At 44.7% G+C, this 1,092,529-nt stretch overlaps 2 protein-coding genes across 3 annotated transcripts; one reads left to right on the top strand and one right to left on the bottom strand.

The window, feature by feature from the left end:
- The first annotated feature begins 163,434 nt into the window (after positions 1-163,434).
- On the top strand, positions 163,435-984,574 carry WDFY4 (WDFY family member 4). 2 transcript variants are annotated; one of them, XM_085608765.1, is made up of 63 exons: positions 163,435-163,796; positions 194,513-194,576; positions 319,217-319,638; positions 324,595-324,709; positions 324,808-324,914; positions 346,941-347,084; positions 359,897-360,086; positions 366,666-366,855; positions 367,446-367,606; positions 371,516-371,968; positions 375,310-375,414; positions 379,004-379,194; positions 403,252-403,853; positions 423,961-424,054; positions 456,607-456,821; positions 498,417-498,514; positions 499,648-499,855; positions 512,499-512,575; positions 519,536-519,754; positions 525,891-526,075; positions 534,154-534,385; positions 547,900-548,051; positions 549,912-550,023; positions 558,059-558,249; positions 559,375-559,527; positions 579,925-579,998; positions 582,975-583,142; positions 589,832-589,932; positions 600,263-600,362; positions 603,929-604,134; positions 612,272-612,453; positions 618,709-618,834; positions 625,219-625,380; positions 633,719-633,910; positions 635,845-635,971; positions 639,617-639,783; positions 644,547-644,785; positions 645,872-645,990; positions 658,945-659,136; positions 660,349-660,473; positions 688,422-688,499; positions 700,526-700,729; positions 702,763-702,814; positions 710,060-710,226; positions 727,862-728,010; positions 734,515-734,803; positions 751,266-751,351; positions 756,537-756,599; positions 830,391-830,436; positions 830,910-831,029; positions 834,857-834,974; positions 853,097-853,206; positions 877,873-878,026; positions 882,415-882,506; positions 893,890-894,102; positions 903,128-903,275; positions 905,388-905,545; positions 936,054-936,212; positions 940,595-940,774; positions 942,319-942,501; positions 965,153-965,264; positions 974,544-974,664; positions 983,926-984,574. In XM_085608765.1, exons 3-63 carry the CDS (start codon positions 319,258-319,260, stop codon positions 983,990-983,992), a joined length of 9,924 nt encoding a protein of 3,307 aa, XP_085464891.1. In that variant the 5' UTR covers positions 163,435-163,796; positions 194,513-194,576; positions 319,217-319,257; the 3' UTR covers positions 983,993-984,574. The 2 variants fall into 2 exon arrangements, with proteins under 2 accessions (XP_085464891.1, XP_085464892.1); XM_085608766.1 differs by lacking the exons at positions 163,435-163,796; positions 194,513-194,576 and adding an exon at positions 198,516-198,645.
- LRRC18 (leucine rich repeat containing 18) lies at positions 772,212-812,611 on the bottom strand. Its single transcript, XM_085608767.1, has 3 exons — positions 812,479-812,611; positions 807,084-807,321; positions 772,212-777,430 (listed from the first exon to the last, which is right to left on the bottom strand). Exons 2-3 carry the CDS (start codon positions 807,092-807,094, stop codon positions 776,632-776,634), a joined length of 810 nt encoding a protein of 269 aa, XP_085464893.1. The 5' UTR covers positions 807,095-807,321; positions 812,479-812,611; the 3' UTR covers positions 772,212-776,631.
- Positions 984,575-1,092,529: the final 107,955 nt, after the last annotated feature.

The following is a 1,092,529-nucleotide window of genomic DNA, read 5'->3' as shown; positions in this document are numbered from 1 at the left end:
GTACAGCTCCTAGAAGCCTTTCCCACGTGTCTCTCGCTCTATGGGTCCATCTGCACAGCCTCCATCCTCACTCACTGGAGTTCCACGCACTCACTACTCCCTTGTCAGAAATCCTCTGAACAAGCACCAACCTCCTCTCCCTCACGCCCTACCCCCACCGCACCTTACACAGACTCTAAGCACCCTCTTCTCAGGCCTAAATAAGAGTATGAGGCGTAACGGTCAGAGCTGTCGACTTTGGAGCTGGGGAGCCAGGTTCGAGTCTCCGCGTCGGGTCAACATCCTGTGATTCTGGGCAAATCAGTTAATCTCACCGTGCCTAAGAAAAAACGAATGTGTCCATTTGTAATGTAACTGGTGCTCGCGTGAAACGATCTAATAACTTCGGGTCGACTTCAAGCTATATAAAACTGCAAAAAAACACACAATAAAAGACCTTTCTTCTCAGTGGCCACTCGCGCACCACGGCCGCTTCCTATAGGCAGCACTGTACTCTGACACCCAGCAGCAGACCTCAACAGACACCACACCCTTCGCGCGTCTAGACCCCCTCACAAACACCACTGCATTATGGCTCAGGGGAGCCCCCCCCCCCCCCCCCCCTGCGCACACCTCCTTGCACTCTCAGGCCCGGGAGAGGCTGGCGTGCAGCGTTCTACTAAATCCACCTCACTGCATTATTTATCCAGCCATGCAGTTAATTGCCCTCCAACTCGCCATTAAGTGCCTGAGTAATACTATCTATAAATCACGGGGCACAGGCAGCCTGAGCTGGGCCGGGTGCTCCTCCTAATTGGCCGTGCATCAGGGTTATTAATCTGCCTGCGCAGCGCTGAGGGCGCCCTGGGCTGCAGCCCCTCCCCGGCCTGCTGGGAAGCTGCCGTCGGTGGACTCAGAGGTGCGGGCCAGTGCTCAGGAAAAGAGCCAAGTCATGGCTCGTGCAGGCTGGCCTGAGCAGTCCCCGCCCACAGCGTCCTCAAAAAACACCCTTTTACTCCTGGGGAGGTCTCTGTCCAACAGGAAGCATTTCAGAAACTCATTGAAAGACAGCACCGTGTTCACACCTAGAAACCAACTAGCAATAAGTATGTTGTGTGATTGGTCAATAGTCTAGCGCTTATGACTATTTATTTTTTCTTCAATTTGCCGAACGGGCGTCAGTGTTATCAGCGAGACGTAAGTGCGTCTGGCGTCTCTACATTCACGGCTGGTGCTGGATTTTTGTTCCCATTGGTGAAATTCTATTTTGCCCTTCGAACACCCTCTCCCTCGTGTGGCTTACCCCTGCTGGGAATTTCTGTGGGAGTACCATCCAAATAGTTGTACAAAAACCGAGTCAAATGGCCATAAACCATTTTTTTTAAAATTCAGCTTGAGGTGATGCAGCCCACGATGCTAACTACTTCCGGCACCCATGGATTAGACCAGTGTCCCAGTGTGAATCTACTCAGACCCGAATGTATGGTTGCCAGGTTGGCACATGAAGTCAGGATGCCATGTTTCTTAATTTGGCCCTTTTTTTGAGAAACTAAGGGGCATATTATCAAGGATGGCGTTAAAATTATCGCCGCTTTAGCGGCAGGAAACTGCCGCTAAAGCGGCGATACTGGGCTTGATAATATACCGCAGAGAATTCCAATAGAAGCCCATGTTCACATCATCAATCAATCAATCATTTCATTTCATTTCATAAGGCTTTATTCGAACATAAGACAAGTTCATGAAAGCACACATTAAAAACAACATAAATATGGCATATACACTAAATTAAATACAGAGACAGAAAATTTCATCAGCATAAAATAGTTAAAAAAGCATACTTTTCCTGGCATTAATGGATTTAAGTAGGAAATTAGCAGTATAAAAACACACATCCGGATAATGCAAGTTAAAAAGTAAACTCATACAGTCTTGTAACGATCTAACCCCATACTTAGCAAACATGGGTTTTAAATAAGCTATCCGGATGAATTTATACAATTGACAGAGTAGAAGAAAGTGCATGGTACTTTGTGGAGTGCAGTTATCACAGGGACATGGGCCGTCTGGATGTTTGTTCAAAGAAGGGAAGGCAACAAGGTTGTGGACTACTCCCATTCTAAGTCTAGTTAACACAAACCGATGTGCCTTCCAGGTTACTTGAGACAAATAGGGTTGAAAACCCACAACTTTGATTAGATCATGGTAAAAAACATAGGATGAAAGATTAGAGCTGCTATAATGTCTCTTAATGGCGCTCTGATTTAAATTACATTGTTTAAGATGGGATTTGGGTACCACATCTACCCCATGGTGATCCAAAATAATGTCGATGTTAAAGATCTCCCGGAAATGATCACTAACATACTTCAACCACAGGATCCTTGTGTAATAGTCCAAGGCAAGACAATCAGAAATGATGGCTCTACACAAAGACGTCTCATCTTTGATCCATATTGAGCGCCATAAAAGCAGGGGTCTAAGGGAAATCAAATCGGAGAGGTAATGCATACCCAATTCATTATGCACTAAGGCATTAGACACAGAGCTTGGTAGGCACAAAAGTTTCTTCAAAAATGTATTCTCCTCAACCTGAAGAGATCCTGCCGGGGCATAGCCCCATATACCAGCTCCGTATAGGGCAATAGAAACACACCGTGATTGAAAAATTTTAAGCATGTCCTTTACCCGTCTATCTCCTAATTTGCTTGCCATGGTAAAAATTCCATAAGCACTCCTGGCCATTTTAGACCGTACATTCTTATGTTCATTAACCCAGGAATTATTATTTGAAAAAGTAACCCCCAAATAGGAAAAGTTGTCAACAGCCTGAACCTTTTGGCCCTCTATGAAGAAGGCAGGCTGTTTCTTTCCTGGTCTACGCCCATATTCCATAGTAAAAGTTTTAGTTTTATTTAAAACTAACTTTCTGCCTTTAATAAACTGCATAAAACCATCCAATAGCTTTTGAAGACCATATGGTGTACGAGAAATTAAAACCGCATCATCCGCATAGAGTAATACTGGGATATATTCATTATTAATTTTGGGGGCGTCCACTGCCAGGGATTTAAGGAAAGAATCAATCTCATTAATAAAAAGTATAAAAAGCAGTGGGGCTAAGACACAACCCTGGCGTATTCCACGGCCAATCTTAAACATGGGTGTACATTCACCTTGCGGTCCATATCGGACACAAGCTCTCAGTTTGGTGTATAGACGTGCTAAAAAGAAGATAATACCCTCTGAGGCCCCCATTTCCAACAACTTTGCCCAGAGAATGCCGTGGTCCACCAAATCAAATGCACTGCTTAAATCAGTCTTGTATAGAGCACTGGTCACCCCTGGGGGACTACAGGCACTTGGGTTCTGTGAGCCTTGGCTTTAAGTGGGATGAAAAAACTGGAGTGTCTCTCAAAGGGGCGTGGCCAATGGAATTAAGGGCGTGGCTTAAAAACACATAAGCTAAAAATCTGTGCTTAGCATAGTGTGCCTGTACGTGTCCCTCGCAGCATCTGAAGCCCTCACACCGATCCCTTGAGTACAAGGGATCGGCGTGAGGGCTTCAGACGCTGCGAGGGACACGTACACGTGACTCGAACTACATAGTAGAGGAAGCGGGCATAAAGATTGTGGACCCTGACAATTAAGTTTTCCCCACGCCGAAGGAACTTGTGGGTTGGAATTATCACCACATGTCAAAAATTGAAATTAAAGACAGTCAAGCCTTGAAAAACTTGCATGTATATACAAAACAAGAAGCAACGAAACACGTGTTGGCTTTCGATCTGGCTCACAAATCTGATGAGACTACAAAAGAAAATAAAAGAATCAAGTTTCTACTGTGACTTGTGTTTATATTTGCATTGACATACTACTGCTACTGCTGTCATTTCTCTGTACAATTCACTATGATTGTGTGCTAGGGAATCGAAGTACAAAAGTTGCAGCTTAGGCCGCAGGATTTGGGGAGGTAGGTGGTTCTCCCCACCATCTAGCACCATACCTAAATAGACAGATCAATAGATACTTGGTCGATATACCCATTGGGCACCTTTCCCTATACACAATACCACCGACTCTTCGGTATTAGCATAGTGTGCCGCCCGACTTGTATTTTGCTGTTTCTGTCATTGCATCTAGATATATAATACAACAAGTAACATCATACCTACAACAAGTTAGGACTATTGGCTTTGTCAGTGGTTGTTAGTTGCATAAGATAAATAAGAAGCAACTATGGCTTGTATATAATATTGAAAAGCTTCCACTTAAAGCCCTGGTGTCACCACGACAATGTTGCAGCTCCTGAGTTTCAAAAAGAGAAGGGAAATCCAGAGAGAAAATGACTCTCTTTAAAGGATTTCCCTTCCCCTACAACGCTCATCTGGAATGACGCCATGCCGTAACTTCTCCACTAGTGAGAAGTGAGCAGTGTGAGCATGTGCACATTGATGTGCCTGCTGTCACTGCAGTCTGGAAAAAAACTGACCGCCTGTGCCGACACAGAGCTCAATAGAGACCCGTTTCGAGGCCCCCTTTAAAAAACTGCCGGTGCTCAGACCCGGTGAGACCCGGTCCACTTAAAGCACTGGCCTTGACCGAAAAGCCATGTTTTGAGCTTCTTCCTGAAGTCTTCCGGCGAGGGGGCAGTTTGCTGTGGAGGTCATTCCAGGACTTGGCGGCGAGTTAGAAGGAACGACCTCTGCAGTGGCTCCGACGTATGCGGGGGATAGGGGCAAGGTGAGGGAGGTGGAGTAGAGCTCCCTGGTAGTTCGGTGTAGTATTAAGTGGTGGTTGATATCGGTGGGTCTGGAGTTGTGGAGGATTTTGTAGGCGTGTGTCAGGTGTTTGAAGAGGCTTCTTTTCTGGACAGGGAGCCAGTGCAGGCTTTGGAGGTGGGGGTGGCGCTGGTTCTTCTGGGGAGGTTGAGGATGAATCTTGCTGCGGTGTTCTGAACAGTCTGGAGGCAGTTGAGAAGCTGTTTGGTGTTTCCAGCATAGAGTATGTTGCTGTAGTCAAGGCAGCTGGATACGAGAGCTTGGGTGACTGTTTCCCTTGTGGAGGTGGGGATCCATCGAAAAATTTGACGTAATATGCGGAGGTGTGGAAGCAGGAAAAGGATACGGCATTGACCTGCTGATTCATGGTCAGTTGGCTGTCCAGAAGGATTCCGAGGTTACGTGCATGGCTGAGGGAGAGGGGGGGGGTTGGTGTGGGGCCGAGCTCGATGGGCCACCAGGTGTCATCCCAGGGAGAGAGTTTGTTCCCGAAGATAAGTACTTATGTTTTGTCCAGGATTGAACTTTAGGCAGTTGGACTTCATCCAGGTGGCGACGCCAGACATGGTGTTTCAGAGGTTGGCTCTGGTGGTGTTAGGGTCTTCTGTGAGAGAGAGAATGAGCTGCGTATCATTGGCGGATGAGATGATGTTAAGTCCGTGGGCGCTGACAATGTCTTCTAGTGGCGTTATGAAGGCATTGACGAGGGTTGGTGTAGGAAAGTAGAATCTACATCTATGGTTACCCCCACTTTTTGCTTGGTGTGATGCTGTTTTTGACTAGTCTGACTGGGATCCTGCTAATCAGGACCCCAGTCTATCTGCTTTCTCCCTAAATTGTTGTGTTCAGTAATTAGGTACATCCCAGATAGGATACTGGGGTACCCTTATAAGTTCGTAGTATATGGTACCCATGTACCTAGGGCATAGTTACCCCAGAGGCATCCCGTGGGCTGAAGAAGGTATTATGCCACCCATGAGAGACCTTTCAAAATGGAACTACAAACCTGCCATTGCAGCCTGTGTAAGTTGGTGCTTGCACCACTTACTAAATATACAGGTTTACTATTTCTAAGGATCACTGCACTTAAAACCTATAAGTCACCCCTATAGCAGGCCTTTGCAACCCTGAAGGCAGGGTGCTTGGTTTTAAGTGAGCCTATGGAGTCCATTCTCCTGGGTTGTCAGTGAAGTAGCCATATACTATATAGATAGGCACCGCATAATCGCACGATGACCATCTCGAAAATGGCTGCAACGAATCCTATCATGTTTGGTATCAAGCATGTTGGAATCATACCCCTGCATCATAAACGGTGTTGGAGGTATGATTCTAACCACTGGAAGAGTCCTTTGTTAGGCTCTCAGTGTCCCTGGTACCAGCCTTCTAGTCTCGGACTGCACAAAATTATTGCTGAAGACCAGAGACACATTTTTGCCCTCCTGCTGCTGAGCCAAGCTCGAGCAGAGGAAGTTAGAACAATAGGCATCCTGTCACAGGGAGGTGTGACCACCTCACAGACAAGATTTTGTGTTTTATGGCTGGTTGGGTGCGCTTGCCAGCACCAGAAAGTCTGCATGAGGGGCACATTTGGTGTCCCTGTGCATAGTCCAATTCAAACCAGTCCTGGAAACCATTGGCTCCTGCTGTGGCATGAAACTGGACAAAGGATATGGGAGTAACCTCCCCCTGTTCAGACCCTCCTGTTCAGACCCTCCCCTGGGAGGGTCCTCTGAATCTCCCCAACCCTTTCCCTAGGGTACCTAAGTGCTCATTTGGGTGTAGGTCTTTAGATTCGCCGTGGGATAAGATTCAGATCAGACACCATTGCACTTCTATCGTCTGGGCACTCTGGACTTCGTTTGGGCCTGACTTCGTCTCCCTTCCAGTCTGCTGCATCGTCTGTGCCTCTGCATCATACAGGAACCTTCCAAGGCCTGTTAAGCATCAAAGACACCTGAAGTAATCTCCCTTGAAGTGAAGGATTCACTCCCCTGCATTTGCAGGCACCGCAACTAAGTCGACCAGTCAGCTGATCCTGAGCTCCTCCGGACTCCGCGGGCTCTGCAACACAGGTGGTGGTTTTCCATAGCTTCTGAGGCCTGCCCTGCCCTCTCCCCAAGTTTGAGGCCAGTATCCCTCGTGGGGGTTGCATTAACCAAACCCCTGTGCACCATGTCTAGCTTGCAGTTGCAAAGGCTTGTTGGCTTCTTTGCAAGCAGATCTTCAGGCTCCAAGTAGCCCCAACCTCGAGCACCTTCAGTGACCAGAATCTTCAGCCACACCACATCGTGTGCATCATGGCCTGCATCTTTTGGTGAGCTGCTTGAGGTCCTCTTGTGACTCCAGTGTCTCTGGCCTGTGGGTCCACTTGAGGGTCACACTTGTTACTTTTGGGCTCCCCTGATTGCTCAGGGCCTATCCTGACTCCCCTGCTTGTGGTGAGTCCCCTGGACCTTGCTTGTCTCAACTTTGGCCATTCTCAACTTCCTTCATGGGTTGCATTTGTCAAGGCTTGTTGGTGCTCCCGCCGGATACTGACCCCTCAGCACTCTACATCATTTGTGGGACAACTTGTATCCGGGTCCTGGTCTTCCTCAGCGTCGCCTGGTCCTCACAGGTGCAGAGTCAAGGTCATCAACATCTTCCCTGCAGCACCCGACATCGGAGGGCATTTGTCTTCCAAGCCTCCTGGTCACCCCTGAGTGACATAGACTGTCCCCTCTGCTTTACAGTACTCCTCTTCAAGAATCCACATTTGGATTCCCACAGACACTTTCTCCTCTTCCAGCAGTGGCACTTTCCTTAAATCCTCCATTGGGTTCGACAGCGGTTTCCAACGCCACTTCACACCTATGCACCCGGATTCCCTGGGATAGGTAACTTCAGTATCACGGTATCCACAGGTGGGGTGGCTCTCCAACCTTCTGTCTTCCACTGGGTTTCTTCATGGTCCACTGGGAAGGGTCCCTAATCCTTAAAAATCAAACCGCGACTTCCACACAGACTTGTACGGAGCACGCAGTCGTGTTCACACACTGCACACGCTCTCCGTGGGGTCCCTATCTACTTACCTTGGGGGGTTCTGTGGATCCCCAGCAATTCTACATCCTCTCAACATCGTCCTGACTCGAGTCGTGGTTCTTATGCCACTTTCTTAGTATATGGTTTGGCCCCGCCCTGGGGCCACTGTGTATTTCGTGCTATTTTCTGTGTTACTTTGCTAAATTATTGTGTGCGTTGTGTTTATCTCTATGTTGGAGATATTGGAACATACTAGAGAGTATTATATAATAAATACATATTTTTATAAATACTTGGTGTGGTTCTTTTCATTTAATCTATACTATAAGATTGTATTCTTTTAAAACAAGCTGCTTTACCATCCTTCAAGACTGAGCTTGAAGGCTGCTCTCCACAGCTACCACTTGGACAGCTTTCTACGGTTGTCTAAGACCTCCTAAATCACCATAAGGGTTGTCTGGACTGGTGCAAGGTGCCCACTTACATTAGTGGACATCATATACCAGGCCAGGCTTTCACAGTTGGGCTGAGGAAAGAGACCTTGGGTACACCGCAGATTATGTTTTTGTGTAGTAGAAGGGAGTTAGATGGATCCTCTGAGTTCAGCCGTAGAGCATGGAGGAGATCCAGTTGAGGCCGTTGCTTTGGATGCCGATGTCATGGAGTCTGGTGATGAGCGTGTGGTGGGAGACGGTGTTGAAGGCTGCTGAGAGGTCGAGGAGGATGAATGCTGCTGTTTCACCATGGTCTAGGAAGCATCTGTTGTCATCAGTGGGTGTGATTAGGGTGGTCTCGGTGCTCAGGTTGGATCCGAAAGCAGATTGGAAGACGTCAAGCAGGTTGTTTTCTTCGAGGTACTCTGTGAGCTGGCAGTTAATGGCTTTCTCCAGAACCTTGGTGGGCAAAGGGAGTAGCAAGATGGGGCGGTAATTCTTGAGCTCCTTGGGGTCGGCAGAGGGTTTCTTCAGGAGCGGCTTGACTTCCGCGTGCTTCCATGCATCAGGGACAGTGGCCGTGGTGATGGAAGAGTCATGAGTTGCTGCCAATGAAGCAACAGGCTAAACAAATAGGATCTGGACTAGAACCATGGTGTCATGAAGCAGAACCGGATGAACTCTACTTAAATGTAGGAAGACCCCTCAGTAATGTTTCCCTGAGTTAAGAAACACTCAGCGCTCAAAGGCAATTGACAGCAAACATAAGAGCAGCATCAAGGGCTCAGAAGCCCCCGTTATAAAGGGCAGATCTTCTAATGGTATGCTGGATCCAGGGCACTGGCCCTAAAATGCTGGGCTTAACGAGATGTTCTTTGCCATGGCGAGGGGTGCTGAGGATAAAGGAGGTTTTCAAAGAATGGAGAATGGGGCACATCAATGAACAAACTCCTAGGGACAGTGAGATATTCACCTTGTTGAGGTGAGGGAGGAAGTAATGTGGATATACTCTATAAACAAGATATACAAAGAAAAATATAGCAAGCATACAATTCCTACCTAGGTTCTAATAGCATAATAAAACTACACTAGCAGAAGGAACCCACATTTTTTAACATCACAAGTTGAAATAAACATAGATAATGTGTTGACAGTGCTACTGCGAAGACACAACACATGTATACCTTACAATGTGTGCCTAATCAATATTTTACTTTCCATGCCATATGCCGTAGCAAACTTCCAACACATCTCGCTGTTAACAACAAAACATCGTACATTTTCACACAGAGTCCTACAAATGTCAACTTACAAACAACCCCATTTCTTTTTGCATGATGGAAGTATAGAAACCAGGTGGCCATTCCAGTGTGGGCCATAACATAACATAACACAACATAACACAACACAACATAACATAACATAACATAACATAACACAACATAACATAACATAACATAACATACCTCTACTTAGTAGTGGAGCAGAGAAACTGCACTCTACTCTCTGTCCTACACAGTGGAGCTATAGCAAAATATTGAGGGTACAGCCATTCATTGAAATGCAATGGAATGCATGTCACCTCAAACAAAGTTTACCGTTGCACCCCTGAATTACCCCTTTGTCAGCATACTTTGGGAAAGGCCTCAAGACTCACCATTTCACAATCTTCTTAGAAACCTAGGCAGTACTCTTCACTCTGCTGCCTCATTCCTCTCCTATGCTATGTTCATGATAGCAGTGGATTGCACAGTGAAAGTGCAGTCCACTGACCTTTCTAGTGGACTGCTCCCTTCACTGCTCAACTCCACCTGGTAGCTGCTGCTGCTCCCGTTGCTGCTGCTGACCCTCTGGTCAGGAGTTTGAGGCTCCTCCACCTGCAGGCTCCCACCTGCGGCTCATCCCTGGTGCTTTAGTGATAAAGAGTCTCTGCTCTGCTGCTGGACTGGCCTTCTGTCTTTCTTTTTCTGCTTTTCTCGGCCTCTTTTGCCTTCCTTCAGCCTTTTTCTGCTTTTTGACTTTTTTCTGCTTTTTTCACTTTTGCGCTTTTTCGCACTTTTAGCAAAGCTTACCCCTTCGATCCCCTGCGAACCCACCCCCTCCAGTGACCCTTCCTGCGGTCCTCACCTCACTACTGTCCAGCCCCCCGCACACTTCTTAATGGCGACTGCGGCACTGACTCGCCAAAGCCATGCCAAGGGTTAGCCCGTCTGGGCACGTCCACACTTGGACCTCACCCAGCTGCAGGGGTTCTGGTTCTTGGACCTTCCACCGTTGAAATGCCAGCACCCTCTACGCCTCAACACAGACACCTCTATTTCCAGATCCAGACCATTCCCAACACTACCCTCAGCGACACCCTTGTCTACAGGCCAACGACCAGACCTCCTTTCACTGATCCCATCATAGACCTCATCACACCCCAGGCTCTCGCATCCACTGATTACATTCTACCCAGCAACCTCAACTTCCACCTGGACAAACCCAGTGACTAGAAAACCACATTTCTTCTGGAGAACCTCGCCAACTTTGGACTCAAGCAGCTACTCACCACTCCGACCCACACTGCCGGACACACACTCGACCCCGTCTTCTCTGCCAGCGGGTACATCACCTACAGCCACACCACTGAACTCCTCTGGACCGACCACCACTGCATGCCTCTCCCACCGTTCACCACTGCCCTCACCGCCCCCCCATCGTAGCTGGAACAAGGCCACCGAAGAATATCACATTGCCTTCCTCAGCACTACCACACTGTCTACTTCAACAGACGCCAACACCTCAGCACGCAACCTTCACCGATGGATCTCCAACTGCACCGACACTTTGGCACCCCTCAAGAATGCACCTGGCAAACAACACTCCAAGAAAGCCAGCTAGTTCACTCCTGCCCTCGATGAGTCCAGCCGCACCTGCAGACGACTCAAGAAGAAATGGAGGAACAACAAAACACCAGAAACCCACGCAACCTTCAAAACCGCCATCAACACATACCACCTCCTCCTAAAAACCATTAAGAAAACTGCCCTCCAAGACAGAGTCAACACCAACACACACAACAGCAAAGATCTCTTCGCCATCGTCAATTAGTTCGCCAGGTCCAACAGCGAGAACACAGATGTCCCACCCTCCCAAGACCCCTGCAACAAACTTGGCACCTTCTTCTACCACATGATCAGGCATATCTACGACAGCTTCGACACCCAAGGCCCTGCCACAACTCACGTCACCACCGCACACAACTACGCCGCACCCCAACAGATCCTGCTAAACTGGACTCCGCTTTCCACAGACAACACACTCAAGACCATGAAGAGCATCCTCTGCTGAGCCCCATTAGACCCTTGCCCGTATTACATCTTCCATAGAGCAGCCACCTCGATCGCCCCAGATCTTCGCTACACCATCAACTACTCCATCGAAACCGCCATCTTCCCCGATGACTGGAAACATGCCTGGAATAAGCCCCTGCTGAAGAAGCCAACCCAACAGACTTAAAGAACTTCAGACCCATCTAACTCCTCCTCTTCCCAGCCAAGGTCATTGAGAAGGCCTTCAACACCCAACTCTCTGAGTTTATCGAAGAGAACCACATCCTGGACATCTCTCAGTCCGGCTTCTGAAGTAACCACAGCTCCGAGACCACACTCCTCGCTGCCACCGATGACATCCACTCCCTCCTCGACCACAGCAAATCCTTAGTTCTCTTCCTACTGGACCTCTCGGCTGCCTTCGATACCGCCTCTCACCGCACCCTAATCATGAGATTCCACGTCGCCAGCATCAGGGACAAAGCCCTGGACTGCATCCACTCCTTCCTTACTGGCTGAACACAGCAAATCAGACTACGTCTGTTTCTCTCAGAACCTAGAGAGATCAGCTGTGGAGTGCCCCATGGCTCCTCCCAGAGCCTCACACTCTTCAAAGTCTACATGGCCCCCACGCTGCCATAATCAAAAAACAACGGGCTCAACATTGTCTCCTACACCGATGACACCCAGCTGATCCTCTTCCTCACCAATGAATCCACAGCAGGCCGAACCAACTTTCACAGCGGGATGAAGGCCGCTGTCACCTGAAGCTCAACTCAGACAAGAAGGCTGCTGCCACCTGGAGACTGAAGTACTCATCCTGGAACCCATCCCCTCAGCCTGGGATGACTCCTGATGGCCTGCCACACTGGGAACCCCTCTCACCCCACGGGCCACACCCATAACCTCGGCATCATAATGGACTCCTCTCTCACAATGAACTGCCAGATCAATGCCGTATCATCTTCCTGCTTCAACACACTGCCTGCTTCAAAAGACATTCAGATGGATCCCCACAGAATCCAGAAAGAAGGTCACCCACGCGCTTATCACCAGCAGACTCGACTATGGCAGCGCACTCTATGCCGTCGCCACCCAGAAATAGCTCAGAAAACGACAGAACATTCAAACCGCTGCAGCCAGACTGGTCTTTGACATCCCCCACTGCAGCCACATCACACAACAACTCCGACAACTGCACTGGCTCCCAGTCAACAAGAGAATCACCTTCATACTCCTCACACATGCCTATAAGGCTCTCCAAGACGCCAGACCATCGTATCTGAATTGCAGCCTCTCATTCCACGTTCCCGCCAGACACCTTTGCTCTACTAAACTTGCCCTGGCCACTGTCCCACGGATTCACAAGACCAGAACTGGAGGAAGATCCTTCTCCAACCTCGCCGCCAAGACCTGGAATGCCCTGCCCCTCTACCACAGGCAATTTCCATCGCTGACCCAATTCAGGAAGGATCTCAAAACCTGGCTCTTCGACTGAACCTCCACGCCCAGATGGATCAGCCTGATGGCCATAAAGTCAGTGCCTTCTCTCTCGTATCCAGTAGAGCCAGCACGGATTGAAGGACATCTGCTCCTTTTTTCCAAATTATTCAATATGTAAGTAATTTAAGTCGTTTCTTAGTGTGGAAACTTTGTTGCGAGATATGTATTGATTAAAGTTTTTGATACATTACAGAAGTGTCGAGATAAGAATTGAGACTATCTTGGGAAGTTTGTATCTCCCTGAATATTGGGTGCACCTCTGGACCTCTATTCGTGGAGGAATAATAATATAAAGCCGAAGTAAGTGCTTTTTAAAAAATATACTACACCGTGGTGTTTTTTCGGATACCCTCATGATTGAACATTTATTAAAAATAAACATTCCTTACCCATAGGGAAGCGTGTATCGCCCAATATATTTGGTCCATCATTTGACCCCTACTCGTGGAAGAATAATAAAAAGCCCAAGTAAGTGCATTAAAATATACTACACCGTGGTGATTCTATGGATATTTTTATGACTGAACTCACACTAAAAATCAAAATAAAAATAAATGTTCCTTACCTACAGGTTTGGATGTAATTTTCTCATCCTCCACATCCTTTGCATACTGGATCCGATAAGGACGACTGTATGTTTAACACTGGTAAGCCATAAATCAAAAATCTGCAAGCCTTCAAGGTCCCTAACTGTATATATCAGTATTTCGATAATTGATTTTAATATAGTTATATTTGCCCTCTTTCTTCTTCCTTCCACTAGTCCCCAGAATTACAGTCCTGATGAGACCCGGTATTTAAAAGTGGGTCGAAACGCCGTCGACAACGAAATAAGAGACAGCCTTGACTGGATTATTATATATTGTTTATAAACTGTCCTTGTTATATTTCTTTCCAATAACCTTCTACACTTTTGTTTGTATTTTCTGTTACTTCTGTGAGGTTATGGTTTTTTTCACTGGGGTTCACTTTGCACTGCGAATGTAAGAAAGAGAGGAGTTGTGTATATACAAAATGTTTTTATATGTGACTTAACAAAAAATTTGTGTCAAATAAAGACCTCGGCTGAGGCTTGGTAAATTTCAAAAGGTCGTGTATAGGCTTACTGTGTTTATCATTGATTTGGTGTCGTTTTGTGAGAGATTAATTCAAATACAACTATTGATGTTGTATGCAATAGATTATTATTTCCAAATCAGTTCCTTGTGAACATTGTTTTGTAGTACAGATGGATCAGCAGCGCCCCCTCCAGCGCCTTGAGACCCTCACGGGTGAGTAGCCGCACTATACAAACTCCTGATTGATTGATCCTTTCTCTAATGGTATGCACTTCGTATCCTCAGGTTGCATTGAAAACATTTCTAAATGTCTCTATCTGTTGAGATGAGAATGTCACCTGCCTGATAAACAGGCATGTACACCTGCATGTAGGGGCGCGAGTGGATGTGAATCTGGTATCCTGACCTTTTGTTCCCCCAGCTAACATATTAATCTAGCACCTGCTTTCAGGCCCAGGTCTGTCTGTCGTTAAAACAAGGTCCAGAACCTGTTCTATCACCTGGAAGAGTGTGCCATGCATGTCATGTTTACTGAGATGGGACTACTGCCCATGCCTTGGTTTGTTGACAAAAGGTGGTGGTGGTGACTGTATGTCACGAGACGGCCCTTCAGGGAGAAGACGACGAACAAATATCCCCTTACCTTTCTCCTGTTTTTTGTTCACAGTCCCCGAGAACATCGCAGTACTGGGAAGCCAGTGGCCCCTTTAATTCCCGTCATCTCTCCGATGACATGATCTCCCATGTGACCTCGTCACCTGATCACACCAGGGTGACGTACGAGGAAGAGCCGTTTTTTTAAACCGGCACGGGACCTAGGGAAGACACTGCTGCTACGCCGGAGGTCCAGACTGAAGAGGACGTCAGAGACCTCGACAGCTATCGGAGGAGCTCAGTTGCTTCACAACGAAGAGCGTCCAAGATCGAAGCGCCCGACCAGGAGAGACGGAACAGCGCCTGGAGGTATCATCACAAAGAAGAAGCGGACGCGGAGCGAGGGAACCAGGGACAGCCACGAGAGAGGGAACCAGACCTTTTCCGGTACCGTGACAACACCAGCCACGCCCCAGGAGGTGCGGGGCTCCCTGAGGTACGTGCCAGGGTTCGTGGGTGGTTTACTACCAAAAAGCCCATTAGTACCTCGCCAGCCGGCCCATCAAGGGTGGAGGGAGGGCTCCGTTAACTCCAGGATCCCTTACCCTGCTCCACACTCCACATGGTGGCGGTCCGGGTGATTCTTCTTCACTCCCTTTCCCCAGTGCACTACTGAAACAAAACGAGTCCCCGTTCTAAACATTGTTTTTTTTCTTTCTTTTTTTTCTTTCGTGCTTGGGAGGAAACAACCTTCACCTGACAGAAGAACAGGAAGATTCACACGTGCAACTTCCCCCTGGGCCCCTGACGTTAAGAAGCTAAAGACATATTGAACTATTGCGCTTTGTGTACCCTTGAAATCCAATAAAAATGATTGTGAACTTGCCTCTCCCTCTCTGGCCTCCTCGTGTTTAGTCCACACTGAAACACAATGTTTGTAGATTAATAGTCCTAATCAGACCTTTTTCTATTTTGAAAGGCTGTAGACAACAGCCCCCTTACTGCTCCCTCTTTTAAACCTCTAGTTTAAAGTTCCCCTGCAATGTGACACCTAGAGCCTTCCACCGACATCCCGGGTTTATGTCAAATGCATGTATGTGCAGTGAGAGTGTGTCACATGTATGGTATTAAGACTTAGTGTGTTGTGGGAGTCTTGAGTACTGCAGCCATTGGACTCTATTTTGGATGCCTCTGTTTTAGCAAAGTACAAGATGGAGGATGTGAAGATAGCTGGACGAGATTGTTGTGCTTTGATCTGGAGGTTCTTGACTCCGAAGAAAGGGAGATGATCCCTTCCAGAAGCCACCTTGCTGGTTAAGAACTACTCCCAAGTCAGCGATGCCCTGGGTAACAGAGCACTTCTGTTAGAGTCAAAGTGAATGGCACCAAACATTTCCAAAAAGGAAATTCCAGGTCTGTGCTCAAAAGAGAAAACCAAACTCAAAAAGTGAACAACAAGGAGTTACTAGTTAATTACAGAATACTATACTCACTAGGAGAATTCACCGGGTACAAGGACATTTGCCATGCAGCAAATACTGTTCACACTTCCTTTTAATACTGAAAAAATGACCTGGAAGGTAATCGAACTGCCCAACAAGGCTAGATCCACCATCACATTTGGGCAAAACCTAGTATGAACTACATATCAGGGGTGCCATCTTGAATTGGGAAACATATAGCAATCTAAAATGGCCCTGCTGCCCCAGGACGCCTAGAGGAAAACAGAAGAAAGGCCATGGGGCACACAGTGAGTGAGAAGCTGGCCTGGTATATGATTTCCACTAATGTAAGTGGGCACCTTGCACCAGTCCTGACAATCCTTATTGTGATTTAGAAGGTCTTAGACAACCTTAGAAAGCTCTCTAAGTGGTGGCTGTGGAGAGCAGCTTTCAGGCTTAGTCATGAAGGAGTGTAAAGCAGCTTGTTTTACCAGAATGCAATCTTATAGTATAGATTAAATGAAAGATAACCACACCAAGTATTTATAAAAATATGTATTTATCATATAATACTCTCTAGTATGTTCCAATATCTCCAACACAGAGATAAACACAATGCACACAGTACTTCAGCAATGTAACACAGTAAATAGAATGAAATACACAGTGGCCCCAGGGGTGGACCAAACCATTTACTAAGATAGTGGTATAAGAACCACGTCTCGAGTCAGGACGATGTCGAGAAGACGTAGAATTGCTGGGGACCCACAGACCCACCCAAGGTAAGTAGATTGTGACCCCACAGAGAGTGTGTGCAATGTCTGAACACGACCGCGTACTCCGTACAAGTCTATGTGCAAGTCAAGGTTGGATTTTTAGAGATCGAGGGCCCTTCCCAGTGGACCCTAGAGGAATCCCTTAGATGACAGAAGGTTGGAGAGCCACCCCACCCATGGAGACCCTAATACCCACGTTACCCACACCAGGGAAGCTGGGTCCATATGTGTGAAGTGGTATCGCGAACCGCAGTCGAACCCAATGGAGGACTTCAGGAAAGTGCTGCTGCTGGACGAGTAGAAAGTGTCCGTGGGAATCCAAATTTGGATTCTTGAAGAGGATTACCTGAAAGCAGAGGGGACAGAGTCCATGCCACTCAGGAGTGACCATGAGACTTGGAAGACGAATGCCCTCTGATGTCGGGTGCTTCAGGGAAGATGATGATGACCTTGACTTTGCAGCAGTGAGGACATGGCGATGCTGAGGAAGACCAGGAGCTGAGCATGAGCTGTCCCTTGAAGGATGTCGAGTACTGAGTGGTTGGTGTACGGCGAGGGCACCAACAAGCCTTGGCAAATGCAACCCATGCAGGAAGTCAAGAAGGTGCAAAGTCGGGATCAGCAAGGTCCAGGGATCTCACCAAAGGCAGGGGAGTCAGAGCAGGCCCTGAGCAATCAGGGGAGCCTAAAAGAAACAAGTGTGACCCTCAAGTGGACCCACAGGCCGGAGGCACTGGAGTCACGAGAGGACCTCAATCAGCTCACCAAAAGATGAAGGCCACAATGCACACGAAGCGGTGTGGCTGAATATTCTGGTCACTGAAGGTGCTCTAGGTTGGGGCTATATGGAGCCCGAAGATCTTCTTACAAAGATGCCAACAAGCCTTTGTAACTGCAAGTTGGACGCGGTCCACAGGGGTTCGGTTATTGCAACCCCTTATGAGGGATATTGGCCTCAAACTTGGTGAGAGGGCAGGGCAGGCCTCTGGAGCTGTGGAAAACCACCATCTGTGTTGCAAAGCCCACGGAGTCCGGAGGAGCTCAGCATCTGCCGACCGGTCGACTTAGTTGCGGTGCCTGCAAGGGAGATTACTTTAAGTGTCTCTGATGCTTCACAGGCCTTGGAAGGTTCCTGTATGATGCACAGGCACAGACGATGCAGCAGACTGAAAGGGAGATGAAGTAAGGCCCAAACGAAGTCCAGCGAAGTCCAGAGTGCCAATACAGTAGAAGTACAACAGTGTCTGATCTGACTCTTATCCCACGGCGAATCTAGGGACCTACACCCAGGTAAGCCCTTCAGTAACTCAGGGAAAAGGGTTAGTACATTTCTGGGATCCCTCCCACGGGAGGGTCTGGACATGGGGAGGTTACTTCCATGTCCTTTGTCCAGTTTCGTGCCAGAGTTTGAACTGGACTATGCACAGGGACACCAAATGTGCCCCTCATGCAGACTTTCTGACGCTGGCAAGTGCACCCACCCAACCCTAATACACTAAATCCTCCCTGTGACAGAATGCTTATTGTTCTACCTTCCTCTGCTTGAGCTTGGCTCAGCAGCCGGAGGGCAGAAATGTGTCTCTGGTCAGCAGCAACCATTTTGTGCTGGCCGGGACTAGGAGGGTTGTACCGGAACACCGAGAGCCTAACAGAGGACTCTTCCAGTGCTTGGAATCACACCTCCCACACCATTTACTATGTGGTGGTATGATTCCAACATATTTGATACCAAACATGATAGAATTCTTTGCAGCCATTTTCAAGATGGTTATCGCATAGTTACGCGGTGCCCCTCTATATAGTATATGACTGCTTCACTGACAACCCGGGCGAATGGACTCCGTAGGCTGCAGGGGCATCCTGCTCAAGTAGGGGCACCCTCTCACTTAGAACCAAGCACCCTGCCTTCAGTATTGGAAAGGCCTGACTTATAGGTTTTAAGTGCAGTGACGCTTAGATATAGTAAACCTATATCTTTAGTAAGTGGTGCAAGCACCAACTTACACAGGCTGCAATGGCAGGCCTGTAGTTCTGTTTTGAATGGTCTCTCATGGGTGGCATAATACATGCTTCAGCCCATAGGAGGCCTCTTGTGTACCTATGCCCTGGGCACATGGGTAGCATATACTCGGGACTTATAAGGGTACCCTGGTATCCAATCTGGGATGTACCTAAGCACTGAACACAACAATGTAGGGAGAAAGCAGATAAACTGGGGGAATATATGACATCTCAATGCATGCATTCACAACGCATGAGCTTACAACGCTGTTGTTACAACGACTGCGTTGTTACCATGCGCGCCATTACATCGCATGTCGTATCAACGACTTGCTGTAGGGGGCGCGCTAGACTTAGGAATAGTATTAATTATTATTCCTACTCCAGTTGGTGCAACAGCAGGGAAGCTGTTGGATTTTAAATCCAACACATTCCCTGGTGTTACACGCCCCCTACAGCAAGTCGTTGATACGACTTGCGATGTAATGGCACGCGTGTTAACAACGTGGCCATTGTAACGACCGCGTTGTGAAGCCATGCGTTGTGGAAACAGCATTGTAAAGGCTGTTTCCCAGACTGGGGTCCTGATTAGCAAGATCCCAGTCAGACTAGTCAAAAACAGCATCACAGCAAGAAAAAAGTGGGGGTAACCATAGAATTAGATCCTACTTTCCTACACAGTGTCTTCCAGAGATTGCCCAACCTGGGCTCACAGGCCCACACCGCTGATGACAGAGATCCTCGCAAAGAGAGTCCAGCCCCTGACCCTGTGTCCCACACGCTAATGTCCGCCCCCGAGGGCGTTACTGAGTGAAGTAGAGCGCAATTGGAGCAATTACTTGAAACCGTGCGAAGAGGGGCCACTTATTCCATCGTTATATGAGGCAAAGGAATGAAAACCACAATGTGGTGCAGCGGGTCAAGGCTGCTATGCGAAGTATAAATGTTGGATTGCCGATTATTTGCTATTCAGGACTGCATTAGTAAGCCTGACAGTGGAGAGCAGAGCTGCGTGTCCTGCTTCTCCGGAAGGCGCGTTAAATATGGAATGCGCCTTCCGGAGAAGCAGGACACTCAGTAACACTCTCACGGGCGGACGTCAGTCACAGTTGGAATAGCTCACACTTTTAAGTCCATGTTTCAGAAATTCATGCCCCTTGCGGCATTCTGCTTACTTTCTCGCTACCTTTCTCCCCGGCACCGCCCGGTTTTGAATTCAGCTTGCACACAATTGCTATGTCCTGAAGATCATCTACAATAGCTGAGATCGAAACGTTGTCAACCCCCTACAACAAGAACTCTGTACACTTTTTATAATTTATTCTTGAGGAGTTCTCCTATGTGTTGTCAATGCGATGTTTATATTTTAAAGTCGCCCCCACTTAGCACGTCACGCTTGTTGTCACTTTACTATGTGAGCACCTGAATTTTTTCTTGCATTATTTTATAAAATAAATAGCAAACGTTATTTTGACTTACATGACCCTGTTCATATAACTTATCGCTCCCCGAGATATTTATTATCTATCTCGGCTCTAGAGAATTGTCACTAATTCTGACATCGCTTCCTTCCTTGGACCTTTTTGGCCACATAGGAACCATTGCTTTTCTAAAACATTAGTCTACCCCAGGTTCACTTATTGGGGTCCCCTTGTTTTCCTTACTACAGGAAGAACTAATCAGCATCCCGTTACCAACAAAGTCTTCAATTAATTTTTCAGGCCATGTCTCCATCTTCCTCACTTCTGTGTCTGGAACTCCACTCTCCAGACACATGAATGAAGGCAGTACAGTTCCACTCTCTAGGGAAGCTGTCCTCATCCTCCATCTTGTATCATGCTAAACCAGGGGTATCTAATATGCATCCCACTTGTTTAAATGCTCACACCCATACACACAGGGACTCCTACTTCCACACATGTACCACACAAATACTAAACATGTACACTCAGTTGACGCACACTTATACAGTATATAAGCACATGAGTCTGGATTTCACATGAAAATAGAACTTTACACAAGATGGGCCAGTAGGCCACACTTTCACTGACACAGATAAAAAGGTCTGATCAAGTGCAAGATCAAACAATGCTGCTGCTACCGCTTTATGTGCTATACAATGTCAAATCTGAGGGCATGCTTGGTGTGCCCCTCCAGGTCACAGGGCAGGTCCTGAACCTCGCATTGTCAGTTATAGATATAGGCCTGTGTGCGCATGTTATCCTAGTGTGACTGCAGGGCAAAAATAAACATCAGGATACTAGATCCACCAGCAGTCAGACACCCAGGCAAGGCTACATGCTAGATCACCATGCAAGGAACATTACCGTCCTAACATTATGAGGAAGCTACTTCTCAGAAGTTAAATCAAATGTGGAATATTTGGTGGAGAAAAACAAAAATAAAGTTGTATGTGTGAGCAATTCCATTGAACCACATCTCAATGTTGCAAGACAGTCTTGTAATCACTAATAAAGTGTTCTTTGTTGGCTTGCGATATTAAATACTTCCGTATTTAGGTAGCATCTACACCTCATTTTTTCTGAGTCAAATTGGAAGAAAAGCTTTCTAAAGCAAATGATTGTACTTATGTGTTTCTTTAGTATTTTTTTTTCATATGCTTTCAAATGGTTGTTGAAATGAGGTGGTACATCTTGAAATACTTTCTGGATTTGGATGGGATTGTTCTGCTCAAATACCCCAGCAATGCATCACGTTTGAGGTCCTTAGACTTAAAATATATGCTACAAGTAGAGTTATACTATAGACTATATAACAAGGGACCGGGACTTTAATAGCCGCTATAGCCCTGCTACGAAGGGCTATAAGGCTATTAGAACATTCTGCCGCAAGAGGGCAGAATGTTCTAACAAATCAAACAAAGGCCTCTCGAAGCTCGAGGGGATTTAAATCCCCTCGAGCTCCGAGAGGCCTTTGTAAAACTTTAGAATGTTGCTCTGCTGGCCTTTACCGGCCGGTAGAAACATGGAGCACTCCATTGCAGTGGAGCTCCCAACATTCCAATGTTCTTATAGCTAATCAAAATACTTCTTATTAATTTGTAAGCAATGCTTTTGAACTAAGAGTAGTGATGAGAAGTTTTGTTGCACAAGGCTTGATGAATGGTAGCTGGTAAACTTACATGTAATTGTTTAGGCAGGAGAAGCACAGATAGATGTTAAGGAAATGGGACAAATGGTCTGTATTTCTAGCATGTTGGAATATGTTAAATATTTTCCGTTTATGGAAAAGTTTTTTGACTGCTTACGTGGAAAATATTATAGTCGTCAATGTTTGATCCAACAATTACTATAGCAATGCTGACTTGGAAAAAGCACATATTTAGAGATTTGTTTTCCCCCATAATTTCTAACACTAAAGCTGAAATACAGCAGAGCACTAGCTTGGCATAAACTGTTTTGGGGTGTGTTACTTCTAATTCTCTGTTGCTGCGTTGGAAGGACTCTAGGAGGCCATATATCATGTTGTGTCCTTAGTTAATATGTGTTAGGTGCAGTCCAGATCATGAGGTGGATTTCATCATCTGACAATGGATGGATGGTTATTGTCACAAATTTGGCTTGCGGTCTTGCACAACAGTTGCAAAGCATCAGGGGTCCTTGCGTTGCACACATTACTTCTGCAAAAAGAGGTCAGAACCATTACAGTACTTCAGATTAGAAAACATCAAGCATTGGCCAAGACATTAGGTTTAGCATTTGCAACTGAAGTGATTTATTTTATTGTAAGCAAATGCCAGGAAAAGTAAAACAAGGGAAAAGAAGAAAACGTGGCTGGTGCCTAAACATGGTGGTCATATGCTTGCAATAAAATATTTAAATGAAAAATTGCATATAAAATTAATAGGAGATTATGGGTGTTTCTAAGCAGGCAGGTAGGTGTACGTAGAACAGTTATAGCAATTATTTTAGTTTAATACATATCACAGGCAAACTATGAATCTTATTTTCACAAAGACACAGTTCTATTGACTTTGAACTAAAAGTTTGAAATAAAAAAGGGCAGAAAAAAGCATTGACAAAGTATTGACCCAACATTAGCGTCACTGGTGTGAACTTGGTTTTAGGTGGTAAATGCAAGCAAAATGTGAATGAGATGTGAACGACCTGTGGATAAAGAGGGCTGAACAAAACCCCTGTATGTGTATATTTTACACCATGGAAGTCGCCACTGTGTAGTTAAAGTTAGATCAGAGTTTACATGGAAAGATAATTTTTGTCCTTTAATAACTTTGTAGTCATTTGACAAGTCTGAATGAATCTTTTCAAAGAAAACGTTCAACAACCTGGGCTGCTTCTTATGAAGTTTATCACCAATTCGTCAAGCGAGGGCAAATAAAAAGGGACATCCCAATAGTAGGATTTCCTTTGTTAAATTCCATAGGAACCTTTGCTCTCCAATATAGAAAAATCAACTGAATGAAATGACACCAAATTCGGCCAAAAATAGAACTTTACTAGGAAAGCATGCTTTTTGTGATTTGGTTTAAATCCATCCAACTGTTTCAAGAAGTTGCCATTTAACGAGGGCCTCTGTTGGGCATAAAAGGGTTAATGCTCTGGAAAAAGTTTGGCAAACCATGACGGTTGTACACAGGGCTTGACCACAGGCCAGGCCATGAGGGTGATGAGATTATGTCATTTGAGATGTCATCAGTGAAGTCATCAATGATGTCATTTAACTTGTAATGAGTGATGTAATATGTGGGGTTATAAGTAGTGCAGGGATGACAGGGGTGCAAGATATATATATATATATATATTTCTCACTTTTTATATTACATGAGGCAGGCTGGAGCTGTCTCGAGGCCAGGCCTAACCAATGAACGCTCTGTGGGGCATATTAACGACAGAATGACGGAATGTGGTGTTAGGCCACAATTGATATCGCCGCACTCTGACATTCTGAAAATGCAGATATGCGCCGTATTTACAATAATATGGCGTACCCCTGTGTTTCTCTTATGCTGGCGTTAAGTTTAGCTGCCTAGCGCCAACGCAGGCACCCTTGCACCATAGTGCATGGGTGATTGCGTTGCAGGGAATGATTGTTCATGTGCAGGAAGGTGTACATTCTGCAGCACATGCAGAAGTTGCAACTCGTCATTATCTCATGATTGTTTATTTGCAGCGAGGGACACTTTCCTGCACATGAACAATCACTATTGGTGAGTTGCTATTTCCATGTGTGCTGCAGAATGCAGTGCACATAGCAACAGCAAAAACGAGGAGTAACTAATAATTTCTCCTTGTTGTGCCAGTTTAAGACCAGGTGTTCCCTGGTCTTATTTTTCGGTCTGCACCATATTTACGCCAGCTTTGTAAATAGGGGGCAGCATCAAAAAGCAATGGGTGTTGTGGCGGAATGCCCACTGCAGCACCCATTGCCCACCCCTTTCATGCTAAGTGCTACATGAATAGGGGCATTATTTACAAGGCTGCATTAAGCCACGTTGAGTGGCTCAAAGGTGCCTTGTAAATAAGGCGAAGGGGTTAACGCCCCCAGAACGTCAAAAAAGTGGTGTTCTTGTGGCGATAACCCCTTGTAAATATGCCCCTGTATTTCTCTAAAATCAATGTATTCTTTTTGTCTCAAATGTAAACATATTCAACTCTGACCAAGTAACCACTCTGTCGAAACATGACAAATACACCTATTCATGTTATCAGCCTTCTTCCTATGCAGATGGATACACCGAGAGATGTTTAGTCTGTTCCTACTTGATAAGGCTAGAAGGTCAGGCAGAAACATCTGGTTGAATAGCTGCAATTGATATCTTCTCCTTCATTTCTGCAAGGCCTATAGGTGCGTGACTCGCGGGGTCCCTCTAGTGTTAACCTTCCTGGACAAAATGTGCATCAGTTTTAAGAGAATCTCGCACTCCATTTCTGTATCCTCCAAACAGGGCCAGACTGGGAACCGAAACTGGCCCTGGCAAACTGCTTGGCTGGCCCCTCTGAGGGGGAGGAGGGGGGTGCAGCCGAACTGTTTGCTAGGGCAAGTTTCGGCCGATTTTGTTACAGGGCGGCCGATATTGCCTGATAAAATCCGGCGTGGGGTCCCTCCCTGCACCTTGCAGGGGGGCCTCCTCAAATTTTGTTACGCCTCTGATGGCCAGTCCGGCCCTGCTTCCATAATTAGAGAGAAGGGAGAGCAATGTAAGAAGAATGGAGTGACACCTAAAAGCTGGACTTGCTCTCAAGTACATGCGCCTCACAAAACCTTTGGGCTACAGAGAGCATAATGTTGACTTTGACACCCGAATCACAGTCAAGCCCAGCACACCTTCCTGTTCACTTTTCAAAGCAGGAACAATGCAAGACTTGGGAAGGTCTGACATATCTGACATTTGGTGGTTAAAAGTAGGCATTTGCCGAATTTCTTGTAGCCCTTGATAATGTTAGTACAGCCTAAGGCTAAGCTCTTGAAGCTGTTTTAGACAGCTGCATTGAGGCCTACATTCTCACATATATTTGGACTAAAATAATTCCATCCAGAAACCTCTGAATCATTTGAAAAGTCAGACTGTGCACTATGCAATGCCTGTAGGATCAGAATTTCATATGATGCGTCTATCCTAAATAAAGCCAAAGATTCCAGGCTTGTGGGATGAGATACTGCCAGGGTCACCTCGGTGACATCAGTTTCCAATGCCACCTGGTGCTAAATTACAAATAGGACGCAAAGTCCCACTCCATACCCCGGCAGCTCCATATTCAGTGGGAGTGAATTCACTGGCTGAAGAGTTGCCCTCAAGTCAAAACACTCCATGTTACCAAAGGGGTCACAGAAACATCCACGACCCCATCTGTAATACCAAAATGCAGTGGCGGCTCCTCTGCAATGGCTGAGGAGCGTCGCCCCACTGCGTAGCTAGGAGCAAGCAAATGAAAAATAAAACGATGTTCAGTCGGCTCTGTGCCAGTGCTGTGGGGAGGGGTGGGTGGGGCTTAGGCATGGGAAGGGGGAGGAGGAGTGCTAAGTGCACTCCACTCCTTAAGTGCTCATGTGTGTTTGGCCGGCCATCTCAGGCCGAACAAAACACACATGCGCATATAGCCCGACTGCATCGAGCAGCCGGGCTGGAGAAACCCCACAGACCCCCTGGCCCGAGCAGAGCGTCTTTCTAGCCGTCTCAGGCCGCTGCTCGAGCTGCTCGTGCTGCTCGTGCTGCTCGTGCTGCTCTGCAGCATGGGGATTTGATGGGAGTCTGTCCCAGGGGCTGCTGGGAACTGGCAGGAAGAGGAGAGGTGTTGCGACGCGATGTTGGAGGCGGGCAGCGGCTAAAGGTTTTAAATAAAGTATTTCTAACCCCTCCCGCCCCACCACCCTATGTTTATGGCAGCCCCCACTGCCAAAATGCATTGGGAGTACATGAAACAGGTGCAAACTCCTGTTGCACCCAGGGGCACTTTGTGTAATGCAGCCACTGTTATCTATGCAGCATCCATCTTGTCGCCCTGCTAAGCAGAACTGAAGCCTGAGAGAAAAACTGGTAACATAGAGGACACGGCTACACTGGTTTTCTTTTTCATCCTCAGATTATCCTCATTATCCTTCCTAACCCACACGCTCCAAAGAAAAAGAAGGTTAACATACATAGTACAGCCTTTCCTCTTACACTCTGTGTGCTCCTGAGCATGTTGTTCTTCCCAAAGAAACCTGTGCAATCTTCAATGCACACAATCTGAGAGCAAGACATGGTAGAGTGGAGAAGATAGTGTATGGTAAGTTGGAATAAGTCTATCTGAGAGTACACATACATTAAATGAGAGGTCTCTGCACGGATATCTCTGATGCGAGGACCGGGACCTGGTTTGCCTGACCATAAAATGGCAGAGGTCAGGCGGTCTCGGGCTTTGAAGGCGGCCTCGTGACTGAGCATTGGACTGGGCCAGTTGCTTCTGTTCAGTGCTGGGGGTCCCTCACTGTGCCCCGAGGTTGAGCCCCACTGCACAGTCACACCCAGGAGCTCGGGCATTTACTCTTCTCGCAGTAGACCATCCAGGCACCTGCAGGCTCCCATGGTCAAGATGGCCGACATGTGAGGAGCTCCGGCAGGGAGCTCCCCGGAGAGGGATTTCCATTCTGGCTCTAATCCCCTGAGTTCTACCCCCTCCTTGAACCTTCGGACGCACCTGAGGTCATATGGACGGTGGCCCTTCAACTCTCCAATTCCCGTGATGGTGGTTCGTGATCTTATGATGGACCGTGAATTTGGCTAACCGCGGAGCCCGAACATTCATGGCCGCTGCCTGGTGGAGCTATTTTTTCAGCTATAGAGGAGATTAGGCTCTGGTTCACCCCCTTGGTCATCACCTACCCAGCCAGATATTGGACATAGTTTTCCCTCATCTCTCCGTTGTGTCTCCTTTCCTCCCCCGCACTCCGACGAATCCATCCCCTGAAACACTTTTCCCCTTGCCGGTCTGCCTGACCCGATCTGCTTACCCTACCCCTTTTTCCTTCCCCCCTCTTCCTTCTTTGCTTTTTGGACATGTGTTCTAGTTATGCTATTCGCTAATAACTCATGTTATTGTGTAACACTGTCTGTTTTCCATTTGTTATACTTGGCTCCTCTAACTGTTGGTAATTTTGTTAACTTGTAACTCGCTGATCCTCATGTAAAGCGCTCTGATACCTCCGGGTCTAACCAGCGCTATATAAAACTCTGCAAATAATATTAAATAAAACAGAACTGCAATGCAGCAACATTACCTCTCTCTTATCCCTTTCTTCACTTTAGCTCTACTGAACAGCTGGTGAAGCTGGCGCCTTGTTTGCGTGGAGGTCACAGGCGTAGGTATGCTACGGACTGCAGTCCTTGTGGGAAGGTATTAGGTAACCAGCGAGATGAGACACTTCCCGGTGGGGAAGATTTGTGTGGTGGATCAGCGCTGATGCTCTCTACGTTCCAAATAGAGGCACGACGGCTCAGAGCTGCTGGCGCAGACTGACTGATCTGCTCATGTGATCACTGGCTGTGAATCCCCTAGTCGAGGCCTGCCTGACGCGGTGTGGACGGAGCCGCGGTGAATGCGGGTGAGCGCCCCCCATCCTGGTGCAACCAAATGGGATGCAGTGTATGCACTCCAATTGCCACATATACGACGCCTGCTGCATCCTTGCTGGGCCCCAGGCACTCGGCGCGAACCGCGACTGGTGTCCCTCTCTGGCAACACGAGGGAGTATATGAGAACTGCCACCTATCCTGTGGACTGAGGTGGGCGCCATTAAAAATGGGGTAGACACACGAGGACCAGTACAGGCGAACAGCAGGTGAGTCTCAAGGACTGCCTCTGCTCACTGACTCGAGCCAGAGAACCTTTGGGGACACCTCTGGAAACTGGGAACTTGGCAGTTTTTCTGTTGTGACTATTGCTGGCGGTGAATGCAACGTTTCTACTCCCCCACCCCTCCCATTGATTATATTGGAGCTCTCCTGCCCCTCCCTGCTCCTCCGTGGCTGCCAGTGTGAGACTATGCCCTTGGCTCTGTGTGTCGGAGGCTCCACGTGCTTTCTGGTTGCAGGAGCACCGGGTCCCGGGGGCATGTTCTGAGGTCCGTGGAAGGTCCTTTTGGGCTGAAGTGTGCATTCGTAAGCGCCCATTTTGTATGTTTATGGCCTGTTGGTATAATTAGACTGCCATGTCGTCCTCCTTCCTCTGATCCCTAAGATAGCACTCCCTTCCCTGATCTGGAGGATCTGCTGAGCATGGAAATAGAAACGGGCCTGCTTCTTTCCCAGGTTTCGATGATCTGCTGAGCATGGAAATAGAAATGGGCCTGCTCCCTTCACATACTATGGTGGCCATCTTGGAGTGGTCATTCATTTTACCTATACTCACACACCTGGTCCCTGCTATGTCTACCCAATATCACATACTGGGTGATGTCGCCTATCTTCAAAATGATGCCGGTCAGGCGATTTCAGGTCTCTGCCATGTGTGGTCCCCAAAGGAGAGCAGAGGGGCCAGCTGGACATCAGACATTGTTTTCTTCCTCATCTTGTTTTTCTATGTTTATTGAATGCACTAGCAACGGATTTAACTGTAATGTAACTGTAATTGATGTAACGCTGTAACACGTATTAATTCTCATGTAAAGCGCTCTGATACCTCTGGGTCTAGCCTGGACTTCCTCGTCGCCTTGCTGTGTCTCCTACCCCCGCCCCACCTCTTCCCTCCTTCATTCTTCGCTTGCCTCCACTATTCCTTTCCTCTCACCCCTGAATCTCTTTCCCCCTGCCTGCTTTGTTTATCCTTGTGCCTATGCTCCGCTCAATCTCCCTCCCCTTCGCCCTTTTACATTATCACCTTACCCTTCTACACGCCTTGAACCAATGGATGTAACTCGTGATTGACGTACCTTCTGTAACAATGTGTAACTTGTAACATATGTAACCCTACCAGCCCGACTCCCTATAATGTCCCCCTCTTGTATGCCCTTGTCCAAAGCACTCCTACTCCCCTTGTTGGGGATGGATCCAGCTTTTTTGCCCTGGAGTCTCAGAGAACCTTCTGAGAGAGTCCACAGTGACAAGGGAGTCTCACATAGTGGAGGACTGGTATTGGTTCCCTTACCACTGGGAACCGTCTCCTACCCTGCCGGAAGTAGGACACTGTGTTCACGCTGGGTTTTCTACCCCCTCCCCTTCCTTCTACCTCCTTCATTCTTCTAATGTGTGCCCATGACCAAAGCACTCCTCTTCCCTTGTTGGGGAGGGATCCAGCATCTATGCCCTGTAGTCTCAGCGACTCCACTGAGAGAGTCCACCACGACAAGGAAATCACACAAAATGGAAGACTGGGAAAGATCCCTTTACCGCTGGGAGCCGTTTCCCATCCAGCCGGACATCAGAAACAGTTACTTCCTCGTTTCCTCGCTGTGTCTCCTACCTCCTCCCCCACCTCTTCCCTCCTTCATTCTTTGCTTGCCTCCCCTATTCCTTTCCTCTCTCCCCATAATCTCTCTCCCCCTACCTGCTTTGTTTTTCCTTGTGCCAATTATCCGCTTAATCTCCCTCCCCGTTGCCCTTTTACATTACCCCCTTACCCTCTACACGCCTTGAACCAACCGATGTAACTTGTAATTAACGTACCTTCTCTAACAGTGTGTAACTTCTAAACTATATAACTCTCCTCATGTAAAGCACTCTGATACCTCCAGGTCTAGCCAGCGCTATATAAAACCCAAGTAAATAAATATTAAAAAACAGCTCTATCCTTGCCCCCTTTTCCCCGAGAAGCACCATGAAACAAATGTCATGTACCTCACAATGGAGCACAAAATAATTATTTAACGGTAAATCGATTACAAAGGTAACCAAAGTAAAAGAGAATTGCTTGCATTTAAATGAAAACAAAAATTACATTCGAATCCTGTGAACAATCTCTTTTTTTGTTTTTTTGTTTTTGCTGCTTCATATACCGGAAACTTGCCCAAGGGGAATGTGAGCGTCTAACTTGAGCACCAGATTACATTACACAAAGTCAAATCCATTACTTCATTATTGAGTGGTACAAGGTCAATGATCGGACCTGTTATCTGAGCCGAGCATTCTTGGTGCAGTAGATGCTGTATCACATGGATCATTTACACATCATTTGGCAGACATCTTAGTCTTGTTTGTCAGCAACTGTTGTGTACTAACCTGTCGCTAAATTTCAATTCTGTAACACATTTGAGGAAGTGGCTCTAATTGCGTGATTGAGCATATTCTCCAACAGTTACTGTGGCAGATTTCATGAACTGAAAATTGATCTCACCCACGCACACACATCATTTAAACAGCATTTAAAAGTATTCTTTCTAAAAAAAAAATGACAGTCCTCAATTTGAGCCGGTGGTTACTGGTGCTCAGCACCGGCACTTAATTGTCAGCACCAGCACTTGTGACAGCCAGCCACAAGGTGGCGCTATTAGTTAATTTAGAGATGACCACAACAACAGTTAATTATTAATGCTATATTAATTAAACATGACTATTATCTGCCGCCCAAGCCATTCTTATAGCTTTGGAGGCCTCACATAGTCCGAATTGTCAGACTTGTAGGAGTGTGATGGTTAGTAGTTGTGTTGTTACTATCATTGGCAGCATAGCAGGGTAATATGTGGTGAAAGCTGCAGTGGGCTCCTGACAAGAGCCCTGGCACTTTTTTTTTTTTTTTTAACAAACTAAGCACTGCACTCAGTTCATAAATTTCTATGAGTAAGCCATTTCCTTAGAGGAGCATATTGCTGCTTGTGGAATCTGGTGTAAGAAGTTGAAACCGTTTCTTCTGTGCAAGTGAGCAAATAAAGATCATCTGTACCGCAAGCCTTCTTATGGCAGCGTCAGGGGGTGTGAGTTGCACATGCAATGTTGTCATCAGAGTCAAGTGGAACATCTTTTGAACAGATTCAAGAAGACTTGTTACTGCCTGACTAGGGTTTAATGAGGAGAAGTTGAAGAATGTAATTCAGTGGCCGGAGTTAAGAAGGGATGAATGGTATATGAAAAAATATCAAACATTCCTGAGGAGAAAAACACAGTACAGGACAGGAGTCACCAAGATTTACTGAAAGATCAGTCCCAGGACCGGAGGTCACCATATGTCCTCCAGGGTAGAGTTTACAAGATTCTTTCAAAATAACGTCTTCAGAGAAAAGTTTGGTTCCTCCGAATCTTCCCCAGCTGAGGCAAAAACACTACAATATTCCCTAAAGATGTAAGCCATACATTTGGAAAACACAGAAAAAGCAAAGGAAAAGCGGTTTACCATTTAGCATCACTGAAGTGAAAGGTTGAAGGAAAATGGCCGACAGGCTGCCCGTGACAATGCTTATGTGCTGCGAATACGCACTCCGAGAGAGAGAGGGGAAATAAACCAAAGCATATCCTCCTTGTAATAACAGAAGTACATGCTGATGTTTTTATGGAAAGGTTACTGATATACCCTACAAGAATCTTAAAAGATTTTTGAGAAATCACCTCACCCACAACTTATCGTAGCACGCTTCATTCATAGGTGATTTCCCACACCTACGTAGGTGTATACTATCTTGGTGAACTCAACCATTGCTGGGAGTTGTTTGGAGAAAGGAATGTTGGATTATGCCAGGGATCTAGATAAGTGTTAAAAATATCTTGAGGTAAACCCAAGGCAATATCCTTAATTATTTGGTACCTTAGATATGGTTAAAAAGTCATATATTTTTTAAATCTGATGAGGTATAATTATTTATCTATCCAGCAACCAGAGCAAACATGTTTCGACCCGTCAGAAAGCCCATTCAGGACTTTGGCCTTCATCAAGGCTCCAGTAATCCCTGTCTATCTACTCACTCATGCCATGAACAAATCATGAGGCCTAATGTTCTCATACTTTGCTTGTTTTCTCCTTTTTGACACCCTTTGACAGGGGTGGTTCAGTATTTTCCTGGTCGGAACAGGGATGAGCTCCCCTGTAGTCACACATTCATCAAGAGGATGTGCCTGCCTGCCTGCACACCTCCACTCTGTCCTGTCAGCTAGTCACCGAACATTGCTTGTATGCTGTCATTGTCTATGTTTGAGAACCTTTTCCCAGAGGCGCATGGGTATTTATGGCTCACTGAACTCAGGCTGTATAAACTGGAACCATCAACCACTGGAGTCCATGGGTTTAGTCTTAATTGTTGGACCCAAAACCCGATCAAACCGGTACATCCCTTCAGTACTTGACTCTCAGGGTAGCAAAGTCGAACAGTCCAAGGCATGACGATTGGCGAGGCTAGAGGCTCAGACCTCCACAGTCATCTGGTGACAAGTAATACATTTTATTTCAGACAATGAAAGAAAAGGATCATTTTGCATAATTTAGCAGAAGGCAGTTAATTGGACACTGATCAGAGTTGTTCCCTTGGTATGTCAAGGGATACTCTCTTCTGATGTAGTAAATTGACCCTGCACCCTGTGCAGGGAGAGCATTACACTACCTGGAAGGGCTTATTGCCTTGTGCTAGCATTGCTCCCAGTCTCAGATAAATCTTTCAGTTAGCTTTCACTCCAGTACACTCATCTCTCCTATCAGGGAACAAAGTTATAATACCTTTCATTGTCATAAAGGAGACGTTCATGAGGACCTTTCACAAACACTACATATGTGTGCTACAATCAGGGTAAGCGATGCCTCTCTGATGTTGTGCACTTGTGCATTCAGCATGGTACATCAATTGAGGATACTTCAGACAGGGCCTCTGCCCAACTGGCAGACTTTGCACGTCTGGTGTCACCCGACTTGTAAGCAAAGGCAGATTTATTGCAGTGCCAGAAGTTTGGTGGAGGTGATCAGGTGGCAGCAGAGCTCGCAGTCATGGGGATCTTACTTTTGAGCACAAACTCAAGCCCCCCTCCCAAACAAGCAAATGATCATCCCAGGATGCAAGTGTGACACTCTTCCAGTTATTGTTGGGTTTCATTCAGCACTCTGAGAATCTTGAAAGTCTACGGTTACAGTTGTGTCAGCACTGTGGCCCCTCTAGGTGCTAAGACTTGCAGTGGAATGCACTCTTGTTACATTTTGGGACACAATCAGTCACATGCGTCAATGCCACCTTCACAAGAAAGAATGGTCTGGGCCTCAATGCAGCCTCTTGATGCAGGTCAGGTCCCATTTCATTGTTTTCAGAGTCTCCTCACTGTAACCGTTTCAGCCTCTACTTCATCTGAGAGGATCTTCTTCATGCAATAACACCTCTCATGTCCTTCTTGAACGGTCAGCTCTCTCCCTTGTAGTAGGATGCTAGCAGCCCTCTAGCAAGTTCAGCAAGGCTTACGTGAAGGTTACAGGTAAAAAGCCAGTGAAGGGGATTTAGTGGTCAGTACCCCAATCCTGGAGCTCAAAGAAATCACTTGGTCGCCATTAGTGTGAGACCCCAAACTTCTGTTCAGGAAATCTTGACATAATAACAGGAAGAGTCTGCATCATCCTTATACCCACGTTTCAGACAGTATTTGTGTGTTCAGACAGCTCAGATCTATGACAGATTCTGGGCAGTCCTTCAGTTTTGTGAATTCTATGCAGTTTGTGCCAATGTTCAACCATGTCTTTATGACGTGTGAACAGAAAGGCAGGGAAGCTTGGATTCTTTTCTCAGAAGCAAACCAAAACTAGAGCACAAAGGCAAAAGAAGCTGATCCACTTAAAAACAACTACCTGGTTTACCAGGATACATACATCAACCCAGATCGCCCACTTTTGTACGCTGGCAGTGGAGGCAAGTTTAAAGAAAGTAAAGGTAAAGGCATTTTTTATGGGTAGTATAATCAAGCTCAGGAGGAAACAAGCACCACTGGCTAACTTAATTTCACCACCACCTCATTCTAGGATGGTAATCGGAGAACTATTTCTACTCACAAAGATACATATAACATACTCACTAGCACACCATGAACTTTGATTCACCAAAATGCCACGGGTAGCGGAAGTGACATCACATGCCCTTTGACCTGTGACGACATCGTAGGAAATGACATCACATATCACCATCCCTGCCAGCATTACTGGAAGTGATGCCATATGACTTTTGATCCTGATGCTATCATAGGTAACGACACCACCAAAGTTAAAAAAAGAAAAACAAACAAGAGCAAAATTACGACCACGGTTAATAAAATAACAAAAAACGTGATAGAGGAAGTACACATCTGTTTTAGTTATTACATATACATATATTTCAACAGGGCGGCAATCATTTCAGGGATGAAAACATCACATGCCCAAGGGGCAGCCATCATCTGCCAAATGGCCATCCCATGCTGCGCAATTGCAGCCTCCAGCGTCAAATTACTGCCCACAATGCCAGCCTCAGCCCCCCATGAAGGGAAACAACAATGGCTGAGAGGCACAAAGATGATGAACAGCTTTGGCTGTAGTAGTGCAGGCTTCAATCATACTCCAAGACTCCTGCTAGGAGGGCTCGGGGGATTCTCGCCTGAGCAAATGTTGGAAAAAATGGGTCATTTGTCACACATATCGGCTCAAAAAGCCAATGATGTGCCAAACCAATTTAGCCTAACACCACTCAGGTGTTGGAGTGGGCCCCACTTTTTCAAAGTGTGCAGTGGTTGCCGCCTGTATGTCAACGGCTAGACCCTCTATAAAACAGGTGAACCCCTTTTGCTATGAATTACGTAAAGTTTGCCAGTGCCACACATTTGCCAAGAATGTTCACCATTTACTTACAATCACACATTTTACTTATCAATTTGCCAGGCAGGCCTATTTTGAACTTACCTCTGCTGCGCCACCATCGTCACCTGGTGCTGAACCAGGCATTTGAACCCTGGTTGTTTACCTGAAAGTCAGGAACTTATCCACTGGACCACACTAGTTTCCACGTCAGTAGCCTATCAAATTGTCTCTATCTCATGGTCATCTATTTCATGAGCAATGGAAGCCACAAGCAATGACACAAGACTGTATGTTGCTAATAGCTACCACTGCAAGGGTCTAGACCATCAATAAGCTAGCACAATGGTAAGTCTTGTACCTGTAGTAGCACAGACTTTCATATTACAAGGATTTGAATCCAACCAATTTATTTTCATTTGGCAAGTTCATTTTCACCTGGAAAAACAAAGGAGGAAAGTGGCCACTATTTTGGCACATGTGCATCAGAATAACAAATCTTTACCCACCTGACCTTCCACGAACTTCCCTTCTTCTCAAGTAGGTGCAAAAGGGACAAAGCCTTATCTTTCTTTATCAATCTATTCCTTCTTTTTACTTTAACTTTGGTGTATTGTAGAGCACAAATGTGGCAGGGGGGGGTGGTATAACTGAGCACAAGAATGCAAGAAAGTTGCTACTCTGATAGCAAAATAGGTTGGGGGGTGGGCAATTTTTAATTTTGGTGTGGGACGATCTCTGAAATCAGGGATTGGGGGACTGTGAGATTGGCTAAGAATAAAGGTCAAGTATGAGCTCTGGCTAATGAAATGATGGGTAAAGTTTGAGGCAAGTGGAACTCCCTTGATAAGGTTCAATAAAAAGCTAAAAAAAAAGCAGTTTTCTTCAAGAGGAAGAAAAGAGAAAAGTCAGGTCTTTGCTTCAGAAGGTCTGAATTGTGCCTGCTGTAGCAGGTGAAGGGATGAAGCATCACAGCACGGAGCTGGGGGCTGAACACCCCCTTCCTTCGTTTGAAGGAAGCCCTTGAATGCCCTGAAACACCCAAATTCTGTATAGAGGATGACAGCAGGCAAATAGGGACCCTGCTAAATGAGGGTGATGTCCCCATGTGCGGTATTCAAGTGGTAAAATCATTAGCTTAAAATAGGAAGGCTGCTTTTGAATTTGACTGAAGACCATTAGATTATTTGCATAGTACAGCCCTCTTTTCAGCCCCATTATTATGCTGCGGTTGCTGTGTAGCATTACTAGAGGGCAGCAGTATGAACATAGGAGCACACCGAGGCTTTTCTTCTGCTTTGCTGACATACCTCTTTTTCATGTTCATCTTGCAGGGCCTAAAGAGTGGAGGACTGTGATGACTGAGTGAATGAGTAACGAGGAATGGCTGGCCTGTATTTGTGGTGAAGGGGGAATGTTTGGAAGGTAAACAGCATGATGAAAGTGTCAAAGCATACTAGTTTGCTGAGTGAGTGTGTCACCTGTCTCATTGAAGGAACATGTGAGAGAGCAACAGCAGCTACATATTCTTCAGGGGGGAGAGGAAGCACAAATTAATAGTTCCCTCAAATATATACCCCTACACTTAGCTTCCCTTTGTATTGCTTCCCACAACCAAATTCCTGTTGCTTTAACACCCCACCCCCTTCCGCCATCCCTTCATGTTGCTTTCCTAACACAGAGTTCTTTTTTTCTCATTTAGACATACTGCAGCTGGGTTGCTGTACAACATGGCTAAAAAGCATGGACAAAGCCAATAGGTCCCATGTGTGAGCCCTATTATCATTGGTGATTCTTGTTGGAATCTTCTGGCTAGTGGCCCTGTAGCATTGAGGAGGAAAAAGTGGGAAAAAAGCATGTGAAAAACTGATGCTTAAGAAAAGAAAACAGCTAATTTTCTCTGTACCGTTAATTTTTCTGATGCTTCATTCTGATCTTGCTCCCCACTGCTGCGAGCAAAGAAAAATTTGCAGAGGCACTAAATTTGACACTTGTACGGCGTGCACATGTCCGATCCACACATCATACAAATGTCAAGATTTACTAATGCTTATTTAACATGTAACCTCCCTGTTGCACCCGGTCTTACATGAAAGAACTCGCTGAGTGCTCGGATAAACAGCTACACAGCTTGTCTTTTATCTTTGAAAGTTTCACTTGTTTATCCAGGAGCTCCATCGCACCACAAAGGTCATTTTAATCAAAGTGTCTGCGCTATATCAAGACTCTGTTTCAGACAAAGGAGAGCACTTCCTCAAGATTTTACTGGTGCCAGGTTACATTTCAGTGTCGCCCTAAGTGGGAAGAGTTTGCCCAGACGTGGGTCCCATGCTCACAACACCAATGAATTCAAGCTAGCCTGGCTGGCGAAGGGTGATGCCCTGAAACCTTTCCCAGGATGCTTGTTTCCGGTCCAGGGACGACCTGGCTTGGCAGTTCGGGCTGGACTGTTTCCATAAGGAACAGGGTCAAGACTGATTTGCATATGGCTGGGTCCAAACTGGGGTGGTGTGGTGAGCAAAAGAATGATGGATTAAACCCAGATCCTTGTGACTGGGAGTGAATGTTAGCATTGTCCAGCATTTCGTCCATCAATTGTTTCTTTTGCATATATCGCCCTAAGTGGGAAGGGTATGCCCAGACGTGGGTCCCGTGCTCACTACACCACTGGATTCCAGCTAGCCTGGCTGATGAAGGGTGATTCCCCTGAAACCAGTCCCAGGATGCTTGTTTCCGGTCCAGGCAAGACCCGGCTTGGCAGTTCGAGCTGGAATGTTCCCATAAGGAACAGGGTCAAGACTGATTTGCATTTGGTTGGGTCCAAACTGGGGTGGTGAGCAAAAGAATGATGGATGAAACCCAGATCATTGTGATTGGGGTGAATGTTTGCATTGTCCAGCATTCCGTCCATCAATTGTTTATTTTACATATGTCGCCCTAAGTGGGAAGAGTATGCCCAGACATGGATCCCGTTTTCACTACACCACTGGATTCAAGCTAGCCTGGCTGTTGAAGGTTGATGCCCTAAAACCGGTCCCAGGATGCTTGTTTCCGGTCCAGGGAGGACCTGGCTTGGCAGTTCAGGCCTGACTGTTCCCATAAGGAACAGGGTCAAGACTGATTTGCACAGGCTGGGTCCAAACTGGGGTGGTGTGGTGAGCAAAATAATGATGGATTAAACCCAGATCCTTGTGACTGGGGGCGAATGTTTGCATTGTCCAGCATTCCGTCCCTCAATTGTTTCTTTTACATACATTGCAGTGAAGTCAGATGTTGGAACACATTCTGCAACCTTTGGTTGCAGGCCAAATCTGCTGTATCAGCAGGGTCGAACTGGTACATAACATAGGCCTAGGCATCAAAATATAAGTGGCCCTTTAGTGATCCAGATAGCGAAACAAAAGTTGCCAACATTTGGAAATTAGAACAGTTTTAAACTTGTAAAAACACACTAAATGTGTATTTTCCAAGACATGGGAGACTGCATGCATTTGTGTTTGCTGCAGGCAATGTCTTTGGTAATAGCAGGGAAATCAATATAAAAAACCAGCCCACCTGTCCATAAAACAGGCCCACAAACTGCTAAAAAAAACGCCCAACACCCTGATCTGTCAGACTAGCCTATTGGGCACAACCTGATTGACCCACAGGACAGTCCGACCCTGCTCATCCGAGTGGTGCATACGATACACAAGCTTTTGTTGTGGAACATGTTTAATGAAAAATAATATGGCACTCAAATACACAGGATCCACAGCTCTGTAATGCTATGCATGCTCAGTGTACAAGTCATGTCATCAGAAGCAGCCTATGTAGGTAAGACTGGTGGGGCAGTGGGGCGGTGAGACGGGGTGGGGAGGTCTCGGCAGACGACAACGAGGGAAAATTTATTATTTATTTAATTTTCTCTAGTCACCATCTGTAGAGTCCTCCCCTCCCCCCAACTGCCACCCCCTGCCCCCCACCGGGCCTACCTGCACGTGCTGCTCCTGCAGATCATATACATACACTTCCAGAGATAAATTACCATAATAATAACAATGACACTAATTATCCTAATTTGCTTTCTATATTAAATTCTAACCACAATATTGCCATTGACAGATGCTGTAAGACACTGTTGCTACTATTACCCACTTCACAGACACTCAGTTTAATTATCTTGTAAGTCTGAAAGGATGAGTTGACCCTACCATTTCTGATCCTGCCATATAAAATTAACACATACAAGACACACACCAGCAAGTGAATGCCCACATACACAAATGGATATCAGAACTGAAAAGTTAAGCTGTCTAGCAATCTTGCCTGTCCACTTTCAAATGTCACTTGCCTTTTAAATTGTATAGGAAGGTTACCAAAGCCCTTCACAGTGTATGCACCACAAACACAGGCCATGACTTCCTACAAGTTGCCTGTCAGCGGCATCTGAATCGATGCATCTGGGGAAGAACTGTTACAATACTGATTTACTTTAAAAGTAGCACCCTTCATTTTTCCCAAAGAAGGCCTACAGGCTTTGTATGTGGTCCATGTCTGCTGCAGTGGTCAATTTGTAAAATAAATAAGTGCTGGGCTCTCGTCAGGAAGCAGCTTGCACCAGCCCATTTCTCCTGTAAGCGCCGCCTAACACAGAATAAACTACTAACCATGAAAGTGGGGGAGAGGATGTGGTGGCCAGAGCTGCCGACTTCGGAGCTGGGGACCCAGGTTCAAATCTCGACGTGGCTCAACTTCCTGTGATTCTGGGCAAATTATTTAATCTCCCCGTAAATGAAGGTGTTCTTAACTGATGCTCATGAGAAACGCGGTGTTGATGATTAAGTGCCGGTGCTGAACACCGGAAACCACCAGCTCAAATTAAGCACTGGACTCATCCACCTCTGAGAGGCAACACAAGCACTATTAAATGTCCAAAAAGTGCTATTATGTATCACAAAAATGTTTTCTTATGACCAAAGTGACATCATATGTAGAACCCCTATGATAGTAGAGACTATAATGTATCTGTTTATGATTATGGTGGTGGTCACAAATTAAGTGCCAGTGGGCACAAGTGCTGGGATGGCAGTGCTTGTGAGAAAGGGTCACTAAACTGAGTCCCGGATTTGAGCAGGTTCCCCGGGTTCGTAGACAATGGAAAGTTTCCTCTTTTCTGCACACAAGTGCTGTATTGGTCCAAACAGAGACATGCTGATAAATATTAATAGATTGCTAGTTTGTGCTCAGCTACTGTTTCTATGTTTACATCAAAGTGGCAGTGGAGGGAGGTGATTGACAACCAGACATTTATAAATACCCAAGTGTGCTCGTCCAGTTCTGCTCTGCTGGGTTAGTTTGAACTTCAGCATAGCAAAAGGTGGGATTGGAATATTAGTTATAAGGCATAGGGGGCACAGAAATATTGCTTGAAGCAGTTGTACCCTTTTAGAGCAAGGGCCTGGAAACTTAAAGGTATCCGCACCTTGTATAATGCATAAAGTGTATATATGTATTATATGAAATGTAAGGGGCTTGTCTGAAATGCTGGAAGGTACTCATAGCGTTTTTACACGAGACCCACCTCATACCGACAGATCTGGAAAGTCAAAATACTTCTCGTTTGCTAGCAGGACCTTGATATGGGTAGCCACTGGGATCGCTCCTACAGCAGACAGTGAAGGTGGAGACACAGTAAAATGTGGCAGACTAGAGGGTGCTCCTCTGATCATATCTTTCTTGTGTGCTCCTAACACAGGGCAGATCCAGTTTCTTGACACCTCAATCCCCTCCTCATGGTTAAATGCAGAGACATAAAGTGAGCTGGAGATTATTATACATTGTTAAATTTTGATCACAATGGGTTCTCTGTCCTGCTGCCAGGAATACAGAGTGAATCTGCATCATAAAACCTTCAGTGTTGGTTAACATATAATATAGAACATACCCAGCAGAAATAGAATATTCTTATTTTTCCCCTGTATTACTTACACATGAGATTTGATAAACTTCTTGGAATGGGAGGGATTGTGAGATTAAGGATAAACACTGGCCCAGAGTGAGTCTAATCACAATCGGGGTGTCATTATTGCACCTACAAACTGAGCGGCTATATGATCGAGCCTCTCACACAATTGTGAAAAAAATGAGTGTATCGCTTCAAGTGAAGCATTCAAATGGGATACTTTTAAAGCGATAATAAGGGGAGTTTGCATCAAGATTACAAACGGTATAAAACACCTTTTGACCAAGAGACAAAGATGCTGCATATGAGTATAAACACTTTGTAACCGATGTCGTTCAATGACCAACAATGTCTAAGTGAATTTACTGATGCTAGAATTAAATGTTGTATGATAGTTGAAAAATGGTCTATTGTAAATTATAAGGACTATATGGTCGGGTGTCATAAAGGAGGTTGATGGCCTGGCTGGTATGATCAGACATAGACAGAAAACTGATATGAGCAATGCGCTCAGAAATGGGTGTGATGTCGAGCTTGCAGACTGAAATAAACGGAGTCTTTATTTCTTATTGTTGGGGCTTATATTATCCATGCTCACTGGTTAATATTGCCAAGATTACTGAGTATTTAGACTTCATTCCACCAAGGAGGCTGTCTCCCTTTCAGGGAGCATATATGAATGGGTCAAACTCCTCCAATGAAATACAAGGGGCCGTACTAGAGTTGCCGAATGGGAAAACACTGGGTGTATATACGGGCTTCCACTATAATTTTATTCCCAATTTAAAGCAAAATTTGTTCTGAGATTGGTGAAATGTACACAGAGGCTTTAGAGAAGAGGTCCTTTCCTGTGTCAAATAAGAAATCTCTCTTAGTGGTCTTACTGAAAATAGGCAAGGATCCAGTGCGTGTGAAAACCTACAGGCTGCTATCTCTGCAACACACAGAGAATAAGATCCTGGTGAAAAGTTTTGCAAAAACGAGCATTGAAGGCAGTAGGGACCCTGATCTTAATGAGTTTATCCCTGATCGTAATACCCACTTAAATATTTGTCGCCTTTTCTGTTTTATGGCGTGAGTGTTGCAGGCGAACCCCCTCACTCGTGGTAACCTCCCTTGATATTGAAAAGTTGTAAGACACTGTACTGTGGCCATACTTGTTTGCTGTCCTGGTGGAGTTCGGCTTCTAACATAATATGACGCAATGGATCAGCTTATTATATGCTCTGCGATTAATGAGGGTTTGTGCAGGACTCAGTTTCTAAACAATGGCCCATCTGTAGAGGAACTAGGCAGGCCTGGCCCTTATCCCCTGCACTCTTTGCATTGGCGATGGAACCTCCAGTGGTCCTGCTACAAACGAAAGCCACGTAATGGGGTATGCAGCTTCTGGGTGGTTCACACATAATTTTTGTACACTTTGCTATTTGTGAGATACCCTGCAGTGATGCATGTCATGCTTGAAAATTAACTGGGGGAAATCCTTCAAGGGACAATGTCCCTCCATGGCATAGAACCCTGCTAGCTTCTCATTTCGGAGCCTGAAACATTTAAATACCTATGGGTCTGAATTTTTGATGATACTGAGCATTTGTTCACAGGTAACTTAGGTATGGCTTTGACCTCAAAGAGGCAGTCAATTTCCTTTTGGACTAGACTGCTGTTGCCCCCCATGATTGGGATTGCCATCACCAAGATACTGCTCCTGCCCTGGTTTGCTGAATTATTTATTATATCACACAAAGAGAGATACAGGGCGTTAGTGGGTCCACACCAGCCTTCGGTAACTGATCAAATCACAAGATTGGCGTGACTCCGCAGTGTTTCACTCAATACGTTATTTAGTGAAAAATGAGCGTGAGATGCATTGATCTACCAGCTGTTGCTGCCTACTTTTTTTCCAGGTTTTGGACGAGAATGGCTCACTCACGTAATGTGACATGCTTCATAATTTGCCACCTCGTCCCACCCTGGTAAGGTGGTAATACCAGGGCGTACTCAACCTCAGGCTGGGGCCCAGACTCTGATCCAGCTGACTGGTTAAAAACACCTTAGGATAGACCACAAAAGTGTCCTTTTATTCTGGTGGTATCCTAGGTATATTAAAAGGTTACAAAAGAGCGTTAAACACCAAAATCTGCATGTTATTTCCCAAAGACTCGTAATAGGTCCAGAATCAGAATGCACCACGATTAGTTTACAAGTAATTCTTGAATGTCCCCCAACAGGCATTACTTTCTCTTATTGGGTACCTACCATGGAACTTAGGGCCTGATTCACAGAACTAACTTAAGACAAAATCCTAAACTTACTACCATTTTGGAATTCACAGAAGGCGCTTACTCATTTTGGTATTCACAGAAGGCACTTACTCATTTCGGTATTCACAGAAGTTAGGAGTCCTAACTTTAGGACTCCTAAATGCCTTCTGTGAATACCGAAAGTCTTAAAGTTAGTATTTTTCTCAGTTTAGGAGTAGTAAAGTTAGGACTCCTAACTTTAGGACTCCTAAACTGAGAAAAATCCTAACTTTAAGACTTTCGGTATTCACAGAAGGCATTTAGAAGTCCTAAAGTTAGGAGTCCTAACTTTACTACTCCTAAACTGAGAAAAATCTAAACTTTAAGAGTTTCGGTATTCACAGAAGGCATTTAGGAGTCCTAAAGTTAGGATTCCTAACTTCTGTGAATACCGAAATGAGTAAGTGCCTTCTGTGAATACCAAAATGAGTAAGTGCCTTCTGTGAATACCAAAATGGAAGTAAGTTTAGGATTTTGTCTTAAGTTAGTTCTGTGAATCGGGCCCTTACTGTTTATTAGCTGACTCTCTTGCTCTCCTTTCCTGGCATACTTTTTTTTAATTGTTTTAACGTGCTATATGGCACACAATGATCATGGAAAAGTAATATGTACATCTCAGTAGTAATGTTGAGTCAGAATGTAAATACTTCAATAGGAGCCTTCTAAAAATAATAAAGTGGTGAGAAATGTCATTTGGCACTTTCTTAAAAATCCTTAGCGATAACCCACATGTTAAAGAAACTGAAGCTCATTCCACAATTTAGGAGCTTATTAAGCAAAAGAAAGAAAACAAGAGGAAGCAAAATGTGGATGGCGTAACTAGACACAGAGAGATAGAATGTAGGAACCTAGATGAAGTACAGAAATAATTAAGAGAGAATAGGCATGGCAAGAAAAGTGGCGTGGCAAGGGTGCCATGGGTCCTAATGCAAGCAAGGAAAATGGGCCCTCGACCCTACGGTTACATAGTAAAAGACAATCCCAATTAAGATGCTGAGGCCCCATACACACTACTGATCCACAGTGCCTCTTAACCTACTTCGCTAGTAATAGCTACATTCTTGCCAGAACGCATATACCAATATCCTGAACTCCAATTAATAGTATTTGTCCAATAAAAAGGATAATCACCTTCAAACACAGATCTTTCTTCACTCTCATAAATTTCTGGTTCTTCCAGCTTGGGACTCAATGTGCTGCCCCCCTCATCCTCCTCTTCTACCGCTCTCAGCTCTCTACCTCACGCACAACCTCATCTTTCTTTGATCTGTACTATCTTAACCTAACTCTTCCTTTACCTCTGACCGAATTGTCTCCTATCACCTCCCTCTTCCCAAACCCATTCACACACACTTCCATCTTTACTCTAGCTTGGGCTATTTCTTCCCAAAATTTAGATCTTCACTGCTACCTTCTGTCTGCAAAGTTTGACTCTCTTTTCTCCCACCCATCAGTACCCGTCTGTTTCTGTGCACACTTCACTTTTTACTCTTATTGCATTCTTCCCTCACTCTTATTGTTTGAAATTGTCTCTTGTACTAATTAATTCATCTCTCTCTTTCATTCTCCCTATATAGCTTAGTTCTAATTTCTCCTATCTTTCCCTTGCTCTCACCCGTCTCTCTGCTGTCACCTTCTTTTTCACGCTAACACTCAGTAGACTTTCCTTCTCACCTTATTTCTAGGTTCTCGCCTACTGCCTTCCACATCGCTCTGGACTCCTCTTCTCTTTCACACTTTAACTCAGTTCTTACACTCTTCTCACCCAATAAGTTTGCACCATGCTCTAACCTCATCGATCTTTACCCTATCTCTCTCACCCCATCTCTCTGCCATTTTCTTTTTTTACTTTCTTTCCCACATACATCATCCCTTAATTTCCTCCTTTATCATCACCTCTTCTCTCTGTATTCTCTTTCTCCTCGACCCCTTTACCCAGTTGTATTACTGCCTCTCACCCTAACATTTTATTTCTTATCCCTTATCCTATTACTTTGTTTTCCCTTTTCTCCATTTCTGACTCACTTCTCTCCATCTCTCACTCCCTATCATTCTATACGCTTCCTCTCTCCCACCTTGTCAGTTTCCTCTGACTCTTACACCCTGTCACTCTATTCTTTTTCTTTCAGGCTATCACCACACTCTCTGTCGTCTTGTCCTATCACTATGTGCCCTTCTCTTCCTTTTCCTTCACTCTGTTCCCACCTCCATTCTGATCCTTTCTTTTTTAATCATCACTCTTTCACCCTCACTGTCGTGTAGTTCCTAGGACCCCCCAGGACCTGCGTGTTTTGGATGACCTAAACTGAGGACTTGGTGTGCAGACAGACTCTGGACTCCCCCAAAGGATGAGTCAGCCATTAGACCAGCGAGCTCTACAGTGCCACTACCACCCCCTGCGTTCTACAGCGGTGTGTGTAGTTTCTGGCAACCACTGAACATGAGAACCCTGATTCCTCAGGTATCGTGGAAAACAATACGGTATCTTTCACTTAGTCACTCGGGCTTACTTTTCTCAGAATACACATAGAATGACGATTGGAACGGTTTCTTTATATTTATTGATTAGGGATGTCAGGTCTCTGCCTGTCGAAGGATCAGCCTGCAGTGTCTCGGTCCAGCCTGGAAGGAATTCTCCTCTCTGTCTGTAAGGGGGAGTGAGGGTCTTTTATAGTAAAGTGGTCACTCCAGGGTTTCTTCTAGAATCAATATGTTTTGAAAACATTCACTAATCCTTTACTAATCCTTTTCCAAGCAAAATACTCATGAACAGTTGGCTGTTGGCCATTGATGAAAAAAGTGATGACCCTTATACAGAATAAATCTGCCGTGCCTGGGGACATGTTTATGTACGTCAGGTACAGGATTAAGATAAGGTACCGAGAGCCTGGTGTCTGAGAGACAAAAGTAAGCTACTTGGTAAAAGGTCACCTGTGTAGGACTGTTATGTTGTGTGGATGGGACAAAATGCATGTAATTGGTATGTACATGATGGGACTATCCTAAAGGACATGACACCGCCTTCTATCTGACACGCATTACCGTCAGCTATCATACTTAAATATATTTATTTCCAACTGCACTCATCATAAATAAAAGTCTGGATTACATAATTTGTGAGCATATATTGGAAAATTATATGTTGCCAACTGAGCAAATGCAGAGATCATCAAGTTTCTATGTATGTATGCACTGGTATTTTTATTCTGCAAACTTAGCTGTGAAGACTATCTACTAGATTGTGTACATCAAGGCGGGATTACACAAATGCATTTTGTGCACAAGTAGGCACAGGGAGAATAAATGATTTTCCCAGAATCACACAATGTTGAGTCTAGCGTTGAGGCTTAGATTCTAACCGGGGCCCCCATGCTCCCAAGGCCCATGCAGGCCAAACATCAAACCTCCGATGCATGCTATTTGAACACAAAGAAGTATAGGGAAGTAAAAAACAAGACAACGCGCCTTTCCTTTCTATGCACCCAGGACCTTGAACAACATCCCAGTATCCATCAGAACCATCCCAACACTGCTCCAATTGTGGAAAGTCAGAGATGGACCCCTTTGAAGAGAACAACATCACAATGCGCTCACATTATACTTTTGTACACAGAAACCAGCTACATTCCAATCAGATATGTATTGGAGCCTTACCTTTGGCCCTGTACAGGCTCTGCTGCCATTTAACTGGGTGTGTGTCATACAAATTACATGCATTCATACATGCATATGTTCCATAAATGTAATGCCATAAAGTCAAAAGTTGCTACTGCTCCACCTCATACTTAATCCTGACTGACATGCAAGGCCTGCAAAGGGTTCGGGTCAAAGTCAGCCTAGTCCTGAGTCTGTGTGCTTCTTTATCTCACTAGAACAGTGCTCCCTTTTTTGCTCTCTACTGCATGTGATAACTGCCTGCTCTCCTCTCTCTCCTACCCAGGCTCATCATACTTACAGGTAGACTCAAAGAATCACTGCCCTGAAGCAGAACACTTCCTCGTGGCACTTGCTTATGGCTTGGGGCTAAGCTGAGCTGCTTTGTGATTGGATGACTGGTGCTGCATTCATCCAATCACAAAGGAACTCCGCTCAAGAGAAGCAGCAAATCTTCCTCCTTATAGTTAATTGACCCTGAAAGAAGTTAACTTCAGCTTCAGAATTCTTCAAGTGAGTGCTGCTCCTCTCCTTTGCCTGTCTGGAACCGGTCCTATTGCTTTCATTATCATGTTAGCCTATTCCAAAAAGAGCAGCAAGGCTGGCTTTAGTGCTAGTGGAGTCCGGTGCAACAATGATTTTTGTGCCCCCCCCCGCCCCCCATCCATGGTGGAGGCGGTGACATGGATACAGGTAGATGTAACTTCTTGTAATGTTTTGTAGCCATCTGTAACTGACTTCATGCTGGCATGGACGTTTACCGTAGAAACGGAGGACGAAGGCACTGGACCATCGAAAGACTTCTCACCACTGGCCGCTGGTGATACATTCATCTGTTTTTGCAGCGTTGTCTGTTTTTGATATAGTACGTGTTCCTAGCTAGAGATGTTCTCATTCCATGCATCCCTACCCTGCCATGCCTCTTTGGCACATTTCTGTGCTAGCCTGACTTGCCATAAGCTACTGCTTACACAGTCATTATTTTGCTTTCCTTATGCTATGTAAGGAGATGTTCTGTTTTTTTATACTAATCATAGCTACTGCTGTGATTCTCCCCCTTCTCACCTGCATAGACATTTGCTACTGTAATTATCTGGAGAACTCAGCTCAGCATCCAGAACTTCCCTTTATGGGGAGTTCGATCTCCCTCCTAGTTATCTGACTTTGCTCCAAAATATACTTGCTCTTTTCCATAAGAAACTCTTTATGGGCTCTTGTTAGGATAGAATTGGTCCTTTAGTTTAGAATAGGGATAATACTCTGAATGGAACACACTGTTTTCATTTCTCTGTGCTTGTTCCAAACAATCTTACTTATTAATTTTTCTGTAATCGATTTGCCACTAAGTTGAATAAAAAGAACAACAATTCTGACTAATCTACTAAGATGAGAAAATACATTTTTAAAACTTCACCAACCCTCTCTTTATTGACTGAACATCAAAGGCAATTAATAATGTCATTTTTGAGAAAAGCTATATTTTAAAACAGCGGCAAAGATTCATCGACCGTGAATAGTGTAAAACTTCCAGGTTCTCTAAGTAAGTTTCTAAAGTGACATCATTTGTGGAAATTTTTCCCAGATTTCTGTGCTTGCAATAACATTGGCAATTTCTGGATTTTCCGCCAACAGCATATTGCATTGTTGAACTTGTAGTTTTGATTTTAACTCTTTCATTATGGGCTAAAAATCCCAGAATGCGAGTGCTATTGGCCAAATTGCCAGAATTGGCACTTGTAAGCTATGTTTGAAAATTATACAAAGTCATCCAGTCTATTTAAAAAAATAAAAATGCTTGTTTCATAAATAAAACCAAAGGTACCAAAAGTAAACTACTCACATAATTTGTGAGGGTTCATTCTTTCTTTCAGATCATGTATTAAAGCAAGCATTGGCAATGCAAATTGTATTATCTTTTGCAAGGCGGCTGCTACCGGACTCGGGTAGTGTGGTGGGGGCATTTCCCCAAAACTTTTTTTGTAAAACACTTACCTGTAATGGCCGGCCGGCCCCTCCCCTCCATCATCCTCTTCTTCCTGCTCCGGTCCTCCAGCAGGACACAGGAAGCAGCAGGAAGCATCCGGCTCCCAGGCTCCACTGACTAATCACAATGTTGCAATGCAGCGTTGTGACTGGTCTGAGCACCGTGAATAGGCGCTCAGCCAGAGAATGGGGGCCTTGGAATGTTCTCCATGCAGGCTGTCATGCAGCCGGCATGGAAAATATGGGAAGTGCGCATGACTGTTTTGGGCAGCCCGAGAGGGCTGTACAACAGTCATGTGCACTTAGGAGTGGGCAAGCCACTCCTCCCCTGCTCCTCTGTCTTTGGAGCAGCCCCACCCCACCCAGAAAGCTGCCGCAGCAGAAGGACACATGAAATGATAATAATACAAGTTATTATCATTTTATGTTACCTGTTTTGGAGCAGTGAGGCAACGCTCCTCCGCCTTAACGGAGGAGCCGCCACTGATCTTTTGTGTAGTATAAAGCTATATACCTAGTATCTTAAAACACTAAAGTTACAACATAGACAGCAACCTTCCCAATCGCAAAAATAGATAAAGGACAGGTGGCATCTGCAGAAGGTACATCACATGATACCCTCACACACAGACAGGTACAACACATGGCGCCACCACACCCAAGAAGGCATGAAAGGAGTTAAGGGAGTATTGTGCACCCTCCCTTAACAGATGAAAACATACTTCAAGTTCAAAACTCCTGGATGAAACAGCCAAACCTCTATTGGAATTACATACATTCATGTCCTCCTTTAGGATGATGAAAACTCGCCTATCCAGTGGGGTATGCTTTTGGTATGGTTTATCTCTGCGTTTCACATCTAGCATCCGAAACCATCTGAAAGTGGTTCTGTACACTGTACAATCTCCTAGTTATGGTTTCTTTAGTTTGGGTGAGGTTATGTCCCTTTTGTCAACACCCAGTTCACCATTTGTTAAGCATCAGAAATACATTAAAATGTATGTGGATGAGCTGAAAATAACTTTTACTTTCACTTTTACCAACCCAAAGATTAAAAACAGGCGGTTGATCAATGGACCTTACTTCTCTTTTTCTTCAACATTTTTTGGTGATGTGTATAGCCACTATGGGGTGAGGCATATTTCTCAGGACTATAGCTATCCGATATTAAATATTGTGAAACATGCCTGTATAATAGGGCATGTTTTTATGTGCGTTCAATACATCATTTGTTTTTTCACAATATGGAGTGACAGCACTGGAAACACTCGTTCTTTACAGTACAAGTAGAAGTTGGGCAGATACAGTGCAAACTTCCCTCTTTCAGAGGACAGGTAGCCATGCCAGCAGCCAGTCAAGCTTTTCCCATTTCAGGATAGGTACAAATCTGGCAGCAGCAGCCGTGCAGGAGTTCCTTCCTTACCAGTGACGTAACAAAACCTCAGGTGGCCCCCCCTGCAAGGTAAGGTGAGGGGGCCCCCATTACCCATCCCCTAACTGCCTTGCTGCTTCTGAGTGTTTTAGGCCAGCCAAGGGTGCCCCCTTTGAAGTGAATGGTATGTGCCACCGCCACACTATCGGGGCTGCCGGGGCCTCCCTTATGCCCTTGTTTCCTATAGAACAGGTACAGCAAGTCAGTGCAAATACATCTTTCCTCTCCTTCAGAAGGCAACCAATGCATCTTTCATTCCCCAGAGAATAGATCTAGCAGGACAGCCTAGCACAAGGTTTCATAGATCATAAGACATGTACAGTTATGGCCTGTAGCTTAGAGCCAGATCTCCAGAGCGGGTGCTCCAGTCACTGAGAGCAATGTATAGGTGGAGAAATGAATGAATATGAGAAATCAGACACCATTGCCACTTAGGTGATATTTCAGGTCAGCATCCAGCATGTTCTACTGCTGTCACTCAGAGATCTGATTTTGCTGTTTTTCATGTATGCAGCAATGGTTCTTTTTTGGAGCAACCCAGACAAGGTAACAGAGCCCTGGACAGACACACAGATGCAAACCTCTCTGAAAACGTTTTGACTGCACGTGCACCAGGCACTGTGCAATCGATTTCCAACATCGGTCCTAAATCTGTTCAAAATACTGAGAGCTTCGACTGGTCAACTCACATTATACTGGGTACATCCTACAGCGCCGGGGTATTTGGTTCACTCCACATTGGCTAAGTTTGACATCTGCCTTCCTAAAACCCCACACATCTTATTGTAAGAACTGCTGTCATACAGTCCATATCCTTCTGGGGCATACGGCACCTTACAATCAGCAAACGTAAAATAACATCTGTTCTTGCGGCTCCCAACGCATGCTCGCCTCCCCCCACCCTTTGATGAAATCAATTTGTCCAGAATAAAGGCTTCCATCGAGCAGAGACCTGTCTCTAGACAGTGCGTCACAATGTGCTGACATAAACCACAGAGCGCCAATAAAGAAAGCAGATGTAATTGTGGTTACTGACCTCACTTCCGGGCGTCTTTCTCTAGTGTGGAGCAAGGGTCGATATAAGGAAGTTGATTTAACAGCACTCTCTGGGACTGTGGCTTGAATCAAAACCAGACCTTTTCGTGGTTTTCTCACTGCGAACTGCTTTGCTCAGACATACGGTTTTACAATGTTCATGCTCCTAAGTGATAAGATGGCTAACAAGTGACTTTGCAAATACTCAAGCATGACTTGTTCTGGTCTGATATCTGCAAACGTCACAAGTGATTTTTCTATATTCATTTGCAGGTATCTCCCACGAAGGGCCCACCTGTGCCACTGGAATTATGAGTTAGGAGAGGACTAAATTATGTGGCAAGGTTACTAAATTACATGGCAGGGAAAATTAAAACTATGCAGCAAAATGCAGCACATTTTCCTATCGTATTACCTCATTATTTTGTCAACATTAACAGATGTTAACACTATATGGGTGCAGGGTTTACCTCATTAGTACTAATCTGACACCCAAAAAGAGCAAGTAGCAACAGAAATGTGACCAGTCAACCGATGGAAAGGGCCTATCACTGCACAGTAGCACATGTCGCTGCATTTTTAGTAACTTTTGATCAGTCTGAGCTTGACGCTATTTTTTTTGGCTAAAATCTGCAGATAATGCAGAAGAGGATGAATTATCAGGCAAATGTGGCTAATCTCTGAATATACAATAAAATGCAGAAGCTGCAATATTACATGAATCCAGCGGCCCTGCTATGTGTCACTTTAGGATGTCTAGGTTTCTCGCAATAATGAGACCATATAGAAATACTCTAATGCCACTTTGCCCTAAAAGGAGGATTGTGAGTTAAGTCTGCATTGATCACAATACATGGCTTATTCCTAAATAGACCCTTCCACTCATTTTAATTAGCGAATGACCCCATGCAAATGAGGAAACTCTGCCTGAGCTGTATTAGAGCCGTGAGCGGCACATGGAACTTGCACCACATTGAGGTAGAACTCAGTCAGTGTGCCCCCAGAAGGCGACCCTTCAAAGGTGGGAATGAGGTTTCAAGGACCTCCCCAGATACCTCACCATGCAGTTGAGTGCAGTCTCTCACTCCACCTACCTGCAGGGCAATCTCTGTCCCACTTTGTATCACAGGCTGGGTGCCACCTGCACTGTGAAAAACAGACTGACAGCTTCAAACAGCTGGTCTGACGGTCACTAATCCACTACCTCCTGGACTGGGGAATGCACATTCATTGTGGTAGGACACACTGACCTTGTCTGCACACAGTGCACCTAAACAAATGTGCACCACTTTGCAGAGCAGGGCAGTGCTCCAGATCAGTAATATGGGCCTTCATACCCAAGAGCGCATATTCAGTCCCAAATATTTATTTTCACATTTTAACAGGCGTGCAAATATTTGTCCAAATGACCTCTATTGCAACCCATCTTCAGCGTTTTGACCTCAGAGGAGTGGCCTGTGCCTCCAGGCATCAGCCCCCACGGAATCACGTGCTGTGCTGGCAGGCTGATGTGCATGCAGCTTCCCAGAAGTTACTGCAAGGCTTGGGGCTAGGGCAGAGCCAGGCCCTTTTGACACTTCCGCTTTTTGCAGGATAAATACCTATTCCAAAGTGTTTATGAAGAGAACACATGGCATCTTGTATCATTTAGTGGTATGGAGAGGTAGCTTCTACATTAGTAGTGAAGATACCAGGCTTGTTTATGGGAGAGCGCACATTTACATTTGCCTCTGCATGTTTAAATAAGGTGCACATTAATGCAATCATTTGGAGTAGGTGACCACATTTAGCTGATATGAGCAGCACACAAGTTAAAATGTTGTTCTGGATTAAGGTAGCCGAATATTAATGCCATTTGCATATCACATGTACACGTTTTAAGGCGAAGAGGCCTGCACATAGCCTTTGCATGTCATGTTTTCTTCCCACTGCAGATGCTGTGTTGTTCCAGGGCCTTCTACTAATTAGTGAATAGTCGTTTTGTTGTGTATGTAGTGACTGATAGTGAGGTTCTTATCTGAAGAAGGAGAAGATTGCAGGATGGGAGACTGGTGGGGAGAGCTGCTTGCATCTGATAGGCTGTGCAGTGTATCAATTCAAGGACACAGCCAAGCATGGACCATTGCAGCACCATGAGAACAAGGGAGGGCACCAGCTCCCAGAGTCCAGAGGGAGACGATTGGCTCTTGAGAACTGGAGCAAGCTGACCCATTCTTCCTTAAAATACATTAGGTATTTTCCTAAATGGAACACACTATCTGGATATTCTGTATTCTTTATGTAATTTTAATCCCTCTCATGTTCTATTTTATGCTAAAATGTTGGCTTTTGACAATTTACATTTGAAACGATAATACTTATGATTTAAAATCTGATTATCAATGACTGACTAAATTGATTTATAAAAACCTTTTAAACTAACTTCAATTCACGTTGTCATTTCCTGTGGAGCTCAAATGGTCCTTCACTGTTCATGCAAATTCATGTAAATTATTGCTCCTAATTTTCTCTCCTTGTCAACAGCAAAGGGTCAATACGACCAGTGGTGGGTTTTGTATGGCGAATACACCAGACGTTTGAGGTTGAAGAACCACCGCTCCATCAAATACACTTAAAAATCTATAGATACATTTTCAGGGAGGATTGAAGGGCCTCTGAAAGTGCGGGGCTTGGTGCATAATGAGCCCTCACACTCTGCCAACGCCTCTGTGGCAGCAGGGGCGTAACACAGGCCCCCGGCAGTCCCCGAGGTGCGGGGGGGGGGGGGGCCCAAGCTCCAAGAGGCCCCCTCGGCACTGCACTCTGGTCGGAGAGCTCCTGATTGAGCACGGAGGGGGCCCCTCTACGTACCGTGCAGGGAGGCCCCCTCACTTTTCGTTACGCCAGTGTGTGGCAGCCCTTTGAAGGTCTCAAGGCTTGGATTAGAGTTGGGTGGCAACAGAATATGCTCTGGTGGAGGAAAAACTAAGGGCCTGTTTAGTGTTTGGCAGATAGATTACTCCGCCATAGGTGTGACGGATATCCCGTCCACTGTATTACAGGTGCCATATGATATAATGTACATGTAATACAGTGGACGGGTATCCATCATGTTTGTGACAGAACCTGTCCGCCGAAAGGTACATCAGCCCCTAAATCTTGATGCGAATCCGCCTGCAGGATTGGATTCCCCAAAGAGACTAGTATGGTGGAGGGAATCCACCAGTTGGATTCTCCTCCACAGTAAATTTTACATTTCCACCTAACTCTACATCAGTTAATTACGCGTTCTGTGCTGACTTTTTGAGCTTTGTACAGGATTTTTAATCATTCCAGACACAATGCAGAGCTGCCGAACACAGGCAGGACACAACGTGTGTGACACATATTTCGGTGTTATTGTGCTCGCTATAGCATTTCCAATAAATGACAACACAAACTCCTAACATAATATATTAGACGCAACACATCAAACTGACCCAACACTGGACAGGTTTCAAAGTTAAATGGCTATCAGTGTGACCACAACAACACTCACAGACATCATCACCCCACTCCAACATTCAACAAATCAGATCTAAACCGAAGCCATCTACCCACCTAGCACAGTTCAGACAGGCCAGCGAACGGATAAAAGGTGTCCTCAGAACCACCAACTACCCCCAGCAGATACAATACACCTCTTGGCTACACAACGGACTCCCAACACACCTAATTATCAACAGAAAACAACTATTTTCACACTGACTCCTATACCATTCCATCACACAAATACCACCAGACTCAGGTCCGAGTTGAAATCCTTATAACGACGGTGAGAAGACATCAAAGTCCATTGTTGCAGCATCCCCTAGGAAACACCTATAAAATAACATACTCTAAAAAATTAGAACATTTGCTTGAAGGGAAAATGTGGTATTATTTGGTTAGCTCTTTTTGCCAGGTTCTCAATAGTAGTTTGTATTGTTTTACTTTAGACAGCAGCCATGACCGGAAGTCACTGGGTCACATGGTGTGGTATGAAGAAAGAAGACAGACTATCCTAACTGTGTGTTGAAAACATGGGAAATGTGATCCAAGATATTTTTCACTGCTGGCGGAGGAATCATGATATTGATCATCTACTTCCTGCCGCTTGATCTGTCTCTAAGGACGAGGACAAGTTTTTGATGAATCCTCCGGGTTTTTTCTGCAGTGTTGTGAAGGTGGGCACATGAGTGCTTCACATGCACAGTTGCGCCTGCTCCGCCCACTGTCCATTGCACATATGTTTTTCATCCTCTTGCGCGTTTGTAGTGGGGGTTAGAATTACGGGTATAATTACTCACAAATCTGTATATATGTCAGCAACGCTGAAGCATTTGCTACTGCTGGCACTGGGGCCGCGTACAAAATATATTCACTCTTTCCACTCAGTGGCATATGGCATGACTCAGTGCTTAATTTATAAAACAAAAAATAAGTTGAGAACCCAAAGGTTCTCTTAGGAGACTGCTACTCACTTGTCCCACTTGCACTGCCCACTTACAAAACTGGCAATGCCTACCACCTGCTTAGGGAATGCCAAAGCCAGATTGTAGCGAACAAGCAAGGTGAGCAAGATAGTTTTCCACAAGTGGGCCAGGTGGGGCCTGAATGTGGGGCCTGAAGTGTTTCGCGTGGCGTATTTCATGTTTCACAGACTGTGTAATTCCTTCACACACTTTCCTATTGAATGGTAATTACAATTAGCACATATCTGTCTTCTGTCCTCTACACTTTGCAGAGAGGCCAAGGACTGGATGAGCATGTAGTAAGAACACCTTTGCAACACAGAGACTGGCACTATGAGAAACCTGGACTGCGTTCAGCCTCAACTCTAGAGCTCTCAATTGTACCATCACAAGCTCAGTTTCTACTTAATGGACCTATCTTGAAAACTAGAGGCAACTCAGTTTGCAGTATGCATTATACAAGATCCATATGTTACATGAAAAACAAAACTCTCTCCCTCTCAAATGAGAGAGACACTGAAAACGAGTGCTGGTGGGGCGCTAATGGCATCCACCGGCACAAATTAACGACTGTTACCACAATATCAGTAACATTAACTGAAATCATTCTTTCTCAAAGCTTTTTTTTAACACATAAAGTAATCTAGGAATCATAGCACCAGAGGAGGAAAAGGCAGCTCCTATCCTCCCTCCAGATGTTTAGTCCCCTAGGACACCGCTGTCACCAAAACCTTGAAGCAGAGGGCCGAGCCTATCCATGATATTAAACATAGGGGCCAAAAGAAATACATCTTAAGTATTCAAGGGTAAGCAAGTGTGTGGAACCGGAAGCTCTGCAGATGTTCAGCAATAGTTCCAGCCGGAATAATTCAAGTCCTGGTTTTGCGTAAAGTATTATCTTTTAAGGACACAAAATTGGCCCTAAGCCTGTTCGAAAGTTTCATAATAACCTTTGTGGAATTTAGGTGAAATGTTCAAAGAATTGCACAAAAGTCCAAGTTACTGTGCAAAACGCTGATTCATCATTCTGCGCTACTTTTTGCGAGGATGCATTTTTCACAAAAAAATAGCGCAAAATTGTACATGACACAAATAAAAGTTGTATGGGTTCAGTTCATTCTGGTGGTTCCCATCCTCCCACAATTGGATTTGCACCTAAATTAAATCTCAATTATGTGGTGTGCAGCAATAGTGTAAGTTTTGGCATTTCACGCAACAATTGCAAAATGTTGGAAATTATGCAATATTAGTACAGCACAAAATACATTTTGCACAGGCTTAATTGGCACCCAGTGGCTCACTTTGCACAAACAAAACAAAGGAGTTCACTGCCTAATTAATAAATGAACTATATGCAATTCAGTTCCTCCCCAAATCTTGGAAGGGTGTGCGGGATTATGAGAGACAGTGCGAGACAGAGAGAGCGAGAGAGAGAAAGCGAGGGAGATAGAAAGGGAGAAAGAGACAGTGAGAGAATCCTCTGTAGGAGAAGTGATAGAAGCATGTAAAGATAAGATAGCACCCTAAAGTTTATCATCATGAGATCAGACATCGGGCTAGGTGGTGCGAAAGATCGCCCTTCTGTGGAAGGAGATTCTTTGGTCATGCCCGAGATGTCACTCTTTAGAATGAGTGAACAAAGAGGCCACACTTTGTTGGGTCAAAAGCAGGAGGAAGGTGGAGGAAAGAAGGTCATCCAATGTCCTTGAAACATACTGCACTGTTTTGCTTCTAGGATGCTACTAGAGACCGACATTTAAATAGTCAGATTAGAGTGCTTGGCCAGTTCGCACTTGCTGATTTCAAAGCACAGTAGTCTATTCCCATGACCACTACAATACCAGGGTTCATATCAGAAGATTCCTAATCATCAACTAATTATTTTTATTTCTTTTTGCAATTTTATATAGTGCGGATATGGTCCGAAGTCGTCAGAGCGCTTCGCAGCAGTAGCATGATACAAGGGTACCACAAGATACAGTTACAATAATTGCATTCAGACACATTGACTCGGAAGCTGCGACCAGGACAACTGCAGCCATTGGACGAGGGACGTACACGGTTCAAGCATTGATTGAGATGGTGGGGACACACAATGAAGGTAGCTTGTCTCCTGGAAAGAGTACCAAGGTATGGTCGAGGGTGATTAACCCGGGTGTCTGTCAAATAGGAGGAGCTTGAGGTCCTTTCGAAGGTGGCTATACATTCTCTTTTTCAATATACTGGTTACTGTAAATATCGTTAATATGCATATATATGTTTTTGAAACTTATTTTTTAAATCCAGTTTACATTAAATCAACTTCATCGTATGCTTCCATCTTTACAGTTGCTTAGGCACTGTGTGATTGAGGCTATGTACAGCGTTCCTCGTCAAATGATGCTGACGGTGCTTGCATGCCGATGCGTATAGATACATTAAATGTGATATAACCTTTTACAAAATGCTGCTCCTTTACTCTGGCTGTGGTGGCAGAGAGATCACAATGCTGAGATAGCACTTATGTTACTGTACATGATGGAACACACTTTTAATCAGAGACAAACTGGTCAAGCATTGAAGCATAGGCAGAGGGCACGTGTGACACTGTGATGCAGAAAGGGCTCTAGGATTGAAGTGTTGTAAGGGCGCGAGGGCTTCCAACCAGAAATGCGCTCTTACCAGACTGCGGTGCTGTCTGCGTCCTCCGTCTGTGAGCCATGGCAAACGCAGGAGACTGGCAGCTCAAGCTGTGCGGGTTCCTCTAAAATCAGGAATGAAACCACTTCCTCATATAACAGCCTTCTGATGGCATGGACGTCAATCCACCAAAATACCAGGGGGAGCGGAAGTGACGCCGCACGCCATTTGACCTTTACTTTGACTCGCATACAAATTCTTACACATACTAGAAAATTCAGAACACTCTTGTGAAACATAAACACACGCTCACCCGCAAGCATGCACACAGCATATATATAACAGCATTGTTTTACTTATCTTAGCTTCCAGATAGGGTCATATTCTAGCTAATGTACTCCATTTTTTTTATTACACTATAGTGAATAATATTATTCACTATTTGTATGATTAAAAGATTGACAAAATCCAGGCACGTGTAGCTATACCCAGCGTCCATTAGGAAGAGCTGCACCTGTGTTCCAGGCACTGATTTTGCCACCTCTGAGGCCAGGGGTCTCAAAAGCAGTGCCAGGGGTAGCAAGGTGCCAGGGGTCAGGGCTAAATTACATCCATGTCTGATGGGCTGTGCCAATGCATGGCATGGGTGATAAAACCAGATTCGGAGACAGACGTGTACACCCATTTGAGCATCCAGAGAACAGGGCTAGCCGTAGCATGTCTCTTTACATATACCTGTCCAAGAGTCCCTATGGGTTCACCTGTGAAAGTGCCTCACGGCCAAGTGCGTTTGTTTGTCAGTTTGTCATTTTTCAGACGGCTGTGTCTCACTACCAGTGCAAACGACAATGCTTGTGCGTACTCCATAGTGCAATGTCTCCCTCTATCGTTTAAAAATGGAATTGAAAGTGTTCTACTGTAAAGGTCTGGTGTAAGCTAAACATTCAGGAAGGATTCATATCTCATACTTGACATGCCTTTCAATTGTGTGTGTGTACATACTGTTCTATTAATATGCCTATATGTCTGCTTCTCAGAATGCTGCTATAGAGACACGCAATTCACTAGCAACAACATAAATAGACCCAGTTAGATGTCATGTTGATATACAAACAGAAATGCACGTCAACAGCATTTCCTGCTAGTATGTAGCTAATTTAAATTTACATAAGGGTATGTGCCCATAAATACTATTCGTGCTTTTGTCATCAAAAGCATAAGGGATAATTTGGTATAATTTAATAATAAATGTTTTTAATGCTTTGTTGCTTTTATAGACCATAATCCCCCAAACCTACACCGACTTGATATTGTCAGGCCTTAGAGATTAAGTAAGCAAGTAATGCCTCTTCTATTTCACAAAGCTTTGCTTAATCTAATGCCTTTGGGGAGCTGCACTTTAGGGTTAGTGGATATGTCTATTGCAAACAACTGGAGAACATATCAACCCCTGCATTGCACCATAAAAATGATTTGGTGGATGGGTAACTCGCAACTCCACACATATTTGACCATGATTTAGAGCTCACTGGGTCCCTACTATTAATTTCACCCTATAGACTAAAGTCCTGTGCATGATGGTCAATCTTTTGGGACTAGCAGCCTATTGGTTTACCTGCCAATCACTATTTGGAAGGAATTTCTAACATAATGTTACACCAGACTTAAGTATACATTATTTAACTCAGTGACTTGTGTTTCTAAGTGACTGATCCCTTACACACTAGCAGGATGTACTACAACGGACAAACACACATTTCTAGGTCCCTATTTGTTCCAGATTATTTTTCACATTTGAGGGCCAGAACTTTGAATACTCCAGTGGTTTCCTTTCTCCAAGGATGTTTACCTATTCCTTTTATCAAAGTGTTCATGGAATGTGAAACCGGGCCGTTCCATTTCTTAATGGAAGACCCCTAAATGTATTATTTGAAGTATGTGAGTTTGTGCAAAGTCTTTCAACTTTTTAAGGGGGTGTGTTGAAAAGAAACAATAAATTAAACTTTAACTAAAAATGCTAAAATGGTTGCCCATGTATAACATGCATGCAGACTCATGCACACACACACAGGCGGCCATCAAGGAATGCTTTTTAAAGGTGAAAACACATTCCAAGATGGCCATCCATCCTTGTGCATGCGTGGTGACACACTGACAGCCATATTGGAATGTTTTTTTTCCATATAGTGAAAGCATTCCAAGATTGCCACCAATACATGTGCAAAATCATATTTCAGCAGCAGCTATTTTTTTTCCTTTTTATAAATGCCAAACCGAACAAGTATTGCGACGCCAATAGCTTTGCCCTCATACTGTAAAGACAAAATCTATTGGCTTTGCCACCACTGAAAGAATAAAGTGGCTGGGGTGGATCCAAAGTGTCAACCATCTGTAATCTGAAGACAATAAACTTCTCTGTGTACTTGTGGGGAGACTGCCTAGTTGTTTGCAGCATATCATATTTATGATACAACTTAGGGGTGGGCAATATATTCCACTCTGCCAGCAGAATTGGCAGATTTTTGTCGTGGAGTTTTTTCTTGCATGCAGCCCAAAACATTAACGTGGCGAGCGTGAGTGAGATGTGGCATCCCCTAGTGCGTTTTATGGTCACTACAAGGGAACCCATCAAGATTTCTACCACGTAGGTGATCGTGACCGTTCGCGGTCAGAAAGCTGCCACGAACTAGAAAAACTACCCGAGCGGCAGTAAAATGAACTTGAGAAGCTGCGCGCTCTAGCGTGCGCGTCGTGCCTTTTGTGCTGAATTTTCAGCCAGGAACGAGCTCCCAGCACTAAATCACACTAAATCACAGCGCAACCCAGCGTGTCGTGCCTGTTTCCGACCGTTTACGGAATTTCATGCATCTCACTGAGTTTGTTTTTTAACTCCACGGAGTTAAGCAAACTCTGCGAGTTCCACCCAAGCCTTCTTTTTACTATATATTTGGTCGTAATATCTATAGTTACTCCATAATGCTAGCAGTGTCTTCATAACTGGACCTTGTGCCCCACCTTAAGTGTGTAGCTCCTTAAATGACATTCCTAATGAAATATAAACATATAATATATATCAAGACATTAAATGTCGAAACGCGTAGCGAGCAATAAAGGATTTTCTCTGTAACACTATGTAGTATCTTCAGGTAAGGGTATTGCTGTTTTCCTGTATCTTCTAACTAGCTGCTCAGCCACTGTGAGAGTTCCATGTGGAATGTTGACGTGACTGGAATGTTGGAGGTAGGTGTGGTGTGAGACAGTTGAGAGGATGGGCTGAGCAGCTAGCAGGCTGCTCCTGGTGGGGCTATTCTATGGACTTTACTAACTTAATAAATACGCTTAAGATCAATCCTGGCTACGTCTGCTGTGTCACATCAACTTATGGAACCAGGTCACTTCAATTGGCGACGAGTTGGACTAAAGAAACTTTGCGTGTAACCTAAACAGACTGGTGTGTAACTAAACTAGTGTGACTTGAAGTTACATGATTTAAAGAAAAGAAACTCCTCATCTGGCGGAACTACCTGGCACCGTGAGCCCCACCAGTGACCACAACACCGGTCGCCCTAACCTCCGTGTGCCAGTTCCTGCTGGACTTTCTTTCTTCAAGGCTGCTGTAACCCTGGAAGAGGTGTTCTAAATCAAGGGAAGTTCCTCAGGTGCAATGAAGAGGAGTTCTTCACTGGAGCAACGAGTGTGAGGTTTCTTTCCAGTTTGTGTCACGGTCAATGTAAAAGAAGTGTAGTTCCCCTTTGTTTGTGTGGGGAAGAGCGTCTGGGGAAGTGTAGCTTTAAGTGTCCATGAGGTGCAACAAGTCCTCAGTGTTCCTGGTGAACAGACCTATGCGTGGGAGAAGCCCGTCTGACCGTCTTCGTGAGCTGAGGAGGTTCCTTTGTCCCTGTCAAGAGGAGGAGCAACGGCGTGTCAGGGCTCTTGTGTACGCAGAGCCCAAATTCAGATGTGCTACTGGGAAGAGGCGTCCCCAGCGTGCGTGACCAGAAGGGCTGCAAGGAAGAGGAGTCCCACAGTCCATGTGTGGAAGAGTGTCACAAGAGGTGATTAAGGCTTTAAGGAGGAGGAGTTTTTTTTTCTGTCTCTGGAACCAAGGTAATTGGTGACTGCCTGTGTTTTTGCCCCAGTGCGAAGTTTATCGATTCTGCTTTTCTGAGGATTTGGATGTGTGACATGTTTTTTAATTAGCGCTCCTCTGTGTTAGCGCTACATCTGAGTGATCAATACATGAGCCAGCGTCATGTTTTTGGGTATTGGCATCAGCGAACTGTGTTATGAGGAAAGCGATACCCCTTGTGAGCACTGAGGTCTCTGTGAGCATGGAGATGTTCTTCTCTGTGGATTTGGATGTTCGACATTTTTTTTTAACTGTTTGCGGCTGGTTTAAATCGATATTTTTCAAGTCTCCCGGTCTGCTGCCGAAGAGGAGAACGTCATTGCAAGCATAGTAAAGTTTTTACTTTGTTAAAATTCATGGTTATTATTCTCTCTTCGAGGCTTTAAAATATGGCAGTTGAGCTGTAGTTCAAATTTAAAATAGTGCACGCGCACCTTACCTGTCCGTGATGTCGCGTGAAACAGCTCTGGAAACTCTTTTAATCTTAGCGTGTCTTCAATGCTGCCTAGGACGTTTTGAAGCACGAGCGCGCCGTGAGCCACTCGGCGTGCGTCTCCTCAGCGTGCCACCATCTTGGAGCTTGCAGATCCAGGTTATTGGAAGTGCCCGCCAGTACTTTGCCAACCATTGTTCATTCAATAAAGTTTTCCTCAATGTTGAATGCACTTCAGCAGCGTCATAACGTGAGGACCTTCTTTTTCAACATGGAGTTAGTTTTTTATCTCTCAAGTGTCCGCCTTTTAGTTCCTCGCTCGAGTAGTGAGTCCTGTCATTCATGTCACCGGACACTAGTCTTCGTTTCTTTCCATCTTCTGTGGACATTTTAGAAACTGCTGCCATCTGCTGTCAAGTACTTCGATTTGCTGGCAAGTACTATGTTTCGTTCAAGCACTGATGTACTCTGGTTTCAGTGGGCACTGTATCGGTTGCAGAGTATTTGCTTCTGGGATGTCAACAAGTACTGTCACACACCTGTCTTATCATCGCGCTGACAGGCACACCAGTGTCATTTTAAGCTTACAGTGGTTATTTTTAACTCTGGTGGTGGTCATTCAACATTTAAAAAATGTGGTGTATTTCGAATGTCATCTTATTTGCTCATGTGTATGGTATGGGTCGTGTAGCGTGTATACGTCACTTTGTGCTTCACGTTGTCTATCATTCTGTGTGTTCGTCATGTTGTGACTCATTTGTCGATGTATAGGGGGGGGTGTTAGTCCCACCTATTAAATCAGTAATGGGTGTTAGTCCCATATACTTAGTGTTTAGGGGGTGTTAGTCCCACCTAGGTCATTGTTTATGGGTGTTAATCCCATATACTTAGTGTTTAGGGGGTGTTAGTCCCACCTATTGTTTAGGGGGTGTTAGTCCCACCTAGGTCATTGTTTATGGGTGTTAATCCCATATACTTAGTGTTTAGGGGGTGTTAGTCCCACCTATTAAATTAGTAATGGGTGTTAGTCCCATATACTTAGTGTTTAGGGGGTGTTAGTCCCACCTAGGTCATTGTTTATGGGTGTTAATCCCATATACTTAGTGTTTAGGGGGTGTTAGTCCCACCTATTGTTTAGGGGGTGTTAGTCCCACCTAGGTCATTGTTTATGGGTGTTAATCCCATATACTTAGTGTTTTTAGGGGGTGTTAGTCCCACCTATTAAATTAGTAATGGGTGTTAGTCTCATATGCTTAGTGTTGAGGGGGTGTTAGTCCCACCTACGTTTTAGTGTTGGGTTTTAATCCCATTTACTCTGTTTTTTTGGAGGTATTAGTACTATTTCCATTGGGGGTAATTGGTGTTTGCCCAGTCTACTCAGTGTATAGGGGGAGTTGGTTCCACCTATGTAATTGGTATTGGGGTCCAATGCTTTTTATTGTCTGTTTTATGGGTTTTTGTCCCATTTTTGTTTGCATTTTTCTTTGTTGTCTTCCTCATATAGGAATACCTTGATGGGTGCAGTCCACCCATAGTTTGGTGTATATAGACGGGTGAGATCCATCCGTAGTATATTTGTTCTGGGAGTGGTTCTTCCTGTGTGTTTCATTAATTTGTAGAGTACTTGTTGTCGTTCTTTATTGTGATTTTCTGCGTTTTGTTTTATATGTATCTTATGTGGTGTCTTTTCAATTTCTGTTTGGTAGTTTACCGTTCGTTTCGTGTTTTATTAAAAGAGGAGGTTGGTGATAGTGAATTATTTTAATGTTCTCTTTTCTGTCTTATTATAAGAGGAGGATGGTGATAGTTTATTCTCATCTTTTCATCCTTTTTCTTATCCTATATCTGCAGTTTTATAGTCTGGGTCCTTTTCGTGGTATAGTTTATTCATCTTACCCTTGGGTTTTGGACTATTTATCTCTTGTTTATATTTTGTGTATAGTTGCTTTGAACTTTTAGTATTGTTTGTTGTATTTTCAATTGTAAAGAAGGGAGATATTGTAGTATCTTCATGTAAGGGTATTGCTGTTCTCCTGTATCTTCTAACTAGCTGCTCAGCCACTGTGAGAGTTCCATGTGGAAAGTTGACGTGACTGGAATGTTGGAGGTTGGTGTGGTGTGAGACAGTTGAGAGGATGGGCTGAGCAGCTAGCAGGCTGCTCCTGGTGGGGCTATTCTATGGACTTTACTAACTTAATAAATACGCTTACGATCTATCCTGGCTACGTCTGCTGTGTCACATCAACTTATGGAACCAGGTCACTTCACACTATTACTTTGAGAGTGCGTGTATCTGGAGAATAATTGGGCCTTTAATAGCCGGGCAGGGCATACCGGCTTTACGCACCACCTGACCATGGGCTCACTCCTGCAATGACCCAGCTTGTGGATTTAATATATATGCCTATCTTATTTTGTAATTGACTCAGTTTTAGCTCCACGCAGAGGAGGAAATTGAGAAAAAATACTTAGACAGCGGGAGACGAAATACATTTTGGAACTTGACAGTAAATTTCCTAACAGTCTGAATAATACAGAAGACATGCATACTTTTTTATAATTTTAACTGGGCTCAGTTTTAATATGCATGATAGTATAAGACCCAACCAGGATATCACAGATACATAACACTATATCTATTTTCACAGATTTGTGTGAAGACATGGTTATTGTATCAGCATGTTCATTAAACCGCCATAAGCATTTACATTTTCTTCACCAAATATTTACCCAATCTGCTTCTACTTTTTTTAAACACTTTTTTCTTAATTAGAATTTTTTTTGGGGGGAAGAGGCTTTAGAGATGAATTTGTACTAGACACTTTAATTCATAAGTAACATCAATAGCATTTAGGCAACTATGTATGTTAACAGGAAGATCTCAAACACTCAGCCGTTGCACTCAATATATGTAATTTAATTTATATGCAGAATTGAGCATATATTATTGCATTTTTTGCACAGTAATCCCGCATTCAAGCGGTAATTTGCACATTTCAAAAATTTACACATAGTATAGCGTATTTTGCACATGCGTAATTTGCACATTTAAGTCGCGTATTTTTTGCACATATGCTGAATGTTGCTAAATAATAATATGTATGGCAAATGTGATATGCATATATTTGGGTGCAAAATGACAATTTGCAAATTGACGGTATATTAACACTGGGGACTTACAGCGTATTTTGCACATGCGTAATTTGCACATTCATGTCGCGCATGTTGTGCACACATGCTGAATATTGCTAAATGCTAAATAATAAATTGTATGACAAATGTGTTATGCATACATTTGGGCGTTAGATGCCAATTTGTAAATTAATGGTGTATTAACACTGGAGATTTGGACATGAGTTGATATCATGTATTGTAAAATAGAGAAAAAAAGCCTATACTTGTAGTATTTTGTTACTTTCCATTATCACGTGTTGTAAATGCAAAAAAAGAAGAAAAAAAGAGAGTATATATGTTTGAATTGTACCGCTGTTTCACTATGTGATCAAGGGCACTTGATGCCCGAAACGCGTCGTGAGGAGTGATTCAATGAAGGAATAAAATTTACCTGTGATTGTGAACTTCCGTGTGGGACGTTGTCTTCCGTGTTCGCCGAAAGGAGGTACAGGAAGTGGTGTTGTGATATATATATATATATAGATATATATTCGATCATTAACATTATCATTTACATCAAGAAATTCACAACCGGTAAAAAAAGTTTCATTACATCATCAATAAATAGATTTATAAAACAGGGTATCACATGCCTCCGACAATATAAAACATTTACAGAGAATTTCAAAGTTTCATATGTGTTTAAAAAGAGGAGAATTCCACATTACAATGAGTCTATGTTATAAAAGTTCCATGATTCAGAACCCCAGTAATCCACTAGTGGCCCTGGAACCAGATGGCTTGCATGTTCATTTTTCTTTCCCGAAGTCATAATTTATCAATTTTAGCCTCGTCCACCAAGGATAGAGCCAGTATCTCGAGATTGTGAATACAAGCCACCTTCTGGTATCCGACCTAATAATGCGTAAAGCATCAGAGGAACGTGAAAAAGAGAACAGGCGGCAGGCAGGAATTACCCAATTTTTCCTGAGATTTGCATAAGAAGGACAGAAAAAAAAAATGTTCAAGTGTCTCAGGAAAAAAGTGACGGGTATGGCACAGGTATGTTACAGGGGCATTGACCCAGGTACTTTTCCTAAACTTTAGAGGGAGAATCCCGTACCTAAATTGAATGTAAAGTGCTCGTGACTGCGGAGGTTCAATATCATCCATAAATATTTCAAAACCAAATCATCCTTTGACATTCGTTAAACTAGAAGTGAAAGTGCAATGTGCATTAACATCAGTGCATTGTAAGTCCACATACTCCCAGAACCTTTTTTTAAGTAGGGGAACCATTTTTTCATGATGGACCCCGGGTCCTCCCACATAGGCCCCAACCCCAGTTTAAAAAAACAATCCTTGACCCTGTTGAACAAAGCAAGACGACCTGTTTGTTTTTGTAAAATTAGTAGGCCTGGGCGAAGCACTATGCTACGCTCGCGTAGTTTGCGAAGTTCGCGCTACTTCGCACTACGCGAACTGCACGTAGCACAGTGCGAACACGCGTAGCGTAGTGTTGCGTAGTGCTGCGGTCATTTTTTGCTTGCTCGCGGTCCTCAACGACAAGTTGGCGACCGCGAGCAAGCAAAATGACATGCCGGCGAGACTTTTTCCTTGTTCGCGATCAGCAAATGCAAGTTGGCGATTGCGAGCATGGAAAATAAACCACCCGGCGAGATTCCCAACGCGAGGAGGTCAGGTTTCTCATTGCGAGTGGTCGTGTATGCTCGCGACCGCTGGCGATGAGAAACTACCAGTTCGCGTTGAGAAAACTGAAGCTCGAGTAAAAATCTACTCGAGCAGCAGAAAACTACAGCTTGCACTGTGCAAGATGCCATTTTCAATGATTGCACAGTGCCGGTTGCTTGTCCGCACTGTGCAATCATTGAAAACAACATCTTGCACAGTGCGAACATGTTACTACGCAGTTCGCGAAGTGCTGCGCGTAGCTCGCGTAGTGCGAACTTCACTTTGCGTAGCTTCGCGAAGTGCTACTTCGCGAACTACGCCCACCCTTAAAAATTAGTAGATCTTCCATGGCCTCCTTCACCGGGACCTGTGTGCTACTGGTCCATAGCCTTACCCAAAGCAAGAGTGCCTTGAGAATGGCAAAGTTATTCATGGTTTTAAGACGAAGGTCAAATCTTAACGGCAGAAGGGAGGTGTTCACTGGTAGATTGAGGATTGCCCTTATAAATTTGTTCTTAGTAGAAACTAAGTGCTTTATAATATAATATTTCGACTCCCCATTATAGGACTGCTCTTGTGAATGTCATCCAGTCCATCTTCAAGCCACTACCACCCTCTTATTTCACTGTATAAGGATCTGTTTTTAAGATGTCTGGATTGCTGCTGGAATACATATACGGCAAGCCCAAACCACCTTGCCCAAGTTTGCCATAAGCCCATGAAAGTCATCCTTCACCTAAGCAACTACCAGCTTAAAATGCCAAAAAAGCTACTTGCAGTGTTTATCCTTGTCTCCTGTCCCACCTGTTTTCACGGAATAACTACAGGAACTCGGAAGTTAGTACTCTGAAAAGTGTGCTTCTCGGACATTTGAGTTCTGCTCCCAGTTTCCACCAGCTGGGAACCAAGTTGGCATATTTGGTCTATTTGGGCCTTGTCCTTAAACATTTGCTTGTCTAAATAACTTGCCCATGGTCCAGAAGAACCTCCCCAAACCCCATCAAAAGTAGATTATTACATTCAACAAAGAACCATTCTTTCACAGTCATCATCCCGATTGGCGGATCCCAACTTGATCCAGCGTAAGTAGACAGATGGCGTCCCACTATGCTCCTTAATGCCCACAGGTCTGCCCTGACCCGGGAAGGAGATCGGCACAGTTGCTATGACTTGTTAGGCATGGGACATTATTGGGAAAAGAGTGGGCTTCCCTTACTGTACTTACCGGCATTCCCATTAGCTAATAATCCCACATTCCCCTTAAAGATGGAGCGTACTGTCTTGAATTCACAGGATAAGGTGGGGTTGGCTGAACTGGGACACCGATATATTGAATCCAAGATCATTACACTGGGTGAATTCCGAGAAGAAGGTTAGATTGCCACGTTAGATGTATTCACGTACTACAGACTGAGGCACACTGCTCATGTAAGGATGCCGGGCTTTCCAGCCGAGCGTCAAGAGCTTACATCATTAATCCAAATGCTAAAATCTCAAATACTTCTAGGTGGTTTTCTAGACTATATTTTCAGACTTTAGACCTAAATGTTGTGGGCACAATGCAACATAGATTTCTATGAGAGAATGATTTAGGAGTCAACCACACAAATTAAATAAAGGAATACTGCTTCATGCAGACCAAACCATAAACTATTACATTAAAAGTACCTGTGGCAGTCATATTGTAGTCCAGACAAACAAGCAAAAATAAACCTGAGAAGATAACATATGTATTCCTGATGCTCCAAGGAGAGTGCAGATTTCCTACATCACCCGTGCAGGAGTATGGGAGACAGATTTTTATTACATATTACAACTGACTAGCAGAGAACTCAATCTAAGCCAGCTGATGGTACTACTCAGCTATGTGATGGCCTTGCTTCTAGCTAAGTGCAGAGTTCCTTTGTGGTGGTGGGGGGCGGGCTATACAGAATCCCCCAAAAATGACTGGCTGACAAACATGATTTTCGGTAATTGGCAATCAGAAATATATGCAACACTACAGCCAGTCACCTCTAGATCCAAGAATATTTGGGATCCTCTCCGATTCCACCTGATACAGGATACAGGCCAGAATACTGTTGATGAGACGCTTAAAAAAAATCTTCTTTCATAAGGGTTCAGATCAGAACATATTCCCTCTAAGACCATGATGGCGGGACTGGGAAATCTGGAGAGACCATTCTAGGTCTGGGATAAATGACAATCAGTGGATCACTCTATATTGAAGTCCGGATAAAAACACAATAGATAGAGGGAGCTTGATATTTACTTCTCTTTCTCTTACTTCAAAGTGTGAGGATTTATGTGACAATCATGCTGGCCCCTGGGGGAGAGCTTCAGGATTTCTGTATAATGTTTTTTTTCTAGCACACAACAACATTTAAACGTCTGTAAATGAACGGTGCAGATATTTCAGAATAGATCAGAATTAGAAAAGCACAAACGAAGCACATTTTTGGTAATTCAGAAGTATGGTGGAAACAAATATTTTAGTACAACCAACACAAATCAATCCTTTAGGTGATGGCATTTCTACACATTATTGTTTGTGCGCTGTATATTTTTCATGGTAAAACTATGCCTGTGCAAATGTAATGGTCATTTGAATGGAAGATGTGTTGTCTGTTAATGGTATTGTGCTACCACACCATGCATACCCCACTTTACCCCATTCCACTCTACACTGCACAACTCCACACTCCACCACTCCACATTGCATCACTGACTCTACTCTGCACCACTCTACTCTACATCACTTCACTCAACGCCTCTCTACTTGACACCACTCTATTCTATAGCAATGCACTCTACCCCACACTACTCTACTATGCACCTCTGCACTCTTTGCAACTGAACTCTATGCCACTCTACTCTGCAACACTGCACTCTATGCCACTGAACTCTACACCAATGCACTCTACTCTATATCAGCCTATTCTATGACAGTGCACTCTATGCTAATCCACTCTGCACCACTATATTCTACTGTGCACGCCACTCTACACCACTGTATTCTACTGTGCACCACTCCACTCTGCTCTGAAACAGTCTATTATATGCCTCTGCACTCAGTGCCACTGCACTCTGCTCCACTGCACTCTACACCACTTTACTCAAAGCCAATGCACTCTACGCCACTGCAATCCACGCCAAACTACTCTGCACCAATGCACTCTATGCTACTATACTCTACAACACGTTATGCCACTGCACTCTAGGCCACTGTACTCTATGTCACTGCACTCTATGCCACTCTATTCCACTATGCATCACTGCTCTCTATGCCACTCTACTCTGCAACAATTTATGCCACTGCCCTCCACGCCAATGCACACTATGACACTTTACTATACACCACTGCACGCTATGACAGTTGGCACTCTCTGCCACTAAGCTCTACAACACTGCACTCTATGCTGCACCACTCTACACTACTCTACTCCACTGTCCTCTATGCCACTCTACTCAAAACCACTGTACTCTACAACAATGCACTAAACACCACTTTACTCAAAACCAATGCACTCTATGCCACTGCACTCTATGCCAACTACTTTGCGCCACTGCACTCTATGCAACTATACTCTACAACACTCTACTCCACTGTACACTAAGCCACTCTGTACCACTGCGCTCTATGTCACTGCACTCTATGTCACTCTATTCTACTCTGTGCTACTGTACTCTATAATAATAATAATCCACATTTGTAAAGCGCAAACAATCACCCGTAAGGGTCTCTAGGCGCTGGGGGCCATCTGGAAGATTAAGCAAGCTATTGCCCAGAGTCACATGGTGCTGGGCTAATCTGCCACCGGCGATCGAACCGTGAGCCCCAGATTCCGGAGTCAGTTGCCCTGGCCGTGGCGCCACACCTACTCTGCCCACTGCACACTATGCTACTCCACACCACTTTATTCTATGCCACTGCACTCTGAGCCACTACACTCTCTGCCACTGCACTCTGCATCACTCCATGCCACTCTAACCTATTCTGCACCACTGCACTCTACACCACTCTACTCAACGCTGCTGCACTCTATACCCCTCTACTCTACACCTCTACACTCTACCCTGCACCACTCCACTGTATGCAACTTCACTCTACTCTGAAACAATCTACTCTATGCCACTGCACTGTACATCATTTCACTCTGCTCTGCACAACTCTACTTTATGCCACTGCAGTTTATGTCACTGTACTCTATCTCACTGCACTCAACGCCAATGCACTCTACACCACTGTACTTTACGTCACTTCACTCCAGACCACTCTACGACACTCAACTGTATGCTACTCCACTCTATGATGCTCTACTCCATTAAATTCTACTCCACTCAATGCCCCTCCACTCTATGCCACTCTACAACACTACTCCACTCCATGCAACTCCATCTATGCCACTCCATGCCACTTTACTCCACTCTATTGCAGGACACTATACCTCACTTTACTCCATGCCACTCTACTCTATGACACTCTATGCCACCCTACTGTACGCCACTCGACTCTACAACACTCTCCACCACACTACACAACACCCTCTACGCCACTCCACTCCACACCACTCCATGACACTCTATGCTACTCCACTCTGCGACACTCTACTCCAATCTATGCCACTCAACTCTACTCCACTCTACGTCACTCAACTCATCTCCACTCTACGCCCTTCCACTCTACGACACTCTTCTCCCTCCATGACACTCCAACCCACTCAACTCTACACCACACCAATCCATAACACTATACTCTACTCTACTTTATGGCACTCCACACCACTCTCCTTATCTCTACTTTATGGCACTCCACACCACTCTCCTTTACTCTACTTTATGGCACTCCACACCACTCTCCTTTACTCTCCTTTACCCCTCCAAGTTTAGCAATGCTGAACAGCAGCCTTGCTGATGTACAACATGGCTAAGCTCTTACACAGGCGAGACATATTGGCTTTGCCAGTGCTTGATTTCCTTGTTCCTGTAGTGTGAGGATCCCTGAAATGTTGGGCATCATTTGTCCTCTATAAAAATATCATTCACTCCTTCATTCTGAAATTGTTGAGCTGCCACAAGGAGCTAGACTGATTACACTGCTTATAAATAGCTGCCAGAAATGTATGATTAAACATGCAACATGTGAAGCGCGGAGACCTTCACTGTGCTTACTATCCGGCCTTTACTTTTCAGAGCGCTTATGGTGCTTTGAATAGAAATATTTGGTGATACTAAAAACCTATCAACCACCGCACTTTCCCTTTAAGACGCATCACATCATGTTGACAATTTCACCGGTTTGTAAACTTTCAAGAGGTTTTTATCATTAAATTACCGTGGAGTGTTTGAGGTTATTATTTTGCTGGCAATAAGTCGTTTCATAAATGAGAGAGCGCATCACATGCACCTTCGGCCTATCACCCATGTGCTTTACAGTGGGGAATGCAGGGTTGCTGAGAGGGACTCGCCCATGCAGGGTAAGGGTAAGTCACTGGTCTTTTGAATAAGCACTTTGTTCAAATCAGCTGCTTGTAATCTCCCTTGGCATCAAACAGCCTAACGGTTAAGGGTTTTTGTATTTTTTTTATTTAAGCTGTAAGAAATACAAACAATGCGCCTGGGCAGTTGTTATTTATTTAGTTACTTTTTGCTTAGTTTCTAAAGAGCTGCGCATCATGTGTCAGTTTCCTCAGAGCGTTGGAAATTGGTGTGAAACGGGGAAGTTGGAGATTGATTGGGTAAGTTAGGATTTTTTTTTATCAGCGTTCATCATTTGCGACTGGTGATCTAAAGTTTTGTTTCAAAGTGAGCTTGAAAGTTCAGTTTTTTCGAACCCCAGTTACTTTAATCTGGCTCCCCGGTTTGGTTTCAGGGTACTCCTCAATCTGGGGCCCTGGGTGTTGCAGCCACTTAAAAAGCTTGTTCCTTTTGTGTGCAGCTCCGAGACATCGATGAATGGGGAGCTGGTTTCTTCAAATACTTTGTGGTTTGTCTCAGTAGACCTGTAGATAGCCTAGGCAGGGACGGACAGGCCTTTTATTCCACCGGGCCTTTCCCCAGTGGGCTCGGGCTATTGGAGGCCGGTTTTGGAAGTCCAGGGCAACTCTTGGTGCCTCTGTCACTTTCTGGAGCTCACTGAGGTTAATTGCAGATGGAATGGGGGGGGGGTCAAGAGTGAGAGACAGAGAGGAAGGGTAGGAGGGTAGAGGGAAAGTGATCAGAGAGAGAAGAAAGAAGGAGAGAGTGTACGAATGGATGGTTGGAAAGAGAAATATTGCCAGGACACGAAGGGCGAGGGGCTGGTCTGAGCATTTGTGCCAGGGCTGCTTGTGGTTATCCAGTCTGGCTCTGAGGACAGCGGACTTTAAGTGTGACCAATGCGTCTAAACAAATCCAGTTGAGTGATTTTGGGGCTGGTCTTATGTGCTCACACATACAAAGATTCAAGCACATTCTGCCCACCTGGTTTTGCTACCATTGCAGCCTGCCAATCAGTGGCGTAGCAAGGGGGTGGGGGCAGTCCGCCCCAGGCACCATGAGTTTTGAGGGCGGCGGCCACGGCCCCCGCTCTTACCTGCAGCCGTTGTGGGGGAGGTGGCGGCCGCTGGTCTAGCTACGCCACTGCTGCCAATGAGATGTCAGTTCAGAGTAGTGGGAGGATTTTTTGGAATGAAGGGAACTGCATGATGGTGACCTTGGTCACCTGTTAGACTTGTTGCACAAATGAGAGCTTGGAGCCAACAGCAATTGCCAGACTGCTTCCCTTCAGCGAGTGGGGTGGAGGTCTTCTCAGACTCATGAGACCATAACAAGGGTCCCGCTCTACTCTGCGCCTCATGAGAATCTCAGTTCTAGCTCCATTCATGCAACGTAAGCCCTCTGTCATCGAGTGAAACACCTGGTCCAGGAGCGAAGGTATGGTGGCATGATTCTCTAGTCTAGTCTTTCCAGAAAAAAAAAGTTGATTTGTGGGTCATTGGGGTACAATTGGAAATTCACCATGTTTTGCTGATGAAGTTCTGCTTGGTTTGCACTTTCATGTTGAATAGCGCATGGAGAGAGAGAGAGAAATTGTAGAACCCCAACTGATAACATTCGGAGCATGAGCCCACCAACCAGATCAGATTGTTTTCAGCTGTGGTTAAAGACAATGGATTTAATAAATGCCACAGCCAATGCAGACATGCCTGTCCAATAGAATTATGTGGTCCACTGTATCGTATCCAGCTGAGAAATTGAAGAGAATGTTTACTGTTTTCTGTGTAAAATTTATTTGGCGATCCATATTTATTTGCTATGTTAATAAACGAAATTTATGTAAAGTTCAAAAATACCAAAACTTGGGGTTACTAGATGGCTCACCGTCGAGGTGACACAAATTTCCAGTAACAGATTTTCTTTTCTTAAGTCATTCTTTTTAGGTAGATTAGGCTAATTTGGTTAGTGGAACTGATTAAAAACTTCAACTCCCAGAATGTAGTGGTTTGGTAAATGAAATCCGAGGACCAGCAATAAGATGTCTAGATGGCAAGTAATCATCTGCTTCCCATATTTGAAATGAAATTAGGAGAAATCTCGGTATTTAAAATGCATAGATAATATTACATAAAAAGAAAGCTGTGTGCAATGTGCATTGGCTTTGACAGAATTATTAGTGTCTTTTTTCTTTTAAAATATCCAAAATATGTAACCTTGAGTGTGCACCTGGAGATTAAACACATTTCTGGCGCCTCTTTTAAGGAATATGGACGCACACGTGCAGGCATTTGGGGGGGGGATGCATGCAATGTTTACATCACCACGTTCTTAAATTAAACCTATCTGTCTCCCTTCATTCCCTGTGGCCCAGAATGGGGCCTGCTGGCACTATGGTATGGAATCACTTTCGGTCGTCCTGTTGGCATAAACAACGGCATTGGACATGCTAGGATTTGTAGGCCCATGCGTGGAGCAGCAACAAAAAAGCATAATGGTGTGAGAGCTGTTTTCCTTTTGTTCGTTTTAAATATATCAGAATCTGAGCTTGTGCTAACATAAGCTGTGTTTACATTGTCCTCCATCTTGAATCACCATCGTAATTTCCCACGTGATTACTTGTCTGTTGTTTCTTGTTTTAAATAAAGAATTGCAAGCACTACAGTAATAAACTGAGAGCGTTCCCAGAAACTTCAACCACAATATTCCTAACCGAAGGCATTCCAACTGTCTCAGGCTATTGTTGTACAATGTATCGACTAGCATGCTTGAATGAACTGTGACAGCGACTTAACCCCTTCGGTGCTCATGACGGAACGGTTCCGTCATGAGCCACGGTTGAGCTGTGCTCATGACGGAACCGTTCCGTCATGACCACGCCCGCGCAAGAAACCGTCAGCACAGCGGCGGAATTCGCGCAGCATGGAAGGGGTTAACTCAATGTAACACTGATAAGGAAGAGAATCCTCAAATGTATTCTGTAGTAAAATGTTTCTTCTTGCTTGTGCCTCATTGGTGCAAATGGAGAACCGTGCATTTGTGGAGAATTGTATGAAAGCCATTGTCTGAAGTCCTTTAAAAGGGCATGCGTCTCACTGTACATCGTAAACCCCATTTTCCCCCCTTTAGAAGGCGAAGTTATGTCGGATTTTTTATTGATCTTTTTTAAGTTCTTTGTTCTCATGAAATGTATGCCTTGCTACTAAACCTTTGTTGGCTTATTTTTTGTATTCAGAGAATTAATTCCTTATGTAAATGTCAAAACCTTTCCTAGTGTCTGTCATTCTAAAATCGAAAGCTTTAATAATGAATTGGTCGCAAACGGTTAAGACGGAACCAGTCGGGGAGCACCAAAGTCCACACTGGGAGTACACCACTCACGGTCCTAGCGTTTGGCACGCCAATATACATGATTATTCCACACGGGGTTGCATGCTGACAATAACATGTTTCCGAGTTCGATGGCAGAAGTTGATTAGACTGACCTCGTGACAATATTGATTAAGCATTAGCTGTTAAAGTCATTTCTTGAGCCTTTGAGAGCAAAACAGTGCACATGAGCAGGCATTTGGTGGCATATCAGTAGCATTTGCATCATCAGCAGCATTTGCATCAACACTTCTGTTCACAAACCTTCCAACGCACCCCTTCTCATGAGGAGCACATTCAGCCAGTCCTGTTTTATGTGTTTGCAATACTAAAACTGTAGTGACGTGTGGTTTCCCTTTTCCCATTGTAAGGTTGGACCAGAAAGGGCCATGCTTCGTTCTTCTTGTGTAATGAACTGGACTGGTAACAAGATACTGTTATGCAGTGCTTAATTTGTGCAGGAGTTTACAAGTGGTAAGCACGTATAGTCATTTTTGAGCACTGGTGTGTATTTTACCTCATCGGACTTTGACTGACTGCATGAAACAGAAAGGGAAAAAAGAGAGAAAGAAGTAGGAGAAGAAGAAAAGAAAGCGGTGGAAACATACTCACAATAGTGAGCTGGAGGTACAGAAAGTGGAGGCGGTGGAAGAAACACCTGTTGTGTTGTGAATATTAGATTGCCAGGGTATTGAACAACCCTGCCACTGGACAGTCGCCCGCTGAAAAACATTGAACCCCTGCAGTTTTTTTGTTTTTTTTACAAATTAAGCAGCGACATAGGTCAAAATAACACCTATGAATTCATTATTTTCCCCATGACCCTTGTGGCTTGCTGGCCCCATGTCAAGAGAGCCAACCGCAGCTGGTCTTGTTTGAATTTGCGAAAAGCTCTGTCCATAATGAGCATAGTGATACTACAAGCCCTGCCTGGCTGAGTGCGCCCATCATAAGATTGTATTGTATTGTACTGTAATTGTATTTATACAGCGCTTACTACCCCTGACGAGCCGTCAAAGCACTTTTCAGCATATAGCACGCTACTCCAGGACCCAAAAAGGATGGATTACTATAGTAAAATTTGAGCTAATTTGAGCGGTGGACATGTGAGTCTGTTAGGTGGATTGAAGAGGACAATGGGGATTTAGAAGAAGGATGAGTCTAGAAAATGTTTATTAAGCTATCATAGTAGTACGATGAGGTTTGGGATGAGCATAGGGAGTGATGAGGTGGAAAGAATCTCTAGAAATGCATTAGAGAGATAGTAGTAAAATTAGTTTTGGGGTGAGTCAAAGCAGGGATTGGTGAGGGAAGAATTTATAAGACTTGTTTAGGAGATAATAGTATTAAAATGAGGTTTGAGGTGATTCAAGGAGGGACGGAGGAGGGAAGAGTCTAGAAAGGGTTATTTTGGAGATCATAGTAGTAGGTTGAGGTTTGGGATGAGCCAGAGAATGTAGGTAGAGGATATATTGAGGGATGTATTGGGTGAAATATAGTGCATTGGGGAGAGTCAAAGCTTTCTTTTTTACAGAAAGAGTAAAGTAACAAATATATAGATACAGAAGTACATATTATACATATTTATACCAAAAAATACACATATCTAGATACACACATATAATCAAATTATATGTTTATATACACAGGGATATGCTGTAGATTTGTGTTTGAGTTTGTTTATTATGTAGGAAAGAGCCAACTCTTGAGTAGTCTTCTGAAGATAAGATAACTATCTGTGGATCTTATGTTTGGGGGTAATGAATTCCTTAGTTTGGCTGCTTGAACAGAGAAAGATTTGCCACCTATGTTTTTTTTTCTTGTATGTGGGATTTTGAGGTGAGGTTCCAAACTGGAGCAGGAGATTCCTTTGTGAAATGTATTTAGTGATTTATTCCCGACGAAGAGTGGTCTTGTTCCATGAATTGCTTTGTGGGTGATACAAATCAGCTTGAATGTGGAACTTCTGGCAACCGGTAACTAATGTAGGGCCCTCACGGCAGGGACGATGTGGGCTTGTGGCTTTACATGTAGTAGTAGTCTGGCAGCAGAGTTCTGAATCCGTTGCAGTCTTTTCATAGTTTATAAAGATGATTTGAGGTAGAGGCCATTGGCATAATCAAGTTTAGACAGTACAAGAGAGATAGTGGCTTGAACCTTGTGTGGAATTCCCAGGTGGGGGAACATGCGTTGCAGAGTTTTCATAGAAATGAAGCTTAATCTGGCTAATTCGCCACCTTGGGTATTCATTGATAACTTGGAGTCCATGGCGATTCCAAGGTTTCTTACTTCATTCGAAATTTTAGAAGGTGGTCCCATATCGTCAGGACAGGTGCAAATTGTGTCATATATTTTCCAATCGCCACATGTGAGTATTTACGTTTTGGAAGCATTCAATCTGAGGCAGCTCCATGTCATCCACTGATCAACGGCTCTGAGGCAACTGACGATTTGTGAGTTTCCAATGTCTTTTGGGCTTTAAAGTAGCGTCTTTGTGCTCTCTGACATGGTCAGTGTACAGGATGTTTTATCTAAGCCTGGGCGAAGCACTACGCTACGCTCGCGTAGTTTGCGAAGTTCGCGCTACTTCGCACTACGCGAACTGCACATAGCACAGTGCGTACACGCGTAGCGTAGTGTTGCGTAGTGCTGCGGTCATTTTTTGCTTGCTCGCGGTCCTCAACCTCAAGTTGGCGACCGCGAGCAAGCAAAATGACATCCCAGCGAGACTTTTTCCTTGTTCGCGATCAGCAACATCAAGTTGGCGATCGCGAGCACGGAAAATAAACCTCCCGGCGAGATTCCCAACGCGAGGAGGTCAGGTTTCTCATTGCGAGGGGTCGCGTATGCTCGCGACCGCTCGCGATGAGAAACTACCAGTTCGCGTTGAGAAAGCTGCCGCTCGAGTAAAAATCTACTCGAGCAGCAGAAAACTACAGCTCGCACTGTGCAAGATGCCATTTTCAATGATTGCACAGTGCCGGTTGCTTGTCCGCACTGTGCAATCATTGAAAACAACATCTTGCACAGTGCGAACATGTTACTACGCAGTTCACGAAGTGCTACGCGTAGCTCGCGTAGTGCGAACTTCACTTTGCGTAGCTTTGCGAAGTGCTACTTCGCGAACTACACCCACCCTTAGTTTTATCAATGCAATTATATAAAAAAGTATATATTTTGGCTACACTGGTTTCTTTATAAATGAATGTTGCGCTGATGTTATTGGATCAGTTGTTTGACCAGCATAAAGATTAAGTCAAGTGGAAATAAATCCTCCAGGAACATATCATTTTCTTGTAGATCCTTGTAGGAAGCGGCCTCTTTTTGTAGTATACCAAAATGAGGCACACTATGTAGAAAGTCCAGACAACCCCCACTGGCCTACAGGGCTTAAATTTACAATTTCAAATACTCCCTCTTTGTGGCAGTGTAGGCAAGCAGCCCAGCCCCACCGGACGGCAGTGCCAAGCATTTGTTGTACACAATGAGTCAATAAATGAGACCCACACTCGAGAAGAAACTGAAGACCAATCTAGAAAAATAACCAGTATTTTTTATATAATTTTTAACACCAAGAACTTCATAATTGGGCAAGTACTTTATACGTTATCAAGTTTTACAGTAGAAACAGTAGATAAATGACAGCTGTCAATATTTGAGGCATTAGCCTCGAACGCGGTAGGCAATGTTATCATATTGGAGAAACATTTGCTGCATAGGGTCACCTGCACACAACCCACAGGACTGTTCTTTCGGACCCAAGGTAAGCAGGGGCCAAGGTCCAAGAACCCACCAGAAGCTCAATTCTGGCTGCCCTGGATTGTGTGGGTGAAAGGTGCTCGTCGCGATGGTAGCTTCAAACGCTACCCGTTAAAGTCAATGGGAAATGGTACCTGTAAAGAGACGCTCTGTCTCCAGAGGTGCAGTTGTTCAAGTAAGATCACTGTTGGTGGATATACCCATACTGAAGGCCAAGAGGAAGGTGACGCAAGCAAGATCACTGTCAGTGGATATACCCATACTGAAGGCCAAGAGGGAGGTGATGCAGGTAAGATCACTGTTGGTGGATATACCCATACTGAAGGCCAAAGAGGAGGTGATGCAAGCAAGATCACTGTTGGTGGATATACCCATACTGAAGGCCAAGGAGGAGGTGATGCAAGCAAGATCACTGTTGGTGGATATACCCATACTGAAGGCCAAGAGGGAGGTGATGCAGGTAAGATCACTGTTGGTGGATATACCCATACTGAAGGCCAAGAGGGAGGTGATGCAGGTAAGATCACTGTTGGTGGATATACCCATACTGAAGGCCAAGAGGGAGGTGATGCAGGTAAGATCACTGTTGGTGGATATACCCATACTGAAGGCCAAGAGGGAGGTGATGCAGGCAAGATCACTGTTGGTGGATATACCCATACTGAAGGCCAAAGAGGAGGTGATGCAAGCAAGATCACTGTTGGTGGATATACCCATACTGAAGGCCAAAGAGGAGGTGATGCAAGCAACATCACTGTTGGTGGATATACCCATACTGAAGGCCAAGAGGGAGGTGATGCAGGCAAGATCACTGTTGGTGGATATACCCATACTGAAGGCCAAAGAGGAGGTGATGCAAGCAAGATCACTGTTGGTGGATATACCCATACTGAAGGCCAAAGAGGAGGTGATGCAAGCAACATCACTGTTGGTGGATATACCCATACTGAAGGCCAAAGAGGAGGTGATGCAAGCAAGATCACTGTTGGTGGAAACACCGATACTGAAGGCCAAGGAGGAAGTGATGCAAGCAAGATCACTGTTGGTGGATATACCCATACTGAAGGCCAAGAGGGAGGTGATGCAGGTAAGATCACTGTTGGTGGATATACCCATACTGAAGGCCAAAGAGGAGGTGATGCAAGCAAGATCACTGTTGGTGGATATACCCATACTGAAGGCCAAAGAGGAGGTGATGCAAGCAAGATCACTGTTGGTGGATATACCCATACTGAAGGCCAAAGAGGAGGTGATGCAAGCAAGATCACTGTTGGTGGAAACACCCATACTGAAGGCCAAGGAGGAGGTGATGCAAGCAAGATCACTGTTGGTGGATATACCCATACTGAAGGCCAAGAGGGAGGTGATGCAGGTAAGATCACTGTTGGTGGATATACCCATACTGAAGGCCAAGAGGGAGGTGATGCAGGTAAGATCACTGTTGGTGGATATACCCATACTGAAGGCCAAGAGGGAGGTGATGCAGGTAAGATCACTGTTGGTGGATATACCCATACTGAAGGCCAAGAGGGAGGTGATGCAGGTAAGATCACTGTTGGTGGATATACCCATACTGAAGGCCAAGAGGGAGGTGATGCAGGTAAGATCACTGTTGGTGGATATACCCATACTGAAGGCCAAGAGGGAGGTGATGCAGGTAAGATCACTGTTGGTGGATATACCCATACTGAAGGCCAAGAGGGAGGTGATGCAGGTAAGATCACTGTTGGTGGATATACCCATACTGAAGGCCAAGAGGGAGGTGATGCAGGCAAGATCACTGTTGGTGGATATACCCATACTGAAGGCCAAAGAGGAGGTGACGCAAGCAAGATCACTGTTGGTGGATACACCCATACTGAAGGCCAAGAGGGAGGTAATGCAGGTAAGATCACTGTTGGTGGATACACCCATACTGAAGGCCAAGAGGGAGGTGATGCACGCACAACCAGTGTCAACAATTGTAGCAGCAGGGGCGTAACAGAGGCCCTGCAGCCCTCTCGGTGCGGGGGGGGGGCAAGGGTTTCTTGTTTTTGAGGGGGACAAGCATGCAATGGCATGGAATAAGAAATAGTTAAACACTATGGAAAGCCATTCTGCTTTACCAAGCATGCCCCAGCATTGTATGGGGGCCCAACCATTCAGGGGGTCCCCATCATTTCGCGTTACGCCACTGTGCAGTAGACAGCAAGACCCCTGTGCAAGTAGGGCTGACAGGTCGCAAAACTGATGAACTCTTTTCATTCCTCCGTTTTATCTAGCGCAGAGCGGCTTAAATTCACCATAGCTAGTGCTAGCGCTCCTCTCCCGCTGAACTTTGGTGAGTAACCTAAAGCAGTGCAAACGGCACTGGCAATCAACTTGCTTAAGCAAAAGCAACTTTGCACTGCAGGTTGTCTTGGCTGCAGTGCCTAAAAACGTCTTGTGTTGCACTTGAACATTTTTCTGCTACTGTATGCGACGGGTGCATAACTGGAAGGGACCGGTGCAAATCGCTCTAGGATGTGACGCACAGCCTATCTACTAAAAGCGCGTCAACTGGCATACCATACAATCCAAATGCCAAAACCAATCAGGTGCAAACAACAAGCAAGTGGGAAATTGCATGATACACCCCCATATAATTTCAGTGAACTTACACATATGTGGCTTACTCTATGCCGGTTGTCGTTGTACAGGAATTTGCCCTCATGAGAGTATCTTACGTACAAGTTCTACACAAGACATCGCTGTCTTGCAGTTGCACTGTTGTGTAGCACTACATATTGTGCTACAGCAGCATTTTATGCACTAGATTTTCTGCTGGCATCCCTGGCACACTATTCTGTGTAGATTTAATGCAGTAGTCCATGTTCAAGCAATGCAGAACTGCATCTTTTCGTGCAGCATTCTATTCTACGCACAACAGCAAATCTGGGCATGTGTCTCTTTACACTGTGGTTATTCCTACCTTCTACCCATGGCGAGTGTGTAAAATCGGGGAATTGTTTTTCACAAAAAGATGTGAAATAAAAAAAAGTTAAAAAAAGACATTTGCAAAATACTCACCGTTGTTTTACGTAAACATTGAAACATGAGGACATCATGGCTCACGTTCAAAAAGTCACATTAGACCCCTGCAGGAGGCTGGCTAAAGGCGACAATGTCTCTTGTGAACTTGAAAACATTTTTTGACCTAACTAGTCCCCTTTGGGCAAAAAAATAAAAAATAAATTGCGTCCGTGAAATCTTGAGTAATTTTCAAGATTTTGCAGGCTTGAAAATATGGCCCAGGGCTATTACCAACTCAGCACAAGTTCAAACAATAATGCACTAAAGCGAATTTCAAAACCACTGTGCAAACCCTGGTTCTCTCTCACATAAATGATGACAAAACATTTCCCAAATGAGTCCCAGATAAGACTTTTGCATCAATGATGTGCCTACTCCGTACTGCTGTATTGTTCGCCAAAGTATTCAAGAATTCAACCGTATGCCCCCCTCTAAGAAATATATACTCGAATCCTTCATCCACCAAGAGCTACCACTTTATACAAATCTACAATGTGCACTGCGCCCTCATCTGGCAGAAAACTGAACATCTCAGAGCCACTGCATGGGTGCCAACAACAGACTGCAAAATGCAAATGAAGAATAACAAAAAAGAAGCAAGCACTGGCAAAGCCGATAAATCAGGCTTGGCAGGCGGCCGATCTGCTTTCTCAATGCTAGCTTTATCATTGTTTTGGGGGAAACAAGTGTTGGAAAATGTGCCTGCCTCTCATTATTCTAAAAAAAAAAACATTGGCTAAAAGCAAAAAAGAATTTGCTCTCAAAAGGCACACATTACCATAGTAGTCATTAGCAGTTAAGGGAACATCTTTGTGTGTGAGTGTGCTCTCTGGGAAAGGGCAGAATGCCATCGCTCAGAGTGGACCTAGCTAATGGCTGAAGTGGCCTCACCCAGTATCACATGCAGTATGTTGGGTAGAAGAAAAAGATGACTGACACAATAATGAACCAATAGATGAAGAGGGCTGGCTCAGATCACCTATATGTTAGTGTATTAATCATACATTTTTGGAAAAGGCAGAAGGTCTTGACTAATGCCAGACATTAAAATCAAGAAAAGGCCTTCAGTGCACTCAGCATGTGGACCACAAATCTCTTCAGTAAGCATCTCCTCAACGAGTGAGGGTCTCCATTATCTTAAACCCCTGGGCCATTTACCCGTAATAAGAGAAACATGTATTTTATATAGCACTCAGGCCACACTTCTGCCATTCCTAAGCAGTCTAAAGAGTGGATATTACAATATATGAATAATACACTCCCCCCACTCCAAATGTACACAGCCTTGAATTGTTTGCATCCCTAGTTTTGCAGCTCATAGCATCACCATGCATTGCTGTCATGTTAGCTGCATGCAGTACAGAGCCCCCTTCAGATACATGACTACATTTGCACGCATCAGTTCGATCCAAACATCCTGTTTCCAGAAATGACTTTGGATAATATCTGGGGCTTCTGCTTGTTTGCAAAGCTGGGGAGTCTTACCCAGAGATCATCATAGAACACATTTGAGCTTTAAATATGTAATGTTTTATTGATTTGAATAGTGCACTAATCACCCAAGAGGTATCCAGGCGCTTGGACAGGTGTGTAGCTGCATGGTCCCTAAGGTGCTTATAGGAAGGGCCAGGTCTTCAGCTTCTTGCGGAACTCAAGCAGTCAGGAGGAGGCTCTGAAGTGTTGAGCGAGGCCGTTCCATGTCTTGGGTGCGATGTCGGAGAATTATCTGTTTGAGGTATGTGGCTATCTCCATGTTGGGGCTGATCCACATCGGCATGTATCTAAACTAAGAATAACTGAGAATGTTTCTATACAATTAGGGGACACTGTAAAAGTTGTTCCCTCTTTGTACTTTTACTAATGGAGAGTTGAATGTTTTAGGCTAATTCATGGAGGTGTGTAAGACAGGGCCACTGGAATTTCGCAATTCTGCTCCCATGGCGATTTCAACATAATTATGTATTTACCTCATTAGCACATAATCCATCACCTGCTGCATAATCTTCAGATTTAAAATTGTTTCTAAGTCAAATGGGTCAAATAGTTATTAAAAGCATGGGGACACATGATCCTGGGCAGCGGAAAGCCCTTCGCAAAGGTTGACTGGTCATCTTTCAGTTGCTGTATTTGGGTGTTAAACTGGTATCAATAAGGTGAAATATTTGTCGAGGCATTTTTAATAGGGATGAAAATGTTAAAACAATAAGTAATTCTATTGTAAAACATGCTGCATTATGAGGCTTAATTTGACTTTTATTGCTGCATAATTTTGTCAACCTGGTCACATAATTTGGACCTTCCTTGCTGCATAATTCCAGTGAATCTTATGTAGGAGCATGTGAACGAATACTTCTGGAGTACTACATCCGGTACTTATAAACAACTTTGGAGTTGTGAGTTTTCCAGGAGAAAGTTACCAGAGGGGGTGGCACCTGCTACTTGAAGCCTTGTACTCTACTAAAGGTGTCATTTCATGTAATGCTATCCATTGGTCTTTACTCCATCTGTTTTCCCATTCCTTCATCTTCCTCCCAGTCTTCTTCCACATGCAGGACTCTAAGTGGGTGGGTCTCTCCGAGTGTAGGACCTGGAAGGAATTTAAAACAGACATTGAAATGGGTGCCTTTCAAGACCTCTAGTCATATTCTTAACTTTTCAAGCAAAACACTGGCCAATTTCTGACAATGAGTGTAAAAAACTGTGACGTGATCCATGATGTTCCTGCTTATATTTCACATGCTTTACTTAATCTTGCATTCACTTTGAGCGTTTTTCCCAGGATATTGTGTTACTTTTCTTTCAGGCAGCATATTACTGTTGTATAGAATTTTATAGAAATTGAGTCACATTCAGGTGTTTATAACAGGGCGCATTTGAGTTATGGCTGAAGGCAGTGCCTGTTGCTCTCAGTGCCTGTCAGAAGCAATAAGGGTTGAGAATATGTGTTCATCCAATCCTTGGCCTCTCTGCAAAGTGAGCACAGCAGTGGTCACGTATGCCACTTAAAGGTGGGCGAGCCACTCAAAGGTCGAGCCAGGCTCTATCCTGAATCGACACAGCTTGAGGTCCTGTTGGAACCTCGAGCCCGTAATGAGCAGAGCTTTCATGTGGCTTCTGCTTGCCTCCCTCCCTCTACCCAGGATGACTTCATGGCCAGTGCTGCCGACTTTGGAACTGGGCATCCAGGCTCGAGTCTTGGTGTTGCTTCAACATCCTGTGATTCTGGGCTAAGCACCTATTCTCCCCCTGCCTATAAAACAATGAATCTGCCCCAATGAAACTAATGCTCATATAAAGGGCTCCAAGTTTGCACAAAATAAAAACAATGTAGAACAACGCACAGAGGTAAAAACAAACCCTTAACATAAGGAAAGACAAATATTTTATTTCACCAAAACACTTTTTTCTTCATTTTTGCATATGAAAGCACATTCAAGGATACAAATTCAGAATACCAGTTGTACAAAAACCTATTGTGTTTGATTTAATAGGCTATAATGTTGCTCTATAATAATGTGGGCCAGATACAGCGTTTACGTGACAGTTGCCTTGTCTCTTAGTTCACTAACGGTTCATGTTCGAAAACTATCACTTTTAATAAGTACTTCTCAGTGCAGAGCTACAGTATTAATGTCAAAGATCCCGCAAGTTAAAGAAGCATACCTGTGTGAACTTTGAAGAGTCGTTATCATATGTTGCATGATGTTTGTTGTATGATTTATATAGCAAACATTTCCAGGACTCACAGGCTCTACGATCCGAGCCAGACCCTTTGGCTCGGCTCGACTCTTCCCGTTAATTTGTTGGCTCGCCCATCTCTAATGCCAGTTGCAGACTATGCAAATGTTATTGTATAAGTGTGAGCCACATTTAATTAAATGGACCCCGCCCCTTTCACAGACCCCCAATTGTTTTCATCCCACATAAGGCCCTGTCTGCATCTCTCTCTCTCTCTCTCTCTCTCTCTCTCTCTCTCCATGTGTGAGCTGGGCACAGGCCCAAGGCGCCAGTCTTCAGAGGGGCGGAAAGAACTGCCAGCATAACCGTCATCAAAACAGCACAACCCTTCACCTTGGCTCCAGTGATTTCGTTTAAAGTGCTTGTGCTTGTAATCGTTTTTAACATGCCACAGAAGCTGTATTTAGCACCCTATCAGCTCCCTACCGTGCTCTCCCATCTATCTCTCCCCACCTTTCTATCTTTCAGTCTATCCCGTTTAATCTGCTCTTCTTTTCAATCTCTCTTGATCAATTGCGCTCACATTTCGCTGAGAACCACTTCTTGCTCTGTATTAGATCGAAGTACGCACTTCTTGGTATTTGCTGCCATCTCGTGGTAAACGGCAGTGCAGCAAAATACTGACAAGCAAACTAGTTGCTGAGTAGAACGCGACTGATTTCACACGATTCCATATTTTAGAACTTGGTAAACTCTGCGTCACTGTTTAATCTGTTACCTGTGCATCGTCAAACTAGCTCACAACGACCAGAAATGGTCCGAAACACAGAGAGGCATTCATCAAGATTACGCAGTATTAACATACACGTCACCCCAGAGGCGCAACTAGAGCCAAATTTCGGGGGGGGGGGAGGGGGGGCTAAGAAAAAATTTCGGGGGGGGGGGGGGGCTGAATCTTTAAGCAATAGGCAGAGTGGAGCTGATTTCGGGAGGGGGGCGGAATCTTTAAGCAGTAGGCAGAGTGGAGCTGATTTCGGGAGGGGGGGGCTGAATCTTCAAGCAATAGGCAGAGTGGAGCTGCAGGGGCTCTTTAGAAGGGGTGAAACAACAGCAAGGCCTAATTAACATGCAAATGGTCTTTTAAAGACCTGTGAAGTGCTCGGGTGCGGCTGTGTGTGCCCGGGAAGCTGTCTCATCCCGGGCTGCCACACACGATGGGGGGGGGGGCTGGAGCCCTTTGAGTCCAATGGGTGTTGCGCGCCTGCGTCACCCTCTCAACTTCACTTCCTGGTGCCATGTTACATAACTAACTTGCGAGCCCAATGTCCATTTTAGCCCAGTTTGTGCAACTCTGAGCCATTTCAATATCACAGAAGAAGCCGCAGATGCTTGAGTTGCCCATTCTGCAATACAGTAAATTTTGCAGTCACAATGTCCCAGGGGAGTGACCCCTTATTTCTATGGGAGCCTGGCTCCATGCAACACCTTTGCTCGAGCACAAGCTGTATTACCAATGTAGAGATACGAGGGAAAACAGGCGCTCATGCTGGAAGGAACACTGTGCGTCACCTGGGTCAATTTGTACAGCGCCCAAAGATTCCTTTTGGTCGCAGGGACCCAGCAGGTAAATTTCCGCAGGTCAGCACAGTCGCACTCTGCACCCACCAGCAGGGAATCCCTACCGCCACCCTCGACGTTGAAGGGGCATATTATCAAGCACGGCGTTAACATAATCCCCGTTTTAGCGGCGATAATGGGCTTGATAATATGCACTAGAGCAGGGGTCTCCAGCGAGTAGCTCGGGAGCTACTGGTAGCTCGCCAGTACCTTCAAAGTAGCTCTCAGAGGTGAAGTCAAGCCCAGTATAAAATTCAAAGATTAGGTGCCTATTAAAGACGGCAGCACTACTTATCTCAAGACCCTTAGAGTGACAGTCACCAAAACCTATGTCAGAAACTCATGCTAAGACTCAAACACACACTATATCGGCGTATAGGCCCTGCCACTTGACACTCTGTATCCAATCTCAATATAACTAAGCCACAAGGAGATTGACCATGTTCTAGTCCCTGCTTTATCAATCAAAACATGTGTGTGAACAGTGGACCATGAAGGAAGTAGGCAGCAGTAGCATGCGCAGTAATCAGTGCTGACCCACCAAAGTGTGGGACTGCAGGAGTCAGAGTGAAAATGTGACAGTTGGGTGCATGATCAGCTCAAGACCTGAGGAGAACAAGGCATGATCCAAACCAGAGAAAATTAAGAGACTCATCAGCATTTATGTGCATTCATAATAAACACTATTGTTTCCTGAAATCTACGCCTGGTGTCAACCCCGAGCAAATGTGTATGCTAGCCCCCATTATAAGGGTGTTATCTCTGATATAATTGTGCCAGTTCCTGGCATAATAGTGCCAATGGCATAATAATGGTAGTCCTTTACTATTTTGGGTATTTTTGGTCAAGTGGTGGTATACTGGCAGCCATCATTTACATACTAGGAGCACGACTGGCCTACATTTGCCTATTCCTGGAATGTTAATGGTCATGACGGATATATGGTTTCTGGCTTTTCTTCTGGAAAATTGAGTTTGTTTGCCCAAAGTGGAAAGTGGTATTTGATAGAAAAATGTGCATTTTCAGAAACTAAACTGATGAATGATAATTCAAGTTAAGCTGGGGAGACCTACTGTTGTACTTAGGTCCTTTGTGTCGTGGGGCATGTCAAGATTTGAATGTTACTTCATAAGTCAGGTGGAGGCATTTTATATTGATGAACGTTTTCCTGGCATTTCTGATGGTAACCGCACCTGGAGAACTTGGGTGATAACTACTGATAATCCTGCTTAGGGTTGTCATAGTGCAGTCACTGTTTTACATTTATAAAATTGGGTGGTAGCTCGGGAAAACTTTCTCTCAGCAGAAGTAGCTCTCACTACAGAAAAGGTTGGAGACCCCTGCACTAGAGAAATCCAATAGAAGCCCATGTTGACACCAGAACATGGGATTCTATTGGAATTCTCTGCTGCATATTATCAAGCCCATTATCGCCGCTTTAGCGGCAGTTTTCTGCCGCTTAAGCAGCGATAATTTTAACGCCCTTTCTTGATAATATGCCCCATAGTGTTTCACCAACTTTAGATACTGAGGGGTACATTTTTATACATTTTGCGCTGGGTAAACCAGCCAAAAATTTTTTTACCAATGTACATTCCAGCGCAAAACTTGTTTTGCATTGAAAAGTACCCTACAAGTAACTCAAAGCAGTGCAAAGCACTGCTCTGCATTTCTTAGCGCCAAGGGGGCGTTACATGGGTGGTACATGCAACCACCATGCCTTTTGATGCAAAACCATATTTACAAACAATTGTAGTCAGGGTTTAGTGCCAAAAACTAAAGCCATTTGAAAGAAAGCATGTTTCTCCTTTCTTTTCCTACTTCGCATGCATGCTGCACTGCACACATGCAAAGTGGAAAAAGTGTTTGAACTTGTCTAGGCATAGTATTTTGTACAGGAAGGGTACCCTTCCTGTATAAAACCTATGCTAGACTCTGGCACACACTCTAGCGCTGTGGTGCTACGGTATGTACCAGGCGCAAAGCAGCTGAAATCCGCACCGGCGCTAGGGTGAAGGAAGGAGAGACCCATATTCCTGTGAATATTGCACTCTCCTGCTCCTTCCCTGTCACCTAAGGCAATTTGGAGGCTGAGCTGTATTGTGTGTCTTTTTGAAAATCTGGCCCTGACTGTGGTATAAAAACTGTGTTTTTGTGCACTGATGTTCTTTCTGCTGTCCAGAACAAACTTGGGAGTTCACTCCTGTGCTGGGGAGAGAGCGCTTCTAGTCTAATGCGGTGCACTGGCGAGCTCTATGCCGGGTGCACCATATGAAGGTGTGCCCCATATAGACCACGAACATTCACCATGTTATTGTAATATGGACTCAGGGTGGTACCATGAACAAGTATTACACCTCAACACAAAAGCAGAAAAAAATCTATGCATTCAATTCTATAATGAAAAAATGCCCACTGTTTACAGTACTTTTTATAACCTGCAAATACCACAAGTTAGAACATGATCTGAAGACAGCAGAGCTCAAAAAGGTTCATGTGCAACGAGAGGTATCCACTGCGCCGGCTTCTGAGCTGCGCTCTGTGCAGCTCATGTATTAACTCGCGTGCTACCAAGTCAGAGCATGTGTTTCAAAGAGTGATGTTTTGTTAAAAATAAGTTCACAGATCAGTTCTGTCTCTCTGAGCGTGTTCAGAACTTGTTCATGATACGAACCCTGGTAGCATACCTTCACCCAGAGCCGACAAGTACACGTCAAAGGAAACAAATCCATATGCACAATACCACATTCATTTTTTTACATTTTAAATGAAGTATGAAATATAGTTTTGCTGCTTCATGTCGCAAATGCAATTAATAATGTTTAACAAAAGTAGAGACAGGTGAAGCGTTACCATCTTACCCCATGTCGCTGGGACATTGCTCCAGTACTGGTCTTTCAAATAACAAACCACTGCATTCTGGCAGCTGTAGTCCTTGTTCATTGCAAGTCAACAAATTGGCCATGTAAACCTGAAAAATACTGATTTGTTTAAAGTAAAAACTAAACTAGGAATGCAAAGACTGTCTCCCCTAGACCTGGAGTTAGATAGCCATATTCCATCGTGAATACTCCATAAAGCTTACCCAAAGCTTTCACCACTACCACCACCCATTACACCTCTACACCTCTAGATCAGTGTCTCGAACCAAAGAGGATAAGATTGCCTTGGCCAAGAAGTGGTCTTTTCTATGAGAAGACAATCTCTTTTGCACAAGGTAGATATTGCTGGTTTAATTCTCTTTCATGGCACTTCTAAATTCACAAAGGGAACATCCTAGGCCTAAGATTCAGTTCTTCTTACCGCTAAACCATTCAAACTCTTCATGAGCGCTCCTTGACGACAAAGTAGAACAATTTTCTGATCTAGGTGACTAGAAGGTAACGCTGGATTGAAGAAGGAGGACCAGGGTAAAAACCTAGAGTTAGTAAACTACATAGATTTTGGAACACAGCAAATCCATTAATGAATGAGTTTTGCCATCATCAGGGAAGCATGTTAAGTGCTACCGGGGACATGGGGCATGAGCAGCCATAGAACCCCAGTTATTGCTTACTTTTACTGCATAAATGGGCAACCTGAGACCCACTATACTTGCCTGCATTAGGGCCTCTGGTGCCCTTGCTGTGCTGTTGAATGAATGACTCAGCCGTAGAGGGGAAATCATGGCTACTGATAAGACAATATTACACGTGAGCATGTAGAGGGAGAGCTCCTCTGAAGGTCTGAATGGTGGCGCTTTCATCTCTATGGTAATTCACAAGTAGATGTGCTTTCCTTAGAAGGGTGCGCAATGACATCCCATTTACCATACAACAAAGAATCTAGCCGATCTAGCCAATCCAATGATATCTGATGCAAAATGTTCATTGTACATTAAGGACAACCACTGCCAACACCTTGTCAAAACCTTCCAAGAAGAACTCTGGGATCCTGGGAGAGGACATGACAATGAGTTGACATCTTTAACTAGGCACCGAGAATAAAATGACATCCAATAAAATGCTAACTTGTCTGATTGAGGATTACTTGAACCTCTGCCCTGCAACCACCTATGACCTCCGGAAACCTGTCTAAGCCTGCCCTCTCATTCTCCAGGCTGAATGCCTCAGAAGGGTAAGCTGGAATCTGCACAGAACCAGGACTCTCAAAGGAGGTAAACTTCTCTCTAGTATGCCAAGTGGAGCTGAGGTCATAATTATGAGAAGAGGAACACAAGACCTCATTCTTTAAAATGGAATTGCACAACATACCTTACTTTGCTCTTGGTGGACGCTAAAAGGGCACACTGTCAGTGCGCCCCCTGATGGCAGCCCTGTAGGAGAGGGAAAGGGGGCCCATGGACCCCCCAGACATCCTCTTGCAGGTGGGTGCATTAACTCACTGCATCCGCCTGCAAGGGGATCTCTATTCCTCCTTCAAAGAGCTGGCGGGTTGCCGCCTGCACTGTGAAAACACGAAGCGGCATCAAAGCAGCCGCTCCATTTTTTAACATGAATGCGCTGCGCTGGGGATATGCGTGAGTTCGCTGCTGCCTTGAGGGCAACGCAGTCATCCTAACAGGCGTGCAACACCCATTGGACTCAAAGGGCTTCAGCCCCCCCCTCCGTCGTGTGTGTCAGCCCGGGATGAGACAGCTTCCCGGCCCACACACAGCCGCACCCGAGCACTTCACAGGACCATTTGCATGTTAATGAGGCCTTGCTGTTGTTTCACCCCTTCTAAGAGCCCCTGCAGCTCCACTCTGCCTATTGCTTAAAGATTCAGCCCCCGCAAAATCAGCCCCACTCTGCCTATTGCTTAAATATTCAGCCCCCCCCCAAAAAAATTCTTAGCCCCCCCCCCCCCGAAATTTGGCTCTAGTTGCGCCTCTGCATCCTAATACAGCGCATTTTCCTTCACTGCGTCAGGCGCACCTTTTAAATAGTGCGCCCGGTGCAAGGAAGGAAGATGCGCCCCATGTATAATACGGCTCCTTGACTACTTGTCCTGAAATTTATAGAACCGCTGCCAGCAGTCCTTGACTAATTGCCTCTAGCTCACAAATTGCCTTCAGCTCCCTGGACATCTTGCTCTTTCACCGTTGCCCCACATCCAACCCCACTGGCACGCGATGGAATGATCTGGAGCAGTTGAGGGCCCCGATTCTCATCCGGCATGCACCATCTCAGGGACCATCTCAGACTGTCAGACATGCCAGTGCTCTGTTTGAAATCCCATGGATCTTTATTTCGGTGATCCTGGATCTGCTGCTGTTGTCACTGCATATGCAACCTTGACCAGCCATTGCTGATATATTGATTAGCCAGTCTGACATGTCAGAGAGCACACACAGTCAGTTAAGCTGCTGACCTCTTTATTCAACTGATATCAAGCAAGGAACACAAGAGCAGCTGACTCTTTCTGCAACCTTCCTCCTCACCCCCATATTCTGCAACTATAGCACGTCACAGCCAGAGCCCCAATATAGGACACCCCCTCCGTGAACAGTGTTTTTCACATACTCTACAATAACATAAGAAACGAATATATATGCATTACAGTTAAGTCTTCCCTCAACATTATAGTACTGCTCTCACTTGGTGCGCTTTTTGCGTGGATCCTCGGTTACATTTTTTATTGGTAAAACCCACATATTTCTCTGCACTTATTTTTTAAAACACCAGAAAACATGTTCTTACATTCGGCAAATAAGCAGCCATATTTCTTTCTATCTTTCATGTTCAAATTACATTGTCCTCCAGTCTTGTGTCGACATTTCTTTCCTATGCATCACCTGGTCCTGGTGGTCGTGATACCTAACCTTCTTTACTGTGGCCACCCCTATAGACATCGCACATCCTTTGCTACATTTACCCTAGCTTCAGCAATCGTTCCTTTGAACTCAAGTGTAGTGTCATAACACCCCACAACCTCTCTGCATGTCTTCCACATGTCATTATTGAATGTCAGATTCCTGTAGCTCTTTGTCATTGTAGATGTGTTCCATGTACTCACCAATTACTTTATAGAGTTCACCTGAATCTGCCATCATACTTACACTATTGCCTCCCACCATAATATCACAAAACAGCGCATTAGTTTCCACTTCTACCGACCCCCCTCACACTTGTAATAAGAATACATCCTCATCTAGAAGGACTCCGTTTTCTGCAATATAGGCAGCATGACCTGCTTGTTCTTGGGTTCTATCCCTTAAAATCTAGGATAAAGACCCTTCTGTGTACATTTCCCACACATATAGAACACTGGAATGTTGGGAGCTCCATTGAAGACAATGTAGTGCTCCGGTCTTCTAAGTGCCGATAGAAGCACTGAGCAGCAACATTCCAAGGTTTGTTCACTGCTTTTGCTATCAACAAACTTCTCACAGATCTGAGAAGATTTCAATCCCCTTGGGCTCCGTGAGGCCTTTGTTTTACAAATTAGAACATTCTGCCCACTGGGGCGGAATGTTCTAATAGCCTTAGAGCCCTCCGTAGCAGGATCTCCAGGCCATTAAAGGCCGGCTCCCTTAGAGCCCGCAGCGATGGGCTCTAAGGCTATAATGGAATTTTTCCAGGCAGTCTCTATCTGTTTCCATGTGCCTTCTGAGTCCACATCTAAACCACACAACATCCCTGGCACAACATTTCTCTTTCAATTATCTCCCCTACTTGTACCTTTTGAACAATCTAGATTAGAACTAGCATCTTTTTTTCTAACTGAGCTAAGGGCACTACTACTATCTGCACCAAAAGATAAATCAATAATGTCTTGTGACATTTCATATATTTCTTTTGCAATCTTTATTGCCTTGTTCAAGGTCAAGTTTATTGTGAGTGACAATTTTCTGTCATTTCCTGTTGCTAGTTACTGAACCGGCTGGTCCCTTACCATCTTAACGCAGATTGCCTTGCAGCTACACAAATCAGGCAATGTTCATAAAGCTCCCACATAACTGTTCCCAGCCTCTCCTGTTAACTGTGCCCTTCCTAAAAATGTATACCTGGTCACAGCTCCATTCTTCTTCCTTCTATAGTTCTCATCCAACATTTTCCGTGCCCTCTTATACTCCTCTAACTCCTTACTTAGTAGAAGTTGTTGTAGCTATTTCCGAACTCTTCTCCCCTCCAAACCCGTTGTTTAAGCATGTTAAGGTTCTACTTTCCTGTCAAATTATCACTTTCCACATCTTCTACATAAGCCTCCACTCCTTCCTTCTATTGGTACCACGCTTCAATAAGTTGACCTGGAGACAGCAAAAGGCAGGGTGCAGACATCACCTCCCCAGTTATTTTTTCTTTGCTGTTTAATATGGACCACACTGCAGCTCATTTTCCTATTTCCTTTCTTCCCTTCAAGATGGAGGGATTTTCTATGTGCTTAAACATCTGGGATCTGAGACCAGGTAGATTCAACGTTTTCTGTGCTCTCTTGGTAGTACTGCCTTTACCAGGGAGTGGTGCGGAGCCTGGCGAGGCCGTGCAGAGGTCCGCTCTATCTTCAGCTTGCTTGCATTGGGACTGTTCTTGTTCATCACAATGAACAGTTTCAACACATGTGCATCACCCTCTCCCTCTGTGTTCTTATGCGGTTCAGTGCATGAACCTGGCTTGTACTGGCGCTCTGTCACCTCTCACCTCAATTTCCCACACACAGCACCCCAGACTCCTCAATTCGTTTTCCTTGTTCTGCCATATCTTGGCAGCGGGGGTTAACAACTTTGTCGTGATCTGGAACAATTCATAGGAGCTGTGTCCCTTTCCTTCATCTTTCCAGTCTTCAGCCAGACTGTTCTACCCAACTGCCCGACTGCAGATTCAGCTTTCTCATCACTCTTAGTGCCAGGTTGTCCCTCTGCCTCGCCCATTAATCACCAGTGAAATCATGAAGAGTACATGTCTTCAACATTCCATCCTCGTCGCCAATTCTTGCACCCAGGAATGACAGCACAGCAGGCTGGGTGAGTTGAATTATTTATTAGCTCATGCTTCCTCCCTACAACAAGAGCGCAGCTGTCCCTTGGCCAGCACAAAAGTAACTGACTTCACTAGAATGCTTGCAAGTCATCAGGAACATGGAATGCAGGCTAGTCCTTCTCTCCATGTTCTTACAGAAGATTCCTACATAGAAACTTTACATGTAAAACAACACGCTGCAAGTTAAGCGTCTGAAACCTTCAGTTTAAAGAAGGTGAGGGATGCTGGAGCATCTGCCTCTTCCTCCTTAAACCCACATTCTGGAACTATACACATCACAGCTGGATCCATGGATACGTAACACAGTCCTTCAGCCAGATTTAGACAATGATCCTCTCTCAATGTAAGATGCCCACTGCTGGAGTTATCATATTCATAGGCACATGTTCATTATTATACAGCACAACTGATGCAGCTGAAACAGTTTAATTTTTATAACCAGATATGATATCACTAAATTCAATATTACAGGATCTTTTATAACCAAGAGTTCGGGCCTATGAGAACTCAATAACCACTTACAAAACCAGGTCCTCTGATGAGTCTTTTTGAAGAGCTAATAGGGACTTGGCAAGAAGGAAAACGGATATATTCCCTTCGTGAGGACCCTAAATGAAGGAAATATCTAACCTGACAACATCTGTCACAATATTTACAGTTCTGTCAATAACTCATCAATAACGACAAAATCTGAAATACTTATCAAGTCACTTTTATCTAATAATTCAGACTATGAATGATCAATACACAAACACGATTAGAAACATTTGTTGAATGATACAGGTAGAATCACAATAAGTGAAAAAAAAACAGTTTATAATGAATTCATCACAAAATCAATGACAAGTGTGAGTGGTACACTCCAAAAAACAGCTCTCTTCACATCAAACAACCCCCCTCCCACCCAGCCCTGTTGACAAGCTGCATCTCAACCATTTTCTTCCCTTGAATGTGCGAGTTGGATTGTGTGGATGACCACTGTGCACACAGAGGGAACCTGGCACTGACCCATCAATCGTGAGCTCTTTTAATCAATTCTAGCCCAGACTGTAGTCAGTGTATCTCACATAGGGTGGTTAAAATGAGCTGTTCTTGGAGTTTGACTGCTGCTTGAGAGGCTGTACTTTGAAGAAGTTGCAGGTGTGGGATTTTCGGGTGCCAAGGAGTAGGGAATGGAAGACAATAATTTAGGACTGAATGATAGCTCTATCAGTCAAGGCCTGATGCTTCTCTCCGAGGAAGAATTGTAGTCTTCTTAGCAATTTAAAGTAATAGATTAATGCGAGGTTGACCTGGATTTCCCTTGACATGGTCGGGTCAAATCACTTGCAGGAGGGTTTTCTGTCAAAGTTTTTTATGAATTACCTAGGCATTTAGTGGATCATGTTTTCCCCAACCATGTCTAACTTTCTGTGTCTTACTCAAAAGTGAAACTGGTATGCCCTACAGTAGGGTACATACAGGTCTATTTTGATTCTCTCTAATCCCTCCTGACCTCTTTCTGCTGTTGTAAGAAGATGGCATACACAAACAGGGGGTGATTTAAATCACAGAGGTTGTTGCTGAATGATTACAAGTGCTTCTCAAGTTTTATTAACATTCATATGGAAGGAGGAGAGGCCTCCTCAATGTTGAAAGGTTTGAGGGATTATGGATCTGTCATGTCAGTAGTCCATTTGAAATATATTGCTCACCTATTTTGTCACCACACCAATCTGTTTTAACTTGTAGGTATCCAAGGCAGGTGGTAGATGGACAGCATCAAGTGTACGAACAAGTTGGGATAGTTGGGGCCGGGTGAAGAGGATGACCTAAGCTTGAAAATTTCACTGTAAGGACTTCTTGCCAAAGTCAACAACTCGGTCTGTAGAAACATGCTTGGTTTGCCCACACGGGTCCAGGCACACAAGGTGATTGGTAGACAACTCCTCTTGGCTTAAAACAAATTCCACCTCTAAAAATCTGCTCTCCCACCCCTCCACCGTGATTCGTCCCTCTTGATTTTATGATATTATGCATAGCGTGAACTCTGCCTACAGAAAATAGACGTTAAAAGATTCCAGGATATCAAGATCAGGTCTTGTACTTTGAATAAACGATTTTTTAATTCCAAAGAAAAGACATTTCCTCAAGGGGCAATACAACCTCTATCATTTCCCAAAACAAACCATCCCCAAGTATGGGTTGGAGCACGGGTGCCCTGGGCGCTAATGCAAGGAAAGAAATGGAACCCCTCTTTCTCTGGTGAGGTAATAAAACACAGCCACTAAGGTGGGGTGCCGGAGTCATCACACACTCCTGGCCACCAACTATTGACAGCTACGCTCCTGTACATATCTTCACCCCTGCTTTACACGCAATCCATTATTTAGCATTTATTTAACTTATGGTGGCTTCTGCTCTGGCACCCATAGACGGAAGGTCATATCGCAATATAAAATATATGAAAAATACTAGAGTGAGATTTGTTTGACAAAAGGGAGATTAAAGAGAAGCTGAAGCAAAGAGTTAAACACAGATAGAGGAGCAGCAACAGAATAGGTAGGGAGATCAATAACTAATGATGAATAGCAGAAAGGGTGGGAATAAAATGGGAGGAAAGACTATAGGGGCATATTATCAAGAAACGGTGTTAACATTATCGCCGCTTTAGCGGCAGAAAACTGCCGCTAAAGCGGCGATAATGGGCTTGATAATATGCCCTTGAGAATTCCAATAGAAGCCCATGTTCTGGTGTCAACATGGGCTTCTATTGGAATTTTTTGCGGCATATTATCAAGCCCATTATCGCCGCTTTAGTGGCAGTTTTCTGCCGCTAAAGCGGCAATAATGTTAACGCCGTGCTTGATAATATGCCCCCTGGATTCTAGAAGCACTGAGGGGCATATTAGCAATACCGGCGATAAAATCATCGCCGTTTTAGCGGTAGGAAACTGCTGCTAAAATGGCGATAATTGGCTTGCTAATATGCGTTATAGAATTCCAATAGAAGCCCAGGTTAGATGTCCTGCACATCTAACCTGGGCTTCAACTGAGTGACTTGTCCTACTAGTATGGTCAGTCTCTCCTCCTCCTAGTCCATTATTATACCTCCCCCAAACATCTTTTCTTTTCTTACCTGTGATTGATGTTTAAGTTAGGCACAGCGATGGCTGCATGACGATGCAGGTTGGGTTTCCGAAGAGAATGCAGAATCAGATGCCATGGTTGGGGTGGTAGTAGTAGTAGACACTGGCAGTAGCATTTACAAAAAAAGAAAATGAGACAGTCAGTTACCTGAGAGAGACTCTGGGAGGAGTAGTAGAGCGAAGTAAATAAAACATAATGGTTAATGGTGGAGGGGATAGCCTAGTACAACAAGTTACAAACTGTAGTTGTTTTCGAGTCACTCAACTAGGCCTACACTAGACACAAGCGTAACCTTTATGCTGTGTGTAATAGGAAGGATGACAATTGAATCGATGCCGGCAATTAATGATGATGGATTAGGTTCCTTTGTTAAAAAAGTTAACTCGCAAATATACTTATCATCATGGCTGAGCAAGCAGAAGAAGATCCTCCCCCTGCCTTGAAATTGAATTAGTGTTGCTTTCACCACGTCCGCCCCAGTAAGCGTGTGATCAATTATTGGTGTACATTAATGTAGTCACACCTCAATAAATCACACAGCCCGGGGGAAGAGGGTTAGGATTTGATGAATGGTTGGGAAGGGGGGTTTGGGGAAAGGTTTGACAAAGAAAAACAGTACGCATGGACAAGCAACAAAAGAAAACACAATCTTTGTAGACTACCATATCCATAAATGTGTTAAGGGTGAATAAGGAAATGCATGCATGATGATGATAACTTGATGGTTATTGATAAGTAAAACTTACTAACTACTACTAGACAATTAGACAGTGCCGGGCATCAGTATATTAATATTATTAGGGGTGAATTATAAGCAGAGAGCAAACATAATTAATAATAACAACACACGGTATTAATGATTGAAGACAAAAAATGAATCAAATTGTTTAAAAGATGAAAAAAGTTGATACTGTTACTGTGTTATACTGGTCAAATGGGGAGTTGCATCTCGGCATTCCTCTTGGTCCTCAGTCCCTTCCATCAATTTTGGGTGACGCCACTGCCTGCCTGGCATATGTAGATTCATTGGGAAGGTAAGTGTACTTTGTTTTTCAAAGTATAGCACAGGGTAAAAGCCGGCCTGTAAGTGTAAATGGAAAAACAAATGGGATATTGAAAAATCAATGATTAAAAAAAATGCATCAATTACGGTGGAGTGCAACAAGACAGAGAAGAGAACACTTTTAGACTGAGGCGGCATGGATAGATACATCATGTCTGTCTACTCTGTTTACAGCATTTTTTAAGCTACACCAACAACAGGACAGAGTATGCCCACGGCACCGGGCCGTGACCAAAACCTCCATGTAGCTGAAATTTTGACAGAGCCAGACAAAGCACATATACAGCAACCTAGCATTTTCAAAATTAAGTGAATAAATCAATGCACCGCTGTTAGTCATACCACTGCACTCGACTCCACCACTACACAGACATGTAGATCTGCTGTGGTTCTTGTTGACTTGTGTTTACCTTATGGCACTTCATGAAACAAAGTTATTCCATCAATCAGCTCCGATCCTAAGTACTGACTGACTGCGACGAGTATATGTGGTCATCATGATCATGGTGTCCAACTCAGTCTGTAGTGTGAGTGAGTCCAGAGTCCATATTTAAATATCCAATGGATAGCCCTGCAGTAGAAGTACAATTTTGTTATTAAACAACAAGTCTGTTTACAGCGCCATTAACCAGAAACAGTTACAGGAAGACACATAAACAGCAATATATCATATTCCAAAGCAAGTAACTAAATCAACACACGGCTGTCAGTCATACCTCCACTAGTACACTCGTGACTACGCGACTCCACCAGTGCACAGACATGTAGGTCTGCTGTGGTTGTTGACTTATTTACCTTTTATGCCACTTGATTTGAAATGCCCAGAGTTATTCCATCAATCATCTCCGATCCAACTGACTGACTGCGAAGATAGTATGGTCATCATCATGGTGTTGTACGTGTTAGCCAACTCCGACTCAGTCTGTAGTGTACCGAGTACGACTCCAACTAAGTCCATATTCCATATTAAAAATTGCAACGGATATTGGCCTGCAGTAGTAGGAGTACAATTTGGTTATTAAACAACAAGAAGGGAAACATTGACTGTCACTTGAGTCACTTTTGGTTGGTAGATTAATTACTTAGTACAGTTCGACTTCATGCACAATGTCATCAACATCAACACAAAAAACAGCAATCACTCTGAGTCTTTATACAACGCATGCCAACATTACCTGTCTTGCTCTTCTATTTGGCTGTCAGATGCCTAGTTCTTTCTGACAGGTGTGTGTTTTTTTACCAAGCCAGTGGCCTCATTATATTACTTCACATTCATTTTGAGTGTTAGTCGCTGTTTCGGTTTTCTTACTCATCTGTGGCACTTTGTCGCAGGTGAAGTTGGTTCACATGGTCAGTGCTGTGAGATGGGCCGCTGCCTGGGTAGCGGTCATTGGTCAATTGAGTTTGCAGAAATGTGACATGTCAGCAAGTTTCTTCGAAGAGTCTCTTGTCTTTCTCTGCCAAGTACCTTCTGTTCTTTCATTGATGAGCTTTTATGCCTGCCGAGGTGGTAGCCTAGTTCTGACAGTGATGAGTTTCGGCTTGGAAACAAAAGGAGGACAGCTATAGTCACGTTCCACTTCTTCTGGAGGGACTGTTAGAGGCAACATTTCTTGTACTATTCTCCATCCAATGTCTGGCTTGAGGGAAATGTATTTGGGGCAAGTCAGGAATATGGAGCAGGACTCTGAGGAGTGGGCAGTGAAATGCACAGAGGTGCAACTCCAATAGGGAAATAAAAAGAGAAGACAGTGGTGATGGATTTGTTGTGATTTGACTTAAAGCAGAAAAAGACAGATACACACACAAATAAAGGAAGGTAGAAAGTAACAATTTGAAAGCCTAGTTGTCAGGGAAGAGGAGCTCATCCTCAAACTCTGGTGGTTCAGACAGGAGTAGGTCATGTAACCCACGACTTACGTCATCGAAGTCGTTCTCCTCTTCCTGCTGTGAATCACGTATTTTGTAGTCCGGTGGTATAAAGTGCTGATTCATTTTGATCATGGTTAATCTCTCCACGCTTTTGGGCGAGAGACTGGTCCTTTTCAAAGTTACAATGGCACCAGCAGCACTGAAAACACGCTCAGAAGAGACACTTGCGACAGGGGAAGCCAGATACTTTATAGCAAGCCTGCTGAGCACTGTCCATTGGCTTCTTTTCCCATAACAATACACCAATGGGTTTCGATCCATGGAAGCCTCTGTTGGGTCATCCAGGTAGGCCTGGACCATCCGCTCAATGCTCAGGGGTGCTCCAATGTGCTTGGCCTCTTTTGCCTTTGCATCAGCACTGGACTTACCATACCCCTGCCGTAGAAACCAATCAGTTGCCGATTGTAGTGTGGATGATCCTGTCCTTGCTGTTGTTGATGTTTTTGGTAGTGTTGGTGTCGGTGACGGCTGGGAGGCAAACACACTGCCCTCAGGCTCTGAAGTAGATCTTGTCTCTGGAATCTGCCCTGTAGTACTTGTCTGGCCTGGGGCGGGGGTTCTCTGATTACCAGCCGTTCGTTTTCAAAGTCAATGGCTTGCTCAGCTATCAAAATTTTGTACTTGGCAACATCCACTTCTGAAAAAGGAATTACTGCCTTACTGTTCAGAAATACTTTGTACCGTGGATCCAAAATTGTGGCAGTAATGTAATGTGGATGTGACACAATGTTATTTTGAATCCTTGTATTTTCAAATAAGTGAACGGCTAAGGATTCCGCCAAATAATGTGCGTCTTGTTTGTCATCCACACCTGCGTATGTTTCAGACACCTCCTTCAGCTGTTGCTCTAGCATGTGCAAGAATGGGATAGCTTGGCCCATAGTACAGCCCTCCCTGCTGACTTCACGTGTTAAGACCTCAAAAGGAAGTAGCATCTCTGTCAGGCATTTAACAAGGTCACATTGGCCCATCTCAACGGTCATGCCTCTCACAGTAGGATCCCCTAATCTTCACATGACATAAGCATTGAGTGGTATGTACTGCTCAAACAGACGATCATGCATGTAATAAGTTGAATTCCAGTGTGTTGGAACCTCCTGGATGAGTGCTTTGACTGGCATTTTATGGTCATGTTGAATGACCCTCAGCTGCTTCCGGGCTTTAAAAGAATGGCTAAAATGTGTGCATATTATTCTGCAGGTGACCAGTAAGTTGCTGACTTTGTATTCATTTTTCAGAAAGTCTTGAACAACAATGTTAATGCAGTGTGCCAAACACGGGACCCTGAAATAGCAACCATCTTTCATGGCCCTAACTACATTACTACCATTGTCCGTGGCAACAAAACCAATGTTAAGCCCTCTTGGGCGCAGCCACACAAAGACCTTGCTGTTAAACTCATCCAAAATGTTTGCAGCAGTTTGAGATTTCTCCATGGCAAACATGGCTACAGTTGCATGTTTGCGAGTGGCATGAAAAATTTCAGCAGCGTCAACACTAGGGGTGGGCGGAATTTGCGTAATCGCGTTACGCAAATCTCCGCGAAACGGTAAAAAATCTCCGCGAACACGCAGAAATTCCGCGAACACGCGGAATTGCTTGTTCGCGATGCTTTTTTCCTGTTCAGAGTTGCTGTTTGCGTGCTCGGGGAGAAATATCTCGCAAACACGCATTTTGAGAACGCGAACAAGAAAAAATTTCGCGAAGTCGCGGAAAGCAGACTTTTGGGCAATTTCGCGTTCTCCGCGGAACGCGAAATTACCGAAATTCCGCAAATTCCGCGAGCGGAACGGAATTTCCGCCCAGGCCTAGTCAACACCAGCAGATATCTGTTTTCTAACCCCCACGAAAGAGATCCAGTGTGCAGTGATGCACATGTAATCAGTGGCTTGGCAACTGGTCCACATGTCTGTTGTCAGGTGTATACTCTGAACAACACTCTGCTTCAAGGCGTTTCCAAGCAATTCCAGCACGTCGTCATGTAGTGCTGGAACAGCAACTCTGGTAAATTAGTAGCGGCTGGGAACCTGCCATTTTGGGCAGATGGCTGTCACAAATTCCAGAAAACCCACCCCTTCAACAAAAGAAAAAGGGAGAAGGTCCAGTGCTAACATTTTAGCCAGCTTCGCATTGTACAAACGTGCTATTGGGTGGTTGCGTTCGTACTGCCCCTCCCCCCTAAACATGCTGAGAATGGTGGGCTGCATGTTTTTTCTTTCTCTTAGGCTCAACAATGCACTTTTTTTCATTGCAGTACTCCTTGCTGTCTCAGGCTGACTCTTACTCTTGTGCCACTGAGATGTTGCTGAAGATTTGGGCGACGATAACACTGCACTGCTGGGGACAGGGCTACTTTGTGTACCACTACCAGAGAGAATGTCTCCCTGTCCTTCCTCTCCCACTGTGATCAGATCTTCTTCTTCTACTCGTTTATCCCCACCAACACCAATGGTTGTAGTTTTTATGCCGCGAAGGTGGTCCTCCCAGTTGATCAAGTGGTATTTTTTCAGATGGGTTATTTGGCCTCCGGTACCATAGTTTGTACCAAGCTTACCCCGACTAACAGAGGTATTACAAATGGAGCATATAGCAATGTTCTCCTCCTTTACGCTAACCATAAAGAAGTCCCAAACTGGGGAGCTTATCTTTTGCCTCCTGCTGGAGGTGAAACTTCCAATGCCGGATTAATTGGAGGGTGTGCGTTGAATTTGACTCTGTGCTGTACCACTACCTACTTCTACTGAGGTGGTGGTTGTGCTGGATGTAGGTCGCTGCCGGGCCTTTGCTAATGCAAATATGGAAGCTGTAGGTTGTGTTGGTGTTACCTGTGTTGGATGTATGCGTGCTACATCCCTTGCAGCGATTTTGGATAGGGTAATAATATTGGTCTCCATCTCCTCGGGGCTGGAAGTGATGTTCGTGATGACTGGCTCATCATCATCATCCTGCAGTTCTACATCAACCTCCATAAGTGTAAGACTTTCTGGAAACCACCTTTTCCCTAGCCTACTGTTGGGACGTGTCTCAGACTCAGTTTGTGGCTTCCAAGTGGCATCTAGATCATCAGAAGGCGGGCTTGGCGAAGAACTTGATGGACTAACCCTCCTTTTCCTTGCTGGGGATTTGGAAGACAATGGATCTTCTGAATGAGTGGCTTCCTCTTCTTCTTCCTCTGCATGAGGCTCAATTTCCTGAACTGCCCCTACTTTGGGAGGAACAACATATACTATTGCGGGCGGTGGTTGCGGCTGTTGTTGTTGACCACTTATCTGCTGTGTTTCCTCCTGCGTTGATTGGGTACTACTTTGAACTAGCAATAAGTTTAGCTCAGGCTCAGCATCACTGGTTTCCACCATTAGGCTGGCTACCTTTTCCACACTCATGTGCTTGGGCCTGGGTTGGTGGTGGGTTGGGCCCACTGATGCGGTGGTGCTGCCCCCAGCTTGCCACCCGGACACCGCTGCTGCAGGTTTTGGGTGGCACACCAGACTTAAGTGTCACTTCCTTCTGTTTCTTCTTCTAAATAGCAACTTTGTTGGTACTTGAGGACCTGGTACCTGCTTTCTTCGGGCCATCTTCTTCAGATGTCAGCAGCACTCAGTTACACAAGTTGCAGAGATGTCTTGTCAGGTCACTCACACGTCACGTCATGTACAGCAGCAGAACGTCTGTCTGGCAGCACAACGGGCGATGATGACACACCTCCTCCTCAGTCTTTTGTGGACCTAAAAGCAAAAAAGCCAGAAGAACATCAGTCAAAAGATAGTACATTCAAACTAATATAATAAATAACTACTTAGTGTGTGGTGGTCACAATAATTAGATTTTACTAACTCAGTGAACAAAAGTGAAGCCATTTATGAGACTTTGACAACAAGGCCAGGGCTTTCCTGGTGTACTGTGTACACCCAGGAAGAATAAGAATAGCAAAGAACAAAAACAAAAATGTAGTGGAGCCTGTTTGGCCTAAATTTATGCATCACGTGGGATGGATGCAGCATCAGGGAGCTGCAGCTGGCAATGGGGATGGATGTGGAAGCAGTAAGACAAGAGGAACAATGGAAAGACACGCAGGCCTATGTGGAAAAAACAGCACACTACTAACCACCACAAAATGGCCCCCAGACACATGGTCACTCACAGGCACAAGGCACGGCAAACAATGAACTCAAGCAGGTCTATATGGCTGCCTGATAAACAACACAGCTTTAGTGCAAAAACAAAAATCCACATGGCTAAAAACAGGTTGGAAAGTTACACAACAACCACAACAATAACACATACACATGTAAAAAAGGCATTTATTTAACACACCCAAAAAGTGAAGTATACCCCAGAAAAAAAACCACATTTTGCAATTCAACCCAATGCCATCCATGCCCTAAATGAAATTCAACAGACACCACAGAAACAGTTGTTTCATGCACCCATGATTACCTCTGGGCCTACTGGCTGAAAAGGCCCAACACACACCCAAAAAGTGAACCCCCACAAAAAAAACACATTTTACAATTCAATCCAATGCCATCCATGCCCTAAATGATGTTTAATTTCAACAGACAACACAAGAACAGTTGGTCCATGCACCCATGATGATCGATGAGTACCTCTGGGCCTACTGGCAGACTAGGCCACAAGCTTGGAGGCCTATGGCAAAAGCACAGTGGGTGGTCACACAAAATGGCCGCCACCACATGGCCAGGCCACCCACAACAACAAGAAAAGGAAGACAAGACAGACAATGCAGACAATGCAGGCCTATGGCAAAAGCACAATGCCTGGCTTCACAAAATGGCCGCCACCCACATGGTCAAACCAGCCACAATAACAAGAAAGTGAAGACAAAGGAAAGGACCAGGAAGTTGGAGACTCTGGGGAACTTCCTTCCTCTATTAAAAAATTATTAAAAAAAGAAAAATGACACCTTGCTCAAAAAACTACAGCCAAATGACAACCTGAGGAGTTTTTTGTGCAAAATGAACAAAATCATCATTTTCGAGAAGGTTTTATGCTGCTCGAGAGATATTCTTTGCCAGATTTCAAATTCTGCGTGTTCGGCATCGCGATCTTTACAAAAACTCGTTATCGCGTGCGCGAACACGCATATTGAGCACGCGAAGAAGACAAAAAGTGTAAGTCAGCGTTGTCGCGCAGTGTGGAGTTGCCAAAACTGCGCGAGCTGAACACCGAGGATTACCTACTGGCTGAAAAGGTCTATTTATTTAACACACCAAAAAACTGAAATTCCACCCAAAAACCACATTTTGCAATTCAATTTAATGCCATCCATGCCATAAATGATGCTAAAATTCAACAGACATCACAGAAACAGTTTTTATGCACCCATGATGACTACCTCTGGGCCTACTGGCAGACTAGGCCACAAGCTTGGGACTGAAGCCTATGGCAAAAGCAAGCACACTGCCTAACTCCACAAAATGGCCACCACCCACATGGCCAGGCCACACACAATAACAAGAAAGTGAAGACAGACAATGAATGCAGGCCTAGGGCAAAAGCAGTGCACACAGTCTGGATGGCTCCACAAAATGGCCGCTAGCCAGTACCCACCCACAACAAAAAGAAATGGAAGACAGACAATGCAAGCCTATGGCAAAAGCACACTGCCTTACTCCACAAATTGGCCACCACCCACATGGCCAGGCCACCCACAATAACAAGAAAGTGAAGACAGACAATGAATGCAGGCCTATGGCAAAAGCAGTGGACACAGCCTGGAAGGCTCCACAAAATGGCCGCTAGCCACCCACAACAAAAAGAAATGGAAAACAGCCAATGCAAGTCTATGGCAAAAGCACACTGCCTGCCTTCACAAAATGGCCATCACCCACATGGCCAGGCCACAACAACAAGAAGCATAAGCCAAGGGGAACAAAGAAAAGACATGCAGGCCTATATGGAAAAAGCAGCACACTACTAAACTACCACCACAAAATGGCCACGAGCCACATGGTCACTCACAGTCACAACAGGCCATGGAAAACAATAAACTCAAGCAGGCCTATATGACCAGACAAAGGAGGCCTGCTAAACAACACAGCTTTAATACAAAAATGCAAAAACGAAAATCAACAGGGCTACGAAGGTTGGAAAGTGACACAGCAAGCACACACACACAACCAACAAAGGTATTTATTTATTAACACACACACCCAAAAAGTGAAATACACCCCAACCACATTTAACAATTCAATTCAATGCCATCCATGCCCTACATGATGTTTATAATAGAATTCAACAGACACCACAGAAACATGCTCCCATGGGTACCTCTGGGCCTACTGGCTGAAATTTCAAAGAAAAACAACTAGGCCCCTACTGAAACTACAGGCCACCCACACCAAAAAAATTTTTAAATAATGAAAATCCCCCAAAAATGTAGGTACAAAGTTACAAACAAGCCCCAATCAAACAAACAAGTACACCAATTCTCCAACTTACTTGTAAAATGATCTCAAATCCAAAAGTCCTAAAATCCAATCCAATGATATGATGCAGCAGACAGACACAAAAAGTGATCCTTTCAGCTCCAAATCCAAATGAAAGTGAACAGCACATGGACAAAACACTGGGAGGAGCCTGCTGGACAGGAATAGGAAGTTGGAGACTCAGGGGCACTTCCTTCCTCTTGAAAAAAAAAAAGGACTCCTTGCACAAAAAACTACAGCCAAATCACAATCTGAGGAGTTTTGTTTTAGCAAAATGATCATTTTAGAGAAGGTTTTATGATACTCAAGAGATACTCTTCGCAACACTGCCGCCGGAAGTCAGATCGCGCGTCTGAATGACGTGTTCGTGTTCGCACACTCTCGCGGGATCGTGCAGCCAGATTCCAAATCTCATGGCGCACGCGAACGGATAGAAAATCGAGTCGGCGAACGCAGAATCACGGTAAGTCGTTACCGAGCGTGCGAGAACGCATATTAAGCGCGCAAAGTAGAAAAACAGCTATGCTACGTCGCAGATTGCGTAGTATTCGGTAACTACGCGTTCTACGTGAACCGTGAAGTTATCAAAACTCCGCAAACTCCGCAAGCGGAGCGTAGTTCACCGCCCAGGGTTAATCTAGAGCACTGACTACCTTTACTACGCATGTGTGTGGCAAAGGTATATGCATGGTAAAAGCATGCGTGGTAAAGCTTGAGGGGTAACTGAATGCATGGTTCCACCTGCGTTGTAAATGCAGTTTCTCTAAAAAAGCTTGTGAAGCATTTTCTATTTAAAAGGCAGAGCAAAATGCATACACCTGGTGTGGAAGAAGAGGGCAGAGATCTAGATGTCTAGAAGCTAGGCAATACATGATGGTTGTTAGTGGGCTGTGGCACGAGCTCTCTTCCGAGAGGCCTGGTATTCGTATCCATCATACAAGACGAGAGAGAATTATCCAAAAGATAAAAGTGAGGGAGTGTGGAATGAGTGGGTTTGAAGGGAGGGGAAGTAGGTTGCGCAGTGGAAGCAGGAAAGTTTGGAACAGATCGAGTAATTTGGACATAGAGCTTAAGAAGTCAATTAAAAGTGGTGGTGGAAATTTGGCTTAGGTAAAGGGAAAGAGTAATCATCACCCCTTTTCAGGTCTGCCTTTTTTTTGTCACCGGCTGAGTTACTATTTAGAATGCGCAACATTTGCCTGGAGGTGTCTTGCTGCTGCTGATGACAGGTAACTGGAACTAAGAATTAAACTTTCCACTCTCTGTGCTTCATCCTTATACACACATCTGGCATCACTCTCTGCTCATTTCCTGTTTTACTCCCCCCATTTTCTCTCACATCTCCCCTGCCCTCGCTCTCTTCTGGCTTACACTCTACCGGTTCTCCATCTTTTCCCTCACACTCTATCTTCCCTCCACCTCCACCTTCACTCACACCTTACCTGACCACTCTCCCTTCTGCTTTGCATGGGGGGCCGTTTTTCTTACCAGGGGCCGGTTTGCAGCATATCTCCCTAGAACGGTGTGCTAAGAACTTCAAACAGGGACCCCAGGTTTTCGCAAATCGGGGAGGATGTGGTTTATATAAGCTGTCAATTTCCCCATGCTCAGGAGGTCCCAAAGCTTGTACAGCCAGTCCGTATGTGTTTGGACTAGATCCGTGCCCCACCTTGAAGAAGAACTTGCTTGTCCGCACATGAAGACAGAGCGATAGCCCTTCCTCTCCAAGAGTTGAGTCGGTATGTCAGTGTATTTTGTAGGCTTAGAAGGATGTACTGGGGAAGCGTGGGATATCAGTACTGAACATATGGTTGATATCGGCTAACACATCAGACCAGTAGTGGTGTAGTTTGGGACAGTGCCATAACATATGTGTCACAGCAGCAGCACCTCCGCTAAGGCGGAGAAACACCGCCCCACTGCTCTCCTAGCAGTGGAAAAAGGAAAATAAAATGATAATAACTTTATTTTCCGATTTACGGAGCGCGGGGTGTGCTAGGCTGTCATCACAGTCAGCGATGGAAGGAGTGGTAGGCACCTTAAGTGTGCATGATTGTTTGGCCGGCCATCTTGGGCCAGCCAACCCGTCTTGCACACTTTGCATGTTCTTTCACCCAGGCTGTATTACAACCTGGATGAGAGAACATGCACAGGCCCTAGTCCCTCTCTGAGCACCGAACTACAGTGCTCAGAGAATCACAATGCTGCTGTAAAGCAGCATTGTGATTATTCAGGGGAGCCTGAGAGCCTGGGTGCTTCCAGAAGCCAGGAGCGGAGGGAGAACCGAGGAGCGACGGCGGATGGTATTCTGAAGGTAAGTCTTCTTTTTATCCATTACTTTTTTTCTTTTTTTTTTAACCCCCCTCACCCGCCCTCCCGCCCCGTTCCCTAGCAGCCACCACTGGTGTGTCAAGGTGCTGGTATTATTACAGTGCCGCTAGCATCTTTCATCACTTCCCTGTCCACATTTGGCAATACGAGCAGGCGTATAATACCAGTAGTGTACCATCTTGAGAAGGGTTTCCTGCCATGCTGCACTGCATGCCGATGTACGAGCTCTCTGGGTGATCTCTGCCTATTGCTAAGAGAAATCTATAAATCCAGGCACATAAAGTCCCAGGGGGGTTGCTAAGATACTAGTAAAAATGATGGTGTCAATATTTAAGAGCGATATAGGTCGATAAGAAGCACACTGGGCAGGGTCTTTCCCTGACTTGGATATTACTGATATAGTGGCCTGCTTCATAGTATCAGTGAGGGTCCCTGTGCGCTGAAGGAATTATATAGTCTTGTCAAGGCAAAAGCCAATTGGAGTGCGAACGTTTTGTGAAAGTTCATTGTGAACCCATCCTGACCCGGTGCTGTATCCACCTGTAATATTCCTCTCGCCTTCATGACCTCCTTCACTGTGATATCTTTATCAAAGAGCTGGTCATCCCTCTCTGCTAAGTGAGCTAAAGGGGCCTTCATGCCATTCACAGCAGCGTCCCCAGGGTCTAGCGGGACTGCTGCATATAGGGCAGTATAGAAATGCTTGAATTCTGCTACTATATCAGCGTCCCTCCGGGGGATATTAACCAATGGCTCAACAAGCTCTGACACTTGCTGACCCTGGGTACGGGCATGGAGACGGTGGGTCAAAAGATGGCCCGACTTGTTGCAACCTACAAAATATTTTGTTTGATGCGAAGTAGCGCATGTTCTACTGTACTGTAGTTCCTATATCCCTGATAGGCTCTGCGCATTGGAATAATATACACCATAGATTTGACATAGGACTGAGGTCAGTATGTCTTTATCGAGTACATTAAACTTAATTACTTGTGTGTGCCAGCTAACTCCGAGGTCACTAGAAACTTCTCGAATATACAAGAAGGGATTAGTTTTTGACAACCGCATGAACATGACAACTTTGTTTCCCTTTGAGTCAGAACAATCTCAGAACCGTGGAAACAATAGATAACAGTTTCACTCAGTCAATCGTGCATGCTTTGTTTCTACAGAGTTGCACAGAAATAGAGAGACGGGCATTTCAATAAAAAGGGTTTATTGAACAGTCTTATTTCCCTTGCAAGAGATATGAACTGCTACAATCGTAAGACAGGCTGCGAAGTACAATTTGTACAGAGTTAGCAGTAAGATAAAATAATACTGCAATAGCATGGTTTCTAGTTATGACATATATTTATAAAATACATACATAAATAACACAGGCTAAAATGGCAATACTCATCTGATGCTTCAAAATAGTTCTACCCCAGTGTACCTAACCTAAGTGTAGTACGAGGTAAGAAGTAGGTGCTGTTTTCTAAAGTATAGCTAGCTATAGCTATAGTTTTGCCAAGAGTTGCCAAAAGTTTCTCTAAGTTCTAGTCTGCTCCATACCTTAGAATGTCCGAGGCTGGAATCTCTTTCCGGGACTCGATATCTAACACCCCAAAAGGGGAGAGAAATACTGGAGCTGTATTCTCTGCGAGGAGGATGACAGCATCTGGTCAGTGCATCAGGCTGGGATTCGATCTCCTTCCGAACTTGCCGAGGTGAACCGCAAGTAGGCAGTCGAGCTGGACCGTACCGGAACCGTGGTTTGTCAGGGCAACTGCAGGTATATTTATACCTTGAAAGCCTGCATTGACATAAAAGTCATGCATTGGAACGCCATGAATGAACCCCTAAGGAATAGATGTTCATGCATACTAAATGAGTTCTTGGAGAAATCAATATCCAAGCAAGGGAAAATCCTTAAGGCTTAAGAGACTGGTTTTCCAAGAACTCGTTGTGACGTGGATGGACGGATGTAGGAGACCATGCCTGTATTTGGTTAGCATGGACAATGCCTAAATAAGGGCTGGATTTTCTATACCTAAATAAGGGCAATATGAATTGTACCTGTATAAGGGCATAAATCGGAAAACCTATATACGGAATCTAAACCTACACACAACACCCACTCCAGTATCGTATGTACGACATTATTAAATCCTAAACATACTAAACATGTCTAAAAGAGAGTATCGCATGATAATCTAAAACATGCTAAAACATATCTGAAAACATATGTCCTAAAAATGCATTACAAAAACCATTGCTATGCATAAGGTGCTGTACATATTAATTCTAAGTATATGCGTGCATTGAAAATGCCAACAAGAATGAAATAGAAATATATACATATGATGAAATGGCTCATTAATACAGAAGAAAAAGGGCCGAAACCATTTCATATCAGGTTAACACAAATCAATTGTTGATGTGACAAGGTGGCATAATGTCCCTGAAAGAATTCTGTTCTCTATGAATAGTTCTACTATAAGCAGATTACTTGTGACAAAAAATGAAAGAAATACAAATTTGGAGAAAAAAAATTAATCATGGGAAAAAGTTTCAAAGTTAGTCCCTTGTCTGAAAAGAACGAAGGCCAAATTCAGAGTCTCATCGGAACACTGTGTGCCTGAATCAAAAGTCAGTGTGTGGGCCTGGAGAAAACATGAAATCTTCTAATCCTGTAGACAAAAAGTAATCTACCGTTGTAGGTGAAAGTTGGAATACCTTGTTTAGAAGATTAACTGCACATAGGTGTGAACTATCGCCTTCAGCATTGGTTGCATCAGCAATGTTCGAATCGGATGTTACCTGCATGCCTGTTGTGTCAGCAGTAGCAATTTGCGTCTTTGAGATCTCAATGAATGCCGGCATCAGGATTGGTAGCCGCTGGGGACGACACAGAGCATGGGCCGTTACCGGGTCCAGCAGAGTATCGATATCCGTAGGCATGACTGATGGGAGTGTTAGACAGATGTCTAGCACGCATTCTTCACAGCAGAGCAGGCAGCATAGAACAGGTAAGATGCAAACTTGCCAGATTGGTCTGAATGACAGAAACCATGTGGTGTTTAATTCTCGTAGATGAGGTAAACCCAAAATTTGGATGATGCGCTCACGACACTTCATCTCCAGTAGAGCTCTCTCTATTGTGCCTGGACTGACGCTGGTGATAAGGCTTGCCATATCGTAGCAGAAGGAGAAAAAATAGGATCCCTGCAACGAGTGCTAAAAGGAGCGGCAGTCCGCCAAACACAGAGTGCACGAAGTTTAGAAAAATTCCGAGGACTGCTTGAAAAGGTGCTAACAGTCCTGCACACACGTTCTTAAATACATGTATAATACCGCTCGTATCAGACATGTTTAAGATACGACCTAACATTTCTGAGAAATGTACAGGGCAGTTTGTATACAAAAGGGTATGTATCTCCGCAGAAGTCCTTGCGACTTGGAGATCATAGGTTTCTTTGGCCGAGGTCAGTGGCACTGTTTTTCGTAAAAGAATGCTTTTCATTCTACTTAGAGTATCAATTCGTATAGAAGAGATGTTCAGTGAAGGCCGCAAAGGCGACTCCCTGACTGTGTCTATTTGTGGAAACAAGACTTGCATACAGCAAGTGACCCTGGATGTAACCGTAACTAGATATGGAATACCTGGCAACATGCCACAGCAGCTGTGATCATTCAACATAATGTAACTCCCATTAGAAAGTTGGCCAAAAATTGGATAAATCACTGCAGCCGGTGAACCTTGCATGTGACAGGATAAGTTTGTAGTGGAACCATCACAGGCCCCGTGTAAGTTAATACCCTGACAAAGGAGAGAACCGCTTAGTGTGTGTTCACAGTTTTCACCGCTAAGAAACACTTCACGTTCCCCACTCTAACATCTATGTGTGTAAGGTAAATCCCAGGATGTCTTGATGTATCCTTTACCCAACCTTTCATATTTGCCAACTGGTATATGTTTTAGGCAATATTGAAAATGGAAAGTTGTAACAGGCAGAGTAATTTTACCATGTATGATCCACCCAGTAGCTGATTTTTCTGCCACCGTGAATGGTAATTTTTCCAGTTTTTCAATGCTCAGCATAGTGTAGTCTGCTCCCCTTTGTGCCAGTCTGATCTGTTTATCAGTGAGATTGAATTCTGAAAACAGTGACGTAGTATTGATTAAACGCCAAGGCACATAGCCTGCACGCATGTTTTGTAGTGTCCAGCCCAATAGCATGATAGAACGTAGCTGAGACTGACCATGTTGCAACATGACCAAGTCTTGTTCCATGATGTCTATGACAGAAGACACAATGCTGTCCAATAAATATATTCTGGACTACAGAGTCGTTAACCCATTGTCTACTATAGAGAGAGTTTTCACTAAATTAATACGATCAATTTCTCGTATTCGTTCTGCAGTCTCTGCTTGGGTAACCTTCCATGCTTCATTATAAGCAGCGTAGATACCGGCATATATGAAACGTTTTTGACGCGGTTTTCTTGGTCTTAGCAAGAATACCCTAAGGTCTGCGCCTTCTTGGAGTAAAGTCAAGTGTTGTTTTACATCCATCAGTGTAGCTTTCTGTAACCAATCAAGGCATAGTTTCCCTACACTCTATGTTGTTACTACCCCTGGATGCTGTCTTTGAACATAGCGCGGGTCTGGCCTATTGATAGTGAAACCCTGTGTTATGTTCAGGAATCGATCTTGACAGTTATTCGTGTCTGTGGGACAGAGCAACCATTTATTCCATTCTGGATCTGATCTGTTGTGATGCAAAAAATTATGTACGTCGACCTCCCCCCATGTAGTGCTATTGCTTGCAGGTATAGGTATGGTCTGTGTGTTCATGTCTTTGATCCTGGCTAATCTAAGGCAAGACGTTTGCTGGACAGTGTCATTCAAAAACATAATTTGCTCAGGGATGATACAGGTTCTAAACAAAGCTTCTACCCCCTGTACTTGCCAATCTTTTGTACCCCAGACAGTTTTTGTCTCAACGTTGTCTTTCCAAAAGCCGAAACCTTGTCCAGACAGTCGGGCAATAAAGGCTGCAGAATAAATCTGTTTCGTATTTGTTAACATATTTTTCGTTCCTGTCTTGTTCACATTTTTAAAGTAAAACGTTTCTGGATTAGACTAATTGTAGCCTGAAAAATATGGAAATTTCATTGCAAAAGTTTTCGAACTACCCTTTGGAGGTGTAGGACAATGTTCCCATTGGTTATATATAAATACATTTCTGGGTGTTGCAGATTTATGCAAGAAATGATGACCATAGTGGTTATAACAATACATTTGTTCATAGTCTGATGAAGCCTCTAAATATTCATGATTTGTGAATACAGTAGACATCTCTAGATCAGACATCATGTAATTAACAGTCTCGAAGTCCCAATCATCAGAAAAGGTACTAGAGATAATAAAGTCACTTCATGAAATCTTAAATAAATGTGTAATCTTCAAAAGCTCCGACGGGCCAAAAATGTCATATTCGGTTTGGTCCCAAACTATACCATCATGTATAGGAACGGCTGTGATGTTCACTGCTGACAAGTCTCTTCCTTCACGATGGGATGATTTGTGTGCCTGGAGAAGTAAGTTCACTCTTTTACTTTCTGTGTCAATTTGAATATATCTTCCATTTATCAGCATACCCAAAGTTAATACCAGAGCTAACCAAAGTAGAAAGAAGAATATTCCCCAAACAATCCATAGTTCAATCCATGGTGAAACCAGATAAGTCTTTTTCAGGAGATGAAAAAAATCTGTTGCTTGTTCTTTGAAATTTCTTTGTCCTGGCGTCATTTCAGGTTCACTGGGATCCTCAGAAAATGTATCAAAGTTCATGAAATAGCCAGAGGCAGTTCTGTCAATGGTTGGAATTACATCAGGATTTGTGGAATTCGCTGGAACCAGTTGATCACTTGTTACTTCGTTGTATACAGGTGTATCAGGACGAACTGTTATTTCGGTTTCAAGAGGGACAAGTTCCATAGCTTTGTTGCTTAGTCCTTTACTTCTCACTGCAGAATCTTCAAAGGTGATGAGTCTCTCAGTTTGAACCTCTTGGATGGTAGCTAGAGGAGTGCGTCTGCTACATTGGCGGAGTCCACAGGGCCTACTGCTTAGTATCGACCACATAGTGTGGTTTGATCAGGTCAATGGACACAAATCTTTTCTCCTTTTTACCAGCAAGGGGGGCAAAAGTACTGTTCTTGATCCGTGGATTGCTAGGACAGGTACTGGTTGTCTGTAAGAAGGCCCAAATTCCTTCTTGTCCGCGATCTTTTCTCTGACTGGATCACCAAGTTTGGGGATCCAGACAGGCCTTGCTGGGACGGCCGGTTTTTCCTCAGTGATGGTTGGCTTCAGGATCACGTTGCTTTGTTTAGTTCTTAATTCATTTATGTCCTGTAAAACAGCAAAACGATCTTTGACATCAAATTTCTTATTTTCCATCACTGTGCCTTGCATATCAAGGTCCGGTACCAACATTCTAGTTCCAAATAGAACTTCGTAAGGAGTGGCACCCCCTAGAGAACTTCTTGGCAAGTTATTAAGTGCGTGCTGAACCCCATAAAGATATTTGACCCACCCATCACCCGAACCTAATACCCTAGCTGTTATAGACTGCTTTATGTCCCTGTTTTTTCTTTCTACAACAGAATTTCCCTCATGATGGAATGGAAAAGAATACCGCAATTCTACGCCCAGACTGCCCATGGCTTCTTTGTAAGCTCGAGAGCTAAACGCAGGACCCTGGTCAGAATGTAGTGTGCCAATTGCGTATGTGCTGATAAAGACTCGCAAATCTTTTATAACAGTTCGAGCATCAGCCGAGCGCTGAGGCAACATCCATAGGAACCTTGATTTAGTGTTTGTGGGACTGCATTTGTCCAAGAGGATGCCTGCAAGTAGATAGTCTAATGCTGTCTAATAATGGTGTCTGAACTTGGCTGGGTATGTTGTAGTCAGGTATCTTGTGGCGTTCTGTACTGCTATCTCTATTGCAGTCTATGCAGTTATTGATGAAGATATGAATCAGTGTATTCATTCCTGGCCACCAGTACATCTCTTTTAGTTCTAAAACTGTTTTAGAGATCCCCTGATGTGTCAGACCCTCTCCCAGATGTGCTTCGTAAATCAAAGCCGCTCTTCGTTCCATGTTTGGTATTACCCTATCCCCCACTCCAGGGATTCGATCAAACAGAACATTGTTTGCATCAATTATATATGAGTCCTTGAGTGGAAACTGTTTAGGTAACGCTGCACCGCTGCCTTTGCTTGAAGCACTGACAGCCAGCATTATTTCACTGTCTATTTTCGTTTTTGAATGAGTGATTGCAGCTACGGAAGCCATTTGCCTTCGCGGCTTCATCAGCCAATGAATTCCCTTCAACGTGAAAGCCATCACGTTGATGACTCAGCGTGTGTATCACATGAGTGTTTTGTAGTCCGTTCCACAACTGAACTACTTGTTCCCAAAGCGTTTTATGCTTGATTGTGCCACCTTTCGCCTCCTTGAAACCATTTTGAAGCCAATTCTGTAAATATTCATTATAAGATTCAACACAGTAAAAAGAATCGCACACTATGAGTGTGGGGAATTCGCGATCCGTGTTTTCAAGTGCCATCTTAAATGCTTGTAGTTCAGCTCGCTGAGCTGTACAATCTCGTAGAGATTGCATTTTTGTGACCATTGGTCTGAATTTACCATCGCGCATACGACCTTTAACGATCACGCATGCTGCACTGTAAGCTTTCTTACTCTCCGTAGCGGGTTGTGCAGATCCGTCAGTATAAATTATAAATTCGTACTGATCAAGAGGGAGAATTTCAGTAGGCAGAGGACATTCTTGTTCCTATTGCAGGAATGCTTGTGTTTTTAAATAAGGATCAAAAACATCTTCAACATCAGTTGCAGCAAGAGAATTAACCCATTGTATCCATCTCGGATGTAAAGCTTTTGCATTCGGAATTCTAGCTTTAGTAACTGCCTCTAAGGCTGGTACAGGAGTCACAACCATTATGCGTTTCCCCTGTGCTAGGGCTCTTTCTTTTGCTACAGCAGTTTGAACTGATGTCAGAATCTCTTCTGTAGAAGTGAATTTCATTTCTGTTTGCATATACAAATGTGATTTGTATGCAATTGGTACTTTTTCACCTTCGTTATAAGTTCAGTAGGTGAATCTGCATTGACCCAGAATGATTCGGATCACTAAGTTGCGTACGTTTACGCGTGTTTGCAAGTGTTTTGTTGCTAACTTGTTTGTTTGAAGTGAACGCAGAATTTCTGTGTGTCCTTGTGTCCAAGTTGTGGTTTTGAAATCAGGTTTGATTAATTCATAGAGAAGTTTAACCCTCTCTGCGTAGTTTAGAAAGTATGTTCTTCCAAAATTCAGGAAACCTAGAATCGACTGTAAGTTATTCAGCGTTTTTGGAGGTTGGAGCAGCGCACACTTTTCTAAAAAGTTGGCTGCCAGGCTTTTGCCTTCACTTGAAAGTTCATATCCTAGAAAAAGGAAGTTGAGATGGGCAATTCTGGACTTTTTAAAGTTGAATTTGTAACCCTTAGAGGCGAAGCCCAATATAATGGTGTTCACCCTGTTCAAGTGTCTGTCCAGGTCATCGTCCGTCAGATACATATCATCGACATATGACAATGCCTCGTCATCATAAATTTGTAGTAACTCTGTTACTCTTGCTGAGAATAACCCCGGGCTGTTCTTGAACCCCTGTGGGAGTCGACAAAATTGACACTGAGTCCCCATTATTGAGAAAGCGGTCACATATCTACTTTCAGGAGCAATATTTTGACAAAAGAAACCATCTGAAATGTCTAATGTGGTTTTGTACTTTTTACGCACAATGTTATTCATTAATGCTCTACTGTGGGCATTTTGCACTGCAAATGTTTTACAACATGACTTTAGGTGTCTGTAATCCAAAACTAGACGATATGTATTGTCTGGTTTGGAAACAGGAAATAAAGGATTGTTCATTGATGAGGTGCATGTTTCAATCACCCCTCGGTATTCAAGTTGATCTAAGATCTCCCTGACTTGTTTTTTAGTTTCTTGCTTAACTGGGTACTGCCTTTGTGCAGTTGTTTGATTTTTTAACTGGAATTTGTGGTGAGGTGAGTCCTCATCCCATCCTACATGATTCTTGTATAATGCTGGGGCTTGGGCCACTGCCCATTTCCTGGCATAAGTATATTTTAAATGTATTGGAACATTGTTGGAGAAGGCTGGCATAATGATGTCTTCGCCATGTGGGCACTCCCTGACAAATTCTGGTGGCCAGTCTCGTTCTGCTAGAAGTATATTATAACCCTTTGAAAGATGCTCCCAAAAGAGTGCTTTCACTTTTCTTGGTATGTCTCCCTCCATCCGGAGTGTTATTTCATATAACCTATGCGGAGAACTGACCCTGGTGTCTGTAGTTTCAACTTGAATGTCCTCATTCATGTCCACTGTCTCCAGAAGCCCCTTCAGGTTCTGGCGAGCCACTGTAGCTTCTGCTACACTGTCCAACATTGTCTGAGCCCATTCTCCGTTCTTGAGTTGCGTTCTCAGAATCCTCAGCATGTCTGATCTTCAGACCTGCTACTTTCTTCTTGGAGAATTGAGGTTTTTGTTTGTTTTTCTGAACGTGTTGATCGTCTTTGGACTTCACGCGTTCTTCTTTATTCTCTGACCCTCCTCTTCTTTCGGATGTCTGTGATGATATCTGAAAGGTACGAGGGGAACGTGTATCAGTATCTTGATATCTGTCCGGTTTTCTCAAATGATCCCTATTCCTGAGGTTGTACCTCCTTTCAGAGGGCTCCTTTTGAGGAGACCTACCTCGGGATTGAGAACACTTCTCTTTGGAATGCTGTTTGCTATTTTCCCACTTCTCTTTAGAAGAGGTAGGAGTGTTTTTAGGGAAGACCTGATCAGGACTTTCAGACAGTTGTGGTTTATCTGGTTTCCCTCCCAAACTGTCTCTGCCTAATTCCTCATAGGATTTTTCATGTATTCTGGCTAGTTCTTGTGGTTGTTCTGTTACATCAAATTCCCTTAATTTCTGGCGGATTGCCACTGATGCTGCTTCTCCTTTAATATTAGATAATATTATTGTTGAGACCTGGTTGAAATTTGCCTGGTAATGTGATTGTAATGCGCCTTTAAACCAGAGCTCATGATCCTGGTATGTGAGTGGAATTTCAATATCCTCGAAAGGAATATATTCCTCAGGTGGATCATCTTCTTTGTAGAAGTGAAACAAGTGTGTTACTGGATTTGATTCTGGGAATACTATCCATGAATAGAATACGTCTGTCAGGTGAGATTCATGTGCCTCTATCACAAAAACTGCTCTACCACCTCTTGGTGTTAGGCCCTGTTTTATAAGTTTTAGAGTGATGGCTTTCCTTAAATTTGGATGGATGATTATAGCATCCTCATCGATTTCTTGAAAACCTGTACGATTAAAAACTGCTGTGACTTGGTCAGCCGCAGCTCCACCAGTATCGGTGTTTGTGTCGTTTTCGGTCATTGTTTAATGAAAGTTTCAGAGCAGGTGTCAAGTGAACAAAGATAAGGTGCACAATATTTTGGAACACTGTATCCTTCAACGTTGAACAAACCAACCAGCTAATACATAGGATTTTTGTCCTACTCAGCTATGGCGGATATTATCCCTACCCACTCCAGACGTCTTATGGAGTATTATGAGTAGGGGTCTCTGAGAAAAGCACGACTGAGTTACTCCAGTATCTAGCGTTAAATTAGTGCCTTACCAAACGTTGGGCGCCATGTAGTGTAGTTCCTATATCCCTGATAGGCTCTGCGCATTGGAATAATATACACTATAGATTTGACATAGGACTGAGGTCAGTATGTCTCTATCGAGTACATTAAACTTAATTACTTGTGTGTGCCAGCTAACACAGAGGTCACTAGAAACTTCTCGAATATACAAGAAGAAGGGATTAGTTTCTGACAACCGCATAAACATGACAACTTTGGTTCCCTTTGAGTCGGAACAATCTCAGAACCGTGGAAACAATAGATAACAGTTTCACTCGTGCATGCTGCGTTTCTACAGAGTTGCACAGAAATAGAGAGACGGGCGTTTCAATCAAAAGGGTTTATTGAACAGTCTTATTTCTCATGCAAGAGATATGAACTGCTACAATCGTAAGACAGGCTGCGAAGTACAACATGTACAGAGTTATCAGTAAGATAAAATAATACTGCAATAGCATGGTTTGTGGCTATGACATATATTTATAAAATACATACATAAATAACACAGACTAAAATGTCAATACTCATCTGATGCTTCAAAATAGTTCTACACCAGTGTACCTAACCTAAGTGTAGTACGAGGTAAGAAGTAGGTGCTGTTTTCTAAAGTATAGCTAGCTATAGCTATGGTTTTGCCAAGAGTTGCCAAAAGTTTCTCTAAGTTCTAATCTAGTCTGCTCCATACCTTAGAATGTGCAAGGTTGGAATCTCTTTCCGGGACTCGATATCTAACACCCCGCAAGGGGAGTCAGAAACACTGGAGCTGGATTCTCTGCAAGGTGGATGACAGCATCTGGTCAGTGCATCAGGCTGGGACTTAATCTCCTTCCGAACTTGCCGTGGTGAACCGCAAGTAGGCAGTCGAGCTGGACCGTACCGGAACCGTGGTTTGCCAGGGCAAGTGCAGGTATATTTATACCTTGAAGGTGTTTAGGAATCCCTGTATTGATGTAAAGGTCGGGCATCGGAACGTCATGAATGAACCCCTAAGGAATAGATGTTCATGCATACTAAATGAGTTCTTGGAGAAATCAATATCCAAGCAAGGGAAATTCCTAAATGCTTAAGAGTCTGGTTTTCCAAGAACTCGTTGTGATGTGGATGGACGGATGTAGGAGACCATGCCTGTATTTGGTTAGCATGGGCAATGCCTAAATAAGGGCTGGATTTTCTATGCCTAAATAAGGGCAATATGAATTGTACCTATGTAAGGGCATAAATCGGGAAACCTATATACGGAATCTAAATTTACACAGAACACTGCTGCATCCATATCTAGTGCCCTAGCTGTTTCTGAGCTAGGGTAAGCTGCCTCCGTATCCTATGTGAGCCTGTCCGTCTATGCGACTCTTCCAAGGCCCTCACCTGAACCTCTAGAGGAAAGCATTTCTCGTGTCTATCCTTACTCAATTTTGTAGCTACAGCTATGAACATCCCCCTAATAACTGCTGTAAGGGCATCCCACAGTAATGCTACCAGAGTGTGACGGTTATCGTAATAGAGAAATACTTCTCAATGGTCTTTTGGATTTCTTTAACTGTGGATTCATCTGCCAAAAGCTTAGGCTTTAGCCGCAATGAATGAGATCGTGGGCAGGTAAGAGAAGTTAATAGAAATTGGAGCGTGGTCTGACAAGACCGCCAACCCAATGTCTGCGTGTTGGTCTGTTGACACTAGAGCGTTGGAAATTAGGAAAGAATCTAATCTAGTGTATGCCTGGTAGGCAGCTGAGAAGAAGGAATAGGCCTTCACAGCAGGGTTCTGGGCTCTCCAAATATCCACGAAGCTTGCGTCAACAAGCCACTGCAAGTCTGAAAGAGTAAAGGAGCCCCTTTGGCCCATCTGCTGAACCGAACGGTCCAGAAGGGCATTCCGTGTCAAGTTAAAGTCCCAACTCCACCCAAAATGTTGCCACCTGGGGAGGTGAGAACCTTCCCAATCACGTGCTGGATGAAAGCTTCTTGATGGTCCTTTGGGGCTTATGGGCAGGCCACTGTAAAGTTGTGTTGATAGAGGGAAATCCGCAGGGTCAGCAACCAGCCGGGGATTTCAGAATGTACCTGGAGAACTTGTCCTTGGAAATGCGTCGCAAGAAGGAGAGCCACCCTCGCTTTCTTTCCAGGGTCAGAAGAAAAGAACTGTCTGTTTATACCATTTAGACTTCATTCTGCCCCATTCATGACATAGCAAATGGGTTTCTTGCAGGAGGCAGATATAACTCTGGGGGCCTTTCAACAGTGCCAAGAAGACAAGTCTCTTTGCTGGGGCATTAAGACCGCTGATGTTAATGCTCAACAACTTCTCCATGGTCCCTTAGGAGAAGGACGGTTGGAGAGGCCCCAGGCAAGATGTGTCCCATAGGTCTCTCCGAGGACTCGATAGGCTCAGATTAGCTGATAGTAAGTACCGGGTGTGAGCAATATGGAGGTATCTTGGAGGTTGGGGAACAAATAAACTTGGGAGGTGAACCCAGTAACCTGGGTAAGCCAGTATGTGGTACTGTGAGGGTCTATGTCTCAGGTGAAAGTCCGTTTCAGAGAGCAAGGAGCCCCGCTGTATCCATGGGTTGACAAATGAGGAACTTTGGTATTTAGGGGCATATTATCAATAGGCTTATCAGGCCGGATATATCGACAGAGCAGGCCAGCGACTCAGTACAGCAAGTGCTCTGGCGTGGGCCGCCGGGTCTTCCCTAACTCTGTGGTGAAGTTGAGGACCTCTCCCTACGATTGGATGTTGTATGAGGGCCGAGTGCTCCCTGAGGCTTTCAGCCGCCGATGGCTTGCTATGCTTCTGCCGGGTATGACAGCGAGGCCTTCCCTTAGCTTGAGGTGGCAGGGAGTGAGATCGCTGACTTGGCGTCGGTATAGAGTCCGTCTCCTCCTGTTCCAGCACCAGTATCGATGCAACGTTTCTTAAGGTGCGGACTGCATGTGTTTCTCCGTCCCAAACAAAGATAAGGCATAATGGGTGGCCCCCACCTATAATGAATCCCCTTCTCCCAAAGCAAAGTGGTTGCCAGTTTCATGGCCCTGCGCCGTTAGAACATGATGAGCCATAAATCTTGGTAGATCCGTAGTTGCATGCCCTCAAAGGTAATAGCGCCCTCATCTCTCACTGTGGCCATTATCATTTCTATTTGGTGGTAATTATGGAAGCAGTTATGGATGTCTTCTGGAGTCCCAGGTTTCCTGGAGTGGTGGCTAGCTCATTGAGTGCGGTCCAAAAAGAGGTCTTTATCCGCAAATTCTGGAAATATGTGACAAAATAAGTGGGTGTCATATTCCTCCAGCCAGTCAGCATCAGCCTGCACTGGGAACCCTTTGATATGAATGTTGGATCTTCAGGACCTGTTTTCCAAATCTTTTAGGTAGTAATTAAGGTCTGTATTTTGATCTTGGAGCAGGGGCGGCTGGTGCTCAGGGGTGAGATGGGCGTCGCCCTGCCACCCTGGGGGATTAAAAAAATGCAAGACGGAACACCGAGCAGCTAACAAAAAATTATGCTGGCTGCTCGGTGAATAAACATGTGTAAATCTGGCTTTTTTCCTTTAGGGGTGGGGGAGGATGGCCCTTGGCTCTGCTCATGCCTTGGCTGGGCGAAGATTACTTCGACCTGCAGCCAGAAAGCAGGGCAGTGACGACACACAGGTGGGTGCAGTCTGTTTTTCACTGCCAGAATAGGGTTTGATTTTAGGCGTTATTCACAGGGCCCAGGGAGGAGTTAGACGCCCTCCATTCATTTCAATGGCAGGGGGCAGGGCAGTCCGGTTTAAACAATGTAGGCGTGGTGGAGTGGCAGTGGCCTCTGCCTCTTCCAGTTGCTTACTTTTTTAAATGATTGGTGGGCTGGGGGAGGAGTTCAAATCCAGCATTTTCCGGTTCCTTCCAGGCTTCCACTTTCGCTACGCTGTCTGCAGTCACGAGGAGCCCGGTGAGTTAGTTTTACCACTCAAGAAAGACGTTTTTGAATAAAAGCCTTAAATAGTGCTCACTCTCTAAGGATTTTATTCTCCACCTGCTCTTTATCTGCTGTCAGAGTGGAGGAAAAAGGTAACTTCGAATTAGTTAAGACGAGTGTGTGTGTACGTATGTTGTATGCGCGGCCTTTCATTTCTGCCATGTGACCTCTGTGGCTTCTGGCGTGTAATCGTTTTCCCTGCAGCACCTCATTGAAATGCCATCAGATTTTAATCAGGGCCTCTTAAATTATGTGATTCGCTGCATAGCCAGCAGCAGCCGCAGGAGTGAAATGAAACAAAAGTGTGGACAAAACATGCAGGGAAAACGCAGCCAGGATTGGTGATTACCGGAGTCCGGCACTGGGCCACTTCATAGAGCAACACTGGTAACTGAGTGGCCGGGTATGCTGCATAGCGTAGGGTGTGTGTGACCGCCGCTAGGGGAGTATGACAAAGGAGAAGTTGGATTTTAAAGTAATATTTTTAACATGCATTTAGTGGCCCACTATTTAAATATGCTCTTCTCCTTCTAATACTGTAAGGTCGTTAAAGGGGCAATGTGGCAACAGGATGGAAAAAAATCCCCTGAGAGAAATGAAAGGCTGCCCAGGTTGTGTCTTTTGATCATTACTGCCCCTCAAGTTTCTCACCCCTACAATCGGAAGACAGCAGAGTGCGAGATTGAATCTGTTAGCCTCAAGCTTTTTTAGAGTTAGAAGTGAGAGATAGATTGGTTAAGGATAGCGAAGTCAGAGTATTCCTCCTCGTACTTTAAATGCAAAGGAGTAAAGCAGGTTTTTCTGCAGGTAACGTACATTTTTGTCATAAACTGGGCGTTATTTTGCTATACATAATATTCTAGTACTTTGCCTATCAAAATGTTGCATCCATCTGCGGGCCTGTTATTAGTAGGGTCTGACATCCCTTGCCCCTGGCTGCAATGTGAATTAAGGGTGCCTTGCTTGCCTCTCCAGGCTTAATTGAATGAAGGCGTTTTGCTTCTATCCAATCCTTGCACTGACAATCGATGTTTCATTCCTGATGTGCCTCTTATCGATATTCTTGCCGAATTAACATACTGAGTTCTGATTTTTAAGCCAATAGGACTTAACTTACTGGGACTTGCAGATTCTTAGCTGCGCCAATTGTGTCGAGATACTACATGTCCCAGCATACCAAGTGTTGTAGACTGGAAAAAAAGAGCCACGCACTCTGTGGCATTAGCCAGTTGGTAGCTATGAGCATGATGAAAAAACATTTGTTCAACTCCCTTTTGAATGAGAATGCTCAGTCTTTAGATGAGTTTTAGACAGCGCAATGCAAGTCATTTTGAATTTTACTTTTTTCAGTTCCTAAATAGGCAACGTCTGTGTTATGTAGTCACTTTTCCTACCTTGATAAGAATGAACAGAATGATACAGAAGGGTAGGTGGTGCAGTAGGAAGGAATCTGGGAAAGTTTCAAGGCACTTAAATTGTCTGGCCTGCCCAGGATTTCCAACTAGAGCCAACTCTTCAGGAGACTTTTCATTCCTCCGCTTACGTCTTGCAAACCCAGATGCAAACCAGGACTACAACTTGCAAACATTAGGATGGCAAATGAATGCCAGTGCCCACAAACTAGGTATGCAGTTGGCACACATTGAGGTGGAAATCTGATATATTCTTCTTTTCAGTATCTTTGTGTCAGTCAAAAGTGATGAAACACTTAAAAATATTTTACATCATTATGTATCACTTCAAGACTATGCTGTTTACTCTTCGTATCATAACACCAAATATAGACTTAGCAAATAGCTGTTTGGGCATACTAGACTCATTGCTGTTTACATGGGTTTAACAGTCATCGGGCCCATAGGGATCATTTTCATGTTAATAAAGTTATTCAAATAATACTGTAGGACACAAATAATTGATTCTGGAGAAAGGATTGCCACATAGTCCATTGTACATTTCAACAAAAATCTAATTTTCTATCTGAAACAGATCAAAAAGATGGCAGCATACGTGGTGCTGTTTAGTGGCAGAGTCCTTGCAAATGTTAACTAGGTACCAAACTGGTAATAATGAAGTGACACCTTTGCCCAGAAAGCATTAATGAGGGTTATGATGACATAATCGTGAAATTATATAGCCACAGAATTTGCTGGATTATGCCACGTATTTTTGCCTTTGCATGTTAATTAAATTAGTCAAGCTTGCTACATATTTTAGTATTCCATTGCTGCATAATTCCAGTGCCCCTGCTCTCAACACGTGTTTATCTCGTATGGTGGAAAGAGGAAAGTGTTTGCATTCTTGGAGCGAGTTGGAAGTATGTGTTTTACTTCAAGGGAAACAGCATTGTTTGTTTCTATCTACGTCCTGGGTGAGCGTTTCTTCTGTGGGATTGACTTTGGGTATAGCCTACTTACCTAAGAAATGACATGATGGATTGTGGGAACTCAGCCTGTCTAGACAGAGGTGATGACAGTGTACTTGAATAGCCATAAGTCTCTGTGACGTGCATTGGCTTAGTGTCATCAAACACAAAACTGTTGTGGCCTATAACATGCAGGGGACAGGCCGCTGAGACATGTGAAGTGCAATAGGCTCAAGGTTTTTGTTTTCAGTTTTATAGTGTAAACTCACTACAAGGAGCACTTTGCATGAGCATGTTACAACATTTCTTTACATTTTTAAAGGTGCGGGGAGAGTATTTGCACAGAATCACAGGAGACAGGTGAATGGGTGTACTTGGAAAAGTGTGACCTCACCAGAAGGATGCACGAAGTCGGCTGTGTGTGTGTGTACAACTGTAAATTGCACTCGGAGTGCTGGTGTTACTCTTGTTATCTTATTTTAACACTTGCAATATGAACAATGTGTTTTTGGATGGTATTTCCCAAGCCTCTGTGTTTTTAGATCACAAAGTGTATGCAGCCTGGTTCTGTGATGTAGGCCTGGTGTGCGTAGAGCAGAGGTTTTCCTGTCTCCGGAGGTAGGATTCAGTTTCAGTACAGTACTGTCTCGTCATCACCCAGACCAACCAGGCCCTCTTCCTCAAACTCCTCTACCTGCTCATTCTGCTACTCCAGCCCAGCTCCCTCATATTCACTAGACTACTCCTCTACTCTGGTGCCCTCACTGAACTGTTCCTCCTAAACCCTATCAGTCACTTTATGTACATCTCTGCTTTCCACCCAAAATCTTGTCAGGTTTGTACGTTTTGCACCTCAGTTTCTGTTATGTGGACCTTCTGTCTGTGTAAATTTATAGTACATAAATTATATTTTATAAACTAAACAGAGTTTTCTGAAATATTATTTCTATTTGTCTAGCTAATACAAAAAAATCAAGGATGAACTGCAATGGATGGATCTGTCTTTCGCCATCTAATTTTTTAAGTATTTGCAATGTACAGTGTTACCAACGGTTTGGGCATTAATGACTTGATCAACCTATACAGTAAAGAGGCAGGGACGTGTTCCAGGTAGGAAACACTTTGAGGGCCTGTTTCCGTTGGTTGGGTGTGCTTGGCTTGGGGCTCATTTTGCAAGCAGACCAGTTCCAGGATGAGGCACATTTTTGATTTGTTTCCAATGTTTTCTTTATCCTTGTGCTTTAAAATGCTATATTTGGACCCCCTTTTTTTCAACAATTTGCAGTAAATATGTGGTGTAAAAGTCACCATTTGAATCCATTTCTTCAAAATTTCTTTTGAGGAGGAGAACCCCCCTCCCCCCCGCACCCTCCTTTTTCACTTCCGGCTTGCGCGCTTCGCGCACTGGCTCAATACAATAGGGTCCTAATTATTTTTGCCCTACCACTTGGAAAATCCACCAGCCGCCGCTGTCTTGGAGTTCAAGTATTTGTCAGCAGAAGGCCTCTAACTCTTCTTTTCTGGTGTCATTTCCCTGTTCCGACATGTCAATTTATTGCTGGGGTTCCTTCACTTCTCAGTGGACTTCTTTAATATCCCCAGGCGCCTCCTGTTTCAGGGTCGCTATTAGGCCTGGGCGGTAAATTCCGTTCCGCTCGCGGAATTTGCGGAATTCGCGTAATTTCGCATTCCGCGGAGAACGCGAAATTGCTCAAAAGACTGCTTTCCGCGATTTCGCGAAATTTTTGCTTGTTCGCGTTCTCAAAATGCGTGTTCGCGAGATATTTCTCCCCGAGCATGCAAACAGCAATTGTGAACAGGAAAAAAGCCCCGCGAACAAGCAATTCCGCGTGTTCGCGGAATTTCTGCATGTTCGGAGATTTTTTACCGTTTCACGGAGATTTGCGTAACGCAATTACGCAAATTCCGCCCACCCCTAGTCGCTATATCGTCATGTAGCATTTGGAAGAAGGTTTCCATAAAGCCTTGGGTCAAGGGAGACTCATAGATTTCTTCTGGACATCTTTGAGGGCTGGTGTTGGGTGGGACTCTGATCCCCCAGCACCATCTTCCTACTTTGCTCCCGGCTGCCCTCTGTATTGGTTCAAGGTCCGCCAGGTGCCCCAGGCCGCCAAGGCAGCTGCCTCACCTCCCTTCGCTCAGAAGGCATCACAGCATTCGGGAGTCCGCAGGGATCGCCAGATAGGTCTGCACCAGCCATGGCGCGACCGTCTCCTCCCCAAGGGCAAGTTCTCCAGGAAATCTCTTTCAGCGGGAAGCCCCAGTTTGTCAGTCACCTCAGATAAGCGGGGCAGGTGATGCAGACCCGCAGTGACGCCTCATCCCATAGGTAGACCCTGCAACTTCCATGGGCCCACAGAGAAGCGAAGGACCACCACGTCCACATTCACGCAGGCATGCTTGCCGGCTGGTAGTCTAGATCCAAAAACTCAAGATTTTCATGAACACTGAGCTAGTAGGGCGGCACACTGGTTCTCCCGGTTCCCATCTCTCCACACAGCTTCAAATGGACTGCGAGAAAGCCCCCGATCTGGCAAGGGCCCAAATTGCATGGCGGAGCTCCGTGAATCTTCTCCTACACGACCACCATCTTGGACATGCCCCATATAAAACTTTAACTTGCACAGTGCGTCCAGGTTGGTGATCACAATTACGCTGCATGCGTCAAATATAAATGCACAGAAAACAACAAAAGCACAGATGCAGATACCCACAGCCTGCATCATAGGCCCAGAACAGGAATGTAATATTTGTAGTGGTATGTCCAAAGGCAGCCGTTATATCCACAGATGTAGCCACTTCAAATTCAAATGCAGGGGTGCAGTCGCCTAAGATTGGGCCAACAGGCTTTTAAGTGCCATTCTCTTCCAAGAGAAATCCAAAATGGGCCCCGCTGATCTCATAAACACACACTTGCGTGTCACCCAGATTCAATAATATCACTAAACCTGATTCTCCGTGAACACATACCAGACACTCATGATTTGAGCAAAGATCCTGGTGCCAAAAGTATGTGCCAAAAGTGAAGCAAATTATTCGTCACGAGTGACAAAACTGTGTAGCAAGAAAAGGCAATTATGCGGCATAATGCAACACTATTTGGTGCTGTATTTTTTCGCCATTGTGATACTTTACAACACATTAAAACTTTCTGGACAAAGGGTTTACCTAATAATACTAGTTTAGCACCCGAATACACAACAGTCAGCAACTGCAATGTGACCAGTTTGAGTTTGAGTTTGAGTTTAAAAGCACTTTTAAAGCGCACGTATACCGGCGGTTTCTTGGCGCTGTAGCTAGTGGGGACTGAGGTTTAAGAAACAGGGGGAAAGGACTGGGCATTCATTCGAAGGATTTTGTGAAAAGGTAGGTTTTAAGATTTTTACGGAATTGGGGATAGAGGGTGCTGGCACGAAGGTGAAGGGGGAGGGAGTTCCAAAGGGTTGGTGCTAGAAAGGCAAATTTGGAGCCGCCCCACTTTTTTCTCCGGAAGCGAGGGATGGTGAGGAGGGACTGAGAGGAAAGTTAACCTTTCTTTGTCAATGGGCTGCCATGGCAGGGGATCACGTGTGGCACTTTTTCAATAAGTTTCGATCTGTTCGACCAAGAAACAAAAATGTTGCAAATTATGCAGCAGAAGGTGGATTCTGTGACTAGTGCAGTAAATACAGTGCTGAAAAACAGCGGCAGCAGAACTGCATAATTGTAGTGGCTATGCTTAGGTGCAGCCTCAAACACGCAGTAGGGACCTGTATGCCCATATACACCATCAAAAGGACTGTAAAGGCCCATATGCAGCCCATATGCCCAGTACAGTCTGCAATACTCAGATGAGGTTTCATGTGGCTTGGGGGATCCTTGTATGTCTATTTAGAGCTGTAGGTGTCTAGGTTTAGCCATATCTGCCCGACAAAGCCACATAAGCGCAGGCGAAGCCATCAAGAGCACAGCGAGGAGGGAAGTCCTCAAACTTGACAACAGTCAGCCTTTTCAAGTAGGACCTCTAGGAGACACAAAAGTCAGATCCTGACATAAAGACTCACCTTGCACTTCAAAGGAGCCCACTGTCTCCGCCTCTTCACATCCTTCATCTATTCTAACGGAAGTGCTCAGGAAGGAACAGTTAGGCACGCCACAGCCTAAGGTCACAGCTGTATTTCTTGGGGAGACTTGTCTCCATCCTACCACACCTTAATATCTGGTGCTTCAAAACAGCTTGGGGAATGTCAGCAATACACTTTTCTCCTCAGGGAGATGCCTCCATTTTGTACTATTCTCTTCCAAGAGAAATCCAAAATGATCTCATAACCACACACTTGCGTGTCACCCAGATTCATAATATCACTAAACCTGATTCTCCGTGAACACATACCAGACACTCAAGATGTGAGCAAAGGTCCTGGTCATACATGTGAGCAGAAACATGGAGAGTGAGGCTCCTGGCCCACTCCAAATCTTGCTTCTTGCTCACTCCAAATCACAGAACCCACTCTGGGGCTCCAGTACCTTTACACACACAAGGCCTCAGTGTGCTCATGATTGTGGAGCTAAAAAACAAGAATTCTGTAGATCTTGCAACTGGGTTATTTGCAGCAAGGGGCATGCATGCAAAAACACGCACAGGGCATGTCCTGTCCTAAAAGTCAAACCAAAGGGGATGATGGACAGAGTGTTGAGCATTGCAAGCACTCACCCCAGTCAACTGATCTGGGTTCAATCCATCATCATTCTTTAGCTCACTCCGCCACCCCAGTTCAGACCTGGCCATATGCATATCAGTCTGACCCTGTGCCTCATAGGAACAGTCCAGCCCGAACTGCCAAGCCATGTCTTTTCTGGACCAGAAACAAGCATCCAGGGACCGGCTTCTGGCTAATCAGCCGTCATCAGCCAGGCTAGCCTGAATCCAGTGGCAAAGTGAGCAAGGGACCCACGTCTGGGCATACCCAGCCAACTTAGGGCGAACAAAGCAAAACCAAAGGGTATGATGGACAGAGTGTTGAACATTGCAAGCACTCACCCCCAGTCAAGTGATCTGGGTTTAATCCATCATCATTCTTTAGCTCACTCCGCCACCTCAGTTCAGATATGGCCATATGCAAATCAGTCTGACCCTGTGCCTCATGGGAACAGTCCAGCCCCAACTGCCAAGCCATGTCTTCCCTGGACCAGAAACAAGCATCCTGGGACCGGTTTCTGGCTAATCAGCCGTTCTCAGCCAGGCTAGCCTGAATTCAGTGGCAAAGTGAGCAAGGGACCCACGTCTGGGCATACCTTTCCAACTAAGGGTGAACAAAGCAAAACTAAAGGGGATGATGGACGGAGTGTTGAACATTGCAAGCACTCACCCCCAGTCAACTGATCTGGGTTTAATCCATCATCATTCTTTAGCTCACTTCGCTTCGTTTGCAGCATTTAAAGGCCCTGGCTGGGGTGGGACTTCATCCCCCAACCTTCTTCTGAGTGTAGGAGAGGCCAGATCGCGGCACACTTCAAAAGCGCTTGCAACCTCCCACAGCGCGGGACGCACGTAACCAGGTTTTCCTGTCCGCATTGTTTGCAGCATTTAAAGACCCGGGCTGGGGAGGGAATTTGTCCTGTTGGAGGGGCTGGATTGCGATGCACTACAAAAGGGTGGTGACTGGGTGAAGACTAGGCCCAGATAGGCCCATCCTAGCCCGTCATAGCCTGGAATAGGCCGAGCTGAGCCACCCTCCTTGGATTCTGTGGACCGAAGGTACTGTGGTTTCCTAGTCTATCCTCCCTTTAGCTTGCTGTGAATCCATAAGATCATCTTTTTAGTTGCACTTTCTTGCTCCTTGTTGACATTTAATCTGGCTGTAAGGGTTTTCCCTTTCTCTGTTTAAAGTCCTGCTGCTACTTCACCCGCAAAGTACACGTCTATTGACCGCATGTTGAAGAGAGCTATGGGGTTCCTAATATGGATATAGAGCTTTCGGACAGAAGGCTGTCACTGACCCAAGAGTTTGTTTCCCGGGACCTTGCCCTGTTATGGTCCAATCTTGGGCCTGCAGCATTTTGACCATATCTGTTTATTGATCCTACTCTCTCCACCCCTCCTGCCTCTATTCTCCCCCTGGAAGCCTCTACTAGATCATCTGTTGCAAATGCATCTTATAACCTACGCTCCAGCCCCAGCGTTAAGCTCAACAAAAGAGTCAAGAGGGTAGTGCGATCCAAATTAGCTGGCAAACTATTGAAAGAGCCTAATCTTTTACAGAATAAAGACCCCCCCGACCATCTCTTTGCCAGTACTATGGCCAGAATCTAGAGACTTTGCCCCTTCACCTTCACCGGACCCAGGGTGTATGGGGACCATATTTCTTCATATGCAATGTATGGATCACTTCATGGTAGGGTGTTTTGAGGGATTCAAGCAACTGCTAATTACTGAGCTGTCTCCTTTGCTCGCCCGTCTTCACTCAGTAGAGTCCCACCTAGTGGATGTAGAATTAAGAGTAGGAAGTTGTATTTGTAAGAAGGACAGCATGGCTAGGGAGCCTTTGTAAGGACACTCCTAGGATTGTATTATAGTCAACTTTAAGGACCCCCTAAAACTGTTGAGCTGTCGCTTAACCACCTTACCAGAATGCCATCACTTAAGACCAAAATTAAGGCACTTCCATTAGGGTACTTTAACAGGCCCTTTAGCCTCCCCAGGGTGAGGAAACCTGTTGAATGCCCACTTACCAACTCAGATCAGCATCTCTTCAATATTCCTACCGCAAACACCTATGAAGTACTATCATCATTGGATGACCAAGATTAATTGTTCCTGGATACTACAGAATCCACCGCCCCCATGGGAGGCCAGTGCAATTAAATCCAACAGGATGCTTCCTACCTTGAATAAAGTGCATCCCCAAGGTTGCATACTGGAATGGCAACAAATATAGCAACCCATGCCTCTGATGAAATCCCTCTAGTAGATCAAACACATACAATCACTGGGAACCCATCCCTGAAGCAAACTGGTACTCTTTCCCATGAGCTCCTAAGTGTACTTGTGTGTAACATTGCAGGACTAAAGACCAAATTGATAGACTCTAATTGGTTGGAGTATATTGATCAATTTCATATGTGCATGTTCCAGGAAACATGGCTAACGCACCCATCTAACACCATCTAAGTCTGGTTATAAAACCTTCTATGCTGATGATATTCCTTCAACATGGAGCAGGTCTTTTGGGCGTTTTGAGATTTGGATTAAAATAGCATTAAAACCGCACATAGAGTCCATAATTATTGACTCACCTGATCTCCTGGGGCAAAAAATCTCTTTAACGAAAGGGCCTGTTCTCTACCTTTTCAATGTTTATCTCAGGCCACGGAGTAGGAATATTGAATCACCTACGCTAACTACTCTGGACCAGCTTCTAAAATTTTGTTAATCCAATGGACATGATCAGTATTGGGCAGCTATTTCTATATCCCTTATGAGCCAATATATGGCTATGACCGATAACTGAGGAGGAGGATGAGACCTGGGGTATTCTGTTGCCTATAACTGACTCTTATGTACCATGTACAGTGGAAGCATCTCAGATAGCCTTGTTCGCAGTATCAAATGGTCTGTGAGCCTGTAATGGTAGATCTGATTCAGACAAGCAAGGGATGCTTACCTTCAAGATTGGCCTATCCCTTTCAAAAAAAGCTTATTTTCTGATTAGGGTCACTATGTGGGGAAAAAAGGTTGGTCTTAAGATAGGTGACAAGGAAGTTAGCGACCATTACCCCTTGACTTTAACACTGAGGGGAGTCCTGAGCGAAGAAGCAAGTGAGCTTGAAAGCCCAACGATAGTACCAACAGTGGGCAACAATAGCAGTTCAATTAAATGACCATCGATATTGGGAAACGTAGAGATATTAAAAGCCATTTATAACACATACTTCACGGCTTTTGCTACATACACTCACCTCCCTGATGCCAATATCCCCATAGTTGATATACAAAAGAACTTGGCTGGCATCCTAAAAAAGCACATAATCAAAGTGCCAGCAAGGGATTTAATTGTACCCTGATCGAAAAGAAAACAGAGTAACCCTCGGTTTATGAAGGAATGTAGCAAAGCAAAAAAGGCCCTTGTAAAAGCGCTAAAGTCCAAACATATCCTAGAAGTTCGGATAGCTAGATCACAGTACAAGAAAGCTCTGTTAGTAGCTCAGCATAATTGGGACGAGACAAACTGGAGTGATCTAATTGCGATAGCAAAATTAAGTGACAATGGGACCTTTCGGAAATTCATAGCCCACTTGAGCAAGGACTCCGAATTATGTGTTGAATGTTATCTCAACCCGAATGACTGGATGGAATACTTTGCTAAATTATATTCAATCTGTGTGGATGATGATTATCTACCTACCCTACTATCTCCCAATCATGAAAGCAATCTCCGTGTACAGAGTACCTCGCCAGACCCTTACTTCTCGTTTATGGAGACTAAACAAGCCATAGAGGCCATTAAAATAGGCAAGGCCCCTGGTCCTACTGATAAAATCCCAGGTGATCTACTGTGCTATGATCTAACAATGTGGATCCCTTATGTCAACTTATTATGCAGGTCCATGGCCTCAGGCGCCCTGATCCCTGACACCTGGAAAGGGGCAGAGATTATCCCTGTTTATAAGAATGGGAACCGGCATAACTCAAGGAATTGCAGGTCATTAGTCTCCTAGATATCCTGCAGAAGGTTTATGCAAGGCAGCTTCTAAAAATGCTCTCAGAATGGAGAGAGGCGTCAGGGATCCTGTCACCTTACCAGGCGGGATTTAGACCTAGAGTCAGTACTACAGATCAGTTTATGAGTCTTATCCTTGTTATTTGGAAGTACACGAAACTGAGAGATTCTGTACATAGCCTTCGCTGATCTCAGGGCAGCCTTTGACCTGGTCCCTAGCGGATCGTTGTTGGCCTCGCTTGAGGAACTGGGATTCCCGGATGACCTTCTTACACAAATAATTAGATTACTTCACAGAAACTATGCTCTTGTTCATTGGGGCCCTCAGGGACAATTTAACGACCGCATTCCCATACGCAGAAGGGCGCGGCACCGCTGTGTGTTGGCTCACACTATTTTCCCCCACTACATAAATGATATTGCTAGAGTTTTATGCAAATGTACAAAGATTCCCCAAAGTTAGAAGGAGTATGTGTCCCTGCTCTCTTATTTGTAGACAACACGGTGTGAATATCGCAAACTCCTACTGATTTACAACATTTGCTGAATACATTTAACACAGACTCTGGGAAAAAGGCCTAAAGATCAGCACTAGTAAAACTAAATTTATGCTGACAAGCCCTCACAAGTCTTTTAGAGGGTTCTTATTCTTAGACCAGGAAATATTAGAACGTGTATCAGGATTTGAATATCTTGGTATTAGGATAGACACTAGACAGCAAAGTTTACTGGGTCTCACATATACAAAAGAGAAGGGCAGTTTTTCAGCACCAAGCCCTGGCTATCTTTAAAATATTATCAGGCAACGGGGTCTGGAGCAATTCGCCCAGCCATTGATCTGTACAAACTAAAAGCTCAATCTGCAGCCTTGTATGGCGCTGAGATCTGGGGTTTTGCCAACATAGAATTCCGCACCCAAAGTGAGAACAACTGTGTTCACTCGCTCTTTCATCTTCCTAAAAGTACTCTCCGTATCCACATGCGTTTTAAGTTAAAGAGAATAGAACACATAGCATTACTACGGCCACTCCAATGCTGGCTGAGGATATGGACGGTGAAAGAGCTCCTGCCTTGTAGAAGGGCCGTGAGTGAACTCCTGGGACTAGACAAGAATATCACCTTTGGGCACCGTCAATCAAGGTTCTTTAAAACAGGCCTTGGGAACCTTTGGACTGACCTTGGAACTTTAAATGTGTCCTTGAAGAAGCTACCAAAATCGTCCAGTTGGGCCTTTATTATCGGAAACTGCATCGAGGTAGCGCTCTGGGGAGATCGACAGCTCTATTCTTGTCTTCCGAGCCCAGCCACACTTTGACGAATTTTGGGATGTCTCTCAACCCCAACTTGCTAAGACCTTGTACATGAAGTTCCATTATGAGACACTCGAACTTGGGGCATTTATGTCAAAATTGAACAAGGATATAGTTGCCAATGACAAAGGACATTGCCTGATGTGTCAGATGCATGCTGAAGAAAATGTTGCTCATGTGTTACTTTTCTGCCCTGCTTACCCATGACCTAGTAAAAGGATTTGCGCCTTATGTATACGTTTGGGTTCAATTGTCATCTAGAAGCTCTAACGGTACTGAAGGGCGACACTACTCACTACATAATGATCACTATGAGCAGTTTCCTATACATCACAGGCCTAGGGCTCAGGCCATATAAAATGGGTTTATGAATATGCACTGGACCTTTAGCTCAGCTTAAATCCTGTCTGGTTGAATTGTACTAATGTTTACTGATATAGTAGATTCTTCAAGAGTATTTTAACCAGTTTCTTGCATTTGCATTTTAAGTTTGTGTAGTCACTCGAAGGTTGCCCTGTTTTTATCGATGTTAATTGGTCCATAAAACTTTGGAGGGCATAATTGTTTACCAAACTGTCATAGGTGTCTGTGCTTTTATTGACATGTTAAGATCATATTATGAATTTTTTTTGCACTGCATTACTTTTCTTTTATGACTACAGTTTTTGTCATCTTAAAACGATTTTATTGTAATGGATCAAGTGAAGGAAATGTGCATACATGTACGATTTTAAGGAATGTTATTTCTGAAATAAACTATTGTGACTGACACATGAAGGTAAAAGAGCAACAAAATAGTTGCATAATATTTTGTTCTGTTTAGCCAGTTCCCATACTTTTTTTATGCACTTCAACTGCTGGTCTTTTGTAAATGTTTAGATAAGTGAACCCTCTTTGGGCTGGTGCTATGGTGTAGATTTTCTATGTTCTTAATGGTTTGGCATGACCCCGTCTTCTCCACAAGCCGCCACGTCTCCTTCAACCACAGCACCGAACTCCACTGGACCGACCATCGCTGCATCCACTTCACCTTCAAGAAGCCCACCACGCACCACCACACCCAACAGATGCTCCGCTGCTCCTGGAGCAAAGTCACCGAAGACCAGCTAACCACCACCCTCGCCCAGAGCCCACCCACCGACCCCTCTGACCCCAACATCGCCACCCGCAACCTCAGACAGTGGATCAACAACTGCACCAACACCCTCGCCCCGCTCAAGAAACCCTCCAACAGCCACACCAGCAAGAAAGCCAGCTGGTTCACTGAAGACCTCCAGGCCTCCAAGCAAACCTGCCGAAAACTGAAGAAGAACTGGCACCGTGAACGAACACCGGACATCTACGCATCCCACAAGAACGCCTCCCGCAGACACCATCACTTCATCAGATCCACCAAAAGGGCCTCCTTCAAAGACCGCCTAGACAACAACGCACACAACAGCAAAGAGCTCTTCAACATCGTGAAGGAACTCTCCAACCCCAGCTCCAACACCAACGACATCTCACCCTCGCAAGACCTGTGCGACTCGCTGGCCACCTTCTTCCACCGCAAGTTCGCAGACATCCATGACAGCTTCAACGCCACGACTGCCCCGACAACCAGTGAGACCTCCTCCCCACGACCACCATCCGCACCGACCGCCTGCTCTTCTGGACCAACATCAACGACGACGACACCCTCAAGATCTGGAACACCATCAACTCCGGATCTCCATCAGACCCATGCCCACACCACATCTTCAACAAAGCCAGCACAGCCATCGCACCCCATCTCCAGAAAGTCATCAACATCTCCTTCAAGACAGCAACCTTCCCTGAGAGCTGGAAGCACGCCGAGATCAACGCCCTACTCAAGAAACCCATGGCGGACCCCAAGGACCTCAAGAACTTCCGGCCCATCTCCCTGCTCCCGTTCCCGGCGAAGGTCATCGAGAAGACGGTCAATAAACTGACCTGCTACCTCGAGGAGAACAGCATCCTGGACCCTTCCCAGTCCGGGTTCTGCAGCAACCACAGCACCGAAACTGCCCTCATCGCCGCCACCGATGACATCAGGACCCTGCTAGACAACGGAGAAACAGCGGCCCTCATCCTCCTGGACCTGTCCGTCGCCTTCGACACGGTCTGCCACCGCACACTTCGAACACGCCTCCACGACGCCGGGATCAAAGAGAAGGCCCTGGACTGGACCACCTCCTTCCTCTGTGGCAGAACACAGAGCGTCTGCCTTCCCCCCTTCCGCTCCGAAGCCACCAAGATCATCTGTGGCGTAACCCAAGGCTCATCCCTCAGCCCAACGCTGTTTAACATGTACATGGCACCACTCGCTTACGTCGCCCGACTGCACGACGTCAACATCATCTCCTATGCCGAAGACACCCAGCTGATCCTCTCCCTCACCAAAGACCCCCACAGTGCCAAACCCAACCTCCACGAAGGAATGAAGGCTGTCGCCGAATGGATGAGGAACAGAAGACTGAAGCTGAACTCGGACAAGACGAGGTCCTCATCCTCGGATCCACCCCTTCGGCCTGGGACGACTCCTGGTGGCCGACCACACTGGGGACAGCTCCCACACCCACTGACCACGCACGCAACCTAGGGGTCATCCTCGACTCCACCCTCTCCATGACGAAGCAGGTCAACGCCTTCTCTTTCTCCTGCTTCAACACCCTCCGCATGCTCCGTAGGATCTACAGGTGGATCCCCACCAAAACGAGAAGAACGGTCACCTAGGTGTTAAATGGTAGCGGCAGTTTCAGTCGATAACCCTTCAAGTATTGCCCGGCGGTAATCGCCTCTCATACCATTCGATAATTTACCAATGAAAGAGGCAGGCGCCGGAGACTGGAAGGCAGGAAACAAAGATTTTATTCCGTCGGAGCAGAACACATCAGATCAGACAGCAAGGTATCGTCACGAGGTGCTCTAACTGCATCTCTGAGGCCTGGCCTCTTATACACAGGTTTATGACTTTATTGCAGGGTTATCATACATGGCACATTCTTGAGATTGTTTTGGAACATGAAAGAACATCCTCGGAATCCCCACTTCGACCTCGTTCCCACACATATCTACAGTGGAAGTCCCCACCCCATCCACAGTAGGAGATGGCTATCACACAGCTGGACATTCCGCCAATTCCCGGGGGTGTGTGCGACCGGCCGGGTCTCAGGGAGTAGGGGCTTTGATCTACTGTAATCCCTTTGATGTGGGGTGTTTCCCTTACAGTAGGGGCAATAAACTGCATCCGCAGGGCTTGGTGATGGCCTGGGATCGATTCGGACAATGGGGCGCAGAGGAAGGGGGTTATCAAAAGAGATGCATGACCATGTATGGGATGTCGGTCAGGCGTAGGATGTGGTTCCATGGCAGGGTCGCGCAGAAGGAGAGGGTTTATGGCCCATGTATGAGAGAGCGGGGGTGGCCGGCGCGCGGGGGATGCTTGCAGCGCCAGGGGAACGCGCTGGCGATCGACAATGAGCGGGGGAGAGAGTGGGGTGCCTAAAATGGCGGCCGTGCGTTCGCTGTGCGTGGCGCTGGGGAGAGGCAAGATGGCGCAGATAATGTTCAGTTACAAGCTGAATTTCCACAGTCCTCCCTTTTAACATATCTCGCCAGCTTGTCTAGTTCGGATCTATCCCCATAATACTACGAACTTCCACCTCATAAAGAGCTTTCATTCGCTCTGCTTCAAAGTTCAAAGTCTTAGGGCAGATGCAGTTCATAAAAAGCGAACATAAAGGTGGCAGACACTGAATCCCCAAGCAACATCCACATAGTATCACAATCGGTATTAGGATAAATGAAAATAGCCTCCATCCCCAACTTTTAATAGTGTCCCAAAACCAGCTTCCAAGGGACCATCCCTCTTGCTCCTGATGAACCTCTGCGGAAAGTCTGTGGAGGTGTTCAATTGCTTTGTAGACTGAGGGTGAGTTATCCGGTACGTAGGTACAACAGCTGGACCCAATGATGCAGCATGCTCCTCCACGATCAGCCAGAACCACATCTAGAACGAGGCGGTTCTGAAGAGCCACCAGGCGAACGGCCTGAAGCTCGGCAGTGTTGTTGGCGAGGATGCCAGCCGTAATGTTCATCGCCGTTTCGACTGCCTGGGTTAAGTGGCGGATGGCACGGCTGTTTGCCATTGGACCCCAGAGTGGAACAAGGCCTTTTACTGCGTCCATGAACTGCGCTCTGGTGGAGTCGGCTTGCACAATGTCTTTGGCACGTTTCTGTCGGTGATGGTTTGCTGGAGCCACATATGTCGGATGAAGGACAAAGGCGATGTAGCAGGTGCCTCCCCATCCTTTCGGAAGCCAGGTGTAGGCCTTAGTACCACAGATGAAGTACATATTCGGGGAGGCAACAAAGGAGGGTGGATCAACTGAGTCCAATGTTCGGGTGATGAGGCAGGAGCTGTGGCCCACCAGCTGCGCCCCCAGGCCTTCGAGGCACACAAATCCAGTGATGTTGATGATGGATAGGGCCACTGTTAGGGTGGCGGCCGTCCGTTTCCGGAGGTAAGAGAAGGTGGGTCTGGCTGGGTTGTTGAACACTTGCATTTCAACTCGTTCTTTGGCAGGGATATCCATGTGAAAGGAAGTGTTTGATCTCAGAGGACAGAAGGGGGCAGAAGTTCTTCCAGTTTTGTTCAGCCAGAACCCATGGTAGAAGTGTGACATAGTTCTGCCGGAAGTGGCATTGTCCTTGTAGCTTTCCTGCAGGAGTATTAGCCAGGCGAGGCAGGAACCATGGACAGAAAAAGGTGAAGGGATGAAAGGGATAGAGTGTCCAGTGGCATGTGGTAGTAATCCACAGATCCAGCAATTAGTGGCATTGGCGGCAAGATTATGTTGGTGGAGCAACTGCACAAAAGAGTTATTCCACAACTCCTTACGTCTTTCTCGGAGTTGGGGTGAAAGTGAGATCAAATGGTGTTCTTTCAGGGTGATAGGTTGAACGGTGGTCAGCAATGTCTTATGAGCGGGTGTGCTCTCCTCCATGATCCAGAAAGTGACCATGAGGAGAAGGCAAAAGAGAAGGGTAATGAAAAGTGTAATAGTCTTTGAGCTGTGCATTCTGCCAGTCTTTGGGTTTTTGTAGTGGATCTTCGGACGTCCGTTTGCTTCCATCATCTTCATGTCGGGCGCTTCCATCACCTTCAAGGAACTCGGTAGCGGGCAGAACCACAGACTTTGTTTAGTTTCTCTCCTGGTGGCCTTTGAGGTGGCTAGGCTACCGCTCTGAGATTTCCACTTAGTTTGTGGTCTGCTTAGCCGAAGTTCTCTCCTTTCGTCGCAAGTTATACCCTTCCTTGGATGGCACGGTGGGATCGGGATATTTCACTAACTCAAGTGTTTCTGTATCTGGGCAGTGGTGCAGGGATGGTCGGTCCTTGTCCAGAAGTTCTTGGGCGGTGATGTTGTCCGTGGTCGTCAGGGTCGGTGATACCTTCTTGCAGTGGTGTGCATGCAGCCAATTACGTTTCCCCTCCACTCGAAGAGCTGTTCGGGTGGTGATCAGGACTTGCAGGGGGCCTGTCCACCGGGGCTCCAGACTCTTGGTGCGCTGGAAGTTACGCACTAAGACGAAGTCACCGGGTTGGATGTCGTGTCCGGGGCCCCTGGAAACATCGGGAATGGCGTGCAGCACCTGCTGATGGATAACAGACAACGTTTTAGTTAGGTTATACAAATAGTCAGACATGAGGACGTCCGGGACGTCGTGGATGGATGTTGGCTTTGGTGCAGTCCAAAGGTTCATGGGCCACCCGAAAACGACCTCGTAGGGTGTCAAGTGGTGTTTAGTGGGGGTGGAACGCATTGATAGCAATGCTAGCGGGAGAGCGTCTGGCCATTTCAGTCCTGTGGTGGCAACTATTTTTGCTATCTTAAGCTTCAATGTGGCATTATGTCGCTCAACCAAGCCTGCAGATTGGGATGGAAGACCGCATGGAACTTCTGTTTTACACCCAGCCCCTTTAAGATGAGTTGGATAACCTCGGCTACAAAGTGGGGGCCGTTGTTGCTCCACAAAATTCGACAAAGGCCGTATCGGGGGAAGAATTCTTTCAGTAGTACTTTTGCGGTAGTCATAGCGGTGTTGTCGTGGGTTGGGTAGGCTTCCACCCACTTGCTGAAGGCACACACAACGACAAGTACGTACTTCAAACCTTGGCACCTGTCTAACTGGACATAGTCCATTTGTAGGACTTCAAAGGGGTGATTGGGAACCCCAAACCCTCCCCGGGGTACAGCAGTTCCTTTCCCAGGGTTGTGTTGGAGGCATACCAGGCATTGTTGGACCAGACGTTTGGCTGAGTCTGGGATTTTGTCGTTGTGCCAGACTTTGGAGATGAGTTCGATCATGGGGGCAGACCCTATGTGTGCGGGGGAGTGTGCCATGGTCAGCATGGGGATCAAGTATGAGTCGGGTAGCAACCATTTGTTCGAGTCTTTAGTTCGCCAGCAACCGTCATCGTCCTTCAATCCCACCCGGGCCCATTCAGTAAATTCGTGTGGTGTGCTGGCTAGTTGGATATCCCTAATTGTTTCCCTGGCATCCTTCCATTTCTCAGTTTGTGACCTGGTCACGTACATATGGGTCGTGGACCTATTCTCGGCTGTGGTTCGGGCAGTAATGTCAGCTAGTGCATTTCCTTGTCCTATAATGTCTGTCACCTTCTTGTGTGTCTGGCATTTGATCACAGCCAGCCGTGTGGGGAGGAGGACTGCTTCGGTCAGGGCAGAGACTAGATCTCCATGCAGGATGGGTGTGCCATGGGAAGTCAAGAATCCCCTCTCTTTCCATAAGAGCCCAAAGTGGTGAACTACTGCGAAGGCATACTGACTGTCTGTGTAAATGTTTGCGGTTGTCCCTGCTGCCAGGATGCAGGCTCGTGTGAGAGCAATTAGTTCCGCCGCCTGTGCGGATCGCTGTGTGATGCGGGCTGTCTCAACAATTGTTCGGGCTGTGGTGACTGCATAGGCAGCTGAGGTGGTGCCATCGGGGAGCTTGATGCATGAGCCATCCACCCACAGTTCTCCGTCAGGGTCCGGGAAGGCAGTATCCCGGAGGTCAACCCTACTCTTTGTCTGTTCGTCGGTGAGGGTCACGCAGTCATGTATAGGGGACGCATTGGGGTCAGCGTCAGGGAGAGGTAGTAGAGTAGCTGGATTCAGAGTGGTGCATCGTTTCAATGTGATGTGGGGTGCAAGCAGAGTCAGTTCGTAACCAGTCAGTCGTGCGCTAGTCAGGTGTTGAGTCTTGGTTTGGTTCAGGAGGGTGTCAACCGCATGGGGTACCAATACTGTGAGGGGGTTCGAGAGCACGATCCCCTCACTTTGCCGGATAGAGACAGCAGCGGCGGCTACTGCTCGAAGGCAGGCAGGCAAAGCTCTGGCTACAGGGTCAAGAGTGGCAGAGAAGTAGGCACAAGGGCGTTGTTTAGGGCCTATAGACTGGGTTAGGACAGACAGCGCACATCCCTCCCTTTCGTGGGTGTATAGGGAGAAAGGTTTAGTGTAGTCTGGGGTTCCTAGGACTGGGGCCGAGCAGAGGGCGTCTCGTAATTCTTTGAAGGAGGATTGGCATTCGGGTGTCCAGGGGAGGGGGAAAGGGACATCTTTAGCCAGCAGGGAAAGCAGAGGTTTTACGATAAGACTGAAGTTTGGCAACCATTGTCGACAAAAGGAGGTGAGGCCTACTAGGGACCGCACTTGCTTCTGAGTTTTGGGAACAGGGGTTTCTAGGATGGTCTGAATTCGGTCAGGGGTAAGTTTTCTCCCGTCTTTGGATAGCAGGTGGCCTAGATATGTTACTTGGGGTTGGCAGAATTGCAATTTCTTCCTGGAGACCTTGTGACCGTTCTCCGCGAGGAAGTGGAGGAGGTGAATGGTGGCTGTGACGGCAAGTGGAGTGGTGTCGGCCGCCAAAAGAATGTCATCGACGTACTGTATTAACACCACTCCATCGGGTAGTTGGACGGCATCTAGTTGCCTCTTGAGGGCTTGGCTATAAATGCTGGGACTCTCAATGTAGCCTTGGGGTGCCCTACAGAATCTGTACGAACGGGCTTTTAAAGTGAAGCCGAACAGGTAGCGGCTGTCTGGGTGGATGGGGATGGAAAAGAATGCGTTCTTGAGATCAATAACGGTAAAGGTGGTGGCAGTGGATGGAATCAGGGTGAGGATGGTGGTGATGTCTGAGACCACGGGGTACTGAGGTATGACTACTTTGTTAACTTCTCGTAAGTCAACAATAAAGCGGTATGCTTTCTCATCTCCCTCGCCTTGCTTCTTTACAATGGGTAGGATAGGGCTGTTGCAAACATTACTGACTACTTCTTCTACCACTCCTGCCTCGACCAGGGACTCGATGATTTCCACCAATGCCTTCTCGCCTTCGGGTGATATCCGATACTGTGGAAGCTTTGGGAGCACTGCGTCCGGTCGGACGGTTATGTGTACTGGGTCGATCACCATGCGCCCTACATCTGAGTCGGTTTTAGCCCATAGATGTGAAGGTAATGTGACGAGAAGGGATAGGTCAGCATCGTTTATAGAGAGCATACGCCGTGTGTGACAGGGTCTGAACAGATCTGGGTTGTCGTGCAGGATGACTCGAACTCCGTCTGGGGAGCATCTGATGGTAGCTCGAAAATGTTTTAGCAAATCAAGTCCCATAATAGCATCGGGGGTGTTGGAGGAGAGCAGAAAGGTCGTGTCAGTGGCGTTATCTTCTACGTCAAAGGAGATTGGTGCTGATAAGGGGTTAGTGGAGGGCGTTCCATCGAAGCCTATTGAGGTTACGTGTAAGCCAGACAAGGGTGCCCTAGGAATCAGTCGTTAGATAACGCACTACGTGTCGCCCCAGTATCTACCAGGAATGGAGATTTTGTGCCCAAGACCTTAGCGGTGACGTAAGGACCTTGCTGGTCAACACGGAGTTCGACTGGATCCCTCCCTTGCCCCTGGCGGTCCTATGTGAAGTCATGGGTGCTTTCGTAGTCGGACTGCTGACACTGGTTTTGTCGGGGGCGATCAAAGGTGTTTGGTCTGCCTGGCCTGTCGTTGATGGCGTCGTTCGTGTGCCCTCGTCCCTGTCCTCTATTTCTGGGGTCATATGCTGTGTCTCTGGGGTCCCTATTTTTGTTCAATTCCAGAAGGACCGGGCACTGGGATTTCCAGTGTCCGAACCCTCTACAGAACGCACATTGGTTCCCATCTAAGTCTCTCCGTCCGTTGTAGGGTGCAGGTGTATGGTCTCTAGGGGGTAGCTTTCTAGGGGCGGTTGGTTGGTAATTCCCTTTCGGTGGTTCCCTTCCTATAGTCACCCCTTGCAACTGTGCTATCATTACCCTCTCCTTCAGTTCCTTTTTCTTCCTCTCTGACGCCCTATCGTTCTCATTCTTTTGGTTTTCGTAGTATTGGGCCATCTGGAGGATTGCTGCAGGTTTGGAGGCTGCCCAACTACTCTCGCTGGTCTGTAGCTTCTGGGAGACTTCTTGTGACAGACCTTTCACATAATTCTGGACAAAGAGGTGATGTCCGGTTGCAGTGGTCATGTCCTGGCCACTATAATCGGAAAACACAGTCTCGAATCGGGAGAAGTATTCAGACACATCCTCCTGGGGTTTCTGGCGACAAGCCGTTACTATCGACCAGTCTACCTTCCTTTCTGGGATTAGAGTCTTCAACTTCTGTACAATCTTGTCTGGGAGCTCCAATATGGCTTTCAGGGGTTTCTGTCCCGGTTCTCGCTGTTTATCTATGGTATCGAGTTGTACCCAGGTATATCCAAACGGCTCAGCATGGTCAACTTTCCGGATTTGTTTCCACACATCAGCCGGCAGACATAGCCCGAAGAACAAGTCGATATCTGCTAAAGTCATTATTGTTGAACCTAAGGCTGTACCCAGTTCGGTGTAGAAGGCAGTCGGGTTCTTTCTTAAGTCGGGTAGAGTTTTTCTAAAGGTCAAAATATCTTGTCGGTCCCATGGCTGGTAGACCCAATTATACACAACCCTCCCCTTCGCATCTTGGTGGTTGATGTCGTCATGTGTTCCCTGACCTCTTGGGGGGACCCAGTAGGGGGCGGCCTCTTTGATGGGCATCATGGTATCAGTCCTTCCTTCCTGGGGCTTAGTCGTTATGGGGGTTTCTGCTTTGGTTGTCTGTCCGTGTTCTTTAAGGTGTCGATAGACTTCGAGTGTACGAGTGAAGAGGTTCGTCACATCGCCCTCTCCTTCTTCCCCAATGTCTACCTTCCTATATAGGGCCGCTAAGCCTTCGGGACCTTTATCGTGGTACCTATCCTCATATGTATTCAGAGCGTGATAACAAAGTCGTACGACAAAGTGTCGTCTGCGGCTGTCGGCATACGAGTTATATACGTCTGTTATATACTCCTCACTTTCCTTACGCTCTACCAGTGTCTTTACTATCTTGTCGATTCCTGTTCGTTCATCCTTCGTTAGTCGATTCATTCTGGTGGAATCTTTCTTTCTCATCTCAGGGTCATCCAACGTTATTGCTGACGTTGTGTTCAGTACAAGAGGCTCGGCCGGCGCGGAGGCCGTGAGGACCGAGGCCCCTGTACTGCTTTCGCTCGTGTTTGGGGGTTGTGGGTGTTGCACTACCGATTGGGAGGGTGCGTATGGAGGGGGCATGTAAATGATCGGGGGACCTAATAGTAATTCGTCATTCGTTCGTTGCTTAGAGGACAACTCAGGGTAGAGCATAGAGGGGGTCCTAACAGCGTACTGGCCTGATGTTTCGGGCTCCTGTCTTAGTTTAGTTTCCCTTCTCTCCTTTATTTCTTCTTCTAACTTTCTAGCGGCAAGGTGAGCTGCCTTTCGTAATTCCTTTTCTGCTTTTACTTCTTCCCTCTTTTTTTCGTTGTGTTGCTTCTTTGCGCCACATGCCGATACTGTCAAGCATAGTAGGCGTCGTCTTATTGCTACGCAGAGCTATTTCTAGCATTTCTATCTTATGGTCATCGAAGGATCCCATCAGTGGCCACTGACTCTCGGGGTCCTTCCTTGTATATTTATGCCATAGCTTGCTATAAGCTACGGCGACTAGTCCATATTTAGTGAACATGTCCTTATTAGGGGTGCCTTCCAGTGGAGCCGGATGGTCCACCTCTAATAAGCGGTCCGGGCAAAACCAACTACCAATCAGTGGGGAGAAGATAGGCATGACGGGTTTCAACGGGGACAAAAGTCAGCACTACCTATCCTTTCACTGCTTGCAAAGACTAGACAGAATATCTCTATTCCTCGTTATTTGTAAGCAGAGAATACCTCCAAAGAACCAATATCGAACAACTAGTGTTCGGACAATCAATCAATCAGTCAATGGGGAGATAAAGATAGGCACGACGGGTTACAACGGGGACAAAAGTCTGAGTTACCTACCCTTCACTATTTGCAAAGACTAGACAGAATATTTCTATTCTACGTTATTTGCAAACAGAGAATATCTCAAAGAGCACTATTCTTCAAAACAATCAATGTTCGGACAATCAATCAATCAATCAATGGGGAGATAAAGATAGGCACGACGGGTTACAACGGGGACAAAAGTCTGCGTTACCTACCCTTCACTATCTGCAAAGGGAGAGAGAGAGAGTATTTCTACTCCTCCCCGTTTGTAGACAGCGAATATCTCAAAGAGAACAATCAATGAGCAATACTAGTATTTCAAATAATCAATCAATTATTTTGCAATTTGTCGTGTTTCACGACCTTACCCGGACCGCGTGGACAGTTTCTCGTCTTCCGCCTCCAGCGCCCGATCGTCCTCTACTTTCCGTATTTGCCGCGGCACTCCTGATGGTTCCCAGTCAGGACCGTAGATCACTCGAGAGAGGTCTGCTCGGAACCAGTGAAGTTCGGATGATCGGCTGCCAGACGAGGGTCTATCGGGCAGGAGCTCTCCCGATCGTTGCAGTCATTCACTCTGTCGTCAGGACCTCTCCCACTGGATCCACGTGTCGCTGATGGGCCCCACGCTTGGGACGCCAATTGTTAAATGGTAGCGGCAGTTTCAGTCGATAACCCTTCAAGTATTGCCCGGCGGTAATCGCCTCTCATACCATTCGATAATTTACCAATGAAAGAGGCAGGCGCCGGAGACTGGAAGGCAGGAAACAAAGTTTTTATTCCGTCGGAGCAGAACACATCAGATCAGACAGCAAGGTATCGTCACGAGGTGCTCTAACTGCATCTCTGAGGCCTGGCCTCTTATACACAGGTTTATGACTTTATTGCAGGGTTATCATACATGGCACATTCTTGAGATTGTTTTGGAACATGAAAGAACATACTCGGAATCCCCACTTCGAGCTCGTTCCCACACATATCTACAGTGGAAGTCCCCACCCCATCCACAGTAGGAGATGGCTATCACACAGCTGGACATTCCGCCAATTCCCGGGGGTGTGTGCGACCGGCCGGGTCTCAGGGAGTAGGGGCTTTGATCTACTGTAATCCCTTTGATGTGGGGTGTTTCCCTTACAGTAGGGGCAATAAACTGCATCCGCAGGGCTAGGTGATGGCCTGGGATCGATTTGGACAATGGGGCGCAGAGGAAGGGGGTTATCAAAAGAGATGCATGACCATGTATGGGATGTCGGTCAGGCGTAGGATGTGGTTCCATGGCAGGGTCGCGCAGAAGGAGAGGGTTTATGGCCCGTGTATGAGAGAGCGGGGGTGGCCGGCGCGCGGGGGATGCTTGCAGCGCCAGGGGAACGCGCTGGCGATCGACAATGAGCGGGGGAGAGAGTGGGGTGCCTAAAATGGCGGCCGTGCGTTCGCTGTGCGTGGCGCTGGGGAGAGGCAAGATGGCGCAGATAATGTTCAGTTACAAGCTGAATTTCCACATAGGCTCTCGTCAGCAGCAGGTTGGACTACTGAAACGCCCTCTACGCAGGAGCCTCGGCCAAACTCCTGAGACAGCTGCAACGTATCCAGAACGCCTTTGTACTCCTGATCCTCGCCGCAGCCACACCACACCCCACCTGAGAGACATGCAGTGGCTCCCCGTCAACAAGAGGATAACCTTCAAGCTCCTCACCCATGCACAAAAGGCACTCCACAACACCGGATCAGCGTACCTCAACAGACGACTCAGCTTCTACACCCCCACCCACCAGCTCCGCTCTGCCGGCCTCGCCCGCGCCACAGTCCCCCGCATCCAAAGAGCGACCTCCGGTGGCAGATCATTCTCCCACCTCGCCAAGACCTGGAACACCCTCCCCACCCACCTACAGCAAACCCAAGACCTGCTGACCTTCAGAAGACTCCTCAAGACCTGGCTTTTCGAGCAGTAGCAACCTTCCCCTCTCCCCAGTGCCTTGAGACCCTCACAGGTAAGTAGTGCACTTTACAAATGATATGATTGATTGATTGATTTAAATAAAAGCAAGGAAATAGAAAGAAATGCAACTAGTGTTGTAAAACCCTCTTTAAGTGATGAGTGGTAAATGCTCTTCAACTTTGAAAACATCATCTGTCCCATAATTTTTGGAAGACCAAAATGCAGAATAGCGAATCAATATAATGGACAAGAAAGAAGTTGCAAATGCAGGGACATTGTCTGATGTGAAGACGGGAACATGCTCTAAGCGCAACATCCATGGACACCATATAGTGAAGCTGAAAAAAGAAGAATGGAGATGCACTGGCAATTTGTCTTGTAGTGGAGGTTGCCTTTATGATTTAGTGCAAAACAAACACAGACATAAAGTTCACATGAGTTTAAAGGCTGGAAAAACACATGCACTCTGGGGTGCCTAACCAAAAATTAAACACTATTTCCATGAAAAACAGCAAAGAACAGGGGCATGGCCGAGGCGCCCAGGATGGCGGTTGCAACTTAATGTTTCTCCAAGCCCAGCTCCACTCATCTTAGTACATCAGTGGCCTGATAGCTGACTACATGCCTTCCACATACGTGAGAGAGGCCACCGAGATCTCCAGAGGGGACGACCTGGGAGGCTTGCACGACTGGCCACGGGGGCGCTGCAAGGTGGGCCTACATGCAGGACTGCACCCCAGTGAAGTCCAAAGGTGATCTGACCCTGATGCCGAGCGGCCGCCCCCGTGCCAGTGGGGAGCCATGCAGTGGGATTGCGGGGCTTTCTCCTGCACTGACATTTGTTGTGCCTGACTTTTGTGGGCCGGGCCACCGTGAGCTCAGGAGGCGATCACCCTGGGGACCTGAATGACAAGCTGGGACGTTGGTGCAAGGAGGTGCCTACACAGAGGACCATGCCCCAGCGAGGCCCCCAAAGGTAATAAGGTCCTGACACTGAGTGGATGACTCCATGCCAGTGAGGTGATGTGCGGCAGCGGTATGTTCGAGCCCCCACACTGCGCAGGCCTTGCGGCCGTGGCCTCATCATGCCTTAGACTCCGGCAACAGACCAACGCAGAGCATATCAAACTTGGTCTGGGATTGAGGCCCTCCCTTCCTTTGCGGTACCATGGGGGGAAGGGGGTGCAGGGGACCTTGCAAGCACACTTGAGGACCAGAAGTTGGACCTGTTCTGCCTCCCCCTACCCTCTGACTATAGCCCAGGTGGTTGGCTCCCACTCCCCCCCACAGAGATGCATGGTCTTACCGACACTTGGATATGCTGGTCCTGAAAACGAGGTATACCCTCCGGCACGAGTGGTGTGGAGTACACTAGAGCTAAGTCGCAACAGCACTGGCCTGCTGAAGTGGACTGCTTGTGGGGATTGATCTCCCCAAATATAAGGTTCTATGGCTGCTGGTGCAGGGTGCCCCCTTCTATATACCCCCTATGGCATAGACTGTCGTGAGGACCCTCCACTAGGTACTCCAGAGTGCTGCTTGAGGCCTCAGTAGCTGGGAGTTGGACACCCCGACATCCTCCCCCCTCCTGAACTGCGACTTGGGGGACACAGACGCTCTAGCTACTCGCTCTGCCTTTGGGTAATCGGGCCGGGAGTTTGAGGGGACAGACCCCCCCCCGACCTACTCCTGTTGGTGCCTAAAGCATCTGGACACAAGTTGCTGTGGGGCAGGACAAGCCACCGCCTCCAGCATCCACCCAAACCAAGATCGACCAATTCATTGTGCCGCCCTAAATGGCCACTGGTCCCCCTGATGGCCCTCTGGGGGTGCAGTGCTCTCCTATGCAACCTGACATTACCACCATACTACAGGCAATTCAAGACTCCCATGAGGCAGTAGAAGTCAAGGTAGGCAAGGTACAGGTGAACGTATCCTTGCTGTGCCAAGATCTACAAAATGTCTCTACTCTGGTGATTGAGGTCAAAACCCGGGTCTCCTCAGTAGAAGATGACCTAGCCACACTCCAGCTGCAAGCTTCCAAATTATTGTCCACGATTGCGCTTCTGGTGGAACGAGCTGAAGACACCAAAAGCTACTGCTGCAGTAACAAGCTTCACTTCGTTGGATTCCCAAAGGGTTGGAAACCCCTGAAGCCGAACACTTTCTAGAGACATCGGTGAGGTCCTGGGACCCTGCGGACAATCTTTTGCCCTGGTTTGTGCTGGAGTGCGGCCACCGATCTCATGCCCACCACCCTACAGCGGGGGCACCTGCCTGCACACTGATTGCATGGATCCTCAATCATCGTGAAGGCAACACAATTCTCCAGGAATCCACAGGACACCTAGAGTTCCACTTCCAAAACTCAAAGATCATGATTTTTCTGTACTACACAAGAGTGGTTCAACAACTTAGGCGCTCCTTCGAGGCGGTCAAGCAAAAGTTCTGTCCCCTTAGCCTGTAGTCATTTATGTTTCGGGCAAAGCTGAAAGTTATCTTCAATCCAATATCTACTTCTTTGAGACTCCTGATCTTGCATCAAGTGTTGCAAGTTTGGCCGAATTATTACCTAAATGGCAGATATCTCCCAAATTTTTGTCAGAAAACCTCATGCAGGTGGGTCGTTAAAACATGGGCTTTAACTTTCATATGTACATGCGCTTTTGCAAAATGTTGTGGAATCATGATGACCTCACCATGTCCCATCTCACCCTATGCCAAAAGGCTGTCACCTGCATAGTAAACAAAAGTGCTAACAATGATGGCCTTGATTTGAGCCCTGGACATGGATGCTGTGACTGTGAGTCTGTCTTTGACCAATCCCATGGTCTCACCATGCAGCTAATATCATACTCAGTGGTCACACTTAACACCCCCTCTGCCTCCTCCTGGCATGGAAACTAGAGAGAGGAACACTGCCTGGCCTGTGAAAAGGGCTGTGACACTGAGAACACTGCTCCTGCAATGTGACCACCTGGCCAGGTCTAGTGGAATCTTCAGGTTCGACTCACAAGGTTGGAAGACCCAGCACGCACTATCAGCTCTCATCATATTTATTATTCCTTGCCCTATCTGATGTACAGTGGTTTACAGCAGCTGAAGCTCATCGCCAGCAAATCTGTGTCCCTCTCTGGTCCTCTTCCTCTGCCCCTGTCCCTCCCTCTTCCCATCCACATGTCCTCACAGGGGGTGAGGTACAGTTCCTCAGTGAGTTCTTCACAGTGGCAACAGTCCAGCAATTTGACGTCCCTCCCTCCTTAAATGACAACCTCTCTTTCTTCCTAGTTACATTTCTTCTATTAGCCGGATTGAATACTTGTGGTTCTGCTTCAATCTGTGCCTGTGTCAATTATCGTCTTTGTGCAACAATGGTCAAGTTTGGATTCTTCTTTACTGTTGGACTCTGTTGATGATCTTGTGCAGTAATTTCCCAGGTCCTTCGGCTGATGGCAGAGCCCGAAGCATGAGACGTTGCACGTTATTTGTTTCGCCACTGCACTTGCAGTTACCAGAGTCCATCTCCTTGCAATGACCAGCAGTGGTGTCTTGCCATAGTTGGTGTCAATCAATCAATCAGGAAATTGCCAAGCGTGCTACTCACCCATGGGGGTCTCAAGGCGCTACAGGGGTGCAGCTCCAAGTCAGACGAAAAGCCAGGTCTTGAGGCTCTTCCTGAAGGTGTGCAGAGTAGGGGAGTGTCTGATGTTCACCGGGAGCTCATTCCAGGCCCTAGCCGAGACGTAGGAGAAGGCTCTTTCCCCCGCTCTTGTTCTGCAGAAGCGCAGAGTTTTTGCTAGGGAGAGGTCGGCGGAGCAGAGGTTTCTTTTGGGTACGTGGATGGAGACTCTTTCGTTGAGGCATTTGGGTCCGGTGTTGTGGAGAGATTTGTAGGAGTGGGTGAGTAGCTTGAAGGTTACTCTCTTCTCGATGGGGAGCCAGTGGAGGTCTCGCTGGTGTTGGGTGATGTGTGCATGTCGTGGGATGCCGAGAACGAGTCTTACTGTGGTGTTCTGGAGGGTCTGGAGTTTGCGTAGCAGGGATTTGTTGATTCCAGCGTAGAGGATGTTTCTGTAGTCCAGTGTGCTTGTTATGAGAGTGTGGGTGACAGTCTTTCTGGATTCGGGGAGGATCCATTTGAAGGTCTTGTGAAGGATGCGGAGGGTGTTGAAGCAGGTGGAGGCAACGGCATTGATCTGATAGGTCATGGTGAGGGAGGAGTAGAGAATGATGCCGAGGTTCCCGGTGTGGTCCGTGGGGGTGGGGGGGTTGCCGAGGGCGGTGGGGCACCAGGTGTTGTCCTAAGCTGAGGGGGTGGGTCCAAGGACTTCTGTCTTCTCAGAGTTGAGCTTCAGACAGCTGCTGCTCATCCAAGATGCAACGTCTTTCTTTACTTCCTGGAAGCTGAGTCTGGTGGCTTCGGGTTCCTTTGTGAGGGAGAGGATAAGCTGGGTGTCGTCTGCGTAGGATACTATGCTGAGTCTATGCTGTTTGACGATGGCGGCGAGGGAGTCCATGTAGATGTTGAACAGTGTGGGACTGAGTGATGATCCTTGAGGTGCTCCGCAGTTGATCTCTGTGGGTTCAGAGAGGAAAGATGGGAGTATGATCCTTTGGGTTCTGCTGGTGAGGAAGGAGCAGAGCAAGTCGACGGCGGTTCCCTGTATGCCGGCGTCGTAGACTCTGGCTGTGAGAGTGCTGTGGGAGACGGTGTCGAAGGCTGCGGAGAGGTCTAGTAGGATGAGGGACGCAGTGTGGCCTTTGTCGAGGAGCTTTCAGATGTCGTCTGTGGCGGCAAGGAGGGCGGTCTCGGTGCTGTGGTTGCTGCGGAATCTGGATTGGGAAGAGTCAAGGCTGACGTTCTCTTCAATGAAGTTTGTCAGCAGGGCGTTGATGATCTTCTCGGTGACTCTAGCTACAAAGGGAAGGAGAGTGATGGGTCAATATTTTTTCAGGTCTGACGGGTCCCCAGAGGGTTTCTTGAGGAGGGGCTTGACTTCTGTGCGTTTCCAGTCATCTGGGAAAGTGCCGGATTCGAACGTGGCGTTGATGGTGCACCGTAGCTCAGGTGCTATGGTGGAGCCGGTTCTGAGGAAGATGTGCAGCGGGCAGGGGTCCGTGGGGGCTCCTGAATGAGTGCTCTTCATGGTCGAAGTGGTATCTTCGGTGGTGACCGGGGTCCAGGTGGTGATGGTGGGCTGACAGTCGTGGCTGGAGGAAAAGGTGGTTCATGGAGTCTGTTTGCTGAAGTTGTCGTAGGTGTCTGGATTCCTGCCTTGAGGTTGGTTCACAAGCACCCAAAAATTGCATTGGCTGTCGGTGGAATGCACGCGTCTTTTCATGTATGTATATCACTTCGTTTTTTTCTTTCTCTCTCTGGTTCTTTGCACACAGCTTGCTTTTAGACTTCCTTGTTCGCTCATAATTCATTTATTCGATGGTCTATCTGGGTATTTTGGTCTTGAGCTCATGCGCAAACATTAACTAACTGTTTTTGCGCTAGTGGAGGAGATATGCTTGGCTATGGGAAATTTGGAATATTCATCTGTAACCACCATTATGTTTTACCCTGATTGTAGGCATTCAAAGACATCAATCACAACATTGCGCCAGACATCTGTAGTGGCAGTGGCTTGGGTCTATCACTGACTAGCTGGTACTGGTGAAATTTCTGTAGGGTGTCTTCAAACAACAGGTCCAACCCAGGGAACCAAATGCGGTGACAAAGAGCTCTCTTGGTCACAACCATTCCTCAGTGTCCCTCACAACAAACCCAGATTCACAGTCTGGTGCCTGAATGAGATGGGGACAACAAATCAAGTGTTCTAGGTAAAATGCCTTGTGTGGCCACCATCATCTCTTCTTGAATTTGTAGAAAAACCAACCGGTCTCTGCAGTTTACTTTATTTGGGAACAAACTTTTTTTTAAGGTGCCTCCACTGCCCTGCTACTTTATTTTATTTTCACCTCTGCCAGCTTGAGGTCATTACTCATCGCTTCTTCAATGGCATTTAGAGGCATGGATGGTGGGGATGCTTGACATATAACAAAGTTGATGCATTCCTCTTCAGTCGAGGATGTCTTTTAAATGCTTTTCGAGCTTCTGGATGACGACCTTCTTGACTCTGGCATGGTGCATGAGGCCATACGAGACCTGGATGAGCTGCTGCTTTTGTCCCTCACAGAAGTTGCGTGGTGTCAAACTGCATGTTCTTTTGACTGCATGTGTTTTCTTTGACATGTTCCTTTGCACGTTCTTTCAAAATGATTGTATTTTCTGCACTTCTGACATACCCGTCCAATTGCGATCAAATTCCTTTGTGTGGTTATGGCTGGCTGCATCGATAACATTGATTCTTCGGGTCAGAGCTGTGATGTCTGCCTTTCCATCTGTGATGATTGCTTGACCTTTATTGTCTAGAGGGATATTTGTGAGGCTACTTATGTATATCCATACCCATAATGGTAGTCCTCATTTTTCTGCCTTTCAAGCTTAGATGTCTTTGACTTGGCTTTTCCCTTGATCGTCTACATGCAGCATTTCTTAAATTCCTTATGGAGTGCAGCTCTTTCGCATCAAGTGACACCCAAGGGTTTTGACTAACATCCCTTTATGATTCCCAGCCTGGTAGTGTCCTCGTTCATGAATCTGCTGACTCTGCAGTATCTAACTAGACAACACAGTCTTGTGATGAATTCACCAATGGGTTCTCCCTTTTCTTGGGCATGCCCATTTGAATGTGTACTATTTTTAGTCCACTCCTTAATTTGGCAGGAACTTGTTACTTGTTGCATTTTACTGCTGGAGGTTAGGAGCAGCTGATCAGGGGGCTGGAGATAGGATACTGACCCCTTTCAAGGTTTTTGGACACGGTTATCTCTTTCCTTGTTTATTTATTGTTAGTGATTCATTTAGTCTAATTGTTGTGCGTTGGACATGTGTTAATGTCTTTCAGGAGTTGCCCTTAGTCTTCTTTGCTGTCAATTTACGTATTTTAGGCAACCACCTGACTTTAACATGACCACTCCTGTATAGCTGAATGAGAGCACTAAGAAGACTCTTTCACGAGGTCACTTGAGTTCAAAATGGTTGCTACAGTGGGGTGCCCTGATTTGTTTTGCTTTGGCAGAACTCTGTCTTTCCTTCGAGGTCGCCTGGCCTTAATATGGTGGCATGTGGTGGCTAGGCTTGTTTTTTTTTAGGTGTCACTCTCTCTTTCTATGTGGGTTCGAGAGCGCTCGACCTCGTTCACCCTTGCTCCCCTTCATGGACAATCAGCTGTGTTCTTTGGCCAGAGCTGTTCTCTTTGCACTCTCCAACACTCTCCTTTCAGGGCATCTATGTGTCGGGAGTGCACGCTTGGGTTGCGGTGAGAGCGTGACGTCAGTACTTCTCTGCTGAAGGGGGAGTTTTTTTAACATGTGCATCTAATTCTTCGTTGTTGCGTCGCTTGACTGCATTCAACTCCTTGCTTGATACGCTTCTCTGTACTCACAGTGTCACTTCATTGGTCCTTTGTCGGCAGTTGTCGCATTGAGAGGAGAGTAGAATTGGTGCACAAGATTAGTAGACCGAGCTCACACAATCAGTCCTCTTCATGTTTGTTATTCTTTACCCTATCTGCTGTATACTGGTCAACTGCTGCTGGAGCTGGTCCCCACTACATCTGTGTCCATCGCTGGTCCTCTTCCTCTATACCTACCACTCGGACTTCCTGTCCACATGACATGAAGTGAGGTTGAGTGTTCATCTGAAGCGCTGACCTCAGCCAAGTCTTGGTGGCACCGTGGTAACAGACCAGTGAGTGACAAGACAGCCCCGAGCCACTGCACTGCCAGGGCCCATCTCTTCCTCTCCAAGTACTGAATATTCTTGCAGCAAGACCAACAAAAGTGAATGGAGAGGAAGGAGAGCTAAGCATGCATTTGAAAAAAGAACTAAATGGATGTTTTGTAAAGTTCAAAAAAATAATAATGAAGAATAAATGGCACAATTTCTTTTCCCGCTACATTGAAGCACTGTTGGAATTTCAAAAGGAAGAAAGCAAAAAAAATAAATCAAATGTATTCTTAAAACAAAAAAACACGGATATCTCATGTAAATTGGGAGTGTTAGTATACAAGTGAAATTAAAAGAAATGTGATTTTTATTCACATAATTTAGGTGGGAATCTCTGGAACCTGGAACTTTTTTAAGAAATACATTTATTGTAGCTTTCTTCTCATTCTCTTCAAATTAATGAGCTATTGAATACCCAGTGTTTATCCCAAAATCCTCCTCTTATCTGTTCTCAAATATTGGTGTGTGTGCAATTATATATGTAGCACGTATTGTTGGGTGTTCCACAAATTAAAAAGCAATGCAGAATGCTCTGGCTGAGTAGAAGCTCAAAGGAAATTGAAACTACTCAATTTTTGCGCATGTTGTATGCGGAAGTCAAAGGGTTTTTTTTAAACAATTTATTTTGTTCTAGCTTTTTTTCTTTTCTACTTCAAATTAACAGACAAATACATTTTCCAGTTACTTATTTTCACAAACTCTCTCCTCTTATCTGTTCCCAAATATTGACGTGTGCACGTTTTTAAACAGCTCACATTCAGTGTTCTGTGTTGCTCTTGCCAGTGCCATGTCCAGAACGAGCTTATAGCTAGCCATTCTCCTCCATGGAATGAGTTCCTCTCTTCAGAGTGTTGCGGGGATTCTGCTCATGCACAGAGCTATGCACAGGAAACCAGGACCTCAGTGAATTGTGGTGTACCAAAAAAACTCACCTCAGTACCCAGAATCCCTATCCGACTAGCATCAGTGTCTCATTCGTTCTCCATACTACAGCGAAGCTACCAATGATTAGACAACCCAAAACAAGCGACTTAGGGTACTCTCGGGAATGGTGGGAGTCAAGAACACTCTTTTGTTTTTATTCTCATACAAGTCCTCAACATGAGTAATCAGAGACACGGAAAAGTTTAAAATGTTTATTTTTAACTACGTGCTCTAAGATGAAGTATTTTGGCTAACACAAGCCGGCAAATGATTCGAAATAAAACAATCAGCATTGTTACAAATCCATAAAACACAAAGGGAGAAATCATGTTATAATGATAGTGGAAACAGGTCTTATAGCGCCTTGTGTACCACCCTCCCCTGGCTAGGAGCTAGTTTTATAATAACAGAAGGTATCTAGGTTTGAATGGGGAAACCCATACCTCCAAAATCTGCTTAGGTGATTCACATCACAGGATCAGCAACGCTCTCTGTAGATGGAAAGGTTTTCTCCAAGTGCCAACATCATGCATGCGATGCAATATAAAAGGCACCCGAGTTTCAGATATTTGCAGCTGTGTGTGTGTTGTGTCTAGAGCGTGGGCCGATCAACCCGAATCAACAGCATACATTGTTATTTGACCTTGAAGACTTCTGCACACAGTGTACAGACTGAGATCGCGGTGTAAGTCTAGGGATGTGAAAAATAGACCGTTGTCATGTGAAGAAAAGCAAGCAAGCAGTTTTACTTACAATAACAGTTACCTGTAGTGTCGTGTGCAAAAGCGGAAACGTGGCAAGATGGCGTTTAGACTTCTAAAACACTTATGCTAACATAGCAATGTGTGCAAGCAGAACCCTGTCTTCACTACAAGAGGAGTACCAAAAATACGAAACATAAGGAATATAGTTATGTAGAAAACATGTCCCCCACTGCCTGCTTCTGATCCCCACAAGAAATGCAGTGGTGCTGGAACAATATTTAGAGTGGGGGTGCTGCCATTAATGTTATGCCATTGAAGTCATAGGGATTGTGAAAGATGCAAGTGTCGGTGGTAAGGGTGGGGTATGTAGCTGGTGGTGCATTTTGGAGCACTATTGTGCTAGTGCACTGTCATTTACAGACTGCACATTTTCCATTGAAATGGCTGTTAAATTTGCACAGACATGCAGTTTTACTTGTAAAAATAAAAACCACAAAAATGAGTATGTGTGGAAATCAAGATTCAGTGAATATTTATCATTTGCGTATCACCAAGTAAAGTGTCTTGATTTCTTTTGATCCTATAAAAATATTTGCTCCTGTCATACTTCAGAATTGCAAAAAAGTGCTTCATTTTCTGCTTTTCTAATTGCTGACATGATTTGATTGAAATATGTATATTGTTCATTTCCCAATATTTTAATGTGCCAGAAAAAAAAATGACATGCTTCGGCGTTTCCTTGCCTTTTCCCCAGCAGGATTGTCAGCTAGATCACTTTTACAAAATCCTCTCACCTTGAAAGTCAGAGAAATAAAAGTACAATCCGGTTTCTGGATAGGCAGCAGTTTTTCAGAAGGTGTAGCCTGTCATTTGACCTTTGTCATTGAAAGCACAGCGAATGTGACAGGATACACACAAAATATAAAGGCAATTGGCATCTTTATTGCTCATTCACCTTCTGAGCTTCAGCATGATTATTTCTGTGGGTGCAGCAACCCTACTTCCTGCGCCTATGAAACGTGAATAAAACTACACAATTAGCTCTGTCATGATGCGTTAGGAAGGTCTGGTGCAGGCATGCCGGGTGTGCGACCCTTTGCATAAAGCGAGCCCGGAAGAAGGCTGTTGTGTTCCCACTGTCAGGCCTGCAACATATTATTATGAGAAGTGGGTGACATTTTTCCCGAATCCACATTTTCATTCTTAGTACTTACGATAATTGTGTATCTTTAGCAGTTTAACCCCTGTACATTTGTCGTGAACTAAAACTATAATTATGGTTTAAAAAATTCCAGAAGGCTAGATTTGTGTTATTTGAAAGCGGTTATGTTTACGATGCTATCTGGTGCGTTTTACCATTAACGTGATCTTATATTTGAACCGATTTGGTCTTGGAAACTTTTTCAAAAGCCGGCAACACTATCTGTGTCTACTAAAAACTAAGGTTACCAGATGAGTCAGTCATCCACGTTCCATATTTTACAGTAGGTCTTTAAAAAATAAAAAAAGAACATTGTTTTCTGGGAGTTGTACTCTTGGTTCAAGCCAACTAAAGCAATCCGGCAAACGCAGCCGCCAGCAACGATTTGAAAACGGAAGCCCAATCAGGGAAAGTTGAGGTCCCTGATGAGATGCCGTCATCTAGAGACTTTACTCCCAGCAGACATGCCAGAGGTCTTGGGTATCCCTGGTCCACACGCAATTGGATTGCTCAAAATCGTCCAGTTCAGGTTTTTGCTTTGCATGCTGGGACGTGTATTGCTGCTTTTACAATGGCTTAAACAGGATTAGATATCAGAGAAAGGAACGCATAATCCGGACTGCTAGCTGCTCACGTCTGGACCTGGAAAGCTGAGAGCTCTGAATTTTTTCCGACTTCCTCCTCCCTGTCTCTTCTCTTCCCCGAGTGTGTTAAACAGCAGCAGCACTGGTGGAAACAGGAAGGCAAGTCTAACAGTGGATGCGATACCACGCTCTCACTTCCCCAACGGGAAGGGAGGGGTGTGGGCGACCCACGGCAATCCCCCGCGGACTGCTGCCCTGCCCCTTCGACCCCGCCATGGTACTCTCACTCGAGCTTTCCGTCAGACGTGCCCGGCGAGTTCCTGGCTGCACACTGCTGAGGTCGGCGGACACAGGCTACGGCCGACGCTGACAGGTAGGGAGCGCGGCCCTCTTGAAAACATTGACGGGCTGGGCCAGCTGTCAAATATTTGAACAGGTGCAGTTCGAAGCCGGCATTCAGGAGCGAGCGCGTGAGCGGCGAAACTATTTAAAGGCTGGCAGCGGGGGGAAGCAGAGGTACTTTTGACCGTGTATGCGGTGAAGTGCGCGTGCGATAGTTCTACGCTCCCCTCCTGAGCAAGGGATGGGCAGGTCAAAGGTTTATTAACACGCTACTACTCCGGAAGGAAACCCGAGAGAGACACACTTAAGCAGTAGAAAGTGCGCTGCTTGGCAAGCTCCTCGAATGTGCTATGATTTATTCTGGCAGTTTTACATAGCGCGAACTCGACCGAAACTATTGGAGCGCTTGTCACGAGTACCAGTTACATTACACAAGCACTCATTCATTTTGCGGGTTTTTTAGCGTTTTTTTAGCAGAGGGAGATTACGCGTTGCCAAGAATCACAGTATGTTGAGCCTAGGCAGAGTCCACGGCAGGCAGCTCTGGCCGTTACCCACATAGTCCGCCTTAAACACATGATGTAAACACATCATGATGTAAGTAGTGAAATGAATGGTGTGGTTCCCTCTGCTAGCACTGCACGCTCTCATTATAGTCAAATCCCACTTGTTTTTATCTGTTAGATCTGAAATCAATGAACGAAACTTCAGACATTGACCCAGCATAAGTTACAAGGAGGGTGACCAGGTGGCACCTTGTCAACGGGACACCACGTTTTTCATTTCTGGACTTTGTTTTTACATATCGTTGTTATCAGGTTTGTTGGTGTACTTGGTTCAACGAATCAGAGAACGCACTGATATGATAATTCAAAACCTAGGACTGGAACAGATGTGCCCCAGTGACATGGAGTCATCTGGTCATTCTGATCACAACTTGGATCTGTCGGTAGAAGCAATACAGGCCACTGAGTCGCAACCTCCAAGGCGGTCTTTCAAGGCGAGTGTTGGGTGGCGGCAGAGCCACTTCACATAATTTTGGAAGTCGAAGCACCGCAGAAGTCTCGAGCTGTCAAGGATCTCACTGCTATTAGTGACACTTCAGCCAGTCCTGGCTTTTAAGTCAACAAAGTATATGCTTGGAATTCAGAGCTCGTACAATTTTAAAAGCAAAACTACAGGTAATGTTGTTCTAAAAAGCCAGACAATGTACTACATGAGATGGGACTCTTGGCAGTAATATCAAACAAGTGCATTTCTTATCACAGACAAGTGTTTTTACCTTAGTATATCAGAAAGTATTACTGCATTGAGAATTATTTGTGAAAAGTCGGAGTTTATAAACATGCACTGAGAAGCCTTCATGCCCCTGCCCTGATGACAATGTTATCAGAGAACTACGAGGGCAAGTCAATTGTCATTTATTTAGCACAAACCTAGCTAAGTGACAGAGTTCTGTACATTCTATGGGAGGACTGAGAGTCGATCTTACATTTGGTACATAAATACATTTCACCCATTACATTGTATCATTCATTACATTTTGCCCAGAGTCACAGGGTGCTCAGCCTAACACCAGGATCGGAGTCTGGGGCCCTAGGTTACAAGGTCGACAGCTCTACCCACTAGGCCACCTTTCTTCCCATGTGTGGGATAGATTCTTGTTATAGGTGGCACAACTTCACAAGCTATCAAAACAACCACTAAACAGGTTTTTGTATTGGACACACCCTGAACTAATTTATTGGAAGATACTCTCAATGTGATATTCAACAAAAAGGGGGCTCAGAGAAATAATGTATTTGCCTACGATCACTCAATTTGATCAAGCAGGGAAGTCGGGATTTAGCCCGGATTATGGAGTTTCACACTGTGTAATTCATCCACTAGAAGTATCATTTCTGACATTAAAATGTAAATATTTGTAGAGGAAAAATTTAGAGCATGGGTGACAAGCAGAATAATCCTTATATTGTTGACAGTTTCACATAGCGTAAACCTTACCTAAATTGGCTTCATAAAATACACAGACTAAGTGACACCTTTTGTTTGGTGGGGTAGAGGGATTGCCTGGGATTTGAACCTGGTTCCTCAATGTTTTACAGTCGGCAGCTTTAGCCACTAAACCACATTGCTTGTTAGGAAGGCTCAGCTTGTTTTGGGCTCAAGGTTCCAAGAGTATCTCGAGCTGATCCAGATCCAAGCTTCTAGGTCAAGCTTTCAATGGCTCGCCAACCTCTATTATCATGTCCAAGAAATTAGTTTGAATTCTAGCCCTGATGTTTATAAGAGATCAAATACAAATCTCAGCATGCAACAAATAATTTGAGCTGTATGAGTTACTCATGCATGGAACTGGTGAACTTGAGAGCTGTGCATTCATCAGGGTACACCAGGGGTGTCCAATGTAAGACCAAGAGTGTTCCAATACCTTAGAAAAACAGAATAGGACTAACTATTCATGCATGGACTTTGGAAACCTGGCTGCTGGGTTAAAAGGAAATCCTTTGAACACATCAGCAATTATTCTGAAAATCTAGCACAGTTCTGGAATACTTAGACCTATGTTAGAGAACCCTCCTGTACGACAATTCTGGTTTTGTGAGGCTATCTTTTAAGCCTAACTATCTCCTGTACTTATGAGTGTTATTGTGCAATAACTGCTAAGTTTTTTGTAGGCGCCATGTGTTACCAAATTATTTCCTCTGAAGATGATTCTGTTCACATTTTAAAATAGCCAAGTCAGCCCTCCTCCTGGGTTTCACCACTTCCCCAACTTACGTCACCATCATGTGTTTCCAACAGCCACAGAGCATGTCAAGAACCAGTCATACCGTGTTTTTCTAATCCTAGTAAGAGGGTAACTTTTGATTTCCGTTCAGAGGCAACCAAACTACGTCGCGTGGATCCCTCTTCTCAACCCTCCTACGAAACATTCAAATGGCAGAGCTGAAATGTTATTGCTGTTTAAAAAAGCCTCACTGGCAGAGTGCGTCTCTAGAGGCTACCCAGATGGGTCACGTGCCCTGGCTGAAGTTGTCCTGGCCCTACTTTGTACCCGACCATCACAGCTGCTGAATGTGCCAGGAGGCAACATAGAGAAAACAAACACTGCATCTTGGAATACACATTCATTTGTCCAACTACCTTTAATTTCTGAAAATGTCTAAATCTGACTTGTATATATGTGTCGTATGTACATATATAAAGATATACATACACAGAAACATGGCCTGATTTAATAGTTGTAAGCAAATATATATTATATATGCACATTTCTGCATATTACATAGAGATGATAATCACTTTATAGACCTAAGTAGTTCAAAGTTTCCATAGAAAGTGCGTTTTTTTGTTTTGCTAACATTTTTGGCACTGTTCACGAATCTTCGCAAAACGGTCCAAAAACATGTTTATCAACATCAGCTCCTACTTGGAAAGATTTGCACCAATCCGTCAAGTGTGGGGATCCCAAAACACAGATTTCTCACGTTAATTCCAGTAGGAAACTTTCCTCATCGACACATCAAACAAGCATTTGCAATGCAATTGGTCTTGCCTTTGGGACCTTACATGTATTTAGCTATGCAGCATATTTAGCCTGGGTGCTGAAACATCTACTTTTCTTAAACATGGAGGGAAAGTAATCACCAAACTGTGTGAAATGACAGGTATGGGAACACATGGAGAGAAAGATTGCCTTACTGCGGGAAATGGTATAGTCCAAAGCTCTGTTTTTAATGTAAAATCAGGGCCTTCGGTGGTCATATCACTGAAAATACTACATTTGAAAAAAATATTATTCTCCACGGGTGCTCGTGGAAGACAATTGTTATGGACTGGAATCTAGAATGCTAAAGTAATGTCTTGTTCTATGTTTGTGTCTTTTATGATCTTTTAAAATCGAATAAAGACTGATGATGATGATGCTAAAGTGATTCTGGTATTTTACTGTCCTCTGCTGGTCGTTTTCTATCAAGAAAGGTAAATAGAGGCAGTTTCCGGAAAAAGAAAAAAAAGAAAGTCCCTCAGCAGAAAGCAATTCTGGTATTTTACTGACCTCTAATTGGTCTTTTTCTATCAAGACAGTTAAATAGAGGCAGTTGAACAAGCAGAAAGCAATTCTGGTATTTTACTGACCTCTACTGGTCGTTTTCTATCAAGACAGTTAATTAGAGACAGTTGAACAGAAAAAAAGTCCCTAAGCAGAAGCAGACAAGTCCTAGGGCTGATCTCCAGAGCCCACAAAGTACATACACATATAAGTATATACTAAAGTATAGACGAGGTCTTGAATGCTTAACCTAAAAATAGTTGAATGGAATTACACCAAATTTGGCTCAAAGTAGAACTTTACACAGAAAGCATGCCTTTTGTGGTTTGGTGTAAATCCGTTCCACTGTTCTCAAGGAATTTGCATTTGAAGAATTGTTTCCTTTCCATAAAAAAACAGTAGAAACAGATTTACTTTGACTTGAGACATGATGAGCTGCCTGGCAGCTGCTCTGAGCCAGGATCTGGAAGCCAGACAGTTTCATCAGCTTCCTGAACAAGTAATGTCACGACCTAGGGCTCTTGTTTCCACAGCCGTTCAGTATCATGGGCCTGTATGTTAATATGCAGATAAGGCGTCCCTACCCTTAAAGCTGCATCCCTGGGAGAGCCCAGGTATCAGTCACTGGTAGTGACCCCACCCTTTCCCGTTCCTCACAGGTTGCGATTGGATTAACAAGTCTTCCTCACTGGACCCCACAGTATGAAAAGTGGGAAAGGACTTGATTATGAGAAATGTGTACCATTGTTTTTACTTCGTATAAGCAGGACTTTAAGTGGGTCGTTTCTCACTGGTGCTGAGCACCAGCAGTTTTTTAAAGGGAGCCTCGAAACGGGTTTTTTTTGGGCTCTGTTTTGTGCCCTGGCACAGGCGGTCTGTTTTTTCCCCGGACTGCAGTGACAGCAGGCACATTGATGTGCCCCTGCTCACTTCTCACTAGTTGAGAAGTTAGGGCATGACCGCATGCCAGGTGAGCGTTGTAGGGGAAGGTAAATCCTTTAAAGAGAGCCATTTTCTATCTAGATTTCCCTTCTCTTTGTGAAACTCAGGAGCAGCAACATTGTTGTAGTTTCACCAGGGCTTTAAGTGAAAGCTTTTTCAATATTATATACAAGCCATAGTTGCTTCCTATTTATCTTTTGCAACTAACAGCCATTGACAAAGCCAATAGTCCTGATTTGTAGGTATGATGTTACTTGTTGTATCATATATCTGGATGCAATGACAGAAACAGCAAAATACAAGTCGGACAGCACACAATGCTGAGCACAGATTTTTAGCTTACGTGTTTGTAAGCCACGCCCCCTTATTACATTGGCCACGCCCCTTTGAGAGACCCCCTCAGTTTTTTCATCCCACTTAAACCCCTGCGTATAAGAATGTACTGCCATCTTTACCTGGCAGAGAGGATCCAAGTGAGGGTCGGAGGTTATGAGGTTACATAAAAACATGATACAGCAATGCTGTCTGAGGCTTGGCTTGAAAAGGGGCGCATTGTTATAGCATTTACAAACCTTAGACCAGAACTGTGGTCGTTTAGAAGTGCAAGTTGTGGTAGCCAAGGATGAGTGCAGGAGGTGTTTAAACAATGGAGGTAATACCGTCATCATATAACCTGAATATTTGACTGGATTTATTGTATAAGAGTTTGTTCTATTCCCAATGTCCAGTGCGGATGAAAAAGGAGAGCGTAGTGAGAGCCAGTAGGGCTGTTGATACGAAATAAGATTGAGTCACAAATGGCGTTGAGATGCGAAATAACGAGGTTCGTTTGATTGACGGGAGGCGTAATTATGGTAGATTTGGACACAGAAATCAGGGATCTCATACGGAGAGCCTCTTTGTTCTGTTTCATTAAGAATTTTGCATTTAATAGTTTCCTTAATAGAAAAGAATCCCTCGAAGAAGCACAATTTTATGCAAAAAATGAATTTCTGTAATAATGTTAAATATTTCAATGATGGCTTAGTGCTGTTTCTTTTTCATCCTGTGTGACCCTGTGCCACATTGCTTGCTTATTTTTATTCAGCTGTTGCCTCCAGTTCTAGTGCTGGTGACTTTTTGTACATTAATTGGTCGGAGAGCAGTCACACTTCTGCATCCTACCAGGCTTAAATATCTATTTATCTCACTGCCACATGCCCTCCAGCAGCCTGAGCTACTATGATAGAGCGGTTTTAGCGCCGGGACACTTTCGAATAGCTGCGCGCTGTATAAATTAAAGATAACATAACATAACATAGTCGCCACACTTATGAAGTGTATGTGAAGGAGCTGTGGCTCTTAAGACCATAGTAGACCACTCTGGAGCTGTGAAAACAGATTTGAATCCCAGCCTTGACTCAACATCCTGTGATCTTGGGCAACACACTTAAACTCCTCGGCTGAAAAAAACAAAACTCTATTATAATTTGGTGCTCATGAAAAGTGCTCTACTGCCCTTGGGGCAAGTTCACGCTATATAAAACTGCCTAAAAAAATATCAAAAACTCACGATTGCAAGTATTCTTGCAGCTGAGAGCCAACCTCAAAGTTTCTCTCTCTTCTCTTTTTGTTACATTTCCATATTTTTCCTAGCTCTCTTGTGCATTCTTTGCCTTCCACTCCAGTGTCCTTATTCCTCTCATTTTACCCTCTTCGAAGCTCAGTATCCAATGCCCTGCTTTCCTTGTCTCCCTATATTGTAGCTGCCAGTTCACCACTCGAACAAGTTTCAAGGAAACAAAGATAAGGTGTACAATAATTTGGAACACTGTATCCCTCAACGTTGAACAAGCAAACAGCTAATACATAGGATTCTCGTCCTACTCATCTATGGCAGATTTTAACCCTACCCACTCCAGACGTCTTATGGAGTTTTATGAGTAGGGGTCTCTGAGAAAAGCACAACTGAGTTACTTCAGTATCTAGCATTAAATTAGTGCCTTACCAAACGTTGGGCGCCATGTAGTGTAGTTCCTATTTCCCTTATAGGCTCTGCGCATTGGAATAATATACACTATAGATTTTGCATAGGACTAAGGTCAGTATGCTCCTATCGCGTACATTAAACTTAATTACTTGTGTGTGCCTGCTAACTCAGAGGTCACTAGAAACTTCTCGAATGAACAAGAAGGGATTAGTTGTTAGCCCCCTACCTGAGAGCCATGTATGAAGACGCGAGGCAAGCGGGTATATTGCCCTTAGACCAACGAACTGCCACAATCATCACTATCCACAAAGAGGGGAAACCTAAGAACGAATGTGGCTCATACAGACCAATATCACTGTTGAACGCTGAGCCCAAGATCTTGGCTAATCTTCTTGCTCCCCCGGCTCTTGACGACGATTGGGTTTCTGGTCCACCCTGACCAGTCAGGGTTCATACCGCACCGCAACACGGCGCTGAACCTGCGCAGGGTCCACAGGGTCCTGGGCAGGGCGGCCACAATATCGTAGCCGGCGGTGATAGTATCCCTGGATGCGGCCATGGCCTTTGACACCATCGAATGGCCCTACCTTTGGGCGGTGTTAGAGAAATTTGGATTCAGCCCTAAATATATACAGTGGGTGCAGTTACTGTATTCCCAACCTATTCCCCGAGTTATCAAGCGCGTGAACTTGGAGGACGCTTCCTAACTTTCCTTTTACGATGTGGCCGCACTACTCCGGCAATATATACTGACCAACCACACCTGTGGCCACGCTTCCTCTGTACTTCTAAAGATTTCCCTGATTGTAGCATCTTACTTGACGCGGACCAATCACTATATTTACACTCATTGTGTTATATATTTTTACATTGGATCTCATCGCCCTTACTTTCCATCAATAGCCTTGAGAAAGTCTATAGTACCAATAAGTACTGATGAAACACGTGTTGGCTGTACTCTTTCTTGGACTTTGACTCAGCTATCAAATAAAAAGAACATTATCTACCTATACCACGTGGACCTTTCATCTTATATTTTTGAATTGAGGACCTTTATAGATTATTTCCTGATATATATAAATGTCTATTTAACTCTGAATAACGCAGGTTCCTCACTATTTGTTATTCAGTTGGACTCTTCATGTACTATTTGTGGATGTGCTGAAATAGCTCTATTTTTCATTTTATTTTGTCAGATTGTTCTACATATCTGCCTGATAGGCACTCTTGGGTAGTGGGTGCCTGTAGCTAGTTAAGCACCCTGTTTTATTACAATTTCTCATTTTACTGTTTCACGCCGTTGACTTTTATTCATGTACTTATTTACACTTTGATGTGCAGGTTTTCTCCCATTTGGGAACACTACTACCCTCCTCTATTATTTTTCAACCACTGCACATATGTTCAGCCATGGGACCCGGGATATAACAAGGATAGGTGGCTCCTCCCGAGGGGGGGACCTTTAGTAGAGCCCTTTATTCTAGGCCCCGGCGCTATCCTCTTACATGCCCCACTAACCATTCAGTACACGTGTGGCATGCGGCCACCAATCGCGTAGGCTGGAGACGGAAGTTGACGCTAGCAACACCGCTATGGGATTCCGAGCAACTGGGTGATTTATGGAAGAGTTAGGGGTTTGACAAATGGGATCTCATTGGTATCGCAAGCATAGGGGATCTGTGGGATAAATCGGATATTAAGTCTTTTGAAGCGCTACAGCAGCAATATAGCCTTGCCGAATCTGAGCGCTTCCGATACATACAGGTTAGGCACGAGCTTCGCACACATTTATTGCCCGGTACCATGCTGCCGGAATCCTCCCCACTGGAAGATAGGATACTAGATGGCCATCTCCCTGACAGTGCTATCTCTCTGATATATAAAAAGCTGGTAAATAACGTCTCGGATCCCCTCCTGGTGCTTCGAGAGAAGTGGACCAGGGATGGCACAGAAATGGATGATGAGGAATGGCAGGAGGCGGTCTCCTCTCCCAGGGTGGTAGCAATATCAGCTCGTCTCCGTCTCATCCAATTAAAACTCCTGCACTGTATCTATGTAACGGGGCCCCAACTGGTACGAATGGGAAGGGCGGAAGAGGGAGCCTGCAGGCGTGGTTGTGGTCAGCTGGGGACCTTTTTCCATATACTTTGTGAATGTACACGGATCCAACCCTACTGGCGTGCCATTCATGACATTATTAATACTGTTCTGTCAGCGCAGCTTCGATTGGAGGCCCGTAGGTGTTTCCTGAACATTTGGGAGCCGACTGATTTGAACGTCTGCTTGACGCAGTGGGTAACTCTGGGGCTAATGTTTGCCAAGAGGAATATTGCTCAGCGGTGGGGAGCATTGGATCCACCCACGGCACGGGATTCGGAAAAAGACATGGATTGGGCAATGATCAGAGAGAAGACTGTATATGTATCACGAGGATGTCCCCAGAAATGGTCTCGTGTGTGGGGCTTGTGGAACTCCCACCGTGGAGATATTTGTCAGCCACCCTTAACCCCTGCAAGTGATGATCCCCCTTCGCCCTAGACCTTCCATCATCTAAGATGGTGAGTTGTGTATTGCCTTCTGTACCGCTGATGCCCATTGGTCTGTTCCTCCTGTATGATAAAGCAACTGCTGATGTTGTTTTTTTTTTTTGTGTGTTAAATAATAAAAATATATTTAAAAAAGAAAAGAAGGGATTAGTTTCTGACAACAGCATAAACATGACAACTGTGTTTCCCTTAGAATCGGACCGCGTCTCAGATTCGTGGAAACAATAGATAACAGTTTCACTCAGTCAATCGTGCATGCTTAGTTTCTTCAGAGTTACACAGAAACAGATAGACGGGCGTTTAAATAAAAGGGTTTATTGAAAAGTCTTGTTTCTCGTGCAAGAGATATGAGCTGTTACAATCATTAGACAGTAAGCAAAATATAATACGCACAGCGTAAGCAGTAAGAAGAAATAATACTGCAATAGCATTGTCTTTTAGCTATGACATATATTCATAAATACATACATAAATAACACAGGCTAAAAAGAAAATACTCGTCTGATGCTTCTAAATAGTTCTACCCCAGTGTACCTAACCTAAGTGTAGTACGAGGTAAGAGTAGGTGCTGTTTTCTATAGTATGGTAGATACAAAGTTTGTATGCCAAGAGTCCCTCTAGGTTCTTGTCAACTCCATATCTTTAGAATGAGAGAGGTTGGAATCTCTTTCCAGTTCTCGAACTCTAACACCCCGCGAAGGGAGTCAGAACACTGGAAGCTGGATTTTCTGCGAGCAGGGATGACAGCGTCTGGTCAGTGCGTGGTGAACCGTGCAGTCAAGTTGTGCCGAGCCGTGCCGTGGTTTGCCATGGTAAGGGAAGGTATATTTATACCTGGAAGGTGCTTAGGAATGCTAGTATTGACGTAAAGTCGGGCAGAGGAACACATCATGGATGAACCCCTAAGGAAGAGTAGTTCATGCATAATAGATGAGTTCTTGGAGAAATCAATAATCCTAGCTAGGGAAAGTCCTGATGGCTTAAGGGTCTGGTTTCTAAGAACTCGTTGTGACGTGGGATGAACGGATATAGGTGACCTTGCCTGTATTTGGATAGCATGGCAAATGCCTAAATGAGGACGGGGATTCTATGTCCAAATAAGGGCAATGCGAATTGTGCCTATATAAGGACATGATTTAGGGAAACCTATGTACGGGCATCTAAATCGAAACACAACACCCACTCCATTGACGAATGATCGATATTACTAAATACTAAACATGCTAAACACATAAAATTGAGTATCACATGTTCACGAAAAACATTTGTAAAAGCATACTAAAAGAAGTCTTAGTTAAAAAACTTTGTTAGACATAAAATGCAAAGGTGCTGTACATATGAAAGCAATGTTTCATTCTAAGCATATATTTACAGTGAATGGTAAGTGAATGAACCGAAACATATATACATATGTAATGAAATGGTCTAGTTCAGAGACATGATGTCATGATTACATAAATGCGAAGAAAGGTGACAATGTGTCCCTGGAAGTGTTTCAAAGAAGTTTGTTCTCTATGAATAGTTCTACTGTAAGCAGAGTTTTTAGCCATAAAAGAAAAAGTTAATATTCACAAAAGGCTGATAAGAAAGTTCCAAATTTAGTCTTATGTTTAGAGAAAAAAAAATAATAATTAAAGGCCTAATTCATAGATTACATGGCACACTGTGAGCCAAATCAAAAGTTATTTGTAGATGCTGGTGAAAACATGAAATCCTCTAATCCTGAAGACAAAAATGTGTCTACCGTTGTCGGTGATAGGTCGATTACCTAGTGTAGAAGACTAACTGCACATAGATGTAATGCATCGTCAGTAGCAATGTTCGTTGCCAATGTTACCTGTGTGCCTGTTGATCCATCTCGTACCTCAGCAGTAGCATGTTGCGTCTGTGAGATCTCAATGAATGCCGTCATCAGGATTGGTAGCCTCTGGGGATAACACAGAGCATGGTCCGTTATCGGGTCCAGCAGAGTATCGATATCCGTTGGCATGACTGATGGGAGTGTTAGACAGATGTCTAGCACGCATTCTTCACCGCAAAGTAGGCAGTGTAGAACAGGTAAGATGCAATCTTGCCAGATTGGTCTGAACGACAGAAACCATGTGGTATTTAGTTCTCGTAGACGAGGTAAACCAATAGTTGCACTATGCGCTCACGACACTTCCTTTCCGGGAGAGCATTCTCCCAGGTGCTGGGAGTGACGCTGGTGTATTGGCTTGCCATAGCGTAGCAGTAGGAATAAAAACAGGATTCCTGCAACGAGTGCTAGAATTAGCGGCAGACTACCAAAACACCGAGTGCATTAAGTTTGGAAGGATTCCGAGTAAGCCTGGGCAAAGCACTACGCTACGCTCACGTAGTTTGCGAAGTTCGCGCTACTTCGCACTACGCGAATTGCACGTAGCACAGTGCAAACACGCGTAGCGTAGTGTTGCTTAGTGCTGCGGTAATTTTTTGCTTGCTCGCGGTCCTCAACGTCAAGTTGGCGACCGCGAGCAAGCAAAATGACATCCTGGCGAGACTTTTTCCTTGTTCGCGATCAGCAACATCAAGTTGGCGATCGCGAGCATGGAAATAAACCTCCCGGCGAGATTCCCAATGCGAGGAGGTCAGGTTTCTCATTGCGATTGGTCGTGTATGCTCGCGACCGCTCGCGATGAGAAACTACCAGTTCGCGTTGAGAAAGCTGCCTGTTCGAGTAAAAATCTACTCGAGCAGCAGAAAACTACAGCTCGCACTGTGCAAGATGCCATTTTCAATGATTGCACAGTGCCGGTTGCTTGTCCGCACTGTGCAATCATTGAAAACGATATCTGGCACAGTGCGAACAAGGTACTACGCAGTTCGCGAAGTGCTACGCGTAGCTCGCGTAGTGCGAAGTGCACTTTGCGTAGCTTCGCGAAGTGCTACTTCGCGAACTATGCCCAAGGTTAATTCCGAGGACTGCTTGAAATGGTGTTAACAGTCCCGAACATCGGTCTTAAATACATGCACAATACCGCTCGTATCAGACATGTTTAAGATACGTCCCAACATTTCTTTGAAATGTGTAGGGCAATTTGTCCTTAACAGAGCCTGTATCTCACCCGAAGTCCCTGCGACTTGTAGATCATAGGTTTCTTTGGCCGAGGTCAAAGGCACGGTTTGTTGTAAAAGAATAGCTTTTTTTCTGCTTAAAGTATCAATTCGTATAGAAGAGATGTTCAGTGAAGGCCTTAAAGGCTACTCCTGACTGTGTCTATTTGGGGGAACAAGACTTGCATACAGCAAGTGACCCTGGAAGTAACCGTTACTAGATATGGGATACCTGGAAACATGCCACAACAGCTCTGATCATTCAACATGAGGTAACTCCCATTTGAAAGTTGTCCAAAAGGATTAATCACTGCGGCCGGTGAACCTTGCAGGTGGCAGGATAAATTTGCAGTGGAACCGCTACAGGCCCCGTGTAAACTAATATCCCGACATATGAGTGAACCGCTTAGTGCATTTTCACAGTGTGTACCGCTAATAAACACTTCACGCCCCCCACTCCAACATCTGTGTGTGTAAGGTAAATCCCAAGATATCCTGATGTATTCTTTACCCAACCTTTCATATTTGCCTACTGGCATGTGTTTGTGACAATACTGAAAATGTAAAGTTGTAACAGGCAAATTTATTTTGCCAGGTATGATCCATTCTGTAGCTGGTTTTTCTGCTACCGTAAATGGCAATTTTTCCAGTTTTTCAATGCTCATCATTGTATACTTTGCTCCCCTTTGTGCCAGTTCGATCTGTTTATCAGTGAGATTGTAATCAGAAAACAGAGAAGACGTGTTGATGAAACGCCAAGGCACATAGCCTGCACGCAAGTTTTGTAGCGTCCAGCCTAATAACAGAATAGAACGTAATTGTGATTGGCCATGACGCAGCAGGACCAAATCTTGTTCCACAATGTCTATAGCAGAGGATACAATGTTGCCCAATGAATATATCTTGGATGACAGAGTCGTTAACCCATTGTCGACCACAGTGAGAGATTTCTCTAAATGAATACGATCAATTTCTCATATTCTTTCTGCAGCGTCTGCTTGGGTAATCTTCCATATTTCATTATAAGCAGCATAGATGCCGGCATATATGAAACGTTTTTGACGTTTCATGGATCTGGCAAGAATCACCTAAGGTTTGCGTCTTCTTTGAGTAAATATAAGTGTTGTTTCACATCCTCTAGTGTAGATGTCTGCAGCCAATCAAGGCATATTTTTCCTACACTGTATGTCTTTCCTACCCCTGGATGCTGTCTTTGAACATATCGTGGGTCTGGCCTATTGATTGTTAAACCTTGTATCTTGTTCAGGAATCTTTCTTGACAGATGTTTGTGTCTGTGAGCCAGAGCAACCATTTTTCCCATTCGGAATCTGATGTATTGTTTTGTAAAATAGTATCTACGTCGACCACCCCCTGTGTAGTGCTATTGTTTGCAGGTGTAGGTATGGACGGTGTGTTCATGTCTTTGAACTTGGCTAACCTGAGGCAAGACGTTTGTTGGACAGTGTCATTCAAAAACATTATCTGCTGTGGGATGATGCAGGCTCTAAACAAAGCTTCTATCCCCTTTACTTGCCAATCTTTGGTACCCCAAACAGATTTTGTGTCAATTGTGTTTTTCCAAAACTCAAAACCCTGTCTAGACAGTTGGGCAACAAAGGCTGCAGAATAAATCTGTTTGGTATTTGTTAACATATTTTTCGTTCCTGTTTTGTTCACATTTTTAAAGTAAAACGTTTCTGCATTGGAGGTATTGTACCCTGAAAAATATGGAAACTTAATTTCAAACGTTTTTGAGCTATCCTTTGGTGGTGTAGGACAATGTTCCATTGGTTATACATAAATACATTTCTAGGTGTTGCAGATCTATGCAAGAAACGATGACCATAGTGGTTGTAACAAAAAAACTGTTCTTAGTCTGTTGAACCCTCTAAGTATTCGTGGTTAGAGAATGCAGCAGATCTTTCTAGATCAGACATCATGTTATTAACTGTCTCAAAGTCCCAATCATCAGAATAGGTTCTAGAGGTAATAAAGTCATTTAATGATATCGTAAATAAGTGTGGAATCTTCAAAAGTTCAGACGGGCCGAATATATCATAATCCGTTTTCTCCCAAACTATTCCATCTTGAATAGGAACGGCTGTGATGTTCACTGCTGACAAGTCTCTTTCTTCACGATGGGATGATTTGTGTGGTTTCAAAAGTAAGTTCACATTTTTACTTTCTGTGTCCAAGTGAATATATCTCCCATTTATCAGCATGCTCAGAGTCATTACTAAAGCTACTCAAAGCAGAAAGAAAAATATTCCAGAAATAATCCACAGTTCAATCCATGGTGAAACCAGATAAGTCTTTTTCACGTGATGAAAGAAGTCTTGTGCTTGTTCTTTGAAAGTTCTTTTGGCTGGCGTCATTTCAGGTTCGCTGGGATCCTCAGAAAACTTATCAAAGTTAATAAAATAGCCAGAGGCAGTTCTGTCAATGGTTGAAATTGCATCAGGCTTCGTTGAAATCGCTGGAACCAGTGGATCACTTGCTACGATGTTGTAGACAGGTGCATCAGGACGAACTCTTATTTGGGTTTCAAGAGGAACGAGTTCCATAGCATTGTTGCTTAGTCCTTCATTTCTTACTGTTGGATTCTCAACGGTGATGAGTCTTTCAGTTTGAACCTCTTGGATAGTAGCTAGAGGAGTATGTCTGCTACTTGGTCAGAGTCCACAAGGCCTACTGCTTAGTATTGGCCACATAGTGTGGTTTGATGAGGTCGATCGACACAAAACTTTTCTCCTTTTTACCAGCAAGGGGCGGCAGAAGTACTGTTCTTGATCCGTGGATTGCTAGGACAGGTACTGGTTGTCTGTAAGAAGGCCCAAATTCCTTCTTGTCCGCAATCTTCTCTCTGACTAGATCCCCAAGCTTTGGGATCCAGACAGGCCTTGCTGGGAAGGCTGGATTTTCCCCAGTGGTGGTTGGCTTCAGGAACACGTTGCTTTGTTTCGATCTTAGTTCATTGAAGTCCTGTAAAACAGCCAAACGATCTTTGGTATCAAATGGTTTATTTTCCACCACTGTGCCTTTACATTCGAGATCAGGAACCCACATTCTTGTCCCAAATAGGACCTCACATGGAGTCACCCCCCTCCAGAGAACTTCTTGGCAAATTGTTTAATGAGCGTTGGACCCCATAAAGATGTTTGACCCACCCATCACCCGAACCTAATACTCTAGCTGTTATAGACCACTTTATGTCCCGGTTTATCCTTTCCACAACAGAATTTCCCTCAGGATAGAATGGAGAGGAGTACCGCAATGCAACGCCCAAACTGGCCATGGCTTCTTTGTAAGTCCGAGAGCTAAACGCAGGGCCCTGGTCAGAGTGCAGCGTGCCAATTGCGTATGTGCCGATAAAGACTCGCAAATCTTTTAGAACAGTTCGAGCGTCAGCCGAGCGCTGAGGCCACATCCATAGGAACCTTGAGCACAAATCCACTGCGACCATGATATATTTATAGTTACCATCCCTTTGCAAGGGACCGCAGTGATCCAGGTAAACACAAGCTAATGGTTTATCTGAAATTAGCAGGGGCGTCTGCGCAGGACGTTTCACTGTAGAGACTTTCATTTTTAGGCATATTTCACATTCCAAAACATAGTTTTTGGTCTGTTTCCTAATGCCGGGCTACCAATATCTCTGTTTTAATAACGATACGTTCCATGTTTGGAATTACCCTATCCCCCACTCCAGGGATTCGAGCAAAAGGAACGTTGTTTGCATCATTATATACGAGTAATTGAGTGGAAATTTTTTAGGTAACGCTGCACCACTGCCTTTGCTTGAAGCATTGATAGCCAACAATCTTTCACTGTCTATTTTCGTTTTTGAACGAGTGATCACAGCTACGGAAGCCGTTTGCACAGCCCCCTTTGCGGCTTTGTCAGCCAATGAATTCCCTGCAACGTGAACGCCATCACGTTGATGACTCAACGTGTGTATCACGTGAGTGTTTTGTAGTCCGTTTCGCAACTGAACTACTTGTTCCCAAAGCGTTTTATGCGTGATTGTTCCATCTTTTGCATATTTGAAACCATTTTGAAGCCAATTCTGTAAATATTAATTTCATGATTGAACACAGTAAAAAGAATCGCACACTATGAGGGGAATTCGCGATCCGTATTTTCAAGTGCCAATTTGAATGCTTGTAGTTCAGCTCGCTGAGCTGTACAATCTCCTAGAGATTGAGTTTTAGTGACCATCTGTCGGAATTTACCATTGCGCTTACGACCTTTAACGATCACGCATGCTGCACTGTAAGCTTTCTTACTTTCCGTAGCGGGTTGTGCTGATCCGTCAGTATAAATTATAAATTCATACTGGTCAAGAGGGAAAATCTCAATATGCAGAGGACATTCGTGTTCGTATTGGAGGAATGCTTGTGTTTTTAAGTTAGGATCCAAAACATATTCAACATCTGTTGTAGCAAGAGAATTAAACTGAAATTAAACTGAAGCATTGTGTAGACTCATTACACAATGCTTCAGTTCAAAAATTAACTTACACATGATGATGAAGCATATGTGAACAATCATATGGACATATTCAAAATTTGTATCCTCTCAAAATAACCTTTTTGTGATTTCTCTATCTGTCATACTACAGTGTATCGTCTGTATTTACCACTACATGTCACTCTTTCTTCACAAATCTGTCAATTGTATAACTGTAGCCTTGTTTATTTGTTATTTCCTTTTTTCTAAAAATAATACCGATTGAAAAATTCAGCTTGGGTGTGTTTTGTTATATTTACTTATGGATATGTGTTACATGTAATGTATTTATACTGTGAACACTCTAAAGCAATTGAAACTTCCCCGACAGAACCATTGTATTTATATAATACGTATACCCAGGTTCTGACGGACACCGGGTCACCCCATTATTTTCCGAAATTATTCAGATCACTAAATGGCGTGTATTTACGAGTGTTTGTAAGTGATTTATTGCTAACATGTCAGCTTGAACTGAACGCAGGATTTCTGTGTGTTCCTGTGTCCAATCTTTGTTTTTGAAATCAGGTTTGATTAATTCGTAGAGAGGTTTAACCCTTTCTGCGTAGTTTAGAATGTAAGTTCTTCCAAAATTCAGGAAACCTAGAATCGACTGTACGTTTTTCAGCATTTTTGGAGGTTGGAGCAGTGCACACTTTTCTAAAAAGTTAGCTGCCAGGCTTTTGCCTTCACTTGAAAGCTCATATTCTAGGAATAGGACATTGAGATGGGCAATTCTTGATTTTTGTAAATCGAATTTGTAGCCCTCAGAGGCAAAGCCCAGTATAATGGTATTTACCCTGTTCAAGTGCCTGTCCAGGTCATCGTCTGTCAGATAGATATCATCGACATATGGCAATGCCTCGTCATCATAAATTTGTAGTAACTCTGTTACTCTTGCTGAGAATAACCCCGGGCTGTTCTTGAACCCTTGTGGGAGTCGACAAAAGTGACGCTGGGTCCTGAAAGCTGTCAAGTACCTACTTTCAGGTGCTATGTTTTGACAAAAGAAACCATTTGAAATATCCAATGTGGTTTTATATTTTTTACGCACATTAGTGCTGTACTGTGTGCATTTTGTACTGCAAAAGTTTTAGAACAAGTGTTCAGGTGTCTGTGATCCAAAACTAGACGATATGTGTTGTCTGGTTTGGAAACAGGAAACAAAGGATTGTTCATCGATGAGGTGCATGTTTCAATCACCCCTTGGTATTCAAGTTGATTTAAGATGTCCCTGACCTGCTTTTAGCTTCTTGCTTAATTCGGTATTGCCTTTGTGCAGTAGGTTGATATTTTAATGGGATTTTATGGTGAGGCAAGTCCTCATCCCATCCTACATGATTTTTGTACAATGCTGGGGCCTGGGCAACTGCCCATTTCCTTGCATAAGTATATTTTAAATTTATAGGAACATGGTTGGAGATGGCTGGCATAATTATGACTATGCCATGTGGGCACTCCCTGACAAATTTTGGTGGCCAGTCTGGGTCTGCTGGAAGTATGTCATAATCCCTTGAAAGTTTTTCCCAAAAGAGTGCTTTCACTTTTCTTGGTATGTCTCCGTCCATCTGAAGTGTTATTTCATATAACTTTTGTGGAGAACTAACCCTGGTGTCTACAGTCTCAACTGTAATGTACTCATTCAAGTCCACTATCTCCAGAAGTTCCTTCAGGTTCTGGTGAGGTATTGTTACTTCTGCTGCACTGTCCAGCATTGTCATAGTCCATTTTCCGTTCTTGAGTTGTGTTCTCAGAATTCTCAGCATGTCTGTTCTTCAGACCTGCTACCTTTTTCTTAGTGAATTGAGGTTTTGGTTTGTTTTTCTGAACGTATTGATCGTCTCTGGACTTCACACGTTCTTCTTTGTGATCTGACCGTCCTCTTCTTTCAGATGTCTGCAAAGATGTCTGAAAGGTACGAGAGGAACATGTATCAGTATCTTGATACCCTATTCCTGAGGTTATACCTCCTGTCGGAGGGCTCCTTTTGAGGAGACCTACCTCGGGATTGAGAACGTTTCTCTTTTGAATGTTGTTTTTTATTTTCCCACTTCTTTTTAGAAGATGTAGGGTTGTGTTTAAATGAGTTCTTTTCAGGACCCTCAGACAGTTGTCATTTAACTGTATAATTCTATTAATTCTTGTATTTGATTAAGTAATTCCTTATCTGACATTGCTTCAATGTCAGGATGAGGTATGTAGCCGGCTAAAATCATTTGGTAAGTGGCCTAGTACTAATAAGATTACTAGGTCTGCAATCTGCACTGCTGATAGATTCTTTCTAACATTTAATACAATTTCAAAGCAAAATTTTACAAATGGTATACATTCTGTACAATATATACTTTCATCTTTATGCGTTTTTTACATATTAACAAACATATATGCATACATTTTGGTCAAAAACAAAATAGCATCATGAAGCACCCAATGCATTTCGGGACATTTTGTCCCTTCGTCAGGGGTATGCTGTGGAAAAAGGAGAGAATTTCAGAATCTGCGCTTTTTTGGGATCAATCAGTCACAGTCCAGCTCATGGTGATTTGTGCATATATTGTGCTCCCCTCACCAAAAGTGATCACTCTGTGGTGTAACGATACCTTGTAAAATGGTTGTCAAAGTTCTAGGGTTTTCAAGTTCAACCACTAGGGAAAGAAACCTTAAGATAAGGACAACTGGTCATGCTCTAACGGATCCGTATGCACTAAGAGCCTCTCTACGTACCTGGTCTTTAAATGTACTGTCAGGTATTCTTTTCCCTGTTGTATTCAGAATCTAAAGAAACGAGCGAGACTGAATATAAAATGTGCTGTTATAAAAAAACGGTGGTATTATCATGACGTTTTTAGATTGTGGCTCACCTTACTGTAGAATATGCAAAAAAATGGCGCTTTGCCTAGTTGCATGTAAAGACTAGTTGCGAGTAAAGTCGCAGCCGGTGATCATGGGCGATCTAGAAACAAAAGTAGGAATCATAGCAGATTACCTCTTTTAAACGGTGATTCTGAACTTAAAAAATTAGTCAATGCACGGAGTTTAGTGATAAACGTGTTAGCTTACCGAATAGGTGTTCAAGCAGACGGCGTTTACATCCGGGTTACGCTATCAAACCAGAGATGCATTTCCTGGTTTTTACGTATGCGTGTCGGCATGTTCAATCAACAGAAAAGACGGACTATGGTATAATGATCATAGTACCGACACAGAAGGTGGACTACTAATCAGATTCAAATGGCCGAAGCGTTCTTAAGTTATAGATGTATTAGCGTGATGCCGTATACTATGACGCTCAATTCTCTATTATAGTCGAGATAAACTGGTCGTTTTTACAAGTGAGAAAAAAGGACCTATATTTTATTATCGTACTAGCCATTGGTGGTGCCCATTATGTGTAGTTACGTTAGTTATATGTTGAGGTGTGGATCTCCTTTAGCTCCCTGGTGAACACGTGAGGGTTAATCAACCTTGTATGCAGAAGTTCACAATTACAACATAACGTGTATTTGTTACATACATGACTGTTCAATCATTAATCATTTTGTAACTTATAAACACAATGAGTACATATGGTACAAGCGTAGCTGTTTAATCATTGTTCAATCTATGATTTATGAAATAATTATCTGAATTATTGAACTTTAAGAAATGCATATTGTTCACAATATGAGTACTCTGATTGTGTTGCGTGAGTGGAACTCGTTTATTGGTTTGGGTACTAGCGTGGCTCTAAGTGAATTGTTGTGTGTGTTAACGTCTATTGAAAAGGCGGGAATCCCGAGGTGGAAGGACAGATCAATCGTATCTTCATATTTATTAGAGAAAACAGGCCATCTCGAGTTTGTCGTTAAGCCCGTGTGGGGTCAAAGTTTGTAATCTTTTTATCCAAAACACCTCCCTTTGTAGTAGGTGCTTTGAATTGTCACAATCTGGAAATTTTAGTACTTCTTCAATGATTTGGAATTTAAGTTGAGCGATTTGGTGGCGTGCTTCCTCCCAATGTACTGCTAAACTTGAGGTGGTACTTTTGGTGCGTATTTTGCTTTTATGGTCCGTCAATAGGATCTTCATTTTTTTTTCTGTTTTTCCAACGTACAACAGTCCGCAAGGACACTTAATGATATAAATCACGTTTTCAGAGTTACATGTTGTGCTACTCAAGATTTTAATTTTTTGGCCCGTGAGTGGGTGCAATAAAGTGTCTCCTATGATTGCTTTATTGCAATGAATGCAATTCCAACATTTGTGTGTTCCGTTTGTCTTAGTTGAGGACTCTGGAGTTGCTGGTGATGTTTTTCTTCTTGATAGCATCTCTTTCAGATTTTGTGCTCTTGTGTATGCAAACAATGGTTTTTCCTTGAATAATCCTTTGAAATCTGTTTCGGACTCAAGTAAGTCCCAACGTTTATGTATGATCTTTTTTATCGCCGTTGATGCAGTGGAGTATTTGGACACAAAGACTGTACGCGTACTAGTTTTTTTTGGAGACTTCTTTAGTAGCTCATCACGAGATCGACTTTCAACTGTGTTAAGTTGCTCTCTGAGTAAATTTTCAGGGTACCCTCTGCTTGTATAATTCTTAATTTGCTGTTGCCAAGTTGTTTCGCAAGCCGTATTCGTTGAGGAAATTAGTTTAGTTCTTAGGAACTGAAAGACTGGTAAATTCCGAATAAGAGAAGGAGGATGAAAACTGCTGAATAATAAAGCATTGTTTTTGTCAGTTGGTTTTTTGTACACGCTGGTATGTATTTCGCCCTGTTCAATGTCTATCCAGACGTCTAGGAATGAGATTGCCTTTCGACTGATGGTGTGAGTAAACTGTATTCTGGGGTCTATTAGATTTAGTGTTCGTATGTTATTAATTAATGCTGGTTCTGATTTGTTCCAAATGAGGAAGATGTCATCAATAAATCGTTTAAAAAATATCAGTCCTTCTTTCCATGTGGAGTCTGTTAAGATGTAGTCATTTTCAAACTTCGCCATGAACGTATTGGCGTATACCGGTGCTCCCGGAAAGCCCATTGAAGTGCCGTTCAATTGTATGTAGAACCTTTCGTTCCAACTGAAATAACTGTTTTATAAACAAAACTCCAGTAGTTGTAAAATAAAAAGTTTTGGTATGTGTGCATTTTCCTGTCTCAATAAAGCCCATTCAACTGCTTCAATTCCATTAGCATGTGGTATAGACGTGTACAATGCCACCACGTCAATGGTGCATAAGATCCAATCTTCCGTGTTTTGATTTTTAATCGTTTCTAAGTTCCGCAAAAAATCTGTTGTGTCTTCAATGTAAGTTTACCAATTTTGAACAAAAAACTGTAGGAAAGTGTCAATATACCGGCCAGGTTTTTCGAATATGGAATCACATCCAGAGTCGATGGGCCTGAATGGAGGATCAATAAGACTCTTGTGAATCTTAGGTAGTAAATAAATCTTTGGTCTGCGTGGAAATTGGGAACTGAGGTATTTCTTGGTCGATGAGTCAATCCAATTTAAAACTTCTGCTTGTTCTAGAATAGAATTTAGACTTTTGTGGATTTCCATAGTAGGATCCTTTGTCAAGTTTCCATAAATTGTCTCATTGTTAATGTGTTCCATAACTTTCCTTTCGTAATGTTCCGTGTCCATGAGCACTAGTCCTCCACCCTTGTCTGCCTTAGAAATTGTGATGGTTGAGTTTCTTGCCAATTTTGTTAGGGCGCTTTTTTCGGCTCTACTTAAGTTATTGATTTTCTTCGACTATTGGATCTTTTTAAAATCTTGTTGCACAAGCAATTCGAATGTATCCAAAGTTTTATGTGATACTGGAGCGATGTAAGTGCTCTTGGGTTTAAAAGTGAAAGGTGTAGGATCTTCAGTGGAATCTTGGGGACATATGTTCGTAAAGAAGTTTCGTAGTTCTCATGAACTTGTAAAATGCCACTTCTGTTTCTAACTCCGTGCTTTTATAGGTGCTAACAAAAGACATTCCTTTGTTTAACACTTTTTCTTCAAATGCTGTCAATTTAAGAGAAGAAATATTGATTTTTTTTCTTTGTCCTTTTCCTCTCCTTGTTTTCCCGTTTCGTTGAACGTTTTGTTTTGGCTCTTGTCCGGTGGTCGTCCTTGTTCTCTGCCTACTTCCAAAAAAGAAGAAGAAGAGGAGGAAGAAGTACTAGGTGTCGTAGTCGGTATGTTTTCTTCTGTTGCTTTCCCAGTGGCTTTTGAGCTGACACTGGTTTTAAAGGATGCTCTCTGAGTGTCAATGTCTGATTCAGAAACTACGCTTTCTTCAGAGGATGCTTGAGTAGTTTTTTTGGTAAATCGTCGTTGGGCGTATACCTCCGCCCAAGTGTAGGCCTCATTCAACTTATAATCAATTGTGTCTCGTTTAAATTTTCTCAGTTTAGTTTCTTGTAGCTCTTTCCCATATTTGTCTAATTTCAGGTTAAGATTTTCAAAGAATTGACCCCATGGTTCTACTTCCATCCTGGTAGATAAGTCATTTTTTAATATGTGTATTTCTTCTTCTAGATCATGGATGGTTTTAGACAGCTCCTCAATTATCAGCAAAATCAGATCCAGTGAGCATTTATTTAAAATGGAGTACCATTTCTCCATAAACTGTTGGTTGTTTTGAAGCCTAAATAACATAGGGCGTATTGATAATCTGAGTCCACGTGGGATCCTTTTAACACGGTGGTATTGTATAAGTGTTGAGGCATGTAAACGTTGATTTAATTCCCTTCTAGTGAGGTATTCCAGTTGTCGTAATTGCTGTGTGACAGATCCGCTTTGTGGGTCAAATGATTTCGTCTCCTTTATTAAGTTGTAAATTTCATTGGCGTCTTCCGTTGTATAAACTTTGGTTGAAGCTCGGTTCTCTGTTATATTTGCTATAGACTCGAAGGACATTTCTATCCAGTGGTGCAGTTCACCCAAATCGCATAGATATAGAACGTGGGAGTGAGTGGTGAACGCACTCAGATTTCTGGGAGTATAAGACTGAATTTTTCTTGATATGTGTGCAGCATTGTAATGTTCTTGCGGGGCATGTGAAATGACTTGGTAAGTGGCCTAGTACTAAATAGATTACCAGGACTGCAATCTGCACTGCTGATAGATTCTTTCTAACATTTAATACAATTTCAAAGCAAAATTTTACAAATGGTAAAATCAGCCATGTTGCTCCTGGTCTACCTAGTGTACCGAGCCTGGTTATGTGATTGTAATGTTTTAGGGTGCCTTTAAACCAGAGCTGATGCTCCTGGTATGTGAGTGGAATTTCAATATCCTCGAAGGGAATGTATTCCTCAGGTTGTTCATCTTCTTTGAAGAAGTGAAACACATGTGTTACTGGATTTGATTCTGGGAATGTAATCCATGAATAGAATACCTCTGTTTGAAAAGATTCATGTGCTTCTATCACAAAAACTGCTCTACCACCTCTTGGTGTTAGGCCATGTTTTATAAGTTTTAGAGTGATGGCTCTCCTTAAGTTTGGAGGGATGTTTATAACACCCTCATCGGTTTCATTTAAACCTGTAGTATTGAAAGCTGTTGCGACTTCATCAGCCGCAGCCTCTGTATCCCCGTTATGGGACATTTGTTTTTTGAAAAATGTAGAACAAGTTTCAAGGAAACAAAGATAAGGTGTACAATAATGTGGAACACTATATCCTTCAACGTTGAACAAGCCAAACAGCTAATACATAGGATTCTCGTCCTACTCATCTATGGCAGATTTTAACCCTACCCACTCCAGACAGACGTCTTATGGAGTTTTATGAGTAGGGGTCTCTGAGAAAAGCACAACTGAGTTACTTCAGTATCAGGCGTTAAATTAGTGCCTTACCAAATGTTGGGCTCCATGTAGTGTAGTTCCTGTTTCCCTTATAGGCTCTGTGCATTGGAATAATATACACTATAGTTGTTGCATAGGACTAAGGTCAGTATGCTCCTATAGAGTACATTAAACTTAATTACTTGTGTGTGCCAGCTAACTCAGAGGTCACTAGAAACTTCTTGAATGAACAAGAAGGGATTCGTTTCTGACAACCGCATAAACATGACCACTTTGTTTCCCTTAGTAATGCAAGAGCCTACATCATTAGTCATGTATTTATGTGGTTGTGTATGTACATGGGACCGGAGGGATGGGGTGGGGGGAGTTGTGGATTTGGTTATTATCTTTTTCCTTTCTCGTATTCTTTCATTCATAAGATTTTAGTATATGCCCACAGTCACGGCACAGATATCTACCGGTATGATCGGTTCAGTTAATGGACGATATCGTCATGGTTATACTACTGTTTAAGCAGTCTATGCAAATCCTGTAAAGGGCCAAAGTCTCTATACTCGACGCAAGCTAAAACAACCGGCAGAGATGCAACTAAGTAAAGAATAGACACCAAAATGTGTTGTTAATAAGATGTGTGCAACAATATGTCATAATGTGCACTGTTGTAATATGATGAACATGTTATACTATGTAAAATCAATAAACTATGTTAAAAAAAAAACGTTGTTTCCCTTAGAATCGGAACGCGTCTCAGAATCGTGTAAACAATAGATAACAGGTTCACTCAGTCAATCGTGCATGCTTAGTTTCTTCAGAGTTACACAGAAACAGATAGACAGGCATTTCAATAAAAGGGAGGGTTTATTGAACAGTCTTGTTTCTCGTGCAAGTGATATGAGCTGTCACAATCATTAGACAGTAAGCAACATATAATACGCACAGCGTAAGCAGTAAGAAGAAATAATACTGCAATAGCATTGTCTTTTAGCTATGACATATATTCATATATACATACATACATAACACAGGCTAAAAAGTGAATACTCGTCTGATGCTTCTAAATAGTTCTACCCCAGTGTACCTAACCTAAGTGTAGTACGAGGTAAGAGTAGGTGCTGTTTTCTATAGTATGGTAGATACTAAGTTTGTATGCCAAAAGTCCCTGTAGGTCCTTGTCAACTCCATACCTTTAGAATGAGAGAGGGGGTAATCTCTTTCCGGTTCTCAAACTCTAACACCCCGCGAAGGGAGTCAGAACACTGGAGGCTGGATTCTCTGCGAGCAGGGATGACAGTGTCTGGCCAGTGCGTCAGGCCGGAATATGTTCTCTTCCGAACTTGCCGTGGCGAACCGTGCAGTCAAGTTGTGCCGTGCCGTGGTTTGCCATGGTAAGGGAAGGTATATTTATACCTGGAAGGTGCTTAGGAATGCTAGCATTGACGTAAAGTCGGGCAGAGGAAGACGTCATGGATGAACCCCTAAGGAATAGTAGTACATGCATAATAGATGAGTTCTTGGAGAAATCAATAATCCTAGCTAGGGAAAGTCCAGATGGCTTAAGGGTCTGGTTTCTAAGAACTTGTTGTGACGTGGGATGAATGGATGTAGGTGACCATGCCTATATTTGGATAGCATGGCAAATGCCTAAATAAGGAGAGGGGTTCTATGTCCAAATGAGGGCAATGCAAATTGTGCATATATAAGGACATGATTTAGGGAAACCTATGTATGGGCATCTAAATTGAAACACAACACGGTGGCATCTAACTTTTTATCACAGATCACACCCTATTCCCGGCATCTGCCTTATCCACATAGGCTGTTTCCCCTTCACAGGAGGGTTGGTAGTAGTGAAAATACCTGCTATAATCTACCTCACTCTCACTTGTTTTGAGTCATTAAGCACTTAAGTATCCGCATGCCAAGAAAAGGCCAATGTAACAGGCTGGAAAAGGGTAAAAGTATTCTATACTCAACATTATGTATTGCTGTTCATTTCTGCTAACATCATTTACTAGGTTGTCTGCTGCATGCAACCGTATGGTACTTCACAGTGCCATGTTTGCAGCATCAAGGTATATGCAGAATCAGTGTATAAGGCCCATATTTATTTAACACTTTGCACACTGTTTGAAGACAAACAGAGTGGCATGGAAATGCTTGACTTTAAAATGTGCGCACCATGCGCAAGAATACGGAGGTTAATTTGTGTAGGTTTAATGATGCCTTGGTCTATTTGTACAACATTACTTACACAACAAAGATCAGTCGTGCCCTATTTCACCAGTACTCCTGACAACAATGTTAGATTGGACTTGTTGTTTCCATGGAATCTTCAAAACGAAACTGTATTGAAAACAGACTTTTCAGATAATTTCCTTGGAAAAAACAGCTTTGTTTTCTCTTTTCAAACAAAATCAACTTGGGATTGAAGGTCTTCTGTGTGGTGCCTGCACCTCTGTTGAAGACAAGGTTGGCTTGCCAGATCAATATTTCTTTGAACTGTTTCATCTTGATCTCTTCAGAAATGCCTGTTAAAAACTATGGCTGCCTAAACTCTCTAGGGAATGAGCATATGACAGGCACTCTTGCTATGTACAATGGCTGCGATTTAAGCCTCACCAATCTTAAACTTCATCAGCTGCCACTGGACTTCTGTACAAGGGTCTGTCTGTACCTCAATAACTGTTTGATGGCAAAGCAACTAGAAGGACATCAGATGGTCCCTCCAGATGATCCAGGATGAGACCTAGGGACCTGGATGACTACCTATGCAAGTGACGGCGTCATTGTCTCCCCTGGTAACATTTGTCTGTATATGGGTTGGATTTCTGTTCGAAGGTATTTTACCACCTAGGCGTTATTCTTGTTGCTTGTTCCTGTTGTTTGGGGCTTAGCAGCTGGGAAGGAAGATGTGTGGAATCTAGTGGATTCCTAGTGGTGGAACGTGGATGATTCAGTTGTTGAAATGTGGGGGCGAATTGAGAGTTGGAGGTGGTTGTGCTAGGTGTGAAGTTGTAGGCTCGATTCTGCGCTTGTTCTAAAAAAATAACTTTAATCGCATTCTAACAATAAGAAAGGTTATTGTAAGTGTAATGTTATCCCCAACCTTGTAATTAATGAAATGTATTTGTAAATTAAATTACTTTAACAATAATTCAATCCGTAAATGTTATTTGTTTATTTACATAAAATATTGCTAAACTAATAATTTTTAAATACTATCACCTTCTTAATTTGTATTAACATATTTTTCACGTAATGAAAAATGAAACAAAGCCCAAAATTAAACAAAAGTGCAATAGTGTCAATTATGTATAAATATTTTGCAAGACATCTTTAGTGCTACACAGCTACAGCAGCCACATCATAATGCATGGATATCATACTGAAATTTCAAACAAGCTAACAAAATATCTGATAGCAATCACATCCTGCTTTTCAGCTGTCAGATCAGAGTCGGGGGCGGGGTTAAATCAGCACAGTGTTAAGTCTTTGGAAGGCACAGTCGGAGGACTCTGTGTTTGCACCAAAACCAAGCAGGAACTAGAAGAACACAAATCATGAGTATAGAGTCCACAGAAGGGCTGCAACTGATTAATTTAAGTGTATTCATTGAATATTTCTCTTACTACCCATGCATATATCCCACGATCCAGCCACCGTGCCACTTCGGAGTCAGTGCAGGCCTGGATGCTGCGGCTCATTCTGACCACTGGATGGGGGTTAGCTCCTGCTTGGCTAATTGGACAAAGAAAGGCCCTGACTGGCCCATCTTAGTGTCTATGGCAGTTGTAGCTGCGACCGGACCAATGCACGCAACTGTAGCCCCAATCAGGCGGATTCAGTTAGTCAGAGGCAGGCTGATGCCACCCTGATCAGGCTGATGCAGCAAGCACTGCAAGCATATGCCTGAGTGTGCAGCTGTAGGCAGCTGCAACACTAGTCGGGCCAATGCATGCACCAATTTTTGACAGGTTTCCCACCAGGAGCCAGTTTTGAGAGACCAGTCGGGACCACCTGCAGCACGGGCCACTCCTAACTGACTCTCAGGCAGCCAGATTTTTCTGGATGTCCCTCAGTCCCTGAGACACACCAGGTTTCTCCTCCTGGACAGTCTCCTCCTGCATGACCAGGAAGACTTTCCTTTTTGGCACCTCAGCTCCTCCAGAAGAAAGTGCAGACATTAGGTGCTGTCTCCTCACTTCTGGGAGAGTAGGTGTCAAGCAGACACCTGCCCCCGTCACACAGCAGTCCTTTGACTACTCTGCAGAACATTGCCTTCCTTGGAACTGGATTAATGTAGGGCCAACGTTGTTACACATTTTGCACAAAAGGGATGTGGATCTATTGTCTCACATTTTCAAACTGGTTTTGTGTTAACAAAAGATCTTGTCAGGCTACTCTCCAGATATAGCCTTTGTGTAGGGTGGTGCTTTTCATAGCTAGTAGCACTGACACTGTCTACAGACTGTAGCACCCACAACACAGGCACAAAGAAGAGTTCGGTTTCTGGACCTGGTTGTCATCAGCCTCTCTGAAGCAGTAATCATAGATTGAGAAAAGGGCAGGCTTCACCTAGAAAAATGTCGCCTTGCACAACAGAACCTGCAGTTATACCCCTCACCCCTACCCCAATCAAAAGGCAGTGCTCAGGAAGGACTAATAAACACCCCCATCCAAACAAACATTCTTGTGGAATTTCTAAAGGTAGCCATGACTCTATCCTCCTTGCTCAAGTGTCTGGATCTCCACTCTCCAGCCACAGGAATGCAGGCAACATGCTTCCACTGTCTGATGAAACTGCCCTCATCCTCTATCTCGTGCCATGCCAAGCCACGGACATCCAAAATGGATCCCACTGGCTTCAGTACTGAGGCTGACTCGCACACCAGGCCCTGCTACTGCACACATTCTACATGCACAGGACCTGCCAACCTGTAAATACATTTCAGCATTTGAGGAGGGGGTGGAGCATTGTAGAGGGCGGGGCCTCGTGCCAAGAGCTATCTAATAGGCACTCTGCCCTCTATCAAACCCACCACCCCCCCAAAACAAACAAGGGTCTCTAAGGCTGTTGCCGGTGTCCTGGGGTGTTTTCACATCTCTCAATGGACATCAGGTGCTTACAGCCACAAAAGACAAGCTGGAAATCCACTGTATGCCGTATTTCCCAGCTCACCTTGCCTGCCACCATATGATTTTGACTCCTTATTGGATGACCTGTGAAGGCAGCCGAAATCATGTGACACACTGTGGCACCGTGTGAGTTGGCAGGTCTGCATGCACACAGGATGTGAGTGAAACTTTTCTGGGCATACACATAGCAGTGGAACTTAACACCAGAGGGATCTATAGCCCACACTCTATGTAACACAAATATAAAGATTTAGTCACAATATCAATCTCGAAAACACAGTGTTCTGCCACCACCACTTTATGTGCTGCACCGAGGACAAGGACAGTAGTCCTCTATCCACTTATAAGGGCACACTTGGTGCACCGCTGCAGGCCACCGTACATTTAAAGGCCTTTGCATAGTCAAGGACAGGCCTAGAACTCTGTGCATATGCTGGATTATCTTGATGCTGTGGCCATACTAAAAGTGAAGATATCAATGCAGTTAGGCATGTTAGGATAGTCCCATCCCAACAAATCATGTGGGTAAGATTTGTCATAACAATTACTAACAGTTCAGTGAACAAGCTGGTTACAAGAGTGAATGCTTGATACACTCATTAGTCTAAACTCTACCTGCGATATTAATAGCTGATTTGCAGCTATTCCAGGTACATCTGCCTTGCCCCACCACAACCACCAGCATCTTTTGTACTTTTGCAAAACAATTAAACATTGACTCTGTTCTCGTTTCAGGGTGCTCACTGAAGATGCCGCTTACTATATCCCACTGGTTCTTCTGGTAATGGAACTACACAAGGTAAGTTCACGCTTCTGACGTAGATCACTAGCTACAGTGTAATGCTAAATGCTGCAGTGTCACTCTCTCTAGCCTGTTGCTGTAGGCACCAGAACCGTATGTGGCAATCATGCACATTTAATTTGTAGGTCCGCAGAACACTGACAAGCATATGGTAGGAAGGAACAGGCATGTCTATTAGGCTTTTTCATAGACTGAATGCACATACTGGGAGACGGGCTTTACAATGCGGGCTAAGCTACGCTTACCGTTTACCAGCAAGCAGAACCACACTTGCCTTGACCACGCATATGCCTTAACCACACATATGCCTTAACCACGCATATGCATGGTTAAGGCAATGCGTGGTTTAGATTTGTGGATGGGCGGGGAGAGGAAAGGGAGGATCGGGAGAGGAAGCTATGTGGGCTTCGGCGGGTTTTTAGGGAGCGGGGACATAGTTTTTAGGGCTGGTTTGAGGGCTCGGGGGGTCAGGCAGTTTTTAGGGCTGGGGGCTGGGTTTTAGGGCTCAGGGCAGGGGATGGGGTCGTTTTCAGGAGTGAGGCTCCGTTTTTAGGGCTCAGGGCAGGGGGGCTGGGGTCAGGAGAGTTTATAGGGCTAGGGGATGAGATTTATGGCTCAGGGCGGGGGCTTGGGGTCAGGGTAGTTTTTAGGACATGGGGCAGAGATTTAGGGCTTAGGGTGGGGGGGGGGAGGAGAGTTTCCAGAGCTGGGGCAGTTTTAGGGCTGAGGGCGGGGGACGGGGGTCGAGGTAGTTTTTAAGATGTGAGGGCGAGTTTTAGGGCTCAGGTTGGGGGGGGGACAGTTTTCAGGACTTGGAGAAGCTTCAGGGCAAATGTGTCTTAGCCACGCATTCCTTTACCAATCATGCCTTTACAACGAAATTGCGTGGTAAAAGAATGTGTGGTTAAGAAGCATTCATTGTTTGGACAGCGTTGTTGAGGCACACTTGGGGTAGCCATGCATGCTTCTGTCATACAACCAGACATACTTGGTCATGCTCATGCTAACAAATAGTGAGACCTGTGCTGTATACAGCGTTATCAAGCTATGCACAAAAGTCATGCCACACATACCAATAGCCCCGAAGGCCCCTCACCCCTTTATAATGAACACTGTAGAAAAGGAGTCAGTAGGGTCCCTACAGAGAACAATGCACAGGCAAGATCAGACAGAAGAGCAGGGAGCCATGATTCCAACTAGCAGTTTGTTCTGCAGGGGTGAAGCACTTTCGTGTTTGCGGTAACTGTGAAGCGTAGAGATCATGAGATCTTTTAATCCAGAGACGAAAAACATTGCATCTAGACTGGAATATGGGCTCTTCCTATGGGGTTGATTAATTTGAGAGCAAGCAGAACTGATACTTCCCTTTTGTGCCTTTTCCCGTCTGGTTCTCTGGAGCACAACAATTCAGTTGAGAAATGTTGCAAGCAAGGTTTGATATTGCAAAAAGAATCTGCGCAAAATTTAAAAAAACGTGTTCACTGAGCTTTTTGCATCAGACACTCAACCGCAATAAACAAAAGTGGGCCAGTTAAAGGTGTCAGATAAAGAGGCCTGTCGGTGCTCGACAGGAGTGTCATCACCTGGTTATCAAGAATCCTCTGAAGCATGCTCCGACCAATCACTTTGAAGACATTCATGAGCACATTGATGCGCTCAATAGGTCTAGTCCAGAGACATGCAACAGAGCTAGAACCTACCATTCTAGCCGGGTGATGAACAATATAGCTAAAACCTTAGCACTGACAGGGTTCTGTAGTCCCTTCTGCTGTTTTTTCTCTTCAGATGGGAAGATACTTGCTTTATAGAGGAGTGTTTAGACTCCTTTTAGGAGTCGTCGGAGATTCCCTCAATCTGCCTGGAAGGTTTTACTTCTTCATGCTGTGGGGTTGAATCTATGCAGTAGATGGCATGGTCCTTGTCTGTGTACAAAGAAGTAGTGTTAGCCCATATGATAGGTTTGCCTACTTTTAGGGAGGTGATTTGCATTTTTAATGGTTGCAATTGTTGTATTTGCATAGGTGGTTGTTTTTTTCAGTGTAAATCACAGATAGACAAAAGGACAGACCTGACCTAGAATCATTTTCACCTCGCACAACAGAAGCTACAGTCACATCGCCCAACCCTACCCCAACCAAATCTCAATGCTCAGGAAGGACTAATAAACCGACTCTCCTTAACAAACGTTTTTGTGGGATTTCTAAAGGTAGCTCAGTCTCGATCCTCCCTTCTCCAGTGTCTGGATCTTCACCCTCCAGCCACAGGAATGCAGGCAACAGGCTTCCACTGTCTGATGGAACTGTCCTCATCCTCTGTCTTGTTCCATGCTAAGCCAGGGGCATCCAAAATGGACCCCACGGGCTTCAGTACAGTTCATGTTTGCGCGTGTCTTGGCATGTGTGTGGCGTTTGGCTTTGCTGGGGTGAGGTGAAAAATGCAGACTGTTTACTGGAGGGTTCTTTGCCCTTTTAAGAACAGTGGTGTTTTCTCTTCATGGCTCGATGAGTGGTTCTACGTGGGTCTGACGGGTGTGGTCAGCGTTTCCGTGGTGGTTTACCAGTTTAAGTGTGAGGGCCTGCTCTTGCAAAGGAATCGGCTGCTGCGTCTACAGTGTGAAGGCCTCTCAAATAAATCGATTGAGAAGTGGTAGTCCACTGAAAAACTGCCCTGATTGCCAGCCTCTGACGGCAGGGTACACTAGTTAGTGTAAGATGGACACAAAGAATCTTACCCTCACAGGTACTCCATAACTACTGCACTCTTATTGTTAGTCGTACTGGTGCAGTGCTTAATTCATTTGTTAAAATATAAGTAGCGGGCCCAAAGGTTTTTGTTAGGGGCCCATCCTTAGTGATGCCAAATTCTGAGGTTTGCTAAATTCCCTGGCTACCCCATCTTGGTTCCACCTCATGCCACTTTTTTTTTTTTCTTTTTCATATTTATATAGCGCAAACTCGACCCGAAGGTATTGGAGCGCTTTACATGAGCACCGTATTTACATTAAACATTCAGGCACGGGGAGATTAAGTGATTTGCCCAGAATCACAGGATGTGGACGCGACCCCAAGGCTCGAACCCTGATTTCCAGCACCAAAGTCGGCGGTTTAAACCGACGGACCACATCCTGCACTTCTGTCCCTTTATCTCACTCTTACTGGTTCTTTTTTGTCCCACCTCTCTTTTACATGTTTCTCTTCACAACCTTCCCTCTTTATGCCTTGACCTTGCTCTCGGTCTTAGTCTGATAAAAAATAAGACCTAGTCCTAAAAAATGAGTGCTGGCGCCCACTACATACAACCACCAGCACAAACTGCACACTGCAGGCCCACTGTATCCTCACTGCACCACTGCAGTACCAGCATCTAGACTGGCTATGTCCAAGGAGGAAGAGGCGGGCCTGATTCACAAAGGTCACTTACACTTTTGAGTACGTTTACTATTTTTCGGTATTCACAAACTGCACTTTTGTAGCAACTTACACTTTTGTTGTGAGTACAGCACTACACATGGCCAACCACTGTTAGAGCAACAACGTCCCTTAGAAAATAATGGAGGTAGTGACTTACTACAAAAGTCTACGTTTCTGCAAAACCCTAAGTTACTAGCAAGTGTTGTTTGTGATTACGTAAAAGTAGTAAACGTACTCAAAAGTGTAAGTTACCATAAAAGTGCAGTTTCTGAATAGGACTACGTGACACTTTTGTATTGCTACTGTGATACCACAAAACATACTACAAAGTGCAGTTTGTGGACCAGGCCCATAGAGTTTGCTCAATGTGATATGCAAACACCCAAACCTTATCTCAAACCCACAGACGAAAGTAAGAAGTCATCGATGTATTGGTCTACTTCCGCTTTTTACAGGAAGCACGTATGAGGGTGGGCGAATCATGTGATTCAGAGTGGAAAGTACTAACGCTTCTGCAGTGGGCATGTCGCAAACAGTGTAGATGAAAACTCTTCTGGACTTAGTTTCTCAAGGAGGACGACCTTGGGCAATACTTGAACGACATCCAAGAGAATAGATAAAGGTTATTTCTTCAACCACAAGTTATCAGAGCCTAGGTGAGTACACACAATCAAATCAACTCCCTCTTGACTGACCTTGCACTGATATCTTATTTACTGCTGAGGCTGCGCTGGTCTAAAATACAAGAAGAGGCAATGCTGTGGCTGGTGTGCATTGTGGTTGGTTTTTGTAAAGAAAAATAGGGGAGCGCTTCGCTGTACTGCATGTGTGCACTGTTGTGGCTAGTCTATTGTAAAAAATATGAGTATATTTCTAAGGCTAATCCGTGCTAGTATGAAACACAAACATGATCAATAAAGATCAATGCCCACAGGTGTTATTTTTTAAAATATTTCTTTAATGTGAAGTCACATTTAGGAACATGTAGAGATTTCACTCCGAACAGGGAAACATTTCACAACATATCTTATGAGAATTTCTTAGCACACACACTTCTTTCATTGGTATAGTCTCGTGGCATGAACTGGTGCCTGGAAAATTTGCGCATAATTTGGAGCGTTTTCAGTACTTGCAGTCAGGCTATCAGTGTATCATTGAGTGATTATGATTATATGTGGCACGCCGAGAGTCCCGAATATTGATTCAGTGTGTTGGGCTGTCACTGTTGGCCCAGAATAAAGCTATGTGTCTCCCCTATGTTTTGCCCTGTGGAGTGGGAAGGTTCCCTTCGGTTTGAGGGAGGGCTAGTGGCTGGTCTGGTTGTATTCGAGTTGAAAACGTTAAGAAATGCCTTGTTTTTTTAGTTTGATTGCCTAAGTCATCTATCTGACTATTTCTCTTGGGTGCTTGATCCTGACCTATCCAAGATGGTGGTTTTTAGCTGTTGTCTATGGCCATCACATTATCTATTTTTTTAACCGTACTGTTGGCGAGCAACTGTATTCAACTAAATTGTTTTGATGATGTGTTTGTTTGCGTGCTGGTCTGAGGTCATGGAGGGTTTCTTGTTCCATTCTCAATTGTTTTTTTCTTTTCTAGAGTTACCGTTCCCATAGTTATGGCTTTCTATCATGGTCCCTTTGCATACATCCATTCTTACCTCTATTGGGAATTTCTACTGCACTTTAAAAGTGGTATTGTTTTTCCTTGTGTCAATTTAAGTTCTTTATAAAATGTGCAACATTTTGCTTTAGAGAATTTTATCTTTCTTGTGTAACCATTTCTACATGTATTGTAGTCTCCATTCCATCTTGTCAAATGTTGCTATTGCCTTTAAAGGATACTTCCTTGGTGTCACTTATGATTGTTTAATTGTGAAACAATGATTGGTATAGCCAATAGGTCTTTCTTTAAAAAAAAAAAAAGTGCAGACATATTGGTGCTGCAATGTTTTTGCATTGGAGCTGTTCGCACTTTTTTAAGTTTACCATTTCTACTTGTCCGTCGGAGAGGTAAGCGAAAAAAAGCCAAAATGACCACTGGCATGTCAAGGCCCACACGTATGCATCCTAGCAATGGCCATTATGTGTGCACCTTTGTGCATGTGCCTCGCGACGCATGAACATATGCATCATGACAACATGCATGTATGCTTCGTAATTTTAGCGCACATATGCGTCAAGACAGTGGCCAGTTCGGCTTTTTTATTCTCAAAATATCTTTATTGTTGTTTTTTTTTTAAAACACAACTTCAGAAGGCGACTGTTTCGTTACATCATGACAACAGAGATGAAGTTTATAGAGTGTAGATTGTTTCTAAAATGGCAGGTAACATAGCGTTTGAGGTGTATCGTTAATCATTCTTAACAAAACATAGCATCAGATCATCTATGACATATCATGTCACCATTTAGGTATTAATTGTAAAAGAGTACAAGAAAACAAAGGTATAACAAGCACACGAGTAGTGGGGTCCAGGTGAAGGCCGGTATTGTGCCTAGGTGTTGCATCATCTTTGAGGCACTTTGAGGCAGCAGGGGACAACATGGGCCCTCCCTACTACATACCAGTGTTATGCCAAGTGGTTAACCAGGACGCCATCAAAGGCGGGTCAGCAAAAGAGCTGAAGCGCCCACAGTTTTGGCGGGATAAAACAGGTAAATTCTATGTGGTTCAGGTACTGTATCAGGGGTCGCCATACAGATTGGTAATTTGGATTCTGTTCCATTTAGGTTGTGGGAAAGCTGTTCAATCGCCATAGTATGCCATAGGCGAGAGCTCCATTGTGCCGCAGAGGGGGGAGTGGTCTTCTTCCATGCTAGGGCTGCAAGTTGTCTGGCTGCCTGGAGAATGGAGCTGATAAGTGTTCTATCAGTATGGGTCATCGCTTTCAAGTCCAGAGGTCGAATCCACAGAATGACCATAGTATGGGAGGGCGGGCGAGAATACCCCACAGTGGCTTTAATATGACTTAACACCTCCTTCCAGAAGGTAGCGATGAGGGTGCAGGACCACCATCTGTGACAGAAGTCTCCTTGGTCTGTGTTACATCACCAGCACAGAGAGGATGTGCCAGGGTATATAGCAGAGTGGCGTGTTAGGGTGTAATACCATTGGAATGCGAGCGTATATGGCATTACCTGGCAGGAGCTGGTACAATATGTTTTGGGTATATCCCATTGCTTAGGTGATATGCCCTCCGTGGTGGTTGACTGTGATGCCGTCTGGTAGGTGTGGGTGCAGGGGAGTGTTGGGGGGTATGGTAGGTGTTGGAGATGAGCCCCCAGGAGCCATCGTACGTTTCAACAAGCTTCTCGAAGTGAAGGGTCGCACAAACTCAGGGTACACGGAGGGGTGTAGTGCCTAGTGTCGGAGCTGGAAGTATTGTAGTCTAGCTGTCTCAGGAATGCTATATTCTTCTTTGCACTGCTCAAAGACTTTCATGGTAGACCTGTGAAGAGGTCACGTAGCATTCTACAGTTACTTACAGTCCATACCTGAAAGGAGTGAGCAGGCAATGCCGGAGTGAAGTCTGGTTTGCGTGAGATTGGCATTAAAAATTTGGGGTCATTGCCCATTCCAAATAAAAGCATGTATGTTGCGTTGCAATTACATAATGCATACTGTAGGATTGGGGTTGGTAGAGTCTGAAATCGATATAGGGAGCATGGGAGCACATTCATTTGATGCCGCAACCCTCCACAGCCATGAGATGTGCAGGGGTTTCCACGTCGAAGGGCCTCCAATATGGAGTGGTGGAGTGGGTGCCAGTTTGCCCGTGTCCAGGTAGAGAGTGTAGGTATGAGATTGAGGCCTAGATATCTCATGGTATCCGAGGACCAATGGAAGGGCGCAAGCTTTTGCAAAGCAGGGAGGTCCTGGTTGAGAAACATCAAGTTGAGTATGTTCGACTTTGACATATTGAACTTGAAACCCATTACCGTTTCACAGTTGGTCAGACTATTTACAATGGCTGGGAGTGAGATGGCTGGTTTTGTAAGGGTAAGTAAGAGGTCATCGGCAAATATACTGATCTTATGGGTCTGACCGCCATAAGGAGTTCATTCTATTGCAGTTGTTCGGTGGATGGAAATAGCCAGTGCCTTGACCGCTAGAGCAAACAACCACGGCAAAAGAGCGTACAGCCCTACCGCTTGCCCCTACAAATAGCTATGGGATCTATGCATTGTCTGTTGACACGCAGTGTGGTTACAGGGAATAGATAGGAGGCCATGATTTTGGCTATGATGCCTGGGCCCATCGCAACTTTGCACAGGACAGCCTGGAGAAAAGACCAATTTACTCTATCAAAGGTTTGATCCACATCTAGTGAGAGAAGGCAAGCCGGGATGTGATAGCAGTGCGACTTCTCAACAAGGTGTGCTATGCCCTGTACGTTGCCCGCCTTTTGTCTATTGTGGATAAATCGCACTTGGTTGGGGTTAGTAAGTCTCAGGATGTAGCATTCCAGTCTAGATGTCAGGATCTTGGTAAAGATTTTGCCATCTGTATTGGCGGTAGAATGAGCAAAGTGCTGGATCTTTGCCTGGCTTTGGTACTGGAAATTATCTCCACCACTACCATAGTGTGTGTGAGGCCTGTGGTGTGTGTGAAGGAGTTAAATAGGTGGAGCAAGTGTTCTCACAATTTAGGCAAAAATAGGTCGCAGAACTGGAAGATAGTCCGGTCCCGGCGTCTTACCGCGAGAGAGGGCTCAAACTGCGTTAGAGTTCCTCTAGTGTGATTGGGGCATCAAGGGCTTCCGCATGTTCAGAGTGTAGAGGGTGCTATTCGCATGTGGCCAGATAATCGTCTATCAATGCTGGCAAAATCTCTTCGTCTTTGTATAGGGTCTGATATTATAACCGGAACATACGCTGCTTATCGCAATCGGAGGTTGCCCAGTTCCTGTTTTCAGTTTGGAGCTTCACGATGTGCACCTTAGTATGTGCCTGGTGCAGTCTGTGAGCCAGGAGTGTACCCACTTTGTTTTCTCCCTCATAATAGTGCTAATGTAGCGCTAGGAGGGAGAGTTCAGCCATATTTGTCCTATGCATCCGAAGTTGGCCTCTAAAGATGGCAAGCTGTCGTTTATTGCGATGAGTGTGTGTAAGTTTATCTTGCTGCTCTAAAGCTTTGACTTCATCTGTCAGCTTAGCTTCAAGCAGTTGGACTGCCCTCCCCCGGGCGATTGCAAATGGGGAGATAACTTCCCAGATTGTGGCCTTGAAGCCGTCCCATCTGGTGTAGGGTGATATGTCCGGCAGGGAGTTAGGGGCAAAATACTAATTGATTACCTTATGTATCTCCTCTACATCTACTGGGTCATGGAGGAGTCGCAGGGGTAGGTGCCATCTCAGCATGCCACAACATGGAGAGAGGTCATCAGACTATGTCACTTTAACATGTGCATGATCAGAAAGGGATCTATCTGACATCTCACTGCTGTAAGATTCCAAAGGAGGGAATGCGTTATTAAGACAAAGTCAATGCAGGAATGTGATGTGTGTACATGGGAACAGAAAGAGTAATTCTGTGTATCGGGGTGATTATAACAGCCTTCTAAGAGTCCCAGCTCCGCTATGTCTTTTTTTAAGATGTGCCAACATCGCCCCAGTGCTTTGGTAAGTGTAGTATGTGCTTCGTATGATACCTTTTCAGGGACCCATACTAAGTTCAAGTCACCACAGACAACTATGTCACCCTCTGCCTCGGCTAATGTTCCCATACGACGCATCGGAGATAATGGTCTTGAGCAGTATTTGGAACATATGTGTTAAGGAGGGTGAGAGGCGGTTTGCCATGCAGCATGCGCACTGTCAGGTAGCGGCCTTATTTGTACCTCACCACTTTCGTTACGTCAGTGCTGATGCCTGCTTTACAAAGAATGCCCACCCCCATTGATTTTGTGTCTGTGTATGCCCAGTAGCTGATGGGGTATTTCAGGTGTGCCATTCTGTCTGTCCGCTCCCATAAGGTGAGTTTCCTGTAGGAATATGATGTCAGGATTATGCTGTAGTATGTACCTCTAGACTTGTTTACATTTATTTGGAGAGTTTAGCCCATAAACATTAAGAGAGAGTAATTTGACGGCGAAACGATCTTGGTCAGGGATTAGTGAGATGTTGGATCATGGCACCGCATGTCTTTCCTAGCAATAGGAGGTCCGCATTACCAAGGGAGCAGGATCGGGCTAGAACCACTCGATTTAATAAACTTTATTCGACAATTAAGTCATGAAAGTATCATACATTTGCCAAACTTCATACACAAGCTAAAACATAAGTTAAGACATAACATATTTCCATAAACACATGATTTTCGGACTTACGCCTGTACTAAACAACAATTTAGGTAAACTACAATAATATCTAGTGAAGCAGTTGGTAAAGAAAAACTTCCTAGTTTAATTTAAATTAAACAGATAAATCCGAAATTAAAAGGTAAAAGATACATTGTACATGACTTCAAATCAGCGCTACTAAATTGGCACTATTGATATTTGTCTGCCTGGAGCGTATTATCCAGGCCCACTTTATGTACTTTGCCATTGCAATTGCAATTAGAGGGCTTGGGTCAGAACACAAGATTCTTAATGCCTCGACATATCTTCGGGTGCCTAAGAGGCGACAGACAGGTAAAACCCATTTTTTCCGTGGGAGCTCATAAAGGGGACAAAAGAAAACAAAGTGGCTCATAGATTCGATCTTGTCCCTACATTTTAGACATTTGTCCGAGGACCCTTTTGTCCATTTTGATGTAAATGAAGTAATAGGGAGAGTGCCTAACCTAAACTGAAAATAAAGTTTGCGATCAGTTGGTGCTTCTATCAAATCCCAATAACGTTCCTGACTGGGATAAACCTTGATCTCTAGGTATCTAGCTGTTAGCTGGGAAGTACACCCCTTTGCAGCAGATTCGATGGCGATAAATTCCCAGTATCTGGTTTTGACAATTTCCTTTGAGGGGAAAACAGCATTTAGGGGATCGTCCCAAAGGTTGCTCCAACCCAGTCTGTATAGTAACACCTTAATGGACCTCAACCAGTCTATTCTATGAAAGTGATCTTTCTCCATTATTTCTTTTAGGCCCAACGCATAATGCTTTAGCTCCTCAGTTGACCAGATCCTGCGCCAATAAAGCAATGGTCGCAGATTGGCAGTGTCTTGTATGGTTTTCAAACCTAAGTCCCAAAAAAGGGGTAACAAAGGAGTACTTTGCGGTACGCCAACAACTTTCCTTATGAACTCACTCTCCATGGCGATCAACCGCTTTGGGTTACTTCCATATCCCCATAGCTCAGAACCATATAAGGATGAGCTGCGTACCTTCATCGTATAAACCTCAAGGAGTGGGGCTATTGGCTGGGTCTGCGAGGTTTTGAACCTTTTTAGAAGGAAACCTGTCTGCTGTTTAAACTTCAGAATAGAGGAGTCTATTTGGCTTTTCCAGTACATATTCTTCTGTAATGTTACTCCCAAATAGGTAAAGGCGTCCACCTGTTCCAGGGGGGAGCCATTCATTACAATTACGCCACTAAAGGGTTTATACGATCTACACGGGTTCGGGCCATTTAAAACCATAAACTTGGTCTTGGAGACATTAATCTCCAAACCACGTAGCAAGCAGAATTCTTCAAAGCGCCGGAGGGTCAGCTGTAGGCCACTCGGGGTTTTCGAAATCAGCAGAGTGTCGTCCGCGAACATAAGGACAGGAATGCGGGTACCGGCCATTACTGGAGCATCTGAGGGGACCCGGGAGAGGAACTCGGCCACCCCGTTCACGAAGAGTGAGAACAAGGTCGGTGCCAAGACACAGCCTTGCCGCACTCCTCGCTCCACGGGGAAAGACTCCGTAACCTCGCCCTGCCTTCCCCACCGGACCCGAGCAAAATTGCCCTCATGTAGGCGGACGACTAATGCCAACAACTCCGGAGCCATCCCCAAACCCTCCAGCACTTGCCACAGCTTGCCACGTGGGACCAAGTCGAAGGCCGCCCGCAGGTCGACGAACACGGCATACAAAACCCCTTTTTCCAGGACCACTGTCCTCCAATAGAGGACAATAAACCTAAATACCTGGTCTATAGTGCTGGTTTTAGGGCGAAACCCCGCCTGCAATGGACTTAGCACGTTACTTGATTCCATCCAGGTCTGGATTTTGCCCAAGACCAGCCTGCCCAAAATCTTTTGTAAAGCATCTATCAGGCTAATGGGTCTATAGTTGCAAGCCAACGATTTATCCCCTTTTTTATATATTGGGACGATTTCCGCACCTTTCCAAGAGTACGGGATCGGCATTCCCTGTGCAATAGCATTTGCTAGGTGCATAATATATAATAACCACCTCTCTCTTTTGTACAAAAAAACGTCGGCCGGGATACAGTCCATACCGGGTGCACGACCCGGAGTCACCTTGTCGAGCGCAATGTCAACATCCCCGACACTAAACACAGGAGTATCATAAAAAGGCCTTACCTGAGAAGACTCGCTAGCTTCCACAGGGCCTATCGAATATTGAGACTTAAAAAAATCTACCCAAGAGCTCTGTGGTACATGATTTTGAGGGCTGTCAACTATTTCGCCCTTTTTCCATTTAAAAATGTTCCAGAATTTTTTCTGGTCTTTATGAGCACATGCTGCTTTTAAGTCTTGCCACTCACTTTCGTTCCACTCCTTTTTTGCTTTCCATAGGGCTTTTTTATGAATATTACGAGCAAATTTAATCTTGCTCGGATCTTTTGATGTTAAAGCAAGTCCCAGCTCGGTGCGAGCATGTTTACAGGAGGCGTTATACCAACCCTCCTGCTTACTTCTTTGGGTTTTCAGCACTACGGGGGGTTTGCAAAAACAAGATTTTAGTTTTCCAACTAACTTCCCATGGATTTCCTCAAATGTTACTGGGAGTTGTCCTAAATTACCTACTGCCGTAATTGACGACAGTGCCTCTTCAACGTGGGACTCTATACTATCCAACAGGTCTGGGTGTTCTGCTACGTGGCGCCATTTAAGGTGGCGTTCGTTATTTGATAGAACTACCGCTGGACCATTCTTATCGGGTATTTGATCTTTGCTAGCTCCCATTCTCAAATCAAACGCAGCTATTAGGGGATTATGATCGCTTTCAATCCGTGTCTCAACCACCATATCCACTAACATATGCCACATCCTCAAATGGACTAAGAGGTAATCTATATTGCTTGCCCTTGTGCCATTGCTATACGTTTTATTACACATCCTATCTGATTTGGTTCTGCCATTGGCTGCCCTCAGCTGGTTACCCAGGCAGAACCCTTTCAGGTACAGGGCCGCCTCAGTCCATTTGCTGACAGTCTTCGCCTCAAGCTGTGGGACACCCCATTTTGCATCCTCTTCCTCTGTCAGGAGCATGTCTTGAGACCCAAGTGGCTCGAAGGTCGTGTTAAAGTCTCCAGCGATAAGTGGGAGCACGTCAAAGGGGCTAGATTCTACAATGGTGTTTAATGCAGATATCACCTCAGATTTTTTCCCACCTGGTAAGCCCCTTGCATATACATTGAAAATGTCAATTTTAAGGTTTTGCGGACTGATCAACCTAATTCCCAATATATCGGGGTTCTGTGTTTGGATAATTTGAAATTTACATTCCAAATTCTTTTTAACCCAGATGATCAGGCCTCCTGATGCCCGTCCCCTGGGCATTTTCACTGCCGGAGCAAAATAGTTCAAATATCCCAGCATGAACACCGGATCCACTGACCATGTCTCTTGAAAAAGACAGATGTCATGCTTACTGATGAAATCCACCCAAAGGGGAGATGCTAGCTTAGAGTTTATACCCGCCACGTTCCAAGATAAAAACAATACGTGGCTTGCAGAATTGGATCCCCCTTCCATACTCCCTGTGATTGGTATAGGAGAAGGGACTATATCTTGACCAAGACAAGGCCCGGAGTTAATGCCTAAGATTTCCTTCTGACATTCAACATGCATGCCTTGTACACTAGTCCCAATCATGTTTACTTGTACAAGGGATGTATTAACATCACTACCATTAGGCGGATCGCTATCACACGTACCCTCATCTGGCATTAAGAGCACATTTGTTTTACCACATGTGCCTGATGATAGTAAGGATACACATGATATGGCAACGTTAGAGTGTATACTACCACTAAACAGTCAGTCACAGTCCGCTAACCCAGAGAGTACATCGAATCTATTAATCGATCTTATATCCTCAAAAAAGGTTCCGTTAGTCAAGGGGCCCCTGCATGTATTCCCACCTGTAAACTGTGGCTTGGATACATAAAAGTAAGACAGTGGCATTGTGCTTATCACAGAGGAAGAAGCGGAAGCGTTTTGGGGCCAGGAACAAATGTATTCCACACACCGCCTATCCCTAAAATTAACAACCACACAATCCCCCTTAGATGATTTTGTATTTCTGCCCACCCAGTTTACACGCCTTGCATATAAGATCTCAGCACTCATCTGGGCCGGCAGTGGTCGTTTGGCATTGAGCCAATGAGTGCATTTGTTCTTCAAATCCCAATAGGATTCCCTTGCCCCCTTCGCCAGGCTGGGAACCCCAGTTAAAATCACCACATAGGGGGCAGCTTCAGGGGGTAGATGTAAATCAATTAGGCCTGAAGAGGCCTGTGCTCCGGACTGAATGGTTGGAAACTGCCTGCCAGTTACTTCTCTACTATCCCTAGGGCTGGCTGATATCGGGTGTGGGGAGAGATGTTCGTCTGCTATCCTAATGTCCACTGCTGGGGTCTGGTCAGGCTCATGGGGGATAGGCCGATTATCTAGTGTGGAGTTAGTCAAATTACTGACTGTAGATTTGGTCACAATCCGTTGGCCTGTTATACCAGAATGCTGTTTTGACGAGCTCTGGTGTTGTTTGCCACCCCGAGAATTCCCCGATGCGAGTGAGAGTTCCATACACACAAGTCTACTCTCAATAGAGCCTAATCTTTCGTAGATGGGATCACATAATTTCTTAAGAATACTTTCAATTTTAGCCCAAAAAGGTACAGTATCAGTTACTTCCACATCCGCCATCCCCAACAATGGTGATGGATGTGACCTTAAATCAGTTGTTTGGGGTTTGGGGTGTGAGGCAAAAGCCTTCGGTGGAGCTGGGGCTAGGGATTGACCAGCCTTGGTATTAATGATCTTCCCAGCGGCTTTCTTTTGGTTACCCCTACAGTTTTTTTTCAGGGTGGTGGCTGGTTGTTGCTTGCCGGAAGCCGCATTTAGGTTGCTGGTTGAGCGAGTTTTTACACCTAGCAAAGGTTCTGAAATGGTGACCCCATTACCCATATTAGCATTATCAACATTATCGTCCGGTATTTCAATGAAAGACGTAGGGCATATCATTGGCTCGTTGGTTTGTTCTTCCAACACGGGCGATACTGGGCTCGAAGAATCCAACCTTACGGGCTGACCACAGGGAGGTGATTTTGAATTGACCATACTCCCCAAAGAAGACCTCTTGTCGCAGAGGATGTCTAATGAAAGTCTTTTCTCCGTTAGTTCGATGTCCTTAGCAAGGACTGTCTGCACTCTCACCAAGAAATTGTCCAATGTTCCCATTAGGGCACCCCCAGTCGATTGCAAGATAGGACCATCCCTTTTCTGCGTTTTATCCATTTTTGTCATCCGGTCACCACGTTTTAAAACAAAGTCTCTCTGAGTTACAAAGGAGCTGTAATAGGCTTGCACTTACCAGGCTCCCAGAGTTACAAGCAGCAGGTGTTAGAGAGGGGTCCCGTTCCGTTCTCTGGCGTTCTCGGACGGGCTCAGACGGGCCCGCCCTTGGCCCGGGCTTCGCCCGGCGCGCGCCCGCGCGCGTCCCGCGAAGCGGGGGCCGTGCGGAGTGTTATAGCGTCAGGGCGGGAGGGCGGGAGTACGGGAAGAGGACACAGCTGTGTTCAGGCACGGGGCTGCTGGTCCTCGCAGTCCCGCTTTACACTCACTTCCTCAGGTGACAGCCTCCAGCAAGGATTTCAGGCGACTCCTCCGCTGCTCTGCCTTGGATAGACCCCTCCGTTTAAAAGCTCATCATTAAAAACCAATGTCCAACTCCTTCCACGAACGGCTCCCGCGAAGCGGGGGCCGTGAGGAGTGTTATAGCGTCAGGGCGGGAGGGCGGGAGTACGGGAAGAGGACACAGCTGTGTTCAGGCACGGGGCTGCTGGTCCTCGCAGTCCCGCTTTACACTCACTTCCTCAGGTGACAGCCTCCAGCAAGGATTTCAGGCGACTCCTCCGCTGCTCTGCCTTGGATAGACCCCTCCGTTTAAAAGCTCATCATTAAAAACCAATGTCCAACTCCTTCCACGAACGGCACCCGCGAAGCGGGGGCCGTGAGGAGTGTTATAGCGTCAGGGCGGGAGGGCGGGAGTACGGGAAGAGGACACAGCTGTGTTCAGGCACGGGGCTGCTGGTCCTCGCAGTCCCGCTTTACACTCACTTCCTCAGGTGACAGCCTCCAGCAAGGATTTCAGGCGACTCCTCCGCTGCTCTGCCTTGGATAGACCCCTCCGTTTAAAAGCTCATCATTAAAAACCAATGTCCAACTCCTTCCACGAACGGCACCCGCGAAGCGGGGGCCGTGAGGAGTGTTATAGCGTCAGGGCGGGAGGGCGGGAGTACGGGAAGAGGACACAGCTGTGTTCAGGCACGGGGCTGCTGGTCCTCGCAGTCCCGCTTTACACTCACTTCCTCAGGTGACAGCCTCCAGCAAGGATTTCAGGCGACTCCTCCGCTGCTCTGCCTTGGATAGACCCCTCCGTTTAAAAGCTCATCATTAAAAACCAATGTCCAACTCCTTCCACGAACGGCACTGATGGGGTATTTCAGGTGTGCCATTCTGTCTGTCCGCTCCCATAAGGTGAGTTTCCTGTAGGAATATGATGTCAGGATTATGCTGTAGTATGTACCTCTAGACTTGTTTACATTTATTTGGAGAGTTTAGCCCATAAACATTAAGAGAGAGTAATTTGACGGCGAAACGATCTTGGTCAGGGATTAGTGAGATGTTGGATCATGGCACCGCATGTCTTTCCTAGCAATAGGAGGTCCGCATTACCAAGGGAGCAGGATCGGGCTAGAACCACTCTATTCCAATTGGGTCCTGAGCATGTAGGTATGTGACCCCTCCCCCATGAAGTGGAACCCACTGTGATTGATAGCGAAGCTAAGGGTGGTATGCGGTTCCTTCCTATTGTTAAAGAAGTGTGTAAAACTACCTGCGCTCCAGTGATGCATCTCTTGGTGGCAGTGATTGACCTGTGGGGAAAAGGGGAGACAAAACCAATAAAATAACATGGCCCAACAGGGCCCAACAGTTTCATCTGCCTCCCGCAGAGACCGGCACTGGTGTGCCTGCATCCCGCTGGAGGAGTTACCCTCCTGGGCTGTGCAGCGTGGGAGTGACTATTAGGCAATGTTCCAGGTCTGTTGTGAGATATTAGAGGCGTTTGCTCCTCTGGTCCCCCACAGCTGCAGTCATCCAAAGACATGGGGGCCGGCGAGACATCAACACTTGCGGCTGAGGATGCGAGAGGGTGGGCACAAAGAGACCCCTCTGCAAGAGGGAACCTGTTGTAGATGGTGCTGGGGATGTAGCTTTGCCCATATTTCGAAGGTGCGGGATAATGTCGTGTTTTGTCTTCTCAGATGAGGTTTCAGCACATCGGTTATCCATATAGGCGGCCTTTGGGTTGGTGAAGAATCCCTTTCTCGAAAGTAAATGTCCAGGCCAAACAGCTGTTTCGCTTCTGCCAGAGAGCAGAGGGAAGTGAAGAGGAGCTTGAAGGGGTTTCCACATTGATGCCAGATTTCCATTTCTTTTAATATGTCTGTTAGCAACTTGAAATCCCGCCGGTGGCATAATGTTACAGGAGATAGGTCCTGGTACTGGTAGATTGTGTGCCCCCTAAACACAGTGAAAAAGTGGTCATGTGTCAAGATGTCAGGGATAGAGTTTGAGCGCCCAGGGGCTGAGGCCACTTCTTGTGCCCTATCGAGGACAGGCGGAGGGGCATCGTCATCTCCCTGAATGGTTTGGAGGAGTTATCCCATAAACATCATGATGTTGCTGCCCTAAAAGGGACTTCTCTGATACGTATATTGTTTCGGCAACTTCTGTTTTCTACGTTCTCTTGCTTAGTTGTTTAGTTCGATGTGTTGTTCTTCAAGCATGCTCACTTTCCGCAATAACATTCTCTGCATCCGCAGTGCACTCTAGATCATCCACACGTCCTCCTATCTCAGAGACTTCCCTCCTGAGGTCTTTGATACAGGTCCTGAGGTCCGTTTTAATCAACCCTATCTCCGAGTGAGTTCTTGTATAATCCTGCCCTGCTACCTTTGCCATAGCATAGCCCAGCCCCCTCAAGATGGTGGCACCGGGCTTATGAGGCCGCTGATCAAGGCCCACCAGCCAGGCCAGGATCAGCATGGAGAAACCCACTCAACCCCTCTCCCACACGTAAAGTTGGTGCAGGAATGCCGCACCTTGATTTCCCGTCGATTATCCCGGCCCTGGTGGTGTGAATGACTCTGGGATTGCCACGAGGACCGGAGAGCTAGAAGCTCACGTTCTATGCCATTGCCAGCTAGGCTATGCCCCCAGACCCTGGGACCAAAATGCAGGAGCCCCCTTTGCAAAACAGATTGTTTTATGATAGATAGTGGGATACCTGGGTTTTTGTTCCCGGGCCTGACCGCCATCTAGGTAAACCTACCAAACCCAGACATTTTTGAAAGCTAGACACCCGGGGAGTCCAGAGAGGTGTGGCTTGCGTGGATGCCCCAACATTTTGTTACCCAGAATTCCTTGCAAATCTCGAATTTATCTAAACAAATTACATTTTCCTCATATTTCTCTGTGGGAAAGCTGTGGGATCACTGAGCCATCACAAATTTCCTCCCACTCAGCGTTCCCCGTCAGGTCTCCTGATAAAAAAAATGCTACCTCACTTGTGTGGATGGGCCAAGTGCCCACGGCAGGGAGGAGCCCACAACTTGTTGTAGAGGCATCAAAATGATCGATCACAAAAAGACCTAATTTTTCCAGGGGGTCACCTGCATTTTTGTTCCCAGGCTCTGAAAAAGTGAGGAAAATTAGATTTTTTTTTAGCTAAATTTGAGGTTTGCAGGGAATTCTAACCACACAAGTGAAGTAACATTTTTATAGGGAGACTTTGGAGAATGCTGGGTGGGTGGAAGTATGTGGCTTCTCGCGGAGTCCAGAACGTTCTAGCACAGAAATGAGGGGAATTTTTTTTTTCTGTCAGCTGAGCTAGGGTCCAAAATCTGCAGCTAGGCACATTGCAAAAAAAGGGTAAGTTTTCATTGAAAAAATGTGATGCGACCACGTTGCTTTTTGGGCCGTTTCCTTACGCGGTATAATAGCAGGGGAGACCCAATATACCCATGGAGGCTTGGGCGAATCTGAAAATGACGGGTAAAGATGCCTGCAAGGGATTTTATTTGAAGAAAGTTCTATGGTTATTTATATTGGACTTACTCTACAGGTGAGTCTAATTCGAACAGACACCCAATTGTCATCTGACAAAATCAATGAATTAATATATAAAGCACAAAACACGGGAATATCTTTTGTTGAAAATACACAAATATTTATATATATGTAGATCAAGTTAAAAAGGAGTACACGTGAACAATGAATTCAGCAATAATTCATGAAAGAGATGAAATTCTTCAAGCTGTTGCCTGAATATTGTGTCAGTCAACCGAAATGTGACTGCCAAGGAAAGTGCAATGAGTGCATGATGCTTGAGTTTTTGAAAATGTTACTTATATGTTGGAGTATGTATGCAATATCTGCTGCTTTGTATGTGTATATCATGGAGAACGTAGGCTAGGTGATAGGAGAGGTCTGTGGATTTGGCAAGTTTGTGCTGCACGGCAAACGTGCAACCTGAAGGTCACAGGCTCCTATCCTTGTAGGGCAAATTCACTTTTTCATCCTTCCCAAGTGGATAAAGTGGGTCATTTCTGAGTTGGATTCTATTAGTACCTGCTGTTTGCAGTAGAAGCAGCATCTCTTACATGTCATGCTATGCAACTGCAAAACTAGAGTAGCAAGTGCATTATAGAAAAATATATATATATATATATTTGTAGTATTGTATTCACACTGCTCCAGAATGAAGCAGATTTAGTTTACTGTCAAAAATTTACATTTATTTTAGTAGACTTGTGATTTTGTAAAATAAACAGTTTGGGTTAGTGGAGTATGACTATCGCTTTTGCTTGTTTTATAATTTTTCCTTTTTTTTTAATTATCATGAGTCAAATAACTAGCAGAATCAATACCCTCGAGGGATTGGAGGACTCCCACCGTTCATTTCACTCTCCAGCTGTTGCCAATGGATACTGAAGAAGGTTTTGTTGAGATTAGTTTCATGTACAGTATGATACAATACTCACACTTAAATAAAATCGTTGTCCACGCAGATCTATTTCTTTTAAAGGAAATATTTTATATAGAAAGAAATATCGTTTAAAGTAGTTGTGCCGCTGCTTTGCATGGAACATTGTTCACCTATGAGGGCGCCTTCATAGTTGCTAGGAAGTACTCTGGTATTCAGGGAACGTAAATCTGTTCCTCCATTTTTACACCAGGATTACACAGGCAACAATGACTGGGGCGTGTCTAGCACTGTAGTCTTTGGCAGTCTGGTAAGGGACTGAAAGGTGGCTCAACAGGTTTCACAACTTCATAGAGCTGTTAGGCCTAAAGTTCCCTGAACTGCAAATTAACATTGTTTGTGGGAGGCATGGAGCATTAAGGATACTGAAGTTGTAGTTTACTTTGTGTGTATCAGCCCTCTTTGCGGTTCGTGGTTGCTGCTTCGATCTATTGGAGGGCTAACAGCTTAAATATCTGTACATTGATCAACTTATTTTTTGTTTTGTATGGATTTATTTTAGCAGTTGTGCACCCAACATTCATGGTGCTGCAGAAGTAACACTACTTAAACACTACTCTGGAGACAGTTGCAAGAATTTTAAATTACTAGTTAGAAAAAAAGTCCTTTTAAGTGATTTCCTAATAATAGATAGAAAGCTTTCGCTATGAAGGGAGAGTAGCATGGGATTCCAGAATGTAGGGATAGAAATAAACGAAGGATCAGCAGAGCCAGCCTTCTATAGGGAGCATGGCAGGAAAAACGTGGTGGCTATAAATAGTGGATTTTGCTGGTGGATGGCCTTGTGCAGTATTGTCATAGATTTAAAAATGATTCAATTGTGTTTTGGTAGCCAATAGCGTCATCTCTGTACTGGTGAAATACGATTGGCTAGAGAAGCCTGGAGCGATGTGGGCAGCTGCGTTCCAGACTACCTGTAAGCGGTGAATACGACTGGTTGGCAAGGCCAAGTAGTCAGAATTTCCATAATCAAGTCTTAACATTAATAATGTATTAGTCACTGGAACATGGAGATCAGAGGCCTAGAAAGGTGAGATTTTCAATTTAAGAGCCTGAGATGGGCAAAGCACCAGTTGGCTACCGTTGGGGTTTGATAAACCTGGTAAACTTAAAGAATGGAAAGTGAATGAATTGAAACACAAAAGCTAAGAAACCAAAACAATGTTACAGGATGAGGTAACAGAAGAACATGGCAGCCAGGAAGGTTCAGAGCATCTACTTCAGTTGGACTCCTGATACAAGAGAGAATAAGCCAAACAAAGTAGACAACTACAGAGGGGAGGAAACGTGGAAGGAAAGGAGGAATCCTACAAAGATGCAGACAACGAGCATTGGTAGGTCAGACTATGGGTTGGAGAGTGTTGAAAAACGGCCAACTCTGAAGGGTCACCCCAAACATTTTGCCTTCCTCTGCTTTTTCTGACTTTCATTTTGTTGGCTTTAGGACTCTGAGTGCTTTACCACTGCCAACCAGTGCTAAAGTGCATGTGCTCTCTCCCTAAAACAGAATAACATTGGTGTATACACCATTGGCATCTTTAATTTACTTGTAAGTCCCTCGTAAAGTGGTATACCATATACCCAGGGCCTATTAATTTAAAGCTACTAGTGGGTCTGCAGCACAGATTGTGCCACCCACACAAGTTGCCCTGTAAACATGTTGCAGGCCTGCCGCTGCAGATCCTGTGTGTTCAGCTGTACTGTTGCCTCGATTTGGCATTTAAAACCCTTTGCCAAACCTTAAATCCTTTGTATTACACATGAGTCGCCCCTGAGGTAGGCTCTAGGTAGCCCATAGGGCAGAGTGCTGTGTAAGTAAAAGATAGGACATGTACTGTTAAGTTTTGCTTATCTAGGTAATGAGAAACCCTTAAATTCGTTGTTCACTATTTTGGGGCCTACTCCTCTCATAGGGTAACATTGGGAATTCCTTAATACAGTTTTAAGCTGTAATTCCTGATTAAAGTAGGTGTGACATTTTTTATATCTTTGGAATGGTAATGGCAAATCCTCTATACTGGTAAAGTTGGATTTGACAGTACTATTTTAGAAATGCCACTTTTAGAAAGAGGACATTTATCTGCTCTTATAGCTCTGTGTAACTGCAGCCTGTTTCCAATACAAGTCTGGGGTGGGTGACCGCTACCTTTTGTGCATTCCCTCTAGACAGTCACGAACATAGGAAGGTTAGGTGTGTCTGAGTACTTATCTGCATTCTGGTGGCTCTTCCTGGGCAGGAAGGAAGTTTAGGGCTAACACACTTGAATAGGCAGTGCCCCATCCCCACACAAAAGGCTGATTATCCTCTTCTGATAGTCTGGAGCAAGGGCCGAGAAGAAAGGCCTTCTGTGCACTTCAAAGACCCTTCTTTGAAATCACCCCCACTTCAAAGGCACAACTGGGTATAAGTACCGAGTTTCCGACTCCACCAAATCAGACACTGCGGGACCTGTGCAGAACTCTGCCAGGAGGAAGGACAGCTGTACTGTTACAAGGACTGCCACTCTGCTGGACTACTGCTTTGGAAGAACTGCTTTTCTGCTCTACCCTGCTGAGAAAAGGACTTGACCCATCTCACCTGAACTCAGAGTGACTCCAGGGGCATGCTGGCTTGCCCCCTGTTCTGAATTCTCAGGGATATGAAAGACTTCCTACAACCCTGCAACAGCATCTGGACTCTGCCATCTGTGAGCCCTGTACTACCAAGTGGTGCCAATTCAATTAGTAAGGTTTTCTGTGCTGCAACTCTCGATGCCGACGCATCGCCGCTGTTGCGTCGAACGGAACCAGCGCATTTCACCCAATGGTGATGCATCACCCATCTTAAGTGCTGCTCGACGCCAAAGCTTCCCCAAGTGAATGGCTGAATGATGACGCATCGCCCATCTTCAGTGCTGCTCGACGCCGAGGTATCTCCGAGCGTGCGGTTCAATGAGGAGCTTGAAGGGGTTTCCAAATTGATGCCAGATTTCCATTTCTTTTAATATGTCTGTGGAATACCTTTGAGCATATATTGCTTCCTTTATTTTAATTGTCTTTTAGGTATTGTCACCATGAAGAACATGAAAAAAACCTGGGGTGTATTAATTCATCAAATGTGAGTCTCAATAGAGAACATGTAGCATCTTTGGTTCTATTATAGCCCGCTGTGTAGTGCTATGCTGGTTGTTAAAGGCCCTGAATCCGAGTTATAGGCCTGAGTTGCAGACGACGGGCAATAATGTGGGAGGGGGGCTTTAGCAACAGGTATAGCCTGAGGCAGAAGGGCTATAAGGCTATTAGAACATTCCACTCCCTAAGAGTACAATGTTCTAAATTATAGAGTGAGAAACATAAAGTCAAACATTGAATTGCTGGAGGAGAAGGCTTCTACAATACCATATTCTGCAATCCTAGTCTTCAATCGAGCTCCCATCATTTTAATGTTCTAATAACTGTTATTTTTTTTCTTTATCATAATTAGAGACTGATGGTGAGACAATTGTTATGTATGGCTCTCATAGGGAACCTCCATAATTTATTTCAGTTTCTAAATGTCATAACTCACTGCTGTGACGTAGCAGCAGTTGATAACAAAATGATGTCATAGAGGCCGTCCAGGCCAGACTGGCAAGGCTCTGGGAGCCTGTCACTGCAGTGCCGCTTGTCTGCTTTAACTGAAAGCAGAAAGTGGAGCTGCAGCGGGGGAAGGAAGGCAGAGAAGATGGGCAGGGTTGGCTAGGGATTGCAGGTATGGTTTTGTGTTTTTTAATTTGGCACGGGCGGGGGAAGAGGCTGTGTTATGTAATGGCTCCCCATTACTCCCCTGCCCCTTCGTAGCCGTTGAAAGCATGGGAAGATGATTTTGAGGCTATTCATAACATAAAATTATAAATGGGTAAAAAGTGAATTACGGGGATGTTTTTCACGTCTGGGTTCTGACTGACATCAGAACCCCTTCGCTATTGTTGTCTATTTAATGACACTCAGAACCCCTCAGTGGAAAACATCCCCGTAATTCACTTTTACCCATCTATAATTCTATATATAAGTTATTCTAGTTTTGTCTGGTAATGGAAGCTGCTGCGGGGTAAAGACATGTATGTCAGAATACATAATGTTGTTACGTGGGATATTTAATGATTCAAAGACAGGCCATACCATATTCACCAAATTAAGTAACTGGAGGAAAACAGGAGATTTCCCAGTGGCCCAATACATTTGAAGGCAGCTACAGATGTGATAAAGCGCCGTAACTGCCTTAAGCACCCCTGGTTGCCTGAAATTCTTCAAGCTGTTGCCTGAATATTGTGTCAGTCAACCGAAATGTGACTGCCAAGGAAAGTGCAATGAGTGCATGATGCTTGAGTTTTGGAACATTTTACTTGTCTTATATGTTGGAGTATGTATGCAATATCAGCTGCTTTGTATGTGTATATCATGGAGAACGTAGGCTAGGTGATAGGAGAGGTCTGTGGATTTGGCAAGTTTGTGCTGCACGGCAAACGTGCAACCTGAAGTTCACAGGCTCTTATCCTTGTAGGGCAAATTCACTTTTTCATCCTTGCCAAGTGGATAAAGAGGGTAATTTCTGAGTTGGATTCTATTAGCACCTGCTGTTTGCAGTAGAAGCAGCATCTCTTACATGTCATGCTATGCAACTGCAAAACTAGAGTAGCAAGTGCATTATAGAAAAATATGTATGTATATATATTTGTAGTATTGTATTCACACTGCTCTAGAATGAAGCAGATTTAGTTTACTGTCAAATATTTTATTTTATTTTAGTAGACTTGTGATTTTGTAAATTGAACAGTTTGGGTTAGTGGCGCATGACTATCGCTTTTGCTTGTTTTATAATTTTCCTTTTTTTAAAAAAATTATCACGAGTGAAATAACTAGCAGAATCAATACCCTCGAGGGATTGAAGGACTCCCTCCGTTCATTTCACTCTCCAGCTGTTGACAATGGATACTGAAGAAGGTTTTGTTGAGATTAGTTTCATGTACAGTATGATACAATACTCACACTTTAATAAAATCGTTGTCCACGCAGATCTATTTCTTTTAAAGGAAATATTTTATATAGAAAGAAATATCGTTTAAAGTAGTTGTGCCGCTGCTTTGCATGGAACATTGTTCACCTATGAGGGCGCCTTCATAGTTGCTAGGAAGTACTCTGGTATTCAGGGAACGTAAATCTGTTCCTCCATTTTTACACCAGGATTACACAGGCAACAATGACTGGGGCGTGTCTAGCACTGTAGTCTTTGGCAGTCTGGTAAGGGACTGAAAGGTGGCTCAACAGGTTTCACAACTTCATGGAGCTGTTAGGCCTAAAGTTCCCTGAACTGCAAATTAACATTGTTTGTGGGAGGCATGGAGCATTAAGGATACTGAAGTTGTAGTTTATTTTGTGTGAATCAGCCCTCTTTGCAGTTCGTGGTTGCTGCTTCGATCTATTGGAGGGCTGACAGCTTAAATATCTGTACATTGATCAACTTCTTTTATGATTTGTATGGATTTATTTTAGCAGTTGTGCACCCAACATTCTTGGTGCTGCAGAAGTAACACTACTTAAACACATCTCTGGAGACAGAGGCAAGAATTTTAAATTACTGGTTAAAAAAACAGTCCTTTTAAGTGATTTCCTAAAAATAGATAGAAAGCTTTCGCTATGAAGGGAGAGAGGCGTGGAATTCCAGGATGTAGGTGCAGCGATAGAGAAAGGTCTATTGTTAAGAGTTCAAGGGATAGAAATAAATGAAGGATCAGCAGAGCCAGCCTTCTATAGGGAGCATGGCAGGAAAAACGTGGCGGCTATAAATGGTGGATTTTGCTGGTGGATGGCCTTGTGCAGTATTGTCATAGATTTAAAAATGATTCAATTGTGTTTTGGTAGCCAATAGCGTCATCTCTGTACTGGTGAAATACGATTGGCTAGAGAAGCCTGAAGCGATGTGGGCAGCTGCGTTCCAGACTACCTGTAACCGATGAATACTACTGGTTGGCATGGTGAAGTAGTCAGAATTTCCATAATCAAGTCTTAACATTAATAATTTATTAGTCACTGGAACATGGAGATCAGAGGCCTAGAAAGGTGAGATTTTCAATTTAAGAGCCTGAGATGGGCAAAGCAACAGTTGGCTACCGTTGTGGTTTGATAAACCTGGTAAACTTAAAGAATGGAAAGTGGATGAATTGAAACACAGAAGCTAAGAAACCAACACAATGTTACAGGATGAGGTAATAGAAGAACATGGCAGCCAGGAAGATTCAGAGCATCTACTTCAGTTGGACAGCTGATACAAGAGAGAATAAGCCAAACAAAGTAGACAACTACAGAGGGCAGGAAACGTGGAAGGAAAGGAGGAATCCTACAAAGATGCAGACAACGAGCATTGGTAGGTCAGACTATGGGTTGGAGAGTGTTGAAAAACGGCCCACTCTGAAGGGTCACCCCAAACTTTTTACCTTCCTCCCCTTTTTCTGACTTTCATTTTGTTGGCTTTAGGACTCTGAGTGCTTTACCACTGCCAACCAGTGCTAAAGTGCATGTGCTCTCTCCCTAAAACACAATAACATTGGTGTATACACCATTGGCATCTTTAATTTACTTGTAAGTCCCTCGTAAAGTGGTATACCATATACCCAGGGCCTATTAATTTAAAGCTACTAGTGGGTCTGCAACACAGATTGTGCCACCCACACAAGTTGCCCTGTAAACATGTTGCAGGCCTGCCGTTGCAGAGCCTGTGTGTTCAGCTGTACTGTTGCCTCGATTTGGCATTTAAAACCCTTTGCCAAGCCTTAAATCCTTTGTATTACACATGAATCGCCCCTAAGGTAGGCTCTAGGTAGCCCATAGGGCAGAGTGCTGTGTAAGTAAAAGATAGGACATGTACTTTTAAGTTTTGCTTATCCAGGTAATGAGAAACCCCTAAATTCGTTGTTCACTACTTTGGGGCCTACTCCTCTCATAGGTTAACATTGGGAATTCCTTGATACTGTTTTAAGCTGTAATTCCTGATTAAAGTAGGTGTGACATTTTTTATATCTTTGGAATGGTAATGACAAATCCTCTATACTGGTAAAGTTGGATTTGACAGTACTATTTTAGAAATGCCACTTTTAGAAAGAGGACATTTATCTGCTCTTACAGCTCTGTGTAACTGCATCCTGTCTCCAATACACGTCTGGGGTGGGTGACAGCTACCTTTTGTGCATTCCCTCTAGACAGCCACAAACACAGGAAGGTTAGGTGTGTCTGAGTACTTATCTGCATTCTGATGGCTCTTCCTGGGCAGGAAGGAAGTTTAGGGCTAACACACTTGAATAGGCAGTGCCCCATCCCCACACAAAGGGCTGATTATCCTCTTCTGATAGTCTGGAGCAAGGTCCGAGAAGAAAGGCCTTCTGTGCACTTCAAAGACCCTTCTTTGAAATCACCCCCACTTCAAAGGCACAACTGGGTATAAGCACCGAGTTTCCGACTCCACCAAATCAGACACTGCTGGAAATGTGCAGAACTCTGCCAGGAGGAAGGACAGCTGTACTGTTACAAGAACTGTCACTCTGCTGGACTACTGCTTTGGAAGAACTGCGTTTTTGCTCTACCCTGCTGAGAAAAGGACTTGACCCTCTCACCTGAACTCAGAGTGACTACAGGGGCATGCTGGCTTGCCCCCTGTTCTGAATTCTCAGGGACATGAAAGACTTCCTACAACCCTGCAACAACATCTGGACTCTGCCATCTGTGAGCCCTGTACTACCAAGTGGTGCCAATTCAATGAGTGAGGTTTTCTGTGCTGCAACTCTCGATGCCGACGCATCGCCGCTGTTGTGTTGAACGGAACCAGCGCATTTCACCCAATGGTGATGCATCGCCCATCTTAAGTGCTGATCGACGCCAAAGCTTCCCCAATTGAGTGGCTGAATGATGACGCATCGCCCATCTTCAGTGCTGCTCGACGCCGAGGTATCACCGAGCGCTCGGTTCAATGAGGAGTTGTTGCTGGCACCTGAATGGACTGTGGCTGCCTCTCACAAAGCTGTCTCCACCTCCTGTGGTGAACTTGGCCTGAGTCAGGCTGAACTGGTTTATGGGTGCCAGAGGAGCTTTGTTTGTACCAACTTAAAAGGAAAATGTGGTATAAATATTGGAGCCCTGTCTCCAGAACTTTAGAATTCTTTTGGATAAAGAAACCTGTCAAGAAGAAAAGCTGGGGAAGCTGTGAGGAAAGTCTACCATTTTGCTGTGTGCTTTGCTGTGTTGGCCTGCAGTGGCTGCTTCTGTCTTGGGCAGTGAAAGGACTGGACTTTCTGCATCTTATTTTTCTGAGTTTCTCCAAGGGCTGGAGGTAGTGCTTGCCTCCTGTTCTAGAAGTCTCAGGAACAGCAAAGACTTCAAGTCCATTTGCTACCAGCCCCAGGAACTGTGTGTTTTGGGCTGCAATGGTAGAAAAAGCAATTTGATCAACGCTGCCAGCTCCATGACTTGAAGGCACCGCAGTGGGCACCGCCGCATCTCGCACCACAACCCTAGTCTCTTGAAAGCCACCGAGCCGTGGGCACAGCAGTCCTTCACTCTGTCGCCCTGGTATGCCCGACAACGATGCTCCACGCCGACATCGACACCGCTGCCTCCACCATGGTTTGGTGGCACCACTTATACGTTACATGATGCACCACCCTGTCCTACACTGCAGTCTTGGCCCACTGACATCAGCACCATCGACTCTCCTTTTTTCAAATGTATTGAGTGCGCTTCAACGATGATGACGCTGCTGCCTGCATCGTGACCTGCCAGCACCGCAACGAGCACTGTCCCACTTCACATCGTAACCCTGGTCTCAACTACGGGATAGTTCCGGACATAGCTATCAACTTCAAGGAACTGTTTTTCAAGGCTATTTTTGCTTTATGAGTATTTTTAATAACTGTATGTTGGATTTTTATCGTTTTGGTCTTGTTTTACTCAGATGAATATTGGCTATTTTTCTAAAACTGGTGTGGTGTCCTTTTGAAGTATTTCCACTGTATTACTGTATGTTATGTGCAACACTTTACACACTGCCTCTCACATAAGCCTGATTGCTCATGCCAAGCTACCAAGGGCGTGAGCAGGGGTTATTTTAGAAGTGTAACTCCTTTATCCTGACTAGGAAGAAGTATCTCTACTTGGACAGGGTAACAACCTGACAACTAGAGCCCCCCATTTTTAACACTGCTCTGTGCCAAGCTAACAGAGGGTGAGCACCGGTTATCTTTTAGTGTGCATCTAGTTTACCGTGACTAGGATTGTGGTTCCTGGTTGGACAGGGTGCATAACTCTGTCAACCAGAAACCCAATTTCTAACAGAGAGCCATGCAACGAAGCAGTTATGAGACAACTGTCCACAGTGTCTGATGGTTTTTAAATTGTATCTGAAGGCTCCAGCCTTTCCTTTGGGGGCTTTCACTCCGATTGCTCTCTTAATGATTTGAACCAGTACCTGACAACTTTGTGCCTCAGCCAGGGGTGTAACACAGACCCTGCAGTCCCTGTGGAGAAGGGAGGCCCCAAGCCTCCAGGCCCCCAACTCTTCTAAGGGCCCCCATTCGGCCCAAGGTTAATGGATGATTGTAAGATATTAGAGACACAGGGCCCCCTTTATCACATCCTGCGGGGGGCATCATTTTGTGTTTCACCACTATCCTCTGCTGCCACTGATCAACCCTCCAACCCCTCTCATCTCACTTCTTCCTACTCTTTGCCTGACATGTCAGTCTCCTGCTTTTGTTGGTGTTGTGCCTCTTTATATCCCTAATCCTTACAGTGCTCTCCCCCATCAAAAATACCCCCTCTGTCTTAGGTGACAACTTTTGCAGGAACTTGACATTAGAACTGCCTTATCATTAGAGGGAAGCCGTCTTCCATGATCTGGTGGCTGCAATGCATAACTGCTTGGGATAGTGTGTCTAAAAGGAAGGTTCAGAGTTTTAAGGTTTCCCACCTAATGAAAATAAAAAACTTTTCTGGGGAAAGTCAGAATAGTGATGAGAGGGACTGGGTTGTTTTTGGTTGGAGTTCACCCTTAAATATTAAGTTTGTTTAAAAACATATGTTTGTTTCATTAACCAGCGCTGCAAAAGATTTTTTCATTAACTTTTATGTTCTCGTTTTCAAAGCAATACAAGTTCAGGTGAGAATAGCAAGACAGAGTTCACAGAAAAAGGAAAATAAACTCCCATTGTGCTAGGAACTCTTCTAAAGTGAGGTTATATTTGCGGTACCCAAAGAGGTTAGGATGGTTCTAACAAGCTTGAAAGTATATGGGATTGCAGGAATGGATACTTTACCACCTTCAGTCAGCAGAATCTGCTTTGGGGAATAAGCCATGCCAGGGTGGTGGGGATCTTTAAATGCAGTTGATAATACAGCAGCTGCTTCTAACTGTGCTGTGGCTGGCCACTTTTAAATCAGGGCCTTAAGCTCCTCACAAATGGCTTTAAGTATACTTACATGTTAATGGAGCGTTTTTCATTCAACTCTCGATTACCAGATGATCATGCAAAAGTCCCTCCTTTAGGCAAGGTGTATAATTTTTCAATAACACAGTTTTATAGTTTTGGATAGTTAAATGCATTTGTGTGTCATGGCCCCAGCTGAGACCAGGACGTAAATAACTAAAAGGGGCACCTGCGATCCACAGGGCAAACGATTTTGGAAGGAGGGGTTTAAGCAAGAAAGAGAAGGGCGGGACAGAAGCTGAATACTGGAGTAGGTTGGATCAGAGTGAGATCTGAATTCCGGACAAGAACTTGGTAATACCTGTCGAAGACAAAATGAGAAAAGCAAGACATGCACAATAAAATAAACAATGGGAAGACGATTGAAAAGCGTTAACCAGATCAATGATAACTGCTACCATAAATCTGCCTATAAATGAGAAGAGATCACAATGCAAGGGGCAGTTTTTCTCACTGAGTCTAGGGTGACACGCAGAAGCTCTTACAGAAGAATGGCACTACATGAGTCTCTATGCATGAGGCCCCAAGCCTCAGTACTCACTGGCACTCTCTGGTAAAAGTAACTAGTATATATAAGCACCCAAAAGAGAAGGCAAATGGAACAGAGCAGAGGAGCAGAATACAGAAACGAGACTGAGAAAGGCAGGATTGGATTCTGAGATACAGGGAATTGGGTGACATGAACATTACAGAAACATGGCCCAGGGAAAGCAACACTGGAATCTACTAAACAAGGTACTAGGAAAGGTAGATATGAGGCACAAGGACTGGACATATGCAACTAGAATAAGGAACTCTGGGATACAGGTCAAGGAATCTGCAATTCTCACAACACTGGAAGTAGGCAGACACAACAAGGAACTATGGAACACAGGATAACTATAGCTACATAACCAGAGACTAGAAACAGACAGAGTAGATATTGCATCAAGCCAGGTACTGAAAAGTTAAGGAATCATGAATATACAAACTCAAGCATACTTTATTTAGGAAAAAGCCTTCAAGCAGTAGAGCTAGCTAGACAAACCAATTCATGCAGAGAATTGTGAGAACTCTGAGCATCAAGCTCACAGGGAAGATATAGCTGGTAGCTCACTGGAAGTGACAGGTACATGAAGAGAGCCAGGTGAAGGAATTAGCCAGGAGCTGGAAATCAGACCATCACCTCGAGAGGAAAGGAAACACTGGGACTTGGAAAAGGAAGTAATGGAGAAGTCAGAGGTACAAAAAAGAAAAGCAGGAAAACCTGTATGGAGTACGGATCGAAGCTGTGACAGAGGAATGTGTGTGTTCCTGTAATATGGATGGTGTTTGGCAAAGTGTACTGCATTAATATTACTGAGTGTGCTTCCTCGGTATTCACGGACCCCCCGAGCGGCAGAAAGCAGTTTTTCGTGAACCGGAAAAAGACTTTCACTCCTGCAAGGATTAGCCGCGGCAGCCCCCGGACAGTGGAAATAATTTCCCTACCTGCGACGAGGACGACGAAGCCCGTGTCAAAGGACCCGAGCGACGCCAGGCAACTCGCAAAGGTAGGGACTCTCTGAGAGTCTGGCGAAGGAGTGTGCGAGAAACAAACAGCGGCTTTTTGCTTTGGATCTCATCATTGCCCATAAGAACGCGCCATGTCCGCCGACGCGCTGCGGAGTCGAGAAGCGGCAGCAAGCGAAATGTTTGATGACTCGCCAAGTGGGGAGGCATCAATTAGTGCAAACAAACGCTATACAAGCAGGAAATCCCAATGCAAGGGATCTTTGCAAATGATTGGAAAAGTTCATGAAAGCTGAACAATTAAAAATGGTGGGAACACAAGTCCCTATCAAGGTATTTGGAGGTTGGGAGCATCCTCAGGGGACTTCGTATCATGCTGGCGCCCAGTTATGAGAACCCGGACCCTAACATGCTTGCTGAATGGGCTGACTGTAACCTTGAATCTTCTTGCAAACTGGTTAAAATACTTGTGAAATATGCAGAAAGTGACCGCGCAGCGCTGCAAATTAAAATTGATGAGTTGAACGTTGAAATCAGTAAATTGGAAATCACCGGCACAGTCACTAAATACCGTGAGGAAATGTTGTCACGGCTACAAAGGGAGGAGGAGGTGATCAAGAAACGCAAAGCATTTAAGTTCCAACGGGACAAGTTGGACTATCAAAACGGTCAAGTATTCACGGTTTCTAAAAGATTTGACTCTGTGAAAGCTTCGCGTAAGCAAATACATCCAGTCACCCCCATGCCAGCACTAGCACCGCCATGCAATCATCCACCTCAGTATCTGACCTGAGTTCCGAGCTTGAGAGCGAGTCAGACAACGAACAAGCGCGCTCTGGTACGAGGTTGGGGATTACCAAGCTTTCCCTGGCCCAGGAAGTGGATTGCCTCCGCCAGGACAGGCGGCAAACCCTGCGTCCCTGTGTACCAAATGTAAGCAACACCAAAGATGTAACCAAAAGCGCCGGGAGAGACGCCAACGAAACCGCCGGCGGCAAACAGAGCAACAAAAAATCCTTCAACAAGAGGTGGCAGCACAATTGAATCAACAGGCAGGCAATATTGACTCACGAACAGTAATTAATCTATGAAACACCACATTGAGTGAAGCGGAGAGGCAGATTTTAGCGTTAGGACTTTCATACAGTTCTGAAAATAATTTCAACTACGCGCAAACACGCATTACCTCCTCGTTAGTCTTCCTCGCCACATGACTTACAAAGTGAGCGTCAGCTCCACAACAGAACCCTCCAAAGCAAAGCAAAAAAACAAAGTCAGCATCCCATGCCTCCCATCCCTTCCCAATATGGCCGACCCAGTCACCCATGACCCCTATAAGAGGCGGGCCGGCCCAACCCAACAGCCTGTTTTTTTAGTTCTGCACTCTCTCCGGAGCGCTTCAGGTAAGTGGTGCCTGCTGTAGCAGGTGCGTGGGTCCATGGTTGGAGGTCCTGCTGTAGCGGACCCTAGGGGCTTGGACTTCGTTTATTCCCCCTGCCTGTTGCCCCCGGTGTATTTGGATTATTTTCTTGTGCCGGTCAGGCTCTGCTTTAGCGAGCCGTGGGTGTACAGGAGGCGGGGCGAGGGGGTCTGGGGCTTTTCCTCTCTGCGTTCTCCTGTCCCCTCGTCCGTGTGGGCTGAGTGTTTGTTTCACTCTTGCCGGGGCCCCCCTCTTTCCCCCGAACCATGTGTTCCCGTTTCCCTGCTGGTCGTAGGTCAGCTTGGGTGTGTGGTGGGGTGCCGGCGGCCCGTTGTGCGGTCCCCGGGCGCGCCTCTGCTTTGTTGTTTGGGGTCCTCACTGTGACTGGGGCGCTGCAAGTCAGGGGGATTATTGACGCCTCTGGCTCCTCTGTTGTTGTGCCTTGCTGTCCGATGCTGCACCGCCTGCTTGCGTCCGGCGAGGTTTGCCCTTTCCTGCCCCGGAAACCGCGCGGCCTGTTTTACGCTGTTCAGCGCTGCGTTCCCTGGGGGCCGGCACTAGCAGCTGCGGGGCTCCGTTGATGCCTGTTTTGGACAGTGGGACCACCGCTGCGCTGTGCGATGCACGTGGAATAAGACTTGCCTGGGGTTTCCGTTCGGCTTTCCCGGGACCGGGCGTGCGCTCCCTCCCGGGAGCCGCGCGCTGCTGTCTTTGCCTTTGGCGTTCCCGGTTCCGATGTTGCTGCACGCTCGCCCGTTTCTCGGTCCCGCGCATGCGCGCTCCGTTCTCTCTCGCACTGCAAGCCACTGGTTCGTGCTTTCTGGCTGTGTGCGTGTGTGCTGCCTGTCGCTTTCCGAGTGCCACGGGACCTGCGTCCTCTGGGTGAGTGTTCCTCGTTTTTTTTGCTTTCGGGCACATGTTGCTGGGGTATTTGCCTGGCGGCTTTCGTGGTTTCCCCCATTTGGCCCTATTGTGGTCGGTTCTGGCAGCTTGCATGTTTGTGCTTGATGTTTGTTGGGCTTTTGCGAGTCGGGCTGGCCTGCTGGTTGTACCCTTACTCTGCGTTTTGGTTGTTCTTCCGCTGGTCTTTCGGAGTCGCTGTCTGCTCGGTCTGAGGCGTGGGCAATGGTTTTCCCTTCTGTATTGTTGGGAATTATTTTAAATTGCGGGTTGGACCTCCCTGCTGGTCCGTTCGGCCTTTCATCCTACTGGGGGCGTTACGTGAATGTCTTTGACTTGGGTTGCAATGGACCTCGTGGTTTTGTGTCCTTTCCCGTGGCTTCTGTTGTTCATCGCCTTTGTCTCCGACGGGCTCTCACGGTTCCCTCGGGTGGTGCTCCTCTCGGTGGCGCCGTTTGTTTTTGGGTTGTTTTCCAGCTGGGTCTGGTGGCTAGGTGGACTGCTGCATCCATTGCGGGGGCCTGGGTTCTTCCTCTTGGTCTCTGGTTCACTTCCCGGCGGGTCCACTCAGTTATTCATCCATCTGTGGTCGACATAATGAGGCCCATTGAGTTCGGTGACAATAAACGTCTGTTATTCAGCGCCTATGGTCCTCTGGATGTTTGTGCGCTTTCCGGAGACATATGTTATGGTTTCAATGGTGCGGGCTTATGGTTTAACTCCTTGACTCTTGCTCTCAGGGTTACGGGTTCGTTTCCCCATTGATTCTGTTTAATCCACATTTTCGCCGGTTCGGCTCCCGGAGGTCCGCTCGGCCCTTCGTCCTTCTGTGTACCATGAGCTGTAGCTCATTGGTTAGTCTTGTGCCTGTGGTTGTAAATGGTCACACGGGTCCGGGGTTCGAGTCCCGCGAATGCTGTCGAAGTGTCATAGTTGACTGTTTTCTTGCTCTTCTTTTACAGGTTGGGGAGTGGTAGCCTTTGATTTGTCCTGCTCCTGGGGTTTCCCGGTTTCCGTGGCTTGCTTCTCTTTGCTGATGAGCATGTTCTGTCCTGGTGGTTGGGGGTGCTGGCTGGATGCTTGCTCTTCCTCCTCCGGTTCTGTGTTGCTCCGCTGTCAACCTTCCTGCGCACAGGCAGTTTGTTGCCTTCTACTCTGCCCCGTTTGGTTGTGGGTGTCCCGGGTGGTGGCCCCGCCTTGTCGGGCTCACTTTCTCGTTCCCCCTCCTTCTGGCCCTCGCGGCCCTGCCCTGCGCTCCCCCCTCCCCTGCCGCATTGTGCTTGATGCCCTGCTTTAGCGGGCTCTGGGGTTTGGGTTTTGGCGTTGGGCTCCCCCTCTCTGTGGGGGCGGCTGTGGGCTTCTCTGTACCTGTGTGCGTGTGGGTCTCTCGGCCCCCTCTGTTGTGGCTCCTTGCCCCCTCGCGGGCTTTAGTTGCCTTTCGGCTTGCCGACAGTGTCTGCTCTGTACCCCTGGTGCTTTCGTTCTGTGGGTTCCTGTTCCCGCAGTTGTTGTGCAGGGTCTGTCCCTGTCTGTTGCTGGTTGGCAGTCCTCCGGGGTTTTCCTGGGGCTGTGGGGCGTTCGGCATTGCCTCCCTGGCTGCACCTGGCCTAGTCTGCTTTCTGCGGATGTGCTGGGTCGGGACGGGTTGGTGCCCGGTTGGGGTGCCGCCTGGGCCTTCCAGGTGCTGTGGACTTTGGCCTGCTCCGTGTCTCGGCGGGTGGCTCTTGCTCCCCTTTTCGCCATGCGTCTCTTTGCCCCCTGGGGGTTGGGATTTTTATTTTTGTTGTGGTCCTTCTGCACGGTCCTGGTTTGTCGGGCCTGGGGTTCGGCGCCCTCCTCTGGTGGGGTGGGCGTTCTCTCCTTTTTCGGCTGGGTCGCTTTTTGCGGTCTTGCGGGTCCTTCTCTGGTCGGCTCCTGTCATGGGGGTTGATTTCTCCCCTGGTTTTTCCTGTTGGGGTTGTCTGACTGGTTTGGGCCTTCCTCGTTTTGGATGCTCACTGCGGCTACACGTACTCTCCGCCTGGTGCGGGTCTGTAGCGTTTGGCATGGTCCCTGCGCTGGGATTACGCGCACTTTCGTGTGGCGTTCCATGCAGTCTTGTTGCCTGGCTGTTTTTCTCCTTCCAGTTGTCTCTGGTCCTTCCTTGGGCCCTTCCCGCTTCTGTCCTGGTACGGCTGGGGGGTTTGGGTACTGGTGGCTCCCTGGACTACTGCGTCTCCTGCAGGGGCCTATGTTCGACCTTTTGGTCGCTGGTTCTTTCCTGTTGAGTCCACTTTGCCTTTCATCCATTTGTGGTTGTTCTCTTGAGGGCCATTTTGTTGGTTGTCGTCATCCTTATGCTGTTCAGCTCTGCCTTACCCGTATTGGTTGACGTGCTCTTTCATGTTCTGTGCTGGGTCTGTGGTTTTCCCTTTTCCCCTGCCTGGCTGGCTCTGCCTCGTGCTCCCGGGTGTTTGCTGGGTTTGGCCCTGTTTGTGGCTGCCTGTGTGGCGGGGTTCTTCTGGGTCCCTTGGTGCTGCTTGCTCCCTTTGGGTCTCCGGTGTTGGCTCTTCGGCCTTCTCGTTCCTTCTTCTGCCGGAGTTTCTGGCCCTTGTGGGCCGGACTTTTTGCCTGTTGGTGGTGCTCGCTTGGGCCTGCCCCTGATGTCTTTTTTCACTTGCGGGTTTTTGTTTCCGAAGGTGCTGTTGGGGGTCCGGGGGTGATGGTGCCTCCGGTTCTCTGCTCCTTGGCAGGCCCGTGCGCTTCCGGTGTGCCTTGTTTCCTCGTCTTTTATCCCTGGGCTTGGGGTTCCGGGGCCTGTTGGCTCTGGTGGCTCTCTGGGGGTTTTGACGTGGCTCGGGTTCGGTTTTCACCCTGCCCTTCTGTCCTTCTCACCTTTGGTGGGTGCTCGCTTCGGCGGCTCGCTTGGTCCCTGTGGGGGCGGGCTCGGTCCGTGGCGCTGCCTTTTTCCCTGCCTTCTGTGCGTGGGTGATCTTTCGGGTTCTCCGCTTTCTGCGGTGGCCTGGTTGAGTTCCCTGGGTGGCCGGGTCTCTTCGGTCTCGCTGGACGAGGGTTCGTGTCTCACTTACGCTGTCAAAGTGTCATTGGTTGGCATCCTGTCTCACTCTTCTTTTATTGCGGCTCTTGCCGGTTTGCTTACGACTGGTTCCGCTGCCCCATTCCTCTGGTGGTTTCGGCTCTCTCGCGGGTGGTGTTCTCCCTTGCGGGGTTGCTGTGTTTGTCGCACTGCGTCTCCCTTTCGGCTGTGCCTTTTCTGTTGGGTCGCTGTGGCGGGGTTGCCCTCTGTTCCTTCGGTTTTCCTTCTTTTTCTTGAGGGGGTTTGTTGCCCTCTTTTCGGGATCTCCGTTGGCTGGTCCTGGTGTGTTGGTCCGGCGTACTTTCTGGGCCCTGTTTTCTGTGGCTTCTGGCTCCGTGCGGTCTGGTCCGGAGCTTTTCTCTGTCCCCCTTTGGCCTTTGCCGCGGCTGCTTCCTTCCGGCGCCTCGTGTCTCTAGGGTCCGGGTTTTTGTTTTCCCGGTGTCATTAGGTCCCGGGCTGGTTTTTCCTGCTCGTGGTTGCCTTTCCCCTGGGTGGTCCTTCCACTCGTTCTGGCCTGTTGGGTTTTGCCCTCTGGTCTGTTGGTGTCTTGTGAGTTCCATGAAGCCGTTTGGCTTTGGTATGTGCTCACTTTGTAAGTCATGTGGCGAGGAAGACTAACGAGGAGGTAATGCCCCGATTACTTACCGGTAATCTTCATTACTCCGAGTATAGTCTTCCTCGCCACATGACTTCCCATCCCTCCCTCCCTGTCTGGCTATCGGCTTCATGTTTTGCTTGGTAGTTTCAGGCTGTTGGGTTGGGCCGGCCCGCCTCTTATAGGGGTCATGGGTGACTGGGTCGGCCATATTGGGAAGGGATGGGAGGCATGGGATGCTGACTTTGTTTTTTTGCTTTGCTTTGGAGGGTTCTGTTGTGGAGCTGACGCTCACTTTGTAAGTCATGTGGCGAGGAAGACTATACTCGGAGTACTGAAGATTACCGGTAAGTAATCGGGGCATTGACTGATATAAGTTCATACGGAAGTTAAAGCTGCGTAAATATCACCTGCTGCAGGGCACAGAGAATCAAGCTCAGCCTACCGAATTAACAACTACAATGCAAAGTCCATCTCTCTTGACAGTGGGTGACGTCGAGCTCCTACAAGACCTACAGCAAATCCAAGTTGACTATACAAGTGCTGAGTTAGGGCCTAGTCAAACTATGCCTTACATCAGCGGAACTGTCCGCACTCAATTTAAACCGAAGTCCTCCTTTCATCCGTTAATGCTGCATGACAACTTGGATATAATTAACAAATCAGTGACATTGGAACTCAAGAAACTACACGTGTCAACCTCACGTGCTCATCATAAATATACACAGCAGAATAACCGCTACTTTCACCTGATGAAAACATTACAAATGAATCAAAACATCATTGTACGTCAATCAGATAAAGGTGGCAATGTGGTGTTATGGCCACGTGATCTATACATGGAAGAGGCATACAAGTAATTGAATGACAGAGAATGCTATAGGAGGAGTGATATTCAAACTGATAAAAGCGCAAGGAATGCTTTCTACACAAAACTTCTCGCATGGAATAGCGCTGGCTTGCTGAGTACTGATCAGTTCAAGTTCCTTGAAAATGACCATCCTGTCATCCCTGTCATTTATTTCATCCCTAAAATTCATAAGGACTCCGTCAAACCACCTGGCAGGCCAATCATATAAGCTCACAACAGCTTAATGGAAAAAAAACTCATGTTATGTTGATTACTTTCTCCAGGAGCATGTAAAAAAGCTACCGTCCTTCATTCAGGATATTAGTGACTTTTTAAGGCAAATCGGTGATATCACATGGGACTCTAAGTGTGTACTAATCACTAGGGGTGGGCGGAATTTTCGAAATGAACTTTCGCAAATTATCGCGAAAATGTTTAAAATTATCGCAAACAAGCGGAAATATCGCGAAGATGCAGAAGTTTTTTTCCGGCATGTTCGCGAGATTTTCTGCATGGTTGCGGGTCGCCAACTTACCCATGTGGTTGCTTGCGGGCGCGGCCATCTTGTTTTGAGTTGTCTCGCGGTGCATGATCGCGAGAAGAAAGACGTGATCGCGCGACGCATGACGTCACTGCGGGCGCGAACTGTCGCGAGACAGTGCAAATGGCTAAAAACAATACAACATCTCATGGAGAACGCGACCGGATCAAGAAAACTTGTCGGCGAACGCAGGGATTCAGGTAAGGCGATCGCGCGCGCTCGAGAATGTATTATTTTACAGCGCGAGCAAGAAACAAATTATCGCCAAGCTGCGGAAACCGGAATTTTTGACATTTTCGCGCTCTCCGCGGAATGCGAAAATGTCAAATTATCGCAATTTCCGCGAACGGAACGAAATTTTCGCCCAGGCCTACTAATCACCTTAGATGTCACGTCACTGTATACTAGTATTAACCACCAGGATGGAATTAAGGCAGTGGACTATTATTTGGGTACCAAACCCATGTACTTGTACCATCACAACAAAATGTTATTGACCATGATTATGACTTGCTTGGATAATAATTTCTTTCTCTTTCAGAACCAAGTATTCCACCAAGTTAGAGGTGTAGCAATGGGTGCCTTTTTCTCCCCAGCTATGTCTGTCTCTATATGGGACTGTGGGAGGAACAGGTCCTCAAAGTGCAATTTGGTGATATTCTAGCTAATCATGTATTACATTGACGATTTGTTTTTAATCCGGAGGGGCACGGAAGAGCACTCCATTTTATTGATCAGATCAATGATAATAGTCTTAACCTACAATTCACTGCCCACATGAGTGAGGAGTCTGTATGTTTCCTGGATGTTGAGGTGTTTGTAAGTGATGGAAATTTGGAAACTAGGTTGCATAGAAAGCCCACAGCAGGTAATTCAGTACTCCACGCGACTAGCCATCATCCAGGTCACCTAATTCGCAGCATTCTTTTTGGGGAAATGCTGCGAGTCAGGTGAATCTTTAGTCTGAATGACGTCTGTCATTCTGTCAAAGGGCCCAAAAAGATAGTAGGGATAGATTCCTAGCTAGGGGCTATTCTACCATCATAATTGACAATGCAATCAAGAAGACTAGCTTGATCCCGAGATCAGATGCTCTAGTCAGGTCCATAAGAACGACTCCTGCCCAGCCTGCTCAACCCACGAGACTGATACTGACTTACAATCGACAGCACAAGTCTCTACGTAAGATATTCAATAAGAATTGGGTATTGGTACGCAACGATCCAGTAATTGGGGATCTCCCGTCTCAAACCCCAAGCATAATCTTCAGGAAAGCACGTTCCATGTGCGATACCTTGGTCAAGAGTAGTCCAGACGTAACCACAACTAAAACCTGGTTAAATTCCTGAAAGGGGTTTGTTAGGTGTAGCTCGTGCAAAGCATGCAAATATTGCACTAGCAAAACAGCTTATAAAACCACTTTTAAGATGGATCCAGTGCCCATCACCAAGATGCTCATGTGTAAACCTGAGTACGCGGTATATGTGCTGGAGTGTCCGTGTGGCCTGCAGTATGTAGGAAGTAAAAAAGTGCAGGTCCGCAAGAGGATACTCCAGCACATCCGGGCGATTACAAATAGCGATGCATCATACCCAGTTGCCAGGCATTTTAAACATTTCCACTGCAACAGTCTGGAACATCTGAGATACTTTGTAGTAGACACTGTCCCACCCCTTAGAAGGGGCGGCAACCAGGAAGCACTTCTCCGTAGACTGGAAACCAAGTTAATCCTGGAGTTAGATACCAAGACGCCAAAGGGCCTTAACTCCAGTGAGGACTTCTTTAACTGCCTTTAATTTTTCCATTGATTTCCACAACTGTTACATTTTAATTGTTTTGCTTCTGTAACTTTTTTAGCATTTATAAGCACTTTGCACTTTTATGAACCAAAGTTGGTTTATTAGGGTGGCACTTTTCAAGCACTTGCACTTTACTAATGTAGCATAGGGGGAGGTTCAATGGCCCACTTGGGCTGAATTGTTCTGCACTAGCACTTTCTTGTAAAGGCAAGGGACTAACTAGTGTTATGTGGCATGACCCTGGTCCAATATTGAGATAAAGGGTTGATGTGACAGACCGATACAGGTTAGATAATTATGCGCATATGCCTATGAATTTTCCCATCGTGTTTCGCTGCCACACATCACTTCCCATACGCATTGTAATTTTTAATAGAGATTTTCGGATTGAAAGTTTTTATTCGACATTTTAAATTTCATTGCTATATTTGTAAATATTTATGAATTAATGAATATTTAATAGGTTATTGGTGTCACTTATTCAATGTCATTAACTATGCTTATATAAAAATAGTTGATTGGCTTTTTGTAGTGCATTGACAGACTCCTCTATGTCTATGTCTATAACTGTACTGTAGTTGTCACGTGTTTTTGCACTTGCACTTTAAATGTGGAGGCACTCCGCATGTGCGTCATGTGAACAAGGCCTTCTGAAGGCCGAAATGCATCATGGCGGTGGTGCAGGGAGTTCATTAAAAAACCATGCACCAACATCTGGGTCCGCATTCGTCTGTACCTGTAATATAGATGGTGTTTGGCACAGTGGGCTGCCTATATATATATATATATATATATATATATATATATATATATATCAATCATGTGATCAAGGCCCCACGAGGGCTGAAACGCGTAATGGCGGCATTGGTGTTGGGCACTAAATAAACGCTGGCACAAATTCAAATTGGGTTCGCTTCGTCTTTGCCAAGGATTTGGTTACCTGAAGGCGTTTTCTCTCTCTCTCTCTCTCTCTATATATATATATATATATATATATATATTCACTGAAAAAACCATAGGCACACACGTTATAGTTAGGAATTAGCATTTAAAAAACCTTGCAAATTCACTGAAAAAACCATAGGTTTCACACATGTTATAGTTAGCTGGACATTTCACTCGTAAAAAACCATTGAATTGGATTGCGGTCGCACGAGTTATAGTTAGCTGAACTAACTATAACGGGGGAATTTCAATGGTTTTTTACGAGTGAAATGTCCAGCTAACTATAACATGTGTGAAACCTATGGTTTTTTCAGTGAATTTGCAAGGTTTTTTAAATGCTAATTCCTAACTATAACGTGTGTGAAACCTATGGTTTTTTCAGTGAATTTGCAAGGTTTTTAAAATGCTAATTTCTAAGTGTGAAACCTATATCTTCCATAAACTTATAAACCTTTTTTTTTTTTTTAAAGTTTTTCACGGTGCGCACACCGTGTCCATGTGCGCATGCGTGCGTGCTCCGTGTGCGCATGCGTACGTGCTCCGTGTGCGCATGCGTGCGTGCTCTTTGCGTGCTCCGTACGCGCATGCACGCGTGCTCCGTGTGCCCATGCGTGCGTGCTCCGTGCGCGTGTGTTCCGTACGCGCATGCGTGCATGCTCCGTGCACGCACCGTGCGTGCACGGTGCGCGCACAGCAAGTCATGTGATTACGAAACAACACTTTTCATTGGTTCAAAGTAGTTTCAGTTCCAGAATCTTCCAACACCACACCCACTCCCCTCATTAATACTTCTTATTTCCTGGGAGAAGGAGCTGAACTGCTTTTCCTGCACCTGAAAATGGCAGAACAGGATACTTCTTCAGGGAGTGAGGAGGAGACCTTTGTGCACCCAAGGCAGAGGAAACAAAAGGACTCATTTATTTGGCAATTTTTTACTTTTCCAGAGGGTCAGAAGAAGGTGAATGCTCCTAAAGTCACCTGCACTGTTTGTGGAGTGGTCTTATCTAGAGGAGACCCTAAAAAAAATACTCCTTTAGTATTTACTCCATGATAAGGCACTTTAAAGCAATGCATCCTGTGGCTTATGCTCGCGCTGCAAGAGACAACCCTCCAGCAGCTCAGCCGAGTACATCCTCTGCAGCCGCAGCTCAGCCGAGCACATCATCTGCAGCTGCAGCTTCACCTGCTTCCAGACCTCTGGATATGCACCGTCTGTTCGAGAAGGTGCATATACGGTGCAATGTGTGCAATGCTGTTCTCTGTTATGGTGAGAGCAGCATTAACCTAATAGAGAACAAGATACAGCAGCACACATGCTCCACCCCCTAATTTTTTGCCTTTTTTTTTTTTTTCCTGGTGAACAGTTTTTCATTTTTTTTTTTTGCTGCTCGACAAAAAACAACAGTTCTTTTCAGAACTCACTTCACTTCTCCAAGAAGAGCTATATTCCTAATTTACTGTGTTGTAATTTTTTTAATGAATTTTTTGCCACCGTGCGCGCACCGTGCGCGCACCCCGCGATTTTTTGAAAAAAAATAAAATGTTTTTTTCACCCTTCAGGGTCCCCCTGACAAAGGTTAGGGGGTCAGGAACTCTCTACCCTGCCCCCTTTTCACGTTCTCCACCTTTCTTTTTCACTGTCACACACAAAATGGCAGCCGACACTTCCTGATTTCGACCGATTCGAATGTTGACTGACATGTAACCACCAATCAGAATTACGCTCATGAACGTTATGGTGCGTGCACGGTGCGCGCCTATAGATATTTATGTACTTTTAACTGCAATTTTCTCAGGAACTACTGAACAGATTGACACCATATATGCAAAAGGCACATGCCTGACCTGAGGACTACCTCTTTGCCAAATTTCAAGTAATTCTGTTCAGCCGTTCGGGCTGTACCTTCGACTAAAGGTCCTATGGGAAAATGCATGGGGAAAACGCGTTTTGGGACCCCCCCTTTTTTCTCGGCCCCCGCTTGACGAATCACCCCGAGACTTTCAGGGTAAGAGCTGAGCGGAGCGCCCCATTAGTTTTGAAAATTTCCCGAGGATTCGTCAACCAGCGCCAAAGTTATTCAAAATAGAATTTTCAGATTTCCTATGGAAACTCGGTCCTAACTATAACTATCTACTGGCGACCTCCAGTAGATAATATGTATATAGAAGCGAAAACCGGGAGAAGACTCCTGTGATCTGCAGTCGGCTGATTGCAGTGAACGAGACAGTTTTTCCGGCCAAGGACTCCAGTAAGCTGGGAAAAGCAGGGCAAGTGTCCGGGAGGCTGAGGAGCCGAATGAGTAAAAGTTGGACACTCACCAACGAAAGAGTGAGTATAAGTTCAGCACATTACCGCAAGGGATTATAACTGGGCATCAACTATGAGTGACGAGGAGTGTTTAGCACGAAAGCTACAAGCTAAAAAGCTCTTTGAAGAAACCGCGTTGCCGCGCATAGCGGATAATACTGTTCCAGCGACAACAGGAGATAATGATTTAATAAAACTTCTACAGGAATACGAAAAACTTAAAAAAAGAGAAATCTCACGATGGTGGGAAGTGGCGTCGCTACGCCAGTATTTACAAGTAGGACGGGTCCCGAGGGGGTTTCGAATAATGATAACACCAACTTATGAAAATCCTCATGTAGAAATGCTAAGTGAATGGGCAGAGAACAGCGCCGCCAGTTCAACAAATATGATGCGTACATTAGTAAAGTACGCAGGACTGGAACGGGAAGAGGTATTGGATAGAATTAAGGAATTAAACCAAATATTTGATGGTCATGTGGAAAAAGGGAAAAAAGAAAAATTCAGAAATGACTTGAAATTGAAACTGGAAAAGTATTATTATTATTATTAGTGCGAATTATAAAGCGCATGGCTACCCCAAATAGGGGTGTCCCGGCGCTAGAGACAGCTGAGTTACGACCAAAAAGCCCGAGGGCCTAAAAGAGCCATGTTGAGAAACGTATAAAAGATAGGAAAGGCACCAAATTCATACGAGATAGATTGGATTATGAAACAGGGCGTATTTATACCTTTGCTAAAAAATTCGATTCAGTTCGGAGGCAACAAATCCAGAGTGGAGTATTACGACAGCAAGATGTCTCTCAAAGTGAACTGAGTGAATTAAATTCATATACTGGATCCGAACAAGAACAGGAGAGACGCAGAGACCCTAAAGATATCCGATTGGTGGTAGCGGATGAGTTCCGTTTTTTACAGTTGGAACGGCAAACAGATTTCCAACCCTCGAGAGGCCGTGGAAGGGGAAGAGGCCGAGGAAGAGGAGGCAAAGAAGGGGAGGAGAAGGATATAGAAGAAGTACAAGAAAAGCAAACAAAACGCTCAATGCGGTCCAATACGAAGAAGACAATAAGGAAATGAATTTAAATAAAACCATCATGAATTTAAGCACAATTTCCTTGACAGAGGAGGAGAAGAGTGTTTTAAATTTGGGATTTTCGTACAGTGATGACAATGATTTCAATTATCCACATAGTAGAATGGACCTGTACCAATATGTCCGTAAACTAAAATTAGCAAAAATGTTTGCAAATAAGAAATCCTTCGTTCCCCCCGAAGGAGAAGTACAGCATAGTGCAGATGAGGAATCAAATCGTCTGACAGTAATGGATGTACCTGTTTTAGAGAATCTTTTGGGATTATATGAAGAAGAAGAAATTAATCCCAATGTGATACCTATAGAAGAGAATGCCTCAACTACTGACATTTCATTCAAACTAAAGAATAGTGATCACACCCCATATAGATTGAATTCTAAATATATACCACAGATGCCATGGGATAATGTGGATATTTTTTCAGACAATGTTACTAAAGATCTAAAGAATCTGTATAGTAAGCTGGCGGAAACCCGAAATAAGAAAGGAAAAGGAGGTAAAAAGTGGAGAGAATACAAAAAGATGGGGGTATAGTAGTAAAACCGTCAGATAAAGGCGGTAATGTTGTATTGTGGGGGCGAGAATTATACAAAAAGGAGGCTCTAAATCAATTAAACAACATTGAATGTTATAAAAGGATTGAAATGACAGAATTTAATTTGGTTAAGGAACATATAAAAGGTTCATGAAAGGTTGGATGAATGGAAACAGGAAGAATTAATTAACTGGGATGAATATAAGTTCTTAAAGCAACATAACCCTGTTTTGCCTGTGTTTTATATGTTGCCTAAAGAACACAAAAATGCCATTACACCACCAGGGAGACCTATTATCTCCTCGTGTGGTAGTTTATTTGAAAATACCTCGAAATATGTAGACTACTTTTTAAACCCAATTGTTAGGACCCTAACCTCATATATTAAGGATTCAACGGATTTTTAAAAATATATATATGATGTTAGATGGGAAGAAAATAGCATGTTACTATTAACACTAGACATAACAACCCTGTACACGAGTATACGACATGAGGATGGCCTTAAAGCCACTGAATTTTATTTGAATCAGAGACCCCTAAGATTTTTAAGGCATAATTGTATGCTGCTGGAAATGATGAAGTGGTGTTTAACTAAAAGTGTGTTTTTGTTCGGTGATGAATTGTTTCAGCAAGAGAGAGGAACGGCGATGGGTACCTGCTTCGCCCCCAGCTACTCTAATTTACATCTGGGCTGGTGGGAGGAGCAGGTACTCAGAGGGCCAACACTGGAACATTGGCTAGAACATGTCTTGCTATGGGTACGATTCATAGACGACGTCTTCGTGCTGTGGCAGGGCACGGAGACTGAGATCAAGCAATTCATGAAAGATTTGAATGATAATACTCTGAATCTAGCATTCACTGGTCATTTTAGCAAAACTTGTATAGACTTTTTAGATGTCAGGGTGAAGGTAAGAGAGGGAAAGCTAGAGACAACAGTTTTCCGTAAACCAACTGCAGGAAATACAATTTTACATGCAGATAGTGCCCACCCAGCTCCACTTATTAGGAGCATTCCTTTTGGAGAATTTTACAGAGCTCGTCGAGCCTGTAGTAGTGAGGAAGAATATTTGAATACCGAAAGTGAGATGACAGAAAGGTTTTTACAAAGAGGGTATTCACCTAATGTAATCAACAGGGCCGCATTAAAAGCCAGGAAGATAGATAGGAAAAAGGCATTATTTGAAGCCTCCAAAACATGTAAAAGGAAAGAAATCCCGAATGAAGGCTTAAGTAACTGTAGGTTTATAAACACTTTTAATACAAGCTATATAGAGGTTAGAAGGATTTTGAACAAACACTGGCACTTGATTAAAAGTGAGACCGTATTAGGCCCAAAAATGAAAAAACACCCAGACATTACATTTCGGAAGTCCAAGTCATTAAAAGACAGAATGGTTAGCAGTGAATTCATTGAACAGAGAAAATCGGGACAATTTAGTTGGTTAAGTAAAATGGGATTTTTTAAATGTTTTAAATGTAAGGCGTGTCAACATGGAGTGAATTGCACGCAGTTTACTACTATTTTTAATAAAACCATTAAGGTAAAAGGACATCTAACCTATAGATCCAACTTCGTGGTATACTGGCTACAGTGCCCCTGTAAAAAGGTTTATATAGGTAGTACCACTTTACCAGTTTTTAAACGCATTCTACAGCATAGAAGAGCCATAGTGAATAAGGATAGGACTTATCTTATTGCTAGACACTTCGAGAGATACCATCAGGGTAATCCTGAAGGTCTACAGTATAGTTGTATAGCGGAAATCCCTAAGAAAAAAAGAGGAGGGGATAGGGAGAAAGAACTCCGCAAATTGGAAACTTTCTATATACTGGAATTTGATTGTATGGAACCACATGGTTTGAATGTTGATGAGGATCTGTTCACTTGCCTTTAAGAGAAGTAAGTATAAATAAAAATAAGAATTGAGTGTTCCTGGAAGTAAAAATAAGTCATTGTATAAATAATGAAGTGCTAATAAGACAGTTTTTTCTCATTTTTTGTTTTAAAGAAAAAATCCTTTTTTTTTCTTTATATTTTAAAAGTAAGTCAAGAAAGGGACACAAATAAAGGAGCAATACAACTAGTTTAAAAATAAGTTCTTTTTAGGATAAAGCGGACATGTATCTTGTTATGGAAAGATTAGTGTTATTTATTTTCTTTATTTTTAAAGAAAATGCACAAGCACTTTATGATGAAGTACTTTTTTATCTAGTACTGAAGAATAGTATCCCAAATTTTATGAGAATGTTAAAATAGGTTTACTTAAAGCACTAGCACTTTATCAATTCGAAAATGAGTAATTGTTTACATAAGCATTTGCACCTTGTAACAACTCTAGAATGAGTTTTTGTTTACATAAGCACTTGCACTTTATAACAATATGTTTATAAGAAAAACAGTTACGTGAAGGTAACGTAGGCTGTGGTAAAAAAGAATATGAATGTCGCCTCATTCTTATGCTTTGGATTTCCCTTGAATGTTATAATATGCACTTGCACTTTATAGGAAGTAATTAAGTTTAAATATATTCAATTACTCAAAGGGTTTGTTAAACAAAGACAACTATTTGTAAAATGTTCGATTTATAGCACTTGCTCGAAATGACACACACTAGAGAAACCACTCCAAGATGGCACCACCTTTTATATAGAAAAAGAAAGGTGGAATGTAATCTGAGTAGTCCCTTCTTACTGTCTAAAATGTTTTTAAAGAATCGAGAATGAAAACAGTATGTCGTGAGCAAGGTAGCGTCGAAACGCGTAGATAAGTATCTCGTCGAAATAAAGGAGACCCATTTAGAAGAATCCCTTGGTGTGCTGCGTGATTATTTGCAGAGGATAATCGGATAACTGATATATATATATTAATTACCTACTGGCGGTCAGGCAGGAGCAGAAAGAGGCAAAATAAAGGTCAGCAACGAGCAGAAAGAGGTAAGATAAAGGTGAGAAACGAGCAGAAAGAGGCAAAATAAAGGCCGGAAACCATAAGCAAGAGGTAAAATAAGGGTGAGAAACAAACAGAGAGAGGCTGAATAAAGGTCAGCAAAGAGAAGCAAGAGGCAGAATAAAGGGCAGCAACAAGAAGAAAGAGGCAAAAAAGAGTTCAGAAATGAGCAGAAATAGGCAGATTAAAGGACAGCAATGAGCAGAAAGAGGCAAAATAGAGGTCCGAAATGAGCAGCAAGGTGCAGAATAAAGGTTAGCAATGAACAGAAAGATGCTCAATAAAGGTCAGCAATGAGCAGAAAGAGGCAAGATTAAGTCCAATTCAATGCAATAATAATACTTTAATCTGTCGTATTTACGACCAAAAACGCTCCTAAAAAAGCAATTTATATATAGAAGAGTATCAAAACATAAGAAGTACTAATAAATACAGGCTTTTAAAAACTTCTACCAACGCCTGTATGACGATGAAACGCGGGACGGTAGTCAGGGGGATGAGGTGGTGGATAATGGTCCTTGCCTCAATCTTCTGCAGAAGGATGAATTGAATAGGGATATCAGTGGCGGTGAGATAATTGAGGCCTTGCGTGAGCTAGCCTCTGGTAAGGCCGCTGGCGCGGATGGGATCCCTCTGGAGGTCTATAAATGTCTAGAACCAGTGATTATACCATTATTAATGGATCTATTTAATGGAATATTGTGTACAGGAGTGGATCCAGCCTCCTGGCGAGAAACCAATATTGTAGTCTTTCATAAGAAAGGGAAACCCCGGGAGAAACTAGGCTCTTATCGCCCAATTTCGCCAATTAATGCAGACACTAAGCTATACTCAAAGATTTGGGCGAAGAGGTTGGGCAGGATCATTGGTGGTCTCGTCTCCCCCTGGCAACATGGGTTTATCCCGGGCCGCAGCACTACAGACCACATTAGAAGAGCAATAGCGCTGTTCGATGCCCAGGCGGCAGGGGGAGGAGAGATGGCCATGATCCTGCTTGACGCAGAAAAGGCCTTCGATAGGGTCGTCTGGGATTTCCTTTGGGGTGTGCTGGTAGGGAGAGGATTCGGGGAGAAAGTTATCAGAGCTCTCAAAGCTATGTACATAGATCCGGTCGCGAGGGTGGTGGTTATGGGAGAGAGGTCTGAGAAGATAGTCATAAAGAGAGGCACCCGTCAAGGCTGCCCCTGCTCCCTGATCCTCTTCGCTTTGTACATTGACCCACTCGTCCAGAAAATACTAGGGTCCCCCAGGATTAGTCCAGTGGTTTGCAATGGCCACATTAGTAAAATCTTGGCCTATGCCGATGATTTGGCAATTATTACAACCAACCCTCAACAGACGCTCATGGCCCTGGTCGAAATAGCAGAGGAATTTGGCAAGTGGTCGGGCTACCTTTTAAATGAATCCAAAACCCAAATAATTTGCACTGGGAATATAGTTAAAAGTGATACGAGATATGTGGACTCAGCAACATATCTAGGGATTAAGATCAATGCCTCAGTGGAGGAAATAATAGCTGAGAATTATCCCCCACTCCTGAAATCCATTGAAAAAGAGCTAAAGAGGATAGACGTGTTACATCTTTCTCTGATCGGGAGGGTAAATGTTTTAAAAATGTCAATATTTCCTAGAGTCCTTTATTTGTTTAGAGCCATACCCCTTTTTTGGGAGGAAAAATTAATTAATAGCTTGGATTCTATTTTCATAAGATTTATTTGGCAGTATGGCAGGGTCAGGCGCTCTACAAATCTTATGTCACTTCCCAGGGAAAGGGGAGGGCTGGCCCTACCAAACTTGAGATTTTATCATTGGTCTTGTCTCTTGACACAAATGTCCATCTTGTTTCAACACGAGACTAATTTCGGTGTTATTAATTCGGCAGCCCAGGATATACCCTCCATTTTTGAGTTGTTAATTGGGGAAAAGGCCATTGGGCTGCTGTGGCGGGAAGTTGATCGAAGATACTATAAGAGGCCCCGCCTGAAGATCTTGGAAGGGGTCTGGGGGGTTAGGAGGTCTATTTTTAAGCTTTGCAAAATTCCAAAGGTAAATCGCTATCTCCACTTGTGTAACTCTAGTTTGCTCCCTTATGTGGGGGCCGACAGGAATTTACAGGTATGAAGGGATTTAGGCATTAGGACCTTTGGGGATATATGGGGAGGCCTCGAACCGCTTGGTTTTGATGCCCTTCAACAAAGGTGATATCCTGGTTAATCACTGGTTTTTGTATGGCCAAGTAGCACGGTCATTAAAGGCACTGAGACCAAAACTCTCGCTAATAGAGGAGGCCCCCGTAATAGTTTTGTTAAATGGGGGGTGTAAGAAGATAAAATGGGTTTATAAGGGGACCGTAGGGGACCACAGAGTGTGACCGCTCAGTCCTCCACAGGGCTTGGTCGCCCCACTCACTGCTGCCGCTCCTTTATTCAAATTTACACAACTCTTAGACATACCGAACTATACATTGATCTTAAACCCATACCACTTCTAGATATTATAGGAAAACAATTAGCTAAAATCAGCAATATATACGATATCTTCATAAGAAATCACCCTGACGACCTTGAATATACAGAAGCTAGCTGGGTTAATAAACTGAACAACGCCAATGTTGATATCGACATGACTCTACATTTATCTTCCAAAGTCTTACTTGCTTCCAACCCAAAAGGCCCAAATCTATAAAACCATATATAATTTATATTACACACCCTTCAAATTATTTACTTGGGGGTAAGACAACACACGATAAATGCCCCAGATGCATACTTGGACCCGCTAACCTTATACACATGTTCTCGGAATGCCCCAACTTAGATCAGATTAAAAAAAGCATCACGGAGTACTGGGCCGAAATTTTCGGTTACGAAATTAAAACATCAACTACTCTGTTTCTGCTAGGGTATGATGACTCCCTAGGTTTTAGTAATTCAGAAATTCCCGCTATTTACATAGGCACTGCTGTTTATAGAATCATTATTGCAGCAAGATGGAAAGACTCTGATGCTCCAACTTTCCAGGGTTGGCTTAAAAGACTATTAGCAGTATACAAACAAGAAGTTGCAATCTATAGAACCAGAGGGAAAAAATCACGTTTATACGGGGAGCAAATTTGGACACCAATAGCTAACTGGTATGAGCAGCAAAGGGTCTAAATATATGCCCCATCTAATATAATGTCCATATAAACCACTCTTCCATATTAACTTCTCCTATCTCAGAGAACCTTCTTCTCTTAACGTAAATTTTAAAGGTCTTTTATGTTAATGTCTCAAAGGAATGAGATCAGAATGTACAATACGCTGACTTTATTATATGATCGTCAAAGTTTTTTTTTGTCGAATGTTTTGCCATTTTGAATTCTGGAATATGTGTTCTTTTGTATTTCTCAGATCTACTCAATAAAATAAAAAAATAAAAAAAAAAAAAAAAAGAGACCAAAACTCTCGCTAATAGAGGATGCCCCGTAATAGTTTTGTTAAATGGGGGGTGTAAGAAGATAAAATGGGTTTATAAGGGGACCGTAGGGGACCACAGAGTGTGACCGCTCAGTCCTCCACAGGGCTTGGTCGCCCCACTCACTGCTGCCGCTCCTGCCTGCCTTGCCGCCTCCTGCCTGCAGATTCCTTCGCTCGCTGCCCGCTGCTCCTGGGAATTTCCCGCTGCTCCTGGGAATTTCCCGCTGCCCGCTGCTTCTTGGAATTTCCCGCCGCTGCCTCCCTGCGGCCCCGCCCCCCTGTGATCCATTCGCCGCCCCGCTCCCGCCACCCAGCTGCTCCTCCCTCCCGGCTCATTACATATGACGCCCGCAGAGCGACCGCGCAGCGGACACGTGCAGCGGGAGCGCCGATTGAGCGCCGAAGGTGCGCCAAAGGTAAGCCCGTCTGCGCCCGTCCGCGCCTGGACCGCGCCCAGCGCCAGACCTCCTGGTCCTGGCCCTCGCCAGCACACCCTGCACATCTACGACTCCAAAACCCTCCACGCATTCAACGCCGGCTGAAACACCGCCTGCTACCTAGCCACCCCGAGACGCACCCACGGACCCTTCACCTGCCTGACCTGCCGCTTCACCGGCCGCTTCACCGGCCTCCGACCCAACACCGCACCCGCTAAACCGAGCCCCAGCAATAAACACCTGATGTGCATCCTGCTCAACACCCGCTCCGTTCACAGGCATGCCGTCGAACTCTGGAACCTCCTCGACTCGACAGCACCAGACATCGCCTTCCTGACGGAAACCTGGATGAACGCCTCCTCAGCGCCCGACGTCGCCATCGCCGTCCCAGAAGGCTACAAAATCACCAGGAAGGACCGTGTCAACCAGACAGGAGGAGGCATCGCCATCATCCACAAGAACACCATCCGCATCACGACCAACTCCGATGACACCTTCACCTCCGCCGAACACCTCCACTTCCAGATACACACCGACCCCAAGACCACGCTCAGAGACACCCTCGTCTACAGACCACCGGGACCACGCACACAGTTCAGCGAAGACATCACAGACTTCGTCAGCCCGCACGCCATCAATTCCACCGACTACATCCTCCTGGGGGACTTCAACTTCCACCTGGAGGACAACAAGGACCGCAACACCACTGCTCTGCTGGACAACCTGGCCAACCTCGGACTCAAGCAACTGGTAACCACCCCCACCCACTACGCCGGCCACACGCTTGACCCAGTCTTCTCATCCAGCAAATACGTCACCTTCAGCCACTCCACCAATCTCCAGTGGACTGACCACAGCTGCGTCCACTTCAGCTTCAGTAAAACGACGACCCACCACCACCCTCAACAAGCCCCCCCGCAGGAGCTGGAACAAGATCACCGGCGACCAGCTCACCACCTTCCTCAGCCAGAACCCCCCCACCAGCTCAACGGACCCCAACGAAGCCGCCAACAACCTCACACAGTGGATCACCAACTGCGCAGACGCCCTCGCACCACTGAAGAAGAACCCCCCCAGCAGACACGGCAGCAAGAAAGCCTCCTGGTTCACCGACGAGCTCATCACCTCCAAGAAGAACTGCCGCTCCCTGGAGAACACCTGGCGCACCAACCAGACCACAGACAACATGACGGCCCTCAAACACGCCACCCGCAAACACCACCAACTGATCCGCGCCACAAAGAAGACAGCCTTCAAGGAACGACTGGACAACAACACCCACAACAGCAAGGAACTCTTCAGCATCGTCAAAGAGCTCTCCAACCCCGACGCCGGAAACAATGACATCACTCCCTCGCAAGACCTCTGCGACTCCCTCGCAGCCTTCTTCCACGACAAGATCGCCAATATTCACAACAGCTTCGGCCCACCAACCACGAACCCCACCACCGAACCGATGCCCCCCACCGCCACCCTCCGCACCTGGACCCCAGTCAGCACCGAAGACACAACACGCACAATGAACACCATCCACTCCGGATCCCCTACGGACCCCTGCCCACACCACATCTTCAACACGGCCGACCACATCATCGCACCCCACTTCCGCGACATCATCAACGCCTCCTTCAACACTGCCACCTTCCCGGAGTGCTGGAAACACGCCGAGATCAGTGCCCTGCTGAAGAAACCAACTGCAGACCCCTTCGACCTCAAAAACTACCGCCCCATCTCGTTCCTCCCGTTTCCTGCCAAAGTCATCGAGAAGACCGTCAACAGACAGCTAGCCGCCTTCCTCGAGACCAACGGATCCCTCGACCACTCGCAATCCGGCTTCCGAGCCAACCACAGCACGGAGACCGCCCTCATCGCAGCCACAGACGACATCAGATCCCTAATGGACAACGGGGAAACTGCGGCCCTCATCCTCCTGGACCTCTCCGCAGCGTTCGACACTGTCTGCCACCGCACCCTGGTACAGCGCCTGAACAACACCGGCATCCAGGAGAAGGCCCTGGAGTGGATCACCTCATTCCTCGCCGGAAGAACCCAGAGAGTCCGCCTCCCCCCGTTCCGGTCAGTGGCCACCGAAGTCATCTGCCTTGTTCCACAAGGGTCATCGCTCAGCCCCACCCTCTTCAACGTCTACATGAGCCCCCTCGCAACCATCGCACGTCAACACAACCTCAAGATCATCACCTACGCCGACGACACCCAGCTGATCCTCTCCCTCACCAGCGACCCGGACGCCGCCAGAGACAGGCTACACGAAGGGATGAAAGACGTCGCCGAATGGATGAAGAACAGCCGCCTGAAACTGAACTCAGACAAGACGGAGGTCCTCATCCTGGGATCATCACCCTCCGCCTGGGACGACTCCTGGTGGTCCCCCGCCCTGGGAGCCACCCCCAAGCCAACGGACCACGCACGCAACCTAGGCTTCATCCTGGACTCCTCCCTCTCGATGACCAGACAAGTCAATGCCGTCTCGTCTTCATGCTTCAACACCCTGCGCATGCTTCGAAAGATCTTCCGGTGGATCCCCACCGAGACCAGGAAGACGGTCACCCAGGCCCTCGTCACCAGTCGGCTGGACTACGGGAACACCCTCTACGCCGGCACCGCCGCCAAACTCCAGAAGAAACTCCAACGGATCCAGAACGCCTCAGCACGACTCATCCTGGACATCCCCCGACACAGCCACATCTCTGGATACCTGAGAGACCTGCACTGGCTCCCCGTCAACAAAAGAATCACGTTCCGACTCCTCACCCACGCACACAAGGCCCTCCACGACCTGGGCCCCAAGTTCCTCAACAGCCGCCTGACCTTCCACAAGCCCACCCGCCAGCTCCGCTCCGCCAGCCTCGCTCTCGCCACCGTCCCCCGCATCCGCAGAGCCACCGCCGGAGGAAGATCCTTCTCCTACCTGGCAGCCAAGACATGGAACTCCCTCCCCATCCACCTCCGGACAACGCAAGACCATCTCGCCTTCAGGAAGCAACTCAAGACCTGGCTGTTCGAGCAGTAGCATTCCCCCCCCCCCCCCAGCGCCTTGAGACCCTCCGGGTGAGCAGTGCGCTATACAAATGCCTATGATTGATTGATTAAGCAGTTAATTTCAGAATTGCAAGATGATATGGAAAAAACCGAGGCTGCTTGGGCTTTGAAATTGGGGGACCCTGATGTAGACTTGGATCTGGCCCTCACCCTGAATAAAAAAGTATTTAGATCTACAAATTTGAGGGCCCAGCATTATTAAACTGTATTTAATTTATATCATTCTCCCGCCAAATTATTCGCATGGGGGTTAGGGTAGATGATAGATGCCCAAGATGTAATGCTGGACAAGCCGATCTCTTGCATATGTTCTTTTACTGCAGCTCACTGTCCTCATTACAGAGGGAAGTGGGGAAGTTTTGGGAGGGGTTGCTAGGTCATAAGATCGATCTATCCCCTACCCTGATGTTGTTGGTCTGTGATCATAAGCAGAAATTGGTACAGGCTGAAGAATCGCTGGTCTTTATGTCTGTGGCAGTGCTTCGGATTTTAATTTTTGCTGGTTGGAAAGATACATTGGCCCCTTCTTTTCAAATGTGGCTGTCTAGACTGCTGAGCATACATAACATCGAGAGATGTCTGTATGCGCTGAAGAGTAAAAAAATGCAGGATTTTGGAAATAGATTGTGGGCCCCGATATCAACATGGAGAGGGTTGGTCCGTACCCAGTCAAGCTAGGGTCACAAGTTTTTTTAATTTGCTCTTATCTGTTTCTTGCTTAATCTTATGTACTGTATTCTGTGCTGATTGGATTTGTTTCTGTGCTGATTCTTTGTGTATTGTTGTGTTCAAACTGCAAATAAAAAATAAAAAAAAATAAGAAAAAAGTACTAATAAATATCAGATAAAATCATGAGACCTCACTTCGCCAGTTTAAATTTATAATACATACATGTTTCTCCAACTCAGCAATATATATTAAAAGGACAAAAAAGTATAATTACATATTAGATCAAAACAAATCATGTGTCCTCACACCGCCAAATTAGCTTCATGATGGATACCTTTTTCTCAGACTCTGGGCCTGAATAATACAATTTAAAACAGCAAAACAGATCAATGGGGACTCTAAGCACTGCAAGAAAGTCAAACCTTCAAGATGCAAGTTAAAAGACCTCTCTTTAAGGATTGGCAGTAAGAATTGGGATCTATAGACTGCATAGAGTGGGCAGAATAACATAAAGTGCTTGGTAGTTTGACAGGAAATCCCGTCACAATGACAAGGCGGCAAGGAGGCGAACCAAGAACCTGTGGTCAGGAACGCCCCTAAATAATTAATCATATTCATACAAAAACGTGAAAGATAAAAACTATATAGGGGAGTTCTAATCCACAAAAGATAGAGCACCACACCAGTGCACGTAGAAAAGGCTATAACTGTTGGACTCTTATCATGTCAATAGTTTTATTCGTTCGTAACTTTTCCTTGCGTTCTAAGAACTTCAACTTAATCTGCCCCTTGGTAAGAATGCTAATGTTCCTGTATTTGCCCATAGGTCTTTCAGCCCAAATTCTTGCAAGGATAACTTGACATAATTTAACCATGGAATGGCCTTTGAATTACTCTGTTTTAAACAGTCTTTAACAATATCACCCGTAAATTTCAAATTCAGAGACAGCCATATTTTGACCCATGGCATAATAGGAGCTTGCCTCACCAAATTTTTCAGGAAACCTAGCCCCATTCCACCATGCGTGATCAGGCTCGTAAAGGATCTCGGGAGTCCTAAAATCTGGACAGTAATTTATTCTTTACTGTCTATAAGGTCGAACCCAGAGCATAGGCCCATACTCCCACTCCATATATAGCCACTGACAGACATTGACTTTAATATAGCATCACTGATTCTTTCGGGATTTATGTCTCAATTTTTTAGCAAATCTATAGCGTGCCTCACATGCTGCTTCAGTAAGTTGTGACTTCAGATTTACAAGTCTATCCCAGGTTAGATTCACCAAAAATAAAATCCCCAGATAGCTAAAAGTTGATATTTTTATTATTGGCGTACCTCCCACAGAAAACGTCCTACAGCGGGTGTTTTTGGGACCACTAGTCAGAATGTAAGATTTCTCATGATTGATCTTGAGCTTCTGATCACCCATAAAGGTATTAAACCCATCCAGCACAATTTTCAGCCCATTAGCGGTGTGCGATAAAAGCAATGCATCATCTGCATATAGGAGTACGGGAACCAAGCGGTTGCCCACATTGAGAATATCAGTGGTTAGAGACCTTAAAAATGCATGTTGTGCATTAATTTAAAATAAAAATAAAAAGGGAGCCAAAATACAACCTTGTGTGACCCTCTTAAGTAAGTGGAATCGGAGACGTTAAATCCCCATCCTGTGTAAAACAAACCCTCATAGTAGCATCTTAATGTAACCTTCTCAAAAGCATTAAAAAGGGGTAATCAACCCCAGTTGACTCATAATCTTCCAAAGTTCGTCTCTGTTCACTAAATCAAAGGCCAAAGCGAGGTCCGTTAAGGCCATATGCATGGCACCACTCCTGGCCTTGACATTTAATATAAGGGACAGATTAAGCGCTTTTTCTGAGGTGCCTAAGCCTGGTCGAAACCCATATTGAACCTCCATAAAGAAGGCTCTCTCTTTTGCTCAGGCTTTCAGTTTCCCCAGGATCACTCTCCCAAAGATCTTAGCATAAGAATCGATAAGAGAGATGGGCCGGTTATTTTATGGGTCGTTTTTATCTCCCTCCTTGTAAATGGGGATTGTCACTGATTCCTTCCAGGAGTCGACCGAGCATTTAATGACCAGAGGTCTAAAGACATTTGTTAGCAATGGTGCCCAGAGGTCTAGATCATACTTAAAATGCTCAACAGGAACCCCATCTGGGCCTGAAGCTTTTCCTGATGCTGATCTTACAATAACTTTTGGGACTTCCCCAATTATAATTGAATTACTGAGTCTCCAGATCCTCATAATTAAAAACCGTATCTAGTGAAGCCACAAGAGACACTTCCCCTAACTCAGCAGTGAATATTTTAAATAAAATGGGAGAACCAGTCTTGCTCTAAAATAAGACAACCAGTTCCTGAGGGAGTTTTACTAGTAAAAAAGGGTAGTTTACTATCTTCCAGAAAGATTGTTATCTTTGACAGAGGCAGCACATTCAAGATCTTCCCATTCCTGAGTTCTTATCTCTAATCTTCTTTTTTCAAGCATAACAGAATAATTCTGCCTTACTTCTCAAACTTCCACAGCATCCCAGGGCACTTTATTAGTTACTGTTTTTTCAGGAGTGTGAGAGCTTTAGTGACGTCTTTATTAAACCATGAGTATACTGGGCAGTTCCTCAATGTTTTGACCTCAGTCAATGAGCAGAAAAAGGCAAAATAGAGGCCCGAAATGAGCAGCAAGAGGCAGAATAAACGTCAGCAATGAACAGAAAGATGCTCAATTGAGATCAGCAATGAGCAGAAAGAGGCAAGATTAAGACCAATTCAATTCAATAATAATACTTTAATCTGTCGGATTTACGACCATAAACGCGCATAAAAAAGCATTTTATATATAGAAGAGTATCAAAACATAAGTACTAATAAATATCAGATAAAATCATGAAACCTCACTTCGCCAGTTTAAATTCATAATACATACATCTTTCTCCAACTCAGCAATATATATAGTAAAATAACAAAAAAGTATAATTACATATTAGATCAAAACAAATCATGTCTCCTCACATCGCCAAATTAGCTTCATGATGGATACCTTTTTCTCAGACTCTGGGCCTGAATAATAAAATTTAAAACAGCAAAACAGATAAATGGGGACTCTAAGCACTGCAAGAAAGCAAACCTTCAAGATGCAAGTTAAAGGACCTCTCTTTAAGGATTGGCAGTAAGAATTGGGATCTATAGACTGCATAGAATGGGCAGAATAATATAAAGTGCTTAGTAGTTTGACAGGAAATGTATTTATTTATTTATTTATAGAGCGCAACACTCATCCCAAGGGACATCAAGGCGCTAAAACATAACTGAATGCAAGCAAAGAAAGATTCCAGTTAACAGCTTAGTAACCAGGGAATAAGTGTGTTCTTAGTTTTTTTCTGAACATTAGGTATTCATCAGTCAGGCGTAGTTCTGGAGGGAGTTTGTTCCAAATGACCGCTGCTAATTTTGAGAACGATCGATCGCCCATCCTAGCTTTGGTCGTATGCTTGACTGATGCCAGTGCCTGATGGCGGGATCTCAAATTGCACAGAGGTACATGAAATTTAAATTTTCCATGTAGGATTTGAGGACCTGTTTTGTATCGTGTTCTATGTGCAAAGCACATGAGCTTAAAGTGGGCTCTTTGGCGTACAGGTAGCCAGTGTAATTCCTTCATACAGAAGGAGGCTGAACTATATCTACTCTTGTTGCATATTAGTTTGGCAGCAGCATTTTGGACTACTTGTAGTCTGGTAAAGAGATAGTCAGCCATGCCCACATACAATGCATTGCCATAGTCCAGCCTACTCACAAGAAGTGCCTGTGTCACTGTCTTCCTACAATTTAGAGGGATCCATGGAAAAAGTCTTCTAAGAAGTTTTAATGTGGCAAAGCTTTTTCCGCATAGTGATCGTACTTGATTCTGCATAGATAAAGCATCATCGAAGATGAAGCCCAAATTCTTGGCAGCCTGCCTAGGTTCAGGAGCGGTTCCCAATACCTGGGGCCACCAACTATTGTCCCAAATTGTTTGAGCTCCTCCGAAAAGTAAGATTTCTGATTTTCCGGCATTGAGTTTTAAGCAATGTCCAGACATCCAGTTTGCAATTTCAGTAAGACAATTGATGAGATTATCCTTAGTATCTACTTTTGTCAGCCTGTCGGACAAAGGAATTATCAATTGTGTGTCATCAGCATAGGAGCATATATCAAAGCCCCATTTCCTGCTGATATCTGTTAAAGAAGAGACATATATATTGAAAAGAGTAGGGCTCAGAGTAGCTCCCTGTGACACTCCATAATCAATACTCTTAGCAGTGGAGGAATAAGGACCCATTTGAATTATCTGGTTTCGTTTTTTAAGAAAAGACGCGAACCATGCTAAAGCTTTTGAACAAAGTCCTTTTTCATGCAGCATTCGCAATAGTTTGTTATGAGATACAGTGTCGAAAGCCGCAGTAAGGTCCAAAAAGATCAGTGCTACAGCTTTACACTGGTCAACTAAAGACCTAATATTATCTGACACAGCTAGCAAAGTAGCCTTAGTGCTGTTGTTGGCCCTAAATCCAGTTTATGAAGAATCATGGGCATGGGTCTAATGGGGATCCTGCCTTAACTTCTGTCATGGCTTTAGCCACTTGTTCTTCGGAGAATGGTGACAGATTATCTAGGTGGTTGTGAGCCGCAGGATGAGGAGCTACGTTTTCCCAATTTTTGGAGTCTTCATTATTTGAGGGAATAAAAGTTGTGTACATTTTTTTCACTTTGTTTCTAAAAAAGTTGTTGAGTAGCTCACAGTTCTCAGATTTAGGTGCCATAGATTGTGACAACAGGGTGGGCTTGCAAAGTTCCCAAATTATTTTATAAAGTTCTTTAGATGAACTTCCCGTTTCTTCAATTCTTTCTGAGTAATACTTAGTTTTGGCCTCTTTAAGGCCCCATGGTAAGCTTTTTGCTTGGCTAAGTAAATACATCTGTCTGTGCTGGTCTTTGAAAGTCTCCATTTATGTTCCTTAATTCTGCACTCTCGGGCGTGGCTAGCTGCAATCGGGAATGGCCGCGCAGTAGCGAAGCTCTGCAGCGCCACTCCCGAAACTATCCGTGAAATTCGTGCCCCGCGGCCCTAACCCGTGCAAAACGAGGGTTTTGGTGGCCCTGGGACCCCCGTGGACCTGCCGGCGAAGTTTGGAGGCGATCGGAGGTGGGGCGATCTCCGGGCTCCACTCTCAATACCTGGGCCAGCCCGGTCGCGACCTCTACGAGGGACCGGGGCTGCGGCCTAGCAGTGGGAGAAGCGGAGCGGAAAGTGCGGCGACGCCCGGAGTGTCTCGGGGGGAGGTCTTGAGGTGCCCTCCAACTGCCCGGAGATTCTGTAGTCCCTGGAGGAGGTGTGGTCCGAGAGCCGGCGCTGCATCGGAGGATGCCTGCGAAGTGGCGTAGCAGGTGAAGTGCCCGCGGTGAGTCCCGTGCAGGACAGTGGCGGCGGCGCCTGTGAAGCCAAGATTCCGGCCCGCAACATGGGGGAAACGACCATATCTGCCCCTCCGGCTCCTGACGCCGGGGACGAGGACGTGGCAGTACTTTCAGCGATGACTGGCTGGTGGCCGGGCGGCTGGTAGGGGCGAGGCCTCGGCAATGGCGCTGGAAGCGGTGCTGGAGTGACGCGTTCTGAATGTGGAGAGCGATGTCGGAGGCCTGTCCCTGACACGGTATAGACCGGACTGTGGGCCCTGCGGGGGTTCTTGGGATGGATTGACTCCGCGGCTCACGGGTGATCTGCAGTGCTCGGGGTGGTGTCGACCCCCCCTGATGGTGTTGCTATCGTGGAGAGCAAGAGGATCGCATGCTGGGGGGGCCACATCTTCACCAGAGAGTGAGTGGCAGGACCTACCGAGGGATCCCCGATATCCCGTGACAACGACGGAGCAGACCTGGGCCGTTTGGTGGGATTCAACGACGACCGAATCGGGACGATGAGATGCCGCCCGGCTGAGTAGATGGATCCCTGAGCTGCCATTTGAACTGCGTCGCTGGACTCTGAGAGTGGGGTCCCCTGGTGGAAGCGTGCTCGCCCTGCGGTGGTGCAGCGGGGATCGTGGTGGTTTGCGACTGGCCGTCTCCACAATCGCCGGCGGGGCCCGACTGCAGGTGGTGGGCGCTGGCGACGAGGGCGCAGCAAGCGAAAACCGACAGGCCGGGTGAAGGATTCCCCCGCAGGCGGCGGGGAATAGCGGCTGGGCCCTCTAGCTGGGGTGTGCCCCCCTCGGGGTAGTCATGCCGTCCGGGCGGACGGGTAAAACAACGACACAGGCTCGGCTGGATAAGTTTGCCTGGCACCAACAGCCGAGTGGCGAAAGGGCTGAGATGCCGGCCCCGGTGATAAGCCTGGCCCATCGAACAAAGACCTGCTGGATGCCATACAGGCTGTCAAGACATCCCTCGAGCAGCGAATTGACACTGTGGCCACTGACGTCGGCCTGATTCGAGAGGATGTGCGGAAGATCGCCGACCGGGTGGGGACTGTGGAAACTATTACGAAGGAACTGTCAACCGAAACCGACCGCCTCAAGCGAGAGGTCAATGACCTGCGCGCCTCCCAGGAGGGGTTTGCCCGACAGCTGGATGACTACGAAGGTAGAATGCAATGGAACAATGTGCGCATTATTGGTGTTCCGGAACGGGCGGAGGGGCAAGCGGTCGACCTCTATGTTGAAGATCTGATCCTCAATCATTTACAACCGCGGGGACTCTCCAAGTGTTTTACTATCGAGAGGGCCCATCGGGTGCCGGGGGGTCGACCGCGGCCCGGGGCCCCCCCTAGACCCATCCTTGCCAGAGTGTTTAATTTCCGGGACCGCGATGTCATCCTTCAGGCGGCGAGGGCGGCGCCGCCTGTCACCGTGGAGAACAGTAACATCACGTTCTTTCCAGACTTTACCTTGCGAGTCCAAAAGCAAAGACGGAGCTTTCTGGAAGTAAAGAAGGCACTCCGCGAGAACGAGGTCAAATATGCAATGTTGTTCCTGGCCAAGCTCCGGGTAGAGGCTGAGGGCAAATCCTGGTTCTTCCTGCGTCCGGAGGATGCCTGGGACTGGCTAGAAGGGTGGCGCACCGTGGACAGTCGGAGGAAGAAGAAACCATCGGCAGCAGATTCGACTGTGGACTGGCGTCTGCAGAGGCGCTCCCCATCACGTTCTGACTCTGGGGCCCTGGGCCCGGGGGAGGAACATTGACTATGGCCGCTGGTAAGATGGCCTGGATCCCTCGGGAGGGCCCGGAGCTCCCACTCTGGATGTTTGAGGGGGGAAATGCTATCCCTGGGGTGGCGGGTGGTCTTGTATAGTTGCTACTGTGTTGGGCCTTGAGCTGCTCCCCTGATTTGACTGCCGGTCCGGTCGACGCCTGGGTGATGCGAGCCACTCCTTTCGATGCGTTGCTGGACTACTGGGTGGCGGGGGGCCGGGACTCTCCTTATGAACTCCCAGAGACTCTTTTCCGGCCTAGTGTGAGTAGGGTTTGGGGTAGCGAGAGGGGGCTTGGGGTGATGTTGGCCGCTATGTCGGGAGTGGGGCAGCGCACGTTTCCTCTTAATGTTACTGGGGGGGGCGACAGGCACTCTGCGAGTTGGGGGGGGGCGGGGGGTTCTAGCCCCGTCCGGCAGGGTAGCAGGGAGGGGTGGGTTTGTTGTGGGGTGTTTGTTAGTGGGGGGGAGGTTTTGCACTGTTTTTCTGCAGCAGCTTGGCACGGCACCTTTTGTCAGCATGGGGCACTGACAGATCATCGTTTGAGATCGGGGCTCCGGTTGTCACTATGGTTGAAGGCTATGGTACCCGTATCTGGGGCGCATCTCGGCCGCGTAGGAATGATGATACTGCTGTCAATCAACAATGGCTCAGAGACTTAGTCTAATGACCTGGAACGTTAACGGACTGGGTGATAAAATTAAGCGGAGCATAGTGCAGCACTACATACACCGCCATCGTACTGACGTGGTGTTGCTCCAAGAGACACACCTGATTGGCAATGCCTGTCACGCCCTGGACCGATAGGGATACCGCATAGTTGCCCATTCGGGCTTTACCTCGGGTTCTAGAGGGGTGGGAATTCTCCTGAGAAAGGGCTGCCCATATGTGATTCAAACAACTTACATTGAGCCTCAGGGTAGATCTGTTCGGGACGGTGGGAAGTGAAGACCCTTAACCTGATCTCGGTATATGCACCACCAGGTCTGCAGCGTCAGACCTTGGCGGATGTTGGCAAGATTCTGCCCACCCTGTCGGAGGGTGCGGTGATCATGGGCGGCGACTTTAACCTGACGATGGACGATACGGTGGACCGTACCCCACCCCGTGCGGGTGGGCAGATGGGCTCGCAACTGAGTAAGTTTGCGGATGCATTCGGCTTGGTGGATGTTTGGAGGTGGTTGCACCCCCGAGACACGCTGTACACTTTTCTCTCTGGAGCACACCGCAGTCGCTCGCGGTTGGACTACCTGTTTACACTCGCACAAGATATCCATAACTTCACTGACTCCTCGGGCCTGGCAAGGGGAATTTCCGATCATTCTCCGGTCATTGCCTCCGTTGGGAACAGCCGGGATCGTCAACCGGGCCCTATCCGGATTCAGCCATGGTTGCTGAAGATCCCGCACATTAGGGCTTCCCTGCAACACGATACTGATTGTTACTTTAAAGAAAACGAAGGGTCGGTGGATTCAGCGGTGACACTATGGGGGGCCTACGGGGCAGTTATTAAAGGGAGAGCAGTGTCATTGCTGGTGGGACACAAAAATGAACGGCGACGCCGGGTTACCGAGCTCGAAGCGGAGATACTTCAACTCGAGCAGGGAAACGCAAATACCCCGGCCCACGACGCCCCACACTTACTAGAAGTGAAAAGACGTGACTATAAACAGCTGCTCTATGAGGAGGCCAGTCGCCGATCCCTCGCCACCCAACACAGAATTTATGAGCTGGGAGAACGCACGGGGAAAATGTTGGCATGGTTAGAGCGTAGGGAAATGGCGGCGCGATGGGAGGGTGCGATCAAGGGGCCGGACGCGACACTGATCACTGACCCTCAAAATATAGCCGAGGCCTTTGCGGCGTACTATGAACGTATATATACCCCGCCGCAGGCCTCGCAGGCCAGCTGGGCATCAGACCTCCTCGCAACCATTGAGGTGCAATGTCTCTCCCAGCCTGACCGGGAGGCGCTGGAATCGGACATCTCGCTCGAGGAGGTCCAGACAGCCATCCGAGACACACGGTCGGGGAAGGCTATGGGTCCTAATGGGATCCCGATAGAACTCATGAAAAGCATGTCGCTGATGGTGGCGCCTCACCTGTTAAATCTATATAAAGAATGCTATGAGACCGGCACTCTTCCGGCTCGAATCCGCATGGCCACGATAGTGGTAATCCGCAAACCCGGCAAACCAGCGGACGAATATGCATCCTACAGGCCCATTTCCCTGATCGCAGTGGAGGCCAAAATTCTGGCTAAGATATTGGCCAACCGTCTGCTTCCGTACCTCTCGGCCCTTATCCACCCCGACCAGTCGGGTTTCATGCCGGGCCGTAACACTGCCCGAAATCTGCGTCGAGTCCATGGCGCCCTGGGTCGAGCGGCGACAATTCAAGAAGATGCGCTGTTACTAGCGCTAAATTCCAAGATGGCGTTTGACACAGTTGCGTGGGAGTACCTGTTTGCTGTTTTGGCAAGTGGGCCCTCGGTTGATGGGATGGATCCAGCTGCTTTACACTATGCCTACGGCCTGTGTGTCGGTCAATAACCACGGCTCGGCTTCCTTCCCCTTGGGTCGTGGCACTCGACAGGGCTGCCCCCTGTCACCGCTCCTGTTTGCCCTGGCGCTGGAGCCTCTAGCGGTTTGGATACGTAATGATCACGAAATTCGGGGCCTCAAATGGACAGCTGATCATGAAGACCGCATATCGCTGTACGCGGACGACGTTTTACTATACTTAGCCTCTCCCGCGCGATCGCTACGAAGGGTACTCCATATCTTTCATATATTTGGGGCCCACTCTGGATACCAGATCAACAAAATCCCAGCTGTACCCACTCCGGGGTGATCCGCCGCCTAGCCCCAGGGGATATTCCATACCGGTAGCACTACAGGGCTTCCAATATCTAGGAGTTTTCATAACCATGGATGCCACAGTATTCTCTGAACGAAACTTAGATGGCCCCCTGCAGAGGTTCAAATCTGATGTGGTCCATTGGAAAAAGTTGCCCATTACACTCCTGGGCCGGGCAGCCCTCTTCAAGATGTTAGCGCTCCCCCGTTTCCTCTATGCCCTTCAGAATACTCCTATCCCGGTCCCGGAAGCTTATTTCCTAAAAATTGATGCAACGCTGCGGGGATTGCTGTGGGACACCGGAACGCCGCGTATCGCAATGCAGAAACTAACGATGGGCTGGTATGATGGGGGGATTGGCCTGCCGGACCTCCGCCTCTACTACCAGGCCTCTCAACTGATTGCGATCAACCAGTGGGTGTTCGGGACACAGGATGACCCTAGCTTCCGAACCGACCGTTGGCTCATGAGTAAGGGTGGATACAACAGGGCACTATACTCAAATCCGAAGAAACTAAATCTCACGGGACCCACGGCCAGGACGGTGGAGATTTGGCATCATCTCCAGAAGCGAACGGGGTGGAACGGGCGGTTGACTAAGGCCACTCCGTTATGGGAGCCGGACTGTCTGGGACGCCTGAGCACTTATGCAGGGTTCGATAAATGGGACCTCTACAGTGGGGGACGTATGGATAAAAGGCAGGAAGGTGACATTCCCTGAGCTGCAGCTTAAATACCAACTAACAGAGCAGTTCCGTTACTTGCAAATCAGCCACGCACTCGACAGTGCCCTGCCTGCTGGGACTCCCCTTCCAAACTACTCGCCCCTAGAAGATAGATTGCTGCTCGACCCCATGGACCGAAAGGCGATTTCCCTAACTTACAAAAAGTTGATTAACAACCGCGTTGACCCGATGGAGAACCTACGGGCTCTGTGGGAGTCGGAGACGGGCGAGATGTCGGACGAGGTTTGGCGAGACGCTCTGGCCTCCCCTCGCGTGGTGGCAGTATCAATGCGGCTCCGCCTGGTCCAACTCAAGGTTTTACATCGTGTATATTTTGATGCGGTCCTCTTGCACAAATTGGGTCGGCGTCCCAACGAGCTTTGTATCCGTAACTGTTCTCACGTAGGCACGTTTATACATATTTTGTGGGCCTGCCCCTACGTGCAACACTATTGGATAGAAGTCTCCCGCCAGATGGCGCGGGCCACAGGGAAATCGGTGGTCCCCTCCCTTCAGCTCTGTCTCCTAAATGTGTGGGAGGACTCAGACTTTACCCAGGCGGAGCAGGAGTGGGCAGCGGTGGGTTGGGTCCTAGCTAAAAGAAATATTGCCCAGAAATGGGGGGTGGCTGCTTTGCCGTCCTTGAGCACCTGGGCCAACAATATGGATTTCTTGATGGTGGCAGAGAAAACAGTCTATAAAGGTAGAGGGTGCCCCAAAAAGTGGCACCAGAAATGGGAATAAATATCGGGGGGACCTTTGTATATCTCCCACGGTGGAACTCCGACGAGAGAGACAGGCTCTACTGGATGACTTGGATACTGAGGGAAAGTCCTGAACCCTGGGAAACACTTAATTATACGCTATGTGGAGTTGAACCCCCGGGATGTGGACGGGCCGATGGGTGGTCGGTAGGGCGATGTGTGTCGGGTTGGTCTCTGAGCGAAATTATCCTTGAAGTGATGCTATTTTTGTATTGTGCCCCTACTTGTATCGAATATACTTCCCAGACTGCTATGTGATCGTGACGGTTGTAACTGCTGCGGATTTAATGTTAATAAAAAGTTTATTAAAAAAAAAAATTCTAATCCCGTCACAATGACAATGCGGCAAGGAGGCGAACCAAGAACCTGTGGTCAGGAACGCCCCTAAATAATAAATTATATTCATACAAAAGCGTGAACGATAAAAACTATATAGGGGAGTTCTAATCCACAAAGGATAGAGCACCACACCAGTGCACGTAGAAAAGGCTATATACTGTTGGACTCTTATCATGTCAATAGTTTTATCTGTTCTTAACTTTTCCTTACGTTCTAAGAACTTCAACTTAATCTGCCCCTTGGTAAGAATGCTAATGTTCCTGTATTTGCCCACAGATCTGTTAGCCCAAATTCTTGCAAGGATAACTTGACATAATTTAACCATGGAATGGCATTTGAATTACTCTGTTTTAAACAGTCTTTAACAATATCACCTGTAAATTTCAAATCCAGAGACAGCCATATTTTGACCCATAGCATAATAGGAGCTAGCCTCATCAAATTTTTCAGGAAATCTAGCCCCATTTCACTATGTGTGATCAGGCTCGTAAAGGATCTCGGGAGTCCTAAAATCTGGACAGGAATTTATTCTCTACTGTCTATAAGGACAAACCCGTAGCATAGGCCCATACTCCCGCTCCATATATAGCCACTGAGAGACACTGACTTTAATATAGCATCACTGATTCTTTTGGGGTTTATGTCTCAATTTTTTAGCAAATCTATAGCGTGCCTCACATGCTGCTTCAGTAAGTTGTGACTTCAGATTTACAAATCTATCCCAGGTCAGATTCACCAAAAATAAAATCCCCAGATAGCTAAAAGTTGATGTTTTTGTTATTGGCGTACCTCCCACAGAAAACGTCGTACAGCGGGGCCACTAGTCAGAATGTAAGATTTCTCATGATTGACCTTGAGCTTCTGATCACCAATAAAGGTATTAAACCCATTCAGCAAAATTTGCAGACCGTTAGCGGTGTGCGATAAAAGCAATGCATCATCCGCATATAGGAGTACGGGAACCAAGCGGTTGCCCACATTGAGAATATCAGTGGTTAGGGACCTTAAAAATGCAATCCTATGCATTAATATAAAACAAAAATAAAAAGGGGGGCAAAATACAACCTTGTCTGACCCTCTCAAGTAAGTGGAATCGGAGACGTTAAATCCCCATTCTGTGTAAAACAAACCGTCATGGTAGCATCTTAATGTAACCTTCTCAAAAGCATTAAAAAGGGGGGATCAACCCCAGCTTGACCCATAATCTCCTAAAGTTTATCTCTGTTCACTAAATCAATGGCCAAAGCGAGGTGCGTAAAGGCCATATGCATGGCACCACTCCTGGCCTTGACATACGTATTTAATATAAGGGACAGATTAAGCGCTTGTTCTGAGGTGCCTAAGTGTGGTCGAAACCCATATTAAACCTCCATAAAGAAGGCTCTCTCTTTTGCTCAGGCTTTCAGTTTCCCCAGGATCACTTTCCCAAAGATCTTATGAGAAGAATCGATAAGAGAGATGGGCCGGTTAGTTTATGGGTCGTTTTTATCACCCTTCTTATAAATGGAGATTGTCTCTGATTCCTTCCAGGAGTCGACCGGGCCTTTAATGACCAGAGCTCTAAAGACTTTTGTTATCAATGGTGCCCAGAGGTCTGGATCATACTTAAAAAGCTCAACAGGCACCCCATCTGGGCCTGAAGCTTTTCCCGAAGCTGAGCTTACAATAGCTTTTGGGACTTCCCCAATTGTAATTGAATTACTGAGAGTCACCAGATGCTCATAATTAAAAACAGTATCTAGTGAAGCCACAAGAGACACTTCCCCTAACTCAGCAGTGAATGTTTTTAAAGAATGGGAGACCCTGTCGTGCTCTAAAATAAGACAATCAGTTCCTGAGGGAGTTTTACAAGTAAAAAAGGGTAGTTTACTATCTTCCAGAAAGCCTTGTTTTCTTTGACAGAGGAGGCACATTCAAGATCTTCCAATTCCTGAGTTCTTATCACTGGTTTTCTTTTTTCAAGCATAACAGAATAATTCTGCCTTACTTCTCTAACTTCCACAGCATCCCAGGGCACTTTATTAGTTACTGTTTTTTCAGGCGTGTGAGAGCCTTAGTGACAGCTTTATTAAACCATGAGTATACTGGGCAGTCCTTCAATATTTTGACCTCATTTAACAACCCAGTGATAAAAAAGCAGATTTTCTCAAAATGATCCTGAATTATCCCAACATCTATGCTTTTGGTTAAACAATACATGATCTCACCAAGACTAGATGAGACAAGTTCAGAATGAATTTTGGAGGGACCTATCTTTTTCCATCTTATACGGACCCCTTGATTTTGAGAGAATGTTAAGGGTGTGGTCTGTCTAGAAGGAGGGTGGTGATGTGGATGGAAAAGAAAATATGATACTAATTGGTCGATGATTACTAAAAGGAGAAGACAAAACCTCATATTTGCTTAACAAATAAATCAAGGTGGCAGAGCCTGGAATGTGATTAATGTTAATGACACTTCCCTTCCCCTTTCCCACATAAGTCGGAGTGTAGGTAAGAGACAAAATAAAGGTGAGAAATGAGCAGAAAGAGCCTGAATAAATGCCAGCAAAGAGCATTAAGAGGCAGAATAAAGGTCAGCAACGAGCAGAAAGAGGCAGAATAAAGGTCAGAAATGAGCAGAAAGAGGGAAAATAAAGGTCAGCAATGAGCAGAAGAAGGCAAAATAGAGGTCAGAAATGAGCAGAAAGAGGCACAATAGAGGTCAGAAAGTTTAATAAATTAATATGATTAAATACAACCTAAATCTAGATATATTACCTTCCTTATACATATATATATATTCCATATACTTATGTATCTTTATATTTATTACTTTACTCCTAATTCAGCATCTCCAATGCACTACCCTATTTCTCACCCTTTACCTCTCTCAATATATCATCTACCTCCTCTCTCTGACTCATCCCAAACTCTATTCTTCTACTATGATACCCCCCAAAATATTTCTAGATTCTTCCCTCTTCTACCACTCCTTGCATTTATCTCAAGCCTCTTTTGCTATTGAGATCCCCCAAACAAGTCTTCCTAAACCTTTCATTCTGACTCTTTCCCCTCCACCTCCCCTTTACTCCTCCCAAACCTCCTCCTACTGCCATGACCTCCAAATAAGCACTTTCAAGACACTTCCCTCTTCTACCCCTCCACTATCTTTTTCAGTCCAAATAACAGACTCACATGTCCACAGCTCAAATTAATATCATATTTCCCTATATTAATTCAGCACTAATTCTGTTGTTGGGTTCTGGAGTAGCCTGCTACTTGCCAAAAAGGGCTTTGAAGCCTCATCAGGGGTAACAAGTGCTACATAAATGCAAACCCTTCCCTCTTCTATCCCTCCACTATCCTTTTCCAATCCAAATAACAAACTCATATGCCCATCGCTCAAATTAATTTCGTATTTCTGTATACTAATTCACCACTAATCCTTTTTGGGTTCTGGAGTAGTGTGCTACTGACCGAAAAGCGCTTCAACGCCTCGTTAGGGGCAGTACGTGCTATATGAATGCAATTGCAATTACAATCATTTGAATGGTATATGTGAATATGTTGCCTTTTCACTGACTTGTGAATGTTGAGTTCTGGAACTTTATTGTTGCACAGTGATTGTCTGTGTCTTGGCACACTCTAAATTGATTGCATATAGTGCAGGCAGAGTAGTGCGTCCAATTAAGGAATTAAAGAAGAAAATGCACACTCCCTGGCACCGGAGTAAACTTTGTAAGTTTGTGCCTGTGCTGAGGAGAGTTGGTCCACATCTTTCCCTCTTGCTACTCCAATAGTAACAGTCCAGCCCAAATTGTCAGGCCAGGCCATCTCTGGATGAAAACATAAACAATATGGTATTTATGTTTCCTTTCTCATCTTGCCTGTGTCTTTATAAGGAGACTTGTTTTCTCTTGTTCTCAGTGTGCTCTCTATTCCCTGATTGTCATCTGGAGGTTGTGATGTGATTTGTCTATTCTTGAAACTTTCCACTGACTAATGGGAGTATGATGAGCCATGATGATGAGGCTTTGTATGGGTGTCAATACTATCAGATCTGTGAGTGAATTGTGGTGCTCCTGTCAGTGTCAAGTGGATTTTTGAATGCACTATGTTGCCCAACCTTGCCACAATATTCTCTGCAACTTAGTTGCTGGCAGCTTGAGTTGTGACGTGTAAGAGAGTGGAGGTAGAGTTAAGAATGGATGCATAGACCATTCCTCAGCTTATCATATCAAACAGGGAACAGCAAACAGTTGCACAGGTGGTTCTGAGGTACTCCTAACTGGTCTGGATGCTTAGAACTATATTAAAGTACTTCCCAATACTAGTTAACAGTGTCCCTTTTCCCTTTAGCTCCAGGACTTCTTGTGTCCAATTTCTGCCCTGTTCCAAAGCCATACATGTCCCTCTCAGTAAATAATTTGTAGGGGGGCAAAGAGTTTTTTGATGCTGCAGAATGCTGAAGTTGCAGAATAAAGAGATTGGAGATTGCCAAGACAGCCTAGTCTTGGTTCTACCTCATTACGTTTTCTTCCACCACCCTACACTTTTTGATTGTTTATCTCACTCTTGCAGGTCTTCTTTGCACCCCTTGATTCTACTTTTGTAATTGTGTGGCTATCTTTCTCTTCATTCTTACTTCTCCCTTTTCTGGCTTTTCTGGCAAAGTCTTATGATGAAACATAAGTACTGTTACGCAAAAATGAGCGCAGTCACTCACCACCTGTAAGCATCAACACAAATTAATCAGTGCTCCTTCTAGCAGAACTCTTTTTTGCAGACTTCCACATCCCAGTGAGGCAAGGATGAGTTGATGTTTAAGGTTTCCTTGCCTTCAAGCCAGTATTCCTCGGTAAAAGAGTGTTCCTGGTCCCAATGTATTTTATGCCCCTGTGTAGGAGTGTTCACTAATCATTAGTGACTGTTCCAAAGTGTCTGCTCCTTAGTGCTATAATATATTTTTGTGTCTCTGGCCCTTTTTCTCTCTTTCCCAGACTCAGACAGAGAGCAGACAGTACTTTCCAGACAGCTCCACAATGTAAATACTTATACGGCTGATGGTGCGTTTATAGCATGGTTACATCTTTTAAACACTTATTAACCTTGTGTGAGGTAATGACTGATGGAACCAGCACTTTCTGGTTGGCTGAAAGGATGCCCCCAGCCAGGCAGAACCTACCACTCCCGTCAAGGGCGGGTGATTATATTTGCTGTACAACTTGTGCTCACTCTTGGGTAGCTTGGCACTGCGCAGTCTGGCTTTCCTCAGAGGCAATATGTAAAGCAAAGGCACAGCAGTCACGTGCGATAAATACACTGAGCATCACAAGAGACTTCATACAGGATGCATGTAAATATTGTTATATTCAACACACATATTCAATCATTATAACATGAACATCATATATTTTTGGGCATAAAACACATTTGGAAATATTGCTAGCAGTACTAGGCCCACTCGAATTTTTATGATATCAATAGTATGCACACTGTGGACAATTACTAATCTAAACCCCCCCCCTCTCCCAATAGAGAGAGCATCCTTATGCAGTGCGACACACTGTGCACCGCAGACCCATCCTATCAATCCTGATAATACAATCCCACACAATTATAGGATAGACCCTGGATCACAATAATATCAAAGATTTGTATACCATTAACACTTTTTAGCAGCACCGCTGGCTGGAGCCATGCAGGTAAACCCAATGTCAAATGTATGAAATCAACGTATAAAGCGGCACCACCTGCCAGTGTCGTGAATCACAGGTGGTCCGCCGACTATCACTCCCACTCACACACTCCACACCGCTACTCAGTGCGACAGGTGTCAGCCCAGTTAGTAAGGAACTCTTTTTCACACATATGCACTCACACTCTAATGCGATGCTACTGGTACCCAGCAGGTCAAACAATAACACCCTGCAGACGTAGTGGCCCCAACCTCCCTCCACCCTCCAATTCACCCCGATAGTCCCATACCCCCCGATGGAAGAGAACCACCCCACCTCCCGGATACTAGGCAGCACGCAGCTGAAGTCCCACTTAGTCTGGGTCCTCAGGAAACAGGTTGAGATATGTAGAAGTTTTAATTAGGAGGTAGACATAAACAAGTTTCTGTAACAGAAGGCTGACAGAGACCCATGTATTATTTGTGCTGTTAAGGAAATAGTTGTGTGATAGTTTTTAGTCTTGTATTCTATAAATGCAATATTATCCAAGTGGGAAGTCACTCCCAGGTAGTTATTGACGTCAGGGGGGCGAGGCAATTTCTTCATACAATATGGCAATACCTCACCCCTGTCACTAACTGCCTAAGAGTGCCCTCCCCTTAGATAACATTGCTGTTGTAAATGAAACCCATACCATCTGGGGGGAAATTCACAAAATTATTATTATTTTTTTTTTATGAGACTATTCAGGGGAAAAGCTACAAGAAGCATGCTGCTTGGATTGTTTGGGTGATAAGGCCCTGACATTTTTTGTCCAGCTGACATGCTTTGTATTGAATATCTGGCTATGAGGGCCACATAAAGGTGTATTTAGAAAGCGTGGTAACTGATTGTAGCCACAATATAAATTGTTTGTTGGTGGTGCCATATCCATTTTTGGAATTGTTTGTTGAAAGGACATTTCACCATGTGAAAAATACTGATCTATGCCAGGCTGATGACATGTTTGTGAGAAAACGATTTTCTTTTGGAAATTTTTGTCATTACTCACGAAACTAAAATGAGAACGCATTTTCTTTACTTTCACAAATAACTTCCTTATTCTTGTAAGAAATAAGTCTGAAATGCTGAAAAGCTGATGATCTCAACAGCAGCAGTATGTTAGCTAATTTCATGTCAAGGCCGGAGGCACACATTATGCATAAATCCTTTTATTGCTACGCTTAATGCAGCATTTTAAAGTAAACATCAACCAGATCCAACATTCCGGAACTGGAACAAAAACAAGAGCATGTAAACCCTTGGACAGCATCCATCTTCCTCTTTTCACTGCTACTTCTCATAAGGATTACTTTCAATTTGTTCCAGCATTTTATTTATATAATTGAATACCACTTAGGTCAATAAGTTTATTTGCTTTTTATGGATCACTTTGTGGGAGTTCCTAAAGTTTGGGAACAATATTTTTTTAGCTAATTAAAAAAAAGTATAGTAGATTAAATGTTTTGCGAATTGTGGGAGTTTCATTTACAAGAGTACGAGATGAATTTACTGAATGTTGGTTCTAGTTTATGAGAGATCTAAAGCAATTTAAATGAGTTGGGCAGCACAACGCTGGGAGTGCTTGTGGGCTTCTTTTATTTTTGGAACGCTGTGAGCTTTTTTTATTATGTAGCGTCGCAAACCATGAAATGTTTTGTTTTCAGCTGCAAAGCATTTGTTAATAAAGCTTGCACTACTTCTGATGTGACCCAGATTTAATATGTATTTTTTATTTGAGCTGGAGCTAGAACCTCGAAAAGGGATAGAGAGACTCTAAAAAAGTGCCAGGATAAACTCCTGGATGGCATTGGTCCTTTGGACCATACAGTAGATAGTGTGGAAGAGGCAAACTCTAAAGAGGTGAGTGTGGATATTGATCTTTGGAGGGGATGGAGCTGGAATTTGTATGTTTTTTAGGAAATGCAAACACAGCTTTATCCATTAAGAGATGGAAGGCAATCTTAATCCTAATAAGTCCTAAATTAAATTACTCTAAAAAAGAACCATAGGAAGACCCAAAAGGCTAACTTTCCAGAGATGGAGTAGTTAAAGGTGTAGGAAAATGCATTTCGTCATTTACAGCCTTGGATAAGGCTCAATCTTCTTTGAAAAGGGTGTTTGGACAAGGAATTTTTGGAAGGGCTGGAGGAATGGGACATTCGCACGGCTGAATGCCATTCAAGGCTCATTATCAAATGCAAGGAAGAGGATTGGTCAGAGGTTTCAGATCTGAAACAGGTTTTTTCCCTCAGTATGGAAGATAGAGCAGAGGAGGAACTGCTAGAGGTCGAGTACGACAATTCACCCAGTGTCAAGGTCAATATGAAGGTATTAATAGTTTTTTCAATGTAAATGTAGGGGAATGTTTGAGAGATTTCAAAGAGAAATTGGAAACCTTAACAAAAGACCAATGGTTCCTTCAAATAGTAGAAGGTTATTTAGTGGAGGTCAGGGGATTGCCCTATCAGGAGACAGAACCAGGGACCATTGTTTGGTACAGAAAATGTTGAGGAAAGGGGCTATCGAAGGGGTGACAGAACCTTTGTAATTACAATATTTTTGGTGAGAAAGAATGACAAGGGTTACCGTTCAGTAATACGTTTGTGTGAATAAAACTGGTTTGTGGAGAATTATCATTTCAAGGTGGAGGATGTTCATCTGTTGAGAGATATTCTTAAAGAAGTAATTTGATTGGTAAAGCTGGATCTCAAAGATGTTTACTTTCCAATCCTTATTTCAGTGGAGGTCGGAAATATTTTCAATTCACATGGTTTGGAACCTGTTGCAGCATTACTCAGTGTTAGAAATGGGGGTCTCTAGCTGGCAATGGCTGACCACTGTAGGGACCCTTCTTCCTAAGTCAGAGTAAGAGGGCTACACCCTTTGATAACCCCTGCTCAACCCTGTGGTAACGTAGCACAAGCAGCTAGGCTTATCTCAGAGGCAGTGTGTGAAGCATTTATGACCATACACAGTAACACAGTGAAGAACACTACAAAGGGACGCCACACAAGTAATTATAGAAAAATAAGTATTTTTATATATAGACTTATCACAAGACCAATTACGGTAAAAAGCCACAATACTGCAAAATAGGATTATTCTTGAAATGCTGCAAAAATAGTTCAAAGTGTGCAAAGAGGAGTTCAGTTCAAGGCAGTGGTCTCTGCGACCCTTTCACTTACAAAGTACCTCGATTCTGTAGCAAAACAACCAAAATGTCGCAAAGGAGCTATAGCGATCATTTTCCTCACGCGAGACCAGCGAGGCATTGAATCCTTGCCGCAAGGGAGGATGATGCGCTGATTTACAGATGCGTGCGAGACAAAGCGACAAACTTCTCCACGCTAAGCCGGCGATGCGTTAAAATCATTGCCGCAAAAGGAGGATGATGCGCCGAGCCTGTTGCGTGTGCGACCCTGTTGCGGTGAGAAGAAATTGCGCTCTGCAAGGGAGACACGATCCGGGTGCGATGCGATGAAAATGGCGGACGCCCGGCGTCCGCGCTGTGATGTCGTGAAGCGATGAACTCGATGCGATGATCTTTGGTTAGCGAGCACTTGGAGGCCCGTAAACATGCGATGCAATAATCTTTGGGTTAGCAAGCAGTTGGCAGCCCGCAACCATGCGATGCGATGATCTTCGGGTTAGCGAGCCTTTGGCAGCCTGCAAACGTGCAAAGCGATGATCTCCGGTAGCGAGCCCTCAGCGGCAGCAGCGCGATGAGTTTTCGTGCACTTTCAGCTGTTGCGGCTCGCAAGCAGGCATTAGCGACGGTTTTCAGCACTCTCTTCTCTGTAGTAGAACTAGAGGCCCTGGAACTCACAGGAGCCTCACCTGCAGATAGAAATCCTCGCTGGGAGGAAACAGGAGGCTGGTGGTGGAGTCTGATGTGCCTGAGACTCCAGCAGGAGGCTAGCTCTCTTCTAGCCCTTGGGTGATTGCTTTAGCAAGTTGAAATAAAAGTTCTCTTCAAAGTCCTTTTCCTCTTTTTACAAGTCCAGTAGTAACCACTGCAGGCCAATCCAAGAAACAGCACACAAGCACAAGGACAGTCACCTCCTGCAGATTCCTTCAGTTACACGGACAGAGGTTCTTCTTGTTATCCAGGAGCAATACAAATTGTAGGGGTTTCAGCACAGATATTTATACCCCAAAAGTCTTTGTTCTCAGAAGCTACAAGTCACTGAACCCAGCCAGAACCAGTTCTGCCCAGTCCTGGAGCACTTTGTTTACCAGGCTGCATCCTTCCTTTCAGAAAGAGGGGGCCTGCCATCAGACGCACAGTGGGAGGTGGAGCCAGCATTCACCTTGCCAGGCACAGCCCTATTCAGGTCAAGGAGCTACCCCTCCCCATACTCCAATGCAGATCTCTCTATTCAACCCAGGTCTGACTCAGCCTGCCCTGTCCCTCCAAATCCAGACAGCCAATACACATAACAGCAGAGCACGCTGGAAGGCTTACGCAAGAAAATACCTACTTTCTAAAAGTGGTATTTTCAAACACAAAATATAAAAATACACTTCACTAAAATATGTATTTTAATATTCTGAGCTCAGGCATACTAAATTCGTTTTTCTCCCATGTTCTTTGGGTCAGTTAGGACTATAGAATGTAATAGTCAAACTGCCCATTCTGGCCTATGGAGAACAGGTAGCCTTACAGTAGTGAAAAACGAAATTGGGTCTAATTCACTACCAGGACATGCTACACACATCAGAGCATGTCCTACCTTACACATACAATGCACCCTACCATAGGGGTGACTCACATGATGCCAAGGGAAGGTTCAGGGATTGGGAAGTGGGTGCACTTCACAGCCAAGATGGCAGTTCTGGACTGCACACAGACTCTGCAGTGGCAGGTCTGAGACACACTTTACAAGCTGCTTCTGTGGGTGGCGCAAACCAGCGCTGAGGGCCCACCAGCAGCATTTGGTTTACCACACACAGGCCACGCTACTAGGGACTAACAGGTAAACCAAATAAGTCAATCATGGATATACCAATTCACATGTCATATTTATACAGGCAGCATTCGTGCTGTGGCACTGAAAGGCAGTGGCACAGCGCCCAGAGCATCTATTACCAGCAAAAACAGAGGAGATAACAGCGAAAAATGGAAGGGAGACCCACGCCAAGGGTGCCAGGTCTAACACTCAGTGAAAGACATTTTTGTATCATAATGTGTTTAGATGGTTTTTTGTTTGTCAGGGAGTCATCTGGGGCTGATAGAGCCGTTGAGACTTTTGCCGGGGACTGCATGGCCCAATGTTCTGTGGGACTAAGGAGGCCCTGCCTTCACTGCCGCACCTGCTGGGGATAATCGCAGCGCTATAATGCGCATTCCTAATACCCACGGAGAAACAGATGTTTGCCGGGGACTGCATGGCCCAATGTTCTGTGGGACTAAGGAGGCCCTGTAGGGGATCATCTTGAGCGCTACAAAGCGCATTCCTAATACCTACAGTGCGGGATGCATGCGGGCCCCCCTGGGCCAAGGGCGAGACCTTGTGCCCCCATCCATGGGCAGACAAGGCTGAGCTGGGCCATCCCCCTTGGTTCTTGTGGAGGAACCCCCTCAGTTTAAGGTAGGGTTCCATTAGCACCATTTTTGTGTCTCAATAACTTGTGTGCCACTACATGGGGAAGAAAAAGCTTACCCTCCAATCCAAGCAAGTTGTCAAGGGTACCTCTTCATCATCTCTGATTACATCCTACCTATTGTCCATTATTGAGGCAATCTCCACGGAAATCGAACTAGAGTAAAACAGGATAGACACAATCCAAAAGCTGATTAAGGACCCTTTAATTCAGTTGGGAACCTCGCCATTGTGTCTTGATAAAGTACTGTCAACCGAGTGTATTAACATTTAACTGTGCAACCTTTCAAATGGTCAGCAATTAGCCACCTGCCAAAGCCACCAACCCTTGCATTTTGCACGATTTTCAAGAGGATATCGCTATTGTTGATATAAGCTGCTCCTGTGCAAAGGTATTAAAACCTCCACAAAAAAAAGAAAGCGAAATGATGGCAAGATTCAAAAGGGGGAAACCAAACCATACAAGTCCAAACTCATTGCTCCATCGAAAAATATAGTAACTTCTGGATCTGTTCTTGTGTTTGCTGATTTAAGCACTGCCTTAGTGGAAATCTCTAAACCCTTCTTTGAAAATATGGAGGCTCAATTAAAGCACTTTCAGAAAATCGCTATGACACAATTAAAACTCTTTGAGAAAAAATTAAAACTCTGGTCGATAATCAGTATAACATTGTTGGTCACATCCTACAACCGCCCTTTTGCAGCCCATACAAAAAGTACCTGCACTCAACCGGGAACCCTTGCTACTAAGTTAGTCACTACAATAAGGATGTCAACTAGTAATATGCCTAGTTCCACAAAGGGTCCTAGTATTCAACAAAACATAGTTACTGCTGACAAATACAAGTTGTCCCGGACCAACATCAGCCACCTGCAAACACAAGACAGCACTCTAAAAATAATGAGCAACTGGCTTATTTGGGTTCATCTTCGTTACCACCAACATACTCACCCTATGTTATCCTGGGCAAGAAGACCTCTGGCACAGCTTGAAATACAAAGCTGCTCATTGGCTCAAATATAAATCAGGCTGGCCTGCTGATCTAGTGAATAAGATTATGATGGTTTGAAGAGTAGGTTGGCTTGGCCACAAATTAAGAACCTTAGCAGGGGACTGCTTGGTGGCGAACTTCAGAAATCCTTGGCCGGTAAGCTCACTTCTACTTCGTCTTGGCTATTTAGCCACTAGTCAGGCCAAGCTTCTTGCACTTCCTTGGGCTTTATCGTCCACCACCTCAGGCAACAATTATTGAAAGGCCAAAGAGGCAGGATTTATTATTGACTGACCAAACTACTGATGACTTTGTTCATGAAAACTGCTATGCTCCTCCTAAATTCAGCCTCTCGCATATTGATTGACAGGCTCCTTCACAGGTTTACATTACAGCTCTGCCACCGGCTGTACCGCTTGATGAGTCTGTTATCTTGGAGGGAGAAGGGCCTACAACTAGTGACATACAAGCACAGATGAAAATGAAATAAAAAATGGGTTTTTGCAGAGCGCGTGTTTGCCGTGGCGTCTTAGCAGGCAGGCATGAGAACAGGCATGAGAGCCTAGGTTTCCTCTCCTGGAATATAGTCTGAATCTGTTCGAAACTGAATAATGCAGACTGGCTAGAAACCATTCATTCCTATGATGTTCTCTGTAGTGAGGAGACATGGGCTCTTGAAAATGCGTATATAAATGGTTTCCAACCCTTCTGCCTTCTACCTTCTTCCAGCAGGCCTAGCATTGTTTATCTCCCTTGGAATTATTAATTTTAGAATTTAATCGATGCTGTCAATTTCCTGTTGCCAAATTTTACTGTTGATTTTTCCTGTTTTTTCCGGCAATTTTATTGATTAATTTCTATTTTAATTTCTTTGCAAACCAACCAGCTGAACCTATTCTGCACAAATATTTTTATTGAGGACTTTATTAAAAAGTGTGAAGACAGGGTGGTTATTATCTGGTTGGGCGACTTTAACATTACCCAATGTCCTTTAGTTTAGAGGGAGATCGTGTATGTGGTCAAACAACCTGGGAGAGGAACACTTGTTGCAAAATGAATTTGGAGATGCACTAAATCTAATTGTCAGCAAATACAACCTACTGCTTGGCTCTAATTTTTGTAATGATGGTGTGGTGTTTTCCCCAACCTTTACAGAAAAGGCAGAGGGTCTACCATTGATATCATCTTGTCATCTTTCACATCTGGCTCCGTTAATATAAGAATCAAACATCTTAACATCCTGTATCAGTGACCACAACCCAGTCTCTCTTTGCCTAAATTGCCCTGCTACAAAGATTCCAAAATCCTCCTGTTGCCCCCAATAGCATGTCTGTCCTAACAAGGGGTTAAGCTTTAAATGGGAGAATGTGTATCAAACTCATTTTTTGCGAAATTAATTAATGTATCTAATAAAACAGTGATGTGCTGTTTATCAGATGAGGCCAAGCCACATGAGATCTTAGCAAACTTTGATGCCCTCTGTAACTCAGTGTCTAATATGATGTTTTCCCCAAAAAACTTTCAGAGGACCAGCTATTTGTAGATGGTTCAACCCTGATTGCGCTCTTGCATCTAGCAATTTAAAATCAGCTACCAATTCCCAACCACGTAACATTAAGGTGATTAAGCAAGTCAGGCAAATGTATAAGAAGGTGCTGGAAGAGAGGAAAGAAGAAATGTGAGTTAAGGCTTGGGAGGACATATAAACTGCTGCTGAACTTAAGGCCTTCTGGGAGGTCATAACCTGACTTTTATTCTCTGAAGTAGGTTTCCCTAAAATAGCATGTCATACCTCTCAAGAAGGCTGGGTTCACCACTTCTCATTAACCTATGATCAAGAGGGCCCAGCCATACTTTCCCCAGAAGGCCAGCAGTTTAGCTTAGATGGCGCACATTCTCTTGCCTGCTCTATTGCCATAAGTACGGTAGGTACTGTGATAACAAAGTGCCCCCTTGGTAATGCTCTCGGCCCAGATGGGGTGCCTATAGATGTTTTTAGCCAAATCCAACATTCTGGGGCCCCCTGCTTACTAATGTGATCTGTGCTGCGTACACTGTGCATGCAATATCAGTGTACGCCATGATATATGCATGCATACCAGCGTCAATACCAGTAAATGCAATGTCAATGTACGCCATAATCTATGTACGCATAGCAATGTCAATACCAGTAAAAACTATGTTGATGTACTCTATGACAAATGTGGGCAAAATAATGAATAATGAGACTGTTGGTACATATGATATCAATATTCACCGTATTATATGTACACATATCAATGAACTTGTATCATTGCTGTCGAATTCAGTCGAGATGACCTCCGCATCAACCCCAAGTCCGAGATACATGGTAAGACAGGCCCTGCAATCCAACCCTAAACCTACCAATTGGTAGGTCACAGATGGGTTTAGACTTAGCCCAAAGACAAACGTGCAAATAGAGAAAACCTTGATCCATCCCACAGATAGGTAGTTCCACCATAAACCGGTCCGAGGAGATTGGCCCCAATAAAACATGTTTTGCCAAAGGCGCGCGTTCCAATAATACCACAAAGTCAGTTGCCACATGTAGTTAGGAACACTCAGCCAATGAGAACACAGCATGCACACTACACACAGTGATCACGTTCTCTCCATGCCGGACATCTAGACACATACGCACTGGCCCACACTTGCCCACTCTGTTGATCTATTTCTGGCAGCGGTGTTCAATTAAACCAACTTGTTCCTGTTTGGCAAACGCCTTTTGTCTTTTAATATTTTCTAGGTAAATTCATTTCCGAGCAACACTATCATCCATCTCCCTATTAAATTCCACTGGCAAAATCTTAGGAAGGGTGATTCTCCAAAAACTGAAAGAATGGGCGGTGGAGAGAGGTTTCTTCTCAGAGGCTCCCTATTGCTTTTTTCCTGGTGTTGACACGGTAAAGAAGTCCCTGAACCTGCTCACGGGCAAGTATGTCAAGGCCAGGGGGGATTTCTCTTCATTTGGCTTTCATGGGCCTCTCCCGTGCCTTTAATCTAGTGGACAGGGGCATAATGTTGAATGCAGGGGTAGATGCCCCACTGGATGAGCTTTTAAGGCTCCTTCATTGGGACACTTTTGTGCAAGTGCGATATGGCCAAGAAAGATAATTTACCGCTCCCTCTTTAGGACTAAAAGGGGAGGTTAGACAGGGCTGCATTCTTGCACTGTTTTTGTTTTTATCTTATGTTAACTTTCTTTACCAAGTCCTGAGGACCAGAAGGAAAGATCCCCCCAGGGTGAGTAAACGTTTTGTGCCTGTCCTCCTTTATGCGGAAGACGCAGTGCTTATCTCCCGCACGGTCAATAGCCTGCAACATCTGCTGGATTGTTTTAACAAATTTATGATAGAACTGAAACTAAAAATCAAAAATCATACATTATGACCTCTGACCCCAGGAATACAAGGTTGCTTAGATTTATCATTGGCAACAGTCCTATTGTTAAGGCCCGAAATTTTAACTACCTTGGAACTATGATGAACTCTAATTTTAACTGGAATAAGCTTTTATCACAGAATGTTTCCAAAATAGTAGGGGTTGTGGAAGCTATTTAAAATGTTTCCAGGAAAACGTGGCCATAAATCCGTCAAAGAATTAATCTTGTTGTACAATGCCAAATGTATCTCTTTGCAAATGTATGGGGCAGGGTTTTGGGGGTATATGGACCCAGGGTGTCTGCAAGTTATCGAAAAATAAATTTCTTGGCAGATTGCCCCAAAGAGTACTGCCAGTTTTATAGCTCATTCCGAAGCTGGACTTTGCATATAGGCGATAAAATTAAACTTGCCCTGCTCTTATTGCAGCTGAAGATATTGCACTGACCTCATACAAATTTCTTTTGCCCCGTTTTAGCAGACTGTGTTAAATTGGACCATTGGGACTCCATTCCCTGGCTTATATATTTTTAGAAAACATTTACAGAACTTAGTGTCACAAATTAATTTTATTCCCCAAACACTTTGGATAATAAATCCAGAGCAGGGTCAAATCTCTTTTCTGTAACCATAGAAAATCCCTGAGAAACATAAAAATTCAGGTGATGGATACTGTTCACTGATATGTAGAGATCATGATCGTTGAAGGGATCAAACCTTATTTGTTATGGGTCCTACACATTGAACATAGGTTTTATCTTAGTCGGTTTAGACTGTGCTCTGTACACTTTTTGGCAGCTTTTCCGCAACAGGGAACATGGTTTTCCTCATTAGCTTGCTGTCCCTGCGAGAAAATTATCCAGCAATCCCTTATTAATTTAATGTTTTTTTTGTGGTTTATACAACATGCCTTGAGTCCAGTTTTAAGGCCTATTCTATGCTTGAATAACTTAAGAACTAGCAGACCTAGCATCTGTTGTTTACAGCGCCTTGATTCAATTTTTTAATGTCATGCAGTTCTTGGTTACATCCGTCATGCTTTTAGAATTAGGAGAGAATTGAATGTTCCATAAGCAAATGCTCCTATCCTATGTATTTTAAGATTTGTTGGTTATCTTGATTTATTTTTAAGACGTATTTTTTTTTAGGTAGAAATGTTACCATCTTGGGCCAAGGGACTGTCACGTACAAAACGTTTTTATAATGCAATATTCTTGGAAAATCAGTTTCTGTATGAATGTGTTAATCTCTTTCTGCAGCAACATTATTAGCAATTTAATATACCAATAGCACTTTATGTTTCTAATGTATCCTTTTAACAATTGTGTATTGTTAATTTGCCTATCTTTATATGGTTATAATATAAGAATTTGACAGACTGTGATAAATCTGTTGGAAAGTGTAGGGCTCATAACACACAAGGAGAAATCAAATTTGGTGCCAACAAAAGACTTGGAAATTCTGGGGTTTCAGTTGGACACAAAGAAGTGTACTTCGAGTTTACCAATAAGGAAGGTGAAAGTGCTAAAATCTGAAAAGTGTATTTACCAAAAAAGGTTTGTCATTGAGTTCTGGTAAGAGTGATGGACCTTTTCCGTCTTCCATTCAGACAGTTGTTCCCGGCCCTTGTCATTTCAGGGTATTGCAATGTTTGAAGGCGACAAGTTAAAGGAAAGGTCTATGACATGGAAATTGGATATCTCCTTCAGAAGAAGCCAGGATGGAGCTAATTTGGTGATATCAAAATCTAGAAGCAAGGAACGGTCCAGTAATATTTGGCATGGTGCCCGATTATGTATTAGAGACAGATGCAAATTTGCCTAGTTGGGGAGCCAGTTGAGCCAGTTGGGGACAGTTGGCCAATGGAATTTGGAAGAGAAAATCTTGCACATCAAAAGAGCAGGTTTAATTGCACCGATGAGTTCTTTGGTTGGTCACAATATAGTATTAAAGATGGAGCATGCAATATATTAACAGATTGGGGGCAAGTCACATGCTTTATCAGACTTGGCAAATCAATTATGGTGTCTTTCTCTGGAACACAAGATAGGATTCAGAGCGTAATATTTGCCATGTCACAGCAATATTGTAGCGGATTGGAAATCAAGAATCTTGAGAGACAACATTGATTGGAGTCCCAAACATGGAATTTTGAAAGATTACAGTTATAAGTGGGTAACACTAGAGGTGCACTTGTTTGCATTTCTTCTGACGTATGAGCTGGTCAGATATTTCAAATGGAGACCTAACCCTCAGGGTCAGTGATTCAGAGAGTGCTTCAGTTAGTATATACACAGAGGTGTCAAGTAGCTATTGTGACACCCTTTTGGGTGAGTCAACTTTGTCTTACAGGGGTAATGGAATTGTCAGTAGAGAGCCCTATTTAATCCCAACATGTCAAGGGTTGTTGGTAGCTCCAGAAGAGGAAAAGCATCCTTTGGTGATCAATGGAACCATGAACCTACTCGCTTGGACTTTTGAAGGAGACTTTTTTAGCTCCTCAAGGAGTCCTGGGCCCCAGGACCAAGAACAAAATATTCGAGAGCACAGAGTTCAGGGATAATTTAGTGCATGAAAAGGAGTTTGGAACCCTTGGAAGCTTATGTTGTACATTTAGCAAATTAGCAAATGTTTGTGAAGAGTTTTACGTGCAGGAAAAATAATTGTTATACATCGACTGGACATAAGCCAGAGAATGGAGGGTCCTTTGGTAGAGATGCTTTAGTCGGTATGGTCATGTTACGTTCTGCAGACCACCTAGATCTAGATACAATTCAATGTGGAATGTTAATTTAATTGTCAAGAAATTTGAAGAATGTCCTTCAAAACAGTTTCTATCTTTGAATCAATTAACAAGGAAAATGTTGAGATTAGTATGTATAGTATGTTTTTTAATAGTAGCAGATGTGAATGCATTAAAGTTAAGCCATCAGTTTTACAATCTTGAGAGAGTGTGATTGTATAATACTGAAAGAACCAAAACTATGTCATCAAGTGTTTTGTTCTGGAAATTCAAAGAAAATCCTGAATTATGTATAGGGCAGTGTATGAAGGTACAATGAGTGAAATTAACGGTGATGAAGATGATCAACTGCTTATTTCTTATGTGAAACATTTCCAACCTGTTACTTCTACTGCAGCTGCAAGATTGGTCAAGATGGATATCAATGAAGCAAGTGCAAATAGGAATGTTTTAAGGCACTTTTAATTAGAGGTGCTATAGCCAATAAAGCTTCCCTGTGTGAAGGTCATCTAGATGAATTCCTAAAAGCCGCTGATTAGTCAATGCAGGGGGTTTGCAAGATGTTACTTGAAACAACTCAAAGATCTAAGGAGCTTTGGACATGCAGAATGCAAGCCTCTGGTCTTGACATACAATATAGATTTGCCGACTGAGCGTGATAGGAGAATCGGAATTTCATTAAAGACACAGAGGCTAGCATTATTCCTCCCTACCCACCAATAGATGAGAAAGATATAAGTGTAAATTGTATATGGAAAAAAAACAAAAAAGAGAACAATGTTTTTCCAAAAAGTTATATATTTGGTAAAAGTGGAAAGATTTGTTATAATTTAATTTGCATTTCTTTAGACTAAGAATAACTTGTTGATAATAAAATAATTTAAAAAAATGTTTGCCTGTTGAGGAGACAAAGAATACTTTATAGTTTTTGCTAAGAGGGGAGCAAAACAGAGAAAAAGAGAAAGATGGCTTTAAAGGGTAATATACACTCATGTTTTTTTCCAGTTCAAGAATGGTTGATGTGTACTTTAAAATGCGATATATGCATAATCCAAGCCTCAGTGTCGTCAATGAAATCCAGTTTCTCCTATCACACTCATTTGAAGAATATGCATTCTCAATTATTCTATTGCAGCATCACAACAGAATTCTAATGAGTAACCAAAGCACTAACATGCTATATTCATTATGAAGGTGAAGCACACCTAAACACAATGTTGCTGGAATTAGAGCTGTACAATTGAAATAATTTCCTGTTGAGAGAACTGCGGTAAATGAACAAAATTAGAGGTTTCAATCTCAAACTGAATTCTTCCTTAAATTTTGCATCTAAGAACATAAATCTGCGTAGTGGATACTCGGTCTTCTGAGCAACCTGGCCTGTGTGCTATGCTAAACTTCCTTGTTTGGGGTGTTCTTAAATACACTGCTATTTTCTAGTTTCACATGGAGTGATGAACTTGTTGTGACTGTACATCAACTTGTAAATGTTGTATACTTGTAAAGCGCACAGCTGCCCCAGCAACGGGGCGTCCCGGCGCTGTATACCGCTGGGGAACCCATCCTGGCTTTCCCTGTGAGATGGTCCCTACTGGGCATCTCCAAGGTGAAGACAAGCATCCCCGGCGCTGATGGGGCCGTAAGTGGAGATTAAGCAAGCTATTGCCCAGAGTTGCTGAGTGGGATCCATGGTTAGAGTAGGCACCGAGGCGAGAATTATCGAGTCCGCTGACCTTGGCCCAAGACCCTGCCGCGTCGGGAATCGAACCCTGGTCCCGGGCCGACCTCTGCTTCCGGGTCTGTCACCTCTAACCAGTGAGCCACACCACTAACTTGCTATTGAAATCAAATTCTACCTAGTCCCAGTGGTGGCTGGCATCTACTTGGGGTGGGGGGGCTGAGTGGGTGCCCATGTGCAAATAATATATATATTTTTTTAATGTAAACACAAATAATATATTTAAAAAAAACTTACTTTACAAAACGCAATGTCCTCTGGTCCGGACCTCCTCTTGAACTGGAACTGGATGCCCCAACTCACCAGCGTGAGAGCAGCGCTAGGTTTGCTGGAAGTGGCCTCACTCAGCACTCCACAGTGCTCTGGAGGCTTTGGCTAATTCAGCTGTCTTAAGGCAGCTGGGTTAGAGCTGTTTAAAGTGCGCATGTGTGGCCTGTCAAAAGAAAATGCTCACTTTAAACAGTGCAAAGCCAGCCCACCCTGCTCCCTGCTGCTGTCACTCAGGAATATATCTCTTTACAATGCATGCTTTAGATCGCATGCCATTACAACGTGGTTGTTACAGCGTCCGCGGTGTTGCGATGTAATGGTTTACGTTGTAAGTTGTTACAACGACTTGCTGTGGGGGGCCCGCTGGATTTAGGAACAGTATAAATTACTATTCCTACTCCAGTTTGTGCAATAGCAGGGAAAGTGTTGGATTGTAAATCCAACACCTTCTGCCCGCTACAGCAAGTTGTTGTATTGACTTGCGATGTAATGGTTTGTGTTGTAACAATGCGGTCGTTCTAACAACTGCGTTGTAATGGCATGCTGTCTAAAGCATGCGTTGTAGACACGGTTTCCCGTCACTCAGCAGCGGCCCATGCCCTGTCCTGGCGCTCTTTTCGGGATGGGGCATGAAAAATAAAGATGTAATAAAATACCATTTTTTTCATCTCTGGGGCTTTGGGGGGATTTTAAGTGGGGCGACGCTTCTCTGCTCCAACGGATGAGTCGCGCCTGCCTAGTCATATCTGGTAGTACTTGCCACTGTAAATCACCGGCTGGGAGAAATAATCTGCACAAATAATGTGTGTATATATTCTCTATTTTAGCCCTCATTTGGAAGAAGGTTGCCATAACCTGTGACCCCGCACACATTTACAGTTTCTGTGGTAATGCTTTGGAACTTGTATGTACCTGCCGACTCAATGTAATGTACTACAGTGTTCTTGTGTGATTTCCTGTAGTATCAAGCTCACTTACAGTTGGCTGCAAGTGCAAATACAGGATACTACAGCTACGTATCAAGCTAGGAGCCATTCTGAAGAGAAATTGATTAGTCTCAAGAGTTGGCTACTAAGTGGTGCCCTGCGGTTATGCCAGTTCAATTTGGCATACCTGGTTGCCCATTTCCATAGCGCTTATATGACTAGACCATGGTAATAATCCAAAGACCATATAATGAATCCAAAGTGGTCTTCAGACTTCTAATATTCAAACAATAAAAAGTTTGTTTATTTTATGCATCTCAGAATCAAAGTTTCTCATCGGATATTCAGCCTCAAGATTGCCATGTGTTTCACAATCATGGTCGCTTCTTCAGCTTTAATTGTGCTTAAAAAATATTCTAATGTTATTCTTTTTGTACCCCATTCTGTAGCCCACATGATCAATTTTGCTATTTCATAACCAGCAGCAAACATTTAGAATGATTTTAATTAATGGTCACAGGGAAAAAAGAACATTTGTAAAAATTATCATTTTTTAACAGATTTTCATGATGATCACAATTGAAGCTGTAATGTTTGATCTTTTTGATCTACCTTGAAGAAGCAAGTGTAATATGTCTGTCACTGTTCAGACAGTCTCATGTAACACTGATTGTGTACAGCTGGTCAGTTACGTGTTTTTGGTGATGTTTTTGTGTTTGGAGGTAGGGCCGTGTAATTTTGTTTTCAATCTATTTTATATGTTAAAGGAGTTTTCATTCATGCCCTGGCTTTAACTCAATGTATTATGTTAGTTTAATTTCACCAGCATTTAAAAGTAATGTGAAGCTGCCCGGAAGTATTAGCTGAAAAAATAGCTATGCAGGTGTGAGAAAGAGAGAAGTGATCTCCCGTTGCAGTTCTTACCCCGGCTTGTTTCTGTGTCTGAAGAGGAAGCTCTCAGATTCCACCTGAGGTCTCTTTCCAGGGAAGGATTAGTCTAATCAAAGACAAACACCAACCCTGGTACAAAGATGTTACCCGGAGGTAAGCATCACAAGCCAGCCTACTCTGAGCATTTCCGTGCCTCCTGCACAGGTCCGGGAGGGAAACATCTATTACAACGCAGGCATTACAACATAGTTCCTTTACAACGCAGTCAGTCCCACCACTGCGACGTTAACAAGAGTTCCATTACTACGCAAGTCATTACAACAACTTGCTTTAGGGAATGCGGTGTGGGACTGGTGTTGGATTTTAAGTCCAACACCTTCCCTACTGACACACCGACTGGAGTTGGAATAGTAATTTGAACTTCCAAAGTCCAGCCCTTCCCTAAAGCAAGTCGTTGTAATGACTTGTGTTGTAATGAAACTCGTGGTAACGACACATTTGTGGTATTGACTGCGCTGTTAAGCCACGCTTGGTTTTGGCATGCGAGATAACAGATGCTATTTGTCTCAGGGTGACCCCTCTGGCATTTCCCTGGTAGGCTGCATGCAAAGGGGCAGCCACCAGAGCGGGGTGGGTCCCACTGTCCCATTCTACTCATGGCCTCCTCTAGTGTGGGGCTGGTTTGGAAAACATGTCCAGGGTTGTTTTTGGTTTCCAGCATGTCTTTGCTTGTGTAGCACTGTAGATTGTCTGCAGCATCCAGGACCAGTCCTGCATTTGCTCTTACACAGTGATTTATCCCCAATCTCTGGCCTAGGTTTTCTGTCAATGGTTTTCTTTTTCCCTTCCCCCTTACTGAAAAATGCATTTTATGCATTTATACCAATTTCTGTGAACGCGTCTCTCTGTAGCACACAGAAGCCGCTATGAGCATTCATCCTACGAAAATGAATACAGGAATAATATATATTCTTTATTTAATTAAGCTGTATACTAACATTGTCAGTGTAATCGAAATTGGGATTGTTTCGCTTAGTTTTCAGCTATACAAGTTTAATAGCATGGGCTGCTGTGACATCTTAGACGTTCGAAGCAATCTGAAATTCTGTGGCAGTTCCTGGAGCCAAGCTGCCCTAGTGGGCTAATATCGAATTTCTAAAAGCTGATTACACATTTTCAATTTCAAATGCTCCAACACACCCTGTCTTTCACCATCCGATGTTTAAACTAGGATCCTAGTAGGCAGACCACATGCAAGTTTGCAAGTATTCTTAAGAATCCTCCCTGCCTTCAACAACACATTCAAGGATAGCACCATATCCAGACGGAGACCTGGAACTTGATTCATCTAACCCTGCTAACTGGTGGGCAACCTCTAGTGACCCATTCTTAGGGAAACTGATTGAAAGACCAGTCTCCGGCCAGATCTACAGTTTGTTGAAGACAATGATCGCTTTGCAGATTTATATAGCGCAAACTCGACCCGAAGGTATTGGAGCGCTTTACATGAGCACCAGTTACGTTGCACAAGGCCACATTCATTTTTGGTAGACACGGGGAGATTAAGTGAATTGCCCAGAATCACAGGATGCTGAGCCCACGCCGAGGCTCGAACCTGGTTACCCAGCTCCATAGTCAGCAGCTCTAGCCCTGAGGCCACATCCTCTCCCTCATTAGGTAGAGAACATGTAGAACACAGAGATCGACCATCCATAACTATGAGTGGACACATTAAGCATTCTGAATCCTTGCTACACACTAATGATTTGTATCTTAAATGACTTTATTACAGTCCATCACTGCAGGCCAGTGGCGTAGCTAGACCTACTGCCACCCGGACGGTCCCTAAGTTTGCTGCCCGGTGAATGAAAGAGTTGGGTGGGGGGCAGCCGATGGATGACTTTTGGGGGGGTTGACGGCAGTTGGGTGACTTGTTCGGGGGAGGGGATGGTGGTAGTTGACAGAAATGACTTGCTCACCTTCGCCGCCCCCAAAGAGAGTGTCGCCACCCCCCCTCTCCCCCCCCCAGCTATGCCACTGCTGCAGGCCCTCCTCTTGTTGCTTACCGCATCCCGATTGGACATTTAAAAGCATTGTAAACTCTGCTGTAAAATTTCCACCTTGCATCAGGGATGACTCAATAATTTCCATCCTTGTGGATCTTTGGTCTGTCGTTCCTTCAATAGTCTCTCATGATTATATACAGACCTTCTACCTTGGCGTCTGCATTCTAAGTATACAAAACAGTGATGGATGGAATGCTTGAATTAATCTCAGCCACTGGTAATCACTCGGGCTGCATCCCAAACCATTGTTACTCTGCACACCACACCACCTCAGTTTGGACCCAGCTATATGCAAATCATCCTTGACCCCGCTCCAATGGGAACAGTCCAGCCCGAACTGCCAAGCCAGGTTCTCCCTGAACCGGAACGTAAGCAACTCAGGACCGGTTTCGCCCTGGTTATGGGCTCATCAGCTGTGTACAGCTTGGTTCTAATGAAAGTGGGCACAGGACCTATGTCTGGGCACACCCTTCCCACCTAGGGTGACACAATAAGAATACAAAACAGTATTCAGCAGAGGATGTGGGTTTATGGATCGACATTTTCCCAAGAATTCCATGTAGTGCCTGTACAGAATCTCAGAGCAACAAATTAATGTAAGCTTCATTTGCACTCCCCCTCTATTCTCAGGCCACACTTTAAGCTCTGTGGCCCAGGACAGGATAAAACACTGCTCTGCTCACTCACTGATTACACCAAAATGTCTCCCACATGGACCTCACTGAAAGTGCAACTGCCTCAGGGTCGAATTGAAACCAAAATCAGCCCTAGCAACATTGTTTACACTAGCCCCACACTGATGGAGGACCACAAATAGAATGGGGCCAAGATGACGTATGCGGGACATAGCAGCCAATCCTGCTCTGAAATTGGCCAGAGTACAGAATGGCTAGTCCAGGCCTGAGCACCATTCACAGTGCAGCATGCTACCCACCCAGGTATATTTTTCATCAATCATAGGGCTATGAAGCTGTATTCAAAATAAATTACAATTGTCTACATTCTCATTAAGTAGTTCACTAGATATTGGTGTGAGATCTTTGAGGAATAAATTGTACTGCAGAGTTTCACAGAGAGGCATCTGGTCCTTCTCTTTTGTTCTGCTGCAAGTAGCAGAAATTCGTCAATGACAACTTTAACATCATAACTGGTTCTCTCCTAGTTTTCAAGACACGGCCATCTGGTTCCTTTAACCCTTGCTCTGTTTTGAGCACTGACATTTTCTGTTCTTCACTGTGGTGAGTCTGAAAAAATGGCTTTCTGCTTGATAAACGTTCTGCTTCAGTCACCTTTAGAGATTTTGTCTTGTTTATTTTCTGGTGTTCTTTTAGTTTCCCAGGCTAGTACCATTCCAATGTTACTCCATTCAATTTGATCTAATCTGTGCGTATTCTTCTTTGAATATATTATCAAACATTTTCTTGAATTCCTGAATTTGGAACAAATGCGTGGCTTAGACTGCACGTGATGGGGTTGTTGAGGGACATCTTTCCAGACCTGTTTGCTTTAGCTTGCAACAAATACTAACTTTTTAAATATGCCTTCCCTAGCTAAGGTTCTTACAGGTATTGACTTTGTAGGTCACATTATTACTGTTTATCGAAAAAACCTCTTTTGGATTTCTTCTTCAATAGTTGGTAGAATTCTATTTTACATTATTGCATAGCTTTCTTTCTATAGTCTAAAGTGTAGTCTATAGCAGTGAGATGTCACATCTGATTTTTTAAAACAATATTTATAGGCATTTGTTTTATGTTTACCTTTTTCACATGTTTGTACTGTGATGTGTAATAGTCCCACAAGTGAGAATAGTTTATGCAGGACTTTTGGAAGAATATCCCGATATGAGTGATGGCCACAAAGGGGAGGGTATTGTGTTATGGGATGTAGTGCATGGTCGGATGATGGGTGAGGGTATGTGCGAGATGGAATTGCTACTTCGCTCTACGCATGTATCCCCAAGGTCTCTCCATTGGTTGAACACTTGACACCTTAATCATCCTGTATTAATTTTAACTGAAAATGTTATAAAGTATTATTATTGTCTGATGTTGCTTAACAATATTGTAAAGTGCTCTGATAACCTCGGGTCTAGCAACGGTATAGAAAACTCTTAAATAAAGAAATAAATATCATGAGAGAAATGACATTAATTCTAAGAGGCGATAACATTTCAGAAATGCTCTTATATTAAGAATACATACATTAATACTTACTATTGTCGCCATGTTGCATGATTAACAGGGAATATGTTATTGAGACATTTTCAGGCATCTGTTAGGATCAGGCCAACTAACGAGGGAAAAAAAGGAGTGAGGTGGGAAGCTAAAAGAGCGGGGAGGGGGACCGTGGCCAGGTTATTCCCGGCTATGTTAAATGAGCGGTAGATAAGCACGCAGGTCTATGTAGGTTTTTCTATTGTAATGGGGTTCGCGTCTCAAGTGGATTAAGAGGCCACAGGGGCAGTTTTTTTTAATGACGTGTCCAGTTATATTGCAAAGTCATTACAACGGACATTCATTGTATACCGTAGGGACGGGAGGTGGGCACTTTATAACAAGGAAGGACTTGATGTTTGGCGTACTCAAAGGCCCTCTAATAAGACGTTCCAGACCCTAGCGGTAAAACATTTGCATAGGCCTCTAGCCTCTTGTCCATAAAGTGGTCTACTCTCACCTGTGGCCCAGTTGATGAAGGTGTTGCAAAGAGGGGCCTCCCAAATTCATGGTGATAACATGATTAGCTATTAAAAGTGCATGGTTGGCAAAGTTGGAGGCCACCTTGTGGCCTTTTTGGCTCCTTTATATACTCAGAGGTATTGCTGTCCAATCTACTGGAATGCGTTATGAGGTCACAGAAGAAAACTGCGTCAGCCGGTGATAGGTAGGGCCTATGCCGGATGAAATCTTGGATCAGCTTGAATTTGGCACTGTGGGATAGCAAGTGATGATAGGCCAAGGAATCCACACACTCCCTTTCATGGAGCACTCTTCCAGCCTCTGCCTCCCTCTTGTCTTGCAGTGGCGTTAATGATATGCCAATATGCAATAGGAGGGCTTTAGTAGACCAAGTAACATGTCTACATCCTGAGCCCATGGTATGTAGAGATTGAAGGAATGTGTGCATCTCTGGCTTGGCAGCGGCTGGGTGAAGGGAATGGTGTAGGGCGTGATGCATGGGGAACTGCTCCCAGGTAGTGAAAACTGTTCTTATAGGGCAGAGAATGAAAGAAGGCTGCCCTCCTCAAACAATTCCCCCAATGTCGTGATACTGGAATTATGCCAGAGTGTTGCCTACTTTGCCTAAGTGTGCCCTGTGACCTGACTGGCTTAGGAGGGGCATCACCAGAGCATAGGGCGTCATTTGTTTGGTAAAGCATTTAACTCTGGAGTAACACCATAGGGCAAACCGGAGATGACGGAGACCATCACATGGCCTCTGAACTCCTGTAATTTGCAGACTATTCAATTTATTTTCTCAAAGTGGATTGAGTTTTCATGCATGTCTTTTCGAGGTAAGCCAATGGTGAGGTATCCCATCTGATATGAAGAATGACACAATTATTACCTGAATCCCTCTCCTCCAGCCTTGAGGGTGAGATGTCTCCAGCATCAGTGTTGAAGTCTCTTTTCAGGACCTGCTGCAGCGCATCTCAAAACCATGATGTGTTTGATTAGCACATAGCTCTGGGAGCAGGAAGGCGACCACATTGCACCCACAGCTGATGATGACAGCACTATTTGGCCGCGGACATTGTCCTCTGACAACATTGCTTTTAGAACAATGGCCAGCAAAATCATGGTAATCTGTCAAAGAGAAACCCAAGGAGGCTGGGGCCTGTGCCTACATCCAAATTTCATTGAAAACCAACTCGTAATAATCGAAGAAATGACTGAAATGAGTTTCACAAAATCAAGAACTCAAAGTGACAGTCTGTTTGAGGATCCGTTCTTTTAGATCTCTATGACAGAGGAATCCACCCCACCCTTCATGTCTCTATGACAGACAGAGGAATTCATCCCACCCTTCTTGTCTCTATGACAAACAGAGGAATCCATCCCACCCTTCTTGTCTCTATGACAAAAAGAGGAATCCATCCCACCCTTCTTGTCTCTATTACAAACAGAGGAATCCATCCCACCCTTCTTGTCTCTATTACAAACAGAGGAATCCATCCCACCCTTCTTGTCTCTATGACAAACAGAGGAATCCATCCCACACTTCTTGTCTCTATTACAAACAGGGAAATTCATCTCACCCTTTTTGTCTCTATGACAAACAGAGGAATCCATCCCACCCTTCTTGTCTCTATGACAAAAAGAGGACTCCATCCCACCCTTCTTGTCTCTATTACAAACAGGGAAATTCATCTCACCCTTTTTGTCTCTATGACAAACAGAGGAATCCATCCCACCCTTCTTGTCTGTATGACAAACAGAGGAATCCATCCCACCCTTCTTGTCTCTATGACAAACAGAGAAATTCATCTCACCCATCTTGTCTCTATGACAAACAGAGGAATCCATCCCACCCTTCTTGTCTGTATGACAAACAGAGAAATTCATCCCACACTTCTTGTCTCTATGAAAACAGGGAAATTCATCCTACACTTCTTGTCTCTATGACAAACAGAGAAATTCGTCCCACAATTCTTGAACACATCCAAAACAATATTTTCTTTGCGGTTAGGGCCACTATTACAGGCTGGCCTCTCCTCAGCTCACTCATACGTTGTTTACTTGCTGGGCTATTAAGAAGAGACTTAGGGTGTCATTTAGGGTTTGGCAGACAGAGGAAGGGGAAGCTCCAATCCAATGACCCAGCTGCAGCTCATCCACCAAATTTACATTTTGCTGCTGGCTTGTGGTCATTTTTCATCTAATGTATATCAGCTGGGTGGACGAGGAATCCTCCAATTTTTGTAAGATATCCTGTTACTGCCCTCCTCTTACTGTGACCCATATACTTTTTAAAGATTTCTAATTGTATGAGTTCTCCTCTTTTTATCTTGTAGACTAATGCTGGACCTTGAATTCTAATATACTGGATTTCTTCCCTTTTAAAAAAATAGCTGTGTTATTATTTTGTCCACATTTTTCTAGAGTCCACCCTGACCTTTCCATGGTATTTATTTAACACACTTTTCCTGTTTTCATTTCTATATCACTATGGGTTTAGGTTTGTATCTTTTGACTGTGTTGCATTGGGCTTGTTGATTTCTGCATCATCTGCCACGAGTTTAGCCCATGGTACTTAAATTGCGAGCCAAGGCCATTCTAAAGAGCGTTTAGCATATTTCTGGGTGTGAAGAGGTGGTAGTGTTATGCTATTTTTGAAGCCAAAGCATTTTCAAGCCTTGGGGCTCATTACAATGGTGGGCGAACATCAGCCCGCCCGCCATTGTTGAGGTGCTGGGACCACCCGCCAGATGTGCAGCGGTCTCACCACACATATTAGGATGCACCCGCCATACTGGCGGGCGCATCCTGGGCTTTTGACATTGCGGACGCTGCCTTTTTGCGGCGAGATGACTGCCGCAAAAAGACAGGCGGAAAGGGATTTCGTAATCCTTACGGCGCAATGCTGCCATGTGTCCTGGTTCCGCAAGGCGGGCGGAAAAGGACTGCCTTGCGGAACCGTGGCAACAAACTTTCCATCCGCCGCCGACACATTGGGATTCCCACCGCCATCCTAATTTGGCGGTGGGAATTTCCTGTGTGATGGCGGAAGGACCACCACCGCCGGCCCGGTGGTGGCGGTCCTTCTGCCATCATAATGAGCCCCCAAGTTCCTTTTCCACATGTGCGCTGCCTGTGATATCCTTCAGCACAACAAAGAATGTTTTTGAGGCTTCATCCGGGACGCTTCCTTTAGAAGAACATTTTAAAGTATTTAGCGAACTGTGCTTTAGCGAACTGTGCAATGATAAAGCATACATCTGTTTTAGAGGATAGTAGTCACTGATGGAGCAGCTTTATAAGACCTGTATGTTGGAATGTTTCAGACGAAAAAGTATGCTAAAGAGCTAGAATGCTCGAAATGTTGAATTAATGTACACTGGACAATTGTCTCCAATGTAAGCTGGATGTTATGTCTTGGGCTCCAAATCTATTAATACCCGGATTCCCAGTAATTCCCGCTTAATTTTTTTCCCACCCTAAAGATAATCCTTTCTAAGGCCCTGGTGCAGGGCATCTGGAACTCCCTTCCCCCTGAATTGAGATCTACATCTAATTATATGAGATTCCTGAAACCTTTGTAGACTTGACTCTTCAAACAAGCTGATAACTAAGTTCTTGCTCGCAGTGTTTCGCCTATGCTACCCTGCGCCAAGAAACCTGACCGGTGTTCGAGCATCCATATAAAATTCTGTAACATAACATCTACGTTCAGGTATTTCGACATGCACCTGAACTCACTATCAAGCATTGGTAGAGAGAGATATTTATGTGTGTTCAATATGTGAGACGTCTATATTTTGAGTTTATGTTTCCAATGCCTATCATTTTCAATTCAGTTTTCATACACTGACCAATGTGAGAAGATGTCCCCTTCTCAATTACATTTGATCTATCTTGGGCCACATTAAGTTCAAGTAATGTCTATTTATAGAAAACATACAAGTAGTGAAACTACACACATATAAAAACTAAAATAATTAGTGTTCCATTGTTTCCATGATTCAAAATATAAATGGGTCAAGCATATCTGAAAATGATATCAACTTTCCCCATAAACCATAAATACATGTGATTGCCAATAAACGTAGATCATTCCTGGATTAACCGGCTCAAATTCCTTGAAGCTTTCACTGTTATTGGAGCAAACTGTGAGGTAAAAGGTCTTTGTTAATATTTAGAAAGATATTGGATCTGTATTGCAGTCAATTGCCCGCGCTTCCCAGGTACGATGTCATTGACTAAAAACCAAATACTTGAAATTCATGTATTAAATGAATTAAACCAACAGATAGGAATAATGACTACACTGTAACAGTGTCCATCCATTACCACTAAAAAGTAATTTACCATAATAAAAATCTTTAAAAAGATGTATGACATCGAGTTTGAGAACAATCTAAAATGTGCTAAATATTTACCTAGAAAAGATCTACAGAAGCAATAACATGGAAAGCACAGGAGTACGTGGATACGATGAATCATAAAGAGCAATTAAAAAGATTGAACACAAGTAAAAGATAATAATTGGCACTTTTACCAAAATAGCTCTTTTAAAATGCAAAAATTCAAAAGATCTTAAATAAAAGAAATTAATTAAATCAGATGGTGAATTAAAATGCATGTTTCAGTAGCAATCAATCTTTGTATTTGAAAGAATAAGAACCTGAAGAAGGAATTTATTAATTTCAAGAAACCTACATCAACCCAAATGGCATTGATGGCCATGCTAGCTATAAAATATACATACACACTGGTAAACTGCATGCTTGATTCGGATATTATTAAACAGGGATGTGTTCATCATCCCTTCATGGGGGCGACAATCTGTTTGGATCATTATTTGACCCGTGGGATAGATTACTGCCCTTACTATAAAATGTGCACATGTGGTAAGGGTCCGTAGGCAAGGTGACAAGGAAAGTTGTATGTTTCATGGAATAGAGACATAATATCAGCTTTGATTTTAAATATTGGAGGTGATACCCAATGCTGCTTGCAGTGGCATCTGTGAACGTATGTTATCACACAGGGCAGACATTTTGGATTAAAAGATTCAGCACTTCCCATCTCACAGCTCTAAACAACCACATTGACTTTCATTTTTGTTATATATAATTGAAACTATACTAAAGATTGAAACCAGATTGTTCTGAGTAAAGATAAGGAAACACAAACAGCTAAACATACTCCTTTAAGTGACAAACACAGTTGGTGGACGAATGACTACATTGTGGTTGGTGTCTGGCTGTTCCAAAGAATCATATGAGGAATAAGTCAAATCAGAAGTGTATTAATATTCAATATTGGAAGGTTCATTCGTAGCTAAAATTTTGGTAACACCTATGTTTAGAGATTAAATTGAATACTGATAAATCTTTTCTCCTGAAGAAGTACTATTTAACTTGAAATGCATTTAGCTTATGAATATCAGTTAGTTTGGAAGAACATAATTTAAGACAAATTGCAGAAGGAATTGTAAATAATATATAAACTAAAAAATATTTTTCAATACAATTTGTTTTTTTAAAATAATATATTTTGAGCCGACTGTTTGTCAATCAACATATGCACCATGGATCACGTGCAATTGGTCCTTGGCAACTTTTATTGATGAACTGTGCCTAAATCATATCGAATGTGGGCAACAGTATTATTACCAGACTGTCTGCAACACCTTGCCAGCAGAAGTAAGTGTCCTAGCAGACGTGCTGTACAATCAATAAGCGAGATTTTGGATAGTCTGATTTCTCACCCAATCCAGTTAAATAGAGGATAAATGACTAACATGTTCAAGATAGCAGGTAAAAACTATTCATTAATGCCACCTTCAAAACCATGGGCCTGATTCGGAGTTTGGCAGACACTGTACTCCATAATAAACTCTCGGTCTGACCGCCCTATTCTTGTAGACCATTAGCTTTCAGTCAGCATTGCCTTTGATGGCTCCGCCTATGAAAAGCTTACTCCCACAGCCTGATGGAGTACTGGTCCTGAAAGTAAATGCATCACCCAACCCATCTTATTTTGTCCATCAATTAAGTGGTGTTATACTCCTAGGTTTAGCAGAAGGTAAGCCCAAGGCCAACAAAATATCTGTCTTGATCAAGACTTCTCCAGACATACTACAATTTTTGTTGGCCAGTTGCCTCTGTCATCCATATGTTGCCTTCAAGGACATAATGCTCTCCAGGACAGTAAACTGCAATTGTTTTTCACGGATTGGTGTTTGAAACCCTTGCCCCATACTTGATGTTTTGTGTCTGTGTTTAGTCAATAATTAAAAGTATAAGAATGAGAGTTTTGTGAACACTATTAACTCTTTCATTAACAGATCTCGATATATTGTCCTAGTCTCACACTCTGCTACTCCCCTCCTACACCCTCACACTTATAAGAAATGAACTGAAATACTCCACTAAACCTCTCTTAATTTGTAATAACTCACTCTCATCATGGACCATAAATTTATACAAAATAGTCAACTCACCGGATCACACTGGCAGCCAACTCAGTCCGAGTCAGACCAACCTTGCTCCCGTGACAGCGGCCCTGCTGCTACAAACGCCAAGGATTCTCCAAAATAGAGTCCGCGCTTAGCTTAACAATTTAAGATTAATCCTGACTACATCTTCAATATGTGATGGCTATCATTAGTTTACCACACTCGGATTGCCAGTTAGCATATATATTGATGAACAGTTCCCCAAAGAAGCTGATTATATGACAACCTTCCAATCCATTTAGAATACATTTGGAGTGCATGCAGTCCTTCTTCCCATTTACTACTGACTCTGACAGAGTGTAGCAAGCCAAAGCACTAAAAAGACATTACTCTCATCCATCCATCTGGTGGTTTCCTGATGAAGGCATTATGCCGAAACGCGTGTAGAAAACCCACAGATTTATAGAACCCAGTACTTTGGCCACAAATATGTATACATTCCTGCTGTATCAGTTAATCAAAAAACTTTAGTTTAATTTTGTGATTTAGATATTTATTCTAATAATATTATGTGCTTTTGTAACATATAGGTAATAAGAGTGATAAGAAATGGATGTATGTTTCGGTATGTGTGAGCATTTGAATGTCTGATGATTGTCATTTATGTTACTTATATATTTTATATTTTTTCTGTTTACAATCATTTCCAATGACATAATGATATTTCTATCTATAAAAATAAAAGGATATTTTAAATTTTTGTATCAACAAGACTGTTTGGCTGTGTACCCTTTACTTTGCCCTCCACCCCATTTTATAATTACTTGCCCAAGATATATTTTTTTTAATTCACTGATATTATCCCTGCCTTGGGCTTGCTGCAGGGGGCCCCTTCTTTCCCTAAAATATATTAACTCGCTCATATCATGGACCATAAACCTCTGAGGAGGTATCCTTGTTTTTGAGTTGCAGCTCTCTGCTAAACCCCAGTGATCTTAGGTACAATCATGTCTACCTGTCTGTAAAGAACATTACTTCTGCTTGTTCTCTCTGAGGCACAAATTCTGCTGACATTATGTGCTCTATTCATGATAAGAAAAGTAACAAGTTTTGGCACAGCCATTTGGTCTGGCTTTAATGTGCTAAGACAGTCAGCATCCGTACATTAGAACATGACACACAGGCTAGAGCTTCAGGTGCAGACTGAGAGGGCTATAGTTGTAAATTAGTCCCTCATGCAGTTCATTGTAAGCACTCAAGTGGAGGAGGAAGGATACAATCAGTAGCATAAGGAGATGAATACTTAATTAGGTAAACTAGGAAGTAATTGACAAAGTCTCAATCCAATAGCTGAAAGAGGTTTATGGAAGAAACCAAATAGTTGAAAGGGATGATGCTTAAGTTCACTCTACACATATTCCTATCTACAGGTATGTTTAACAGTTACACTGTCAAACCCCAGACCTAAAATGAGCCGTCCACATATACGTGTCTGACTCATAAATCTTTAACCCAAAAGTAGTGACATTCTCCTGGAAATTCAGGACTTAAACATCTGCGTGGTGAAAGAAAGAGATGCAAGATGGTATCAAGTTATGATCCTAGTACCTACCCACTCCATTGTGGATGCATTGAATGAGGTTTGTTTACAAGCATTTGAATGATGAATTAGCATCTGTTGCATGGCGTGCCATCATGTTGGGCGGCAGGAGCACTAAGAAAAGGCCAGTTTCATTACTAAGGTGAGAGCTCGGTTGTGCAGTTCTTTTTTCTATAAATGACTATGTTGAAATTTTCATTATACATGAAAAAGAACTGTAATGAGATACTAAATACTTCACAAAGTACTCCATTCTAACATACACATGGGTTTTACAGTCCTGAATGGTTAAGGGGGGGGGGGTACCAATATCAATGTCAACAGACTGACTGCACAGCCCCTTCACAAGCTTCATTAACCCCCAAAACCAGTAGCGGCCAGCATGGCTTGCGGGTGCCAGGGTGGGCGTGGAGTGTGGAGGGAGGGGGGGGGGCTTAGGGATCACAATCTTAAATAAAAAAAACTTACCTTGAGGCCGGGTCCTGAGTCTTCTCTGCTCCTGCTCTCCTGCCCTAACAGGAACAGGAAGCAGGCAACCAGAGTCCCTCCACTAAGCCAATCACAACTCTGTAATACAGCATTGTGATTGTTCTGAGCGCCGTGACATGGGGCTCAGCCAGGGGCTGTATGTGGTGAATTGAATTATGGGTGGGCATGTTCTCCATGCAGGCTGTAATGCTGCTGGCCTGGAGAAGGGGAAAGTTTGCATGACTGAGACCAAACAGTCACTGCGCACTTAGGAGAGGGCAAACCACACCTCCCCTGCCCTGCTCCAAGAGCAGAGCAGCTCCTCCCACTCACCTTCCCGCAAAGCAGCAGGAAGCAGCCTAAAATGATAATGATGCAAAGTTATTATAATTTTATGTTTCTGCTTTCCACTGCTTAAAAGCAGTAGGTTGACGTTCCTCTGCCATAGCGGAGGAGCCGCACCTGCAAAAGACTCTCTGCCTGCATTCTCTGCAAACTGCACACGCATCTTCCCCTCCATGCTGTATTCCTTCTTGTGTGCCCTGACGTTCACATGAATCCACACTATGCACAATGCCCATTTTCACACTGTACCCTCTTCCACGGCACTCCCCAGACAACAGCCCCATGCAGTGAAAATAGTTAAAATGAGTCTACGTCATGGAATGGAATGCTACTGCTTGTTAAATGGGTTTGTTTGCTAAAAATGAAAAGATTTAATTTGCAGAAATGCTGATTTTTGCCCTTCAGGTGCTCTTTCGGAGATAAAAGAGCGTGCTTTCACAAACTTTCAAGCTGATATTTGAGTGACAATTCAATATAATTTGAGATCAGTTATTTTTGCTTTTATGACAATACTTCTTTTGGTGCATGAGGGTTTTTCCTCAATGTTATTGCAGTAATTTCATGGCGCATGTTGTGTCATTTCAGGATCTCTATTGCTAACCTGTTACTATTCCAGTCTGTGTTGCTTTTTCCTGTATGATCTGCTATTTGAGAACTGAGCCTTTGAGATAAAAGCTTGCAACTCAAGGGAGAGATTTTGACAGTACCTGGACAGGTGTGGACCTTAATGCTATGGAGAGCTCCATCGAAGGTAATGTGTCCCAACCATGAACAGCGACAGATGCAGCAGTCTTGGCTTTGGCCTCATGAGAAAGTTCCTGTTGTCACTGGAAGTGGAACCGAGGCTTGTATGAGGACACCCCGCAATGCAGCGACAGCAAAACAAATGGAATGACACAAGTGAGATAGAGATTAGTAGGCATGAGTTCAAGCAACAATGCTACTCCTCTTCTCGTTGAGTTAAACCAACCTGTCAATGATGTCTTGGAGCTGCAAAGAAATGCATCCAATCGAAAGGTCAGAGTACAAGTTCTAGGAAATGAGTTTGGGGAGCAAGAATCAGCTGTATTAATCCAAAAGAAAAGAGAACTGATAAGAAAAGAAAATCAAAAATCAAAAATCAGAACTGCGCATTGTTCAAGGCGAATGGTTAGTGCAGTAGCAAGTTCTCCTGATCAGGTCACCATCTTGGATTGGGATCTATAAGTTACAGTCAATTGAAGCTAAAGTCTTGGATTGGAGAAAATAACACGAGGGCTACTCATCCCATATGTACCAGCTTCTTCACATACTCCTGCAACCTTTGTGATTTCGATACAAATCTGAACTGTGTTCAAATCACAAGAGTTTTGTCTTTCTTTTTTGTGAATCAGGCAAAATGTTTTGAGTTTCTACATGAGAGGGCGACAAAACGGGCTGAGTGGATTATTCTACCCCTGCTGCAAATGACTCTTATGGGATGGGTTAGGGTTTGTGTTGTGCCCCTCCAGGAGATGGGCATCATGCTGCAAGTGGATATGAGTCCCTTGGGATCCCAAATTCCATAATGGTATTGAAGAAACTCTTTAGTCCCCCCCCCCCCCCCGACACACACACTGCTCTGAGGGCTATCCATATTTTTTATTATCATTTGCTCTTGGCTATGAAAGGAAGATGGCTTGTTTGAAGGGTATGCCTCTAGAAAAAGAGTATAAAAGCAGACCCCAGGTGGTAGTGAGCAGTGCCTGTAACAGGAGATTTACTGGCCCTCATAACCAGTCTCCTATAATGAGTGATAGAGCACTGCACATTGTGACACCTCATTCAGTTATTTATTTACCCCTTGCACTGTCCATGTCTGTGCTTTCCATTAAAACTCTTAAGTATACAAAAAAGTGATAGATGGAATGCTTGAATTAATCCTAGCCACTTGTAATTATTTGCATCCGAGTCCATCGTTATTTTACACACTGTGCCACCTCAGTTTGGACCCACCCATGTGCAAATCAGTCTTGATTGTGCTCTAATGGGAACAGCCCAGCCGAACTGCCAGGCCAGGTCCTCCCTGAACTGGAACACAAGCAACCCAGGACCAGCTGTGCTCTGATAAGGGCTCATCAGCCAGGGGTAGCTTGGTTCAAGGGTCGCAGTGTGCACGGGAGCCACGTCTGGCATGCCCATACCACTTAGGATAACACATTAAAGTAAGCAAACAAATCACATTAAAATTCAGCATAATTTATATGCAGTTGTGACACATTAAATGTACACTGCTCTGTAGAAAATATGTACACAATCACCTGAAACGCACACTACATATGCTCAAAAGGGCCAGCAGTGTCACAATCAGAGAAGAGCAGCCCAAGCAAATGTGATGGTATTGTTCCTTTTAAAGACAATTGACTCAATTCAAAACAAAGAAAAGTAAAACCACAAGCAGCGATTAACATCTTTGCTTGACGTCCTTACTTTTCACTTCTTTGTATACTTCACAAACAAAGCTGCACCAACAGCCTTATTCAGACTTGGCTGAAGTGTGGGACAGGGGGGAAATATGTGTAACAAGCATTACAAATGCAATAGGTCTCGCCTTTCATTAAGTTAAAGCCATTTGCTTTGCTATACAATACCAAGTGGCTTTAACTTAATCAAAGGCGAGACCTATTGCATTTTCAATGCTTGGTATATCTTGGCATGCTCCAGGCTTCGTGTTTTGATTCTCAGCTGGGCCCCTTAGCATAGGCGACTGACACTGCATCCAATGAGGTGCTGACGGGAAACTCCAGAGCCCAAACAGGTTCATGAAAGGTCGTCAGCATCAATGGAAGCATCCACGGTACATGTTTAATTTGCTAATTAGCCATTGGCACTTGCTTTTGTGAAGCACTTCCTTCATCATCCCTCTGAAACGGGCCAGGTATATTGTGCAACCGTTTACAGAACTTTTTAATAAGTAAATATTAGAAGTTCTATATCACTGTTTTTTGGTTCTTGTGTTTTTCCCGACAGACTGTCACATTACTTGTATTTGGGCGTTCATTGAGGATGTGATATTTCACGCAACAAGTACCGACATGCCCCTAATATGATGTGATGGGCGGCTCTAAGGCCTTGGCAACTGAACTTTAACTTGGCAGCAGAACTGGGGCAGTTGACCTTTTTCTTGTGCCTCAGTAGCCAATTTATCTGAAATCAGATATTGTAATGTTAACTTCTGCAAACACCACTTCGAATGTAAATAAAAATGGTGCCAATTTATGACATAATTAGTAGTCAGTAACCTTACGCCCCTCCCTTGACCTTCATCTTCACACCACTATATAGCTCTAATAATCTCGAATATCGTGAAACAAACATGATTAATGCACCATTGAGGGGACAGGCAGCCAGCCCAGACACAAGCCTCTTGGAACCCCGTGCCCCGCACAATACCACGAACACCACATACCTGTTGCCTGGCTCTGCCCGCGAAACCCCCATATTAAATCATACCTGGCTGTTTTTATATTATGCATTTGTGTTAACCGAAGGGACAGCGTGCACTGCACTTTCAGTGCGCTCTGCGGGGTGAGGGGGTAAGAACAATTTAGGGTCATATCGCCTGATTTGGTCTGTGCATGATGTGGTACTTTTAATTAAATTCTCTGTCACAATCTATGCAGATTTGAGAATTACTGCAGTAGTTATCTTTGGGATTACTCATAAACGTTTGAATTTTTATACCGAATTTATTTCAGCTCTTACTAGACATCACTAGACTGTGTATGTTAGAATGCATTGAGAGATTAGCTACGTACAGTTCAGCACCCCGTGTTTGCCAGAGTCATGTTGTGCAGCAGACTATATTTCAAAGAAGCAGGAACAATAGATAGTGCTATGAACAAAGAACCCCGGACTTTGTATGTATGTCATTAACTCTGAACTGCTCAACATCTACAACCTAGAAGTAAAGAATGGATTCCTGGTGCTTCCACCGAAGTTCTCCCTGCAGCTTAAGGTGACTCGAAACAGGATCGGATGATCCCTGAGGATGAAGTTTGCCGGGAAAGCCAAAAAAGAGGGCCCCTGGTGCTATGTTATGAGAGGGTATGGCATGGACATCATTGCCTTACCAATGCTAGGGCACGGGAATAATCTATAGTGTGCACAATGTAGTTGCTTGCTACTCCGTGTATTCTGAGAGAGCGGCATTTGTTTAAGGACTTCTCCCTAGGCACTTCCTAACCTATGATTTATGAACTGTATAGTTTGTTGCATGGAGACATCCTTACATCTGTGTCATCAGAAAGGTTCTTAGAGTGGTGGTGGCCTTCAGGCCTTCAGGTTGTGCTTTCAACTAACCCTGGGCGTAGTTCGCGAAGTAGCACTTCGCGAAGCTACGCAAAGTGCAGTTCGCACTACGCGAGCTACGCGTAGCACTTCGCGAACTGCGTAGTACCTTGTTCGCATTGTGCCAGATGTTGTTTTCAATGATTGCACAGTGCGGACAAGCAACCGGCACTGTGCAATCATTGAAAATGGCATCTTGCACAGTGCGAGCTGTAGTTTTCTGCTGCTCGAGTAGATTTTTACTCGAGCGGCAGCTTTCTCAACGCGAACTGGTAGTTTCTCATCGCAAGCGGTCACGAGCATACGCGACCACTCGCAATGAGAAACCTGACCTCCTCGCGTTGGGAATCTCGCTGGGAGGTTCATTTTCCATGCTCGCGATCGCCAACTTGATGTTGCTGATGGCGAACAAGGAAAAAGTCTCGCCGGGATGTCATTTTGCTTGCTCGCGGCCGCCAACTTGACGTTGAGGACCGCGAGCAAGCAAAAAATGACCGCAGCACTACGCAACACTACGCTACGCGTGTTCGCACAGTGCTACGTGCAATTCGCGTAGTGCGAAGTAGCGCGAACTTCGCAAACTACGCGAGCGTAGCGTAGTACTTTGCCCAGGCTTACTTTCAACCAGGGAGTGAAATTCTCGATATAAACACACCCAAACTCTATTAAGGTATTTCTGCATTCCTTTTTGTATCTGAAAATACACATAAATGAGGATATATGCGTGTGCAGTGTGTGGTAAGGCAGAGACGCAGTACAAACATGCTTCTCCCATTCTGAAGATGAACCCATACATTAAAGCACATTTTAATTGTGACTTTACAAAAACATCTTAATATTTCGTCATCAACTCTTCCCTCAAAGCCCACACGCTCAGACTATCTTTTATAATCCAAGAGATGCGAAAACAAGGATAATTCAAACCAGTCATGGACCGAAACATCGGAAAGAGAACTATGGGAAGGGAGCAAAAATGACCGGGCATAGTATCACATGATAAATACCCATCTACGCTCTACTCATTTTCACACTTACTAAGCTGATAGATGTTTCCTACCTCATATCTACATATCTGACCTCCGTGGACCTCGTATGATGTTGCCACCCAACTGCTCTAGACAGACAAGATGTATGAATTGTGCACACACCACAAATACATCGACATCCCCGGCCCGATAATGTACACCCTTACTTAAGGACGGACCTGAAACACTCAGTCCCTTCAGTGGGGGGCATCTGTCGCATGACAGGTTAATGATTCGTCATGGTACAAGCAGACTATGTGGGATGTGCTGCAGAATACTGTATTCCTGCAAGAATCTCCGGTTGTCTCCCCGCCGGCAAAAGGATTTCCTCTGGGGCCTATAATCAAGTCGAAGCCCCCTGGCAGGATGATTAAAACCGCCCCACAACCCACTCAATGAATGTCACCATTCAGACGGCAAGGTCTATCTGGAGGGGTCCTCATCCACAGCTTTGGGGCGCAGCCCACAGGACAACGTATTTGCTAGGTTGAAGAATCCTGCTCAATGCCGCACTCCCCCACACCCATCTGGCCACAAGCAGCCCCAACACGTGCTCACCCTGGTCCGGCGGCGCGGGCGCCTCCTCCCCGCTATCGGCTATTGCCCTAGTCGGGAGGGCGGTGGAGGCGGCCATCTTACAGCCTCGCACGCGGGTGGAGCCTAAGGAGGAAGGGGGCGGCGTGACGGAGCAGCGGAAGAGCACGTACAGCGGCACGTTGCAGCAAGATGGGTGTGGGGATGATGATAGAGGGCGGAGCCAATAGAAACAAGTGCGGCCCGTCATGGGACGGACAGAAGATGTGCACGTGGGTACTGCCTTTACTGGCGGCGAAAAAAAAGTCCCCAGTGTATCACGCCGCCAGTGAAGCATCTAATTCCCGTGTGCACTTCTTCTGTCTCGTTTGTCTCCTCACGTGCACGCTGGAATCGTATCGATTCCAAAAGGCCTCTGCATGGCAGAGCAGCGCATGCGCTGCTTTCGCCAGGCTGAGACCTAAAAATTAGCATTAATGGTTTCTTCATTTAGGTGTTGCTACACACAGTGCTACTATTCTAGTCTACCTAGGATCTAATTGGGTTTTGCTCGGACATGAGCTAGTTAGCTAGAGTTGTTCGTGACCAACAATAGCGTGTGCTCCCTAATTATATGTGGTGCACCCCAAATGCCTGCTACATTCATGTTTACTGCCCAGAGAAACTATGTGTAACTTCCTAGTCACTTGGAATTCTGGCATGGAACTTTTACGAGAGATGAACAGCGCTGGATTGTACACTGAAGTGGCAAATTGCTTACCTGAAATGCAACATCCTGCCAAACCAAAGAGATCCTTCCACGAGCGCAGACGATCCACGAAAGGTGCGTGACGTTGAATTGCAAACATTATAAATACAATGCCTCCCACCGCTCACTAGCTCCACATCCAATCCTGGTCCATTATTCAGCAACATGTCTCATGCAGGGACTAGCAAATTAATGGGACAATTGACACTACAAGCCCCAGAATGCAGATTGCAGTTCATTAACAAGCAATATTTGACATGACACAGCATCACTTGGCACCTGTAGCAGCCTGTGAACACCGCCAGGAAAGCAATAGAAATTGTTGTGTGGGGGAAGGAGGAGGGAGGTGACTAGTGCAATTAGGTGCTCGTTATTTACTCATCTAAAAACCACACAAGTAATGGAGAACCATCACACAAAATAAATTACAGCGGACTTGACACACGAAACATGAAGTCACTTGTTCTAGAAGAGCTCGTTTACTGCATTTGATTTTATCTATTTATTTTCAGGGTGTTTTGGTTTGACCTATTAGTTCTCCTTTCTGTACAAAAACAGAATAAACACCTTCTTGGACCGGTTTTCGCCATCACTTTTAAAGGAGAATTATACATGCTTGTGCTAGAAAGGCTCCAGCGCCCTCTGCCGTGCATAGGGTAACATTCCTCCCGTTCACTGCGTTTCAAGTAACAATCCTTGCTGAAGTCAGAGTCGCTTCCGAGTTGTTGGACGTAGGATATGAAGCGGAAACGCATCTTTACAAATATTTTCGAACAGTGATTGTGTAGGGTAAATATGTGGCTGTAGAAGCACTTGCAACTTTGCAAATCTTACAGCTCCAGACTGCATTAAAACATAAGCACATAGGTAAGAATCGATTGAGTAGCTGCGGCCGTTCTAGATGTAAAATCCAGTTATTAGTAATTAGATGTGTTAATTAGTAGTAAACATCTACAGGGTGTGGTGTTGCGGTCTAGTCGACGGCACGCTAGGCGTGACGTCACCGGACACAGGAGATGACCAAGGAGGAAGAGCAAGAAGAGCAAGAGGACGACGTAGAGATCCTGATGATAGATGACCAGGTCTTGGGGATCGACGGCGCGGTCGACAAGAAACCGAGGTGCGCCATGACCATAGGGGGCGTGGGAGTCACCATGGTCGCAGATTCAGGGTCCCCCTACACGATCATAAAGAGGAAGATATGGGAGGAGGACTTTGCACCTGTCACAACACACCGACTGCGCCCCGCGGACATCCACCCGGTGACATTCACAGGGGAACCCATACCCATGGTAGGGTATTGCCCTCTAACGTTCGAGTTCCAGGGCAGGACGTGTGAAGGAAAACTGTACGTGGCAGAAAAGGGACCATCAGTGTTGGGATGGAAAGATCAAGGGAAGCTGAAAATAAAGCTGAACCCAGGAGGCCGCATACAAGTGCTCATGATGGAGGACGACCCCAAAGTGGGAGCAAGGCAGTGGAAGGAAGAGTTCCCCGAAGTCTTCAGAGACGACATAGGGAGACTAACAAAGTTCACGCACAAAATACATCTCAAAGAAGGAGCCCGACCAGTGTCCCACAAAGTGCGAAACATCCCGTTCCGCACCAGGGAGGCAGTACAAGAGGAACTGCAGAGGTTGGAGGACAACGGGATCATCGAGGCCATCGATAATGCGGAATGGTTGGCCCCCTTAGTCGTGGCGCAGAAGCCGAACGGGAAGGTGAGACTATGTGTGGACCTCAGGGAACTCAACAAGAACATTGTAGTGGACAAGTTCCCCCTTCCCCGCATCAATGAGATGTTAGCTAAGACCAAGGGCGCCAAGTGGTTCTCCACTGTGGATTTAACATCTGCGTATCACCAGATCGCACTCCACAAATCGTGCAACCACCTCACATCATTCATTACACCGTTCGGGTGCTACAAGTTCCTACGGATGCCGTTCGGGCTCGCCTCGGCAGCGGCGGTCTTCCAAAAGTTGATGTACCGTCTGTTCAACAAGATGGAAGGTATTCAGTTCTTCCAGGACGATATCTTGGTGATGGGCGCCTCCACGGAAGAACATGACCGGAGGCTAGCGGGTGTCTTGACAGTGCTGGAACAAAACGGGCTCACGGCCCAGTGGGACAAGTGCAAGTTCGGACTGGGGAAAGTCACATACCTGGGGCACGAAATCAGTCAGGAAGGCATAAAACCCAAGGCATCCAACGTAGCTGCCATCAGAGATGCACCCACGCCCACTAGCAAGGAGGAGGTACGGACATTCTTAGGGATGGCTGAGTTCTACAGCAAGTTCGTCTCCCACTTTGCATCAAAGACGCACCACCTGAGGTCGATCCTGACGGAGAAAACAGCGTTCTCATGGAAGGAGGAACAAGAGAGAGAGTTCGAGGAAGTGAAGAGAGAAATCTGTGGCGCCATACCCATCCAAGGGTTTGACCCGTCGGCTCCCACGACCTTGACCACAGACGCTAGCTACCGAGGCCTCGGAGCAGTGCTCACGCAACAGTCGGCGCGAGGAGTGACAGCGACAATCAGCTTCGCGTCCCGCACGCTGGCTGACAATGAACGCAAATTCAGCGTGATTGAAAAAGAAATGCTGGCGGTCGTATGGGCAGCGGAAAGATTCCGGCAGTTCCTGTGGGGAGGACGGTTCCTCTTACGAACAGACCACAAACACCTGATTAAAGTGCTCACGTCCAACGGCCACGAGCACGCTACCCCAAGAATTGCGAAGATGACACTGCGACTCCTCGACTACGTGTACGACGTAGAGTACATCCCAGGCACCAAGAACCGCGTGGCGGACTACCTGAGCAGGGCGGCGGCAAAGGAACCGGCAGAGGCGCAAGACGCAGAGACTTGGGCCGAGTACGCAGTGGCGTTCATGAGCGATCACGAAAGAGCAATCAGCAAGCAGGAGTGGGAAGAAGAGTATGGGTCCGATGAGAAGGTGAAGGCGGTCAAAACGTACGTGACGCAGGGGTGGCCGGAGAAGAGGTTGCTTGGAGAAGAACTAAAACAGTACTGGGAAGTCAGGGAAGAATTGTCGCTGGGGGACAACCCGTGTTTTCTGCTCCGAGGCAACAAGGTAGTACCCCCGACGGCGCTGAGGCCCAGAGTGGTGGCTCTTGCCCACGAAGGACATTTGGGCATCGTGAAAACGAAGGGAAGAGTGAAGGAGGACTATTGGTGGCCAGGGTTGGACCTCGCGGTGGAAAGACACGTCAGAACGTGTGAGCAATGCAACAATGCAGACAAGACGCAGAAAGTGCTGCGCCCACCGCTGGGACGCTTCGACTTCCCGGAAAACCCGTGGGAAGAGATCTCCATAGATGTTCTAGGTCCCATACAAGACGCCAGTGGCAACCAGAAGTATCTCACCGTGGTCGTGGACAGGTACTCGAAGTGGCCAGAAGTCCATGTGGATGACAACGCAGAGACAGATACCATCCTGGGATTCCTCACGGAAGTGTTCATCAGAGAAGGGATCCCCAAGGGAATCCTCAGTGACAACGGCCCACAGTTCACATCCACGAAGTGGGAGGCCTTCATGGACAGGAACGGGATAACTGTCAGGCGCACGCCGGTCTACCACCCTGCTGGGAATGGAGCAGTGGAGAGATTCAACAGGGTGATAATGGGGTCAGTGCAAGCGGCAATCGGCCAGGGAGCAAGCTGGGAGAAAGAACTCAAGCGTATGCTATGGGCGTACCGGATAACTCCCTCGTCCACAGGCTACAGCCCATTCCGCATTCTGAGAGGAAGAGAACCGTTCACCCGAGACAATGTAGCTTGGAAGAGGCTCACGGTGCAGAGTCATTGGTCACCGGCAGTGGTGCGCAGAAACTTGGAGAAAGCACAAGCCGTATACACGAACTACTACGACGCAAGGCACAACACCAAGGAAGCCGCCTTGGAGAGAGGAGAGTGGGTGAGGGTGAAACTGCCTACACAGGGAAGGAAAGGGGACAGTAAGTTCACGCCCCCCTTCCAAGTGGTTGAACCCTATTCCACATCAGCCTTACTGAGTGACGGGAAGATTTGGGCACAAGATCGGATGGCAAGATGCACCAGAATCAATGAGACTGAACGGAACTTGGAGCTGGACGGCGAGGCAGGAGCTGGGGCCACACCGGCGGGGAAAGGCGAGAGTAGGAGACCAGAGGGGGAAGCAGGAAGCGTTCACTATACTGAAAAGTATCCCTCTAGACCTATCTTGCTTTACTTAAAGTGGGTACAGATGGTAATAGATATCACAACAATATTTTCATTTTTACAGCTTTTTATTATTTGTATTTATTTTTTCTTTATAATTTATACTTATTCACAACAATTCCTCATACTGTGCAATTCATCTCCATTTAAATAAATAGTTATTTCTTTATATACAATACAGAGTGTCAACAAATATTTTTTTGGTTATCAAACCATGTGAGTGTCACCAATGATTCGTAACAAATGAGAATATCCCCACACCAATCACACCTCTAAGGAATCTACATACATATCACATTCATACAACAACTTGCATACAGCACCCCAAGTGGAGAAGAACAGCAATGGTAAAGCTTGTCCAAGACAGGGCAAGCCGTTGAGTCTTCTGACAGGTAGCTAAACAATGGGGTGTCTCATACTATCCGGTCGACGCACGTTTCGGTGGCCTGATATTCTTCGATTGCCACCTTCATCAGGACCTGTTGCTACATGAATTAATCACGGGCAAAGGTGGGGACCTGTACAATCTTGTACCAGTCGAGTTGGCTCACTGGTAATGATGTAGAGATGTATAGTTTTCTGGATATCACAGGAAAAACGCCTTACTGGCTGTTACTCATAATAATCTGAGTCACTCTCCCACTATGGAGTGAGGCCATATGGACGCCACGTACTCAATTTCTGATGTCTTGTAGTTTAGGAAGGTTTTTTTTCCAACCAGGATGCCAAAATCCTCGGGGAACTTATTTAAGACTGTTCACAGTTTCATCTGTTCCGATATCCTCGATTATTTTTCCTTATTTGTCTTGATTGATATGGCTGTCTTCGTTGAAGGTCAGCATTAGTATTTCAGTGCTTTAGCCAGCGCTTTCAGTCGCTAGTATATAATTTTCCCCCGGGAGTCCTGGCGTAGTCCTGCTCCTTACCAAGCAGGAAGCGTTCCCAAGAGATCCTGGAGTCCAAGAGGAGGGGAAGTCGAGGCTCCGGGACTTGGTGACCGAGGGACTGAGTTAGGTGGGGCTGAGCCCCAAGAAGCGTGTGGGGAAGCGGATCCGAATGAGGGGGGCAATACCCCGACCGCAGGCGCAGGAAGCAGGAGGACACGCTGCGGAAGAAGAATACTGCTCCCACGAAGGTTCGAGGAGTTCAACCTAGACCACAAGTAAGACTGTTCTATTGTTAAGAGGGACATTGACTATTGTGTTGTAAAGGGGGGAGATGTGGTGTTGCGGTCTAGTCGACGGCACGCTAGGCGTGACGTCACCGGACATCCGGCGGCGGCCATCTTAGGGGCGCATTAGCGCGCCGATTCGAATAGCAGAAGGAGCTCCGTGCCGGCGCTCTTGCTGGAGTGTGTAATCCATGAATAAACCCCTCAACCCTTGCCTACTGTCTTAGTCATCTGTGGTGGGGCATTGTACAGGAAGAAAGGGGCAACATTACACAGGGTCATTCAAATTGATGTGGTTCATTTGCCTTTTCTAAAAAAGAAGGCTTGTAGGAGTTATTATTTATCCTTTTCACACTCCCTCCACTCCACGCCTCCTAAGGACCCATATTTGATCCCTGTGCATTTTAACTCAGTCATTCTTATAACAAACATCTGTCATTCCGATTTTTACCCCTAGATCGTATTTTTCATCTTGGATTTTCTTGGTGACAGTAAACTTAATCTAAGTGCCATCAAGCTTGGAATGGAGCTAATTATTACTAAATACTAACACGAGCCTTGGTTTTCCTTTGTATACAGGTGGAGATGTTAGTGATATGCTACTGACATAACTACTATTGTCATGACTGAGGCGTCCACAAAGATAGGAGCAATCCCCGCTACTTGCGGGTCACTGGCACACTAGCAGATCGGGACTGGATTCATGCCCCCTTGTTGACACGCTCGGTAATCAGTCATTCAGCACTGAGTCCTTGAAGGCACTCAATGAATTTACCACTTTAAGAAAGGCACTAAACAATTAAATTAATCTACTCGAAATATCACAATCACATAGTGAACTTCCCATGAGCACGTCAGTATGTCGTTTCTAAAAGACGCGTTTTCAGCTTGTTGCAAACATATTAGCAGTTTTATGGTGCCAGCTGGGAGAAAATCAGCATTAAAAGCAGAAGCTATAGCGGCACGTTGCAGCAAGATGGGTGTGGGGATGACGATAGAGGGACGAACAGAAAATGTGCACGCGGCGACTGCCTTTACTAGTGGCGAAAAAAAAAGTCCCCAGTGTATCACGCCTCCAGTAAAGCATCCAATCCCCGCGTGCACATCTTCTGTCTCGTTTGTGTCCCGGTGTGCACACTGGAATCGTACCGATTCCAAAAGGCCTCTGCATGGCAGAGCAGCGAATGCGCTGCTTTCGCCAGGCCGAGACCTAAAAATGCGTTTGACTTTCACATTTTTCCAATATCTTCAGTGGTATTACCGTGCCCTTCAAATGCATAGATTCTGCAGAAAATGTGAGGAAAATACGAGGTGAAAGTGGGGTTCTTCAAACCACAGTTTATTCACGTATTTCCCGCTTCCTTCTATTTATGGGTAAAGTATGTCTTATGTGGTTTTCAGTTATATTACAAACATACTTTTCCATTTGCTTTAAGAGAGCGAGCTAGCAGCGTGACAGATTTCAGCGTTACTGCTTAAGGAATGCCACGCCTCTAGTCCAAAAGGAGGCAAAACAAAAACACAGTTGCCCAAAAAAGAAATTACATGGAGGTCTATACGTGCTTACCTTTATCTGCTCAAAACATTACACTAGTAAGTAAAGCGCGAGTTCCTCAACTAAGTGCACAAAAAATAAAAACACATAGACCGGAGCATGCGCAGTTTTGTGCTTCCTGATTCCAGCACAGGACAAAACACAATCTTCCGACTGGGAGCATTCCGGTGCGGCTGACAGTAAAACAAGAAAACTGCATCTTTGTAGAAAGATGCGGTGTGCTATAAGCCCATTATCCACTCATGTGGAACCGTTAAGTCTGTATGAGTAAATAATGTGCGGGAGAAAAGTGAGCTTGAGGAGAAACAATCCTGCCAAGCACCACGCATCAGGCGTTAGACTAACGCATTTCAGTGTGGTGCTCCGCATCACCGCATTGAAATGTATAGTCACGCATATCTGCATATGTCAGCTGTCCCTGTGAAGTGCTGTGGAAGGAACTGAGTGTGTGGCAGGTGGCAGCGTGCTGCCTGTGGTGTGTGCGCGCTGCTCCTGCAGGCTTGGGGCACTGCTGGCAGGCTCATAGTGCTGTACTGTATCAGCGCGTGGCTCTGAGTCAGACAAAGTTACTTCAGGGCAGGGCCCACTCAGGTTGTTTGAAACAATTTGCAGGTGGCACCGTGGGGGGACGTCATGTCCTGCTGCCAGAGCACCGCAGGAAGTTTGTGAGGAAGGCAGGCGTAGGGACTCACTGATTTGCAGGTATCACTCGGCTCTCAGTGCTGCTGTCAGCTGCGAAGCGCTTGCTGCCGCCCTGCTGGCCCCGCTGTGCGGTGTATGATGCCCGCCGCCCGCTGCGAACTCAATATTGCTGATCTGGCCAAGAGGCAGTGCAGTGTACATCGTCGAAGTCATCCATCACACACATTGACCAGATATGTTCATACAGCGGCTGCCAGGACAGACCGGGCTCACAGCAGGGACAGTCCGCCTGAACTAAAGTGGGCTGCAGCATTCCGAACAGAAATGATTGCCATGAGGGGTCGCTCATTGTCTGAGCCTGGCACCCTGCTGCAGAGATTCACAGACGCCAGACACCCTGCCTCTCTACCCTTACATATATATCTCTGTCCCTCACGTAGTCACCGCAGCTTGCCCCTCCCACCTCTTGTACCTTGAGAAGAGGCAACAGGGCCTCAGAGTCCCAAGGACTCGCTCATCTCTGCCCGCCCTGTGTGCCGGCAGCCATGGTTCACTGTGAGCACTGAATCTGCTTGCTCCGCTCAGGCGACAGGGCAAGGCCACCACTCAGGCTCCTCTCCTGCCACGCCCTGCTTGGGATCTTCAGAGAACTGCGTCCTCACTTGACCCCACGCTCAAGCCATCACTAAGAACAGTAGCACAGAAATTAGTTGAATTGAACTCTGTATTTACACCAGTCTCAACCAGTGCACCTCGCATTCTATCTTCTAATACTAGTCTCTCTGGCTCCACTGTTAGTTACACTGTACTTTTCAGGAATCCTGTAGTGGAGCGAGCCCTTAGCAACGTGACATAAGTTGACTTCACACAGCACTTTTTTCACACATGTAGCATGACCCTACATGAGTTCTATGAGTGTGTCTGCAGCCTGGGTGTCCCTTTAGGAGTGTGTGAGGCATGGTAGGGCAGGAGGAGCACCTCAGGACTCCGGGAGGGCTGGAGGTGCCATGGGGCAGTGGTGTTAGGTGCTTAGAAGCAGAGCACCTCGCAAATTTACACCTGAAGCAGGAGGCTGCATGTGCTCTCTGTACCTGCAGCCTGGGTGTCACCTTAGGAGGTAAGTGGCATGGTAAGGTGGACGGAGTGCCCTAGAACTCACGGAGGTCCTGGGGGTCAGTGACATGAGGTGCTTAGAAACAGAGCGCCTCGCACATTCACACCTATGTGCCCTTCCACATCTAGTGCTTTGCAGCAGTTTTAAGATCATCTTAGAGTTTCTCGCTGCTCAAATTGGTGTAATTTCTGATATGTATATGTTTCCCCTGTCTTCATTGCTTGATTTTGCTTGCAATAAAGTGTCACTCATAGTCGTTGAAATGCCACTCATAATTGCACTGAAAGTATGAAAAATTAACACATAGCAATCTGAAACCTTGGCAGTTATGGAGAAAGTACAAATGAGGTGCAGGTGTAGGTTTCCATGTATACTATTGGGTTGGGGATGCCATGTGATGCATCCAACCTGTTCCAATCCCTCCTGCACAGAAATCTACCTAATATAGATCTCAGAATAGGGAGAATGGAGCCTGCTGTGAAAAAGCAAATGTTTCCCTTTTTTCACGTAGTGGAAACAGTTTTGTCAGTGGCGAAAACCTTTCCTCTGCCCCCCTCCCAACATATCTGTGGAAGATCTATTCTCCTTCCAATTTAGGAAGAGGAGTACATTTCCAACCATTTTCAGGGTGGGAAAGGGTTGGGTCAGAATGTGGGAATGCCCACAAACATGTCCAAAAATGAAAAGTATGCAGTTCCTCAGGGTAAAGGGAGAGAGAGTTTAAATGTCAAAGAGACTGTGTATGAGAGGAGAGGAGTTCCTCTAGTCGGAACTAGGGTCCTCACACACCAAGCAAGCTAGGTGTCATGCTTCATCATATGGACCTGCTCCTCGTCGGGTCGGCGCTGCAATACCCGACGGGCACCCATAAAGGGGCTCTTTAGCGGAGATCTTCTGTTCCTGGCCGTATGGTGCAGTGCGTGTGAGGGGTCTAGTGGTGTAGATGTAAGTGAGTGTAGGTGATTTAAAACAAGTTGGATAGTCCAAAATAAGACTGTATTGGGGATGGCTACCCACTTGGTTAAAAACAAAAACAGAGTGGCAGCTTGTTGACGTCAGGGTTCAGCTTAGCTATGCTCATCTATGGTGGTCAACATGTTTCATGCCTCGCGGTGCTAGTGATCCTTGGCAATTCTTCAGGACCTATTGAAATGTCAACTATCTACACAGTGCCCACAACATACAAGTTCATTCCTTACAAGGCTAACCACACCTTTGTAAAACACTTCCCACCCTTTTGATGGGGTTTACCTCTGTGGATATCTCTGAACTCTTAGCGGAGAAATATGCAATAATAAATCAATTTATGCCTTTCAGGGATTCATTTGTTAATACCAGGGAGATGTAAATGGAGGTTCTTTTGGCTATAAATATACGATTATGGATGAAAATACTTTTGTGAACTTGGCCCAAATGATCCTTCTGAAATGTGCCTATAGGTGCTGAAAGTTCTAGCACTATATTTTATTATCTTTAAAATGAAATCCGCCCTCCTGAAAAATGTTGGTGCTGCCCATAAAAAGTACAGCAACCCTGAAGTGTTTGAATGTAATTGTGAAATGGCGGTATGTGATGGACTCCTCAAGCCATTTTCACTCAGCCAACCAAGTGACAATGACCCCATAACCTTGACTGCATTTTCATCTTAAGGCGGTTCTAGTTGGCTATCTTACACACACATACCTCAGCACCCTGCCCTGTAGGATTACCAGGGCCTGCTATAGGGGTGACCTATGAGAGTATATGTGTTGTAATGGGGTGGGATATAGGGTACCTATATCCCTGTAAGGGGTGCTAGCACCACCTTACCCAGACTACAGTAGTGGTCTGGTGGTGTCAGTTTGTATGGCTGTCCCAGGGTGGCACAATACATGCTGCAGCCCTGGTAGGCCTACTGAGGGACCCATGCCCTGGCTACCTAGGGTACCATCTACAAGGGACTGGCAGGGCACCCTCAGCATCCAATTGGTTGGTACCTAGGGTACTCACATCGTTTAACAGAGGAAGCAGATAGGCTGGGGTCCTGGATAGCAGGGCCACAGCCTGGCTAAAGTCATAAAAACAGTCCAAACATCATCAAAAAGTTGGGGGCAACTATGCAGTCGATGCCACTCTCCTACACAATGCCACCAGCAGGGGTCCACAGACGGCTCACTACTGCTGCTGGGAGAGCTGCAAATACAACCTTGACTCTTGCGGGGAGGGCAATAAAGCGGCAAAATGCAATTTTGGTTCTGCTGATGAAAATGCTTGCAGTATTTCTGCTGTAGCCTTGCCCCTTGCTCTGTTAAAATTGCCTCCAGCCCACTCAGAATGTGGATCCTTGGAGGTACTTGGTACCAATTCCAACTCTAAGAAACATTCAGACAAAGAGTCTAGAGGATGCTAATAGTTATGAACCACAGGTCAGTCTATGACAGTATCTTCGGATGTATGACGTTACAACGCGTGCTGTTACAACGCGTGCTGTTACAACGAAACTTTTACAACGCAAGTGGATTTACAACGCTATGCCATTACAACGCAAGTCTTTACATCGACTTGCGCTAGATGGTGTGCTAACATTAGAAAAGTGTAATTTACTATTCCAACTCCAGTCCACTTAACAGTAGGGAAGGTGTTGGGATAGTAAACTACACTATTTGTAACGTTAGCATGCCATCTAGCGCAAGTCGATGTAAAGACTTGCGTTGTAATGGCATGCGTTGTAAATCCACTTGCATTGTAACAGTTTCGTTGTAATGGTAGTGCGTTGTAAAAGTTGCGTTGGAAAGGTTGTTTACCGTATCTTCCAATCAGAACTATCTTTACCTCTGAGAGAATATTCTGTGTGATTAAAACAAGGTATGTCTACCAACAGTGGTTCAGCCAGCCATCCTCCCAGAAATGGTTTACTTTGCCTCTTGCTGCCTTGCAATACCGAATCAGCTAATAGTCACAGCCATGCAGAATGCATCCACCTCCTTGTAACCGGGCAGTCGACTTTGCCGCCATGTCATTCTTAGCAAGACAAGCTTGGGTTTTGACTCGTAGGCAGCAGGGCCAAGTCAAAAATAATGAATAGAACAAAAAGAATGCCGGTGCTGCGCTAGACTTTTGGAAAAGTTTTGACAAATGAACCGATTAAATCAAATCCATTTTAACCATTTATTGGTTGATTTTAATCAAAAGAAATTTTATGCAATTTTTCTTATTATTTTGCACGGTAATATTAGAATAATTCAACCATATCTACAACAATAAGAACAAACATTAAGAAGCATTTTAAATATTTACATCACATTACATATACACATACGAATCACCACACAGCTAGCATACCTCAAACATTCAGACAATGGACAACAGTCAATTTACACTTATATGTACAAAAAACCATAAGTGAAAAACATTTGCACTATTTCAAAAGCGTCTATTTTTAGATTTGTTTGGCAGTTATTTGACTGAAGGCGAAGACAGGTCAGAGTAGGTCAACGCGTTTCGAATCCCTTCACCGGGGATTCTCATCAGGACCAAAGCTATCTGGGAGACACCCCTCAAACAAGCTATTTACAAGCCGCTAGACTTCAAAAACGAGCCTTACCTAGAATTTGAAATGACGCAAACAAGGCTCTGATTGGATGGTAGAAGAATGTCCAATACAAAAATCTGTGAACAGCAGAGTAGAAAAAAACCGTTTTTTAGAACAAGGAATAGAGAAAGGAAACCTGCTTCTACCCCGGTATCTGGTGGCTAAAGAATAAAATAAACTTACTAGCAGGTGTATGTGTTGTCTTATTTAAACGTCTGTGGCCCCTTATTTTATCCTGGGCGATGTAGGAAAGCACAAGTCAGGAGTTGTAAGTCGAAATGATTCACCAGCCGAAATCTGCACAACAATTAAGAACACAGACATTAAACCATTGTAGTCTGTGTCATTTGATGCTATAGCATCAAATGACACAGACTACAAAACGGTTTTTTTCTACTCTGCTGTTCACAGATTTTTGTATTGGACGTTCTTCTACCATCCAATCAGAGCCTTGTTTGCGTCATTTCAAATTCTAGGTAAGGCTCGTTTTTGAAGTCTAGCGGCTTGTAAATAGCTTGTTTGAGGGGTCACTTAGTCCAACTCAGCGCTGTTTGTTTCTTTGTCTCCCAGATAGCTTTGGTCCTGATGAGAATCCCCGGTGAAGGGATTCGAAACGCGTTGACCTACTCTGACCTGTCTTCGCCTTCAGTCAAATAACTGCCAAACAAATCTAAAAATAGACGCTTTTGAAATAGTGCAAATGTTTTTCACTTATGGTTTTTTGTACATATAAGTGTAAATTGACTGTTGTCCATTGTCTGAATGTTTGAGGTATGCTAGCTGTGTGGTGATTCGTATGTGTATATGTAATGTGATGTAAATATTTAAAATGCTTCTTAATGTTTGTTCTTATTGTTGTAGATATGGTTGAATTATTCTAATATTACCGTGCAAAATAATAAGAAAAATTGCATAAAATTTCTTTTGATTAAAATCAACCAATAAATGGTTAAAATGGATTTGATTTAATCGGTTCATTTGTCAAAACTTTTCCAAAAGTCTAGCGCAGCACCGGCATTCTTTTTGTTCTATTCTAGCCATGTCATTCTTGGCAATTTCCCTGCTTGGTATAGCAGAGATGTTCTGAGAGCACTGACGACACAGACTGCGTGTACGCACAGAGGTTGCCGTCATGGGCTCTCTATGCTATGGAAGGAAGAGCCACATTACAGGGTGCTGGTCTATGGACCCCAGGTGATGTGGGACCACAATGAAGGGCTTAATTTCGGATGAGGCAAAGAGAAAGGCCCTGCAGACTTCAAAGGATACGCGACACGTTCCTGGTGAGTAATAGCTGTCTACATTTCTTCATCCACAATCAATTTGAGAATAAATAATGTTGAGTAATGAACAATGGCATCCTGTGCAATTTATGATATATCAGAATGAATGTGCTGAAGTAATGTGCTTTATTGGTCCCATAATCTCCTGAATTTAATATTTTTCTATTATTTTTAGCCCAGTGGCCCAACATGAAGATAAACTGAGAAGACACTCCAATGGAACACATGCTAATGATGGGCAAGGAAGAGGGAGGACAGAAGAGCCAGGAAATGAGGCCGGAGCCAAGCAAAAAAGAAGATGCAGAGGCGGGCAGCGAAAAGGGTCCAGAGACGGTCCAGGAAGAGGGACCAGAAACGGGCATGGAAGATGCGACTGGGATGGGCAAGGAAGAAGCGCCAGGGTCAGACAAGAAAGAAGAGCCAGGAATAACCAAGGATAGAATGCGAAGGTCTATACCTGCGTGGAAGCTGCAGCGCCCATTGGAACTCTGGGAATCTCTCAGCAGCCAATTCCTGGAATACCAAGAGTCATGTCCATTCCTTATCCCAGAAGAACAACATCGGAGGCTCTGGGCTCTCAACTCTCTCTTCTTAAAGGTCTGTTGTTGCCATATTTTTTTGCAATGAGAGCTGGATTCTCCTAGATGTTCCAGATGTTTAACAAGGCCATTAGAAACATTAAAGAAAGGTCTGTTATCAGTCCAATAATGCCTTCTACCTTAAAAAGTTATTTTAAAATGCACGTCATCTTTTTAGGAAGTATGTCCTGCAACTATGCCCAGTCCAAGTAGGTCTCCTTTTACCTCCCCTTTTTCAGTCCAAGATGTTCTTACTTGACTCGTTTGATCCAGCAAAGAACCCTTATTTTACATCTCTGTCACCCCAATTTAGTCTCTCTCTGTACGCTCGCTATTCATCTTTTCTACAACATAAATCTTCATTATGCTCCCTTTCTACACAAATAAAACTCTCATTGTCCTTTTTTCTTAGTCCATTAAGCCTCTCCATTGCTCTTCCTTATCATTCTTGCAAAGTGATATTTTCTGATTCACTCCATCCCTATGGTATACCCCACCATCTTGAAGTGACCTTCCATTGCCTTACCTCATCACCCCACTGAAATTACTTACATTGTTCTCATCACCTCAACAACAATATTAATTAGTATATTCCCCTCCTACCACCCCAGCAGACCTTCAGTTGGCTTACCTTAACATTACACCACAACCCCATTGCTGTCTTCTGTAATTTCCACCATAAATTCCTGTTCCTATTGCTCAGTAATGTTTTCCCAAGAAGAACCTTATTGGTCCTTCTTATCAATTAAATGTAACCATTCATTTGTGACTCCTTTGAGCCCAATATGCCTCGCTTCCCCTAAGGCCATTCCTCTCGTAGGTATTGTCTCTTGTGGTGATGGAGAAATTACTGGTGTAGAGTTGGTTTGGAGTCTTTGTACTTGTCGTTAAATGGTATCGGATTGCTATGCTTCAATTGTCTCTCCATTTCTAATTTGGATTGATATGTATAGTGTTCTGATTTTGGCATCCAACATGAAAAACATGCTTGCCTCAACTCTTGCTAAAATGGTGCCTTCTCTTTTGGCACCCTTAGAACATCCCTCTATTGTGTGCACTGTTTTGACATCATGAGAGCATACCTCACACACCGGACCCATGGCTCACCCAACTGGAAACGTCCTTTAGAACGAAGCCGGAATCACGCCGGGCCTTCACAGTGCCTGCAACTGAACTAATGCATCTTTAGCATGCAATTGTTCTGCACGCAAGTCATTACAGCGACTTGCTTTAGGGAGGCGCAATGTTGGAGTGACTGTTACAATGACTTGCTTTTTGGGTGGCGCAATGGTGGAGTTGTGTTGCAACTAAAGTCCGGCGACACCTCCCCTACTATTGCACAGTCTGGAGTTGGAATAGTAAATTAAACTATTCCAACTTGCCCCCCTTAGGCAAGTCATTAAATCAATTTGCGTGCAGAACAAATGTAGGCTAAAGACGCATTCGTTCAAATAACGAGCTCCTAAGGTATGCATGAAAAATGCATGCGGAATTCCGTCATACATTCCACCCAACTGGCCATAACCTAACAGCCATCCGTGACACTACTGTATTTTCTAATAATATACTCCATATACTGTAGCAACTCTACTCATAAACATACTCTTATTCCACGTGCTTAAACCTTTCGTAGACTCTCACAAGAATTTCTCCTTATATTTGTCCACCTTTAAACGTCAAAGTATTGTACTGGATTGTATTATCTTAATACTTTCCATACTTCTTGGGAGACCAAATGATTCTGAAGAATACTGCTGCTCAAAAACATCCACCACTTCTCCTTAACCTCAGACATCGCTACCAATGTGTTGTCCAGCCCCTTTCCCAGACCCAAGCCGCTGTCTGTCCTAGATGAAATGCTTGTCAGTCTCAGTTCTCATCCTCATCTTCCACTCTTCTGCCATTGAGGTCCTAGACTACACCACCCAGCTCCAGGACCTGAGACTGAGTGTGTGTACTATTGTACTAGTCAGTGGTCTTGTTGCAACCCTTCCTCAAAAAGTGACCTCCCTGATTGGTCCTGTGCCCTCTCTAATGGAATTGTCCTATTCCTGCTCCAAATTAATTTGCTCTATTTCCCTCCTTTTCATACCTGAGGTCATTTAATTTTGGACACTGCATGGCACACACTGCCTCTCAGGCCTCCACTGTGCAAACTACAGATACACCCTACTGCAGGTTACAAATTCTGAACACATAATGATGCTGAAGCCTTTCTATGAATTCAATTCAGAAACATGCATCGATCATGTGAGAGCCCATTTATTTGGGCAAGGTATTAGACCGGGCAGGACCCTGGCGTGGTACTTAGAGCCGACCTACACAATAGCCAAATAGCTGGCATAGTCAGGCATAGAGAGAAGGCCCCCTCTATGCCAGGTGAAATATTGGAGGCGTTGAAGGGTTTATTATTCAGATTTATATACCTCCAGGGCCCAAACAAGTGTGACTGCCATTGCTCACTATCTGGATCATATTGCTCTGAGCTGGATTGAGGGAATTGTTGAATCCTCCATTTACCCTGGAAGAAGACAAGAGAGCAATAATGAGTCTCGCTTGCAAAAATGCCCCTGCGGTGTGGTCTGGTATCCCTGTAGAGTTTGTACAAGGTCTATATAGATTTGATTTGCCCCTGGTTACAGGATGCATATCAGGATGTGGTATCCAAAGGTTCCTTCCTTCCTCTATAAGCGAAGCAATGATAACCCTTTTACAAAAAGCGGGTAGCAGCCTCACTCAGTGATTCTCCGATATGCCATTGTCCTTACTGATTGATAATAAAAAAATATTAGCCAAATTTCTTTGCGCAACATTTGCAACTTTTGATGAAGTTTTTGTTATTACCTGAGAAGTCAGGATTCATTCCTCACAGATCTGCGGCCTTTAATTTACTTACCCTCATGGCCGTGTTGCATCACATTGATACACAATTACTGGTGGTGGCGGTGGCGCATCTTGATGCAGAAAAGGCGTTTGATGACTTAGAATGTCTTTCCTGTTTGAAGCCCTACAACACAGGGGGCTGGGCACGTGGTTTCTGCAATACATAGCACATTGCATCAGGACCAGGTTTAATGGCCTACATTCCAAGATTTTCAATGTTCTCCGAGGTACGCGTCATGGCTGTCCCCAGCCCTAGTCATTTTTGCAATCTCGGTTGAGCGCCTCTCATGTTTCCTATGCGAGCTTCACACAACGCATGAGCTCTACCTAGGTGGCCGATCTCTGGTGGTGTCTTGATATGTGAATGGCATCATATTTTAGGTTCAAAGGCCGAAGGACAATTTGGCTCCAGTTGTCAGAGAGGTCGTCAGGTTTGGGTGCCGCTCAGCTCTACATATTAATTGGAACAAATCCACGGTATTTCCCTTGACTGACGTTACGTACGCCACCTCTTCCGGGTAGTCTCTAAAGTCTAGTGCTGAAGGCTTGGGTGTTCACGTGACACGTGAAACCTCGATGCTTCTTCACCATAACTGTGTAGCAGCGCTACAGAGGCACGTGGATTGAACAATGGATACGCCTATCACTTTCCCTAGTGGGTCATATTTCAATTATTAAAATGGTGGTGCTTCCAAAATGCCTGTATTTGTTCGCCAACATACCCATTAGGGTCCCAGTTTCATTCTTCAAGCAGTTACAGTAAACATTGAGCCTCTTAGGATGGGGGTGTAAGCAGTCGCACGTGAAATGGGAGGCCCGATGCGTCCCTTGAGAGCTGGTGGTCTGTCTGTCCCAGACTTTCATGGCTATTATTTTGTGCCACGAGTGCATTACATTAAATTCTGGATTTTGTGCGTAGAAATGCCGATTCACGCCAGAATAGAATTCCCAATGGCACGTTCTCAATCCCTTTTAGTGATGGTCTGCCAACAGCCGGGAGTGCTCATGAGCAATGTAGAGGTGCTCGGAAGGACGCCAGGCATGGTGGCTGCTGTCAAAGATAGTGAGTGGGTTGTCCGCTCTTATACGCCTCAGTCTTGCCAGCTCGACTGAAACTACTACTTCCTTCCACGTTGGACAAGCTGGCATCACACATTTTGAGTAAGGTGAATACACACACAATAGGGGACCGATTTCCCAATGGGGTAATTTAGTAGTCTCACTGAGTTACAGGACAGTGGAGGATGTTCTCTATGGTTGCGTTATTCTTTTCACTGACTTCCCAAGCCACCACCTGAATTCACTGTCCTCCCAAAAACTTAGGACGAGCAAATCTTTTTCTCGCTTGTATGCTGAGATCACCACAGACGCGTCACCTCTGGCACAGAGGAGCAGAATAGAGTGGGAAGTTGGCCTGGGGGTCCCAATTTCAGATTAGTGTTGGTCATACGTTTGCACACAGGTCAAAGACTCTCAACTCACATAGAGACATAACCATATTCAGCTCACATTTTTACATCCTTATAATATATCACCCCAGAGTGCATAGTTATAGCTTCCCCTGACGCTGAAGTGAAATGTAAGAAGTGTGGAATGTATCATGTAGGGTTCTTCCAAGTTGCTTGGGAATGTCCTAAACCGTTTTCATATTGGACCCAAGTGTTTGACTGTTGAGTGTAATGGTGGGAGCCCACTTGTCTAGGCAAGGGATTATTCCCTGCTTAATTTGTAAAAAAATAAGTGCCGGCGCCCTTGTCAGGGGTTCACTGCCGCTTGGACCACCCACTGCCCCTGCCAGCACTGCCAATGACAGTAGCAACACAACTACTAACCATCACACCCTACATTCAGACTTTTCAATGCGCCCAAAGCTCAAAGAACGGCTTGAGTGGCAGGTTTTAGTAATTTTAATGTACATTGAATCAATAAACAACCATTGTTGTGATTATCTCTCCATGAAACAAATGGCGCCACAATGTGACAAACTGTCATAAGTGCCGGCGCTGACAATAAAGTGCCGGTGCAGAGCACTGGATACCACCGGCTCAAATTAAGCACTGGATTATTCTTTTACGTTACTGTCCCCTTACAGGCATGCAATCACACTGCTGGCCTTGTCACAATGCCCAATATCCAGATTCTTGCCAAGGAATTGTCAGCGCTGCTAACAGTGGAGCTAAGGAAGAAGATTTCAAACAAGCCTGCAGGTAAAGCTTCTGTGCAGAGAGACTGATCTGCTTGAGTTAGAGACTGAAGCCTGTTCCCGAATTAACCTTTATGTGCATGTATTTTAATGTCATAACAGAGGAAGCTCGACTTGTCGTGCAGCGGTTCTTGCAGGAGGGAAGTGAGCTGGAGAACCAAGGATGCCTGCTGCTGAAATCCATCTACCTCCTCTCTCAGGGAGACCAGGTATGAGATCCATGCGCCTCCTCTCCTATTCATACCGCATATGAAAGCTCTGTTCTTCCTCTCCCATGCATACCAGATAAGAGATCCATATAGCTCGTCTCCCATAAATTCCCTGCATGAAATCCATATACCTCCCCTCTGATACATACCATGTATGAGATCCATATACCTCCTCTCCCATATGTACAGGGTATGAGGTTTATGAACCTCCTCCCTCATACTAATGAGGTGAGATCCATATACATCCTCCCCCATACATACAGAGTATGAGATACATATTAGGAATGTGCAAAAACTTGCATAATTTGCTTTTGTGTAATTGCGCAAAATTTCTTGACAGTTGTGCAAAATTATACACAAGCAAATCCTTCATTCAGCTCTATATTTTAGTGTGAACTGCATCCTCATGCCAGTCTTTTATTGTGCGAACCCGTTTTGAGGTAAAATTTGCATGAAAAACACAAATCTTGCAAGCAACAGACACGCATGTTCTGGTGGTTCGCATTATTACTAAACACTTGTGGTAAAAATGTGCATGCTACCAACAGCACATAAATATGTGACATGGCATAATAACATAATTTCGAGTCACAAGCAGAATGTGAAAGTCTAAAAAATACGTGAATTACGCAAGTGTAATTTAAACTTTTACCGGGTCTAATCCTTATATTTTCTCTCCCATCCATACACAGTATGAGATCCTTGTACCTCTACTCCCATTCATTCATGAGGGATCCATGTATCTCTTCTAACATCCATGCCAGTTAGGAGAACCATGGATATACTTTCCAGTCTAACCATGTTGGGTCCACCAACTTGCTCTTCCAGACACACACATGCCAGAACCTACCGGTGAATATACCTATTCAGCCCTCATTCTGTCGTAGTAACTTCCCTTTGATGAAGGTGTGATTACAGAGAAGTGCCCCCTCCTCACGACCAGGAAGAGAATCTGAACCCAAGTTAGGGTTTAGCAATACACACCAGTAACACAGGTATGAGAACCTTATGCCCCTACACCAGATGAATGCATGGCTATGACTGCTTTGTAGGTAGGGAGGGAGCTACCAAACTCTATTGGGCACCGAGCACAGCTAAAACACGTTAGCAAACAAATAGTGGAAGTGTGAAACATTAATATCTCTAGACATCCCACAATCCTCTTTTTAGTCATATGGAGGGTAAGCACTAATACAAGAGATATCTTTTGGGTTTACTTAGAGGTATTTTTATTATATCTAGATCCCTGCAATTATCTAGTTGATACTTATATCGAACTCCCTCAAAAGGTCCGTCTCATTGGTACTTACCTACTAGAAAGAGAGAAGGACACCGATGATAAAGCATACTACAAAAAATGGGGACGAGGTGTCCTTTTCCAAAGCCTTTTGATACCGATGATACAATAGGGTCCTAATACCCATGTTCCAATAAATTGTCACACTCTTTGTGGGATGCTATAAGATGAAGTGATTTGCCCAGAATCATACACCGCTTGAGACCAACATTCCAACCTGGGACCTCAGTTTTTCAATGTCTGCAGCTCTAGGATACATCTCTTCCCTTATTGAATCTTTCAGTTGACCTTCACAAGTGTCAGTACAACTCCTCGACACGCGAATTATGAGTGGAGCTGACCGAGAGGATTAGAGAAAGGATCTGAATGCCAGACTGGGTTCCTGTATGTGTCCTACCTATGTGACAAACCGAGTACAATAAGACAGCTTGTACAGCAAAGAAATAAAAACACTTCTTGTGACTCAAAACTCACATCCACTGTTTGGCATCTGAGGATAAGGGTGAGGTTGGAAGCACTATTTGCTAGTCATTGGGGCAAGAGCTGCTACCAATCCCCCAGGTCCGCCTTTTCTATGCTGCTTAGTCTCTGTGTGCTTCTTGATCTTGCAGAAGCTTTTCCTGAAGAATTTGAAGAATAGGATAGACTTAGAAGGTTACTTCTCAAAAGCATGAAAATAATTAGATATTTCAAGTACACTTCTTTACCGATCAGCAATGAAAAAGGTGTGAGAGATGCGGCCACTGCTGCTAGCGTCAAGAATCACTGTTCTCACTTTCTGCTCTTGTGGTGCATCTCGACTCGTCCTGGTGATTCGCTGAGCACAAAATACTTCTGTGAAGAAATATTTAAAGAATAATTTGGTACCTGAGATTTTACCTCTGTATCTTAGCTGTAGCCATTGTTTGGTATATTGCTGCCTGGTTTGGCATATCCTAATCTCTACAACTGTGTGATCCATAGAGAAATCCTATCCAGAATATGACTCCTGCCCTGTTTTTGTTCAGATTTAATCTCAGAACTGAAAAGGTATTTGAAATGTAAACCTTTTAGAAGGTTTCCAAATGATTTCTAATGCATAGAAATACGGCATAGTACTAATAGGGTTACATTTGTTTTACATAGTTTAAGTTCCTCAAAACATTTTTAAGTAATTGAAGTATACCTTATTCATGAATTTGTGGCACGGCTTCTCTGAAGGCAGGTTATAAATAAATACCTCTATTAATTAATTTAGTAATACATAAATAAACAAATGTATGAAAAAATCAAAAAGTTGGCAGGATTTTGCAGTTGGGGTGAGTGGTGCTACTGGTGGTAGAGGTTGGGGTCTTTGTGATATGAGCTGGTCTATGCTCCGGATGTCAACTGCTATTGAGTAGGGGGCTATAGCAATTGATTGAGATATTATTGCTTGATCTGTTCTGCTGCTCATGAGGGGACAGTCTGAGGAATGTGGAGACCGAATTGAGGGTTCAGTCGTTGCATCCAGTGTGCTGTTTCCTTAACTCTTTTTGGTTTCTTTCTGTTAACTCTTTGATTTTCAGGTGAGCATTAAGCAGTTTTTAAAATGTATGAGTTTGAGTTGTGAGTGGTTATTGTTCTCTTACCTGCATTCCTTTAAGTGTTAAAATGTGGTGTAGGAAGGTAGGATCCTTCTGCATGGTTACCCCCACTTTTCTTTTTCCCTAGTGCTAAGCTGTGTTTTGACTAGTCTGACTGGGATCCTGCTAATCAGGATCCCAGTCTACCTGCTATCTCCCTAAATTCGTTTGTTCAGTACTTAGGTAAATACCAGATTGGATACTGGGGTACCTTTGTCACTCCCTAGTATATGGTACACATGTACCCAGGGCATAGGTACCCCAGAGGTTTCCCATGGGCTGCAGCATGTATTATGCCACCCATGAGAGACCATTCAAAATGGAACTACAGGCCTGCCATTGCAGCCTGTGTACGTTTGTGCATGCACCACTTATGAAAAATATAGGTTTACTCTATCTAAGGATCACTGCACTTAATACCTGTAAGTCACCCCTACAGCAGGCCTTTACAATCCTGAGGACAGGGTGCTTGGTTCTAAGTGAAATAGTACCCCTGCATGAGCAGGACAGCCCTACAGCCTACGGAGTCCACTCTCCCGGGTTGTCAGTGAAGCAGCCATATACTATATAGAGGGGCACCGTGTAATCGCGCAATGCCCATCTCTAAAACGGTTGCAAAGAATCCTATAATGTTTGGTATCAAACATGTTGGAATCATACTCCCACACCAGAAATGGTGTTGGAGATATGATTCCAAGCATTGGAAGAGCCCTCCGTTAGGCTCTCAGTGTTCCCTGTTCCAGCCTTCTAGTCCCAGACAGCACAAAATGGTTGCTGCTGACCAGAGACACATTTCTGCCCTCCTGCTGCTGAGCCAAGCTCGAGCAGGGGACGGCAGAACAATAGGCATCTTGTCACAGGGAGGTGTGACAACCTCCCAGACAGGATGTAGTGTATTAGGGCTGGGTGGGTGCCCTTCCCAGCACCTGAGAGTCTCCATGAGGGGCACATTTTAGTGTCCCTGTGCATAGTCCAGTTCAAACCAGTCCTGGGAGCCAATGGCTCCCACTCTGGCACAAAACTGTACAAAGGACATGGGAGTAACCTGCCCCCGGTCCAGACCCTCCCCTGGGAGGGTCCCCTGAATCTTCCCAACCCTTTCCCTAGGGTACTTAAGGGGTTACCTGGGTGTAGGTCCCTAGATTCGTCGTGGTACAAGGTTCAGAACTGAAACCACTGCACTTCTATTACCTGGACAGTCTGGATTCACTGGGCTTTGTTTGGGCCTGACTTTGTCTCCCTTCCAGTCTGCTGCATCGTCTGTGCATCATACAGGAACCTTCCAAGGCCTGTGAGGCATCAAGAACAACCAATGTAATCTCCCTTTGAATGTAAGCGTGGCAATGTTGAGTCGCTATGCAGTCAAACGGTGTAGAGAACCCACCTCTGCTTTTGGGGAATACTACTGTCAGCAATTACAACGTGCTCATGTGGCGCAATGCAGCTTGTCCCACTGACATCTTGAGGTCAGGCAACTTTTGTGACTTCCACTGGTAGGGTAAATTAGACATTATTTTGGATCCTATTCATCTTGATCGTTTTATATCTAATTCTCGTATGTTTAATGTAAAATGTGGGGGTTGGATGACTGTATCTTCTACTGATCAATGGATTCAGAAGTTTCCTGAAGTTTTTGAGGCTAAATTGGGAAAACTGACTGAATTATAGTAGAAGATTGAGCTTAAAAAATTGTGCATTGCCTTTGGGTCATAAGGTTCGCAAGATACCTCTATTTTAATGGGGGATGTTGCAATTAGATTGTTTGTGGGAACTTCACATCATAGAACCCATGGACTGTTCTCAGTGGTTAGCTCCTATAGTTCTTCTTGCAAAGGTGATCAATCTTTGAGGCTGTGTGTAAACATATGCGATCTAAATCTTAAGATTTGGGTGGATCGTGAACTCATGCCTAATGTAAATGAAATGATGTGTATACTGAAAGTGGGGTGTCATTTTTATCACTCTAGGCATGTCAGCAGCCTTTCACCAGATAGTCTAAACTGATGAATACAGACACTTTTCCTCTTTTGTTACTCCACTGGGAGCATTTTGATACAAATTAATGCCTTTCGATCTGTCATCAGCCTCCTCAGTTTATGACTTTTCAGGTTGATGTTCCTGGGTTTGACTGTAGAATTATACATTTTGGTGCTTGAAAGTAATGTGGCCGAGCATGAGGAGAGGTTGAACAAAGTATTGGCTGTGTTGAGAGAGGACTTATGTTACACTTCAACAAATGAAAATTTTAAGCGAATTATGTTGCTTATATGTGATACTATATAATAGCTAATGATGTGGAACACAACATTAACTCTTTGGAAAGCCACTGTGGAGGCTCCATCTCAAGAAAATAAGAAGCAGTTAAAATCTTACTTGGATCTGATCGGATACTACTACAAATTTGTCCCCCATTATGTCCATAAGACAGCGCCCCCTTAGGAGTTTGCTTAAAAAAGGAAGTGCATATGTCTGGATTGAGAATTGCCAGTGTGCAGTAGACAAGATCAAAACCGTTAAAACCTTTCAACCTTTGTGATTCCAATATTGTCACTTATACCAGACACAGTGTCCCAGGAGCAGTATTACTTAAAAAAGGAGTTCCAGCAGGGACGAGGCAATTGAATTCGTATCCAGAGCATGACGGGGATCTCAGTCGACCTATTCCACCATTGAGAAAGTGGCAATTGCATTATGGTGGGCTACTCAACACACTTTAGATAATTTGTATGGGGAGCTCCAGTTGTGTTCTGCAGAGACCACAAACTGCTCAGCACAAAAGGGGGAGGAAGAGCTGCCCCCAGAGTAGTAGTCGAGAACCTAAAACAAGGGAACCCTACTCACTAGGAACCAGGGTAATTGAAATATCAACAGAAAACAATGGCTCCTGTGGACTAATGGAAACTTAATCTTAATATAGAAATGCACAATGGCAATGAGAAGGGTTAATTTGATGTCAAAAAGAGAGCAAGCTGAACACACTTTGGATTTGTATTTCGTAAACAGTTATTTATACAGTGTTTTTAAGAGAACAATACATACATAGTTTTGAAATAGTAATTAAACATTAGTGAGTGGTGTCCCAGTGAAAAAGTGGAACCTGAAATAATAGTGACATATTTGTGACATATGTACAAGGTTTCCTTTATAACATGAAAACGACCATTAGAAGGCATACATTGTGTAAACCGCGCCTTATACAATGATAAGTGCTGTTTTTTTATTGGTTTGCATTGTAAACAGTTGACGGTGTTTCGACCCTGTGTGCAATGTAGGGTCTCTTCAGGACCTAGGTGTGTAGAGACACCTAAAAAAAAGGAAGGGATAACGTCAGTTTGTGGCTGCGATGTAACAGCTGTGCTTGTAAATGGGGAGAGCAGTGTATATATAATACCTGAATGTTGGTCTGCACAGCCTTGTGTAGAAAGAGTGCGACAGTGAGTCTAGTGAAGAAAACAAGACTCACATGGGACCCAGCCGAGCGCTGTATGTGTGAGAGAATGAAGCGTTTTATTGCAGAATAGGACGTAATAATGCTTACATGTCTTCACTAAGGTGGCACAATGAGAAGATGAACTTACCCCATGTGAGGGTAGAGGTAGACTGGCAAAAGAATGAATTGCGCTGCAGGAAAATTCCTATTTGTGGGGTTCTCAGATTATATAGTCCTGGCGTGTATTCTATGGAAAAAAGGGTGAAGCATATTTAGTGGATTGCTACTCACAAGGTGCTGTCAGAACGTCCACAGGCTGTGGATACCTAATAATGATCTTACAGACTTACCCGCATGGGTGTATTTGTGCGCTGGTGGTGCAGGTTTTTAGTGCGTGTATTGGAACTGGATCGTTACTAGTGGCACAGGGGGCGGCTGCTCCATCTCAATACCTATTTGAGTTGCTTGCATTCTATGTTGGAGGTCTAAAGCAATAGGGAGTGTATTGTAAGCAGAATGCTGGACGTGTCATATCATGGTAATAGACGCTGTGTGCGTCAATGGCAGGTCGAATCTGACAGGACATCTCTCACCTTACATGATCGTAAGTCTGTATGTGCCTGCACCCGGACCACTTCAGAGCAGAACAGCGATAGTCGGTCTGCTTGGTTCAATGACAATACGCCTGTGGTAGGCAATGGGTATTTAGGGACTCTGTTCCCGCCAAAAAACGATCGGATGTGCGAGCAGACATGACTGTGGAGAGTCATCTGCCGATGTGAGTGAGCACTCTGTGATCATTAATGGAAGTAAACAAAAGACATGGGGTGGTTTCCCGACGGAATTGAAGTCTGCCTTAAAGAAGAGATAATGAAGTGTGTCTGTACATGGGCAATTGTGATGCGGTACAATTGTACTAGTGCATATGGGAGTATCAAATACTAAAACAGGAAAGAATGTAGGATAGCTATGGTTTGTCTGTGTGCGTGTGTTCGCAACGGTGATGGTTGCATGCAACGGTATTAAGCTTAGCGTGTTCATATATATAAATACTCATAGTGACCACACCGTCATCCGCTCCACTCAACACGCATGCACAGACGTCACCCATAGATTACACTGACACTTTATTGTGGGTGAAGAACTGCTGCAGGTTTATTTCATACAACACAAGTATGACGATAAGTGGGTTATCTTACGGGCGATCCAGGGCAAGCAGCCCCTCGCTGCTCCGCCCGCCTGGCGAGCCAGCACGCACGGTGGGTCGATGCCCTACAGTGCGGCACATTTTCAGATCATCCTTTGGATCACGTGATCTGTCGCATACTCCCGCCCCTTTTGACGGGGGCGGAGCGTGTTGTGGCACACCCCCGGTTGGTCAGGCCCCCCAACCGCCCGAAGGACTAACGGGGCGCCGTCGCGGTCTTCGCAGAACCTCCTTTGGCTCCCGGACCTTGGCTCGGGCACCCTTACTGTGCCGGACAGGGGTACCCTTACTGTACTGCCTGTCGCAGAGGTACCCTTACTGTACCCTTCTGCCTCCAGATCGCCCTGTAACTCCGCCTGCAACGCAAGAAAAAACATTAAAACGTTCCAATAGCGCGCTACCTCCGCTGCGCAGGGTAAGCGGGAAGGGTCGGAATACGCGTGGCCAGGAGGAGCGGCGCAGGAAGCAGAGGAAGATCAGAGGGGGTGAGGCACCTAAAAAGGGGGGTCTAGCCTCGCCCACCCTAGTGGCACGCCTCCCCCAGACAATCCCATTGGGGGCCTCCCCTCCCCGAGGTGCGGCCTCACGCGAGGCGGAGCAGAAGGGAGGGGGGGGCTCCGACGGGCGGCCACTAGAAGGCTGACCTGCTGATGTCCCCCTCCGTGGGACGCGGGCAGCGGCATATTCTACATATAATGAGGATGAATATACATATATACCGGGCAAATAGTGTTAGTTTAAACAAAGTGTATACAAAGATATAAAATCAACATGTTTGACGTAAAATAGTCATATTAAGTACAACGGAATGGCGATATCTCTGACAAGGCAGCATTGTATGATGGGGATGAATATGTCAATATAAATATGCACCGGGCAAATAGTGTTAGTATAGGCACATTTGAATTCATATTTAAATTCATATTATGATTTAAAATTAAAAAGTGTTATTGACGTAATATAGTCATGTTTAGCATAACAGGATTGCGATATCTCTGGCCAGTCAGTGTTGTATAACAATATAATCACAAACAGTGGTCACAAGTAAAGGACAATAAATGCACGATAATTGTTGAATGAATTACAGGTAGATGCATACAATACTTTCCTTGAACTTTTAGTGATGCTGAAATCACTTGATGGTTAAACATGTGCATACTTATATTATCAGTTACTAATTGTGGTAACAAAACCACACCACTCTTCTGCGGAGTTTAACCCTTGGGCTATGGACTTAGTTCTTTCTATCCAACGACATTCTAGTCATTGTAGAATCTGTGTGAGGTCTCCTCCTCTTTCTGGAATAGAGGCTTTGTTTATGACTTGCCATTTTATATAATCTGCAGTGTGGTTTTTCTCAGTATAATGGCTCACCAGGGGAGCGTTGACTACTGAATGCCTAGTGCGACTCAGGTGTTGCCCTATTCTGGCTTTTATGGGTTGCTGAGTTTGTCCAATATAGGGCAAACCACAAGGACATGTTATGCAGTACACGACATTCCTTGTGTTGCAATTTGCTAAAAATTCAAGTGTGTGTTTAACATTTGCATGTTCAAATGTCTTGGTGTTAAAAGTAAATGTGCATCATACACAACTGCCGCATTTGAAATGCCCCTAGACCTCTGGTAGGCTCCAAGTGGACAGCAGTGATCTCATTGTTTGAAGTGGGCTTTCCAATGATGACCGGATTAGGTGGTCTTTCACATTCTTACCATGTTTGAAAGCGAACATGGGCACTTCAATAGTTGGATCTATGCTCTTAATGATATGCCAGTTTGTTGTTATTAGCTTGCGGACTTGGTTGGTGTGTACGCCAAATGTTGTCACGCAAATAAGTCTATTAATTGTCTTCTTTTCTTTGGTGACTAACAGTGCTTCTCTTGGACAAAACCAGGCACATTTTAGTGACTTCCTGACTAGTCTGTTGGGGTAGCCTCTTGCCACTAATTTGGCTTTTAGAATATCTGCCTCTTTCATGTAGTCTTTTTTCGCACAATTTCTGCGCAAACGCAGAAACTGCCCGTATGGTAGCCCATCTCTGAGTGCACGTGGGTGGTAACTTTTGTAGGAAAGTAGAGTGTTCCTTTCTGTTGGTTTTCGGTGAAGGGAGGTGTATAAAACCCCAATTTCATGTTGTATGTTTAAATCTAGAAGGGCTATGCTAGATTTATGTATCGTTGAGGTGAAAGGCTGTGCAGACCAACCTTCAGGTATTCTAAATACACTGCTCTCCCCATTTACAAGCACAGCTGTTACATCGCAGCACCACGCTGACGTTAGCCCTCCCTTTTTTAGGTGTCTCTACACACCTAGGTCCTGAAGAGACCCTACATTGCACGCAGGGTCGAAACACTGTTGACTGTTTAAAAAGCCAACCATTAAAAAACCAGCATTTTATCATTGTATAAAGCGCGGTTTACACAATGTATACCTTCTAATGGTCGTTTTCATGTTATAAAGGAAACCTTGCACATATGTCACTATTATTTTAGGTTCTGTTTTTTCACTGGGACACCACTCACTAATGTTTAATTACTATTTCAAAACTATGTATGTATTGTTCTCTTAAAAAACACTGTATAAATAACTGTTTACCAAATACAAATCCAAGGTGTGTTCGACTTGCTCTCTTTTTGACATCCAATTAACCCTTCTCATTGCCATTGTGCATTTCTATATTAAGATTAAGTTTTCATTAGTCCACAGGGCCCAGAGTAGTAGTAGCAGTACACAATGGTGTTGTTGGATTGTTAGGCCTGGCATCATTGGGGTGTTTTTCCCCCGTCTTTTTACTCCTGGCCTCCTGTTTTTGGCTGTGTGCTGCATTTCGTTTTTTGCTGGTTGTTAGAAAAGGGGGTCTCTTGTTGGTAGGTTTGTACCATGTCCAAGTAGGGACCCTTCCTTCTAGTCAGGGTAAGGGGGATTACATTGCTAAAATATCCCCTGGTCACCCCCTCGGTAGCTTGGCACGAGTAGTCAGGCTTATCTCAGAGGCAATATGTGAAGCATTTGCACGACATACAGTAATACAGTGAAAACACTACAAAAGGACACCACACCAGTTCAGAAAAATAGCCAATATTTATCTGGGCAAAACAAGACTAAGACGATAAAGTCCAACATACAGTAATCAAAACATGAATATTGCAAGAATAACCTTGAAATAAAGTTCCTTGAAGTCAATAGCTCAGTCCGGGGCTATAACGGTGTTGTGAACACACAAATCTAACAGTTACGGACGGACGCGGTGTCACGGGCCAGCTAGATGTTGGGCAGACCCGCAAACAGTTCCTTGGAAATACAGAGCATCGGGGACCTTGTGATGAGCTCCAAAACGGCAGCGCCGTCGGTTCTGGAGGTCAGTGCAGGAGTCTTTGGGCACTTGAAGTTACACGCGTTGCAGAATGAACTCTGTGAGGTTAAAATCAGGGGCACCTGTGTTTCCAGGCGTTGGGGCTGCAGTGTGAAGTGGAGAGGTGCGGCATGCAGTGCCCTCAGGTCGTGGTGCAGGCTCGGTGAAGGCTGGTGAAGGTGTCCAGCAGCGTTGGCGAGACAAGGGCTCCGGTGCGAAGTGGGACCGGTGCTTGTCGCTGTGCTGGCTGGTCACGGCGCAAGCAGCGGTAGCATCGTTGCTGAAGTGCTGTCGTTGGTAGTCGATCTAAAGTTGATGGCACCGGCATCAGTGGGCCAAGGCTGCAGTCTGGGATGAGGAGATGCGCTTAGCAACTTACGAGTGGTGCCCCCAGGCCATGGTGCAGGTAGTGGCATCAATGTCGGCATGGAGCGGTGTCGGGGATACCAGGGCGGCACTGTGAAGTGAGGTGGTGAGAAGTGTGGTGTCCTTAGGTCATGGTGCAAGCAGCATCTCGGTAGCAGCGTCGGGCATCGTCGTCGGTGAGACCAGCATTGTGGTGCAAAGCGGGGTGGATCTCTCTGCAGTGCCAACAGGTCACGGAGCTGGCAGCGGAGTTGTTGAGAACGTCGGGTTGCTTTTTCTTATGTTGCAGCACAAAACACACAGCTCCTAGTGCTGATAGCAGATGATCTTGATTCCTTTAATGTTCCTGAGACATCTTGAACAGGGGTCAAGCTCTACCTCAAGCCCTTGGAGAAACACAGTGAAAGTCCAGTCCAGTCCTTTCACTGCCCAAGACAGAAGCAGCCACTGCCGACCAACCCAGCAAAGCAGACTGAAAAGTGGTAGTTCCTCCAGCTCTTCTGCTTGGCAGGTTCCTTAGTCTAAAAGAGTTCTAAAGTTCTCGGGTCAGGGCCGTAATATTTATATTACTTTTCCCTTTGAACTTTCAGGCAGCAAGTCCCTCTTGCTTAGTAGAAACCAGTTCTATCCTCTTTAGTCCAGCTTCACTACAGGAGGTGGAGACAGCATTGTGCACAGCAGACGCAGCCTATTCAGGTGCTCGTGAAAACTCGTCCCACCACTCTAAATGCAGAAAGGTCTATTCGGCCTGGCTATGAGTCACCCATGAAAGGCAGGGCACACTTCAATCCCGCTTGTGACTGTCTAGAGTAAATTCACATCCGCAGCTCTGTCACTCCAAAAAGGAACACAGGATGGTTAAGAAAGAGAAGGCCCACTTTCTAAAAGTGACCTTTTCAAAAACTAAATTTAAAAAAACACCTTTACTAAAAGATGGGTTATTAAATTCTGAGCTCAGGGTGCCTAAACTCAATTTCTCTATCTTTTCCAATAAATGTACACTTGTAAAATGTTACAAGGCAGCTCCAATGATCACCTATGGGAAAGAATACCTTTCAATAGTGAAAAACGAAATGCACAGTATTTCACTATGATATGTTAAACACACTTCTACATGTCATACTTTTCACATACACTGCACCCTGCCCATGGAGCTACCTTTGGCCTACTTTAGGAGCGACTTACATGTAAGAAAAAGGAAGGTTACGGCCTGGCAAGTGGGTGCACTTGCCAGGTCGACATGGCAGTAAAAACTGCATGCAGACACTGCAATGGCAGGTCTGGGACACCTTTAAAAAGCTACTTGTATAGGTGGCACAACCAGTGCTGCAGGCCTACTAGTAGAATTTGAATTACCGGCCTGGGCACACACAGTGCATTGTACTAGGGACTTAGTAGTACATCAAAATACCAATCATGGAAAACCAATCATACACAATTTACAGTAGGAGCACTTGCACTTTAGCACTGAATAGCAGTGAAAAGGTTCGCAGAGACTCTAAACCAGCAAAAACGAAGTCCAGCACACCATCAAAACAGGAGGTCAGAAAGCAAAAAGACAGGGCAAACACGCCAAAAGATGGTATGTCTAACACTGGTTTTTTAACTCTGGGCACTTTACCACTGCTGATCAGTGCTAAAGTGCAAGTGTTCCCTGTGTAAATTATGATTGTGATTGGTTATCCATGATTGGCATATTTGAATCACTGGTAAGTCCCTAGTAAAGTGCACTGTGTGTGTCCAGGGCCTGTAAATCAAATGCTATTAATGGGCCTGAAGCACTGATTGTGCCACCCACATGAGTAGTCCTGCAATCATGTCTCAATCCTGCCACTGCAGTGTGAGTACAGTTTTAAACTGCCATGTCAACCTGGAAAGTGCTCCCACTTGCTATGCCCAAACCTTCCCTTTTACTAAATGTTAGGCACCCCCTAAGGTAGGCCCTAGGTAGCCCCATGGGCAGGGAGCAGTGTATTTAAAAGTGTGTTTTACATGTCCTGATAATGAAATGCTGCTTATTTTGTTTTTCACCATTGCAAGGACTATCTTTCCTATAGGTTATCATTGAAGCCGCCTTGTAACATCTTACAAGTAAATAATTACGAAGAGATAGAGATGTGGAGTATGGGGTCTCTGAACTAACCATTTAAACTGCATAGTTTAGTGAAGTTGGTTTTTGAATTGCTTGTTTGAAAATGCCGCTTTTAGACAGTGAGACTTTTCTTGCTTTGCCATTCTATGCTTCTCTCCTGCTTTTGGCATCCATGTCAGATTTAGACTGACAGTTGGGCTGTTTGTGCATTCACACTAGACAGTCACACAAAGGGAGCTGAGGTGTGCCCTGCATATCCTAATGGCTCATCACCAGGCTTATGGGTATTCCTGAGCTAGAGTGGTGGGAGGAATTATCACTGAAACCTGAATAGGGCTGTGCCTGTCTTCACACAAAGCTGTCTCCACCTCCCTGCAGTGTTTCTGGAGCCAGGTCAGGAAAAGGCAGGGACTTGTGCACAATAAGGGATTTCCTTTGATGTTTGCCTACTTCAAAGGCAAAAAATGGTATAAGTACAGGAGCTGTGACACCATAACTTCAGAATACTTCTGGACTAAGAGGAGATTCTGTCAAGAAGAAGAAGAGTTGGAGAAGCTGTAGGAGGAGAACTGCCACTCTCATTGTTGCAGTGTTGTGTTGGCCTACTGCTTGCTGTTTCTGCCTTGGATAGTGAAAGGTCTAGACTTTCTCTTCATCATCCTGCTTGCCAAGGTTCTCCATGGGCTTGTGTGTGCTTGCCTCCTGTTAAGAAGTCTCAGTACCATCAAAGGCTTCATCTGCAGCCCCTAAACTACTCTGCTTGGAGTTCTGACCAGCCAAGTGGTGCCAATTCCAGTTCTGGGCCCTTGGAGGTGGCTTTTGCTGCAAAAAAACTAGAAAAGAAGAAAATCCATGCACCGGTCTTCAGCGCCTCTTTCTCCCATTGCAAGCTTGACGTGTAGTAGAAAAACCAAAGCATTGCCACAGTGCGGCAGAAGATTCGATGCAGTGCCTGCCGTGTGGCATGAAGATCACCGCAGCCCAAGTCCCGAGCACTGTGTCGCTGATGTCCGAGGCACCGACTCTGACGCAGGCCCTGCTGTGTGGCTAAAGTTTCGATGCATCACTTGCATCGTGGCTGGGAAATAGATGCAGTGCCTGTTTCGCCGCATCCACCCAGCACAACTGGATTTTCTATGCATCACACCTGTGCACCAAGTCTTCATCAACATTGTCCAGCAGTAAGGAACCACGGCCACATGTCCAAAACTCGGCGCATCACCTCCCCTCACAGAACGGATTCGGCATATCACCTTCCCTGACAGCAAGGAATGGACGCATCACCTTCTGTACACCGCAGCAAGGAATCAACGCATCACCTCTTCTGGCAGTAAGGAATCGACACAGCACCTTCCCTGAGAGTAAGGAATCGACAAAACGGTTTGTTTTCGGCACTTCATCTCGCCTGCGCCTGCTTTTGACTTTTGATTTTGATGCATCCCAGGTACATTGCACTCAAAAGTGATGCATACATAGTTTTCTATGAATTGAACTATTTTGAACCTTTTTAAAGGAATATCTTTGCCTGTGTAAGTTGGATGTTTGTCATTTTGGTCATGTTTTATTCAGATAAAGATTGGCTATTTTTCACTGTATTACTGTGCGTTTATGGACAAATGCTTTAACACTTTGCCTCTGAGATAAGCTTGACTGCTCATGCCAAGCTACCAAAGGGATGACCAGGAGTTATCTTGGGTGTGTAACTCCCTTACCCTGACTAGTATAAGGGTCTCTACTTGGACAGGGTGGAAGCAACTGCTAACTAGAGACCTCCATTTGTAACATGGATAAAACGTCAAAGTGGCCGAAGGTGGTGTTTGTGAATTATATTGAAATACATACTGTGGTAGAAGTCTTACAGAGAGTTTTCAGTTGAGAAGGTCATCTCAACTAGATGGTGCTTGATAATGGGCACACGATTGATTAAAAAAAAGTTTAATTATGGTATTAATCACACATGCACATCGTTGGATCATCCTAGGATTAATGGTCTGGTAGAATGATTCATCTGAACGTTGAAGGACCAGTTAGTGTTAAACAACAAACTGGATTGGAATTGTTCAGTTCACAAAATACTGTGGGCCATGCAGATGACACCTTTGTTTTGCTGAGAGAGCCTATCCCTGGTTCTAATCTGAATCGGGATTGGATGGGTCACAAAACTGTTGATACTTCTCGTTTGGGCAAAGTTGTGGATGACAGGGTAGAAGTTCAAACTGGTTATCAAAACCAAGAAGGTTGTAAGGGGAAGGCGTACGTGAAAGAATGATACTGGCTGTCCATGTTGGGAAAGGAGTGTCGATGTATTCTCCTCCAGTACATGTGGTCCAAGTGTTGTCTCATACTGTGCTTGCGAGTGATGGCCGTGTATAGAATAAGGACAGGGTGATGGGCCCTAATTTCGAAGTGGAGTTAGTGCAGAATCGTATGGGAAGCAATGATGATGAAGAGGAGGGTGTGACTTCGCGTCCCACTAGAGCTCATTCTCAGGGTGTTTTCCTGATCGTTTTAAGGATGATGTCATTGAATTTTCCTGCAATAAGACATGCATTCATTTTATATATGTTAAAGTTTGTAATTCTTCTCACTTTATTTATGTTTACTTTCACTGTATTGTTTTAGTTGAAAATGTATTTTTAGATTATACCACTAACTGAATTGCCTGTACTTAGTAATTCAGTGTGAATCACATTTCTCTATTCTCATGAAAGTTTGCTTTATATAGATATTGTCAATGTTAAAGGGGTGAGATATGTTGCGCCCCAGGCTCTAGGGTTTTTCATGGAACATAGAATGTCCTGGAATTAAAGGCAGGGGGGCTGTTGGAGCAGTTACTGTGATGTGCAGGCGGTAGCTGCATCACAGCTTCTTCAGAGCGAATAAAGAAGTACTCACCTCAGCTTGTAGGAGGTGTCTTCATTGCAGTTTTTTTCAGGAATTGGTTGTTTGCTATTGTGATAGTATGAATATGTTTGTTTTTTAGGCTATCCCTACTTTTGTTTGTAGTTAATGTAATGCGTAGTCAGTTTCTAAATGCCATTGGACTATTGGTCTCTTTAGTTCCCTTCTGGATTTTAGTGTTTTCCTGGCCCTTTCGTTCTCTGACGATCTTTGAGCACATGGCCTTTGAGATATGTTCCTGATGTTCTAGCCTTCAAATGTTACTCTGACATCACATCATAATTCCCCTACCCCACCAAAAGCCCTCCCATCCCAAATAAGGGAATTTATTTTTGTTATTTTATTTATACATTTTTATATAGAGCGGACATTACCCAAAGGTGCCAAAGCGCTTTACAATGAACAAGGTTCATTACAAAGTATAAGATTTCAAAAACATATACTGACCAAGAAGGTAAGTACCTGAAATTATAGATCATAACAAAAGACACAGATTCAAATGTTTAAGACACATATATACATTAAGGAGGTCGCTGCTTGCGTATTGATGCCCAAATCAAGATGAGGGATATGTGAAGCCAGTCCCATGGCAAATATCATTGTTGAGACTACACAAAATGTTTTTGAAGGAGGAGTGCTTTCAACTCCTATGTTGAGAGAGCCGTCTATGTGGAGTGATGCTTGGTTTGAAGATTTGGAGTTGCATATTCTAGTCACATTTCCTGAGAAGAATTGTGCCATGAGTCATTCCTTTTTAAAGGTTGGGGGTTCAAGTAGCAGCGCTTCGTCATTGTACGATGGTCTGGTAAGAGCTTGAGCTTGTCTGTCGGGTAGAGTGGAATGGACGTGTGAAAGGCCTTGTGTGTGATACAAGCAGTCTTGCATATGGTCCTGGCTTCAAAGGGCAGCCTTTGTAGAGTAAGTGGCATCAGTAAGATGTGATCATTTCTATTGGCCCTACAGAAGAAGTGTGCTGCTGAATGTACAGTCGATTTAAGGAGAGAGAGATGGGTTTTGAGGAGACCATTCAAGAGAGAGTTACAGTAGTCAAGTCTTGAGAGCACTATGGAATGAAAAAGAGTTTTCAAATCCTGCTCTGGAATGAAGTGGAGTTGATATTGCCATTTTTGGCCATGTTGTTGATTTGCCATTTAATATTTAGTCTTTTATCTCAGATGGCTCCTATGGATTTTGTTCTGTCACAATGGTGGGTTTATTAGTTAGAATATTGAATGTGTCCATCCAGAATTGTAATGGAAGTGGAGGTAGCACTGTAGAAATTTGGAAGAATTCAGTTTTAGAAAGGTTTAGTTTTAGGCAGTCAGAAGTAAGGGTGGGCGGTGAACTCTGGTTGCCGACAGGGTTTGCGGAGTCATGTGGCTCCGGCACTCCACTTGGAATGTGGAGTTCGGTAAAACTCCGCCAACCACAGTAAAGCAGAGTTTAGCGGCACACAAGCCAGTGGCCTACTATGTCATGGGCAGAGAAAGTCAGTGTTTGAGCTGCAACATGGCAGTCTGAGAGCTGTGTGAAGCAGTAGTCTTTCTTTAATATCTACAGCTCTGCCAGATGAGTGTGGATGGAGTTGATTGATGCTCGATAGCCATGAGTACAACTGTGCGGATAAGCAACTGACAACAGAAAGCTCCTGTGAGGCTTTTCGCCTTTCTGAGCCTTTGAATTTGAGCACCGTAGCAACAACCAAAGCACCATGAGTCTGGCAGGGGGGGCACACCCCGGCGGAAGGCTGCAGGTAAGATTCTCTGTTGCTAAAGGTGTGCCTTGTTATTTATTGCACAGGACAACAGACTTCCAGACTGGCTAAGGCGTACCCATGTCTCAGACGTCTGTTTGATTCAGTGCCTTCAAGTATGTATTTTGCACCAAGAAATCTGACAGCCTCGGCGCTGAAGTCATGCGGCTGCCTCATTATATGAGAACTAAGACTCACAGAATTGTGCTGCGCCTGCGACGAACTTAATTTCTCGACTGTCAGTTGTCGGTTTGGGTTTCTCTTGCCCTAGGTTTAAAATTGAAAGGTAATACATTATCCGGTGTTCAAGGTGCCTCTGTGCATACTTAAGTGCTCTGCCTTGCAGCGCTATCAATGGGAGTCGATTCACAGAACTAATCTGAGACAAAATCCTAAACATACTACTTTTGGTATTCACAGAAGGCATTTAGTAGTAGTAAAGTTAGGATTTTGTCTTAAGTTTGACTTAAGACAGACTTAAGACAAACTTAGGACAGACTTAAGACAGACTTAAGACAAAATCCTAACTTTACTACTACTAAATGCCTTCTGTGAATACCAAAAGTAGTAAGTTTAGGATTTTGTCTCAGATTACTTCTGTGAATCGGGCCCAATGTGTGGAATATTTAACGGGCTTTTTATATCAGTATGGCCTGGAAGAGACGACGAAGGCAGAATACTAGGGGTGACTGAGCAACCCCGCCTACTCACGGAACTATGTGGAATTTTGCAGGGTTTTTCTGCAGAATTCCGTGGTGAACAAATCTGCGAGCTTCACCCACCCCTAGTTAGAAGTCATGCAGTCTTGAACAGAAGTTAAAGTGTTAGAAAAATGTGAGATGTCATTGGGAGAGGAGACCTTTAAGCATAGTTAGGTATCATCTGCATATTGTAGGTAGAGGATCACATTTTCTGAGGGGCTCAATGTAAAGGTTGAATAGGGTCCAAGTAATGATGAATTCTTGAGGTAATCCTTATTCTACAGCCTTCGGTGCTGAGAAACAATTGTATATTTTTACTCTCTGTGGTCTGCCTGTGAGTAATAAATCAAACCATTCAAGGACAGTGCCATCAATGTCTATTCGATTTTTGTGTGTATCAAGAAGCATAGAGTGGTTAGCTGTATCAAAGGCTGCTGATAGGTTGAGAAGACTCAGGAGGCAGGCGTTGCCCGAGTCAAGAACTCTTAGTACATCATCAACCACTTACACAGTGCTGTTTCAGTGTTGCAGGCTTGATTGAAGCGAGATTAGCATTCAACTAGGAGGTTGTTGTCTCTGATGTGATGGGTAAGTTGATCAGTGACTCATCTCTTGATGGTTTTTGCCAGTAATTGGAGGTTGGAGACAGGGCGAAAAGTGTTGAGGTCGTTCACATCTGCAGAGTATTTTTTGAGAAGTGGGGTGATTTGATATGTCTTCAGGCAGTCAGGAAAGATTCCTTGACTGATTGATAGATTTACCAGTTTAGTCCAATAAGGGAGTGTATAAAGGCCTTTCGCTATGTTACCCTGGATAGTGTTCATAAATTGATCTGATGGTTTTGTTTTCATGATAGTCTTCAGTAAGACTTCCTCTCTAATTATGTCAAAGAGCTGCCTAGTGTTTTTAGATTTGCACAGAGGAGTATGATAAGGGCAATCGTCTTGACACAGAAGTGATTTTGATTTGGTGTCAAAGAATTGAATGATTTCTTTTACTTTCGAGGTTGGGCTGACAAGTGCAGTGAACATGGACATAGAGGGAAAACTGTAGGCTTTGACCAGAATAGAGAGTTGTTTCGGTCAGTTGTTGGCTGAGTCAAGAAGTGATGGGACATCATTTGATTTCGCACCGAAAATATGCTTTTTGTAGAGTGATCTTGCATCACTGAGGTATGTGAGGTTAAAAGTGAACGGTGATTGTCTTAATTTCTTCTCCAGAGTTTTCAGGACTCTTCTTTCTTCATATAAAGCTTTGTTAAACCAGGGAGCTGATAGCTTGAGTCTTTTCTTTTTGCTCCGGAGTAGAGCCACCTCATCAAGCAGATCTGAAAGGCAGGTAAAGCTGTGTGCAGATGCCTCAATGACATTCAAGTCTAAGGCGGATGAGTGGTAGAATGTTCTGTACATTGTCACTGAGAATGCTGACATCGATGTTCGTAGTGCCGCAAAGCCAGGTTTTTGCTTATTTTGATTACCTCATGGACACGGAGTGCAAGAGTCACAGGGAAAAAGGGATGAGAAAATGATCAGACCAGTCTATCGGTATGGGCTAATCCACTACGAGTAGCGTTTCTTTTGAGACTATCAAGTGTAGCATGGCTCCTTTAGTGTATGTTGGTTTTAAGATGTGTTGGGTCAGCTCATTCCCAGCCAGAAACGAGGCTAGAGGGTTGACAGCTGAATCTTCATTAATATCCCAGTAAAGATTAAAGTCTTCCAAAAAGATCACTTCGGTGCTCTGCATTGATTGATTATTTGCAAGATCCATGAATTCCTAAATAAAAGCATTATTATCACCTGGTGGGTGAAAGGTAGCATTTAATCTGAAAGGGGGGCTGTGTTGTGCATGTAGAATTAGTGATAAGCATTCAAAGGTGGGTGACTCCCTGCAACGTAAGGAGTCTTGGAATATGGCTGGGATGCCTCCCCCTACTCTCCCAACACGATAATTTCTGATGATGGTATAGTTTATAGGAAGTAGAAGGTCCATTATGTTGTGTGATGTGTCACTAAACCAAGTCTCAGTAAGGATTAGTAAGTCATGGTCATAGTGTGAGATTGTTTGAGAGATTTCCAGCGTGTGCTTAATTGCTGATCTACGGTTATGTAGCATGCAACGTGAGGTTGAGGTTACGGATTTGGTGAGAGGAGTGTCTAGAGGTGTAGTCGTAATAGGAATGACATTCATGTAAGCCAGTGCCTGTGTTGTGTAGGACTGATGCTTAGGCAATGCTAGCTTTGCGTGGGACTGGAGTTTATTCCTAGTCAATAGAATACCAGGGATAATGAACTGGTTTTTATTTTTTGGAGAAGAGGAGATTCAGAGAGTGGAGGAGGATGAGGATAATGGGCAACTGTAGCTGGCAAGTAGATTGTCAGAGGATAGCAGGAATACTTTAAATGAACCCTGCAATTCAGAGATCTAGAATGGATTCATGTCACCATACAGTAAACATATATATTCACTTCTCACCATCATCAACAAAAGCAATGTGTGCAGTGTGCACACTCTCTTCATAGATGTTCCCTGTGATATACCCAGACTTCCTTACTATTTTTGTCCACAATAAGATGGTCTTATATTAAAAGGAGAGTGCTACTGGCTGCAGCTCATAATCCATTTAAATAAAGCATGCAATATATGAGACTCCTTTGGGAGACTCATCACGCTGCAGAGGCCCAAGTACTATAGGTCAGAAACCAAAAAAATTAAGATTTCATGCCTGAGACGCATTTATCTAAGAATCCCTGTACCAGAAAATATTAGTACTTGCATCTCACCCTGGGCAGTGTAGCATACTTGGGCTGGGCTCAGTTGATAAACTGCTGTAGTTCCTTTGAAATGATGTAAAACAAGATACAATCTACTACTGTGCTTTCTCATGAATGTGCAAACTAGTGAATTGCAATTGTAGAAAATGTACAACTGACTTTCGTGCATCTTTTATGAAGAAGATCGAACTATTATTTCATATTGGTGAGTAAGTAGTAGTAAATGGCAGTAACTTTATAAAACTAAAGTGTAGGGTCGAACCAGTCCATTAATACCAATTAAAAATACAAATTGTGGTTACCATTGTTGCAACATAGTATATATTGACACTGTAAGCACATTTACTAACTACTAATTTAGCAGAGGAAGAAAACTAAGCTTTAGAGTAATTACAGTGTTCATCTGTGGTGTAGCTTGGTATTGTGTTATGCAAAGTAGGGGCATAACATAATCACTGAACTTTACATTAATTTTAGTAACAGTTTTAATCAAGGTTTCCTATCACCTCAGAGATATGACCATGATGCCTCTGTTGCCCTCTCTCTCAGGAGACCCTGCGTCCAATCATTCGAAGCGGCCTCCCAGATGTCTGCCTGCAATGCCTTTACCTTTTCTTCGCTTTTCCGCTAGACACTGGACAGGCACCTTTGAAGGATGACTTGGATTGTACTCTGCAGGAAATGTTCACTCAGGTAAAGAGCTGAAAGCTTGATGGATGCGCCTGTTACATTGACTCTAGATTACACCCCTCTCAACCCTGCACACCGGATACAACCATACTAAAACAAATGTTACCCCCCAATTCATTACTAGAGATTATATATCATACCACATCAACACTCCATCAAAGTGTCTCACAATTCAGACCACATCACACAATATGTTTCATTTTACAGTGCACTAAAGTACATATGAGGCTGCACACCTACACTCCCAAATTGCACACTCAACCATCTATAACATACACTCTCCGACACAGAATACTTAATTCACATCTGAGAACATTCACATGCACACTAGTGTACCACAACATCCATTCCCCCATGTTGTCTGTTGCCACTGTGAAGCTGAGGGCAAAAGGGATGGGGGTGGGGATGTGGCTTTGATTAGAAAACAGACATGTCTTTATTAAACTCAAGTGACCTGGAGAAGTTCTATGGTGCAGGAACTGAGACAGGAAAGGACATTCTCTACTTTCTCAATGTTTCAAAGGCTGGATTAACCAACAGGTGCTGTGGGATGTCCGCCATTTCTTGGGTAGCATGGTGGCAGTGTAGCATTTATTCTTATACCTTACAGAGGTGGGTTCTTGTCATGGAAAACTCACTGGGGACAGAAAACATCAACAAGTTCTCTTAGCAACTGGTAAAAGACATATTTAAACAATGCTGAGTTTTCAGTGGCAGAAAGACAATCAAGGGACTATTCAAAGAGAGCAAGATCTTCCTAAGAACCAGGGCCATGTGATTTATTTAATAGAAATGATGCACCAAACATGGGAAGATCTGATTACTCACCTTGTGATGTACAATTGCAGAGAAAAGAGTATCTAGGTCTGGCTTAACCACAAATCACACAATATTTGTTTGAAGGAGGTAGGCAAAACTCGAGACCAGGGCCCCTTTACCACCAGCCCTTCATTACATGGCTGCTGACTCTGAGCCCCTTTTAAACAATAACATAATTCTCGACACATTGTGCCTTTTAGGTGCTTCTTAAAAAGACGTTGATCAGGTGGAAGCTTAAGGGCAGATTGTGTCGGATTATTGAGAGAAATCAGCATGTTCTGAATTGCTAGCCATATGATTTACTCCATTAAGTAGGGTCTCCCAGGTACAGGGCAAATGGGAAGATCTGATGTTGCACCTTGAGGAAATACAGCATTTCAGCCCAAGACTTTTTTTATTTGTCGATGAAATTCTCCTGATGCATTGAATAAAAAGCATTTTTTTTGGCCTCTTGTCTGTAATTTGGAACCATACTAGTGAATGCTTTTCCTAAAGTCATTCCATGCTTCTTGCAGGACATCAAAGATGGCAGGCTGGCATGCTCCGTTTGAGGCAGAGTTTCTTGGAGAATTCAGTTTAAAATCTCTCAGATATTGTAGGATAACGACAAAGCATGGCCAAACTTTGGAATGATGACGACCGAGTCACTCAAGCCACAACTCAAACTTTGACACACACATGAGTTAGCAACAAAAAGTGCTAATCTCACTGAGTTGTTATGAAAGGTGGAATCCATGTCATATATTTAGATTCACTTCTTTACGGTGTGCCCTCAGCTCTTAAATGCAAAAGCTTTGAGGGCAAGATTGCATTGTGGGGGAAATGGGCTCCAAGGTTGAGTGAAAGGGTCAGAGGGAGTCATTCCTTGAGGAGGGTGGGTGTCTGGGACAGACCCAGGCACACAATGGCAGATCCAGTCACTTCCTGGCACTGACATGCACACCTTATTAAGTTCAAAGTCAAATGGCCTGTTGGACTCTCTGTCAGGCAGATCTCCATGTCTCCATGTTTTTCTGAGCCAGAAAATAAAATAGATTTGTAGATAGTATTCAGTTTTGGATCCTATGTTATGTTATAGGATTTATAGAGCGTGTAGCTGGCCAAGGGCTTCCCAGCACTAGAGGTCAGAATATGGTGCGAAAGTCAGAGGGGACTTTAATGTCACTGATGGAAAAACCAGGTGGTAAGCTTTTTAAGGAAGGTTGGTTCTGCTTCCAGGAATCTGATTCCCCGTGGAAGAGAATTCCAAAGCTTGGGTGCCAGATATACGAAGGATGTACCGCTCCATCTGGCTCTTTTAATTCTAGTCATTTTTGGTAACCGTTCCGTGCAGGATATCAGGCATTAGTTAGGGACATATAGGCTCACCAAGTCTCTAATTTAACGGGGGCCATTGTTGTGTATGGCTTTGTGTGTCAAACAAAGTGCCTTGAATTTGACTCTAGCCTCGATCGGAAGCCAATGTAGTGCTCTTAGATGCTTTCCCACTGGTTCCTGTATTGGGACCTTACACAGAAGTCTCATTGCAGCAATCTGCACAACCTGGAGTTTTTTGATGACCAATTTTGATAAAGGGAGTTTCCATAGTCAAGACGAGATGTGACCAGTGCATGGATTACTATCTTTCTTAACTGCATGAGAAAAAAGTTCCAGGGTCTTACGGAGTGTTCTGAGTAACTCAAAACAGGTGCCTGCAAGTTTCTTTGCTTGGGTCTCCATTGTTATTTCCCTGTCGAGCCAGAAGCCAAGAATTTTAATAGTAGAGCACGGGACTGGTGACATACCCTACAGTTAGGCCTGCTAATCAGAGGCCTAGGGACCACATTTTTACCCGAGACCATCAAATCTGTTTTGTTTTGTCCCCGTTTAATTTCAGACAGCTGCTTGTCATCCATTCCAATACCCTTTCCAAACATGGCGCTAAAAGATCTGGTTCACCATTAGTTCTGGAGTCAAGGGAGACCAGCAACTGTGTGTCATCTGCATACAATATCATAGAGATACCGAACTCCTGGACTATATCAGCCAACTTCCCCATATAGATGTTAAACAATATGGAGCTAAGCGAGGAGCCCAGTGGCACCCCGCATGTCAGTGGCATTGTTTTTGAAAAAAGGTTGGCTTACATGATTTGGAAGGATCTGCCCTTTAAGAAAGATGCAAGCCACTCCAACGCTTTATCTTGGATACCGATTTCCATCAGTCTATTTAGTAAAATGGAATGATCAATGGTATCAATTGCCACACTGCGGTCTAGGTGTAAAATGGCAGCTGAGCGGCCTTGATCCAAGGTTATTTTGAATTCTTCTGACACTGCTAGCAGAGCTGATTCCACGCTGTGCTGTGCACGAAAGCCCATCTGCGTGGTATGGGGGCAGAGATTAGTTTCCAGAAACTCCACTAGAGCTCTATTTACATATTTCTCTATTAGTTTAACAATTAGTGGTAGAAGTGATATCGGTCGATAGTTCCCCGGTTGAGCTGGATCTAAACTGAATTTTTTAAATAAAGGTCTAATTATTGCTTGTTTCCAAGCTTTTGGAACTTCGACTACCTCTAATGAGAGATTAATGATTTCCACTATTGATGGGAGCAAATAGTCAATGACTTTAGCAAGTACTTGGGGTGCAGCTGGATCTAGTGGTGAGCCTGATCTGACCTTATCCATAAGAGACCGCACATCATTTTTATTAGTATATGGGAAACAAGTTAGGGCAGGGGTAGAAGAGATCCACACATGATCCCTTTACTGGCATATCACTGTCTCACTCCTATCCTGAAAGGACCTATAAATATCCATGACTTTTTAAGTGGAAATAAGTCTCTAGGTCATTACATTTTTCCTCCGAAGCCTTAGAGGTGGGGTGTCATGAGTTAGGGTGGTTAAGGCTTTGACCACTTTAAAGAGTTCCTTGGATGAATTCTGAGACTGCTTAATTTTTTGCTAGAGAGATTTTGCCTGGGCATCTTTGATATTATTATGGTATAGTCTAATGGCTGCCTTGTACCTAACTTTAATTAGCACATCGTAGTTCTACCTCCATTCCCTTTCAACTTGTTTACAATTTATTCCTTAAAGACGCTAGTTGTGAGTTAAACCATGGTGCCCTTTTGGACTTCATTTTTTTTAGGAATTGTTTTAGGGGCACCCTATCCAGTGATTGTGTGATCCAGCTTCTCCAACTGGAATATACTTCTTCAACACTACCCAGTGTCTTGGGAGCAGAGGAAACTAGAGATTCCCCCCATTCTTCTGTGTTTAGCTTAGACCAGTTCCTCTTCTGGGTGATGAAAGTGGGTTGATAATTTTTCTTTCCGGCTCCCGTCTTACAAAGTGCAAAAGGGTAAAAATGGTGTCTGACCAAGGCATAGGTACTGGGGGGTGCTGAGATTTTGGGATCGTTAGGAATTAATAGATCAAGTATATGTCCCTTAATATGTGTGGCAGAGGTTATCAGTTGGGGTAGTTGTAGCCCCTCAAGGTCTTGCAGCAGCCTCTTAATGTTAGGGAGATTCTGATCACCAAGGTGAAAGTTCAGATCTCCTAGAATTATGATCTGGGTTTTCTTCACCATAAGACTGGCCAAGATGTCTATCAGGCTATCTAGAAACTCACTACAAGGTGACACCAGCACAGCCTGTGTGCACTCTTTGGACCAGATTGGTGTTCTGGTCATCTGAGCCCTCCGTGAGGAAGAGAGAGACGCTCTTGAAGCTGAGGCTGCCTGGTGGAGCGCATGCGGTCAGTGCCGCCTCTAGGCCGGAGAGACAAAGGGGCTGCAGCCACGGAGAATCGATCGAGGCGCCCCACCCCAGACAATGACGGAGGAGAAGCAGTAACCGGAGCAGTTTCGTGCCCGTCTGGCGAAGAGAGTCGCCGGTATTGGTGGTTGGGTGTGTGGGTTAAATTGCTGGTGGTGCCCAGCAGTGAACATGGGCTCCTTCGGGGACTCCGGCAGGCCCTTCCTACCCCCGCTAACTTCTGCTCCTGTGGGCCGGTCCCCGAGTGCCATGTCTGACCAGATAAACAGCACATGTTCCTGCATGGGACAGCGGGGGCATATGACTGGGTGGGAGCTGAAAAGCTATTGAAGGTAGCAGCGCATCTCCTGGGCCTGGATCTGCCCGTGAGCACGTCTGGCAAATCAAAATGCCCCCTGGTGAAGGCCTGCAGAGACTCCCCGGAGGCCCAACAGAATATCCACCTGTGTCTCCTGGGGTGCGGGACTCCCTGCTGCGGTTCGGGCACTGAGGAGCTGTGTGGCCGAGGTGAGCTCTGTGCGGGCCCCACGGGCTGTCAGTGAATGTGCATGACCTGGTGGGTGGCTGTGGTTGGAAGTTGCCCCCCCAGGGCTTCACCGGACACAAGTAGCCCCCCCTGTGAGACTGATGAATAGTGTATATGGCCTAGGCCCTACTGGTGAAGTGAACTTGGTGCAGATTATCGTGGGTCACGGAGCAACAGACATTGTAGTAACTGGTGCAAATTGCCGGTGGACTTTGAGAGTGGTGACAAGCTACCATGCCTGCAATGGTCAGAAATTATGGGGCACAGCTAATAAAGTCCAATAAAATAGATAAATGCACAGTACTCATGGCCACTGAGAATGTAGCCTCTCAGCATTCCAAGGAGGGGGTGGATTCCCCCCGCCCTGCAACGGGACAAAGAGCTCACTCTACGAGAAATATTAGTGACAATACAGGACCTGAGAGGGAATTTTGAGCCCAAATTAAATACAGTCACAATGACGTAAACCTGATGAAGGCAGATGTCAGGAAAAAATCTGACCAGGTGAAACCGGTGGAGTCCCCGATCAACAAACTCCAATCCATGACAGAGCGCTTGGAGGAACAGGTCCAAACCCTCACCAAAAACAATGCTATACTTACGGCTAAGATAGCTAATCAGGAATGGAGGTCTCGTCGGAACAAAATCAGGGTGATGGGGGTCCCTGAAGGAACCGAGGGCCGTTTGGACCTATTTTTCAAAGACTTGACTCGTGACCGGAGGCTTGGAACAGTACTGGAACCTCATGACTCCCCTGAAGGGCGCCGATCACCAAATCTCATGGTGGACGCATGAGCATAGTCCTTATGGGCTCTCATCTGCTGATACACAGTCTTTGACTTAAGCATAGTTATTGATTGCTTGATGGTGTGGGTTGAGTTGATAAACGCTGCAATGCCCTTGCTGGATTAATCTCAAGAACTGGCACTGTCCACAGAGACGCCTAATAAGGTCTCCTGTAGAGGGGTAACTAAACATTCCCACTGACTCTTATTAGTTTTAATGTGGTGTGGGCTGCCCTTCCCGATTAATCTATATTATGTTACGGACAACACGTACTTTGCAAGTTGGGCGGGGCATGTTTGGGCTAATGAGGCAGGAATGCAGGGTGGGGGGAGTTAGGGGATTTGGTGTGCTATGTTTTTTGGGGGGATTTTATTGGATGAATCACAGCGGACAGTTAGTGACAGGTGGAATGGGTGACAGTCAAGGGAGATTTGGGGCCCTGGTTGTCCTGATTAATGTGTAACAGCATGAACCGTTCTTCAAGGAGGCCCTGTGGAAAGAGAATTGGAAGAATTTAGAAATGTAGCCAAAACAAAAAGCTAAACACATTTTTGAGTAGAGACACAGCTAATTAATATAGGAGGGAATGTTCCTCAAAGAAATGTTGGTTCCACACTTTCGGAGTACTTTTGGAGGGCCTGTTAAAGAAATCAGACCTTTTCATTCAAATGGGCATTCCCTACAGATCAGAAACAGCTGGTATAAATAGATCCTAAAGTTAGTCACTTGAATCAGAAAATAGCATCTACAGGTGCCCAGAGAGGGAGATGACAAACCAATATCCCAGGTGGATTCGTACAAATACCTAGGGTTTCAACTCGATCACAACCTTAACTTTAAGCAACACCTGGATCAAGGGAAAATGAAAGCAAAATAGCTCCTCTATGCCTTTAAAATTCTAGAGAGGAAGCTAAAAGGCTGTTCAACAGGTCACCTGCTGAAGGTAATCGCAGCAAAATTCATACCAACTATATCGTATGGGTCGGAAATCATGAACACAAAAGATGCCGTCGCCTTAAACCAAGCCCAATCGAGTTCCTTCAAGAGTCTGTTTTTAATCCCCCCGATATATCTCTCAAGCACAAATTCTATTGGAATATGGGCTTTAAAACCAGAAACCAGCCAGACAAGGGGCGGTGCTCAAATATTACTGGTGGATGAGGCAAGCAGAAGACAATACTTTAGCCCACTTCTGCTGGGAAGAAATTGAAAAGCAAGCAAGGCTAAATAATTGATCGTCACAGTTTTAAAGCAATCCTTCGCGGACCTACACCTCGAGGAAGCCTGGTATACAACTACCTCCTACTCTGGGTTCAAAAATGCAGTGAATAGTGCAACCAAACAAATCTCGTTGTTAATGGCCAGAACTGCCTTCTCCAAGAAAATCATGCATGGGCAGTGATTCAATCTTACCTGATGCTAAAACCTCAACCGCATTTGTCTGAACACTTCTTACATCATAAAAAACACTATCTGACGCTGTTGCGGCTGGGGTCATTCCCCACAAAGGATTTGACCGCGAAATGGAAGTGTACATGGCCGACAAAAGAATGCCCCTGGTGCGGACAAGGAGAAGAGACACTATTACATCTCCTATGCATCTGCCCCTCGCTACTAGAAACTCAAAAAATTGGCCTTTGCGAGATCTTTAAGAAAAACCAATTAAGGTCATGCAGCGCTGCAGTCATACAATTTTTTATTTTTTTTTGCAGAGTTTTATATAGCGCGTACTTGACCAAAATCCAATCAGGTATCAGAGCGCTTTACATAGCACCAGTTACATTACTTGAGGACACGCATTCATTCTTTGTTAGGCACGGGGAGATTACGTGATTTGCCCAGAATCACAGGATGTTCGGCGTCATTACCGAGACTCGAACCCAGTTACCCAGGTCCGAGGTCGAGCGCCTGGAGGCCTATCAATCCAACTGTCCTGCGGAGCCATTATGTTTTGAAAAATGGCATCCAAAGAATTAGACAAAAAAAAAGGAATTAACTTGAGTGGCTTTGACTAGACTGCTCGGACACTCTCCATTTGCACAGGCACTATTCTCTGACTTTTCCTCATTGAACCGCCTTGTATCTTTTATAATTTGAACTGATTACAAATGTAATATTTCTTATTTTAACCATTGATGACGATTGAGTATATGACCGCACTGTGTTTTTATCTTTTGCACCCTACAAATCCCCATTTTAAATCATTTTGTATTATGTGCTTTTTCCATTCTTTTACAATTTTTAACGAAATCAAATAAAAGTATTATTGACTGACAGGTGCCCAGAAATACGAAAATGCTCCTGCGAAAAATAAATCCCTGCATTAATTATTCAAACAGTTCACTAATAATCAGTAGACATTCCTACAGACAGTCTCCCATTACTTCGTAACAATATATATTTTCCTGTCTACAGAAATACCTACAGGGTTTCATGAAAATGATCCTCAGTAATGTGTAAGAGAAGTAAGTGCTGGCCATTTCTCCTGGAGGCTTTCAACAATGTATATTGATCGAGGCCAGGCATTTGTAGGGTTAGTGTGTAATTCTGATTACAGAAGCCTAATCTCGTGTAGACTCCAGTGCTTATTTTGAGCCGGTGGTTTCTGGTGCTTGGCACCTGCACTGAATTTTCAGCACCAACTCTAGTGACATTCCACCCCAAGATGGTGCTGTCGGTCAACATTTTTAGATAAGCACAATAACAGTATTTGTTGTTAATAGACATTATAAATTATTAACATCTGTCGCTCTCACCATTATTATCATTTTGGGTGGCCTGGGATAGTTTGAATTGTCACACTTCTAGCAATGCAATAGTACCTGTGTTGGTTCTGCCATTGGCAGTGCTGGCAGGGGCAATGAGTGGTGCAGGCTGTAGTGGCCTCCTGAGAAGGGCCCTGGCACTTATTTACAAATTAAGCACTGTTAGACTATGATTATTGGGCTACCCGTAGTTTGCGTAATTTTCCGTACTCTTACACTGACCGAGTCGCTTTCCCTCTTCAGAGAGTTAGTCCGAGCAGAAATGTTTTGCAACAGTACACAGTCATTCGTAAAGAAAAGGAATTTATTCTTGTGAGCACAAAATGGAAATGGGGATCTCAGGGTGAAAAGTGTAGCAAAAGTCCTGATTTTCATACACTCTCTCCGATAGCAGACGTACAATATGTAGTTTGAGAATTGGGTGCGATACGCAAAAAACCGAATTAACTCTGCCTACCCCTAGCTTTTCTACTAAACCACATCATTATGAATATGCAGGAAAAATTAGAGCTTTTCTATAGCATTCTTGGACTGCCAATCAGTGTTAGATCGTACATCAATTTACATTTTCATATCCGGCCTTTTGCACAACGAGGTTTAATTTTAAGGTGAGAATAGGCTTCTAAATCCTCAAAATCATTTAAAACATACGTTCCATAAACCATAAGAAAAAACAACAAAAACTATGGTCCACCCCTTGCGTGGAACGATGCCAGATCTGTTTCCCTTAATCATTTCACCACTATAATTTTAATGCTGCTAAGGTGAGGTGGAAGTTCATGTCATCGAATACAGTCAGAATGCTCTTGCGTTTTATTGATTTAATTCCATTTGCAGCCTTGAAAAAGCTCTCTGTATGCTGCCCAGAGCGAAACACGTGCTGGCTGGAAGAGTCGAAGATTGCTTACCCCTTCAGAATAAACACACGTTTTGAAAATGTCCATGTGAAAGACTTGGAATGAAACCCTTTGTTTTCTCTTGAATTTGGAGTGTGGGTCCCACCTACACAGTACTTTTGGTGTGCCTGAGTAGTTAGATTACATTCAGAGATACTTTATCAAGAACCCACGCCATATTGCTGCTTGCTGAATAAACTACTTCCTGAATAAATGGAAGTGCCTACCTGCTGAACTTCAAGCCATGTGTCCTATGTACAATACATATATTTTTCAACCTACATGCAGCAATATAGCACGTGGCTAAGAAATAAAGAAAAAAGCATCATTTAAGTGTGACAAAAACACTTGTATATAAGAATATGAAGGGTTGAGCTATCACCTAAAACAGACTAGTGGGCCATTGTCCCACATTTTCTTCTGCAAAGGCCTCATGTAGATAAGTAGGATGTATCTGCTGAGAAATGTGCCTGGTCCCAGTGTATATCCAAAAAGTGGCTTTATTGCTGCAGGCGTTTGGAAGAAGAATATGCAATATCTTGAGTCCAATAAACAGATCCGACTAAACAAATTGAGAACTTCCTCCAGTAAACATTAAATCACATTTAGCAATTGGGATAGCTACACGTATCACTCTAGAGTCTAGAGTGAAGGATGAAAACCTCCTTCAATTTGGACCTGCAGATTATTAGAAAGGCCTCAAATGTTGCCAGGCTTTCATGTCATTCATTTTCATCTTGTACTTTTGCTATGTCTCCCCTTGTTTCCATAATCTGAGCTACACCCTATGTTCTCTCTCGCTCTTTGCCTATTTGTCATTGCAACATGCGCTTCGAGGTTTTTTTTATTTGTTTTTAATTCTACAAACATTCGGCAGTTAAAAAAATGAAGGATGCCCTTTTTTGAAGCTAATTCTGAAAGTAGCCAATTCCATCCTTTTTTTTTTTTAACTCTTTATTTAAGATTTATACATCAAAGAACAACAATGCAACACACTTGTCCATACAAAGAGACATTAGAAAAGCAGCATTCCACTTGGAATCTGGTGCTCGAGCCAAATAAATGTTTCAAAGCGACATTTCCCCTCGAAAGCCAATTCCATCCTTAAAAAAAAAAACTTGAAACTTGCTTGCCACAGCGATCTCAAGCCAAATGTAGCTCTATTGGGCTTGCGCGTACCATTTCACACGGACACAGGGAGCAGACAACATTTAAGGCCTTATTCATACGCTATCAGAAACACGGTGGATGCCCCACCTGCGGTATTACAAGTGCATTATTGCATATGGTACCTGTAATATGGAGGATGGGATGGCCGTCATGTTTTGATGGAGCATCCCATCTCACACATCGGAGTTTGGTGGAGGGGTTACTCTGTCACAACTTTACTTTTCAAGGATATTGAATATCCTGTTGCATTTGTAATAAGGCAAATGGAATAATCGTCAATTTTGTGATGGAGTACCTGTTTGCCAAACTCTAATTCAGACCCTTTCTCTTTTTTTAGCTAAGGTTCCAGAGAAAAAGTGGCAAATGACTATTTTACATCCTAAGGGTCATCAAGGCCTAAGACTATAACTCATTCTTTTCCATGGCGGGCCAAATGCCAAGTCCAATTAGGTCAACTAAGTGCAGTCTTTTAACAAAATCTCTTATTGGCCTATTTTAAACAAGTGAAACTAAGCCAGAAATGTGATTATTCATTGGAGTACCAAGATTGTTTCTTCAATAATACACTGGCCTTTGCATGTTTGAGATGAACGTAGCAGGGTCGGTTTACATTGAGTGGTTCATGGTCGGGAGAAGCACCTGTGGTGGCTCCTCCGCTAAGGCGGAGGAGCGTCGTGCCACTGCTTTTAAGCAGTGTAACTAAAGGAAAAATAAAATGATAATGACTCAATTATATTATCATTTTTTTTGCTCCTGCTGCTTTGCGGCCGTGGTGGGCGGGGCTGCTCTGCTCTCAGAGCAGGTCAAGGGATGAATGGTTTGCCCACTCCAAGTGCGCATGATGCTTGTGCCGGCCTAACGTCTTGCACACTGTGCATGTTCTCCACGCAAGCTGCATTACAGCCTGGGTGGAGAACATTTCCAGGCCCACAGTACCTGTCTGAGTGCCAAACCTCGTCGCTCAGACAAATCACAAAGCTGCATTGCAGCGTTGTGATTGGGCAGGGGAGCCTGGGTGCTTCCGGCATCCTGTTCCAGCCCGAGTACGACACGAAGGAGAGACGGAGAGATGCAGCGATAAGATAAATTTTTTAGTTTTTTTTTACATCCCTCCCCCCACTATACGTGATCCGTGCCGGCCACCACGGGAGAACCCAGATAAAATCTCCATTACTAAATGATGAAGTATTCTTGAGTGACAAGTGTCAAGTGGTGATCCAGATCTCCTGCTCTTGATCAGATACCATGCAACACTGAACCACACACAGGGACATAACGCAGGCCCCTGCAGCCCCTGGGGCGATGGGCAGCCCCCAGCCCTTCAGGGCCCCCATAACCCTTCAAGGTGGCCCCAGCCAGTGAATAGCTGTGAGATATGGGAGACTCATGGGCCCCTCTTCAGATTCTGCAGGGGGGGCCCCATCATCTTACTTTACGCCACTGACCACACTCTACACTAGTTCATGCCACTACAGCTAACCCTGTACAACACGGCCTCACACGGCAGTCCACTCTGTATTACTGTATACAATATAGTACAGTACTGTATCATGCTACAAATGATGTCAATTGACTCTGCAATGTTTCTTGCATTGTACTATACACTACAATCAACATGCCTCCTCAACCACACACCACAGCGCAATGCACCACTTCGGAATATTCAGTTCTGTACTTCAGTGTAAACTTCTGTGCTGTTCTTTGGCATATCATGGATACACGAAATGTGCAAAGCAGGCTTGCATAAAATACAAGAAGCTGAAAGAGTCATACACAAACAGAGGGACTCCGACATTGTTCTGATGAGTGCAGCACACAGGGAAAACAAAAGCCTTAGACTCACAGTCATATTTTAATGTTCCCTTTTCAAGTTTCCATCCTTTTCCCCTCTTTCCAGATTCATTTATTCCTTCGATCTCCTGCCTTCTCTTTTCCACCTTTTTCTTGACCAACACACACTTTCATTTTTGCCACACTAGTCCATAATGTCTCTCACACTAATTCCTTCACTCAGTGTTTCTCCCTCCAGTTAACTACAACCAGCTCACTGACGGCCTGACTGACATCTCATTTGGATTCCCATTTTCTCAGGTAATGTTGAATATTTGCAGCCAGACTGAGGGGGTGGAGGAACTCCTGAAGACCTCAGAGCTGCAGTCGCTGATAGTCGCAACGATCTCCTTATGGGAGCGGAGCAGCATAGAGTGGCGTTCTTCCACGGTTGGCGTGCTTCGTGCAGTGTCCAAAGTCCAGACCTCCAGCACCATACATTACTTGCATGGTAAGCCTTAGACCTTCTCTGTTGCTTCAAAGACAGTAGTTTTTGGTTATTTCTTAGATGTAACCTTTTGGGTTTCAATTTCTATTGTCTCAATCCCACACCATAGTCTGTAAGTCCTTAAAGACATGGCTATTCACTTCTTAACAGCCACTAGTTAGCTTCTTCTATTTCTCTTCTTCTTCAGACTATCTTGCTACTAGCACCTTGACACCTTTTGGCATTTTTTGCGTTTAACAAATCTTTTTCATTCATTCAGTCATTCATCTCTTGTGTCTTTGTTGGTTTGTAAGCAACCGAACACCAATTCCATCAGGGTAACCTCTAGTATCCATGAAAAAAGGTTTTGATCCTGGAAACTTTTGTGGTATTTTAAGGTCAAAGTCTTCTATGGCCCCGGTCACAGTGATACTCAATTTAATATGGCGAGGGTGAGAATGCCAGAGATTTTATAAGGTTAACCATTCCAATCTTTCTGGCAGGATGGCCCATTGAAATAATGCTGGCCAGAGATCAGACCATCACAAGTTGGGATCCCAGAATAAGAGATTCTACTTCAGTCCTTCCTGAGTCAGTAGACTGAGGACCATCACAGTGGGTTATAGTAACATTTGTATGCACAGCGCTTAGAAACAGACGCTTGATGTGAAGGGTCTAAAGAGAAGAAAAGTATTTTTGTTTTAATCAGAAACTTAGTCAACAGGCATCTGCCTGAAATCTTATACGTTCATTTCATGGAGGAACTTTTCAGAGATCCGTAAGCACAGGGTGGGACTGGCCTTTAAGAGCAATCTGGCAGTGCCCGGTGGGTGGGTCTGACAGATCAGTGTGTAGGCCGGTTTTAAGCAGCTTGTGGTCCTGTTTTATGGTCAGGTGGGCAGGATTTACTATTGATTTCCCAATTATTTCCCTAAACATTGCCTGCAGCAGGTTCACATCCATGTAATCTTCCACAGCTTGCACAACACATAAACAGAAGATTTTAACAAGTTAAAAATGACCTGATTTACAAATGTGGGCCACTTTTTTAGCTGTATGATCTGCTTATGTGGGTCACTTTTATTTTGGTGTCCTGGGATATTTTTTGTCTCACTCTGACCCAGCTTAAGCATTTAACACACATGAACGAAAGCAGTTTCTGAAGCTATAAAGATGTTGTGCCTATTGTGTATTCTATCTAGACATGATAAGGCTGCTTGGATGATTTTTAGACAAGAACGCTTACATGGAATTTGAAAGGTCTAGAATGTGAAGATTCAATATGTAAGGTGATCACGAAGAACTAACAAGGTAAAGCCAGAAGTATCACAAAGGCATGAGAACTGTGTGTGGGTGCATCAGAATGACTGGTAAAGGAACTAACTATATAGGGCCGATTTGGATGTTAGGCAGAAAACCATCCGATAGTCTGTCGGAGGCTTTTCGCCCGACATGGATGGTTTCCCTCAAGCTGCCGTATTATGATGAACCCGGTCAGAGGGAAACCCGTAGGGGGATTCCGCTCCTTTTCCATCTGGCTCACGGAGCCCGTCGGAAGAGAAGCGGAACTGTAATCCCTTAATTGACGGCAGAGCCAGCCTTAGCTCCGTCATCGGGATTACAATTTTGGTTTCCAACAGCCTTTCCATGTCTCGACCTTTTATGGAAAGGCTGTCAGAAAGTGACTTTGGGGGCCCCCTAGCAGGGCCCTCATCCCCTGTGGTCCTCTGCTATGGGGCCTTAGGGGCACCAATGGTGCCCCCCTGAATTTCCCAGCACTGTGTGCCACGCGTTGTAGGGATGTTTGCAAACATCCATTTTTCAATGGAAGCTTCTGCTGCGGGCCCTTTCCTCCTGCTGCACAAGCTTCCATTGAAAAATGGAGGTTTGTGACTGCCCTATAGGCGGTCGCATCCTAGTCTGCAATCGGAACTGCCGACCTAAGCTCGGACGGTTTCAAACTTCAACAGTGTCGGGCAGACATTAGTCCACCCGACATCGTAATGAGGCCCATAATGATTATAAATAACGTGTTTTCTGAAGATCTGTTTGCCACCCATTTGGCCTCTTTAATTGCTGTATACAGCCGTTGCTACTGTAACCTGTCAAAACAGTAGTCATTTTAACTACCTTCAGAGGATGAAAGGCTGAGTTCGCTGTGCAACGTTTCGATCCCGTAACATGCATAACAATATTGAAAAGTTGTCATCTTCATTGAAGACAATGGAGAACCAGTGTGCGAAAAACACTTGGATAGGCCCCTGCTGTTAACCCTTCACTTCCCTAAACTACACATTCTGGCTCTCTCCCCTTTCTATCCAGGATATTTGGATTTCAGAATGTAAAGAGAAGGGCAAAGGCAAGTTCCAGCATTACTGGAGCTGTGGAAAGATTGAGTGGGATGTTCTCCTCAGCTCCTCTTTTCTAATTGTTTTTCTAGCAAATGAAGAAAAGTAGTTTCACAGAGCGGAGGGAGAATAAGGGGCGAGCTTCAGATGTGGCGTAATGCAAAATAATGGGGCCTCCATGCAGAATGTGATAAGGGAACCCTGAGTCTCCCTTATTATACAGATATTCAAGCTGAACGTGGGTCCCCTGAAGGGTTGGGGGCACTCTCAATGTTACCCCCCTGCACTGCAGGGCCATGCCTTATGCCCCTGGACTTCAGCCTCCTTTCAGAGCTCCTGCTGTCCATGTTTGACAGTTACTGCCATGGCCATGTGCACCAGTGCTTAATTTGTGCCAGTGGTTTACGGTGCTCAGCACAGGCACTTAATTGTCAGCACCGGCTCTAGTGTTAGTCCACCACATGGTGGCACAGTCTTTTTTTTAAATGAGCTCAACAACTGTGTTTATTAAGTCAATATACATTGGAAATTAATAATGCTAGCCTCTCGATCAGGCAATTGTAAGCACGCTACTCACCCTTGAGGGTCTCAAGGCGCTGGGGGGGGAGGGTCCGCAGATCTGTTTAGCCGAAGAGCCAGGTCTTGAGGGTCTTCCTGAAGGTGTTCAGGGAGGGGGAGCGTCTGATGAGCAGGTCTTGGCTGCAATGTGAGAGAAGGATCTTCCGCCTGCTCTGGCTCTGTGGATGCGCAGGGTTTCGGCCAGTGCGAGGTTGGAAGATCGGAGGTTTCTTTTGGGTACGTGGAAGTTGATTCTGTTGTTGGGGTATTTGGGTCCGTTGTTGTGTAGGCATTTGTAGGTGTGAGTGAGGATTTTGAAAGTGGTTCTTTTCTCCACAGGGAGCCAGTGGAGACTTCGTAGGTCTTAATTGATGTGTTTGTGTCGGGGAATGCCGAGGATGAGTCTGGCGGCGGTGTTCTGTATTGTCTGAAGTTTGCAGTGTAGGGACTTGTTGATGCCGGCGTAGAGTTCTTTTCCATAGTCCAGTCTGCTGGTGATGAGTGCGTGGGTGACTGTCTTTCTTGATTCAGGGGGGATCCACTTGAAGGTCTTGCGGAGGATGCGGAGGGTGTTGAAGCATCTGGAGGTGACGGCCATTCACCTGCCATTATATTAACTGCGCGTGGTCTGAAAGAGTCTGAATTGTCACACTTCTAGGAGTGCAATGATTAAGTGTTATGTTGGTACTGTCATTGTCAGCGCTGGCAGGGTTTGGGTGGGGCATGCTGCAGTGGCCTTCCAAGAAGGGCCCTGGCACTTCATTTTTTTACAAATTAAGCACTGATGCGGGCAGAGAACTATCTTAGGCAGTTAGGTGCAAATCATCCAGAGAAGAGGCCTGAGGCTGCAAAGGGAACCCACAGAAGGCAGAGGGCTTTACAAAGGGACTTTGGGTCATGTATACAAGTAGACTACAGGGCATAGTTTCAGCAAAGGATAAGTCAGGCAACCTTACACGGGCAAAAAGCTTCAGGCACCTGCTCCTTTATAGCAGACATCAGAATGCCCAGGTGAGCTTGCAAATGAGGCCAGTGCGAGCCGGTCATATGTTCAATTGACCATATTTTCTCACAGAGCATGTCATTGGAAAATTGCATTAGGTTATTTGGGTAGTATGCAATATTCTGTATTTAGTTTAGCAGGGTCCTGGGATCTGTGTTCCTTAAAAGCAAACTCTTACAGTTTGCAATTCCAGGAAGGCTGGCTCATGCACTCTGAGGCAAGTTTATGGTGTTACATCTTATATTTGACAGACAGAATTCGTGGTTTGGAGGTGTTACATTTGAATATCCTCATGGCCTGACATGCTTAGATGGAAACAGAACATTTTATAAGGCTTAATATGCAACATGTTTGCAGTGTGTGTGAAAGTACGGGTGTACAACTTGTGTCAACTGCAAGAGACTTAGAGAGGAGGTGCCTACAGCTACTAATCTGGAAGAGAGGCTAGAGTGAGGTGTGAAGGAAAAAAGGAGACAGAGAATATCCTTTAGAGACTCAGCGTGTGATATGGTAGGAATCAGGTGGGAATTGTCCCACTGAGATTTCTTGTGAAGAGTTGGACTGAATTTTCTCTACATATTTTTATTGAGTTTTGCACTATAATCGTACAGCATGTAATGTACAATTTTCCATCAAACATCTTTTGTTTCTTTTTCTGATACAACATTACCGTTTTATGGCTTCACTGATTCTATCTAAATGCCTAATTTGATAAACTGGTTGATAATTATTAAGGAACTTACAACCAAATGTCCATCGCTGGTTACTAGTATGTCCATGAGTGTGTGTATGAGTAGTAGGATTGAAAACAGGTAAACTACTGGTGGTTAAATCAAGGAGTAACATTTGCCATACTAACTCCAGTCCCATTAAACATTGTGATAGTGATAAAATAGGGGGGCTGAGTGGGTGCGATAAGACTTCCCTACCTATTACATTGGATAAAGTGTATACATTGGACTGGGCAAAAATACTATCCCAACTCTAAACCTAAATGCATTTCAGATTTGGGGTTCGCATATACTAATATTCCATGCATAAGCCCAAATTTTGATAAAATATTTACAAAACCCAAAATCTAAAAACCCAATCGTTAAACGCAATATAGCCAATACACCTATAAATATATATTTTTTTATTTGAACCCTCCAATGTATCTAATTTAAAAACAATGTAACCAACAAACTTAATAGTTGCACTCCAACCCCCAAAAATAAATTATTAAAGTTATCTTAATATAAAAACTCTATCCACCCAATCGTCAGATAAACCCCATACCCATAACATTTTTTTAAAATACTTGAATTCCAACTTTTATAAAGATACCTCATAATTAAATGAAATTGAAATAAAATAAATATCAAACAAAATATGACACATTCAAAAATAAGCTACAACCAGGAAAAACTATATAACGTGGCCTGATGAAAAAAAAGATATATACTTACATTCAATATTATGTCCTACAATATTTTTGCATTCATACTTTTTCCCCCACAATTTTGAGGTACACAATGTTTAGGACTCATTTTTAGGGTACTGTGGAAGCTATTTAACATATGAATTATATGTGTATATTAATATTAGTCATTCTGTATTTGCGTTCACATATCTGTATTAAAATGAAGCTATTGTAATTCAAACAAAATTGTTATGATCTGTTTTAATGTGTTTTCTAGTTTAGGCAAAACTAGGCCTCAGCTATGCCTCAACTCAAGTTTTGTTAGAAGGACTGCTGTATCATGATGTCCATTGTTTGTGTATATCGCATATAACAAGACGTGGACTCTTTATTTTGTATGACATATTGTTCTTGAAGAACTTGCAGGAGAAAGCCTTTTGCTACTTTCTAAGGCTCTTTCTTCTAGCACACTGTACTGCATTCATTCAAAAATGGCTTCTGCTGTTTATGTAGCTTGTTTGTACTGACACCTCTGGGTGAGATTAATTCAGAGGGGGCAAACCAATATTCATGTAAAGGACTAGTCAAAAGATGGTAGGGTTATGTGACATTTTGGAATACTGTCATGTGATTTGTTGAAATTATGATGTCTTTGCTCACACCATACTGCCCCTTGATTTGTGGGTGAGACAGTACTTTTTTCTGAGCCTCTAGGAAATTTGTCTGATTTTCTATTGATTTACTCCACATTTGGGACTTGGCCTGTTTTTCCTGAATTTGATTGTTATTGCATTATTTTTGTAACTGATAGACTTCAGTGCATTTGATTTCTATATCTTTGACTGATTTAATATTTATTGCTGCATTTGCATTTTCTATTTCCTGTATTGCATTTCAAATTATCAATGAACCTTTAAGGTTTTTCCTAGATTGTTGATCTCAAACTCCTTTTTGAGTCGGTCCTTTCTTATTGACTGTATTTGAAAGCTATTTGAATTGTGTCTTTAGGGACACATTACCTCATAGTTTTTGAGGTTATGACCGTGCCTGACCCCCACAAAATCAGGCGTGCCATTGTCATGCAGATTATATAAGCGATAGCTCACCCACAGTTTCACACCCCTACAAGTTTGGATGAAAGTTGCCATGCTACTTCCTTGTTTGTCTCATATGTTCAAACCCATTATCAGTAGATAAGACTGTGAATGCTTGTTTTAGACCTTAAAATCTCCAGGTTTTTGAGATGATGCATGTGTTACATTTTTAATTAATGTCACCTGGTCTTGTTTCAGCTTCCTGCTGCCTGAAGATGGCTGTCCAGGAACTGTCCCCCCGTGTGGATGCTCTGCCGCCTGCCGATCTCTGTGAGATAACAGCCCTGCTTCTCGGCTTCCTGAAGGACTCCTATCCTCTCTCTATGGCTCTTCTCCAACAGTTCGAGGACAATGAAGGCTATCCTATGCTGGTGAAAATATTACTTCGGCAAGTACCACATCTCTGTTTTCTTCTGCTTCACAAGTTGGGAGCAGCACAGCGGGCTCACTTCAGGATTTAGGTTGTCCCAAGAAAGGAAGAGCTGGTGGTGGGAATGGAAACAGAAGTGTAGGTCAAGTGTTCAAATGAATAGGTGGAGAGTGGGGAGTAAAGAAGAGGGAGAGTGAAGTGGGAAATAGAAGGTTGAACAGGTAAGATGCAGTAAATTCTGTGACGCGAGTGAGCACATCAGAGAAAGAGGAAATATCAGAGCAAGCAGCAATCCAAGAGCTGAGGAAGAATGAATGAGAGAGGTCTCTCCATCATCGGTAAGGTACCAGTTGCTTTAATGCTATCCGTCTGGCTGAGTGTGGGGGAAGATGTAGTACTTTGTGAGGCCACATTCTAATAATCCTGTATACACATAAAAACCTGTGTCCTCCTTTAATTTAAGGCCTAGCTTGAAGTTGCAGCTGTGAAGGTGATGGATAGTCCAATCTTACATTGGAAGATAACATCTTAAAATGTAGGGGAGGGTATTTTAATAGTACAGATACGTATGTAAATCAATAAAATTAAAATACTGTGATTCCATTCAGTTGTGAGGAGAATTCCATGTCTGCAGCAGCCGAACACCTGGACGATCTACTCAATTTACTGGCTAATCTCACAACTTGTGGGAAAACCGATCTCAAAGTTGCCAGCAACATTACCCATCCACAGCTCCCTGACTTCCAGAACCAGCCTTCCTCAAACTCAGGTACATCATTTTCCAACTCTTGTGCACCACAGTTTATGGGTGTGGGGAAGCTTGACCTAGTTAGGGATGAACTGCTTGGACAAATATTTTAGTGTGTGATTATTTTTTTGATTATTGCCATTTTAAGGCACAGCAGCCAGTGGGCACAATGTAATGTACTGTGATCTGGTATTCTGGCATCCTCTCACTCTTGTGATTTTCTGGTTATTGTCCCACACTGATACAATTGTACACACATTGTTTGGATTTTGCCCACATTAATGGCCTGATTGTGAATGTCCTTGTATGTATGTAATACTTGCTATATTACCCACCAAAGTGGGAGGATTTTGAGTGTGTCTATATTGACGAAATGTGTGTGTTTGTACCTACATTGGTAGTTTTCTTGTGGTTGTAGCCCCATTAATGGCATGTTTGCGATTATACCCTCATCGTGGCACACTTAGATTGTATCCACTCTATTAGAACGCCTCTGATCGTACCCCTACTATTAGAATGACTTTGGTTGTAACTCAGTCGAATGCGTGTGATTGTAATGTTGCTGTAAAGAAAGACCTTAATACAATTCTCAAAGTCACCCAGTTTTCCAAGTTTTGTGGAGGTAAAGAAGACCTCAATGGATACTTGATTGCTAAGATAACAAGAGGTTCAGTGGTTGACATTGACTGCAGAGTTGTCAGGAAATGTGGAGTGGAAGAGAGTCAACGGTGGACTGTGCATATTGGGTCAGTGTAATTAGAAGATGCTCATCCAGGGTTGCTATATGGCATCAGTAATGAACGAGTACCGGAGATCCGCCCACGTTGGCTGGGTAGATAGGATAACCAGGATGTAGAGTGCATCCTGTGGTTGATTAATATGCAGCACAATGATGGAGTTCACCAACTTTCTTCTGAACTGTACTCTGGATAAAAGGAGCACAAAACGTAAGAACTTCCTGATGGCCAAAGTGGGCACCATGCTATGCAAGGTCTTGTGGAGTTTTGTGGTAAAGGGATTTTTAAACAGCACAATGGACTAACAGTGAGCAGCTGCAGAAAAGAGCGACTTTCCAGAGCATCTTTCCCAAAAACCTCCATAGATTGTTTAGTTTTGATGTGGCTGAAGAAGCTCTCCTGGAGAAGTTGTGGACTGGAATTAGCAGTCCGACTTCTAATCAAAGACTTCCTAGTTGCTCAATCATCTGTACAATTGTTTCTCAAAATGATCATTTTTTGGCGGACATAACAGTTGTTCTGGTTGTACTTCCTATGTGATCCTGCTGTAGTCCAGCAGTGGTTTGGAAGTGAACTTGAATGTTAATTAAGATAATAAAAAAACGAAGCAAATATTGGGGTATTTTCTTTAAAAATAGCTAACTACTGACCCGACACCTCCACTCTTTATCTTTGCCTTCCATAAAATAAGAGATTTGCCTGTCCTAGCCTTTTCATATAGAGTTTAACCTTGTGGAGAATGATGGCAATATGTGCGTTGTATTTGTAGGGGCAAATGCTCTTTTTGTTGTAAAGCTGGTTTTCGTAATGTCCTAGTTTTGTGTTTGGAAACATTGATTTTTATATGTTGTCCTCCCCTGGGTCTTTACCTAGCAAACTGAAATGCAGCATTCATTTTAGGTCACGCTTGACAGCAAAGCCATCTGCAACACCTATTGTTACCTATTCTTTAAATGTATGTGGCTCTGGTTCTGCAAAAGGACAGTGTTCTTCTCATCTCATATTGTTGCTTGTGTGGAGTATCATTCCGCCTTCTACGGGGCAATGAAATGCAATGCCAGAGGGACCACAGAATAATCACACATACATGTTTTATCTCATGAATTCATTATATACATGAAGCAATCCTGTATTCTTATTTTACCACAGTAGACCTTTTAATGTATTGGTCTGTAATCGTGTTTGTGTTTTCCCATTGCGCTTTACCCTATGTGTCCTCTCCACCCCCCTCCTCCTCCCGCTCTACCTCCTCCTCCTCCTCTTCCCCCTCACCTTCCTCCTTCCTCCCTTCCACTCCCCCTCTCCTTCCTTCCACTCCGCCTCCCACTCCCCCTCCCCTTCTTCCCCCTACCCCATCCTCCTCCTACTCCCCCCTCTCCCTCCTCCTTCTCTCCTTCCTCTAGGGACCCGTGTCTTCCCTGCTGGCTACTGGCTTTGCCCTTTACCCTATGTCTCATCCTATTCCTCCTCAATGAAGGTGCTAGTAGGGTTAGGTGGTTTAAAAACATTAGGGATCCGTGCCTACCTTGCTGGCTATGGGCGTTGCTTGTCAGCAGATTGCTATCATTATTGGGGGACTGGGTTTGGTGGGGTCAAGGAAACTCCCCTCAAATTTTTTAGGGCCCTCACTTGGCACCCTAACCAGACTCCCTCATAAAGAGTCGAAACAACTCTGGTGACTGTGTTTAACCCTTGTTGTCAGTATACATCCTAGATGGGCTTAGGCCCAGAACCCCTGTCCTTTATCACTCCATCTCTGCCATTCCATCCAACATTTACATCAAGTCTGTCACCCACTCCTCCCCTTTGGAGGCCCCAAACATTGCTTCATCTCCAGATCCTCCTCCTAGAACCCTGCCTGACCATACCCCATCGTAGTGCAATGACAAAGACCAGGTTAAATGGTCAGGGAATCTCAGTCATGCAATCACCCATGAGTGGATGGCAACAGCGAGACACTGATTAACAAACTATGACAAGGAGAATCTGACTATATGTCAGGCCATATCACACCTAGCTAGTTCCCCACCCAGACCATTGCCCTCCCATACAATGACACCATTGCACATGTTGACAATTATTGTCCCGCTCCATTGTGCATCCAATAAATAGGTCACAAACACCACAAGCCACCCAGGACTTTAGGCACCCAGTCCAAAGCCCATCCAGGCTCTCTCTCATGTAAAGGTGGTGCCTCACAGCTTACTGAAATACATATGTTGCAGGTAACACCTACGCACATATTAAAACACACACAGCTCCACTTGCCTCAAATGCCATCTCATTTACTTTGCGGCCTCCATAGCATCAAAAACCATCCCACTGCCCACAGTAGACTTTTACTACTCTCTCCATCTGCCCATATTCCTGCATTTCCTCTCCCAAAACCCTTCTTGCTTACAAGAACTACAGAGCCACAGCTATACAATTGAGAACATGCTACTCTCAACACCATATTTATACACCCTGCTGCCCTTGGCATGTCCTCGTCGCCACAATTGTAGCCCCATCTAAAAATCCATGCACTACACAACCATCTACATACAAGCGGGCACCATCCACATACAAGCGGGCAGCATGCCAGCACATCCAAAACGTTCACAAAAACAACACGCATAGACAGCAGACCTGCTGCTGGGGCTGATCCTCAAACTTCCTAGAGCTGTAGGGCGGAGCACAATCGGTCATTCCAGGCAGTGTAAGAACACATACTCCAGACAGCCCAAAACAACGGCTATGATAGTCCACAAGCACTAGGGGCCACATCAATGGCAAATATGCTCTTCACAAATATCTGTTGTTTAATCGAACATTGCACTGGGTAAATTACTTTATCTCTATGTGCATCAGTGGCAGTGTCTCCTGTAAATGAAAGTGCATAGAGGTAGGCTGTACATTAGTATTAAGCACCATATAATAGCAGGCCAGTCATGGTAATATGAAGTTTATTGCATTTCTAACAACAGGATAGAACAGAAGAATAGTGCCTGAGACCCTTTTGTATATTAATCAATACATTCTGGTGATAAATTATTCAAATGTATTAAAATTCAAGGCACATACTTGAATGATTTGATGCTACATGAAATCGTTCCTTCTTTATTTGAAATTGCTCGTGCCTTGTGTATAATAGGTTGTGTCGATATCTGTGGACGTCAGCTTTCCTGTACTCATCAACTTCAATTTATTTCAGGCAGTTGTGTGAAAAACCTACAGGCATTCCAGGTTTTGCAGACAGTGCTCCAGAGAAGCACAGACTCTTGGCTTTGTAGGAAGATGTTATCCACCATGCGCACCATCTGGGCCCTCGACAAGGCCAACTTCTTCCTCCTTGAGTGGACATTACAGCCCATCTCCCAGCTTGCAGAGAGAATCCATCTGCAAGATGTGCCAGTCCAGATCATGTTTTTCCAGCTGATAGAGTTCATCATCATGGAGCTGTCATACATCCCTCATGAAATCCTCCGGAAGGTCCAGGGTTTGATCAAGGAGAACGAAGCACCTCACTGCATCATCACTGCTCTAGAGTGCATACTGCGCATCACCCAACGAGACACGCTCTTCAGTGACATCTTCCGCGACTCCGGCCTTCTGGGGACTCTTCTTACCCAGCTTAGGAAGCAAGCAAAGCTAATGAGGAAAACAGGTACTGTATATAGGCATGTTCCCCTTGAAGAAGCCTAGTACTGTACATAGTTGTGTTCTGCTTGAGGAAGAAAGGTACAGTGCATAGCTGGGTTCCCCTTGAGGAAGACAGGTGCTCTAGATAGTTGTGTTCCATATAGGAAGACAGGTACTACACATAGTTGTGTTGCCCCTGAGGAAGACAGGTGCTCTACATAGTTGTGTTCCATATAGGAAGACAGTCACTATACATAGTTGTGTTCCCCCTGAGGAAGACAGGTGCTCTTCATAGTTGCGTTCCATATAGGAAGACAGGTACTACACATAGTTGTGTTCCCCCTGAGGAAGACAGGTGCTCTACATAGTTGTGTTCCATATAGGAAGAAAGTCACTACACATAGTTGTGTTGCTCCTGAAGAAGACAGGTGCTCTACATAGTTGTGTTCCATATAGGAAGACAGGTACTACACATAGTTGGTTTGCCTTAAGGAAGACAGGTGCTATACATAGTTGTGTTCCATATAGGAAGACAGGTACTACACATAGTTGGTTTTCCTTAAGGAAGACAGGTGCTATACATAGTTGTGTTTCATATAGGAAGACCAGTGCTATAAACATTTGTGTTCCATTTAGGAAGTAAGGTGCTACACATAGTTGTGTTTTGCTTGAGGAAGACCGATACTGCACACAGTTGTTTTCTCTTTGAAGAAGATGTGTACTGCACATTGGTGTGTTTCCCTAGAGAAAGACGTGTGTCCTGTATGGTTATCCACCTCTCTATGAGCCAGACACTCTAGATTGAGCTTCTGAATTTCATAGGACTGTACAGAGCTCGTTGTTTGCGCTTCGGGATGCAGGTATTGTATGGTTGTATTGCTCATTATTGACTCTCAAAAAATCTCCCTACAGCTATATTGGGACCATAATAATGACTTCCGAATATTATCAAAGTAGGTGTAGATTTTCTATTATTAACTCCACCCTGAAGATATTTCAGTGATCAATTTACTACTCGTAACATATCTGTGGGTCAATTGTTCAACCTCAACAATGTGGTACACCAACATATTGTACATGGTTGTATCCCCCATGAGAACATGTACAGGGTAGTGCCATGTGATGAAGACCATTGCAAGGCTGTGCCCCTTGAGGTAAACTGCTGTGTGTCCCTCAAAAATACATGTGCATGGCAGGGATCCTCTGGAAGCCCCCCACATCATGGGTATGTACCCCAAAGAATGATAAGCAAAGAGCTCTGAGCCCAGTAATAAAACTGGGAAAGGATTCCGTGTCTATTCCTGAAGAAGACTTGCAAAGACCTTTTTTGCCTTTGAGAGAACATGTATACGGGCACTTGTTACTGGAGAAGAACAGGTCAGTAAGCATTGGTCCCTGTAGGAAGACGGGTACATGTCTGTTTGTATTGTTAGCAATGCAGGTACAGAACTATGGGCACTTTGAGTAAGACCAGTATTGGACTCTGTCCTCAGTGAGAAAGGCAGCTGTGGAGATTTGTGTCTAATTACTTTATGTTTATATTTATTTGTACAGTGTCCACTGCACATCTTAATAGCTATGAGTCCGATACAGACAGGGCTCTGTGTCCCCTTAGGCAGACAGTCCACAAAGAGGTCCCTTTAGAGACCAGCAGAGGGTTATGCTCACGAACAAGGTCAGACTGGGAACGAAAATAGGCCCGGGCACAAATAAAAGTGGCCCGCATTAGCGAATCAGATAGTTACAAAAGTGGCCGAGATTTGTAAATCAGGACGTTTTTGAACTTGTAATAACACGCTAAGAGCTTTGAATGGTGTCGGAAACTGCATGCCTTTGTGCTTGCTGCAGGTAATGCTTGTGGTAATATAAGAGAAATCAACAGTAAAACCTGGCACAGTGGACCATAAAACAGGCCGAAAAACAGCCAAAAAAACGGCCTGCGCAGTGGCCTGTCCAAGCAGCCCTTCAGGCACTGTAGGTCAGTCTGGCCATGGCCAAGTGAGAGAACAATCGTGGGCTGTGTGTGTCTCCTTCCGAGGAAGATAGCGACCAGGCTCTGCCCCTTGTGGCTCTCCCTTCTCTCCATTCCGATTTATCCAAGTTACTGAAAGACTTGAGTTTGGAGTTGTGCCATTTGCCTTCTACTATAGCAGAGAGTAGCTGACCAGTACTACCAATGCGCTAGTAAAAACATGCATTGCGGATACTGGTACATTACATGTCTTTTCATCCATCCTCGCCAGCTTTGGGTGACCTCTGTGCTGCATCACACATGCATAGAGTATAGATTAATATGAGTAAAATGTCCTGAGCACCATGAATGAGCCTGGTAACCATGTTTTAGGTGCAAACTCTCATTTTCACTAAATAGAACTAAAATCTAGGTATAAGTCACTTGTTTCCTCCCTTGGTAAGTTGCAGGTGAAACCTGGTGCTAATTGCAGCAAGAAATAGTGCACATGGGCTTTTTGTGCGCCTAATAAAAGGGGGAACCATGTGCATTATCCCCCATTCCACGGTGTCAAGCTTGTGATCGGGCTCAAATGGCTTGCTCATCCGCTAATTTTATTTCAAAATAATCTTTATTTGAGTTTTGTGAATACAGCAAATATAAGGTGTAACATATGCATTCAAGAAATAAAAGGGGGGAAATAAATGAAAATAAATAAGATGTAGTTACATTATCAAGACCTAATGATATTTAGGAAAGAGAGTGAAAAGTTAAGTCAGCGTGAATTAGTTTAGATACCGTTTTGCACAATACCGTACCATCCGCTAACTTCAAATCAGAAATAGGCGAGTGCTCGATTTGCACCTACGCTTTGTGACACCGATTGTGATCTGGACCACAGATTTCAACCAAGACTTTGAGGAGCCACTGAACCTTGATTTCCGGTACTGGAGAGGCTCGAAGGGGAGGGGGGGGGGGGGATTGTTCTTAACAAGTCTTGTCCAATGATGGCTTGAAGTTCGTATTAAACGGTTCACTCATTGAGAAATATTTTATAGGATGACTGCGCCACTCCATATTTGCAGGTGTGTTAGTCTGATTAGGGCAATCGACCCAGACTGAGACCATACACAGAACCTACTGGGTTGTTGGGAAAAAGACAGAGGACTGGAAGTAGTGTCTTAAAAGACATGGACAGGAGTGGTCCTGAAAAACATTATGCGACTGCCAGATGCAGTAAAAGATAGAGATCTGGAGTTAAACCATTAAGTTCACTGTGATTAATTGGGGTGGGTGAAGAGAAAGCACCAGCCACTCCATTCAGAGCACTGGTCCTAGGTTGAACCTCAATGTATCTGTGATGCAGTCCCTGATGAAGCGCCATGTTTGTGAGTTTCTCATTTTGTGTCCCACAGCAGGGCGAGGCGTGGTGGACCCGGAGCTCGAGTCCGAGCGGGGCCTGACCGTGGTCAGGCTGCAGGCCGTGGCGGCCCTCATCCGCGGATCCATCAGGAATGCTGGTGAGGCAAGACTAGTGCCAGATTGCTGCCCTTCAGAGATGTCTTTTATTTCAATATTTGTGGTTATTGATCCAAAAGGCTGCACAAACACATGTTCTTCAGGCGCACACGGTCGGTGGCACCTGCTCGCCACGCGGAGAAGCGCGCGGCACTTCAGGCAATTAACACATGCTTCCTTCTGACTGAGCGATGTGGATTAATTAAACTCATTAAAAAAGAGACATGGAAATTAAATACCCAAATTAATAAATAAGTGTAAAAATGTAGTGTTTCCTCATTAAAGCAGCAGAAGATGATTACATACATCACTTGTCACCGATATCTTCTCCCCTCCTAGCACGCTGCCTGTACGCAAAGCCTGATTCTAGTTCCCACCTCTCCTGCTGGTGGTCACAGCCCCCACTGCTGATGTGGTAGGGTCTTCAAGAGTCCAGAGCCCATTGTGATGTTCTCTTTAGTTCTTCAAGGTGCCAAGAAGCCACTTGTGGCATACATAGCGCTCTGCAACAAATCTATTCAAATCAAATAAGCTATGTTCGACAATGGTTCTGTATGTCTGTGTGTATAGCGTGAGGTAGTAAACATGTGTTGCATACATGGATACCTTGGGCCTCATTTACAAGAAAATGGCATGGCACTGAAAGTCATTTAACTGCACTGTGCCGAATCATTTTTAAAGCACAGGGATGCATCGTATTAACAACACTAGAACGCATCCATGTGCTTTCCCCTGCGCTGGCGCACAATGGGCTGCCATGCACTAACGCAGGCACCCTTGCCTCATGTTGCAAGGGTTCCTGCATTGCACAGATGATTGTTTTTGTGCAGGAAGGAACACCTTCCTGCACAAAAACTATCATTGATAGCATTTTCTTATTTCTATGCGTTGAAAATCTGGGAATGCGTCACGTTCCATGGACATTGTGTGTGAACACCCACAGCAACACCCCTGGAATGCCTCTTTCACAAAGAGTAATGCGTGATAGGGGCCCATATTTACAAGGCCATGAAAAAGTCACGCTGGGAGATTTTACGTAAGTTTGTAATTATGGGAAAGGCCATTGTGTCGCCGGCGCATCAAAAAAAGCAACACACCAGCAGCGGAATGGACTTGTAAATGAGGTTACACTTAAATGAACAGCAAACAGTTGGTGCTTGCACCGCAATACAGAGCCACCCAAAGGATCAAATCATATAATCGTCCACTACAATTCTAACCACAGACGGTTCCCTATTTGTTTGAACCAAAGGTATCCAAGTATACAACAAATATGTACTACCTTACGCTATACACCCGCAATTTGCCAAGCATGGATGCGACTTTCTGACCTTTCAACTTTTCACCCTCCCCACAGCATATTACAGGGACTACCATGATCTCCTCTGCTAGTAACTTTCAGTTGCCTTCACAAGGCACCGATGGTACCTTGTTACTACAAAAACTGACGATTTCAGGGATGACCAGTATCAACAACTTGCCTCAATCGGCCTTGAAAAAGACCCATGCCTGCGCGCCTCTAGTGGGTGAAACACATGTTGGGTGTTCAACTGTTTACTACTAAGCTGTCATCGCCATGGAGAAAGATGAAACGTGAGGCGCATGAAACAATGTATTTTATACTATCTTGGTGTGGAATGAATCTGTGAAAATAGCCATGTCCTAGAAATTTTAGGTGTACAAAGTAGTATAGAATTGTAAACCAACTTACAGACTCAATTGTGGGAAAGTAGGCCCTGCCCACCAATTAAGAATGCAGCAATACACCACCATATTACTGGTCTATGTATTAGAATAGGCACACTCTTGTGAATCAGAGTCTTGCAGTCCCTGTTTGGTACATTTTGTAAGGTTCAAGAGGTGAACCTGAAAAAGTACACAATACTTTATTAAACCTGATGATACTCGTTGGGTAATAGATCCTGCAAGGGGACTTTAAAGGAAAAAAAACTTTTTATAGAATTGCTTTACAGGGTATCTCTTTGTGATGCACTCAAGACCACAAGTCACCCGGCCTCAGGCAGCAGTAAGAAATGGGGCATAATGCATTGATGGAAAACATTTGCATTAACAGATGAGGGGTGTCACTAATATACACATATTTCCTTAAGTACTCACCCATCATATTGAATAAATCACCTATTCAGCATACCAATGAAAACATTTGAAGCCAATGTGGACAGATTTTCCAGGGAACACTGTTGCCGGTAAGCTTTGATCATCAATTTATTTAGGTTCAGTTTTTGGGGGGGTTGTTCTGTGTGGAAGTAACAAACCCTTGACGCAAAAGGAGTATAGGAGCTCATTTAGAGTTTGGCAGAGCGGGAGCTTTGCCATAAACTTCCAGAGACCCGGCATCATTGAAATTACATTTTCCTTGTGCCATTTAGAGGTGGGAGGACCACCGGCTTTCTGAAGGGAGAGCCCCAGCTGACTCCCCCTTTGTAGTTTTTGATACAGCTGTCCATCTATCACAAGACTGCTGGGTGACTGCTGGGTTGCACAGGTAAAAAGATACAGTGGCCTTTTGATTTTTGAAGGCTCTGTGCCAAGTGGGCAAAAATGTACGTGGAGGCGGCCTGACCGTTCACAAGGCTAGCTGAGGCCCTGGCAGAGGACCACCGCCATGTCCAGAAACCACCACATGCTATCTAGGGACATCTTTGCCATTAGTGCATTTACCCATGAGGCTTATGCACTTGGTACAGACCTGAATGGCAACCGGGCACCATTTTTTTAACCGTCTGCCATGACTTCTATGGCATACCCTTTAGTGACAGTTGCTGGGCACCACTGTGACCCAACAGTCCTGTGGTGGATGGAGCACTGGGTCAAAGGTGACCTGGAGCAGAGGCAGCTGAGTCCCAACAGGAAAGCTATTGGGCAGGGAAACTGCGAATCTAACAGGATGGGGGAATCATGAATTTATGGCAGTTCCCCAAATATTGAATGAACCCCTAGCCTTTCACAGAACCCTAGTATCAAGAACATTCCACCAGCAGGGGATAAAGGCCCTTCTAGAAGTTTCATGGTAGTGAGCGCTTTCTCCAGAGATTTCGATGTAATTTCTGGAGAGAGGATGTGGCCTAAAGGCTAGTGCGGCCAACCTCGAAGTTGGGGAACCGGGTTCGAGTCTCGGCAGGTACACTCAATAACCGAATCTTGGCAAGGACGCTCAACAGCCTGTGATTCTGGGCAAATCACTTAATCTTCCCGTGCCAAACCAAATGAATATGTCCATCTGTAAAACAACTAGTGCTCATGTAAAGTGCACTGATACCTTTGGGTGGAGTTCGTGCTATATAAAACAAAAAAAAAATTAATTGCAGATTAACAATCTGAATGCCACTGGGGCCAGTTCAGCCATTCATACTTCTGTGTTTGAGAAAATAAGTGCTTTTGAGTTGTTATACCTCAATGTACATTTCTGTTTTTTGAACTGTGTGCGGTATAACGAGTTCATATGCTATTGCTATTCAATTTTCAATGCTTTGCTATATTAAGAGTGCTCTTGCCAGAATCAATATATTGTTCTTGGCATTGACTCCAGGTATCGCACACCTGACCTCTGCGGTGTCCTTTATTTTCCAGTGGTCCTCAAGGATTATGGTATGGTCCCATACATCAAGATCTTCCTGGACGAGGCATGCTTCCGCGGTGCTGCCCTTCAGATCCTGGAGCAGCTGTCCGTCATCAACGCGGAGGAGTACATGAGCATCATCATCGGGGTGCTGTGCTCCTCGACACAGGGGGAGTCCCAGCTCAGACTGGATGCTCTCAAAGTGAGTGTCATCTTCACCATTATCCTTTCTCCTCTTTTGTTTCTTTGCATACCGAATGGACAGAGACGGGTGAGCCGGAATGTACACGGTACCAAGAAATCACTGTGCATGGAAGCAGTGTGTGCACAATGAAGGAGGTGCATGAAACGTGAACAAAATGGTAACGGTGCACAGGGAGCCATAGTGGCAGCTGGCATGTCTCTAAGGTGGTAGGGTGGGTGGGACATTAAATAAAAAATAAAAAAATTAAAACAACTTCCCTGCAAGTGCGACGAGACGTCCTCCTCTCCTGCCTTGATGGTCTTCTCTCCTCGAGGCAGGCAGGCAGACTCCAAACTCCCTTCACCAATCCTAGCGCTGCTCTCACCAGCGTGACAGCAGTGCTAGGATTGGTGGGAGCGGCCTCACTCGGCGCTCCACAGCTCTCTGGAGGCTTCGGCTTTCTCTAACCGAGCTGTTATAAGATCGCTGGGTTAGAGAGGTTTAAAATATGCATGTGTGTCTGGCCGTCGCAAGACTGCCGGCCAAAAAGACATGCGCACCATAAACTGAAAGTGTCCCACTGTCTCAGCCGCAGCCCGGCCCCTTCACGACGCTCCGTTCTGGACTGGGTGAAGAAAACTAAAATGGTAATTGAATTAACTCCATTACCATTTTATTTTTCTCTCTGGGGGGCACTTCAGTGGGGCGACGCTCCCCGCTCAAATGGAGAAGCTGCCCCTGTGGCAGTCTGCACACCAACCATTCTGTGTATAGTGCACTCTTGTACACAGTACATGAGTAAAGATTAACGCTGTATACAAGAAGGTAGAGGCAGGCAGGTTAGTTATAAAGGGAATGAGAAGGAGGATTCAGAGTTTAGGATTTTGGGGCAATATATGTGTAGAATGAGGGAGTATTTTGCACTCAGACAGAAGGGATTCAATATACAAATAAATATAAGCATTGGCAGAGCCAATCGGTCTTGTCTATGGAGCCTATTGCTTATTGACGATGCTGCACAGCATTATTTAAAAGCATGCTTTGCCAATGCTCTGCAGCATGGGCAAAAACAAAAAGAAAGAGTAAAAGAGTGCGGTGATGCAGCTCCTACTGGCAGGCTTGTCATTTTGTTGGTACACCCATGCGCCATCACGCACGTGGATGTGGTTTGCATCTTTATATATTTACCGATCCAAGATGGATCAGTAAATAAAATAAAAAATTTAATTGAAGTAGCGCGAAAGCACTTTGTTTTAGAGCAGAGGGGCCAGTGGCAATTAGCTGCCTGGCGCTCCAAAAAAACGAAAACAAATATACTTTTTTTTTTAAAAAGACTGTGGCGGGGGGGGGGAGGTGGCACAGAAGAGTGGTGAGGTGAGCTGGTGGAGAGGCAAAACACAGATAAAGCCATGTGGGGAGGATTAGACAAGGAACACAGACAATAAAGAGAACATTCAGGATGTGGAGAGAACCACATGAGGATAAGAGCAACACAGGGCACTGGGGGTGAGGCACATGAGGGAGAGAGCAACATGAAGCATAGAGGGAGAAGCACAAGGGTGCAAGAGCTGGAAAACACTTGTATTCTAATGGGGTGCTTAACTGAAAGGTAATACCTATGAGTAAGCAGTGGGAGGACACAACCAAAAGGATGGTGAGGAAGCTATGCTGTATGGGAGAGATAAACACAAGAAGAGGAAGGCAAGCAAATGCAAGCTAACAAAGTAGACGCAAGTAAAAGAGAGTCAAAGTAAAGCCAACCAATAGTAAGCAATGGGTGGGTACTTACTTTTTGGCAAGCTCACAATAGGTCTTTCACACTCAGACCGCTTGTGCTAGTTGAGGGATGTGACCTAAAAAAGAAAGTTCTTTCTCATAATGCACTCAAATATTCCGTACACATGGAGCAGGTGTGAATGCTAATTATGTAACCTTGTGGTGGGAGTGGGTAATTTTTGTGACAGTGAAATTAGAGGGAAGGGGTTTTCTTTACAGAGTCAGTACTAATGAAGTATGATTATATACATAGTGACTGTGGGAGATTACACTTTAGAATATTAACCTTTGATTATTTTATTTTATTTAGTATCATACCACATATTTTGGAGACACTAAGCACTGTAAAACCCAGGTATTACCTAACTTAATAGTGCATGCAGTATCGACCAGAGAAGGATGAAATTGTAAGTTGCTTCCCAAAATATGCAGTCCCCATTAGATGCCATCAACAATGAGCCATCTTGTTATCTGTGAGTCAAATGGAGTTCTTTATAGACTGAATAAGAGTGATGGAGCATTCACTACATAGGAAGTGAAAGCGTGCAGCATTCTGTGCGCATGGAGATTCTGGAAGGATATTTTACTGTGGAATGACTGAGAGACAATACCGTACAAAGAGAATGAGACGGAAGCAATATTCAGTACAGAGGAAGAAAGAGCATTGGGGTACTCTCCAGAGAGGAAGTATGAGTGAGGATACATTCTGTAAAGCAGGAAGAGTGGGGGCATTTTGTGAAAGAGTGTGTACCTTTTAAGGAAAAGGTTGGTGTTCCTTACACTGAGGTGATAGCCTGAGAGGGAGGGAACATTCGCTAAATAATGAGTGATCGCGAGGTAATTTTTGTATATAAGGTTCAAGGTGGCTACTTTCTAATATGCGTGGGAAGTATTCTTAACACACGGGTGAGACTGAGTCAGTTTTGTATGCACAAAGAGTGAGTGAGGGGGCATTTGTACATACGAAGCGTGGAAGCTTGTACATGCACGGAGTGCAAGTGAGTGAGTGTTGCTCATGGATGAGTATGGTTTACACTACTATAGCAGTGGGAGAACTTTTTACAAATAAGGAGTGAAAGTGAGGTACTATGTATACAAAGAGAGTGCGTACGCCCATATACAGGGATCCCGAGTGAGTGCAAACTCTGGTGAGAAGAATGTTGACATTTCTTTGCACTCATTTGTCATTGACGGAGTAAACTCAGTAGGGAGTGAGAGTCGGGTAGTATTTGTTCACAGAGGTATGGGAGGGTGTACACTGGGAGTGAGGGTTGCTTAGTGTTCTTTAAAGGGAAGTAGTATTGGTAAAAAGGGAGTGAGGAAGCATGTGCACGGGGATTGTGAGTGAATAAAGACATGAGAGAATAATATACTAAGGGGATAGAAGTGGGAGACCTTGTGTGTACAAAGTCTGAGAGGAAGGAAGCGATCTGTAAAGAATATTGTTCGCTATTTTACAGAGGGAGGTGGAATGACAGATTATGCAATTCCGTAGCAGGTGTGAGTGAGTATGTCGTGGGCAGTGAGTATGAGGGAAAATACAATGTTCTCTTATTACCAGTTTATCTAGAGAAAAAAACATTCTTTTGGCCTTACTGTCCAGTTATTTGCACACGAAATACGTCATTAAACACCTCACTTCAAGGCCCTAAAAGCCGCCTGTGTCTGGGCAGTGGCCTCACGACTGCTGTCAGAAGAACATTCAGCCCGCGCTTCCAACCGACCTGGGCCTGAAATCCAGCGCTCTTTCCTCAGCTAATTTTGATAAATGATAACCCAGTTAAAATATAATAAGCTGGCAAATTTATTATGAGATCCGCGGGGAGGCTGATTGCGTTACGCACAAATTCAGATTGATTCGCTAATACAGATTTAGCTGTTAACGCCTTTGCAATTGGATTAGCCCGGCAGTCTTGCGACGTGACACACCAAAAATTATGAGGAATATCCAATAATGGGATGGCAAATAAATCCTGTTAGCGCTAAGTGAGTTAGCGCTTCGGCACGCGCATCAGCTGCATGGGTTCTGGCTGGAGGGAGACTAACTTATAGGCGATTAAAGCGTAACCGCGTTACAGGCTGCGCTGATGCCGTTATGGCCGACCCTTTGTGGCGCGCGGCGGAGGCTCTCTGATTACTGCCTGGCCGGACTTATTACATTTCACCGTTGTTGAGGACCCACGGCCACGCTGCGGGACTGTGTCACTGAGCCGAGTGATGGAAGACCCCGACCCCGGGCGGCCGACCCTCCAAGAGGCCATTCCTGCTCTCCTCCTTTCCCGCCAAAGTAGACACCATGACAGGCGGAAGGTGACATAAATAAGACCAACCACTTAGGGCCGAGCTAGGACAAAAAATAGTCCCGGGCACCAAATTAAAAGTGGCCCCCATTTAGTGAATTAGATAGCTAAAAAAGTGGCCCACGCTTTTAAACTGTGGCAGTTTCGAACTTTTAAAGACATGCTGCACAAGTGTTTTGCCAGTTATCAAGATTACATTTATTTGGATTTCAGATTGCTTCAGGCAATTTTGTGTTTGATATCAGAGAAACCAAGAGTAAATATAGACCCAGCAGACCGTAAAACAGGCCCTCAAACAGCCAAAAAAAAACGGACCACACACGGATCTGTCAGACCAGCCCTCCAGGTAGTTCCTGACTGCCCTACAGGCCCACGCTGAACCCGCCTGTTCTAACCACTTCCTTTAAACTATCAACCTAAAAAACCTAAGGGGACTTTTTGAAAAAAGGCAGGAAAAACGTGTGATATGCGACGGGACATGGCCAAATATGTGCAAAACTGCACTTATGACCATATTCAATCAATCAATCAATCAAAGGCATTTATAAAGCGCACTACTCACCCGGAGGGTCTCAAGGCGCTGGGGGGGGGGGGGTCCGCTACTGCTCGAACAGCCAGGTCTTGAGCTTCTTCCTGAAGGAGAGGTGGTCTTGGGTCAGGCGTAGTTCGGTGGGGAGGGCGTTCCAAGTCTTGGCGGCCAGGTGGGAGAAGGATCTACCTCCTGTAGTCGCTCTGTGGATGCGGGGGACGGCTGCGAGGGCGAGACTGGTCGAGCGGAGGTGGCGTTTGGGAGCGTAGAAGTTGAGGCGGCTGTTGAGGTAGGTCGGGCCTTGGTTGTGTAGGGCTTTGTGTGCGTGGGTGAGGAGCCGGAAGGTGATTCTTTTGTTGATCGGGAGCCAGTGCAGGTCTCTCAGGTGTCTGGAGATGTGAGTTCGTCTGGGGACGTCGAGGATGAGTCTCGCCGAGGCGTTCTGGATCCGCTGGAGTCTCTTCTGGAGCTTGGCGGTGGTACCGGCGTAGAGGGCGTTGCCGTAGTCCAGTCGACTGGTGACGAGGGCCTGGGTGACTGTTTTCCTGGTCTCGGTGGGGATCCACCGGAAGATCTTACGTAGCATGCGCAGGATGTTGAAACAGGACGAGGAGACGGCGTTGACTTGTCTGGTCATGGAGAGGGAGGAGTCCAGGATGAAGCCCAGGTTGCGTGCGTGGTCTGTCGGTTTGGGTGCGTTGCCCAGGGCAGGGGGCCACCAGGAGTCGTCCCAGGCGGAGGGTGAGGAGCCCAGGATGAGGACTTCCGTCTTGTCTGTGTTCAGTTTCAGGCGGCTGGTCGTCATCCACTCGGCCACGTTTTTCATCCCTTCGTGTAGGTTGGCTCTGGCGGTGGCGGGGTCGTTCGTCAGGGAGAGGATCAGCTGGGTGTCATCGGCGTAGGAGATGATGTTCAGGTTGTGTTGGCGTGCGATGGCCGCAAGGGGGCTCATGTAGACATTGAAGAGGGTGGGGCTGAGCGAGGAGCCCTGAGGGACGCCGCAGGTGACTTCCGTGGCTTCTGATCTGAACGGGGGCAGGCGGACTCTCTGTGTCCTTCCGGTGAGGAAGGAGATGATCCATTCCAGTGCCTTCTCCTTGATCCCGACGTTGCTGAGGCGCTGCACTAGGGTGCGGTGGCAGACAGTGTCGAATGCCGCGGAGAGGTCCAGGAGGATGAGGGCCGCTGTTTCTCCGTTGTCCAACAGGGTTCGGATGTCGTCTGTGGCAGCGATGAGGGCGGTCTCGGTGCTGTGGTTGGCCCGGAAGCCTGACTGGGAAGGGTCGAGGGAACCAGTCGTCTCGAGGAAGGCTGCCAGTTGCTTGTTGATGGTCTTCTCGATGACTTTGGCTGGAAACGGGAGGAGCGAGATGGGGCGGTAGTTCTTGAGTTCGGTGGGGTCCGCCGTTGGTTTCTTTAGTAGAGCGCTGAGTTCGGCGTGCTTCCAGCTCTCAGGGAAGGTGGCGGTGTTGAGGGAGGTGTTGATGATGTCCCGCAGGTGGGGTGCGATGACAGCGTCGGCCTTGTTGAAGATGTGGTGAGGGCAGGGGTCGGTTGGGGAACCGGAGTGGATGGAGTTCATCGTGCTGACGGTGTCTTCGAGGTTGATCGGTGTCCAGGCGTTGAGGGTGGTGGTGGGGGGCGTTGGTTTGGTCGTGGGGAGCGTTGGTTGTGTTCTGAAGCTGTTGTGTATGTCAGCGATCTTGTTGTGGAAGTAGGAGGCGAGGGAGTTGCAGAGGTCTTGCGATGGGGTGATGTCGTTGGTTCCGGCGTTAGGGTTGGAGAGCTCTCTGACGATGTTGAAGAGTTCCTTGCTGTTGTGTGCGTTGTTGTCCAACCGGTCCTTGAATGCTGTTTTCTTGGTGGCGTGGATCAGTTGATGGTGCCTTCGGGTGGCGAGCTTGAGGGTAGTCATGTTGTCCGGCGTTGGGTCTCTTCTCCATGCTTTCTCGAGGGCTCGGCAGTTCTTCTTGGAGCTCTTGAGTTCGTCGGTGAACCAAGGGGCCTTCTTGCTTCCGGGTCTGCTGGGTGGGGTCCTCAGAGGGGCGAGCTCGTCCGCGCAGGTGGAGATCCATTTCGTGAGGTTGTCGGCGGCTTGGCTGGGGTTCGGTGAGCTGGCGGGAGGGAGCTGGCTCAGGGATGTGGTGAGTTGTTCGGCTGTGATCTTGTTCCAGCTTCTTCGTGCGGCCTGTTGCTGGTGGTGGTGGACCGTGGTTCTTTTGAAGGTGAAGTGGATGCAGCTGTGGTCCGTCCAGTGGAGTCCAGTGGCGTGGCTGAAGGAGATGTCTTTGCTGGACGAGAAGATGGCGTCGAGTGTGTGTCCGGCGAGGTGGGTGGGGGTGGTCACCAGCTGCTTGAGTCCGAGGGTGGCGAGGTTGTCAAGCAGGGTGGTGGTGTTGCGGTCGTTGTTGTTCTCCAGGTGGAAGTTGATGTCCCCGAGGAGGATGTAGTCGGCCGAGGGGAGGGCGTGCGGGCTGATGAAGTCGGCGATGTCTTCGCTGAATTGAGTGCGTGGTCCCGGGGGTCGGTAGATCAGGGTGCCTCTGAGGGTGGTCTTGGGGTCGGTGTGGATCTGGAAGTGCAGGTGTTCGGCGGATGTCAGGGTGTTGTCGGCGTTGGTCGAGATACGGATGGTGTCTCTGTGGATGATGGCGATGCCTCCTCCAGTCTGGTTGTCGCGGTCTCTCCGGATGATCTTGTAGCCCTCTGGGACGGCGATGGCGATGTCGGGCGCTGAGGAGTCGTTCATCCAGGTTTCCGTGAGGAAGGCAACGTCAGGAGCTGTGGTGTCGAGGAGGTTCCAGAGTTGAACGGCGTGTCTGTGGACGGAGCGGGTGTTGAGCAGGATGCACTTGAGGTGGTTGCTGCTGGTGTTCGGCTTGGCGGGTGCTGGTGCGGGGCAGGTCCGGATGCAGGTGAACTTGCAGGTGCGGCAGCTGAAGGGTCCGTGGGTGCGTCTCGGAGTGGCTCGGTAGCACCCGGGGGTTCGGCCGGTGTTGAGTGCGTTGAGGGTGGCGGCATCGTAGGTCCGGCGGGTGGGCTGGGGTCTGCGGGGGCCAGGGGTCCTGGCACTGGGCGCGGTCCAGGCGCGGACGGGCTTACCTTTGGCGCACCTTCGGCGCTCATTCGGTGCTCCCGCTGCGCGCGTCCGCTGCGCGGTCGCTCTGGGGGCGTCATAAGAGGGGAGCCGGGAGGGAGGGTCTGCGGGGAGGCGGGGAGCGCGGGAACCAATCGGCGGGCGGGGGGGCGGGGTCTCGTGGGCAGCGGCGGGAAACCAGGGGGCTCGGTGGCGGCGCTTGGCGGCCCTGTGGTGGCTCAGGCGGCAGGCGGCAGCAGGAGGTCCAGCAGGTAAGGAGCAGGCGGGAGGTGTGTGAGCGACCAGGCCGAGGGCACAGTGGTCACACCTGGGACGGGGGAGAGGGTCCCCTTAAGAGGGGAGCCGGGAGGGAGGGTCTGCGGGGAGGCGGGGAGCGCGGGAACCAATCGGCGGGCGGGGGGGCGGGGTCTCGTGGGCAGCGGCGGGAAACCAGGGGGCTCGGTGGCGGCGCTTGGCGGCCCTGTGGCGGCTGGGGCGGCGCTCGGCGGCCCTGTGGTGGCTCAGGCGGCAGGCGGCAGCAGGAGGTCCAGCAGGTAAGGAGCAGGCGGGAGGTGTGTGAGCGACCAGGCCGAGGGCACAGTGGTCACCCACCCATATTAGATATACATATACATATTTCCTTTAAACCCATGTCTGAAAGGTGCCTGTTGCAAGATAAATGATAATGTGTAGGTATTCTTGTGTCTTACACTTCGTTTCTGTAATAATCGAGGCAGGCTCCAATCATAAAGATGAAGAAGTAGTCTTTATTCACCAAAGAAGACCCTATCCAACCGCCTCTCATCAGCTCCAACTGCTCAATGAGAACACAGGTCCCAGCTCATTCTAAGAAACCCAACATGTCATACATAGCAACATTACCAGTATGTCATACACAGTAACCAACCATAGATATGAAAGATGCCACACATCTCCCTTCCCTATAAAACAACATAAAGCACAAAAAAAAAAAAATAACACACACAATAATGAACAACGCATTACTGAACATAGTCCTTTAAGTAACTAGGACGTGAAGAATTTCCCAAAGAACGTCGTGCACCCTCAACCGGATTGGTTGAGCTCTTCACCAAAGATCCGTTCTTTAAGATAACTCTTTCATCCAAATACCCATGTCCATTTTTTAGAACCACCACTCTGTTAAGATTCCATACACGGTGGTCTTGAGTTTTAATAGCATTCTTAAATATTTTGATAACAGTCATAGGTTTTAAAAACTTTAGATTTGTATTACCACATTGTCCAGGTTTTTTGATTGCCACAAGATCCCCAACATTTACCTTTAAAGGCTTGACACAATTTCTACTGTCAAAATTAAGCTTCCTCTTCTTGACTTTACAATCTTCCCTTTCCTCCAGTTCATCTTCATCACACACAACCACTCTGCCCTTACACACACTGTACTCGTTTACCCAACACGGCTCTAAATGTGTATTTGGAATTCTCCTTCGAAACAAAAAAATTGGAGTTTTCCCAGTAGTCGAATGAGGAGTCCTCCTATATTCCTCAACTTTCTTAAGAACCTCACACCTCCAATCTAGAGCTAAAGCTTTAGCAAGAGTAATTGTCTCCTTTAATACTTTGTTGAATCTCTCCACCATCCCGTTAGCCTCGGGATGATAGAGAGCACATTTTTTTATGCACAATCCCACAAGAACTCAAAAATTCCTCCATCTCTTTCGAGACAAATTGTACCCCATTATCTGATAAAATCGATTTGGGCAACCCTTCTCTGCCAAACAAAGTTTTTAAACACTTAATGACACTTGTTGAATCAATATTAGTTAGAAAAAAAACTTCAGGCCAACGAGAGTACATGTCAATTATGACTAATAGGTAAGTCTGAGAACCCGAGATATTAATCGGTCCTAATATGTCCAAGGAAATGTCATCCCATGGTGACTTGGGTCGAGCCCTTACCACCATAGGCTGTACCCTTGGTACCTTAGACTTATCACTCACATTGCACAACATACAATCACGGATTTGTCTTTCAATAAACTTGTCCATACCTGGCCACCAATACGAAGAACGCAGTCTTTCTTTAGTTTTTGTAATCCCAGGATGACTAACATGACCCAACTTCACCAACTCATTTCTGAGTTTCTCCGGAGGAACCAGTTTCATACCCCTGAATAATAAACCACCATCCACTGCCAGTTCATCTCTTACATACCAAAAAGGTTTCGACCTCTCAGAACCACATTTAGGACTTACCCAGTTAGTCTGAATCAGATTAATCACTTCTTTGAGGGTATCATAACCTGCAACCTCATCAGACCATTTCTCTTGAGATATATGAGAAGGTTCCACCATACAAACCCATTCATCAGAGTCATCCACGTCGTTACACTCACCACAATCCTCCGACACCAACCTAGAAAACACATCCGCTACAACATTATCCGCACCAGGAATATGTTTGATTGAAAAAGAGTACTCCTGGAGACCAATTATCCATTTGGTAATCCTACTTGAAATCAAATCCAAGCCTTTATTCTCAAATATTTCCACCAAAGGCTTGTGGTCTGTTCTAACCTCAAAATTAACACCCCACAGAAATATTTTCAACCTCTTTATGGCCCAGAAGATTGCTAACGATTCACGCTCAACAACAGAATACCTGGTTTCAGGATCCTTCAAGCCACGTGAGAGAAACATAATAGTCTTCATACCTTCAGGACTAACTTGTTGCAATACAGCCCCAAGCCCTTTTTCACTTGCATCCGTTGTCAAAATTGACTTTAGCTTAGTATCAAAACTCTTCAAAAACGGCGCATCCGCTAACTTCTCCTTAATCAGAGAAAACTCATCCTGACAAGCACTAGACCACACAAAGTTAGAACCTTTTTTGAGAAGTAGTCTCATATTAGATGTTAATTCTGAAAAACCTTTAATAAACTTCGCATAATATTCAATCATGCCAAGAAAACTCATCAGCTCATCTTTGGAGGCAGGTGCAGACAACTTGCGAATCGAACTAACCAAGTCTTCTTTAGGTCTAACTCCCTTACCTGAAATATTGTGTCCAAGATAATTCAGCGAATTTGTTCTAAACCTACACTTTTCAATCTTTATCGTCAAATTACCATTACTCAGCCTTAACAGAATATCTTTTAGCCTTGAATCATGTTGCTCTGTGTCATCACCAAACACTAGGATATCATCTTGGTAAATACACACCCCTTCAATGCCTCTAAGCAAGCTTTCCATAACCCTTTGAAAGACTGAGGCCGCAGAGACGAGACCGAAAGGCATCCTAATGAAACGAAAAGTACCAAAAGGCGTAATAAAGGCCGTGAGATCTCTGCAAGAAGGTTCAAGTTCGATTTGGTGATACGCCGAAGTTAGATCGATGGTACTAAAAACCTTAACTTTTCCCAATAAAGCAAGTAACTCACTGATATTAGGCAAAGGATATCTGTCCACCACTACGTTCTTATTCAATTGGCGCAAGTCTATGCATAGACGCAACTCTCCATTGGCCTTCCTTGCGGCGACCACCGGAGAAAGCCATTCAGTCCCTTCCACCTCTTCAATGATACCATTTTTTTTTAACTTCTCCAACTCCTTCATCATTTCATCCTTTACAGACAACGGTACTCCCCTGACCTTACAAGACGAAGGTATGGAATTATTTTTAAGCTTTATCCTATGTTGATAACCCCTTAGACAACCTAGACCATCATTAAACACCTTAGGAAACTCTATCCTTAAATTCCTGGTAAATTCACAGTCACTTGGTTTATCAACAACACAAACATGGTCTCTCAACAATATTTGAGGCACAGCATTGGGATCTAGGTAAACCCCAAGTTCACCCTGATGAAACCAACTTATCAAACTATCACCTTTTTTCGACACATAGACCTTTCCTGAAGTCAACCTACCTTTATACTCAATCAGGCCCCAAAAATAACCATGCAACTTTATTGTTTCTCCTCCGTAAGCCACCGGAGTTATGTCGGGCTTCAACAACTTCACAGTATGTCTCAACTTGTCCATATAAAATTCATTGGACACAATTGTTATTTTAGCACCAGAGTCGAATAAGACCCGGGTTGGAATTCCATCCACTAAAATTTCATCATGCGGGCATGACCTCTTATTGTTGCAACCACTAACTTCAGAAACGATTTGACCACACTCATACTCCTCGTAACACGTATGGGAACCCTCACTCTCACAAACATCTACTCTTTTGACCCTAGGAGGAGGTTTAGTTTTGCAAACCTGTGGAAAATGCCCTTTCTTTTTACATTTGATACAGGTGTTACTCAGGGCAGGGCATTTTTGATCGTTCGCTAAATGCCCTGTTTTGTCACACCTAAAACATTTCAAAGAGGAAGTAGTACTATACATCCTTCCTCTATTACTCCCAACCTTCTCCTTGCAGTCTGATTTGTGAGAAACTCTCTTTTCACTCACACTTTCTACTTTGGAGTCAACTGTCTTATCTTTGTTAATAATAGCAACGCATTTCAACAAATGCTCAATTCTTTTTGCCACCGCTATTACCTCATCTAAATTAGGCTCATCCCTAAGCCAAAGTTCTTCCCTAACCTTGTCCATATTACATCCTAACATGAACTGATCACGCAAATGCTCCTCCACTAAGCCCTCAAATTTGCATGAAGAAGCTAATTTCCTCAAATCAGTTAAATAACTTTCCACTGTTTCTTCTTCATGTTGCATTCTTTTCCCAAAATGATACCTCTCTAAGATAGTACTTATTTTAGGTAAATAATGTTTGTCTAATTTACATATGCAAATCTCATAGTCATTCAGCCCTCGTGCTTCCACAGTAGACAGTTCCGGTAAATGATCAAAGACATCCTGGCCTTCTGACCCCAAACAATGAAGCAATAGCGAAGTCTTCCTTTCTGCCCCAAGAGATGCACCACATACCCTCGCATATCTTTCAAAAACCTTTTTCCATTTCTTCCATTTTATTGGAGGTTCACCAGGAGAAGCTAAAAAGAATGGAGCAGCAGTAACATTCTGCATTGTTCCAAAATTCAAATTCTAACCTGATGAAATCACTTAACTAATGTAACCCAGATGTAAACCCTTAAACCTTTTTTTTTCTTTTACAAACCAAAGTACATGTACATGCAGCTTTAACTTTTGACTGTAATGTAATCACATAATAAGCTGCAGACAAATTGTCACACAACTATATCACAAGTTTAGGTCAGTGACATGCATATCGCTGTATAATCCAACACACAGAACTGTGAGTCTAGCGTGTGCGTCGCTAAAGAACAGTAAGTATTCAAATGTAGAATAGCGTGCGCTTCGCTGACACACCTTAGCTCAGCTATCAACCTTCAGTGAAGAATAGAGTGCGCGTAGCTGAAGCCCTTAAATGTTCAAATGAAGATTAGCGTGCGCATCGCTGACGCACCTTAACCCTGTTATCAAACTTCTCAGTGAAGAAAGGCGTGCGCATCGCTGAAGCACACTAAATATTCAAATGACAAGTAGCGTGCGCATCGCTGACGTACCATAGAGATTCCACCGATGAATCGAAGAAACGCTGCTAAGCAGAAACCATGAGTTTTCCCTTGACCGCCGTGATGTTAAAGGATCTTCCTGGTTTAGTCACGAAGAACCGTAACTAGGCAACCACATCAACAACAGCCATCCGGAGACTCACGTAGTGACGAAACACGTAGTGACGAATCACGCACAGCAGCCGTGAAGTTAAAGGATCATCCTGCTTTAGTCACGAAAACCCGTAACTAGGCAACCACCTCAACAAAAGGCATCACAGAGACTGACGTAGTGACGAACACGCACAGCACGTTACCAAGAATCTTCTTCTTCGTGACGAGCGCGCCACAACCAACTGGAACGTCGCGTGTCGAGTGAGTCTTTATTTACTTTTAAATCTTTTGACAAATAGATTTAATAAGCGTAATCCAACATGTCAAAAAATGCAGCTGTAATAATTGCCACTCGATTGCTTCACTTGTTGCTCACGAAACCCTTCCAAGGATGGTTCAAAATCACAACGAACACACCAGCGGTACACACCGAAAGCTCCCAGCTCACCCCACGACATTAAAAGCGAGCACTGTGTGTCGAGCACCGCTACTTCTTAACCACAGCACGAACAGGATGTAAATTTAAAAGTCATCAAGCATTGAAAATATACGTTGCCTCAATACTTGCAATCCACGATCTTTTCAGAGAATGAAGCGTGTTAGGATCTTCTTCTTTAAAAGACTGCCGACTACGCCAGTGTAATAATCGAGGCAGGCTCCAATCATAAAGATGAAGAAGTAGTCTTTATTCACCAAAGAAGACCCTATCCAACCGCCTCTCATCAGCTCCAACTGCTCAATGAGAACACAGGTCCCAGCTCATTCTAAGAACCCCAACATGTCATACACAGTAACCAACCATAGATATGAAAGATGCCACACATCTCCCTTCCCTATAAAACAACATAAAGCACAAAAAAAAAAAATAACACACACAATAATGAACAACGCATTACTGAACATAGTCCTTTAAGTAACTAGGACGTGAAGAATTTCCCAAAGAACGTCGTGCACCCTCAACCGGATTGGTTGAGCTCTTCACCAAAGATCCGTTCTTTAAGATAACTCTTTCATCCAAATACCCATGTCCATTTTTTAGGTCCCAGCTCATTCTAAGAACCCCAACATGTCATACATAGCAACATTACCAGTATGTCATACACAGTAACCAACCATAGATATGAAAGATGCCACAGTTTCCTTGTTGTCCATTTATGCACCATTCTTTGTAAAGTTAGGCGAGTTGTAGAATACGTTTCTTTCCAAGTGTACTTTTTCCTACAGTAGACATATCCCTTTCAATAACCCCGTGAAAATTGCACACTTTTGTGCACTGTATCCCACTTTCTGCGCCATGTATACCAGGAATATTCATCTATGAGTTTAATGCATAGACAATCTCTGTTGCAATTGTATTGCAAATTGTTTGTGAATATCTTAGTGTTAAGACTGTGTGGAGAGGGAAGTGGCCTAACACCAACAAAAATGGCCGCTTTCTGTGACGGCTCCTCAGCTCCCTTAAAGAATCTCCCGCAAATCCTATCCTCATGGTTACATTCAGCAGCAATCAATCTTTGCCCAAATAAGACATGCAGCTATTGAGATACGAATGAACCGTCGACGACTGGAATTAGCTCTGAACAAAGGACACAACCCCTAGAAGACATTGATAGTGTTTCCTGTGTTTTATTGTAAGTCTCTGCCTCCGGTATATTCTGAAGGAGTGTGTTGCCATACCTGTGAGTGGCAATTTGTTGAGCTAACTTACTTCAAGGCTGGCCTGGAGTACTTTTACACCTGTTTTGTGACCTTTACAGCTGTAGTCACTTTAGAATATTATGGGCTGGCATAGCATAGAGCGGGTTAGAGGAAATTAATTAAATGGACCCCTAGAATTACAGATGGAGAGTGTAGAATATTGCATACACATTTAATAGCTAAAGTCAGGATACAAGTTATGCCTACAATGTGTGATTGAAACCAGGCCTGGGCTGAGTTTGTGGAGTTCAGCTATGTGGAACTCCACAAATTGACAAAAAAACGGAGCAAATTTCCACAAGTGGCAGAGTGCAGCGCAAACTGCCGTTGGTGCTGATCTTCCTGCCGCTCAAGTAGAAATTCTACCTGAGCAGCAGCTCTTGCTCGCCAACTTACTTTTGGCGAGCTCGAGTGGGGAAAATATTCAGCTGCACTATACGGAGCGGAGTTTTCTGCACTCTGCGAGCTATGTAGAGAGCAGAAAACTCTGCAAACTCAGCAAACGGAGGGAAGTTCACCGCCCAGGCTTACCCAGTGCTTAGTTTGAGCTGGTGGTTGCCAGTGGGGACCATCAGCACTCATGTTTGGGAACCAGCACTTATTTTTCCTCATCAGAGAGAGACGAAAACCACACGAAGGGAAAGAAGGAAGAAGAGAAAGACAGAAAAACCATTACAAAGGGAGAAAGCAGGAACCTGCAAGAGAGAGGTAAATGGGCAGAGAGTGTCTGATAGTTGCTTAAAGAGGCATTAGGTGGATTCAAGACCACACTGTCTTGGTATTGGGCACACTGACATTTATCAGCGCCGGCCATGGGCATGTGAACTGAGCTTTGGGCATCCGTACTTATTCTTTTACAAATTACATACTGGTTTAGTATGCTATTTTGCTATGTTAGAATTTGTCTATTTTTAACTATATTGACTGTACACACTAGACAAAATGTATATTATGTTATTGTTATGTTATTTTAATTTAATGCACGCTTGAATCTCCCCAAAGGGTTATTGCGGCGTATCATCATGTGTCATCATCATGTGTTGCTTAATAAACTTATTTGGATTAATTGTATATTTTAATTAAATGACAATAACATTTAATAAAATGGGGTTTAACAAAGGCTGTGCAGGGGTTCACCTCTTCTTCTAGCATCCCATTCAACTGGCACCTCTATGTAGGTACCACCAGGGCCCTCTAATGACTGGTGTAATGTCTAGGACATGTTCTGCTCCAGTCTGTCCTTCATCTCTACAGTCGACAAGGGCATGGACATTTTCACCACTCATGGTTACTTAGAAGCACCTACCCCGTTAATGGTCACACACCACCTTACATTTGTCCTTGCAGGGAGAATACCTATGCAGCATTACATCAAGGCCATACAGGCCAGACTTTCAGCTAAACAATTAGCAATTGCCAAAGGCTCAAGATCATATCTCCCAGCCAATGCTTAATTTGTAAATGAATAAGTGCCAGAGCCCAAAGGCTGTACTGGGTTTAGCTGTACCGGGGAGATTGAGAGTGAATGTTGCAAATGGAATCTTGAGGGTTTGGAATGCATAGTTTGGGTTCCAGGACAGCAGTTGCTGTGTGGAGTTGGTTGTTGCTGGTAATAAAGAAAGGCTACTCTACACCCTACCTGCAGTCTTTCTCTACACGTGGTGGCGAGCGCCAATGACACTAGCTTGAATAAACTTGGATCCAGTGGCGCTCTCGTCTCCTCATGAAGTTCAGCATTCTCTATATCTGGAGGGAGTTGATCTGTAATATTTCCTGGTGGCGCTGGTGAGTCAGAGGGGTGCTTCAAAGCATCGCTGGGCCTGTGTGACTCAGGCGATAGTGGCGCGTGATCCCTTGAGCCGGGACTATTTAGGTAACATGATATGCGGTGTATGCACAGCAGTGGCAGCCACTTGTGAGGCCTAGTGAGCCAGGACTGATCAGGTCACGTGCCATGCTCCGCATGCGCATCAGTGGGCCTAGTGTGCGGAGCAAGTCCTAGCACTCATAGTAGGTTTTTGGGTAGCCATTTTAGTACACTGGGAGAATGCTATCGTGCTCAACCTTCTATAGAAATGAAGTAAAATACCAGCAGCCACTTTTGACAAGGAGATATTTTAAAGGTATAGGAAACCGAGCACAAACGGCATCCATATTTCAAGTGGTTATATTTGTTGGCAACCATTGTGAATTGGGGCATTTCATCAGTAAGAAAGGTAGTCCCAAATACAAAGAAATAAATTGCCTGAAGAGAAAGACCACAGGTAGGTTGTAGAGTAACCAAGTTCATTACCAGTGACAATCAGCTCCAGACACCAACTGCCGTCCTGGAACCTACACTACATATTAGAAACCCCCAAGATTCCACCCGCAACATTCTACTCCCAATCTCCCTGGTACAGCTAAACTCAACACATCCCCCTACCTAAAAAATAATAAAGCAAATGCAACCAGAACGAATACATTTAAACAAATTTACAAAGGAAAATCAAAACATGACCATGACATTGGTGCAAGAAGAACAATAACATGGGGGAAATTAAGATGTTTCAACATCATATTGTCCTGAAAGAGAATGCTTGTCCGGTAGTGCACAAAGTACGTAGGAAGGTTTTCGCTTATAGGAAGGAGTTGAAAGAAGAGTTGGAAAGGTTATATATGTTTGATATAATTGACCCTTTTCAGGGATCCAAGTGGCTTTCCCCAATAGATATAGCTTTCAAAGTTGATAAGTCTGTGAGACCAGGCGTTGATTTGCAGGATTTGAATACAAATATTTGGGTTGACCGAAAGCCTATTCCAAATATTAATAAAATGTTAACCACTCTCGATGGGGCTGAACTTTTTACATCCCTAGATATGTCAGCAGCTTACCACCAAATAGAATTGTGCAACAAATCCAGACACTTAACATCTTTTGTGATACCTGAGGGGGCTTATCATTATGTGCATATGCTGTTCGACTTAGCATCTGCCTCAGCCATATTTCAAAGGTTGATGGGAAAATTATTTAGGAATATGCTTGGTGTAGCATATTTCCAAGATGATACATTGGTGTATGGGAAAAATCAAAAAGAACATGGCTTAAGGCTAAATGAGGTATTGCAGGTAATCAGGAAGTGTGGGATTACACTAAAGAGTAAGGGTAGGTTTAGTCAGTCAGTTGTAGTCTATTTAGGGCAACACATATCTGGTAAGGGAAGAGAGTCCAAGGTTGTGATTCTGAGAGCAATTGAGAATGCACCCATGTCTAAAGATAAAGATCAATTAAGATCATTTTTAGGGCACCTCAAATATTATTTAAAGTTTGCTGGGAATTTTGCTGCAACAACTGTGTGCTGAAGCACACTTAAGAAGAAAAATTCCAAATTCTTATGGAATGATGACTGTGACAAGACCTTTAAATCCATCAAGGGAGAAATGATTGCAGCGGGGCCTCTAAAACCTTTCAGCACCAGTGATGTGTGCATTATTACCATGGAAGCAAGCAGTCATGGCTTAAGGGCTATCCTAATGCAAAAGTAGTGGGGCAGAGGATTTGCCTCAAGACTTACAGGGTGCTGAACATACTTACTCTGCCATAGAGAAAGAAGCTTTGGCAATGTCGTGGGGTGTTCAGTACTTTAAGGATTTTATCTAGGGAAATGAATTTATTTTGAGAATCGATCATAAGCCACTGGTGGAGTTACGCAAAACCATGTGTGGTGGGAGAGCAACTCCATGTATTGCCAAATGGAAATAGAAATTGCAGGAGTTCCAATATAATTTGCAGTATGTTTCGGCGGTGCAAAGTTTTACCGCTGACTGCTTATCCAGTTTGCTCTTGAAGGATCAATCCCACAAAATTGATCAGGACTTTGAGCATGTGGAATATATGTGTGCTGTTGATGCAGTATTGAATAGTGCACTTTTGAAGGAGGAGTGGAAGAAATCATGCTTGGAGGATGAAGTGATGCAAGAAGTTGGACGGTGTTTGTCAGATACTTGGCCCCGAACTAAAGAAATGTGATTAACCCTAATTTAGTTTTGGAGAGTGGCAGAGAAATTGTCTATAATGAATAGGGTGATGTACAGGTGGGAGGTTTTGGTTGTACCGTGTGGTCTTTGCAGTAAAATATTTAATCCTGCTCCTGAGGGTCATTTGGGCATATGTGCCATGAAGCAAAGGGTAAGGGAAGACTTTTGGTGGCCTGGTGTAGACAGGGATTTTGAACATCATGAAAGGGAGAGTTATGCATGTGTTTTGAGTGATAAAAAAACTAAAGTAAGTGTACCTGCTCCTGTCACACCAAATGCAAAGGGACAATATGCCATGGAGCAAATTAGCATTGGAGATTTCTGGGTCATTGACCATTCGGGGTGCTACTCCTCCATATGTCTTGATTCTACTAGATTATATGTCTAAATGGCCTAAATTGAAGTTTGTGGAAACAATGAATGCTACAACAATTATTGAGTTTTTACGAGCAGTGTTTGTCGGAGAAGGTCTTCCAGAACTGGTGGTAACTGACAATGGAGCCCAACTTGTGTCTAGGGAGATAAAGGAATTTTTTTAATCAGTAGGAATCAAGCACATTAGATGATCCTTATATCATCCACGTAGCTATGGATTAGTGGACCAATGTAATCACACTATTAAAGATCAATTACAGTTGGCACTAGTTAATTGAAGAGAAGATATTCGGGACATGCTTTGGGCAATCAGAACGATGCCTCACATAACTACTGGAATTTCACCCTTTTCATTGTTGAGGGGGAGGATAGGGGGCTCCAGATTGAATAAGGAGTGGATGGATAGAAAGGTTATGGACTCAAGCAAGGTGGAATGGGTGGCGGACATTAGAAGTGTGGTACAAAGGAAATACAGTACTGTGGAGAGTTCGTGACGAACACTACCTGTTAGAGAGGGAGATTGGGTGTGAGTCAAGCAAAGCCTTTTTGTAACCAAAGGATTGCCAGGGTACTCTGAACCAGTCAGAGTCAAAGAGGTTAGATATCATGTTGTGGTGTTAGAAAACAGTAAGATATGGAACAAAAGTATGATTGCCATTGTTCCTGATGCCATGACTGATTATGTGCAGAAAAGTTAAAGTACTAGTTCTGACCATGGCAAAGATGTGGTGACAGACTCGGTGAGGTGCCCAAGGGCAGTTTAGGTTAAATCTTTACCTCCCAAATCTAAGGATTATGTAATAAACGGACATTGAACTAATTTTGACCAAAATTGTATTCATTAGTTAGTGTTTCCAGTAGACTGTTAAGATGCTTGTTAATAGTATGTCACTGTTGATTTAAACATATGATACAAGATTATTTCTTATTTTCCATTTTATGCCTACTGCATATTGTAAACAATTTTCCCTATGTTATTGTTCTTCTTGCAACAATGTCATGCTTTCCTTTGTTAATTTTTTACAATGCATCCATTCCGGTTGCATTTGCTGTAATATTTTGTTGGGAGGGAGATGTTTTGGGTTTAGCTGTACCAGGGCGATTGGGAGTGAAATGTTGGGGTTGAACGTGTAGTGTGGGTTCGGGGATGGCAGTTGCTGCCTGGAGCTGGTTGTCACTGGTAATAAACAACCTACCTGTGGTCTTTCTCTTCAGCTGTGTAGTCTTCATTCTATCTCATGTCAGTCACTCACTACCTCTTTATCTCACTTTTGCAGGTTCTTTTTTATCCCTTCTTTCTCCATTTATCAATGATTTTCTGTCTTTATCTTCCTCCTTCCTTCCTCCTATTGTGTTTTATTTCTCTCTCTCTTGCTCTGGATCAAAGTCAGTTGAGGACAAATGAGTGCTTGTCCCCAAAAGCAAGTGCTGGCGGGCCCCACCTACCACCACAGGCTCAAACTAAGCATTGCTCCCAGGTCATCCTGAATATGATCACATCACCCCAGCCAGTGATTTATTTGTGTCATTGTTATCCAGTGCTCAGCACCAAACACTTAATTGTTAGCACAGTCACTTACTTATGACAGTCCATCGCATGGAGGCATTATCTCTATGCCTCTTAAGGGAGCACATCAGTTTAACAACTAAATGCACATCTGAAAAATATTTCTAGTGCCCATGCTCTTCATACTGCTTTGGGTGGCCTGGAATTGTCTACCGGTCACATTTATAGCAATATGATGTTTAGTAGGAAGCTTTTAGACTGGAATGTGATGGAGATGACAGTTCCAGTCAGTAGTGCAACCTACAGTGGCCTTCCGAGCAATGGATTGGGCCCTGGCACTTTTTAACACATTAAGCACTGTACGCAACACTACGAATTCCAAATAATATTCCAACCTCACATTACCACAAAGAATGAGTCCCTACCTATAAAACTGTGAACTCAGTTTAAAATCATGAGACTCATCCATAAGGCCATGCAATGGCAGAGCCCATTTCACCTCTCCAATGTCTTAAAAACATACCAGCTGACCAGACTCCTTAAGGTGGCTTTTCTGAACCTTCTTATCGCACAAACTACCAAAAATAGGAGGATTGGGGAGTGATTCCTCCACTTCTAGGGCTGTACTATCTGCTGCAGTCTCCATCTGTTTGTTCCGAACTGCAGGAAATTGCGGTTGTAGTAGCGTAACACAAAATGCCGGGACCCCTCTTAAGGGTGCTTTGATGGACTCCGGAGTGTGCATTTTTTAGAGATATTAATGGGCCTTGGGCTGAAAGGAGGGACCCTGAATGCTATTCCTCCCCCTTTTGTGCCACAGGGGCTGCATTGCACTCTTGTTCTATTTTTTTTTTTAGAGGGAATCATAGTTTACATTTTCTGAAGCATGTGAGAGTGGAATTTCTGAAAAATGTGTGTGTGTGTACAGGGAAAAGTACAGTAGTGTTACATCTGGATTTACCGGTAGCACAACATGGCTCCCTCTCATACCTCTCCTTTGTAGAGAACTCCCGGCATTGCTTCATTCTGAAGTGATTTTGTTTGAACTATATACCATTAATGCTGGGACAACCTTCAAATGTGTTCTCGCTGAGCCACCTCTCCCAGGGTCCCTGTGATAGAAAGTCAAAACAGTCTACTCTGCATATAATCTTTTTTGTTCCTTTAATGCCACAGAAAGAAAGAAGTTCCTAATACCTTTGCTACGAAAATTTAGTCTGCGTTATTCTAAGGAGGCATTATTTGTTCTTCAACAACTTGAAACTCCATATGTATGTTTTGTTACTGCCTCATACTTACTGGCATCTGTAAAAACGTGTGGAGGCCGTAAACATATTAACAATTTAGTGTGTGTGTGGGGGGGTTCTGATGACTCTAGTACAAGGACAAACTGCAAATAGTTTATGCCCTGTATATATAGTATCTTGCAAGATTCCTAATTAAATCTAAACAAGAGAGGGCATTTTATCCTTTTTAAATCCCATGTTGTTAGAACTTTGGCTTACATGGATTGTGACACTGCTGGTGTACCTCGCAATGACATTTTGCCAAAATTTGTTTTGAGATCTAGTTTAAATTTAAATTTTACTTAAGGTGGTTGATACAAAGTACCATAGGTAATCTAGTGTTAATAGGAAATTGGTAATATGTTGTTTTTAAAGAATCTGATCATTTTACTTAAATCAAAAGATCCTGTTTTTAAATAATCCAATTATTTTACATAATGTAAATGATTTTGGACTATATTGTAACAATTTTATCATCCATATATATGAAGTGAATTTTATTCTATGGACTTTTATGCATTTTATCTTTCAATGCTAATAATGATATTGTCTGTCTGCGTGTGTGTGTGTGTGCGCGCACGCGCGCCCGCGTGCGCAGGATGTAAAGTCCCTGTTAAGATGATAAGCTGTCTGTGCAAGAAGGTGTGAAATGTGTACAGGTGTGTGAGTATGCTAACGAAAAAGTGTACACCAATCGAACATAGTGTCTGCACACTGCATGGTGCATACGGATATTACAGTGTGCGCATGTGTGCAGAATATTAGGCCTACGTTGAATTAGAGGGTGTACACCGAATAAAAGATGTACACTGACATTGGTAGGTGTGTGCAGGATATAAAGCGTGCATTAATATAGGACATTGTAGTGACCGGCTGGTCACTGTCTAGTGTTTGTAAAGTAATGTGTTTCCACCAGCCACTCCTAGAGGGCTGGCTTCCACACTCACCCCATGCTCATCCATCACAGGTGTCACCAGTCAGTTGACTCTGCTAATAAAGAGGCTGGCCGCATGTGCCCTGGACCTTTTCCAGACTATATCGCTATGTGTCTGCGTCCTTATTAGCTGTGCATTAGGGCCCTAACTCTTACAGACATGCACACTATTAAGCGGCATTTCTAAAACACACTTTGTACATCGTTATTAATAGGTGCGCATGCAGAATACAAGCTGTACGCTGGAATTATGACGTGTGGGGATGTGTAATATAATTTGGACATGCAGGATAGAAAAGTGTACTCTGATAATACGAAGCTTTTTTGGGTGACAGTTTGCTGAGTGATGTCTGGGTGCGTGCAGATTAAACCAAGTGCATTATGTTTGGAGTGGGTGGGTGCAGATTTGATCATGTGTTACTGAAAAAACTGAACTTTGAATGGAATTTCATGTCGCTTGTTGGGGGGACCGATTATAGTTAAAATAATGATCAAAGGTTCAAAATATTACATTTTTAATAAATGTTTATATTGAACTATAGCTACAACAGCAGGTAAAAGCTCTAAGGTACAAGTATTGGTTTGCGCTTCACCTGAATAGTACCAAATGGTAAGTTGCATGTTGTTTTAAACTAACCACTGGAGATTCCACGTAAAGAAAGCATTGATGGAATGACGTATTCCATTTACAAATGAAAACCCTTCATTGTCCTCATTTGATCAGCAGTGGAACAGTCCAATCCGTTTGCAAGATGACAATCCTGGAATAGTGCATTTACCCTCAGGGCCAACAAACGATCTGTGTGGTGTTGTTCACTGTGTAACCATAGGACATTTCTATAGATTACTGAATGAGTGAGCACTGTTATTCTGGTGAAAGATGGAATGGTGAATGAGCCCATGTCCTGTCTTGACTGCCTACTAACCAATCCCTTTTGCTGTTTCAGTCTCTGCTTTGTGTTCTACGGATACCAAAAGCCCGCTCTGCCTTCCGGACAGCGAGTGGATTCAACGGACTGTTGTCAGTTCTGTCAGACATGGAGGGTGCACTGTGTGATCCGCCGTGTGAAGCCTGGTCCATGATCCAGTCACATCACATCATGAACTTGATCAAGGCCATACTGAGCGGCATCTCAGCGGCTCTGCACCAGGACATCGTCAACTGTGAGTTCTTCAGGAGCGAGCGGCTATTCGACAAAATGGCCGAAGACCTGCTGCTGCTGGGCTGCTTTGGTGGCCCTGACGGGGTAAGGACTGTGGGCAACCTCACCGAAAGGAGGACTTTTGAACATTTTATTCACCTGGCCTTACATTCGGACAGCTCTTTCCCTACTTCTCTGAAGAACTGTCTTGCACTTTCCAGCTTTTTAAACTCCATTGCCTTAGGATCCCTTCACTTTGAAGCATCTCCCAGTGACATCAAGCAAACATGCCAATGTCATGAAACTACAAAAAGTGCATGTTTAGGTGACAAGCAAGGATACAGTCAGCAGTATATTGAGGCCCAAAGCACCAGGAAAGAGTCCACTCGTAGCTTATCGGAAAACAGGTAAATTCTCTTTCTTAAATTATTGAGATGCTCCTAGCTATTTATTGGATGACTGCAATGTGACCTAAGTTTTATTTATTTCAAATTAGAGGATACATTTACTGGTTAATGGCTAAATATGTGACCTGTTTGACATATTACGAGGAATACATCTGTTGTTTTATGTCTCATTCCGAAATGTCTTTCGACCAGACTCTTCTAAGATTTGAGTCTGTAACATTTGCCTAGTTGAAGGCTCATAGCTCCAAGGTCTGATCCTCCACTTCACATGTGACCTAAGGTGAAGCACATATGTCAAGAACGTCATGACTTAATGCTAAGGCACCTTCTATACCATTTGTGAGGGGAAAGGAGTTGCTCCAAGAAACAGATATTCTGCCCATTGCACCTGATTGGCCGAAAATGGTAGCAAACGAGTTTCCGCCACTCCAGCGCAGAGGGCCCTTTCTGAGTGGCGTCGCCGCAAATAGAATAACTTTTATGAAATTGCTTCAGTCAATGCAGCAGAAGCATCAGTGGTTAGTAGGCTCCATAAAATGTGGCTGTATTTTGAATGCTTGCCCCAAAAGTTAGATTCATGGATATAAGTGTACTTAAGATTTCTACTTGACAGTATCAGAAAAGATCCATGTGTGTGCTGGTCGATTAGAACATGTCACAACTTGACTAAAAGATGGGCACAACGATTGGTTTTGAAGCTACACCCATTAAATGTTTTCTGGAAGATTTTGCCTAGATCTTTACCTCGGAGTGATAACTCCGTATTGCTTCCTTGGACACAGAGGGGCAGATTTACAAGCCCCTTGCGTCACTTTTGCACCGTTGTTGCGTCACTTTTGTGACGCAGCGGCCGCGTAAAAGTTGCGGCCCATTTACAACGTGACGCATCTAGGGAGATGCGTCACGTTGTGAAGCCCTGCGCCACATTAAACCTGCGTCAGGTTTAATGTATGCAGGGTGGGCGTTTCGTCGCAGGAAGCCCCGTAAATGTGACGCAGTGCAATGTACACGATTTCACGGAGCCCCTTTTACGTCCATACTGCGTCAAAACCCTGCGCCTGCTTGAAGCAGGCGTAAGGAGTGACTCAGCATGTTAGGCATAGGGCGCCCCTGAGCATTGCTGGAGTTGCGTCATGCTTGCGACACGACTGCAGCAATGCCTGACTTTTCCATCAACAGATGTGTCAGAATTTCTGACGCATCTGTCACTCCTTGCGCCATGGTGCACCATATTGTAAATACGGCGCATCCATGGTGACGCAAGGGTTTTGCATGTTGGTGCAGGGAAAGTGACGCATCTCTACAGATGCCTCACTTTCTTGTAAATCTGCCCCAGAGTTTCACAACAAAACAAGACAATTTTATCTGCCACAATGTCCTTCTACTGAGCCCTAAATCAGCAGGATAGAAACTGATCCAAATGTGGGATAAGGTCAGTTGGTAACCCATCTCTCTTTGAAACAGTATATCAAAATATAAAAAAGAATGAAGTAAATTTCAAAAGTGAAACATATCATGAACTGTGCCCGTGTAGGTCAAGATGAAATCTCACCTTTTTTCTGCATTGCATTCCAGTCCTGGCTATAACTGAAGGGGATTGTCAAGCCTTTATCGAAATCAGCAATCTTGATAACCAACCTTTATGTCTGATGTACAGGATATTTGATGGTGTAGAGAATTCCTGGCATACCTCACCCTTTCAGCTTCTTTACCCAATTAATAGCCTTGGTTCTAATTTTCAATTATTAGACTCAGTTCCTCTTGTGAAGCCCAGATCTGGAGGTCGTTCCCTGTCCTCCCCGGGACCCCAACCATGGAATAAGCTTCCTTGGGGGGTTACATCTTTTAGTTTCTATAAGGCCTTCAGGAAGCATTTTAAAAACTATTCTGTTAATTGTTACTGACACTGTTTTCTGTACTCTGCCAATAGTCTGTTTTCTACACCCAAGATGCTTGCTGGGATTAAAGTTGTGCTTAACCCCTTCAGCGCTGGGCGAATTCCGCCGCGGTGCTGAAGGGTTCGTGCGCGGGCGGGCCCATGACGGAACGGTTCCGTCATGAGCACAGCTCAACCGTGGCTCATGACGGAACCGTTCCGTCATGAGCATGGAAGGGGTTAAATAATACTAATCAAATACGATATCTAAAGGAAATTGATCTTGCAATGAAGCAGGGTGAGGAGAAGAGTAGAGGACACACATAGAACCAAGGTAACAGAGGCAGAGATGAAAAAGGAACAAAAAATTAGTGGGAGAGTGGGAGCAGGAGCAGCTGGTAAACTCAGAGAGACACAGTAAGGTAAGAGGTGAAGGTGGTCCTGCAGGAAGAGATTAACATATATTGGAAAACACAGAAAACCAGAAGACAGGCTTAGAGTGTCTCCCTCTGTAAAAAAAAAAAAAAAGCAAGAGGTGGGGCATAGGATGTCTTCACCCTAAAAGAGATGCAGAGAAAGGGCTAAAGGGGTCTTTCTGTTCAAACATATTCATGGGTGAGATACAGGACGAACTAGTACATGTACATGCATGTGTAAGCAGGCAAAGTGAACCAGGGCAACAATGATGAGATGGATTTGATGAGCAAATAGCATGTTGTGTCAGTATCCATACTCATTTAAAGCACAAATCACTTTCGCTACTATGTCTATGGATAGGACAATATGGAAGAAGGCCACCTTTCTATAAAATTCCCCATTGCACCGTTCACTTATTTTAATACCATATAGTTGCCTGTCACATTAAAATAAATTGAATAACTATAATGGTTTTTAAATCTCACTCACTTTCCACGGGCCCCCACTTAGTTTAGAAGTGCATCCCTGTCGTCAGGTGTATGCCCGCCCTCCACCAAACCGAGTTAGTGGAGGGCGAGGACTGGTCTATGATGAAGCATGACACCAGGTGGTGTGTGAGACCAGTCCGTCACTTTTTGTGAGATGCCCACATCCACAAATGAAGTCCTTTGCACCAAGGTCACTATCCTAGGAGCGGCCCCATTTTATGCTGTGCATTCTGTGTTGGACGCTGGCCTGCTTCTAGTGCCCCGCGCCTCTAGTTCCCTCCCCCAGGAGCCCCTGGTGATAGTGTGGTTGCACCTTTCTAGAAAGCCTTCCTACATAGAAGAAATGCAGATTGGTTTTACAGTTGTGATCCATGAAATTTCCACGTAAGAGGACTAAGATAAAATTAAACTCCTGCCTCCATCACAATCCAACAAAACATGGGGTCCTGAGGAAGGCATGAGCCTGTAGAGAATGACATTTGTATAATAATTCAAAAATAATTGTGTGCATTGAAGGAATGTCTTGTGCACAAGCAGTAATTTAAACAAAAGTCCGATTTTTATTGGAAGACAGTATAACCCAATTAAAGTATGTGTGGTAGGATCGTATTTTCTGATTACAAAAATAATTTTCAAGGCCATATGCCATGCCTCCTGGAGACTCAGGGTCTGTTTTTGTAGGTAACACAATGTTTTTGAAAAATTAATTTGTGTCCGGTGATCCTGTCAAAGTGGTATTGTGACCAGTGCTCCTGCCACAGTGGTGCCCATTTGAAACATTCTTCTATTCCCCTTCAAGTTCCCCTGTTTGCTACATTTTCAATTGGAGGCCTCTGATCCAGACTCTACCGAGTACTAAGAGTGAGGGGCCATCAGAAAGAGTTAAGACACTGCCTGGTCGAGGGACACCTCAAGAGCTCTTCTTTAATTATCCAAGGGCAAAATCTCCCTGATGAATGAAGGGTGGTGCTCTAGCAGGTGCTGTGTGGTTTAAGGTTATTGGGTGGGTACAGCCCTGTTCCTTTACCTGTAGGGAAGAGGTCTGCCAACCCTCCCATCTTGCTGCACATCCATTGTGATCCACCAAGTACAACTATGTATTTTTTCTGTGTGTGTGTGTGTGTGTGTGTGTGCACACGCTTCAGTGTCACCTCTCTGCTCAGTGTCCCTTGGTTTGAGGCTGAATCTACATGCGAAGCTCGTGGAGTTTCACTCTGTGGAATTCTGCGGAATTACTGAAAAACTCTGCCAAATTCAGCAGAGTTCCTTGAGCGGGCGGAGTACTGCTCGGCCACCCATAATGAAGTATCCTTGGCTGCTGAGGGTTGTTGGGGGCCAAAAAACCCTATTGTTGCCACTAGTAAGACCCCTACAGTGAGATTGCTGAGACTTTATCGGAGGCCCTACCCCCTTTCTCATCCACTCTGAAAATGTGCCACCTGGTGCACTATTGGTTGGGGGATGAAGTCCCCTTGGCTGCTGAGGGTCGTTGGGGGCCAAAACCCCTATTGTTGCCACTAGTTAGTCCCACGCAGTAGGATTGCGGAGTTCTTGTTGGAGGCCCCACCCCCTTCCTCAACCACTCTGCAAACGCTCCTCCTGGTGCATTACTGGTTGGGGATGAAGTCCCCTTGGCTGCTGAGGGTCGTTGTGGGCCAAGAACCCCTATAGTTGCAACAAATAAGTACCCCACAGCGGGATCGCTGACATCTCGTCGGAGGCCCAACCCCCTTTCTCAACCACTATGCAAAGGGGCCTTCTGGTGCACTACTGGTTGGGGGGTGAAGTCCCCTTGGCTGCTGTGGGTCGTTGGGGGGGGCAAGAACCCCTATTGTTGCCTTGAGTAAGTCCCCACCGTGGAATTGCTGAGACCTTGTCAGAGGCCCCGTCCCCTTTCTTAACCACTTTGAAAAGGGGCCTCCTGGTGCACTACTGATTGGGCGATAAAGTCTAGGGGTGAGCGGGCAATAAAACCCCACTCCACCAGGGGAGTTTTTGCAGGACTCCGCGTTCCAAGTGGAGCATGGAGTGGTAAAACCGTCCACCCCTATAAGAAACAGCTATATCAAGGAGCTTTTGGTGGCCCTACTGCTTTTCAGTTGGAACAAAGCCAGACAGAGCTCTACTAACATATTCCCTTCCTCCTGAGGAGCTGCCAAGAGAAGCCTGGAGACGCCTGTGGCATGAAAAGCCAGCAAAAACTCAAAGAATGCCTATTATGTCCCTGAATACAACAATGTTGCTTGCATGAGACACAAGTGATGATCGTGGAACAGGTCACGTGGCCAAAGCCATTGTTGTTAGCAATGTCAACAATGGCTAAGAAAGCTAAAGGTGAGCAAGATTGAAGCAGTGAGCCCCGCATGAAAGACATATGATGGACATATCTGGACATATCTTCTGTAGTGACAAAACAAACACTGCTCCATCCTGTCCAACCAAGAGACACCCTGCTTTATTTATTACTCCCCAGGTTCCTGAAATTGGCAACTTCTTTAGTCCTGTTTTGGTTGCTTCATGTTCCCTTGAACCTGAAACTTTGAATATCCATCACGAATTGGGCCCCAACCTGTAAGGGTTTTTCAACTTCAGTAAGCAGTGCTTGAGATATTGTGTCCTGATGTATTCTCGTGGACTTTACCCTTTCCCACCAGTATTCTGAGACCCCAATCCTGTCGCACTGGAACATTTCAACTTCAGTAAGCCAATCTCTAGATACAGGTCAACGAAAATCCAGTACGCCTGGAGTGTCAGATGGTTGTTCCACTTTTGTGTTATCTGCTATTTACCTCCACCCAGTACCCCAACCATTATTTGGGAATGTTGCCTGTGAACTTTGTCATTGCAGCCATTGTGAAAAAAGCCCCAACTCCCCATGTGCTTCTGGCTTTCAGCTGTGGAGATATAACTGGATTTTTTCTCAGGGCATAATGACAGAAGCCTTGACCTAGGGGAACATTGATAGTGCTGTGCTAGACCTGTCTGGCACTGACCTCTAGGACATATCCTCCATTCACTGGGACTCTTAAACAACAACACAGTAATAATCCTAAAGTATCTGCCCCATGGAGATGGGATCAGAAATTCAGTCCCATCGCTTTACTATAGCCTTATAGCCCGCTGCCAAGGGCTATACCAGTTGTTAAAGACCCTGATCCACGGCTCGGGCCTCTAATAAGGGTGAGGGCCGGTAAGAACTGGTATAGTCCAAGGCAGAAGGGGTATGAGGCTTTAGGAACATTTCACCCACTGAGGGTAGAATGTTCTAAATTAAAAAGGAAGAAACAGAAGGACAAATATTGGAATCTTGGAGCTCCAAGCTTATATCAGCCATTATAAGTTCGGAGCTACTCCGTTGTCTTCAATGGAGCTCTCAACATTCCAGTATTCTAAGTTGGATTACTTTTTGGCCTCATGGAAAAGTTGTTAAATAGTTTATTATTAACAATGTATTCTTTTTCTAAGAAATACATCTTGATGTTCATTCATTTTTGTTGTTTATGTTAACTAGTATGTAAAATTTAATCTGAGTCCAGATCTCTGCCTATCTACAAGGGGAATCCTTGACTCTTTGACCATCTCTTCCATTGCAGATTTAGGGAACATAGGGAAGTCTTGGGAAGCCAACGCAAATAAAATTACCTATAGTGAGAAACACTGGTGTCTAACATTAATACTGGCCTGCACCCCTATCTGTCCCAGGATCTGGGGAAAAGACCTGCCATTATGTGATCTCAGATTGGACAACCAAGTGCATAACCAGCTAAGCAGACTATATCATATGAAATAACTTAAAGCGACCTGCAAAGCTGTTCAAAGCTAACAGCACACTGAAAACCATCAAACTGTGTGTATGTCTTTTGCACTTCATCATCCAACACACTACTACACGCTGCATCCAACACGATAGACTCACCACAATGGTCATCATGTATGACATGGAAACATTTCCCACATAGCATCAAAGCAAAAACATCATCCTTCCAACCACACACCCTACACGGTGTAGCATGCTACTCATGTAGGCAAGTGCTTTTTCGCCCCTCGTAGGGGTAGTAAGCATCAGTGGCAGCCATCACATACAAAAAGTGGAAGGGGAGGGCCATGGGGGGAGCGTGGGGGGAGGCGCTTGAGGGGGCGCAGGGGAGGAGAGGACGAGGGACTGTTTATAATAATAATTAAAAAATAAATATAAAAAGTTAAATTTACCTGCTGCCGGCCGCCTCCTGCGTCGCGCCTCGTTGCTCGGACTTCCTTGTCCCAGCAGAATATGTGACTATGTCACAGATCCCTGTCCAATCTGTGCTGGTCTGCTAGGATTGGCCTGAGCGGGCTGGAAAGATGTTCTGCTCTGATCAGCAAGTCTGTGGGGCTTCTGAAACCCGGCAGTTCATTACAGCTGGGTTAGAGAAACCTAAGTGCGCATGTGTGTTTTGGTTGGCTTGAGACGGCCGGCCAAACGCACATGAGCACTTAGGGAGTGCATGTAGCACTTCTCCTCCCCGCTCCCATGCCTTGGTCCCACCCCTTTCTACACACGCTGGGTGAGCCAGCGGCTTCAAAATAAAACGATTTTGAAATATCATTTTATTTTTTTGCTGGTGGCTCTGAGCCTGTGGGCCGACGCTCCTCGGCCATTGTGGAGGAGCCACCCCTGGTAAGCGTTACATAAATGCGCTAATACAATACCATACTTATCATTTAGTAAAGCTGTCAAACAGTGGTCAAAATAGGATATTGTTTTTCACTGAGGGTCTATGTGATAAGCTAGTGTGAAGGGTTGGCTAGTGGAGGGGATCTGCTGTTGTCAGACCAGATAGGGACTTGGAGATGGTCAGTCTTAGGAGCTCAGTGAAACTGAATGTACAGGGAGCACTGGTTCCTTCCTAGAGTAATTTTTAACTACATATCATTCTAATGAGAACTACGCCTTTATGAAAATGTGGGTGCACTGCCACAGTACCCTGACATGTGGCACTCTGTTCAATAAGGAGATGCACATAGGTTGCGTGCATCTCACAAAAAGTGAAGGACTGGCCTCACACACCAACAGGTGTCATGCTTCAACATAGGCCATCCTCGCCCTCTAAATACTCAGTTCGATAGAGGGCGGGCATACACCTGGAGACAGGGATGCACTTCTAAACTGAACTAAGTGGGGGCCCGTGGGAAGTGAAAAGTGATTTAAAAACCATCACAGTTGTCGTGAAGACTTCTTTTTAATTGATTAGAACAACTGTCTGGTATTAAAAGAAGTGAGCGGTGATTTGGGAAATAATGATCCCTGCACCGTGTTTTAAGTGGTCAACATGTTTCTGCTTAACGTCCCCCGTAGGGTACATAGCATTCGTCAGGACCATATGTTTAAAGGGCTCTGTCTTTATAAAAAAAGAACTACCACTAACAGAGGTTGCGTAGTTATCACTATCCCCCTTGGTATAGTACTCCGTGAAAATGCCTGTAGAAAAAAAATAAAACAACAAACACATATATGAAGATTTCTGTATGTAATGCATACTAGCCAACATCACCACACTTCTGATTAAGACCAGATATTTATATTGATCAACCTGCTCCACCAGTTGCGTACCTAGATACCAAGAGAAACTCTGTACCTTTTTTCCAAAGATCATGATCTAGGTCCTTTCCAAATTGAGCTGGTTCTGCTTGCTATAGTTTGCCAGGGTGTTGAGTTTCCTCTGCAAACCAATTGGGGTATAAGCCAATAATACCAGGTCATCCGCATAAAGCAGGCAAGCAATATGCTGGTTACCGATTTTTGGTGAGAAGGACTCAGATTGGGAAATAAAAGTTGGGAGGTCAGCCAAGAATAAACTAAGAAGCAAGCGTGCTAAAACGCACCCCTGGCGCAGGCCGTTGTCAATAGAAATTCTTTGAGATAACCGACCCGACTTATCTAACTCCACCTGAGCCCAATTGCCAAAATGCAAGGATTGGAGTGCCCCAAGAAGATTTGATGGTAGGTTCAAGGAGGCAAGTTTTCCTCACAGAATATCCCTATCCACAGAATCGAAGGCTGTCCGAAAATCTACAAAGCAGCAGCACGGCCTTTGATTTTCCTCCAGAGCTTTTTGAATAATGGCCCATAGAGCAAAACAGTGATCTATGGTGGAATGACCCTCACGAAAGCCCCCTTGTTCTAGTGAGATTCTCTTAGTTTCGGTGGCCCAATCTTCGAGTTTAGCTAGAATAATCTTGGAAAATATTTGTAATGAAATATCCAAGAGGGTTATCAGCCTATAATGCATAGGGTCTGCACTATGGATCCCTTCCAGGAGAAAGGGTAGAGGCCAGACATGGCGATCCAACTGAACAGAGAGGAATAAATTGTAGCCCACCAGTCACTATTTGTTTTGATTATTACTGCTGGGATGTTATCGGGGCCAGCGGCTCGGGAGAGTTGTACCCTCTCAATAACAGCCTTTACTTCCTTTACTGAGAACCATATAACTGGAAGAGTTTGCCCATACATTTTCTGAGGTTCGTCTGAGCTAGAAGGTCCCCTATATAAGTCTGTCAGACAAGAGGCCCACTGGGCTTCCGGAATCATACAGACAAGTGTGCCCCTATTTTGGCCATTAAACTCATTGACCTTTTTCCAGAATTTTTGCAGGTCATTTAATGATATTATTTCCTGCATCTCATCCCACTTACTATGGTAAAAGGCTGTTGTCTTTGCCTGCACAAGGGATTTATACTAGCGTTTAAATTTAGCCAACTCATGGGTGGCTGGGGAGATGTTAAGACGCCTAACACTCTTTGATCTCCGTCGCACCAATCGTTTCAACTTTTGGCAATCCAAGTCGAACCCGCCCCCTAATTCCTTCGGCCGGGACTGTGCCTGCACGCCCTTTTTACATATATTGACTGAAATGCAGCCCAAAACTCGTTGCACCATACTATAGTACAACACAATAACATCACCCACATAAATAGGGTGAATATCAATCATCTCCTCTAGCTGAAGGGAGGCTAGTTGCTGAAGATGGATGGGATCTAAGCGTGTTGTGAGCCTACGCGGGTAGGACATCCCTAAAGGCAGAACCCTCTCAGGGGATATCAGCTCACACAGGTCAAGGACTGCTATAGTTGCCCAGTGGTCACTACCCTCATATTTTGCCACCTCAAAACTCTTAAAAAGGTCAAAATGCCAAAGGGACGTGAATATATAATCAATAGGGCCCAAAGCCTGACCCTGCAGAAAGGTTGCAATTGCTGGTGAGTAATTTTTGAATCGTCCATTTAAATAAATCAAACCATGGCTCGCCAGCCTTTGACTCATCACTTTAGCCTCTTTTTTAAAGGTACCAGGGGGAAAATGTGCTGGGGGAATGTTATAAAAATCCAATGCTTCTTCCAGATGGTGCTCTAACTCTACAGAGAAGAGACAGGCATTAACATCCCCAGCCATTATTATCACTGCTTCCGGATATTTTGCCACCAAATGCTGGAAAGGAGATTCAAATATTTCTAACCAGCGTTTCACTTGCCGATGATCTTCTTTGTGGATTTAAGCATTTATGAGTAAAAAATATCTGAGGGCATTTTTACCCACACCCAATTCAAACACTGATAAGTGCAAGCCATTCGAGACAATTATGACCTCTAATGGTCTCGTAATCACCTTGGTTGATATTAGTGTCACTACACCCGCGGATGCTCTCCCCTTACCCCAGGACTGGCAGAATGGTCTATGCACTCCCCTGGTCCGCGGGTGGAGATGTGGGGTAGAGGCAGGGGGAGCATGACCAACATGGAGGTGGGAGGAAACATACATCTAACCAACATTAAAAAAATAGGAAAAAAAGAACTTACCTGGCGCTCTTCTGTGCTGTGTCCTCGCTGCAGCACACAGGCTCCCAATGTCCCCTGTGGCCAATCCTGATGCTGCTCTCATGCTTGAAAGCTGCGTCAGGATTGGCCTAAGCTCTGTGAATTTGTGCTTCCAAAGAGACTGGGAGCCTGTGCTTGCTGTCACCAACCCGGCAACGCAGCTCATGTTGGAGACCACTCAGTGCGCATGACGATTTGGCTGTCCTGAGACGGCCGGCCAAACCGATATGTGCACTGATAGCAGTGCCCATCACTCCCTCTAGTCACTGCTCTAGCCATGGTCCCGCCTCTAAGACTCACCAACCCTTAGAACCTGAAAAAATAAAACAATAATAAACCCGCTTTATTATCGTTTTAATTTACAAGTTTTTAGTTTGGAGGGGGAGCCGGCACTGGGGTTACGTATTGAGAAAAGGCTAATGACGTAAAAAGTCCGAGGGATGCTAAGGAAGCAGGCTACACTGCCTCAGCCAGTGAAAACATGGCTGTGATGGAGTACTGTCTTCAGACCTGGAATCTGCATCTCAAGAAGGAGAGTGCAGCTGAGGAGGAGGTGCTGGCTTGGCGAGCTGATTCCTCCGAGAGAAGCAATCACCTACATATTTCCTCCCTTCAAAGGGAGTGCTGTAGAGTCAGGTAGAAACCTGGAGTTGTGTCCGAATCAGTATTACAATATGTGCTCAGATTTTGCACTGTCCTCGCACAAATGTCGCCATTGGGGAGAGAATGTGGTCTCACAGCTAGACTGCTGACTTTGGAGCTGGGAAACCAAGGTCGACTCCAAATCTTGTGAATCTGGGCAAATCACTTAATCTACCCGTCCATACTAAAAAAAAATTAATGTGTCCTTGTGTAACATAACTGTGCTCATGTAAAGTGCTCCAGTACCTTCGGGTCGAGTTCGCGCTATATAAATCTGCAACAACAAAAAAATATATATATATATTTATATATATATATATATATATATATATATATATATATATATATATATATAGTAACTAAGGTGAAAGACAGCTGTTTTGTAATTTTTAATGAGGGAAAATCTGTTGTATTTACCAATTACCAATAGCAACATGAGGAAGATGCAACGGGGAAGTGTTACCGCCGCAGCGGTGGAAAATGCCCTATGTGGCACAGTGGCAGATAGTTCACTGGTGCTAATACCCCCTGGTGTTACCCTGCACCACTTCCTAATGGACTTAGACCCCTTCGGATGAACATTTCTACTTTTTACTGAGGTTATTTTAGAGAAGAGTTATTGCGTTTTTTTTTCTTTAAGAATCCTCACCGCTGCAAGCTCCCCAAAGTCTCCCGTTGTAGTAGGTACTTTTTATGCTAGACGCGGTGCTTCGCCGTGTTCTTCTTGCAGTAGTTTGATAAGTGTGTGTTTTACAACGTTTCACCCAATGTCAGAAGATGCTAGTCTTATTCATCTCTGTCCAGAAACGTTTTACTCATCTCTGTTAGGGGTGCAATAGTGAACATTCACCACTTGGCGTCACTATAACCTATAAAATCATTTTCTTCAGCATGGACTCAAGGACGCATTTCACACTAAACTAAAGTACTAAATGTTGGCTTTGCATTTTGCAGGATTTCACATAATTTTTGCAGAAATCCGTATAGATACGGAAATGCAAATTACACATATTTCGCAAATCCCTGATTTTATTCTCATGTTTGAATTGTTCCACGTAATTAAAGATTAACACCATAAGCGTTTGTTCATCTCAATTGCTCATAGAATCCTAATATGAATATGTGGCAAAATCCCAGTCCCTTTGCAAACTCCTCTTTGTGTAGGGATCGGAATTCCGAGCTCTGTCGCACGGGGTAATTGGTGGTTTGATAAATATCGAACCTCAATAATTTTGTCCGGGTGAATTTTAACAGGTAAAAAGTGTTGAAATTCACCTGGGGAAAATACCTGGTTCTTACAGAGACATGCAGATCTTGGTAGGCAACGAATTCTGCATCGGATTGCCCATTTCTGAGTGAAAATCAGGTACATCTTCGACAATAGGACTCAAACCTTAGTCACTACGCACCTGCTTGGTGCAGAGACTGCTCCTACTGTCCCATTAGAACATTGGAATGTTGAGAGCTCCACTGAAGACAATGCAGTGTCTCCGGGCTTATAATGGCTGGTGTAAGCCTGGAGCTCCAACATTCCATGGTGTTTCTCAGTTTCTCCCTTTTTAATTCAGAACATTCTATCCTTAATGGGTGGAATGCTTTAATAGCCTTATAGCCCTTCTTCCTTGGGCTTTTCCTGTTATTAAAGGCCCTCACTCTCGTTATAAGGCCTTCACCCTCGTTAGAGGCCCTTGCCGATCTCGGGTTCAGGGCCTTTAACAACCGGTACAGCCCTCAGCAGCAGGCTATAAGGCTATATTAGAAGGCTGCAGTACTGCTAAGAAGTTCTAACAATGTCCACTTCTGGAATTGCAGTTTTTGACACAACCGCTGGTCCTCTGTATGATATGTCAGACTTGCTGGAAGTACTCCTAGAGTCCCACTTAAAAGTGACTGAGTCCTGATTAGAGGTGTCGTCCTTTCCACCAGAAGAATAGCAGGCCAGCTGAGAAGTACGGCCCCATCAGGCTGGCACTGACACCTTCAAGAGCACTACCATTTCTCTGGACTCCTGGCGCTTATTAATGTTGGCCAATGGCGGCAGGGCAAAGTGTGAGGGAAGTGGGCGAGTTAGGGGCCTAATGTGATGTTTTAGGAATATGGGGCATATTATCAAGCACGGCGTTAAAATTATCGACGCTTTAGCGGCAGAAAACGTCCGCTAAAGCAGCGATAATGGGCTTGATAATATGCCGCAGAGAATTCCAATAGAAGCCCATGTTGACACCAGAACATGGGCTTCTATGGGAATTCTCAAGGGCATATTATCAAGCCCATTATCGCCGCTTTAGCGGCAGTTTTCTGCCGCTAAAGTGGCGATAATTTTAACGTTGTTTATTGATAATATGCCCCATGGAGAGACCACTGGCTGCTGAGGCCTTTATAGCAGTGGCCCAGGGCAGAGCAAGAGGGGGCAGTTACAATGATAGTTCATTGGTAAAGTAACTCAGTCCAGATCAGTACATTCGTAATGTGGTTTTGGAGATGCGTCCAAAGTAAGCGGACTCTCCGTAGCAAGTAAGAAAAAGGCTATGTTAAGCCTCAGTACATGTGTAAGTCCCAAAGTGTCAAGTGTATTCGACCCAGCAACACACTCGCTTAACACATGGCTGAAGTTGATAGAGGTTTTTCAGCTGCCTTGCAAGTTTCCCCATCAACAGGTTTCCAGACCTGCTTTTGCGGAGGTTACCGTGCTATTTCCTTAACACGTGACGTATTAAGGGGGTACATGCATCAAGCATTTTACCGGTCGGAAACGGGCCGATTCGCTAGAATCAGCCCGTTTGCGATTGGATAAATGCCATTTCCGATGCATGTACCTTTTTGCATTTGCAAAATAGGTAATCACAATTTTTTGCAATTACCTAAATTGTGAATGCATTTAGGGAATCGCCATTTGTGATTTCCTATTATTGATGCATGTAGAATTTCCTAAATGCGACTGTGCATTTAGGAAATTATAATTACCATCAACTTCAAGTTGTTGGTAATTTGTGCATGCATTGGAAAATGCAAAAAAAATGATTTTTTTCAATTCGCTATGTAGCCCTTAGGGCATGTGTGTGCTACACATGTACATACATACCTTTTTTGAGGGTGCCTCAGGTGGGTCTTAGGCCCCCAGACACCCTCAATCAGATTTGGTAATCGCAAATTGCGAATGCATTCCTATTCATTCCTGTAGACCTGTAGGTCCATATGAATGAGTGGGAATGCATTCCCTAATAGCGATTCACAATTTGCGAATCGCTATTAGGGAATGTTAAGGATTTGCAAGATTATTTGCGAATCGTTCATGCATAGGCATTTGCGATTACCAAATAGCGAATACTTAAAGTTCGTTATTTGGTAATCGCAAATGATTACCTTGATGCATGTGCCCCAAGATCTCTTACTTAATTCACCTGGACTCCTTTAGTCACTTTTACAGGCATCAATCAATAGTGAATCAAGCATTCCCAACTTGAGCGCTAAAAAATAAAAACATGAGTGTGTCTTTTAATTCATTGTTATGCCCAGTGAAGTGATAGTATTAATCTTATAACATATGTTGGCATAATTTATTAAAAATCTAACCCATTGAACTGAATAACATTTTAATGAAATAAGTGGAAATAATATTTGTTATGCTACTATTGGATATATCTTACTTCTTGAGAAAAATTATGAATCACTATGGAAGGATCATTTTTGATCTTCCACTAACTCCTGGTTATTGTGGGAGAAATGATTAATGCACACTCTAAGTTGTTGGTTCCAACAGTGGGTCCTCTGTTGTATCCGATCTTACTTGGTCATCCAAGCCAGCTGATATTTCACAAGGTCATTTTTCTTCAAACCGAAAACAATGCAAATTACCTTGTTTTATAGTAACTAACGTTTTGTGTACGTTTGTTTTTTCCTGTGAGTCTATGTGGCAATACAGTATTGAATACTGCATAGCACCTATGCCTGGATGCGCAGGTGATAATGTTCTATTGTCGCAGAGTGATGGTTCATGCACACCTAGTCTAAGAGAAGTAAAGTTCTAATCTTCATATCCCAAATTCAACAGCGTAATGGGTGCTTATCGAGTATTGCTCACTGATCCACCGGCGTCCATAAAGTATGTGGTAAGCGCCACCCCAGAGGTGGCGTCCCCTCAGTGCACTGCTTTCCATCCAATGACTGGAGTAGTCAAATTTAATCAAAACGTTAGGCAAGTTGATTGCAGAGATGGAATTTATTCTATTTCATAAATTCTTTTGTACATATATTTTCACCTGGTCTTGAAAATGTACATCTTCAAATGAAGCAGGAATTATATTTCAGTTTATTGATCCCGATTCATTTCGGACTCGTGGGAGCCCTTCATCAGGGGATAATTCAACACCAGTGTTAAATGGGTCGTGAATTTCACAAGGTAAACCATGCTGTTCAACGTGGTTTACCTTGGGATGTTCACGACCCATTTAACATTGGTGTTGAATATAGACCATGTTCTATTGTCAACATTGGGCAGGTTTTTTTACAGGGCTTGTCGATGGACGTTAGCTGACCTTACTTGTGGGTCAAAGGACAGCTGAAAATCAAGAGTAGGTTCAAATTGCATACATTCTCAACTGGGACTCATGCAGTGCTTAATTTGTAAAAAAAAAAAAAGTAGGTGCCAGGGCCATTCTCAGGACGCCACTGCAGCATGCACTACCATTGCCCCTGCTAGCTCTGCCAAAGAAAGTGCCAACACACCTACAAGCCACCAGACTTCTCCAGGCGACCCAAAGTTAGAAGAATCATGTCGGCGTCACTTATTATTAATTTTTAATGTATATTGAATGATTAATCAACTGATGCTTTGCCCATTTCAAAAATAGCCAAGCAGCACCATCATGTGGCAGACTGTCATACTGTGACTTTGTTGAAAATTAAGTGCTGGTGCCAAGCACCCGAAACCACAGTCTCAAATTAAGCACTGTATTTATGATTGATCCAGCTGCAATGGCCAACACCTAAGTAATGAGATATGAGAAATATTGGCTAGCATTACAGCACAAACCATTTAGAATAATCACGTTTTTTTATTTCCAAAAGGCAGTCCTAAATTAAGATCACTGGACTAAAACCCCCCTTCCTATATTCAGAGATGGTTTGGGACTTTTTCCCCTTGCAGACCTTTGGGGCCCAAAGGGATTCTCAATGTTTACCTTCTGCTTGGGGCCTAGACCACCCTCCTTGTGGTCACTCCCTGGTACCTTCTTGGCAATTCTGGTGCTGGGCTAAAGATCTACTTCTTTCCCAATCTCTCCAGGTACAGGTACAGTGAGTTTGGAATCTATCAGGTGCAGACATAACTCTGTAAAGCAATTACTGAGGATGTGCCCCTTCATAATCAAATTATGCAGCCCATCATAATTGTTGTAAAGGAAGATACAGAGTCCATCTGTACATGTAGGATACTTCTTTATTAGTAGCTTGGTTCCAGTGTAGGAGATCAGGATAGTAGGAGAAGATAGATGGTAGAAAGATAGCCCCACCAGGAGCAGGCTCCTAATAGCTCAGCCTGAGTTGACTAACTGGCTCTCTAACACAGAGAGGCACTCAGGCATTCTATGATGTCATGGAACATTCTGATAGAGCAGTACAGTAGAGAATAGTAGACAAGTAATTTACTACAATAATCCTTTACCTTACTGTCCTGCACCCAGCCGTCTAGGGCCTTACTAGTTAAGTTTACAACAAATGTGGTGACTATTTCTGGCTATCCTAGAACTTCAGATGACACTTTTCTGGGGCTAAACCAAATTTGTGCCCCCCCTAATAAATGTATTTTGTAGGAAATAGTTGTGTACAGGTGCTTTAAGTCGGGTATGGTGAGGTGTTTGTCGAATTTCACTTGGGATTTTTAAGTACACATGCAGACAAAACACACACACAGACACACTTGTCTCTGTTTTAAAGGTCTTGAAAAATGGTTATTTTACAAAACATTGAGATATAAGTACCCCTCATGATCTGCACTCCTCTCCCTTCCTACTGCTCCTTTAGGGGCCCTGCTTTTAATATATTTTAACCATTGTGATTGTTGGGAAACCTGAAGCCCCCCTCCGCCAATGTTACTGACCAAGCTGCGCCCGTGAACACCTAACTCGAGGTTTCACAGAAACATGTCTTCACTGGGGCCCTAAATAAATCCAACTGCGGTCAGCAGTTTCCAAGGTACCAGAAATCATCAGTGTGTTCAAATCAGACACCAGGAAACTGGTGGGAATGAGAAAGGTCTAAGAAGCAGCACAGAAAATGTTTTCATTCAGAAATGTTTAATTATTGCCTTGGTCATAGCCAGAGCAGCAGACAACTTTCTGCTGCCTGTGAACACATGGTAGCAGGTGAATTGTAATTCTGCCACTGATTTGCAAAATAATGTCTGTCACTTCATGGTACTTTGTATCTCTGTAATGTAGTAGTAATGCACTGAGCAACTGAATTCAGACATTGTAGACCTGAGTGATAATATGGGTTTTGAACCCTCCCCAGAGCAAGCTAAAATAACAGCATACGTTTGATAGCCAGTAGCCGCCTTCTTTGCTATGCCTAGGAGTGGACAAAAGCATATTTGTTTATGAAATCTTGTGAAATTTATAAAAAAATCCACGACTTTTCACAAAATGTAATTGTCTATGTTTCGGAAAATCGGATGCAAAGGCATGTCTGGGATTCAAAACTCATGATTGACCCGTGCTTAATTTGTAAAAGAAAAAGTGCCAGTGCCCCACTCAGAAGCCCACCGCTGCTGCAATTAAATGTTAGTGCGCCAAATAGCAAGGCTGGTAGTCTTAAATCTAGCTCATGCCTCTTTAATCCACTACCAGACGCTCCCTGTCCCTTTATCTCTCTTATGCAGGGTCCTGCTTTCTCCCTTTTTGAGAGTTTTGCCGCCTTTCTTTTCCTCCGTCTTTCTGATTTGTATCTTTTCCTCTCTCTTGCACTCCAAAATATCTGTTGAGAAAAAGAAGTGCCCAAAAATAAGTGCCAGTGCCCCCCACCGGCAACCACCATCTCAAATTAAGCACTGCATGTGACATACTGGCAAGAGACGGGCTCGAGGAACACAAATCTCTTGGTCTTAGTTTTATAAACCAGAGTCCTGAGGGTCAAAATCTCATGAAATTTGTTACACGTAAGAACTTGAAAAAGTCACTAATTTTGTGAGAATTCGCCAAGGCCCAGGGCTTTAAGTGGGCTGGGTCTCACCGGTGCTGAGCACTAGCAGTTTTTTAAAGGGTACCTAGAAACGGGTCTCTATCGGGCTCTGTTTTGTGCCCTGGCACAGGCGGTCCATTTTTTTCGGACTGCAGTGACAGCAGGCACATCGATGTGCGCGTGCTCGCACTGCTCACTTCTCACTTGCAGAGAAGTTGCAGCATAATGTCAAGGGAAATCCTTTACAGAGAGTTATTTTCTCTCCGGATTTCCCTTCTCTTTTTGAAACTCAGGAGCAGCAACATTGTCGTGCTGTCACCAGGGCTTTAAGTGGAAGCTTTTCAATATTATATGCAAGCCATAGATGCTGCTTATTATCTTATGCAACTAACAACCATTGACAAAGCCAATAGTCCTGACTAGTTGTAGGTATGATGTTATTTGTTGTATCATATATCTAGATGTAATGATAGAAACAGCAAAGTACAAGTCGGGCGGCACACTATGCTAAGCAAAGATTTTTAGCTTATGTGTTTTTAAGCCACACCCTTATTACATTGGCCACGCCCCTTTGAGAGACCCCCAGTTTTTTAATCACACTTAAAGCCCTGCCAAGGCCTAACTATATCACGTAATGGTATTGTAAAATTGTATGGTGTCATAACCCGAGAACCATAAATGCTAGTGATATCTAACTATTACCACTGTTCACCACTTTAACTGCTCATACATATCTTTAAAGCAATACCCCTGCCTGCATATTGCCTTTCATTGAGTGTGATAATTTGCCCTACCCTGTGTTTGGCCCCAGCCTTCCCCCACTTCTGTAATTCAAATGTACTGGACAAAAAATCACGGCCAAACTCACATTTTTTTGTCATTCATATTTTGATTTGTGTAAACGCTTCCTAAGTCTTCACTCTCAAACTGGGGCGTGTATTGCAAGATACGTGACAGGGTTGTCTCATAGAGGTATCATATAAAGAGTGGTGTTATATCAGGAGAGCTGTACTTCTGTCCCCATGCTGTAATGCAAATCATCTCACTAAAATGATTACAATATTATAACTTCTAGGAATGTCGCTTGAACGTTCAGAGTTGTCATCGTATTAGGGTTTCGTTGGTGTCTCTAGGGGTAGTTAGAGGTGTCATCTTGTGCTGCAGTGTAAGTAGATCTCTGTGTGAGGGTCATTGTGGATGATCCAAGGTGGGCCTTACGAACACCAGGCAGTGTCACACACGACAACTGGAGTCACCACTCTCTCCTCACTCTCTTCTGAGATGGTGCCAATGACATGCTAGACCCTGAATGTCTGGGGCTTTGGTCCTGTTGATGGTGGTCCTGGCAGCACAGTGACTTCTACTAGCTCCAGCCAGTCTTTGGCACCAGTTGGCAGTCTGACCACTCCTAGGGCTGCTATCCTTTCACTGGCAGGTGAGTCCTTGCACAATGCAATGTGTTCCATTGTTGCTGTCCTTTCTTGTGACTTCCCGGTGTTTTGTTAGCAGCAAGTTTTTTGTATCAGCCATATGGTAGCATGCATATACCTTTTGAATTATTGCAGTCATTATAGAAATTAACCACTTAAGTAGTTTAACTACTTTTCTTCAAAGTTCTCACACCATTGCTTTTGATCTTCTTAATGTACTCTAGGTCACACCTAGCGGATCCTGAAATTGTGCACCCTGGGGCAGTGTGTGCGTTAGTGAGACTTCTTCCGAACATATACAGCGAACAGCACCCTCAGGTAATATAAAAAATAGCATTTTTTTCATCCTTTGTCACTTCTTATGATCAAACATTTCTTAGAGCTACAATAACTGGTAAACACAAAAAGATTTTTCAAAACTAATAACAGAGAACGTCCATACGGTTAGAGACCAACTCTGGTACTAGACACAGGGATGCCTGTTCTGTCTCCTTGAGATGGTTAAAGGCTTCTTAAGCCTAGTGTATTAGCTCTTGTTTTGTAGATGATAACCCCACAGAACCAATTGTCATCGGTCTCAGGGGTGTCCCTCTCACTGGTGAAGGATTATATAAGTTGGTATTGTACTTCAGACTTGGATGGGCTAAAGAGTCACACACAGTCTTTGAAGTCTAGCCTAGGTGTTCTGGATCTTGATAAGAGGCTGGCTGGTTTCTGAACCTTGGTACATCTGACAACAGTCAGGCTGGACCACTGCTGTGACCCCAACATCTTTCACCCGTACTCCTGACCGAGGTTGGTGGTGGGGGGCTGGTGCTCTTGTTACCTTAGTTCGAGGCTAGGGGATACTAGGAATAAAAGGAGTCTCTGTTCTTGGAGTCAGATCCCTTGCATTTTATTGCTGTTGCTATGGCTTTTTGTCACAGATAGGGTTCTATGCAGTGCTTTAAAGCACGTTTTGCAGCTCCTTTGGTCTCCTTGGGCTTGCCGGTCGGTATCCTCCTAGGCAGCACTGCTCAACAGCAGGTGGCAGACAGTACCAGGTCTGCAGAGTCAAGGAGGCACACAGCATGCACCCTGTCATCCATGATAAACCACTGGTGGTCCATGCAGGTCATGGACCACTCGGCAGGAGTCTTGATATTGCTGGACGTAAACTCCAACTGATATCCAATTTGGAGACGATGTTACAGAAGTCTACTGACAATCAAGACTAAAAGTGTTCAGAGCCTAGTTTGGAACAATCAAGCTAATTGTATCTTAGCGCACTTTTCCGTCATTCTCCAACAGTGAATGGTGAGAGGCTGGCTTGGACTGCATTTGCTGTGTGTATTCCTGATCCAAGCCAATCATTTGAAAAAGGGCTACACACAAGTTGTTACCTTTTTCCTCGCTTGGCAGAATTCATGTTTTTCTCCAAATCTATTGGAAAAGCTGCCTGAGCGTAATGTTTTGAGGATTTCTCCTAGATTGTGGAGAAAGAGTGAGTGGAGTTGGTGTCCATGCCAAAGGTATTCAAAAGAGTTTTCCTAGATAGGGGGTGATGATACAATGTTTTCAGTAAGATGAGGAAAACTGGTAACAATTGTGTGGACAGAGCTTACTGTATTCTTCAAAGTACTGATTGCCGTCTCTGGCCTGCACAAATGACCAGTTTTCCGTCCGCGGGATTTTCTGCCAATGAATGTTAAAGCACCCTTCGACTGGAAGCACAGCTCTTTTGTATGGGAATGGTACAGGTGCGGGATCTTTCCTGGGGAGCTAGAGTTCCTGGGAGTTGCATGGAGAAGGGCAGACTCACTGAATGTGGCCGGGACAATGGGGTAAATTTCCAGGGAACAATGTAGGAAGTGGGTATTGGGCAGGGAACATCCATTGGGGGTGGCTCCCATGAGTGATGACTGCTAACTGGCATAATTACATCCAGGCCTCTCAAAGTAATAAGAATATGATGCTCTTTTTCTGTATATTGCCCATTTAAGACACTTCCTATTCTATATGACATTTTGGAATTGATTTTGGAAACACGCTCTGCAGTCATCCATCGATCACTGCTTAGGGATATTGACTGGTCCAACATATAGCCACTTAATACTTGACACAGTACTAAGTTTGCTGATAGCATTAGGAATCCAGCTCTTTGAGCCATTCCCTTTAGTGAGAATATAAAATGTCCCACCTTCGAATTTACCTGAGAGAACAAGGATGTTATTGTCTTGCGGCTCACTCGTTGTTGATGAGAGCATTGACTTTATGCTTGACTCTGCACAGCGCTCCTGTGATTTTTGGCTAGCTTGACGCTACAAAAATGACACATACTTGCATACACACAAACGTTGAAAACTCATATCCTTTGAAGGGAGGTCCATTGTCCATCCTGAGTGTTTCTGGAATCATCCAGGAAGCAAAGGCTTATCTGTGTCAAATGCATCATGCGATTTCTGTCTGCAATAACCTCCTCGATCCCTTAAACTCCCCACTGACTTTGACAGCGCCAGTACAACGCGTGCCTGACTCATGTTTTCACTGAGTAGGGTGCTTGGTGTAGCATAGTCCTTGATGTAATTTTCAGGCAGAAACTGGAAAAGAGACTGATGAAGCAGCATTTTGAAAAAAATGTATAATTATGAAATACCTCCTCCATGAAAATATAATCTTTTTGTGGGAAAGCTAAATGTTCATTTTAAAGGACAGCATGACAAAGAGATAAGTAGGATAAAGTGGTTAGGTATAAAGGATGGAAGAGGTGTGGATAGGGAAAAGGATATGGTAAGAGGTTTGTGAAAAAAAGAATAAAATAGGATGGGTAATAAGGGATTTGAAATAAAATTGGAGTAAAGTGACCGTAGGTTTCAGGAGATTGAAAAAAAGGAGTAAAGCACGAGGGTGAGTAAGGGGATTGGAAAAAAGGAAGTAAAATGAGATGGGGAGTATCACAAGACACATGGAAGGCAAGGGAGAGGGTTGGTTCTTTTTAAAGAAGGGAAAAAGGAACAGAGGACTGGGAGGGGTGTGGGGGATATGGGGTGGGGAGGGGAGCGTAAAAGATCCCCAAAAAATATAAGTCTTAAGAAAAGAACAGCTTTCACCAGGTTGGTTTCGTTCAGAGTAGCCATCCTCACATTTTGGGTTACATCCTTGTTTCTAAAAGTATGTGTCTAATGAATTTCAGTTCAGATTCCTCAAAGATTAACTTTTCAGGGTTGAGCGTTAGACCTGTGCCCACAGCAGCCAGACAGACCAGTGCTGGGCTTTTCCTCAACACTCTTCCCAAACACAATAATATTTCTTCTGTAGTTGAAGCACTTTCATAATAGACCTTCTTGGCAGTTTCTTGAAAAATTACATTGCAGACGAACTATCAATGTTCAGCCACTTCTCCTGTACGATCACTAATAGGTACACAACATATGTATATACTTGATTCATGTAAAGGTTTTGTAGTAATCCAGCTTATTTATGTTCCAATGATGAGATTGATAAGCTCCTTGATATGCCCATGGGCGTGTTTTTTCCCTGTAACTCAGTACATTGTACAAAGCATGGCTACACAGAACAAATGGTGCTTGTATTTTTCTTGGCACCTCCACTGTGAGATACCCAGTAGGGTGGGTCTTCTCCATGTTCAATGAATCCTTAATTGAGGAGACTTGTTCGTTCTGGTTGAAAGGGACTAGATACCATAGGAATGTTGTGTATAATAGGACTCATGGACTTGTTAAGATGTCAGGTGGCCTGAGGTCTCTTGAGCTTCCCCAGCCACTAGTCAGGGGCCAGCGATTTATTTTTCCCAAAGTGAGTGATTATCGTGTTTACCATCATGGCCTTCAGTCCCAAGAGCTGAGCTGTAACACTAAGGCAGCAGAAGGGCGGAGCCTCAGTCTTAAGCACATATAATGGATCACAAGGGGATACTGATCTGCTTCGAATGATGTCAGAGAATATTCCTAAATTGACTCCTGGAGCCTGAATCTAATGAACATCGTCAGTGTTGGGGAGAGCCAGGACACATTTTATCATCAGTTTTTCAGTGGCATGTGATGTTACAGGTAGTGCTGGTGTACACTATAAAATTGATAATATGTAAACCCACAACCTGTTCCACAGCTGACAATTTCATTACGTTATTTCTTTACAGCATTCTCGTTTGTCGGTGGAGGTGTCATACATCATGTGCTTTGATGCCAACCTTTTTTTGTGGTGCCATTGTGTATAGGGACTTTTTAAACAACATGGAAGAATTCACAGAGAATCTATTTTCACAGTAGTACATCTCCTTTAAGTCATGTTTTGTTCTTTTTGACGTGGTACTTCAGCCAATCACGTGGTCCTCAATTCAGATCTGAACACCTTAGCAAAATAATTTTCTCTTTCACAGTTGCTGTATTTGTGGCTCATGCCTGGACAGGATTGACAACCCACAGTGATTGCCCATCTTGTCACTTTTCTTGATATGTTTGCTTTCCACTTGCACTCACATTACCAATGGTGTTCCCTTTTATGTTCTTCCTCATTCGAGGTCTATACTGTATGAGCATCTGTCATGTCATCAGTTTGTGTCATCTGTAGGAGTTTGGGAAGTGGCAAGGGTTTCTTCATTAAGCAGAAGACATCTTCCTGAATGTCGCTGATCGTTAGCAATTAATGATTCATCTCAGAATTGCTTCATTGTTAATACTGTTGACGTATGTGTATGAAATGTTTGTACATAAAATTCCCTAGCATCTGGCTTGTCATGTAGAATATGTGAATTTCGTAACTAATGTCAAGCTGAGCGTTAAATTTCCAATTTAGAAACTTAAGGCTTTATCTTGTATCCAGGGACCTTTATAACTAATGGCCTATTTCAGGGTCTGGATTGTGAGAACTATTGAAAACCATCAGGGCTCGTGCCCCACCAAATCTATGGTTGACCTACCCATTTTGCTGTGGGAGAAGCAATAATTGACTGTTAGAGGACCCTCCACCTACTCTGCCATTGGTCATTTAAGGCTTGCAACCTGCTGCTTTAGGCAGACCACTTCTATAGATATTTACCATGCCATGGTCCTCCTAGGCAGGGAAACAGTTAATGGCCCCCACATGCGGGAAAAAATCCATGAACATCAGGATAACCGTTTAAAAAAAAAAAAAAAAATCCCTGTTTTGGGGGTTCGTGTCTGAAAAAGAATAAAAAATGCTAAACAAGCCTATAATGCTGCTTTCATAAAAGTGCATTAAAGAGATCATCAGTGAAAGAAAATGGACCTCAGGTGGGTCAGACAATTCTTCACCTGAGGGCAGAGGTGCCAAGAGAAAAATAAGACCTAAGTACCCCATATCATCCTCCACTGAGGTCAGTAACAGGATCCTTGAATGGACATCCCAAAAGCTGTTTTCTGTGGGCTTTAGGTACTTTTCAAGCTTTCTGAGCTATGTCTGTATGTATATATGTGGTATTTGTATAATGCAAACCTAACCATAAGGCAGTAGAGTGCTGTACAGCAACAGAGTCAAAAATACAGCCAATCAATGATTCGAGTCTAAGTTGGCTTCTCGGAGTGGATGTGGTCTGTTTCATCACTGTGATGCAGTGTTCTTGAAAGAGGTGCATCTTCAGTTCTTTCCTAAATTGGAGGAGGGTTGTGCCAGTCCTGATGGATACAGGGATGTAATTTGAAAAACATGAATAGAGAATGCCTGTTGCCTTTTTTTTTGGGGGGGGGGGGATTTCTTCATCTCCAGTCTAGTAGATGGTAGCTGGTGCAGCAGGCTTTGGAGATGGTGGCAAGGGGAGACAGGGGGGCTTCATCAGTGTACGGATGCTGATGGTGAGAAGAGAAGAGTGTGACATGTGCATTGGGGATGCAGTCACACAGCCACACCTGAGGCATTTTGTGAAGGAGTACACTATGCTGTAACCCTCATAACAAAGAGCATGCTTTAAATTTCCTTTTATTTTGCCCTAAGTCATTTTCTCTCATCTCTTGTTTTTTTTCTTTCTTTTTTCTTTCTTAATGTCAGGGGATTAATTTTGAGCATTCTCAGAACCACAATAGCAGCTAGCCGATGAGTGTAAGTCTCAGAGCAGAAACCTGTACAATCACTTATCCTGTAAATCTACAGGGTGTCACAGGGCATTGTCGTATTGGCAAGGCGGCCAGTCGGCTGTTGCCCGAAAGGCCTGTGGCAATGGAGATGTGGTAAGCCATTTTTTTCGTCTGTGAATAAGGCAGCCCCACATACCTGGGCTGATTTTTCTAATCAAATGACTGATGCAGCTCCAGATAAGAGGTAATCTGAGCAAGTCATATATTAGGCCCATTAATCGTTATTTGCACAATGACAATTGGGCGGTCGGAGGACGCACATCGTGTGGTACACCTCCGCAAAATCAACAAGCCCTTAGAGCGGGAAGGAGGTTTTTGTCCTCCACAGTAGGCCAGAACTTGGACAGACAAGCTGCAGGGGCCTGCTGACAGTTTTCCCCAATTAAGATTGGGAGTTTCATTCAAATACTGTGCAATAGAATGAGAGAAAAACAACAAAAACCACAAAAGTTTTAAATAAATTTGTAATGCAAAAGAAATGGGAATATAAACGGATAAAAACAAAATATTTTTGGGGGCAGTGTTGCTGTAAAAGAAATAATCATTCACCCTCCATCCTGGGATGAAAAAGGAGACAGAGAGAGATAGAAACAGAGAGAGAGAGTGAGAGAGAGAGAGAGAGAGGTGTGGAAGGGTGGGGAGACTAAGAGAGATAAAAGACTGAGTGGTGAGAAGGGTTGAATGATAGATTGGTATAGAGAGTGATGGATGGGAAACAAAAGTGGAGAGAGAGGAGATGCCAAATTGAGGAAAAGAGTGTACAGCAAATGATGAAACGAATCATTGATGAAGAAGAGGATGTCAGAAGGTTCCTGGTCAGTGAGCATAAGGAACAGGTGGATTACATACACACTCCTTGGGTCTCTTACGGTCCAGTAGTTCATGGCTTGATGTATGAGTTAGCAGATACCTAGAGGAAGTGCTGAATCCACAGCAGAACCCACCTATGGAGTTTCCTTAAAAAAATGGATAGTATGGTAAAGGAAATACCACCCGTCGCTTCCCCTGAAAATAGGTGGCTTTTGCATTACCACCCAACCCGAAATCGGGCTCCTGGTCTGTCCACTACCTGAGCCAGCACATGGTCCCTCCACTCCCCCTATCACTTTTGGAAGTTTCAGAAATTAAAATACTCACAAAGAATGAAACACATTCAATTTCAATTGGGAATGGTGGTTTTCTGAAAAATGGTAGGGTTTGCTAAAGCAGATAGCTACTGACTGCAGGGGTCTTGGTGCAACCAGGAGCCTTTACGATCTGAGAGTGAGCAAGGATTTAGCTAACTGAGAGTGGGTATGAACCCCAGGAAGCTTAGCTGTAGGCTCAGGGACCTAAATGAAGCAAAACCCCTGAAGCAAATATCCCCCCCATTGCCCAATGAAAGTAAACAGGAGTTTTAGAGATCTGGTGGTGACCATGTGCAAGCAGCAAGGGAACTACACAGAAATATAACATTTGCAAAACCTCCTGGTGAACATGATTTTCAGTGAACTGAAGGTAGCCTGAAACTTTTAGGTATGAGTGAGCAAGAGCTACAGAGCCCGAGTGTTAATGGGGAAATCTGGTGGCCAGAAAATAAGCTGAACCAAAGGCTCGCGAGAGTGAGCTGGAGCCTCAGAGATCTGAGGCTGAGCAGGATCCTCAGGGGACCAAAGAGTGTGAATGAGCTTAAGGGTCCAATTGCTAAGTAGGTAGTTTAGGGACCAGCAGATACTGAGTATGAGCCTCATGTCCTTCGGATTTGCAGAGCCAATAGGTCCATGAGGGGAGCAGAAGTCTACAGACTTGAGGATGAGGGTGAACCTCTGGGGCAATGTTGGATAGAAGTGACTGAGAATCCCTAAGGATGACTGGGAGTTTTAGGTCTGGATGGGATCCAGAGATCCAAGGGTGAGCAAGGGATCGGGGATCTAAGTCGAGGGCAATGCTTTCACGGGACCTGATAGAGCTTTACTGACCTGAAGGTATGTGTCAGAAGATGTGGGTGATCTCTAATAGAAAATCGGTGTCTCCAGTCTTGGATGATGCTATTGGCCTTTGAAACTTTAAAAAAACATAATTTACCACAAATTTCTCCCCAAAATAAGCCCCTAATGCTAACCACACAAAGATTGATGAAAGGTTGCGATCCGCATAAGTGGGACACTTTCTTGAGGTTCCTGGGCCAATTTCTCATCCCAATCCAACTCTGCACAGGGCATGCAGCTGCTGGTGAGAGGAAATCACGCTCTAGGGCAGAAATGTCAGTGTCCAATCAGTTCAGTGGGGTACTCGCTCTTCAGGGTGGACACGCAGTAGCTCACACGCTAGCATAGCTCAGAGTAACCTGCACATTTCTTTCCTTGCACTAAGGCCCAGTCACACTGGCTACCCCACGTTTCCTGTGTTGTTCTTTATTCTATCATCAGGGCCACTGGAATTATGCGATTTTGCTGCGATTTTTGCCTAAATATAGATTTTCCGTATTTGCCACATAATCCATCATCTGTCACATAATCCATAGATTTTATGGGGAAAAAAACATTTTGTTTCTGGGTCAAACGGTTACAATAAAAGTTACCTCGCAGTGGAAGGCCCTTTCTAAAACTTCACTGGTCACTTTGCTGTTGCTTATTGCTATATATGGGTGTTAAACTGCTACTAATTAGGTCCATACAGTGTTACCAAGTTTAAAAATGACATAATAATGAAGTAATACTATTACAAATGTCGCATTATGCTGCATATTTGCCTTTCCATGTCGCATAATTGACTCAACCCTGCTGCATAATTTGGCCCTCTTCTGCCACATAGTTCCAGTGGCCCTGTCTATAATGTTTTTTACATTGACTGGCTCAGCTTTCATTGGTGGAGTCACTCCCTCAGAATGTTACCTCTCCCCCTTTCCTCGGTTGAGTGACTTGCTCCACACTGACCGTGGTGCAGTGATCAGGGAAGAGGAGGCATTTCGAAGAGATGTGCGATGGCATTCTTGCTAGAGTGGAGGCGCCTCTTCGAAGTGTTCTGGAACAAGCTGGTGAGAAATGGAATTTTGTAAGAAATACCTTTTGGATGAAAATGAAAGATGCAAGAATATTTGTTTAAAAAAAAAAAAAACTTTCCTTGATGAACATAATGAAATCAGTTATGAAGGTCTGAGTGATCTTAATTCATTTCTGTATGGCGGTTGAGATATAGTTTTGGGGGGGCAATAGCATACTTGTGGTCATGGACGAAAGGCAAATAGTCCACTGTAGGCTTTAGTCAAATGTAGACAATCATGCCTGTTTTTTATGGGAAGAGCTATAGAGTGGTGATTGGTTGGAGTGATTGATTTGGTGCACGAAAACACCTATATAGCGAACAATTACTTTTTCAGATGCTAATTGTATATGTTGCTCTGCAATGTGCTTTTTTTCAAGTGTTGCCTCTATGACTCAAACCAGACCTCTGGTATCACTCTGAAACTTCTGGCATACCCACACGTGTGTCGGACACAATATATATTACATACTGAGCACTTTCTGAACTCTATGCCATCTGCACTAGATTATCCATTATGATGTTAAAAACATTATAATTGAATGTGTGTATCTGCTCTCTCTATTCATTTTTTGCGATACTACCACTCCCCACTGTGCTTAATTTGACTCGGGTGGGTAGATCTGTGTATCAAATTTGTACCTACAAGACCATTGTTCGTGATATTAGCATACAAAAGAGGTGCCATGTATCTTCTCTTTGACAAGAACTGGCAAGTTAAAACAGTGGGCTCGTTTTTTGAGAATATTCATTACCATCGTCCACTTTGAAATCCATAAATCATTAGATGTACCATTTCCCTTAGGAGATCAATTTTCCAGCCTAAAACTTCTTTATCATAATCTCAGGTATATTATACATTAATAGTGACTTGCCCCCAACCTCCCGCACTTTGTTCTTACAGCTGTGTCAGTAACATGCCCAATTAACTATATTTCCAGTGTAACAGGAAAATGTGAATCAATGTTGTTCTTTTAAGCTTAGCTTGTATATTTCACTCTATGGCATCAGCAAGTATGTTCAAATTGTTGGAGGCATATTTGAAGCACAAGAAGCAGTTTTTACTGTTTTTACCAGGCAAAATTCCAGTTCAGCTTTTTTAAGTCGAGCCTACCAGACAGCACATCCAGCCCACTTCTTACCATTGGTTGGCTTTATTGTCTCTCATTTGCTTTCTTCTTATTCATTGGCTATTGTCATCCCAGCTGTTTTGTCCCTCCCATGGAGGATGTAGAGGAAAGGGGAGGTCACTATTCCGATAGGTGTAGCTTGAATAACTGATTCTTAAGGTATTTTCTGAAATATAGCACAGGAGAGTGCCCCTTTTTGACATGGTCATTCCCATGTTTTGCCTGGTATCTGATGCAAGTTTGACAGAAGTGCACTGGGTTCCTGCTAACCAGATCCCCAGTGCCTAATGTCTTTCCCTAAAACTGTATAATCCCCCCCCCCCCCAGCTGGCAATACCCTTAGCATCCCTGTAAGTCCCTAGCAAATAGTAGTACCACTGATACCGAGGGCAGAGAGGCTAAAAAGGGTCCCAAATGGCTGCAGCATGCATTTTGCCTCCCTAAGGGACCCTTTAGCACCATCATGCAAACTGCCATTGCGGGCTGCATCCCATGCCACAGGGAAAAGTAAAGACACACCATGGCACCCCCCCCCCCGTGTACCATGCCTGCAAACACTGCATGCAGTATAGGTAAGTCACCCCTACAGCAGGGCTTGCAGGGGTGGTGTAGTGGGCAAAAGAACGATGGATTTAACCCAGATCTCTTGACTGGGGGAGAATGTTTGCATTGTCAGCATTCCGTCCATCATTTGTTTGTTGTAACGCTTTTCGCCCTAAGTGGGATGGGTATTCTCAGACGTGGAACCCGTGCTCACTATGCCACTGGAGTCAAGCTATCCTGGCTGATGATGGCTGATAGCCAGAAACCGGTCCTAGGATGCTTGATTCCGGTCCAGGGAAGACATGGCTTGGCAGTTCGGGCTGGACTGTTCCCATGAGGCACAGGGTCAAGACTGATTTGCATATGGCCATGTCTATACTGGGGGGGTGTAGTGGGCAAAAGAACGATGGATTTAACCCAGATCTCTTGACTGGGGGAGAATGTTTGCATTGTCAGCATTCCGTCCATCATTTGTTTGTTGTAACGCTTTTTGCCCTAAGTGGGATGGGTATTCCCAGACGTGGGACCCGTGCTCACTACGCCACTGGAGTCAAGCTATCCTGGCTGATGACGGCTGATAGCCAGAAACCGGTCCTAGGATGCTTGATTCCGGTCCAGGGAAGACATGGCTTGGCAGTTCGGGCTGGACTATTCCCATGAGGCACAGGGTCAAGACTGATTTGCATATGGCCATGTCTAAACTGGGGTGGTGTAGTGGGCAAAAGAACGATGGATTTAACCCAGATCTCTTGACTGGGGGAGAATGTTTGCATTGTCAGCATTCCGTCCATCATTTGTTTGTTGTAACGCTTTTCGCCCTAAGTGGGATGGGTATTCCCAGACGTGGGACCCGTCCTCACTACGCCACTGGAGTCAAGCTATCCTGGCTGATGACGGCTGATAGCCAGAAACCAGTCCTAGGATGCTTGATTCCGGTCCAGGGAAGACATGGCTTGGCAGTTCGGGCTGGACTGTTCCCATGAGGCACAGGGTCAAGACTGATTTGCATATGGCCATGTCTAAACTGGGGTGGTGTAGTGGGCAAAAGAACGATGGATTTAACCCAGATCTCTTGACTGGGGGAGAATGTCTGCATTGTCAGCATTCCGTCCATCATTTGTTTGTTGTAACGCTTTTCGCCCTAAGTGGGATGGGTATTCCCAGACGTGGGACCCGTGCTCACTACGCCACTGGAGTCAAGCTATCCTGGCTGATGACGGCTGATAGCCAGAAACCGGTCCTAGGATGCTTGATTCCGGTCCAGGGAAGACATGGCTTGGCAGTTCGGGCTGGACTGTTCCCATGAGGCACAGGGTCAAGACTGATTTGCATATGGCCATGTCTAAACTGGGGTGGTGTAGTGGGCAAAAGAACGATGGATTTAACCCAGATCTCTTGACTGGGGGAGAATGTTTGCATTGTCAGCATTCCGTCCATCATTTGTTTGTTGTAACGCTTGCAGCCCTGTACTACATCCTAAACCTCATTCCACTACTATGATCTAAAAAATCACTCTTTCTAGGCTCTTCCCTCCTCTATCCCGCCTTGGATCACCCCAAACCTCATTTTAATACTGTGATCTCCAAAACAACCCATCTAAGGGGCATATTATCAAGAACGGCATTAAAAATTATCGCTGGTTTAGCGGCAGTTTTCTGCCGCTAAACCGGCGATAATTTTAACGCTGTCCTTGATAATATGCCCCTAAATTCTCCCCTCACCTATCCCTCCTTTGAGTCACCCCAAAACTCATCATACTACTAAAACTACTAGAATCTCCCAATAAACACTTTCTAGACTCTTCCCTCTTCTATCCACCCATTATCCTTTTCAATCCAACTAAGATATTCACAAGCTCACCACTCAAATCAATTTGACTATACAAATCCACCATGAATCCTTTTTTAGTTCGAATTAGCGTGCTACTCACCGAAACCCGCTTCGATCCCTTGTGTGGGGTAGTAAACTCTATATAAATACAATTACAATACAATACAATTTAGTGACGAATAAATATGGGCACTGCATGAGCAGGTCGGGCTCTGGGAAGGAAGATGGCATTGCAGAGTGCGCTATGGCTGCTGCAAGACTTGAGAGGGTGCAGAGGCCTTTGCTCAGCGCGCCAGGGCCGCTGCACGCGCTCCGCTGATGGGAAGAGCACCTCACCTCCCGGGCCACAGTAAATGCACTTCCTGCAGGTGAGACCCCGCCAGACTTTCAGTGCTGTGCGCACTGAGATGGTAGACTTGTGGTTCTCTGCAGACATTAAACGTGTGAGATGTAAATAGAAAGAAATCTAAAAAGCCCTGAAAAGTGAAGGGGCAAAAGCCTGTTTTCCCACATATTGATTAAACGTCAGCTGCATCCGTCCGCGCCCCCACAACGCCCAGCCTTGTCTGCTCCTTTCCTGACCCAGACAGGCAGTGCTTCTTGTGCACGTTTGTAGCTTTTATTTCAGATTGTAAAATTCCTCTCGACCCTACCATTTGCAGGGCACTATGTGTGAGCAGTGCTGTTAGAACAAGTTTATTGGGGTGTGGGAGACTTGAGTTGCAAGTGGTATTTTCGTGGGCTCCTTCCTTACCAGTCACCTGTAAGTCAGGGCCCTAGTCTCTTTTTAAGAATTGTTCTTCTGGTATATTAGTTTTCGAGTGTGATTCCTGTGTCTCATTTTACCTGTGTTCAGAATCTTCTACCACGTCCTGGAGTGAGCCCTGACTGCTGGTTGTCACTAACCTTGGTGAGTCAAGTGTACAAACTTTATTGTCCAATTGAAACCAGTTAGTATCTCAGGGCCTGGCACACCAATGGCCAGTAACAATATCCACCAGAGGTACTGCCCAGTAGCCACCTGTCTCTATTCCCTTATATGTAGACATTAATTGCGCTTAGAGCTAGACTCCGTTCAGGTGTGAGTGTAAAAATAGCATGTCAGTGCCATTAACACGACGGGCAATTGATTGGGAAAGACAACTTTCGTCACCGTAGCACTAGATTTGCTCCAGTTAAGTATGTTTTTACTGTGGAACTATGAATTTTTACATATATCACGGCTTCTCCACTTATGATAGAAAAAACACAAAAAGCTGGATAGGGCACCCAACTGAGTCTCGTTACCGTGGAGAGGACTGTTCCTTGGCCTTGCAATGAGGGGCAATCCCATCCAGTTGAGTTCTACGGTGCAGAATGAGAATTATGGAACAAAAAGGCATATTTTATTTTATTTCAGGCTTTGCATGTGACCAAACTGTGTGCTCTTGGGCAATCGTTTTTTGAACATGCTCCTTCACTCATGTTTTTACCAAGATGGGGAGTACTTAGAATTAGCTGAAAAACAGCTGTAACCCAACATTAGACATTATCAGAGTAGGACATTGCTTAATACAGGGGATGTGTAAGCAGTTTGCTTTATTTTTTTGTTGCAGTTTTGTATAGTTGAACTCAACCCGAAGATATTGGAATGCTTTACATGAGCACCAGTTACATTGCACATTCATTTTTGGTAGGCGCAGGGAGATTAAGTGATTTGTCCAGAATCACAGGATGTTGAGCCGACGTTGAAACTCGAACCTGGTTCCCCAGCTCCAAAGTCGGCAGCCTTGTCTTCAGGGTGAAAGCCAGCCAAACCTTTTCAGTTCATGTGTGTGTTATGGTGTGTTAGGTGCGCTGTTCTTATTGCACCACTCATTGAATGGTTGGCTCAACAACGTAAGATTTGGTCTCAAAAAGCATGCATTGCCATAGGGGTCTTTAGCATTAAGGGAAGTACTTGTTGTGTGGACATGCTCCTTGTGCAAGGGCAGAATGCCATCGCTCACAGTGAAATTAGCCAATGGTTAGATTGGATTTGACCAATTGCTCCATACTGTAGCAAGAAGAGGAGGAAAAAATGTGAATGACACAACAACAGGCCAATGGATGAGGAGAGTAAGGGTAAATATATTTTAGATAATATAACTTTTGCAAAATCAAAAGATCTTGGCCAATGCCAGGACCTAAAAAATAGGATGGCTGGCTAAAGTAGGAGAGGCCCGTCCTTGTGTCTATAGTGGAGGTGTGGGAGTAGGATTACAGAACAGGCCCAATAAAACAAAGTCTCTGTCGAGTACGCAAGAGGTACCTTACAGAAAAATGAGTAAGTAATAGGAGGTGTGTAATGTAGATCCCTGTAGTGCATGAGGCCCCACCCATCAGGTGAGGCCCCCCCATGTATCTTGGTGAGCCGACCAGTCAATGTGTAATATTAGGGGTCCTACGTTCTCACCAAAATGTTGCTGTGAAACCCCATCGTGTTACGTTACGACATTACTCAGATGTAGAAATAATACAACAGCAGAGGAGGGCCAAGCAGTGCACACAGTGAATGGAAGAGTAATCTCTGATAGGAGTCAAGGTGAATCAAACTAAGATAACAGAGCAATACAAACATTGTGGACATACATAGAACGAGAAAACATTTAACCGGCCAAATAACAGACAACAAGTTAACAATTTCTGGAAAGACGACTTGTTTCTTGAAGATAACTGGCCATTGGAATCTTAGCTATGATCAGATTAGGGAAGACACCAGGGTACACGTAGTGTTTATACTATGGGACATAAGTCTTGAGGAACCCCCAATACATGTTCTGCAAATAACAGGTGTCTAAAGCGTCAGATGTTTAATTATAAACTGAAGTCTAAAAAAAACAATGAAAAAAACTTTACAAAGTCCATGAAGCACACAAAGGGCAAATAACGCTTTAAAAAAATATTTGGGAAAAAGTCTCACAAAGGTAGATCTTTATGGATAAAAGCTCTGCAAAAACATTTTTAGCCTGACTCCTCTCTAAAAAATATTTTTGCATTTGTGGGAATGTTTTCATATGAGGCAAAGTTTGCAAAGTGGATAAACATTGTAAACTTCACAAAACATTAAGGGCCCCATGCATCAACAGTAAAACTGGTCGCAAACGGGCAGATTCACAGAATTTGCCTCTTTGCGACCAGTATTTTTGCATTTGGGAAGCATCATGCAAATGCAAAAATCGCAATTAAAGTAATTGCAAAAATAGCGATTACTTAATTGCGATTGCATTTAGGGAATCGCAAATTGTGATTCCCTAAATGCAATGTTTGGCGAAATAGCAAATAGCAATTTTGCAAATAGGGGTCGCAAATTACCATCAATTTGAACTTGATGGTAATTTGCAAAAACTTTGAAGAATGCACTAAATTGCATTTTTCAAAGTTCCTGGGTTACACACACATGCCCTGTGTGCGCAACATGTGTTCACATTACAATTCCAGGGGTGCAACAGGGTGTCGTTTTGGCACCCTTGCACCCTTGAAATTGCATGCGCAATTTGCGAGTACCTATTGGGTACTCTCAAATTACGCATGCAATTTCCATTCATTCCAATGGGCCTGTAGGGCCATAGGAATGAATGGGAAGCCATTCCTTAATTGTGATTTTCAATTTGCGAGTCGCAATTAGGGAATGTTTAGGAATCACTATTTTTTTAGCGATTCATACATGCATAGGCTTTTGCGATTCCATAACTGCGATTCTTGAATAATCGCAATTAAGGAATCGCAAAAGCCTACCTTGATGCATGTGCCCCTAAGTTTGTAAACTTTACATGTCATGCACCCTTATTCGACTGTCCATGCTCTGTTAGGAAACCCTAACTTAGGCATGTTTTTGATATTCAGTCCACCTTCGTGAGTTCATTGACTCTTACACGTTGTAGCAACTTTACTACTTGCGGCTGTTCACCATTTCTGAGTGTAACGTTACTAAAAAGTGTAGACCATGGGTACTCACAAACTTTCTCTCGGGGGCCAAATTTACAGTGTGGTTTGTGGCCGAGGGCCGCACCGGTGGGGGCGGGGTTAGAGGGGGAGGGGCGGGGCTAAAGCAAAAAAAATTGTGACCATGAGGTTGAACACAGGTCCCTGCAGCAGACGCCTTCATCCACTGAGCCACCCGACCCGGCATACACACAGCACTCTCTCTCTCTCTCTCTCTCTCTCTCTCTCTCTCTCTCTCCTCCTCCCCTCCATCCCCTCTCCCTCTCCCTCTCCTCTCCCTCCCCCTACCCCCTCCCTCCCCTCTCTCTCTCCCTCCCTGTCCCTCCCCCTCCCTCTCTCCCCCTCTCTCCCCCTCCCTCCCCCTCCCTCTCCCTCCCTCTCTCTCTCCCCCTGTCTCTCTCTCCCCCTGTCTCTCTCTCCCCCTGTCTCTCTCTCCCCATCTCTCTCTCCCCGTCTCTCTCCCTGTCTCCCTCCCTCCGTCGCCCTCCCTCTCTCTCCCTCCTCCCCCTGTCTCCCTCCTCCCTCTCTGTCTCCCTCCTCCCTCTCTGTCTCCCTCCTAGTCTCTCTCCCTCCCTCCTAGTGTCTCTACCTCCCTCTGTCTCCCTCCCTCTCCCTCTGTCTCCCTCCCTGTCACCCTCCCTGTCTTCCTCTGTCTCTCTCCCTCTGTCTCTCTCCCTCCGTCTCCCTCCCTCTGTCTCTCTCCCTCCATCTCCCTCCGTCTCCCTCCATCTCCCTCCCTCCGTCTCCCTCCCTCTGTCTCCCTCCGTCTCTCTCTCTCTCTCCCTGTCTCTCTCTCTCCCTGTCTCTCTCTCTCCCTGTCTCTCTCCCTCCCTCTGTCTCCCTCCCTCTCCCTCTGTCTCCTTCCCTGTCTCCCTCTGTCTCCCTCCCTCCCTCTGTCACCCTCTGTCTCCCTCCCTGTCTCCCTCCCTGTCTCCCTCCCCCTCTCCCTCTGTCTCCCTCCCTTCCTCTGTCACCATCTGTCTCCCTCCCTCCCTCTGTCACCCTCCGTCTCCCTAGCTGTCTCCCTCCATCTCCCTCTGTCTCTCTCCCTCTCCCTCTGTCTCTCTCCCTCTCCCTCCGTCTCCCTCCCTCTCCCTCTGTCTCTCTCCCTCCCCCTCCGTCTCCCTCCATCTCCCTCCCTCCGTCTCCCTCCCTCTGTCTCCCTCCATCCGTCTCTCTCTCTGTCTCCCTCCCTCTCTCTCCCTGTCTCTCTCTCTCCCCGTCTCTCTCCCTCCCTCTGTCTTCCTCCCTCTCCCTCTGTCTCCTTCCCTGTCTCCCTCCCTCCCTCTGTCACCCTCTCCTCTCCCTCCCTGTCTCCCTCCCTCTCCCTCTGTCTTTCTCTCTCCGTCTACCTCCCTCTCCCTCTGTCTCTCTCTCTCCGTCTCCCTCCCTCTCCCTCTGTCTCTCTCTTTCCGTCTCCCTCCCTCTGTCTCCCTCCGACTCCCTCCCTCCCTCTGTCTCCCTCCCTCCGTCTCTCTCTCTCTGTCTCTCTCTCTCTGTCTCCCTCCCTCTATCTCTTCCTGTCTCTCTCCCTCCCTCTGTCTCCCTCTGTCTCCCTCCCTCCATCTCCGCCTCCCTGTCTCTGTCTCTCTCTGTCTTCCTTCCTCTCCCTCCCTCCCTCTCCCTCCCTCTGTCTCCCCCAGACTGCGCCTCTCTGTCTCCCTCTCTCTGTCACCATCTGTCAACCTCTGTCTCCTTCCCTCTCCCTCTGTCTTCCTCTCCCTCCCTCCATCACCCTCTGTCATCTCACCCCCTGTGTGTGTGTTAGCCCTCAGCCCGGGCTGAGACAGCTTCCCAGCGCGCACACACAGCCGCACCCGAGTACTTCACAGGTCTTTAAAAGACCATTTACATGTTAATAAAGCTTTGTTGTATTTCACCTCTTAGGCCCCTGCATCTCCACTTTGACAATCACTGGAATCCCCCGGCCCCACAGAGCAGAGTCTGGGCTGCTGCACCCGGCAGTGTTTGCAAATTCTTTTTTTTTTTTACAACACAGGTAGGATGTCTGCAAGGTCCACGGGCCGCCAAGGAAGGCTTGCCGGGCCGCTGGCAGCCCGCGGGCCGTACTATGAGTAGCCGTGGTGTAGACCTACATGTCTCCACCTCCAGTTTAAGTGGGTGGACTGGAGACGTGTAAGTCTACACTTTGACCATACAGTTGCACTGGTAGTAAATTTACCATTAGGTTCTGCTCACATGGCTGAGATCTCTGCAACCAGGGTGGAGAACCTCCTATGGTAAAGTATAGGGACATTTAGAAAAGTTTACTAAAGCCTAAAAAATACTAAAAATATTTTTATGTTTAATAGTAATTTAAATAAATGCCATTTATTTTACATGAAGAGCAATGTAATTAAAATGCTATAGCACTATTAAATGAATTTTCAATTAAATATTTAATGAATTTGTATGTATTACTTAAAAAATATTTTGTAAATATGTATTAGAAGATCCCACCTAAAGTAAAATATTTATATTTATGTATTATGTATTAAAATTACTAATTGCTAAGTGTGCATAATTCATATAAATTCATGTAATTACTTTGAAGAAAAGTGAAGTTATTTTTTATTAAAATATTAAATCAAATTATATTTCTTGTTTATTATATTTAAATGATTTAACTTTAATATGAATGATATATTTAAAATAAAAGTAAAAATAGATTTATTGTAACATAATTCCCCATGAGGATTTATTTTAAGTCTCTATCCCAGTATTTCCTATGGGAGTGTGTTGGCCATGTGTACCAGTGGTTGGCCATGTGTGGTGTTGGACCTCCTCCAGGTCTGAGCTGGAGTGCATTTACTACTGTTTTGAGTCTTTCTGGCTGCAGTAACTATAGAAGTACAGTTTGTGAACAGCAATGGTCTTATTCTTTTGTGTGCGGTGCATGTCCCCCCTCAAAACCCTCCCCAGCCCCCGTTTCTCCCAAAATCCCTCCTATTACACTGTAAGTATTCCCCTTTTTCTAGCAACTTCCCTCTGTTCCTCTCACCTTTGCTACTAAAATGTAGGAGTGTGTAGCGATCCGTGCAGTCAGGGCAAAAATCTCTGCACAGAAAAGATTGCAGTAGGTTTGCGAATAGCATTTTTTAGTTTGTGAGCAGTACTATTGAGGTACTACTAAGCACACTACAAAACGCAATTTGTGAATATGTCCGTGCATGTTTAAGCTCTACTGCCAACTGTATCCTAGGGCAATGTGCTGCTGTACACTTACTCTCTCCTGTGATCATCACCTATGTTAGCTTCTGCAGCATGCACTCTCTTGCTCCCCTCTCTGCAGTCAGTAAACTAACCTTTTCCAATAACAAGATCAATGAAAGCTTGTTTTGAGTAACCTTTAATTCCACGGTCGCCCAGCTTCATGGTGGTCTGTTCATAATAGATGTTAAGAGTTATTTACCTACTTGGATGAGCGTAACTTGTTCATCTGAGCAGTATAATTATTAGACGATGCAAAGGGTGTTTGAGAGGGATCTCTAGCCAGGTTTCTTTGACCACTAGCCATGTGGTTTGTTAAAAACAAGCCCATCCCTGTTCAGTTTGTGGCACTCTTATGGTGGGTTAAGTGTTCTGTTGTTATGGTTCAACTCATTGAAGGGCTGGATCAAAAAAGATTTGAAACTTGAGGTTAAATTCGCTAATAAACCTGCTGCCTGGTTCCTTTGCTTCAAATTTAATGCAGCTCTATGGGACACTTTTTAGTTTGCAAGGGTTTCCCTCATTTACTTATGCTTTCAGGGTCTGGGCAGACTCTTTCAGTATCTGGCAGATCGTGGGAATTATTTCAAATCATCTAGGCACCTGCCATACCCAAACTTTGGTTCATCTCCTCCCTTAAATGGGGGAGAAGCAATGGCTGAGTGCTGGAGAAGACTCCATCTGCTCTGCATTTCATAGTAGTAGCCTGCTTTTTTATGCATCGGTTCTCTTCAATTGCATAGTTTTTGTGCCCTGAAACTTCTAAAGAGGTAAATTAGCTAATGGTCCACATAGAGTGCTTCTGTCTACATGGAAGCACTCGTTTTCAATCAATCAGTGTTTTGTAAAGTGCGCTACTCACCCGTTAGGGTCTCAAGGTGCTGGAGGGGTGCAGCTCTCTTGGGGTCATTCGAAGAGCCAGGCCTTGAGGTCTTTCCTGAATTGGTCCAGTGTCGGGCATCGCCGGAGGTGGAGCTCATTCCTTGTCTTGGCTGCAAATTAGGAGAAGGCCCTTCCACCCGCTCAGTTCCTATAGAAGCATGGGATGGTGGCTAGAGAGAGGTCGGCTGATCGTAGGTTTCTCTTGGGTGCGTGGAAGGAGAGGCGGTAGATGAGGTATTGAGGTCCGATGTTGCGGAGGGCCTTTTATGGGAACATGAGCAGCTTGAAAGTTATCCTTCTGTCAACGGGGAGCCAGTGGAGGTCGCGGAGGTGTTGGGCGATGTGGTTTTGCCTTGGGACATCGAGGATTAGTCTGGCTGCTGCATTCTGGGCAGTCTGGAGTTTGTGGAGGAGTTTCTTGTTGATTCTGGCATATAGGGCGTTGCCATAGTCCAATCTGCTTGTAATGAGGGCGTGAGTGACCATTTTCCTGGAGTCAGCAGGTAGCCATGTGAATGTTTTACTTAGTAAGGGGAGGGTGTTGAAGCATGCAGAGGAGACGGCGTTGATCTGGTGATTTATTGTGAGCGATGAGTCCAGCATGATGCCGAGGTTGCGTGCATGGTCTGGCGGGGTGGGTGGGTTTCCGAGGTTGGGAGGCCACCAGGTGTTGTACCATGCTGAGGGGGTGGAGCCGCGGATGAGGACTTCTGTTTTCTCTGAGTTGAGTTTCAGGCAGATGTTCTTCATCCAGGTTGGCTTCCTCTCTTGCTTCTGGAAACAATCCTAAGGGGCCGATTCCGATCTGGGTCGGCAAGCACTCCGACCGAGTCGGATTCGGAGTGTTTTCCGACCGAGCCGGACCCCTACAGTCCGACCGAGCGAGTACGAAGCGCACGTATGCTGTCGGACTCGGTTTGGTCGGACTCCCATAGAAGTCAATGGGAGCCAGTTGTACGACGCGTACATGCGCTCCCATTGACTGAATGGGTACGTCTCGAACAAGTGCGCACCCTACAGCAGGTACGTGTCGGTGCCATCCGCACTGTACATGCCTGTGTTGGGGAGACCCATAGGTCTCCCCCTGTGTGCGAGTCGTACGGCTGCGGGTGTCAGGGGGTCTGACGTGGACCCCCAAAGTCCGACTCCGGGAGCTTTCGCGAGCCGGACACTCCGGCTCACACAGGCTGTCCGACGAGTGCATCGTACTGGCTCGGTCTTGAATCGCATCCATTGCACGCCATGGTTAGCTTACGACCGAGACATACGGAGAGGTTCGGACCCGGAAACGACTCGGTCGGTGAATTTCATGTAGCTCGCATTGTACTGGCTCAATCGTAGAGCTGTACGAGTCGGCCGGAAAACACGCGTACGGCCCGTAGTTTTTCTGGCCGGATCGCGTTCGGAGCCCTTCCGACCCGGATCGGAATCGGCCCCCTAAGTGTTTTTTCCTCTGTACATCATCAGCCCTCTTGGGCCGTGTATTCCTAACAGACTTCTCTCTCCAGCTGCTTGATCCAGAAAGGTCAGCTAATCCTTCAAAAACAGATTAATTGAATACTTGCAAAAGAAAACTGCAAACTTTTGAGCAGGCCTGGTGCCCACTGGCTTTCTTTATCATTCCAAGTCACACTTTCTAATATACTTTTCTATTAAATATACCAAAACAATTATAGTCTTAATCCCCTGCTGGCATGTGAAAATTCAGAAACACTTTGAGAGACAGAGGGCAGAGTGGACTGAATCGGAAACAAATGCCCTTATACTGGCCTTTGATGGAAAAAGTGCAGGCTTTGTATTACTGAGATCCAAATTGAAACAGGCTCAGCAAATGTTGAGCCAGAAAACAAGAAAATACATTAGATAGACATAGATAGAGAAAACAGACTCCGAGTCGGCCTTGTATTTGGTAAAGGAAAAAGTAAATAGGTCCGGGGTACACTTAATCAGCCTTGTCATACCCAGTCACAATGATTCCTATGAGTATTTATTTAAAGTAAATTGTTTGAATGAATTAATAATGAATTTTGCAATAGATATCTATATTGATTTAATGCAGGAAGACTGATTGAAAGTGTAAAGAGAACGAATGAATAAAACATAGATTGATGTAAAGTAATTTATATATTAAACATAAATTCCAGATGATATGAAATTGGTGCAAGAGAGAAGTGGAAACTGAGTCAAAACAAAATTCAGTGATGTGTCAAACATATAACTGTATTACACGCTGTATATAGTTCTTTGACAAAATATTTCAATCTAGTGCATTATTTGTTCATTTTGTCCTCCTGCAGAAGCACTTTTGTGCACTGCAATGCCCCAGCTTCTCACTTGCACCCACTTCCTGTAAACTTGAGTTCCTCCGTTAAGGTAACCCTCTGGATCTCGCTGAAGACCCTGCACTTCTACCATACCCATATCACTGTCTACAGGCCGAGGGTGTCTGTGCTCTGTATTAACACAATTTTAATTATTTCATATTGAAAATGGATGAGCGGCTGCCAGATATCGCATAACCTGATCTCAAAGCTCTGTGCCATGGCGGTCTGGCCATGCTACCTTCAACTCACTGAGATGTTTATTCAGCTCCTCAGCACCACCCAGAAGTTCTGAACTCCTTCAAGCCATTTGCCAACATTTTGTTGGCAAATGGCTTGAGTAACTTGAGTCCTTTTATCGCAGCCCCATGAGCATGCTGTCTGGAGCCGCTCTCGACCATGTCATTGTGGACTCCCTCCAGCGTCCCTAGTCCTCAGCCTCAAGACTGTAGCCTGGACTCCGGAACAGACTTGTTCTTTGAGCCCTCCTTTCGTCCTTTTTTCGAATTCCTAATTCCTTAGTCTTGTGAGTCTAATCTAGAAACGGTCTGAGTCCCAGATCCTGGATCCCTGAGCCTGGGTGCTAATATGCTTAGCCCCTGTGCATGAGGTTATTTCAGGTCCTATGGCCAGCTCTGTGTCTGACCTTGAGTTTCTCTTACCTCTGTCCGTGTGTCTCTGAATTCCTTTCTAGCACACCCAGTCCTGCGCTTTCCTTGCCCACCGTCTGCAGGTCCTGAATTCTCCTGAAAGTGGAAGTTTGATAGACAACAAAACCTTAAACTCTCAAGTTAGCAACAATGACTCGAGTCAGTATCCTCTTTCCCTTAAGGTCTATAGAGCGGGTCGCGGTGGATGAATCTCTGAGTGGCTAGATCCATGGCCGGCTTTAGACATGGGCGAGCTGGGTCCAGGTATACTTACTTCAGATGGGTGAGTACATGGAGTTTACCTACCGGATGTCTTTTAATCTCTTAATCACTATTCCAGAACGCTGGCACCTGTTCATTGTCTTTGGGCCCCTTCATAAATCTCTTGTTCTCTTCCTTTATTAGCTTATTTTCCCTCTGTTTCCCTACAACCCTCCCCGCCTTCTTTCTCCTCCAACACCCCCTCACCTCCAATTTGGTGCAGGTGATCTGGAAGGGTGCAAATCTGCTTTTGCCAGGGGTGTTTTATAAGCAAAGGCTGATCCTGGCTGTTGGAACGTCGGGCCTTATTTTTGTATGCCTTGCAAAATAAATAAAATGTGTTTAAATAAAATAAAACTTAAAAAGGACAGTCCTGGGTAGATTTTTCTGTTGGCAGTTTTATATAGCGCAAACTTGACCCAAAGGTATTGGAGCGCTTTACATGAGCACCAGTTACGTTACACAAGGACATGTTCATTTTTGGTTGGCACGGGGAGATTAAGTGATTTGCCCAGAATCTCAGGATATTGAGGCGACGCCGAGACTCAAACCTGGATCCCCAGCTCCTAAGTCGCCAGCTCTTGTTGAGGTCAGTACCGCAAACCTAGTTGCCTTGCTGCTGTCCATCAGGTCGGTTTCTATTGTCTCGTGTCAGGTCCAATCCTTCCTAAAGGGGATAGTGGTATCTCTTCATAATGTGAGAAGCAAGGCTCTAGCCATACCCCAGCTCTCCGTACTCCCCCACACCCCTCCTCATCCCCGTCCCCTGAATTCCTGCCCATCACCCTTGCCCACCCCTGATGGTCCCATGCCCTCTCAGACGCTGCCTTTTATATATGAAAATCAATTCATCTTCATGCGAAACAGGCAGCTTTCCTGCCACAGTTAGATTTTCGCTAAAAACACATTTTACTGGAATTCGTATCGCTCAAAAAAGCTAATTTCATCCTAAAGAAGCCCGTGCGGTTATTGGCCTGCCAGGATTGTAATTGACAGGATCAATTGTGCTCCATTATAGGCCCCAGAGTGGGACTTGGCCTTTCACTTCGCGTTAATCTGCACATTTTTGGAAAATTTGACGTGAACCCGTGGAATCAGCCTGCAGGTTCCAGGCGATGAGCTGGGGGCGGGCTGCATAGCTCACTTCCGGTAGACGAGGATTCAGGCCCCACTGCCAGCGCGGCCATAACATCGGTGGTCAGTAACAGCTTCGTGTTTTCATGCTAAAGTGTCACCTATTCTAACGCATCTTCACCCAAAAAAATGGCTCCATGGCCAGCAATGCTAGTATGTGTGAATTACAAAGACCTTTCAAGCTCACTGGCCGGGAGCGTCGCATGAACCGGTGTTTGTTTGCGTCTTGACCGTTTGGAAATGTGGCAAGAAATAAATCCTATTACACGTTTCAAACAACCCTTAGTGTCTGCACCATGTGTAATTAAAAGCTGTTCGGTTAAACCAGAGCTTAATATTTGAAATAAAATAAAAATAAGTACAGTGGCGTAGAGTTTTTCTTAGGAGCTCACCATGGGTGTTCTCGAATGCCAGAGTAGCCAAATACCAACTCCACCTTAGTCTTGATTCCACCCCACTCCTCTTTCTTCCTCCACCATACGCTTTTTGTCTGTCTCATTCTTTCAGGTTCTTTTTCCTCCCTGCTTTCTCCTTGTGTCACTGTGTTCGTGTTTTGCTTTTGCCTTCTCTTTCTCTTCTCTGCCTTTCATTCTCCTCAGCCTGCTCAAAGTCTGATAATGAAAAATAAGTCCAGGTCTCCAAAAATGAATTTCGGTGCCCACCACTTGCCACCATGGGCACGAATTAATCACTTGATGAAATAACATAAGAAATGGATGATTTATCAAGAAGTAAATAAAAGCAAGTGAGTGCTATGTTACTCTTCGTTGCACAGGGAAAGCAGGTTGGCTGCAGTAGTTAATAGCCCAAGAATTAGGCTGTGGTGAAATTTCATTAACGGCAGCATAAATCAGGTAATTTCACGTTACTCTTGTTATGCAAAATTGCCGCCATTAGGCCACTTCGCTTAAATTTACTGCGAACGCTCCATTCTCTGTAAAATTCAACCCCAAATGCAAAGGAACACGAACTACTATTCTTTGCGGTGCTTTTGTTTGGTGCATGCTTGTGAAAAAAATAAAAGTAAGTACTCATTCTATGCTCAAAATAAGGCAAAAGAGACAGATTTGCATTTTGCTTAATCATGCATTTCACATACATTTGTAAATATGTCGCGTAATTACGCGAAGTTCGCCCACCCTCTACCAAGAGCTTCACAATTGAAATGTCAAGTTTTGAGCAGCAGATGTTTAACAACATTTGTTGCTCACCATTGTTCACTTGGTGTCCACCTGTTTGGATCAAGGGCTAGTTAGATTAGCGTTAAGCATTTTCTATTGTGCTTGCAGTGCCAGTTCAATAACAGTTTTAATGTTACTGCTCTTTTCTTTTTATATATTTTATCAATCAAAATGTCATTACAAACATAATGTTAATAGCATTACATCTCAAATCTGACCCTTTGGGCTGTTGGCCTATGACGGTATGACAACTCGGCAGCATAGTATGTGGCTTAAAAATGAAGTGAAGCTTTTTTCTTAAACTACGCCTTGCTCTGCAGTCTTAGGCCTTGCTACCTACCATCTGTGTGATCTTGTGTACAGTTCTTGATGAACACCAGTGGGTTCTGCCTGTTCCAAGCATTAATACAAACTTGCAAATTGAACAACCATATGTAGCAATCTGTACAGCCATCTGGCCCATTCCATTGAATACAGAACAGTCATAGAGCTTGCCCCCTCCCACCCATTGCCCACACCCAGGCAGGACTAACAAGAGCCATTCCATTTTACTAATAAGCCTTGGAAAAGCCAAATGTCTTACCTTTGGGACCTAATGGCTTTGCAATTCCTTTTGGTGATGCTGTACAGTGTCAGAAAAAACACTTTTTCTCTGATTCTGTGCAGCATCGGCAAAGGGAAAAAAAATGGTGAGATCACACACTTCATTTCTTAGGCAGTCGCATGCGAGATAACATATGTGTGTGCATGCATCAGCATACATGCACGCACCTACGAAATGACACGGCATTAATTTTTCGAAATTGGAATAAAGCACTTTTTTTGTAAGATAGAAAGGTCGGTACCAAATTGTTGCTGCACCCTCAAAACAAAACAAAAGAAATTATTAAATTTAAGAGGAACCCGAATGTAGAAGAGCCGGTTTGACAGGATGCAACAGGATGTGGGCAGTGGATTACAAAAAAATTAAGTTGGTTGGGTTGAGAAGAGAGAAAGCAACACCCCAGAGAGATGGCAGCACGAGCTGGGCAGGTGGAAGCATAGAGTGGAGAGAGCTGGAAACTCATCCACTCTCATGGAGTGCTAAACCAAAAAGAAAAAAGCAGTTCTCTAAACGTGAGATGTGGAAGAATACAAGCCTGCCAATCATAAGGTAGTAAAGTGTCTCCATGGCAGGGGCAAATGCAGGATGGAGAAGAGGGGACAAGGAAAGCCATTGAATAAAAAGCAAGAGAATTAGAGTAACAGACCCAACCAATAGCAAGCAATGGGAGGACTGTCAACCCACTGTAAATTCTTGGTAATCCCACATGTACCAAACTATGCTCGGATGCAAAATCGAAGCAGTAAAGATAATCTCGTTCTCCATTTCAATTTCCATTTTATTAGTAAGATACAGACGTACCATGAGATCCACTTTTTAAAAATGCCAAATACATAATCAATTTATGTTTTAAAAAGCACTTCAAAAAGCTAAAAATATTAAAACTCATTCGTTCACAGGAATAAATAACAATTGCAATGCATCTTTTGACAAACGAACCCCGTAGTTCAAAACCAAAGGGTTCAATAAACAGCATTGATTAGCATGCACTGCAGGGCAGGCTAAAAGAACATGCTCGACGGTTTGTCGAGAGTCCCCACAGAGATCACATAGTCTATCCTCTGGAGGAATCCCGCCCCAACACCCTGAAACAGATTTTAATGGCAAAATATTCATACTTAACACTAAAAAGAACCGTCGAACACCATGTTCCAAGTTCCACTTTGAGTAGGGTTAGGATAGTGCCTTCAAGCAAGTGTGAGCTATAATCTCCATCTTCCTTTTTCCTTTACACATCATTATATCAAGGTTCATTGAGATAGTCCTAATACTTGATTTGATTTGACTTGTTACTTGTAAAGCGCTCGAATGCCGTGGCGTCTTGGCGCTGATTGAGGTACATTGGATAGAGTGCTCTGAACAAAACTATTAGATCGCGTAAAACAACCAGGTTTTCAGCGCTTTCCTAAACATCTGTAGGTTAGGTTGGAGTCATAATGTTATATTATGTTTTGTTAAAAGCATTTATTAAGCGCGTGTACACCAACGGTTTCATAGCGTTCAGGTGAAGGCCAAGGCAGTGACAGAGAGATCGCTTAGTCATTGTATGCTTGGATGAACAACCAGGTATTTAGCTGTTTCCTAAACTGGGCTAAAGAGGTCAGAGACCTTATCTCGACCGGGAGGGAATTCCAAAATAGTGGGCCCAAAACTGAGAACCTTAGTCCGCAGTACTTCTTCCGTTTGGACGATGGAATTTCCAGCAAGTTTAGATGGGAGGATCTAAGGTCTCAAGAAGGAATGTAGTGATGAAGTCTAGCTGAAATGAAAGCCGGACTGTTGCCATGTAGTGCTTTAAAAATAGTGCAGCCCATCTTAAACGCACAGCGCTTGATCACTGGAAGCCAGTGAAGGCTTTTCATAAGTGGACTAACATGGTGCCACTTATCTGATGAAAAATCAGCCTAGCCGTGTGGTTCTGAACCAATTGGAGGCGCCTCAGTTGGTATGCAGGGATGCGAACATACAATGAGTTGGCATAATCCAGGCAGGAGATTACCAAAGCAAGAGTGACCAGAATCATAGCTTCCCTTCTCAGGAATCTACTGATCTTCTTTATTCTCCGCAGCTGAAAGAAACCGGCAGAGACGACAGCTGATCTGGACCTTCATGGACAAATCATTACTAATGATAATCCCCAAGCTTTTGGAGGAGGCAGCTGGCGCAGGGGGATTGCCCAATTTTGGGGGCCATGAATTGGAGTGCTATGGATTTGCTGACCCACCCGTAAGAATCAGCTCAGTTTTCTCCGGGTTCAACTTCAATTGGTTGTTGTTCATCCTGTCCCTCATAAAAACCATAATGGCTTGAACATTAGACGCTGATGATGTGGATGAATTAATATCAAACACCAATTGAAGATTGTCTGCATAGTTAAAAATTCCAACATTTCCTTCTCTCAGAGAGCGAATTAGAGGAAGAAGGTAGAGGTTAAAAAGGAGCAGGGAGACAAAGGAGCCCTGAGGGACCCCACAGGTAATTTCCCTTTTGTTGGATGAAAAATTGGCGAGGCGCACCGCTTGGGACCGATTACTAAGAAAGGAGGAGAGCCACTTTAATGCCAGACCCTGAATTCCGGCATTGCTGACACGGTCGATCAAGATGTCATGATCGACCATGTCAAATGCTGTACGTAAGGTGTACGGCATCTGATTTCATAGTTTAGCCGCACAAAATGACAGGGTACGGCCCCCCCACCTTACCGTGTGGGTTTTCGGAATGCAAATGAGACCCATCGTTGTGGATCTAAGTGTTCTAGTGGGAGAATACCTAGAAAACAGCTTTTGTATCTCCCCAGAAATTTCTCCATAAAGGGCCTTATGCACCAAACAAAGGGATTTGAATTCCGTTTGTTGCTGGACTGGGAGCCAATGCATAGTCCTGATGGCAGCCGAGGTGGAGAAACTGTGCTTCAAATGGATCTTAAGAGCATAATGGGACATTGGCATTAGATCAGCTCTACTCAGTCTAAAGTGTAAAAGTGCCTTATTGAAGTTCTTATGCAAAGTGGATTCTCTTCTGCTTTGAGCTAAACCCTCTAAGCAGAGTAGGCCTCTAAAGGATTGCCCTTTACTGAGCAAGAGCCTGTGATCCCAAAGAAAGACTGTGGCCAGCCCCCAAATATAAGTACTTGAGAGATCCAATTAAAGTCGTATACCTTCAATGGGGGCAAGTGCATTTAAATCGCAGATTTTACGAAATATTTTTCTCTCTTTTTTATAGAGAAATTTCCAATATTTCTATTAATAACTTCAATAGCATAAAGTAGGGTTGGAGGAATTTTTGAAGTATACACTGAAATTTAGATGATTGAAACCCCTGCGACCTAAGGCCCTATAAAGTATCCCGAGTGCTTTAGCATATGCCATCGCTTTACCAGAGAAATGCAAAATGTTTTCCTTTACAGAAAGATTAACAGAAAACATTTTGCCCAGATATGGGTATGTGCCAACACTTTCCAGCTCTTCTCTTCCTCAATGCCATTTAGTTTTCCTCAACTTACTTTATCCCTTAGCTGAGCTTTAAAAATCCTTACTTCACTCTTGGTCAAGGTGGCACTGTGGTAATGTTAGAGATGCCCACAAAAATTATGAATGCAATACACATTAAAAATTACTATTACTTGCCACCCAAGCCATTTTTGTAGCTTTGGGGGCCTGAAATAGTCCTATTTGTCACACTTGTATGAGTGTGATGGTTAGTAGTTGTGTCAATATCATTGGCAGCATAGTAGGGGCAATGTGTGGTGCAGCTGCAGTTACCTCTAGACAAGAGCCCTGGCACTTATGTTTTTACAAATTAAGCCCTGCTCTGAATTCCTAAAGTATAAGCGCTCCTCACCTGCTGGGTGTCACTTTCTGCCTGTGGCCGGATCCAACCACAAAGAGTAAACACCGACTCCGGCCTCGGGCAGACACCCAAGAAAACAAAAGAGGAGCGGGCAGCATATCGGAACATCTTCTGACAATCCAAAGCTGAATGCCCCCTTTTCCACTTTGGGACCCGGTGCTTTGCACCCCCTGCACCACGGTAGCTACACCCCTGTTTATCACTGGTGTCACATGGTGGTCGGACCACTGCCTTTACATATCATCATACTCTTCCCTTCAACTATTTACTGTTAATTACCTCCATGCTTGCATAGTGGGAGGCCAGTGTGTAGATTGTTCTTTGTACTGGTAGCCTCCCTGCGTAATGTCTTACAGGGTACACTCGTCTCACTTTATAAGTGTATGGAGTTCACAAATGCGTGTGGGTATTTCCTCCAGAGTTATGTATGGGTTCCCAGCATCTGCGGCTCCTCTGCAATGGCGGAGGAGCGTCGCCCTGCTGCCTTGCTCTGAGCCAGGAAATCAAAAATAAAACAATGTTGTAGCATAGTTTTATTTTTCATTTTCCGGCTCTGAGCTAGCTTGTGCAGGGAGAGGCGGGGCATGGAAGGAGGAGTGCTATGTGCACTCCCTAAGTGTGCGTATGTGTTTGGGTAGCCATCTCAGGCCGGCCAAACGCACATGCTCACTTAGGTTTCTCCAGCCCGGCTGCATTGAACGGCCTGGCTGGAAAGATCCCACAGACTGCCTGTTCTGAGCGCAGCATCTGTTCAGCCTGATCAGGCCAATCCCTGTTCTGCATCTCATAGTATGAGAGCAGCACAGGGATTGGATGGGAGTCTGTCCCAGGGGCTGCTGGGATCAGGAAGAGTACATGAGGCGCGATGTGGGAGGCGGCCAGCAGTCAGCAGCTTCAGATAAATTATTTTTTTATATATATATATTATTACTAACACCCCCTGCGAGCGATCCCCAGCCCGCATTCCCTCCACCCGCCCACCACCCTTTATTTGTGGCGGCTGCCACTGGTTCTCAGTTGCTCCTAGTAGGTTAATAGAACTTCCTGAGATCACGTCGGTGGACTGTTTGTTGCTCAGCACTTTTAAGATCCACAAGTAGTGCTGTGGGTCAAGTGCTTGATGCAGAGATGTATCAGTTGTAGTTCAATGGTGTGAATCCTCTCTGGGATGACTTAACCTTTCATCCATCTCAGGTAAGAAAATTGAGTACCATTATATTTGGTAATGTAAAGTGCAAAGAGGCAATGGCTTAACCGTGCTAGCAAAATTAACAAATAACAAGTTATTTCAGATAATACTATCCTAATAATTTTCTTCCGTTTCCTCCTTCCTTTTATACTCCATGATCCCATTTTCACTCTGCATGCTTCTTTTTTAGGTCCTCCTGTTGAATTTCCTCTTTTTTGTCAACCACATAATTCTTCTCTGGCTTTTCCCCTTTCCTCATGCTCTTTCTCTACTATCTTCTCCCCCTTTTCCTTTATTGTACACTTCCCATCACTTCGCACCTCTCATCTTTTTCTTCCTCCACTTTTTACTGCAACTACCCCAGTTCTTCCCCATCTGTTTCCTCACCCCATTTTGCTTTGATATCTTATTCATTTTTTCTCCTCCTTGCTCTTCACCTCTTCCACCTCGTTCCACCGTTCTCCTCCTCTTTGTAGGGCAAGGTTATGGGGCGGAATTCTGATGTGTGCAGTAACTACTGTTACCGCACACATCGGATTTTCCAGTTTCCAGTTTCATGCAAATCAGCATACTGTCCACAATTTTCGCAGGTAAATTTCAGCAAGAAAAGCTGCCGAAATGTAATGGTGGGAAATATGAAGTCGATTTCAATGCACATTAAATTTGATACGAAAGAGAAAATAAATTCACTGGAGAATAGTAAGAATAGGAGGTATTTGACACACCCTGTATATACCTCAGCCTATGGTATTGAAATTTACCAGTTGCAGTATATTTCACACCCAATTCTCTGACACTCATAATTGGACCTTTAGACTCTCATTTCTTCAGTCTCCCCTTTTGTACCCCTTCCTCTTCTCTGTTTATTCTTTAATGTTGATGTCTCAGCTGGAAGCACAGACATCTCATACATAGGAGACTGTACATACATTGTCTGCCTGGTCCATGGCCAAGGCTATGGCTCACCTGCGCCCATGTTTCCCATTAATCAAAGCATGCTGCTCACTCAACAGCTCTCAATGGAGATCCAGTGTGCGGTGGTGGACCACATCCAGTCCTTGGTGAGGTCAGAAAAGAATCGCCAGTTGATGTGTGAAGGCGGGCTCCTTCACAGCCTGGTGACCTTTTGCCAGGCAGCCATGAGTGACAGCCAGGACCTGCTGCACCTACCGCTGGTGAGGGTATTCGAGAAGCTCTCATGCCAGGCTGTGGAGCCAGAAGTCTTAAGGTAGGTGCTGCATCCCAAGTGTGTGCCATGTTGTCTACGCTGCTACAATCTTTCCAAAATCTGGATCATACAGAATTTTTTTTAGAAAGATTATAGAAATTTGTGATAGTAACCTCTGAGAGATTTTACACTCACAATAATAGAGCAATCCAATTTCCAATAATGTACTGCACATGGACACTTATACCTTTGCACAGTTCAATGCAGCCTAAACCTTTTTAAGGTAAACACTAGCCTTGCAGGAGCGTAATTTTCAATGGTTCAGCAGTGCACAGCACCAGGGCCCAGAGTCCTCAAGGCCCCATTGAGTCCTGATTCTTGTTGTATTTCACTATCCAAATAAAAGTCAGTGCATTTTTTAGGGTCGAGCCTGCGAAAGCATGCGCTAGTGCATGTGTCTTGCTTGCAAGACACTGTTGTTAACAATAAGGGCGTGGAGCCCGGCCCATTGTTTACCATTTGGTGGCTTGCCGGGCACTCTTCTATACACCCTTGTAGTCCGTCAACGCAGACTTAACATCATTTCCATTCCTCTCTATGGAGCAGGAACCAAGAACTGATTGATTCAACTTAACCACTGCCTGTCTTCTGCCCCCGACGTGATTGAGGTACTATTTTGTTCTGTTTAACTTTTAGTTACCTGCAAACAGAAGGCGTGTGACTGGCAGAAACATGCCCAGCAGGACAAATGAAATTGCAAATATTTATTTTCTATAGTTAATTTTCTTCTATTTTGTTAAGTCTTCTTTGCTCACTTTGCTCTCATGTATTCTTTTGTTGTTGCTTGTGGGCTCTGTTCTCAAAAGATGAGAATTATCTTATTGCAAAGCGACAACACAAGCATCAAGAATGCAAGCAAGTGTTTTTTTGGCATTATTTTTTAACAAGAAATTCACCCTTGCTTCAAAATTAGACACAATGGTGTGTTTTGTTAAAATATACAGCGCTAAATGTGACACTTTTCTGACCGAACATCACAGTGTATCAGCTAGACTTTTAAACACTGATAACAAACACTGTTTTCCAATTTAACACAATTACAACAGAGGATGTGCTAATATTTCTTATACATGACAACCCTAACTTTACAGGACATCTTATAGATGAAAGACCAAAGATTTAACACGGTTTCTCGATTCAGGCCTGCATCAGGACCACCCATCAGTTCATTGGGAGGAGGTTTCTCTAAAGATTTAGGGGTGTGTAAAATTTGCATAATTTTGTTTTGCATAATTATAAGACATTTTTGAGAAATTATGCAAAATCATCTGTCATGTTGCAAAATGAAACACCATCATGTATTACTAAGCTGCAGCTGCGTAATGTTGCTGCACTTTCAGGTGCAAATCATGCTACGCCTCCTATTCAGGCTAAATGGAAGTTAGAAATTCCATTTCCCAATATCCAAGTCCGATCCAGTCTCTCACCATTATAAATGAATGGAGTTCTGTGACCCTGGACACGCACACATTATTCCCAGGAAATGACTCTCTCTCAGAACAACTACATCAAAAACATACAGAAATCAATCACATGCTGACAAAAATCAAACACCTCACGGCAGTAGCAGTCTGTGCAGGTAACATCGGTGGGGCCGTGTAAGGGAGGATTTCGAGGGACGATGCAGTGAAGAACCGGGATTTAAACCCAGCGGCGCAGGGGACACGCCCAAAGTCTTCGGGTCCACCTGTCTTAGAGTACAGAGACACGGGATTCTTCTGCTGACATCAAAGATCAAATTTATTAGCTGCAGCCAGTAACAGAGATCCTAGAAGTACAACACGGTGTATGTTCTCAGGAGACTGCACAAAAAAATAGAGCGGCGCATCGTCTTTTATGCCAAAAACCACGTTCCTGGCTAGCATTAATTACTTACAAATTTGACCAATCAGAGGATGACATTTACAGAGGCATCACATAACGACAAACCCACTTTCAGTTATCCAGCCCATCGCCAATGACAAGGTAAAAATCCAGAATTCTTGCTCGAACAGGCCGGACGGGCCCATCATAAAAGACCTCAACCCAAATCAATAATTAGGCCATAAGGCCATAAAAGATGGAGCAGAAACAGATGAGAAGCAAGATAGAGGGGGTGTGTGCGTGTGTCGTAGAATCAATAATGTCCTGCTCTTTGATCTCTATCTGACCAGCTGCTTAACAAGGAACTGGCTCAACAAGTTTAGCCTCGGGCAACAGGGTCAGTTGACTCAGGTCAAACAGGAGTCAACACGAACTCAAGCTAAGGTGTATGCGTCCCTAGAGGCTTGCTTGGCCACAGTCATCCTGTAGTCATTAGCCTATGTGAGGGCAACCACCAAATGGCGGTTATGCACAAAATGAAACCCAAGGGTGCAGACTAGATCGTCAAATACACAGTGAATCCATCGGTGTAGCATGACGAAAACACTCATGCATACCGCACTTGTCAGTCGCGGTTCGCTGATACCAAAATCATCACGATACGACAACCTTCATTGAACGGGTTTGGAATTCACGGAACCACAGACCCTCCTTTTGCCCTTACATAGGCAATAACCTAAACTCACGTCAATCTGAATCCAGGTCTATATTCATCAGGTCATTGAGATGTTGCTGTAGCATCATCTTGGTACTTAGTAACTCTCTCTGGACAGGTCCCCTCGAACACGAGGTAGCAAAAAGGCCACATATAGCAGGAGCACACTGTACACAAAGACAGAACAGGAAAAGGATAGCTAATACCATCCCAATGACCATCTGAATCTTCCATCCCAGGTGGATAACAATCCCCAGAACCATTCCATTAACAACCAATCTCCTTCGTCCACATGTACGGACTCGGAGATCTTATGTAGCTTGGAGATGGCTTGGAAAACTGTCGGAGCGTTGTCTGGAATGAAAACACAACAGCTCGATTGGATCAATTTACAGACCCCTCCTCTATCTGCAAGTATGACATCTAACGCAACTCTGTTCTGAAGAGTCATAAGGCGATCCGACTGGAGCTCAGCAGTCAAGTTACTAAGGGCGCCGGCAGTCTCGACTATGGTGGACTCAACCACTCTCGTCAATTGCCGTATGTTCCTGCTGTTAACCATAGGTCCCCAAAACGGCAGAAAACCCTTCAAGAAATCTCTCAATTCTTGTCCTGCGGTATCTTCCTTACTGAAGACACCTCTAACGACTCTCATCTTGTGGTAATCTGCCGCAGCTGTAAATGTAGGAGGTAACAAGAACGAGACAAAACATGTGCCCGAGAAATCAGGGGGAAACCATGTATACGCTCTGTCATGGCAAATGAAGTAGGTACCCTTAGCTGCTAGAAACGGTGGGGAAGTCTGGGATGCAAAAACATATGTCTCAATGCAAACACTCTTCCCTAACTGAGCTCTAGGATTCTTGCCATTACCTTGCAGACAGTAATGACCCTGATGGGGTACTATCCAAATCGGAGAGGATCTCTTCGCTTGCTGGTTCCCACTCAGACTAACTCCATATCCAGTAACGTTCCATCCAATATAGGCTAGCGTCTCATCTCTCGGGATAGTCTCATAAGAACCTATTCCTCTAATCATGTCGACTATTCCCTTGACCAGAGCACTATTCTTCGGATTATCCTTCACAGAACGTAGGGGGTTAACTTCACGGGCATAAATGAACATTGTTCTGTATGCCCACACAGAACCATTGTAGCTAAATGGCAAGACCAGGTAAGGAATACCTTTATCGGTAGTATGGGGCATAAGGCCACACACCCAACAATTAGTTGTGTTCACTACTAGCTGGTGTTGGTGCAGAAGCTGAACAAAGGAATTATTAGCAAATTCCATTCTCCTAATGGACTCATGTTCGGGCAGAGGGTGAAAAGAATGCGAAGAAACAGTAGGAGGAGGCATGGGTTGTGTAGTGGGCATGAATGTCACTTGAATAGAGAATGTCACATATCCAATTAAAAACATCATTAAACTAAATAGTATAAACAGACATAATATTAAAAAAACGTTTTCTACTCATTATTATACACATTTCGCTTTTTAAGCTCATTCTTTTAGTAGGTCTCTCCATCCCGAAAAACTCCATCCTCTAATCGTGCTGCTCGCGGCGGATGGGTGTTCCGTGCTAAGGAATGCGCCTGTCGGTCCAGGGAACGCCCTTAGACCAACCAGAACCGTCGACCTAACGTCTTCGGCTTGCACTCCAAGGTCTTGGCACCGCGACCCTACAGCTGAACCCGGATGGTGGTTCGAAAAACAAAAATCAAAATAGTTTCTCAGAGGGGAGCTAACCTTAAAAATAGCAAAGAAGGAACTTAATTTGTTATTTGTCCCGCGACTCTTGGTCGCAAATTATAACGCTCTTTGCCAGGCAATGTCTGTTCTCGGAAAAGTAGCTCAGGTTCAACAGTGTTCAAACGGTTCGATGGAGGCACAGCTTCTTGAAGAAGATCGTCGCTTTCTGGCTCAGTGTTTGTTCCAGTCAAACGGGCATCGCTGAAAGGCAGAAAACAAGGCACGGTCTCAGTCTCAGAATCAGGAAGTCATTTTTGGACCCACCGGTCATACGGCAGAGGCAAAGGGGCCCTCTTACAATGTACGCCGTGAATCCAGTTCTTTTTACCGTGCACTCATACCGCAGAACGGGTAGATAACAACACCAGGTAAGGTCCTGTCCAGCGGGGCTGCTCGTTCTTGGTTCGCTGAAAATTCTTCACGAGCACCCACGCGCCAGGTTCAATGGCGTGCCCTGGATCTTCAGAAACCTGTGGCAAAGTATCATGAACCTGTTGATGCAGAACACGCAATTTAGCCGTCCATTCGTACAGGTAGTCAAGCAATACAGGGTGTTCTATCTCACTAAATTTTGTCGGCCGCGGCACTCCCCAAATATTTGCCGGGCGACCAAACACAACCTCATAAGGACTCAGACCCATTCGCGAATGCACAGTCATTCTTGTGGACACAAGGGCTAACGGCAAAGCATCAGGCCATTGTAGACCAGAGCTCGCTTGAATTTTGGCCAATTTCAATTTTAACGTGCCATTGTAGCACTCAACTAGACCAGCTGACTGGGGATGATTGGCAGCGTGGAACTTCTGCCGGATTCCTAACCCATCACACACTCTCTTCATCACTTGACCCACAAATTCACTCCCATTGTCATTCCAGACCATTCTCGGCAACCCATACCTAGGGAAACATTCCTTAATAAGGGCTTTAGCTGTGGACAAGGCAGTATTGTCCTTCAAAGGGTAGGCTTCCACCCATCTAGAAAAAGAGCAAACTACCACTAAGACATACTTCAGGTTGTTGCACCTCTCCATGTGGATGAAATCTAGCTGCAAAGCCTCAAACGGATACGTGGGAGGAGCAAAATGACCAGCTGGAGTTGGAGTTCCCTTACCAGGATTGTACATCAAACAAACCATACAGTTCTTGACCAAATTCTCTGCACACTTAGGAATTCCAGCATTTTGCCATACTGGGGCCAACAACTTACAAATCCCTTTCACACTGATATGGGCCATTCCATGTGCCATCGTAACCACTGGAAGTACATACGCATCAGGCAACAACCATCGCTGATGCTCTGACAACTCAACCCAACAACCATTCGAGTCTAATTTACCCTTGCTTTCTCTCCATTCATTCAACACTTTCTCTGTAGCTTCAGCTTGGATGGATTTCACACTCTCAATCGTATCTTCACACATACTTCTATCTGGAATCCATCTCGCCGGACCCGCAACATACATTCGACTTATCACATCTCTCGCAGTCTCTTTCGCGACTTCATCTGCAAACGCATTACCACGACCAACATCATCCGTGACTTTCTTATGCGCACTGCATTTCACGATCGCAACTTGCAACGGCAAAGTAAGAGATTCAAGAAGTTCATTCACCAATTGACCATGTTGGATCTTGGTCCCATGCGAAGTCAGAAACCCACGTTCTATCCACAATCGTCCAAAGCTTAGAGCAACACTGAACGCATACTGGCTGTCAGTGTACACAGTCACTCTTTTCCCTTTCGACAACACACACGCTCTTGTCAATGCAATCAACTCTGCCGCTTGTGCCAAATTATGTGGGATACGAGCAGCTTCGACAATCGTATGCAAAGTCGTAACCGCATATGCCGCAGTCGTATCACCATTCGGAAGCTTGAAGCACGAACCATCAACCCATAAAGTACCATCACATTCTGCAAGAGGAGTGTCCCTAAGGTCTATCCTCCCTTTCGTTTCTTCCTCAGTCCTAAGAAAACAATCATGCTGTTCGGTATCATCTGTCTCATTTGAGATTGGCAACAACGTGGCTGGATTCAACGTGTTGCATCTCTTTATATGTACATGACTTGCTAACAAGGTCAATTCGTAACCTGACAACCGAGCACTAGTTAAGTGCTGTGTCTTGGTACGGTTCAACAAGGTATCCACTGCATGTGGAACCATCGCAGTCAGTGTATTGTCCATCACCAAACCAGCAGACTGTCGGATTGAAACAGCCGCTGCCGCTGTAGCTCTCAAGCAACTCGGCAACGCTCTAGCTACCGGATCCAAAGTCGATGAAAAAATAAGCACATGGACGTTGCTTATCGCTAAACTGTTGAGTCAAAACTGACAATGCACATCCCTCTCTCTCGTGGACATACAATGTGAAAGGTTTACTGTAATCGGGAGTACCCAACACAGGAGCCGAACACAGCGCATCACGCAATTCTGAAAAACTCTTCTGACATTCGTCAGTCCAAGGAATAGAATTCGGAGTATCCTTAACAGTAAGAGCTATCAAAGGTTTTGCAAGCAACGAAAAATTAGGAATCCACTGTCTACAGTACGATGTAATACCTAGAAACGCACGCACTTCTCTCTGTGTCGTAGGCACACTCATTTTCGCAATCGCTTGAATTCTTTCTGGGGTCAATCTTCTTCCCTCCTTCGATAAGAGGTGACCTAAGTAGGTAACATCTTGTCGGCAATACTGCAGCTTCAAAAGAGAAACCTTATGATGGAAATCAGACAAGTGACGTAACAACGACAGAGTAGCCTCTCTACAAGTCTCTTCATTGTCAGCAGCAACTAAAAGATCGTCAACATACTGAATAAGGGCAGCACCATCAGGTAAAACCAACAAATCAAGTTGCGTCTTCAAAACTTGACTATAGATCGAAGGACTCTCACAATAGCCTTGAGGAGCACGTTTAAACCGGAAACTTCGACCTCCTAAAGAGAAGCCAAAGATATCTCTACTCTCCACGGCAATTGGGATGCTGAAGAAAGCATTCTTCAAATCAATCACCGAAAACCACGTGGCTGTAGCCGGAATCAAAGTCAGTAAAGTGGTGATATCAGGCACGACAGGAAATTGTGGAACAACGACCTTATTCACCTCGCGAAGATCGATCACAAACCTATATACAGGAGGCTGAGAAGAATCCGTTCTTTTCAGAACAGGCAAAACCGGACTATTGCACACATTACCTCTCGTTTCCTCAAACACACCTTTCTCAATCAGATCAGAGATGATTGCCAAGAGTGCTCTTTCACCATCACTTGAGATACGATACTGTGGAATGCGTGGCAATCTAGCATTCGCCTTCAATGTCACAACATATGGCTAGATCTCTAAAAGACCCACATCATTAGGACCAGTAGCCCAAAGAGAATCAGGAAGAGAAGACAATTCAGCTGGAAGTTGGTCTTTAGACAAATACATCGGAGAGATCACTCTCTTTCCCAATGTAAGCTGTACTCCTGAAGGAGAACAATAAAGCGTCGCATACAATCTCTTCAACAAGTCCAATCCCAACAAGTTCTCACCACAACCTGTCGTCAGAATGAGGGGTGCTTCGAATTCACAAGGTCCAACAGAAAGAGACAAAGGACTAGAAATCGGATTACTAACCGGGGCGCCAGAAAAACCTACTGAAACATTCGTTAAGCCAGACAAAGGTGCGCCAGGGAGTCTAGAGTGCATGATAGAACTCTTCGCAGCACCAGTATCCAACAGAAAAGACTCTGACACACCTGATGCAATCACTTCAACATAAGGTCCACTCTGATCTACTGGAACTGAAACAGCTCCCTCTCTTTGTCTGTGGCTGTCCTAACAATCATTACCTTCCATATTCCCACCTTCAACGTAATAATCATCCGCATAGTACTGAGCCGTCCTACCAGACGCGCCATTCTGTTGATCAAAACAATTCATCGAATTCTGCGGAGGCAAGGAACGCGCAATCTGAGACATACCACGTCCTCGACCTCGCGGAGCTTGTTGAACACCTCGACCTCTCATACCAGAAACACCATTCGTGCGCTGTAATAAAATCGGGCAACTATTCTTGAAGTGACCCTCTTCTTTGCAATACGCACACTGATTAGGGCCTACAGGAAAACGCTGTTGAGAAGACTCGAACCGTTGCGAGTTTCTCTGATATTGTTGGGGTTGCTGATAATCACGCTGGGTATTGCAAGGCGGGTATGCTTGCTGCAAAAGAACCTTAGTCTTCAATTCTTCAGTCTTTTTATCCGCTTTCTCTATCTCATCCTTATTTCTATTCTCATAGTACTGGGCAGTAGCCTGACGAAGAAACAGCCCAAGCACTTTCAGAATCCTTCAACCTATTGCACAACTCGGGAAGCAAATTATGCACAAACTTGTCAACGAACAACCTTTGACCACCTTCTGTACTCAGGTCTTGACCACTGTGGTCTGCAAATGTCTCTTCAAATCGAGTGAAAAAGTCTGACACAGTTTCGTCTTTCTTCTGCTTGTATGCAGACAACTTGTCCCAATTGACACGCATAGCAGGCATCAAAGTCTTCATATAATCAATAATTCTACCAGGGAGATCAGCAATCACATTCTCTGGTTTAGCACCACCTATTTGTCTTTCATCTGCAGTTCTAAGATTATTCCATGTATCACCTAATTCCTGCGCATGATCCGTATGACGAATCTTACTCCATATAGGCTGTGGAACAACATTCCCAAATAACATATCTATATCAGCCAAATTCATAATACATGAACCCGCAGTTTGAGATAGCTCCTTATAAAACCCCGCAGGATTATTACGTGGATCAGGCAGAGTCTGCTTTAGAGCTAGGACTTCGGCACGCTTCCATGGAACATGTACCCAAACGCGCAGGAAATGTGGCAGAACAGGTGGATTAGCTTGCGCATCACCAGGTTTCCAAACGGGAGGAACCTCACGCATCGGATATTGACGCGCCTTTCTCCTAACTGAAGAATCAGGCTCAAATAATGACCTAGAAGGAGACTCACTCCTAAACGACAACAATGTCGCGACTGCTCTTTCAACATCAAGACCCACTATAGTTCCTTTCGCAAACTCGGACTGCACACGGAACAACTCAGGCGGAGTCTGCCCTACCTCACTATCTTCCCACTGTTCATGAAGGAAAGAACACATCATATCAAATACGTATCTCTGTTTCGGTGCTTCCCATTGATGGAAAACTTCCATAACACCCTCAAGATCATAGTGCGAAGGATAGGTAACCCATTTACGCGCCAAGTGATCCAGCACTGTCCGTTCATCAGGACCAGGCAATTGACTACGCAATTGCTTACGCTCTACAACAGGAGACATACCCAATGAACCCATTAGAGGAGAAAAAAGACTAGCAACCGCATCAGTCATTCTCCGTCGAGCAGAAGGAAAAGGTGACAAAAGAACAGGAGACAAAGCAGAATGAGAAGGAACCGAAGTCGGAACAGTAACAGAAGGAACAGACAACAAAGGTATAGGAGTAGCAGACGAAGGAGGTAGCAAAGACGGCGGCCCTTGAGAAGGCTGCGCCGAAGCAGTAGTAGCCAGTAGAGGGAGAGCTGGCTGTTGAGGAACCACTGGAGGTAAAACAACCGAGGTTGCGCAACTACAAGTGGCGGAGGTGTGGTAGCACTCTGAGCATAAGGGGGTGGCGAACTTAATAGATGCGACATTAAAGGATCTTTCACAAGATCTTTCTTTTCTTCTTGCTGTTGAGGTGGCAAAGCTGGATAACATTTGTCTACCGCTAATTGACGTTGCCTAAACATCTATTCGCTTTCTTGCTCTTCCTCATTATCCCTAAACTGTATAGCAGCCTGCACCATCGACATACCTTGTGCACGCTTATTTCGTTTCGCTAACTTAATTTCCTTTTGTTTGGCTTCCTTTCGCCAAAGGCGGAAAGAGTCAAACATTGCCGGCCGGGCTTTCTTTTTGAAGAGTCTGACTTCTAAATTATCTAAAATTTCCGTGTCATAACTACCATATTGGGGCCATTTTAGGACACCATCCTTCCTAGTATACCTAATCCATACATCATTATACGTGATGGGGCCCACGCCGTGTTTTAAATAGAGCTCATAGGTCGGAGTTCCAATTGGAGGCACGGGACACGAGTCCTCCAATCGGGAATCCCTATTACAACCACAACAAAATATCTTTCCAAGTCTGCTAAGACCAGGCATCTTCGCTCACTAGTCTAGCTTCAAACTTCAAGGGAATATCAAAACGATAGCCTCCTGAATACACGAGTCCCTCGGCTTTGGGGCCTGCAGGTACCAAATCAAAGCGATCCCGAAGGCTCCAAGACAGGGCGACAGTCAGGGCAGCAGTCCTTCGTAGCCGTCGGAATGCGGGGAACTTTGCAGCAAAGACTTTCGGACCACGACGACATACAGGGGTCGATGAAGTGGTAGGCCTCCCTCCAGAATTTTCACACGAAGCTCCTCACCATCTTCAGGCTTGGACCGGTACCGCTGAAGTTGCCCCAGAGTTGGGCGCCATCTGAAGAACCGGGATTTAAACCCAGCGGCGCAGGGGACACGCCCAAAGTCTTCGGATCCACCTGTCTTAGAGTACAGAGACACGGGATTCTTCTGCTGACATCAAAGATCAAATTTATTAGCTGCAGCCAGTAACAGAGATCCTAGAAGTACAACACGGTGTATGTTCTCAGGAGACTGCACAAAAAAATAGAGCGGAGCATCGTCTTTTATGCCAAAAACCACGTTCCTGGCTAGCATCAATTACTTACAAATTTGACCAATCAGAGGATGACATTTACAGAGGCATCACATAACGACAAACCCACTTTCAGTTATCCAGCCCATCGACAATGACAAGGTAAAAATCCAGCATTCTTGCTCGAACAGGCTGGACGGGCCCATCATAAAAGACCTCAACCCAAATCAATAATTAGGCCATAAGGCCATTAAAGAAGGAGCAGAAACAGATGAGAAGCAAGATAGAGGGGGTGTGTGCGTGTGTCGTAGAATCAATAATGTCCTGCTCTTTGATCTCTATCTGACCAGCTGCTTAACAAGGAACTGGCTCAACAAGTTTAGCCTCAGGCAACAGGGTCAGTTGACTCAGGTCAAACAGGAGTCAACACGAACTCAAGCTAAGGTGTATGCATCCCTAGAGGCTTGCTTGTCCACAGTCATCCTGTAGTCATTAGCCTATGTGAGGGCAACCACAAAATGGCGGTTATGCACAAAATGAAACCCAAGGGTGCAGACTAGATCGTCAAATACACAGTGAATCCATCGGTGTAGCATGACGAAAACACCCATGCATACCGCACTTGTCAGTCGTGGTTCGCTGATACCAAAATCATCACGATACGACAACCTTCATTGAACGGGTTCGGAATTCACAGAACCACAGCAGGGGGAAAATGTATTTGTTTAAGTTTCCCTCTGCATCGTCCCTCGAAATCCCCCCTTACACGGCACCACAGCTCCACCGCTGTTACCTGCACGGACCACGGCTGCCTCACGGGTTGGCCCCCTGCTCCAAACACCAGTCTTCTTAAGCATAGACTGGAAATGCACTTCTTGAGGGCATCCCAAAGTGCACATTCCTCAGAATCAAGTCAAGTGTAGGCCAGCAATGGCTCTTCGATTGTGGCGGAGGAGCGTCTCCCCGCCTGCTGCCAGTGCAGCAGGCACACACATTCATAAAATGGTCATAAATACTATTTTATTATGTGTGGCAGGCTTGCGCTGCTTCAGCGCGAGGGCAGGGGACGGGACTGATTAGTGCAATTGCAGTTACGTCAGCCCCCTGCCAGTGTGCATGAAAAATTAGCCGGCTGTCTACAGCCAACCAATCTGTCATGCGCACTTCAAAGCCTGCAATTCCAGGACTGAAAGAGGGATTGCAGCCGCAGACCCTAGCCTCAAAATGAGCGCTGAGTTAGCCTGCTCCATCCAATCCTGGAGCTGCCTAGCAGCTCCAGGATTGGTTGGATTCGCGTGGCACAGGGAAGGAAGTCCCTCCCTTTCTGCCTGAGTCTGAGGAGAGTGCCGGAACAAGAGACGGCGACCGGAGCCTGTGGCCAGCAACATGCATATGGTGAGTTTTTTGGTCATCGCTCCCTACCATAGTTTTATGTTGCTGGCCGCTACTGGTAGACAGTCTTTGCATCACAAGAGCCTAGTGCTTACACCACATCACCCTATACCTTCAAGAGCAATTCACCACTGCAAGTCAATATTCCATTTCGTCTAACCTGAATCTTTCGGCAAGAACCAGCCTAACACACTAACCGATTAGTTACCTATAGACAGGTGCAAACTAATTTACGGGAATAGCCGAGCAGCACTCGCAGGAAAGTCTGTTATCATCTGGGTATCCCTCCAACCAAACTTTACTGAAATACCCTTGATTCAATTAATTATTTTCCAATTATATTGGTGTAATTAAGTATTTTGCCAAAGTGCAGTACCCCCATGGTACAAAGATAGCGCAATGTAAATGAAACATCATTCCAAACTATGGTCCATAAGAAGGGATTCGATGTAGTGCACAATGGAGACCCCCAACATTTAGAACAGGTCAATTATTCTCTTTATCTAGTAGTACATTTTGACCATCATTTAAAATGGTCAATCTAGCAGGCAATAATGTGCCATCATAAGGCACAAGTTATTGGAGCAATGAGGACTTTTGTACACCAATCTTTCACTCAAACCAGTTAGAACAGATATTGATGCAGTGGGGATATCCGGTTACAAAAAAAAGTGCAACATGAAGAAAATGTGGGTGCCATGATATATACATCTACTTACGGGTGCCATGATATATACATCTACTTACGGGTGCCATGATATATACATCTACTTACATTATGCACCAGGAAGTGGGGATGTCTCACATCACAGTTACATTTATTGGGCACCCGTGCTATGGATTAGAAGTGATTTTAATGTCCTCTCCTATAGCACTTAGTACAAATAAAGAGTGTAGTCTATGCGATGGTTATGCGTAAAATAGGTTATTTTAGTTAAGCTGAGCTGCTCTAAAACTTTTATGGATCCCAGCACGCTAAGGGCAGCAGATAATAATGCTATGAAAGTACAATATACCAAAATATGTCTAAATGTTCGTGAGCATGATGTAATACAAAAATGTTCTCTAAGGGCCTCTTTCCCCATTACATTTGGATGGGGTCTGGAATCTGAGTACACCATAAAACAATCATGTAAGTCACTCATTGAAATGACTCAGAGTTGGTAAAATTGCTGATGGATTCAGTAAAGATGAACTATAATCCTGTCAACATCTACTCCTCTGGTGATATTTCTGCCTGCGCGCTAATGCACTTTTCCTCTTTTTGCCACCGCAACAAAAAGCCAAGAGCACAATATTTTAATCAACTTTTTCTTTTCAGAGATGCATGTTAAAGAAATGCAGACTAGCATTTATGTACCCATTGTCCTTTGTAAAGCCGTCTATGACTACAGGAGTGGGAGTTCATTTTTTTATTTATTTTTGTAAATGTCAGGAATGAAATGGAAGGCCGGACAGCATGAGGTTATAATAATATTGGTGGATAGATACAGCCTGTTTTAAATTTATAGTTTATCTAATTCATCTAGATTCGTTGTTAGTGGAAATGTTCTCTTGAATGTTTGTGTATTTTAATCCTTTATATAATCGTACTTTGTAATTATGATGTAAGATTATTTACAGAAAATTGTCAAATGCATCTGTGTTGGACGGAGGAGTGCAGGCAGAGTTTATAGAAAGAGGTAGAGTGTTTTAGGAGGAAGTATAGCAAATGACTGAGCATAGGGTGAGGCACAAGTCTAATCTGAGAAGCAGGGCAGTGCTTAATTTGAGCCAGTGGTTTCCCGGTGCTCGGCACCAGCACCGAATTGTCAACACCAGCACTTATGGCAGGATGCCACATGGTGACGCTATTTGTCTAGTTCAGATCATTACACCAACAGTTGTTTATTATCTCAATACACATTAAAAATGACTAATACTCCCCCCCCCCCCCCCAGCCAATCTTATAGCTGTGGGGGCCTGGAATAGTCTGAGTAGTGTCATTGTCAGTGGTGTCAGGGGCAAGCTGCAGTCACCACCTGACGAGTGCCCTGTTATGTATAATTTTACAGTGCAGATCGTGGGGTGGTATAGAGACAATAACAAAGAAGGAAAGGTGGCGCGGACACTTAAACATAACTAACACAGAGGAAGTAAAACAGTCGACCAGAAAGAAAATGAGCCAGTAAAAGGAAACAAAAGAAGGAAAGCTATGTGAGCAGTGGGAGTGAAATAAAAAATGAATCAACAGGAAGAGATATATACAAAGATGGCACAAACCTTAAACAAGCAGACCAAGGACAAAGGAGCAGTAATATAAATGAGGGAAAGTAGGTGTGGGAGTAAGGATTTTGTAGTGTTTGCCATTAAAAAGGGAGCAATTGTCCAGGGCCCATATGACACAAAGTGCCAGGGACATGTTCACCCGCTTTGTGCACCCCTGGGGCTCTTTGGTGTTACAGAAGGGGTTGCAGAGGCTTGAGCAGCCCCTTCTGTAATATAGATTGCATCGGCGCAGTCCGAGGAGGCGTTATCGCCATTTTCATAGGAGCACGTACCCTTTTAAATGATGGAATGCTTTGCCGCTGGGCCTATGCCGTTTTATAGATGAGGGCTGAGAGACACAGGAGCTGTCATGGGGTGCAGGGACTGTGTGCCACAAAGAGGTGGTGGACAGTCAGTCCATCCCTTGAGGGCATCCCTTGAAGGGAAGGAAAAAGAGGTCTCAGAGAACCCCCGGGGAGTGCCCTGCAGTTGGGTTCAGTTATCTCTACTCCCCTTTGAAAGGCAGCGGGTGCTGCCCACAGAGTGAACGACTGGGGGGCGGCTTCAAACAGCCGATCTGTGTTTCACTAATGCGCTGCCACCAGGGCAGGCATGAGTTTGTTTTCTGCCCTGGGGGAGGGCAGCACATTAACTGTAAGAGGGTGCACTGACCAGGTCTGCCCCTAGTGCCCCAGTTAAAGGTGTGTTGGAGCGCCTTACACGCAATAAGGCCCCGGATATTTCAGAGTTGGGACCTACTGGTGCAGAGAAGATGTAATCAGAGAATGACAGTGAAGAGTTCAAACTAGTACTCAACTTATGGGCAGTCAGAGGAGTGATAGAAGGAGGGAGAAGAAAATGGAATCGGGAGAGACAGAGGTGCCTAGTAATAATGCACAAGAGTACTGGTCTTCGGGCTGAGATAGCTGGAGTGGAGGCCATCCTATTCATTTTTGTGGGGAAGTGGCATACAGTGCAATTTAGTATCACAAGATTAATAGAGCTGAAGGGTAAAACGTTCCTGGAATTGTCTGCATGAAAATCCTAGGAAAGTGCAAAAGAAGAAATTACAGAAGCCAGGGGATTAGCAGAAAAAGAGGAGAACGAGGGCCAAGCACAGATCCATGGGCAAAACCTTTTTTGACGAAAATAATAAATGCCACCTCTCACACAACGGCAAGGGACCTCTATTTCACTGTCCGCAAGACCAAGGTACTAGGCCATTATCTCCCCTTCCTCCGCAGCAATGTACGTGAACCAGATTCATTCCTTTCTTCAGTTGTCTGTACAGTGGTCTCTGTCGTGTTGTATGCCTTTAGGTGTCCTCCATGGGACACCGTACTTATTGTTCCATCTGCTCATGTCCGCAGCTGTGCATTCTGGAATGTTGACAGATGACAGCTGATGACATGACCAGATGCAACAGGGGTACTCACAAACTTTCTCTTGGGGGCCAAATTTACAGTGTGGTTTGTGGCCGAGGGCCGCACCTTGGGGGGGGGGGTAATTGGGGGAGGGGGCGGGGCTAGAGCAACAAAAAAAAACTGTGACCATGAGGTGGAACACAGGTCCCTGCAGCTGACGCCTTCGTCCACTGAGCCACCGGACCCGGCATACACATATCTCTCTCTCTCTCCCTCTCTCTATCTCCCTCCCTCCCTCCTCCGTCTCCCTCCCTCCTCCGTCTCCCTCCGTCTCCCTCCCTCTCATTTCCCCTCCCTCCCTCCTCCATCTCCCTCCCTCCTCCATCTCCCTCCCTCCTCCGTCTCCCTCCCTCTCTCCTTCTATCCGTCTCTTCCCTCTCTGTCTCTCTCCGTCTCCGTCTCCCCCTCTCTGTCTCCCTCTCTCTCTGTCTCCCTCCCTCTCTGTCTCTCTCCCCCACTCTCCCTCTCCCTCCCTCTCTCCCTCTCCGTCTCTCTCCGTCTCCCTCCGTCCTCCGTCTCCCTCCGTCCTCCGTCTCCCTCCCTCTCCCTCCGTCCTCCGTCTCCCTCCTTCCTCCGTCTCCCTCCCTCCTCTGTCTCCCTCCCTCTCTCTGTCTCGCTCCCTCCCTCTCTGTCTCTCTCCCTCCCTCTCCGTCTCCCTCTGTCTCCCCCACTCTGTCTCCCCCCTCTGTCTCCCTCCCCCCTCTGTCTCCCTCACCCTCTGTCTCCCTCCCCCCTCTGTCTCCCTCCCTCCCTGTCTCCCTCCCTCTCTCTCCCCCTCTCTCTCTCCCTCTCTCCCTCTCCCTCCCTCTCAGTCTCCCTCTGTCTCACCCTCTCTGTCTCCCCCTCTCTGTCTCCCCCTCTCTGTCTCCCCCCTCTGTCTCCCTCCCTCCCTCCCTTTCTCCCTCCCTCTCTCTCTCCCTCCCTCTCTCTCTCCCTCTCTCCCCCTCTCTCTCTCTCCCTCTCCCTCCCTGCCTCCCTCCCTGTCTCCCTCCCCCTCTCCGCCTCTTCCCCTCTCTCCCTCCCTCTCCGTCTCCCTCCCTCTCCCCGTCTCCCTCCCTCTCAGTCTCCCTCCCTCTCAGTCTCCCTCCCTCTTTCTCCCTCTCTCCCCGTCTCCCTCCCTCCCCGTCTCCCTCCCTCTCCCCGTCTCCCTCTCTCTCCCCGTCTCCCTCTCTCTCTCTCCGTCTCCCTCTCTCTCCGTTTCCCTCTCTCTCTGTCGCCCTCTCTCTCTGCCGCCCTCCCTCTCCGTCTCCCTCTCCGTCTCCTTCTCCGTCTGTCTCTTTGCCTCTCTGTCTGTCTCTGCCTCTATCTGTCTGTCCCTGTCTCTGCCTATCTGTCTTTGTCTGTCCCTGTCTCTGTTAGTCTCTATCTCTATCTGTCTCTGTCTGTTTCTGTCTCTCCCTACTGCCCTCTGTCACCCTCTGTCCCCTTACCCGACTCTCACACCCTGCTGTTCTCTTGTCATTCTTTGTCACCTCTCCCCCCACCCCCTCGTAGCCCCCCTCCCCCCTTCGCTTGTGTGGCAGCTGAGGCAGCTTCCCTTCCACGGCACACACACAGCCCTACCCAAGTACATCACAGGTCTTTAAGAGGCCATTTGCATGATAACGAGGCTTTGTTGTATTTCACCTCTTAGCGCCCCAGCAGCTCCACTCGGACTATCACTTGAATCCCTGGGCCCCCACAGAGCAGAGTCTGTGTTTGCTGACACTGTTAAAAAAAACAAAAATACACCGGTACGATGTCTGCAAGGTCCGCGGGCCACCAAGAAAGGCTTGCCGAGCCGCTGGCGGCCCGCGGGCCGTACTATGAGTACCCCTGAGATGGAACAATAAGTACGGTGTCCCCTAGTGGACACCTAAAGGCATAACAACCGACCGTCTCTTACTAGGGTTAAGCTAAATAAGTACCGCTCCCACTGTAAACTTAAGACCCCCTTCTATTACAAATAATTCACCCTCCTTAGAGACCCAGGGATAGTTCCCAATCAAACCCTGAAATGCAGCAGTTCCCGGCATTTTAAAAGTCGCTCATATTCTCTGTACCCCTACTGCTTCCAAATGTTGCAGCCGATCTGCTCCTTGTAGCTAGGCTCTATCCCTAATGTCCACCCTCTGAGCAAACCCAAAAATGTAATTTATTGCACTTTCTTCATCTGTCTTATTTACTTTGTAGTTTAAATTTAAGCTACCCAGGAATTTGGAGGTTTGGGGGCGGATGTATCAAAGGGTTTTACCCATTCCATAAAAACATGACTGAACTCTCACTTAAAAATAATAACTATAGGTAAAGTTTTTCTTTTTTTTTTTTAAATTATGCCCTTTTTCATAGAGCGATCCACCCCGGGTTTGTGTGGCCTGCGGTGGTCTGCTCTGTGGTCAATGCAATCCAAGTGTTCTAACAAAGCATGCATAGTAAAAGGCCTGTTCACTGGCCTATGGCAGAGATTGTACATCATTTAGTTAGTATGTTCATCGTTGCTAGGGGATCCGAAAAAATCCATATTGTTAGATGAACATTCTTAAAAGTCAAGACCCCAGAGGTGTCTGATCTTTCTTCAGAACAGAGTATTTTTACATCTCTGAGCCATTCTTGTGTTTTTTCATTAATGGAAAACTTGTATACAGTTCATTTTCCTTGCACCAGTGCATGGGGTTGAACGCAAGTTCATGGTTTAAGTACTTTGATATCCCAAAAATCCTTTACCACGTCAGAGGTGGGGCATAAAGATTCAGGAGTGAGCTAGTTAACTAATGTAGTGGTTTTGCACTGTGGTAGAGGGTTGGACGCAAGGGTCCTATTCTGTAGTACACAGGTGTAGCTGTGGTTGCTTCCCTGTAGTTGGCAGTGTGCACATAGCCCTTAAGAGTGACAGTCATATTAGATAGACCCTGCCCCACAGCACAGGTTTGCACAGAAGGTTCTAAAACTCAAGTATGGCAATGGTTTCTACACCACACCATGGGGCATGATAACCCAGGGTGCCCTAGTGCACTATACCTTAATATATGTCCTGTAACACACACCAGGGGCTAGGCATTGTGGTGGACAAGGCCAGCTCTGTATCTACATTTCTATTATTCTCTGAACTCGTGGTCCAGTTTCATAGAAGCTAACATCAAGGTTTGTCTGACCATAGTGTGTTTTTTACACTCTTGCCTATAAGGGATATTTGAAAATTACTGGAAGCTGTGTAATGCGAAGGCCCTTTCAATATTCTGACATTTTGAATCCGAAAGATGTGCAGGGTCTGACAGGCACGTGTGCTGCCCCAGTAAATAGTAAACTGTTGAGCAATTGGGTATTTCAGAACGCCAACCGAAGCTATGTTATGTTCTGTTTTATTTTTTTTTATAATCAAGTTTTTTGGTTTTAATACAACAGTGCAATCACACCATAGATTGACGAAGTTCACCTCGATCCAGTGTAAGAGGTGTTTTATGCACCACATCAATTAAAGGCAAAGATAAATATAGATACATTGCCACCAGGGACCATATGCAGCACAGTTTCATCGGATTCATTCCAATTGACCCAGCCACCTGCCCCACACCCTTTCATGCTTCCTCGGGCAACCTCTGGCTTACGTTATGTTACGTTATGTTACGTTACGTTACGTTACATTATGTTACATTACGTTACGTTATGTTATGTTACATTAGGTTATGTTATGTTACAGTACGTTACATTATGTTATGGTATGCTACGGTGTGATATGTTATGTTACGTACGTTACGTTATGTTATGGTATGTTACATTATGTTACGTTATGTTACGGTACGTTACGTTATGTTATGGTACGTTACATTATGTTACGTTATGTTATGTTACGGTACGTTACGTTATGTTCTGGTACGTTACATTATGTTACGTTATGTTATGTTACGGTACGTTACGTTATGTTATGGTACGCTACGGTATGATATGTTATGGTACCTTACGGTATGTTATGTTATGTTATGTTTCGGTATGTTATGTTATCTTATGCTATGTTACCGACGTTCATTTAGCCCATTTCTACTGTGTATGGTCCAGTAGCCCTCGTGGAGCCTAAGTGCCGAGTACGGTGCTGGGATTCTTGTAGGTGGAAATCAAGGTTGTCTCTCATCAATGTGTCTGCTGAGGGAAGATCTGTCTTGGAGTGCACGTGCTGAACAGAGAGCCCTGCCTACAATCTCTGCTGTAGATCAGTGTCTCTCACCCACACGCCCCTTCAGTTCACACCATGCAGTGTGATTCTGTAGAAGGCGCACACATCTTCCTTATGTGTTAAAATTGTAAGATTCAATAAAGAACAATTACATTTACTGTAAATAGTCGCTGCAGTTCAAGGTGACTTCCCCTCAGTTTTCCCAACCATAAATATTAATAGTGTGAATAATCGATATTGTAACTATTGATCAACCCATGAGCGCCTGTCTTCATTCAGATGGCCTTTACACTCTGCAGTGCAAACAACACGCCAGTGGCTTGATCACAAAACGTATGCAACAACCAAAGTCCAGTGCTTTATTTGAGCTGGTGGTACGGGGTGAGGGCCACCGGCACTCATTTTTGGAAACCGGGACATATTTCTCTTAATCGGACTTTCACCAAGAGCACGAGAAAGAAAAACACAGACGGGGAAAGGAAGAGGAAGAGAAGGATGGATAAACAGTGACAAAGAAAGCAGGGGTGTAAAAGAACCTGAAAGGGTGAGGTAGCTGGGCTGGGTGTGCCGGATGGAGCATGGAAGAGGCATAAGGTGTGGTGCAGCAGGCAGAGCGGCTGACTCCCGAGTGCGGGGTTCACCATTCGATCCCCGGCGGCAGCTCAGCTCAGCATCACGTGACTCTGGGAAATAGCCTACTTAATCTCCTGACAGCCCCCAGAGTCCTGAAACCCTGAAGGAGGTGATATGTTCACGCTTTACAAATAGGAATTATTATTATTATAAGGTGGAGTCAAGTCTACGCAGCCTCGGTATTCAGCACCCCAGACATTTGATAGCCCTGGCCGTAGGCTTCCGAGCAAAACAGCAGGTTCCGGCACTTAATGTTTTACTAAGTGAGCTCTGTAAAACATTTTCTTTGAACTTCGGTACCTTGACGGACACACAATGTGGGTATCAGAAAAACTCTCTTCCCAAGGTTGCCCTGTCCTGTCTTCTCCTCAGCACACCTTTACTCTAGCCTCACTTCCATTCTCTTTTTGCACTCATTCCCTCCTATATTTTCCTTCCCTGCTCTTGTTGGGGTCGGGAGTGCCTCTGAGTGGTCAAAGGGAGATGTAATGGCTGGACAAGCTTCCAGTGGCGTTGTGAACCCCCGCTCTAGCAGCTGAAGCGGGGGACCACTGGGCCCCATGGGGGGATTAACTTGGTGCCACAGGTGTCTTCTGTCATGTTTGACGGCAAATAGTCCCAAATAACACAGTTAGGGAGTAGTCAAAGTAAGGGGGAAAATATGAAAGATATGAAGGAAGAAGAGGTGAGAGAAAGAGTGGAAGAATGGATAAATGAACGATCGGTAGAGTGACAGGAAGGATAGATGGAGGGGTAAAAAGATGGATGGAAGAGTGGAAGGAAGGAACTCGTCTGACCCAAAGATATTGAAGCGCTTTACAAAAGCTCCAGTCATATTAAACAAACTCAGATTATTTTTTTGGTTTTAGATACGCAGAGATTAACGGCCAGATGTACGACCATTCATTTTTGCGAGTCGCAAATTGCGTCAAATTGCGACTCGCAATTTGCGACTCACAAAAATGAATTTACAACAGTGTCTCAGACACTGTTTGCGATTCCCAATGGGGTCGTAAATTGCATGCCTCATTAATATTCATGAGGTTGTCACAATTTGCGACCCCATTGGGAATGGCTCGCAGTCACAGGGATGGTGGCCTGCTGGGGTCAGCAGACCACCATGTCTGTGAGTGCTTTTTTAATAAAGCAGTTTTTTTTTTAAATGCAGACCATTTTTCTTTAAGGAAAACGGGATGCATTTAAAAAAAAAAATCAATCTTTTCAGTTTAATTTTTTATGGGCAGGCAGTGGTCCCTGGGACCACAGCCTGCTCTTAAAAAATATTTGTGCACTCATATACAAAAGGGAAGGGGTCCCCTCGGGACCCCTTCCCATCTGTGAATGGTTTACTCCCCTTTTGAAAAGAGTGGTAAACTGCGAGTGTTTTGCGACCGCAAATGCGGTCGCAAAACAATGGTACATGCCATTTGCACTCGCTATTAGGAAGGGGCGCCCTTGGCACGCCCCTTCCTAATAGCAAGTCGCAAACCATATATTGCGAGTGGCTAATAGTTTAGTGACTCGCAAAATATGGTTTGTACATGGGGCTGACCTTTTTTGCAGTCACAAACGGGCTGAATTCCCATTTGCGAACGCAAAAAACAGTCGTACATCTGCCCCTAAGTGATGCAGACGCCTTCCCTGTTTATTCATTATTTCCCCTCTACCTAACAAATGGAAACATTTTGTTGTTGTTGCTATGTTCAGTACCCCTATACCCTGGGGGCTGGGACAGAGGGTGGGTAGGGGGCTTGCATATAGTGCTTTAAATGAAAACTCTGGAGAAGGGTGTCTCGTGAATAGAGGCCTGGGGGGAGGAGGGATGTCACGTCTCTGCCATTGGAAGTACTTCATTACTTTTTTTCATAGGCTGTTCAATTCTCTAGTGATACAGTCGCACACAGAATGTTACAGTGCTGCTGACTTGCATCAAGGCACTTGTCTTTCTGTCTGTGCATTGGAATGTGTCCATAAATGTTTCCTGATGCAGGCATGTATCCCTGAATCACACTGAATCACACTGCATAACCCAGCGTGTAATAATTGTAAAGCTCTTAACTCCTTGGCTGCACAGCACCCAGGATAATGGGCTGCATGGCTAAACACTATAAGTCCCAAATAAGGTCCCAAAGGTGAGATCTATGGACTATGCCAATGCCTATTTTAGGTTTGGTGTGGTGGCACTTTTCTTCCGTATTACAAATTTTTCACATTTTCACACACCTGAAGACAAAGTGCCCATTTCCACTGCTTCATGCCATAATGCACATTGATAGAAGCATGCTTCTAGATATCTTTCACCTCTCACAACGCCATATTGGTGCACAATCTCAATCTATATTCCAAGGAAATGTATTCCGATTAGAATCATCTCAGGTGAAAGTACTTTATGTAAACTCCTCCTGTCGTAAATGTCAAATATATAATTCCCTTTGGATGCTCATCTCTTAGTCACGCTCCACAACCATTTACATACATGCATACAAACCCCAAGAGGAGCACAGATTCACAGAATATCGAAACACTTATATATTCAATTTAATAAAAACATTAGATTTAATAAAAACATTCAATCAAATATGCATCATATTACACAATTAAAATTCGTAAAGCCTAAAACAGTCAAATATGATAGTATAAAAATAGAGGAAGACTCTAATAAGATAATCCCATTTGTCATCAAGACGATAATTCAGAAAAATACATAGAAAACACACAGCAGAGATATAAGTTCTTTGTCAGGATGTAGTTCTGTGTTGCACAAATTTAACAACAAGCAAAGTGTTGACTCGTTTCGGTGGGTTAAGGTAGATTAACCACCTTCTTAAATAAACAATAAACATATATCTTCTCCTCTTCTATGTGTTTCTCATCAGTCCTATTAAATAAATAAATAACTATATTCCATAAGCTCATTACATATATAAAATATCAATCTGTTAAAACAATGCATTTTGTTTGAAACAATAACAATAATTGCTCCTATATCCACACCCTCGGGCTTCAGCCATGTATAGGACGTAACCTCAGCATCCATACTCATTATTCCTAACACCCACCATATAGGCGTGTTTCTCATAATTCCATCTCATTCATATTCATATATTCAACTGAGAGAGTCATCCGGTCCAATCAAAATAAACTCACCGGTGGGAAATACTCGATGATACGCTGTTTCTAATTGGGAACAAGTAACGGCAAAACCAACGTTGCCCAGCACATAAAAAATATATATATCTACAATGTAAAAATCAACGGAGGCAGAGGACAGACATAATTGTTGGCCCATTCCTCTAAGCTCTAAATGCAGTTTTTAACGGTGGACATACCTGTCAAATTTTCAAAGGTACATCTGATACTTCATAGAGTTCCTTGGTAGGCTGGTCATGCTCCACCAATAGTACACAATCCTCAACTGTCTGTAGTTAGATTCCCTATAATAATAATTATACAGACTAAAAGATACCACCTATTCACACGATTTTTTCGCATGTTTAGAGAAGTAAGTGGTTCGACTTGGTGACTATGTCATTACAACATATCTACATAAAAATGCCTTCTTATGGATATGAATCCGCAACACCACATGCGTAAAAAACTTCTCTCCATTATTTGGCATTAAACGGGGACTTTTCAATCTCCCTTCGTTTTTGTCGCTGTAAAATAGCCATAACGGTACTCGGTAAACAAATCGTGCCATCATACGGCATTGTTATAACACCTCACTCTATGCTCCTACTGCTTACCGTCAGCACGGGGAAGAGGCTTTTCTCTTTGGAGTCCTCACATATAGAAGCAGTCGTTCATTCAATTTTTCGAAATGATTATCAGCCGAGGACCTTATTAAAGTCAAACCGCACCGCAATATACGTGGTTTAAGTATCAGAAACCACATATCCTTAAACCCATACGCCATCTTGAAAATGTGTACCTAATTATATATCACATTATCTTATGATCTTATAAATCTCAGGGACAAACCTGGAGGCTAAGAAATAGGGAAAAAGAGCTCATTTTTTTACTTTTAAAATCCTCATGTTCTCGATGATAGTTCTATTTCCATAACCTAGATTATCTTTAAATTTAAAAGAAAAAAGAGGTTTTTCCAATTTAAACCCCTTGTCATTTAAAATGTTCCAATTTGAATTAACCATATTTTTTATTTTGTTACTGATGCTAGAAAATTGACTCACAAATACTACTCTTTCGTTAGTTCCTTTAGTCTTCTGGCTACAGCTAGTTCTATCTAACATGCTATCACGATTATAGAAGCGTGCCCTTTTGAACGCATGTTTAATCAATTTTCTTGGGCAACCTCTATCCGAAAACTTCTCTTTAAGGATATCAGATTGTTTATAAAAGTCTTCCAATGACGAACAGTTCCTCTGCAAGCCGCAGAACTGACCGAAGGGGATGTTATCCTTCTATGATTTAGGATGGTAACTTGTGTAATGCAGGAGAATATTTTTATCAGTCGATTTTGTGAACAGCTCAACCTCCAGGTATCCACTGACATTTTTAAAAGAAATATCCAGAAAGTTTACCAAGTTGTTATTAAAATATGCAGTGAATTTTTAAGTTAGGATCCCCCAGATTGAGCCATCCTAATTGTGTAATATGATGCATAATTGATTGAAAGTTTTTATTAACTCAAATGTTTTTATTAAATTGAATGTATAAGTGTTTCGATATTCTGGGAAATTTTGCACCCCTTGGGGTTTGTATGTATTTTTGTGAATGGTTGTGGAGTGTAACCAAGAGATGCACATTCAAAGGGAATTATATATTTGACATTTAAGTTTTATTTGGTGCCGTGTCTCTCTGGTCTGTGGGGCCCCTCTCTCTGTATTTGAGATCTCCTCCTGTCGGACAATGCGGGGTAAACTAATCCTGAAATTGAATACAGCGTTTCATGTGACCTAGTGCAGGGCAAACTAATAAGCGCAACCTCATTCAGTAATGTAACACTAATAAATTGACCAAAGTATTTTTCAACAGTGATTTAGTAAATTACAGTGATAACAGATCTTTACTAAAGTAATCTAATACAAGGTAAAATAATCAAAAGAATCTTCTATAATCTACTGAAAATAAAGATAAACACAGTCATATCCTGAAAACTAATTTAGAGTAAAGCAATTAAATCAATTTCCTTTTGTAATCCAGTAAATGCATTTTAGCGCTCTTGTCTAATAGGCAATCAGAGTTATCTAATAAAGTAAGAAGTAATAATAGTGCTCTATATTTATAATCTAATAAAAAGTAAATTAACCACAATCTTCTGTAATCTAATTTAGGGTAAAGTGATCAGGGTAGTCTTTTTCTGTAATACAAGGTAAGGTATAGTAGTCAGACCACACTCTTTCTGTACTATTTTGCACAATAAAACAGCAACAAATAATCTTTAATCCAGTAAGCCGTAAAGATGGCAGGTATTGTGCTGCAATCAAATACAGGGCTAATTAATCAGAGTAGATTCAATCATAAAATGCAGGACAAAGTCATCAAAGTAATGTTTTCTTGAAATATAACCCAAGGCAAGACAATTAAAACAATCTTATGTAATGAAGTGAATGGCAAAATAATTAGAATAACCTCATTCTGCATTCAAATGTAGGGCAAAGTAATCCCTGCCAGCTGTCTCTGTGAGAGAAATATCCAGTATAGTAATCAGAGTAAATTATTGGGTGATGTTATTCTTAGTAAAGTAATGAGAGAACATTGATCATATTCAATGTAATCAAGTAATCTCCTTCTAAAATATATTATACAATAATGTAATCGCAAAAAGTATTTTTTAAGTAATGGAGAGTGGCACAATTTAGCATAGTCATCTGTATTCAGAGGCATGGTAGAAACATATGTGTAATATTGAGTAATCATATACGGTAACATAATTTAAGTAGTCACCTCCTGTTATGTAATGAAGGAATATTTTCTATATCACTTTTTGAAACTTAAAATAGTATGTGCCATAGTATCTGTGTGGGAATTGAGAATGTCGTTTTGAAGAAATACATTTGTTATTCAAATTTTGTTCAACTTTACTCAAGCAAATGTCCTTATGAAGTACATCCATTGTACTCACACTCACCTTAACTAACCTCCCCCATTCGTAATCCAAACTAACACAAAAGCATACTACAGAGATAAAGGCTAATGCTACTTCTAAGCTAAGGATCTGTTTACGGTTTGACGGACGGTACTCTCTCTCTGTCAGGATGGCAGGGAATACAACCACTGCCATCCTGACCGACTACTGTCTTGCAAATTTAGAGTGGAATGCCGGCCCAGCTGTCTTCTCTGTACACTGAAAGGAACCACCATCACAGCAGTTCCATCCATTATACAAAATGTTAGGTGGACAGCTATTGCCTGTTTTGACAGTGATTCACCAAACCTTTTTTTGTTAAATTGTTTTACAGAAACAAACCCCCTAAGAGGCAATTTGTTTTAAAAAAAAACAACAAAAAAAACAAATGACCCCCCACAACTTGAATGTGCTGTCCCAGGGGTCCATTATTTTTTTCCGGCCCTCACTGTCAGGATTTTCCTAGGGGTGATGCACAGGAAAAAAACATGACACCTTCCACCCTAAATAGGGTGGTTCGGTGGTGCACTGTCCTTTCTCTGATGGGCCCTATTATGTTGGTCTGCCTGAGGAAGCTTTACAACGACTGAGCCAACAGGGACTCAGTTGCCAGAAATCCTAAGATCTGCCTGTCTCTAAGTGAGGTGTGTGGACTGATGGTTTGATGGACAGGGTACTCCTTTCCGTTTACGATGGAATACCCTTTCCGCCAAACTCTATATCTGTACTCAAGCCTCTTTAGCTCCCTATAACTTATGTTCACTTTAACGTCTACTTTACAAAGGAAAAATGCAAGATTAGATCAGGCAGAGATACTTTTTTCATAGTCATAAACCCAGGTGAGATGTTATTGATGTAGCTAACATGGAAACTAGGGGTAAAAAGCATTAGTACTCTGAGCAGCAACAGAATGCAAATGCCCTCCTTGAGTTTCAAATATTCCTTCATCGTGATGGGTGATATTTAAATTGACCTTGAAATATTTTGATGTTCTGACACTTTGCATTTAGAAACAACCAGTTCAAAGGCTGCATGGTTGTTTTATTTTTTTCAAAATTTTGCTTGAAAATAATTTTGTGGCAAAAAAACATGCTGTGCGATAATTCTACCTCTTAAAGGTGTTTTTTGTTGAGCGAACTGTTTGCTAAATGTACTTTTTCAGAATTTGTTGGTCACAATTTGCACTTTCCATTAATCTTTTTGATTCAGCGATGAAGAATTGGGAGCCCTGTAAGAGTTGGCCTGCGAAAAGCTTACTTGCAACAACCCAGTTTTATTTAATTTCTGAACCTCAGCAGTGAGCGGGATGCAGTGAGAATGCATTGCCTTTGATTGAGGTCTGGTGCCAGCATTGAAAGGGTTCTCCTGTGATGTATTAAGGGTCCAGTGTCTTGATGAGGCAGAGGAAACACACTTTGCAAAATAATATGATTAACTGAACTATGCCCATCATCCTTCATTTGCTCATGGCTTTCCCCAGTTTAGAAGTTGCAAAGGTGGAATTCTGTGACTCTAATAATTTTTCAGAGATCTGAAAAACTACATGTGGTCTAACTACTGAGACAGGAAAGCAGCAGGCATGCACAACTTCAAGGTTATCTGCCAATGTCTAGCATTCAGCAAAATGTCCTAACTTCAAAAAGTATCCTTCGTTTGATGTATTTAATAGACGTGTTTATTTAGAATTGATTCTAACCATATCAAAGAAAAATATACACCGTTCATTATAAATTAGCGTGAGTATGCTACAGCTTCAATCTCAGCCATTTTCTCAACATAGGTGAGCAGTGGGCTAATTGTGGGCTTCCCTCTAATATTTACAGTACTAAGGTGGGTAGTTTACATACCATTTTTTAGATTATTGTTGCAACTATAGTGTGACTTTGTGGAGTCGTCAAAGGATCTTTGAATTTAAGCTTAATAAAAAATACTTACATACGCTGATGTACCATTTCTATCTTCAATGCCTAACGTAAGGCCAAATTGTGGAGAGCAAGGTCCTGGTGGGGCTTGGTGCAACTTGTAGCATCCGCACACTGTTGTGACAGAAGCAACCACCTCACTCCGCTGTGATCCTAGTACTAAACTTAAGGGGATATTTACAACAAAATGTCGGAGCGTGGTGTTACGCCAGAAATTGGTAACTCTACGCTCCGACATTTTTAAAACACAGAGATGCACAATATTTACAAAAATATGGCACACCCCTGTGTTTCCCCTAGCGCGGGTACTAATAAAGCTGCCTAGCACGCTTGCACCATGTTGCAGGGGTGCCTCTGCTGCAGGGGCGATTGTGCAGGAAGGGACACCATCCAACACATAAACAATCTTGAAAGGCAATTTGCTCTTTCTATCTGTAATGCAGAATGCAGCACACGTGAAAAGTGCAAAAAACAAGGAGAAATTCATAATTTCTCCTCATATCGCTAGTCTAAGATCAGATATTCCCTGGTCTTAGTTTTTGGCACTGCCCCAGCCTTGTAAATATGGGGCAGCGTCAAAAAGCAATGGGTGTTGCGGCGGGACACCCACAGCAATACCCATTGCAAGCCCATTGCCAAATTAGCATTTTGGAAGTATAAACAGGGGTTAATTTGAGCCGGTGGTTGTAGGTTGTGCCCACCGAAATTCATTTATTGGGACCAGCACTTATTTTTCCTCATCCAACTTTGATCCAGGGCAAGAGAGACAAAAACACCCAAGTGGAAAAGAAAAGTAAGAGAAAGATGAAAAAATATGACTAAGGAAAAACGGGATAGAAAATAAACTGCAAGAGTGAGATAAAAATCCAGGGGCGGCTCTTCTGTTATGGCGGAGGAGCATCACCCCACTAGGTGGCAGCAGAGGTAAACACTTGAAAAATAAATGATGAAAACTACTTTTATTAGCATTTTATTTTTCTTCCTACCTGCGGCTGCCAGTGGATTGTCATAGGGCGGGGCCATGAATCCTACAATAGCAGTGGGGAGACAGGACGATGGGCAATTCTGCGCATGACTGTTTGGACGGCCGTCTTAGGCTGGGGAAACCATCATGCACACTTAGCATTTGTCCACCCAGCTGTCTTGTACAACCAGGTGGAGAAAAGCCACAGGCACCCAGGCACGGTCTGAGCACCGAAACATGGCACTCAGACCAATTCACAGCGCTGCAATCATGCTGGGAATAGCATTCCCAGCATGAGAGCAGCATCAGGAATTGCCTTCTGGGAGCCTGCGCAATGTGTTCAGCCCGGTACTAGTTCGGGAGGGGAGCAATGCGGCAGGTAAGCTCTCTATTTTATTTAAAATTTTGTCTGTGCCCAAATCCCCTCCCCTCCCGCCTCACTGCTTCGGATCCTGTGCAGCCGCCACTGTAAATAACCATGGAATGGCTAGTGGAAAATTAAGGAGGCATGAGGTGGAATCAAGACTTTGCAGCCTTAGTATTCGACATGCTGACATTCAAAAGTGCTGGCTGCCAACTTCAGAACAAAACTTTAAGATACCGGCACTTATTCTTTTACAAATTAAGCACTGATGCATAATTAAGCTTGCCAGAGCACTTACAGACATTTACCATTTACTGAATAAGGCTCTCATTATGAGTGACCCAGTGTTACGTGCAACATTTATCTCACCTGATTAGTAATGATACATTTGTGTATGTTATTTATATTATCTGCAAAGTTAAATATCACCAATTATGAACCTATGCCTTAAATGGGGCATAACATAGCAAATGTTTGGTGCTTTCCACACCAAAATCCATATGTCTCAGTGTTTACCAGGCATTTTCCATCCCATAAATATCAGCAGGTTTGACCTGCCAAAATTAATTGGGGATGCAATTCTTATCACAAAATGTATAATTCTGATATGTGCATTTAAAGGATTTACAGTGCACATCATATTGTATCAACCAACTTTTAATAATTGCCTAAGTGTATTGTTAGGTATAAAATGACTTTGGTTATATTTAAATTGAAGGTATAGGATTCATGGGATTTTCTAAGGTACAATCCAAAACAAATACATAAAATCATAGGAATTACAATTAGAACTAAACATGAATGCTTATTATAAACCCTGTCAATTAAAAGTAAGTAATGCACTAGAAGGCATTGTGTAGAGTTTTAACTGTGTCTTTGCTTAAAAACTGTCTCCTGGGACTGTGTTACCTTCCTTCTTTGTAAAACCCCACACACTCAAGCACCCGCACACAAATAACCACCCGCACTCCAATCCTTGATATCATGCATGCTTCTCCGCAACCAGTCAGCAAGCACGCTACAGAGATCTGGAACCTGCTGGATAATGTCACCACAAACCTCTTTTTTCTCACAGAAACATGGCTAACCATGGCTTCAACACCAGACATCACCACAGTCACCCCCACCGGTTATGAGATCCTCAACCAAAACCGCCAACACAGACCCAGAGAAGGAATAGTATTCAAGGAATCCATCAGCTGCACCACCAACACAGAAACCAGGGCCAACTACATGAAGCACCTCAACTTCACATTGCAAATCCCATCCAACTTCACCTAGTCTACCAAGCCCCCAGGACCCTGAGCCAACTTTACTGGCAACTTCCTGGAATTTGTCTCCTCACTAATCATTGATTCGAGCACCTACATCCTCCTAGGAGACCTCAACTTTCACCTAAAAGACTTAACCAACCCCAGTTCATTTGCATTCCTCAAAAGCCTTGGGAACCTGAGACCCATACAAAATGTCTCAGCCCCTACCCATGCTGCTGGGCACATCCTGGAGCCCATTTTCCCCCCATTCTATGGTATCACGATCAACACACCCTTCTCCATCACCTGAACCGACCACGCCATTGTCAGTTTCTTAATCAACATTCCTCACCAAGAACAACCATGATAGGCCCTTACCGCCAACACTGGAGCAACACATCTGAGGTAGAGTGAGCTTCTGCCCCTCCCCCCCCAAAACCAAACACAAAAAATAAACAGAGCTTACAGGCCACTTATGGATCACTATCTGCACATAGTCCCAGTCCCTTCAAAAAGAAGTCAAGTAGCAAGAACACAAGTGTAGGCCACCTGATACACTTATGAATTCAGGAGGACCAAACAGCACTTCTTGCAACTCGAATGGAAGGGGAGAGTGAGCCAAGAAGAATCAGACAAGGAAGTATTCAAATCCACCCAGATGCGATACCAACAGTAAATCTGTGAAACCATAAGGAAGGCCCTAGCCGAATGCATACATTTCTGTTATCATCAATGACTTGACCACACCAGCAGCAACCATCAGCAATCTCAGTGGCCCAGTGCAACATCCTCTCAGACATCTGCAACAAAGTCACAGCCAACTACACCAACCTCGCTTCACAACTGGACACCATCAACCTTGCGAGAAATGTTCTTATATCGGACACAAGCAACATCCTGACAACATGGTACCCTATTGCTATATAGGAAACCACACCAATCATAAAAACCATCCCTTCCAGTGTCCTATCTGACACTTGCTCCTGCCACACTTTCGACAAAGGTTCTACCTCCTTGAGCAAAGCCCTCATCCCCATTCTCAACACCTTCGTTGACACAACCACTTTTCCAGAAGCCTAGAAACATTCAACAATCACCACCCTCCTGAAGAAGCCCTCATCATGCCCAGCAAAACTCATTAACTACTGACAGATTTCCCTCCTATCATCCCTTACCAAGATTCTAGAAAAAGCTATCAACAGATGCCTCATCAACCACTTTGCCAAACACCAGCTTCCTAACACCACACAGTCAAGCTTCATACCAAATCACAGTACAGAGACAGCCCTCATCGCAGCAACAGACAACATCCGGATAATCCTCAACAGAGGAGAAACCACACCCCTCATAGCACTCAACTGCTTTGCAGCCTTCGATACAGCTTCCCATCCCATCCTGATCAGAGGACTTTATGAGGTCCAAGTACCCGCCCTCCAGTGGATTAGCACCTTTCTTACCAGAAGGATACAAATAATCAACCTTCCACCACACTCCTCAGAAGCCCGGAAACTCATTTGTGGAGTCTCACAGGGCTCATTGTCAGCCTGACCCTCTTCAACATCTACATGATGCCGTAGGCAAATGTCGTCCGTGCACATAACATCGACATGCTCACTTATGCCAATGACACACAATCGATATTATTCCTCTTGGACAAAACACTCAACATCAGGAACAACTTCAACACTTGCGTGACTGAAGAGCCACCTAGAGGAAGTCCAACTGCCTCAAACTCAACACTGACAAGTCTGAAGTGTTGATCTTTGGAAAAGAGGACACGGCATGGGACTGGTGCCCTAAAGACCTTAGAACCACCTCCAGCACCCAAGCAAGAAACCTCAGGGACATTATCAACTGCAAGCTGTACATGTCCACTCAGATTAACGCCATCACCCCTGCCTGCTTCTACAACCTAAGGTTGCTTAAAAAGGTATCAACATGGCTTCCCAACAACACTAGGAAAACCATCACCAGTCCTCATCACCAGCGGACTGGACTACTAGAACACCCTTTATGTGGGAATCACCAACTATCTCACAAAAAGAACCCAGACCTTCCAGAAAGATGTAGCATGGCTGGTCCTCATCTTCCCATGCCAGTCTCATGACACACTGCACGAAACTGAACTACACTGGCTACCTATATATATAAGTGTGCACAGTTCATGATTCTTGCCCACATGTACAAAGCACTAAACAACACAGGTCCAGAAAACATGAACAGCAGCATGTAATTCCAGCAACCAATGAAGGCCCCCCGCTAAGCTGAAATCTCTCTATCACTCACACCTGCCACATACATGCAAAAGCAGCTCAGGAGGTCAAGCCTTCTCATACATCGCTCCTAAAGCATGAAACCTCCTCCCACACCACTTAAAACCTCCTTATCGCTTTTTTGAATTCTGCAAAAAGCTGAAGACCTAGCTCTTCAAATAAGGCAGCTGAAAGTGGCCCTAATACCTACAAAGCACCAGGATACCCTCACACGTGATAAGGCTCTATAAAACTCCACATAAAATAACAGCTGGAATGTTGCATTCAACCTGAACATTTCAGGTAGGTCTCACTTTCATATCACTCTCAGAACTGTTCTCCCTCCCTGTAGTAGCTCAGAAGACCATCAATAGCCACCTGTCTGTTTATTACAGGATGAAAGAAATTCAGGAAAATGCAGTATGAATGAAAGGCAGTGGGGGTAGGAGCAAGAGAGGAAAGACAGCAATTCAAGATAGAAGGAAACAAGTAGATATAATAAGTATTAAGAATAAATATGAAAAAGAAACAACATCTAGGTGAAAAGGTGCAAAAAAAAACCCCAATGAAAACAGAAATGAACGTGTAAAGAAGCATAAAATGAAAAGGGAGTAACACATTCTTTCTTCTTACTCTTTTACTTTGTTGAGTACACTTTTAAGCTGTTGCTGACTGCTGGCTGAACAGTCATACTCTACTCTTCGCCCCTATATTTGTGTTTAGTATTTCCTGAAAGATCATGGTTCCTTCTTTGATCACTTCACTTTGTCTGTTGGCAGATTTTTTATTTTTTTGCCTGTTGTCGGTAATCCTCTCCCTTAATTCTTACTTATGTTCGTAGGCTGATGACCATACATTTATGTCTTGTTTACAAAACAACTTTTAGCTGTTTGGTAGGCAAAAGTCTACTGTAGACTACACCAAAAAATTACAGCTTTGACCCTACCCATTACTTATCATTGGTTGCCTTTATAGTTGTATTCTTATTTGTTTGTTTTATTTATTAATTGTCTTAACTTGTCCATCTTGTGTTTGTCCCTCCCCTTCTTTTATTTTTTTCCTCCCCTGGAGAACAGCCTCTTAGTCTTTAGCATTTTCTGATTGGAAGACTTGTACCCTTCTACTGCTCACATTTAGGGAACTGTTTTTTTTTAGTTTATTTCTGCAGTCAATGAGAGTGCTTGTGTTTTCTAGCTCTCTCCCTTGTGCAGCTTTCCTCTCCCAAACAACTGCCCCGCCTGCTTGTGTTGCTCACTCATCCCTCCAACTAAGCTTACTTTGCCCAGCCCGTCCTAACGTTTTTAATATTGCTTTGGGCCTCCTCAAGCCAGCCTCAAGCTTTGTTATTGTTTGCTTGCCCCATCTGACTCTCCCACCCACTCCCCTGTTGTTAACCCTCCACTCCCTTACCCCCCCTTTACTATTTTAATTGTTTGACCTGGCAGCCACTCTACCTTATAACAAGCATTGGAAATGCAATCAGTCTAGCAATGACCCCCTAGAAACAACATCTCACTAAGAAAGCTTTACACTTCCGTATGGTCTTATAAGACTTCAAAAAGGTTACCTGTATCACATCCTCCCAGCTGTATTAACTCCAACTATGAGAGAATGGATCTAAAAACCAACTCACAGTGTGAAAGGTGATTATTCTAGGGACCCCCCAAACATAAGGTGAGGACCCGATGATGAGATGATGACATGGAAAGAAAAAGCATGCTGTGCTACATAATTTTGTGGTGGTCCCATCATACTAGGACCACCACAGGCTGATTTATGGGCAAAAATGCGTTTTGAATACAGGGCCCTGCAAAGCATTATGGGGCGAGTTTCCCTAGGGTAGTGAATATTATAGTATTGGCTCCCCTGCTGAGCCAGGGAGAGCCCAGTACATTTTTTATTTTATTTTCTTTCTGCAGGTTCCTAGCGCGTTTCCCATTTTGAATGGGTGCACAAAAAAAGCATTTGTTTGTCAAGTTGATAAAGATTTTTTTTTTTTGTAAAGGCGCCCATTGTGCACTTTAATGATAATGTGTATCGGCTGCAACCCATTCTTTACAAGAGCCATGTCTAAATAAAGGAGCACCACCGCCATTTAATAATGAAAAAAAGAAAGTGTTGAGAGAGAGCTTGTTGCAGGCAGGAGAAAACCATTCAGCAAAATAGTGCTCGGGCTGTAATTAAAGCCTACCGAGTAACGACACATGTAACTGGGAGTGACTCATGGGAGGTTACAATTTGAGACAAGGCGGTACTAAGGAGGAACTACTAAGCCTATTGGCCAATGAAAAGCCCCAGTTTCCGAAGGACAATCACACAAGCTAATGAAAAATATGAGCGAAGAGTGGGCAGAGCTTCAAGTCCATGCCACAGTACAGCATGCCTTGCAGAGCGGCGCATGCGCTGCCCCGGCTCGACCTAAAAAGAGCACATTGTAGGCGTACGCAAATGTGATGATGATACATGAGTGTACATAGGTCATCTTGCTTGTAAGCTTGTCGAGTGAGGCATGAGCACTTGCGTGGTTAGGCATGAGCACGAGTGACCAATGAAATCACACCTTTTTTACTGTGATGCTGCCCAGTATCGCAAACAAAATCGGCAAAGCCAATACATCTAAAAAGCGAGGCCTGTTTGCTTTCCCTCTGCTTGTTTGATATATTAGTTGAGTCTGGGGCCTAATAGCACGTTGTTTGTTATCAGTTCATTCTGTGTTAGCTGTATCTGATAGCTAGTCATCCATTTTTCCATCTTTCAATGTCTATCAACTGAAGAGCCTTTCTTCTCGTTATTAGTTGTGTTTGTTAACTGATGACCCATTTTTGCCCTTTAACTGATGAGTAATTTTTGTCCTCATGGGCTGTATTGATGTAGCATCACTTTACTCTGCTTGATATGCGAATCAGCTGCTAAACAGTTCTTACTTTCTGTTGCATGATGACAGTGGCGGTGCGTCCTTTAGGGCGCTGGGGCATTGACCCCCTTCTATATTTAGACCGCTAACCCTAAGGCTTGTAATACCGATTATCCCAGGCCCAAGGCAGACAGGCTGTCAGCTCAGAGGCTCTGTCTGAAGGGGTGGGGGGGCAGCCAGTAGGTTAAGTCGGCATCGTCATGACTGACATGTCATTGTCAGCAGGGGGTGGTCGAGCCGAGCGCACACTGCGCACAGCAGCATGAGTGCGCATGTTGGGTTTAGGTCAGAGAATTTCTCCGACCAGCCCAGACATGCGCACTAGTCTTTGCTCTGGCTGGCGGCTGCTGCACATTAGGAGAGCGAGGGTTGATCAACGCCGCAGCCCTCGGTCTCCTAATGGGCGGCGAGTATCCCTGCTAAGCCAATCCTGGGGCTGCTGGAGCATCACCAGGATTGGCTGAGAGGGGTTGCCACTGCGCCAGCAGCGGCCTCTCGCAGTCTGGAGCGCACATGAGGTGTGTGGGGGGGGTGTAGGCTCTAACAACGGAGTATGGCCAATCCCTGTCATGACTTATTGCGAAGGCATGCAGTGATTGGCCATTTCTATCATTGCTGCCTGGGCTGTCCAGCCTGCCCTGCTGTCCCTCCCCCCACAGGGCATGACGGTCAGGAGCAGCGACACCTGACCTGGGCTGGCCTCGTGCATGTGCTTAGTACAGTAGTCGACAAGTCGTCTTCAGAACTCGTTGTCACCGTGAGTACTGTACTACTGTACTACTGACGCAATCTCCCTGTGTATGCCATGGTTAATTGCAGTGATTGAATCATTCCTAAAAGGAGGCCTACCAGTCTCTAGACCTAGTGGCCCCTACTATTCTTCTGTGGTGAGACTGGCCAGTGGGTTCAAATTCCCAGGTTGCAGGGTTGGGACCGCATTCATTTCCAGTGCTCCAACTATCTTTAGTTATTTGGCCTGCCTGTCTTCAAGGCGCCGTGACAGGCAAACCCTCCGAAATGCCAGGCCACAGCCAAGCGTAAACCGGAGCCTGAGACCACAAACAGCAGGTACGTGGGCGGGCGCCGCCGGCTGAGTGTCCCAGGGTCCTCGGTGTGTCATCGCACCCTGTCTGGGCCCCTCTGCAGATGACGTGAACGTGAACCACCTCACCATCACCCTTCTGCAGACGGGCGCAGGAAAATCTACAGGCACTGTAGGCCGCAGCGTTGTAATGCGAGTTTTGAAGTCGATATATATTAAGGAGAAGAATATAGTAATAAATGATAAAAATAACATATTTATTGAAAAGTAGTTGTGCCATTCTACCATACGACTATGAGCATATACATTAGTAGTCCACATGCCACTGCCACATGGTGACCTGCTAGTAAATGCACATATGCTCAAACCAATATGCCCCCTTTTGACTGTCTGTCTGTGGCTAGCCTGCTTTGTTTTTTATTCATCTAGAGATGGGGTTTCCAGAATCTCCAGAGATGTGCCAGGTGAGGTGCACAGAACTGAAAGCAATCTTTCATATTACGCCCAGGTCTGGACTGGCTGTAGTGGCACCGGGCATTTCCCCGGTGGGCCGCAGGGTTAGGGGCCGGTTTTGCGCCCTGCTGGCCGATTTTTTTACAGAGATGTGTTTGAAGCGTAGCTGCAATATCGGCCACTGTAACAAAACCGTCCGAAACCGGCCGCAGCTAACAGCTGGGCTGCACCCCCAATGCCCCCCCCCCGCCCCCGGGGGGTCTGGCTGAGCACTTTGCAAGGGCCGGTTTTGGTTCCCAGTCCGGCCCTGAATACGCCTCCAAAACTGGATACTGCATGACGGAAGAGGCTCACATAACTGCCAGTTATGTGAGCCTCTTCCGTCACGCAGTTTCCAATGCTTCAGATAAGGTCTTTAGAACGTGGCACGATACACACCAGGGACACCCACACAGAACTATAATCCATGCCCCAGTGGAGGCTTAAGTAACTGGGCTCAACACCACAGTAAGACCCACAGAACTGGAAGCAATGCAGCACTTGCAGGAAGAGTGACTCAGGTGTCTCGGTTTCCATTCATTGGGCATTCGGGCCTCCGACTTGAGTCAGTGGAAGACAGAGGGAGAGGGAAGTAGGCTACATGCGAAGCTCGTCAGAGAGAGGAAGGGCTTGGAGGGAAAGAAGTGGGTGGAAGAAAGGGGGAGGGGGAGAGGAGAAAGGGAGACGTTGTGAAAGCGAGTGAGGCAGGAAGGGAAGAAAGGGAGAGTAAACGGGAGGGAGAGAAGGGGAGTGGCTTAAACGGCGATGGAGTGGGGAGAAAGTGAGCCTGCAAGGAAGGAAGATAGGACCTGGGGAGAGTAGAGAAATGGTGGAAGAAAGGGAGAGATAAAAAGAGGGATACTTAAACAACGGGACTGTGGAGGTGGGCGAGCCAAATACGTTTGCAGGCACAGCCGAGGATCTGGCTTGGATCTTACAGCCGGTGCACTAGCCGAGCCCTGAAAACTTTGCTATGTATATAACACAACATAAATAGACTAAGATAAAGTGGTTTCAAAGTTCAAAAACGTGTATTTCTATTACACCTAAAGCTTTGACATTTCTATGTCAGTCACATCATAGCGCTGCACTGAGAAGTCCTTAGTAAAAGTAATAGTTTTGAAACAAACGATCAGTGCACTAAGAGGCAAGACAATTTTCATATAAACCCTGAAGGTGGCCCACATTATAACAGAGCAACATTATAGGCTAGGAAATCCAGCACAAAAGGTATTTGAACGACTGGTATTCTGAATTCACACACTTGAACGTGCTTTCATACACGATAATGAAGAAAAAAGAGTTTTGGTGACATAAAATATTTGACCAAGATCACACAATTTAAGCAGTGAAGGCGCTATTTATCCAGGTTTTCTGGTTTCATTTTGTACAAATCAGCCAGTAAATGACTGTCTTACCTTATGTTAAGGATTTGTTTTTACCTATTTGTAAATTTTTCGGCAGTTTTCATATAGTGTGAACTCGACCCAAACGCCAATTTGGAGTGCTTTATATGAGCACAAGTTACATTACAGAAGGTCACATTCATTGCTTACTAGCACAGGGATATTAAGGGATTTGCCCAGGATCACAGCATGTTCTGCCAATGCAGAGACTCAAATCTGGTTCCCTGGTTTCAAAGCTGGCAGCACAACCTAACACCACAGCCTGGGTAGATGGAGGCAGGGAATTTTCACAGCCTGGGAAGAGGGAGGGAGTGAGAAGCCAAATGAAAGCTTGGCTTGTTATGGGCTCGAGGTTCCAACAGGAATTCGAGCTGAGTCAGAGCCAGGCGCCATACTTTGCAGTCACGGTTGATATGTCTTTTTTTCTTTGTTATCACAATTATGTGGAATAAACATGTTGAATGCACAGAAATGTGACACCAGAGACAACTGTGTATCCTGCATAGATACAAATGTGTTTGGGACTGTGATTTATGCAGCATACGTTTTTAGTTCTTTCTACATATGTATTTCACATTGTAGACCACTTTTAAAAATCAGATTTGTGTCCATAAACAAACAATAGTCTGCTGGGTGTTTTATGGTTTCTGCTAGTAAGTCCATGTGTTTTTTTGGCATAGGATAGGACATGACCTAAGAGCCTCTTTGGTGCTCCATGCTCGCAGGCCATGAAGACATGTATTGGCATGTGAGATCTGTGGCACTGGGTACCAGACACGTAGAGTTACCAAAGACCACGTCCTGCAAGTATTCATGCACGGATACCGGGCTCTAAAAATGAGACCCACTTCCTGCCTTCAACAGAACATTTAAAACATCGGCATTGGCCACATGACATGAATTAATGGACATGGGACAAAGACCATTTCCTTTGCTCAATCCGGTGATTTGAGATTATCCCAAAGTCTGTGATGAAGATCTGTGGTTATATTGATAAGCAGCAACCTACATTATATTATCATACAAAATCTCTATATTGATGTAATTGCTACACTTTCCCAATTGCTTTATTAACATTCTTGCTTTCTCAAATATCCTTGAAAATGCACCATTTGGCCTCTCTTTTTTCAAAATTTTCTCAGAGGGAGAACCTCCCCGAACCCCCCTTGATATGTTTGGGCTCGCTCGCTACCCAGGCTCACCACAGTGCACCGCATTCAACTTTTATGCCTCACCACTTTCAAAAGTCATTAGCCGCCACTGCATGATGGGCCCTTCGTTTTTTAATTAGTTGTAACTATTGGCTGAGGATCATTTCCATACCCTGTTGGTTTTGTTAGTTAGGGTAACACCCTCCCCAATTTACCCTTTTAGTTACACTTTTGCTGTTCTGCTCTTTTCCTTATTTATTTTGTCATCTTGCTTATTTCCTTGTTGGCTTTGTCTACTGACTTGCTCAGTTGTTTTTCTGTTGACTGATGACATTCCGTTTGTTACCTGACTATCATGTACTTGTTGTTTTGGTTTAGCCTGCCTTTAACAGTTCATATTTTTCTCTTACTATCCTTTGTCCATCAAGGACAGCCTGGCATCCTACTGTATGACTTTTAAAACACTGGAATATGTTACTAGTCTTTAGTAGTACTCTGCCAGTTGATCCGCGAGGCAATGGTCTCTTGATATGGTTTATTGCTTTTACATTGAATCGTGCTCACTAAACTTTGTGCTTTTTAGCATGTTGTTTGGGTAATTGCCCCTAGGGCAGTCTCTGTTGATTTGTCACTACTCATGAACTGTGGTGCTTACACTATTGTTTTGTAATTTGGCTAGTGATCCTTTCATATGCCCTATCGGTTTGTCCATTCAGAGATGTTTTTTTAATTCATCCTCAGGTTGTGTCAACATCCAGAGAATGCCTTCCATTTCTGTATTTGTTTTGCTCCTAGCTTCTTTTGTTTCTCATGTGTTGCTTGCATTTTTCCACTTGAATTCCCTCTTTAACAGTCACGGCGTGCGGCCCATTCACTGTTTGGATTCGGTGTGTTTTTTGTAGCCTCCTTTCACAAGTGATATTCTTTTGTTTGCAGACAGTACCTTGGATTTGCACTCTCTCCGGATATATCCCAACAAGATTCAGTCTCCTGTTCTCCTGAAGGAGTCTTCAGCCTCTCAGAGGGGAGTCCAGGTAAAGCACAAACCACAGCTGGAAGGAGGCCGTGAAAAGACTTCAAGTTTATTCGAATTTAACTGTTAAAGGATGCAGCTTTTGGGGCAATGCACAAATGTGTAGAAACATATGATTTAAAATCAATGTATAAAAAAGCAATTTGCTTAAGTCTAGATATAAATGAAATCAAATCAGAGTATCGAGAAGGGTTCATTGCTGCAGATGAGGTAGAAGAAAGACTACATAAGAACAACCATGCAATAGACTTGATACGGCAGTCATTAGAGCATGATGCTCCCTCTAAATCTAGGGCAAGACCCGAGAACAGTGTCCAAGCAAGTCCCTATTATCCAGGTTGTATGACGCCACTCCTGCTTCAGTACCAGCCGGAGAAACAGTAAGGCTGGGCACCTGCTATATCACAAAAAGTAAGGCCTGGTGCTTTCCCTGGCTCTGAATAGAGCAGTGGAACTTAAGGTTTGGTGGACAGGAAATCCACCATGTTTTTTGGCAGAGAACCCAATCCGCCAATGTCCTATTGAGTCCCTAAGTTGATTTTTGCCACCTTATATCGCCGGTGGGTATCTCTTGGCCCCCAGTGCATGGCGATTGGTCCCCAAGGAGTTTCAGCCAGAGAAGAAAAAGCCCAATATTTTATTATTGCCACTTAAGATGCCCAAAGGTACAGCCATCCATCAGGAAGTACCAAACCTCCACCAAATACTTCCCTATAATTACTAGTAGTAATTATAGTTGTGATCCTAGTGGTATCAGATATAGTTCTAGTAGTTGTACCTTTATTAGTACAAGTAGATATAGCTGTAATAGTCCTAGTAGCAGCAGCAGTAGTAGTAATAAAGCAAGGATTAGTAGTAGCAGCAGCAGTAGAAGTAATAGCTCTAGGACTAGTAGTAGAAATATTAGTAGTAGCAACATAAATAGTTGTCCTAGTACTAGCAACTGTGGTTGTAGTAGACTGTGGTAGTTGAATTATTAGCGGTACCAGTTGTACAGTAGTGTGGAGCGTTCAGATATGTTGGTCCTCAGACATGTCCAGGGAATAGTTCTTATTTCAACTCTATCGCTATGGATTCCAACTAAAACTATCACGATGGGCTGTTTAAAATATCAGCTTTTTCATTTTGTTTCAGAGAATGACCTTGGTCTTGGATCAGAAACACTAATGCACTTGGAAGAGCAGCAGGAGGCAGACCACTCAGAGCAACCCAGACCACCAGCTAGGTCCCTGCAAATAGCTGTGAGCCTGGTCTCGATGACATCACCGAGGAGCTTCCAATCACACACCGCCACTCTGGCACCATCATTTGTAGAGTTCGATATGTCTGCCAGTGGATATGGGTACTTCCTTTATATATGGTTTTGTTTACAAATCGTATTGTAATTTATTGAGTTATTGCATCATTGTCGTATTGTATTGCAGTTTTTTGCCTGTATATGGTGCTGATTTCCCCATATGAGGTTTCAAAGTGCATTGGGAGATGGGTAGTATGCTTCTCTGTGGGTGTGCTTGGCTAGAAGAGTGGAGGGAGTTCTGATGTGGAACTATGTATTAAGTGTTTTAATGTTTGTGTGATGACCGAAGTAGTGCTCTTATCAGGTTTATGCAACTGAGTATATGACATAAAATAAATCAAGAGAAGAGAGAGGTAGGGCGATAAGCTCATAAGACATTAGTATATTGATACACAACTGTGTAAAACCATATGGCTGTAGTGGGAATTGTTTTGTGTCGTGTATGTATGGCAGATTTCTCATGTCGGGAACTTTTCAAAAAGGAATTTCGGAGAATGTAAAGTAGTACTCCAGAAGTATTATTTAAGCACTCTTGCCTAGCTTTGTGAATTTACCCCAAAACATCTAAAATGGCAACAAAATGGGACTATAAAGGGACTATTTGTAAACAATACTTTGCCCTGTTTGCACTTTTACTAATTGGAAGTTGGAAGATTTGAGATGATTCACAAAGGGATGTAAGAGTATTTAAAAGGGTAGTGCCGTAGTACTACTTCCTGTATGCATAACTGTTTTTGTCAATTAGCACTTCAGTGCCACTACGGGTGTGTAGATGTTTGAAGTTGCGCAATTGAGAGACCGAGTGCTTTGCATGCTGTTTTTCCCTACGATCTTGAAGTGATTTGTTTCAGTTCTGGGCACGTATCACAAATTCTCACTCTGATGATTAGTGTTACTTGAATCATTTCTTTTGAAATCAAGAATTCTATTTCTTGGCCCAGCATTTAGTTATTTGAATCTCAACTATGTAATTGCAAGATTGCAGTCTTTTGCTTAGGCTTCTTTCATCTAAGGAAATAGCTTTCCATGCTGTCTGGTGACCGGAGGCAGATTCTTAAATTAGGGGTGTTTGAGAAATTAGGTTACTGGTTGAGGGAGGTGAAACCCTACTCAAGCAGCAACCACAATTCTTATCAGAGTGAGGCACAAGCAAATCCCAAACTAACCTGTGCTCAACCCTCTGGTAGCTTGGCACAGAGCAGTCAGGCTTAACTTAGAGGCAATGTGTAAAGTATTTATGCAGCACTTCAAACAACAATAAAGTGAAAACACAACGCAAGGAAAATCCCACACCAGAAAAATAGAGTCACTTTTAATAAATAAAATAAGACCAAACTGACAAAAATTGAATCCGTGGAACCGGAGCTATGCAAGTTTAAAGATTTCAGTGATGATAGCCTGAAAAAGCTCAAAGTGCCATCTGTGGAGGCCGTCTCGATGGAGTGCGGGCTGGCTACAGTGACTCAGGTAGGCTTGCTGAACAAAAGTAACTTACATCCTGGTTGCAGAGTGTTGCGAGGTCCCATGCTGAGGATGCATTGCGCAACCAAGCAGATGCATTTGTTCTGAGGAGCTGCAGAGTTACAATGCGAGGTCCTGTGTTGTTGTGGAAGATCCCGTCGATGAGGGATTGCGATGCGGAGTCTGGCATTGAGGATGTGTCGTGCAGTCGAGGCGATGCATCGGTTCCGAAGAGCTGCGAGGCTGTAATGCGAGAACCTGCGTTGTCATCAAGGCTGCCGTCGATGGAGGATGCGTTGGTGAAGCTTCGCACAGAGGCTGTTCCGATGCAGGCTCCGAGGTCAATGGGGAGTCCTTGTGCTGGGAGAACCCTCGCAGCAAAGGCGATGTGTTTGTTCTTCTCGGAGTTGCACCGCACAGTAAGGGAGATGCGTTGGTTCTGCTGGATCCACAGATGGGTGGACAGAGCACCTTCAGACCTACTTCCAAGTGTTCAGGACTGGGGTGGCACCACTTGGCAGGGTAGGACTCACATATGGCAGAGTCCAGGTACTAGGTTCAAGTTTGTTGGAGCCTTCTGTCCCTGAGACTCTAGTGAGGAGGCCAGCCAACTAGTCCTTGAAGTCACTCTGGGGACCTGGATTCAACAGTTGCAGGTCCAGTCCTTCTCATCCTGGCAAGAGGGCAGCAGGGCAGCAGTTCTTCAGGGTGGCAGTCCAGCACAGTGGCAGCCCTTTCAGCAGCACTGCATTCCTTCTTCCTGGCAGAGTATCCACAAGTCCAGAAGTGTACTGAAGAGTTGGTGTCTGGGGACCAATAATTATACCTGGGCCGTCATTTGAAGTGGGAGAATTTTCTAAAGGTTCCCTTTGAAGGCCACAGGCTTCCTGCCTTCCCTGTCTTGGCTCCAGACTAACTACAGCGGGGTATGCAGCTCTTTGTGTGGAGGCAGGGCACAGCCTATTTAAGTGTAAGTCGGGCTGTGCCCAGCTGAGCTGTGCCTTCTACCAGTGATGGCCCATGCAATCACACCTGAGCTCTCTATTGTGTGTGGCTGTCCAGGAGGAAAACACAAAGCCCAACTGTCAACTACACCCAGTCATGGGACCCAGGGACAGGCTACAAGCACTAAATGGCTAATGCAGGAAAATGGCAACTTTCTAAAACTGGCATTTTCAAAATTGTAATTTAAAATCCGACTTTACCATGAGAGAGAATGTTTCATTAACATTCAGTGCCCGAATGCCAAAGTACCCGATATGCCAGTCCAACACTGCTCTGGATAGATACGAATAGGGTGAAGAAAAGAAAACTAAATCTTCTGTGCAAACATAGGGACAGGGACAAAGCAAAGAGAAAATGGACTGCTCGCGAGAGCCTCACAAAGAAAAAATACTTTAATCAATTCAGTGTTTCATTACTGTACACACTCTGGAAAACGATATACCCTTTGCGGAATTATGCTTTTACAAAAACATCTAGGGCCAGATGTTTCAATATTAGGAATAGCGATTACCTAATTGCAATTTTCTGTGAATCTCAATAGGAAATCGCTATTCCTACTGTATGATACTCAGGTAAGCTGGAGAGAAACCCACACAGACTAACCCGGATCTTGCCAAATTAACAGGGATTGACGCACCCCGTCCTGATTTCTCTCCAGCTTACCTCTCCCACGCCGGAACCTCCGCCTCATAACTTACAGGTAATTACCTCACTACCCCTATCACAGCATTCTCCCCTCGACCCATCTTGTTCACACCAGACGCTTAGTTGACACTGCCTTGCTTACTTAAGTCTCCTCATTTGTGGATGCCCCGTGACTCACGGCATCGCCTACACTTGATTCATTCATCCCTTTTGCTGGACAACAAAATTGTTTGTTTCTTTTTTTGCTGGACCTTTAAGGCCGCTACGCATGACCCTTCCTTTGCTATTTTCAGGTAATTATCCATTACCTATGCTCTTCCTTCTGTTTATCTACTTGCTACGGGGCACTCATCCGCTTACCCTGCTCTCCTCTCCCCTTTTCCCCTATACAGCACTACTTTGGAATTAGTGACCTCTGTCCTGATGATGACCTGCAATTGATCAGGTTGAAACGCCGTTGACTACCCAGCATAGAACTTTGGCGCTGTTGTGGTCAATCTGTTTATCCCAAATCAAAAATACCGACACTGTATATATTTGCATTGTATTATTGACCACTTTATCAATTATTCTTATCCTTCGCCATTCACGCTGTGTTCTTCACCCCTGTGTCACCGCGCCGTTCACTGTCACTAGCACGTTCAGTGCACACCTGTGTGGTATGGTCACTGTATATTAAATTGTACTGTAGTGCTGCTACAACTACCTACAAAGAATATCTTTTCACCGTACCTATTTCATTGTGGTCTCCCTTCTTTCCGCTCCTTGTGAGGCATATGATTATTTAAATTGCCTTGTTCAAATGTTTTAAGAGTAGGCAGTGGCCCGTGGGACCACTGCCTGCTCTTAGAATATTTTTTCAACATTCTCAAAAGGGATTTTCGAATGGGTTACCACCACTTTTAAAATGGTGGTAAAGTATTACTGTTTTGCGACCGGAATTTGGTCGCAAGAAAGTAATACATACCATACTGATTCTGTATTGGTAAGGGACGCACAAAGCATGCCGCTTCCAAATACCAAATCGTAAATGCAAATTTCAATTCGGTAACAAGTTACCGAATAGCATTTTGCATTTTGTCCATTTGAAAAAGCAATTTTCCAGTCGCAAACTGGCCAATTCTGAGAATCAGGCCATTTGTGACTGGAAAAATGCTTTGTACATTTGGCCCTTAGTTCTTTCCCGACAATTAACTATGCTATGGAAGGGTTGTCACCTTTGTTAAAGAGATTAAGTTAACAAAGACCATCTAATATTATGTTCATGATGCATCAGTGTTTATTTTCACAAGACTAATGCATACTTATTAAGTGCCGATTTTGCTACTTTTCCGTGCATTGACCTCGAGCTAAGAAGGAACATATTCGCAGAAAGCATTGGTGAAAGCAATAGGTCTGGTTTGCATTTTCAGTTCCAGGCATGAACCATTGCTTTGCCAAAACCATGCCCATGATGAATTTGTATTTTAGCAGTGACTCTGCAGCTGGAACATGGGAGCTGTCAGACATGCTGGACCTTATAAGTTTGCCACTACTCCTCAATGCCATTGCATGGGTCACCAAATAGTCATTCCCCTTTTTGAAACTATTTGAAGAATGTTTATGGCATCCCTAGGAATGAATGTTTTGTGCCATAATGGAACTAATGTTTGATGAAATGAAAAGAAATATCAGATAACCACTTTTTAATATAAGATGCATGTATGAGTTAAAGAACAGACTGCTTGATGATCAAGTGTATTGTCCCTTATGCATTTCGATAGAAACACTTACTAGGAGGAAAAAAAGGAGACACTCAAAGAGCCAATAGCATGATAATGAGACTAAAATATGTGTATAGGCTTACCAGGTCCAAAAATGACCTTGTTGTTATATTGAAGTGATTTCAGGAGTGTGAGAGTGACAACGTGCTTTGGCTGAGCATTCCCATTGTCACAAAACCAGAGGTCTACGGCCAGGTGCAAGCCTGCAGACCTCCTTGGGAGGACCCAGGGGTAATAGCAATCATGCAAATACTCATAACCTTTCCAGGGGTGCTAGGGGAGAGAGACATCACTACATGCACCCAGTATGAAGTTAAAAGATAAAATATTTATAGATAATGTAAAAGGATTTCTAAAAATATATAATTGCTTTTATAAATCTATGAAAGAAGATGGGGAAGATTGTAAAAATAGATTTATTTAGCTCCAGGTAAGACACGGGGATCAACAGTTAGATGTCTGTCTGAAGATGTCTTCGCGAGATTGATGGCGATGCTGCGTCATGCTCCTTAGATGTTACTCAGAAAAATGTAAAAGATTTTACAGGAGGTTATCACCACGGCATGGACTCAGAATCTCTTTTAATACTACAAACTTCACACATTAGAAAAGCATCTGTTTTGGCGTCGAATCAACTGTCCACATGTTAACCCTAGGGACACCCCATTTTGTCTGCTAGCGGGAGAGAGAACTTATTTTTGAACACAGGATACCGACTCCCTAGCCAGTCATGAATGCATAAAGGTATCTTATAACACTATCATTATTCTCCAAAATAGGAGCAGAATAGAACCCAAGAGAAATCTCTATTTTGTTGTTTTTTAATCCCTTGCCCACTCTATTAGTTCATCGGGTCTCCTCCTGATCTCTATAAACCACATCGGGATCAACCATATTTCAAAGAGCACTATTGATAATATCTCACAGGGTTTTCAGACTTAAAATACCCCAGGGACACTCGAGTTTCTCATTAATATTGGGCGCCATAGGTATAGTTAAAACCTATAGAGAGTGGTGTTTATGGATATTAGCGTCCCCATACCCTCTTAAAAATTGTCTATGAAAATAAAATAAAACATCTCAATAGGATATTTGGGTTCCATTCTGCTCTAATTTTGGAAAATAATGATAGGGTTATAAGATACCTTGGCTGTCAAACCTCCATTTTTATAGTGTCGATAGGTATATCATCAACAAATTATACATAGTCCGCGTCTCATTTACCTGCTTGGCGCAGTGCTTCAGGACTAGCTTTACAAGCACTGAATGCTTTTTTTGTTATGCTTCTCTCTAGGCCTCTTTCATTGTCCTGCATCCTTCTCTTTCCTACGGCACATTGTGTGTTGTGATCAAGTACCTAGGTCTAAGCTCCTTCTCTAAGACCTCCAATGACTAGGCCAGGCTGCACCTAGCTTGGGATCAAAAGGAGCAGAGTCCCCCCAATGTTACTCTGAGTACCTGGTGCCTTCCTCATCCCTGTGTCACACCTTAGCTTTTATTGATGAGAGTCTAATTAGCTCCTTGATAGTACAAATCGGAATCGTCAACATGAGACCCTTAATTGGCAAAATGTATTAACCTATTTGAGGATTTTCTAAGCTATAAAGAAGCTCTTGTATGATCAATCCTAACCAAGGCAGTCAACATCTTTTATGCCATTTATTTAGTGTGTTTTGTAGAGCCAAAATCACAAACTAAACTGCCGCTGAACCTAAAGTGATAAAATAGTACATGACTTTCTAATCTTTCATTGCAGTCCTAATGGGGGAGGCGTGACCCAAACAGTCGGGAGCCCTACTTGAAGCCCCTGACCCCAATCGAGGTACAGCGGCCAAAGAGGACGGCGACGCCCAATCAAGAGGCCCCATTAGGCTTCAGCTGGACAAGATTCCAGCAGCCGTAGAGGATACCAAAGCCACTCTACAGCAGGACATAGACATGGTGTCAGTGGGTCTAGGCCTACTTCAAACGGAAAACCACAAGCAAGCGGACAGAGTCAAAGGGGTGCAGACTTCCGCAACTGAAGTCAAACCTGAATGTAGGACTCTTAAGAGTCAGGTGGCAGATCTAAAGGACAGGCTACAACCCCTTGAACGCGTGCAGAAGATGCGGAAGACAGAAATAGACAGACGTAACAACATTAGGGTGGGGATAGCCCTTGCAGAGGGAGTTGAAACGGGCGAAATGGTGAGTTACTTGGAGAAATGGTTGCAAACAGAGGTAGCTACTGGCTTACTCACCCCTTCTATATATTGGAGCGAGCTCATCCAGTGTCAGCGAGACCACTGGCACCGGGATGACCTCCCAGACTGGTGGTGGCTAGGCTGCTTCACTACTTCAATACAGAGACATGTATATTATACCACAGAATGCTAACTCAGAGGGCCCCTGTGTGGTGGACAAAGGGAAGGTCTCTGTATTTACGGCGACAGTGCAGGCCAGGCGAGCTTCCTTTTTGAAGGTTAAGAGAGCTCTTCATGACAATGGAATCCAGTACTCCTTGATGTTCCCATCAAAACTCTGGATTGTTCTTGACGGCTCCACGTACTTTTGTGAGGACCCAGCATCTGCCTGGACCTGGATGGAGGCCTACAAAGCGGGAACAACTCTTCCTAAAACACACCCATGATCTTCAGCACCTAAGCAGAGGTTAAGGTGGCGCCCACGCCGGGCTCTGTGCCGAAGCCCCAAAAAGGGCCCATTGCCCTCACAAACTGAATTGGAACATGCCGAAGCTCTGCAGGCAGTAGCAGACACTGTACAAGAACGGAAGATCATCTTGGAGGCGGATACTGCATCGGACCACAAATCAGTACTATCTGACTCTATGTCCTCCCACAGAGACAAGATTGGACTCAGACGGCAGATGACATGGTTTGATATCCTTTACTGTACAGGGTTCTATGAGTGCGGGTGAGGTTGGATGCCGGGCGGCGTAGGGTGGGAAAATTCCTGAGCTGACTCACATTGCTCTGCACATTTTTTATGGATACTTTTCCCAGGGTGAATTTACCTGTCTACTGGAAAGACAATTGCTCTGCATATAATGTAATGGGCCTACATTGAACAGAACTGGCTTGCCCCTCTTGTTCTGCATCTCACAGAGTGGCCCTTGTAGGCTGACTGGGGGAGGTATTTATTTGGGACATGCTTGATGTGGTTAGTTTGGATGGATGGCCCTTGCCGCGCTGCCTTTGGGTGTGGGAGTTCCTAGTTGAGGGCTGATAATGCCCCTTTTTCTTCTCTTTTATTATCCTTGTTTTTTGTTCATACAGGAACCGCATAGTGGTATACGGGGATGTGGGGGGCGGGTTGGGAGATATTGGGAGACACCTCAGCGAAATTACATGACTGACCAACAACAAACCCTGAAGTTTATGTCCTGGAACATTAGGGGGATAGGTTCAGCTTCAAAGAGAAATGGAAGGGGGAAGGTGAGTGCAGGTTGCCATGCTCCAAGAGACCCATCTCACAGGGGCTGAGATAGATCAGTTGAGGCGTCGATGGCGAGGCCAGCTTTGTGCCACTTCCTATCCGTCCTACTCCAGGGATTTTTAATATACATCAGGGCATGGGTCCCTTTCGAGCTCACCCACTCTGTTATAGATAAGGAAGGGAGGTTTGTTTTTCTGGTGGGGAGATTATTCAGAAAAGAGATTGCATTGGGGTGCGTCTATGCTCTAAACCAGGATGAGATGTCTTCTTCTATTTACTCTCCACTCATATGGTTGGCCTCCAGATTGATAAACCTCTGATAGGTGCATAGTTAGACCACTCGATGCCACCCCTGACAGGCACAGGGGTGGGCAAGCTGGAGATGGGACTGCGAGATTGGGTTGAGCACTGAAAAATGGTAGATAACTAACTGATTCAGTTCACAGATCTATTATAAATACCTGTCTTCTGGCCATCAGAATTTTTTCAACATTTTAAAGCACTTTGTACATATCACGCACTATATCACTGAGCACCACTTGTCACCTTGTCACAAATGTATTTCACTTTGTACTTTGACGGCCTTTCAAAATGTATTTGTGTATATATATTAATGACGCAATCTATATATAAAAATCTCAGAATACCCCCCCAGGTTTTGTGCGTTGCTTATGACTGATTGCATATTTTGAATAACGTATGACTTGTGCTAAATGGTGTAAAGAGTTTTTTTCACCCGACAGAACCATTGTTTCTTTGACACTCTTTCTATGTTGAACATAGCCTTTAAGATACTTAGTAAGGTATTGGCCCTTCACTTGCTCCCCCATTTGCAGACTCTCATTCATGAAGATCGAAGTGGTTTTATCCCCACCCGCAACACTTCCCGAAATCTTAGGCGACTGTACCACATGATGAATCACTCTCAGGCCCTCGCAAACCGAGATGTTGTGCTGATGTTGGTGGACCTCGAAAAAGCATTTTACACAGAGCGCTAGGAATATCTTTTCAAGATGATGTATAAAATAGGCATTGGTAAAAACTTGGTCAGATGGGTCAAGTTACTATACACTGCCCCAACGACGGCCTGGGTTAGGACGGGCACCACGCTATCCCTGCAATGTAAGGTTTGTAGAGGCAGGGATGCCCTTTGTACCCGTTGTTGTTTGTTGTGGTCATTAAACCCCCTGCGGTTCTCTTTAGATGGGAATGCTGAGGCTCAGGTGTAACAGTTGAAGGACGGGGACATATCGTCTCCCTCTATGCAGACAATATATGCTTTTACCTGAGGGACAGAGTGTAAGGCATTACGCGTGCTCTTGACAGTTTGCAGAGGTTTGAGCTGGTCTCCGGACTGCGGGTTAATAAGACCAAGACGCATATCTTCCTTGTCTTTCTGGATGAGGCACAGCCGCAGGGACTCCCACCAGATTTGATGTGTTCGCCCACCACCTTCCGATATCTGGGGATCCAAATTTTTCATCACTTGGACGACCTTCGGGAGGCCAATTTGGGGAAAGCCCTTCTCTCCCAGAAGACCTGTGTTACCTTCTGGAGATCCCTCGAATTGCCCATAATGGCTAGGATTACACTTACTAACATGGTCATGCTCCCAAGACTTATTATTTATTTAGGCGTACCTACGGGTAGGAGTACCGGTCTCTTGGTTTAAGCATCTGGAAACCCTAGTAAGGGATTTGGTATGGGACTGTGGTCGTCATAGAGTGCCACTGGCCATCCTTTGGTGCCCCTTGGAGAAGGGAGGTCTGGAAGTTCCATATTTTGAACTTTACTTTTTGGCTTTCCAGCTCCAGTGGATTGCACTGTGGCACGACCACACCGCTCGGGCGGACTGGGGTTGATTGTGCCCTTCGACACACATGGAAATCTTGTTGTCCAAGTTGCTCTGCCCACTAATGGTCCTCCAGTGCCCAGGCGTGCTACTTACTGTGGCACTGAAATGCTGGCATAGATGCGTCTTGGGGACAGCGGGGACACCATTATATGCACTGGCGCTGCCCTTGGTAGGCCTCCCTCACAGTGACCCCATATCTCACTTTACTGCTGGACAAATGGCAACCTGGACAGATGCTGGGCTTGTTACCATGGGCGACTGTTACCATCAGGTTACCCTGCTGCCACTGGATGAGCTGATGAAGCAGTATGATTTGCCGCCAGGACAATTCCTTACAATCAAGGCACTCACACAAACACTACAAAACCTGTGGGCAGGGAATTGGGATGAACCTGTGAGTCATGCTGTTCTGCAGTTACTGGTCTCTCTGGGATAAACCAGACACCTGGTGCCCAAGTTTTATTAATCCCTTACAACAATGGTACGTCGTCCCTTACTTGTTTTGTGGGGCATATGGGAAAAGATTCTAGAACAAGAGTTGTCAGACTCGGAATGGCATAGAATTTGGGCCTCCCCAGAAAGATCTCTAGCAATAACGGGCTGAAATATACCCAGTTCAACTATATTCACACAACATACATGACATCACATAAACTCTTGGTGGTATATGGAGGCGAGCCCCACCCCTGCCATAGATGTATTCACTTAGATGCTGATTTTATGTACATGGTTTTGCATTGCCCTACAATACAACCTTATTGGACAGAAATAATTGCGGCCCTGGAGACAACACTTGGCCGTTACCCTCCATGCTCTCTGGAGGCACGTGTTGTGGGCCTATTCCCAAGACTGACCTCACGAAAAGTTGGTACACGGTTTATAGATCTGGCATTAGTGTTGGCTAAAAGTCAAATTGCTATGACCTCTAAATTGGCTGGAGGGCCTTCTGCTCCACACTTGGAGGGAGGATGTTACCCACTGGGCGAGGGCTGAAGAGAGGACACTAGCCAAAGAAGAGGCCAGGGGTTACGGGTTAGCCCTATAGTAGACCTATGGACCGAAGTGTTGGTGGCATGGAAGCATCCGGAGATTGGTCAGGGGGTGGAACCTGGTAAAAAAGATGCCCACTAGATGATGTAATGAATGGGGACCAGGGATACCAAGGGCTGGAAGTGTCTTTGGGAAGATATGGAAACGCCCATAGAGCTCTAAGCGTACTGTACTGCCCGGACAGGGCGACGGGCGATGACTAAACTTCCCGGCGTGGCCCACCTGACAAAGGGCACGATCTGGGGTATAGGAAAAGCTGTTGTACTGCTAGGAGGGAGCCTCCCGGTCTTTGTCCATCACACCCACACCCCTGTTAATTCGTGGCTACTCCTTTAATGTAGCCAGCAGCATCATTGTGCAGGCACGCCCACCATGCATGTGCACACCTACAAAAAATGACACTGCAGTTTTTTCTTCTTTTTAGTTACTGTCCAAATTTGATCAGTAACAAAAAAAGCACACCATTTTTTTTGAAGTGGGTGAATGGGAGCAACATGGGGCACAGGTGAGAGGCAGAAGCAACAGGGAGGGTGTGGGGGGCAGGAGAAATTCAAAATCAACAGATAGAAGAAGAGGGCACAGAGAGCAATGTGGAGCTGGGGCAGAGAAGCACATGGGCGAAAGGGAGGGACATGGAGCGCAGAAGAGGTGGAGCGAAATACATGAGGGAGGCAGCTGAAAAACACATGCACTATTGTGGAGTGCTTAGCCAAAAACAAAAAGTCGTGCTTCAGAATTGAGCAGTGGATGAACAAAAGTAATGCGTCCATGCTTCAGGTAAGGGCAACCTCAAGAGAGGAAGGAAAGACCACAGAAGCTAACAAATAAGCAAGTAAGTGACAGTAAAGCCAACCAATGATAAGCTACGTTTGGGCTCCATGCTCACTGCACACTAACAATCAATCGAGCAATAGACATGGCAGCTTAAATGCATGCAAAGCAATAGCACTGTCCCTTCCTGGGGTGGTTAGTAGGGTTACTCTTCATTTTTTGTATATTTTATTTACAATACGTTAAAAGGTGTGTTTGAAGCCCATTTCCAATCACATTGATGCAATATGCCTAATTTATAAAAAATAGTTTAGCATTTCATATGCAGATCTCACACCCCCATTCTTCCTGCATCAAATCAGGCCTCAGGGATCTATCTGACCTATGGTTCATCAAAACCCATTGGCTTGGTACTGGACCTCTTTATTTTACCTCAGGTGAATGGTGGACCCTACCCAGGACATGATGTTTAAGGGTGTGCTTGGAAAAATGTGCCTAGAGTTTACTCTGTAATGCTTTTTCTATATGGTCGTGGGGAAGAGCTTTCTATGGTGTCAGGAACATAAAGGAAGATGTTATGTGCCTTGGTTATGCATCTGATTTAATCCTCTTGATGTTTTGCGATGTATTTACTCTTTTCCATGGATAGGCTTGATTTCAAGCCAATCTTTTTTCTCTAATAATGTTCATTCTTTATTTGCAGAGGTTTATTTCTCCCCACTGTTGGCACTGTCCTGGGCATGAACGCTGAACATTCATTCTCGGGTGGAATAGGGCAAGGTAAGCAGTTCTCACCTCATTACTTTAAAAAGGCTGCGCGATACTAACCGTACCCTTGAAACTTGTAGGACCCTACTGTCTCCTGATTACTGTTTGTTACTGTGTGTTACTGACTATTGTGGCCATTTAGAGGAAGTAAAAAAGGCAAATGGCCTATCAATCCCTCATCCAGGTCCACTGCTGATTTATAGGCCACAGAAATGTTGCTTACCCAATTGCCGAGCTGCCATCGGCTCCACCATCAGGCAATACCATGGATCAGTACTTAATTTGAGCCGGTGTTTTCCGGTGCTTGGCACCGGCACTTAATTTTCAACACCGGCTCTTGTGACAGTATGCCACAAGGTGGCGCTGTCTGATTAATTTAGAGATGACCCCAACAACAGATAATTATTATATACATTAAAAATGACTTATTACCTGCCGCCCAAGCCATTCTTACACCTTTGGAGGCCTGGAATAGTCCGAACGGTCACACTTCTAGGAATGTGATGCTTGAAAGTTGTCTTGATACAATCATTAGCAGCATGGCAGGGCAATGAGTTGTGCAACTGCAGTGACTTCCTCATGAGAGCCCTGGCACTTATTTTTTTTTTACGATTGATCCAACACCAGTATCGATTCTATCCTGGGCTGCGATGTCAATCATAGCAGTTCTGGACCAAAACAAAAAGAATAAACACACCTCCCGCATACTGTGTGAATACTCCCAGGGCATCAGAGACATTAGTTATCTTTTGTCTGAAGAAAGACCCCTAGGTTTGCTGTCTTTGGGGCAAACGACATGTCAACTAGACTGCTCCACCATAGGGCAATGGCAGACCTGCCATCACTTTTTTTCTCATAGAAGAGGCTCTCACCACCGGGGCATGGGCCTCTTCCGGCTAATATACCTGCACAAAAGGTAGGCACCTCGAGATGATTCAGCAGGCCGCCTGGAGTAGCTAGAGTGGTGCCCCTCACCTCAACACCCTTTCAGCTGCTGGCCCACAGGTTCATAGATGAGGCCCTGCTTGTCCACAGAGCACCTTTGAGCAGACTGAAACACTATATCCAAGGTTTCTTTGTGCACTGTGGGGATATCCGTCTATACCTATGCAGATTCTATGCTGACTGCACACGAAAAATAATGGTGTGTGACCTATTCCACCTACCCGCACTGTTATTGCCACAGCCATTTACCACAAATTGTTTTACTGTCTGGTGTATAATTTGCCTTCAAAAGGCAAAAATATTTTTAAAGAAGGCAGACACTTCGCTCCATCATTGCATTTTCTTGTATTCTCTGAGGTGATTTCATTGACCAAGTTGGAGTAGGGCTAGCTAGAAGCAAGAGCAAGATTTGGCCTGTGAGAGAAGCACAAAAGCATAGGATGCAAGATGTCATTCACTACCAAGACAAACCTGCAACCATAGCTTAGCCCTTGCTCTTTCAGCTGATGTCTCTGCCTTATCCCTCAATCATTCTAAACCTTCTAAATTGTCGCTTCAGTGCCATCCGCTGGGTCCTCATCATTTAGTGTTCATACAGTCAAGAGGAAGATAGGAGAGTGGGGCAGTACACACCCCTTCAGCGGATGCAAGTGTCATGTTATGCCAGGCGGGTAAGAGTTTAAAAATAACAGACAAAGCTAAAGTGTGGATTTGGTGGATTAGGTGGATCCATATAATGGGCAAGCTTGGAAAATGTTTTGCCTGCCTTACAAAGGACTCTGGGAGAAAACAATATATCAGATCAAGAGAAGATAAATTACTGAATACTTATTATGAATTTGAAAACACCAAAGGTTGTGCACAGTGCTGCAGACACATTTCTGTATCTTTTTGGTCTGTATTAAATCAAGGACTTTATGTAGGGGGTTACTATGCAGAACCTGCTTAATATGCACATTTTTGGGTCTCAAGGTAAAATAAGTCCCAAGATAGAAACAGAGATGTGGGTATCCTGAGCTAGGAAACATTGAACTAAGCTAATAATGTCTCAGACTGTGTGAAGTCTGAGTATATTGAATCGACCTCATATAACTCAGCTGTGAGCACCATAAAAATATATTGACACTAAAGGAGAATGCTGCCACGTGGCATTTGATAAGCCCAAAGAAACGTATTATGAATTGCTCACCACTGAGAGAACAAACCAACTCAATTCCCAATTTGCTTTTCAAATGTTTTATCGAGATCATAGGATTCAGCTCCATAAAACTACTGTAATTAACATTGCCATGATCTCCTCAACATTTCTGAGTTTGAGATCACAATTTCTAACTAACTGATATGGATAAAAGGACCGCGTAACAATTCACCACAATAAGATTGCTGATAATTGACGCTTCATTGAATTCATCCACTCTGCTCTGCACCAGAAAGTCCTCCGGACAACATAAATAAGTCGCTCATTCCAGACTGCATGAAAATCATGGCCACAGCCCTTACAAAGTTATTCATTCTGCATGGTGTCATCTGAGAGGCCTGGTAGCATTTAGTACTAACTCCACTACTGCCCCCCCATTGCAAAGGGTATTCCTGTGTTCACACATGGTCATTTTCAAAAGGCACCCTCAAGACTGATTTGGGCCTGTAAGATCTCTCTGTTGCGGTACACTTGTGTGTACAGCAGATGTTTCCAACCAGTCGATCAGGAGCTCCCAGTAGCCCCCAGACACCTTCAGAGTAGCTTGCAGCCTTGAGTCTATTTTTGAATGAGCACAGTGTCACATTTTTCTTTTAATGTTTAGTGATGGCTGTGTTTACTTTACATTATTATCACCAGGCTGCAGATAGCAGAGCCTGATATTGAGCAGTGCTGCAGTCAGATTTATGGGCCAGGCTGGGTCACAGAGGTGAAGAATTGAAGTATTTAACTCTTAAATAAAAGTAATTGTCTTCATTTTAATGTTTTCCCATTTCAAAGTGTTGTGTTTACAAGCAGCAGGCCTTATGCTCCCAGTGGCCAGTAAACACAGTGCCATATTTATAACTGAAAAATAGTCATTTTTTTCAAATGGGATAAATTCGAAGTGAAGAAATCTTTTTCAGTGAAACATTAAGCATTAATGTCTTTCTCCACTTTCAATTAAGCCGAATACCTCTTAATGTTTTATGATGCATGTTTATTTTATTCCCTTAAAATTCTTCCCATTTAAACAAATGTATGTTTCTGTTATAAATATGGCACCATGTCTACAGGTCACTGGGAGCAAGATGCTTGGTGTTTGTAAATGTGACACTTGCAATTGGGAGACGATTTCAATGATGAGTTTTATGGAATCCATATAAACAAAGTTAACTCCTCATTTTAATTTTCTCGATACAGTGACCTATTTAGAAGTGAAAAATACAGCCATTATTTTAAGTTGCAGAAATTTAAAGTGCAGTAAAATGTTCCATACTCTGAGCATTTTTGCAGAACATTTTCTGCGCTTTAAATTCCTCCCATTTGTGTTATACATGTAACAGTGCCACATATGGTGAAAGTTATGTCCTGAGCCACTAGTTCATACGCCATAGTCTCTCAGTCACCCGTACACATATATACTCCTCATACGCACACTTTTGCATATATCATCAAAGAACACACTCTCGCTGACACACATAGCAGCCCTGTCATAATGCTAGTCAAAGTGTTTTGTTCAAACCATAGCATCTGGCTTTATGGACATTAGGCTCAAAGCCAAATAAGCAGAGTGTGGGAACATCTGTAGCTCGCGAGGATGTTCACTGATCAGAAGTAGCTCTTACTACAGAAAAAGGTTGGAGACCTGTGGTATACAGGATCCTTCAAGGAAGCCCCTTCTGTGGATTGGTTATAATATGAGCCACACTGCATGTGGTTATTTGCAGCATTTTATATGACTATGACTTTATATTTCTTGTGAACAATATTCCTTATCATACAAGACAGCAGATAGTAATTGAACCATGGAACAGCTGGATTGCCATCCTCGGTGCATTTGCAGAATGTTTCTGTGGTTAGATATTTCCTGCCAGGTGGCAGCAGAGGGAAGGGCGAGTCCTTTGCTGGCCTGACCCCATCAGCAGTGCCTTTAAGAACATCACTTAGTCCTTACGCTCAAACCAGATGCATTAGCAAAAATAAGTGATTTCATAAAAAAGAAGAAAAAGCCATTAAAACTTTACAAGCCCTTTGGACATCTCAATAAATTTTTAATGATGGCTGAGATTACAAACTTTAGACCTGTTTTAATTCTGAGTTAATGCTCGGTGCCGAACTCTATCACTTGTGCATAATTTTCTTCCTGTACAATTTCCTGTCTGAAGGGCGCATGTGGCCTGCTACTTCCTGCTGTTTCCTCTTCTTGCATCACTTCCTGTTTAGTGCCACACTGAATCTCTCTCTTCTGGCATTTTATGTCCCTGAAATTAGACTTCGTGTTTTCAAGCCAAGTTTTTCATTTACTGATTGTCATTCTTTGTATCAATAGCTGTATTTGTCAGATTGGCATGACACTTCCTTTCTTTTTGTAACAGGGGTTTGCCACTTCCTGCTTTATCTTTGCCTGTGTTATCGTCGCTTTTGGTCTGGCACTTCCTGTCTAAATAACACATCGGGGCTTTGCTTATTTAAAGCACATCTGCTTGAATATCTTTTTTATTTAATGTCACCCGGGGGCTTTTACTTTCTACCTCTTTGTGTGTCATTGAGACTGTGATGCCATGTCATTGTCACTTTTTGCAGAACTTCTTTCCTTAATATCACATTGGGTTTTACAGTTATGGGTTTTATGACAGATTACACCTGTCACTTTCTTTATTTGGATAAGAAGTTTCTGTCTTTCTTGTCATCGAGCCACGTTCAATTTTCCACTTTGTGTCGCTGCATCTGACCATATGATTTACTGCCACGGAGTCACTCAAACTTTTACTCCTGTCTTCATGACACACGGGACTGTCACTTCCTGTCATTGTCTCTCCCTGCACCACTTCCGGTCTTGATGCCACATGGAATGCCAACAGCCCATCTCTGCCTGTTTCTAGGGATCCCTGCTTTGGGAGGGATGAAATTATCTTAGTAGGGAGGAATCTCCCTACTTCTCACACCAACCCTTCTGCTTTGATGAGTTAAAAAGTTGGCCAACATGGCCGAATCTCTGACTAATTTCGTTTGTGTCAATTTCTGTCGCATTCAGTAGATTTGCTTGTATTTCACACTCCTGTATCCGTTGTTGCATTCTCCCCCTATATAAATATGGTTGTGGAGACAATACTATTTATTACTCCAAGAAATGTTGGCATGAATGTGAAAAAATGTGATATGTATAATCAGCTGCATAACTATCAAGGACACAGCAAGTGCAGTGCACCAGGACACAGAGACCTGAGGAGATCTCTAAATCCAGATATTTACAGTGTTTTAACATCCAACAAGTGGTGAGGTGGGTCAATTGTCCTCCTTGCAGTAGAGTACATAACACCCTCCTTACGCCACTGCTATTATTAAACACAGTTGAACCTTGCTAGATATGCGTTCCTACAACCACTTTACTTAGAAAGAAAACACACAGGTTACCTTATGATGAATAATAGAGTCAGAGAGATGAGCTACCTGGAGCCGACAGGGTTCATGGTGCAATCAATGAATGTTGCTATGTACATAATGACCAAAGAAGCACTGAATATCAGGAATTACTAGGACTCGCCCATCTCTGATCCTCCCTGAAGAAATATGGATGACTGCTGGTTACCAGTCTGTGGAACAGGGTCGTCGGGTGCCTATACCCTCGCTACGGTGGGTTAGGTCGGTGCCTTGGGAAGTAGTAGAAACCGCTAAACAAAGGGATACATACAGCCCATGTTGACATGGGTTTGGTAATATGGCTCACTCTCCTACATTTACATGATGATTTTGAGTGTCAACCTACTTCCACAATTTTGCACTATTGGCATAAATGCACGTGTTCACTACCACAGATTTACAGAGCTGGAATTAGTGTGAAAAAGATTTGCCAGCAAAGTATTTTTGGAGCGTAATCACAATTAAATGTTGTGAAACCTGTAGTAAGCGTGATGTTGAAAATGATCACCAATGCCGTGCTTAATTTGTGAAAAAATAAGTATGGGCCCCTCATCAGGAGGCCACTGCAGCTTGCACCACCCATTGGTCCTGTCAGTGCTGCCAATGACAGTACCAACACAACTACTAACTTCTACGCTCCTTCAAGTGTGGCAGTTCAGACTATTCCAGCCCCCCCCCAAAGTTATATGAATGGCTTGGGGGCAGTTACTAGTCATTTTTAAGGTATTACATTGACAAACAACTTTTGTTGTGCTCATCTCTAAATTAAATCAACAGCACCACCATGTGGCAGATCATCATAAGCACCGGCGTTGACAATTAAGTACCGTTGCCGAGCACCGGAACCACCGGATCAAATTTAGCACTGCGCCAATGTGTCTTTTGGAATTAATGCCAAGCTGTAATTTTATTACTCCTTCATGATGTTGCCTCCTGTAAATGTTTGGCCCGTGTTCAGGGTCGTCAGTTTTCCTGTAACTCCCCACAAATGTTTTTAAAAATACTAAGTGAGGGGAGACCCTTGAGGAACGAGGTGGTCCTGGTTGGGTTGGAGGACCCTGACTTGGTAACATCACCTCAGACTAGCCTTTGGTGTGCCTGCAAAAGTACCATAGTGGTTTGTCTTGCAATTAGTTTAATTGAAGCATTGGTGACAATAAAACAAGTTGTTGTCTTCTATTTTGAATTTCTGAATTGTACTTGAACAAAACTGCACAAGGGGCATAAGAAGAATGTCTCTCCAGCATATCTGCTCCTGAGATGGTAGGTTCCTGAATAAATGGATGGGGGATCCCCGCTATTTCATCACAGTGATGGAAATGAGAAGCCTGGAAACAGCATGTTTATGAAAAGACCACTCCTAAAACATCACTTCCTTCCCATTCTATCACTCACCCTTTCTTTCTCTTTCTCTCTTGTGTTTGCAGGAACACGCAACTTTCCTCCTCCCCTGGGACTAAGCTTCTCCTCCTGGTTCCTGGTCAGCAGGTTTAGTGACGCATCTGATGCTCATCCCATCCGGTTCTTGACCATGGTCCGTCATATGTCTAGGGCAGAGCAGCAGTTTGTCTGTCTCTCCATTAACATTACTCCTTCGGACCATTCTTTGGTCATTTCAACAGAGGAGGAAGAGTTCCAGCTCCTAGGTGAGTTTCCTAAATCATAACTATTACCTTTTTGGGCCATAGATTGGAAAAGAAAGGACATGTGAACACCTCCTTAGTGTTTGGTATTTAATATCAATAGATCCTGTTTCCTAGATTCATATAGGGTGCATAGTATATCATTTATACATTTAGATGACTTTTAAGAGAGATTATTTGTTGCAGTATATCCTATCTTTATTTAAAGAGTGAAATGTTGTATAATACTTATTTGATCAGACATAAGGTAGGAGTCAACAAATGCATCCATATTACAATCAATCACTTCATCTATCATTTTATCTTTTTTCTTTAAAGTAATTCTTAAATTCATCAATACAATCTGCTTAGTAGTTCATCAGTCTTTTACCATTGGGTTAATCCATGCATCCTTCTAATAGCCATTCTATCCTCAAACTGACTGTTTATCAGTCAATCTGAACATGAGTCAACATGACCATCAATCCATCAGTCAGTCACGCCATCAATATCTTTTGCTGTTCAACTTTCTGTTAGGGTAGTTGCCACCCAACCAGTTAATTAATCTATCTGATTGGCCACTAATTCATGAATCTTTCAATTTCTCAGTCAGTAAATTAATTCAGTGATTTAGTCATCAGTACATAGATGAATCCACACACCAGTCGACCAATTAATTCACCTGTTTGTCACTCTATTAATATACATATCATTTCATGTTCAATCAATCAGGTAATCCAATAAAGGACCAAACCAACCACCAATCTAACAAGTCATCTGTCATGCATTCAATCATTCTATTTTATCAATTATTCCACAAATCCTACAATCAAACCTCTCAACAGCCCTATCACAAACAAAAAATACTTTCCTCAACCGAACTATAGATCAGACCTTCATTTCATCCATCCATCTACTGCCCATCAATCCATTCATCCATCCTTCATTCCTTTAGTCAAATCATCCATCCACCATTTCCTCCATCCAAATAACCATTGGGCCCTCTTTTTGGTCAGCTAGCAATATAACCATGATTTAATCTACTGCTCTATTAAAATACCAACTCATACATCATTATTTCCAATCATTACACTATGTACCCAATCATTGGTGTTATCAGGCCCAAACCTTTCCATTGTCAATTTAACCTCCATTTACAACTTATTCTTTCGATCTGTCCATCTGTTACCAGATCCATCCATACCACCATCCACTCAAAATTAGTCTTTGCTGCATTCCCTCTTTTAACATAACCATCAAATAATGTATCATTGAAGACATCATTCCCTTCTTCACCCATTTCATAAGTCACACTATCAATCCATCTTTCATTCCCTCCATCAATCGAAACAGTGAAGCCACATAGCATTAATTTCATAAATCAAACCATCAATCTAGACTTACATCTATTTGTCTGTCCATCCACCCATCTGTGTTACCACCTGTCCCTTTGCCCCTCTGTTTCACCATATTTTCTCCTATGCCTATCTCCTCTAACCCACTTCCTCCCTGCTCACTGTCTGTTTCAAAAGCGAAATATATGGTGCTGCCTGGCTGAAGCATCGCCCGGCCTCCCGCCCTTGATGGATATACCTCCGACCCTGGATCTCCGGATTCCCTCCTCGAGCTTCTCCTCTTCTTCTTTCTCTATGGTTCTTCCTTTTCTTTCAGTTCTTTCTCTGTTTTTCCTAATGGGGGGCAGGGGGTGGGGAGGGGGGGATTTGTGGGGAGTTGGGTTTTCTATAAAATCAGTTTGATGTTCCTTAGCACGGAGACTGCGGCTTGAATGGACTCTTATTCTCTACCTAGACTGTGGACACCGGACTATTGGTCTATGGGGTTTGCCCATGGGGTATCTCCGGGGCACAGTTTTGGGGCCTGCTACGCCTCATATTTTCGCACAGCTGTACACCTACTTTGGCATATATTACTAGTGGTGAAGCTTGCCTCGTCTACGTCCGGGTTTGGGTCTGGGTCTGTACCTTTCTCTTTCCTATTCTTCGCTTGCCGGTCCATTCTGTGATATTACCAGTGTCATGACCTGTACTTTCTTTTCTGTTGCTAATAAATACAACTTTGACAAAAAAGCGAAATATATAATGCATCTATCATACCCACTATTTCAGCGCAACATTCACTCCATCAAACATCAATTCATCATTGTTCCACAAGTTCAACAATTAAGCCTATCATTATTATGTGCACCAGTCCTTCCATCATTCCTTCATCAGTTAATCTATCAAATAACCTTTTATCACCTCTATCAACCTCCACCTTATTCAAACAAGCTATCCTTTTTCAGTAAAATAGGTTTTTCACTCATTATGATTCACTTTAATACAATAAACAATCCATTTACAGTTCCCTGTTTTAGACCAAACATAAATCCAACAGTCAAGTCACTGCATTCTCTCCAGCAACCAAAGAATGAATTTATTCTTTAGACTCTCCCTAAATCTAACCAGTACTCTGCCCACAATCTCTCAGTACTGCAACTAGACTAAACACAAATCCATCCATCATTCTTGCCATTAATGCAAACTACAATCTATCTTCCATTCTCTCTATCCAACCATCAGTGCTATTTACAAATTACTTCATCAGTCCAATTGTCTATCAAACTATTGTCCACTCCACTGATCAGTTCACCCATCACTACATCCACCTAGCCAATTATGAATCCATCTAGGATTTCCGCCAAAGGTCCAACCACCTAGTCATGCAGAATTTCTTCCAACATTTTAGCTATCATTTTCTCACCATGCCAATCACTAATTTGTCCATCATTTAATCTTTCAGTCTATCAACCATTCATTCCATCAGATAACACTAGACCACCAATGATATACTACATCAGTTCTGTCATCTACTCAGTCATTACTCCCTAAATTATCCCAGCCATCAATGTTTTCATCAATCCTCTCATCATGGAGTTGTGTAGTTCCTAATGATACATAGGATCTGCGCGTTTAGAAAGCATAAACCTAGGGATTGGTGTCCAGTCAGATTCCAGACACCCCAAAGGATATGTTAGCCTTTAGACCAGCTATCTCACAGTGCCCCCATAAGCCCCCTAACCTTACCAAGGAGCAAACAGTTTCTGGAAACTATCAAACATGAAAACTCTTGATCCTTCAGGGATCATGAAAACAGTGCAGTACTTTTCGCTCAGTCACTCGTACTCACTCAGACTCAGCGAGATATACAGAATAAACGATGGGGACGTTTTCAACAAGCATGTATTGAACCAGCATCATTCTAGTGTAAAACATGTTTGCTGCGACAATCATTAGACAGAAACAGATATATAAGATTACAAGCACTGACAGAGTAAATAAAAGGTAAAATTCTACCATGGTGCTAAAACAGTACATATATGCAGGCATATCGATACATGGCATAATCAGGCGTACTCCTATGATGCAAACCCTATCTCAGTGTACCTAAGCGTAATTAGCATATATGCAGGTGTAAAGCCAAAAATCCCCTAGGAAAGAGCCAACCCCATTACCTGATGGGAGAGAACAAAGGACCCCGTCTTGGTCTCGAGTTGGACACCCCACAAGGGTTGCCAGACCACTGCGTGCTGGAGCTTCTGCGTGCAGAGACCTCAGCGTCTTGTGTCAGCATGGAAGCTTTTCCTCTGGTAACCCAGTGAAGATATGGTTCTTACATACACAAAAGTACCCTCAGGGGTTCTACCTAGATATGTAATGGCTTGCCATTATGTATACTGGACCTGTCATCCAAGGATGACATTAGCAGTGACTTTTGTACAGAGTTATTATACAGTAGATGGTAATCCTACTGTATACGTCCTGGGCAGGGGATTAAGATATGATACTAGAAATCCTCATGCATAATAAATTAGGCCAGTTTCAGAGAAAACTGATTGACATTTATTCAGCCTATAACTAGGTAAAAGGTCAGTGCCAGAACCGTTATGCAGAGCAACGTAAGACGAATGTAGGTAAAAGGTCGTGTAGCTACCTAGGCCAATATTGGGGTACATTGGGGCTCATAACAATGCCAAATGCACACCTATTGATAGTTTCTCTTCAGGCATCCATCCATCTACCTGTTTTATATTAATTAAATCATTAACCATTTTAATTTTCTAAATAAACTAGATTTTTCAACAATCTATAAACCTGTACATCTGTTTAACAATCAGTCTATAAATTATTAATACCATTAGACTACCCATTACTCTGGCAATTGGTTCAATCTTTTAATTAATTCAGTCACAACTCACGTTATTTATGCCATCAAAAGCCATTTAGCTCTTTCCTTAAAAGTCATGAACTCATTGTCTGTTGTAGGGAGTATTTGCTTAAAGAACTACAGATTCTACATCATCTGCTGCAAGTCTTGCATCATCTTCTCCAAGTTTTAACGGTTTGCCCCTAGGGTTACTTTCAAAGCAGAGAAAAGTAACTAGATATGTGTTCAAAAATTTGTAAAGGTCCATTATGTAAAGTGGTCTTTCTCTATGGAGTCCATGCAGCTTTCTAGCATAATCAGGGTCTGAAGCGCAAATCAAATTATGTCTTTTGTTGACACCAATGTTTAGCCAGAATTATGTTCTAGAACTGATTTTTTTTTACATGAGGACTCTTAGAGAACAAACACCGGACATCAAATCTATGGTCACAAAACACTTTTTTGGGTTAAGAATGGTCTCAGTTGGTGAGGGGTTTCAGATAATGTGCCTTGCTAAACATGATATCATGGCCCAGCTGTGATAGAATATTAACCCGTCCAGCCCAAGGTCTCTTTTCTGTCCAAAGATGGCGTTTCATTACACGAGGAGGCTTGAGTCTCTGTGGCTAGTGGTGAACATGTATGGTTTCTAACTCGAGGTGGTAAATCAGATGTCTAGCACCTGTCACCTAAAATAGGGGGAACTCTGGATCCTAAGATAAAATTGAGTTGTCTGAGTTTAGGCAAAATGTGAACCTCATGAATTGCTCTATATTTTGAGGTATGAGCCTGAAAGCCTAAAGGAAAAGAAAATAGAATACAATGTTTGAAACATTTAGCTTGAAATCTTATACAGACTAGGTAATATGCATTACATTCGAAAATCAAATCTTTCAGATTTTGCACATTTATTTACTGAGATATTCCCTTTGGGTAAGGGAGCCAACTCTATCACCTACACATGTGCCCTACTGTTTTTCATAACGCTAATCCTAGTTCTCATTCCAAAACCCTAACCCTTACACAAAATAAGTTGTGTACTAAGGATGATACAGGCACTAATGCAAGAAGGAATATTGTGGCAGAGATAGTTTTGCAGCAAAAACAGCCACTAATTAGAGTGATAGGGGCCCATCACTCCCCTTTGCATTGGTGCTACTGCACCTACTGTGCTATTGATAGTTACGTTCCTGCACTAAACAGGAATTCCACCTTCTAACCCAGACAATATCAGTGAAATGTGCTGACCCCAAAAATAACCCTTTTACTTACACCAGCCCAAACCCTTACACTTAATCTAATCAAAACCACCACCTTCACCCTCACCCTACACCTAAACCTATCTCTAACTTTCACAAATCCTAACCTCACCCTGAAGACTATCCCTCAAGCTATCCCTTACCTTCACTCTATCCTCAGTCTTCAACTTTTTGCTACCCTAAACCAAGCATTTTCCCTGCACTGACAGTTAATCCTACACTTACTCTCACACTTACTTCTCCACTTTTGAAAAACGTTTTGAGACTTTTTTTAACGTTTTTTCAAAGTCCTTATATTTGATTTCAGACTTTTTGTTGTTTTAAATGTTATTATTGAACTTTTGACCTAATGCCAACCCTGTGGCTCATGGGATGTCTCTGCTAACTGAGGCTTAAACCTCTACTTACTTTGTGAAGTGAGGTATAGCTCAGCTGCTTGCGAAATCTGTGTGACGATTGTTTCAGAGAGCTGACCATTGAGAGCCCATTTCACAAAGAGCCTTCACAGTCGTGACGGAAGCTCCGCACTCATAGCAGAATCTCCGCAAAGAGAAACTGCAGTGTGGAGATTCTGCCACAAGTGCAGAGGCTCTTTGTGAATTAGACTCTAAATCTCTTGCCTGCATGTCTTGAATAGACCGGAAGCTGTGTCTTATTCTGTTTGTGGTTTGCCTGAGCTCATCTGTCTTCCATTGTAGACATGATGGAACTGGAAACCCTGGATGTGAACCTACCTCCTGCACCCAGCAAGGCTCAGTTCAATGTCTCCAGGTTGCTGGCGGTCGGCCAGTGGCAGCACCTAGCTGTGGTGCTGACCAAGGACGTGAAGAGGACCTGCACTGTATCAGCTTACATCGACGGAGAATTTGTGGGTTCATCAAAGGTTTGTAGTTCACTTCTTACCATGAGCGGGAGAGTTCAATGTAAATGTAAATGTATGGGCATTTATAAACCACAACTGTTACTCCAAGGAGTGTCCTGGCGCTAGTGCAGAAGTGGACCAGTCAAGAAGAGCATGGGATCAACATCAGTTGTTGGAAACGGTGATGTTTTTATTTTTTTTCGGAACATAGGGGTTGCTTTAATGCATCTTAATTCCAGGGGAAGTTTGTTCCAAGGAGACAGACCCAGGAAGGAAAAGAATCTGCCCGCCGTCCTTGCTTCGCAGATCCAGGGGATTTTGGCCAAAGAGAGATTTGGTGAGCGCAGACTTATGAGGGGAGTGTAAAACCCGATTCTGGCTTGTAAGTACCCTGGGCCTGTCCCATGCAATGCTTTGTGGATAAGTAGTGGGATCTTAAAGGTGATCCTCTTCCCAAAAGGAAGCCAATACAGGTCTCTAAGAAGTAGAGACACATGAGTTCTCCGAGGAAGGCAAAATATTGTACAAGCGACTGCGTTCTGGACCATCTGCAGCCCATTAATTGGATGATCAGGCAGGCCTAAATACAGTGAATTGCCACATAGTACAGTCTAGATGTAATCAGAGCTTGGACCATCTGTTGTGTAGCCACCAAGGACAGGAAGTGAAGGAACTTTCTCAGCATACATAAAATGACAAAACAGCTTCCACCACTGCATTGACTTGCAAGTGAAACGAAAGTTGTCCATCAAACTAGATACCTACATTTTTGACAGATTTGGTGTGGGTTAGTGGTGGAGGAGCGTCCTTTGGCCAGAAGGTCTGCCAAGGTTCCTCTTCCCTCAGGCCAAAGAAGAGGAGCTCAGTTTTCTAGGCATTACATTTCAGTTGCTGGAAGGAGAGATATTGGAATACTTTAGACAGAGAATTTCTGATTTTCTCACCCGGAAATGTTTAATTTTTTCCCCATGAAAAGAGCAGGTGGGTGTCATCAGCATACGCAAATAATTTAGTACCCAAAGCCTCTGCCATGCTTGCCAGGGTTGTCAGATACACATTAAATCGTGTAGGGCTTTATAAATATATAGATACGGCGTATGTTAACAAGCATTGGCAATGCCATTAGGTCTGGCTTTAAAGGAATGTTGGATGGTAATTTGAAGGATTACAAGCAAACAGCATAGAAAAATATATGTATTTGTGTGAAGCAAAGATCTTCAATAATGTTGTATTTTTTTGCCATTTGTTTATTAGCATTTAATCTTAAGGACAGTTACGCAAGTGCATATGCAGAAGGTAACCTGGGCACTTACCCGTGTGTTACATTTGTGGGACATATCATCACTGCATTAGCAATTACATAGGTGTTGCAATTACAATGCGTCAGGTTGATATACCAGTTATAATACATATTACAAATCACATGTTGACATGAATAGTCTCACCCATAAACAACCGAGAACATGCCCTTGGTCGATATCAAATTAAACATTACTGTATATCAGACATACCTCATTGCCTCATGGCTCAACCAATTATATTAACATAAGCAGAATAATAAAGAAACTATGATCTAGAATAATGTTAGTGATGGTTGTTCCATACTTTAGCAACCTATTTCTTCACAGATGAAACTCCAGTCTAAGCTATAAACTGCCCCAGTCAATATATTCACAGTAAAACTTTAGGGGTTAAGCAAACAAAATGCAAATATTAACTATCATAATTGAGCAAAGAATCAGCAGGCAAACCTAAGCAAAGGCTAATAGAATTCAACACAGAAGAATGTCCAAACAAACACACCCCCAGAAGCATATTAGAAATCAAGGCGCCCGCACACCCACCACCAGATATGGGGTTTAATGCAGTAATATGTCGACATATGGTTGGAATGTGTCTACAAAAACAATCTACAATAGACAAAACAGAGCCATGGGGACACCCGAACCCAGACCATTGAAAGAGTCTATGCAAGAGAAATGCCTGGACAGTGCAGCCCAGCGGCACAGGCGACCACTCCAGGCAATGACATCCCTCTCTCTTGTCCCTCGAAGCATCAGCGCGTACACATGTCAACCAACACACTAACAGGACTTTAAAAGGATATAGTAAGCAAACACACTATCACAAAATAAACATTATCGCAATTGCGTGCCATATTGCACACATGCATCTGTCAGTGGAGATCTTGACAGTGCTTAATTTGTTGAAAAGAAAAATAACAATAAGTGTCAGGGCCCTGCAGCTTGCACCACACATTGCCCCTGCCATGCTGCCAATGATAGGAACCACACAACTACTAACCATCACACTCCTACAAGTGTGACAATTCGGACTATTCCAGGCCCCCAAATCCTTAAGAATGACTTGGGCGGCAGGTAATATTAATTTTTAATGGATATAGAATTAATAAACAATTGATGTTTTAATTTCTAAATTAGACAGACATCGTCACCCTGGGGCAGACTGTCACAAGTGCCGGTGTTGACAATTAAGTGCTGGTGATGAGCACCGGAAATCACCAGCTCAAATTATATACTGGATCTTGATAACACACAGCAACCACAACACATTTATTGTTCCACAACATGAACAAAACTTAAAATGAAAACAAAAGAAAAATATCACCAGGTGACGTCAGATATGAGGTCAGGAGACAAAGGCACAGTCTACACAGGGTGCAAACCTTTGCTGACATTCATAGGCGCTGAAAGTAGGGGTGGAGGGGTGCAGCTTCCCCATAAATAGTTGGAGTACAGAAGGTGCTTGAGCAGTAAAAATGCCTTTATGTTTTGTGTTTATCGTGTCACATTTGCTGCCGGTTCAAAGACAAAGGTCAAATGTCAGGATATGCTGCCCAACAAATTGTTTTTTATTCTGGAACTGGTGTGCACTTTTATTTTACTGACTGCAAAGAGGATTTTGTAAAAGTGATCTAGATGACAATACTACCGGGGTACAGGAGGTGAAAGGAAAAGTTGTAGGATGTCAGTCTTTTTCTACCACACCTGTAAATACTAGTAAGTGAACTGTACACATATTTCAAATTCTATCAGCAATTAGGAAAGCACATTTTTGTAATTCTGAAATGTGATGGAAACAAAGATTTTAATAGGATCAAAATAAATCAAGGCACTTTACTTGGTGATGCCAAATAGTATATATTCCCTGAAACCCAATTTCCAAACCTTATTGTTTTTTACTCTATATATATTTACCTGTAAACTGCATGTCGGTGCAGATTTAGTGGCCATTTCAATGGAAAATGTGCTGTCTGTAAATGACAGTGTGACACCACACCGGTGCTCCAAAATGCACCTTCAGCTACATGCCACACTCTTACCACTCTGCTGCTGAATGGGCATGGCACATTTCTTTCCTACACTTGTTTATTTTTGTGTGGTGCTTGGATTTTTCACCATTCCTATGTCTCTAGCTAGTAGCAGCACCCCCACTCTGAATATTGTTCCAGCACCACTGCTGACATTAGCTGGGATCAGCAGGTCAAGCGATCCATGTTAACTTACCCTCCTATACCCCTCTGAGGTTGTCAAACTGTACTGCCATTAAATTGGTTGATGATCTACCTATTTTCAAAACACTTAGAAAAGTATGGTAGGAAGCGTTATAAGCATTGTCCCAACAAGAAGTACTGGCGGATACATGTCACGGGGAACAGCCATGAATAGCGATGAAAGACTATGCTGCCCTTGCCAAACATTTTGGAGTAGTAGTAGCAAACCGTCCCTACTAGTCTTGTGGGTCCTGACCATAGCCGCTGACAGTAGGGGTGCTGGGGTGCTGCAGCACCTTTAAAATAGACATGCTAGTGTTCAGAAGGTGAATGGGCAATAAAGACACCTTTAGATTTAGTTTTGATCTTTTCCCGTTTGCTGTACGTTCAAAGACAGAGGTCAAATATTAGGCTATGTCTTCTGATTGATTGCTGCATATTCTTTAACCATATATATTATTTTCATTCTCTGACTTCAAAGTAAGAGGATTTTGTAAAGTGAACTATCTGACAATCTTGCTGGGGTACAGGGAATTTGAAAGGAAAGGCTGTAGGATATCAGGTATTCTTAATACACAATATTTAAATGCCTGTAGATGAACTGCACAAATGCTAAAAAATATTTCAGCAGATAGGAAAGCTCAAATGAAAGACATTTTTTGCAGTTCGGAAGTGTGATGGAAGCAGGGATTTTAAAAGGCTCAAGATATATCAAGACACTTTACCTGGTGATGCACAATTGATAAATATTGGCTGAAACCTGATTTCCACGTTTGTGTACTCTATAGTTTTATAAGTAAAACTGCATATCAATGTACATTTTGTTGCCATTTATATGGAGAATACACTGTCTGTAAATGACAGAGAGCTACCTCACCATGCTTTAGAAATATATGTGGCAGTGTGCTCCGAAACGGATCACCTACTACACCAAAAACTCTCCAGTTGAATTGGTGTGGCTCATTTGCTACACTTGTTCTTTGTGTAATGCTTGAATCTTTTACAATCCCTGTGACTTCAATGATATGACATTGATGGCAGCACACCCATTCTGAAAATTGTTCAAAGACCACTGGTGGTAACCAAAATAACTGTTTATGCACCAATCAGTGTATTGCCATACGGCCTCAATGAAGTGACCCTATCAACACCATATAGTAACTGGATCACTGTGTGGCCAAACACCATTGGAAGGAAGAATGAAACTCAACAAAAGTGAGGTGAGATGTGGCATAATGACTAGAGCTGTTGATATTGGAATTGGGGCAAGTGGTTTTAGCCCGGGTCTCCGCACAACATTTGATGATTTTGGGAAAATAACAGTCTTCCAGGGGCCCGGTGCTAAAAAGAAAATGTGTAATATAAACTTCCACTTGTGCAATGTAATCGAATTCCCATGTAAAGTGTTCTATTGCCCCTGGGCCAAGTTCTCAAGATATATAAAACTTCAAATAATAATAAAGTCACACAGGAGCATCACAGCACTGACTGTACGGGTATTGTACAGCCCCAACGGTTGGAGACCAGATCTTCTATGGCTGGCCAGCTTGAAATTCATCATCTACAAAATAAACCACAGTTGATTCCAAACCTTAGATTTGCTTTAGTGAACAATCACTCTTTGCAGGGTCTGATTGACCTATAGGCAGGGCACTGGAATTCTGCTGTTTTGTAGGAGCAGCATTGACGCAGTGGCGGCTTCTCCGCTAAGGCGGTGGAGCGTCACCCCATTGGTTTTCAGCACTGCACAAAAGGAAAAATAAAATGATAATAACACGCAATTATCATTTTAATTTTCCATGCTGAGGCAGTTCGGTGGGGCGGGGCTGGGCTGCTCATAGATCAGGGGAAGGAGTGGTGGGCACTTTCTAAGTGTGCATGAAGGTTTGGCCGGCCGTCTTGGACCGGCCAAACAGTCTTGCGCACATAGCTTGTTATCCACCGGGCTGTAATGCGCAGCCTGGGTTGAGAACATGCACAGCTTCCCAGTCCCTGTCTGAGCACCCAACCACGACATTCAGACCAATCACGATGCTGCTGTCATGGTGAAAGCAGCATTGTGATTGGTTTAGGGGAGTCTGGGAGCCTGTGTGCTTCTGGTTCACACAGAAGCAGGGGACGGAGGAGAAGCGGTGGCCGGCCAGCCGGCCTGCCGGCGGGTAAGTGATCTTTTCTCATTTTTTTCCTTTTCTTTTGAACCCCCCTTACCCGTCCCACTACTACTGCCAGGGAGCTGCCACCACTGGTTTTTTAGCATAAATATGAACTTGCTTAAGTTGGAATATTGGGCCAGGGACTTGCGGGAATGGGCGGCAGCGGAGCTAATTCGGCGGTGGCGGATCCGGAGGGATGAGAAGGTGGGAGAGGACACGAGGGCCTTGTACATTATGATCTCGGAGATTCCCATAGTAGAGGGCCCCATTCCGCATATATCGGGGAAACACAAATTGACCGTGACGGTTCAGAAGAGGAGGTTCAATCAGAGGATAATCTCAGCCGGAAAACAGTATGGAAACACCTGTGAAGGGACATTGTTCGCCCTGTGTTATATGACATGGGGAAGAGGTTTTTCCTTATGTGCCCCGGGGGTGGGGGGGGGGATAAGTTAAGAGTTAACATGTTATGATTTGCTTTTCTGTGAATCATTTGTTCAGATCCGAATACAGTACTGGGAGTATTAACGCAAGACCTCAGTTGCAAACAAATCTATCCTTTTGAAAAGATTGTATTGTTTCTTTGTGTGTTCGTCACTTAACCACAATTACTCGAGATATGTAAACATTGCAGCGTTTGTACTGTACTGTGTCTTCGGACGATAGAAAAACACAATAAAAAATGTATGAAAAAAATATGAATTTGCTGCAATTGGCGCACAATCCTTCATTGGCTGCATAATTTTCTGATGTTTTTAAAAAAATGGTTTCTAGCACAAATGGATTAAAAGTTACTAAAAAGCGGCAACATGTTACCATGCAGTGGAAGGCCCCTTGAAAAGACTCACCTTTCCGTTTTTAATGCTGTATAAACTGGTACTTGTGAGGTGAAACCCATGCCCAGGCACTGTTAAGAAGTGTAAAAAGGTCAAAATTATGAATTAATACTATGCAGAGTGTGCAGCATTATGTCACATAATTTGCCTTTTCTTGACACATAATTTGGCCCTCCTTGGCCGCGTAAATTGGTCGTCCCCTGCCGTATAATTCCAATGGCCCTGTCTAAAGGGGAATCTGGCAGCACCTAAAGGGCTGGACTGATAGGGTCGTGTGTAGGATAATTGTGGGTCTGGTGGCCCAGTCTGTACTCTTGATTTCTCTGATATTACCACAACTGTTGATTGCGGAAAGCACAAATGCATACAGTCTCCCTATACAGTGTGCCTGCACAGGTTCAAAACCGGCCAGATTTGCAAATGTGGACCACCTTTTAGCTATCTTGTGGACACCACAACCTTTTAACAACAGAACTCCTCGACGGTTAAGATCGAGTCTAAATTGCAAGGAACAAGTTGTTGCACAATACAACATACAAGTAACTCATGCAGGGCACTTGCACCATTGCACATTTACGAACTGCGTGACAATCCCATGTCTGTTGGTCAATCCACATGAACTAGTGCCTTGGAAAGTCTGGTCAAGAAAGCAGTTACAGAAGTCAAAAGTCTTCTAATAAGTTGTCCAAGCAGCACTAACATGTGTAGCGGTTTTACCAACATGAAAGATCTTAGGAAGCTTTCCAGAGGTGACCGTGACATTGAATGTCACCTGCATGCGATTCTGTGCCCAAGCACGTTACAGTTTTACAATATCAGAGCTCAAGAACTCATGCCACCCAATAAGTCAAATGGTGCATATCGCGGAGATGGTGAGGAATAGCCCCCACAGGAGTCCCCAACATGACAGAATGGGAATAGGGTTGGCATCTGGACCCATAGCCATACAAGCTGCCAGGAATGACACAGACCGAGGTGAGTAGATGTGCAGGTTACAAAATATGCTTAAGCCTGCTTTTTGACAATAGTTGGGATTGTCACCACAGCGGCTTCATTGGTACACAAGGAGGGTAAATCCCTTGCAGGTAGCATGCCAGAGCAGCGAAGAGCCTACAGTACATGCATGTAGTGAATTACAGTCGGCTGTTGAGAGGATGGTACAGTTGCGTGATGAGTATGCTCCATCAGCATACTTAAGGTGACAGGGATATAACAGTCCAAATCCAAACAGCGCATGAGCACACCACACAATTTCTTAAGCCTGTTCGCTGTGTGCGGCAAGGACTTGCTGATTGTAAAGTGACTCTTGCAAAACCTTGCAGACTGTAGTCAATGCTTTTGAGCTAACACAATTGGACACACTTAGTGTAGACACTTTCCAGACACTGCAGCTATGAATAAGACATCAGAATGTTCGCAGATATCCACAGGGGAATTTTGGCTCGGGATGACCAGGGTGTCTGCCCTGAGAGGCCTAATATGTTTCCATGGGGACATGTGGCACATTGATGGAGAGCTTTGACTGTATCTGTGAATCAAATGCCTAGTTCTGGTCTTCACACCCCACTCACTCTAACAGTTTCCTTCCTCTGACAGATCCAGTACATCCAGCCTCTGGCGGGGCCCTCCACTGCTCTGGATTCCATGTCCTTCCTCGATGTCTACGCCTACATTTCTACTCCAAGGATATGGAAGCAGAAATCCTCCCTGCTCTGGCGCCTGGGTCCCACCTACCTCTTCGACGACCCTGTCCCTGCTGAGGCCCTTCAAGTGATTTACAGACTCGGGCCCAGCTACTGTGGAAGTTTCCAGGGGCTGCAGGACCACGGTACGTGCAGCTTCATTGACCAATCCATGATGGATGCCTGTCAGTTCTTTCTAAAGTAGTAACCTGTTGCGCCTCCATTAAGGATAGGGCTTATACTGCAGCGGCTTGGGGAGATTTACGACCCGTGCTGGAGTTTCCCCTCAGGGGCATGCGATGATCTCTGAATAATCTGCACAGGGAGGCAGAAGAAGAGCCGAAGAGCTTCAGAGGTGGGCCAGGGGCATCGGCGTTTAATGAAGAAGCTTTTTAACTAAAGTACGCCGGCATCATCCATTATTGAGCAGACGGAGCAGCCACATGGCCGCCATCGATCGCACGAGTTCAAAGGAGTCGAGTGCCCACTTCACATCCGATGCCCTGGCTCAGCCAGTGTTGGAAAGAGTGCTCATGCCCAGGCAGGGCAATAGTTTGGGCTCCTGATAACATGATAAATGTAGGGGTGCACAAAAATTCCTTATCTTTTTCTAATTTAATGGAAACTTGCACAAATATCCATTTTCAGTGAAATATTGTTTGCTAGTATCTTTCCTTACTTTTTCACACGAGGGCATGCTCTGCTTAAGAAAGCTTTTGATGCACTGGCTGAAGCAGTGCTTGATTTGTAAAAACGAATAAGTGCCAGGGCCCTCCTCAGCAGGCCATTGCAGTTTGCACCACAAATTGCCACTATACTAACACAACCAGGGCTAGACTAGCCGTAGCGGGCACCGTGCGTTTTCCGGGTGCGCCAGAAGGGTGGGGGCCGGTTTTGGACCTTGGGGGGCAAGTTTTGTTACTTGGGACCAGTTTTGCAGCAGTGCTGCAATATCGGCCCCTTGTGACAGTAGCTGGAGTGGTGCTTCTCACTAGTTCCCCTCCTCCTGGCTACCAGGGCCGGTCGAGCAGGTTGCCAGGGTTGGTGGCAGTTCCAGTCCGGCCGTGAACACAACTACTAACCATCACACTGCTACAAGTGTGACAATTGAGACTGTTTGAGGTCGCCAAAGCTTTAAGAATGGCTTAGGTGGCAGACATTAGTTGTTTTTAATGTTTATTGAATTAATAAACAACTGTTCTGCTCATTTTTAATTTGCACAAACAGCGCCACCATGTGGCAGGTGTTATTAGTGCAGGTTCAGGCAATTAAGTGCTGGTGCCAGCACCGGGAACTGCCAGCTCAAATTAAGCACTGGGCAGGAGACTAGTTTCAGCGGACAATGGTCCGGATGTACAACCATTGGCAATTGCGACTCACAAATTGCGCCAAATTGCAATTCGCAAATTGAGCCAAATTGCGACCCGCAATTTGCGAGTCGTAATTGCAAATGTATAACAGTGTCTGAGACACTGTTTGCGACTCCCAATGGGGTCACAAATTGCATGCCTCATGCATATTAATGAGTCTGTCATGATTTGCGGCCCCATTGGGAATGACTGGCACTCCCAGGGATGGTGGCCTGCTGGGGTCAGCAGATCTCCATGACTGGGACTGCTTTTAAATAAAGCAATTTTTTGGGGGGAAATGCAGCCCGTTTTCCTTAAAGGAAAACAAGATGCATTAAAAAAAAATATGGAACGTTTTTGTTTCATTTTTTAAGGGCAGGCAGTGGTACCTGCTCTGAAACAATATTTGTGCATCCATTCACAAAGAGGAAGGGGTCTCCTGGTGACTCCTTCCCATTTGCGAATGGTTTACCACCCTCTAGCAAAACATTCGTACATAGGGTTCAGACTCGCTATTGAGGAGGGACGCCCTCGGACCCTTCCTAATAGCGAGTCGCTTACCATATTTTGCGAGTTGCTATTTAATTAGCGACTCACAAAATAGGGTTGGTACATGGGCCACAGGATTTTTGCATGCGCAAACGGGTCTAAAACCCATTTGCGCATGCAAAAATCCGTCGTACATCTGGCCCAATGTCTCTTAGCCAGACATTTTCTGTGCAGACCGGTCTCCTGGGGGTAAAAATCATGCAAAATCTTATCTTGCTGAATTTTGAAAAAATTTGAGTAAGGCAAAATTCACAAATTTTGTGAATGTTGGTGCATGATTTTAATTTTTCCTTGCCCTAGATAAAAGTACAGACCATTCACACGACAGTCCATCCTTTCTCTGTGAGGCACTATCTCGGCTTCATAATTGATCTTGCCTGTCCTGGCTGCAGAATAGTATGTAGGACTCATTATGGAAGGCAAGAAGTCCTCTGAGAATGCCAACCTGTTTATTTGCATTGAAAGCTTTTCCATGATTCAGCATGCTGCAGAGATCCTCTGTGTCACAAGCAATGCCTACACACTCCGAAAGAACAAACCTGCTCAGCAGAACTCGCAGGCTATTATCAAGACCTTTACTACCGGATACCTCTGTATTACAGGGACAAACGTTTTCTAGATGAGGACTTTTCTTTTACACATTGCTTTCATGGGTATTAGTCCATTTGGTTCAAGTAGCAAACTATGATTACAAATTCCACATGCACTGATTTGTTAAGTGGAAGAACAGCAGTGGCTCCTCCGTTAGGGTGGAGGAGCGTCGCCCCACTGCTCTCCCAGCAGTGCAAACAGGAAAAATAATATCATAATAAAACGATGTGCATATCATTTTATTTTTCAGCACTTAGGCAGTCTAGGGCGGGGTGGAGTTGGGTTGGGCTAGGCTATCCTGATGAAGGAGGGAGGAGAAGTGGTTAGCACCATAAGTGCTGATGTTGGTTTGGCCAACCGTCGGCAAAACTGACATGCGCACATAGCATTTCTCCAACCCAGGCTGCGTTGTTCAGCTGGGTGGAGAATAGACACCGGGTCCTAGGGTCTGTCTGAGTGCCAAACCAGGCTGCTCAGATTGATCCCGGCACTTCTCTCATGCTGGCAATAGTTTTACTAGCTAACAACAAAGGGTTCTGGCTTCTGATCAGTAAGGCTGAGCCCAATCAAGTGAATTAACCACCAAACTGCCAATACTGATATTGATTTCTCTGTTACTTTATTACGGCGCATATAATAATTTGATGCTACCAGGGGATGTTTATTTCTACTCCTTCTTGTTTATTTTTCAGTAGACTTTTTTCGTCTTTTTAACTCATACTTTTCAAATGTAATAAAAAATTACAATATAAATTACTAAGAAACACCACATCAAATATTCAGTACAAACGTATCAAAAATAGATTTCTTCAAAATCTGACAAACGTGAACATTCAATGACAACATTCAAAGACGTAGACAAAAAGACAACGTTTATAAGACAACACCCATTTTGCCCTGTACGGTTTTATAACCTTGATTTAATTCTCTATAACCTCATATTTAAGGCCGTTTTCCAAACAGTGCTTTAGATGTTATACTTATAGCTCCCTGTTGCGAACATCAATGGAACTCTTATAATTTATATCTTTTTTTATGTTTTAGTCAAGACGCAACCTCTGGTGTTTTTAATTTATGCCTATGCACTTGTTTGGATTGACAAAGGTCGACGAGTTTCGAACCCTCCTTTTCTTCAAGGGGTTCTCCTCAGGACCAACAAATACTATTCTTTGAGATCAGCCGGTCTCTTCTGTACATGATACTTCATTAAGCAATCAAATCTGACATAGTCCCAGACATTTTCTTCTCAAAGACGTGGTGTTTTATTTCTTTTGCCACACAGTTTTCTGTAGAGGATCACGGCAGTGTCTTCCTGGATCTTGATTCTTCTTTTTATTGGGACACCGCCTTTCACAGTTCTTATTTCTGTTTCTTATTTTTTGTGTCTTTGCGAGTTGTTTTGTTCGTAATATATGCTCCAATTGGCTCTTTCTTTCGGTTGTTTGCTCCGACATGACGGCGTCCTGCCTGCGAACGACGGTTCCCTTGAAGGAAAGGAGGGTTCGAAACTCGTCGACCTTTGTCAATCCAAACAAGTGCATAGGCATAAATTAAAAACACCCAAGGTTGCGTCTTGACTAAAACATAAAAAAAATATAAATTATAAGAATTCCATTGATGTTCGCAACAGGGAGCTATAAGTATAACATCTAAAGCACTATTTGGAAAACTGCCCTAAATATGAGGTTATAGAGAATTAAAGCAAGGTTATAAAACCGTACAGGGCAAAATGGGTGTTGTCTTATAAACGTTTTCTTTTTGTCTACGTCTTTGAATGTTGTCATTGAATGTTCACATGTTTGTCAGATTTTGAAGAAATCTATTTTTTATACATTTGTACAGAATATTTGTTGTGGTGTTTCACAGTAATTTACATTGTAATTTTGTATTACGTTTGAAAAGTATGAGTTAAAAAGACGAAAAAAGTCTACTGAAAAAATAAACAAGTAGGAGTGGGGATAAACATCCCCTGGTAGCATTAAATTATTATATGTGCCGTAATAAAGTTACACAGAGAAATCAATATCAGTATTGGCAGTTTGGTGGTTAATCCAGGTAATAGTTTTACAGCAAGACCGCTTCGCCATTATTGGCTTAGGGGAGTCTGTGAGCCTGTGCACTGCCGGATATTGACAGGAACAGAAGAGGATGGAGGCGGCGGCCAGCAGGTAAGTAATCTTTTCCTTTTTTGTCCCCTGCACTGTCCCACCACTTCTCTTCCTCAGCAGCTGCCACTATAGAACAGGACTTAAAACTAGGGGGCATATTTACAATAACTGGCGCATCCCTGCATATCAGCATGGATGCGCCAGTTATTGTGCGTCACAGCTCCGCCACCATGGATGCGCCGCATTTACAATGCGGCGCACCATGGGGCAAAAACGGCACAGATGCGTGACGCATCTGTGCCGTAAAAGTGGCGCATTGCTGGAGTTGCGTTGCAAGCGCGACGCAGCTCCAGCAATGCTCTGGGGGGCCCAATCTTGCTAATGCTGCGTCAATCCTTACGCCTGCTTCAGGCAGGCGCAGGGTTTTGACGCAGCATGTGTCTAAAAGTGACTGAGTGAAATCTTGTAGATTTCACTCAGCCACTTTTAGGAGGCGTTCCTGCGCTGGAACACCCCCCCCCCCCCGCACAGGTACGCCTACATGTGGCGCAGGGCTTTACAACGTGACGCTTCTCCCAGATGCGTCACATTGTAAGTACCCCTCACCCTGGCGCAGGATTTGCGCCGCCGCTGCATCACAAAAGTGACGCAACGGCGGTGTAAATGAGCCGCAAGGGGCTTGTAAATCTGCCCCTAGGTGTCGAGGAGACAGAGTTTGTCTATTTACCAGCACATTCTGTGAAACATTCACTGCACCGTATTACTGTGAATGCACTGTCCACAGTGCAGGCGTGAGCTCTCGCCACTGTTAACGGCACCTTAGTGATTGGTTGTTCATCTATTTCAAGCCACCAGACCATCTTTCACTGTCGACAACAACCATCTTGGACTGCATTTCAAAGGGAAATCAGAAACCACCCTACCGGTGGGTGCAGTGAATAACCCATGTGCAGAGTGATGCCTGGGTGGTCCCTGGGACTAGATATCTCGTTCCAAGGGCTCTTGTGGGGCACACCAACTCTTTCAGGTACCCAATCAGTGCATATCCTGCATCTTTGTCTCTGTGCCCGCATCACTAATAGTAGGTACAGAACATTACAATGTCAATGAGAGCAATTTCTGACAATTACTTGATTGTTGCATACATCATGGAAATAATTAATCAAATCAGTGGTAATCAGTGTGCAAAAGAACAATATTTATTACTACGTAGTCCAATATTTATCTGTATAGCTAATTCATTGGTAATGAAGATGCAGTCACTAAACCTATCAGGACACAAATCACAGTAGAAAATTCATACTATAAACAAAAGAGCGTGCAAATTGAACATATATTATGCAAGGTTAATGCCATATTGAACATGAAAATAGTAAACAGAATTGAAACTGTGTAAACGTGAACAATACAAGAAAGTTGACATTTTGGTCCACTCTTGATCGATTTGCAAGAAGTCTGAAGATGGATGACAAGCCCATTGTGAATTATGAAACAGCGATATCCATGCAACAACCCTGGGGACTTGTCCAGCTCTCTTGCTGTAAATTAAAAAAAAATTATCGTTTTTTAGGTCTCGCGCCTAGCGTTGCACTGCATAGCAGTGCTCTCGCGGCGAGAGTCCTTTTGTCCGGGGTTCAGAAATGGACCCTGGAATCGTACACGCTTGTGCGTGTGTTTTTTGTTTTGTCTTCTATTATTGGGCTTTTAGTGGCTGTATTTTTTAGACAGAGCATGCAATCGACCAAAGGCGGGCGCATCGCTCCACCCACGGTCTATTGGTGTCTGTTACGCGCACCAAAGCCTATCTGGTTTCAATTTTCATGCATAATTGAAAGCATATGGCTGCCTGTGGCGCGCGCACGCGCGCACCATTGGCGGCTGTCTCTGCTTCCAAAAGCGATTACTTTCGGTTTCACGATCGCTTTACTTGTGGCTTTGCATTCAGTTTTGCAATCGCTTTATTTGTGGCTTTGCGGCTGCAATACAGTTTGTTGCTTAATTGGGAGGAATACGTGGCTAATCTTTACGCGGTTATAAGGCAAAGTAAATGAAAATGCGCGGCAAATATTTACTTCGTTACAAGGTAAAATAAATGAAGGCGGTTACAAGGTAAAAAAAAGAAAAATGTGCGGCAAATATTTACGCGGTTACAAGGTAATCAATGCATGCCTAATAATTGCACTATACTTCTCTTTTTCTAATGTCGCGTCAGGCTTACTGAAATAATTGACTGTATCTGCTTAGCTACAAAACAAGGACTCGTTGGGGCTAAGTCATACTTTCTGACTGGACTGAAAACATGTGATTTTGGATCGAGTTCTTTCTCTTTCCGTTACCCGATTTCCTTAATCTAAAATGGCGCTTGCTTACAAATAGAGTTATAGACATATAGACAGAAATACACAGAGCTAGACCTAGGTACAGGAAAACAGACGTACACACATATAGAAAAGGAGATTAACAAGCAAAGAGATATACAGAAACAGAGGCACATACACAAAGCTAGAAACTGAGACAGATAGACAAAGAGAAACAGAGGCAGAGATAAAGACAGAAACTTATAAACACTAAAAGGCACATATAGAGTTTGATACATACACGCAAATACAGTGTACACATAGGTAGACACATATAGCGGAGCATGACGGGCACAGAGGGGCATAAACAAAGACAGAGACACACAGATAGACTGAGAGAGAGATAGAAACGCACAAACTAAGAGAAAGATGAAAACACTATGAGAGAAGAAACAGACAGTAAAACAAATACATCTTGTGGCTTTGCTTTCAGTTTTGCGATCATTTTACTTGTGGCTTTGCGGTTGCAATACAGTTTGTTGCTTAATTGGGAGGAATGCGTGGCTAATCTTTATGCGGTTATGAGGTAAAATAGCGGTTGCAAGGCTAAATGAAAATGCGCGGCAAATATTTACTTCGTTACAAGGTAAAATAAATGAAGGCGGTTACAAGGTAAAACAAGCATTTGCAATGCAATAGGTCTCGCATTATTAAAGTTTGAGCTATTGGTGTTGCATTATATAGCAATGCCAATAGCTGAAACTTTAATAATGCGAGACCTATTGCATTGCAAATGCTTGTCTTATTTTAGACGTATCCTTGGCTAGGCAGATTAAAGTGGAAATGAGAATGAGGTTATGCCTCCAAAATACCTTAAAATGTATATCTCCATGCTTTCACTCATGTTGTGTAGTCTGATATATTAGGCCTGGTCACTCAGTGGTTTAATGCATCAGCTGTAACGGTCTGTGTTTTACCTTAGAGTAACAGGCTCGATTACCACCATACCCACTCAGGCTTTCGAGCTGTTGAGGTCAATAAAATTAGTGTACTTAAGTTGGGTAATAATGAATATCTATTATCTGTCAAGTAAATATAAGCATCTGTAATCTGTCAAGAGATACCTCAGAGGTGAATGTGCAGTCTGCATATATGGCTGACATCTTATGGCCTTGGGGTTGTCAGGAAAAATCATGAAAGCATGTGGGTCTTTCCCACCACCTAGATTATTCAAAGCTGAGGCTAGAAAATGCAGCAGCACAGATTCCCAGTCACTCAATCGAACCTGTGTAGCCCTCGACACTAAATTCAAGTAACTATAGGCCTGAGTACGAGTGCTCCTCAGGGTTATCACAGCCAAACAAATATGACTTTAACTGGTGCAATAAATAGCACCTACTCTGAGTTTTTGGTGAATAAAATGAGGATTTTGTTGTTTAACAAATCACAGTCTGTATTTGACGATCAAAATTTTTCTATTTTTTCTTGTTAATATTTGGCAGGTTTACCCCACTGAAATTTAACAAAAGGTGCAGGCCTTTTGCCACCTGGTAATCACCAGGTGTGGTCAATTCCACTCAACTCGGATTTTGGCCTCTGCACAGAGATCAGAAAACTGTAGCTCGCTTCTAAATTGGCTTAAGTCTTATTCATCAAACACTTTTTAGCAGATGCCTTGACATTGAAGGATACGCCTACTACTACAAACCAACAAGCATTTACAATGCAATGGTCTCGGCATTGTTAAAGTTAGAGCTATTGGCATTGCTCATGACATTATTTTTGTTTATGTTTTTGTTTTTAAAACATTTAAAGAAACAGCATATCCCTTGATACTGAGACGATGGGAAGAGCCTGCAACTATGTCATTTGTTTCTTTACTGTCAAAATGTAGTGGGAACCGTGTCAGCATAGGAAGCCTGCTGCTGCCTCTGGTTGAAATACACGGCTGCTGTGTAAGGAGCAAGTGTGTACAGCAATACACTTATCAAATCACCTCTTGCTGGGACATCATCAAATGTGCAGTCTAACCCCGCCCTCAGCTTCGGTACAACGCATAATGTTTGCTCCCCTCCCCCATCCCTACTCCCCCTGAAAAATACTCTGAGTTTCCAGTCCAACCACAGGCATGCCAATCCCCTCAATAAAGCCTGAGTTTTAACATTAATAGGGATCACTCCTGCGGCTTGTGTCTGAGGCCCTTCTTTTAAAGACAGTGGACTACGGATCTCCTCTCGGTCTAAGGGCCCTCATATTAACAGTAATTTGATTGGGGCGTGCAGTCAGTTTGGGGCTATCCGTTTCACTGGCAATGGGCTCCTGGTGGGTTGCCGGGGTGGGCCTATGAGTTTTAACGACTGTGAAGTTCTGACCTGCTGTGTGTCTGGACCCCCATTTTAATGACAGTTGGATTTTGCCCAAACGCACTAGTATGGGGATTTCAGGGTTAATGGTGAGGGGCATTTGCCCGCGTTTGGGGTTATTACAGACAATTCCATTGTCTACAACAGACGGGATAGTTTCATAGAAGTTGTGCAGAACATAGCCATATTCCAATACAGTCCTTCCCAGATACAGCCTGTTTCTAAGTGGCAGTGGCGGGGGAAGGAACATTTAAGAATGGCAGTGTGTTCAGCAGGATAGGAAGGCCCCCACCACGTTTGTCTGGCTCAGCACCACCCAAAACAGTAAAAGTATAGTCTACAGAGGTGTTCTGCAACAGAACACAAGTGCAGGCAAGCAGAGGCCTCCTCACATGCATGTGGAACACCTCTCAGCAGAGGCGCAACTAGAGCCAAATTTTGGGGGGGGGGCTAGGAAAAGATTTCGGGGGGGGGGCTGAATCTTTTAAACCATAGGCAGAGTGGAGCTGCAGGGGCTCTTAGAAGGGGTGAAACAACAGCGAGGCCTCATTACCATACAAATGGTCTTTTAAAGACCTGTGAAGTGCTCGGGTGCGGCTGTGTGTGCGCCGCGAGGCTTTCTCATCCCGGGCTGCCACACACGACGGGGGGGGGGTGGGTTGAAGCCCTGTGAGTCCAATGGGTGTTGCGCGCCTGCCTCTCAGAATGTTCCCCTCAGAGCACTCGTCATTAGAGAAGGAAAGGAGGGGCTGCGCCTGCCTTATGCACCCCGCTCTCGTTAAGTAAACACCATTGTCTTCCGTTGACATAAAGTTTCTGTCCTTCCTCTCTCTGAAACGATGTGTATAACAACAAGTTCTCTCGTCATCTACCTCTATGGTCACCTGAACTCGCCTTCCACGTAAGAACCTGAATTATTAGGACAAGAGCTCAAAAACATGTTACGTTTGCCCATGCAGTATACTCTGAAAAGGGCATAAGCGTATTTGCAGTCTAGCACCATCTAAGTATTCTAAACAAGCATAAAGCATACACCTGGGACACACATGTCAGCCTCTTTAAAATGTGTTCCTCCGTTTTCATGTTAATGGATTTAAAACGACTTTACCTCTGCATTATCAATTTACTATCGTTACCCTCTTCTAGAGGCTTCAAAGTATTCATTAACTAACCGTCTACAGATATTAATCTCATTAAGGAACAACGTTAAAGCATGAAACAGAAGCAGGCGTGGGAGTCCGTCCGACTGGCTGCTGCCAACGTGCCCGCGGACTTCTCTCGCCGACATAAGATGAATGTAAAGTTTCAAGAACGTAGTTTAGTTGGAGCAAGCAGTGAGCCTGACCATCACACCTAGAGACACTGCTACGAGCCGAACATGTAACACTGTGAGAAAGAAGATAATATCTAAAACACACGTCATAGAGTAAAGAACATTACTAACAAGGCAGAGCAAAAGGCAAGCACACCACTGCCTTTCTCCGAGGCAGAGCAAAAATGCCTCGGAGAAACGCAATGGCGTTTTCGGATTCGGGGCGTGTTTTGCTTTTATCTCCTCTTGCCATTGGCTGGAGGAGATAATTAGACTTTCTGAAAAAAACACGCCCCCCGATCCGAAAAGGACGGGGCCTAATCGGAATGACGGACCTCTACTCCAATGGCTGGCCAGCATTCAAGAGGCCAGCCAATGGAGAACAGGGGAGAAGAGGGGCGGGTTCAAGCCCCTCTTCTCCAAGTCATTAAATCTCGGTTCGAGACTGCGCAAGCGCAGCCTTCGAGCCAAGACCTAAAAAGAGACATGTGGTCTTCGACTGCATTTAGGCAATGCATTTCCGCAGATATGTTTGGGGGATAATATTGCACAAACCTAGGTTTAAAGCAATGGAGCACTGTACAAAAGTGGAGTTACGGGGGATTACTGATGAGGGGATGTTTGCAGACAAGGAGTATTATGAGTCTTTTGGGGCATTTTCCACCCCCAGTCTCCATCAGGAGGGAGCACAGTTTGAAGGAATGGTGAATACCACATGCAGCCCTCCAACTGGATTCACAGCAATACAGCAGGCACCTAGCCCCAGCTCTCCTCCAATGGAATAGGGCGATGAAGGTGGATAGAAGGCATAACAAGTATCTATGACTGGGTCCTTACTTTTCCACAGGTTTGATATGGCTCAAAGGCCTCATCACAGAGACAAGACCTTCTCCCCCACACAGAAGCTGCCCCTAATTTCTGTACGGTGGCACCCTATAACAATCGTCAACCAAGAATCTCAGTTGCTAAGTGCCATCAGAAATTCCCAAAGGTGGTCACCAGGATCCATGTTGGGAAAATGCACAGTCTAAGAGATCATGAACTATTGGACCAAATGCACTTTGGGCCATATGTAGGAAGCCAAATTGCGATCGCATATGCTGAAATTCGCCGAATTTCAGCGTTTGCGATCGCAATTTGAGCAGTGTGCTATGTAGCACACAAAAACCCACACGCAAAATAAGGAATCGCAAAATTTGGGATTCCTTATTTTGCTAATGCATTTAAGGAATCCCAAATTGCGATTCCTTAAATGCAATGTAGGAAGCACCCAAGTTGTGCGATTTTGGCTTAAGGAATCGCATATTACCACCAACTTCAGGTTGGTGGTAATTTGCGATTTCTTTGAAAAATGCACTTTTTTGCATTTTTCAAAGTGCCATGTGGCGCACATACATGCCCTTAGCGCATGTCTGTGCGCCACATGTGCACACATGTTTATTTCAGGGGTGCAAAAGGGTGTCCTATTGACACCCTTGCAACCTTGAAATTGCATTCTCAATTTGCGATTCTCTAGTTGAGAATCGCAAATTGAGAATGTCTTCCTATTCATTCCTATGGGCCTTCTAGCCCATAGGAATGAATGGCAAGGTATTCCTTATTTGCGAATCTCAATTTGGGATTCGCAAATAAGGAATAGGTGGGAATCGCAAAATATTTTGCTAATCCTACCTACATTGCATTTTGCAATTCTCTAATTGCGATTCCCTAAAAATTGCAATTAGAGAATCGCAAAACACGTTTTACCTACATACTAAGTTATTTCGTTGTTGCAAACCATGTAAATCACTAAATTACAGGTTTTGCAACCACCGTATGAGGTTTTCTTATTTTTCAAACCTATTTTGTGATTCAGAAACATTATGGTTTAGAAAATAATCGTGAATCGCAAAATGGAAGGGGTACTTTTTGGGTGTCTCTCTTCCAAGTTGTGAATCTGTAAGGTATGTATCAATGGTTTGTGATCAAAATTCCAGTTGTAAACCATTGTTCAGTTACCGACTATCCAGTTGGTGTGGTAACTGATTTGCAAAGTGAAAGGGGTCTCCTTTGCACTAGTATCACTTTGGAAATATGGTGGCAAATTCATGGCTGTGGGGAGAGTCCAACTCTCTAGGAAGTGTTTCTAAATGGCAATGTGTTTTATAGCGGCCCTGTTTCCTTTAAGGAAACCAAATTTCTTTGAAAAGTTGTTATTTTGATATTTAATCTCATGAGTGGTGGTCCGCAGTCCCTTAAAAGCCACCATCACTGTGATTGTAGCCAATCGTACGGGGTTGCAAATTGAAACCTGCCAATCAAGGTTGTTCTGGGACTCTTGCAATCCCTTATTTTGATAAATGATCTAGTAGTATATAGGCTGTTTTGCAGAAAATAGATGCCGAATTTGTGACTCCAGTGTTAGTTTATAAGGCCCTCATGTTTTTCAGGGTTGTACAGCATCTCCCCTTACAAAATCACAACTTTGTAGGTTCTCTACACTAATGGGCGTGCCACCCATCCAGAAATTGTCTCAGCACAGAACACATTTCCTTGAGTATACTGCTCATGCACACTAGCTCCATCAGCCTTCTGTTCATACTTATTGCAGCACACTTTTGCCCAACCTGTAGAAGACTTTGTACCATCAGCTAAATGCTGCCTTATTTTTTAACCTACAAGTTTAAATCTAAAAAAGGATCTGGCTGCTTGACATCAGCAACCGAGCACAATAGAGCTCTCCTCCTGGTGAGTAACCCATAGCCTCTTCCAGCTTGGGCACCATCATGTCTGACCCCGCACCCGGGAGAACTGAGAAATGTAATCAAGCATGGAAGTTCTTAACAGGAAGGGCCAAATGTAGAGGTTAAAAAAAGCGAGTGCATTTTCTTTTACCCATACATGCAGAGATTGGTTCTCAATGCTTGCAGTACTAAAACATGTTTAGAATGTGATAAAAAAATAAGCTTGTCCAATTAAATATGTGAACGGGATTTGTGTTGACTGCAATAGTCTCTGTTCAGGGTCAGACTCCTCTTCAGTCTCAGAAAGCACTATACTGGTTCTGAACATGGTGTTTATTCATCAACTAAAGAATAAAATTGTCTTCCAGGTGGAGATTGTGTGACATCAGTAGCACCGACATCACTTATTGCCGAGGAGAAGATCTCATGGGGCGTTAGTGTTCGGAGCACTTCCTGGACAAACATTGGTGAAATCAAAGAGCAATACAATGATGTGGATGGGCGCATGATAGCAAAAGAGGTAAGGGTGGCTTGGGAAACCCAAAACAATATTAGTAAGAGGAGTAATGCAAACACGGTCTGGTTCTGACAACAGCATGATACTGACAGTGGTAATGAACACGTGACCTGGTGACGCTGGCATTATGATAAACAGTGGGGTAATGGAAGCATGACCTGATGATTGCAAGAGAATGATAGTGAGACTTGACAACAGAATTATGAATGCAAGAGAGGTAACGCAACCGTGGCTTTGGTCACTAATACTGATAACAAGGTCGGTGAGTCGGTCATTGACATTGTGACACAGAGAGCACAACGGCACGAATTGGCATGTAACCATGATCTGGTTATTACAAAAGCATGTTAGCTAGTGTGGTGACTCATACAAGGTCTTGATACTCAAAGAGCACGCTAAGAAGAGTTGATGTCCACGTTGATGGATCAACCCTGAGACCATGCTTGCAACCGGGATAGCATTACATGAGGATGAGACACTCAGGCATGACCCAGTGAACATTGCGGATGTAGTTGTAGGCCTGCTAACATGTTTTCCGCTTTGTTCTGCGTAGTACCTACATTTTCATGAGCAACGTACTTGGTGTTGTATCTCTGTCTCCATTAGAAGCATAGTAACAGCAGACTTATGCATAATTGAAAAACAGTGGCCTGTAGAAAGAGGACATCATGAAAACTAGTCCCCATATCTGAGCAAAAAGGGTAACTCAGTCATGGTGTGAAAGCGTGTTAAGTAAGGAGAATAAACACATGGGCATGAGAGATTGGAGTAAGCGTGACAAAACATGACTTAGTTTTCACAGAAGCATGATAGCATGAGAGGTTTTGCAAGCCTGAACGGGTAATCCTTGGTTAATTCTAAGACAAGATGTAACGGATGTCAATGAGAGCATGATGGCAAGGCAAGTGATGCAAACATGTCCGGTAGTCTCAGAATCATGTCAGCAGTAGAAACATGGAACCAATGATCTCCAATGTATGTTAGCCATGAACTGGTGATATTTGCACCAGCAAGCGAGAAATCAAGGCATATCCTGTTGACCAAGAGGGCATGCGAGAAGATGCAGCCCTGACTTGGCGACCCTGGGACAGCAAGCGAAAGCAAGCAAATGTGACCATGTCTATATGACAAGAAAGTGGGTAAAACATACATGACTACAATTCCCCCGACAGTGCACGATAGAAAGAGAGCATATGAAGCATGATTCTATGCCCCAAATAGTGTCCCCAGGCAGAGGGCACGATTGTTGCCAAACTATTGCATGATCTGTTGCCTCCTAGGACTCACCTGGAAGTAAGTGGTTCAAGCACTAACAGATGACTATGAGCTCATTCTATACTGTGATATGTAAGGGCAGAAGTTTACTCTGGTCTGATAAATGCTCCTGCAGTGCGCTTGAGTGTGAGATCTGCCTGAAGAAGTGTGCTTTGCTGTGTAATATAATTTTGTAGCTGTGTTTTGTTGAGCGATGCATTTACAGCTATGCAGTCAGTTTTAACCGCAAGAGTATGATAAATGTGGAGCAATCTTGGGTAGGTGTACCTTCAGGAGTACACATCATGTTGTAGGTATGTGCAAGACTGTAGCTCATTCTGAGGGATATCTGCTGCAGGAGTCTTCACCGCGTTAATAAATACCTGCAGGAGGGTGCTGTGCTTTGTTGCTTTTTATAGGAATGTGTACTTCATTGAGGTACCTCCAGGCGCATTATCTGAGGTGAGATATATCTGCAGGGCGGACTTGGCCTGTTGGTGCGCCAGTTCTGCTGAGAAGAACCAGTCATATGCTGGTGCTATGTGTTCCACATAAGAACTGACAGGCCATTCACAGACGACTCATTGATGCTTTCTTTATGCTCTGCAGATGGGCATTGACTCCCGGGACAATTTGACACCGGTGCTGCTGGCGAGGAATGTGGCAGCACACCTTTCTGGCCCGGCTCGTACCATCGGTGCTGCAGGGATGAGCCATATGGGTATGTACCAAAGGAGACATTGCACTCAAGCATCACATCACATCTGGTTGTGTGCTGTAAGGTTAGACTTATATTGTAAAACAACTAACCGGTGGTTTTAAGGTATTTATTCACTCAATCCTTTTTCAGTTATTGTGTTTTTTTAGTTCATGATCCTTTCATATGCCATGGCTTCTCGCTGCAGTTTGTTGGCCTCTATTTGAAGTCCATTAGAATATTGTGAAAATGGTTGGGTTCTTCTACCAAACTCAATTTTGTCTTGTTTCAGTCCTTCACTCTTATTGCATTTCATGGGTTATTGCTACAGTCCTTGGCTTCGTATTTCAGTCTAAGGATTCTTGTTGCACCGTATAGTTTCATCTATCCATGGGTTGTTTCCATTCAAGGGATGTGATTACACTCTCAGTTCTTGGCCTTGGCTCTTGTTCCAGGCCAAGAAGTACTGTTTCCTACCTAAGGGCTTCTCGTAACAGACTATTGCATCCTTGCAGAATGTTGACTGAGGTCACATGACATCACTTGTATTCTTTTATGAAATTATTAGGCTTTTGATTGAGTCTAGGAGTTATTTTTTCACACATAAGTTATTTCTTCAGTCCATTAAATTGCGTTTCATTCCATAAGGCTGTTGGTATACTAGGTGAGTTGTTTTTTCACTATGCGAGTTCTAATTTTTCACCCACGAGCTTTTGTGTCGGTACATAGTTTCCAGCTTTGTTTGTTGAATTCTTCTTATATTTCTCTCTGTTCATGGTTTAGAGGCAGGGGTTTTATTTTAGCCCATAGATCCTTGCTACCCCACTCAGATGTCTGAAAGGGACGAGATGGTTCTCTGGTAAAGCAGACAAGAGTAAGTGGTAAGCAGACACTGGAGTACAGAATGACTGATAGTGTTGGGTATACAGTTCACTCATTTAACCCATATGCCTTTGGCTCATCCATTGTGTAAGAAACACGGTAAAGCGCTACTCAAGCAGCAACCACAATCCTTGGCAGGGTGAGGTCACAAGCTACCCTAAATTAATCTGTGCTCAACCTTCGGGTAGATTAGCACAGAGCAGTCAGGCTAACCTCAGAGGAAAAGTGTAATTATTTGTGCAACACCTCAAACAATAATAACGTGAAAAATGCAACACAAGACGAATACCACAACAATTTAGGAAGATAGAGCAATTTTTAGTAAGTAAAACAAGACTAAAATGACAAAAATCCACTGAGTAGAACTGGAGCTATGCAAGGGTAAAGATTTCAATGAAAATAGCGCCAAAAAGCACAAAGCGCCTAAAAGTACAAAGCTTCCACTGTAGCTATCTGGTCATGCCGGACTGGGACAAACCGAGCAGTTCAGGCTGACTGCAATGGAGCACTGCCCGGTTACAGGGACCAGGTTAGGGTTGCCGAACAAAAGTACCTTAAATCCTGGTTGTGGAGTGTTGCAAGGTGCCAAGTCAAGAATGTGTCGTGCAGGTGCAGCGATGCAAAGCCCTGGCTGAAGTTGCATCACGCAGTACCGTTTGGGGAGCTGCAAGGCTGTGATGTGCGGTCCTGTGTCATTGTCAAGGAGGCCGACGACAAGGGACTTGCAATGAGAAGAACTGCGTCCAGGATGCGCCAGGCACCGGCTGGCAATGTGTGAGCCTGTGTTGAGAATGGGTCATGCAGTGGCGTTTCCAATGAGGCTGCGGGGTACGGTGGCGATGCGAAGTCCTTGCGACTGGAATATCCATGCATCAGGGCGATACTTCGGTTCTGCTTGGGGTTGCATGGCGCAGCAGAGTTGATGCACCGGTTCTGCTGGATCCACAGATGGGCTGGCAGAGCACCTCTAAGGGTCCATGACTGGGGTGGCACCACTTGGCATGGTAGGACTCACAGTTGCAGAGTCCAGGTGCTATTTACAAAAGAGTTGTCCTTGGAGGTCCAGTTCTTCTCACACAGGCAAGAGGACAGCAGGTCAGCACAGCAGAGCAGCAGTCCTTCAAGTCAGCAGTCCAGAAAAGTGGTAGTCCTTACAGCAGCATAGCAATCCTTCTTACCTGCTGAGTCTTACACAGGTAAAAAAAGTATACTGAAGAGTTGGTGTCTGAGGTCCAATATTTAAGTGGGAGAAACGTCTAGAGGGTTCCCTTTCAAGTGCTCAGGTTTCCTGCCTCTCCTGTCCGGGCTGGATCCTAACTACAGGGGTATGCAGTACTTTGTGGGAAGGTAGGACACGGCCCATTCAGGTATAAGTGGGGCTGTGTCTAACTCCGCCCTCCCATCATGCAAGTAATGGCCCATCCAAGCACACCTAAGCTCTGTATTATGTGTGGCTGTCTAGGAGAATACACAAAGACCAACTACACCCAGTCATGTAACCCAAGGCCAGGTGTTAAGCACTAAATAGATAACGCTCACAAATGTCGACTATCCAAAAGCGACATTTTCAAAATTGTGATTTAAAATCTGACTGCACCATAAAAGGGGATTTCTCGTTACAAGTCCAAAGACACCAAATATGAACTTTTTATGTGTTGCCATTTAGAAGTTATCCATATTAAATGTAGCAAGGTAACCCCAATGTTATCCTACGGGAGAGGTAGGCCCTGCAATAGTGAAAAATGAATGTAAGATTTATTCATTATCAGGTCAGGTAAAACCTAAAATTATATGGTCTACTTTATAAATGCATTGCACCCTGCCCTAAGGGATGTTTAGGGCCTACCCTAGGGGTGGTTTATTTGTATTAAAAAGAAAGGTTTGTGCCTGGCAAAAGTTTAATTTTCCCAGTCAGCATGACAGTTCAAAACTGCACACACAGGTTACCTGCAAAGCACAGCCTGAGACAGGTTGCAAGGCTACTTAAGTGGGTGGCCCAACAAGTGCTGCAGGCCCAGTATTAACATGTGATTTACACGCACTGGATACTGGTAGTACCACTTTACTAGGGACTTATAAGTAAATTAAATATGCCAATTGGTGATAAGCCAATGTTACCATGTTTTAAGGAGTGAGCATACAAACTTTAGCACTTGTTAGCAGTGACAAAGTGCACAAAGTCCTACGGCCAACAAAAACAAAATCAGTAACATATGGAGGAGTAAGGCAAAATGTTTGGGGGAAGACTGCCCTAAGGCTGACAGGCCTAAGACAATGCTTACGCAAACAAATGATGAACGGAATGCTGAATAAATCATACATTCACCCCCGGTCAAGAGATCTGGGTTAAATCCATAGTTCTTTTGCTCACCATGCCACCCCAGTTTAAACCCACCCATATGCAAATCAGTCTTGACCCTGTGCCTCATGGGAACAGTCCAGACTGAACTGCCAAGCCAGGTCCTCCCTGGACCGGAAACAAGCATCCTGGGACCTGTTTCTGGGTATTACCCTTCATCAGTCATGCTAGCTTGAATCCAGTGGCACAGTGAGCAAGGGACCCACGTCTGGGCATACCCATCCCACTTAGGGTGAAAAGTGCTACGCAAACACAGGGTCAAAACTGATTTGCATATGGCTGGGTTCAAACTGGAATGGCATGGTGAGAAAAAAAACGATGGATTTAGGCCCAGATATCTGTACTGGGGTGAATGTATGACATTGTTCTGCATTCTGTCCATCAATTTGCATTTGTCCCCCCCAAGTGGGACGGGTATGCCCAGACGTGCATCCCGTACTCTCCATGCCACTGGAGTCAAACTTTCCTGGCTGAAGAGGGGTGAAACTCCAAAACCGGTCCTAGGATGCTTGTTTCCAGTCCAGGGAGGACCTGGCTTGGCAGTTCGGGCTGGACTGTTCCCATTGGGCACAGGGTCAAGACTGATTTGCATATGGCTGGGTTCAAACTGGAATGGCATGGTGAGCACAAAAACGACGGATTTAGGCCCAGATCTCTGTCCTGGGGTGAATGTATGACATTGTTCTGCATTCTGTTCATCAATTGTTCTTTTTGCAGGCCTAAGACAATGGCTAAAAGATGATAGCCTCTGCTGCCGCTGGATTCACCTCCCATCCTTTCAGGGACATTATTTATCACATTACCAGAACATAGTCAATAACAGGAACATCCGAACTAGTTATATCCTGTAATTGCCCTGATGTATGGGGGTATTATATGTGGCATTTAATCATATGTGAAAATGAACAGACAGAAGAAATAATTACTTCTATCCTTAAGAGATGGGCACCATCTTTATTGGTAAACTGTAGATTTCCACACAGATTTGAGGAAAAAATATTATTCGGCGACTAAGGCGCAAATATAACCTTTGTCGTATAATCTTGAGCTTTAACATTGAGATCATCTATTTCCTTTCTTTTTTTTTCTTTTCCTTTTTTTATACAACTAAGGTTCCTAAATTTCTAGTGGCACATTAACATCTGAAGGCTGATGTTGGTGGCATTTTTGGATTAGGCATTAAGCTCAGAGAAATGTGATACTCAGAAGAAAAGTCTTAAGAACAAGAACTATATTTGTAATCTTTACCCAGAATATCCATGTATTAGAGTCTTGGAGAATGTGAACATTGTGTATTGTGCAGTACTTGAAGTAGGAGCCCATATAAGAACAGTGACATAGCCTGTGGTTATTTAAATATTTACAGAAATATTTTGAATTTCAAATCCTTTATACTAGGCCCTCAGTAATTGAAATACTTCCCTGTAGGCCTGTTTTGTAGATTTTTGATGGTATGTTAAATTTTCCCTCACACATAGTGCTCTCTCTTTATTAGATTATTCAGCAAGGAAGTGATTTGCAAATGTGAATGAGTGTTAGGGATTGGTAGCTAATTAATCAGGAGGACAATATTCTGCCACCATAGCATATCACATGAAGTGGTGAGTAGGCATGAACGTGAATAGGTAACATTGGAACATGTTTCTTTGGTCCTTTCCTCAAAAACGTCAGGCTTACGTCCTGGAATTAAGTCAGAGGTAGAGAATTCCAGATAGATGATCCTTGAACTTTTAGGGTTCCTCCCCAAAAGACATGTAAGAATGTGTGATCGGAAGATATTCGGAACATAAAAGAAATATCCACCAAAAATCTAATTTTGCCATTAAAAGTACAATATTCAAATGGTCCATCAATAAGTATCGGAAAATCATTTCTAGACATCAGTACTGGAGGATTTGTTATGTCCGAATGCTAAACCAAGATCATCTGATGTCCTTGACACAAATGTGTATATTTGTAACAGGTCCAACTAACATCTGTGAGATGGGCATTGTCCACGGTAGAGAGACCTGAGAAAATATGCTGTGCATGCCACACAGAAATTGAGTTTGGGGTTATTTGGTACTGGTGGCTAGTGCTCTTTAGTTCCCTATTTCAAGGATATAGTTTCATAATGGAAGACGAAACCCTGAATATTTTTTATTTTAACTGGTACTAACTACATCTACATCTATTCAAAACATATAGGGTTCTTATGCAGATGTAAACAGCAATGACTTCAGGGTCCAGCTGTTTAAATTGTTGAATTTGTTTGCTGGAATAATTTGTTTGCTGATTTCTGAATGTATTTCACTTTTTAGAAGGTCTGGAAGGTTCTGAAGGTAGTATACCAGATGGTAGAGCCTATTATTAATGGCAATGTTGAGCTCAAGGCCAGGTTAACATTTTTGACGATTCCACGCTGGGAAACAATTTGACAAGGAGCCATTGTGCACCCAAGGTGGAGGCCAATTGAATAGCAGGTTGGAGAACTTTACCGGTCTCAACAGAACCTCCATCTGTAAAGCATTTTCTGATGCATCCGCCCTTGAATGGCAGTTACACAGTCATTGTAGACAAATAATTATTGATGTATATGTGGAATGCAAGGTTCTAAAGTGCATGTTCAAGAGAGGGTTTATGTAGTGTTTGAAAAGGGCTAATGAGAGTACCACACCTTGTTGAACTCTGCAAGAGATGCCTGATGTTTTGAACAGATAGGGCATCTCCATGGGTACCACATGTACACCTCAATATACTCTTCACATCACAATTACCCAATAATCTTCTCCGTTCATCCTGTACCTTTTTCTCAATCAAAATCTCCCATCTGAAATCGAAAGAGGAATAACAAAATGTACATACAAAAACTCTCAACATGGAGTTACTCCAAGACTACATTGTATCATGTTCCTTAAAAGATTTTGTAATTAGGTTACAGATCTGTTCGATTGGATTGCCCTTGGACTTGATATTCAGATGCCAGAGTCCAATTAGAATATTAATCCATAAAGCCTGCACAAGGGCGATTTACAGAAATTATGACTATTTCAAACAAAACGAAGAAATGTCAAGTGGGAAAAGAGGCAAGAATATGTACCCTCCGCCCCCTAAAGAAAAGCCCCTTTCTCAGTACTGTAAACACCATACGTCTGCTATCATTATGAAGCCAAGGGTCTTTTATGATAACTAACAGTCTTTGAAATTTGCCCCCAGGAGAAGGCCTGGGAAGCTATTAATAAACTTTGAAGTTCTAATGCCAATAAATTATCCAATCCATCCTCTCAAATGTGTGCAATCTAATCACTGAGAACATCAACCTAAAAGTGGGTAACAATCCAAATGAACTTAACCTGAAATGTAACAGACTTAACATGGTTGACCTTTCACCCTCCAATGTGACTGCCAATCTATAATTTCCACTGTATGATTAAGGCAGTTAATAATTGTATAACCTTGGAATCTCCCTTAGTAGAAGTGTGGTGAAGATCTTCAAGAAAGGTTAGCTTCTTTCTGTATGCACACCTCTTCTAACTTCAGCAGACACCCATTTTTTATAGTCATCTGCGGCCTCCCCTCATCTGGAGCAAGCTTTTGTATTACTCTTATGACAAAGCTATACGATGAGCCAGGAGACTGGTCAACTGTATGCTTATTTATGCCTATTTATGCTTATTTAGAATCTGCATTATTTGGTCACGCTCCTGGAACAAATAGCAAGAACTCAATTTCAGAGTCAGACCTATATTGAAAATCATGCTGAATTTCAGTCTCTTCCCGTCAACAATCATTTATGGAGGATCGTCGCCTGATGGCAAAAGATGGATCCCATATTTTCTAATGCCCAGTGCCAGCCTTTAATACTGTCAACAATGTAATACTACATCATAAATTAGCAGCAGCACTGTGGAATACCCTTCATTTACCTTCAAAACAATTAAATAATTATGTTCACTTAAAACTCATCTTCTCTGGCAGTCGTAATTCAGCTTTCCTTAAAAGTTTATCTCCTCTCTTCTTACATTAATGAAAATCATCTCAGAGCCACAAGACTTATTTATACTGTAAGTGCACACTGCAATAAATTACCATGACAGGACTTAACAAACTAATGTTAAAAGGAGGTGAGCTGTGTTGTACAGAAAGAAGGTGGTACATTGGAGGGCTATTCCACCAATATCACCAACTGACAAGAGCCAGTTGAGAAGCAAGTTATGGTCCACCTGTCAGACTCTGAGTACGGTGAAGTGCAAGGCTTGTCATAAACCAGTGAAAAGAGCTTTTCTTCTCTGATTTACACTAGTTTGAACTTGGTGTCTTGTTTTGTATAGAACTCTGTTTAGACGACATTATATAAGTGGTTCTGTTCTTGATGCCGAAGGTTTGCTGATGATTTGAGGAGTTTGCTATTCAAAGGAGTCAAGAGACTGGTCTATAGTTGTCTAAGCACTCTGGGTCAGCATTCAGCCTCTTCAGCCATAAGATAATCAGACTATTATACTTGAGTTGCTGCGGAACATCTTACTTTGAGGAAGAACTGATTAGATTTGTAACGAGGAGGTAAGCATTGCTTGTCCCTTCACTGGTTTGTTTCTAATCAACCTTGGTGGCCTAATTTCATAGGCACCAAAAATAAGGGATGATCTACATTCCTGTATCATTCACAATCTCTTACATTTGCTTTCCATTGGTTGTCCTCCTAACAGCACAAAACAATCACCACTCTTCAAGCCTCTGCATCAACCCCTTTGCAAACTCACGCTCTCTAATCACTCCTTGCCTCATTCATTCTGAATCTGAAACCCTGCCAACTGTTCACCTCAAATCCTTCTCTTATAGGGTTACGTGTTTTCCATTCAGAACCTGCTGCCAACACCTTGAATTACATTGGCGGTCCCGCCGTGCTGCTGGGTCTTGTTGCTATGACAAGTGATGACCATGCTCTGTATGCGGCAGTCAAGGTTCTTCTGTCTGTTCTGAGTAGCAGTGCCATGAGTAGGCAGCTGATGAATCAAATGGCTGGGTATCAGGTAAGTCTGTATTTTTTCTGTCTCTGCTCATTTTACAATACCCCTATCTTTTGTATCACTACATTGCCTCTTCTGCCTGTATTATGACCTTGCTCTTGACATTTGTATTGCACTGCAATTACATTTACATAGCACTGCACAGCCCTCAGAAGGCCCCAAAGTGAATTTACAGATAAGCAGCATGCTATCCTGTAGGGGTGCTTGGATAAAAGAGTGAAGGTGTGCCGTATATAATATCTTGATATTGTGTGCAATAACCAGCCTTGAGCGTTTATTGTGTTTTTTTAGCGATGTCTTGGTGTGTAGTCAAACAAAAGGAGTGAGATGTAGAAAGCTGAAGCTTTACGGCATTAGTGTATTAATAGAAGAAGTTGTGTGAACGCAGTGTTGCTTATGTGAGAAATCTCTTAGCGCGTGACTTAGAGTTCGGTGAACGGTTTACTCCCTCAATATATTTCAGTATCAGGCATAGCAAGTACTCTGTGTGAGTTGCAAACTGCAATCATGCACTGTCACACTACAAACTTTGTTGTTGCTATCTTCCTGTGGTGACAAAATAGTTTGCGGATCCGTGGTGTGAATGACAATGTATAAGACCCTGTGCTGTTAAACAGACTATTGGATTGGGTTCCTACTCTGAGGAATATAGGACCATGGTGAGGCACCACTCAGCTGATGTACTACAAGGCTACCGTCTTCCATGGATAAGACAGTGATCTGTTTTGTCTAGAGAGTCTACATTTAAACAGGTAACATATAGCAAACCCAATTGTGATAGTTAGTATTTCACCCTACAGATGCAAGGATGATAATGCTACAGCATAGATTTCAGTCTATGGACACAGAGTCGATGGTCATAAGTGAAGATTTGTCAATAGGTGCACAAGTGATAGGGATACACTTGGCATTAAGGTTACTAACACCAGTGGTATAGTGAGGGTATGTAGGCACAGTTATAGAGACAATGGTTCAACAACAATTACTACTTATTCACTGGTGGTGGTGGTGGTGGTTCAGTGTTTTAAGCTACAGATGCAATAGCGATAGCCTTTCAATCAAGATTGCTAGCTGCTGAGTTCCTATAGATAGTGCCTAAGACAGTATCTGACATTCTTTCCATTTTAGGTCTTGTCCTTCCTGTTAAAGAAGAAATCAAGACTACTGAACCTTCGGATTTTGCAGCTGCTGTTCTCCATCACTGGAACAGCAAACCTCAACTTTGGCCCCCCAACAATTGAAAGTCCAAGTGCCTTTCAAGCTCTTCTATGCGATTTTGAGGTAAAGGAATCAAAATCATGCGTACTGCTTGTGTTTCCTTTTTTTGCAAACACTATATGAATATTTTGTCCAAGGAGAAGTGCTTTGAGGCTACCTTTATGGACTAGTGTGTGGCCAGCGTAGGTACCCAACCAACTTAGACCTTACAAGTAGCTCACATTTAGCTGCCTGGGTCGATGAAGACCACCTTAAAACCCTCTCGCACAAGACATACTAAGAGTAAGCAACGAGGATCACAAGCTTCTGCTACCCTGGAACTTCTTCATAGCAGAATGGGTGTGTGAGTGTGTGACGGCTGTTTGGTCGTGTTTTTGTGGTTGATATGCTGACAAATAATATTATAGGAAGAAAATCAACAACAAAATATTGTTAAGGTGGGTACTTATAGGCTGAGTTAGGAATAGTATTACCTCCATGATATTCTGGTAGTTGATATTCTAGTTAATATATTTTTGTAGAATGATATTGAGGATTCAATATTTTGGTAGTGTACTGTGTACTTCCATTTCCTCCGCAGAACCTTGAAGTCAGAAGAGACTTAAACCTCTCAAAAGTTCTTGCTTTTACTGCCCAGCCACTGGCAAGGACTCGTGCTGACTGTATAGGCAATCACTGATCAGAATGTCCTTTGTTATGGACTGAGAGCATGACTTTGCTTAAGGTATTCATTAATCTGAGGGAAGGAGTTCCTGGGTGAGTAGTACTTCTCATCTGTTTCCAGGAATTATGTTAGCTGCCATTGGCTGGACGTGGAACTGATGCCCTGTCAAGTGAGTTGAAGAAAACTCTTTCTACATTATCTGTTAATCTCTTTAGCCTTTGCGAAGAGCTGCCCTACCTCCTTGTCTATTTACCAAGCAGTAGAAGCCAGTACATAGAGCAATCACAGGTCTCCAAAAAGCAATTTAGATAAAATACTACACTTCAGCATATGGGATCGTACTCTGTGTTATGTGAAAAGGGTTTGGAAGAGGCTCTACATGGGACATGATGTGAGAAGGCCCTAGATGAGTTAGATTCTCTGTATGTTATGAAAGGGTTCTGGAATGAGTTCTGCCCTGTTTTCATTAGTTATGAACAACTTCTTAAACTAGAAAGCTATTGTAAATCCTAGGTATGAAATAGTGTTGGCACCATGTTTTTATTGTGTTCAGGTTGTCAATCTGTTCCTCTTAGAGACTAGTCTTAAAATCATGGCATTTATAATATTCATGTAGGAATATGTTGTTTTCCCAATGATATGCATTGAATGGAGTGGTTTAAACCCACTTGAGTGAATGTGTATAATTTAATGAGTTGGGTTTTTTGCTTTGTAGCCTTTCATAGGTTGTTGAATACATTGATTGGTAAGCAAATGTTTCTTCTCTTTCTAACTTTGAGTGCACAGTATAAAAGGTGCGTTAAAGGTGACTGATTTGTAACACATGTGCCACAAAATATCTTTGAATTATGCTTATTTACATAAAAATTGGAAAAGCTTTTTATCTGTGATGAGAAGTTTTTTTGGGGTGCTGTGACAGAATGCTGCACCTTGCCTTCCTATGTGTGGTGGACAGGAAGGTTTTTGAATATCTGGTTGGCACCTTTGCTGTAGGCCTGTTGTTCTTAACCTTTTCACTTTTGCAAACCCTAGTGAATCACAACTGGAAGCCAAGGATACCAAGCAATTCCTACGAATTGTACCTCAACACTAATACACAAAAAAATACACAAGTATTCACTGTATGAACTCAGCACATCTCCCTTCCTCTCCAACTGCAATCTGAGAGTGACTACACACCGTATAAGAAGCAGGTTGTCTTCACAAATCAATAGGTAATCATGTGGCATCAGATCTCGCCGCAGAAGTGGTGAAACAGAAGTAGTAACTGGGTTGACACTGGCCATGAATAGATAGATACAGGGCACCAATTGAGCTTGGTATGGACCAAGCTGGAGACCACGCATGGTCTTTGTGTCAAAAGGTGATAAAGACAGTGATTGCATAAAAGCAACACGAGCAGGTGCTTATTAGAATAAAGTTTGTGCTGCCTACTGGGAAGTGGTTCTTTTCCTGTGGAAGTATTTAAGCTCTGCTGAAAAGTGCAGGCTTGCTTTCTTTCCGATACATGATGTGTAGGTGTTTGGAGTCTGTAAATGCCTGCCCATATAAAGCAGTGGATGGGAGTACATGCAGCCTGGAAGGGCTTTTTCTGCAGCTTACTTGTGTATACAAGCATAGATCTCTGACCGCTTAGAACACTATGGGGCATATTATTAAGAACGGCGTTAAAATTATTGCCGCTTTAGCGACAGGAAACTGCCGCTAAAGGGGCGATAATGGGCTTGATAATACGCCCTTGAGAATTCCAATAGAAGCTTATGTTCACACCAGAACATGGGCTTCTATTGGAAATCACAAGGGCATATTATCAAGCCCATTATCGCCGCTTTAGCGGCAGTTTCCTGATGCTAAATAGGCGATAATGTTAACGCCGGTTCTTGATAATATGGCCCTAGATGTCTAGATAATCACTAGCAATTCAAAACTGATTTTAATCAGCAGCAATCAAGTTCTGATTACAAATGTTTTTAAAATGCACATTATTCTTTTTCATTTTCATTGATACATATTTTGAATACACTGGGGACGCAATACAGTAGACTTGAAGTAAGGATTATTGTTACTTGACGAAACTACTAGCCTCGTAGGATGAACCATCTTTATACAGCAGCAATAATCAAACTATGCTGGAGGATGAGAGCGGCACATGAAGAATCCCTTACAGGTCTCTGCTGGTCCGAACTAAAGAATCAGCCCAAAGGCAAGAATGATTGGCCAACAGCGCTTCAGCAAGTGTTAACTGCCCTCATTCTGAACGAAGTATGGGGCATGAACACCAGCTTCCCTGCATTAAAAAATAGCAACTAAAGCAGTTAAACAGCAAGCCTGGTTACTGGATACAGCAGCGCTAGCAAAAAAAAAAAAACACGGACGGATGCTCTTATCTTCGTATGGGGACTGGTTGCCGCAGCAGTATCTCGTAAATAATATCTCCAACAATACAGCACTCCCTACTTCTCCTTCGATTGGGAGCTTTTTCTTCAAAAGATCAGGTTCCATCGTGGAGACAAATCTGGCCGACCAATCTATGTCAACTCAGTGGGAGCGTGGAAGAGACAGTCCAACATTTTTTGTGTATTTTGCCCTGCTGTAAGTCAATTGAGGTGGCAAATTCTACTTCCAGCTCTCCGGTCACTCCAGATAAGAACTTGTTGACCCGCCGTAATGGCTTTACTAAATAGCCAGATGCTGCAGCTCTCTTGCAGGACAACAAAGTTTCTTTAACAATTCAGTAAACTGTTACAACTTCAGCAGGGGTAGAGGGAATAGTATAAATTAATTTCACAACCTCGACCTTTGTGAATCTGAAGATACATTGAACATTAAGCATTTTAACTGTACTGTTTTATAATTTTTACTTGGCTAAACATCAATCTGTCGCATAGGGCATGGCACAGCTAGGGGTCTCAAACCACTGGCTCTTGAGCTACTGTAGCTCTCCAGCTACCTCTCAATAGCTCACCTGTGTGCAGCCCGGCTTATTAAATTAGAACGTTTTTGCTTGGTTGAAATATTATACATATAAAATAAAATAAAATTGTACAGCACTAATAATATTAGTAGCTGTTAATGCATTTCATTGAACATAAGTAACAGGAAGTAAGTACTGAAAAGGTTGGAGACCCAAGAGTTGTTTCTAGAAATTGCATGCAATCTAGGAACAATCACGTTTAATAATGGAGCGTACCTCTGCCCATTTTGCATACTTAATACTCACTTAAAGAAGGGGTGTACTAATTTAAGTGGCAAACATGTGCGAAAGTTCCTGTGAGCGCAATGCACTTTATGTGCTTGGCAATTCAGGCCAGAGGTTACATTGCATATTTGCACACTGAACATATTCCCTTAACTTTGCACATTGCACACCGATCTTAGCTGAAATGAGTATGCTGTAAGATATCTTGAAGTTTGTGATTTCAGGGCAGGACTCTATATGCTTAGTTACCGCAAGCAATCTAGGAACACCTAGGCTCAACAATGGTGGGTAAATCCACCCAGCCCATTTTTCATACCTAATACCCTCTCAAAGGAAGGGTACCAGGCTCCCGTGTAAGAAGCAAACATGCGTGATAGGTCCTGTGACCACAATGCACATTATGCGCTTGGCAATTCAGGCCAAAGCTTACATTGCATATTTGCCCACTGAACATATTCCCTTAACTTTGCACATTGCACACCAATCTTAGTTGAAATGTATATGCTGTAAGATATTTTGAAATTTGTGGTTTCAGGGTAGGACTCTATGTGCCTAGTGACCGCAAGCAATCCAGGAACCTCAAGGCTCAACAATCGTGGGTAAATCCACCCAGCCCATTTTTCGTACCTAAGAGCCTCTCAAAGAAAGGGTACCAGGCTCCCGTGTAAGAAGCAAACATGCGTGATAGGTCCTGTGAGCACAATGCACTTTATGCCCACGATAAACCAGGCTAGAGCATACATTGCACATTTCCACACAGAATATACTCTTCTAACGTTGCACACTGCGCACTAACCATAGATGAAATGCGTATTTAGTGCGAAATATAGAATGAAGTATGTGCTTTTAGATATGGCTAGCTCTAAATACCACGAGCTCAGACTCGCCCAACATAAGGTGCTCATGGACTTTAGCAGTGCCACACTAAGTCTTTCTCTAATTAAGCTATTGAACTGGTATAATTTGTGCATTTTGATACTGAAATTGTATTATTGTACATTGTCGATTTTTGTCATGGTTTTAATTCACTAAACAATACATTATTATTTGCCATCTTTATAGAGTTATTTAGCTCAAAATGATTATGATCATTGATAGAAAATAATGGTCAGGGGTTATACGGATATGTGAACCCCCGAATAGGCTCCATGGACCCCAGGGGGTCAATGGGCCACAAGATGAATACCGCTGCTATACTAGTGAAAAGAAATCACTAACCATTGGTGTTTGCCACTTGTTTCCCCAACTATTAACCAATCCACCCCAGGAGGTCCCTTCGTTTCTGGAATTTATTCCAACTGCTCCCTAATTAAGGTGCACATACACCTTCAACTCTACCCTTTTATTAGAGACTTGTCTTCTAGCATTCAAGGTATTAAGGACACTCTCACTAAACTGCAAAATGGTAAAATAGCGACTTAATAGCATCCTTGCTACCATACGAGTAGTCATTCTTTATATGTAATAAAGTATTTTTGATGTCCTTCAGGTATTTAAACATTTTCATTACATGCATCTTACATGCCCATTACACACCCCAAAACACCATGATTTTGGAACTGGTGGGCTTTATTCTCCATAACAACTTCACCATCAATCAGACAATATGTTTACAAGTGCAAAACTACTCTGTCTCTACCTCTTTATGGGGGTGAGTAGTAAAACAATGGATGACAACTTCTCTGAATACATCTCCATGTAATATACTTGGATAGATGCAAGAATGATGTCTTAATGCTAGGGCAGGGCAGCACTGACAAATAGCAACAGGATATCAATCAGATGAACCATAACAACTATAACATCATGCTCATATGCCACCTCTCTAGAAACCAGGTGCAATGACGTAGGGTCTGATTTAGAGACTGGTTTAAAGGTGACAGAGTACCTGTACAATGTAAACACAGGAAAAACCCAATATACCCTTGGAGGCTTGGGCAAATCGAACAATAACAGGTACAAGTGCCTACAAGGGATTTTGTTTCAGGATGATTCTCTAAATATGAATCTAGGAATTTCTTTGCGGGTGAGTCTACTCAGAACGCAAACCCAAATGTCAATCGATCAAACCAATAAATGAATATACAAAGCACAAACGCAGGAATATCTTTTGTTGAATATACAAAAATATTTATATGTATCAACTCCTTTTTAACTTGATTTATACATATAAATAGTTTTGTATATTCAACAAAAGATATACCCGTGTTTGTGCTTTGCATATTTATTGATTGGTTTGGTCGATTCACTTTTACCTGTTAGAGTACCTGTACAGCAAACTCTAGATGAGACACTTAATTATCTTCACTAAAGCCGGCCCACTCCACTTGAAGCTACACAGGATAGAAACATTCAACAATGGCATACCATAGGGACAGAGTTGTCACCCAAAATATATCATCGGCAATTTACTCAAGACTGAAATGTTGCAGATTAGAAGAAACTGTAGTGAAGATAATGTTGTTGATCTAGAAGCAGTTGAGCAATTCAGAGAAAGAGGCTACACACCAGAATGTATCTAGAAAACCCTGGCAGAAGGCAAACAAAGTGATATAAATTGACCAATGGGATTCAAAGACAAACACACTAATGCAAACTAAATACAATTTACGACAATCTCCAAGGAAGGCCTGGAACTCATCGGTAACATAATGAAAAAACCTTTGCTTCTTCTTTCTAGTAACACTTCAACTTAGATATCATATCTTCGGCCCAATATTTCTCGAACCTTTGGGCTTTTTCAAGCGCCTATCCTGCTATATTTACAAATTTGTGTAACGCAAAGATCCTGAGTTCATTTACAGAGGGACCTGCACCTACAGGAGCAACGACAGAATAACTTGCAGCAGCATGTATGTAATATACATGCCACCTAGCATACATAGGCAGCAGCATATAGCCACTGAAAATAAGAATACGGCAGCACCACAAAAACGGTCACAAGAGTCATTGAAACTTCCATTAAAGCAACATTTCTCTACACACCACAAGGATTTCAAATTCTTTGTAAATGATCTGATTGTCAAGAAGGGTTGTGGGAGAGACTGAGCTCTAACCCTCTGCCGAAGGGAGAGTTTTGTATTCTTAAATGAAACACAGTTAAAATAGAACTCAAACAAGCACAATCAAATTATTATCTACTATAATGAACCAGCTCCTTCGATCTCCATTATAGGCAAATTCTCTGACCACCCAAGCCATTTCCTCTAAGAATGGAGCCTCTCTCTTGAGTTGCCTCACAGAGCTCTAACTGCTGAACCATATTTACTTCCCTGCAATTGTGTCTCGCACAGGTAAACGCTGTGGGGCGGTGAGATGGGGCGGGGTGGGGTGGGGGTTAGTGGAGTTTGACATACGACGGAAAAGGTGAAAGTAAATAAATAAATAAATAAACTACTTACCTTGCGCTCGCCGCACCACCGACTCGGCGATACAGCTAGTGCAAGGTAAGTGGTTTTATTTATTTATTTATTTACTTACTTTAATCTTTCCCGTTGTATGTCGAACTCCACTACCCCCTCCCTGCCCCGCCTCGCCCCGCCTTACTGCCCCACACCTTTACCTGTGCGAGCTGCCACTGCGTCCTTGAGCAAGCCTGGCCTTCAAAACTCTGGGGCTCCCAACGATCTATTGGTTAGTGACTCCTGATCTGGAAATACCTTGCTCCTTCCTAGAGAATTTTGTTTTAAGGAAACCCTTCTCCTGTGCTTAAATTAATGTGCAGCAAAGGAGTGCCAACTAATCATTTTGCTCAAAGAGGTGTCCTCTCTGGAGCTTTTCCCTTTCTGCCAGAAGTGAATGATAAAAAATCTCAATGCATACTGTATGTAGCCTTGTTCTTATGATCTTCTATTCTATATATTACTGTGTCCAGTCACTGGAAGATGTACTGTCTATCTCCGGTGTCTCCAGCCAGTCAATCACGAGCTACCAGTAGCTCACAGACACATTTAGAGGAGCTCACAGACTTTGAGGTAATTTTTAAATCAGCACAAGTTCATATTTTGCTTTTAAAGTTAAGGGAAGCCTGTGCTTATCTTACATTATCACAAGGCTGCAGATAGCAGGGCCTGATAATGAGCAGTACTTAGTACGATATATGACCCAGGCTGCGGCATGGATGTGAACAACTGAAGCACTGAAGTATTTAACTCTTGAACAAAATTCCTTGTCAACTCAGTATGGGAGCTGTGAACAAAATTATGTTTCTGAATGCTTTTAAACGGGAGAAAATTAAAATGGAAAGTTACCTTAAGGATTAAGTTAGCTCTTCATTTTAATGTTCTCCCATTTCAAAGTGTTGCATTTACAAATAGCAGGCCTTTTGCTCCCAGTGGCCAGTAGACCCTGTGCCATAACCAGAACGGAAAAATACAGACATTTTTTAAATGAGAGAAATTTAAAGTGCAGAAAAATGTTCAATAATATGACAATTTTTGCAGAACATTTTTCTGCACTTTAAATTTGTCCCATTAAAAAAAACACTACTGCATGTTTGTGTTATACATGTATCAGTGCCACATATGGCGAAAGGTATGCCCTTGCTGCAAGTACATGCGATACAAAGACCACACTCTCACTGACACACATGGCAGTCCTGTCATTGTGCCCCTAGTCAAAGAATTTTATTCAAACCCTAGTATCTGGCTCCATGGACATTAGGCTTAAAGTCAATAAAGCTGGACGTGGGGATGTCTGGTAACAATCCGCGAGTTGTTTTACCATCAGTAGCACGTAATGGTTTTCTATGATCAGAAGTAGCTCTCACAATAGAAAAGGTTGGAGACCCCTGGTCTATCTTCACCGAATGATGCTGTCTACTGTTCAGTGCACATCATTCTCAGCACCAAAAGACACAGTATTTCTGTTCTATATTGGAGAAATGACCATTTTCTTACATCAAATTCTATGGTTCCACAGCAGATTTTGTTTACTTACCAACACTACTAACTCATGTTTATGTGCCAGTCATGACCAAGCCCTCTCAGGGCTGACATTTAGATAGTTGAATATTTATTTATTATAACAAACCACTTTTATCCCTGACATCTCTAGACTAAGTGACCCCACTTAAATGCTGACACTGTTCAGTTATCAACATCCATTACTGTAGGACTAAAGAGATCCCTACAGATAAACTGCCCATATGGAATAATAACTTATTTCATATACGGCTACCATATGACTACCCGAAACGACTCTGTTGCAACATGGCTGTCACTTTTCCACACTAGTTTCATTGACTGCCAAATCGAGAACACAATCCAATAGCCATATCAATAATCTGGAACCGCGGATGCAAAATCCAAACCATTCAAGACATCTCGCATCTTGACTTAATAGAAGCGGATCTTTACATACCTCAGTTATGACATAAGCCCTCCACGGCACCGGACCAGCATACTTGAATAGCCGACTCAAATTCAACTCACCCCAAAGGACCCTACGATCAGCCCAGCTCTCCTATGCTGTGGTCTCCCGCACCAGGAAGACCAGATCGGGAGGCCGCTCCTTCTGCTTCCTTGCGGCCAAAGCCTAGAACGCCCTTCCGCTCCACCTCAGACAGACAACAATCGCTCCCCATCTTCGCAAGAAACCTCAAAACCTGGTTCTTCGACAGACCCCCTCCTTGATGGAATGGATCCTCCACCCCCCCCCCCACTAGTGCCTTGAGACCCTCACGGATGAGTAGTCGCACTTAACAAACTCCTGATTGATTGATTGATTAATTGATTGATTGATTGATTGATTGATTGATGACATCACCGTGGAGGTACGATGCTGGTTCCTTTAGGTGCCCACTTCTCACGCACTGCCCTAAGTAACTAACTATCCACTCCCCATTGCGGACATTTCTAGATTCTATTTCACTATCTACACCAAAGCACTGTACACCCCAAGGGAGCATTCCATTGTACTTGAGATACATTTCCAATCAACTAACTCCTAAGACTTTGAACACATACTAAGTGTCTTCTCACTATCGAATATCGCTAATTAAATTTAAATGCAATTAATTTTCAAAATTACCAATTCTTTATATTCTCACCAATTTTCTATCATTAGTGTGCAGCTTCAGGCCTGCTGTGCCCCAATCCTGTTTATTGACTAGATTTCTTTTTTTATTCTACTGTTTCTTTTTTTTCAGCTTTAATCTTACTGGGCTTGCTAGCTTCTAAACATTTCCAACCCAAGTATCCACAACCACAGATGGATTATCCTTAGGGGGCAAAACACGACTGATGCTATTGCATTACATCATGCGATGAATCTATTGATGCTCTACTTTGCTTAAAGTTGAAGCAAGGAACTATCGATTCTCTTTATAATTATTTTTTGAACAAGCCAAAACGAAAGCTAACAACGAATGTCATGAACACGTACACTGATGTTTCTGTATTGATGTCCAAATGAGTTAATTGATTCATTCTACTTACTGTACTTGCTAAATAATTTGTTTGTGAACTACATTCACATACACAGGAACCCTAAAAACTTTAAGCTTTGCAAAACTAGGCTAAGGGCAAACCCAGTTGGTTACTCCTAGCACCCTCTATGCTGACCTTCTTTTGATACCTATGGGCACCAATGAAGTGGTCCCAGACAATGAACCCTTATTACTTATCAAACATCTGAAAAGCCACTTGATATAAGTGTGACACATGGATGTTGCACTGCCTTTTTATTATAAGAGAAGAGACTGAATGGTTTCTATTACGAACGGATGATCTGGATGCTGAATGTTGGTTCCATATTCTGTTTAAGAGGTGAAGCTCCTGGATTGATTTTCAAACTTTGTGATGGACTGTGGGTCTCATTATTGTGTAACATTTTATAGTAAGAAGGAGGTGGGTGGAGTTCCGCAGACTCTATAGGCCCGATTCACAAAGGTAAAGTTAGACAAAAGTCTAACTTTACGACTTTCAGCATTCACAAAGGGCATTTACAAGTATTAAATGCCCTTTGTGAATAACTAAAGTCGTAAAGATAGACTTTCATCTAACTTTACCTTTGTGAATCAGGCCCTACATGTTTCATGCTCTGTATAATGTTAGAATGTTCTGGGGGGCGCTAGAAGGCACACAGCAAGATGGCTGCGCTGTAGTGCAGCTCTGCCTGGCCGAGTCATCAGTCCGTTAAATATCCTGTAATTACTGCAAGACTGAACCTCATCACGGGGAGAATTCATCTCTGCCGAGCTTAGTGCTGCTACATAGCGAGAAATACCTCAAGCGCCTGCAGGGTGAGGGATAGCCTGTGTCCTGGGTAGATGACACACGCGGGGTAAAATGGTGCCGCCCTAAGAGCCCAAGTGAAGCGGTGCGGGCCACACTGGCATAGCCTTGCGAGAGGTAGGGGCCGTGGCGGACGGGAACAGTAGCGTATTGCCCAGGTACGGGGCTAGCAGTGACAACCTCACTGTTACCGAAGGAGGCACCTGGAAGCTGACGCAGAGTGAGTGGGGGAGGAATGGTGAGCCGCGGACCAGTGTACCGGAGAGGTGTGGAAACCCCAATCAATCAATCAATCAATCAATCAATCATGGAACTTATATCGCGCACTACTCACCCGTAAGGGTCTCAAGGCGCTTGGGGAAGGGGGTCTGCTACTGCTCGAACAGCCAGGTCTTGAGCTGTTTCCTGAAGGCCAGGTGGTCCTGTGTCATCCGCAAGTGGACGGGTAGGGAGTTCCAAGTCTTAGCTGCCAGGTAGGAGAATGACCTTCTTCCAGCGGTGGCTCTCTGGATGCGAGGGACGACGGCGAGGGCGAGTTTAGCGGAACGTAGCTGGCGGGTGGGCGTGTAGAAGGTGAGGCGGCTGTTGAGGTACCCTGGGCCTAGGTCGTGGAGGGACTTGTGTGCGTGGGTGAGGAGTCTGAACGTGATCCTCTTGTTGACAGGGAGCCAGTGCAGGTCTCTCAGGTGGCACGAGATGTGGCTGCGTCAGGGGACGTCCAGGATGAGTCGGGCGGAGGCGTTCTGGATACGCTGAAGTCTTTTCTGAAGCTTGGCTGTAGTACCGGCGTAGAGGGTGTTTCCGTAGTCTAGTCTGCTGGTGACGAGAGCCTGGGTGACCGTCTTCCTGGTCTCGGTCGGGATCCATCGGAAGATCTTTCAGAGCATGCGGAGGTTGTGAAAGCAAGCTGAGGAGACGGCGTTGACTTGTCTGGTCATCGATAGGGAGGAGTCCAGTATGACGCCCAAGTTGCGTGCGTGGTCCGTCGGTTCAGCTGCGGTGCCTAGTGCCGGGGGCCACCAGGAGTCGTCCCATGCGGAGGGTCATGGTCCCAGGATGAGGACTTCTGTCTTGTCCGTGTTCAGTTTCAGGCGGCTGATGTTCATCCATTCAGCGACGTCTGTCATCCCTTCGTGCAGGCTGGCTTTGGCGGTATCGGGGTCTCTGGAGAGGGAGAGAATCAGCTGGGTGTCATCGGCGTAGGAGATGATGTTGAGGTTGTGTTGGCGTGCGATGGCAGCGAGGGGTTTCATGTAGATGTTGAAGAGAGTGGGGCTGAGCGACGATCCTTGCGGGACGCCGCAGATGACTTCGGTGGCCTCGGAGCGGAACGGAGGGAGGCGTACTCTCTGTGTTCTGCCGGAGAGGTATGAGATGATCCATTCCAGAGCCTTCCCTTGGATGCCGGTGTCGTTGAGGCGTTGGACTAGTGTGCGGTGGCAGACAGTGTCAAATGCTGCGGAGAGGTCTAGGAGGATGAGTGCCGCTGTTTCGCCGTTGTCGAGCAGGGCTCGGATGTCGTCGGTGGCTGCGATGAGGGCGGTCTCGGTGCTGTGGTTGGCTCTGAATCCGGACTGTGATGGGTCGAGGGATCCGTTCGCCTCGAGGAAGGCTGCCAGTTGCTTGTTGACGACCTTCTCGATGACTTTGGCGGGGAAAGGAAGGAGCGAGATGGGGCGGAAGTTCTTGAGGTCGGTCGGGTCCGCTGTTGGTTTCTTCAGCAGAGCGCTGAGTTCGGCGTGCTTCCAGCTCTCCAGGAAGGTTGCTGTGTTGAAGGAGGTGTTGATGATGTCTCGGAGGTGGGGTGCCATGGTAGAGGCTGCCTTGTTGAAGACATGATGGGGGCACGGGTCGGTCGGAGATCCGGAGTGGATGGTGTTCATCATGCGTGACGTGTCTTCGGGGGTCACCTCGGTCCATGTCTGGAGGGTGGCGGCGGGGTGCGAAGGTTCGACCGATGGGTGCGGGGGTGAAATGTCGAAGCTGTTGTGGATGTCGGCGATCTTGCGGTGGAAGTACGAGGCGAGGGAGTCGCAGAGGTCCTGTGAGGGAGTGATGTTGTTGTTGCCGGTGCTGGGGTTGGAGAACTCCTTGACGATGTTGAAGAGCTCCTTGCTGTCATGGGCGTTCTTGTCCAGTCGTTCCCGCAGAGATTTCTTCTTGGTGGTGCGGATGAGCTGGTGATGTCTGCGAGTGGCGAGTTTGAGTGCTGTTCTGTTGTCGGCGGTCTTGTTGAGGAGCCAGGCCTTCTCGAGGGTGCGGCAGGCCTTCTTGGAGTCCTTAAGTTCGTCGGTGAACCAGGGGGCCTTCTTGCTTCTGGGCCTGGTGAGGGGGTTCTTCAAGATAAAAAAGCAGCGCCCTGGGCTAGCGAATGGCAAGGTAGGCCCAATACTGGCTGTACGCCGTAAGTCATCAGATAACCAAGAGCGGAAAGCCATCGAGGCTGAGAGGAGCGGGTTGTGGGCCGCATCGCAAGAACAGACACCACAGACACAAACGTAGGCAGAATAAATATAAATGCCTGGAAGACACTACAAGCGTAGTAGCGGGCGCAGTGCACCAGAAATCGCTGAGAGGTATGGTCGAACCTCTCAATTCAGCTTCACTAGAGCAGGGGCCCACAAAAACTGCAAATAAACCATATATGCCTATGGGGGAAGATTGTTGCATTGGCTAACTGAGTTGCGGTGCCCGAACCCTGGAGGTTGGGGGGAGGTAAAGGTGGGCTCAGAGGGCAAACTCAAGTGCGGCCCAGGTCTGAGCCCCACGCTTGCCAGATGAGAACGAGCTTATTGAAGGTAACCAACACATAGGCCGCGGCGACAGTTGCAGCGCTGAGAGCATGAGGCACAGAAAAGACACTAACGCAGTGGCACGAGGTGGGGTGGTCGCCCTGAGGGGTTTCCTCAGCCTGCAAATGTGGCACGACTGAATGAACAGACAGTAAAACACACCCCAGATGCACCAGCTTTAAGTATCCAGACAGCAGTGGCTCCTTGAAGGCATGAGCCGCGGTGCAACTCAGCATCCAGTGTGGGCAGCTAGCCTACCTATGAACTGGCAAAATAGTAAAAGGATGGGAAAAAATGGATAAAAACCAAACGCAGCTCACCTTCGAAGCTCAAAAACCAGGCAGATCTCAGCAGCGAGCAATGTCGGACTTGGAGCAAGAACCACTGGTGGAGGTGGCTAGCTCATTGAAAGCCACCCTGGTTGCGATGCAAAATAGTGTACAATCCATAGACAGCAAGATTGATGCCCTAAATCTAAGAATAGATCATATGGCTGCTAAACTGGACAAACAGAACGTCAGGTTAAGGGAGGCCAAAAAGCGAATCTCAGCAGCGGAGGAGAACCTGAAAGAGGTTTCCACCAAAAGTCTTGACATGGACAAAGTACTAGCCGTCATACAGGCTAAAAACGAGGACTTGGAGGCGCGATCCAGGTGCAATAACCTGAGATTCATGGGGCTGCCAGAGTCAACAAACACTGGCAAGCTAGAGCTATATATTGAGGATATGCTAAAAGACATTTTTGGACCTGAGAACCTGTCGATGGTGTTGACTGTGGAGAAGGCGCATAGGTCTCTGGCGGCGCGGCCGCATACATGCCAACATTTCAGAAGAGCAAAGCGGAAGATTTTTTAGAAAAAAACGGGAGAAAGGGTCCTTGAATCGGGTTACTGTCATGTATGGGCTTTGGAAGTGTGCTGCTGCAGGATTGGACATTTGAAACGCAAATGCATGTTTTTGTCTTACCTTTCAGAAGCATGGAGCGCAATGGCAGGCAGAGAGAGGGTGATGCAAGTGTTGTGCACTGGCCTGGCAGGTTGCTGGCACTGCATACACCCCATCCCCCTGTGTGGCAGTCCGGGCTGAGACAGCTTCCCGGGCACACACACAGCCGCACCCGAGCACTTCACAGGTCTTTAAAAGACCATTCGCTTGTTAATGGGGCTCTGTTGGTTTTTAACCCCTCCTAGAACCCCTGCATCGCCACTTTGACTATTGCTGGAAGAATTAGCATGTTACACAATACCAGGCCCTGTCAGCTGAAACCCCGAGGAATCGGGTTTCTAGATGCTTGAATCGGGAGGCGGGAGACTAGCCTTGAAATCGGTAGTCTCCCGCCTGAATCGGGAGGGTTGGCATGTCTGCGGCCGGTCCACGGGGCACCGCCGAGGCCGATCATCACTTGTTTACTCAACTATAGAGATCAGGACACCGTGCTGCACTTGGCGCGTGAAAAACAGAGCATAAATTACAAAGGAAATGACCTGGCCTTTTACCCGGACTTCACCGCGGCAGTCCAAGCAGCCCAGCAAGAATATCAACCCGTGAAGAAACAACTATTGGAGGATAAAATACCATATGCGATGCTGAAAGCAGCTATGGAATTCAGCAGATCACTCAAGAGGAGCAGACGGGACCAAGCTGATAGATCTGAGGATGAAGAACAATGAGAGGTGGAGACAGGCTTTATAACCCCAGGCAGAATGTGGAAGTTCCAGAGAGTGCAGCTACAGCTGCAGTCAGGAGTCCTCGTGCTGTGTGGACATGGATAATGATGTGGACAGTAAATACACTGACAGCACTGCACACAGGTGGTGTAAAATGCCAAGCCAGGCCACAAGAGGTAAGGAGATGCCTGAAGGGAACTATCTGCACCGATGTGGATGGATGGTGAGTGCAGCTCTCATTTCATCTAATACTGCATATGAAGGAACATTGAGACTTAGGAATGCACCAGATGACTCGGCCTCCCCCTCAATACCGGGAGGGTTGCAGCGCGCTAGTGCCCCCACATGGGAATGTCCTGAGCCCTTTACTGGGGAACTGTTTCTAATGTTGTTGAGTTAGAAATGTTTTGGGATGTCTTTAGCTGATTGGGTATGCTGAAGTGGGAGGGGGGAGGGAAAGGTGAGGTGTTCCAGGACGAATGCAGTGCAGACTAAATCTAAATCTACAGCAGGCTAGTGGACTGGTACTTCATGTTGTATTCCACTGGGTGATACACAGGCAAAGCCAAGGCAGGGCAAATTATTTCGCAGACGCAATTATTAAATTAATTACCTGGGATGTAAGGGGCCTGAATAATCCCCAAACAATACGACACGTGCTGGCATACCAAGATCGATATAACATTCACATCGCCTTCCTGCAGGAAACCGACCTTGCGCAGCACACTTAACATAAGGTCTGAAAAAGGTGGGACATCTTCAGGACCGCATCATCATACTCCGCTTATGCTAGAGGGGTAAGGATTCTGGTACGGAGGGGCACACCTTTCATGATGACACACATCGAGGCTGATGACCCAGGCAGAGTGGTTTTGCTACACGGAATGCTGGAAGGGAGGATGATCCTATTTGTGAACACATATTGCCCAATTATAGTCTGCCTAGACCTTTATCACGATGTGTGGAGAAGAATAGACAACCGCACGGCCCCATTGGTGATCTGGGGCAGATACCTTAATGTACACCTAAACGCGCAGTTGGACCGTTCGTCCCCCTCATCAACCTATAACAAGCAGGCCACCACAACAGTTAAGGAAATAATTGAGGCTGAAAACCTGGTAGATGTATGGCGCAGCCAAAATCCAGTGTTCTGGGAGGGAACCTACGTGTCGACAGTACAGTACATGGCTCCTGGTCCAGCCTTGACTGCTGATTGGTTTCTAAGGATGTAAGCGCTTGGACCGTGGGAGTTAAACACCTAGCAAAAACACTGTCAGACCATGCCCGGTGTTGTTGGAACTAGAAATCCCCTCATGCATTAGGCCGGCATTCCAGTAGAGATTGCAGCCTTCAGAGCTGCTGGACCAGGTATTCTGCACCACAGTGGGCGCTGCTATAGCAAACTTTTTCTTCCGAAAATGAAGGATCCATGAGCGAAGCGGGGACACTGTGGGAGGCCTTTAAGGTCACCATAAGGGGAGAATGCATGGGGGTGCAGGCAGGAATACTGAAGGCGTTGCACAGAAGTATACAGGGGGTGGAAGACAAGATAAATGCATTGGAACGAACATATGAACACACTCTCACCTCCGCACTCCTAGCACAGATCAGAGAACTGACTTCTGAACACACCGAGTTGACAGAACAGGTGGTGCGCCACAGATCACGTAGATGGAGGGCCAGATCGTTTGGGGAGGGGGCAAGCTAGGAAGGGCTGTCGCAAACAAACTGGCAGAACCAAGAGACCAAGTGCATGTTGTAGAAATGCTAGATCACAATGCCGTCATGCACTATGCAACACCCGAAATCTTAAAAGTACTCACTGACTTCTATGCTAAATTGTATGGGCAGAAAAGTATGGCTGCAGAAAGTAAGATCAATCAGTATCTAGATGACATTGCCCTGGGGTGGCTTTCCACAGGACAAAGAGAATACCTCGTCCAGCCCTGGATTGTGGACGATGTAAGGAAGGCTATAATCTCCTTACCTAATGGGAAGGCGGCAAGCAGTGATGGACTGCCGGGAGAATTTTTATAAAACGTATGTAGACAGCCTGACTCTTAAACTGCTCCTAAAGAGGTCTATATGGAAGCTTCTGAGAAAGGATTCCTGCTACCCACACTGAGGGAAGCACCGATAGTGACTCTTCTCTAACCTGAGAAGGAGGCCAACCGTTGCAAATCATATAGACCGCTCTCAGAAATAAACATAGACACCAAAATTCTTGCTAAGATCATAGCCAATAGACTAGAGCCTCTGGTATCGAATCTGATTTTGCCGGACCAGTCTGGGTTTGTACCCCAAAGGTCCACGTCACACAACTTGTGTACCCTTTTTGTGGTGCTGCTGCAACGAAGCCCGGAGTTAGAAGCAGCAGCGGTGCTTTTAGATGCAGCTAAGGCCTTTGACTCGCTGCAGTGGGTATATATTTTCGTTGTGCTGCAATGCATGGGGATGCCACAGGCCTTTCTAAAATGGGTGAGACTGCTCTACATGCTCCCAATGGCTAGAGTCTGCATCAATAAAATAGTCTCAGATCCCATACAAATATACAGGAGAGATGGGCTCTCGCTCTCATGCTGTTTTCCCTGGTGCTAGAACCCCTAGCGTGTAAGATAAGGCAGAGGCACGCCCAGGCCGGCCCTAGGCTTCCAACAACGTCCATTAGCTATCTCATTGCATGCTGACGACATGTTGCTATATGTACGAAACCCCAAGACGAACCTAGCACCTCTCCTAAGAGATTATGTGCTTTTTGACGGGTACTCTGGTCTCTGAATCAACTGGGACAATTCCCTAATTTTCCCCCTAAAGCCATGCACAACTAGATATGACCTAGAGTTCCAGCTGGCCTGGACGACGGAGCCAGTAAAATACCTAGGTGTGTGGGTGCACGATGACCTTGTGGTAGTGATCACCATGAACTATGAGAGGGCCCTAGCGAAACTAACAGACCAAGTTGTCAGATGGACACGACTCCCTCTATCCCTAGCCGATAGAATTGTTTTTTTTATATTTAATTTGTGAATATACACATCAGGCTGAATAAAATAATATTCAAGTCCCTCAAGACCTGTATGTTAACCCTAGTGTGGGTGACACACAGCTGAGATGTGGCTGGGACATACTAACTTTACCGATCGACAGGTGGGGTTTGGGGGCCCGGACCTCCGTCTGTATTATTTAAGTGCTCCGGCGCAGTTTGCGTACCATTGGCTACATCCTAAGCGCTACCTCCCGCACCTGGCAGTGGAAACAGATATAGCTTACCCTACCCCACTCCCTGCCACAATATTGACTAGCAAGCTGGAAAGTGGTCGAAAGGAGGTAAACACTATTGATTGCACTTCCTGGCCTGATGAAACTTGGGGGTTCGGGCGGGCAAGATACCGATATATGCGCCGGCTATGCCCATAACGGCCCATCTGAATATTTCGGTGGAACAAGAATGGGGGACGCTGGAGATCCTAGCTGCTGCGGGCATTAACACACTGGGGGACATGTACGTTAATGGGCAATTTCTGTCCTTGGAAGCGTTCATAGGGGGGCGACCATACACCGCAATGATGGGATTTACATACACTGGGCTACGAACAGCAGTGAAAGCATTGTTTCCTGTCTTCCCAGCAGAGCCGCGGGCCCTTAAGGCCCTGCAGATCGTGTTGGTCACCACTGGCACTAACCTCATCACAAACATATATAATGCCTCCCAGAAAGAGAATAAAGCATCAAACTCGATTGCAATAGATAGGTGGAACAGCAGAATCACTACGCATTGACTTGGGAGGACTGGGTGACGTGTTGCAAACTCACCGAGAACCTCATGGCGAAGTGCAACCTCCGCATAATCACTTCAAGTATTTACGCCAGATGTACTACACGTCCACCAAGTTAATAAAATTCGGGCTTAGAACAGACTCTAGGTGTGGGAGGTGCGGAAGGGATGGGGCGGATTTTGTACACTTGGTGTGGGTTAGTAAATGTATACAAGCCTTTTTGGTAAAAGCCTCGGTGAGTTTAACACAAATGGTATCGGAATCTGTACACTGCTCTCCGAATGTGCGCCTGCTGGGCTTAGTCAAATCAATGAAACCCTGCAATAGAAAGCTGGTGGCTATATCCACCTTACTAGCTAAACGACTGGTGGCAAAACATTGGGGTGGGAGGATGGTCTCCATGTACACACAATGGCTTATTGATATACTGTATTACAGGGATCAATTGATCACATACGCAGAGGAGCTACCGATGGCCTCCAGGCCCAAAACTTCTGGGCGCCACTAACTGTATACCTACTGGCCCGCCCACAATCGCCATGACCCCTGTACCATCACTGGTTGGAAAGCACGGCCTTAGCACCTTTGGAGAGCTCAGGGAATAACATCAGAGCACACCGGCCTGCTGGCTATTATGTCGATATATAGGATGTATTTACTGTCATGCACTGCAATGTTACATGTTAGCTCACTGAGCGGTTAACCGGCTGCACTGTTAAGATTGACATGCTTCAAACACGCTTACAATGTGTCTGGATATGAAAATGTAATGCATAACCTGTATGTAGCCACTAATTAAATATATATATTTTTTAAATGTTAGAATGTTCTGTTTGGAGTCCAGGACTTTGTATCATCTAAGAAGCAACTGAATGGGGATTCCTCTGGTAAAGAGTGGGATAGGTCTGGTAAACGCTCAATGTTCCATTTATCATGAGATGGCTCTGGATGGATTTCTACCTCTATTCATTGTGAGGCTAGCGGTGTTCAAAATGAGTGTCAATAGTTTGCCTGATAAAAGAATGACCTGGATGGAGGTCCACATTCTGCAGATATACTTACCCTGCTAATGCATGTGGTTATGCTTCAGAGACTGGTTGCATTATATTTATTACTGTTTGTTTCAGCTTTGGCTGAATGCTCCAGATAACTTGGACCTTGCTGTCTTCTCACATCTGCTGGATGTTCTTAGATCTTCAAGGTAAGAGTACAAACAATCCTAGTGCATCTTATCCTGGTAAAAAAAGATTATGAGTGCAGATCGCGAGAGGGCATTGGCCACTTGCATGGAGAAGCTATGTCTTTGACTTATTGTGACTACCTGTGATGGTCCAGACAAAGATGATGTAGGTGATCTTTAATCAAAATATCTTATTCCCAAAGTATGTGCATAATACCCGAGCCCATCTTCAGCTACAAAGCGAGGGCCCGCGTCATATGCAGAATGCCTCATTTACATATAGTACTTCTTGAAGGAGATCTCCCTGTTTGCACTCTACCTAAACAGAGCAAAGTCAAGAAAAACTCATGTACCGCAATGTCAAAAGCATCCTTTGGGTTAATTGGCTGCAAATTCTATGACTGTCATTAATTCAGGTAATGAAAGTAAGACATCTGGGGGTTACCTTTGACTCTGTATTGCCCTCCCTTCCTGAGAAGAATGCAGTTGTTAAACTCATCCACATGAAACTTAGTATGTCTTGGTAAGTGTCCCCAGTCCTCTGGTAAAACTGCAGATTGGAGCATACAATGTTGTTATTATGGCTAGTTTAGACCAGAGCAGCCTACTGTGCTAGTGCCTCTATAAAAAAATACACAGAGTACTTCTAACTTTCTCTGGAAATCCAGGAGTCAGGAGTACTAGAAGGGGAAGTCGCACCTACTCACAGCACATTCTTTGTGAATTGGCCCCACTGACTTAGACTACGAAGACGGCAACAAAAAAGAATAGGTGTTGTGACAACAACTTGTACAATGGTTAGCAATCATGGGAAACCCTGTATTCCGAAGCACTTTATCAGTATATGGACAATAGTTTCTATAGACGCATTAAAGAATATATAACAGAAACTCTGGGGAGCCCAGAAAAATCCTCTCCCAGTAATCATTCCTGAAGACCAACAAGCACAAAGTCCAGTGAATCATCAGTGAAAAGTGATTTTATCGTGCTTACGTTTTATGTGAATGCTTTCAGGCAAGAAAATATATTTCACATAAGAAAGTGTGAATAGTGTTCCAGAGATAAAGTGTAATGACGCAGTGCACGTGAGTTGTGAACAAAGTGAACCAAAGTGAGCATAATAACTCAAAGTGGAATCACAGTCTCATGGATGCCATCCACAGTGGTAATGATAAAGTCTGGTTGTATTTCTCAGTAGTCATCCTGAGGGTGCACAATAGATACACAAGCAGTCTAAAGGTTTATGTACGGCAAATGGGTAGCCCAGCGTCACCATGTGCGACCGCCTAAGTTACCATTTCATAATGTTTTGGTGTCATTGTTAAATCTGTTTTTGGGAGAGCACTATCTGTGCCAGTCTGGTACAGAACAGATGATGTGGTTTACCATCTCTAGCCTGAGCGTGGTACTTTTGAATCCGACTTTGCTGCTGTCACTCTATTCATAATCAATCAGGTGTTTTAAAGCAACACACATCTAGGATGTAGCAATCCAAATTTGGGATTCTTGTAACCCTGATATAAATGCAAAGAAACTAATTCCCAACGCTCTCTGTGCTTTAGTTGTATTAAAATTGTAGTCCATGTCAAGTGGGAGGTAGTAGAAGACAGCGAATCCTAGACCTGGCAGATGTGAACAGCAGAAAAGCTATGACCATGTGGTCTTTCTGGATGGTAGATGTAGAAGCATGCCGAGGAACAAGGGCACTGCTGACAGAATTTCCAGCATGACGGGAACACTTAAGATGGCAGTATGCTGGTGGTCATCTGGCCAGCTAGAGGAATGCTGGGTCCACCTGTAGGAAGGCAGGTTAGTTGGCTGGAAGGTGGCTGGGACAGCTGTATGACAAGCTGGTGTTGGTCACCTATAGACTGGCAGGAAAGGGAGGGCAGACACCAAGGACACAGAAGGAGAAACAGGGAAAAAAGAGAATGGAGAGACAGTGCAGGAACATAGAGCAAGTGGTAAATGAAGAACGAGGAACAGAGCTTCTGGTCGAAGACAGAGCTTCTGGTCGAAGACAACAACTGTGAAGCTGGGATGTTGGTTGTTAGGGATATATGTCTCTTGTGTATCCATTAAGTAAAAAAGGGCAACATACACAGGTGTCAGATGCTCCATGATCATGTATGCTTAATGACACTTCATACTGGTTTGCTCCATAGTTTGTTAAAGACAGTATGTGTGAGGAAGAGGCACTACTCTCTTGTACATACGAAGTAGAGATGAAGGACATTTTGGCATCCTTCCCGGGTCCGACGTTAGTAATGTGGTTCAAGAAGCTCTCCTTTGGCCTGCCTGGCAAACAGGGAGCCAGCAGAAGCACATAATGTGCAATGAAGATGGCCTACAAGAAGGATCTTGGACATCTTAATGCAGGGGACAGTTTCCATCTGCCCTCACTCTCTCTAAATCCGTACTGCCCATTGGCGATACGTTCATTAGTTCCATGATTCCACAGTCCCACTATCATTGGAAGGTCTTTGTTTCAACCTCCTTCAGAACGTCTTGATGCTTTTTATTAGATTCATTTAAATTCCCATGACTTAAGCAGAATTAAGGACTCCTATAGGATGTTATCTTATCAAGAGAAGTGTCGCTGCCATGAGCTATTCTGCCACATAAAATGGCATTTTAAAGCTTTCCCATATTCCCGAGACAAAGATGGCTTTGCTAAGATACTTAATGGTTATTATTTTGGTTGTGAAACGATAAGATCAATATGTATTGTCATTCACATTTTTGGCTCAAAGATTTTAGAAGAGGTAAAACAGGATGAACCCTCTCCTCATGGTAATGTTAAAAATTGGTTGATTCTGTTTGGTAATAAAACTCGTTTACTGACCTTTTACAGATTTATAGATGTTTTTACAGCTCCGCATTTTTGTGTACATTTTACATCTATTAAAGGTGGACACATGTTGCATGTAAGCTAGTAGGAATCTGTAGGATTTGTGATGTAAGCCCCCATGCTTCTAATGTGTATTTTCGTTGCAGCATGACCGGTGGAGGAGATAATGCGGAAGCAGCACATCAAATGGACATGGTGCCCAAACTTACCTTCCTGCTGAATGAGCCCAGCATTACCAAGCCCAAAGTCACCATCATATGTACAATCCTCACCCACTTATTGAAGGGATATTTCAACACAAAGGATATCTTAAGGTAATGTGTGTGTCTGCATTTAACTTGAAGGCTGTCCTGATCGGTTAGCATTTTGGTGTAGAAATACTGCTCAAGGAAATACATATACCACAGGGCTTGTTTTTTCCCTGCCGTGTTATTATCCTTATTCCAAATTCTGAATGATTCCTCCTGAGCTGTGTAACTTGTATATTTACTCACTACAGGTAATTTATTTATTTGTGTATGATTAATTAAAATCTTTACAAATCGGGTAAACACATTGTAAAGGGAAATTAAAAAGTAGAAAAATCAGTTAGCAAAAAAAAAAAAGTTCTCTCTGTCCCGTGGATTTACCAGGGTGATTCAAGTTGTGGTTTGCCGTTATTAAAATCAGCCGTCCTCAGGCCCTCATATATCTGACCCCAGCAAGTTCAAAACATTTTACAACCTGACAGTTTAGTTTTGTTTTGCTGGGGTTGAAACAAAGTTTAACTGCCTGTCTGCATGTCCGGATTCCGTGAGTTTTAAAAGAGTCTCGCAAAAATTTGCATCTCAGGTCTTTCAAGTTGGGGCAAATGCACAACGCGTGGACAATGTCTTCCTTTCTGGCTTTGCACAGGCGGCATTGTGGTTGAAAATTTTTCCTTATCCAAGGTGGTAAGTGAGGAAGTACGGGAATTACACCCAAGCGCAGTTTTAGAAATTTTTCTTTCTTTCTTAGGTTCATGCCAACATTAAGGTATGCCTGTGGTTGCGTTGTTCCATAATCGTTAAGGATTATCCAGCCGTGCGCTTTTTTTGTCTAGGCCTCCTTGTTTCGACTATGGAGATAAGTCTTACTACTTTTTTGGATGTTTTTTTAAACGTCACGTGGTCTGTCGGGCTACCCCACAAATCGGACAGGCCCAGCACTTCAAGAGAGTCAATTAGGTATTTCCTCGCTGGTGATTTTTGGTGCCGGAGAGTCTCTTCCCAGATGTTATAGTTTAGGGAATCTTTGTCGGCATCGCGTATCTTATGCCAGGCAACGACGTATGTGCACCGTCTTTCTATAGTTTGTTTCGTGATGCCAAATTCTAGTCGTATTTGTGCGGAGGAAACGTGTTTTGGCAGGTTAAAGATGAGCCTGTAAGAGTTCGATATAACTATGTCCAAGAGGGTGGCATCTTTCCCTTGAAGGGGTTCGCTCCCGTAGGTGAGTGTTGGTTGCAATTTTGCACGAAGTACTTGGAGGAGCGGATAAAAGGTCAGATCTGGGAGTTTTGTCTTTAAAGATTTTAAGGCAAGGGAAGTTGCCATTCCCTTGCCTCGCAGAGAGTCCAGCTGAGGTTTGAAGGAGATCTTTGAGTCTAATATTACACCCAAGTATTTATAGGTTGTTACATTTTCCATTCGTTCTCCATTTATGTGCCAATTGTTTTCCCTTTTCTTTTTGTAATTTACTGCCATTATTTTAGATTTGTCAAAGTTTATTTGCAGAGCGTTTTTTTTCGAGAAAGAGTAAGTGGTGTTTAGCAGGTGCTGAAGACCTTTGGGCGTCTGGCTGATAAGCACCAGATCGTCTGCATACAGCAGGTTGGATAATGTGGTCTTCCCTAGCTTTGGTGCGTGGCAAGAACTTTTGTCTAGTTCGCCGGGTAGATCGGCTAGGAAGAGATTGAATAGCGTTGGAGCTAGGACACAGCCCTGTTTGAGGCCCTTTGTTGTTTTTATAGGTTTTGAAAGGTGTGTGCCTGCACTAGGAAAACGGGTAGTAGTGGTTCCTCAAGAGGAATTCTGCCGCACTTCAAATATCACTATGTTGTTATCAGTCAAGTAGCGTGTGAATATATTATTGCAAAAATGCTCATTTAGGTTGAGGTGCTATATTGGTTCAAACACCCTACTACTAAAAAGGTGCTAAAATGCAAATTAGAAACAAACTAATATGCTCTAACATGTATACAATTGAACCACTCTTTAAGCACTCACATAGGTAAGTACCAATGACCATTAAGTCATAAATCACATACGCCTAGATAACTCCAATGTCCTTTGTAAAGTCAAAAATTTCACGATAAATGATTACTCTTTCCAGGAAAATAAATATCATTGTCCATTGATAATTCAACTGATGATTTATTCTTGACTTTATCCAGCACAACAACAGCTTAATCCATTAATCATAGATTCAGCCCTCAGCCGAGGAATTATCTAGGCATATGTGATTTAGGACTTAATGGTCATTGGTATTTACCTATGTGAGTGCATAACTTGCATATTTTGTGGTTTTCCTTGCACACATCTTGCAAAGTTTCGCATGGCAATTTTGTGTGGAAAAACTGATGGTTTTGTCTGGTAATTTCATACAAGTTTTAATCCAGATTCAGTTTCAAACTCCAATTTGCGTTTGAGAGGCGATTACCTTTCCTATGAGAGGGATGTAAATAGAGCGTGAGGTTTGGCCAGCTTCCCAAATATTTTTGTGCCTACATATGTCTTGGTTACACAAGAAATGCAATTATGGTTGTAAATTTCACACTTTTTTAGCTCAAATCTTATTATATTTCATAGTGCGTGTGGCAGAGTCAATAATAATTATTACAATTCTGTGACCATATATTGTAATGTAATGTAATAAAATGGGCACTTATAAAGCGCTCTGTTACTCTGAGTAGTGTCCTGGCGCTATGGATTTAGAATGGCAGAAAAAACACGTATGTGGCAGATTACCATAAATGTGGGGTTTGGATGAGACATTGGTGTTCTTTGAAGGTGAGGCCTGTGTCAAGAGGGCATGCAAGTTATTTTACCTTGTCCGAGGGCTGAAGGCACCCATGGTTCATATGGTGCAGCCTGGCTTGGATCTGTGGTTTTTGAAGCTGATGGCGAATAGGACTTCTGTTTTAGTCAGGTTAAGATTTAAGGAAAGAACCTGAGAGCTCTGATTAGTTGATTTGTTTCTTCAAACAATCACATTTTAGCAGGTTGGTGTAGCGAAAGAGTTTCTCTACAGAGAACATTTCTGGAAAAGATCCAAAGTAAGGCTTCTGTCACCCTTTCTAATTGAGATTTCCCCTCAAGTAACAGTCACAGGAGTAAGAATGGCGGAGTACTGCTGGAAATCAGAATGTTCAAGCTTTGTAGGTGTACACCATTGGGTTTTTGTCCACCACAACAACATTGGAAATCTATTCCAAATGTATTAAGGAGCATATGAGCAAAAGAGGTTTGTACTTTTTACAAATGTTTGCTAATCCCCCACCAAACAGAGATGCATCTGCACGAAGCTAGAACTTGGGGCCTAGAGCTTCATCAACCATCGCACCCGAACTACATTGGATGATCAACTGCTCCTTCGAGACCGCCACCTTCCCCGATGACTGGAAACATGCTGAAGTCAACCCCCTCCTGAAGAAACCCTCTGCAGACCGGAAGGACCTCAGGAACTTCGGGCCCATCTCTCTGCTTTCCTTCGTGGCCAAGGTCATCAAAAAGGCTGTCAACACCCAGCTAGAAAACTTAATTGAAGCTAACAACGTCCTGGACATCTCCCAATCCAGATTCCGAAGCAATCATAGCACAGAGACTGCCCTACTCGCCACCAACTATGACATCCGCTCCCTCCTCGCCCATGGCATCCCTCATCCTCCTGGACCTCTCGGCTGCATTCTACACTGTCTCCCACCGTACCCTAGCCACCAGACTCCACGACACCGGCATCCGTGGCAAGGCCCTCAACTAGATCTGCTCTTTCCTCACCGGCAGAACTCAGCGGGTCAGACTCTCTCCCTACCTCTGAGACTGTGGAGTGCCTCAGGGCCCCTCCCTCAGCCCCACCCTCTTCAACGTCTACATGGCCCCCACGCAACATTCGGCAGGAACCACGGGTTGAACATCGTTTCATATGCCGATGACACCCAGCTGATCCTCTTCCTCCCCAACAAACTCAACATCAGCAGACACACCTTCCAAGAAGGGATGAAATCCGTCGCCACCTGGATGAAGAACAGCTGCCTGAAACTCAGCTCAGTAAAGACATAAGTCCTCATCCTTGGCTCCACCCCCTCTGCATGGAAAGACTCCTGGTGGCCCTCCGCCCTCGGAAATCCCCCCACCCCGACGGACCAAGCACAAAACCTCGGCATCATACTAGACTCATCGCTCAAAATGAACCATCAGATCAATGCCACCTCCTCGACCTGCTTCAACACCTTCCGCATGCTTCGAAAGACACTTCAGATGGATTCAAACGGAATCCAGAAAACTGTCACGCACGCACTCACCCGCAGCAAACTGGACTATGGCAACGCTCTCTATGCTGAATCAACAAGAAACTCCTTTGCAAACCCCAGACTGTCCAGAACGCTGCAGCCAGACTGATCCTCTACATCCGCCATCGCAGTCACATCACCCAGCACCTCTGTGATCTCCCATGGCCTCCAGTCGAAAGAAAAATATCTTCAAATTCCTCACTCATGCATATAAGGCCCTTCACAACACCGGACCCGCATAACTGAACAGCTGCCTCTCCTTCTGCGCACCCAAAAGACACTTCCGTTCTCACAGGACACCGTCCCACGTATCAGCAAGACTAGAACAGGAGTAAAGTCCTTCTCCTACCTCACAGCCAAAGCCTGGAACACCCTCACCCTCCACCTCAGTCAATCTCCTACATTGCCCGAGGTCAGGAAGGACCTCAAGACATGGCTTTTTGGGTGACACCAGCACTCAATGGAACCTCCTTCCCTGCTCTCCCCCAGTGCCTTGAGACCCTCACGGGTGAGTAGTTGCGCTTTCCCAACCCTGATTGATTAACTGAATAGAGATATAAGGGCAAATAAGGAAGAGTACCCCATCACTGTGTGGTGATCCCCTCTGAAGTAATCTCCACAATCTGCAGGAATTGGGGTGTCAGAATTCCAGCCAGCACTGAAACATTATGTTATTGTTACATTTGATGTTCCAGTTGTTATTTATATCATAGTTACTATATCAAATAAAGTACCCCCTTCTGTACATTATAAGGATATTGCAGGTCACTGAATGACCACGTAGAGGTCCTAAACAAAGTGCCTTAATTGATCACAGAATTCCGAGGTGACTTGCAATATCCGTCATAATGTTTGCTGCAAGTAGCACTGTCAGGTCCTGTCATGTGTAACACCTCTTTGCCTGTCATGTATTTCTAGCCAAGAACGCTATGCATCATGTGATTTTCAATGTTGAAATCAAAACTACATGTCCCAGAATGCAACCTACTGCAGGCAGAGGATGGTGGAGATTTCACGGCAGGGACATCTTGGTAGCTGTGTTTAGGCGGCCGATAGGAATCGTCAGTGCTGGCCCATTAAGATTTTTTTACATTTGGTTGTTTGTAAATGATAGAGGAGCAATCAAACCAGTTAATCAGCCCTTCTCTCTAAATGTAATCGTTTTTTTGTTGCTTAGACAGACAGGCGCAGCTCATTCCTTCTGACTGCATAAGAGACCCTACATTCTGTGCATTGGGCGCGGCCTCAAGCACTGTCTCTGTAAAGGGACAGCTTGTTTTAGAAACTTCTGCTGCACACCAGCAGTGCCTGAAGTGAATGTCCCTGCGCCCCCTGGGCTCTGTGACGTCAGAACGCACCAGTAAGAAGTAAACAAAGCCCAGTGCAACAAAATGAAATGAAAAAAGAATTTATAAAGCTCTCTAATACCCGGAGGTGTCTAGGTACTAGCCTAAAAAAGAGAAAGTCTGCCAGATGGAGTTGAGGAGAAACCCAAGTCCAGAGTCTAGTCATTAAAAAGCCGTGTTTTAATGCCTTTTTGAAGGACAGCAGATCAGTCTTCATTTTAAGATTTTAAGATTGAGGGGCATGGAGTTCCACAGCCTGGCTCTGCAGGGCCGGTCACAGATTACAGTAACCTACATGATAGTAACATTATCATCTTTACCATAACTAATGATGATCATTTTGTTTTGTTATTATTGTTTCTTATTATTATGGTTATTGTTATTAGCATGATTAGAATATTGGAATGTAGGGAGCGTCATTGAAAGCAATGGAGTGCCCGGGCTTCTAATGGCTGGTAGAAGCCTGAATTGGTTGCTCTAAACAGAGGTTTCACAGAGCCCCACGGGGATCTCAATCCCCTTGGGCTCCCCTCGGCCTTGGTTTTACAAATTAGAACATTCTGCCCTCTAGGAGTGGAATATTCTAATAGCCTCAGAGCCCTCAGTAGCAGGCTCTACAGGCCATTAAATGCCTACCCCCTTGTTAAAGGCCTTTACCTTCAGCTCGGGCCTTTAAAGCTGGAGTGGGCCTTGAATGGCTGGTAGAGCCTGCCACGGCGGGCTCCAAGGCTATATGAGATGTCCTCGCATTACACAGATTTGCTATGAGGAAGTGATGGAGCCCTTTAGACTGGGCCTCAGGGTAGGAGGTGATGGTGTTCTGTAGCGCCTATCATCGTGGGGAGCTGTAAAGTGTACCTCTCTCCGGGAGATGTGGTACAGTAAAGGTCTATCCGTACACTGGAGAGATGCTGCCATGGGGAGCAAATACTCAAATGCTCAGTGCACTATGACCAGTTCAAAGTCTCCATTCCTTCATCAAAAAGAGGATAAAGGCATATGAGGCATATGTGTTGCTTTCATTGTGTGTCTGTGCTTGATAAAGAGGGTGGGTGTGAGGTGTACACAAAGGCATGCTCCTTTTAAACATGTATGTACACCTGACCGAGTGCTTTACTGTTTCCTAAAGAGTCGGCTTGCTTCTCGTTTACACATTGCACCCGTCTTCAGTGGATGAAAGACCGACATCTTTGGAGGTGTTCTCTGATGTGGAAACTGTGGAAACTAAAGGTAGGTTGTATGGTATTTGTCTTCTCCGCTTAATCTCTTGGCCTATTGTCTGCAATTCTTCCTGTTTGCTTCTATCTAGATGTTGTTCTTTTTTGATTCTTGCTGTCAATATTTTCTTTTCTTTTCCTGCCCATGGGTTCTTCCTCATGTCTGTGTCCTTTTCTTCTCGTGTGTCTTTCCATATGTTTCCCTCCCCTGTTCATCTCGTGTCCTTTCACATCTAACCTTGTCCAATCTGATCTCTTCTGTGGTCTCTCTATCGCTGCGCCTGTCAATCCGTTAACCTGCCATGCTTGTCTGTTTCTTTTCCCTACTGCATGCCTCCCCCTAGTATATTCCTTTGTTGCTGACATCTATCCTTTGACCTTTTATCCTTAGCTCTCTTTCTGATACCTTCACCACTCCAAGCCCTCTTTAGGCCATCTTGATTGCGCTCCTATCCATCTTTAGTTCTGTCCTGGATGTCTTGTGTCGTGTCCTGTCCTTACCTGTGTTCTTTTATTTGACTCTGGGTATCTCGTATCCATTTGTTGCACACTTCTGTCCACTCTTCTTCTTGGGTTTTTGTCATCTCTTGCCTACATTTTCTATCATGTCTATGTCCTTCTGATGTCTCTTTTGCTCTCACTATCTGTTGTCTTCCTCATTCTCCTCATCTGTTTGTCTGTTGGCCTGTCATTCCCTCTTCCTCTTGCATTTCTGGTCTTCTGTCATCTCATCCTGTCTACCGTTGCCTACTTTGTCCCCTTTCTAGCTGGCTGGCTTTTGCACTTATTTGCTTTCTCCTACGCTTTGCCTCGTGTTATCGATTGAATTCTGCATTCTCTCACAGCTCTGCATCTTCAGTGGAATTAGACACTCTGGGCTCTAGGAAAGGCAACTGTTTGCTGTATTCTGAATTAAAAAAATAAAAAATAGCAAAGATCCCTTTTTCATTTTTTATCATATTTTGTAACATAGGCTGTCAGCTGCTGGAAAGCCATTGATTTTTCTTTGCTATGGTTTCAAGAAAAGATCTGGCCCTAGTCAGAAAATATACAAATGTGAATTGGAGACAGAGAGAGTGCAATAGAGGTAGAAAAGAGAAGACTCTGGTATCCATGCACACGTAGATTGCCTCTTCACTTGCTCCAAATTAGCCCGGCATTTACAACTCACATAAGGACATTAACGTACTCATTTCCACAGTCCGCCAAAGGTGACCACACTTTCTACCTTCCATATAAGACACTACGGCACACAGTGGCAAATACATAAGAAAAAGAACATTGACGGAGGCAACTACAGAGACTAAAACAGAGGCACACGTGGGACAGAAAGACCAGCGCAATAGGACAATTCCTCAATGCCATCTTGAGATGTTTACAAAGTTACAAGTTGGATCCAAGGTCTCCTTGCAAGGACCAGTCTTCAACACTCCATTAGGGGCCAACATGGATTGACTTCAGGGAACTGGTGACCAGGTCCATAAGGGATTTGAAGGACCTGATATTAAAGAGACACCTTTTAATTATTCCTGATGGTTTAACTGTAATTGAGAGCAGATATCTGGCTGAGAATTTGGCTGTGAATTTGATAGTTAAACATATAATGTTGGAGACATTCTGCATTATTTCACTATTTTCTGCTCCCCAACCGACTCATCATGTCGGTTCAATCAAAGCAGACAATATAGTAATTTTGTGGGGGTAGGGATTGCCTTTATGTCAAGAGAGGAATAGAATAAAGGGGTATGAGAGCAAGTGCCACATTAATGGCGACTGTGCGATAAACCCTGTATGTTTCTCATTCTGAGTGCATTGGGTACAATGCAGGCAGCAGCAACGGGATCCCTTGAGGAAGAATTCAGGAGTCTCCCCAGAAATCTAACTTAGCCTCCATCAGACCTCAGTGATCTCAGCCAGTTGTACCTTCACAACACAGCCATGTGACCATCCTCAATAGGAATTGTCCAGTACAGCATAAAACAAGATCAGTAAATGCCATGTTACAGACAAACATGTTATTTTGGCAGTCGCTTTTGTGAACCCCCGCTTTAAGTGATAGGAGGCTTTGAAATCCAACATCAGCTGCATGGGTGCTGGAGGACAGTTATGATTAAATGAACATAAAAACAATTAGTTAAATTGTACTGGCCTGAGTCACAAAGGTAAGTTACACTTTTGATTACATTTAAACTTTGTAGTTAGTTTACTACTTTCGGTGTTCACAAACTCCAAGTGTAAATTTACTACTAAAGTGTAAGTTACATATGTCCACCCCTAGAGTAAAGCAATCGACTTACTCTTGTGTGGGCAGGTAATGTCCCTCCCTAAACCTCTCCCTGACCCCTAAACCCTCCTAACTGCTCCCTAATCCCACCCTCTTCAAGATTAAGCCTGCCCCTTTTCCTGCCCACTCCCCTGTGTCCCTCCCACATCGACTACTAAAATCTATTCTTACGTGTTTGGAGACTCTGTATAAGGGGCGAAGAGCTCCACACACATGTATAGGCAAGGCACAGTTTGAGACTCAGCCCATAAAGTTTTACCTTCACTAGAGTCGATGCGCGGATTTTCAGCCAATATATAGCAAAGAGAAAATGTCCAGTCTATATCGAATATGTATGATGTAAAAACATACTATGTCATAAAAGTCCCAATAGAGTAAATCACAAATTACTCTTATTTGACCTTTCTGAGTCTCTGCCAGAGTCTTTATCAAACCTAACTGCTTCACATTAGCTAACGTTTCTTTCCTATTCGCACCAAACACATTAAATGAACAGTCTGGTATTGGAAAAATCCCTAACCTTAATTGACATTTTTCCTTCTTATTTATTTATTTTCCGTGTATATTCTCTTCCTTTATATTACTTATTGTCCCTTCTTTCTCCGCCACTCTTTTGTCTTCTGCACATTTCAGAGTAAATAAGCCAAAGAGGATTTGCCAGTATTTGTGTCCAGTGATTTTACAATGATTGGAAGCTTTTCCGGCAGGTGCAGGACAGTAAAATACTATATTGAAACATGACATTGACAGAAGAGCACTTAGACCGCTCTAAGATTAGAAAATAATGAAGTATTCAAGATCATACCATTCCTGGGAGAGTCCCAGCACACTCTTTCCTGAGTACACCAGCACCACACATGCATCAAGTACTACATATTGCAAGGGAAACAGCCTTTAGAACAAGGTTTTTACATCGTTCTGCCTTTACCACGCATATTTTTGCGCGCATGTTTTTACAGCGAATATGTATTTAAAACGCATGCCAATACCACGCATTTTAGGTAAGTTGAGGGGTCTCCCCCCACAAATACATTGTTTTTAAATCTAAAAACAATGCGTGGTATTGGCATGCGTTTTAAATACATATTCCCAGTAAAAACATGCACGTCAAAGGCAAGCAAAGTAATTGCATGCGTTGTACCGTCGTACAACCATATTGCAAGGTCTTAGAGTTTTTACGTTGAGCTAACCCATACAGATCCTAGCTAATCTCTCTTCTATTAATTTTGAAAATCAACAAAATGTGTTAGGTTGAAAACCAACATTTATTTTGGTGTATACAGTTAAGCTATGAGTCTGAAAACTGAAAGTTGAACATTTTACCTTTTTTTTCGGGAGGGGGTGGGTTTATGGATACCTCCCACTCAGTTATTCCACTTAATCTAAACTATGTCCTAATTATAGGTCAAACCTCCTCACCTAGCTCATGCGGATAAATCCCTAAGTAATAGGAGATATACTAGTCTAAATCCTTCTCTGCTCTCCATGCTCTTAAACCCTTAACCTATTCCCTAAAGATATGTTATTTTCCCAAATCTTATTAACCGTATGGCTACCCAAACACGGGTCTCCCAGCGCTGACGGAAATTATGAGAGAGAGATAGTGTGCTAACTAAATGAACAAGTGAGTCTTTACTTGCTTTCTGGAGCTGGACTGATTACTGTTGGCTCTTAAGTGGGTGGGTAGGGAGTTCCAGAGCCTGGATACCAAGCAAGCGAAAGACTGCCCTCCACTTCTGACCCTTTTGATTCTTTGAATGGCAGGAGGAGGCGGTTGTTTGCCCTTGTTACAATTAAATGGTTTAAAATGTGTTTTATCTTGTGTGCAATTCAAATTATATTCTTCTCCTTACTGGCAGTGAAGGCTGCAACATTTTGAATAATCTGCAGTGTCTTTATAACATACGCAGAGCTACCTATGTAGAGTGAATTTGCCATAGTCTAGTCGCGGGACTATGAGGCCTTGTACCACTGTTCTTAAGGGTTCCGCTGGAAGCCATTTGAGCGTCTTCTTCAATGCTCTTAGCAGACCAAAACATGACCCTGTCACTTTCTTGGTCCGGGAGGCCATAGTGAGGTATTTATCGAGAAGAACTCTCAGGCTTTTAACTTCTGTTCTGGGGGACGGGCGGTCACCTCGGCATGAAGGCCATCTAAGGTGGTCCCAGAGAGATGGTTTGTTCCCAACCTCCATAACCTCCGTCTTATTGCTGTTTAGTTTAAGGCAACTTGTAGCCATCCAATAATTAACTTGTTACAGACAGGTGGACAAGTCCTCTGCAGTTTGACTACTATTTGGTGCCGGAGAGATGACAATCTGGGTGCCATCAGCGTATGACACCCTGGTGAAACCAAATAAGCAGATAATGTTAGCTAAGGGTCATTGCTTTACCATCCTGAAATGGCTTAGGAAGATCATCTGGATGCTACCAGGGGACACCTAGAAAACAGTGGTCCATGCCCTCATCACCTCTCGGCTGGACTATGGAAATGTCCTTTATCTGGGTCCCAACAAGGCAGTAACCCGAAGACTACAGTTGGTACAGAACTCTGCAGCATGACTACTTTGCAGGGTTCCAAAAGTCACCACAATCTTTGGCTACCTCCGTGACTTACCTTGGCTCAGGGTAGAGAGCCGTATTAAGTTTAAACCTTACTGAGCTATATGTTTAAGATCAAAATGGGAACGGCACCACAGTATCTGCAATCTCTCGTCCATCCCTATGCCCCCTTCTAAGGTCTGCTACTCATGAAAACTTCACAGTACCCAGGTTCAAACTCTCCAGGATGGGGGGAAGATCTTTTTCATACCTAGGTCCGTCACTGTGGAACACCCTTCCTCCCGCCATTCGCAAAGAGACCATCTACACACGTTTCCGCAGATCCCTCAAGACCTGGTTATTTAACCAGTAACTCCATCTACTGTTGCCTTTTCTTACACCTAGTCCGCCCGGCGCCGGGAAACCCTTTTTGGGTAGCTGTTGCGCCTTACAAATTAAAAAAATAAAATAAAATACTTGTATGTTAAAAGCCCTGAGGCATACCGCACTTGAGCTGATGAACCTCCGACAAATAGGAGCCTTGCATGACCTGAAAGCGCCTGTTGTTAAGGAAAGAGGTCAGACATTTTAGTGCTTTTCCTATTATCCCAAGCACCTCCAACCTACTTCAGAGGATGAGGTGGGACATAGTGTTGAAAGTTGCGCTCAAATTAAAAAGAATGACATCCGTGGCTAGTAAAAGAGCTGTCTCGGTACTATAGGCAGGTATGAAAATGGTCTGTGTCTGATACAAAAGGTTTTGGGCCTCCAGAAATGGGTCTAGGTACTTATTCAACCCATTCTACAGCACTAACCCTTGGGCTATGACTAACCCAAACCTTCATCCTATTTCTGACCCCATGTGCTACCCTTACCCTAAACCTTATCCAAACTCAAGGTTGAATCCCAACCTTTCCCTTACCGAACTGCAAACACTTGCCTCTACGAAATACTTAAAGACACTTTTGCTGTTAATATGCTAAGCTAACTGTAAGTAACATTAACCATTTTTCCCTTTACTAAATTGGGTCAGTAAACATTCAAAATACCCCTATCTGTTAGCCTCTCCTTGTTATTTTACCAGTGTTTTCCATCTTTTTTCAAAATGTATTTTATTTCTTCAAACTATTTGCATCCAAAGTTTTTATTTTTCAAACTTTAACTCTCTGACTTTTAGTCTATCCCGCAATTTTTTCGAAACTTTTGAACACCAGTAAAAAAAGATTACTGCAATAGATTGTGAGAGATATTCAAGTAATTTGCTGTCACTTATTTTCAGAAAAATTATGCGTAATTGTGCAAAAATGTGACTCTGTCAATTAATGCTATATTTAAAGGTGAAATGCATCCTTGAATAAATTTGTGACTCAAGGACACATTTCTTGCTAAAAAAAACAAAAAACGAAAGAACAAATGCTGTGACCAGCTACTCTCATTTTGGTTTTTCATATTTTAATTTTTCCAAGAGCTGCGGCTTATTTACACAATGAGGTGTAGTTGCGATATTTTAGGATTTTGCACAAAAAGTGTAACCTGAAAATAGGCAAATAATGCAGGTGTATATTCATGGTATTAAACCATTCCACCAACCAGGGATAGACATTTACAATGAAGCACAACGAAGCAGAAGGTGAACACCAGCCAATAGTGACCCTCTGCCACTCTAGTATCTTCCACTAGAGCTCCCAACATTGCAATGTGCTAGTAATAATTTAAAAAACTACATTTCGTTTTGCATTGCAAACAAGTAATGGAGTCTACATGCACTTTGTAACAGAAACCACTCAACTGAATTACTCCACACATTCACACATTCACTCCTGTTAACTCCACCGCACTAATGCACACATCGAATCCATGCTAATTAATATAATAAATACATAAGACAACCTGATAGAAGCTGGTAAGATTTCTAAGTGGATTAGTGCATTTGTGGCACAGATCTAAGGGAGAACTGAAGGTCTATTTCTTGATCGATGGTTGGATGGACTAAGCATTAGAACTGTGTGAGGATTACAGAATAACATGAAATAACTAATAGTATTGTCTGTTATGTACAGTTGTAAGAAGCTGCAAGACTGTGGAAGCAATCAATATATTATTATATAGTAATAATAATAGTAAAAAAATATATACAATAGTATTATTAATTTTATCATCATTGATATTATTTCTATTATTACTATTGATAGACTTATTTTAAGTGCTCGTTCACCAGGGGCACATAAAGAGCATTTAGTCCTATGTAGTCTTTAGAAAGGCTGTCTAAATTCATCTTCGCACTATGGAGCTGTACAAATACTAAAACTGTAAGAAGGAATTAGCAGAAAAGTTTTGTTTTAACAACTTTTCTAAAGGCTAAGTAGAACTGAATGCTCTTTATGTTTGGAAGGAGATTATTTCAGACTTGAGGCCCAACCAGATGGAATGCTGGCCACTTGTCCAAGAAGGTTTAACATGACAAATCACAAACAAACGCTGGGACCCTAGACTTCTTATTGGATTATAGCAGTGCTCAAGCAGAGGAGATCTTTCTTCATCATTGAAAACTGTGCATGAATTAGGGTGTTATGAAGAGAGTTCTTTGCTTATCTGGAAGCCAATGCAACTGGACTCTGGTCTGAGACACATGAACTCATTTTCATAGGTTGCATACTAGCCAAACTGTGAAGTTCTGGATCTTCTGACATTGGTCAATGAAGGATTTTAGAAATAGAGGCTATTGCAATAATCAACCCTTAAGACCAACTGAGTATGCAGATTACAAGGCAAAAACGAAAGAATTTTTCTTAAGAGAAGCCGAACATGAAAACATGTCAAGGAGACATAATTTAAACTGAAATTTGAAAGAAAGGTCTTGATCAAGAAGAACTCAAAAGGTTTTCTCTTTCATGGCCTGGTGAACGTCCAAAGGTAGGCAAAACAGTGTTTTGCCCATTTACAATGGTGTTGCAGACCAACAAGATCTCAGTCTAAATTAGCTTTGAGTTTACAGAGGTTTCACAACATCCATCTTTGAGCTCCATATAAGCAGGTAGTCAGCTTGGCAGTTGAACTGGGTGCCCGATGATGAACTCAATACAAATGAGGGAGAAGGGGCGTTTATAGGTCCAGCATACAGGCCCCAATAAATACAATGTAGCACCGAAGGAGTATGCAGTTCCTCTAGGGTGGGGAAAGAAGAGAAGAAGGCTAGGTTGGTCAGCACCCTTACTCAGTAATGGAGTGTGGGTGTCTCCCAATTTGGGTAGTGGAGCCCTCACACACCCATTTGGGTGTCATGCTTCATCATAGGGCTTGCTTCTCTTCAGGCCGTTGCTGCAATGCCTGACGGGCACCCTATGAGGGGCTCTTTGTCGGAGATCTTTTTCCCAAGCTGTATAGTTGAGGTGAGTGTGAGGGACCTAGTGGTGTAGATGTGAGGTGATGTGAAGAGAAATAAAATGAGGCAAGGTGGTGTTCCAAAATGAATTTTAATCTACAAGCCCACTCGTCTCAATTAAAACCAGAGTAGGGATACCGTTGATATTAATGGTCGGAGGTGTCTATATGTGTGTAGAAATAGTCAAACACATATAGACACCTCCAACCATTATAATCGGCGGTATCCCTATACTGGGGACCAACCGAGCCCCCTTCTCTTCTTTCCCCACCCTACAGGAACTGCATACTCCTTCGGTGCTGCCTGATGATGAAGTCATACAATCAGCTGAATAATGCCATGATATGAAATCACAAGACAAGCAAAGCTATAATTAGTGGGGCTAAAGGGCACACACAAATTTTAAACAGCATCGTAGAGAGAGCAAGCGTGAGAGAGAGAGAGCGAGAGGAACCTTGTGGGACTCCACAAAAGACAGACAGATAGATGATGAGGTCGAAGAGACACTTATTATTGTTGTTATTGTTATCAGTCATATATTATTATTCTTTTTATTAGTAGCAGTAGTAGTATCCGCATTTTAGTATCAATTGGGGGGATTGGGGTTTTAATCTGTCAGAGTAAAGGACTCCATCGGTCCATCGCTCTGACGGAGTACCAACCTGCCACATTTTGGGATCTCCGCCCAACCAGAGAACATCTCCAGCATTGGCAGGGCAGGAACTGCAGTCACAGTGGTTCCTGTCGATGCATTGTAAGTTCATCAACATAACGGAGCTGCACAGCAGACTTGCAATGTTTTTGTGTTTTCTCCGAAACAAAAACCCAATCTGGGATCTTGGTTTGGAAAATTAGACCCCCCCCCCCTCACTATGGGAGTTTTCTCCCATGGCAAGTGGGGCATTTTGCAGCTTTCCGTGCCCCTTAATGCCAGCTTTTACCTAGCAGTGATGGACACTGGAAGCAGACCATGTGTTTGCCCACTCTAAATGAAGTGGGCAGACACATAGCCAAACCTCCGACCGGCCTTACTCTGTCGGGCAGTTGAAGGTTTATGTCAGTGGTGGAGCCAGAGTAGTTTCCACCGTCGGCATGAAAAATGTCCGCCTGACTCCAAATGAGGTGGGTGGACCTTCAGTTTGGCGCAGGGGGAACTCTGTCGCCGTTGCAACTGAGAACTCTCTCCGCCAAACTCTAAATCGTGCCCTATGTTATGTCAAGTTATGTCATGACACCTATTGATATGTTGTGTTTTACTATGTTGAATTACTGTATCATGTAGTGTTCATTATGTTGTGTTATCATATGTCCCTTCATATTAATTTATTGCCATTTTTGTAGCACACATTCTGGCTTGATTATGGGCTGGTAGCTCAATCTTTAGTCACTTTCCAAGAGGTTTAGTCGTTTCCATCTCACACCGGGGTCTGATTTGGCCAATTCCCTGCTGTTATTCATAGATCTATGGATATATGAATTTGCTTTAAATGAACATGTATATGCGAATCCTTTTTTAGAGGTGTGCATCTGTACAAATGCATCTGCAGTTATATATGTATATATTGGTATACAGACGTGTGTGTGTGTGTGTGTGTGTGTGCACCTCCATGGGTATTTTACAATGTGTGTACTTTTCTGTAGGTTTGCATAAGTAGGAGGTTGTTTCTATCTGTTGTCTATCTAGATGTACATCTGGACACAGATAAAGCTAATAATGTATCATTTTCTAGATGTCTGGTGCTTACCTGTCCCTTGAAATCATTAACAATTGACCTTGATGTATGATTCCATTTTGTGGTTGTTCCAGTCACCCGATATCTGTCAAGGTTCTTCTAATGCATTTTGCCATTCCTGTGTGATGTCCTTAAGATTTTTCTTCCTCATGATTTCAGCGTTTTGTTAAAGTTTCACCATTTTGCGTATCTTGATGTCTAATGTCTGATGTGATTCACAATTTCCATGTTATCTTTTGGTTCTTTCATGATAACTTTCACCATTTCATTGATATCTTTCAGAAGACTTTATGTCCTTCAGCCCTTCTCTGATGGGTTTTCACGTTTTTCTTTATGTCTGATGTATTTGACCATTTGCTTTATCACTTTATATTTTGGTTAATGTTCCCATTTGATCACTGCAGCTAACAGCAGGGCGTCAGCAAGGACCATCTGGTTGAGACAGCAGTTACTTATGGTGATGCTACAAGTCCTGTGTGCAGACAGCAACCATCTGTCTTTGGTGTAAGTTGATCAGACATGATTAGCCCTGTAGTTGCTACATAGGCGGTATTCCATTTCAGTGTCTCATTTTCTATTAAGTCTGCAAAATGACAGAGGGGTAACTATTTGTGAGTTGACCATGCTCCAAAAGGGGCAGTTCAGGTGGATGGATAAGCTATGTCTCTTCTAAAGAGGAACGCGAGTGTCCAAGCGCCATTGTAATCGGGTTGGGTGTCTCCTGCAAGGTGAACCTTAACTCCAGATTGCACAGGGAGCTCTGAGCCACATCTGGCCATAGAACGTAGACAGCACAGATTAAGTAAATGCTTCAATCAATCGGAACCACTGCTAGCTTCTGAGAGTGGAGGTTGTGTTTATGGGTAAGGTATCTGCATGTGAAGATCACTTTCCTTACCAGGAGAGTTATTTTTGTGTGGGCCTTTGCCTACGCTGTTGAAGATATGAGAAGCCTGGTATCACTAAACCTTTCTGTCTGCATAACACACAAGTGAGGGGCATATGTGAAGCACATCCTAGCAGGGAAGCAAAGCAGAATGTGGCACAAACCAAGTTCTGAAACAATAATGAAGCACTTCCTTTGAAATACTTGACTGTCATCCTCCCTAGGGTCTGTTCAGCCCCCTACAGAAACCCATCCCTTTAAGCCCTATAAGAGGGAGGAGAGTCAAAGCTCACCAAGGATCTAAGTCCATCAGCATGTCTTTTGACTGGGGGCTCTATGGAGGGATTGCCTATAAAGTTTGAAGGCTTGCTGTCTGTTCTTGATCTCTCTCTACAGTCATCACCATTAAGGTAAAGGCAGTGGCATAGAATTCAGCCATGCTCCATGGGTGGTGCAAAGGGGTCTCACTCACCCACGCCCTGCCAGGGTACCGAATACTGGCAGCAGGTCAGACCTCAACAATATTTCAAACTGCTGCCCCAAGATACTGACAGCAGCCCCAGCCCCATTGTCATTAAAACTTGTGTTTTTAGTTAGAAGTAGCACTCTTAGGCCTGTTCATGGCATGGGTAATTTACCTATCAGTGTTTTAAATATGGAGGCCTTGTACATTTTCTTTAAAGCTCTCATAGAGGGGATTGACCTGTTTTTTGCATCCAGTAATTGGGTTACCTCTTTGTAGGATTATCTCTAGGGATAAAGACAGCACTTTTTCATACCTTCACAGTCTTTGCTCTCTATTGGGATGACTATCCTCTATGGTAGAGTATCACCTTGTCTTATTCTTTCTGTCATTGGTATCCAGTTGGATCTCCTTCTAGGAAGAGTGTGAGGCCTTTCTAAACTCATCCTGTATTTCTCATGCTTGGCATTATCTGTAAGCATGGGCACCGTCAACCCTATCTTTAGCAACTACAGCAGGGGTTCTTGATGTGCCTCTTCTGTCTGCAGCTCTGCAGACAAAGAATCATAAATAACGTGAAAGGGTGGCTGGGTGAGTTAAAGGATGGATGGCTGGATGGGTAAAAATATGGATGAATAAAAGAATGTATGAATTAGTGAAAGGGAGGGTGGACAGATGGATGAAAGGGTGGGCAGATGTATAACCAAAGGAATGAATGGATGAATGAAAGGGAGGGCAGACAGAAGGATGAAAAAGTGAAGGATGGATAGATGAATGAAACAATGGATTGATGAAGTGAAAGGGTGGATTCAAGAATGGAATGAAACAGTGGGTGGATGGATGAGAAAAATGTTAGACGGATTGAGTAAAAGGATGGATGGATGAATGAAAGGATGGAGCTGAGCGTCATGAAGCCACAACTCTAGCAGCTACAGCAGAGGTGGAGTTTCTGATGGGTCTCTTCTGTCTGCAACTTGGCAGACAAAGGTGAATGTGTGAGTGAAAGGATGGATGGATAGATGTGTGAGTGAAAAGGTGACTGGATAGTTGTGTAAAAGGAAAATGGATGAGTAGATGGATGGATGAATGTATGAGTGAAAGGTTGGATGCAAGGATGGATGAGTTAAAGAATGGATGGATGAGTGAAAGGGAGGGTGGATGAATGGAAGGATGGATAGGTGAGTGAAAAGGTGGCTATTAGATGAGTGAGTGAAATGATGGATGGCTGAGTGAAAGAGAGGGTGGATGGATAGATAATGAGAGGATGGATGAGTGAGTGAAAGGATGGATGGCTGAGTGATAAAGATGGTGGGTGGGATGAGTGAAAGGGAAAATGGACATACGGATGGAGTGAAAGGGTAGACTGATGGATGAGTGGATGAGTGGATGGATGGATGAGTGAAATAATGCATGGATGAGTGAAAGGGAGGGTGGGTGAATATATGGTTGACAGGATGGATGGATGAGTGGATGGATGAGTAAAAGAACGGATGGATGAGTGAAAGGGAAAGGAGAATGGATGGACAGATGTTTGAAAGTGTGGGTGGATGAACAAGAGGATGGATGGGTGAGTGAATGAACGGATGGATGAGTGAAAGGATGGATAAGTGAAAGAATGAATGGATGAGTGAAAGAATAGACGGGTGAAAGGGAGTGTGGATGGATATATTGATAAAAGGGTGGATGGATGGATTGGATGGATGAATGAATGAAAGAATGGATGAGTAAAGGAAGGGTGAATGGACGAAAGAGGGGATGGATGGATGACTGGAAGAACGGATGGATGAGTGAAAGGGAGGGAGAATGGATGGATGCGTGAAAGTGTGGATGGATGAGTGAGTGAGTGGATGGATGGATGGATGGGTGAGTGAAAGGGTAAATGGATGGATGTGTGGAAAAATAGAAAGGATGAGTGAAAGGATTGATGAATGAGTGAAAGGATGGATAGATGAATGACTGACAGGATGGATGGATGAGTGAAAAGGTGATGAGAGATGGATGACTGAAAAGATAGATAGAGAGAAAGATGGATGGATAGGTTTGATGGATAGGTTTGGAGATCGATGAATAGGTTTGGATGTGGATGGGTGGACTGACAGAATGATGAAAGATTGAATGTTAGATGAAAGAATGAATGGATGACAGAATGTAAAGGTGAAAATGTGAATATCAGAAAGTGGAATGAAAGATGAAAGGATGAATGGATAGATGCATGGATGAAAGGTATCGAGAACTATTCTGGTGGAGGGTTGTGATGACTTGCTTTGTGCCCAAGGTGTCAAAAGAGCTTTGGTTTGAAGGGGGGGGGGTTCTTTTAATTTGTTGACAACTCCCTTGTCCATAAGGCAAACTCCAGCTAAATGTCCTTGGCTATTCTCAAGTGCAATTAACTGGAATAGTAATATTTGATTCATCACCCATAGTCTGTCCTAGTCTGTTGCAAATAAGAGTAATGTGCCTCAAAATTTGTTTATTTAAGAGAGTTGACTCCATGACATAAGGAAGGATCGAAAATGTATCTATGTATGACTTTGTCCTAAGGCAATAGAATAAGGTAGGAAGATGGTCAATCCATGTGACTACTGGGATCTGTAGAATCCAGACTCTCACATTGTTCATGCCAGCTACAAAGAAAGTTCAGAAAATAATTGGACTGATACTATATAATATATGACAGGTAAACTTTCCTGAATTTGTTTGTTCACTTTGCATACATTTTAGAAAGCAAGAAGAGATATATCTGTCACTGGGACCCGATTGGTTTCTACTATTTGTACAGAGTCATCTGCACCCGACCACTGTGGAGCTTGGCATGAGACTACTGGTGCACTTCTTGCATCACCCACCTCTGCTGGACAAGTTCAAGAATGTGGTGAAATCTGGATCCTGGCTTAGGAACAGCACTGCTGGTGTGGAAATCCTCATGGGTAAGTTGTGAAAACAGAAAGCTAGAAGGAGGTGAGGTTTAAAGGCACTGGACATTGAAACCTCACATCATCATGGTGTTACAGTAGGGAAAATGCTGTAGCATCAATAGTCTGTCAGCTGAAAACCTAGAAGAAATATAGGAGTTATTGGGAGGGACATGTGGCTGGACACATGATTTGTAATGGGAAAGCAAGGATTCTAGAACGAAAACTGGTCATGGGTTTGTATATCCTAAAGTGAATGGAAGAGAGCGATGATCAGAGTGGGTGATTGTCCAAGTGTCCAGAAATTCTCATGTATCCTGCTAAGAGTACATTTAGAAAGAAAACAAATTGTGCAAAATGTATAACTTTAATGAAACTATTAATATGACATGAAGTCATTTCTCTACAGTCTCGAGTATCTTTTCTTCCCAAAGGTCTTACGTGAGCAAAAAAAGTAATGTGAGATTCAGAGGAGACTGGTTTGAGGAGAAAATGTCTAGTTCAGGGAGAAAATGACTCTCTGTGAAAAATGTTGCACATAAGCCAGTCTCCAGCTGGCAAATAAATGCCATGCAATATTTAACAATATCTAAAATGAGAAAAATTGCACTTGTTTTGCCTTACATGGAATTTGGGAACTATACAATATTATGACAGCATCCAGAAATGTCACAAAGGCCTAGATAAGAGAACAAGTCCTGGAATAGAATGAGGCTCAGGGACTGGAATTCTTACATAAATATGATAAATGGGAAAAGGATATATTTCAAACCTCAGGTCTTCTGACAGGAACCCTATGATAGCAGTCCACAGGATTTCAAATCCTAGATGGTATTGCGGAAGAAGAAGGTCTTATGAGGAGAATGGGGCATGAACGGAATATTCAAATTCAGAATACTCAAATGTAAAATAGGATGATTGGGTTCCTGGGAGATAAATATGATGCATAGTTGTTTAGTTGAATGAAATGACAAACTCTGTTGAATTTAGCTTTTACCCAACCACTAAAATCTTAGCCAATATCTTGCAGTGAATCCTTATAGTTTAATAGATTTAATTTGAACCATTTCTCAGTCACCCCTGAAAAAGGAAAGGCAAACAATGTTTGCTCTGTTTGAATTGTATTACTTGGTCGATCTCGTATCAAAAGTTTATAATATTTTCAGTACCCATTAATGCCATGCCTCTATAAGAACTCATCCAAGCTACCCTTAAAATCATTGATTAAAATTGAAAATACCACTGCTTGAGGAAGTGTTACTCTTCACAGTGTATAGACTAATTTAAAACGAAGACAGTCCAAACCACATGGTGTTTATTATTGTGTGTTTCAACTGGTTCCCTCCCAACAAACTATAGGTAGTATTTGTTTTCCTTTCGATGGTAATGAAATTATCACAACACATGTAAGTTATATTTTCTCTAAGGAAAATAATGGCAGTTAAATCCCATAAAATCTTCCCTCTTCAATCCTATCATTAATATGGAACCTTCTTCCAACATTTTCCAATTCATTACCAACAGTTTTTGTACATTGCGCCCAAAACATTGAAAACTGCATGTGATCTCTATTGAGCTTCATTTAGAGGTAAAATTGCGTCTCTTCGTAGTTCAAAGCTTGCATTTGTACTTCCTGCTTTGTGAGCTTTCACATTGACATTGTTCAGTTATGATGGGTTTTAGATCTGTGATCGCTCTTTTTTCTCACACTTGGCCTGTGAATAGTTGAGACCCAAAAGCATCACCTGCAGTTCCCCATGGTAACTGGCAAGTGCCTCTGGCCGGCCACTGTCTGAAGAATGTCTTGATCCAGTAGTGCACCATTTCTCATTATTACCACTGTAGTCTGCTATATACGTTTGTAATATTTAAGCTCTTGGTATGCTGACCTCTGCAACATGCTTATTTTATACTAAAAATAAGTGAAAATAAATATGAAAATTTAAACAGGGTTGTCACTAACTAATAGTAAGCAAGAGTTTGAAATAAGATCCTCAGATTTGTTTGAAAGTTTAGTATAGGTACTTGGGTAGAAGATAAGTATTGGGAATGTGAGGAGAAAAGAAAGGAAAATAAAATCGACATGCTTCCCTGTTCAAATGGTAGAGTTTGGTGCTTTTGTTGATTTGTTGATGTCTCTTCCCTAGAAAATTGAAATGATCTTTGTACAACTGATTTCTCAAACGATCAGCAATAATTCCACTGTAGTCCAGATGGCATAGCATTTTTACTTCGTCTTACATTTATATTTCTTGATTTTGTGTATCACATGCAAATGTAGGCAATATGGTGGAGTAATCTCAGTTGCATTGCCTCACAGGTATATTTGCAGTTCACTTCAAGTTTCTACCTGATCCTTAAGTCTTGATTGCATCTGTTGATGCCTACTCAAAAAGACATCTTTCTTCTGGGGATTTTAATTTCTTTAGCAATAGTTTCCATCCAGAGGTGGTTGAACATTTCTGTGTTAGTTGGCATTTTAAGCCAGTTATTTGGTGCCAGTCGGATTTCAGGGCAGTTAGACAATCTTTGTAACAAGTATTGCTTGTGTCCTTGTAAGAATAGATTCTACCACGAGCTCAGTAAATTGTCAAGTGCTCCCTTTTTAGGTTTTGAATTTAGGGGGGAAGCAATGTAGAACCATCAAGGGTTATGCCCTTATTTAAAGTTTGGTGGGTATCCCGCTGTCCCTCCAGTGGCAGAGGCCATAACTTCCATCACACTGGCAGTTGACTACTCGCCATATTTAGAGATGTCTGCCTGCAGGATGCGATCTTGGTGTCTTCCGAGGAGATGCCACCATGGCAGTTCCTTTGAAAGCATTGTAGCTTTACTGAGATGCTGACATGTTTCATGCAGCCACTCAGCAACATTTTTTTCTTCAGAGGAAGGAGTTTGTTTTTGCTAAAACAAGACGCTTCTGGCCTCGACAACATGAGAGTTGTATCCCTGTCTGCCAAACTTTTAAAAAGCCCCATAATTTTAGAAAGTCATATGGGGTAGAAAGTCTAGGTTGGGTAGCAGATGTATCTCTAACAAGCAATATAGTGTCCAAGCACTGCTATTCTTGCATTTCTAGTTAATCAATTGATGGATACGGTACAATATGGTGCAATAACTGAACATGCAATGTGTGTTTAAGTGCTCTTACCACCACAGTTCAATGCTTGTTTCAGTTTTCAGCTGTTGAAATTCATGCAGCTTTATCGGCTGCTAGTTAATTTGCGTTGCTTAACTAACACTGGCAGAGTCAGCCAGAGGTCCCTGAAGCAGTCATGGTTAGGGAAAAACAGGGATATGAGTAGCACTCATCCACGTACCTGGCAGGGCACTCCAGAAATTATTTGTGGCACTTAGGCCTCTATAGACACCATGCTCTATAAAAAGTACCATGCATAATGAGGATGCAACATCAACCTCATGAACCTGACATGATATGGAGTTGCTGAAGTAATATCTATGTAGATGACTCAGTTGTTGAAGAAAGAGGTATGCAGCGATGCATCTACAAGCAGACCTGTGTCACATGGGCACCGAATTTCTGAAGGAGGAGTGTAATGATGACGTGACAACTGGCACATGTGAATCACACAGACATTAGGTTACTGTAGCAAGAGTGGTGCAACAACGGTGCAATGACTGGCACACGTGCATCACATGGACATGGAGTCACACTCTATTTTCACAATGCAACAGCATGAATGAAGAACAAAGGCTCTCAAAATGCACTGGTATAAATCACATATTAGTTTGCATGGTCGTGGTAAGCTTAGGCTCTCCAACCTCTTAGCAGCAATGTTCTGTAATGCTTAATTTATGTTGAACAAGATTACAACACCAAACCTGGACAGGTGTGTACTAGTTGCTAACGTATGGACCCTTCCTGATCATTAGGTTAAGTGACAAAAAGGTCTGTCTTGATAACAACTGACATGCATTTGGCAAAATAAGTAAAGGTAACACCTCACAGATGCACCAAATAGCCAGAATTCTCTGTCACTTCCTTGATAGAAGTCCAGATTCTTGTAACATTTAATCTAATCATCATCCAAAGATGAGGAACTGTCCTTCATCCAATGAAGAGGAAATGTCTGTACTTTAGCAACAAGTGTGCACCAGTTCAACATTTGGGTTTATAATTCTGAGGTAAACCAGGGTAACCCCTACAGCATCTCCCTTGGTCTCTGACCTTACAAGATACTGTGCACTGAACAATGCAGGACCTTTACACGCAGGACTTCCTTGTCACAGTCAAAAGCAACAAAGCATTTTCCTCAGTCTCAGTAGTATGATCGTTCCACCTCAATGGGAAGCATCCAAGATTTCTGCCTCTGGCTCACCTTCCTCTGCACAGATCTACAGAGCTCCTTAAATAAATGGATAATCCTGGATAAGTCAATTGGGTCAATTTATATTCAACAAAGTGATGGTTGGCTTGAACTCAGGTGACCACTCATATTCCAAGTTAGTCTCATACCTTTGGAGGAACCAACCATGAGAAAATACATTTTTCCATTTAGGTGTGCCACATCTTCATGGCAGGTAGTCACAGGAGAGTTCTCACAGTCAGGTGTGTTTCGATCTCTCAGACTATATTCTGGCCAATCAGATGCTTTGCTCTGGTTTTCTTTCTCCAGTAGAACATAACCCAAGTTGCAGTGACCGGGTGGGTAGCTCATCACATTGTATAATGTGTAGTAGTCATGTCCATACCTTTTCCTGCTTTCATTGTTCAGATGTTAATCTTGTTTGGCTAAAGACTGACTGGTGAAACTGCCTCAGTCCTGGTCTCTTGAGCAATAACGAACCCACCCTGGTTCTTTCACAAGGATGCAAAGTCAACCCAGAAAGTTGCACTTTGATTTATAAAGAATTCCACAGGTGTGGAGTATTCAGAAATGCAGTGTGTGTTGGTAGGATATAGGAGAAAAAGCAGAGACAGCAGCCTGACTACCAACAAACCCTATGGAGCAACCTACAACCTTAAGAACCACACACATCATTGTGGATCCCCAGACCAGGGGTACCCCACCTCTGATGAATCAAGACACTGTCTTGCATACTCCATTCAAAAGAGTGAGTCCAATAATGGCATGGATTTACCAAGTAGAGCCAGTGGGCAGTCTCCCCACTGGGGTTTAAGTAAAAAGGCCTGTATACAACTAGGACAATACTTAGCTGCCTCCAGTTGTTAGTAGTGTCATGGCCATGTCATTGGAGTGGTAGGTACCCTTGTTAAAAGAAGTACCACTTTGGGTGTACCTCTGTCACTTGGCAGAGCCTGAACAAATAAGCAAAATCACATCAAGCATTTGTCTGATGACTTGTGGCACTGGACTCCTACTCAAGAAGATTTACTCAGTCTGCCAAAAGAGTAGAGGGTTGTCACATGCAAACAGTTCCAGGGACTTACAGTTCTATTCAGATAAACAGACATCTACACAGAATGTTGTCCCGAGCATTCTCATGTGGCTTGGAAATAAGGGTTTATTATGGCGTTTTTTTGCTTTGTCCACAACTTTCCTCCATCAACCAAACCCAATGCTGATGTCTGAAATGCACATCTGTAAACAATGTCCATCGTGTGGATCTTTAAATTATTCAAAAACATGTTTTAAAATGTTGGACTGAATAATGAGCCCGTTGTAATGTAAAACATAACTCACATTGCTTAGACTCTGAACTGTCGTGTAGTTCCTATAAAACCTATACAGGATCTGCGGGTTCGGACAACATACACTATAGGACTGGTGTCAGTCTGATTCTAAACCCCCCTACCGGGTATGCTAGCCTTCTGTGTCAGCTAGCTCACAGTGCCACTAGAATCTCCTCTTACCAAGGTGAGAATAGCTCTTGGCAACCATCGAACATGACAACCCTGATCCTACAGGACCGTGGAAACAGTGTACTACTTTCGCTCAGTCACTTGTGCTCGCTAAGTCTCAGAGAGATACACAGAATAAACGGCCTGGACGTTTTTCAATAAACATTTATTGAACAGTCATTATTCTAGTAAAATAGATGAGCTGCAACAACTATTAGACAGTAACAGATATAAATGATTAGAAGTACTATGAAAGTAAAAGGAAGATAGAGTTCTACCATCTTGCAAGGATCATAAATGCATACGAGTATATGAAATACATGATAACACCAAGTGCGTGCGCCTACGATGCCTCCCTAACTAGATGTACCTATGTGTACCTAGCATATGTGTGGGTTTTAAGCCAAGAATCCCTCTAGGATAAAGTCAACACCACTACCTGGATTGAGAGATTGTGGGACCCCGTCTTGGTCTCGAGTTTAACACCCCGCAAGTGATGTTAGACCACTGCGTGCTGTAATATCTACATGCAGGAGCCTCAGCATCCTTGGTCAGTGTGTTGGCCGGGAAGTCCTGGTCTCCTCTGCCTGTCTTAGCAAGATGTGAAGTATATATGCCCAAAGGTCTCCCCGTGGGTTCTACCTTGCTTTGCCATTCTGTTGGACTTAGGATGACGTTGGAATGAACTTTGTACATAGATATTATACAGGAGATGGTAGTCCTGCTGTACTTCCAAGAATCCTCATGCATAATGTATGAGGCTTTTATCAGGGAAAATCCAGCGTTCTGACTGCAGTGTCGTATCTAGGTAAAAAGTCAGTCCCTAAGAACCATTATTTATGTAATGTAGGGAAGAATATAGGTGAAAGGTTATGATGTTACCTGAGCCTATATTAGGGTACCTATATGGAATATAACAGAACAATTAGTCTCTAATCTCTGAAGTCTGCCCTTCAATCAGGTGCCAGCTATGTACAAAATCCTTCCTTAATGCCATTTGAAAATAGGTCCCTTTTGGTCTGGCCCTGTGGCAGTTGCCTTTTAGGAGCACAAGCATACAATATATATCTTATGTATGGCAGCATAATATGTATGTACTGTCTCAGATGCTCAAATGCACATTTATTGTACATTTAGTGTAGAGCAAAAAATATAGGGATACTCTCCTAATCTAACAATGTTACAGTGCAGTGCAGCTGGCTCTAAATCTTGAAGAGCTGGAGTGTTTGAGGGCAAATACCCTTTGTTCAGTATGTTTGATTACATTTTTCTGTACTTGGATGCCACTAACCTCTGGGCGACAGAACACATTCACATTATTTGCATTATATACTGTGATTCCCTCACTCATTTCCTCTGCCTTCTATCACTGATGTCTTCAGGCTCTGTTCCTGAGTGCACAACATGCAGACTCACTTTGGCAGCTAACTTTTCCTCAGCACCCCTCTCTCTTCGACCCCATTTCCTAAATATCTGCGAGATCTACCACGCCACTTATTTTTCTTTGCCAAGACATTCCTTAACACCCTACTTTGTACCAAACTCAGTTATTGCAAGAACCTCTTCATTGGTTCTCCATGGTCTCCCAGAATTCTTTTTCCAGCCCCTTGAGGAAGGGCTCAACTTTCCCACATGTGCTCTATACAAACGATCCAGATATTCCTCCGCAACCTCCCCTGGTTATCAGGCTGCTTCTCCATTTGAGTAAATGAAGGTTGTTCAACTTATTTTCCTTTGTTTTCATATCAATCCAAGAACTGTGTTTGATCCCGTGAAGTTCATTGTCCCTCAAAACGCTCTCAGCTACTCACTTAGTTCTCTCCTCATCCACTATCACTTCTTTGGCTCCCTATTCTCAACATCACGTCCCAACTCGCTCTTTCTCATTCCTCTCGTTTCTTTATTGAGATCCCTCAAGTCAACATTGGTGCATTCTCTGCCTTTAATTTGCCTTCCTCAAAGACGCCCTTACTCACCAAGCATCCAGATGTAACAGCGTCGCTCTCAATCCTGCATCCCACTAACCACTACTGTTTTGTTATAATGTCATGTACTATTAACTCTCTGCCACATTTCCAATTTGCTGACATAACCACTGTCTGCTAATGTTCTCATGTACCATTGTATATACCTACTATGAAAGAATATCTTGGTTTATATGTTATTATGATATAATGACCCATCTTGGCAGCTCACACATTGAACAGTGCTGGGCCTGTATGATCCAGATTGTTTTTTCTACTAGGTAACGATGTTGCGCTATCTGAGCTAGGATGGCATCTTTGCCTGGAAGGCATCTCACAAATATGTTCTTTTCCATTGTAACAGATAATCTGAAGAGCACCACTTTGGGCCCTGTGCTCATGCCGGAACCCTGTTTTCACCTCATATCTGGCTTCGCTATGCTGCAGGCATGCCTTAAGCACCACGTGCAGAACCTGCAGATCTATCGACTCCTGGCAGGATTATTCCTACAGACCCCCCAATGTGGTCCTTCTGAAGAAGTGCAGGTAAGTCTCCACGGGTGTTCCATAGTGAGGTTTTCTCTCCCTCTCTTTTCTTATCCCCCCCAAACCCTAAGTGTGGCCCTGATAAAATGGTACAGCTGGGTCCTTTCAAGGAAGTCTGACATGCAAACACTCAGACACTTCCTTGAAGCTGTTGTGAAAAGATGCTTTTGGTTTCCTTGAGGACTTATGAGACAAAACAATCTACATCTCATAAGTCCTTACAGGGAGCCGCAAATATGTCCACGGCCGGGGGATGTTGGGTGGGGGGTGGAGAGGGGGTGCGGCCGAGCTGTTTGCTAGGTCCGGTTTTGGCCGATTTTGTTACAGGGGGCCAATATTGCCGACCCCCGGTAACAAACACAGCCCCCATCCTTGCGGCCCACCGGGGAAACGCCCGGTACCCCCTGCAGTCAGTCCTGCCCTGAATATGTCCCCTCAATTTCATTATTATCATATTTTTCCAATAATACAACTCCCTAATGATCCTTGACACAAAGCTTTACATGTCATAAAATAAAGAAAAAATGCTAAATGAATAATATAGGGCCAGACTGAAGAGGCGGGTCTCGCATTCCAATGGAACATCACATGACTGTTCCTTTAAATGCTGCTCAGTGTAATTTATCTTGCTGTCTTCTTGAGCAGAGGTGCTCCTTATGAAGGTACTTTTAACAGGGCTCTGAACTGGGTACCGTAACAGGATGTTCAAAATACTCCAAGAAGGTATTTTACAAAGGGGAGAACAGTGGCAATTTGCATGCAGCATAAATTAATATTTATGGGCACAGTCACTTGCATTGCAATGTTGAATTTAAGGGTGTTTAAAAGTGCTTCATACGTAAGGCACTCAAAAGGGCTTTTAGATCAGATCCAACCTATTTTGGTTATATCCCTGTGCATAAGAGGGTGTTGGGCCATTCGGATACCAACTGGAATCACCTGTTGGTCTCTCCATAAGAGACATGAACAGTCACATTATCCTAAGATATTGTCCAGTTAAAGAGCAGATCAATGCTATGTCCATGTTTGTTGATCCCGACATAGAACTGCCTTCTCCATTCAAGAGCCTTTTCCATAGAGTTAGAGGCTAGCCATCTTTTTGATTCCTGTTGTAGAACCCACAAACAACTTTTTAAGTGATATAGATAACGCTGCACCATAGCACATCCAGAGTTTATGTAGTCCACCCCAAATAATGTACGTATTAATCACATGGGCTTTATTGGTTTTTAGGTCTCGCCTACGCAGCGCGCATGCGCTGGATAGGAGGACCTTTAGCCGTCGCTCTGCTCTTTTTTGTGGCAGCATCCACCTTGCGGGAACGTGCAGCGGCGCGCATTCTAATTAGCTGTTGCTCGCTCCCGCAAGGCGGATGGTGCCACAAGCACGAGTGTGCTTGAAAACAGCTGCTGCCTGTCTAATTGGCTTCCACTTTCGTGCGCGCACCACTCCCAGGCTTTTTTTGTTTTGTTTTTGTTTCGCAACTGAGCAGCCACTCCTGTTCACAGAGCATCCTTTCTGCCAATTTGTTTTTGTAGACAGGTCCTTTTAAACACCATACCGTCAGGCAGTCTCCCTGTCTGCAGTGTCGACGGTCATCTGCCCATCACCCGAGCAACATTCTTCTAACTTCTTCAAACAACCTCGCCTGTTCATTTTCTCACCTCTACTCAAGTAAATATTGTGATATACTTACGTCAGGGGAAAAAATGTCAGGCATGCGTTCCCTCCTCTCCGAGCATCCTGCCTGCCTTGTGTGCCGCTGCTGCACACAAACAGCGCCTTCTTCTGCCCTCCTCCTGCACTCTGACAAAACTCGACTTTCATTCAGTAGTCACCGAGGCCACGCCCCCTGCGGTAGGACTGTGCCGTCCCTGCCTTTACTTACCTTCTGCTGGAAGCGGGTCCTTCGATCGCATGAATGCTTTCATTCAATTAAAGGCATCGCAGAGCAAACTATGCCTAATTTTAATGGGCCAGCCGGCGTACCAGAAAAATCACTGCGTTAGGGTTTAGTTAACGCGATGGAAATTTCACGTGGAAATATTCAAACCACGCATTTTACTTTGGAATAAGACCTCGTCCATTTGAAAACACCAAAAGGCCAAAGTAGTTGCCGTTTGCTAGGAGCTACAGTTTCCCTGTGCGCCCACAATAATAAAACAAGCATTGGCATAGCCAATAGGTCTTGCCTTTGGGACCTTATTAGTGTTTAGCCATGCAAGGATATTGTGCTGCATAACTAAATACTTATAAGGTCCCAAAAGCCAGACCTATTGGCTATGCCAATGCTTGTTTGAGCCTATCGCCAGTGACAAGATCCTCAGTATTTCACTAGTTCATTTGCAAGGTTGTAGCTATTACTATTGACATTTAAAATTACAACCCCTCTTGGCATTTAGGGGAGTTTGTGAGGTTCTAAATTACGTTTAAAACAAAAGCAAACTATTGAACATGTAATCAACCTACCAAACTGTGAGAGTTGGATGGACTTCCTAACTCAAAGATAAGCTGAGCTGACACCCTTGTCCAGCATCGACGTGGAAACCCCACCACTTTAACATTCACTACAGATTAGGTGAGGATCTCTCCAGCCCCACACATGCACCTTTTGGTAGGGGTGCAACAGCTGACACGAAGGTATCTAAAAATAAAGAAATGGAGACACAATGCCGTTGAGCGTCTAGGAGACTTGCAGCCAGAAGGATATATCAGGAGCCTACTAGCTCTTGATTTTTCAATACAAACTTTGTATCTCAGGGTTTAACATATAGTATATCACATAAAATGTTGTTTCAATTTCAAAGTAAATTGATTAAGCAACATAAAATTCCACTTAATAGTATGACAATTCGAGACTCTGACCCTCAGAAATCTGTGGCATGCTTCATCATAGGGCTGCTGACACACCTCCGCGCAAGCCAACGCTGGAGGTGGAGCAATAGGGAGGGGAAGACAAAACACAACGCAAAAAAAGACAATGTGTGGGATCAAGTGAAAAGTGCAGAATAATGTTCAAAATAGACCTCGGGAGCTCCCAAGCAAACCCTTTAATGATGGATTCCCTGGTCTAGATAAAAGGTCATTCCGGGACCAATGGATGGTGGTATAGTGGGTGTTTATGAACCACCTACCTCTCCACTCTGCAAAATGTCGACATATTGTGTTTTGTCTTCCCCTCCCTATTGCTCCACCTCCAGCGTTGGCTTGCGCGGAGGTGTGTTAGCAGCCCTATGATGAAGCATTCCACCGATTTCTGTGGGTGAGGGCAGTATTAAAACACTTGTGGGTTTTCCCCTCTTCTTCTCAGCGACAGTAATTACGAAGCCCCATTTCTATGTGGAGTGGGGCATCTCCTCCTACCCCTTCACTATTGTATGCTGAATTTGAGAGTCTGCTCAACATCTTTCTAGATATAAATTATCTGAGTCCTGCTGGATACCAGGGTGTTGTTGGCTAATATTTCACTGCTGTGGCACAGGAATATCATTGACAGTAAATTGACTGTCATAAATGTTGTGTCCAAGATATCATCTGTAAAAATATCGGCCAACTAAACCCAAAGGGGTGATAAACTGGATACAGGAGATGTGGTGTGCATGCATCAGTATTTTTTTTCAGACTGAACGAGAAAAATGGGCAAGTTTACCCAAAGAAACTAGGAAAATCTGCAGTTATTCTTGGCTCAAACTCCTATCCAAGTTTCTGCAAGGACGTTGTAGCTGAAACGCCGCTCTTGCTTATTTTGGACAGTTTCCTAAACCTTTGCAGGGTAACATTGGCTCCAGGTGGCAATGCTGTGTTTTTATCTTAAATATAACAATCCTATAGGGTAGGACAGACACCTGCACTGCAGGGTAACTTCAAAAACATTCCTCAACCCTCTACTAAAGACATAGTTGAAGGACCGACCAACCTTTTAAAATAAACGCCAACTCTCACAGGCAATTGACCCCAATCTCTTCTGTGTACTTTGTTCAACGTTTTAACTCTTCCAACTAAACACTGTCACTCTAGTATGCTGAAATGAAAGGAATACATAGTTTGGATATGCATTGACGTTTGATAACAGCTTCAGATTATCTCTGGCTCTTACATCGCTTCAGACACCACATAAGCAGGAGTGCAAAGTGACGAGGTGAATGAGGGCCTGTGTTGACTTAAGTTTCATCAAGCTCTCAGTCTGAAGACTCCTTCATTTAGTAGTCTACCTACAGAACCTTATGTGCATACAGAGCCTGGGCATTGATTAGCTTCAAGGGCTAGAAAAAGAGTGATTGATATCTGCTCATGGATACAGCCTGCAACACAGCTCAGTTCCTCTGTCACTCATCAGTAGAGAAACCCAGGGCTTAATTTTGAGCTGGTAGTTGCAGACGGGGCCCACTGGCACTCAATTTTGGGGACAGGAACTTACCAAATTTTCATCCAGATCAAGAAGAAGAAAAATACAAATGAGGGGAAAAGAAAGAGGAAGAGACAGGTGGAAAAAAGTGACGATGGGAGAAGGCAGGGACGGAAAAGAACCTGCAATAGTGACCTAACGGGTTAGGGAGTGTCTGCTGTTGGATGTAAGAGGCATGAGGGGCGATCAAATCTAGTTAAGCCCTGAAAGTCACCCAGGGTGCAAGGGAAACTTGTGTTAGATGCCACAGTAACTGCAGATAATGCAGCTACAGTACACCATCGCAGTCTGCTAAGTTGCTGCAAAGGAGCAGTGCAGCACTCTACGAAACACCCAAAAATGTTCATATATTTCATTTAATTTACTTTAATTGGTCATGTCTTCACAGAGTCACCATATAACATTATTATTAACATGATTTAAAAAAAACTGACAAAAACTTTTTTTTAAAAGACAAAAACAGATAGTAACTGAATCTGGTCAATACAAAAGTTCTAAGGGTTCGGCATTCAAGCACATCTTTCAAGATTTAATCATTAGTAGCCTAAACATTATTTTTAAGCTTAATAACCCAGGAGATTAAAAAAGCAGTTGATTCAAGTCTTTTCTAGGTCAGTTACACATTTACCAACCAACAAGTTTGTTAGCTGTGGAGAATTATAGACAGATGTTATCACCAATGGCACCTCAATTAAAAATTCACGAAGCGCTTCCTCAATACTAAATCAGATTTTGCCCAAATATACAATTGAGAATGGCCTTTCAAAGCAAACGACAACTGTAAGTATGTCCGCTGATCCACATAGCAAGATGAAATCGACCCATAGCTTTTAATTATAATTATGACTTAAACTACACCATAGAGAACAATGGAGGTTTCCTACGGTGGTCGTCATTATGAGGTATTGGGTAGAACTGATCCAGCAATACCACACCCAGAATTACTGATTCCATTGAGTATGCTAATTATCGGGTACAATATTATTTCACCCTTACCTGTTTTCTGCTATGGAATGGGGATTCCAGTTGTGGCACCATTTGTGCCCCACATTTTGGACATTTTTTCCCAGATAAATTCCACATCTGTTTGCCAGATGTAATGTGTCCAGAGAAAATCCCCAAGACATGGGTTACTCCTCACATCTGGTCTTCTCAACTGAGCCCGAACTAGGATTTCCGAATTCATGTTACAAGGGCCTATCTCTGTTGCAGTAGAGGCACAGTAGGAAGACTGCCTTGATATATAAGATGTCCTTTTATGGTCATAACAGAGAGGGTGAGGAAAACTGGGGCAGTTATGGCAGGGCAGTTTCAAAGGTTTTCAGGTGATGACTAAGCCAACAGTGAACTTTATGTATCAGGGCAAATCTCTGTCCCCAGGGAACCAGGTCAGGTTCCGAGACCCATGCTCAAAACTATATTTTGTCTTAATTAATGTCTGGTGTTGAATTATCCTTATGTTGGGTTTTACTTTGCCTGAATATTAGTTTTGGGCTCTTTTAAAAGCTTTAACGTTGTATTACAGTCGACAGGCTACTCAGTCGAGCTTTTTCTGTCATCTCCAAAGTCAATATCAGACCACTGAGCCCCTCACAGGCACCAGCACACCTTAGTGGGGTGCATAGGTGCTGGCAAGTACCCTTGAGACACTTACATGACCCTAAGGGTGGTTAGTGTCACCCCCCCCAGCAGGTGCAGTTAAATCCACTCATTCTGGGTTCCTTTGATTAGATATGGACATCTGATTTGAACTCTTTCCGTGTATGTCATGTTTCAATTGAACATCTCCTTTCCCTTTAACATGACTTCCGCCTCTTTTCTTTTCCTCCTTCCCTTCATCCTCTTCTCAGTGCACTCTGGATTTGGCCTTCCAGTCTGTGCTACAGACCCACAATTGTGAGCAGGTGGTGCATGCTGGACTCTGCACTGAGGCGGCGCTATTGCTGCTGGAGATGGTGAACGTCACAATCGGAAAGGTGAGCTCTAGTTCAAATCCCTTCCCGGTGCCTGCCTGCCTCAGTGTTCCAAACTCCTTGTCAGCCCTTATCTTTCATGTCTCTCCCATGCTCACCATCAATGCCTATTGCCTGCCTGCTTTAATTAGCATGTTAATTTCACACAAGTGGTGTAGTTAGTGCATGTGTACACCTTGAATGCCTTCACATCTGTCTGTTTACGAAAGGCCTGACCATCATTGGTTCATATGCTTTCTTCATCATCTGTGTACTTAAATGTGCATGCCTTGCCAACAGCTTGTTCATAGCATGAGTGCCTTGTGATCAGTTTATTGAGACACACATTCTTGCCACATGTGTGCATGTTGCAAGCTTTGTTCACCGCGTGTGCATGCCAGCATGCATACATTGCCACCTGTGTGTTTGTCATGCATGTTTCGCCATCTTTTAGTTCATTTCATGCATGCCTTTGTCAACGTAAACTTCCGATTTAGCTCATGGTTAAGTCTGTTAATGCATTTATTTAGGTGTGAGATGGAAAAGGGGATCCCCTGACATCAGCCACAGAGTCAGTCTCTGTGCAGAGGCAACGCACGTATCCAATTCCAGAGCTTTGTGGAATTGTGCACATGTTTATTGCCTTAGAGCCTGCCCTAGCGGGCTCTACCAGCCATTGAAGGCCCGTTCCAGTTCGGCTTGGGCCTTTAACAATGGAGCGGACATTTAATAGTCGGTAGAGCCTGCTACGGAGGACTCTAAGCCTTTTAGAACATTCTGCCCCTAGAGGGCAGAATGTTCTAATTTGTAAAACAGAGGCCTCACAGAGCCCAAGGGGGTGTGAAATCCCCTTGGGCTCCGTGAGGGCTTTGTTAAACACTGGAATGTTTCTGCTCCGTGCTTATACCGGCCATTAGCAGCCCGGAGCACTCCATTGTTTTTAATGAAGGGCTCAACAGTCCACTGGTCTAATATAGTCTTAAAGTCGGCCGTAGTGGGCTCTACCGGCCATTAAAGGCCCTCTCCAGCGTTAAAGACCAGAGCCGAAGGCAAGGGCCTTTAACAAGGGAGAGGGCCTTAAATGGCCAATAGAGCCTGCTACAGAGGGCTCTAAGGCTACGAGAACATACTGCCCTTGAGGGTAGAATGTTCTAATTTGTAAAACAAAGGCCTCACGAAGCCTTAGGGGGTTGAAATCCCCTCGGGCTTCGTGAGGCCTTTGTTAAATATTGGAATGTTGATGCTCCGGGCTTCTGCCAGCCATTGGAAGCCCTGGGCACTCCATTGTTTTCAATGGCGCGCTCAACATTGCAATGTTCTCAGCAACAGCTGACTCCTTAGCGTGATTTGTGTTTGAAAGGCTGAATGCTGTAGCTGTTCGTTGAATATTTTTTTTTAACGCCACTCCGGCTCCCTCCCCTCTCCGAATACGAGGGAAGGTGCTTGCCGGCGTACTTGCTCGCATTTTAGGCATATTATGTGAAGTCTATTGCTTGTTTTAATATTCGTTTTAAATCATTACGTATGCTCTCACTTACCCGCACATAAAAATTGTTATCACTTCTCGCTACTCAGCGAGCTTTCCGGGGTCTCTTTGTGGGATTGTGCCATCTCTGGGCGCCATTTTGGTCAGCGCTCTAGCGTTTGGACTGTGGGGGCTTTAAGAGCAGATCCATACTAGCGTGCAGCGCAACAGCTGACTCCTTAGCGTGATTTGTGTTTGAAAGGCTGAATGCTGTAGCTGTTCGTTGAATATTTTTTTTAACGCCACTCCGGCTCCCTCCCCTCTCCTAATACGAGGGAAGGTGCTTGCCGGCGTACTTGCTCGCATTTTAGGCATATTATGTGAAGTCTATTGCTTGTTTTAATAATCGTTTTAAATCATTCCGTATGCTCTCAAATACCCACACATAAAAATTGTTATCACTTCTCGCTACTTAGCGAGCTTTCCGGTGTCTCTTTGTAGGATTGTGCCATCTCAGGACACCATTTTGGTCAGCGCTCTAGCATTTGGACCGTGGGGGCTTTAAGAGCAGATTCATGCTGGCGCGCCAGAGGCAAGCCCGTCTGCGCCCGTCCGCACCAGGACGCCGCCAGCCGCCATGCTCCCTGATAGTCCGCAGCCAGTGATAAGACCGCTAAATAACCCTGTGCGAACATACTCACGTGAGCATTTGCTGTCTCTAAACATGGTGTGTTGTAAAGTTCTGCGCCATTTTAATAGAATTTTGGAGGGTCCCTTCTCATGTCCGGTCTGTAATTTTCAAAGCATGACCTGCTATTGTTCTCCTTTACTCATTGTACCGCATTCCGACTGTATATGTTTACCTGATTCTCTTCGGTCGGAGCCTCCCATGTATTCGGCTCCTACTGTGCAGCATCGAGAATGGAGTTGCATCTTGGCTAATGTCAGACCACTGGTTAAGCATGCCACTGATATATGGGATGTTCTAATCGATTTGAAGCCGGATATAGGTTTCATTACTGAGACCTGGCTTAAACCCACCTCCACCCCGGCTATTGCCTTAGCTATACCAGAGAGCTATCGGGTTCTTAGGCGGGATAGGATAGGCAAAATGGGTGGGGGTATAGCCTTAATTTATAAAGAGGAACTGACTGTCACCATTCTCGACCAGATGGGGACTGAAGCATTTGAATGTATTGTCTTCAGATTGGACCTCTCCGCTCGCTGTAGCTGGAAAGGCGCTTTAGTTTATAGACCGCCTGGGTCAACACTAAATTTTACTAGTCTACTGCTCGAGTTTATCTCTCCTTATTTAATTGCTTCACGTAAATTTCTCCTGCTCGGAGACTTTAATATCCATAGCGAAGATGCTTCCAATCAAGACGCAAGATTATGTCTGCAAGACCTAGCAGCTGGAGGTTTAGCTATTATCAACACTGCTCCCACCCACATTGCAGGTCATACCTTGGACCTCATCCTCGCTAATTCTCTGGACATTAAATGTGGCGAGACTTATCCGCTTACATGGTCTGACCACTCTATGATAAATTTCCAACTGTTAGGCCCCATTGACCATGTCCTTGCGGTAAATAATAAATTTACTACCCGACAGTACAGACCCTGGCACAAACTAACATCTGACCATCTTTCCCTGCTTTTTGCCGGGTGGGATTGGGACTGTATGCAAGATGTAAATCAGCAACTTGACTCTTTTGATTTAGGGGTTAGTAATTTACTCGATAAAGTAGTTCCTCTCAAACCTCTTAGGCATTCACCCAAAAGTTCCGCCACCAGCTGGTATACGTCTGCTTTACGAGAGGAGAAAAGTGCTTGTAAAAAACTGGAGCGTGTTTGGCGACGCTCGCATAATGAGCAAGCCAAAACTACCTATAAAGCAGCTATGATAACTTATCATAATAATGTTAAACAGGCCCGTAAAACGCATATTGCAGAGACTTTGGAGCATGCAGGTAACAACTCTAGAATGCTTTTTCAAATTGTGCGTGATTTTACGAACCCCAAATCTTGTCAAACCAGGGATATTTCTTCTCAGATACTATGCGATAATATCTCCTCCTTTTTTGTACAAAAAGTTGAAAAGATTTATCAAAACATCACCCTTTCCAATACTTCTATCCTTGTCCCTGATGTGACATCATTCCATCCCACTAGTGCAAGCCCTCATCTGACTACATTCCCTAGTATCACCACCACTGAAGTGAACACTTCTGGAATGCACCAGATCTGGATCCCCCCTGGATATCATTCCAGCTAAAATCTCTTCTAGATTTGCAGCTCAGCTGGCTTCCCCACTATGCTCTATCATTAATAGCTCTTTGAAATCTGCTAGTCTTCCGCAAAGGTGGAAACACGCCCAAATTATCCCCATTCGTAAAAACCTAAACATCTCCCCTGAGGAACTGTCTAATTATCGTCCGATTTCTTTGCTTCCACTACAAAGTAAGATCACCGAAAAACATATTAATAAGCACTTATCTGCTTTCTTGAAGTCCTCTAGTGCTCTTGATATTTCTCAATCAGGCTTTCGTGCTAAACATAGCACTGTGACTGCCTTAGTGGAGGTTACGGACAATATTAGAATGGCTTTGGATCACTCTTGGTGCTGCTTGACCTTTCAGCAGCATTCGATACCATCTCTCACCAAGTTCTTTTGTACAGATTACAAGAGCTTGGCATTAACGGATCTGCATTGAGCTGGCTGTCAGACTTTTTATCCAACCGTACTCAGACAGTATCATTGGGTTCTTTCTCTTCTGCTCCCTCACAGGTTACCAGGGGTGTCCCTCAGGGCTCATGCTTGAGCCCTACTTTGTTTAACATCTATGTGACACCTCTGGCTAAACTGATGAGGGACTTGGGGTTTAATCCTATCTCTTATGAGATGACACCCAACTCCTCCTCACCTTCGACAAAACTAGATCAGACATACAAACTCTTTTTTCTCGGGGTATGATGGCAATTGCCTCCTGGATGAAAAATAACTATCTCCAGTTAAACTCCGAGAAATCTGAGATTTTGTTGTTTGGGGGTGCTGACATCTGCTGGTCGCCCAGCTGGTGGCCTGAGGAGTTGGGTAAAGCTCCTTCTCCCAAAGAGGTAGTTAAAAATCTGGGCATTAAGCTCGATAAGCAACTTACCCTTCAGACCCATGTTAATACAACTGTTGGTTCCTGCTACCATATTTTAAGTTTACTTAAAAGAGTTTTTCCGCTGCTCCCTCTTTCCACCAGGAAGACTCTAATTCAGACATTGCTCATGAGCAAGATTGACTACTGTAATGCTCTTCTTCTTTCTGCCCATGCAGCCTCATTGGACAAATTGCAGGTTATCCAAAATACGGCTGCCCGTCTCGTAACCGATTCACCTGCTAGGACTCCTTCACTGCCTTTGTTGCATGAACTACATTGGCTGCCAATCAAAAAAAGAGTGCAATTTAAAACGGGCTGCATGATTTTTAAGGCTATAAATGAGCTTAGCCCTCTTTATCTTGCTAGGAAATTGAAAGCATATACTCCTATATGCTCTCTCAGATCAGGATCTAAAACACTCCTCTCAATCCTAGAATAAACAAAGCCCGCACTGGTGGTAGGGCCTTTTCGTATCTGGCTCCAATGTTCTGGAACAATCTTCCCCAATATCTTCGTACGGAAATGCCCCTTCTCCAGTTCAGAAAGCTGATGAAAACGCATCTTTTCTAGTGTTGAGATAGTCTTCTGTTGCAAGCGCAGAGATACCCCTTGGAGTGATTCAGCGCTATATAAAATCATAAAATAAATAAATATGTTTCACTCTTCTAGCACACAGGGATATGCTTGTGAGAGAAAGACAAACTGAGGGCATGCAGCCTTCAGAAGTATAAACCTTTGCAGGTAGTTTCTACAAATACACACATTTTTGAAAATCATACTTCCAGATGCCAGGGGTGCCACTCACCTTTATTAAAAGACGTGAACTTCCAATTAACAGTTTACCACATTGTCCACAAAACAGTTATTGCTGTTTATATAGGATTTGGCAATAGTTGTGTACATAGCATGCATGTCTTACATCTGTGTGTTTTCTAGCTTTCAGAGCTTGCTCCCATTTTAATTATACCATTTACTTTGCGTTTGGTGTTTTAATACTATACATCCACCTTCATATGTGTGTTTGTGAAATGTACGTTTTTACCATTAGGTTGCTTACTACCGTACCTTGAGTAATGTGTATTTTTATGATGTGTATATCAATGTGCTTTGACTTGAGTATGTGCTTGGTTGCCTTTACATCAGTGTTTACCATATGTGGAGTTTGTAAGTTGTATGTTTGTAGTATGTATACACTGACCAGTGCTTATATAACCAATGTGCGTGGCCATCAGTGTGACTGTGTGATGCCTTGACATCATTGAGTTTTCCCCACAAAATGCCTCACCATTAGTGTGCTTAGAAAAAGGCTGACGTCACTGTTATAGTAGTGTGCATGCCTTGCTTTTGTTTTTTAGATACCTGTCTAGCAATCCGTCCATTTATTATAAGGATGACTGACACCTTCTACATTGCATTCTTTGTGCGCCTGACAGAGTATGCTTATTCGATATAGACTAGACCATCAGCTTCCTTTGCATGTATGTTTGCCCATCATTTTGTTGATTTTGTATATACCTTCTCGTCAGTGTGTTTTTGGACAATCTACCTGTCCAACAGTGTGTTTTCTAATTCAGACAGAGAACCATCTTTATGTTTATGGCATGTATCACTGTTCTGATTGGCTGTAATTCTAACCCTCAGATTTATTAAATCTGTGCCTTCCATCAGAATCAGCAATTTTACCTAATTCTGTCGAATATATAAACATGTAAAGTGCAAGGAGGCTGAGGGGTGATGCGTTTTACTCACCTGAGAATGTATTCAATATATAACCCAATGTTGTTTGATGTTTAGACCCCATCAAGCGAGGAAGACTCCTGGGAGATCAGCTATCCTGGCAGCGTGATGCAATTCCTGTGCATTGTCTATCACCGTTACCCCTGTGACCCCCTGTGGATCTCTGCAGACTTCCTTCAGACGTTAGCCATCATCATCTTGCCCTCTGGTGCTCATATGGTTTGTGGGATTCAGTAGAAGCTTTGGTGATATGTGTTTGTGATAGCAATGCACTTTATAAGGGCCCTGTTTTTAGAAAGGCTTTCTCTCTGTGTATGCTGTGTGGGTACATGGCACAGCGGGGCAACAAGGATCTTAGTGCCATGTCTAGAAGAAAAAGAGACCAATGCAACACTGCAAGGACTCTTTGCTGTCCAGCAATAGGGGAAAAACATTTTTCAGTGGTACTACCCTGGCTCACATCTGACCTGGGCAGTGCTCAATTTGAGCCGGTGGTTTCCGGTGCTTGGCACGGGAACTTAATTGTCAACACCAGGTTTTGGGATAGTCTGGCACAAGGTGGCACTGTGTGGCTAATTTAGAGATGACCATAACAACAGGTAATTTTTAAATTAAACATACATTAAAAATGACTGTTTCCTGCCACCCAAGCCATTCTTATAGCTTTGCAGGCCTGATATAGTACGAATTGTCACACTTGTAGGAGTGCGATGGTTGGTTGTTGTGTTGTTACTATCATTGGCAGCTGCAATGTGTGGTGCAAGCTGCTGTGGCCTTCTGACAAGAGCCCTGACACTTATTATTTCACAAATTAAGCACTGGACCAGGGCACTCTAAGGTTGACTCCAATTAGTGCAGCCTTTTCTTACCTGCCACTGAGTGATCATTGAGTCCTATCTCACCAACAATGTTTTCTTTTGGGTCCCATTGGTGTGGTTTTACTACTGTTTTGCACCTTTCACCTAGTACAAATCCAGTTAAAGTCCTCTAATCAGCTAGCGTTCATTCCGATTTGGTGGTCTAAGACGGCTTCATTGGGACAGAACACTGTCTGTATAGCAGAGAGATGAGTTATCTTGCTTACATGACCACTCTGTTTGGTATGCCTGATGGTTCACTAGTTTTTAGTTCACCAGATAGGCTAATATACGCATCATCTGTTCGAGCCAAATAATAATTTTCACTCACACTTTGTGTCCCTTCCAAATGGAAGACAACCAGAAGCTCTGACAGGGTCTCCCAAACATGACTACTAAATCAGGCTGCTTGGGCCAAAGGGGGACACAGCACAGACCACAAACACAAATATGTGTTAAAAAGGTCGCTTTATTGAAAACAGGTGCACCTCACAAGCATGACCCTTGGCCTTTGCCTTACAAAACTAAACCTCGCTATACATTTATTCACCTACCTCGCCTCCTCCTCCCACCCCTAAGGTTTCCCCCTTTTTCCTTTACTTGTAACTATTTAAAACCCACTATTCAGTCATTAACTTTTGCACTTTAACCCTGTAACCTCTTACCTACTTCTCAAAACATCTACCTAACTAAGCATCTCCTATCTTAACTTCCCCTTATTGCCTGCTCCCATATTAACGTGTTCCCAACCATAAACAACCTGTAAACATGTAAAAAACTAGCTAATAAAACGCCACTCAGAAAAGTCCCCCCGTCTATGACTTCCTTTACCTGTATCAGATATAGCTCCATTCCGAAGTGAGACAAGTGTACATCATCATCCCTGAAAAATATAAACTGCTGCATACTTGAGCTCGGGATGCTATACTCTCCCGAAACCCTCCTTTTCACAAAAAACCCTCATATCCCTAATTATTTTCCTCCTAGTCCTGTCAATTGCAGCAGGTCTTTAAGCCCACCTTCAATGTCTCCTAGGAATAAACTCCATCCATATAATAAAACTTCTGGGCCCTTGCTACTTCGTCTCTAAAAGGTCCCTTTTCATTTGTTTCAGAAACGCTAACCCTTTACAAACCACAAGGTCATTCTACCCAAGATGCACGGTCAAAACATCAGGGCAAATGCTACTTCTAATTAATTAATTAATTTGTTCAAACAGAGAATCAGCCCGTGCCATCGCATGCCACCCTTCCTATGCCAGGAAACGTTAAACAATGACATTTCCAAACCAAGGTTCAAATCGTTTCCCTTTTGCATTTCACGACATTCAGCCCATTTTACAAAGGAATGACCAACTATCCAAATGGACAGATCCACCATAGCTGGCCACTGTACCTGTAAAGACACATATGTAAGTATATGGCAAACTATGCGTCACACTTCCCCGTCTCTCCTAACTTAATATATGTTTTAAAACAATTAGAAGCCCAATGCCCCAAGCGCATGATCTTGTCCATCTCCCAACCCTGCTTCGCTGCATCCGTCACTACCCCGATCCAAAAGGAGTGAGTACCATATTCACCTGGGGCATCCCCCAAAAACAACAACGCTTCCCACATCACCCACAGCAGCTGCGCCGCTGTGACCACTTGGCCTGAAACCCTATGAACCCCCCCAGAGCCTGAAGCAACTAACCCTCTCAATGTACACCCCCATCGCACAGAACATGCCGCCGTGTCACCTGTGGCTGTCATCACTATCCACTTCCCTGTTCCCCTTTGGTCTGTCTTTGATTGTTTGAGCTTCATCGCAACCACCCCTTCCTGCATGCCCACTTCACCCCAGTGTAGACTTGGAACACCTTTCCTTCCCACCAGCTTCGAAACCCAAATGGCCCCCTAAATACCTCCATGACATTAAGGTAGAGAATAATGTTGTCTCCTCCCTATTCCTGCAAATCCTCGGTATGACCTTTAACAAATGGACAACAAGGCTTTAGACACTGGCCTCCTAACTCCTCTCTAGCCCAGCCTTCTAGAATACACTTGCCTAGCTCGCCTGCTGAAGGGGCATACCCCGACCACAGCTTCCCCATGAAAGCGATCCCTGCTAGCTTGCCTGTAATAGTGACTCTCGACTGGCCTCTGTCAATCATTGACAAAATAAACTGTACAACATATTCTTCCCTTGCCCACATGTCTGCCCTCTTCTGAGCCTCCCCCTCGATGAACTCAAGTTAAGTGTGTCTATACGCCCACCTAGTGGAGACAGCCAATGACCCGACCACCAATTGCAGCATCCTTTGTCTACTATTGACCACATCTCCGCCGGTATTGGTTTCTTGCAATTGTCCACCTCCGTGGCCACACCATGGAACCTCTCCCCCTATGAGCGAGACAAAGCATCCACAATGTCATTGTCCACCCCTGGCATATGTCTGGCTTGAAACAAGGTATCATGTTTCAAACAACTGAGTATGAACACTCTCATCAGCTTGAGTACCTGTGCAACCCTAGCAGATTGCTTATTACCACTTGTTCTACCGCCATGTTGTCCACCCTGAAAATGACCTTCTTATGTTCCAAATTCTGTGCCCACACTGTTGCCACTACCACTAGGGGGAATAACTCTAAAAAGGCAATGCTCCTTTCCCCGTTCTTCCAATGTCGTGGCCACTCTTCAGCAAACCATCTTCCCTGCCAGTAAAGTCCAAAACCACTAGCTCCTGACGCGTCTGAGTATATGTGTACATCCCATTCCCACTCCTTTAGTGTCATTATTGGAATGCCATTGAAATCCTCTAAAACTTTGCACCAAATGTCCAAGTATTCTTTCGTCCCTGCGGAAAAGCGCATGTGATGATGTGCCAGCCCGCCAATGACAGCTCAATCTCCTACAAAAAGTCCTTGCTGTGGGTACTACTCTGCATGCAAAATTAAGATGTCCTTCAGCACATGTCGTCTATCATCATCAGCATATGTAACATTTTGTACATGAGTAGGCGTGCCTCCATCACCACTGAGTCTAACTCAATGCCCAGAAATGACAACACCGTACTTGGACCTTGTGTCTTCTCCGGTGCCAGGGGCACCCCCAGTAACCCCATGAGCTCTTGAAAACTTGTCAGCTGTTGTTGACAGTCTGTCGAACCGGGTTGGCCAACCAGAAAGAAGTTGTCAAGATAGTGTGTCACTGTCTTTTTGCCTGTCCGCCACCAGAAAACCCATTGCAATAAGGAGCTGAACCGCTCAAACAAGGCACAGGAGATGGAACAGCCCATAGGCAATGTTTTATCCACATAGAAGTGTCTGTCAAACTTTATACCTAACAACTGAAAATCATCAGGGTGCACCGGTAGTAACTGGAAGGCAGACTTTATGTCACATTTTGCCATCTCAGTACCCTTGCCTACCTTCTCCACCAATGCCCTGGCTACATCCACTGACGAATATGACACGGATGTGAAGTCCTCCAATATAAAATCATGAACCGAAGACCCTTCCGGCCAAGAGAGGCGCTGTATCATCTAAAATGCCCCAGTTCCATCTTGGGCACCAACCCAATTGGTGAAATTATCAAATCTCCGATAGGCAAATTTGTGAATGGGCCCTCCATACGCCCCTCCTTAACTTCTTTAAACAATTTTTTTCGTACTGTTTCCTTGTGTAAATTTACTGATCTCAATTTCTCTGCCCACCTGGCGAACCGTGGCCTCTCATACCCCAGCCTAAACCCTTCCTTTGAACCGCAGCTCAGTACTGTGGCATCCTTCCGGCAGGGATAGTTTACCAACCAATGGTCTAAGCATTCTTGTTTAATGGGTGTACCAGCCTTTTCCCATGGATCCTTGTACTCCCCTCCCTCCCCTGCCCCCTGCAATATGCTATCCATGTTGCCCATGAAATGAGCCATTGTGCTGGAACCCTTGGCTAAACTACTGCATTTGCCATTGTATCCTGCCCCAAAGCATTGTACCAATGGCTGCCGGCCTGCACACTTTGAGCACTCATGTCTAAATTTGCAGTATTCTCTTTTGCAGGATCCTTTATTGAAATTTCAGCAGGCCCCTTGTACACCCCCAGAATTCTTTGCTGTATATCCCACCCCCTTCGGGTGGGGCGGATCTGAAAGGGATGGTAGACAGATGGAAGCCCGCTGGCCGTATACGTGGTTTTCCCAAACTTAACTGCCCCATCGTCTGTTGGTAGAGGTCTGCGTTGATCTCCCCCCATTTTGCCTCTCAGTCCCATGCCAGCCTGGCCCTAATCTCCTCATCATCCCCATATGTCAACTGAGCCCACCTCATCACATCCATGTATTTAAAAAGAGAGACGCACCTCCCTGGGTATTTTTTGCAATAAACGCTTGCCAATATCAGAAAAGCTGTGGTCCAATTGTCATGGGCACTTTAGGCCTCTTAGACAACTCCAGCTCCTCCTCTTTCGATCCCTCTTTTGCCCTCAGCTTCCTGTGTAGCAGCTTCAGCTTTTCAACGTACTCCCCTTTCCAAATCTTTTCTTTACTTGTCAGCATGTGATAGGCTTTGTCACCCCCATGTATGGCAGCTTCTTGATTTTTATCTCATGGCTCTCTTTTACCCCTTCTCCTTGAGCCCCTTCACTGTCCTTTCCCCCCACTGGCATCTCATCCTTGCCTGTCGCTGTCTCCCATCTTTCGTCCTGTCGACCTTCCGCTGATCCCTCTTTTGTCATATCTCCTTCCAATTTCTGCGCTTCTGTGCCTACCCCTGTATCCTTTACATACAAACCTTTCTGCAGACGTACCTCCCCCTCAGCTTTGCCTCTGTGCATTTCAGTCCCCACTGAAACCCTGACCTTGGGAAATATTAGCGGACCACACCCTTTTGCGCCCTTCCTTGGCGTCAAGGTCAGGGTCCAGACTGGATCCAGCTGCCTACCCAGTTGTGCAGGGGGTCAAACCCATCTCCTTTCTTGGAAACCTGTAACATACTAGGCACATAGTTACTAACATTCCCGCATCCTTACTGAGCTCCCTCTTCATCATCAACGATCTCCCCTTCCTCAAAACTAATTTCATTGTAATCTAATTGTGTAGCTTACATCTCTATGCCTTCGTCACTTGTCATCCTATTAACAAGTGCTTCCGCACTTTCCCGCCTTCTGCGGATTGGCTCCTCTAGATCCACCACCGGGTACCAATGGGCCACAAACCGCCTTTCTGCCCCAGTCATATGCTCTTGTACTGTCTCTCTCACTGCTGCCCCAGAGGCCGCATCCAATATTGTGTGTAAAATGCTGGGCAGTTCTTCATGTCTGTCTACTGGTTTCATTTCACAGTTCTATAATACTTTTAACGAGACCTTCGACAATAACAGTACATTTCAAGTAAGCATCTTTTGCAGCATGTCCTATTTGTAAGAAATACAATCTTTGGTTAAATCTATTGACTGATTTCAAGATGAAATTCAATTATATGATCTTTATTATTCAATCAGTGGATCTCATGTCACTATTTCAGTTTTTTAATTTTTTTATTTATGCCTGGATCCTGTCAATTTAGTGGGTCACTAATGCATGTCTCAGCCATACGTTGTTGATGTTTTCTACATCACATTTAATGAGTGGGTGCTTTTCCATAATTTCATTGATGCGTCCTTGAGGTCGCTCATACTCAGCTCCTGAGGGTCATTTTTACTTGATTGCCTGATTTTGCAGGCACACTCTGAGTTGTGAAATCATTGATGGAGAATGTAGTTGTTTTTGTTGGGGAGTTGTTGCTTGCTGTATCTTGGAAAACGCACTGACTTTTTTAATTTGTGGAATGCGCTTTGACGTGTTTTTAACGGGTGATGGAGTAATATGTCTGTGATTGAGCATTCAGTTTACATTTGTTGGTCTGCCATTGTTTGATACATAGTTCATTGAGCATTGAGTCCTATATTGTTTTTGAACATGTCATTGATGAAGTGTGAATTGTGATGTTATTGGTGCTGTTGTCTTAACACTCTATGTTAGATAGTCAACAAACATTTAGTCTTATTTTTGTATCATTCTTTGCCTACCATGGCATTGATGGAGCCTCAAGCCATATCTCATGACTGGGTCTTGGTTTGTTTTGATGCCGAGAGAGCTTCAAGTCCTATTTCCTTGCTCTGAAAACATTGATGGGCCATTGAGTCTTCACTGATGTGTCCATGCTTGTCATTTTCTACTGCATGACAAGAGTGTTTTTTTAATTGGTAGACCTGTGCTTTACAACGCTAATGGAGCAATGCGTCATATTTTTTGCATTATATGAAGGACACCTATTCCCCTATCAGAACCTCACTTGACTGATAATTGTCCAAACATCGAGTTGTATTTCATTGATAGGTCCTTGTATTCAATCATTTTGATCAAGAAAGCCTAGAGCTGTTTTTTAATCCAATCAGCAAGGGCACAACCTATTTCTTTCAAGACCCACTGAGTTTATGCAGCCTGCTTCCCCTCACAGTCAGAGCATGCATGGTGTGTTTCCTGCTCACAGTTCGTGAATGTGTGGTCTGTCTAATTCACAGTCGATGAGTGAGGGTTCGCTTTTCCCTCCTCTCTCAGTGGGTCAGTGATCTGAATTCTGTACTCTCTCTAGGAATTCATGCTCGTTTTTCCCTTAGTGAACTTGTGATACGTTTTCTCCTGACTTTCAGTGAGTGTGTGTGGTCTGTTTTCTTGCACAGTTGTGAGATGTATGGTCTATCTTCTCCTTATAGCCAGTAATCATATTTCCAGTTTCCTCCCTGTAGTCAGTGAGCGTGGGTCTTGTTGTCTCTCCACTGTCCGTAAGGAGCATCTGGCTTCTAATCTTTTCTCCTTCTCGCAGTGACAAAATGTGTAGTCTATTCTCTACCCACAGTCAGTGCTCTCCTCTGCTCGTGAGTGTATGGTCTGGTCCTGTGAGGATCTCTCCCGGTGCCTATCTCAATGTCTCCCCAATTCTGTGACAATCTCTCCCGTTCGTGTGCCTGAGAGCCGCGTACCATAGTCCATCCTTGAATTACAGTCCAGTGTGCCTTCTGATTGTGACATTTTTTACTTCTTTGTGGACGGTAAATCAATCCGCGGAAGCAATCTCAACATATTCCTGATGAAATGACAGTACCATTCGATGCTGCAGGGATTTCTTCCTAACCTTTTCCTGGTGGATTTTATCCCGATCTAGTATTGTGGAATTCAGTACACACCACATTCCTATGAGAAGTCTGATGCAATTTATTGATGTTTGTCCGTATATTCTGGACGTTCATACACTGAATTACCGTGGATGTTTGCAATGGATTGCTTCATGCTGTGGGATCACAGAGATCAAGAATTGACTGGATGCCCAGACTGACAACAGTGACAAAACCCACTGAGAGGCACCGTGAGAAGCTCACAGTACCTTCAGTCTCAACTCCAGAGCTCCTAATCATGCCCCCTTATGAACACTGTATAAGTGGGCCACGATTGAGAGGTTTGGCTTTGAGCTTAAGGGCACTGCTGGTTTTTATTAGTGCTTGTCAGTGGGTTGAAGCTTGGCACGTCGCCCACCTGTTTTATGTGCCACTGGCCGCCACTGATTCCTGTACCTCTTATGCTCTGTTAAAGTTTCTTAAATTGTTATTTCTGTATAAACCTGCAGTTATGAGATGTCAAGCAAGAGCTGTCTACCTACCACATTTACTCAACTTTTGACTCTTCCAGGACATATGTGATGCTGTGGTCAGTGCCTACACCGAAGCTGCTACTCTTGTTGTCGTAAAAGATGTCCCAGAGTCTCAAGAGGTTCACCCTGCGAGAAAGCAAGTGTGTGACTTCATGCGCAACCTCCTCATGGAGAGCTTGCTCAACATTCCTGCTCGCAAGCAGAGCCACCCCTTGGACCTGCTGCTGGAGGTTGGTGTCAATTTCATTTCTTCCTATTTTTTGTTTATGTAGGATGCTGGGTTTTGGGCAAGTAGGCAAAACAAGTGCTGATGATTATTTGAAATCTTAATCATAAATCACAAGAAAAATACATATGTACAAGAGAAATTCATTGAAAAAATATCCAGTGGCCAGTGTTGATTCACCCAAAACTGTACAGTATGTGGCGTAGACCTTATGTCATAATTTTAAAAAAAAGGTTCACTAACAACGTGCTTTACAGGACATAAACAAGGTAGGTGAGGAAAAGTTTCTTTCTTGTAACCACAAAGTTTATATGTCCCTGAATTATGTGAGATGGATGACAACCTTCAAAAGCATCTTCTGTCGGGGAAAAGAGGCGGGGCTGGGGGGGGTCGGGGAGGTGGGGGAATGAGGGATGAAAGAGACAAATAGGAAAAAAAAGAACTTACCTGCCACCCTCCAGAATCCCCTCGCGCTCTACTGCTCCTCTCCTCTCTACTGCAGAGAGCCACAGGCTTCCAGCCTGCCCGGCGACCGATACTAAAGCTGCTCTCATGAATGAAAGCAGCTTCAGGATTGGCCTGAGCGCTAATGATTAGCGCTCCAGGACAGACTGGGCATCTGTGCCTGCTCTCCACAGGACTTCACTGTGCATGTGGGCAGCGCTTTAAATGGGAAAAAATAAGTGCAGGTACTCTTAAAATGAGCTATGAGTGTAGAAAGTGGGCGGGGCTAGGGGCGGGACTAAGGACAAGACATAAGACACTTCTACTATGTGGCTGATTGCTTATATATGTGTGCGCACTCACAGAAACAAGCAGCAATGCTCACACAGAGCATTTCAATAATGTCCTTTAAAATACCTCCCAAGTGACTTTCACTCGTTTTACTCACACACACACACGCAAACATGAGCACACAAGCAGGCAAACACCCAGACACAAGCAGAGAGACACTCACTCAAACGACTCACGTGGGATAAAGGCCATTTTACACTCCTTATCTCCCGCGCTTTCTTAATTGCTGCTATTAATGCTGTCAGCGTGATGCCTGGATTCGAGTGTGTGCACAAATACACACCATGGTGTGAATGTGATTGACAGCACAGGGCCTGAATGGGCCCTGCTCTGTCAAACACAGCGTGGTGGTGAACACCGGACATTATGCTAATGAGCCCTGCTGAATTGTTTAGAGGTGGCTCGGCTTGGGCTAGAGGCGCTTTGGCGGTCAGACAGCCTCGTCCGTGTTCGTGGGCACTAGCAACAATGAGCCTACCTTTGATGAGTACCGGTACTCTCCTTGGCAGCAGAGAAGTGCTGGTACTCAGAGCGGTAAAAATGAGAAGTGCCGGTACTCAGTGCCGGTGAGTGCCGGCCCATTTAAAGCACTGCATTTGGGTTTGGCCGGCCTCAGATGGCCGGCCAAACCCACATGCACAGTAAAGACAGTGCCCACCACTCCCCCTCCAGCCTCCAGCCGCCCTGAACCCGTCCCCAAGACTCGGCAGAAGAAAAATAAGATGATAATAAAACGGGTTTTAACCATTGTTATTATTGTTTTATTTTTTTACATTTTTGAAAGTGCTAGCGGGGGGCCGACGTGCCATAACAGAGGAGCTGCTGCTGCCAACCTTTTTCTAAACTGTGCTATTGGACTTAAACAGACTCTAAGTCTGCGGATTCTGTTCCGCACACACCACATCCAGGATCCAAGAGATGAAGCCTCTGCCGCTCTTTTTAATGTGTAATTATTGTCCAATGCCCGTATAAAACATACACAAGACCCTTAAGCGAGTTGGTGCCACCTCCTTCCCCTTGTAGTGGACAGCGCCCTAAATTGTCCCTACCTGGCAAGCATATTTCCTCTTGAAGCATCCGGTGTGCACTGTGAAACCCTCTTTGTTATCTGCTCTAGTAACATGCGACTGCTCCACCTTTCAGGCATCTACTGAAAACTGCACCACGGAGCAGGTGAAAAGCTTCCAGACTGAGATCCTTCTCGCGACCATCAATATCTTTCATGTCATTGGCCAGGATGGAGGCCAGACTGTTTCTGCAAGAGGGAGAGGTGAGCCAGCTTTATTTCTAGTCATCATATAGCCATAATACAATGGAGGGCACTTGTCACAGCTCTTTTAACTTGAGGCCACAGCATATATTACAGGGTAACACTTCACCGAGATTCACGCCCTGGCCACTGTGCATAGGGATCACTCTGTCAAACTGGCTCGGAGCCATGCACAGTAATACTTATGGCCAGTTACCTGGACTTCTTTTTCAAGGACACAATATCACCCTAATGCGTAAAGATGCAGTCGCCACAACCACAATTTATCTGACCTCCTAATTGAGGATCCATTTGAGTTACCATACCTTACCAGATCTACTGATGGATGATCCATCACCGCTACCACAATTAATTGGATTTACTTTTTGAGGTTCCGCCACAACTACCAGGACTTGTCTGATTGACTAATTGAGGGCGCCTGACCTCATGATGGCTTAAATATAGTTCTTGTCTCACACTAGCACGTGTATGGCACATCCCTTGCTTCAAGCTGTATTCTATAACACTTCCTAGCCCTAGTAACAAGGATGAAACATGTCTGCTGCTAACTAGGACATGAAAATCTCCATTGTGTCTTAATAAAATCCATTCTATCTAACATTAATGGTATTTACCGAATTATATAGCAGTGCTGTTTTGTACCCTAAAATTGATTGCTAACAACTCAACTGCTTGCATGCTTACGTTGGGCTCAGTTGACACTAACTGACAGCGTTGGGTGGCGTGGTTGATTTGTAGGATAAACATCCTCAATATATGATGGCACAAAGTTGGGTAGTTATTGAAGATTGGAACTGCACCCCTTTTGGGTGTGCCTCAGCAGTTACCATAGCTACCCTTGTGGTGGTTCTGATACAGCCAAGTAGCCTGGTATTACCAGTGCATGGCCCCGAGTGGTAGACATGCAGCCGGGTACAGTAGGTGTATGGGACATTTGAAGCACGCCAACATGTCATGAGCAGATTGTCATAATATGAAGCATTGTCTGTCTACATTAGCCTAAACTCATCTCACAAAATTAAGCCCCTAATCAATCATTTTGCTGATTGATAGCGATTTGGATTACTGCACTGCTTTGTAAAACGTGGTGTTTTAATTTGTCTGTCATTCCATTCCTCTGGCTCACAACATATGCAAATTGCAACAACAACTTAGTGAATCTTTTTCCATTCCTAAACTTGGATCTAACTGTTGATATGTGTATTAAGTATTTCCATTGGGTAGCATAGCTAATGAGTTATAAGTATTGTTTATGAAAAGCGTTATTTCCTTTCTAGAACATGCCTCGGTGTGAGTCTGTTAAAGTGGACCTGCTCCAGGTTCATGTGCGTAACATTATTATACACTTGAACACATCAATGCTTGTATTTAACTATTTATAAAGGATTGTCATTACACATTTCCACTACTACAGTGCTCCATGTTTGTCATATTAGCTGGCGGCAGTTTTGTAAGTTTGTTTAAGTGCTTAATTTGAGCCAGTGGTTTCCGGTGCTGGGAACCGGCACCTAATGTCCAACACTGGCACTTATGATAGTCTGCCACGTGGTGGTGCTGTCTCTCTAATTTAGAGGTGAGCACAACAACAGATGTATTTTAATTCAATGTGCATTAAAATTACTATTACTGGCCAACAAAGCCATTCTTATAGCTTTGGGGTTCTGGAATGGTCTGAATTGTCACACTTGTAAGAGTGTGATGTTATTAGTGGTGTCGGCACTCTCATTAGTAGCGATTGCATGGGCAATGGGTGGGGCAGGCTGCAGTGCCCTCCGACGAGGGCCCTGGCACTTATTTTTTTTATTTGTTTTTTTTTTTTACAAATTAAGCTCTGGTTTGGTGGGCTTTAGCCTGCAGAGGCAAAGTAAGTGAAGGCTTTGATTGGCATGTCGTGTATTTTTGCAGAAAATGTCTGCTCACCGAATAGGCCCACATAAAAGCACAGCAACAGTATGCACTGCGATATGATTGTGAGTTTTTAGACTGTGTTTGTATGTGTTTGTGTCTGTACGTGTGTGTGCTGCCACACACATATAGCACCAAGAGTATGCTCACTCGAAAAGTGTCTATTCGAAGAATAGTTCTAGGACATACAGTGAGGAGTGCATGTGTGTCCATCTGTATTTCGGGGTGTCGTTGTGTGTTTGAGAGAGAGAGAGATGAGAACTGGGAGGATGTGGATACTGGGATTCTGTACAAGGAGCTTTGACTCTATACTGAGTGCATATTGTGTGTGTGTCTACCGAATAATTGTGAATAGAGTACGCTCTAGATCAGAGTATACATAGAGGGCAAGGAGGGTTTTGATTGAGACTTGGGGCAGGCGTAACTCGTGTAATTTGATGTAGCGCAATTATGCAACATTTTAGCGGAACTACGCAAGATTACGCAGAATTACACGAGGAGAGTTACTCAGCATTTAGTGCTATTTTCGTAGCACAATATGCAAACTCACTTCCAAAATGGACCTGTGGATGCATTTTGTGCTAATAAATTAGTGCTAAATGCACTAGAACACGATGAGCAGCCACTCGCCATAATTAAATTAATTGTTGCTATCCTGCTGCGGTAGGCTTTTTGTCCCAAATTACTCATGCAAAATTACCAAAAATAATTCTGATTAATTTTATACAATTACATTTTGCCTAGGCTTACACTCTCATGGTCTTCTTAAGACCATGAGAGTGTGCACTTGTTGTCTATGTGTATGCACAGAACAGAGTGAATATATGCATTGAGTTAGTATGTTAGTCGGCAAAGGTAGTGAGGTAGTGTGTAGGTCATCACTGTGTGTGGGGGCAAGTTTGTGTCTTTGATCTTGTAGAGACATGGTTGTGGGTGCTAGCGGGGGGCCGCCGTGCCATAACAGAGGAGCTGCTGCTGCCAACCTTTTTCTAAACTGTTCTATTACTGATTACTTCCTTTGAGGCTACCCCAGATCTAGAACACGCTGGAGGAAGGTCAAATACCATCCGGATGAAGGCTGAATGCTCTTGTTGATTGAAACAGAGTGTGTGCAAACTGATCTGCAGGGCTGATTACTTTGAGAATTGATAGGTTTCAATAGAATGTGTGCCCTGAGGCAGTAAAGGCTTGATGTATGTGCAATCTGTTGGCAGAAGGCGTGCCTGCACCAAGAATAACTGTAAAGGTCTGCCCGGGCAACCCCTTGGACTCTACGCTGCACTCTATACAAGTCACTAAGTAAGTAAATAAAATAGGCATGTGTATTAAAACAGTGCAGGACTTAGTGGGTGGGGCAATTCCAATAATAAGGATATTATGTACACCAGTGATGAGCTCCCACTTTAAGTGCCCCTTGGGCACGTTGATATTACAGAAGGGCCGCAGAGGCTTAACCAGCCCGTTCTGTAATGCAGATTACACTGGTGTTATAAGTGTACCGGAGTGATCCCAAAGGGGTGCTCCCTTATTTATATGGGGCATTGTGCCATGCAAAGCAGGAAACACTTTTCCTTTGCACTAAAGCCATATCACAGAGACAGATGCAGCAGCATCATGAGGTCCAAGTGTTAGTTAGCTGGCTTTAGCCCAAACCTGATATAATGTAATAAGTAGTAGACAATGTCCTTACGAAATGGCTCTGATCAGATGCAGATATGTGAATGTTTTTGCTCCCCTCAGGTGAAAAGACTGGGACAGCTGACACAGATGGGACCAACAGTGTAGTCTCTACAATTGTCAGCAACATTTCCTACTTCTGTCTAAAACTGGTGGACAAACTCTACTCTGGAACATTCAACTCCGACCCAAAACAAATCCTCCTCTTCATCACGGAGCAGATCACCATGGTGAGTACAGAACTCAGAGGAGATTGTGTGAGTCCCAGTACACCTAAGGTAACCTGAATTTATTTTATGCAAGAAAAGAACAGCACGAGGAGAGGTCAAGAGGGCTAAGGAAAAGAAGATGTCTGCTTCACACTTCACTCTGACAGTCATTCATTTATAAATGTATGTAGATTTTGTTTCCAGTGTATATATGGCACCTCAATGCTTCTTGATAGAGCAGCTGATTCTGCACAGAGGAATTAATCTTGATCTCTCATCCCATGAGTCTTTCACAACAAGATATGATTTATGTGGATTTTGTGTGTTCAATGTGAATTTGGGAGACCTGGTCCACTCTTGAAGGTTGGGTGGTCCCTGCGATGACCACAGTGGTGTCTACCTTAAAAAGCTGTCCCTTCCACTCACTCATAAAACAGAGCAAGATGACAACGCTCTCCGGTGAGACGAGGATATTCTATCACCATAGGCCTCTGCCTCTGCCAGATTTCTCTCAGTCTTCTTTTGAAGTTGAACATTAGATTGGCACATCAGCATTCCCTGAATTTACGCCACAGCAATGAATGCAAGGGGGTGTAGCGTGGACAAATATTAGATCCTGTGGATTTTAATTTGATTCTTTCCATTATGTACAGAAAGAAGAGCTTCTTTAGGTCTCAGGCGATATGGTCTGACATTTTCAAATTCAGACATAGCGTGGTACTTAGAGCTGGGGCTCTGACATCACTGGGTCATATTCTCCCACGCCCCTTGATTCATTATTTTGGAGTAGTCTAACAATTACATTATCTCGCCCCTGCTGAATTCTATCCTGTTTTTCAAGAATTCAGCAAGGTCCCTTTTGACATCTGACAAGTTTGTAGTTTTGCTCTTGGTCATGGCCAGGGTCTTCTCTTAGAACAATAATTAAAAAGTCAAACCAGATCCTCACGGTTTGGACCATCTGTGCAATTGCTGAGGACTTTGCCCATGTTCCACTTGTAATGGGAGAGCGAGTATGAAATTAGGACGACGCATGGTCAGCATGATTTACGTTTCGCCACCATTCAAACATAACTAGATTTCCATCTTACAAAGGCGAATGGGTCTTGTGAAGCCTGTGATTTCAACGTCAGGTGGGAAATCATTCCCTTAGCATAGGTGGGCCTGCGTATCGTCATTCCAGGTTTGGAGACCAATATCCACGGATTGCATGCAGACTTTGTAACAGTTGCACTGCAAGGGGTGTATCCTACTTCCTATGAGTTGACTCCTATTTGAGAAACTGAAGCAAATACACTGTAGGGCTGCGCCTGAGACCCTAGCCTGTTTTCCAAGCTGGTGCAGAAATCTCTCACAGTTCCCCTTGTTATATGTGTCAAGCAAGATCTGAGTCAGGGGAAGATTGGAGGTGGTCTCTGTTGCCAGCTAGCATGCACTTGATAACCCTTAGTATACTGAACCCTGACCTTTGATCATGGCGGCTGTTGCTTGCCTCCAGTTTGTTTTGGGGCAGACAATTGGCTTCATCTACCATGATCTTCCTGAGGAAGGGAGGATGGATCTGAACTAAGGTATTATTTGAGGCACAGGACATTCTTTCATAAGATATGAGTTTGGTCAAAATTGAGCACACTGATGCCTCTGGTGAATTTACACTGGATTGTTGCTGTTACAGCAGGTCGTTTGCATTTATTCTGGAGTGTGTGTCTCTGTACTTCCCTTGACCTTTTCACCCCTGACCCTCTCCAAGTGATGAAGGGGATGTCTAAGTAGCACTGGTAGCATGCATGGTGTAATGGGCAATACATCTCAATGCCGCGTAAGGTCCAGGTAGGCGAGGGTAATGCTCTTTGCTGTCTCACGTTTAAAGCCTTCCTGCTACTCTCCCCTGGTGTTTACATTCCGTTCTGCTGTACACCAGACTATTTGTTCTTGCTAGTGTTTCAGTAGCTGTCGGGGCCTACTTGTTGGTGTCTCTATATCATTCTGTGCCTAATGTTTGTATAGCATTCTTTGTATTCCTGGCCAATGTTTCAACATCAATGTGTTTCTCCCTGTCATTTGAGGGTCGTCAGGGGTTGCATCTGCGACCTCTGGCTTGTTCTTTGCGACCCCCTACCAGTGACCATGCAAGCACTGGCTTCACCTTAAGGATCTTGAGGGGCTGGCTGAATAATGTTAGATTTCTGAAAAAAACGAGCAGCACAGATTGTTTTTTGTTTGTATTTCAGATGTGTTTACAACAGTAACTAACATGGCAATAAAAAACGATAAAGAAGAAAAGATAAAAATAACTCATTGACATGGGCAGTCTAACGAAACATGTCCATTTCACCTTTAAATCACAATAGTGGCTATAATTTATGTAAAGTGTGTTGTCCAGTACCTTCAACAGTTGGGCAGAACGAACACGTTACATCTTTCACCATAAAGTTATGAGCAGTATAAATTAGTAGTCAAGCCAAAACGATCTTCATTCGGTTAACTTTAACCATAAAGGATTTTCATTAAATCACACATTATTTATTTACATGCATTAATAAAAAAATTATCGAAGACATATGTGTTACATCTGATCTAAAATGCACATATAAATAAATAACAGATAGATTTACAAATCAGTAAATATGCAACATGCCGAAGCCAGGGTCAGTGTATTGTTGGTGAGGGGCCTACGTTCCAGTGCGTAACACTATACCACGCCTTGATCAAGTTCTAACCTCCTGTTTTCCTCCATCTTGGCCAAGTATTTTATTAGAGGCCCCCAGATATATCAGGGACCAGATATGCTGGTTTAGAGCGTAGCAATGGCCTCTGGACCTTCATCGCACATCACCACAACCCCAACCCAGTGTGTTTCTTTAGAAGTTGGACTATGCGTCCATAACATAAGTACTCTTCATTGAGCTAGGAGTAATGACATGGCAGCCAGTCTTCTGACTGTCTTTGGCAGGGCTGGACTGGGAACCCAAAGCAGCCCTGGAAATGTTCTCGGACCAGCCCCTGGGGAAGCACTGCCAGGCCAAGGGAGGCTGGAAACACTTGCTGCTTTTGTTACTGAGGGCCGAAATTGCAACACCGCTGCAAAACCGGCCCCGGAAACAAAACTAGCCCCCACTGCTACAAAACCAGCCCCCACCCTTCCAGCTTCCTGGGGAAACACCCGATGCCCGGTCCGGCCAGTCCGGCACTGGCCTTTGGAATTTCTTGCACACAGACGATTAGGGCCACCAGTGGCATTATTGGCTTGCCTACATCTAACATCATGGTCAAGGTTGACACAATGGTTCTCCAGTGCACCTGTATCTCTGGGCATCTCAAGGCTAAAGGTATAAAATCCACCATTGGGGTCAGACATGGTACATTGTGCTTTGTTTTTTTTTTAACAAATACAAATGTAAGGGTTTGTGTCTAATGGATAATTTATTTAGTATCCCCTTGCATGCTTTCCAAGCTTTATCCTGAAAAATGTGTAGAACTTTGTAGGTGGGACAATAGCCTAGCAAGTTGAATGCTGACTACAAACACCTGTGTACAAGGCATGCAGTCACAGTTGCAAACCCTCAAGAGTAGGCTCAGCATCTCTCTCATTATACCACTGTGATGAAGAGGTCCACAGAAGGTAATGTGGTTTGTGGAGTGTGCTTTATACATGCAAAACCTTTTTAGTGTATATAAACCAAATGATTACAATTCTCAGAATATTGTGTCTGTAAATCTATGCTACACACATCAATGGGGTCACCAGAACAGACACACCGGATCCTCAGAACACACTCAGTTGTTAGTAGCAGAGCCCACAGGATTTTGCATACTGTGTGACCGGAGCGTGCATGCATCCTGTGTGTATGAATGAATTAATGTATTAATTGTTTCAATTAATTAAAATTGTTACAAAAAGACTGGTTGAGGTGTCTCCATCCACGCACCTTCTTCGATCATGAGTAAAACTTAATTATATCATTTCATTTAGCAAATCACAACGCACAACATTAAGAGACAAATAAAATTAGATGTATATACACTAATTTAAAGCTGTGTTAAAGATGTATCCTGTGTGCACACCAATTTTAAGAGGGATGAGAGCCTGACCACATATTATTATGGTACTGTAACTGGGCACTTGATGCTATGATCGCGCCTAAGCAAATGATGGTAGTGCTAGGGTATTTGAGGCTGAACTGCTTGCCTATAGCTGCCTTGCCCTTCGTCTATCATGTTTACACCTCTGCAATACCATGGAAGCACCCTAGTTAATACTTGGAATCAAAACAAGAGTTTTATCTGCTTCAGTATTATTTCTTACATTTTACTACTATTGTTTTTATTGTGTGTGGATTTTCGAAGTGCAGTGTTGTCACATTCTATAATATCGAGAGTCAAAGGTCACATGACATCACTTCCTTTGATGTAATTAGGGTTAAAGGCCATTTCAAGTCGCTTCCTGTGAAGTCATGAGAGGTGGGGTCAAGGAGAATGATGTCACTTCTGCTACCCACTGACATTTTCTTGAATCAACGTCCATGGTAAAAAAGGCTTATTTTTCAGTAAACCAATTGTAAAACTTTTCAGCATTTTCTATCTTAGCTGGTGAGTTGCCATTTGAAGCCTTCATTAACAATATGAGTTTAAAAAGTATATAGATCGATGTTACCACTAAGGGATGCCATTTGCCCCAGAATCTGGTGTTTTACTTTGTATCTTGTCACAGAAACAATAGGAGATGTGCTCTGTACCCAAGGAGGTAGCAGAGCTGTGTGTCTCACATATACGTCCTGTTGCAGGTCGTGGATGCCCCCGTCTCCCAGAGGGAACAGCTCTTTAGCAGCCTGTACAGCAGCCTAAACCGAACGCTCCTGTACTGCCTGTCTGGTGCCCGCCAGACCCTCATGGACATGCTGAATCTCTTGCACATCCTGAAAATGCTGGTCGAGCGCTGGGACATCATCTTCGCCACGTACAACTCGAACATGAGCTTCATTACCTGTTTCATCCACTGTCTGTTCCAGATTCGCTCCGGGAGGTAGGCAGAGAGTGCAGCTTTTACACAGCCATTCCTTTATGTTGGGGCTTGGGTAAGTATACTGCTTGCATTGTGGCTACTTCAGAGCACTTGTCTGTACATTGAGCCTATAGTACGCCTTCCTGAGTTACTTCTTCTGTAGTTGTAAATCCACGGTCAAAGGCCGCCTGAACAGCAACATTTCCAAGAGGCTGCTGAACTGTGGGTTTTTGTTTAAGCCTTTAGTTTGGAGTATTCCAGAGTCAGGGATCCTGAATCCAGGAATAGGCCTTTTATGTTTTATATGCTTGAAAGTTTGATGTAGATTGTCAGCAGGCATAGTGTAGATTCCTGGTCTGCATCTAGCATGGTAGCAGTTCTTGCATGTGTCAAGATAGTTTGCTTCAGTGGGATTTATGTGCAATTCAGAATGTTTTAATGTTATGTTAGGTGCTTCCACTGTTATTTTGTTAAGAGTAATGCTCACACCAAAGGAGACCTCTTAGCACTAAAAAACAGGCAATGAAGGTGTGTCATCATGTCTACTTTGAAACAAGCAGGGAGGATGGTCGCTCACCTGTTTTACCTGCAGGTGAAGAGCATTCCAGAACCAAGCAGAGACCACAGAAAACGCTTTAAAGCTGGTCATTGATTAGAAGTTTTATTATGCATTCTTAATGTATTTTGACCTCATGGCTATTTGTAGTTTTGTACAACGTTTGTACGCTTATTGTACAAATTTATATTTCTTTATACTATTCTTTTCTGGTTGTTTGTGCTTACGTGATTATTTTTATAAAGCTGTATTTGTATAATTATTATTACTAGTTCACTGCATTGGTTGATATGACTATCAGCGAGTGTATTTGTTGATGTCATTTATAGTATGTGTCGTAGATCACAGCAGAGGTTTCTGTAAGTTGTAGTGTGGATTCATCTGCCATTGCAGGGGTTGATGTCAGCAGCCATGTTTGTTAACATGTTACTACACAGTTTGATGTCATTTGCAGTGTGTTCATAGGCCATTGCATTGGGTGATGTATGTTGTGCACCCCTCATTTAACCTGGTACCCTGATTGCTATCTAACAGTTTCTGTTTCACTTCAGTTATCCAGAAGGCTTTGGCATAGATGCAGCATCTCATCCATCATTCTGGCACCTGATCTTCCAGGGCAAGACTGAAGAGATGAAAGGTGGAGAAGAAGAAGCATTGTCGGAGTATGATGGTGAGGGATCTTCCAGACTAGAGGTCACAATCAGAACACATGCTCACACAATTTCCCAGAGGCCTGGTGAGCCAGATCAGAGGATGCTTCTAAAGTAGGGGACACAGCTATACTATACACACAGGGTTGTACACACTGGCCAGTTCTCAGGCTCACAAGTGACAAGCATACACACTTGTTACCAAAAGGATAATCATTAACTTGCACTAATGCACTAATAACGGACTGTGAACGCGGGAGCCGCTGTAGTTTGGATTTAATCCAGAGACGTTCTAAATCGCATTCTACTAATCGGTCTCTGTAGATGCCAGAAGTGTTGGAAACTAAACAACGCTGTGTCCTGAGGATGGTCTTATGGATCAGATTGACCAACTAAAGACCGAAACGTCGACTTTCTTACACCCGTCTTGTATATGTTTGTCAGAATTGGCATGACATTCACATGTATATAACTGTCATAACTATGCTATGGTGTTGAGTGACAAATACCTGTAAATTGTGACTTTATTATGTTTTTAAGAGGGTGTTGCACTACTAATGGAAATGGAAATGAATTTTAGTAGTGACAGTGTCGCTAGATAGTTGATTGTGATTCAGATTCACTCTTATAAATACAACATTTGTGAATTTATCCCTGTGTTGATTTATCTCATAGTTCATTTCTTTGACTGATTAAAATTTTTTATCTGAGGATAAATAAACCCTCAAGGTACGTTTGCATAGTTAATACTAATACAGGTTGTGACATCTTTTTCTGGGGCCCCAACACAGTCTGGGAGAACTGGGACTCAATTGTGTCCTTTGAAGTCATTTATAACTGGTCTCTGGGTCACATTACCAATGAACCCAAATTTATTGACTTAGAGGCTGAGAGGGTATTCCGTAACAGCTTAGGGTCCATGTACCCGCTTTAAAGGTGGGCGGACTAGCAGTAATCAATGACGGCAAGTACTCTGGCTCTGTCACCTGACATATTCCTCTGACCTCCTGAGAGAGTATGGGCTGTTGGAGATTAGCCACTGACCGCCTGCCCAATTATTTAGAGTGGGTATTAAGATGGCCTTTTTTGTTATGCGCGAGGAACAGTAAAGTTAAAACATAATGACCCCTCCACACCATGATAGATGACTTCCCTGAGGTGGGGGTCCTTAGTTTTTCATTTCTCAAAAGTAAACAAACGCTTTGGGAGTTTCTTTTAAAAAAAATTAAAAACTGTGTAAACATTTGATGGGCAGCCATCCTCTTTGATGGAGCTATCTGTCAGTCTTATACAACAATCGCAGGGACCACTATAGTGGTGGTTCCTGTCAGTGTTAAGAGTTGTCCATGGGGTGAGGGGGCAGCTCTAGATTTGGTGAGCAGAGATCCCACAGGAAGGTGTGAACAATATCCTCTGCCATCCTTATGGAGCGCTCTCCATCCGCCAAACTTTAAATTAGCCCCTAAGTATTGCCTTTTTAGTGCTTAACTCTGTCGGGAAATAGAGTGATAGAAGTCCAGTGCTTATGCAATGAGGTGACCTAACTTAAACACAATAATGCCAGTCAATACAGCTACCTCCCAGTCAGTACTTTACTTATGAAAGAAAGTACTTTTGAGCTATATGAAAAATAAACTTTGCATTACATTAGATAGGCAAAGGACATACATAGCATCTTCCCAGCCAAAGATCCAACTGCAAACAGTATTATAGCATATAAGCACAAAACACTTTAGACACCATTAACATGGAGGCCTGTTGTCAGTGTTATTTAAAGTATTTGTGAAACTCACTCACAACTCTGTGGTGTAACTGAATGAAAACCAGTGATTCTTGAAAAAAAGGATTGCATGTCAAAATATTGGAACCTATTCACAGTCTCTCAAAGATACACTTCTGAAGCTGAGAGTTCTTGTTTGGTATACCTCAAAGAGAAATATTGTAGCTATGCTTGACTTGCAGTGACTTGGGGCCTGATTAAGAGTTTGGTGAACGGTTTACTCAATATAAACTCAATGCAAATGTGACAAGTATCCTATCCGTCTTATTACAAGTGGCATAGGACGTAATAGCCTTGTAACAAAGCGGACAGGATATTCATGACGTATGTGAGTGGGTAACTCATCCCCTACATTTAAAATCAGTCCCTTAGTTTCAGGTACTGGTGAAGCAATATTAATGAGGTTTCCGGGCACCTGCTGTGGACCTGTCCAGGCCCTCCGGACTGCCTAGCTTTTTAGTGCCTACCAGGTCTTCAAAAACAACAACACTATCTGCCATGGGTGCAAAATGTACTACAGTATCTAGTGCCTAATATTTAATGTATGGTGTAGGGCACAGTTTATTGGAATCCTACCAGCAAAATCTCAAATGAGCGTAACATAGGGGAAATAGATGACAGAAATTGTTGGGAGACCCCTATACACTAACCCATCAGTTGCAGTAAAGAAATTGTGGTGATGAGGCACCACAGAGACAATGGACACAGGATAATCAAGGACAAAGGTGTAGACTATGTGTTAGAAATGGGATTTCTGGTTGTCTAGGGCATGCGCCTAAGCCAGGCAGAAACCACCACTCTAGTCAGGGCAAGGGAGTTACACACTGAAGATAACCCCTTCTCACCCCCTTGGTAGCTTGGAACGAGCAGTCAGGCTTATCCCAGAGGCAATGTGTAAAGCATTTGCACAACACACTCACACAGCAGCAACACACTAGGCTCAGCACAAAAGAAACTCCACACAAGTTTATATAAAAAATAGCCTTTGTATTATTCATAAAACACATTAGAACACATCACATATATACTCTGTGCCATAAGGCCCTTGTCATGTATTTACAGGGATTGCATAACTCATTGGGCCAATCGGGCCAGTGTAATGTCCATTACAATAAGTTAGGACCACCAGTAACTACTGGTAGCAGTGCACTTAGCACAAACACATTAAGCATCAACTACCAGCAACAGTGTACCCAGTAGATACTAGTAACGGGCACACACTAGAAAATTACCCCCTTACTTGGTGTAACCAGTAACTACTGGGGGGATTTCACCTGTGAACACAACTTGTATGGGCATAAACACCTGAAGCATGTGAGGAGGGGAAACACATAACTCAATTGGCCCCATTGACAATAGTCACCAACACACTTTACACAGGGACTATCAGTCATTATAATGCACAGAACACTGCACTTCTGTGCATCTAATATCGAGCGCCCATCTGACCTTAGGCGGCGTGTGAACTGGGGGCCTCCGTCGAGGTTCCACCCAGCTTTGGGAGCCAAGAAATGGCCAACGATCGGATTGGGTCTCCGACCGGCTCTGCCAGGCCGCGACCTCCGTGGAGGTTTCCTTCCTGCCCGTCCTGCGAAGTCAGAGATGCTCACTTAAAGGTAGGGGCAAGGTAGACACTGACTCGATCTCCCCTCTAAGAAAAGAACCCAATTGCCCCAGGAAGCTGATCCACAAAGGCAGAAGAGGTGAGGGGCTCCATACTCACCCACCCGCCTCGAGCTGCGGTGCCAGATGGGCCTCCCTTCGGCAAGGCACACAAAGTCTCCACTCTTCCTCACAGCGCTCCGCCGCCCCCCCAGCTGATTGGAGGCCGGAAGGCTCTGCTTCTCCTTGATCGTCTCTTCAGGGCAGTGGGCCACACCCTCAACCAGGCCCGTTTACACCTGGCTTCCGGTGGCCTTCCTTTGGCAGCAGGCCCTGCCCTAAACAGCCCTCGAAAACATGCAGGGCTCTCCTCCTGCCTCAGGAGCTTGGCAGGCACGCGGGGCTCTGGTCGTCGTCACGGGAGCTCCGCCCCCAAACAGGCTGCACCTCTGCCTGACTTCTGCGGGGCTCTCCTCGTTCTCCCGAGAGCCCCGCCCGTAACCAGACAATCTTGCCTGTCTTCCGGTTCCAGCTTTCAATCTGTTGCTGTGCTCCCTTGTGCCTTAGGAACAACCCAGCTGCCAAACACGGCACTCCTTCAAACCAAAAGCACCTTGGCCCTCAAGCAGAGTTAAGCGCCCCCACCTGCACTTGACCCTAGGATGCAGGGCAAGCAGGCGCCCACCAGCACTGGGTTCAGAGGCCACAATCCATAAAGCGCTCAGCCAGCCTCCCACCTGAGGGCTTAACCAGGGAGCAGGCAGCGCTCTTCTCCTGAAACCCACGAGGGCAGAGCTGGGCACAGGCAGAAGACAGCAGCTGGGTCCCACGGCGGGGCCTCCTGGCAGTGTCAGTAAGCACCAAGTTTAGCAGACATAGGGTCACAGCCCCAATATTTATGCTACAAATGTCTTTGTTCTTCTCCCTGGCACAGGGCTCTCTGCCCCGTCCAAACCAGTCCTGGGTGGCACTTACACATTTCTTTTCAAGTGCACACCAACCCTTTGGTTAGTGTAGGCTCTGGCCCCAGACACACCACAGGTGGGCAGAGCCAGCATTGTACAAGATTATTTGTTACTATTTTAGAAGTGGCACTTTTAGAAGTGGGTATTTCTGTGTGCTATGTGGCTTTGTGCCTGCCTATTGTGTACTGCATGTATGTCTCTGGAGTGACATAGACTGGGAATGTGCAGTGGCTCCAGAGGGGCGGAGTGAGTCAGCGCTAGGCTGAATGGGCCTGATATGCACTTGGAGTAGTGGTAGGAGTAGCCCCTGACCCTGAAAGGTCTGTGCCTGCCTTGTACAATGCTGGCTCTGCCCACCTGTGGTGTGTCTGGGGCCAGAGCCTACACTAACCAAAGGGTCAGGGGCTACTCCTACCACTACTCCAAGTGCAGATCAGGCCCATTCAGCCTAGCGCTGACTCACTCCGCCCCTCTGGAGCCACTGCACTGTAAAATAGTAACAATAAATCTGTGCACACTACTACGCAGCATTTATTACCACTATTCCAAACATACCAAAATTGATTACGCTACTCCTCTCAGATCATGAATTACCACTTAAGCACATATCAGGGAATCCCCAATACATTCCTATGAGAGGGCAACCAAAATGGCTGTTTGTCACTACCAGGACATGCCACACAGTTAAGGCACAGTTAAGGCACATGTCCTACCTTTTACCTACATTGCACCCTGCCCATAGGGCTAGCTAGGGCCTACCTTACGGGTGACTGATATGTAGTAAAAGGGGAGTCACAGACGTGGCACCCACTTTATGTGCCACGTCATAGCGGCAGTAAAACTGTGCGCACAGGCCCTGCAATAGCAGAGGCCTGAGACAGGTTTGAAAGGCTACTGCAAGCCCACCAGTAGCATTTAATTTACTGGCCCTGGGTATCTGGGATACCGCTTTACAAGGGACTGAGAGGTAAATTAAATATGCCAGACAGGTGTAGGCCAATCTTACTACGTTTTACCATGGAGAGCACATGCACTTTACACTGGACAGCAGTGATAAAGCAGTGATAAAGTGCCCAGAGTCCTAAAACCACCAACACCATGTCATAAAAAAGACTAGCATGAAGGCAAATTGTTCAGGGATGACCCTGAAAAAAGGGTAAGGGTGGGCAACAAATTCCGTTCCGCTCGCGGAACTTGCGAAATTTCGGCATTTTCGTGTTCCGCGTGGAATGCGAACATGTCGAAACAGCCGCGATCCATGGCGGAACGGAAATATGCAGGGCAGGATTCATTCTGGCACGATGCTCCTGTCACTAAGCCTCAACAGGAAGCACTTACAGATATAAATAACGCAGGCGCCCGAGTTGAGGGTCAAATTCAGTAACGCATTAATCAGCACAAAACATTTGTGAGCACGGTCGAGGCTAGGCAGATGTGCTTCTTTCTCCCCATATCTACCGTCAACAATTTGCTGTAATCCTTGATGGAGCTCTGTGCACCCATGAGTTTCTCGAGCGCAATCCCCATGTAGTTCCTGACACCAGGAGGTTCTGTGACTGTCTCCTCATCTGCTGCTCTGATCGGTCTCTAGCCCTTTATAAACAAGAGGCAGGTGAACTGCATGGAAGCCCCGCCCGTTTGGCCCCAGCCCACACACCAGCGGCGTGCAACGTCTTCCCGCCCTTTCCCCCACTATGATGGACAGCTCACTCGAGGGACCCCGGCGCCCATCGGCGCGGTGGCAGTGTTACAGTCCAGACACACATGGTCACGGGAGACAACTCTTCTGGCCCTTTACGCAGCTGTAGTGTAGGAAAAGCACTATACATTTACCCAACGAGGTAGCACTTACTGATTAGCCAGTAGAAAGTAAAGTACTCCAGTTGAGTAGAGGTATTGCACAAAACGGTGGCATCTTCTTGGGTAAATATGCAGGGCAGTATTCATTCTGGCATAATGCTCCTGTCACAAAAATTAAACCTCAACAGGAAGCACTCACAAGTGAGTGAGATGGACCGCCTATGTGCTGCGAGGCCATGGCAGAATTCCTCCTCAGCGAACTCATTTGGCCATTACATTAATTGCACCACAGGGTTTCAGTCAGCCCTTCGACTCGTGCACATTACACTCCTTGTTCAGTGCCTCAAAACAGATCAGGTGGGTAACCAACTTTGCCACAGAACCCTGGTGCCCAGCGTAGGCCTCTACCCCGGAAGCACAAAGTAACATGGTTGTGATGAACTGAGAACAACCTGTCCCAGTCGACAATTGTGCAAGAAACAGGAGGCATGTTTCCCAAGAGGGTTGCCAGAGGAGGGCATGGAGACAGACAGTCTTCCTCAGCCCCACAGACATGGCAAAGCTGCCAGGAGGCTGTAACACTCTTTATGGAAGCAAAGAGTCACATGCCACTGAATCCTTCCTAGTTGACCAAATCTAACTGTGAAGGAAATGGGGCCTGCAAGGGCCTGGTATGCAGAGGAACTGGTCCAGAAGAAAGGGATCTACTCTCCTGGGTGACCAACCTTCCCACTATGGTGAATCCTCTGGGCAGACTGATTGATCCCACCCATGTATGTCTCAGTAGTTTCATATCCTCTTGAACGTGCTCCTCAAAGTTCTTTAGAATGTTCCCTTATGGTATTTGTTGTCCTCATATCTATATGTAGCCTTGGATGGAACTTACTCCCCTGTTTTGGGATTCATTGCCAAGCAACCTGAAAAGAGCTAATCTCAGCACGCATGGGGCAGCTAGCAGTCTAACACTGTCTGTGGTGTGAGCCTCAGACAGAAGATCTTGGGTCCACTAGGCGATGACAGGGAGTCAGTCCTCAGGCTGCTACATGTTCACTGCCTGCCACTGTGTTGGGATTTGGTACTGGGATCTTCCCTCTTTGCCACTACTTAGGGAAACCTGGCTAGTTTTGTCACCCCTGGTTAGTAATATGCTGCAATTCAGTTGGCTGCTATGTCTAATCAGAGGTCATAGTCGAATACTGATGTACAGGGACCCAGACGACTGCTGGGCATGGGTCGTCCCCCATAGAGAGGGACTTCTCTCATGCAGGTTCCGACACCGAAGTCTACGAGGTAGGAATCAGAACCTGCCCTGGAAATGAGTAGCCCACCAGTACCTTTCCCAGAACTGGGCCCCCAATTCAGTGCACCGGGAAACATTTGGACACCACAGACAGCTGCATGTGGCATGCATCCAGAAACCTCTGGGTTTTAAGTGCGGGTCGGACTGGGCACCTTCCTGCCCTGCCAGAGTAGAAGCCAGGTGTGCCAGTGGCTTACCTCCGCTGGTCCTGGGACGGCTGATCAAGGTCGGACCTTGGGGGGGGGAGGGAAGGGGGGAAGCCCCAGCTGTGCCCTCGGGGTGATTGACATTTACACAATACTCAGAGTGGCCTAGCCATAAGAGGAACTCTGGCCATAAGGTGCTTTTGAAATGTCAGTGTGTTGTGTAGTGTCTAAAAATTATTCATTGACATCCACATCGAGTAATCAACTGCCAAGGGAAACAGGCAACTTTTGCAATATTTGTCCATCTCCAAGTACTGAAGAGGAGGGAGGAAATCAACATCATCTGTCCTCTACCCAAACTGCGTCAAGGCCCTGGACTCCTAAGCTTTTTTTCTCTGGGAAGCAGCCTCGATATTCAAAAAGAGTTTCCAGGTACTCTGCCTAGGAGCTGCACCCATGCACCAGGCAGGGGAGTGTTCCCTACAAGGCAGTAGAGGCAGGCAGACCCACTGCTGACCTCCCCAGGCAGGACTACATGAGTCTTCCACCCCTAGCCCAGCCCCATGATACCAGAGTAACCCGCTACTTGGCAACGAGGGACTGTCAGCCACCGGCTCTAGCCTGGTTGGCCAGAGCTTGACCCCCGCATGTCAAGAGTCCGGTTCCTAGGTGGCAGCCTCAAGCCATGCGAGTGGACATGCCTTCCTGCCCGTAGGAGGTGCCAGTGAAGAAGAGCTAGGTTACCTCCTGCTGTCTCATGCGGTGACCACTGTGGTGTGACTATGGAAGCCTGGGAGGCTGGCACAGCACCCCTTCCCCCTTGAAGGAACAACACATGCACCTACTGAGGTGTGTACTTCATTCAAAAGGAGCTGTGATTCCCTTGTGGCTTTGGCCCCGTCTCCTTCTCATCCATGCTGTCCTGCCCTGCTGGTTGTGGGGATCTAGAAGGCACTCCTCAGTTGTTTAAAATCCAAGCATGCTGGGATCTGGTGCTTAGGACCCAGAAAGCACCGCCTCTCAAGGCCCAGCCAGTAAAGAGACTTTGATTTGTTTCTTCAGGGACCATGCTGGATGAGTGTTGGTTGTATCTTGGGAGTGTTTTGTGTCACATTGGGCTCTTTCTGGGCTTGGTGCCTCTGTTGCAGACCTCTCCACCAAGCTCGCCCCTGAGGAACCTGAACATAAAGCCCAGGCCACACAGATGCTGGTCCTCCAGAGAAGGAGCCTGCCACACACCCTGTCCTCATCCAAGCACACAGCAGTTGTGGATTGGTCTGCCATCCAGCATGCAAGGGGACAGCCTTTAGTTTTCCAAAAGCCAATTGGCGGGTCATGGCAATAACGCCACTGCATTCATAGTCAGCATTGTTTATGGTTGGAACTATGACACCATCTGATCATCTTCGTAACCTCTGACTTTAGTTCTTGATTAATTAAAACATTCTTGGCAAAGGCTTTCACTTTGGTTCACCTCTAGCGGCATTATACAAATGTAATTGGTCGTCCCTCTTAATCAAGTCCTTATTCCTGAAAAACAACTAAATAGAAACTGAGTCCTATTACATTATTCGTAGACACACAAATGACTAGGGTGCTTTGAACACCCTAATGCTTTCAAAGTAATTGCTAGAGACCTACAAGACACTTAGTCAAGACCATCAAGGAACATCCTTAAACAGCAAGGCTCTGTCCCATAGGTCCACCAAATCTCAAATGTTTTGCAAATTTCGCAGAATATCAGCCAAAATAAAGTCCCAGAAGGAGTTCCTTAAACCACTATAAAACCTTCAATATGCAATACTAGGTAGGAAGGCCCTTACTGACAGCATTTCTAAAAAAACACATTCTTGAGTCAGACAGTCTGAGGTGGGGTGGTAGCGTTGTGCTTGAAAGAAGAGCTAAATTTAGCCAACAGGTCCATCCCTAAATAGAGAAAATATGCTCAATCGATCTGAGTGTAATGCTGGTTAGACCATCATCAAGCAGGCTGTCCTTCCAAGGATATCTGCTTTGCACCCCTGCCTGCTCTGTAGGAAGGAAACCTAATGGATGTGCCTATAGAGCAAACCTGGAAGGTTGCCGAAGACCCAGGCACTTGAGGTGCCCAGGGGCCCCGCACAAGAAGAACAACAGGATGAAAAATGAATTATGAATGCTTTATCTCTATTACTCTGGAGGACGCACACTAGACTTTTTTGTCATTCTGGTGCCCTGAGTGGCATAAAGAGACATCTGAGTGACTATATATGACCTCCTAAAGCACTGACTGGGCTAGAAGTTTGAAAGAGCAATCATCTGGACTTCCAGAGTTCTTGTTTGCTAGTGAGGTTAGGAAACAAAGGGCACAGAGGTACACTGAATGTTGGTGGCTAGAACCTGAGCCTCAGCTTGTGCTGTAGCCAGGCACAGTGGCCTCCCAAAGCTCTGACAGGCCCAGTCAGAGCTTTTCACTCTACTGAAGCAAGGGATCTATCCACGGAGCTGTGGATGCCCATCCTGGAAATTTTGTAAAACCACAGATCAGAAAAGGGATCACTGGCCCAGGGACCGGCACCCGTGGCATGCTGTCGCAATGATCAAAGACTTGGTCAGAGCTTTTCACCCCACCAAGCAGGGCAGCCTTTCCTTGGCCTGCAATCCCCTGTTGAGGGCACTCTTTGGCACTATGGGCTGGCGAATGAAGCCCAGGCCAAAGGGTCCATAACCCCAGCCCAACAGAGCTCTGACCTGGTACTTGGTTGGAACTTTTACATGCCATCTGAGGTGGGAAAACCTCCTTGGTCCTATAGAAGTGTACGCTGGGTAACGTAGGACACCAGGTGTCAGTGACAGTCGCCTCATGCTCCTGGCCTACCACAGCTCTGACCAGTAAGAACATCCCACTCTTTTTCAAACACTATCAGATCTGACATCTTTCAAACAGAGAACCTTTATACTTTTGGAACCCACAGGGAGTTTTCACCTAATATTCTCAACTTCCCTAACAGGTCCAGCTCATTGCCAGCGACCTGCTGGTCCTTTCTGTTCGGCATAAATAAAACGTCAATAACCACATATACACAACAAAGTGGTTTGAACCCTCCTATTAATGTGTGCTACAAAGAATAGAAAGAAGAAAATGTGAAAGGAGGCCAGAAAGCACCTCATGTACGCAAACCCAGGGAGTTGTTGGATGGTACTCGCCAGTAGGCCCACGTTTTCATCATAGGTTGCTTTCGTGGCCAAACTGAAACAAAAGGTGTGTGCGTGAACTTTCTCAGAGGTGAGAAATTTAAGAAGGAAGTAAATCAAAAAAGTGTGTGACAAACAACACTGAGTATATGCAGCTTACTCTTGTCCCCTATCTGCCCGCAGTCGAAGATCATCTAACACGGTCACTTCTGCAATCTCCGTTCCATGGCCAGGTCGAAAACTGAACTGAACATCATCCAACCTGGAGTTGGATTCCAGGAACTGAGACAGAGTTTTGCTGACCAGTCGTTCAATAATTTTAATCGGGTATGGTAAAAGAGAGATTGGTCTGTAGTTACCAGCGGGCCCAGCGTCGTCTTTTTCAAAAGTGGTGTAACCACCGCCCGTTTCCAACACGCTGGTACTAATCCAGAAGTTAGGGAGCTATTACAGATCTGACACAGACGTTGGGTCATAAATTGAAATACTCTCACATTCCTAATTAGTATGCATTTTGTTTAGAGTTTTATTCGTTTTTTTGAATGAAGAAAACACTGTTTAGGTTTTGCCATCTGTATAACAACTAGTACAGGTGGGTAAAATGACAGTGTAATTTGTCTTATAATGGACCACGACAAGCTACGGTGTAAATCCAGCTATTGTCTTTTTTACAGAGTTTGAAAACAAGAACGAAAAAAGCAGGGCTTTATCAGCCATGCCCTAGTGGCAGAGATTATCTGGGGACGTGTCCGCCTAGGCAGGGAAGTCTGAATTTTTCTCTGTCCCTGTTGCAGAACACTCAAATGTGAAAGAGGTCAGTCTGCAGAGGAGAAGGGCAGAAGACCTGTGTGAATTTGCCTGAATGCAAGCTAGGTCCTTTTGGCTGCAAGCACATGAAAACTCTCAAAAGAGCCTTGAGAAATATCTTAAGGGAATGAAACGTACTTGTGCAATAATGTACTGGCTCCAATGCGTCAATGGAGAGGATGTGGCCTATCGGCTATAGCAGTCGACCTCGGAGTTGGGGAACAGGGTTCAAGTCTGTGATTCTGGTCAAATCACGTAATCTCCCCGTGCCTAACAAAAAATCTAATGTGTACATCCACAACGCAACTGGTGCTCATGTAAAGCGCTTTGATTGCTTTGGGTCTAGTTCGCGCTATATAAAACTCCCAAAAAAAATGCCATATCAGGTCTACCAGCCTGAAGGCACACTGAAAGCTATTTCCCTTAATCCCAAAACAGTATACTCAACATCGAGATAAACAAGCATTGGGAAAGCCCATAGGTCTCACCTATGTGAGATCTATTGGTTTTGTCAATGTGTTTTAGCCATGTTGTACAGCAACTTGCAACATAGCTAAAAGCAAAGAAAATAAAAGCATTATGGTTCAGCCAGTATTGACTGCGTCACAGCGCTTTTTTTTAATTAATTTACTTTCAGCCATGCTAGGCTGCTGTACAACATGGTTAAAAAACATTGACAAAGCCAATAGAGCTTGCATAGGTAAGTCTTACTATCTTTGCCAATGCTTGTTAACTGATATCACCCAGCCCTGAAAAAGCGTTGGACTCCTCCCTGCAAAACATGTGTTGGCTGCCGCTTGACAAGTTTTGTAGATGTTGAGGATGCTGAATTGAACACAATTGGAAAACAATTGAAACTTTTCTTATTTTGTACATACAAATAGTTTCACAATAATTATATAAAATACAGATAAAATGATTGCTTTCTAAAATATTATGGCATGAGCATGCACACAGTGAAAGAATACACTAATTGCTCACAAGTGCTCATGCAAGCACATATACAGACTGGGGTAGATTAACTCTTTCATAAACGCATGAATACACACGAGCACACACTAAACACTTGCAGGCGTGCAGTCTCTTACATACTCACTGATAGCAACATATTCACTATTAGGCCCTAAAATACATTTCAGGCACTCTCGTGTGCACTGACTGTGTGGTTCTCATGGACAACTGAGTCAGTTACACCTAGTGTCTGGCGATCAGAAAACACACTACATTTGACAGATACATAATAACAACACAGATCTACACACAGACACTGCAGGGTTGAAGTGCTGTTGATATGGTGAACTGACACTTTTATAGTGAGCAATGTCATCAGACACCCACACAGAAGCACAGTCGTGCCCTGATGCCCTAACATGACAGTAATGTGAATATCTGTGCTTCAGTCCAGGCGGAGGTCCTCAAGATGGTGGAGACAGTGTGGGAGCTGCTGATATCCCAGCGGAGGCAGGCGTTGGAGGACACCTACAAAATGGACCTGTCCGTGAAGCCAGGGCAGCTGGAGAGCAGGCTGAAGATCTCAGATGTAACCCCCCTGTGGGAGGAGGCAGCAGCAAAGGCATGGCAGCATTACCTTGGTATGTAGCCTTGTTGCTAGAGTAGACCATGTGTTTACCAACAAGCAGATCCAAATCTTGGACCTGTTCCTTGTTGTGCTGCTGTCACATGCACAGCTGAAAGGTAACCGCTGCAGCAATTCACAGTTAACTGCACACAGTTCCTGCTCCATACAGACGAAAACTCCATCCCAACATGACGCAAGAGCCAAAAAGACATGTGACTTGAGTACATCACTTTACCTCCTGTTTAGGGGGATTACAGAGAACGTCTGATGGGTCTCTTATAAAAACATGGGGTAGGCGGAACTAGAGGAGTTTGACTCCTCAGAATTCTGCAGATATACATAAAAACTCCATGAGATTCCGCAGAGTTCCGCCAACAGAGAGGCAATTTAGAGGCAATAGCGCGAGCAGCACTAAAAAATCAGCACGAGCAGCTCTGAAAAATCAGAGTGAATGGCACCATGCGGTGCGTAAGAGCGTGTGGCCATTCAAGTTGATTTTACTCTCGCCCGAGTATAAAATCTTCTCGAGCAGCAGCAAATCTACTCAAGAAGGAGTCTCTTGAGTGAGATCGCTCGGGACTGCCCACGTTAGAAAATTGCAGTAGGGGACACCAAATTTTGCTTGCATTTCTGGAGCCTAGCAGGAAAAGAATTCTGCCACACGGTGGTTGGTGAAATTTGGCCAGAACTCTGCGTTACTAAGCCAAATTCCACCATTTCGGTGGGCAGAATGAAACATTACACCCACCCCTGATAAAAAGAAAAAGTACAGTTATTCTCGAGTGCCTCATGACCTTTGAGGAATATGCGATGTTACATCACATGCGTTTATGACGCATACGATTACAACACGAGTGTTACAATGACCGTATTGTTACAATGCAAGCCATTACATTGCAAGTTGTTTATGCGACATGCTGTAGGGGGCCTGCTGGACTTAGGAATAGTATAATTTACTATTCCAATCTCCAGCGTGTGCAACAGTAGGGAAGGTGATGGAATAGTCAATTATACTATTGCTTAGTTTAGCGCACCTCCTACAGCAAGTTGTAGAAACGACTTGAAATGTAATGGCTTGAGTTGTAACAACGCGGTCATTGTAACAACCGCGTTGTAAGCGCATGCATTGTAGCGCATGCAATGTAAACGCTGATTCCCCCTTTGAGTAGCTAGTGTTGATAAAAACTATTCAGGTCATAACATTTTTATTTCTGGTGCTTTGCAGCCTCCGAAAAAAAGTCTCTGGCAAACAAGTGGGCACCCCCTCGGTCAAAACCCCCCCACCATCTCTCATCAGCGATGCGGAAGGTACAAGGGCGTCACACCAGAGGCATGGAGGGCAGCATTCAGGTTAGTGACTCACATATTGACTATTCCTAGGCCTTGTAAAATGGACTTCTTCTGATTCTTGCTCCAAAGAAATATTACTGTGCTATGTCCACTAAGCATGCTTGAGTGATCTGATAAATGCCTTAAAAATGTAACAGTCCTGGGTAGGTAGCTAAACAATTCTCTCTTCCAAAACTTCATGTGCTTTGTCTAAATTCAAAAATGCGAGTTTTATTTGTAACTTACATGCATGGGAACATGTTCAAGAAAAAAAAAACACAAAATCCAAAATCAAGCAAGGGGAGAAGCCTCCTTGTACTAAGTCACCACAAAACTTCATTCGAAAAAGCAAACACCAACAACTCAACGGTTTCAATGAAATCTTTACATCTATCTCAGATCCAAATGTTCAGAAAATCTGCAAATGACCCTACAGTCTCATTCGCATTAACCCACATTCAACAGATCATCATTTTGGGATGAAGAGAAGCACGCTTGGCAAGTAATAAAAAATAATAATAATAATAATTTTAAGTTGAAAAGCAGAAGCCTAGTGTAAGACGGATCACATCTTTGATCCTTCTAGGAAATTTTAATGCATTGCAAAATACAGTCTCCCTTTTCTAAAGTGTCAAAAAGAGTGATTTATATTTTACATTTCTAGTGGCGGCCCCTCTGCTATGGTGGAGGAGCATTGCCCCACTGCTTTTGAGGAGTGGAAAGGAAATATAAAATGATAATAACTTTAAGTTATTATCACTTTATGTTTCCTTTGCGGGCGGGCGGGTGAGCAGGGCTGCTCTGATCACGGAGCAGGGCAGGGAAGGAGAATTCATAAGGCCTTCAGAGTCCAGAAGCAGTGTCTTTCCATAGATAAACATCAGTGCCTAATTTGCAAAATAAAATAATCGTAGGGCCACAATTTTTTCTTAGGGGCTGATGCAAGCGCTGTCAAAAGAATGTGAAGCCTACCGTGTACCAAAGCTGCCTCCTCTCACTTCAACTGCATGCCTCTTTTATCCACCACCCTGCACGTCCTCTCTATTTGTTCCACTCTTGCATGATTATCTCACTCTTTCATACTTGTTTTTCCTTTTTTAGGTCTCGCCTGAGTCAGCGCAATCACTGTCACTTGCGAGATTTTGTTTACATACAAGAGTCTTGGATCACGTCCATTACTTACCATTGGTTGGCTTCATCTTTGGTGTAATTTCTTTGCTTCTCATTGGTCATTGAGTACAGGCTTCACTTTCTCTTTGTGTGCTTGTCACATCCATTAGGTATAGAAAAAGTACAGCTTCTGGTCAGTGGCCAGTGTCCTTCACTGGTCGTGCACTTCCAAAGGTACTTTTTTGCATTTAAACTGTTGCACTCCATAAGAGACCATGTGTTTGCGGGCTTGCTCCCATCCTCCCCCCATTTTTTTCGCTTCATTGCTTGACTGTACACCTCCTGCGTTATTGACCTGTTTTTGTTGCTTGTCCTATCCCCCTCAACCATTGTTAGTTGACCCATCCCCCACCTCCCCATGCTGTTGCTTGCCTGGTCCCCCTCCCGTCACAAACTTTTTATGATACTTGTGTGAGCTTCATTGGGGGCACTGTCTACACAGTGTTAACTCTCGTCCAAAGGTCTGCCCCTAGCCACCACCAAATGGCATCAAGTTCTCAGAAAACCATAGCTTACTTGATCATTTCTGCTACTGTGGACAACACAATTTAGAAGTCACTATATCTTTCTCTGTGGAATACATGATTTTTCTCCTTCTGTTGTTGGTACCCATAGTCCTTGTACAGATGTACATTGAAATCCATTTCATGGTGTTAGGTTTCATAAGTGTGACACATTTGTGCTCCGCTTAACAGCAAACATGTTTCACCCTCTTTTGGCACTCAATCCAAGGGCTTCGCAAGGCTTAGGAGATTGTGGTAAATACTATTCTTGTCCTTGGTTCCTTATGATGTAGTGAGATTAAGGTGGAAGCGTATCACAGTCAGATATCAAGTTGTGTCCGCGTTGTGTATGTTCACCATGTAGTCACTATGCAACTCTCTTGCACTTGTATATGGATATCACTTGGGCATCCCTCTGTCAGACTCCACTATCGTAGTATGTACAAAAGGTATTTGTATGGAGCTCTAGATTTTGAGATTAAAAGGCCTCCCTTGGGATTAAGAGCTCATCAAACTCAAAAAAACACATAATTCTGGGGAAATGAGGGACAAAAGATAAAAATGGCATGAATGGAATAATTGCCCAGGTGATTATGGACTTTGCTCCTCATTTAGAGTGTGACATGTTACTCCATCACAAATGTGACGGCTATCCCATCCACCTTATTGCAGGTGCATTTTATCCTCTGTATCCTCTGGTACTTGAAATAAGGCGTAGGGTTTATCAGTTAGGTTTGTTGTGATGAGTAACCAGTCTGTCAGGCCCTGTGATTCTTACACCTCCTAACAGAATCAACGATGAGACCGAATATGTTCTTCGCAGGATAAAAATGTATCCTTCAAAGCCTCGTTGATTCTTGTGGTAAACTTGTCAAACAGGCAAGCTTTCCCTCGTGGGTGCTGTGAAGGCTATGCAGAATGGAGGGGTGGTGAGCACTTAATCAACTCATTCCACCACTATCCATTTGGTATATATTTTTCTATATATATATACCTTTTTAATCTGACTGGGGAATCCAGGAATAAAACTATTATAGAGATATCCCTGGGTCAGTTTTAAAATTCATTATTTCTGCACCAAAGGATCCAGCCTTTTTGTTTGTTTGTATCACTGTTGTATTGTTTACCCCTCCCTATTGCTCCGCCTCTAGCGTTGGTCTGCGCAGAGGCGTCAGTAGAAGCCCGATGATGAAGCATGCCACAACTTGTTGTGGGTGAGGGCAGTTTTTACAGAGTATGTGTGCTCTCTTTAAACATTTTGCAATTGCTATTGGATGTAGGCCGTTTTTTCACTCTACCTCTTTTTGTGTGGTTTGCTGTGAAGGCAAAGCCAGATAAGGTGTCTCACTATTGATAGTCACATACACAGTAGAGATTAATGGCTAGTCTAGCAGATTTCAAAATAATTACTTCTTTAACTACGATCTTATTATACAAGAACAGAAACATTAAAAACAACGCACACCAAGTCTTCAAGTGTGTCACCCTAACCATTCCATACACTGAAGGTAAGAGCATTCGGGTTGGACAGATCTTTTGTATTTCGCGAACCAGACAGCTGTTCAATCTGCATTTGTTGCTCCTGAAACTTTTACCAAAGGTGTGCATATGTCTGTGTTACCTGATGAGAATTCAGCACCATGGATAGGTCCTGGGATGTTGTTTGATGCTGGAAATGTTTAACATGGTCTCCGGAGTTTGGATTCTGGGAAAGTAGTTTCCTGATGATCCGGTGCTGGGACTGTTTTTGAATCTCCCTTTGTAGTTTGTGCTTCTTCTTGGTATGGCTGGTGAAGCAGCACAAAGTCCCATTCTTGATACTGGAAACGTAATTATTTTCTATATCTCAGTTCCAACGGATGCATATTTTGTATATTGACCAATAAGGTCACCTAGGGCCTCAAAGGTGCGGTTCACTGCTGCCTGCCAGAACCAATATTGTGAGATCTACCAAACGTTGCCTATATGCCTGTAGCCCCTGGGAGTCAAGGGAACAAGCTAGCCCTTCTAGAGGGTTAAAGTTACCCAAAATTTGCCTTGCGCCTCTCCTCAAACAACCAACTCAAGCATCTGCCGGGCAGAAACATCAGCATGGCCTCTGAAAGATTTCAACTGACTTGGTACAGCTAAACACACAGACTATCAGCATCCCAGAAGCAACAGGCCACGCAGGTTTACAGTTGACATCAGAAATTCTTCATGGCGCTAGCTCAGACTGGTAGTATCATGGGACAGGGGCCTAACAGCAAACTGTTCAGGAGCAACATTCAAAGTTTAAGTTCTCAACCAATCTCGGGGAAGAAACGATTTGCAGGATTTCTGTTGGACTGAACTGCTGAGGCTAATGTGAGCGGGAACAAGATGTTGTTTCTACCTTCCAAGGCCAATATGAGTAAAGAACTCACTGCCTGGTGTTGCGGCTTTGGGCAGGTCACATCTCATGACTCTTACTGCACCTTCTAGAGAGGACTGGCTGGGCGGGTACATGTGCATGCCACCAAGCAGTGTGTGTTGGTAATAGAGGTTCCACAGTTTTGTTTACATTGCAGTGTGATCATAAACATTTGCTTACTTTACAATATGTTTTGAGATTGGGTGGTCTGTATATCAGTATGTGCTGATGGTGAAACGGCCAGAGCTGCTGTGCGTGCTGATGAGGGATTGGTCTGGGTTGCATTACATTGTGCGCAATTGATCATTTTGTGTGTGCTTATTATTGGTTGCACTAGATTGCTTTGAAGATTGTTGCTTGATTGCTTTGGAATTGTTTGTGTGCTGGTGATGGGTGAATCTGGACTGCATGTGGATTGAATTGAATCGTTAATATGGATTCATATAATTTACCTGGATCGCGGTGTGGGCTGAAGATTGGTGGTTCTACAGGAGGGCCTTGATTCCAATGTACGCCGAGGGAGGACACCTCCTGTTTCTGACTCCTTGTCAGGTATAATTCCAGGATCAGAGCTTTAAATGGGCTGGTACTGCCCAGAACGGACTACCGGCACTTTTTTATTTTCAGAAGTAGAGTACCGGCACTTCTCAAGAGAGACGCAATACTTTAAATTGGAGAGTACCAGCACTTCTCCGAAACAAGCAGGTGCTCTGCTACAGAGTACCCGCACTTCTATTTTTCCATTTCAAGCACTGCCCAGGATGGACATGCCAGACCAGCCTTTCCACCACAGCTGTTTGATCCAATGAAATTCATTCATATGGACGTCGATAATAATGGCTGCCAGTGGGCCAACAGAATCTATAAACAGAGAGGTTTACAACCCCAAGGAGGCCAGCAAGACATGTCTGCCTGCTTCCGGTACCATGACCTTTTGAGCCATTTGGCTGCCATGGTTCCCCAGTTCATCTGATGACCCACTTCAGATCTAGCCAGAGCCGGCCAATGGCAGTCTCTCCCCGAAGGCGCTCCAAGTTTCCAGGACATTCCATTCCGCGTCTCTTCCGGGTGTCTGTCTGGGAGGGCTCATTTATCACGCGGCCGTCGAGCTGTCAGCGCTGACATGATCAGGAATAACAGCGCGTGAGTAATGCTCCCGCGGATCCCGGCTCCTGTAATTACTGCCTCTTCCTCGCAGAAGCAGGACAGGAGAAGCAAAGACATCAATTTCATGCACTCCTGCCTGAGTAATGTTTCCGAGCTGCCTTTCCAGATGGTAACCCCTTCACTGGAGGAGCTAATGATCCGGGCTTATTTAGGGAAAAGCCAATAACGCAGTCTTTAACCTTCAGCAGCCAAATACATGTTGTTCCGGGCGCTCCGTGGGACGAATTAATGAAAATCAATTACACTGCTCACTGAGGCGTCGTCGGCTGTAATAATCAGAATTAATTAAAAAAAATAATTAAGCAGACCCTAGGGCGAAGACTTTGTTTTGTATTATGACATCACTGTGTAGGTGTGAGGATTTAGGGAGACGGCGCCGCTTCGACAGGATGCGGGGATTGAGGAAAGGTACAGTGTGCTGGAGGGCAGGCCTGATGCACCATGGGAGGAGCGCGGGGTGGGTGGAAGACCTAGGATGAGAAACAAGCTTTGGCAAAGCCAATAGGTCTCGCTCATACTTTGTCAATATCGTTTAGCCATGCTGTATATCTGCGTAGCTGCTCTGCGCATGGCTAAGAGTTTGGAAAAAAGCACTGACCGGGTCATAGTTCTTTCTTTTCTCAGGGGTGGCTACTCTGAAATGGCGGAGGAGTGTCGACCCACTTGTCAGAGTCAGTCACAGAAAAAAAAAGATAAATAATATAATGTTATTTTTCTGTGACTGGCTGTGGCTCAGGCATGCATGTATGGTGGGGCCCGGCCATGACAGGGAGGAGTGGTGGACACTAAGAAGTGCGCATGTCAGCTTGGCCGGCTGTCTTAGGCTGGCCAAACAGACAAGCACACTTCTATTTCTCCAACACAGCTGTGTTGCACAGCCAGGTTTGAGAAAAGCCACAGGCTCCCAGGCACTGTCTGAGCAACAGACCATGCCGCTCTGACCAATCCTGGTGCTGTTCTCATACCATGAGAGCAGTGTCTATATTGGGTGGGGAGCCTGTGCTTCGGAGGCAGCAGCAGGGAAAGGTATTTTTTTAAACTATTATTTTTCCATAAATTACCCGTTGCCCGTTCCCTTCCAGCCTTTCTCCTGTTGTCTTGCTGCCAACCCTCCTATGCTTAGGGTTGGGAGGGTGGGAATATATGCAGGTGGTGACAAGAGCCAGAAGGAAAAGAATGAGGCCAAGACACCCTCTGCCTTAAAAGGAGATCACCTGCCCGCTATACAGACACATCTGTGATGTTACCGCCCTCAAACTGGGCTTCCTGCTTACCTCCTCTGGAGCTGAAACCGGCAACTCGTGTGACTTCTGCACGACTGCCCCGGGCTGGCCAAAGAGTCACATAAGGGACCCGGTCTCTCAAAGGCCCTGTGGATATTCAAAGTGGAGACTCCAGAACCCCTGGGGTATTATGAATTCAATTTTGCAGGGCTGGAGGTCCTTTGGCTCCTCTAAGTAGGGGTTTCCTCCGTGGAGACCTGTGTTTATTCTAAGTGGAAGCTTCATGGCCAGAGGCACTGTGGATAGTCTATGTGGCCGCTCCAGTGATGGAAATCCTGTAGTTATTCTGTGTTGAGGCTCCAGTGATGAAGGCCCCGTAGATTTCTGTGTTGAGGCTCCAGTGATGAAGGCCCTGTAGTTATTCTGTGTTGAGGCTCCAGTGATGAAGGCCCCGTAGATTTCTGTGTTGAGGCTCCAGTGATGAAGGCCCCGTAGATTTCTGTGTTGAGGCTCCAGTGATGAAGGCCCTGTAGTTATTCTGTGTTGAGGCTCCAGTGATGAAGGCCCCGTAGATTTCTGTGTTGAGGCTCCAGTGATGAAGGCCCCGTAGATTTCTGTGTTGAGGCTCCAGTGATGAAGGCCCCGTAGATTTCAGTGTTGAGGCTCCAGTAATGAAGGCCCTGTAGTTACTATGTCTTGAGGCTCCAGTGATGAAGGCCCCGTAGGTATTCTGAGTGGAAGCTCTGTTGCTAGAGGCCGTTTTGTATTCTACAAAGAGTCTTCAGTTCTCGAGGTCTGGTAGTTACTCCAAGTGAAGACTCCTGTGAAGGAGGCCCTCTAGTTATTCCAAGTGCAGTCCCCATTGCTAGAGACCTTGTGGTTATGATCAGTGAAGTTTGCCTTGCCGGATGCCATGTACGTAGAAGTTCAGTTTCCTTCGAGGAAGGCCCAGTAGTTATTTAACCAGAGTATCTTTTTTCCATGTGGTCTCCCCAGTGCTAGAGTCCTTGGAATTATTCTAAGTGTTCTAGGTGGAGGCTTCAATGTCCCCCTATAATAGTTCTGTGTGGAGGCCCTATTACTGGACCCTTTGTTATTCTAATATGGGGAGGCTCCACTGATGTAGGCGTGCGATTGTTTTAAAAGTAGCCTCCAATGGTGGAGGCTCTGCTCTTTATTTCGGCGGAGGCCCCTGTATTGCAGTTACACCTCTTCTTCTAAGGGGAGATGTTGGTCTTCGATGAGATGCTGCTGTTTGGCAGGTTCCCGTATTGGTGCCCTTTAGCGGTTCTCAGTGGACCTTGCTTTGTCCTCTAGACCTCTACTTTTCATGCAGCAGCGGGTGAACTATGGAATCAAACCACCCCAACCACCCTACCCCCCCACACACACACCACACAAGCTACACAATCTGAACCAGCCTTAATTAGGCTCAGGAAAAATTTTGAATCCGCGCTATTTACTCATAAATAAACACTTACTCCTATGGTCCAGACCCAATCACGGTCTGTTCCGTTGCCACATCTGCATCTTCATCTTCCATCGACTGCTAGAAGGAGGGACATAATATTTATAGAACTAATTCACGTGTCTTAGTTATAGCTCCAAGAGACTCCTAGCGGTATGTAGTGTTGCTCAGTGGCGTAGCTAGGGGGGTGCAGGGGGCATTTTAGGGGCGGTGGCCTCCCCCCATCACCTGCTGTCTCGGGTCAGCAACAGAAACCCCTCCCCCGCTCCTCAATGCGTTTGCCGGGAGGGGCGGCAAATGGCGGTAAAACTCACCAGCACCCTCTCCCCCACATACCTCACCACTCTTCACTGCGGCCGCCTTGGGCTGGCAAATGCAGTGACCGCCACGGGCGCCCGCAGTGCTAGTTACGCCACTGGTGTAGCTCTTTACAAATGGTAATACTACTACTACTACTACTAATAATAATAATAATAATATGAATCCACAAACATATTATTAGGGCTATTGTAATCTTGTTCTTATTTGTATTTTTATTCCTGCTGTTACATGAAGCAAGTTCATTAGCCTGTGGTTACATGTTTTTTTCTGCATTAGTGTAGTGCTAAAACACTGGACAAGGGCTTCCAAGCGCGTTGTACCTTCAATCAGAATCTGGGACTCTGTGGCTGTTGTAACAGCTTTATCCCCGTATTAGAAGGATAATTAACATTGCTAATTATCTCATTAAGCTCATTAAGTGACTACCAACAGCGGCCCCTGGAGCTGACACGTGTTCTGCTGTCAGACAGGCTTTGATTCCAAGGAAACAATTAAAATGTAAATCAGGGAGTGTGGCGGGGTCTGCGATCAGCCGTCCCTGCTGCGGCAGCGTCGACTCGCCGAGGACACACCGGGCCTGCCTCTGGGCGGCGGGAAGGCGCTGCACGAGGAAGCAGGGCTTGGATGGAGGAAGTCGGGCTCAGCACTGGAACCTCGAATTCATAGTTCAGATCAGCTAGCAGGGCCAGGCTCACACTCAGGAGTGCAGTGGCACTAGCACCATGGGCCGGAGGGTCAACTGCCAGGGTCGGGCTCAGGGCCGGGTTTAGCGCTGGTGGCACCTGGTGCAACAATCACTTTTGGCGCCCCCACATCCCATGACCGCCTCCTTGGATTCTCTCACTAGCACCGGGTAAAAGTGCCCCTCATTTCTCCAATCATAAGTTATTGCTAAACATAGCACCTCCCCTGAGGTCAGCGCCCCTTCCAAAGGTCAGCGCCCAGTGCGGCCGCACCAGTCTCACTACCTTAAAGCCGGCCCTGGTTGGGCTGGTCTATAGGGTAGCCTGATGGGCTGGTTAAACAGGTCAGAGTGGTTTGTGGCCCTATATTATGGTCCATGCTGTCTTCCATACCTTGAAAAATGCAGTGTGTCTTTGCAAGTTCAAAACCGCCCTAATTTGCAAATAGGGGCCACCATTTTAGCTATTTTAATTCGCTGATGTGGGCCACTTTTATTTTGGTTCCCGGGCCTATTTTATGACGCAGTTCGACCCTGTCGACTGCATCCCAAATCTAGCACATTTTTTACTTCCAAAGCGTGGACGGAGGACCTATTTCCCCAGAGAACCTTTGCGTCACTGCTCACTGCCTAAATCTTGTCTCCGCTGCAAGAAGTTGATACTCACTGCAGGAACTGGGAGTCCACACTTCTGGATGACATGATGCGCATTGCAGGAGACAAGACCACAATACTGAAATCTTGAGAATCCCCCATGGACCCTCAGCAGCCTAGCAAGTTTTCCTGGGGCCCTAATGTGAGATAGGAACATGGGCCCCTTGCTTTCTGGTTAGATAATAGGGCAACCATAATTACAATGCAGAGATCCTCTCAGACCTCTGGTCCTGGCAGCTCCTCCACTAAGGCGGAGAGCGTCGTCCCACTGCTGATGTGCAGCAGTAAAAGAAAGGAAACAAAAAAAGATAACGCAATGTTATTATAATTTTATACTTCCTCAATGTGGCAGCATGAGGGCGGGGCTGCTCTGGTGACAGGGCAAAGGAGGAGCTGTGGGCACACTAAACTGCGCATGATGCTTTGGCTGGCCCTTTTGGGCCGGCCAAACAGTTATGCGCACTTTAGCATGCTCTCCATGCAGACTGAATTACAGCCTTCATTGAGAACATGCCCAGGCCCCCAGTTCCTGTCTGAGCACCGAACCACGGCGCTCAGACCAATCACCAGGGGCGGCTCCTCCACGTGGGCGTTGCCCCACTGCTTTCTCGCAGTGCAAGAAGCAGAAACGTAAAATGGTATAAATACCATTTTACGTTCCTGCTTCTCGCGCTGCGAGAAAGCAGAAGAAGGGTATGCCCAGTTGGGTGCGGGTTGGGAAGGAGTGGCTAGCCCAATGTTATGGGCGCTGACTGTTTGGTTGGCCCCAGGGCCGACCAAACCAGTCATAGCACTCTCTGTTTTCTTCATGTAGGCTGCTGCGCAGCCTGCATGAAGAAAAAGGCCTCCCCTGTAGACACCTGTAAGGACAGCGTCCTAGCCAATCACAACACTGTCATTTCAGTGTTGTCATTGGCTTAGGGGACGAGAGGGAGGCTGCCTGCTTCTGCTTCCTGTGACAGAGAGCAGGAGTCGCGACGCAGGAGTCCGGGACCGGAGGTGAAGGTAAGTTTTATTTATTTATTACATTTTATTTTAATTAGAACCTCACGCCCTACCCGCGCACCCTCCGCCCCTCCCACCTGCGATTTATGCTGGCCGCGACTGCCAATCACAGCACTGCATTGTAGTATTGTGATTGGTTTAGGGGAGCCTTGCTGCTTCCTGTTCAGCGGAGGCAACGTGGGACAGAGCGGCGAGGAGGTAAGTGAATTTTTCTTTTTTCTACAATTATACCTCCTTACCCGATCGCCCCCCCCGCCCAACCACCCCAAATCCGTGCTGGCCGCCACTGAGTCTGAACCTGCTCCACAATAGATAACTTCACCCCTGGGCACACACTTCACGAACATAGGAAACTTACTGGGGACATTCGGTCCACAGTGCAGAATATTATGCTTCGCTGCAGGAACTTGAGACTCACTTTAGGAACGTGGGCCCCACACTGGGAAAACAAGATGCACACTGCACGAACCAATGCCAGATCTTCAGAAATCTGAGATTCCATTCAGTGACTAGAGACTCAACACTTGAAAAATTGACCCACAGTTCAAGACCAAAGAGTGCACACTGCAGGCACTGCATCTGTATAGAATCACACTAAAGGAACTCAAGGCTTACACTGCAGAAACTGTTTCTTTGTAGAAACTCCATGGTCACATGACGGGAACAGGAACCTAAATCCACGCTGCATAAAGCTGCGAATCAGTGATTGAACCAGGGCCGCACTGCAGGAACCCGTAGCTTACACTGCAGCCACCTGGTACTACAGAATCTGGGCCTGGCAGTACGGGCTGGTCTAAACTGGGGTGGCATGGTGAGCAAAAGAATGATGGATTTAACCCAGATCTCTTGACTGGGGGTGAATGTTTTAATTTGTTCTGTATTCCGTCCATCAACTGTGTGTCTTTTGCTTTCTCGCCCTAAGTGCGCCAGGTATGCCCAGACGTGGGTCCCGTGCTCTCCATGCCACTGGAATCAAGCTATCCTGGCTGATGAGGGGTGAAACCCCAAAACCGGTCCTAGGATGCTTGTTTCCAGTCCAGGGAGGACCTGGCCCGGCTGCCCTGCCCATCTCTCTGGTGGGTGATGGGAGTAATCTAGAGACGTTACTCAGGGGGGACTTTCATCTAGCATAATTAAACAGAGCCTGGTTTCACATAAGAACGGACTTCTCCTGCTCTGTGTCGGGTCTGAAAGCGTAAGGTATGTCAGGTGGAGGTGAGGAGTCAAAAATGTTTTGATGCATGGAGAAGGACTGGTTTGTAGGTAACTGGATGTCTGGCTGACTATATATTCGGTGTAAAACTTGTTCTGACAAATTTTGTAAACAATTGTCCCCATGTGATGTGTGAGGATTTTTTATTGCTCATGTTTTGATAAAGAATACGGACTGTGAAGTTATTTTCTAACTAAAAAGAACAAGTGGGTCTCAGGCAGTAGCGGTCCGTGGAGGGAGTCCCGTGGGGCGGTGAGGCGGGGCGGGGGAGGGGCAGGGTGGGGGAATGTAAACACCGGAATATGGATGAAGGGAGGTAAGTACACATTTAAGTAAATAAAACGAATTCCTTTGCGATGCAGCGCGCGCAACGAAATTCGTTTTATTTATTTAAATGTGTACTTACCTCCCTTCATCCATATTCCGGTGTTTACATTCCCCCACCCTGCCCCTCCCCCGCCCCGCCTCACTACCCCATGGAACTCTCTCCACGGACCGCTACTGGTCTCAGGATGTTATTTCATGACTGTGTGGATGTGGAGGGTGGTGGCAGCAGGGGTATCAGCGTTAGAGGCAATCGATGTGTCCTCTCCATATCACAAATTAGCCAGAATGTAACAAAGACTTTTTTTGCTGAATTCCATTTGCTAGCCTCTGGTGCTTCCCACCCTCCACACATTGTTTTATTATTCTTGCAGGGGGGTCTTTCAGTTCACTAAAAATAGCAGACAGTCATTGAGTAATATTAAGATAAAGTTACCTTCTTGACGTAGTTGACTAAGCGAGATTATCAGGATTGTAACTTGTGACCTGCAGGTAACGTACCCATATCACCAACAAAAATATTCACCGACTGTGCTATGTCGCTTATCTCGCAAAGCTATAACCTACATGCAACACCCTGTGCTCTACAACAGGCGCATTGATAAAATAAATAAAGCATTGATAAAATAAATAAAAAGGAAAGCAAAAGGTTCTTGATGATGCTTCAAATATGTGACCAGAGATTACACACAGATATCTCTAGCTCAAGCATGCATTGGCCACATGAGTTATCCTACCTGTATTTTACCCTGAAACGTACTGAATACACATAGATCTTTATCACAGTTGCCTTAATCCACTACGGTTTCTCAAAATTCAACTTAGTTGTGACAAATAAATGAACCTTTCCTACCACATTTTGCCATGTTGCGAATTTCTTTGGGGACACAGGGCCTCATTTATGAGAAGTGACGCATCCTGCGTGAAAGCAGCGATGCGTCACTTCTCAGTGCGCCTTCCTTGTGACATAATGGATGCGTCATATTTACTGTATGACGCATCATGTCGCAAGGAGTTACAGATACATCAGTATTTCTGACGTATCTGTAGGCGCAAAAGTGACGCATTGCTGGAGTGTTTCACAAAAGTGACGCAACTCCAGCAATGTGTCCTTTCACATGGGGCAAGCCCCATGTGAACGGGCCTGCGTCAGTCCTACGCCTGCTGTGAGGCAGGCGTAAGATATTGACGCATTTGCACCCGAGAAGTGGCGCAGTGAAATTCTCGTAGATTTCACTGCGTCACTTCTACGAGGCTTACTTACGTGGGAACGCCCACCCTGCATACATTATACCTGACGCAGGTATAATGTAGCGCAGGGGTTTGCAAAGTGACGCATCTGCTTAGATGCGTCACTTTGTAAATAGGGCACAACAGGAGGCATGTTTTATGCCGCCGATGCATCACGAAAAGTGACGCAACGGAAGCGCAAAACTGTCGCAAGGCCTCATAAATAAGGCCCACAGTTTTTTCAAAAATAAGCATAGACTGACTGTCATTGGCTTCACTCCTTATGATGTCACTGTGTATGACTGCACCCCATTTCTGCTACCACACAGTGAGCCCTGGTCCCTATCTTATTGGTTCACAGGGTATGTTTTCCTTTTCCAGCACTGGGCGACCTTTTCAGGAGTAATAAACCCTATATTGTTCCTCAGCGATGAAAAAATACAGCCTGGCCCATGAATGCTGGCTGTCTCTGCTGATAGCTGGGCGTCAAAATGTTGTGCATCTTGAGGGAAAACTTTCCAGTCAGGACCTGTAAGATCATGCTTCCTGAACACATGTTTACACTCTCAGGGGCCTGGGGGGGGGGGGAGGGGGGGGGATCATAACTACTCTGTGCTAAAGCCAGAGGGGCCTCATCCCCCCTTGTCAAATGGTGTGCACAAGGCTCCCCTTCTTACAATAGCGGCCTGAAGCCCTTCTTTTACCTGGCACTGGCAGGGGGCTTTCTGCAGTTAATCGGTCTGATACTTTTTGTTATGTTAATAAGTGTGACACAGACGATCTCAGCTCTTTTTTTTCAGGTCAGTCTTCATGGGAGTTTGGGAGTCTGAGCGGTGGGAGTTCTGTATCTTGCAAGGGCAGGACTGCGATAATAGGTTTAATGATGCTTAAACAAACCGCAATCAGCTGTCCTGTAAAACAAGCCTCCTGGTGAGAGGACAGCAGTAGCCATTAGCTCTCTGTGGGGTGCCAGCGGTAGGCTAGGAGCTGCAGACATCAGCGGTAAGAGCTGCTGTGTACACAATTAATTAGTAGCCCACACAGTTGTCAGGCAGCATGAAACCTGCACAGGCGACAGGTACCCTGGCAAGTGTCAGACAGCATCAAAGCATCAATGAGCGCCGGCGACTGGGAGAGGTTCAGGCAGCAGCAAGCCAGCACTCAAGGCAGGTATCTGGGAGAGGGTCAGGCAGATGGAACCATTCACTGAACGCAGGTATCTGGGAGAGGGTCAGGCAGATGGAACCATTCACTGAACGCAGGTATCTGGGAGAGGGTCAGGCAGATGGTACCATTCACTGAACGCAGGTATCTGGGAGAGGGTCAGGCAGCTGGAACCATTCACTGAACGCAGGTATCTGGGAGAGGGTCAGGCAGATGGAACCATTCACTGAACGCAGGTATCTGGGAGAGGGTCAGGCAGATGGTACCATTCACTGAACGCAGGTATCTGGGAGAGTGTGAGGCAGCAAAAAGCCATCCTTGAAGAAAAGTGTCTGGGAGAGGTCCAGGCAGCCTGAACCCTTCACTGAACGCAGGTATCTGGGAGAGGATCTGGCCGCAGGAAGCCAGCACTCAACATAGGTATCTGGGAGTGTGTCAGGCAGCAGGAAGGCAGCGCACAACGCAGGTATCTGGGAGAGGGGCAGGCAGCAGGAACCCATCACTGAATGCAAGTATCTGGGAGGGGGTCAGGCAGCTGGAACCATTCACTGAACGCAGGTATCTGGGAGAGGATCTGGCCGCAGGAAGCCAGCACTCAACATAGGTATCTGGGAGTGTGTCAGGCAGCAGGAAGGTAGCACTCAACGCAGGTATCTGGGAGAGGGGCAGGCAGCAGGAACCCATCACTGAATGCAAGTATCTGGGATGGGGTCAGGCAGCTGGAACCATTCACTGAACACAGGTATCTGGGAAGAGGGGCAGGCAGCAGGAACCCATCATTGAATGCAGGTATCTGGTAGAGGGTCAGGCAGCAGGAAACCAGCACTCAACGTAGGTATCTGGGAGAGGGGCAGGCAGCAGTGAGCTAGCCCTGAACGTAGGTATCTGGTAGAGGGTCAGGCAGCAGGAACCCATCACTGAATGCAGGTATGTTAAATCCAATAATATGACAAATAGATGAGTCTTGAATGATGACTTTATACCTTGCAGCACAGTACCCTCCAACAACATCAACCGCCTAGATAGGAATGAATCCTAGCATTCCCATATTCCATTTGAGAATCAAGTTACATCACATAAACATATGACATAAGCATTGACAGCAAAGTAGATGTAAATCTAACACACCTTTCCCCTATAAAATGTAACAAATAAAGACAAAAATAAAACTATATACAAAGAACATATGAGCATGTAAATATGCTCATAAAAGATAAAAGGAAAATAATGAGTCACACAAAATCAGCTAATCTGGTTGGAAAACGCTTTACACATTTCCACATCTTAACTCTAGATGCCACAGATTCTTCAGCAAGACAATCTCTAGAGCTTCCCTCTTCAGACACGTCCAAATCCAAAGAGGAGTCATTTTGTGCTTGATCACCAGCTTGTAAGTCAGAGCTGACTTGTTCGCCTAATACATTCTCAGGAAAGATCCATCATTAAATTCTTCATGGAAATCTGGGTTACATTTAGCCACACGTCTCACATTCCAGACCTTCCCATCTTGAGTCACCACACTCTTGCCATACACCTTAATGATCTTCATGGCTCTACTAAACCTTTGCATACTCTTCGTGAACATTCTGGGTTTCTTCACTCTGATCCATTTACCTACCACAAAAGAATGACATTTGGTTTTCCATTTTTCTTCATACAACTTCTTGACCCTATCTTGCTTCATCTGGACTCTGTCCTTGATTTCTTGAACATTCACCTCAGTCTGAAACTTAGTTTGTTCCCTCTTGAACCACCAAGGACACAATTTGGATATGGGTGATCTACCTCTCAACAATCTAAATGGACTGACCTCAGTAGTAGTCAGTAGTAATACGATACCACCACAGCTTCTCTCTCAATTTGTCCTTCCACATATCACCAAAACCACGTGCCCAATTAATACACTCCTTAAGGACTCTATTGAACCTTTCAACCTGTCCATTACCTTGTGGTTTGTATAAAGCAGTAGTCACATGCTTAATATTACTGAAAGAAAAAAAACTTTGCATTTCTCTAGACACAAGTTAAGTACCGTTATCAGATATCACAACTTCAGGATAACCATTCTTAGAAAAATGTCTTTGAAGAATTCAATAATATCACTAGATGTGGCATGAGGCACTAGTTTCACTTCAGGCCATTTAGAATGGTAATCAACCAGTACCATGGCATATCTACAATCAGAAGGAAGCCCTTGAAGATCAATTGAGGATCAACAGAAAGAAGCCCTTGAAAGGGTCCAGAAATATCAAAACCCACCTTTTGCCAATGAGTAGGCCATGGTATAGGTTGAAGGGGAGCTGGAACAGGCTTCACAATGTTCCCACTGTTGACACTAAAAGCGCATTCCCTTACAACTTTATCTGCCATTCTATCCAAACCAGGCTTCCAAAACATAGTGCGTATGAGCCTTTTCATAGATGACATACCTGGATGTCCTTCATGAGCTAATTTCAAAACATCCACTTGCATTCCTTTAGGAGGAATACATTTTCCACTTTTGAAAACCAGACCATTTTCTATAACCAATTCCTCAGCTATTCTAAGGCATGAAACAAGTTCTTCCTGCACCTTTCCCCTTTCTGGCCATCCCACTTCCACATAGCTTTTAACTTGACCCAAAACTTTATCATCCACATCATCTTTCATCCATTTGTCCTTCTGTATTCCTTTGAACTCATGAGAAACATAATCAGATACCGCAAGTACAATGTCCTCTTCTATACCGGTTATTTTGTTTGTCGTGTCAGTCAAAGGAAGGCGTGACGGACAGTCAGCCAACACATACGGCGTCCTGGCACATATTCCCCTCCAAAACAATACTCTTGAAGTTTTGAGACAAGCCTAGCAATCCGAGCAGTGGCATTACAATCCCCACCCAGAGAAAGAATCACTACAAGAGGTTTTTGATCAGTTTTGAGAACAAAACTTTAGCCCCAGAAAATGTTCAATGGCCCAAACACATGGCAAAAGCTCTTTCTCAATGACTGCATACCTCCTTTAAGCATCAGACAATGTGCGCAACGCAAAAGTAATATTCAACTGTTCCTTACCACACCTGTGCCAATACCCCACCAATGCCATACATACTTGCGTCCACAATCACGATGCATTGTGCACCTATTCTAAAGGGTTTCAAAGAAGGTGCATGGGCAATTTCATTCTTAATTTTCTCAAAGGCAGATTTTTGTCTGTCAGTCCACAGATATTCCACATTCTTTCTTGTGAGTTCCCTGAGTGGTTCCATCTTAGTAGCAAAACTTTCAATGAACTTACTATAATATTCACAAATTCCTGCAATCGATAACAATCTTTCCCTATTATCAGGAGCTTTAAGAATGGCATCTACCAGAGAATTTTTTGGGAATGACACCATCCTTGTACATTGTATGACCCAGATACTCAACAGATTTTCACAAAAAAATGACATTTATTCCCTTTTAATGTTAAACCACTTCTCTACAAAACATCACACACTTCTCTAAGATGCTTCTGATGTTCCACTTCATCTTTTGAAAGTATCAAGATATCGTCTTGAAAACATTTAACATATTTTTCCATGTCCTTACACAGATGAAACATAGTCATTTGAAAAACAGACGCCGCAGAGGCTAATCCAAAAGGCATACGTCTAAATTGAAATAGCCCCTGTGGTGTAATAAACGCTGGTAAATGACAAGAATCCTCGGTCAGCTCAATTTGATGGTAAGCTGACCTCAATTCCAAGATGGAAAACACTCTGGCCCCATCAAGCATGCAAAGGATGATAGTTCACAATAATGTTGGCATTAACAGCTCTCAGGTCCACACGGAGTCTCAGAGAATTATCTGGTTTGCGTACCAAAACTATCGGAGATACCCACTCTGAGGACTCTATCTCTTCAATCACTCTCTCATTCACCATTCCCATCAACATATTTTTTAACTCATCCCTTACATTGATAGGCACATTACGTAACTTTTGTATAACAGGTTTGGCATTCGATTTAAGTTTGATTTGTGGGAATATCCTTCCAGTTTTCCCGGCTTTTCTCTGAACACTTCAGGAAATTTTCCCACAATTCCTCTATCCATCTCCTTTTCTTCTATTACCAAAACTTGTTTCTGATTCCTAGGATTGAGAATGACCTAAATTCCATTGATATTTCCAACCAAGAACATTCACTCCCTTGGGTGCCACATACAATTTTATATTTGCTTCTCTACATTTAAACAGAATATCAGTGTCAACGTATCCCACAATGTCAATGACACTACCATTAAAACTCTCAGCAATAATGTCCGAAGGATTTAGACATTCCTTACTCCATACATGTCCAAATTTATGAAGGAAATATTCTGTGGTAACAATTGTCCATGGCGATCCAGAATCTGCCATAAGCTCTAAATCAATCCCATTAATATTCACAACACACTTGGGAAAACTTTTAACCTCCTCTTCTTCCGCATTCTCCTATACTCTTTCCGAGATAGACACAACCACTCCCCTAACTCTCTCAGAACCCTTCACAGAGCCACAAGCATGTCACGTGTTTCCTTCATCACCCCCAGCTCCACTAACAAGATATGATACCTTATTCTTGTTGCCCAAATTACCACTCCTCCTCAAATCACGACATACCCTGGCAAAATGTAATATTCTGCCACACTTCACACATGTTTTCCCAACAGCAGGACAACGAGGTGAGAAAGCAATGTGAGATGCACTACCACAGCGATAACATACACATTTGTCTTCTCTGACATGCCTCTCCTCTTCAAACATGTTGCTTCTGCCATTTGCATTCTTATTAAATTCATCATACCTTTTGTTAACAACTTCCCAACTTTTAGAAACACCATCCCCACCAAATGCACCAACCACATCAAGATCATCCTTGTTGATTTTCTCTGACGCACGTACGGACTTCATCCATTTCTCAGATTGTTCCAGCGCCTTGGATGTGGAGATTACCTCTTGCAACTTTGGATCCTCCATGACCCACAATTGTTCTTAAACTTTCCTACTTTTCACATGTACTTTTATTTGTTCCCAGATCATCTCATCAGTTATTGCCCCGAAATTGCAATGCAACGATAATCTCCTCAAGAAATGTATCAATATTTTCCTCACTTCCTTGTGCTCTGGTGTAAAATTTAAACCGGTTCAAAGCGACACTAACTGTCGGTTTGAATCTATTCTCCAATCTTAACAGTGCTATTTGAAACACATCAATTTCATCAGCTTCATCCTCTTCTTCCAAAGGAATTTGTGTGAAAGTACGAAAGTCAATTACCCTTCAGAACCTAAACAATGGAGAAGAATATTTTTTGTGCGGTCATTCGACATATCATCATTAGCCTTCAAATATGTCAAAAACTCTTCCTTCCAGTGCATCCAGGGAATAGGTGGATCCCCTTTATTTCGTAGAAATTTAGTGGGAGGCTCAAACGGCATCGTTAAAGGAAATAATATCAAATAAGTAGTGTAGAAATCCGCACCAATAAAAGTGTGCAAATCACTGCAGCAATTTGTATTGATGTGACTGGACAAGTGTGCAAATCACTGTAATAATTTGCTTTGATCTGAACTGGATAGGTGTGCAAATCACCATGATAGTATGCACATCCAAATTGTGGCGCCTTGGAATCCTAATGCTGTGCAAGGCTCTCCCTTTTCGTTTTAATTAAAAAAAAATGTCACAGCTATATCACCAAATTCATCCCAAACGCCCTTCAAAATAGATCGCAGTGTGAAAACAGGAAGTGCTCTAGCGTTAGCACAGGGCGTAGTCCGAGCGTGGTTACGTCGCCTCCTTCACCAAGAGAAATGTCAGAGCTCAACGCGTAGGAGAACAATGGAGCCTCCGAACGGTAAGAGCGTGCAGAGCACAGGCATGAGACACAGCGCGTGCCAAACTTTCACTTCAACATCGTTACATTTGACTGCCCTGCGTACATTCCACCATTTACCATCAGACAAATTGATTAAATTGGCTTGAACCTTCACAACTTTTTTAGGTTCAGATAATTTAGAAACACCCTTCTTTACAATATTGCCCGCACACAACCTTACAAAATCACCTTCCTTGAAACTTTTGAAACTCTTTTCTAACTTATCATTATGTCTCCTTTGATAAGCATTTTGATAAATCTCAACCTTATTGCGTATGTCCGTGTCATTAACATTTTTCTTACCATTCCTGCCCATCCATGCTGGTACCAACACAGTACAAGGAACTCTACCTTTAAGCAAACTAAAAGGAGTCTCCCCAGTTACGGAGTGAGGTGTAGTTCTGTAATTCCATAACAATTTCTTAACCTCAGTTCTCCAACATCCATTCATAGATAAAGATAATTGAATGTTTTCTCCCAACACACGGTGAAAATGTTCCACTAAACCATTTCCCCTGGGATGATAAACAGGAGTCTTTAAATGTCTGATGCCTAACCTTTTAAGAAAAACACCAAACTCCTCCGAAATAAATTGTGGTCCATTATCCGTTAAAATCTCAGCAGGGCATCCCTCCCTTCGAAAGACTTCATCACAAAAAGTAATAACACTGCTTGATTTGACTTCGCTGACGAAAGCAACTTCTGGCCACTTTGAATAATAATCCATCATTACGATGGCGTACTTTTCAGATGCAGCTAAACATCCAAATGGACCACATATGTCAATTCCCAGTCTCTCCCATGGTTTTTCTGGTAATTTAGTGGGAGTAATGGGTGATTCTCTCAAAACATGAGACTTGTCACTGCATGTGCAAGATACACACTCTCTCACGAATCTTTTGACGTCCCTATCCATGCCCGGACACCAGAAATCCATTTCAGCTTTTCTCTTGACTGCCGACATTCCTCCATTACCTTCATGCAATAAGTCCATCAATCTGGTCCTTAAGGATTCGGGCACAACTAATTTGTCACATCTCCTTACAATGCCACCCTCAACAGATAACTCCTCCCACACATCTTTGTAACTTCTAACATCATCATCTAACTTCCAACCAGAAGGAGTAGGTAACATCTTGATTATCTTAACCAAAGTCACATCTGCAGCAATAGCTTCCTTCCACTCATTCTCGCTGATAGCCTGACAAACATCAACGATGTTAGCTACCATCCACTCCTCTTCATCAATATAATCCCCCTCATCACTATCTACAGGCAAATGGGATAAACAATCCACATTCACGTTCTTCACACCAGGAACATACTTCAAATCAAATTAAAATTCTTGTAAACAATACAACCATTTTCCAATGTGTGGTGTGGCTCTTCCAGCCCCTGCTGTGGTAAAAATATCCAGCAAAGGCCTGTGATCTGTGTAAAGCTCGAATTTAGTGCCCCAAACATACACTCGAAAGTGTTGTACACCCCACCAACAAGCAAGCGCTTCCTTTTCGATGGTAGAATAGGAAGACTCCGCACCCTTCAGAGTACGTGATGCAAAAGCCACTACCCTTTCTTTTCCATCGCTTCTTAGCATTAGTACCGCACCCAGTCCATACCCGCTGGCATCAGTCACAATTATAGTTTCATCCTGTGGGTTGAACGGACTCAAAGCAGTAGCATTTGCCACCGCTTTTTTGATGGCCACAAATGCTGACTGACACTCTGCAGACCATACAAATGGTACCCCCTATTTCATGAGATCACGCAAAGGATGTACGAGTTCAGAAAAATGGTAAGCAAATTTGGCATAGTACTCGGCCAAACCGAGAAAAGATCTTAATTGGTCCTTGTCTTGAGGGGAGGGAGCCTTCTCAAGATCTTCTACTAAATTCAATTTAGGTTTGATTCCCTCAAAAGACAAGGTGTGTCCCAAATAATCAACTGTTTGTTCACCAAATTTACATTTTTAGAGACTAATAGTAAGGCCCGCACTTTCCAACTTAGTGAGCACATCCAACAAAGTTGCATCGTGATGCATTTCATCTCCACCCCATATCAACACATCGTCTTGGAATATTAACACATTTTTTACATCTTTTAAAACCGATTGCATCACTCTTTGGAATACTGCTGATGCCGAGGCTAGACCAAGGGGCATCCTAACAAAATGAAAAGCACCTTTGGGTGTTATGAAGAACGTCAAGTGTTTTGATTCTGGTTGTAAACGCACCTGGTGGTAGGCACTGGATAAATCCAAAGTAGTAAAACATTTGCCACCTACAACACTAGACAACATTTAATGTATACGCGGCAAAGGATGTCTGTCCACCCATATACATTTGTTTAAGTCTCTTAAATCCACACACATGCGAATATTTCCATTGGGTTTGTGTGCGATCACAATCGGACTTAACCACTCCGATGCCTCTATGGGTTCTATTATTCCCTCTTTGCATAATCTTTGTAGCTCATCCTTTAATTTTCCTCTCAATGCCAAGGGAACATTACGGACCTGGTGTACTTTGGTTATGGTGTCCTTCTTAAGTACAATTCGGTGCTCAAATTTTTTAAGACATCCTAGTTCATCTTTAAACAAATTTGGAAATCTTTTCACCCATTTGTTATCGTCATAACCCGTTAAAAAACTTGTAAAGGATGATTGGGATCAAGGATGATCCCCAAATTCTTTTGTTCTTTCCATCCCAATAAACATTTTCCTACCTCTACCACATACATTTTAGCTTCTGTTCTCCTCCCTTTGAACAACATCATTCTATTAAAATATCCTAGGACAGGTAACTCTGTTCCACAATACCCTTGTGGTTCAACGTCTGTAGGAATTAATTCTTCTGCCCCTAAATCCTTCCACTTTTGTTTATCAATTAACGTAGAAGGTTAACAGGAATCCGCCCACATGGGTATGTCAAAGTCATTTATGGTAATAATGCATTTAGGGGGAACATATGCACCAGAGGTCTTGTAAATAGAAGCATTGCTGTCTCTTACAACCATTACTTCTACATCAGAATAACTTTCACTTCCTGCCTCAACTGTGGAACGGAGTGCAAGAACATCATTTATGATGTTTACAGATTTTTTACCATTATGAAAGTCTGAAAAATGACCAATTATTTTACATTTGTAGCAACAACTTTAGAAGCAGGACAATGACTGGACTCAGCTGTATGTTTATTACTACCACATAATTTTTTTCTTAATCCCACATCTTGCTTCACATAAGGAACTATCTTGTCTTCAATACCTATTCTTGTAGTTTTCTTAGAGGGATTTAGCATACATATCTTGCTTTGGTCTGGATCATTTAGTTAAACATCATTCTGGACCCGAACAGCAAGGAGCAAGTTTTAGGGTCATGTGATAGTGAGGACACTAGGAAGTGGGTCCTAAAAGAGTTCCCAGAAGTTTTTGACAATAGTATGGGAAAATTAAAGGGTTTTACGCACCATATTCATCTAAAGGAGGGAGCTATTCCGAAAGTACACAAAGCAAGAAATATTCCCTTTATAGTTAGGGAGGAAGTTAAAGGCGAATTAGAGAAAATGTTGAACAATGACGTCATTGAACCTGTGGAAGCAGCCGAATGGGTTTCTCCATTGGTCGTTGCTCGTAAATCCAATGGAAAGGCCTGTCTATGTGTGGATCTGAGATATCTGAATAACAACATTTTGATTGACCAGTTTCCACTTCCCAGGATTGACGAAATGTTATCATTGACACGGAATGCTAAATGGTTTTCCACGCTGGACCTATCAGCTGCTTATCACCAAGTGGTGTTAGATAAAAAGAGCAGACACTTTACCACGTTTTGTACACCTTTTGGGTGTTTCAGATTTAAACGAATGCCTTTTGGTTTGGCATCAGCCGCTGACATATTTCAGAGGCTGATGTCAAACTTATTCGGTCACATTCGTAAGGTCGTATTCTTCCAGGATGACATCCTGTTAATGGGAAAAGACAGACCTCAGCATGATACCATTCTTAAAGAGGTTTTGAGTATTCTTAAAGACAACGGTTTAGTCGCCGAAGGCAGCAAGTGCAAATTTGCAGAAAAGTCTGTCACATACTTGGGACATGAGATTGGTTGTACAGGCATTAAACCTAAGAGCAATTTGGTAGAAGCCATACTCAGAGCTCCTGCTCCAAAATTGAAAGACGAGCTTAGATCTTTCCTTGGCTTAGCAGAATTTTATTCGAAGGTTGTTAACTATTTTTCACAGAAAACTTATGAAATGCGGTTACTAATGAAAAACAAAGCTACTTTTGTATGGAATGACGCTTGTCATAGGTCGTTTGAGAGCATCAAGGAAGCTATTGCCTATGCCCCTACGTTGCAAGGATTTGATCCACTTGCGAACACAATTGTAACAACTGATGCAAGTGGAACTGGGCTAGGGAGTGTTTTGTCACAAGTGTCTGAACAAGGCAGAGAAGTTGTCATTACCTTGCTTCTCGTTCTCTCTCTCCCACAGAAGAGAAATATTCGGTGATAGAACGAGAAACATTGGCATGTGTGTGGGCCATGGAGCATTTTAGAAAATGTATATGATGGAAGAAATTTATTTTACGCTCTGACCATAAACCATTGACCAAACTGCTCACTACCGAAGGTCTTTCAAGAGCCTCAGCAAGAATTGCTAGGATGTCAATGAGGCTTCAAGATTTTGTGTACGAAGTACAATATGTCCCTAGAGCAAAAAATGTTATTGCCGATTTTCTCAGCAGACTGTCCTTACCTATGAAGGAAATTGATCCAGATCCATGGTGTGAATTTTGTGTGGCTGGAGTGTTTACTAACATGACAGGTTTGTGTAAGAGTGATTGGGAAGAGGAATATAAGAAGGATGATATTTTGTTGGATGTCAGAAACAGGATTACAAATGGGTGGTCCAACGAGTGCGAAGTCAATGAGCAGTTAAGAGCGTTATGGGAGGTACGTGACGAATTGAGCATGGATGGTGAATTTATTTGTAGAAGAGGAAAAATCGTACCGCCTAAAGGCATGCGGTCAAAAATTGTTGTGATTGGTCATAAGGGACATCCAGGGGTATCTCGTACTAAGAGAAACATTAAGGCATTGTATTGGTGGCCGAAAATTGATTTAGACATCGAAAGATTGGTACGTGCTTGCGTAAGTTGTGAGAGTTCAGACATGATGCAGATATCCAATCAAGAGCCAGGCAACATTAAACCAACACTGAACGCAGGTAACCAGCCAAGTGCCAGGAAGCATACAATCAGCAGAGGCTCTTTGTACTTGGTCATGTGCCATGCATCGTGCTTGCTAGGGATTCCAGCCCAGACATCAGACTGGCAAGGCGGCAGGTACTCAGATACTCACACGGAGTGCAAGTACTTGTCTGAAGTATCGGGCAGCAGGAACCCCTGATGTCTGTCACCTGGCCAGGTATCACACACCATGCTACTTCCGCAGGCTGTACGCACCTGGCCCATGAGGTAGGCAACATCAACTCAGTACAAGCCACTATTTAGCCAGGCTAAGTGCAGTAACAGGACTATGGTTAGCAAACATAATTCTGGCACAGATTATAGGCATTTTTTATGTTGCGTTACAATATGTTATATTATTTTATTTAATGTTGTGTTGTTCTGTGTGTTATGTTATGCTATGTTTTGTTACTGTCATTTGTATAGCTCACAATCTGCCTTTGATAGAGCACTCTAGCATTTTTGGTAGCTGTGGGGTTACCTTTGAAACGATTCCGAAGATTCCACCACAGTCCAGAGTCTGATTTGGCTGATGATGTGCTATCAGTAGTGTAAGTGGGTTTTAACTCTTCGTAGGTGAGCGTGTTGCTATGAGATGTTTGAAGGGTGAGGCAGAAGGCCTGTAACAAATTGCGTATGCATCTTCTAGGATGGCAGGCATTCCCACCGCCTAGCAGAAGTACTTGTGCATGGCAGTTTGTGTTATCAAGTGCTCTTGACTCTGTGAAAGCCGGTTAGTGTAATATATGGGGTGTGCGGAATGTATGTTAGGAGTTCACCATTTGTCTTGTCTGTTGTATGCATGGGGTGCTCTAGTGACAACTGCTGATGTGGGCGCAGTGCTGCTCAACTATACTATATGTTTGCTTTGTTGGATGTGTGTCTGCTGTGTTCTGTCTAATGTGTCCTGTTGAGTTTGTGTGTGTTGTTCATGTTCATAATGGTTTTTCAGAAGTAAGAGTAACATTGGAGATCAGCCCAGCAAGGAAATGAGAGAGGGCTGGTGGAGTCAGTGGGGAGGAACGGCAAAAGGGAAGCCAGCAAAGAGAAAGCATGTTGTTGGGAGAAGAGGGGCGGTGACATTGGGAAGCGTTGGACAGATGGAGAATAAAGAGAGGCAAAAACTGCTGCTTGGTGTTGGAGGACACACAGATCAGAACTCAGCCAACAAGTGGGTTAGGTGAGAGAATGGAGCAGGGACTGCCAAAAAGAGAGGAATTTAGGAACTGTTTGGAAGAAAGAGAAACAGGCACTTCCTGGGTGAAGGATGACCAGGGTTTACAGGAAAGAGGGGTGATGGCATGGCATCCTTCCAAGCCAATGTCAGCTTCTGCCCATATATATATCTTACTTTTTTTGGGTGTTGTAGAGGGCAAGGTCACTTTTCAGTCACTTCCAAGTGTTAGATCACCAGGAAGGGGTGAAGCAGGTAGACGTTGGGTTGAACAGCGTAGTGGTCTCTATACGGAGGGGCCTGGTCCCTGACGGGGCAGGCGACGAGGCCTGGTCCCCAGGCCAGTCATCTAGGGGTTAAAAGTAGGCCTGGGTGGAGTTTCAGTTACCCCAGCGTAATCTGCGTAATTTCAGCAATTCTGCTTTACACTTTGACCCAGAGTTACAGATGTTTACGTGATTATGGCTGCTCAGGTATTTGAAAGTCATTTGGAGGGTGAAGAATCCTACAGCGAGAGTACACGTATTGAGTACTAGTGACTGCGCGCACTGCTGTTTATGTTTTGCTGCATTTAGAGCTATCCATTATTGTATGTAAGGGGGCATTTTTGTGCTACGAAAAGTAGATCTAAAAGCAGAATTACACTTTTCGCATAATTCTGCATGTTCTCTTTCAGAACTTTTGTGTACTTAGTCATGATTACGCTGCATGGAATTACGCGAGTTACGCCCACCCCTAGTTAAACAAGGTGTCTCCGTTCTGATGTCTTAAAATGCTGATTGTGCTTAGAAGCCGGCTTTCCCATCAATATTAATTGCTAAGAAACACTAGGTAACTGCCTGCTTTCGACAGACAGCTAAGAATTATGCCGCCACATCTTTCCAAGTCACACTTGCATTGGTGAGTTAAAGCAAGCTGAGTTGGCCCAGGCCAGCTTGTGCCAGACCTCTGGCCATCACTAGAAAGGGGTTCTGCACATCCCTCACCTTCCCTTGAAGTGCATAAACTCTCAGCTTCTCTAGTAGTAGTAATGTTGACTATGGTCAAAGAACACAGCTTGTGTTTTATGATGGGCAGTGATAATGCTTGCTCTGCTCAAAAATGAAATGTATATTTCAAGGAAATATTTTTCATGCTATTTTAATTTTTCTTTAGGATTTCTCCTTGTGCTTAGACAAATGCTGGAGAAGTGCACAAGATGTATTCACCTGCCTCTATGAAGATCATCTGCAGGTAAGGGACAACAGGAGCAAGAACAAGCAATGTTGAGAAAGAATGGAAAAAATCTCCAGAAGGTAACCTTATAATGGCAAGAATGTATGTACAAAAAGGCTGCTAAACTAAATGTGGGTTACAACTGGAGGAAACAGCACAGCAACAACACACACTGGGTTAGGAATATGCACACGCAGGAACTCGGGTACTTCCCGAACATTTGATGGGAAAACTACTGAAGGAAACAGGAGAAATCATCGCAGATTGTGAGAAGATGGGAACTTTTGAGGCAAACTTGCAGGATGTGATGGTATCAATGACAAATATCAAGAAAGTGGTGTAAGGTAATAAAGAGCTGGGGGTATATTACAGAAAGACCAAGCCAGATCAGGGATATTTTTGGCATGGGACAGAATCAGAGTTCATGGATAATTTTAATACTGCTCTTTAAATATGTGGAATGATGCAACTGCCCCGAGTTTGAAGCACAGCTTTGACAGAGTCAATCATAGAACTTTTCTTTAAGTATAAGCATCACTCAAGCTGCGGCGAGAGTGTCTAACGCAAATGTTCTTTGTTTCTGCACACTTGGGGCTTGAATAGATGTGGAGCATTGCTTGGTCTGTTTCTGAGAAATTGTAGAGCCTTTCCAAGAATCCTACTCAAAATTAGTTTAACAGACCAAATAAAAAGAAAGCACATTAAACCTTCAAAAGTGCATTTACCAATGCATGCATTTCAGTAGCCAATAGTACACCATAACTCAAATTAATCTGTGACATGTATACACATTTGCATAATATACCAAAGCAAGTGATTGTCTGAACTGAACCCTTCTGTTTTTTCCTAATCCCATGTCCATCAAGCAAGGACAGCACAGTTAATGCGAAAAAATGTGGAAACAAAGGGATGGTCGATAAGACATGGAGTAAATACAAACTAAGGCTAAATCACATGAAGTAGAGGGTAAGGGAGAAATCCTTGCAGCAATGGAGATAAATTACACAAAGCCATAAAAGCAATTCCCTTTCGGTCATCACGGTTAGTTTCAGTAAAAATCTGCGATGAATAGCAATCATTAAGGTAACATTGCAACAAGTAGTAGAAAGGATCAGGAAGACTACACTGAAGGAATCTACGCTTGTTCACCAGTAAGGGTTATTTACAATAATTCACAGTCGTAATTGGTGCAAATTACAGAATACAACAGGAGGGATCCGTAATAAATCACAATAGTAACTAAGACTGAAAAAGGAAAGAATCAAGAATCCGTGATAAATGAAAAGAATGAATATTGAGAAATCATTTAAACTATCAAGAAAGGACAAAAGCCAATGCTAAAATATAGTGAAAGTATTTCGAAGGGATTGTGAAAGGAATGGGCTAAATTAAAGGAAGAGTCAGAAATAGTAATACAGAAAAGATGAAGGATAATGGACACTTTGGTAAAAAATATATTGAAAGGATTAGAGGAAATGTTAGAAATAGTTTGGAGTACCTGCAACAGGACCAAAGCTAAGTCGCAAGAAAGCATAGAGGAATGACAGCAAGTGTAAGGGAGAAAACATTGGATCATTTACATGTCAATGAGAACATTCTAGAAATGTACAAATGGGAGGTGTCCTGGAGTCAACTGCGCCATCGGCTAAGCTCTACACAACACTGTTGTTGCTATCAGGGTCATCACAAGAGAAGGCAGAGGTTGCATTATGACCCAAACCCTGCTATTGAGAGGCCCATACTCCTGGAGCAAAATGTTTAGGTTTGTAAAGCACTCTTTATTTATGTTGTGCCAGCTTACATGACCATACCAAAAGTGCTGTGTTTTCTCTTACACTGTAGGATACAAAATAGGGGTCTTAGGGCACCTGGCAAAAATGAAAGGTATATCCGCCGGTGACTCATAATTAGTGTTTGACCCAGGACCTCGAAACGTCTAAGTAGTTTGTTTGCTACATGCCCAACATGGTTGAAAGATAGCCAACTGTTAGAAATGGGGTCTCTGGGTAACCAGGGTATGCACCTCAGCCAGGCAGAATGCGCCACTCTAGTCAGGTAAAGTAAACTACACACCAAAGATAACCTGTTCTCACCCTCCGGTAGCATGGCTCAGAGCAGTCGGGCTTATCATCAGAGGCAATGTGTAAAGCTTTTGTGCAGCACACTCACTCAGAAACACAAAGAATACACCACAAAAGAGACTCCACAAAGGGTTAAACAATAAACATAGTATATCTTGTACATTAAATATGACCAAAATGACATGAATTATAAATACTGTGCATATTATGCAATTTCTGAAGCAGTACTCATTATCCTATCAAAGAATGCAAGAATCAAAACGACATACATTGACATTGACATCAGGCATGAAAATGCAGCAGAATATGAGGATAAAATCACAGAAATAATCACATATGACCCGTTGTACGTGAATCACAAATTGTTCACGTTCGTTATGAACATCTGAAACATCCCACGCGCCTTAGCAATAGAAGCACCTCCACTCCTCTTCAAGGCATTATGATAATCTCTTTAATGAATATGCCAATCTCGTCAGGGATTGGCAAATGGACTCTCCCTCTAGGCTGGGAGTGGAGAGAACAGTGCTCCTAGCAATCCTAGAGCAATTTCAGTTAAAAAATGTCAGTTAAAAATGAGGAGATTGCAACTTACCCTCTACACAAGAGACCTCAGTCGGTCGCTTTTGACCATGCACTCCCCACAAGGCACCGTACGTGCTAGGCTGGTCACCGGGGGAAAATGGGACTCAGAACATGGGGTTACAGTGCACAGCTACAACTGGGCCTTCGGGCTTCTCGGGGGGCACTAGAGCCAAGGAGACGTCTAAGTGGGGGGCACCAATGAAAGCAATGCTGTCCTGGTTCTCCTTCCGGCCCAGTGTGGAAGCTGGAGGCGGGCCTGATGCTGCCAATGCCTTTGCGTTGCCTTGGCGACATATCTCAGTGGGAGGGGTCAGATGCCCTTGGAGCTGATTCTCATGGAATTAGACAACTGTTATCGGAGTGCAGGTTTGCTTTGTAGAACCTTTCACAAAGCACTTCAGTTTTAGAAACCAAAGCAGCACTTAGTTTGGCAAAGTGCATGGGGACGATTAAACACACTCTGTCATTCATCCAGGCGTTGTACCACAAAAAGGCGCTACTCCTCAGCCGATAGGGAAACACAACACGTGGGTGAACGGTGCAAAGGGGCTGCAATAAAGTGCAGTGCCTGCTAGGAATTTCACCAAGAAAGCTCTCTTTGACAGAGTGGTGTAGGTATACGTTGAAGCACTGCACTCGCTGGGGAAATCCACAAGGAAAGCTCTTTTTGACAGAGCGGTGCGGGAGTTGATTCAGGCCACTCACAGGCTTTTTATGTCCTTGAGACCTCGTGGAAAAAACAGTCAGCAAACCAGCAAGCCATTGGACTTGCTCTATTTGTAATCTTTAGTTCCTTTTGGCAGGGCAAAGGTCAGCAGGCAGCAGGGGAGCTCAGAAAAGCAAAACAGCAGTTCCTGTGAACAGTCAGTCACAGCAAAGTGGCAATCACTACAGCACAGCAGCCTTTATTCCAGCTGTTTCTTTCAGGTCCAGTAGTGTACTAGATTCATGGAGTCTGAGCCCCCATACTTATACTCAAAATGTCTTTGATCTAAGAGGCACTTCAAAAGAAATCTTAGAAGTGCACAACACTCCCTTTCACCCAGCCCTGGCTCCAGAGATCGGTAGGAGGTAAATTAGCCCTTTGTGTGAGGGCACGACCCAGCCTATACAAAAGTAAGTGTGCCCTGCATCCCTCTTTCCCAACCCAGGAAGACTCTCGGTGTGCAGATGTAACCCTGTCACACCCAACCCTTCCTGTGTGATGGCTGTCTGGAAAGTATGCACAAAGTGTAGCTCTCGACCAGGCACAGAGGTGGATTAGAGACACGCTGCAAAGCACACAGAATTATAAGCACAGATACAACCCCAAGGCATATACTTCCTAGATAAGTAGGACGTTAGTTTCTGTTGTGTGTGTGAGTTGTGCAATCAGTGAGGACCAGTAGTCAGATAACAAGGGGCAAGACCACAACATGTGATATAGTTCATTGTCGGGAAGGCGGCAGTGCCAGCAGCAAGCACACGCCCCAGGAAATAATTTATTGAATTTGACAGAAGATAGATATGCTCTGTGTAGCACAAAGTATTGGATAAGCTTGATACTTGAGTTTGAGGAAACTGTCTGAGTAAGCCAGCACACAGTCCCATTCTTTATCAGTAAAAGCCCATCCAAACTCTGTCTCCCGGAGGTGGGTAAGAGAAATCTGGGTGTGTTTCCCAGTAGTTTTAGCCAACTAGGTATTTAGTCGGTTGCCCATAACGTGAAGGTATCATATCATAGTATGAGCTGGTGACTCAGCCACTGCAGCGTTCCAGTGAATTCTCAGAATACAGATCAGCATTGGATACGTCAGAAACTACCCTCTGTGGATCCTATGCTGGTCTATCAATTCAAGAAAGGGCATTAGAGTACTATCCTGGAATAGGTCTCTAAAGGTTGTAAAGCCCATTTATGCCAGTGTTACAACCTAACAGATGTTAAAAAGCATCTGCTTGTGAGGAACCCAAAAGGCGGATGGTGGGGGCATAAGGAAGAGTTGGTGCCATGATGCACAGGCTTCTACGTAAGGAGTAGTGGGCTACTTGGAGCAAGTGCAGGGATGGGGGCTGAACAGGGTGGAAAAGCCATAGGAGACGTTTGAGGTGCCAGGAGGTTTGGGTAGAGGCGAATTCATCAAGGTGTAGTTCAGCAAACCAACAACTTACCCCACTTCAGCTGTGCCGCTAAATAAGGGTGTTCGTAATTAGGAGCTCCTAGCCCTTCCGTAACCGTAAGCAAGCGTAACTTGAACAGTGCCACCCTGTGACAGTCATTGTGTTAAAACAGGTCCCCCAATAAGAGTCTAGTGTGCACAAAAATGTAACCAGCAGCTTGAGAGGAAGGTTAGCAAAGAGGTATAATAGGTGCACAACCATGTTGAAGAGGCTATTATGCTCATGACTGAAAGCAGGATAGTTTTCCAGAATGTGACCTTGCCATATATCACTGTCACCATTCTGGTAAGGTTTCCATCAAGAAAAGTGCTTTCATCATGGTATAGTCGAACTCCAAGATCTCAGAATGTGCAGGGTTGCCATGACAGTGTCCCTTACCAAGGTCAGGTTCAGATTCCTCCATTCTGGCTTGGAGAGGAAAGAGAGACAACATTTCCATCAATTGACATGGAAGTCGTAGATTTTAGCTGAGGTGTTGAGGGTGTTAGCAATTTCAGCGTGGTCTGCTGCCACATCACGAAAATAGAGCAAAAATGTTATCCGCTTACAAGGAGACAGTGTGAGTTCTGTCTCCCACTGGTATTCCCCAGGTGGCACCTTCACAACATAAAAGGATAGCCAGCTTCCGATCTCCAAGAGAAAGAGAAGGGGAGACAACAGGCAGCCCTGTTTAGTGCCCCTGTGAATTCCTGTCCCCTCCAACACAAGCCTGTCTATTTGGACACGTGCTGAGGGTGCAGTATATAAAAGACGAAGCATAGAAATAAAGCACCTGCCCAGACCATATCTCCATAGAGGCTGAAGGAAGTATGGCCAACTCAGTGAATCAAATGCTTTTTCAAGATTGAGGGCAAGCATACCGTCTGGGGCCAAGGTCCACGGCTAGTCTCCATAATCCTGAAGCAACTTCAAATAATGTGCAAGGTGTTCCTATCAAGCATAAAGATGGTTTGATCAGGGTGAATCGGCTGTAGGATGAATGATGCTCTGCTAATACCTAGAACGTCTGTGGCCTATCTGAGGAAATATCTGATTTGTCCCTGCCAGGCTTTGGGAAAGCGATATGCAGGGCCCTTCTCAGAGATGGCAGAAGGAGCCCATCCTCCAGTGCAGCCTTGTATATCTGTGCCAGTTGTAGGAATAAAAGGGCAGAAATGGCGTGGCAGAAAAGGGAGTTTTGTTGGTAGCTAGTGACCATATGGCTTTCTTTATTGTTCTTTTTGCATTTCTTTATTTCACATGCAGCTATAGGGAGGCCTAGTTCTTGCCACTGTTCTAGAGTACCCCGAGGGAATGAAATGTCCGCCAAGAAGGCTAACGTTGCCTCCTACTGCGAAGGTTGTATAGCAGCGTAAAGGGTCATATATTAGTCTATAATGGTGTCTTGTATGTCTGAGTGTGCCCGTATGCGTATTGAGTAAGCCAAATGGAGGGGCTAGCGTGGCAAGGGGATTCCTGCTTTAGTAGCCATGCAAGGAGGGCTCCAGATTTGTCTGCATCTTTGTGTGTTTTCACTGCTTTCACAGAAAAGTTGATACCGCTGGGACTAAAGCAGCTTAGAGTGCTTTGTACGGTCAGTCAAGAGTGCCTGCTGTTGTGCAGTGTTTCTGATTGCCTGAGTCTCCAGCCTGAGCAAGGCCTCCTCGCTAGTGCGTAGGTCTACTTCAAGTGCTCCTCAAACCCTCACCACCATTGCAATTCAGAGCCCTCGTATTGTGACTTTGAACGTGTCCCATTTTCAGGCCCGGGAAGATGCTGTTTTGAGTTAATGCTAAAATAGTTGATTATGTTATCGCATATGGTAGTGCGGAATACCTGGTCCTCCAGCTGGAAGAGTTAGAGTTTCCACATGAGGATGGGGGGCAGGACTTGTCCCATCTCAGTCCCATGGCAAAGAGGTTTCACTTAGAAACTGTCTTGCCCCAGTAGTCGGTGTTTGTAAAGAGCGAGCTTAAGCACGTGGTGCAGACTATCTTATTGAGCCGTGCATGCAGGTTGTGGAGAGGCGAGTAAAAGTAATATATTTGTAGGCTCTTATACGTTGCCGCCAGATACCTGTCCAAGGAGACACTCAGTACACTATTAAAATTCCTACCAACTATCCAAGTAACATCAGCCCACTGTGCCGATGCCCCAGTCTGGTAATCACAGAAAGCAGCTTGTTTCGAGTTGGGGCCATATACAGGGCCAGACTGGGAGAGGGGTGCTAGCCGAAGGAAAGCTTTGTGCCGCCTTTGTTGCTGGGGGCCTATATTGCAGCTACGCTGCAAAAATGGACCCCGGTAACAAAAACGGCTCTCCATGGGTCTAAAACCAGCCCCCACCCTAGTGGCCCACGGAGAAAACCCCGGTGCCCGCTATGGTCAGTCCGGCCCTGGCCATATATGCTACCTAACAGAAGTGGTCTACCATCCAGGCTTCCATTCACCAGGGCGTATCTACCCTCTCTGTCCAAGAGAGTTGTGTGCTGCAGGATTAGAAGCCCGGCTCATACCCAGATTACCCCCCCCCCTCCCCCAAAGGAGTACACGGAGTCATTTGCAGAGATAACCTGGCCTCGTCTCTGCAGGCGGCTTATCCCTGGGTCAGGCATGTGTGACTGCCGCAGGAGCACTGTTTGTGTCCCTCTGCGCTTACGGTAGGAGTATGCAGCGGAGGGTTTACTAGCCGACGGCATACCTCTAATATTCCACGCGAGAGGAAACTATAGTCAGAAGGTGACATGGCTAGCTTTGAATTTTTTTTTGCAATGCATCATTACATAAACATTCGAAAACGTTTATCAGTGCCTGTGCACGTTTCCACACATTACTGTGAATGTTTTTGAATAGGAAAAAAATGTAAAAGTTCACTGAGGCGGAGATGTAATTCTATACACTTACATTTTTTTTTTATTGCAACCATATACAATACATACATTTGAATCCAAATATACATCCATTAAAATCCATCATTGACATCCGAAGGGGTAATAAATAGCACCAATTAATCAAGAAGCAACACATGCAGAGATCAATAAGCAGTGGGATCTAAAAAAAGCATTTTTAACCGTAAGATAAAATACACTTACATTGATATTTTTTGTAAAAAGGGGGCGATAGTGTTTTGCATCAACTTTTGAACAATGAGGGTTTTCCTGCATTGCGTAGACCACCAGATCGAACTGTGACCAGCGAATTTCACATGAAACTTATTACCCATACTATTCCCAACATGCTGTATGTAGCAAGTGTTTTAGTTGCCGTTTGGCCTGGTTGGTTTATTGGGCCACATACAACCAAAGCTTTTCTTTTTCACATACTTAAATCGTGTTTTGGTTTAGAGATTGGGTTACACGCATTCTGAAACTGCTATAATATGTCAGGGAGAATTTCCATTTTGATAGAGCACAACTCCCCTAGCAGGATCAGGTAAAACCCCGATGTGTGCTGAGGACAGGCCAATTAATTTCCAGTTATAAAATCAGCCAGTGAGGCAGGTTATGCTGCTGCCTGCCTGGACCACATCGGCCAGTAGATGAAAGCGAGCGTCCGACGCCTGAAGTGAGCAAAAACCGAGATTCTGATAGTGAACAGAATACAATCGAACTCTTTTTCCTTCAGTTGGCCTCGCGGCCTTGTTGTGCCATCAAACCTCGCATTTAAAGTACAGAAAATATTTGATTTAGAAATCTCTTTCAACCCCCAAGTCAATGAGGTGATCAAAGGTATACATTTACAGCTCTACCTACTCTGGAAAATCCACCAAATTGGCAAACGGGTAGACTTAGCAAGATGCCTGGTGATGGCATGCCTTGACTACTGTAACACAGTAAACACTGGGCTCCCAAATAAACTCACTGGTAAACTTCAAAGACTGCAAACCATGCAGCCAGAACATGCCCAAGGCTTCCTAAATGTGACGCACCAAACCACCCTTGAATATGCTAGGCGAGCTTATAGTGGATTCGAGAAAACAATCCAAAGTCCTCTTTACTAGCCATAAAGCCTACTGGGGACAACAGTAACCTGCGCTCTGCAACAGTGAACCTCATCAGAAACTATCTGGACAGTGGAAGTCAACATGTTGACTTATGGCGACCAATAGGAAAGGCTGGGTCCTAGGCCTGCAAGGAATGGTCCTCAAGACCAGCAATGACATTCGCTCTGTGCCCGCATTGCGATCCTCGTCCCTTCAAGGGAGAAGGGTCTCAATGTCACAAAAGGTGTCTCATTAGGAATTGACACCATGGAGAGCATGTACCAGTTCTTGGGGCCCTTCTCTTTTCCATTTGATGTCCACAGCTTCCCATGCACACTGCAAGATGTCAGACATTGACTGTTTACACTTAGTGAATGGTTACTCCCTGCCAGGCTTCGTGACTGTGTCGGCTGTTGCATTGCACATGTGCATACCCATTGCGTGTCAGTAAGGATGGAGGGGGAGCTCACCTTTGATGATGCCTTTCCCACATGGTTGCACGTTTGTAGTGTTTGCAAGGCAATGCTTAGTGGCAATTTCAAATCGCAATGGACTTTTGTGCACTACAGATGGGGACTTTCCATTTTCAAAGCCACTGCAGCTGATTTTGCAAATGCAATGTCTTTTTGATCACCTTGCCTTGGATGCTTTACATAGGTCACCAAGATCTCTCACATTTAATAACATTACAGAAATTGGCATTTAGTTTGAGAGGCAATATAGTGTATGGACCCTGTTTAAAAAGGTAAATTTACTTGTGTAAATTTACTTGTATGTAAATCTACTCCTGCACCTAGGAGTAACTTTGCTGTTCAACATCTCGGAGTGTACAGTCACTCCTAGGTGGATACTTACATGTCTCCACCCCTTGGTGGAACCTCCTAGATCAGGATTTACAAGTATAGAGTTACTACTTGTAACGTTACACACGTATGCAGAGGGCTTCACCACTGGGGCAAATATCTCCCTATGGTAAAATATAGGAAAATATATTCATGTTTTTAACCTTTTTTTTAAATATTAGAAGTATTTTATTATAAAGCATTCCTAGAAAAGACTTTTATGTATTTATTTTAAATCTAAAATTTAATAAAATAAAATATTCCAGCACATTAACTTACATGTGGATTAATTCATTATATCGAATATAATTACATAATATAAAAATAGCTGTAAATAATAGATGTAAACAATCTGAACTACATTACATATTTTTATATGATCTGTAATACAATATATTAAAGGTTATTTTAAATGTTAATAACTATTTAACCAAAGTTTGAACATTCATTTTACTATTAAAAGAAATCATTACATTTCAAAATAATATGTATTTAAAAAAACTACTTGCCTCTAATATTTTCTAAGGGAGTGTGTTGCACTACCTGTGAGCGGCCATGGGTGGTGTTGAATATACACCAAGGCTGGGTATATTTATGACTGTTGTGGGACCTTTTTTGCTGCAGTAATTTTAGAAGTGCTGTTTGTGATTAGTAACGGCCTTTCTCTTGTGTGGGTGGGTGCTTTGTTTGTGCATGTCCGTCTCTAAACCCCTCTCATTTAGGTGTGAGTAGTCCCCATTTTCCAGCCACTCCCCAATGTTCCTTACACATTTACTACTATAACGTAGTCCTTCATATGTCAAATATCTCTGTACTTGTGGTAGAGATCTCCGTATCGAAGACAGGCGAAGTGGAGAAGGAGATCCGAGCACGGAGGTTTGTGATTTGCAATTTGTAGTACGTGAGTAGTACAACTATAGCACTACTAAACTTACAACAAAATGCAGTTTGTGAATAGGACTCATTTTATTACATTCTCTCCTCATTTTGGACACCAGGCCCACACTGATTACAAGATCACTTCCAATCTGAAGTGTCTTTCTGTCTCGTGAGGCTTCATTTTGGTTGGATATTGGAGCCTTCTTATTTTTTGGAAAAGCTTTAAAATATTAATATTTACTGATGAGCAGGCCATGTGCGGCCTCGCTAATGACTGGATACAACACTGTAGATAAGGTCTCAATAATGACTGAAAACAATATTCACTATTTAGGGAAAGCATGCAGAATGAGTCAGTTAAAGTGCCACTGATGAGTGGTAACAACACTCCAGGGCACATTCACAACATACGGTGGTAAAGATGGTGACAGTAATATAATCTCATTACCACAATATGTAGTGGCAAATACCAGGCCGTAAAATAGTTACCACTGGTAATTTCCACATCCTCTCTCCTGAAGCTGTTGCCGACAGTGGTAGAGAGAAATAGTCAAAGTCCATTTGTCCACTCTGCTGCTGTATCAGAAGCCACTAAATGACCCCACCTGACTCATGAGTAGTCACACTTTTCCAGATAATATCTCATTGGGTGAACTCTCACTAGTAAGTGAACACAATACTACAGGCTAGGCCTGACTAAGGAGTGGTGACAATACTGCAGGTGAGGGTTCAATGAATGGCCCAGGGATGGGGGGGTTCTCGCTGCTTTCCTCCTTCTGTTGATACCCCTCACTCTGAAGTCCATCACTATTACAATCACTATTACTGCCCACAATGCTCCACACAGATCCATGATAAGATCTTGCCAGCTGCAGCCCGATGTAATCCATCACTAAACAACACAGTATAGTCTAACCCCACCAACAGTGCCTAATTTGTGCCAGTGATTTCCTCTGCTAGGCACTGGCACTTAATTGTCAGCATTGGCTCTAGTGACAGTCCACCACATGGTGGCGCTGTCTTCTTAATCGTCTTAATTTTTTAGATGAGCACAACAACTGTGTTTATGTCATTATACATTGAAAATTCATAATACCTGCCTCTTATGCCTTTATTATAGCTTTGTGTGGCCTGAAATAGCCTGAACTGTCACACTCGAAGGCGTGCACTGGTTTGGGGTTATGTTGGTACTGTCATTGGCAGCACTGGCAGGGTATGGGTGGTGCAAGCTGCAGTGGCCTTCTGAGAAGGGCCTTGGCACTTAACTTTACAAATTAAGCACTGCTCACCGGGCATTATCCAATAAGATTTTTGTGCTCACAATATGAAACACAAGCAAGTCCAAAGTAAGTTGACCACTTTGACTCTGGTCAATGAGCACCCTAGAATCTCAAAGGGCCGCTTGATTCCAGCAGAGGACCATATAATTAGTAGTAAAGTGCTATACCAGTGTATGTAACATATGAAGTAGTGTTCCATGCCACTAAAGACAGACATTACTCTCTGCTACATCTCTTCCCCTTCTCTCTTCTCCTTCCAGAAGCTTCACTGCAGTGCCAGGAATGCTGCCAAAAACTGGGAGAAGCTCAAAGAACAACTACTGTCTGAGAGGGGCCTTTGGGGTGCTACCGATATCGAGACCACCAGAAGGATGGAACTGAGCCTTCATGAAGGCCCAGCCCGGATGAGGAAGAGAATGAAACGGCGTCATTTCCCAGCAAGCGCCTCTCCCTCAAAGCCAAAGGTATTTATTGCCGTGCACTTCCGATCTTTTAAGTTATCCAGACTGTGAATGTTGAGATGGACAGAATATGCTTAAGAAAAAATGCATTGCCTGGAAAGGAGGGACTAAAAAGCCTATTAACGAATTAGAAGCCAGCATTTAAAAAGGACAATGACACAAGCCAATGAAAAATATGGGCAGAGAGTGGGCGGAGCTTCCACTCCATTCTCGAATACAGCATGCCTCGCAGAGAAGCGCATGTGCTGCCCAGGCTCGACCTAAAAAATGTGGGAGGGAGCAAAACTTGATGGGATTTGCATCAGCCTCGGTCAGTTTAATGGACCACTGACTACCACAGGACCACTGCTAGATATTACATAACCTGTCAGAGGCTTCATTAAACAATTTAGAATCAGACGTGTATTTTCAAAATGGAGCCCATATTTTGTACTCTTCTTTCCTTTTCTATAATACTACCCAGAACTTCAGAAAGGGATTGTATTTACATGTTTGCAACAGCAACAATTGCAACCAGCTGCTCTTCCTGTAGAAATACCTCAATATTTCACAAAGTGAGCGCTCACAGCAAGCAATCCAATCCCTCTCTAGAGGGGGTTGTTTAAAGCGATTACCTCTCCAACAGGTGCTTATAAATATGGGGGCAAGTGGTGCATTTTACAACACATTTTACCAATATACTGGCCATGAAGACATACATTTTAGGCAAAGTTTAGAGACTCACAAAATATTATACCTCAAGGTATCCCTGATTACACAAGATCATGTTTTTGCAACAATAAATGCATTATTACATCATTACACCATTCAGTGTTTGTTGAAACACTGGATGCCCAGTAGACACATGTTTCTGTTTAGAAAGATCAGTATCACACAGGGAGTATAATCATCATCAACCTCCCACTATTAAAAATAAAAACTATTTTAATGTGTGACAGGATATGTAATATCTAGCAGTGGTCCTGTGGCAGTCAGTTGTCCATTAGACTGTCCGAGCCTGATGCAAATCCCATCAGAGTTATGCTCCCTCCCACCTTTTTTTGGTAGGCTCCTTGTTGAGTTGTTGGTCTGATGAGCTCTGGGATGCAACTTCTCCCTGGTAGACTGTGAGCAGCATTGTCAGCACCCCCAAAGTTAAGTTGTTACTCTCTACTGAAAAACGACAAATATTCTGAAAAACTTGATAGACAGCACTGGCTGTGACAACAATGGTGACTGCTAAGACTTTGAGCTAAAGTGAGCGTTAGCACACACTGCAATTACCACAATGCACCATGGTGAACTGCGTGCTGGTATGGCAGGCAGTGTAGTCCCTCACACCCATTTTTTATTGTTACCCTGAGAGTTGTGATCATCTTACGGTAGGGTGCTCTATCTTGAGCTTAGATTTGGCCTCTGTAAATGCTGTCAGGAATAACCAGGTGATGTTCATTTTTGCACGGTGACTGCTAGTTGCCAGGAGAATGCTCTCCCTTTTCTTGCCTTGTCTCCGTGCTCATGATTGGCAGCCATTGACCTGGTTTGGGGCATATGTACTTGACAAAGGTATGGATTGTCTTGCAAACAGAAATCTGGGCTCTTTAAGAGCTAGTTGCTGCTGTCTTGGAGGCTGTAGGCTTCTCAGGCTGTCCACCAGCTTTTGGCCCAGCCCCCTGAATCCATCCCTCTTGGGTGACACTTGTTGTCTGGCCTGTTAATATTCAATCTGGAGGGCGGGTGAATAGGTTTAAATTCAATTGAGGAAGGCTACCAACCAGGAAATAATATCTGGATCTCGGTGATCTCTCAAGGCCTGCATACAAATAATCTTTTCTCAGTCAAAAATCTAGCATTTGTGTACAACAAGCAGAGGTTTCTTCTCGCTTAACCAGAGGCCTCTATGACCACTTCCACAGTGTCCAGTTAGTTCTGTAAAACCATATGTATGTTTACATATCTGAGAAAGTTTTCTTTGTCTCTACACATACACTATTGGTGTGATCGCTTCGTATCGAGGTATCCTGTACTGTCTATTCATACCATATATGTTCTTTCAGGTACAACAGCAGAATGGAAAGGGTGTGCCCTCAGACTGTACATGGCAGCAAGGTAAGGCTTGATTGACATCTTGGGTACAGGAGAAGATGACACTTGACAGAGGGGTGTGTGCAGATGCAATACCACCCCCAAACAAATGTCCGGAAATAACACTTTGAAGCAAGTCACCTCAACTTTCGTTTTAGTAGCCGTTGCAAAAATGAGTGGCTTTCCCAGGAATTACAGTTGTTGGAATGTCAGAGAGTTAAACTGGAGACATGATATGTGAAAGTGAACTCGCCTCTGGACAGTGCTGAGAGTTTACTGAACTTGCAGCTGTTGCGCAAAATACATTTATGCCATAATTACGAATCAGTTGGTGGTAGACCTGACAGCCTTAAGGTGGTCTTCTCCCCAACTTTTTGCCTGCCTCATCCCAATTTTGGACCTCGTTTTTGGCTGGTACTAGAACTCTGCTCACTTTACCACTGCTAACTAGTGCTAACGTGCTTGTGCTTTCTCCCCTAAACATGGTCATATTGGTTCATCTCCAATTGGCACATTTAATTTTCTTATAGTTCCCTAGTAAAGTGGTAATACATGTACCTAGGACCAGTGAATTAAATGGTACTAGTAGGCCTGTAGTACTGATTGTGCCCCCCACTTAAGTAGCCCTTAACCATGTCTCAGGTCTGCCATTGCAGAACTTGTAAGTGCAGTTTACACTGCCATGTCGATGTGGCAAAATAAACCTTTTGCTAGGCCCAAACCTTCCCTATTTATACATATATGGCACCCCTAAGGTAGGCCTTGGACAACCCAGAGAACAGGGAGCAATGTATTTAAAAACCAGGACATGTACTATTAATTTTTACATGCCCTGGTAGTGAAGAACCCTCAAATTCATTTTTCACTACTGAAAGGCCTATCTCTCCCATAGAACAACATTGGGTTTACTTTATTACATTATATAAGTGTCATTTACGATTGGGAAGAGATAAACCTGCAAGCCTGGTTTCTCCTGATTCACAATTTAAAATCTAAACTTAAGGTGGCATTGTATTTTAAATTGTAATTCTGAAAATGCCGCTTTTCGGAAGTTGGCATTTTCCTGCTTTAGCCATTTGGTGCCTGACGTTGGTCTCTGATCACATGACTGGTGTAGTTAGCATTTGAGCTTTGTGTTATCCTCCTAGATAGCCACACACAATGGGAGCTTAGGTATGTCTCAATGGGCCATATCTGGCAGAGCTGGGCACAGCTTTGCTTATACCTGAATAGGCTGTGTTCTGTCCACATAAAGGGCTGCATTGCCCTCTTGTAGTGAGTCAGGAGCCAGGGTAGAAAGGGATGACATCTGTGCACTTCAAAGGTATGTCTTTGAAGTCTCCCCAACTTCAAAGGCACCACTGGGTATAAGTACTGGCCCTCAGGCATCACCACTTCACTACGGTTCTGGACCTGTGGATACTTTGCAGGGAAGGACTGCTGTACTGCTGAAGGACTGCCACTCTGCTGGACCTCACTCTGCTGGACTCCTGCTTTGCTGTGCTGATCTTCTGCCTGCTGCCCTCTTGTCGGGGTGAGAAGGACTAGACCTGCATCTTTTGACCCCAGAACCCAGAGTGACTTCAAGGGCTAGCTGGCTGGCCTTCTGATCTGAAACCTCAGGAACATAACAAGCTTCCAACCTCTGTACCTGGACTCTGCCATGTGTGAGTCTACCCTGCCAAGTGGTGACACCCCAGTCTTGGACCCTTGGAAGTGGGCCTAAGGTGCTTGCCAGTGGAACCGATGCATCTTCTCTGCTGAGTGACACATCCCCGAGCAGAACCAATGTTGCGTGGATTCAACCCATCGCAAAAGACTTGTATCGCTGCCACCTCCCACATCTTGGGATCGACACATCGACCGTGGGACAGCCGCTGCACAACGCTTTTCCCGACACAAGCTCCTCCCATTCCTCGTCGATGGCAGCCTTGACAAGGAAACTCCACATCGCAGCTTGAGCGCTCATCAGAACCAACATATTGCCTCAGCTGCACCTCGCATCCTTGGCACCAGACTGCGCATTGCAAGCCCAGTCGACAGCATACTTGACATAGATGCATCAGTAACTCGTAGTGCAGCCTCACTGTATCTCAGAACCGAAACATTTTCGACGCAGATCCATGAAATGCTCCGCAACAAGGATTTAAGGTACCATCTTCAGCGGGCCTAACTGGGTCCCTGTCTCTATCAAGGTCAGCCTGTACTTGTGACTTTGTTCCGGTCCAGTGTGACCAGATATCCTCCAATAGCGCGCTATTTCTCACTATAAACTTTAAAATTCAACTACTTCAGTTTCACTAATTGGATTATTGTCATTTTGGTCTTGTTTCATTTATTAAAGTTAGATCTATTTTTCTAACTTGGTGTGGAATCATTTTGTGTTGTGTTTTCATTGTTTTACTGTTTGAAGTGTTGCACTAATACTATAAACACTTCCTCTAAGGTAAGCCTGACAGCTCTGTGCCAAGCTACCAGAGGGTGAACACAGGTTAGTTTAGGGTTTGCCTGCTTCTTGCCCTGACTAGGATTGTGGTTGTTGCTTGACCAGGGCTCAAACCACATTCAACCAACAACCCACTTTCAGTTGGATTTAGGTGTCAGGATTCCATGTGTCCCGAAATATGTTTTCCGGTCAGTGTCCCTCACCTAAATCTGTCGAGAAAGAGTAATTTTGCTCAGGTTGGGTATAACATGTGGACCTGATTTCAGCAGGAAAAAATGTGGTCCTCTCCGGCCTGAATCATGTAACGCTTTCCGTACCCATTTACCACCTGCACTAAGCACCCAACCATGTTCCCTCTATGCCATAAGAGGGTTTGGGCAGAGGCAGCCGCCACTTGTGCCTGCAGCACATGCTGTTACCTCCAGCGATTTGCCAGTTGTTTTTTGTTCAGGATAGTAAAATCGGCCATGATGGTGTGACTCCGGAAAACCTGGATGTGGTAAAATGGGGCCAGCTGTGATCACACAGAGTAGCATGTCCCCCAAAGATGCCACTCAGTCTGACCCATAATCAGGGCCAAAATTGTTATTATATTAGCCTCCTTGTCAGCACATCCATTAAATGCTCATTTATTTCCAATTTTGCATTGTATAATGTCAACACTTTACTATAGAACGTCTGCCTCACGAGATTCCTGTAACAACATGTTTAGGCTCTCCTCTGTGGAGAACGCGAATACTTCCAGACCTCACAGTATGTCTTACAGTCCATCACAGGATCCACTGACCATACAAAGCCTACCCTCTCCCTAGGATTGCACTCATCAAGCTCCTCCCCTATGCAATTTCTGAGATCCTTCTCGGAATTAGGTACTCCCACCAAAGGACGCACATAATCAATCTTGTAGTATTACTTTGCGGTCTAAGCAAACCGATGAAGCAAGACCAACAGAGTGATTACCTGTTCTAGCATATGTGTGGCCAATGGTTATTTTGTTCTTCAATGTAGTCCATCACCAGGAAATGTTCTGGTGTCCTTTTTGCAGGATCACTAAACAGCTTATTTTGGGATTTCTAGACACTTTGCTGAGTCTGATGCGCTCTTAGAGATGACTAATCTGTCCATGTAGATAGAGTATTCTAATCTCGCTCTCTTCCTCAAGATCATCAATGGTTCATTCCATCCCTGTCCGAAGCTGGCAGAAGGGCAGTCATTCCACTTCACTTCTTATCAGGAGCCAGACTGAGTACACCCACTATTCGTGTCCTTGTTGCCTTGCTCAAAGAACTGAGACTAAATCAAACTTCTGCAAACATTCACTTCCACAGTGCATTATTAGGACTTTGCTCCTTTGCCGTGGTAAAAACACGGCTATCAAAACACAGTCGAAGTAAGTCCCAAGTCCTAAGAACATGCTTGTGCTGAAGACACCAATGTCATAAAATGGCAACTCTAACACACACATATTGCAGATGGGAAAAGAGATGAAATATCCACCAGACACTTACCAGACCATCTTGGCCTAGTGGAAATATGTGGAAAAACGAGCCTGGCTCTGGTACTCTACACAAACAATAATGTAGGACCTAATTTAGAGTTTGAAGGACAGAGTACTCGGTCTCAAACGTTACGGAATCCCCTGTCCTCCTGCTAAGTTTTGAGTCAGACAGAGCCTCAGTTTTCTGATGGTGGTGCCTCCCTGGTTCTGTTTTCGGAAAATGTACTTCGACAGTTAGGCAGTGTAGTGGCCATTGGAGTAAGGGCATCAGACCGCCCACCCCAGTATACATCGGAGGTCCTGATATCCCTTGTGTTTCTGTTCATGACCACCAGGTCAGATCTGGCAGTCACAAACAGAAATACCTAATAACTCACCGCCCTCATTTGTGCCTGCACAGGAACCACTGTGGTGCTGGCTGCTTTGAGGATATGCGGTAATCTCTAGATATGGTGGGCGGGAGTATTGCCAAAGTGATGGAGGTAATGATCTCCGCCACCCTGGGGAATGGTGGCCCGCTCACCAAACCCTAGAACAGGCCCAAAGTCTTTAACATATTTTTACTTAAGATTGTTTCAAGCCGACGCACAGTCAAACCGAAGTAATTTCCATAAAACATAGGGCCTGATTCTGATGCGGTTAGGAAATCCTCCCAATCTAATTGGTTTGGAAATGGTTCCCGCCCGACTCGGATCGGGAGAGTCCGACCGGCCGAGTATGATGCATCCGGATGCTTCCAGATACGATTTGGTTGGACTCCCATTGAATTCTATGGAAGCCTGTGTTCCTAACCGCATCGTAATCTGGCCCTCGGTCGGGAATGCACGTCCCTGATCCGATTTGGAAAGAGCAAATGCCATTAGGAGGCCTTCCTAACCGCACCGTAATCGGGCCCTAGGTGGGAATGCTTTCCTAACCGGATCAGAATCAGGCCCTTAGTGATGTATCATGTCTCTACTAAAAACAAAGGCAGATTCATTTGAGTGAGCCAATTATAGTCTTTTTACAAACATGCTATTTGTTGTTTTTGTCTTGTCATATTGTATGAGAATTTCTGTGTGTCTGTCTGATGGTTGTTTCATTCATTAACATGTAACGCTGGTATTGCATCTAGTTGGTTTTAGATTTCTAACACTTTACAATATTGCATTGGTTGGTTAAAAGCCTGTGATCCTGTCTGATGTTTTTGGCTAGTTGCTGTCCTGTGGTGTCATGTGATGCAGTGTCTGGTTGATGGTTGTACTGTGGTTCTGTGTTATGTTTATCTGATTGTGTGATATCAAGTAGCATTGCAAGGTGCGCATTGATGGGCGAAGTAATTTAAGTTGTCATATTTGCTTGACTGAAAATTGTATGGTGCTGAGTCTCATTGTATCTGGTTGACTCATGTCCCATGTTTGTGTGTGAGGATGTATGTTGTTATTTGATGTTCCATGTTGCTGTACAGTATTGCCTGGATTGTTGATGTTGTGCTGTTATATATGATATTGTCTGTCGTTGTTTGATGCCCAGCAGTCCTATATGATGTCATATCTGGTTGCTTGATATCATGTATGGCCGAATTAATTTGTATGCCATTGGCTCTTGTTGTTAGTTCTGCATGATATTCTATCATGATGCTTGATAACCTATTGACCTGTATCTATTAATAACTGGTTGCTTCATGCCCTATTGGGCCGTTTGAAATTGTCTGGTTTTGTTGTCCTTTGTTTCTTTATAATGCTGTATATCTTTTGTTGCTGTTCTGTTGAGTTGTCTGATATTGTCTGATAGGTTGATGTCCTGTGTGTCTGTTTAATGAATTTCAGTTGGTTGTCGTTTGTGTTTTCTTGATGTCCTGTGGTTTTGTGTGGTGCTCTACTTGGTGTGCTGATGTCACGTTTCTCAGCTCGATGCTATCTTGTGTCCTTTGAGGTTGATTAAAGTAGTGTCTTGTTCGTTGATGCTGTGTAGTACTGTGTGAGGCTGCCTGTGAATATATGATTTTAAGTGATTTAAAATAAAATTGAATTGATGTGGTTGATGTGCCCTGGTGTTGTTTGATGACGCATGTGGAGATATAGATGCCCATGCTCCTAAATTCAGTCCAGTTAATACCCCATTGTGCATCACAACGTTGTAGGTGGCCGTGCTGAATGATGCTACAGTCATCTGTCTCCTACAGGTATCTGCTATATTTGATATTCTGCTGTCCTTTAGGCGTTATGATATATATGAATGACTGATAACCTGCGGCGCTGTATCTTGTTGAATCCACTTGTGTGATCCTTGCGGCACAACTCAAATGTTTTTTATTGTATGGGTCTTAATCCTGCTATATGTGGCTGCTCCATTGTATTGTTTCATTTTTGTGTGTTATAATTGCTCTTAGACTGGCAGTCGGTTTTTTGATGCTCTATGACTGTGAAAAGAGATGTGGCTATCACCCAAGTGCATGGCATTTAGCTGTGTCTCCTGGTGTCATATCCTGCTCTGACACTGTATAAAGACCTATATTGCTTTAAGTAACCCCAGCCTCCCATATTACGTGAGGCTTTAAGGAGACCTGAACACCTCTGGAACAAAGAATATTTTTTGTGACCTTATATTTTCCCAACCCCTCTTATGTACTGTGTGGTGTGATTTGGTACATTGTATTGCCTTGTGCTTCTCTACAGCAACATATAGTGCTGAGAAGTGTTTTATGACGCCCCTACTGTTCTGTAGCATTGTCGAATATTGCACGTGCCTTTAGATTGCCATTTTCCACTCGCTGGAATTGCAGGATGTTGAGTGGTGCTTTATATGCCCCCTTAACCATATTTCAGACCACTTCCCTTTCTGTACCCTATGTGATATTGCGCCACTACTACTGCTATTACTGCTGCTACTACCTCTACTGCAATTGCTACTGGTGAATATATGTTCAAGCTCTCAGTACCTAAAAGGTCTTGAGGGTGCTGACTGAAAGGAAATGGTTTCTTGGAGCGGTGTGTGCGGGTCTGTGGAGTTCTGAGCTCCTTTTTGCCGCTGTGTGTCATTCTGTGTGACCTCATGTATGTCTGCATCTATCTGTTTGTAGGCTTCTGTAGCTCTTTGCCCTTCTTCTTCCCTGTTTGCTGTTGTAAGTGCCTTTATGTTACACCTACAGACCTCTGCTGCATAGTACAATGTCATACTCAGCTCTTATACGCCATGCACTTCTGTGGCACCTTTTGGTATTGTATGTGAATTTATTTATTCCCCATCCTCTAGCGTGGAGTCAAAATGTTCAAATGGCTTCTAAATGGTCCATTCTTCTGTCTGCCACTGTTGCTTGTGACCGGCTCCTCTTTCCTCATTCCAGGTTCCTCCCGAGCCCACGCTCTGGATGTGGAGGTCGGTGATGCGAGAAGGGATGAAGGCCAGCTGACATTCTTTCCTGCTCTGCACGATGGACTGAAATCCGAAGAGCTCTTCCACCAGTGTCTGGAAAGGGAAATCCTCTTGCAGGAGTTGGCAGAGAACGAAAAGGTACTATTGGTTTTGACTTATCCTACAAAAGAGATAAGAGGTATTACAGGTGAATGATGGAACCCAGGGCAGGGTTTGGGGGAGTGTGGAAGCTAAGCAGAGTTCCACAGTCAAGGAAATGATACATGTGCCATCCTAGCTGGTGGTAGGAGGTGACAAAATCTGAGCCTCAGCTGGCACACAATCTGCCGTAGACACAACACTGAAGGGTGACAGTCACTTTCCAGTCAGGTGTAAGTGGTCATGGGGGTTCCCTTACTGGCTGATTTGTAACATGGTAAGTACTCTGTTGTTTCTCATAGCATTTCCTATAAATCACTTGGCCCATGTGACTTCGTGGAGCTGCTTGTGAAGTCTCCTGTCTTCTTCAGCAAGGCAGGCATCAGATTTAGCCACTTGTGGCAATACAGCTATCCAAACCTCTTCGCGCCCACCTCCTACCTCATAATGCTGCAGGTAACAAGCACAGGATCATTGGACAGGAATCTGACAATGACTGCAATGGGAGACTATGTTGTATTTATTTACCTTGGTCCTCAGTCCCAGTGACTGGTGTCCCTTCAACAGTGGCATCATAAAGTGGTGAAGTGAAGAGAGAGAAAAAACTACTGCTGGGGGTACTTCAACTGAATGGGTGCACACACTCCTAAGACTGTCCTGCAAGCCTAGCAGCCCAGGTGAGAATACCTCCGAAGGGAAAAAGCTCTCTCGACAGGGTCAGCTGTTGCATCACATTAAAGGTTGCCATTTTTACGCTAATTTCTCAGTGATATCCCTTTGCCTGTTAGACAAATAGGTATACCTTCATTGAGGGAGTTTGGGGCTTGTAACCATTGCACATCTCAGTCACCACTTGGCTTTTCAGCACAGCTAGCCCTTTAGTAGGTTGCAAGCTGGTTGAATGTGTGCCACTATAATGGTACTTGTCATCCAATTTGGTATGCTTGGCCGTTTGTGTAAGGCATGGGTGATTAGTTGTGTAGTGCAGCCAGAGTCTGGAGCTTATTTTGTTGCAAATAACAGGAGAGGCTACTCAATGCACTGATGCCTGTTTCCTAATATTTATATATTTGATTTATTTATTTCAATTTGTGTGGAGCTGGTCATTACCCAAGAGGATGTTAGTGCTTAACATAGAGTTTAAAAATGGGGTACACATACACATTTACTCTTACAGAATTGTAAGCAGGAGGGAAGGTACAAGCACTTGGGTACAGCTTAGATTGTACGATAGATGATTTTACATTTAGACATTTTGTAAGATACACCATATTTGTGCACGATTACCCCCATTTTTACTGACTATATTGCTGTGTTTTTTTAACTCTGTATACTAGGCCACTGCTGGCCAATCCACAGTCTATGTGCTCTGACCCCCTAAAACATGGTAAAAACCTGCTAATCCCCAATTGGTATAGTTAAATTTCCAGTAAGTTCACAGCATGTGATGCAGTAAAATACACCAATGAAATGGAAAGTTAAATGTCACCCATGGACTGCAGCACAGGTGCGCTATTCACTGAGCTGATTAGAAAAACATGACGTGCATGTGTAGTCTGACTGCTGCAACTTTTAAATCTGCAGATAAGTCTGCCAGAATAACCTGTTTTAGAGGAAAGGAAACTACATTTAAATATAAACTAAGTCACCCCTAAGTAGGCCTCATAGCCCACAAGGTAGGATGCCTCATATTTAAAGGTGATTAATGCAAGAATTTAGAGCTGGGATGTTTCTACAATGACTGATGTCCAAAAGCTGCTTCCAATATACAGAGCTGGAACTAATACTATGACAAAAACGAAAGTACAACAAAAATGCTATTTTTGATAACTCTGGTTTGTGTTAAGCTAAAGAAAATGTAGCTTTTGCCTGTCTGCAGCTCCACTAGGCTAATTATCATCAGCCTGCGAGCAGCTGCCCATGTCAAAGCTTTCCCCTTAATGCGGTGTAAGAACTGCTCCCAGAGCAGACAGACACAAAATCCTGGGTCTTTTGATAGAAAGACCTTGGTGCGAGGTATGTGGTTCATCCTGTCTTGATATGGGCTTTTGGGGAGGGTTCTAGAATTTTATTAACTTGAACAGGGCCATTGTGAGGCCCACTTATTCATAGTTGCATGTAAGGGGAGACCTGGGAATAGATGCTCGGGCACCAGTTCAGTAGCAGGGGGGAGCTGGACCCAGAACCCGTTTGCTGTAGTTGAAGAGGAGGAAGGCGACTGCTCAAATCCTTAGACATTCCTTTAGCTGGGATACCACCCACCTCCAGAGGCAGGAGGGCTCTGCTATGCTGGATTTAAAATACAATAGTCCACAGTGGAATTGTTTTCAGTAAGACAAAAAGGATGTGCTACAAAAGTGGGAAGGTTTTCCCCAGGAACTTTTTTCCTCATTGGTCAGATAGTGTCCAGGAATCACACCCACAGACTGGACATTGAATCCTACAAAAGTAGCACCTCACTCCCAGGTCATCAGAACACATAGGCACCTGTTGAAGAGCAGAAGAGGTCTGGGCCTACTGTCTTTGACCTGTGTGGAGGGCTGAAGTACTAGACCTGCTCTTCCCTGTCCCAAGGACTGAGAAGTGTACTACAAGAGTCAGTTGGCTGACCACCAGTGCAGCTACAGGGACACATCAAGCTTCAAGAGGAATTTGGCCCTAAGGTCCTAGTAGCTATCAAAGTGACAAAGAGGAAAGGCTCCAGAAAGTTTGGTAAGTGGTGACTTAGAACATTTTGGACTTCTAGGACCTCGGAGCTTCAATGGGAACTTGCAGCAAAGGCATCCAATTTCAAGAGGATTTTGTCAGTTACAGCTTCCAACTTGCCCTGTTTTAGGGTTCTAATAAAGAGACTAAGTCTGAAGTTAGAAATTTTGAAAAGAAGGCACAAAAAGTATCCTTCCAATGAGAGGACTTGGGCAGGCATGAAATTTGAATTCCAACTCAGAGTTTTTTCCACCAAAACAAACTGCTATACTGGGACCTCGTCCAATGACTATCTGACTTTAAGAGAACTTTGATGGATACAGCCCTCATCTATGCCCCGCTGGAGGATTTTGGCTTCCAAGTGAGAAGGATTTTTTTTTAACTAGGAAAACTTGCTTGATATATCCAATTCTGCACCACTGTGGTCAGCTTGAAGATACACATAGGTCCAGGTCAACCTCAGGGGCGGAACACCAGGCCCCCGCATCCCCCGCAGTGCGGGGGAGCCCCCGACCTGCAGGGGGCCCCCTCAGCACTGTACTCACGCTGGAGAGCTCCGGATTAAATCTGGCGCGGGGGCCCCTATGTGTACCTTGCAGGCCCCTTCAACTTTCGTTATGCCACTGGTCAACCTCAAACAGTAGATTTTGATTAGCACTTTACTTTTTCGTGGTGCTTCTTCCCTAAAACCTTAAAAAATCATATCTCCAGTTCCTCTTATTTGATTTTAATCATTTTCTGTCATTTTTCTAATTACAATTTTCTCTATTTTTTAAATTGGCTGTGAGATATTTTATTGTCTTGTGTTTTGACTTTTTTTCAACTGTTTTATACTTCTAAATATTTTACACACTTTTCCTTGAGTTACGCCTGCCTGTTCTGTGCCATAGCTACCAGGGGTTGGACCCAGGTTTATTTATTCAACTTGTGTGTTGAGCCTGACATGAATGTAGACTTATTACTTGGGAAGGACACAAATCCATCATATCTTATAACTCATTTTCTTACACATTTGCATATTTACACTTTTGTTGTTACAGAGGTCCGTACAGCCAGTCATTTGATGTGTTTCAAAAGAGCTAAAAGTTTCAGGTAGTTATGATGGGCTCTGCTTTTCAGTCCAAGAGAAGTGAAGAAGTTAGTTCGGGAAGTGGCTATCAGGTTAAAGAGTTGGTGATTTTTCAGGTGATTATGGAAAGTGGTCAAGGATGGGTCATGTGTATTCCTTAGAGTGCAGTGGCAGCTCCTCGAGGGAGTGCTGTGGGGCAGCTGGGCGGGGGAGGGGCAGGGTGGGGCGTAGTAAACTCTGGAATATGGCCAAACGGAGTTGGGTATATAAATAAATAAAATGAATTACATTGCGCGTGCTGCAACGCCAAATCGGCGTTGCAGCGCGCAATGTCATTTGTTTTATTTATTTGTTTATATACACAACTCCGTTTGGCTGCATTCCGGAGTTTACTACCCCCGCACCACCGCCCCGCAGCACTGCCTCGAGGAGCCGCCACTGTTAGAGTGACTGTACTTTCAGAGGAAAACCTACGAAGGAGTAGGTTTGTGTGGAGGCTTTCTTGCAACATAATGGTTCCAGTTAGAGATTAGTTGTCCTACGAAGATGTCTTCTTCTACCTGAGTGTTTTGCTTATTTATTTATAGAGGATTTTGTAGCATACGCACAAGTTTCAAGCAGGTTTGAGAACTACTAAGCAAGAGGAAAACATGAGGAAATGGGGCATCAAACATGCACTTTCATATATTAGATTCATCATATTACATTACATGTTTAGCAGGTAGCCTGCTGGGTGGCATAGCCTATCAACATTGCATTGTGAAATTCTCTAATATATTCTTGACTTGAGAAGGCAATAGCTTGTGTGAAATTTCAGTCTAGTATCAGTGCAATACTCAAGGAATGATAGAGGCAAATGTGTGTATCAGTTCTTTTGTGCTCCTCTCTGAACCTTAACTCATTGGGTGATATTCTCAAGAACGTGTTATAATTATCGCAAAATTAGCTTAACGCAACTTTGCACATCGCAGTCTATCGCGGGAAAATAACACCATGGTAATGTGGCATTCTCAAGCCGGAGTACCATGCGATAGGCTCATGATAACACGTCAAATGTCTGCAATAAAGGCAATGCGACGCCTCAAAAATGCGAAACACGAACACAAAAAAAGCTGCGATGAGGCCAACAGCGATACAAAAACCAGCGAGAACCAACAACAGGCCTGCAATTCCCACACGTTGTGCGGGAAAATTAACTATGAAGGCAGAGTACAAAAACCGCGAGATTACAATGTACGAGCACATCCGTGACGTAGAACAAATGACCATTGTCCCGCTTTACATAGGCATCTTCACACAGACACAATGTACATTGACATGCAGTCTGCATGTAAACTGCGCCAATGCAGACACAGTGAGACCGCAACTCCCCTTCACATTGCAGAGGGACAATCAACCCCTCCTGCACACAGACGTGTCATGCCCATGATCATCAATTATGACTGCGCGGACGAATGTAGGGGCAGTGACTGCCGCTTAAGTACATGTTGCCCATGTTGTGGGACTTGAGTCACAGGGGGCATCCCTGCATCATGGTGGAACATAACTGACCCCAAAAGGAGCACTGTTGTCACCTGTAGGTCACAAATGGCATACAAAATGGAATGATCTTGGACACATGTGAATCGCCGAAGAGTGGGATACCCTACTAACTGTGACACACAGAACTGGCAGTCCGAATACGTGACACCCAAAACAGCCTCTCTGCACAGAGGTGACACACCCACCATCCATGAACACATTATAAAATCGTAATCAACACATGTCGCACTCACACTTGTCTGAGTGATGTGCCTGTACAGATGAGTGACATGCACTTAGGGAATGTCATTTTGGATTCCATTTATTTGCACATGCTGTGCCTGTGGTTATACTGTACTGTCCCATGATTGCCAAGGACTGTCACAATGTGACGTGCTCATCTGAAGAAATTTGCAATTATGGTGTCCCTGCAGGCAATTCCTGCTGCGGCTGCAGTGGGGTGTGGTCCACCTGCCTTATCTTCATCATCATCGTCCGATGCCTTTGGAACTGGTATCCATTTTGCCTTGCTGCGTACAAATATGTTGTGCAACACACAACATACAACGATCATCTTGCACACGATGTCTGGGCTATACACGAGCCTTCCACCAGTGATGTCCCGGCACCTGAAACGTGACTTCAACACGCCAAATGTGCGTTCCACGATGCCTCTGGTGCGCTTGTGGGCCGCATTGTACTGCCTCTGGGGCTGTGTGTTCAGGGCTCGGAGGGGTGTCATCATCCAAGTGCAGAGTGCATATCCTTGGTCACCTGTAACAGTGCAGAGAGACATGAGTCAATAGTTGGTTCTGCATGATGTGTTGGCAGGCTCACTGGTTCATTGGTGTCTGATATGTGTGACTTTGTTTTTCCTGTATGATATGTACTGTTTGTTGCAAATGATCGGCATCAATGTGTATTACGTAGCCTCCTTGCTGCTCCTCCCTCACTGAGCCTATTCACTAGTGTGCGCAGCGCGGTTGCATCACTTGCACACCTACGGCACACCATTGTCATGCCCGTCTGCGCATGTCCACAAGCCTGACAAGGACACAGTGATGTTGTGCGCTGAAGGTGTGCGGCCACGTGTGTGTAGGCCTTTGGTAAGGATGGGGCGGACACAGATGTAGAGTACATGCCTGACTGAACTCGCCCTGCGGTTGAGGGTAGACCTTAGGCTTATGCTGCGGAAATAGCGACACACACAACAGTTGGTATGTATGATCCCAGACCCCGGGCGGGCTTGCTCACCCTTATGTACCCCTTGGCTGTGGCCGCACTCCGTGGTCATCCTACATAGCAACATTGCACATTGCGTCACAGGTGGCGCAGACAGTACACCAGAGATACACGCATCAGTTACCTCTTTGTCAAGGCCTAAACTCAGACATGCCCAGGGCCACGTGTCAAATGACCACACCCCTACGCCATACTGCCGTACTCCGGTCCACTCATTTACGCTCACAGGGGGGTCCGACACAGCCACATGTCCCAGGTCTGCCCCACTGCCTGAGGTGACTAGGTTGCGCACGGTGTACACAGCACAATGAGATGTGGTATGGCCAAGGGCCCTCATGCATACATAATGACCACACAGACACACAGAGATAATTTATAAAACTAGCTATGGGCACGTGCGCCCAGCACCTTTTATTGCCAGGGTAACACATTCAGTGACGCCTGTGCTGGATGGGTGTTTGGTAGTGTAAGCAACCCCTCAGGGGTTGGTTGGTACTGGCAACAACTACAACAGTGATCAGACAATCAGAAGTTCAATGTACAAACAGCAAGGGTCCATGACTTGAGCTGCACAGAGTTAGTAGCCCCGGATGCACTATGGCCACACAGGCACACCCGCAAATGACGGTGACTTGTGGTGCACTGAGATAGGGCCACGTGAACTGAGTGGGTCCTCGTTGATGTCCAAGGAGAATGTCGCGGAGTGTTATGGGGGACAGTGGAATGTGTCCATCCAGGGCATGATGCAGAGGGCAGAAGCAAGCAGAAAGGCATTATGGAGGAGGAGAATGCCCACTGTCTCCTTTTTCCCACCATGTCAGTATCAGCTACATGATGAAGACAATCCCCAGGCCATAGACTCAGACACCAACAATGGTTAACGGGTGAGTGCCCATGACTCCTGTGGCACAGTCAGTGGCACCAGAGCTGGAAGGGGATGCAGTCTGCGATGAGGCCGGTACAATGATATAAACTCTGCAATGAGCAAATCAAGACTCAGTTTGAATTGTGTGTCCTACTCGACCGCAGTGTGTGCCAGAGGCAGCGGTCAGCATGGGGCACCCGCTGTGCAGCCCTCTCCTCCTGGATCTCTAACACACGGCGTTGACATGGCATGTGGAGGAGTTTCCTGGTTGGCAGAGGTGGAGGCACACGAGCTAAGCGGGTGTGCACCCTCCGACGATGCCGTGTCCTGCCTGGGACAGACTGGATTGGCTTTGTCTGAGGCCTGCTGGACCGATGTGTAGGCCTAAGGCAGAAGTCCGCAAGGGCCCACAGACACGTGTGGTCGGAATGCTATGCACAGAGATGGTGACACCACATCGAAGGGAGTATAGGGATTTAAACAATGCCATGAATATGTACTCTGCCACTGTGTAATCGAGACTCAGTTCCAAATGTGCAACCTACTTGTCTGCTGTGTATGCCGGTGGAGTGTGTCAACAGGAAAGGAGTACTGCGGGCCTTGCTCGCTGAGGCAGCGCTGATCGAAGGAGGCTGCCAGAGTCGCGGGCCTCTGGCTTGGAGATAGCACAATTGATTTTGTAAACGTGGACGTGGATGCTGCGGCCAAACGGTGGCACAATTATATATTGGTGATTTATTCACCGGCCGTGCGGCACGATCTGTTAATAATTGCGAAACAGACGTAGCCCGTTGGAAAGTACCTTTCCCTGTGGTATAATTATACCAGGTTCAGGCATCACTTATCCTTATGAATATTCTTTGAACACTATCCAAATGCTGAAAATAATAAAACGTTGGATTGCTCTCAGAAATAGAATTTTGGTCGCTCTATTGATCTTTCCTGTCCTGATGATGACCGCATATTTATAAAACGTTTTTGATAATTATTATGTATATGGGTCTCCCTTGTTCTCTCTTTTTCTTTTCTTCTTTTTCCTTCTTTTCAATTTGGTTGTTTGTCTATAATGTGTAACTGTTTGTGAGTTTTGTACTTTTTTAGTAAATTGGTTCTTGAACCACTGTTTGGATTATATATTGGAGATAGCACAGGCACGTGGTGGGCACTCTTGGAGACACTCCGGTGTCGGCAGGTGAGCAGTGAGGCCTGGATGCGCAGGGGCGGACAAGACTGGTTCGGGGAGCAGCGGTCTGGGCTGCGGCAGGTGCACAGGATCGTAGGCACCGCCGCTCACGTCTTTGGCCTTGTGGCGGGGTGAGAGGCACCGCCCTGGCAGACATGTTGGCCATTCCGGAAGAGAACCACGCCCAGGGCTACGTGCTTTTTATTCACACCCCTACACTAGCCTGGCGTACGCCTGGTAAGCCCAATCTGCACATGCTTACAGGGGGAACGTAACAAGCTACATTTCCGTGATCTCCCCCACTGGCTGGGGTAACATGGTTGCGTCCCCTGTCCACAGTGCTATTGACACCAGCATTATATGTTGACATGGATATGTCTGTGGTCTGCATACTGCAGTCTGTCCAGCACATCCACGCCACACTTGACAATGTGTGCATTCTCATTTATGGGTCACTTGCCTCCTTCGCACATGCCTGGTTGCCACCTATCTTCACATTCCGCTGGTGTGTGGCTGATGTGCCATGATGTTGGTGGATTATGTACATGGCTAGACCAGGTTGCCACAGTAAGTTGTGCTGTTGTGTCTGGTGGGTGGGCATGTTGTTTGGCATGTTGTATGTGGGTTTGTAGCATGTGCATTGTCAGAGTTGTGAGTTGCATGATTGTGGAGTTGCGGTGTGTGGTGTGTTCATTTGGTACTTACCAACGAGCACTGCATTTTTGTAGGTGCGATCCTGGAAGCGCCGGTTGATGATGGACTGTCGGAAGATGTATGAGTCATGCACACTGCCTGGGTAGTTGGCAACGACATTGGTGAAAAGTCCCCGGTGGTCCACTATTGCCTGCACATTGATGGAATGCGTGGGCTTTCTATTGTGGTAATTGTGTGCAGTGTCTGCAGGGGGCACAAGTAGGACATGTGTGCAGTCAATTGCCCGCAACACGTGCAGGAAGCGGGCTAGGGCATAGAAGCCTTGCTTGGTCTCCAGCTGTTCCTGCGCAGTGTGTGGGAAGTACCAAGCTGCTGATGGCATCCAGGACAGGTTTGAGGAACTTGGGTAGGGCTTGCTGTGACACTCCTCCGACTCTGGCGATAGTTGGTTGGAATGTCCCAGAGGCCAAAAGGTGCAGCACAGCCAGCAGCTTTGTCTGCGGAGGGATGTTGTTTGTCCGCTGTGTTGGTACCGTCAGCCTGTGGGCAATGATGTTCAGGATGCGGAGGATGGTTGTCCTTTTGAGCCTGTAGTGGGCAATGACATGCTCTGGTGTTAAGTCTGTAAGTCTGTAAGGTCCGCTGTCTTTGTCTGCGCTGCCTTTGTGGTGGTCCGGGGGGGGCGGTGGGGTCCGGGGGGGGGTGGTCCCGGGGGTGGTGGTGGTGGGTGTTGTGGCCCTGTTGGTGCTCCGAGCGGCATGATGAGTAGCTCCATGGCATCTGTTGTTCTTCAGGTGTGGCTGTGGGCTGGGCTCCCTTTATGCTGCAGGTTGTTGTCTGACTTTGCACCAGGTCAGAGCAGGTGTTAATTTTCTGCTGCTAATGCGCCTTATCGCATGTTTTGTGTGCTTATCACCGATCGGGCTGGTTGTTGTGAATGTTGTGGAGTGGTGTTGTTACGGCTTTTTGCTCGGGAACGCCTACTCTGCATCTCATTAGCTTTAGTTGCCGGGATCATCCGTGGCGATGTCTTTTGCGGCTGCTATCGCAGGTAAACTGGTGTTATCGGCTGTTAGCGCCAGCTTGTGAATGGGGCAAAAAATGTATTACGACTTTGGATGCGCTAAAGTGCTGATAACTCGGCGATGGGTCCTTGAGAATATGCCCCATTGTGTTGTTGTCTGAGTGTACGGCCTCCGTTGTTCCATGCTTTAGGTTCAGACCCTCCTCTGGATTTACCTTCTGCACTGTTTTGGTAAACTATGCTTTTGTACCTCAATTATGTGTCGCAGATCTCAGTGACTGAACACCTTACTCTGGCTCTGTGCGTCATTTGCAGTACCTTGAAAGTGACTATTTATTTTTTGGGTAGCTAGTGAATGAGCCCAAAACTGGTGGTATATGGTATGATCTTTTCAGGCCTAATCGCCACCTCACTACTTAGTTATAAACCTGCTAGAGTTCTTTTTTGAGTATTTGTGGGAACTGGAGCACGTGAGGGACCTTTTTTATGATTGGGAACTTAAGGTGGCTGCTATCGAGGAGCCTGTTTATTTGCATGAGTCTTCTGGGTCAAAAATAACTCCCAGATCGAAAAGCCAAGCAGAAAAGGACAAATGTTACATGATACAATAAGCTTTTTAGGAATCAGGAAATCAATGATGGAGTCCAACCAGTGTAACAGATTTGGTGCTTAGTGAAAGAAAGATGTTGATCGTTTCTAAAACCAGGGTTCCTGAGAAATTGGTTTCTGAGGTTTCCCTGGTAGACTTTATCATTCACAAGAAGGCTGCCAGAACTCTCAGACACCCATGGACAGAAATATTCTGCCCAGCAACTGCCCTTGTCATAGTATACTAGCCCATCAAGGCCAAGTATGACAGGGAGCCGGACAAATGTCAACAACTCACCAGTGAAGCTAATACCCAAGTCATTAACCCCTTCGGTGCTCATGACGGAACGGTTCCGTCATGAGCGTCGGTTGAGCTGTGCTCATGACGGAACCGTTCAGTCATGACCACGCCCGCGCAAGAAACAGTCAGCGCTCAGCGGGAATCGGCGCCGCATCGAAGGGGTTAAAGATCCACCAAGTAACCCCGGCCAAGAGAAGGGAGGTTTGTAGGCACTAGTGGCCCGCTAAAAACCCCTCTATCCACTCTCCATCCCTCCACTGACATTGACTTGAAAATGTAAACAAAGTTGTAACACAAAGACGTGAGCCCTTTCCAAAGGACGCTGCAAAGAAGGCACACAGACCTATGTTTTGGATACATAGAACAGGGTGGGATTCATATGGTTTCGACCCTCTTCATCTGTAAGTGCTGGGCACAGTGGGGTCTCTCTGCTTGAACTGCTCAGCCTTTCTGCAGCTATGTTGAATTTCAAAGAAATACTATGCAGCATGTTTATCTTTATTAAGTGTGACAACTATTTCCTAAGCATAGACCTACAGCCACCTCCTGGAGTTAGCCTTGACTAATTGACCAGAGCTACCAGAGGACAAGCAAGGAAACTAAGAGTGTCTTTGATAACCCCTGCAAGAAACTGCACCCACGAACTTCGACCGTGAGGAGAAACAACAGTACAAAAATCTGCCCCACAACATGGAGAGAAGGTCTGACAAATGTTATATAAATACACACACGCACGCCCTCATCCATGCGCACACACAGACAAAAGTGCATACAAATGCAATTCCAGATGTTTGGGCCTAAGATAGCCTGTTTAAAACGGGCTTTATTATTTAAACAATTAAGAAATGGTACTGGGATGTCTGGTGAAATCAAGTATGGGAAAGCAGGGTGGGGAGACTTATGGAAGGTCAAATTGGGGGACTGGTAATGAATTGTAGTTCAACTAATGATAGTAGGCCATGTTTTAAACACGCTTTCCTCATTTCAAAGGCAGTGTTTTGCCGAGTCTCCGGAGGTGCTGTCCACGGTGCTGATCTACAGAAGTTCCTGTTGTCCATTAACCCGGTGAATGCTGGGGAATGTAGATAGGTTTGTGGCTCGGTTACCAACCTTGGCTTCTACTTATCATGGTGTGCAGGCAGCTGAGCCTAGTCGGGGTGGCTAGGGAGGGCTTTCTAATGCATTGGCTAGGATCATACCCCACGTAGGCTGCAATCCCGTAATAGAAGCAAACCGTGATGAGGTTTAAGTACACCATTTGGCACACAACGTCAATGGCGGTTTCATTCTCTGAAGGTCACAGGTCACTCTTGAGGCCTGAGAGGAGTGCTCACCGACAGATGTGACTATTGCCGTCCTGCGAGGCCGTCTTAAGTAGTGGTCACTCAGGGGGTTCTGTTACTCCACAAATGGATCCAGTCGATATCTCAGTGTCACCAGCTACAGAAGGTGATGGGGCAGACAGCCTGCTGAGCCCGTGCGCAGGTTTGCCCTCGATCAGACCCTCCAGCTTTTGGCGATTTTGAGAATCGCTCATTTCCCGTGGAGCACGAAGGCTGCAATTTTCAATAGAAGGTCTGCGAATATAGACAGCCTCGATTTTTGATCCATGTTGTAATATCTGCACGGCCATTTATTCCGCACACACTCAGGCCAACGTTTTGTGCCTGTGCGTGCTTCCAATATACCTACGGTGCAGAGAGATCAGTTTCCCTGCTCTGCACAAGTTTTGCTGCCGCCTTCCGTCGAAGGGGGGGGGGGGGGGGGGGAGGAGAACTGTGGGCCGAGAATCGGAGGGCAGGAATAACCCGAGGACTGGATCAGTGGCCGGAGTCAGAGGTGTAGCCCGAATGTGCAAAACATCCCAATTTCTAGTCTTTGTTTGGCATTTCCCTGAGCAGTTACATCTTGTTATGTTATTTAATTCAACCAATGGATACACATGACTATTTAAGGTTTAATATGAGTTATTGACATTAAAATACATTCACAAAGTGGGATGTTTCTAATCACAGAATGTCCCAAATACACTTAAAAGTGGAAGCACAAGCCATTTGTCTCCGAGCCATGCAGTTTCTGTCGTCAGCACTTCTCCCTTTTTCCACAAGAGCAGTTCAAACATGAATGGCAAAATATCCTAGTTTGCAAATGTTATCTGTATAATTATGACTCTGACATATTTGCCACATAATACAACATCTGCTGCATAATCTGACAATTTTAATTAATAAATTGTAGCTTACATGGATCAAAAGTTACTTAAAATGTGACTTGTGTTGCTGCAAAGTGGACGGCCCTTGCAAAGGTTGACTGATCACCTTCCTCACTGCTGCATTTGTATGTTACACTGGTACTAATAAGGAAAAATCTTTCCAGAGACTGTTAGTATGTGTAAAAATTCACCAAAAATCAAGTATCAGAAAATATACTGCATTACACTGCAGCCTTTTTTTGCTGCATAATTTAGTCAACACTGCGGCATCATTTTGACCACCTGGATGCAACTCAATTCAAATTACGCACTAGACAAGAGCAATATGTTGCCTAAAAAATAAAGTAAGAACATGCTGGAAAAAGCAAACACTCATAGGGAATGCAAGATTAAGTAAACCATGGTTAACTTAACGCTTTTACACTCACTATTCAGAAATCAGTAAGTGATTTTGCCTAAAAAGTTAAGGACATGACTACAGGGCCAGAAAGGAACCTATTTCAATGTCCATTGCTCATATCCTTACAAAACGTAAGCAGTGTGGTTTAAAAAGACCCCATCCATGAACACAGAGCAGCGGTACGCATTTTGTTTTCCATTCCACCCATCAATCAGGCATTGCAGTACATCCAGGATTGGTGCACTTCCCCACCCGGGGAAAACACTGCTGTTCAAAGAAAGACAAGAAAACAAAAGTAGTGCTCCACTGGCAAACTCTGTAAAGTGACGTTAATGTGTTTGGGTGTGAATAAAATCAATCTGGCCACTTTGTGACAACTCTGTCTTGCTTTATTTATTTTTCATGTTTTGAACATATTATTTCTGAGGCTACACTTTGGAATAGAAAAATTTCAAAAAAGACATTTCCAGCAAAAGTGGGTTTTTTTGGGATCAATTTCAAGGGGAACAAATAAACGAAAGGAGAACAAAGAGGGTGAGAACAGTTTCTTGAAGTCACCGTTTTCAGTAAGTGAAGAGGAGCTAGACATAAAGAGAGGCAATAAGAGGAAGAAAGGGGGTTGCAGATGCCATCAGCAGAGCAGAAGTGGACACTCTCCTTGTCTTCTCTGGGCAAGAAGGAAAAGACAGAGTTCTTTTCCTTCTCTGCCCACCCTGCCCACCCTGCACGTCCGCCTCTCCACGAATGGCCATGAATGCGAGCCTTATCTGTATACCTTGGCTATTTTTGTCATCCTGGGACGCATATTTAAAATAAAAAAAAGTTGGGGAACAGAATCTGTTGATTCAAAGAAGTAGGGGCACACCATGCCCTGCTGATCTCACCCACTTCGACCACTGCTGCTATGACATTTACATCAGGTAAGGGGAGAACGAGTGAGGATGCCAGGCCTGCCTCTTTCTTATCTATTACGCACGTTGCTGAAACCCACACACAAAGGCTTTTGTTTTTTTATCTCCAACCCATTGTCTGTGCACAAATAATAAACAATGGGTTACATGTATGCATGTTTCCATTCACAAACGCCTGATTCTGAGAATAGGGCTGTTTAGGACCTCAAAAACACATTTTGTGATTTACAAATCCCAATTTGTGATTAATCGCAAATTGGGTTTTGCAATTCGGTATTTGGAAGGGGTGTGTTGAAGGCATCCCTTCAAAAAACTGAATTGAAATGGTTGTATGAATGTTTTGTGACTGAAATACGGTCGCAAAACATTCACAATTTACCGTCAATGGAAAGTTGGTGTAACCCATTCGCAAATGGGAAAGGGTTGAAAAAACAGTTTTATGAGTAGGTAGTGGTCCAAGGGACCACAGCCTAATCCTAAAAAATGAAACTTCAGAGTTATTTTATTATTTCTTTTTTGGGTAAATGCACCCTGTTTTCCTTTAAGGAAAATGAGCTGCATTTTTTACATATATATATATATATATATATATATATATATATATATATATATATATATATATATATATATATATATATATATATATAGCTTTATTTAAGAGCAATCATAGACAGTGGTGGCTCCTCCCCTATGGCGGAGGAGTGTCGCACGACTGCTTTCAAGCAGTGCGAGAAGAGGAAACATAACATGATAACTTTTAGTGATGATCATTTTATGTTTGTGTTGCTTTGCATGAGGGCGGGTGGCGGGGGCTGCTCTGCTCTCGGAGCAGGACAGGGGAGAAGTGGTTTGTCCAGGACTAAGTGCAAAATGAATGTTTGGATGGCCCTCTGGGGCCGCCCAAACCAGTCATGCGCACTTTCCCTGTTCTCTATGCAGACTGCATTACAGCCTGCATGGAGAACGTGCCCAGGCCCCTATCCCCTGTTTGTGCATCAAACCAGGACGCTCAAAACCAATCACAATGCTGCACTGCAGCATTGTGATTGGTCAGGGGATCATGGGTGCCTACCAATCACAATGTTAAATTGCAGCATTGTGATTGGTCAATGGGGCCTAGCTGTGCCTCCTGTTCTGCGAGGAGAGCAGGAGCAGAGACACGGAACCCAGCGGAAAGGTAAGTTGATGTTTTATTTATATTTTTATTATGCGCATCCTCGCGTGAAACCCCCCCACCCCCACCACCACCCGCGAACCATGCCGGCTGCCCCTGATCAAAGACATGGTTGTCTGCTGACCAGCAGGGCAACATCCCTGTAATGGCAGCAAATCATAGTGTGTCACAAATTGTAGCCTACCTCCATATTTTTAATGAGGTAGGTCTATTTGCGACCTACGATGATTCCCTAATGAAACTGAAAAGAGTTTCATACATTAGGAATAGCAATTTCCTAATTATGATTCGTAAAAAATGACAATTAGGAAATGCTATTCCTGACTTTCGTAAATCTAGCCCTTAGATCCAGGTGTGTTTGAGTTTCATAAGAGGTTCGCAAAACGCAGATTTTAGATTTAGAAGCTCATCTCCAGAGAAGACTGTGGTGGTTCAGGGGGAAGACTTAATTAATGCATCTGTGTGACCATATATACAGACCCTCCTTAACACTTTGTCGGGGAATTTACCCCCTTTAGTGAATGGTCTGACTCATGCACGACAAACATTGTCAGCTTTAGTGCTTCAATCACAGACCACATTACTGGCATAGTCTAAAGGCAGTCACACTTGAAATGGAGCGATTTCAATCAATTTATGAGCATATTAAATGTGTCGCTCCTAAACGCTCATTTCCTTTGATAATGTATGTTCAACAATCATAGACACGTTCTGTCCTGTTGTTTTCTAGTATGGTTGCAGACACTAAGAATTAAGGTGGAATCCAGTGAGAACATTTAGACATTAAGATATGTCTGTTGTTGGAAAAAAAATATTAGAATCAGTTTAATGTAAGTCAGCTTAAAAAAGTACTGAGGCTCAAAATGTATACAAAAAGAGAGATTTGATGTTTTCAATAATGATCTTTAGTGTACAAAAAACTGCCCTACACACCTCTCTCTCTGCTCAGCACTGTTTACTTTAGAAAAACAGATCATAAGAATGAAAAAAAAGTTTTCGTTATCCATGCGTTCTTTGAACTGCAGCTGCAATTATACCCCATGGCCTGTATTTCACCATGGCTGCTGTCTTAATTCCCAAGTGGTCTGTAATACGGAAATTAGAGATGGCTTTTTATATGAGGATTGCAGATTCCAATGTTTTATAGTTCAGTATTACGATGAGCCTGCAGAAAGGGGCAGATTAAATCATAAATAAAAGTCTCTAATGCTGGTAGTTCAGAGTCCTGATTCCACGAGGGAGCCAACCTGCAGGTCCACTCTTCATGCACCTATGCGTAGACAGAGAATATGGAGAATATGGTGTGCGGTCTGATGACCCAAAGGTGGATGTGTCTCTGGTCCACAAATTCCTGGGTTCCAGACCAACTCTTGCTGTGCCAGCAGTGTCCCTAAACCTCAGCTTTGGTTCGGACATTCATGGAGTTGGGTACAATTGTCACCGATGAGTGGTTTTTATTTACATTCTCATGATTTGTAGGCAATTTGAAATAGTACTATGTACATACAAATAACATTTTGTGTATATTTATTGACATTTTCTCATTGTGTATTTTCTGAATAAGCATGTGTATTAATGCCTATGATCCACCTTTGAGTTATGGTCACTGCTCTCCTAGCTCTTTGACATGGTTTGAGATCAATGAATCTCCCAGATTGCATGCTCGGAGAGAGAACTAAAAGGGAGGTTTTATGCTAACTTTATCCAACACAATTCCTTGTATCGCTTGTCTTCTCAATAGTTCAGTCCATCATCCGCTCACCGTTGTCTCTCTTTCTTCCTCAGATCTCGTTGAAGTTGGCAGTAGCACTTGTTGAAGGACACACAGTATCGGAAGGAGTGCTGCTTTTTGGCAAAGAACATTTCTACATGTGCCAACATTTCACCCTCTCAATACTCGGTGATGTGTACTGCACCAAGCACTGTATCTCCAGGTAAGATCTCTCTCCCCCACCACTGCCTCTAGCCTATGATGTCTACAGCGAACAGTGATAGATTGCAACAGTCACGACATTGGTCCACCACTGGTGAATGCATAGATAGTGTCTTCTGTCTTGTCTGTGCAGGAAGAGGATGCTCTATCAAAAATAAACCCAGATAAATTCATTCTCTAGACTTCTTTCCGCTTTGCACAGGAAACAAGTGCAGGACGAGGACACTATTTTGTGGTCAACTCAAACTTAAAATGAAGACTGGTTGACAGTTGTTACATCAATATATAGATGTATACTCAAAAGCAGAGAGTTAGAATAATCATAAAACAATGCAGTACATCACTAACCAAAATGTTAGACAAGAAGTCCACACTTATCCTGAACAAGTATTGGCAAAGCCAATAGGTCTCGCCTATGCAAGAGCTACTGGCTTTGCCAATGTATTTTAGCCATGTTGTACACCAGCATGGCTAAAAGTTAGTGGGGTAGAAGAGAATGGTGTGGAAAGGTGACGAGTGGAGTAGAGAGGAGTGGCATAGATGTTGTGTATTTGAGCGGCATGAAGTGGAGTCGCGTAGAGTGGAGTGGCGTGGAGTGGAGTGGCGTAGAGTGCATTGACGTAGAGTGTTGCAGAATTTAGTGGCATTGAGCGCAGTGGCGTAGAGTGCAGGGTCATGGAATTCAGTGGCGTACAATGCAGCATTGTAGAATGCAGTGCCGTAGATTAGTGTGGTGCAGAGTAGAGTAGCATAGAGTGCAGTGATGCAGAGCAGAGTGGCATAGAGTGCAGTGGAGTTGAGCCGTACAGAGTAGACTGATGCAGAGTAGAGTGGTGTAGAGTAGAGTGCAGTGCTATAGAGTGCAGTGGCTTAGAGTGTAGTGCTGCAGAGTGATGCTGAGTAGAGTGGCATAGAATGCAGCGGCATAGAGTGCATTGGCATAGAATGCAATAGTTCAGAGTAGAGTGGGGTCTAATGGGAGTCTAATGGCATAGAGTGCAGTGTTGCAGAGTGGCCTGTCATAGTGTGCGGTGGTGTAGAGTGCATTGGCGCTGAGAGAAGTGGCATATAGTGGGCAGGATGGATTCATGAGCGGATTAGACGGCTGTTGCTGCAGCGGTACGGTGTCTGAAAACTCCCTTCGAAAGTAACCATACCTATGTGGGTAGATTCCAATCTAGCTGTTGGTACTGGAAGTGGAAAATTCTTTCTGTTTTTGAGAGAGGTGTCCTGGAGTGGAAGGTTTGTACTGTTTCTACATGGAGGAGTGTCTCTGTATCTCGAGTGGTGACAGCAGGGAGTGCCTTGTGGATGGCGCTGCAAGCATTAGACATCTGTTCCTGCAGCGGGGCAGTGCTTAAGTGGCTTAAGCTGAGCTGGTGTTTGCAGGTGGAGTCCGCCTAGGTTCATTTTTGGAGACCAGCACTTATTTTTCCTCATTCGACTTTGCCCCAGAGCAAGATATAAAACAAGAAAGGAGGAAGAGAAAGACAGAACAACAGTGACAGAGGGAGAAAACGAGGATGAAAAAGAACCTGCGAGAGAAATAAAGAGGAGGGAGTGCCTGGCTGAGGAAGAAAGAGGCAGAGGGTGGCATCAAGACATCCCTGCTTTGGTATTCAGTAATCCTGGCATTTGTCAGCCGTGAGGCTGTGAGCGCCTGAGAAAAACTTTGAGCCCGCACTTACTGTTTTACAAGTTAAGCACTGCAGCAGTGCAGTGCCCTCCCTCATCCCATAGGGCGGGGCTGTCCCGACTCCCCCTGGAATGGCGATCCATCACTGGCCCTCTTCGCTCCCATCACTGTTTTATCATCTCCGATCAATAGTTAAAACAATGTTATTGACGTGCTCTTGTTTAAAGGCCTGAGCTGGTGAGGTCACTGCTGACTGTAGGACTGATATTAATGAATCCAAACCTCTTGAGAGCCGATACTGTAACGCTGGGCTGAAGTCTGCCTTCAGCCTGTCAGAGGCCTCTGTCCGTGTGTATAGAGAAGAGACCTGGCATAGATAAGGGCCTTGTGAGTAAAAAGTTCCAAAAAAGCAGAACTTGCTGTTTATGACTTTCATGCTGAGCATTACCTTGTTCTCCAGTGCAGGATGAGTGTTAGGCATGGAGCTGGCAGCCGCGGTCCGTGCAGGTAACAGCGCGTGAGTGGGGATTTCTAGGGACGATGCAGAGGGGGAAATTAAATAAATAATTAATTTCCCCTCGACATCGTACCTCGAAATCCTCCCCAACGGGGCCTCACCGCTGTTACCTGCACGGACCGCGACTGGGAGCCTAATCTAATCTGCCCCTGTGACTGGCAACTAATACGTTCCCTTAAAAGTATGTCTCTTAGGAATCCCTCCTGTCACCATATGTGCAGTACTGTCACATCTGAAGACTGGTTCACCCTCACATTTTACATTCCAAACACTTCCTGCATTGCCTTTATTCAAGTCATGCACAGTGCCAGCACTTCTCAGTACAGCCCTTATTCTAGTGATGCACTGCTAGCACTGGTCAGGAGACAGCATTACCTCTAGTGACGCAATGTCCTCACCTTTGTGCATCACTACCAGGCCCTTCACTGCACTCTAGGACTGTAGCACTTTTAACAGGACTGTTCTGGCACTTGTCTGAAGAACGAGGTGCTTTTAAAGAGGTAGTTACCACACTTCTAATTAAGTAGATTAGTATCAGCTTTTTGTTCTGTTGTAAGCAGATCACTGGTGACTAATTCCACCCCTATTTTGTACTACTTGGATCAACAATAAACAAATATTACTATAATATTAGTAGCCAAAAGGCAAAGGCAATCTCAAAGCCAGCTAATAATAGGAAATAAAGCTGAGTTGTGGGCGGTTAATGCATTATGATGTAGTGTTCTTTAAAGAGGTGAGTCTTCAACTCTTTCCTAAATTGAGGAGCGCTGCGATGGTCCTGGTGGATGCTATTTCAGGTCCTGGGTCCATAAATGGAAACTAAATGTTACATGGCATGCCAAAGAATGAATCTAGGCGAGAACAGAGGAAAATATTGCAGGGAGCCCCTGTTTTAACACCAACTGCATTTGCTTATAAATTGGTATTGCTTCCATGAAGCAACCAAATACAGAAATTGCAAGGAAACTGCAGAAAGACTGCAGCTTCTCCCCTCCTCACTTCAGGGCCTGCTGGAATCGGCTCTGTGTTATGCAACTCGCGCAGTGAGACAGGAAAAGGGCAGTTGCTGAGTCCTGGCACCCAGCTGAAGAGGAGGACATGTATTTTTCTTGCTTCTCTGCTTTAAGGTCAGACATCATTCACTAGGACTACTTGCGCGTGCGGTGCTCGTACAGAAGTGTAGGTGAGGATACTTTTTGAACAGCATTGTATGTGGCATTGCAGCAGTCTGGCCTACACTGGGTCACTGCCATACAATGGGTGCAGCAGGTGTAGTGGCACCGGGCCCAGATCCCCGAGGAGCCCATTGAACCATGATAACTGCTGTATTTTACTACCACAACAGCAGTCAAAGGGACTATTTTCCCTGCTTGCACCAGGGCCCATGACATCCTTGCTACACCTTTGGTCACTGCTGGATAGGGTGAATCCCGGTGCACAGAGCCTTGGCCCAGAACTGTCAAGTTCCCAGTCAGGTGCTTTCGGTCACAATGACTGATTTGTGGATTTCGCAGAAAGTAGCCATGTGCTGAGGAACGGTGCTAGAATTGGAAAACACTTATTCCGGGAACCTATAAATTTGGAGGCAAGATGTGGCTGTGGAGAGGGGTTGGAGTAGCGAGGGGCGGAGTAATAAAAAGCCGAGTCTGACAGTCAACTTATACATTTAATTTTTTTTAACTCAGCCACAAAGAAATTGGCAACAAAGGCAAGCATGACAGTAAATGTGTCTCTTTTTTGTTAATTGGTCACAAAGAGTCTGCATTTTCAAATATCTTATGTGGTTAGGGCACCTACTACAGGGTTCTTTTGTGCCCAGTAATTTTCAGGGGATAATAATAATAGTAAGATAACTCCGGTGGTTAATTCACTTGGAGATATCTGTGTTTTTTTCTAGTCAGTTTTACCTAAAAGTAGCATAGATGGATAATACGCCTGCAGTGGGGCCTGTTGTGTAGGAAAACAGCTATTACATCGCGACTGTTTCCCTGCATGCCATTACGACGCAAGCCTTACCACGCATGTGTTGTAACAACGCATAGTTTTTACTATGCATTTTTTTACAGCGCATATGCGTTTACCACACATGCCTTTACAACGAATTTCCTTGTAAAGATATGTATGGTAAAAGCAAATACGTTGTAAAAAAATAAGGCGATCCACGTCGTTGTGAGGAAACAGAGGGTCTTCCATTTCCTCACAACGACGTGCACCACCCCTCAGACTATCGAAGGAACCAGGAACCACGAGGAGAAAGAGGAAAAAAAGAGGAGAAAGAGGAACCACGAGGAGAGAAAGGTAAGAGGCATTGGGCCTGGGGTGGGGGTTACTAATTTAGGGTAAAAGGGAGTCGGGGAGGGGGGCGTGCAGGGTAGTGTTTTAAGGTTGGGAGAGGACTGGGGGTTGGGGTGAGGGTCGTGCAGGGGTAGTGTTTTAGGGTTTAGGGTAGGGTTGGGGGGTTGTGCAGGAGTAGTGGTTTAGGGTATGGTCGTGCAGGGGTAGTGTTTTAGGGTTTAGGGTAGAGTCAGGGGGTCATGCAGGGTAGTGATTTAGGGTAGGGAGAGGACTGGGGGTCGAGGAAGGGACATGCAGGGGTTGTGTTTTAGGGTAGGAAAGTACTGGGGGGTTGTGCAGGGGTAGTGTTTTAGGGTTTAGAGTAGGGAGAGGAGTGGGGGTCGGGGGAGGATTGTGGAGGGTAGTGTTTAGGGAAAGGTTGGGGGTCATGCAGGGAAGTGTTTTAGGGTAGGGAGAGGTCTGGGGGTCGTGGGAGGGTCGTGCAGGGGTAGTGATTTAGGGTTTAGGATAGGGAAAGGATTGGGGCTCGGGGGGTCATGCAGGGGTACTGCTTTAGGGTTTAGGGTAGGGCATTGTAGTGTAACTTACCTTAGACACTTTTACCATGTGTATGCCTTTACCATGCATGCCTTTGCTTTGTAATGGTATGCATGGTAAAGGCATATGCATGGTAAAAGAATGCATTTTAATGGTAGGTTGTTGTAGGGGAACTAGTGTAGTATTATCCGCGTTGAAATGGCATGTGTGGTATTAATATGCGTAGTACGGTCATACATTCTGTCGTGTAACATGCAGAAACCTGATTTGTATTTTATGTGGCTAGGTAGGTAGGCTACTGGTCTTGACACAATGATCCTTTTGTGATTTGCTGTTCATAAGTTGCAGGGCTTCCAGTATAGCACAGTGAGCTATACACCAGCATCCAGGTGCTGCATGAAAACTCCAAGGCATGGGTTTAGAATGTTATTTGTTTTCTCAATCTGTCATTATTCTAAGGTTGTTAAAAAGAGTTACTTTGGGTAGTATTAAAGTCTTGTTAGTACATACAATCCCAATCACTACATTACATTTTAAATCCTGACTTTGTGTTTGTTCCTTGTAGGCACTTTTAACATATGATGCCTAAGTAAGAGAAAGATGTGACTCTTTCTACCTTATAATCATCATTGTCTTATGTATCATTTCTTGCACATTGATTTTCACATGTGTATGATTTATTATCTGTAAATGTGTGTGTTATATAAAGCACTCTGACACCCTCCAATGGGATGTGAAATGTTATATAGTACATGCTATTTAATTCTTTATTTGTGTGTATTGTATACAGGGGTTGATCAAAATCAAATACCTGCCTCCAAATCATAGATTCTTTTCAATACTTGTGAAGTGATAACAAGCTGTGTGCCTTTGTTTCCCACCATTGCATTTGCATCTAAGTGACACGCTCCAAATTGCACCCAGCCAGGATGATGCTGAAAAAAAAGTTGGTCTGATGGCCCTTTATATCACCTTTGGGCCCAACTGGAAGTGAAAATAGTAAAGTCCCTTCATGCTTGCAGGTTGTCTCCAATGCGAAAGCAGACTTGCGTGTGCTGCTGAATGAGCCCCAGTGCTGTTACACAGGATACATTCTGCATGTTTCACTTGGGGCACTCAATAAGAGTTGTCAGGTCTGGGATCTGTCTGGTTCCCCCTCATTTCCTGCACTGCTATGCCACAAAAAACAATGGATCTGCTGTAGTCAACATCAGTGCAAGCCTTTTGGCAATGCAGTATGAGGCACCTTTCTTTGGTGGCCTAGCTTAGTCTCATTTAGAGGCACCAGGCTGAATGAATGTCTTAAACTGGTAGAGATTGAATGAAACATATGTTTAAATTAGAGTAGGACCCTCCAACAGAGTTTGATTGATCAGGGGGGAAAGGCATTTTTTAGAGATCGTAAATATTGGCTTGTGTGGAAACTTAACATTTCTTGATGTTATTGTCCTAGTATCATGTAATTGCAAATACTCCACGGAATCCATTGGACTTTCATTAAGATCATGTTTCCTTTTCAGCATCGGCGATTCTTTAATCTTCTCTCTGTATCATGAAGATCAGTGGTCCGAAAGGAAGATGCAGCCTAGGCACAGTAAGAAGTTATCAGTAAAAAAAGAATTTCAGCAGAAAGGACCTGAGATAGTGCCCACAGTAAGTGAGTCAGAGCTCACAGGAAGTGACATCAAGCCGACAGGAAGTAGTAATTGGTCAGCAGTTAGCCATGTGCCACTTCCAGAGAGTCCAACATGCCAAAGGCACTCATACCATGAAGTGAAAGAAATCCAGCTGATGCGCTATCTTCTGCAGGTGAGAGAGCAACAGATAATGTCAATGTGTTACTGTGATGAAAAGACTATGTATAACTGGTCAGTTATTTCAGCCCTGCTAAGCGCCACGCATCAAGGGTTAAACTAACACATTTTTTTTTGTTTAAATCGTTTTTATTAACTTTTTCTTTTGTTTGTTTTTGCACATTAGTCAATAAAACATACAGGCAGAATAGCACTCATCCAACAAAGGAGAAAGGAACAGTGTACAGCCGAGTTAATAGCTACATGACAATGAAACAGTCAGTGTGCACCAATCACATCAAAGCTTGCGGCAATATCTCAGGAAAGACAGAGTGGTGTTGACAAGTCGCGGCATCAAGTAATGTGCGAGTAGTGTAGGAGCAGTGCAGTTCAAACGTAGCCCGGGACATAGGGCACAACAAAATGAGGGCAACGAAAGCAAACGAAGGATAGGATAGAGTCGCGCAAGACCTGCCACCACGGGTAAATTTGCTGGAGGACCTCAAACTCCCTTAAGGTTCAGCAGCAGTGGAGTGTCATGCCAAAAGGGTAATGGCAGTCTGGGCATTGGTGTCAGGCCTGGGTCGTGTCGGCAGGGGGGCCACCCTGAGTGGGAGCCCTCTGTGATGCAGATAGGGATCCCGTGTCTGCCCCCAAAAGCTTGGAGACCATTGCATCCCACTGAGGCACCAGGGGGAACATACGGATGCCAAGCAGATCTTCCATGCGCAGCACCGCACCGTCCGCCCTCGCCCAATTGGAGAAGGACAGGTGCCAAGCAAGAGGGTGATAGGGGGGATTTCCAGCGCTTGGTGAGCAGGCGCTTAGCTGTTATGAGGCCTAGGTCAAGAAACCGTGTGGCAGCTCTATGTATCTTGTTCCTGCTAAAGAGGTGCAGTATATGAGCTTCCCAAGTCGGGGGAATGCTGCGTACTGTGCAACGTATGAGAGTGGTTGTCACGGTGCGCCAGTAGTCATTCAGGACCGAGCATCCCCAAAGCATTTGTATCAAGTCGACATCTAGTTGTCGGCAGCGGGACAAGCCGCATCTATGTGGAGGAAGTACCTGTTTATTTGGGCTGGGGTAAGGTAGGCTTGGTGCAGTATGAAAAATTGTATCTGTCGGAACCGTTGATTCCGTGGGATGCGGGACTGACCGCTACGGGCAGCTAGCCATGCCCTATCAGTAAACGCTCTACCCAGGGCCCCCTCCCAGTGAAGCCGAAGACGAGTAAGATCTGCTTCCGTGTGTTGTCGAAGGGAGGATGCGAACCAGCGCGTAAGGTGTTTCCCCCTCCCCATCCCATGAAGGTACTGCAAGGTATGATGTATGGGAGGCTCCTAGGCGAGTGTACCCCATTTGGACGCTAAAGAGGCTATGAGTGCCCTGTGTAATAAGAACTGCCCTGGAGGTATATTTTCTCCCAGTATGAGGTCCCGGAATGGAATAAGAGCGCCTTCTTGAAAGAGGTCCCCCACGTACTGTACCCCCTCTGAGGTCCAGTGATGTAACTCTGCTGCTGTCGTGTAGGTGTGTCCCCCCGTGGAGTCCCCAAAAGAGGAATGGCAGGTGCGTATGGAATGGTGGCTCTAGTGAGGAAAAGGCAACTGCGGAAGCATTTGTGTGCTATAGTGAGGAGGAAAATATCCGGAGGCTTAGATGAGGAGCAGGGGTGGAAAATCTGAAGCAAGGTTTTTAGCAGTAGCGGGGGTCGTAAAGAGGCCGTGTCTGGTAGATAACAGGAAGACATCCACCTGGTGACCCACTGCAGTTGGGAGGCCAGGTAGTAATGCCCAAAATTGGGCACTGCGAGTCCGCCCAGCTATGCAGGTAGATAAAGCTTGCCCATGGACACTCTATGGTGTGAAGTCCCCTATATGAAATCTCGTACTACCCTTTCCCACTGCTTAAAGAAGGGGGGGGAGATAATAAGGGGTCGCGTGGCAAAATAATAAAGGAGGCGGGGAAGGACCACCATATTAACCAGCGCGACCCTACCAGAGAGATTGCCAACGGGAGATTCTTCCAGAAGCTCATCTGAGATCGGATTGCCATGGTAGCCCGGACCACATTTCCTTTAAAGAGGTCAGCTTTGGTGCGATAAACCTGAACACCCAAGTAACGAAAAGGGTCGGTGCACCAGGCCACCGGTGTTCCTCCGAGCGGGAAGCCTGGATCCGGTGTATCCCCCAGGAATGGGGAGAGTATGGACTTAGTCGGGTTGACTCTCAACCCGGAGGCCCGTGCAAAGTGGCTAAGGGCTCGATCAAGGGAGGGGGGAATTTCATGAAGATCCCTGGCGTATATTAACAAGTCATCCACGTAGAGCGAAATGGTGTGAATGCCATCGCCTAGTGTTATTCCCATATCAACATGCGTGCGGATATGAGCCGCCAGCGGCTCCACCGCTAACGCAAACAGTAGTGGGGACAGGGGGCATCCCTGCCGGGTCCCACGCCGCACTCGAATCGGATCGGAAATATATGGGCCTGTCCTAACCCGAACTGACGGTTCACAGTATAGCAATCGGACCAAGCTGAGGAAATAGGGGCAGACTCCAAAGCAAACAAGGGCAGCAAATAGAAAGTTCCAGGCCAGCGAGTCGAAAGCCTTCTCGAGATCTAATACCATACAACCGGAACGCGGCCAGGTGATTGGGGCATATTCCGCCACTCGAAAGTAGCGGCGCAGATTCAGGGCCGTGTTACGCTGTGGAACAAAGCCATTCTGGTCAGAGTGTACCAGATCAGGGACTAACGGAGCCAGTCTATTGGCGAGGATCTTTGCCAGGATCTTATAATCCGAATTTAATATGGCAATCGGTCGATATGAACCAGGTGATGTGGGGTCCTTACCAGGTTTCAATAAAGACACCACATTAGCGGTACGCATGGTGGGAGGCAAGGTCCCTTCCGAGATTGCCTCCAGAAACACAGAGTGCAGCTGTGGTGCCAGATGTTCCGCGTAGGTCTTAAAGAATTCTGTCGGAAGACCGTCCGGCCCTGGAGTTTTACCTGAGGACAAGGCCCGTAATGCGTCCCGCACTTCGTCTTCCACTATAGGGGAGTCCAGCTCCAGGGACCGATCCACCGTCAGGGTGTAGTGCTAAGTCATCAGTGCGTGAATGTCTCCCTGGGTGCTGCGCTCCCGACTAAGGTCGTCTTGTAAGAAATGTATGGGGCGCTGGGGATATTCCTGCCTAATCAGATAGGCCAGTAGTCTCCCGGCTTTGTCCGCGGCCGAGTGGGAGTGGATCGAGTGTGCTAAAAAGTTATGGCAGCGCAGTCGGTCCAGAAGCACCGCGCGCTCGGCGTGGGCAGCATCAAGCTGCCGCTGCCTTGTCGGGCTAGTGACAACTTGTGACTCGAGTAGGAGTAATCGTTCTTCAATGCGGGTCAACGAGGTGTCTAGTTGTCTACGAATACTTCAAGACCGCCCCAGACAATGGCCCCTAACCACCACCTTAAAGGCCTCCCATTCAGTGAGGACCGAGCCTGCGCAGCCGGTATTAACCGAGAAGTAGGTAGCTATTGCCGCCTCCTGTGAGCCTCGGAAGAGGGGATCCTCCAGGGCTGCAGTCTGCAAATGCCAGGTCGGGACCGGCGGGGGTGGCGCCTCCCAGGCCAGGCGCATCAACAAGGGGTTATGATCGGAGTGCGTCCTACCAAGATAATCCGTCGCTTGTATCAAGGGGAGGAGGGCTGCGGATACGAGTATTCGATCTAGGCGTACGTGTAGCTTATGTACTGGGGAATAGAAAGAGTATATCCTGGAACATGGATGACGTTCCCGCCAAACGTCTGAAAGGGCCCAGTGTCCTAGCCATGTGTTTAAAAGGTGAGCGTTGGAGGAAGCCATCTTCGACTGTTGCTGAAAGGGCACACCGAAATAAAAAGGCGTTTGGTCAAAATGATTCCTGTCCTAAACCAGTAAAGTTCTTAAGTTCGCGCTTTAAAAAAAAAATAGTAGTAAAGGATATCAAACGTTTCTTTTTAATAAGCCTGGGCAAAGCACTACGCTACGCTCGCGTAGTTTGCAAAGTTTGCGCTACTTCGCACTATGCGAATTGCACGTAGCACAGTGCAAACGCGTAGCGTAGCGTAGTGCAGCGGTCATTTTTTGCTTGCTCGCGGTCCTCAACGTCAAGTTGGCGACCGTGAGCAAGCAAAATGACATCCCGGCGAGACTTTGTCCTCATTCGCGATCAGCAACATCAAGTTGCCGATTGCGAGCGTGGAAAGTAAACCTCCCGGCGAGCTCCTCAACGTGGGGAGGTCAGGTTTCTCATTGCGAGTGGTCGTGTATGCTCGTGACCGCTCGCGATGAGAAACTACCAGTCCGCGTTGAGAAAGCTGCCGCTCGAGTAGAAATCTACTTGAGCGGCAGACAAGGACCGCTTGCACTGTGCTAGATGCAGTTTGCACTGATTGGACAGTGCGGACAAGCATCCGGCACTGTGCAATCAGTGCGAACAGCATCTTGAACAGTGCACTACGCAGTTTGTGAAGCTATGCGTAGCTCGTGTAGTGCACTTCGCGTAGCTACGCGTAGCGCTACTTCGCAAAGTACGCCCAGGGTTACTTTTTAAGTCACAAGCATTATTTTCACAAATGAATATTATTTGAGCAAACGAGTTATATTTTTTGACTAAATGATCCCAAATAAATAGTGCGAATGAGTAAAGCCCTATCCAAATGTGTCTGTTGTCATGTGACGTTCGCTGCCAAGAGAGAAGGGAGACAAGAAAGAGGAATGGGAGGAGTGAGAGTGATGAAAAGGGTGTTAGGAAAAAGAAGAGGAATTGTAGAGGAAGAAGAGACAATGAGGGAGACAAAATGGGGGAGGATAGAGGGAGGAAACAAACAGAGGAGAGAGGTGAAAGGATAAGCGATTACAAGCAAGGGGAAAGGGGACGAGGGGACCAGAAAGGAGAAGAGTGAAATTCGAGGACAGATGGACAAACAAAAGGACCATGGAGGGGGAGAGGCAAAGAGAGGAGGGCATAGTGACTTGAAAGAGTAAAAAAAGAGAGAAAAAGAGGAGAGAGGAAAACAAAAAGCGAGGAAGGAGGTAGGTAAGAGGAGGAAAGAAAAATACAAAAAGTCTGAGAGAGGTGAATGAAATAACCGAGAACTGAGAGAGACAAAAAGCTAAATTCTGAAGAATATGCGGAGGAAGTTGGAAAGATAAAGGAGAGAGAAGGGGGTCTAGAAAAGTACAGAAATGGAGACAGGAAGGAAAGAAAAGAGGGAAAATGAGGAAAAGACTAGAGTGTAAAGATTGTGGTGGTTGTAAACATGGCATGAGTGGGAGGAGGGTAGATGGGAAGGTAGAAAAAGTAAATGAAGTAGCAAAAGTGGGGATGAATGTTTAAAGGATGAGAAGAGAAAAATGGGAACGATATTATCAGATGTTTCCTGATCTGCAACAACAAGAGAGGGAATTATAGGGCCTCGCACACAGACAATTGTGTCAATATAATTTCACAGAGACCCATCAAGCCCTGAGTTACTACCTTGGTCAGTTCAGAGTGCTGTCTAAGTGCTCTTGCAGTCATACATTTTGGTGCCTGGTTTGAAACTACGTGTTGGTTGGGAACCCTCTAGTGGAGGTGTGTAATCTGGTGAAATGGAAGGTGTACCCTTTGAATTGTTTTTACCTTATGGATTGTATTTTGGGGATGGGTGCCAAGGGTGGTTGTCCTCTGTTTTTGGTACTTCACCCAGGAGTGGGATTTGTTTCACTGTGGTTCAGTTCTAAATCAGGCCTTTAGCCTGCCTACATCCAGACGCAAAACAACACCCCTTTACTTCCACATCACACCTTTGAAAGCCTGTGGTGTTTAAATACTCATAACACAGAGATGCGAAGCCACTGAAAGTACATGGGGAATAGCACACATCTGGCCCATTACAGCAGTCGGTCATGTACCGTAAATGTGCTTTTTATTTTGGAAAGGATGGGACTTTTCGAGCACAATTTTGATCCAAAATCTTTCACTAGCACAGGGGTTCACAACATGAGGAACATTTTGGCACCTTAGCTGCTGTGTTCCTCATGCATGTTCAAAAAAAGGGAATTGGTTAGTGACATGGCTTAGGCTCTTTAGGAGTGTTGCAGATTTTCTAAGGCAGCTTCTAGACCATTACAGTAAACTAGAAACTGCTTAGAAATCTTAGAAAAACTAGTAATTTCTGATATTTACATCATTACAGGAACCCATCTACTTTAATCCACTCACTATAAAGTGTCACACATAACACGAAGAAGTGTCACACATAAGTACCTTGAAAACATCAAGATGTCACACATAAGCACACTGAAAACTTGGCAGCTATGTTATTTTACATTTGTACGCTATCACCATTACTCATTACACGCATGCATAGAACATCCTTGGCGGTATGCAGCTTTCAGGTGGTGTCCCATTGCAGAGTAACTTACTTCAGCCTCAATTATTTTCCTGAACCACTAAGTCCTTTTTCCATGCCCCTTCGTCAACCATTAGAACTATGCAATTGAAGAAAATGTTGGTGTATGGCTCTCTAGCTTCTGGTGAACAATGATTTGCCAGTGTATGGACAAGAACACTTTGCCACCATGTTTCCAGGCCCAGAAATTTGGGAATTCCTTTAGCTTGCTGTTCTACTTGCACTTCACTTTGATGCCCTCTTTGTGTTTTCTGTCATAAGAAATTACTCGCTTAGGTTGATTTGCTTTGCCCTGCTTTCTTCAGATCCTGTATGGATGTAGCTCAGGTATTTAGCAACTATATGGATGGAATTTACCTGGAAGGTTCTACATGCTCCCAAGAATGCACATAAAGTACTCCTTAAACCCCCAATCATCCACGATTTAGGCCTGCTGACTGAGAATATCGATGGCAGGGCAGTAAGTGTCTTGAAATCATTTATAAGAAGAATTTGGAGTTACGTCCACGGCGCCACAAATCCCCTAAATAAACTTGATGCTACTGACCCTATAGCAAAGCAAATGTTACTGCCAGTCTTGTACCCTGTGTCACTGTAGAAGTACTTCCCACAGATGGATGGAAATAGAATGTAAAATGCACTTCCAGATTCACAATTACAAACTACACATATCTTCAAATGGCTGGTACCAATATCGGGACACAGATTGCTCCAACGCTTGCGAACTGACTAATAATTGTTTGCCAAATGCAACTGGAAGCCATTAAGAAATAGGTGCTACATTGACGACATCCTTCTGATTTAAACTGATGGGGAACAGGACCCCATAGGCTCCACAGAAGATTTAATACATTTCAACAAGGCTTTTGTTGTCAGAATCCTAAAGACAACATTTCCTGTACAACAGCATGGTAATTGAGTAAGAATAGCTAAAAACCACAGTATATCCCAAACCAATGGACTGAGTTAAGTTCCGGAGCAACAGCAATTTCCACACAGTGAACATGAAGCTCAACACGATGTTCTGCAGATCTGTGCAATAAGAACTGGAAATGCGAAAACACAAAATGATGAAATGAAAACATAAAGGCCGTGAGATCGGACTCTATAACTCATGGTCACACCAAAAGCATTGTGGAAAACCAAATTCAAAGTAGCGCCCTCTTGAAATACAGAGCAAAAGAGGTCCAAATTTCAAACCCAGTGGTAGTTGCATGCAATCCATAGTTACAAGATATAGACATGGTTGCCAAGGATTTACAAAAGTTTCTGCAGCAGAATGAACTGCAAGAGGCCTTCCTAAACAGTCTACTCTGTGCCTTCCAACACAACAGTTACATGCAATTACAATTTCCTGGATCTAAAGATTGCAATACTCTGAGGTAAATTCAATCAGAAAGTGACAGGATAACTCACAAATGTGGGTGCATGCAAATGTTTAATACATTCTGGGGTGAATTAAACAGGCTTTGCAGCTTCATCAGTAGTTGCTCTAACTTTTAAACCATCATCCTTTCCCATTCGCCTTTAGACGACCATGGCCTGGCACTTCCTACCTTCCTCCCTCAATACTGTCCTCTAACTTCTGTCGGAATCAACTCTAGCACAACTTCCTTGCAGAAGTACCGATCAGATGATTAACCTCGCCCAGCACTATCAGCTCTCCTGGAGAGCAGCAGAACATGTATCTAACTCCACCACTGGTTGACAGCATACCTGAGGACCAGCATGCGATTAAAGGGCCCGAGACCTTTATTCCCCAGATTGCTAGGTTAACTAAGATATGGCCCAGATTGGTAATTGTTCCTATTTACGACCAACTGGTCTTCTGGAATCAAAGGCCTCATGACTAATCGAATATGTCCCAACCTTAGAAACTTTCTTAAAGCATCAGGTTGACACTTGGCTGATATCCTGTTCTGCTGGTTACCATTGTGGTACCATTGGTATCCACAACGTATAATGGGCTCCATTGCAACATACCAGCAACATACCAGCATTGCAGGGACAACGACTAGCTATGTGACTGACTCTACCCTAAACATTCTGTTTTCAGGAGCTACCAGTTTAACATGTGTTTGACTGTGCCCAGATCTTCAGCCCCCATGAGTGTTTCTTTATATTGAGATCTAGCAGGCATTGACACATAACTTTTAAATGAAATGTTACAAACCTCAATTAAAGCAGATGGGGGTCACTTGAAGAACTGAACATGAGTTAAATGAATAGATTGAACTACGTCTACCATAATGCATTGTAGGAGCAACATAGTTGGAAAGGGAATGCACCCTGCATGGTGTACAGGCATGGACCCCTACCCCTAGTGATCCGTCTCCGTGTGAAACTGGTATGCTGGCATTTTGTTGGCTCAGCTAGCACGTTACTTTTGTGTGTTCACTGAGGTTTGGGCCTATCCTTGGTAAAGCCAAGGTCCATCACCTGTTCTGTGATGTGAAGGGTGCACCAAGCATGCCTTCATTTATAACATTTGCCGTAAACTAGAGAAGGAATGGCACAGTGATCAAACTCCGGACAGCCACGCAACACACAAGGACGCCATCCGCAACCACTACCACCTCATCAGGGCGGCCAAGAGGACCTCCTTCAAAGACCGCCTCGACAACAACTCATACAATAGCAAGGAACTCTTCAACATCGTGAAGGAACTCTCCAACCCCAGCTCCAACACCAACGGCATCCCGCCGTCGCAAGCCCTGTGCGACTCCCTCGCCACCTTCTTCCACCGAAAGATAGCAGACATCCACAACAGCTTCAACACCCAGACAGCCCCAACAGACAGCAACACAACAGACCCTCCGCTCACCATCGACCACGACCACCTGCTAACCTGGGCCAGAGTGAGCGTCGATGACACCATCAAGACCATGAGCACAAACCACTCCGGCTCTCCGTCAGACTCATTCCCGCACCACGTCTTCAACAAAGCAAGCAGCTCCATCGCACCCCACCTGCGCAAAGCCATCAACCTCTCCCTCGAGACCGCAACCTTCCCAGAGAGCTGGAAACACGCAGAGATAAACGCCCTACTCAAAAAACCTAAGGCAGACCCAAGAGCCCTCAAGAACTTCCGGCCCATCTCTCTGCTCCCCTTCCCAGCCAAGGTCATCGAGAAAATCATCAACAGACAGCTAACCCGATACCTCAAAGAAAACAGAATCCTGGACCCTTCCCAGTCAGGGTTCCGCAGCAACCACAGCACCGAGACTGCCCTCATCGCCGCCACCGACGACATCAGGACAACGGTGAGACCGCAGCACTCATCCTCCTAGACCTCTCCGCCGCCTTCGACACCGTCTGCCACCGCACACTACGCGCATGCCGCAGGGATCCGAGACAAGGCTCTGGAATGGACCACCTTCTTCCTCTCCGGCAGAACCCAGAGCATCCGCCTCCCCCCATTCCATTCCAAAGCCTCCGAGATCATCTGCAGCGTACCCCAGGGATCCTCCCTCAGCCCGACACTGTTCAACATTTACATGGCCCCACTCGCACACGTCGCCCGGCAGCACGACCTCAACATAATCTCCTACGCAGACGACACTCAACTGATCCTTTCCCTCACCAAGGACCCCATCACCGCCAAAGCCAACCTCCACGAAGGAATGAAGGCCGTCGCCGACTGGATGAAGATCAGCCGCCTGAAGCTGAACTCGGACAAGACGGAGGTCCTCATCCTCGGCTTCAACCCCTCAGCCTGGGACGACTCCTGGTGGCTGACGGCACTGGGGGCAGCCCCGACACCCACCGACCACGCACGCAACCTGGGAATCATCCTCGACTCAACGCTCTCAATGACCAAGCAAGTCAACGCCGTCTCCTCCTCCTGCTTCAACATCCTCCGCATGCTCCGCAAGATCTACAGATAGATCCCGACAGATACAAGAAAGACAGTCACCCAGGCCCTCGTCAGCAGCAGACTCGACTACGGAAATGCCCTCTACGCGGGAACCCCGACCAAGCTCATCAAACGACTACAACACATCCAAAACGCCTCTGCGCAACTGATCCTTGACGTACCTCGACATGGCCACATCACCCCCTACTTGAGAAACCTGCACTGGCTCCCCGTCAACAAGATGATATCCTTCAAGCTCCTCATCCATGCACACAAAGCACTCCACAAGACCGGCCCAGCCTACCTCAACAGACGGCTCTCCTTCTACATCCCCAACCGCCAGCTCCACTCCGCCGACCTCTCACTCGCCACCGTCCCGCGCATCCGAAGAACCACCATCAGCGGGAGAGCCTTCTCCCACCTTGCCGCCAAGACATGGAACACCCTCCCCCTAAGTCTACGACAGACCCAAGACCTGCTGACTTTCAGGAGGCTACTCAAGACCTGGCTGTTCAATCTCCAGCGCCTTGAGAGCCTTGCGGGTATGTAGTGCGCTTTACAAATGATTGATTGATTGATTGATAACATGGGACTACTGTCCATATCCTGGACTGTTGACATAAAGTCGTGGTAGCGGAGTATCAGTGTTTGAATAATAATACTTCTGAACCAACCTTTTTTCTGTTCAAGGGGGAAGCAAGATCTACTGGCCACACTCAAGTAAACATTTTGCTTTGGTGCAACACCCATATCCTGAGGCACATACATGATAGTGAGACTGTGTGTATGTTTGCTTGGACCAATGTCATAGATTTTCGATGGCCCCTGGTTTAGTATAGAACATGGTGGAAGATGAGCACATCTCCTCTTTATTTGGTGGAAGTGTATTGCTTGCATTCCTGAAGCTAGAGGCTGGAGACCCAGGCACTAAAGTGAGGCAGGATAGAGACAAGGCTTCTCTCAGAAATTCTATGAGGCCCTTTGCCAATTAGATATCCCTGAGCACTGCTGTTTGATGAGCGGTAGGGGAGAGGGATTGAATCATCAGATTCTGTTGTTAAAGATAAGGAGGTTTCTAGGCAGGGCCTGTGCTTTTATTTTTCCCCTATTACGGCTTCAGAAAGGCTGATGACAGCTTGATGTGGAGATCTCACACTTCACTGTGCCATTGTTTTGGATACTCCTTCTTGGAGCCAGCCTCTTAACTACTTGCTGTGTTAGCCATCACCTTGAATAAATGCTGTGTCTGCACTACAACCATAACATTACATTTTTAAAAGGAACTATCCCAAAACGGTCCAGGAGTTTAGATATTGGATCCACATCTCCTGTCTGGAAAGTGAGTATAAAAGGGGGACCCAAACTACCCAACTTTGTTCCAATTCCACGCTCTTCTTGATCAATGAATAGAGTGTTCCACAGAGTATTTGAAGAACTGCTGCATGATCATGCTGGTGTCTGCATAACAGTCAGTCTACAGTAGGTGAGGGGATAACACTGAAGTCTGTGTAACTTGCAGGAGAAGCTCAGAGTTTGTCTAGAAGCCTGCCTGTCTGCTCAGAAAGGGATGGAGAGTAGCTGGCCGTGCAGGAAGAGAGACTGTCCAGTAGGAGAAGCCTGGCTGTGTTCCTGGTGTATGACCCAGAAGAAGCAACTGCGAAAAGGGAGCATCGCCAGGATGACTTATATAATGTGGGGTCACTTGGTCTCTAAGAGTGTGGGTCTGGTATGAACTGCACAAATAAACTTTGAGCCAATGCACAACGTGCCATCCAGCACCCCCACAGCCCAAACGACTGGTGCTGCTGGTGTATGGCGTAAACTGGAGGAGCCATCACTGCTGAAACGGGAGAGCTGCCTGCCCAAAAGCCACAATTGTGGAAGAAGCTGAGCAACAGCTACATTGGTCTTAGGACTGCAACTACAAAAGAAGTGAAGTATCTGCCAGATTGGCCCAAGGGCTGAAACTGCAGAAGAAGGCAAGTACCTGCAAGTACGATTCTACAACAGCTGGTGAATACCATTCATCACTCTGACCTGCTGTGCTGATACCTTTAGGGGTCCAAGAGAGATGAGCATGGCCACCACCAAAAAAGACACTGATGGTGCACACAGACACATGCACTTTCCAGAGCCAGCCAAGCTTCATCTCCACTCAGCAGCTATAAGTGAGGCACGGCCCCAGAGACTGAAAAGGTTAATGTGAAGCAAGGTAAGTGGCAATAGGAAGTTGCCCTTATCAGTGATGCTCTTTGGGCTAAGAACTGTTCGAAATGACCGAAAAGTCGGAGCCACTTTGTAGAACTTGTATCTGTGCCTATTCTTGCCTAAGCTTGACTTGCAAGGAGGTCACCACGGCCATTGGAGGACACCATAGAGCTGGGAGAAGGGCACCGTAGAGGGTGTGGTGCTTTGTTAAGACCCAGTGGATGAGATCATAAAACATTATTTTCATTTCCCTATCTAATTGTGTAGTATTCTGTACTACTGTGACAATAAAGTACTTTCTTTTGCTACAAAGACAAGCACTGGGCTGGACAGTGATTTACTGTGCCTGTTGTTTGGCTGTTGGGTACTGAGTCAGTGCTCTCCACACTACCTCTATGAGAAGCGTTTGGCTGCTCGTCCGCACTTCGATGAGTGTGGTGTGTGAAAAGGGTGTCCTTGGACCAGTTTCCACAGACATATTCGGACAGACCCCAGGAAACAGTGGCAAACGACCCAAGCACCATGCTGTGGCTTGGTAGCCTCCCTAAGCCTTGTAGGCCACAAGGGGGTGTGACAAACATGTTCATTGCGTTCCAGTAAACAGGAAAAACTAGAATTTAGTTAGTATTCCAGCTACATGGTGCCTGAAAATTCAGGGAGAGGGCAGCATTGAAACAATAGACTGAAAAGAAGAGAATGGCATGCGAAGAAACCGTTGACATACCTTTCGAGGTCGCTGTGTGCAATACGCAATGCTTTCATTTATTAATACTCATGGGCAGAAACATCATCAAGAAATACGAAGGAGGCAAATGTATGGATATTGAAGAGACATAGACAGAGGCTACATTGCGAGCTAGAACTTGTAAAAAGAACTGGCAAGGCACAAAAACCGCAGGGCTCACCCTTAGAACAGAGGTTCCTGTCAACATAGCACAAACGTGGAACACAGAACAGACAAAAAAGGAATCTAAGCTGGTTGCCGAGTTGAAGAAGGAATTAGGTTGCACAAAAAGTGTCCTGCTGACAAGTAGAAGACAAAAACATGTGGAGGCATATTATCAAGGGCCATATCGCCGCTTTTTCGGCTTTAAAAGCCATAAAAGTGGCGAGATTTCCATCGCACTATGAACAAGCTCACACTAACCCTTGTTAGCACTTGTTTTCGCGCGATGGCTGCCGTTTTTTATCGCCCTGCATGCCATCGCTAATGACATGCAAAGTAGGTGTTCCTGGGTAAAACAGCATGGGAGAACACGCTAACACTGCTTCCCGCTATCATCAAGCTGGCAGCAGACCCGCGAAGCGATGTAAATAATCGCACTAAGCCCCGTTTATTACAGGAATTTAACTCCTGCTTTAAAGTTGACTTAGCCATCTTAGTAATGGGAGGTGGATTGCAAGGCTGAGACCACAGGGGCGTATTAGCAAGGTTTTCATTATCGCCCAAAATATATCGCACTTCCCGCGCTATTCCCGCTTTTTGCTGCTATCGCTGGATTTCCTGTCGCCTTTGAGATAAGCGTTGATAATAACGCGCTAACTTGGCGAGGAAATCCAGCGATAGCCGGCGATAGAATAAAATGCGTTAAGCGTGCTCTGTGATATTTACCGCAGTTTGTTGATAATATGCCCCGTGCTGCCCAGCTGTAGATGAAACGGTTGGAGTTGAAATTGCCAAGCGTGCACTGGAGTGGGCAGAAACAGGCAATGCCCAGTTGACATGGGACAGGAAATTCTGGCAAAACAGCCCAGGCATGAAGGACGTTGGGTATAAAGACAGAAATGACTTTGAACATGGTATGTAGAGTGACTGAAGGAAGAGGGAATGCTGGAAGGTGCTCTTGACAAGAAATCTTTCAACTGAAGTAGATAAAAAGGTACAAGCAGGGAGGTGGATATAGGTACGCAGAGAAAAGTTATAAGCAAGCTTTTAGTTTGGCAGGTGAGGCATTTGAAGCAAAGAGGAAGGAGGTGCTGAATATACACACACACAGACTAAAATATGAGGGGGGTCACTAAATCTCATGAGGTACATCCCATTACAATAATATTGCATCCGCCACATTAGCCTGCCTCTGTATTGCAATGTAAATATATAATTACTATTCCTAGTTCAACTTATACACACCTCCCATGTAAGTATGGGTGGAGTGAAGAACTGTAATTTTATATATGCACCTTAAACTGTAATATTAGGTCGATTATGTCGATGCAGTGTTATTGTTAGGGGTGGGCGGAATTTGCGAAATTCACTTTCGCAAATTATCGTGAATATGTTAAAAATCTCCGCAAACACGCGGAAATATCGCGTAGATGCGGAAGTTTTTTTCTCGCCCGTTCGCGGTATGTTCTGCGTGGTCACGGCTCGCCAATTTACCCATGCGGTTGCTCGCGGGCGCGGCCATCTTGTTTTAACTTGTCTCGCGGTGCATCATCGTGAGAAGAAAGACGTGATCGCGCGACGCATGACGTTACTGGGGGCGCGAACTGTCGCTAGACAGCGCAAATGGCTACCAACAATCCAACATCTCGTGGAGAACACGACTGGATCGGGAAAACTTGTCGGCGAACGCGGGGATTCAGGTAAGGCGATCGCGCGCACGCGAGAATGTATTATTTTACAGCACGAGCAAGCAAAAAATTTCCAGTAAAATGCGGATTGCGGAAATTTTGACATTTTTGCGCTCTCCGCGGAACGCAAAAATTTCAAATTATCGCAATTTCCGCGAGCGGAACGGAATTTTAGCCCAGGCCTAGTTATTGTGCATCGATATTTATGACATATATAGCCGTGTCGTATAGCTGACTGAAAGCAAGAATGTTTTATAGATAATAAATATTTTGGGATAGAACAAAATATCTGCAAAATCAAAAGTGGTATTGGCAAATGCTCAAAGTGGACAGGGAATTCAGGAGAGAAAACCAGCTTGTTAATTTTAAAAAGATGTTGGAACGTTGGCTTCATGCGAGATCTGGTCCTGCTGCAAAACCTTTTCTCTGGGACATGACCTCTGGCAATAGAAATGAAGTCAGAATTCAGGCACCAAGGGAAGAGTTTACTTTAAACAACGGGAATCACACTACATTGAATTGGTTGGTTGAATTCCAGAAAGGGCTCTCATTGAAATATGACGTCCTTCGATATTCAAACAAATGCAGGGCGGCTGCGGTGTTTCATACTAAAGTGCACAGAAGGTTCTGGGTTCAGCTCAACTTTCGTGAAGTTCCACCTTATGTTGGACTCAAAGATCATTCATTACCTGTAGATTAGAACGAAAGGAATGTGATGGGAATATAGGGACAAAAGCCAGAAATATGAGAAGAAAATAGAAACAACAAGGCATCACACTGAAACATGTGGACAAGATAAATACAAAAGTGAGAAAGTGAAGAAACACACAATTGATCCATTTAGTGGAAATGTTATTTAATGTCAGCTCTTCACTGTATTAATCAAATGCTGTCATTTATTTTTCAGGATGAGCTGTGTGCGACCTGTTAAAAATGTTGTGCCTTTCGTGTCTCATTCACAGCTCAGAATTCATTTGGATAAGCAGCTATGCTTGTTTTCGTAACGTGCCACCTTATGTAGCTGCCCTTTGCAGAAAACATTTGCAGGTTCACATCTAGGAAAGTAAAGTCAACCAAGGCTGTATCTTTTTTCAATGACATTGTTTATGAAGCTATAGGAAGGCATGACATCACATTTCAGTCCAATGTAGAACAAAAATATTAGTCAATAACATATTTTTTTACGTATGACAAAAGAAAAACATGTAATACATAAAGCTAGTGATGCAGCTGTGAAAAAAAAGAGGTCAGCAATGGTGACGTTTTGTAGAGTGATAGGATGACGTGACTGTGTAATATGTCTATTGAAGTTTGCAGAGCTAATTGAGATCAGTGATTATATACACTGAGAACAGCTGATGAGGTAACACATATTCTTCTCTAAGTAATAATGTCTATTGTCTTTCAGGACATAGCTCTTGAAATCTTTTTCAAGAATGGATATTCTAAATTTCTTGTGTTTCCGAACAAGGATCGAGAAAAGGCTACAAAACGGTATAGCATTTTGATATCATCTGATGACTTCTCTGTTCACCTTTAGGGCCATGCGGCTTCCACGGCCGACTCTGAACCTCTCTTGCTATTGCTGGGTCAACAATGCTCCATGGTGTGTCAGGCTGTGCTTGAGTTGTCCATTGGTGTGCATGGTCTCAGGTTCTGGTCAGGTATCAATCCGTCATGTGATGTCCATTCCTGCTCACTGTCTTGAGCTTTCTTTGTATTGTTCATTTCTTTGTTCTGTCTTTGTTGCACATTTGTTTTCCAACATTCCTTACTGTCTTGAGTTGTACTCCAGTTGTCCAGTGGTGTCTTCCATTGTCTGTCACTCTTCATCATCTTGGGCTCTGCTTGTGTGTTCTTTCATTTTTTACTATCTTGGGCTGTGCTCGTCATGCCAATCATGTTTCACAATCTTGGATTATGCTTGCAATGTTTACTGCCTTTCACTGTGTCAGGTTGTGCTGGTTTTGCAACCCCCCACTTAATCATTACTGGAACTCTGGACCCCCACTGAGCCAGTATTGGAAGCTGGTGGCCCACATTCAGTAATTGCTGGAAGCTGTAGACCCTGATCTAAGCATTTTCGATAATTTGAACCACAAAACCAAAAAAATAAAATACAGAAACAAGCATTCACCAAACAAATATACATATGATTCAATATTTTATTTAATTCATACACAAACATAAAACAAATCGAAATTTTAATGGGAAGGTTAGATCTTTTCTAAATTCAATTGAGGCCACTGATCATCTGTACTATATTCTGTTTGATGCTCTTACACTTCTACCATGATTCAAAATGTTTTATGTTTTTCAATTGTACATTTTGCTTCTCTATCTATCTATCTATCTATCTATCTATCTATCTATCTATCTATCTATCTATCTATCTATCTATCTATCTATCTATCTATCTATCTATCTATCTATCTATCTATCTATCTATCTATCTGTCTAGCAAAAGGGGGGTCAAAAACAGGGTCGGTTCTTACATAGGAGCATGGTAGCGTTGACCCCCAGACTTGCCACCTGCGACCCACCACACACACACACACCTCCCCCCACCTCATGCTTTACACTTTCACCTTCCTTGGGGCGGGGCGGGGCCATGACAGAGCTCTCTCTCCCAGCATGACAGCAGCAGTTCAGGTTGTGTTAACTGAACTGCGCATGTCGGATCGGCCTGGGTTTTCACTCTAGCCAGCCTGACGTGCAGTTCATTCTTCTCCTTCAACAGCTGAAAGGCAGCTGAGAAGCAAGAAGCACAGCCCCGTTGGTCTTCGGTGGAGCTCTGTGATTGCCTGCTCCAGCCAATCCTAGCACTGCTCCTATGCTGTTCATGATTGTAAGCAGCATGGGCGCAGTGCTTGGATTGGCTCGATGCTTTTATCCACTAGGCAGCACGAGACAGGAGCCAAACGTGTGGTGCAGCCTGCAGAGAAGTACGTTTATTTTAAATTTTAATCGTTTGAAAGACATTTATGTGCCCCACCACTGTCTAAAGGGAGCAGTCTCCAATGGTCAAAAATGTGCATTTCCATGTTAATTCCAATAGGAAATTTAAAGACAAGACTACAGCCTGTAATGCTGAATGGAATTACACCAAATTTGGCAGAAATCTAGATGTTGGTCCAGAAAGCGACCTTTTTGTTACTTCGGGTGAATCGGTTCAGTAGTTTTAGTGTAATTGAAAGAAAATCAGATTTTAGGGACGCAACCCCTCCGTGAATTATCCCGATCTCATTTAGAGAACGGATTGGCTGCCAACACTTCAAACAGGAAGTGTTGGTAGCCATCTTATTACTCGGACTCAGCCGAGTCCCAAACAAAAACATTAAAAAAAGATAAGGGGACAGTGTAGAAATACGCTGATCCCCTAGGTCTGGTGCTGGGACCTTGCCAGGGCAAAATAAGCATTTTGAAAACTTTTTTGCTGCGAAAATCGCGATGGATTCTCAAATTTGTGGCAAAAGTTTTTTTTAAAAACAAGCGTGGTCACTCGTGCTTTTTTCACTTTAGCCCTACGGGTCGCCCAGGTCCCGGGGGCATGAGGGTATTTCATTTTAAAAAGGGGGGCTCCTCCTCAGGCTCTTTTTAGCACCGGGGACCACCACCTCCGATGCTTTATTTAAATATGGGAGGGAGGGCTGCAAGGACACCCCTCCATTTGGCAATCAAATTGCCAAAATGCACACAAGGTCACTGGTGACATTTCCTCGTGCTCCATTACGCAGCTGTAGAATAGAATACGTACTGGACAGTTATCCAAGGAGGAAGCACTTAGTAATTAACCAGTAGAAACACTTGGGTAGATATTTTGTGTAAAACCGTGGACTGTTTTGGGAAAAAGGGGCAGGTGTGGTTCTGTTGTGGCCCAGTCATTGGCACAGCTACAGACACCCACACAGACACCAGGGCACCTACCCAAACACTCAGGCACTCACATACTCACTGGCAGACCTCAGACACTCTCATAGGCACTCATAAACCCACTCAGACACTCATGCACTCATTCACAGATGCATTCAGACACTCTCACACCCACTGAAAAACCCATTCAGGCACTCATAAACCCACTCATACAACCACTCACACTCTCATGGCCACTCAAAGACACTCATGCACCCACTCACAGACCCACTCAGACACATACCACCACTTATAGACCCACTCAAACACTCATGCAGCCACTCAAAGACCCACTCACAGATGCATGCACCCCCTCACAGTCCCACTCAGACACTCATTCACAGACTGACTCACAAACTCATGCAGGCATTTGCAAACCCTCTCATACCCACTCAGACACTCTCACACTCACTCAAATACTCTCACACCCACTCACAGACCACACAGACACTGATTCACCCTCTGAGACATCCACTCACACTCATGCACCCACTCACAGACCCATTCAGACACTTACACACTCACTTACACACCCAGTGAGACACTTATGCAGCCATTCCCAGACCCACTCACACACCACTGTCATCAGTGATGTCATGAGTGATGTCACTGATCAAGTCATGAGTGATGTGATATGTGAGGTCATATGCAGTGCATTGTAACCCTAGGTGTAGTGTGCGTAGCGGGGCTATGCGGAGGTCCATGGAGTTGCAAACAAACTCTGTGGAACTCCGTGGAGCTCCACTACGCCGCCCACCTCCACCCCCTATTAAGAAGTAAGTTAACAGTAATTAAAAATAAACTTAAAACCACTTACCTCTTTACCGTGGCGTTCCCGGGCTGCCCTCCTCCTCTTCCTCGCCGTACCGGTCATACTAGAGAAAACTGAGCGCGCGCCTGCGCAGTTTTCTTAAGCATTACTAGTACGGCTAGGAAGAGGAGGAGGGCAGCCTGGGGACGCCACGGTAAAGAGGGAAGTGGTTTTAAGTTTATTTTTAATTACTGTTAACTTACTTCTTAATAGGGGGGTGGAGGCGGGGCTGGCCAACTCCGCTCCGCTGCGGAGTGTGCGGAGATTTGCCTTCTCCACGGAACCTGGAGAAGGCAAATCTCTGCACACTTTGCGGGTGTAAGTTATAGTAAGCTCAGGTAACTATAACTGCTGAATTTCACCAGTTTTGTACGAGTGAAATCTGAGCCTAACTAGAGTGTCCCAGTAAACTTTGTTTTTTTCAGTGAAAAAAAATAATAATATATATATATATATATATATATATATATATATATATATATATATATATATATATATATATATATACATATGCTTGAAATGTCTCTTTCATGTTCGTTTCCTCGAACAAAGACACAGCGAACCCAGATCTGGTGCAATGTAGTTTATTTCGAACCCGTGCACCCAGCCATAACGCGTTTTAGCCCACGTGGGGCCTTGATCATAATATATATATATATATTATGAATCTGTTGACATTATTTAATTTTTGTAAGCAGCCACGGACCCCCCTGAGTAGGCTTCTCTGACCCCCGGTGGTCCCTGGACCACAGGTTAAGAACCACTGGGCTAGGGCTGTGCTAACATTTTCCATAGCTTTGCACATGTTTTACATTATCACTTTTTATTATTTCAGGCTTTGCACATGTCTTTCGCTCTGCATTCTCTGCTGTTGCTCTCAATGTCCAATACTTTGCATTACCTTATGATGAGTTTGAGATGCTGGGCACTCTCCACTGTCTCAAGCAGTGGTAATGCAATTCAGCGCTTTGTACTGTCTCAAGCTGTGCTAATGGTGTTTTACGGGGATTTATGCTGTCTAGTTCTGGGACATACTCTGCTCTGGCAGTTCCCTGTCAGTAAATTCAAAGCCATTGGACTACTCATTATCATGTAGCCCATGGATAGGAGGCCGAGACAAGGCTTGAAGATGTGTTTCTGTCTAATTCGGGTGCTGAATCTTTGATAAGGTGAGAAATTCCTAGTGCAAATTATATTGCCCTGAAGTGTGAGGCCAGGGTCCATTGAAGTTGGTGGTAATTTGCGATTTCTTAAGGAGAAATCGCACAACTTGGATGCGTGTTACATAGCATTTAAGGAATCGCAATTTGCGATTTCTTAAATGCTTACGCAAACTTAAGAAATCGCAAAATTAGCGATTCCTTAAGAATGCGCTGCTGAAATGCCTCATACATCTCATTTTGCGATTTTGTATTCGCAAACGATGTTTTTTTGCGATTCGCAGCGTTTGCGTATACAACATCGTTTGATACATATACCCCTTGGTGCCTTAGGAGGGATTTTCCTGGTGTTTAAAAAAGAAATTGGCTCATGCCTAGGGCCTTTATGGCATTTAATCACCTTCTGTGTCTAAAATGGTGCCCTGAAGACAACGTAGGTACCCACTGAAGTGAAATGTTCATCCCTTTGTTGCTCGGTGTGTGTCACGAGAGTCAAGAAACCACAAGGGGAAATAGGGCCCTGGTGGGTATGCGTTGTTTCACAGTACTGTGGTGTTCTGTGAGTGTTCTACAGTACAACACAGGACAGGTGCCAGTGCTCAGAGTACTTCATTACTGGTTACACTTGGGCTCAGATCGAGGCTTTTCCCGAAAGGTGGTCTCCCTGGGCATCGCTTCAGACTACACTGTGCTGGCCGGTTGCATTTGCCCTTTCATTGCTCCTAACAGTCAAACATGTATGTCCATCGCTAAAGAAGCTTTTCTCACCTTTGTCTCTCTGTCTCCCTTTCTTTAGGTTTTGCTCATTTCAAGTTTCCCTCAAAGCAAAAGGTGTGACCGAAGACACGATAAACTTCAGGTAAACTTACGAAGCATCCAGCATGCACTGTTAGCAAATTTTCTATTATACAACTGATGTATACCCATGGGGAAACTATTCCTCCAAGGCATATTTCTGCTTACACTGCATGGTGTGCACACTAGGGTAAAATCCAGTTTACATCAGGCCACCTTAGGGTAAGGGGTGCACTGAAGTCAAACTTTATGAAATACTTTGATGCATCCATATTGGCCGACGCATGCACATCAATGCGTTTCAACCCCAATGCGGCTGCAACTGTTTCCTCGCACTGCGGATGGAACCCTTGCTAGAGGATAGTCTGTCATTATTCTAGTGGAGAAGATAAAAGGTAATTTGTTAAATGTGAGGAACAAAAACAACTGGTTTACAGTGGGGCAAAGAAAGACTATTGTGGTTTTTCCCTAAAAGCCCACTAGAAAGAGATCACTGGGGCATGGAAGCAAGACTTTATAGTATAAAAAGAAATTGAAGTTGTGACAAGAGGGGGGTTGATGGGTCTGAATTTAGTCAGGAAAAGACAATCAGAGAGTATCCACTTACTTGGGTGATGCTCCATTGGAAGAAACAGAATGCTGCGGAAGCAACAAATGTATTACGAGCAGGCCTGTGACGAGGCGAAGAGTCATGGCCAAAGATGAAGTGCTGCGAAGAGGACAAGGCACATGCAGAGCTAGACAACGGGAGGTTGGGAGTATAGTGGAAGTGATGACGGCACAAAGGAGTATTGTGGAAGTGAGGGCCATCATAGAAAAATGGAGTTGGAAGGAGAGCCACATGGAGCAATGGAGTCATGTGCAAAGATGCGATGTCATGGAGAGCTGAGTGAGTTCTGTGGGGGGAGATGGATGGATGGATGGATGGATGGATATGTGTTTGGCCAGAATGTGTGCAATGACTGGGGCATGTGGATGTCATTGGTAGATTAATGTTCTGCACTGATTGGTCAGAGTGATCTGTACAGACATATTGTGTTTGTGGATGGAAGATGCATAGATGTAGGATGTGGTTGACGGATGTGCAAATGCAATTTTATGTTCTTAGTATTTTCAGTGGCGGCTTCTCGTGGGAGTGCTGCGGGGCGGTGAGCAGGGCAGTGGAGGGGCAGGATGGGGGGTAGTAAACTCCGGCTTAAGGCCGAACGGAGTTCAGTTAATAAATAAATAAATAAAACAAATGTAATTGCGCGCGCTGCATTGCAGCGATGCACTGCAGCGCGCGCAATGAAATTCATTTTATTTATTTATTTATTAACTGAACTCCGTTTGGCCCATAAGCCAGAGTTTACTACTCCCCCCCCCCCCAGGCTGCCCCTCCCCCGCCTCACCCCACCGCCCCGCAGTACTCCCACGAGGAGCCGCCACTGGTATTTATATATCCATATCTACCACTCTTGTCCAAAGAGCGGAGTGGACTGGAAAGGTATGTATATGGAATCATTGGTAGCGTGAATTGATCAATCACCGATGTCAGTGGTTTGATGGGGTTTGTATATTGATCGGGGTTAAAGACAGACATTGTATGGATGGCACGGTTTTTGTGATAATTGAACTCGGTGTTAGGGTGAGTTCTGGTGGAATGTGTGGTTGAACATTGTGTGCGGCTGGAGGCAGTAATCTTTTGTTGGATGGTACTTGTGGAAAGATACAGTTTGTGGATGTTGAGCTGGACTATGCAATGAAATGGGCTGTGTACATGAATAAGGTGGTGAGGACTGTGTATGTATTAGGCCTGGGCGAAATTGTAATAATCCCAGCGTAATTTGCTTAAAGTTGGTAATTTAACAATATGCTTATTATTGTAAATTCCTGAAATGATATCTTTATGCCTTGTCTCATTATTACTCAGCGTTCACAGCCAAATTATAGCGTGGAATGTAAATGACTGGAATGTGAATGACTGCCATTCGCAGTACTTGGGTTTTGGTGCCATTTGTATGTTGAAAATGCATCCTTGAGTCCAAAATGATCGTGAGGATGCATTTTGCACTAAAATATTGAACTAAATGCCATATTTGTATTTCTCGTAACTTTGCGCAATTTTCCTGAAATGTTTCATAATTTTGTATGTTCCCCTAGTATGATACGTGTATGGTAGATGGGACTGCTGTTGAGTGGTAGGCAGTGTAGATGCATCAGTAGTGTGAATGTATACATCATTTCAAAGATGGGATCGTGTGAATTGATATGGTGTGCAGACATAATAGTGGTTTGTCAATAAATTGGCAAGGTGTATTGATGTATGTGTGATTGCTTGGGTGTGTTTGAAGATATTTGTAGGTGGGTGTGTGGATTAAAAGATGCCAGTTTGCAGATGGAAAGGAGGGTATGTTAAACCTTTTTGGAGAATTAATAGTGTAATGATGTGGTGTGTGCATCTACGGTTTGATGAATGGATGGGTGAGTGTTTGGGTTGAGGCGGGGATGAAGGGTGTGAATTGTAATCAATTGAAGGAGTGTGTGAATGGATATGGTGTGTGGGTTGGGCGTGTGGCAATACTGATGAGATACATGAGTGGACAGTGCGGTGTATAAATCAAGCGTAGATTGAAAGAGTACTTGAGACTGTGGATGGTTTGTCTGTGTGGGAGTCGTGCATAAGTGGATGAATTATAGCGTGTTGTGATTAAAGGGTAAGGTGTATAAATGAGTGGGTATGTGGACTGTATGAAATATGTCCTGTGCTCCTAGCTACTGGGCAAGTAACATGTATATATGTAAACACTGTGTGGGAAAAACAATTAAGTGGAACAATCTATACCAGCACATACACTCAATGGCAGAAAACCTGGATGAAGAAAGGCACAACCTTATATGTGTAAAATACTCACGTGTTTGCCTGGCTATTGACTGGGGGGAAGCTCAGTCTGGTTTGGCGTGTTGAACCCTTGATATTGGTTGCCCTAGAATAAACCTTATAGGAGTTCAGAAGCATTTACAGGCATATGTGAGTTATTTGTGATGATCCCCTGTGTTGCACAGAGACCCTGCAGCTGCTTTGTGTTCAAGGCGAAGTGTGTAGTATCTCCTGATATTTCACAGGTCTCTTCCACTGATGAGACCTCTGATTCAGGGCCTGCTCTGCAGCAACAGGCCAGGCACAAGCGACTGGGTCGGCTTCCATCTCCTGTTCTGTAATCCTAGCGTCCTGCTGCAGGCTGCTCTTGTGTTCTTGGCAGTCCTTGCCTTTAGGCTGCAGTGGGCAATATCTCCTGCTAGCAGCGTTCCAGCACTCACCTTTCAACCAGTGGACAGAAGTTTCTCCAAGGTTCTCTACAGCACTGACTGCATCACCTGCTCTCATGAGCTGGAACATTTGAACTCTTTCTACTGCTGCAACCTTGTCTTCGGTGTATCCAATCTGTGCCATTATCTCCAACTGAGTTCTTGAGATACACACCAGCATGCTGCCGATAGATACTTTCCTTACCAAGGAAACATATTACATGTACACTTCTCCCAACAAATAAGACAACAAGTCCCTTCATGAGCAATGGGCTCTTTCAGCCTCTTCCATGTAACAAAAGGTCCTCACATAGGCTGACGTGCTAAAAAGGACATGTATGCAATTAAACGGTTTGGTGCGCTTGCATTTGACGGGTTTACCTCACTATATCTAAAACACAATGGCGAGCCACAGACCGTAGATTTAGTGGTAGTATGTGGGTAGTATGTCAAGTGAAGCTAGAGTGTTTAAGTAATGTATGTATGGGGTGATGAAAGATGAATGGGGTGGGATGGGAGTGGATAGAACAGGTGTGGGCGGATGCATGGGGCCTGGCAGGACATGTAAGGTGTGAGTTGTTGATGAGGTGTGCATCGAATGGGATGTGAAAAGTTGAACGTTGTTTGTGTGTATTAGGTGGGCAGATAGGTGGGCTAAGGATGGGTGAAATGATAGAATGGATGAGTTATTAGAATGTGTAGATGCACGTGTTGTGGATGAGTGGGCAGGTGGGTGTGTTGTGTATTGCTGGAGGAAACGGATGGTGTGCGCGGCTGAACTGATTGGGTGGATGGATGGCATTGTTGATGAGAGTGGGTAGATGGGTTCTGGGTGAATTGTTCTGTAGAACAGATGCAGTGTGAGAATGAAAGCGTTTTGGCTAGATGGATGGTGTTTAGATTAATGACGTGTGGTAGAAGGTTAGAATGATGAGGTTATTGTGTTGATGGAGATGGTCTGAATAGATTTGTGGCTGATGAAGTGATGGATATATGTTCTGATTGGAGAGTGGTTTATCTGCAGGCTTTCGTGAAATTTTTATTACGCCAGTGAAATTTGTTAAGCTCCAGAATTTTTCGTGGGCTAAAAAGTGCAAAAATTCTCAAAAGTATGTATTATTCATTTTTTCATAACATTTTTACTTCAGTGTACCCCTTGCATAAAAGTCTTGCGAGACACCTGTGAGAAACTGGTTCTCACAGTAAATGAGACAAGATACATTTTTTCCTAAAAGCTGTCTCCTACAGCTATTGTACAAGACTTTTTTTATCGCAAGGGTCGTGCTGGCTACAAAAAAGTCATAAAAGATACAGTCTAACCACACTAAGATCTGAAAGCATGTTGGATGGCCCTTGAATACCAAAGCCCTGTCTCTCAGGTACGCTACATTGATGAGGGACATGCAGGGAGAGCTAACACGCTAATGGGAACAATGGCAGGCCAATTGGGGGAGGACGAGGACTGGGGGCGTGCTTTACAGTTCCTATGGGGGGGGAGTGGTCATCCACGCCAACTTCCATCTCATTCAACTGAACATCCTGTACCCGACATATTACAACCAGGCCCTGCTACCCAAAATAGGAAGGGCTATGGACGATCGTTGTCGCCCAATACCTCGACCCTTCTGGGAGGGAGTGACGAAGTCCCTGGAAGAGACCGCAGGGGTACCTTTACCATTGACTGCTTCGAGCGTGTTGTGAGGAGTCTGGACAGACTCTGAGGTTATCCCTAACACTAAAGTACTGATTAACGTTGGGCTATATTGTAGCTACGAGAGATATTTCTAGACACTGGGGTAGCTCGCACTGCCTGCGGCTGGTGGAGTGGCGGGAAGGGATGGAACTGTGCAGTGTCAGGGAGAGAATGGTACATGAGAGTTGGGGTTGGGGTTGCATGTGAATATATGAGAAAATCTGGGGGCCCTGGGTTGGGGGGATCTAGGCACAGGTCCAGGGTGTTAGGTTGAGGGAGACGGGGGTACAGAGGGGACCAGGACTGTGAGGGAGGAAGGTGGTACGGTTGTGTCAATTACCCATGTGTGAGAAGGGGTGTGGGGAGGAGGGAGGAGACCGGGTTCTGGCTGCTCTAAGATGGCTGCTGAGTTTCAATTTGTTTTGTCTGTTATTTCCATGTCAAGCATATTGTCTTGGTCTTTACAATCAATAAAATGTCATTTCCTGTAATGTTGTGAAAGTCTGTAAAATTTTCATGCGACATTTTTCAAGATAAAACTATGCCGTTTCACACACCTGCTGGACTGTGGATGTCAATGGGCGGTCTGACGAGTAGACGCTCAATTGTGCATCTTGCTAAAACCAGCGACCACAGACACTGCAGATTGTCAGGGAGCTCGAGCATGACTAGGATCACAGATGAATGGAGATAGCGTATATGCGGTCACGTGTTTCATTATACAAGGATGTTTACAGTATGTTAGCGACTGACAGATGGTAAAACAAATGACTGATGATGGAGTTAAGACTGCATGCCTCAGGAGGAGGCCAATATATTGTTGGTTTAAGTGGCTCCTGGATCTATTAACCGTTCAGCAGTTCATTTGTTTGACAAAAACAATTGTGCTGGAGACTGCTGTAGCAAAGCTGCAACCCAGGGCTCATTGTTACTTCTGGATGCTGAGTTTCTGCTCATGGCCTGGCAAAGTCGCATCGAATTGTCTGCCCCGCTGCCTTTGTTATTACTTTAAAAGAGCTGTTGAATCCATCAGATTAACCGAGAAGGCCACAGAACAGTTCCATGCATCCACTGACTACTAGAAGAGCGCATCTCAGTTTGAAAGTGCATTGGAAACAGATCACTTCCATTCAGATAATGACTTCTTGAACAGAACATCTCTCTTTATAAGGTGTGATCTAGAACATACCATTTTGATTTATAGAATGACTTCTAGAAGACAACGTCAGTGTCTATCAAGTGCCTTCTATAACAGATCAGTTCATTCATGCAATGCCTTCTAGCAGAAAGCATCTCTGTTTATAAGGTATGTTCTAGAACATGTCAGTTCAATTCCCACAATGACTTCTAAAAGACATCACTGTTTATAAAGTGCGTTCTAAAACAGATCAGTTTCATTCATAGAGTGACGTCTATCTGTGAATACAGCCTGTTCTAGAACAGACCAGTTCCATTCATAGAGTGACGTCTATCTGTGAATACAGTCTGTTCTAGAACAGATCGGTTTCATTCATAGAGTGACGTCTATCTGTGAATACAGTCTGTTCTAGAACAGACCAGTTCCATTCATAGAGTGACGTCTATCTGTTAATACAGTCTGTTCTAGAACAGACCAGTTCCATTCACACAATGACTTCTAGGAGCGCAAACCTCTGTTTATGAAGCGCATTCTAGAACAAATCAGTTCCTTTCAAGCAGTGTTCTCTTCACATACCACGCACTTGAAAACATAGAGCAAAATTGTGTGAAAATGGAGTTACTGAATATGTTTGCCTTTAACAAATTTGTATTAACAATTGCGATAAAAAATATTACAGCTAGGCAGAAATAGCTCAGCATTAAAACAAGTGTCCTGATCATTTCCCACTAGCCTTTGGCTGGCGATAGCGGAGATCAAAAACATGAGCAAAACCGTGTAGTAAATGATTTAGCACATTTTCGACTTATATTTTTATATCTTGCTGAAAACCATCAGTAATAACCTACAGGAATACCATTCCTGCCTTTAATAATTGCTACTGGATAAAGACTAAGAGGATGCAAGTGTTGCAGAAAAAAACGAGCATTGGTAAAGCCAATGAGGCTAGCCTTTATTATGTGAGTGCCAAGCTGCTGACTTTGCCAATGTTTGTTAGTAAAGAATGGTTTAGAAAAGGTAGGAAAAAATAGAAAAATACTAATGGAAAGCAAACGCATATCGCATGGCAGCTCAAAACTCAACATTGTATTCAATGTTTTTGATCTTTTTAAATGGCATGGTTTACTTTTCAAATACGTTTCACTCAAGAAGCTCTGAAGAGAATCTAAAAAGACTAAGAAAGTGTCAGAACGTAAAAGGAAATGTGTCAAAGGCCTAATTTACTTTCCACACGACTCAGCTATTTGCCAGCAGGACGAAAGAAAGCAGATTTATGAACCTCCAGGAGAAATGTCATGCTAAGTACACCTCCTACCTTACACACCAGCTGAGTAAATGGAGCTGACAACCGTCCCCCCAGAGCCATAAAAGCCTTTGTGTGTCAAACTTTGTGCTTTCATGTAATATTTGGAACACAGGACATAAAACTTAAACAATCCTAAAGTCTGCCCCTCAGCCATATCTCAGGAAAAAAGCCCCTGTTGCAATGTTCTTATAGACAGGCGGGTATGGGTGAGGAGCAACACAGCCGGGGGGCAGCATGGGAGGTATTTGAGGGGTGAAGTAGCACATCAAAGAGACAGAAAACTAGAAAATGAATGCGCTCAGAAAGCCGAATGTAAAAGAAACAAAGTAGTTCCTTATGTGAAAGGTGGAAGGATTCAAGTCAGTCAATCAAAAGTATATGATCCAAGGGAGGTACAAACACAAGAAAAGGAAAGCACAACATCAAATAAGAATCAAGCAAATGAGAGTGACAAAGCCAAACAATGTCAAGCAACAGGCGGGCTTTAAGACCACTGGAAACACACAGTAGGTCTTTCGATACCAGACACTTGTGCTGTCAGGTGGGAAAGAGGTAAACAACTGTACTCATAATGCATGGTATGGAAGGAAAGCGCTCCTCTCACATAGTGAATTTAACAAGAAAGCTACTGCATTTGTGTAATCTGTTATGGGGGAAACCCGCTCCATTCACACATTTTTCTCGAAAGTAACATCTCCATTCATCATATTTTCTCTTGAAAATAGCTACATTGTAACCTTGTTTACAAGAGAACTGATCCAAGGTCCTCATTTTGGCAGGCCCAGCCGGCACAGGTAAGAGTGGTGTGGCGGGGTTGAGGTGGGAGCTGACAGACGACGGGATAGGTAAAATAAATAAATAAATCCACTTACCTCGCGCTCATCGCATTGCCGATACGGCGAGCGCAAGGTAAGTGGTTTTATTCATTTTTTAATTTTACCTATCCCGTTGCCTGTCGACTTCCCGCCTCACCGCTCTTACCTGTGCTGACCACGCCTGCATTTCGGTGTTACCATGGTTTGCAAGTGGGACCCAGTGATCTCTCTATGCCAACCCATAAAAGACCTACAGCTCTCAAACTAAGATGAGCCACCTCCCAGGACTTTGGTGTCTGCCTGACGTAAGAAGTTTTGTGCCACCCTACAACCTTCCCTGCTCTCCTTCCATATTCGTGCACACACAAGTCATTCAGGGCATAGTAAATGATGGCTAAGTTACCTGGAAGATACCTCGCTGCCCATGATGACAAAGAAGAGGCATCCTGTATTTAGGAGACATTTATTTTCAATTGCACAACCTCGAGGTCGCCCCCGTCTCCCCTATTCATTCTTGTTTCACAACCCTTAATAATCCCTAATACTATCTTCCTGTGTTTCACTGCATCAATTTTGTACTGCACTTTTTAATTCGTAAAACTTTATTAGTATAAATATGTACAAATGCAGAAATTCCTCCACCCGTAGGGCCGTGCCCTTGCACATTGTGCAGATATGTGGGATCTCCCTATAGAAAGGATACCAGTACTCTGGAAAGCGATGCCAGACATTTAAACAGTTGCTTTTGTTTTTGGTACAGTAATTCTGATTGGGTGTTCACTTGCAGATAAACGGCGATGGGCTGAGTCTGTTGGCACTTTTTAGGTCTCGCTGAGCCCAGCGTATGCGCTGACTCGAAGAGACATTTTGTATGTGGGAATTTCAAAGTGCTGCTGGCTGGCCAAACGCTTGCGTTCACGCGATCGTGCACGCGCGCAGCCGCCCGCCAGCAGCACTTTGAAAACCCACATGTCGCCCGGGACTGTCTTAAAGGTTCCTTAAATCTAACCATAGTGTGGCAGGTTAAAAATCACACCTGCCTCTCCTTGAGAGCACCATCAAAGTTTTACAAGCTTTTCAACAGGAACGTTTCTTTCAGCAACAGTGAAACACACCGTGACAATAAGGCCCTCATAAAAAAAAAACTCAATCAGACTCGGTAGCATTTAAAAGCCGAATTGCCCAACAACTGTTTCAGGATAATCGGTTGCTCCAATACCTCCGTCGGCTCGTGTGGCTGCGAACAAGCGGGATAGCCTGTTGATGAACGGAGATGAATGAATAATGCAGCAGCCTCGGCTGACAAATATGATACTGTATTTATTGTTAAATAAAGGCCTCATGTTAGGACAACAATGACTACAGTTACCTCTTTCGTAAGGTCCAGACACGAGATTTTGGTGGCTTAGCAGGCATCCCGGGTACTATGTCAAAATAATCATTACCATTATTGTGCAGGAATGTTTCCTGTCCATTCTGTCACCCTGTTGTCCGGGTTGCAAAGTACCATCAAGATGAATCCACCTCCTTTTATACAGGGGGGAGGGGGGGGGGGGCGTACGGTCTGAACCAGGCATTCCAATTCTACTTCGAGGCTTCGTTTGCCTTGACTTTTCCTCTAGTTACATTTTGTTGGCATTGAAAGTACGGATGCCAGGAGTATTCCCCCCCCCCCCCCCCCCCCTCCCCCGGTTTGATTCACAGTGCAGAAGAACCCTGGGCTGGGAATACTGTCCCTTAAAGAAGCAGTCTAAGAGAAGATTTGGACAAGAAGGGTTGAGACACAGGATCATGAAAAGAGGAGGGTCTGGTTGTTAAATCATTAATAAGGTGTAAATGTATACCTTGGGAAAATTAAAAAGCATTAGCAAAGCCAACAGGTCTACTCTTGGCAAGCTGTGATGCTTAATTTAAAAAAAACTTTTCTTTTAATAAACCCCTTTTACAAATCTACATATTTAAGTATTTTTCATTTATAAAATTGTAGTGATTACAGAGGAGGGAGAGAAAGCATAATCGATTTCTCGGCCGGAACTCACATAGTTGTTTTTGACAATTAGGGGTTGAAAGGCAATCTGCTTTCTCCGAAGAAAAGTTGGAGAGGTGCACAGCTCTAGAATATGTGAACTCTCTGCTTGCGTGTGTGTAATTAGATATCCAAGAGAAGGCCGCCGGGATTGAAGGCAGGTTGACTCCTCAAATGCTGCACACAGTGGAGAGGGTCAAATTCAATGTAGCCAGCAAAATATTTTCAGCCTATGACGCATCAAAGAAACCGACCTATCACTGCTTTTAGGAACTTCTTTTATTTGTGCTAGGCAGCCTGCTGTTGGAGAGGAACATGTCAGATCCTCAGATGCGCCATCCCCACGTCCTCGAGCCCTCCACCAATTTTATGAAAACCTTTTGACAGTCTTTCTTTTCTTTGATCGGTTTTATAGTACACTTCATCTGACCTACTTTCTGTGGAAAGGTTTCTTATTTACGAGTCACAACATTTTGCAGAAAAATTTCCCACTTATTCTATATGCTGGCATCGCCATGCTAGATAGGAATTATAAATACTCTTTATTTTGCTTGCTTATACGTTGCCCTCTGGTCTGATCTTGAACATGCCATGTATTGTACGCAATAACACGTTATAGATTTATACCTGCATGACTTCTAATCATATACCTAACATATTACGCACTCTTTACAGGGGGCGCTTGAAAGAAGTGGGACAAAAGTACTGCAAATGTTTAAGTGCATTACTTTCACCATGAAAGACGACCTATAGTACGTGTTACCCACAATGCCGTTTATTAATGTGATATCATAGCTGACTCAAACATGAATCAGCGGAACTTCGGAATTCAAGGTCGGTCAGTGAAATAAAAGATGGGCAACTTCGATATCAAACTAAGTAGTTGTAGGTGGAGAAGTGGGAGTGGAAGTTAAAATGTTAACATTCAGAAACCGAGTAAATGTATGCAACTGCAAGTGTTTAAAAGACAGAGGAAGAGCTGGAACAAAACCTGAAAAAATCCATTTATCAGAACTTAGAAATTGGATTTTATTTGATTCAACTGTTGTTTCTTTGTCATTTGATGAAATGAAAAGCTTTCAATGGCGCACTCGCCTGGCCAATGATTACATATCGAAATTGTACTCTTTGGAGCAATCAAAAGCGAAAATGCTTCTTCAATTGCTTTTCAGAAAAAAAAACAAATCACAAAATCATTGCCTTTGGGCCCAACCCCTAATGCTCCTATTTGACAGCCCCCTACACCGTCTGTCAGCTATTTGATAGCCTCGCCATTATTTGGGAGTCGTGCTAAGCTGGCGAATCCTAATATATAAACTTCAGTTGCTGATTCCTAATACAACAAGCATTTGCAATGCAATAGGTCTCGCATTTACGAGAGTTTAAGCCATTGGCATTGTAAATGACAATGTCTTTTATTTATGTTTTAAAAACCAAAACATAAATAAAAGGAATTGTCATTTACAATGCCAATAGCTCAAACTCGCAAAATGCGAGACCTATTGCATTGCAAATGCTTGTTTTTAAATTGGTGATTTTCTCCCATCGCAGGCATTATAACGAGTATTTTTCTGCCGGGGCGCACTTTTTCAGGCAATATTTCTTCTATGCAACAAACATGTTTTCCTTTGCCCATTAAGTGTTTGTACCACATACATTTTTCCTGATTTTGCTGAAGATGAATACTAGCGAATTGCCTCATTCTTTTTTGAGCTCTTTAGAACACTCTCTAAAATCCACGGCTTTTTGTCATCAATAATTTTGGTCAAATATGGTATACACATCACCATCAAGTTCTATTTTTACGAAATTATTATTGAGGAAGAATCCCAGGGAAAGGCACCTTGAAACGGGCACATTCACACTGGGGTTTGCTTGCTCGTGTGTTTTTGGGGTTTTGCAGGTTTTTAATACAAGAGCGGACAGCAGCCCTGACAGATGGTTTGACACCCGCGTCATATTGCACCACAACGCCAGGCCTAACCATAATACAGCACAATATGGTTAAATAGCCAGTTTTGAAGGAAAACTTTCAAATTAGCCCCATGCTTTATGGTTTGACATGGTTTGTACTGACCCACTCTGGTTGAGCCTCAAATGACCATAATGTATCGACCAAAACTGATAGAGCTTCAACAAAAACCATAATATGTATGCACCAACTATGATTGCGCTCTACTTATGTGCAAACCAATTCTGGCCAACCCCCAGCTGACATTATTAATGTGCAGGCCAACCTTGTCTGAACCGTAAATAACTTCATTTGTTTTAGGAACGAATGTGACTAAAGCCTGGATATCATTAAAAAATAAACAAATTCAAAATAGGTACAATTTTTATTATAAGTATGGCCAGCTATGTCATGGTGTCAATTAACCTACTATCCAGTGGCGGTGGGTCCATTGGGGCGCTGGGGCGTTGCCCCACTAATGCCACGGACGTGCTCCTGATTGGAATTAGCGTCAGAAGAAGAAAGAAGGACGCTGAAGGGGGTGGGGCAGCGGCAGCATTCAGGGTTTGAGTGAAAGCACACTAGACAGCAATAGTGCGCATGTTCGGTTTTGGCCTGGTCATTTTTATGACCAGCCCGAACATGCGCACTAGCCTTCCCCTTAGGGGAGCCAGGGTTGCTTCATGCCGCAGCCCCCTAATGGGCAGGGAGCATCCCTGCTGAAGCCAATCCTGGCGCTACTGGAGCAGCGTCTGGATTGGCTGGGAGGGGTTGCCAGCCACTCCAGTGACACAGAAGACGCTGAAGGCTCCAACGCAGGACCCCTGCCCAGCAGCAGAGGCGGCGCGGACCCGGGCGGTCAGGTAAGTTTTATTTTTTTAACGTTATCTCTTTATTTTTTAAAGCCCCCCGACCCCCACCCACATGCAAGCCCTCCCCCCCGCAAGTATTGTGAACCGCGACTGCTATGAATTCTGGTTTCGTTTTGCTGATTGATTTGTGATATGCGCGTTTCCTTGAAGGTGATTCTCTGTACAAGGCGGAGTCAACACAATGCTTGTGGGTGTAGAGGTGATATTGTCTCTTATGCCAGACTACATGGGGAGTCTGTCTGCTCTGTGCTCGCTGGTATGCGAGTAGCAGGTCGGTGGCCATGTCGTGTTTGTGTCCGATGCTATAATAAAGGCGACAGCATAGGTCCTTCCTCCTACCCGCCCCATCCTGTTTCTTCTCCAACCACCCATCTGCCCGTCCATGTTTTTTCTCCACGTCCCAATTTATTTTCCCCCCTCCCAGCACAGACAGAAGGGAAAAAAGCACTAGTCGTTTCAAATAGCTTTTTTAAACCGTACCATTATCCACCCCACCAGGTCACCACCCCTGCCTGATTGCCAAAGTCAATACCTCGTCCTTGGGGAGACCTATTAGTTTTATCAAGGTGTTCATACTACCAGGCCACAACCATCCTTGTAAAGTTGTCTGCAAGGGCAAAGTACTGTAATATGGCACTTGGATAGCATCTGTCAGGGCCCTTTTCTGCACCTATGTCTATCGTAACCGCCACAAATAGGCCTTTTCAATCACATTGTAAAACAGAGTGTTGTCACTTGTCATTACGCCTTTGACAAATATGGATTATGAGTGCTATATTAATTTAGTGATGATTGTCTCCAACCTGGCAACAAGGATTTTTGCGTAGATTTTGGCCTTTGCTTATATTAATTATATGAGCCTGTAATTTAAATTAAAATTTCTATTGGCGAGATGATTCTGTCTGCAAATGTTGTATAAAAAGCAGTCAGGCTACTGGATCCAGGTGCTTTGCTACTAGGCACAGATGCAATTGCTTTCAATATTACTGGTCTGATCACTAGCATAAAAAAATGCTTTTAAGAAAAAGAGACGCTTTTTCTAGGGTTATTTTATTGTTTGCAGCATATAACTGAACGTAGTATATTTAGCAAGCGATAGTAGGAAACAGTTTTGCTTAATTTCTAAGTATGTAGGTAATGCTATGCTTCTTTGTTTAATTTGCATATGTTTTTTTACTTTGTTCTTGAACCCTGATTTCTGAGTATTTCAGGGTAAACACATTTTTAAGAGTGCTCAACTGAAGTGGTCTTTTATTTATTTTGCTAGAGAATCCATTTTTTTACTGTCTTGTTTCTAATGGCCCCCTGGTTAATCATTATACCACATGGTGTAGCTGTGAATGCGTCCCATATGCTGACAGGGGAGTTACTTATGTTCATACTATCTTTTGGGAAATGTTGGGTAGCTTCTGCTATCACGTTCATGTCCAATTCGTTCTCTAAAAAGTTCCGGATTGATATGCCAGCATTATTTAAACATTTTTTAATGCCTCATACCCCTAACTACTTCCTGGCTTTTAGACTGCAGACTTTCAGAGGTACAAGCTTGAACATTTGAGATGGAAGGGGGGAGGAGGCCGAGTGTCTGACTATTTATCTGCATTATAATTCCTATTATAAGATCAGTTTGGGTGTCTCTGCTTTACAGTTTCAGGACTGAGATGTGTCTGCTTGTCAGTTGTGTATTTGTCTGTCTACTTGCCAATCCCCAGTAGAGAGCTGTGTGTACACCTGTGAGTGAGCGTGGGTCTCTGTGGAGCTGGGTGAAGGTACAAGAGCAAAGCTGTGTGAAGTGAGGGAAGGGGAGGTGCAGTGGCCGATCTATGTTTATTAGAACCAGCACTAATTGCTTTATTAACCTTCCTGCTTCCTCATATTTGCTTAAAAATTAACCGTTAGTTCACTCTTTTGTCAAACTTTTTTTTTGGGGGGGGGGGAGAACCCCCCGTAGGTTGTTCGGGCACTCTCGCTCGCCGCAGTGCAGTACGGCAATAATGTTACGCCACGCCACTTTCAAATGTCACCAGCCGCCACTGCTACTATCCCGTAGTTTACCTTAGGTTATGAATTTGTTTGTTTGAACGTTTTCCAAGCCGCTTTGGCCATTAAAATAACAATATGCTGTGAGCCAATATCTCACATTGCTTGTCTGTATCCTCCATCTGTGACAGGATCAGTGCTCAAACTGTAAATCACTGTAGACTGGGGTTAATCCAAGCCTAATTTGTGCCGGTGGTTGCAGGTGGTGGTCACCGATACTCATTTTTGGGAACTAGGACTTGTGTTTTTTATCATCAGACTTTGACCCGGAGGAAGAGGGAGAAATGAGGAAGTTAAAGATAGAAAACAGTGACAATGGAGAAAGCAAGCATGAAAAATTAACCCTCAAAAGGTAGATAAAGCTACAGGAAGTTTAGGGTGGTGGAAGAAAGTGGCATATGGTTGAACCAAGGCTAGGTGCCTTTAGTATTTGGCAACCACGGCATTCACTCACAACACGGCAGGATAATAAGACAAACTTTAGGCGCCTGCAGTTTTTTTTTTCTTCTTTTTTTTTTTTTTACAAAACACTGTTCACAACGAGAAGAACTTGCAAAGTGTTTGTATTTTATTTTGGAATTCCTAGTGAGACGGCCAATGAATTATCATACATTACTTAACATCACATGAGGCCAGTTTGACAATCACTATTATTCACCATGCTATATCACAAAAGAGTGGTCTACCTATCATTACAGAGAATTGATATCACAGAGAGGTGATTTTCCAGTTATTATACGGTATTTTATATCGCAGGACTAAAACCTTATATACATTGTACTTCACAAAATGGCCACCCACCAATCAATGCGCAGCCCTTCGTGTCAAACCTCGCTGTGTCTCAATCATGACGTGGCATTTTACAACATTAAAGCCGTTTCAGACCTCTTTACTTAGAATGTCAGGGAAACGCTTACAAACCTTTCCTATTGGATGCATAGACTTTTTCACGAATTAAAGACGCAGGGCAAATCCCTCTAGTATGTTTACTGCAAAAGAGAGAATCTGCTAAAGTTCTCACTGTATGCATACTAAGCTCCAATCAGAGCCTCAGGAGCAACATGAACAGAACAATCCTGCTCACACGCTCTGCCAACCTCAAAGCCTCCATGCTTTCATTCCTGAGCACGCTGTCGGATACAGCTTTCCTACTCAAGTTTTCTGGCAGCACTGGAACTATGGGGGATATTTACAATGAAATGGTGCAGCGCAGAGCAGCAAGCAATTTTACTGTGCGGAGTTGCATCATTTAAAAAGAACAGGGATGTCCAGTATTTACAGGAATACAGCGCACAACTGTGCTCTCTCCTGCACCAGCGCACAAACAGCAGCCATGCGCCAACGCAGGCACTTTTGCACCATGGTGCAAGGGTGCCTGGGTTGCAGGGATGATTGTGCTTGTGCAGGAAGGGACACCTTCCTGCACAAAAACAATTCATGGCATTTTGCTCCTATGTGTGCTGCACAATGCAGCACGCATAGAAAGAGCAAACAAGCATTGGCATAGCCAATAGGTCTCACCTTTGGGACATTATAAGTGTTTAGCCATGCAACAGTTGCATAACTAAATACTTATAAGGTCCCAAAAGCGAGACCTATTGGCTATGCCAAGCAGCCCTGCGGCCCCGAAAGTGATCGGGATCAAACATCAAAGCGGCTGTGCGGCCGCGAAAGTGAAAGTGATCGGGGTCAAGCGCGGGGCGCTCGCCCGCGCACGTGCACTGTAGCTCTAGGCTGGCAGCACTTTTTGGAGCCCTCTCAATAAGTCTCGCCAGACCAGCGCATGCGCTGGGTCAGGCGAGACCTAAAAACAAGGAGAAATAAAAGCATTTCTCCACTTTGCACCACTTTAACACCTCCCCTTGAAAGGAATTCGTTTTTGGCTCTGTCTCAGATTTACCAACCCTTGTAAATCTGGGGCAGTGTCAAAAAGCCATAGATGTTGTGTGGGAACACCCACAACAACACCCATGAAACGCCCCTTTAACACAGAATATTATGTAAAAGAGAGCTATATTTACGAGGCTGTGTAAAGCCACACAAAGTGACTTTGCGTGGCCTTGTAAATATGGGCCAGCACACAGCGCCACCGGAGCGTCAAAACAAATGGTGTTCCGGTGGTGCTAGTTGCCTGTAAATATGCCCTTATGTCTTCTGACTAAATGACATTTCATGTTTTGTGTCTTCTCTTTGGATGTTTTTTCTCTGTTTCGCACAAAGCAGAAGCAAACTTCAGCGAACCTTAGACTATTTCGCTACCGCACACCAGAATCAAAAAAGTATACAGGCCTGTTCAGACTGCACTGGGAACCACTCATCATTGGGATTGCTTTGGGTGCCGGTTGTCAGATAAAGAGTTTGCCAATGGGTCTTGTCAGCAAAAAGACTGTCTTCCCTCAAAGCTGAAATCTCTATCATTAAGGGCTCTGGGTAGGAAAACTCCACTTGGGTCTTCTCACCACCAGAACTTCCTAGTACTCAGACCTGCAAGAGACTCTGACCATGGCACACGGTGCATCAGACTGATCCCACGGATTGGACTCTACAATATTTGAACAGATATATGGGATCACCCTAGATGTGATACCAGTACACTGGAATGCAATGCCAGCCATTCAGTTGTTTTTGTTTTTGTTACAGTAATTCTGGTTGGGTTTTCACTGGCACAGCAATGGCGATGGGCAAGGTTCCTATGCTCTGGCAGTGCCACAAACGTCTTGCCTTCAGCAGCACCAAATCACGCTCACTCTAGTTCCTCCTGGCCTCATGCTTGGAGCAGTCACAGTCTCACTAGAAGACTTTCCTTTCCTTGAGATTATCAGTTGTGCCAGGACCCCAAGCCCAGCCTGGGAGAGGGCATTTCATCATAAGCATAGTGACACTTGTTGAGGGGGCTCTTAGGTCCCAGTGTTTGGGTTTATCAATCTTACTCTTCTAATCACTCCACAAACCAGTGAAGACTTCACTGGCAGAATTCCCATTGAATTCAATGCTTTACAGACCCAAAACAGACCAGTACTTGACACAGCCCTGTCGTCATCATACATATGATGGCAGTGGTGGGAAGAAAACTGCTGAACCAGGCAATTGGTAAGGTATTAAAAAGGGGCATTTAGGGAACAAAGACTCTATAAGATAATCCCCACTGGGGAGTCACAAAGAAGTCTTCAGCGGTTTAAAAGATCAAACCAAATGTGCAGACATGTTGTACCAAGAATGAGCCATGAGATTTTGGAGGGCTGAGGATTCTCAACAGTGCTGGGGAGGGGCAGGGATAACTTTCAGGCCAGCCTTATGGTGAAGAATGCTCACAGATTACCTTAAAAAGGAGATCTTCAAGGATAAGACTACTGAGAGTATAATGTCCTCTAACATTAGTCGAGGTGAATCAGGGGTCAAAGTTTCTTAATGGATTCGATTTTTAAACATGTCCTTGGGATTTCCAGAACTTCCTTTGGTGAAGAGTCACTCGCGATGCCCAGTGGTTAATGGTTCTTACATTTGACAAAATGAGAATGTTTTTCAAAGATACCTTTACACCAGTGGACATCACCAGTGCCTGCTTGCAAATGGTTGTTATAGGCACCTGGTCCCGAGCTGCCAAGAGAAATACCTATTGAAGGTACACAGAATTGAGGAATATTGGGCTGCAAATCTCTGAAGAAGGAGGGCCCTGCAGAGTGATGCCTGTGCAAGGTGTCCTTTGGGAGGCGAGTGAGAGCAGGCACTGAGTTGACTCAAGTTCATGAGTTCACAAACAAACTTGTGTTAAATATTTATCAGCCTATAGAACAAGGCAACTAACAGCTGCCTGTGGAGGATCCAGAGTATAGAAGGTGAATCTTCATAGATGCCTGAAGTGGCTGAGTTCACAGAGGTGCCTCTGTGGAGAGTTTTCGTAAATTCTGGTGGGACGTCAAAAAAGCATGTTGTTTGGGATCTCTAGAGATTCCAGAGGTACGATAGTCCCCAGAGAAGTTTCTAGAAGAGGGTCCTCAGAATGCCTCAGGAGAGAAGAACTGTAGATGAGTGTTGCTTGTTAATCTTACTTCGTAATGGGGAATCCATCAAATAGAGCGTGAATGTGTGCATGGAGATGCATTTCAACGACAGTAATACACAGCCCGAAGGCAAATATCCATGAAGACAATCTTACAGGTTCAAGCTAAAACTAGGGTCTTAAGCTGATAGTTTGGTTGAGAAGTAATCTGATCAACTAGTACAACATTAAACATGGTACGTGACAGGATTTAGCAATTGGATCTGTTTAACAGCGGAGCAAATATCTGGACACCAATTGGAAATACACATGCTGGGCCGCTGTAGCAGGAACAGGTTCTAACAAGGTGCACTATTATGCTAGGACTGCGGCTCACTTGAGACGAAGTCTCCACAACTTGCAGGTTCTAAATTTAGGTTGGATGCGTATTGGTGAATTCCTAAAACATTGTTCTGATTGAGTTTAGGGAGGAAATGCAAATGCTTTACTTATATTTTGATCATCAATCATTTTTGCCTCGATGTTGCCAGTAGATAGATATTTAAAGTTAATGATTTAGTGTATATTGCTTAGAGGAAGAACATCGACTGTCATTGATGAAAATCACTTGTTGACCTAAATAGGTTATGCTTTGTGTTGCAGATAAAACTGAGAACAGAGGGCTTGTTAAGAGATTAGCACCATGGCTCATAAAATTAGCCTTTCTCTTACAGCGTACCCTTCCCCACATCAGCCACAGCTTCTTTAAACCATCACCAGATCATTGTCAGAAATAAAACTGAGTCTGTATACAAGTACCTGTTCACAATTTCCAAGCAGTTGACATTTCCATCATGAAAAATCAAAAACAAAAGGTCCACATCTGCCAATCATATCTATTTTTGAAAACAGTATAACCTTCGGGAGGAAGTGTTTTGCTCCTAGGCATAGGTCTGATTGATGGACACATCATGAGATCGACCTTTATCTAATCCACCAGATCACCCTTTCCCCTCCACTCCTCTTGGTTCTCCTTTGCAGTTGAGTTGGGTGTGAGAAAGTTGGGAAAATTGGCTCTCTTTTGGGAGGAGGGTGCCAATATTGCCAACTTGTTTAGCTTGTCCCTCTCGTTCTTAGACTTGGTCTTGCAAGGCTCACATAAATCATTCTCATTGATTAGGTAGAGGGCTTCCACACGCTTGATGGAATCTATGATCTCTGGTTCGCCCTCCTCTTGTGGGAATGGGTTTCGCTTCGTGTTGAGCTTCTTCAGCTTGGGGAGCTTTTTCAAGCTGGTTGGGAGGACAGTCAGAAGGTTGTCGAACAGGCCCACTTCCTCAAGCGCTTGCAATGCACCAATCTTATTGGGAATGGTTTCAAGGGAGTTGAGACCGAGGTTCAGATTACGTAAATTCTTGAGATTAGTGATCTCCTGGGGCAGGTTCTTGCTGTTTATTTTATTGTTGGCTAGGTTGAGGTGAAACAGATTCGGAAGGTTTCCGATGGTCTCTGGAAGCTTCTCAATCTGGTTGCTGTGGAGGTCCAGCCAACGCAGGTTCTGAAACTTTTCAATGTAGTCTGGAATCTTCTTAATCATGTTTCTGCTGAGATCCATCTCCTCCACTTCGGCCAACTTCAAGATGACCTTAGGAAACGTGGTGATCCCCATCTTACTCAGGTCAAGGCGGCGTTTGCCATCAAAAGTAATCTTGATGGAATTCTTAGCAATCTTGAGGGTGATCTTCTTTCCCTTTGGGCCAGATTTGCGTTTTCCTTTAGCCATTTTCCTATAAAGAGCAAGAGTGAAATGCACTGAAATCTACATGGGATAATGGAATTGACATTATTTAATGGCATGCTTTAGCAAACTTTTTGTTACAAATTGCAAACATAATTGTTTTGAGCTGTAGACCAAGCAATATTTCTCTGCTGTCACAACTCACTCTCTGATTTAACAGGTTATGTATTCCACATTAATGCGTGTTCCTCTAACCAATTAACTACAACCCAGTAAAGCCTTATGGCAGCATCTGGGACCATAACAATCGATTCCATGATTTCTTTCACATTTGATTGCTGCTGAGTTAATGTTCACTGGTTTTTACTACTCAGGAAGAGGTATTCGTAGTTACTTTGATTTAACAATTGATGTGTTAATTTGCTATCCAGGAATGTAGTCCTCCCCCCACCTTCTTGAACTAGGTACCACTTCCTTTGTATCCAGGATATCAGGTTGTTCCCAGTTAACCTCATGCCATTATACTCACAATTCTAGCTGAAATCCTTCTACCACAATTACACATCCACCTCCCTAGATGCGTTCCAAGTAATACCAGAGTTTTGAAGTGGAAATCTATGTAGTCCACTCCCACAGCCCTGTCGCCACAGTCCTGCCAGTGCCCCACCCACCGTCAGCAGTGTTATTCGTGCTGTACTGCTGCATGCCACTACATTGAATTAGAAGAATTCAATAGCATATCATGTAGGATGGAGGTAATTTAATTTCAGTAGAGGCTTAGAGTTACCTTAATTTAAATTGAATTAGGAGTTGAGGGTTACTTATTTAATTTAATTTAAATTAATTGATGGTAAGGTGTTGACATTAGGTCAAGGTTCATGTTGCTTATTTAATTGAATTAAAAAAACGTACAACTATTACGGATTATGGTTAGGATTGGCATTAGTATTAAGTTAAGATTACTTTTTTAAATTGAATTAAAATAAACATAGTAAACTGTTGAAGTTAGCTATAAATTTACATTAAGGTTACATAGTTAATTAAGTAGTACAGCTATGGATAGTATTAGGGTTAGATGAGGCTTAATAATTAAATATAATAGAATTAACATGATATAGGGCTAGACGTACAATTAAGGTTAATTAAATAATTTAATTTGATCTAATTATATTCACTCCAAATAACTGTTTAGCTCAGTAACAGGAAACTCAATTGGGTAATTCTGACAGGCAGCAGCGTCTAAAGTTGGATTTGTTCCCCAACCAGTTCCATTCTAGTGCACTCACGAAAACTGTTTATGTGAGTCTTTCGCTTTAATCTAGAGGCAAAACATTTTGATCAAGCGGGAAGTGCTGCACGTGTGTGGCTTGTCGCGAGACCGTTCGCCTGAGATATTTCCTGTTCATGGTCCTCATGACAATAAGCAGTGGCGGCTCACCGAAAGAGTGCTGCGGGGCGGTAGGGCGGGTGGGGGAGGGGCAGGTTGGGTGGGAGTAGTGGAGTCCGTGAGGGGATTAGAGAAAAGAGGACAATGATAAGAAAAACATACAAAATGTGGACATGGGTGCCAGTGTTTAACACACTTTTCTTTGCAGCAAGGTCAAAGGGAGACTGCTACAGGAAGCTCCTGTACCCCTCTGAAGGTCAGCGCCCTGTGCGTGAGCCCAGCTCACCCATGCTAAAGGCTGGACCTGCTCCTGTGTGCTCTCCCTGGTGCAGCACTGATTCTAGGATGGACCTGCTCTTAGTTACAGGCTTCTTCGCAGGCCTCAGGCTCTAAGGCTCCATATTAACCATTTACAGGAAGAACAGAGATAGCCGCTGGACGCACGCATTATCAATTGTACATCAGGCCCGATCGCTGCACTCTCTACGGCTCCTTGCACAGTGCACTTGCTGGCTGTGCACTACACCTGCACCACGAACACTGCACCCTCTTTTCACACTGCCCTCATCATTCAAGTTGTACCCACGTGCTAACTTGCTCCTTGCGCACTGCACCCGTACAATGCCTCTTGGCCCTTACTTCTTGTACAGTGCATTCACCCCCTGGATACTGCGCCCACACCATGCACACTACCCTGATTCTTGCTTTTGCACTTGCCGTTCGTTGCATAAGGTGCTCACCTCCTGTATACTGCACCTGCGCCATGCTCACTGCACCCGCACCAGGCACACTGCGCCTGAACACTTTACCAGTCCCTTTCACATTGAGCCTTCATACTTCAATAGCTCCCTCCACTTATCACCCTCTACCTACACACAGTGCCTGCTCCAGCTGCACTGTCATGCACACCAAATCCATTCCTTTCGCTTTACCCCAACTCCCTGGACTCAGTACCTACCCCTTCTCTCCATCGCTGGCTACAGAATAAAACAGTGCAGGCACTCGCAGTTCTCCACAGCACAGTCTCAGCTCACACTACTGCAGTGCTTAATTTGTGAAAGAAAGAGTGCTGGTGCCCAAATCTCTGGTCAGAAGCCAGTGGCGGGGCAATTAAACGTGGCACCCTGACTACCGACTGGTAGCCTTTAATCCGCTACCAGACACTACCTGTCCCTTTATCTCCCTCGTACAGGGTCCTGGTTTCTCCCTCTGTGACATCTTTCTCTTCCTCCTTCTTTCCAGTTTGTGTGTTTTTCCTCTCTTGCACTCAGAAAATATTTGAGGAAATGTTTTTTCTGGTGGTGCCCAGTAGCAGCCGGTCTCAAACCACAGTAGTGGGGCGAGCGGGGAACGAGATGACGACATAACACACAACACAAAAAATGTAACTTACCTGCGGCATCGACGCTCTCCTGCTCCTCTCTGGCTCCAGTGCTGGCACAGGCTCCCAGACTCCCCTGCGGCCAATCCAGACGCTGCTCTCATGCTGCTGAGAGCAACATCAGGATTGGCCTGAGCGCCCTCGATTTGCACTCCCAGAGAGACTGGGAGCCGGTGCCTGCTGTCTCCAACCCGGCAACGCAGCTCGGGTCGGAGACAGCTCAGTGCACATGTTGGTGAGGCCATCTTAAGACGCCCAGCCAAACCAACATGCACACTGATAGCGGTGCCCACCACTCCTCCTCCGTAACAGCAGTCGCAATAGCCCCGCCCCCCAAGACCTGACCCTCAGAGGGAAAGAAAACATCATTAATAAGCATTTTTTATTATAGTTTTATTTTTCACGTTTTGAGGATGCTGCCAGGGGGTTGACACTCCTCTGCCATAGCGAAGGAGCCGCCGCTGCCGGTCCCCAGCCATGAGTGCTGGTGCCCCCCACCGGCAACCACTGGCTCAAATTAAGCACTGCACTCTGGCCGTCGTTACGAGGGGCCTGGTAAAAGATGTGATTGCACCTGACAAAATCACCCTTCACTGAGTCTGAATTTATTGGGTGCAATAGATACCACCTAATTAAGAATTTTGGGGGAATTACATGTGGATGTTGGTGCTTACTGCACCAAAAGCCACGTGCTCCAGTAAATACAGGGCATTTTTTTCCCAAGATAAATATCGGCTGGATTTCCCTGCCACGATTTATCCCAAAAACCATAGTTGCGATACGTGCGGTAATAAGAGTTATCGCATAAATTACAATTAACCGAGCCACTTGTAATGAGAGCCCTTGTTTCTATGTGGGACCTATAGACACTGTGTGACTTAAACTACTGAGCTTCTGCTCACCTCTGGGTAATCCTGGCACTGCCACTGACTCTGTCTTCCCTCTGTGAGTTCATCCTCCTCTTTGTTGCTCTGGTTGCGACCCTGACGATGAGTGTTTATATGCTGTGTCCCTCAGCCGGAGAATTCAGCTCCCTCTGTACTTTAGTGTAATCCTAACTCTTCACTTGACTCTCTGAGTGACCAAAGGTGAGCTCTTTCATCCCCTAGTTATAGGCGTCATTTAAAGAGAGCATCCCTAGGATAATAGACAGAGGTCAACCTCGTAGGGGAGCCGCAGCCCGAGACCCCCCAGATTCACGCCTCTCATGTGTTTGCAACTCCTTGGCCCAAGGCAGCAGGGCTCTGGGCAACAGAGTGGACGTCCTGGTACTTGTCTCACGATTCACGGGACAAGGGACAGGAAATCACTAACGTGACCTTCGCTTCCTCTTTTGGAGGCCACCACGAAGTTGCGACCAGAAGGAGGTGCATCCACTGCTCCGTGTGACCGCGTGATATCTCACCCAGCCAGCCCCTTAAATTTTGGGGTAGGTGGGGTTAGTAAGTCGAACCAGATGCAGGCTCATTAACAGCAGGCAATACTAAATGACTGCAAGGACAGATGCACACTCCATCCAATACTTGTTAGGACCGCACTGAAGTGACGGGCAGCAATCCTCATTCTACAAAGACTTTCGCACCGGAATAGGGGTACAGGCATCCAGTTACCCAATGTAGGCAATTGCACTGTAGCCCCTGGTCTCACACTGTGTTGCCTCCCTTTTGGTAGGCTAGGGTTGGTTCTATGGCAGTTGACCAGAGGTACAGAGAGTTGGGGGTCCTCTATGTGGTTTGAGTAGGATGAAGGGAATTCAGACCTTAGGGTTGTGAAAATTCTGGGGAATGCCTCAATACAAATTAATGTATATATTAGTTGTCATATTCAGAGAATTAATTTTGATGGATGCGCTATGCAAAACCAATGTAGATTTTCCACAGCCGTGGTGGGCTGAAAATCTGGATTTTATTAAAGACACAGAGGCTAACCCTTATTGCCACCACTCAGCAGCATCTGTAAAGCTTATAGAACTTAGCATCTTTAAACATTCCAAACATAATGAAACCCTCAAGCAACCATTCCTCTTCCATCTTTTATGAGCTGCAAACTCTAACTGATCCACAACTCGAAATAAACTTCTTTAGGAAAACACCTCTTCCTCCAAAAGAATCCATCAAAACTTCTCAAAGATTTTAAACTTGCCTTGTTGAAGGCAATCATCAGAGAAGAGTTTATACTGGGAGGGATAATACTAGCCTCCGTGTCTATAATAAAATTCAGACCCTTCAGCCCACCAGGCTGTGGAGAATCTACAAGACCCAGACAACAATATAAGGCAAGTTCATAGTTTAGCAAACGGACAACTCACTGCACCCTCCACAGGCTTACATTAAAAATGTCTGAACATGGAATCAGAAGACCAATCAGCACAACGCGATAACCACACATCCAAAATTGAGTAAGAAATGGTAAGAAAGGTATACAACCAGCTTTGGATATATTAATCACTCAAATTAGTGGCTGGTCAACATATTCCCCATATTATCAGGTAGGCTTGTGACACCTTAACCTTGGCACACACACACACACACTCGAGGTGGCATCCAGTTCCTGGGGAGTATCTCCTCGGGACCGTTAAACGTGCACCTAGGAAGGGAAAACTGGTTGTATACCTTTCTTACACCTACTCAATTTGGTAGGTGTGGTTATTTCACATGTTCACGTTTTGGTCCTGAAGAAAGCCGATACACATCCACGGAGGGTGCTTGTCTGAAACATGTCGATCATTAGTCTGACAGGTTGAATTTTCCTGCCATAAGCTTAACCCTTTTAATCTTGATCTCTGGTTGACTCATTAAAATTTGTTCGACACACCATAATTAGTTTTAGCTCACTTTCATTTTTTCACTAAACTCCCGCCACACCCTGCTCATCTAAAGGTTTTAGGATATCTCTTTGTCATATTCAAAACATTCCTGAGCTCCTCCCTCTCAGAGAGGGGGTTGTAGCCTGCACTGCAACTAAGTTTGCCTTGCGAGGAGGTTACCCGATGATGAAGCATGCCACCTATGGGTGGGTGAGGGAAACCGTCCTTTAAATGGGACTCCCCCGCATTCCTTTTGATTGTCAGACCCAGGGGCTCCTCGGTATGTTTTCTAATGAAGTGACCCTGCCAACAGCCAGACAAATCCAGCTTTCCGGCAATGTGTCAGAACTATGGTGTTGCAGCGAAAGTAACGTTGACCCCGCAGCTGGAGTGCTGCATGAACACAGTGGCTGTGAGCCGTTCGATGCAATCAATTGCTGGTCAGGAAGTTGACGTGGGGCGAGGCAGCCGTACAGGAAGGCTCCCAGAGGTGGCGAAGGCCATCTTGAGCAGCAATGCCGTCAGAAGCCCCGGAGAATAAAGGTGGGTTTCGAGCTGATCAGCATGCTGAAATCATCTCTCTACCGAACATCGCTGGCTGTGCACCACCACCTACACCAGATAAGTAGCGGGCTCTTAAACCCGCCGCAAGCAGCATACCTGCCCTGCTCCAGCACCTCTGTGCCTTTCCCACTCCCCACAATGTGCCACAGCACTGTGTGCCTGGTGTCTGCCTCCCTGAAACCTAGCAGAAAACACGCTGATGCATCAGCCATGTGGCGACCATTTGAGGCTTACATAACCTCCCAACACGTTGGTGCCCTGATCGCTGTACCTCCCACGCGGCCCCTGTGGCCTGCCAGATCTGAACATGTGCTCTAACCTTTACATTGAAGGTCTACCATGGCCCTCTGGCAACGGGCCCTCACAGATCCTCTTTGAAGTCCATTTGAAGTGTAGCACTCTATGCCTGACTTTAAAATGGTGGCTATATCGCAGATGAGAGCTCATTCTGAGCTTACTCTGCCCTTACTATGTTGCTCAGACTGACTCTGTTACTGGATCCATAGGATCCCTACAAGATCCCCCCAGCCTCAATCTCACACCCCGCTGCCTGTCTTTCAACTACACCATTGTGGGTGGTGACCAGAGCCAATAACTCAAGCGAGTTTGACCGGGAGGGCAATTTTCAGGCTAGATGACAAGTGGCTGGCAAACAGGCTAGCGGGCAATCCTCCAGGTGTCCACACTAGCAGGCTAACCACTAAGTGCATTTTGTGCAATTTCTCGCATAGAGACAACAGGCAACAAGCAACGACCAAACAAACAGCTGCCAGTAGGTACAACAGACAATAACAACAAGCAATGATCAGCGGGGGATGGCTCCCATTATATTGAGCTCCTACACGCAATTCCACCAATTCGAGTCTCCCAACAGTCACCCCCAGGCAGTGCTTGCACTCCCCAGCCTGTGTGACTCATACCCCAGCTCATACTCTGCTTCTCTCTCAAGATGGCTGACCATAAGGGGAAACAATTAAAAGATCACAAAGAGCACAAAGAGCACAAGGATAGCAAAGCACCCCACAAGCAACCCAAACTTGATCCCCAATTCCTGACTCTCCAATAAAGCCCAAAAGGTTTACGTATGCTAATGCTGAAGTCATCATTCAGCACCTGGGTGCTCTCCATGACTTAGCCCAAGATACTAAATCCAGCACGGACGCCATGCGGCAAGATATCCAAGCTCTTCACGAAGACATGAGGGGTCTCTACAGCAGATTCACTGGGCCGAGTCTAGAATTAGCTCCACTGAAGATTCCAACACCTCGACTGTAAGATGTTTGGACCTTTTATACTGCTCAATGAAGACGATGGCAAGAGAACACTCAGAACTCAAACACTGTAATTGGCGTACCAGAGAATGCTGAAAAAGACGCCAACTCCTGCGTTGAATTCCTGGAAACCTGGATCCCGGTCACACTGGCCTCAAGTTCGACAAAGACTGAAATCCAACAGGCGCACAGAATCTCTTTAACCAAACCGCCTAATACCACATCTGGCCACTCCATTCGCTCAAGAACAATGATCTTCCGATCAATACGAAATTTGCAAACTGAATCAATCCTCGCCTACATGAGGAAAAATCAATAAATCAAATGGAATGGATCTCACATCACAATTGTCCAGGACTATTCCAAATAAACTGTAGCGACAAGGAAGGGCTTCTTGGCACTTCGTCAAGGACTGAGAGAGCGCAACATTCCCTTCTCCTACACTGATCCAGCTAGAATTTGTATATCCTTTAAGGGCAAAGCAATGGTCTTCTACGCTCCTGCTGACCTTCAAGCCTTTTTGGACCTAGCCACTCAGACTGATATGTCGATCTGAACCTACCCCTCCTCGGTCATCTGGGTTGATCGCTACATCAGACTTTACCTGGTCACTTAATGCTTTACCGTGTTAAGCCTACAGTGAACCGGCCTTGTTCATTATGCCTGACACTTTTTAGGACTACTACCCATGATAACCTCAGTTGCTATGCTACTCTACACTTTTTGTTCATATGCATGCACCTGTGCTTATGTGCTTTTATGCATCCCTAAGGGTATGAGCCCTTCACCATTATACTGACCTGCATTGTTGAGCTGCTAGGTTATTTTTACCCAATGTCCCTACATTACCCATGACCATTTGAGTCGGTCACAATAGCGGGTCCTGTCATGATCCTCAATGTTCTGCCATCACCAATTTTACATTGTACCAGTTCTGCTCACATTGTTTGAAATTGTTCTGCAATATTGTTTAGTGATAAATATGATGCCCTCTGTGTGCTCTGTTCACTATGCCTTTGTGCATGCTCATGTGCCTCTCTGTTTTTCCATTCTAGCACTCTTGTGTATGCTTTAGCGCATTGTTCCACCCTCATTATGCTACCAAGTATTGTTGCACTCCTGCGGTATTACTACCCTTCGCTGCTTCCCTTCTGCTTGTGATAATAACCACACACAAATAGTTCTTCTACACCTTGGGTCTCCCTACAGGTTACTTACTTACATAAGTTACTTTTGCTATCGTTTTCTCCTAGTTGTATCTCATTAGAATATATCTTGTCAAAGATGATTCTGTAACAAGTGAATATTGTTTCTACAATGAGATAGAGTTCTCTTGCCACTGTGGCACAATGTACGCACATCTCTACACAGACATACCACCTTGAGGTCATCCCCTCCGCATAAGGTTTCTTTGCACTCATCACCTTGCACACCAGCGTTAACTCTCCAAGAACCACTCGCCCTCACCATTAATCAATGGCTGATATCAGAATTCTATCATTAAACACTGAAGGTCTCTCACACCCAGTAAAACAGATAAAAATCACTGATTACTGTAATAAACTGAAAGGAGACATACCTCTGCTGCAAGAGACTCCTGTTGAATCTGTTAAAGATGCCCGGTTCTATTGCCCCTGGGTCGCAGACACTGTACTCCCCCCAGCCATAGATTTTTTTTTAAAATGGAGTCATCATCTTATTCGCAAACAAATCTGGGATATCCGTTCTCTCCCATACACACTACCATCAAGTACAATGGTTAATCACAAGGATACTAAGGAAAAACAGGGAGATCGCCGTTATGAATATCTATGCTCCTAACGACAATTCAATTGCCGTTTGGCAGGACCTGGATAAACATTTTTCAGTAATCCCAGATAATGTTGGCTTCATCATAAGTGGGGGACCTCAGCCTTCCAATGGACGGTGTCCTGGATAGAATCTCCTCACACAAATTTCATGGCAGAAGGTTTCGCAAACAGATAAGACTTTGATGCAAGAACAACAATCTAATTCACACCTGGAGACTATTCAACCGGAGTAGTAACGACTATACTTTTTACTCTCCCCCTCACCATACCTTCACAAAAATTGGTTACATACTAATAGATAAAGGTCTAGTCCCCTCGACACAGAACCCCAAGATTGCACTCATACTAATTAGTGAACTTGCAGCCATATCTCTTGGTCTTTCACTCACAGATATTCACCGACCCCCAAAAGTGTGGTGCCTTATTGACACACTCTTGGAGGAAGACCTATTCAAATCCAAAATTTGTAAAGCAATTCAACAATTCCTGCAAGAAAACAAAGCAGGTGACACCTCAGACTTGATTGGGTGGGACGCCCTTAAGGCCACTCTCAGAGGCATCCTAATGAACCTAGCTGCTACCAGAAATAAATCCCTGAATAAATGTCTTGACTCTATCGAATCAGAGATCAAGTCTTTATTTAAATGAATCAATCAGACACCCCGCTGGCTCCCAAGACATCCCTTAGCCATTCAAATTACAATGAGTACAACCAAATACTAAGTATTAGAGGGCAGAAAATGGGCAGACATTACCAATGTGGAGAAATCGTCCGCTAGAAACAATGCTAGGAGGGCCAATGCTAACTTTCTGAAATACTCCAAAAACAAAACGATTACCATGGCTATCAAAAACGAATACGGCTTTACAGTTACCTCCCCACCTGAGATTCTGGAGGTCTTCTGTAACTTCTACACCGACCTCTACACTCCAAATAATACAATCTGCCCAAAAGACTGAATTTTGGACCTGAACATCTGCTCGCTTCCATCAACCTCAGCGGAAGACAGATCCCAGCTCAATACCTCAATCACTTCTGAATAAATCCACTCGGCCATTAAATCCCTCATGGTTTGGTAGAGATGACTTAGAACTTGGAAAAACTAGTGTCCGCAAACATATGGTGCTCAAAACATCGCCATCCATTGAGCCCTATCTTTTGTGGACACTTCCATCTCATGAGCGGTTTCTATTGATCAGGTTTCGTTTAGACTATTTTCACTTGATGCTTGCTGTCCTTAAAGGGAGCTGCAGGGGTCAGGTGTTAGCATCCTGTGGCTGCGATGGAGTGTCTCCTCAGGATCTGCTACACTTCATATTTTTTTGTAAATTTTATGAAGTACCTCGCCTCGCAGATATTTTTTAGCACCTCTTTTGAAGAAGCTGAATTTTATCCAGGTCTGCCCAGCCCTTTTTTATCTACAATTGTTGAAACCAGAATGTGTATCTTTTATAGTAGGTTTTTTGAAATCGTCATTGCGATCCAGTATTTGTACAGAGAGCTAGTAAACCCCTATCATTGGCAGGCACTACTCTTGTGTACTTTCCCCGCCCGATCAGTCTTTTGTACCAGATGTATATATTGCTGTTTTTTTATGGGATTTTTATTTATTTTTACTGTTATTCATTGTATGTTTTAACTGTTTTATGGATTTATGTAACTTTTATGGTTTTAATTCTAAAACTGAATAAAGTATACTTGATTGATTGATTGATTGAAATCCCTCATGCCAGGTAATGCTACAGGCCATGACAGGTACTCAGTGACTTCCTACAAAACATTCCCGGCTCTCCTATCAGAACCTCTACTTGCCCTGTTCCACTCATATGCATCTACCGTCCGCGTCTCTAGCCAGGCCTCTGAGGCCACAATAATTCTTATCCCAAAGGAAGGAAAGGACACATTGGATGTCAAAACTACAGGCCAATATTGTTAATCAATATCAAATGTAAAATATATTTCAAAATCCTGGCACAAAGCCTAGAGAAAGTGATACTAAAACTCATCGCCCCATCCCTAACTGGATTTCTGAAAGACAGGCTAGCCACAGACAAAATCCAGGTCTTCTGCCACACTCTTGAAAAAGCTTGGTCATCGTCCTTGCCCACCATGGCGATGGTCCTCGACGTGGAAAAACATTTTGATAAGCTGTCCTGGATCTTCCTACACAAAGCACTTTGCAAATTCCAATAGGCAAGAACTTCCCCCGAATGGTGATGGCTCTCTACGCAACACCAGTGGCGAAATTCAGGATAAATGGCTGCCTGTCCCACTCATCTCCTTTAGCCCAAGGCACCAGACAGGGATGCCTCTTCTCTCCCCTCCTATTCCTATTAGTTATCGAACCCCTCTAAAAGTGAACTATGACATCAAAGGTGTCCAATTTCAATTGTGCAGGCAACGTGCGGCAGTCTACGCCGGCAACGTTCTAATCTTCACTGAAGATGCAGACAAAGCTATCCCACACATTATAACTGAAAACAACTATTCTAGGACATCTGGCTACTCATTTAACCGCACCAAAATGGAGATCTTACCCATGAACTGTACCCCCACGATTCTTGGTGACTCTGGTCTGAAATGGCAACCTAAGCCACTCAAATATTTAGCATCTGGTTTGCCAAAGACCCCCATGCCACCGTCTCTATCAACAAGAGTAAAACACTTTTCAAAATTAACCTTTTAACCTCTTGGTCTCCCAAACACCTAACTTGGTGGGGCAGGGTGGCCACATCGAAAATGATGATAGCAGCCCTAGTCAACTTTCTCTCAAGCATGCTCCACATAAACCTATCTAACCCCTTTTTTAACGCAATGGACAAGGCTATTTCGAACTTCGTATGGAAGGGGAAGAGAGCTAGGATCACCAGTCCCATCCTAAAACTGAACAAAACCAGGGATGGCCTGACTTCCATAGATATCAACAGGCATTCCTAGCTGTCCAGGGTAGTTGATGGTTTAACAAGACAATGACCTGTCTCCCATGGCTCCAAATTGAATCCCAGCTACTCTCGCACATCCTGCTAAATTGCACAGTGATTATTCGCGGCCTCCAAAAACTACCCATGGCCCATTCTTTCCCCATAAGAGCAGATACGGTATCAGCCCTTCTACATGTTGATAAAGCACTGTCCAACCATCTCGCCGGCTCTGCCATGGCTTCTCTATGGCATAATCACAAAATTGAATTAGAAGGCGGAACCCTAATCTGGAAACAATGGTCCGAATAGACCATGGTGCAACACAAATCTCCATCCCATTTGCTGACTTGAGCTCGCACCATGACCTCCCCCTTATGAATTCTACAAGTTCTTAAAACTGAAAAGAGCCATTAGGAGGCTCCTGAAACAACACAATCCAGACCTTCCCGACCTTCTGAGGCAACTCAAAAGAATAGGTCATGTCGCATCTCGAATCTATAAACTATTAGACCCTCCAAGACTACACCTCCTCAAACATCTGAAAAATAAATTGTCTTCACATATTCCAGAAGACCTAGTCTCATACTTCTCAGACTCTACCTGGCATAGAATCTGGCGCTCCTCTTTTCTGGCTAAAATCACACCGGCAATCGTACAATCCAGATTTTGGTCAAAGCACAAATCCTAATGGACTCCATCCAGGCTACACAAACTGAAGATCCTGTAATCAGACAAATGCTGGCGCTGTGAGGAATCCCCCAGATCGCCTGAACCTTTGTTCTTCACATGTACAATGGTCCAACCGCTATGGTCCAAAATATAACAAACCATTCAAGACACCTTTAAAATTCACCCATTTTCTCTTCCTGGGTGCATACATAGGAGGAAAACCCCATACCCTGGGAAGGACGAGCTCCTCTAAGGCATCACTGTGATCCTCAGCATTGCCCGTTTTTATGACTATTGCCAGTAACAATGCTTCAGTACCATTAATATGTCCTCGATGTTATGACGGTACATATGTTTGATGACAATGTATACTGCTTTTGGAATTTTGAAAACCAAATACAACGGTTTAATTTAAAAAAAGGCATCTTTAAAATTCAATTTACTCCAACTCTACTGACCTCAACACTTGGCCTAGCGGCCCACCATCCTAAAATGAACCTATTCACGCATGACTTACTTCAGCTCGACCTTATGCTAGCCTTAGGAACACAAACAGTTCTACTACAATGGCATGTCACCACAGAAATCCCCTTCAAGAGGTGGTGGCACATTTTATGTGCCACCAGAAGTGATTATGTATAAAAAAAAGTACACAATAGTACATGCTCACATGGCCAATGGAACACACTCTCATTTCCAAAAGGTGGCCCCTCCATAGCCTTAGAATATCAGTATGAATACCACGTCCATTTATGTTACTGCTTGCACACCTACCTTCCCCAACCCTCACTGCCTTCACCACACAACAGGGGACTGTACCCTTCCCACCCACCTAATCTATCTCTTCTATCTTTCTCTTCTTTGTTTTTTGCTTCAACTTCCTGCACACACAGGAATTTCAATACCTGCCCCAAATAGGGTGCCTTTGCTTTGCTCTCCTTCACCATTGGATGCCTCTGCACAGAGACCCCCCCCCCCCACACACACACACACACTGCCTCCTACTCTACCACTGGCAACTCTGAAGTCATCTCTCCACTTATTGTTAATTCCACTCTATACCACATTCTGTTTATTATATTGCTGTTTTCCATTGGGAATGTATGCTATATTTATACCCAACCGTGTGGTGTGCATATACTTTCTACTATGTAACATAGTTTTTTTCTCTCTCATCTATGCTTTTCAAATTAAAAATGTTAGGGAAAAAAAAAATAATAAATGTTATGTTTGAGCCATTTCCCTCAGAATCTATTAGAATAATGACTTGTCATTGATTCAGATGAGTTGTAGGGGCCGGATGTTGACTGGTGGTCTCCAGGGCCTACAGTAACTTGCAAAGCGAGTTTTGTACTCCAGGAGTGACTGTCTGGACTCCTTCTAATAAGGTGGGAATATATGTCTAAAAGGGAAGAATAGATGTTCATTTTATTCTTTAATATATTTTTTATCAGAGGTTTCCCTCGTCAGGTAAGCACATATGATCAGTGGTGAATGATGAGATGTCACAGAAAGCGCTGGGATGCCCATGGGTAGCCATGCGCTATATAAGTGTGTATTCATTCATATGACTGTGTCCCAGATATTCCATTCTTTCCGTAGCACAAGCCTGACCTATCAGGCAGATCCATTTACTGGCTTTCAGAGACTTGATTTAAACCTCACCTTTGACTGACTCGATGCCAGCCCAACCAGACTTTGAGAGGCGCGGACCCTAAATCTGATCCACCTCCAATGACATTCAAGACAAGAATGTTCCATGTGATTGACTGTGCTCTGTCCCCGTTGGTCTTTCTCGATATCAGGATGAATGTCTGGCACTGTGTGTGGCAGGTATACTACTCCGTGCCTTTTCTGAGTGTAGCCCCTAAACCTCCCTAGTTTGATTCACAGCTTGCAGTCTCTGAACCACTGAGACTAGTAGGACGCCAACTATATTGCTCAGCTGTAGAATCCTAGGCTGTGGCTGACAGTGGGGCTGGGAAGAACAACAAGAGTTAGCCACTTGGTTTTCCTTGATCTTACCTTGTTTATTAATGTCTTGGGTGATTATATAGAAAGGATTTGGCGCTCTAAAGACCTGTACACATTTGTTTATACATCCCGTAGTATATTGCGGTACTATGAAGTAGGTAGAACACCCCACTCCCCAATATATGACCAAGGTCAACGATACAAATGATTTTTACCCTGGAGCACACGCTAATATCAAGATACAATAAGTACAGTAATGTATCATATTTCCACAGATTCTTTTGTTCTTATGTTTCCAAATTTAAGCCTGTTACGGCCATGACCGGAGCGTACTCGCTCGCATCGTAGGATAACAGTGGCTAGCGTACCCAATTAGGGCTCGCAGTGAAGAAAAAAACGCTGAAGCAGTAAAAGTCCTAAATTTGGAAAGCGGGGAATATTACCCAAAGCTTATAGATTTGCAGGCCAGGACAGAAGTATAACCGGCAGAAAGACACACAGTACCTTAACAAGTCAACAGCCCTGATGAAGTCGCAGGATTGAATCCCTGAGGCAACGAAACGCGTGTTGGATAAAGAGTTAAGAAACAATTAAAAGAACATAAGAACCTGTGAAAATCTGATACATTACTGTACTTATTGTATGATGATATTAGCGTGTGCTGGAGGTTAAAAATCATTAATCACTCTCACTTTGTTGTGGGGAGTCGGCTCGATTGGGGACTGTCCATAGGGAAGTTTTAAAACCTTTCATACAGTACCCCTATGGGGGGCCTGCCAACACCGCTCTTTGAGAACATTGTATTCGCTCTTGAACCTTGACCTCCCCACCCCACAACACTGGGGTGGAGTGGTCCACCATGAACAGCTGATGGAAATGCCATGAGCAAATAAGGAGTTGTGTTCAAGATGTCTCATTTTGCATATTAGTGCTTCCCACCAAAACAACATCTCAAAATGGCTGACAAAAAACATCTCTTTGGTGAGAGTCTAATCACCTAAATTTTAGGCAGAGCTACTCATTATTTAGGAGCTGGGCTCCTTTCCAGTTCCCCTCATTTGAATAAGTGATGGCCCTTTGTTGCCATTACTTAGAGAACAGAAACCATGAAGTCCTCCATGGAAAGCAGGAGTGCTTCGAGGGCGCTGAAGCTGTGTGCTGCCGAATTCCATCCAGCTGGAAGTAAGTGAGGAGAAGTGCTGCATTCTGACCTGAACGGTCAGAATTGTTGGACTCTGGGCTGTAAGCACCCCCAATAGGTGCTTAATTTCTTTTTTTTTTTAATAAAATAAAAAAGTAGCTCCAAGGCCCACATATTGCCATGGATGCAAATACAGCTTGTGTCACCCGCTACCCCCGTTAGTGCTGGAAAATCCCAGTACCAAGGGCCTGTGGACGCCCTGTTGTTTCTATTATTTAGATTTGGGAAAAAGGGGGTGGTGATGGACAGAGTTTCTGAATGATGCAGAATACTCTTACCAAGTCAAGAGATCATGGTTTTAATCCATCACCGTTTTTTAGCTCACTGCACCATCCCAGCTCAGAACCTGGCTAGATGCAAATTAGTCTGTACCTGTCCCAGTGCATGATGGGAACAGGACAAACCAAACTACCAAGCCAATTCTTATACTGGGAAGGAAACAAGCTTCCGGGGACCGGTTTCTGGCATCACAGCCTTCGTCGGCCCGGCTTGCCTGAATCCTGATGGTGCAATGAGCAAGGGACTCACGTCTGAGCATACCCTCCCACACTGAGTGTGGATAAAATCGATTTGGGAAAAAGGGGGTGGTGATGGACAGAGTTTCTGAACGATGCAGAATACTCTTACCAAGTCAAGAGATCATGGTTTTAATCCATCACCGTTTTTTAGCTCACTGCACCATCCCAGCTCAGAACCTGGCTACATGCAAATTAGTCTGTACCTGTCCCAGTGCATCGATTTTATCCACACTCAGTGTGGGAGGGTATGCTCAGACGTGAGTCCCTTGCCCATTGCACCATCAGGATTCAGGCAAGCCGGGCCGACGAAGGCTGTGATGCCAGAAACCGGTCCCCGGAAGCTTGTTTCCTTTCCAGTATAAGAATTAGCTTGGTAGTTTGGTTTGCCCTGTTCCCATCATGCACTGGGACAGGTACAGACTAATTTGCATGTAGCCAGGTTCTGAGCTGGGATGGCGCAGTGAGCTAAAAAACGGTGATGGATTAAAACCATGATCTCTTGACTTGGTAAGAGTATTCTGCATCATTCAGAAACTCTGTCCATCACCACCCCCTTTTCCCAAATCGATTTTATCCACACTCAGTGTGGGAGGGTATGCTCAGACGTGAGTCCCTTGCTCATTGCACCATCAGGATTCAGGCAAGCCGGGCCGACGAAGGCTGTGATGCCAGAAACCGGTCCCCGGAAGCTTGTTTCCTTCCCAGTATAAGAATTGGCTTGGTAGTTTGGTTTGCCCTGTTCCCATCATGCACTGGGATAGGTACAGCCTAATTTGCATGTAGCCAGGTTCTGAGCTGGGATGGTGCAGTGAGCTAAAAAACGGTGATGGATTAAAACCATGATCTCTTGACTTGGTAAGAGTATTCTGCATCATTCAGAAACTCTGTCCATCACCACCCCCTTTTTCCCAAATCGATTTTATCCACACTCAGTGTGGGAGGGTATGCTCAGACGTGAGTCCCTTGCTCATTGCACCATCAGGATTCAGGCAAGCCGGGCCGACGAAGGCTGTGATGCCAGAAACCGGTTCCCGGAAGCTTGTTTCCTTCCCAGTATAAGAATTGGCTTGGTAGTTTGGTTTGCCCTGTTCCCATCATGCACTGGGACAGGTACAGACTAATTTGCATGTAGCCAGGTTCTGAGCTGGGATGGTGCAGTGAGCTAAAAAACGGTGATGGATTAAAACCATGATCTCTTGACTTGGTAAGAGTATTCTGCATCATTCAGAAACTCTGTCCATCACCACCCCCTTTTTCCCAAATCGATTTTATCCACACTCAGTGTGGGAGGGTATGCTCAGACGTGAGTCCCTTGCTCATTGCACCATCAGGATTTAGGCAAGCCGGGCCGACGAAGGCTGTGATGCCAGAAACTGGTCCCCGGAAGCTTGTTTCCTTCCCAGTATAAGAATTGGCTTGGTAGTTTGGTTTGCCCTGTTCCCATCATGCACTGGGACAGGTACAGACTAATTTGCATGTAGCCAGGTTCTGAGCTGGGATGGTGCAGTGAGCTAAAAAACGGTGATGGATTAAAACCATGATCTCTTGACTTGGTAAGAGTATTCTGCATCATTCAGAAACTCTGTCCATCACCACCCCCTTTTTCCCAAATCGATTTTATCCACACTCAGTGTGGGAGGGTATGCTCAGACGTGAGTCCCTTGCTCATTGCACCATCAGGATTCAGGCAAGCCGGGCCGACGAAGGCTGTGATGCCAGAAACCGGTCCCCGGAAGCTTGTTTCCTTCCCAGTATAAGAATTGGCTTGGTAGTTTGGTTTGCCCTGTTCCCATCATGCACTGGGACAGGTACAGACTAATTTGCATGTAGCCAGGTTCTGAGCTGGGATGGTGCAGTGAGCTAAAAAACGGTGATGGATTAAAACCATGATCTCTTGACTTGGTAAGAGTATTCTGCATCATTCAGAAACTCTGTCCATCACCACCCCCTTTTTCCCAAATCGTTTCTATTATTTAGTGCAGACTGCATTGCTAAAGTGATGATCTCTGATGAAAATAGGCAGGCGGTTCCAACATGTGTTGGTGTTAACAATGAAATGCCAGTGCTGAGCACCACCAAACACTGGCACAAATTAAGCACTGCCACTATAAAAGCTGGACATGACGATCATCCTAGGACAGTCCTGTCAGCTCTCACGAGTCCACTCGCCTGTGCAATGGTCCGTGGCCAGCCATGTCACTGTTAATCAACAAGAAGACAGACCATGCTGACAAGTAAGTGATGTGATAACTAAGGCATTATTCATGACCCTGCAATATGGGTGCACTGGGCCTGCTCCAATGACGCTGCACCCCTATGAGCTTCCCATTCAGACGCTGCAGTACACATTGAGCAGAGGCATGGTACTTTACTGCGAACCTATGTACCGAAAGAGTCAGAGACAGTTGTTGGCCCGCCTTTTGCAGGTTTTGCATCGAAATCCAGCAAAAAAGAGCCCTTATGGAGGACCAGTGATCAAGAATTTTCAATGACCCCCAATAAAACGCACGGTCCTCTGCAGACCCAATACCTAGCAAAAGTCACCACCTGGGTATGAGGGTCCCATAAATGAAAGATAATCTAGCCCTCAACTAGTAGGTTGCGGTATATATGCGGCTAAATCTTTCTTGTAACTCTAACTGCAGGGTGCCTGAGACCCAATGCACCTCCACTACTCCAAAAAATCCTGAATGCCAACAGTGGATTTCAAAATATGGAATTGCTAACTTGCCCGGTTGTCTAAGCACATCCTGAACTTACATATTTGAAGGTGTTCTCAAACAGATGACGAAGAAAAAGGAGACTTGGTGAAAATAAATATTTGCACAGGATCACACAATTTGGTGAGGCAGGGAAGCCAGATTTGAACCCAGGATTTCTGGTTTCACATTATGCCATTCAACCACCAAATGGATATCTCCTTTTCAATATCAAAGGTGTGTGATGTTTTCTAATTTCTTGGGGCTTGAGGATAGAGCATGGATCTGGCACAGGCCATATGGGAGCTCTGCCGTTTTTGGCCTCAAGCTGAGCCAGAGACAGGCACCTGGCTAGAGCTTTCAGGGGCTCTCTCACTTTTAAGAAACACCCCATTAGTCCTATGGCCTTTGAGAAGGCACGAGCCTTACACCTGTCTGGTTTGGTCGAGTGTAACAAGAAATCTGTAGCACTCCCGAGTCTGCACAAGGTGTCATTTCAAAGGCTGTGTGTGACTGACTCTTCCATCGCTCCCAGTTTGTCAAAATGCAGAGAGCTGATAGCTGGTTTATGAATGAAAGGAAGACACGCGGGTCCCCATCACGCCTCTCCGGCCCAGCCTGGTCCTCCCTCGTGGCTCACGGGGTCGGGGAATCTTCCTGCCACTGACCCGTGTGGCCACAGGAGAATACCGTTGCCCCGCAATTACATGTGGCCTCCTGGAGCGCGAGTCATGCGGCACGTCACCGATTAACAGTCACGCGGCCCTGCTCGGGTGAAGAGTAGTCATAGTGGGAGACGGAGAAGCTGTGCTGAAAGAAGGGACACACAGCATTCCATTCCCCGTGGCCTCTAAACTAGCCGACCCTACACCCATGTGTTTCGAAGCCGCATCTTGAAGCATCAGGTGCTGCCCTGATTCTGCACAATACCCAGAGCTTTACGTGGGCCGGGTCCTGCCGGTGCTTAGGTCTAAAAAGCAGGTGCGAAACGGGTCCCTGTCGAACTCTCATTTTTGCCTTCACCCTTAGAGAAAAAAAAAGTAACTCTGCAGCAGTATAACCCTTCACTGGGATGTAACTTCAAAGAGACAGACTGGTTGTAGTTTGTTCACAGTCTCGTCATTTTTGAACTGCAGCATTTTCAATATTCTATACAACGAAGCCCTAGTAGTTGCTTTTTTTTATCTTCTGCAACTAACAGTCATTGACAGCCAATAGTCCTGGCTTATTGTAGGTGTAATGTTACTTGTTGTATTACATACCTGGATGCAATGACAGAAGCAGTAAAATGCCAGCCAGTTGGCAAACTCTGCTAAAAGCAGATTTTTAGCTTATGTGGTTTTAAGACACGCCCTTAATTACAGCGGCCACGCCCCTTTGAGAGAATCCCCCCTTACAGTTTTTTCATCCCACCTAAGGCCCTGACAATACCAAAGCTGCCCCTGGTAGCCTTGTAGCCTTGTGCTTGGCACTGACACGAAGAGTTACTCACCGTCACGCTCCCAAACTGTGTTACTAGGCAACGAAAATGGCAGGTTCCTGGAGATCCCCCTGTTCAATAGAAGCCACAGCCAGGAGACCTCCCACTATCCAGGCCTTCCTGGGATGAAGGGTGGCAGACAATGCCGCTGACTGCGGGGGCCTGGTTTAAGGGGGTGCCTTTTTGGTGTCGAGGCGGAACGTCTTAGGCTCCTGTGTTGAAGATATTACTGCGCCCACCCCCTTCCCCCCGGCCGATTAGTGTTGCCAAAGGACTGCCTAAAGGCCAACGTCGTCTTTGTGACGTCACTGCTCAGGCAGGGCCTGACACAGCAAGGGAGCAAGACATGCCAGAGCAACCCGGGGACCCTGCAGAGAGAAAAGGCCACCCCTCGCAAGCTTCACAGGAAGAAACCATGCCTCACCAGGCAATGCCGGGAGGTAGCCACCCTAGCAGTCTCTGGCGACAGGCCCTAACATAAGAAAACCGAGCGTCCCTGTGCACCCGCAGGAGTGGGGACAGTGAGGAAGCCTTCCCGTGCAACACTCAGGACCTAATTTAGTGAGAAAATTATCTCCGAGACGCTTGGGTTGGTAGGCTCCCAGAACCGGAAGAGGACAGCCCTCAGCAGCCTCGTGACAAGATTCATCGAGGAAGCTACAGCTGGGCACATTAGGCTTTAACGTGTAGCAGGGAGGGATGTCCTGGACAGACGTAGCTCTGAAGAGCCGGAATGTGAGGACAGGAAAAGCTCGGACATGAGGGCAGGAGAAGTTATTTCGGTCTTGCCTAGAGAAGACACATTAAGACGACTGGGGAAGCTGAGTGTCAGGGGAGGAGAAGACCGGATAAAAGAATGCAGGGATTTTACCCAGAAAAGTCAGGGTTTGAGGCCCAGAGATGATGGGGTATAAAGGCACAGAACAATAATCATGTGTTATAGGTAGGGCCATTGGAGTTACGCTACTTACGCAGCAAGAAGGACCAAAATATGCAATTGACAAAATTATGTGGCAAGAAAAAGGCAAATTATTTGGCATAAAGCAGCATAATTTGTGTTAGAACCGATGCACTATTTTTCCATTTTACACGTTAACCATTGCACAAAAGTTTCATCTCAGTATCAGTTTAACACCTGACTAAAGCAATCACAACTGAAAGGTACCTAATTAACCTTTACTTTGTGTCCATTGCGTGGCAACATATGTTGCAACCTTTTTAGTAACTTTAGTTGCATTTAAATTAGACTCAACTGTTTTGTTAAATTATGCAAATTATGCAGCAAATGATGGATTATGTGGCAAACATGTCAAATCCAGAAAATTCCACCGCCGCAAAATTGCATAATGCTAGCAGGCCTGGCTGTAGGGCTTGTATTACTGCACAGCAGCACCACCTGTCTGAATGTCAGTATGTACAGGCAGGCGTGAGGAGGTGTCCCATCTTCCCTCTTCCAAACTAGATTTAACTTTTGATTTATGGAATCTCCATTCGGGATGTGTTTACCATAAATGTAAGAAACTTCCTATGTATGGAGCACTGTCCTCATCTCTGAAGTCACCACCCCATAGGGCAGAAGTTAATACCTTTCCTTGGCACACTTAATAGTTTGTACACAAGCATTTTAGAGTTTTTCTTCCTTTGTCAATGGATTATTTGGGCACATCTAGCTTCATGAATCTCCACCCACAGGAATTCAGTTCCATTTGACTTCGAACTTGGCATTTCCTAGCTATTGAAGGTATTCACTATTCAGTCCCTGAGATTCTATTTTGCTGTTCACCACCGCCAAGACCATCTTTTAAATTAATTTGTTTTCATGTTCTGCACAGGTTGTTGACAACAATGATTCCCTATCGAATCTTATGTACTCTTCATGAGCTATAGTGATATGTCAGTCGATAGGTGGGTGGATTTGGGAGATGGGTACATCCTGATTTGTCTTCTATCTGTTGACGGTGGCATGTGTCAATGTGACTGGGAGGATAGGAAAGCTCGACGATGCAAGGTTGAGTGTAGAGGTGGGCGAGCCACTGGAAGCTTGAGCCAGATGCTCTTGGATCTTCGAGCCCAAACCGAGCCGAGCTTTCATATAGCTTCTGTCTGACACCCTCGATCTGCCCTTATGCACAATGAGTTAAAAACAAAGTACTAAGCTATCACTTCTGTGTTTTATTGATTGTAACCATACCAGTGACTCTTTTTATGATTTGAACACAAATGGGGCTGCTCCTAGTCAAGTGGTCTACAGGTGCCTAAGGATGCGTGATTGGTGGGGGCATCTTATGAAAAGTGAAGGACTGGTCTCACACACCACCTGGTGTCATGCTTAATCATAGGCCGTCCTCGCCCTCTAAAAACTCGGTTTGATAGAGGGTGGGCATACACCTGACAACAGGGATGCACTTCTAAACTAAGTGGGGGCCCGTTAGTAGTGAAAGTGATCTAAAAAACATTACAGTTGTCATAAAGATTAGTTTTAATTTATTGGGCAACTGTATGGTATTAAAAGAAGTGTGCGGTGACTCGGGGAATAATTATCCCTTCACTGTGTTTGTGGTCAACATGTTTCTGCTCAATGTCCCATGCGGGTACGTGGCATCCATCAGGACCGTATATCTAATGGGGCTCCGTCTTTATAATTAAATAATTAAATAAAGATCAACCACTATATGGGGTATGAATTATCGCTATCCCCACTGATATGGGACTCCAAGTCTAGCCTGTAGAAAGACAGAAAACAAACAGACATGATATGTAGGTTTCTGCTGGTTGTTACACGGGTAACCATCCATCACTACACAGTTTATCGTGCATGGTGGTTTAAAAGTGCATGACACGTGTGTGCACTTCTTAACGAACTGTGAGAGAACGTCTCTCATAACTCACCCTAGAACTCTAACCTACTTTCTCCATGGGAGGTCACGGCGGAAGGCCCCTCTATTGACATTCTGGGAAAGTGGGAGGGAAAGCAAAATAACTGGATGTTACTAGATCAGGTTGACACATAAGATACTTAAAAAAAAACAACAGGTTTCTAGTGTAGGTAGAGACACTACCTACATCAGGGCGTTTCGCACGCGCCCACATCTACATCATATTCACACTCTTACTGTCTCTCGGTGTGCCTTCCACTGTGTAACCTTGTTGTGTCCTCTTCGCCTCCCCGTCGGTAAATGGAAGTGGGTTTTTTGGGACCTTAAATAGTCCTCCTGCGTGTGTAATTAGTGCCAATTGAGTTATATTGGAAGCACCTAAGTGGGATCCAGTGTCCCCGCTGGCTAGTGCCTGACTGCCTGGTTATGGGCGTTTATTACCGGAGGTGAGTCGTAGCAGCTTCCTGCCTTGGTTGCGTGCGCCCTCTGTATCGTTCCCCCATCGGTAGGCGTGGTCAGGGACAGAGTCGCGGTGCTGCCGGTTAGCGTTACATGAACGTCAAAGGCACAGAACAAAGTCAGGAGCTGCCTGGACTTCTGCCGGACTGAACGGGTCGGGAGACTCGTTCTACTGTGTATAAGAGGTTCCAAAACACTTAAGGACTTTTACACCGGCAGGATTTAAACCATTAAATAATTCCTGCTGAGCACTAAGGGCTATTCCCTATGGCATTACCCTGATTTACGCAGCTGGTATGCACGAGGATTCTACTAAAGGCCATGTGTACAGACAGGATATCCAGAACCCCTGAGTAGTGTAAAGCATATCCCTCCATGATTGATGGGTCTATGGAGGCTCGTGGTTAAAAACTCAGATCGGGGGGGGGGGGTGTTGGTTCCTCTGGTGTTGTCACTCGATATTTAGTTAAAAAGTGCCACTACGTTACTGCAACTTTTCAGTTGAAGTTTGTGTCCTGTTTGTGCGCTAGGGTGGGAGCATAGCGTACGTAATTTGGTGCACAAGGTTTGCATTAGTCGTCATATACTGCAACAGTTCTTGTCTGTTAGTGTGGGGTTGTTCATGCACAGTGTGAGCATTGTAACGGTGTTTGATGTTTTTGCTTGTTTAATTCATCACCCTATGGAAGGTAGGGGTTTTTTCACCGGGGGGTGTTGTTGTAGCCATGAGTTCCCTGGATTTCTTAGACCCATGGATTATGACATGATGTCCATATTGGCAACTATTGAGTGTATTGAGGTTAAAGTAAGATGCATCATAAGGTTGAGGCTATCGTGCCATCTGCAGCCATGGGATTTCATCATTTAGAACAGTGTCCCATGTGCGTAAGCGATACACCCAACGTTGTTCCCTGACATGCAGGCTCCTGGTGATGTCGGTTTTCTGTTTTCTCATCACTTCCAGCACTACCCATTGTAGATCTGATTCAGAAGAAGTGTTTCGTTAGTGTAGTATTTGACTTTTTGCACCGGATGGTACTTCAGTGTTCGTTGATTCGTGTCTTCACTTTCCTTGTGGTCATCCCCACGTATCTGAGGTTGCATGGGCATGTTAAGAGGTAACGTACATTTTCGGTATTGCAGTTGCTGAAGTACTTCAGCTTCCACGGGTTGTTTGTACCGATGTCAACTTCTTTTGTAGTAATGCGCAAGATACACAATTTCCACATGGGAAATGGCCTGTGGGCTTTGGTTGACTCCAGAGTGTGGTTTGACCTCCATCATCCTGGTGCTGAATTTTAGAGTGTACCAAATCATCACGGAGATTTCTACTCCTCTTGAAGGCAAAGAGGGGGAGTTCCCACTGTCTCTGTCCGCTATTCAAAATTGGCAATTTTTTCTTTATTATATTCTGAACCCTGTTTGATACAGGAGTACATGTTGTTACGCGTACCACCCTCTCAGCTTTTTCTTTGGGTGCAGTGTCCAGCAGTGCTTTCCGATTGTTATTTCTAGCCCTTTTCTTGGCTTTTCTGATCATTTTCTTTGGGTTGTGTCTTTCCAGGAGTTTGGTTTCCAAGTGTTCTGCCTGTTCCTTGAACACTTCTATGTCAGGGCAGTTTCTCCAGACCCCGAGGAATTGTCCCACTGGCAGGTTTTGACGCAGTGCCCTCCGATGATAGCTTTCGTATAGCAGTAAACTATTCCTATCAGTAGGTTTGATATGTACTTTTGTGGCGATCCCTTCATTCGCCAGAGTGATATCCAGATCTAGGAAGATTGCTTGGTTCTTTTCAATAGTGTGAGTGAAGTTAAGATGTTCGTCTTTACTATTAACCCACTGGACAAACACTGAAGCTTCTTCTGGAGTCCTTTGCCATACGATGAAAATATCATCCATGTAACGCTTCCAGGTCTTCAATTGTGGAGCAAAGGGGTTGTTTGGATTGAAGATGTGGTCTTCTTCAAATTGGTGAACATACAGGCACGCCATGCTCGGGGCAAAGGTGCTGCCCATGGACATGCCGTTGATCTGATGGTACAGGACCTTCTCGAACTCGATTTTTTTTCGGTTAGTGCCATCTCTGCACACTCCATAATAAAATGTCTTGGGGTCATGTAAATCCAGTCTTGATTCAAATGATTTGTTCAACGACTGCCAAAGTACGTCTTTGGGGGATGCTCGTGTAGATGAAAATTGCGACAGTGGTTCCAGTGCAGATCCAATACTAGACACTATTGGTCTCCCTGGAGGGGGCACCCTATTTTTGTGGATTTTGGGTAGGGCGTAAAACCTTGGTGTCCTTGGGTCGGCGTTAACGAGGAATTCCGCCTCGTGTTTGGTAATCCAGTCATTCACCATACTTTCATTGACCATGCTCCCAATTTTGTTCATGATCCGTGTAGTAGGGTCGCTATGGTGTACCTCATAGCTGGTTGTGTCTGATAGCTCTTTGAGCCCAAACCGAGCCAAGCTTTCATATAGCTTCTGACACCCTCAATCTGCCCTTATGCACAATGAGTTAAAAACAAAGTACTAAGCTATCACTTCTGTGTTTTATTGATTGTAACCATACCAGTGACTCTTTTTATGTTGCCAGACATTTTCTTCGCTGACTACCACTGATAACAAGCGTAGAATTTTGTGTATTCTCAAGGTCCTTTACTTCATTCATATATGTGATCATTTAAGTTATTTCAATTATACCCTACCCTTCCTTCTTGTAAAGCGCTTTGATACCCACTAGGGTCATGTTTGCGCTATACAAACCTTTATAAATAAAATAAATAAATAAAATTAGCATTTGAGTTCAAAAGCAACGGCAAATAGACAGTGAAACCAGAAAAACTGTAAATAATCCAGGCTTGTCCACTTAAACAAACTGTGTGATCTCAGGCAATTATTTGATTTCACCGTTCCCCCTCTTTCTTCATTACTGCATATCAAAGCACCTTCAAATGTGTGTTTTCAGAATACAAGCTGTACAAACATATTGAGTTTGACTTAATAGACTATAAAGCTTATCTATAAGACTGTGAGCCACATATAGGATGCACATGACCACTGCCTTACTTGCTAGTTCACTAATGGCATTGTCGCCGGACGATGGTGGGCATAGTTCTAAGTTCATGTTTAAAAGCTATCGCTTTTAATAAGTAGCTCTCACTGCAGTGATAAAACGCGACTTAATAATGTCAAAACTTTTGCTTGTTCAAAAAATGCACTTTAAAAAAAAAAAAGAGATTTTATCATATTTTAAGTGAAGTTTGTTGCATGATTTATAGAGCATACAATTCCAGGACTTAGTTCTGTTAGAACTGACATTAACTATTGGCTCGGATCTGGCTCGGCGGTAATTTACCAGCTTGCCTACGTCCAGCTGAGATGGTAGCCGGTAGTGGTAGCCTTCATACATAGCTTTAAACACAATATTGGATGCAAATACATTGGAATAATTTTTGTTTTTAATTCCAACTTTTGTAGAGAAAATTATTATTTCATTGAATACCAGCATCAATCATCGAATGAGTTAGTACAGACCTTATCATAGGATAATTGGGGGATCTGCAAGCTTCGTTGGTAGGAGGGTGGGTGGCTAACTTGGTTTGCATACTTGTTCAGTTTAGGTATTTTAACAATTTTAGGTTCCTTGTGATGCGGATATATTTGGTCTCCAAGTCACTCCTTCGATTTTTCATCAGTGTAAAGCAAGCCACAGTGAATCATTGTATCGTCTACCAGTTGTGCAATGCATACACACGAAACTAAAATATCACTGAGACAACTTTACATTTTTGAATTCCTCCAAGTGCTGTAAATGCACACTACACTTAAAGCGTCATCAATTTCAAAGTCTGAATATATATTGGAAATAGAGATTGATAACATCTAACCAGGTGCCCATGGGGCACAATCCGGTGGCAAGTTATCGCAGGCTAAGTAAGTTTGAGATGTGCTTTATTCTCTACTAACCCTCATCCAAAGACATTTGGGAAATATTTGTCCCCATATGATGTAAGAAAATGTAACACTCTCTGGCTGAAAGAGAAGAAATCGTGTTCCTTATATGTCCCATGCATGATTCGGCTGTCGGATAGGCCTCCTGACATCAATGGGCTACTTTCACCAAAAATAACAAGTCCCTCCTAAATGGGAAGCTAGAGAACGATAGGGACAGGAAGCAAGAGCCTTTCTGGCTTTGATAAACCTATAATTTGTGAGTGATGCGATGATTTACCCATAAATGCCTGAGGCCTAGTTTGGTCAGAGCACAATCAAATGATTGGCTCAACAGTGACTGTCAAACCGTGAAGAGCCAAGAATAGGGAAGGGAGAGGCATTGGAGGAAGTAAGTGAGAGGCCTCATCACACAGGCTGAACGACAAGAACCAGAAGAGCCAGTTAGCACACATTAGGCTTCCTGGTTTTGATGGCATCCTTCAGTTACCTGGTTCCCAGAAAAACAGTGTGGTGGAAAATACCCTGAACATAAGGACCTCCATATCTGCTTGTTTAGTGATAAACAGTGGAAAAGGAAAAAAATCAATGTTGTGTCCTGTCTTTTACCTTGACTAGTTATTGTGTGTGTAGTTTGTAGTGCGGGTTTGTTAAGGATTGCTCGTTTATGGACTTGTTTTGTTTGAGATTGGGTTTCATAAATGTATTTCTATACAACTAAGCAGTGCAAGTTAATGTTCTGCACACGGCCAAGTAATCGCATCTAAGTGGCAGCTAATTTTAGGCTTTTCTGGCTCATGATTAAATGATCTCGAGCCACTGATTTTTAGGTTTGCTCTTCATAGCCTAGGGTGCACTAAACGTTCATGTGATCAGGATTGTTATGAACAGGTCAGAGCAGACACAGCTCAAAAGGGTTCACAACTCTAGATTTTGGCACATGTATTGTGTGGGGGACAACATTTGTTACCTTTGCCAATTTTCTTAAAGAGCAGGTAATAAGAAACACCATGCTCCAGTGTTAGGATTGTATTTAACAACTCAGTGCATTTTGGGAGTTGCAATTGTGCATTACATCAATTTAGCCAATTAGGATAAAGCTCTAGACTACAATTAGGCCTGGGCGTGAAATTCCGCTCTGCTTGCAGAGTTTTTCCCACTCTGTGTTCCGCGTAACACGATGAGATCTGAAAAAACTCTGCCCCACGTAGCAAAGTTTTTAACTCGCTCGCGCTCATCAACGTTAAGTTGGCAAGCCCGAGCGAAGAAAACCTTACTCCAGACCACCTCTCGGCAAGATTTCTCCACACAGGCAGTCGCGGATGGCTGCTACCGCTCCCGTTGAGAAGCCTTCCGTTCGCATCGAGTAGAATATCTACTTGAGTTGCTGAAAGAAGCAGCGCCCTCTTTCTCTGCACATGGTGCAGTTCGCACCGATTTTCCAACGCGGGAAAAACACCCAGCGATAAAAATCTGCGCGAACGGCGTGACCCAACACACTCTGTCACTTACAGAGTTTTTTGGTCGGAACTCCGTGAGCTCCACACAGGTCTAATTACAATAGTTTCCAGAAGAGAAAATTGATTGGAATCTTGTATCCTCGATAGCGGAGTCATCTGGTGATAACATTTTTTTCTATACACACACTGCCAAGGTAGAAATTAGATTTTTGAAGAGTCTACAGTAGGGTAGCTGTAATGGTATCTGTTTTGTTGGTCTCACTTACTTATTAGCCATGATTATTGGGAGGAACTTGTCGTTCTGGAGCCTGCCTGTGGTAAATGAGGGCAGCTCTTAGGTCTGTCTTACAGCAGCTCTGTGGGTTGTGCCAGGGCAGCAATGCTCTCTCATGTCAGGATTCTTGAGGTCTCATGTCTGGCTCTGTTCCTCACGCCATTTTGTCCTGTTGTCAGAGCCCTCGGCGTTCTGCAGAGAATAGAAGCTCTGCAGGAGCTCATAAGGCCCTAGAAGTAGAGATAAAAAAGAAGAGATTAAGTACAAATTAACACACAGAGTGCGCACCCTCTGAGGACCTGTCTCCTACTCTCTGTGCCTCTTAGAGTACTGTCAGGGAGTTCCACGTCTCAGCCCTGTGCTTGAGTATCATACCAGTCAGCACATAGGTTGCTATTGTTCACATATCAGAGTGGACCTTATGTACTATGTGCTCTAGTGGCAGCTGTCAACATCCAGATGGTTTGCCCTAGTAACAGATGTTAAAGAGAATACCACATTATTCATGCCCTGTATATTGCCATCAGCCTGTACGCTGTGTGTAAAGGGCAGCTATCCTAGCCTCTCACAGTCCCAGTCTGTCACATCTTCATACACAGTCTGTGATTCAAGGGCAGCTGTCAGAGCCGCTCACACAATCTCTGTCTCAAGGGCAGCTGTCAGAGCTGCACACACAATCTTTGTCTCAAGGGCAGCTTTCAGAGCCGCACACACAATCTCTGTCTCAAGGGCAGCTGTCAGAGCCGCCCACACAATCTCTGTCTCAAGGGCAGCTGTCAGAGCCGCCCACACAATCTCTGTCTCAAGGGCGGGTGTCAGAGCCGCGCACACAATCTCTGTCTCAAGGGCAGCTGTCAGAGCCACGCAAACAATCTCTGTTTCAAGGGCCACAATCTCTGTCTCAAAGGCAGCTGTCAGAGCTGTGCACACAATCTCTGTCTCAAGGGCAGCTGTCAGAGCCGTGCACACAATCTCTGTCTCAAGGGCAGCTATCAGAGCCGCGCACACAAGCTCTGTCTCAAGGGCGACTTTCAGAGCCGTGAACACAATCTCTGTCTCAAGGGCAGCTGTCAGAGCCACGCACACAATCTCTGTCTCAAGGCCAGCTGTCAGAGCCACGCACACAGTGTCTGTCGCAAGGGCGGCTGTCGGAGCTGCACACACAATCTTTGCCTCAAGGGCAGCTGTCAGAGCCGCGCACACAGTGTCTGTCTCAAGGGCAGCTGTCAAAGCAGCGCCCACAGTGTCTGTCTCAAGGGCAGCTGTCAAAGCCGCGCCCACAGTGTCTGTCTCAAGGGCGGCTGTCGGAGCTGTACACACAGACTTTGTCTCAAGGACAGCTGCCCTAGTCCAAAAAGGCACTGCATACCTTGCGTACAGCTGTCAGAATCTCAGACACAGATTGCTCCCTGTGATACTTTCAGACAGGTCCACACGCAATATGTGCCCCACAGAGAATTGTTAGAGTATCTCGCACACATTCTGTGACCTACAGGCTGCCCTCAGGAGCCCACAAAAATATATAGCTTGCAAGTGGGATACTCACACTTACAATGTGTGTCCTTCGGCCAAGTGCTGGAGTCCAGGATACATGTGGGCAGCTCTCAGAGAGTCTCACATACACCCATCATCTACTTGAGGTGGTTGTGCTTCCCACATAAGACTTCATGGAGCCCAAGGCGGAAGATTTGTGTACGGTATTTGAGTTACGTTAGAATCCCTATCATATCTCACAAGTTTCATTCCTAGTCAGGGGATAGGAAACTCTTACCTCCACACTCCTCCCTCTGGAGAACTTGATCTCTGTCTCAGTATCTTGAACTTCCTTACATTCCCCCTTGAACAGTGTTAGCTCTTTTTGTGTGACTAGTATCTGTGATCATTACTTATATTTGGTTTACCCTTTGTCTGTTCATCTACTGGTCACTCTAAACTTCCAGGAATTATTGATAATGTAACTCTGCATTCAATGGAACCCTTTGTGTTGTAAGGACCAGCCAGCATCTGTCTTCGATCACTAAAATTCCTAGAAAAATGTGTGTAGTAAGTGGAATCCTGTAGCTTGAGATGTCCAGGGCTGAATTTGTCTTTGCACAGATTTTTTGTCTCATCTTCCCTGTCTCCATAGCAGTGCATGCTTTGGCTAGCCATTGAATAACACAAAGTGGCTAATCATAATGTATATTTAGGAATGACAGAAGTGTGAATGAGTTGTTATAATTTTACAATGCAAACGTTGGCTGTATGCTAGTCTACGTGCTACAAAGTGTTTGTGATGAATTTTCACTTTCTATCAGTGAAATCCTTAAAGGAAAATTTGATTTAAACATGTAGAAAGGGTCCTAATAGTTTCCACATTTCTCAGTTCGATAGCAGGCTGGGGATGCTTAGAGTGAATATGCCTCTAATGAGGAGGACACCGAAATGATGTTCCATCAATGAGAAGTGCAAAAAGAACAACTGATGGACAGAATGTTGAACAATGTCAAACATTCACCCCAGTACAGAGATCTGGTCCTAAACCCATCATTTGTTTGCTCCCCGTGCCATTCCAGTTTGAATCCAGCCATATGCAAATCAGTCTTCAGCCTGTTCCTCGTGGGAACAGCCCAGCCCGAACTGCCAGGCCAGGTCCTTTCTGGACTGGAAACAAGCATCCTGGGACCAGTTTCGGGAAAACACCCCTCCTCAACCAGGCTAGCTTGACTCAAGTGGCATGGAGAGCACGGGACCCATGTCTGGGCATACCCGTCCCACCTGGGATGACAAATGCAAAAAGAACAATTGATGGACGGAATGTTGAACAATATGAAACATTCACCCCAGTACAGAGATCTGGGCCTTTATCCACTGGATTCAAGCTAGCCTGGCTAATGAGGGGTGATGCCCCAAAACCAGTCCTAGGATGCTTGTTTCCGGTCCGGGAGAATCTGGCTTGGCAGTTTGGGCTGCACTGTTTGCATGAGGAACAGGGTCAAGACTGATTTGCATATGGCTTGGTCTGAACTGGGGTGGCATAGTGAGCAAATGAACAATGGACTTAACCCAGATCTCTTGACTGGGGGTGAATGTTTGATTTGCTCTGCACTCCGTCCATCATCTGTGTGTCTTTTGCTATCTATGAGAAGGGCACGTCGAGAGACTATCCCTCTCAAAAGGAGGATATGTAGAAGAATTTTGCGCCACAGAAATGGAGAGAAGGGAGGTTCCATTCATGAAGAGGGCACATGGGGTGAGTGTTAAATCTCTAATTCTACATACAAGAAATGATCTGTCCCTGAGGATGCAATAGAAAGAGTAAGGACCATTTTTGTGTGTGTGTGTGTGTGGGGGGGTGTCACAATGTTGGAATGGGCCATCGTTGAGGGTGCTGCAGGAAGTTATGGTTCCTTCCATTGTGATTCTGTAGGAATGAATATTAGGAACCTCTGTTGGGCACTAATTGCGCCCAAGGTTGTTTAAGGGCCTGGAGAGCAGAGAATACTATAAGATGAAGAACACCCAGGACGTGACAGGAAACTCATGGTACTCTTTGGGCAGGTCACATCGCCTGTCCTTCTCTGGGAGAGAAGCCAGCTGTGCAAAGTGATGTGCAGCAGGGGTTGGTGCATTGTATCATGGGTTGGTGGGGTGAGGGTGTGCATGTCCTTCAAATGCTGCCATTTACACGTTTTTTCGTTTCATTCCCCGTTTCGATTAAAGTCCATGTTTTTTCTCATGGAAGAGAGAGTAGGAACAGAGACAGTCTGTCATAAGGGGTGAGGAGTTGTCACTGAATTAATTCCTGGCTCTTCTGTCTGCAAAGCAATTTGTTTTCCTTTTCAAACGACAGTATTTGATGTCGTGGGGGATTCAATTGGTTCCTTTTCGCACCCTTACCATCTCTGTGCCCAGCTTTGAGAGGGTCATGCCTGGAGGCGATAAGTTTGGCCGTGCTGCGAATTTGCAAATTATAAACTTCGACAATAGAAGTGGTTAATAATCACTAATGCTGCATTGGGTTAGCAGCTGCCATCCAGCACCCAGAAGCAGCGAATTCCGTCAGGTAGGCTTTACCAAAGCTCATGTTTACTTACTGTCAGGGTGAACCCGGGCCAAGCGTGTCACATACCTGCGATAAGTAGAGAAACCAATAGTGACCAGCAAGCTAACCAAGCGCTGCCGCTCTGAGAGTGAGGGATCGGTCACTGCACTGTGAGTAATAGCATCAAACCCTTGCCTGTGGTTACAGATGTGTCTTTCACCCACACCTTTTTTTGTTACATCACATCCTTTCTCCTGGGGTACAGCAGCGCATTTCACTTTACCCTCCAAGAGTTGCAGTGCTGTCTCTTCCCCTTACTTAGCTCTTTGGGGGGTTATAGTGACGGATCTGACTCACCGCTCTAGTGCTTGAAATGGAAAAATAGAAGTGCAGGTACTCTGTAGCAGAGTACCTGCTTGTTTCTGAGAAGTGCCGGTACTCTCCAATTAGAAGTATTACATTCCTCTTGAGAAGTGCCGGTACTCTCCAATTAGAAGTATTACATTCCTCTTGAGAAGTGCCGGTAATCGCTCTCTCAAAATAAAAAAGTGCGGGTACTCAGTACCGGATAGTACCGGCCTATTTAAAGCACTGCACCTAGCTTTATTTAATACAGCCTCTACCTGACTTCGTCGCCTTCACTGGTGACTGCAGCAGCAGCCTGCTCCCCCAACACACACCTTTCTGAGAGTTCCAAAAGAGCCTTTTATTCGCCTGTCTCCAGTTTACAGCGGTGCCTCACTGCCCCCTTTAGTTCACCGGTGCTTTTTCCGCACAGTCACATTGTAGTTGCAATGTCCTCACACGCTCTTTCTCCCTTCCCTTATTAACACACATACCTAGTCCCCATCACCCGTGTATAGCCACCCTCCCCCGGAATATACGTACAGCGCATATTACGTGGTACGTCGCCAGTTTTAGGGCTACCCGGTTATAAGTGCATGAGCCATAATGCAAAGAATTAACTGGATATGGTACTCACGCTAACAACAGGGGAATTCAGGATCTCGGACATCCTCTTGGCAACCTCAGGGGTATACATTCTCCTTTCTTCAAATACCTTTCTCCATCATTTCCATCTACCTCGGACACCTCCTTCACTCACTGCTCGGCGCACCTCTGTTTCATGCCCACCTCTTACTCATTTCCAAATCCCACCACGCTATTCCCGACTGACCCCAATTGCTCTGTCTTTCACTCTGTGCTTATCGCCCTAACCTCCTTCCCGCCCATCTCCCTCACACCTCGGTCCTGAAGAATGTTCTCTCTCTCCGGGACTGTGCCCCTCACACCCTCTGTGCCAGCACTCGGAGCAGCTGAGGTGTTTCACGCGCCCGGGGCAGGTTGGTTGCTATAAACTCACCTTGTGTTTGCTGTGAGCTTGGATTCCTTCTCACGAGGAGGCTGCGGCATCGAGCGCGGGAATGAATGAAGTTAGCAATGTTTATGTGAGGTTTTTGGGGCCTGACCGCGGCCAGCAGGGCGTTCCTATCCCCGTCCAATCTCCTGTCACGGAGATCTGACGGCTAGATTTACACCAGGCAACCGGTGTGTACAGAGCAGGGCCGGGGCCGCGGCTGAGCGGGAGCCGCGGCCTGTCTCCAGGAGACAGACACAGGCCGCCCAAACACAGGAAGTGGGGCGCGAGGACGGGAGGAGAGGCGCACTTGACGTATTGGGGTCGGAGGGCAAGAGGGACATATATTATGTCACGAAGAGGGGGCGCGAGGGACAAGGAGATTAATGCGGAGAGGGGCGGGCAGTATATCACCGAGAGGCGGCAAGGGATGCAGGGTCGGGCTGGCATGTAGGGCAATATGGCAGTGCCAAAGGGGCTGGCTGACAGGGGCCAGTGTGTGGACGGTTTCCTGGCTAACTGACATCCAATTTTATGGTCTGGCGTCTTCTAGAGAGATACAAAATGTAGCGAGGTGGGAAAGGGGAGCCGTGTCCTTTATATTCTTGTAGGAAATGAGAGATCTACTGAATATCAGGTGCAGGAGGAAATAGACTCATGACATCATGCAGCAAAGAAAGAGAGAGAGACAGTATATTTTATGGGGCAAGATACCCTAGTACTAAATATCATGGGGTGGGGGCACAGAGAGCTAGAATATAACAGAAGGTGTACTAAGACACACTACCACACAGGGAGAAACCCCAACAGCAGATTGCCATGGTGGATGGCTTCCAGATGCTCTTATGAGAGGGCCAAGAAACATTCTGAGCATTCTGCAGCAAAAGAGACACGCAGGTTATGTAAAGGAGTACAGAAAACCTTTAGTAATAATAGGGCAAGATGAAACAAGCTGGATTTTATAAGAGAAACGACAAGGAACGCCGAGCATAAGTAGGGGAACGGAGGCAAGCACTCCACATTACAAGCGGAGAATGACAAGCACCGAATAATGTGAGCTATGGCCTCAAAGATATTGACTGACTATTATCAGATGGTTGCTGGAAGCGGCATGTGCTGACTAATATGAGGGCCAAGGTGGAACTGGTCAAAAAAGGGTGGATTCAGATCTCTGCCCTATAGGATACAGGTGGCAGAGGAAAGGCATGATCGCAATGTCACGAGGTAACAGTGTATACCGGAGTCTGTTCTCTTTTATAAAGGCTGCTTGGATCTGTCGTCAAGGCTTTTGCTGCATCTGTCAGACATTGAATCACAATTGGATGAATTACGAAACCTTATTATGTACATAACAGAACAAATGAGTTGTGGTTCATAAGTAGCGGCCATTATTTTTAATAGAAGAGGCACAAAGACAATCAGAGCAGTTAATATTTTATTGAAAGACAATAAATACAACTACACCTCCTTAACCAATCACTTAAACCTCACCAACCATTGTGCAGTTTAAGAGTTACGTAAGTATAAAGCCCCAAGCAAATGCACATTTGTGTAGCAGCCAATGCCTAACAAAGGCCTTTGGCAAGCTTGAGCCATGAGTTGAACTAACACTCCCCAGTATCTTGACCCTTAAACAAGGTTTGCTTTGTTTGATATTCCTCTTACCTGTGTCATTCCATATGAGGTAGTGCTTCACATGAGTAACTACGAGGGTGACTGAACTACAACATGTACTCCTTCCAGGGAAACACACGTCACACAAATTAGGCTGAGCCTTCCATCGGTTCATGTGCTGTAGGTGCCCACTTGACCTTGAAGGGCATGTGGAATGGGGCACCATCTTTAAGGTACATTGGTAATGATGATAAATGGAATTTTCTCTTTGGACTCGGGCCGCGCTTTGTCGTTTATTTGAACAACTCTTACACAGTTGGAGAAGGGGTTGGTGCCTGGTGTTATAGTGGGTTGTGGAATAGGTTCCCATTCACTGTGGTCACAGGGAGTGGCTGGCCCACTGAGAGACATGTGGGCTGAATCAGTGGTGATTAGAAATAGGGTGTTGGCAATTGCCTACAGGTGGAGTTTCTGCAGGGCTCTTCACACTTGGGCATGAGGCATGTGAGACGAGTGTGCCTCACCTCGGGAATCAGAATCTCTTTTGGGGAAGAGCATGTAATAGCGACCTCGGGCCAGATCCACCATCTCCGTTATCAAGACAACATGTGCAATTTGTCCACTGACTGATGTTCAGATTGGAATACAATTTATCGTTGGACCTTTGAACAAATGGGTCGAACTGCAAATGGTCTATTCGCAGTAGGTAGTAATGCTCATGAACATTAATTAGGCAGGTCACAATTTGTGACTCCCTCTGACTGGTCGTGAATGCAGAGATTGAGGCCTGCAAGGCACAGCACACTTCTTTCCCTACAGTCACTATCCCAGATGTGAAACATTTTTTGAAAAGCATCCCAGGCCATTAAAGTAACAGCAATGTATTTCCCTTTGTAGGTGACATTGTGGAAGGTGGTTAGAGGGGGGAGAAGGCGGTGTTCCTCTTGACCACTGTCTGCCTCCTCTGTGGCCTCCGATACAATTACCAAAGACGACTCAATCTAACTGGGGCAGTTTCCCTTTCCTCAATTAGTTGCCATCTCAACTTGAAGGGCCAAATGAACAAACCCCTCAGAAGGTTCCAACTCCTGGGATTTGAAAAATCAAAGTGTTTACAACCCCAAATAGCTTTTTGAAATGTAAAAAAAACCTTTATAAATCAGAAAAGTCTTTTTTGCAAATCATGAATGGGGGACGCATGAAGAGGCCCCCCTCATATTTGCAATTCAAAAAGAGATGCATCAAAAGCTTGTGACCACAACTGAGCCTTGAATTGGGGTGGTGAATAGGTGCAGGCAAAATACGCCAGTGGAATTTCGGGAATTTTGTGTTACACTTTAAAATCAAAATCACCCAAATTATGTCATTTCGTCTCATCACATAAATATGCACCCATTTGTCGCAAAATGATAGCCGGGAAACAATATGAATAACCAGAACGTGAGGGCCATTATGTGTGACAGTTGTGTTTGTCGTGCTATTTATTTAGCATGAAATGCATCCTCGCGCCAAAAAATGATGGAGACCATATTTTGGGCTAAAACATAGCACTACGTGATAGATTTGCATACTGTGCATAATTACACAAAAGCAAATTATGCCAATTTCACACCCCCTCCCAATGATAACTGTATTGCAAATGGGAAGATGTCCCATCAATGAACCATCTTTATTATGTAAATAAGTATTTTGACAGAAATAGTGGTAAGAGTCTATATTGGATGACCAATATTTACTTTTTTAATCATTAACGTTAACTATCTGCAAAACATCTTTAATAAATACCAGATCTGGTTCACAAATGATTATTATTGTGAAAAAATATATCCCATCCTCTATTGAAATGCTACAAAATGGCACCCAATCTCCTTCTGAGTTAGACTATATGGTGACACGTTTCTATACTTTGTAAATCTTTTGCATCCATTTTTATGCATGAAACACATTTCAATCACCTAATAAATACATCAGTTGTATATGTAGTGCCTAATAAAGTGCTATACCATGCTAAATCATGTTGAGTGCGTAGATAGTCAAATTACTAGAAGACTCTTTCTCCCTCTCTTCCATTATCCCTCGCTCCTCCTTATGCCCTTCCTGCATGAGTTACCCACATAAGAAGTGCATATATTTACAGTGAGGCCTGGCACCTGCCATTCCAACAGAATCATGGCCAACCACAGAAACCATTGAGGCCTCCAAGCCTTGCTTCAAAGAGGGAACTGAATTTCCACATACTTCACCCTCATACCAGCATTACAATGGATCAGCAGACCTTCAGAAGATGTACCTTCTACTTTTCTATAGGTTGCATTGTAAATGAAGGCAGCAACCGCTGAGGATACATGCCACCAGTGGCATTACTAGGTCTAGTCAGTACTACTCAATCCATGAGATTTATTTGATTCCGCCAGGGATACCGTTACTCCCCGGTCTGCCTCTCGTTCATCCTCTAGTCTCATGAAGAGCTGCACCCACTTAGTTGGAGAGGTAGTGCTTAGGGGTCCTCTCCCAGAATAATAGGGAGAAGATCTCAAGGCACCTCAAAACTGTTGAGTGCAGCTTTGGAAAATCTACACTGCTGTCCACCCTCATTGGAAAAATGACAGGAGCTCTTTTCATCCCGGTTGTCAACTTTCAGCCCGCAGCTCAAGCTAAAACACACACATTCCCTCTTTCTCTCTCCCGCTTTCTCTATCTTTCTTTTCATTTTGACATCTCACAGAACAAAATAGCCATAATATCAGACAGTGCACACAAACTCTCTCTATAATCTGGTTTTCTTGCATAGTCAGTAGCACCTGGTTAACCCTCCAAAATAGCGCACTGGTTATGTCTTAAAGGGACACTGTTCTTGCTGGGATTGTTCAGTGTGTTAGTGAAGGCGATGGAAACCTTTTCCACTAAATAAAAATCCCTACTACTGTCTTTGTCACTGCTTGTTCGTAATGTCCTTCATACTTCCTAATAGGCTGCTTCAGAGCACGTTTGGGTAACCATCCGGTCGGGGCAAACAGCGTAGGAGCATTCACAGGTTTTTAGTCCTTAGAATGCATTCATAAAAGGGATATTTCCTTTGGCGTTTGCGAAAATCTACAGAGTTCAAGATGGCCATATTATCATCTGCTAAAGGATTCCAGGCTGCAGAATCCATCATAGATAACATTGATCGCTACCACTTTTCTCTTTAGCTTGTCTGCAGGCAATGCTAAAGAATTCCATCCTATCAGATCCAAATATATCGAGAATGTGTACATTGTACTTTTGAAAACATGCCATAGGTGAAGTAACTACAATCACTTTCTGCTTCACAATTTAGAATAAATTAAATAATGATGTCACTTTGTGCATACTTTTTATATTACATGCTAGCAAGATGTGTTGACTCTGTTAAATGTTTATTTTTGTTTAGTAGACCACTTTGATATAAGTCTTGGGTGTTACATAAGCAATCCAATTCCAAATACGCAAGGTCTTTCTTCTGAAATGTAGGCCTGGGCGGGGAACTCTGCACGATTAGCGGAGTTTTCTGCACTCCGCTGAGCACGTAGAGTTCCAGCAAACTCCTCTCCACGAAGAGAAGTGGAGTGGAGTTTTTTCCTGATTCGCTAACATGAAGTTGGCGAGTGCAGACGGAAAATCCAACGCTAGACCACCTCCCAACAAGATTTCTCAAGGCAGGCGGTCGCGAGTGGTTGCGGGTGCTCACATTGAGAAACCATCCGTTCCCGTTAAGGAAGCTGCCGCTTGAGTAGCACATCTAATCCAGTTGTAGAAAGAAGCAGTGCCCTCTTGCACTGCGCATGGTGTCACTGGTTTCCAACGTGGGACAAACACCCGGCACAAAACATCAGCGTGAACGTCACGACCTAACGCACGGCGCCACTTGCGGAACTCCTCGTAGTGCGGCACGTGGAACTCTTCAAACTCCGCCCAGGCCTAGAATTAATGTCTGTGGCAGATAGTGCTTTTTATGCTTTTCCTATAACTTCATTGGCAGACTATTTAACTGACATAGACTGGTAAACCCAAAGAAGTCTAGGCCCTTGCTTTAGTGTTACTGGTAGGGCAGGATGCTTTCTTTTACACACATTTGCAATCTTGTTCCTGCCTAAAGAGTAGCAGGAAGCACACATTGAATGGCAATCTTCCAATGTGTGCGAGCCGAGATCTCTGATCGCAGAGTGGTGATTGCCTGATGCTGCAAACGGTGGTATTTATGTCCACGTTGAATATTATAATCCTCACTAGCCACACCACTTCCGGTTTAAGGGTGGTTCTGTCATTATATATTATGCTAAATTTATGAACTCTTACAGACTAATGGGGCAACCCAATAAACGTCAAAGGACCTGGATATAGTACAATAAGAGCAACAAGTGGTCCCAACATCCCTCTTAGGACAAGCCAAAAAGGTTGTGACTTTTCTAATTAAATGTGATCAGTCACTCGAAGAGTGTCTTCACAACATGATTCCACAAGAGAGGAATGAGTACTCTTCAGTGACTGATCAAATTTAATTAGAAAAGTCACAACCTTTTTAGCTTGTCCGAAGAGGAACGTTGGGACTACTTGTAGTTCTTATTAAATTTATGAACTCTAGCAACAGGTACAGGTCTCAGAACTAGCTTGATTAGCCGTGGTAGAAGAGCACATTTTTCAGATCTCTCTTCAAGCGATTTGCAGACCTCAAATTGCCATTAGAAAACTATAAGGGCTACTGACATCAGTCAGGGGATACATGTAGTTGTAAAATAAAAAGTGGGGGGGGGGGGACAAACCCTGACTCGCCCATTGATTATAACCTCCATAGTGGACCAGTGTCTTTCAGTTTAACCCCTTAACTCCTGTAATGACTAACGTGCAGTGCTCTCAGGCACAGGAGCTATATCCCATAATCCTTTGCTTTTCCCAATGAGATTTCTGATTGGATCAGTTTTGAACTGTTAACCTCTGGTCTAAAGACTACTCAATTGACAAATCTACTCTGCCACCAGGCAAAGTTAGACATTTCTTTATCAAGGGGCATCCAACATGCCCCTCATTTTATCCTCAATGGTGTAAACTCATAGAGGAGTGAACGTGATTGTTGGCAGTGTGATTGGTTTGTGGGGCACAGCTTTTTTCTGTACACAAGCGGAAGGATCAGCTAACTTCCCTTGTGTAAACCAATTGGGGTCATCCTTAGTTCAACCTTTCCTTGTGCCATGAATGTGACTGTTTTGAGACAAAACAAAATCTTTCCTCACCTGGACCCTCTACTGCCAAGATAGAATGTGTGAAATGTGGTCCCATCGCTGAAGGGCTAGCACATCCCTTTTTGTGCGTCCGTGTGTCACGGCTTATTTTTTGGCTCATTTGAGGAGGTCGCTTCTATAGCTGACCCCCTTCACACCTCTGAAGTACTCTTTGGTTTTGTGGCCCCTGTGCACATGCACCCTCATTTATTTATTATTTTATAACACTTGTAAGGCGCACAGCTACCCACAAAGGGTTTCCCGGCGCCGGAACAGCAAAACACAAAACACAACTGGATAGAGAGCATTCAAAGCACTTATTTGTCGAACAACCAGGTTTTTACACTTTTTCTAAAATTCATATAGCTTTCCTCCTTGCGTATATGAATGGGTAATGTGTTCCACAGAGTTGGGCCCAAATAGGAAAATGATCTCCCGCCTATTCTAGCCCGTTTGAACCTCGGTACCACAAAGTTCGCAGCAGTGCAAGAACGAAGACTGCGATTGGGGAGGTAGGGCTTAGCAAGGTCCTGTAGGTATTTGGGGGCAGTGCCAGCTTTGATTTTAAATAGGTAGGTCAGGGTTTTGAAATGAATCCGGTTTTCAACCCTGAGCCAATGCAGGTCCCTAAGATGTTTGGTGATCCTAGCGGATCTAGGGATTCTGCAAAGCAGTCTGGCAGCAGCGTTTTGCACCAGTTGCAGACGTCTTATTACTGCTTTGTTTGAGCCCAGGTACAAGATGTTACCGTAATCAAGCCGAGATGTCACTAAGGCATTGACTACGGTCTTCTGGGTAGTAGGTGGTAACATCCAGACAATTTTGCGAAGCCATTTAAGAATGGTAAAACATATGCCTGCCACTTTGTTGGCTTGCTGAGTCATAGATAGACTGTCATCTATGATGACCCCAAGGTTTCTGACCTGAGAGGCTGGAGGTGGAAGTTTACCTAATGACGATGGCCAATGGGGATCACTCCAGAGATCTTTACTATTCCCTAAGAGGAGGACCTCTGTTTTCTCCCCATTTAATTTAAGTTGATTAGCTGACATCCAACTAAATATTTCCTGAAGGCCTATTTTTAATGCAGATGGAGCAGATGAGTCAGATTTGGAAAGTGAAAACAGGATTTGAGAATCATCTGCATAAGTCATTAAAATAAGACCAAAATTTCCTGCAAGATTGGCCAATGGTCGTAGATACAAATTAAAAAACAAAGGGCTCAGGATCGATCCCTGTGGCACACCATGAGGAGAGTGGAATACCTCAGAGCATGCCTCCGAAGAGGAGATCTGGAAAGTGCGGAGGGATAAGTATGATCTAATCCACTCCAGTGCTTTGCCTTCGACACCATTCTCCCCCAACCTGTCAAGCAGTATGGAGTGAGAAATGGTGTCGAAGGCCGCACTTAGATCCAACAAGACCAATGCTACCGTTTGGCCGTCATCCATGAGCTCCCTGATCTTTTCTGTGACCCCGAGCAGGGCCGTCTCGGTGGAATAACCACTCCTAAACCCAGATTGGGACGAATGAAGAAGCTCGTTATTTTCCACATAGGTTGAAAGTGCCTTATGGATGTGCCTCTCCAAAATTTTTGAAAAGGCAGGCAGTAATGAAATTGGACGATAATTGGCCAATATCATAGGGTCTGCGGCCGGCTTTTTAAGTAGAGGACTGACCATAGCATGTTTCCATAGAGCAGGAACTGTGGCCTGCTCAATGGAAGCGTTCAGTATCTCAGCTATGGAGATCATGGCAGAGTCCTCTAATTTACTTAAGATACTGATAGGAATAGGGTCACGTGGGGAACCCGATTTGATCGATTTTAATAATTCCTTCAGTGTATCCAGATTAATGGGAGGCCAGGCTTCAAGATGACAATTTCCTCTGGGGACTTGGGGGATGTTATATTGTTTATGTGTGATCGTGCTGCCCTTTTGATATTAGAGACAATGTTCTCAATCTTATCGGTGAAAAACGAAGCCAAGTCCTGGCACTGCTGGGTATTGAGAGGGGTAGGTTCCGCTCTTGAATTCTCACCAGCCAGCTCTTTTACAGTATTGAAGAGAGTCTGGGATTTATTTATGGCCATGTTAATTATAGTAGTAACATAGCATGCTTTAGCTTTCATGCATGCTGAATGATAGCTATTTCTGGCCTTTCGGTAAACTTCTTTTTGATGGAGTTCATAGTTTTTACGCCACTGCCTCTCCAGGGTCTTACATGTGGATTTTTCTTTCTTAAGAGCTTCTGTGTACCAGGGGGCGGGAGGGCGATGTGTTTTTCCTTTGCAACGGGATAGGGGCAGGCAGGTATCCGCTGCACCATTTAACCATGTTTGTGTAGCCTCTGCTATGCTTTCCATATCTCCATCTAAGCATGGGTGATCTTTCCTCAAAGCATTGTTGAGATCCTCCAAATTTAGAGATTTCCAATTTCTCCTAAAAGATTTTGAAGGAGTCGTAACAGGACATTTGGTAGGTTTAAGTGAGATAGCGAAACGTAATAGGAAATGATCTGACCAGAGAACAGGAGTAGTGTTAAGCCATGAGAGTTCTTTCATATTTGATATAATAGGGTCTAACAAGTGTCCAGCTTTGTGAGTTGGACCCCTATTACGTAAAGTCATATCTAAAACCATAAAGTCGTCTATTAAGTTTTTGCAGGTCTTGTTGTTGTCATCTTCTAAATGAAGATTCAAATCTCCAAGTACAGTAAAGTTTTGAGCATTTAGATGTTGGGGTAGGATAAAGTTTACCAAATTATCTGACCAAGAGGGATTATTTACTGGCGGTCGATAGATCAGTACGCCAGAGAAGGTAAAATTGGGACTGAGGGTAATTTTAAATGATGCCGCTTCGCAGTTAGGAATGTCTGCAGGTTCAAAGTTGCACACAAAATCTCTACTGTGAATAATGGCAATACCCCCTCCTGTTTGGCCTACCCGATCCCTCCTTACAATAGCATAGCTCGGGGGAGGGCAGTTGCAACGTCTGGACCTGATCCGTCATGAAGCCAAGTCTCGGTTAAGAATATGGCGATGGGCTTTTTTTCCATTAAAAGATGAAAAATATCTAATTTGTGTTGTGGTAGTGAACGACAGTTTACCAAGTAGAATATGAAATTGTTAGGACTCTCTCCCTGCTGGTAAGGTTTGATAACAGTACCCTGGGGGGTTTCAGAATAGGGCTGATAGTTAGTCAAAGAAAGGGTACATTCAGGGCATGTTTGTAAGCCAGCTAATAACGGGTTCAGGGTTATGCAGTTATCATGGTTATTGGGGCGTAACGCCCTAAGTTTGGCACCTGTTAACATACTGGATAGTGAAGGGGCAGAGTATTGTGCCCTATGTCCCGGCTTGGCCCGGACGGGCACAGACGGGCTGACTCTGGCTGGACTCCGGCGAAGACGAGGCGCGTCCGCTAAAACGCGTCTGCTATCGCGGAGAAGACTGTTTCTTTTTATCACTGAGCCTAGAGCGCTCTCACCGCTCTGTCCCGCCCTAAGATGGCCGCCACTAAATCCCTGGTGCTCGGTGCCTTGCCCTGAAACGGCAGGTATCGAGCGCGTGTGTGCTGGAGAAAATGCGGGTAAGTAACAAGTGTGCTGACTGCAAATTACTAAGTTTAAAAACACAAGTATTACAAATTAACACAATGCAGTTATTAAAACGTTTTTGTTCGATTAAAATCGGCTTTCAATTGTCCTCTAGCGCAATGATTGAGCAGTAAGGTAACACACTGCCCGAGTGCTCGCTAATCCTCATTCTACCTCATAAATTCCTTTTTTCCAGCAGATGTCTTGCTCGGACTGAAATAGAATTAATATCCATCACCAGCAGAAATGGGTTCTCCTCTGGCAGCCGGGGGAGGGACGTTCAGCTCCAGTTTTTCATTTATAGGCTGCCACCAGACTTTTTAAAGCTCATGCAGTCTCTGATTTGAGCTGCACCCCTGCTGAACTCTCACCCAAACATGGAATAGTACTGAGGCTCCTGGGCCCTATCTGAAGGGAGCCTTTGACCTTGACTTGACCTGTGGGACAGTCTAGGTGTTTGCCCTTTATTCGAGTAGAGAAATCTAGAAGCTTTCATGATGCAGGGACGAGACATTACATATCATGGAGATAAAAGAGACGCACTGAATCTCATTGTGGAGAGAGAAAGAGAGCGAGAGAGAGGGAGAGAGAGAGAGAAATGAACTGAACATGATTATGGAGAGAGAAAGAGAGAGAGAGAGAGAGGCTTGGACCGAATATCATGAAGGAATGAGGGTCATATCATATAAGCCCAGAATATCGAAGAAGGGAGACATGTCCCCTTGAGACATAAACACAATTCTTAATTGGAACATTAGAAAGAATGCCTTTGGAGAGACCGACATATGCTCTGTGTGTCGCGTGGCTGAGAAAGTTGTGCCCTAAATATCACGGGGCGAGCAATTCGAAGCGAGACAGTACTCTAAATGACATTGAAGAGGATGGTCATAGGGTTATCTCATTGAGCATGGGGGGGGGGGTCTCTGATTTTAACTGGGGATAGAAAAATGAGCCAAATCTGTCTCTGTGGATTGAGATGTGCCGAAGATATTGTGAATTTGAAAGAGAAATTTCTCTAATATGTAATTTATAAGCAACATGGCTTAGATATTAAATAATATGGCAGGGGAGATGATGACATGTTATTAATGTTATGTGGCAATGGATAGGCACACTCTGAAGGCCAAGCGGGAGAGGGAGAAAGGGAAGGAGAAATGCAGATGCCATTGATCAATTTTAGTGGAAGAACCTGCCCTGACTTTATTGATGAGGAGTAAATAGCCTAGGTGAGGCCCCCCCACACACACTCACAAGATACTATGTCTGGCAAATAATTCTGATAGGAGCAGCACTTTTTCAGAGTCACAATATTATTTATTTTCACAGCACCAAGAGTTCTTGTTGACTCTTGTCACAATAATGAAGACAAAAAATCTTTATCCACGAGTATATCAACAAGTATGACATCAGTCCTCTTGATTAATAGACTATACTGTTACCCACTTTCATAACTGGGTGCCACCTTTGGCATATTGTTGCAGGTCCTTGGTATGGCATCTATGACACCATACCTACTTTCTGAGGGTCTAATTTGAATGGCGTCCTCCCAAAGCAGGAAACAGCTTTTCTAAGATGGTTCGGCTGTCTTACCTCTGCTACCACTCTGACCTTGAGCTGTTGCCAACTTATTTTAAACTTGACATAGATATTACACTTATTCAACAATACGGGTAACGTGTAATTGCCCATACCTTTTATCTCTACATGGGTCTTTTCACTAGAGCCACTGTAAGCTAGCTGGTGGGTCGTCCACCATTTCTGTCCTGATCTTCAAATGATCAATATGGTATTAGCTAAATTCACTTGAGCCATTGCCTCAAAGAATGTGGCATTTGCAGCTTAGTTGATGTGTGTAAATCATACCACTTGAAGTACATTTTTATTGCAGCAGGATCACCAATGACAATCTGCCTCTGCTTGTCTTTTTCTCACTTATCATGATTTCTGGGTGCAACAACCTTACTTTGTTTAATTCCAGGCGCAAATAAGGGGGAAATAGTTTTTCACTATTTATGTGACAGTGTCAGAATTTGCAATAAATCATAATCATAGATCTGTAGCTGGAGGCAGAAGGGGTTTTGTTTCCACTCCTGCATCACCAACACCCACCACCCGGTAATGTTTCTTGTGGATTTGAACCCCTGCCCCATGTAGATAGCCTAAAGATCTGCAGAGCGGGGAGGTCAGTGGACCTCCATGGTTCAGCTATAGGGAACCTGGGAGAGGATGTGGTCTAACAGCTAGGGCAGTCAACCTCAAATCTGGGGAATGGGTTTGAGTCTCAACATCCTGTGGTTCTGGGCAAATCACCTAATCTCCCCGTGCCTAACAAAAATGAATGTGTCCTTATGTAACGCAACTGGTGCTCATGTAAAGCGCTCTGATACCCGACACATTCCGGTCAAGTTCATACTATATAAAACTAAAAATAAAAACTGTTGGTATTGAGACTGTACCCAACCTGCCAGATACTCCTGCATGGTAATTTATGTACATGCTTCCTATTTTTGGTTTTTAAAAGCAAACGACTACCACAATTATATTGTTCGATACCTTAATCTAGAGTGTAAAGCATGACATGCAGTTATGATAATAATTGTTAACACATTTGCACAGGCGAATATTAGTGTTAGACATCTGAGCATAAAAAGAATCCCTAACATTTTGTTAAGAGTCATTAAGAGCCTCCATGTACTAACAATCTTTAAAGGTGTGACCCTGCCAGGGCTTTAAGTGGGCCGGGTTCCACCGGGTCTGAGCACCGGCAGTTTTTTTAAGGGGGCCTCGAAACGGGTCTCTATTGGGCTCTGTTTTGTGCCCTGGCACAGGTGGTCCATTTTTTTCTGGACTGCAGTGACAGCAGGCACATCGATGTTGTAGAGAAGTTACGGCATGACGACATGCCAGGTGAGCATTGTAGGAGAAGGGAAATCCTTTAGAGAGAGTCATTTTCTCTTTGGATTTCCCTTCCCTTTTTGAAATTCAGGAGCAGCAACATCGACGTGGTGTCAGCAGGGCTTTAAGTGGAAGCTTTTTCAATATTATATACAATAAGCCATAGTTGCTGCTTATTTATCTTCTGCAACTAACAACCATTGACAAAGCCAATAGTCCTGCCTTGCTGTATGATGTTACTTGTTGTGTCATATATCTGGATGCAATGACAGAAACCGCAAAATACAAGTCGGGCGGCACACTATGCTAAGCCCAGATTTTTGGCTCGTGTTTTTAAACCACACCCTTAATTACATTGGCCACACCTCTTTGAGAGACCCCCCAGTTTTTTCATCCCACCTAAAGCCCTGGACCCTGCATCTGCTTAGCTTGCTGAAGTGCGCGCACCCTTCGCTGGGCTAAAGTCCAAATTCATGTGTAGGGTGTTGACAATATTCACCAGTGTCTCCTAGCATGTAATGCCCTCCCACAAACAGATAAAGACTGGGCTTTTTAAACACTGTTGCACGATAAAAATGTATGATGTATTTTTTCACTTGACCATAAGATGAGCGTGAAGTAATGGGGAAACAGAGTATGAATATAGCGGTCACACATCCGAAGCTGATCTTGAGGTCAAGGCCAGACTGGCCATACCGGGCATCAGGAGTTCCCCAGGAGGGTGGGGGGCCGCTCTTGTTACTGGGAGCTGCTTTTGTAGCAGCGCAGCAGTTTTAAAAGCACTGCAGAGTTCCTTGTATATCCAACAGTTTTTAAAGCAACAATAAAAGTGCCAAGATGACTCTGGGGATGAAGGTATGTGCTAGAGAGAGATGTTTTGTCTAGTGACAGTTTTGACTCATCTAAAGTAGCACCGAGGGTTAATATGCCTGCTGCAAAGATTGTGTACTGTGCCAATTACAGAACAGTATTTTATGTGCATAGCTCTGCGGGTTACTGCTTTTGTCACAGAGATCATTTTGTTACTGTGCAGTTCATAAGTTACAATCGTAATCTAGGTTAGAAAGTAGTTTGTTTTATATAACATTTTCTATACAATGATTTGCACAGATATGATAAATTGTCTCTGTATGTGTGTGTGATGTAAATTGCTCAGACAACCTACACTGATATGAGAGGCACAATAAAGCAAATTAAATACAAGTGACAAAGGGGCTATGGAGAGATGAGAGGCACTGTTGGAGGGTGATAGGGAATCCTTGAAGAGCCCCAATACAGATTAATTTATCCTTGTGCACTGTAAGGTCATCATTTACTATGGTTTATAAACCAATACAATTGAATAGCTAATGAAAAATGTGTTATAGAATGCACCATTTTAGCCATTTGTTCCCACATTTTCTAGGTGGAGAACCCCCTCAATCTCTTTTAGAGTGGTCAGGCTCGCTCACTGCCTCACTCGCTATGCACCCCTTGGGGGCTGGTGTGACAAAATTTGCCATGGCTGCTTTGGGTTCCCAGTCCAGCCCTGCATGAGGTGTACATGAAGTTTTGAATTGTACATATTTACAGGCAGAATACAAAAATCTTATACACATCATTGCTAAATGATGTAAAATGCTGGCTGATATCAGTAGTAAACATTCACAATTTTCACTTCATATACACCTCAGCAAAACAAGCATTTCAAAACGGTTTGAAACATAAAATATTGCCAAAGCCGAGCATTTGTTTATAACATGATAACTCAGGACCAAATATAGAGTTTGGTGGATGGGTTACTCTGTCACAACCTTGACGGCTTACCCGTCCACTGTTACAAGGGCCCTAGTATAAAATGCACTTGCAATACGGCGGACACAGAGTAACCGGCTGCCAAACACTAAATCAGGCCGACTGTGATTGTAAATTATATCTTGTTATTGACAAATCTGGCAGGCATCAAAGATTATGAGTCTACAATCATGAAGATTAGAATCCCCTCATAACGATTTGGAATCCATGACACGGTGTCAGCTTTGCTTCCTCCATGCACATTTGCGCTTTAAATAGTATTGTACGTTTGCTAGTATTTTTTCACCAGTTCCTGACTAGCTTTGCTTTTATTTAGGGTGAAAACCTTTGATTAAAGACTGGTGGAGGGATGTATGTGTCCATGTTAAAAATAAACACCAGCTGTTACATTTATGTTTGTGGCAGACCACTTGAGCATTAACAAAAATACCCCTTATGTCCAGTTTATGTTTTTGAAGACATTCAAAAATAGAGTTAGTTTTGTCTGGCTGCATAGACACCGAATAAAAGCGGTTTATCTGCTGCTGCTGCACTATTAATTACTGTATAAAGTATAGTTCCCCTGAATTCGTTTGAAGTGTCTAGGCACTAGGGTTGAACATATTCCATTATCACAAAAGCAAAGAGGATACATGCGAGTTAGCCCTATTTCACCCCCAAAATAATCAACCAAACCAAATGGAAAACACATCCTCTAAAACAAATTAATTCTTTATAAAAATCAGTTTTTCTATAAACACGAATCACGAATTAAGCACATAAATCAACCTGGAGTTTTCATAAGGAAATACCGAAAATGTGTGTTGCGCCGCCCTGACACTGGATACAAGCCTTTTCCATCTGCCCTCAGGGTGATATATGGGAGCACGGTTGGCTCCTTCTAATTATTTATTATTCGCCCTGCTTCTCCCTAAAGATTAGACTTGCAGAAATAACACAGATTTATTCCATTTGTGAATAAACATATAAGGCACGGCCGCTGCGATTAGCATATCTGAATTCCCGATAGTCCTGCAGAGTGACTCTTGCTGTTACTTATATGGACACTGAGTGGACCATTTAATTAGGTGATGGATATATATATTTATATATATATATAGATAGATATAGATATGTATAGATATATATAGATCTCTCTCGCTCTCTCTGTGTATATCTATATCTATATATATTCCTCTGTTAGCCAAACATAGCTTATCTGCAAAAGAGAGTGCTGGATAGATCCGGATGGATTTTCTGTTACACCAGACAATCTCACTTTATTTCATTAATTTTGCATTATGCTTGTTACATGAAATCACCAATATTACGATATTAGGCGGCCATTTGAGATAAAAATGTTATGGGAGCGGGAACAACCAGAACACGAACAGCTGCAGTTTGTGGTTTTTGTGTCTTTTTTTTATTGAGGATGCATTTTGCACTAAAATACAGTGTCAAATGCCAGTTTTATATTTTGCTTAATTACACATCATTTTGCGTAATTTACCTGAAATTTCACACACTATTCTGAAAATATAAATTACACAAAATCCACACACTCTTAGGGAATGTTTGTGAAGGTGGTTTGCATATGTGCAGGAAATCTACAACACTGTTTAAATGCAAGGTTTCTATAGGAATATTCATGATGGAAGTTTGTTTAAAGCTATTTAAACAGGTTTTGTGTATGAATATTTGTGAATGGCGTTTGAATGAGGCCACTCATATATGCGCTTTTATAGAAAGCCTTCTGTGGAGTTTACATTATGCCATGTATAGGCCCTACTCATTAAAAGAATATGTAAAAGTATGGGCGGATTTACATCTCTGCCTATGCGTACGTTTATGGGGGGGTTTTCTGTTTAAAAACATCCCCAGACATCATCCTGGAACATTTCTCCAGATGCAGGTTTCCAGATGTACTCCTGGAAATGTGATGTGATATCTCCCGTGGTGTCCTATTCCCCTTGTGCATAAATTTGAATAGTCTAGAATTAGGCATGTTGGCGATACAGCCCCTCCCCCCTCCACCCCCGTGCAACCACTCACTTCTTTTTCCTTTTTCTCCATGAGAAAAACTTTTTTTATGTGGTGGAGAAAGCCTGTTCCCCTACACCCCCGACAAATGTGGGGGTAATCCACCCCCCTTCCTACTCTGGAAGGGCAGGTGGCTCAAGTAGCTTTACAACCACTTATATGACGGGGAAAGGTTTGTATCAAAGTTTGAGAATGCCCACAAACTTACACTTTTGTGGGCATTCTAAAACTTCCAAGGCAAATGATTCCGCGTCTCACCCACTCAGTGGAATTTACGACTGCGCATTTTTCCACACACGTGGTAGAGTTCTTCTCATTTGTGGTGGATGCAGGCATTTATCTACTGCCAGGATTACTTTGTGCATGCCTGACAGGCATAAATGGGGTATTTTCAGCTGTGATCTTACATTTGCATCTGAAAATACCTTTATCAGTAAAGCCCTTACTTTGTATAGGTAAGTTTATGAGTGGGCTTTGTATGGTGCTATTTATGAAGGGGATGTGTGTTAGAATGTTTGTGATGGGAGTTTGTATGATGCTGTTTTAAGCGGTGTTTATATAGGAATGGTAGTTCGGTGTTCCAATGATCCTTGTAACAAGGGTTGTGTGCACAAATGTTTGGGAAGGGAGTTTCTATAATGTTACTCCTACACAGGGATTGCAAGGGAATGTTCTGAGAAGAGTTTAAGTGCTATTAAATGCTCTTGATATGAAACTTGGGCTTTTGAATAATAGATGATTATAGATGTGTTTTTTTTGCAGCTTGAAGATCACAGGAGGTGAGAAGACGATGCTACAGAAGTGGCAGGTAAGGATACGACTGCCTTCCCATCCTGGTAATATTTTGTTGTAGGTAGTCTCTGTGGGCCTGATTACGAGGTTGTCGGACGGGTTGCTCCATCACAAACGTGACAAATATCCCGCCCGCCTTATTGCGAGTTCCATTGTATCCAATGGAACATAATGGAATTCGTAATACGGCGGACGGGATAGCCGTCATGTTTGTGATGGAGTAACACATCCGCCAAACTCGGAACCAGGCCCTGTTGGTATCGTGGGAGGAGTGCTGTGGGGTAAAAGTGGCCAATCAGTGATTGGTCGAAGGGGCCTTCTCCTGAGCTCTGAATTAAGGGGAGTGAGATCTTTAAAAGCAGGGGCAGGTCAGCGGGGTTGCAACGGGCAATAAGTGTGGTTATGGTTGACAGAAGAGGGAGTCAAGAAGGAATGTGAAGGATATTGATGGCTGTCTGATCTCTCTCCTCCATGCCCTCTCTCTGACAGAAAGGCGAGATCAGTAACTTTGAGTATCTCATGTTCCTGAACACGGAAGCTGGGCGGACATATAAAGATTACATGCAGTATCCAGTGTTTCCATGGATTGTCGCCGATTATGATTCTGAGGTAAATCAACGGGTGTCTGGGGTTGATGTAACACAACTCCTTCTCTACATAGTGGGGCTTATTTATGAGAGCCCTGCATCACTTTTGCACCATGGAAAGGGGTGCATGCGTGACTCAGGATTTCCGAAGCCAAGCAAAGCTACCCTGTGTGACTTTGGGCGACCTCATAAATCATGAGTCAGGCGGCTCAGCACACATTTCTGTGTTGCCCTACTCGCCACCCGGGTGGCATTCCATGGGCATTGCGGTGGGTTTTCCCACGCAACACCCATGTAATTCGATGCTGCCTGGGTTTCCAACGTGATGCAAACCTAAGGAAGCACCACATCCGTACACCTCACGAGGTGAGGCGTAACGTGGAGAAATAACTTAATTTCTTCAAGTTTTTCATCTTTCCATGTGTGCTGCATTCTGCAGTACACACAGAAAGAGGAAAACACCTCTTAGTTTATTTTTGTGCAGAAAGGTACCCTTTCCTGCAGATAAACAATCCTGCCTGCCATGGTGGCACCCTTGCACCATTGTGCAGTGGGGCCTACATTGGTGCTAGGCAGCCGAAATGGTGCCAGCACATTCAGAAAGGACAGGAATTCACTGTATTGCTTCAATACGGTGCATTCCTGACCATTCACTTTGGCGTAGGGCAGCGCAGCGAGGTGCCTTGCTGCGCTGTACTACACCAAAATACCATAACGGAGGCCCTGTGTCTGCACTTTCCAGGTTACACTCCCCGCACGTGGGGACCTGGGCAGATGCTTATCTGCAGGCCTCTTGAAGTAGTGGTGCCTGTACGTAGCTCAGGACCTATTTTTTGGCCTTTTGGCGTAGGGCAGCGCAGCAAAGCACTACCCTATGCCAAAGTGGAAGTGGAGGAATGCACCGTATTAAAGCAATACGGTGCATTCCTGTCCTTTCTGCCTGTGCTGGTGCCGTTTCGGCAGCCTAGCAGCAGCGTAAGCACCCTTGCGCCATGGTTGGAGGGTGCCTCTGTTGCAGGCAGGATTGTTTCTATGAAGGAAGGAGAACAGCGATTTACACATGACTTATGAGGCCACTCAAAGCCACGCAGAGTGGCTTAGCGTGGCTTCATAAAATCTTATGAGATCCTTGCGCCACACATGCACTACTTTACGTGGTGCAAAAGTGACGCAGGGCTCTCATAAATAATCCCCTGTATTTCACGAGAACTGCGCAATTACGACAGCGCCCATTCCTGGCAGATTGATTGATACGCCTACCTCTCTGCTCATGTCCATTAGGCACAGGCTGTGTTCTCGCAGCGCGTTGTCCGTGGTGTATTCTCAGGTTTCCCCGTGGACATGCTCTGTAATTTTCTCTGATGCTTATAGATAACGAGGTAATAGGATAAGCTTGGTCAATATACAAAGAAGTGTTTGCTCTCTAGGGGAGACGGTAACAGCTTTAAAAATCACCACAAGTGTACTGTGTACACAGAGGGGGAGGAGAGTTGCTGGGGGGGGTGGAGGGACGCAAAACAAGAAAACTAAACAGGGGGTAAAAGGACATTTTCCTCTAACCAATGCCTGCGACATAGTGTTATCAGATAACTCCTGGTAACCAGTGACACTAGAAGGGCCTGGTTACAGTCCTGTGCCGATAGCATTGTATGCTGTTTTGCCCACAGCGGCCATGTCTGCCTTGGAATGGGCTATGCCCCATGCAGAGCACTATTATCCTGCTTGACACTGTGCATGGACTGTTACATTTTGGGGTATGCAGTGGGCCTTGAAAGCCATCCAGCAAAAGCGAAAAATGTAGACTACCCAAAAATGATCTATTTATCGTTCACCCTAGACCATTTTAGGAGATGGTTGTGCTGTTTCCAAGCACCAGAGCTTAATTTGTGCCAGTGGTTGCAGGTACTGGTCGCCAGCACAGAAGTGTTGGGGACACAACTTATTTGTCATCATCAGCCTTTCATCCAGAGAAAGTGAGAGAAAGACAGAACTGGAACAATGAATGAGGAAGGGAAAGTTTGTAAGGCAGTGTCAAAGAGAGAAAGGAGGGATAAGGAAGAACCTGCAAGAGTTAGATATAAAGACAGAAAGAACAAAGTGGTGCAAGATATGGAATCAAGACTAGGCAGCTTTTGTATTTGGTAACCCCAACATTTGAAAGTGCCATCACTTGGCTCTTAAGAAAAACATTCGGCTCACACACTTTTTGTTTTTGCAAATTAATCACTGCCTATCACCCTCTGATTGAATCAAATCTAGGGAGTGCTTTGTTGTGTGTTGCTGTCCTCCAGTTGAGTATGTAAGGCAGTGCTTAATTTGAGACTGTGGTTTCCGGTCGTTGGCACCGGCACCGGCACGCAATTGTGACCACCGGGGCTTCTGACAGTCTGCCACAAGGTGGCGCTGTAAGGCTAATTTATAGATGAGCACAACAACAGTTAATTATTAATTCAAAATGCTTTTAAAATTACTTTTTCCTACCGCCCAAGCCATTCTTATAGCCTGAGGGGCCTGAAATAATCCGAATTGTGATTAGTAGTTGTGTTGTTAATATCATTGGCAGCATGGCAGGGGCAATGTGTGGTGCAAGCTGCAGTGGCCTCCTGATGAGAGCCCTCGCACTTACTTTGTTTAAAATTAAGCACTAGTGTAAGGGTTACTTGCCCCCTCTTAAATTTATCCTGGAGGTTCCCTGGAACCGAGCCAGGTATTGGAGCTTCCCTGTGAACGCGTGCATGGCTCTGCACTGCAGAGCTTACTAGTAATCAGTGATTGCATGGGTAACTACACCTATAGCAGTGGGATTCCCTTCTTTTACGGCGACAGGGCCGGCATTGCACAAGTTTTGATGTTATATTCCCTGACCTCTTATTCTGCAAGGTGATGCATTCTGAATGAATGAATTAATATTAGGATTTCTAAAGCGCACAGCTACTCAGAGGAGTGTCCCGGCACTAAAACAGAAAGTTAAAGCAGAGGCTGAAAGAGGGTGAAAAGCCACGTCTTGAGTTGTTTTGCAAACGGCAACTCAGTTTTAATTTGACGTAGTCCAATGGGAAGTCTATTCCAGGCTTGAGGCCCCAGAAGAGAGAAGGACTTGGCTTCTATTTTTTGTCTGCCTCTGTCTCGGAACTTTGGCCAAATGGCTATAGGAAGAACAGAGAGTTCTAAGGGTTGTGTAGTGCTGAACCCTGGAAGTCAGGTACTCGGGCCAGAGTGGTTCAAGGCTCTGTGCATGAGGATAAGAGCCTTGAACAGGATCCTTTAATCATCTGGGAGCCAGTGCAGGTTCTTCAGGTGTAACGATACCGAAGTTCATCTAGGTAGGTTGAGAACCAGGTGGGCCTTCTGGGCATTGTTTTCTTGGTTGAGCAAGTTTTACTTAAGTACATAATGTCAATTGATTGTAAAAGGAGGGGTTTGAAAGTTGGCACCCTGGAAGCATAGAATTATCCTACCACCGCACCGCTCTTACATGATGACACACAGAAGAGAGGGAGGCGGGCCACCATAGGGGTGTATTAAATAGGGTCGGCATCTGGCATCCCTTGAAAAGGAAGAGATGAGGGAGACCACCCATGCTTTCCTCTCTTCACTCCAAACATTGATCCAATCCCAGGTAATTTGATCAGCAACTGATGGAGCCTTTATCGGGGGGATGGGAAATAGGGTCCAGGCTGTCCCAACCATTAAGACCCCTTGCTTTGAAGAGCCTGAATGTGTCCTCTCCAACATTATGGTTTTACACGTCAGAGCCGCTCACAATTATAATGTGGCCATGGCGCTTGTAGGACATAGAACGAGATTCTTTCGCTACAGATTACTGACTCCAACTCTCAACTCTTTCAGACTCTGGACTTTAGTGATCCCAGAACCTTTCGAGATCTTTCAAAGCCTATGGGGGCGCAGACTCAGGAGCGAATGCTGCAGTTTGTCCAGCGGTTCAACGAGGTGGAGAAAGGTGAAGGTGAGTGGGGCATGCCAGAATCCCATTGGAGAACCAAGACAGCCTATTCCCCCGCTGTTTGTTTGCATCATCGATCTTCATAAAAAATTCTGTTTGACCTTTCACAGATGTTTTATGCATTGGTGGCATATAGCTTTTGTGCCATTTCACATGTGTTTAAGAAGAAAAATATAAGTACATTAACAGGTGAGAAAGAACTACTGGAATCAATATCCTCTATTAGACACCAATAAACAGATCCAATAGTCAATTGAATCAACTTGATTATCCTTCGAAGAAGTTCCCTTGATGTCAAAACACATACACTACAAATAGTTTCCAATAGAAACCATTTGGAATTAACACCTATTTTGTCAGGCTTTTGTAGTCGTACTTCCTTCTATCCTCTGAGTGCTGCTGTGGTTTTTCTTGCTAGAAAGTCTTGCTTTGCTATCCCCCGGTTTATGTGGGTTCTGGTCATGAGAGTATTAAAGGCCTTTACCGATTACTTCCTCACTGAGAGCAATTCCCACTTTTGGAAACAACAAGAGTAAGGAATGTAGGAAGAAGGGCGATATCTAGCCAAATTCAAGGAATAGAAAATCCCAGGTTCCCAATAGCTTTCAAAAATATCCATTTTATGTACCCTTAAGATGTAGCAATAAAATTCGGTTTTCAGTTGGTGCAATGCAAGATGTTACAAATGGTTTATGATGTACTCTCCCTTCTGTATAAAATGGGAGGGTGCAGGTTGATACATTCGAGGGCATTAAATATGCCGGATTCTCCATCCCAGGCCATATGTCCATGTCTCCTGGTGGCATGATCCTGAATGTCTATGCACGAAGCCTTACAGGGAGGGAGTGATGTTGGCAGAGATGAAAATAATACCTCAATCACAGTACGAGCAGAGGAAGGACAATAATCAAGATGAAGCAATGAGTACTTGGCACATGCTGCATATGAAAGAAGAGGACGTATAGCTGGTATGCACTGGCCAGGTCGGGGCAGCAAGTAAGCTTGACAATGAAGGCAACAAATGGTAAGCAATGGGTGGGCTCCAAACCCCTTGTTGTATACAATAGATCTTGCAGGCAACTGTGCATTTGTGATATCTTAAGCGAGACCTAATAAAGGAATAGACCATTAGGACGTTCCTATTTGAGTGGCCCTTGCAAAGGCTTGGCTCCATGGCAGCGAAAAAGGGTCCTCTGGGCTAATTGCGTAGGGGCCAGTTCACATACACACATATAATAAACCTCTGCAACAAAGCATGCAGTTTCTTGCAAAAGCTGTGTAGCATATACCGGTTTAGAGGCATTCTGAAAAGAAGGGTCAATGCACAAATACAGTAAGATCCATGTATTGTCAAAACCATTTGGGCATACAGCACACATGTCAACATTTAGAATCAGAAAAGAGAGAGATTTTTGGAAAAAAATAAAAGGAATTTACTTTTTACGGTTGACTTGCATGAGAGTCGAAGCAATTTTAGGCGGGTGCTAAAATGAAGACTTTTTTTCATTCAAAAACAGGGTCTCTCCCCCCTAAATCAGGGGCTTCGGCATGTATAATTACTGTGAAAACACCGTTGTGACACAGGGGGGAAAAGCATTGGCAAAGCCAATAGGTCCCGCCAATGCAAAAGCTGTTGTCTTTGTCAATGTCATTGTCTTGTAGCCAAATTGTATAGCAGCATGGCTGCTGCTCAGCATGGCTGAAAGTCATGGGACAAATGCGCTATGACACGGCCAGTTCTGGCAGCGTCATAGCGAGTGTCTGGCAGAAGGGGCTGGACAAGCAGCACAACACGGGGTGGGGCAAGCAAGAAAACCAACCGGGTTGGAGGATGGGTTTTAACAAAGAGAGGGTGTGGGTTATGACCAGAGTTGTCAAATTTGAACATGGGGAAGCAGTTTCGAGTCTTGGCGTCTGCTCAAAATCCTGTGTTTCTGTGCAAATTACTGAATCTCCCTGTGCCTACAAAATAAATGTCACCTTGTGTAATTTAACTGGTGCTGATCTAAAGCGCTTCAATACCTAGTTTGAACTTTACCAAAGTGAATAAAAAACCGAAAACAAATGGTAGGGAGAAAAAGGAATGCAGAGAATGAGGGTTGAGAGGGCAACAACGGGATGGAAAAATAAAAGAAGGAACGCAGAAAGAGAGTTAGCGAGAGAGCAATATGAGTGCTAATGGAGGTTTCACAGAAGCACACAGCAGCAATAGGACAGAAGTCAGCTCAAAATTCTGTGATTCTCAGCAAATCACTGAATCTCTCCATGCCTACAAAATAAATCTCAGCTTGTGTAATGTAACTGGTGTTCATGTACAGCGCTCCGATACCTAGTTCTCGCTATACCAAAGTACATTAAAAACTAGCATTGGCATAGCCAATAGGTCTTGCTTTTGGGACCTTCTAAGTATTTAGTTATGCAGCACAATATCCTTGGTGCAACCACATCAACTGTTGCGTGGCTAAACACTTATAAGGTCCCAAAGGCGAGACCTATTGGCTATGACAATGCTTGGTGTGGTTGTGTGTGTGATTGTGTGTGGTTGTGTGTGGTTGTGTGTGTGGGTGTGGTTGTGTGTGTGGTTGTGTGTGTGTGGTTGTGTGTGTTAGTGTGGTTGTGTGTGTGTGGTTGTGTGTGTGGTTGTGGGTGCAGGTGCGGTTGTTGGTGTGGGTGTGGTTTTGTGTGTGGTTGTGTGTGTGGTTGTGTGTGGTTGTGGTTGTGTGTGTGTGTGGTTGTGTGTATGGTTGTGGTTGTGTGTGTTTTTTTGGTTGTGTGTGTGGTTGTGTGTGTGGTTGTGGTTGTGTGTGGGTGTGGGTGTGGTTGTGGGTGTGTGTGTGGTTGTGTGGTTGGGCATGGTTGTGTGTGGTTGTGGTTGTGTGTGTGTGTGTGGTTGTGTGTGTGTGTGTGTGTGTGTGTGTATGTGTGTGTGGTTTTGTGGTTTTGTGTGTGTGTGTGGTTTTGTGGCTGTGTGTGTGGTTGTGTGTGTGTGGTTGTGTGTGTGTGTGACAGTAATACTAAAAGCATCTCAAAATAAAACAACACAAACATCGAGTGTTTAGAAAGCATTCAGAGCAACCTTAAAAGACCAACGTTTATTTTTATGCAAAAAAGGCCCCATTGTTAACTGCTTTCTGCTTGATTACGCCCACAGGAGGACAGCTACGATAGGGGTATATTTGCAGCCATTCACATATTGTCCCGCAGGCTTGAGCCTGTTGCAGTTGTGGCCAATAGGAGCAGCCATAAGTTGAGTCAATTACAGCCCGCACTGCCCTGGGGGAGCATTTAAAAGCGAAAAAAACGATAAAGCGCAATTCCTAAGTCTCTCTTCTTTTTCTATTAAAATGATTACTCCGTGGATGTCCGTTTTCTGTGTTGATTCTCGAGGTGGCCATGGTATTGCCCGTACTGTATGTTTTGTCAGGACCCTTTTCTGTTTCTCTGCTCTTGCGCCTTGACACCGTGGCGGGCGGAATAAAGGGGCCAGGCGGTGCCCGGCAGTAACGGCGGTTCTCCAAGTAATTAATCCGAACAGTTACAGACAGTTTCTTATCATTGTTAAACTCGAGTGTCTCGGTCAAATGCCCATACTACACAATTAAAAAAGCAATATCACATATTGTTAATAATGAGCATTTTTACCTCAGCTGGGCTATGCATTATTAAAAAAACAGCAGAACAACAAAGTTTCAAGAGAATATATAAAAGATATGCAAAACCGCCATTTGTTTGTTTTTCTGCACATGAGGCAACCCCTGCACTCTCAAAGCTCAACCCAGTGGATTTCCTACCTTGACCTCTTCATTACAGAGAGGAACACCGAAAAGGCCGGCGTAATGCCTATGTAGACATAACCTATCCACACCCAGGCTGAACTCATTCCTCACACGGATGTACGTACACCCAGGCCCAAGCTGCCCGAGCTCTAATACGGATGGAATGCGCTGAGGGTGCAGCGCATGTGCAATAACATCAAATTACATACAAATATTTAAGGCGCGGACAGCACAAGAATTCAATTATGCGCAGTAATTACAGATAAAGACGTTAGGAATGGCCTGTAAGACAATAGGCAAAGGCTACGCACAAAGCTTAAAACGTTCTTACAGCACGCACAACGCATGCCAGAAGTCTGAGTTCAAACAAAAATGCCAGACATCAACAAGCATTGGCCGCGCGAGCTGCCGCAAGACGCGATCTGTGGGGAGGGAGGGGGGAGAAGCGGGAGTTCTGTGCGCGCACTTGGCCCCTTCTCTAATTGTTCTATCTGCTGCCGTGTGGATATGAAAACTGGTGTGAAATAGCAGCAGGGAAGGGGGCGGAGAGGAGGCTCTGAGGGAGAGCGACGTAAAGCTATATGGCTGCTTTGCGCGCGTGCATGCCTCGTGCACTGTAGCTCTATGCCAGCGGTAGCACTTTGAAAACTCCCTTACTAAATTCTCGCTAGCAGCGCATGCGCGCTGGCTCAGCGAGACCTAAAAACTCTAGGGAGAAAAAGGGAGGGGGTGAGAGGGCAAAAACAGGATGGGGATACTGAGAGGAGAGAGATGAGAAAGAGCAATATGGGTGCGGGTGGAGGTTTCACAAAAGTACAGAGCAGCACTGGAAGGGAAAAGAAGCGACATGGACGGGGATATGGTAGACAGCCTGAAAACACAAGCACTCATATGAAGTACTTGAAAACAAAACAAGCATTGGAATAGCCAATAGGTCTCGCTTTTGGGACCTTATAAGTTTCTAGTTTTGCAGCGCAATATCCTTAGTGCAACAACATCAGCTGTTGCATGGCTAAACCTTGTACCTTATAAGTGTTTAGCCATGCAACAGTTGAAGTTGTTGAACCAAGGATATTGTGCTGGATAACTAAACACTTAATGTCCCAAGGGCGAAACCTATTGGCTATGCCAATGCTTGTTTAGCGATGTTGTGCAGCATGGATAAAGAGGAACCCACCATTAAAAAAAAAGATGGTATTATGCAGTCGCAGCAGCTGTGTCATTTTGTAGGTAAAAGCACAACACATGAACGCACCTACAGCGTGCGTGTGAAGTTTTCTTTTTTTTTATTTACTGATCCAAGTTGTACTGGTAAATAAAGAAAAATAAAGCAGTGCCAAAGCTTTTTTTTTTTTTTTAAGGCAGGTGGAGGGAAATAACGAAAGTAGGGCTCAGAAGCAACACGGAGAGTACTGGTGCGTGAAAGATTACAGAGGTTGGAGTATGCGTGTATGTGTATGCGAGAGAGCGTTCATGTGTGCCTGTGTGTGTGTGAGAAAGAGAGAACGTGCATGTGTGCGTGCCTGTGTGTGTGTGAGAGAGAGGGAGAGAGAGAGAGAGCGTGCATGTGTGCATGCATGTGTGAGAGAGAGAGAGCTTGTGTGCGTGAAAGAGAGAGAGAGTTGTAGGGAGAGCGGGTATATCCAATCAAGGGGAGGAAAGCCGCCCCGCAGGACCGGTTCTCATGCAATCTTTTTGTGTTTTTAGGTATTTCAAATGCTGTTTTTTTCGGACCTCTATAATATACACACGAGGGACAAGCGGGAAGCGTGGAGTAGAGCAGAAAAAGGTGTGAGGGAACGCACACACATCACCCTAGCCTTTCACAACCGCACCCACTGCTGACTCTGCAGCTGCAGGAGAATCATTAACAGGCACCAGCCCTGAGCAGCTGGAATGAATGATGCACCACCACTGCTGGAGACTTGACAGGGAGCAGAGGCCTGCCTTCTGTCAAGCCATGGTCCTATTGAAAGCAGTGAGCACCAATGAATGTCTTACTGTGCATAGCAGAAGTCAAAAGTGCTTCGGCACTGCACACTGCCACCACCACGCCACCGGTGCTGGAGGCCTGAAAGGGAGCAAAGGGGTCCTTGTATCATACCACAGTCAAGCTAAAAGCACCAGTGAAGGTCTTACTGTAACTACCCCCACCACGCCACCAGTGCTGGAGGCCTGGCAGGGAGCAAGGGGTCCTTGTATCATAATAAAAGCACCAATGAATGACTTACCATGCGTAGCAGGAATCAATGGTGCTTGGGCACTACACACCAAAGAAAGAGAGAGAATGCATGTGTGCATGAGTGCCTGTGTGTGTGCGCGAGGGAGAGGGAGAGAGAGAAAGAGCGTGTGCGTAGGTGTGTGTATGTGGTGTGTGTATGTGTGTGTGTGAGGGAGAGAGAGCGTGCATGTGTGTGTGCATGCGTGTGAGAGAGCGAGAGCACGCATGTGTTTGTGCGTGGATTTGTGTGAGAGAAAGAGAGAGAGAGTGCATGTGTGAGTGAGAGAATGTGCATGTGTGTGTGCCTGTGTGTGATCCAAGTTGTACTGGTAAATAAAGAAAAATAAAGCAGTGCCAAAGCTTTTTTTTTTTTTTTTTAAGGCAGGTGGAGGGAAATAACGAAAGTAGGGCTCAGAAGCAACACGGAGAGTACTGGTGCGTGAAAGATTACAGAGGTTGGAGTATGCGTGTATGTGTATGCGAGAGAGCGTTCATGTGTGCCTGTGTGTGTGTGAGAAAGAGAGAACGTGCATGTGTGCGTGCCTGTGTGTGTGTGAGAGAGAGGGAGAGAGAGAGAGAGCGTGCATGTGTGCATGCATGCATGTGTGAGAGAGAGAGAGCTTGTGTGTGTGAAAGAGAGAGAGAGTTGTAGGGAGAGCGGGTATATCCAATCAAGGGGAGGAAAGCCGCCCCGCAGGACCGGTTCTCATGCAATCTTTTTGTGTTTTTAGGTATTTCAAATGCTGTTTTTTTCGGACCTCTATAATATACACACGAGGGACAAGCGGGAAGCGTGGAGTAGAGCAGAAAAAGGTGTGAGGGAACGCACACACATCACCCTAGCCTTTCACAACCGCACCCACTGCTGACTCTGCAGCTGCAGGAGAATCATTAACAGGCACCAGCCCTGAGCAGCTGGAATGAATGATGCACCACCACTGCTGGAGACTTGACAGGGAGCAGAGGCCTGCCTTCTGTCAAGCCATGGTCCTATTGAAAGCAGTGAGCACCAATGAATGTCTTACTGTGCATAGCAGAAGTCAAAAGTGCTTCGTGTGTGCCTGTGTGTGTGTGTGAGAGAGAGATAGAAAGAGAGCAGAGAGCCTGCATGTGTGAGTATGCGTGTGTGAGTGCGAGAGAGCATGCATGTGTGCCTGTGTGTGTGTGTGTGTGAGAAAGAGAGGGAGCGTGCATGTGTGCGTGCCTGTGTGTGTGTGAGAGAGAGAGGGAGAGAAAGAGAGAGCGTGCATGTGTGCGTGCATGCGTGTGTGAGAGAAGGAGAGAGAGAGCTTGTGTGCATTGGTTTTGATTAGATGAATCAGGTGGCTCTGTATCATAGGTTATTAGACTTGGATTCCTGTACTGGCTTGGTGTATTGAAGTTTTATGAAGCTGTCTTGTTACACATGATTTAATTACAAGATGTAAATATGCACACTAGTTAATTACAATCTTAACTTTAGTAATATTAAACTGTTTTGCACATTGGGGGTTGTCATGGCTTGACAAAGGGATTGGTTTCCGAGAAGAATCCGATCTGCACATAGTTATTGTAAAATATCACTGTTTATTATTGCATAATATCACTGAATTACACAACCGATACCTGCAAGCCTTTAAATACATGAGATGTCGTTGGTATTTAAGGCCACGGGGTGGCAGTGGTAATCTCTCGAGTGGTGCGCGCGCAGCTGTCGTGCGACGTGTAAGTGAAAGTGATCGCGATGAAGCGCGCGGCGAGCGATGCACTTAATGAGCATGAGGAATGCCATATGGCGCTTCTGCTCAAGCGCGCGCCCGTGCACATGCACTGCAAGCTGTAGCCGGCGGTAGCATTTTTTGAAGCCCTTACTTAAAGTCTCGCCAGACTAGCGCAAGCGCTGGGTCAGGCGAGACCTAAAAAGTAGCTCCAAAAAAGAGATCAGTGGAAGGACAAAAGTACTAGGTCCATTCTCCAGAGGAGGGCCAAACACAAAAAGACATCATGCACGTATGCCATGACAAATGGGAACAAAGCAAATGAGCTTGAGGCTGAAACTAACTAATGGCTGTAAGCTCATTGATTGTAAACAGAATGTCTTGAAGAGACAGTGCTTGCACTGTCTATGCAAGACCTAAAAATGGCCATCCATGAGGTGACCAACAAAAGCAGGACAATCTTCAAAGTCATCAGTCTCTGTGTAAAGCCCACAGCCAAACACATGCATGCTGACTTAGAAATAAAACATCTTAACAGTGCTCATGCCACAAGTATACATTATCAATGAAGCCCTGCTTCATGATACTTTCATGAATACCCTTAACATAGGCTGAGTCCTGTTTCTCCTCAAGAAACTAACTCTAAAAAATGATGACCTAGCTTTCGATTGAATGATCAAACACCTGTCTTTCATGTAAATCAAATCATCATTAGACTAGAACCAACCAGCTCAATGAAAATAACCAAATATAGCGCAGACCTCCATTTAAAAAAAAACAAAAAACTTTTATTGATTTTTATACAATTAAACATACAGTTTCACATGTATCGTACACGGTAGGAATTATGCTTTTACGATCCTGTATACACATAGACGGACGTTCCCATCATGAGATCGTGACAGTATATACAGTAATAGCATATGTATTAGAATATTACTATCTCCTTTTTCATGCGCAAGTTGTTACCTCAATTGACAAGCTGTGTCTACATCCTATGAGTGCATATTCCTGCTGATTATTTCAAGCTTCAAGTTCACCCGTTAACTTACAGGCAATTATAGCGCAGACCTCCATGACTTAACGATTAGGTTTTAGAGTCTTGGCAGCATGGAGACAGCCACTATCCACGAAGAGACCACTGACAGAGGTGACTCCTTATCCTGTGTGATCTCTCTGAGGCCTTCTACAGAATGAGCCACTGAGCTCTGCTGTAGAGTCAGGCAAAGGAACTGGCTTCAAAGTCATCCTCCTACAGTGTTTTCAATCTTACTTGAATAACAGATCCCATCTGAGCCACTAGGAAACCCGCGTGACAAAGACTGCCCAGCAACTTTCAGCGCACTACAACACCCCACCCTACGACCAACGATTTTCAAATTGTACATTGAACCTCTGGGGGCCTTATTGGCAAAAAAAAAATCCACCAATATGTAAATGACACTCAACTCTAACTTCATGGAAGATCCAGTCCAGCCAAGAAAATAACCATGGAAGACCTGCCTCACCACCATCAGGCCTTGATGTCCAAGGAAAGTGTCACTAAATTCCACCAAAATGAGTTTGTGGTCCTCACAAACGCCTGAGTTTAACCTCAAGCCTAAAAATGGCCCGCAATAATAAACATAAGTTGCTACAGACCACAACACATCCGAAGTGCCATGGCTCTGCGCTTCCTTGGGATTCTACGACCAACTTCGTATTCCAATTTCCAAACCAACATCATACACAAAACTAAGAAGGCCCTTGGATTCTGCTATCCCTGCTTCTGAGAGTAAAGTCATTCCTCCACAGGACGATTTCAGAAATGCTGTCCAAGCACTGCTCCTCTCTCACAATGAGAGAAGAAAAACTCTCAGGCATCTCATCTGACTCCTCACAAAAGTATTCTTCATATGCAGAGGCTCAGCTCCTCAAAGATCATCGAATTTAATTATTTTGGATAATAAGGTAACCTAACCTATCAAAATTCAGGCACATAGTGCTTTTCTACAATTTCGTTTGTGTCTTGCCTCTATATACATTTTAGCCACACTATATTCTTTCAAACACATGTTATTGTTTATATATTATTTTTATACACAGCAAATCCATTTTCATAAACCTCATGGTACCAAAATCCATTGCAGGATAGCCTTATTATTTCATATCAGGTATAACATGCACTTATATTTTCCCTCCACCAATGTGAAGCGTGCTGTCTCACGGTGCAGTCGGATTAAAAACTGTGTTTTTGTACAAACCCATTTTTTTTACAGTTGGCACAAATGCAAATTGGGTTTTAATCATTCATTTTCAATGCTCATTAGAAATGTGCCTAATTGACTGACGGGGAAACAGAGAAAGGGTGCATCTGTTCTGTTAAGTAACCCCTTTTCTCACTGTAATATGGGGGAACAAGTGTTTAGGTCTCTTCTCCCTTAATAGATTTTATGCTGATATGTTTCGGCCTGTGCTGCCTGATTTAAAGACAGGTCTTCATCACTTTACTGCTTTGAATGGAAGAATTTTCGGCAGAGTGTCCTTCTGGTTGCTGTCGATCGTTTTCAGTGTTCTTGGTACTGTTGATATGTGCTCTTTGGCGCTTTTTTTTATTATTTGTAGAACTCACAGGCAGCCTGACTCCTTTGGGTTAGATCAGATTCTACCACCTACAATATTTTCAATTACAAGCATCTAAGTTTTAGAAACCGATCCAATGTGCAAAACCCAGTACAATAACCAGATTAAAGGCCAGAAAATGGAAGAAAGAGAATATCAGAGAGCAAGCTTTCTCCAACTGAGCCCCCCAAAATTGGAATACCATGCCTACCAAAATCAATCAGGAACCCTCCCTCCACTTTAAACAACTCCTCACTGCAAGACTAGCTAACAGTCTTTTATACATGAGAAATGCTCCCTCCTCCTGCACCCAGTTCCTGACTCCACTCCTCTTAGTCCTTCGATGCCACCCTCCCAGTTGCTCGTCTCCCAACCTTTCCTATGTCCATTTATACCCAACACTTCCCTTATCTGCCCTTCCTTCAAATTTTGAGCTCTGTGTCGCGCTGTAGTTTGTTTTACAATTTACAAATCCTTTCACATACAGCGCTGGATACAATGCTTCAGACAAACCCTCCAAAACAGTATACAACGATTCCTCAGGTTGTACCCCAGAATTTCATACAATGCTTCAGATGTGCCCTCTAGAACTCTGGGAGAGGATCTACCACCGATGGGTACAGAAGAGACAATCTCCTTTTCTACACCCAGATGGACCCTTTCAGACATCCTGCTCTTCTCACTGCTCACCCATGGAGATCAAACTAGTTTGTAGATAATTTCATGTGACAGATGCAATATCGCTGTTCGTCTTGGAGAGCACCACAGACGTTTCCCCAAAACAGCCTGTTTCGAACAGGTATCTAGTGCCCCACCGTTGTTATCTGGTTTTACAGGCAATTGTCTTTTCACTTTACTGTATTCAATTGTGGTTGCTGACTTCCATACCATTTTTCTGCCTTTGAGATCATCTGATAATGAGTAGCATCCCATTTGCATCTGACCTGGTGACACCTTTGAGGGATGGGTGTGCGCATGAGCGCTTAGCAACTCTGTAGGGGGGCTGTCATGTGGATGTGACAACATAGTCCAACAAGAAAAACAAAACAAATAGAGAACTCCTCTTGGTCTATCACTGTCTCGAAGTAAATCAACATGATGGATGGATTTTGGAATGATAATGTTGACTAAAACATGAAATCACCTCTCCAGGTCATAGTTTAGTCTGTCTGCTAGTTTGGGGTATGAACACTGGTCTTGAATGTCCCAGGATGTTTTATGCCCTTCAGATGGCCGCTGGCAAAAAAAGGCATGATGATGCCTGGAGAGTTCATAATTTGCCTTGCCTAATAGTAAATGTCTAAACTCTGTCAATCTGTATGTATATTGAAGCAGGAGCTATGCTGGCAACATGATGTGCCAATGTGTGACATCAGAGGACTGCCCTGAAGCGCGTAGAAACTTGTCAAATGATTTTGGAGTCTTCATCAGAGCCACCTACAAATCTGGAAACCTTCAGTGGATCAGCCCTGAGCCCATCTCTCTTGGGTATGTGCTGTGTGGGGGCCTCTACAATACTACTGATGAGCCACTGCCAAGATGCTCATGGAACACTCAAAGGCAGGTAGATGATGCCTAGTGGCGTTTAAGACTGCTAGAGGATACAAATTGGGCGATCATGGGTCATGAAAATGGTTTGGTTGTTGCTTTGGAGTACTGGCGGTCAAAAGATACTTTGTGATCATTTCAGTGTGGTACTTATGGTCTGATTCCAGTCAGGTTGTGATTGGATTGGGAAGTGGCAGTGGCATTGTACTTCTGATCAGAACTGACAGGGTGGTGTTGGGCAGTTCAGTTAAGCTTACAAATGGATCCATTACCAATTGATGTTGGCAGGATCACTTTCTTGAGAGACACACAGGGTGGTAAAGACATAGGTGAGAGTAACAGTTGTCACATTTTTAACAGCTGTAAACTGTTCAACGTTTATAACTTTCTAAAACTCTTGACTGCTTCTCCATAGGTTCATAATGCATCTTCTCTGGGGGGTTGTGGCTTCTCTTGCTTCTGAAGGCAGGCTGGTAGTTGTTTGGTAGAGGCAGGATGGACTTTTTATCCTGGTGACACCGTGAGTGATGGATAAACACCTTTGACCTAGGCGAGGCAAGTGTGACTATTCTTGTCATAGATGCCGCAGCTTGGAAGGCAGATGTTGACGATGTCTCAACAGCTGCTGTGGGAAACTAGTTTTATAGACTTTGGAAAACGAAGGAACAATTTACCCTTGGTTCTCCCACCATGTTTCAATCCTGCCTATCATGGGTAAATAAAAGCATTCGCTGCCAATGGTATGAGCCCTTTGTGATGGCAAAGCCTTCACACATGATAAACCCTAAACAGATGTTGTGGCAGGGTTCTTCCTCTTTGTGTTAGAGTGGTATTCAGGTTCACCAGTCCAAAATGGCAGCTGCTTCCCTTCTTTTCTTTCTCAGTGTTCTAGCGTGGCATTTTTTTAGTTCAGGCCGACAGGGTCTGTATGTGGTACGGCAGTGAGGGACGGCACCGTTGGGGCAGGTGTTGTTTAATACACCTCATCTTCAGTGGGACAAGTATTGAGGATTCATACCTCTTCTGCTGCAGGAGTCCCCTTTTGGATCATTAGGTCCAAGGGTGGAGGTGTACAACAGAAGGGGGTTGAAATCTTAAGCAGCTGACAATTTGCAACAGAATAGGGGCATATGGAGTATGGGTTTATGGGGGGACATTTAGGCAGGTGTGGGGTTTTATGCACCTCCCTTTTTCATCTACTGTCTCTTATTTGGTACAGGCTGGGGCCCAAAAGGGACAGGTTGCCTCCTCATAAATGATGCTATTGCGGTGTACCTGATTGATCTTGTGGTGTGGAGGCCCTGTAGCGATAACTTTCTGTGTGTGTGAGATGTTTAAGCAACTGGAGCCTATGAGTAAATGGCGGTGGTCCAGCACTGCAATGTTGGTGGATGTGCTTTTCCGTTTCGGTTAGCACTTTCTGGAAGAGTTTTATTTCAATAGCTATTTTTTTTCAGACAAGGCTAGTTGTGGAGCACTTAGTTGAAGGGTACTATTCCAGGTAGTGGCATTGGGTTTGCATGGTCAGTCTTCCCCTTTCGTCTCATGTTTTTAAAATTATTTAAATGATGTGCGCCTCAGACCAAGAAAGAGAACAGCCTGCCTGATGTGCAGCTCATTGCTACCCAATGATGTGGTGACCCCCCTCACAGTGTTGTTTTTCATCGGGGCTCGACGGTGCAGCATGGACGAATGCGGTGCTGCACTTCCTGGGTGCAGGAAGAGCATGAGGCCGCCCCTCCACCCCTCAAGTCAGTGTAGAAGTACAGAGTCTCTTTCCACTGCAGGGCTTCAAGGCAGTGGGGCAGAGCCTCGGGGATCCCATTCTTGTTGGAGCAGGTTGTCATCTTCAACAGTTTCGGCCGTGCTAGTAGTGAAAGACACAAGATGATGGACGGAATGTTGCACATTGGCGAAACATTCACCCCCAGTCACAGATCTGGGTTTAATCCATCGTTATTTTGCACGCCACCCCAGTTCAGACATATGCAAATCAGTCTTGACCCTGTGCCTCATGGGAACATTCTGCTTAGCTTGATAGCTTGATTCCAGTGGCATAGAGAGCACGGGACTCACGTCTGAGCATACCCGTCCCACTCTGGGTGATAAATGCAAAAAGAACTATTGATGGACAGAATGCAGAACAATGTCATGCATTCACCCCAGTACAGAGATCTGGGCCTAAATCCATCGTTGTGTTGCTCACCATGCCATTCCAGTTTGGACCCAGCCATATGCAAATCAGTCTTGACCCTGTGCCCAATGGGAACAGTCCAGCCCAAACTGCCAATGTGCAACATTCCGTCCATCATCTTGTGTGTTTTGCTGTTCGCCCTATGTCTTAAGGGTGTGCCCAGACGTGGGTCCCGTGCTCACTATGCCACTGGAGTCAAACTATCCTGGCTGAAGACGGGTGAAACCCCAAAACCGGTCCTAGGATGCTTGATTCCGGTCCAGGGAAGACATGGCTTGGCAGTTCGGGCTGGACTGCTCCCATGAGGCACAGGGTCAAGACTGATTTGCATATGGCCATGTCTGAACTGGGGTGGCGTGGTAAGCAAAATAACGATGGATAAAACCCAGATCTGTGACTGGGGGTGAATGTTTTGCCAATGTGCAACATTCCGTCCATCATCTTGTGTGTTTTGCTGTTCGCCCTATGTCGGAAGGGCGTGCCCAGATGTGGGTCCCGTGCTCACTACGCCACTGGAGTCAAGCTATCCTGGCTGAAGAGGGGTGAAACACCAAAACCGGTCCTAGGATGCTTGATTCCGGTCCAGGGAAGACATGGCTTGGCAGTTCGGGCTGGACTGTTCCCATGAGGCACAGAGTCAAGACTGATTTGCATATGGCCATGTCTGAACTGGGGTGGTGTGGTGAGAAAAATAACGATGGATTAAACCCAGATCTGTGACTGGGGGTGAATGTTTTGCCAATGTGCAAAATTCCGTACATCATCTTGTGTGTTTTGCTTTTCGCCCTATGTGGGAAGGGTGTGCCCAGACGTGGGTCCCGTGCTCACTACGCCACTGGAATCAAGCTAACCTGGCTGAAGAGGGGTGAAACCCGAAACCGGTCCTAGGATGCTTGTTTCCAGTCCAGGGAGGACCTGGCCTGGCAGTTCGGGCTGGACTGTTCCCATTGGGCACAGGGTCAAGACTGATTTGCTTATGGCTGAGTCCAAACTGGAATGGCATGGTGAGCAAAAAAACGATGGATTTAGGCCCAGATCTCTGTACTGGGGTGACTGTATGACATTGTTCTGCATTCTGTCCATCAATAGTTCTTTTTGCATTTGTCACCCTGAGTGGGACAGGTATGCTCAGACGTGAGTCCCGTGCTCTTCATGCCACTGGAATCAAGCTATCCTGGCTGAAGAGGGGTGAAACCCCGAAACCGGTCCTAGGATGCTTGTTTCCAGTCCAGGGAGGACCTGGCCTGGCAGTTCAGGCTGGACTGTTCCCATTGGGCACAGGGTCAAGACTGATTTGCATATGGATGGGTCCAAACTGGAATGGCATGGTGAGCAAAAAAACGATGGATATAGGCCAGAATCTCTGTACCGGGGAGAATGTATGACATTGTTCTGCATTCTGTCCATCAACAGTTCTTTGTGCTAGAAGTGAGGCGGGGAGGTCAGTGTGGGAAATAATATTTTTCTGACCTGCTAAAGACTCAGCAGGGGTGACATAACTAGTGGAAAATTTAGACTTATGAGTTCCGAGGGTGAGATGCAGGGCTGGCACTAGTGATGGGCTAACTTACCTTCTTTTCTGGTCCTGAGGTCCCACCGCTGCCTTCCTTGCAGAGTTGAGCGGCTTCACTGACAGGAGTGATCTCTGAGCCTCTCCACACTTAGGAGACAGGGCAGTCAATGCAGCAGGCGGCCTTCTCTGCTGGAAGAGTGGGGGGTAGAGTAGAGATTGTATAGGTTGGCCGTTTCAGCAGCAGGCATCTTCTGACAAGAGCATAGTGTGTACGTTCAGTGTGGGGGTGGTGCAGCCCTCGGGGGCTAGGGTGTCATAAAGCTTCTTTCTCTCTCTTCTGTAGCACCGGCAGAGTGTGGGGAGTTGGACGGCTCTCAGGGCAGGCAAGCCCTCCGCTCCCAAGACGTCCACTCCTCAGATACGCCTTTGTGCATTGAGCTCACCCATCCCCCACCAACAGAGTTTAGAGTGGGCACAGATAACGTGGCCCAACACGGTGATTAGAAAGGGGCCGGACCACGTCACCCTGAGCAGGACAAGGCTGCAGACAGGGTACAGACGCCTCGTCGCCAATGAAGTGTTTTTTAGGCCGCATATCTTCTTGAAGGTCACCCATAAAAAGTTTAAAGAGCATTGAACCAAGAACATGACATTTTGGCTGTCCACTTGTCACCTTCTTTTCTTCAGAGTAAACTCAGTTCACCCAGACGTTGTCACCTGTGAGTTCCTGAACAAGTGAGCTGCCTACTTCCTCCTCGTCTTTCAGATTTTTTGTTTGCTAACAATCTATGAATAAGAATGAAAGGCTATATATACTTAAGTCTGATTATTGTATGTTTGTTAAACTCTCATTAATTCAGTTTCATAATACTTATGAAAACTCTCTGCTTTTTCTATTATGTTTCGCAATGGGGCAACCATTCTGCTCAGAATCCAGCAAATCACTAGTTCCAGATCTGCATTCCCTTTTTCCAATGTGAATTCATCATTCCCATACCTGAGGTCGGCTGGGAAGTCTGTCGATGCCAGCTTACTCTTTACTTTTGTAAATCTGCATTTCAACATGTGGCCTGGCTCCCTCGTGCAATGAATGAGGACCATTATATATCAGACAAAGAATGGCAATTACCGGGGCTTTAAGTGGGCCGGGTCCCCCTGGGTCTCAGGCTCGGTTGTAGTTTAAATCAGGCATTGAAACGGGTTCCTATCGGTCCCTATATTCATGTCCTTAACTTTACTGGTAAAAACACCAACGATTTCCGAACAATGAATGTGAAAACATTTGCGGTAACCCACGTCAGTGATTTAGTCCCTGTTAATATTTCACGTGTTTTACTTAATTTTGTACTCCATAAGAGTTTTAGTTATATAGAGGATGTTTTGAAATTGTATTTTTTTGTGGAGTATGTTACTCTTATATAGTGCATATTTTAAACGGAGTCGCCTCCAAGTGTATATAACGAGCCAGGATTGAGAGCTCTGGAGCCGAGGCTGAAGGCAGAGGAAGTCTCTCGCAGTGTCCGTCAGTGGGTCAAAAAGGCGTTCAGAATCCATGGTCATCCAATCCCTGGCCTCTCTGCAAATCGTACAGAGACAACCATTGACAAAACTAATTGTCCTGGCTGGTTTTAGTTGTTTGTCAATTGCTGTGCTATATATCTGGATGCAAAACAGAAAGCTCTGAGAGATACTGGTTGGATGGCTCACTGTGGAAATCCCAGAAATGTAATTTACGTTTTACACCACGCCTATAAGTACATAACTCAAACCCCTCTTAGAGACCCTCCACTTTTTTCATCCCACTTAAAGCCCTGGGCGAAACCGTCAGGCCCTAACCTTCTAGGTTCAATGCTCCTGGCTTATTCTAGGGTTTGTTCCCTTGCTGTAAACCTCCCTTCTGTTCAAGGACTACTCAGCCATAAACATTTCTCTTTTCTTATCTTGTCTAAAATGTCTCTTTCTCCCTGCTTGATTGTCGTGCTTATTTTCCCCTTCTTTTTTGTCTTTGTTCTGCTGCCTAAGATCCCTACGATTTAAAGTTATTTTTGGAGATCATGTCTTAGTAATGGGTACCTGAAGTGTAACAGTGGCTGGTCCAGGAGAGCACTTGCCAATTACATTTTTGACGTGAAACTGTGAGATTGCGTCACAGACCTACACTCTGATGCCATATAGACATGGATGGGTTTGTGCTACCTGGTGCTTGGGGCCCAATGCAAGCGCTCACTTGCATCCCATTTTTACCCAGTGCCGTGCTCTTAGGCGCAGCCTTTGCGAAACAATGTGCAGCATCTCTTGCGGTCATAGTGGGTTCTTGAAAGAAAGAAATGCAAACAGAAATACAAAAAAAACAATAATAAAAAGAGAAAAGGGACCTGGGAAGCCATACTCTTTTAATTTCGCTTCTCCATATATTTGGGATTTATTTAAGTACTGAAGCCATAGAATCTCCGCCCACCCCTATTGGCACTGATCATACCAATTCTTTTCGCCCCGATTCCTGGTCTTCAGCATCCAGCAGACCCTTCGTATCAGTCCATATTGTTCTAATTTCAGGCCTTTGTTCTCATTTCAGGGGAGCTACCGGTCCAGTGTCACTACTGCACACACTACTCTTCTGCAAGCATTGTGGCCTCTTACCTGATGCGCCTGGAGCCCTTCACAAGTACCCTGTGCTCCTTGCAGGTGAGTCGGCGATGGGCCTATGGGCCAGTCCATTACACTATCTGAAGGTGCCTTGAGCCCCCTTGTTGACTGTAGGTAAGTATCTGAAATACCCAGAGTCTTTGGGAAGTACCTTGTCTCCCCTACTGGTAGGCATGTCAGTTTCCAGAAGCCATTTGCCAGTATCTTGCGTAACCTGATGCCCCGCGAACACTCGGCAAGTGCCTTGGGTTTCCTACAGGTCAGATCTTACGGTACCTGGAGTCACTGACAGGCATTTGGCATCCCATACTAGTAAGTGTGCATGGCATCTGAAATGCTTCACATCCAGCTTGCTGTCCCTTTAAACAGATACCTTAAGTGCCAGCCTTATCTGGCACTACTAGTGCTATCACAGAGAAAAATAGGCCCAGGAGCCTTACCACCAGCTCACTTTCTTGAATTTGCTGCTGCTTCGGTGCCTCTTCCCTGTGTTCCTAGAGGAATGCGCCCCATTAATTTTCGTACCAATATGCGTATAAATATGCAAACAAATGTATTAATATGTTGAAATCTGTTATTGCTTTGCTTATGAATAATACAGAGTTAAGTTTAAAGCAGCCTGTAATATATTAAAGCAATTGGCATGTATATTTAATAGGTGGCAGTGAGAATAAAGAACCGCTGCCCCCCCCCTTGCCCCTCCCCAGAAAGGCATCAGACGGCGCAGGCAAGAATCACATTTTTCTCACTGGTAATATCTGTAACCAGATTTTCGTCCCTAACAGGGTTTGCTGTGTATATATTATTTCTATTTAATCTGGGTAATCTTTTTATTACAAATCCGATTGGTCCTCTGGAGGTTAGCATCATAAGAGCCGCTGAAGATGAAAAGCGCGTATCAGGAGCGGAGGCGGCGGCTGCCCCAGCCCCCTTCCCTCAGGTTTTACTTCCTTAAATGTAATCTTTGTTGTTCTGAAGGCCTCTTCAGTCTCATAGTTTTTACTCTGAATGCTCAAAGCTTCCTGGACCAATGAGAACCAGTGCAAGACCCATCACTCACTGCCCAAGAACCATGTCACTTTCTGGGTCAAAGGTCGCCAAATACTTATGTGGCCTTCCCTGATCTGATTTTTTTATCCTGACACTCCCTTTAACATACAAAGTTGTGTTCTAAATTGTTCAGATGAAAACAGTTGATGTTCCCTCACAACGCCCACTTAGTCAGTTTTACAAAGGATGAACTTAAGAGCCTCCATAGCACATTAAATAGCTGGTCAATTGAAATACAGAATTATGAAAATTGAATGAACACAGGCGCGGCTATGGAGAAGTCCTCCATTTGGCGTATAGAATTGCCATTATTGGGCACTGAGAATGATATGATCAATGAGAGACATTGTGATCACTGACTGAGGTGAGGGTCTATCACATCCACGCTTTCTCATTCAAGGTCAACCTTTTCCCAAAAAGTGTTCAATGTGTAGTTTGAGTGAGGCATGGTTTGTTCCTTCAGCGTTTTCTCATTACTCTAGCTTTCCCATTACTTAACTGTAAACTCTGTCCTTAATTTGTGCAGGTTTTTGCAGGGGGTGGGCTCTGACACTCATCTTTGTGGACAGAGACTTACTTTTCATAACCCGAGTTCGACCCAAAGCAAGATAGAGAAAGGTAGTTAGGGTTGAAAGGAGGAAGTCAAAGATAGGAAAGTGGTGACACAACTAGAAAAACAAAGAGGCAGTGCTTAATTTGAGCCAGTGGTTGCAGATGAGGTCAACTGACGCTCATTTTGGGGATCAGCACTTATTTTTCCTCAACAGGCTTTGATCCACAGCAAGAGAGAGAAAAACACAAAAGAGGAAAGAGTGAGAGCTGGTAACATCAGTGCCCTCTAGATTTGGCAAGAAGTGATCCTGTGTCAATTGTGCCATGGAGGCTGGCACCCAAACCACCGCATTCGATGCACCCTGCTCCTCGTCTGCCAGATGCTATTAAGATTTAAAAACAATTATCCATCGAAAATATCAAAAAGGTTCTAGGAGATTGTCAAGTTATAAAGACTTCAAAGCAATCCGGTGATTGATGTGAAAGCAAAGAAAATTCTAAGAGCATTTAGGCAAACTCAGATAAATAGTGAGTAAACAGTCCCACCTACACAACAGAAACAACAAAGCCGAACGGGGAAGGTGGAAAAATGAAACAGTAAGAGGTTAGCTTTCAGATCAAACAGTTACCAGATATACTCCTTCAGAAGGTCCTTTAGCCTGGCTGTGCATGCAGGAATGTTTGCCTCTTCTGCAACAAGAGTCTGCCAGCACAGAGATGGAAAATTCAAATGCAGAGTGGCCCAGGAGTGTGCGAGTCCTGAGTTGTATTGCATTATAGCAGTGGTTCTTAACCTGTGGTCTGGGGGCCCCTGAGGGTCCACAAAGCCTACTCAGGGGACCTGCGACTGCTTAGAAAATTAACTGTGTGCATCTGGGGTTGGTCACAGAGCCTGACCTCTAGACAGACCCTGCACTCATCCCAGTGGGGGCAATCACCCCCACTGCACAGACCAGAGACATCTGAAAGATTTTTGAGGTCCCAGGCAAACATAAATTGTGGCCCCTTGTTCGGATCAACTTTACATTTAGTTCCCATTTTCAGTAATTCAAGCACTCATTTTTTAAAAACAGTATAGATTTATTATTATTGTTTTAGAAACTGGGGCACGCAGAAAATAAAATTGCAAAAGCAAGTGTTTATTGTACACGTCCCTGACAGCACTCTTTTCCCCAAGTGTTATTTGGTGATAATATTCTTACTTACAGGGCACATCGCTCGCTGTGTCAGGCCCACCCCTCTCTGCATCTCATAGCAACTAATAGGAAATACATGAAATCCATAGGTCAATCAGCATAAGGTGCCTGAGCCCAAAAGGGTGCCCTCGGCTCTTGAAATGATACAGTGCAAGGGGTTGATTAGTGTCCGTGTTGAGACAGGAGAGGTAGAAAGAGAGGCAAATAGACAGAGTAAGAAAAGAGTAAATTAGATGGAGATGGAAGTAGAGAGACAGTAAAAGAGGGGTAAACAAGCTAGGGTGCGAGAAAGATGAAAGAGCAACAGATAGGTGACCTGGATAAGTACTAGATAGAAAAATAGATAGGTGAGGTTGGGGCTGGTAGAGAGAGACAGGGTCTGAGGTAGAAGGAGAGAGAGAAAGAGTAAAGGGAGTCTTCTAATTGTTCCAGTCACTTTCCTAAGGGGGGTCCTTAGAATTTGGGGGCACTGGGCAATTGTCCTCTTTGTCCATGCCTTAAAACATCTTTAGCACACACGGCCTTCAGCCTCATGCAGCAAGCATTGGCAACAGGTGAAGAATCCTCTCTGCACATGGCTCTTGGCCATGAGCATCAGTGGTAGGGTACAGGGCCTGACTGATGGCCGGGTTATATGTCTAGCCCTCTCCAGTGCCCAACGTCTGCTACGCACTGCTTTCGGCCAGGCACGGTGGGAATTAGCCACATGGCTTAGCCTCAGGCAGGACCCTGTGCCCAAACCACCTCAGACCTGACCACATGCCCAAACATCTGTGGACGGCCAACCCCAGGGTTGGTCGCAGGACCTGGCCTCTGTAAAGACCCAGCACCCAACCCGCTGCAGGTGGTCAAACCCTGCAGTGCATGGCCTTAAGAACAAGCTGGCATCAATAATGATTTTTTTTGTATGGGTTCCTGTATTGAATTTTTAATTAATCTTTTTAATAGTCTTTTCTAATATTTTGGCAGTTTTAGTAGGTTTTATAACTGAATCTTTCTCTCTTTTTTTATTACCTATAAACAATCTTTTGGGGGTGTATTTTTGTTTGTGACTTATTTCTTTCCATCTTAAATAGAAGCCTTTATGGTACTTCTTAAATTGTTGGTTCAATGTTGGTTTTGTTCACCTGAACAAATAACTTTTTTCCCGGCAATGTGGTATGTTGCAAGCATCTGCAGTCTCATACTAGATTCTTCTTGATTGTTCTGTGCAATTTCCTTCACAACTTCTCCCTGTTGCTGCTGCTGCCTCCTTCTTTATAATTTAGCATGGGAACATTTAGCATGGGGATTCATTGCTCTGCGATGTTTTGTCATCTCTCTCGCACCAAAAGAGTATGTGCCTGGATGTCCTCTTTCTAATTTCTGGTCACATAGTGTGCAAGTTACCTTTGTGGGCATTTACTTTTTGTCATCTTTTGGATGCGTGAAAAATTGCCAGATATACAAAGCCATTTAGCGGTCCCAAACTCTGTGGGTCGCTAAACCACAACCACAGTTTTTGTGACTGCTAAATTGGTTTTTGGTATGTACTAAGCCCATTTTGGGATTCGATAAGTACGTACTGAATCACAAAATTGATTTAGAAATGCACAGTGAATCACAATTTTATTTTATTTTATTTTATTTTAGCGATTTTTGGATGGGTAGAGTGTAGGGTGTCCCTTCCAAATTGCGATTCGAAAATTCTATGTATATGTAGTTCGCAGCTGCAATTACAGTCGAAAACCATTGCCACATTACTGAATTCTCAAAGGAGGTATTTATTAACCCATTCACAAAGGGCAAGCGGTCTCTTTGGGACCTTTCTCCTTTGTAAATATTTTTTTTAAACTTGTGTAACTTGGAGTCATTTTCTATTGGCAACCTATCTCCTGAATAGTGATGAGGTAGGTGAGATTGCGACCCACTCGGAATCCTTATTTTGCTAACCGACCTATTAATATTAGCTTGGTTTGCAAAACATTAGTAGTCACAAAAATACTGGTTGCAAATTGCGACCAGTATATTGCAATCACATCTTCTTACATCTGGCCTTATGCTTCTACATGTTAGGTGCTTGTTTTTTAAAACAAAATGAAGTATGTGGGGAAGGGCATTGCCAGGTAAAGGATTCAGCAAGATGTGTATTCACTGAGCTCTGGTTTGATGCAGTAGTCAAGACTCCTGTGAGCGAGCCGGGCTTCCCAGAATTAACAGCAGACCCCGTCCAATGGCCAGGGAAAGTCAGGAGATGCAGGATGGTCTAATGGAAGACACCAATGACTGCTGACAGAAGACAAAGCTGCTCCGGGACATTGGCAGAGGTTGCAACATGGTGGCCATTCCCGGCTTGGAAGAAGGCAGTGAGGCTGGTGATCTGAGGGAGGGGAGAGCCACAACACTGTGCAGACAGCCTCAGAGGGAAGACAGACTGCTGAGCCCTGGAATGAATTTGATTTGCTATGGACATTGAATGACCTAAGTGGTGCTAGGCCTGAGAGGGTCGGGCGGGGTTTACTTACTTCCTCTTCAAAAGTGTACAGGCGATGAGGAGGCCAGAGGCAGTGTTGGCTTTGATGGTGTGCGTACCACGTTGTTAGATCCAGCGGAATTGGTAGGCACTTAGATCACTCAAGATGATTCAAGGGCGGCAAGGGGCATCAGGCTTTACTGGACTGGGAGCTGAGGCTGAAACAGCGATTTAACCGGTCGTCCAGTGGAGCACTTCCACTGTAAGGTGATACAGGAGCTGGCACCAGAGGTAGACGTCTGGAGAAAGGAGTGCAACTCAAGAGCATTTAAAAGAGGTGAGCCTTGATAGGAAGGAGATGCTAAATCCAGCCCTTGTTTCCAAAGGACGTGGAGCTTACCCCACCAACTCTTACTAGGGTGCTACCACTTTCGAGAGTGGCAACAGCTCCACTGGGATTGATCCAGAGATCCAGACTCTCCATACAGCAAGAATTACACCCTTTGTACCTGTAAGCTAAATTACCTGCGTTTAACATCTAAAGAGCCATTCTAGAGCCCTTACATTGCAACCTATGGAGTCTATCTACAGATCGCTATCCCATGGTTACAGCTGGGTCTGGTAGGGGAGCTTTTGAGATTCAGGCTACCCTACATTAAACTACATCAAAGAGAGCATGTCCCAGGGTAAATGTAAGATACCCTTCATAGACATTAGCGCATCCTCAAGAGTTGAGCAACTTAAACCCTTGCCCATTAGGACCTTCTCTGCTCTCAAAAAAAGGACAAGAAATATCAAGGAGACACTTAAGGCTCTCAAGATCCGGCAGAGATTGACACCACCTGGACCCAAATGAGACCCAGTCTTCCACAACAAGGGGCACATTTACATATTCAAGGAGTTTAAGCCAGAACTGACCTCCCTGAGACAAGACACAGCAAAGTCTATTTGGGATTTGGACCATAATATTAAAAACTCTGAAAATAGAATTAACAACATTGAAACTTTGGTCACAGAGCAATGCGTGACCAAAATGTGCTGGGGTAGAGGTTGGCGGACTGAAAAAACAATAAACTAATTTGTCAGAAAAGCTTAATGATGGCGAAAACAGCAATGTTAGAATCAGAGACATCAACCCTTAAGAGGCAAGCACAGACTTGGAACGACATGTTGTGGCACTCTTTTGCCATATCCTGATTGAAACTGATGACTTTCCAACTGAATTAGACAGGATACTTAGGGTTTCTCCACCTTTCTGGTCCTAGAACGGAAAAGCTGTTTAACTTTGCAGATCCAGAAAGCAAAAGAGGAGGCAGCAACACTGCAAGATGAGACTGGACATGGCTGAAAACCCGCAGAGAGCATAGAAAAGAAAAAGAATGTTGGCTGGAAGCAACACTGGAGACACTTCCCAACTCATCGGGTGACAACTAAAATGCTTTTATTGACATTTTGCCTCCTTATCCCCGAAGGGGTCTTCCGATTAGACTTGAAATGATGACAATTTGTTTTAATGCCCTGTTGTATCCTTCGAACATCCTGAATAGATGATGTGAGGAAGAGGTAGTTGGGGGTTACTCCACCCATACAAGGGATTCGGGATATTGGTTGTGGGGGCATCCTTTCTTGCTGAGCTAGACTGGACTCCGTTCTTTGAGTTATATGGGTACAGCCCAACTAGGTGACGCACACTGATGTGTGCAAAATTTTTAATAGTTTCTAAAACTTGATAAAAGCACTGGTAATGTTTGGTTTAGATTTTCATAATGCTAAGTTGCAGTTACGGACAATGGATTAATTCACAGTGTGCACTCATGGCATTGATCCTCACACAGCTGCTCCTGTAGGCAAAACCGCTGCACACAGATAGTCTAAATCACACACGCCTGGAGTGCTAGCATAGCCAGAGCTTTAGCCTGCCAATTTACAATTGTGAGGATTTGGCTGTATTATATGGCATGGCTGTGCGACCTTACCATGGAATGCACTCGCAAAAACTATCTAGTAAGGTTCATTTGTGCAACCTTAAGCTCAACCCTGGGTAGCTATTGCTCTGAGCAGCAATGCTTGAATAAAGGAACTAGTGTAAAGCCTTTCACAGTACCAAATAACGAAATATGAACACAAAAGAAATACGACTCCAATTTATATAGGTAGATTATATTTTTATGACTTCTTAGAGTCCAAGATGAACAACATCTACTAGGGGTTCCAGAGATACAGATTTTTAAAGAAAATGTCATCTTTTATCCAACGGCTGTAAAGTTGGTAAACTTTTGAAAAGTTTGTTAAAGTTAGTCCGGCTACTCCGGTCCGGCTTGGGCAACCAAATACGACAGGGAGAAGGTCTTGGGGGCCAGTGGGGTAGATTTGGACAGTTACCTGGCCACCAGAATGTTTTCCAGTCCAGTTCCAAACTTTACAGCACGACATCCATAGATTTCAATGGAGTGGTCCTGATGTTGCGGCTGAAGGAGATGAAGATGCTCAAGGATGCTCCAGGTGCTGTGCGGTCGACGGGTTGCCTTTGCGGTTATTACTTAGTCCACGGGTCAGGTGGGGCAACTTTGGCCATAGAGGTCGGGGTCCCTTGAAGTCATCTTTCAGCAGCGGCTATCGGTCTTTGTCCACAGTGGTCCTAGTGATATCCTTTGATAGGGGTTGGTATCCCTCTTGGGTGACCAGTCTGGACTCAGGTGGCACTCCTGGGTCCGGCCAACTCTGATGCAACATTTGGGCATCAAGGATCGGTCTCTTGGGGTGCCCAATGGCAGCTAGTAGCGAATCTTCCGTAGTGGCTACCAACTTGCTGATGTGGGCTACTTCAGTTGTGCTGACCCTGCTGCAGCTTCCTGGTGATCAGTCCTCTGTTCCTTTGAGTCACTCCTGGGGCTGGGGCATGAAGTTTCCCCAAGCAAGGAGCCATAGGCACAGTCTTCTCTTTGCTAGCACAAGATGCAACAGGTGCAGTCCAGCATACAGTGCAGCCTCTTTTTGTTCAGTACAAGGGACAGGAGGGCAGTCCTTCAGTCCTTGTTCCAGTTCTGACATGAACTGTGGGTCAGGGTGCTAGGGGTGCCATATTTATTCTCAGAAAGTGTTCTGGAGGTGAATATGCGGTCACTAGCCAATGGGCTACCAGGTCCCCTCCCTCTTGGTGATGACTTTCCAGCTGTGTGTGGCATCTAGCAATCCCAGAGTGAGTGCACTATTCTTCCCACTCTTAAGATGTCGGACCCTACCTCAGATGTGAGGAGCTTGGCGAATCTTCCGTAGTGGCTACCAACTTGCTGATGTGGGCTACTTCAGTTGTGCTGACCCTGCTGCAGCTTCCTGGTGATCAGTCCTCTGTTCCTTTGAGTCACTCCTGGGGCTGGGGCATGAAGTTTCCCCAAGCAAGGAGCCATAGGCACAGTCTTCTCTTTGCTAGCACAAGATGCAACAGGTGCAGTCCAGCATACAGTGCAGCCTCTTTTTGTTCAGTACAAGGGACAGGAGGGCAGTCCTTCAGTCCTTGTTCCAGTTCTGACATGAACTGTGGGTCAGGGTGCTAGGGGTGCCATATTTATTCTCAGAAAGTGTTCTGGAGGTGAATATGCGGTCACTAGCCAATGGGCTACCAGGTCCCCTCCCTCTTGGTGATGACTTTCCAGCTGTGTGTGGCATCTAGCAATCCCAGAGTGAGTGCACTATTCTTCCCACTCTTAAGATGTCGGACCCTACCTCAGATGTGAGGAGCTTGGCAGTTTTGGGCACTTGTCTATCCTCTCTCCTCTCGTCTCCAGCCTGTCTACCTGAACAAAGGGCAGCCCCTCGGGAAGGTAAATGCCATTTTCCCACCAAAGGCAGCTTCGCCTTTGAAGCTGGCCTTTTGGGCTAACACCCTGGGTGGCTTCCTGCGAAGGAGAGATAACACCTCACCCGGCAGCAGGCTGCTTTTTTTCTTAAGCCTGGGAGTTGTTCACCCAACTTTCCAGGTGGGCATGAAGCTAGCTGTTGGCCAGTGACAGTGTGAGGCCATTGGACTAACTGAGTCACATAGTGGCAACTTTCTAAAAGAGACATTAAATTCGACTTGGGCATCAAGTCTGGTTTAATGCAACGATTAATTTGATACCTTACAGCTCCCATCTAGGCAGCCCCATTCAAGTGTTAGCCGTGCCGAGAGGTCAGCCGGTAACCCTGTGTTAGCCAATGGGGCTATCATTCCTTCCACAGCAAAACAACAATTTAGAAGTGTTGCTGTTAAAACATATATTGAAAAATACATGTCCTACTAAATAATATACAGCACAGCTCCCTGCCTTAGGGCTCAATAGGCCTTCCTTAGGAGAGACTCACATATGTTGTTAAGGGAAGTGGAGGCTTTGCCATTAGTTTAAATGATAAGGTTGAAATAGCAGTGTTACCGCTGCCCTTCCAATCTACAGTGGCAGGCTGGGAGCCATTTTGTACATTGCCGCAAGCAGGTTGTCACAAGCAGTGTTGCAAGTCTGGACGGATTCTCTGTCTTACATGACCTGGGTACCATATAATACAGACTTATAAGTTAGTCAGACCTTGCCAATTGGGGATAGCTAGTTTGACATACACTTTGTAATGGCTTGGACCACTGGCACTGAGGTTTGATTAGAAGGCCTCAGGGTACTCTCAGAGTCGAAGAACCAGCAGCTAGCAGTCCATATGGGGGGAAAACGTGGGTGGAAAACCACCTGCAAAAAACTGTTTCCTTTCAACAATACTTAGAAATGGGTAACCAACTTATGATCTCCTTAAATGTGCAGAGGTTAAAATCTGCTTCAGAGAGGTGAGTGATACCAAAATGGCTACATGAGACTGATGTGGCACTGCCGCAACTATCTAATCTACTGAAATGAGATGCTCCAACACTTAGGTCGTATTAGTACCTCAACCAATGTCATGGTGACATCAATTCTAAAACAAACGGAATTTCAATCTTATTGAGGAGAGGATTTCAGTTTAATCTTAATTCAACTACCAAATACAAATTGGGAAGAGCGATCGGAGTGAGGGATGCCTGAGAGATCAGATTATTACAATGTTTTGAATCCATGGTCCAATGATGATAGGAATCAATTCTATACAGCATTGTTACCCCTAGGATAACTGGTGGTGGATTCAGATTTTAACACAGTTCTGGAAAATAGTTTAGATGGATTGCCCAACAAGTACCTGACTGATTGGTAAGGGTCATTAGTGACAAGAGGCTGTACGATATGTGGCTTGTGCAACATCCACAAGAACAGTATTAGAAATCCATAAGATGCTCTTTAGGATAGACTTCTTTCTAGTATCTAGAGAAATACTTCCCACTCTCTTGGATACTAAAATTGAAATAGAGGTCCTCTCTGAGTATTCCCCTATCACTATGACCCTAGGCATACAACTTCCTAAGGCTTCCCTCGAACCACATTAGTGCCTCAATGAGATAGCATTTAGGGGCATTGTTTTGAGAAGTTCTTTTGTACAGACCCTGAGCCATTATTGTGCAGAGAATGATACAGAGGAGTTTATCATTGAATACAACATGGGATGCTGTGAAAGCAGCCATAAGAGGGGAAATATTACCCCACATGTCCACTTATAGGAAGAGGCTATATGATTAAAACAAATCGGAGCGAGAGTCTGACATCCGGTAGCTAGAATCACAATACAAGACCAATGGTAATGCTAAAAAATAGTGGACCCCACATACGTCAACAGGTAGTTAGAACATTTCCAGTTGGGGGACACGGCAATGAAAATGTTATGAGAAAGGTGGAAAGGTTGATTGACTCTTAGGTTACAAATTGAAATTAACACAAACTTGTAATTATATGTAAGAAATATGAGAAAAAGGAGGAATCTTCATACCCCAACATGAGACATAGCTAATACATTTGTCACATACTGTTCTTCTCTCTACAGATATGAGTCCTTCAATGAGGATCCTTCAGAACTTGTATTTTGCAAATTATAACACCCCCCACAAGATACCACAAGAGAAGCACAAAGAGCTAGAAGCTGCTATCTCATCACATGTGTTCAAAAGCAGCCTATGGTGGCTGCCTGTAATAAAGATCCAGGTCCAATTGTTTTTTCTGCATCCTTCCTCAGAGCATTCCAGAACTCTTTGATAGAGCCTTAGAGCTTCTGTCAAAACTTTTCAGTTTTATGGGAGCTAGGGGACTGTCATGAACACTATGACTGAACCCACAATGACAGTACTACTAAACCAGATAAAGATCCCAAACTATGCACTGCCCAATAGCTCACCTCAGTAAAAATCTGTACTATACACACACACACATACATACGCCCACACACACACACACACACACATACGCCCACACACACACACACACACACACACACACACACTATAAAGCACCCTTAAAGTGCATGCAATAACCACGCATACCACTTCCACGCAAACTTTTAAAAGGAAATTGTAACACAGAAAAACTGCACTCGGGAAACAATCAGGCAGCTCAGCGGCTCCGTTTTGGAGGTAGCTGCCACAGTGGCAGTTTAGGTGGAAAACATGCCCTCTTGCCCCGTGCTCCTCTCTCATGCCAACGCACCCACCACTTAGCCTGCAAGGGGCTTAGACCAGGGGTGTCTCAGCTCCTCCGTACCTGCAGGCATATCTGCAGTATATCATGCGCCACTCTCAGAGCCTCCTCCGGTGCGCTGTCTCAAGGCTGTCCCGCTACTGTAGCTTTTCTTCTCTGGGGGCCTTGACAAGGGCAGGGACGCCGGCTGCAAGACATTGACACCCTCATATATTGCGCTGTATGCCCTCGGGTAAGTTAGCAGGTACATTCAGAGGAAGCCGTTGCCTGGGGCGCTAACCCAGCTGTGCAGATGGCGACAGCTTCAACAGTATCAGACCGCTGCCATTTTAGTAGTTTCTCACCATCAGTCTTCTGGGTCAATTTACCCTCCGCACACCCCTAGAGATGGTCAGTTAGGAGGTCCTCAGCCACAGCAAACACTCGGTTGGGGGTCCCACCACTTAAACCAATACCATGCTTATGCATTCATCATTAATTCTTTGTAAAGGCACAGGTGGTAAAGACATAATCGTGGTAAAAGCATGCATATTAAAGGCTACATAACTAAAGGTGATGACTACGGAATTTGCAGTAACTTATTGGTGGTGGTTTACGATGGACATTCTTAATTGTGACCAGGTGCAGGAGGCGTTAAAGTAGAGAATCTCCTCAATACATTTGCCTAAAGGAAGAGCTGCCCTAGGCTGGACCTTGGGCTATTTATAATAGAAAAATGTCTCTACCAGACATAATACCATTGATCTTTCACTGGACTTGCTCCTTGGCAGCATCACCTTTACTAAGTTTATTTTCTGCTGTAGTGGTCAGAACCAGAAGTGTACAAGTTGTGTTTGTTGATTTGCCGCCAGAACACTGAGTACATTTACTTGGATCTTACTCTCAATTTCATGTCATACGATGGTGTCACCATTATGCTGCAGCTTGAGAGGTATTTCTAGGCCAGCAATATGTGTGGTTCTCCTTTTCTTACATTTCATGACACAATGAATGGGCAGATTTTAACAGTGACCTTTCCAGTGCTCTCTGATTATTGAAACAGGCATGTGACAGTCCCCAGTGGACTAAGGCGGAGGAGTATCGCCCCACTGCCAGGAGTAGCAAAGAAAGGGAAAAATAAAAAGATAATAACAGAATGTTATTATCATTTTATTTTTTTCTCGTGCAGCAGCAGTGCGTGAGGGGGCGGGCGGATATGCAGGAAATGAGTGGTAAAACACTCCTGTGCGTACTGACTGTTTGGTCGGACCTCTCGGGCCACCCAAAACAGTCATGTGCACTTTCCCCTTCTTCGTGCAGGCTGCATTGCAGCCTGCATGGAGAACATGCAAAAGACACACAATTGATGGATGGAATGCAGAACAAATCAAAACATTCACCCCCAGTCAAGAGATCTAGGTTAAATCCATCATTCTTTTGCTCACCATGCCACCCCAGTTTGGACCTGGCCATATGCAAATCAGTCTTGACCCTGTGCCTCATGGGAAGGAGTCCAGCCCGAATTGCCTAGCCAGGTCCTCCCTGGACTGGAAACAAGCATCCTAGGACCGGTTTCGGGGTTTCATCCCTCTGCAGCCAGGATAGCTTGATTCCAGTGGCACAGTGAGCCCAGGACTCACGTCTGAGCATACCTGGCCCACTTAGGGCAAGAAAGCAAAAGACACACAATTGATGGACGGAATGCAGAACAAATCAAAACATTCACCCCCAGTCAAGAGATCTGGGTTAAATCCATCATTCTTTTGCTCACCATGCCACCCCAGTTTAGACCTGGCCATTTCCAAATCAGTCTTGACCCTGTGCCTCATGGGAACAGTCCAGCCCGAATTGCCAGGCCAGGTCTTCCCTGGACCGGAAACAAGCATCCTAGGACCGGTTTCGGGGTTTCACCTCTCTTCAGCCAGGATATCTTGATTTCAGTGGCACAGTGAGCCCAGGACTCACGTCTGAGCATACCTGGCCCACTTAGGGCAAGAAAGCAAAAGACACACAATTGATGGACGGAATGCAGAACAAATCAAAACATTCACCCCCAGTCAAGAGATCTGGGTTAAATCCATCATTCTTTTGCTCACCATGCCACCCCAGTTTAGACCTGGCCATATGCAAATCAGTCTTGACCCTGTGCCTCATGGGAACAGTCCAGCCTGAATTGCCAAGCCAGGTCCTCCCTGGACCGGAAACAAGCATCCTAGGACCGGTTTCACCCCTCTTCAGTCATAGGATGCAGTTCAACCTAAATGTTACACACGCCTTCACAGGCATACATGCATGTTTGTGTAGGCACACACTCAATACACTCAATATACGTGTCCATTCAGGGTTAGTATGGGAATTTAGTGCTTAATTTGTAAAATAAAAAGTGCTGGGGCCCACAGTTTTGCTCAGAGGCCTGCGTTGAGCGCTATTGAATGTCTGCCTACAGAATGCCAATGCTGTGTAGTCCTGAATCCCCCTCATTCCTCTTCCTACCAGACACTCCCAGCCCCTTTATCTCACTCTTACAGGTTTCTGCTTTCTTCTTTTGCCACAGTTGTGTGTCTTCCTCTTACTTTCCTTCTTGTGTTTTTTGTAACTTTCTTTCTCTGTGTCGAAGTCTGAAGAAGTAAAATAAGTGCCAGTCTACAAAACTGACTGCAGGTGGGCCCCACCTGAAACTGTTAGTTCAAATTAAGCATTACATGAATGGAAATAGCATTTTTATACATACCTTCCAAATGTAGACAGTATGAAATATAAAAGAATGAAGGTTACATCCTAACCATTCAAGAGATATTGCAAGATATAATTTTGATACAGGGACCCTATTCTTCAGTCTGCTGAACAGTTCTGGTTCCTGTTCATGGTTCAGTTCACCAGGGATGCTGCAGAGAGCAGACACAGGCTTCAAAGTTAACAAGATCCCCTTAGGGCACTCACTCCTGAGCCTCTCCACAAGGGTGAAGTTCCTTATCTGGCAATGTTGATAAATCGGCCAAAGTCCTAATCAAGTCAAATCAATGATAAACAAAGTTGGGTAAATGTTTAGTCACACAGGTTCCTACTACACATGGTCAAAATGTTATTGTTCTGATGGGTTAATGGAATCTAACTTGTGGCTGGCATCAAGGACGCCCCGGTAGACTAGTTATGGCAATTTGGGATTTACGTTGCAGCTGGTAAGTTCCAATTCCCTAGGTAACTAGCATTCCAGACTAGTCTACTGACAAGAGTAGATCTCTCTCTCTCTCTCTCTCTCTCTCTCTCTCTCTCTCTCTCGATATATATATGTATACATATATTACCTACTGGCAGTCGCCAGTAGGTAGTTATAGTTAGGACCTATTTTCCATAGGAAATCCGCAACATTCTATTTGGAGTAACGTTAGCGTCGATTGATGAATTTTCGTGAAATTTTCCAAACTTTTGGCCAGCTCCGAACCGCTCCTATCCTGAAAATTGTACGGTGATTTGTCAAACGGGGACGAGAAAAAAGGGGGGTCCCAAAACGCGTTTTCCCCATGCATTTTCACATAGGACCTGTTGACACAGCTACAGCCCGAAGTGCTGAACGGAATTACACCAAATTTGGCAAAGAAGTAGTCCTCAGTTCAGACTCGTGCCTTTTGCTTAAATGGTGTAAATCCGTTCAGTAGTTCCTGAGAAAATCAAAAGTAAAATCACATATATATCTGGGCGGAGCCTAACCACACATCTCATCGTGAGATCTGATTGGCTGTCAGCACTTCATCCAAGAAGTGTTGGCAGCCATCTTGGGACCAATATACATGATAGCACCTCATTAAAAAGCATTGCAGTTAATAGAAGGTTTTAAGACTTTAGTTACATTATAAATCATTTGTTGACGGTACCATACTCATTTTAGGAATTGTGGTGTGTTCTAAGGTGATTTTACCATGTGAAAAAGCCTTCTGCTGTGATATCATGAATCATGTTTGAGAGAAAACTATTTTCTCATGCTTTTCCCACAGAGGTTTGGAAGGTGATCTATAAGCTAAACTGAGAGCATATTTTATGTAAATTCACATTATCTTTCTCAGTCATGTGAGAATGAAGTCTGACATTCTCAGTAAAACATGTACATCCAACAAGGGCAGAGACTGTCAGTTGATTCCTTTGTGTTCTACTGCAGCTCCCCAGAGTGTTCTAAAGAACAACTAGAGCGCTAACAGTCCTACTTATGACAAACGTATGGCACACCTGAAGCCATCTTGGTTGGAATAAAGTGGTAACTCTTAAAACATTTAATTTAAAAAGGAACAAAATAAGGGGGTTCATTTTGCCATAGAAAGTATGATTAGTGCTGCAGAAAGAAAAATTAGGGCACATTTTGAGTGACTTCTCAAATCCTCTTCTATTTCATAAAAATATTCTGACATGCAGACTGAAACATGCACTTTCAATACCAGCAGCAGACTTCCATGGTGAGCAGTAGCTTTACTACAGTGATCTAATAAGCAACTAGAGTGCTAACATTCTGAATTTATGGCAAATGTGTGACACATCTGAATGCCTTCTAGATGGAACCAAAGTAAAAAACTGAAAGTATTTCCTACTGAGGAGACTGCAGTAAATGAGGAAATTAGGAAACCTCATAACAAATAAATCGCCCAAGATGGCCACCAGAGACAAAAGAGCCCAAATGTAGCCCAAATATCACCCAGATGTAGCCCAAGTATAGCCCAATGACAGAATGTCCCAGAGTGTTCTAACGAACAACTAGAGCGCTAACAGTCTTACTTATGACAAAAGTATGGCACACCTGAAGCCATCTTGATTGGAATAAAGTGGTAACACTTAAAACATTTAATTTACAAAGGAACAAAATGAGGGGGTTCATTTTCCCATAGAAATTATGATAGTTCTGCAGAAAGAAAAATTAGGACACATTTTGTCTTCTCAAATCCTCTTCTATTTCATAAAAAAATTCTGACATGCATACTGAAACATACACTTTTAATACCAGCAGCCGACTTCCGTGGTGAGCAGTAGCTTTACTACAGTGATCTAATGAGCAACTAGAGTGCTAACATTCAGAATTTATGGCAAATGTGTGACATATCTGAATACCTTCTTGATGGATTCAAAGTAAAAAACTGAAAGCATTTCCTACTGAGGAGACTGCAGTAAATGAGGAAATTAGGAAACTTCATAACAAATAAATCTCCCAAGATGGCCACCAGAGACAAAAGAGCCCAAATGCAGCACAAATATCACCCAGATGTAGCCCACATGTAGCCCAATGACAGAAGTGTGCAAAACACTTATTTTTTGTGTATTTGCAGTTTTATATAGTGCAGCCTTGTCAGGTATTGGAGTGCTTTACATGAGCATTGGTTACATCACACAAGATCAAATTCATTTTGGTTGTAGACATGGGGAGATTAAGTGATTTGACCAGAATCACAGAATGTTGAGCTGAAGCAGAACTCCAACCTGGTTCCCCACTTGCAAAGTCTGCAGCTCTGGAAGTAACACCACATCCTCTCCCCTAGGTGCAACATTTAATCAAGTGGTCAACTGGATAAAAAAAACATAAAGATGACAAATAATTTAAAAGTTCTTTGTCGCTATTTGAAACCTCAGAAAATATGTCCTCATTTTAGTTTTTTAGAGCACTAACCATAATTTTGATGCAAATAAGACCCTCTCATATATGTAATTTCTAAAGGAAATACTCTAGGTATTACAGTTTTGATCACATCAAGATGACGTCAGGCGTTCCACACTTTTGTAATAAATATAGAATGTTAGCAATCTAGTTGTTCATTGGGATACTGTTGAGATGCAGAGGCCAGGGGCACTGACTTTGAAAACTGAAGGCAGGTAGGAGAGTGCAGAGGCAACCATTTGACCACACTGGGCAGGCAGGAAGGGCAGTGGCAGCACAACAGACTATGGAGGGCAGTGGAAAGGGGGCAGGGGCATCAAACCAACAATACAGGACTGGCAAGAGAGGCTGTGGCAATATAATAGACCATTGTGGGCAGAAGGAAGAGGCAGTGGTAGTACAACCATACATGCCAACAGACCCGTTTCAGCCAGGAAACGTCCAATGTTTTTAAGCTCAAATGGGCTTTATTTGATCTGTCTCCTGTCTACAATCTCCTCTTTTTCAATGTAACTCAAAGGGGAAAATCATTACCCCAGTTTTTTTTCAAAATCTCCCTCTTACCAAGTTCAAAATGTTCGCAAGTATGGTACATTGGATCATGGTAGGCAGGAGGAATTGGGGTAGGGACATGGACTCCGATAACAGAGGACTGGAGGGACATGGAGAGGTGCCCCAAACTGACCCTACAGGGAAGGCATCAGGGTTTGCAGCAGCACAATACACCACACAGCGCATGCGGGACGGGAGTGCAGCACAACAATCCATAGAGGGAGGGGACAGGACCATGCACATGGACAACAGAGAACAGAGGGGAAAGAGGCAATGGTAGCTAGCTGACCATAATGGACAGACAGGAGAGAAAGCTGCAGCATAACAGACCATAAAGGGCAGGAGGGACGGATCAGGGGCATTACAATGGAACAGACAAGCCAGGAGGGAGGGAATAGGGGTCTGCACATGGAAACAGAGGGCAGGGGGCAAGGGGGCACGGCAGGAGCAACAAGATGACCATGGAGGTCAGGCAGAATGGGCACTAGAAACAAGACACACCATGGAGAGCAACAATGAGACTATGATGGCATACACACAGACCATGGAGGGAAGGTGGGAGGGGGTCAGGGGCAGCTAGCTGACCACACAGGGAAGGTGGGAGGGCCCATGGCAGCACAGAAGACCATGCATGACAAGCGGGAGGGTTAGTGGCAGCACAATGGCTATGATGGGCAAGAAGGAGGGTGCAGGGGCATGCACAAAGGACCATGGAGGATAGAAGGGAGGGTCAGGACCTGGGCACAGACAAGAGAGTTCAGGGGAAGGGGCCTCACAACAGACCGTGCGGGGCAGGCAGGAGGAGCAGTTGCAGCACAACAGACCAGGGAGGGCAGAAGGGTGTGGCAGTAAAATGGACCATGGAGGACAGGAGGAAGGGGATGGGGACATGGCATGTGGACAGGCAGGGTGGAGGTGGCAGGGACAGGTTACAGTCATCTGACAATGCTAGGCAGGTGGGAGGGGAGTGGCAGCTCAACAGAACACTCAGAGTAGATAGGAGTGGCAGGTCCATGGAACATGGTGGGCAAAAGGGATGGAGCAGGGGCCTGCACAAAGACATCGGAGAGCAGGGGGAAGGAGAATAGGGGCAGCAAGCTAAGCACAGAGGCTAAGCAGGAGGTCAATGATGGGCCATAGAATTGGGCAATGGAGGGCAGGAGGAGTGGACTGGTACATCATGCTAAATGGAGGGCAGTGGCAGCACATCAGACCATGCATGGCAGGAGGGAGGAGGCTAGTCCATGGATTCAGACAACAGAGGATAGGGAGGAGGTGGATGGGGCAGCAAGCTAACTGTTCATAGACGGTGGCTATTAGGAACTTTATTGTTTTTAAAATGTGTGTCTGTGCGAACTACTTAAAATATGAACAAGTATGCAGCATAATCTCACTTTATTCAGGAAGAAGAGGACGTTTGTGACTGTGACTCCGGGCTCACTTGGCAGAAACACCCCCTGACCCTCCACCCCCATAAAAATGTAATGCCCGTGAAAAGGGTAGGTGGACGCAGTGTTATATAGAACATAGTCCTGAGAGCACGATTGAAAATGAAAACTAGATATAGTATATTGTATCAACTATGCACCAAAATGTGTGATATAAGATGAACCGGGGCATGAACTATAATATGCAATACATTGTGCGCAATGACAGATTCATTGGAGAGCGCGAGATAGCACAGGCACTAGCGCATGCTATGCGATATGCGCCTTGGAGTGTAATATGCACAGGGCAGTGTTGTGTAACCTAACTAGTCTCTAAAGTTGTAACATCAAATATGTGATGGGGAGTGTGATGTTGCATATGCACTGTGACAAAGATATGGATCCCAGATTGTAATATGTATGGCATAGCGCTGTGCGTTATAACATAGGCATCGAGGAAGGCACGTTAGATGGGGCAATATAACCCGTGCGAAGGCAAGTGTGGCATGACATATTCACGGGGTGGTGTTACAGTGCACATGGGCTAGAGAGTGTCATAGCATACGCACTAGCTGGTGGAATACAACACAGAGGTTTGAGGCACTCTGCGGGCACTGATGGGTGTAACACAGCATTGGGCTCAGCCAGGAGCACGCTGTAACTCTCAAGTGAGGTTCGTCTCCTTTCCAGAGAGTAAAATAAAAAGTATTACACATCCGGCGGTGGATGTGTGTTTTAATAACCGTGAGGAGGGTTTCTTGCATAGTTTGGTCGAATTTTTGTCGAATCCCCTTTGAATGGCTTGGTGTGCGTGTATATTAAATGTGCCCGTCAATAGCTACCCATGTTTGTATAAATAAACGACAAGGGTGTCTACTTGGAGAGTACCCACCGGCGGGGGCGCCGGGATTAGGCATGGTAGGGCATCAGATACGTCAGACCTTCACTAGCGGTGTAAATACATTCCATGTGGATTCATTCTATGCATAGTCGCCTTTTAATGAATATCACGCAAATCGTTATGGTGATAGGTACATACGGTTTGTCCAGCATGTCCTAGGTGTTTCTATAAACATATATTTTTTTAAAATAATAAAAAACAAAGGCCGGCCCCGGGGGATGGGGTCCCCGGGGCCATAAGTGGCCTGAGGAGGGGGGCAACGCAGCCCCCTCCTAAAGAATTAAAAAAGGCCATGACCCGGGGGTTGGGGTCCCCGGGGCCGATTAAGGCCTTGGGAGGGCCAAATTAATTTTTTTCAACAAAAAAAATTAGGGTGCTGGCCCTGGGGGATGGGGTCCCCAGGGCCAGTAAATTAGAAAAAGAAGGGGGGCCACACAGCCCTCCTTAAAAAAAAATAATAATAAAAGACCGGCATCGCGCCGGAGGCCACGTCCCCTCCTTGCAGCACTCTGCAAACGCACCCCCTGGCCAGTTGTAAGTTGGGGAATTAATTCCCCTTCAATACTGAGGGTCCCTAAGGGCCAACTAGCCCAACAGGTATCTCCAGTATGCGCCAGGAAGCTGCGTTGCAGACAGGTGTTCTGAGGCCACGCCCCTTTTTACACCTCTATGCAACGCAGCTCTGTGGCGCTTACTGGAGGTACCTAGTGGGCTAGTTTGACCCTTAGGATTCAAGGGGACTTAATCTCTTAACTTAGAACGGCCACAGGGCGCGTTTACACAGTGGTGAAGGGAGGGGACGGGGCCTGAGGTGACGTGTGCAAACACGCCCTGTGGCGCGTTTTAAGTTGGGGAAATAATTCCCTTTCAATCCTGAGGGACCCTGGGGGCCAACTAGCCCACCAGGTGCTTCCAGTAAGCGCCACTGCTCTGCGTTGCAGAGAGGTGGTGCAGGCCATGCCCCTTTTTACACCTCTCTGCAATGGCGCTTACTGGACGTACCTACTGGGCTATTTTGCCCCTAGGGATCCTCAGGATTCAAGGGGACTTAATCTCCCAACTTAAAAAACGGCCACAGGGCGTGTTTACACAGTGGGGAAGGGAGGGGACGGGGCCTGAGGTGACGTGTGCAAACACGCCCTATGGCACATTTTAAGTTGGGAAAATAATTCCCCTTCAATCCTGAGGGCCCCTGGGGGCTAACTAGCCCACCAGGTGCTTCCAGTAAGCGCCACTGAGCTGCGTTGCAGAGAGGTGGTCCAGGACGTGCCACTTTTTACACCTCTCTGCAATGCAGCTCTGTGGCGCTTACTGGAGGTACCTAGTGGGCTAGTTGGACCCTAGGGACCCTCAGGATTCAAATAAACGTAATCTCCAAACTAAAAATGGCCACAGGGCGTGTTTACACAGTGGTGAAGGGAGGGGACAGGGCCTGAGTTAACATGTGCAAACAAGCCCTGTGGCGCGTTTTAAGTTGGGGAAATAATTCCCCTTCAATCCTGAGGGACCCTGGGGGCAAACTAGCCCACCAGGTGCTTCCAGTAAGCGCCACTGCGCTGCGTTGCAGAGAGGTGGTCTAGGCCGTGCCCCTTTTTACATCTCTCTGCAACGCAGCTCTGTGGCGCTTACTGGAGGTACCTAGTGGTCTAGTTGGACCCTAGGGACCCTCAGGATTCAAGGGGACTTAATCTCCCAACTTAAAACGGCCACAGGGCGTGTTTACACAGTGGGGAAGTGAGGGGACGGGGCCTGAGGTGACGTGTGCAAACACGCCCTGTGGCGCGTTTTAAGAGGTAGTTTTAATCCCCTGCCCTATTATATACTAGGGGCTTACAGAGGAGGACATGCTGATCACAGGGGGACCCCAAAGCATAGTGTTCCCTAGTGTATGTAGGTGTTTTCACTGTATTCTGAGTGTCTTTTAACATAGCACTGGCTCTAGGACTGGTTAGTCAGACTCAGTTAACATCAGTATCCGTCTGAAAAAGTTGAGGGTACAGGATGATTTTGCAACAAGGCTTCTTTCTGCTCTTCTGTTTCTTCTTTCTGCACGTTATCCTTCTTCCTGCACTTTTCTTCGTCTTTGAGGACTTCTGTTGCTTCTTTCTGCGTTTCTTTTTTTTCTTTCCGTGCGTTTTTTCTTCTTTCTTCACATGTCCTATCTCTGTAGGCATAGTTAGAAATTAGCATTTAAAAAACCTTTGAAATTCACTGAAAAAACCATAGGTTTCAGGCACGTTATAGTTAGGAATTAGCATTTAAAAAACCTTAGAAATTCACTGAGAAAACCATAGGTTTCAGGGGCGTTATAGTTAGCTGGACTTTTCACTCGTACAAAACCATTGAAATTCCCCCGTTATAGTTAGTTCAGCTAACTATAACTCGCGCGCCCGCAATGCACTGCTGATGACGTCACATATTACATCACTCATGACATGGTCAGTGACATCACTCATGACATCACTGATGACATCTCAAATGACATCACTGATGACATCATTCAGTGAATGTGTGTTTTTCTGAAAATTACATATGTTTTATATATGTATATCTCAAGGTCGATGGAAGAATAAATGGGTATATAAGTGTCTAAATGGATGATTTGTTTTTGAAAAATTGATTGTATAACTGACTGATGAAGTGTATCTTAGTGAATACATGGCTTAGTGAGTAATGTTTAAATATGTAAATATCTGTATCAGTCTCTCACTTTGTGTATAAGTGGCTGCATGGGTTGGTGAGTAGCTACATGAGTGTCTATATAGGTTATTAGTTGGTTTTTTGAGTATCAGTATGAGTGTCTGAGAGTGTCTGTATGGTTCGGTGAGGGGTATTACATAGTGCATAAGTGCATGAATGAGTGACTCACTGTTTGTATGCGTTGAAGACAGCATGTGTGCAGGACTGTATGGGTGGATGAGTGTGTGCATGGGTGTGTTAGTGAGTGAATGACTGTCTCAATAGTGTCTTTATGAGTAACTACATATGTTTTAAACTAGTATATGTGACTATTGGTGTATATAAGCGAGTATATGTGAGAGTGAGAGATTGAAAGAGTTCCTGTATGAATAAGTATGTGTTTCTATAAGTGATTGTTTAAAAGACTAAGTATGTGTAAGTTTCTGTAGAAGTAAGTGTGGTGGTGTGTGTATAACTGTATATGCAAGTAAATGGATGTTTGATTCTTTATTAGCATGAGGGACTATGTGTGTGAGTAACTCTATGAATGAGTGGCGTTGTGTAACAGGATGTATAGGTGTATGAGTACATATGATGAGTGAGTACATGTATGAGTGACTGTATAAGACTGTTGGTGAATGAGTGGATGTGTATGTGGATCTTAGAATTACTGAATAGGTTGTTGTAACTGATATTGGTATGTCCATTGTTTTGAAAATTTTTGTTTCTATTTTTGAATGTGTGTATCAAAGGTTATATTAGGGGGAGAGGAGGTCTGCCACTCTATCACAAGGATGATGTCATCAGTGATGTCATTTGAGATGTCATGAGTGATGTCACTGACCATGTCATGAGTGATGTAATATGTGACGTCATCAGCAGTGCATTGCGGGCGCCCAAATTATAGTTAGCTGAACTAACTATATCGGGGGAATTTCAATGGTTTTGTACGAGTGAAAAGTCCAGCTAACTATAACGCCCCTGAAACCTATGTTTTTTTCAGTGAATATATATATATATATATATATATATATATATATATATATATATATATATATATATATATATATATATATATATATTCACTCCAACGCTCACCTTCACTACAAAGCAAGCAGGACACATGCTCCCGGTATGGTAAAAGGATTTAATGAGCTCCCAGCTAATCACTTGAAACAGTCTGTGGAATATATATATATACATATACAGGTTTCCTCCACCTATACTCATGATGTTTATCTCATAGGTACTATATTTCCCAAAATAAACATCTCTCTCTTTACGTGTACACTTTCCTTCAGTACACGTGACGTCTCTCCGTTTGTGTGATATCTGCCTCAATATGTGTGGCATCTCTTTGTGTTGTATTGTAGCATTAGAATAGCACCTTCTACCCCTACATGGGGTGTGGAAGAGCTTACCTACACGGATAGCAAGCTACAGAGTGTAGGTTGTGTGGTTGTGAGGGTGTTGTTTTTGTTTTGAGCCTATACGGGAAGTGTTTTCTCAAGCATTAAATGGGGTGTATTTCTCACACATTAATATGCCTTTTGCAGTAGATTTTCAAGCCTCTGTATATATGTGTGAGTTCTCTCCAAAGGTGTGATGGTGCACTCAGTCGCTGTCATCTCGTTCTAGAGATGTGAGGGATCTCAGTAGGTGCGATTTTCCCTCATTAGAGTTCTGATGGAAATGTCTCTGTTCTCTCAGGGTGGGACCTTCGATGTCGCAGACCGGATGTTCCACAGTGTGAAGGGTGCATGGAGTTCAGCCTCTAGAGCGAACATGAGTGACATCCGGGAGCTCACCCCTGAGTTTTTCTACCTGCCCGAATTCCTGACCAATGCCAACCACTGTCAGTTTGGTAAGTGTATGGATTTCAGCACTTAAATCTATCGTTCACGGCATCTCGAACACACCAAGGTGGGTGGAAAAATCTATGCTTGCCAAGAGAGAAACAAACATTGAGAAGATGAGGACATGGAGTAATGTGGCCCGGTGGGTGTGGCTGAGACCAAGGAAGCGAGCCAGGGGTGATGGGGCGGCATCTTTATATGTCACCAACTGTATCTGCTGAGTACATGGACAATCCCCGTTGAAAAGGAATGGTTGGGTCCACTGGATCAAAGGGGCATTTATTTACACTGCACTGAAGTAGTGGAACGGGGCATGTTTGGCATCACAGATGACGAGCGAGGGTGGGTGGTCAGTTCTGCACTCCACGTCATTGACTTCACAAGCACTGCTTGACTTCATGACTTTAGAGCATTGTGCGGTTGAAAAGGGTTATTAACAGAGTGCACCGGGGGCTAACATTAGGGATCAGAGAAGTCTTTTTTCAGTCCTCCGGAAGGAAATCCAGACTAACAGCTCCTCAATGTTTCGATCCTTGCATGACATCCATTGCTTCTTCTAGCTGAGTTGTGTTTTTACTAAGTACTCATACCTGAATATATTAGCAGTGGTGGGACCCCTCGATCTATTTTGCAGAGCTCTCAATATAGATTGCAGGGACTCTATCTTTTTGTGTTACATCACTTTACAAATAAGGGCTAGTTTGCAAGAGTAAAGATGTGCCAGCAAGGGGCAGGATCAAATGAAGTAAAATCAGGTGTGAACCCACCTGCTATGGAACTCTCATTCCACCCAACTCTAGCGATTTTAAATGTAAAGTTCCAGCTTCAGAAGTCTTTCCATACACTTTCATTCGGAATATCAGCTGTTTAAAATAAACTCATGTGTTTGATTTAATAGACTATAATGATGCTCTCTGTGTATAAGAATCTGGGCCACATACAGTTTTCACATGACCACTGTCTTGTCTCTTGGTTCACTAATGGCACTCTCGACAGGGTGGGGGCAGGAATAGGTCTAATAAGTTCTGTTAAAAAATCTTACTTTAAATAAGTACTTCACAGTGCAGTGCTGTAATGTGATGTATTAATGGCAAATCATCCACATGTTAAAGAAATGCATTTTTTTCTTTTGGAGAGACTTTATATTATGTTCTCTTATGTTTGTTCTATGATTTACGTGGCAAACCTTGGCTCAGCTCTGGCTCAGCTGGCCCTGGTAAATTTGTTAGCGCGCCCACCTCTATACAATAGTTAACAAATAAAGAATTCATTTCAGTGCCTGAGAGAAAAGGGCAGTTCACAATTAATAAGTCGAACTGAAACCAAGTGTTGTCAGAACTAGTTTTTACCTGTGCAATGAGAATATGAGCAGATAAAACATAATTTTATCTCATTCCAAGCTGCGGAAGAGTACAAAACCTTAACGATCAAGAGGGTAGTTAGCAATGACTCCTGCTCACCCATGCTTAAGAAGGTCACAAACTGATGTTATAGTAAGGGCTGCCCGAATTATGCGATTGTGCGGATGCAGTGATTTTCGCATAATTATGGATGTGCCGCATTTGCCACATAATCCATCATCTACTGCATAATCTGCAGATGTTAACCCCCCAGAAAATTGTTTCTAGCCCAAACTGTTCAAAAGTTCAAACTAACGAAGCTGCGACACATGTTGCCGCGCAGTGGTAGGCACTTTTCAAACATTGTCACCTTTCTGTAGCTTATTGCTATATTTGAGTGTTACACTAGTACTAAAGAGGCACAAATAATGCCCTGTGTTAACAAATTTAAAAATGATGAAAGAATGAAGTAATACTATCGCAAAATGTGCAGCATAGTGCCGCATAATTTGGCTTTTCTTGCCACATAATTGACTCAACCCTGCCCCATAATTTGGCCCTCTCCTGCTGCATAATTCCAGTGGCCCTGGTTATAGTCTCTGTATTCCAGGCCAGCTGATCTAAACTAGAGTCTTAGCGAAAGCCAGCTCCATGAGTGCTGCTGACAAAAAGAGCCTTCGATCGGCACTCGTAGGAAGTTCGCTCCTCAAGGGTGACATTTTACTATTTTCCCATGTTTCAAAAATCAACAGTAGTGCACTTGAAAAGCTGTGGAAAGTTGCAGCTCTCCATGTGCACTAGTGACTCGTGATTCTTCATAGGATGTTATATTTTTCTTATGTAATTATGCATTCTGTACCAGTATGCCCTGTGTTGAGGCAGCACGTGCATATTTTTATTTTTCTCCGCTGTCAAACATTTGCCTCTTGGAGGAACTCCTACCATCCCACCAGGTTTGTGGGTGATCCGTTTCCTTCGGTTGTATGTCATTACAATGCATTCCGTTGCAACGCATGCCTTTACTACGCATGCGTTACAACGCGAATGCCGTTACCACGAATAACATTTACCACGAAAATGCATTTACCACGCATATCGGTAAAGGCATTTTCGTGGTAAATGTTCTTTTTATTTTTTTAATAATACCCTTGTGCAACCCCCCCACCCCTTTTTCTTCTAATAAATTCCCCTCCCCTCAACATTAAAAATGTTTCCCTGTGCGAGTCCCCCACCCACAAACCCTTAAATTTTCCCCTTCGCTACACGTCCCCCTCATTAATTACTTAAACTAAATTCCCCCTTACCTCGCTATGTCCTCTCTTCTCTGGAAGCTCTTCCAATCTGTGTCGCACGTCGTAAAGAGGAAGCGGAAGTGTCTTTCCGTTTCATCTAACGACGGTACGACGCCGATTGCCTTCACATCGATGGAATCAGGTTTGTTTTTTTTTGTGGGGGGGAAACCCCCCCAACCGTCCTTTTTTAATATTACCTTTGTATCTCGTAGTAAAGGTATGCGTGGTAAAGGCTTTTCGTGGTAACCACTCATGCGTTGTAATGCATGCGTGGTTACTGTTATGCGTGGAAACAGCCGCGTTGTAGTGGACGTTTCCTGTTTTCTTCCCACCTTAGAAGGAGGGTTACTCAAGCCCCTCTGCTGGAGTAAACCTCTGTGCATGCCCAGGGTGGGAGAGTTCGATAGGCATTTGTGGGCCTTCACAATCTTCCAAGGCAAACCACGCTTTGCTCATCCCACTCCTCACACTCCCCACGCGTGGATTATCATCGGCGTTATCCTGCACGCTTGTGACGAGGCATTACCAGTACTAAAATCATTCTCGCCAGACTGATATCCTTTTGCGGGTAGCTGCCTGGCATAAATTAAGACATTTGTGCCCGTAAACATTAGTTTACAATTGTAAACACCTATTAGCCTCCTAGGCCAAGGCATAAGGTTACTAGATGAAGCCTTGTCACTAGTGGCACCGTTTCCAGTTCTGGGCTTTTTTTTGTTAATAACCGGGTGCATTCTGGGAGCTGTATTCTTGGTTCATATTGCCCCTATTGCCACAGGAATGTTACTTTTAACTACGTTCCTGTGGCAATAGGGGCTTTACCTTATTTACAAGGCAGCTTTAAGCTCCTTAAATGGTGCTTAGTGCCGCCTTGTGAATAAGGCACCCTTTCACGCTATACTTAGCATGGAAGGGGGGCAGTGGGTGTAACGGTGGGTGTTCCGCCGCAACACCCATTGATTTTGATGCTGCCCCCTATTGACAAGGGTAGCTTAAATAGGAAGCAGCGCCAAAATTAAGACCAGGGAAAACCTGGTCTTAACATGGCGAAACGAGGAGAAATGCTTTATTTCTCCTCTTTTATGCTGTTTCTATGTATGCTGCATTGTGCAGCACACAGAAACAGCAAAACACACTGCGTCCCTTCCTGCACATAAACAATCATTACAAAAATGACAATTTGCAACTTCTATGGATGCTTCACAATGCAGCACACATAGAAGTTTCAAATCACCATTAGTGAGCACGTGCAGGAAGGGACACTTTCCTGCACATAAACAATCATTTCAATCAACACAGGCACCCTTGCACAATGGTGCAAGGGTGCCTGCGTTGGTGTAAGGGTGCCTGTGTTGGTGCAAGGGTACCTGTGTTGGCTCAAGGCAGCTTAATTTAGCGATTAGGAAAACGCACAGATGTGCTGTATCTTTGTAAATACAGCTCATCCCTGCGTTTTCAGAATGGCGGAGCGTGGCGCCATTCGCTTGTAAATATCCCCAGTGTCCCTCATGATAGGGAGTCTCTGATAATCCTACCAAGAGGTGGCTGGCAGTGCCTCTCGGTGCCAGTGCCTAAACCCACCCATCACTAAAGGGAACAGGGGACATTTGTGCCAGTCTCCTGGACTCATCCAGCGAGACAGGTGTCAGGCAGTGTTGTGCAGCACCAGTCACTTGAACCCATAGAGTGCTAAAAGGTGCAATGCCCTTATGTGACTGTGCTGTGACGTTTCTTATTTGTTAACTCCTCGCCCTTCTTCTGCAGGCACCATGCAGGACGGGACCGTGCTGGGCGACGTGTTGCTGCCTCCGTGGGCTGACGGGGATCCTGACGCCTTCATCAGGTTACACAGACAGGTAATCGAGGAGGGAGTACATCTCGGGTATCTGGTCATAGACTGCACGTGGCTTCACCTGAGCAGAGTTTCTAGGACAGGGAGCGTCTCAGAAGCAGGAGTCGGAGGGGAGGTGAAACAGATCCCGACTTCTGCGTACTGGGTAGTTGCCTAGCGACCACGCCTTTGTCACACCTTCACAAGTTATGTTTTATTTGTTTAATAATGTACGAGTGCCTTGCGTTATGGGCGTTGTGTTATCGCCGTTTCTAATCTTGGGTGTATAACCATCAGTATGAAAAGTGTTGAAAAGTGTCCCTCGTGACAGGGGCCATGTTGACAGGTATCATTGTGGTACCTTGTACCGTTCTAAAGTCCTACTGACGTAATCGAGCATATTAGAAAAGAAAAACTGATTCCGTGGTTTATTTTAAAAAAGGAAACGCGTGAATATCGGTGGATTTTGTTTGTGTAACTGCGGAATTTGTATTTTGAGAGAAGGGGCATTTTAGACATTTTGTAAGTATGACTTTTGGAGTGCTTGGGTTAGAGGGCAGACAGCTGAAGTTAGGCGTGGTACAAATTTAAAATATGCCACCGTAATTCCCATATTTTGGGAATTTTGCATTACGAAAAAAGTCCCGAAATGATGACATTATGCCAGGCATGTAATTACATCGCAGTTCGCGGTAAAAATATAGCACGGAAACAACACGAACAAGCAAAACCAAGGCGGCTATTGTTCAGTGCAATTGCATTTTTCACATTATTTTTAAGCACGAAATGCGACCGCGCATTAAAAAATTGACACGAGGACGCATTTTGCTTTTAAGGGTACTGCTTTTCATACACTTGCAAGTAGTATAGCGTCATTTTCCAGATATTATACTTAATTTCATGAAAGCACATTACACAAATTTCGTACACCCCTTGCTGAAACGTGAGGGCAGAAAAAAAAAGATGACAGGAGAAAACTGTGGTGAGGAAACTGGAAGTGGCTTGAGAAGGACTGACTTGAAGTCGTGAGACTCATGAAGCAAAAGGTGCAGGAGAAAGATTTGGAGGGCGGGCACTGGAAGATGTTAGAGAACTATGAGGAGTTCCCCATCTCTCCACAAGAGGGAGATCTTGGCCCAGCTCTGAACCATCCTCTTTGCAGAATGAATGGGGGTCGATGCCGAATACCAAGGCTATATAGTTACATAGTTGATTGTGCCTTTCTCAACAGCCACCAGACACTTCCTGCCTCCCTTTTAATTCACTTTTCAGGCTCTTTTTCATCCCTGATTTATTTATTTTATTTGTCGCTCTTCCCCGTCTTTCCCTTCCTTCTTTTGTGTTTTTCCCTCTGTGTTGCTCTGGGTCAGTCTCAAGAGGAAGACTACGAGTTTTACGCACCCAAATGAGTGATTACATGCAGACTTTAGTGCTTTTTAGAACCAACATCGGAATGCACCGATATTTTCATAGCCTTTTCCCAAGGAAAACTTCGACAGGTTTGACCTGCTCAATTTTGCCAGCGAGCCATGGGGCATGCTGCAATTATCGCTAACCTTGTGGCTCTCTCTTGGGAGAGGATGTCGCTAACCGCCTGGAGCCTCCGACTTTAAAGTTGGGGAACCAGGTTCGAGTCTGATGGGAGCCTCAAGCATCCTGTGTTTCTGGGCAAATGATTTAATCTCTCCGTCCCTATGAAAAAAAAATTGAATGTGTCCATCTGTAATGCAAGTGTTACTCGTGTAATGGGCTCTGATGTTTCGGGTCGAGTTCGCGCTGCATAAAACTGCCAAAAAAAACCTCTGATCCATCCACAAACATGTGAGAGCCACAGTGTTTCGGGCAACCCAAATGTGCAGCCTAATGGTGTGAAATGAGGCTACACTGAGCGGTGCAATAATGTAGGAAATCGCCCAATGTGGTCTTTCGACCCCACTTCCATTATTTCATAGAAAGGGGTGCCAAATGTTTCATTGAGTTGAACGCTCGCTGCTAACATCTAGTGACCCTTGGATGACGAGTACAAATGCTGGTAAGATCAATTTATCCATCCTGCCAAGAATATTGGGAACTACTCAGGGGCGCAGCTTCACGAGGGGTGTTATACCCCCTACTAAATGTATTATTTAGTAAATAGTTGGGTACAGTGGCTTTCAGTCGGGTATGGTAAGCTCTCTGTCGGATTTCACCAGGGATTTTTAAACAGTCAGAGAAAAACACACGCACTCTTCCGTTTTGAAGGTCTTAGAACATGGGTATTTTACAAAATGCTGTGTGACAATGCACACTCCTTTCCCTTTCCACTGGCACTTAAGTCCCCCTAATGCTCTGCTTCTCATATAATAATTACCATGATATGCCAGCGTGATTGTCGGAAAATCTGAAGCTCACACCCCCAGTCTTACTGACCAAGCTACGCCCCTGGAACTATGAAAACCTGTCATTTGCAGCCCTTAGAAAAGACACAAGTGCACCTTGTAAGGAATAAGTCACGAACAGTGATCGCTTTGGTTGTTTTTTATGCACACCCCTGCATCCTTTTAACACCCTCCTGCCAGTGACGGTTCTGGGAGCTGTCTGTGTAATATTAACCTAACATCCACCCTCATGGCCATAAGTCCACGAATCCCATTTCCTTATTTTTTACTGACCCCTTTGCAGGGTTGTTTGGTGAGCTTTAGTTTATTTTTGCTTGTGGGTTTTCCTGAAGTGGTTGCTGAAGCCCTGGTTCATTTTCAGGCGATTCTTTGCCTTTTAGTCGTTGCTCAACTGAGTCGCAGGGTTTTCTGGCAACTGTTTGGAGAGTTTATTCAGTAGATATCAAGCTGTTCCTCTCCAGGATTACCGCTTTTTCCAGTATAAAGTGTTTCATTTTAAAGAAATTGGCTGCCCCTGAACAATTGGAAGTTTCTTGAGCATAACTAAAATGTTTTGCACTTCAGGGATTTGAGTAGGTTTTCCAGAGACTCTAAAGGTTGATTCTCTCCTTCCAAGCTTGGTAGGTCACGTGAATATTGCTCTGCTCCGATTTACCTCCCCCGTAAAAAGAAAGATGGAATCCACTCTGAAGGGAGTTCATTCGTCTTGTGTGTTTGCCTCACTATTCCACACTGTTGGACCTCATCTCTGTTGCAAGACTTTTAGTCCCTTCTGAGGCCTAGAACACAAAACGACTGCCCCGCCCCCACAGAGTGTGAAGAGGGGCCCTCAGTCTCCAATATATTACAGATATTCATTGGCCTTGGGCTGAATAAGAGGCCCCTTGAAGGGTTAGGGGGTCTCTGACAGGTTGGGTTACACCCTGCCCCCCAACATAAGGTGTATGGATTTATGTGCTGGGATACAATCTAGTTTTAAATAATGTTTTTCAGGCAGGCATCCCTTCTTCCTCCACATTAATCGGTCTATCATAAGGATTTGTCCCCAGAATTAAGACTAACATGCAGACCCAGAAATGCTGGACCCAAATCTGCATTTGGTGTCCCCATTCTGGGTGTAAATCCACTTCCATTTACCACCTGCTCAGTAAAGGGGAGCATTCTCTGCTTCTCTCATGCCCTGAACGCGGTGGTCAGATGAAGGCCAGGCTTCCTTTACAGTCAGAGTCTCATATGATTTTACTAGGCTGGGCAAAATTTAAACTATGCTGGCATAATTTGCTAGTTACAGGAATTTTGCATTCTGCTTGCTACACAGAATTCCGAAAATTATGCTTTTATGCCACTTAGTGTAGTTACACACCAGTTTCTAGAACAAGCATTTGCAATGCAATAGGTCTCGCATTATTAAAGATGAGCTATTGGCATTGGTAAATAATGCAACACCAATAGCTCAAACTTTAATAATGTTAGACCTATTGCATTGCAAATGCTTGTTTAATACAGCATTCATGCACCTCAAAAAGGGCCTATTCAGACTCTTTACTGTGAGCTGAGAGTTTAAAGTCGCTAATTATGTAAGAAGTGGCACCAAATAAAGCTCCACTCAAAATGGGAAGCGTGTACAGCAGCCCCAGGTGGTTTCTCGTGTTAAATGACAGATTAAAACCAGTGCAACTAGTTTCTTCACTTTAATCTGATTAGGCAGAACAGCATCTGTCAAGTGGCGCTCTTTCTACATGCAAGCCTTCTGCGGCATGTCACATAACGTCTCAAAGCCTCTTTCCCTAAATCACAGGAATGCAGAGAAAATACCACTGTTTCTCTAACAGCTCCTTCCAGTTTGTTAAGGCATTTTTTCAATTTTTAACGTCTTTATGAATATTGTTCGCATCCTACGGAGCCAAAGATGAAAATCAAGCTTCAAGATTAAATTTAGAGAACGCGAAACGCAGTCGTTTATTGATACTATGATACTAATCTAAACTTTGTATCACGGCTGCAAATCAGCTTTCGAGCTGGATCAGACGGCATGTATACTCCGGCCGCAAACTGTGGCAGCCTCGGATGTGAGGCTTTATTGTCCACTAGAGCGAATCCAATTATAACAAGCAGGGTATTCACTTGCGCCAGCCATCCCACTTCAGGAATGCAGGCGGCCGCGCAGAGTACAGACAACCAGACGACAACCAGTGGTGCGCGCGCACTACAGAAGAGCGGACGTGGGAATTAAAACCAGTGGTGCACGCGCACCACAGAGGAGCGGGGGCGAGGGAGCCTGACGTCTGTGTCGCGCTGATACGCGTAATAGACACCGATGGGAATGGGCGGAGCAAAGGCGGGACATGCGCCCGCCTTTGCCCAATTGAGTGCCTTATTTTTGTAAAAAAAACACGCTAAAGCCAATGGCAGCCGGCGAAAGCCTGACTACACGCATGAGCGTGTGGTCAGCTTTCTGACCCCGAACAACAGGTCTCGCGCTGCACGAGCAGAGCTGTGCACTGCAACGTTAGGCGCAAGACCTAAAAATGTATCAAATGCGCCATTCAAGGTCAACTTTCACTGCAAACACACGGGAACAACAACATGCAAGCAGCTGCTGTTCACAGCACTTTTGTTTTTTTCCCCACTTAATATAAGCGCAAATTGCCTTCTTGTTTCAAAAATTAAAGCAAGGACACATTTTGCACTACGATATAGCTTTAAATAACTGATTTGCATTTTGTGTCATTACATGTAATTATTAGTTATGCAAAAGCAAAGTACACAAATTTTGCATACTTCTAGATTTTAGTGACTGGATCGTCTGAGTGGTAATATCATGTCCAGTATTCTTGCACCCTGGAAGTATAGATGCAGGAACAGTGGGCCACTTTAAATTTTTTTTTGAATAACTGGGCTCCTTATAAGTGGGCAAATCGTTATCCCACCCGGAAATAATAAGGATTATATACAATGAGGTTTTTTTTCGAATTTAGTTCCTCCTCATCTGTTGATAACCCTGTACCCCCGTTGTACAGGTAATTATCCCAACATCTTGTCTTTCTTTTATCCTTGGCTTCTTTTTGCGCCATTGCATCTTTCTTCTTTTTGCGCCATTCACTGTCCCTTTCTTAGGTGTATCTATTGCAACACCGTCCCTCAAACCTCCTTATGGCCTTAGCTAGCCATTGCCTGTACACAGTCTCGCTTCCTCTTGATGCTATATCTTCACCACTACCGTCACAGTTAGTTTTCTGGTCCAACAACTACTATCACCCTGATTTATTCTTTGATATGGGCCTCATTCTTCTTTCTTTTTATACTGCCTACTTTGAATAAAGTACCCTTGTCCTGATTATGACCTGAAATTGAACAGGTCGAAATGCCTTCTACCATCCAGCGTATACTTGGCATCTTTGTGGTCTACTTAAAAAGACTTAACGAAAAAAAAATCTCATTGTATATAATCCTTATAATTGTGTTGACCACTATTTCTCTGTATATATTCCCTGCGCCATTCACGTTGTTTATCACCCCGTTGTGTCACTGCACCGCTCACTATCACTAGCACATTCAGTGCACAATTGTGTGTTTTGGTTACTTTCACATAAATTGTATTGTAGTGCTGATATAACTACGTACAACAAAGAACTTACTTCCGACTGAAACATTTTGTGGTCTCACTTCTTCCCTTTCCCTTTGTGATTGGTACTCTCATAGTACTTGCCCTCCGTAAATGATTACCGGTTGAGACGTTGTCTTTTAGTTACAATTTATAATCAGGGCCCAAGTGGCTTCGCATCCACAGTCGATTGTGGACCTATTCTTCAGGTCCATGAAAAGAAGCGTTCAGATATCTTCTGACATTGCAGGTGATGGTCTGAAGGCAGCTTCTTTGGTTGCTGTGTCAGGTGTGTTGGGGCCACAGCAGTGTTAGATGCGTTCCTGTAAGGCAGGCACAGCTGAAAAGAACTTGTTCCTTAAATTGCCATTTCTTGGACATGAGCTGTTCAGCCAGAAGATGCGAGAGATAATATAGCTGACTCCTGAGGATGCTAAGCTTGCTGTGACATTTCAGAAAAGCCTCTAGCAGCGGCAACGAGCCATTTCCCTCACTGTGCTCATTCTTTCCCCAACTTCTCCCATAGGGATCATTTCTTCTCTGGAACTGGAAGTCATGGGAATGGCTCCTACCAGTTTTCTGGAGGACATTAATCCTCGCTTCAAGGTACCAGCCTGTGTGACGGTGTTTCCAAGCCCCTCATCAGGGCTCTTTTCAGCACGTGTCCCACTCGTGTATTTCTGCTTTCTGTGAGGGCTGTGAAATTTAGGGCTCATCTCCAGGATCTTCTGGATCAAAAAGCTCCATCAGTGAGACTTTAGTTGTGGCCTTAGGGGGACATGAGAGCTTGTGTCTTTGATGTGTGATGGCTAAGACTCCACCTGGAGCCTTTGGTGAGGCATGTTTGGCCCACGGCAATCTGGCTTAGAAAGATTGTAAAGTGCGGGTTCCAGTTACCACGTCACCGAGGATTGATCTCCAGTGGTGGTTTGTGACTAGGTACCTCAGATCGAGCTTCATCTGACTCCTCCAGTAGTGTTTACCACAAATGCTAGCTCCAATGGGTAAAGTGCCAGTCTGGTTCTGGGTTTAGCTCATGCCTGGTGGTCATACCAGGAGACTGAAGTGTCTTCAAACTGGAGGGAGAACAAAGCACTTTGGGTGGGGTTGTTGTCCTACTATGTTCAGAGAGATCATCTGTTCAGAACAGACAATTAAGTGACAAAATCAACAGAAAGGGAGGAATAAAAGCAAGCAATCTGCTCATTTGGCCAATTTCCTGGTTTTTGTGTGAAGTCACACCTTCATTCTATTCAGGCACCATATCTCTCAGTCATGACATATTGAGGAGGGTGTTTCCTTCCCCAACGATCTATTCTCTCTCTCGAACAAAGTATTCCGTGAGATCATGGAACATCTGGCAGAGCCATGGATGGACATGTGGCATCTCACCAGGTCACCCTGCTGCCTCTGTTTTGTTCAACGTGAAGAGAGAAGAGAGAAAGAACATGGGGATTAGACACTTTGCCATTCTCTTGGTCCAGAAGACTTATATTTGACTTTTCCCTTTTCCCCAGATTCCCAGGGTGTTAAACAAGATCCGGAAGGAGGCTGTTTCAGTGGTCCTGGTTGCTCCATTTTGGCTTCGGAGATCGGGGAATTCTCTCATATACCTTAGCAGTGGTTCCAGAGAGAGATTTCTCTCTCTCTTTCCTCGTTTAGGGTCCAGTTGTATACCCTTACCAGTTGGTCAGCTTGAGATTGACAGTATATTGACTGAACACTAAGGGTTAATCCATCTGGTATGTATGTAGGACCCTGCAGCTTCCTAGAAAACTCTCCACCCTTCAAGTCCTTTTGCCTGCAATGGAGACATGTTTACACTTGGTGTAACTTCAATGAGTTCTCCCCATTGCTCTGTGATTCATTGCATATTTTAGATTTTTTTCTTGATGGGTTTGAATTGGGTCTCGCCCCAGCTTTATCGCTGCATTTGGCCTTGATAAGCGTGTTCAAGGGGACTTGGGATGGCTTGCCTTTATAATGGACTATGTGCTTCATCTTTTGCAGGGTTTTGCTTTGGCACGGCCTAGAATGAGGCCTGTGACCCATTTCTTGAGATCTCCTCTTGCTCCTTCATGATTTGCAGAATGCCTCTTTGTGTCCATGGAGGATGTATCAATGACGTTTTTTTAGACTTATTTTGGTTGTTTTGGAAGCTACTATGTGGATAAGATGTCTGGGGGAGACCGGCTCTCTTTTTCTAAGGAGACTTTACTTAGGGTCTATGCCAGAGGACATCTCCTTCCTTTAAGCCTAAAGTTTGGTTCAGGTTTCGCTCCTTTCAGGGACTTGTCCTCCCAAATTTGTAGAGTCATTTTTCAGACCAATGGGAGAAGGAATCTCATACTCTTGATTTTAGGAGGGCAGTGAGAGTCTCTCTTGCTTGTCCTGAATCCTTTAGGAAAATTGATTTCTTATTTGTTTCCTTAGGTTTGGGACACAGGGATGGCTGCTGTTAGTGGGTGGATATGCTCACCCTACTCTGCCCATTAGATTTCCCCTTCCCCTTACTGTTCAGCGGTAGTCAACAAGAGGGATGGCTGAATTGTCGGCAGAATGTAAAGGTGTTGCCCTGTCTGACATCTGTAGGGCTGCCACGTGGGCTTCACATAATACTTTTGGTTTGCATTATGGTTTCAACATATCTGCTGTTGTGAGTGCTGCAGTGTCTTGCACTGCGTCTTCTGTTTGATTTGGCTTCTGGTGGAAATGCTTTAGGACTGTGGTCTTAGTCCTCATGATTCAAACGGTTGTGTTGATTCACATTTCTGTCTGAGTGCTGTGCTCAGATGGGCCCCCACCAGGGCCAGATTGAGAAGCCAAAGCAGCTCAGGCAGTTTTGTAGGACCAGCCCCGTAGGAGGATGGGGGAGCTGTGCAAGTGTGAAGCCCTGCTTCTTTTGGTACTTGGGCAGATACCCGATGCCCGCTACGGCCCTGGCACCCACTAGATGCTTGCTGCTACATTCTCCTGATTTATGCCCAGGGATGAGAATGAATGGACTTGAGGGTAAAGTTTGGATTACTTACCAGTAATCTTCATTACACTGCTTCCTGCTTTTCTCTGTCACTGCCCTGCGACTCCCCCCAGCCTCCCCTTCCCACCAATGGAGGGCAGGTGTCCTCACTGTTTTATCTCCGAGGCTTGCTATTTACAAGAAGTGTGTAGTACAATGCATGACCTAAAACCATTAGGATGGGGCCATGTGTTTGAATCTCCTGCATCTCACTTTTGATTTCTGGATGCCTTTCCAGGAGGGAGACTAAACCTCAAATTTTATGAATGTGACAAAGAGTAGAACGTGGTGTAAAGATTACCTGTACAAGCACACTGCCCAGCGAGGGCTGCCACTACTGTTTCCATCTATTTCCTTGCCAAGGCTTTGGGTCTTCTGCCGTACTTAATTTGAGCCAGTGGTTTCCGGTGCTCGGCACCAGCACTTAATAGTCAATACCACACTTATGACAGTCTGCCACATGATGGTGCTGCTCAACTAATTTAGAGAGGAGCAGATCAACCAACGGTTGTTTATGAATGAAACATACCAAAACAAATTACTAATACCTACCCCCTCAGCCATTCCTTTAGATTTGGGGACCTGGAATAATCTTATCTGTCGCACTTGCAGGTGAGAGAGATGGTTAGCAGTTGTTTTGGTACCGCCATTGGGGCAATGGGTGATGCAAGCTGCATGGTCCTCTTGGTCAGGGCCTGGCACTTATTATTTTACAAATTAAGCACTGTCTGCAGTATACCTAATTCCTCCTCCCTCCCCTCCTGAGGGCTGTCTGGTTGTTGCACTGTATTCCAGTCTCCTGCCACAATCAGTTACCTCTCAAGGCCTCCTCCTCGTGAAACACGAGAAGGATGCATGTCATCTATTCCTGGACTCCTTACTGTAATATGTGTCAGGGTGCAAACACAGATCTTAAAGTTAATTTTACCCTGCACACTTTAGAGGCCCTGAGACTGCAAGGGCTGCATGGGTCGAACAGATAACCCTGGAACTGCCACGGGCAATCACATAGCAGCTTCAAACACAGAATAGAAACCCAAGGCTATGACAGAACAGAAAGAAATATTACAGAGCAGTCAGTCATAGAATACACTTTAACAACCACTTAACAGATAGAAACAATCAAAGAGAAGCCATTGACAGTCACACAACAGCCAAAGCCAACTACAGACCAGCAACAGAATCACAGAGCAGCAAGGGCCAATTGCAGAACAGCCACGGACAAACGGAAATACTGCAGAGAGATCAGCCACAGAGAAGCATACATTCGAATGAAGCAATCAAAGAGCAGTAAGGGATGAACATGAACAATTGCCGAGCACTTATAGAACATCACAGATCTGACATAGAAATCTGTTCAGGAGGACAGCAAACAATTATAGAAGATGCACAGGTTAACAGTCTGAAGTCATTGACACAGAGGGAGACCTAACTACACATCCCAGGGCAGTTAGTCTACACTTCTTCATACACTCATAGGTTGAACATTCTCGCTCCAGCAGTCACTTACAGACAAAGAGCAGCAACACAAATATAGTCACAGATTTGCACTCACAAAACACTGAAAAGTCATATACATAATTTTCCACAGTAAAAGGCCCTGGGTTACAAGTTAGACCGAGCAGAACAAATGCATGGAATTCTACTCCACCTAATTATAAGTTTGTAGGTTTTTCCAGCCGGTAAATCTAGCCAGAAAAATCTATTCAGACTGTGGATGCAGCAGCCTCGTTCCCCACATTTCTTCCCCAATTTCTTTGGGGTCAGATAGAGTAAAAATGTATCAGCTGTTATTCACTCCGCTTATCATGGCACCACCCCTCATGATCAAACACAAAGATGATGGACTGAGCGCTGAAACTTTACAAACACTGACCCCCAGTCACAGATCTGGGTTGAATCTGTCATCATTCGTTAGCTCACTTCGCCACCCCAGTTTGGACCCAGCCATTAGCAAATCTGCCTTGACCCTGTGCCTCATGGGAGCAGTCTAGCGCGAACTGCCAGGCTAGGTCTTCCCTGCACTGGAAACAAGCAGCCTGGCAGTTCGGGCTGGAGGGATCCCATGGGGAGCAGGGTCAAGGCTGATTTGCATATGGCTGGGTCCAAACTGGAATGGTGTGGCAAGCAAAATAACGATGGGTTAAACCCAGATCTGTGAATGGGGGGGGTGACTGTCTGACAATGTTGAGCATTCTGTCCATCATCTTTTTGTGTTGTACTACCCCTCCGGGCTGTGCCCCTTATACCACCATGCCCAGTAGGCCCAAGCTCTGGTCAAACAGCTTAGCACTCTAGTGTAAAAGATATCAGTCCCCGGACCCATGGTGTGATAAAGGGTCTTGATGCACTCCGCGGGTGTACTGAGTGTGAATCTAAAATGGTGATTCTCTCTATTCCTTTGCAGGCTTTGGAAAGTGATTATGTCAGCGCTAATCTGCATCACTGGATCGACCTCATATTTGGCTACAAACAGAGCGGTCCGGCCGCGGCCGATGCTGTGAACGTCTTCCACCCTTACTTCTACATGGACAACGCAGACCTGAGTGGCAAGGCGGACCCACTGATTCATAGCACCATCCTGGGATTCGTCAGCAACTTTGGGCAAATCCCAAAGCAGGTAGAGACCAAGGGCCTTTCGGTCTGATACAGTTCTGTAGGAGCGGAACATCCAAAGAAGGCCTACAATGGCTTGCACCTAGCCTCAGGGCTTTAGGAGCTTCCAATGCAGTATTGTCTAAGAAGGACAGTGACAGACTGAGGAGGCTATGACTCAGGTACATGACAAGAGATCTCCCATATAATACTGGAAGGCTAAAGAGACTTCTAATGTGGAACAGTTTCACGAGGCAGCCTTGGTGTACAGGTCGAGGGTTGTTCCAAGGAGTTAGGTGTCCTGATGGACCACCACTCTGGTACAGGCTAAGGAGGCAGACCAGCAGGCACAAGCAGATAGAGTTTCCCTTGAGGTAAAGGCAGATTTAAGGATGCAAATATTTACTAGAGAATGATGAGGAAAAGGTCAGGATGCCTTCTAATCAGTAAAGAGTGCAGTAGGACTAGCCTGTCCCATGGCCACAAATGGCGGTCCAACACGTCACAGCGGTGCAGCCCTGCAGCAGAAAACCAGCATGCTATTCTCATATAAATGGTGGTATATTTTTATTTTACTGATCAGACTGAGTTTTGCAAATGTGTCATTGCCATTTACCTCCTGTCTGTGATCTATACCCTGGAATCATGGTACAGATTTCAGTGAAAATTAGAGTTATTTGCTTCATGAACAATTCTCTTCTACAGTAGTTGAAAACAGGGCTGCATTTTAACACTAGTGCTTTTCAACTTGTACTTGACTTATATCCAAGAATTTTTTTCAGTCTTAAAATCTTTCTCTGCGCAGTTTTGTCCGAGCTCTAGTTACCATGATGTCACACTCATCCCGGACTTCACATGTTCTCTTGTTGGGTTGCAAGATTACAGTACAAAGAAAAGGATGATAATGCTCAAAAACTGATACTTGTGTTGTTTGAGTGCTAAAATACAGGATGGATCACCTTGATTCTGAAGCGGTTAGGAATCAAGCCGATCCTTATATGGACATTACATACCGAGGAGAGGCTGACGGGGAACGGTTCAGAGGAAAGACCTTAAAACCAACATTTATGATCCTATTGTGGCCTGAGTATTTGCTTTAGGGCCTGAAGAAATATGATCACATCACTCCCATCCAGTGGCAGCTGCCACCGGGTAGTAGCGGTGGGGTGGGGGGGGGGGGGAGGTAGTAAAATAAATGATAGTGACTTACCTGGCTGCCAGCAGCCGCCTCGCCTCCATCCTCTTCTGTTCCTGCCGGAAGCAGGAAGCATGCACAGGCTCCCCTAAGCCAATCATAATGCAGCTGTCACCAGCATTACAGGAGTGTTGTGATTAGTCTGAGCACCGTGGTTCAGCACTCATACAGGCAGTTGGAGCCTGTGCAATACAGCCAGGTGGAGAACATGCTAAAACCGTTTGGCCGCCCAAGACAGCCAGCCAAACTGTCATGCGCACTTAAGTGCCCCAACCACTCCTTCCCTGCTGGTGGTGATGAAAGTCCAGCGCCGTCCCACCCCACAAACCTGCTTCAATACAGAACAATAAAATGACAATAACACTGTGTTATTGTCATTTTATTTTTCCATGCTCAAAGAGCAGTGGGGCGGCGCTCCTCCACCCTAGCGGAGGAGCCACCGCTGCTCCCATCGGATGGAAACCCACTGGCTTCACTGCCGGCGTGCACCATCCTCAGAACTAGCTGCAAAGCTACCACACCCAGCTCTGATAGATCTCAGCGCACCCGCAGCCAGGACACCTAAGGAGTGTGAAAAAGAAACATACAAGACAGCAGACCTTTTCCATCGATGCACCCAGGAACGGGAACAACATCCTTGTACCCATCAGGACAGCCCCAATTTAGGAAAAGACTCGCCTCGTTAAAGAACACTACATCACAACTTGTTAATCATCCACAACCCAGCTTCCTCTCCTCCTACTCATTAACGTTATGCTTGCCTTTGACCATGTGCAGTGGTCCGATGCCTTTTGGGCTAGATTCACTCTATAGAACCACCATATACATACATACATACATACATAAGAAACTTAGCTCAACATCAATGCAACAGCTTACAACACTAGGCAATGCAAAGGTACTTTCCTAGGGAGTATGTTGTCGTGATCTGAGCAAGTGTGACAGCGCACAATTTAGATTACCAAGAGGCTGCTGGGCTTACGCCAAAGTACATCATTTCCACCCACCCGCCCCAACCTGGTCTTATCGTTCCTAAGCACTTGAGCCTTTTCTGCAATTTTGAGATTAGCCTTTGTTATGACCCAAGTCTCGCAAGATGCTTTTCTTTATGAGTTGGTCAACAATGTGTTATGTTGACGTCAGCAAGGTCTTAAGAGCTCTACACCGATGAGTAATAACTATTTGAATGATTGACTGCTTAGCAAAATCCACTAAACATCTGTTCTTTCAAACTGTTGAAAATAAACAACTGGACTGGAGTATGTTGTGCGATTGCAGGCAATGTCAAAGGTTATCCGCCTTTAACCCTTTAAATCAAATTTGTTGGCCTGGGTTGGAGAAACTCTTTTTGTGCACAGGAGCTGGATTCTGCATATGCTCGGTGTATGCCAACTCATGGTTAATTTGAAAGGAAAATAATTCTGCCCGTGCTCAGTTATAGCCACTGCTGTTCAAAGATGATTCCTGGCAGCATACAGTTTCTACAGTAACGACAAAATGTGAGGTGGAGTCGAAATATATTTTCTGCAATCTTTTTTTATTCACTAGTGAAAGAGATAAGTGCAACAAAAATGTTCAGCTTTTATTCCTCCTTGGTTCGTATATAAAGAGTGTTCCAGTAAGGCTGAGGGGGGCTATATTCGATTTCAGACCAGGTTACCAGTTTTCTTTGGTTGATGTGATGGAGGGTAACTTGCTTCAAGCTGAAGAGGGATGCCTTTAGGGACTGGCTAATGAAACTTCTAACAATGCTAAGATAGAAATTATAGAGGGCTGAGTGACATCTTATAAGGTACAGGATGCCTCTTTTTTCAGTAGGTAAATTCCAAGAAAGCGTCCTGTCCAGTCCAGAACAAGGAGGATTAGCGGGCAATAAATGAAGAGGCTACCCTCAAGGCTCAGGCCCACAGTAGGTTTGCAAACAATACAATATATATCAAGGTGACCTCTCATAAAGTGGTGAAGGCAGAAAGAGGAGCTTTCTCACCAGGTCATGTCTGAGGTGGCTTTCTGTTTTGTATTAAGGAGAACTGGCTTCCCTTCAGTTCCAACCTGAGGTTGACTTCCCCTCAAGGACAGACTGAGGAAGTCTCACATCAGGTACAGGATGAAATGGTTTTCTTGTCAGTGGCATGTAAAACACATTTCCCATCTTGGAAAGTAGAGATTGGTGCCCTTCAGTTAAAGATGGGGGTTTCCAGCCTGTAAAATGCAAGGGATGTTCATGCAATGAATGCAAGGGATGTTCATGCAATGACAGAACAAGAACGTATATCAGACACAGAGCGACGAGGCTTCCATAAGGTCCATGCGAAGATTAGGGGCCTCATTTATGAGGTTTTGCCATAGGGCAGTGCCGCAGGTCTTCCTGCTGCGCTGCCTTATGGTAAAAGAATAGGGCAGGAATGCGCTGTATCTATCAGATACAGCGCATTCCTGTCCTTTTACCATGCACGGGCGCCCAATGGGCTGGCATGCGCCAATGCAAGCAACTTTGCACCATGGTGCAAGGGTGCCTGAATTTCGGGGATGATTATTTCTGTGGAGGAAGGAAAAACCTGCACAGAAACAATCAGAAGAGACTTTTTCCTCTTTCAAGGAAAAACGAGGAGAAATAAAGATATTTCTCCTTATTGTGCTTCCCTTACGCCGCCCCTGGAGAGGTGTATGTGTTTGGCGCTGCCTCAGATTTACGATTTACTGTAAATCTGGGGCAGTATCAAAAAGCCATGGATGTTGCTGGGAACGCCCCCACAACACCCATTGCACGCACCTTTAACGCAGAAAACTGCGATAAAGGAAGCCATATTTAAGAGGCAGAATTAAGCAAAGAAAGTGGCTTGGTGCTGCCACATAAATATGGAGCAGGCTCCTGCGCCACGGAACGTCACAAAACGTGACGTCCGACGGCACAAGGGACATCATAAATGAGGCTCATGGTTCCTAACAGGTATAGAAAGAGGAGACTTCTCTTCAGGTAGAGTATGGAGTATCTTCCCTTAATTGCAAACACAAGAGGCATTGCCTCAGATGCAGTCCAATGGAACTCCCATTGGTGCAGGCATTGAGTAAAGTTACAGGCAAAGAAAGCCTGCACATGCAATCCAAGGCAGTTTCATGTTTGATACGTTTAAATTGAGGCTTCCATTAATTTACATATTAAGAAGGCTTCCAAGGGGAGGAGGTTTGCTGTCAAAGGCTGTCCAATGAGATATCACATTATGTACAGTCTAAAAAGGATTCTTATCAGATAAAGTGAAGGGGGATTTATAAGTAAGGATGTTTTCTGTTAGATAAAGGTTGATTTATTTATTATCCGTGGTTAGGCAATTCAGCGCCTTGCCTTACATTTTTTATGCTATGTACTCACCCTTTTACCCACACATTAGATTTCCTCCATCAGACTATTCAGTTAGTACAATGAACCAGACTTTGTAGCATAGAAATCTGACTTCCTCCAATAACCCTCGTTTATAGCTCATCTGTTGGAAAGCACTGTGCTTTCATCACCTTACCTACACTTACTATTGCCACAAAACCGACTTCTTTCACCAGTGTGCACCTACTAAATGAAGACTTATTCACCACATCTTGTTTTTGCCACTAAACTCTTTCCTCCCACATATAAAACCTCAATTTAACCATGTTTTCTGCATCAGAGCATTTGTCCGGTAACCAGATATCTTCTCTTCTACTAGACCACACCTTCACCCACAGAAAATGCCACCTCTGCAAACTCCACTTGATTAAAAGCCCTCCTCCATTGCACAATGTGTCTTTCACCAGAACAAGATTCCCCTTCTAAGTACACTTACTAACCAGGAGCCCTTCTGGAAACCACATCAGCACCTCACTAGAAAATGCATCATATATTACACAGCACTTTCACCACTAGGCAACGCTTCCACTACAAGACTATCACTTCCTCTGAGCCACACCTGTTTCAGATAGGCACACCCTCTCACTAATAGGCAGGCCCTTAGTTCTCCAAAACACTACACCTTGTGGATTACACTTCACCCCCTTCACTTAAATTCACCTCCTTCATTAGTCCACAACGTAATCAATACTTCCGTCAACAAGACCACAGCTTATACTACTCAATTACCATAACAAGCCTTCTTTAAGCTACCCAATCGTTCATGCAATCAACTCTCACCTGTGCTTCTAGACCACAGCATACACATGAAACACCTCTGAGTCTAATCAAGAAGGCTACAGTAAGCCACACATTCTCCCCCAGGCGACATTTCTTTCTAGATCACATCTCATGCTATTAACCACAGCTCCTTCAGTGACCATCCTGGTGTCCAATACCACACCTCTTCCATTAGATCACATCCTACAGACTGGAGCGACCCTTGACCCTGTTTCCAGACAGGTCGCTCCCCACGCCGCGCAGCTCCACCTGACTGTGCCGCGTCTCTCGCCCCACAGCTGCTGCTAGTTCGCGCCGCGAGGACTCCCTGGACATCTCCACTGTAGTCCCTGTAATTATCTTTTTGTCTATTTGCCTTTTTGCCTTTTTCTGATTTCAACTGTTCTGCTTTATTCCGTTATTTGCACCCTGTCATTTTTCACTGTTCTGCTCTGCCTTGCCCTTAGCTCACTTCCGCCCTTTTGCCTTTCCTGCCGCTGCATCCCCTGTGGCCCTGCCCCCCTCGCTAGCCCATTCGCCCATGCATCCCGCCTCCCAGTTGCTCCTCCCTCCCACATCCCTTTCTTAATGGTGACCGCTGTGCGGCCAAGCCGCTGGCACGCCTAAGGCAAGCCCGTCTGCGCCCGTCCGTGCCTGGACCGCGCCCAGTGCCAGACCCCCTGGCCCCCGGGAGCGTCACGACACCCGACGCCGCTACGACGCCAACCTCCTCCACGCACTCAATGCCGGCCGCTCACCTAACTGCTTCCAGGCCACCCCAAAGCGCACCCACGGACCCTTAACCTGCCAAAATTGCAGCTTCACCAGCCAGCGCACACCAGCACGACCTGCCCCTCCCACCAGGGCAGGCCACAACCATCTCAGATGATGACTGCTCAACACCCGCTCCGTTCACAAGCATGCCGTTGAACTCTGGAACCTTCTCGACTCATTCCCCCCAGACGTCGCCTTTCTGACGGACACCTGGATAAACCCCTCATCGGCACCCGACGTTGCCATAGCCATCTCGGACGGCTACAAGATCACCCGCAGGGACCGCATCAACAGACCAGGAGGAGGAATCTCCATCGTCAACAAAAATACCCTCAGAATCTCGACCAGCACCGAAGACACCCTCAGCACCGCCGAACACCTGCATTTCCAGATCCACATCGATCCCATCACCACCCTCAGAGGTACCCTTGTCTACAGACCCCCCGGATCCCGGCCACAGTTCAGCGACTCCATCACCGACATCATCAGCTCGCACGCCCTGGCCTCCACAGACTACATCCTCCTCGTAGACCTGAACTTCCACCTCGAGAATGCCAGCGACAGCAACTCCACCACCCTGCTCGACAACCTCGACAACCTCGGACTCAAACAGCTCGTCACGACACCCACCCACTCCGCCGGACACACTATTCCGCCAGTAACCACGCCATCTTCAGCCACACCACCAAACTTCACTGGACCAACCACCACTGCATCTACTTCTCCTTCAAGAAAAACACCGCACACAGCCACCCGCAACGTATCCCCCATCGCAGCTGGAACAAGGTCACTGAAGACCAGCTAACCACCACCCTCGCCCGAGACCCACCAACCAACCACACCGACACCGACACTGCAGCCCGTAACCTCAGGCAATGGATCGACGACTGCGCCAACACTCTCGCCACGATCAAGAAACCCTTAAACAGATGCACAGAAGGGTCATCTGGTTCACCACTGACCTCCAGGCATCCAAACAGACCTGCCGAAGACTCGAGAAGAAGTGGCGCCACAAACAGACACCGGACAACCACACGGCCCTCAAGAACGCCAGCCGCAAGCACCACCAAGGATAGCTTGATTCCAGTGGCATGGAGAGCACGGGACTCATGTCTGAGCATACCCGTCCCACTCGGGGTGACAAATGCAAAAAGAACAATTGATGGACAGAATGCAGAACAATGTCATACCTTCACCCCAGTACAGAGATCTGGGCCTAAATCCATCGTTTTTTTGCTCACCATGCCGTTCTAGTTTGAACCCAGCCATATGCAAATCAGTCTTGAACCTGTGCCTCATCTCATGGGAACAGTCCAGCCCAAACTGCCAAGCCAGGTCCTCCCTGGACTGGAAACAAGCATCCTAGGACCGGTTTCGGGGTTTCACCCCTCTTCAGACAGGATAGCTCCCTGGACTGGAAACAAGCATCCTAGGACCGGTATCAGACAGGATAGCTTGATTCCAGTGGCATGGAGAGCACAGGACCCACGTCTGGGTATACCCTTCCCACTCGGGGTGACAAATGCAAAAACAACAGTTGATGGACTGAATGCAGAACAATGTCATACATTCACCCCAGTACAGAGATCTGGGTCTAAATCCATCATTTTTTTGCTCACCATGCCGTTCCAGTTTGAACCCAGCCATATGCAAATCAGTCTTGACCCTGTGCCTCATGGGTACAGTCCAGTCCGAACTGCCAAGCCAGGTCCTCCCTGGACTGGAAACAAGCATCTTAGGACCGGTTTCTGGGTTTCACCCCTCTTCAGACATGATAGCTTGATTCCAGTGGCATGGAGAGCACGGGACCCATGTCTGGGCATACCCTTCCCACTCGGGGTGACAAATGCAAAAACAACAGTTGATGGACAGAATGCAGAACAATGTCATACATTCACCCCAGTACAGAGATCTGGGCCTAAATCCATCATTTTTTTGCTCACCATGCCGTTCCAGTTTGAACCCAGCCATATGTAAATCAGTCTTGACCCTGTGCCTCACGGGTACAGTCCAGCCCGAACTGCCAAGCCAGGTCCTCCCTGGACTGGAAACAAGCATCCTAGGACCGGTTTCGGGGTTTCACCCCTCTTCAGCCAGGATAGCTTGATTCCAGTGGCATGGAGAGCACGGGACCCACATCTGGGCATACCCTTCCCACTCGGGGTGACAAATGCAAAAGCAACAGTTGATGGACAGAATGCAGAACAATGTCATACATTCACCCCAGTACAGAGATCAGGGCCTAAATCCATCGTTGTTTTGCTCACCACGCCGTTCCAATTTGAACCCAGCCATATGCAAATCAGGGAATTTCAAAGATGCCAAGATGAAACACCATGAAGAACGTTGCAAAAAATAGGGGGATGCTGAGGTTAGTAGAATTACATTTTGTGTTCTGCAGTGATAAACATTTGAAGGAGAGTGCTGCGATTAATAGACAATATGAAGGCAAGAATTTGATATGGATTATTCCAGTCAAGAAGGATGGGGTGGGCAGTAGCTGGTGAATTTCTTTGATGGCTGACTGACGTGGAGATGCTGGGATGAACTGCTGACTATATGTTGTTTGGTTTGACTTGGTATGACATTTACTTGGATGGATAGCTCAAAGAGGAAGCTAGTATGCATAGGAGATGGACATTTTATTATCATTAGCTCAAGGGAAGTATATTATTGTTAAATATTGAAGAGGATGATTCTGGTGCCATAGACAGTTAAAGGAGCACAGCTTTGATGGATGACTGAAAAGGATAGGTGGGACAGCTGAAGGCGAGAACAGGATTGACAGCAAAGCAGTAGGCGAGTAGTTAGTTGATGAGGGGAGTACCATGATATATCACTAAAGGACCTTTCCCTTATATAAAGCAAATATTTGAGTCCATAAGCTCAGGTTGCTCCAAGTAAAATATTTTGCTTCCTCAATAATTTTCTATTCTACTTCAGCTCTTTCACAAGCCTCATCCAGCCCGGACACCCATGGGGAAGATCCAGTCAAGAAGGGACTTGGTGCCTTCAGTTAACTCAACAGGACACACGCAGCCATTCTTCTGTTTGCCAAAGAGTCTGAAAGCCACACCGGTGCCAATTAAAGGTATCTCTGTATTTGCAGGGCAAAACCTATTGCTTTGCCCCCACAATCATTCATGGGGTTCTCACCATATAAAGTCTAACCAGAAAATTGATGGGCTCTCTTCTAACGCTGAGACTGTCACTGTGCCAGCACAGACAAGACACCAGAGTCTTACTCTTCAATCTCTTCTTTTGCATAATGTTTTGGCCAAAAGGCACTTGATCTATGTTTAAAAGGTTGCTACTTTTTGCTCTTGTGCACCTAAGCTATAAGTCCTACACCATCCCGAAGGGCCAACCTGCAAGGCTTACTGCCCTCGTGAGGCATGAAGTTATGAAGGGTACCCAAAGAGAATATCATAGAGACACATGTAAATCAAATTGAATTCCTACTTCTTCTCATAGTCATACATTGTTAAAGCAAAACTGCAACTAGAGGCAGGTCTAAAGTGTGGGTACAATTGTAGTGTAGAGCTGAAGCTAACATGGGGATTTTAAGTAAGTTTTATGTACAGTTATGCTAAGATCTATGGTCTCAATGTTGGTAGAGATGTAAGGTTACATGACATATATAGCCTGCCCATTCAACTTAAACAGCACTTTATTTACAATCTTTTAGTTCTTAAATTTACAAATATTTACAATCTTTAGGCTCTTAAACTATGCCTATGCAACAGCTGAGGTGGTTGATGATTTGTGGATTCCTCCAATTTCTTTATAATGGGAGTAAGTTAACCTTTATCATTACTTCCCTGGGACGTGTATATTTTGTCTACTTTTAGTTTTTGTTTAAAAAGTTACGAAGCTCTTAAGTATGGGTGTGTGTTTTTTAAATTACTTACTGCAAACTCAAGTTTGAGAAAGTTGTAGAACTAGGAATCGGATAACCCATACTTCTTTTGTAACATTGCAACAAATAGAAGTTCTTCATGGGAGCCAAGGTCTCAGATACATAATATCCCTTTCTTGGCTGTTCATCCCAAAAGAGCTATACAGTACAGTGCTTAACAACAGGCAACCTACAACTGATAACTAACAACGAAAAATCTAGCAATCCATACAGACATTAAAAGAATAATGCTGTCAAATTAATTTGAAGGAAAATATAAAGAAGACCGCTGTTAGATGTTTTCCGAATCAAACAAGCTATACAGAATTATATCATTTACAAAAAAAGTATTCTAGGTTAACACATCTATGCATGCAATGCCTTATTAGAGAAACTTCCATCCATCAGTGGGGGATCTAGTAATTGGAAGCATCAGCTTCCTTACGGAAGGCCTTGCAGTGAGGTGGGGGTTCTACCAGTTGTAAATACCAGCCTGTGGGAGCCACCACTCACCATCTCCACTGGCTGCCATGGCCTTCCTTTGTAAAACAAGTCTTATGCTTCCTCATAACACTAGCTCAAAACACTAAGGGCCCGATTACGAGTTTGGCGGACGGGTTACTCCATCACAAACGTGACGGATATCCCATTATATCCAGTGCAACATGATGGAACTCGTAATTGGACGGACAGGATTTCTGTCACATTTGTGATGGAGTGACCTGTCTGCCAAACTCGTAATCAGGCCCTAAGTAGGTATTAAAGATCTGGGGCTCCTCCGACATATGCCACCAGTTTTTAGACAAGCTTCTTGCCTTTCTTACTGTGGGCCGGGGATGTGTGGGTCTACAGCGGATCTCCTTAAGACGAGTTACATTGTGGGGTTTAGTCCAGAGACTCCATGAACCCTGAAGCAGGAGGGTACAGAGGTCCCATTCTTGTGGTGGCTCACCACTCTAGTCCTTTTGCAAACTTTTGCCATCACCTTCTAGTACCCCGCAAATAATAAGCAGAGGGGACAGACAAATTGCCCATTTATACCTTCTTCCTGGTTGTCCTGTTAGAGGGGTAAGTGGTGAATAGGCCTGATATTGGGGCATTTAGAACCATTTCAGATTTTTAAAAATGTTTTTGTGACAAAAGGTGGGTGGTTGGGGGTGATGTATAGTTCTAAGGGTGAGACAGACAAGTTCAACTCTAACGTGGCCTGATGAAGAAACAGTGAGTGTAAAATCTTCAGCAACTCTTTTTAAACACCGTCTGTGGGACAGATATACTAATGAAAAATCTCTTTTTTCTTTCTAGAAATTCTAAGGGGGCCTGTTGGGCACATTGTTCAGACTGAAAAAAACATTTTAGCCGTGGAGAAAAATAAAACCCTCATCCCTCCTTTGTGGAATAAAGTCTTCAGCTGGGGCTTTGACGACTTCTCTTGTTCATTCGGAAATTACGGTTCTGACAAGGTGAGTGAGCCTCCTCAACAGGGACATTTCTCCTAATCCATGGGGGCCAGGCAAGCAGAGGCCCCTTTGTGCGAAAGCGGGCACATTGGTAGTCTCCCACTCTGATTCATCATTCCCAAAAGACACCAATACATATATAACATCCCTGCCTCCACACATATGCTGGTATAAATTCAGGTGTGTATGATGCCCAAATACCCTAATTATATGTCTTTATTTCCACAGGGGCTGTACACTAACATAGAAACAACTGAAGTGCAGTATATTTGCACCCAACTGGCCTGTATTTTTTCATTCTCCAGAGTGGGGCGCTGCCGCAAAACTTCAGTTTCCACACACTGTCACTCTTCGTTGTGGGGTGTCAGTAGTGTATTACCCATACATCACTACTTTTGAGCTGGTTTCAGTGTGCTATCATGAATTCAGGTGGAAAATAGTGTTTAGGTCCCCTAAGGGTCAGATTTACATGTCCAAAAATAACAGAGATTAAAGGATTAGGACATTAGACGTTACTGACAGGAGATGGTCCTGGGGAGGTAAGGTTAGGGTCTGGTTGTCACGGGTTAGGTCTAGGCTTTACATGTTAGAGGTCAGGAGTCGTAGGTTGGCACTTGTTCAGTAATGAGTTGGGTGCTGAGTTTGGAACTTAAGGGTCAGTGTTTAGATATTATGAGGCAATTTGAAAGTCTGTGTGACATAAATTCCACTTCCCCAGCACTACTTTACAAAGTGGCACTGGAAAATGAGCTGATCCTGATCTGTTTTCGCTTGCATTTGAAAATCAGAAGAGGTTGGCCACCAGGCAGATGTACAACCAAATGGCTGAATTCACTTGCCAATTTGCAGTTTCTTTGCAAACCCATTGGTGGATTTTCCAGCAATGTTTGCTGCCACTGGTGGAATTTCTAACCCTATTTACAGCCATTTAAAATTCCACTGAAACACATTATCAGCAACCACACTCCTCATGCCAGGAGCAGATTATGGATGGTTCCCTACATGAGTTCTCTTCCATTATATTTCTGCTGCTTTCTGCGTCCTATATATTGTATAAAAGCTCCATTTCATAATTAATTAGAATCTTTCATTAGTCTCATATAAACGCAATCATTTAAAACTATTATTCTATATAATTAATATTGCTTAATTAAACGATAAATGTAAACAATAAACTATAAACGCGTTTTTATTCCACATTTGCTCATGAAAGTAACATAATTTGCGCCTTCTGTCCTGTCTTTCGTGCAGGAATCGTTTGTGGCCTACTTAAGCCCATTGTCATTTTTCCAGACCTTTCGTATTTCTTTTCCAAAACTAAAGGTTAATCATACTTTTTCAGTTAATTTCAAAACTTTGTTAATGATTTTCACACAATGGAAGGTTTAATCCAAGCATGTTTTATTTACGAAAAACCCTGCTCCATTGCGAATTTTTCATAATTTGCTTTCATGTAAATATGTGAAATTTCTGCAAAATTAGACATAATCCCACAAAATGCAAATCTGTCACTTTGCGCTATATTTTATTGTGAAATGCAGCCACGCATCAATTTTCTATATGAGAATTCATTTCACATGAAAAAAGTTGTGCAAAAAACATCAAAAGACTGTAAACAATAGCCACTCATGCTCCGCTTTCCCTGTGAGGCTGAGGTGAATGTTTACTGCAAAAGGCCCATAATTACGCAAAGTGGTGCACTGTTGTCATTTTGACAATTTACCGCAATAATGCCAAGCCTACCTACCATACCAGTGTTTTGGAGTTCAGTCACATAGCATACCTGCACAGCATATGTTGGGAACAGCTAAAATCTGCTTGTGCAGGGAAGTCGATTTCAATATGCTCCTGCTGCAATAAGCATATGTCAGTTTGTTGTCTTATCCTTAAGGTTGGAAAGCATATGGAATTATATACATATATATTTAACAAAACAACAAGAGCCACCCTTATGTCCATGTGTACAGGGGTATCAAGTGATCCTTGAAACAGGCGTTCACATGGAACTCATTCTAAAGAATGTCACAGATATTTCTGTGCGGACTAAATCCGAATATATTTGGATTTAGTCAACACAGAAACATCTGTGACATTCATAATTTTCTTTGACTGCATATAGAGGAATGATAAGTCAAAGTGGCTGAGAACACAAGTGAACTCCACAAGCAGCACTAAAAATATCCCAAACCTATTCATGAAATGCAAAGAGAAGCCTGAAATATATCATGTGGACAAAGATGGTTCACACCGGATAGTGTGCTGTGTTAGTGTTGTCAGTGAGCTGGTTACACTTTTGCATTGTACAAGGATTCGCGTAGTCACTTCCTAATTCCGGACCCCTTGATGTTCTTCTAGGTGTAAATGTTCATCCTCTTGGGTTTCCAAATCTTACAACTGCCTTGCATCTCCAATTTAAATCTATTGCCTTCTTTTCCCAGCAATCCAAACCATATGTTAGAGACTTTTAATATTATTTACAGATGAACTGTTCCCCACAGCACATTTATGTCCTACAATCTCTACGGCTTCCCTTCAGTTGGTTATTTTGCCTGTTTGAAATGGTATAACATTGTCAAAGTTGTGTGTGGGACTTGGTCCATGCATGGTGTGTGTGTGAGGATGGGATACAGTTGTTAAGAGGGTTCTTCTCTCATGCTCACACCCAGGGCTTAGCGGGACTACTCCGAAAGCCAGGTCTACAGTTTCATGCAGAATTCAAGAAGTATGGAGGAGGCTCCTATGTGTAGCTGGAAGTCATTCCACACTTTAGGAGTAATGTAGAAAGCTCGACCATTGGATCTGGCTTTCTGTATGCGTGGGAAGTGTGCAAGTAGGCGTGCGAATGAGCAGACGTATCTTGAAGGTTTGTGAAAGCAGATAGGATTGTTGAGGTATGCTGGGCCACTCTTATCTAGGGACCTGAAAGTGTGGGTGAGGAGTCGGAATTGTGCTAGTTTGTGAATGAGAAGCCTGTGGAGCCCCTTCTGGTGAGGTGTGATGTTAGTGCGCCATGGAAGGTAGAGAGTTATTCCTGTCACCAAGTTTTGAATGGTCTGCAGCCTTCTGGTGAGTTTTTTGTTGATCCCGGCATAGAGGGTGTTCCCGTAGTCCAGCTTGTTAATGATCAGGGCGTGCATGATAGTGTTTTGAGTGCTGATTGGGAGCAGTTATAAAACTCTTCCTAAGCATCTTCAGGGTATGAAACCATGAGGTGTGACGGCATTGACTTGGGCAGTCATGTCGAGTTTGCTGTTGATGAAGATCCCAAGGTTTTTGGTGTGGGTGGGTGAGGGTGTGGGTCGGTCCTAGCTCTCTTGGCCACCAGGCGGAGTCCCACGGTGATGTGCTCTTCCAGATAATCAAAATTTCAGCCTTGTTGATGTCAGCTTTATACAGTTGGTCTTCATCCAGTGGGTGATTTCAGTCATGCAGGCATTGAACTTGATCTGGGAATTGGGAATCTTGTCCATGAGGGAGAGAATGAGCTGCATGTCGTCAATGTAGGGGGGACCTTGATGTCCTGAGAGAAGATTATTCTGCCTAGAGGGGTCATGTATGCATTGAAGATGGTCTGGCTCAGGGAAGATCCTTGTGGAACTCTGCAGATGAGGTTGCGGGCAACCAAGGTGCACAGTGTCAAGCTCACTGAGTGGACCCATCCAGTCAGGAAGAGGTAGATCCATTGGAGTGCTTGTCGTTGGATTCCGATGTTGTGTAGGTGTTGGCTGAAGATGAGGTGGGAGACTGTGTCAAATGCTGCAGAGAGGTCCAGGAGGAGGAGGGCCGCTGTGTTGACTCTGTCCAGAGTCATGCGGATGTCATCCATGGCAGCGATGAAGGCAGTTTCCATGCTCTGGTTGGGTCTGAAACCAGGTTGAATGGTTGTTGAGGTATTCAGTGAGGTGTTTGTTGATGATTTGCTCTGGGTATCGTACACCAATTTGTAATTGTACATTGTGAAAGTCAATCAGTTGTGCTAATAGGTGCATAAACATCTTGAGGAGGTATGGTCAGAGGGATGAACCCTATGCACACCAAATTAGAATTAGAAGCTTCTACTGGCAGAAAATGAAGGGCTCACTCAATTTCCCTTGCGGTATTGTTTGATGTGATCAGTCATACGCATTGCATTCTGTCTAGGTTTTCCATCACACTGATCTGTCATATTCACATCATCATTCTGGGTATTAAATACCAAAGGATTCCCATGCTCGCTTCATTTCTCTCTGAGAAATTAATGGCAATGATCTGTCACACTAACCTAATCTCTATCTGGGAATTCCCTCTCACAGATATGTTGCACTTTCTTTCTTAATATTTGCTCACACAGATCTGTCACACTAACTCCGGGCATGGGACGGGACCACCCTTCTTACAATCCAACTTCGGATCACAACACCAAAGTGAAAAGTATGGCTCCATGCCTGATAATACCCCCTAATCAACAAACTTGCCTCTCTGGTGTTTCCTTCTCAGTATGGACATACCAATTATGAAATACACTGCCAGAAAGTATAAAGTTTAGCAATAAGAGGGAGGCAAGAAAGAGAGAGGGAAGAGAGGGAGGCAGGGCAGGCAAACGCGCCCACTGTGACACTGGAGAAGACGCCGACATCGATTACTACCACTGGGTTGGGTCGTTGCTGGTAGGAGGTGCCCGTTACTAAGCGCTACTAAGCGCTACTAACCAACACTTTTACTGTTGCTGCTGGCAGCCCAGTTCACCACTGCCGGCACTGCACGGGGGATTTGACTGGAACCAATCCCCAGCTGGCAGTTGCTGTTTGAGCCCACCGCCGGAGGGGACTGACCGACCCCTCTGATTCCCTTCCGAACCTGTTGAGGATGAAGGTGAGGCAAAGCCAGGCACAGGACAGCACGGTATGGCGAGGTGGGGCAACCAAAGGACTCGGGTAGTATGGCAGGGAGAGTTGCCGCCGTGGCCTGCCTGATGCTGTAAGATGCTATGGTCCGGTGCTGTTTTTGGAGGCATGGGCGACTCCAAGGACCCTAGGCACCCAAAAGCACCCAGAGCATCTAACAACAAATACCAAACAACAAATACCGGTCAATGCAGGTTCAGTGCAGCACTCCCTAAGGCACCGGCCAGCCATTCAGTACTGAGGTGGTCAGAGAAGCAGAATAAAAAGACAAAAGAGAAGAAAAGGAAGTAGAAAAGGGGGTTTGGAGCAGAATGAAATCCGGAAAGGCAGAAGAACAAATGCACAAAAAGAGGCAAGGAGAAAAGGGAGGTGTCTGGAGGCTGTTCCTCTAATCCAGCGATAGCCGCAGAAGTGTCTGGCCGCTCACGTGCCCTCCTAGGCCAGCTTTGGTGCTACCAGCAGCAGCAGGTGCCCATTATAGCTCGGGAGGGCAGTGTGCGGGTTCAGGGTTCAACAGCAGCCGGTCCCGGCCCAGAGCAAAGGAGAAGGGGGAGGACTGTGCGGCTTGCAGGAGGTCGGCTCACTCTAAGTAGATATCCATACCCCCCAGGACACATCTCTGACAAGCCCCAGAGGGTCCAACAGGGGAGTAACCGCCTCAAAAACTTAGGTAATGACCACCTGCAACCGCACACTCATGGACCTCCCATTGTGTCTTATGAGGTCAGGTCCCGGCCAAACACAAGCGCTAGAAAAAGAAAGCTGGATGTCAAGTCTGAGGCAGCTCCCTTGAAAAGAAATACAAAGCGAAAAAACACAAGAAGTACACCAACGTCTCCAGCCCTGTTCCTATCGACCAACACGGATCCTGAGAAAGGGAGGCGCAATGAGGGGCAGCTACAATAAGTACATCCGTGTGCATGTACACTGGAGGAAATGTATCAGGAAGATATCGGATTTTTTTTCCATGTGCTCATCCCGCCAACAACTGCAGATGCATTTTAAATCACTGTGGGCAACCAAAAACAGCCTCATTGCTCAGGAGGCAATCGGAAACAGCCCAAGCACACAGGCCAGCAGATGCATACTGCTGAGCTCGCCTGATCTCCAAGGTCCAAGCCCCGGGGGCATTGATGGCAGTCTCAAGTGGCTGATGTGGTCTATTGTGGAAAGTGATGGATGTGACAAAAATGAAACTGCGACAATCAGCCTTATCACCCGGCCATATCCACTGTCGCAGACTATAATGGTTGTTTAAAAATGTGCGAACTCCCAACGTAGAAATTCGACTAGGTACAGGGCGGATCAGGAACATGCACCTGTGCCTATGAATCAAGGCGCGCAGAGGATATCAAGAACCCCTACCACACCCTCCACGCGACTTGGCAGAAATATAAACTATTCTGAAGCATTAATAGTGGACGCACCCTCCGAACACCGAAGTACATCACTATCCCTGTTTCCAGTGTACAAGGAACCACATGTTTTCCAAACTTCATCTGCAGATAATGCTCTCTTATCTGGAATGGCTCGGTTTGGAAGTACACCTACTGAGGCCAATATTGACGATGACATCTCAAGAATGCCAAGCATCCAATCGTGACCCCGCCCCGCGGACTCCAATGTTCAGGGAATCCAATTTGCCTGGATAACCAAGCAAAGAATGTGACTGAGTGTGGGGAGTGTGGTGAAAGCAGGTGGGACATGATGGATTTGAACCAACTCTGGGGATCCATCTTAAACAAAATACAGGCTTCTCTTAAGGTGCTTAACCAGCATGCAGATAAAATGGACATACAAGTTGATCTATTAAACTACCTTGCGCTGTTTGTCTCAGGCATTGACAAAAAGCTTCAGCATCTTAACCCTTTCGCTGCCAGGCCTTTTCCCCTCCTGTGCCACGCCCTTTTTTGGCTATTTGGGGTAGTGCGCGCTGAGGCCCCTGTAACTTTTTGACCACATAAGGTATCCATGCCAAATTTGCGTCCTTTTCTTCCAACATCATGGGGATTCTAAAGGTACTCGGGGTTTGTGGATTTTCCTAGAGGGATCCCAGAAATGAGCCAGAATACAGCAAAATTTTGGGGGTTTTCGGAAAAATGGGAAAAACGAGCTGCAAATGAAAGCATCTGGGTTTTTCCCTGCAAATGTTATCAAAAAAGGGTTTGTGGGGTTGAAATCACCATTTTCCCAGCTTTTCGGGGATACCAGACTTTTGTCAGAAACCCAACATTTTTTACACAGTTTTGGCATTTTTCTAGAACATAGCCTATTTTTGCTATTTTTTGTGCTTTTGACCTCCTTCCAGTTAATGGCTGAAATGGGTACAAAAGCAATAATGGATCCTGGAACGCTATACATTTTCAAAAAGAAGACAAAATTCTGAATTAAGCAAGGGGTCATTTGTGTAGATCCATCAAGGTTTTTTTTATAGAAACTAACAGTTAAATATAGGAAAAATTGAAAATTATTTGAAAAAAACAGCATTTTGTGTCAACGTTTTCACCTGTAACTTCGTCTAATTATGACAGCTCTTTGAAAGCAATATACCATTACATCCACTGGAAGATACTGGTTGTGGGGATATATAGGACTTGTAGGTTCACCAAGAACCCGACGAACCCAGAGCCAAAAACTGAGCAGCAACTTGCAATGGTTTTTTATTATGTACCGGGTATATAGTAATTATTCTGTAAAAATGTGTACATGGAAAAATCGGTATGAAAGACACCTATGTATTTCTGAAATGGGAACAAAATATAGAGTTTAGAAACAATAGATATTTGCACATTTCTGAAATTGGGAATACTCATACTAGCATGAGAATTATCAGTCATTTTTTAGAATGACTTATTTTTTACACAATATCTTTCATTTGGAAGGCAGAAATGCATCGAAAGTCAATAGATAATAACAGTTCCTTTACAAATCTGAATTACCCTAAGTCTCCCGATAAAAATGGTACCTCACTTGTGTGGGTAGGCATAGTGCCCGCGACAGGAAATGGCGCAAAACGCAACGTGGTCACAACTCAATATCGCAGTGAAAATTTACCCTTTTTTGGCAAAGTGCCTAGCTCTAGTTTTTGAACCCTAGCTCTGCGTGCACCTTGGGAAAAGTAGCAAACCTATACATTTTTGAAAACTAGACACCCAGGGGAATCCAGGATGGGGTGATTTGACTGCCTCCCACCAGGGTCTGTTACCCAGAATCCCTTGCAAACCTAAAAAATTGTCAAAAAAAACACATTTTCCCCACATTTCTGTGGTGGAAAGTTCCGTACTCTGCGTGGATCCACAAATTTCCACGCACCCCGCGTTCCCCAAAGTCTTACAAGAAAAACGGTACCTCACTTGTGTGGGACGGCCTAGTACCCGCGACAGGAAACGGCGCAAAACGCAACGTGGTCACACCTCAATTTCGCAGTGAAAAATGACCCTTTTTTTTCAAAATGTCTAGCTGTAGTTTTTGAACCCTAGCTCTGCGGGCACCTTGGGAAAAGTAGCAAACCTATACATTTTTGAAAACTAGACACCCAGGGGAATCCAGGATGGGGTGACTTGACTGCCTCCCACCAGGGTCTGTTACCCAGAATCCCTTGCAAACCTAACAAATTGTCAAAAAAAACACATTTTCCCCACATTTCTGTGGTGGAAAGTTCCGGAATCTGCGTGGATCCACAAATTTCCACCCACCCCGCGTTCCCCAAAGTCTTACGAGAAAAACGGTACCTCACTTGTGTGGGTCGGCCTAGTGCCCGCGACAGGAAACGGCGCAAAACACAACGTGGCCACACCTCAATTTCGCAGTGAAAAATGACCCTTTTTTGGCAAAATGTCTAGCTGTAGCTTTTGAACCCTAGCTCTGCGGGCACCTTGGGAAACCTAGCAAACCTATACATTTTTGAAAACTAGACACCCAGGGGAATCCAGGATGGGGTGACTTGACTGCCTCCCACCAGGGTCTGATACCCAGAATCCCTTGCAAACCTAAAAAATTGTCCAAAAAAACACATTTTCCCCACATTTCTGTGGTGGAAAGTTCCGGAATCTGCGTGGATCCACAAATTTCCACCCACCCCGCGTTCCCCAAAGTCTTACGAGAAAAACGGTACCTCACTTGTGTGGGTCGGCCTGGTGCCCGTGACAGGAAACGGCGCAAAACGCAACGTGGTCACACCTCAATTTCGCAGTGAAAAATGACCCTTTTTTGGCAAAATGTCTAGCTGTAGTTTTTGAACCCTAGCTCTGCGGGCACCTTGGGAAACCTAGCAAACCTATACATTTTTGAAAACTAGACACCCAGGGGAATCCAGGATGGGGTGACTTGACTGCCTCCCACCAGGGTCTGTTACCCAGAATCCCTTGCAAACCTAAAAAATTGTCCAAAAAAACACATTTTCCCCACATTTCTGTGGTGGAAAGTTCCGGAATCTGCGTGGATCCACAAATTTCCACCCACCCCTCGTTCCCCAAAGTCTTACGAGAAAAACGGTACCTCACTTGTGTGGGTCGGCCTGGTGCCCGCGACAGGAAACGGCGCAAAACGCAACGTGGTCACACCTCAATTTCGCAGTGAAAAATGACCCTTTTTTGGCAAAATGTCTAGCTGTAGTTTTTGAACCCTAGCTCTGCGGGCACCTTGGGAAACCTAGCAAACCTATACATTTTTGAAAACTAGACACCCAGGGGAATCCAGGACGGGGTGACTTGACTGCCTCCCACCAGGGTCTGTTACCCAGAATCCCTTGCAAACCTAAAACTTTTTTTTAAAAAACACATATTCCCCACATTTCTGTGGTGGAAAGTTCCGGAATCTGCGTGGATCCACAAATTTCTACCCACCCCGCGTTCCCCAAAGTCTTATGAGAAAAACGGTACCTCACTTGTGTGGGTCGGCCTAGTGCCCGTGACAGGAAACGGCGCAAAACGCAACGTGGTCACACCTCAATTTCGCAGTGAAAAATGACCCTTTTTTGGCAAAATGTCTAGCTGTAGTTTTTGAACCCTAGCTCTGCGGGCACCTTGGGAAACCTAGCAAACCTATACATTTTTGAAAACTAGACACCCAGGGGAATCCAGGATGGGGTGACTTGACTGCCTCCCACCAGGGTCTGTTACCCAGAATCCCTTGCAAACCTAAAAAATTGTCCAAAAAAACACATTTTCCCCACATTTCTGTGGTGGAAAGTTCCGGAATCTGCGTGGATCCACAAATTTCCACCCACCCCTCGTTCCCCAAAGTCTTACGAGAAAAACGGTACCTCACTTGTGTGGGTCGGCCTGGTGCCCGCGACAGGAAACGGCGCAAAACGCAACGTGGTCACACCTCAATTTCGCAGTGAAAAATGACCCTTTTTTGGCAAAATGTCTAGCTGTAGTTTTTGAACCCTAGCTCTGCGGGCACCTTGGGAAACCTAGCAAACCTATACATTTTTGAAAACTAGACACCCAGGGGAATCCAGGACGGGGTGACTTGACTGCCTCCCACCAGGGTCTGTTACCCAGAATCCCTTGCAAACCTAAAACTTTTTTTTAAAAAACACATATTCCCCACATTTCTGTGGTGGAAAGTTCCGGAATCTGCGTGGATCCACAAATTTCTACCCACCCCGCGTTCCCCAAAGTCTTATGAGAAAAACGGTACCTCACTTGTGTGGGTCGGCCTAGTGCCCGTGACAGGAAACGGCGCAAAACGCAACGTGGTCACACCTCAATTTCGCAGTGAAAAATGACCCTTTTTTGGCAAAATGTCTAGCTGTAGTTTTTGAACCCTAGCTCTGCGGGCACCTTAGGAAACCTAGCAAACCTATACATTTTTGAAAACTAGACACCCAGGGGAATCCAGGATGGGGTGACTTGACTGCCTCCCACCAGGGTCTGTTACCCAGAATCCCTTGCAAACCTAAAAAATTGACAAAAAAAACACATTTTCCACACATTTCTGTGGTGGAAAGTTCCGGAATCTGCGTGGATCCACAAATTTCCACCCACCCCGCGTTCCCCAAAGTCTTACAAGAAAAACGGTACCTCACTTGTGTGGGTCGGCCTAGTGCCCGCGACAGGAAACGGTGCAAAACGCAACGTGGTCACACCTCAATTTCTCAGTGAAAAATGACCCTTTTTTTGGCAAAATGTCTAGCTGTAGTTTTTGAACCCTAGCTCTGCGGGCACCTTGGGAAACCTAGCAAACCTATACATTTTTTAAAACTAGACACCCGTGTGCTTCCAGGGAGGCATGGCTTGCGTGGATCCCCCAACGTTTCCTTACCCAGAATCCCCTGCAAACCTCAATTTTAGCTGAAAAAATCACATTTTTCACACATGTTTGTGTGGGAAAGTTGAGGCATCACCGGGCTGACACAAATTTCCTACCACCCAGCGTGCCCCAGGGTCTCCCGATAAAAACGGTGCATCACTCGTGTGGGAGGCCCAAGTACCCGCGACTGGCAAGGCCCCAAAACGTATTGAGGCGACATGAAAATTGCCTACCTCAAAACGACCTGGTTTCGCAAGGGGGGTCACCTGGGTTTTTGGCCCGGTGCTCGGCGGCCACCTCGGGAACCTACCAAACCCACACATTTATGAAAACAAGACACCCGGGGGATTCCAGGGAGGTATGGCTTGCGTGGATCCCCCAACGTTTCCTTACCCAGAATGCCCTGCAAACCTCAAATTTAGCTGAAAACATCACCTTTTTCACACATTTTTGTGTGGGAAAGTTGAGGCATCACCGGGCTGACACAAATTTCCTACCACCCAGCGTTCCCCCGGGTCTCCCGATAAAAACGGTGCCTCACTCGTGTGGGAGGCCCAAGTACCCGCGACAGGCAAGGCCCCAAAACGTATTGAGGCGACATGAAAATTGCCTACCTCAAAACGACCTGGTTTTGCAAAGGGGGTCACCTGGGTTTTTGGCCCGGTGCTCAGCGGCCACCTAAGGGAACCTACCAAACCCACACATTTTTGTAAACTAGACACCCGGGGGATTCCAGGGAGGTATGGCTTGCGTGGATCCCCCCACGTTTCCTTACCCAGAATGCCCTGCAAACCTCAAATTTAGCTGAAAAAATCACCTTTTTCACACATTTTTCTGTGGGAAAGTTGAGGCATCACCGGGCTGACACAAATTTCCTACCACCCAGCGTTCCCCCGGGTCTCCCGATAAAAACGGTGCCTCACTCGTGTGGGAGGCCCAAGTACCCGCGACAGGCAAGGGCCCAAAACGTATTGAGGCGACATGAAAATTGCCTACCTCAAAACGACCTGGTTTTGCAAGGGGGGTCACCTAGGTTTTTGGCCCGGTGCTTAGCGGCCACCTAGGGGAACCTACCAAACCCACACATTTCTGAAAACTAGATACCCGGGGGATTCCAGGGAGGTATGGCTTGTGTGGATCCCCCAACGTTTCCTTACCCAGAATGCCCTGCAAACCATAAATTTAGCTGAAAACATCACCTTTTTCACACATTTTGTGTGGGAAAGTTGAGGCATCACCGGGCTGACACAAATTTCCTACCACCCAGCGTTCCCCCGGGTCTCCCGATAAAAACGGTGCCTCACTCATGTGGGAGGCCCAAGTACCCGTGACAGGCAAGGCCCCAAAACGTAGTGAGGCGCACTACGTTTAGGACCCTTGCCTGTTGAGGCGCACTACGGTTTGGACCCTTGCCTGTCGCGGGTACTTGGGCCTCCCACACGAGTGAGGCACCGTTTTTATCGGGAGACCCGGGGGAACACTGGGTGGTAGGAAATTTGTGTCAGCCCAGTGATGCCTCAACTTTCCCACACAAAAATGTGTGAAAAAGGTGATTTTTTCAGCTAAATTTGAGGTTTGCATGGGCATTCTGGGTAAGGAAACGTTGGGGGATCCTCACAATCCATACCTCCCTGGAATCCCCCGGGTGTCTAGTTTTCATAAATGTGTGGGTTTGGTAGGTTCCCCTACGTGGCCGCTGAGCACCGGGCCAAAAACCCAGGTGACCCCCCTTGCAAAACCAGGTCGTTTTGAGGTAGGCAATTTTCTTGTCGCCTCACTACGTTTTGGGCCCTTGCCTGTCGCGGGTACTTGGGCCTCCCACACGAGTGAGGCACCGTTTTGATAGGGAGACCCGGGGGAACACTGGGTGGTAGGAAATTTGTGTCAGCCCGGTGATGCCTCAACTTTCCCACACAAAAATGTGTGAAAAAGGTGATTTTTTCAGCTACATTTGAGGTTTGCAGGGCTTTCTGGGTAAGGAAACGTTGGGGGATCCACGCAAGCCATACCTCCCTGGAATCCCCCGGGTGTCTAGTTTTCAGAAATGTGTGGGTTTGGTAGGTTCCCCTAGGTGGCCACTGAGCACCGGGCCAAAAACCCAGGTGACCCCCCTTGCAAAACCTGGTCGTTTTGAGGTAGGCAATTTTCATGTCGCCTCAATACGTTTTGGGGCCTTGCCTGTCGCGGGTACTTGGGCCTCCCACACGAGTGAGGCACCGTTTTTATCGAGAGACCCGGGGGAACGCTGGGTGGTAGGCAATTTGTGTCAGCCCGGTGACGCCTCAACTTTCCCACACAAAAATGTGTGAAAAAGGTGATGTTTTCAGCTAAATTTGAGGTGTTGCAGGGCGTTCTGGGTAAGGAAACGTTGGGGGATCCACGCAAGCCATACCTCCCTGGAATCCCCCGGGTGTCTAGTTTTCAGAAATGTGTGGGTTTGGTAGGTTTCCCTAGGTGGCCGCCGAGCACTGGGTGAAAAACCCAAGTGACCCCCCTTGCAAAACCAGGTCGTTTTGAGGTAGGCAATTTTCATGTCACCTCAATACGTTTTGGGTCCTTGCCTGTCGCGGGTACTTGGGCCTCCCACACGAGTGAGGCACCGTTTTTATCGGGAGACCCGGGGGAACGCTGGGTGGTAGGAAATGTGTGTCAGCCCGGTGATGCCACAACTTTCTCACACAAAAATGTGTGAAAAAGGTGATTTTTCAGCTACATTTGAGGTTTGCAGGGCATTCTGGGTAAGGAAACGTTGGGGGATCCACGCAAGCCATACCTCCCTGGAATCCCCCGGGTGTCTAGTTTTCAGAAATGTGTGGGTTTGGTAGGTTTCCCTAGGTGGCCGCCGAGCACCGGGCCAAAAACCCAAGTGACCCCCCTTGCAAAACCAGGTCGTTTGGAGATAGGCAATTTCCATGTCGCCTCACTACGTTTTGGGTCCTTGCCTGTCGCGGGTACTTGGGCCTCCCACACAAGTGAGGCACCGTTTTTATCGGGAAACCCGGGGGAACGGTGGGTGGTAGGAAATTTGTGTCAGCCCGGTGATGCCACAACTTTCCCACACAAAAATGTGTGAAAAAGGTGATTTTTTTAGCTAAATTTGAGGTTTGCAGGGCATTTTGGGTAAGGAAACGTTGGGGGATCCACGCAAGCCATACCTCCCTGGAATCCCCCGGGTGTCTAGTTTTCAGAAATGTGTGGGTTTGGTAGGTTTCCCTAGGTGGCCGCCGAGCACCGGGCCAAAAACCCAAGTGACCCCCCTTGCAAAACCAGTTCGTTTTGAGATGGGCAATTTTCATGTCGCCTCACTACGTTGTGGGCCCTTGCCTGTCGCGGGTACTTGGGCCTCCCACACGAGTGAGGCACCGTTTTTATTGGGAGACCCGGGGAAACGCTGGGTGGTAGGAAATTTGTGTCAGCCCAGTGATGCCACAACTTTCCCACACAAAAATGTGTGAAAAAGTGATTTTTTCAGCTAAATTTGAGGTTTGCAGGGCATTCTGGGTAAGGAAAGGTTGGGGGATCCACGCAAGCCATACCTCCCTGGAATCCCCCGGGTGTCTAGTTTTCAGAAATGTGTGGGTTTGGTAGGTTTCCCTAGATAGCCGCCAAGCCCGGGGCCAAAAACTCATGGGACCCCCTTTGCAAAACCAGGTTGTTTTGTGATAGGTAATTTTGATGTCTCCTCAATTGCTTTTGGGCCCTTGCCTGACGCGGACACTAGGCCTACCCACGCAAGTGAGGTACCATTTTTCTCGGAAGACTTTGGGGAACGCGGGGTGGTTGGAATTTTGTGGACGCACGCAGATTCCAGAACTTTCCACCACAGAAATGTGAGGAAAATTTGTTATTTTGGACACATTTTTAGGTTTGCAATGGATTCTGGGTAACAGAACCTGGTGAGAGCCAGTCAAGTCACCCCATCCTGGATTCCCCTCGGTGTCTAGTTTTAAAAAATGTACAGGTTTGCTAGGTTTGCCTACGTGCCAACTGCGCTAGGGCCCAAAATCCACAGGTATGCACATTGCTAAAAAAAAGGCGGCGCCCAGTGGGCTTTCTGCCGCCCTGGGGGGGAATCGGGGAAGGGGGTTTCATCCTGATATGCCCCTAAAGGGGCAGAAAGACTGTGGCTATTTTTTGTGGGGGTGGGGGCATTGGTATGACCATTTTGGGCAGCCCCCACCGCCACGCATAAAAAAAGCCTGCGTACTCGCTGGCGCCTAGTGGGCTTTCTGCCCCCCCAGGGGGCAGATCAGGGGCCGCTGCCGCCAACTACCCTCCCAGGGGGGCTGAAAGACTGGAGTTTCTCTGGGGGTGGGGTTGGGGGATTGTCATGCCCATTTTGGGGAGCCCTACCACCAACACTAATAAAACAAAAAAATCCATGGTTTCTAGTGGCCTTTCTGCGCCCCCCAGGGGGGGCCAGATTGGGGGCTACAGCTCCCATCTGCCTCCTGGGGGGCAGAAAGACTGTCATTTTTGTGGGGAGGGAGGTTGGGGGCATTGGCGTGCCCGTTTCGGGCAGCCCCCACCCTAAAAAAGAACTACAAAGTAATCCCTGGTATTTAGTGGGCTTTCTGCCCCCCCGAAGGGGCAGATTAGGGGCCAATACCCCATCTGCCCCCCGGGGGGGCAGAAAGACTGTAGTAATTGGGGGGTGGAGTGGGGGCATGGGCCTGCCCGTTTTGGGCAGCCCCCACCTCTATTTTTTTATTTTTTTTATTCTCTGGTGTCTAGTGGGCTTTCTGCCCCCCAAGGGGGGCAGATTGGGGGCCGGTGCCCCATCTGCCCCCCAAGGGGGGCAGAAAGGCTGTAATGGTGGCAGGTGGGTGGGGGCATTGGCGTGCCCCTTGCGAGCAGCCCCCACCCTAAAAAAAAAGTAGAAACGAATCCCTGGTTGTTAGTGGGCTTTCTGCCCCCCGAAGGGGCAGATTAGGGGCCAATGCCCCATCTGCACCCCGGGGGGGCAGAAAGATTGTAGTAATTGGGGGGGTGGGGTGGGGGCATGGGCCTGCCCGTTTTGGGCAGCCCCCACCCCTATTTTTATAGCTAAAAAACTTCCCTGGGGTCTAGTGGGCTTTCTGCCCCCCCGGGGTGGCAGATTGGGGGCCGATGCCCCATATGCCCCCCAGGGGGGGCAGAAAGGCTGTAATGGTGGCAGGTGGGTGGGGGCATTGGCATGCCCCTTGCGGGCAGCCACCACCCTAAAAAAAAAGTAGAAATAAATCCCTGGTTGTTAGTGGGCTTTCTGCCCCCCCGAAGGGGCAGATTAGGGTCCAATGCCCCATCTGCCCCCGGGGGGGCAGAAAGACTGTAGTAATTGGGGGGGGTGGGGTGGGGGCATGGGCCTGCCCGTTTTGGGCAGCCCCCACCCCTATTTTCATTGCTATAAAAACTTCCCTGGGGTCTAGTGGGCTTTTTGCCCCACCCCGGGGGGGGCAGATTGGGGGCTAATGCCCCCTCCCCAGGGGGGGAAAAAAGACTAAATTTGGCCAAACTTACATGGGGGGAGCAAAGGCCCTTGCCCAAGGGGCCGCTCCCCCATCCCTGGTGTCTTGTGGGTGGATCCCTGCTTGGGGATCGCCCTCCTGTGGCGATCCCCAAGCAGGGATCCACTGGGGAGGGGTACCATTGGAAAGGGGAGATTCTCCCCTTTCCAACGATACCTCTCACGTCTTTGTACGTGCTCAGGGGGCTGAGATAGCCCCCTGAGCACGTAGAGAGTGATACCTGAAATGAGCCTCTTGGCTCATTTCAGTTTCACTTTCACTGTAATGACGTCGGCGCGACGTGCGCGCCGATCGTCATTACAGTGAAAGGGAGGGGGGGGCCTCGGGAGCTGGGGAAGCTCTTCCCCAGCTCCCGAGGCTATTTTGGTTGAAAGGGAATCCCTCTGGTGCCCGCACCAGAGGGATTCCCTAGGGAATGCCTTATGACTAGCTGGTCTCGTCATGGGCACAGCGCGACTGTGCTCCATGACGAGTCCAGCTCGTCATAGGCACAGAAGGGGTTAATGACCTAATAAAGTGAGTGCAGTCGGATAAAGGTACAAACTTTACATTTTGTGCATGTGGAGAGGTCGTGGATAAACTAGCACAGCTACCGTCATTACTCAACAAAATCCTAGTGGAGGTTAGAGCGGTCCCCAAAACTGCCACAAAGGATGGGGACAGGATGCCCACAAAGGAAGACAATAGTGTTAACACCCCTGATGCCACTAGTTATCGCAATGAGATGGATGTCTGCGTCATCACTACAAGCACCGGGAATTCTGACTCATCTGCAGTATTAAAAGCACCCCAAGGGATGAAATGCTTGAAGGTCATGTCAGACATGTCTGAATGCAAGCCTGAGCAGGGAAGCTTGGAACCCACAATGCCATGCTTATCACAGCACGAAAGGAAGCGAGAGCGAAAAGGTACCAACAAAGACCAGGCAACGAACTCACTGAAACTATTAGCACGACCAGCCCTGCAGCCCGCAAAGATGGAGGGGCAGAACAAAATTGTCACGCACCTAGTAAGGTTCACCAAACCTTGATGGAACCGGCAGTTATCAGCCAACCAGAATCATCATTAGAATACAGGAAGTTAACATGCATATAAATCCTAGTGACTCATGGAAGGAAAGGGATAAGTCTGCTGCCAATCATTCCTAAGGGCAGGGTCACACATGGATAGGGGTGACGACCTGGAGGCAGGATCAAGGCCGAATCACACTGACTCTGATCACGATCCTCACATCCTGGAACCATGCATTGGCCTTTTAGGAGAACCTTTGAAGTTGGGATCTCCGATAACCAGCACTGGGGACCACAGCCACCACAAAAAGGAAATATATGTGCAACTAAGCACCCATCAATAGTGGTGCAAGGGTCGGGGAACAGTGTCATCAATGGATCTGTGTCGTGGTTACCAAGGGATTGGTAACACAGACCTCCCATAAACCAAGACTATTGTGGATCCCATTATTTTCGTTTGGACGGAACCACGCTCATTCATCGTGAAGGTGATCAAAGAGCTAAAAAGACTATATTGGGTGACCTCATGTGATAGCTTCTCAATCAAATTAGTTCCTGGCTGTGGTAATCAAATCGCAGAGCCCACTCTAGTCACATGTAATGCACAAGGATTAAACACAGAAATATTAGTAAGAAAAGATCTGCTGTGGAACTGCGGCAACAAATTATAACTATTTCAAGACCAATTATATCCACCTATACTGCTAAACAAAGATGAGATGAGTAATGAGAAAAGATCTACCTGCTCGATACTCAACGGCGCAGTTGGAATGCCCCCCTCAGGTGAAAAATAGAGCCTAATTATTAAAATCAAAGAGATCCATGCCGTGGAGAGGCAAAGAACTCCTGCAAAGCAGGGAGAGTCAGCCAACTGGGGCTGGCTTCCCACGGCCCTGTCAACATCACGAAGGGGGATTGATGGCAAACTAAGCCTATTAAACTGGAATCCGCAAGTGACAATCTTCGGTTATGCTCCTGGAATATGGGGTGCCTATCAGCTAAAACAGAGGATCCGGACCAGATACAATATTGGAGGGACTTTGATATAATAGCCCTACAGGAGACATGGACCATGATGAGCATTCCGCTCATTGGGTTCATGGAGCACCAGATTTGCACACAGAAATCAAGCAAATAAGGTAGGGCCAAAGAAGGCCTTTTGATCAACATCAGTTCAAACATATCCTTAAAAATAAACATATTGGGGACTCAAGACTCATGGATTACGGCATTATTTTTGGAGGGTGGTCCCATCATGTAGTACTCTGCTGATACTAGTTAATGTTTACATAAATCCCAGAGGCAAGGAAATCTTGGTAGAGAGGCTGATTGACTAATTAGCCACCTTGAAATGCAAATATGTGACATCAAATTTAACAATGACTGGAGACTTTGGGCCATATGTAGGAAGCCTAATACCGGTCGGTAACGGGCGATTTTCGGTAAATATACCATTACCGACCGGTATTTAGGCTTTTGCTATGTAGGGGGATCATTTCATGATTCGGTAATTTACCGAATCGGTAAAATTACCGAATCATGAAATGAGATGTAGGGGGAGTGTGTCGTGGGTGTGGGGATTCGTTATTTACCACCAACTAAAAGTTGGTGGTAAATGACGAATAGGTGTAAAAAAGCATTTTTGTGCACTTTGCAGTGTGCAATGTGGCAGACATACATGCCCTTAGGGCATGTATGTGCGCCACATGTGCACACATGGACGAATCAGGGGTGCAACAGGGTGTCAATGTGACACCCTGCCACCCATGATGATGCCTCCCCCATTACCGAATCGGTATTTACCGAATCGGTAATGGCAACTGGCTTCCCATTCATTCCTATGGGCCTCCAGGCCCATAGGAATGAATAGGAAGCCAGTTGCCATTTCCGAATCGGTAAATACCGATTCTAAAATACCGACACTTACCGATTCGGTATTTTTCTACCTACATTACATTTACCGATTCATAAATACCGAATCGGTAAAATTCGGTATTTAAGAATCGGTAAATGTAATTTACCTACATATGGCCCTTTAACATCAATCTCTTTCAACAGCCTGAAGAATTCCCAGAAGAGGCAAAAAGCGTCTTGCCCGAAATACTACAGGAGCAACCCTACACGGAGACGGGATGCCCAGATAAAATTGATCGAAGACTGTTAAAAGCCTGTGAACATACAGGGCTGGCAGTCCTGAATGGGATATTCCAGTGTAATATCCCACCATCCTGGACATGGGCCTCAACTAAGACAGTATCATACACAGACTACACCATGGCGAGCCTCAGTATATATAACAGCATCACCGATTTCAGGATCGATAACGCCTCTGAGAGTGACAACCAGCTTCAAAATGTATGGATAATAACTGAGCCCTTCAGACTCAACCCTGCAAGAGACTTGATCGAACTAGCCAATACGGAAAACTTTAAGCAGCTAAGATGGGACCCGGATAACATTCAAGATCTAGTATCCAGGTCTCTGGAAGTATTGCAATCTGCCGTCAAAAACAAGCCAGATCCAATAAGAGCCTAGGCAATAGTCACAGTCCAAATAGTGGCAAAGTATCCAGCTAAAAGCTCTCAGAAAACCATGGACTTCAACTGCCATACAAAAAGCAGACTACCTAGAAATATACGCCTTGTAAAATCCAGAATCAGCTGAACCCTGACACAAATAGGGATCCGCCCCCAAAATAACCTGTTAATTACAAGGCTGAGGGAGGACTGAAGGTGGCTTTAAAAAGAGGTATGGTCGTTAAAAGCTTATAGGTACCACAAAAAGTAAGGACTCAAGAAGGTTCTGGAGGATCATTAACCATGCGGAAACATTAATGCGGGCTGCCAATAATGCCAACATTAGCAAGGTGGCCTGCGTGGAGTACCTTAATGCCCACTTTTTTATACACTCAATAAGATGGGCAAGCCCAGAAGTCAAGGAATTAGAAATCCTCATGGAAAACCACTCTCTTCTCGATCCCTAGGGACTAAGTTACTCAATCAATGCAATAATCAGAGAGAAAGATGGTTACCGCCCCAATTGCACAACAGGCCCCAGTGGCATCCTGCAAGTCATATTAAAGCACAGCACAATGGCCTGGGCAATGTACTTGGCAATTATATTCAATAAGATTCTGCAATCTGGGGACATGCCAGAGAGCTGGCGAGGCTCAATCATTCATCTGATCTACAAAGGTGCTAATGCATTCTCCCCAAGTAACTACCATCTCATAGCGCTGCTTGATGCAGAACTCAAACATTGTTCATCTTCATTACTGCATCAGATGACCTACTGTTGATGAGTCAAACTTGAGTGGGGCTGCAAATACTAATTAACAAGCACTCCAGGTGCACAACAGACAACCCTCTTGAAATCAATCTCAACAAGACGAAAGTGATGTCGCTCAGGGAGCGTATCATTGATCAGGGTCAGTGGCGGCTTAGTGGACAGCCTGTAGATGAAGTAACCTCCTATAAATATCTGGGAGTTAAACTATTCTCACTGGCTTCCTTCACCCCCTCCACCACCACCCTCCACAGAAAGAAATGATCAAGGAAAAAGCCACCGCTCTGAACTTTGCATTTATAGCCCTTCCAAAAATACTGTGGGGTCACTCTCTGAATTAAAGATATTATGGGAGGTGCCCTTATTTTGGAAAAGGGATGGGTATGAGCACTTAAACAAAACACAAAATTCCCTTTTCCTTTTATTACAGGGGGAAAAGATCGATATCTTCAAACCCAGTTATCTATCCAGCTAGAACTGGATACTTAATAAGCACAAGGTTTTAAGAACAAACTTTTACAATGTCTAATTTTACCAGGTTGCCAGATTTACATGTTTGTTTATACAATATGTCCTACAGTTAAAAACAATTCAAATTCAAAGGAATGTTCTAGTGTTCTATTTTATTTATCAGCAAATTGTTTCATACAAATTATAATATTTTAACAAAACCCATTTAAAAACAATTGATCATGATTTTTTATTTAAAACATACATTATACATGATAAAAAAGAAAAAGACTGTCTACGCGGCATTTCGGTGTTAGAAAGGATCGTCACCTTCTTCAGGACAATGATTTAAAGTTAAAAATAATCTGAGCTAGTACTATATAAGCCCTTCTCAATTGGCTTCAAGAATGGATGGATGTTTTCTTCAGTACGATCAATTAAAAGGTACAAATGAGTACTTTTACATTTTGGGTATCTTTGCTCAAGGCTACTTCCAATGGCTATTAATCTCTCTTGTTCATCTTTATTCAATTTGATGAACTTAGATAAAAACCTTAATTTTGTCAATCCTTACACTATTTCCTATTGTGGCGTGTGTCTCGGCTGTTTATAACTCCTGACCACGATATCTTAGATAAAAACCTTAATTCTGTAAATCCTCCCACTATTTTCTATTGTGGTGTGCGTCCTGGCTGGTTATAACTCTGGACCACGATATTCGAGGATAAAGGATGCCGAGTGCAAACGTCCGTCTTGCTGGCATTCCAGATCAGAGACGCACACCACAATAGAAAATAGTGGGAGGATTGACAAAATTAATGTTTTTATTTAAATTCATCAAATTGAATAAAGATGAACAAGAGAGATTAATAGCCATTGGAAGTAGCCTTGAGCAAAGATACCCAAAATTTAAAAGTACTCATTTGTACCTTTTAATTGATCGTACTGAAGAAAACATCCATCCATTATTGAAGCCAATTGAGAAGGGCTTATATAGTACTAGCTCAGATTATTTTTAACTTGAAATCATTGTCCTGAAAAAGGTGACGATCCTTTCTAACACCGAAACGCTGCGTCAACAGTCTTTTTCTTTTTCATCATGTATAATGTATGTTTTAAATAAAAAATCATGATCAATTGTTTTTAAATGGGTTTTGTTAAAATATTATGATTTGTATGAAACAATTTGCTGATAAATAAAATAGAACACTGGAACATTCCTTTGAATTTGAATTGTTTTTAACTGTGGGGCATATTGTATAAACAAACATGTAAATTTGGCAACCTGGTAAAATTAGACCTTGTAAAAGTTTGTTTCCTAAAACCTTGTGCTTATTAAGTATCCAGTTCTAGCTGGATAGATAACTGAGTTTGAAGATATCGATCTTTTCCCCCTGTAAGAAAAGGAAAAGAGAATTTTGTTTTTTGTTTTTTGTTTAACGGCCACTTTTTGAAGCCGCTTTTCCTCATGATCAAAGCTACGTTTTTGCCAATAGCATATGGCGGTGAACTGATGCTTGGGCGAGATGGAAAACTACTAGATTCTCCTCAGATCAGAATGTACAAATTTGTTTTCCAGCTGCTGGGAGTAGTTTCCCCAGCTCATGTAAGGCTCGAGCTTTCCCTGGCAAAACAAACCCTGGCCAGGAGAGAAATCATCTTGAAATTTCACTACAAAGCTCGGACGCAAATACATTTGCAGACAGGAAAGACTTGTTTTAAGAACTATCTAGAAGAATCTATTGAAATTCTGGGACTTGGGGAGTTGTGGCAAATGTCAACCTGTCCTATGTTTCTCCACACTATGATGCAAATGAAATGCATATTTAAGTTATAGGCCTAAAGACGGTACCTATATCCACGTCGCACTGCAGTCTGTGAACGGTGGTCGAGGATCTCCAAGACAAAAAGTTCAGAGACTTGAGACTTATTTGGTTCCTCCCCCCCTTTCCGATAGATAACCAGCACCTCTTGGAGGCTGAATGAGCCTCTGCGTCTTCCTCCCTCCGTTTTTGTGATCTTTAATAGTAACTGCTATGTATTATCCTGACCTAAACTTTATAACATCAGGAGGGGTCACATTTGGGAGTGAATTTGTTCTGTTTAAATGAAACAGATAGAATACAAAAGTGCATTTAATCCTGTAGAATAATCTATTGCTATGGTTGTTTATGGTTTTAATTAACTGATAACCCAATTGTTAATGAATCACACATTTAGGACTAGATGTATTACGAATCAATTCACAAAAAACGGTTGCAAATTGTGCACCGCATTTCTGTGAATCTATTCTGATTTTGCAAACCAAAATATGAATTAATAAGTGGGGTCGCAAAATTCCCATCTAGAGTGGGTCTCAATCTGACCTACATCATGAATATTAATGAAGCAGGACACAAATTGCAACTCATTCTGATTGGAAGCCATCACTGGGATGGTGACCTACTAGGGTCATCAGACCACTAGGACTGTGATCTCTTTTAAAAATCAAATTTGTTTTAATGCAGCAGCAGTTTAATTTCCTTACCGAAAATGGGACTGCTTTTAAAAAGAACCACTGCTTACTCCCTAACAAACTTTTGTTTGCATTCACAAAGGAGAACCCTTCTTTTTGCCAATGGCTTACCAACTCCTTTGAGGTGTTGATAACTTTTCAATTGATTGCCGCCTGAATTCCAGGCGCAAACCATTGATGCACCTTATACTGAATTGCAGGTTGGAAGGGGCACCCTGAAAAAACACCTCTTCAAAATTGCAATTCGATATCCATTTCTAGGCCTATTTTGCAATTTGGTAACCTTTCCCCAATCGCAAAATGTATTTAGCGAATATCAAAAGAAGCCATTTTACAGTTTCTAACCCTTTAATATTGCCCATCGCTGGGTTTGCGACCACAAAATTGACCACTGTGTCTAGCCCTTGATTATTTACCTCATACATGCATTATATACAAAAAGCGATCCTTTTTGTGGTTTTCTTTTTGCTGAATTAGGCGTTTTTTTCCATTTCTTTAGGCCTCTGTTTGCATGCTTTTCCATATGAAAGTCAGGCCTATTAGCTTTGGTCAGCATGTTTCATTAGAGCTTACTCGCCTCGGGACATTAGCTCTTCTGGACTTTTTGGTCCACACAGAGAGCTTGGCTGCATCTCCCCCGTGCATTTCCTGTGCCAAGCTCAGCCCCCTTGCGCCAGGCTGCCAATGCCATGGCTGACAATTAAAAGCAGCATAGTTTACCAGTGTCTGGTCGTTCTTCCAGGGTTTGTGGAGGTGCCAGTATCCGCTCTGCAAAACATTTCGTGCCATTTTATTGCTTTGTTTAAAAATGTATAACAATGGAAGAGGAACCCGGCCAGCATCTGTCCACAGCTGTCCGGATGCCCTCTACATGCCCTCGACAGCAGCCTCAGGGAGGCAGAGGGAGGCCCTCTTCAACTAAAGGGACATAAACCACATTCTGTGCAGAGCACACAGGCTGGAAACATACAAGGGCACAGTGGGGCGGGAACTCTGGAGGGACCCAGGGACAGTGCGAGGACTCGTCCGCTGCAGAGGGAAACAGGCAGGCACACACTAACAGAAGCTAACCAGCCTCAGAGCAAAACACACAATCTAATGGCACACTGGCTGTAGGGAAACACAAACACACAGCCCCATTTCCTTTTAAGGAACAAGCCTTGACAAGCCATTATTTCTCGCTTACAAGAGCTATTGGCTTTGTCAATGTTTGAGGCAGGGCTTTAAGTGGGCCGGGTCCTTCCGTTGCTCAGCACTGACAGTACTATAAAGTAGGTGCTGAACCGGATCTCTATTGGGCTCTCCATTTTTGCCCTCAGGGTGAAAAATAAACATCTCACCTCTGCAGCAGTGCCACCCTTCACTGCTTTTGAGGTAACTTCAAAGAGACTCGTTATAGTACTTTCACAGTCTCATCTTTTCAGAACTGAAGCATTTTCAAATTCTATACAACGAAGCCATAGTTATTGCTGATTTATTTTACTCAGATCACAACCATTGGCAAAGCCAATAGTCCTGGCTTGTTGTAGGTGTAATGTTACATGTTCTATCAGTATTATATATCTATATGCAATGACAGAAGCAGCATAATACCAGCTGGGCGATCCGCCATGCTAAGCACAGATTATAAGCTTGCGTATACATAAGCCACATTACATTGGCCACGCCCCTTTGAGAGACCCCCTATTTTTTTCATTCCACTTAAAGCCCTCGTTTTAGGGATGTTGAAAAGCAGCACTGCTACTGTGCAACAATGTTAAGGTAGGGAAAAATGCGCTATGACGAGGCAAGTTGTAGCGCTTTGCTTTTTTCCCTAACTTATCCAAGCTGCAGAGTAGCTGTGCTGCTGCGTAACATGGCTATAAAAACATTGGCCAAGCCAGTACCTCCTGCATACCTGCCAACTTGAAGAAGAATCTCACCATGTGAGGAGGGGGCAGGGCCTTGTGCCGAGAAGTACCTGCAAGGCACTTTTGAACAGTCACGGCCGGCATGAATCTCGGGTGGGGGTTCGTACGGGGGTTTGCGCGGGGGGTTGCGCGGGGGATGTTAATTAAAAAAAAAAATTACCTTCCTGGGTCCTGGCCGGGTCCCGCGGAACAGGAAGCAGGCAGCCTACCTCCCCTCCACTAAGCCAATCACAATGCTGCAATGGCAGGTTTGTGATTGGTGGGGACACCGATCACACAGGCGTCTATGGGGAGGCCATTTTCTCTGTGTATATGGAGAAACGGGAGAGTGCACATAACTGGTTTGGTCAGGGCCCGCAGCATTGGGCCAGCCACTCTTCCCCTACCATCGAGCAGTCCCGCCCTGCCCCTAACCAAACCCTTCTGCTTTCTTGCAGTGCGAGAAGCAGAAACATAAAATGGTAGTTTTAGCATTTTATGTTTCTGCTTCTCGCACTGTGAGAAAGCAGTGGGGCGACGCTCCTTCACCCTAATAGGTGAGTCTCCCCTGCTTTTGAACCCCACCATGCCCCCCCCCCCAAAAAAAAAGCTTGTTGAGGCTGGTGTCAATGTCCTGTGGGGTTTTCACACCCCTTAATGGACTGTGGCAGTTCAAAGTCTTGGAAAAAGAGCTGGAAAACCACTATTTACAGTGGTTTTAAGCTTGTTTTCCCTGCCACCATGTGATTTTGGCTCCTCACTGGGAGACCGTGTGGTGGGGGCCGTTATCGTGTGTCACACGGTGGCACCGTGTGACTTGACAGGTATGCTCCTGTAAGCAGGAGCTAATGGCTTCTCCAGTGCTTGTTACATCTGCAGCGGAGAGATGGGATTCAGCCGGTGAGGAGTAAAAGAGCCATCATATCTACCAGAGGCAATTAAGTTGTACCATTAAGTGCTTGGGGAACGAGCCTGTCTATTCTTCGCAGTTAACAGTGGACTCTCGCATTCTTATAATCCTTGTCCAAATTCATCTACAAATAATAATGGCCCATTGCAGCTGTGACCCTCACAACAAGCTAAGAGCTAGATGAATTGCAATTGATTTATAAAAAAAAGTGATTTTGTCACAGACAGGAAGGAGCAGATAGGCAGAGAGGGATGCAACAAGCATTGGCAAAAGAGACTGGGCGGGGGAAATTGACCGCAAAGTTTGAGTCCAAATGCAATTTGTTAAAGAGAAAGCTGTGTTCTGTTGCTGCATTAATAAACCAGAAACAAAGGTACTAAAAGGAGAGAGCATGTGACATAATGGCCAGAGCAGCTGCATTTGGACCTGGGGACAGGTCTGAGGCCCAGCGTCGGCTCAACATCCTGTGATCCTGGACAGATCACTTAATCTCCCTGCCTAAAAAAATGCCCTTGTGTAAACGTAACTGTTAGTCATGTTAAGCACTCCGGTACCTTCGGGTCCAGTCCACGCTATATAAAACTGCAATAATCAGCACTGAACGCAGACATGACGGAGCAGATGCAACAAGCATTGGCAAAAGGGAGGGTGAAATTGCCCGCAAAGTTGAGTACAAGTGAACTTGTAAGAAAATAGGACCTGAATCACAGCGCGATTAGTGAATGGACAGAGGAAGGACCCTAATCAGATTATAGTGCCGATTACGATGTCGGGCGTAAAGCCTCTGCCATACAATCGGAATCTCCTCAACCGCGTCGGAGCCCTTCCGGCCGACTCGGTCGGTTTAAATTCCGACCGCCTGATTAATTGTTTGCGGTTGGAATATAAACTGTGCGGTCATTCCGAATCAGTTCCAAGCGACTTGCGGAGTATCTGTGTCAGTAGGAACCGCATCATACAACCCTATGGACAGCGTTTCCGCCCACAGGATTACAATGTCATTTTCCAACAGCCTTTACACGTCAGCCTGTCTGACACGGAAAGGCTGTCGGAAAGTGACTTTGGGGGCCCATGGTAGGGCCCCCTAGGCTCCGCAGTCTCTGCTTGATGGCCAAGGGGATACCTAATGGACCCTCCTGTAAAACCCTGCACTGTGTGGCAGGCACCATGGGGTACCTGCGACAGGGTGCAGGGTTTTCCGCACACACCCCATTTCCTCATAGGAGCCTGTGTTACCGCCTATTGTCATGTACAACACGAGCTTCAATAGGGAACAATGGTACTCCGACCGAACAGTGTTTGGTCGCATCGTAATCCAGAGGTCGGATCCGCTGATCGCAAGTCGGTTGGTCCCGATTCCAAGTCGGTGTCGGGTGGAGGCTTTACGCTCGACATAGTAATGAGCCCCTATATTAATCAGTTGTTTAGCCATGCTCACACTTGAAACAGGAGGAAGTGGCATCGCAAGCTCTGGCCAATTAAGAGCCCTCAAAGAAGACTGACACTTCAGCCAATGAATGGCAAGCAATGGGCGGGTTCCAAGCCCCTTATGCAACATAATACCTTTTGCAAGTGAGAGAGCATATGCTAACACATGCATTCTCATAGGTGAGAGCTAAAAGGACTTTATTTAGAAAAATATTAGGCAAAAAGTGATCAATGACTAGTGGTCTGCTAAACCTCTCCGGCCGCAATCCCTTCAGTGGTCACCATTTGTAGTTGCAACCTACCTCATGAATATTCGGTGCGGTAGTGTCGGATTGCAACTCACTACAATTTGAAATTTTGCGAACCAACCTATTAGTTTATCGGTCAGTTAACAAAATTCTAAACTGGTCGCAAAAATACTAGTTGCAAACATTTTGCAACCAGTGTTTATACATATGCCGCCATATTTATACCTGGTGATGAGGGTTGCGAGTGGGGGTCCAGGGCTATTACTGTGACATCATCAGCTACATAAACACAAAGGCATTCTGGCAGAAGCCTACAGATATACTATGTGAGTTCATCAGTGCAAGGGTTGCACGTGCAGAAGCGCTGTTAGGATCTGTCACTCCTTTTAGGAGTACAATCACCCTGAGGACTCATCAGTTTAAGAGGTGCACCAACACTCTATGCGTGCCCATCAGCAGTAAACAGTGGTGCTCTAGCAATTATCTGACTGTCGGGGCTGGCCGGTGGCATGAGCTCACCAAATTACAGGGGTTCTAAAAATCCTGGTGCTACTGAATGAGCAGTGCAACAAGTGTGCAAACAAGTGCGTTTGTAGAAGGGAAGGATGAGCGTTTGATAGTAGTCCGAGACATTTTTGTGAAAAAGTAGTTCAACGATACAATATCCTTAAATCTTTGGATAAGTGGTATCAGCTTTTATTTGAAAAAGGAGCTCTTTAAAATAGATCACTGTTACATCACAACTATTTCAGCCATGTGTGCTGTGCACACTAGCGTAAAATAAATGTATCTTGGTCTTTCTCCTCACCTTATTTCAATACTTGCCTGACTCCATATTTCATAATTAAAAGACCTAAATGAGCCTCACTTTTAGTATTCTTTTATCACCAATAGGATCCATTAATACGAATGACAAAATTTGATTAACCAATGCCACCTCATAGATTTACATGACAACCAATGTGCAGTGGTTTGTTGAAAGCTGTTGTCAGGCCCTCCTTCATTATCATTGACCCTTCAGTGCATTTGAAGAAACAGCTAAGGGTTCCGTGGAAGGAACACTCAGTGGCGGAGCTAGACCTTTGGCCGCCCGTGTCGGTTCCTGCGTTTGCCTCCCTGCGGCAGCTGCATGTAAGAGCAAGGGGGCAGGGTGCTGGCAATTACTGCATATGCTGCTTCACGACGTCCGCAGGTAAGAGCGGGGGAAGCCCGCCGTCCCCAAAACTCGTTCCTTCCTGGGCAGTCCCCCCCTTAGTACGCCACTGAGAAAACTGATTGAAAGGCCCCATTGTTTTCCATTATCTTTCTGACCTGCTTCCAGATCTGGGGGTGGTGCAGCACCTGCCACAACGCTAGTTATTTCTTCATGGTTGTGAGGGAGTATTCCATCCGCCAAACTCTAAATCACGCTCTACGACTTTCCAATTGGGTAAATAGCCCTCAAAACTCCTATCTCCACTGAAGGATAGCAATAGCCAAAGAGAAAGGGAATGTTGCCTTCCTCACCAGGTGCAGATGTGGGATGGTGCAGCTACAGATGTACACAAAAGTGAGCTTGCGTTAGACGTACATGAACATGTTGAGTGCAGTGTATTTGTGTGTATGCGTTGGTTAATTCAACACCTTGCATTTACCATTACCATGGTCCAAATGAAGCAAGAGGACACACATGCCATGAACCAGAACAGACAAGCTTCATATGATTTCCAAAAGACAAGGGCCACAGAAGAGGCTGGTGGAATTCCTCCACCTAAGGAGAAAGAAAGGGAATGGAGGGAGCCATAAAGGCAAAATTCCAGCCAGGACACAAAATGGCGGGTTCATCTAGCCACATGACTGTTAGCATGATCCTCGAAGGGGGAGATAAGCAGATTAAAAGGGGGCGCTACAGGCCGGTGACTGTTCTGACATGCACTCGTCACAATGACGTAGAACCCCAAGAGCAGCCAGAGTCACTGATGTGACTGAGCAGGCTAGAGAGTACATATAGTGTGAGGTGATATATACTGAAGCAGAGCACAATTAGGTATATCACACAGCAGGTGAGCGTGTTGTATGGACCATAAGCATTGGTGGCGTTGTCTATCGGTCCAGGATACTGACGCAAGATGTTTTTTTTCTGTCACAGGTTGTAGCCGTGTGTGAGAACTTGGCGGACTGGGGCCAATGTCTTTGTGCCGTGTGCCCCAGCACCAATACACTCATCACTGCAGGGACCAGCACTGTCGCGTGCGTGTGGGAGCTGTCATTCATGAAGGATAAACTGAGACATCTAATCCTGAAGCAGGTATGTCACCACAGACCTTCGGGTATACATCCCTATTCATCATGTCACTGATCAGTCACTTAGGGACCCTCAGGGTGCACCCAACACTACAAGGAAGCCGCTTTGTTACTTTTCAGGCCAGTTCAATGTTGTATCTCCACTTGTTTGATTGAGGTGACACTGACGCCTACACATTAAGCCCCTAGCTTTGCACTTTCCTTTCCTAAAGAGATTTCGAAAATAAAGGTCACATCTCAAAACATACTTATCTGTCATTCTAATAATGCCTTCCTCATGATATTTTTATGGTGCAATTTAAACAACTTTTTGTGTCATAAGGCAGAACTTAGTAACTCACATGACACATGACAATGAGTTATTTAAGCAAATACCCCCAGCATGGGAGCCATGAAAGTCAGTACCATAGGCTGACATTGATCCTGATGAAGTGTACAGACTCGTGGGCAAAGGGAAGCACCTCTGCTGGGATGGGGGCTGGATGTAAGAAACAATCACCAACACCATTCATTGCCAATAGGTCTCAGTAATTCCCTAATGGGTGTGCAGGGTTCACACATGGGGTCAAGGCCTCCATAGGATGCAGGCTAAATTACAACCCTAATACTGGTTAGGCAACAGCAACAAGCGGAGTAGAAGCTAGAAAAGCACATTGCACCACTCCAAATCCAACAGTAAATCAGGTCACTGCAGTGGACTGTGGCCCAGCTCTAAGGCTCTCCAAGTAAGGTCTTCTCTACCGTTGTGGGCTGCGAGACCTTCACTCCTACCACCACTTTCAGCCATGTTGCAAACGGGCACCTACGTCCACTACAAGACCATCTCTCCTCAGTTCCTGTATCAGGCCTTTCTCTGTAGGACAGTCACCTTGCTAACCCCAAGAAGAAAAACAAGCATTTGCAATGCAATAGGTCTCGCATTTGCAAATGTTTGAGCTATTGGTATTGTAAATGAAAATGCCTTTATGTATGTGTTGTTTTTAAAACAGATAAATAAAAGGCATTGTCATTTACACTGCCAATAGCTTAAACTCTTGCAAATGCGAGACCTATTGCATTGCAAATGTGTTTGTGCTATAAAAATTTTTTTACAAGAGCTAGGAGAGAGCATGTCCTACCTGCAAAAGCTAAATGAAAAAATAGTGCTAGGAGGCTGTAATTAAAGCCTACTGAGTAACAACACACATAACAAGGGGTTTTGCCAGGTTACAAAATGAGACAAGGCGGTACTAAGGAGGGCCTACTACGTCTATTGACCAATGAATAGCCGCAGTTTACAGTGGACAATGACACAAGCCAATGAAAAATATGGGCGGAGCTTCAAGTCCCTACCTGAATACACCATGCCTCACAGAACAGCGCATGCGCTGCCCAGGATCGACCTAAAAATTGTAAGGAGAAAAAACTGAATGATGATTGATCCACCCTAAATAGGGTGGGATGACCATCACTGTGACCCAGTGGTCCTTTGGCCCTGTAAGGGGTTGACCTCCGGGTCAAGGATCATCAGCGACAGTGCCAGATGAGGCTCCGCCAGTGGTTAGCCAGCGTTTCTCAGACTCTAAATAGAGCCAGGAAACTACAGGTTTGACAGAGCAAATGTCATTTTACGCCATTAGTCTCCTTCACAAGTGCTTAATTTGATGCATTGGGGCCCTCTGGCACTCATTTTTAGCCATCAGCACTTCATGAGTGCAAGAGAGGGAAAAAACACACAAATGCATGCACGCAAGCCAAAAGGAGGAAGAGAAAGACGGACAACTCGTCACAAAGGGAGAAAGCAGGAACCTGCAAGAGAGAGATAGAAGGGCAGTGTGCCTGTCAGTGGATTAAAGAGACCTGAGGTACATCCAGGACTACCCAGCCTTGGTATTGAGCACACTGCCATTTAATTGCGCCTACTGGGCTTCTGAGCAGTGCTTTGGACGCCGGTGCTTATTTTTGCACAACTTAAGCTCTGCTGTTTACCAAGCCGGAACTAAGCCCCAAAGTGCCAGAGAAACATAGAGCTTGTCGTGGCACCTGGCAACCTTCAGGGTTGGGTGCAGGTTTCAAATTACCAGCCTGTTCCTCGTTAGTATATCCAGGAGGCCCAGCTTTATAGAATATCACTGATGTATGCTGGACACTCTGCCCTACTGGTCAATATCTCTTGCATCCAGACTATCTGTCCTTGATCATATATACTTCACTCGAGATCCTCAGCCCCAACGGCTATTGTCTCTTATATGTAAAACTCTGCCCTACGGCTCCTTGTCTCTTGCATACAACACCTGCTGCTCTGTTGTTCCAAATCTACCCAATTGGAATACATCTTTTGCATATTGCAATGTCTGTCCTGTTTGTACACATCTGATTCTTGAAATGCTCTCTGTCCTGCTGATCCATTCCAGTAGCTGTGAGGCATAGTTTCGATCAAACAAAAGCAAGAGAAGGAGGTGGAGATACCCCTATTGTTCTAAGCCAAACCCTCGTCTCCACTGATAACACTCCTTCCATTTCATGACCTTCCACTGATCACAGCCTTTCTGGATCATGCCCTCTTTTGGTCCTCACCCCTTCAGGAATCTTCCGTGTGTGCTTACCAATGCCTTTTTGTCTGGTGCAAATTTTACTCCAACGACACCATTGAAACGAAGATGCACCCAATTAAAGGACACACATTTGTTGGGATCCCACACTATGCATCACTATATTGTTTTGGGTAAATCATCCACATTGGCCTGTGCAGTTTTGGAAATCCCATGCCCTTACTGACAATGAACCCCCAATATAGAGTTTGTACGATGTGTGTGCTTGATGTTTGGGGAAACATGCTCTGACCCTCTACCTCCACAGAGGGCCAGAAAAATGGTCATGGTCATATAGGAGCCGATTACGAGTCTGGGGACAATTACGAGTCGGGGACTCATGGGGGCGCAGCGGCGGAGGTCTTCTGACAGCCCAATTACGTTTTGGGAGGTCAGACCTCCTCTGCCCTGCCCCAGCCGCCAGGGAACCGCCATTCCCTGGCGCTGTTGCAGCGGTGAAGGGGCATCAATGTGCTTGGCAGGATCGCCGCGGTCCCGCCAAGCATATTAGGAGTTTTCTCTCTGCTAGGGTTTTTATGGCACTTACTACTCCATGAAAACCCTGGCAAAGAGGAAACAAAGGGGGCCCTACAGGGCCCCTTTGTGCCTCTGCGCCCTGTTGATGCACACATGGGGGCACAATATGTGCCCCCTGTGTGCATGGACACCAGATCCTGCACGGCATGGCCTTTGTAGGCCATGCCGTGCAGGAACTATTTTTGGCGTTCCCATTGCGGTGTCCCTTTAGGCACCGCCGTGGAAATGTCAAAAACCAGTCCGCCAGACAGGAGGAAATGCCTAATCTGGCTGGTGGTCTGACCACAGCTTTGGTGGTGCGGCGATGGGCGGACCCGGCGTTGCACCGCCAAAGTCGTAATCAGGCCCGTAATGTTTAGGAACAAGTGCCCAGATATGAATATCATCTTCTACACAACCTTTACCCCTTTATTTTTGAGTGGTCGTGTTGATATTGACGCTCCCCTGAACATTATAGTCTTCAAAGAGTATCTCCTGGCCTGTGTGCCTTGTTTTGTTACACCTGATTATCCAATGGCTGTATCTCGGATGCCTGATCTGTCTTGTTCATTTTAGCATTTCTGGAATCCCCTGGCTCACTCCTCTGTAGCTACAGAATCATGTACCTCTGGTTGTCTGGTCAGCCACATGCTTTGTGTATATTGTGCTCCAAAGGCCCATTGATTGCATGCCAAAGACCTAGACTTGCATTTGCCCTGTCAGTACTTGTCACACACGTGGTCCTCAGATTTACCTACTTTCCTTGGGACACTAAGTAAAGGTTACCAATGAAATTACTTTCCTTTAACAGAAGGTCTCATCCGTCCTCTACGGTTAATTTCTGTGCTCCTTGATCCCTCACAGAGGGGCTGCCCTTCCTTTCTGTTCATGGCCGGCTCTAGCGCTGGGGGCACCCAGTGCGACAATCATTTTTGGCTCCCCCTCACCCTATGACTGCCTCCTCTGATTCTCTCACTACCACTGGTCAACAGTACCCCTCATCTCTCCAATCATAAGTTATTGCTAAAGACAGCGACTGCACCCTGAGGTCAGCGCCTCCTTCACAGGTCAGCGCACACTGCGGCTGCACCGGTCGCACTGCTCTAAACCCGGCCCTGTTTCTGTTCAATCCCTGCATTTCTTGCAGCAGGACTCTGCAATCCCTTCCATTAGGTGCATCCTACTCTTGTGATCAGTTTCTCTATCTATCTTCATTTTATTTCTTCATCTTGCGCTCTTAGGTTGTGTAATGGAAGACTTGGACAGTAATGGCCAACCCTTCTTTTAACTTTCCCAACAGGTGCTGTATGGACATAAGAAGGCAGTGACATGCCTGGCAGCTTCCTCCCCTTATGGTGTCCTTGTCAGCGGCTCATCAGACAGAACCTGCATCATCTGGGACCTGAATCTCCTCGCCTACGTGTGTCAGCTGCCGGGACACGCCTCCCGGATCTCTGCGGTAGCCATCAGCGATGCCAGTGTAAGGCTCTTGCTTGTATTCCCTCCTACTGTTCACTGATCTGGGATGATTCACTCTTGGGCCCTGTATTTGCACACAGGTCTGGCTCATGTTTAATGACATGAGTGTTTGAGCACTGAACCTTGTGTGTGCCCCCGGCCTCAGCACTGGCTCCACACAAAGCTCTCTGAGGCCTCAGTACTGATCTGATTCTTCACAATGACTCTAAGAGATCCATCACTGATATCCCAGCATTGAAACCCAGCAGTGCCCCAAGGTGCATTGACCTTCTCTAAACATGAAAGGGCCTATCCGAGCATTGACAACACAGTAGGCTTACAGGTGCCCCACCATTGACCCCATAATACACCAAATTACCCTAAACCAACACACATTGACCCTGCAAGGGACTCATCACAGACTCCACTATCAGAAGTCCACAGCTCTGCGCCTTCACCACTAGTAATGGCAATTCAATTCAATAGCAATTCAATTCTTCAAGGACTTCAACAATGATCTCATGTTGGCACTTCAAGGCCATTAGCACTGTTCGTCAGGTAACAGTTCAAGGATTCCCATACTGACACCCACCAACGCTCCCCGAACTTCATCCTTACTAACACTTCTAAGACCACAGCACTGATTCCTAATACCACTCTTGTGATGGCTACACCAGGACACCCCCAATAACACTCAAGGATACAGACCTTGTATCCCCACTAACATTCTAATACCCCATCACTGAATGCCCAACTCCTTATCATTGTTCCATCTACAACTTCCAGGCTCTAGTGATGACTCTGAGGCACTCACTGGGCCCTCTTAGGACAGCTGTACTAAAGCCAGCAACTCTTTAAAGGCCCCATTACTCTGTCCCAAAATTGCCAGGGTTCCATAATTTGCTATACTAATACCCACTCTCAGAGGTGCAACTAGAGCCAAATTTCGGGGGGGGGGCTGAATCTTTAAGCAATAGGCAGAGTGGAGCTGATTTGGGGGGGGGCTGAATCTTTAAGCAATAGGCAGAGTGGAGCTGCAGGGGCTCTTAGAAGGGGTGAAACAACAGCAAGACCTCATTAACATGCAGATGGTCTTTTAAAGACCTGTGAAGTGCTCAGGTGCGGCTGTGTGTGTGCCCGGGAAGCTGTCTCATCCCGGGCTGCCACACACGACGGGGGGGCTGTGAAGCCCTTTGAGTCCAATGGGTGTTGCACGCCTGCCCACTCTTACCAACCTCAATGTTATTATTGATCTAGCGCTCACCACTCCCCATTGGTTAACACCCCCACACACACACTCACACACACACACACACACACACATCCCACTAACTTACAAATTTCCCCGACCCTATCCCTATAAAGGTCACAACGTTAACCCAGCAGTTCCCCTGCATTGATTCGCAATTCTCCTTCCAGTTAACATCAACAATGCTACCCAAATATTGCTCTGACCTCTGGGGAAGAAAGAGGCAAGGGGTGAGCCTCTTGAGCAGCTGTACCTCTTCTGTTTTGGGACATTTGTGTCTTCTCTGCTGTTATTGAAATTTTCTTCCTCTTTTTCAGGGTCACATTCTGTCCTGTGCTGGGTCCTCTTTGCATCTGTGGACCATTAATGGCCAGCCTCTCACTAGTATTACTGCTGCTGGGAGCCCAGAAAAGAACATCTTATGTTGCTGCTTCTCTGAACTGCATGAATGGGATCCCCGCAGTGTCCTTGTCACTGGATGTGCTGATGGGATAGTCCGGGTAGGTGATTTTAAAATGGGGCCTTTTGGAACAATCATTCCATCATGTGGGCTGCACTAATCATCCAACGTCTTTTACTTAGCAAAGTGTTGTCTGCTAGTTGAGGATTTCCCTACAATAGGAGCAACCAAGAACTAAGAGGCTTGTTTTTTTTCTCCAAACCTGTGTGTATGGACAGGGAGTCATGTCCCCATTAGTTATGGGAATACCTATGGTGGAGCTCTGCAGAAGTGTGGGGTCTAGCGACTTTCCCCGTCACCATGTGGGCATGTGCTCTGCAGTTATGCTTTCCCTACAATGGAGCCATGAGGGTGGGTGTCAGGTCTTGTGACCTTCCCCATCACACCCAGGTATGCAGACAGTGAGATCTGCATTATGAGTGTATGGGTTACCTAGTGGAAATCACTCTTTGGAGGGGTTGGGTCTTGCAGCCTTCCTAAAAAAGCGTGTATCCATATCTCGCTGCCCCAGTGCCTGTCTCCAGTGCCAGAGCCTGCGTTTCCACAGGTCTGTGCCATTGAGTCCAAGACTCAAATTCTTTGCCCAGGCCCCCATCACAGTCAGTGTCTGTGCATGTGTCTCCCTACCCTTGTGTCTGCACCTCCCTGCCCTGCTATCCATGTCCGTATTTTCCCTTCTATGGCTGTGTCTCTCTGCTCCACTTTCAGTTTCTTTCTGCTCTATGTTTAATTAGGTCTCGCCTGAGTCAGCGCTTTAGCGCTGCTCTGGCAAGAGCTATAGAAAACAGGGATTTGGAAGTGCAAACGAGTGCTTTTCAGGCCCCCAACTACAGTGCATGTGCGCCGGGCGCGCGCACCATTTGGCAGCCTGCGTGTACATTTCGCGGGCGCTTTGATGTTCTCAGTGAGCCACGCGGCCACTGCGAACATCAAAGTGCCCGCAAAATGATTACTTTCACTTTAACGTTCGCACCTACTTGGCAGACTGGTTCTCTGTTGCTCTTTCCTCCGCTGCTCTCTCTCCTCAGAGTTCGTCCTTCCCCCTGTTGCAGCAGCTGGCATTACACGGGGGAGGGTGGCTCTTCGTGCCTACCAAAAAAAAAGCATTGGCATAGCCAAAAGGTCTCGCTTTTGGGACCTTCTAAGTATTTAGTTATGCAACTGTTGCATAGTTAAACACTTATAAGGTCCCAAAAGCGAGACCTATTGGCTATGCCAATGCTTGTTTTTCCAGTGTCGTTGTACCCATCTGCCTGCTGCCTTAGCACCTGCATCCTTGTATCTATGCCTCATTTCCTGTTCTCTTGTCTTTGTATTTCAGTGTGTGAGTTCATGTATCTCTGATTCAATCTGCATTTCCTTGCTTCATTGCTAATGTTTCAATGCCCCAGTGTCCTTGCTTCCCTGTCTATTTATCTGTCTCCCATTTTCAGAACCTGTTCCCCATCCCCAGTGTTAGTCTGTGCCAGTCCCCACATTACTGTCCATTTCTTCTTGTCCTAGTGTCTCCCAGCGTTAGGTTCAGTGTCTCCTAATCCCAGTTTACATGTCTCCTATTGGTTGCATTTTCAAGTGTGTGCATGTCTCCCAATCCTAGTATTTTTGTGAATGAAATGAAATAAAATGTTTAAAGTGCACAAAAACCCTAAGCAGTGGTTCTTAACCTTTTGACTTCTCAGCACCCCCACTTAATCTTTACCGGAACCCGGGACCCCTATTCAATCATTTTTAGAATCTGGGGACCCCCACTCAGTCGTTGCTGGAGCTAGGGACTCCAGCCAAAACATTTTCGATGATTTGAACCCCAGAACAATAAACAAAAAACATAGAGAAACAAACATTCATCAAACAAGTACGCAAATAATTATTGTTTTTATTTTCACAAATATTTATATATATTTTACTTTAATAGAATGCTTGGAGCCTTTCTCATATCAATTAAGTTGAGATGAGGGCATTAAAATGCACGCCTGTGTAATCAATTTAAGCCAATTTTCAATTGAGGCCACTCATCACCCATACTATATTTTGTTTAGTCCACTTGCACTGCTCCCACGAATCAATATGAGGATATGAACTTGATTTTTAGCCTCCAATTTCAAATTCCTTCACATTTACAGAATGTTTTAAAATGTTCAATTGTATATTTTGCTTCTTTATTTATATACATGTTGGTCATCTGTTAATATTATTTCATTTTCTAAGCAGTGAATGACTCCCTGAGTAGGCTTCGCAGACCCCCCGGGTTCCCCGAACCTAAGGTTAAGAACCACTGCCCTAAGGCGTCAAGGAGCTAGTATATTTGTCATCATGTTTCATTTCTTTGCCTCACTGGCCCAGACCCCATACTTCCTGTCCTAGTGTCTCCTTGTCCAAGCATCTATGTCTTCCTGTCCACACCTTCCTACCCTATCTCCACTGCCTGTTCCTACTACCTGGCCAAGTGTTTGTATTGTCCTAATCAGTAACTCAATGTTTCCATTTTTCTAATTATGTATGGATGCGTCTACCTCTCTCAATGCCCTGTGTCTTTCCATCAAGTGTCTGTTTCTCTGACTCCTTGTTAGTGTCTGTGGCTACCTAACATAGAGTGTATGTCTCCTTATGCCAGATCTGTGCCCCGTTCACTCTGTGCCAGGGTCTGTGTTTCTCCATCTCAGTACATGTGTTTCCCTCTCCTGGTCTTTGTGTCTACCTGTAGTACTGCCTATGTCTGTCTGTCAAGGTGTTTGTATTCAATTCTCTCTGCCTTCTGCTTTCCCTCTGTACCTGTGTTTCCCTGTTCCAGAGCCTTTTTTGTATTACTCTGTCCATGTGTCCAGGAGAGAATGTGCCATGTATGCAGATCGCTGCCCACATGTGCGAGTCTCCCAGTTTGCAAGTTATCTTACAACCTAAATACAACAGGCATTGGCAAAGTCTATAGGTCGCGCCTTTGTGACCTACTGGTTCTGCTAGTGTTGTTTAGCCAAGTTGCACAGCATCCACAATGCTGTGCAGCGTGGCAACATTTTATTTAAAAAAAAAAAAAATGAAAACCTTTGATGTGTCCGCCCGCATTGTTTCGTGAGTGTGTGCACCATGCGTGTATGTCCATACGGGGGCAAAAGCAACACGAGGGTTGGGGGAAAGCAACTCTGTGGGCATCAGAGGAAGGAAGCCATGGGAAGGAGCATATGGGTGAGTGCATTAGGGAGCAGCATGGGGAAAATCAGTCGGGCATCAGAGAGCAACACAAAGTGCCGGGGGAGAGACATACACGGGGAGATGGCTTGAATGCATGTGCACGGTAATGGAGTGGTTCACAAGAGAGAACAAAATATTTATTTCTTTATTTATAACGTTTTGTATAGCGCGAACATGACCCAGATGGATATCTGAGCGCTTCCCACTTTGGAAGGGTAGGAAATAATAAAGGGAAAAACCAGCGTCATTTAAGAATGCAGGCAGGAGCAATGACAATGGGGGAATCAAAGAACATCACATTTAGCTAAAACAATAGCGTACTGGGAGAAGAACAAATATTACTTATAAGAGTATAGCAGAAGACTCTGGGCTTCACAGGTGTTAGTCCAATATAGTAACTAATCGGGGGCGGTGAGAAAAACAGACGAGCTATAACCATTTATTCAAGAACTTATTAATTAGGATTATTTTTACTTCCTTTTTGAAAGAAGCCGTGGAGGACATTCTGCGAACTTCCGGTGGGATTGAGTTCCAGATCTTCGGGGCCGAGCCTGAGAAAGCTCTGTGCCTCATTCTCTTTTTGCGAAAGATCTGTGGTTTCAAGAGGAAAGAGTTTGCACTTCTGGATGGTCTACCCCCTCCAGATAATTCTAGCTTTTGAGCCAGGTAACAGGGGGTTTTGAAATGGAGGGCTTTGTGAGTCAAGCAGTCAATCTTTAGCTGTATTCTTGCTTCTTAGGGCAACCAATTTAGAGATTTTAGGGCTGGGGATATGTGAGCATTTCTTTTTGTACCCATAATCAATCAGGCAGCGGCATTCAAGGAAGCCCTTAGTGGGGCCAAGGTATATTTGGGGAGGCCACAGAGCGTAGCTCTGCAATAGTCTAGCCTCGGCAAAACAAGCGCTTGAACCACCTGCTTGAAGTCATCTTGTGGAAGGAATGGTTTGAGATTCTTAAGTATCCTCATCTGGTGGATAGCACCCTTGCACACCTTACTAATATGATTCTTCATGTTCAAGTGCATGTCCAGGGTGATTCCGAGAGATTTAGCTGAATCAATAATGTGAGGAGAGGAGTTGAAGGCAGTGAGGTGTTTCACCCAGAGGTCTATCTTGGGGGTGTGACTAGGAGGAGATATAAGAAAGAATTCAGTTTTGGAGGTGTTGAGCAGGAGATGGTTCTCAGTTAGCCAGTTTTGAGTATTCATCAGGGTAGAGTTGAGTGAAGTGAAGTCTTCAGAGGAGGTGATTTTCAGGTAAAGTTGCGTGTCATCCACATACATTTGAAAAATAATGTTCGTGGAGTTTAGTGCATTTGCTAACGATTCCAAGAATATGTTAAAGAGTATGGGAGATAAGGCAGAACTAGTGCCTGAAAAGCAAGACGTGGAAGCAGAAATGTCAGGTAATCAATGAGATTGGAGGTAATGGTCCGTGGAAGGGGCAGATGCAGGATTGACAAGCTGGGACACAAATAAGAAGCAGGCAAATGAGGGTGACAAGGAAAGCCAACCAATGGTAAGCAATGTGCAGGCTCCACGATCCACTATGTTCTTGGTAAGCCACAATAGGTAGCGCAATAGACAGCATGCGTGCTGTCTGGTAGGCTCGACCTAAAAATTAAATGAAAGGCAAAGTAACTCATTTAAACCTTACAAAACTGTTGCCAGTACACATAAAATGACTTTTATCATACAAATTGGCAAAATACAGTGCATTTATTATTACCCATTGGATAACCATATAATTTCTCCAACACCAGACCCCACCGCTAGGGATGGCAGCCCAGTCAGCATACTAGGTCGTACCTCGTACAATATGGCGTAGCATTTTGGTGGAGCCAACCTCAAAAGGATGGAGCTTCCCCCTTCTCCAAATTTTTCCCATTACTGAAAACCCAGCATTTAAAACTTTTTTTTTGTTTTGTTTTGTTTTTCAATCGAAAAGTGGTACCTTGCATCCTGTCACAGACTGTGTACCTTACTTTATAAACAGCCCCATTTATACATGCATGTTAATAACTCTCTGGTGTTTGTTACTCTCCCTTTGCTCTGGTGTGGGCAAGGGCATAGCTTCGGGCGAGGGGGTGTTACACCCTCCTAATAAATGTATTATTGAATAAATAGTTGGGTACAGGAGCTTTCGGTCGGGTATAGTAGGGTGTCTGTCGGATTCCACCTGGGATTTGTAAATACTCACTCAGGCAAAAAAAAAACCACTGTTTTTATTTGAGGCAGTTGAAAAGAAGACACCAAGTTTTTCATAGAATGAGACACCTCACAGTTGCAACATTTGGTAACATTTGCAACAGGTGTTACTCCGAAACTGGTCCCCGGATGCTTGTTTCCTGTCCAGGGAAAACCTTGCTTGGCAGTTTGGGCTGGACTGTTCCCATAAGGCACAGGGTCAAGACTGATTTGCATATAGCTGTGCCTGAACTGGGGTGGCGAAGTGAGCTAAAGAATGATGATGGATTCATCCCGGATCTGTGACTTGGGGTGAGTGTCTGAAAAGTTTCAGCGCTCTGGCCATCATCTCCTTGTTTTTGCAACATTTGCAACAGGCCTCGTATTTCAGCGATCACAGTTCTGTGAAGGGAACCAGATATGTTGTCCTCGTATGTATTATCTGCATCCTAGCCAGAGTGTGTTTCTGTGTGCTCTACTGTCACCCCCTCTACTGCACCTGTCTCAAATAAGTTAACATAATTGCTTGGTTCTTATGCCTACTTTAAGTCAGGACCGCCCCCACACCCAGAGCAAAGGAAGGCTGACAAACACCAGCGAGGTATTCATGGGTGTGCATAAATAAGGCTTTTTTAGGAAGTCATGCTTTTGGGTGGAGGGTGCCCATTTATTAAAGCACTCTTTGTGCCTTCCTGTCTGTGTGTCTCCATGTCTGTGTGCTCCCCAGTGCGTGTGTCATTCTGCGTGTCCCTGTCCGAGTGCTCTTGTTTCCCTGTGCTAGTGTTCTTCCCAGCCCATCCCAATAAACGAGCCTCCCTGCCCCAGAGTCCGTTTGTTCCAGCTTAGTGTCCATTATATCTCTGTGTAGAGACATCTTAGGGATTTAGGGGGGCCTGGGCCAAATGTATTTTGGGGCCCCTGTTCAGAGCAGCCTTGAATTTATGATCCATTTTCAGCTCGTTCATACCCTCTTGGGCAGGTCACTGACAGTGCACAGGCACACTGGCCCAAATTCTAAATGTGATGACATCTGCTATTTAGGAATAGTGGCCTGTGTTTTCAATATTATAGCTAGCTATCTGGTTTTAGTTTTAAACCTATAATAACTGATAAAACCTACTGAAAGAAAAATAGTCATCACCGGTGTAAACATATAAACACTGAAAAAACACCTTTGCATCCACAAACTAAGTGCAATTCACAGAAAGGAAACAAATCTTAGGCCTGGGTGTAGTTCGCGGAGTTTTGCTACGTGGAACTTCACGAAGTTACAACAAACCTCTGGAAGTTCCGCAAGTAGCGGAGTGCAGTGCGAACTGCAGTTTGTGCTGGTATTCCTGCAGCTCGGGTAGAAAGTCTACCCGAGTGGCAGCTCGCACACTTACCGTTCGCGATCGCGAGCGGGGAAAAAACTCTTCTGCACATTGCGAAGTGGAGTTTTCTGCACTCTGCGAGCTCCACGGAGGGCAGAAAACTCCGCAAACTCCGTGAACGGAGCGAAGTTCACCGCCCAGGCCTAGAAACGATGAGCGAGTCATTTTTATTTCTTCCTGAAGGGGCCAATACAATGTAACTTTGTTATACAAGGAAGCATCAAGAAAGACTGGGCTAACATTATTCTGCTTGAGTTTTGTTGTTTAGGGATGTCGCTAAAACATTGTCTCTTCTTCCTTCTGCTTTTTCAGTTTTGTGGTCTTTGGTCTAAAGATGCAGTGTTTAGAAGCATGTTTTAGGTCTTACTTAGTTATTTTATAAACTGTAGAGAATCAGGAAATATCAAAATACACCCTGTGCACATGCTACCTATACACATGCACTATAAGTGCAGAAAGTAAGCAATAATTAAAATTGAATTAAAATTCCATAAACAATGGAAAAACACTATTTCTGTTGTTTTTAATGGTGCAAAAATGTGTAACCACTGATAACCACTATTTTTTAAGGTATTGAAAAAACCCTACCAGAATTTACCAAAAATAGAAACTGAAAACAGGAAAGCCTATTTATAACACAGCAGCGACTCTCTAATATGACTGCAAATAATCTCCATGACATGTGAATATGTGAGGTCCTGTTTTGGTCTATAATAAACTTTTTTTTATAGATGTTGCATGCAACATAAACACAGCATGTATGTGCTAAATGTGTGTGATAGACTCTCATACATCACTCACATTAAACTTTTTTTTTTAAGGAAAACAGTATTTGAAAGTCATCAGGGCAAGACTCTACAGAACAGAGGTGGCTCTATCAAGGGGCCCCCTGAATGACTGGGACCCTGGACCAGAGCCCACTTTGCCCATGTCTTAAATCGCCTCTGTCTCTGTGACACACTCTCAGACGTTTTGTCTGCTTATATCCGTCTCAGGGTGCTCCTATCACAATGTCTGGGTGTCCCGGCCCCAGTGACAACGCATCTGTGTCCCAGTGCCTTTGCCTCCATGTCTGTATCAGCTTGCTTTACGATGGTGGTTGTGCCAGGGCTTGTGTGTGCACCACCAGCTGCCTGTGCCATGACAGGTATCAGAGTGTGCAAGTTTGTCTACACACACCGTCGATAGGCGGTACCTGGTACGAACTGCTGGAGCACCTGTGAAACCTACTTACTGTGTGATCGCCATTCATTATGGGAAAGCCGTGTCTGCACGTGCCGAGGACAGGCTTTTGCTATTATTGAGGGGTGCTGTACTAATTTGAAGGCAGGATGAGGGAACCAGTTGGGGTTTCTAGTAACAGAAGCAAATTCCCAGTGCTGGCCAGCTGAGTAAGGGCCAGGCTCCCTTTGGAGTCTCCACTTTAGTTTTAAGGCCATGCAGATGAGCTTGGGTCATGTTTTTGTTACTGATAATGCCGGCAAAGATGATTGGAGTTCCATAACACTGAGCTGGTTTCGGAGATTGTGAGACCATTCTCAGTAACAGGCAATTTGGTTATGGCATTAATGTAACCGTAGTCTTGGCATTACAGTGAATTTAGAAATAAGTGGAAAGTAACGTGCAGAAATGTTATTTTCACAAGTTTTTTCCACACTTCAGTGTGTATAGTTAATACAAGATTCTTGCTAATAGCTACAATGGCATTACTGTGTTTTTCATTCAGTCATACCAAATATCTCTAAATAGAGAAATCGTGTTAGTCCACTCTTCTGCACTTTCATCACAATTTTACCCTACCAAACCACCTGTAAATGAAGGCCTCAAAATATCCTGGTCTCACAGTGCGTGTATGCATGTCACGTGTTTTAAACCAGCTCTTCGGTTGAGAGAGTGCGCGCTGAATGTGGCAACAAGGGTCTAATGCCCAAAAACATTTCATTTGCAAATACAGAGCAATGATTTTGTGAATGGAAACTCACAATTTGTAATGCACAAAAGTGCATAGAATTATGATCCAGAATCGCAAAGTAAGCATCACAAACCACTGTGAGTCACAGGAAAAAGGGGATGCAGGGGGCCTTTCTCTCCTTGTGCAGTTATGAAGTGTAGCGTACAGGGCCGGCTTTAGCTAGCGCTGTTGGCACCCGGTGCGACCATCTTATTTGGCGCCCCTCCCCATGACCTCCTTCTCGTATTACCTCACTGCCCGGGCTTTAAGTGGGGGGGGGTCTGTGGGGGTCTGAGCACCCCCAGTTTTTTTGGGGGGGGCTCGAAAGGGGTCTCTACGGGGCTCTATTTTCGGGCCTCAAAGGTAGGGTGACCAGACGTCCTAGTTTTGTTTGGTGTTTCGGGTGAGCATGTGTGCGCACTGCTTAAGGCTTGATGTCATTGTAGCCGGAAGGGAAATCCTTTGAAGAGAGACACTTTCTCTCGGGATTTCCCTTCTCTTTGAACACGCAGCGCCACCTACGTCATCGTGCCAGCCATCGGCACAACAGCTGGTTAGAACCGGCACGACCCTGCTTTCACGGCCTGCAGCAAGATTTCTCCAGCAACCAGTGTGACCCTGCTCTGCCTTAAAGCAAGCGAGGGACAAGGGTCTACAACAGAATCCAGCAGCAGTGAAAACGAAACTTACCTTTGTGACGCCTCTCCAGCCCTGCCAGCACCGTCGGGACCCTGCCTCCGCATCAGAGCTGCCTCAGCCAGGATCCTTCTGAAGCCACACAAGACTTGCCCTCCCAGCCTGCAAGCCTGCAACATGAGTATTTTAATGGCCCAAGACAACTGGTATAAGTGGATACGAGGAGAGCGGTTGCTTTTAAATACCGACTACGAGCGACGCCCGGGCACAGTAGGGAAATAAAGGACCCTGTAGATGTTGGTAGTGATGTCACGTTCGATGAAAATATCAATTTTGAAAAAGAAGCGCCCTCTACAGGGTTATGGTGTGAGGTGCGCGGCAGTAATGTATATGCAGCAGAATGTATGTGCGCACTCAAAGGACGCTGCGCCATTATAATTTGCTGCTGTATTTTATTGTGGTATATGTAAGTATTTTACATCCTTCTTGCAGCATTACCTGCACCTGTGTTCCATAATATCAGTGCCTTTGTAATTGGCTACAATATTAGTAATGGCATATTAGTACATTTTATAGTGATGGTTATATTGTATGTCGCTTATATTTAACAATGAGCCATTTATACTTTGATTGAAGCTTCCTGTATAGCTCTAGCGTTACTATTTATTTGAAAAAAGCTCTGGGTCCGAGGGCGTAACTACCAAACGTGATGTGACTGCAGGAACACCGGGGCCGGGGGTATTGATTAATGAGCCTCACTTCACCCCAATTATGATTGTTTTTCAATACCAAACCAGATATATGGGGACCATATTTCCTTCCCTGCATTAGAGCCCACAACACTTACTATGCCACTGCCTGGGCCGCCTGAAGGCGGTCTTCCCGTCCCCTTGTAAGGCGAAGGGCCTCCTCTTCACATTCTGCGGGGGGGGGCATTAATTTATATTACGCCACTGCTCAGTACAAACAGCCCAAGGCTGCCACATCCAGCAGATGCTCGGGTTTAATTAGGATCCGCTGTTGGGTGTGTGCAGGGTGGGGCACAGTACAGGGTATAGAAAGAAGTACATCCAAATTGTTACTCATATATGAATGTTTCTGTGCTGTAGTAATTGTCCACATGATTGTAAACAGCTGAAGAGCATCCACTGTGTACAGACCACATGTTACCGAGTACAGAAAAAACGCTACCTTATACAGCACTAACTGCCCAAACATGCACACTACCAGTGCAGCCCTGCCCCTGTCGGCCCATCATCTGTATGCCTCAAAAACCTGACTGATTTCCCTAGATACATACCTGCCCGTCTTTTTTCTCAATCATATGTCTATTTCTAACCAAACGACCGTCCACCCATCAGTCAGTTTATCCATCCATGGGTCGTTTCATTTACATTATATTCCCTTCTGTGTGTTAGTCCGCCCAGGTGTCTGCTTCTGTACACTGATCGCCTAATAAATAACGTTTACAGTAACACATATGTGATAACGTGGAACCACACATGTCAAATCACACATAGGATGAACAATAACACATGAAATACATACCGACGTTGGCATACAACCTGTGAGCCTTTAGAAGGACTTGTGCCAGCGCCGGAAAATAACAATAAACCACCCAGCCACTGAATATAATAACTCTAGATGCGTTAGGAAGGGAGTTGATATATATATATACACACATATATATATTTCGAGGAAGAAAAGTGAAGGCGAGTTGCTGTGATATATATATATGTATATATATTTTATTATGCAACTTCATGGTTTTCTTAAGCACACAATGCTAGTTATCTTGATTTGGACCACTCCCCTACTCGGATAGGCCACACCCCTTTAAGAAATTTGTCACGCCCCTTTTAGAGCACCCCCAGTTTTTTTTCCCACCTAAAGCCCTGCTCACTACCAGCCCTCATCTCTCCATAGCCCCTCTCTCACATACATTTCATTTGTTTTAAAGCGCTGGTAAAGGCTGGCTTTAATAATCCACTCAGCTGTCCACATGAAATACAGATCTGTTCTTTGCAGCAGGCATATTAACCCTCTGTGCTACTTTATGGCGAGTCAAAACTGCCACTAGTAAAAACGCCGATCTCTCTCTCTAGCAGGAACATTAATCACGAGTTATCTTGACATGTTTATTGCTGCCTGAGAACTGGATGCACAAGGATCTCTGAGGCAGGTGCTTTTAACTCGTATGTTATTGCTCAACACAGCGCTCACCCAGAGGTCAGCGGACCCCCCCACCCTGGATCAGCGCCCAGTGCTGCTGCACCTGTCACACAACCCTAAAGCCGGCTCTGGTAGTGTGCAAAAACGCTTTGGAAAGGTTGGAATCGAAAGAGCCTGCTGAAAACAGAGACTGTTGGAAAAGTGTCAGCCATCAAAGTCTGCCAGTTTACACTCTGCTTGTGCATGATGCCGAGATCAGGAGGTCCAGAGAGTGGTTTCACGGGCCACTGTTTGCTATCACAATATGTCACGGTTTGCGAATGCGAATGCCGGTCCTGAGGCCCTTTGTCCCATGCGGGCACCCATCCCAGTATGTACTATTCTTCGTGTCTGATTCCTGCTTCATTACAAGCCACGAGTTAAACAATTCAATTCAATTCAATTCAAAATATCTTTATTTCGGCCATTCTGGCCATAAAATTATTTCATACAATTTTGTTATACAGGATGAAATAAAGTGCTGGACAGTGCAATATTTAAAAGGTCTCAGAAAAAAATATTACTATATATAAAACTACTCAATTTAATGCGGTAAAAAAGATAAAAATTGATTAAAAATCCAATTAAACCAGACTAGATTTTAATACAGTTAGACGGACACACCACATAGAGAATAAGTATTCGGGAAACTGAATACACAATAGGGAGGCTGGTATCATATTTTAATATCCTGTAAGCCTCCCCACAATGAGTTGTCCCGAGATTCCGGCAGACCTGTTGGAGCCATCGGTGTCTAATCTTCTTATATATCGGACAGGCAAACAGTACATCTTGGTCCATTTTGGAGATGTTATCACAAACCGGACACCCTTTGGACTGTGCACCCTCCAATTATTTGTGAAGGCATGAAGTGCCTAAATTGCAAATAAGGTTTTTTAGCTAGGGGGGGGGGCTGAATAACGTCAAGAACAGGTTCTAACCTATATTGGGCCTTGACTTCTAAAAATTGTGCAGTCAGTGTACCAGTGGTGGAATTCCCCTTGATCAGATTTGTCTTGTATTCTCTGAAGAGCTTTGAAAGAGCCTGGGAATTGTCGGGCAGGATACTTCAGCGTTGGCCCATAGATCACCCATCCTTAGAGCAACTAAGGTATTTTTAATATAGGCTAACCATGGGATTTTGCACGCCCCCTGCAAATTTAAGACCTCCTTCATCTCATCCTTGAAAGCCACTAGTTCTGGTGTACACCATAGACGTCGCCAGTGGAGAAGGGGCCTGAGGGCAACTACCTCAGCAATTGGACCGACCCCAAGGCCTAGGATTTGTCAAATTAAGACATTTTCGTTCCTAGAGCAGGGATCAGGTGATTGATGGCCCCAAATTTCTGCCTCATATAGGGCCGCCCCCTTGCCTGTGTCTTATAAATTTCCATAACCGGGCCAACCATTTTATGGGTATTTATTTTAAGCATCTTAGCCAGCCCCCCCGAGGTTTGAGCCAGTCTTAAGCTGGCCATCCTAATTTGCACATGCCACTGAATTTTATCAGTGAGGGTTAATCCTAGATAATCAAAGACTGTAACTTTTTCCAGTGGTTTCCCATCTAAGCAGAGATTTGGACGTGTGGAGTCACCTGCATTGAAATCCATATATTTGGTCTTTGAAGAGTTTATCACCAGACCCCTACTTTTGCAGAAGGACTGGAAGAAATCTAGGGCCCGCTGGATTCCCATCGGGGATTTGGATAATAGCAAAGTGTCGTCGGCGAACATCAGGGCCGGACCCCTGCGTTTCGCCAACCTGGGGACATCTACATCCCTCCCACCAATCAAGACCTCCATAAGGCCGTTAATAAATAGACACAAAAGGGTTGGGCCAAAACACACCCCTGCCCTACCCCTCTGTCTATAACTATGGGATCTGTGAGCTCACCATTTTTCCCATATCTAACTTGCGCATAGTTAGATTCGCGAAGCCGCTTCATCTGATGACAGAGGTACGGAGGGACCCCCATACTTATTAAAATGGACCATAATTTATCCCTAGGGACCAGGTCAAATGCTGATTTTAAGTCCACGTAGATCAGATAAAGGCTGCTGCCCTCCAAAAGCCCTGTCTTCCAATAGAGGAGTTGCAGCCTTAAAATCTGATCTATCGTGGACATCTTTGCTCTGAAGCCGGCCTGGTAGGGGCTAAGTATGGAATGCTCCTCCATCCATCTCTCTAATCGATCCAAAAGCACTCGTGCATAGATTTTTTGTGAAACATCTATGAGGCTAATTGGACGAAAGTTAGCAGGGAGAAGTGGAGAGCCCTTCTTGTAGATCGGAATAATCTCTGACCCCAACCAGGTCGTCGGAATTGGCATCCCCTGAAGAATAGCATTAAATAGGCTCCAAAAGTATGGGGCCCAAATAGTAGGTTCGTTCCTAAAAACATCACCTGGGATCTTGTCTAGGCCTGGCGATTTAGCGGGAGCTACTCTGTTCAATGCGTCCATAATCTCTTTTAAGGAGATTTCTGGGGCATTGAGGGAAGACTGCTGTAAGCAAGTTGGCATGCCTATAGCTTGACCTACTTCTTCCTCTCCCCTTGCATATAGCGACATAAAGTGGGTCCTCCAGATTTCTGCCCCAATATTTGGCTCTATTGCCGATTTACCCTCTTTGCAGCCAGTATTAACTAGGTTCCAAAAGGTCCGCATGTCCCTAGAACGTAAAGCAGCCCTCATGCTTTCCCATTTATCACCCTCCCGCTGTCTTTTGCAGCATTGATTGTGTTTCTATAGGCTATTCGCTTATCTCTTAACAATGGTTTGTTCTTTGCTTTGATTGCTAGGATCAATGATTGCTTAGCCCTACAACAATCACCATTATACCAGGAGTGGCCCATAGACACCTTTTGTTTGGATTTTACAGCAGGAAAGAAGATTTTGCCAAGTCATATACTAGGTGTTTGTGATTTCTCCCGATTTCAGCTAGGACTGTATTAGAGACTGTTGTATAACTAAATTTATTGGCAACCTAAAGGTATGGAGTAACAATTTTATAAAGGGAGGCCAACTTATCCTGGGAATTACAGATGGCCCCCCATTTCACTCGCCTCCTACAACCAGTTAAGGTTAACCTGGACCCATTTAAATAATTACCTACTTTAATACCCATAGTGCAAGGTGATACCATCTCTAGGACCAGGGCGTTGTGGTCGCTATCATTTCTAGGTATGACCTTAAAATCAATCACCCAACACCAGGATTTAGTATCCATCAAGATATAGTCTAAAATGGAAGAGCTTCCAGGTCTATTATGAGTATGGTTTGCTGGGGAATCGGATTTGTTTGACCATTACAAGCCCTGAAAGAATGGGTCAACGTAAGAGTGTTGATTTGAAGCACCAAAGGGGTCTGGGCTCGAGTTGATAGGGCATTCACTTCTGGAATTGACCAGTGCTGGTCTTCCTCATCAATGTCTCCCCCATTAAGGTCCTTCAGTGGCTCATACTTGCAATTAAAATCACCAGCAAGTACCACCAGGGTGCCATCTAGGATGGTATATAAAAAGGTCGACAAATGCTCAAAAGTTGATGACTCCTGGCCGTAGGTAACCGGGCGATAATAACCATTAATTATGGTTATTCTAATCTTGGTGGGGAAACTCAGTATGGCACAAAGTATGTCACGTGAGGATGTGGCAATCTGTTTTGCAGTGCATCCCAAGTGCACAGCGACCCAGACACAAAGTCCTCCCGCAAGTCTTCCCCTTCCTCCACTCGTGGCTCCCAAGCAAAAAGTTGCATAACCCAATCTGTGGGTGTCCTCTCTGGCCCAGGTCTCCTGAAACATGCAGATGTCATGTGCATCAATAAGGGATCCCCATTCCGTGTTGCCTTGTTTAGAAATCAAGCCCGCAATGTTCCAGGATAAAACGTGGAACATGGGTTTGTTGTTTAAAGGTTGATTTATATTGCCATAGACTACTGCAGTTGGCTTAATACTAGTCCCGATGGCAGAATGGACAGGGTTAGTAGTTGTAGATACTGGAGTCAGCTGTTGTTGGCCTATGGGAGTTTGTACTATCTTGATGATGTACTTAATACAGTGAAATTTAGGGGGGGGGGGGACTCTCCATTTCTTCACTATGGCCAGCTTCTACTCCCTCGGCCCTCCTTACTGTCTGTTCTATTTCTCTTGATTCCGAGTTTAATTGCTGTATTGACTTTAGGCAGTCAATGGAATCCAAGGGTGCATATCTAGTTGCAAATGGAAGGTTAAAAAATTGTTGATTTGTGTACTCTTGCCCCCTGGTGCAGTTTTGCTCATACGGACGTCTGGGCTCTACTCCACAGACTGTCCATGGATTGTTATCTGGAGCCGATCTCGGCGGGTAAAAGTACCCCAATGGAAGGGGCCTGATGTCCCCTTCATGCCTATAATGGGTTCGCATTAAGAGTGTCCTGACAACCTGTGGATTTCTAAAATTGATCACGGTGGTATCGCCATCTACATCTTTTGCTCTTTGGCCCACCCACCTCACCCTGCGCGTGAATAAAATCTCACTCGCATCCTTATAGGAAAATTGAAGTTGTTTAGACAGCCAAAAAATACATTTATTTTTTAACTCATAATGCGATTCCCTTTGTCCCTTTTTGAGTTCTGGTACATTTGTTAGAATCAAAACATATGGTGTAGAGTCGGGGGAGGTTTATACATGGTAAGTCTGGGCTTCCCTCTAATGCCACATTTCGCAGATCTTGCCCCTCTCTTATTCTGCACTTTGAACCCAAGTTTTGCATATTTGTTCCTGCTTGGGGTTCTTCTACTGGGGATCTTTGCTGTCTACCTGTCTCCCGCCTCCGACTTGATTCCTGACTGTCTAGGCTGGTGATAGTATTAATTGGTTTATTAGATGTATTCTGACAAATAGCCACATCTTCCCTTTTACTCTGAGCTTGTGGAGTCGAATTACAAGTGGTTTCTAAAACATGGCCATTTCTTAGATAGGCTGGATGAGCTAGGGACTTGGTCTGTTGGTGGGGATCTTTCTCCCTAGGTCCTGCCTTACTAATATAATCATCTAATAGAGATGCAAGATTATCTACCCTAGTGGTCAGAGTGGTCAGCTCCTCCTTAATTATATTTCTTATTTCCAAATGCAAATCCCTGACCAGATTTGACACCCACTGTGGTTTTTCTGTGCCTTCATCCACATGCCCCCCCAACCCTACATTTCCTGGAACCCCATCTTCCGCGGGATCCTTGGCTCCCTTCTTCCGAGTTTTCCCAACTTTTGCGGCAGTTTTAGCATTCCCTCTTTTTCGAGAGTCCAGAAAAGTATCTCCAGTATGCAAGTACAAAGTTGGCACGTCATGTACGAGTTAAACAGATTGAAACTTGTTGTGGTGCGAGGGCTTTGATCATCCCTTGCACCACACACGGAGAGGCTGATTATAGTGTAATGCGCAAATTGAACTGTGTCCAGCCTCTGTTGTGCGTCGCGCCCTGAATTCTTTCAGCTCTGAACCGATCGGGTCTGTAATGATGTTGCAGGCTCGTTGTACCGTGTAAAGCAGCCCTTTATCAATGATGGAGACCCAAAGGAATGCTTTTTTGATCTTTGTAACAAAATACATTATTTTAATAGGTATTTTTTTCCATCTCCCCTCACATTGCTCCTAATCTTAATACACGGTCCAGAGGAAGCGAACTTCAAGATTTTCATTAAAAGACAATTGTCACTGGGTTGACTCCCTGTTCAAGTAATTGTCTTTCCTGAATATAATAATCTTTCATTTCTTTCTCCATTGCATAGAGACATCCCAGGGATTATCAACCCTTTCCAAACAATGTGCACACTCATCTGCTCTATGAAAAACCTCAGCACCATCTCCAGTGGAAGCCTCAAAAGGGGTTTATGCTTGGGAGGGACAGTCCCCTTCTTTCCTGTCTCCACAGCAACATCCCTACATACTCCCTCTAGAATCACGAGGCAAAGCGATTTACATCAGGGTCCTAGGCTCATTCGTCAGAGCGCATGGTTGAAGGAGTGTATGTATTGGATTGAGCTATGTTTGAAGAGGGTGCATGAGGTTTGGAGACATGCTGTACACATGGTGTGGCAGTGGCACTGTGCTTAAGCATGCAGCGTTGAGAAAACTGCAGGAATAGTGCATGAGTGCATGCCGACACCTACCCATTTGTGGCATTCATTATAATATCGAAGTTATAGACGTGGGAAGCATCCACATTTTAGAGCTCTCTGGAGTTCGAGAAGGTTGTCAATAATTCTTATCCTTTCTGGAAGAGAGATCCATATATTAACCGTTTTGATTGAGAGGGAGTCCCCCATTCCTCTCCCCCCCCAAAAAAAGGAGACTTGTTGAAGGAGGGTACAAATAAGCGTGCGGCCAACCTCGATCGAAGTGCTCTGGTTTGATACTGAAAGAAGCAAAATCATGATCGATTGATGGCACGATAAGCTATGCGCATCATGTTTAAGGTGATCCATCTTTCCACAGGTAGCTAATGTAGAGACTGAAGAGCAGGTAAATGTGTCATTTGATACTGAAGTTGAGGAGTTGTCTCGAGGTAGTTTCTCATTTGCTTTTCAATCACATGGTTAGATGATGCAAGATGAATTTACAGTTGGTATAGTCCAGCTGCAAGAGTACTAGACTGATTGTGATTTGTATCTTTCGGTGGAGTTCAAGCAAAGAGTCTATATAGGCATCTCTTTGTGTAAAAGTATTCTTTTGTAACCTGGTCCACTTGAAGGATCAGCGGGAAGAGGTTTGAATCCATGTTCATGCCTAGATTCCTCACTTGGAGTGACGGTTTAGGGGTGGGCCGTTCCCTAGCTCCTTTGGCCATAAGGTTGCTAGGAGCTAAATGGTTTCTTGGTTTTTGATGTGTTTAGTTTGAGGTAATTCATTCACATCCACTGATCTAAGGTAAGGAGACATTGGTCGATTCAAGAATAATCTTAACTTTGCTGGGCATTGACATTTTAGAATTATGTGTCCCCTACATAGTTGTTGGAGGAGATCAGCATTATCAGAGGTCTGAGTTATCAGTTGAAAAGGAGGGGAGTGACAGTGAATCAGTGAGGGCTGACAGAGTTTGACTGAAAAGTGTTAGAGCAGCAAGGGCAAAAAGACAAAATCAGGGATTTGTTAGGATCAGTTCATTGGAGGACAGCGCCATGTTTCATGATTGATTCCAAACTCAGAAGCAGAGAGGGATGAAGCACTCTCAAAAGTCAAAGAAAGATTCAAAAGTAGGAGTGCAGCTGTTTGATTTGAGTTTACGGTTGTCTTAAGGGCACCCAGTGTTGTATTTAGTGTTGATTCTGTACGCCTACCTGGGTAGAATCCTGTTTCAATGGCAGATCATGTATGATGATAGTTGAATACAAGCAGCTCTTCCAACTAGTTTCCCAGAAGAGGGGCATTGCAGATTGTCCAATAGATACCGGGGAGTGTTGAATTAGTCTGTTTTTCAGAACTGTTGTGACATACGTAGTTTTGAGCTCTTCCAGGAATATGCCAGATTCCAGTGAGTGGCTGATGATGGTTCTGGCTGGGATGACATCTGAGCTGTTCATGAAGATGTCCATTTAACTTAGATCCAGTGATTCCAAGTTGGATAGCAGACTTTTGGGACTCGACAAGACAGGTTATCAAATCTGGTGTTGAAGCCACGGGTATTTGAAAACTAGGATGTTTTAGTGGTATATCTTAGTCAAAGTCTATGCCGTGGTCTGGAATGTGGGACTGCAAAGGGGAGGTCTGCAGATGAGGAGAAAGGACCAGTGAAGGAGGATGTGAGAGAGTACTGGCCGAACAGGCACTGGACAAGCAGTGATGGGCATGCTGAAGTGATAAACAGTTTAGGGTGACTTTTGTAAATATTGAGCCTTCATAGACTACAGCTGCTCCTTCTCCCGCCTTCATTTTAGTGTGGTTTCTCATAAGAATTTTGTAAGCAGGAGGTATAATTTAATCAAGGATTGGCCCAGAATCATAGCCTTATTTCCACAATCAAAAGCAGATTAATGTCTGATTCTTGCAGGAGGTTGTAGGCTTTACAGTGGTTTCTGTTCAAAGATCTTCTGTTAGTGGGGATAAAGGACAGTCGGTGAATTATCTTCTATTCACTCTTAATAGAAGATAGACTCAGTTGGGAGTCAGAGTAGGGTCAGTCTTTGAGTCTAGCTAATTACATGATTGGAGGGAGGTCTATGAGGATAGAGGGAGCGTAGGTTAGGAGACTAGGAGTTTGAAGAAGTGAAAAGATAGGAGGCATCAGATGGACATTGAAAGATGGCAGAAGCAAAACGGGGTGAGGTGAAAGTAAGGGTAGTAGGAAGGGTACAGAATATGTAAAAGCAAGATGAGGGGGGTTTCATGGCAGTTGTGGAGGTTTCAGGGGTGTGGGAAAGAGCAGCAGGAAGTAGAGAGCTACACTGGTGAAAAAAGGATTACTGGTGAATACTGATAGAATACTAGAAGGGGTAGTAGGAGTAACAAGTTGGAAGAGCAGAAAAATAGGACTGTGAGTGGGTGAAGGTAATGGAGAATGGAGTGGAAGGCTGGATTCAATATGGTCAGTGTTGGGAGTCCTAGAGGGGAGGGGGCATAATGAAAAAGGGTGAAGGTGGAAATGAAGATACTTTGGTAGTGGGAAAGGAGATAGATAGGTGAGACATGGGAGAGAAAAACGTAGGTGTTTATATGTAGGCAAGAAGAAAGGGGGATCGAGGTTAAGATGAGGTGAATGAACATCGGAGAAAGGGGTAAGATAAGTGCAGCAGGGATACATTTGATTCATGTAAGAGATGAAGTGTGTGAATGATGAGAGGAAATGTGTAGAGGCTTGAAGTAGGTATCAAATGGCCAGTCAATTGTCTGGCATAGTAAGTGGGAACATATTTGGCATATTTGTGTCGAAATGTGGTCATGGTTGGTTGCACATTTTGTAGCAATAAGGTCAACTTTAAGAAACAGAGTCTTGTGATGAGAGAAGATAATTTCCAGGGGACTTATTAGACACTTTGGTGGATTGCTGCTATTGTATCTGCTTGAGATGCTTGTTGCGGTACATGGCATGGGGTCCAAATGACTTTAAGAGTGAAGGGAAAATCTGGAGCCATGGAAGTTCAACTGAGCTAGGACGTTTGTTTGGTGGAATGTAAGTCGGTGTATATAGATTGGTAAGGCTATTCTTGACTTTGAGGCACAGAGGGTGCTAAGCTACCAGAGGCAGCTAGAAATTGATAGTGAAGTTCTACTGTAAGTTCCTGAGATAATTATGACATCTGAGTGGCATATTCCCTGTTTTTGGATGGTTCCCTAGATGAAGATGGGTTTCAACTTGATATGCGATATCTTTGATGGGACTTCAGCAACAGCAGAAGCTACCCCAAGACAATATGGAGATTGTTTTATGGATCTCAATTCTTATCTATGGAGTATTGGACTTTTGGCTAGCAGTGGCGGCTACAACTTGTTAGTGTGGAGAAAATTTGCAATTTCTTCCATATATCTGTGCCTGTTGTACAGACAAGAACAGTATTATGGTGTGGCCTTGGGAATTGTTTAAAAAGTTGCAATTTCTACCATATATCTGTGCCTCTTGTACAGACAAGAACAGTATTATGGTGCTGCCTTGGGAACTATTTAAAAGCTACCTCAGAAGTGGGCCTATAACATGAACATAGGAGTGACATGGTTATTGATATAAACCACATCATGGACCTATGCCACCTACTAAATAAATAATGAAACACTAAAGTAGTGACTCTATGTTGTCAGTCAGGAACAGGTGTGAGTGCAGCCCTGAGACAACTGAGTAGACATGTCAGTAGTAGGGCTATGGCGTCAATCCAGAAGCACTAAGGAAGTAGTCTTGAGAAACCAAGTGAGCACCACAGCAGCGGGTCTGAGAAATCACACAAGGGGAATTTGGGTGCTCCTTCGACAATTAAGGAGGCACACAGTAGTGGGTCTGTAAGTTCAATCAATGATTAGCCTTGAGGAAACCAACATTAACACCACAATAGAGCGTGTAGGTGTGCTGATACTGTTGCAACAGCCAAGAAGTGTTTTTTGACACATATGCACCAGTAGAGGGTGGGTCAGTGAGGCCAGCGAGTAGCAAGATGGTGGTTTCCAGATACCGCAGTATGTGATGTAGCAGGCCACCCATAAATGGGTACAGTGCAGTCAAATATGATCCTCAGCCACAATTGGATACCTCTGGGGTCTACCCAGCGTCGTAGTTGGGGCTACCCAGGTGGAGCCTCAGCTCCACAGAACATACTGCTTGTGCCAACCTGAAAGCAGAGTTGCGGCACCTTATGGTAAAACACTTCACCCGCATAAAAGTAGGTCATTTGGAGTTATTTTTATTTGCACAACTGAAAACAACTAAGTTAAGAGTTATCTTCAGGGCTGCAACAAATAGGAGTAATGTATTACAGCAAACTCTTTTGAACTAATGAGCTTAAAATTCACAAACCAGTGCTGTATTACCAAAATGTATGCAGGTCACTTTGCATGTTCTTACCGTGTACTAGGATTGTTTTTCTGCTGGTGCAATGTCTCTCTTCTGCCTCAGTTTTCTTCTCTTCCTTTATGTCTGTTTTTTTACTCTCTGTTTCTCGGTCTATCTCTGCTGATGGCAACCATCGATTTCTTCTTTGTGGACTTGATCTCTGTCCTCCATCACATTGAAAAGCAGGCATCTTTCAGTACTTGATGATCACAGTTAACAGAATTCGCTGATTTTGGTTTGTTTCTGGCTACTCTGTTTGCGCTTTAATTGAAAAGACTCTTACTAGCTGATCTTGTCTAAAAGCGCTTTCCACGCTTTTCGTACCACAGCTGATTTCTTGTGAAAGCATCATTATTTGTCAGCGTAACCACTGATCACTTGGACAGTATCACTACCTTTGCACAGCCATCTACTTTTACAAAGGTTATCTTGCTGGAATTTATTAACTGCGAGGTGCGTCAACCGGCATTTGGCTCTGCAAACATTTGGTACTCCGACTTATATATAACTTTTTACGTTTTCTTGTTACTTTCCACTGTGACAGTCCTCTTATGGTCAAGTTGAGTATCACTGACCTTTAGTTTAAATTTGATAGGATCCAACAATACAATCGGTAATGGTGTCTCTGCTCTTTTAGCTTTGGCGAATGCAGTCTGGACGGAATCATGAAGTGTCTTCACGGGGCAATAATTCTGCGTCGAACCCAGACAACAAAGCTACTGCAGAAGTGTATCAGAAGTGCAGAACAGGTAACATTGATACATTTGCTGTTTTTAGGTGGTGCTCTTGCTAATGAAAGGCTGCTTAATGGCATTCAGAAGGGGGTAAGAGAGATACAGGTGAGGTTGGGGCCATCTAAATAGATGCATCCTTAGGCCTCTCCTGATGCCGAGATGGTCTGGTTCGAGGTGAAAGAGGAATTGAGTTCCAGAAGAGGCTCATGCACTCCGCATTCCCCTCAAACAAGCCTGCATCTCACTAGATGCCGGCATGGTGTTTTCGGGTGGGAGAGGTAAAGATGGAACCTGTACATGGGCATCCACGGATACAAGGCACAGAATTTTGGATCGTGTAGAAGATTGTTGAGAAACATCAGGTTATGCTCGATGAAGAGGTGTGCAGCAAGACCTTGCACTCTTTGTAGCATCAAAACTGACTTATCTGATGGGGCTGTCACCTTTGTTGTGGGCGTTCATTCTGGTTATGATGACACAGGGACAATGGTGATCTCTGCGGCAAGAGGTCCTACATCGGATTCCACAAAGGGCACATTTTAGAGGAGGCATTTTTGGTGACATTGTTCACCAGAGGCAATCAGTGAACACGTTTATGATAGAGAAGATGGCTGGTAGATGGTAAGCACAGCACCGCATTGGCTATCATTGTGTGGTAAGAGACTTGAGGCACTATAGCACCCACCACACCTAGTTTATTAGTAGATAGAACTACCAGAGCCGACAACAGGAACAGGTCCTGCAGGAGCCGGAGTGTCTCAGCAAGTGTCAAGCACAGAATGCTAAGGAGACTCCAGAACACACACTCTGTTCTAAGCTTAGACCATTACAGCAAAGTAGATCAATAAATACGACGTAAACTGAAAACAATAAACAACACATTCTACACACTGTTGTAGTGATGACATTTGATGGGAAAACAAAGTAAAATAATGTGTAAATATTGTTGTCAATCTCAAAAGAACTCGCCTTTCATCCAGCTCAGTTACAGAATATCAGAATAGGGACCTCATACTTGTCTCTGACTTGGCTGTGGATAGGAAGGTCCTGCTTTGTGAGAGTGGTCAGTCTTAAATGTCTTATTTTCCCCTATCAAGATGACTCCATCAGAATATGAAGCCAATAGGCTTTCATCGCAGTTGGTCACTCAGCAAGACTCATCCTCACGGCCAGGTTCTCAAGCAAAGACCATTCTTGTTCAGTATTGAGAATGTTCAGCCTACTCCTCTGCATCCTTCTATTTCTCTCCAACAAACATGAGAATCAGTAAAGACAACTCTGAAGCGAAGAACTAAGTATTGTTACTGAAGTCCCGGCTCATGTTCAGGGATTCAATATTGGTCACTCTTCTTTTATGTTTTCTGCTTCAGGTGCTCATCTCATTTCTTGGCTTTTAGAAGCTACTAACCTGGGGCATCAGGCACCGTTTAAGCTGATTAAACACAGTACAGCCCCTGACCTCTGGGCTTGCGCTCCACTTCCCTATCTCTGCCGCATAGCTCCGTGACTGAGACTGCGATCAGCATCAACGATCCAGTCACCGCTGCCGTCAGTTCGCTCCTTCTGCCCGAAGTCTGTTGGCATTTAACTTTTGGTATTTCATTTTAGTCTGATTCCTGTTGGTATTTAACTTTTAACATTGTCTTGTCGTTGTTTGGCCTCTATTTGGTTACCTGCATTTTGTTATGTGTTTATTTTTCGTGCCCCGCACAGCCACCGCTGTTCCTGCTTTCCGCCTTCCCACCTCTCTGACTGCCACGCCCACCTCCTAGGGCTACATATGGAAGCCGCTGAATGGCTGCACTACTGGTGTGCTGAAGGCACACCAAAGGCAAGCCAGCCTTCACCGGTCCGTACATGGACTACGCTCAGCGCCAGGACCCCTGACCCACCCGCCGATACACTGTCAAGGAATCCCTGGACCTGAACCCCAGATACCGAAACACCAGTTGCTTCACATCCTTGCCACAATCTTCCCAAAAACCTTCACCTACATCCACTGCCGCTTCTCCTGCAATACAGCCCCAGATGAATCCCATGCCACTTTTACTCAGAAGACCACGACCAACCCAGAACCGCTTCAATGCAGCCTGATCAATGCCCGCTCCCTCTGCAACCACGCCGCGGACATCTGGGACACCATCACCACCCTCTCCACAGACATCGGACATCGTCTTCATCAGCAAGACATGGCTCAACCCCTCCTTCAACCCCGACATCACCAGCGCCACTCCCGACAGCTACAAGATGATACACCAAGACTCCAACGACAAACACAGCAGGGGCATTGCCATCATCTTCAGAGAAACCATCAGATGCTCCATCACCAATGACAACCATACGCCTCTTATGGAACACCTCAACTCTCGACTACAAACCAACCCCAAGACCACGATAGGAGGCACCCTCACCCACAGGAACCTGACCACCCTTCTGCGAAGCCATCTCAAACCTCATCCCCGCCTTGCCATCGATTCCCTCCACTGCATCCTGCTTGGCAACCTTGATGTCCACGTCAATTACCCCAATGAATTCAACTCTACCGTCCTTCTGGACAACCTCAACAACATTGGCCTCACCCAACTGGTCACTAAACCATCTTCACCTCCAGCGACAGAATCAAATTCACCCATGTCACAGAACTCACCTGGACTGACCACGCCATCTTGCACTTCTGAAACCCAGCCCCCCGACTGCCAAGCACCACAGCACCCCCCCACTTCAGCAGGAGCAAGGTAACTGAGACTCTATGGACACATGCCCTCTGCGCCCCACAACCCAAAACTTCGGCGGACCTTGACCAGACCGTCCAGAACTTCACCACCTGGATCAACAAATGCGCCAACAGATTTGCCCCACTCAAACCACTCAAAACCATCATAACCTCAAAACAAGCCAGCTGGTACACCCCAGAGCTCAGAACCACTAAGTGCAACAGCTACCTACTCGAGAAACGCTGGTGCGCCACCAAGAGCCCCTCGGACAGAGCCACATACCAAGCAGCTCTCAGCAACTACCATCAGAGCATAAAGGAAGCCAGGAGAGCAGCAATCATCGCCCACATCAACACCGCAGCCAACCACACAAAGAAAATCGTCAAAGAATACTCCAACCCGACAGCCACAGAGAACACCATCCACCCCCCCAAGAACTCTGCAACTCTCTCTCAGATTAATTCCACAGCAAGATTGCCACCATCTACATCAACTTCTACACCCAACCCCTCACTCTCAGCCTCGACAACCTCAACCAACCAGCAAACGCCAGCCAGACAATAAGCTCCTGGTCACCGCTCACTGCCCAGACCACCACAACCATCATGTCGTCCATCCATTCTGGGGTGCCCAACGACCCCTGCACTGACCATCTATTCCACCTCAGAGCCAACCCGATCTGCGTGGAACTCACCAGCACCCTCAACATCTTCATCTACAAAGCAAGCTTCCCAGACCTATGGAAAGACGTAGTGGTCATCTCCTTCCTGAAGAAGCCCACGGCCGACCCCACCGACCGCAAAAATTACCAATCAATCTCTCTGCTCCCATACCCAGCCAACGTACTTGAGAAAGCCATCAACCAACAGTTCACCGAATACATGGATCAAAACCACCTACTTAACACCTCTTAAACAGAATTCAATGCCGAACATAGCACTGAGACCAAGCTGATTGCTGCCACAGATAACATCAGAACTCTCCTCGATCGTGGTGAAACAGTGGTCCAGATCCTCCTTGACCTCTCTGCTGCGTTCAAACACCATCTCCCACCACACAATCATCGACAGGCTCCACAACATCAGCATACAGCAGAGCCCCCACAAGTGGATCGCCTCTTTCCTTTCAGGACAAACCAAGAGCATCCAACTGCCCCCCTTCACCTCCGCACCCACGAACATCATTTGCGGCGTACCCCAAGGATCATCACTCAGCCCCACCCTGTTTCACATCTACATGGCCCCCCTAGCAAACGTTGTCAGATCCCATGGACTCAACGTAATCTCCAATGCAGACGACACTCAACTAATTCTCTCGCCCAAAACCAAATTCCTAAACGCCATGACCAACATAGCCAAATGTATGAGAGTCAGCTGCCAATGAGAGACAGCTGCCGATAAGAGACAGCTGCCTTAAAATCAGTTCTGACAAAACAGAGGTACCGATCTTTGGAAGAACACTTCCATATGGGACCACAGCTGGTGGCCAGCAGAACTCGGACCAAGTCTCACACCGACAGCCCATGCACACAACCTTAGCATAATCCTCGAAAGCCAACTGACCATGAAATGACAAGTCAACGCAGTTGCTTCCTCCTGCTTCTACACCATTTGCATGCTCTGCAGACTCTACAGATGGTTCCCTATCGACACCAGAAGGACCATCACATAAGCCCTCATTACAAGCCTCCTTGACTGTGGCAACGCTCTCTAACCCGAAATCTCCACCCAGCTCCTCAAAAGGCTTCCGACTATACAGCACACTGCAGCATGACTCATCCTGGACCTCCCCAAATGGACTCACATCACCCCTCACCTCAGAAACTTCCACTGGCTCCCCATCCAGAAGAGATGCTAGTTCAAGATCCTCACACACGCATACAGAGCTCTCCATGATCATGATCCATCATATATCAACCAGCAACAGAACTTCCACCTGCCCTATAGACTCCTTCGCTCTGCCTCCCTCCCCCACCCCCACATCCATTGTAGCCGCAGTGGGGCAGCTCCTTATCTTTCAACGCTGCCAAGACCTATAACGGCCTGCCCCTCCAACTCCAAACAGTACCCTTCCTGGTGGACTTCAGAAAGATACTCAAGACATGGCTTTTCGACAGAGACACTGCACCCTCAGCACCCAGATACCCTTAGGGGTGACAGTGCTGCGCTATACAAATACTTACTGATTTATTGAGTGAATTGTTTCTCAGTCTTGAGGGCTCACAAAACATGATGATGGGGAAAAGCACGGTGATAGTGCAGATATTTGGGCTATATCGCACAAGTGGATTGTAGAACATATCGTCACTCATTATCATTTTTGCTTTCAAGATACCTCACATGCACACATGCAGAAACATACACACTTACATTCACACATCCACACACTTATATTGCAAGAGAGACCAGCAGCATATCTTTGAACATTAATATTTGCAACAGTCACACAGGCCTATTGCTTGCAATATACATAAAGTGGACGTTGGGTCTACCCCTTTCGACCATTGTCTTTCTTCGGCCAGCCTCTTCAAGCCAAGGGGTTGACACTGTGTCAATCATATCTTTGCTCATCTCGCTGAGGTAGTCATCTCTCTCCCAATGCTATTGGTTGTTTGAGCGTATCCTTCCACATCCACTCTAGTGCTCACATTAAACTGCATAAGGCACTACTTTATAACTATATTATTATCTGTCTATTGTCGCTGGCTCCCTCCCACTTTTTACACATTGATGTGCTAACACTGCATAGTTAGTACATAAAACCCAGACCTACTGGCCTTGCAAATACTGGTCATGAGTACCTCAACTTCATGGCACACACTCACAGGACAGCGGCAAACCTTCCCAAAAATACCATTGCCTAGTTACGCAATAGAAATTAATGAAAACGTCCACAAACTAAAAGTTGGAAAGTTTGTTTGTCTTAGAGGAAGCCTGAAATTAACTAGGCTCAATGTGTATCTTAAGATGTCTGTACACGCTCAGATGTACTCAAGAATGTGCACAAATTCGGTTTTAACATCTGCTCTGACTCTAGGTCTCAGTTCTTTGATGCACCAATTGAGATTACAATAAGGAGCCACACATATCTTTTAAGTAAAACTCCAACCTAACCCCTTTCTGTCCTTACACCCGAGTGAGGACCTTTACTTCTACTTTGAGAGGTTCCAGCGGGCGACCACATGGGTCTAACCACCTGGTATTTGCTATTAGCCAGGGTGGGTCTTTAAATAGGCTGACCACTGGCACTGATCTCCTTCCTAAGTATTATATATTTAGTTTATTAATAACAATCTCTTTCCAAAAGGGATTTTTCTTAGGCCTTGGAACTCAGAACTAAGAAACGAGGAAAAAAGGAAGTGTAGGAGATTGCAGCAACTTCACGAACCAAAGGTTGCAGCCATAAGATTAAGCAGGCAGATTTTAACATCTCTCTAACCCTCAAAAAGGTAGACAGCTGTTTAATATCTCCCAGCAATCTATCAGAGGCCTCGAACTCATCTTGAATTAGCCTTATTTGGAATCTGGAGACTGTGGTTTTGACTTTCAATACATCCTCATTCCAGGCTATTGAAAAATGTCAACATCACAAAATAAAATGGTGGACGGAGTGTGGAAACTTATCAAACACTCACCCCCAGTCACAAATCTGGGTTTAATCAATCGCTATTTTGCACACCACGTCACCCCAAATGTGCCCCCTTAAGTAAGGAGTTAACTAAAAGACAACAACCTTCTGCACCCTGGTTTTCCCCTGGATGGCATTGCAAGCAACTGGAATGAAAGTGGAGGAAGCAGTTTGACGAGGATGTCAGAGCAGCGTATAAATCGGCCTTGAAAGTCACATGAAAGAATATCGGCCAAGCACAGGGCGGCTTTGGGAAGTCACGTGGATAAATTTAATAGGACAAAGGATATGTTTAAGAGTGTTCGATCTTTCCTATCCCCAGCCACAAATCAACAGAAAGTTGCAGCATCACAATTTTTGGGCGACAGTCTCTCAGAGTATTTCCACAAGAACGTGGAGGGCACTTACTCCCACTTTGATAGTGAAAAGAAGGTAGGCATTTCTGACTATGACCCTAGTGGTCACTCCATGAGGGACGGCCCAGTATTGAACACTTTTGAGGCTATTTCTTTGGGTTATTCCAAATCAGCTACTTGTAATGAGAGCTATGGATCACCATTAGATCCCTGCCTTCCACACCCACCCCATAGCATAGAACTGGTGGATTTAACGACGAATCCAGTAATTAATAGGTTATTAATAAGTCACTGGCACCAGGATCCATCCCTTTTCACTGGAAGAAAGCACAGGTCCTGCCTCTCTTAAAGAAGAGGAATTCTGACCCTTCCATCTTGAGGAGCAATTTTAGGCCAATAACTCTGCTCCCAGCTTTAGGGAAAATGTTGGAAAAACTGGTGAAGTAACTGCTTTAACACCAGAAGTGCTGTTCCAAAAAAGGCTTAAGACTCTACATTTTGTAGAAATGTAGGACCCCTTTGAATTCCCTCCTGGTCAGTGCTGAGCTGTTTTTGCGCAAAAGAAAAGGCAATTAATCAATTAATTGTTCATTCAATGCTTCTCAACACAGAAAATCTCTGGTCCTCTTTCCAACAAAGTTAAACTTGAACCTTGAATCTTTTGATACCACTGGACCACCTGAGCACAGAGCTGAGATGCTGAGTCCTAGGTTTGAGTTGTAGTGTGCCTGGAGTAAAAGCACTGATAGCCAAGATGTTGTGCTGTTGCATCTGGCCCCGATACATGTGCATCACAACGCTCCTTGTCTAGTTTCAGAGGACTCAAATGAAAACTTTGTGTGTGGAACGGCAACATTCATTGTCCATCTCCACGGTCCTGTGGATATGATCCCAGAATTACATTCTTGCGAATGCAGAATAAAATATTTCATTATTAAGCCACAGGCTATTCAGATCTTCTAGTGCACACACATGAACGGGAGGGACACTCATTTTGTGGATTGTGGGTCCTCACACAGGTAGCCAAATGTAATCAGTGGGAAACAACTAAGCAATCACTGCAGCACGACAGTGCCCCTCTTTTGCCTAAAGTCATGTAAAAACAGCTACGTGCCACATGAAATAAGCTATGAGAGAGAGTGAGAGAGGGAGGACCCGGTGACTGGCCAAGAAAATACACCATTCAATATGTGGTGAGTGAGCTATGAAATAAGCTGTGAGAGAGGGCGGGCCCGGTGATTGGCCTAGAAAATACACCATTCAATATGTGGTGAGTGAGCTATGAAATAAGCTGTGAGAGAGGGCGGGCCCGGTGATTGGCCTAGAAAATACACCATTCAATATGTGGTGAGTGGGCTATGAAATAAGCCATGAGAGAGAGTGAGAGAGGGCGAGACGGTGACGGGCCAAAAAAATACACCATTCAATATGAGGTGAGTGAGCTATAAAATAAGCTTTGAGAGAGAGTGAAAGAGGGAGGGCCCGGTGACTGGCTAAGAAAATACACCATTTAATATGTGGCGAGTGAGCTATGAAATAGGCTGTGAGAGAGGGGGGGCCCGGTGATTGGCCAAGAAAATACACCATTCAATATGTGGTGAGTGAGCTATGAAATAAGCTGTGAGAGTGGGTGGGCCCGGTGATTGGCCTAGAAAATACACCATTCAATATGTGGTGAGTGGGCTATGAAATAAGCTATGAGAGAGAGTGAGAGAGGGCGAGACGGTGACGGGCCAAAAAAATACACCATTCAATATGAGGTGAGTGAGCTATAAAATAAGCTTTGAGAGAGAGTGAAAGAGGGAGGGCCCGGTGACTGGCTAAGAAAATACACCATTTAATATGTGGCGAGTGAGCTATCAAATAAGCTGTGAGAGAGGGGGGGCGGTGATTGGCCAAGAAAATACACCATTCAGTATGTGGTGAGTGGGCTATGAAACAAGCTATGAGAGAGAGTGAGGACCCGGTGACTGGCCAAGAAAATACACCATTCAATATGTGGTGAGTGAGCTACTACTAAAAGGGTGCAGACTGACTCATTCGACCCTCCTAAATATGGTTATGTATCACTGCCTGGCCATATTAACTGACATCTAATTTTGCGAATTAAAACTAATCCGAAAATGTAATCATTAGTATTACCAACAGTGGCAGCAGCAATTACTGAACTAGGGTTAATTTTTAAATACTCGCAGCATTTAATTATCGCCGGGGCGGTGAGAGGATTTGGGTAAATTGATAAAACCGGTGCTTGTGGAATTTCCGCGCGCCCTGTAATTATGCTCCGTGTAGTGTCGCGGCAGCAAGGTGTTCTGGGGCGGCCTATTAAGCATTCCGTCCGTAAACGCTGATGGACGATTCTGCTGAACTAGGCATCCAATTTCGAAAGTAATAATCCACAAATCCAATTTGGAACGCAGTGGCAGCGGAGGCGCGTCAGCACATGTAACTATCGCGAGCCGCAAATTCAATTCCCAGCCTCTCCCACCGCCGCGCCGGCCGAGATTAAATATATTCTTCTCAATTTAACAACTTGCTGACCATAAATAAAAACAGTTTCTAAATATTTATTTGTTATTTAAACAAAACAACAACAGGTGAGACGGAGAGGCGAGGCGCGCGGAGGCTGGAGCTGTGCGCGGAGCTGCGCGTGGGCGGGGCCTCGGACGGAAGGCAGCGCTCCCGGCTTCCTGCAGTGACGGCGTTGGCCATATCCAGGTAAGAGCTGTTCTGTGGTGTGGAACATGCGGCGTGGGTAACCTGTCAGAAGTGTGAGAAGGAGTGCAGAGGGGATCTTCAGTGTGGTGGTCCCTACACAGTCCTGCCACAGCTGGACCACTACCGGCTTCAGAACACCTGAAAAGATTGATTAGGGACTTTATAGGGCTACCACTACCACAGGCCTCAAGGGAAATAGAAATTCTCCATTGAAATTCGTTGTAGAAGTTGTACAGTAGACAATAGATGTGGTTTTAGCTACACAGTAGGCAACAGCGCAGCATGTGCTATAGGCATAACAGATAAAAACTACGGTTTATGGAGAAGGTGGGTCGAATACTCTCCACTGTCCCAGGCAGCTCCCTGGAGCCAACGCTTCATGTGGCTCATGGAGGAGGTGGGGGGCCCTAGAGCTGAGCGTGCTTTTCTGGGGACAGCTTGTCTGGTTGCCAAGCGGGATGTGGCCAATGTTTTGAAAGAACAGGAGCAACCGACTGTTAGAAGTTGTCTTGCAGGGGTGGACTGGTGTGTCCATCAGGAGAAGCAGATTTTTAAGGCCTGTGGCTGTCCGAAGAAAAACAAACGTATATGGGGGAAACGGTGGAACTACTATGGTTTATCGATCTGATGATGCACTGCTGTATACTGTTGATGCTTGAGCTTGCTGTTATGCCGTGCTTGTACAACGACCAAACACTGCACTGTGTTCTGCTGTGTCTTCCGGCAAAACTTTCAATAAAATTGGCTATAAAAAAACAACGTTTTATTAGGTTAAATTTTAAACATTGTGACCTATGGAAATCACCAAATTTACAGTAATCTCAAGAGCTGGTTCACTATTGGAACCAAGAGACTTCCATGACCAATGCTGGTAGGGGATCTTATTCCTTCTTGTCTTTTACTGTCCATATTCTACAAGTTTTTCATTTATATTCGTGAGTTGGGATATAACTTTGAGATCCGTGGTAATGCTCTCTTGATCCCTATGGCAAGCGGCATTGTAGTCTACCACCGATGTAGGATGTTCTTTGCCGATAGACCTCTGCATGAGCTACAGGTGACTGATGACGGCTATTTTCTGAGGAACAATTTTGAGATTGGCAGGTAGAGTTAATAGGCCATTTTCAAGGCAAATTTAAAATGCTTTACAATCTTGTCAGGGGGGGAAAGGTAAGACTGCAAAAGTAAAATAAATAAAAAAAACAGAGTCTGGGGGACTAGGTCAGAAGCAGGGTGGCATACATCCTACTGATCTAAATATGAGTGTAAAGAAGTGAACTTGAGAAGAAATGAATGTTGGTGGGACAGTACCAAAGTCTGCTGCAGTCCTTTTTTTGTTTTGCTTTATACCTTCATGATTCTGATCGTACATGGAACTCTGTTAGCTAACACAAGCGAGAATATTTTGGATGTTATAAAATGTCCCAAAGAAACAGAGCTCTAAGACCATCAGAACTGATAAATAATATTGGATCTTTAATGTTAAGTGCAGGGCCAGCCATGCTGGTGTCATCATTTAAAAAAAAAAAGAAGTTTTGTCTCATTGTACAGCTTTTGATGGAGACATGAGGAGGATACTGGTGTATTATATAACAACAATGGCCAACATTACAAGATAGACTGAGCAAAATTAACTCATCTTTTCATTTGTTAATTTCCCTACGCCTGGTAATGAGTTGTTAGGTGTTGCCGTGCCTGGTTTTAACGGGTGTGGGATTCACCTGAATACGTTTTTTCAGCCAGAAAAATCACAAGAAACTTTGGGTGCAGCAGCCCAGCCTCAAACCTTATTTTTTGATAACAGGTGAGCACAGAATGCTCCCACTTTCTAGAAACAAGATTTTTTATCTTACTCCGTCACTTCCGTCCCTCCCCTGACCCACACAAACCCTGCACATATACGTACCACCTGCTCAGAGCAGCTAGTAAATGTATGCGATAAACCCCATAGAATTGTAAATTCTTTTTTGTTTTACAACTGGAAAAATAGGTACAACCCAGTATTTCCCTTTTCCATGGGGTCCAACTTCTAATAACATGATACTGGAGATATTTTACAGGACATTACCAGGAACATTGCATGCAATTTTACCATGGCCCCAGTACAGTGCAACTCGTAATTAGGTACTGTGCCTGACCAATAACATTTCCACATTTCAGTGCTATCAAAAACGTAAATCTTCATCCTTCTGCTCACCTTTGTGAAGACTGATCAGACGAATAATAGCAGAACCGTATTCCTCCGGTTGAGATTGAAGTGAAGCAGAAGTGATCTCCCGTGGAACAGGCCTGTGAGATCCACATTAGTTGATATTGGACTCGATCATCTGTGGCTTGCCCCAGAAGAGGCTAGCAGGGTGTCAAAAAAGGCAGACAATGAGGGCCTATTGGCAACACCAATTAGGCTTATTACAACGCCCGCCTAACTTGGGCTCCCTGTCGTCAGCCTTTTTAACGACCAAAGATGGGTATCAGCGGGAAGAGTTCCTCGACGAAATAGAGCCTTGCATTGCCAGGAAGCTCTTCCTTCAATTTAAATATGGAACACTACCGCTTGCCTCGTTTATAGCCAGGTGGGGACCATTGGCAAATTCAAGCAATGGTCACTGCCCATTCTGTGTGACATGGATCGAAACGATTGATCATGTTTTGTTTGCTTGCCCCAGTTACTGTATTGTAAGAAACAAGTGGATTGTGTCGCTCTGCCGAAACTTTGGCAATAGAGATTTCAGAGAAGCCCTTAGAAATATTAAATCTGATAATAAGCAATTTGTGGTTTTCGCAGATTCGATGTTTTCAATGCCCATGTGGAGAATTAGGCAAAGAGCATTTTAAAAATTACGTTATGTGTACCTTACTTGGCAGCTAATTCAGGTATCTCCCGGGTTTTGTATTGTTCAACTTTTAGATAATTTGAACCTCATATTTATTGTTATTTTAATTTGTTAAAACTATTCATATTTTTTTCTTTCTTCTATAGTTTTTTTTATATAATTGTACTTTTTGTGTCTTTGATTGCAAGTGTTTGCAGGATAAAGACTGTCGCTGTTGTGTAGCAGAAGAGTGATTGGGACTCCCCCGTAACCTCTTTAACCCATGTCTCTCGGACGTTCCAGAGGGATGTGATTAAGGCTACAATGTTCACCACATGATATGATGCCACTAGGGGAAACTGAGCTAATTTCTTGGACAAATGTGTCCAAAATGCCAATTTATCAAAGTGTCTCTTCCCATGGGACCATCCCGAAGTAACTCTTGAGACCCTTAGTGATAAAGTGGTGAGGCAACGTCATGTAATTGGAGATAACAGCACTGTCGTTAATATTCTATGGACGGAAAATATACCAAGAAGCACGATCCAATAGAAGAGAGCATAGTACATGACAGATGTCGCCATCTAGATTAGTTTTCTATACTTAAGAAGCTATGACAAGCAAGATTAACAGATCAACCAGTTCACCGTACCATAGACTGGGTGTACTAATCAGCAGCTATAACACTCCCTCGTGTTTCATACATTTCAGATATAGCATCACGAAGATCAGTATTCTATAGACAGCATGCAATAACAGGCAGCATTATCATGATGACAGGTTAATGCCCATCAATAGGATATAACAACTAGCACTGACATTGTACCATACAGCATTCGCGCCTGGCTTGACTCGTGGGTGGGGGGAGCTCGTTGGGGGGATCGCGCAGGGGGAGGTGGAGGAATTAAAAAAAACTTACCTTACTGGGTCCTGCGCCTCCTCCGCTCCTGGCTGGGTCCCGTGTTTTCCTGTTGCTTTCCTGCTCTCCTGCCTCCAGCAGGAACAGGAAGCAGGCAGCCTCCCTCCCCTCTCCTCAGCCAATCACAACGCTGCAATGGCAGTGTTGTGATTGGTGGGGACAGCGCCCAGCCAGGTGCTTATGGGGAGGCCATTTTCTCTATGTAGGCTGCATGCAGCCTACATACAGAAGATGCAGAGTGCGCATAACTGGTTTGGTCGGCCCCAGAGGGCCGACCAAACAGTCAGGGCCCACAGCATTGGGCCGCTCCTCCCCAACCAGGCATACCCTTCTTCTTTCTCACATCGCGAGAAACAGAAACATAAAATGGTTTTAAAAATACCATTTTATGTTTCTGTTTCTCGCACTGCGAGAAAGCAGTGGCGCGACCCTCCTACGCCCTACTGGAGGAGCCGCCCCTGCCATACAGCATCTTGAGAGAACCGTCGCCAACCAGCAACAAGCGCACATTACCCATTACAGTTTACCCCAGTCCTACTAATCCAGATTGCACCAATGTCGCATCATAAAAAATGCTAGAATCCAGAATATTGATGATGCCCGTACGATCGCCAACAAGGGTGATGCGTGAATCTTAGTGCTCCTGGACTTCCTAGAGGCATTTTTAGCTATTTACTGTCTGGCACTGTGAGAGACATTTCCTTGTGTATGGGCATTTCAGACACCATTTTGAAATGGCTCACTCCGTATCTCCGTGACTGGAAGGAGTTTGTTTGAATAAGTTACACCCCTCTCTACCACTGTGGAGAGAGTTTGTTGCCTACTATCTTCTCAGTCACAAAGCCAAAGGGACATTGCTCTTCAACAGTGTGCTGACGACACTCAACTATACCTCTAAGTTTTGTCTTGTCAGCAAGAAAGAACCATAAACTAATGTTATGCCTGGAAACTATGCAAACAAATATTTTTGCTGTGTGTTTTTTTAAAATATATATTTCATCATAACTACATAAGATACAACCTAAGGAAGGAAAGGGATACATTGACATAAATAATTTTTCGTACTGTGGTGCACTCCATATCACAAAGTACTGAATATTTCAGGGGGTGAATATTATGTATCACTTCAGACAGGTGAAAGTGTACCTCACGTAAAAAGTGCAGGGTCCTACACAGTGCAATATCTGTGTTAGGTGCTGAACTTTACGGGCATTTGCTGTGTGCAGTCATGCTTATAGATCTGGGTTCAATTGTCGAGGGTGGTGCTGGGTGCTGTACCAGAGTGGATGAAATAGAAACACAGCAGTACCCAGAAGTCTTTAGCCTAGATGCACGAGGGTAGGATTTCTGTTAATTGTAAACAGGGCATGTTATAATTGAAGTAGGAAATTATCATCTTTTGCATGATGTCCCTCCCAGGCTTTTTGCTGGCTTTCAAATTCTGTGCACTTTACCCTTGCTAACCAAAGGTACAGTGCCTGTGTTCCAACTTTAAGCATGGTTGAGTTTCCTTATTTCTAATTTGTATACTTAACTTACTTGTAGGTCCCTATATATGGTGCAAAAAGTGTATCCAGGGCCAGGAAGGTAAATGCCACTTGTAGACTGAAGCGCCTATTGTGCCATCCACTACAGTGACAGTGCAAACATGGCTACATGCCTACTCTATGTAGTGTGGCTGCTGCGGTGTACATCGTGCAGTATAACTCTTTTTGACAGGTGAAAATCTCCCTTTTAAAACCTAGTAAGTCATCCCTATGTGAGTCTTGTAACCCACAAGTAGGGTCCATGTAGAAAATTAATGCTACTATGTCCCCACAGCAATACGTTATAAACAGGTTCACAGTGGCAGTCCTATATACAAAACTAGAGTACAGATTAAAATAGTAATACTGAATCTCAGAAAAGGGAAGCATTTTTAATAGCTATTAAAAATCTAATTCAATGGTGAACTTGTATTTTTAATAAATATTAAAGGAAAGTAACTTTTTGATAAGTCACCCTTTCCCTGCCTGAAGTTTCTGGAGAATAATTTGCACTAGCTCTCTGACTTCTTCCAGCCTCTGCTCTGCCTTGAATAGATGTGAATGAGGTGTAAAATGCCTCCCTGGAGCAAATAATATGCTGACCTGAATAGACCGAGATGACTCCTCAGAGCTTAAACACTTGTGCAGGGTGGGGGTTGTGGACCTCATTTTGACATCAGTGTGTCAAATCCTGCTTAACAGGTCTGTTGAGCCACATGTAACACTTGGGGCACACTTGAAAGGAGAGATCAGGATGCTAAGACAATTCTTGTTGCTCCCCTGTGTGGTTGCTCAAGGACCTTGCTTTTGAACTACCAGACATCTGTTGCTGGATTTGTTGTGGGTACAGTGCATGCTTAAAACTGGATTTTAGTGTTATGTGTGGGAGGAGACTCTGCATATCATAGTACACTTCCCACTCACACCCCCAGCGTCATAGCCTAGGCTTAGTGGGATGGTGACCTTTGTCATCTTGGATTTGCCCAGGCATATTACATTTTGGACTTGTTTGCAAAATTGATTTGCGTAACAGATAATTCACACACTTCACTAGCATAATTTCAGTTTTTGGTGGCCCCATATTGATTACGCTCTCTAGCTTTTGAGCTGACAACCCTTACTAGCCAGATTGTGAAGAAATAATGAACGTCTTGGGAAAAGACTGTTGTTCCCAGTCTCTGTTTAGCACTTTCCATGTTGAGCTCTTGTACAGTAGTTTCAACTTTTATATAGCTCTTACTACTCCACCCTTATGTGAGGCGCTGAAGTGCTTCCCTACATGGGTAGCATGTTACACCATATATTGTGTGTGTTTGCAAGTGTGTGTTTTTTGTTTTGATCCTATGTGGGAAGTATTTCCATGCCGTGCGCTTACCGTGTTATGGGACACAATGCCTAGCAGTATGATGGATGAAGAAGTGTGAGCGAAAGGCACACAGTTAGGGTTTTTAGTAAACTGGCTGCTTGGAACAGCTCATTATTTTCCTTTATGCTGTTTCTTGTGATCATAGTCCAGTTTGCTTGATACTGCACTGTGATGTCCATTCTGAGATATTTTGTTTAAAGTTTATAGTCCTGAGGAGGAAGTCATGGTGGAGAGATCTGCTGAGATGCACTTTAGTATTATCATTCCATATTTGATATTCATTGTGCGATGTCAATAAGTGGTCATAGTATGTAGCGTATTACTGGGACCTGCAGTGATGGATCAAACTAAAATCGTCCATAGGCCAGTGGTTTGTGGCAAACCTCTTCAGTCTCTTCATGACTGTTCATTTGGTGATGGAGAGCTTATTGCTGTGGACTGCTGCAGTACTGGGTGATAGACATGACACTTACCAGTTTTGTCTTTTGTGAGTGTGTAGCCATATAAGGATATTATTATGCAACCTGTATGAACTCCAATTGACTGCCCAACTGCTGAGTGTCATAATAATAGTATTAGTGTGGGCCGGGAGGTTTGTATTGTAATTACATTTAGTGCTTACTACCCATGATAAGGCATGATGTACTTTATGCCAGGCAACACGCCCCTCTGGAACCCAAGGCAGTGGTGTTTTTAGAGGTTATTGGGATTCATCCTGTGCTCTCAGGGACACCATATTAGTGCATTTACTCGAGTTTCTACGTGGTAGAATAAATTATAGGAGTTAGGGTTTTCTTTATTTGGGGGGGCTGGTGTGGTATGTGAATTAATGCAAATGGCTGGTGGTATTAATAGATTATTCACAGGAGATTAGATATTGTTAGGTTGTGGGGATATTACTTCTGAAGGAGAGGTTGTGATCTTTGAGGTGAGATCTGGTACTAGCAGAAAAAAGAATTTTCAAACTTTCCTAGCACAAGATGGTGTAGTCCAATAACTTGAATGAGCTCATCAGTTAAAGGGATTTCTCTAGCTTTCTGCAAAACATTTTAGATGAGCAGTAACACAATAACAAACAGAAAATCTCCAAGACTCCAGCAGAAATAAATGCTCTAAAGATTCTAAGTGCAAATGTGCAAGAATATTTTGCAGAAGCTAGTAGAGAAATACGCTAATTCCAATGCTCTGTAACGCAAATCCTCATAACCTAATACCCTAATCCTACCAGGTCTCTGAGCATTCCTGTGGCTAAGTGGAGATGCAGAATTCCTTACTGGCAGCACTGTCTTAAAACCTTACTGGCGTCGTACGATCCTCTATTGTCCAATATGTTCAAACAAGGTTGTGTATGGTAGGTTCAAGTTACGTTAATGGGCATGGTATGGGCAAGAGCAGTAAGTTAATAGGTCTATTCTCACTTGGACCTGTACTAGATAACATTGCAGTGCAGTCATCTCTGGTGGAGTGATATAGGTGTGTTCTGAAAAGGGACAATTATGAAGGCACTGTTCCTGGATCGAACTCTGAGGGTTGTATCAAATTCCAGTGCTGAAGGTGGAGAAATTTTCAACAAAGTCAACGATGGCAGGCACATCTTCACTATGATAAATGTTGTGGGTATGATTACTAAAGCTACTGCTAGGGGTCAGTTTTACTAGACCCATTATTCTGTGGTTCCTCGAATGAATGCGCTAGAAGGCCAATTCATACCAGGATCATTGATGACAAGGACCTATGCTTGGGCCATTTTAACTGGGGTCAATGCTAGGGCTAGTCCCACTAGTATCAATACAAGGAATTTTAAGATTAAGATAAATGCTGGATAATTCCTAACAGGGCCATTGCTAAGCCATTCTCATGGCAACTGGAAGCAGGAGCAGGAACAGAATTCCTACATGGACCAGTGCCAGGAGCATTTGCTGTAGAACCAATACTTTAGACACTTTTACTGTACCTTTTTATGGGGGATATTCTGACCAGTCCCACTGCGTTGGACTATGTTCATTAAAAAGCAATTGTTGTAGTCATTCCCACCAAGACTGCTGCAGTGCTATGACTTATCACTGGGGTCATCACTCTAGACTTACTTACCAGCATCGGGGACATTCTAAGTAAGAGACATACTGAGGTCCCAGCAGCAAAGCCAGTTTTGGCATGCTTACAAATATTTCTCCTGCCTTGTAGGTTTGAGACACTCTTATATCTCGAAACACTCTTGGCTTTAGCTCAGGAAGGTTCTGGTCACCTCCATCTTAGGCCAAACATGTCGTCATGGACAAGTCTACTTCAACTACTATAAAAGTGATGTAATTGAGTTCCCTATTTTAGAGAAAATTTTGAATTGAGGAGTCACAATTTCCTGTGGATAAAACCACCTGTGGATATGTGTTCAATTAAAAAAGGATTTCCCGTTGGGCAAGTGTTTGAGTTTATACAATGCTGTGTGAGCTATATACATCTTCTCGGGCTCTGATAGGCTGCACTTTCTTGAGAGCTCTCTTCCTTGACTGTGATCATTGGGCGTATATTCCCAGTTGACTTGGCCCACTTGATTAAGTTTAAAGTTTCTCATTACTTTCTAATGTTCTGAACCAAATTTTCATACTGATGTCTATTACTTTTCTTCTTTCTCTATAGAAACCACACAAAACTGCTAGCTGGGGATAAGAATGGGAAGCTGTACTGCTGGTCCATTGATGGGTAGGAGTCTAAGGATTTTACTTCATCTTGACCTCCTGACTCCTGCGGACACCTGAGGAAGGAATATGGTGCGAGGACTTCAAAAAAAGGGAACCCTTTTTCAAAGACAGACTTTTCTAGCCTGCTGGTCCAGACACTTGGGAAAAAGATAGGAGGGTCGTACAGAAGTGTTACTCCCTGTCACGGCCTGATTGGACATTACTGCTGTCCTTCTCTGCAGTGGAGATCCACAGGATGAGTCAGGTCCTGGCAAGACGCCCTGCCGTACCTCATTGGAGGTTCTTCCTACTTCTTCAAAACCTAAGCCAGATATAGCGCAAAATCGTCGAGACACAGAGGCGCTTCAGAACGTGGACCCTGCTAGAGTGTGAAGCTGTTTTAGGAAGTCCCCAACATGGCCCTCCAACATCATTAAACCTGCTTTACTGAGATTTACCGATTAACTTCCTTACTCTCATGAAATCATTGCAATAAAGACTTTGAATGTAGTTCTGTAATAAGTAAAATAACATGAAATTAAGAGGTACACTGTAAGATATAATAATATACAGAGTGAGAAATAAAGCAATTTATGAGTTGAACAAAAGCTGACAGTGACCTGGTTCATACATTCGGAAGGGACCTTCTTCATATTCATCAGTTTTCTGGCTAAAAATAACATTTAATTTCTTAAACTCATAGGCATCAAGGCATTTCAAGAAAAAACACTGTCTTATGGGAAGGAATTAGTATAAGATAACTTTATGGAGTTCCCTGGACTAGTGCAGGTTGATTTGTGCTCAAAACTGAGAGACCACCCTACAAATTTCTCAACTACACCAAGAAACGTATCACCATTGTGAATGTATTATACCTATAGATGAAGGCAGATGGACCCTTTTCATAAAAAGCTTATAAGCCCCATATATGCCCCAGAGGCAACATGAATTCCATGCTTCCCCATGCCAAGGATAGCACTGTCAGTCAATTGTAGCTTTTTGCCAACAATTTTTTTTGCAATTCTGGACTTGTAGGCAGCTATTCAGAATGAGAAACAAAACTTTCAGGTCCCAGTGTGCACAGTGCCCTTCATTGCGAGGCAAGAAGTAGCTGAAGGTGTCACATATGCTACGGGGGCTACTGGACAGCTACATCCTAACTCTCCGCATTAGTTGGGTATGGAGGACTCTCTGGAAGCAGGTCTGCACGTAGGCCTCAATTATAACTGCCCTGGTGACGCACACAGTGAATTAACGGACACAACACATCTACTGCACTTGGAACCACGAGGTCTGGAACCCAGCACCTTTATTAACCGCTAATGAGGCACGTCATGGCCACAACCATTCTTGTCCTGAAAATGGGGTTGTACCATGGAACACCCCTCCATCTTCTCACATGTTGAGACCACCCATTTCCCAACATAACATTCCTCCTTCATCCCAACAAAACAAAAAGTGACACAAGGAAAAACACCAAAACTCACGTATAGATTGAACCTTCCTAAACATTGAAAACCATGACTGCCAAACAAAGAAAATAAACTGATCCGTTCTCAGGTCCCTGAGTTAACCATTCTCAGTTCAGGACAAAGTCTTTCAATCTTGAGGAGCCAACTGGATTCAATCTGAGATGGGACCTCACGATCCCATTTTGACTAACCACTGGGTTGTCCTCAGTTGGCTCTTGTTGCAAGAAGACCCCGGTAGCAGGACCGCCACTTGGATCAGATCTCGTATCATCTCCACAAGACTTAGACGATCCAGCAGACTGTTCCTGAACATCTGCCTCCAATGAATGTGTGAGGGGTGGTGTGTGAGAGTTTCCTCTCAGATACCCCAGGATATCGTCATCAGGACTTATCCTCCACATGGGAAAACCGTTTGTTACCGTCCGGGTTGTGACCTGGTTGCCTGTAATATTTGTCAAACGCTCCGTTCTTGGGGATGGTTGTATCGCCTTTCTTTGCCGTGACCATTGTCCCTCAACTGGCACTGACGTTCAAGGGGTTGATCTCAAATGGCAAACAAAATTTGTTCCACGGATGCCGATCCCTGACAAACACCAAATCACCAACTAGTAGATGCCTCTGCCGGGCTCTTCTTTTAACTGATGTTTTGTTATTCTGTACCTTGCGTTGGAGCACCACCTCTGATACCTCATCTCTGACTGCTGATGTCTCTAATACATGAGGAATGGTGTAGACCACCATCCTGTTCATACACAATGCTAGGGTACACCCAGGTCGTGGCATGCAGAGTGAGTCGATACTCTAGTAGAAATGCATACAGAGTACAATCCATGGAACACACCTCCATCACCTCACATGTTGGGACCACCCATCCCCCAACATAACAGGGCCCCTGGTTCTACAAAATGTGCCCGCTTCCTTCCTTACCCTCGACTTGCAGTACTTTTGTGAGTATTCAGTGCATAACAAAGTGTGTGTACTCGTAACTCCCCTCCCTGCTCATTGATGGGTTTCTTGGTTTTATATCTCCTTGAAAATCCACTATTTTTGTCCCATAATTCATTTAGAGGTACATTGCCTCATTTTAAGTGTCCCAATAGATCCCAGCACAAAACCAACCTGATGCAATAACATTTTCAAATGGTACTGGCTTGTGCTTTTGCACCCAAATCCAACTTTAATAAAATGTAACTGGGATTATGAGTGAAAATTGTCTTTGCAACGGTATACAGCCATTACCACGTATCTTTCACCACACTTGACGCTAGGATGCAAGTAAGTGCCATGTTGGTAAGTACAGGTTATGGGTAATTTTAGGTTTTAGGGGTGGGTATAGCTAAAAGGAGGTAATGGTAATTTTAGTTTTTAGGGCTGGATAGAGGTAAAGGGAGGTATGGGTACATTTAGGATTTAGGGGAGGAAAAGTAAAGTTTGTGTAATTTTAGGATTTATGAGTGGATAGAGATAAGGGGTGGGAATGGTAATTGTAGGGTTTAGGGTGGATGAAGATTAAAGGAAGCTAATGGTAATTTTACGAGGTAGGCTGAGGTAAAGAGGAAAGTGTAATTTAAGGGCTAGGAGGTAGGTTAGGTTGAAAAGAGGTAAGGGTAATTTTAGGGTTAAGAGGTAGGTTGGGGTAAAGGGAGGTAAGGATAATTTTAGGGTGAGGGTAGAGGAAAAGGGATGTAAGTGCAAATTTAGCAATTAGGAGCTGGTAGAGGGGAAGGGAGGTATGGGTAAATTTAGGGTTTAGGGGTGAAAGGGGTAAAGGGAGGCGCGAGTAATTTTAGAGTTTAGGGGTGGGTAGAGGCAAAGATAGGTAAGAGTAAATTTAGGGTGAAGAGGGAGAGGTAAAGGGAGGCTAGGATTTAAAAAACTAAAAAGGGGAGGTCCCCCAAATTAAATAAACAAATATATAGTACAACAAAAATACATGGTAAAGGTCTAAGATGTATTGCAACACGTTGTCAAGGTCATGATATTATATTACAAGAATTGAAGTAAAGGCATGCATGGTAATGGCAGGCGCTTTAATATCTGATATTCCTTTGTAACAGATTTGCTCAGTGGTTTGCCTCTTATCACGCTGTCTTTGTGCATGTGCATTTTCTTCCAGGCTATACCAGAAGGAAATTGTGAGCGCAAAACCAATTTTCACTGAGTGAAAAACCAGAAGCAAAAATTGTTTTCTGCCTTATTTGACACTCTCCACGCAATTCCTTTTTAATGCACCTCAAGGGTCGCATCTCCAATGTGGCAAGCAGGGTCGGAGCATGGCGCTGATGCTTGCTTGGTTTGTATACATTTCAATTGTACTCAAACCACAAAAGGGGCTGTGATAAATGAAGTCACCATTGACCCTGCCTGTGCTGTGTGCTGTGAACACACCGCCTTTGCTATCATTACAGATCACGTGCTGGGCATCATGGATGTCAGTCAGTCCTTTTCTTTCAGCAGTAGTCTGTGGGCGGTTTGATGTGAGATGGGCCATGGCTGTTTTCCCTGACTGGGACTGTTGATTGATTTTACAGGGATGGCAAAAACATATGGTATGAGAGACTGCCATTGTGCTATCTGGATTTTGGATATTTAGAGCTAATATGACGTAATTTCAGCAGAGAGATGCATGGTCTCGCCGAATTCTCTATAATAAGCCATTTGTTTTACCAATATAATGATCAGAACAAGAATGTGTGGTGCTGGGCATATGCAAACCCAGACTGGGAAAAACAAACCAGCCCTGGCAATTCAGTTGGGCCGGGGGGAGGGGGAAGGGAGGGGCTGCATTGTGCTAGCTAGAAACACTGTTGCTATTGTTACAGGGGGCCGATATTGCAGCCCTGCTGCAAAACTGGCCCTCCAGTAACAAAACCAGCCCCCACCACTCAAAAACCGGCCCCCAAAGTAGGGTGACCAGATTTTCAGAACAAAAGAACAGGACGGGCATAGACTTGGAAATAGGACTAAATGTCCTATTAGGTCTCAGGGCATCATATAAACATGTGAACAAGGCCGCAGGACGGCGGCCGAAACGCGTCATATGGACACATAATGAAATAATAAAAAAGCACGTTATTATGGAGTCTATGCCCGACCTGTTTTTGTCTATATATATATATATATATTATCTACTGGCGGTCGCCAGTAGATAGTTATAGTTAGGACCACGTTTCCATAGGAAATCCGCAACATTCTATTTGGAATAACTTTGGCGCCGGTCGACGAATCCTCGCGAAATTTTCAAAATAGGTGGGGCGCTACGCTCCGCTACTACCCTGAAAGTCTCGGGGGGATTCGTCAAGCGGGGGCTGAGAAAAAAGGGGGGTCCCAAAACGCGTTTTTCCCATGCATTTTTCCATAGGACCTTTAGACACAGCTACAGCCCGAACGGCTGAACAGAGTTACTTGAAATTTGGCAGAGAGGTAGTCCTCAGGTCAAGGAAGTGCCTTTTGTAGGTCTGGTGTAAATCTAACAAAGAAACAAAGGTGCACCACATACACAATATGAGAATAAGAAAGTCCTATGTAATTAACAAATTTCTTCAAAGGTCATTTTTTATGAACATTTTTAATTTTCATTTAAATAGAAATTCCAAAATACATAATCAATCCATTTAGTGTGATTTAGCGTACAGTCCAGCCGACGCGTTTCGTCCTGAAACAGGACTTCTTCAGGGCTGTCAAACAATGAACAAAGAGATATATACATATAAATAACATCTATACACAAATACATATACATTTATAAAAACACTAATACAGTTCCTCATAGATATGTATCATTCCAAAGACGCTTATATTTGGTGGAAGTGTAGTAGTGACGAAACTTTGAAATTATTACTGAAATCGAAAAGAGAAGGAAACACCTAAATATACAATTGTGCAGTAAGAAAATACAACCAGAAAATCAGTAGGACTTAAAAGCGTTATTAGAAAGGGTATATACAAGAAAAGAAGCTTAGTATTACTTACAAAAGAGCACCACGTCAAGGTAAGTAATGCAGCTGCCAGTATCTGGGGGATAATAATCCCAGGTGTTCCACAGTCAAAATGATCTCAGACGGACATGATGTTAAGATTAAACATCATCACAAGATTCTAGAATGGAAATGAGTTATATATATGTGTAAGATAATGAGATAATGAAAATAATTCGGAGCATAAATATGTCTGACTGAAGACTGCTTCTTAAATGAAGCGTGGAATCAGAAAGCCGAAAAAAGTTGACAATCCATGTCATGAATACAAAAATACCCAGAAATAATGAGTAAAGAGAAGGGGAAAGCAGAACCCGTGAATATGAAATAGGGAACCTACTTGCCAAAAGGTACATGAAAGTAAGAAACACGAAACCCCCAAACATGTATGTATATTAAATGTATACTAATACCCAAAGAAGGGGGGGGCCCGTGTCCAGGGAAAGGAAGAGCCCGAAGCAATGTACGCGGACGCATCGATAGAAATCTAATAATCTCACCGTATGTCAGCAAAAGCCGATAAGCATAGTTGCAAGCGTCAAACACCGGAAAGGAGCAGCATCCAATAGCGAGTGGGATAACCGTAGCCCTAGAGCCGAAAACTTTAAATAGTATGGTGATTCGCGGGTAAAGCGAGCCACGTGGATCGTTGCCATAGCAACCAAAGGCACTAAGCTTTGACTGTCAAATACGGCGGCCATTACGGGATGACTATACTTGATCTTAAAAGGTGTCCACAAACAAGAAATATCCATATATAAGATCGAGATAAGATCAATTATAATAATAGAATATTTTAAAATAAAAGTATAAACCAATAATAGATATCTATGTGTGAACTCAGAAATAGACAATGTATCTCGTAATGATGTGCGAGTCTTCAATAATTAAAGAAGAGGCTATTGGTATATGAGCGTAAACTCAAGATGAGGGATAAATATGTCTCATACAAATATAATTATGTGTAAAAATGAAAGCTAGAATGCAAAAAGTCACATAAGTGGTTGTCCTGGAAACCAGAAGTTACTAGGACCTGCTCGTTCATTGGTTGGAACGGCCATTTTGACAAAGTCATTGAGATGCTATACAAAATGTACAATAGGAAAACGGTATGTTTATAGCGAACCAAATTCGAAAAAGTATAAAAAATCAATTCTATGCAGAAGGCACAAAGGGAAGGAGAGATAGTTTATTGTAATTCATGTTTCCACAACCCTCGAATAACGCGAGGGAAACTGGGAACCACATGGTAGGTTACCAAGGAAACATGGGATCTGCTTGTCAATGACAGCATAAACAGTAATCATCCCTATCCTTAAGTAAGTAATGTGGGCATCGAAAGTTTGACGTCCCAAATGGCGTACTCCAGCGTAGTTAAACGAAATCTCAAGGACAGTTACTCACATATGGCAGTGGTCAGTATAGAAATAACTGAGTTCCTATAGATAACAGGAAATGCAAAGAATAGTAGTTACAGGCGACAATCTGAAACCATGATCGCCATATAGTTTGTAAAGATCAAATTAGCAAACCAAAGTGTACCTTCACCCTAGTTGAGGTGTAATTGAAATACACTCAGAGTGCGTAAAGCGTACCTATTAGATAAAAAATTGAGAGAATAAATAAAACAGGCTCCGTGTAGTGAGGAATATATATCACTTTGTTTAAAGGGAATAAGTTAGAACCACAGGAGGGAATATACTACAGTTAAACCGTAATAGATGGAGCTCTGCACAAGACAAGGAGGAAGTGAAGGAAAGGAAAGGGTATGTACATCAGACATGGATTTACGGCGTTTTATAGAGATATTTTGTGTAAAACCTGATCAAAGTTGTAAAAGGTCGACGTAACAAAACAGAGTGAAATAAAAACCGTTTGATCTATTAGAAAACAGTAGGATTGATGAGTGAAGTGAATACAAACATAAGTAAGGGAAAGTATAGAAGAAATAGCGTAAACAAAAAAGCGTAAACAAAAAAGCAAATGCAGGGTATTTATACATTTGTGCCTAGTAGTCCAGTTAAATTGTTCATTTTGGAGAAACAGAAGCAGATACCATTTAACAGTTTCGTTAATGATCACAGTGAATGAGGCCATTGATTAATCAAGAAAGTAATGCATCTCATCATCACTGTTGAACCCAAATTCTAAACTACGCAGTTTACAGATCCATCCTGCCTCATTTCTTCTCAATGAGAGTTCCCGATTCCCACCCCTCGCATTGATAGGTATGTGATCTATTCCCATAAACCATAGTTCCTCTTCATTAGCATGATTTTCCTGCATATGATATGTGAGTGGGTATTTTAGGTCACCATTTCGTCGAGCCCGGACATGTTCCTGCATTCTAATTTTCAAAGCCCTTTTTGTGCTTCCCACATAAATCTTATTGCAGGGGCAACCTAACACATATGTTACGTATTTGGAGTTACAGTTGATTAAATGGTTTATCGAATAACTTCGTTTGGTATTAAAGCTGAAAAGTTTAGTTTTATTTCTCCCTAGTTTGCACATATTACATTGGTTACATGTGTAAAAACCAACCATCTTAGATTGGAGCCAGGTTTGGGGTTTTTCAGTGGTGACGTAGCTAGGGCACAAGATGTTACGCAAATTTTGCCCTCTTCTGTATGTTACTTTGAGTTTTGATGATATAATGTCCTTGAGGTCTGGTATCTCAGTTAATAAGTGCCAGTGTTTCCTTAGGACATTATAAACCCTATTGCTGCGATCATCAAATTGGGTTCCAAAAGCAATAGGAGCTTTTTGGAGTTTCCTCAATGGTTTTGTTGTTAGGGTCTCTCGTCTTGGGATCTTCAATGCCTTGGTGTAAGCTTTCTTTAAAACTGCTTCTGGATATCCTCGACCCCGGAAGCGTTTCTTGGTTTCCTCTAAACTGCGGGCAAAAGTATCATCAAGCAATTACGGCGCATACGAATCATTTCCCCGTAGGGAATGTTGGAAATAACATGTTGGGGGTGTGAGCTTTGGTAGTGCAGTGTGCTATTGCACGCCGTACTCTTCCTGTGAGTGCGGCTGTGTATATGATCATCCTGGATAAAGAAAGTAATGTCCAAGAAATCTATTTCCTGCTGATTGTAATCTATGGTTAATCCTACATTGTAGGGATTATTATTCAAGTAAGCATGGTATTCTGTGAGAGAGGCGATAGGTCCATCCCACAACATAATTACATCGTCGATGTACCTACCCCAAAAGATGACATGTTCCATCCATTTTGCCGCATGTCGGCCCCAGGCATGCTCCCGCTCAAACCAGCCCATAAAGAGCCCGGCATAGGCGGGAGCAAACCTTGAGCCCATGGCCGTACCCTGAACTTGATGAAACCATATCGAGTCGTGCAGAAAGAAATTTTTGGAAAGAATGATATCAGTCATTTCCAGTAGTACCTCATTATGGGCATAATGGTCAGCTGTTCTTTGTCCCAAGAAGGATTGAAGTGCTCTCATCCCAAATTCTTTTTTAATACAGGTGTATAGGCTGGCGACGTCCATTGTCACAAAAACAAGGGACTCCGACCACTTGAAACCTTCAAATTTACCCAAAATGTCTTTGGAGTCCTTAATGTATGCGGGCAAGTTCTGCACTAATGGTTGAATAAAGGAATCCACATATTCGGAAAGTCTTTCCGTTGGTGAATTGACTCCAGAGATAATAGGGCGGCCGGGTGGAAACTGGCCGCCCTTATGTATTTTTGGGAGGATGTAAATGCAAGGGAAAGTAGGTTCTGAAACTGTTAAGTATCTGAGTTCTTCCTCACTAAGCAATCCAACTTCACCCCATTCATTGAGTCTCATATTTATATACGTATTAAGGGTGTTAATAGGATTTGTACGTAGTTTAGTATAGCAAGATGTATCAGCCAATTGACGATCTATTTCCTTCAGGTAATCTTCTTTTCCCATAATGACTACGTTTCCCCCTTTATCAGCCTCACGTATAATGATGCTAGTGTCTGATCTGAGATTTTTTAGCGCCGCAGTTTCCATGGGGGTGAGATTGAAATTTCTTTGATTGGGAGGTATAGGATGCTCCAAAAGACGATAAAAGCCTTGGGTGACTCTTTGTCTAAAAATGTCTATGTTAGGGTGGGTGCCCGTGGGGATAAATTTGGACTTTGATTTTAAGCCGCTGTTGACAGATACATCCTCCACAATTTCAAGCTCTTGTCTGACAAGTTCAATATTTATAGACGTTTCAAGTTCAACAGACATCATGCTTTGAATCGCATTTATTTCATGAACAGTGTGGATAGAGTGTACAGTTTCAACATTAGGCATGTTACAGGAGGACGGATTCCGTACAAAATGATCCTTCAGTTTTAACAAACGAATAAACTTGAACAAGTCAACAAAAATATCAACCTCCCTACACACCTGATTAGGGCAGAAACCAAGTCCCTTACTTAGTACAGAGATTTCATCATTGGATAAAGTCCTAGTTGACAAATTAACAATCATAAGTTCCTTGTCTGTGCTACTTGTTTCATTTTCCAAGTTTGTTAGTTCTCTGGTTTCCGTGATCTCGTTACTCTGTTTACTGTTTCTGGCCTCGTCTTTTTGTTGGTGTTTTTGTTTAGAGTCCTGCCATCTCCTCCCACCCCTTCTGGTTTTTGATCCTTTACTCCTGCTCTTGCACCCAGTCTCAGTCTCTCCATCTCCAATAAAAAATTATTGGGCCTGTTTTCAGTTTCTGTTGCTTCCACAGGATCCTCAGTCGCCACTGAGCTAGCCACAGATGACAATGAGTTTATACTACTAGAGGAAGTCAATTCAGAGGTGTCCTCCCTTGGTCTTTTACCCTCTCCAGAGATTTTAACATTATCATACTTATGTGAGAAAGTATACACTCTTCCATCCCTGTAGTCCTTGTCATCTCTTCTGATCTTTTTTACCTTTTTGTCCCTCAAGTATGTCTGATATCCCTCCAAGATCTCATCCAATATTACATAATTTTTCTTCACTGTTTCTTTCAAGTCAGAGTTAGCTATTTCCTTCTCTAGAACTTCAATTTCTTGTTGTAATTTGAGTCCCTTTTTCTCTGCGTTCTTGATCAAGATACGCATCATGTTGATCGAGGCATTACGGAGGTTTCCCTCCCAGTCCTCTAGTTGTTCCTTGTCTAAATCCTCAAACGTTGGAAAAATCAGAATTCGCAAACCTTGCGGTATCTTGTCATTTTCAATGTACTTCTCCAAAGTGGTTCCGTCCCACCACCTGGACATCTCATGTTTTTTTAACTTTTCCAATCTTTGAAACTTTAATTTTAAGCCCTCTGTTTTAGGGGCATTGGTATCTGAACCTCTCGGTCTTGAACTTGTGGCAAACAGGTCCTGGGCCAATTCCTGTCGTCTGTCTTTAAAGCCAGGCATTGCTCAACTCTAACCGTAATGACAGTGAGTTTGCTTGTGTTGGAAAATTTAGTGAGAGTGGGTTAGTGCTATGGAAGGGTGAACAAACTTGGAAGACAAACACTCACAGTGGAACCTTCACTTGGCCAGCACCTAACCTTCTATTACTCTCCCTATCCGGGCCCTGTATATTAGGGAAAGACGTGTGCACACTCTGTGGCACCCACCGTAACAATGCCTATTCCCGTGGGAATCAGAGTATATAACAAAGAAACAAAGGTGCACCACATACACAATATGAGAATAAGAAAGTCCTATGTAATTAACAAATTTCTTCAAAGGTCATTTTTTATGAACATTTTTAATTTTCATTTAAATAGAAATTCCAAAATACATAATCAATCCATTTAGTGTGATTTAGCGTACAGTCCAGCCGACGCGTTTCATCCTGAAACAGGACTTCTTCAGGGCTGTCAAACAATGAACAAAGAGATATATACATATAAATAACATCTATACACAAATACATATACATTTATAAAAACACTAATACATAAATATAAACACCCTAAGAACATGAACAAGACAGAACGACATTTTTACTAAGATATATGGAAAGTAGTTCCAGATATGGAGTATATTCAAATCTATTGATCACTGTATTTTATTAGGACATTGAGCATTCGCTTGAGATACCCCGAGCAGCGTGTTGGTTCAATTGATTGTCCAAACCAAATTGCACGGTCAATCCAGTGAAAACATTTAGTATTCAAATAATGAAAAGAAAAAGAGCGAAAGATGAAGTAAACAGAGAATATGTATACACAAGTGCATGACTGATTTTAGTCATTCCTCCCTCCCTCTTCCCCTCCCCTTCCCCCCTCCCCCCCCCTCTCGCCCCGTTCTCTTTTTTATTTTATTTTTATTTTTATTTTTGTTACTGCACAGCTGACAGAATTATACACCGGATCCTTGTTTATTCTTCACAAGGATTGAAATAACCCACCAGGACCCTGCCATTTATGAATTACGTCTTTTCTCTATGGTAGGTGAGGCTCCCTCTTCCGTTGTCCCTCTCCTTGTTCCTCACGTCTTACCTCTTTCTTTTGTGTATACATATTCTCTGTTTACTTCATCTTTCGCTCTTTTTCTTTTCATTATTTGAATACTAAATGTTTTCACTGGATTGACCGTGCAATTTGGTTTGGACAATCAATTGAACCAACACGCTGCTCGGGGTATCTCAAGCGAATGCTCAATGTCCTAATAAAATACAGTGATCAATAGATTTGAATATACTCCATATCTGGAACTACTTTCCATATATCTTAGTAAAAATGTCGTTCTGTCTTGTTCATGTTCTTAGGGTGTTTATATTTATGTATTAGTGTTTTTATAAATGTATATGTATTTGTGTATAGATGTTATTTATATGTATATATCTCTTTGTTCATTGTTTGACAGCCCTGAAGAAGTCCTGTTTCAGGACGAAACGCGTCGGCTGGACTGTACGCTAAATCACACTAAATGGATTGATTATGTATTTTGGAATTTCTATTTAAATGAAAATTAAAAATGTTCATAAAAAATGACCTTTGAAGAAATTTGTTAATTACATAGGACTTTCTTATTCTCATATTGTGTATGTGGTGCACCTTTGTTTCTTTGTTATATACTCTGATTCCCACGGGAATAGGCATTGTTACGGTGGGTGCCACAGAGTGTGCACACGTCTTTCCCTAATATACAGGGCCCGGATAGGGAGAGTAATAGAAGGTTAGGTGCTGGCCAAGTGAAGGTTCCACTGTGAGTGTTTGTCTTCCAAGTCTGGTGTAAATCTGTTCAGTAGTTCCTGAGAAAATAGCATTTAAATCAATATATATATCTGAGCCAGCTTACGGTGCACTTACCGTGCGCTTACCGTACGCGTACGGTGACGTGCGCGAGCGCGATTCTGATTGGCTGTTAGATCTTAGTAAACATTCGAATCGGTCGAAACCAGGAAGCGGCGGGCGCCATTTTCTATCTCGCACTCTGAGGGGGTTGAAGAAAAACAAATGTAAAAAAAATATAAAGGGGCTGTTTAGACTGCTCCCAACCACCTAGCCTTGATGGAGGTGTCCTCAAAGAACCCCCAAGGGCAAAAATGCAATTTAAATTTTTTTCGAAAAATCGCCGATTACGCTTACCGTACGCGTACGGTAAAAAAACTGCAAAAAAAAAAAAAACCATATTCTCCACACCCCGTGTGCAAATGGTGCCCGAAGGGCACCATTTCTGCATGGCATATCACCATTCCATAGCACAACAAAAAATCAAACAATACCTTTCACAACGAAGCGCATAATATGTCCTCCATGCGCGCACGGTGCGCGAAGCGCACCGTCGTACATGGCCCATCCAGCGTAACGTGGGCACGCGGTGCGCATAGCGCACCGCGTGCCCACCCAGCGTGCACGGCACTAACTGCGTAAAGTGGGGTCGCGGTGCGTGAAGCGCACCGCGTGCTCACTGTGCGCGCACGGTGCGCGAAGCGCACCGTGCGCGCACGGAACGAACTGCGTTAAGTGGGCGCGCACGCCACGAATGGCGTAAAGTAACTTAGCATTTAAAAAACCGTACAAATTCACTGAAAAAACCATAGGTTTCACACACGTTATAGTTAGGAATTAGCATTTAAAAAACCTTGCAAATTCACTGAAAAAACCATAGGTTTCACACATGTTATAGTTAGCTGGACATTTTACTGATAAAAAACCAATGAAATTCCCCCGTTATAGTTAGTGCAGGCAACTATAACTCACGCGACCGCAATCCTCTGCTGATGACATATGTGTCTTTATGAAAAAAAAATATTTGTAATATATGTATAGCTAAAATTTAATGGAAGAAGACATGGGCAAATAATTGTCTAAATACAGTATTAGCATCAGCAGAGGATTACGGTCGCGTGAGTTATAGTTGCCTACAGTAACTATAACGGGGGAATTTCATTGGTTTTTTATCAGTAAAATGTCCAGCTAACTATAACATGTTTGAAACCTATGGTTTTTTCAGTGAATATATATATATATAAAACCAATACTCGCTCACATCCGAATGAGTCCGACACGCCAGGAATTTGACAACCGGATTTATTTCAAAAATTCATTACAGCGCGTGGCATGCATGTATGTAGAAACGCCGTGGCAGACGCGTTTCAGCATAGGCTTTCCTCAGTGCCTCGTTTCTGCGCCAGTTCTTACACCAGGGGCTGTTTATAATCACACGGTGGTGCTGTAGCCACTCCCAAGGTCAGAATGTTAACCGGTGCGCTGCATTGATCCTCGCGCTGGCCCGAGGCTTGTTGCATGCTGGTAATCGTAGTGCGATGTGGTAACCCATTCAGTGAGGGGTCTCTCCATACACCAAGTGGCGTCCCAAAATCGGTTGGCATCACAACTTCTGTCAACTCCAGCCTCGAATCCCAGGAGAACAGATTAAAACTTGAGACCAGTTGTTTCCCCAGTAGTGCAATCTACTGCCTCACTCCCCGTGCAGAAAGTGAAGCACAGTGGCAATATCTCCGCTTGGAGCGGTGACACGTTGTACAAACATACCAAAATCCAAAGTTGCTGGCTTCACATGTCACTCCAGACCGTGAGGAGGTGTCGGAGACCAGTGCCTGCGTGCTGCTCAAAACATAAAACCAATACTCACTCACATACGAATGAGTCTGACACGCCTGGAATTTGACAACTGGATTTATTTCAAAAATTCATTACAGCGCGTGGCATGCATGTATGTAGAAACGCCGTGGCAGACGCGTTTCAGCATAGGCTTTCCTCAGTGCCTCGTTTCTACGCCAGTTCTTACACCAGGGGCTGTTTATAATCACAAGGTGGTGCTGTACCCACTCCCAAGGTCAGAATGTTAACAGGTGCGCTGCATTGATCCTCGCGCTGGCCTGAGGCTCATTGCATGCTGGTAATTGTAGTGCGATGTGGTAACCCATTCAGTGAGGGATCTCTCCATACGGCGGCCGAAACGCGTCATATGGACACATAATGAAATAATAAAAAAGCACGTTATTACGGAGTCTATGCCCGACCTGTTTTTGTCAATATATTATATATATATGTTAGGAATTAGCATTTAAAAAACCTTTGAAATTCACTGAAAAAACCATAGGTTTCAGGCCTGATATAGTTAGGAATTAGCATTTAAAAAACCTTAGAAATTCACTAAAAAAGCAATAGGTTTTAGGGGTGTTATAGTTAGGTGGACATTTCACTCGAACAAAACCATTGAAATTCCTCCGATATAGTTAGTTGTACTAACTATATCTCGCGCGCCCGCAATCCACTGCTGATGATGTCAATTTCAATTTCAAATAATCTTTATTCGGATATTAAAAATAACCATAAAAGATACATGTTATAAACAGTCCCACTTCCATTAAAAATTCAAACCAATATACACATTTCACATTAAAACAATGATAATAAAAGACCCAGCAATATGGACGTTAAAACCGGGACAATTCTATACAATGTTCAACTCATTTGGCCATGTAGGGTTTCCCCCATGGCGTGGAAGGAGAGATCATATGAAATGCATGAATCTCACTGCATAATTTGCTGGACCAATCTAAATTAGAATCTTTAGATCCTTCCACCCTTTGCTTAGATCAACATAGTTAGTCCTCTCCTCTGGTCTTTCTTAGTTTAACTGCCAATCGTAAAAATTGTACTGTGCTGAATAGGGTGAAAGGGTCAGAGGCAAGTTTGAGAAATAAGAGGGCCACTTTAGCCTGTCTTATTTTGGTACATTTTAGGATTGTTTTTAAGAACAGAGACCTTGGGTGAGCATAGAAAGGGCAAATTAGGACGAAATGGAGGGTATCTTGCGGAGATCTAAGATCGCAGCTGCAACACCCTTTTAATCTTGCATCATGTACAAAACTCGCTGGAACTGACAGGATATGATGCAGAAGATTTAGTCTGAATCTGGTCATTGAAAATCTGTCCTGTCTGTTGTTCATATTAGAAAGATAGAATTCCATACCCGGGCATGCTTTTGTGAGCTGATATGACCTTACTGTGATTTTCCGCCCTTCTCTGTCCTCTCTAGCCCTAGCTGAATACTGCATAAAATCTGCCTTTATGACGCCCTTGTCTCTGCTAACTAGTGTGCAAGGTTCATTAAAAAAGTTTTCATGGCCCAGACTAGTCAAGACGTCCCTTACGTATTTAAGCCAGGGTATTTGGGACCCCTTATCCCCTCTCATGCAATCCTCTAAAATTAGTCTGCTTAGACTTGCCTCTGGATTTGTCCAGATTTTTATCCAGCAAATAATAGGTTTGAGGCAAGCCTTCTCGCTAAGACAGGTGATACCCAGCTCCTCGTGAACAATGAAGGAGGGTGTACATTGAGGCACTTGCAGAAGCCTCTTTAAGAACTTATTTTCTTCCAGTTGGATTTTTTCCACATCTGTGAAACCCCACACCTCACTCCCATACAGGGTCTTTGCGCAACATACCGAACTGTATAATTGTACTATTTCATTGGGCGACCGGCGGCCCAGTCTGGTCGCATAGTTCATAATCGACCCCACCGTGCTAGGGTGTTGGCTACATTTATGCCTTACTAGCGGCTTAAAATTGAGATCTTTATCGAAAACAATCCACAGATAATTTAAAAAATTTACTTTTTCGAGTTTATGAGTTCCTATTGTAAAACTGCAGTTCTTAGATGGCGTTTTGCCCACTTCCATGATATATGATTTTGAAAGGTTGGGCACTAAATCTAAGTCCGCCATAAACCTAACAAATCCACTAATAAGAACCTGTAAACTCCTTCCTGTGCGTGCCAAGAGGACTGCATCGTCTGCATATAGGAGGACAGGTATACTTATCCTCCCAATGCAGGGGCAGTCTGCCTCTAGTGCTCCAAGCGCCTTGTCTAGCCCATTTATGTAGAGCGTGAACACAAAGGGCGCAAGGATACAACCTTGCCGCACCCCACCCCGGCACCGGAAGTTTTCTGTGAGGTCCCCATCATCAGTGAATCTTACCCGTGCCGTTGTGTTATAATGGAGCATTTGTAAAACTTGTATCAATCCTGGGTCCACGCCTATGGCTCCCAAGGTTTCCCACAGCTTTCTTCTGTTGACGCAGTCGAAAGCTGCTGAAAGGTCCATGAATGCCAAATACACGGTACCTTCCCTAGCCTTAGTGTATTTGGCCACCAAATGATAAAGATTAAGGCATTGGTCTGTCGTGGAGCGCCCATTTCGGAACCCATACTGGACGTCTGTGATAATGTTATTTTCATCAGCCCAGTCCATTAAGCGATTTAAAATTACTCTCCCCAAAACTTTCGCCGTGACATCTATAAGGGATATTGGGCGGTAGCATTGCGGGTCATTTCTGTTTCCCTTTTTAAAAATTGGCACAATAATGGCAGTGGACCAAGATCTTGGCATACCTACCTCGATAGATGTGTTAAATACCCTGGTCAGTATGGGAGCCCAGAGGTCTGCTTGACTTTTGAATAGATCTGGGGGAATCCCATCAGGCCCTGGCGCCTTTCTCAATACCAGGCCATCTATTCCTAGTTTTACTTCAGCTACCGTAATGAGTATCCACTCGCCAACGGGGAGTCCTGTGTCTAAAATTGGCTGCTCCTCTCTTTTACCCCGGTTATATAGACTTGTGAAGTGCGCCACCCATGCTTCTGGCAGAATGTGGGACGCCACTTGTGGTTTATTTGGGGATTGAAAACAAGGGTCGTTTATTACCCTCCAGAAGCTGTTTATATCGTGGCGCTCCGCCGCCTCTCTCAGTGACTCCCAAGCCTGGGATTGTAAGGAAATTTTCCGCAGTTTGATCGCCTTTTTGTACTGAGTCCTACAGGCGACGATCGTTCCTCTATCCTTTGGGACTGTTTTGAGTGCCTGCTTCAGGTTCCTGTGGGCCCTTGAGCATTCCTTGTCAAACCATCTAGGGCAAAAGTCGACCTGCGTATTTGTTTTGCTCCTCAAGAGGCTATCAATATGCTGGGCGGTGCCCTCAAACGCTGCAATCAAGTCGCTCCCCTCTACCATGGCGTCCAGACACCTCCAGGTCTGGCTGTCAGTATTTGCAAGGAGCGCTCTGTGGAGTGCTATCCCATCAATCTTACTCCATTTAATTCTCCTACCCTGGTCCTTTGCCTTGTATTGACCCACGGTAGCCCTTTTATCTGCTTTAGTGGCAAAATCAGTGTCCCTCATTAACAGTACCAACGGATTATGGTCACTGAAGGCGCTGGGTACTATCTTAAAATGGCTAGCCCTACCAATTAGTGCCTTTGATACAAAGATATAATCAATGATTGAATCGCATCCCCGTCCCTTAAAGGAGGGAATTATTGTGTTAGGCGACCCACAATCGATCAGATCCATCGTGTGGGTTAAGGCAAACTTACCCAAAATTGTACTTAGTGCCATGCCCTCTCTAGAGTGCTCTATATGCCATCCCTTAATAGAGGGGCATGCATCCCAAATTCCTCCTTCCCATGTCAAATAGGGGCACTGGTGGCTGTTAAAATCCCCCATAAGGATCAACTGGGTACTTGAATCCCCTGTATCGTATAGGCCCGTCAGTCTCTCCTCTAGCTCGGCCAAGTTTGACATCGATTGTCCCGCGTTACAAAAGTTTATAAAAATGAGCTTTAAGCCCTTTTTAGAGTATCTTATACCCTGGAGACAGCCCGAGTCCCACCCCAAATCTTGCCAACTCCCTTGCAGCGTCAGTGCCACGTAAGTTATTAAGCCACCCTTGGCACGGCCCATTGGTGATTTACAGGCCGGGACGAAGAACATTTTGAATCCCTCCAAAAATGACGCGGAATTGCGCGTCTCCCGAGTTTCCTGGAAACAGATGACTTGGTATTTTTTAATGAAATCTAACCAGTCTATGTTTGGGATTTTGGTTGCAAGTCCTGCAATATTCCAGGAAATCATCCTCAACTCCTTGGGGGTTAAATCAAGGCCACTAATCCCTCCCCTCGTCTTCCTTGAAGGGAAGCACAGCTCTGAACAAGTTGCTTTCAGAGATGTATCTTCCACATCCCTCTCGTACCCTACAAGGATACCAACTTTTAATTCCTGATCGTGTGCCCCTAGTGGGCTTGTATCTCCAGAATTCCGTTGGGTATCTTGTTCTCTCTCAGTCTCACCACTCCCTATTCTCGTCAGTCAGTCTTGTTCATCCAGGGCAGAAATGCTAGAGAGAGGGGCAAATCTATTTTGTGCAAAGCCAGCAGTGTCCTCCCTGCCTTTCTTGGTAATCCATGGCCGCTGCAAACTCTGCCCAAACTCAAGGGCGCTATCCCTGTAAAAGAAATACAGGGGAAGCATCCTTATGCAAGACCCACTCACACCCTCCCCATGCCAGTTATCAAGCAAGTCTTTAACTAACTCAGGGTGCCTAAAATTTACGATGACACAATCACCTGGGAATTTTTTCCCACTACCAATCCAAGCCACCCTCCTGTCTGTGCTGGAATCTCCTTACTGGTGTGTTGTTATATATCCAGTGCGAGGCCTTATTTATCAGTGTGCTGGTCGATTCTTCACTGTCTTTACTTAGTCCTGGTACGCCTACTAGCACTATTGAGTAAGGGCAGGAGGCCAGGGGTAAGTCTAGTGTCTGAAGACCTGGGGTGCTCTGGACGCCGTCCGTACTACTGTTCTTAAAAGTCTTCTTAGGCTCCTTCGGTCTCAAGCAGCTATCCCTGGGATCATACGTGGTTCGTAGATTACCCGAGGCCTTGCAGCAGAGATCCCTGTTACTGGTCTTTTCTGGCTCCAGGGTTATATCTCTGTGCTCTCTAGGGTCGGGGTCAATATTAATTACATCCTCTCTCCTGCAGTCAACCACTGCGGACCCCTCCTCCCTCCCCTGTGGGGTATTCCCGGTTGGCTGTCCCCAGTTATTTTCTGCCAGACTGCTTATTTTCCCTTCCATATTGGAGATTTTAGTCATTACTGGGCCCAAATATTGAAGGAAAAGCTGTTCCATTTTTTTCCAGCGCTGAGATGATTTCATGAAGCCCATCCGCCCCTCTTACACTATGACAGGTTGGGCATCCTGTATTCTCAGGGTTCTTGCTAGTACCTTTGTTGGACTTTGTCGGCCCTCTTCGACCAGGTTTACTGGGACGAGTTGGTGGATGCAACCCACCCGACTCTGAAGACCCAGCCAACATTTGAGATCTTTTAGAGCGTGTAACTACTTCTCTACTAGGGCTCCGTAAGGGGTCTGCATCCATTATTACTAGTTGGCCACTAGGCCCCCCCCCTAGAGTCATCCCCTTGCGATGTTCTATGTTGGGTGACCACCTGAGTATCGACCATACTGTGCATTCCCTTTGCTGCATTTTGATTACTAGAGGACAACCCAGTTGAGCCTACTATCTTGGGGTCCCCCTGTGGGCTTGAGTCAGCCGATGTTAATACATCGATAAGGTCAGGCTGGGTCGTGTGGGCTAAAATGGGTTGAGTTAAATGAGCCCCTCCACCGGGCGTAGGACAGGAGGCAATATTGCCCAGGGAAGAACGCTTCTTAGCTATTAAGGAATCCAGTGATAATCTCTGCTCGGTCAGTTGGATCTCATGTGCTAGCAGCGACTCAGCTCTTATGATAAAGGCGTCAAGGGTACCTTTTACCCCTCCCTCATCCCTAGACTGAGAGTTCTTAGATTTAACCATACTCAGGCTGTTCGGTGCTAGCTATCCCTATCGTGAACCCCGTCCTTTTGTGTGCGCTAAAATAGAAAGGTTACAGTGCCAAAAACAGATCAAACTTTGCACACAAGCAACACTTTTTGGACAATCTACCCCAATGCGATATACGTTATACCGGGGAAGTCATATATGCAGCTTATTTTAGAGTCACCTGAGTTGCAGCACGGGAAACGTGACCAATATTATCCAAGCATATACGTTGAGATGTTCACAAGGCGGGAAAGTCCATAGACGGGGGGAAAGGACGTGGCCCAGCCCAGCCTCCTTTGGCCTCTGACGGCCACAGACGGCCCGCCCTTTGCCCAGGCTTAGCCCGACGCCGCCCGCGCGCGTCCCGCGAGGCGGGTTTCCTGTGTCTGTGAAATACGCAGCGTACTTGGGGGGAGTGGCCTCTGCTGCTCGTTGCGCCCCGCTGGCTCCTGGGGGCTTGAGTCCACTGGAAAGAAGGTGTCAGGCCAACTCGGACAGGCAAAGTGCTCACGAAGCGTCTCCCGCAAAGCGGGAGGTGCGAGCGGTAGAAATAGCCCTCGCTGAGTTGAGAGAGTGGCCTCTGCTGCTCCTTGCGCCCCGCTGGCTCCTGGGGGCTTGAGTCCACTGGAAAGAAGGTGTCAGGCCAACTAGGACAGGCAAAGTGCTCACGAAGCGGTCTCCCGCGAAGCGGTTGGCGCGAGCGGTAGAAATAGCCCTCGCTGAGTAGAGGGAGTGGCCTCTGCTGCTCGTTGCGCCCCGCTGACTCCTGGGGGCTTGAGTCCACTGGAAAGAAGGTGTCAGGCCAACTCGGACAGGCAAAGTGCTCACGAAGCGTCTCCCGCGAAGCGGGCGGCGCGAGCGGTAGAAATAGCCCTCGCTGAGGACAGGGAGTGGCCTCTGCTGCTCGTTGCGCCCCGCTGGCTCCTGGGGGCTTGAGTCCACTGGAAAGAAGGTGTCAGGCCAACTCGGACAGGCAAAGTGCTCACGAAGCATCTCCCACGAAGCGGGAGGCGCGAGCGGTAGAAATAGCCCTCGCTGAGTAAAGGGAGTGGCCTCTGCTGCTCGTTGCACCCCTCTGGCTCCTGGGGGCTTGAGTCCACTGGAAAGAAGGTGTCAGGCCAACTCGGACAGGCAAAGTGCTCACGAAGCGTCTCCCGCGAAGCGGGAGGTGCGAGCAGTAGAAATAGCCCTCGCTGAGTAGAGGGAGTGGCCTCTGCTGCTCGTTGCGCCCCGCTGGCTCCTGGGGGCTTGAGTCCACTGGAAAGAAGGTGTCAGGCCAACTCGGACAGGCAAAGTGCTCACGAAGCGTCTCCCCTGATGATGTCACATATTACATCATTCATGACATGGTCAGTGACATCACTGATGACATCTCAAATGACATCACTGATGACATCACTGATGACATCATCCAGTGAATGTGGTTTGGTTCGTTATTTAAATATGTATTATATATATATAGCAATTTGCATTGAAGAATGAGTGGATATATAAATATAAATATTTGGATGGAGATTTAGTAGCAGTGTGATTGACTGTTTACTTGACTAATTTATAGTGTCTCACTAAATATTTTGGATAGTGACTAAACTGTATGAATATCTGTATCACTTTGTCATTTGTTGTGTAAACTGCTGCACCAGTTGGTTACTAGCTACGTGAAAGTCTATATTATTTATTGATTAGTTAACTGAGTATTTGTATGGGAGAGTGAATGTGTGTGTGGTTCGGTGGGGGGTGTGTGACTGCCCAAAGATGTGTGAATAGTTGATTCAGTAGGTATATAAAGTTAAAACTACATGTTATAACAGTTGTTTGGGTGAGTGAATATCTTTATGGGTGTGGTGATGAGCCAGTATATGTCTCAATGGTACATGTCCAACAAACTAGGAAAATAAAAGCCAGTGTATGTGTCAGTTGTATATAAATAAGTATACATAAGACTCAGTGATTGTATGAGTGACTGTATGGATAACTGTATACTTGTAATAGTGTTTTTATAACACACTAAGTATGAATTATTATCTATATGAATAGATGAAGTGGTGTTTTTATAAGTGTATAGCTAAGTAAAAGTAAGAATGATCCATTGTTTGCATAAGTGAGTAGGATGACTTCATAAGTGATTAGGATGTGTGCTGGTGTGTAATGTTGATATAGGTGTATAAGTATATTTGATAGTGTTCTATTGATCATTGACAGCATGTATGAGTGAATCTATAGGTAAGTGATTAGATGTGTGTATAGATCTAGGAATCACTGAGTGGGTGTTTAGAAATTTGTATTGGTGTGTCAATGGTTTTAAATCTGGCACTTTGTATTTTACAGTGAGTGATGAAAGGTTATACTAGTGTATGATAAGGTGTATCTGATTGTCACGTGGATGATGCCATCAGTGATGGCATCAGTGATGTCATTTGAGATGTCATCAGTGATGTCACTGACCATGTCATGAATGATGTAATATGTGACATCATCAGCAGTGGATTGCGGGCGCGCGAGATGTAGTTAGTACAACTAACTATATCGGAGGAATTTCAATGGTTTTGTTCAAGTGAAATGTCCAGCTGACTATAACACCCCTAAAACCTATTGTTTTTTCAGTGAATTTCTAAGGTTTTTTAAATGCTAATTCCTAACTAGATCAGGCCTGAAACCTATGGTTTTTGCAGTGAATTTCAAAGGTTTTTTAAATGCTAATTCCTAACTATATCAGGCCTGAAACCTATGGTTTTTTCAGTGAATTTCAAAGGTTTTGTAAATGACAATCTTTAATGTATTAATTGTTATACTGATTTACTACATTTTTAAAACTATTTTTATATATATTTTTTTTAAATTACATTATAATTACATTATACATTACAATACAAAATATACTTTCTCAGAATGAATTACTTTAGTTTAAATACTTTGCAAATAGGCAATAGACTTTTAAGTACAGTAGTTCCAGTTGTTGCAATGGGCAACACAATTTCAAACACAATGCAACATTGAGATCAATGTGAATTTCTAGTCAAATGCAATTAGTTACTTTATGGATTACTTTTCTTACCACAGGACTGGATCCTAGATTCAGTCCTTGGACATCTCCAGTAAACAGTTAAGTAAAAGCGTTTTGGTTACAGTAGTTATTTTTAAGAAATATTATTGTATTTTAAAAGTTGACACTTAGAAAAATTTTCACATAGAATCACCAATGTTATCCTATGGCAGAAAATTCAATTAGCAGGTAAGTAGTGTTATCGTTACTTTTTCTTACTCAGTGGTGGATCCTGAATCCAGCACTGGCCAATCTCCTGTGAACAGTTGAAAGAATGTGTTTAAGTCATACAGGCGATTTTTTAGGAATATTTTTAATTTGTGAAAATAGACACTTAGAAACTTTTCTGGTGAAAACTACACAATGTATTCCTATGGAAGGAAATACAAGTTACTGGTAAGTACGCTTAGAATTACTTTTCAGAGTCAGTGCTGGTCTAAAAGATGCAGCCCTGTGTTCTCTCCTGATAACAGGTGAGTAAATCGAAATTCGTAGTTCGGCTGATTTTAGAGGAATATTTGTACGTTTCAAAAATGGACACTTAGAAACTTTTTTGCTGAAAACTACACAATGTATTCCTATGGAAGGAAATACAAGTTACTGGTAAGTACGCTTAGAATTACTTTTCAGAGTCAGTGCTGGTCTAAAAGATGCAGCCCTGGGTTCTCTCCTGATAACAGGTGAGTAAATCGAAATTCGTAGTTCGGCTGATTTTAGAGGAATATTTGTACGTTTCAAAAATGAACACTTAGAAACTTTTTTGCTGAAAACCACACAATGGATTCCTATGGAAGGAAATACAAGTTACTGGTAAGTACGCTTAGACTTACTTTTCAGGGTCAGTGCTGGGCTAAAAGATGCAGCCCTGGGTTCTCTCCTGATAACAGGTGAGTAAATCGTAATTCGTAGTTCGGCTGATTTTAGAGGAATATTTGTACGTTTCAAAAATGGACACTTAGAAACTCCTATGGAAGGAAATACAAGTTACTGGTAAGTACACTTAGACTTACTTTTCAGGGTCAGTGCTGGGCTAAGGGATGCAGCCCTGGGTTCTCTCCTGATAACAGGTGAGTAAATCGGAATTCGTAGTTCAGCTGATTTTAGAGGAATATTTGTACGTTTCAAAATTGGACACAGAAACTTTTCTGGTGAAAACCACACAATGAATTCCTATGGAAGGAAATACAAGTTACTGGTAAGTACGCTTAGAATTACTTTTCAGAGTCAGTGCTGAGCTAAAAGATGCAGCCCTGGGTTCTCTCCTGATAACAGGTGAGTAAATCGGAATTCGTAGTTCGGCTGATTTTAGAGGAATATTTGTACATTTCAAAAATGGACACTTAGAAACTTTTCTGCTGAAAACTACACAATGGATTCCTATGGAAGGAAATACAAGTTACTGATAAGTACGCTTAGAATGACTTTTCAGGGTCAGTGCTGGGCTAAAAGATGCAGCACTGGGTTCTCTCCTGATAACAGGTGAGTAAATCGGAATTCGCAGTTCGGCTGATTTTAGAGGAATATTTGTACGTTTCAAAAATGGACACTTAGAAACTTTTCTGCTGAAAACCACACAATGGATTCCTATGGAAGGAAATACACGTTACTGGTAAGTACGCTTAGAATTACTTTTCAGGGTCAGTGCTGGTCTAAAAGTTGCAGCCCTGGGTTTTCTCCTGATGACAGGTGAGTAAATCGGAATTCGTAGTTCGGCTGATTTTAGAGGAACATTTGTACAATGGTGAAGGAAGGGGGCGGGGCCTGAGGTGACGTGTGCAAGCACGCCTTGTGGCGCGTTTTAAGTTGGGGAATTAATTCCTCTTCAATCCTGAGGTCCCCTGGGGGCCAACTAGCCCACGGGTACCTCCAGTATGCGCCAGGGAGCTGCATTGCAGAGAGGTGTTCAGAGGCCACGCCCCTTTTTACAACACTCTGCAACGCAGCTCCGTGGCCCTTACTGGAGGTACCTGGTGGGCTAGTTGGCCCCTAGGGGACCTCTGGATTGAAGAGGAATGAATTCCCCAACTTAAAACGTGCCGCAGGGCGTGTTTGCACACATATCACCTCAGGCCTGGCCCCTACCTTCACCACTGTGCAAACGCGCTCCGTGGCACGTTTTAAGTTGGGAGATTAAGTCCCCTTGAATCCTGAGGTCCCCTGGCGGCTAACTAGCCCACCAGATACCTCCAGTAAGCGCCACGGAACTGCGTTGCAGAGAAGTGTAAAAAGGGGCGTGGCCTCATTACACCTCTTTGCAACACAGCCCCCTGGTGCATACTGGAGGTTCCTGGTGGGCTAGTTGTCCCCCAGGGACCACCAGTATTCAAGAGGAATTAGATCCCCCTCTGCAAATGCGCCAGGGGGCAAGGAGGGGGCGTGGCCTCTGGCCCGATCCCGTCTTTTTTTTTTTTTCTTTTTTTTGAAGGGGGGCCATAATTTGCCCCGGGGACCCCATCCCCTGGGGCATGGCCCTTTTCTTTTTAATTATTTGGAGGGGGGCTGCCTTTCCCCCCTCCTGTGGCCCCTTTTGGCTCCGGGGACCCCATTCCCCGGGGCGTTTTTTTTCTTCTTTTTTAAAATTTTTAGGAGGGGGGCCGCGTGGCCCCCCTTCCGGGCCACTACTGGCCCCGGGGACCCCATCCCCAGGGGCCTGGCCACCTCATTGGGGACCAAGTGGGGGTCCCCAATCCCCCCACGGTCCCAGCCGGCTCCCCGCCTCCTGCGGGAGCCGGCATTGCTTTTCCACATGGGAAGCAGCTAACATGCTGCTCCCCATGTGGAAAAGCAATCTGCTTTGCTTCATTGAAGCAAGAGCAGGTTTCCCTGCTCTCGCTTCAATGAAGCAAAGCCGTTTGCAATGACAGGGTGGGAGCAGCGAGGCTCCCGCCCTGCCATTGCAAACAGCAGTGTCCCGGGGGTGGGCACCCCGGGACACTGCAGGAGCCGTCGCTGGGGGGTGGCGGTCCCAAGGGTCATCATTGGCTCCAGGAGGGGCCGCGCGGCACCCCTCCCACTTAATTTAAAGCCCCGGGGGGTGGTGGTCTCCGGGGCTTGGGGGTCCGTAACGGACCCCCTATGTTAAATAATTAGTGACCCTGGAAGGTGGCGGTCCCCGGGGCGTGTGGGGGGGCTCATGCCCCCCCCCACACAGGGTTTTTTGTTTTTCTTAAAAAAAATAAGCCCCGGGGGGTGGCGGTCCCCGGGGCTGCGGGGGGCCTTTGAACCCCCACACCCATGTGTAATAGAGCCCCGGGGGTGGTGGTCCCCGGGGCTGGGGGGGGGCTAAGAGCCCCCCCATAATTCAGATAAGCCCCGGGGGGTGGCGGTCCCCGGGGCTGGGGGTCTCCCATTATAATATACATATTGCCCCCGGAACTCGGCCATTCCGGGGGCTAAATAAAAACGAAGCACGGGAGCCAGCGCTTCGTTTTTTTTTCGGCAGCGGGATGCGGGGATCCTAAGCGCATCCCGCAATTAAAAAAAATGTATATATATATAGATTTCTTGGGCCTCGGGGGCCTTGTGGGACCCCCTGAGCAGGCCTAGGGGGTCAGGGTGTTTCTACCCTGCCCACTTGTCGCGTTTTGCACCTTTTTTGGGGGGTTTCCTTGTGCCTCGGTTCTACCGAGGCACAAGATGGCTGCCAACACTTCCTGATTCAGAGTGTTGGCAGCCAATTAGCATTCAGCTAGTGGTCGGGAGGGTGCGGGGAGGGTGCGCGGATCCTCAGAGGCCATAGATATATCTATCTTTTTAACTCTAATTTTTACAGGAACTACTGAACGGATTTACACCATTTAAGCAAAAGGCATGAGTCTAAACTGAGGACTACCTCTTTGCCAAATTTGGTGTAATTCCGTTCCACAGTTCGGGCTGTAGCTGCGTCAACAGGTCCTCTGGTAAATGCATGGGGAAAACGCGTTTTGGGACCCCCCTATTTTCTCGGCCCCCGCTTGACGAATCACTGTGAAATTTTCAATATAGGAGCGGACCGGAGCTGGCCAAAAGTTTGGAAAATTTCGCGAAGATTCGTCAATCGGCGCCAACGTTATTCCAAATAGAATGTTGCGGATTTCCTATGGAAAATAGGTCCTAACTATATCTACCTACTGGCGACCGCCAGTAGGTAATATATATATATTTATATATATATATATATATATAACCCCTCCATGCAGAAAAGGTAAGAGGCCACTGCGGGGAATCTTGGGAACATTTTAATGAAACAGCAAAAGCATAATGCATTTCGGCATTAGTAGCCTTCCACAGATGCCGCTGCTCCCAGGAAAAATGTGTCTCCACCCACGCCTTTGTAGTATCCTGCATAGCTCCCATTGGAGGGAGTATTCCGACCCCAAGTCACATGGACGCTCTCCCACTGCAGTCCAAAATTGACTACAGTACCCAGAAGGCACTATTGCCGACTGGATGTTGCATGGGGAAGGGAAGAACAAATATGAAACACAAATAGGCATGTATTGCTCAGGGTAAAGGCGCAGTATGTTAAAAATGGAGAAGTCCCAGTTAAAATGATGTCATCAGGCTCCCTTGGGTGCCCTTAACCTTCAAGCCCCTGGTGCAAGTTTCAGTCGGAATGCAAGTCGAAATCACAGTGGACTCGGCTCCTCGTGTAGTCACGATCTGCACCTGGCAGCAATCCCTTACTTTGTTTCCACTCGAGGCGGGCAGGAGTTGTTCCAATACCTTGGATGGATATGCATATATATCTCGTTTCACACCAAGTAGACGCCGGACATCCAGGTCTTTTGCAGATTTCATTAATATGTTATTCATATCAGTGTGCAACCCAAAGCTGACAAACGTGTTTCGGCCTCCTGGCCTTTCTCACTGTCATCTGACTGAAGAAGGCCGAAAAACGTTTATCAGTTTTGGGTTGCACACTGATATGAATAGCATATTAATTAAATCTGCAAAAACCCTGAGTGTCCGGCGTCTCAGTGTGAAAAATTGTTTACGCGAGTCTGTCCTCGGAAGAACCTTGCAAAAACAAAAATATATATATATATATATATATATATATATATATATATATATATATATATATGATCAAGGCCACTTGGGGGCATATGTATGATGCTCCCGTTTTGCGAATCTCAAATTGCGATATTTTGCGATTTGCAGTTTGAGATTCGCAAATCGGGATGTAAAAAAAAAATCGCAAATGTTTACCGATTTCTTAATAATCGCAAAAAACTCTCAAAAATATTATTTGCGATTCCTTAATTGCGAAATTCGCATATTAAGAAATCGCAAAAACGGGAATCTGCCATACAGGTGCAGCCTGATGACATCACAACCAGGAAGTGGGAGTGATTTCCTGCACCTGCTTACCTGAGCCACACCCAGAGGCTGTTTGGAGAGTGTGAGGAGGCATCCCAGGAGAGAACAAACCCCAATGGAGTCCCAGAAGCAACATGAGGGCAAGGAGGCTGAGAAGAGACAGAGGAAGCACAAATTCTCTGACAAGGAGCAGGAGGTCCTCATAGAGGAGATGGTTTGCAGCCATGAGCTCCTCTTTGGGAAAAAGGCACTGCGAGTCCTAGAAGCAAGAAAACGAAAGATCTGGCTGGAGATTCAACAGAAAGTGAATGCTGTGGGTGTTAGACATCGCACTGTCGAGGAATTGCGCAAGCGATGGTACGACATGCGGCAAAGGTCGAAAGAGAGGGTGGCAGCCAGACTCAAGGATTCAAACAAAACCGGGGGAGGACCATCCACAGCAGCAGAGCCGACACCCCACAAGGAGCTTGTGGAGTCCACCCTCCAGCCTGAGAGCGTCGGTGGTGTGGCTGACATTGACAGCTTCGACCCTGCATCCAGCAGCCAAGGTAAGATGCATGCCAAATAAATCTGCACTGATCCCCATCCCATGCACACTTCCCCAAATGCGCAAAATATACAAAACAAATACCATTCCAGTCCAAGTCTTACAGCACACCTAGCAATGCATCATGGAACTTGTAGTAATATGTATGACAGTGTGTCCATGAGACATAGGCAATCTAATGCAACATGTGGGTCGGGGATAAGGGAATAATACAGTGTCAGAAGTTAGCCTATACAAACTGTAGAAACTTTATTGAGTGCAAATTGCAGACAATGACACAAACTCATGTATTCCCCTTTACATCCACAGCACAATCCAGGGCACGTGATGACAGTGCAGAGGGAGATGAGCATGAACATCCTGAGGAGCAGCATGACGATGGGGACTCTAGTGACGATACGGAGCACACAACAATCATGCGCAGGAAGTGCACACATGTGCCCCCACTGCCTCCATTGGAAGATTACATACAGGCCACAGGGGATGACAGTGACAGAAGAGAGGAAAGTCAGGGTGTGTCACACATGCTGAGTCAGGAAACACCAAGGCTGAGCATTCCAGCACTGGAAAGACGCAGGTCAAGGCCCAGGAGCAGCACTGCCACTGATGCGGACAACACCATATTTTCAGGGCTGGAACACAGCATGCTGCAGATACAGCGCCTGCAATGTAAATCTTTGCGCTCAATCAATAGGCAGCTATGCACTCTGAACAAAAATCAGCGCAACATGGGGGAGGGCATCATGGCCATGGCAGGTGCCATACGTGACCTCTGTGACACCCTGAGGCACAACCAAGACGCCAGAGACAGGGCTGCCCGACGTGCCAATGCACGGCTGCACAATTACACTAAGGCCGTGAACCGCCTCTGCACCACCACCAGCAATCTGACCCGTAGCAGCATTACCATGCAGTTGGAAATGTCGCACTGCTGTCAGGACATTGCAAGAGGGCTAGAACAGGTCACCAGTGCAGTGGAGCAAATGCAGACGGCCAACTCAGGTGACACCGCTCTCATGGTCTCTGGTGAGAGTGAGGAAACCTCAAGTAGGAGTAGCATCACACCTACATTGCCTGGAGCAAGAAGGCGCAGTTCCAGACAGGGTGCAGGACCTAGGAACACCACGGAGGGCACTCAGCCTGGAGCAAAACTGCACCAATGTGTCACCGAAGGAGGTGAACTGTTTAGTGACAATTTAGCATCAATTGGGTGATGTAACCCAACAATGCATATTGAACACTTACTTGTGCTGTACCTGCACTGTGTGCATAACATGTGCTGGGTACAGCAACAATGAATGCTTGAGAAGTGTGAATAAACACAGCACACATTAGAATCATTTTTTGGATCATGTCATCATTACTCACCTAGAAGTAGTTTTGTGTGAACTCAGTCCGTCTCGCGCGTCCAGCAGCTGCCCCGACTCCTGATGCTGGTCTGCCAGGGGGAGCAGGGCAATCGTCATCCGATGTGTCTGTATCGGTCACATCAATTGTGGTGCCTTTCCTCATAGCCATGTTATGGAGCATTGCACAGCTTGCCACAATTTTACAGCAGGTCTCAGGGCTGTATTGCAGTGCACCTCCACTTTTATGCCGGCACCGGAACCGGCTCTTAAGGATTCCAAACGTACGCTCAATGACGCAGCGTGTAGATCTGTGTGCCCTGTTGTATCACCTCTCACTTGCATTGGCTGGATCCAAATACGGGGTCAGGATGAAGTCCCGCACTGCATAGGCACTGTCACCTGCAGGGATAGACACAATAGGTAAGTCAATGTCCCCACCCTCCAGTGATGTAGTGGATGTATGGATGAGTGCCATGTATTTACCTAGCAGGTATCCCTCTCTAAACTCTCCAGCACTCAGACGTCTGTGTATTCCACTGTGTCTAAAGATGAAAGAGTCATGTGTATTGCCAGGGTATTTGGGTACAATGTCATTGATGATATACTTTGCGTTGCACACAATCTGTATATTCAGGGAATGGAAGCATTTACGGTTTTTGTAGACATATTCAGTTGCTGATGGGGGTGTGATGGCCACATGGGTCCCATCGATGCAGCCAATGACGTGGGGGAAACGTGAAATCTGGTAGAAGTCAAGTTTTGTTTGCTGTAATGCCTGTTGGATGGTGGGGAAGTATATGTGATGTGATAGCCTCTGTAGCATTGCATCTAGAAAGGCATTGAAAAAGCGCGAAAGGGCACTCTGTGACACCCCGCCAACCTCCGCTATGACCCCTTGAAAAATCCCTGACGCCAGGAGGTGCAGGGAGCACAGGACCTGCACATGTGTGGGAATTGTTTGTGTCCTGCGTGTAGGGTATTCCAAATAGGGATTCAGCTCCTCAATCAGGTCCAATATGGTCTGTGGGTGCAGCCTGTACTTGTCATGGATGTCCTCTTCAGTCTGCTGGAACAGCGTGATGCGCAGCCTGAATATACGTCCCTGTCTCATTCTCCTCTGTGCAAGAGCCCGAATACGCAGCCTCCTGGCTATCACAAACAGTGATGCCATTGTGGAAGGTTCTGTTGCATTGTGGGGTGGTTTAAGTACCTTGCACCTGTTTACCACCTGCATGCACTTGGTGTTAATTGCGATTTCTAATTTTGCGAATTTCGCAATTTCGCAATTAGCGATTTATTTATACATGTCCTTGCGATTTCTTAGTTTGCGATATCATTTTTGCGATTTTCGCAATTGAGAATATCGCAATTTAGGAATTCGAAAGGATATTCTCAAATTTGGGCTTTTGCAGCCTAAGAAATCGCAAATTTAGCGGTTTCTTATTTTGCACTGGGAATGTGTGTCATACATATGAAATAGCAAAATTATATTCGCAAACGCTGTTTTTTGCGATTCGCAGCGTTTGCGACTAAAATTTGGTTTCATACATATGCCCCTGGGTGTGGCCAAAACACGTCATGGGCAGCATGCTTAATTCGACATTCAACAAAGAAATAATTTTGCACCACAAATACTTTGGAGTCCGTGCCGTTTGTGTCAATCTATCTGAAGTTGCACCAAAGGGATTGTTATATATACACACACACACAACCAACTCCCACAGAGTGATCCATGGAAGGAGACACGGACTCGGGGTAGTAAGGATACGGCATCTGTTTTAATAGATCAGATCAGCCTCAATCCCAAAGTTAAAACAGGAGAGACGCGTTTGAGCTTCGCTCGAAGCCTTTGTCAATCTGGTTTGGTGCCATTATAGCAGTCTATATAGCCCATCCCACATAAGGCTGCAATAGACATAGAGAGCATACTTTCAAAGCACAAAATCACAGTGAAAAACCCTCTAAACCCTATACAAGATTTCCATGCCTGATGTCAACAGTGTAGCAATTGAAAGCATTCACTGATACATTGCGTAATGCAAATATTTCTCTCTGTAGATTTAATATCTATTGTGTGATATATGTTAAACATGCCCTCTGCACTGGTCAAGAACTTGGCTGTGAATGCAATGCGCCGCCAAACCCCCATAAAAATATGTTGCCTGAAAACATAAAAATCAAAACAATTTGCCAATATTAAAATAAATCATGCTGTTAAATGACCCCTCCAGAGTCACTAGGTTGAAACCTCAGATGTGATAATACATGAACGCAGGGAACCGATCCGCCAGCCTTGAACTCTGACCTGTCTTCCGGAAACAGAGTTCGAATCGGCCAAGTCTCTAACATTCCGATCTTAACAATATGTGCGAAAAGCATCTGGAAGGGAAATAAAGCAGCCGCTTCCTCGGGAGTGCACATAAACACACAGTGTGCAAATTGCTCGGTGAGTCAGCTTCCCAACGTGTGCTTTTGCCCCTGCGGGACTACCCATCCCATAATGCAGCATAATTAACTTTCAAAATGCGGAGTTGGAACCATAAAGGAACCAGGATTAGAGTCAGTGTGGTTAAAACTTGAATTCTGACCAGGTAACAAAGTTACTAACAATGCAATGTGACTGAGTAATGGAGGGAAAACCAAAGTCTCAATGTCCCAATTCATAAGCAGCATGAATAATCCAGTTCCAATCAGGTACAAGTTTACGATTGAGGGAGACTGAGGATCAAAATCTCCTATGGGCTCTGCAGCCCTGATTCACACCACTTTAAATCCTGCTGTGCTGCTTCAATTAGGTGACCGTTAAAGATAATGGGGCAACCCAGTAAACCTCCGAACCTGGGTAAATACAATAATCTAAAAAAGTGGTTCTGTCGGGTGGCTCAGCTGATTTCCACTAGGTATTAGATACAGTGAAGAAAATATGTCTCCGTCACAGCGATCAGTAAGTTTGCAACTGAGCCGACTACGGACGGATGAGGACGTCCCGAGTAAATCTTTTGCAAACTTACTGATCGCTGTGACGGCTTCTAAACAAATGTCTTCCACCGGCTGGTGAAGACAAGTATCTAGCTTTCAACCGGACCACAATCTACTGATGTGAGTCGTAGGTGTCGGCTGACACCTCTCGGAACATTGTTCACAAATGAATGGATATTCGTATTAGGAACCAAATTCGTTGGCTATCAACTTCCTTCCCCCCAGTCCTGATGAAGACACGCCTCTGATGCCTAATGAGCTGCACAACAGTTTAGGGTCGAAACGTCGACGTTATTGTCTCAATTAGTCCACGCAATTTCCCTGACTTGAAAAGGAAATTATAAGTACAGTTGGGATTTATGCTTTGAATCTTGGACTTGCAATTGAAACTTTTTTACGCCTTTATACATGTTATTTATGTCACCTTTGCACAACACTATGTCACGTATCACTATCAATCACTAATTGTACACCGCCGCTATTTGTTTTTTCGCTACATGTGTTTCATGTCACAGACAGCCATCTATGACTATGATTTGTTTATATATGAATATAAAGTAAAGAAATTCAATTCCTTATCTTAAAGAATTTGATTTCCCAGGTGTGTTACTTGGATATCTGACTGAGACATATTTTCTTCACTGTATCTAATACCTAGTGCAAATCAGTTGAGATACCCAAGAGAACCACTTTTTTCATTTATTGCTTGAATGAGGTGAAGCAGGACAGTTTAAAGAAGTGAACTTCTGTCCCCGTTTCTAAGAGGGCCAGTTAAAATGTGAGCCTGCCCAACAGTATGATTGATGTGCAGGTTCACCAACCCTCTATTAAAAACCGGATCATTTCTTTGTTTTAGACGAAAGTGTCGGGACGCCAGGACTGTCCTTCAAAAACTGTGACTGCCCGGGCAAAACCGTGACGTCTGGTCACTCCACCCCAAAGGGAAAACACCTAGTGCCGACTACGACCCTGGGCAAGTGGAACCGTAGTGAATAGTAGAAGAATATCTCTGCAGTAGGAAAATCCACTAGAAACACAATCTAATTTCTCTCAATCTGGAAAATTCTGCCTCCTACGGGGAAATGAAGGAATCTTAATAACCAGTGAGGTTCCATTGAATTGATTTCAGGGAGTCCTTAAAAGTCTGGAGATAGGCTGGGGTTTGGGTCTTCCCGCTCTTTTGGTCTTGGAAAGCATCAGCAAGCTTTAGAAATAATGTTACATACTGTCCCTTTCTAGGGCTTTCATTCAATTACCCAATGCATTCTCGGCTGTGTAATTCAATTTCATCTCAATTTATCCAATTTTATTCACTTTATCAAAAGGTGTATGTGATAATTGTTTTTATAAGGATGCACTTTACAGCAATATGGTGTCACTGACCACATGGAATTACTCAGCAGACTTGGTTAAATGCAACATTGCTCTTTCTCCCCACTATTTCAAAATTCCTGAGTCGTGCTGGCTATTCTGCACTCTGGAATTTCCAATGTAGGCTGTGGACGGGGGGCTGCTTTCAGACCGTAATGGACTTTCATGACGAGCTCCCCTGTGGTCTCAAATATACAGTGTACGAAGGACTTCAAAATGGTTGCCAGGGCTTATTTTGGTTTCCTGTCCCACCTTTCCAGTTTCTCTGCATTAGGTTTCCAATGCTTAGACAAGACTCCTTGATTGCTCAATGTTAGCTGTGTATGATCTGTCATGTTCTATATATAGAGCGGGGGGACACTAGGAGCTGATTATTAGGTCCAGTGACCCTTGTTCTCGAAAAGTAACTAGTACACAAAGGGAGTCACTGTTTCTTGTAGAGGATGAAAGAGGAAGAATTTTTTGTCGTGTTCTACTCTATCTGTGGGGGACAGTGTGTCCTCATCATAATGCCCTCACACACCCCGAAGGATGTCCTGCATCATCATTTGGGCTTTGCACCTCGTCGGGCCGGCTCTGCAATGCCCTACGGGTCCCAGGAAGGGTCTCCTTATCGGAAATCTTTTGATGAGAAGTCGTTTGGGTGCGTGGGTGTAAGTGGCAGTGAAGTCTAAAGTGGTGTGTTAAAAAATTACTGGAGGGAGCGTGGGTACTATTTATTAGGGTGATTCCTCTGTCATTGTTAAAACAAAGTGTGTGGTGCTGCTCTCAGGGATATTATGTCCCTCTGTAGCTGGGTATATGTCCCTAATGGACATATATAACGGTCAACATGTTTCGCGCTGTATGTGGCCTCAGAAGGAGATCCAGAGCGCTTCTTCAGGACCAAGGGAAAGTAAATTTTAATGTCCGTGATGGCCTGAACTAACCAGTGCCACCGAGTTTGTAGAAGGGAGTAGCGTTTCCCTTGATATTAGAGTCAGGACCTCATGAGATCAGTGAGGGCTCTCTGGAAGTTTCTCCCGTAGTAGCAGGGCCGATCCACCTGCGTGCCTCTCCCTGTCTCTGCTGAACCGTATGTATTCCGTATGTAAACCGAATTTAATTCTTTTTTGAGCTCACGTTGATATTTGGATAAAATTGGTTACATTCCCAAAATATACATAAAGGTGATATTGAGTAATAAATCATGTGGGGTTGGGGGAAATGTATTACTAATACCTTGGTGCCAAGTTATGGAGAGAGAGAATTTCAAGACACAGCCACTAAAATGCGGATGTTTTTTCATTCTGAGGTGACAGGTATTAGCGCTGTGACAGTTTTTAGGAAATAACAAAACGCTTTATTGTTTTTATTTGTGCCTAGCCACTTTAGGTTTCTCAGTAAATTTTCCTATTTCACCAAGATACTAAATATCGACATGCAATCTATAAATACTGATTGGATTCAATTAGCAAAAACCACGGATGTGTTGTCCACAGGATTCAAATCTTTAACTTCTTTCTCCTTATTCATGATATAGCAGGACATTGTTAGACCTGGCATCTTTTGGCGTGTATCCCCTGTCTTTTTGCTTCTGATCTCCTGGTTTTGACTCTGTTTTTGCTGGTTTAGTGTCTCTGCGCACTTTCTCACTGCTGTTCAGGGTTAAAGTGCAAGTGCTCCTATTGTCAATTATATTATGGATTGGTGTTTCCATGACTGGCATATTTGATTTACTGGTAAGTCCCTACTAAAGTGCACTGAAAGTGCCAGGGCCGGTAAATCGAATGCTGCTAGTGGGCCTGCAGCCCTAATTGTGCCACCCACATGAGCAGCCTTTCAAAGGGTTCTCAGACCTGCCACTGCAGTGTCTGCCTGCAGTTTTTACTGCCATTTCGACTTGGCAAGTGCATCCACTTGCCAAGCCCTAACCTTCCCTATTACTGCATGTCAGTCACCCCTAAGGTAGGCCCAAAGTACCACTTTGGGCAGGGTGCAGTGTATGTAAAAGGTAAGACATGTCCTGATAGTGAAATACAGTGTATTGCATTTTTCACTATTGAAAGGCTATCTGTCCCCATAGGATAGAATGGGAGTTTACTTATAACATCTTATAAGCATAACTTCCCATTGGGACAAGATCGGATACTTATAACATCTTATAAGCATAACTTCCCATTGGGACAAGATCAGAAGATGGAGTTTAGTATGCCTGAACTCAGAATGTAAAGATGCATCTTTAAGTAAAGATGATTTTGATATTGTGTGTTTGAAAATGGCACTTTTAGAAAGTAAGTATTTTCTTGCTTAGCCATCCTGTTTGCCTCTGCTGGTTTGTCGATTTACTATTGGGCTTTGGAGTGACAGAGATTGGGGATGTGCATTCTCTTCAGACAGCCACTGGGGGAGTTGAGGCGTGTCCTACTGCTCCTGGATGAGTCAGGGCTGGGCTGAATAGACCTGGGCTGCATTTAGAGTAGCGGGAGGAGATTTCCTTGCACCTAAATGGGCCTGGTCTGCCATGGACAATACTGTCTCTACCTCCTGCTGGAAAGCTGGGCCGGAGAGGACCAAACTGGTTTGGACTAAGCACAGACACTTTCTGCCCGAGAGAACAAAGAGAAATGCAGTATAAATATTGGGGCCCAGACACCAGAACTTTAGAACTCACTTGGATCAAGGAACCTGCCAAGAAGAAGAGCTGCTAGGAGGAGTACTGCCCCGCTGCTGTGTTGTTGCTATGTTGGGTTGGCCTGCAGTTGCTGCTTCTGCCTTGGGCAGTGAAAGGGCTGGACTGAACTTTCGCAACTTGTTGCTGAGTATCTCATAGGGCTTGAAGTAGAGCTTGCCTCCTGTTCTAAAGTCTCAGGGACCACAAAGACTTCACCGACCTCTGGGTACCTCCTCTGGAACTGTGGTTTCAGTTGCCACAGAGGGAGGAAAGCAACCAACTCCATCACCAACTCCATTGCTGGCTCCATGTCCTAAAGGCACCGCAGAGGGCACCGCCACATCTCGCACCCCAATCCTGGTTTCACCGTCGACGACCGCAGCCACCGAGCTGCTGTTTGCACCGTGACCTGTGGACACTGTATTCCGCACCGCCTCGCTTCACTTCGCCGCCCTGGTCTCACCGACGCCGTTGCTTCCCACTGACTTTGACACCAGTGACGGCACCAAGGCTTGGGGGCACCACGTGTAAGTCTCACAGCGCACCGCCCCGTCCCACACCGCAGTCCGGACTCACCAATGCCAGCTCCCTGCAACGGGTACTTTCACCTGTACCGTGATCGGTCTGCACTGCCATGAGCACAACCTTCATTCCCCACTGCAGCCCTGGTCTCAGCGACGCCACTGGAAGACTGCCACCGCGCAGCTGCCTGCACCACGCCTTGAGGGCACCGCCCGCCACACCGCTACACTTCACATCGCAACTGCGACTGTTGCCATGACTGGCTCGCACCAACGTGATCAGTTGCTACGAAAAGGTACTGCTTACGGGTCTGCCGACACCACGACCGACTCAGTTGAATGAAACTGTTGGATTCTGTTGTTTTCAGCACCAGGCGGAGCTACTGACTTCAAGGAACTGCTTTTTTAAGTTTACTTTTGCAAAGTGCATATTTTTAAGTACTGTATGTTGGATTTTTATCGTTTTGGTCTTATTTTGAACATATAAAGTATTGGATATTTTTCTAAACTGGTGTGGTGTCCTTTTGTAGTGTTTTCACTGTGTTACTGTTGGTTATGTGCAAATGCTTTACACACTGACTCTGAGATAAGACTGACTGCTCGTGCCAAGCTACCAAGGGGGTGAGCAGGGGTTATTTCAGTAGTGTATCCCCCTTATCCTGACTAGGAAGAAGGGTCTCTACGTGGACAAAGGTGCAAACCATTGCCAACTAGAGACCCCCATTTCTAACAGACATAAGAAAAGAAAATGACTACCATTTGTTAAATGTAGCAATGTTGACTTGTGGGCTGTATTTACTAGAGCTCGAATAGTATGAGTGTGTCAATTGCAAAGCCCTCTGCCTAATGCTTCCAGATGAATGGAACAGAGTTACTTTTATTTTTTAAAGGGCAGACATGCACTGCCACTTTAAATGCAGTGAATAATAAATACGGTTCATTTGACTTATGAAAGTAGGAGAAATCGAAGTTTAAGTGAGTTGTAGTGATTGTGTTTAAGATTTTCCAGTGCCTCTGGTGCACTGAATGACTCGGTTCTTCGCGGCCCGGTGAAAAAGTACCAATGAAACTCGCCTGCATTCAATGGCGGCTCCTTCGCTAAGGTGGAGGAGCATCGCCCCACTGCCAGGAAGCAGCAAAAGAAAGGAAAAAATGAAATGACAATAATGTAATGTTTTTAGAATTTTATCCTCCTGCTTTGGCAGTGTGTGTGAGGGGGTGGGCCTGGCTGCAGAGCAGGGGAGGAGTGATAGAACACTCCTGTGCACAATGACTGTTTGGGCGGCCCAAGACATTCATGTGCCCTTCCCTGTTCTCCATGCAGGCTGCATTACAGCCTGCATGGAGAACATGCGCACCCCTCCAGCCCCTGGCTGAGCACTTTGTCCTGGCCCTCAGACCAATCACAATGCTGCATTACAGCGTTATGATTGGCTGCGGGGAGCGTGGGAGCCCTGGTACTTCCTGCTTCCTGTTTCGAACAAGAAGCCAGGAAGAGGACAGGACGGGATACAAGAGAGGCTTTTTTTGTTTACACTACTCCCCGCCCCTTCGCACGCCACCCGCCCCACTGCTGCTTCTATGCAGCAGCCGCGACTGCCTGCCTTTCTATTTCTTGTGGGCAGTGTTAGGTTTTGCTCTTGTCCCTGGGGTATCTTGGGACTCTGCTCCACACAGCGGGATTTAGAAGCAGTGTGAGTAGACTCGCCAGTTGCAGTCAGTGCTCAGGCATTTTATTTGCACTTTGTCGTTGCTCGTGGTCACCTTGGTAAGCCTTCATCTGGCTAAACAAAAAGTGCAACAATCCTCGCATTTTGGTATCCAAAATTTCTTTATGTATGTCATTTTTTGTTTTACCTACATCCTGCTAGCTTAGTGCAGTCTACAGTGTATAATATCGCCAGTCTGAGAGGTACTAACACCATCATAATAATGTTACCTCTTATCATGATGGTATTTTGCAACATTAGAGCGGAGGAAGCATAGATACAGGTTGTGAATTTACCAGAATATACAAACTTTGCAAAGCCTGTTTGGGAAGGATAACAGAACTGGCTGAAAGTGCCACACACAACATAGGCCACATGGTAGCACTGGAAATGGGCCAATGCAGGCAAATTAGAGGGCTAGAAAGATTCAGATGAGAGGTGATGGTGTGGTGTTCAGGGTGGAGCACATGGAATAAAGGAGTGACAGGGGAAATAGAAAGAGTAAAAGGTGTGAATGAAATAATACCATAAAAACAATGAAATTCCTCGGTCCTGTGATTTTTCAAAATAAGTTGGGAGAGAGACAGCACATATTATAGCCAGACCTGATAAAAGGTACTCCAAGTTCCTCCAAAGGGGAGTAAACCAAGTCATTAGCTACTGCTACAGCTATGTGAGCCAGCCACCCAGTTATAACCCCAAAGTTAAGAAGGACATACTGACTTTGTAGTTCGATCAGTACATCTTAATTGAATCCTCCGGGAATTAGACTCCCAGAGTAATGTTCTCAAAGTTATGTCAAAAAAGTATGTTTCTGGTATCCAGTGTTGTGTGTTCTGTAGTATGCATAGAAAACGTAGAAGCAAAACCATTTTTAGCAAATCTGCTATACCTAGGAGGGACAAAGGTAGCACTGCCATCAGGGCCAGACTGGGAACCCAAACCAGTCCTGGCAAAGAGCTCAGCCGGCCACCTGGGGGTGCTTTGTGTCGCTTTTGTTGATGGGGGCCGATATTGCACCTATGCTGCAAAACCGGCCCCCCAGGGGTATAAAACCGGCCCCCAGCTTAGCATCCCACCGGAGAAATGCCCGGTGCCCGCTATGGCCAGGCCCAGCTGCCCATTCAACAATTTCTTCCCAGAATCTGTCCAGTATCATTGTAATGCTATACCCAAAAAATGATCCTGAACTGAGAAATTTTCTATATGTAGATATTCAAACCTTCCGGCCCCAGGACCCTCTACTCAGCCCCTTCCATTTTGCCTTCCAATTCCCCCACCTACCTGACCTCATCGACCTCCCCCCTTAAGTTTCCACTTGAACTTTTAGCTGTGTCAGATTTTACTGGGCATACCCCTGGATGTGTGTATGTATATATATATATACCCAAAAACCCATACCCATCCTAAACCCTAAAATTACCCTTATCACCCATAAACCCATAACCACCCTAACATTATCCTTGCCACCCAAAATCGCATACCCACCCTAAAGTTTCCCTTGTCACCCAAAAGTCCATACCCACCCTAAACCCTAAAAATATACTGGTAATCCAAAAACCCATACCCACCTTTAACGTTAAAATTACCCTTGCCACCCAGAAAATCATGCCCACCCTAAACCCTAAAATATCCCTTGCCACCCAAAAACACATGCCCACACTAAACCCTAAAATTTCCCTTGCCATCCAAAAACACGTGCCCACCCTAAACCATAAAATTACCCTTGCCAACCTAAAACCCATACAGAACCCTAAACCCTAAAATTACCCTTCCACCCAAAAAACCCATACAAACACATATATACAAACACTTAATACTTACCTAGTACTTACATTTAGAATGCATATGCCTGTAATGCCTTTACAACTAATTCATTGTGAATGAATGCGTTGTAATTAGGTCTCGTCTGACCCAGCGCATGCGCTGGTCTGGCGAGAGTTATTGAGAGGGCTCCAAAAAGTGCTACCAGGCCAGCCTAGAGCTACAGTGCAGGTGCGCGGCCGCGTGCGCCGCGCTTTACCGCGATTACTTTCACTTTCACGGCCGCTTTGATGTTTGATCGTGATCGCGATCACTTTCACTTTCGCGGCCACTTTGCATAGCCAATAGGTCTCGCTTTTGGGACCTTATAAGTATTTAGTTATGCAACTGTTGCATAGCTAAACACTTATAAGGTCCCAAAGGCGAGACCTATTGGCTATGCCAATGCTTGTTTTTTCTGTTGTAATGGTTTGTGTTGTAATGGCACTCACATAGTAACACCTGCATTGTAATGGTAATGCATTGTAATGTATATAATACTGGCCTCATTAGTCTCACAACATCCTGCTTCCTTTGCCAGATTTGAAAATTAGGCTACGTTCATAGAAAATGTGCAAAGTACAACATTAAACAATACGGTTTCCGGGCCTGCTAGGGCCATTAAAGTCTTGCAAATGAGTCAATATCACAGGTAGGGTTGTCACCTGACCGGTTTTCTATAGTGACATTTTAATGTCCCGGCCGGTACACAAATAAGCAAAATCACCTAAAGCCAATATTATTACCCCTAATCACTTCATACTTCAAAAAGGAGGCACTCTTAAATGTGTTCAAGAGCTGCGTACCCGATCCCCGGCTAATTATTAAAGTAAACAAAGGCAGAAAAGTCTTGTTACAAATGAGTACATACTATTTGTTTAAAGTTGTGTTTAGTATCATGTCCCAGCTATTACAGACTCTTTAAACAACTACAAGTGGCCGGTATTTTCCTCTTTGAAAAGCAGCAACTCTGTGACAGGAAGCTTAAAACAATAACAAGCAACATCCATATATTGGTTATTAACTAATGCATCTATAACTACAGATGTGTTTTTTAGCAAAGCACTTCTAGAAGTATATGAACATAACAGATTCTAAATCTGCTTTCACAGAGGTAGAGGCAGCGCCTGAGTTGCATGCCCCGGGACTCTTCCGGCACTCCTGGGCTCTTTGGACTAGAGCTGAGCCAGGGTGGGACATTTGGCCTGCGCCAGGGTCGATTCTTGCTTTCCCTTCCCACCTCTTTTTTCTTCCTGGAGGCTGAAGCTCTGACAGCGGCACTGCTGTCCCTGGCCCGCAGCACCTGACACAGCCACGTTATCCTCGAAAGATGCACCCGGGAGTGCACCGCTCTCCTTGACACTTTAGAACCATTGACGGAACTTCCATTAACTCTTGTCCCCTACTCATATGACGCCCCCCCCCTCCCCCCGCACAGCTATCTTGGCTTCAGCAATGCGAAGAGCAGCACCGCTACCAGTTCATCTCTGGCCTGTATAATTGAGCAGCAGGTGTGGCGAGCAATAGTGCAGCAGGCGCAGTAGCACCAGGTAGTGTGCGAGAACCTACTGCAGTCCGATTATGGTGTCGTTTTACTAATCAATCATGGTACCGGGAGGTCATTTTCCTTGCGTATACCATTGCACTGGAGAGTAGTGTTATTTCATTTTTTGCGGTTTTATATAGCGTCAAGGGTATTAGGGTGCTTTACTTTTTTTTTTTTTTTACTGGGGTAGATTAAGTGATTTGCCCAGAATCACAGGCTTATTAGCCGTTAAACCACTTCCTGCTGCCCCTTAGAGAACAGACCGAGCTTTGTTATTAAATACCGCCAGCACTGCTGTCCCCGAGAAGAACACCATGCCTGGCTCCCGATTCTACTCCCAAGGACAGGAAAGGGCCCTGGCTCTTGCTTCCGAGAGTACAGCACTATTTAACCCCGCCTGCTGGGGGTGCTCACTTTCCTGGCTCCTGCGTCTGAGGGCCTTCTTCGCCTAGCTCTCTGGCTTCTAGGTCGGCACACTATTCTGACTGGCATCTGCTCAAGGAGAAGCTCGCTGCACTGCCCTCTACTCCCTAGGGCAGGAACGTCGTCCCCGGGTCCTCATTCCTAGAACAACATACGGTGACGGCGTCACCACATGACTGCTCCCTAGGTCCTAGGGCTATATACACTTTCCTGGTTCCTGCTTCCTAGACCACTCGCGGCGCATTCTCCCTGGGATAGCTCGCTGCTCCTTTCAGAGGGCAGCACGGGGCCCCTGACTTCTGCTTATAGGACTGCAAGTACCCCTGACCCCGCTTTCTTAGGGCAGCACGCCATGTCTCTGTCCTGTGGTCGCGAGCTGCTTGCGAGAATCGCTGTATTGTCCTGGCTTCTTGCTTCAGCTGCGCTGCGCGCGAGGGGAAGAAAGAATGGAAAGTTCTGATAAACAGGAAGTGTACTTGGGGGCTGCGGTTTTACGGCCCCTTCTGTTTAGGATCGCGGTTAGTTGCCCGCAGGCGGAATTCCCTTGACGGGGAGAGGCGGCCGTGGTCTTTGCAAGATGGCCTTTGTCTGCTGCAGCGCGAGAGCTGACCGGACACCTCCCTCCTCCACAGCCATCCTCTGGACACGGACACGTTCTTTCAAAGCTGGCCGAACCCCACAGGGCTGTCCGGAGCAAGAGCCGGTCAGGGGAGGACTGTTGTGTCTACTAAAACATTTATTAGGCTTCTGCGGTGACAGTCTTAACCCCCCCTCATTCGGATGTTTGCAGTAGGAAAGATAACTAGGGAACGCCATGTAAAGCATAGATCACCATTGGCATCCCTTCCCACCCCTCCAACATAACATGCATGCAAACAAATAATCACACAACACATTTCTTGTTTGAGTAAAGTTGCTGCAGGTTTATTACATACACCGTTGTGTAATAGGTGGGTTATCTTACAGGCGATCCAAGGGCAGGCAACCAACTGGGCCGCCTGCCCGTCTGATGAGCCAGGCAGCACTGGGGCGAACCCCACATGTGCTGCCCTTACTGGTGATCCTCTTCTCGGATCAAGTGACATTATTACACACGCCCCTTTCAATATCGTCCCATTAGTGAGGGCACTACGAGGACACGTGGGACGCAGTGGCGTAGCTAGAGCTTGTGGCGCCCGGGGCTACCCCTCAGATTGCCGCCCCGGTGGGGGGGGGGGGGAAGAAAGGACAGCACGCACTTGAAAGAGGTCCGAGAGACACGTAGTATCGCCGCTAATAGTTACCTCGATCATGCACATACATGACACGGTCCAAGGCTACACAGTTGAATGCACCAGTGACCGGCAGTACAAAGGAGGACACACAGACTGCATGATCTATCTGGGGACTCAGAAAAACCACATGCGACATCTATCAGAAAGCTGCGTGAACGATTACCTGGTAATCACCTCAGCACAATGTAAACATGCACATACATGACACTGTTCGGGGATCCGTCATTTACAGCTGACAATAAATGTCCAAACATCATGGTCCCCCCCATTAAAGCAGTGGGGACGTGCACAAACGTGATGTGCTCTGAGGACCCAGAGCCAACTTAACAGTGTCGAAGCCTGTAATTCTTTATCTTTCAAAAACAGCAAATTAATTATTCACAGGGAATGACTCACTGTGTGCCCTTAGAACTAAACTCAGCACAAAGGGGTCAGTCAGCTCCACAACCTTGCCAACACAGACCAGATACAAAGTCCGCTCTGGTGGCCCAATGGCAACAACCAGGGATCACGCCCTGTCATTACTTCTAAGCAGCAGCAACCAACTCCCTGGGACCCAAAGCCAGCTTGTAATAGTGCATCTCTCCTTCAGAGCAGCCTCAGCACACACATGGTGCACAGCCTACCCAGGGGGCCCAAAGCTAAAATACAGGGAGTGGAGACACATTGTCATCACAATCCTTAAACACAGCTGTAGGGGCCATGGGAATATGTTCAACCCTATCCAGGGACTCCGTGAATAATCAGAAGAAACAAGAAACATTACATTTTTCTGCAATTTTGTTTTCACATTACTTTCATGGTAACCAAGTGTTAAAAGTCCGCAAAAACAGTAGAATCATAATAACGTGTCTAGTATGGAACGCCAAGGCTGTGTAACACACGTCCCTGTAACACACGTCTTCAGCTGCCTCCCAGACCCGAATGTAGGCATGGCAGAACCAAGGTCTGGAGAAAAATAACCGCTTAAAAGAAGTCCGGATATGAAGTAAGCTATGTGTGCTTTTACGCATGTGTGTTTCAAAATGTCCACGGCTCAATCATTGGACAGTGGTAGCTTGCTACTACTGGTATCGCTCTACTCACAGACATCCGGGAATAAAGCCCTTCATCAGATCCCTTACGCATTTCAAAAGGTTCATAACCTTAGTGGACACAGACCTGGATGCGCCTAGACAACTGCTGACTAACTGGAGCAATCACACTGGCAACCTGCAATCACAACTGGAGCTCTCGTAACCTAGGCCCTGGTGCCCTGGGATCAGAGAATACCAGGTTCTTCTCTTGTATCTTGTATCTCAATCTTTTGTGTTCCTTTCCTCTCACAAGCCAAAAGGCTTAAGGTAAATAGCTCACACAACATTCAACTCTCTCTAGAACTCTAGGCTCTACAGATGAATGCATTATTTAGGAAGAGAGAGATGAAAGGCTTGCCTGTGCTCGCAGGTAAATGTATCAATGAGAGAATGGAAGCAGAGAGGTCAGTTTATCCCTGCTGTTTCCTGAGGAGAATTACAAGAAGACATCAACATAAGGGCAGGGTACAGACTGACATTTACCCAGAGACAGGTGCAATAGCCCACATGTCTAACTGGCGCTAACAGCACAGCCACCACTTGCTCAGATGAAGACTTATTCCACACTCAGCGCTTATAGTACAAGTATCACTCATATGTCACAGATAGCAAAAGTACTACTTACGTGCCACAGTGACCACAGCTATCATCAAATGTCAAAGGCAGCTGATTAGTACCATTCATCTGATCATTGCCTTGCTCTTCTGGTTAATTTCTTACTCAGTACAAACAGCAAATCTATCCTTTAAGGTTTTTGTCAGCAGAGCTACTCTCACCAGACAACAGAGCATTCCCAAACAAGTTACAGGGAGCAAAGCTATGCCTTAATAGCAGCTGAGCTATCCTTGGATAGGTGATTGTCCTTCTGACAATCTGTCCGCACGGTGTCTAAGCAACTAGGGAACAGGGAACCAGTGAACAAGAGGGGTTCAGGAACTAATGCTTTCAGGATGGCGTTTGGAGAAAGAGAGACTCTCATACTTTAGTGGGACAGGTAAAACAAAGGAACCGGGAGACGCAATACTTGGAGACAGACAGACCTCAATATTGAGCGGCTTTAGGCTGGGAAACATCAGGCAGAGTCAAGTCAAGTCAAGTCACAAAACTTATATAGCGCACTACATACCCATAGGGTTTCAAGGCGCTTAGGAAGGGGAGGAGGATTACCTTTCAAATATCCAGGTTTTAAGTTGCTTTCTGAATGCTAGGTGGTTCTGGGTGAGGCGAAGGTATGCGGGGAGAGAGTTCCATGTTTTAGCAGCCAGGTAAGAAAAGGATCTGCCTCCCATGGTGGTCTTGTTGATGCGAGGGATAGTGGCGAGGGCTTGGCTGGAAGAGCGTAGTTGGCGGGAGGGGGTGTAAAAGGACAGACGTGAGTTGAGGCATTCTGGTCCGATGTCGTAGAGTGATTTGTGTGCGTGGGTAAGCAGTCTGAAAGTGATCCTCTTATTGACGGGTAGCCAGTGGAGGTCTTTGAGGTGACCAGAGATGTGTTCGTTGCGTGGGATGTCTAATATGATTCTGGCTGAGGCGTTTTGGATTCGTTGGAGTTTCTTCTGGAGTTTTGCGGTAGTACCTGCGTAGAGGGTGTTTCCGTAGTCCAGTCGGCTCGTGACCAGAGCGTGGGTGACAGTTTTCCTTGTTTCGGTGGGGATCCAGCGAAATGTTTTTCTGAGCATGCGAAGAATGTTGAAGCAGGAAGAGGATACGGCGCTGACTTGTCTGTTCATTGAGAGTGAGGAATCCAGGATGACGCCTAGGTTCCGTGCGTGGTCCGTCGGGATGGGTGCTTTTCCGAGGGCTTCCGGCCACCAGGAGTCGTCCCATGAAGAGGGGAAATGGAGAAATGGAAGGCTAGAACATGAAGAAATGGAAGGCTAGAACAAGACAACAGAGACAATGAAAGCAAGAGACAGGCCAGTTCCAACTACAAGGATACAGGCAAATAAGAACCTAGGGTGGAATGTTTGAATTTGAACCTAGATGAGGAACAATGCATACCAAAGGAGAAACATAAAATCCACAAATATTGCACTAGAATGACTCTTACATCAACCACCTGTGTCATTTAGAAGGGCACATGGCATTACGTTCAAACAACACTACCATAGCTGACACTAATTAGGGGGAAGGATTCAAGGCCCTAACCTCCACTGTGAACCACCATGCAGAACCCCCAAACACACTCAACATTAACACAGGTTAGGCTGGAAAGTGTCAAGAGTCTCTCCTCCCCCCCAACTCCATTTATAGAACAGCTCTATGAGGATAACCAATGTCTTCCAAGCCAGCCACTCACATTAATGTGATTCAGTTCCTCTACTGGAAAACCTCTGACGGATGAATCACAAACGCAGACTGATGTCTGCATAAAGTGCCGAGGCCAAGTAATTGGCTAACTCTGAACCATATCTGGCAGGTCAACATAACAGAACTGCTGCTACACATGCTAAACCTCTTCTCTATGTGTTTGGAAACGTTGCATACCAGCTGTCCATACTGTCCCTATGCTGTGTGTGAATTAGCGAAGCTTTAAGAGACCGTTCCACTTAAAAAAAAAAAAAGAAATCAAAATGACTGTCCTTGTCAATTTTGTTTTATATTTAGCTGCTTACAATTGTGTTTCCATTATTTTTTTAATAACATTTCCCAAATTAAGCTTGAATATTGACGTTCAAACAGTTTGAATCAAACTTCTATGTAGGTACACCAGGAATACACTGTTGTATGTATCAAGTCTGCATCATCTAGGGCTGTAAGGGCACAGCCTGTCACCATTTCACATAATTATATTAAAAAGTAACGAAGAAAGCCTTTGTGTGCAAGGATAAACGTTTCCTGTCTCTGTCCCCATTTCTCTCACAAGAGGAACCTAATAGACAAGAACTGCGCCGGGGCTTACCTGTTTGAATGAAGCTCCCCTCACGCTACATTCCACAAACAGTGCTCCAGGTTTAAATGTCCCGTCCTCACAAGCACCAGGAGACCCCAAGCCAAGGCACCCCAAGCTCCGCTGCACAGCGCCGTCCACAGGAAGCGCAAGCACTATTTTGTGTCCCGACCCGGACCAGACCCCAGGCGGCGCGCACAATGAACCCGGACGCCTCCGCCCAGCGTGCAGTCAACCTTGCAGAAGCTCGTGCGACGTCACGGGCCTATGCTAGGTGGTGGTGGCGGCGTGCGTACGCTGCAGGCAGCAGTTGCAAGCAACAGGTGGCGGTGCGCATGCGCTCGTACTTCAAACATGGCCGCGCGAGTGGCACTGGTGGCCCATTGCAGTGGCCTTTATAATTTATTTGGGGACACTGACACTACTGTAACAGTAGTGTCAGATTCCCCAAATAAATTATAAAGACCGCCGCAACGGGCCACCAGTGCTGCGCGACCGCCACCCCAAAAATAGTGCCGCCTGGGGCGGACCGCCCCCCTCTTAGCTACGCCCCTGGAATCAGGTGAGTGAGATGGGGCGTGAGAAGATGGGATGAAATGGGAAAAGGGAGGGTGGGGAAGGGAGATGCAATGGTGACTGAAGTGTAATGGATGGAATGTGATGGGAGAATGGTGGGATGGAATGCAATGGGATAGGGGATGGGAAAGTAAAAGGGAAGGGGTGGTCTTTGGGATGGGCTATGATGCGAGGTGATGTGATGAGATGAGGAGAGGGTAGGTGGGGTTGGGGTTTGATCTTTTAGCGTTCGGATGGGATGGATTGAGAAGATGGTGAGGTGGGATTTGATGCAAATGGGATGGGGTGGGGTGAGATGTGAGGGAAGAAATGAGATGTGAGGGTAAGGGATGAGATGGGCATGGTGGGGGTTGGGTTTGATGGGACAGGGTAGGGTTGTGGTATAGGGTGGGACAGGGTGGAGTGGGCCAGGGTGGAATGAGGTGTGATGAGAAGGCAGGGTACAGTGCTGCATGGTAATTGTTACTTCAATGCTGCACACTGGAGAACTGAATGTCAGCCTTGGATACATGGAGAATGTGAGAAAGGACAATTGTAAGAGCACTTTTCAAAAACTTCAAATAAATAAGAGTTATTGGCACCTGAAGCATTACTACAATAACAGTAAATTGTTTTTTTTTTCAAATTAAAGAACATATTCTATAATTACTTACAGAGTGCTCTGGTTATCAACCTTGACAGGATGAAAGGCTAAGATCCACTTTACTGCGATTCAAACTTCTGACCTGCAGGTAAAACTAGAGGTCTTAACTTGCTGGGCCTTCTTGCTGGCTGCGGACGTATTACCACTCCTCCACCCACTCCTTCCGCATCGTAGTGCAGTGTGTGCACATTTTGAAACATAACTAATCAGTCCAGAAAGAAGTGTGGAGGAGCTATTCAGTTTCACAGTCCCGCCGGTTTTATATTACTAAAGAGAGAGAACGCACATATTAGCCCCACCTTCAGGGGCTGGAGCCTACTTCTGCTGCTAAATTAGCTGGGGTAAGGCTGGTTTTGGATATTCGCGCTGAAGAGGAGAGAAAGAGTTGCTTTGCTGCAGAAGGCGCAGGGCCTGCGCCACTAAAACATTTTAGCAATGCAGTGATCCAACCTCACGAGTGGGCGGTGGGGAGCGCAAAAGTTTAAGCATTATCAAAATTTCACAGGCACTTTTGTAAAATGCGAGGCATTTTTACAAAAGTGTTGATATTGTGATTTTTTTGCAATCATGACATCCTGAAGGGTTTGATTTACACCTTAAACAATAAGCATGCTAAATCTATTCATCGGTTTCTATGAAATGGTAAATGCAATTCATCCCGAAAGTTTCCAACAGTCAATTTATGTGGCATTTAACCGTTTTCCTATGAAATCACATACAACCCTGTGGAGCAGGTAGGCACAGACTATGGCTGGTGCTTTGAAGAGACAGCCATTGTCACTTGGTGCTGTGTATCTGTGAAAGCATGCAGAACTTCCACAGATCTGACCCAGTGATGGCTCTCTGTGATCTCACTTCCAAGCAATCACCTGCTCGCACACAATCACCAGGCCTCGGGTCATCTACTGCATGCATTAGCTAGGCTGTGAAACAGTGGCGGTCTGTAGCCAATCAGTTCATGGACTGTCCAGTGCATCACACGTGAAAAACTATTTCAAGATGTTATGCACCTACCACATGTTTACTGCAGAATGTGTAACGTCATGCATATGGTTGCTAGATATCACAGCTCAACACTGACACACAGGTTCACCATAAACCCATGGCAAGTTTAATTCAAGAAACTAAAGAAGCTATAAACATATCACAAACACACCCTCCTTCACCCCCACTCAGTGGAGTGTGAACACGGAAGCACATTGGAGCAACTGTGCTTATAGCAGAACTCACAAAACGTATTTTTTTTTGGGGGGCATTTTTATATAGCGCAAACTCGACCCGAAGGTATTAGAGCCAGGGCCGGCTTATGTGCTGGTGGCGCCCTGTGCGACAATGTTTGTTGGCGCCGCCCCAATGACCACCTCCACCACCATAGGTATCTCTCGCTAGCACCCTTTAACAGTGACCAAGTCTCCATAACCACACTCTCTCAGATGCACTGAATTAGTTATAGCGCCACTCATACCAGTGAAGGGTGTCCGAGCACTTTGCATCACACACACATTACACAGAGACAATCAATCATACGCGTGTAAATCAGTGTAGGAAATGTTACATAAGCCAAAGGACTAAAAGTGTAGGAGTCACATGTCATCCATACTGATAGGCAGTATAGTTTAAGAGTGCTTGGTGTGGAGAAGCACAAACTCCGAGGCGAAAATGAAACCGCATAGTTGGGAGTTTTCTTTAATAATAAGAATCGATTTCAAGCCAAATTAACCCTTTTTGCAACATTAATTAATGTTCTAATAATGTATACTTTGCAGTCTGTATGCAGTTCCAGGATGAAAGTTAATATCTCACTGTTCTATATTAGGACTTTAAGTTATAAATTGCAAGTAACAAAAGGATGTCTCTTTTGAAAGCAGTAACCTGCTGATCTGTTTACATCATACCCACTCTGTAATCTACTTGGTACACGTTCTTTGCAGCAGGCATATTAACCCTCTGCACTAACTAAATCAAAACCTCAACTATACAAAATGCTGATCTCTCGCCAGGAAGGTAATTAATCACACGAGTTATCTTGACATTTATGTGAGGCCTGGTAATGGGGGGGGGGGGGGGGGAGAAAGAAAAACGCTGCAGCAGGTGCTTCAAAAGCAATAAACTTTCAAACACAGCGCCCCCAGGAAGCCTGCACCTGGTGTGGTGACCTCGAGGCTCGAACTCTAGTTTCCAGCACCAAAGGCGGCAGTTTAGTCCGGCCGACGGACCACATCCTCTCCCCTTCATCTAACATCACTTACTTGCGCCCGGTGTTCTCAGAAAGTGCCGTGGAGGGTCCTCTGGTCTCTGCCCTGCCTGTAGTCCACGTCCCGTCATCCCCGAACAATTAACTGCTTCGAGCCTAGGGCGGTACATCGCTTTACCTAGACTCGCAGATTTGTATTGTATCTCCATTCTCCCCTCTCTGCCTGCACTGCAGGCTGCAGCTCCGTCGCCGTCGGCCTGCCACCACCTCCGCCCGGATCGTGTCAACCTAGCAGAAGCGCTCGTGTCCTTCGACGTCACGGGCCTATGCTAGGTGGTGGCGGTGCGCATGCGCTTCAGCGCTTGTATTTCAAAGAGGGCCGCGCGCGCGGCACTGGTGGCCCGTTGCGGCGGCATTTATAATTTATTTGGGGACACTGACTGACACTACTGTAACAGTAGTGTCAGTGTCCCCAAATAAATTATAAAGGCCGCCGCAACGGGCCACCAGTGCCGCGCGTCTGCCGCCCCAAAAATAGTGCCGCCTGGGGCGGACCGCCCCCACCGCCCCCCCCTAGCTACGCGCCTGGTGGGACGGAATAGAGGTCTAAAGCATTAGTGCCAATTAAGAACCGCCAGGAGACCTCTGCATCATGCAGGAGCTAGCCAATGGGGCCACTTCCCCGAAAATCGGCCACAAACCAGTAACCTCCCTGATATCGCAATCCAGACATACACCCAGGGGGGCAAACAGGCGACTCTGGTAAAGGTGAAAGAACGTGCGAATTCCATCCTTGCCACCCGGGCATAACACTAAGTTAGAACCCCACATCGATATAATGCAAACCAACGGACAGCCGGACACAGCCGTGCCACATTCAAGAAGAACCCGCTATGGTTTAAAGGCCCCTGAGGGGAGAAGTACAGTTGCTGCCTACTTCGAAACCAACAAAATTAAAGAGAAGGTGGACCTCCTTGGAGCGCCCCACCTTGGCCCCCCTGACATGCACGAGTGCTAGTGGGGTGGGCAGGGAAACAATGACCAACTGAGTGGTCACTCGCGACATCGATTGGGTCGATTGCCCAGACAGAACTGGTATTGAAACAATTGAAACCTACATGGTCCATGATTTAACTCGGGCGCCATGCAACAGTCTTCAACAAGGACCGGCGGACAGCGAGTCACCAGATTGTCAATGAAATATTGATGGATTTGAGACAAAGGCACCATCCAAACTACTGAATTAAAATTGGCGAGAATAATTCTATGAAAGAAGCATTGAATGAATCGTTCATCAACGTCAAAGGACATGTCGACCCGCTTTGGTCTACCTTGCTGAGAAGGATGGAGCAATGCCCATTATCGGTATTAGTGAATGAAGACATTATTCATTCCTGTTCAGCCAAAGTGAGAGAAACTGCCCCCAAGTGGTCTTCCCACTCTATGGCGCCCTGGCAGTACAAATTGGTTTAATGCACCAATAATCAACCCCAAACTGATATACTGTTTTGCCCCACCTAGGGCACCCTCTCGAGTTACCACCAAGGCAGGCGCACCGCAATGCCAACTGAGTAAAACACAAGTTCTGACCTAGAGCTGTTCACGGCGACACATACATAGAGATGCCCAATATTGCGCGAAACTAGAATCAGCATATGCCCGCACTACATACAGCAAGGCGGTTCTACGGAACACCTGACAAATGTGCCACTATATGCCAGGACTCACGCCAGGCGGCCACTTCCTTTTGCAACACACCTTGCTCCTGCCGTGCTGCCGAGCATAGTTACACCACAACTACTAACCCTGACACTCGTGCAAGCGTGATAATTCCGCCTATTCCAAGCCCTCCCATCTATACGAAGGGCTTGGGCAGCAGGCAATAGTGATTTTATTTGCAATTGAATTAGTCCATGCCTGTCGGTTCATCTCTAAAATAGACAGACAGCGCCAACTCGTGGCAGACACAAGCACCAGTGAGACAATTAAGTCACGTGCAGCGTGACTGACTGAACTGCAGGGCCCTTCCCTCCCTGCACATCTCTCCAGACCGCACCCCCAGTGCCTGACAGAGTTGGCCCAAAACATGGCCCTTGTGGATCTTGCGAGCGGTGAAAGCAATCTAATACGACTTATTCACGGTCAATGATGTGAGGCTCTTCAGGTCACGGCTGTCTCCTAGACCTTCCTGCATTGCAGAGTGCTGCGGTGCATTTGCCCACAAGTTACGCCAGCCAATGTTCCCCCTCAATACTCTCTCCTGGACGCAACACAGTCCACCTGTGTGTGCTGTCCTGCTGGGCCAAATACTGCCTTATAGACCAACTAACTGCTTCTTTCCTATTCCGACTGGCTCGAATAATGGAATTCACCCATCCTATGGCCTGTGGAGGACGCCAGTTGCAGTTATGTATCGCGCGAACCCGACCAGCAGGTATAGAGCGCTTCAACATGAGTACCAGTAACAATACACAAGGACACAGTCAATTAATGTAGACCCGGCGAGATTGAGGGATTAGCCCAGAATCACAGGGATGTGAGCCAGTGCTAAAACTCGCCAAACACTGCAGCTCTGGCTGGTATGCCACATCGTAAGGATTAACAACAGCTTAAAAAGGCAGTCTGTGACCCTGCCTGGTATGGTCTGAAACTGACGTAGCTCAGATGGAGCACAGTATCACAAATATACACAGTCAGTCTGAACAGCCTGGCACCGTTAAGTACAGGAGATGGGCACCCGAACCACAATCTGGTGCGACTGAAAACTCGCTGAATTACTGAGGAGGAAAGAACATGTAAATATCCGGAATGACATCAGGATTGAGTTCTGATACTGGCGTAGCCAGGGCCCTGTAACCACTGTCTGCTAAGTTAATAGGTGTTGCATGGTAAACAAAACCCCAACGTATACCGGTATTTCCTCCTCAAAAGTCAGCACTTCTGGCCGTTATGCCACTTCCTCTCCTCTCACAATAAGTTTCCCTAAAGCACTTAAAGAGTATCGTTTCAGAGTGCCTATCAAGTTTGCAGGTTTTTGCCAGACACCTTGGGAAAGGGGCATAGATTATATTCCCTTGACACTCAGCGTTCACGTGATTATAACCAGCTGGAGCTGTCCGTGCAGAATGTAGGCTAACTTGCACACAGGACGTTTCCATCCGCCTCCGCTGAGTAAGCATGATATGCCACACCGAAAACACTGCACTCCATGACGTGATATCTTTTGATAACCGAATAACAACCCTGCATTGGAGCAGCAGCTCCAATACATAAAGTGTGCCACTCATACCCATGGCGCCACTTACTTACTTCACTGTTCGTTGCTATGATCTTATTCTGGCGACACTGGGGCTGAGGGGGTGGGGGGGATCTTGATGAACCCTGCGTGCGGAGGATAAGAGAAAATTATTATCCAATCAACACCTAGCGACTACCGGGCACTGGCACGGCTCAATCCCCTGCCAGCCCGTCGCTGTCGACCCCCCCCTTACTGGTGATACTCTTGTATCCCACCAAGCCTTGCCCCCTCACACGTGCTCACACCACCGTGTGTGTTACCTCAGAAAACCGCCTCCAGGGGATGGGCTTGTGTTGAACCCTACACTTCGACGAGCATCCGAGGGCACGGATCGTGGCTGAAAAACAAAGACAGCGCGGTGTAAGACAAGGCTAGACATATTCCATCATTAAGCCGTGGGTCCTAATGTATGAACCGGTTGATGACAGCTGACCAGGTGATGGCATGCTAAAACGACCTTGTAATCGTTCTCAATGCACCGGTGTTACTTCAACGACTAAATTGACACTTCTAATGAGCCTGGTAGCGCAAGGAAGAACATTAGCATTGAATCGAACCAAACACATAAAATGTTGAGCAGCGTGCGTCGCACTGTACAGTGCCGGGAAACGCCCCTCATGTTGCATTGCCCTTCGCGACTCTTCCCCATACCTGCTGATGCGTGTCTGGGCAGAGCCGTAAGAAGGGGGGAAATGCCTGCTGTCCCTTACCTGCACAGATAAACAATTTCAAAACGTTAGCCACGTTCGCACCCCGTGTAGCGTGCTTAGCAACTACCCAACCAACAGTGTACCAACAAAATATTTTCCAACATTTCCCTGAGAACATACCATTGCGTATACATTTTTTAAAACCTTAACCACAGCAGCAACAGGATTTGAACACATCACCTTCAGACTAACGGTCGGAGAACTTAACCCCTAGGCCACCTTGCCCCAGGATCCGCGGTGTGGCCTGTGTACCGCAGTGACAAAATCAATGCAACCTGCCTTAAGCGGGGTGGGGGGGAGAAACAAGCAGCCCCACCCGCTTCAGGTAAACACGCCCCCACTGCCGTGCCGATACTTTCTCAGCTACCCCGGGCAGCAAAGACCGTTGCTCCGACTTGCGCTGTGACACCCCGCTAGGCCTAAGGCCCTCGCCAGCCTGCTTTGGGCTTCCGGTGCCCGTAGCCATTCGCAGGGTCCCGCCCTGGGCCCCCCACTCACCCGCGCCCGGAGTAACCCCCATGGCTGCCTGCGGAGAGGGAGCCTCCGGTCCTCCCTTGCGGCCTGGTGCCCTCCGGCTTGCCAACATGGAGCGAGAACGATCTGGGGGCTGGGAAGTGGGCTGCTGTGGCGGAACCCCACCCGAGTCCATCCCGTAGCTGCAGCAAAGTTCGCCGCCCCCTCCCCCACCATGCAGCGACCGCCGGAGCATTTCGCTGATCAAGCCCGTGCCCCCGGTGCAGCCTCCGACCCCCGGAAGCGTACCCCAGGGGGGGGGGGCCCAGCGGAAGTTCCCTCTCGCCGCCCTCGCGGTCGAGACAAAAACAGCATGGGGGGTTGAGGGCCTTGGGTGGAGCCCAGGGAGCCCCCTCCCGATCCAAGCTTGGGACACACTGTTGGGGTCCATGCCACGTAGGGCTCCCCCATGGTGCGGGCCTGCGTGGTAGGCCCAGTGAAGGCCAGTGTTAACCCACTGCACCGGGGCAACTCCAGCTCAAAACCGCAGTGCCCCCGAACACACGCCCGGACGCACCGAGCAACACCGACCATGCCCATACCTGAGCTTCGTCGTAACCCTCCCGTCTCATGCGGCCAGCCCTAGCCCGGCCCCCCGGCCCCGAATTCCCCTCAATGGGAATCAGGCTGCGGGGGGGGGGGGCACCAAGTGCACTCACCGTGCAATCGTTCCTGTGTCGCTCTCGCGGGGCCCGACTGGCGACGCTCGCAACCCTCCAGATGACCGGGTGGGAGACAGCGTGTCCAACTCCAAAAGAGGCCAGACGGAGTGTTGGGCACGCAAAAGAGGTCGCTAAGATGGTGGGGGAGGCCTATATACCCTCCCCCAGACCAGGCGCCCAGGAAGTGACGCTCCATAGTGTGCCGCGACCAGGCTGGGTGGACTCTGCCCGAGTCCCTGCCCCTAAAAGGGGGGGGGGAGGTGTGTGGTGCCCAGGTGATACTAGAGGGCTAACCACTCTAGTGGCCCCCTGCGGGGGCCGCGGTCAGCCGCACACGCCTTACGCTTTCACCTAAGTCCAGAAAAACGCTTATTATTTCATGAGAGCCCCTTTGTGGCGTATTCCACAGACTGGTCAGTAGGGAGTTCTCATATAACTCTTATGGCCACTTGAATTTTGTGTCAGGAGAGGGCCAAATTATGTAACAGGGTTGACCAAATTATGCGGCAATAAAAGGTAATTATGCAGCTTAATGTGCCACATTTTGTGAAAGTATTCATTATATTGTCATTCTTCGGCATTATAACACTGTTTGCAGTGCTTGAAATGGAAAAATAGAAGTGCATGTACTCTGTAGCAGAGTACCGGCTTGTTTCTGAGAAGTACCGGTACCCTCCAATTAAAAGTATACCATTTCTCTTGAGAAGTGCTGGTACTCTCCCTCTCAGAATAGAAAAGTGCAGGTACTCCGTACCGGACAGTACCAACCCATTTAAAGCACTGACTGTTTGGGGAAAGATTTAATCATAGTACTACCAACGTAATAACCAAATATAGCGATAAACAGCTGAAAGATGGTCAGTCACCCTTTACTTATTGCCTACCACTGTGCAGGAACACGGGTCGCAATGTTTTTAGTAACTTTTGAGTCATTAGACTTTTTGTGTTATAATCTGCAGATCATGCAGCTGAAAATGGATTATGTGGCGAAATGTAGCAAATACATAATTAATCGGAATCGCATAATTCCAGTGGCCCTGTTTGTAGTAAGCTTGTGTGCAACGAGGAGCTCATTTGCGGCATTCCAAGAGCGTTGTTAACCCCTTGCTTTAGCAGCTACAGCGGGGCTGAGGTTTTTGATTGGCCTCTTTTGTCCGCAATTTGGCAGGCAAAGGCTCATAATTGACGTGAGAGGGTGGGAGGGTGAGTGAGGGATGGATGGATGACGTGTGAGTGAAATGGTGGATGGATGGGTGAGTGAAAAGGATGGTGGATAGACGGATGGGTGCAGGGCACAAGTCTTTAAAAAAGGAGTGAGGGAACTAGCCAAGTTAGGTAGTATGCAAGTGACATAACAGCGCTTGACATCGCACGTGGCATCACAGGAAGTGGCATTACAACCCATGACCTCACAGGAAGTGACATAAGATCTTAAGACCTCACACATGTTTAACAGGTCTATCATGAGAACAATTGAGCACATTACATTTAACAAATGGCAAGGTTGTGCCAAAAAAGTGACAAAACCCCGACGCAAAATCTGGGTCTCAACTCATGCATTTATTTTTTTAAACTCTGCCACGAAGGAATTAGCAACAAGGAGAAACGTGGCCGTAAATCTGTTCTGTTTAATTGGTTGCAAAGTCTGCATTTTAAAATATCTTATGGGTTTAAGGCACCAATTGCATTAATCTTTGTGTGTTCGGAAAACCTCAGCGAATAATAATAATGGTAAAATAACTCCAGAGGTTAATGCATTTGCTGGCGAGATCTGTGTTTTGTCTTCTCCCACTTTTGAATCAAAGTAGCATATAGAGGGTTAATGTGTCTCTCCTGCTAAGCACATCATGTAACATGCAGATGAAAGATTTTTATTTACATGGATTTTTTAAGTATTTACTGCTTATTTTTTTTTAAATTATGTTTATTAACATAAGGTTATCCATCACATTACATATGTCTCATTGTTATACAGTTGGTGAGTATCAGCAAGAAAGTCAAAAGTCAGTTTCACATTTCAAACAAAGATCAAGCAGGCGGGATAAAGCATTCAATACCCAAAGCCTAATCATGCCGCGTTTTCAAGTGATGTGGGATCTCAGACACTAGACCTCGGGCGACACATGGGCTCCCTCTACATACATTCCACTTTTCCCAAATCTTTTCCCATTTTCGTGGGCATCCCCCACTTTTATACACAGATACCTCGGCTACTATGTATTGGTCCAAGTCCCTTTTCCAGTCTCCAAGGGATGGGGTTGGCACCGCCCCCCACAGCTGTGCAGTATTGCGTTTGGCTACCGTAATTCCTAATGTAACCCAGGTTTGTTAAGCCCGTGACGAGTCAGTGGTGTCCCAAATGTTAACAAGACCGCATTTGGCCGATAGAGATATGGTTATTCCTGTGACGTCACTCATGCACGACATCACCGCTCCCCAGTAGGTCTGGACATTTGGTCATCCCCATAAAATATGGAAAAACGTTCCCACTTGCCTACACTTCCTGAGACACATCGCTTCCGTCTATTTACCCATTTTTATGCATGTGGTACAGGATATAAAGACTCTGTACAGTATTTTAAGTTGCACTAAGCGATAGCGCTTTCGTTTGGCATCCTCCCGCGGTGAAGCCAAGGCTTTAGACCAATCTTCATCCTGCAAATCGCTCAGGTCTGTCTCCCAACGTCCTTGAAGCTGGGTAAGCGTGTCTGGGAAGTTATTTATGTGTTTTCGGTATATAAGAGAAATCTCCTTGGTAGTGAGGTGCTCTTCCAGTAATCTGCTCTCCACTGGTAGGCTTTCTCCAGAGGGCAGCACTACCCGGAGAGCATTTCGATTTTGTAAATAACGGAAGGCCTCTGTGGGTGCTAATTCGTAGGTTTTTTTGTAGATCCACGAGTGGAATCACCACTTCTGCGGGGCATAGGTCCCCCACGGTGGAAATCCCTATCAAATCCCTTTTATCAAATCCCTGTGCTTTTGCCATAGTGCCCCAAAAATATTCAGCATCCCACAAAGGCGTGGCACCTGTGATCTTTTTCCATCCCAATTTTTGCAGGGTTACGTGCTAGAGGTTACCCGTTAGTGCTTTTGGTCCCTCCAGATGGAGGTGGCGTGGATCAGTGTATAATGCTTGGCTGTACCTCCTTCCCCTGATCGAAGAACCAGGAGGTCCATTCGATAGGCAGGTTCCTGCCTAGGCTGGTGGGCCCAGCAATTGACAGTCAATAGTTGTGCTGCCCTATAGTATGACTGAAGCTCAAGCAGTGCTATCCCTCCATCGTCCCACCTTGTCTATTTCACTAGGGCAATGCGTGGGGACCCTCCATCCCACAAGAGGTTCCTGATTTCACTATCTATTGCTTTAAATTACGTGTTGGATACCGGAAATGGGGTTTTTTGCAGCACATAGAGGAAGCAGGGTACTGCCGTCATTTTAAAGACTTCTGCTCTCCCTGGTAAAGCTATGGGGAGAGATCTACAATGACGAACGTCACTTTTAAGACGTGCCATGTGGCCTTATAGATATTGGGTTGTGAATATCTTATGATCTGTGATAATGTGGACGCCCAGGTATCTGAAACTCTCTGTTGCGACACAGGCCTCACAGCCTGGAGGTAGATATGGTGCTGGGCCATGCAAAACAAATATCACTGATTTGGACCAATTAATCAGAAATCAGGAGTATTCCCCGAAGATTGACAGGATACTCATTAGTCTGGGGATAGAAGATCTTGGGGAGGCCACATAGAGGATATTATCATCAGTATATAACAAGATTCTGTCCTCCAAATCCTCCGTCCACCATAGGCCTCGGATCAGGGGTCTTTCTGAACCATGCCACCAAGGGTTCGAGAATCAATGGAAAGATTAGGGGAGATAGGGGACAGTCCTGCAGCGTTCCTCGCTGGAGAGGGAAATAGACATTCTACCATTCACTATCACGTGTGCCAGAGACTGTGATTATAATAGCCGCAGCCAGGATAAAAATCTCAGGCCGAAGCCCATGTGTTGAAGTACAGCAAAGAGATATGGCCACTCCACTGTACCAAAGACCATCCGGGGGTCAAGAGACAGGGTTGCCGCTTCTTCACCAACTTTGTGCACTCAACCCAAGACTCCATGGAGTCGGCACAGGTTTAGCGCAGTATTGCAACTGGAGATAAACCCTGATTGGTCTGAATGGACCAATTTCAACATTAGCGGGGTCAAGCAGAGGGCCAAGAGCTTGGCAAGAATCTTCGCTTCTGCGTTCAATAAGGAGATAGGCCTGTAAGAGGCTCATTGTTCCAGTGATCTGCCCTCTTTATGTATGACAACCACCGAGGCGAGTCTCTGTTTCTCTGGGATTGTGCCCACTTTTCTACTTTCTTCAAATGTTTTTAGGACGTAGAGCCCTATGGTGGATGCTGTGCGTTTATATAGTTCTATGGGCATGCCGTTGGGCCCCATTGCCTTGCCCGGTTGCAGTGCTCAAATGGCCTGTTTCACTTCTTCCTCCTTGAGGTCGTTATCTAGAAGTGGCGCTACTTCATAGGGAGAAAGAGCCGGGAAAGGTCAGGAAGTCCTGCTCCGAGTTTGCCATGTCAGAGAAGTATAGCTTCGATAAGAGGTTGCAAAACTGTCTGCAATAGCTTGTGGCTCGCTCAGGCACTCTCCATCTGCCGATTCTAGCGCCGCCACCCATCGATTTGCTCGATCTCGCCTTATTAGCCAGGCGAGTAATTTTCCCCTCTGGTCTCCCAGTTTGTATACCCAGTGCTGTGTGACTCTATATTTGGCCTCTGCTACTACATCCGTATATTCCTGTTGTTTCAGGCATAGGCGTACTGTGTGTCTATTTGTGTATCCTGCACTAATTGGGACTCTAGCTCCAGAATTTCCAGCTCGAGCACCTCTGTCGTCTATTTCCCACCATTAATGAGAGAGCTTGACATCTGATTAATGCCTTGTAGGCTTCCCAAAGTGTCAATGATGAGGTGACTGAATGTTCATTTTCCTTGAAATAGTGGGTCGTTTGTGTTAGGAGTCCCCCGTATTACTGGAAGTTTGAGGGACCAGGGATTTATAGAGATTGTGCCCCTCACCCGTGGGGTGCCCCCAAAGTATCTTGCCCATACAGCGGAGTGATCCGATATGCCCCTCGCCAAGTGTTGCCCATCCCAGAAATTCGTCAGGGATGAGACGGTTGAAATAAGAAGGTTGATGAGGGACATACTACCCCAGAGTGGAATTTAAAGTGTTGTGTATAGGGGTTAAGCGCCCTCCAGATATCTATCATGTCTAGCACCGCTAAAAGATCTGCTAGAGTATTTACTGCTTTTAACACAAATGTCCTTTTGTTACTTAGAGTTTATAAATTGTAATCCTTATAGCACAGTAAGCTATGAAGGACATGTCACTCTAACACCTTGTAACCCTCACTGCCTTATGTAACACATAGTGTACATTGATTTACACACTCAAATGATTTATTGTCAATATATAATATGCACCTGTGATGTAAAGCACTCTGACACCCTACATTGGGATGAGTGGCGCTATAAAAGAAATAAAACAAAATAGTGGTATTTAAATTGTTATTTCTTTAAATACTGGTACAGACCAACACACCTTAAATTCTTAAAGTGTATGCGTATCTCTTATATTTGAGGACTGAAAAAAGTAAAAACCATTGCCTCTCTTAAGTACCTGTGAAGTAATAACACATGTTTCTTTGTTACCCCCTCCATTGCATTTGCATCTAGGCGTGAGGCTCCAAACTGCTCCCAGCCAGGGTAATCCAACTAAAGAGGCCTGTTGGCCCCTTAAATTCAGCCTTTGTTTTGGGCCCTGCTCGAAATTAAAATAACAAAGCACCCTCGCTGTCTGCATGTTGCTGCTGGGAAAGGAAAGCTTTCGCAGCAGCTTGCAGGCACTACTGAACGTGAAATTACATTGGGACAAGTTCAGCATATTTCTGTGAGGCCCAGCTTCTTGGCAGGGTGGACTGTGTCCATAATAGTGGGTGGACATCATCTACCCGCATATTCCCTCGACTTGTGCCCTGGATGTATGTAAGGCAGGATGAGTGAAAGAGAGGAAGGATGGATAGATGAATGAATAGATGGATGGATGGATGAGTGAAAGGGTGAATGGATGGGTGAGTGAAAGGGTGGATGGAAGGATGATAAGAGAAAGAATGTATCGATCTGTGAGTGAGTGAAATAAGGATGAGTGGATGAATAGATGGATGGATGAAGTGAATGTCTGGCTGGATGGAGGGAATGGAAAGAGTGGATGGATGCAAAAGGATGCATGGATGGACGATTTCAAGAATGATGTAAGGATGGATGAGTGAAACGTAGTGTGGATGTATGGCTGGATGAAAGAATGGACAGATGGGTGAGTGAAAAGGTGACTGGATGGTTGGATGAGTGAAAGGGAGGATGGATGGATGGAGTGAAAGAAAGGACGGATGATTGAAAGTATGGTTAAACGGATGAGAGGGGGATGGACATGTTAAAGGATAGATGGATGAATGAGTTAAAGGGTGTCTGGATGGCTGGATAGATGGAAGGATGGATGGATGGATAGATAGGTTTGATGGATAGGTTTAAGGTGGATAGATAGGTTTGAATATGGATGGACAGACAGAATAGTGACAGACTGAATGATGGATGAAAAAATGAATGGATGACAGAATGTAATGGTGAAAGGGTGCATATCAGTGGGTGGATAGAAAGAAGAAATAATGAATGGATAGATGTTTGGATGGAAGAGGCAAACAAGCTGTTCCGGGGTGAGTCGCAATGAGTTGCTGGATTTGCTTCGTGTCATAAGACCATTGGTTCGAAGTGTTTGGGGGGGGGGTATTTTCATTTTCTGTCTACTCCTTTGCACACAAGGGTGCCTCAGGCATGTTGTCTCTGTTCTGTACAGGACTCTTACACAGACTATGACCAATTTATAGGATTCTCACAGATACATTGGCAAGGATGAATGTCGTCTGTCCTTTAGGGACCATGTATCACAGAGAGCTTTCCTCAGGGCTTCAGGCGTGATTTGTGTTGACGTGAGGAGCCCTGAATGGATGTCTCTTTCACAGTCCTGCACACTGTCAACATGAAAAACACAGACGTGAGGGGATTCCTTTATTTACCTGCTGACTTGAGAGGAAAAGGAGGCACTGAAGCACAGAATATGTCAGTCGAATGGACGCTTTAGAAGCGCTTTAAGCTTTAGTGATACTGATAACAAGGGATGCAGGTTAGATTATTGGGAAGCCCGCCCTGAGAGGCACCCAAAATGATGCCTCTCCATCACAAATGTGGACCTAGGAGTTTTCCACAAACCAAACCTCTTTCCCTGCTGAGTGACTAAGATCTGGTCTCATCAACATCCTGACCTACGATTAACATCTTACTGAAATCTTGAGATAATGGCTGTTACTTGACCAGAGCACTCACCACCAGGTTTAGTGACCAGTATAGGATTTATTTTCTATCCACTTGTTTTAATACAATCTTTGTCCCTTAGCCCACGCAGCCAGTTTAGCCTTTGGGCAAATGGGCACATATGTTGTCGATTTACTTCAATCGATAAGGCGTAGCCCCTTTTTCATGTGCTGTTTGATCCGAGAGGTTTGAAAGGTCAGTTGTAGGTGTGACCGGCTCTGCTAGCTGTTGACAGTTGAACAACAGGTTCAAACAAAGAACAACGGGTTTGGCTTATAGCAAGAATGCAACACTTTCTTCTGCCTGTGTTAACATGGCCTCTAAATCCATGGACCAACATGCCAGCCGCAGTTACCCTTCCGTCTTCCTGAAGTGTGTAGACTGAGACAATTTATTCGTACACATATGCAAATCCAGATCCTCTGAGCCAGGGATCCATTCCACTATCCAAGGTTTCCACACAGAGAGTCGTCAAAGCCCAGTTCAAATTCACTATTCTCGCCTTCCCTATGCACCAAATGAAAGTGACTGCCCAACTAAACCAGTGTGAAGTTCAAGAAGTTTTTCTCAAAATGGGCAACAGGCATATATGTAAGCACACCGAGAGATATTTATTAGTGTATCAACTTACTCCAGAAAAAACAAGAAAGTCTTGGTCAAAATTCCATAAACTCAACAACCCTGCCTTGTAAAACTATTTAAAGATGGAAACCATCAGCCTCTAACAGCACACCTATCTCTCATGAAACTGGATGTGTCGTGAGATTTGCAAGACACTTCTCAGTGCTAATTTACAGTCACCATGGGAAAAGGCTACAGTTTCAAGTGGATTGTCACAAATAATACTTTTTATCGCAACCTTCTACCTTTAGGGCTAATTTATATGATGAAATGCTTCTTTAAACTCTTGAAAACTTTTGTTTCTATCTCGTGGACTCAGTGATATGTGTTTGTATTTGTTTAACAGCTATGCACTTTATAGCGTCCAGAATTCTCAACTTTTGTGGTCACATCTCTTAAAAGCTTTAACTTTTTCTCTTCTTTTGACACTAGCTGATAGAAGTCATAAACTAGTTACTATGGTTTATAGTGGTCTCACAACTGAAGTCCCTCATGATACTGTCAGAGAAACTGTATGTAATTCACAAAGGGTTGCAGATGGCTCTTAATCATAAGATTGGCTCGCTTTAATATTTGACAAAACTGGTGTTCTTTCATGGGTTATCCATCCAGACTATTTTCCTAGGGACTCTTCATTACATAACCCTCCACCCCTGACTACAAACACTGAAGAAGAAATCCATCTAATATGATTTGGTCCCATAGGCATAGAAGCAATAAAGGAAATTGTTGGAAATTTGCCCTCTCTGTAGGTTCACCCCAGATTTTTGGCCTTCTTTTACTGAACCCATTTTTGTTGGTCAAAGTACTCTGTTCACGTTAACCTTGCTAACCAGTAGTACAATTGGATATACTTAATTGGCACATTTAATTTACTTATAAGTCCCTAATATGGAGTACCACATGTACACAGGGACTTTACATTGAATGCTACTAGTGGGCTGCAGAGCTTATTGTGCCAACCATTAAAGTATGACTGTAAAACATGCCCCTGCAACCTGGGTATGCAGTTTTAAACTGCCATTTCAGCCTGACAAAATAAAGCATTGTCATGTCTCAACTTTCCTTTTTAGTACTTACAAGTCACCCCTAAGGCAGGCCTTAAAAGCCCATGGGGCAGTGTTCATGGTGTTTAAAAGCAGGACATGTATATTTAATGTTTGATATTCCCTAGCAGTGAAAAACTTTCAATGTAAGTTTTCACTGTGGCATGTCTGGCTCTCACATAGGTTAACACTGTTGTACATTATTACATTTAGAAAGTGCTAACTTCAGTTTGGGAGTAGCTACAAAAATTGCTCGAAGACTCAATGTAATAGTCATTTAAATCCAACATGATGGTAACATGATTTTTTTATTCCTATTTTGGAAATGACACTTTTAAAGAAAGTTGTCATTTTCCTGTTCCCTTGTGGTGAAATGTGTGTTATTCCCAGTGCGTGCATTGAGAAGATGGGATGTGTGGCTTCGCTCTGCCCTTTCCTGAGCTTCAAAGATGCCTACCCTGGCACTGGCAGATGAAGCCCACACCAGCCTTGCCTCTTTTTTGTCTCTCCAGACAGGCTGGCACCAAACCCAGTGAGGGTGGAAGAACTGACCAGAACTGACTTTGGGGGTAGACAAAGAATTGCCCTCCACCCACAGGCTGGAACTGGGCATAAATGTGCCCCACAGACCTCTCCTCAGAAAACTCCTCGACTTGTGAAGAATCAGAAGAACTGTCCAGCTGTCTGAAGTATCTTAAGAAAGACTTGACTTGTTTGCATTGAACTCAAGACCCCCAGAGGTAACTTCAAGGGCCAATTGGCTGACCGCCTGTTGAGCAACAGGGACACAGCAAGCTTCCAGAGGCCTCTCCCCCTGAAACTGCCCAGCTGACCAGCCCCAACTGGACCTGCCCTGTACCCTAATGGTGGCCGCTGTTGGGGTGAATCCTAACCCCAAAGTGGTGCCCCCTTAGGTCCTGGCTCTGGTGTTCGAGTGTACTTCTCCTCTCCACACTGAAAAAACTGAGACGTCAAACATTTTTTATAACTTTCTGCCTAGAGAACAGACAGAGACCGGTATCACCATTGAAGCTGCAGCCGTCGACGCTGAATCACTGGCCAGTATCAGCTTGCTGGCTTGCCCCACTGAAGAAGATCAAACTTCCGGAAATGTTTTAAGTCTGAACGTAGAGCGCTTTATCGAGACCGGCGCCGACCAGCATACCATCGACATCAAGGTCTTCCTGAACATAGACTTCAGACTTTGCCCACTCAAGCTTTACCACTTTTGTCAACAACTGTACGGAGACTCTGCTCTCCAGCAACCTGTCATCATCAAGTCCTGCATTGGATCTAGCTTGCAGCTTGCCCTACTGATGACTCGTCAACGTCCACTTTTCTCCATAAAAGTTTCTAAGTCTAAAGGTAAACTTTCCACCTGGATTAACCTGGCCCTTGTACCCAACCAGCGATCTATTGCAATCAACCATACGTTTTAACTTTGACCCGGTTTAGCATGACCAGATAACAGCAGTTGACGCTTAGTGCCTTTTTGGTGCTATTTTTTATTCACACTTTGAAAATTCATATCTCTTGTTTTACTTATTGGATTTCTGTTGTTTTAGTGTCCTTTAATTTATTAAAATATTTTCTATGTTTCTAAATGGGTGTGGGATTTTTCTGGTGCTGTGTTTTCACTGTATACTGTTTGAGTAACGCACAAATACTTTGCACACAGCTTCTAAGTTAAGCCCAACTGCTTTGTGCCAGGCGACAAGATGTTTAAGCACAGGTTCGTTTAGTGATCCTTGTGATTCACCCTGACAAGGACTGTGATTATTATTTGAGGTGGGCTCTTATATCTTTCAACTAATTCCCCAGTTTCTTACAGAAATTATATGCTGACTAGCCAGTGTCAAAACCTGTAATGACCTTGCTATTTCAGACCATCCCCAAATCAAGCATTAGAGCCTGATCCCAGTTGATTAACCATGGTCACGGGGAGAGCCTCGGCTAGGTCTCAGTTGAAATAAAATAATCTTAGGAGGAGTACATAACTATTTAGGGTGCCTGGTTGGTTCCGTTGCAATAAAGAGTTTCACCAAAGTCAACAGCCACTCTTCATTTCTTGTCCAGATGAAAAGTTTCCCTTCAGTTTGGAATACAAAGAGCTTTGGGCTTTTCAGTTCAGATTGTATTGCTTATCAGAGCTTGTAAAGAAATGTTGACTATGTTGCCTAAAACACCACATTTCAGTCCAAGCAGTTAATCTCTTTAGATTTTGAAAAGTGGTTTTAAACATGCCATTCAAGGTATTTTCCAGATTTCAACATCCTGCAGCTTCTCAAAGTAGTTTCCAATGATTTTCCTTGAACCTATGATCTCTTCTAAATCGCTTTTTAGGTATATAGGCTATACATGCACTAAATTCTTCTGTGCAACTGCATACCAAACCTAGGGATTTATATTAGACTGGCACATTCCATGTTTTCTAGCACAGAATTGATGCTATGCTGACACATCCATCCTTGTGACACCAGTTACGTTGGCTTATGTCTAGTTTATGAATCCATTGATGCTGCCATGTACACCATGCTTTTCACTTACTTAACACTCTCCACACAATGTGGTCTTATCCCATGCATGACTGAGATTTTCAATCTTACTTCCAAAAGTGTATTTGCAGCCTTAACTTTCCTCTTCTCACAAAGTGAGACTCACAGGAAAATAAATGTTTTCTCTTTGGTTATTTTGAGTGGATTTTTTGTAGTAGATATCAAACATATAGGGGGAAAGTCCCTCCTCTGGTATGATGGGTAATGCTCACATTCATCTCTGTAATCCACCCTTCCTCGGTGCCCCTCTATGTGAGATGCCACAGAAGTCTTGCAACTCTTTTCCAACTGGGTGGACAACACTGATCTCACTTTGAAGACGCGGTTTGCCAGTCTTTCATGTCCGGTGGTGTTTTTCCTTGTGCAGTACACATAGACACAGCAAATTGTCTATGATTGTCTATGTGCAGGTAGGTCCCCCTTCCTGCACATAAACGTTCATTTAAAAGAAATGCAGTTTTGCAACTTCTATGTGTGCTGCATTAAGCAGCACACATAGAAGTTACAAAACCACATTTAAAGATTGTTTATGTGCAGGAAGGTCCTCCTGCCTGCACATAAACCAACAATCTTCCCCTCATCACAGGCACCCTTGCACTATGGTGCAAGGGTGCCTGCGTTGGCGCTTGGCAGCTAAAGATAGTGCCAGGGCAGGGGGAAACTCAGGGCTGCACCATATTCCAGTAAATATGGTGCAGCCCTGCGTTTCTAAAGTGACAAAGCGTGTTGTTTGCCTTCTTGGCCTAATGACACGCTTTGCCACTTTATTGTAAATATGCCCCACAGTGCAGCCCCCTGACCTTCCACACAGATGGAGCTGGTCTTCAGTCCCCCATTTCACGGTCGCTTGTTTGCTTTTTTCTCCCAAGGGAAATACGCAGAGCTTGCGTCGACCATTCATCTGTACCAAAGAGGAAACCTGCATTTTTGGACAACATTAGGCTTAAATGGTTGTTATTTGCCTGGCTCCTATCACAATATTTTGATAGGGTCAGGCAGGCGTATGCACTGGGTAGGTGCTTGTGAGCCGGCACCCGAGCTAATTTCCCAGTAAGGTGCGGGCATCCTGCGCCATTAGCCCATGGAGCATTACTCCTTTTTGATATTGGGTTACATCAGGAGCGTTTCAACTATTTAGTTGTAGCCTAACTGTAGGGTTCACAGTTTTGGCCAGCCCTGATTTCACACAGGGTTTTTTATCCCTTTTACCCACTACTCACATGCACTTTCACATCACGCTTTACTCTCTGGTCCTGATGAAGTGCCACGGATCTTCGTGACCACCTAGGTGCGAAACATGTTGACCTTTTAGTTACCTAGGCACATTGCGCCCATTGGGGTAACAATTAACCTTTGGGTTTTTTATTCTGACAAGGGTACCACCACAATAAACACACCTCTCTGGTAACCCTTAGCGAGCTTTAACCTTGCACGCACTGACTCACCCTCTACATAGGACTCAACCCACATACCCGCACGCATCAGACGACAGTTCGCAAAAGATCTCTGCAAAAGTGACCCTTCAGGGGACCCTTAGGGCATTGCAGCGCCGGCCCGACGTGGAGCAAACGCCTGATGATGAAGCATCACGTCCTTCGGGGTGTGTGAAGGCAACATGAGGCAAGACTTGTTCTTCCTCTAACCGTTGGGTTCCAGGCCTAGGACCTCTCTATCTGTCTTCTTTCTACTCTCTTTTTCCTCTTAGTGAGTGATTGACACGCTGCACCCCTCCTCCGGAACAGAGTCCCCCCGTTTAGATTTAATGATTAGGTCTAGGAGCACGGGCACTGGACCATAACCTGCTCCTGGTCCCCCCTTCTCATTGTTGATATACATTCTGCTACTGCTAGAACCACTGAGGGCAAGGGTGGCAACGGCAGTAGCTGTATCGCTGTAGGTAAGTGAAGCAGAGCAGGATATGCTCAACCATAGAGTTTGGAACGCTTTTCCATTCTGGCTAGACTCATGTTTGCTTGTACACAAGATGGCTGAAAATGATGGGCTATCGGCTCTACGGTGTGGGCTGGTCAGGTCTGTGGTGCTCCTCTGCACCCCAAGCACTCTGGAAAGAGAGATGGGTGAAATATAAATTGCACAATAATGAAATTAAATAATTAGATTACAGTGCATGTGATAGATGATAGCAATAAAACCTTTGTTCACAGATTCACCTGTGCAGAGACAGTGCTACCATTCTACTAATGGGATACATATATAATACCTGAATAAATAATTAGAGGCGAAAACAAGATTGAATTCACTGGCTCCGCGTCAGTGTTTGGGGACAGCTTCTGTAGAGGAGACCTTCTGCACATGGAGCAAGTTTATGACCATAGGGTGAACCCAGATTATTTTCATCAACATAATTTGATTCAATAAAGATTTACAGAAAAGGGAGGGGGGGGAGGCAAAATATCTGTGATAGGAGCCAGGCATATAACAACCATTCAAGCCTAATATTGTCCAAAAATGCAGGTTTCCTCTCCGGTACAGATGAACCAGAATGTTCGACGCAAGTTCTGCGTATTTCCCTAGGGAGAAAAAAGCAAACAAGCGACCGTGAAATGGGGGACTGGAGACCAACTCCATCTGCGTGGAAGGTCAGGGGGCCGCACTGTGGGACTTGTTTACACTAAAGTGGCAAAACGAGTCATTAGGCCAAGAAGGCAAACGACATGCTTCGTCACTTTAGAAACGCAGGGCTGCACCATATTTACTGGAATATGGTGCAGCCCTGCGTTTCCCCCTGCGCTGGCGCTATCTTTAGCTGCCTAGCGCCAACACAGGCACCCTTGCACCATAGTGCAAGGGTGCCTGTGTTGAGGGGAAAATTTTTTGTTTATGTGCAGGAAGGAGGACCTTCTCTGCACATAAACAAACATTAAATGTGGTTTTATAACTTCTATGTACCGGGTAGGCGTATGGACGGGGAGCTGCTTGTGAGCCGGCTCAAAAGCTAAATTCCTGGTACGGTGCAGGCATCCTGCGCCTTTAGCCCATGGAGCATTACTCCTTTTTGATATTAGGTTACATCAGGAGCGTTTCAACTATTTAGTTGTAGCCTAACTGTAGGGTTCACAGTTTTGGCCCGCCCTGATTTCATAGAGGTTTTTTTTATCCCTTTTACACCCTACTCACGCGCACTTTCACATCACGCTTTACTCTCTGGTCCTGATGAAGCGCCACAGATCTTCTTGACCACCTAGGTACGAAATAGGTTAACCTTTTAGTTACCTAGGCACATTGCGCTTATTGGGGTAACAATTAACCTTCGGGTTTTTTATTCTGACAATGGTATCGTCACAGTAAACACACCTCTTTGGTAATCCTTAGCCAGTTTTAACCTTGCACGCACTGACTCAACCTCTACATAGGACTCACCCCACATACCCGCACGCATCAGACGGCAGTTCGCAAAAGATCTCCACAAAAGTGACCCTTCGGGGGACCCGTAGGACATTGCAGCGCCGGCACGATGGGAAGCAAACACCCGATGATGAAGCATCACATCCTTCGGAGTGTGTGAGGGCAACAAGAGGCAAGACTTGTTCTTCCCTCTAACCAGTGGGTTCTAGGCCTAGGACCTCTCTATCTGTATTCTTTCCACTCTCTTTTTCCTCTTATTTAGTGGGTGACTGTAGGAGAGTAGGATCTGCTTCACATGGTTACCCCCACTTTTTCCTGGTGGTTCACTGTTTTTCGACTTTAGTCTGGCTGGGACCCTACTATTCAGGACCCCAGCCTAGCTGCTTCCTCTCTAAATTGATTCCATGTACTTTAGGTACACTACAGATTGGATTCTGGGGTACCCTTATGAGTCCCTAGTATATGGTATACTATGTACCCAGGGCATAGATACCCCAGAGGCCTACCAGGGGCTGAAGCATGTATTGTGCCACCCCTGGAAAGCCCTCCAAAATGACACCACAAATCTACCACTGCAGCCTCGGTAAGGTGGTGCATGCACCCCTTACTGAAGTATAGGTTCACTATACCTCACCTATCACTGCACATAGAAACCTTTCAGTCACCCCTACGGCAGGCCTTCTCAATCCTGAAGGCAGGGTGCTTGGTTATATGTGAGAGGGAGCCCAGGCATGAGCTGAGCCCCTCTGCAGCCTTCAGAATCTCTTCTCCGGGGTTGTCAGTGGTGCAGCCTGACCATATGCTCTTAAGTGCATTATAACCAAACCGTAAATGCTAACTTTAGACTGGCTGCACGGAAACATGTCATGTTTGGTGTCAAACACCTTGGAATCATACCCCCACTCCAGTAACTGGTGTGGGAGTATGATCCCACCCTTCTAGAGGGAGAGACATGGCAGCACTGGTATACCCAGTAGAAACTTAACAGAGCCCTGGCATCACAAAATGGATGCTGCAGCCACAGACATGGGTCTGGCCACCTGCTGCTGACTGAAACTCCAGCAGGGGAGGCTGGACAATAGGTTTCCTGTCACAGGGAGGTGTAACCACCTCCCAGACAGGCTGATGTGTATTGGGGCTGGGTGGGAGCACTCTCAGAGTGCTTTGAAGTCCTGCACTGGGGGCACATTTGGTGTCCCTGTGAATTGTCCAGCTCAAACCGGTTCAGGGGCTTCCAGCCCCTGCTCTGGCGTGAAACTGGACAAAGGAAATGGGTGTAGCCACCCCTCTTTCCAAACCCTCCCATAGATGGGTCCCCAGAGCTAGTCCAACCCCTTCCTTAGGTATAAGTAAGGAACCCCTGGCAACAGGACTTTAGATATCCCTGGACAAAACTCTGAAGCTGAATCATGGAACTTCGACGCTCTACTCAAGACTAGAGGACTGAAGAAACCTCCCTTGGGGTCAAGGAGTGACTCCCTTGCTTGGCAGGCACCAATGAAGCATTGTGCCGGTCTGCATCTACGAAGCTTCCGCCGGACTCCGAAGTAATTGCAGCCCAGGAAGAGGATTTCCAGACTTCTCACAGGCTGACCCGAGTCCCCAGCAAAGCTGAGACCCGCAGCCCTTGTGAGTAACGTGGAACCGGAACTCCTGGTCACGTGCAAATTTGCAAGTGCATCGACTTCTTGACATCTCTTGAAGTCGTGCTTGGGGTTACTTGTAGCCCCCACCTCGAGCACCATCTGCACCAAAGATTGTGGGCCTACACTCCACGAGTGTTCCGTGAGCCCGCTTCTTGCATTTCAAATTTGATTTTCCTTGGGCTTCCCTGGTTGCTCCAGATGTGACCTGACTCCCCACCACGCGGTGAGTCCCTCAGACCTTGCTGGTCTGCACCGAAGCATCTTTCTCCTTTCTGCGTGGGCTGCTGTTGCCAAGGCTTGTTGTATCCAATCCGGGCACCGACGCTGCAGCACTCGACATCCTTTGTGGGACAGCTCGAATCCAGCTCCTAGTCATCCTCGAGGCCTCCTGGTCCTCGTGGCTGAAGAGTCAAGCTTCACCTTCTTCACCTGAAATCACCCGACTTCGGTGGGCATTCGCCTATCGGGCTCCTGGTCACTGGCAAGTGACCCAGACTCTGTCCCCTCTGCTTTCAGGTTCTTCTTGACTCCGATCCAGGCTTGGATCTCTGCGGACACTTCGCATCTTCCCAGAAGCAGCACTTCTTTGCCAGCTCCCATTGAAAACGACGACGCGACCCGACACCATTTGACACCTATGCACCCAGCTTCCCTGGGTGAGGTAACACGAGTACTCCGGTTCTCCAGTGGGTGTTGACCCTAGAACGTTCTAAGTCCCAAAGGGTTTGATCCTGAATCATTTCTAAGTGTCCTTAATCTTTAAAAATCAAACCGCGACTTTCCCCATAGAAGCTAACGGGAGCTCGCGGCTGTGTTCTCACACTGCACACGGCCCCCGTGGGTCCCCTGTGTCACTACCTTGGGTGGTTCCTTGGGGTCCCAGCGATTCTACAGGCTCCAGGCCTTGTGTCTAGTTAAGATGTAGTTCTTATACCACTATTTTAGTGTATGGTTTGGCTCGCCCTTAGGACCTGACGTGTAGTTGTGCTATTTTACTGTAGTATTTGAAGTGTAACTTATGTGTTTTGACCTCTAGCCTCATAAAGAGTCTAGGAGGGTTTGTTTAGAAATAAATACATATATTTTATCTATATACCTGGTGTGGTTGTCTTTTATTTGGCCATTCAAGAGATTATAGACTGGCAAAACAAGCTGCTTTACATTCCTTCAAGACTTAGCTTGAAGGCTGCTCTCCATAGCTACCACTAGGATAGCTTTCAATAAAGGTTGTCTTTAACCTATCATCAATAAGGGGTTGTGTGGATGGGTACAGGGTGCCCAATATAACTAGTGGACAGCATATACCGGGCCAACGTCTCACATTGGTGTGCAGCGTGTGGGATTCCAGCTTGCTATTGTTTCACCAGATAATCTCAATTGAGTGACTTACTGAAAATCACTAAAGGTACCCTAGGTACATATAATACAAGCTTTAGAATACAGTAAGTTCTACTGAACTTAGAGTTGTGTGTTAAGGGCTTAGCACACCCTTTCTACAACTCAAGAGAGTTTAGTAGGCCACATTGTGCAATACACCACACCTCACTAGTAATGACTTCAAGGCCAGGAACCAGTGGGTCCCTGCCAGAAGCCAATGGGCTTCTTCCCTTCAAGTATGATAACCTCCCATTCATGGAATTGAGAGCATTATGCACTACTAGGAAACTGAAGACAGGCAAAAGCCCAACCACCCAGCAGAGGTACTCAGGCTGGATGATCTCAGAAGACCTATAGGGTCTGAAGGGGTAGGCAGAGTGGGTGGGACAGCACATGAGGAAGGGCCTGGGGTGAAATTCCCCATGACCTGACCTCTAATGCTGACCAGGAAGATGACAATGATCTTGACCTGGAAAGTCCAGCTCCCCTGGAAGATGAGGGGGAGGGCCACAATGGCCCCCTCTTTGTCCCTTCAGGAAGAGTTGGTGGTGGGCCTAGAAGGTCTAGATATCCCTCAGTGGAATCTAACCATTCCGACTCATCTATAGGGACCTCTATTTCTTCTCATAGAAGGGAAACCTCCCAGGAGAGGAGGAAGAGACTGCTGAAGTATGAGGAAGCAGAGCTCAAAATCAGAAAGCAGCAGGTAGCTCTAGATAAGGAGGCCCTAGAGCTCTACAGAGCTAGAACAAAGATGGGACTAGAGTCCCATGGTGGCATCAGCTTCCCTAGAGGTAGGGAGAGGTCTCATGACCATAGAAACCTGAATAAGATTGTCCCTCCCTACCAGAGTGGGGATGGCATCCACAAATGGATAACTGCACTAGAAAGGGCCTGTAGAGTTTAAAGGGTCCCCCAGGAGCAGTGGGCAGCAATCATACGGCTCTTCTTTGCAGACAAAGGTAGAGATAAGCTCCTCACAGTTCGAGAGGAGGAGGCAGATGATTATAACAGTCTGAAAAGTGCATTGACTGAAGGGTTTGGCCTAACCACTGAGCAATACAGGTTAATGTTCAGAGATACCCAAAAGGCACAGAATCAAGACTGGGTAGACTTGGATTGTACAATTTGATTATGAGGGAGCAGATCCTTAATAATTGTCAAAATCAGCTGTTACACCAGTACCTGGTGGACTCAGATCTGAACTCTCCCCAAGAATTGGGAAATAAGGCAGACAAATGGGTCAGAACCAGGGTGAGGCAGAAGGTTCAGAACCAAGGTGGTGACCAAAAGAAGCAAGATCCTAAAAACTCTGACAAAGGTGGGGAGAAGGGTAAAGACCAGAAGTCTTCACAAGGTCCCCAAAAAGCTTCTTCAGGGGGTGAATCCCAAGCTAATAAAGGTAAAGGCCAAAAGAAACCATGGTGCAAAATCTGTAAGCAGAAGACTCACTGGACAAGTGATTGCACCAAGTCCAAAGACTAAACTCCAGCCACCATTGCCCCTAAGGCAACTGTTCCCCCTAGTACAGCTACAATTGAGGGTGGTAATGTTCGGAATAAGGGTGTAGTAGGGTTGACCCTGGGTTCTGAGATGGACTCTGGCCTAGTTAGAGTTCCAACTCAGGCTGTCCTGATCTGTGATGGGGGCATGGACATGTCCCCCTTTGTGAGTCCCAGTAATTTGGGCAAATGCAGACAACAGCCTTTGATAAATGGAAAAGAGGCTTTGGCATTCAGGGACACTGGAGCAAGTGTCACAAAGGTGACAAAAGATCTTGTGGATCCTGGGTAGATTATACTTGGTGAAATGTACCAAGTGGCCAATGCTAGCAATGTCAGAAGAGACCATTCTCTGGCAGTTGTTAACTTCTCCTGGGGAGAGGTAACTGGCCTTAAGAAGGTTGTGGTAAGTGCAGACCTACCAGTTGAATGCTTGCTTGGCAATGATCTGGAAACTTCAGCTTGGTCTGAAGTGGAGCTCAGGACACATGCAGAAATGTTAGGGATCCCTGCTCATGTCTTTGCTGTGACTAGGTCTCAGGCCAAAATGTCTAACACTGGACAGGCTCTGGATTCTGGAAGAATTGACCAGGTGCCTCCCAAGAGGAGGCGCAGTAGGGTTAAGGCAGTGCCTTCCCCCCTGACTCACAGTGCAGATCAGCCTCCTGAGGGAGCTGATCTTGAGCCTGAAGAAGGAACTGTCCCAGACGAGCTTGAACCTGACCAGGTTGAGTTCTTGGGGACAGGGGGCCCTTTCAGGAAAGATCTGAGCCAGGAACAGAAAACCTGCCCCTCCCTTGAACCCCTTAGAAAGCAAGCTGCTGATGAGGCGTCTGGGAAGGATAGTGGCACCCATAAAATGTATTGGGATGATGGACTCCTTTATTCAGAGTGTAGAGACCCCAAGCCTGGTGCTTTCAGGAGGTTGGTTATACCTCTGAAGTGTAGGGGCTTCCTATTGACACTAGCCCATGATATTCCCCTAGCAGGACACCTGGGCCAGAACAAGACTTGGGACAGAATTGTTCCTCACTTTCACTGGCCCCACATGTCTGAAGACACTAAGGAGTTTTGTCGCTCCTGTGTGACCTGCCAAGCCAGTGGCAAGGCAGGTGGAAACACAAAGGCCCCCCTAATACCACTATCTGTGGTGTGGGTTCCCTTTGAGAGGGTTGGGATTGACATTGTTGGTCCCATGGATCCTCAAACTGCATCTGGGCACAGATTTATCATGGTGGTGGACCATGCCACTAGATACCCAGAGGCCATTCCACTTAGGATCACTACAGCCCCTGTGGTGGCAAGAGCTGTCTTGGGTGTATTCTCAAGAGTGGGCTTTCCTAAGGAGGGAGTATCTGACAGAGATGCAAACTGTATGTCAAGTTACTTAACTGCAATGTGGAAGGAGTGTGGAGTGAATTACAAATTCACCACTCCCTATCACCCACAATGCAATGGTTTAGTTGAAAGATTCAACAAAACCTTAAAGGGCATGATCAAAGGTCTCCCAGAAAAGCTTAGGTGCAGATGGGACATCCTTTTGCCCTGCCTTTTGTTTGCCTACAGGGAGGTGCCACAAAAGGGGGCTGGTTACAGCCCTTTTGAACTTTTGTTTGGCCATCCTGTTAGAGGTCCTTTGTGTCTGGTGAAGGAGGGATGGGAGTTACCTCTTAAACCCCCTAAACAGGACATAGTAGACTATGTACTTGGTCTCTGCTCCCGGATGGCTGAATACATGAAAAAGGCAACAAAAAACCTTGAGGCTAGCCAGGAATTACAAAAGGCCTGGCATGACCAAAAGGCTGTGCTGACTGTTACCAGCCAGGGCAGAAAGTGTGGGCGTTGGAGCCTGTGGCCCCAGCAGCTCTCCAGGACAAATGGAGTGGCCCCCATACAATTGTTGAACAGAAAGGGGAGGTCACCTACTTGGTAGACATTGGAACCCCTAGGAGTCCCCATAGGGTACTTCATGTCAACAGACAAAACCATATGTTGACAGGGCAGACATGGGCTTGCTCCTGGCTACAGATAAGGGACAGGAGGAAGAGAGTGATCCACTCCCTAACCTGCTCTCTCAGAACCCTGATGATGGATCAGTAGATGGTGTAGCCTTGGCAGGCAGCCTCACTGTCCAGCAACAGACTGACTGCAGAAAACTTCTCAGACAGTTTAGACATATGTTTTCTCTGACTCCAAGTCAGACCACCTGGTGCACTCATGAAGTGGACACTGCGGACAGTCTGCCTGTGAAGAATAAGATCTACAGGCAACCTGATCATGTCAGGGACTATATAAGGACAGAAGTCCAAAAGATGTTGGATTTGGGAGTCATTGAACCCTCAGATAGCCCTTGGGCTAGTTCAGTAGTCCTGGTACCTAAACCTAACACCACAGATGACAAGAGAGAGATGAGGTTTTGTGTGGACTACCGGGGTCTCAACGCAGTCACTAGGACTGATGCCCATCCCATCCCAAGGGCAGATGAGCTAATAGATACTTTGGCCTCAGTCAAGTTTCTAAGCACATTTGACTTGACAGCTGGCTACTGGCAGATCAGACTAGCTGATGATGCAAAGCCAAAGACAGCATTTTCTATCAATTTGTGGTAATGCCCTTTGGTTTCAAGAATGAACCTGCCACTTTCCAAACGCTGGTGAATCAAATCCTTACAGGCCTGGAAGACTATAGTGCAGCATATCTAGATGATATTGCTGTCTTTAGCTCCACCTGGGAGGATCACCTGGTCCACCTGAGGAATGTTTTGGAGGCCCTGCAAAAAGCAGGCCCAACTATCAAGGCTACTAAGTGCCAGATAGGGCAGAGTCAGGGTATGTACCTGGGCCATCTTGTAGGTGAAGGCCAGTTTCAGCAAAACACACAAGATGATGGATGGAATGTTGCACATTGGCAAAACATTCACCTCCAGTCACAGATCTGGGTTTAATCCATCGTTATTTTGCTCACCATGCCACCCCCAGTTTCGACATGGCCATATGCAAATCAGTCTTGACCCTGTGCCTCATGGCAACAGTCCAGCCCGAACTGCCAAGCCATGTCTTCCCTGGGCCGGAATCAAGCATCCTAGGACCGCTTTCGAATTTTCACCCCCCTTCAGCCAGGATAGCTTGACTCCAGTGGCGTAGTGAGCATGGGACCCACGTCTGGGCATACCCTTACCACATAGGGCGAACAGCAAAACACACAAGATGATGGACGGAATGTTGCACATTGGCAAAACTTTCACCCCCAGTCACAGAACTGGGTTTAATCCATCGTTATTTTGTTCACCACGCCACCCCCAGTTTCGACATGGCCATATGCAAATCAGTCTTGACCCTGTGCCTCATGGGAACAGTCCAGCCCGAACTGCCAAGCCATGTCTTCCCTGGACCGGACACAAACATCCTAGGACCGGTTTCGGGGTTTCACCCCTCTTCAGCCAGGATAGCTTGACTCCAGTGGCGTAGTGAGCACGGGACCCACGTCTGGGCATACCCTTACCACATAGGGCGAACAGCAAAACACACAAGATGATGGACGGAATGTTGTACATTGGCAAAACATTCACCCCCAGTCACAGATCTGGGTTTAATCCATAGTTATTTTGCTCACCACGCCACCCCCAGTTTCGACATGGCCATATGCAAATCAGTCTTGACCCTGTGCCTCATGGGAACAGTCCAGCCCGAACTGCCAAGCCATGCCTTCCCTGAACCGGAATCAAGCATCCTAGGACCGGTTTCGGGGTTTCACCCCTCTTCAGCCAGGATAGCTTGACTCCAGTGGCGTAGTGAGCACGTGACCCACGTCTGGGCATACCCTTACCATACCCTGGTCCTCGTGGCTGAAGAGACAAGCTTCACCTTCTTCACCTGAAATCACCCGACTTCGGTGGGCATTCGCCTATTGGGCTCCTGGTCACTGGCAAGTGACCCAGACTCTGTCCCCTCTGCTTTTAGGTTCTTCTCAACTCCAATCCAGGCTTGGATCTCTTCGGACACTTCGCATCTTCCCAGCAGCAGCACTTCTTTGCCAGCTCCCATTGAAAACGACGACGCGACCCGACACCATTTGACACCTATGTACCCGGCTTCCCAGGGTGAGGTAACATAAGTACTCCGGTGCTCCCGTGGGTGTTGACCCTAGAACTTTCTAAGTCCCAAAGGGCTTGGTCCTGACTCATTTCTAAGTGTCCCTAATCTTTAAAAATCTAACCGCGAAGTTCCCCATAGAAGCTAACAGGAGCTCGCGGCTGTGTTCTCACACTGCACACGGCCCCCGTGGGTCCCCTGTGTCACTACCATGGGTGGTTCCTTGGGCTCCCAGCGATTCTACAGGCTCTAGGCCTTGTGTCTTGTTAAGTCGTGGTTCTTATACCACTATTTTAGTATATGGTTTGGCTCGCCCCTAGGGCCTGACGTGTATTTGTGCTATTTTACTGTACTATTTGAAGTGTAACTTATGTGTTTTGACCTCTAGCCTCATAAAGAGTCTAGGAGGGTCTGTTTAGAAATAAATACATATATTTTATATATATACCTGGTGTGGTTGTCTTTCATTTAGCCATTCAAGAGATTATAGACTGGTAAAACAAGCTGCTTTACATTCCTTCAAGAATTAGCCAGAAGGCTGCTCTCCATAGCTACCACTAGGATAGCTTTCAAAAAAGGTTGTCATTAACCTATCATCAATAAGGGGTTGTTTGGACTGGTACAGGGTGCCCACTATAACTAGTGGACAGCATATACCAGGCCAACTTCTCACAGTGACCCGCTGCAGCCCTCCTCCAGAACAGTGTCCCTGCGTTTTGATTTAACAAGGAGCAGAATGTAAACACTCTGTAAGGCCCCAAAACAAGGGAGCCATAACAATTGGGGTTTGCACAGGGAACAGAATTCCAAGTAATGCAAAATTTTCTGTACTTGTCAGGTGTGATAAACTCCTCAGCTCTATTGTGGTAAGGCAATCCTTCCAAAATTTACCAGGCAAAAAATGGCAGGAAATTACCGGGACATACAGAGTTAGGTGGTGTAAACTTTGAGTTTTCACATATTCTACTGGGATCTAAGCTTGAACTCAGAATAGAAGGTATTTACTGGACACAGAAAACACCTCACCCCGCAGTGTCAACATTTACTGGCTTTGGTAAATACCTTATGTCCCATTGTTACCCATAACAGGGCCTAGGAGCCGACACTCCTTGCCTGTCTCCACCACCTCAGGAACAAATATGCATCATTTTGTGGCTAGAGTCAGGCTAAGTGGGTGAACCCTCACATACCTTCATGGTCAAAGAATGCATGATGTCATTTCTACTACCCCCTGCATTTTCGAGATTTGATGTCCATGTCCAAGCACTGCTATTGGGCTTCAGACTCTAGCAGTGAACCTTAACCACATTGTGATTAAAAGTGAAGTTTTGTTTTTTTTGCACTGCACTGTTGAGTACAACATCAGGCTCATGGTTGGTCAGCAGTGCTGACCACCCCAGGGTCCTTGCACAGGGGCAAAAAATGGGCCCTTTGTACACGCTGGCAGCACTCGCCTTTCGATGTGGACTCCTTACATTCGTCTTTGAGAGTTTCCTGTTGCAAACTTAGAAACACAGATTATTTCGAGATATTACTGCACGTGCATGAAAGAAGTACTCTTTAGAATAATCCTCAAAAAGGGACAACGTAACGAGATTTTTTAAGGTAATGAATTTGCTGTACTGCACTATATATTGCAGCATTATATGGGTTTAGGGAATTTATTGACTGATACTCCATGGTGATAACTTTTATGCTTTTATCGTAGCCTGGTTTCATAAACTGAATCCAAAAGATCACCTTCATTTGCAAATTTGCAAATAAAAAAAACACACCACTAAAACGTTAGAAAGTAGAATTTGCTAAAATGTAGGAATCACAGAAGTTAGCCGAATCTCAAGAATCACTTTTCTCCTCCTGCAGACAGCTCCAGGGCACAACAGCAGCGCTACAATAAACACACGTTAAGAATAACATTTCTCTCTCAAAAAACTATTCAGATGGAAAGTCAAGAGAAAAACGTTAATTTGTTTCTAAAATTCACGTATAGAGGAATTCTAACTTAAACTCATGCCAGGATTTCTTTTTTTTTAAATCCCACCGCACCTGAGAATGGTGTAGAAAAATTCTTCAGAAGACCAAATTCAACTATGTGAATAATCACAATTTATAAATTGGGTACTGTGGCCGATTTAATTGACACACTCTATGTGATAAAGAACTGCCACCTGTAGTCTTGGTTTACTGTTTGCAGTTCTGACTAACAGAGGGAGGCATGGAGGGAACCATTTTGTCCCAGTTGTGGCTTTCTGATTGGCTCCCCCTACTTACCCAGTGCACATATTTGATGTAAATCACTCAATCCAGATACTTTCGATCGACAATGCAGTTAGAATGTGAACAATTACAGTTTTATTTGCATGTTTGCACATGTAAATTCTAGTAGTTCGAGAACTATTATAAAATGTAGTGACACACATTCCCTATAATATTTTTTTCTCAGTAGTAGGTCAGTGGACATCAAACATTTGTAAATCAATAATATATTCCTATTTATTTACTAGTCAAGTATATTATTGTCATGTTTGAGAAATTAAAGCAGTTACTTAAATACTCACGTGTGGTGATTGGAAACATTAGGACCCGCTTCCCACCTGGCCTGATGAATTGGGCTTACCGCCTAAAGTATTGAAGGAAGTAAGAAACCGCGGAATGACCATGGACTCCAAGCTATCGATGAATGTCCAAGTGAACAAACTAGCAAGATCAAGCTTTGTCACTATAAAAACGCTGCTACGAATTTTACCCCATTTGGGATTTCCACACAAGGTTCAAGCTTCCATCTCCCTTGTTCTGTCCAAACTCGATTACGCCAATAGCCTCTACCATGGATCACCTTTAACAACCATGAAAAGACTACAACGGATTCAGAACTCGGCTGCCAGACTACTCTTGCATATCAAACCGCGAGACCACATCTCACCTGCCTTGAAAGCCCTGCTGCATTGGTTACCAGTTTCCCGAAGCATATCCAATGCACTATCCTATTTCTCACCTTATACTTCTCTCAATATATCTTCTACCCCAACTTTCTTACTCATCTCAAACTTCTCTCTACTACTCTTTCCAATACACTACCATATTTCTCACCCTATCCCTCTATCTTTCTATCCTCTACATCCACTCTCTCATTTATCCCAAACCCCATACCACTACAATGATCCCCAAAATAACCCTTTCTAGACTCTCCCATACTCTACCCCTCCTTGCATCATCTGACACCTCTTTTAATATACTGATCCCCAAAACAAGCCTTTCTAAACTCTTCCCTCTGACTCTTCCCCTCCACATCCCTTTTTACTCATCCCAAAGCCTCTTCCTACTGCTTTGACATCCAAAAAAAAGTTTAAATCCTTCACTCTTCTATCCCTCCACTATCCTTTTCAATCAAAATAACAGACTAACATGTTCACTTCTCAAATGTCATATTTCACTATACTAATTCACCACTTATCCTTTATGGGCTCCGGAGTAGCGTGCTACTCACCAATAAAGTGCTTCAACTCCCCATCAGGGGTAACAAGCGCTATATAAATGCAAACCTGTTTCCCTTTTCTATCCCTCCCCTTCTAAATCCAAATAACTGACTAACATATCCACCACTCAAATTGCTTTCATATTTCACTATACTAATTTAGCATTAATCCTTTATGGGTTTCCGGAGAAGCGTGCTACTCGCCCAAAAAAAAGCGCTTCAACACCCCATCAGGGGTAACAAGCGCTATATAAATACAAACCTTTTTTCCCCTCTTCTATCCTTCCGCTATTCTTCTGAATCCCAATAATTGACTAACCTATCTACCACTTAAATCAATTTCCTATTTCGCTATACTAATTCAGCACTAATACTTTATGGGTCCTGGAGTAGCGTGCTACTCGCCGAAACAGCGCTTTGATGCCTCGTCAGGGGTAGTAAGCGCTATATAAATGCAATTACAATACAATACAATACTTGTGGCCACATTTCAATGCATCTTTTATTGCCCACTATGCCATCCAGAGTCCAGCCATATGCAGGGATTTAAGTGGGATGAAAAAACTGGGGTGGGTTCTCATAGGGGCGTGGCTGATGTAATTAAGGGCATGGCTTAAAAACACCCAAATTAAAAATCTGTGCTTAGCATAGTGTGCTTCGTGTCTGGTATTTTGCTGCTTCTATCATTGCATCAAGATATATAATTCAACAATTAACATTGCACCTACAACAAGCCAGGACTATTGGATTTGCCTTTGGTTGTTAGTTGCATAAGATAAACAAGCAACAACTATGGCTTTGCTGTATATAATATTGAAAATGCTTCCATTCTGAAATGATGAGCCTGTGAAAGAACTATAACAAGTCTCTTTGAAGTTACCTCAAAGACAGTGAAGGGTGGTACGGCTGCAGAGTTAAGATTTTGTTTTACACCCTGAGGGTGAGGGGAAAAATGGAGAGCCCGATAGGGACCTGTCTCAGCGGCTCCTGAGCACTGGCAGGATCCAGGCCACTTAAAGCCCTTGCCATATGAAATTCAGACTTGATACTACTCCAGCAACAGTCCAGCTGAAATTGCCAGGCCAGGTCCACTCTAGATGGGAACACATTCACACTGAGAACAGGTTTGATCTATTTGTGGCTCATCATTGAGATGCTGCTCAAGCCCTATGGCAGAGTGGGCACAAAACCAGTGTTTGGGAGTACCCTTTGTACTGTTTATTTATATATATATATATATATATATATATATATATATATATATATATATATATATATATATATATATATATATATATATATATATATTTCTATTATTCACGTCTCATTTAAAACCAAAACAAGCATTGGCAAAGCTAATGTGTCTGTCTGGGATGTATTGTATTGCATTGTAATTGCATTTATAAAGGGCTTACTACCCCTGATGAAGCGTTGAAGCGTTTTTTTGGCGAGTAGTACGCTATTCCGGTAAACATAAAGGATTAGTGGTGAATTAGTATTGTGAAATATGAAAGTAATTTGAGAGGTGGATATGTTAGTCAGTTATTTGGATTGAGAAAGATGATGGAGGGATAGAAGTGAAAAAAGGTTTGCATTTATAAAGCACTATTTATATAGAACTTGCTACCCCTGATGAGGTGTTGAAGCGCTTTTTCGGCGAGTAGCATGCTACTCTGGAACCCATATATTATTAGTGGTGAATGTATGACAGAACCACACATTCCGTTGTAACGCATGCTGTTACATTGCGGCTGTTATAACGCAAATGCCATTACCACGCATAACTTATACACCACACATGTTTTTACAATGCATATGCCTTTACTACGCATGCCTATACAATGTTTCTTTATTTCGCTGTAAAAGCATGAATGGTAAAGACATATGCGTAATAAAGGTTTCACCAATAAATTTAAGTATTTTACTAGTAAGTATAAACCATATATATATATAAATATCCTCCTTGGGGACTTGATCACATGACGCAGTTCTACCAATGGCCATTCATTTTAAAAGGTTACACTTTTTTTCTTTTTGTGTTTTTCATTGTGATTGGGCAAAATTTACCACGTGATTATTGGTGCAAAATGTGCTGTATTTTAAATCACATCTAAAAATACTGTTCGGCATTCATACATTTCAGTCATAGTGACTATTTGTACCGGGATAATTCCAACGGCAGAGAAGTCGAGAATGCTTGTTGATATCATGTATATATACAATTTGATAGGAATCAAAAAATCGGGCTTTGTTTTCTAGCTCGACACCATAATTGACCACACTAATTCTTTATATTTAATACTCTATTGTACAATGGCAGTTCTTACTGTGCATAAATATATATATATATATATATATAAATAACCAAAATTAAATATACACATCTCCTGATATATAAATATATAAATAGACATCCATATATAATATAATAAATATTGGGTATAAAAATATCTATAAAATCGCCATAAATATTTGACCAAATATTTAAATAAAAATATAAAAATATTTCTATCAAAATTTTGTCTGCACCTCATTGTTATATATATATATACGCATTTCTCGCAAGAAATGCACATGCGCGGGCGCGCACGCATGCGCAGTTTTTTCAAAGAATTACCCAGACGGCAAGAAAGAGGAGGAGGGCAGCCCGGGGATGCCGCATGCCAGGTAAGTGGTTTTAATTTAATTTTAAGTCATGTACAATTAATTGTTAATATAGGGGGGGAGGAAGCGGAGACTGGGCAACTCCGCTCTGCTGCGAGTGTGCAGAGATTCACCTTCTCCGCGTTCCCCGCTGAACATGGAGGAGGCAAATCTTCGCACACTCCGCGGGCGGAGCGGAGGTCTCTGCCCGGGGTTAGTAAACAGTAGAATCTTCTTGATCAGCCTGCGAGTATATAGGGTGGCAGACGTAACTGCATTCACCTGGTCATGGTAAGACAATTTGTTACTAATAAGAACTCTTAGGTTCTTGGCTACTCTCACAGGTGTGGGATGTGGCTCTAGATCAGATGGCTACCATGCAGGAGACCAGAAGGATGGCTGGGCACCGAAGATCAAGACCTCCATCTTTCCTGAGTTAAATTTCAGACAGTTCATGGACATCAATGAACTGACTGCCTGCATATATTCACAGACTCTTGCCCCAGTTCGGGTTACATCAGTGTCCAATGAGATGACAATTTGTGTGTTGTCAGCATTGGATGTCATTGAGAAGCCAAAAGATCTTATCATTTCTGCCAGTGGAGTGACACAGACATTGAACAGTGTCGGACTAAGCGAGGACCCCACATGGCAGAAAGTATGTGTGAGAGACAAACTCACCTAGTCGAACAGACTGTTCACAGCCGCTAAGAAAACAGTTAAGCAACTTCCATGCTGTACCTGTCACTCCGAACCTGCCCAACCACTCCATCAACGGCCCATGATTCACAGTATCAAAGGCTGCTGATAGGTCAAGCAGGATAAGGGCAACTCTGCCACCCTGATCAAGAGATAACCTAATCTCCTTGGTGGCTTTGATGAGCACAGTTTCAGTGCTCACTAGCACGAAAGCCACACTGGGTGGCATCAAGGAGATTGTTAGCCTGAACGTGAATGACAAGTTGTTTGTTCATGATTTTTTCGATATGTTTTGCTGGCATAGGTAGGCATGAAATAGGACGGTAGCTCTTTAGGTCTTAAGGGTCAAGGGAAGGTTTTTTAATTAGAGGCAGGACAGAAGCCTTATTACAAACTGAGGGAAACAAGCCAGAGAAGCACAAAAAATGAGCATTATTGGTCCATTTAAAAGCAATGGTCCCCGCTGCTAAAGTACCCACCCAAAAACCAATACACACCCTAAACCCTAATCTCCACAGAATCGGGAATAATCATGTGAAGCCAATTCCTCTAGGTCAAATTCTGCAGGTAGCTCATAATTCACTTTGAGGCTTAATGCTCTCATTGTAGCATCAGGCCTGTGCAAGGAGGGAAGGACATCAAGTGGAAAAAGGGTCCATATCTGTCAAGCAAAAATGTTCTGTGCTTCCTCGTCCCATTGGAGGGGGTTAGGCGGAGGAGAGGGCCCCAGGCCTAGCTGTACTTCAGTTCTGACTCCGGAGCCTTATCCAATTTTACCTTTTCGACTTTTCCAGCTGGTAAAATTGTGCCCAACGGTAGATCACCCACGGCATCTGGGTGAGTGACCACTGGATCAGTGATAGTTGGTGTAGTGGTATCCCACCTGGGGATGCTACTCTGCCCAACTTGCAAACGCAGCCATAATTATTAACGGCATTCGATGTGTATTGACCTTGTATTTATTCATCTCATTGGTGCTTGTAACAAATGTTGTCTACAACAAAATGCTAAAAAGTGATGTGTGCAATTACTATCTGCCATGGGTAATTACTCAGGGTGTATTCCAGTCCATCTAAATTTTTGGGAGGCAGGTGCTATCAATTTTTTGCTTCAAATCTGTCTGTTATTTCTAAAAAAAATACACACAAAGTAATTTTGTGTTTACACATTGTGTATTAAACGTCTTTAAAAAGTCTGTTCTTTAGGAAACATTTGTCAAGTAGTCTCCTTCCTGATGGTTATAGCCAAGACAATAAGTATGTTTGTGTATGATTGTGTGTAGGAACAGTGTTTGAGAAATTGATTGATTAAGTGGATGTGTTAAAAGTGAAAGGTGCTATACAGAGCTGAAAAATTGGACAAGGCAGATGGAAATTGATGGGAAGACCTGTAAATTTGTAGATGTTTGAGTTAGCAGTAAGTGAGAGTGGACAAAGACAACTGAACCTTTTCCGTCCTCGCCTTATTAGAGGGTCAAGGGCTCAACAGATGGCCTTTACCGGTTGATTCACCATCTCCCAGTCACCATAGACAGCTCTGTTGGTTAACAAATGATCAGGTAGCAGTGTCATGTTGTCATTCTATCATTCAAGCAGGAAGAGTTTGGAAGAAAAGGACCACAGTCCAGAGACCAACCACCCACTGGGTTTTACATTAGTAAGACAATTCTTCTCTAACACATCACTGGAAGCTGGTGCATAATAGTTTGCACAGAGTTGGAAAGATGTATCACTTTCATCAAGTGGGAATGAATGAATGAGGAAAAGATATAATTCCAGGATGATTTGTGGCTTGTCGATGAGTGCTCAGAGGATGGCATCTGACTTACTCAAGATAGGGACTGCACTTGTCATATGATTAGCTGAGGTGAAACGTGAATGGCCTACCATCTGTTGTCACAAATTTCTCCCTGGGAGTTATGTCTTGCCTGCTGAGCAACAAGATCACTTTTCTTCAGGTGAAGTGTTGCAGAAATGCTGAATTTTGCCACCAGGGTATTTCACTTGGTTGCCTTTTTTTGACTTGCTGTCCTCATTGCTTGAAATTGTAAACATTTGACTAGCTCAGTGTTTCACACCGTTATTGCTCCTAGGTTCTGAAAGACAAATAATCGTATTTTGTTTTCCTAGAAGAATAACACTCCTTGGAAATTATATTTATTGTTAGTGATATATGTTTTGCTCAGGCGCCGCAAGTTTTTAACTCCCCCTTGAACATGATAATTGTTCCTCTGCCATTTCCTACTGTCTTGACACTATCAACAAATGAAATTAATGTTTAATCCTCTTTTTAAAATTTTAACATCTTTTTAACTGTTATGAATTGTGTTTAACTCACTGTACTTGGCTTATCTTGTAATGGCCATGTTGTGGTTTTTTTTTTTTGCTCAACCCAGCCCTGTATGTATTTTACGTTTTTGCTTTTATGGTCTACCAGATCGAAATAAAGCTTGGAAATGGTAAATGACATATGTTTTAGGAAAGTGGTTCTTGAGCTATTGACTTCGAGGACCCCTATTTAATCATTACTGGAACCTGGGGAACCCAATTGAATCAATATTGGAATACAGGGACCCTTCCAATAAGTCTTTGAACCATAAAACAATACAGAAAAAATACAGAAACGAGCATTTGTCAAATAAATACATGAATGATGAAATATTTTATTCTCAAACAAATATTTTAAAAAACAATATTTGAATTGCAATAAGAAGGTTGGAGCGTTTCTATATTCAATTGAGGCCACTCAGCTCCCATACTGTATTCTGGTTGATGCACTTGCACTGCTCCCATGGATCAATCTTAGAACACAAAGTTCATTTTTAGCCTCCAATTTCAAATTCCTTCACATTTACAAAACATTTTAATTTTTTGTTGTTGTACATTTTGATTCTTTATCTCACTTTATTAACCTGTTAATATTATTTAATTTTCTAAGCAGTCACGGATCCCGTGTGTAGGCTTTACAGATCCCCAGGGGTCCACGGACCACAGGTTAAGAACCACTGAGTAGAAGCAGACATTTTACCCGACCGTCCAAAAGTATACATTGACTGTTCCACCCTGCACCTCCCTGAAATGTAAAGCCTAGAGAGGAGCCTAAAGGATAAAGCACCTTGATGGCAATTGAGTAAGCTGGAAGCAGTACTCAGGACCCTCTGCTCTAAGAACAGTGAAAATGTGTATCATAAGGACTCACTAGCTGTCCTTAATAAACACAAGCTCCAGAAAACTGTCCTGGCCGTCTCTGCTAAACAATCACCGTAGGGTGATGCCTTTCGGATAGTAAACAAGAAAGGGGGTCTCACTTCCTTACAACTATGAGGGTCAGGGACCGGAGTTCATCCACTGGATGACAAGAAAACTGAAAAACAGGAAAAATACCATCTCTGCATGCTATAATGTCCCGGATGCATTCATGAACCAGCCCATCGTGAAGGTTGTTTTATTTACAGTGCATCCGCATTGTCTTTTAGTTAACAGGGAACAGAGAAGGAAATTACCCTTTACATAAATATCAAACTCCTTCACACCTCCTGCCACCTGCTGTTGTGCCCATCACATACACCCTCTCATAAAGGCCAAATGTAATACAAACCTCATCTAAAAATAATAAGGGGAAACTCACTCAACAGTCAATTGTGGATAATGAACTGAGTAAGTTGTGAAATGCTGTCTCAGAGATATCTAATCTGAAATACCCCAAAGGCTATATGCAAGAAGCTCCTACAGTATATAGTACAGTTGAATCAACATATATACACCTGTTACATGGTTACCCCAATTTGACCCACCTTCATGGATGGCCCACCTAAAAGGAAAGCAGCCAGGATTAACAAATTGGGCTGAGATACAGCAACAGGCAACTGAAAGGTGACCAGTCAAATTTTGCAAAGAGCTATCACAACGCGGCAACACACGTTTCTGTGTTTTTAGTATCTTTTGATCCTTTTGGGCGAGAAACTAAAGTTTTTGGGGTAAAATCTGCAAATTATGCAGCCGATATTGGATCAGGTGACAAACAGAGCAAATCTATAACTATGCTGAAGGGGCAGCAGAATCACATAATTTTACTGGCCCCCCCTACGGTCTTGCAAGTACTTCCAGGTCGATGAGTGGCATCTCAACTTTGCACTATGCCTTATGACTCACAACAGAAGGGGCTGCACGTTGGTTGGCTTTTATTCCAGAGTAGGCCGTGCTCACTTGCACTCTTGTTACAACCTCATTTCACCCAGGCAATGCAGTTGCTTCATAGTGACATTGCTTACATGTTGTTTTATCTCATGTCTTTTTCTGATACACTGAAATGAAGTGACTTAAAAGTTGATGGTTGAGTCGCGAGGCATCGCAAAAGATGGGGACAGGCCTGTCTTCCCTCCGCCCATGGCATGGATCGCGAGTGGTGGGGCTGGCGCAGGGGGTCTCGGGAGTACCTTGAGACCAGGTCCCGCATCTCTGCTACTGCTCTCCTGCCTCCGACTCCAGGAACAGGCAGGCTCTGTCCCCCTAAGCCAATCACAATGCTGCAATGCAGCGTTGTGATTGCTCTGAGCGCCGAGATACGGCACTCAGCCAGGGGCTGGAGGGGTGGGCATGCTCTACGTGCAGGCTGAAAAGCAGCCTGCATGGAAAACGGGGAAAATGCGCATGACTGGTTTGGGCGGCCAGACAGGGCCGACCAAACAGTCATTGCTCACTTAGCAGTCGGCAAACCACTCAGCCCCTGCTCCGACAGCAGAGCAGCCCTGCCCTCCCGCCCGCTTGCCCTCAAAGCAGCAGGACACAAAGCATACAATGATAATAACTCTAAGTTATCATTTTATGTTTCTACTTGCCACTGCTTAAAAGCAGTGGGGCGACGCTCCTCCGCCATAGCGGAGGAGCCACCACTGCCTCCGATCCTGTCACAATGTTCCTGATGGTGACGCACAGCCCGGTATACTTGAAAGGTCTGTTTGAGAAAAACCTTCATAGTGAAGACTCTCAGAGTCCCAGCTCTGAAGTCTCCACAGTTCCGTCACGCGCAAGTCTAGTTGAATTTGAATTTTTTTTTTTTCTAAAAAGCCTAGAAATGCAAATGCTTTTAGAGACTTGGCCAGTTCATACCCCGAGTGGTGCCCTCAGTTCATGATTTGTTTAAGTGCAGCAGAGTTCAGCGCGGAAAGGCCGCTCCCCTGACAGTCCCTCGCTCAGTAATGTGGAAAGTCAAAGCTGCTTAGTTAAAAGCGCGCAGACGGTTTTCTCTCCATACAAATACAAGGGGCGTTTTGTGAGCCTCGGAATATGAAGCACAAAGCTCCGATCGCTCTTTGTGTAGCAGGATAACCTTCACTTTCGGTCACCCAGCTGTGTCTTTTGCAGTGTTTAATTGTACATAAAATGATGTCACTTGAACTATGCCGTTCTTGGAAATCAAAGGTCACGCAGCCATTTCATGGAAACAATGTCCCTAGTCAACCCTTGCTGTAGCTCATTCAAACTTGGCATTCAGTCCAGAGTTTTCTGCTCCTCTTCCTGCTCTGCTCCATTCTTCACACACTCACCCATTACCAGCGCTTAATTTGTAAATAAATAAGTGCCAGGGCTCTGTCAGGAGGCCACTGCAGCTTGCACCACACATTGCCCCTGCCAGTGCTGCCCATGAGAGTACCAACACAATAATAACCATTACACTCCTACAAGTGCGACCATTCAGACTATTCCAGGCCTCCAAAGCTATAAGAATGGCTTGGGTGGCAGTTAATCGTCATTTTTAATGTATATCGAATTTATAATTGATTGTTGTTGTGGTTATCTGAGACAGCGCCACCTGGTGGCAGACTGTCACAAGCGCCGGTGTTGATAATTCAGTGCCAGTGCCGACCACCGGAAACCGCCGGCTCAAATTGAGCACTGCCCATTAGACTCTGAAGGGGATTGTTTCTCCAATAAAATGTAAATGGTTAAATTACAGAATTTAGCATTTCTGTCTTTGCATCGTAGCGCCCTTTTAAGCTCATGTAACCACAGGCAGTCCAAAATGTAATAAAAAATGTGACATCTGTTTGAAAATGTTTTCATGTTCATATAGAAAAAACATTAAATGTAAGAGAACCCCCACGAGGTTACATTTATTTTTTCAGGCCTCTGGAACTGGGGTACTCCAGTGGGACCCAGCAAGGCTCTGCTGTAAGGTACGGCGGTACTCCTGCGGAAGCTTCTACCCATGGTACCCCTGTGCCGTGCAAGCCTCCCTGAGGAAGGTTGCACAGTACAATGGTACCATGTGATGGAAGCTTGAATGCTGGGTTCTGTGGGAGTACCACAGTCCTCCCAAAAACTTTTTTTATAACAGGAATAGGGATTCCAGGTTAGGCACCTGTGGGGTGTAGGCCATCGGCGTAGTATATGGGTCAGTGCCTGATCAGAGACTAGTCCCTGTGCTCCGCGCACAGCAGGGTTGGGCTGAGAGTCTGAAAAGAGACCAGGCCCTGCAGCCTTTTGGGGCATTGCTTGTTGGTTGCCCAAGGAGGTTGGGTGTATCCTCAAGTTTAAACATGATTTTTTTTCAAACTGAAATTCACTGAAAAAACACAAAGGCTAAAGTAATGTTATAGTTAGGTGTTGATATACCATAAGCCCTAATATTTGTAAACCCCAAAAAGAACTAAAATTCACAAGTTATAGTTTACCGAGCTAGGTATTTCTTGTGAGCCAACATGAACTATACCCTGCATCACTGCACAAACGCCAACTCACGTTCTCATGGCTTTTTAAAATGTTATCATGTCATGAGGTATGTAATATGGGAGGTCATAAGCAGGCCATCGGGGGAGAGGTGAAGCAAGGGGTATAATAGTTTTTATGGGATTCTGGGGTTGGTTGTAAAAATGGGAGGTAGGGAATTTTTAGGGTTCAGGTGCAGGAAGGGGTTTAGGGAGGTAGGATGGTTTAGGGGTTGGTGTAGGTAAAGGAAGGTAAGGGGAATGTCGAGATGAGGGTTGTAGAGGTAAAGGGAGGTAAGGAGATGTTAGGACTAAAGGGCTGATAGAGGTAAAGGGAGATAGGGGTTTTTTTAAGGTTTAGTGGCAGGTAGAGGTAAAGGGAGGTAAAGCGCTTATAGGTATAGGGGCAGAAAGAGGTAAAGAGAGGTAAGGATTTTTAAAAAGGGGGTTACATTGGCCCCATTTGCTCCAAATATGTACTAAATGCTTTTGAATTTGATAGCACAAACTGGTAAAAATTGTAAATCCCCCCAAAAAGAGAGAATTAAATGAAGAAAATAGTATAAGTATATATTTTTTAATTATGTACTATATTGTAAAATTGTTGTATGTAATTTTTAAAATAAGTATCCCTCTATGAAAGAAAAGAAGAAAAAACGAGATTGGATAAGAAGGAAAAAAGAAAAAAGCTAGATGGGAGTATGTTCTCCATGTCTATGGTAAATGGCTTTTTAAGCTTTCACTGGGTGGTGGGCCTTGCACTTTGAGGAAGGCTGAAAGGTCAGCCGAAACCGGTCAGTGTTGGACTGCTGCTAATAAAACTAATGAATTGACAGATGTTTGGAGTACCCCCGTTTTGTCCTACGTAGCAGGAAGGAAGGATGTAAATTATGTAAAAAATAAGAGAATATATCACTGTATTATGTTGTTAAGCCATCCGTGGTAAAGCCCTCCGTGTTATTGCAATGCATTGTATAGGGAAAAGATTTGTAATGCCTGCAGGGTAAAGGCATGCGCAGTATATTCTGATAGTCCACTATAGACATTCTCTGTGCCTGATGCAGATATCCAAAGTAAGGACATCTGTCGATTGCTTTAAAAAATCTATTTATGACATATAATCTGCACTCAATAAGAGGTCCATTTATTAAAATGACAAACTGTTCCTATACATAACATAGTAATGATAGAAGTGCTCAGTGAAGTATAGGTCAGTGATGCTACCTCAGCAGTGCCTAAATCAGGCGGACATCTTGAGTAAACACAGAGAGGCACTAGGCTATTATGTACAATTCAGTTTGGTCACTTATGTAGTTGTCATATTCACTTCAACAACCTAATAACAGCTTTCAAACGCCTAACTGCTATGCGGCTCCGGTTAAGCTCGACCATCTTGTTGCACCTTCTTTTCCATTAAATAGTGATAATCTTGTCTTTGTTCCCTGTTACACAGTTTCACATATTCACACCTCTGAAGGAAGACCTTGTGACCTTTGGGACTCTACCACCATGTGGGGGATGTAGTGCATGCCATTGACAAGGGAGATTTCCTTGGAAAATGCACCAACAGATATAATGCTGTTGGGATCTGGGCTGCTGGAAAAGAGGCGTTGTATAGAACAACAATTAGTAACACCACAGAGTGGAGAACCATGGAAGGTTTTTTTTGCCCAAGGGATCCCTATTAGTGGTTGGGTGAATGCTTAGTTTTGCCAACGGAATTGGTGGAATGTTGGTCACTCTGCGTTACTCTTCAGTGCGGAGTTCAGGCAACATTCTGCCAATCACCATCTGGTGAAATTTTGCTCTTACAAGGCTCCAGAAAATGAGAGTTGGCAAGTGAGATTTGGCTTCCCCTGGCATGATTTTTCAATGTGGGCGGTTGCAAGTGGTTGCGGTCAGAGGACTGCTGTTTGAGAAGATTTGCTGCTGCTCGAGTAGACTTTCTACTCAAGTGGCAGCAAAATCAACTTAAATCGCTGTGCGCTCTTGTGCAATGCATGGTGCCGTTCGCGCTGTTTTTTAGCACTGCTCGCACTGCTGGCGCTAAATTGCAGCACAAGTAATGCAAGCTGAATATTTTCTTCCCATTGGAAGAAATCTGCGTAATCTCGTTCAGTTTTTAATGAAACTCCACGGAATTCCGATAGAGTGAACCTCCACTCTACCCACCCCTAATCCCTAGCTCTCTACCCAGGGCTACAGGGAGATGATCAGTGCTTCATTTGTAATATAATAAGTTCAAGTGTCCAAAGCTTTTCTCAGAAGCCAGCAGCCAGCTTTATTGCATGTCAGGGTTGCTGAATACCGAGTTTTCTATTGTTTATGTAGCGTATACCTCTTTCATCCACCACTCTAGACTTCCTATATTATTATCTCACTCCTGCAGGTTATTTTTCAGTCATGCTTTCTCCCTTTTCCAATGTTTTTCCTTCTTTATCTTTCTCCTTTTCCTCTTTTCTCTCTCGTTCTGGGGAAAAGTGTGATGCATGAAAAACATGGGCTGGTTGCCAAAATGAGTTCCTGTGGACCCCATGTGCATTCACCAACTTAAATTAAGTTTAGGAGCCGGGTAACTTCCCAGAAGAGTATTACAGACAAGGAAACTAACAACAGGCCTTGACACCAAAATCTTTGAAGAAGTAAATCATAGATGCTCCTTTGTATCTGTAGTTTGACAACCCCTCATTTTGAAACTTTTCTTGGAAAATATACTTCTGAGGGCCATCATTTACACTGCTTTTGTACCCCATTCCCAAGAAAGAAAGAAGCTAGTGAGATAAAATCAGGCATTTTGTGCATGATTCACCACACAAATTACACCATCCTTTTGCAATATGTTTACATTTAGATATATACCGTAATCTTATATTTCCTTCACTTTCACTTCGATCATCCGCATGCCTCATTTGTACATAAACTATTCTCAACCTCACTCCAGTCTTAATCTCTCTTCCTTTGAAACCATGTCCCTGCAACCTAACAATATCTATTCATTCCATTGACATTTGCTTCTCACATAACCCCCTCTAATTATCACATCTAAGTCATTAATGTACCACAAAGAAACTGCAACAAATTAATGGAATGGTTACTTTGAGAACACAAAACCAATCCTAGTAACCAATGGATTGACTACCAACTTCATTTTTTAGACTTTTATTGATTATATCCCAGTCAAAAATCAAACAGTTCACAGGAGACCAATGAGTGAATACACAAGGCAATATACAGATAGATTAGTAAAAGTCAACCAACTTTGTAGCACATATTGGTACAGGCGCCTATATCCCTAAGTTAACGAATCATTGACAGATATGTCCGGTTTTAGGATGAACAAATGCATACAGCAATACCACTCAATATAAATGATCATTGTACACCGGCATGATTTTGTACAGCTCAATGTCACTAATCATATTATGTTATGTGCGCTCGGGGTTTCCGTGCCTTATTTGGTGTTGGGCGTACCAGGGTTTCCAATGCCAGAGCCTCAGCTGCCTCCACCATCGGAAAGCGTTGCCATCACAGTGCATCCATTATTGGTCCACCACTTCACAGTGACCATCACCTTCACCTTTTCAGGTTGAGTAACCCTCACATATTGTTATAAGCCAGGATGGTTATGCAAGATAAGATGGAAAATGTGAAAATTCTCCTGACATGTAAGGAGAAACTCTCCTGCGCATCGAGGACATTTGCCTTTTGCTTTCCAGCATTGGCCTCCTGCTTTGAGGTTTTCGTGTTCAAAAGAAGAAAAAAATGCAGAGTGGGCCAAATAAAACATGGCCACATGCTTGGCATGCAAGTGTGATGAAAGAGCACCCACAAAAGCAGCGGATGCACTTTCACCACAGAGATCTCCACCAAGAATGTGGGGATCTCTACATATGGGCAGGGCATCCTCTGGCCTGGCGGGCTAGTGGACTGCCTGCCATACAATAAATGCCCCCTTTCTTCTTCTAAAAGAGTTTCAATTAAATTAAAATTACAAGTAAAATATGGTTGTTAATATGTATGAGAAGACATGACAATCCATGACATGGTAACTTGATTTTGGTTCTGACAGTATGTGTGGATAGATTAAAGATTGGGATGTGTATAGCACCTTCCTCCTCTGGTTTGGCACCCTCTACCATTCTTAATACTGGTTCTGGGCTTACCCAACCACTGTTCCTGGAGTGCCGGGAAGTCCAGAACAGTGGACTGAATCAAGGGAGTATAACCTGCACCAACATGAATTTAGGAGTAGGTCTCCCAGCCTACCAGTAAATTTCCTTCTCAAGATTCATAGTCTTCCACAGCCGACTTCTTGAGAGCTACTGCCACATCGCATCAGACTGATGTGGGAAGACTATGCCATTGTGCGGGCAAATAGAGAGGATGCTCTTTTTGTGGGCAGTGGGACCACCTCTGCCCAAGCTGCTGCTTTGCCTTGAATGGTACCGGGGAAAAGAGGCAAGGCCGCAAATGGCACTTCTGTGAACTGCGAGCAGTACCGCTCGCACGGCTGGTGTCTTCAAGTCTCACGGTCAAGATTGCTGACTGCCCGATTCTTCAGATAAACCAACCAAGCCAATTTGAACATTGACTGTTCCTCTACTGTTAAAATTAGTCTTTTATTCTTTATTATTTGATGCCTTATGTGAACTTTTTGGCAGTGGGAGATGATTTAACTGGCCTACATTTACAGATGCAGAAGGCTTCTCTCGCATGGACCCAAATGCACCATAATCTCACCTAGTCATATTTTGTATGATTATAATGCCATGGCTTACATGTTATAACCTTGTGCATGGTTCATCATACTTTATGACGTATTATATTTTTGTGTGTAATAAAAGCACTTCTCTTTTAAAATTGCGATGGTCTGGATAGCATTTATTGTCTCTGTTGCACAAATGTTTGAGTTCTGAGTCTCTACCCTCTACACTAACTCCCTGAGAAGCCTTTGGCTGCTCATCCTCCCTACCTTGAGAGTCCAGTGTGGAAAGGGAGAATTAGGCTCCCATTTTGCAGTGCTAGAGTAGATCAGAAACCTACAAGGCAGATTTAGCAACACTTTACACCAGTGCAAAATGACAAAACATGACACAAACCGGTGCAAAGTGATGATAAAAAATGCTTATACCTGCGCAAAACAGTTTTTGGTCTGTTAAATAGCCTTTAAAGTAATGCAAATAGAGCTTTGTCCTACTTTGCATTACTTTGCGTCAAGGAACTGTCCAGTTGGTGGTACATGGCTGTTCAGTCCTATCTCCCCTTCCAGTACAAAAATTGTTCCTTACAGAACACACACTCTCTTGCATTATGGCACAAGAGTATGTTTGTTGCCGCATGGCAGCTTAAAGTGAACAAGCGCAGGATGAGAGGAAAACAGCGCCATATCTACGTAAGTATGGCACTGGTGTGCTCTCGCCCTTTCACGCAATGCAGCGCAGCAAAGTTTCCGCACTGCATTACTTGAATCTTTCATAAACCTAGGCCACAAAGTAGGAACAATTTTAAAGTTAATCTAAGAATAGCGTTTTGTACTGGAAGCGTTCTGTTCCAGTTCAAAACATATGCTAGACATCACACTCACCTTTGCACTCTTGTGTGAATTAATTTTACAACAATTGAATTTCTAGGGTTTTACAATTTCCCGGCTAAGTAGTACATAGGCCAATTGAAAGTAATGGCTATTCAAAATTGATTACAACAAAGAAGTGTAAAAGGTATTTATTAAGACTTTGAACCAGTGCTAGCACACTGCAAAGTGGCAGCTGGGATTTTCTCTCCAGTGCAAAGGGTGTTTCCGCTGGAAAAGTGCCCTTTTCACATCTCTAAATCCACTTTGTGCCACTTTGAGTGTTGTTTCTAGTAGCAGATCGTGGCAAACACTCATAGTTTTTGACTCAAAGCTCAATCATCTAAGAGAGCGACGCTCGACCTTTGCGGCAAAAACATATCCTTGGTGGAAGTAGGGCGTAAACAAGGGGGAAATGCACTGATTTCCCCCAAAACGGATGCACTGCATGTGTGCTGTACAACACACATTAAATGCATCTGATCATTCTGCAGCTGTCTAGGCACAGAAATAGGTAGTGGAATAGTATGTCTTTAGTGCAAACTCCATGCAAGACAGTGCACACTCTCCTTTGAACCACAGTTGCCCATGATCGATGGCCTTTCTGTGTGACAGTACCAGCACTAGGCCAATGTGTGTGGATTTATTACCTCTTCTTGCAGTTCTGTTCAGCACATTTTGAACTGCGTTCTGTGACAACTTAGTAAATCAGAATCTATCCAGTTTTTGTTCATTTCCAATAAATGTTCATTTTGTGGTACTCAAAGTCAGTGAAAGAATACAACTAACTTCATGACAGAGATGCTGCAGTTTTAGGGTTATCCGTTGTTTTTATTGTTGTGGTGGTATTTTGTGCCGATTTTTTTTTAATTGACTTGTAATGTGGGCCCAAAAGAATGATATAATCATGTTTTCTTAAAAAACATTAAGGAGATCAAAGAATAAGGAGCAAAGTCAACAAAAAACTTCAACCTTATACTGAGTCCTCCCTCCACAGTGAAAATGAACAAGCAGCTCTACAGTGCTTACTCCATCTATTTCCAGAAAATACTTCATAACACAGAGAATTCAGAAGAAATTATTACAACCCTGCAGGGGTGACTATATAATATTTACTAATGGGGTACATGCCTAGTACTGCACTATTTACTCTTAATTGCATCTAAAAAGCTCCATCAACGTCCTAGGTCGCATTAAAACTGCTTCCTGAGATGAGTATTTCATGAACACACCACCTGCCCATCAAAACAACATAGTACACTAACCTTGAAGTGCAGGGCAGGGCAAGCCTCCTTATTTCAAAAGAGTCTCCTTATTTCAAAAGTGACTGACTCATTCATCAAGACATGCTATTCCAGTTCCAGTGGCGGCCGACACTGATAGAGAGTGTTGGTGGCGGGTGATGGAGTGCGGATGGTGGAAGGAGCATGCTCCGGGGGGTTTAAAAAAAAAAAGACTCACCTGGTGCTGACAGCTGTCTTGCGCTCCTTTGCTTCCAGTTCCTGATCTCTGCAGTCCCTGGGACAGCATCACAGACTCCCCATCCAATCCTCGCTCTGCTCTCAAGCATGAGAGGGGAGTGAGGATTGGCCTGAGCGGGTGGATTAGCGCTCGCTCAGGCACAGGGAGTCTGTGCTGTTTCTCCGACCTGGCTGTGCAATACAGCCAGGTTGGAGAAACCATAGGGCCCGATTCACAGAACTAACTTAAGACAAAATCCTAAACTTACTACCATTTTGGTATTCACAGAAGGCACTTACTCATTTCGGTATTCACAGAAGTTAGGAGTCCTAACTTTAGGACTCCGAAATGCCTTCTGTGAATACCAAAAGACTTAAAATTAGGATTTTTCTCAGTTTAGTAGTAGTATAGTTAGGACTCCTAACTTTAGGACTCCTAAATGCCTTCTGTGAATACCGAAAGTCTTAAAATTAGGATTTTCCTCAATTTAGTAGTAGTAAAGTTAGGACTCCTAACTTTAGGACTCCTAAATGCCTTCTGTGAATGCCGAAAGCCTTAAAATTTGGATTTCTCACAGTTTAGTAGTAGTATAGTTAGGAGTCCTAACTTTAGGACTCCTAAACTGAGAAAAATCCTAATTTTAAGACTTTCGGTATTCACAGAAGGCATTTAGGAGTCCTAAAGTTAGGACTCCTAACTTCTGAGAATACCGAAGTGAGTAAGTGTCTTCTGTGAATACCAAAAGGAGTAAGTGCCTTCTGTGAATACCAAAATGAGTAAGTGCCTTCTGTGAATACCAAAATGGTAGTAAGTTTAGGATTTTGTCTTAAGTTAGTTCTGTGAATCGGGCCCTAAGTGCGCATGTCAGTTTCACCGGCCAAACTGACATACACACTTGAAATGCCCCTACCACTGCTCCTCCCCCGCCCTTGGCCCAGCCCCGCCCCTCCCTGCATACGCTGCCTTAGCCAGCAGCTGTAAAATAAAACAATAATAAAGTTTTGTTTTATTCTTCAGCTGCAGGCTCTGAACCAGTGGGCCGACGCTTCCCCGCCATTGCGGAGGAGCCGCTGCTGTCCAGTTCCCTGCGGTTATTTCATTGCTTCAAGGTGTCTTTTCTCATGGGTAATAGGTAAGCTGACGGCAGTAAGGTAAAAGAAACTCGTCAGGGTCGCAGTGGAAAGTCTTGGATAATTACCAAAACGTTTCTAATGTCACCAATTCCACTTTCCTTGTTTTTTTCCTTCTGACCCTTTGTTTGTTTCCCACCTCTCACTTTAATATTACCTTTCCGTTCTACAAGCCAAAAGATTTGAAAACCTGAATTATTCATCTATATCCATAACACGATAAACATTTAATGAAATATATCTCATGAAATGATAGTTGTGTTCATTGGCTAAATCTGCTGTATCTGCTCAAATTAAAGTGTATCCTTACTTCTGCGGAACAAAATAGATCAGCTGATTTGAAGTCAGAAAGTATCACTTTTCTTGATTAGCAGGTTAAAAATAGATAACAAACAGGTAATTTTAAATCAGCTTGTGATCTGGCTACTATACTAAAAAGACAACCATTCAACAGTTAAAACTAGGCGTATTAGGTCTTATGAGGAAATCATCGTCTCCCGCCACACACGCGGAGTGCAGATTGCATTTGGCAGCATTAGAATGCAGCCAAGGCGAGCAAATTTGTAGTGAAATGAAGTCTTCATATTAAAAAGGTAAGAAACCTATTTATGAAGAAATTACATTTCTCTAGCCCACACTTGGTTTTGTCCCTAGAGTCCTTTTCTGTATTTGCTGAGCCTGACTCCAGAGTGCGGAGAAGTGAGGGGAGGGGTGGCGTATAACTTCAATGCAAGCATCATATTAAACAATTTGCCTTCGATTGGCCAGATTGTACAGTTTGAAGGCTATTGCACAGTATTGTTGAGAATACTCTGTGGTAACAACATACGGCAATATGTGGAAAAGCTAGGAATTGTGCCTTCTAATTTGCTCTTATATCCCTTAGAGCAATGAGCCACTAATGCCAGAAACCCCTTTACCATCTCTTCGGCAAGTCAGTCAGTCAGTCAGGCAAGTCATCACAACCTTTATATAAACTTAGTGTGCCCGATTCACAAACCTTAACCCATTTGCTGCGTGCTTCGGCCAACGGCTGTCGTGAGCACTACCTCCGTAGTGCTGCGCACGTCCGTTGGCCAACGCGGCCCCGCCCATGTACGGAAACGCCTGCACCGCGGTTAACGGGGTTAATTTAGCCGTACATAAAGTTAATACTACAGAGTTATTATTTGCTACAAAATGCAACTCATAAACCTACGAGTGTGAATCTCAGCCGCATCTATCTTTTCTATAGGGAGTTAGATGAAAGTTTACTACTTAGGGCCCTATAACGATGTCAGCTGGTAAACCTCCGACCACTCGTCGGAGGCTTACTGACTGACATCGTAGATGCAGGGATGTGCAAAAGCTTCCATTTCACAATGGGAGTTTGTGCTGTAGGCGGTTTCGGACTGCCGCACAAGCTCCAATTGTAAAATGGAAGTGTGTGATCGCACCACGTGCGGTCACATCCTAATTTCTGTTTCTGGACCGCCGACCAGAGGTCAGTCAGTTCTGCATTTGCGACGATGTCAGTCAAAAGGAACTCCGACCGAAAAAGAGGGCCTACTTTTCCCTAAATGGGAGGGATTTAGGCAGGAGTGAGGATGGATTTAGTGCGGTTAGGGAGACGTTTAGGGTGGGCCATGCACCCTTGCACGAAAGAGCAAGGGGCATATTTATAAAAAAAACACGCAGCACAGCAAGTCACCTTGCTACGCTACGTGATAGGGAAAGGGCTCCACATCTAACATTAACATTATACAGCGCAGTCCTGTCTATTCCTTGCGCTGTCGCACAATGTGGTTCCTAGCGTCAACGCAGGCACCCATGCACCATGTTGCAAGGGTGCCCGCGCTGTACGCAGGATTGTTTTTGTGCAAGAAGGGACACCTTCCTGCATAAAAACAAACCTGAGAGGCATTTTCTTCTTTCTATGTGTGTTACAGAATGCGAGGAATTAACAAGAGAAAATAAAGATATTTTTCCTTGTTACACCTCACCTGGGGAGGTGTAGCATTTTGAGGCATTCCCAGGTCTACCAGTATTGGTATATCTGGAAATGCGCCAAAATCCATGGGTGGATGCGTTGGAACAACCATGCTCCATCCATGTAACACCTCCCTGGGGCAGAGTAATGCAACGCCACAATTTGCGCTGCGTTCCGTTACTCTGGATTTATTATGTCGCAAGGCCACACACGGTGGCATTGTGTGGCTTCATAAATCTAACTTAACAGTTGTGTCGCTCTTGCGCCCCATTGTGTAGTGCAAGGGCCACACAAGTCTTTAATATATATGCCCCCAAGTTAATTGCTACTTGCAAACTGCACTACTAAAATAACTACAACCAACAAGGACCCAAACAGTACTACATTTACTCCAACTCAGAGCTAATGTAAGTCCAGCTCCACAGATTGGCAACCACTGGTATTGCAACACACTCTCAAAGAAAATAACGGAGATAAGGGCTTAAAGTAAAACCTCAGAGGAAATAATGTTAAATTAAATTAGTAAAAAATATACATTAATTTGATTTCATGTTAACAAATAAAACACATTTATTAATTTCTTATGAAATATTTAATAAAATGTCTTCAACTTTAAAATTCATGTAACATTATTGTTATTAAAATGCAATTAAATTACATATAGGTCATTCTATATATCACTATTAATAATTGGTAATACGTAATAAGAAGTATACTTTTTTACTTTAGAGGAGTTTTTTAAATTTGAACTAGAAATAACTTTAATTTAATATATTTAAAATAATTAAATTCGAAATTAAAAATAAATAACTAGTGCTGTAGCATTTTTTACATGGATATAGCATTTAAAATAAATATATAAAAATAAATAAAGATTTTAGCTTACCCTGTGCTTTACGAAAGGGAGATCTCCAGCAGAGGCAGCTGGTTGGTGTGCCATGGTACACCCTCTGTCTCTATGATGACATCACACATTGAGACATGTGACTTTTGACCTTACATAATATTCAATATTCCATATAGCATGTTGTGAGGGTTTGCTCAGTACAGCCTGGTGAGGAACATGCCCAGCCTCCCATTCCCCTTCTGAGCGCCGATCCATGGCACTCAGACCAATCACAGCGCTGATGACGGAGGAGAGGCAGCGGCCGGCCTTTTTCAGGTAAGTGTTGTATTTTTCTTTGTTTGTCCCACCTCACCCCACGGCCCCCCTTGCCCCACTACTTGGTTCTGGTAGAAGCCACTACTGGGTACATTAGTGCATAAGACATTGAAGATAAATGGAATGCAAAAGAATATTTTCCTTGAGACTAGTAAGGCGGGCCTATCCATGACTTTATCAAAACTTTGAGAAAGTGCGCATTAGGAGAACCCTTTGATTTGAGAAAAGTGTATTGCTAATGAGTTCATATAATGCTGCATATAGATATTACCTTTGGTGACCTATTGATCGATCAATATTAAATACCTCACAAACTGTCAAATCATTATATCACGGTGAGTAAAAGGAGAGTTCCTACAATGATCTACAGCTCTGTTGTCAACAATAAATTAATGGATTGCACATTTGTTTGGATAATGTATTTTCCACCTTCTGGTGTATATAACTTAATTGCAAGGTAGACAGAACATTGTACAGACACCAAAGTAGAACTTCTAGATATAAAACAGAAGACAGTTTATTCGAAAAGTGAGTTACAATTGCTTTGTGCAATTAAAATGAAGTTTAACCATGTTTACTCAGATATACTGTCCACTATATTTGAATAGTCCCAGTTTGATGTTAGTGAAAACGAAAAAATAAACTGTGTATTGGATTGTGTTGTAATTGCATTTATATGGCGCTATATAACCTGCCGAAACATTTGTTGCATAATTTCGATGTCTGAGTGCATGCAGTCTTCTTCACATTATACTATGGAATGCATAAGCATATGCAGGGGCTGAAAGGGCATTACAGGTGTACTAAAGGTAGGTTAACCAGACGTCCTGTTTTTGTCTGGACAATTCTGGTTTTACAAGGACTGTACCAGCATCTTGGCACTTTTTACTAATTTAAATATATGTACCAGATTTTAGGAGTGGGTCGAATGAACATGAATTGAAATGTGCATGCCGACATTTCAACCAGCACTCCCATTTCACCATATTATGTGGATTTGTGCAGTGCGCTAATCACCAATGAGGGTATCCAGGTGTTAGAGCAGGAATATAGGCATGGGGCCATGTAGAATTAGTCAAAGAGCAGTATTCAAGAAGCTAGTAAGAGGCTCTGATGTGTTGAGGGAGGTCATTCCAGATTTTGGGTGCAATGTAGGAAAATGAGCGACCTCCAGCTCTGCCTGTGAGTGAAACTGTGGCTGAGCTTAGGTGTCTGGTAGGCGGTTGTTCAGGTATGTTGGCCCAGTGCTTTGTATGTGTTTGTGAGGAGTTTGAATTGACTGCATTTGTGTATAGGGAGCCAGTGGAGCTCCCTGAGGTGTGGTGAGATGTGGGTGCGATGTAGGAGGTTGAGGATGAGTCTTGCTGTAGCGTTCTGGATGATCAGGATTCTGTGAAATACCTGTTTGGAGATCCAAGCATAGACTGCTTCGCCGTAGTCGAGACTTCTTGTGATGAGTGCTTGTGTTTTGGTATGTCTGGTGTTCTGGGGCAGTCAGTTGAAGATTTTGCTATGGTTATTTCTGAATTCTGATTAGATGTGGCCAAGTAGTTGATGTAGTTAAAGGTGGCTAGTGAGTTGTTTATTGATGGCCTTTTCCATCACTTTGGCTGGGAGGGGGAGCAATTAAATGGGACTGGAGTTGTTCTGTTCCTTTGGGTCAACTGATGTTTTTTTGATGAGGGCGTTGGCTGCTGCATGTTTCCGGTCTTACAGGAAAGCAGTGGATCTGATGGAGGTATTGATAATGTGGATGAGGGTGTTGCTGATTGGTGATCCTCCCGAGTTGTAGATGTGGTGGGGGCATGTATCTGTTGGGGCCCCGGAGGGGAAGGTTTGCATGATTGCTGCTGTGTCTTCTCTGGTAATTGTTTTCCATTTGATCAAATGCCCATTTTGGCTGGTGGTGGGCATGTAGGTGATGAGATCTGAGGAGGTCTGGTTGGTGTTCTAAGTTACTGTGGCCTCGGAGGTGGTGAATTCCTTGACAATTGCAGCTGTTGATGCTAGATTCAGTGTGATCAACTAGTGCTTTTTTTTGGTGTTTCTCAGTTGCTGATGGTAGCTTCTGAGTCCAGCCTTGTATCTAGTTCTCATGGCTGGTTCTCCATTTCCTTTCAAGCTGTTTGCGGTGGCGTTTTGAGTCTCAGTGGTCGTCTGTGAACCAGCTGGCTTGATTGTTGGTTCTTCTTTGTCTGTTGGTTTTGATGGGTGCAAGGGCAGTTCCTGATCCTTTTCTTGAAGTTGGTGATGTCCTCGTTGAGGTTGTTGGAGGTGTAGGGTTGCTCCATGTTGAGCGGGTTGACCCAGTCTGTTTCTGAGGTTTTTCCCCAGCTGCAGCTTGGTAATTTGATGCTGGTGGGTGTGTTGACTTGGGGCGTGGTGATTTTGAAGTGGATGATTGAGTCGTCTGTCGATGTGAGCGGGTGGTGAAGTTGTATATGATCCTATTGCTGGTAGTGAAGA

The sequence above is a fragment of the Triturus cristatus genome, chromosome 1_2 (assembly GCF_964204655.1).
Source record: "Triturus cristatus chromosome 1_2, aTriCri1.1, whole genome shotgun sequence".
NCBI lineage: Eukaryota > Metazoa > Chordata > Amphibia > Caudata > Salamandridae > Triturus > Triturus cristatus.
The sequence above is the reverse complement of the archived record's forward strand: the minus strand, read 5'-3'. Positions and strand labels throughout refer to the sequence as shown.

Bases quoted from the DNA above. Each gene is read 5' to 3' on its own strand.
- WDFY4 (XM_085608765.1), top strand. From the start codon at position 319,258: ATGGAACACATGCTAATGATGGGCAAGGAAGAGGGAGGACAGAAGAGC. The intron at 558,250-559,374 runs GTAAGTCTGTAT...TTTCCATTTTAG, and splicing joins ATCAAATGGCTGGGTATCAG to GTCTTGTCCTTCCTGTTAAA. The intron at 660,474-688,421 runs GTTAGTGACTCA...ATTTTTCTTTAG, and splicing joins GCATGGAGGGCAGCATTCAG to GATTTCTCCTTGTGCTTAGA.